This window comes from Typopeltis vanoorti, chromosome 9 (assembly GCF_054136105.1).
Source record: "Typopeltis vanoorti isolate ZY-2024b chromosome 9, IOZ_Tvanoo_1.0, whole genome shotgun sequence".
Lineage (NCBI taxonomy): Eukaryota > Metazoa > Arthropoda > Arachnida > Uropygi > Thelyphonidae > Typopeltis > Typopeltis vanoorti.
The window spans coordinates 69,806,574-70,960,006 of record NC_143557.1 but is presented as its reverse complement, the minus strand read 5'-3'; the positions used below and the strand labels follow the sequence as shown (position 1 = coordinate 70,960,006).

At 35.1% G+C, this 1,153,433-nt stretch overlaps 5 protein-coding genes across 22 annotated transcripts; 2 read left to right on the top strand and 3 right to left on the bottom strand.

Moving 5' to 3' along the window:
* The first annotated feature begins 56,847 nt into the window (after nt 1-56,847).
* On the top strand, nt 56,848-70,619 carry LOC150103136 (uncharacterized). Its single transcript, XM_090398209.1, has 4 exons — nt 56,848-57,945; nt 58,204-58,295; nt 63,748-63,946; nt 69,697-70,619. Exons 1-4 carry the CDS (start codon nt 57,021-57,023, stop codon nt 69,972-69,974), a joined length of 1,494 nt encoding a protein of 497 aa, XP_090254335.1. The 5' UTR covers nt 56,848-57,020; the 3' UTR covers nt 69,975-70,619.
* Nucleotides 70,620-108,601: 37,982 nt separating this feature from the next.
* On the bottom strand, nt 108,602-113,942 carry LOC150103135 (uncharacterized). Its single transcript, XM_090398235.1, has 4 exons — nt 113,009-113,942; nt 111,582-111,673; nt 110,094-110,289; nt 108,602-109,417 (listed from the first exon to the last, which is right to left on the bottom strand). Exons 1-4 carry the CDS (start codon nt 113,817-113,819, stop codon nt 109,137-109,139), a joined length of 1,380 nt encoding a protein of 459 aa, XP_090254361.1. The 5' UTR covers nt 113,820-113,942; the 3' UTR covers nt 108,602-109,136.
* Nucleotides 113,943-205,679: 91,737 nt separating this feature from the next.
* Nucleotides 205,680-503,494, top strand: LOC150103134 (uncharacterized). 7 transcript variants are annotated; one of them, XM_090397967.1, is made up of 14 exons: nt 205,680-205,813; nt 274,348-274,442; nt 294,327-294,368; nt 301,739-301,813; nt 307,322-307,535; nt 312,061-312,236; nt 345,344-345,534; nt 356,782-356,941; nt 407,126-407,161; nt 407,264-407,416; nt 415,162-415,359; nt 432,976-433,092; nt 465,875-466,093; nt 499,116-503,494. In XM_090397967.1, exons 3-14 carry the CDS (start codon nt 294,341-294,343, stop codon nt 499,517-499,519), a joined length of 1,971 nt encoding a protein of 656 aa, XP_090254093.1. In that variant the 5' UTR covers nt 205,680-205,813; nt 274,348-274,442; nt 294,327-294,340; the 3' UTR covers nt 499,520-503,494. The 7 variants fall into 7 exon arrangements, with proteins under 7 accessions (XP_090254093.1, XP_090254098.1, XP_090254092.1 ...); XM_090397972.1 differs by lacking the exon at nt 205,680-205,813 and adding an exon at nt 213,733-213,904 and having other exon boundaries at nt 274,352-274,442; XM_090397966.1 differs by lacking the exon at nt 205,680-205,813 and adding an exon at nt 213,733-213,904.
* Nucleotides 503,495-562,951: 59,457 nt separating this feature from the next.
* On the bottom strand, nt 562,952-563,365 carry LOC150103133 (protein ZBED8-like). Its single transcript, XM_090398103.1, has one exon. It carries the CDS (start codon nt 563,363-563,365, stop codon nt 562,952-562,954), a length of 414 nt encoding a protein of 137 aa, XP_090254229.1.
* Nucleotides 563,366-611,464: 48,099 nt separating this feature from the next.
* Nucleotides 611,465-1,152,052, bottom strand: LOC150103132 (TOX high mobility group box family member 4-A-like). 12 transcript variants are annotated; one of them, XM_090397573.1, is made up of 12 exons: nt 1,151,993-1,152,052; nt 787,546-787,626; nt 703,940-704,044; nt 694,936-695,153; nt 687,901-688,312; nt 663,586-663,716; nt 645,942-646,077; nt 636,348-636,428; nt 634,471-634,686; nt 633,580-633,801; nt 627,385-627,545; nt 611,465-615,624 (listed from the first exon to the last, which is right to left on the bottom strand). In XM_090397573.1, the coding sequence occupies exons 2-12, from the start codon at nt 787,558-787,560 to the stop codon at nt 615,564-615,566; spliced, it is 1,758 nt and encodes a 585-aa protein (XP_090253699.1). In that variant the 5' UTR covers nt 787,561-787,626; nt 1,151,993-1,152,052; the 3' UTR covers nt 611,465-615,563. The 12 variants fall into 12 exon arrangements, with proteins under 12 accessions (XP_090253699.1, XP_090253696.1, XP_090253694.1 ...); XM_090397570.1 differs by lacking the exon at nt 1,151,993-1,152,052 and adding an exon at nt 919,437-920,512 and having other exon boundaries at nt 634,483-634,686; XM_090397568.1 differs by lacking the exon at nt 1,151,993-1,152,052 and adding an exon at nt 919,437-920,509.
* Between the last annotated feature and the right edge of the window lie 1,381 nt (nt 1,152,053-1,153,433).

Sequence of the window (1,153,433 nt, the reverse complement as noted above, 5' to 3'; positions counted from 1 at the left end):
CTTCTGAATCCTCCTAGGCAGTGCACAACAGAGACTATTAATTTTAAAGGTAGCATCTCCATTCCATACATTAGCACAGTCTCTAAGAAAATAGCTAAAGTCCTTAAAAAATATAATATCAGGACCTTCTTCACCACACTTCCAAAAATCCGTTCTCTAATCAACCATCCAAAACCTACTCATCACAACCTTAAGTACCTTGGAGTATATAAATTGTGGTGCGATTGTAATATCCCATACTTTGGTCAATCTCTTACAAAAGATCTCATGCAACTGCGTTATCCAGTCATGTTCTTTTTCCAAATAATCCTAATGATGACCAACGAAGCCACTCTGTCTGCTGGAATAGATCAGAAAATATCTTTCGCTGTGATGATGAGTTTGAAAGGAAAATCGTAGAATCAAGGGAAATCCTACTGAACCCGGTCCACTTAAACAACAATTTAAGTTATAACATCCCAGATAGCCATGCTGCAGTTATTCAATATTGGCGTTCACGTGAACCTGCACGCACAATTGCAACAAACAATGGCACGCCAGTTGGAACAACTTGAAAAAATACAACGTTTTTATGTATCGATTATGTGAGGCAATTTGTACTTGTAATTTCCAGTTTGTTTAAATAATTCAATGTTTATTAGTATTCTTTTCCTTTATAAATACCTGAAGAAGGCTGCTATATGCCGAAACTAGTAGTATTTATCATTAAAATCTTTATATGTTATCTCGGTCTTGTAGTCATTAATTCTATTTTTTTTTTTCAAATATATATATACACACACACACATATATATATATATGGCTAGTGCAATATAATTAATATAATAGTACAATCAATTTAATTAAATAAGTAGGTAAATATAAAAAGATTCGGTTATTTATAACGGCTAGTTATTAATATGGAAAATATAGAAAATCTATACGAAGTGTTATTGCAGAAGATCAGTTATATTAAACTGTCATTAAAATTAAATTTCATTTATTTAATAATTTTTTTCTCTCTCTTTTTTAAATTCAAAAATGTCTAAACGCTGTTAACGGAAGCAGTCTTAAGAGATTTCTTCATTTGTGTTTAAAATGTTTAATTCGCCATTTTACACATAGATGGCGCTAACATCACATGAACGAGAGTGGATATTTTGATGACTGTCCAAGTAGCAGTATCTGAAAAACCACTTTGTTTCTTAGATTAGTTTTTGTTAGATAACTTCTAATTATAGAACAAGTGCAGATTTTCTTGAAATATGAATTTTTCGAATGATTTTGCAACTCGCGAAGGAAATACCTTGCAGATTTATGTACATTATCTGAATATATGGAAAAACCGATATTGTAAATCGTATCAAAATGATAAATGTTACAAACAGCTACAGGATCGCCCTCGGGCGATATTATTTATAATTAATCACTAAAAACGATGATTTGCTTGGTAATTAGCTCAAAACAGCCCAGCTTAATTTATTCGGTGCCATTTAATTCAAAAAATTCATAATATTAACGGATATCAATAAATCAGTATTCATTTATTACATTTTGTAATGGATTATTAATTATTGTTTGTTTACTTATGAAAACATCTTCTTTCGTTTATGGGATGTTGAACCCTCTGTTACGTAAACCACCCTGACGCCTGTTAAACTTAAGTGCCGGGTTTATCACTGGGAAGTTATTTAAGTTGCTTAGGAGGGAGAGCAATGTTTGTGCACATAAAAAGAGACGCATAAAATAAGCAGGTATGCGGAATTCTCGACTCAGGTTACAACATCTATGACATAAGAGGAATCGGGTCAGTGAGTTCTTACATTTGAAGTTGTATTTATAGGTACATTGGGTTTGACTGGGGTTCCTTTTCTTCGGGGAATACTTATCTTTAGCACTAACACCACAGACTATATAAATGTACATGTTCATGCTTGTTTTGGAGGTGATGTATACAAAACAGAGGAACCTGTATGCTTCCAATTAACACCTGCGAATAGTTCAAATGATATTTTGCAGATAACGACATAACGTGTTTTTTTTTGTTAAAAAAATGATAATACCCGTTGATGCATGTTACAATTAGTATTATGCAGTCTCTGTAGTTCTAGAACTTAATAAGCAAGGACATAGTAAAAACCTCCTTGCTGTATACATATGAAATTATTATACTAGGCTAAGATTAAAATTTTTAATGTTTTACTATTGCCTATTTGATAAATCAGGTATCATCATTTGCATATTTTTAATTCAATAATAAATAGCTAACAAGTGTTATAATCAACTAAGTGTGCAACCTCTTGGCAACGTTTCTAGTTTTCCAAAAGAAAGATCCTTATAGGTTCAATTCTAGTGGTTGACTAGAGGAAATTTTTTAGTCTATTCAAGTTAGTCGATATTTGGAGCAAACAAGTACAATTTTCCCCTTTCGGAAAAACGCGGGTTTGTAATAACCCCGCAACTTTGAAAAAATCACAGTAAAATTCAGATATGTACAGACAACAAGGAATTTAGAGATCTCAACACTGCAGGACATAGGATAAGGATACATCGGGGTGTAGGACTGATCACCTTATCCTGTGAACGGTTGAGGTCCGATGATCAATAAACCCTCGACACCGCAAGGTAAAAGGAAGATGAGATGAGATGAGACAAGAAACTCAGAATTATAATTACGAGAAGTGGCAGTTGGTGTGCGTACTCCCCTACCAGTGCTTTCATAATCATTGGTAGTCTAGAGCCTAACTGTCGGTGACTGCTAAGGATGGAGACCGACTATTTAGCGACTGTTAAGTCTAAAGGATTTCTGCCTTATCTCTTTATGGAATAATGAGTTAGAGGTTTTATTTTAATAAGAAGTTTATTTGTTGTTGTTGTTGTTTTTAATAAAAGGTATATTTCCATTTTACTCATTAAGATACTGAGCCCCCCCCCCTCTCTCTCTCTTTCATTCTTTCTTTCTCTATGACTTTCCTAGTCCGCTAACAAGAGAAGATTGCTTGATATAATCTTTACTATTCAATACTGTAGAATGGAACAGCAGTTCCCCCCCCCCCCAACCACTTTACCAATATTTGAATATCATTTTATATCTGATTAGGAGAGACTACATAACTGTGTGACAGATGGATTGCTCGTGCAAAGGAACATATTTGGAAGGACTGTTCGTCGACAGTTCAGCTGGCTTAATGCCAGTATTTGGTAGCTGCAAAGTAATAAAGGTTCGGAACACTCAGAAATATTTGGGATTTCTTCTTCTTCAATTCATATATATATATATATATATACATGTACTCAACCAAGACCCTAATTTAAATGTTTAAACAAAATTTAAAAATATTTAGTTAAAAAAATGTTTTTTTTTATTAAACAAAAAATTGTCTGGTCCAGTCTGCAGCTACTCTCCAGGTAGCAAAATGTACTTGCCACGGGCGAGTAGGCGAGAGTGTTTGTTAAGCCCCATATATATAAGTTTCATTATTTTTATGATCCCCAAGTCCCCAAGTTACTTATATAGTCGGAGTAGGGGAGAGGGAAGGGAACGAATATGGCATCGTAAAATTTCTCAGCGATAACATTTTATGTTACACTTTTGATGGCTAGATATGTTTTTAAACTATAAATGTCACATCACAATAAATAAATTATTATTTCGTAGTTTATAGACCAGCGATTTATTATTAATAAGTTTCATAAATCAATCGCTGTAACTTTAACAATCGATAAAGATTTTTGTCTTAAGGAAAATAAGTTTTTCATATTGAAATCGTGTTCCTCCGAAGCTTAGATTTCTGGCAGGTTTTCAGTTAGCAGCTTTGTGAATGAAGGTCAAGGTTACTTTGTTTCATTTCGATTATTTTCCACTGCAAAACACGTAAGTTACAAAGAAAACAAGTCTTGGAAAACCTTGCTGCTTTTGTATCTTGTTCATAGAGTAACTGATAAAATAAACACGTCCGAAGTACACTCAAATGATCTAAAAAAAGTGACCATGTACATCTTAATCTACACACTTTTATTTATTTATTTATACGAAAAGCAACAAAAAGGACTTACTAATTTCTACGCATTACTTTTAAGCTACTTAATTCGTTTGTTTATTTTAGTTTTCATTCCGGGAAATTCAATTAAGTACAAACAACTTCTTACTACTGACAATTAGTCTATATTTAAGAGCTTGAAGCGCTCTTTGACAAAAACCGCATCTTCGTGACCTACTTAGTCTTCTATTCAAATTTCTACAGTCAGCAAAGGGGAAAATGATTTCATCGTTCTCGACCTTCACGCCGTTCCAGGTTTTCTGAGACACACACACACCGCTGCCATACTTCTGATTAGCTTGTTATGACAACCATGCATTTATGGGAGATCTGCGCACTTAATTGGGCATTACGTCAAAACTGAGCCTTTAGATAAAAAAAAAATTATGATAAAAAAGCTAATGAAGAAGCTTTAAGTAGAATGATTGGGTAAATAAATTCAATGTCGAATGATTTTTTTACGAACATAATAATAATAGAAAAAACGTCAGTCTTGCTTTAAAACTGTTCTTTTTTTTATAAGCTTTTTTTAATGTTTAGTAAGTGAAAGAGCTTTAAAAACAAGTGAATTTGAAGAGATAATGTAAAGTTTGAAGCGTAGCTGATTAAACTTAAGGAGCTCATGTGTAATCACTTTGACAAATAAGCCATCAAGTTTAATAGCAGGAAAAATTGTGTCCTCACACACACACATAGAAAAAATATAGAACTAGCATTAATAAAAGAACCCTACAATATCAACAACAAAATATGTGCCTTTCCAACTAATTATAAAATATTTTCCAAAGGATCAGAAAGAAAGAGAGCTGTAATACACATGGTCAACCCTGAAATCGAGGCAATATTAATTTCTTCAACGAAGACTAGGTACTTATCGAAATTACGTAACAGAATTAAAAATTTTGCTGCGAGTATGTATCTCGACTGTCACACTGACATAAAACAAGACTTTGAAAAAATGGGCGACTTCGTGGATTTTACCACCAACCTAAGTCTTGGAATACATAGTAACGCCCATTCAGTTTTATGGTTTAACGACAACACAAACAACAGAGGTAAAAATCTGGAAGAGTTCTTAGCATCGAATTCCCTACACATACTAAACGACGACTGTAACACTCCATCATTTGAAAATACCAGAGGAAGCAGCTTCATTGATCTGACAACAGCAAACAATGCTATTTTACCCCGAGTTTCTGAATGGAAATGCGAGGAAGAGGAAAGCTGTTCTGATTATCGCATATTAAGTTTCATCAGCAGTAACAAAAATTTAAACGGAATACACAATACAAACCATCGCATTAACAGGCAAGTGCTCCACCAATAAAACCAATCTAGAGATATTTGTAAAAGCATTAAAAAGAGAATTTGCATTCCTAATCTCAGAACATCACTTTAATGGGATCAGCTAACAGCAGCTCAGCTTAGACAACAACCTAGTCATCTGGGCATCAGTACAAGAGGATGTAGACTTCCTTGTTTGTGCGCTTTCATCAGGTCCGAAAAAAATCCAGCGACCAAAACACTCAGAACAACCAAGAAGCTAAACATCGATGGAAGAAAATTAGTACCTTGGTGGAGCGACGAACTAACACTCCTAAGAAAGCGTGTTAACTGTTTTTAAAACAGACTACAAGACAGAACTACTATAAAGCCAAATATAGCTATCAGTCCAAAATTACAAACGCGAAAACACAATCATGAAAGAAATTCTGTACTGTTTCAAATGTATCGAATCCTTGGAACTGCATATGTAAATTAGCAGCAAATAAAAATAAGGCAAACACCTATATTATTAACTAGTAAGAAAACAGATGGCGCCTACAGTAAAAACTTAGCAGAAATCGTAGCTATTATGATAAACAAGTTTATTCCTGATGACGACGAATCAACAGATGAAGAAATCCGTAAAACTTACAGAGAAAGAATGAAAACAGGCACGGACACTCCTAACGACGACTTATTTACAACTAATGAAATCGAGTCAGCGTTAAGATCAATGGATCCAAGAAAAACTCCTGGAGAGTATGGAATAACCAGCGATAAACTCCTAAGAGAGTTTGTTCGAATTCTCCGAATTCAAGAGTTTACAGCAACAGTTTACAACGAATGGTTAAAAAGAGGGCGATTTCCTTTAATATGGAAACGCCCTAAAATTAAATCAAATTAGGAAAAGAAACATCCTACGAAATTAGCAAATACAAACCAATCAGTCTCATAAACATTGCTAGTGAGGTACTAGAAAAACTTCTGATAAATCGAACAATGCACTATGTCTACTCAAGAAACCTATTAAGAAACAATCAATATGCATTAGACCTCAGTTCAGAACAGTAGACGCAATTATGGAGGTTAAAGAGTTCACAGAAGACAGTTTCCCTCAAAAAAAAAAAAAAAATACGTACTACTGATCTCACTCGATGTGCAAGGAGCCTTCGATGCTGCGTGGTGGCCAGCCATAATCAATCAATTAAGATATTTAAACTGTCCAAAAAACTTACTCGATCTTACCAAAAAATATTTTACAGACAGAAGAGCAACCATGACATTAAAAACCACGACTGTAGCAAAAGAAGTGAAACGAGGCTGTCCGCAAGGTTCCTGCTGCGGGCCTGGTTTCTGGAACATTCAGTACGACTCACCATTAAGACTTCCTTTCACTACTGAAATAAAAAAGTCATAACTTTCGCCGATGATAATGATTCGGGGACGCGACGGCTTACAGTTAGAAGTAACGGTTAACGAAGAACTCTTTAAAATTGCAAAGTGGCCACGCGAGAAGGAAGTTACCTTCGATAGCACCAAGTCTAAAGTGCTCACATCTCACGCAAAAAATCAAAACAACCTGTAAAGGTCTTTCTAAACGGAGAAGTTCTAGAGGTAGCCAGTGAGATGAAATACCTAGGAGTAGCAATAGATGAAAAATTTACCTTCAATAAGCACATCTCATATGTTACCGAAAAAAAAAAAAGCTTACAAGTAGTAAACCTCCCAGCTAAGTCGGCAAGGATTAAAGGGATTAGGGCAACGAGCGCTGAAAACAATATATACCGGTGCTATACTACCACTGATATCTTATGCTGAATCTGCCTGGAAACATACACTAAAATCACAGAAAAACAGACAAAAACTAAACAGAGTTCAACGCCTTATAGCCATACGTATAATTAAATGACACAGGACAATATCTTTCGAGGCATCTTGCGTTATTGCAGCTCTAACACCGATCTGCCTGAAAATAAAAGAATTATTTCTTATATATGAAGTCACTTCCCGAAGATATAACGAAAGTTACAACATTGATCCAAATTGCTACGAGAACAAATATTAAGGAGAAGGAAAGCTCTGAAAGTGACGATTTCCAAATATACACTGACGGACGCAAAACCGAAGGGAACGTCTGTTGTTCTTTCATTCCATATAACAGACAGTCCATTATACAAGAACGCTGCTCTAGATTGCATCCTGTCTGATCCAACGACCAAGCAGAACAACTTGCTATAGTTCATTCACTTACATATCTCCGGGAATTAGAACTCAACACCTCTCATCAAAAACAGCAACAATTTTCAGTGATAGTAGAAGCACTATGGATGGGGTGAAAACCAGAACAACCATATCGCATTAATAGAACAGACAAGAAATCTGGTTTGAAATCTCACTCTAGAGTGATGGAAAATCAAGTTCTGCTGGGTGAACGTGCATACAGGGGTAGCAGAAAATGAGAGAGCGGATCAGTTGTCTAAAGAAGCGGCCAGAAACGAGTTACCAAAAGTACTCGAAATCTGCTATAAAAACACTTCCAGAAGAAAGAAAAACCTAAGCTTGTGGGAAGTATGGAAAACATTCAAAAACGGATCAACAACAAAAGAATTCTTCCCAAGCATCAAAACCAGACTCCGGCTGAAAAGACACGCAATTTCTTCAGGTTTAACCACGCTACTAACGGGACATGGAAAACTAAGAAACTACTTACACAGATTCCATATCCTGGAATCAGCATCATGCATTCGTACTCCACACCTTCAACAGACTGTTGATCACAAACTTTACAACTGTCGGCTACTGAACTCCATCCGGATGCCCCTAATACAACACGTCATCACTTCTGGAGACGAGTGGCCAGTGTCAAAACACAGGCTTATCGAAAAGTATAACATAGAATTAATTCAACTTGCTAATAAGATCAACTTCCAGTCGTTGTGATCTAACATAAATTACTGATATTGTGTGAATTATATAGCTTTAATATATATGCAGTATATGAAAATAATAAAAATATATAAAAATATAAATATAAACATGGATGTAAAGGTCGAAATATGTACATATAGATGTAAAAATATAAATGTAAATATGAATATTGATACAATTATTTATTTATTTTTTTTTTTGCATTTCGAAAAAGAAACGAAAAAAAAAAATAGATTAATATTAGCTAGTACATTTGAATGTAACGAAACTACATAATTCTTCTAGATTTGAAAGCCGGTATACCTGGAAATAATTTAACTAGTAAAGTGTTTTATTTTCATCTGTTAGCAGCAGCGATTGAGATTAATTTTTCATTTAATTATGTCAATATAGAATTTTATAGTATTAATATATACTAAAATCGAGAGTACTGCATACTTAAGTTCGGTTCAAATGTCATTAATATCATTAGTGATTCACAATGACTTAATTTTAGTATATGCATAAATGCTTAAAACAATAATTCCGACGAGGTAAACAAAATTGGTAACACGATCGCGAACACACGAACGCCATGTCTAAACAAATACAGCAATCCCTCGATTAGTGCGCCGAATGCGTTCTTTAAAACAGGCGCACTAATCGAATATAATAACCTATGGGAAAAAGTATAATTCGTTCCTCAGATTTCTTTTTTGAACCTTAATTTTTTTATAAAAGAATTAAGGTATGTCTCAGGGCCTACTTAAAGGAAAACCATGAAGCTGAAAGACAATAAAACATATTCAGAATATAAATTTACTATTCTATTTCTTAACAAACAATTGAGCTAACATAGTTTATTTTTTTCATTATTTTTTTTTTACATTATTTTTTTCATACAACCGACGGTATGGCCCTATTGCCTCTTCTACTCTTCTGCAAATTTTACTGCTTCTTTCTTCATCAGGGTCAGCCTCTAAGCATTGCTGCTTAAAAACTTCGATTGTACGAAAAATATTTTCAAATTGTTTCTGTGAAATCTCTTTAGGCTGACTATCAGTGGTTAAATTTTCTTCATATTCTTCGGGATCTTCCCGTTGTGCATCTAAATTTAGCAGGTCGGAATCACTCAATTCTTCAGAATGAGATTTAATTAATTCTTGGACGTTATCATTGAAGGGGGAGAAAGAAATGAAGAACGAATGAATTGGTCGCCAACACGCGAAATCACGTGCTTTTTAGATAAAATTTCCCAACTGTTATACAAGCAAAACCGTTACAACTTTAAAAACTACAATGATCATAAAAGAGAAGTTAATTTTCCGATTGTGTAATAATAAACAACTTATACCAGAAGACGGATTGATTACCCTATTATCGGAATGGATTCTCCTTTTTTGTGACACGCAGAAATGTCGAAGGGTCTCGAATCTGTGGGCGTACTATAGCAGACGGCATAAATTTTGGCGGTAAAAATTTGGAATATAGTATACATGGAAATAGTGTAGTATGCCATTAAAAATAGCTTCGTAAAATGTTTTAAATCGGTAACTAAATTATTTCATTCTGATGAGTGATTTTCAAAATAGTTAGCCATAAAAATGTATAGACAGAAAATTTTTAAAATCTGTAACATTTATTTTTAAGATGTATATAGGCGCACTAATCGAATTTGGGTATCGAAAAAAATGACGCACTAATCGGGGGCGCACCAATCGAGGGATTACTGTACTAGTTATCTGGGTTGCCATGGGAACGCGCTAAGTTTGTGCAAGTGAGAGATCGAGACGGCTGCCTACTGAATTCCAAAAAGTTAAAGAAATATTTATTTATTTATGAACATTTAATTTATATATCTTAATAATATTCTAGATCACGCCCGTATGCCAGATAATCTTCCACAAACATTACCGTATTTAGGAAGCTGCGAAGAAGCAGCATGCCGAATTCAAGTTTTGCTTGAAAGAGCATTCATATTTCAAGGAGTTACTGATACTCCATATTATGCATTTCTAGTCCTCCATAATTAGTATTATGTAAAATAGCTCTGTATAATAATAGAAAAGAAATTGAGAAATAATTTTTTAAATTTTGCATTTATTTCAAAAGAAACAAAACAATTTGAAATATTTTTAAAAAATAAATTAAATTTTTAATTAATATTTTAAGATTTTCGAAAATAAAAGAAGATTTTATTAGAACACTATTTATTTTCTCACATACTTTTCTATAAGTAAGAAAAACGTACAAGTAACAATATCCGATTGGATTGATTCATTCAATTCAATCCAATACCCTTGGAGGGTAATGGATGGCAATGCTGTAGCCAATGAAGTTCTAACTGAGGCCCGGTTATTGCTGTTACCCTCCTGCCATGATCAGAGCTTTAATAGCTCAATGACACCTTATTCCTACACTGTCCTTTACAGATAACGGGGAAGATGAAAAGCCTTCTTGCTTCGCCCCTTTAAGCCAGTCCTTATAAGGACTATAAGTAACAATATCCGATTGTTGTTTTCGGATGTTCATTGCAGCGAACTAAAATAAAATTGCTTTCTTTTGCGAAATAGGATTTTCCATTCTTTCATAAAGTTAAAGCCAGCTTTATCTCAAATCAGCGCTTCCTGTCGAGGATGACTTTTGTTAGGTGGTCATATTTCGGTTTATGCTGCGACGTTTTTGATGCTTACTGGCTTCCGTTTAAATGTGACAGACCTCACACGCTCTCTGGAAGTAGAGGCGTTGGGGCAATGACTTGAAGAAGTGTCGGTTGTCAGCAAGAAGTTTGACTTGATCCTATTTAACATAGAGTTTTCGTGGAAGAGTTACTGGTTGTTGAACTGTAAAGTTTTCTCGAAAAAATATCGGATTCCTGTCGGAAATCATTTGAGTGATTACAAAAAAAATCAAAGAAATGCATAATTAGTATTTTTATGGTTTGCTAGGGTATTTTTGTAGTTAGGTACAGGATTAATCTAAAACAATTATATAGGATGATGATTATTATGTTTTTAAGATATCTGCTATTTATTTTCCATGGAAACTTCGTTTCTTCTCTCAAATCTAATAGCGATATTGAAATATAGTTAGTATTTATGCACTTATTCAATTAAACTGATTAATTTTGAATGCAAAGTAGATGCCTTAAATTCTCTTGAACATTACTTAGAATAATGATAATAAGAACTTGAATATTAAACTGTTCTAATTCTCATAGTAGCACCTACCAATTTTAATGTAAGCGTAGATAGATATGTTACTCAGACGCTAGTCATCTTATATGTCTAACGCGCATGCCTTATAGTCCTTATAAGGACTGGCTTAAAGGGGCGAAGCAAGAATGCTTTTCATATTCCCCGTTATCTGTAGAGGACAGTGTAGGGATAAGGTGTTATTGAGCTATTAAAGCTCTGATCATGGCAGGAGGGTAACAGCAATAGCCGAGCCTCAGTTAGAACTTCATTGGCTACAGCATTGCCATCCATTACCCTCCAAGAGTATTGGATTGGATGAATCAATCATCGCATCTCACGGTCGATTGATTTCCCATTCAGTTCCACGCGCATGCCTCTATGAAACGTATAATATATATTAATATTATGGATAAATTTTTATTATGTATAATAGTATAATAAGAATTTTTAAAGTATAAATTTAAATAGCATTTAAAAATAATATTTTTCATATTAAAATATAAGATTATATAACTTTCATAATAAATATATTATAATATATATATATATATAACCTTAGCAATCACAATACATTCATTATAATACAGTATTCGTAATAATATAAAATTCAAAATAATATAAATTTATACTAATAATATAAGAATACTCACTAAATTGCTGTATTATATAAATATAGCTTTCGAAACATGGATTTTTAGAAACAAACAAAACAAAACAAAAAACTTACAATATTCATTTTTGTTTGCTTGTACTTTCTCAGTTTTCGTTGCTTGATATTTTTTGTGATATAACTAAACTTACTTTAGTAAAATCCTTTTATTTCCCTATCATTTTATTATGAAAATTATATTTTACAGTTGTTTGCATTCACTATAAATATTTTATATAAATATATTTGAAAATTTGTAAATAAAAATTAATTTAATTTTTTATAATAAAATGATATTTATTCATGCACCTTTTATATTTTGAAATAAATTATTTTCTGAATTACATGTCAATGATTGTTTTTTTTATAATGATTTCTATATTCATCTTTGGGAAATGCGGAAAAAATGTCTCCTCAATGACGCAAATAGAATCTACCATCGAATTAAGCACTTCCTCTATATTTGCAACATTCCCTGAAATTGGAAAAGATATTTTAGGCGAGGAACTGTTCTTAGGAAAAGCGTGCATCTTCTCCCAACAATTTTTAACATCATCGTACAGAAGTGTAACAACGTTGTCATCTACTCTGTAACAATAATTAATTTGACAGGTCTTTTCAATCTCAGTATTCTGTGGTATATAGGAGCAGTGAATAAACCCGGGAAGCAATGGGGAAAAAGCGTTTAGAGTAGAATCATGTGATTTGTTGTCCTTGTTTCATCTGTTTTATTGCATTTTTACTGGTTTTTATTTTACCTTATACTGAATTTATACATTTTTTAATGCTCATTTTTATTTTTGTTTCGTTTGCTCTATTTTTAGATTTTAAGTATTTTTTTTTCCTTCAAGAGTCAAAAGTCAAAACACCGTTTTCGAATCACTCAGTGGCTCAATAACTAAAGCGGATCAACTGAGGCCTCTTTCTCGAATTCTCTTCCCCCCATCTTTCCTGTCTCTCTGCTGAATCTCATCCTCTCTCTTTTTTTTTTTTATTCTAGAGGCTAATAATGAGAGAGACTCATCACTGGCAAAAAAAAAAAAAAAAAAAAAAAAAAAAAAACCTAAAAAAAAATTAGAAAAAAAAAATTTACATTGTTTTCGAAACAATTTATTTTAACCTCTCCTTTGACTTGTTCTTCGTTTTAGGATGGATTTTTATCTCAAGGCCGATTCTTCACACTTCAATCCCAGAAGCACTCAACTGAGTTTCTAAGTTGTTATAGGCACTTTTCCCATCCTCAACAAAGCCACGGTACACTCAACAAGAGTTTTTTTTTTTTTTAAATTTTGAATTGTTACCGAAACAATTAATCAATGTATCGACTGTTAATCGAATGTTGTACGGCGGCTAGTTTATATGTTTTGAGAATTAAAAGTCGCGTATCAGAGCGTAAAATCTTATAACTAACGTACAAGACTGACTATAACTAACTTTTATTAAATATATATCTATAGAAATTAAATAAGAAAGGAAGTTCTCATGAATTTATTTCATTAGAAACTGGAAAAGATTAAAAGCCACAAAAATATGGCGGAGGTCAGTCCATTCGGGGATTTAGTCTCTTGCTCTGCTTGGAGGTCTTTCAGTAACATCTCATCAAAAACGGTCAGTGAAATGGAAACTTCAATAAAACCTTGAAAGGAATATCCGTTATATTTCCACTTAGAATGACTATTGAGAGTCAAAATTTCAAATCTTAAGTTTCGACTTTAAAGATATCTCGGCAACAAGTGTTATAACAGCATAACAACAATACTTTTGCTTAAGATTCAATGGATTACATTATTATTTGATAAAAAGTTTCACCTTGAAAATAAGAAAGTTCTAGGTTGTATTGAATTCAACTTATACCCAATGGATACGGATAGATAAAGTCCTTATCTTATAAGGACTGGCTTAAAGGGGCAAAGCAAGAATGCTTTTCATCTTCCCCGTTATCTGTAGAGGACAGTGTGTGGATAAGGTGTTATTGAGCTATTAAAGCTCTGATCATGGCAGGAGGGTAACAGCAATAGCCGAGCCTCAGTTAGAACTTCATTGGCTATAGCATTGTCATTCATTACCCTCCAAAGGGTATTGGATTGAATGAATCAATCACGACATCTCACGGTCGATTGATTCGCTCCCCGATAGACAAAAACCTTATAGGACTTTATCTATCGGGGAGCGAATCAATCGACCGTGAGATGTGGTAAGGACCTCTTACATTCAATTTAAAGTTTAACATTCATAATTATTTAAGGTGTATTAATTTTTAAACAAATTTTTAAAGAAATCCTTTTAAAACTAATAAAATATAAATTAAAATATTTAAACAAATTAAATTTTATATGATTTTATAAATAAATATAAAAATAAAAGCTTTACAATTGAAGTAAATGCTAATTCTAGCATGTCCTTGAATATTACATTAAATATTAAAGGAAATATTAAAACATCTCAATTCCTATGAATTGTTTCAACTGTACTCTTTAATATTATTATTATTACTACTATACTACTACTACTACTACTAATTATTATTATTTTATAATAATTATTATTATTAACCTCCGCAAAACAATGAGAAATTATGCAAAATCAACTAAAGCTGAATTCATTAGGATATTCACCACACATAAAGTGTATAAATGAGTAGAATAGCAGGATTATTCATTATTCCAAAACGGCATTGGAAATAAAATAATCTAATTAATCAATTCAATTGAAAACAATGCAAATTTCATCCGCTTTGGATATTAATTAATACATAAACACTCTTTATATAACCAATTTGGTATTATCGAGGTTGTTTGGAATTATGGCTGAAGCAATTAAATGTGAGGCCCACATATGAAGTTCTATGGAACTAAGGCTGCGTGCGTTCTTTCGACCTATTTATCTGTTTTGCGGGGTGAAGAAAAAGAAGCCAAGTTTACGAGATGGGTTAAGAAAAATGGTGCGTAGGATTTTTTTCCTAATATATAGGAATAATGAAATTAAAAATAATCAGTATACCTCATAGGATGTTATAATTCGTCGGTTAATATTTATCTGTAACCCGGATGCTAAGTAAATTAGTTAATAAACTAGGCGAGAAAAACAAACTTCGCAGACATTGCACTCGTTATCGATTGCTAATGCAATACTGTATCAGCAATTGAAGTCAGAACCATTACAGGTTCACGTTATTGTCGTTTATAAGTAATTTTGAGAACAAAAACGATCTGATTTATAGTAAAAGTGAGGGATGGCTGAAGATACTTTAGTTATCATTATCTCAAAATATCAATTTAAAAAAATCTATCAAATCAGAGCGAAATTGTGATAAGATTACATTTTAATAGTAATACATAAACAGATGTTTTTGACTCTTGTGAAACATAATTCAGAGCTTTAGAATGATAAAATAGAACAAGTTGCTGTTTTAGATTAATTACACAAAGGAAAGTATTAAGCGAGAGTATGTTTTACTTATAACTTTTGTGTGTGTGTGTGTGTGTGTGTGTGTGTGTGTGTGTGTGTGTGTGTGTGTGTGTGTGTGTGTGTGTGTGTGTGTGTGTTGGCTCGGAAATCGTTGAATTTCATCCACATTTTATAGGAGTGGATAAAATACATTATATCCACTCCTATCCTATGATTTATCCCGAGCGCAAAAGTACTTAAAGGGTAACGAGAGTCTAAAAATACTTGGCACAAGCCATGATGGCTAATTAGTCTGAGCGCGTGATGGAATGACAATTTCTTTTTTGATCTTTCTGTAAGTTCTAGATTATAGATACGGCACACCAGTTAAGGCGGTACATTTCAACGTTTTAATCAGATCCCTCATCTCCTGTAGTTGCTACTCCGATTGAATTACAAACCACTACCATCCTCCTTTATATATTAGGCCTAACGGCATGTTGCGGTCAAAGAACTTGGCCTCTTATAAACGTAATTTTAGCAACGATACAGAGGTGAAATCTATTTTTGAATTATGATACCAAATTATTAAAACTGTTTAAATTTTTAGCGCGGGGATACTGTGTAAACACTGCATGTTTAAATATATAGGACGTAAGTAAACATCTTGAAATATTTCTACCCTTATAAGATGTATTTGTTCTGCCGTCAAGAAAAATAGTGAAAAGAAATCACCCATCCAATGATCCCAGTCGAAACAACAGCTGTAAGAGAATATTAACCTCGACAGCAAGAATTTTCTTTGTTTCTTCCATCTGGTTTGTTGGAATTTCTTTGCACAGATTGGTTCTTTTTAGCTATAAAATTTATATGTGCGTGCACACGAATTTTTTCCCAGATGGCCACTATTCTTAGAATCTACCATTGTCTCTATTATTACCAGTCTTCCATTATCTAGAATGCGAACTGTAATAGCTTCTGTGATGATAAATATGGAGGTTATACAAGATGGCTGTTAAACCTCGAAAGACCACATTGTTATCCAGTAGGCAAGTTTGGTATGTAAGTCTTAGTAATGTAAGGTATTTTATTTGTTAGAGAATGCCGACTGTATGTTGATGTGGGTGGTCTGCACTGCAGTAAGTGTGAGTACATTGTGCTTGATTTTTTTTTTTGTTCTATTTTTTTTTTTTTTTTTTCTCGTGAGTGACGAAGTTTTGCATGGTTGCAACAGAATACTGAACCTTCCATTGTCAGCAGAAGAGGAGAAAATGATTTGGTTTCAGAAGGTGATTTAAATAGCAGGGAGACGGAGGTAGCATTCTTCATAACTGACCTCCCAAAAGCCTTTTCCTTCTAAGTAGAATTCTAATTTTCTTTTACTACACGCGAGAATTGTCATCTATCGTTTCGTGCAGAATCTGCATTTAAAGTTGCCTTAATACGTATTCGTTTGTGGAAAGAGACGTCTACAGGAAAGAACGAAGACATTTGGCGTAGAGCCAAAGAGGAGCCCCAGTTGATTCAGGAAGTTGGCTGAAATTGAGCCCGAAGGATGGCAAATAAACATTACATTGAATACAATCAACGTGTGTGCGTGTGTTAAATGTTGCCAGCGAAAATGTGATGTATTACGTAGAACTCTTTATTACGTACATTTGGCAATAAACCAGAATGCTCATCTTGGAACTTATCATTTTTTCTCTCTATTCAAGTTCCAAATTTCCATTTTATAAGCCAACTTTACTGCAGTGCGTATACTGCATACTTGTCAAAGCATCCATTTTTCAATGTCCTGAAGTCATCCAATACATCGTTAGATATTCGAGTTAAGGTTTTCATAATGATATCCTTGAAATATCATTTCAAGGATATCATTAGAAATGTTGAGATTCATGCTAAGCGCTAACGAAAACATGAAATAATTTTTAGACCAACCAAAGCACAAATCACTTTTTAGATTGACGAGGGTATTAATTACTTTTTAAACTAACAATGACATCGATTACTTTTTACTAAAATTCAGGATTGGGGTAATTGAGCAAGAATTAGTTTAACTAAATACAATAAGTAGTTTTTTTCGTTTTCTAAACTGATATTTTGTCTTGCTCATAGTATTCATTGGAGATTATAGCATAAGAATCTTGTTATTTTGTTGAACCTAGTTGTCCTTAATATTTGACTTTTGACCTCAAGCATTTAGCTACACTGAACAAGAGGCATTCATTAAGTACATTCTCTAAAACTATTCGCGTCTTTGATCTTTACTCTTAATGATCACGTTTGAAAATTATTTACTGCAAAGAACAGATGAAATAATATATAATAGTCATTTCTACTTCTATTTATGTCGCCGTTCTTTGAAGCAGTGCATCTGGGTTTAGTAGCTGGGAATAACAAATACTAATTGCTCCAATTACATTCACACTTACATAATTCAACTCCTTTCGACGAAAGGAGTTGAATTATGTAAGTCATCAACACCTTTCCCCCCATACAAAGTGTTCTATTTCAAGTCTTAATTCTCTTCTTTGTTTACATTTGCCGTACCTGTAAGTACACGACCCAAATAACCTTCACCTTCTAAGTACTGGAAGGAGTTCTTTTCCCATTTGATTGCCCAGGATCCTGTTGTAACCAACGTCACTCGACGTCACTGCATGTTGGTTCTTAGAATTGATATTTGAATTTGAGAGAGAGGTGCCAATTAGATTTTGTTTGACAACTCGATTTCCGAGAACTTCTTGTTTGGACAAGTTCCAGAATGGCTCTAACTTCCTGGTCTCGACCTAGTTCAGAGATCTCCTTGAAAAGTCATTACGTTTCTGTTGGAGGAGTAAAGATGTCCAACAGAAGAAAGATGCTATTTATGCATTTCTTAGTGTAAGGTTTTTTTTTCAAGTGAACTCAGCTTCATAGAAAGATAAATTTCAGCGATTGTAACTCTGTCATATCCAAGTGTAATTTGTGCTGCACATTTTGGCTAACTTCAGAATTACCCGGCACAAAATGAGGGTGCTAAGGAGCTCTTATTATTAACATATCGCTTGTTTTCTTTCCAGGAAAAGAATATTTTAAATAGTTCAAAAGGACAGTAGTTGATTGCACCATACTTGGATGAATTAAATTTCTTGGATGAATTGAATTATATATATTATAATGCACTCTGCATTATAATATATATATATATATATATATATATATATATATATATATATATATATATGATGGAAGTTAGTTTTCTGTCATTTATTTGTCATATTCATAAACTGTGTTGATCATTGTAATACTGATTTTTAAATCGCATCAGCTTGTAAATATATAATGCATTAGTATCGTAATCCGAAAATACATCCTACTCTAGTGACCAAGCATGAAACCTTTTAAAAACTACTTTAGAAGTCTAAAGTAGTTTTAAAAAAAATTTTCGAGTATTGTCTCATACTCGGAAATAAAGTTCATTTCCCACTTAAAGCTATTCAACCACATCCATACCCACGGTTGAATTGGAACCGCAGCTTGTTAGTTGGAGAGTAAATAATCAGGCGGGCGAAATAATTTAACCAGCAGTTAAAATATAATCTAAATAATTTGAATTAAAGAAATTTCAGATAATTATCTTTAATAAAATTTTATAATATCCATACAAGGTATTACCCCAAAGTTCCCAAACTAGCTACATGAGGGCGCCTGTGGTTGGCGGTACTACTTGTCGGAAAAAAAATCAAAGTGTCTGACCTACTGATTCAAATACCTGTAATTTTTAAAAACAATATAAAATATACAGCATCGTTCGTTCATCAGATATTTCCTCAAAAAATGATATAAGTCCGATTTAATTTAAAACCGCCAAAATAATACTTCAGTGGAATATTTTTGTGGTTTTGTGATTACATATTTAAAGCTGCTTTTCATGTTTATATATGCATTAACAGATTTGTTTGGATTCTAATGTGATAATAATGATCAATTATCTTCCCATCGGCCAAACTATCATGTCTACAATACTACCCTAACTTTTTACAACTGCACAAAAAATCTATTCAGGAGAAGTTGTTTGTATTATGAAAATTATAGAGCATCAAAATTGTTGATACTACAACCAGGAAACATTCAAGAAGATAGCTACTGCTTTTTCTTCTTCTCTCTTTTTTTTTTTTTGCCTTTCATTTTTTGATAATCCCACGCAGAAGTGAAACATGATAACATTGGACTTGAAGACGTTAAATTGTACTCCACAGAAATGAAAAGTGGAAGGTCGTATCAGAAGGCTACAGTAAAATAAAAGGAAGGAGAGAGAGAGAGAGAGAGGAAGAGAGAGAGAATGTTTCATGTGACTGAATTTGAACAGTTGCAAAGCACTTGCAGATCCTGATAGACCGTGACCAAAACTGAGTATATGAAAGAGACTTGAAGTGTTGAGAGATTCATCTTTAATCAACCTAATTGGCCTCTTATATGCCGAGTGAATTGCTTTTAGGAAGATCTTAGGAGCCTCATCATAAATATCAGTTCGAATGGCATTGTCAGCAGTATACAAATTACTCGCAGCAGAAATTGGATGTTTCAGGGTCATTTTCCATTTCCTGGAAAATTCTGTCATTTTGAAAAAGTTCGGTCAGTATTAGTACATCAATGGTTGTTCAGGTGTTGTTGATTGGGGTTATCAATGTAAGCCAGGATCTTTTCATTCTTCTTATGTTTTTGTTTAAGATAGTGAAGTTGGAATTTGGAAGTTTTTCTGCCTGCTTCAAAAACCTTGAAATTTACATTTTCCGATTGGATGTATTCTCACTGATTTGAATGCTACTACTTTTTGAAACATGTGCATTTTTTTTTTTTTTTGAGGATACATGAGAATGCGAACTTAATGCACTTGAAGAATTATATAATAGCAAACTCTGAACCTATAATAATTAATTTACGCAATATAATTAAATATCCTTCCAGCAATATAGATATGTTTCCATCTTTATTAGAAACATAGCGAGCGATTCTCTCGTAGATATTCAAAGTGAATTATTTCAGACAGAAACTCATGCTACAATAAACGAAAAAGAGTTTGAATGATTGTTTTAAAGATTTATTAGCAAGTTTACTGGGTCATCCAAAATTCATATTTCGGTACTCCGAATAAGCAGGAACCTCCCTCCCTCCCACGAAATTGTGCTCACGGCACAATTTTAAAATCTTCGGGATTCGCATCTCTAATCAGGAGAACAATCTGTTCACAGCAGGAATGAAGACCTTTACATCATCCGCTTTATACTTCTGAAGGAATGTCGAAACTGATCACAAGAGGAAAGTGGGAATTATTTATAGGCAGAACCTCTCTGTTGAGTAACAACACGCTGCGACGTCATAACGCTTCCCTGAAATATTTCTCATTTGTATGTCTTTCTCTCTCTCTCTCTCTCTCTCTTGTCATCAATATTAATTGTTGTTTTATTTCTTTGTTGTTGTTGCATTGTTACATATTTTAAATGTATTTCTTCAATCGTACCAATTTCAAACATCAGTATGTCAGAATTTGCAGCATTCATTTAATGTATTCATATTTTCGTTACTTTTTGCATTTTCCATTTATATTAATCTTCACCACTTCCGTATTCATAAAGTGAAGATACATCAATGTAGTCTGAAACCTATCCAATGTAACGAAAGACGAGATAAGAATTCCATCATTTCACTGATGTTCTTCTACGTATAGGTAAGAACTTAATGATATTTCTATGATTACTAATCGTAATAAGTGGTAGTGTGATAACCTTCTTGACCGACTGTGGTTACCTACTTTACGATGATCTGAATGGCAAAATTCTTAACGTGAATCTAATTTGAATAATTTTTTTTCCCAAAAAATTTCATTAAATATTTTGATAATTTTCATTAGTCCTATTGAATACCAAAAATCGGTTTATCTACCTGAAAAAATTTCAATGATGTAGGACAGACTGAATTCAGCGAACTGAGAATCTAAACAAGCATTTCTAAAATCAGACATTATTAATAGCTTTATTACGATTACACTGATGGTTTGTGACGACGTTTATACTTTATTTACCTGAAGTTCACCAAGTTGCGCTGGAGAACTTATGTTTATGTTAGAGGAATTCGTAGAATTGGCCGTTAAGGACCACGATCATTGCCTCTCAAGTATCCTTGCCTTTCCTTTTTTTTACCATAATTTATAAAATAAGGTGAGTAGGCTTATACCTAAATTTATTGCTTGGAAAAAAGTCAACTGACACCCTCACTGGTGTTGTCAGTTGACTTGACATTCATCATGTGATGTAGTCACGTGTTTGTAACCAGTATAAATTGGAGGAATATAATGCTCTCAAATCAATGTAACTGTATCCAGGTGACATCGCTGGGAGAACTGAACCGACAAAGAGCGAAAGAAGTCTTCTGATTCCATGTTCGAGGTCTATGCGTTATGGAATTTGTTGACAAATTGGACCATTCTGGTTAACAATCAGTGATAACATACTGAGATGAAAGCGTAGCGAGTACACTACAAGTGCTTTCTCCTGTGGACGACTCACTACACTCACTGAACATGAGCGTACAGTGCTACGAAGGATAATCGTACACACACCACAATTCATCTGCCGACATTTTGAATGCAGAATTCTGGGAATCGACTGGACCAGAAACAGCACAATATCATTCAGAACCGAGGTTAACAACAAGGTATCCATGGTAAGACCCCCAATATGCAACCAGAACTCTACCCGGACCAACATGCAGAGTCGTGTTTAGTGGTGTAGAGAGCTTGCATGATGGGACGTGAAAGCTTTCTTATGGCTTGTCCAATCACGATTCATCCTCAGCCGAACAGATGTACGGTTTACGTTGTCAGAAATGCCCAATGAACGTTGTTTAGCAGAGTGCGTAACTCTAACTATTAAATTCGGAGGTGGAAGTGTGATGGTATAGTCTTGTTTTTTTTTTATTTGACTTCCGAACCTTGTTTGTGGTGCCACGAAAATTGATCTTAGAGAAGTGTCTGAACATTCTGAAGAATACAATGCTACCTACTTTGTGGCGTTTCTACGAAACTAACCACTGCCTGTGTCAGCAAGACAATGCACCACTTCATAAGGCTGCTCCTGTAACTGCGTGGTTTGTGGACATGAACGTCACGATATGTGACTGGCCTCCATAGAGCTCTGAACTGCTACTAAACATCTGTGGATGAACTGGAGCGTCAGTGAGGTTAAGAGACGTCCGCCCCACAAAGGTTCACGACCTCAGTACATGCCTACAGGAAGAATGTCCCAAAATTCCCGATTCCCATTGATCACTATCGTACGCGTGTGGATAATATTTCCTATATAATTGTTGCAGTCTTTGCAGCGAGAGAGATTCTACATCTTATTAAGTTGAGCCCCATTGCTGTTTGTTCCTCACACTATTGTGTCCTTTGCCTTTTTTCCGATCAGTATATATATATATATATTATTGTGTGGAAATTGCGTGTAGCCGAAAATCCAAAATTACAGAAGGAAAAATCTCTTTCCTTCTGTAATTTAAACCAGCTAACTCGCTTCATTTAAAATACCTGATCAAGTTATTCTTCTCGTAATTCGGGATTCGCGTGGGTACTCTTTCTTAACAAACAAGGACTTTCATTAAATCCGAATGTGTTATTAAGGCTCATCTCTTGCTGTAAACCATTGTTTTCTTAAGTATGTGCGATAAGAGTAGCCCTAGGTATACGCTAAAAATCTTTAGGGTTTAAGCGGCATATGTTTTTAAAATTTGTATTGCATTTTAACTTTTTTTGTCCAAGTGTTGGATAGGTGAAGGACTATTCTATAGTTTGTCAATAACTAACACAATAAAATACGTTTTAAACATAACGTTTCTCTTGGAATGTATGGAATGGCCTCTGTTCTACCTGGGTCTGTTTTTAACGCAGTATCACGTTCTGTTTGCGTCGTTCGAACTGTTTCAATTATATATTTAAATTCGAACAGTTCGTGGTTGTAACTCTCAATTAATTCATCTCAGTTAAGTTTTTTTAGTGAAAATTTCAGTTTAATAATTTTTATTGCTGTTACGTGATTAATCAAAAATGATTTGTTTGTTTTTATTATAAATTCAATATTTTTTTTTTAAAAAAAACTTTTTATAACAATTCGAGCGAATGAAATATTATTATAACGTTCACCAATTTCCTTTTCTTGAATGGGTGCACTGTTGTTACTCAAATCTTAAACGCGGTGTGCGGGTACTGAAACGATTTGAAGACTTTTCCGGAGAACTGAGGCTGCTAAGCACGAAAGAACACCAATTAACCATAGAACTTAGTTATAGAACTGAATCATCTTACAGACCATTCAGACATTAATTATAAATGTAAGGGAGATTAATAAAACCGAAATTACTTCATTTATAGACCTCTTTCTCGGTTACAGAAGTTCTGTAAAGATGTTTCTGAGGCTTCCGTGCTAAATTCATTTCTTTTGCAAGGTTGATTCTGATTTTTGTCGTGTTTATATTCAGTTCCTTTAACATTTTATCAGGTAACTGACGTTTAACTGTTCGCAATGCTTCTGTTATGAAAACACCGTCCGTGGTTTCTATGACAGAGCAAATATCCTGCGAGGAATGATATTTTAAAATAATTACCATCATAATCGAACACTGTTAAAGCTAATACAGAATACAGTTTAGTAGACTAAGCCCAAAATTAGAAGCACATCTCCGATAGTTAATTATTTAGGTGGATACTTAAAAATGGTGTATATCAGAAGACTTCGACTGGATATTAGTTCAAAAAATTTGGTCGGTTTTCCACATGCCTTATACACTATGTGAAAGTTTTCTATTTGGGTTTAAGTGCTATGCAAAGCTGTATATTTAGAAATAGATTTTACTTTTTAAATTGCATATCTCAATAGGTGATACATAGAAACTGTACTCTACAAAAATTATGTATGTTTATTGTTGTGGGATTATACTTTTATAGAGTCATATCCGGATGGTTTATATCAAAGAAAGAATTAATTGAAGATGTAATTCTTGCTTTGTGTACTGTATTAAATCGGTAATTTAATGAAATTTCATAGAGTGCTGTAGCTAGTTAGGTTTGTATGAATCCTTCATGCATATAGGGTTCTGTGACTCAGCAAAATCAATATGCTAATTATGCTACTGATTTTTGCATATTGCTGAAAAGATACATCTTGTTTCAATCACTCGATCTCACAGAGGTAATTTATATAATAGTATTACTTAATGTAAAACTAGGAGTCTGCTACCACAAGCTCTTCTGAGATCTTTTGATATAACTCTTATTAAACGTAGTAAAAAAGTATTTTCTTTTTGGAAGCATTTTCATTAAAAATGTTAGGTTTCTCATTCGTCCTCTTGAACGAATAAAAATATCTTACCTGTTACTGAAAAGGATGTTGGACAAAATGAGCGTCTAAACAATTTTAAAAACCAGATTTTATTACTTGTATACAAGTGGCCCTACAGAAGTTAAAACCATTGTCGGGAGATAACAGAATAGCAATCACAACCCAGACTAAGACTAATTGACACCTTGGTGAATTCTGTCCTCTTGTATAGTTGTGAGGCCTAGACTTTATTGAAGGAAGATGAGAGGAGACTCCTGTCTTTCGAAATGAAAACTTACAGAAGACTTTTGAGAATTCCCTATACCGCTCACAAAGCCAATGAAAATGCCCGAAAACTGATTGACTCAATAAACGGGAGAAAAAGGGAAAATATTCTGACAGTCATCAGAAGAAGACAGATGAAATGGTTCGGACATGTGGAGAGGGCTAATAGCATTCCAAAGCAAACCCTACAAGTAATCGTTCCGGGATCAAGGGTTAGGGGCCGACTTCGATTAAAATGGACTGATAACATCAAAAAATGGACAAATTCCTCCCTTTCTCAACTGACATCAAGAACAAGAGACCGAGACGACTGGAGGAGGCTAGCAAAGAGTATCACCTACCAACCATGAATGACCCAACGGTTCATTTAGAACTATGGGAGAAGAAGAAGATACACATGTACAAGACTTGTAATTTACAAAACAGCCAGCACTTGACCTCTGCAGCGATAGTGTGTCACGAAGTTCATACTTTTCTTACATGTAGTCCATCACGTTGGACTCCGGAGCTCATCTTTCCTGTTAACCCTCAACACTTACGGTAATAATAATACTAATCCTCAGTATTTACCAGTTCTTTAAACTCATGCCTAGATATAAATTCTTCGTATATTGCATGTAGCTGATAAACCCAAAAGTTGAAGAGAAAAATCCATTTACCTCAGTATGAGATCAGATGACTCATTTTAATTGAAAATTCCTGGAAAACTTTTTTCAGTTCTAAACGGAATTCCAGTGCAGGTCTTTTCAACCAGAGTGAGAATAGCCTTCGTTACGGAGATATCTCTCACTTCGTTTTGGCTAATTTCTTATGCCATATAATTTTATTCAATTGGTTCCCCAGTTTTGCTTATTCTGCTTTGTCGATTTCAAAATCTAATTTGCTATCTTCACTTAAACTGTGCTTAAATGGCTCAAATATGTTATTTTCTCTATACCTTCTCCAAGCATATCACAGAATACATCGAAGTGCACTATGGGATGCAATAGGTCTTATTAGAATACCACAGAAGGATATCAATATGATAAGACTTTGTAATCAGCACACCATCTGTGAAGTACGTTTCCTCCAGAAAGATTCATGAAGTTTTGAAATGAAATCTGGACTCTTATAACGAGATGCTCTGTCACCAGCCCTGTTCAATCAGGCACTGGAAAAAGTCGTTAGACATTTAAATGAACATAGAAGGATAGAAATAAATGGGAAGAACATGAACTCTTGTTTAATACCAATAATATTGGTATCCTTGGAGACTCTCGTGAGAATGTTATAAACAATCAATCCAATTTAATGAAAGCATCTAAATCTACCAAGTTGGTCATAAACATTCGAGCAATTATCTAATTTTAACTTTTTAGGCGTCATAGTTTCATCAAGAGTTACAGGAGAGAATTGAGAAGTCCAGTCGAAGATATTGTGTAATTTTACAACTCCTGAAGTCTCGAAAATTATGAATAAAATCTAAGGAAGAACCATTTAAGCTATATACGACAGATATTAACCTATTGTTTTTAAGAATGGTCAAAAACAAAAGGAGATAACAGTAAACAATATATATCAGTGGCGTCGCATCTCCATTTAGGTTGCGTGTGCTCTGTCGTGTGGCTTATGCAACCCGCTCTACAACATTAACGTCAATTTGACCGTACGATTACATTTTTATTGATGTATGAAAGTTTTGAGAGTGCATAGCACATCAGCGCTCACCTTAATTGGTCCAATGCAATTAATTATAGAATAACTTTGAATACTTTAATTTATCAATTAATTTAATTTTAAATATGAAGCATAAAGGTCAAATGCAGTATAGTAACGAGGGTGGCACCTGTGACAAGTGTCTGACTTGCGTTCCCCAACCCAAAAATGACAAAAATTTTGAAAAATTTAAATGTCACAATTTAAATTTTACTAAAGGCAATATGTTAAATACTTACTATTAACCCCATCAAAATGAGTTGCCGAAATTTAAATTGCCGAAATTTAAAAATACAATATAAAATAGACTTTTATATCTATTTATTTATTTATTTTTATTTTTTAAATTTTTTACGTTTTGCGCCCCAAAACTAGTTGCGTCCGTGGCGGGCGCCTCTTTCGCCACGCCCTCGTTACGGCACTGGTAATTACAACCAATACTGACACTTTTTAACTCGGTAAAACTGGTTCATAGGACCTTTGAAATGCCAACAAATATATAAATTTTGGAAAGAAAATGGAAAAAATTTCGAAAAGTTTTCTGAATTCAGTAGTAATTGAATGTTTTGAAATGTACTATTTCTAAATCTTTTCACTGATTTTTCATCTTCCCAAACAAGCCAATTATCCAGAGAACACAAACCGTTTACGTATATAATACACTAACATCAGAGCCTGAGTTGCATTAATTGTAATTGATGAATTGGACCAGTCCAGCAGTACCGATCATATGAGATGCGTCTTATTCATTGGACACGCCAGCTTCTTTTATGCGAAACAAAGCAGTTTGGGGAGAACAAACATGGATGCTACCCGCGTCCTTGGTACTCCTATCCCTAGCTCGCAGTGATTTCCTTTTATACAAGATAAAAGAAGATGCAAAAATGTTTTGGAGATTCAAAACAAATAATTAATCACAAAGCAGCAGAAATACATTCAGTGTATCAATTTGCAGGAGAATGTTTTGATGAGAATAACAAATGATTTTTAACTGAGCTGACCTTGTAATCATAAGGGTTCTATCAATATCTTTTTTAGCCAGTCTGGATCGTTTGAGGTTCTGGCTTAATTGTTAGACTATTCTAAATTTAGCCAAAACTGTTTGGTTTCTTACCAAAAGAATGATTAATTTCTGGGTATTCGTAATTTTTTAACTTTAAATTCATCTTCTGATTTTTCCACTATAAACATAATCACTTTTTTGTCACTTTGAATCTCCGTATGAACTAAATGAAATACGATTAAAACTATACGGAAGTAACAGCATGGAATATATTTCACTTGATGAGTCCTCATTCCTGAAACAAAAAACAAAGATATAAACGAAATAGTAAATTCCAAGTATTGAGAAAAGTTAAACCACCCATAAAGTTTAATCTGAAACCATATAAAGAGAACTCCAACTATCTCCAAAAAGAGAAAACCAACTGTTCTCAGCCTTAAGAAGATATAAAGACGACTTCAAATATAATGTCGGAAGTTAAATCCTGTGCTGAAGAGTTGGCTGAAAGGTTGTTTAACTTTATCCATCACGTCTGGTAGTTTCATTACCAACACTTAGAGGCTGGTCTTTTATTCAATAACTTCATCGACTAACACTTCCGCCATTGGCATTGTCAACACCTGACATTTTACCAGCTTTTCCTTAAGCCTCAAGGCTAAATATACCCAACAGTGCGATGTTATTCTTGCTTCTCTTCGGCAATACGGCTACACACACACACACACACTCCATCGTTTCCGTCACGGTGACACCAATCGTTTCTCCGTAAAATCCTTGTCATTACTAGGTCAACGACCGGAGATTTTTCCAGCTGTTGTCAAAGTGATCGCCCTCTCTCTTTCTCTCTCTCTCTCTTCCCTGTCCGTACTTTCCGAGAATCAGATTTCTTTTGGCGTATTGATCGGATTTGCTGTTTTAGGAGAGTTTAGGAAAGCGAAACGAACTGTCTTTGGTATGCGCGGTATGACCTAGGTAGCGTGATGACGTCACTCACACCTGAAATGAATCAAGGATAAGTATATTGAATAATCTTTTAAGATATATGAAGACCAAGATGTAGAAAGCTTATGATACAGGTTCAAAACACTTCTAGAAACAAGCAAAGAAATGTGTGGTGTATCATTAAATAATAAACAGAAGAAACATAAAACACCCTGGTGGACTGAAGAACTAAAAGAAGAAATTAAAAAGAAAAAGCAATTGTGAAAGAGATATATAACATCAAAGCTGCAGGTTGATAGAGAACTATACAACAACCAAAGAAATAAAGTTAAAACCTTAGTGAAAGAAGAGAAAATAAATGCTGGGAAGGCTTCGGACATACTTTAGAAAAAAAATTTTAAAGGAAACCAAAAACTCTTCTATAATGTTTTAAGAGGTCAGAGAAAGAATTCCCCGTAAAGTTTATCAAAAATATCATAAAGTTTTTCACAAATCCCTAAGACATCATGGAAAGGTGGAAACGGTACTTCCAAGAATTATTGGAAGATGCAGGACATGGAAAAAATAGAACCCTAAGAGCAAGACACACAAGCAAAATAGAAGATCAAAGTGAGGAAATTCATGCAAATGAACTGTTAACAGCAATAAATAAAATAAAACTGGGCAAATCAGCAGGCCATGACCAAATAACACCAGAAATGGTAAAGAATTTAGGAACGAAAGCCATAAAATTTCTTTTACACCTATTCCATGTCGTATGGAAAAAGAAAATTATTCCCAAAGACTGGGAAGTAGCAATAATAATCCCTATATTTAAGAAAGGAGATTCCAACTCGGAAATAATCGCATTTCCGTAATATACAACAGTATATTTACTTGCTACCTCTGAGATGTTGTTTACTTGGTCATACTCAACTACTATGCCAGAAAGCTACATTACGGGGACTTCGAATGTATTTATACCATCAAAATGTCATTAAAAGAAATTAATAACGTTAGATATATTACTAAGACAACGAATTTATATTTATACAAACAACTTTTAGATGAAATTTAGTAATGACTTCACAGCATATACATAACGGGAAAAACAAAATCAACTTTATTCGTTTATAAGTTACGTGTGAGCTCATTGACTGTGTTGCAGTAGTGATGGGGACTTGAAAGATAAATATTGTTACTTAAGTTTCCGCTTGAAGGAGAAAATTGTTTATACAAACAGAGTTTTAGTCATGCAAGTACACGAAGTTCAAAACCAGCGCAACACTCTTAACAACATCGAGGTACTTCCGGGTTTGCGTAGTAAGGATGTATATAATGATTTACGGTAGCAAACTATTGCCATCTTCCAGAGCTACTCGAAACCGTGTTAGAAAACAAGCCAGTGCACAAAACGTGTCCGACAACACTGTTGGCGTGTGTGTAAGCTTGCGGTGATAATCCTTCCTGTCACAGCTCTTCATAAAAGTTACGGCACGTAAATGTCAAAGCGTTGTCGTTCTCCGTGTCGTGGCTTGCAGCATCGACGAATGAGAAAGGGGTAAAGAGCATTTATCTTGACGAGGAAGCAGTGAACACTATATTTAGATACGTTAATACGTTTACCAGACGTTTAACAAACACTCAAAATAAACATTTCATACACAACCACTGCGCACACATCATCAGAGGAGATCGGTCAGGAAATAAGCGTGAATATGACGATCCTATTCTCCGCTACCAAATCTTTCCTTGTTCGTCATCTCTCTCTCTCGTTTACTCTTCCTCGTTTTAATTTATTATTATACCTTTCTATATACATTTTGTCTTCTTTTCTGATTGTCTCATTCTTTCTTTTTTTTCTCTATTTCATCATCTCTCTTGTTACCATGACTGTATTCATTCTTTTTATCATTTTAATGTTTTATTCTATTTCAGATTCATTTCACAATAGATAAGAAAACCAAGTCGATTAAATAAAGATTTTCATTTATTATTTACAACCTTGACTGTAATTTTATCCAGCATTTTCGAGTTGGTTTACGTTGGATAACTTTTATTACTTAAGTTATATAAAAATGGTGGTAAGAAATTAGTATTATACCAATTGCAAAGATTAAGAATCTTAAAACGTGTGTGTCTTCTATAAATAATAAATGACTCACTATGCAATAATGCTATTGCATTTCGGTTATATCAATTGATGATTGGATTCGGTTCGAAGGAGGAACTTGCGTCTGTGCATTTTATCTGAGGATGACTTATCTGATTTAATATGTGGAACAAATAGGTTGAAGAACATACAATTAACATATAGAAATACTCTTGTTTCTATCTTGGTTATTTCGTCTTAATCCCAAAAATAACAACAATAAAAACATCTTTCTCTCTTTTCATTCTCTCTGCGTCTCTTTCATCTCCCTTTTCTTCTTTGTTTTTATCTTTTGTTTTCCATTTTTTGGTATTCTTTCTCTCTCTTTCTTTCTGTCTTTCATTTCCGTCCGAATATCTCCATTCTCTCTTATTCATAAGCCCTTTTTTTTTCATTTCATACTTTCCTTGTTCTGCCACTCTCTAACTTTTATATCTTCATTTCTTCACGTTCTATCTTTTTTAAAAATTTTAAAGTATAGACACTTTTAAACCCGCCTTCCTACTCTTAGTGTTCATTAAGTCTCATGCACACTCATGAGCCAAAACATTATAACTGTCCCTGCAGCCAAACTGCACGGTAGCGGCGATATCCTGGTATGGAGATTGGTTTCATGAACATCAGCAGATCCTCTGATCCCCAATAAGCACCCCTTCACAACTGATTCTTAATTGGGGATTATTTTGGATCAGATATTATCCGACATGTTGACAATGCGGCTCAATGAATGTGAGACAAGGCCTCGTGTCACAAAGCTCGTATTGTGCAAGTACAGTTTGTGGTTCAAAGAGTCCAAGCATTTGTGTCTGGCCCTAATTTCTCCTGATTTAAATCTCATCGAACATTTGTGAGATCATGTGAAACGCAGCATATCTTGATGTAATCTTTGGTCTTGAAGAGAGAGAGAGCGTAAGAAGGTAAGAAAGGAATTGGACAAACAGTGGCTATTACTAACTCTAGGAGCGCAGAGTCTGACTATCCTCTCTAAGGACCGGATAGAGACTAAGGAACAGAGATCCTATCGAAGTTTTCTTAGAAGATAGAGAACAATGATTGTAATTAATTATTTTTGTATAGCATGACTGTAATAACCATCAGAAAGAAAATTATAGAAAAATGTTTTTCTATAATTTTAATACTAGAATTAATAATAATATTAAACTTAGAATGATGAAGTTGAACTAATATGATAAGTTTGCAGTAATATTAGGACACCGCTTGTACAGATATCCTGTTGCTTTACTAATAGCAAATAACCATTTATCATGAAAGTGTATGTAACGCCACCTACCACAACTTACGATCATCTCCGGATGTTTTGCATAGCTCTGTCCATCTAATTTAATTACTGCACGCTCCACAGTCGTCAGGGTGGAACCAATTTAACAGGAAAAGAGCTTTCGAACATCCAGTATATAGCGACATAAAGTAAATTCAAATCCTAATAAATTTAAGCTACGTTTTGGGGTATCTAAATATGCTCTCTTAGAGTGTATGTAGAGTTCTTGTCACGATGGCAAATTATTTTCGAAAAGGTAGTTTGCGAATAGCTTCAATAACAAAAACCGACACTGAAACAACAGGCCATATGTCAAACTGCACCGTGGGATTAAATTTTAGAAAGTCTTCTGTCACTAAAGTCTTAGACTATGATGAGAAGGAAACATTCCTACGTCTCCACTTACATGAAAGCAACTGACAAATGAGCATCTGCTTCCCTTAAATCGGACATGAGGTAACAATATGAGCTAACAACGTTCTCCGTAGGGGGCACCACAGTCGCAATCATTAGTGACCGTAAGTCTTTCCTTTGTGTGAAATGGGTGTCATATTAAAACTTAACCGCCGGATGTCAGCCATCATTTTATCCTTCTGGAGTTGAGTTTTAGTGCAGAGGCGTGTGTGGTTAAAGACCCCTTGGTATCCCCCTCTCCTTCCTGTCGGTGGCAGCTGTCATTTTAGATCACTTTTAGGATCACACACTTTGCTGTAAAAGAAAAAAAAACTATAAGAGCTGAATAATTACAGGGATTTTATTTTTGTAGGGCGTTATCGTATGAACTCTTTGCTGAGCTTGTCAACATTTCTTGCAGATTTTGAACCAAGGATTAGACAAGTTTTACCACCACTAAACATAGTTATTTATATAAGATATCCTTACATGTGTTTGGCTGCTCGTATATCGGTAAATGACCTTTATTTTTATTGGTTTTCTTCTTTTATCCTGGCATACGGTGTTTCATTATTTACATGTTTTTATGGCAATTAATTTCCCGTGCCATCTGCTATTTTATATTTGTTCAAAAGAATCTCACCTGCATCCTTTTTGGATGCTCTAGGACTTAACCAATTGCATCTTGTGTGTGTGTGTGTGTGTGTGTGTGTTATCGCTGTGATCTTTGTTGTGATGTCACCGGGATGAATTGTTATATCACAGTTGGCTGCAGGAGTGGAAATGTCAAAATAAATTTTGGTTTTTCCCGTTCCATAAATAACTATTTCACATGTGTTTAGTACAGCCCATTGAGGGTAGTTTACTGATTATGGGAGATGTTCCATTTCCTTCACGGTGGCGGCAAAGCACGTGCGGTATCAGCTAGCGTTTTTCTTGGCGTTCACGCTTTCTTCCGTTCCAGATGTTAACGCTATCACGTTTCCAGTTGAGATAAATGCTCTTTCCATATCTTTTAAGCCTTTCCACACAGATTCGAGCAGTGACCTTAGGTAAAATGACATTCTGTGGAGATGTATGACCGCCCTTCTAGTTATCTACCGTCAACGAAGTTCTAACACAAAGAACACAGAGTGAAAAGACCGGTGTCAGATTTTAGTGGTTGCTAATGTACTGAACTATTTGTCTCTGACAGCTGCTGACATCCAACATTCCAAACAACCACTTTATCCTCATCATTTTTCAACTGAGTGAATCAAATATGCATTTAAATAATGATATGGATCTCTTCGTTGATCGGGTGGATTCTCCCTTAATGATTTCAGATTTGTTCTTAATTTCCCTCGTTCATCTTCTCTTGATTGTATTGCTTCAGCCACATCTCTGATTGTTAAGAACCAGTGACTATGAGATTCATTGATACACGATAAAGTTTCAAATACTGAGGCTATCTTAACTGGAATTTAAATCTCTTTTAGTGAATTCTGAAGTTTATTTTTTTTCCTGCAACATTATTGAAATTAGGCTGATTATATTTATTAGTTTGTTTTGATTTTATATGTACTTATTTAACTAATTAATTAAAAAATATATTCACTGTATAATTTAATATATATGTTATATTGTATTATGTGTTATATATATAATATAATTTGTTACATTACATGTTATGCTGTGTTATATAACTCCAACTTTGTGTGTGTGTGTGTGTGTGTGTGTGTGTTCAGTTATATATATATATATATTAAAGATACCAAGCTATTTTTTATGTTAACTTTAACATTTATTATACCCAAGGTAAAATACTTTCTACATATATATACATATATGGCATCGATGTTTGTGACACTCTCCCAATATGTCCTGGGTCACCATGGCAGTAGTAGACCTAAAACATCCCGCGATGGGAGAGGCAGGCCTTCATCCTGCAGTAGGTAGAAATATAGGCTGCTCAATTTTATATATATATATATATATATATATATATATATATATATATATATATATATATATATATATATAAACTGAATTTGACATTATATAACTTAACTTATATAATTAAATTTACGATTCATTTTTACATCAACCTCATATAGTTCAATGAGCAATTCATTTTATTTATTGGAATCGAATCTTTACTTTTTTTTCTCCTAAAAGCCTAAATTTACATATATTTTTATTTAGGTTTATTAATCTTCTAACTAGATTGAGCAAGATGGAACCTGCATTACATAATATAATATAATATTTTTTTTTTCTCCTAAAAGCCTAAATTTACATATAATTTTATTTAGGTTTATTAATCTTCGAACTAGATTGAGCTGGAACCTGCATTACATAATATATATAATATAATATATAATATGTATAATAATATAATATAATATAATATAATATATAAAATATATAATATAATAAATATAATATGTATAATAATATAATATATATAATATAATATATAAAATATATAATATAATAAATATATAAAATATATATAATATAATATAATTGGAATCGCATTTTTACTTTTTTTCTCCTAAAAGCCTAAATTTACATATATTTTTATTTAGGTTTATTAATATTAATCTTCCAACTAGATAGTCATATAAATTGAAAAGTTTTTTTTTTTTTTTTTTAAAGTCCTTATAAGGACTGGCTTAAAGGGACGAAGCAAGATTGTTTTTCATATTCCCCGTTGTCTGTAGATGACAGTGTAAGGATAAGGTGTTATTGAGCCATAAAACTCTGATCATGGCAAGAGGGTAACAGCAATAGCCGAGCCTCAGTTAGAACTTCATTGGCTACAGCACTGCCATCCATTACCCTCCAAGGGTACCAATTTTAGTCGCCTCGTATGACATGCATTAGCTACATTGGTGCTATTCTTAGCCCGGCAACCACACGGGGATAAATTGAAAAGTCATATAAATTGTTCAATTTATATGACTTTTATTTGTTATATTTATTAGTGTCTTTATTTTGTTATGGTTTTTCCTTATTTATTTACCTACAAAATAACATATTTATATAGATTTTTATTTTTATTTAGTTTTATAAATTTAATTTTGAACAGAAAATAAATTATCATTTTCTTATACAAGGATGTGTTGCAATGAAAAGTTATAATTTATCTGTCATACGAACGTGAATTATGATATTTTTCCAAGGCGCATGCGCAATGCCCACACAAACATACCATGATTTATACCACCTAGGAAATGACGAGTGACTAACGCATGTTGGACGATTATTTATTCCAACAACAGCGACGGGTTAATCTAGCATCCTTCTCTCTCTCTCTCTCTTTTGCGGCGGCAACAGCTTCTCTGATCTCTTCTTCCTATTTAACATACGTTCTGAATTCTGACATTTGCCATATCCTGTTACGTAGCGCCCAGAAGGATTTATGTGGTGCTGAGACAGCATTCTGGATGTGTTTGTAGTACTTTAATCCTTAAAAAAGAGCCATTCAAGAAATGTATGAGATGACACTCGTTCCAAAATATATAGGGAACAAATGTCATGCAGACAGCGGCAAGGATTTTTTTCTTTTGAGTAACTGCACCATTCATATCTCATTATTCCGTCTATAAAATGTCGACCCTTGGTGTTTTGCTGAAAGGGAAATTGACAAACTGAAGTTACAATTGGAGGTTACAAACATTACTGGTGTCACCGACCTCGCTTAATGGCACCAATAACGAATGAATAAGTTGTGTTTTATATTTAGTATTCACGAATTTTCTCAATTAAATTTAAAGCATATTTTCACAGAATGATATTAAGTCATCATTGTGCGTGATAGCTATGATACATCATCATGACGTCACCAATAAGTCATCATTGTGCGTGATATCTATGATGCGTCATCATGACGTTACCAATATATATATATATATATATATATATATATATATAATAATACAACATTTTTAATGAGATATCAGTGATTATTTCAATGATTATAGGAGTTTTCTCATAATCTCTGGTGGTCTGGTCTACATTAAAATGTACCTATCTTTTCATAAAATTTCTTTACGCTTAAAACTGGTATATTAATATTTAGCTTTTTTTTTATTAAACAAGAAAGAAATTACTCCAAAATTATTTTTATTTTAACACAAAATTAAAATTTTTGAAATAATTTTTTAAAATACTTTTAAATGATTAAATAAAGTAAATAAAATTAATCAATATGCTTAAAAAGGAATTCAGAATGAAGAGATTAAATAATTTCATAACATAAACCAAAGAAACATTCATGATTTATTCTGGAGGGAGGAATGGAAGCAAAATAACCAGATTTATTTATTTTTATTTTACAGAGTGTGCTAAGTATCGCTTTTATTATTATTGAGGACATTCTGCCCTTAATAATAATTTCGACATCTTTTAAGGGTTAAAGGAACTTTACTACCCTGAATAATCACTTCCCAACTTCAACAGAACGAGCTAATTTGAAGAGCGAGTATTAGGACGTTTTTTGAATTAAGCCATGAGGCCAGTGTATAGAGATATGCACACACTCGTTGAAGGAATGTCATTTGAAGAACATGTGTGAGAGGAGGGAGGGAGGGGGGGTTATGGTAAGTATATAATTTCTACTGGAATGTTTGCTGGTACTTGTGACATACTAGAAAACAAAGCCTGAAATACGTAGACACAAGAAGTTTAATAATACTTTATTAAATCAAATATTTCGATTTTAATCTAACAGGTCATTTTCGATGAGTAGACAATTCATACAAAGTAAGTAACGACAATGGATTTGAAAAGAATGCCCATAATAAAATGGAGTATAGTAGATTGTGAGTTATGATTAAGAAAGCACAAATGCTTGTAACAAATAAGAATAAGACCACCAAATTTTAGACTAAGTCATTACGAATCGAGTTGGAGAAATTTTATTTCAGGTAACAGTGTTGGAGAATTCTAATTCTGTCCTCATTAGTCCCAAATAGGGCTTTTTTTTTAATCTGTGCAGCAAATTGACAATTAAATTATTAAATGAAACTTAATTATTATTTTAAAAAAAACTTTGGGGCGAAGCAAGAATGCTTTTCATCTTCCCCGTTATCTGTAGAGGACAGTGCAGGGATAAGGTGTTATTGAGCTATTAAATCTCTGATCATGGAAGGAGGATAACAGCAATAGCCGAGCCTCAGAACTTCATCGGCTACAGCATTACCATCCATTACCCTCCAAGGGTATTAATTAATCACCGCATCTCACGGTCGATTAATTCTTTCAATCTCCTCCTCGTCACCGAAACTTAATTATTACGTTTTGTCACAAAAGTTATAATAACATGATATGGAATATATAAAGGAGTATGGTATATTTCTAATTTTTAATAAAAAAAAAAATAAAGTATTATTTTTACGGCATTTTTGCCTGTTTTCATTTAGGAGTGTCCCTTATTTTAAATACATTGGCTTTTTACTCAAGAATTCTTAGGGTATTATAAGTGTATTTTAAAGGTAAATATATGCAGACTAATAGAGGAAGAAATTTTGCACATACCTTGTTTGGATGTCTTCGTTCTCCATACCTTTGTTGTTAGGCTGTTAAAAAAAAAAGGGAGCGGGTAGGAAACGGGGGGCGTTTGAGGCAAGGCGGGAAGATTAATTAGAAAACCCGGGTTTTTTAAAAATAATATATATACATATATATATATTATTATTATATTTAAGAGGGGGGAAGGGTTATATGGGAAACAGGGGCGGGGGAGAGCGTTAACGGAGTGCGAGCCGTTTCGATCGTGCTATCGTCATCGGAATATTTCGGGACGTGTAGGGCTATGTCATGACGGCTTGGTGTATCTGCTTTAGGGGAGCTTGAGTTATCGCTTATTGGTCGGAGTCGTGCCCTAATTTTTATGTTGTGGAGCGTCCAACACACGGAAATTAGGTAGGGTCGGTGGACGTTGATTGAGTTTTCATCACATTTTATGGCAATTGTTTTCGATATTCTAAGCATTGTTTCGTTGTCTTGTTTGTCTATAATTATGGCCTTGTCAATATGCGGGGTATGTTTCTGTTAAAGGGCGTAAACACCTGTTTCTGTTTTCCCTGTATTTTGTATTCTATTTTTCTTTTTGATGTTGCGTTTTTTTTGTGTTTAAATGTTCTGGAATAGGGATGTTACAGTCGGAAGTGTTCTTGTAGTCTAGTCCATAAAGACCTGATGGTAGAACCTGTGTAGATGATTTTTTTTAAAGATTTTTAAGTATTTTAAAATTAGATTTAAGTTTTCCTATTATATTAAAAAAAATAAAACTGTTAGAAGTAGTTTGTTTTTACCAGTCTCAAAAATCCAACATCCTTTTTATTGATATAAACCAGGCTGATTCTATCCCGGAGAAGTACGCATCTGGTAACGTAAAGTGGGAATCGGAACTCATAGTAATATACTGTATTTATGACGTTTATAAGCAATTTTCAGAGCATATTTACAGTTGACTATCGAATATCGAATGCTACGTTTGCATCATTTGTTTCTAAACTAATGGCTCAATCATATTGCTAATGTTTAATGAAACTAAATGGACTTTTATCGTCATGCAATAGTATAATATATTGCTATGAATAATTTTGTTGATAGATTCAATTTTCTTAATATGGAGTTCAACCAGAGAAACGGGAATTCAATGAAACAAGTAAAAAAAAATAATTGAATTGTTTTCTTTCTAATCATATTATTGTATGGTGACACTATGAAGATATGATTTAAAAAATTTTCAGATTTTCTGAACAAAATTCAAAAATTAGCGCGCGCGCACACACACACAATGTGTTCATTTTGATTCTGTCCCAGAATAAAAATTAACACACTTGGCGCTTTAATACAATAATTACATAAACTTTTCTAAACTAATCAATTGTAAATTTAAAAGGTATACTTCGTTATTTTAAAATTCTTTCATTTCATATAAAGTTTTTAAATATATCTGTTCTTATAAGAAGTTAGAGATATGTGCACCTAGTACAGGTTTATTTTTCAGTTACAAGTCCTTTCCATAGCAGAGCATTTTAAAACCACTGAAAATAAATTTAAAAAAAAATAAAGTTTTCTCAGTTTGTTTATAGCAGTGGTGTTCAACCTTTTTTACTACGCGAGCTACTTTTCTATAAAAAGTTATTCGGCGATCTACTCTCTTATATAGATCACGTTCCCCCAACCTGATATCTGATTACGCACAAATAAACTACTAAAAATAAAATATTTATTTCTCTATTTTGGAAAACCAAAGTTAGTAAAAAAATAACAGATTGATTACAAACTCACAAGTTACAGGAAATACTGGTTGATTAAAAAAAAAAGTTAATGTAAAATTTGGCATTGTTTGGACCCCGCAATATTTTCATAGTCAAGTTGATATGAAGAAGTGGCCAATCGCAGACAATCACCCAAATGATCATTTGTAATTTGGTTTCTTAATGGATTTTTTATGATGCTCCTTTATGAAAAAGCGGATTCTGACAAGTATGTCGATCCGAAACACGACAGAATTTTTCGCGCAATATCAGTTAATATTGGGAATTTTTCATGTGCATACTTCCAAATGACTTCATTGTTTATTGATTTTAAATGCAAACTATTCTGAATGTTTGTTATCTCAAGTTCCACTTCAGCTTGGTTTATATCAAACAGCCCACTAATTTTATTTGAAATTTCTGTGATGTTCAAGTTTTCTTGAAATGGATTATTGATAAAAGATACAATCATTTCAGTTTTATTAAAATCTTTAAATCTTGAATTTATTTCTTCCTCAATTAATTCTATTTCACGAATAAATTCTTTTAAATCACAGCGAAGCATTTCTTGATTTTGTTCAAAAACTTTTAATAAATATGGGAGATGTCTAAATTCGCGGTCATTTATATTTTTCTTTAATAAAAGTAAGTATTGTTGGAAACTTTTTATTAAACTTAACATGTCAATTATTTTTTTATCTCTACCTTGTAACTTTAAATTTAAATTGCTTAATTTCGTACAGAAATCTACTAAAAATGATAAGTGTAACAACCATCTTTAATCACTCAATTGTGGATAAATATCTCCTTTTTCATCAAGAAAAATTATTTTTATGTCGTTAATTAATACAAGAAATCTTTCTAAAAAGTGACTTTTGCCGAGCCAGCGAACATTATTGTACAACAGAAGTTTCCCTATCATCATCTGCCTGTAATTTAAATAACCGCCGTTGCAGGGCTTTTCCTCGAACAGAATTTACAATTTTAAATGTAATATCCAAAACATCTTTTGTGTTTAATCTTTTACTACACAGTATTTGTTGGTGAATAATACAGTGGTACGTTAAAAAATCTGGATATTTGTCATGGTTTTTACATAATGAAAGGAAGCCTGATTTATTACCTATTATTGCAGGAGCACCATCAGTAGTAATAGACACAAGTTTAAAAAACGGAAGTTTGTATTGTTTCAGAAATTCATGAAATGCCGAAAAAATGTCTTCTCCCCTAGTTCTTCCCAATAATGGTATAACTTTCAAAAGTTCGTCTTTACTTGAATAATCTTGAAATACCATTAACTGAGCAATATCAGTGAAGTCGTTTGATTCATCAAATTGTAATGAAAACGCATCACACTGGTGAATGTTTGACATTAACCTGGCCTGGAAACTTTTCTCCGGCAATTGGAACTCTACCTTTCGGAAATTTGAAACTTTCTCTGTAGCCTAGAAGTAGTCTCTCTCTCTCTCTCTCTCTAGCGACGTCTCGAACCGAGAAGCGGGAAACTCCTCTCTCAAGCAACGTGGATCCGGGCAGTCTCTCTGACGGCGACTCTGGACCGGGTGGCCTCCTCTCTGACAGCAATTCTGGAACCGGGACCCCTTCTGCTTGCTTCAGTCCCTTTTTATTAGGTCTCCTCTGAGACCTCACATGAAGTTTGGCAACCCCCCATATCGGTATGAGTCTTTCATCTTAAGTTTCAAGTTCGGCACGCCTTTTGTTCTCCTCCGCTTTCTTTTGATTGTAAGTTGCCGGCCATCGGAAAGTTGTTTGAACTCTTTCTGACTGACTTCGGAGATGTTTACACTTAAAGCCTTTCTCAATACAAGTTTCAATAACAATCTTTCTAATGCTGCCATGTACAGCTTCGACGACAAAAACATTGCCCTTGTTTTTAACACTCTAACATATTCTTATTAAAGCAGTATGTACAATTAGCTTCAAAAGAGTTATTTACAAAAACATCTAATACAAACTATACCGACACAAACAGTTTATTTTTTTACAATATTCACATGGGACTTAACCTAAGTAAAAAATCGATGTAATGTGCTTTGGAATATTTAATATTTAAGCTACAATCGAGTTTTTACACTTTGCTTATAATCGTATTCACTCGGCTCGCTGTTTGACTTCCACTGATCCAAATTAATTCATTTACCCAGACTTATAAGAAACTTACTGATTTGAACGATTTTAATGAAATATAAATAATTTTAAATCAAATTTTTAATTAAATTTGTAAGTAAGGAGGAATACACAAGAGATCAACCAAAAATCGCTCCGCGATTGACGAGTTGAACACCCCTGTTATATACGATACTTATCTGCAGAATTCTTTTAATATTGTTATTTTTTTATAAAATTTTAAATGGTGTTTTATTAAAAATAAATTTATTTAATTTTAATTTATATTTAAGCATGTCTTTTCTATAATATCATAATTATAAGAATATTTTCTTTTAAATTTCAGCAAACTATTGTTGGAAGAAGCTAATGTTAAACATACGTTTGGTATGTAGTTTATTTTACACTTGACATGCCATTATAGTCCAAATCTTAGGATAGCTGAGAATAAAACAAAATACCAAATTCAAATAGGATGCAGAAGACATTCCCAAAGACTGAATTTACTACGTGGCTGTCACAGAGAGATACAGTCTTCATGATATCATGTGCATTTGCCAACAGCGGCCTGCTACGTGAAACATATATACACTTGTCTACCAACAATACACTAAATAGTACACTTTTCTTCAGTACCAACGTCTTCTGTCAGCGATCTGCATCACAACAGTGACGCATGTAGTTCACGTGTCGACATGAAATACGATGTCACATGTTATGTCAGGACTGTTATCAAAACAAAGGTGAGTTTGTTTTGGGCGTTCACTTGCTACCTCAAGAAGCTGTATGTCATTACGAGCAATTCAAAAGAAAGAAAAGAAGAATTAGCACAGCTTAGCACTTTTACCTATAATGTGTTCTGCATTCTTTTCATAGCAGATAATTTTAAAACTACCGAGAATGAAACAAAAAAAAAGAAAGGCGAATAAGATTTAATTTAAGAAATCTTTCTGAGGAAAAGTATGCAACTTTTTCATTAGGTTAATCTTATAGTTCTTATAAGAACTGGGCGATGGACTGAGTCCTTGACTCTTTATCCCGTCATCTGAATGAAGTAAATCTGTGTGGATGGAGTGTTATTGAGCTAAAAAGCTCTAATCGTGGCTGGGTAACGGCAATAGCCGAGCCTCAGTTAAAACTTCATTGGCTAGCATTGCCATTTGTTACCCTGGAAGTCCTAAAAAGGACTTTTTTATCTCCTTCATTAGGTTAATATCCTCAGCCTGCTTTTAATAAACGTTACTTTTATAAAATTATAAATGGTGTTACTTTAATTATAAGTTAAGAAATCAAATTTTTAATAAAAATGTTTATTTAATAATTAATCTTAATAATATTATTTATTTATTTTTTAATTATAAAAACAATTTGAAAAAATTAGCCTTTATTTCATTTAAAAACCTTTTGGTGTACTCTTTCAAATTCGGGTCGGGACATATGCACATGCGCGCAACTTTGAAGGGATTCCAAATCGCAGATATATTCTTTACAAAACATTATTTTAAGGATATTTACAATTTTGTTTTTTATTATACAGTAGTAGAGCGTCACAAATAAGTGGTGTTTTTTTTTTGTTTTGTAAATTAATCCTCCGAGATTTGACTACATACTCACAAGAAAATTTTCTTTTTTTTCTTTTTGTTTCTAGGTACAGGTATAAAAGGAAGCAGCCGGTCTCTGAATCTTCATAACCAAATGTTAACAGTAAACTGGGCCGAACGGAAATGTTCAGTGACTTTCGACGTGGTACTCTCATAGAATGGCACCTTTGCAATATCTCAATTCGGGAAAGTTCTTTCTAGTTGTAGCTTCCCTGATCAACAATAACTGATGTTATTGTGAGGTGGAAACACCTATGGGCAACAAAGCACAATCACGACTTGGTAGACCACACAAAATCACACAGCGATACGCCGAATACTGAAGCGCGTGGCACGAAAAATCGCGGTCCTAGGTTGAAACACTCACCTCCGAGTTCCGAAATCCTTGCAAGCAACCCCAACACCCAAAACTGTTTATCAGGAGCTGAAGAACATGTGTTTCCATGGAAGTGCAACAGCACCCAAGTCTAACGTCAGCAAGAGCAACGCCTAGCGTCGAGTGGAGTGGTGTAAAGCTCGCCACCATTGGATTCCGGAGCAACAACGGAAACGCGTTCTCTGGAGTGATGAATCACGCTCCACCACTTGGAATTCCGAATAGATAAGTATGGGTTAGGTGGATTCCAGGCGAATGCTACCTCCTCGAATATGCTGCGCCAAATGCGAAGGTTGGTGGAGGAAGTATTATGATTGGAGCTATTTTTCATAATTCTGGTTGGGTCCTCCTGGCGACAGGGAATGTTAACGCTGCAGCCTATAATGACATTCTAGACAATTCTGTGATTCGAACTTCATGGAAACGCGACAATTCCCCGTCTACAAAGCGAAGTCTGTGCAGGAAAGGCTTGATGAGATGGGTGTTAAAGAACTTGACTGGCTTGTACAGAGCCCTGATCACAACATCCCGCTGAACACACTGTGGGATGATGAATTCGAACTGATTGCGAACCAGGCAGAATCGCCTGGCATTAATGACAGAGCTCACTGCTGCTCTTTATGGAAACGGAAGGGAATTACTACAGCAACTTACCAAAATCTAGTGGAAAGCCTTCCCAGCAGATTGCAAGCTGTTATAACAGCCTGCAATCTGCTCCATGTTAATGCCTTTCATATTAGAGTGAGAGACGGATGAGCAGGGTCCGGATATTTTTGATTAGATAGTGGACACACACACACACACACACACACACACACACACACACACACACACACACACACACACACACACACACACACACACACACACACACAGTAAGCGTCATTGAAACACACGGTAATTACAAGAAATGGCAGCTAGGTGGCATGATATATGCATTTATGTATATAGCGAATATCTTGTAACACAGAAAGTTGCGTTACAACATTTCGTGATAACTTTTGCAGATACACAATCATGTTTTCCGTGAAAACATATATATCTATGAACTTCTTTTCTTCGTCATTATCTTTTAGCATCATTGTGATGTTAGGAAGATAGTTGAGAAGATTAATACTAACTCTAATTTGATGTCCAGAAAAGGCTCTTATGAAGTTCCTTTTCACTCGGTCTAAAAAACATCTACCGATGAAATTAGGACTCATCATTACACCTACCGGAGTATTTAGGATTTGATCTTAAAAGATGAAGCAGACTTCATTTGTTACCGAGAATAAACGAAATAAATCGCTGACAAATATTGGAAGGAACGATAAAAAAAATCAAGTGGATATGATACACTTGAATTCAATGTAAACACTTCTTTAACTCCATGAAAATTGCACTATCAAAAGACTCAAAGCATTTTGAGGATATAAACCAATTACGTTAATGTTTACTTTCCAGTTAGAGTTAATCTTCAAAACAGTTTCTCGAAAGAATTGCATTTGTTGTTTAAAAGACATCTTTTCAGAACTTCCTGACAAATGGGTTTAACATGAGTCCATTCAGTGTGTGTTTCATTCTAAATATTTACGACAATTCTCTTCTCTTCCGTTCCATCCTAAAAAGTTATTATTTATCTTCGAAACTTTCCCGACACCAGGTCTGCTGCTTAGCCACCAGGAATAAAAAGGTCTTTACGTCATGGGGATGATCCGAAGCGAGCGTGCATTGATTGGTTAAGCAACAGAACTAGTGGGAGGTTGGGAACAAGCTGACGTCAATTGTGACCTTGTAAATGAACAAATGTCATTGACCTAGCTCAGGTCTGAAATGACCTGCGAGAGAGTGGATCGATGTAGATCATAAGATTCAACGGTGTGTGCCGAGAACAAATCAAGGAGTAGGAGAAGAAAGGAAGTGAGGATGCTTCATCTTCACTTATAGACACTTATCTACCAACAATAGATAACTCAAAATTGTAGGAAGAGGATGTTAAGTTCTTTCTACGTGAAATGTCGCCATAAAATAAGAAAAGGGAGTTGAAAATTGTGCATAAATAATATTAAATCCATCCCAGGCGTAAAATTGATGCAATCAGTTAAAGGGATTGTTGTAAAAAGATGTTCATTTATCGAAGAAACTTTCCAAACTGTTGAACTCAAATTCTCATCCCAATATAATAAGGGTTTTGTAGTACTCCGGAATACTTTGCAGTTTGCAAAGTATGGAGCGAGTTTAGCACTTGCTGCTTCTTTGGTTAAGATCTGAATCGAATCTTGTTCACAGTGAAAGGAACTTTTTCTAGGGCTTTCTGGCAAAACTTGTGGTATCTATTCTTTGCAGGACATCCATTTATCTCCGAAAATGAAGACATATATAAATGAATGCACGTAGACGACAGACATAGTGCACTCGTCTATGAAAGCAATGGAAGAAGAGAATGAATTATGGATGGTTTCCTGTTGTTTAAAATCCTCCGATCTAAATCCCTACACGTGCACTTTTTTGTATGAATTCGTACTCAGGGTGAAAAATCACTAGAATTTTCCGGTATCTAATTCCATTGTCAAGAATTTAGTCGTTGATATGCTTTTTTCTAGGCTTTTTAAGTTATTCGACTTTTGATACAGGCAAGTAAGGGTTTATTCCTTCGAGGACCTCGACTTTTTTAAGCCCATGACTCAAGAAAAGCGACTACCATTCACACTATTTCAGACAGTTTTATAGTATTAAGGTTAGGAAACACGAGGTGGAGTTTTATTACAGCACATTTTGCCACGCTCTCCTCCCAGCATGCCTATGAAATCGTCGATAGCTTTATGCCAACTATCAGTAACGGCTAGTAGTTGAGACTGGCCGTCAACTAGTCTGCAAAACGTTACGGACAAAACGGCCTCATCCTTCTATCGGAGAATTAAAGGCATCAGAGGGTGTTGATTTTTCCCATTTTAGATTGTTCAGATCTGAATATATAAATGATGCGGTTTCAACCTTTTCTCAGATTAGTTGTGCAGAGTAACTGGGCGACTTTTTTGCAATTCACGATCCTTAAAGACTTCTCTAAGCAAAGGCTCTCTGACATCCAAAAAAAAATGTCCAAATATCTCTCGTAATTCTTCATATGCTCATGTGGGCAAGAAGACAGTCACAAGGATGTATAAGGAGGTATATAGCAATATTACGTAGGAAATTTTGCAATTGTATGCTCATTATTATTAGTAGCAGCTAAACCAACCCAATGATTTTAGTTGCCCATTTTAACGGGTCTTAATCTACAGGTCCATAATTAAATCAGAGACAATTACATTTTCATTACATTCATATCAGAATGAAAATCAAAACTGATTTGAAGTTATTAAATTAAAATTAATGTTTTGCTTTTTGCTGCCTAAGATCTCAGCTTTGTCTGAACGAAATATATTTTTTAAGAAAAGAAAAGTATTCCTTTTTGTCTTCTCATTTCACATCGCTTCGAGGAATCGGCATCATCGGGATAGCTCGTGCACATGTTAGGTGATATAGAGAGCCAGGTCACCGAAGTAAACAAACGTTTGCCGAACTCTTCCCCGGTGAGCGGCCAGAAAAAGGTGGTTTGCTAATGAAGAAATTGCACGATAGAACCGCACGGACTTGGCAAATGCAGTAAATCAATATCACGTACGCGGTAGGGGGAAATGGTCGCTTGTTGTACACTTATACCAAAACGAAAAACACATAAGAGCCATTGAGTTTCCACTTGAGATTCTACTGAGCTATCGAGTGAATTCTGGAGAATATATCTAGGATGGTACCTATGCATCAGCATAGATACCTCATACTGTGTAAAATTTGGATTCGCTATTGCAGTGCGTACAGTAATGCAGAAGTGCGGTGTAAATTCATTGTATGTGTGTGTGGGTGGGGGGGGGTTACTTTAATATTGGAAAGTGATTTGTACTTTCGCCATTAAGTAAATTTAAGTAAATTTCACATTTGTATTGGTGTTTTCCGATCTTTATTTTAACATTTTCCATTTGCACATCCTCTTTTTCTGTCAGTGACGTAATAATTTTGCATAATAAGAGAGATAAAAAAGGAAATTAGATAGAAGCTAGATTTTTTTCTTAAATTCAACTTGTTCCAAAATATACACTTGCATGGCAGGAACAAAACTATTTACATTTTATCAAAATGGATAAAAAAATAAAAGGATTGTAAAAACATAAAAGAGACAAATAAAAAAGAAAACATACGTTTATCTTTTTACCGAGGTGACACTGCAGTTTTGTGTCACTCTCAGCTATGTGAAATTGACATTGTCTTCTCCGGTTACTCTCAAGTTCCTCTTTTCGCTATGATGGTGATATTTAAGGAAGTGTCTGCTGTGTAGTTTCTTCCTAAATTCCACTTGAAGTTTGCTGCAATTCAGTGATTAATGGATGGTAGTTATCAGTTGGTTGGCCGAGGTAAAAGCTGTACTAAGGGCCTTAGTGCAGAAGAAGAGGAAGTGACATACCTTATTCTGTGTCTCTTCTCATCTGTATGGAGTATTTACCAGTAAACCTCTCTCTCTCTCTCTCTTTCTCTCTCTCTCTCTATTCTGTGTGTGTGTGTGTGTGTGTGTGTGTGTGTGTGTGTGTGTGTGTGTGTGTGTGTGTGTGTGTGTGTGTGTGTGTGTGTGTGTGTGTGTGTGTGTGTGTGTGTGTGTGTGTGAGAGAGAGAGAGAGAGAGAGAGAGAGAGACTAAAGATGCTATAGAAGCAGTGTATAGGACATGCGAATATGTGAATTCCAAAGTACCTTGAATATTGCAGAAGAGATAAAGATCCATTTCCCTCGGCCGCAATTTGTGAAGTTCATTTGTTGAATAGGGAAGATCTTATGACATAAATCCCTACTGTCACATACTGACACTGAATTAGAACTCTTTATGCAGATGTACGTAAACGTCACTTACGCAGCGTATATGCCAAATACTTGGTCATGTGCTTCACTAGATGTTCTTGGCAACTATTTAAAAATGCTGCTGGTCAGTAATCGTCAACAGTGTTGATCACAATAGAAAAAACAAAGGATTTTCGGAGTTCGATATAAAGGGCTTATTGTGAGTGTCCGTTCGGCTGGAGCCACGATTTTGAAAACAGTACAGCTGACTGGTTTCTCAAAAGATGAAATATCCTGGACGTTTAATTAGTGGAAAAATAACACGTTGTTTGCCTAAGAAGCGTAAGCGTAGTCTTAAGATAGTCTGCCAGGAAAGATATTGCTGTCGTCTAAGAAAGCTTGTAAAGACAAATAAAACTTCTTGTGTGCAGCAATTGGCCGAACCATTTAATGAAGACTGTTCCCGAAACATACCTCACCGAACTGTGCGTAGGGAATTGAAGAGGAGGGTTATTGGCCGTAGCATGCTTTTACGGAAATCACTGATTTCTGCGAAGATTTTTATTCATTTGCCAGTATGTGTATATCTGCACCCGATCTGATACATTGTGTTGTAGGAGCGGTGTTACCGGAACTCGAGTGGTGAGTGTAGGTACAAGGAATATGTGGTGCATATGAAGAGGGTGAGGTGCCATGACACCTCAGCAGATGATATACAGCATTTTCTTGAAGTTGTAGGCATGAGTTGAAATGCGTATTCTTGAGATTTTCCAATATAATCTTGATTCCTTCTGCGGTAGTGACAGTGGAAAAGACTTTTATATTGGGTGTCTATCTAGCCCTGTGGAAATTTTGCTTCCCTACGGCTAGGACGCACGTGGAAAGATCATTGTAGTTTCGATTCTAGTCGCCAATTAGAGGAACTTTTTCTAGGCCTTTCTTTGATCCATTCACGAATTAGTCGATTTTTGGCATGGACAGGTAGAATATTTTCTCCAGAAAACTCGAAGTTTTAATTCTGCAACTCATAAAAAAAAGACTGTAGAATATACACAGAATAGTATGAGTTTTAGGGTTCAGGACCAAGAAGATGACGGTTGTCTGCGGTTCTCTCTCTCCAGAAAGTCCTAAGGATGGAGATTTGCTGTCCGCCTGTCTTCCAAAAGTAAGGTCAGGCTAAAGAAACTCCACTCTGGGGAGTAAATAGCGTTAGAAGATTTGCATTGTCATGAGTTTCTTCCTTTAGTCAGTTATCGATGACAAAATTGCTTTGCTGAATTTTAACTGCATCCAGTATAACAAATGAAGACATTTAGCAAAGCTGTGACGTCATTCAGCAAGGACATTATCCAGTGAAACCAATCTTGCACTCCGAGATTAATATTGGCCCAGGAACATTCTGTAGTTTATTAAGACTATATGATGCAGCTAGCTTAGTGCCACTCAGTAATAACGACGCACTTAGCGAAAGTTATTGACCATTGAGATGAAGCAACAGCAATTTCGCTATTATTCTAAACAAACTCCAAAATGATAACACTGCGGCCAACAAGAAATGTCAATTTAAATCACCACATTTAGATGCAGAGAGATTGAGTATTATCATTCTTGTATAATGGGATAAAGTCAACATCACATTGTTCAGTCATTAGAGCAGCACGTGAGTCAAAGGAGGAGGGAATATACTCGTCTATTGTCACTACTATCAAATGAACATTCCATCATATTCCTTGGCATGAAGCAAGGATTAGGAGCTGGCATGAATTTTGAGAAATAAAGCACAGCTCAGAGCGGTATACAGTACTTTATTTAGTACTTTTTTAATACATTTATTTCTACTATCATGCATTAATGAAGTAACTAATGGAAACAATCCCAAATGAAAAAAATCAATAATAATAATACGCCCTCACCATGCATTCTTTTTGTAAATGTTTCTGGACATGTTTTGCCCACTCTTCAATGGCGTGTAATCAAAATAAGTTGTGCTTTGTAGAAATGCACATGTATGATTATCACTGCTTCTGTTTCATCCTCATCCTTTCTATCAGCACATTCATGACACGTACGCAAAGATGTCTTAAAAGGCTTACAAAACTACTCCATAAGCGACTATCAAATTAGCATTAAAGAATCAATGGCTAAGAACCTAATGTTTTTATCACTCTCTGATATCAATGGCATCATCTCACCCTGCGAAGCTTAGAGTGAACTCCGCGAAGAAAACGTAAACTTTCCAATGAAGAAATGACATATTTCTGCTATGATTGGTGGCATTCCAGAGAATGCTTCTAATCATAGCGGGCCATGAAGATGCCAACGACCCAGAACCGGAGTATGCAACTATAGCAACCGTTGCCCATCCAAATACGTGTTTGGCCAATATGTCATCTCTAAGACAGATCCATTCATTCTTGTCTGCTCTTTCGCTTCCGTTGATCTGACAGAAGGTTCTTTTCAAAATAGTTTTCATCTTGAAGATTCAGTAAGACTTCTTTAATTGTCGGCTCATGAAGAGGCAGGATAAGTATTCAAAACGATCTAAACACACTCATTTTTCATCCCTAAAGTTTCTTGTCCACAAATAGAAACAGAGTAAACAAACAGGCAAATACCTTTGACCCGTTTAGAATCAAAGTGTCTCAGAACCCTCATCTGTTTCTAAATTTATCTCAAGTATCTGAAGTGTTTGAAACTCCAATAGGAGGATATGTATACACGTATTGGAGCATAACATGTGTCTATGTATGTAATGTCTTCCCGTCAGCCTAGGTAATAATATCATACTTTTATTCGTTTTAGTTTTAAAGATGATGGACAGGAAGAAGTTGTATATAAGTGCCATATTATTTGTACAGCTTCCTGTTCAGGAAAAGTATTCAAAACGATCTAAATATACACTCATTTTTTCATCCCTTAAAGGGGCGAAGCATGAATGCTTTTCATCTTCCCAGTTACCTGTAGAGGACAGTGTAGGGATAAGGTGTTGTTGAGCTATTAAAGCTCTGATCATGGCAAGAGGGTAACAGCAATAGCCGAGCCTCAGTTAGAACTTCATTGGCTACAGCATTGCCATCCATTACCCTCCAAGGGTATTAATCACAGCCCTTATTTGTTATCCTTATAAGGACTGGCTTAAAGGGGCGAAGCATGCTTTTCATCTTCCCCGTTATCTGTAGAGGACAGTGTAGGGATAAGGTGTTGTTGAGCTATTAAAGCTCTGATCATGGCAAGAGGGCAACAGCAACAGCCGAGCCTCAGTTAGAACTTCATTGGCTACAGCATTGCCATCCATTACCCTCCCAGTATTTTCCCCATCCGCAACTTACTTCCCTTAATTGTTATACGTAAGACGCAAGACGTTGCTGACTATAAGGGTGAAGCAAAATGCTTTTATAATCCCTGCTATCTGATAAGCTTGCTGTGTGAGGAAAGGTTTATGAGCTAAGTGCTCTGCCTGAGTGGGTGCGATTTAAAGATCTTCATTTGGAAGGAGGATGGCCTTGGGTCTCCTATATTTTGAGAAGTCTGTTTCATCATAATTTGCTGCTTGTTGCACTAATTCATTTGGATGTGAAGAGGATGCTGAGAAGAACTTTACTGCTGAAGACTGCAGGAAAGAGTAGATGTAGGGGATATTTGTATCCCGGTGGAGTTGAACATTTCTGATATACCATGGTGCGTTTAAGATCATGCGGAGACATTTGTTTTGCACTCTCTGTAGTTTGAGGATATTTGTACTTAATTATTATAGTCCTTATAAGGACTGGCTTAAAGGGGCGAAGCAAGATTGCTTTTCATATTCCCTGTTGTCTGTAGAGGACAGTGTAAGGATAAGGTGTTATTGAGCTATAAAGCTCTGATCATGGCAAGAGGGTAACAGCAATAGCCGAGCCTCAGTTAGAACTTCATTGGCTACAGCATTGCCACCCATTACCCTCCAAGGGTATTGATCACCGCATCTCACGGTCGACCTCGAATAATCTCCCTTAATTGTTATAAAACAATTCGTTAAGCCTTAAAGGTTGTCATTAATTTTTCAAATAGGTTTATCTAATTTTTTCATTTTAAAATTTAAACCTGTTTTGAAATTAAAGACGGCAATATCTTACTAAAGATCAGAATATATCTTAAACCTGGATTATATAAAATTCCGACATTGGCAACGTCTACATCTCAATCATCTGATTCCTGCTTCTAAACCAGAACTGTTCCACTTAGCCGTACCTGGAAGTCAGTCATTATTTTCTAAACTGAGCTGTTTTATTCTAGGACAGAATTGTCTTCTCCACAGACAGTGCTCTGACTCATTCTTGTAGTAACGCGCTTACCAGTCTTTCTTGAAACACTCAAGGTCTCTGCTCCCCATGACTCAAACGTTTGACATCCTAGTGTCATTTGTTTCCCTTAAAAAGATGTTTTCTCTAAGAACGGTCGTAAATAGTTACTTTGTCAAATCTATTTTGACAAAAAAAAAAAAAAAAAAAACTTCTGCTTGTGAAATGTTATCAAATATTGAAAAGAATCACAATGAAAGTCAGCCAACTTAATCATGGATTCATAGGATTAAATGAAACTTCTAAATTAATATTTAATATATAAATGTTTACAGTTATAAATTAAAAACGTATATAAACATATGACAACTATAAAGTTTCTTAATAAAAAATATAAAGTTTACAACAAACAACTATATTAGAAAAATTTAAATTGAGATTAAGTAATAAACCCTATTACAGACTAAATACGTCTAAGTTAAATTAATTCTGAATGTATCATTCCATGATCGGAAGGAACAATCGACCGTGAGATGCGGTGATTGATTCATTCAATCCAATACCCTTGGAGGGTAATGGATGGCAATGCTGTAGCCAATGAAGTTCTAACTGAGGCTCGGTTATTGCTGGTACCCTCCTGCCATGATCAGAGCTTTAATTGCTCAATAACACCTTATCCTTACACTGTCCTCTACAGAGATAACGGGGAATATGAAAAGCATTCTTGCTTCGCCCCTTTAAGCCAGTCCTTATAAGGACTATAAGGATTCCATGATCATTCAGATTATGCCATGATCAGAGCTTTAATAGCCCTGATCATGGCATAACACCTTATCCATACACTGTCCTCTACAGATAACGGGAAGATGAAAAGCATTATTGCTTCGCCCCAGTCCTTATAAGGACTTTGACCCATTTAGAATCAGTGTCTCAGAACCCTCATATGTTTCTAAATTTATCTCTAAATTAAATTAATTCTGAATGTATCTCATTATTATAACTTTGGATGTCGTTCAGGTTATTTATTTGGGATGCCCCCACCTTCTAAGGATTGAGTTTATAAAACTTTCAAGTCCACTTGAAAGTTTTCTCATTTAGAATCTCCGATACACACACACACACGTTGACACCGCGGTTAATTTGGAAGGAGTGTCAAGCTAGATCGAAAATTCTCACTCTGTTGATCATCGAATATACATGAATGTTTTATTTCAGAAAAATAAGTTATCTTATTTAACTATATTTATATTTAGTTTAATTTAACATGGAAGAGTAATAATTAAGTTATGAAAAAAAAGGCAGAAAACCCTTCATTTTACATCTTAGTCCACACTTCAAATCTCATGCTGACTGAAACATCATACCAAGAAGTTTTGATCTTTAGGCACATTTGATTATTTCATAAAAAGTAGAACTGTAGTTGACACCATTTGCTTAAAATGCTTCACTTCCAAATTTCGTGAGCTGTCTGCGTGTTTTATGTACTGGCTTTCCAACCAACGGGCTGTCGATTCAAATCCCGTCGATGAGACAAATGTTTATGATTGTAATGAAGATTGCCGGCTGTGTGATCATCACTGCGCTTATTGAAGACCTGAAGTGGCTTGAGAACGTTTTAAGTTTAGTCTCTAGAGCATGGTTTCCAAATTTTGGACAAACATTAAATCGCGTCAATAGAAATACGAGCAATATTGAATTTGTCATAACACTTGTCAAAAAATTCTCATCTCCAAACGAACGAATTGATTGAATATTGACACTTCATCTTATACCTTATAAGGACTGGCTTAAAGGGGCGAAGCAAGAATGCTTTTCATCTTCCCCGTTATCTGTAGGGGACAATGTAGGGATAAGATGTTATTGAGCTATTAAAGCTCTGATCATGGCAGGAGGGTAATAGCAGTAGCTGAGCCTCAGTTAGAACTTCATTGGCTACGGCATTGCCATCCATTACCCTCCAAGGGTATATTGATTTTCTCGATCACGACACTTCAGCTCTTAAAAGAACTGGGAGATGGACTGAGTCCTTGACTCTTTATCCCGTCATCTGAATGAAGAAAATCTGTGTGGATAGGGTGTTATTGAGCTAAAATGCTCTAGTCACGGCTGGGTAACGGCAATAGCCGAGCCTCAGTTAAAACTTCATTGGCTACAGCATTGCCATTTGTTACCCTGGAAGTCCTAAAAAGGACTTTTTTTTGGTATATACTACTCATGACACTTCAAACAATTATCATAATATTTTGTAGTATTCTGGTATTAAAAACTGAAAGGTGTATAGTGCTGTTTTCAAAGTTTTTAAAAATGTTTATATTTTTAAAAAATTAAATAATAATTTAAAATAAAATATAAGTTATATTATTATTATTATTATTATTATTATTAATAAAATTTACTTTGCTAAGTTTTAAAAATGTATGGCGATAATCATATTTTGCAAAATATTAATCGAAACATTTTATAAGGAGAAAGACATTACTTATATTCGATAATTGCACAGGGAGAAAATCATGACCTTACATGCTGGTATTTATTTTTATTTGACAGAATACATTTGTTACTTTCTCGACTGTTGGAAAATGAAATTGCAGTAGCCATAATTCGATCATGAACAACGCTTACTCTTAGGATTAACAACGCCCATAAACGCTTCAAATCACAAATAAAGAAAAACAATTTTGTTCTTGGTAAACCTTTCTCCTAACGGAGCGTCATGTTTACGTCGTTGAGAACAGAAAGTTTCTGTTCTTCTATCTCTGCTAAGCTAATGTGTGCTATTCCAGACGGAAACCGGAAGTGTGTTTCTAAGAGGCCGGAACTGAGAGTGGACTTATTTTATTATTATTTTTTTTTTTTTTGTTCCTTTTTTCTTTCAGATGCCGAAGGGTGTATAAAAACAGATTCTTTGTTTTCCCCATTAATAGAGTAGTATTTTTAGGAAAAAAAGTGGTAATAAAAATACCCTTCTGCTAAAGGATATTTTTAACAAAAAAAAAGAGGAAAATGTTTATTTATTAATTATGCAGGTATCCTTTTCATATTTTAAATATTATATGTGAGACAGATAAAGAATCGGCAGGCGCCCTCTAGTGTTTGAATGAGCAATTGTTTTATATGCATATTTCTTGCACAAAGAAATAAATCTTAAAATAAAAATTAGTATTTATTGTTGCTTTGTTTTTAACACCTGGCACAAATTTTAGCACGAACTAATCCTGAGATAAGTGTTTGAAATAAAATATTTTAATATCAGAAGAAAATCAAGTAAGCGATAGATTAAAGTGGAAAATAAAAGTATAAGGTTTCGAGTCGAGTCCATTATGAATCCATCTATACACTGATACTATAAAAATAGTTGTAACTGTCTTTTAGAGAAGTATTGGTCATTAACTATTTGATCTCAAAATAGCTGGAGCTACTCTAGTGAAAAATGCAGTGCCAAGAACCTGAATCAACTCTTACAAGTTCTTTCTGTCTTCGAAGAAATTAACTTGTAACCAAATCCATGTTCCTTTGATACCTTAGACATGAATCTTTTATTATTATTATTATTTCAGTTGTCAACATATCTATCACTCGTGGCTTCTAAGGGATCTTCCCAATGACGTCATCGGCAAGGACTGTTTTATATCATTGGGGAAGTCGTCTTTGCTTAGGAAGGTATAGAAGGTTAAGAGACCGAATCAGCCAGACGGATCGTTGGCATCGAACGCCATGGCGCTACGTTTGTGACGTCATCACATCCGGGCAGCTATCTCCACTCGCTACAAGGGCTACACACCGTGAATTGTAGGCTATGTTCGCTTGTTGGCCGCGTGACTAGAAAGACGCTAAGGGAAGAAGGAATTGTTGTTGAAGAAGAGTTGTGTTCTGGAGAGAAAGTGGTGCATAAACAAAAACATCTGCAGGGCTGTTTATGTTTATAATTAATCAGTGATTTTCTGTTGTTTCTGTGTGTGTTGATTTCTAGTTCGTTTGCTAGACTATTTCGTCAATCTTTTATCCATATTATTTTCATTAGCTAATCATAATGACTTTAGTAGCTTCTCCTGACGAAGGGGACTTAATTTTCCCTTGTGGGACTTTTTCCGCCCCCCGTTTGGCAGCTATACCTAGAAGCATGTCGGACACAACGCATGCATTATTCCGAGAGGCTTTAGAGAAGTGGCCCAGACGAAACAGCGATGAAGAGGAGGTTTTTGATTCCGCTACGAATCCGTACCATCTCCTAATCAACTTGGATTCGTTCACGAGCACAAAGTTCACGCGCACCACGGACAGGCCAGTGCAGACCCACACCTCGGCTGCATTACGATCAACCCACAAAAGTCCTGCCTACGAGCGTTTAGGGTCTGTGCGGGGGATGAGCACAGACTTCGGGTCAAAGTATGGCATTGTGACCGAGTGCAGAGAAGGCCAAAACGTGACCAGGTCACAGTCGATGAGAACAATAAGGAGGCCGCAATCGCTCGACTCCACCCATCGCTACCGCCAGAGAGGTGCCAGCATACCCGGCGATATCGCTGCTTCGGCCGACGGCAGGTCACTATGGGCGTCTTCGAACCGCTCTTTGCCACTGCCAGGAGATGAGACGGAATACATGCGACTCAGGAATTTCTCTCTCACCTCCAAGGGAATCGTCAATCGTGGAGATTCTTTTCGCTCCAAATCCAGATCTTCCGTCCAAAGAATAGGTCAAAGTGTCAGCGTGCACAAGTTGGTCCCGCAAACGCCGTCTACGGAAGGAGAACTCGATAGCCAGAGTCCAACATCTCTTATTCCAGATCTGGAATTACCTTTAGTGCCTAATTCGGGTCCACTAGAGTGTTGTCCAGTGCAGAATAACCTCCAAAAGTATCGTATTCTTGTCCTAGGCTCATCCGAAGTTGGCAAGTCGGCTTTAATAAGACAATTCCAAACGTCGGAATACATCTGTGCTTATGATTGTAACCATGGTAAGAATTTCTCTCTAATTATGCAGCTGTTTGTTTATGTATTTAATGCACGAAAAAGTATTCAAAGCACTTTCAGTAATTATATTTACGGGGGAAAAAAATCCTAAAAATGATCACCCTGTTTCTCCTCAGCTCAATAGTAATAGCAGCTAATGGGTTACAATCTCTAGAAAAATTTGACCTTACTTTTGTAAGATAGTGTGTACATAACTGCATGTATTAAATAATAATGGGCTAATGGATGTGCAATTGTTACAGATGAGGATAATGAGAAGACAGTAACAGTGGTTCTCAATGGACAAGAATCAGAATTGGTATTTCAGGAGGACACACCTCTAGATGAAAGGCTGGTAAGTTTGTATGCTTTTAAATATGTGCATTTATATACTTTTACACACACACACACACACACACACACACACACACACACACACACACACACACACACACACACACACACACACACACACACACACACACACACACACACACACACACACACACACACACACACACACACACACACACACACACACACACACACACACCTGCAGTTTCTACCAGTTGTGATAAAAGTGCTAATCTAGTCTGGTATATCTCCTTTTCCTTCAAATGCCTTCAAAATATCTGTTGTTGACAACTTGTTCGAAAAGTCATCATACTGAACTCATAGATTAAACATATCAATCATATTTATTTTTATTTTTTTTTATTCCGGAAGCTTTTCCTCTGACAGCAATAGACATAAATACAACTGTAAGGTAAATGTAAATATATAAATTCAAAATAAATATTTTTATTTATATTTTTTTATTCCGGAAGCTTTTCCTCTGAAAGCAATAGACATAAATACAACTGTAAAGTAGATTTAAATATATAAATTGAAATTCAAAAATATTTTCTTCATTCCGCATGCACAGATCTATCATCGCAATAAGTACATGTAAAAAAAATACTTATTCATAAAAAAAAGTCCTATTTCTAAAACAAGTTGTTTTAAAAATATGGTAGCGTTACATAAACTAAATTTTTATTGTTTGAAAACATATATGTGGTAATATAAACTAATATTTAATTTTTTAAATAGTTTTCATTAAAATTATATAAATAAAATTCAATATTAAAAAACTATTCTCTCAGAATATGTTAATCATTGAAACAGCGGTTAACGCGTATCAATTGATGTGTTATAAAAAGTCCATGGTGGATGTCTCCGTGCCCACTCGTTCACCAAACCGCAAGAGAAGTTTGGCATTATTAACACGCCAAAAAAAAAAAATAAATAAATAAAGTTAGCAACCTTATCTTAAGAATAAACGTTGATTAAAAAAGATATATAAATAAAAGAAGAGTTTGACCTGTTTGGCGACTAATTCATTTTTAAGAGTTATCTAAGAAGAGTTATGGATTGTTCTTCTTATTTTTTTTTTTTATTAAGAAATTGGATTTCTGCATGTATTCTCAAAGAAGTAGAAAATCAGAAATTGTTTCATTAGAATTATATTTATTTTTATTCAGATTATTAAGTAGAGCATCGACATGTTTGTCTATCAGCAGATATCTGGAAGCATGAAAAAAAAACTGAAATTTGTATACTTTATTATTATTTATGTATATGTTAATGTAATACAATTTATTTGTTTACAGGAATAACATTAACGATAATTAAACACTTTTTTTTTTCATTTAATGTATTTTAATGCAAGAATTATTAACAATAACTTTAAAAATTGTGGTGTTTTCAAGGTTTCGTTAATATGAGTGATTTATGAATACAGTATTCAAATGGATTTAAACATTCTTTTCATAAGAGAATTTTCGATTTGTTTTCAAAACATGAAAATAAATTCGAAATATTTTTCTGTTTTTATTTCCTCACTTATTATTTTTGAAAGTGGCTCTGATTACTGGGTTACAGTTTAGAAATAATGTCTTTGGTGTTAAAGATTATTATGTCTTATAGAAGGCATCAGTATCATTACCTGAGCATACAATAATTATCGCCCCCAAGTGGCCGTTTCTCTAATTACATGTAATTCTGTCTTCTGCGTTTATTATTTATTTATTTTTTCTTAATTTTTAATTATTTTTCCCCATTTAACTTACTTTGCACAAAAATTAGATTAACCTCCTTTCTACTTTCGCTAATTTCCTTCTACTAAAAATACCACATTCGTTTAAACGTAACACAAAATTATTACGAATATTTCTTAAAATTATAGTTCAAGTGAACGATCCCTAAGCAGTGTTCTCTTAGAGTTTTTATTGGAACATTTAAGCATTGCGTGATAATATCTTCAATGGGATAAATTGCATGCTTAATGGAACTATAAATATATCTTCGAAATGCTGTTTATACCGAAATGAAAGGAAATGAAAGAACGTTTGGGTGTGTGTGTGTGTGTGTGTGTGTGTGTGTGCTGAATGTCGATGAGGGATGACCCAATTCAGAATCACAGTTATTGAAGAAAACGGGTAGAAATATCACGAAACATATAGATTTGTCTCCAAGAGTAACGATGGTCTCCGAATACGAATGAATCTAGTAACCTTTATTTATGTTACTGTCCGAAACATATTGTACAATTCTGTTGTTTCGGTGAAAATATTGCACATAAATTACCGATAGAAAAGTTAAAACAGAATCATCGATCACAGTGCCATCTGCCTATACGTCAGTGATTTTAGAAATACAGAGTGTTTTATTGTTCTTTTATTTTACACGCCAAAAAAATCGTTGTCAATTCATAATCGCATTGACTTTATGAGTTGATATTTTTGCATTCTAAGTACACCTTGAGAAACAATAGTGGGTTATTTTGTATTCTAGGGTCTATTTTCTATTTGTTAAAGGGGAAAAGACAATCGATTATGTAAACATGTATCATTTGAGCTCACTGTAAAAGATACTCTATAGCTTAGTGTGTTAAGATATCTTTGTCTTAATCTTTTGTTGCTTGAGAATGGTTTGTTACGATCCATTCTTTAGGCAGTAAATGAATTTCATTGCTGACATGAAAGTACGCCGTATTCATTTAAAATATGAAATTGTTTGAGAAAATTCTATGTTTGTTCTTTACAGGCAGGGTTTGGTTTCCAGATTATATCTAACCTTATTCCCACTTACGATATTAGTGTGCCATAGGCGTAAAAACGTTTATGGGTGAGATTCACATAATAAACAAAACTACACAACAGCCGTAACATTCTACAAATTTTGTGTCATGGGAGATAATTCCTTTGAGTTTCTGGAGGAAGTTGCAAAATTAAAAAAAATATTTTTTCAATATTTTTAGACCTCTTCTTCTTTTCTTTTTAATTTCTTCAGATCTTTAAGATGACTTAATAAAAATTTCTGCGGTTTTTATATTGCTAAGAAATGCAAATTGCGAAATGTATCTATCTTCTAGTTCATCCGTGAGATGAACTAGAAGATAGATACTTTTCATTGCTAACATCCTTTTCAGCCTGTTCGTAGAAACTTTCATGAAAATAATAGACTGTTAATTTGTAAGTAAAAGCACTCACCATAACACGAACGTGTCATGTTTATAAGGTTTCCAAATGTCACCATGGCTTCATTGCTATGGTGACATTGGAAATTTATAGTTTTATAGTTTTAAGGTTATCCTGTTTCAAATTTCTGCTTAAGCAGTTCATAAATCTATGGTCTCAGCACGCAGAAAACTAATTATATAGCTGAGTCTGAGACCCCACATTTAGTACAGTTAGCATGTTTTTCATCTTCCCTATTTGGAGAAATTAAAAACCCCACCTCTTCACTATGAAACTTTCAGTTTGAAATAGCTTTTGTACTTTATGATACGATTCGAATGTAGGTCTTTCCATGGCATGGGTACACGTCACTTTATTTTTCCGTTTGCGATACGAAGTTGTCAAGGTTCAAGTTTTTTTGGTAAGTTTTACTGAAGAAGGGTTTCCGACAAGATGAATATTAATTAAGAAAAGCTTTACTGGAGCGACATTTTTTCAATGGGATTGGATCAACATATAGGATTTTAGTGAATTGGAAAGGAATCCATAATGTCTATAGATATTGCCCGTCTGGGATTCAAAGAACCTTGCAGATCTCGTATAGAGATGGAAGGTTTTCTCTTCCCGGAAACTCGGCTTTTTCATCCCTCAAAGCATACAGACTGGCCAGAACAATACACTGCCCTCATAGCCTTAATTGCTTAGTTCCAAAGAATGGCAACCATTTATAAATATTGAATGAAATATTTTCTTGTTTTCCCCACTCTTTCGGAAGCATCGGTTAACGGAAATTGTTGTCGAGTGGTTATTGAACAGCATTAATAGAAGGAAATCTATTAATGAATTGAATTAAAATGTTTGAAATACCAGTGTTGAGGTGAGCTACTAGCTGATATTGAAACATACTTTGGAAAATACACATCTACAATGACTGTAGAACTGCATGATTATAGTTATGAAATGATTCCTGTGATGATCTGTGTTTGTAGATGGGTTTAATAGTATTAGGAGAGCCCGCAATATATAAAGCTTCATTGGCATAACCCTCCTATAATAACAAACATTGGATAGCATAAGGAGCATCCATATATCACTGCGTACAGTGTACACTGTACACTTATTGGTAAGTTGGAAACTGAGAGATGCATAGATTATGATTAAAAACATTTTAATATACAGCAATCCCTCGATTAATGCGCATAATGCGTTCTTTAAAACAGGCGCACTAATCGAATATAATAACCTATGGGAAAAAGTATAATTCGTTCCTCAGATTTCTTTTTTTGACCCTTAATTTTTTTTTATAAAAGAATTAAGGTATGTCTCAGGGCCTACTTAAAGGAAAACCATGAAGCTGAAAGGCAATAAAACATATTCAGAATATAAATTTATTATTCTGCTTCTTAACAGAGAATTGAGCTAACGTAATTTGGCGGGCATTTTGTTTCTTTTTTCATACAACCGACGGTATGACCTTATTGCCTCTTCTACTCTGCTGCAAATTTTACTGCTTCTCTCTTCATCAGGGTCAACTTCTAAGCATTGCTGCTTAAAAATATCGATTGTAGGAAAAATATTTTCAATTTGTTTCCCTTTGGCTGACTATCAGTGGTTAAATTTTCTTCATATTCTTCGGGATCTTCCCGCTGTGCATCTAAATTTAGCAGGTAGGAATCACTCAATTCTTCAGAATGAGATTTAATTAATTCTTGAACGTTATCATTGAAGGGGAGAAAGAAACGAAGGACGTACGAATTGGTCGCGAAATAACGTGCTTTATAGATAAAATTTCCCAACTGTTATACAAGCAAAATGGTTACCACTTTAAAAATTACAATGATCATAAAAGAGAAGTTAATTTTCCCATTGTGTAAATAATAAACAACTCATACCAGAAGACGGATTGATTAACCTATTATCGGAATGGATTCTCCTTTTTGTGACACGCAGAAATGCCGAAGGGTCTCGAATCTGTGGGCGTACTATAGCAGATGACATAAATTTTGCCGGTAAAAACATAGTGTACATGGAAGTAATGTAGTATGCCATTAAAAATAACTTCGTAAAATGTTTTAAATCGGTAACTAAATTATTTCATTCTGGTGAGTGATTTTTTTAAAATAGTTAGTATAAGATGTATATAGGTGCATTAATCGAGGGATTACTGTAGCACATTAGATCTCTAGCAAAACTTTTAGGAAGGGCTTTATATGAATGTCTGAATATAGAATGCGTATAGCGATAACTCTTGATGTGTGCGCTTACTTTAAGCAAGTATCTGATGCAAGATTCTTTCTTCTCTTTCAGCAACATAAGGATTCGCTTGCGACAAGCTCGATGTTTGATGCTTATGTGGTAGTGTACTCTGTTGCAGACAGAGCCAGTTATCTTCAGGCTAAAGAACTGCTTCGATTAATTCGTCAGCCCAGTACAGATGACCAGAAAGTCGTTATCTTAGTAGGAAATAAGACAGATTTGGTGAGAACAAGGGCCATATCTATAGAAGGTAAGGATTAATGTGCTCAATTGTTACAGTTGTCACTTTGATCATGTGATTAATACATTGACTTAATGGAAAGTTCAGTCTGTTCTTTTTATTTTTACAAACAAAGCGCTCATGTAAGAAGTGAGTGTTATTTCCATTTGGATTTTACATTATAAGAATAAGTAAAAGACGTAATATATAATTTTTAGTGTCGGGAATTTATGCACATATCTGTTTCACATCGAATCTGAAAAACAAATAAAAATTAAAACTTACACGATTCATTTTAATGCTTTCTAGTGATTTCATTTAGCAATAATGCATCTACGAAATATTTCTGCGTTGCGTCTAAATCCACAACCACATTAAGGACAGTATTATGATAAGCTTTGCCTTCATCTGAATGTGAGGTTTTACTTGCTCAAACTATAATTTTTTTCATTCCATAAATAAGCAAATTGGCTGGAAAATACATGCAGTTAACAGACATAATATACTGCTTCATCGCCTTTGGCATTCTGACTAACCCAACCCATTTATATCCAACACCTGGAAGATCAACTCACTCATAGTCTCTCAATACTGCACTAGTGTTAATATGATACATAATATTATATGTATCGTATAATAACAAAAGTAATCAACCATGATACATAAATACAGTTTGAACATAATTAATTTTCTATTAAAATAAGACTTAAGTTATATTTTACTTTTATATTTAAGTCAAATTTTTAAATATTTTCAAATATTTTTTGAAAATCTAAAATAAAGTAGAATACACCTTTTATTATTTTATATCATTATATTACAATTAAGTTTAAGCCAAAGTAACAAAATTTGGATGTTAGGATTCGAAGATGTCCCGTTTTGTCAGCGGTTATGCTGTCTGTTACACGATGAAAAAAACCTCAGAATGCAGGCTGCAACCTGATCAAACTATCGTGGAAAATACATACATAAGAAATCCCTGAATCTCACTTAGAAAGCTGACTAACTCACTTTTAGTTGAGATGTCCTTATAAATAAAGGTTCTTTCATCTAAACCGGAATTCGAAGGCACGTGTTTTTATCCAAAGGGCGTTGTCAATACCAACTAAGCTATGGAGGTTCTTACCTAGTCCTGTTTTCGCGTATAGACCTACCTATTGCAGTAATATTTGTTTTCGCCTCATCTGCTCTCATTCTTGATAAGGTTCAGTGTCACAAAAACTGACTAGTTTCACTCAGTTTTCATTCAGTTTAGAAAAAAAAAAACATATGTATCAGATAATAACAAAAATAATCAACAATTATGCATAAATACGATTTGAATATAAATTATTTTCTATTAAAATAAGACTTAAATTATATTTTACTTTTATATTTAAGCCAAGTTTTTTAAATATTTTCGAATATTTTTTGAAAATCTAAAAAAAAAGTAGAATACACCTTTTATTATTTTACTTCATTGTATTACAATTAAATTCTGATAGCACAATCTTTAGAGTATATCTACACTCTCTGTTGCATAGGGAAAAAATTTCACCCCAGATTTTCTTAGGATTATTGCTTGGAATGCCAACGGTATCAAAAATATCAAAAATAAACTGTTAGAAATCCAGGAATTCAATAATAGATACAACCCAGATATATTGCTAATCAATGAAACTCACCTGAGGCCTGCTGACACCCTAAAAATCAGAGGGTATCAGATTTACAGAAACGACAGACTTGGGTATAGAGGTGGAGGTACAGCCACCCTTATCAAAAACTATATCAACCATCATTCAATAACCAACCCTACAACCACCAACCTCGAAATCACAGGAATTAATGTCCTTACAAACTCAACTGGAAACCTTAAAATTTTTTCTGCCTACAACCCTCCATTAAAGACATTATTGACCTCAGATCTGGATGCCATCCTTGGAGTAAAAGGACTGATCGTCATCGCTGGAGACTTCAATGCAAATCATCCTGCTTGGAACAGTAAACCTACCAATAAAATGCTTGCATCCTTTCCAGCTACACAGGATCAAACCATGCTGTTGTGGCTGGACCAACCGAACCAATTCATCTCAGTACGTCTGCCACTGCTGACATCCTGGATATAGCTATCCTGCAAGACATTAAACTACAGTACAACCTTAAATCACTAAACAAGCTGTCGTCGGATCAATTCTACTGCAATTGAGAGAACAAGAATGCCTGTCTCCTCCCTCTCATTCAGGCATATGGTGGGAGAGATTGTCTAAAGCACTTAGCGATCAAATTGGACCCATCCCTCACATATGTACACCAGAAGATGTGGAATCTGCAGTGACTAGCCTCACCCAACAGATTAAGTCCGCTATAACGGTTGAAACCTTCCACAAACCTGGTCGTTTGCCTGAGGATATAATGGACCTGATCAGAGAGAAAAACCGAGCTAGGAAGAGATTTCGTAACACTCGCGCTCCTCAGGACAAGACAGTGCTTAATATATTGAATGGAGCAGTAAGAGATGCACTTAAAACTTATTTTAAGTGCATCTCTTACTGCTCCATTCAATCAAACCAAGTTTGGCATAAAAAGGTAGCCTCTATCTCACCTATTGATCACTCTATCTGGGGGTTACTGAGAAACATCAAAAATAAAAAACAGATCCCCCCCCCCCCATAATCTCAAATCAGGGCCTTGTCCACACAGATGCAGATAAGGCAGAAGCCATACTAAAGAATCTTGAGCAGCAGCGCAAACCTTCTAATAACAACTTAGATTTCAATCACTTGTACAAAATCCACAGACAGGTCAGACACGCATTAAATCTCCCAGATACCAGTGCTGACCATATTGCATCTGCATCACCTATTGAATTATATGATATTATTAAAAAACTTAAGAACAATAAAGCTCCTGGACCAGACGGCATCTCAAACAGGGTGATCAAGCTGCTGCCTCGAAAAGCTGTAGTACACCTGACCAGTATAATAAATGCAATCTTAAGATTTCACTATTTTCCTTCCACCTGATGTAATTCCTATACATAAGCCAGGCAAAGACCCACACCTACCGAAAATTATCGTCCAATCAGTCTCATCTCCAATCTGGGTAAGGTTGCGGAGAAGGTCATCCTCTCACATCTCCAAACCTCAGTAAATGACCTAAACATCCTCCCTAAAGAACAGTTTGGTTTTCGACAACACCATAGTACTACCAAGCAAATCCACAGAATTGTCGAATACATCACCACCAGTTACAACTGGCGCGAGTGCACAGGAGCTGTTTTCCTAGACATATCCAAAGCATTTGACAAAATCTGGCATTTTGGACTCCTGCACAAACTTATCTCAGCCGGTACCTCACTAAACATGGTTCATATAATCCATTCATATCTTCAGAATACAGCAATGCACGTTACAATCAACGGTTCTACATCGTCCCAGCGCCATATCTTTGCAGAAGTGCCGCAACGATCTCTACTGGCTCCATTGCTGTTTTCTGTATACATGTCAGACATCCCACACAATCCGATGACTTCCGTTTTGGCCCTGTATGCGGACGATACGGCAATACTAACCAGATCTCTCCGACCCCATTTCATTACCAGAAAACTTCAAGAAAACCTTCTAAAGCTGGAGGGTTGGTTCTCCAAGTGGAGATTGGAAGTCAACCCCCTGAAAAGCTCAGCCGTTCTTTTCTCAAAAAGACCAATGTCTCCTTCAGGAGATGTGTTACTATTCAATACTAAAATACCCTGGCAGATAGAAACAAATTATCTGGGTGTAATTCTAGACAAAAAGCTATCTTCAACCAACACATCAAGTCTGCGTGCGCAAAGGCATCTAAAGCCATAGCTCAGATCTACCCGCTAATTAATAGAAATAGCAAGCTCAGCAACAGAATCAAATTGCAACTATATACCAGATGACGATTCGTCCTATAATCACCTATGCCTCTCCAGTCTGGAGTCACACCTCTAATACTAACATTATCAAGATACAACGAGTGCAGAACAATGTAATTAAGAATAATTCTGAACGCCCCGTGGTATGTTAGAAACAATCAAGATACAAATATTCCCTATATTTTCTCTTTTCTACAATCTTTAGCATCCAAGTTTTTCCTAAAGACGTCCACACATCCCAACGATTTGGTTCAGCAAGCTGCAGCATACAAGGCAACGGACATATTCAAATATAGAAGACCAAAAGCTATATTAGCCTCCTATAGCGATGTATAATCTCCATGCCCATTCAGGGAGAGCAAACTGCTCATGAATTTTACCCTCACTGTAATCACAACAGATAGCAGGGAATATGAAAAGCATCTTGCTTCACCTCTAAAGACATAAATGTCAATTGTCAATCCTTAGAGTAGATATGGTTGATGAAATGTCCTTTTCAGGACTTCCAGGGTAACGCATGGCAATGCTGTAGCCAATGAAGTTTTAGCTGAGGCTCGGTTATCGCCATTACCCAGCTATGACTAGAGCTTTTAACTCAATGACACCCATCTACACAGATTTTCTTCATTCAGATAACGGGATAAAGAGTCAAGGTCCATCTGCCAGTTCTTTTAAGAACTAATCCTTAGAGTGACATTACATTACATGGAAGAAAATCGACCGTGAGATGTAGTGATTAATACCCTTGGAGGGTAATGGATGGCAATGCTGTAGCCAATGAAGTTTTAACTGAGGCTTGGCTATTGCTGTTACCCTCCTGCCACGATCAGAGCTTTAATAGCTCAATAACACCTTATCCCGACACCGTCCTCTACAGATAACGGGGAAGATGAAAGCATTCTTGCTTCTCCCCTTTAAGCCAGTCCTTATAAGGACTATAAGGAATCCTTAGAGTGTAGTCTACGTTTTTTTAGATTTAAAAAAAATATTCGAAAATATTTAAAAACTTGGCTGAAATATAAAAGTAAAATATAATTTAAGTATTATTTTAATAGAAAATAAATTATATTCAAACTTATTTATGCATCATGGTTGATAATTTTTGTTATTATCTGATGCATATGTTTTTTTTTTTTTTTCTGAACTGAATGAAAACTGAGTGAAACGAGTCAGTTTTTGTTATACTTTGAACTTTATCAAGAATGAGAGCAATTTTGATAACACAATTCTTTAAAGTCTCTCGTGCGGTGGCAGGGATAAGAATAGCCCCAATGTAGCTCATGCATGTCGTTCGAGGCGACTAAAATAAGTACCCTCTTGCCATGATCAGAGCTTTATTTATATAGCTCAATAACCTCTCATCCTTACACTGTCCTCTACAGATGACGGGGAATATGAAAAGCATTCTTGATTCGCCCTTTTAAGCCAGTCCTTTTAAGGAATGCTTTAATGTAATGACCAAATATCACATCTCAATCTTTTTCTTATCCTATGCTAAATTGATACTCGATATCCGTAGATTAGTAGTAAGTTACAAATTACATCTTCGGAAGAACTTACGTAAATAGTCAGATTTAATTAATTATCTATTATCAGTAATTTGCAAAGTTTATTTGACCGAAACATTTTTATGCTATAATTATTTCAACGAAAGCTGACAGGTCAAACTTGAAAGTGTATCATCACAAAATATTCCTATGAAATAAAAATCTAGTAAAGATATCATTCTCTCTCCAAAGTCTTGAACTTTTTTTTTCTTCCATACTATAATACATATGACATTCTTTACCTTGCATCATTTCGTTTCATGATTGATTTATTTCCATTACTTTCAATATCGGTTTTTCCTCTTTGAATACGTTGATAAAATGTGAACTGTATTTGTGTCTTATTTTCCTGACAGATGGTCGAGTCCTTGCAACAAGCCAGGAATGCAAATACATTGAGACCTCTGCTGGAATCAACCACCAGATCGATGAGCTATTAGTGGGGATTCTTACTCAAATCAAGATGAAGATGGATTACAAAGAAAAACAAAGGAAGAAAAGGAGTTCAATTACATCCAAGAAGAGTAAAAGTCGATCGGAATGCCCTGGATCCAGAGCCAAAGGAGTAATCAAGAAAATCTTAAAGAAAGCTTGTCTAAAATCAAGTTCATGCGACAATCTTCATGTTTTGTGATGAAAACGAAAACCAGGTGGGGTCGCATGGATGGAGCCCGCAATACATGCCAAAGAATACCTTTTACTTCAAGAGGCCAAAGAGTTAGTGCCTATATTTTGTACATAACGTCGTTATTTTATGAAATGGTATCGCATTCGCGTCAAGAAGACGTCGAATAAATATAAAAATACCAATAAATATAAAAAAAAACCATGACATTCTTAGTAATAAATATCACTTCCGATACAAATAGATGCAATGTAAAGATTTAAACAAATGTGAATTTTATAGAAGCTTTTAGATGAAGTTATTTTTTCACTGAATTAACTTATTAACATATCTTAAAGCTTTACCAAACAATTCGTTTGTGATTTACAGATCGCGTATGATAATTAGATGGATCTCATAGATATTGAGTTATCAAGTGAACAGTTTCATCTAAAGACAAGCCGATTATCTTCATTAGATCGCCTAAGAATCATTATATATTCATAACTATTTAGTCCTTGAAGCTGGAATCATAAATATATTCTCATATTTAAGATGTATAAAATGTTTTTTAAGAACTCACCACACTTTGCTTAGTGTAACACAACAAATCTATATTTTTCCGACGAGGCTTAATGTTCGTATATAGAACGACAAGAGCTATCCTTAGTTGAAATTATACCACAGCAGTACTTTTAGATGCAGTATTTTTGGATTTGCTGTTTATTTTTCTTAATTAAATACAGAAAAATATATGTGATATAGGCTACAGCAATAGATGCATCAATATTGAAGTAAAAAAAAAAAACCACTATGTTTATTATGCATTTTTATAAAAATTAATATTTGTAATACACCTTCTCACCAAATATATATAAGTGATGATATAATGAATAAATCATTCAAATTATTTATTATTTAATAATAAAAAACAAAATAATAATAAAAATCCATTAATAGTTAACTCACTAAACTTATGATCGAATGCCATCTTTGGACATTTGTAAATAGTTGTATATTGTTTTATATTTGTGGTGTCTACTGACCGAACTCTAACGTTCAACTATTTTATGTTTGTGATGCATCTAATTTCTACAGATTTTGTAACTATTTGTAACAAGTCCACAAAGGACTGTATAAATAAATTATTACATCAGGAACTGTAGCTGTTTTAGTTTCGTAACTATATTCATTACATTTATTTTTTATAGTTTTAGGTGCAGAAGTTTAACGTTTTCAAGAAATAATCCCCCCCCCCAACCCGAACACGTGGTTGTTTCTTATTGCGTTTATTATTATTATTATTATTATTATTATTATTATTATTATTATTATTATTATTATTATTATTATTATTATTATTAGTGGGAGCGTTCTTAATTAGTAATATTCTAAAAACGGAATATTCTACAAAACGATTATTGAAAGCTACATTTGCTCTGGTCTAGATGAGAGCATAAATAAGAAATTATGATGCACAAGCGAACGTATTAATAACATGGAATCATGTTTGACGAAATGTGCATTTCATAGAAATAGTTCAATCAATGGCTGCACAAGTCTCATTAACTGTCATGAAGTCTCAATTTGCTTCTAGACCATGAAAGCTAATAGATTAATTTGCCAGTGTATACCAAAACGAATGGTGTACAAGCGAAATTGAGAAAACTGATATCAGCAGCCAATGTAATTGCTATTTGAATATAATGTTGAACTTGTGGAAAAGCTACGCTTTGCGTTTTATAGGTGTGTGAATTAGTTATAAAATGTATATTAGCGTACGAAACGTAATTATATATTAGCGATGAAACACAAACTAACAAATCGCAGTTAAATATCAATATGTGTAAATATGTATTTACACATATTGATAGAATAGCTGAACCAAATAAGATATTACTAAATAGATTCATTGTTTATATTAATTATATTTTATTTATATTAAAATAATGAATATAAGCTAAAATATTATTATTAAAAGTTTTTTCTTTTATCTTAAGAAAACTTAATAATTTTGCAGGGTATTTAAATATACCATTTATTTATTAATATAAGGTTTATATATATTTCATGATTACAAGTGACAGATTAAAGATTGAGCTGGAGAATCGACCGTAAGATGAGGTGATTAATACCCTTGGAGGGCAATGCAGTACCAATGAAGCTTAACCGAGGCTCGACTATTGCTGTTACCCTCCTGCCATGATCAGAGCTTTAAGAGCTCATTCATACCTTATCCCTACACTCTCCTCTACAGATAACGGGGAAGATGAAAAGCATTCTTGCTTCTCCCCTTTAAGCCAGTCCTTATAAGGACAGACTAAAATTTTCAACTTAACAAGGTTTTAGTCTAGATCTCCGTTAATTGAATAACCGTTAGTCAGTATAGATTACTCCAAGTTCGCCATCACAAATTAAATGCAGGAACATTACCGAAATCAATTAAAACATCTTGTCTTTAACTCCCAGAAGATTTTAATCTTGTTTCTAGATCGATTATGTGCGATCCCTTGGCTGAAATAAATTACTGTTCTATTGTACTTATGGTTACTAATTAACCTGTTCGCAATTCCAATTAGAACGACAGTGAGCCCTTGAGGAAACAAGATTCTTAAGTCTTGCAAATGGATCGTTTATCCATTAATTTTTTTCCAATCCTTTCTTTCTTATTAGTGTTAGAGTACTTCCGAAATGCAGTAAGGTGGAGTCAACAACCGTCTAAAAACCATATATTATTTATAAAATAGCATTAGCATTAGCATAATTTTATTAATAATTAAAATCTAAATCATATTTTTACTATAAAATTGAATTGCAAATGTAATTAATTGACAAAAAAATTAAATTTTTAATGCTATTTCTTAAAATTTAAAAATGAAATAATTTTTTCTCATACCTTTTTTCTCTTTTTTGTTTTTGTTTTTTCTCACATATGTCTACGCGGACATTTGTATTTATTATACTAATTTAATGTACAACAGATTTCACTAGATCTATTACACTAATATAATGGATTACTCTGGAAAAATCCTTGTTTAAGTGCCAAGCGTCTGTAAATCGATTTACTCTGATTCCCTAAATGCATTTTCTGCCACTGTTAACACCCTTTTCTTTTCTGTCTGGGCATTTGTTACGTATATATTAAAAAAAACAAAAAAACAACCAACTTATGTGTGTTGTTGGTGACGCGCGCGGTTTCCATAGAGACGAATCATAAGAAGGAATAAGTGCCGTAGTTAACAGCTTTGTGATATGCAAGGCACGGAAAAGGTCACACCTGACATACTTACATGTGTAGTTATTGAAATAGGACGTCATTAACAGGAAATTCTTTCTACTTCGTTTCCTAATATAAAATAAAGCCAAGGGGGGAAGCATTTCTGAGTTCATAAGCATGCGTCACATAGTTCTACATGCGAAATAAACGAGTATTTGTATATTATATATTTGACAATATGTATATACTATGTATTCTAAATACTATTCCTTCCCACACACAAAAATTTGGATATTGATCAAATAACCGATTAATTATTTTCAAATAATTTAATAAAAAGGGTCTCTGTTTTGCTTATATTATGTCAATTCGAAGGATAAAACTTGTTTAAAGGTAATAAAGCAAAGAATATCAAACACAGAAATTGTTATAAAAGTCAGAAACAGATAAGATAGATTAGAAGAAAGTTGTAAAACCTGGTATAACAAACTAAGTATTTTAAATAAAGGTTATTATTTTAAACAATAATATGAAATAAGTTAAATTTGTTCTTATAGATATAATTAAATGATTTATATTTATGAAATTTTTTAATTTTTAAAATTTCCTATAAACACCATTAAATAAAGAATTAACTTATATTACATATTGAGCAGAAAGAGAACTGTGCTGCAGACATTCCTATACATAAGCCAGGCAAAGACCCACACTTACCGCAGAATTATCGTCCAATCAGTCTCATCTCCAACCTGGGTAAGATTGCAGAGAAGGTCATCCTCTCACGACTCCAAACCTCAATAAATGACCTAAACATCCTCCCTAAAGAACAGTTTGGTTTTCGGCAACACCATAGTACTACCCAGCAAATCCATAGAATTGTGGAATATATCATCACCAGCTACAACTGGCGCCAGTACACAGGAGCTGTTTTCCTAGACCTATCTAAAGCATTTGATAAAATCTGGCATTTTGGACTCCTGCACAAACTTATCTCAGCCGGCATCTCACTAAAAATGGTTCATCTAATCCGTTCATATCTTCAGAATAGAACAATGCAAGTTAAAATTAACGGTTCTATATCGTCCCAGCGCCATATCTTTGCTGGAGTGCCACAGGGATCTCTACTGGCTCCATTGCTGTTTTCTGTATACATGTCAGACATCCCTCACAATCCGATGACTTCCATTTTAGCGCTGTATGCGGACGATACGGCAATACTAACCAGATCCCTCAGACCCCACTTCGTTACTAGAAAGCTTCAAGAAAACATTCTAAAGCTGGAGGGTTGGTTCTCTAGGTGGAGATTGGAAGTCAACCCCCTGAAAAGCTCAGCGGTTCTTTTCTCAAAAAGGCCAATGTCTCCTGCAGGAGATGTGTTACTATTCAATACTAAAATTCCCTGGCAGACAGAAACAAATTACCTGGGTGTAATTCTCGACAAAAAGCTATCTTTCAACCAACATATCAAGTCTGCATGTGCAAAAGCATCTAAAGCCATAGCTCAGATTTACCCGCTAATTAATAGAAATAGCAAGCTCAGCAACAGAATCAAATTGCAACTTTACCAGATGACGATTCGTCCCATAATCACCTATGCCTCTCCAGCCTGGAGCCACACCTCTAACGCTAACATTATCAAGATTCAGCGTGTGCAGAACAAGTGCTTGAGAATGATTCTGAACGCCCCGTGGTATGTTAGAAACAGCCAGCTCCATAGAGACACAAATATTCCATATATTCTCTCTTATCTACAATCCTTAGCTTCCAAGTTTTTTCTAAAGACGTCCACACACCCCAATGATTTGATTCAACAAGCTGCAGCATATGAGCCAACGGACATATTCAAATATAGAAGACCAAAAACTATATTAGCCTCCTATAACGATGCATAATCTCCATGCCCATTCAGGGCGAGCAAACTGCTCGTAAATTTTACCCTCACTGTAACCACGACAGATAGCGGGGAATATGAAAAGCATCTTGCTTCACCCTTAAAGACATAAATGTCAATTGTCAATTGTCAATTGTGCTGCAGTGGAAATTACTGTGTCATTATTGTGTTACTAGTTCTGGATAAAGGTTTATAATATAATTTTTTTTTTAAATCTGGATAAAAGTTTATATAATTTTTTTTTTAAAAAAAGGTAAGAATTAAGGAAAAGACGACAAAACAATATTAAGTTTGTATAAACGCATAAGTTAGAAAATAAATCAAAAACAACATAAGAAAATATAAATTAAGAACAAAATAGAAAACCAAAAAAAATCTCAAAATTATCAAATAATTGTTATTACATGAAAGAAAAAATAGATTCTAAAATTAAAAAATAAGCAAGCAACAGCAGACAAGAAATAATGAATCAGCATATTAGCAGAACACATAAAATCAGAAGGTTCACAGTTTCATAAGAGTCATACTGGATATATTCAATGATATTTTAAGTATAGAAAAAAATCCAGTGCAGTGCGTTATTATTTATTGTTATCTTATTATATAAAAAGGATAACAGAGATGATAAGAATAGTTATTGACCAATCAGTTTGCTATCACAATTGCACAAAATGTTTATATTCATTACACTAAATAGGATCACAAGGTTTCTGGATGATGCACAGTCATCTGAACAACCAGGATTCAGAGCAAGATTCTCAACAACAGATCATATCCACACTATTAACCAAGTAATAGAAAAACAAATGAAACATTATAATAATATCTTCTACTGTCTTTAATGCATTATTTTATTATCTTTACTATTGTACGTTTTTTCTATATATTTTCCTTTCTTACTCTGCCTATATTAGTAATATCTTTTTATCTTTACTCTTTCTATTTTTATTCTGTTCCTAATTCTTTATAGCTTTACTCTTTCTTTCTTTATTCTTTATATCTTTATTTTAATTAACTGTGCGTGCTTTCTCTCTCTGAATCATTCTTGCTTATATTATTACGTACTATGCTTATCTACCCTTCGCACTACGGGTCTTATGCCTAAGATTCTAGAAAATTTATTTAATTTAGACTGCGCCACTAATATCATTTAATTAGCATAAAACTCAATAATACGTCCGGTAGATTTCTGTCTCTCTTTCTCTAACATAATTTCATTCAGTAAAACTTTACACAAACAGTCGTGGTCTATACTTTTACTTAACTTTACGCTTGCTATCTCACTTAGTTTCCTGCTCACAAGTCCAATTTATTTAGAAACAGTGCAGTTGTAAATAAAGAAACAGGCAGCACTCTTTTAACAAAAAAACAAAACACATTTTTATTTACATTACTATGAAATATACACGAATTTAAACATTACGGAGATTGCTTTCTCTAGCCATCTGTAAAAATTCTTTAGTATAAATTGGAACCTTTATACTTCAACAATAATTAATCTCTTTAACTCAAAAACTTCCCGTGTGGGGACACCTGTAACCCCCAACGTGCGCGTCCCCTGGTGACTGATCGGGGAATGCTCGTCATAGGTTACTATGAAGGGTAGGAGAGAAATAAAATACCTCCCGCGGACCAACAGGATAGCACTTCCCTCATAGGCCGGTCTGGGAACCACGAAGGTGGCAGCTCCACCACCAGACTCGGGTGCTGAAGGCTAATCCCCTGCACACCTTAAAATTTCACTCATTAAAAGAAATAACAAAGAGATAGCCGAACTGCCTAAATGGTTAACGACAAAGCGAGGAAAAAGGTACATGAGATACGAAACATGGAACGTTAAAAGTCTACATGGAAGATTTCTAACGAATTAATAGATGAATTTAAAAAATCAAGATTGGATTTGCTAGCAGTCACAGAAACAAAAAAGAAAGGTCAAGGTTGCCAGAAAATGAAAGATGGGTATATACTTTTCTATTCAGGGGTAAACCCAAGAGAATGGGGAAAACAAGGGGTAGCTTGCATAATTAAACCAGATCTCAAAGAATATATTACTAAATGGCAACTAATAAACGAAAAGTTGTTGACAATCACTATAGATTTTAAATCAGACAACCAAGTATTTACTGTAATTGTTGCATATGACCCAAACGATAATGCCAATAAAGAAATTAAAGATGAATTCTTCGAACTCTTACAAAAAACAATTGAAGAAGTTCAAGGGCATATCATACTACTAGGAGACCTTAATGGCCGGGTAGGGAATCAAGTAGATGAAGAAACGAAACAAGTGTTGGGATCACAAGGAGAAATAATAAATATTTGCCTTACAAATAATTTAGTAATAGCGAATACTATGTTCAAGCAAAAAAGAAATCCATACGTTTACCAGGGAAGAGCCCAATAGAAACGAAAAATATATAATCGACTACGCCATCATAAGCAGATCGTACTGGAAGTATACAAAAAATGCAAGAGTCTATAGAGGTCCTGAAATAGGCAATGACCACTACTTATTAGTATTGGAAACAATCCATAAAATAAAAGTTGAAAAATGTAGAAAAAGTAGCAAGGAAATAAATGTTAAGATAAAGAACTACAAACTAAAGAAAGAAGAAAGAAGAAATTTCTATGCTTCTTCTAGAAACAAGCATAGAAATTTGTGGTGTATCATTAAATAATAAACAGAAGAAACATAAAACACCCTGGTGGACTGAAGAACTAAAAGAAGAAATTAAAAAGAAAAAGCAATTATGGAAGAGATATATAACATCAAAGCTGCAGGTTGATAGAGAACTATACGACAACCAAAGAAATAAAGTTAAAACCTTAGTGAAAGCAGAGAAAAGAAAATGTTGGGAAGACTTCGGACATACTTTAGAACAAAATTTTAAAGGAAACCAAAACTCTTCTATAATGTTTTAAGAAGAATGAGGTCAGAGAAAGAATGCCCCATAAAGTTTATCAAAAATAAGGATGGAAAATTACTCACAAATTCCGAAGACATCATGGAAAGATGGAAACAGTACTTTCAAGAATTATTGGAAGATGCAGGACATGGAAAAAATAGAACCCTAAGAGCAAGACACACAAGAAAAATAGAAGATCAGAGTGAAGAAATTCAAGCAGATGAACTGTTAGCAGCAATAAATAAAATAAAACTGGGCAAATCAGCAGGCCATGACCAAATAACACCAGAAATGGTAAAGAATTTAGGAACGAAAGCCATAAAATTTCTTTTACACCTATTCAATGTTGTATGGAAAAATAAAATTATTCCCAAAGACTGGGAAGTAGCTATAATAATCTCAATATTTAAGAAAGGAGACAACAAGCAAATGTGAAAACCATAGAGGAATTTCGCTTTTAAGCGTTCCAGGAAAATTATATACCCGCATTTCAGAATCGAGGCTTAGGAATCAAATAGAGGACACGCTGGATGAAATGCAATATGGCTTTCGAAAAAAATAGAAGCACACAGGATCTTATCTTCAGTCTTAGACAAATATCAGAGAAAACATTGGAATATGGAAAAGAACTACATTCATGTTTTATAGATTTTGAAAAGGCCTTTGACCGAGTTCCCAGACACTTAATATGGCAAACATTAAAGAAAAACAAGATACAAGATAACTTAATAGCAGCCATACAAAGCCTCTACAAAAGTAAAAGAAATTATGTAAGAACCTGTAATAATAGATCAAAAGAATTTGAAACAAATGTAGGAGTGAGGCAAGGCTGTATCCTCAGCCCTCTTCTCTTCATCGTATTAATGGATGAAATTTTAAAGGCATGCCAAACAAAAACAAAAAGTTCCACTTAGGATACAGGAAACTGAACGAAACCAGGATTTCACACATGGCTTTTGCAGATGATGTAGTGATTCTAGCAAATACAGCTGAAGATCTGCAGTACAATATCAACATTTGGCATGAAGAAACAAAGAAAAGGAATATGACCATAAATATAAATAAAACTAAAACAATGATCATATCTAGAAACCAACAGAAACACATAATAAAAATAGAGAATCACCAACTGGAACAAGTCCACTCCTTTAAATACTTGGGATCATATATACAAGAAGATGGTAGACTAGACACAGAAATTAACAACAGGATAAGAGGGGGAACAAAGCTATTCTATGCAATGAAAGGCCCACTCCTAAATAAGAAAGAAGTCACCCAAAATACCAAAATGGCAGTGTACCGTTCAGTGTTTCTACCAACATTAACATACAGTTGTGTGTCTTGGTGTTTAACAACAGGAAACACAAATAAACTACAAACAATTGAAATGAAATATCTCAGGAAAGTGGCACAAAAAACAAGACTAGACCGCATAAGAAATCAAACCATAAGAGACAGCCTTCAAGTTGCACCTCTGAATCAATTCATAACACAAGCCCAAATGAGATAGTTTGGACATCTCAATCGAATGGAAGAAGGAAGAATAGCAAAAACTGTATACGAAAGCCAGAAAATAGGAAAAAGAAACATAGGCAGACCCAGGAATGGTTGGCAAAAGGAAATTCAAGAAAAAATTGGAAAATAAGGGAATTAATTGGAAAGAAGCAAAACAACAAACCTTGGACAGGACAGCATGGAAATCTCTTTGGCAAAATCTCGACGCTTAAAAGCATAAGAGATCATAGACGAAGAAGAAGAAGAACTCAAAAACTTATTTACTCTCTGCTTACAATTTTCACTTATTAAACTCCTAGTTTACTTGCAAAGAAGTTAGCTACCTCTCTGTTAAGTTACTTTTACAAATTTGATATCAATTCTCAAACATGCCAATAGATTCTCTTAATGACACTTCTTGTTACTGTTAATCTAAATCTTAATTGTCCAACTAAAACACATTATAAGAGGAATTGTACAAAGGTATATAATTTAAAAAGCTCTGTATCGCACATTCAGTCAAAGGTCTTGCACAAAAGATTCTATGGCAATTCTCTCATCTCAGATCTTGAGCTTCCTTCAGAAAATCTGGCTTCAGAAATATCTCATCGGGAACATAGTGGGCTGTGGACTCGTACAGCTCCGATAATGGTTATTCTCCCATGGCGAAAAAAAAAAATAATAAAACTCCCCAGCGAAGGTGCTTCGGGTAATTTGCCTCGCCTTTTTCTCCTCTGCTTTGGCTCGCCGAAAATGCCTGGACGACTGCCGTCTCAAGTAGCCTGAACTCCTCTCTCTAAGAAACTGCAATTGCCGCCAACTGTCTCTTTTGACTCTCGAATGAGATCCCTTTCTCTTCTCGGCAGTTTCAGTTATTGGAAGCTCTTCCAATAACTGAAACTGCCGCCAACTCTCTGTTTCGGGATTTTACATTGGCTTTTCTCCTCTGGCTTGGGATTGCTGAAATGCCTGGACGACTGGAAGCCTTCTGGTGACGCGAAGCTTCCTCTCTAGCCGCGACTGAAAGCGGAAAGCTCCGTCTGTGGCCTCTGGAAATCCTCTCTCTGGCCTAGAAGTCGTCTCTCTCTAGCGACGTCTCGAACCGGGAAGCTCCCTATGCTCTGTCCCTTTTTATTATGCTTTCTCTGAGACCTCGCACAAAGTTTGTAACCCCCAAAGAACTTGGCATGACTCCTTCATCTTCTTTCAAGTTCGGCCCGCTTTCTGTTCTTCTCCGCTTTCTTTTGATTGTAAGTTGCCGGCCATCGGAAAGTTATTTGAAACTTTTTGACTGACTTCAGAGATGTTCGTGCAGAACTTGTAAGCCTTTCACATACACAAAAAATTTCATAAACAACCTTTCTTATGCCGCCATGTAGAGCTATTACATAAAGTTCCGGTGGCAAAATATTGCCTTGTTTTTAACACCCTGAAATATTCTCATTAAAGGAGTATAGACAGTTAACTTCAAAAGGATTATTTACAAAAATCACTGTTGGAGAAAAAAAAAAGTTATTTTTACAACATTCTCATGGAAGACTTGACCTCTGTAAAAAATCGATGTAAATGTGCTTTAGAATATTTAAGCTACAATCGAGTTTTTACAACATGATCTTCCACATTCAGTGTTCGTAGATTTTAAAAAAGCCTTTGATTCTCTATATCAGTTAGAAATAATAAACAGTTTAAAACAGCAATCTATCCAAACAAAGTACATCCGATTATTAAAAACTGTATATCAAAGCTAAACAGCCAGTATAAAGCCAGACCATCAGGGAAAGGAATCTTATATTAGGAGAAGAGTAAGGCAAGGAGATCCTATATCACCATAATTGTTTTCTGCTACATTAGAAGGAACGTCTCATGGGGAAAATATGAAATTACCATCAATGGAAAAAATCTCAATCACTTACGTTTTGCAGATGATATTGTTCTTTTAGCAAACAATAAAGCAACAGCTCTGGAAATGCTAAATGAATTTGATAGAGAAATCAGGAAAAAAGTTTAGTGATTGATCTAACTAAAACCAAACTGATAGTAAATTCAGATCATATCAAACTAAAATTAACAGATAACTGTATTGAAATTGTGGAGCTCAGTTGGTTAGTTTTAAGGAAAAATAAGATAAAGGAATAGGTCGAAGAATCATACAAAGAAAAAACATCTTGGTTGTATAAAGATTACTTGTTAGGAGAATTACCTCTATGAGACAGGACTAGAACTAAAAAACAGGAAGTCAGGTTGCGTGTAGTCCACAGAGCCTTGGTGAGAAGAATGCTCCACGTAACAAAAAGGGATAGAATAAGCATTGAGTAGAAAACGGAGATGGGCTGGCTATATCAGTAGACTGCCAGATGAACGGCGGATAAAAATTAAGTACTGAGTAGATCACAAGAGAAGGAAAGGTCGCCAAAGAAAAAGATGGAGGAATGATCGACAAAAGTTTGACTTGAGATGGTGGACATTGGCTAAAAACAGACAGAACTGAAAAATTAAAGGGGGGGCATACATCCAGCAGTGGATGAAAAGAGGCTAAAGAAGAAGAAGAATATTTAATTATTGCCGAAGTTTCAGAATTTAATATTTCCGTGTTCTGATTAAGATAGATTGTACCATTAAGGGCTGTTGTCTATTAATGCTATTATTCTGTCAATGTAAATTTAGATCAATCACTAAACTGTTGGATTTAGCGGCACTTGTAATCGTGGTACATCTGTGAGCCAAATTAATATCGAAGAGGCACATATTGAATGGTTATTTTTTGACAGAGATTTTATAAGCTTCTTTATACTTACTGATTTCAATGGAGGATGAATCTATCACAGAAGGAAATTATAATAAACGATAAACTGTTATTGGCATTATTATTCTAATAATGTATTAATACGTACCAAACCAAAATAACAAAGTAAACAGGCACAAAATACTAAACAAATAAAGAATTTTTATTAATTTGCACTGTAATTAATAATATATTCTCTATTTTATCTAGCGTTATGATATAGTTCAAGTCTATATTGAAAATTCTAGTTACTAACATATAGAAATAGTTCGCAAGCATTATATTACTATGTGGTACTTTAAGGGGTTGAAATATGGGAAATACATCGTCTGTCCAAAAAGAAACCGAACTTTCTGAAACTAGAAGAACCTAGTGGCACCACCTGTTGTACCTTTTTTGTTGTCGAAAGCGGCAACCTTCATTAGTGTTGTGTGAACTATTTACGACATTTGTTTCATTAGAAGCCCGAGTTATAGTGCCAAGAGTGACAGTGTGTTTTGACGAACTGTCGGAAAATGAGTTTCAAACAGACAGCTGCGACTGACGTTTGTGTTAAACTTGGTAAAAGTTTTACCGAAACGCATCAAATGCTTCAAAAAGGATACGGTGATGAATGCTTATCCCACTCAAGTTTACAAGTGGCTTAAGCGAATTCAAAGTGGTCGTGAAACGCTTGAGGACGACAAAAAGCTGGGCCGTCCAAAAACTGGACTGAGCGAAGTTAACATCGAAAAATTGCGTAATTTCTTCAAAGAAAACCCGAAATCGTCCGTGAGATTGATTGAAGATAAATTGGGGATTCCAAAATCAACTGTGCACAACATTTTGACCTAGAGTTCGGGGCTTCCTTGGCGATTTGTTCCCCACAAGTTGACCGACGACCAAAAAATGTACACTGCAAGGGCCTCATTAAAACTGCTCGTGAGAACTCAACCTTCCTTGAAATGATCGTTACTGGTGACGAAACGTGGTGTTCTGAGTATGAGCTCGAAACAGAGTGCTGAGTGGAGACCGCCAGAAGAGGGGCATCCGAAAAAAAGTCGCTTGGAGAAGTCAAATGTAAAGACAATGTTGATTTGTTTCTACGATTCCAAAAAAAACGGTCAATGGTGAGTTTTATCTTGAAGTTTTGAAGCGATTGATAGCGAGAATTCGTCGCGTGCGGCATGAATATTATGACGAACGACCGTTCGTCAAAACACACTGTCACTCTTGGCACTATAACTCGGCTTCTAATAAAACAAATATCATAAACAGTTGACACAACACTAATGAAGGTTACCGCTTTCGATAACAAAAAGATACAACGAGTAGCGCCATTACTTTCTTCTATTTTTGAAATGTTGGGTTTATTTTTGGACAGAGGGTGTACATTGTTCATAAAGTTGTTATTTTAGTATACGAGAATTGATCGAAAATAACCAGTAGAAATTCTGTTGGGAAATTGAATTTGACCGAGTAACTCACAAGTCATTGTGAGTTACTCCGTCAAAGTATGACCTCCTGATACAGAGACTCTTCCCTTATTCAATGTAGGCCTGCAGCTGCCTTATCCCATTCACTAGCAAATTCTTGGAATCATTTAACCTTTTAGAGGTTTGTGGCCTGGGAAAATGGAAGAAATTGACCATACCTGGTGAGTAAAGCAGTTACATGTTCCTAAGTACTGGGGAGGTGTGTGTGTGTGGGGGGGGGGGTGTACCATGACATATAGAAAAGTCCACTAAGACTATTTGTATATCCATTTCTGAAACTGCATTTCGAAGATGTTGAAGAATGGTTCTGAAGACAGCCCAATTCACGGTCTAGTTTGGTGAAGTTTCTGAAACACTAAACTCTTCTTCAAATAGAGAAATCGGCATCTCTTGACATTTGACTTGACTTGCACGTCTTCAACTATGACGATATCTGTTTTGTCTCAGGATGGTAGTCAACTTTCCAGATCAGTCTTACCAAATTGATCAGAACTTGTTGCACATAATGGTTACTGTCAGTAGTTTCTCTACAAGAAAAAGAAGTCTGTCCTGGATATTTTTAATATTCTTACCTGACGGGTGAGCATCTAGCAACATAATAATAATAACAATAACAATAATAATAATAATAAAGACTCTAGATCGGTTTTTGGTTTATTTACACGAAATGGTTTGCAGGAATTGCAATGGAGTTATTATATGCGCATACGGATGGATAAAAGACGAAAATATATAGGTGCTAACACATTTTGCTAAAAAGAAAACATTTATTTAAAAAAAATAGCTCTGAGCCGCTGCATTAAATCAAATGAAAGAGCTTATTTGACAACGCAAAAATATTGAATCTATAAAAGTCTATGAGCATCCACATTGATGTGTGGACGTCGCCATAAAACTACAGGAGTACAGTTTGAAAAGATATAATTACAAGGACGGAACAGATAAAAGAAATATAAAAACTAGACTACCTAAACAGAAATCCGAAACTTCCATGCGTGACGGAACATAAAATACGCATCCAGACCTCCCACATTACAGTTACAAATAAAACACTTCTAAAACTATCATGGGTAAGAACTGTTAAGAATTACATTATTATTATTATTTGACACCTCCATCATCCTCCTACTTCATCTCGACAACTGTTGAACACATTGCCTACTGAGTTGAATAGCCTAACAACATACAAAAATCTAATTTAAGCTCGAGGAAAAGAGGTATGAACCCCCGGGGAAAGGAGAGACTCAAGTCCTTGTTTAAGAAAAATTCCATGCAATTGCAAATATACTTCATAAATAAATAAATATACTTCATAAATTAATTGAAAGGGAGATGGTAAATCCCGTTTTATTTTATAGTCGGGTACGAAACTCGGATCGAAATCCATCGAAGTCCTAGAGTTTTATGCCGAAAAAACTATCGGCGAGCCCAAGAGTAAGTAATCCCTTGGGTAGTACAACACCAGGGCAACTCCATGCAAAGGTGGAGCAAGTTCCGTCACTAACCTCAATATTCTCTCATAATGTAAAACACAGCTCCTATCTTAGGAGCTGTGTTTTACATTATGAGAGAATATTGAGGATCCGAGGATCTGAGGATCGAACTTAGATCCGAGTTTCGTACCCGGCTATAAAATAAAACGGGATTTACCATCTCCCTTTCAATTAACTAATGCAGCCGGTAAAACATAGTAATACTTCATAAATATTGACGTAGCGGAAAATTCATCATAGCGGAAGGACTTAAATTTCTCTTTCTTTTAGAGAAACTTGTGGCATAGTTATATGAATTATTTACACGGGAACACAAGGTAAAGGTAATATTCATTTGATATTAAATAAATATTTATAATAAATAAATAAACATTACCTTTGTCTTGTAAATTTTTTTGTAAATAATTCATATTCCTTAATATTTTAAATGCTGATACTGATGAACTATCATTCAATAGCACAAACAGAGACATTAATTAATTTACCGTAATTAACAAATTTTCAGAAGTAAACGACGAACTAAAAAGTGCAAATATTGACGCTATCTTTTGGATTACAGTAAGAAAACAGACTGATTGCTTTGCGCAAGTGCTTATGTTGCCATGGAAACACTGAAGGATGACGTCACATCCATCTAGGTGAACGAAATGTTTTAATTACATAGCAATAATCGAAATAGGCAGTATTTTGAACTCCTATTTATTTTTGATTTCACTTTATCTTATGAATTCAACTCAATATCATAACGGACTTTGTTTTTTTAGAGTAAGTCATATTTTCTGGTGAAGTAGGTTAAGCATGTGCATTAAGTTCCGCGCAAAATCATTCTATAATTCTAACGGAAATGTTTATAAAAATTACATTTGATAATGAAGCAGTAAGCTGTAAAGTATTTTCAAATGTTTCTATCAGTTTTAAATATGGACGATGGATGGATGGATGGATGTAATTACAGAATAAATGACTGAAATGCATACATTAGTGAGAGATGAAAGAAGAGCGAAATCAGCTAAAAGTGGATACTGTCGAATGGAAACGTCATCATGACAATGCTCCTGCGCATTAACTAGACAATGCGCAGGAGTACTGTCATGCGCATTAACTAGAATTAAGCTATTTGTGAGTAAACGCAGCTTACTATTGGCACAGAGCCTTGAAAGGGAAAGTATTTTACGATTTCAATGAAAGTAAGCAAAACTGACGAGAACAGTTTTTAACAAGGAACACTTAACTATTACAACAATTACTTCTTATTATATTTAATACGCTAAATATAATTTTAATTTTTTTAATTTTTCTTAAATTATAAAATAACAATTTATCTCTTATTATCAAGGATTTTTTTTCTTTAAACATTTAATTAATGCAAGTAAAAATAAGATTTTCGTTTAATATATAATTTATCAATGCAGAACAGTTGCTTTGGCATTGAAACTGCCTTTTTTTTATCGCTCTTTCTTCTACTTTGTAAACATTCATCTATCAGTCTACAGATCCCAGCTGGAAGTCGCACCAGTATCTAATTGAATTACGTTTACTTTTGCACTTTAGATAAGATAACACATCATTTTTCTCTCAGCTTATGTAGATGGCGCTGTACGAAGTGCGTAGAGGAAACTGCCATAATTTGGAAACCTCCCAAAACGGTTGGCGAAGCAAGTAAACCTTTATCAGAGCTTATCTTAAGCTGTGAAACCTCCCAGGAGCGCTGCTAAGGATCGATGCTTTATATGCGTCTGCACATATGTTCACGAAACATTAAATAACTAGAACGTCGTGTAAAAGTGCGGGGGGGAATCAAAAAAGCCCTTTGCATTTTCAAGTGCATCACCTAAATCTAAACAACATTTAATTGTTGCCGAAATAAAGATGAAATAAGGTTCATAATTTTAAATTAGAAAAAAAAAAGAGAGAGAGCATAGATCATGCCGTATGCGTTTTAAACTGGATTCGACTCCAAATTTAATTTCCGGGCAACAAGCAATCACAAGTCAGAAATAGTAGAATGGAACAAAGCCTCTGTTTCTTCTCTCTCTATATATAAATACAAAAATGGAACTGAGATATCGTCAAAACGCCATCTATTGACTAATGAGAGAACTATCGTCATTATATCTCATATTCATATGTGAATAGAAAAAATATACATATTCTCGAACAGTAAACAAACAACAGCAACGACAAACAGGTAATGGATAAAGTAAGAATAAATAAATAAAATTTACACGATGATCAGAGATCAGTTGGTGTCAGCGAGAATATGGGGAAAAGCGATTCTTTTCTAATTTCGTTTAAATTTACTTTGTCTGTTAGCTGAGTGGACAGTGTCTCTTTTCTCCAACTACGACGCTGTGAGTTCATATCTCACCGTTGGAATGCATGTTTATGGTTGTTTTTAGGTGGTAAATGAATTTCATTACCCGCTTACTGGAGGCCTGAAATGGCTTGAAAAAGTTCCATGTTTGGTTTCGAGAATAGTGTCTTCGGGTTATCTTACTTCAACCTTGATACTAATATTTTATGTTGTATAAGTTTACAACCAGCCAATCTTTAGTAGTGTAATTCACATAATTAACATTTTTAAAATGATAATTAATTAACATTAACATTATTAAAATTATGAACTTTAGTGTTTTTTTATTAACTTATGTACAATATTTTTACTTAGTTTTTTTACTTTTAATATGAAATATTTAACTTTCTTGCATGCAATATTTTTGTTTAATTTCTCTATAATATTTTATTTCGGTTTTTTATTAACATATTTTACACAACATGTTAATTGTGTAAAAGTAATATTTTACAAATATGTTAACAAACATGAAAAACAATAGTTTTTCTATCAATATTTCGAATAATAAATAAAAATAATAGCTCTTCTAATGCTACCGTTGATTTTGAAGACGTCAGGGAAGACTTACCGCAAACAACTGCCACCATTTCGTGTTCCTAAACCTAATTAGCATTAGTGTCTAAAATAGTGTTAGTTACATGGTCAGTTTTTTTTTTTTTTTTTACTATTGATTAAAATACTCAGTTTTCAGGATGAAAAAACCTTACTTTCCTGTTCCAAATATCAACTCCATCGGGAAGTGGCTGAAAGAAAAAAAAATCTGTCGACGACCAAAATAGAACCTGTAATGGTCTTTCTACAGGCGATCTAGCACTATGGAACATGTAACCTCTTGGATTACTTTTAGCATTACTGCTCGAAAGCACAAATTTGAATGTTTTTTTAGTTCCCTCCTTATAAATTAGTTTTTTCCAACGCAATATTTTCGCATTGTCATTTTCAGTCCTTCTTCTTCAACTTCTTACATTCCATTATCTTATATAGACTTCCTCCTTAACTTTTCAGATGTTTCTGTCTTTAGCTAATATTCACTATCTCAAGTCAACCTTTGTTGATCTTTGGCGACCTTTCCATCTCTTTCCTTTTTTGGTGTCACCAGTGTTTACGTTTATCCGTCATTTATCTGTTAATCCATTAATATGGCCAATGCATCTTCATTTCTAACTCTATCCGCTTTTTTATGCGAAGCGTACTTCTTTCCAAGGTTCTTTTAGGCTACACGCAATCCGTTCTTCTGTTTTTTTAGTTGCTGCCCATGTCTCGAGTCTAAGCTACACACATTGGAACAATGAATAGTTAAACAGATCTTTTTAAGCGCACAGATAAATCTCCTAACAGATAACCTTTATATAGCAAAGATTTCATTTCTGGTGTAATCCTATTTATTTCTTTATCTTGTTTTTCCTTAAAGTTAACTAATTTCCGAACATTTCCACTATGTACAAATAGATATAAAGGTTGAATTGAACACATCGTGTTAATTTTTAGTTTATTTTTTTAAAGTGGTATACATTTCAATTTATTCATAAACTTAAATGACACATTGTTATACTAAATATTCAGTTAAAGCTGTACTTAACAGAAATTTTATTCTTGTGTTAGCACTTAATCAAATTTTGGATATGAAGTAACTACACGATTATTATTATTATTATTATTATTATTATTATTATTATTATTATTATTATTATTATTATTATTATTATTATAACATGTAAATACAATAATCACTACGGAACGGCCACGCGAAACTTCTACATTCCAGACATGATAAACAAATTACCTTTTGAATACAAAAACCTTACAAACTACAGTAGCCTGAAAAGAGCTCTAAGGACATACAGGGTGTTCGGGATAAATTTGACATATTTATAATTAATTATATTTTTCCGTAAGTTACATGTATTAACACACACTTCTCTTCATTTAAAAGTTTGGACCCTTCTTCATTCATATACAAGATGTCAGAAAGGATGGATAGCTGGAACCCACCTGAATCATGGAAGAGAATAACTTGTATCATGATGATTCGTGCCCGCCATCAAAATAAGGATATTACGACTGCTGCCCAATGCTCCCTGAATACAGTAAAAACAATCAGGCATGAACTAGAGACTTGCAATGGTGACTACGAGGATGTAGCAAGAAGAAAGATCCCTAGCAGACGATCTGATTGCGTTCGTACAGCAGAATTCCTCGCAAATCTGCAGGAACAGGTGTTGAAGAACCCTGGCATTGGAATTCGGGCTTTGTTCGTGGAGTTGCTAACTGTAGTCAAGCCCTGGATAACAAGGGTAGCCAATGGTAGGCCGTATGTATGGCAGCAGGATTCGACCCCTTGCCACACCTCTGGGAAAAGTCAAAAATGGTTGTCTGAAAATTTCTACGACTTCACCAGTCCAAATGTTTGGCCTCCAAACTCCCCAGACCTTAACCCCATGGATTATTTTGTATGGGGCGCAGTTGAAAAAGACACCAATCGCACTTCCAGTAATACAAAAGCCCAGTTAATGGATAAAATTAAAACAGTTTTTGCGGCCCTTCCCAGGGAGACTGTAGCATCAGCTTGTTCGAGGTTCCGAAGCAGAATTGAAGCTGTGATCGATGCTAATGGTGGTTATTTTGAGTAAATCTTGTTGATAGTATTGTAATTAACTCTGCCTGTAATGTTTTTTTTGTAAATTCATTAAATTTAATAGATACAAAGAAGATTTTCTTTTTCCTTACGAAACTGTCAAATTTATCCCGAACACCCTGTACTATGAACAAGAAACACGCATCCAAAATACCATACAAACGCAATGAAACACAATATATTCGTTCAGGCTTCCAGTTCAGCGACGCATCAATACATTCCAAGTGTGTGTGTGTGTGTGTGTGTGTGTGTGTGTGTGTGTGTGTGTGTGTGTGTGTGTGTGTGTGTGTGTGTGTGTGTGTGTGTGTGTGTGTGTGTGTGTGTGTGTGTGTGTGTGTGTGTGTGTGTGTGTGTGTGAGAGTGCGTGCGCGTGTGTGCGTGCGTGCGTGCGTGCGCGCGCGCGAATTTCTCAATCATAGATATCGTAGCTTCCCAACACAGTAAAAAAACCAATACATAATAACCAACTGGTGTCATCCTCAGATAAGCTTACATATAAGCTTCGAGGATAAAAGCAGAGAAATTAGTTCTCATCCAAGATGTATCATATGTAACGAAATGCATGTAATGTACGTATCACATGTAAAGCAATGTATGTAATGTAAGTATCATATGTAAACAAATGTAAGTAATGTATCATATGTAATCAAATGTATGTAATGTATGTAATGTAAGTATCATATGTAAACAAATGTAAGTAATGTATCATATGTAATCAAATGTATGTAATGCATCATTTGTATTCAAATGTATGTAATAACTGTAACAAAAGTATGCAATATAGAGTTATTATTATCCATTGATATTGTACATATAGAGTGTAAAATTGCTGTAATAATCATCATTATGATATTATAATAATATACGTTGTAAACAGTTATTATTATTATTATTATTATTATTATTATTATTATTATTATTATTATTATTATTTAAAAAAACTTTATGTACGAGAAAGTATTTGTTATGCATAATTGTGTTCATATAATGTATGTAATTTATCTGAGAAATAATAAAATGCTAAAAAAAATTATTAATTATATTCAGATGTAATAGCAGTTGACTTCGACGTGCATTGTTCTAGTAAGTAATCTAAAACATATTACAATGAAGTTACTTAGAGAAAAAAAACTTTTATATTTTTAAGTTAAAATAAAATTTGGATAAAAAGAAGAATATAATTTCTTGTTAAGTATGATATAATAATTAACTAAATAAAAAAGAAAACTTTTCTTTATTTTTTAAATTCAAATTTAAAAAAATAAATAATTCACCAATAGTTATAATTTAGTTCAATTTTTAAGTAGAGATTGGAAAAGTTTTATTTCTACTTGGGGAATTGGTCACTTGAATCGACCGCGAGATGCGGTGATTAATGATTAATACCCTTGGTGGGTAATGGATGGCAATGCTGTAGCCAATGAAATTCTAACTGAGGCTCAGCTATTGCTGTTACCCTCCTGCCATGATCAGAGCTTTAATAGCTCAATAACCTTATTGAGTAATAAGGTTATTGAGCTATTAAATATTAAAAAACACTGTCCTCTACAAATAAAGGAGAAGATGAAAAGCATTCTTGCTTTGCCCCTTTAAGCCAGTCCTTATAAGGATATAAGGATTTATTTCTACTTGAATGAAAACCAGTAGAGAATAGCTCTTACGTTTATTGTTTGTATTTTGTATATATTTTTTTCGTTAAATATTAAAATATAATTATTATGCTCCTAAGAATAGAAATATTAAAATATTTGTTAAATTTTAAAATATAATTATTATGCTCCTAAGAATAGAAATATTAAAATATTTGTTAAATATTAAAATATAATTATTATGCTCCTAAGAATAGAAATATTAAAATATTTGTTAAATATTAAAATATAATTATTATGCTCCTAAGAATAGAAATATTAAAATATTTGTTAAATATTAAAATGTAATTATTATGCTCCTAAGAATAGAAATATTAAAATATTTGTTAAATTTTAAAATATAATTATTATGCTCCTAAGAATAGAAATATTAAAATATTTGTTAAATATTAAAATGTAATTATTATGCTCCTAAGAATGGAAATATTAAAATATAATTATTATGCTCCTAAGAATAGAAATATTAAAATATTTGTTAAATTTTAAAATATAATTATTATGCTCCTAAGAATAGAAATATTAAAATATTTGTTAAATATTAAAATGTAATTATTATGCTCCTAAGAATGGAAATATTAAAATATAATTATTATGCTCCTAAGAATAGAAATATTAAAATATTTGTTAAATATTAAAATGTAATTATTATGCTCCTAAGAATGGAAATATTAAAATATAATTATTATGCTCCTAAGAAATATTAAAATATTTGTTAAATTTTAAAATATTATTGCTCCTAAGAATAGAAACCGAAACAATTCTTTGAAGTCAAATTTTTAATTTAAGTAATTAAAAATTAAATATTTTAATAATTTTTTATAAATGCATTTTCAGCTCCTTTGATCTCAACATTCTTTTTTTTTTTTTTCAAAATTCGATCTATTTATTAGTTTATGGCTTGCTAAAATATACACTTTAATTCTGCATCCAATTAATTATGCAATTCTTGTTTCATTTATTTTTAAGCTAGTCCATTCTTTAGTGATCATATCGTCGAAATATAATGCTTCATGAGATTATATTTGAATCCGTCCCCCCCCCCAAAAAAAAACAACACTGTTTTTTGGGGGGACGGATTCTTACGTGCATTGGCTGCTGTTATATTTAGCTATGGTAAACTTCCAAAATTATCTACTACTATATATTTTTTTATTAACATCACATTCTTAATTATACATATAATGTACAGTACAATAATAATATGGAAGCTAATACAGAATACAGAGAAAGAGAGAATAGGACTCTGGTAGGAAGCAGGAACGTCTTGGCTAATATTCCTTCTCGTTTGAATTTTGTTGAAAATTATCAATAACAAGCATGTTAATTCCTTGACAAAAAATGGACAATAATATATAAAACTAAATTACGCTATTTGAATAATGGAAATATAAAGAAACCCACCTATGAAATTTTACAGGGCTTACTGTTTAGATCTTAAAATAAAAGTCTGCATTTCTGTCTTCTGAACTAAAGATTTTTTTTCTTTTCTTGATAAATTTCCCTGTAGCATGACAAAGCAGTATTGACCGTGGTTAAAACCTTCGAGCTGCGTTCAAAATTTGGATCGTCACTTTCCAAAATTTTTAGGCCGTAATCAATTTTTTTCAACGCTTCTCTAAGTCTTTGTAATGTAAAGGTAGAGGTAGAATTAGGTTCTTCAGTTTCTTCTTCTTTGTCTTCTTCAGTGGTTCCTTGCTGTGCCATTTCAATAAGTTCCTCAATGGTAGGTTCCTCTTCATGTGAGGTCAGCAATTCGTTTACATCTTCATCAGAGACTTCAAGAGCTAATCGATTTGCTATTTTAACCACCTTCATCTTTGTCATTTCCAAAGAACATTCAAAATCTTCAGTATCTTCAGTTAACTGTGGACAGAGTTTCTTCCAGACTCCTTTCAAGTTGGATTCGGTGACCTCATTCCAGGCATCTCTAATGATTTTTATAGCATCCAAAATGTTGAATTTTCTCCAAAACTCTCGGATTGTTGAGTTGTCTTTCGCACCGACTGCCTTTATAAGTTTTTCAAATGTTCGGCGAAGATAATATGCCTTGAAGGAAGTGATTATGCCTTGATTCATTGGTTGAAGAGCTGACGTGACATTTATAGGAAAGAATATTATCTTTATGTTAGGATGAGCATGTTTAAGGATCAAAGGATGGCCTGGTGCGTTATCCAAAAGTAGCAAAACTTTAAAAGGAAGGTCATTAGCAGCACAATATTTTTCAACCTCGGGGACAAAATGATCGGAGAACCATTCTTCAAAGATGGATGCACTCATCCAAGCTCTAGCATTCCATTTCCAAATTACTGGTAGAGTCGACTTGCATGTTCCCTTAAGTGCTCTTGGATTCTCGGCATGATAGATCATCATGGGTTTTAATTTGCAGTCACCTGCTGCATTTGCACCTAACATTAAGGTCACTTGATCCTTGTATGCTTTGAAACCAGGAATTGATTTTTCTTCTTTTGCAATGTAAGTTCCGGAAGGCATACGTTTCCAAAAAAGTCCTGTTTCATCCACATTAAAAATCTGTCTTGAGCAATGGCCTTCCTCTTTAATAAGTTTGGCCAGTTTTTCTGAGAAATCTTTCGCAGTTTCATTCTCAACGTTTGAAGCATCGCCCTGAATTTTTATGTTATGCCAACCAGCTCTTTTCTTAAAGCGGTCAAACCAGCCTTTACTCGCACTAAAAGATTCTCCTTTTGATGTCTCGCCATGCTGATTTCTTAATGTGTCAAAGATAGATAATGCTTTTGCCGAAATTGTAGCTTGGTTTAACGACATGTGAGCATTTTGAATTTGATGGTTGATCCAAGCAATTAGCAATTGCTCAACTTCAGGAATTACACGTTCTCTTTTTCTAATGGTAGTTGATTGCATGAGCCGACCACTTTTCACTTCTTTCAAAACTTTCTCTTTATTCTTTAAGATGGTGCATATCGTAGAGGTAGACAAGAGAAACTTGGAGGCAATTTCCATCACTTTCATTCCTGATTCTTGAAGGCTTAAGATTTCATATTTATCTTCTAACGTTATAGCTTTTCTCTTCTTTAAGGATTTTGCATTCTCGGATTCACTTTTTCTCTTTCCAGACATTATTAACGCCAACAAATACTGTAGGGTAAATAATATTAAATCCAACTCAAATGAAAAGCAAGACAACTTACAACATTTCTCTTCGACTGCACGTTCTAGACTACCTCCTCTCTGCTCCAGCGAAGTGATTCGGGCACAGCAACGGTTCTTGTAAACCTACAGTTGAAGGATACCCCTCGTTTCTGTGGTCCTGCATTTCAGAGTCATGATAGAAAATTTATACCAGTCATAAAAGCGGGCCGCTCGTAAAGCGAGCTGATCGTAAAACGGGGGGGTCGTGAAGAAGAAGTTTGCTGTAGTTTATTACTGTGTTACCTAGAAAATTCCTCCAGGCTGAAAAAAAATTGGTGTTGCTACATTCTATTGCATTATTATTAGCGCATAAAGCCACTTGCTTTTTTATTTTCTATTTATTATTTTTTATTTATTTATTTTTAGTATTCTAAATATCAAAAATTATATGCTGATATAATAATTTCATCCTAGTGAAGTTAATATAATATAATGTAATATAATAACGTGAAATGCCTATTTTTATTACGATTAATAAACTGGATTTGCCAGTCTATGTTTTGCGGTTGACAGGATTTTATTTATAAATAACTTTACATTTTATTCTAGTTTTATTTATTATTTTCCATTTTTGTTAGGTAATTAACTTTCTTATTATTAAAATTTAAAATGTTTCTATAACACCATTCGCTATCTTTCTTGTTTATTGTTTATATAACTAGCGTAAGGTAATTTCGTTATATAATATATATATATATATATATATTGCAGTAAACATATATATAAACATATATATATATAAAATTTACATAATGTATTGCAGTAAACATCTCTTAGTGAGATGTGCTTTACATTATGGAAAATACTAAGAATAGTGATCAGAGCTTTACCCACTTTACAATGAGTTGCCCTGGTGTTGCACCACTTTTAGACTTGAACTACGTTTCAGACATAAACTTAACTGTTTGCTTATTTGGGATTAGGAGTAAATAACCAAGTTTATAAAATTAATTGGTCACCCTAATATATATATATATACTTGTTCTCCTAAAGTATCGCTGTTCTACTGAAATACTGAATATATACATATCGCTGTTCTACTGATATATATATATATATATATATATATATATATATATATATATATATATATATATATATATATATATATATATATATATATATATATATATATATATATATATATATATATATCGGTAAAAATATCGCGGGTCGGTAAAAACACGGCCCGCGATATGATTTTATCCTGCACGCCAATTGGACTAATTTTTCAATAAGAATCCGTAAAAAAAAAAACACCGGGTGTTGATAGATTTCAAATGCATTAATTAAAATTGTGTTCAAAATATATTCCCGAATAGCAAAAAATAACCGTAATCCAAGTTGCAATCTTTCTGACTGTAACTTGGTATGAGGTCGGTTTAAATGTACTAACGAAGAAAAAAAATTTAAAAGAATTCAAAACGAAATAAAAAAAGTTACATCCGAACAAACTTTTTCATCAACAAAAAAATTTATGTCGCACGAAATAAGAACACTTAAAAAAGTCGGTAAAACACGGTTAAAATGAACTAACGAGCAAAAAACGAAATAAAAACAAAATTTCCCGATCTGTATTCATTGACAGAAAACTCGAAGTTATACGAAATTAAACAAAAAAAAAAAAAATGACATGTAAATTGTCGGTGTATATTCGGTTGAAAAACTAATGACTAGCAAAAATTAAAACAAATTGTTTCCCGAACGGAAAAAAATGAATTCGGTTATTTCAAAAAAAATATATATATATCAGTTCGCGCGTTGAAATTGTCGTGATAAGACTTTTTTTGGTAATTTTTACAAATTTTTTTGAAATAAATAAAAAAAATAAAATTTTTAAATAAATTTTTTTTAAATTCTTTTTTGGATATTTTGGGTTATTAATCGAAATATCCAAATTATTACATTGCACCACTGCAAGTGGTGCAATGTAATAATTCAATAAAACTCATATATCTAGTTCTATAGTTTTTTATTACTACGGCCCGCTGAACAGTGCTGAAGTACCCAATGTGGCCCTCACGGCGAAAAGTTTGGAGACCACTGCTCTAAAGTATCGCTGTTCCACTGAAATTATATATATACTTATATATATATAATTATATATATAATTATATATATATAAGAAATACCTCCCACATACCACACACACACACACTATATATATATATATATATAGTGTGTGTGTGTGTGGTATGTGGGAGGTATTTCTTTTTGCGTTATTACCGTTTACCCTTTTGGGTTGTTCTTTATTTATATATTTATAAAACTGTTTGTTTGTTTGTTTTTTCATGTTTAAAGCTCTTGAATATGAACAATATTTCCGAACTTAGTATAAAAATTATTAAAAATCATCGAAGTGAGATAAAAATAAAGTCCATCTTGTTTTCATAATTAACTTACAACATGGCATTCTGTTATGAAAGTAGTAAGAATTAAAAGAATGAGAGTATTTAAAAATTATCAATAGCCGTGTTTTTTTTTTTTTTTTTGGTAGATGAACCGAATCCTTGACTCTTAATCCCTTCACCTGATTTAAGAAAATATGTGGATGGGGTGTTTTTGAGTAATAAGCTCTGGTCATGGGCGGGTAACGGCAATAGCCGAGCCTCAGTTAAAACTTCATTGGCTACAGCATTGCCATTTGTTACCTGGGAAGTCCTAAAAAAGGACTTTTCCTTCTATTGTCGTTTGTAAAAGAAATTTTATATGTTTCAGTTTTATCCTAAAAATTAAATGGTTTTAGAAAATGTATTAATTTATCCCCTGAAATTTAAAAGAAAAACGTTAAAATTTATAATAATGAATTTATTTTTATGTATAATATTTATGTATATATAAAGTCCGCATTTTTCAACATTTAAATATACATCTATAAATGATTGGAAAAGAAAAGTATATTTGGTGCTATCGTTGTTAGTTTTGTAAAGAACTACCAAAAATTGTAGCTTATAAAATAATATCATCCTTCCGTCTAGAAGCCTGGTGATATGTACCGAGACTGCCATAAATTACAGTGGCTTAATGATTCTCATTTGTTACATACATTTAATACATTTTTAATTTATTTCTATTATTACTGAAGCAGTAAACTGATTTACACTAAACTATGATGAACACCTAGCCTGTTCCCTGCCATCAAGACACTATCTAGTCTTCACGGTACCTATCATCTAAAGATAAACGCAATTCCTGGGGGTATAGAAAATTCCACGTTCAGTGGAGAAAAGAATACAATAATACCAGTCCTACATCATCATCAACAGGAAACCTGAGAAATCTGGCCATGAATATCATGAAATGAATACCGACCAGAATAACTTATGGTCTGAAACCCAACTATTCCATCAGTGTTGTCACAAATTCGAACGTTAAATCTGTCCATTATTCTAGTGTTACCTTGTACGATTATATTGCCTAATGCCCCTGAAGAAAGATGATCCATAATTATCAGATCGAAATATGCTTTTTATTAAATTTCATTCATTCTTTTCTTGTGTTATCGTGTGAATTTTAAGAAACCAAGTATCCTTAAAACAACACAGCATATATTTATCAATATTTATTTATATGTTTATAATTTATTAATATTTATTAACAACATAATGTGCTAAATTATTTATTAATTGTTATTTATTTATTAATATATTGTTAATATTTATGAATAATATATTGTAAATTTATATATTAATGTAGCCGTCGTATATAGGTGCGAATCTGGTCTGAATGCGAACTTTTATAAGGCTTTTCAACATAAGGTTGAGTTAGCTGGCTTCATATGGAAGTGGCAGGGTTTTTAAATCAAATGCGGATTAGATTAATCTCTTGTTAGAGCATTAACTGAGTTTTTATGACGCCAAGGTTTTGGCCATTGAACCTAATACGCAGAGGGAAGACGAGATCAATCCAACCCACAAAAGGCTCACAACCTGCAGTATATTATTAGCGTGTGTAGGAACAAACATGGTTCTTTTTTAAGTCCTTTCAGGCTTCCATGGTCAGAGGCACGAAGAGAACATTCCATTGAACACATTGCGATGGCCAACAGTTTATTATTTTTTCAAAACCGCGTGTTTATAATCATTGCTTAATGCATAAGTGGAATTTCAGTGTACCACTAATTCCAAGTCCATTCCACGAGATTCCAATTGCTCATCAATGCACCACTGCCACTTCAGTTTCATCGTTAGACACTCATGGGGAACAAAACATTCTTTAGGTATCTCGTATATAACGTGCCTATCAAAAAACTGAAAGAGCATGTAGTTTGACCACGAGTTTCACTGTGCCACTGTCCAGCTTCCGGTGGGCTTTGGCCCATTCCAATTGATGGTGTTCGTTGTTGTTAACAAAGGTTTATGGACTGTGACTATTCTGCGAACATTCGTGACATACAGGTCTTTATGTGTCGTGAAGCCGTTTATAGAATTGTTAGTGACCTCTCGCTTCTCCAAATCTAATTTCAATGTTGTCCGAAGAGCAGTTAAATTATAATCAGGCATTTTCAAGGAACTATACATGCCTACCTTGGAATCAGTTGTCATTTGTGAATTCCATGCATTTTCCTCAACAATCAAACTGTCCCTTAATCGCACCAATCATAATAAATTATATGTTTATCTCAATTGAACAACTGTTATCGCTAAAACGCTCCATTACCGGTATCGCTATTAAGAGAGCTCCAACAATATTTTCATCCTGTATTCATGATAACTGTGTTCTTCCCTACGATAACTTAATAATTTCTTATTGCCAACACTGCTATTATTACTGGCCAACGTTGGTCCACAATTAAATTTCTAATTATTGAAACGGAGCAAGCAGACCTCGCTCAGCACTGCAAATATGACTTGCTGACTCATATTTGCAGTGACTCAGAATTACGCTCAATACGCCTCCAAGCACTTGGAGGCGTTACAAGTTAGATGTTACAAGTTACAAGTTGGATGTAACTTTTGATAATGTCAGTAACATTACATTATTGACATTATCAAAATAGACACTCTTTGAATATATTATCCGATGTGTGTTATATATTTAATATTTTTAAAAGTTATTCTTTCTTTCTTTTTTTATTCTTTAATCAAGTTGTATTAACATTAACAGTCTCTGTAGCTTTTATTCTAGATTTCGTTCTCGGCTGGATTTAAATTACTTACCTATCCTAAATTTGTAATATGTGACTTACAGTTAGTAACATATTGAGATAATGTAATTATAGAACTATTTACGGCAACTGTGCAAATAATATTTTTGCATAAATTTTCATAGATTATTTAGGCTCTGTCTAATAATCTATGAAATGTCTTTAATTCTTTATATATTCATTGTTATTATTATTCCCTTATCTCTTTAAGGTATTTCATTTTAATATTTTTCCAGATTTTCCACTAATGCCGGACTTTCAGAAATAAATAGATAATATAAAAGAGAAACATGTTGGCATACTACTGTATTTCAAAGAAGATTGATGCTCTTGCAGGTAAACCACTTAGGTCCAGTTAACCTATGCTGTTGTTTGCACCAAGAATAGAATTTTTGCCCCTTTTTTTCTGATTTGACAATTATCTCGTCTTTTTTATTACAGTTTTTCACTCTTTTTTTTTTTACTTTTGTTTATTTGCTTTTTCCCTTCTTATTTCTGAGAAGTTCCAGACACCTTTCATGTTGAACAGTATTATAATTTATGATCTAATTATTTTTTTTTCTACGCTTGTAGCTAATCGTTTAGTTCCATTAAATTCAATACCATGAAATATCAAAAATGCAACTGATAGAAATGGTGTGGCATAACTAGCTCCCCACTCCGCCTTCGCTACAAGCATTGCGTAGATCCTATTTATAATTTTCGAGCTCTACGAGTAGTCTTCCTTCTGAAGTACAAGGGTCTCTAGAGCAGGATTTCTGCATTATCTATTTCCTAATACACTTTATAAATTAACCCCTGGGTGGGATTCATATACCAAAACCTTCATATCCCATCAGAGAGGTGGGAAATATTTTTCTATGCTTTTTCAAATCAACTTAGCCTAACTGAATAGCCAGTTTATTTTCTCTCCCACAAAACACAAACTGGTATACATACCCAAAAACACTCTGGTCTCATGACCTCAGCGTTAATTCAAAAATAACCTATAAATTAACGAAGCTAAAAATACTTTTGCTAAAAATTTACTTTTGTTAATCTTGCATTACTTTATTTTCTGGTTACGAAAGAATTTTTTTTTTATGGTCTGAATGTGTGCATTACGCTAGATTCCATTCCCACGATCGCTTCAAATATTAATAAAATATTCCACCTCTCCCTAGTTTGGCCTCTAAAATCTTGCCTTATGGACTGGAAAAAAACGATCCGCTATTCTAATGCAGGGAAGTTCATTTTACCCTTATTCCCCATGATTTCATTTCGATAAACTTTTAGCTTATCCTAACAAATTAGTTTATTTTCCTATAAAATATCGTTCTATTCGCTTTTCATTTTTCAGAATGTTTTTTCGCAAACCACTTTTCAATCTATTTTGAGTTTATTCTAAAAAATATTTCACAAAAACTCTCGCTAAAAAGTCACTTGTTTTGATGATTCTCCTAGACAAGAAACAATGTACGCTTATGCATCTAGATAACGTGATCCTGAATGGCATTTACTACTCAAAATAAGCACAACTTTTGTCTAAGAACTCTCTGATTAATAGCGCTACGTTATATATTAAAAAGAACGTCCATTTCCTATTTCAAAGGATCTCCAGGATTCCAAAAGGTTGATTCCCAGAAGTCCTCCAAGACAATAAAAAGGATTTCCTTCAATTAAAGATTAAAAAACCTTTCTTAGAGCTCACCCAAAGTATACTAGATTTCTTGTTCCTGTCGTTTTATTATTTTGTCGAGATTAGTTTTACTGCTCATTCAGTGGTCAGAACAGAAGGGTTATATCCATTTCTTTGCACCTAAGGAGTCCGGATTTTCAGAGTATGTAGTTTTTATCATGAAATCCTATGAAACAATACAACAATCTTTCACACAAGTTCCCTCAAATCTGAGCAACATTAAAAAAATTGTGTTTTTAAGTCCTTCGCAATCATCCAAACACCGGAATTGCTTTAAAATTTCACCATTTTGAAAATTGATATCTGAAATACCAGTAATATATTAAACAAGTTTTAGATATAAATCTATATATATTTAATATACGGACTATATCTCGTTATGTATATCTTCTTTTACATATTCGCATCACTTCTGTAGTGCGATATTTGCCTTTCAGCTGAAAAATTCAAATCCAATCTAGGACTAGAATAATTTTTATAAGAATTCAAAACGAGTCAGCTGGTCTCATGCGTATGTCGCAGGGTTTGCCTTTTGGAAAAAGGCAAACCCTGCGACTAAAAGGAAAAACAAAAGGGCAAACACTTTTTCCAAAAGTGTTTGCCCTTTTGGAAAAAGGCAAACACCGACCGAAACTTTAGTCGTTTCGGTCAAAATTCCAACTGACCAACCAATCAAGGCAAGAAATCTTTATATATAATGTTAGTGGGACCTTGTGCTCCATTGGCTGCATATAAATGGCTTCTTGTCTTCTTAATAGTGGGCAGGAAGCCATTCAAGTCATATTGTTTGTGTCAGAGTGGTATAAAGATGCACTTTACAACATTTGATACATTTTTGCCTTTCATATGAAGGTCGGTTTGTGGGGTTGTATTTTATTTTTATCCTTACGTAATTTACACGAATAGCCAGTTTATCATGGATTTTAATGCATTAACCATGAAAAACGTCTGACAAAAAATCATATAATCTAATTTCAATAATTTACTGCAGTAATATTCGTGCCATTTTTACTGAGCACGCATCGATGTTAATTCAGTATTTAACTAAAAATGGACATTCTGAAAACAAATCTGTTCATTCAACACTAAATTCCTACCTTTATAATTGCTTCGTGTTTTTTTTTTTCTTCTTTTTGCCTTTTAGTAACACACACGCACGCACACATACATGCAGTATTAATATGATGTTGGTGCTATTTTCAATCTACCTTTTAAAAATTCTAATGTGGGAGGTTGGCTTATTTCATTATGGGAAAATATTTGCCTTTGAATCATGAGATGATTATCTTGAATAATGAATCTGAATTCTATTTTTGCATTGGTAAACAGAAGGTCGTAAGACTCTCTAGTAATCATGGATGGCAATATGCCATAGGTTTGGTAGATTCGTCATCTACATTAATACGCAAGCCAATTAAAAAACCATTACCTGTCATTAAGCTGAAAAAAGACAAGATGACTCTGTTCTTTCAGATATTTACCTTTTGGCATGAATTCAAAGGTGAGTGACCACAAATCAAAACAAAATTATACTATGCTTTTTAGTACCTGTTAATGGTCCTCTAACATCATACCTAAGCAAGAAAAATAGTACACAAGAAGCAATTTGCTTTGGTTCTAAAGAAAAAATGCTTATTCGTGTTTTCACAAAATGCGTACTAGCACTTAATAGACTCATTTTGTCAGTCAACTTAGGTATACGAAAACCTTGCTGTAGATGGATAAATGTCAATGTAATTTGTTTCTTTTAGTGTTACACGGTGATCGGCATTCATTTGAAAAAAATTTTTATGGAATTTACAACCGTGTTAAAAAACTTTTTTATTATCCCAACGTTTCGATCTTCATATCAAGATCATTATCTGGAGCACACATAAATATACACGACAAGCTGAGTTATATTATTAACTGTAAGCTTACAGTTAATAATTACTGTAACTAAGACAAGCTGAGTTACATTATTAACTGTAAGCTTACAGTTAATAATTACTGTAACCATTAACTATTAATGTAATTATTAACTGTAAGCTTACAGTTAATAATGTAACTCAGCTTGTCTTGTATATTTATGTATGCTCCAGATGATGATCTTGATATCAAGATCGAAATGTCGGGATAATAAAAAAGTTTTTTAACACAGTTGTAAATTCCATAAAATTTTTAAATCAATATAATTTCTTATTCAGTTATTTAAGTTACTTTGAGTTACTAAGTATAGAAGACTTCAATTTGGCAGACGTAAGGTATTAAATAGGGGATATTATTGATCCATCCATATTTTATAGCCATATATAGAATAGAAGGATTTGAAAAAGTTTCGAAATTTATCAGAGCTTATGTGAATATAATCTTCTGCATTGGAGGTGTCTTGGAGGCTTCGATAACAACATTGCGCTATTTCGAACCGTTGGTTCTCATCAACTACCTGAATTAGGCATATACTAATGGAACAGAGAATTTTTGTTCTCTACTACAATCCTAATAAGGACTGGCTTAAAGGGGAGAAGCAAGAATGCTTTTCATTTTCCCCGGTATCTGTAGAGGACAGTGTAGGGATAAGGTGTTATTGAGATATTAAAGCTCTGATCATGGCAAGAGGGTAAAAGCAATAGCCGAGTTAAAACTTCATTTGCTACAGCATTGTCATCCATTACCATCCAAGGGTATTAATCACCGCATCTCACGATCGATTCCGTCATTTCTCTCTACTACAATGGTGTTATTGAGCTATTAAAGCTCTGATCATGGCAGGAGGGTAACAGCAATAGCCGAGCGGCAGTTAAAACTTCATTGGCTACAGCATTACCATCCATTACCCTCCAAGGGTATCATCTTCAACCACACATCTTAATGCTCTCTATCTACTACAACAATCCATGTCAGACAATTAAAGTCATTGTAAGCGAAATCTTGATAGGTGCATCAATAGCTACTCAAGTATAAAGCTTAACATTTCAATTTGACATAAGTCAAAATAACAAAAAAATATATAATATAATAGATGCAATTATATTTCATAGCTAAATTTAGAAAATACATCAGCGAAATTTAACTTTCTGACATAAGATTGCTTACTGATGGTATTGAACAGAAGGTTTTGGATCTCTCTAGGTTTCTTCCTGGTTCCTGATGAGAACCAACTAGTTCGAAACAGCTTTGAAACCAGTGAAACCTAATTTAAGCACTAATAAAAGCGAACATATTATGACTCCTCGGCAAATCTTGTATACTCTCGTAAATTTTCTGGTAAATTTCGAAACGTGTTTAAGTTATTTCGCTATAAAATATAACTGGATCCATTATAGACTCCATTTAGACAGTATTCAACTATTCGAATAAGTTCAGTTTTTGTTTAAATCCGACATTTGAGTTACAAACAAAATTATAAGTTACAAATGACAGTAAATATCTACAGTTAACCCAGAAAGAGCTCTAGGTTTAATTGTTGCGATCAGTGACGTCACTAAAGAAGAAGCCTATTGTGCTTTTTCACAATTATCTTCGTCCATTCCCCATACTTGTTACAGATTGCACTAGTTGGTTCTTCTAAGATGTCAATATAGGATTATAAGATCGGAGCTTATTCACAAAGTGTCGTACAGCTTTCTCTTTTAGACATTGCTTAGTTTTCGAGATAAACATTCCCCTTAGCAACTGGAAAGAAAGATTAGGTCATCGTCTGGTAAAGTGATCCAAAAATAGAATAACTGCCAGTAAGAGCGATATTTCAAGTGGATAACAATGTGAATGACTTTTTTAGTACCGATGGAAAAGTGCTGAGAAAAAGACTAACAAAGAAAGAATATTACCTTCTTAAGTAGAAGTGGCAAAAATCTTTGACACTGAGTTCCGAAATTAAATCTTAACTTGGCGAGTAGCCATTGTATATGTATAATGCTAATTAGGTAAATAGATGGGTTTCTACGGTTGTCATAGCAACAGCGCCATTCTTGCGATAAGAGTAATAGCAGAGTTCTGAAATACGCAAGTATTCAACAATGAATTGTACATTTAGACTTAAATATGATTTTATTCGGCCACCATCTTGTATTACTCATTATATTCTTCCATCACTCATTTATACAGTGAAGTTCACATTCAAATGTTACTTCAACTACCACTTTAAAGATACCGACTTGAACATAAATTTTTTTTAGATTTACGACCTCATCAACATCCGAAAAGGTCTCCGGTTTCTCGTTTTCAAGTAAGATCCCATCTTACTAATCCATTTAGCCAGGCAACATGGATATCGCATTTCAACTAACAATGATTACTTTTCTTTAGGATTTCTATTGGGAAGAACTGGAGACGAAGTGTGCCAAGGTGTTGTCATGTTCTGTTCAACACCTTGTAAGACGTCGTGTCTGTCAAGTGTCTCCTTAGGCACCTGGCACGGCACTCAAGGATGACGAGTTCTAATTTGTCCAAGAGAAAAGGACACATAGATACTTAAGATACTGAAAGTGCTGTATGCACTGAAAAAAAAATTAAAACTACTTTACTACATGAACATATGTAATTATTAACCCAGACCAAAGTAGATATCTGGTCCATCATGCTTTGCGTTGTCAATTTTTATTTATTAGAGAATATTCGCATTTTCCAAAGATTACATTGAACAACTGTTGCTGAATGGGATGTTTTGGAAACATTTTCCATTTCGTACTAATACCAGCAAGTTAGACCATTAGCGCCCTTTATTTTCGTAATTCTGAAGTTTCCCATTACCAAATTTCCTTAGCGCTGGAATCTTATAATGGGGATATGGAGTTCGCATCTAAAAGGACCAAAGTTACTGAGACTTAGCACTAAGTGTATCCCTTCTTCAACCGGTGTGAGAAGGGATACACTTAGTAAGCAGGAAGGGAACACCTTCCTGCTTACGAGAGGCCTGAAGTGGTTTGTAAAGGTTTTATGTTTGGCCACTAGAGTAGTGTTTCCTGACTACGTAAATAACATAAAAAATATAAAATTAATAAAAAGAGAAAAATACCCGTATTCTTCCAGTCTAAATGTACCATAGGTTTGCAGCAACAACAACAACAACAACAACAAAAACTGTTGTGGAAGGGAGCCACATCTTTTATTACTTGTTCACCGTAGTAACATTTTTTTTTTCAGTTGTAGCTTACTGCTCTTTCTTCTGACACAATTTCATGATGTATCTTTCAGAATAGATTTTTTTTAATGTTTCATTCATAACTGAAATATTTGAGTATAGCCAGGTTTCAATGGATGTTCTAAAGTTTCACAACAGCTAGTAAACGTATATAAGCTACTACTTGGCACGTCGTCTGTTTTTTTAAAGGTGATTAATCTTGAAGATTAAGGTCGTCCTTAATTAGGAACTACTCACCTGAAATTAGGCAGAGGGAAACGACCTGCCAATGACATGCTGAAAGCAGCCAAGTTGTTCTTGCTCATCTGTTGAAAGTGTGCAGTGAACGTTCAAAAGTAGTCCGAGGTTGGACCACTCAACAACTATCGCATCGCAACCACTAGACTGTTGGCAGAAAAATTGGCACACTATTCTTGAAAATACTAAGGAGCAATCACTCATTAAAACACTGTACTAGGGTTGTTTAAACATTCTTAAGGCTACAAAACATCATTGACACCATTCTGTCTTTTATTTACTTCGATACATGTAGACAGAACTATATTATTAGGTATACTTCTATTGGCATAATGAAGTTACAACTCCATTCTGTAGCGAAAGTGATATATCACTTTCGCTGCACAATTGACACCACTAGAGTACCCGAGAAAAATCCACAAATATGAATTTTTCTGTGGTACTCTAGTGGTGTTAATTTGATTCTGTATTCCCATGCTATACGACTACTTAAAAATATTTGTCTTTGAACAAAAAAAATTGTATATTCAAATGAAAATTATCCATTTCTTTAGACGTCTGTTTAAAGATAAATTTCGCGTGATCTTCAGCATAGACATGTACTAGATGTAAATACTGCAGTCAACTGTGGTTACAATACGTTTCTTTCTGAATTAATATTTTAGTTATGCTTTCTAGACTATTTCTATTCTAAAATAGGATACGTTTTTCGTTTTTGTGTACGTTTAAGTAAAAGTAAGATCATCATTCTGTCGTGGGAATTCTAAATATAGCAAGTGACTTTATTAGATCGTTTATATCGGCCCTTTTTCTGCCCTTCCTGTGCAAAGTAATGGGTCGCGGTATCAAGTAGCATCCAACTAGGACACCACTGTCAAACGGTGCGTGTAAAATCCTACCTTAGAAAGGAGGTTAGTGTGCTAAGATTTAATTAATTGCACAGGATGTATTTTTACTTATTTCCCTAATCTACCCTCCATCTACATTTCGTGGGACTTCTCACTGTACTTTCTAGACTATTTTCAAACAATAAATATCATTCTGTAGTGTTTCAGATAAAGTCAACATTGTTAGCAACCACAGCGCCACCACGCTTTGAAAAATTACTGTTTCTTTGCAGTTAATGGTCTGGTTTATCTTTTGCATTTATGTTTCGGACACAAAAATAGGTAAAAAAAGTGTCACAAAAACATTGTTTTGTATCATAGAATATTTATATTTCTTTCTCGTATAAGAAAATAGTACACATGTATTTTGGTATACAATAATAATAAAATAAAAATAACGTTCATCTTACATGTGTTCTTTTCTCATTATAAAATCTTGGACTACATATTTAATTACTAAATTTATTTTCATCAGGACGGAAATTTACATAAAATAAAAATACTGTTGAGCAAAATACTTCATGTATCTGGTCTTACTTCAAAAACAGTATCAACCAAATATATAACATACATGACATGAGTGTCATACTCAAGGAAGACATTGTTGATAACATCTAATGTTATAAGAATATATTTTCTCAATATTTAGTATGATGGGTATAATTCAAATATTTTAGCACCAATTATAGAAAACAACAGCAAAGATACAAATAACAGACATTCATTTATCTTAAAAAATATTTGACTATTCACGCTTATTAACAGAACAAATATAATATCAAAATATACATTGAACTATACAATTATAGTTCAGAATAATAAAAAAAACGATCATTTCACAAATATCAATGACAATTCCAACTGATATATAAAGTACACGTATCTTAATATATACATATAGGAAAATATGGCAGTCCAGTTTTTCAAAATACGTGGAAACATCTGTTGGATATGTTGTAATCTTTTAAAGATTTCATCGATTTCTTAGAGCACCGTTATCCTCCACACAACCCTGCAATTTTCAAAATATCTACACTTTTATTCATTCCAGAATGAAATTTATAGCACATGGAGATTATCACAGGATTTTGATTTTGGATAAGCTTTCTTTAGAATTCTTTTAATGACGCCTTTAGCTCTCCAAGATGATAAGTCCAAGTGGCGTGTTTTACCCTTTCCTTGAGATTCGCTGTCTCGTTTCCTTCTCTGTTTTTCCTGGTGTTTCGCCTTTATTCTGATCTGTGCTAGAATGCCGACCAATAGTTCGTCTATCTGGTGATTGATACCTACTGAAGTTTCGATGTACTTACAGCCCTGATTTGTAGCCAATGAACGTCCGTCTATACAAAAATAAAATTAAAAAAAAATAAGAAAGACGATTAAGGTAATTATGAGATAATTAAACGTATCTCAGTTTCTTTATTTAATTCAAAATTAAGTTTTATTTTTAAGTGTGAAATTAAATTATAACTAAATATAGAGCCAAAATAATTAATTTGGCAGAAGTAAGAGATAATAATATATAGGATATTATAGATCCATCCATATTTTATAGCAAAATATTGAAAAACTTAAAAAAGTTTCGAAAATATATCAAATAGCTTATGAGAATATAAACTTCAGCATGGGAGTTGCCTTGACATTGTTAGTCTTTAATAATTCGAAAAAAAAACAGCTGTCATCCAGTAATATCTAATTTAAGCACTAATTAAAACACTTTCTTTTATTAAAAAGAAAGAGAGAAAGAGCTGTAGTCTTTTAAGTAGTGTATACCAAGGCATCTCAGATGTACAATGTTATATTTTTATTAGCTATTTAGTAAATTTTCGGAACCTTTTAAAAGTTTTTTTTCTGCATTTGGCTATAAAATATGGCTGGATCCATAATACGTTTCATTTTAATATCAAATTTTAACACAATTTTACATTATTTATTTATTTATTTTTATTTTTTTTTCGTATTTTGGTTTGTTACGTATCTCAGAATTAGAAAGTTTCCAGAATTAATTAAACTTACCTTCAGTATTGACTGTCCTCAGTCTAACAAGATCGGTTTTGTTTCCCACAAGTATTACAGGTTTATCTTCTTCTTCACTATACCACTGACGAATTAAGCCTAAAAGGTGCTTTGCTTCCAAGTAACTAGCTCTGTCGGTGACAGAATAAACTACCACGTAAGCATCCGGATTCGGAACATTACTACGTGTTCCATTCTATAGACAGAAAAATATAATCATTATTTTTTTAAATGATGGTGAATGATATATTAAAAATGATTTAATGATAAAAGTTATATCACTATACGCAGCCAAGTTGCTAGCATTATTATTTAATTGAGTTAGTGAAGTCTATAAAAAATTAAATTTAACTGAAAAAATTTAATCTGCTAAAAAAAAAATTGACTTAAAACGATTATACTTTAAGTACAAATAGTTAGATACGCATCCTTATAAAGACTGGCTTAAAGGGGCGAAGCAAGAATGTTTTTCATCTTCCCCGTTATCTGTAGAGGACAGTGTAGGGATAAGGTGTTATTGAGCTATTGAAGCTCTGATCATGGCAGGAAGGTAACAGCAATAGCCGAGCCTCAGTTAGAACTTCATTAGCTACAGCATTGCCATCCATTACCCTCCAAGGGTATTGGATTGAATGAATCAATCACCTAGATAGGCATGTTCGCTATTGTATATTTTATAGTTACTAATTATAAAATATAAAAAGGTGTTTTAAGATATTAACAAAATGAAAAAAAAATAGTGAATTAAAAATTTATTACTTTAAATATTTATATATTAATTATTTAGAACTAAATTTTGTATAATTAATATTTATTTTATTAACATATTTTGAGTATATTTGTTGAAAATACAAATTAGTTTCTCTTTGCACATTATTAAAATTACTAATAAGTCACATCACATTAGGTTCTAGTTATTCCATGTACGAAAGATGCGAAAAAAAAAAAAAAAACATAAGTGAAATATAAGGAAGTGGAGGAGCGCCTCAATTACGCAGTCGGAAAAATACACGTCGTACGGTAAAAAGAAAACTTCGGTTGGAATCCCATCGCAGACACAAAGCATATTTAAAGAATTTACATATTTTTATTATTATTTTTTTTTTTTTACAGTAGTCGTGCTCTCCCTTGGCATATAAATCGGCCGATGAACACACATATAGTTAAACGCAGCAGATACTGTAATTCCATTTATTGTCTTAGCTACCCCCTGGTGTTAACTGTGGAAATAACTACACTGACTGGATAATCATTGATATTAATATTAATATATTAATATTAATGTCGAAATCCCTAACATCACATCAAACTCAAGGATGTCGTCTATTTTTTTATAATTATCGTTATCATCAATGCAGGGAATGTATTTCTTAAGCGATTGTTCGTAAAAAAAAAAAATACAACGAAACGAGTCTTCTAATATGCAACATTAATAAGCATATTTATTTATTGTTCAAAAGTTTATTCAACATTAACACTGATACTCACTGCCTGTTTTCGAAATGGGTGATGTTCAACAAATTCTAATTCCGACTCTTCTCCATTTAAAACAATGGCAACACACTTCTCATTACATTCATCTGTAAATAAAAATAATATTAAAATTATTAACAGAAATGATTAAAATAACTGCATCTTTTATTTTAAAAAAATCCTGAAATTTTGCATGTGATCAAACTGGTGGCCATAATTTATGCTTAAAAAAGCAGGAAGAACGTAACTGGCTTATTTATAAATTATAAATAAACAAGAATTTATTGCATAAACATTTAAGGCAATGAAAGTTTGAAATGTGCGCCACCAGTTGTTGATCAACATTTAAGCTATTGACTTTCCATAAATTTCATTTATAAGAATATTTTAAAATTTATTATTTTAAACATATAATATTAAATAATCTTAAGTATAATATATTTTATTATACATTAGATAAATATTATTTGATCATGCAGTATGCCATAAACAGTTGCGTAAAGTAAGCTATGCAACCAAGATTAATCATAAAATATTTAATATTAATATTATATTATATTAATTAATAATATAATAATATAATATCAATAGAAATATTAATATTATAGACACTGATAAATGTACGCCACAAATAAATTCAATCGAAAAAAAAAAAGGAATTTATTTTAAAGCGCCAAGATCTGACGTATCACCACACATGCACACAGAGCCTAAAAACGTGACTGTCAAAAAATGCTGTCGTTTGGCAGTGACGTCATTGTTTACAGTTACACGCGTCTTGCTAACTGACTCAGAAGTAAAACTTACTGACAACTCATTTGCGCAAAGCAATGACAATCACACTTGGGTAAATTCCAAAGTATTGCACTATTTGAATGCAATTTTTCGTTAATTTATATTACTTGATGAGTAGGTATTTCTTTAATTACTTAACCAATGAGAAATAGCATGCCTTGTATAATTATATATATAATATATTCAGGAACTGATATATTAAGATATGTGAATTGATTGCTACATAAATATTTACGGAAGTACTAATATTATAAATATTGTTGAATAATTAAGAAATATAAGAAAATATTTAAATATATATTTAAATATCACTGATAAATACTCAATGAAAATATATTAATGTGAAATATGATTTATTTTGATATATGTATATTAATTTATTTACTGAAGCCATTTGTTTTTATGTCTTACATATGGGAGCAATAATCACATGAAATAATTCTCTCATTATTTTCAACAATTATTAAAAGAATATTAGTGTAATAAAATTATGCATGAAGAATAATTTGTAAAAATAAAAGATTTAAGGTCTAGAATTTTTATTATGTTTTTTAGAAGAACACCTTAAAAATTTATATATCAATATATGTTATATATTCCATAATATTTCATAATAAAATAATGTTATCATGCTACAATTACCTTACCTGGAGAAATGTCATGATCACAAATGTATTCTGAAGTCATGAACTGATGGATCATTGCTGATTTTCCGACATCTGATGAACCTAAAACTAGTACAGAATATCTTGTGGAATCGACAGACTTTGTAAGATTGTTTTCTGTTGCTAACTGACTTTGATCATCGCGAGGAGGTGAGGTAGACATGACTGAATTCTCTACATCATCCCCTTCCGAGGAAGTTGGACTTGTCTGTCCACTTTCGCTCTGAGCAACAACTGGATCCGAAATGGATTTGAACCTGAAGGAATCTCCTCTATTAATCACTCCCTTTGAGGTCACGGCGAAATTTCGTAGGCGGGATACTTCAGTTTCATCTGCAGGTAAGGGTAGAGAACGATTCGATACCGTTCGCTGGGTACGGACGCGGTAGACGCGAGATTCCGTGGTGGCATTGGGGATGCTAACTCCGCGTTGACGAGGCTGTCCTTCTAAACCTGGAGACTGTGCCTTCTTCATTTTCCTCACCGAATTTTGACGAACTCCTGACCTTTCGGAATACAGCCGGTCAGTAACTGGACTCGCCCTATCGACCTTTGGCGCTCCGGAGAGAGGCGATAAAATCTCCGCTGAATACTGAAGAATTGGATCGGTAGACGAGCGATTAGCTGCCGTATTACATGGCGTTCTATCGTATCCGTAGCGTTTTTTATAGAGCATATCCGCCAGTCCTGTGTAGCTGATATCGGAGGCACTTCGGGGAATGATTAGGGACTTGTGTGTGGATGAGGAGCAGTTACCGGATGGTTCCATACGGGATGAAATATCTCTGGTCATCTTGAAAACTTGACTTCCGTGATATTTGCGAAGCGTATCAGTCGTAGAGGACGAATCAAGCTTCCATAATACACCGATGTCCAAGTGGAAAGATTCTCTCGCAGCAAGTCGACTATATAATAAGGCTTAGGACGAGGTCTTCACTGCTGCCTTTAAAAACAAGAGGACGGTATGAAGCGCGAGGAGCCAACGCTCTCCCATTTATGCTGGCAGATCTCTCCCCTCCCAACCACGTGGCCGAATGACGTCATACTTGGCAATTCGTCAGCGGCAACGTCGGAGGTGTGTGTGTGTGTGTGTGTGTGTGTGTGTGTGTGTGTGTGTGTGTGTGTGTGTGTGTGTGTGTGTGTGTGTGTGTGTATCGCTCCAGCATCCACAGACGCAGGTAATCCGAGAGACAGAGAGAGAGAGAGAGAGAGAGAGAGGGGCGATTCCGCATAATTTCAGCAGCAGTCGGAGTCGGGCCAAACGCCAACAGGGATTTCAATGGAAATGATTGCTGAAGCGTCAGGAAATAGACACGTGATTAATTCATTTGTAGATAGAAGGTGATGGAGTTTTTCACTTGAATAAACAGAGAGAACGCTAAAGAACACAATTTTCTCTGGAAGACTATTTTATCTTCTAGGTTTGTTTCCGTTCTTTCACTCAGCTCTCTTACTTTCTCGACTTCTGCTTTCATTCCAATCCTTTTGAGTGTTAGTTCTGATAGCAACATGACTTTACTTTTTTTCTGTAATATTGCTGTTTAGATCTGGCATACTAATGTGCATCGTTTCATTGAGATGTTTCTGTCTGATGTAAAATACGGTTCAACATCACAGACATCCTCGAAAGGAAGGTGATTATCGTAATTAAATGAATTATTCTCTTTGAAACAATATGCATACCATGTATCTATCATTCTGTGTGGGATTACCAAGAGAATGTATTAGTCCAACCATAGAATAGAAACAGCAGCAAACCAACAACAACAACAAAGGTTTTCTTTGATATCTTTTTAGATAATAGAAATTCAGCAGTGAATACTGTATCGAATAAAATAATTCGAAAAAAAAAGAGACTTTGGTTTTGGTATGTCTATTCAAGAAAATATCATCGCATTCTTAAGGAACTTATGGTAGATATCTGGGATATTATTACAGCATATTCATCTATTTATATTTATTGGTTTGCTTTCATTCCTCCTTTTTCGTGTATATATATGCTGAAGCTCAGGTACGAACATAATCAACCTGGTCTCACAAGTGTCAAAATAGATGGCAGTGGTCTCTTATTAAATTCATTAGATTTGAGGTTTTATTTGTGTTATCCTTACAACATATATATTCTACCTAGCTTACTTTTTTTTCATGTTCGACTTGACTTCTCGATCTTAAGATAAGGTGAACACAGCAATTATACTAAGATACTCCCAACTTTTATATTATATTTTATTTGGGCGCATTATTTATTTGAAGTTGTTCTTACTATTTCTAAATAACGAATGAATTGTTTAACCCTTTCTGTTGTAAATTTTCTTATTTTCTTTTCTTTTTTCATATTGAGAAAGTTAATTATTACTGATGTATTGACACTGTAGTTATCAAAAACTGCTCTCTTTTTCTCTCACTCATTTTCCGTACATCTAACTCGTGTTATATAATCGGATATTGATTTTTCTTCACTTGTTTTTTGCTTCTTTAATTTTAGATTTATTCTAACCATTTGTTCATCCGAATGAGGATTCTATCTTCGGTTTCGAGAGGAGCGTTTGAGAGTTTTTTTTAGACATATTTCATGTTTTAGTGATTAAACTTTTTTTATATATTTTCATTTAACAGCATTTATTTAAAGTTTTTAATTTGTATTATAATTCAAGATGCTTATAGATTGCTGTGTTTGCTTTTATTCAGCTAAAATTACGGAATATTATTTTGATCTCCTTGGGGGGGGGGGGGTAGTAATTGTCTACTTTTAAATGAGACGTTTACGTTATTTCTATTTTATTGCAGAAATCAAAACTATTTTTTTTTATCTCATTTGCCACTTTGTGTGTGTGTGTGTGTGTGTGTCGGTAAGCAAGTAAATCGAAATGCTTGAATTGATATAAGCAGCAGTTGATGAAGCCCATTCTTGAGGGAAACATCAAAACTAAATTTTGATTGTTTAATTCAATGGTGCATTAAGAATGAATTAAAAGAAACAAAAAGGCCAGTTCATTAACCTTTATTTGTATTTGGAAACTGTTTTTACAACTTAACATGTCCGGAAAAGGCTTCAAGTAGAATGATTCAACACCACCAAGCTATCATGTCCTGGATGGATCGTGTTAACTGATTATTGTTATTGAGAAATGTCTTATGGGAAATTTCTTGTTATATTTGATGCGATTTGCTAAATTTTGTGACTTCATAAACCAAATAGGATTGTAAGCACAGCTGTAGTTCGGTGTGGCACCACACCGAACTACAGTTCTAAGAAGTGAAACATGCATTGGTAACATTCAGTATTTCTCACCACCTAACTTACGACATAATTTTAGGAACTGAGCATCAGTCGGGAAAGCTAGGGCGGACTCTCTCTCTCTCTCACTTTTATCCCCCAAGGCGCCTGTTTGCTGAATTTTAAGAAAAGAAACCTAGTTTTATCAGTGCGGTATGAATTCAATGCCTTTCCAACTACATGGACAGTAGTACTAATTTTTCCAAAATGATCAGTGGATCATAAAACGTTTTGTATTAAAATATAATTTGTAAACAGAAAAATGATTGCCAATAAACATCTGTTTCTTAAATTTTAACTTATTTTTCAAAAATATTTTATTTGAATATTTAAGGTTTTTTTTTTTTTCAAAAATTAATATAAAAGTCCGCTATCCTGTTTATTTAATAAAACGTGCTTATTTTGATTCGATAAAATGATCGGTTATCATTTCGATAATCAAATTCGTTGTTTGGTCAAGTGAAAATATCACTTCTGGTGCAGGGGTGCGTGTGTGGGACGGGAGAAAGTAAGTTATTTAGATGGTTTCGAAATCGAGAAAAGATCGATGACAGTACCTCCAAAATACCTTTTCCATAGCTTGGATTTCAGTGAATACTTTCCGAGGTGTTCTTTTCAAACACTTCCATATAGATATCAGTTAAAAACTGAAGAACGAGGCTATCCCATGTTATTCTTGAATTTCATACGCAGTAAACTGTCATCAAAAGCTAATTGTTAGTCTTTGTTGCTTTTTTTAACATTCATTTCGCGTGTAGCATGAAAATGAGCGCATTTGTAGCGAGTTTTTTTTAAAGGGATACAAATCTATATCATCCGATTTCCGATCCTATTTTACATCATTTAAGAACTAATTTAAGAACAACGTGAATGACATTGTGTTAAGAAAGAAGCTACCATTAATATATTTCAGGCATCACAAAATTCCAGTAGCATTTCGATAAATAATGCAAATACTGGTTTAGATTTTTTTCTTAGTTGAAAATATTCTTATGTAAATTGCAATGTTGCTATGCTAAATTCAAAAACTGCGCAAAAAACAAAGAAAATAGAGTTCTGTCTGTAGTAGAAAATAATAATAATAAGATACACGGAACCATAAATAATCTAAAATTATTTACAGTATAATTAATCCTGAATATAATTTGTATACATTTTAGACAGAAGTTATATTTTGCATGAATAGCCATTTAGTACAAAATATAGATTTGCATCGGAAGTTAGCAATAATCTAAGCTAATTTAGTATAAAAATTATCGGTAGTCAACAGTATGTCTGGTTTAGCAAATTTAACGAGGTATATCTGTATTCCGATATATCGGGTTCAAAATGCAGCAAAATGAATAGATGACTGTTCAAAATCAGATCATAATTATTTGAACTAAAATCTCAATTAATATCTCAAGTTTTTCATTAAAGTATACACTTTTTTCAAAAAAAAAGAATGATGAAAAAATAAATTATTTCAATATAGATTAGATGTTCTGAAATTCATAAAAGGTTGGATTTGTACGAATTTATCTATCTGCAACACCAGAAAAAAAAGTAATGTATGAAAAGTTAAACTGGCACAAAAAAGCAATCAAAACGAAATTGCAATAAATAATGGATGCGTTCCTTTTTTTTTTTTTTTTTACTTATTTTTATCACGAAGATGCCAAAAGGTACAAAGACCTTCAGGATTACATGTAAGACATGTAAACTTTGGAATCCTGGGAAAATGTCGACTTTCTAGAGAGTGTGAAACGTGCATCGGAATATATATCTACTGGAACACGCTGTTGGCCCGTTCCTAGTATTTCGGCTTCGTTTGATGAGAGAATTCTGCGAAAGGCCAGTTGCCAATTGATGGGTTGCAACTCCCAGACCTGAAGACGACTTGGAATTTCCCCTGCCTTCCAGCAGGTGACAGCGAAATGATAGAAGATAGGAAAACAGAGTGATGAGAAGACTTCCGGAAATCCATTCTTACAAGGACGACAACTTTGGCAATGAAGGAAGAGACTGTCGAAAATTCACAACATCTGATGAACGATTTAGACGTCTTTAAAACAAATTAAATTGATTTTATTTTTAAAATAGACACAGACTTCATTGCACCAGTGACAAGCAACAGCAGTGTATTAGCTAAAGCATTTCGTTTCATGAATCTATTTGCACAGTGACTAATACATTTCTGGTATTTATATCAGAAATTATTTATATACAATTAAAACAGAAATAAATGGTTATAAATGGAAAGTATCGAAGACGGATATGCATTTCGAGATCACACAAACACAAGCTTTCAATATTTCTCGTGTTTATTTTTGTACTCCCAATAATCCCATCTGATTAGCTTGTTACCATAGCAACGCAACGTACCTTTATTCATTAGCTGATGGAAATGGCGAAAGTGAATACATGAAATTAATACAGATCACATAAATAGTACGAACTAGAACTTCAAATTGTTTACATGCGTATCACAAACAGATTAATCGGCAATGTTCAATCCAACTTGAATTCGTTTCGATTGTTGCAAATGCATTATCCGCCTTGTGCTTGCTTTTCTCTTCTATAGATCTATAAAAATAGAATTGACGTCATTCTAACAGCGTTGTCATCTTCTTACATATGCGAACAATGGAAGTAAATGAGTTAAGTTAGATGGCTTTCCATGACGTTTACGACTGTATTTTGTTGTTGTTCGAGTGATCATATTTGAGAGCACGTGTTCATATGGACAAATCAATTTTGAAATTTGGTATATAATAATAAACTTGACTTGGAAATAAAGCGGATGTGATACTTAGCCGTAAAATAATCGGCAGCAGACGAGGCTTGTTGTATTGTTATCAGCATTTCTTCATAAACATTTTTGTAATGATAGGTCCACATCCTTATAAAATTAGATTATATTAGATATAAAGTCAAAATCCACAAAAAAGTGTGATGGATAAATCCAACATTACCATAGAGAACTTAACACTGCAGTGATAGAAAGAAAATCCAAATAAGAATGTCAAATGGGGATGACTTTCAATAGCCCAGAACTAATAGATAACACAAGTGTAAACCTAAACATCATCAGTGCATTTCATTGGCTTCGCAATAGCTTTTTATGTGCGCATTTGTTATGCCTATAGGGCGAAAAACCGTGGATGTGCTTATCAATATTCAGTGTCGTAATCATAAATGACCGGTTTTAAATTAAAAAAGTACACATAGATGTAATCTATATTTTATAAGTATATTCGATAAGATAAGAACGTCAAATGCAGGTATTGTGGTGGTGGCTTTCGTTGATATACGTGTACGTGATCTAGTGCTTAAAGTGTTATCATGGAAATAAAATTAAACTGCCTGAGTTATCTTTGTGTTCATTACTTCGTCATCCATGTCTGTATTTTGATTGCTCATTTATTACTCTTATCTGGTTTCCCTGTTTCGATGAAATGATTCTAAAAGAAAGATTTGAATGTTAAACGAACGACATCAATACACAAAGTGAAAATTATCAAAGAGTAGTTCCAAAACGTGAACAGCAAAGCTAACTTAACTTAAAAGTTATTTATTCGGAAAATATATAGCATAGTTTTCAATTTAAGAAGAGTTGTTTGGTCGCATACCTTTGAATGGGATTGGATAACTCATAATATATCTATATTAATTTTATGAATGATACATTCTTGTGTGTAAATTGCATTAATTTGTTGATGTACTGTTATGTTGAATATGTTACGGATTCAAGCCTATATGTGTATATATTAATCTTTCTTGTGTATTTTAATCTAGAGTCTAAAATATATTAATTTGGTAATGCACTGCTATGCTAAATGTGCTTACGAACATAATCCTCAATTGTAATGCAACGAATCTATTTTTGATATGTCTAGCTACACAGTTTCGTAGTTAGTGTTACTATACTTGCTACTGGTAACCTTTCTCGTCTATGAACACATCCACTCTAATTCCCTTAATTCTACGTTTCAAACACTCATTTCTCTGTAACAGTTGATAATCCGATCCCTAATCCTGAAAATTATAGACGAATAACCTTACCGTACTAATTAATTAGCCGCAGCTCTCCAATATACATTCACAATTCATTATTAGGACAGTAATAGAAAAATCAATACAATTAACGTTCTATACACATCAGGCTTTATTGATGTGACTAACGCTTTAAGAGAAAAATGCCATTTTTTTATTGATAACGTATACGATATGAAAACTGTCTGAGCCCACTGCTCTCCAATGGGATAATGGATAAAATCTGAGCCCACTGCTTTACCATGAGATAATGGATAAAATCACGGCAGCTGTAAACCAATAGTCTGCTCACTCACAGACGTGTTAAAAATATAATAACTGATAAAAATGATGGTATGTCTATATATAAATAATATGTAAATATCTAGACACACTGATGTCGTGGTCTAGAAATGGAAAAGGAAAAAAAATTCTAAAAAAGGTGTATGCTTTTAACGAATCAATTTGGAAATTAACACGAGTAGTCTTACACTAAAATAAGAAGAAATTGATTAAACTAAATAAACATAAAAATTATAATTAGTTTTTTTATCAATTCCTTATTATTCATAGTTGCAATTCACTTTTTATTGAATGCTCATCTTTATGAAAGATTTAAAAGATATTTTTAAATATAAAATATCTTTATATTCAATATTTGAAAACAGTCATCGATAAATAAAGACAGAGAGAAGAAGAAGAAAAAGATTGTTTAAAATAACCAAAGATTTCTCACTTTTAAGAATGGCTAAACTATTTTTTTTTTCGGAAAAGTTTTCCAAGGCTGGCAAAGTATTTCGAATATTTGAAACTCACTTTATTTTTACCGTAAAGTTTTTACAGAGCACCCGTAGCTCGTTCATTACCTGTCTGTTTAGATAGACCCGAAAGGCAGCACAACGACAACACAACTGTGGCGGGAAGAGGAGCGGTGGAGGGAGGAGGAAACGAAGAAGAACTGACTCGCGTGCAAAATAAAGTGGATTACCATGACTCAAATAACTCCCAAGAGTAACGGATGATTTCTATAATGGTTTGGGGGCGAACACTTATAGCCACCTTCTCCACACCCCAGGTCATTTGGATCTAAAAGTTGCAGCACGTGTTCCGAAAATAGAAACCTCCAAACACATTACGGCAATGACAGTAGAGATATGTCGGAGGTTGGCATTTCAGGGATGTTTTCGGAATGATGAGACTTTGTGTAGAGGGTTTTAAGCCATAAAATTGGCCGCTTTATGTACGTCTTGGGATAATGGATTTCTTGGTGTGGTTAGAGAGGGGCAAGTGTCCGGGTCATGTGACTTATAAGATGAATTCGGAGAAGTAGATCGCTCATCTTACAGTAGCCTATATACAAGTTAAACAACACCTAGAATGCTTTTTTTTATGGTATTGTTTGTCGGTAGCAAACTCTTCGATCATTTTCTTATCACATACGCTTGAATCCTTCTAAGGATGAAGAAGCGTCCGCCATACTTAACACATGATAAGCTGGTATAAACATGTCCTTCTGTCATCGACATCATTTTTATCTACAGCATCCACTTAAAAGTCTTGTCATGGGACAGACGCCAGCGAGCAGACTTCTAGCAATCTGAACTTTTAAATTGGCTTTGATTGGCAAGCGTTACAACGGATAAGACGCTCCCGACCTGGGGGAGGGGGAGGGAGGAATGGGAGGAAATTGTGTCTGTCTCTCAAGGCTTAAAGAGACGAAATCATTGGGTATCTTTGTCAGCATTTTTACAGTATTTCATCATGCACAAGTTTATAACATTTATTCCTTATTTTATTTATTTTTTAAATATTTATACTTTTTATTAAATTAATTTTTATACTTACTCTTATTATTATTTCAATTTTTAATTCAAAATATCTTTTGAAAGAAAAGTTCACTTTAATCATGTGACTTTCTGGGGAACATATTCCCCTACATTTGGTATGACGTCAATACTCCTTGCACGTGGCACATAAAAAAAAGGGGCTTTGCTCGAAGAGTAGAAGCAGCAGGCGAAAATCTGTCAGCGAAGAGATAACTAACACAGCAGTGGTCAGAGACGTCTCGAGTGGTGGTCTGACTCCGTGTTAGAGAGCTAAACATGGAAGTAGCAGAATGGCAAACGCTAAAGAGTCTGCTCAGATTATCTTTAGCTCAAAGTGGAGATTCCAAAAATCGATGTTCAGTATGAGGCTAAAATTATATCTTTATTTCCAAGGACTTTATATAAAAAAAGATCCTGCATGAAATCAGCAATTTTCCTGATGCTTTGTAGATCAAGAATTATGTTGGATAATCTCGTTCATAATGCCTTGGATTCAACATGTGCATGGATGCTTTTTGCAAAACAGTGCCTTGCATTTGAGCATTACCAGATCCAGTTATATCCGAATATTAACTTTCATAAGTCATTGCACAATAGTTTGAGGATAATTCGGAATTTTATGCATCACATATGTTCCAACAATAATGCTATGTTTATTTGCTAGTAGTAAGAATTATTGGAGGATCATCGGTTTTTTTTTTAAAGATAACTATGCTGAGTGATGAACTGTTTATTTTCTGTTGGAAATCGTTCTTCCTTATCTGAGAAATGCGAAATGAACAGAACGTATATTTAGTAAGCTAAGCAGTTAATTCAAAGAATAAAATTCTCCAACTTCAAGAACCTAATCAAACACGGAATTTTTGATGCCATTTCTCGCCTCCAAGTAAGCCGGTAGATCAAGTGATTCAAATCATGGATACTGACTGTAGGAAATGTCAACGCTAGTGATACAACACTCATTGAGATACCTATAGATAGTAGACTGTTTGAAATGGTTCACGATTTTTCATTTTAGGGAGAGATTTGCTGCGCTCTGTCAAATATGGTAACGATATTTTAAGAAAGAACAGATATTCAAGGACAGTTATTAAGAAGAAAATTAACGCCTTAAAAGTTATATTTGTTTATGGAATACACATTCTGGGGAGGATTGGGGAGGAAGGTTATCAGGATAAGAAGACTTTTTGGTGTGGAGAGTGGTCAAGACTTTCTGATGTATCTTTAACAAAAATCAAGCACAGTACCACAGTTAGTATGACTATGCAACAATTCATTTTTAATCTTATCATAAATATCAAAATACCCTCCTTGCAATTATTCTTGTGTGAATAAGAAGACATCTCTTGCAATAACCGAATTTCTCGAAAATATTTAGTACTCAGCAATGAGTTTTCAGTTCGCATTGAAAACAACCAGTTTCTTGAAAATACGTTCATCCTGATGTAAAGCATTATTGGAGGGGGCGAAGTTTAAGAAGTCATCTGCCAGTTATTGCAATGATACAGTCCTCATGTCAGATGTGGAAGTGGGCCCATTCTTATTTCTATTCTATTAGATGGGATCAATGTGGACAAATCTAGAGGACCCAGCTCAAGTACTAAAACGTAACTGGATTTATTTCCTTTGTGATTAGTTATGTTTTATATCAAATTTGAAAGGGCGTTGTTATTAATGTGTTTTTCTATTTTTCAATTATTACAAAAATAATTTTATTTCTTATCTTATTTTTAGGATTTGTGGATACTGAATTTGTCCATGGGAAGCCACACATTCAGGCGGAAAGATGGACGAGGAGATGATTTGGACATGAAGTGGTGAGTTTCCTGCTATTGGTTTTTCTCAGATATTTTTGTATCCGTTACAAGTTTCTGTATGGATAAAAAGGATCACGCAGATCAGATTGTGAACTTAAATCAATTGTTAAATCTGCAGAATGTTTCATTCAAGTGCCTCAGGACATTTGTTAAAGAATCAAAATATGAAGAATGATATGGATGGGGGGGGGATAGTATTCATTGTACCAAGTTCAGCTTAAGCGACTATATCTGAACAAATGTTCGGATCTCGAAAATGGAACCAGCCGGTCGTTAAGAAAAATTAAAAAATTGGCAGATCATTTTACTTAACCATGTTTCTGCAACGCAATAAGGACAGAAATTGTAGAGCTAAGAAATATGTGGCTGAGCCTAGTAGCTGGAAATATTTTCTATGCACTAGATTATGATCTTAATCACCTGGAGAAGAGGTAATAGAGAGAGTATCCTCGTACTTGAAAGGATATTTAGAAGAAGAATGCTTTAGGGAAGAAGGGAAATTTCTAAAATCAGCTAGGATTGAAGGCAAGCATTAAAGTCAGCTCAAAGTGGAGCTGACTTTAATGCTTGCCTACAGTAACGAAAATGATTTCGTTGATCTGTTTAGTTTGGATTTAGGAAAATGAAAGATAGAAAGTTAGAATCGCAGATATTTCAGAATTAGAAGCAGAGGAAAAACATTAAATTATCTAGCCAGAGAATATAATAGGAAGTCAATATTTTGCTTTCTTTAGAATCAAATATCGTAGTGCAGAAATTCTTAAATGTACAATCTGGACACAAACCGAACCACACAGTTCTCTCCTCGGCTTTTGTAGAAGAAGTAAGATTTGGCAGCAAGAAATAGTAGTTGAAGTAGACTGTTGTAGTTGTGCTGGCTACTATCTGACACTCTGTGTAATCAAAATTTCATCTAAACTGATCTATAAGAGGTAGAGGACAAACATTCCTTGATACTGTTTTCATAGGCCTTGATGTTTTAAATGCAGTTTCCACTGGATGGGGGGGGATAGCAGGCTTCTTTGACAAGTCTGCTCTGTCAATCGATATTTCTGGTTGCATTTCATTAAGCGTACAGGATGTTTCCCAACGTGTCATAGCATTATCTGCATGATGACTATTTCATAGACTGCACGTGGTTCGCAGGTTGCCGATTACTATTGGCAACCTGCGAACAATTACCATTGGGCATGGTTTTGTATTTGTTATTTACTAGTTTGGTGTAATCAATGCGTTTAACATAAAAGTGAGTAGAAAGGCTCATTCAAATTTCTTCCTATCCTCTTCCATTAAGGCATTAGGGCACTTTGCCTGTTAGGTCGAAACGTTTTCTTAATAATAAATATGTACGCAACAGAGAGCAGTCAATCCTTTCTACATTGTCTACTACTGTATATGGCAATTGGGCGTGTTTTCTGCCAGTTTTTCTGTTGTAGAGGAGGACAAAACCGACTGTCGGTAAAGAACAATTATTAAAATTAGACCAGATAACTCCTTCAGTTGATTCCCATATATATAAGGCATTTGGTTATCGCTATTAAATAGCTATATTAACTATATATAATTCATCACAGTACAGTGCATAAAATTACCTCAACAGTGTAATTAGAAGACAATCAAGGCAACCAAAAATGCATATCATTACAGCATTCGTGTTACTTTCATAATATAAAAGAACTAAACCCAACTAACAATGGACAGAAGTTTTTTTTATAGGTAATTACTGTATTATACTATATACTCCATAAAGCATTCTGTAAGTTACTATCAACTTCGCTAATTGAAAATGCCTTCAAAATTAAAACCTGGAGTTTCATCATGATTGGAATACAATTTACATGAATAAATTACTTGAATAAATTGGAGTGGTACATAAAATAAATATTCCTCATGTTGTATAATTAGTGATATATTTATTCAGCATTACCAACATCAATAATTATGTGTAATAATGAATAATTATGCGAATTATGTGTAAACGCAACAGTTAGTACTAGTTATAATAAAATTATAAAATATAAATTAAAGTATGATTATATACATTTATAATAAAATTATAAAATCCGTAAAATTAAAAATGATAAACTTTTACATTTTTAATAAATTAACAGCATACAGTGAATGACAAATTGTATATAATATATATATTAAATTAAAATATATTCAACATCAATAAATATAGAATATAAACGGAGTAATATAAAAGTAATTATATTTTATATAAATAAGTATAAAATACTAAATTAAGAGATAAATTAATAGTATATTGTGAATACATCAGTTACAATAAATTATAAGTAAAATATTAAATTAGAATATATTGCCATTAACAAATAAGTATATATAAGTATATAAGTATATACTGCGTATAAGTATATAAGTATAAACGTATATATGTATTTGAATATAGTTTTAGAGACAGTAACCTAATTTAAATTTCTTTCTATTTTTTGTTCTATATTCTATATACATGTAAAAATTCGAAAACTATTAATATGGGAATTAGCTTTTCACAGTTAAAATTTCAAAAGATAAACCCTGTTTATCTTTTGAAATTTCTGTTTATAACGTCATAAGCTGCTTATGCAACAATTTCACTAAAATTAAAAACATGCGCATAAGCAGTATAATGAGCTATTTTAATAATTGATTAGTGGTACCGCTTAGTAATGACAGAAAAATTTTAAATCATAAAAATTTTCTGTCAATTTTTATGATTTAAAATTTATGAATAAAAAAATTCGGATTATGGAAAACATTCGGTATATACACTTCTCTGTTGAACAACAGTGTTCAACAGAGAAGTATGTAATGTTTTGAAGAATATACGAGTATATATAGAGAAACAGACTTTGAAACGAATAAATAGAAAAGAATTCCAATGAATGAAGAAAGGAACAGAAATTAAAAAAATAGATAAAAAGAGAACGAAATAAAGAATGACAAATTACCGAGTTGTTGATAATTTGTTCACTAGTGTACTTATGTAGGTTTCATTTCTTTTCTTTTTTCTCGTCACTTACGTCTAACCTATTATTCCACCTCCGTTCATAATTCGGCTTCTATTACCAACCCGTATTCCTTTCCTTCCAGCAAATTCGACGCTGCAGCTGCCCACGCGCCTTCACGACACCTCCGTATAAATTCTTCCATCATGTCCGCCTACAGTCTCATGCATTTTCCCGATTCGAATTCGCCTGCTAGTATTTTATGAGGAATGAGCGACAATCGCTCCAATACACCAAAGAGGAAGTAGTTATTTATTCTGTATAAAAATTCTCCACGCATTTGTCATAAATGGGGCGTATTTATCATTAAAAAATTCATCTTTTTTGCTGCTGTTTTGATCAACTGTGCTCCACGAATATTGTGAGTTTTGTGGTTATTGTTCACTCTTTCTCTCGACAGGGTCAAGTGCCAGAACTAAACTCACCAGGATTTGGAGAGATGAAAAGGGGGGGGGGGGTTATATCGAGACACAAGTGTCGTAGAGAAATTATCTGGAATTAAAAGTTGCTAACCTTTCATTATGTCGTGACGAATGTTCTAGGGAATTGATAAAACTACTTTATTTTTTTCTCTTTAACCTTCTGCTTAACGAAGCGTCCAGGAAGTACTAAATTAGTCTCTCTCTCTCTCTCTCTCTCTCTCTCTCTCTCACACACACACACACACACACACACACACACACACACACACACACACACACACACACACACACACACACACACACACACACACACACACACTCGCTCTTTTTAGTCAACCACGGAAGACACTACTGAATCTAGGGACAGTTTGGGATCATTGCACAAAAATAAAGTTCCGCGCATATGACTCACCAGTCAATGTTCTTTCGGTCGCTTTTCTACCAAGTAAGAAGCTGTTGTTATTTAGGATTGGATTTCTCAGAGATAACTCAGGCGGTCACTATTTTGCTGGGGAGAATGACCTCGCCGCTTCCGTAGGAGACGAAATGACTCGCTCTAAGTTTAAAAGAAAATCTTATAGTTGTTCGTTGCGTCCTGTGAGGGAGTCCAACCTAGGTCTTCCCAATTAAAGGGCAAGTGTTGTTTATCCACTTGCTCTATAGAAACTCCCCCTATAATTTAAACTGTCTGTTAACTTTTGTCCTAAATAAGCTTATAATTCTTCATAACTGTTACAACCAGCAGTTGAACTCCCATTTTAGATACAAACATCGATCTTTTCACTAACTGCTGGTTGTAACAGTTATAACTGCTGGTTATAACTGTTACAACCAGCAGTTGAACTGTCATTTTAGATACAAACATCGTTCTTTTCACTAACAGGATGGTTGTTTTAAGCAGCTAAAGTAAACATTTTAAAGATTTCTACTTTACATTTCATAATAGATACACACACATATACTAATATTTCGAAACATTAATCCTCTATTTTTGTCATCACGATACAGTAAAGTAAATCGATGGAAGAAAACGCCAATCACTGTTTAAATGAGCTTCGAAGAAAGTATATATACGGAGTTTATTTGGTTTAGTTGTGTGCAGACGGGCGGGCGTCACAAGAGAAATTGACCTGAACGCTGATGTGATAAATCCGATGACCCTGATGCTATTTTAAGTGGTTGACCGTCACGACTAGTGTGCCGACAACCTTCTACTGAACAGCGAAAAGCTAACATGTGTACACGTCAGATCATCGATATTATTACGTAATGTTGGAAATCTTTCTTCGGCCCCAGGAGTACCGCTGGGAGGAGGAGGGAGACAGAAGTAAACGTTGGAGAGCGTAATGAGTTGGAACAAGGCACAAGAACCTAATAACAATTCTTAGTGATGGAATTTTCTGTCAATTCTTGGATGAATAATGTCCTGAATGAGTTGCTGGAACCAGACTGTCATCACTTAATAGAGACGGCTTGTCATTAAACTGCCGGCGCCAAATAGATGTTTAAGGTTATTGTAATGCTTTGTGTTACTCTATTGATTAGGTAATTATGCAGTCTGTTATCAGGTAATTACATTTCTGTTGATGCATAAGAACGATCTTCTGCTGGGGATTGTTAGTCCGTGGTCAAAGCATACGATTGGTCGAAAGATGACGTTTAGTTTGTGAGTTGCCATAGCAACATCTCCGTTGTCGGCAGTCGAAGAATGCTAGAAATATACTCCTCGAAGATGTACAAACATATCCAGACAGTGTGCGTTTTATTTTTAGTAACGAAAAACACTACGGCCGATCAGAAAAACGCTAGCTTTCAAAGCGTAAAACATGTAACACAATGAACATAGTCTACGAAGTGAGCATGCGCAAATAGGATCTTATTAGTTATTTTTGATTTGAATTGTTGTTTCACATAGAGATGGCAGACGATTTCTTCCATTCTGGTCGCAGTCGTTGACTCTTAATGCTTTATATTTATAACATTCAGTGGTAGTCAACTTGATTTTAATGAACACCATTTTGTCGTCTCCTCAATAAAAGTATTCTTCTAATTAAACCGCTGAAAACAGGCGGATATTTTTTTGATTGTTTTTCATTTTGAATTCAGGGAATTGGCAGTAACTCATGAGAATAATTGTACCTGAAATTGTAAACATTTAAAGTGTTAGAGGCTCTAGTCGTGCATGTAAACAGTTTCACAGCCTCATCATATCAGACAATCATCCGTGGATAAGTAGAAGAGATACGCAATAAAAAATAAGTAATAGTTGATCGCGAGCCCCCGTTTTATGTTATATTATAGTTTGTGACAGAAAAGGATTTGAATGCCTAAAAATTAAGATTTATGGATGCATCCCATCTATAAATTTACGGATTAGGATTTACGGATGGATCCTATCTATAAATTTATGGATTAGGATTTATGGATGGATCCAATCTATAAATTTATGGAATAGGGTTTATGGATGGATCCGTCCAGGAACACAAAATATACTACCATCCAATGTAGCATGGAATCTTTAATATCGAATTTTCGGGCGTTTCATGAAATACATAACCTATTGGATTCTTTCTGTTTTCTCTCTGTATCTGTTCATAGATGTAAATATCAATTCCAACTCTAGCTGTACAAATTTTGACGAAATTTGGTATCTCAGATTTAACCCTCTTTCAGTAATAGGGAAAGCTAAAATTATATATATATATATATATATATATATATATATATATATATATATATATATATATATATATATATATATATATGTCCTTGGATAGAATCATTATTAGTACATGTACGGATGACCTCCGATTTTTTGGGGGTGGAATAGGGGGGTATATTCTCGTAATTGTGTAATTTTGGATATTTTATTCTTTTGGTGAACACTAAAATGCCATTAACTGATTCAGAAATGACCTATACGACATGACGACTTTTCATCGCGTGCCAGTAGAGGGCATCATATTTAATTCCTGCCGTTCGTACTCTTCCGGCAACATGTCACTTTCTCGTAATGCTCTTTTAAAAAGAGGTCAAAACCATTAATTTCTTCGAGTCTCCCGGTGGTAATGAACTGAGCGAAGTTGGCTCTATTACTATCACACATTAAATGTACGGGTTACGACACCGCGGCGAACACGATAGCTTTTTAACAAGCACGTGCCAATGTCATTGTCTCTTTCTCTGTGGTCCTGGTGGACGCTGTCATTAGCAGGAAAAGAAATCACTTCCGTCAAAATGTCACTTAATCCAGCTGTTGCGACGAGAACAGATGGTTCTTGTAGCGATGTTTGATAGGAAATTTCTTACATCGGTGCTGAAGCTGTCCCTTAGACTGAGTGGTTGCCTAAAAAAAGAGCTAATTGTGTGCGTCTGTGGAGTGCAAGGCTAATTTATTACTCGCTTCCTGGACACCTCGTTAAGCAGAAAGTTAAAGAAAGCGAGAATAAAATAAAGTTATTAATTCCTTAGAACATCCGTCATGACATCTTAAAGTTTACGGACTCTTATTTCCTGTGAACTTTTAGCAACGGTGACACTTTGGTCTGGCAAACGTACTTAGTTTTCATATTCCTGAATTCTCGTCAATTTTGCAAGTCTGTAGTGCTTACCCAGTAACGAAAAAAAGCCATGAGATTCTTAAGTGTGTTATTGCAGTAATGCTAAATGTTCGGTCAGTTGCTGACAAACAAGGAAGTATGGTAGTGCTAACTGTGTGGAAATTACTGACTGGATTTAATTTGGATTGGAAATAACCATCAGAATACAAGCTTCCAGTTCAGAAGACATGTGGCAAATGAGTCTCACTAAAGTGCTGTTTGTAATGGAAGCTGAATTATGAAAGGAATTGGGCTAGAATGAATGCGATAATCGATAGGATAAAAAGGAAGTTGCAAGGTAGTTCACAAAACTAAATAAATAAAAAAGAATTGAGGCTAAAGCGTGTACTTATATTCTGATCGATATTTCCCTGCTTCATTCTTGACTGCCCTAATAACCAGTTCAAAACATGACACGACCAAACATATAATCTCGTGGGAAAATAAGACTAAATCGCCTTTTGCTACAGATGCACAATTGTAAGTCATGAAATGAAGAGGAAAGAAATCCAAAGAAACTCACTTCGGGGTTGAAAAGTAAAACTCATTTATCATTGCCATCAAAACAGACATTACGATATATAAATGTGTAAGGAAAACTTAAAGGAAATAAAAAGAAACCATATTCGGTAAGAGATGATTTTCACGTTCAGATTAGGTGATTAGTATATCATCACTATTTTGACAGACGATTCTTTTACATAACAGGTGAGCATGTGTTATTCATTTTATAAAATCATAGAACTTTATAAAATGAATAAGTAACGACAGAAGAATTAGGTTTGTATACTATAAATACTACCTAACGAGATAATAATTCCTTTCACAACTCACAAATATCAGGAAACCCCTTTTGTGTATAAAAAATATAGATTAATTTTCCATTTTTTTTTCTTGTGCAAAAACAAAATATTGCTTGAGCATATTAAAGAAATTCGAAGTGGATATGTTTCGTGATTTCTTTCGCTACCATATTAAATCCAGAGTTTGCTTATATTCATAGCAAACAGAACGCAGAACGTTACTGTCTATAAGGGTGAAGCATAATGCTTTTAATCCATGCTATCTGATAAGGTTATTGTGTAGGGAAAAATTTATGAGCTACGTGCTCAGCCCGAGTTGGGCAAGTTATAAATCTTGAAAGGGAACAAGAATGGCCTTAGGTCGTCTATATTTGCATAATTCTGATTCGTCATAATTTGCTGCTTGATGGACTAATTCATTTGGATGTGAGGACGATTTTGAGAAGTACTTTACTGCGAGAGATTCCAGGAAAGAGTAGATATAAGGGACATTTGTGTCTCGATGAAGTTGAACATTTCTGATTACCATGGTGCATTTAAGATCATGCGTAAGCATTTGTTCTGCAGTCTAAGGATATTTGAGTTTGACGTGGAGCATGGCTCCAGGCGGGGGACGCATAAGTGATAATGGGATGAATCATCAACTGGTAGAGGAGCAATTTGATTTTAATATCTAGTTTGCTGTTCCTTTACCCTAAGAGGGTAAAGCTGTGCTATGACTTTTGATGCCTTTGCACATAAGGATTTTGTATGCGGGCTGAAGGTAAGTTTTCTGTCTAGTACTACGCCGAGATATTTGGCTTCTGTTTTCCAGGAAATCCTGATGTTAAATAGAAAGATGTCTTCTTTGGAGATGTTGAATTTTTTGTGAACAGAAGAGCACTGCTTTTTTTTTGAGGGTTTACTTGCAGTCTCCAAATGGAGAACCACTGTTCCAGTTTCAGCAGGTTATCTTGTAGTTCCTTTGTAACAAGATGCGGTTTAAGAGATCTGACCAGTATTGCTGTATCTTCGGCAAAGAGAGCAATTATAGATGACATAGGGTTATGTGGGATGTCCGCCATGTAAATCGAGAAAAGTATCGGCGTCAGGAGGAATCCTTGAGGCATCCAGCCAAGATCCGCCACTGGGTAGATACCGCCTCATTTAGTTTAACTTGCATGCGTCTTCCAGAAAGAAAGGACTTAATGAGGTGGATCAGATCCAGTGGAATGCCGGCTAAAATCAGCTTGTATAGGAGTCCAAAGTGCCATAATTTGTCGAAGGCCTTTTCTAAGTCAAGAAAGACTGCTCCGGTGTATTGATGCCAGTTGAAGCTGGTGGTAATGTATTCAACTAGTCTATGGATCTGTTGAGTGGTGCTGTGGAGTTTGCGAAAACCAAACTGCTCTAAAGGTAGGATATTTAGCTTGTTTACAGAAACTTGCATTTTGGAGAGGATGACTTTTTAAGCGATTTTGCTCAAATTGGAAATCAGACTGATGGGGCGATAATTTTGTGGTAGCTGTGGGTCCTTACCAGGCTTATAAATAGGGACCACATCTGCCAACTTCCAAGCATAGGGAAAGTATTTGAATCTAAGCATGGCATTTAATATTGTTGTAAGATGTACGATGGCCTTTCGGGGTAGCACTTTAATAACTTTATTAGGGATGCCGTCAGGTCCAGGAGCTTTTTTTATTTTTAAAATTTTGTATGATGTCGTAGATTTCGGCTGGAAAAGTAGGTGTGAGTTGGCTGGTACAGGTATCACACTGTTTTAGTACGTATCTGACGTGGCGGTGGATTTTATAAATATGATTGAAGTTCAAGTTATTATATGAAGGGCTGCACTATTTTTCTAAGTTTTTGACTATAGTTTCGGTTTTTTCAGCATCTGAGCGAACTATGCCTAAATCCGATTTAAGAGGAGGAAGAGTTTTATTTTTGATATTTCTTAACAGTTTCCAAACGGTTTGATCACCGGGTGAAATGGAAGCTAATTTATCTTCCCATAGTTTGTTTCTGTGGGCCTTCAGTGTATCTCTCACTGCACTATTCAACCGGCTGAGTGACTTTTTATCTTGGGGAGCACTGGTGAAGTATCTTTTTCTTTCCTTATTTTTCTCCCTGATCAAGCTCATAATATCTTCTGGAAGTCTTATAGGCTTAGAAGTAGGCGTATTTGATAGATGATAAGGCTGCATTGATTTGTTGAGTAAATTTATGGACTTCAGAATCAATTTCTTCTTTACAGTTAATATTAGGAACAGGACCAAAGTAGTTTGGTAGCAAATTGGATAATTTTTCCCAAGGTATGAAGGTGTGAGGCGGGGGGGGGAACAGTCCCTTCTGATGGCCTAATTGGAGCAGAATAGGTTGTGGTCAGAGGTTAATTCGTCAAGTGAATCCAAGTTGTACTGCAATTTGACATTTTGGAGGACAACTATATCTAGGACGTCGGAGGAGTCAATTGGACTGAGATGAGTTGGTATAGAAGGACCAGCCACAGCTATGCAATTGGAACTTAAATAGTTAAACGGTATGCGACCATTTTTGTTGGTAGATTTACTGTTCCAAGCAGGATGTTTTGCATTGAAGTCTCCAGCGATGATGACTGGTCCTTTTACGCCAAGGATGGCATCCAGATCTGAGGTCAACAATATTTTTGTTGGAGGGTTGTAAGCAGCAAACATTTTTAGGTTTCCAACTGAGTTTGTGAGGACACTAATGCCTGTGATTTCGAGGTTGGTGGTTGCAGGGTTGGTTATTGAATGATGGTTTTTATAGTTTTTGATAAGGGTGGCTGTATCTCCACCTCTATACCCAAGTCTGTCGTTTCTGTAAACTTGATTTGTAGGGTGTCAGCAGACCTCAGGTGAGTTTCATTGATTAGAAATATATCTGGATTGTATCTATTATTGAATTCCTGGATTTTCAGTACTTTGTTTTTGATACCGTTGGCATTCCAAGCGATAATCCTAAGCGAAAGAGAGTCGACGATGATGTCGGGATCAATCAAGTTAGCAGGCCGTTTCAGTTTGAACTTCTTTTGAAGTTTATTAATGAGTATGATAGCCGGCTCTTCGTCAAGCAAGTCAGTGACAACGTCCAAGTCAGGCATGCTCATATCGATTTAATTGCGTATGAGCGCAAATATAAATCCCGCAGGTCTAGAGACCTGACAGGAAAATTTCTGTAGAGAATCCCACAGCCCTAGAAAACTGCCAGCAATGGCAAGTCTACCAGCTAAACAATATAAGTGCAAAAATAGTCAAAAAACGAAGATGCTTATCTCTAAAAATCATTCGGAATTCCCCCCAAAAAATATCACATTAATTAAAACGCAAGATTAGTAACTTTAGTAACATGTACACGTAAACTCTCTTCATGATAGTCGCCATTTTTTCTCCTCCCATAGCAAACAATCAATACTGAATTATCTCATATAAGCCAGAGATGGATTTCGTTATCTGGTGTAAGAACATCATCCTATTTATTAGAAGTTTGAAATGACTTAAAAAAAGTTTTATTCTGGTATTTAAAGCAACATTTCTGAATTATTAAAAAAAAAATAAAAGTACCGAAAATTTTTAAAATTAAAATCCTCGAATGAGTTCTGTAGTGGTTAATATCATACTACTGACTTTTTCTGTTCTCTTACTTTGTCGTTTTTGAATTTTTATTGGTTCTTTTTTCTGTTTTATTCTCTTTACTTTTCTATTTTCTGTTTTTTTTTCCTCTTATTTTTGCCATGTCCATTTTATAGTTTTTCTATTTTTTTCCTCTTTTAGTTTTCTATCTTTAATTTTCGTTTCTTTGTTTATTTCTTTGTCTGATATTCTTCTCTCTCTCTCTCTCTCTCTCTCTCTCTCTCTCTCTTAGGCAAGGTGCGTGTTGGGGACCACACACACATACACACAAAGTGCGATGGAGTGGTAGCAAACGCTAACTAGGTCATGATACTGTTACTGTTTTCCCACCAGACCTCACTTATTTGGGAATCCGTCATTGCGAAGGCCACAAGAGACAGTTCTACGTAAAGATCGCCAAACATAAAAGTTGACACAAACTGCGCTTAACTGCATCACCCCTTTCAGCACCTCTTTATGAATTTGTAATAACAACTCAATGTTGTCTGAGTATGCTATAATATACAAATCTGCTAAGAGAAGTAACTTTTTTCACATCCATTTAGAAAATCGTATCACTGAAATAACTTTTCGTATCGCTGACTCAAACGAGATCTGTAAAATATTTCTCATTTAGCACGACAAAAGTCCATCTTCTTTTATGTTGCTTCCAAAACAGCCAGAGTTTCTTATTAATCACATCTAAGACTTCCTGTCTCCTCTGCCGAGATATTGATAGTAACATCACCCGCGTCGTCATTTGGGTCCCCAAATTTCCGAGAAGGTAAAGAAGTAGTAAAAGTGAATTGCAACTAGACCGAACACTATTCTAAAATCAGTTCGAAGAAATTGGACTAAATACAAATAGAAATGAATTAACGGTTCACTTATTTTGTTCTTTTTAGCAGTAAGTACGTGGAAAATCACTGCATTTAAGAATAGTAAAAGGATGAGACACTGATTTATTTCTTGGAAATTTTTCACCACACAGTTCTTTACAGCATTTTTTTATTTGAAGTGTAGCAAATTTTAATATCGTCCTAAATAGAATTTTTTTATTGTCAGATTATTTTGCCATGTTAATGACTAAAGAAGAAATTATTAGCATGGACGTTTATCAGGTTATATTCATAGCAAACATAGTCCTTATAAGGACTGGCTTGAAGGGGCGAAGCAAGAATGCTTTTCATATTCCCCGTTGTCTGCAGAGGACAGTGTGTAAGGATAAGGTGTTATTGAGCTATTAAAGCTCTGATCATAGCAAGAGGGTAACAGCAATAGCCGAGCCTCAGTTAGAACTTCATTGGCTACAGCATTGCCATCCATTACCCTCCATGGGTACCCATTTTAGTCGCCTCGTGCGACATGCATGAGCTTGGTGCTATTCTTATCCCGGCAACCACACGGGGAGCATAGAAAACATTAAAACTGAATTATTTCATATAAACCAGAGATGGATTTCATTATCAGGTGTAAGAACATCGTCTTATTTATTAGAAGTTTAAAAAGGCTTGCAAAAGATTTATTCTGCAAACTAAAGCAACATTTCTGGATTCATTAAAAAATAAATACAAGTACGAAAATTTTTTTAAATTAATAATAAAAACAGAAAGATTATTAACCCACTCACGGTACTAAAGTACAGAGCCTATGAAACTCTTCGATATTAATGTTTAAGATTTTCAAATATTTTTAAGAAACGTGTCAACAAATTCTTTCTCTCTTCTTCTTACTCTCTTGCCCACGTGATACTGATGTGCTATAAGTTTCGTGACCTTTCAGTAGCACTCAATGTTCAATAAAACTGCCAAATAGATCATTCTTTGTTTATTTATTTGTTTTCTAATTCGTTTTAAAAGTATTTTATTCTCAGAGGTTTTTTTTTGCTTTTACTATATATGTAATTAATCAAAACAAAATTAAATTATTATTAAAAAATACTTATACATTTCAAATGATATATATTTATACAAGAAATAATACAACATCTAGTTTATAATGAAGAAATTATGATAACCTACTTATTCATTATTTTTATGCCTGCAGGATAAATATAAATAAGATACTATGTATTATTTATTATGTGTACTATTGCTTTTTTAATCTTATATTTAGACAGGAATAATAAATTTAAAAAAAACTGCTGACTGGAAGTCATATTGCCTGCTACACATAACAAAATTCGAAATGGATTTCGAATTAAAAAAAAAAAGTTTAGGCGCTGATCTATATTGTAAAAAGAGATAGCTTGCATTATTCAACGAACTGGTCTACATGGAAATCAGTCACAATTACCAATTGACAACAATGAAATCCAAGTACTCGCGGTCGCTATAGAAACCACGTTAATGATTTCTCTAGTCTGCAATGTGGAAACAATAGTTTATTATTCTAAGCTAGACTGGATAGGTCATTTTTCTGTTTCACTAGGGAATTTTAAACATGAATGGACATATTGTTTCATTCCGGATAAGCGAGATGATAATATTTCGAATTTCCATCACTTTTTATCACCGCCACTTGATAACATAAAAGTTTCACCGCAGACGGTTTTTGTATTAAGATAAAGTTATTAATTTTCCGTAACTGCTTGCGAGGGAGTGACTACACTCAGACACTAAAAGAGGCTCAAAAAAGCTTCGGCATCCAAATAACAAACTGGAGGGTAAGAAGAGGATGCAAAGTGCCATTGAGGTATAGAATTACCCCCGGTAGTTTAGAAGGCATTCCCCCCTGTGGCATATGTAACATCCCTGTAGCTGGGAAACATTCCACAAGAAGTTCTGAGAACAGCCAACTAAGAGTTGAAAATTATTACCTCTCATCTCACCAGCTGGAAATTTTTCATCTTCTCAGAAACCAAAATGTTTTTATTTATTTAAATGCTTACCCGTTAAAATTATTTTTTGCATTTTCCCCCGAGAATTAAAGATCATTTCCGTTTTTTTTTTTTTTTAGTTTTAGAAATCTTCATATCTGGCATTATATAACTGAATTTCATCCTTTCAGTATTTCCATAGGGCAGACGATGATTCTCAGATTTTTCCCCACACAAAGCAGTCCAAGAACAAGTACATATATTAAGACTTTTTTTCTATGAACAATCCCACTCAAAAAAAGTTGTAAACGTATAGTACAGTATGGCGAGAAAAAAAAAACAAAAACATTACTGAACTTCGATACCACTTCCGTACACGTGCTGTGATATGCTGTATACCGTTCGACTTCATGTACATTAAAAGAAGAGCACGTGTAGAGTTTACACCATTACGTTTAGCTGTAACAATGGTGTTAACGTGGAAGAAAGAAATGTTTATTGTTGAGTCTTATTTTCGTTCATACGAAGGTGGTAAGATGGTAGAGTAAATGGTTGTGAGCAGTTTGTTCACGTTTCTGTAAGCCTGTCACACATCAGAGTCTATTTATCAGTTCCCAGGAGGCTCATTTCGAGGTTTACGGAATCCCCGTACCTTTCACGTTCTTTCTGATCTCACATCGCTTAATGCCTTCGTTTAGAGGGTATGTTAAGGGGATGGGTATTCCACCATGACCCATCTTCAAACCTTGATGAACTAAGGGATAAAATTACACGATATGTCCGGCAGATGTCCCAACCCTTGTTAGCCAAGTTGACAGAGAACCTTTCGCATGCGCTATAAAATCTGTCTTGAAAGACAAGATGCCCATTTCAAGCACGTAGTCTACCGTCGTTAATGCTTTATTGGAGCAACTTAGAGCCGAAAAGGCTTAAGATTACAAGATCAAGAATGAGCACATTCATAAAACTTGCAATATACAAGTTCGTTGAAATTACATACTGCAATAACTCTCTTTCCTGGATGATTGGAATTGAATAAAATTTGTGACTTCGAGTATACGTAATAATATGTCTGTGTGGTTCAATATTGTTACCATCGGTTCATTTTTCTTGATGTTATTTAGCAAAACGTGTTGAAATATTAATAATTCCATGCTGACTGGATGAAGTTTGTACCTAATATAACTATTAGACGTTAAATTTCGTTGAATCGTTTCGATTTTGATTGCAATCAGACCCTTTTAGTAGCTTTGTTGTTTGTAAGGAATTAGGCAGTAGCAACTAAGGCTATCAAGTCTGCGTGTTAGTTTGCTAACCACGTGTGTCGTTCTGGAAGGATTTCCCGTTTTGAGGATTGAAAAATTTGAATTGTCGGAGGAAAAATGTGCGAATTTTGTGAAACCTAATTACTAATTAGGTTTCGCAAAATTTGAAGTTGGTAAGGGTCAGAGAGAGAGAGAGAGAGAGAGAGAGAGAAAGAAAGACAGAGGGTGTATCCTTCAAGTGTCCAACTATTTTTGAGATTTTCCATTTCAATTAAGAGCTTTTAGAGTGCTTTTAGCTAACTGACGTGGTTTTTTATTATTTCCTACCACGCTCATTTTAGTGTGCCACAAAGATGTTTTCAAGACATCAGATACTTCTGTTTATCTGCTTCTTCATCCAAATTTGTTTTTAAAACGGATTATTCGCTGTGCATCTTTATCCTTGGTGTTGGTTACTACTTGGTAAACAGTGCTTTTAAAAACTGCTTTCTGAAGCCATTTTCTAATTTTGGACATTTTCTAAAAGGGAAAAATATTGACAATTAGAAGCGTGCACTGGGTGAATCGTCCAGTGTCCAACTATTTTTCATATTTCATTTCCATAAAGAACTTTTAGAGTGCTTTTAGCTAACTGACGGAAAAATATTTTCATTATTTCCTCTCTCACGCTCATTTTAGCGTGCTACAAAGATATTGTTTTCAAGATACCGGACACTCCTGTTTATCTGCTTTTTCATCCAAATTTCTTTCTTAAAACGGATTCGCTGAGCATCTTTGTCCTTGGTGTTGTTTACTACTTGGTAAACAGTGCATTTAAGAACTGATTTCTGAAGCCATTTTCTAAAAGGGAAAAATATTGACAATTAGAAGAGTGCACTCTCAGAGTAGGAAGCTAAGAAGGCGAAGAAAAAGAAGAAGAAGAAGAAGAAGAAGAAGAAATGAGGAGGAGGGAGAAGAAAAATAAAAAGAAGGGATAAGGAGGGAGAAAAAAGGAAGAGGATGAGGAGGAAGAATAAAAAAGAAGAGGATGAGGAGGAAGAAGAAAAAGAAGAGGATGAGGAGGAAGAAGAAAAAGAAGAGGACGAGGAAGGAGAAGAAAAGGAAGAGGAGGAGGAGGGAGAAGAAGAGGAGGAGGACAAAGAAGAAGAAGGGGAAACAGAATGCAACGTGTCATTCTACAGATATTTTTCATGAATTCTTTTCTAACAGCTCTAATAGAAATGAATACTTCTTGACTGTTAACGATATCCGAACGACTATTTTTAAGTTTCCGATATATGCATCAGTAGAGATAATGCCCAAACGAAACGAGGATATGTAAAGTAGTTAATATCCTTTTTCGTGTACCACTGGTTTATTATTGTGTGATGAGTATTTACGGTTAATTTGCCTTTCACCAACTTTCATAGGCAGTTATGGATTATTAATGTTGAGAATAAGGAAAGTATCATGTCGTATCTCGGTCTGTTTTAGAAAAAATGTTTTAAAAAATGTCTTTTTTCGATGTTCTTTTCAATTGAAAAGGCTTAGAAAATGTTTGTAGTGTTCCTGACGTGTTCGAGCTCCGCTTCTGTTCATTCAAAGGGAATTGATTTTATTCAGAAGACATGAATCGAATGAAGCTATTCAACAGAAGGGAAAAAAATAGAAAAACAAAGCATAAAAATTATTTCCATAAATTCTGCCAGATGTCTTTTTCAAACACAGAGAGAAAAATAAAAAAAAACAAATATCGTGTGTTCAATGATTCATGAATTAAGAATTATATTTTTTTTTTTTTTCGTTTTATTGAAGATAAAAGAATTCGTCTAACATATTATCTTACACATGGCCCACTTTTACGATTCTTTAACATCTTGACTGCAATATTTTCTGGACTAAGAAGGACCTGCGATAGATAACGATTCACGTCCTCTGTGTAGTTTAATACTTGACATCACCTTGCGATACCTGCGATTGATAACAATTCAAGTACTCGCTCGCCTTTCTTAAATAGCGAGGATTTCCAGTCAAATATTTGTGCCCATCGAGATATGACCGTCCCTTTTGGGGTGGATGCACTAATTTGCACTGCAGCAGCAAATCTATTTTTCGCGTTCTTATAATATCCTTAATGCATTTCTGTTTCTCGCAGGTGACTCAACATTGCGATGCAAACACACGTCAATAAACTCGCCCCAGGAACGGAAATCATTTTAACATTCAGTAGAGCTATCTGTTCGTCAACCTAAATTGTTTTCCATCTGATGTTGCAACTTTCCTCAAAAGGATTCCAGCAATAGCATCCTTTCTGTAATTACTCTCGCTTGTGCTGATGGTCGCTAAAAGTGCCTGTCTTGTGTTGCGCACTACTCTCTAATGCGTCACGTGGGTGACTTCCTCCAGGATGGTAAACACCCCCCCCCTTTCCTTCCCTTTCTTTCTTCTCCTCCTCAGTTTTTTCTTTTGTATTCGTTGCTGATAACTATTCAAGATCATTCAATTTATCGACACTCTGTGTTTGAGTTTTATTCAATCAATCAAATTTTCACTGATGTTTAAAGCACAGTTTGAAAAATCAAATACAAACAAGCCCGATTGAAATGCAGTTTTCAGTGGACTATATCAGTAGAAGATATGATTTGTGAAAATGTGAATTGTAACTAATACATTAATACAATTAATTGTCATTAATTGTATTAATGTATTAGTTACTTAATACCAGTTATTATTAATAGATTTGATGTCCTAAAAATAATATAAAAAGAATAACGCAACATTTTAGATGCAACAATAACGTTCAAGAGAACCTTATTGTTGCATCTAAAAATATCGCATTATTAGTGCTATAAAAGAAATACTAAAAAAAAAGATTAATCTTAAGAAATCAATTCAAAATGATTAATTATAATGCTATTTGGGGAAATGAAAAAGTGAAAGTAGTGCTCATCACACAGGCTTATAGGAGTTCACATAGAGGGAAAGAGCCCATTTGTGTAAGGGTAAAGGAGGGAAACAGCAGAAGAGAAACAATGAGGCCTCGTTTATTCAAATTCTGTAACAAATGTTATAAATCAGGACCCTAATTTTCAATTGTCTCCATTTAATGGTGTTAACTGGAAACCTTCCATTTCACCAGACAAGATACCACCTGCTAGGATCCCTTGGAATTTTAATGGAATATCGTTATTGATGTCTTATAGCGGTTTCTCCTGAAGGAAGAGATTAAATAGTGTTTTATATCTGACTGTGTTGCTGCTTATATTTAGAATATTTATGACTGACTGCGACAGGAATTCAGGATTTGGTCTGGAATACTGTAATATTCTGGAATGGAATCTGTTCTGCTTTTGGTTCCATATAATGTCAAATAGTCGGTTAATCATATAGTCCAGTGGAAAAAAATTATTGTCCATTCTTGTAGATTGTCAATAGTTCTCTGTGTTAATTCTTACATTTCTACAAAAAAGTTTCCACTTTTTTTTTGTAAAAATGGCTCTGGAGCCAACATAAGCAGCAAGGGACCATATCTGTTTGATCCCCCTTTTTTGGAAGGGGGGGTCTTAATCTGCAATGACAGAAACTCATTTAATAGAAAGTACGTGAATGTGCTGACATTACAATTGTGATTGTTGAGAGAAGTTTTCTTTCTACCCCTGCTTTAACGTGGAACAGAAAGGGGTGCTGAACATTCACCATTATGCAGAAAAGTTAATCTGAAATATCCTTAAAATGGTAGAGATATTTAGATAATTAAATCGATTTCAAGTTTAGGATTTGGCTGAGATTTCGACTTTGGTATAAAAACTGGGTAGATAAATACAAATTTCTTTGGCATCTTGCTTGTGAGAAGAGAAAAGTTATATACCATCACAGAAATAGGAAGAATGAAATTCAGGATTAGTAATTTTCTCAGACTTGGTGGTGACGATTTCTGTGTTTGGCAGTCTTTGAATTCATGCTTCACTGACCAGACCGGTCTGTCGAATCCTGCTTGAGTATGTTGGAGAAGCATCGATCCTCTCTTCCATACTTGTCATTTGTAAATGTGCCGCTATTTTTGCGTAGTATTTTTGAGAGGGGCTCTAACATGGCTTTCTTTCGAAGTCAGTGAATCTTTATCATTTATTTGAATTTTAGTGATGGTTCGTTCGTAACGAAATTTAGTGAGTTCTTTATTATAAAAAGGCGGCTGATGAAACATCAGCTAGCGGATGGCATGTACTTGTATTACTTTTCTTTTATTTGCTCTTGTTTTCTTTTCTAGAGCAATGTTTTAGTGGAGTCGATGTGTTCCATATCATTACGTTGGTTAGCGTAAACCAGTTCCTTTCTTTGTACGAGTATCTTAGTTTCGCTCTTTCTTGCAAACAATCATATCTTTTATGACTTCTTTAAACTGAGGCCATGTGTCTAAATTCCAAGTGATATATTTCCAATCGGTAGAGCGTTAGAGGTTTGCTGGAAAAGTTGACTGGAAGCCTCCAGGGACCGGTTTCGATTCCTACGCAGCGGAATTTAAGCAGCCTCTTTAATATTTAAATGTTTTTTTAGTTGAGCAGCGATGCAGAAATGTGAATTCTGTCAATCTTTGTACCGACCTCTGTTCATGCAAGTGACTGAAAACGCTGATATTTGGATAGTAAATGCACCTTACACATCTGCTAACCGGGCTCTCTTTAGGCGTATCTTAAATTATGGGTCTTCCTTATCCGCTTCTAGAGTTTCCTTCAACTTTATCTGACTTCAGGTTTTCAATACAGTTCCAGTCACCTATCGCTATAATGTAGTGGGATACCATATACTTATTGCCGTATAGTTTGAAAAATATGTTATTCTGTCTATTTGATTAGCTGGGGCGCAGAGGTTAAAATAATCTTGCAATTTTCAATTTACTATTATGGAATGAACACTCTAGTTGAAATGTTGCAGTATTCCCCCTCTGCCAATGGAGGATATAGATGACTTCTGTTGTCGTCTGTCATTCTGCTAGTTTTTCCTTGCGGTTTATAATTTTTCCTAGTGAATTGGAGCTCTGGAAATTGTTTACAGTTCGCTTTAGGTGTCTTGTCTGTTGTCCTGATGAGTTCTACTAGAGTGCCATTCTAAGGGGACAGACAGAAATGTTCAGAACTTACATGTTTCCTACACGCCTTCTTTCAATGATTGGAAATGTGACCTGCCTCCAGACAGTTGAAGCACTGACGTTAGCCAGATGTCTCCAAGATGTTCAAGAGAGACTGCTTTTGAATGTCTGGATGATGATGATGTATCCAAACATTTAAAAGCAATATTCTAGAGATGACAATATCGAAAACGTGACGCATGTCTTCATCTCCATGATAAATGTGATCTATCCTGAACATCTGCCTGGATCTTTTGAAGAGATTCTTTTTTAGTGGTGACTTTATCCCGTTTGGAAAAGGTTTACACTAAATTATGTCATCATTGTTTGCCAAATATTCCATTGGCATCGTCTGTTTTTATCGTCTTTTCTTGACTTATCTATCATTTATCAGGAGGGATGAAATTCTCACCTCCATGGAGGAGTCCTACACTAAAGGGAAATTTAGTGCCAGCAAGTACATGAAAGAGGCGTTCAGTGAAGATAAGTAGACCTAGGGACGGAAACAGAACGTGCCTTGTCCCTTCCCTACTCTCTTATCCTACGAGGCGACAGAGTACGGGAATAGTGACGAGACCTAGTCTGTAACATTCATAAAAAAGAGGAATTCTTATTTCGGATAAACTCCTTCACGAAGCTGCCGTTGCAATTCGTCCTTGGATTTTAGCTGTAAGAACAGATACTACATTTAAACTTTCACCACTACGAACCAACACAAAACCAATTAATAAAATCAACTGATTTCAAGAACCAAAACCCGTTATTTTATAACACAATTTAATTGTAATATCATTATGTTTGATAATTAAAGGAGTAGTTTTTATTTTTATAATTTTTAAAAAGTTTTAGCTTATTATAATTTTTTAAATTATAATTTCCAAGTAAAATATAAATTATATTATTATTTTAGAAGTAAAATACAATATATTTAATTTTTAATCCTTTCTTAATTTATTTAATAGTAGGATACACAACTTCACATATTTTACACGATCAAACTTATAGACACTAAGTAAAAAACAGTCAAAAGTGATGGAAGAATAGAACAAAATTACAGGGTGTCCACACATGTTTACCCTGATTATAATATATTATAACTCTTCAGTGGATACTTGAAATGGAACACAAAGTTAGACGTCAATGCATAACATATAGAAAAAAAAGTCACGAGACCAATGAGGCGGGAAGGGCTCCGTCATGTTGAAAGATAACATTTGGTTGCATCTCCTGTAGCTGGGGAATGGTATAATTATTGAGCATGTCTAAGTACACATTTCCATTAATTTCTTTTTCAAGAAAGAAGAAAGGACCAATCACTCGATCATGCATTAGTCCACACCACACATTGAGTTTTGGACTAGCTCGAAGGTGTTCTCTTATGGCATGTGGGTTTTCAGATCCCCCAAATCCTTACATTGTGTCTGTTGACTACTCCACTCACGTGAAATGTTGACTCATCAGAGAAACAAACAAACAAACACGCTGCAAAAAATCATTATCCTCATCGATGCGGTTCAAAATGAAGTTAGCAAATTCTTCACGCCTTGGACAATCATCTGGCTTTATCTCCTGGACAATTTGGACTTTGTACGCAAACAATTTGAAACCTTTGCGTACCACTTTGTGGACTGTACTCCTTGGCATTGGAAGTTCTAGTGAAGCTCTTCTGATTGACTTCTGCGGTGACCGGGTGAAGGCAGTTTGAACTGCCTCAACTCTCTCCTCGGAAACCGATGGTCTAGCACTGCTTGTACCCTTATGAACTGAACCTGTTTCTAAAAACTTTGTCTTCCATGACTTAATGAGCTTGACGTCATGTGGGTTATTTCCATACTGTGCCCCAACATTACCTGCAACATTTTGTTGCAGGTAATGTTGAATTAATAATAGGATACACAACTTCACATATTTTACACGATCGAACTTATAGACTGCAACAAAATTTATCCAGTTAGTTTCCTTGTTAAAATATTATAGCCAGTTGAAATCAGGGTAAACATTTGTGGACACCCTGTATTTATAATATTCATTAATTCACAAAACTCATCACATCTGTCTCTTTCTTTTTGGGAATATTATAATACAAAATTGAATAGAAAATATGAAAAATCGACTTATTTTAAAACATTTTAAAATCCCGAGACTTCATTGCTGCACATCAATGTTAACTAGAATCCAATAACCTTAACCGAAAGCTGTAACAGTAAATCAACCTTGTCATTGCGTCTGTATTCGGGACAAAATTTATATTAATTGGAAAACTAAGTTACGTATTAATATATAAATCTATAATCCGTCGAGTTGTTACCTATGAATATGAAACCTGATATTTGTAGCTAGAGTAGAGGAATTGATTTGATTTCAGCTTTTGAAAGGAAAATCGTTATAAGGATATTTGATCCGGTGAATGATTGTTCGTAATCATTCATAGCTGTATCTGTTTTCTTCAGGGGATTAGTAAGTTAAGATAAGCAAATGTAAAATTGGTGGTTTGATTCTTTTGCTTATTTCATAAATTAAAGACAAGACACCAAGAAATTATATTCTTGGTTTAGTCCATTATCCAAGTGTGAGCAAATAAGTTTGAGCCTGAACTATTTTCAGGACTGGGGCAACTCGTATAAAGAAACTAATGACTTCATATCACTTGCCTTAGTATCCCATAATGCAAAGCAAGTCTCCTTGAAGACATGTATAACGCTATGCATTATGAGAAGGGTTACTACCCAGACCGGTTTCGACCTTTGTATAGGTGATAGGTGAAGCGGGTTCTAAAAATAAGACGATCCCGAAAGATCGCCCAGCTCAGCGTTGTTCTACTCAGTGACAGGCTCTCCCAATCACCGAGAGGAACTTCTCAGCATTGGCTCTACCCTGTGGTAGGCTCACCCCACCACCAAGCAGAGCCATAATCTAATCTAAACGGTGGCTTCACTCAGAAACTGGCAAAAACCTACCCCCCCCCGCAAGCAGAGCCTCTGAAATCAGAGCCAGAGCCACACCGCTTTCGACCTGTTTGAGGTCTCGTCAGTGAGAGCCAAACCCAGAGGTAATACCAAGGTCCTTATAGTCCTTATAAGGACTGGCTTAAAGGGGCGAAGCAAGAATGCTTTTCATCTTCCCCGTTATCTGTAGAGGACAGTGTAGGGATAAGGTTATTGAGCTATTAAAGCTCTGATCATGGCAGGAGGGTAACAACAATAGCCGAGCCTCAGTTAGAACTTCATTGGCTACAGCACTGCCATCCATTACCCTCCAAGGGTATTAATCATCCAGCGTCTCGGTAATACCAAGGTTGAAGTAATGCAGAAGTCAAATTTTTTTCTATATGAGTTACTAAAAGGTGTCACAACTTATTATTAAAATACTCTGGATTAGAGATAGTTGTTGTAAGTTTTCCATTTGGTTATATTATAAATTAACGATGCCAAGAAATTATATACTTGGTTTCATTCTTTATCCAAATATAAGCAAACAAGTTTTGCCTGAACTATTATCAGGACTATTCCGGTTTATAAATATTACGAATGGTATGGATTTATTTTTATTCTTCAATGGTTTACTGATCCATCCTTTACAGCACATGGAGTGTTAAAGGAAAAAGAAATAATGGGATACATGAAAAATTCCATTTAGTTTAATCTTGGTCTCATATCTGAGGGAATATTTCGACATTTCCATTGACAATAGTGAAATTTTAAAAAAAGTTAAATAGAATTATTTCTCTTTTACTTCTTATTCAGTATAAGTGCTGTTTCGTAATAATTCACACACCACTAAACTGAGTCTTAGTGTTTCTATTACTGAAATCATAATAAAACAATCTGTTCTAGATGTACTGCTTAATGAGAGAACTATTATTATAGATAGTAATATAAGATGTGCTTTGCATGTTAAAATAGCATGTAAACAATATTATATGATCATAATAAAATATTTCATGTTGACATGTAATTTATGAAAACTTAACTTCAAAATCTATGAAGACAAAAAATAAATAAATAATAAAGTCAATATGATTTTGGAATTCAACGCCAAAGAATACGCTTGAGACATCCTGTTTTATCGGATAAAGAAATTCAGTGTTTACTGTAATATGCGAAAAGTCGATGCGTGACATTTTGGGAACTCCGAACCAAATTACACGCGACGCGAATTAATAACAACACATCGACTTCGGTCCTTAGCATATCCTTGAACACTCCTTTGCGTGCCATTTCCACTTGATTTATCATTCAGCGAGTTCGTTAAACCTTTGTGTCATTGTTGTAATTGCCCACGTGCTGTAACGTTCTATCTCGTGGTTCTCGTGATATGCGTTTATCAATAAATTAGGTGTCTTTGTCCTATTTTATGTATTAGAGTAACTTTTATCTTTCTTACGGATTTCTCTAATTGAGGTGGAGAAAATACTGCGTGATGTCAGTGTATTGTGTCTATTAATTTCTGTTAATTGCGTGTACTTCCGATAGGGGGAAGACAAACCCATTTCCTCTACATGAAACTGGCTAACTCACGTTTAGGTGAAAAACTCAATTTCATCGTATCGTCACGAGAAAGAATCAGATGTCATGTCTTCCTCGTGATTGCTGCCCAAGCAGATCAACTTGATTTTTCATATAGAACAAAATCTCGATTTTCTTAAAACAAACTTTTAAAGCAATAAACACAATTTCCTTATAAATGCATGAATCTACAGTAGATAGCAATTTCACATCCGATTTGTACAGTAGTAAGGTTAGCTTTTAGCCTTGACAAATATTTTATCGAGTTTTAAATCTATAGCACTGCTTTACCAGTCTTTAAAAGAGAAATCCCGAAACTCATCCATTGTCTTGTAATAGAAACTCTTGAGAAAGTATACGTAAATAGAATGCAAAGATTACAACCTCGTCGACCTAATTACAACAAACCATTTGAGGCCCACACACACAAAACAGAGGTTCCAAACGATGCTAAAGGAAACACTAAGGTTGAAGGTCACTAAGTAACGAGTGAAAACACACACACACACACACACACACACACACACACACACACACACACACACACACACACACACACACACACACACACACACACACACACACACACACACACACACACACACACACACACACACACACACACACACACACACACACACGCACGCACGCACACACACACGCACGCACGCACACACACACACAAACACACACACACACACACACACACACACATTGACCGTTATTTTTGATCAATTCGGGAGTTAACTCTTGAAGAAGGATATCCTAAGTAGGTTAATGGGATAACATTCTCTTTGCTAACATCGGCATTTAATGAGTTATTCTTGAGTACGTACTCTGAAGCGGATGAACAGCTTCTTATAAATTCGTAAAAAAAAAAAAAGAAACAGGTGAATCCTTACAGTTGAATAAAAAAGCAAGTGATAAGAGAAACAATGCACTTTCTTTTCTAGAAAAGATATAAAAAAATATATAAATGAGTATTATGACTGAGCCAGTTGTCGTAGAACATATGTTCCTGATTTTGAATAGGGAAATCTATGCAAGTTCAGCAGCTGATAGTTCTCGTTCTGATCACAGATGGCGGTACTTGGATGTGTCAGAAATAATGATTAGTTTTTTTTTTTTTTAGATAATGATTATCTTATTTTGAGAGAGAGAGAGAGAGAGAGAGAGAGAGAGAGTGTAATTTTTGTCTGTTATAACTGTGCATGGATTAATGTCTAAATGGATCTTCCTTCAAAAATCTTCCACAGTAGTACTATAAGCAATAAACAAGAGTTTATTTTCATGTGAAAAGTTCTTATTACACTTCTGTCTTCAGATAGGAATATAAGACAGAGCAATTTCATACAAACACGCACATTTCATTATGTAGAAAAAAACTACAACATAAAATTCAAATCAAAACTTTTCCTTTGAAAACATTTTCAACTCTTACACACTTCTAGTCAAGACACTCTCTAAAGGTAATTTTTAATTGGGGTTTGGGAAAAATATTTGGCATTTCATTTAAGAAATAGAATAGTTAAGTATTGAGAAAAGAAGCAAGTAGTTATTTATGTTAACATTTCTTCCCTTTTTAAGTTTATTTCTCTTCCTCCTATTACTTTTTCTTACCTCTCTATTTATTTCTATTCTCATTCGTATTCAGAGTTTGTATTATTTATATTTTCTTCTTTTTTTAAGAAGAAAAAGGACTATAATTTGGGTAAGAATTCATACTTCAAGCCATTCCATTGTCAATAACTTCTTAACACAACATTGCTAAATCGATAAATACTGTAATACAAAATACCTTTCTATTTTAAAAATACACAATAGAGTTTGGTATGTTTTTATAGATATCTGAATAGCGTTTTTTTTTTTTTTTCAAAACACAAACAGTAGAAAACCCTCCTATATATACATACACACGCACACAGAAAGTAAAAATCTGAACGTACATTTCCTGAAACACTTCACGCGGTTCGAGTCTCATGCCGTGACGTCACAACGCATTGTTACGCAACCAATTCCCGCTGAGTCCTGTTTGCAAACAACTTGCACACAAGGAAAGTGCTCTGACGTCACCAGGTATTGTTCATTTCATAGCGTTTAGTCAGGAATGAAAGGCACTTCACAATACATTTAGGTTGTCACATGACCTTGACTTCAGGCATGCCCTTCTTAGTATTCGCTTAAGAACGCCTGTGGCTCTGCAACCTGGAAAATCGATATGACGTCCTCTGTTTAGATGAGAATTGTCTGAATGTTCTCTTTCTCTTCGCTTTTCTTGTTCTTTCGTCTTGATGCGAATTTGGGTAAGAATTCCTACAAGCAACTCGTCGACTTGGTGATTGAAGCCAACTGATGTCTCAATGTACTTACATCCTTGACTCGTAGCCAGAGATCGACCATCTGAAAAAGAGATTTAAAAAAAAAAAAGATTCTTTCAGAGATAGAGCGTCTTTTTCATTGAAGATGCACGCCAAACATTCTATTTTTGTTTTATTAATAAATTCCATTGAAAAGCTTGATATGTAAAAACATTTAAGCTACAATTAAATTAAATGACTTTACATTTGATTGGTTATTTAAAAATAACGAATTTAATTTAAATTAACTTAAATTTTAAATCAAATTCTTAATTTTTTTTTAAATTAATTAATTTAAATAGTAGTGTACTACTAGTTATACAGTAACTCATTTTTATTAATTTACTAAAATAATAAAGAGAAATTATACATTATTTATATAATAATGCTACAAATAATGCATAACATTTTAACAATTGGCTTCGATTACTTTCATTATTGAAATAACAATGAATAATTAATAATTAAAATACTCATTATTTGCTCAATAATACTGATATTAATTGCTCATCCTTCAGTTAATATATACCACTTAATTTTACTGTCAGTTATATTATTGTATCTTCCGTTAATACTACTTAATTCACTATTTTTTATTTTTACTAATTTATAAACACAATTATAATAATTATTACGTACCTTCAGTTGATACTATTCGCAACCTCACTAAATCTGTTTTATTTCCAACAAGAATGATAGCCGTATCTTGTTCATCCTCCCATTGACGGACTAACAGTAGCAGTTGTTTAGCTCGTAAATAACTAGCTTTGTCGGCAACCGAGTACACTATTACATAAGCGTGAACAGTAGATGGCATCATAGAATATTCATTCTGCAACGAAATTTATTTTTATATTTTTTATTTCCTTCCGAATAGTACTTGCCATTTATAGTACAAATAATCATCAGCCGATAGCACAAAAATTACCAGCTGCTGTATATTTACAGAAATAGCATTTACTAAATAAATCAAAGGAACAAGTGTTCTTTTGTGGGATGGGTATAAGGGTTCTCTTTCTGCCCTGCTGGAGATGAGATAAAGGTTATAAATGAAGGCTTTATCAGTGCATAAGATTTCAGTATAAATACATAATAGTTCGCTGGACATTCCAAGTGAATGCCAGAGTTGGTCGTAAAATATTCATCCCAAAGTATGTAATCTGATAAGACGTACCAAATTGTTTCAGATGTAGTGTGTACAGTAAAGCTTTGGTGCCAACCCAGACTGCTATAAATTACACAAAAGATCTATTGAAGCAAGTATTTAAAATAACATAAAGATGTATATTTCTAAGCTATACATTGTAATATCTTAAAAAGGGGTTTTGGAGTTTGTTTTGGAGTTTTAATATTTATTTATTTTTTCATTTTGCAGTAAATAACTCACTCTTGAGGAATTTAGCCCAAAGAAAACGGAAATAAATAAATCCAGCACGCTTTTCAATGAATAAAAGAAAAATGAAACTCTCAAGGTCTTATTTTTTTTTCATCTGGGAATGTGTCAACAGCATACCAAACCTTAATCCCTGCCTTGGTATATCAGTAACATGCACAAAAATAGTCTCGTTAGCAGTCAGTGGGGGTGGGGGAACACCCATCAGAGAGAAAGAGAGAGATGTCACCGCTAAAACCAGTATAGTTTCGTGAACTTCCTCTAGGAAATAAAAAGGATAAGGACCTTTTCTTGGAAATACACTTATAAGGTTTATTTTGGCGTGATCATTAGGTCAGTATATTACGTAGGCGAGCAAATTGCCTATAAACATGCTACAGTATCATGTGGAGGCAAGCGGATAGTAATTTATGGGGGTATCAGGGATGTTTTAATGATTCTTCTTTGTTCTCCGAAACGGTAAATTTATTATTTTTTTTTTAATTTAATCGTTCTCTCTCTCTCTCTCAAATCATTACGACTAGGCAGCCTCATTCTGTCGTCCCACGTTTATCGCTACTGGAGCAGAAATATGTGGCGTGTGACGTCATCAGATCAGTCACGTGTATGTATGTCATCCTTCGCCATCATTAATAGACGGCGCGCGCACACGCACCAGTAACACACACACACACACACAAAAAGTGAACTCATGAGCCATTCTGGAACAGTCGAAGCATGTTGAGAAGCTGAAAAATTTGTTTCGGTACGTTTATCTTTGAGGAAGAACAAATATCAAAGGTCGAATATGAGAGACCTTCGGGCATACTTTCTTCTTTCCATAGTAAAGGAATTTCACGAGTTATATGTAGGAAGCTTATTTTATCGTAAAAAAAAAAAAACAGATGGGGAGTGTCAATCAGTCTACTCTTCTTTTTTTATTATTATTTTCGTTTTGTTTTTGTTTTTTGTTTTTTTTGCAAAAACCATCAATATAAGAATGAGAGAGAGAGAGAGAGAGAGAGAGAGAGATTAATCTATAAATAATTCTTCAAAAAATGCCATTAATCGCCCTACCTTACTATTCGCTATATTAAAAGGGATAATATTAAAATGAAAACTTTCACAATTATTAAACATCGTAAAATTTCTTGCCCTTTAATATTTGTGATAGTATTTCTTATTTTGAATACTTCTACGTAAACTAAAAGATATTAAAACATCTTTGCTAGATTTTCTTTTCAAGTACACGTTCATATAAATAACATTTTAATTTAAATAAAGTACTTACTTTGTCCTCTAGAGGGCAGTACTCTACAAACTCTAATTCAGACTCATCTCCATTTAGAATTATGTTAAGTGTATTCTCCATATCGTCTTCTAAAAATAAAAATTAAATATCATTTAGTAACAGTCATCTCTTACACATTACACGTCATATCAATATTATACTCTATTTATATGATATTATTACAGATCTTTTAGTAAGAATTATTAATAGTTAAGAAAATAAATTATTCATCGTTTTAGTTATAAAAATGACAATTTTAGTCATCATTAATTCAGAACTTCAAATACTATACGAATCGCTGTGGACTAGTAAAACATGCATTACGTCAGATGGCTGAATGGAACCCATATTCTTTTCCTTAGAGCTTATCCACTGCTAGCGGTTGTATTTTATTGCCTGGTACCAAGCCATCCATAAATCTTCAACTAAATTCCTTTCTCTTAATTTGTATTGTTTCCTCCTCTCCAAATTATCCAAAGTTTTCAGCGTTTTCTTCCACTTTTTTGGCTATCTCGTATCGGAGGAAAAAAACTTTACCACTATAAATACTTCCATTCTTTCTATCACAGAATCTAGTTGGTGTATTCCTTCTCTGATTATTTCATTCTGTATATCCTAGAGATGCGACAGCTCCTTCTCAGCAGCCATCCATTACTACTGCACAGCCTTTGTTTCTATCGCCGTGTTAGTCCTAATACTTTTTAAACGACGAATCTCATAATTGTATTCTTTTTATGTCCCTTTCGATCCCATAGGATTCCAGTTATCATGTGCAATGCTTCTCTCCCTTACTTTTTGCGATAATCTCCGTCCTTCTCACAAGAGCCAGATGTATACAATATTTAGCTACGAACGAAACAAATTTACTAATAAACCATCGCGTGCTAGTCTATTGTTGTAAACTCAACAATACTAATTTCACTTAATACAGAAATAATGTATCAAACACTTTTTTATATTAAGTCTACTAATAGGCATGTTTCAAGGAATTTCGTGTAAAAGATATATATATATATATATATATATATATATATATATATATATATATATATATATATATATATATATATATATATATATATATATATATATATATATATATATATATATATATATATATATATATATATATATATATATATATATTAAGATTTTATAAATAATCATAAAATTGTTCAACATAATATTCAAATTGTATTATTGTATTCATTAAAGGCGCGTTTCGAATATGTTAATAAACATATTGGGACATCTGAACTGGTTGGCTCGTTACAAGTGTATGAATGTGATTTTTTAATGCGACCTTTACCCAAGAAAGTCTGTAAACTATAGCACGTTATTACTGTGAGTGGGGCTAAGTTTTTTTTAATTATTTTTATTCCTGAATAATCTGGACATCGTACCCAAAAAACACATGGAAAATTTTCAAGCCATTTCAGCCATCAATAATCGGGGAAGTGTTCTTATACTGGGCGACAAAATTTATCTCCTGTCTTTTGGGTAGAGAGGGGGAATATGCTAATCATTCAATAACTCAGCCCAACAATACGTGGCAATGCTGATGACGTAATTAAGTGATCTGGAGTGGAGTTATTTAAGGATAATCACGAAGCCGACTCGAAAGACTAATTTGGGATCAACATCCTTCCTCCCTCTTGTTGTGACGATAATAAAATTAGCAAAAATCCGCTATGTACTTTCACCTAAGTTACATGATTCACAGCTGTGTTTCGGAAGCATGCTTTTATGCATAAATAAATCAATTTAAAGCTATATATCTATCAGAAGTCTATCATATGTAGCAACTTTATTTCTGACATGAATGCAATATCACGGAGTAAATCGATAACCAAACTATGTTTATTCTTTCAAGAAATCCCGTTTGGATATTTCTCCATCTGTAAAAGCCTTTTTGTGTTGCACGATATGCAAGTGCAAAGATGTCACTTGCAGATTTAAATTTATTGAAGTAAAGACATCCGAATTTTTAGTTCGTTTTTACTGGACTACATTTTGAAACAAACCATGTGGAAAACATGCGTTGAAACACGTTAAAATAACGGATGAGATAAGAAGACAGTCACACTTTATCTTTGTAATAAAGAAAAATCTTCCAACAAATCATTTTCATTTCTTATTAAAATTTTATGTCTTTATGATTATAACACGCAGTGGCAAAGTGATGCTACGAAGTGGAGCTCTAAACATATGCAGCAACCAACTACTACAATAAATTATTTTGACTACACTTCAACTGCAATTCTATTATTGGGATCATTGTGCTCCGTCAAACAACTATGTTGTTGGCAGGAGTCGTTGAACTCTCAGATGCTACTCTAGCTAAGTATTTATCATTATAATGAAAAATCTTTAAAAAGCAAAATGCTTCTTAAGGTAATACTTTACAAAATAAATTGCGATCGAATAAAATTAGCAGCTGACTGGTCGATTGCGAATTTGAAATATTTAAAAACATTGCTACATATATAAACATAACTTTTTAAAATAATTCAGTACGGTGGGCAGGGGCGGATCGTGCACAGACACTGCGGAACTGCAGCACCCCCAATTTTTCTCGATATATAAAAATATATTAATTTATTTATATTTGCTTGTAATATTCAATTTTATAATCAACAATCCCATGAAATTCTCTTATTTTGTATAAAAATAACAAAAATCCATCTTGTAGCACTTAGGAGGGCGAAGGACGTTAGCAGCACTGTGTTTGCCACAGTGTCATATTGCTACGTGCGCAAGCATATGCACGTCATAGTGAGATACGAGCTATTAGCGTAATGAGACACTGTCCGTCGCGCAGTTCCACTGTTGTTTATATGCAGTTTGCGCCAGTAGTAGAGTGTTCGTAGTGCTTATCGTGTTTACTCCGTCTCTTTAAATATTTGGATATTACGATTAAAGACATAACATTTGTTATAGTTTTTATTTTAGAACATTATTGAGGTTATGATAATGGATTTTATTTTTAAGTAATTTTAAATTATACTAAACTGTATAATTTTATCGATAATAAACAATACTTTTTCATGTGTAATTTTTTTTTATTTTTACCATTATTTTGATATTTTATCCACACACGTATACACTGTACATTACAGTGTGTATGTATATTTCGAAAGCTGCAGCACCCTCACGATTTCAAGCCATGAGCCGCCACTGGTAGTGGGTATTGTATCCTCTTAACAGATTAGGGATACATGTTTTTTAATGGAGTAAAAATATAGTTAAGAGGTAATCACACCTTTCATTTAGACATGCATTGGTCACTAGTGTAGCAGAGACATCTAGTGGCATTCTTAAATATATGTTCAAGGGATGAATCCGATAGCTAATATAATTTATAATGTAAAACTCCCTGTATATGAGCTAAGAAGAGACTGAACGGTGCGCACGAACTTGTTCCAGGGAAAAAAATCACATTTATTCTCTGGAAAAATACACAGACATCATTAGCATTTCATGCATAGTTATAGGAAAATTCTAACTGTGTTTGAGATCGAACTAGCGTATGTTGGATAAGTTTTTGTTGGTTAGTATTACGCAGAAGTATCCAATGACATGAAGCAAGAATATATTATGCCTGTAAATGGGTGTGTTCTCCAGCCAGTTTGTATGTTTCGTAGGAGGGGAAAAAACATTTTTTTAACTAGTTCCCCTTCAAATGAAAAGTCGACATAAAGTTCCACGTTTCTTGGATTGGATTTGACGATCAAACGAAAGGCATGATCATTTTTTCCAACTGCACTTCAAATATGTTGTGATTATCAAATCACGATAACATCAATATCACCCATATATAATTCGCGGTACAATATTAAAATCAACTCAATAGTTTCTAATTGAAACAACGCGAAATTCATATTCATTTTAATCTTTTTATTATTGTTTTAATAAACATAACTGCGTCAGTAAAGCTATATTGTTACCATCCGCCTAAATAAATAGACTATAGCCCCATAGGATAACAAAAATAGCAGAGTACAGTACTATATTAAGTAAGTAGATACAATCAAAAGCTACGTGACCATTTTCCCGGAATAGTGAGCATTAATAATGTCTGTCCTAATGACAAATCTTTCCACTTAGCACCGAAAACGGATCTAGCGTAACGAGAACAAGCAAGTAGGACAACTTTCTCATTTCTTTGATGCAGTAATTCAATGCATTTTCCTGTTTTTCCCAGATTCGTTAAAAGTAAATGAGTTTTCTGTGATTGTCAGTTCGATGTTATAAGAAGTCCACAATATTGCATCATCATGAAACAACTCGTATTCTTCTGGTAACTATTTATATGTCGTAATATTTATAGTTGTATTTGTTTATTCAGTATGTCTTCCGTTCCATTCTACGAGTGATATTAAAATCCACGGCAGTTTAATAACTGCTACCTAGACAGCGTTGTTTACTGAGGGAGAAGGCCACCCACATGCTATTTTGATGATACAGTTAGATAGGTTTCCTGTGCAAACTGGTATACCTCACTGCGCAACTATCAAGCCATGCAGAGAAACTATATCTACAGGAGCTGCCATTGCGCCTACTCACAATCTTAGAATGCAACGCAGATTTGAAATGTTTCATATCAGCTGTAGATCATTTAGTGAAATTTTGTTCGATGTAGTTTGGTGGGGAAAGGTAGATACTATAGAAACATCAACCGTACATACTGCTGTATGATTTATCTTCTGAGAAAATCTATCAACAAATAGTTTAAGCTCAAATAAAGTGAAATCTACCTAGCATACTGTTTGTAGTGTTCTTCCATTCAGTTTTAATTTCTGTCATTTTTTTTTTTTTACTTTTTCTATATTCATCCTCTTTTTATCCTTTTCTAAATGTACTTTTAAGTAAAAGAAAATTTAAATTTTATTTCATTCTAAATCCAGCTCCTCCGTAACTACTATTCGTTGGTTGGAATAATTATAGAGATTTCAGAACTTATCTTCATGGAGGTATGGGACTCTTTGCAAATTCGAAATTAATTTTTCACCAGGCAAAACAAAGTCCGAGTATACCCACTCACAGACATAGAATATAGATGGCATCATTACCAAAATTAGTTTTATAAGACTCCAAGTTACTTATCTTGTCTCATGTTTCTTTGATATTCGTGTCTCATGTTCCTTTTCGCATTAAGCCAGTTGTGGCTTAATGCATAAAGGAATATGAGACAGGATCTCCAATGGTAGTGCTGGTTTTCAGTGTAAAAAAAACATACAAAAGTGTCAGTGAAGACAACATGAGCTTACGAGAAAGGTCAATATCTTTTATAAGCGGTGAAGTTTAAATCAGGTGTAACAGGTTCAAATTATGGGAGTCTTAACGACTGTGTCTGTGATATAATGGTAGTATGTAGCCATTGAAGAGGATCAACTTTGATCCTCCGAAAAACATAAGGTATTATATAATATCTTAAAAGCACTTTTCAGTATTTTTGATAAGTCCAATGGCTAAATATTGACTTCTAAACCGCCATGTTTTCGAAAGGCAGAGTTATCAGATATTATGTCTTTCAACTGAATATATATGAATTTCCAAAATAGTAGAAATCTGATATACAAACAATATTCCTTATTTCCTTTTCTCAAAGAAAACAAAGCATCTTATTATTCCAATTCTAAACGGAAAGTTGGAAAACAATTTTACATACAACTATTTCAATAACAATCATTTCAAGGACTTCAAAATTATCTTGTAAAAATTAAATCACACTTTTTTACCAAAAATTCCAAAATTTATCTTTACAGATATGTAATTCAAGCCTTTTCTTCTCCTATTCCGAAAAGAACAACTTTTTCCAATAACGTTAATCTTTATAATTTGAAGAGGAAATATATAATTCGAAGATCATCTAGGATAAATGCCAGGAGATTAACAAAAGTATGAATGAGATGATGAATAAGGAACTTCTTCTATCGGCTCGAGAACTCGTAATGAAATCAAAAAAAAAAAAAAAGAAAGAAAGAAAGAAAAGAAGAATGAAAATTTCAAGCATGAATGAAATCACCTACAACTGAATCGGAGACAATTTTATGTTTTATTTTTTATAAGAATGATCACCTGACATGCGCAATCTTAATCTATTGGATTATTTAATTTGGAGTATGCTGGAGGAGCAAGTTTGCGTTCCAGCACAAGTCAGTTGAATTCCTGATGACTTCTGAAACAGAATTTGAGCTGGTGAAGATAAATTATGATAAATTCTAGATCTTATGATAAATTCTTCCACACTAGTGAAGAATTTATTATAAGATCTAGAATTATCTTTTCTTCTCTCTCTCTCTCTCTCTCTCTCTCTCTCTCTCTCTCTAAAATTTCATTTATTATATAGAAGTTCGTTTTTCCAGGCCTTTGTTAACAAGATATGGGTTACCTCCGCTAGAAATACACGGGTAAGAATGTACAGAATTCCTATCGGCCTTTGTTAGAAATACATAGGTTAAAACTCAAGGCGTTCTACCAGCTCGTTAAGGGCAGGCTTTTACAAAACATTCGTGTCCAAGATGGGATTCGAACGCACAATGTTGTTTGGAGAGCGGATCTGCTATTCACCCGACCAATTCACTCCCATCCTGGCAAAAGAGACATGTGGGTGGAAAGCACCTAATTTACATCATAGTACACTTCCTCTAGCGACGACTACAGCCACCAAGAAACAAAAGATATATTTGTTTCTTTTTCTATACTCATTCTATAATAATGTAAAGCCTTTAAAAATCGAAAGTCTTTCTGAAAGAAAAAATACTCCAAACAGAGTATTTGTAAATATTTAATTTAACAAAGTTAATTTTTATGAAAAAAAACTGTGCGTTTTCATTTTTCAAAACATTTTCAAGACACTATCTAGTTTGAATTGTCTTACTTTTGTGTTCTTCATTAGCATTTCAAATGATAATTGAAGTGTTATGTCCATTAGTAACATGGACGATATTTCTTTTCAAGCAGAAATTAGTTGAAAGCGATTTTTTACGAAGATTTTACTCGCTAAAAGTAATATAGTGAATTTTCTTTTATATAAAAAGAAAAACGACAAGAAATATTTTATACCTCTTAGCACATTTCCCCCATTAAACTACCTGTCGTATTCCACTTTTCCGACCTTTCACGTTTGATATTTGTAAAAGAGCAAACATTCGAAGTGTTTGTCATCTCTTGGAATCATCTCATGCAATTCTACAAGTGCTATCCTTCGTTTGCCGAGAAGATGGCTATTTCACTTTTCCTTTATCCATCGAAGATTAACTGACGGCATCCTGACGCAATATACTGTAAGAGATGTGGGCGAGATGGCGGCTTAAGTGGAAGCAAACACCTCCTCACCTGTCACTCTGGTTTCAAGAGAATTGCTGAGTCTCATCTCTGTGCCATTAGAATAGGTCTGTTTTTTTCGCTTTTCTTTCTGTCCAAGCGAGGTAGCCATCATTGCAATCGGAACTGAAGACAGATTTTTTTTTGTTGGTTACAATTTCAAGACAGTTCTATTTTAGGCAGTTTAGTTTATTGTTCTCTGAAGTAAACGTCTCGAGGATGTACCGTATATATACGAGGATATTGGGAATCCACATGTTCTCTTAGTTTACGGTTTTATTTAAATACTGTACTAACAAATATGGAAATCTTTGAAATTCATTTGGGCTCCGTTTCGTCCAACTACACACCACATTAGATACATTAGGCATAAATAACTCCACAGAGTATACATTAAACGTATTGCTTACAGATGTATAAGCAATACATACTGTGTCTTTTCATTTTCAGTGTAAAGTTCTTCATAAGATCAACAGATAAATAAATATAGGCAAAGAAATTATTTTTCAAAACATTATTTATATATTTTGTTATTAATGAATTAAATATAACTATAATCTATGGGTATTTTATCACAAAATTATTTTGGCCGAAGTTGTAGAATCTTATACGCTCATATACACTATACATGTTAAATAAATGAATAAAATTACATATCATCATTTATTTAAATATACAATATTAATATTAATAAAAGGTGTATTATATTTATGTAGGAATTGTTGATTAAATATTAAAGCTGTAATTGTTAATTAAATATTAAAGCTGTATATATAATTATAAAATAATTTTATTTATTATAACAAATTATTTATTTATTATAATAAAAATAACAGAAAATAAATAATTAAATCAGCGAAAAATTGAAGTAAATTATGCTAAAATAATGAATGTTATAAACCTAATAATAATAACTAGTCATTTTCTTAAAACTAATTTCGATCTGCCAGGAGGAACATGTATAATACTGTTGATATTTTTAAAAATATGATTTTTAATATAATTTCAATATTCAATTATCAACAATATCAAATAAAATGGCTTTAATGTATGTTGTAACGAAACAATGAAGATATGCTAATCTCTGTTTTTATTTATTATTTTTTTACGAGACAAAATAAACTGGATTACTCATCTCAATTACTGAAACAGATATTTGGTTTTATTGCTTAGAGATATTACATGATCGTTATATCTTTAAGTATAAGATTACATTTTTTCATTTTTTTTGCAGTAATGTAGACAGAACCAAGTATCAATTAAATTTGTTTTATCTTCACTGGCTCATCAACTCCTCTGTTGTTCATTTTGTGAATGATTTTAATTATGAATTCAGTCGGATCATTTTAGTGACAATATTAAGCAAGATGATTGGAAACTATACGAAATATTAATTACCATTAATAAATAAACTCCTACAGTAAATAAGCTAAAAACAACTACTCTAAACAACTAAAAACAAGTTCAATTGCTTGATTAGGAATGACGTCACAATACCAATATACTACTATATTGTTTTTCGATGGAACTAATTGACTATTGTATTTAATTAATTTAATCAATTAGTGTAAGTCCAATTTTATCGCCAAAACACACATCTGTGATTCTTCCTTCTACCCAGCTTACAAGAACACGAGGTGTGTTGATAAATAACTATCTGGAAATAAGGAATGATTGTACCCCCACCTTTAATTTATTTTTCGTCTTCATTTCTCATTATCAGAATGTGTAGTTTTTCTCCCGTTCTGTCTTTTTCATTGTCTGTTTTGAGCTTTTGACTATTTACAGTATATATTAATCTATTTGCGTATTTTTTTTTTTATTTCCTCCACCGTCTTCAATATCTCAGTTGTTATACTGGTGGGGTGACGTCAAAGTTTCATCATTCTATGACTTCAGAATTATACTGAATTCTTAGTGTTACGTTTACTCTTCTTTCCCCTCTGACATTGAAGACTGCGCATGAGCAGAGAGCAACACATCGAAAGCAGATGCAACTGACAGTTACAACAGAGCACAGCTAAATACTATTAAAAGCCCAAGCACTATTCGTATCATCAATAATTTATAACGGAGTTGAACTGTTTGGCTATTAGACTGGCTTGAGTGTACATTCGCACGCACGCACGCACACACACACAGTTCAAAATCTAAAAACAACAAACCATCGTGTCACTTACCATGCGAGCTATCGTAATCACAGATGTACTCGGAGGTCATGAACTGCCGCACTAGAGCCGACTTCCCAACATCCGGCGCTCCTAATACCACAACTGTATACCGTATCGTTTCTTGCTGCTGCTCTTGTTGCAAACTCCTCAAAGGATCGACAACCAAGGGCAACAACAGCTCCGAATTCAGACCAGTCGACCTTTGGAAGTCCCGCACAGATGTTCCTCTTTGAGGAAAGCCGTTACGGTGATAAGGAGCGGAGGTGAAAGCCCGGACGGAGTTGAACCTGGAGCGGAAAGAGTCTCCGCGATTCACCACGCCTTTCGAAGTGACGGTGAAGTTGCGGAGACGAACGTACGCGGAATTCGGAAGCGACAAAACCGCCGCCGAAGGGTCCCGATGGTTTTTGGCAGCTGCCATGTCATTGGGAATGCTGGCTCCGCGTCTTCTGTGTCGGCGGCTGCTGGTGGTGGTGGTGTCGGCGGAGTTAGGCCTCCTTATCGTACCCATTGATCGCGATCTGCCGACACCACCCACCTCGCCATCTGATCCCGAGGATTTATTCACTTGTTGGCCTGTCACCTCCTGAGATCGGCTACTGCCACTCTCTTTGTGAGTCGGACAGCACTGAATCGGTCTTTTGGTGGAAACGGAAAACGCTCTCTCGCAGAAGGGCCTGCAGACAATGCTGTAAATGTTCTCTTGGGTTAAGTTTTCACTTCTATGACCGTCACTCTTGCGACGCGGGAGTGTTTCTTGCTTCTTTGCCAAGTTAGTATAACCACTGTCGCTTATACTGCGCGAGAACGGAGCAGTTCGGGAGTCGTTGACATTTACCGCTGCCGGTGACCTCTGACTCGACTCCGTCGAATGTTCGGTGAGCGTCATTATTATTTAACCGCTGAAATAAGGCGCTCACTGAATATCCATACAATCTCCTCCTCCTGCAGCCGTTTTTGTCGTACTCTTCTGACCTCCGACAGATTACGTTTACATCACTTTTGTCCAAAGGAAACCCACCAGGTAACACCGACTGCTTACCGAAGCATCTATCTCATGCTTCCTCACGTTTCTTACTTTATAGTGATGGCGCGTTGTCGTCACGTGGATGACGTCATCGCCTTCCAGAACAGTGGCAAAAGGATGCCTCGGAGAAATATGTGTTTTGTAATTTGCGGAATATGTAATGAGCGCGATTTGATGACGTTCCTCAGACAATGACCACAAACAACGTGCAATCAGTTAGGATCAACTTCCTCATAGTTTTTTTTAATTTATTTTTTTATTACTGAAACTAGAGAATCTTTCGGTAAGTTTTCATTTTTCTACACACGTTCCAGAGATGAATTTATCAATTCGTCTGTTACTTTCAATGCGTCACAAAATCGAGATACACTTAAACAAGAAAGTTTATTCGCATAATTTTACTACATGATATCGTATTATTATATTTAGGACAGTCTATGTTGAGTACCAACAATACTTAAAAAGAGAGAGAGAGAGAGAGAGAAAATATTCCAATTTATCGGTGACTGGCATATATTATTATACTATACACAAAATGAGTCATGCCATATATACAAGTATTTATTTCTAAAAATTAATTAATTCTCTAGCTCCTTTTCATTTTCCGAAAGAGGGCAGATTATTCTTTAGCCCTAAAAAATAAACTCTTTTTTAGTTAGTCTCCAGCATTAGTCCATAGAAGGGGAGACCACCATTGGTCTTCACTCACTTCTATTGATGATTGTAGAGTTACACGTCACAAGAATAAAGCAAACAACTGTGGTCACCACCTGATGTTCCCAATCCCAAGTGGAATTATTGTGTAAATTCTAGGGTAAATTTGGCTGCAATTACGGGAATAAAATATCCTTTCCGAAAAACGAAACTTAAAAAAATTTCCCCTAAACCCCGAATTCATACTATTGTGTGAAAATAGAGTGAGTTCTGTCATCGATTTTTCTGTGTTATCAGTGAGCTGATAGTCAAAGAGACAATTTAAATTTTAATAAACGGGTATTTCTCTTCTACAGTGATATACGCAGGATTTCAGATATAAAAGGAAACAAATCTATTCTGAGAAATTTCGCAATCCCTTTATGAAATTTAAATGATTTTTTAAAAAACTACTCGATGTCTTTAAGTGATCTCATTATCAATGACGCAAATCTGATTTCATCCCACCGTTGCTATGGCAACCGTGTATTCATTCAACCGCGAAGTGGAGCAACCTCTCAGGAAATTTGTTCTTCGATTTTATCTGTCTCAAATACTTGTAGGATAACTAGAAAACCCTACTTACCATATTATTATTAGCAATACTGATGACGATGTTTCGACAGATGGTCGGGATAGCACCGGCCCGAAACAACTTCATATATGCGCACGCCAGTACTCTCCGACACTGTTTTTTCTTTTTTTTTTTTGTGAATAATTCTTACCGCCGTCACTGACCTTGAACGAAGAAATTAGGAAGACTTCCTCACATAAACACCATGCGGAGAAGCAGTAGGAGATGCTCCCATTTCTTTGTACGTCTGTCAGTAATAAGGAAGACTGTTTTGGGATCGAGAATAAACAATCAATCCTCAAAAGGACCCAGATGGTTCCACTTGTTGGTTGCAGTTTTCAGCAACGGCGTTATAGATCGTCTTTATAAGCGCTTGGAGCCCAGTGGGAGTTTTTGTTTTATGCTAAAAATACTACATAACAGATTCAAGTTTTCTTTAACTAAAAATAGCGCCATTTAAACGCATTGGCTGACTGGAAGGTTAAAGTTGAAAATAAATAAATAGAAATTGAGAAGCATACTGATAATCGTTCGATTGTAACAAACATATCGCTAATGGTCCAAGGCGGTATTTTTGAGTAACTGACTCTAGTCATCGGGGTACCCAAAAATATAAATTCATCTGTACTTAACAAGAACGGGAAACTAAAAGTGACTGCCGAGGTCTTTCAAGCTTTTAAAAGTAAAGGGGAAAAACCATTCTTTGTTATGGATTATCCCAAACTAGCTAAAGAGTCCTTAAAAGGACTGGCTTAAAGGGGCGAAGCAAGAATGCTTTTCATATTCCCCGTTATCTGTAGAGGACAATGTAAGGGTAGGGTGTTATTGAGCTATGATCATGACAGGAGGGGAAACAGCAATAGCCGAGCCTCAGTTAGAACTTCATTGGCTACAGCATTGCCATCCATTACCCTCCCTAGTACCCATTTTACTCGCTTCGTCCGACATGCATGAGCTACATTGGTGATACTTAAGTAAAGCAAATGTCTAAAAATTAACGATCCCTAGACCACTGAATAGTGACCGAAAGACCGTCCATCTCAGCGTTGGCTCCACTCAGTGATGGCCTTCCACTCACACACCACCACCGAGCAGAACCGCTCAAATTCCGAAGAAAAGCATTCACCGACAAAGCCCCTCACCGGGCCGTGCCGGAAAACACCTTCCCCGGAGACTCAAATTGCTCCCTTAAGGCAAAAACCGTAAGAGAGCGAACTCAAACTCTCGAATCTCAGCGTCCAATTAGTCGCCTTTTACGACATGCTTGGATTTGCGTTGGTAATACGTAAGTAAAGCCAATCTCTAAAAATTAAGACGATCCCTAGATCACTGAATAGTGGCCGAAAGACCGTCCATCTCAGCGTTGGCCTTCCACCCACACACCACCACCGAGCATAACCACTCATATTCCGAAGAAAAGCATTCACCGACAAAGCCCCTCACCGGAGAACACATCCCCGGAGACTCAAATTGCTCCCTTAAAGCAAAAACCTTAAGAGAGAGAACTCAAACTCCCGAATCTCAGCGTCCAATTAATCGCCTTTTACGACATGCTTGAATTTGCGTTGGTACTATTCTTATCCCAGCAACCACACGGGGTAAACTAGCTAAAAAGTGCTTATAATAAGGACTGGCTTAAAGGGGCGAAGCAAGAATGCTTTCATCTTCCCAGTTATCTAGAGGACAGTGTAGGGATAAGGTGTTATTGAGCAATTAAAGCTCTGATCATGGCAGGAGGGTAACAGCAATAGCCGAGCCTCAGTTAGGACTTCATTGGCTACAGCATTGCCATCCATTAACTTCCAAGGGTATTGGATTGAACGAATCAATCACCGCATCTCACGGTCGATTGATCCACCGAGATGATCACTAGCTAAAGACAGCTTAAACAATTAATTTATATTAGAAATATTTGTGTACAATAAAGGTGTACTACATTTACGAGCTCGAATTCTTGACCAATAAAAAGAACAGAAACAAAGAACTTTAGCATCAAATATGAATTCAAAGTCCGTACATTTTGTTTTAACTTATGATATAAACGAAAACAAAAAGTGCAAATCGCTTTGATGAATACAGAATATCATTTTGAGAGAACAACAATGAACTGGAATAGATTTTTCTAGCCAGGAATGCGATTTTTTTAAAATAATCATTCTATATCCAAACTTCAAAGAATGATAACAGAAAGTTGTCAACTAAAAAGGATTTTTTTGTAATGATATTCGTGACAACCAACAGAATATAATCATTTCTGATTTTGAGAATATTTCGCATATTTCTCACATAAAATCCCAAACATTTTGTTCACAACAGAATGATAACGTGAACTTTGGACTTGTTGCATCATGCTGCAGTGAAATAGGAGGTAACTTCCATAATTGTTAGAATTATCGCACCTAACAGTTTCATTTTTTTTATTAGCTTTTCACATTGAGATATAGTTCTCGATCAATATATAATCGAGACCGTGTGTAATGATAGAATATACTATGGTGACCACTCTTCAATATCTGGATATAAACGATCAATCATTGCACGCAACTAGTTTTTCAATCGTAAAATATACCATTTGTTTAAATACAGTACGATCTCTTCACCACAGCAGCGCCCTCTAAAGGTGCAGCCATTTAACTGTTGATAAAACAATAAAAAATATATAATTTACATTATCAATATTGGCTGTTAAAATGTAAAATGCGTCGGATGAAAGAATGAGGTAAAAGGTAAAATATTTTTCTCTAAACATCCAGCAAATGATAAATAGTAATAAATAACTTCTTGACACATTTTTCTAAAGTTTTTAATATTAGTAAGTCAGTCTGTGTTTTTTGCTATTTACTTTAAAAATTCTTTTGGAACATCCGGGCTTATATCTTAGTAGACTCGAAGTAGCTGCTAAAGTATAAGTCTAAATATAAATACCTTCTTTATTTCTGTTTATTTTACAGGCATCGGCGGATCTCAATTGTCAGAGGGCGGCTAGGGGACGACGTAGGTGAGTTATTTCAGAACTTAAAATAACAACCATACTGGAAATAGCCATAATGGAACAAAGCGCGGAGTTATTTTTAGTTTCTAGCTGTAAAAGGTTAGTTCTGGACTTCTGTGTGTGTCATTTTAACTTTCCCTGGAATACGGTGGGTAATGATTTCATAAGGAGCGCTTTCTGAATTTTAAATTTTCAAAAATAAGTTTTGAAAGATGAAGAAGATAAAGATTGAAAAGTAGACAGTTGAGATAAAAATATCGTGGATTTGTTATTAAACAAATGCTATATACGGTAACGAAAGTGGTTTACGACAAAGGTGCGATGTGCCCTAGAGCTTAAATGCAATGAAAGCTAATTACGCCCTATTAACATGAGAGATTACGCATATGATGTAATTTAGGAGGAAATGAATTGGATTTAATGTTTGGAAATATTCCTCTCAACTCGGAAATGAATCCTACAAGGTCATGCGCATGCTCAGAGAGTCCTTCGTAACTGATCGAATAGTGTTCACTACGAATGGCGACATTCAAGCTCGAGTAAGGTAGATCTTCGCCAGTGGAGTAACTATCTTATTACGAAACCATTAAATTGTGTGTGTGTGTACGTGTGTCGGAGGAGGAAGCGATTTGCGAGTATAGTAGATCCAATAAAAGCGCTAATAGTCTTACGAAAATCCAAGATGACGCATTTAAAGTTATAAAAGGGCTTGCTGAAAGCATATGGAGAGAGAGGGGAGGAAGCTTTGTTTCTTCATACGGAAAATTGTGCATCCAAGTAGAGTAAAGTATAAACGAATTATGATGTGAACTCAACTGCCTCCTCTGTCGCAACGACACTCGTTGGGTAAACGATCTTGTTTCGTATCCAGTGGATACGAAATATAGGATGCAAACAACCTTTATAAGGTTTTTCAACTGAAGAGTTCGTCTGTCTCATATGAAGGTGAAAGGTTCTTTTCCCCTTCGCACAAATTTGGAGTGTTCTCCTAAACAAATCGGCCGTAGAAGAAAATACACACATAAAACAGATATAATCCACTAAACGATGGCCTTAGTTGCTTTGACTATAATTTCTACTTCCAGAAATGTTAGTTCTAAGACTCCTCCCCAAATTTAGTGAAATATAAAATCGCAGAGTGTATGTACGGAGTATCACGAGCAACTTTTTTTATCGGATTTAAAACACACCGTTGTATAAAAATAACTCCAAAAAGATGCGCTGATATTTTTTGCAGATGTTAGAACATTTAGCAGTGATCTTGATGAATGGTTAAAGTAATGGTTTTCAAATGCTGGTACATGGATTAGCTCCTGGCCAGCCCGAAAATAAAACTTTTTTTTTTAATTAATGATATATAAATTGCATATAGAAGTATCAAATTAAATTCTATATTTGAACAACGCAAGTGTTTATTCAGTTCTGTTATTGCTCACACCAGGACAGCAGCATTTGTGGTGTTATATTAAAAAGTTATTTTAAGATAGAAGCAGGCAGGTTATGGAATTCAAAGCAATTAAGATTATCAGGATCTTTAAAACCTCATTTGTTTTAGATGATATCGGAGTGAGGAAAGTGGAACCGATTCCGAAATCTAAACATCGGTCCTTCACTGATTACAATTATTGAGTGTAAGAAATAAATAAAATGTGAGTTCAATAAAATGAGAATTACATTTTATTGAGAATGACAAAATAGCGAAATGCCTCAAATATCTATTAAGTCATTAAAATTTTTCTACAGAAATAAACTTCAGAGATTCATTTAAATATTTGTCTACATCAGTGCAGTTTATATTCATTATTGATACAATTCACCTTCTTTAATGACAATACAAAGTTTTTCTTCCCATTTAAGCATTAAATGTTTGCACAAATCCAGTACATTGCATAATACGAGAAGTAATGTGTCACTCACCAAAGTGACTGACACTTCTTGGTTTCAAAAATACTAGGATCTCGCTCTTTTCAGAAATCTGTTTTGCATTTTTCTGATTTGCCGCGTCAAACATTTCTAAACATTGCTGGGTATGTTGACCCTCAAAGGGGTCATCGACCATCTTTCGTAAAACTGGTGTCATTGCTTTGTGAGCACCCTTATAGTCAGCACCTTCTTTTCTAGTTTTTCTATTAAACCAAATCCGGAACTCTGGCAGAGCGCCCACAAATATCCCCAAGGGAGTCTACAAACGCGATCTATTTGTCTGAATGCATATACCCCATCTGTTGTGTCACTCAGTAGCTAACCCTACTCTCCGCCCGAATTTTCTGCAGGGTATTTCTGGACAGAGAGGGTTAACAGTAAGTCTGCTGTTGGTCGGTAAGATCATAGTCTACAAGGAACATCCTATCAGATCTTGCCGTACGTTTCTGGAAATGTTTCCGGGATGGAACTTGGCGTGCCGTGTCAAAGAAATGATCTCCTGTCACTATGGTAACGACCTGGGTGTGTTTCTCGACTTGTAAGGTGCTCTAAGAGACCATTGGTTAAATTCTTTCCTTGCTTCTTTTAGCTGCCTTATCAGCTTTTCGGACTTCTTTCCTCCTGCTTCTGATACACGTTTGCTACTGTTTAAAGCTTCGTGTATCTATAGTTAGCTCGGTTTTTTCGATTTTTCAGAATTTTTTTTTTCTGAATTTATGCTTACTTTCATTCTTTCTTACCTTCCTCATTCCTAATATTATCCCTTTTCCGCATTCTTTCTCTCTTTTTTTTCGGTGCAAAGTGATCTTCAGTATCATTTAAATGTTGAGATGTTTGAATGCATCTAATATCCAGTTAATTAAGAAACCAACGCAATAATGTAATTAATATTAAATTCGAATTTTACAAACGTATGAACGAAATGCTTATTTTGTATCTCAGTGAACCAGATGCCCACTTCATTAAGTAATTCACAAGAACCCAAATTCATTAAAGAAAACTAACGGACGAAATACGGAACTCCACAGCGATTTAGAGTTCTTCCCAAATACAAGGGGAATGGGGGGGGAGCTTTTCATGCAGCTATTGTTGAAGTGTCCTGTCGACATATCACTTTGTATGGGAACGTCGTGAAAGTGCTCTGTTAAGACTTAAAAGGGCGACGACTTACCCCCAACAGATGGTGGCATATCATCCGTCTTAGCTAGTAGTCTGTTTCGCAGTGGAATTCTGCCAACAATCTGTCACATGATTCGATCATGTGACAGATTGTTTCCGATATTATTGTAAACCCTAGCGCAAGAGTTGATGACCTTCGTAACTATAATAAAGATCACAAAAATCTTAAGCCAATAAAAAAATATCGGAAAACATCCATTGTGGAGAGTTATGTGAATTGTATTTGTCTAAGCGTATTACAACATTAGTGCGAACGTTGCTGATATTTTTAGAATTAATCTGTCAATACGATTATTTTTTATCGGTCGTTTGCGAAGTGATACGATAACTTTTACCAACAATTTTTCTGTGCATTTAGCAGATATAAAAGTAAGCATGGTGCGCATTATTCATTTTTTGTTATTATCAATAAGCCTTAGGACTTAAGCTATATTTAAAATGAATTTTCTAGGAAGCACTGAGTTTTTTTTTAAATAAAAAGGTCATTGCCCAAAATGAGGAATCCGGAAAAGTAAGAAGCTACCATTAATAAGTATACAAAAATAAACCCCAGAAGTCAGTCATCTTTGGTGCTTGTTCTTTATCGGCCATGATCAATCGAAATGTCATTAATATTTGATTCTTACATTACACATTATAAAAGGTAAATATTTGTACATTTGATGGATTTCTCTTCCTCGTATGAATATAAGTAATCTTTTTTTTTACTGATAATACTATCGTAGCTAATTATAAAACAAGTTAGCTAATTTTTTATAGAATTTCTTTATTCAGAAGTTGCGATCCGTTCGACACCCTCATGATTATCGGGCATCACCCCCCTCATTTGTTGACTTCATCCTAGAAAAAGAAGAAAAACAAAACCTACCAACTATTTGTGGCAACGTTACAACAGTAAAAAAAATCACTCGAATTGGTCTAAATTTACTATACGCAGAATATATCGAAGTCTGGAAAACAAGCAGTTTAGAGAAAGGCCAATGGCTTTATAATGGTTGTAAGAATATTATATTTCATTGTTACCGTTTTATATTTGTAGGATTCGTAGCGTGTATCCAATTATATTTATCCCTTCGACTTCTCAGATTACACTTTGACCTTTAACTCTGCGGGCTATTTTTAAAAGTATTATAGATGAACGAAGTGGGCAGATTACGAATAGATTCTCTCAAACTTGGAGGAGATTAATCATGTAGTTTTAAATTAATTTGTAAAAGGCCAGTGTAGCAACCATTTTAAGACGTAGGAATTGAAATGGAAAAGAAGATTGTCATTAGTGTACATGACCAGAAACTTCCTTGTTTAACAATATTTTGTGTAGGTTTCCGTGGGTGGAAGATAGGTGGGTTCCGAACAAATCAGAGGATTGGGTATGCACAAGTCTGAGAAATTGATGATACTCTACGGTAAGAGGATCGAGTTCGGATTTGGTGATTGAAGAGGAAATAGAGGAAGAGGTCTAAATTTATAATTATTAGTCATTAGAAAGTTGTTGTCAAGCTTCAGAATTTTTCTTAGTCATTATTTGCATCTATTTTAAGAGTTAATGAGTATGCAAACATACATTAAGAAAATTGCAACTTAAAAAAGAAACATCGAAGATTTCGAAACAATCTTTAATGATTCTCCAGAGTAGGCTATATAAAGAGATGTGTGGGTGTGGCTTCGCTTGCTTTGTGTGTGTGTGTGTGTGTGTGTGTGTGTGTGTGTGTGTGTGTGTGTGTGTGTGTGTGTGTGTGTGTGTGTGTGTGTGTGATGTTAGTCAATTATATCGGCAATTGGTAAAGTCTAATATCTTCAGTGTCATTTTTTTTTATAAACGATGTCCAGTTCATATATAGCAATGTCTTTGCCTCGTTTGTTGCAATTAAAAGATTAATTTCTTTATTAGTGAATAATAATTATTATTATATAAATTATAAATTAAATTATAATATATAAATTATAATTTATAAAACGTATATATATTGCTGCATATATCTTGACCAAAAATGCTAAAATAATTAATAAAAAATGTAATATTTTATTATTTTTTTTAAATATTATTACGTTCTCTGGTGTATTTGTTTGTTTGAATGCTTCAAAACGCTTCAGTTTTATATTTTTGTTGGTTAACATCGAGTTCTTTATCACAAACTTTATGTTCAATTTAACAACACTCAACCACAATCAACAACTCACTCAAAAATGCGTAATTTCTCATGAAATTCACAATTTTCTTGCAAAAAGGCTCTTAGAATTTTTTTACAAAAAATATTAATCATCCAAAGTTATTGCACAAAATCTAAAGTAATCCTCTGTTTGATCACTTGTTTTATTTTTCTAAAATGGGAAAAATAAGCAGTCCTGATTTGAAAGCAATCAAGTTATACTCGTTTTTTTAAGTAAAAAAATTCAACTTTTACGTAACGTGTGACGTCATCGTGTGTATATGTATGGAGTTCTAGGACACTACTTCAAACATGTTTACAAGGTGTTTTCAACTGAGGCAGAGTTAATAGGATTCAGATGGCAGAAAAAGTGTTTCTCTCTCTCTCTCTCTCTCTTTCTTCGGAACTCCGCATAGTAGAAAAAGTGATTGGTGAACACAATACACACGCAATCAGCAGTTCTAGTACCTTTTCTCAAGATTCTACTCTTCTCTACTGATTTTCAAACAACCTACCCTTTTGAAATTCGAAAACACAGTCCTTTTTCTTCTAAAATCTCAGCGAAGAAGAGAACTAGTTGTTAAATAAAAGTGGAAAGATAAGGCAATTTAGCCTGTTAAAAAAAATAAACACCTTTGTCCAAATTAACTACATATTTGATCAGAAATCCGTCAAGAGTCCGTTTCTTATTAGATATCACCTTTGTACTGCGATGCTGTCATTTTAGAAATGAATTTCTTGCAAGTTGCTTGTGTGTGTGTGTGTGTGTGTGTGTGTGTGTGTGTGTGTGTGTGTGTGTGTGTGTGTGTGTGTGTGTGTGTGTGTGTGTGTGTGTGTGTGTGTGTGTGTGTGTGTGTTTTGCTCATTTAGGATGGAAGGGGAGACAAATTTAGGAACGTACACTTTGCAAAATTCAACCAACCGTACTTCATTCGGTTGGTTGAATTTTGAAGAAAGGATTTTTTGAAGAAAAAAAAGCGCTTTCTTCAGTCATATCTATTAGCTTCATATCATGGCAATGAGCGCTAGCAAAGTTAACAAGAAAAATGGGGGGGGAAAAAACTAGTTCAATTACTAAAACGCATTTTGAAAACTGTGTTCTGAAAATCAACATACGCATTTAGGACAGCAAAGTCATGAAGTTATATTTTACTGTTACAAAAGTATTTTACCCCGTGTGGGGACACCTGTAAACCCCCATCGGGCGCATCCCCTGGTGGCTGATCGGGAATGCTCGTCAGACTTTACTATGAAGGGTAGGAGGGAAATAAAATACCTCCCGCGGACCAACAGGATAGCACTTCCCTCATAGGCCGGTCTGGAGGTCTCGAAGGTGGCAGCCCCCACCACCAGACTCGGGTGCTGAAGGCTAATCCCCTGCACACCTTAAAATTTCACTCATTAAAAGAAATAACAAAGAGATAGCCGAACTGCCTAAATGGTTAACGACAAAGCGAGGAAAAAGGTACATGAGATACGGAACATGGAACGTTAAAAGTCTACATGGAAGACTTCTAACGAATTAATAGATGAATTTAAAAAATCAAGATTGGATCTGCTAGCAGTCACAGAAACAAAAAAGAAAGGTCAAGGTTGCCAGAAAATGAAAGATCGGTATATACTTTTCTATTCAGGGGTAAACCCAAGAGAATGGGGAAAACAAGGGTTAGCTTGCATAATTAAACCAGATCTCAAAGAATATATAACTAAATGGCAACTATTAAACGAAAGGTTGTTGACAATCGCTATAGATTTTAAATCAGACAACCAAGTATTCACTGTAATTGTTGCATATGGCCCAAACGATAATGCTAATAAAGAAATTAAAGATGAATTCTTCGAACTCTTACAAAGAACAATTGAAGAAGTTCAAGAGCATATCATACTACTAGGAGACCTTAATGGCCGGGTAGGGAATCAAGTAGATGAAGAAACGAAACAAGTGTTGGGATCACAAGGAGAAATAACCCGGAATAATAAATATTTGCCTTACAAATAATTTAGTAATAGCGAATGCTATGTTCAAGCAAAAAAGAAATCCATACGTTTACCAGGGAAGAGCCCAATAGAAACGAAAAATATATAATCGACTACGCCATCATAAGCAGATCGTACTGGAAGTATACAAAAAACACAAAAGTCTATAGAGGTCCTGAAATAGGCAGTGACCACTACTTATTAGTATTGGAAACAATCCATAAAATAAAAGTTGAAAAATGTAGAAAAAGTAACAAGGAAATAAATGTTAAGATAAAGAACTACAAACTAAAGAAAGAAGAAACAGCCATTGAATATAAAAGTAAAATAGAAGAGAAGATGAAAGAAGTAGAAAAAGAGATATATGAAGACCAAGATGTAGAAAACCAATGTTAACTGTTAACTTTAATGGCGAGATGGACGTCAATCCCTTGGATTTTTATCCCTTCATCGCTAGATTATGATTATTGATAATGAGAAATTTTTGAGCGCCTGGCTCGCCCGAATTAGGGCTGTGTAGAATCGTTTGAAGTGATGATCAGAGCTGCCTTCGGGCGTTTGTGTCTCCATCTGTCGTTTTCATCATAATTTGATGCATCACGAATGAGTTGGTTGGGATGGAGTGATGCCTGGGCGAAGTACTTGGCAGCAGTCTGTTGAGATACGAAGGTATGTCTGGCATGTTTCCGTCTTGGTGGAAGTGAGCATTCCTAACAAACTACGTGGCGTCGAATCGGAGGCATTTATTGTGTAGTACCCGTAGTCTTTTGATGTTGCTGGGGGAAGTGTGGCTCCATGCCGGCGATCCGTACGTTGGTATGGGTCTGATGATTGTTTTGTATATTGTTAGTTTGTTTTCTGTACTGACTTTGCTTCTTCGGTTGAGTAGAGGGTAGAGTTGAGCTATTGCTGAGTTGGCTTTGTTGCGTACATGTGAGATGTGGGGGTTGAAGTTGAGTCGGTTATCCAGTTTGATTCCCAAGTATTTTACTTCTTTTTGCCATGGGATATCAGTGTTGAACATCGTGACTGCTCCGTGGTGGGTTGTTTTCCTTCTTGTAAAGAGTATGGTCGTGCCCTTGTCGGCGTTGACATCTATCTTCCATTTCTGAAACCATTCTTCAAGATTTGTTGCTGCGTCTTGTAGTCGTTGTGTGGCTAAGTGTGGCCTGAGTGATCTGGTCAGTATTGTCATGTCGTCTGCATAGAAAGCCATGGTGGTTGATGCTGTGCTTGGTATGTCTGAGATGAAAATGTTGAAGAGTAGCGGCGATAGGAGGGAGCCTCGCGGGACACCTGCTGTGATGCTTCTCATGGAGGATCTGAGGCCACGTAGTAGCTTAACTTGAAATTTTCGGTCTTTCAGATAGGATTCTATGATTTTGGCGAGGTTTAGTGGGTATTTTGCAGCTATTAGTTTGTGGATGAGACCTTTGTGCCATACTTTGTCAAAGGCTTTCACCACATCCAGGAAGATTGCACCTGTGTCTTGTTTCCAGTTGTATCCAATAGTTATGAATTCTATAAGTCTGTGGACCTGTTGGGTTGTGCAGTGGCCTTTGCGAAATCCGAATTGTTCTTTTGGGATTAGGTCGATCTTGTCCGTTTCGTTTTGTAGGCGGTTCAGAATTATCTTTTCCGCGATTTTTCCCAGATTTGATAGGAGGCTGATAGGTCTGTAGTTCTGTGGGAATTGAGGTGCTTTTCCTGGTTTGTGGATGAGGATTACATCTGCCTGCTTCCAGCGAATGGGGAAGTAGTTGAGTCTTAGCATCGCGTTGATGATAGCCACTAGATGCATAACTGTTTTATGGGGGAGTGCTTTTATGGTTTGGTTTGAAATCTCCTCAGGACCTGGGGGCTTTCTGTTGTTGAGGCTCTTGATGATTTGGTGTAGCGTAGCTTGTGTTTTCTTGGCTGCTGGTTTGATGGAGTGCACAGCGGACATGCCTGTGTATTTTTTCAATGAAGTGCAAGTGAAGTTTCTTCCTGGATTAGCTGAATGTTGGGGCGGTCGCTGTGAATGGCTTTAGTCATTTTCCACAATGAGTTGTCTTCGGTGTTTACGGAGCTTAGCTTCTTCTCCCACAGCAGGTTCTTGTGATCTTTGATCGCATATCGGACTAGGTTTGTTGCCCTGTTTAGGGGATAGTGTTGTATGGTAACGGCGTCTGATCCTGTTTTTTCTGCGGATGAACTTTAGAATCTCTTCTGAAAGCAGGTTGGTTTGAGCTGGAGTGGTAACGGTAGAAGCTGCTGCTAGGTCAGCTTGGATTGTGCTTTCCAGTTTTCTGATTGCTGTATCTATTTCTTTAAGTAAGCAGATGGTTGAAACGGGTCCTGTGAGGTTGCGGAGAGTAGCGTTCAGCTTTTTGAAATTTGTGGAGGACTACCTGGGGATGATTTCTGTTTCCCCGCCTAGGCTTAGTAGTATCGGATTGTGGTCGGAGCTAAGATCATTGACTACCTGTAACTGGAATTGGTGCGAGGTGTTCCTAAAAATGGCTATATCCAGCACATCAGGTCTTCCCAGCGGTCCGTAGTGTGTTGGTTCGGCGGGACCTGCTGTGATGATTTTTCTTGTCATAGCGAACGTGTGTAGGCTCTTCCCGTTGTTGTTGGAGTTCCTACTGTTCCATTCAAGATGTTTTGCGTTTAGGTCTCCCGCCACAATTGTTGCTTCGTTTGTGTCGAGGAGCTGGGAGAGATCCGAGGCTAGTAGTGGTTTGCCTGGAGGGTTGTAGACTGAATATAGCTTTAGGTTACCTGCATTGTTGGTATGTATCTCATTTCCAGTTTCTTCCAAGTTTGTAGTCGTTGTCTTCTTGATCTCGTTGTATCTCATGTCTTTTTTGACAAAGATAGCCATTCCACCTCTTCTGGCATTGAGTCTGTCATTCCTAAGTAGTGCGTGGTTCCTTAGTTTGGGGTTGTCGCAGGGCCGAAGGTGCGTCTGGTTGATTAAGAGGATGTCTATTCTATGTCTTGCTGTAAATTCTTGTAGTTCCAGGAGTTTGTTGTTTAGGCCATTGGCATTCCAAAATGCGATCTGTATGAAGTTGTTCGAACCAGCGGTACTACTCATTGCTTATCATTGTGAAGATGACTCGAGTGTTTTTTTAAGAACTTGTTTGTATCACTCTGATTGGGGTTGGTCTTGCTGAAAGCAGTTAGCATCTCCCCTAGGGTGGCAGCTAGGATAGCAGCTGTGTTCTGACTGTTGGGCATAAGTTCTGCTGATTTAGCCTTTGAGGTGACTGCAGCAGCATATGAGCTGTGTGATGTTCGCTGATGGATTCCTTCTTCAAGGGGTGTTGCACGTTTTTTAGCTGGTGAAGTGCCTGCTTTTCTGTTTCTTGCCAGGTTATCTGGGTGGAGAGTGCAGCCTCTATAGTTGGCTGGGTGTGGGCCGCCGCAGTTTGCACATGTGGCTGGAGTTGTGCGTGGTTTGGAGCATGTGTGAGCAGGGTGACTTTCCCCGCACTTCACACATTTGTACTCCACTCTGCACAGTTTCTGTGCGTGCCCATATCTCTGGCAGCGATGACATTGTCCTGCTGTTGCTTTCTTTCTGAGTGGTTCTGTTTTAATCCTGAGATTGCAACCTGTTTTGAGATCGTAAATTTCTCTTTGCTCCTTACTAATTTCCACGAGAACCAGCGGCATGGGACGTCTGTTTGCCCGGTACATTCTTGATATTTATTTTTATGGGCTCCAGTCCTTGAGATCTAAGGTCGATGGCTATTTCTTTTACCAGTCCTCTGATGACAACTTTTAGGTTTTTTTCGCTTATCAATTCGAAAGTGCAGTAAGTTTGATGCCCCTTCGGGCTGGATATGGACTCCTTCGTCGGAACTTTTGGCTGTTTTGAATTTAATCTCGGAGTTTCTCATGGCCTCCGAAATTGTCGACCATTGTTTTTTGTCTCTTAAGATTACCGGCGGGGCTCGTTCTTTGATTTGTGCCGCTGTGTCCATTAGCTGGTGTTCTGGGTTTTCGGGTGGCGTCTCTTTTCGTCACTTTTTTCCTGCTCACCGTTTGGTAGTCGTCTGGTTCTTCCGGGGTCTGAGTATCAACCGCAAATATGAAAACCATAGAGGAATTTCGCTTTTAAGGGTTCAAGGAAAATTATATGCCCGTATTTTAGAAGCGAGGCTTAGGAATCAAATAGAGGATACACTGGATGAAATGCAATATGGCTTTTGAAAAAATAGAAGCACGCAGGATCTTATCTTCAGTCTTAGACAAATATCAGAGAAAACATTGGAATATGGAAAAGAAGTGCATTCATGTTTTATAGATTTTGAAAAGGCCTTTGGCCGAGTTCCCAGACACTTAATATGGCAAACATTAAAGAAAAACAAGATACAAGATAACTTAATAGCAGCCATACAAAGCCTCTACAAAAGTAAAAGAAATTATGTAAGAACCTGTAATAATAGATCAAAAGAATTTGAAACAAATGAAGGAGTGAGGCAAGGCTGTATCCTCAGCCCTCTTCTTTTCATTATAGTAATGGATGAAATTTTAAAAGCATGCCAAACAAAAACAAAAAAGTTCAATTTAGGATACAGGAAACTGAAAGAAACCAGGATTTCACACATGGCTTTTGCAGATGATGTAGTGATTCTAGCAAATACAGCTGAAGATCTGCAGTACAATATCAACATTTCGCATGAAGAAACAAAGAAAAGGAATATGACCATAAATATAAATAAAACTAAAACAATGACCATATCTAAAAATCAACAAAAACACACAATAAAAATAGAGAATCACCAACTGGAACAAGTCCACTCCTTTAAATACTTGGGATCATATATACAAGAAGATGGTAGACTAGACACAGAAATTAACAACAGGATAAGAGGTGGAACAAAGCTATTCTATGCAATGAAAGGCCACTCCTAGATAAGAAAGAAGTCACCCAAAATACCAAAATGGCAGTGTACCGTTCAGTGTTTCTTCCAACATTAACATACAGTTGTGAGTCTTGGTGTTTAACAACAGGAAACACATATAAACTACAAACAATTGAAATGAAATATCTCAGGAAAGTGGCACAAAAAACAAGACTAGACCGAATAAGAAATCAAACCATTAGAGACAGCCTTCAAGTTGCACCTCTGAATCAATTCATAACACAAGCCCAAATGGGATGGTTTGGACATCTTAATCGAATGGAAGAAGAAAGAATAGCAAAAACTGTATACGAAAGCCAGAAAATAGGAAAAAGAAACATAGGCAGACCCAGGAAAGGTTGGCAAAAGGAAATTAAAGAAAAATTGGAAAATAAGGGAATTAATTGGAAAGAAGCAAAACAACAAACCTTGGACAGGACGGCATGGAAATCTCTTTGGCAAAATCTCGACGCTTAAAAGATGAGAGATCATAGACGAAGAAGAAAAGTATTTTAACACACTTTACTCTAAGCTTTTTCCCACCGTACCAGTTTACAAAATTCCAACTTACACAGCGAATTAATTAAATATTTTTATACTTTGTATAATAAGCGCACAAATATCAAATTCCCACTGCACATTTTGTGTTCAGCTACACGTTAGAATAAAGATTGGTATATTATATACACAGTGTTAATAACATAACGTTAATTGTTCAATTAAATCTTTCAAAAGATGATTTATCGAATTAAAACCCCTTTACAATTAATTAATGAATATTCAGTCATAAATGGATTTTGATAAAAAAAAACCATTTCCAAACGGGACCGACTTCTACCATCGGGGTCCCCTATGGTTTGAAATATTTGTTCTGTTCTTTTACAGTCAGCTTCCCCCCAATGTAGTGTATTGACTGTTTTCAAATATTCACTCTATCTGTGTGCCAGAATCAATGACTAGCCAGTAAACCTTCCATGGATGAGAAGTTATAATTTCATGATGCCCTGGAGCCTCAGGGCTCATTGTGAGAGGCCACTACATATTACATGGTCTATCTGCAATGCATAATCAACCATCTATACTATACCATTTTAACAGTGATTGTCTGTGTAATCGCGTGTATTTTCTATTTACTCTGCTTGATTCGTCATCACCTTCCTCATCCGCCAAAGACGGATTGAGGCTACTATGAGCAATAGATTTCCAGTCCAATCAATCAGCATCCAAGTTATAAATTTCTGTAAGAGTTCAAACCATTTATATCTTTATGTTTTCTATCTATTTCCTTCTAGGTCTTCCCGGCGGTATTCCTTCCTTCTACTGTTCCGTTTTGGAGACTTTGAGGAATCCTTTTAGAAGGCATTCCGTACACCTGTCCATACTACTCTACTCTGTTTTTGTTCTTGTTATTATTGAAATATGGTTGTGTAATTCTTCTCTCATTTCCTGATTGGTTATCGTTTCAGTCCACGATGTTTCATTTATTTTACTTAATCACTTGTTTACAAAGCCTGTCAATCTTTATTCTTCCTTCTGTCTGATAACCCAAGTCTCTGACCATAAAGAACTGCGAGGAAGTACAATTGAACTTTATATTTTAAGTTAGATCGTAGCACACCACTCACCTTCAGTTGAAAAAGTCCACATAAAGATTCCTCTCATAAGCGAGAATCGAACCTGGGTCTTTCGAAGGACGTGCGTCCTTCGAAAGATCCAGGTATAGACCCAAGTCTATACCTGGATGCAAATGTATGAGCTACGAAATCTATGCAACCGTATGAGTTACGAAGGCTCATACGTTTGCATAGATACATTTTTTTAAAAAGTTGACTCTAGGGATTACTAGGGCACTGTCCCGAACATCGAGTGTGCAAGGAAATTGATCTTACCCTCGCTTTTTAATTTAAGTCTCAGCTCTGGTAGAGTTCCTAGAGAATGGAAGGACGTATAACAGTTCCACTGCATAAAGGTGGATCCAAAACAGAGGTTAAAAATTGCAGACCAGTTACTATCTCTATAGTTAAGGTTTTACAAAAGGTGGTGAAATACAGAATTCAATATTGGGTGGATAATAATTTGAATGAATTTTTTTTAGAGGTCAGCATAACTTTATTAAAGGAAGGTCTTGCTTTAGCAATTTACTAGATTTTTTTATTTCTATAATAAAGTAACGGTAGAGTTGGATAATGGTAATGCCTATCTGCTATGTTGTCTGACTTTGCAAAGCATTTAAAAGAATACCGCACGCGAATCTGTTAAGTAAGCTAAAGCAAATGGAAATGGATACTGGATTGGTGAGATGGATAGGTGGGTGGTTGTCAGACAGGCGTCAGAGTAGTGTATGGTGAAGCGGAGTCAAATTTTACAAAAGTGACCAGTGGTATACCCCATGGCTCTGTTCTTGGTCAATTGTTGTTTAATCTTTATATTAATTATATTGAGATAATTTGAAGAGTGATATCCAGTTGTGTGGTGATGATGCTAAGTTGGGAAGAGCTATAGTAAATAAAGGCGATATAGTGATCCCGCAGGACGATTTAAATAAGCTGTCAGTGTGGTCAAAAGATAACGTTTTTTCTTTTAATGTGGTTAAATGTAAAGTTATTCATTTTGGACTGAAGACGTTTCAGTCTGTGTATTCTATCGATGAAGTTTCATCGCTGGAAATTGATGAAGCCAAGGATCTGGAGGTTATGGTTGATAAGGAACTGAAGTTTAAAGATCATATTGCACAAATTGGAAAACTAGTTAAAAAATACGTTGACTAGTAGGGACACAAAGTCATTATTCCTTTTTACACGTCTCTGATACGGCTCCATCTGGACTATTGTGCTCAGATTTAGTCGCTTGGGTCTCTTGGTGATGTGGAAAGGTTGAGAGGATTCAGAGGTGTGCAACCGAATTTTTTTCGGGCCTGTGGAATGTTCCGTATGAAGAGAGATTGAAGATTTGTGAATTACAAAAATTGGCAGATAGAAGGTAGAGAGATGATATGATAGAAACATTGAAATTACAAAAAGGGTTTTATAGAATGAAAGTAGAAGATATTATTCACTATATGACAGGTCGGAGTAGAACAAAGGGTCATCATTGGAAGTTGAATAAATCTTTAATTAGAAAGAATGTGAGAGGTCTAGATTTTTGGCTACCAGAGTGATGAATGAGAGAAAGGGCTGCCTGCGGTTGTTGCTCGTTCTTCTTCAGGGAGAGGTATGATAACTACTGTGTGAATACTGGTTAGCTTCTGCCTCCCATGGTGAAATTCTGATTGGATTGTGGATGGTATGATAGGTATATTGTAAACTATGCTGTGAGCCTCCCGTGATGAGTCTTTTGACTTTATAAAGCTACCAGTTAATAATAATAATAATCAATTTTTTCTCTTGCTTTTAGATTAAATTAATTAATTAACATTATTTTCAGTTATTTATTTAATTTAACTTATTTAAGACTTAATCAATTTGTAAAATAGCTTACTACTAATACTGTATCCCCATCTGGAGTCAAGACTAATTGATGTTATAAAAGTTTTAATATCTCTGTTCTAAGTTGATTTCTATTACCTACTTAGTTTGGAACATTCTGGCATCAAAAAGAACAAAGTTAATGCTGTACGCTTCACTGTCAATATACCTGATCCTCGATCTTTTTTGTAAATAAAAAACAAAAGAAGAAGAATAAGAATTAGCTTTGATACAATAAGACAATTCTAACTGGATTACAGTAATTTTTTTTTTATTACTTCAAGGTAAGATGAAGTGCGAAAGATAAGGGTGACTGACATTCCACCTATCGAAATTCTAAAAATATCGATAGGTCAAAAGACCAAATGCATCATGAAATAATCAAGCAGAAATGAAATATAATTTTTGACCACCATTTTAGACAAACGATAATTAATATATATATATATATTTATTTTTTTTTAAATACTTTACCGATTTATATGTAAATATATAAAAATGATTGTACATTATGGGGATGTTCGTAGTATTTTGTTAACGATTTACATGCGACGTTCAAATTTGTGTCATTTCATTAAAGCTATAATAGTATATATATTGTGATATATATACAGGAGTCTAAATGTATGCTTACGTGTGTAATTATCATTGTTATTTTTGAATTCTGACACGGGTTTTCCCGCTGTAATCGCGGCTCTAGTACGCCTTGTTCTTTTTTTTTTTTTTTTTTTTTTGCTACGGTCGATTTTCTGCTAGAACGGCCATCACCATTTGGCGACGCCAAACAGCAGCCACGAGCGAAAATCCGAGAGAATGACGTCAATGTTGCTATGGTGATCGCGCGCTTCACACAGCAGAAATGGTGTAGCAACAGCCAGTAAACGAGAAAATTGGGGTACGTTCAGCTGTTGTAATATATACAACACGCCACGTAGAGAAATAAATAAAAATAAGAGATTTCTCAGAATATGCTCCATATTTAGTGATTTATTGAGGGTATTTATTTTATAGACTATTATCGTAACTAACAATATGGTTTCTCATTTTGATGATGCCGTCTTTTCTTTTTTACTTCTTTTATTATTGTCGCTTTTTTGTTTTACATAAGTTTCTAGAATTTGCTCATGTATATCATAAAATAGTATTTGTAATGATATATTTTCGGAATTATTCTAAAACTACACATCTTATGAAGTCTTAACTCTCATTATGAGTACAGTGATTAGTTACACACACAACAAAAAAAGTTATCAAGTTCATTCGCCCAATCATATTCTCCAATGATTTTTAAGAACCGCCCAGAAGAACTACAGAATTTGGCTTTAACTCTAATGCTTTGGTAATCTATTAATAAGTCCACGTCTAATGTTGCAAACACAACACGATATCATACCGCATGTGAATAAATGAACACAACTGAACACAGACAAATGTCGTCGATACATTGAACTATAAATGCGCAAATAACTCCCAAACCGAAGCATCCGCCAATGTATAAACGGCAGTTTTTTTGTAGGTTTTTTGTAATATAAAAGCAAGAAGAAACTGAAGAAGGATGTGAATGTAGCGTATAAAATTTTAAAAAATAATAAAAATAAATTCTCTATATTTAATTCTCCAATGGAAATAGATGGAGCTGATTTCTCCCTAATATTTGGAATTCAGAAGGCGGTCTCTATGCCCTTAACCGTCACCGACAGTTGAACCCATGGCTATCGATGATTTTTAGGGATACCAGATAAATGCCGGCATCTTGTGATCCTAAATCTTAATACTTGTAGTGTCGACTGTAATAGTGTGAATTGTAGGGTCGATTTTTTTTCAACGTTGCGTAATTTAAAAAAAAAAGTTTCCGGGAAGGAAAACCCTACTTGTCTTCGCCAAAGATCGACTAATTTTAGAACTCGCCAAAAAAAAAAAAAAAAAAAAAAAAAAAGGCCTTGAAGCTGCTGTAATCAGTGAAGAGAATTAAATCTATTACGTTTTTTTGTTTTTTTTTCTGTCGGTCTAGCAAAGATTCCCAATCTTTAAATGATCCCAAAAAATGTTTTTTTTTTTTTTTTTGGGGGGGGGTAATAAATTGCCTGAAAGTACCTAAATATCATTTCACAACAGAATATTGATTTTTTTATTTAAAAAAAAAAGATGATTAATTTTGTCCCACTAAAACGTGGTAAAACGTTATTTTCTTCTTTCTTAATTTCTATACATACAATGCTGAATTTCATCGCATTGTATGTATAGGAAATCTGAAGCATCTTAGCGTATATATATATACTTCCTTGAAGAAGAAAAATTATTGGTTGAAGTAGCTCTTCTGTTTGATATCCGTTTGAAATATGTTTCTGCTTTTCTTCAAAATTTAACGAGGTAGTTCTGTTTTTGCAATATGATTTCTACGATCTCTTTTTAACTCTCCTCTTAACTATGTATGTGTTATTTTCTCTTTTCTATAATAATCAACATTAGAATGTTATGGTAGAAACAGAGACAACAGAATAAGGCTAATAGTAAAGAGAACATTGTGATCCTCGGTCAACAATCTTTATTAGGGTCATTGCCCCCTCAATGAGTACATCAACTGCGATGATTATTACACAACTGGGTTTTGATACTGACTGCAGCTTTTATATCAAAGCTTTCTTTTATTTCACTCCTTGTTCTCGATGGGATACCCTTCATGCAGTTTCAGTATGTCGTTTATTTACCGAATCTTCAATCTAAATCTTCGTCTAACATTCTTGAGATTAATCTTCATCATATTTTCCGATTATATGCTTGTCTTACCATCCTATAACTTGCTTCATTTTACTTCCTTCGTCAGTCAGATACTCAAATTTCTTTTAATCTCATACCACTAACACATAATTACTTGTGTAATTATGTGTTAGTGGTATGACTCTTACAAGATTTCATATTCCTTATTTTATAAGATTTCTTGCGGTTTCTAGATTACATTTACATTTCATACATCATCACAGTCATTTTGGTTTGCTGCACACTTTACCGTGAGTTCATTATGGAAATTTTGTATTTTGCTTGTCTAATATTAGCATTTTAAAATCGTCTCTAGGGATTAAAAATTCATTTTGCTTGCTCGACTCCCATTAATATTCTGTCTCAGAACAGTGTACTGTTCAGATAATAAGTTATCTAAGTTGTATAAGTTATCTTTGGTAATATATTACTCCTCTCTGTGTGTGTGTGTGTGTGTGTGTGCGCGCGCGCGCGCACATGCTGTATACAAAATGTCACTATTTATTCTTATTCCAAAACTTTCATATTATAGCATTTCATATGGCAGATAATAACATTAATAATTTCATACTGATTGAATTTAATTAAATTTTATAATTAGAATATCTTAAAATTTGTTCAATCGTTTTTGATTTTGGTCATAATCAGACTATTTGTAGTGGAAAAATTATTATTATTATTATTATTATTATTATTATTATTATTATGTGAAACCTCCAAGGAGTCCAAGGACTCATCGAGGGAGGGACCTACTCTACAACTCACCATCTCCACCATTCAATCCACCAACTACAGCGAACCGCATCATATACACCAACGCCATCTACTTCCCACCACCGCTAGTATTTTCACAATCACAATTAGCAAAATAAAATTATATGACTGCAGTGCATAAGCTAAAAACAAGTCAACATCTTCGTAAATATACCATAAATCTTTAATACTTTTTTTAGGGGAAGAAATTTTTTCAAATATACCCCTCACTCGTTTAGAGCTCTTTGATCAACCAAACTTATTGCAGGTATCAGGATATTTCTTGCAAAAATAATGGAAATCTCGACATCAAAAATTTGACTCCGATAAGCATATATTATTGCTGTATATCTAGTTAGAGGCGTTCATCCTAATGTCTGTATAATATAAATTAAAATTAAAAAATGCATCCTTATCTCAGCCGTGGCGCTAAATAAGTTTACAATCTTTTGTGGTTGGGACACACACACATAAATTGAATAATTTGCAGTCGAGTGGTTTCCAATGCAATTAGTTCTTTGCTCAAGACTCCTTGATGAAAGATTTTTCATTGTAATTCAGGTTTTGCAGCAAACTGATTTGAAATAATAATAATAAATTTATTATTTTTTTAATAATAATTTTATTGATCTCTCAAATATTTACATATATATACAATGATCATCTTGAGTAACATTCAGTAATATTATTTTACAAGGTTCAACACTAAGTGCTACATATAATGAGATTTCAATAATAATGATGATAACATAGTTTGTTTTTTTTTGCTATTTTTTAAAATAACAATGACAGTAATAATTTACAATTTATATAGTTCAGAGTTACCCAAGTTATATAATATTACATGTTGTAGTTTACTAATTTTTTTTTTTAAAAGTTTGAGAAAGTGTGATTATACAACAGTATTTACACATGTGCAATTAAAATATTATATTTCCTAATTCTCACAAACATACAATGTAAACTCATTATTTACATAATGAGTAATATTATTAGGAAATATAATTAAAATATTATATTTCCTAATTCTCACAAACATACAATGTAAACTCATTATCTACATAATTTTTTAATAAGAAGAATAATTTATTACATTTTTTTTCATGTTACATAGCAATATTATATTAATATTTTTTTTTTAAACATTTTATTAAGTCTCAGATAAATTACATACATAGATAAAGTAATAATTATATATATATATATATATATATATATATATATATGTATATATATATATATTATATTAGGAAATTTTATATATATATATATGTATATATATATATGTATATATATATATATATTATATTAGGAAATTTTATATGCTTGGTTATTTTAGCTCCTAATCCCAAGTATGCAAACAATTAAGTTTGCGCCTGAAACAAAGTTCAAGTCTAAAGATGGTACAACACCATGGCAACTCATTGTAAAGGTGGTTAAAGCTTTGATCACTATTCTTAGTATTTTCCCATAATGTAAAGCACATCTCACTAGAAGATGTATACTGCAATGCATTATGGGTGGGGTCACTACCCAGACCGGTTTCGACCTTTTTTGAGGTCTCCTCAGTGAGTAGCTAGACCCTAAATATACCAAGGTTTTAGTAATACAAAGCCTTATCAACTTTACCTATATAAGTTGCAACAAGGTGTATTAAGTTTTAATAAAAATCTCTGGAGGAGATATTGATGGGAATAAATTTTTAACTTGGGTATATTGTATATTAGGATAACCAAGCAATTTTATATGTTACAAATATAAAATATATGTAACATATAAAAGACTTAGACTTAGACTTGAACTTTGTTTCAGGCGCAAACTTAATTGTTTGCATACTTGGGATTAGGAGCTAAAATAACCAAGCATATAAAATTGCTTGGTTATCCTAATATACAATATACCCAAGTTAAAAATTTATTCCCATATATATACAGTATATATATATATATATATATATATAATACATTACAATTGTGAATAACAGATACTTGCAAGTTAATAATATTTTTAAATAATAATAATAATAATTTTTTAATTAAAATTTATGATTACATATTTAAATTACATGTGATACTTACATTGCATACATACTTACATTTGATTACGTATGATACATCCATTACGTGCATTTGATTCCATATGATTGGTCCATTACTTTACATTACATACACTGATTACATTTTTTTTTTAATTTCAACCCTTTTTTTTAAATTAAAATTATGATTGTATATTCTGATTGCATATTTACAACAGGTTTAGTTTTTTTTTTTTTTTTTGTAACAATGAAATTCTTACTGATTTTTTTCTTTCTTTTCTTTTTTTTCTGTATAATGTATTATATTATTTCTTTGGAAGGCATTTCTGATTTCTTCCTTGAAACTTAGCAGAGCTTATCTGAGGAAGATAATAGATGGCGGTGTTTCACATAATGTTTCTATACTGGTCGCAAGCCAGGTGTTGATTTTACTGTTCTGATGGTATGTGCTTGGAAGACTTCAACTGCTATTACACAGTTCAACAGGAATTGCTCTAATTTTCATTCTCTCTATAATATTTATATAGCGCCTGTTTCAGCTCTCTGTATGTTCCTAGGTTTCTGTTGTCGAACGGCAGTTTGTTTATCATGGCAGGTACGTAGAAGTTTCAGGGTGGCTTTGCAGTAGTGATTGTTGTACTTATATGCTATGTAGTTTGTTGACTGTGGTATTGTTATCTGATATGTTGTTCTGAATACTCTATAGGTTGGGCTGCAGTAATGTTTTAACATGACTGTGTAGTGGCATAAGTGTTTCACCTTAAATATTTTGTGTTGTGTCCGTGCTGCCTGCATAAGTGTGGGTTGTTCCCAGAATATCAGTTTTTCCATTTTATCTTGCAACCATTGTAACCTGCTAAGTCTGTAGTCTGCGCAGAATGCATATGATGTGATAATTATCTTAAAACGTTTTCATATAATGCTTTATAGATTAGTATTTTTTATGTGTGTTGGGGCAATGTCTTTTAATCTGTATAGTTCGCTTGCTATTATCCTAATATTATAATATTACAATAATAATAATAATAATGAGCAAAATTGAAGGTTTGAAACAATTTTAAAAGTCCTATAAAATTGTGGCAGCAGTATTCTGTAGTAAGGTGAACTGATATAGGGAAACGGTGACAGAACTACTTTATTTTTTCTTTGTTTGCCTTTGGTAGACAACACTCAGATTTCATTGAGATGATCGCACATTCCTTTAGTTATATACACATATCGACCACTGAATTACAAAACCTTTATGCAGATGTACGTAAACGTCACTTACCCTGGCGTATATGCAGAATCTCACCACGTGTGTTGTAGGCAACTATTTAAGAATGCTGCTGGTCAGTAATCGTCAATAGTGTTGATCACAATGGGAAAAACAAAGGATCTTTCGGAGTTCGATAAAGAGCTTATTGTGAGTGCCCATCTGGTTGGAACCACGATATTAAAAACATCATTGACAGGTTTCTCAAAAGGTAATATCCAGGGTGTTTAATCAGTGGACAAATAACCCACATTACTTGACAAAGAGGCGCAACTATGGTCTTAAGACTGTTAGGAACGAAATCGCCGTCGTCTGAAAAGGCTTGTACAGACAAACAGAACTTCCTGTGTGAGCAATTGACTGAAGCATTCAATGAAGGATGTTCCCCCATCCATATCTCACTGAACTCTGCTCAGGGAATTGAAGATCGGTATTGGCAGTCGCATGCCTATACGGAAACCACTGATTTCTGCGAAGAACCGAAAAGTTCGTCTACAGTGGTGTCAGGAACACTAACTGGACATCGGAAGACTAAAAAAGTCATGTGGTCTCCGATGGCTCAGTATTATACACCTTATTCTGTACCTACAGTGGGCAGAGAGTTTTGCGGCAGCCACATGAAGCAATGAACCCAGCTCGCATTGTAAATATACAACACAAGGTTCTGCAGATAGTGTCCTGGTGTGGGTCATGTTCTGTTGGTACGAAACGGGGCCTCTAATATTGACAGAAGTTCTGGTGTCCTCCAAGGAATATCTGAACATTGTTGCCGATCGAGTCCATTCTGCAATGTTGACTTTTTATCCAAAAGGTGGCGGTTGTTCAGCAGTGATTCAGCGAGCATGACAGTGACTTCCACTGTCTTCCCTGGCTACCACAAAATCCGGATCTCAACCTCCATTAATAATATATGGGACATGTTAGAAAAACAAATTCGGGAACAGAGTCTTCTTCCGTCAAATCTGAGCTGGTTAAAGGACTGTCTAGTGAATGCCTGGTATGTTGCAGACGTGGATGCAATCCAACAAACCGCATATATGCTGTCATTCGGGCTAAAGGAAGTCCAACACAGTATTAAATAAAAGTTTCTAATTCAGTGGCCACTATGTGTATTATAACCTAATAATAGGATATTTTACAGCTACCGAAAATGTACATTGTGCTAACCAGACCGCATTTCTTCTTCTTCTAACTTATCCCCTGGTTCCCTTGAGCCATAGCCAAGGGTATCCTCATGGATTTCACTCCCACTAATCTGTCTAGGCTATAGGCTGCGAGTATAATTTGGGAAGTTTGTATGTCTTTTGGATGAAAGGCCCTTCGCTTCCCTTTTTAAGTTAAAAACCCTTAAAAGTATCTGTTTCCACTACGCTAGTGAGATGCAAGTTATCATAAATTCTATATTTACAACAGTGATTTAAAATATATCGAGAAGTTCATTGAAATAGAATAATATATTTTATTATTAACTACAGTCATTGGAGGATTAACTTCATCTTTCTTCGTGTTAAATAAATGAGAATAAAAATTAAAATTTATAACATTATATTAGTAGGTGTCCTGAATATTCAAACACATAAACCCGCAGAAAATTTCCCTAAATCCGAGGGATTTTAACTATACTATAAAAAGTATGTAACATTGACAATGAAAATGTATTAAACTATTTGACCGTATCACACCACAAGATAATAATAGTTCAAGAGAATTGACGCTTGGAGCAAAGAGAAAGGTTTTGGGATTCTGAAACAGCTAAGCATTACAAACCGGTTCTCCGTTTATAATATGCTAAACGAGAACAAGGTCTTTTGACACCAGAGGCAACTATTTCGAATAACATCCTCTTCTAAGGTGTGTGTGTTTACGCCGAGGAAGCCGAAGGTTTCCTTGACATCAACTTTCTTCTTAGATGGAAAATATGCTCCTTTCTACAAATTTGTGTGTGTGTGTGTGTGTGTGTGTGTGTGTGTGTGTGTGTGTGTGTGTGTGTGTGTGTGTGTGTGTGTGTGTGTGTGTGTGTGTGTGTGTGTGTGTGTGTGTGTGTGTGTGTGAGAGAGAGAGAGAGAGAGAGAGAGACGGCCTTCCGTTGTTCTGGAAGGCTTTCATTGATATAGCATAATGTAATGTCAGAGTGGAAGGGATATCCTTATGGTATTCAAAGGATTGTATAATTTTGTAGAATGTTAAAGTAATCTGTCCCTATTATAGTAAATAAGGGTCCAATTATAAAATGAAATCCGAAGTCAAGACAACACTGAATCTTGCAAGTTCTAAGCCGCATTTTTTGTGCACAACATGGTATACTGTATATCACAGAATACGCAAATTGCAACTGATACCAGGAATGGATTTACGGGGGTGGGGCAAATTACGTTGAAAAGTTTCCATATCGCTTCATGTCGGTGCCCATCCGTTGGCCTTGTTCTCACTTCTTTTATTCCTTGACCCAAGCGGATAAACAGAACAGTTATTTATGCCTTGCCGTAATGCTAAATCGGACATTATGGATTATCCGTACTTCTGCGTGAACAGTGATTGTACAGTAAATGGGAAAACCAATACTGCACTTTCTTCTTACACTCTGAATGAATGATGATACTAAAATTTGGTGAAACGAGTGAAAATCCTGTGATTCTGTTTCTGTGTATACATATATGACTGGTCGAAACTGGTCTGGGTAGTGATCCTTCCCATGCATAGCAATATACATGTCAGAAAGGAGGCATACTTTGCATTATGGGATACTAAGGCAATTGATGTGAAATCAAGAGCCTCTCTCTCTCTCTCTATATATATATACAGTATATATATATATATATATATATATATATATATATACATATATACAGGGTGTCCCAAAATTCACGCAAGAAGTAATTTTGATAGAAAACACAGGTTTTTAATTAAAAATTGTAATTTCTTATTGATTCATAAAGTATACAGTATAGGGTTATGCATGGAATAGCATATCGGGTAAATGGCCTCCACGGCTTTGCTGGCACATACGCACTCTTTTGTCGAAATTTTCCATGACCGTTTTGCATAAATGTGGCTGAATTTCGTTGATACAGCGCTCAATTTCCTCCTTCAAGGCGTCGGTGGTCGTGGGCTTGTCGGCATAAACCTTAGACTTCAAAAAACCCCAAAGAAAAAAGTCCAACGGCGTTAAGTCACATGATCTCGGCGGCCAATTCTGATCACCAAAATGGGAAATTACACGACCAGGAAAAATTGGTTGTAACTTAATTTTCCCAAGCAACACGCACACTTGTAAAGGCTGGCTGAAGTTCACTGCCAAGAACTACGTTGACTGCGTATGGCCTTTGTTTAAGCAACAGAGTGAGACGACCTGAAATGGCTATGAACGCGCATGAAATCACAGTGCTGCTGAGAGGACCTGGAAGCTCCTACAACCGAGCAAGCTTTGACTAGACGAGCAAGTATCAGCCTTCGATACACAACGCAAAGCTCAAGTATTGCCGCGCAAGCTTAAGACGTCTTCTGTCCACAAAAATAAAAGCCTAAATGGAGTGCTTATAAATGCCTGTATTTATTAACAAATAAATATTACTTCTTTCTCATTTAATGAACTTGCGCAGCAAGCATGGAGAATTCGTCCTTGACACACACACACACACACACACACACACACACACACACACACATGGCATGGTCGTCAAGATAATTTCACGCGCAAACAATGTTTGCTTACACTTCTTGGATAAAGGATTAAACTAAGAATATACATTCTTGGCAAGGATAAATTTAAGAAAATTATATATTCCACTAGACTGTAATAGGTGAAATAACAGCACACCAATTCGTACGTTAATAGGAAAGTGTGGCTTTGGTGAAAAGATTACAATATATTCATTGTATACAATCTGCAGGTATGAGTAACGCCACTCAATTACAAAATGAAATAGCAAAGACGAACTATAGGAATCTAGGAAGTAATAGGAAGAGAGTTTGCTTAAAGGGTCTTTACGAAACCTGAATTTTGGACCTTTCCATAACTTTCATCTAAAGATGTATGACGTAAACAGAGCATAATCTGTTAATCAAAAAGTGGTGGTGGTCATACTGATGACTTAAGTGACAAGTTTTCAGATAATGCAGAAAACTTTTACATCCTGTAGATTTTAGTGATTGATTTTTCGCTTTTTAAGACCGGACTTAAGAAAGAGAAATAGGAAGATAGCTGTATGATAAAGCTGTGTTCAGTTGTGTTAATTTAGGAGTTTATACTCTACGTTTCTAAATTTTAAGTTTTTGAAAAGGTCGGTGGAGCCAGAGGGGAAAAAAAAAAAAAAAGTGATGACAATGCAAACTTGGAGATTACTTTCTTGTCAGTCATATTGTAGAGTTCTTTGTATGTTAAATACAGCATTTTATAAACTTATATCCGGGATATCTTACAGTCTTGTATCTTGTGTTATAATGGCCTTACCTATCTTTTTTTTTTATAATTCGGATTCTCCTTTTCTTATTTCATGAAATTAGTTTTCTATATCTTTTGATCTCTTAATTTTATAAATTATTCTGAACATTTGGCATTATTTCTTTGATTTTTCTACCTTACACGTTTTTATATTTGGTATCGAAACATTAATTCATTACGAATTAGTGTTTCGTAGATAGAGATGAAGATAGCCTATGTAATTGAAAATTACATAGGCTATCTCCATCAGTCTGCATGCTTGTACTTCCATCGTTCAGTTACTTAGCAGCAGGGCTTAAACAATTTCGATGGCATGATTAGGTTCGTCCTCATGCGGAAGTATGTGCTCATAGCAATGATCAAACACAAATTGTGCAGTTCCCTACCAGATAATTCTAGGCATTCTCTATTTTACTAAACCTGTATTTTACTAAAAACTTGTTTAATATATTTGTTATGCTGTCTTACCCAGCTTCAAATAAATAATTTAATTATCGATACATATTAATAGGATATCTATATCATATAGGACTCTATATGATATGGCCTCTGCGTATTTTTCATAAAGTGTGACTCTATTAACCCCTCCTCCAAAAAACATTACGTCTTCACACAGTCAGGACTAAGTGTTCTGTGATGTTGATTTTAGATTATTTATGCAAAATATTGAATATTAAGCTCTTGAGGAATTGGTGATTATTTATGTTTCTTTTTCAGAAAAGTTAGTTTTATCCTTTAGCACACCATGTGAGCTCAAAAAAAAAAAAAAAAAAAAAAAAAAAAATCAGAATCAGTGCACTGCATAATTACCAACCATACCGAACTGCCACTACCATCATAATCTACCCCAACTCCATCTACTACCTACCTACCTAGCATTTTTTGTTGTCTGTAAATTGCGTGTGTTCTCAAGGCCGATTTGTCTCTATTTAGCAGCAATCCATCATATAAATTTGTAATACAAAGCTGGCATTCATCATCCTCCAATCTGTAGAAATACTAACCAAAGCCGTCGTCACTAGTGGCTCCCCCTTTTCAAAATAAATTTAACTTTGATATACAGTATATGTAAATTCCTTTGTTGCGTGTATTATTAGGATGCAACAAAAAATTCAAAGAAACAATTTTATTAATATTAACAAAATCATGCAAAAAAGAAAATTTAACAAACAGTAATTTATACGTAATGTTTATATTCTCTAAATAAGTTTTTAAAAGTGAAAAGCATTTATGGCTTTTGTAAACAATGTTTCTTCGCAAATAATGTTGGATCGCGATTGTGACTCCCCCTATAATGCAATAAGATCAGAGCAAGCTCAACGCGTGGAGCGCAGGCACAATTCTCAATGCGACAACTTTAAAAAAAAAACGTATACTGATTCACAAAATTTTATTTCAAAAAAGAAAATTATTTTTTCCCGAATATTGAAATTTGTGTTTATTTTTGAAACAGACTTTTTGATTTTCTTGTAATTACTATAGTGCTTCATCGCTTCTTTTGTGGAAATATTCCGATTCCATGCTTGCATTGCTTAAAATAATTCTTGAACTAACTGCTCTTATCCTAGAAAACTGCATGAATGCAACTTCAATGTATATGTGGACGAAAAGCGTTTAATGGCAACGATGTACTTATTTTAGCAAAAAAAATTAAAAAAAAAAACGTTTTGGCACAGAAAAATGAGGACTTTCACTTTCAGCTGTCCAAAAAATGTAACTCCTGTGGAAAGTCCGTAACTAAGCCCGATAACTATAGAAAATACATTAACATGTGCTAAATTTTAGTTTCATCCTCAATATATCTCCGTCAAAAGAATCACTTTTAAACCAACAGTTTTATTGCTACAGATCCTTTTATTATCTTATTAAAGTAAAATGCTTTTAAATCTTCAAAATAAACTATTAAATAAATTGAGTAGTATGAAACATGGTGAAAAATATTTCTAGCTGAGGTTTTTTTTATTATTATTTTATTTCCTTATTTATTTTGAACAGAAATTACTAACAATATCGAAGTGGCAACCATGTCACCAGTATCCTGAATTCGCCACCTACCGGAAAAAATTTGCAGTTTGATTCGGTTGTGAGTATGATGATCAAAAAGCAAGCCTCTTGTTCCCTCTATCCCATTAAGAAATGATCATATTTGTATGTGTGTGTGTGTGCATTAAATTCTGTTGAAAACTTGGTAAAAAGGCCATAGAAATATTACAAAAATTTCAACAGAATTATTAACATATATATATATATATATACAACAGACTGTTTGTCGATTTGAAACAAGACATTTGAATTGTATTATCATTTTTTTAATATCCTGTCAAATGTCAAGACATATTAAAGTGAAATTGGGTAAGTTCTTTTCATAGCAGTATTTTAATGCACTAAAGAGTTAGTTATAATATTTTATTAATAATCAGTATTAATTTTTAAAATGTTTGTTAGCATAATTACAAATCACAAATGTTAAGCCTAAGTTGATTCCACTTATAGTGCAGCGATCTCATACCGTTTTCGGATATTTTGATCAATCTCTTGAATGTCACAGAGCTTCATACTTCCTTCCTATCTATGTCCGTTTTTCCACAAAGAGAAGAAAACTTATAAATACATCAACTTTTTGAAATCCGTTTGCCTTATATTTTCTTTTAAAATTTTCATTTAAAAAGCAAACGGAAATTTTAAATTTCCCTTTTAAATTTCCACTTATAAAAGTATTTTTTGTAACTTTAAATGCAGATAATAATATCCGTATTAACATATTTCGAAACCATAAGATTGATCCATTAATAGGTTATCATATATATTAATTTTAACGGTTTAACATATTTAAAAAGTGTTGTAATTCTTCATTAAAATCTAAAAATATTGTGAATTTTTTATTTTATTTTATTTTATTTATTTATTATTACTTGTAACGTACTGTATTGTAAAGAAGTCCCTCCCCTGCTTCACAGACGACACATTTTCCAACGCATTCTTAAAGCGTAACACGATTTAATGATGATATTACACATTAAAAAAATTTAATACTATTTTTCTGGTTCTAAAAGAAGCACCCCCCCTCCCCTCCCCCAGAAACTGCGCTTTTTTTTCATATTTATAAAAAAAATTATAATTTATAGACTATTTATGCTTTTTCATCTAATGATTTATTTATTCCCAAACTATTTGAATTTCCAGTCTCCTCTTAATACTCAGTTTTAGGATTTTTTTTTCTTCAAAAATAATATCCAACCTATAAAAGATATATTCAGTGATACGCAACAACTTACAAATTTAAGAGAATTAAGATGGGAATTCACTACCTGCACGAAGTAAGAATTTATATTGACTAAGAGATGGCGCCACTTAATCTCTAAACCCTTTCCTTAAAATTCCTAACAAAATTTCCGTGTTCTGTTTACTCTCATACTAGTATTAGTATGAGAGTAAACAGAATATTAGTATTAGAATATTAGTATTCTCATATTAGTAAATTACAGTCAGGGCGGTGCTAGGGTCTTTGCCGCCTGCATGCAATTTCTATCTAAGCGCCCCTTAAATTTATTTAAGAAATTTGAAATTTCTTAAATAAATTTTGACAGAACAGCCACACGTTGGTTCACTAAATGTAATGAACCGGGGCTGTTGACTAGGCAGGATAATCGTTAAAAACCCGAATATTCAAAAAATTCTCAAAAGTTAAAGCAAATTTTGATCAAGCCACTTCACTTTAATCGTTGAATATAATGATACAGGGATTATAGCCTTCTCACCGACCCGAATCGCTAACAAAATTAAAATGAATTTTAATTAAAGTTAAAATTTATTTGAACTAAAGTTTAAAAAATTCTTGCATTTTACTAAATTCTTAGTAACTTGTAAAACTTTTTTAATAATTTTTATAAGTGGAACTATCTTTTAGGGAAATATATAAAAGAAACCCAAGATAGATGAGAAAATAAGAAAAGAATTCAGAAATAATTAGAACATTTAATTACTTAAATTAAGGGGATATTAAATCCCACATAGTTTTAAAACCGAATAAGAAACTCAAAGATTGGAATCAGAGAGTTTCTTGCCGAATATAGTAAACTATAAAGTATCGGCGACACTAGCGTTAGCAAATGCAAGTGATCCTAGTACGTAGTACAATACCGGGCAACTCGTAGCAAAGGTGGTAAAGTTCTGAGCGTTATTCTTAGGTATTTTCCATAATGTAAAAACACATTTCCTAGGAAATGTATGCTGTTATTACATTATGGAGGGAGGTCACTACCCAGACCGGTTTCAGCCTTTTTTGAGGCTTCATCAGTGAGTAGCTAGACCTAATACCAAAGTGTATAGCGAAAAGAACTTATATACTCTGCGAACGAGTTATCCAAACAGGTGCAACCATTAAGTTACTTAAGTATAAAGAGCTAATAAGCTTCATTTCGGCAATGAAAACATTACTTAAATTAAGGGGATATTAAATCCCACATAGTTTTAAAACCGAATAAGAAACTCAAAGATTGGACAGTCATACCCCAACTTACGCGAATCCGGAGTTACGCGGTTTCGTATATGTACGTATTCCCGTACCGCTTCACGCCTCACCACTAGTCGTATCTTTCAGGCGCCGGCCGCATTCGCCAGTGTCGCACATGCTGTGAACAAGCACTGACGTGTTTCGCGCGGTCTCCATTCATACACGATTTTTATAGTCTACAACCCTTGCGATTGTTTAATGTTATGTTCTTGATAAAAATTTTATCACATAAAAAATAATAATGTCATCCAAAAGAAGCAAGTCCGATTCTTCTACAGCTAGCATGAAAAGAAAAACATTGACTTTGGAAACAAAACTCAACATTATTATGGATTTTGAAGGCGGAATGAGAATTTGTGAGCTAGCAAAGAAGTTCGATCTACAGGAATCCACAGTAAGAACAATCATAAAAGAAAGGTTTACAGATTTTGGAGGACATAGATTCTAACGAGGAACGAATTGTAGCCAGAAGGCAAGGAATAAAAAAATCACTGGCTTGATATGAAGAAATTTTGCGTGACAAGAAAAAGACATTATGCTGTCAGACGAATCTATTAGACTTTATGAAACCATTGACATCGAAATAACTTTCTTTTTTTATGTACGAAAAACTACAATTATGATTATATTTCTTAAAAAATATAGATGTTTTTATATATAAATTACATGCAAAATTATATCCCGAGTTACGCGAATTCGACTTACGAGCTTTTTGTTGGTCCCACCTACTGCGTAACTTCGGGGTTTTACTGTATTCAAAAAATAAAATCGTTACAGAATAACAGAAAATAAATTAATTTACATAAATATACTTGAAATTTGTTTATTAAAATTTTTGGGGCTTTGATTTCATATTCACCAAATTAGAAATAACGGTCTTAACGTCTAATTCCGCACATATATCATTTTCAATAGCTATTAACGCCACACTAACAAGCATTTTTTGCGACATAGTTGTTCTTAAGTAGGTTTTAATCAATTTCAACTTGGAAAAAGGAACGTTCACCGCTCGCTACGCTAACAGGTAAGGTTTAATAGCATTCTTAAAGCAATTGGAAAGTTAAGGAAAGATAAATTATTAGACACAATAAAATTAAGAATATCGAAAGGGTTTTGAGTATTTAAATTAACCTTCCGAAAAATATCCCAGAAAGTGCATAACTCGTCATATAGTTCTATTGCATTTACATCTTTATTTTCGCCGTCCTTCAAGAGAATCTCTAAATCGTCACAATTTTTTCGTAAATCTTCGTTATTAATTTGTGGTAATCTATACAAGAAATTGAAATTATCATAATATGTTTTTAGTTGTTCAAAACATTCTATTAACGAACACATTGCAAGAATCTAGAAGTGTAAAAAACACATTCACTCTAAATTTATCTTTTGGCGATTGTGGCGTTTCGTCATGATGCTCATAGTCAAATTGTCGTGTCTTCTTTCGTCGTCGAACTTCCGTACCAGTTTTAAATTCTTGTTCTCCATGCAGTGCGATTTTACACTTACTCTTTGTTGCATGATTTTATTATGAGTAAACAGTAGAGTGCTGTTAACAAAATAACTCAATTTAATGAAGCTGCCGAAGGAGCATTCTTACTACTCCATTCACCTCTTCACTCAGTTCTTTTACCGTTTTTAGAACTTCTTTAAAATGTGTACCTGATCGATACTCTTGTAAGAATATTTTAAGTTTTCGATAGATTCTAAAGCAAGCGTAATGTTCATATTTTTGTCTTGAAGCATTTTATTCACAGGCTTTATTCTGTTAAGTAAATCATGCCAAATTATAAGAGAGCAAATAAATTTGTAGTATTTTATTTTAGCACATAATGTTTGTGCTTCATGCTGAGTTTCTTTATTAAAATTTCAAAAAGTGCATCGTAAATTTCTCCTAACTGATATCGTAGCGAGTGGATTGTATTAATTTTACTTTCTCATCGCGTTTCTGATGGCTGTTTCAATGTTAATTTTTTACGAACTTTAAAAGAATTGCCCAACGTTTGTGAGAGAATGAAAAGAAATTGTATATTTCTTGAATAATTGCAAAGAAAGTAATTGTATCTGCATTCACTTTAGCTGCATCGTTAATGATTAAATTTAGAGTATGAGCAGCACATGGCACGTAAAAAGCTCGAGGATTTTTGTTCAAAAGCAAATTTTGGAGCCCATATTTTTTCCCTTTCATATTTGCCCCATTTTCATACCCTTGAACTCGCATGTCTTCAAGGAATGTTCCATTTCTGTTCCATTATTGTTGTACATAAACCACGTCCTGTGGAATCTGATGTATTTGCAAAACCTAAAAAGTTTTCCCTGATCTTGACAATTCCATTGTCACAGGAAACAAAGCGAATAATAATGATCATTTGTTCTGTTTTACTTACATCAGGTGGGAAGTCTAAAATTATGAAATAATATTTAGATTTTCGAATTGATAATAAAATTGTATCCCTGATTGCGTTACTTAAAGTTTCCAATATTTCATTTTGACTGTCTTTACTCAAATAGTGCACCCTATTGTTTCGTTGTAGGGCACTTTCAACATGATTTTCCATAACGGGATCAAACATAGCAAACAGTTCGACTAATTTTAAAAAATTGCCGTTATTCCTTTCATATTATTTATCAGATGATCCGCGAAAAGATAAATTTTGGCTACCAAGGAATTTTATAATTTCAATCAAGCATTCTAAAACACTTGTCCAATGTTTCTTTTCCATTTCATACATGCTTTGAGTTTAGTAATCAATAGTAGTTTTGTTTTTTAAATTTTTATCAACTTCCTTCCATTTTAAGAAATTTTTCATGTGAGTTAAACTAGTCTCATGTATATGCAAAGTTGTACTTACATTTCTCCAATCGTTATAACCTTCTACAAGACTACTTGATTCAGTAGGTGCGAAAAGTTTGCAACAAAAGCAAAAAACAGAATTTAAAGTTTTGGAATAAATGAGCCATGTTCTTGGCACGAGCTCCCCGTTTTCCATTTTTCTATTATAATACGTGTCGCCAAATTTACGACCATATGTATCTCAGGGATATATTATATTTTTCTTTTGAACAGGACCCATTTCAATTAAAACAACTCGTAATTTTTCATCAATATTTCCCCATTCACCTGGATCTTCTAAATTTACAGAGACTAACAATGTGTTAGTTTCGTGGTCAATTACAACTAAATCTTCTCCTAACTGTTTTTCACTTAAATCATGCGTCTTGTTATCTTGTTCAATAGTTGCAATAGAACTTTCATGCAAACTGGATGATGTGCACGGTTCTTCAACTCTGATTTCTGATGTATCGAGTTGGTTACAATCTACATCAGAATATTTTAACAAATTTATTAAGAGCCCCAGTTTGTTTCTTAATATCTGCTTCTTTCGTAGCATGACGCTTACGATTTTGTGTACCGGATAACTTTTTAATTTTTGGTTCCATTTCTATTTTATACCCACAAGAAATTATTACACAACGCGACACAGAGACGAAACAATAGTCCACACTGCGCTAATGTCAGTAGCCTACTGAGATGCGTACCGTTATAAATCTACTGTTGCTATCCTGTCATTACTGCGACTTTGTAAACTTTTATTATTATTTAACTTTGTATACTTGTAATTTCTATTCATTACTTGTGATGTCTTTTTTCTTTACTTTATACTTTATTCTCCATTATTCTAATATAGCTGTGCGCTCTCTCTCTCTCTCTCTCTCAGAATCTCTCTTGTTTATATTATTACATGCTATGTTTACAAGAAAGTCAAATAACATTTATTTACATTTACTATGAAATCCTTCTATAAAAATCTTTAGCAAAATTTAGAACCTTTTTTCTTCGACTTTAAATACTTTCTTTAACACGAAAAGTTATCTACTCTCAGTTTACAAATTTTACTTATTAAACTCCAAGCTTACTCAAATCTCTCTGTTAAGTTATCTTTACAAATTTGATATCAACTTCTAACATGCCAATTGATTCTTTTAAGGACACTTCTTAACCTTATTAAACATATATCTTAAAAGTCTTTCTAATACAACTATAAGAGGAATTATATAAAAAGTTTTAAACTTACAAAGGCTCTTTATCTCACAATCAGTCAAAAGTCTTTCACTAAAAGTTCTATGGCAATTCTTTCATCTCAGATCTTCATCTGGAATTTTGGCTTCAGCTATATCTCATCGGGAGCGTAGCGGGACTCTTACGGAACCGGAAAAATGTTATTCTCCCACGGCAAAAAGAAAAACTTACCAGCGAAGGTACTTCGGGAAATTTGCCTCACCTTTTCTCCTCTGCTTGGGCTCGCTGAAAATGCCTGGACGACTGCCGTCTCAAGTAGCTTTAATTGCCGCCTCTAAGAAACTGAAAATGCCACCTCCAAGGAAAAATGAAAATGCCATCAACTGTCAATCAGCATCCCTCTCTGGACTGGAAACGTTTCTCTTCTACAGCGTTTGGGAGTTCTCCTTTCGGCAATTTGAAAGCCCTGTCTGTGGCCTAAAAGTCGTTTTTCTCGAACCGAGAAGCTCCTTTCTGGAAGCGGAAAACTCCTCTCTCAACCAGCGTCTGGATCTGGGATGCTCTCTGACGATGCCTGGAACTGAGCTGCTCTGTCTCTCTCTTCAGCAACGTCTGGGACCGGGCAGCTTTAGCAATGTCTGGAACCGGGCAGCCTCCTCTTTGACAGCATCTGGAACTGAGCAGCCTCTCCTGTCTCTCTGTGGACGTCTCTGGAACTGAGCCCTCTCTACTTCTGCAGCAATCTCTGGATCTGGGCAGCCCCTTCTGTTTGCTTCAGTTCTTTCTTATTATGCCTCATCTGAGACCTTGCATGAAGTTTGGCAACCCCCCAAAGAATCGGTATGATTCTTTCATCTTAAGTTTCAAGTTCGGCACGCCTTTTGTTCTCCTCCGCTTTCTTTTAATTGTAAGTTGCCGGCCATCGGAAAGTTGTTTGAACCTTTCTGACTGACTTAGCAGATGTTTACACTTAGAGCCTGCAAGCCTTTCTCATACAAACAAATTTTAATAACAATCTTTCTAATGCCGCCATGTAGATCTATTACATGCAGTTTTGGCGATAAACACATTGCCTTTGTTTTTAACACTCTAACATATTCTTATTAAAGCAGTATATACAGTTAACTTCCAGAGTGTTATTTACAATCACATCTAAACCAAACTATACAGAGACAAACAAAGTTTATTTTTACAATATTCACATGGGACTTAACCTAAGTAAACAATCGAATGTAATGTGCTTTAGAATATTTAAGCTACAATCGAGGTTTTACAGTACCATATGACTGGTTACGTAGCAACAAATGTTTTGTACGAAAATTCGTTTCTGCGCATAGAAACCGTTCACCGTTTCACTGTACTTTCTGCAGGCAAGTATTTATCCTGCTCTCGATACAAAATTGTAAACAGCTGGAAATATACAATTTTTTTTATTTTTATTCGGTGTATCCGGACTTATTTATTTTAATAGTGATCATTCTAATAATTTTTTGTTTTTCCCTTCGTAGCGGCGCCCGCATGCCCGCTTCCACCGGCCCTGAGTACAGTATGTATATATATATATATAGTTCTTCAGTTTTTCATGAATGCATGTAGATATTAGACAAAAAAAAAAAAAAAAAAAAAAAAACCTGAGCAGCACATGAGCAGCCCAATTAAGGAAAAAACCATAAATACATTACGTTTTAAAATTAGATTGAGTCATCTTGAACAAAAAGTGTGGTTCGGCCCTGTAGGCCCACTTGTATGAGAAAAGAAAAAAAAAGTAACGAAACTGGTTATATTAGCATTCTTCTTCTTTTTTTTTTTTTTTTTTTTTTTTACGTAGACAATATGTTTTATATACTTATAGAAGTTTATAATTAGCTCTTTCTCCAAGCAAATTATCACAGGTTGATATCAACACGTATAAAACTGGTTAATTCATTTCTAGCATGCTGGTAAAAATAATTACGATGCAGTATTTTATGAGAATGTTTCTGTTAAATATTAATTTAAAAGATTTTTATTGTGCTGTCTTCGGTGTCAAATAATTATGCTGTTTTAAACACCGTACGATAGAGGTTTCTAAAGTGGGGGATTTCCACTCCCCCTTTTCTTTGGAGGAACGAGTGATTTTCTGGGATAGGACGCATGTGGTGTTGACATGAAACTTTTTTTTTTCTCGTTTATAATAACGACATACGGAGAACCATTTTTCAAAACCTTTGATTGATTTATGTAGTTTATTATCGGACATATCACAGGATTCAAACACGTACAGCATTGGCAGAAATTAAAGAACAATATACACTCTTATTAATACTTCAGATGTACGTATTTTTAAAACTTAAATTCGCCGATTCATAACATACATAAAGCCAATTATTTGCAACAATACTTGTCTGCTATACCCTCTTACCCGGGTGCTAATTAAATTCACTGATAATCTTGGGCCAGCTATTCTGTGATTGGCTAAGGAGGAAGACCAGTTGTCCATTGGGCTTAAAAGAGTAAAAATAAGTTAATTTATTTGTAAAGAATATAGAACCCTTTGTATTATAATAGTACAATTTTTTGCTGTCAAACAGAAAAAAAAATGTACTATTATATTCCAAATATTTAAAACAATAATGAGACTTCTCATAAATTTAAAGTCTGTAATCCTCTAAAAGAAAATTGAAATTTATTATTTTTATTTTATATTTCGATTATAGCATTCTGATAAAAAATGAGTGTCGCTATATTACATTTCTTTACGTTAGACGTAGACCCCTCCTACTCTAATATCTTTCAGATGTTCGAATTCTTAGTTCGGAATTTTATAATTGCTCCATAGTATTTGCTTTTCTTTTTATCTTCAAAATTAATTTCTTATAACATGTAAATGATTTACTCTTAAGGGGAAAATAATTAATAAAATGTAAATAAAATTAATAATAAAAAAGAATTAGCAAAATGTAAATAACATTTTAATTTATTATCTAATTGTTTTATTCTTTCGGCAGTAGATGGCAGCACAGTGAAAGTCAAAATGGACTATAATAAATTTAGTTTAATCCTTTATCCAAGCGTGAGCAAACAAAGTTTGCGCCTGAAAATATCTTCAGGACTGGGGTAAGGTAGTACAACATTATGGGAGATACTGAGATAGGAGTGATGTTAGCTTGGTCCACCTTTGCTACGAGTTTCCCGGTGTTGTACTACCTTACCCCAGTCCTGAAAATACTTGCATAAAGGATTCACACTTGGATAAAGGATTAAACTAAATTTATTATAGTCTAACCAAGTGAAAAATAAACTTTCAAAAATAGACTATATTTAATGTAACATCTACATCCCAGAGTACATGTTTTATTAAAACATGTAGTCAGGGATGTTTACTGCTTAAAGAATAAAACAGTTACAGGATAAATTCAAATGTTATTCACACAAGTAATTCTTTCTTTCCTTTTTCTAGTAAGAACAAATAATTCATATGTGCCAAGAAATTAACTTCCGAAGATAGAAAGAAAAGGAAATACTATGGAGCAGTCATAATTACGAAAATCATCACTGAGTATTTTATGAAAACATGTACTGGTAATGATGCTGTATTAGTCCTTGAAGAAGGGATGCTAATCTAGGATAATTTCCTCGTGCTTTAAATCGACAAATTATAATTTCAGCACAGTATAGACATTACAGTCCGATGAGTGGAGGGTCTTCCTGTAATTTTTATTTATTAAATTACAGCACAAGGAAATTCAAAGATCAAAGTAATTTCACTTCCTTTTGTCTCCCATTTGAAGCATTGTTTAAAGTATCTCATGTTTAGGAAATATAAATGTTGCTTAAATGATCACCAATCTCTTAAAGAAGAAAAATAATTTTTAAAACTCCACTATGTATATAAAATCAAAATGCCCGTTGTTGATACAACCTATAGTCAATCAAGTATATATTTTGGTAATTATTCGTAATTACTTAGCATTTTTAAATGCGAATTTTACCCATGAAAGGATGTAAACCACTTTAACCTTTACTTAATCGACTCACGGTTAAATAACTGGGAAACCTCTCCCCTCTTTTTTTAAAAAATAGAATTATGGACAAAACAACTAAGACTATGAGGGTAGTGCATTTTGACTGTTAATCGCATGTTTTTTTTTTTCTGAAAAGCCCTTCCACTTATATATGATACTAACTAACTGACATCTATTTAAAAAGTTATAATGAAAGTCCCAGTCGGGGTTTGAATCAAGGGATTTCCAAGCAAAGGTCTTCGTTCATACCAACTACGACAGAGAAGACTAGAAACGTGTTCCGTGTTTATTATGATTACTTTGAAAGTTAGATTACGCCTGTAAAAATATGTTTAGTTTAATTAATTGTAATTGCTATTTTATGAAATAATATTAAAATAAAAAATCTTTAATATTATTATCTAATGTAAATATAATATATGATTATTTTATATAATTATAACATAGTTTTGTTATAAAATCAGAATCTGTTATAAAAATAAGAATTTGTTATAAAAATAAGAATTTGTTATAAAATAAGAATAATAGTTTTGTAATAAAATAAGAATAACTAGCACCTTTTTATTCCCTTTTATTATTTCAACTTCGTTGTTTTGTTTGTAAAGGAGTAAGTGGCACTCCTTAGCCGTTACTTTTTTTTTGGCAATCGGTTGGTAGTCCCGATCTTCACCTTTATAATCACAGAAATATTAATGCGTGCATGGACAAAAACTGCACAAAAAGTGAGTAGATAGCTGTTCCATCTCGTTGTTCTTTATCTCCTAATCTTAGCAATCACTGTTGTGTGAATTTCTAATCGATTATTGATGAGTTAAAATATCTAAGTTTCCAGCAAGAAAAAAAAAACTCACCTGGCAGATATCAGAAGGAAATTGGGTGAGGAAAAAAAAAATCCCTGTAATCCGTCGATAGAATCGAATAAGGTATTCCTTCTCTTGCGTCTTGGTCATTACCACTAGTAACTTTTATTCAAAAAATTATTCATTACAAATGTTACGAAAGAAAAAAACTTCTTTTATTTTAAAATGCATGTATTAAATATGTACATGTTTAACATGGTCTTGTGGAACATCAGGACGTACTGGTGGGGGAGGGGGGTGTTAGTTATATAGTGTGATAATATAGTTGATGCGGTGATAGTTATAGATTTTTCGATTTCTTTTATCAGATAATGCATGTTTTATTCAAAAAAATATTTTCAATATTATCATTTTGAATGCAACACTGAGCTCACTGCTACTTCTTCACTGGATGAAGAAACTCAGATGTATGAGGAGGAGGTATTAGAGTTGTTGCAAAAACTGAATAAGAATTCAGCAATAGGGACTGATGGGATATCAACATGGATGCTAAAAGAGTGTTCAGTTAAACTGGCTATTCCTTTGACCAGGCTAATATAACATGAGTCTCACAACAGGGAAGATTCCGCAGGAGTAAAAAAATGTATGGTCCCATTGCCCAAGGGTGGTGAAATGAGTAATGGATCCGACTGTCACTTTCTCAGGAGTAGTGGTGAAGATTTTGGAAAAGTTGGTTAGGGCTCGCATTCAGAAATGAGTTGATACAGACTCTCTACTTTGCAATTAACGGCGTGGGTTTACTAAAGGAATGTCATGGTTTAACAACTTGCTCACATTCTATAATAACGTACCATTGAGCTAGACAAGGGGAATGGATACACTTTGGATTTTGATAAGGATTTTGACAGAATACAGCATGAAAGACTGTTGCGTAATTTGGAGAATGTGGGTCTGGATTATAAAATATTAGCACGGATAAGAGGATTACTGACCGACAGATATCAAAATGTCGCATATGGGGAACGTGAGTCTGCAAGATTTAAGGTAACCAGTGGTATACAACAAGAATCAGTCCTTAGCCCACTGTTGTTCATTCTGTACATTAGTGACATTGGGAAGGATTTGACATGCAACATGAGCTGAGTGCTGCTGATATGTAGCACTCCTGATTTACTTATGATTTGAATAGGCTGGAATTGTGGGCATTTGAAAGTGGATGTCAGTAAATGTAAAGTCATTCACTTCAGCGTGATTAGATATCCAATGTTGTATATATTGGTGGGATTATGCTAGAAGAAACTGATGAGGCTAGGGATCTTGTAGTGTTGGTAGATAGGAAGTCGAAGTTCAGGAACATGTAGCAAAAATTGCAAATACATAGAATCGAATGGGTTTACTAAAGGAATGTCATGGTTTAACAACTTGCTCACATTTTATAATAACGTGGTGCGTGATTGGAATGAATTGCCATTGATGTTGTGAGTGCAAGCAGTGTAAATGAATTCAAGAATAAGTATGATAGCTGGCACGTGGAGTATGTAACCTTCCTCAATGAGTCCCTGATCCCCTGGAGGTCTCTCTTAATAATAATTTTGTATTTCACGGTAATTGAATAATCATAGGATATCTAATCACGCCAAGTGCATTACTTTACATTTACTGACCTTTTTTTTTTGTGGCTTTGATAAATGGTAAGAGATCCTGTTCCTGGCGCTCTTGTGACACTGGCAGAGAAGAGAGCACCCTTGGCTATTCCAATGTCATAGCGTTTCTACGAATCTGCTTACAATGATAATAATTCAAGCAATGTATTTTGATGTAAAAAAAAAAACTTATAGATCTGTACATTTTTTACTTAAATCCATTCCGTTCTGGTTATTTTTAATCACCGGAATTAATTCATTTTGAAATTTCAAAAATTATTTTGAGATTTTTAATGTCACTAAAAAAAGGAATGTGTGTGTGATGGGGGGAGTAAATAAGCTGAGAAATGCACACACTCACACGCAACTTCATATAACGCAAGAGCCTCCGTAGTTCAGTCGCTTTCGACGAGCCCTTTGGTTAGAAAGGCCTGGGTTCGAATCCAATCTAGGATGCGAACCTTTATTAGGACTTTTCTACTAAAGGTGAGTTAGCTGGTATCATATACTAGTAGAGTTTTTTTTCTCCCGGAAACTCGAGTTTTTCGTCCCTCAGAACAAGTAAATCGGCCATTAGAACACACACAATTAACAAACATAATACACTAGCCTCATAGCCAGTGGTGAGCTATAAGGGGCTCGCGGGGCCTCTGGCGAGCCCTTTGTTAAATTTTTCTCAAATTTGCGAGCCCCTTGTTCTTCTTGTTTTGCTTTTTTATTTTTTCAAAAAAAAATTTTTTTTTGAAACATATTTAAGCGATAAACTCATACGGTGACCTAACAAAAATTAGTCTATTCGGCAGTGTATAGATTATTTTGGAATTATTGTTTCAACTCCTCTATAACGAATGCGCCCAAGTTTGAAAATAAAATAAGCGCATGCGCTATCTTTACTCTTCTCCTTTCTGGTAGCCCATCGTATGGTAAAACCAGTAGCCAATCAAATGTTTTATAAAAGATTATAAAATATTTCATTCTTATTATATTTTGATAGTTAAAAAATGTTTTCCTTATGTAAGATAAATTAACACAGTTGATTGGGTGCAAATCTTTCATGTTTAGATCATGAAATATTTGTTTAAAAATGATAGCCTTTAGAAGTGGATTGTCCTCTCATACTTTTTGATTGGAATTTGTACATAAACTATATTAATAAAAGTTTTTGTGTGAAATTTTTTTTTTTTTTTCTCGACGATGCGAGCCCTTTGTTAAAATTTCCATAGCTCACCACTGCTCATAGCCCTTGAGTTGCTTCGGCCGTAAATCTAAACAAACCAAACTAAATCATGTACTGTAAATCTCACATGAGTGTGGAAAGTAACTAAAAGTGACATGTGTCCCAAGTGGCGAATGAACTTGCATAAGGCTGAAAGCAGTACAAATCACACTCGAAGTTGTTGATACTAGTAGAGTGCATAACATGCATGGAAGCAGTCTAAAATCCTCCGATCCTGCTTTGTGCTGAACAGAGCGATCTCTATCGGTCGCTCATTTGCTAAAAGCTAACTCGTTTATAGTAATGGCTACTGGTTCGAATCCCGCCATAAGTTACGGTTAGTTAGTTATTTTTGATATTTATGGCACAAAGATATCAAAGGTCATACTGCGCCAGGCCACATCAGTACATGTAGTAAATTATTACTAAGACAATTGCAAATATTCATGCTCCTGGCGTAGAGGCGTAGCAAGGGAAGGGCGGAGGGAACGGTTAGCCCCGGGCGACACTTTGAATCTTTTTGAACTTTTGGAGTGAATTCTAAAATACAGTCTCGAGAACTCAGTTCCAAATATTGTAATACTACTGCGAATTTTCCTCACAATTGCTGTAAGTATTGCTAGTTGTGAGAGGAGATTTTCTAAATAAAATTGATTAAGAATTACCTACATTACTATGAAATAGACTTCGCCAAAGTCATCGACGATTTTGCTAACAGAAAAGCAAGAAAAATGACATTTTAGAATGTTGAAATTAAAGTTTTACTTAAAAAATAAACATAGTATTTTAATTTATTTCCCTATACGTCGTTTTGACTTTTTGTAGTATTTTTGATGTGTATTGAGAGGGGCGGCAAACTCAGGGATCGCCCCGGGCGACAAAAGCTCTAGCTACACCACTGTCCTGGCGGGATTCTAACCTGCAGCCTCTGAGCGGGAGAAGGGATACGCTGACCACTCGACCAACAAGGCCAGCTCCATAAGTTATGAATGTATGTAGGGGCATGCTTTTGACGTGTTTGTTAACTTAATATAAGATTGTTCAAAAATACAAAATTTCTATAGCTGTCTTTCCCCTTATCTTTCTCCTTCCTTTTTTTGGAAAGGTTAAACCAGAAGAAATATGAAATAATCAATGCCGAAATTTTAATTTATTTTAGTAAAATTTATCAACTTTTATTTTATTAAGTCAAGAAATAAAATATATATATATATAAATATCGAATAAAATGTATATTTATTGCCGATATATAGGCTTATAAAGCAATAACTTAAGTTTAAGTCTTTGATAAACATAAAGAAATTAAAATATGTATTTGTGTGACACAAATTGTGTCTAACACAAATGCAGCCAAACCATATGTTAACTTGTATAGCTATTATATGTTACGACAGACTTTTCTTGGTTGCACAAGCAACGTTGAGTATAGCGTGAGGCTATGTAAACCTATCTTAAATTGATATATTCTACAGGCAAGCCTCTTAGATTAATTATCTCTCACGAATGTATGGCATAGTCCTGTTCCTTATCGTAAAACTAACCTAATAAGTCATAGAGTGCTGAAATATTTGAATTCTGAAAGTTACATTTTTTTACTACCAAACAAATAATGAAGAGAATATTTTACATTTTACACCGAGCATAAAATTGAGTCGTTTATGATCATTCACTTGTCGCAGTTTTATTCGTAGTTTCCTGAGTATATCACGAGAGTATGAATATCATTACGTCATCGCTACGTTTTCAAGCGAGTAGGTTATAGTAGTAGTAAGCTTTTTTGCCATGTAATGGGACGTCTGTTTGCTTCCGCTAAGCGCATCTAATATAACTTCGAGCTAAAATCAATATGCGTGCTTGGGTTTAAACCTGTACAAGGAAGAATACGGGTGAAAGAAATGCCGTCGCTGGTAAGCGACAAAGCTAGAAGGGCAGATGACAAAATGTTGTAGAAACGTGATCGTGTGTTTTCTTCAGGTAAGGCAGTATTTTATGCAATAAACTTATATTCGTCTGCATGGTTGTTAAGAGGTTTTATTAGTGCACTAAAATATTTTAGCAACCTGTAAGCTTTTCTAGTGTTTAGCGCGTTGTGTGGTGCCTGTTAGCACGGCTATGAATAAACTATTGCGGGTAGGGGTGGAACAAGTAAAAATTAATAGCATATTCCAGTTGGTTTTGAAGGATATTTCCGCGGTGAATCTGAACGCATATTTCGAGGATATTCTTGAGGTATTTGAGTGCAGAAATGCTACATTTATTTTAAATTATTCTATTATGGCTGCTTGGTTTTGAGTTCACTGTTATGATATCCGAAATGATTTTTGCTTTTTTGTGTGTAATGTGTAAACTATTTTGATTACATATTGTTTGCGTTTAAGTTGCATATTGGATTGGTTTTCCCCCATTTCAACAATTCATTCCTGATATCATTGACTAGAAAGTTAAAGAATTTGACAATGCGTGCATTTTTGTGCGCACAAGTTTCTCAAGAGAAGTAAATAAAATCTGACTCCTGTTGAGTTACTGTGGCCCGTAATAAACATTATTCGAGACCGGTTACGATTGAAGTTTACAGAATCCGAATCGTAACCAGAATTATAATAATGGTTAATTATAATTCTTTGACTTATACTATACTCCTCAAAAATAACTATTCATTTGTTTTTGAGTGATGAAAATCGACCATACTAAAGTATACGCATGCGCTATACACCATAATCGAACATGCTGTTGCTCATTTTCCCTAAGTACACAGCTGGTTGCTAAGCGTATATTTGTAACAGCGTAGCACTACTCGCAGACATCTGTATCGACCAGTATAAAGCTAAACCTTTTTCATAAATTTATTCAATAATATATAGATTGCTTTAGGTGTTTATTTGAGACAGACAATCCTTGAAAATAATGGGCTGCCCAGCAGTTGATCAAAGCAAGGAAGAAATTGATTTAGAGCAGCAAATATAGTATGATTCCTTTCTATAAAATACTGTATATTGTAAGCCTATAATACATTTGATGCTGTGGGTGGACTACGTCTCAGATAATCCTGCTCTAGAGGAACTTTTCTTTTTCCAAGCCACTTCATTCAGCAATAGGTTATTGATGGATTGATACCTCACCTGGCGATGAAATTCGACCCTCAGACAACCAGGTGCATATCCAAATAGCCGTCACATAAAAAAAGAATTAAATCGAACTAGTTTATTTCTTATAATCGAGCTACCGTAATTAGCAAGGCCCCTTTATCGAGTTGATTAGCGTAAAGAATTCAAGTCCTAAATTAATTCTTTATTTTTGATGTGTTAGAGTTAGTCACTGCAATATCATCATAGGCCACCATTTATGTTGTATTCAAATACAAAGTGTAATACAAAGTTCAAGAGACTATTTAGGTTTCACATTTTTCATACGTATCGCTTTCTGACGGACGAGTTCAGAGCACGTAATGACACTACCTCTGACCATGCTGTGAACAAATTACATCAATAGTGCTTGCACATATAATGCCCAACATCTACACTTTTGTATTCTTTCAGGGAAAAAATGCCCATAGCACGTAATCGGAGAAAGACCATCACCTACTCAAGGAAAGGTGATCACAGTGAAGTAAGTAGTTTTGTCATCACTTAGAATGCGTGGCTTAGAAGGGGTAGGTGCGCTAGGGCTGTGGAAGTTGCCAAGGTCGCCAGTGACAGGACTTTACCAATTATTGATGTCATAAAAAAAAAAAAAAAGTGCAGCTGCGAATTTGCCAAAAGCGCAAAAACCTAGCCATGTTTCTGAATACGAATAGGCGGGCACCGCCCTTCAGAGCTTAATTAAGCGTCGTTCGGTTATCCTGCACGTGAAGAAACACTACCACAAACGATGCCTACACATGTAGCAAAACGTTCAGTACAATAGAATTCTCCCAGCGCAATCCGCAAGCTTCTGGTCACGTGTTCTAAAATCACGTCAAAAAAAAAAAAAAAAAAAAAAATAGACTGACTTATAGTTTACTATACGAATTCCGTATGCTCAGTTTTTTAAATTATATTACAGACATCCCCAGTAACCCGATTCTTTTCATTACTTTCAGTGTCACTGCTGACGGGCATGATCAACTGATTATATAATCTTTATCCTGAATATAGCCAATGCCGGCTTCAAACTTTTTAGTATTGGAATAAGTCTTTTCCGCCCTTAGCTACGGCCCAGAACACAATCGCACTGGAAGCCGAACACCGGATTTTCTGCTCTAATGTTAGAGAATAGAGCCCATCGTAATTTTCCTTCCGAAAGTTACGTTCAGGTTCATACAGTCTAAAATCTTAATATTATGATAATACTCTGACATTCTTTTCAGATTCTCAAGCATATGAAAGCATTTTTTTTTTTTTTTTTTGCAAGCGCATTCACAGAATTTAGCCTTACGGCCTATAACAGATTCACAGTAAGATATTGGAAGCTGTGACTGACTGATAATTTTTGAAATGAGTCGTTTACTTAAAAGATTTCATTATAAATGAAGTCTATCTAAATTTTTCTTTAACGGTTTATAGATTTCTACATTTAGTTTTTAAAGATTTAACAAGCGCTAAATATATAGGCACTACACGAAATTCCCTTCTTGAGAAAATAAAAAGCGAAGCATTTTAAAATGAAGTATAAATCGTTCATTTTTACATTCCATTGTACATCACATGTTCTAGAGCTTTCTTCCTGTTACAAAACAAGCCAAATCTGCTGACTCAGCGTGAAGAAAAAGATTTATAAAATTGTTACTTATGAAGGCCTTTGCCAAGCTGTTCAAGAGAAGCGTATTTCATTTAAAGTGTGTCGGGAGGGTCAAATCTCGGTATGTAGGACGAACTTTTGAAATTAATGACTGGAGGAAAATGTTCTTTATGGTACGTATTCATTCAAACAGCACTTAAATATCGTATTTCTTAATTCCAAACTTTATATCGTTTAGAAAACTGAAACCAAACGATCACGTCGCTTTGTATTTTCTGTTCCTATTATCAGTGACACATTTGCAGTATATGCTGACTTTTCTTTTCAATGTATTTCTCGCAACGCAGTGGAATAGATCAAGTCTCGAACTTCAGTCTGAAAACCAAGGGTTATTTTTGTGGAAGTAGTGTTCGACGAATTCGTGTAACCACACATTAGGTGTCGTATAACGAAATATGTTGCATACGATTAAATTTCATATTAAAATATTTAAAACGCCTTATGAAATAAATTTATAATGGGTTTATCTGCTACTCGGGTTTTGTGTGTAGGGGAAAGGAAATGGTGATATATAAACTCCTGTACTACTTGGACGTCTTCATGCGCCAAAAATGGTTTGTTTCAAACATTTTGAAGAAATTTTTTTCGTAAGCTTTTTCTGTTTATAAATTATGATGTTTATAATTTATTCAAACGGACATGCTTCTGCTTTAAAATTTTAATTTCCCAAACTTGTTACTTTTTTTTTTATGAAATTACGGATGACTCTCGAATATTGAGATAGTAAGAATGATCTCGCAAATTCTTTTAACTTGGGGGGGGGGGGGGGGGTAGAGGAGAGTACCTACACGGTAACTTCACATGAAACCCTCAGCACCTCGTTTTCTATTCCAAGAGATGGCAATGATTTGGAACATCCGGGTGCAGAACTAATTGTTAGAAGGGGAAAATTAGTGATATTTGTAAATATACCTAATTTGATTAAGCATTTTCAAAGTTTCTCTTCTAATTCGTTAATTGCAGTTTTAAATTTATTTTGTGCTTAAATTCTTAGCAGGGATATAGTAAAAATCGTTTTTGTGATTACTTATGAACTTGATATCCTTGGTTAATTTGTGTATATCATTTTTCATACTTTGTGGGAAAAATAATTGCCGAGAATGGCTGTCATATATCAAATGTATTAAAGTGAGATAATGATCGACTTATCATCGAATAACTATAGTATAACCTTTTAATCCTATCGAAAGTTTTTTTTTTTTTTTTTCACTTGGTTGTTGTACCACCTTACCCCAGTCTTGAAGATACTTTCAGGCGCGAACTTTGTTTGCTCCCACTTGGATAAAGGATTAAACTAAATTTACTTTAATCCTATGTCAAATTCTCTTTCAGATCGTAAATTTTTATAATACTGGATTCTATTTTGCTGTCTTGCTGCATAGTAAAAATTACTATATTCAGTTTCGATTTCTTTCATGAAATGTTCAAATTCATGTGGTATATCGATTGGAATTAGCTTTGAAATTTTCGTAACATCCTTAAACGAAAAACAAACAAACAAAAAAAAAAAAAACAGTACAGTGCCTCCTAAAAATTATGATGAAAAAACTTCAGGTGTTCAGAGTCAACTTGCGTAACTTCCTGCTAATTTAACCCACTTCCCTAGTTACATGTTTCCACTACCATCTAACTGTTACTTCCAATTTTTTTCCCATTCCATTTCCAAAGAAATAGGTGTTTCTGTCACTTTCAGGAACAAATCAGGTATTAGCTTTTCCAACTACATAAACCAACAAATTCATGAACGACAAGATATTTATCAATTCCACAAACTGAATATCAGCATTGCATCACAAAATGATTTCGCTCGAAAGTAACTTGCCGAATAAATTTACACACAATTCTCGGGTACGTCTGGCTTAAATCGATATAGGTAGGCCAATGCCTTAGTCTACCCCCCCCCCCCTTTATTTGAAACGCGTATGCCAAATATAAGACTGCCAAAATATGTTTGGCTGTCTTGTATTTCGCTGGAAGCACAACGACGTGTGTTAGTTTATATGCCAAAATGAGTGAAACAATTCAAATCGTAACGAACAAAAGATTGATAAGATTGAATCTGCTGTAACTATTTACACTAAGTTAATCATTTGTTTTTTAAAGAATTCAGAAGCGGGTATTCATACCACTAATTACTCATTGGGTAATGAACTTGAAAGTGGGGGGGGGGGGGAACAAACTTTCCTTTTTATGTTCACCTCTTATAATGATTTTTTATAATATACGCGTACTCATAAACGTTTTTTAACAAAACGTTTCCTATCAATGGAAGTATTTACTATTTCAGTCGTTTTTCATATCGCCAGCTTTGGTTCAATAACACTAGGATGATTCATCCATCGCTTTACACGCAGGGACACTGAATGGTTTCTTATGCCCTAGCTCGGTATTTATGGATTTGACTAAAACAAGCTGGTCATTTCTATAGCAACTCAAGTGTGCCGCTTTTTTTTTTTTATATCGTTAGCTCAACATTTAACTCAACTTTTTGAATCGTATTACGAAATTTGCTTCTTAGTGTTTTTGCATACGCTGGAGTTGTTTTGAATTTACGGCCGAAGCAACTAAGGTTATAAGGCTCGTGTATTATATCTGTAAATTGTGTGCTTCTGGGCAGTTTGCCTGTTTTACAGCATGGAAAACTCGCAAGTTTCCGGACTGAAAAACCCACCATCTGTATGAGACTGGCAAACTAGCCTTGCTGAAAAGCTATTAAGGTTCTACCGTCCTAAAAGGGCATTGAGCATAGGGTGATTTAACCAGTTTAAATATAAATATGGATTTAAAATTTAATCTTAATGAACTTTGATGCGAATTATTTTCCAAAATACTTAATGAGAGTAAAAAATTAATACATGGGTAGATTTTATAGTTGAATGATCCGACAGATCGCATATTGTTCATGTTAAGAAAATGAACATGCTCGGGTAGTAGCTGACCTTTTAATAGTCTGATCTGTGCGAAATTAGTTACCTTTTTTTTTTTTTTTGTCATGCTTTCCTTTGTCTCTTTGCAAGGATATATGCTTTAAGTTAATTTTTAAGTAATCTTTAAGTTATTCGACCTCAGTCTTTTCATCGAAAGATGGTAAGACTGAGATCGAACCCCTTCAACGATGGGAAATTTAAGTCTAGTTGATTAACTAGTTCTCAAAGTCTTTTTACCCCGACACAAGCGGACGGGGGAGAGGGGGGATCTGCCAGTACAATTAACAGACACTGTTTTCACCTGTTCGCTCGCCCTAAGCTCCTTAACACTAACTCTAAACACAATTCTTTCCTCGAATTAAAACATCGAAGGATTTGATATTGAGAATTGAGTTAAAGAATTTTAGGACAGTGAAAAATTAATCACTTTCGGCCAGAGGATACTACTCGGGGTGGGGAGTGGGGCATTAACCAGTAAGATTCTTTTAAGTACAGCAATTCGATATCCATACACTTCATTCCGAGTATTTTTTTTTATCAATACTTGACGATTCTTTATAAAATGTGTAGTTATAATACGGTTTAAGCGCACACACACAAAACTGGTTTAAAATTTCGAATATTGAATGATTAGTCTTACCAGACAGCAGAAATCAAATTGAAATATTTGAACCACATGGGTTTGTTTGCGCACGCGCACACACAAAAAGCAAGCTCAAGTTGATCTGCTCTTATGCTATACAGAGAATGCAGGTTTTCCATTACATACGAAAACCCTGTTGTTTTCTTGGTAGTATACGAACATTATACAAATATCAAACTAATGATAGCTCCAAAAACTACGGGAGTTACTTGTGAAACTTCAGTAGCAAAATAATATCTGTACACTCTAAGCTTTGGACTACTATTGTCTCCTGAAAATGATATGCCGATATCAGCTTTTCAAAAATGTTTTGAAAGTAACGATGAAGAAATTTGAAGCAGCGAATACTGAATTACCTCTCCGGAGTAGAAGAAAAACAGTCGTCGAAGTTGCGCTGTATCATCGTAGGACGTAAATGTATAAGAGACGTGCCGATTGCCATTCTCGAAATGTCAACAACTAAAGTGCAAATTAGGGGAAAGGGCCAGAGATGATCGCATTTTCAGTTTCTCATCGAAGCACTTCAAAATAATGAAAAACATACTGAACATCTTTTTACACTGAGGTGGCATAAGTATAAGAAGATTCGATATGGTTAGTAACCGACTGCTAACTAACTATGGATCAATGTGTTTGTTTGGCATCGAACATGCGAGTGATTTCTTATTCGGAAATCACTTGGAACTTTTGTCGAGTGATTAGTTCGGTGTAGATATTGTAGAAAAACCGAATGATTACCTCGCTTAAAATGGAGTCATTTTAATTTTCGAATATCCTGCTTTTTGAATTAGACAACTCATTTATTAGTTCTATGAAAGCGAAACTAAGCACTAAAATGTTGCTTTGTCTAATCGGATGAATTTGTACGAATAGTCTTTGTACAAAGATCCCCCCCCCACCTTCAAATTTCATTTGAAATAACTCGCTATCAGGATATTTGGCAAACTGATACATAATTGAGGATATTAAATACTATCATTTCTATTATCATCATCTGAGACTGATAAGGGGACCGCGGCCCACAGTTTGGGAAGCGTTGTCCTATAACACCCACTCAAAAGTTTACAGACCTACGACAGTCCCTCTTTCTCCTGTTAACCAGAATCTGTAATCCAAGTACTTGCAATCTGTCCTAATAATCTAAATTCCCATGTAAAGAGACAAAATTCCTTATCCTTAGATGTCAACGTTCGCTTCAACATAACAATTAACCTCGGAGTTGTATTTGCGACTTTTGCTATGTGATCTTTAAACTTCGAAATCCTATCCACCGATACGCCAAGATCCCCTGCCTTCTCAGTTTCTTGTAGCATAACCCCACTAATATATGCCGCTGGAAATCTCATCATGCCAAAGTGCATAACTTTACACTTACTAGCATTAAACTGAGAACCATTTCAGTTTATCCAAATTTCCAGCCCTATTCAAATCATTTTGTAAGTATTGAATATCAGTAGCATCCCTGGTGGCCCTGCCTATCTTCGCATCACCGGCAAACAGTTGCATATATGCATAGATGTCATTAATGTATAGATTGAACAATGGCCCAAGGACTGAACCCTGAGGTACACCATTGATCACCTTAAATCTGGTAGATTTACACCCACGTGTATACCACCTTTTGATATCTGCCTGTCAACCATCCCCTGATTCAAGTCAAGAGTTCATATTCCAATTCCATATTCTCCAGTTCATGCAAGAGCCTTTCGTGTAGTGTGCTATCAAATGCCTTAGAAAAATCCAACAATCACATAGTGTATCATTCCCTTTATCCAACCCGGCCGTAACATTGTTATAAAATCTAAGCAAATTGCTAAAACATGACCTTCCATTAGTAAACCCATGCTGCTCCTTGCAGAGTATAACTTGTTTGTCTACCCATTTCTGTATGCGAGTTCTTACCAACTTCTCTAAGATCTTTACTACCACACCAAAGATACTGATAGGTTGGTAGTTACACATCAGTTTTTGCACCACCCTTGTACAATGGAACTATTATACATTCCTGTGATATCATTCCTCAGTTGAAATTTGAGTTATACAAACATGTGAAAGGCCTAGCCAATTCAGCTGGACATTCCTTTAGCAAACGGGCAGATATTCCATTTGTCCCTATTGACAAATTCTTATCCAGGTTATGCAACAGCTCTTCAACCTCATTTTCATGAACCTCTAACTCTTCATTCAACAGCAGTAGCACTGTGCATCATGTTACATACACCTTTTGAATAATCTCGTTAGCTTCCAACACTAGAGTACCATCTGCATTCAATAAAGTTATTCTTTCACATTCATTCATTCTTTCTTTTGCTTGCGGCATAACGACAAATTCTTTTGGGTTGCCTTTAGCTTGCATGGTCAATTTCTTTTCATACACCGATTTAGCTTTCCGCACATTACTCGTTACTTTTCTGGCCTGAGTTTTATATATTTTTTAACTCTTATTCTCACGACATTCTTTCCACATCATCTTCTTGCGGATCTCTTGCTTAATAAGGTTGCACATCCAGTTCACTCCCAACCTATCTATTCTTCGAACACTATGGATACATTCAGATACTGTCTCATTTAAGCAATTTTTCAAAGATCCCATGCATTGCTGACATTTTCCCATTCATAACTGATACCATGCGACCAAAGATATTCTAAGTTTATAATAATTTACAGCTTTGTCAGATACTTCCCAAGAAAGTACAGCATGATCATTGTCATCAATTGGTGGTAAAATAGCCATATTCTTAACAGACACCCTTTCTGACGCTATGAGTAAATCCATCACTCTTTGAACTCGAGTTCCTTCTTTCACATGGTGCTTGAGAAAGTTGTCTCGTAACAATTCAATCAACTCCTTTTCTTTCTTATCATGAGATTTCTCTTCTACCCAATCAATGTTTGGAAAATTAAAGTCGCTAATAATGATCACTCGTTTGGTACCCATAAGGCTAAATTGGCGATGCATTTCTTTATCCCCTGCAACTGAGCCGCCAAATCTTTAGCAACACCTCACCATATACCGTATTTTTTGGACCATAAGACCCACCTTTTTTACATAGAAAAATCGACTGAAAATTGGGGTGCGTCTCCGAAAGTAACATTAAAATACGAATCTTGACACTGTACCGAAGCTGTTTAGCGAAGTTCAATTACTGGCGCAATATGTTAATAAAATTAGTAAGTACGCCACTGAAGGTTATATCACCTAAGTTATCTCGCTGCATGTGGATGAATCGCCGATTTAGAGCGTCAATAGTCATTAGTGTGTAAACATATGCGCTTTTGTACGGTTCATTTGAATTTTTTTTTATAAGTCGTTAAACTTTTTATCTTAAAATTAGAAAAAATGAGTGTAAAACAAAAAAGACTTTAATATAACGTGAGTTATAAATTAAATGTGATAAACTATGCAAAACAATATGGAAACAGAGCAGCAGAAAAACATTTTGGTCCACCACCAACAGAAAAAATGGTTCGTGAGTGGAGAAAACAAGAGGAACAATTAAAACTGCTATGTAAACACAAGAAAACATTCCGTTCGCACCTAGAAAAATGGCCAGAATTAGAAGTACAAATGAAAAATTGGGTGACAAATCATCGAAACATGGGAATATCTGTTTCTACGAAAATGATAATTTTTGAAGCGAAACGATGGGCAACTACTAATGGAATATTAGATTTTACCGGTTCACCGTCTTGGTGCTTTAGATTTACGAAAAGACATGGGTTATGCATGCGTACAAAAACCACTCTATCCCAAAAAATGCCGGCTGACTATGAAGCTAAAATTACAAAATTCCATACATTTGTCATATCAGCGAGAAGGAAATTTAACTTTGAGCTTAATCAAATTGCGAACATGGATGAAGCGCCTCTAACTTTTGATGTTCCTTCAAATCGGACAGTAGATTCAAAAGGCACCAAATCAATAGTGATCAAAACAACAGGTCACGAAAAAACTCGCTATACTGTAGTTTTAGCTTGTTGCGCTGAAGGAACAAAACTACCCCCATGTTAATCTCCAAGAGAAAAATGTTACCAAGAGATGAAATTCCTCATGGCATTATTATCCACGTTCAAGATAAAGGCTGGATGGACGAAACAGGAATGAAATTATGGATACAGAAGATATGGGCAAAACGTCCAGGTGCGTTGTGTAAAAAGCCTGCGATGTTAGAGTGGGATCAATTCAGAGCGCATAAAACAGAATCAACAAAGAAGCTTCTAAAAGAAATGAATACAGAATTAGCTGTCATTCCTGGAGGCCTTACAAGTCAATTACAACCCTTGGATGGATCTATTAATAAACCATTGAAAAATTTTACGCGGGAAGAGTGGAACAAATGGATGGCAAAGCCAAATCACGATGTTACAGCAACTGAACGTATGAAACGGCCAACAATTTTAGAAGTATGTACCAGGGTGAAACATTCATGGGAAGCTGTGAAAGAAGAGACGATTATAAAGTCATTTAAAAAATGTGGATAAGTAATGCGATGGATGGTACCGAAGATGACGCAGTTTTTGAAGGGAGTGGCAACAATAGTTCAGACGAAAGTAATACGAACGGACACATTAACGAGACGAGTGATAGTACCGACAGTGAAGATGAACTGAATATTGCTAATACAAATGATTGCAACAATACAATAAAAATTAGGTAAGAATTTGTAAATATCTTTATATAATAAAATATTTTTTTCTAAAAATCGTCTCGTAAATTTGGGGTGCGTCTTATCGTCCGAAAAATACGGTATTTCATTTTGTTAGCCTCCACTACACACTAAATAGCCTCAAACTTACTGCTACATGGGGGACATTGTTACCATCATTGCCTTCTTGCGTTTCTACCCCAACTGGACTAAAGTCATCTGATATCATTAGTAGTACTCCTCCTCCTCTCGTATCTCTTCTGCAATTCAAAAAATAGTATACCCATTACACTCTATCTCAGTTACCATATCTGATTTTGATAGCCAGGTTTCAATAAAGTAACGAATTCAACCATTTTGTTTCTGATACTCCTGGCATTTGTGTATAGACATAATAAATTACCACCTAGCCTATTCTTATAATAAGATATGCAATCTATTTGGCCTTGTTGTAGAACGTTCTCTTTTCCCTCCCCAGACATACTTAAAAGGCCCGAACTCAAAGCAAATTTTTCCACTGCTTCGCCACATACATAACCATGTTCGAAGGCATGTCTTTTCATATTGGATCTTTATCACGTTTGCATACCATAGTTGGACTTTCACACACATTTTTTTCCATTCCTCCATTGATTTATTTCCCCTGGCTTTCTACATACCAAGAAGTAATTTTTTCAGGCTCATGATGCCAAATGTATTCAAGTGCAGGCCATGGTACAATTTTTACATTCTCATATTTCTTTCTAGCTTCTTCCAACAGACCTTTCATATCTTCTCTCATACTATATTTGTTGCTACTTATATTATTAGTACCTACGACAACTACCATCTCTTTTTTACTTTTCGTTTTTCAATTACGTTTGTCATATCTTTTAATTTTCACCCGTGGGAAACCAGAAGTGGTGATGGCCTCAGCAAGCGCAAATTTTAATATTGAGTCACCATACCGTATCACTTCTTTCCCCCCCCCCCTTACATTTTAACTGACTTACGTTGTTGTTATTAATATTATGAATACCAAGTTCAGCGCTTTCCTGACTGTTCTTCTTTTGATCCTTTTTATCCTGTCTAAGTTTAGTTAAACGTTTTTCCATTTTTTTCTAATTCTCTGGTTGATTTTGTAACGATTTCTTTTAATCGAGAAATTTCTAATGTCTGCTTTTCTTCAGATCATCATCACTGCAGCAGCAGCACTTTCGTTCATCAGGACAACGCTCTCCTCAGTAGCAACAACTTGACTTTAGACACTGCCCTGTTGTGACGAGTTTTCGGTGCCATTCTTAGAAACTAATAATCTTTTCTGCAATTATGCTGTAGTACAATATTACACTAGAAAATTACAATAATATACTAAAAATACCATTTAAATCTAACAAAACATTCAATAAATCAACAATCGCAGATCTCAGGAGCATTCCAACAGCACGTCGTTTCACCAGATAGCCTCGAACCCAACCTCCATATAGAGTATATATATATAATTAAATAAAATGAAACTTAAAAACGAATTTTTCCAGAGTTTATATATATTCTCAAACTCTGGTAAAATTCAAAACTTGAATTCGTACATAAATTTGTCAAATTGAAGCCTTTTGGTTCTAATCCTGTTATTAAACCTGTTATGCACCTACCAATAGTTCACTTATGAAGAATATAACTCTTAGACTTTGGATTGCTATGGGATTAAATAGTTTTTGCCGTCTTTAGTTTCTACCTTGTCTCAAATGAGATAGAATTCGAAACAGTCAGAGCAGTGCAATAATAAAAGGAGAATTTTGGGCTTCTGGATAGTTAATGTTTTTTTTAAGTAGTGTAAGCCAAGGCAACATCTATGCCGAAGGTTATGTTAACTGACTGGAAAAATTCAAAACTTTCTTTTTATTTGGCTATAAAAAGATGATGGATCTTTAATATCGTCATTACATAAAACTCGACAACCTTGGAGTGGGAGGAAATTTTGGTAGTTCAAGGGAATACTTAACCATGTCAGATAAAAGATTAATTTGAAGGGAGACCCTATTCGTCTCGTATGGCATCAAAACCAAAGGGATACAACGCGTGCACATAATCATAAGGTGTCCACATTTCATAGGATCCTTTGGGATATTGTGCAGATAATAAATTGTTACACAGAAGTGTTTTCACGTGTATTGTTCAAGGAGTACAGGCTTTATTATTCAGTGAAAATCTTAACTGAAATATTGTCTTTACCCAAAATCTTGAAAATTATGCTACTTAATTTTAAATTAAATAATTTTTATCATAGACACCCATGCCGTTACATCATCCCTATTACCATCCTGTTCAGGCTTTAGCACCTTTCATAAACGTGGCTGACGTGTTGTATCAAATATTGCCGACGGTTTATATACTAAGGGCTAAATAGTATTTTTGAAATGGCTAATAGGAAGTAGAGGATGAGTTGATATATATGATAAACTTGTATAAAACTAATCTAGTTAATAATTTGAAATAATGTATGGCGGTTTCCAAGATTTTGAGTACGTAGTCTAGTTCAGTTGTTCTGCACGTTTTGGTAATAACTTTGCTGTACTTTTGAACAGACATTCATAGTTGAAAACTAACTTCTGAGTAACAACTTGGTATTTGTCCAAAGGATTCTATGATTGGTATCCACTGATATTACACAGTACCGTGCTTGTGAAGTTGTACTAATTCGGTGTACATCTCTGATGTTCTCTAATCCTCTTCTCTTCAGACCGGTCTGTCTTATTTTGACGAAATGGAAAATCTTGGTAGGCTCCAGGTAAAGATATTAATTTATCTTTAGGAAACTGTATAAATTGCTGATTTTTTTATTAATGAGTTGTTTTTAACAACCCATTAATCAATCTTGTCGGCACATTCGGAAATATTTTTAACAAAATGAATTTGACAACTGGCAAATTCATTTTGTTAAAAATGAATTTGCCAATTCACTCCCTGTTCTTCGAAGTGAATAAGAGTTGTGTTGAAAAAGTTGGGAAAAAAATGCAACCTTGATTTTTCTCCATGAAATTAAAAATACGAACTCTGTTTTGAATTTTTGATCACATGCGTTTGAGAGGGAGATAGTATGAAGAGGAATGAACATTACCGCCTGTGAATGTAAGTTTTTGATGTATGGGATGGAAAGCGAGTCATCTGCTGTTTGTAAGTTGGATGCGATAAAAATACTCCCTCGCATTTCATTTTAAGGTTAACTTTGGAAAGAAGGCTTAGAAAATAAATTATCTTCCAAATGTTTTTGATACGTTCGCCAAAGGAGGATATAAAGGACGAACTGCCCATAGCGGTTTCTTTAAACTGTTGTACTATGTATTTTTTCCCCTAATTGTGTAACAAACTGCGGCCAAATTACGCGATATCCTTGACAGATGCTCCTGAACATATGTTGGTGAAAATGAAGTCAAATTGGCTATTTTAGATTCTTAATCTCAGAGGGAAAAATCAGTGGAATTTTTGATATACAATCTTGAAAGGTCAGTAAGAGGAGTAGATCAGAAGTATTTGGGCAATTCAGGATATGAGTAAGGCGCACTCCAATCGAATGCATTGTGGCATGCAACTAATAACCAGGTTTGACATTTGGGAAAGCTATAAATTGTTGGCGCCCTTCTGTGTTCTTAATTTGCTTCTTGGTCGAACAACTTATTGAATTTCGTCAGCTGCCTTAATAGTAGCAGCCAATAAGTGAACAGATGCTATAATTTCTCAAGGTCAGTTTTCTGTTATATTCACTAATCCATGACTACGTCTGTTTTTATATATGACAGTTGTTGGTTGTTTTTAAAAGAACTTAATTGCGCATTAGGGATATTTAATGACGGTAATTTGAAGGTTGCACATACTTTTTACTTCGAAGCATAAACTTCGCTCCATTGCTTGGAAGATGCCGTTCTTTGTCGTTTAAGAAGCACTTGCTGAGAACCTACAGCAAATCCATCTTTCTTATAAGCATGCAACTTCGCAGCATTCTTAGGTATGGTCTTAGTCTTGTCTGTTGGAGACAGAAAAGATTTTATTTTTTACCAAATTCTTTGCCATTTTTGATATGATTTCACCGTCGAACTTTTATATTTCATTTTTACAGTGCCTCATTTCCATTCCTACTCAAAACCTTTTAAGGTTTCGTCTTCCTATTAAACATAGTTTTTAACCAAATTTCTACAAAAGGAAGTAAACAGTGTCTTTATAAAATTTCCGGTTGTCTTTGCTGTTTCCGTCTGAGTTTTCATAGATCGCGGCTCTACTTCTGTTCAACGGAAATGTTGTTTATGATATGGAAAGCCTACGTGATCACTTTGGTTGGTACAATTTCCTTTCATATCCTTTACGGTTTCCCTCAGTTTTAGCACTTTATCTAATACATGTGTAAGCTTGGGATTTTGTTATTAAATTGTTTGTTCTGATCTGTGTACTTGTTTGATGTACTTTATACGTAACATTTAAAATAGGACAATTATTTCTTTACTCTTGGCATTCAAAAATTTCTACAGATAGCCTCAACTAGACATTACTAGAACTAGTATGACATGACATGTATTTTTTTCCAGTTGATATTGGATTTTGCTGAATGTGTAATATTTTGATATTACGGCATAGTAGGCTGATCATAATTTTTTGCCTTAAATTGGGGCGTTTTAGGGCTAGAATGACATTGGCTAATGTCAAACAAGTTTGTCACACATTTCAAATGTTTTGTCAGAATACCCCCACGAGAATTTTTCAGATAAACATTGTGTACATTTAACACCATCGGCTTGGCTGGCTGCAAACGTTTTTCAAGGAGGGGCATTTTTCTAACTCATCATTAATTTTACAGCTTCTTTTCGACACCGTGACTAAATGAAATTAAAATCAATAAAGCCATGGAAATATACTAAGGACAAAAAAAAAGCTCAAATCAATTAAAAACGATAACCGCACGAACACTCGCCGTACTGAGACACATCATTAAATAAAATAAAACATGCAGGTTTTTTGTGGGTGTGTCGCTAATCGGGTCAAACTTACTGTGGTATCAAACTAGAACAGTCAAGGTCCAAACAGGACGTATGGAAAGACTACTTATAAGCGATGCAGTTATTCATCTTGAAATTATGTAGGTATCTCCACTTGGAGTCGGGACTCATCGAGTTCCCTCGATGAGTCCCTACTCCAAATTCCATACTCGATATCTCCTAAAAACATTCACCAAAGACGCATTCAAAATGTCAACTGGCAGTTTGATGCCGCAGTCAGTTTGTCCCCGACTTCACTACACGCCATAAAAAGAACCTGGACCTCACTCTGACTCGGCTTCCAGGGATGACTCGGACTTTTCCCTCTATCTGCCATGATTTTACTCAGTACTGGACCTTTCTCGAGTTTTCTCTTCACTTCCATGGAACCCAGATGACTATATCTGAGCACAGAAGTCAAGATGTGATCTTAGAGGCCTTGTAAAGTGAGAGACTAACATCCTTTCTACAATTTTAGTATTCTTCAACACTACAGTTACTTCATTTGATATCTTAACCAGGCAATGTAGCCTTTAAACGTTTAACTCATTGTCTGTTATTACCTCTGAATCTCTAGCTTCATCAATCACTAGCGGCAAATTCCAATTATATAAATACCTCACAAAGCTTTCAGTCCAAAATGCATAAACTTGCATTTACCAATATTACACTTATTACATAGCCATATAATTCTGTTTATATGGCCATGTAATGAGTGTAAAAAAGTTTATATACCCCCCCACGAGAATTGTTCAGATAAACATTGTGTACATTTAACACCATCGGCTTGGCTGGCTGCAAACGTTTTTCAAGAATGGGTATTTTTCTAACTCATTAATTTTACAGCTTCTTTTCGACACCGTGACTAAATGAAATTAAAATCAATAAAGCCATGGAAATATACAAAGGATAAAAAAAAGCCCCAACTCAATTAAAAAATAACCGCACGTACTGGGACACATCATTAAATAAAATAAAACATGCAGGTTTTTGTGGGTGTGTCGCTAATCTGGTCAAACTTACTGTGGTATCAAACTAGAGCAGTCCAGGTCCAAACAGGACGTATGGCAAGACTATTTATAAGCGATGCAGTTATTTATCTTAAAATTATGTACGTATCTCCATTTCGAGTTGGAACTCATCGAGTTCTCTCGATGAGTCCCTGCTCCAAATTCCAAACTCGGTATCTCCTAAAAACATTCACCAAAGACGCATTCAAAATGTCAACTGGCAGTTTGATGCCGCAGTCAGTTTGTCCCCGACTTCACTACACGCTATAAAAAAGAACCTGGACCTCACTCTGACTCGGCTTCCAGGGATGACTCGGACTTTTCCCTCTATCTGCCATGATTTTACTCAGTACTGGACCTTTCTCGAGTTTTCTCTTCACTTCCATGGAACCCAGATGACCATATCTGGGCACAGAAGTCAATATGTGGTCTTAGAGGCCTTGTAAAGTGAGAGACTAACATCCTTCCTACAATCTAGTATTCTTCAACACTGCAGTTACTTGATTTGATATCTTAACCAGGCAATGTAGCCTTTAAACGTTTAACTCATTGTCTGTTATTACCCCTGAATCTCTAGCTTCAATCACTAGCGGCAAATTCCAATTATATAAACAGCTCACAAAGCTTTCAGTCCAAAATGCATAAACTTGCATTTACCAATATTACACTCATTACGTGGCCATATAATTCTGTTTAAATCAGCCTGTAAGGAGTTCTGCACCAGAAATGACTCATCACCCCCACCCAACTTGCATAATTGAATATTTCCCTCCAGACAATCTCCATTGTCGTGAATATACAAGTTAAACAGGAGTGGTCCACGGACAGACCTGTAGTATCCCGCTAGTTACCCTCGTTCTCTTATGATTCAGCTCCTTCATACATCATTGTTTGATACGTTTCCGATATCTATGCCTCAAGCTTAATTTTGCATAGAAAAATAAGACAGAATTCCACACATGTATTGATTCTGTCAATTCCTTAAAATCTAAAAGAATAATTATTTATTTGCCTTGTTCAATTCACTTAGGTAAACTACGAGTAGATTGTTAAAAAAAAAAAAAAAAAAAAAAAAAAAACTCCTTGCAATAAAATCGTGTTGTCCTGTATAAAATGTCAGTATTATCCCACCCACTGGATGCTTCCTTGTCAATCTCTCTAATATCTTTAATAATTACTCAGACACAGAATGGTCTATAATTGATTGCCATACTTCCAGAATGGACAATTTTTTTGCTAAAGTGTTAGTCCTTTTTCCTGTATCTTGGCGATTACATTTAAGTTACGTGTCTTGAATATATTTAAGATAAAGCAGTTACAGTGCCCAACGTGCGAAATCTATGTCAGTGATGTAATGTTAATACACACGTGCATACTCCTTTGAAATAAGTATTGTTTTTAGACTTACTCACTGCCAAGTTGTGAATGTCAACTATTTTAAACCATTCTTCCTTCAATATGAACGATTAGTCTACTGTTGGATACATCGGTTTCTCTCCACATCTGACGTTCATTTCATTCCAGAGGTGTCCTGCTATTGAAATCTTGCTCAGTGCGTCCAGGCAAATTTTCCATATTACTTCCACCATGTTATAATAGGACATGTGCATTATCATTTTCTAACAAAGACGGATTTACTCCATAAAACTACCAAATTTTCGGAAGCATTGCATTATCTAGAAGTGCAGAACACTTGTTGGCGTTCATTCTTTTAGGCACTACAGCTATAAAATCATGGATCAAACCAGGAGAAAGAGTGCAGCCATTACACACCTCATAGTTAGGATGATTCATTCGGGCATAAGGCATTCCTGGGTATCGGAAAGGATGTAGCGTGTTTTGTTCCATATGGCAGACTTTCAATATTCAACTAACGCCACTGACAGTGTTATTTATGCTATTGTAATGTTTACACTAGTGATGATCGTGTTTAGTTTATGTACGCTGCCCTCCCGTAATAAGCGATACTATGCAGCTCTTTGGTATGCTACTCCTGATTATGTCCACACCACTTTTCTGAGCAACCTTTCTTCCTTGGTTAGTTTCGTAAGACATTTTGTGCTTTCCATGGCTAAAGTGGCATTCTCGCATTTCCAGCGGCTGAAAACATTACTTAGAGTTGGGTGACAGTTCTTTTACGAATGTCACGAATGGAGGTCATTAATATGGCATCCTATTTCGAAGTTTTTTTTTTTATTTTAAATTATGTAATTGATAGTATACAGTTGTACCATCTGAGGGGATGAGGTTGCTATTTTTAATAGCAGTACATGTAGACTATATGCAACTTCCGGCGTATGTGTGTATATTTCATTTTCTAAAACGGACATGTCTCAGTACTTATTTCATTATAGTGAAAAAATAATAATATATCCACGATGAATTATTTACATTTATTAATATCGACTACTTTCTCAAACTATAGATGCTTCTTTAGGACTAGATTAAAAAAAAAAAAGTTAAATAACAAGAAAAATACATCATTCAAAAGTAGTAACTTTATGATAACCTAACAGTAAAATCTCAATGGATTTCATGTACCTAAACGAGGAGCTTGCGTAATGCGCGATTCCTTATTCAGCAGGTTGATTGTCTATCACATCTTATCTCTGTACAGTTTAACTGTCTTATAAAAATAAAAGGTCATGCGGTAATAAGACCTTGGTGTTTGTACCGTCTGGTTGGACAAATTATTTACGTAACTTCTAACTTACGAATGCAATTGTTATATGCATTAGCATTTTTTTTTTGGTTTATTACTCAGTAACATTATTTTTTGCTTTGTTTGAAATGCCAAACTTCTCTTGATGTGCTTTCTTCTGTACGTCTGTTCATCCATTCGGATTCGTGTTATGTAGTGCAGCCCTTCTGCACATAAATACCACAAGCGCTGTATATCGTAGATATCTAGCTTCTGCAGAAGCAGGTGAAGAGATGACGAACTGTGGATATTCAATTAAGTAGGTTGAAGTCCACTCTTAATTCGCATTGTTACAAGAACAAGACCAGGTTTATTCCGTCTCTCACCTTTTTAGAGTAGAGTAAATTGTACTTCTGTAATGTTTTTATAGCCTATCAGAAATATTTGAGTAATTGTGAGATTTCTGGTAACTGTTTTCGCATTACAACCATTTTTATTGGGACATATTGTAGGTATTCAATCATTTCTGTTCTTTCGATATCGCACGTGCTCATAAAAACATGGTTTTTGTTCTAGATAGTGGTGAGACCCATAATATGACTATATTTAGTTTCTTCCTGTGTACAACATGTTTGTTCTGGCTAGAGACAGATTAATACGTTCAAGGACAGGAGGATCCTGTTACCTTAAACTTCAAGTTTAAAACTCATTCTACCATGCAGACCATTTTTAAGTAGAAGTGAGTTCATCCAGTTCTTTAGTTCCTGAGCGACTATATGGATCAATCAGGAACTAAAAAAAAACTGCTATATACATACCAGAGCCATCCAGATCGCACAGTTTTACTGTTATTACTGTTTACATTAAGCATGACAAACAGAACAAACCTGATCTTGAAACAATACAACTTGAGTGGCTTTATAGCTTAATTTATAGCTTAATTGTTTATGATGCCTTTTGATTTGAAAGACCTGAGTTCGAATCTCATTTAGGACTCATCAGTTGAAGATGAGTTAGCTGATTTCATACTGGGATGGCAGGTTTTTTCCTTCCTCAAAACAGGAAAATCGGCCAGAACACGTGTAGCATATAATTAGCTACCTACATTCGCAAGTAAATAATGATTCGTTCAACCACACAGTGCAAAGTCTTATTCTCAACCTCATGTGTTATGAGATAGTTCAGCTTCATAGAGATGGGATATAACCAGTATCAGTTAGTTGACCAATAATGCCATGTGTGCTATCGGTAACTCAAGGCCTGAGTTATTGCAGTTTTTATTATAAGATTTACCATTTTGAATGGTAGTTTGCTCTGACATTCTCTGAAGTTTTTTTTTTTTTTATTCAGGAATAGTGATTTATAAAAGAGACAATAGTCTATGGATCTAATCGGTGTTAATGTTTTCTCACTGTGGAATATTTATAATGTGGTCTAATTTATTTTAAATATCAGCGTAATTACCACAGATCATATTTCGATAAAGTAATGCGATCTCTGAAAATGTAAGTTTTTTTTTTTTTTTTTTACAATAGTTGATAAAATTTCATTTTTTAAATACAATTTGAAAGCAGGCCCCTAAGTCAATTTTTGTAATAAATATGTTGCATGCTTTCCAAAGAACTATACCTAATATTAGATATAGTGGCGGCTCGTAAGAATTTGTGGTGGTGGGGCTGTAAAAAAAAAAAAAAAAAGTGTGTGTATATATATATATATATATATATATAGATTGAAAAAAATTATCATCAATAAAACTAAAATATAACAATATTTAACAGAATTTCTTCTCTTGGTTCATTTCTACAAAGATATAAATTAAATGGTAGAATTAAAAAGAAAAACAGCACAATATTTACCTATGACAACGACTTTAATTTGTGTTTGTGCTCATGTATTAGCAATGTATCTTGGGTTGCAATGCTACCAGCCCAAACTGCACGTAAATCACGCGTTACCCCACTAGATAGCGGTTTGGTGCGGTCTGCATTGAATGCAGCTCCAGCGTTGAGTATACCAGCCAGTACTAATACTAGCCCTAGCCCACACAGCACACTGACTATTGCGAAATACAACTATTGCCACAAAACGAGCGATATTGTGTTACAAACAAGAAAATAATGGTTTTTAGATAAATAAATAAAAGCACAAGAACGATGATAATAACACACCAACTTTCATTTTATAGTGGAGGGGCTGCAGCCCTTATTGATGACCGGCCCCTGTCTAATATTCTTTCCTGAGAAACATCTCAGGGGAAAAAATGCTAGCGAATTTCTGTATTAACATTTCAGGCCAAATATTAAAACTAGATGTAATATCACACATAAAATTAACCTTTAATTTTATGTCAGCTTCATTGATTATACCTGAATAAGTGTCAGCTTCCACAATGGAAGAATAATTATCTGATTGAATCGAACTTGGAGACTACCGTAGTGGAAGGGTATCGTAAGCCTTGTATATTTAGAATAACAGTAATCCTCATGCTGTCTTTCGTATACCCATTGCCAAAGTAGTGATTTCAAATAAAACATTCGAAAATTTTGACCTTTTCTCTCAAAGGGAAAAGGCTGAACTTTTTAAAAATTTTTTGTTAATAATAACAACCAAGAATAGCTTCATATAACTTAGTTTATTATTACGTGACACCTCCAAGGAGTTCAAGGGATCATCGTGGGAGTGCACTCAATTTAAGAATAAACCTTTTAATAACTATTTTAAACACTGGCCTGTGTAGCCAAGCCATTTAACAAATGAGTCTGCTGCAAATACATTAATACGGCAAAATAATATAAACAATGAAGGCCTAAACATAGCGTAATGACTAGTTCGCACGTACCTGCCACCGTTTGTTCATCGAGACGGAGTCAAAACATCAATATGCAGGTGTCGTAAGAGTTACTTATTACGTGCTGCTCTGTTTTTATCCACAGTTACCAGATGCATATGGCCCGTGATCACAAAAGAATATAACCCCTAAGTAGAAAAGGTTTAGGTACTGTACGCTCGAGGCTGCTGAACGATATAATAATCTCACCAAAGCCGGATTTGAATTATTTCTATACGCGAAGTAAATTTTAAAAGGTGGCGCTTCAATAATTTTTTTTAATTGCCGAAGTTCAGCCAATTTTAAGTCAAAGTTATATTTAAACTTACTGTTAACTTATTTATCAACTATGATGAATATTCATTATAAATTTACTAGATGTAAATTAACAGAAATCATTAAAACACTTGCACAGAATAAACAGTGAATTTTTATAAATTCAAGTGGAAGCGAATCTATCATATAGTCACTTTTTTGTAATATGGTGTTCGGTGCATAACATTGCGATATCCAATGATTGTTTTTGGTCAGTTGTTTGATTCGAGGGGCGTCTTTATCATACTGCATTTAGTAAAGCTAAAAGTATAACTACAGTAACTGGCAAAGCAATTGGTATCTCATGGATACTAATCCACGAGATTACACTAATGGAATACTAGTACAACAAATCGTATGTACATGGCTGATTTTGCATCAGCAAAATTTTCTTGTTTAAAAATTTTAATTTCTCGAAATGCATTAATTTAAATGTCCTCAAAACATTGGAATTTGTATTAGTAACCTCACAGCCTTCATAAAAATTCAAACTATCATAAGGTTTTTTCATAAATTAATCGAGAAACTATTTGGTTTCCTTGTTACTTTTGCGCACGAGGTCTTAAGTGCTCTACACTCTCGGGCCTGCTCTTAGAATCTCGCGTTCTCCAGTACTGAATTTCCAACCTCCCCCACCATGCCATTTCATTACACTGTTTTCAAAAACTTGACTTTCTGTTCATTACCTTTTCTTTAGTGTCTTACTTTAATTTGTCTTCATTTAACCATCTTACACAATTTCATTAATGTCTGTAGGTGTTTTCATTCCTGTCATATTCCTGTTCTGATCTTTGTTTTTTGCCATGCCTCCCCGTTTATCTCTTAATCTGTTTCTGTATTCTTTCCCAAAGGTAGCACTTATGTCTCATCCATAAAAAAAAATCATCTAACCCCTTCTATTCCGTAAAGGGAGTAGGCGAGGTCGTTTTAGCCCCATCTAACTTTTGGAGACTGAGTAGGTAGTTCAATCTCCACTGGTAGCCAATCAGAGATAGCTGGATCAAAGCTATCACTAGTTTAATCGCGGTGAAGAGACAGCTAACAAGTACCTCCATCTCGTGGTCCCTAAGACAATATTTGTAATTTGAAAATAGTGTGGGTTCTACGGTCGATTTTCTTGAGTTTACGGGACGAAAAACCGTTTTTCCGTGCCAAAGATCGAATAACTCGGGAACCAGTCGAAAAAAGGCTTAGAAAATGTTCCTGTAGTCGACGACTAGATTTGAACCAAAGTCTTCCTATGTGCAGTCAAGTGCCGTGGAATGCAAACGCCACTTCCACGGAGCTACACAGGCTTTTATTTAGATAAAGCATTCTGTAATAAATTTTACCAGTCTTTTTTCCTTTTGGAGAAAAAAATTTACTTCTCCTAAAAAAAAAAATGAGAGTTCAAATATGGCAAGTGAGCTGACGCTAGAGAAAATCGGGATATAAATGATTAGTGTTGGTATTGTTTCCCAAGTTTAATAGCATGCCCATAAACACATTATAGAAAAGTATCGGATGTTTTTACGGATCTTAAAAATTGACTCATTTAATTTAGCTTATGCGCATGTATGTATGTGTGTGTGCATATATAAATACTGGGCTACAAAATTATGCGGTAAATTTGAAATTGATCGCCATCATAATCCGTACTGAACATTGTCAGTACTGCATGTAATAGCCTTATATACTCACGAGATCGTCTACATAAGTAGAAAACTATCATATTATGATTAGCATAGACCAAGAACACATTTCCATGACTTACGTGCATTTTAAACAGTGCGTTATACTTTTTTTTTTTTTTGAAGTTGATTCATTAGGATTGTATTGTTTTCTCCTTACTACGGTCCTAAATACACTGCGCTTTTAATTTCTTCTACTCTAGTTTAAGTTATTTTTAGTTAGCAGTTATTAATGCCTAATTTATCTTTTCGTATACTTGGAGAATACATGGGTTTGAATTTCGTTTTTGATGCAAGGAACTTATGGGTTACCCAAGCAAAGAGGACTGGTAGTTTCATCCCACAAAGTGGCCGCCTTAGCTAGATTGATGCTGGTTGTACTCTTTGGTTAGAAATATCTGGGTTAGAATCCTCTCCTAGGATGCAAATAACGAGTTTAGCTGGTCATATACAGAAAAGGTAAGGTTTCCTCCAGGAAATTCAATTTTTCATTCGCAAAAGACGATCCCTTGGTTGTAAAAAGTCCTTCGTTCAAATATTGTCCCGAATATGAAAAATCATCTTCGGAAGTCCTTATAGCGTTTTTCATATGAAGGCGAAAAGGTTTTGAGGGTTTTCCTTGTGAAATTCGTGATTGCTGATTGGCAAACCGGCCAGAATGCACGCAGTTTAGATATAATGCACAGGACTTACAGCCTTAGTTACTTCGATCGTAATTCCAAACAATATAGCGCCAAGACAGTCAGAGAACACGATGAGCAGACAATGCTGTGGCCTTGTGATCATAGTTTCATCGGCTGTAATTCCAAGCATATATATCCTTGGAATCTCTCTCTCACTCACACACACAACTGGTCAGAAAGAATATGATTAACAGGCTAGTATATGACCTCATAATCTTAGTGTTGATATAATTCATTGAAAGATTATAAACGATAAATAAACAAAAAGCATAAGCAATGGATTTTTATGTAAAAACATTTTTAAGATGACAATTTGCGGCCACAGAAGTTTCACATTCACTTTGCATCCATTTCCAGAGGATATGACAATAAGACTTTCTTTTGATGACTGGATCATATTTTCTACATGTTTTTCTAACGTGGATTAAGGATTCTTTTTATTCTAGTTTTTAGCTAATTATAAGTGACTTTTACCTCCAGTTTTATTATTTATCTTTTCCTTTATTTTATTCTGTTTTTTTCTTTTTTATGATATTTTCCTATTTATAATGGTCATTTTTCTACCACTTTTTGCTAACTCAAAATTCGTCTTTGTATTTCAAATTACTGGATTTCTATGAACCACCAGTAATTTTGCTTCTGGCTATATTTTTCTCAGTATTAAGTCATAAATCCGCATTTTTCATCTGTTTATCTGAATCCAGGACCTTCCAATTCTTCCAATCCTTGCTTTAGCGAGGTTTTCAGAATCTTTAGTTTATTTCGAATTCCGATTTAAAATTTCATGGTATTTTAATCAGCAGATAGCTTGAAGTTGTTTGGAATTCCCTCCTTAATTAAGGCTATCACCTACATGTAACTAACATAGGTGATACGTAATTCCTGTCGTAAAATGATTTTATATTAGAATAAGTTACATATCTGTAGATACCGTATTATTGCAATACTGTTCATTATGCCGTCACTATTAATTTTCGAAAGGTGCGACATCCTATTCCGCTTTTACATATTAATTTTCAACACATGAAGACTGTAACGAAATGGACATTTGTCATGTGATTCCCTAGGTTTCTTACTGCAAATTTGAAAATTTTGTCTTAGGCTTCCCGTAGTCCAATAAAAAACGTGATACATATTTCCAATATTTAATTAGGTTCTGAATGTAGTTTCTTTTCGTTCCTGTTATTTAATAATTTATATTTTAAAATTACTCCCTTTTCCCAAATACAACATACTTTCGTATCTCGCATTTAAGGTTAGAGTCGAAATTTAGATTACAATATTATTCATTCTTCTTGAATACGCCAATGGAACTACGTGTAAAAGTACGTATGTAGTTTATTGTAATTAGATACTATCTTCAATAAATGTTACTTCCTTGAGAACTTTGAAAGGGGTAGTTCCGAATGGTTTGAAGTGCGCTGATTAAAATATCAAGATCCGTTTTCAATATATTATGAACCTTACTAGAAGTTGTAAAACCTGTGACATAGCTGGACCGTCTGGTTAAGAAGAACGGAATAGACTGTATTAAAATGAAGGGCTGAAATCCATGGGGACCACATACTGTACATTGATGTAGGCTGTTCTTCCAGAGAAATAGGTACATGGAATGGCAGAGGAACACAAGTTGGTTCTCGGTTCATTTTAAAATTGGTTAAATGGTGAGTGACAAAGATTGTTTAAGGTCTGTGGAATGCTCCCTATGAGAATAGATTAGTACTCTATAGGTTTCAAAAATGAGATGACAGATGAAAAAGAGAAGACATGATGGAATAATTTGTTATTAAAGGCGTTTATAGGATTGACATTGAAGACTTTTTTTTTCAGTACATACCAAAAAGGGAGAGAACAAGGGGTCACCATTGAAAGTTGTATAAGAATGTGGCTAGCAAGGTTGCTAGGACTAGGTTTTTTGCTTGGAGAGTGGTTGAGTGGGTTGCCAGAAGTAGTGAGTGCTTCATCAGTGAATGAGTTTAAGGAGGAGCATGATAGGTATTGTGTGAATGATGGCTAGTGTGAATAAATGGATATCTAACGATGAGATTTTTAACTCAATGGAGATACCTGCATAATAAATTTCCTGAAAAAATCATGACTAGTAGAACCAACGCGTTTTTTTTTTTTTCTGAAATGTTTAGCTTTCACCCTTTTTGAGTTTAGCATTTTTTTTTTCCACTTCAAAATTCGATTGAGGGTGAATAAAAGTATTACATGCCAATAAATCTTCCTACTAGTTGTAGTCATTTTTATATCACAACTACAATATTGCAGATTACAAAAAAAAAAAAAAAGTATACAGATGAAATGCCACCGTTATAAATGCGCAGCTCCAAGCATATTGTTTTGCTGGCGTTTAGAGCCAGCCATTTGATCAGTTGTTTCATTTCTTACATGTTTAAAAGAAAATGAGAAATGCAACTCTCAAATGTCCAATAGAGGGAATAAACAGTATGACAGTGAATGGAGCGAACCTATAGACAGATATGACAGATAGTTGTCAAAAATTAACTAATTATTCTCTTCTGGATATAATCGATTTTTTTTGGAGGGTTGGGGAGAATTTTTTTGTAATTTGTTTCAAATACAGCAAGTGAAGATTTTTTTTAAGTAGTATAGGCTTACTTCCATTCTAGGGCATGGATGAGTATGAAATGTTATAGACATAGTACAGCATGAGTATCATGTTTTTGGTCCTGATGTGTCCAAGAACTTAAAGGACTTGTTATCCAAGCTCTTAAGAATTCTTTGAATGCTTAATGTGAAACTTTAGAGAAAACATGTAGAGTAGCTTCATGATATTGTGAGCAGTGATTCGCATGTCATAATGCAGAAGTTAGAACAGAAATATGCCAAAACAGACGGCCAGCCATATCTTGGAGTTACGATTGTATACTATCTGGATTTGAAAGCATGGAAGGACAGATTTTGTATAGAATATCTTGGGAGGGACAGAATGGTTGGAATGCCATTCGATCAGAAAGCTTATATATATTGTGATACCGTAGCGCAATTGAAAGAGCAGCGGAACCTTACGCGCTTCGACTGGAAAAGACCTGGGTTCGATTCTCGTCGCGACGAGGGGAATCCTTATATGGGCTTTTTCAATTGAAGGCGAGTTAACCGATCTCATATGGAGGTAGCAAGGTTTTTTCTCCCGGAAACTCTGGTTTCTCATCCTGCGTACAGACAGGTCCGCCCTCTAACACGCAATTTACACCAAAAAATGCTGTTGTTGGTTAATGGACGGTTGATGGTTGTAGTAGGAGAATTAAGTAGCAGTGAAGAGGGTGAGTTATTTAGCGAAGTAGTGCCATCCCGCGATGAGTCCTGGGACTCCCTGGAGGTGTCACGTAATAAATAACAATAATAATATACTCTTTTCAAAGTCGAATTTGAAATATTTTGTTACATGGTATGCAGTGTAAACTGGATGTTCGTTTTGATCCACGTCTGCTGACATTGTTGCCAAGGTTTCCTTGGCATTCTTGTTAGAGGACAAAAACTTGGACAGTAATCGGATTTTCCGTTGAATGGAAGATTCATGGCGTTCATTCCAGCAAGGATTATCAGTTTTTCTGTTAGGAAAAAAAAAAAAAAAAAGCGAGCGAAAACAATAAAATCATGAGTAAAAATCGGCTAGCTAATCCAATTTAGTACTATTATAGTATCAAAAAAAAAATCAGCTAACGCCATTTTATTCCCGTATATGGGAGTAGGCGAGGCCATTTAGCCCCATCTAACTTTTGGAGACTGAGTGGGCAGTTCAATCTCCACTGGTACCAATCAGAGATAGGTGGCCCAAGGCTATCACTAATTAAGAGGCACACAGTGAAGAGAGACGGCTCAAATGTGCCGCCATCTCGTGGTCCCTAACACAATATATTTAATGTCTGAATTAATGTGGGTTCTACGGTCGATTTTCTTGAGTTTACGGGACGAAAAACCAGAGTTTCCGGGAGAAAAAACCCGCTTGCCCGTGCCAGAGATCGACTAACTCGGGAACCGGTCGAAAAAAGGCTTAGAAAATTTCCTCTAGTCGCCGACTAGACTCGAAACCACATCTTCCTTCGTGCGGCCAAGCGCCGTGGTGTGCAAACGCCACATCCACTGAGCTACACAGGCTCCTTATAGTATCAAAGGATACGAAAAAGTAAGAATGGCTGAGTGAAGAATGTTCCATATAAAAGAAACCAAATATTGAGCTGCTACCAACAGGAAGTCTCATTATTATATATTTAGGGGGAAGGGGGGGGGGCAAAGAAAAGCTTTGATGTTGAAATAGTAATGATTTTTCTGCTATTTTGATGAGTAGATGGGCAGTTTAACCCAGTAACTAATACTAAGTAAATACTTGGATATTTCTTCCATAATAATGATTAGCGAAATTGGAGAAGCCAATTTAAGTCTCGAAATTCCAAGATGACATTGCTCTTTAAACTGGTGTGTGTGTGGGGGGGGGGGGGTCAGAAATAAATATTCAAAGTAAAGGATTAACGAAATTTAGAAAACTATAATGACAGCAAATGAATATTACAGATTGAGGCAAATGAGTTGAGTCACATAATTAAATGGAGATTCTACAGTTGTGCAGTCTACCAACTTGATATTTCATGCCAAAGTACTACTTTTGATGGAACTGTTCTGGATAGTGCAGTTAAGACGGTGATTAGTGTAGCTACTAGTTGAATTTCTTTCAGAAATATCAGGGTAAATATCATCCAGTCTTCAATCGTCAGTTGGCCAAAGCGTCCTGATGCTTGTTCAGTCCCTTGTGCTATCTAACGACTAATTTGCGAAGTTATTTCGCTACATACAGTCTGGTCAGTGATGTTGGAAGTTGGGAATCTATGTGGAGAAGACAGACGACTTCGGAAAAAGCATAACTATGTATCGGTTGACGAGTAGTATCCAAGAAGCTGTTGTTCTTTCACAGGGTGTTCTAGTTTAGGTGTTCCAAGAGTAGAAGGTCATTCGCGATAACTAGATATGAAGCCGTCCTTCTTGAAAAACACAAATCTTATGATGAATATACGTTGTCCATCCTTGCACAAATTCATAGATGAAATCTGAAAATTCTGATCATGGAATTAAACCAGGGAACTGTTTTTCAGACCCAATTCCATGTTCCCTCCTCCGTATGGCCTTCGAAGTAAGTGCCAATCAGGTTACCTATACTTTCACCTAATCATTGACTACTATTTATGGCTTGTAGTTGACTTGTGGGACCATTAAAAACAGGAAAAAAAATTTACTTTTTGGATGATGTCATTTTGAGCTATGCCATACGAACGATAAATAGAGAATTAGAGGAAAACCTGGGAAGAGGAGTCACCCTGATATCATGGCCGACAGGAAGAAACAACATTGTATGGGACGCCTTCCTAAGAAACTATTGAAGGCTTTGATATCCATAGATTGTACAATGCATACCTCAAGGTACATTGTGGTTGATAAGGTATAACCCTACTTTTGAGAGAAACTTGACATGAAATTAAGAATTATCTATACGTTAGCACAAAAAATATATTTAAAAAGTAGACTATTCTTAAAGTATAACCCTTTTCTTAGGGTGACTGTCTCTAGTTGGCACAAGTTAGTTAGCAGGATAATGCCGTACTATATTATACCAATAGTTGAAGAGTGGTTCACTGAACACGACTGGGACTAAAGGGTTGCTATAGCCACAAAATTCGCCCGATTTGAATCCAGTTGAACATTTGTGGGATACGTAGATCTAGAGATCTGTATACGAATTACCCATTTCTAACAGTCTTAGACCTACGGAAAGTAATCGTGACGACGTGGTACAACATACTTCGCAACGTTCGAAGGCTTTACAGGCCACACCAAACCCGTATCGGCAGAAAGGAGGAGGGGAATACGAATTAAGTATTTGGCTGGATTGTTCATAGGACTTAAGACTAAAGCACAATATTAAGTATGGGTGAGAATTCGATAAAAATTCTAGCAACATGCAAGGAAGGTAAGTCTTACGATGTAAGTGAATAAAACAAAACTTGATTATGCATGGGGTGAGTAGTATAATGTAAGATAGGTTTTGCATTATATAACGAGCTTATAAAAACTTAGGTAGATAGATATTTGTTAACTTAATGAACTTCAAATTTTGCTTTTTTTTTGGTCTGATGCATGACTGTAAATACTCGTGATTCAGGAATAAAATTGACTCTTTCTAAAAAAAAAAAAAAAAAAAAAAAAAAAAAAATTAATAATAAAAACATGACCAGGAAATAAACGAAGAAACTGACCAATTTTGTTCATTTTTCAAAGTTCAAAATTCGTATAAAATCTTATATAGTATTTGATTAATCCCCTGATACATTGTGGCCACCTTCAAAGTATTTTTCCCCTACATGCACCGGTCCCAACGTTCCTGCCCTGCAGTATAACAGAATTGGAAGTACTCTTCTGTTATTTCGTTTATGGTTCTGTAACGGCTCTTTTGATGTTTTTTACAGTCTAAAAATGGATAATACCATTGAACTTTTTCTTGAGCTTAAGGAAAAGAAAAAAAAAGTCACACGGAGAAAAGTCGAGCGAGTACGGTTCCAACACAAGAATGTATTTCTTGGCTAAATACTCACAAATTGATGGGACATTTGGGACAGAATGAAAAGGGGGATTGTCATGAAGCAAGATCCAAGCATTTGCAATCTCTGGAAGCATTCGTAAGATGCATTTTTGCAACCAGGGAACTGTTTCTCAAGAACCTGCATAGTAAATTGACAGTCGCTCCAGGAGGTATGAATTCCAGGGCGGGCCTAAGCGAAAGCTATTGAAAAAGATGACAATCATTTTGGACTTCTCTCCCTCTCCAAAAACATACTGTGCCGTTTAAATACTTCAGCACGTGATACTTGCATACCTCTTATAATTTTATCGAACGTTTCGATAGCACTGTCGTTCACTTCAACGCAAAATTTAATGGCAACGTTGTTCCAGATTTCGCTCCTCCATTTTCGTGACGAACACACGAGACTTACACAAACCAAATCATTCGACCGTACCGACGAGAAACTGGTTCTCACGGAAAATGCGGGAATCACTCTGACATAAGTCATCGTAGGTTCGACAGTGCTGCCAATTGTCGCGATAAAACGAAATGTCATTAATTTTCTCCTAGACCGCGTAGGCGTACATCATGTGAATACTCAAGTGTTCACATAATTTTCTAATTTATTGACAGCACATTGTCTTCAACGATATGTATTGCATTTGTTTTCTGTATTTTTTCAAATCAGGGGGGAATCAGTTTCCCATATAGTAAAAGAACTTGCATCGTTATTTTAATGATAATCCGTTCTCACTTGGGGAAAGGTTGGGGCGGGGGGGTAGAATCCATTGATTCCTCACGTTTTGACAACTAAGAAGACGATTTTTAGAAATAAAAGCTATCGTTCTACTGACTTTAGTCCGGAAACGAAATGATTTTTAAGGATTCACGAACCGGTTATAGCATTAGTTGACAACCATGGTTTCTAATGGCTCGTACACGTGATTACAATCTAGTGATTCAGGTAATATGAGCATAAAATGTTGTTCACCTTCGAAGTTATTTTCTCTGACACAGCTTAGCTAAAACTATGCCTATTTTCTATCACACAGGTTAGCTAGCCATTAGGATAGGCATTGTCAAATAAGAGCCACATTTGATATGCCACACGGTCTTTAGAGAAGACGAACATATTTTAACATCTGCTGAATGGAATAGAATAAAGGGATCTGTTTAACACCATTTGTTCCTCAAAGGGAGTGGTGGAACGTGTAAGCTTTGTCAGAAATCGATAGATCGTCAGTGTTCACACTCGCAGTTGTTCATGGCTACCAATGATATGAAGACTGCAGGTATGAAAATATGGACAACTACTGTGACCATATTCTTCGAACCTAACTGGTATTGTCTGAAACAGTAAGTTCTACACCGAGTTATCTTTGCATTAGGAATATATACCCACCTAATAACGCATTAGTCCACCTCTGTGCAATAACGCAGACGCCTAAGATCAGATTCCGCAAGATTCCGAAAGAAAATTCGACCCATGTCCGATGCAGCAAATCTGTCAGTTCACGCTCATTCCGTGGAGGATCAGCAGTTCTCACACCCCCGTTCCAACATATCGCACATATGTTCAATTGGTTTACAGTCAGGGGAATTCGTTGTCGTGCTCCTCCAACTACTTAATTGTACGAGCCTGATGACAAGGTGCATTGTCCTATAGAAAGAGAGTACTGTGGTTGGGGTAAAACTGCAGATATGGATGGAGATTGTCGGCTAACAGATCTCTGTAGTTCACCATTCATTGTTTGTGAGTTGACCAACGGCCCTAGGGGCATGCCACGAAAAAGCACTCCTGACCATAACACCACCTCCACCAACCTGTTGAACTCCAACTGTGCAACCAGGGGATAGAGCTTCATGCTGTTTATGCCAAATGCGAACCAGGCCATCACCATGTTGCAGCAGGAAATAGGTCTCATCACTCTAGACGACCTTCTTTAATCTGCGGAGAGTCCATTGCCGACGTTCCTTTTGACCATGCGTTTGCGATGCTTGGCCGTCATCATGGGTACCTTTTTGTTTGTCTCTGTCTGTGAAATCCCAGGCGAAGCAAGGTATGGTGCATGTGCAAATGGGTTGAATTGCCACGTTGTCGTTGTTGTGGTGACTGTGTTGCACGTCATTGCAACACAGTCACCACATATATTGAAATTGAAATACATATATTGAAACTGAAATAATTGAAATACGACATTGAAATACCAGTCGTGACATCCGATGATCACTTCTATGATCAACCACGCGTGGTTTGACCATCATGAGCCCTTCTGCTGAATGTCTGTTCATGATTAATCTAGTCCTGGTACGCCCTTGATACAGTAGTATCAAGTATAGCCTGTTACCGAAATACTGGCACATGCCCTCTGGGCCCCAACTATCTTCCCCCGGTCAAATTCACTTACATAGCCACGTTTCCCCATTACTTGCAAACGTTTACTGATTATGTACAGAGGATAGGTATGCCCATTTATAGCGGCCTCACGTGATGCTGAATCACGTGGTACTTCGTTATCGCACCGAATATTTAAGTCGGGGGATGTTCCTAATGCAAAGTTAACTCAGTGTATGGTCAATGATCATTCTGTACTCCACGGGTAAAAACCAAAGTTTTCTGGAGGGAAAGATCCCTACTTGTATGAGTGAATGATGCAAATAGGATGAAAAATGCTTAAAATAGTTCCGCTAGTTAATTTTTTTTTTCAGGATCGAATTATCTGATGTGGAAGTAAAACTGTTTAAAAAAAAATACAGTGAGACACTTGATAATAAGATTAGCTAAATAGCGAATCTGAAGAGAAATTTAGCCGTCATAAAATGCGTGCCATAATGCAGTTTAAATTACTATTGTTACTATTTCAAAAATATAGATCAATTGGAGATTGAACTTCTCCTCAGTCAACTGAATAAAAGTTGTATCCTTGTGAAGTGACGTTTGCGTTCATCGCCCGAAGAAAGCTGCTCTGAGTTCGAATCTAGTCACCGACTAGAGGAACTTTTTCTAGCCCTTCTTTCGAAGGACTCCCTAGGTCGTCGATGTCTGGCGTACGTAAGAAAGGATTCTTTTTTATCCTGGAAACTCGGGTCTTTCTTCCTGCAACGTCAAGGTATGTTAGTGACAACAAGATGGTGGCACTTGTCTGCTTCTCTTCATTGGATGCAATTTATAATTAGTGCCAGAAATGTGTGATTGGCTACCGGTGAAGATTCAACTGCGCCATCAGTCTTCAAAAGTTAGATACCTTGGAACAGTTTCACCGACTCCCATTAGGAAACAAAAGGAGTTAGTGGATTGATTGCATTTATATAGATCAGAGATGGCCAACTAAGCGTCCTTTTGGAGCCAAAATAATTCCGATAAGACTTAGAAGAACCGCAACCTTTTGACCGATGCGATGGTACGAGAGTGAGTGAGTGTGCGCATGGCGAAGTTGTAACGAGCTTGTAAGAACTGCTTTGACGAATTACACACCTAATTTTATGGAGCTTACTAAGAAAATTGATACAATGAAGGCTCTACTAGTAAACAAGTAACTAAAATTGTTTCAACTTTAAAAATATTCTAATTGTTCAAAGTAAACTTCATTTAATGTTTCGAATTAAACTTTTTTATTGAAGTAATTTTTATCAACCCTGTTTTTTTCTCTAATTTTTTTGTAATTTTGTTCCTCTTTTTTGTTGTCTCCTCTTCTCTTTTTGTTTATTTTTACCTGGTAGATCATTAAGAGCCGCATGACGCGTGGACGAAGCCCTATGCGGCTCGCAAACCACGTTGTGTCCACCCCTGATACAGAGCAAAGGGCAACCATTATAGGCTGCTGTTTTTCGAACTCTAATTTATAATATAGAATTCGCGTGAACTTTTCTAACTAGTAGACAAGTAAGCTGCATATTTTATGGACCTTATTGCAATAACAGACGTCATGTAATATAACGAAGTCATTCAAGAATAACGTGTAGAATTGAAGCTATTCGACATATGACGGGATTATTATTGATATAAACACTTTAAATTTTCTGAGAATAAGTGCAGTGAAGAGCTAGCCTAAATGATTCGCTGGCGATTGGTTTGTAAGCAACGATAATGCTTGATGTACCCGCATTTGCAATTATGCTAGTTTAGTACAACACAACAATAATAAACTGACACTCCAGGAGAGAATTAAAAATCCAATTTAAAGAATCATCATTGTGCAAAAATAGACTTGTAATTAAGATTGCATCATGACCTACTGGTGTATCTGCCACTTGCAGAGGTGTGTACCCAGAATTTTGGGATCCTACGATTCTTCCTACTCCTCCATTCGTTAACTTCGAAGATTATTCCGGTGTATTTTCCGGGTATGGTAACTTTCTACCTGGCCAATTGCTTAGCGTTGATGGTTTGGATAGAGATCCAGTCCACTTTCACAATTCTTAAAAGAAAACCGCTTCTGAGACGAGTTTAGGTCACTCCCTCCATCAAGATATATTTAGAACTGTCTCTTCAGGCAAAACAATCGAATAACACTGTTATAGATAATGACATTTTCTTTCCAGTTCTATTTTCATATATATATATATATCCAGCATCCTCCCCCACTATATGATGTAGAAAAGCTTATGTACGTGATGCATAGCATCATGGTAACTTCATGATTCAAGGTCTGCAGAAGAGACGACTGTTCCTTTTTCAGCTGATCCTAGGTTTTCAATCTCTTTGGCACAGTTAAGTAGTTTTCACTTGTTTCTTCCTGAAAAAACTCGATTTATATTCCTAGTCATTGGCACAATCGACCTTAGAAGAGGAACCAAATGTTAAGAGATCCAATTAGGAAATAGTCTTACTTGGCACTCCATGAATATGCACCAACCCATGCCACTGTATGGGGAATCATTTCTGTACCAGTTTCCAAATGTTATGGTTTAAAAATACCACTCAGTTCTTTTGTAGAGATACATAAAGTTTTTTGTTTCATTGAGTCCCTGCTGTGATTTTCCAAAGCATTTTCACAAAATGGAGTTAAACTTCAACTTTACCTAATAATTTATGTGCTCCTCTGTTCCTAATAAGTTAATTAATTCGCTTAGGCATGGACTCTATCAACATAGAACACATTTTTCTTATTTTTGCATCTCGAAACTATACTTTTATAATCGATTATATTAAGTTATCCTTTTTATCACAATTTAATTTTCGAAGTTTCTTTTTCACTATGGCCCACAAATTTTCTTTTGGGTTAATGTCAGGAAGTGACCTGGCCACTGTAGCAATTGGATATTGTGATTTTTGAGGAACTTTCACTTTTTTGAAGTGTGGCATGGAGAGAGATCCTGTTGGAATATGAGTTCTTTGTCTTTCTCGGTCTGTGAGCAGGGCCAGCTTTATCATTAGGCAAACCTATGCGTGCCAAGACTTCGGGGCTCCAGATTTTGCTACATATAAAACTAACAGGAACGTTATTTAAATTAAGGGGATATTAAATCCCACATTGTTTTAAAACCGAATAAGAAACTCCAAGATTGGAATCAGAGTTTTTATCGCCGAAATGAAGCTTATTAGCTCTTTATATTTAAGTAACTAACAGGAACTCCTGTATTCCATAAGTATGTAAGTGTACCATTTCTTTGCTGGACGTATATACACGTCCAGCAAACCTGGATAATATTCTGTCCAACTGCTGAAAGAACATCGTTAGGAAGTGTAGTTTGACAGTCGTGTCTATTAGAAGGGGCAATAATCCTTCGCGCTGAAAAGAACACTTAACTAGATTATTTGGCGTATGTAGTAGCTATGTTCAGTTGCCTACAGCAAGAAACGCAGTTGCTTGCCGTTTGCTCGGTAACCGGAATCCGAGTTATATCAGACTAAATACCTATGAGTTATATTCATTTCGCTGCTTGTTTTTATCGTATAATTATAGTTTTTAATGCCAGCGCAAAATAAGAAATCCTTTCGTACTTTCTTCACTTCATATTGTATCACTATGGAAGATCAATGTCACTATCAATTTTTTGACTAATTATTTTAATCACCAATACATTTTAAAATTCGCCCAGAACTTTATTGAAGATAATTATTTTATAAATTCATGAAAATCCAAATCTGAAAATGAATACTGCCTCCATCTGTTCCAAATTAAGTTTCCATTTTTATTCATAATCTTAGTTCGAAGGTTAGCTCACAGATTGCGCGAAGGTTCGCACTTTTAAATTTCTCTTTATAGAGAATCATATGTAAATCTTGAATAATATCAAGTTATGCATAATTTTTATAAATGTAATCTGGCATTTCAACTTTCTTTGGTTTCCCCCAATCACTCCCTACAAATCGAAATAAACGGCAGTTAATGAAGTCAACTGTTATGTACATATTTCGATATTATGCGGCAGTTTTGAAGTAGCGATATTTTCCCTACACTTTATCCTTCGAAACATGTGTAGGCACATGGGTCAAAATGAAATTTTATTTCCAAAATTTTCATAACAGAATTAATTCGCCTTTAATGGCTAATCCCCCCCCCCTCCCAAAATTATCACCACACACAAAAAAAAAAAAAAAAATACTGCTAGATAACGTACGTGCACTCTTTTTTTTTTTTAATTCGTTATTTTTCCAAAGTAATTGTACCCTTGCGGTTTTAAGCAAAAGACGAAGGCGAAGAATCTCTGATAAAATACCATTGGATATAAATTTTTGATATTAAAAAGACTCGCAATCGGAAACCAAAAGTAATGCAGTTTAACATTATTTGTTGTTACATTAAAAAAAAAAAAATCGTTCCTAAAATTGAAATGTGCGACCCATATAATTTTATTTTTCAAGGAAAGAAAACAAAATGTCATATTTATTTCAATAAATGTTATTTAAAATATATAAATATTTGACATATTTCCAATGTAAACAAACGTTTTGATTATTTATTTTCGCACATGTGAAATTCGTTTTTATTTGGGAAGAGACACAATAAATAAATTGTGCAGCAAAAAAGGGTCAAAAATGTAGAATGCTGATGAAACTTCATCAGCATTCTACATTTTGCTTAGGTCAAAGGGATTTTGAGTATATTTGCAAACAGATATATTCAACATAACTTAGCCAGTTTCGTTGTAAAAAGTGCTGCATTTGAAGAAATTTTAGCGGCATAATAATAAAATAGCAAAATTCATAATGCTTCAGAATAACTTGATCATTTTGATAATACCAAAACAAGATGAGACACATCTGTGGAAATCTATTATTATTATTAGTCCTTTTAATTATGAACTCTATGAAGATATATTTAATAATTTGGTTGTATTTTTGTGTTTTTAATTAAATAAACTAGTTTCATTTTGTCACAGATGGTTTTCGCTTCTTAACTACCTCGACTATTGTTCTTATCAATATTACTAAATTCCAATCTCCTTCTCTGAAATTTTCTCTTACTAAATGTTTGACTTGTGTTGACCAATCAATGACTTAGCAGTTTAATCCAGAGATTAAATATATGGTCAGTTTAATCCATAACGTTCTTAAGAAAATTTCGACCTGTGATTTCCCAGAATCCTGTTAGGAAAGAACAGATCGCTAAGTATTGAACTTGCGATCATTTTGAAACACGTTTCTGAGACAACAGTTTTGTGTGTGTGTGCTGCTATTTGTATTAATTAGTGGGTAAGAGCAGTTTCTATATCACATAAACAGAGCATTTGATTTTCAAGTTTATTATTATTTATAAATTAAATTGATTTTTCAGTCCATTTTTTTGTGCATCAAGATTCTAGTTATTTTAGGGTAAAATGTCGAGTAAAAAGTGGATGTTAGCGAGCATTGTTTCTATGTTTTAACTAAAGCTGGAATTATTATGCTTATTACTGCAACTTAAAAAAAATCAAATCTGGAGTTTAATAAATCTTAATTGTGCGATAAAGTTGGAACCGAATTAATCCTCTCTCTCTCTCTCTCTCTCTCTCTCTCTCTCTCTATAGATAGATAGATAGATAGATAGATATAGATAGTCCTTGGAAATACTAGTGGTGGTGGGCGGCGGTAGATGGCGTTGGTGTAGTTGCGGTCAGTTGGTGGATTGAGTGGCGGAGACAGGGTTGTAGAGTAGATGCCCTCCCTGGAGGTGTCTAATAATATATTATATATGCTTTTTATGTGAATCCCAGGCCTCCAGTAAGTAAAGTGGTCTTGCACTAGGCGATAAAATTTACCTTTCACCTAAAGTTGGGTGGTTGGAAAGCAGATACGTTAACCATTCTGCCAACCAGGGAGGCATACTGTGCATGTTACTGCAAACTGAAACGTTTTATATTTAGATCAATGTTGTAATTTCATAAATATGATTTTTGCTACAATTTTTGTTACCGTAAATTCAAAATTTTTATTTTTAGTGAGAATATCTGAACTTTACAGTTGATGAAGTTCCTATTTTTACCTTGATTAGCAAGCTTAATTTGATTGCATTTAAATTCTTGTTTTAAAAAAAAAAAAATTTTGCTCATTATACAATTATTTAAGAAGCAACTTGCACCAAGATAAAACAAGTGACCTGTCATTATTATGCATTGAATCAGATATAATGGACTCGATTAATTATGATGACATTATAGATAGCTTTGCTAAAGCCAAAAAAAAAAAACTAATTGATTTTCTTAAATTTGAACTGATTTATTTTTATACTTGTTTTAAAATGCAAATATATGTATACCAATGTTGACTTTTATTTTCAATAAACTAAAAAAGTGCTTATTTTTGAGGCCTCATAATGATGTTGGGCCTCGGGTCACCAAAAGTATAAATGCGGCCCTGGACACTGCCTGTTTGTAATGCCAGCGGTGAACGCTTATTTTCTGTACTTAAACGCGTTAAAAATAGTTACACAATTCGTTAAGTCAGATGCATTTAAGAAATTTGTCAATTATGTTTAGAAAACGATATTGTTGAATTATTAGATTATAAATGTATGTTAGATTAGTTATAACTTATAAGGTATATATAATTGATAAATTCTTCATTAAGTAAATATAAAAATTTATTTGTTTATTACTGAATAGTTTAAAGTTCATATTTTTTATAATTAAGTTTATTTTTATTTATAAATATTTCAGTTACTGGATTTGAAAATGGATAAAAAGAAATCGGGTTTTAAATATCGCAAACATAAAGCGGAAAAGGAAGAAAATTTGAAAAAACAAGAAGGTGCATTTTTAAAATATCTTTGCCGAGAAGATCGTAATCGCATACAAGAAGAAAATCTTCAAGATTATTCGTTGGATAATTCGTCTATAGTTTCGATTAATGAATTGGAGGAGAATTCTTCAGATACCAAAAATTGGACTGAAACATCGATGGAGAAATCTACAGATCATATGAGTATTGTTGATTCTGAAGCTGGTTGTACTACAGATAGCAACTTCGTGTCCTGTAAAATTTTCCAATATCAATCAATTACGTCAACTATTAGTTGAACATGGACCTGAACAGATTCATAATTTTTATTTTCCGAAAGATAACAATAATAGATTTTCAATGACTCATTATACTCGAAGACTATTTAATGGCGAGACAACGCAGCGTTTGTGGTTATTGTATTCAAAATCCACGGATTCTGCATTTTGCTTCTGCTGTTTTTTATTTGATCAATGGCGGATTAACCTTGCTGATTCTGGATTGAGGGACTGAAAAAATGCTTCTTCTATTTTAGCTGCGGATGAAAAAAAGGCAAAGACACGTTGAAAATTACCATAAATAGAAATAATTAGAAATTTGAATAAAAGAAAAGAAAAGCATTGATGAAGAGAACTTGCTAGTTATTAGAAAGTTATTTCTAATAACTAGCAATGAGATGAGAAACATTGGGTGCAAGTATTAGAACGACTCTGCTTTAGTTCAGACGTTAGCTATTCAAAATTTATCATTTCGAGGAACAAATGAGACATTGTTTTCGCATGGAAACGGATATTTTTTGAAATTTGTCGTATTTCTAGCCAAGTTTGATCCAAAAATGAATGAACATCTTCGAAGAATAAAAGATATACATATGTGCATTATCTTGGAAAAGATATTCAAAATGAAATAATAAACATCTTCGCCAATGCGATAAAAAAGAAAATTTTAGAATCTGTTGTTGCCGCAAAATATTTTTCCATAATTATTGACTGTACGTCTGACATTGGTCACACGGAACAAATGAGCATAGTACTTCGATTCGTAGACACTAGTAATTGCACGGTTTCTATAAAAGAACACTTTTCAGGATTTATAGAAATAAAAAAATACCACGAGAATTTTTATCAAATGAAATACTAGGAACTCTTGACAAATTTTCATTACCAATACAAGATTTACGAGGTCAAGGATACGATAACGTATCCTTGTGATACGTTACCGTATCACAATGATATCCTTCAGTAATATGATAGGTGATGTAAAAGGTGTGCAGCGACGAATTTCAAATATTAACCCGAGAGCAATGTTTTACTCTGTAGTTCATATTCATTAAATTTAGTATTGAATTGCACTGCTAATACTTTAGATGCCAAAGCATTTTTTGACGGGATACATCGTCTATATGTATTTTTTTCCGGTTCGACTACTCGTCGATGGGAATACCTCAAAAGACACAAGTAATTTTACACTGAAACCAGTCTGTGATACAAGATGGGAGAGTCGAATTGACTCATTAAAGCCCCTAAGATATAATTTGTCCCATGTTTGCAAAGCACTGCAAGAAATATCTCAAGATGATAGTTTATGTGGGTTTAAGTGGAAATACCATGAGATTAGAAGCAAGTAGTCTTCTTAAAACTTTAAGGAAGTTCAAATTTATCGTATCCTTAGTAATGTGGTATAATAAACTTTACAAGTAAACAACTTCAGAATACAAGCCTTGATATAAATGGTGCCATAAATTGTATTAATGATACAAAGAATTTCTTAATGAAAATCCGAAATCAGGATGAATTTGAAAAGATGTTAACAGATGCGGAAAAAATCGCTGAGGTCTTAGGTGTAACGCCTAATTTTGAACAAGAAACAGTTAGACTTAGAAAAAAAAAAAAGGATTTGTGTATGAAGCAGAGGATGAATTCATAACAGATTTTAAACAAATTTAAGGTAGATTTTTATTTTTCAATTATTGATACCAATTTCATCTGCTGATGAAAAATTCAAGCACATGTCTACAATTAACGAAAAGCTTGGTTTTTTTTTTAAATATATATGAATTTCGAAAAATTACTTCAACAGAACTGCTTAAAAAATGTTGGATATTGGAAAATTATTTAACACATGATAATTATAGAGATATTGGCGGAACAGATTTATGTAGTGAATTATAAATAATAGCAAGGCGAATTCCAGAAAATACTTCCTCATTAGATGTCCTGTCATACATATGCAAAAATAATTTAGAAAATAGTGTTCCAAATGTGTTTATTCTCTGAGAATTTTTTCAATATTGCCAGTATCGGTAGCAAGTTCAGAAAGGAGTTTCTCGAAATTAAAACTTACTCTCTCTACGATGGCTCAGGAACGACTCGCTGGTCTAGCAATAATATCTATAGAGCATGAAATTGCATCTGAATCAATATAGATGAATGAATTCAAAACTTTGGCAAAGCAAAAGCCCGAAAGATTAATTTTTCATAATTTTTGTATTTAAGATGTAATAATTTTCTTGCTATACAGATATTAGTAGTAATCATATGTATACAATTGTATTGGTTTTGATTAATAAATTTTATATATAAACATTTATATATAAAATTTATATGTTCATAATGATATTTTTATAAATAGCCACATGTGTGCTTGTCTGAGTATGACAAAATATATATACAGCAATCCCTCGATTAGTGCACCTGATAAGTTCTTTAAAACAGGCGCATTAATCGAAAACGCATTAATCGAATATAATAACCTATGGGAAAAAGTATATAATTCGTTCCTCAAATTTCTTTTTTGAACGTTATTTTTTTTTATAAAAGAATTAAGGTTCTATTAATTGTCTCAGGGCCTAGTTAAAGTAAAATCATGAAGCTGAAAGACTATAAAACATATTCAGAATATAAATTTTATTATTCTACTTCTTAACAAAGAATTGAGCTAACGTAGTTTGGCGGGCATTATGTTTCTTTCTTTTTTTTTTTTTTTTCACACAACCGACGGTATGGCCCTATTGCCTCTTCTACTCTAATGCAAATTTTACTGCTTCTCTATTCATCAGGGTGAGCCTCTGCATTGCTGCTTAAAAACTTCGCTTGTGCGAAAAATATTATACGCCGCCAATTGTTATAATCCGCTTGCAGGCAATTTTTATAACCGATCATAAACAGCGGTATTCTCTTTCCCAAATGTTGAAAGGTTTCGATGTGTCAAAATAAACGATACACAAATGTTATTAGGCGTTCTGGGTCCGAGCTTTTCGATATATTCTCGAATATTATTCTCCTCAGAATATTTCCACTATAAAATATTTATTCATAAATAATGCTTAGAAAACTAAAATGACAAATTCCAGGAACTTCTCGCGGAACACAGTTTGGGAAACCCTGGTATGCATAGTGTACATGGAAGTAGTGTATGCTATTAAAAGTAACTTTGTAAGATGTTTTAAATCGGTAACTAAATTATTTCATTCTGGTGAGTGATTTTTTAAAATAGTTACGCATAAAAATGTATAGACAGAAAAATTTTTTAAATCTGTAACATTTATTTTTAAGATGTATATAGGCGCACTAATCGAATTTAGATATCGAAAAAAATGGCCTACTAATTACTGCATTAGAGACATTGTATAGGGGCGCCTAAATTTTCTTTGCCTAGAGGCATCAGATACTCTCGCATTGGCCCTGTCTGTGAGACCATTCTTTTCTCCAATATTTTTATGTATTGGTCACTTTTCATACCATCAACAGGCACACAGTACACTGGTGATCCTGGACGGTAATGTATAAAATAACCGAAGAACATCTTTTTTTAGCTGGGTGTTTAGGAGCTTGAAGGTGGACAGGAGAAGACTTCTCAGCTGCTGATTTGTGAATATAGGGGTCTCTCTCTCTCTCTGGAACAAAGAAATGGCTCTCATCTGAGTACGACCTTTTTCCACGTATCAACATCTTTTGTTCACTGGGGCCGCTTTTTCTGCATAGCCTGCATCAACAGTTGATTTCTTTATTGATCTGTGTGAAGTCCTCCCTGCATCCCGCAATCTTCGACGGACTGTCATGTCAGAAACATTAATCCACTATCTGCGAAGTTTCTAAGTCAACAACAAATTCGTTCAGCTTTTCCTAAGAAAATCGCATTAACAGTACCAAACCAACACAACACTCATTGGCAATTTGTCTTTGAGTCATAGATGTGTGCTGAGAAAGAATACATATTTTATAGATACACAAAATGAATAAAACACTACGAATATCAATTTGTTTACACGCAGCTCAACCAGAGTAGTGAACTAAAACCAAAAATAGTAAAGAGAAATCAAAATTGTGAAAAGAAACAAAACCCAAAATTCGGCTTGTTGGGGTTAATTTGTTCTCTACAGTATCCCAGCAATATTCACTCAGCCAATTATCGGCACGACTGCAAATGAAGGATTTTCACTTTCAGACTCGCAGACATATTTTGAAGGGGTTTATATAAACTGGAAGTTGCTAATTTTAAATTGCATAAGTAAATTAAAATTTAGTTTTAAATCAATTTTGTATATTTCTATCACTGGCTTGAGATAACCAAATGGTTTGAATTGTCGTTAATGCACATTTATAATCAGTAAAGGGATGAACTAGTGACCCTCAGAATGTGACAATGTAGGAATTTGTGCATAGTAATATCGATGGATGAAGAAGCGACATTGCTTAGAACATGTTTTTTCCTTTCTCTTAATTATTTTTGGCCATATTTCGATTTTTTTTTCTTCCATGATTGATCAAAAGGTGGATTCTTTCCGAAGTTTTAAAATTTGAGGCGACTGTATAGTCCTGGGGAAATGGTCTTTCTCCAGAGTGTTAAACAGTCAGAAGTTAGTTACATATTTGAGTCCAGTTACTAACTAATAAAGCTTTATCTAGGTGTTTTCAACTGGTTCGGTAATTAGTTGATCTTTGACACAGGCAATGAGGTTTTCTCCTAGAAACTAGATCCTCAACACTGCAACACACTTCACCATAGAGCTCGCACTATTTCAGAAAATACATTCCTATTAGTTTTTAGACAGAGTGGCAGCAGCTCCCATCTCTCTCTGTTGATGAACTATTGATAGACTTTGAACTATTGGCTCTCAGTTAATTGCTGAAGTTCCGCCTACTCCTTTTGGGAATAAAATGCATAAATTTGTTTGAAATTCATCTCTATTAAGAAAACAGAATAGTCGTTGCTTCTTCCCAATGTGCTGCTTTAAAACGTTATGCATGTACTTCATTTTGAGTGGCCTTCACTGACTGCTAAGCGCTATTCATTTAATGGTCATGAAAATTTCAACTAATCCAACTGGGAAAATAACGCACAGTACTTCATGCGTTTTCTTTGGATTACATATGATTTGTGATGTTATGAATGCATGGTGCACAACACGGGTAGAGCACGTGCCTCAAGGTCAAAAATAACAGGAATGTAAAAATGTCATGGGCAGGGATGATCGTTTGAGATAGCAAACGCTATATATATACCAAAGTAATTACATTCGGTATATACTATGTATACAATTAGCTAAAATGCATTTTATTATTATTACGCGACACCTCTAGGGAGTCCAAAGACCTATCAAGAGGACACCTACTCTACAACTGTCTCTACCAACTACAACTACTATCATCTACACCAACACCCGCACACCATCACCACTAGTATTTTCACAGAAAATCGCAAGCATCTGTGCCCAGGGCGGGACTCGAACCCGCAGCCTTTTGGCTGGAGAGCGGATACACTAACCACTTAGTCAACCAGGCTGGCTATTACATTCGCTTTCTGGAACCTTAATTCCGCTAATTATTATTATTTGACACCTCCAGGGAGTCCAAAGACTCATCAAGGGAGAGCACCTGCTCTACAACTCTGTCCCAACCACTCAATCCACCAACGCCATTTACCGCCACCAGTATTTCCACAGACAACACAAACATCCATGCCCACGGCGGGATTCGAGCCTGCAGCTTTTTGGCTGGAGAGCGGATACGCTAACCACTCGGCCAGCCAGGCTGACCATTATGAGACTAGGAGAGCTTTTATATTTTTCTCTGGGCATTAATTGTCCTCGTATTACTGGCTGTAAAATATTTTTGACATTTAAAAAAAGAAATATTATTTTCAAGACATGAAGAACTTACAAGACAGGTATCATTTTTTGACATTGTTTCTGGTTATTAAGTAATGATATAAACTTAATCGTGTACCACTATCAGAGTATTCTGATAACAGTATCAGGGAACACGTGAAGAAATACTTTTTCATAATTTATGAAGTGAGAATTATCCTAAATAATTTTGTATTGTCATGTCGGAGTAAGGCAATATTTTGAGTACAATGGTGAGAAGAAAATGAAACTGAATTTTTAATGCGGAGTATGAAATAGTAAGGTTTGCATGTTGAAATTCATCTTTCTAAGGGAAGTTCCTCCTTTAGAAGAATACCCAAGTAAGCAACTGGGGGTATTCTCCCCAGTTGCTTACTTGGTAATGAGTATTGCTACTGGCATCGTTGGTGGTAAACTGAATATTCACTTCCCAGTCATCTACTAGATATAGTCTCCAGATAAGAAAATATCGTTAAAAAATTTTTTTTCATTCACAATATTGAGGGAGGATTCTTTTACGCCCCTAACGCTTTGGATACCAGACAAACGGCCTTCACTTCTGAACGGTGTTTACTTCAAAACAAACCAGGCTGATTGCATATGCAATATACTTTATTATTATCATCACCCCAAGACCTCATGGAGTCAAAGACTCATCTGTGAGGTCAATTTATAGCTTATCGGTGGTGGTCAACCAGTTTTTCGCATTCGACATGGCACAATAGTTTCTGGCATAAGATGTATTTGTCACTTACGGTATAATCAAATATCAAATCACCAGGGGTTCCCTGATTTGATATTTGACCAGCATTTACCCCTGGCAGGCGCAAATGCTGGTCTTGAAATTCACGTTTGCTCTTGTGAATGGGAGTGAGAGGTGTGATTGAAGTCTGATTAGCCGAATAATGAATTATTGACCATTTAAAACTATATATTTAGAAATTTATGTACATTTAATCATACAAATACAACATTTATTTTACAAATGATATTCTTTTTCAATTTAGCTAGTTGAATACAAATTCTACCGTACGGTTCTTCTTTGTGAACTAGTCAATAACATCGTCATAAAAAGTTGGCTGTAACTTAATTTTCCCAAGCAACACGCACACTTGTAAAGGCTAGCTGAAGCTCACTGACTAGAGCTACTATGACTGCGTATGGCCTTGTGTTTAAGACGACGTGAAGGGAGCGGAAAGCTATGGGCGCGCATGAAATCACAGTGCTGCAGGTTGGATCTTGGAAGCTCCTACAACCGAGCAAACCAAGGTAGCTTTGACTAGACGAGCAAGAATCGGCCTTCAATACACAGCGCAAAGCTCAATTATTGCCGCGCAAGCTTAAGACGTCTTCTGTCTACAAAAATAAAAGCCTAAATGGAATGCTTATAAATGCATGCATTTATTAACAAATAAATATTACTTCTTTCTCATTTAATGAACTTGCGCAGCAAGCATGGAGAATTCGTCCCCTGCAAATCACTTATGGATACATTGCGTTTACACTATTTTTATTTTTTTAAAAGATATATAATTTTTATGAATATCACAGACGGTAATTGCTGCAGTAAAATATTTGTATGCATAAATGTAAACATTTTAATTTAAAATATTTTGATTCTTTTTAAGAACAAAAATCATACATAGACCATAGCACACCGAACAAATCTGTTCGGTGTGCTATTCTTAAATTCATAAACTTATAAATTCAAGAAAATATGTAAAAATTAAGATAACAATGAACGTGTTTTTATAGGTTCAGATACTATATTTCAAAGTTTTGCTTCCCTCCAAACTTACCGCTCCTAGGCATTGCATTAGACGCTTAGTGTGTTTGATGGTTCTTGTGGATCGTGTAGTGTAGAAGGGCTTCCCGCGATGAGTTCCTGGGACTCCGTGGAGGTGTCGTGGAATAATTTAACATCAAATGATAGTGGATGCTTGGAAAAATGTTGCCGAGTATGAAATGTGGTCAGTCAGTGGTTCTGCGGGATTATGAAAATGCGCTTAATTGAATGAAGGAGTGTTACACCTGACATGTTAAGCCCCCACCCCTTTCCCCCACAGTTCGTTTCTACATTTATGCTCGGTGTATTATACGGGTATCTCTGGGGACGTAAAATTCATTGCAGACAGAAATTGACCTTTATATACACAACGTCTGTCGTACCGTTGCTTAAACTTATTCACTATTAGGACAGTCAGCTACTTCTGGCAATCCATTTCACTCATGTCGTTTGATAATTTAATTTATAGTACCACTTGTTATTCTATTACTATAAATATTGAATTCTGGAACCTTGAATCGGACTTTCTCCAGTTGAAGCATTGCTATGGCGCTGTAGTAGCAAAACGTAGTTTGCCACGTGTTTAGATGGGTATTTTGAGATCTGTTAAGGATGGGGGTGTTCTTGTGTGTATTGTTATAATGGCGGGAAAGAATGCTGATTTGATTTCGTTCAGACATTACTTAATGTTGGTTTTATGACATTATTTTGAAATTGGCTTGCATTTATTTAATAATAAAATATGAAATTTGTGTAAAGAGATTTTAACCAGATTGAAATTGGAATGAACGGGCGATTGGAATGCTTTTTCGCATAAACCGCTGCCAAAGAAAATTAAGATATTCGTTAATTTTTTCCCTTAATTGCACTAGGATTTCCATGGTGAAACTGATAGAGCTGAGTCTTTATAGGGATGTAAAGCCAGTGGCGTAGCTATGGGGGGGGGGGGGAGGTCCGCTCGGGCGGCACTTTGAACCTCTTGGAACTTTTGCAGTTAATTCTAAAATATAGTCTCGAAACTCGGTTCCAAATATTGTAATACTACTGCGAATTTTTCTCACAATTGCTGCAAGTGTTGCTAGTTGTGAGAGGTGTTTTTTAAAATAAAATTTGATTAAGAATTACCTACATTACTATGAAATAGACATTCTCCAATGTCATTGACAATTTTGCTAACAGAAAAGCAAGAAAAATAACATTTTAGAATGTTGAAATTAAAGTTTTACTTAAAAAATAAACGGTTTTAAAATATTTCCGTATACGTCATTTTAACTTTTTGTAGTGTTTTTGGTGTGTATTGAGAGGGGCGGCAAATTCAGGGATCTCCCCGGGCGGCAACTGCTCTAGCTACGCCACTGTATACCCTTTTGACAGATTGGTGAAAACCTGAAGTGCATAAAGACTTCTGATTCACTCAGTGTAAATAACAAGATATGATCATTTCAAACATAAATTGTTTGAAGTCATTATAAATGGTTTTTTACATCAACTATTTGTAATACTTTTAAGAATTTTTTAAATTTTTTTTTTTGTGAAATGGATTATTGTAATCATGCATAGCATTTCACAAAACAGAATTCACAGTGATGCTGCAACAAATCATGGTAGCCATTTTTAACATTTTATGGCATCCACAGTCTGCTAATCAACCTGACAATATCTTAACATGACAACCAAAACCGTGTGCCCCCTATCCTAATCATGGCTTATTTAATTCCACATCCAAAATTGGTTTCTTAAATTATAAGTATTACTGCAATTTATCTGATATTTATATATTAATTTTTTTACACTTTCTAGTTTTCAGGTGCATTAGGCACTTATGCTTTGGATTTGTGTAGATTATTTTTATTGGTTTGAAGAGTTTGACAGCTGAATGTGACTCTGCAAATAAGTTTCTTTCCATTTTACTTATACCAATGTGTAGAACAAGTTTTATTTAAATTTTCTTAAGATCCAAATTTACATTTTTTTTTTTATTTCAAGAACACATTTTAAAAATAGCTTATTTTTTCATTCCAGGATATTTTGCCTTATGTTCGCCATGCTTAGTAGCTTTTCTCAGTGTAGGTGGTTATATAGGATCAGTAGGTAGTTGCCATCTGTCATTTTGGAAATGACATGAATGAACATGGTTTTTTTTTTTTTTTTTTTTTTTTTTTTAAGAGAATAAATTGACAGCTGAAGATGGACTTCCTTTTTCTTGGGAGTTTTTAAAATATTTCCAGTCATGGAGCAAGTCCTAGAAATCAGTTTATTGCCACTTTTGTGGTATGATACTTGTAAAAATGATTACCAAAACATTTTACATTATACATTTCTACACACATGGGATGCTGATGTTGCTATGCTATTATAAAGAAGTTTGAGTCTGCATAGTGTCTGTATGTAATAACCAGGTGAGGTGCTAATTAACCTTTGTAGATCACGCAATATAAATGTTTAAGAGAAAATTGAAAAATATACCGAGGTACTACTCATAATTTTTTTTGGCGGGGGGGGGGGGATCACAATGTCATTTCAAGATACCAAAAGTTTTAACCACAAAAAAAAAAAAAAAAAAAGCCAGGATAAGCATATTTTTGATATAGTGTAATAGAATGTTCAGGATATACAGGGTGTTCGGGATAAATTTGACATATTTATAATTAATTATATTTTTCCGTAAGTTACATGTATTAACACACACTTCTTTTCATTTAAAAGTTTGGACCCTTCTTCATTCATATACAAGATGTCAGAAAGGATGGATAGCTGGAACCCACCTGAATCATGGAAGAGAATAACTTGTATCATGATGATTCGTGCCCGCCATCAAAATAAGGATATTACGACTGCTGCCCAATGCTCCCTGAATACAGTAAAAACAATCAGGCATGAACTAGAGACTTGCAATGGTGACTACGAGGATGTAGCAAGAAGAAAGATCCCTAGCAGACGATCTGATTGCGTTCGTACAGCAGAATTCCTCGCAAATCTGCAGGAACAGGTGTTGAAGAACCCTGGCATTGGAATTCGGGCTTTGTTCGTGGAGTTGCTAACTGTAGTCAAGCCCTGGATAACAAGGGTAGCCAATGGTAGGCCGTATGTATGGCAGCAGGATTCGGCCCCTTGCCACACCTCTGGGAAAAGTCAAAAATGGTTGTCTGAAAATTTCTACGACTTCACCAGTCCAAATGTTTGGCCTCCAAACTCCCCAGACCTTAACCCCATGGATTATTTTGTATGGGGCGCAGTTGAAAAAGACACCAATCGCACTTCCAGTAATACAAAAGCCCAGTTAATGGATAAAATTAAAACAGTTTTTGCGGCCCTTCCCAGAGAGACTGTAGCATCAGCTTGTTCGAGGTTCCGAAGTAGAATTGAAGCTGTGATCGATGCTAATGGTGGTTATTTTGAGTAAATCTTGTTGATAGTATTGTAATTAACTCTGCCTGTAATGTTTTTTTGTCAATTCATTAAATTTAATAGATACAAAGAAGATTTTCTTTTTCCTTACGAAACTGTCAAATTTATCCCGAACACCCTGTATAAGGTGAAAGATGAATCCCAAATATGCTTTTCATAATTTTTATTATTATTATTATTACTCCCTCCATGGAGTTGTCAGACTCATTGTGGAAGGCATTTTGTAGGTGGTGTTACTGCACCACTGGAAGTTAGGGCATTTCAAACTTGGTCCCACCTGTCCACATCAGAGGAAAACAAATAGTGTGCTGTTTTTGAAGTTTGATATTTATCAACAGATTACTCCTGTATATGTGTAGGAATTTATACATGATGATAAATTAGTAGTGCAAGCAGTTCAAACATAAAAATTTCGGAACTGCTCAGTTCAAGTGATGTTGAGATACTTTTGGGATACAATAAGATCTTGCACTGCATGCAGTGCCAGATCGTATTGTCATTATATTGCAACATTTTGGTGCTACCATCCAAACAAAACATTTACATTTGCTGCAGTCTAAAGTGCTCCTGCTTTATAGATTACTGGATACAGCTCCTCCAGAAAACTGAAACAATATTTTCCCTTCATCTAGATAGATCTAAGATTTGAATCCTATCTATAACATATCTTTTATAAGGACTGTAATTTGAAGATAAGCTAGTTGATCCTCTGTTTAATAGCAGCTAAACAGAAATTGCTCTCACCAGATTTTCATTTGTAATACAAAATTGGGCTTCATTGATGTTTGCATTAATTGTATAGCAAAGTGAGCATGGGTTTTTATAATTCATTCAGTTGCTGTAAACTGATTGTGCTATATTCTATCTTTCAACTTGACAAGGAGTAAATTATTTAGCCCATTGATCTATACAAATTGAGCAGTTTATGGCTACTTCCACAAACTCAATGTTTTTTTCAATATAGAAGTTGAGCAGCTTTGTTCTTTCTTTCTCCTCCCTTTTGGTATACAGTTCACCTGTGCAGTACTGAATTACCCTAAGGCAGTACATAACTTTGTAAACTGCACTTACTAAGAAAAAAAAGTTTAGTTCCAAATACGACTATATATTTTTGCATGAATTTGTTTTGGATGAAGTTCATATATGTATATATAATTTTTTTTCCTTTAATTCTCTTTAGAATTTTATAAGTCAAATGTTTATTACAGGAGTTATCTATGAAATTGTAAAACTTGCTGTGAGAAATCTTTTAGATACCCATCTGTATCACTCTTTCCTGTTATTTGCTACCTGCACCACTTTCTCAGGTAATGCAATTTCATGCATCTACTCTCAATGCAGACTTTTTTGCTGTTACAATTCCCTTCTGTTACTTTCAGGGATAGTCTTTTGGCTTAATCCTTCCCATATTTCTGTCCTTTGAAAATGGGGTAGACACCTCCATCAGGTAAATGTCTCATCTCTTAATACTTCAGTGATATCACAGTTTCATTTTAGGTCTACTGAACTTTGCAGATTACATACCTCATTTGTCTGTCATAGTCCTGATGACATTTTTGTTATCCACCTTTGTATTAATCATTCTTCTAAAGTTGCTTCATCCTTTTCACATCTTGAAGACTTGAGCATAGAAGTCCAAAGGGGACTTGATCAGAGTTGTTATACATTAGAGCCATTTCAGCATTCTTCTTAATATTTGAGCAATCCTCTTGTCTTCACTACTTTAGAAGTTTGTTTTCTGAACTTCAAATTTCTATCCATAGTTTGCCTCCCTCTCCATGATCCCTTATTTCACTTCATCCAGTATGATTTTATCAGTGGAGTAATCTCATTTGTTCATCTTTCCAGCTTATTCGGATCTTTCTAAAGAGATGCAGGATTAGCATCATTGCTAATCACACTCCAGTTTCACACTTGCAAATAAACTAAATATCTCATTGCAATCAAGTGACAGTATTGTAGACAAAAGTTGAATTGTAATGATCCCAGATATTGAGTCATGTGGAATTCTTAGCTAAATCCTAAGATCTAAACTTATTCATTGCCAGCCTGGTTGGCCGACTGGTTAGCGTATCCACTCTCCAGCCAAAAGGCTGCGGGTTCAAATCCCACTGTGAGCATGGATGTTTTTGATTGTCTGTGAAAATACTAGTGGTAGTGGTGGGCGGTAGATGGCGTTGGTGTAGTTGTGGCTCATTGTAGTTGGATTGAGTGGTGTACAGTCATAGAGTAGGTATCCTCCCTCGATAAGTCTTTAGACTCCCTGGAGGTGTCACATAATAATAATAATCTAAATGTTCAAGTTTTTACATGGCAACATGCAATCAAAAAAAAAAATATATATATATATATAGTATGTTTTCTTTCATTGCTCTCTATTATTAAAAGCATCCACCATATTGCAAAGCAAATTCATGCTACTATTTTTTTTTTTTTTTTCATCTGACCACTTTTTTTTGAATACTGACTTTTATTCATAATAGTACTTCATGTTTTTTTCAGGAAATTACAACATATACTAGAACATTAATTAAAAAGTTTAATTAATACCTTCCTATATTTTGGCAATGTTACATTGCCTTCTTCAGGGATCACAAAACAATATGTGCACACAGGCACTAACACTAAGCAAATGAGGATGAAGAAAGGGGATTGATGGTGGTCACCTTTAAGATTCTCGGACCAACTTCAGTCGCCTTTCTTCATCCTCATTTGCTTAGTATTAGTGCCTACATGTACATATCATTGTTTTGTGATCCCTGAAGATGGTAATATAACACTGCCAAAATATAGGAAGATATTGATTAAAGTTTTTAATTAATATTCTAGTATACGTTAGCTTTTAATTTTTTCAGGAAATGACATGTATAACCAATATATAAGTTTATCTATAAGATGCACTTCATGGTATAAACACCACCAAAAAATAACTTCATTAAACTTACTAATATTTTGATAGTTTTTCTGTCCAGCATCTTCTGAGTACAAATTATAACTGTGACAAGCGCACGGTAATATAACACTGCCAAAATATAGGAAGATATTGATTAAAGTTTTTAATTAATATTCTAGTATACGTTAGCTTTTAATTTTTTCAGGAAATTACATGTATAACCAATATATAAGTTTATCTATAAGAAGCACTTCATGGTATAAACACCACCAAAAAATAACTTCATTAAACTTACTAATATTTTGATAGTTTTTCTATCCAGCATCTTCTGAGTACAAATTATAACTGTGACAAGCGCACATCACTGAACTAAATAATTGTGGAAACATTTCAAACGGTAACTGAAAAAGAACTAATGTCCTTACATGGCAGTAGATCAGATAACTAAAGTTAATTTGGAGAAGTCTGATTACCTGGTCTTGGAACACTGTTTTCAAGATCTTTGGCAAATTAATGCAACCATACTTGTTGAGGTTAGGAAAGTGCTTCATAGCTGATGCTGATTCCAAAAATCTCTGGGATCTCCACAACATCTACATAATATAGATGTCCTCTTCAATCTTATGTTATGTGAAGGAGTATCCAGAGCATAGTCTGCCAATCTCAACTTGCTAAACAGGTAGTTTAGCATTATTATTATCTCATTATCCTTATTACAGATGTGATTTTTGTGTTCAAGGTTGATGTTAACTGATGTAGTAGTTTGTCCAAAGTAGGCACCAGAACTTTTTACACTCCAGGATGTGCAAAAGAATAAAGTTGATCTTTGAGAGAATGGATAAAGGTAGCTAGCTAAATAGTTTGAAAGTGGCATGTGTCCAAATGTTTGGCTGCATTATGTTGATGTATTTTGCTGTTTGAGCTCATGGTCCCAATACATTGGTTATATTTTTAGTGTATCTTAACAACTGAGAGCCTCTGTAGCTCAGTCAGTATAGATGAAGCCTGGGTTTGATTTCCCATCTATGACATGAGGAACCTTTATTTGGTCTCTTTTGACTAAAGGTGAGTTAGCCAGTCTCATATGGAGGTAGAGGATTTTTTCATCTGGAAACTCAGCTTTTTCGTCCTCTCATAACAAGCAAACTGGCCCCATGAACACAGACATAAGACACTTTTAGAATAAGGATTAACCAACTTATTCTGTACGATTTCCGTTTTGAATGCCTGTGGTGAAGTGTGGGTCTGCACATTAGCGTAAATCAGGATCTTAACAACCAACATCCTAAAATAAACTTCACTATAAAAAAAGAAAATAACGGTTATCTCCTCTTTCTAGATGCACTAGTTACATGAATTTATGACTCATTATCCTTTTTCCATTTACAGAAAACCCACTCATATAGGAAGGTATTTATGTAAGCCATCACACCACCACCTTTTTCAACAGGATGGCATCCTCAAAACATTGACTTGGAGCCAGAGCTATTTGTTCAGATGACAACCTTTGAAACTGATCTTGGGTGCTTTTTCAACACCTATTTTAGCCAATGGCTACATTGGCCCCCTTCCTTTTGGCAAACAACACAAAAGATCACAGCAAAATTATGTCCATCCCATTAGGAGAATGTATGCAAGTAGCTAATTGAATAAAAGGTTGGAAAGTGGCATAGAAAAGATAGCGAAAGTTTGACATACGATCTCCATGCCATTTTCAAATCTTTTATTTGTTTAGCTACTTTTATACATTTTCCTAAAGAAAGACTACATCCTCTTGAATATCTAGGAGTGTATAAAGTTCCTTGTGCCTGCAGGTTGTCCTATTTTGGACAGACTGATAGATCAGTTTATCAACCTTGAATGTAAAAATTACATCTATGGTCATCTACATGGCAAGATTGGCAGACTATGCTTCAGACTTCCGTGTTCACGTGTTCCATATTACACAGAAGTCACTACAGGTTCTGAGAGACAATTTCTAGAATCAGCATCATCTATGAAGCACTCTCCCCACCTTTACAGTATGGTTGCATTAATTTGCCAAACATCTGGGGAAACAGTCATTCTGAGATCTGATAACCTGACCTCTCCAAATTAACTTTATGGGTATCCAGCCCATATAGGATGCCATGTAAGGACATTAAGTTTAGTGCTCTATGCTTGTCACAGTTATAATTTGTGCTCTGAAGACAGTAGATAAAAACTAGCAAAATGTTAATTTTTTTTCCCCATCTCTTGGTGCTGTTTATACTGTGAAATGCTATTATGAATAACATAAGCCTTTCCAATATGAGGGTGGTCTGAAAAGTTCTTGGCCTCAACCATAGATGGCAACACTATTGGCAAGAGATTTTTTTTTCTAAGTTGGCACATCTGTCATAAGCATCCATGTGAAATTGCAAGTCATTCTATCAAGTAGTTTGTTTTATACAGCTGTCTGAAGGAAAAGTGTTGTCTGTATCCCTTAAAATGGATAAAATTGAGTATTGTGCAGTTATAAAATTCTTTGTAAAAGAGAGTTTAACACCAAAAGAAATTCATTTGAAGTCTATGTTTTGAAGATGCCATGGGCACTCTTCGTTTTCGACGATTAAGAAATGGGCTGCTGAGTTTAAATGTGGCCATACCAGCCTTGAAGATGATCCACATGAAGGATGTCCAAAAAGTGTAACAACACCAGAAATCATTGATCAAGAGCACGATATGGTATTGAATGACCAGCGAGTCAAAGTACATGAAATTGTTGAGACTATAATCATTTCAAAAGAACGTGTAGGATATATTTTGCATGAAGAAATGCAAATGAAAAAGTTTGCGTAAGATGGGTGCCTTGCTTGCTCACAGCAGATCAAAAACGCACTCACATGAAAATCAACAGTGCTTGGAGCATTTTTAACAAGAATAAAATTGATTTTATGTGTAGATTTATTACTATGGATGAGACTTGGATTCACCATTACACACCATAATCCAAACAGCAGTCAAAATAGTGGACAGAAGCCGGTTCTTCAGTGCCAAAGAAGACAGTCAGTTCCACCAGCAGGAAAGGTCATGACATCGGTGTTTTGGGATGCTAAAGGAATTTTGTTTATTAATTATCTTGAAAAGGGTAAAACAATAACCAGGGAATATTATTCCGATCTTTTAACCAGACTAGACGAAAAAATTTGTAAGAAAAGACCCGGTTTGCAGAAGAAGAAAAACCATCTTTCATCAGGACAATGCACCTGCCCAAAAAAGATGTTTTGGTAATGGGAAAATTAAGGGTTCTGCACTATGAATTGTTGGAACATCCACCCTATTCCCCAGATTTGGCTCTCTCTCTGACTTCTATCTCTTCCCAAAACTAAAATTCTTCCTTGCTGGTCAGTGTTTTTCTTCAAATCAAGAGATGATTGCTGCTGTAGAGTGGTATTTTGCAGATCTTACTGGGAACCACCACAGGGACGGGATAATGGCTCTAGAGCATCGCTCTAATAAATGTATTAGTCTTAAGGGAGATTATGTTGAAAAATAAAAACGATTTTGAAATTTATAAATTTGTTTTTACATTTTTAGACTGAGAGCTTTTCAGACCATCCTCGTATATATTTGCATACAAACTGTTGCTAGTTTTTCCAAAATCTTAACACCTACAGAAGAAATGTAGAACTGGTCTTTAACTGCCTTTTTTTGTTTTACTACCACCACCACTACTCTTATGCAGGTCTTGTTTGCTTGATTTCTCTACTTTATCCATTCCTTTCCCAGATCTTAATCTTTCTTACTAGAGGTGTACAGTTGCCATTATGGCTTACAGGTATCTCTGAAGTACTATTGATCTCTGATCTTTCGAATGGTTATAAACTGTGAAAAAAGTTCCTTACAAAGAAGGGTTACAGAGAATTACTATACTTAACAATTCGTATGTGAAGACTAGTCTACTTGTATACAGAGGCTGTTGACTTCATGTCAGTTGCTTCAGATCCTATAATGCACAAACATGAGATGGGCCACAATGATTACTTACCTGATTTGCACTTTCCAAGCCAGTTTGCCAAAGCATTTCCCACCTGTCATGTTCTCTTCAGCTTATACTAATGTCGCTTTAAACATCCTTTCCAGTCCACATCTATTTTGTACACCACGAAGCCATTGGTTCCATTTTTCTCTTAGTTCTGTATTCTACAGTAAGCAGGTGCAGCTTATAGCACTACTGCTTTTTTCCTCATCTTCTTGAAATATGCTATACTGTTTAATTTATTCCTTTCAGGATGTAATTTTTGTCACAGATGGTTAACTAATACAAGTTGTCATTTGTATGCAGAAACAGCTTTACATTGTCAGTATTCCTAATAGTGTCAGACCTATGATTTTATATTGGTATATTGTATTATATGTAGATTGTATATTATACAGCTTCCCATAATGTATGTTATTTCATAGTTTTACTGAAACAACATGCTCACTGCTGTCTCGCACCTTTTTCCCTACACAATCACAGTTGCATGTCTTTTGCTGTGTGATTTACATTGCCTCTCTGATTTTGTTGATCATCACTATTATTATTATTATATGACACTTCCAATGAGTCCAAAAACTCATTGAGGGAGGCCACCTACTCTACGTCTCTACCACTTAATTCACCAACTACAGCGCACTGCCACTACTATCATTTCCTACACCATCTATTGCCCACCACCATCACTACCACTAGTATTTTTGTCTGTAAACTGCATGTGTTCTGTATACAGGATGAAAAACCTGAGTTTCCCAGGTTTTTCATCCTGCACGAAAAACCATGCTACCTCTGTATGAGATCGGCTAACTCACCTTCAGTTGGAAAAAAAGTCCATATCAAGATTCCTCTTGTTACGATGAGAATCGAAGGACGCAACATACAGTCGTTCTTCCAATTGTGCTGTGGAAGCATTTCATTTGCTTCTTGACTTTCCTTCTTTCTTTTCAGTGAGATGTAAATCAGATCTTAGATTTCAAATAAATTCATACTATTCTATTTTGCTTAATTTTTAAGTTGCCTGATTATCATTAATCACCTGAAAAAAAAAAAGTTGTAGTTTTGTCCTACGCTAATTAATAAATCGTTAGATGTCAGTTTGTCCTATTATGTGAGAGTTTGTAGGCTGTATCTGTGTAAATTAAGATGTTAGTGTTTTGCATGACAAATGTATAATATGGGGAAATTAGCTTCTAGTATTTAAATATTTTGTTTGTCCAGAAAATTACACATCCCAATAATCTGAGATCTGTTCTTATTACTAATCATAAATTATCCTCCATGTACTGTACTTTTAATGATTCATTGTCCTAATTAAGTGTTCAATCTTTTCTTTTTGTCAGGCAGGCCATTCCAAACAGCATGGTATGCCACTTTGTGGCCAACAGGCCTTAGGATGCCTGCTCCCGGACAACCAGATGTGGAATATTTGTTTCAGGTAAAAAGTTATAATTTTCATAATAAAGAACTTCTTCCTGATACAGTGGTCATCTGTTTTACTTGCAGATCTCTAGTATTATTTTTATTAGAATGATTAGATACCATTTTGATCTGGATATCTGCTAAATGATGATATAAATAGGAAATACTTTATTTGGTCTACAAAAATTCCATCTCATAAATGTTGCTAGCTTATTAATGTTAAATTTTGAAAATGTTAATTTTCAAAATCATATAAAACTTGATAGCTCAGTTATCCACATAATATAAAAGATTGCTGAAGAAATGAAAATTAGCCATTAATAAATGAATAAAAAAAAGCTACGGAAGAATTATTACTGTGATTTAATTTTGAATTTATAATAAGTGTTTTTTTGACTGGTCCATCCCACAGAAATGCTTCAGAACCTATATCAAATTGATGCTGTGTGGTGGTGGTAGGGAGATTGGCATCATATATGTTGCTAACATAAATTAAATAAACTTGGATTTCTATTTAGAAGTATAAATCTTTTTAGTGAAGATTAATTATTCTATAGTTAATAATAATTTCTTCATTTGGTGCAAGTTATACTATTATCAGAATCATTCTGATTTTTCAGTTATATAACTCACAGTATGAAAGAAATTATGGCATTTAACATTTTCACTGTCACTCATTTATGACGGTGTCCTCAGGCCATTCATAATAACCTTGTTGCAGTGCCTATACATCCAAATGATTTGACTGCCTAGGCCAGACTGAGTTATGTAGTATAGAAACACACAAGTCTTACAACACTTAGAAGTGGCAGTAGCACATATGCAAATATTTGATTTGAAGCTTTAAAGTGTCACTGGCACTGAATGTGGTAATTTGTCAAGCCTTATAGTCTTAAAATACAGCAACTGCATTATTTCATATACACTCAATAATAAACCATTTATTAATGTTTTTGATAAAGATTTCTAAGGTGAGTATTTCTAAGCAGTACAGGTCTAGGGCTTTGAGATCTGTTATTCTACTTATACAGCAATTAAACCAGAGTTAATTTTTTGTGCATTTTTTGAATGAGGCAAAATAAATGCAATATAGAATGCAATGCAATATAAATGCAATAAAGATTTTTATTATTATTATTATTATTATTATTCAGGCCTCCAAGGAGTCAAAAGACTCATCGAGGGAGGTCCTTCCTAAGACAAAGTCTGTCAAGACTCATCGAGGGGAGGTCCCCCCCCCCCTGAGAAACACAAAGTCTATCATACCACTCTTTAAACTCACTGACCGTTCTCGCTCCCACCACTCCATCAGGCAATGCATTCCACGGCTCAACCACCCTCCACACAAAGAAACCACTCCTTACCCTCTTGCTCACAGTTTCCTTTCGTAATTTCCAGGGATGGCCTCTTGTCATCATTCCTTCCTGCTGATCAACCAAGCGAAAGAACTCCCCAGTGTCAACCCTGTAACCACCTCTCAACAGTTTAAAAGTCTCAATCATATCACCTCTCCTTCTTCTATCCACCAAACTCTGCAGTCCACATTCTCTCAGCCGATCCTCATAACTATCCTTGTACAGTCCTGAAACCATCTTTGTCATCCGTCTTTGTATCCTTTCCACAGTTAATTTATCCCCTTCAAATCCTGGGGACCAAATCTGAGAACAATAGTCCAAGTGTGGTCTGATCAGAGACTTATACAACGGAATGATAACCCTCTTATCTCTGCAGGTCAGTGTCCTTCTCATAATAGCAGCAATCCTCTGTGTTACCTTCACCACCTTTGCAATATGTCTCCTAAACTTCAGGTTTCTATCAATCATCAACCCCAGATCTCTTGTCTCCACTACTTCTTCCAGTATAACTCCTCCCATAGAGTATGCAGCATGCCATTGATGTTTCCCAAACCTCAAGACCTTACATTTTGCTGCATTAAACCGACCCCCATTCATTTGCCCATCTATCTAGCTTATTTAAATCCTCTTGCAGGGCTACCACATCTGCACTATTACTAATAATCCTTCCCAGCTTCGCATCATCTGCAAACAACTGAATATCCCCCTGCAATCCACTGGCAATGTCATTGATATAAAGGTTAAACAATATAGGTCCTAGTACTGAGCCCTGTGGGACCCCACTTGTAACCCTCTGCCTCCTGGAAACTGCTCCACCATACACAACTCTCTGATACCTATCAGATAGCCAATCCTGAATCCAGTTGACCAATCTGACATCCAGACCCATGTGCTGCAACTTAAATATCAGCTTATCATGTGGCACCCTGTCAAATGCCTTCGCCAAGTCTAAGAAAATTGCAGTATATGCCTCCCTCATCTAATGTTCTTGTAACTTTATTATAAAAGGCTAGCATATTGCTAAAACAAGAGTGTCCTTTCACAAATCCATGTTGATTCTCACAGATAACATTACCCTCATCTGCCCAATGCTGTATACGGTCCCTCACTACTTTCTCCAAGATCTTAACAACTACTGATGACACACAGACTGGCCTATAATTAGACACTTCCAGTCTGTTACCACACTTATGCAATGGCACTATCTTACCTTCCTTCCATTCCCTGGGCACCTTTGCCAAAGCCAGACTTTCATTGAAAAGCCACGTTAAAGGTACTGTCAATTCCCTAGCACATTCTCTCAAAACTCGTGGTGAAATACCATCCAGTCCCACAGCTTTACTGATATCCAGAGTACTCAGTATCTGAAACACACTCTCCTCCTGTACCTCCAGACCTCGAACCAGTCCTATCCCTCTAGCATTAAAACTGACTCCTCTAGGATGAAATACTCCAATAAAGTGTTCATTGAACAATTCCACTATGTCCTCTGCATCAGTCACTCTATTCCCATTTTTATCCCACAATATCATTCTTCCACAGTCATTTCTCCTCCTACTGGCCACATAGCTAAAAAATTCCCTAGGATTTTCTTTGGATCTTAGGGCCAATCTCCTCTCATATTCCAGTTTCGCTTTCCTTACCACACTAGTCACTCTTCTGGCCTGTGTCTTATATTCCTCATGCATCTCTTCACCTGTCTCCTTATATCTCTTCCATAGCCTCTTTTTTGCATGCAATTCCTGTTTAATATTGTTTGTCATCCACTTTACTCCAAATTGCGTCCTCTTCTTCACTCGTGGTATACAACTTACCATTGCTGATAACAAATATTCTTTCACGATTTCCCACGCACTGGTGATATCCCGGCCTTCCAATTCCTCCCTCCATGAAACTTCCTGAAGTTGACGTCTAAGACTATTATAATCACCTGCCTTATAATTCCATATAAGTTCCCGTCTCTTTGATACTCCTGCATGTCTATTCATTTTCCAAGTCAACACCATATGGTCACTCTCTCCAACTGGTGGGAGAGACGTCAACTCAGTTATTATCAACTCTTCTGATGCTATAACCAAATCCAAAACTTTTGAACCTCTTGTTCCCTCTGTTACATGTTGCCTAAGACATTTGTCCCTCAAGAATTCTAGAAATTCCATTCCCCTATTGCTACATGCATCTTCCTCTCTCCAATTTATACTACTGAAGTTAAAATCTCCCATAACAATCATTCTTCTTGCACTTGCCAAACTTAGCTGTCTAAACATCTCCTGGTCCCCATCCTCTGTGCTTCTGGGTCTGTAGCAACACCCCACTAAATATCCTGTCTTGCCTACCTCTACCTCACGCCATACGCTCTCAAAATCATTTGTCTCACTTCCTTCCAAATTCTCCACTCTTAGAGGACATAGGTCATCACTTATCATAAGCAGCACCTCATCACCATGCTTTCCCCTCCTATCCTGACGAAAAATGCTATACCCAGCGATTCTATTCCTGTTGTTATATCCCCTTCTGTCAACCACATCTCAGTGATCGAAATAATTTTTGGCCAGGCTGATGCTATCTGCGCCACCAATTCCTCTCCCTTATTCTGGATACTCCTGGCATTAGTATAAAGCATATAAATGCCATTGTTTCTATACCCAGCATTATCCTTTCTAGACTCCACTGGGCTCAGTGTTACCTGACATTGTCTCCCTTCTCCCAAGTATCCATTCCCACAAGAGGCCACCCCTGCTATCTTCCTCCCTGGGACACACTGACTCATTCAGAACAGCAATCTCTCCAGATGCCTACGTCCTTCCTCATTCAAATGTAAACATTTCTCGCATACAACTCCTCTCTTTCCTCAAACGCACTCCAAGCATCCACATATACCAGTCCTCTCTTGTCACACATTCTTGCTATTATGCCATTCAATATCACCGCTCTTCTGCTCAGCTCATCATTATCATACCTAGGCAACACACACACTATTTTTCCTCTCTGTCTTCTTCCGTACAGTCTCAAGCAAAAATCTCATATCTCTCGCTGCCCGACTTACATTACCACTCAAGTCATTCGTTCCTACCATCACAATCATCTCGTCCACCCTTTCACCTCTCTTAATTGCCATAGCCACCCTTTCTATTGTTCCTCCTGGCAAACACTCCTCATGCATACTATCTTGAACACCACGGATCATTGAGTCGCCATACATTATACCTCTTACCATTCCCTCGCTCCTATTGTTTCCATTCTCTCCTCTTCTTATTCCTTGATGGTTTTTTTTTTTTTATTTGATGTGGTTTTTTTTTTTCTCTCCCTCAAGGCTTTTGCCTACTTGAATTACTCCAACTTTCTGCATGTATTTCAGCACAGGTAGACTCTGACTTATATAAGAATTACATTCTGCAAATTTTACATGAAACAGATTTTACATCTTATTTAACTTACCCCAACTGTCACACCCTATTGCTTAAGTGTTTACCTTACATGTATATAGGAATATATTAAAATGTTTTTAAAGATTCTTTCCATTACTTTCGTTCACAGAAATACAAATTTGATTTCAGTATGTAATTATTAATACAAAGTAATAAAATACAGTCTAAATGGTATGAGAAAATAGAAAAATAAAAGTTTTTAATTAGCTCAATGGAATCGCAACTCTTATCTCTACTAGTCTGCGTTCTGAGTATTTCAGCGATCTCTGGGTTTCCTTCACCTTTGCAACATATCCTTTGTGAGTTTCTATCAGTCATCACTCCAAGGTCACTTCCTCCAGCAGAGTATGCAGTCTCCTATTGATGTATCCTGAACTTCAAGACTTTCAACTTAGTTGAATTAAATTGATACGTCCATTCATTTGCCCATCTGTCCGACTTATTCACATCCTCCTGAAATGCTACTACATCTGACTATTAGTAACTCTTTCCAACTTTACATCAGCAAACAACTGATTATCTTCTAGCAATCTATAATGATACTGTCATAGATTGCTAGAAGATAATCAGTCATAATAAAGGTTATAATTAGAAGAAACACACGTATAAACCACAGTGAAAATTATTTAATTGTAAATATTTCATCCTAAGTATCTTAGGACATCATCAGTACAGCATTTAAACAAAATTAGGAATAACATACAGTTAGGGCGCATGATTACGATAGAATCTCATGAAAACGTGCATAATGTGCTAAAGTATTAAAAAAAAAAAAAAAAAAAAAAAAAAGTTAATTATTTAACACAATTTTGTATGATAATTTCCCATACTTTAGGAATAGTAAGAACGTTGTTGCGGTTTAGGTTTGGTCTGTGTAGAAGGGCTTCAGAACTTCCTTTGTATAAACGTTCATGCTTAAATAAAGATCTATGTAAAAGTTTAGCCTTTTCCCCAATGGATCCTATGGTTTGGATTTTCAATTCTGTGTTGAGAGAGGCCAGATTTCTGCGGTTTAAGAAGACTGGCCTCTCTCAACACTGAATTGAAAATCTAAACCATAGGATCCATTGGGGAAAAGGCTAAACTTTTACATAGATCTTTATTTAAGCATGAACGTTTATACAAAGGAAGTTCTGAAGCCCTTCTACACAGACCAAACCTAAACCGCAACAACGTTCTTACTATTCCTAAAGTATGGGAAATTATCATACAAAATTGTGTTAAATAATTAACGTTTTTTTTTTTTTTTTACTACTTTAGCACGTTATGCACGTTTTCATGAGATTCTATTGTAATCATGTGCCCCTAACTGTATGTTATTCCTAATTTTGTTTAAATACTGTATTGATGATGTCCTAAGATACTTAGGATGAAATATTTACAATTAAATAATTTTCACTGTGGTTTATACGTGTGTTTCTTCTAATTATGAACGCACCACAGGTTTCGTTATTTAAAAAAAAAAAAAAATAAAGGTTAAACAATACTGGTCCCTGTGGAACCTCACTTGTAACCTTTTGCTTCCTTGATACCACTCCTTCATACACAATTGTCTGACAACTGATCCATTTTATTAACCTGACATTTACACATGTGATGTAACTTAAATATCATCTTATTAAAAAATAAAAGAAAACTTAAATATAAAGAGCTAATAAGCTTCATTTCAGTGATATAAACATTATTTAAATTGAGGGGATATTAAATCCCACATTGTTTTAAAACCGAATAAGAAACTCAAAGATTGGAATCAGTTTCATGCCAAATATAGTAAACTATTAAGTATTGGCGACCACTAGCGTGTAAGCTAATGCAAGTGACCCTAGTACATAGTACAATACCGGAGAACTCTCAGCAAAGTCGGTAAAGTTTCTGATCGCTATTCTTAGATATTTTCCATAATGTAAAAACACATTTCCTAGGAAATGTATGCTGTTATTACATTATGGTGGGAGGTCACTACCCAGACCGGTTTCAGCCTTTTTTGAGGCTTTATCAGTGAGTAGCTAGACCAAATTAATACCGTATTAATTTGGTCTAGCTACTCACTGATAAAGCCTCAAAAAAGGCTGAAACCGGTCTGGGTAGTGACCTCCCACCATAATGTAATAACAGCATACATTTCTTAGGAAATGTGTTTTTACATTATGGAAAATATCTAAGAATAGCGATCAGAAACTTTACCGACTTTGCTGAGAGTTCTCCGGTATTGTACTACGTACTAGGGTCACTTGCATTAGCTCACGCTAGTGGTCGCTGATACTTTATAGTTTACTATATTCGGCATGAAGCTCTGATTCCAATCTTTGAGTTTCTTATTCAGTTTTAAAACAATGTGGAATTTAATATCCCCTTAATTTAAATAATAAAAGAAAAGAAATATATATATAAAAAAATCAGGGGCATATATTCTGGATGCACTACACACACATCACTGATATTATTTTTGCATTTATTCTTATTAAAGACTACCCTAATTGTTTACTGGCTTCACGTGATTACTAAAATTAAACACAATGTACTAATGCTTCACAAAAAGGACACTTTTCGATGTGCAAACATTGCATCACATTTGTGTTAAAAGCTGAGGTGTGTAGTCGTAAATACAGACACTTCTGAACCATTTGTACACACGTGGATGGCATAGCTGGTCAAATTTTTATTGTTCCAGTGGTTTCTAAGCCACCCCAGAAGGCATAACAGGGTGTGCACCGAGACAATAGCACCCAGAAATCGGTGGCTGTGATTGGTTATTGTGCCAACCAGTCTGATTGAATGTTGTCATTTCTCATGAGTTGCTATTTTTGTTTTTTTGAGTTTCATGTTTAGGACACTGATATAGACAAGTTCTTAATATATAATTTTCTATAAATGATTTTGTAACTTTTTTTTGCCCATATTTACAATAGCAAACTTTTGATGATCTACTGAATGTCCCTTTTTCTGCCAGAGCTTTAGCAGTTGTATGATTGTACTTGGTATTATATGTACACCTTTCAGTAATTCAAATATACCAACGAAATATAGCATTCTCCTTCGTTATTGTGTTTTAATATATCTTAAACACGTTGTCCCCCCCCTCCCCCAACTCTACACAGATTTGGTTGCAATTAATTGAAAAATATTCAAAGTTATCCTGCAATTAATTGCACTGGATCAGTTAAGATGAGTGATGATGCTCTATGCACTCTTGAAACTTTCATACATCAATTTAAAAAAAAAATGCAATCACACAGTCAAACTGACGTGAATTTTATAGCATGTGTTGCATAAGCCACTCGAGCACACTCAACCTAAATGGGCACACAATGCCACTGATATTATAGATCAATGGCAAAATGGGCATGTGAGTTGCTTATGCAACCCACACTACAAAATTCATGTCAGTCTGACCATATGATTTGAATTTTTATGGATGTACGAAAGTTTTAAGAGTGTATAGTGCATCAGCACTCATCTTAATTGGTCCAATGCAATTAATTGTAAGATAACTTTGAATACTTTATCAATTAATATAATTTTAAATATGGAAAGCATAAAGGTCATATGAACAATAGCTATGCTTTATGTGCACCGTTTATGTAAGTAGCACAAAGGGTTTATGCTTCATGGTGATCTTAGATTATTATTGACAAATACTACAGTAGTTCCCAACTGTGCACTGCAGCACCCTGGGGTGCTGCAAAATATTCCAATATTTTCACTGAAATGACACTTAGCCCACATGGTTTTAGAATGGTATGTGTTGATGTATCATGTGAAAATCAATGTGGAACAGGAAATGAGGGTAGCTGTATCCAGTTTGATTCCAAGATTTGAGATGTGCAGTGAACAATGGGCTCACCCATGTTACTAATTAAGATTCATTTATTCAATGATTTGATTGTTCAAAATGTGTACTTGAATACTTTTTATATAAATTGTTTGTGAATTTGAAATAAGTGTTTCATTTATTTTTTTTTTTAACTTAACCAACCTAACTGCACCAACTGTGCACTGCAACTATTAGGTACTCTTGTGTTCTTACTTTTGGGTGCCATGGAAAAATCTTGATTACAGTAAGGGCACCGTGAACCGAAAAAGTTTAGGAACCACTGTACTAGAGTAAGACACTGATAATTTGAATTTTGATATGATTTTTAAATACAGCATATCATACATTCAGAAAAAGTTACCACTTGGGAAGTTATTTTTCTGAATTAAACCAAAGAAAAGCTTAAATAATTCATTTTCATCTTCGACTATAATCGTATGATCTGCAAAAGCTCTGTCAGTAAACAGGACATTCAGTAGATCATCAATGCTGTTTCCCATTGTAAATATGGGCAAAAAAAAGTTATAAATTATTTATAGAAAATTACATATTAAAAACTTGTCTATATCGGTGTCCTAAACACATCAGTTCACATTTCATGTATGCAGAACAGATGAAACTCAGAAAACAAGAACAGCAACTCATGACAAATGACAACATTTAATTGGATTGGTTGATACAGTAACCAATCATTACCACTGATTTCTGAGTGCTATTGTCTCAGCGCACCACCTGCCTCACCTTCTGGGTGGTTTAAAATCACTGGAATGCTAAGAATTTGGTGCACTGTGCAATCTGTACATGTTTTCAAAGGTGTCAGTATTTGTGACTGCACACTGCGCTATTAATGCAAATGTGATGCAATGTTTATGCACCAGAGTCCTCTGCATGAAGCATTAGTATGTTGTTTAATTTTAGGAATCACGTGAAACCAGAAAACAATTAGGGGAGTCTTTAACAGGAATAAAGCAAAAATATATCATGTGTGTGAATTGCACACCTAGCACATCCTGAATATTTGCCCTTGATATATAGATAAAATATGCATTTCCCTCATTAACTGCTCTTGTTACTTCATTATAAAAGGCAGTTAAATTACTAAAACACAAGTAATTTGACACTTCCATTCTACTATCACCCTTATGTGCAATGCACTGTATTTTCCTCCTTCCATTACTTGGACATCTTTCTAGTAGTCAAATTCTCATTGAAAAGCTTCAGAGCTGTCAGTTTCTCTAGCACATTCTCTCAAAAAAAAAGTTGCAAAATTCCATCCAGTTCCATTGCTTAATTGACATTCAGAGTACTTGGTACTTGAAACATGCTCTCCTCTTGCACTTCTAAACTTTGATGATTCTCTTCATCCCTCTAGTATTAAAACCTACTTCTCCAGGATGAAATAGCCAATACAGTGATCATTAAACAACTCCATTATGTCCTCTACATCAGTCACTCTACTCCTGTCTTTGTCTAGCAATGTTATTCTTCCTCCTCCTTTTTTCTTCTCATGCATCTGCTCTCCACTCCTCTTTATATCTCAATAACTTTTTTTTTTACCTGCAGTTCCCGTTTGATATTGTTTGTCATTAACTTTATATCAAATTATGTTCTCTTTTCACTTAAGGTGAATCTTGCCTTTCCAATTTCTCTATCCATGGAATTGTCCCAAGTTGATTTCCAAGATTATTATAATTCCACATAAAATCCTTTCTCTTTAATATTTCTGCATGTCTATTCATCCCTCAAGTCAAAATCACACGTTCACTTTCTCCAACCAGGATCAGGTATACCAGTTATAATCGTGTTCTCTAATCCAATAGCAAATTCAAAACTCTTGAACTTCATGTTCCTTCTACTGTATGTTGCCTAAGACATTTGTCCCTTAAGAATTCCAGAAATTGGGAAGAGGGATCCTGCAGTTCCCTCTTTCCAATTTATGCTGCTGTAGTTAAAATCTCCCCACAACAATCATTCTTTTTGCACTCACTAAGCTCAGCTGCCTAAAAGTCTCCTGCTCTTCACACTATATGCTCTCTGGCTTATAGCAACACCTTACTAAATATCTTGTCCTGTCCCCTCCACCACCTCACACCATATGCTCTCAAAACCATTAGTACATTGCTCTCCAAATCCTTCACTCTGAGAGGCCACCACTTATACCTATCATAAGTAATACTCCACCATGTTTTCCCTTTCTATCCTGCCAAAAAATGCTATACTATGTTCTGCTTAAAGAAAGAAAACATGCTTTCTATGGAAAGGAAAAATATACAAACAGCTATGGGTTACCCCTCCCCCCTCATCTAGCAAACTTCTGTATGGAGCATTTTGAAAACCAAGCTCTCAGCAGACACAAAAATCAACAAATCAACAGCTTGGCTGCACTATGTTGATGTATTTGTTTGGCCTCATGGTCCAGACACATTGGATATGTTTTTGGTGCAACATCTTAACAGCCAACCTTCTAAAATAGACTTCACATCAAAAAAGAAAGTAATAATAGTCTTTGCTTTTTATATACACTAGTGACATAACTTCCTAATGGCTCATTATCCTTCTCCATCTACAGAAAGCCTACTCATACTGTTAGATATTTACATAAACAATCACACCACCACCACCCTTCCCAACAGTATGGCATCATCAAAATTATTACTCACTCAGCCAGGGCTCTTTGTTCAAATGACACAGCACTTGAAACTGAGCTCAGGGACTTTTGCAACAACTTTTAGCTCATGGCTAAAACCCCTATAAAATAAAATATTACATGCCCCCACCATCCCACTTACTGAGACCACAGCAAAACCATTCCTCCATATGTTAAGGGTACATCAGTAAAAATAGCTGAAAGTTCTTTGCAAATATGATCTCCATACTACTTTAAAAACTTCTATTCAGCTAGCTACTTTTATACATTCTCCTGAAGATAGACTACATCCTCTTGAATATCTGGAAGTGTATGAGAGATGGCTATTGGAAGTTTTTCACTGGTTACAGTGTGTTATATCAAATTTGCCAATTGTATTGTTTTATTCTTATATCCAAGTATAAGCATAAGTGTGAATAATTTCATGACTAGTCTGCTTTACATGAATTACTTTAGTATACCAGACTTCTACATTAATTTAACCTTGGTATTTTCTTGTTTCTTGCTTCCCCTCAATAAAGATCAAAACTGGTCTGAATAGTGACATTTCCCATAATCATGATGTAAAGTCAACAGTCTCTAATACAAATAGGCTAAATGTGACGTTGCTTCACACTTATGCTTGAGTACAGGATTAACATAGGAATATAATTTCTTGTCAAGTATAATACATTTATGAGATTTTTAAGTGATGGAGAGTTGGCTAAACCACATTGGGCAGCAGTTTTTTCTCAAACTGAAATTACCCCAAAATAAAGCAATCGTGCCAGAGAACACCTACTTATTCAAGCATGTTATGCCTACTTCTTTGCCTTCACTTTTTAACACCAAACAACTGGCAAGTGTTCAATATTTTGTCAGAATTCATGATTCCAATGAATCATTAGGATTCAGGATTATGAAAATAACTATATCACAAGCAAACAAAAAATGCTCTCACATTGCTACTTCTGTTATTAAAAAGTATAGTACTCAGACTAAGTCCTGTGTCTGGTGCAGGTTTTTTTTTTAATATATGGAAAACTTTTTCTTCTTTTGTACCTTTTTTTTGTTTCTATCACATCCTCTTTGTCTAGCAACCAAATTTTGCAATCACAAACAATTAATGTATCCTTGTGGGGAAGATTCCACAGTCTTGTTACCATGTGATCACCCACCTCTGGATTCCTCTGCTAATTCATACACAAGAAACCCTGACAATCAAACCTTATTAATCTTATTAATAAGGTTTGATTGTGAGGGTTTCTTGTTATGCCTCCTTGTTAGGATGTTTTCCCACTCTCCAAGTGATCCTTTCAGCTATTTTGCTTACTTCTGCAATATATCACTCACTTATTTATCACCATCTCCAAATCCCTAGATAATTTCTTGCACTATTCTCATCAATGTCAGACATAGCATGTAATATTTTCATCTTTTACACGTCATTCACTTCACTGAACTGGAACCCAAGAAGATGCTCTGCTCACATTATCTATCCAAATCACCTTCCAGAATCTAACATCACCATTATTAACTATTTACTTCCCCAGTTTAGCAATGAACTAGATCTTCTTCCACTTCCAATAATTCATGCACAGCGAGAAGTTGATGCTCAAGAGGATGTGATTGTGTGTGTGTAGACAAAAAGGGAAGGGAATGACCCAGGATATAAGGAAAACAGTTGGATTTAAAGGTTTGAGATGAATAAGGAGAAAAAGAAATAACTTGAGGAAGGTATGGAGAGGTCACATCTAATAAGTAGTATCAGTGAACCTTGTTGGAAATCAAGGAATGAACTGTTATGCTTGTATACAAATGCTACAGACATCAGAAACAAGGTAATGAAATGGTTGCATTGATTGAATTTGTTCGTGCAAAAATTGTTGGAATAAGTGAGACGTGGTTAGAGGAGAATAACATCCTGGCAGGAATAGAGAAAGAAGTTTATGATATATTTTGTGAAGACAGAAAGGGTGAAAAGGATGGTGGAGTGTTATCCATGATGGAAAAATAGGAAAGGGTGATAATTGTGGGGGATTTTAATTACAGCAATATAGACTGGAATAATGAGATAGCAACCAGAAGTAAAGAAAATGAGCAAGTTTTAGAGGGACAACTACCTCAGGCAATATGTAACAGAAGCCGTACAAGAATTGAGGATTTTAGGTTATCTCATCAGCAGATATTATAAATGAGGTGTCAAATCTCCCTCCAGTTGATGAGTGACCATGAAGTGATTACTTTGGTGGTAGCTAACCATGTGATGACTTCTATGAAGAAAGTGTATACATGGAATTACAAGGCTGGTGATTAGGAAAAGCTAAGGAGAACAGCCTGCAGTGGTAGCATGGAAAGGAGATCAGTGCTGCTTGGGTGATATTCAAGACCTATCTAGTAGAAGCAATGTCCGAATGTATTTCAAAGGTCAGAAGGTTATATAAGGTAGGAATGAAAAGATTAATCATGCATTCAGAGAAAAAACATTATGAAGGCAACATAGAAGGAGTGGTAATAACTTCGTGAAAAATACAAAGAATAAGCAAGGAGGGTGACTCGGTTGATAAGGGTAGCAAAAGTTCAGTATAAGCAGCAGTTAGCTACTGAAGACAAAAATCCTAGGGAGTTCTTTTGATATGTTGCCTGCAAAGAAAAAGAAAAACGATTATGGTAGGATGGCACTGATAGGAGAAAATAGTATAAGGACAACTGATGTGGAAGATATAGTTGAGGTATTTAATAAGTAATTCATAAAGGTCTTTCGACATGAGAGCAGCAGATGATGAGGAGAGACTGCCTGTGGGTTAGCAAGAGGTATATGGGAAATTAAGCAAATTTGGTGTTAATAAGACTGTGGGACTTTAATGATATATCACCTTGTATCTTGAAGGAACGTGCTAGGTAGTTGGCATTTGCCTTGACATATTGGTTTCATGAGAGTCTTACACTAGGTCAAGTTCCAAAGGAATGGAAGTAAGACAAGAGATTGTACCACTTCAAAATTAAAGATGGCAAGAAATTATATTCACACGCATAGCATTATACATGTCTGTAAGGATATACTTTATATTATGGAATACCAACGCAAATGATGTGAAATCATTAGCCTCTAGACAAGAGTTTCCCAGTTGTGAAGTTAATCACATGCAAACTTTGGATGAAGGATTAAACCAAGAATATAATTTCTTCATCATCAAATTCCTGCCATGTACCCTCAAGGGGGTGTACAGGATATGATAGTACTACATGAAAAATTTACATCATTACTAACTTCCTATCTACAATTTTCCTTCCAAATCAGTCTGTTACTTGTCAAAACTCCAACATTACCAGATCTTATATTTCTATCGTCTAAGGCACTTTGTATCGTATCAATCCACCTATATCTTGGTCTTCCTCTGGGTCGTTTTCCTACTAACATGGCAGAGAACACTTGTTTTGCTAATCCTTCCTTCCCATTATGTTTAAGTAATCATACCACCTGAGATTAGCTCTGCTAATGTATTTCTGAATGCTGACAATGTCAAGTTCTTTCCTAATATAATTGTTTTTAATATGATATTACCATTGATGCCATCTTTCTCAGGACTCTCATATCTGCAGTCTCTAGTCTTTGGTCAAGTGTTTTACTTCTGACCCAGCTCTCAGATCCATAAGTTAAAACTGGTTTGAACACTGTCTTGTACACAGCTAATTTAGTGTTCAGACTAATTTCTCTCTTATTCCATACGAATTTATTCATTTGACTTTCTACCATACCAGCTTTATTGATTCTATTGTCTATTTCCATATTTAATTTACAATCTTCAGTAAAAATCGTGCCTAAGTAGCTGAAATGTTTTACTTGTTCCACAGGTTCTCCATTCACAACACAGTTGACATTTTCAATGATTCTGCCTATTTTCATTGTCTTTGTCTTTTTTATTGCTGACCTTCATACCATATCTATTACAACAGTTATTCAATTTAGTCAGAGAATCTTGCAGACTTGTAGCGGATTTATTTAGAAGTATAACATCGTCCACATAAAGCAAAGAGCTGACATTAACATCTCCAATTTTGATATCATGTTTAATACCACTTTCGTTCATAATGTGATCGATATAGATAATGAATAACAGAGGGGATAATGTACATCCTTGTCTCACACCAGAATTAACATTAAACCATCTTCCTGTACTTCCTTCAATTCTAACTGCTGACTTACAATTCAAATAAAGACTAAGCATTGTTTGATATAATGCCCCATTCACACCATATAACTGCAGCGTATTGAATAGCTTCTCTCTTGGCACCTTGTCATATGCCTTTTTCCAAATGGACAAAACTTAAATACAGATCTTTGTTATATTCCCATGATTTCTCCACTATTTGTTGTAAAGTGAAGATCTGATCCAGACAGCCTCTATTTGGCCTGAATCCAGCTTGTTCTTCACCAAGCTTTTCTTTCACAATTCTTCTCAACCATTTCTCAAGTATACTTGCATATATCTTACCAGGAACACTCAGTAGGGATATACCTCTGTAATTCTCACATTCAGTTTTATTTTTCTTTTTATATATGGGTACTATGAGAGCTCTACTCCAATCATCTGGAATTCATCCCTCTGTCCAGGCATTCTGAACTATGCAGTGCAGCCACTGTAAGACTCTTATACCACCATACTTCAGCATTTCTGGTCAAATATCATCTACTGCTGCTGTCTTTCCACATTTCAAGCCTTTGGCTTTTTTCTACTTCAAGTATGGATATGTATTCCTGACTGCATGCATGGGCAGTGTTTTTTACCACTGTGCTGTCATCACTGCTTGTTTCATTTAGCAGTTTTCAAAGTAATTACTCCATACTTCAAGGATATCCTTTTCTCCCGTTTTCATGTCACCTTTATCATCTCTGACTCCTTTTACAGCACTCTTTCCTCCATTCCTAAGCTTCTTCAACAACCTCCAGAATATTTTGCCACCTTCTTGATATTTATTTTCTATATTCTTGCCAAAGTCCTCCCATGACTTTTGTTTAGCTAGTTGTACACACTGTTTAGCTTTCTTACATTTGTCTCTGTATTCTCTGAGCGCACAAGCTGACTTATTTGCCAGGAACTTTTGATATGCTTTCTTCTTTTCTTTCACTGCCTCTTTAACTTCCTGTGTCCAGAAATAAAAAAATAACTTATTCTAGATAAAATAATCAGAACTCCACCAGGGAGTTCTAATTTTTTTATCTTTGCAGACAACCTTGCCACATTCTTCTCTGGCAGAATCAATCAATGTTTTCTTCAGAGTTTGCCACTGAATCTCCAAGGTTTGATTCCTGTTCTCAAACTCTTTCATTTTTTTCTTCAATAATCTTTGTGTATTTTAGTCTACAGTTCACATCTGAGAGCTGCTCAACTTTTATTTGCTTTAAAATTTTCTTACGTGTTTTTCTTTTCAATATGAAATTCAATTTTATCCTGCTCAAGACTAAATAGTGATCACTTCCAATTTCAAATCCTCTGTACACTCCGGTGTCCTGCACCAGGGAGAAAACATCACTATCAACAATAACCTCTTCTCTCTATGTGAATTTGTGCACATTTTTATGTTGGAACATGGTGTTAGTAATAACCAGTCCATGTCCTGAGCAGAAATCCAACAGATATTTGCCATCATTATTAGCTTTGCTCTTTTCTCCAAATTTTCCTAAAACATTTTTGTATGTCTGACAATCACTTCCTACTCTGCTATTTAGATCCCCAACAAGGACCAACTTTTCATTTTTCATTGTGTTAGTAGCTTTCTCTAGAGCTTCAAAAAATTCCTCCACTTCTAACTTAGTAGAACCTTCTGTGGGACCATAGGCACAAATAAGTCTCAATGTCCAGTTCCCCATTCTCATATTTTCCCACATTACTCTACTTGAGACTGCCTGCCATTCAAGAAGATTAGCCTCGTATTTTGTGTTGAATACTATGGCTACTCCTTCTTTTCCTTGATTGTCATTGTTATAATATAATATTTTGTATTTATTGCTCAGAAAGATCTCACCAGTTTTTGTCTTTTTTGTTTCCGTCACCCCTATTATGTCGATCTCTAATTCCTCAGCTCCATCTCTAGCTCCATTTCTTTTGCCATTCAGGCTTCTTACGTTGATAGTACCGATTTTTAACTCTGGTGATGTTGAGTTGGGTTTTGTTTTCAGATTTGTTCAAGTAGCTGACTTTTCGCTGTTTGCCCTGGTTCCCTGGCAAAAACAACGGGGGCCTTGTTTAACCGGGCAACGCCCCAGCTGGCATGAAATTTTGTCATGTTGTACCATTTTTTTAATTTGGTTTAACCAATAAGAATACAATTTGGTCTGCTAAATCCCAAATTGCCAGCCCATCCTTGTTCGTTCAATATCCAAGTAGATACCCAACAGGGTGCACCACGAGAAGGTGAGGATTGGACATTAGATCAGAAGCCCTGGTCGGTTCTCCACCAGGGCTTCTGATCTAATGTCCAATCCAATGATCTAATGTCTGATCCAATGTGCAATAAAGGCTATGTGGAGGTCTCCTCCACATAGTATAAAGCTGTATAAATTTGGGAAACATTTAGCAGAAGAACTTTGGCCCAAAGGCCAAGAACTACCAATATAGCTCACCAAGGGGCACCATCAGGACTTTAGGAAAACGTTAGCTTCAGTTCTCAGTTGCTGTTATGTAGTACCTGTGTGCACATGTCTTTGTATTAAGTTCCCAAGAAGATGGCAACGTGACGTATGCCGAAATATCGGAAATTATATATTAAAGTTTATTTAATTTATATTTCTAGTGTACGCTGTCAATTCCTTAATTATTAATTATCATGTTTAACCAGCGTATAAGCCTCTGTACAAGAATTTCCTAGATGTAATTCTTACACGATGCTCTGATAGATTTAAAATCTCTTTATACCGAAAACCAACTCATACTAACAGATATCTGCACTATCAATCTCGTCACTTTCCACCACAAAAGCTCGGAACTATTTCTACCTTAGGACACAGAGCACAATCTCTTTTAAATGAACCAGATGAACTCCAAAAAGAAATTGAACAACTTTCTCTTATCTTTAAACAAAATGGATATTCTGAAAAAACAATTAAGAAATTTTTTCTGGATCCTCCTAGGCAGTGTACTATGGAAACTACTGATTTTAAAGGTAGCATCTCAATACCTTACATTAGTTCAGTCTCCAATAAATTGTCTAAAGTCCTTAAAAAAATACAACATCAGGATGTTTCTCACTACACTCCCTAAAGTCTGTTCTCTTATAAGCCATCCGAAGCCTATTCGTCATAACCTGAAATATCCAGGTGTTTACAAGTTATGGTGCGACTGTAATATTCCTTATTTTGGACAGACTAACAAATCTGTTGAACTTCGTATAGAGGAGCATAAGAGAGACATCTCCTATAAAAGATCACATGCATCTGCGCTATCCAGTCATGTTCTTTACTCTAATAACCCTCATGACGATCTACAGAGTCACTCAGTTTGCTGGGATAAATCCGAAAACATTTTTTTGCTGTAGTGATGAGTTTGAAAGGAAAATCATGGAGTCCAGAGAAATCCTCCTTAATCCTGAACATTCGAACAGCAATTTGAGTTATAACATCCCTGATAGCCATACTGCAGTTGTTCAATACTGGTGCTCACGAGAACCTGCAAGCACACATACAACAAACAATAGCACGTTAGATAGAACGACTTGAAAAATACATTTTTGTGTCAATTATGTATTGCATTTTTTGCCTGTAATTCTCATTTTTTTGTAATTTCAATTTTTTATTATTGTGTTCTACCTTTAGTGGATACCTGAAAAAGGCTGAAACTAGTTGTATCATTAAAATTTAATATATTTTATCTCGGTTTAAAGTCATTTAAAATTTATTCTTTAAAATGTATCATTATAACAGAGTAGAAGATCAAGAATATATATATATATATATATATATATATATATATATATATATATATATATATCAACTCCACCTACATACAGTTGCAAATCTAATAGCATAACGAAAAGTAACAAATTACAGACAAGGCAAGAATGGTTTATAAATTAGCATGATAACAAGGAAAAGAGTGAACAATATCTATTCCAAAGTCGTATATTTCAACCTGAACATTTCAGGTTATCATCAGTGGCATCAGACAGTCGAATACATCCGATCTCTGGAATGTTAGATATGAGAAAAGGTTGATGATGTAAACTGCAGTCTAGTGGATAGGAGGAGGAAGGGCAATATGATAGACATATAGGATAAACATTGAAGAGGTTTCGCATGAAATTGTGGGAGATTTGGGGGGAAACAAGATGTCATCCCTGGAAGCTGTATAAGGAGGGGGTGAGCAAGGGAGTGAGAAGCAGGTTTTCTTCATGGAGAGAAATTGGAATGAATTACCTGAGAGTGTGGTGTCTGCAGAGAATTTGAATGTTTAAGGCACAGTATGATGAGCTGTGTGTATGACAAAAAAAAAGGGGGGGGGGAGACCTCCTAGATGTGTGACTCCATGGGATCTTATAATAATAATCATAATTTATAAATACTGTATTTTCATAATTGAAACAAAATTATACATCATAGTTTTATTAAATAATAACTATGTATAATTTTACAAATCAATGTGCTTGGATTCCACAGTAATAGTGACTTTTTCTTTTTTAGATTCTGATGTATGTATGATGGATGTTCTGAGAAATAGATTTGGTGAGTTATTTTTCAAAAAAATGTATAATATAAATGGTTATATGCAAGGGTTCAGAGATTCATAAGGGTTGGGGCCATTGTAAGTTATTCACTGCTACATGATTATTATATCTTGTTTTGAAAACATTCACTGAAGATGCACTAGTGTCCAGTGGCATCTTATTTTATCACTACCATATACATCATGAGAAGAACCTGGACACACAGTGTTGTAGAGCATACCCTTACTTAGCTTCTAGGGATATTGCCCTTTTGATTTCTTCTCCCTGCCACAAAATGCAAAATTTACCTTGTTTCTACTGTAAAATCACCTCACCACATTATGTCTATCATATATCTTCTGTTTCTCCCATTTTGAAGACCACATTCCTTCAGTCTGTCTTCAAATGTAAAATTCCATAGGCCAAAATATTAAAATAACTACCTGATGCTGTAATGAAAAATGGTTAAATGTGTGTGGGGTGAGATAAGAAAGGAACAGAGTTATTCTCTCACTTTACAAGTCCTTAATAAGACCACATCTAGGCTCTCATGCTTTGGTTGCCTGGGAAGATTTTCTTATTCTTACAAGTTCTCTTCAACATTGCAGTTATCTGATGCAGTGACTAAATAACCTAGTGAAAGTCTCTAAACTTTCGCTCGCTGTCTGTCAACTCTAAGTTTCTCTAAGTTGTCTTCACAACTTAGAGCAAATTCCCATTAACATAATACCTGGTCTTCAGTCCAAAATATGTAACGTTGTGAATTAATGATACTAATTAATTTGCTCACAAAATCATTTTGTTCCAATCTGCCTTCAAGGAGGATTATGTATCATTTGGTCATTGTATCATTCACAAACAGTGAATTTGCCACACTTATCAGTACCATTTAATGTTTGAATAACAAAGGCTATCCAGTATTACTAATTATAGATTATAATGGTATATTTCTTTATAGTTTATTATCTCAGATAATATTTACAGAAATAAAATTAAAACAATACTGTGTTTTGTTACCTGTAGTACAGGCGGATATAGCTATTACCATTGTAATTGGTATATTTAATTTAAGTGAATATATGTATTAATCATAATTTACAGTCAGTTTACTTTTATACAAGCCATCAGCATATTACATTTTGTAATTTGCTGTTACATCTTTAATATGCAGCAGAGAATTCGTTCTTTTTTTTTTAACCATTGTAATTTTGTGCCTAAAGTTCTAAATCATAACTAAAGGAATAAATTATATGCCATACTCACATTTTTTGTACACACACACATACTAAATCAAATCCATTTCACTTTTTCTTAGGTGAATAATATTAGTGTGCTGTAAAAACTTAGTCAGGACTGTTTTGTTGCAAATTATTCAGTGCAAATTATAATTAATATCACACTGGTGTATGTAATTGACATAACAGCATTTCAGTCACATATTGACAGTGCAAGGTGTATAATAATGTAAGTAATGTATTATAGCTAATACTGTATAGAATGAGATGAAGAGGAAGAAGAAATAGAAAAAAAAATTACAAAAGAATGATTTGAAGTAACAGCAAGATAAACTTTGCAAGAAATGTGTGTCATTCTCTTAGGTAGAGAACGAGGGATCGCCAATGGAAGTTGTGTAAGAGTATGGTTAGCAAGGGTGTTGAGACTAGATTTTTTGCTTAGAGGGTGGTGAATGGGTTGCCAAAGGTAGTTATCAATACCTTGTTAGTGTAAGGAGAGGTAGTAGGTATTGTGTAAATAATGGATCTCCCATAATGAGTCTTCTGACTCTATTGAGATACCTGTATAATAAAACTGTTAGCATAGTTGTTGAAAGAAAGAATAAATTTATAAAGTGATTTTGGTTAATTAACAGTAATAGTAATAATAATAGATGATGCTTTGAAATCTCATTGACTTTTAAGCTTGGCTCAGCCTTTATTGGATTGGATATATTTGAATATTCTTTTCATCATCCCAGTGCCATTAATACACATCAACAGCATAGGTTCAAGCACAGAACCTTATGGTACTTTACTGATCACCTTCACTTTCTTACGTATAGATCTATACATCATGGTCTGATGCCTGTTAGCCACTGTTATCCATGCCACAAGCTTTTTTTGCATACCCATCCCCTTTACTGACCAAACAGGCTGACAATTTGGGATTTAGCTGACCAAACACTGTCATATTGGCTGAAACAAAATGATTGTATAACATGATGGAAATTTTTTGCTGGCTAGCTTGCTTGGCTTCTTCTGCTGTTTTCTTCAGGGAACCAGGGTGAACAGTGAAAAATTAGTAATTGGAACACTAAAAACTTCAAATCACTATCAGCATAAGAGGCATCAACAGAAGAGAAGTAGAACTGGCAGAGGAATTGGAGAAGTATCAGGTCAGTGTAATTGGTGTTATGAAACAAAAGACAAAAAAAAGGTGAGATTTTCTAAATAACAAATAAGATGTGATATTTAAGCAAAGGTCAGGGAAAGGAAGTAGTAGCTTTAGTATTAAATACATTGATTATCCTTGACTGCATACCAGTCAAGGATAATCTTGATTGGTATGCAGTATCAAGTAGTAATGTGGACAAACATCACAATGGGAAGTTAAACAAAAGATTTCTTTTTGCCTATTCTAAAGAAGTGGAGGGATTCTTCATCATTAGAGAAGACAGTTGACACAATGAAAAGTTGTTCCTTATTGGTCTTAATAGCAGAGTAAGAAATGTCAGACATGTTAAAAAGGTTTTAGACAATTGGGAGAAATGAGCAAAGATGATGATAATGGTTCAGTACCTATTGGATTTCTCTTTAAGACATGGACTAGTAATCACTGATACCATTTTCCAACATAGATGCACACAAATTCACATGGAGAGAAGATAATCTCATTGACTCTTGTTAATATCTTCACACTAGTTCAGGACAAAAGAGTATATATACAGAGGAGACAGGAAGTGATTACCATTTAGTTTTGTACAGTTGAGTAGGACAATTAAATTAAATATCATATTGAAAAGAAAATTAAAGTTTGATTATTTAAAAAAGTTGATCAGCTTTCAAAGGTAGACTGCTAGATCTTGAATGGGAGAATTTATAAAAGAAACTTGTTTATTCAATTCTAAGTAAAAATTTCCAGTTTGTAAAAAGTAACTATAAAAGGATATTCTATGTGAAATGTTTATCAAAGTGTAAACAAAATTCCAAAGTTCGCGGGAAGACCGTTCGGGTGAACGTTTGGCTTGAGGCATAAGCATTTACACGGAAAGCGGCGCTAGTTCATTTTCCCGGAAGGTGCTACACAAAGTATCTAAAATAAGAAAAAACGTATAAATTAAAATAAAAGCCACGAAGTGGCGATGTAACAAGACTCATTGTTTTAAAATAATTGCAAGTTTGAAGACGAGACTCAAACCTTGGAAAATCATTGGCAGTAAACTCTGAAGAAAACATTGCTTGATTCAGCAAGGAAAGCATGCGAAGTTATTTGCAAGGATAGAAAACTCAGATCTATGGTGAACTCGGGAAGTTAGAGGCAGTCATGGAAAACAATAAAGCACATCAAAAGTTCCTAGCAAGTAAATCAGTATGTGCACTGAGAGAATATAGAGGATATTGCTTCTAAATTTTGAGCCAAGAAACACAAATGACAATCAAATTTTTTTGTTAATTAAGTTAGAAGACCATGCTTTTTTGTGTTCTTGAAGAACTTTATTGAAGATAATTTTCATGAAACAATTATTTTATAAAATAACCAAAGGTATTTATTTAAGTGTGCTCTTTCTTATAAATTAAGACTAAACAAGATTTAAGCACTTATTCATGACATGACATTTATAATGTCGGTATTTGCAATGCTTTGAGCAACAGTTTGTTTTCTGTCTCTTTGAGAATCATGCATTATGAATTAAAACAGTTATCAAACATTATTATATTTACTTTACTTTGACAGACACTTTACTTTGGCTTTGTGAGCTATTGCAAATTTCCAGTGGGTCTTCGTGCGAAATGAGAAAAATCCACAAGGAAACACTCGAATATTAAGAGTCGTAATGAAATTTAAGTAGTTTGTCTAGTCTAGATATATGATTAGCTACTTAGAGGGTTAGTCAAGTTTTAGTAGATGGTGCAACGTAAAATTTAAAGGTTAGAGCTAAAATTAATTCAGTATTACAGAATTTGTTTAGTTAAGATGAAGTTTTTTTAGGTTAGTCATTTTTAATTTTAATGTTTTTAAATGTATGTGTATATATATTAACTTACAATATTTCCTGAAGACAAAAACGGAACCTGGGTTATGCAATATTCTGAATTGGTCATACCACGAATGCAGAAAATCCTGCTTAGCTGGAATTCGATATGCTCAATGAGTTAGTGCGATTGATGTGATACCATTTACTGCTTTACACAAGTGATTAATCAGTTAATGCCATTTTTTTACATTATGTGAAATTTTAAGTTACGTGAAATTTTTTGTCTGCAGCCAATGGAAAAGCTGGACGTCATTAAGAGCACATGAAAGTAGTGCTAGTAATATAATTGTGCGAGACCGGGGATATATCAAACAAGAGCAAAGAATACAAAGAACAAGGAAAAGTTGCTACTGCTTCTTTAAGCATGTAGATCACCCAAAATAGAAGCCATTTATTAATCAAGATGGAGCGTTTTTTAAGTTTTTCAAGCTATTTCAGGCGTTCAATAAGTGGGGTAGTGTCTCACACCTGGCAATGAAATTCATCTCCCACTTAAGTAATGCAACTGAACATTGTTCAGAGAGACTTATCTAAAACTGAAGCATGATGGTCCATGTAATGGTATTTTGTGATGAAAGAAAAAGTTCATGTTTATTTGAAAATAATTTATTTGTTTTCATCTTTAGGAACAAACACAATAAATTGTCCAGCAAAAGCTAAATTATTGAAGGACAAATAAAGGAAATTTTGAGTAAAACCATATACTTTGTCAGCTGGACCCAAAGGTCTTTCATTTACAGTTAACCTATTAATGGTTCTATAATTGCCCTTAATTGATTGTCAGAGTAAGGTGATGTACATGATGAAAGGCAGAATGCCAAAAAAATTCCTAAGATGGTCTGAGTATTTCATCTGCTTCAGCATTATGATTGAGTGCTCTCTAAAGATAAAATGAGTATGTGTCCTGTTCTCATTTTTTGTTTTCCATTAAAATGAAATTGGTAATTGTCAAAATTTGCATTTGTGATGACTAGCATTCCCCAGTAATGTGATATGACAAACATGGGGAAGGAGGGGCACTATTTGACATGAAAAAGAATCACCAGTATGTAAACAAAATTCTTGATTAAACAAACTCCTGATCTTTTTTTTCTCAACTCTTGCTCATCACAGATGAGTACATTTTTCAAAACCTGTTTGTGTATATGTATGTAATCATATTCGCTGAACCTCTACTTTGCACAAGATAATAGTCTCAAACCTTTTGTAATAATATGAATAATATAAGTATTTTTCTAATAAATCCAACTCTACTTGAGTTGAATTTAATCTGTAATATTAGCAGTACTCTCATCCCTTATGCCTGTCTTTCCTGAATATGCCATGTCCATCTAATTCTATTTTATTCTAAGGATATTCTCTTTTGGGAACAAACACAATAAATAAATTGCCCAGCAAAAAAAGTTAAATTATTGAAGGACAAATAAAGGAAATTTTGAGTAAAATGAGGTTTCACTAATGCCAGTAATTTTTGGTTCCATTTGCATTTACTCATGCTGAGAAGGCCTTTATTCCTTGTGCTTTTGGCATTAGCGAACATGCATAATAACTGACCTTCAATGTGATTCAATCTCTTAAAACTTGATCTATTCAAATAAGTAAGCCAGAGTCGATTCTTCAGCAGAATTTCAATTTCCTTCTCCCATGACTGTTGACATTTTTGTCTATCAAAATTGAGGATTGCAAGGGGATATTCAATTGTTTGCAGATGATGTGAAGTGGGGAAGGATTATTAGTAATAGTGCAGATGTGGTAATCCTGCAAGAGGATTTGAATAAGCTAGATAGATGGGCAAATGAATGGGGGTGTCGGTTTGATGCAGCAAAATGTAAGGTCTTGAGGTTTGGGAAACATCGATGGGATGCTGCATACTCTATGGGAGGAGTTATACTGGAAGAAGTAGGGGAGACGAGATCTGGGGTTGATGATTGATAAAAACCTGAAATTTATGGGACATATTGCAAAGGTGGCGAAGGTAACACAGAGGATTGCTGCAATAATGAGAAGGACACTGACCTGCAGAGATAAAAGAGTTATCATTCCTTTGTATAAGTCTCTGATCAGACCAGACTTAGACTATTGTTCTCAGATTTCGTCTCCAGGATTTGAAGGGGTTAAATTAACTGTGGAAAGGGTACAAAGGCGGATAACAAAGATGGTTTCAGGACTGTACCATGTTAGTTATGAGGATTGGCTGAGGGAATGCGGACTGCAGAGTTTGGTGGATAGAAGGAGAGATGATATGATTGAGACTTTAAACTGTTGAGAGTTGGTTACAGGGTTGACACTGGGGAGTTCTTTCGCTTTGTTGAACAGTGGGAAGGAGTGATGACAAGAGGCCATCCCTGGAAGTTACGAAAGGAAACTGTTTGCAAGAGGGTGAGGAGTAGTTTCTTTGCATGGAGGGTGGTTGAACCATGGAATGCATTGCCTGATGGAGTGGTGAGAGCGAGAACAGTCAATGAGTTTAAGGAGTGGTATGATAGACTTTGTGTTTCTCATGGGGGGGGACCTCCCCTCGATTAGTCTCAATAGACTTTGTGTTTCTTAGGAAGGACCTCCCACGATGAGTCTTTTGACTCCATGGAGGCCTGAATAATAATAATAAAAACAACAGCTATTTTTGGAGTCAGCCCTTTGTACTCGCACATTCTTTGTCATCAATATCTATCTCTCGCCTTAGTGTGTACTTCCCAAGTTCTGTTGAAATCATCTCAGCATATGTAGTTTTATTCTCTTTTATTGTCCAACAGTTTATCCAGACTACTGACATCAAATCTGTTTTGCAAGTAAAAATCCATTTCTTCTGCGTAGTTTATTTATTAAATCATATGTAATTACATGTTTCTCAGTTTGTTTCTATTATTCCTTAGTGACTATATGTTTTAACCAAATATAAGAAATTATAATTATATTTAGTTATATAGCTGTATAATGAAATTTTTTTTGTGCTTTTTATACTATTTTTATTTTTTTTGGGGGGGGGGGGAGGGGAACAATATAAAAATGAGTGATTTCAATCATTTTAACTGAGCTATAGTATTTATGTAAAAGTGATAAATTTTCAGAATTTTAATATATTAGCATATAATTAGTTCTAAATGAAAAAAAAAGTAAACTATATATATTACTTTCAGGTATCTCTATATTCCTTTTGTGGATATATTTAACTGGCTGTGATACGCTTCCTCGGAGAGGAAGAACTTTAAATGGTAGGTAGAATTTTCTGTTGATACTGCACTTCATAAACTAAAAATTAACCATACCTAAGAATCATTTGATTGTGTATCAGTCTTTATAAAAAAAAAAAAAAAATGTTTAAGTGATATTTAGGAAGCAAAAGTAGAGATTTACCATAATCTTTATTTTAATCTATGGAAGCATTTTTCAAATTTACAGCAAGAGATAGTGAATAGACTGGTGTCCAAAAGCAAAGGATGAACTACATTTTTACCTGTATATAAAAAAATTTTCATATACAGCCAAATGTGAACATAAATTTATTGCCACCATAGTAATAAATTATATTACATAAAAAATGTGTTGTTGCAGTTTAATTTGTACAAAATTTGTGTGTTTTGGGCAAAAGTTGCAAATTTCCTAAGGATACAGTTAAAGAATTAATATATAGTACTTACAGAAAACTATGCAGAGACATTTCAGTATGGAATACGTCCACCCTGAATTGCAAAGTAACTCTCACATGCTTAGCATCAAGTGATTCAGGAGTTCTTGAAGAAAATTGGCCCACTCCTCCTTCAGAGCACGATAAGGCCTTGTTTTCTGGAGAGAAATTTTGAGCAGCAATGCATCTTCTTATTGCATCTGAAACTTGCTCTGTGGGATTGAGATCTGGAGAGTGTGCTGGCAACTCAATTCGATTAATATCCTCGGTCTCCAGAAGTATCTCCACTGCTCATGTATGATGTCGTGTGGCATTGTCATCGATAAAAATGAATTCTCCACTTACAGCACCATAAAACAATTGAACATGACACTGAAGAACTTCATTGCAATATTGTTCACCAGTCGATCTCTTTTTTCCAGAACTTGTAGCTCGGTGCATCTATTAAGAATAATGCCTCCCCATGGCATGACCCCACCACTGCCATATCTATCCCTTTCAAGAACATTCTTGCCATGTTAAGCGATACCACTTTCAAACCAGATCCACTATCGTCTAGAATCGGAGGAAAAACTAAAACAACTCATCTATAAAGAGTACATTAGCCCACTGGTATCTTGTCCAATTTTTATAGATGCCACACCATTGAAAACATGCTCTACAGTGAGCTGTAGATAAAGGGATGCAGACTTCAGGCATATAGGCCTACTTGTTGTAAATGTCTTGTCACAGTTTGTCAAGATATCGATGTACCTGTGCTTAAATGAAGCTGATGTGCATGCTGACCTGCTGTGATGCATGCCTTGATGTTATAACCAAAAATCTGTCTTCATTCTCCATGGCAGAATGAGGGTGACCTCTTAGCAAATGTCTGTAAAACATTCCATTGGTTTGAAACACTGCCCATAGCCTGGATACAATGTTATGTGAGAAAAACTTTCTGGCAATATCAATAATTCTGCATCCTTCTTCAAGCTTACAAACAATTCTACCCTAAGTGAAATCAACTAGATGTCTTTGAGACATTACGAGACATCCACATTTACAAACTTTATTCCTTCATGAAAAGTGAAAAGTACTTCCTTTAAACATAATTCACCTAGCACAGCATTTTGCCTTTTATCCTGTTGAGTGCTATCATGGACCCAATTTGCATGCATGATTTAAAAAATTTTAATGTGTACCTGCTTTCTATTCGAAATAGTCACTTATACAAATTAACACAAGCCAATTTGTCTGAAGTTGTGGTTGTAATCTTTGTAAATAGTGTTTGTCCTTAGATTTTGGACACCAGTGTACTCTAAATGAAATAATATGGTATGGCACAAAAAAAACAGCTGAACTTTAACACTCCCTTCAGTACATGCAGGATGAGATATGCTGTTCGACTGCATGTACATTAATGGAAGAGCATATGTAGTCTATGCCATTAATTTTAGCTGTAGCAATGGTGTTGACATTGGAAGAAAAGACGTTTATAGTTGAACATTATTTTCATTAATAGGAGTTGGTAGAGCAAATGGCCCAAGTCTGTGACATGTTTGTGAGCAGTTTGTTTCGTCGCTTCCATGAGTGTGCCCCTAAGCAATAGTGTCATTGCCTTAATTGAGAGGTTCAGGCATACGGAGTGTTCTGTTACAATGCAAAGAGTATTTGGGGAAACCACAAACTACTAACAGAAATGAGAATCACAGGCATGTGCTGGAGGAAGTGTTACAGTCTTTAAAATGCAGTCAATGCGAATAGTGGTAAAACTTGGGATACTGAGGCAGTCGCTACAGAGCATCCTTAAGGAGCTGGATGCCTTTTTGTACGTCACTCAAGTTGGTCAGTGTTTAATGGCAACAGATTATGCTGCATGGCAGGAATACTGCACGTGCATGCTGACAGTGAGTTACCTGGTCTCATATAGAAATAGTTTTTTTTTTTGCTGTTGGAAACTCAGATTTTTCATCCCACAAAACAAGCACAGCCGGAAGAACACATAATTTACAAGCATAGTAGACAATGCAGATAGAATTAATGACCTTATCAAAAGCAGTAGCCAAGTTACTTGGTTGTGACAGTCCATTGAACCTTGAAAGGGAAGATTGGATGGGGTGAGATGTTCTGATGGTCAAGACAGTTGCTGTTAACAAAGTACTTCATAACTATCATTTCAAACAAACTTCTGATGATGAAAATCATAATGCAATTATTTTTCCATACATTATCATTTGGATTGAGCAGAAAAAAAATGCTACTTGGGAACTAACAAAGAAACCCATAACAGCATCAACGTGCGAATGTATTCCAAAGGTCAAAAGGCTGGATAAGGTAGGGGTAAAATGGATGAATGAGTAAGCATGAAATCCAGAAAAGCACTTTGGGGACAGTGCAAGATGAATAATGGTAATAATCAGTTGCATGAAGAGCATAAAGAACAAGCTGACAGTGACTTGGTAAGGACAACAAAAGTGTGGTATAAGCAGAAATTTTCAAATCAGGTGAAGAAAAACTCAAGTAAGTTTGTGGCAAGTAGAAGAAAGAGTGGTTATGGTAAGATGATGAAAAATGGTAGAATGGTAACTGCTGCAGAAGAAATTGTTTAGGTATTCAGTGATAATTTTATAAGTTTGTTTCATCCTGATCAGGGTGGAATAATGGAGAGTATGGCTTAATTGTGAATGAGCAGGGAGATATTTGAGGAAATGACCTTGATATCAATAAGGTGATAGGATTTGATGACATCACCACATGTCTTAAGGGAATGTTCCAGGAAATTGCTAATAGTATTCATATGCCTGTTTAATAATAATCTTACAATAGCATAGGTTCCAAGGGAGTGGAAAGTAAGTAAAATTGTTCCACTGAATAAAGGTGGTAATAAGGCTGTGGCTACAAATTATAGGCCAATTTATATATCTGGAGTTGTGGTGGAGGTACTAGAGATTGGTCAGAAGTAGGATACAGAAATGGGTTGATAACAGCAGTATTTTCTGTTGTTATCAGCATGGGTTTGTTAAAGGGAGATCATGTTTTATTAACGTATGTATTAACAAGTGGTTTCTCCCTTCCATTTGGACAGGTTGAGCCCTCCTAATGAGGGATTAAGTATGTATTTTATGACTGTAGATATGTGTGTGTTCACGGGGCCAGTTTGCCTGTTCTGAGGGATGAAAAAAACCCTCTACCTCTGTATGAGACCAGCTAATTCACCTTTAGTCGAAAAAGACCAGATGAAGGTTCCTCATGTCATGGATGGGAATTGAACCCAGGTCTTTCCAACCTAAGGGCTTCATCTATACAGACTGGGCCACTCTGTACCAACAAGGTGACAAATTCCTTGGACAGGGGAGATGCAGATACAGTGGTATACTTGCATTTTGCAAAAGCTTTTGATAGACTTCCATATGACAGGCAGTTAAATAAATTGAAACAGATGGGATTGGATAGCAAACTTTTGTGTTGGATCAGTGACTAGCTATAAGACAGGTATCAGAAAGTTGTATATCGGGGTACGGTATCCTGAAAGAGGAAGGTCACTAATGGTGTGTGAGTCAGTTTTAACCATTGTTCAATTTGTATATTAATGATATTAGGATCAGTTTAACTAGTTGTATGCAGCTGTTTGCAAAATTGGGGAGAGCAATGTAGAGTTAAGCAGATATTATGTCCTTACAGAAGGACTTGAATATATTCCATGAATAGGCAGGCAAGTGGAATTGTCAGTTGAATGTTGCCAAGTGTAAGGTTTTGAAATTTGGTAATCAACAATGTGATGCAAAGAAAATGCTTGGCAGGAAAACTTTAAAGAAGGTAGAAGAGAAGAAAGAGGGGAGTGGTGAGGGACAAGGACCTAAAATTCAGAGGCTACATTGCACAAGGTGTGAATACATCATATATGATAATGGCAGTGATGCAGAGGACCCTGACATGCAGAAATAAAGAGGTTATGATGCTATTGTTTAAGGTCTTGATCATGTTTATTTGGATTATTATGCACAGATTTGGTCACTAGGTTTTCATGGTTACAAGGGTATGTTAGAATGGGTCCAGAGATGATTCACAAAGATGGTCAGCATTCTTTGGAATGTGGACAGATTGAAAGTAGATTGAAAGTAAAGTCTCGTGAATAGGAGGAGTGTGTGTGGGGGGGGGGAGGATATGATTGAAACATATAAGCTAGTCAGGGGTTGTTATCAGGTTGATGTGGAAGAGATTTTTCATAGAATTGGAGGGGAGGGGCATCAAAAATTATTATTAAAGCTTTGTATACTTTAAAGCTTTTAGCACTACTATTCTATAGAATTGATTTTGGTGTTTGCTATTAGTATAAATATTTTTTATGCAATTGTGTAAATCTATTTTCACAAAATAAGATTATATTAACTTTGTCATTTTTACATTGCTAAATGCTATATTTTGAGTCTTGTTCTCATAGGATGGGTTGTTTTGTTCACATGGAAGGAATCAGGTCATCCAAATGAGACGTACAGTAAATATGTGACATTAGATTTCCCATATTTTGGTGGTTATTTAAAATTTGGAAATGACAATCATGAATGACTTTCATGGGTTATTATATAATGGTATATGCTTCTCTCTCTCTCTCTCTTTAATCACTTGCCCACACTTTGCAGTGTTCTGTTATGGGTCTTGTGACTTATGTATTGGGTCCATATAAAAATCAATACACCAAATAATACTTAGGAGACTTAAAACTTAATTGAAATAATTTCATGTCAAAAATAAAAGCATAGCATTATCCCTAAAACTTGTTTAGTATCTATTTAGCTCTCCTTGAAGGAAATATTAGGATCTGAGAAAATGCCTTGCCATCTATCTCACTTGCTTATTCTGAAACAGACAACTTGCAAAAGCCTAGACATTTATTCTGTCCTTGAAAATATTTGAATCTGTCTTTTCTGTTGTGACTGAACTACAAAAGTATATCGCATACATGAAATCTTAAGCTCTTGGTCTTCAGTACAGATAAGACAGTTAAAATTCTGAAAAATGGTTATTTCACCATTGGTTGTAAAGATAGATTTTCCCTAGATGGATATTAAAATTTATATCTGGTGAATGACAATTGGATTATTTTGCATTTCAGTGATTTGCAGTTGGATGATGACCCACAAAATATATAACATTGCCCAAGGAGAAACTTACCACTTAACTGCATCTGAAAATGGGACCAGCTGGCCCAGAACCTGGAAGAACTGTAGATTCAAACTTATTACTTGTTCATCCTGCCATTTTGTTGTATCTATCCACCATATTGATGTGCCTTCATGTTTTGAACAAGACAGTAGAAGTTCCTGCAAGTAAGAACCACTTTCACATTTATAATGTCCATTTCACTCTATTATTTATTGATTTAGTATTTATGATAAAAAAAATTTATTTAAAAAGATGGATTGAAATTATATTTGCTAGATAGTTTGTGAAAAACTTAAACCTTTCCTGGAAGTAAATATACTTTCAGGAAGTATATTTGAACATGAAATATGAATATTCTTCTGAAACTTTATTATCAGAAGTTAGTAATGTACTTTTGAAATGCCAGTTATTGCAACTTTCATGCACTAATAGATGGATTTCTTAGTGCAAATGTCAGTTTCTGAAGCTGATAGCATTATAGTATGTGCAGTCTTATCAGAGTTAATATTTTTTGACAAATTATATGAAACATAATTTGTCAAAAAATAATTGCTGTAGATGAACTCATTAATGTATTTCTGAAGTATAAATGAAGCATCATTTGATACACTAGGAAGTGTGAAGTACAACTTGGTGAAATAGTAGAAAGTGATATTAAAAAAGTTATTCAAGCATGTTTACTTAGAGTATAAACTGGGGGCAAATACTATAAAATCAACCAGCATGCTATGCATTCAGGGGAGATAATTATGATAATAGGTGCATAGGATAAAACAAATACATAGATCAAAAATTTTCTTTAAAGAATGAGTCACTTGATTCATAAAGGACATTCAGTAATGCCAAATTGGAGGCTGCTATTGATTCAGATTTAAACAATATCTGGTGCTTGCAAAGGGTTTCATTGTGAGTGAAACCATTTTTGCAAGCACCAGATATTGTTAACTAGGAAAAAAATGTTACACACCTAACAAATTGGTTCTGTATGTATGGTCTCTAGAGCCAAGTATTTGCCAATTCTGTTAAAAATAAATATATAAATATAAAAATTACATTAAAAAATGACCACATACTTCAGACTCCACTTACTTGTTTTTCATATCACAGTAAACATCCATTTTTGGAAATGGCTTGTGGACAGAACACCAAACAAATTGATAATCATTCAGTGAATCTGTTATCTGCATGTTTCATGAATCCATAATGTGAGCTTTTGCTATGTGTGGAATACCAGTTAAATCATTCATTATAAATTACTGTCCTCTGGTTAATCACAAGGGACATCCTAACTATTAACTTTTCAGGAAATAATGTATACTGAAATATTCTAAGACTTTAATTAATACTTTCCTATATTTTGGCAATGTTACATTGCCATCATCAGGCATCACAAATGGAGTCAAAAGACTCATCTTAGGAGATCCATTCTATCCATTAACACAATACCCGTCATACATCTCTTCTTAAACCTATTCACTATTGGGGTGCCTACACCCACTTATGGCAATTCATTCCACTCATTCACCACTCTCCAAGAAAAGAACTTGGTCTATACACCCTTATTAACACCACTCTTAGACATCTTCCAAGTGTGATCCCTTCTTCTCTCCCTACCCCCAATGTATTAAAAACTTTCTTCTATGTCAATCTTAGTGTCCATTTAGTAACTTATAAGTTTATATTATATCTGCTCTCCTCTGCCCATCAGCTGAACTCTGCAACTCACACACCCTCAATCTCTCCTCATAGGGAATATTCCATAGACCTCTTACCAGCTTGGTCACTTGTCTCCGAATCTTCATCTCCCAATCCCCAAGAAACGTAGGTGACCAAGTCTGTGCACAGTAGCACAGTAGTCAGCTTGTAATATATCTATCACCTTTATCAACCCTTATCCTCTCTAGTTTTGCATCATTGGCAAACAACGTCCTCCTTCAGATCTTCTGCTATATCATTAATATACATATTGAAGAGTAGTAGTTCTAGTACGGAGCCGTGGGGCACTCCACTAGTCACTCTCATTTGCCTTGATTCCACTCCACCATACACCACCCCTTTGTCTATCAGCCATTTCCTATCCATGCCACCAGCCTCATATCCATTCCCATTTGCTCCAACTTATGTAATAGTTTTCCCATGTGATATTCTATCAAATGCCTTTGCAAAGTCCAGCGGTATCATGGTGTAGCCATTTCCTTGTTCCACTTCTGCTGTCATCTTATTATAAAATGTGAATAAATTACTGAGACAAGACCTCCCTTTCACAAAGCCATGCTTTCCCCTATAGAGCATCATATTTCTATTCACCATTCTTGACTTTTACTTTTAACCAACTTTTCCAATACTTTAACCATCACTCCAGAGATACTAATTGGTCTGCGATTTGCTACTTCTGTCTTGGAACCACCTTTATGTAATGGAGCCATATTATCCTCATTCCACTCCCTTGGAACTTTTTCCAAATCTGAGACTTGCTACCACTTCACTTGCACATTTTTGTAGCACATGAGCAGACATGCCATCCAGGTACACTGCTGTATTCACATATTTTACAATGTACTGAGTATCTCCAGTTCATCTACCTCAGTGCTCGCATCAATCTGTCACTTCAGTAACTGCAGTCTTAGAAGTCACCACAGGATGATATACCCTTGCAAAGTGATAACTTAGTAACTGAACTATTTTTTCTGCTTCTGTCACTTTTCTACCATCAGCACTGAGTAAATTTATCTTTCCATAATCATTATTTCTCTTATTTATGTAGTGAAACTTTTGGATTTACTTTTGCTTGCTTAGCTAATTTTCTCTCAAAATCTAATTTAGCCTTCCTTACCATACTAGTTACTCTTGTTGCTTGTGCTTTAACTGCTGATGGGCATGCTGTGATCATCTTGTTAAAATTCCATCCCCATTGCTTTCCTTTTTTGCAACTTCTGTTTTTTATTGCTAGTTATCCACTGAATCACTACTCGGTTTATCCTTCTCACCCTGTGTATGCACTCTGATACTGCCTCAGTCAAATAATCCTTAACCACTTCCCATGCACTAATACATTATAAGCACACAAATTCTGCAAATCTTATTCATAAACATACAAAACCCACAGTTAAATAACCAAAAAGCTTATCTGAACATTTCATTCATGCTCAGATCTTCATCTGAAGTGCCCTCTCTGTTATTAGTAATTCATTTGTCTGTAATGAATATTTCTGTTCACACCTATTCTTTCCCTTCCTTAAATGTGCGACTCATAGTTCACATGGTTTACATACATACACATTTCAGTCATTTAAATATACTAAACAAATAGAGAATTTCCATAAATTATTAATTTCTAATATATCCTGAAAAAGATTAGCCTTTAACACAGTTTTGATTTCAATGGAAGCATATGCCATGTGTGGTTTGCCCACCAAATATGCAAGCAGGAAGCAAAAGACAAATTCTTATATCTCAAGTGCAGCACAAGATAGTCTCTGCTCATCCCAAACATAATAATATTCAATTCATCATATTCAATTGATATTACTCTTACAATTCTGCACTCAAGGATGTTGCAATAGAATACAAATTTTGATCTTGGGCATTTCTTAACCTGTTGAAAGAATCTTGAAGCTTTGCCTGATATCCACATTTTTCACTCAACAGTATTTCTAATGCTTGCCAACAACTTTTACCTCTATCTTTTTAGTGAATGTTTCCCAGATTCCCTTGAGTGTAATTTAACATACTTTGGACACACTAGCTGGTCTTTGGAAGAGAGGATTAGTGAATATCACTATTATGTCGAGTACAACAAACTTCAAAAGTATAGTCTTTCTTATCCAGCAAGGGATTGAGAATGAAAGTGTTTGCCTTCTCTATAGAAGAGCAGTTTTAAATATGAATGTCACTTCAGAGAAAGTTCAGAGGCCTTATTATTTCATTGGGATTTAAATTGGAATGATTACCTCTGTTCTGAAAGTGGGAGATTCTCATTCCATGCAGGTGTCAAAAATGGTCACCTGTTTGGTATGATTCTTCTAATGTGGTACTTGCTGTTAAGGGTTAATTGATTATTGGATTCTGAAATATAAGTTTAAGACTCTTTTGAATTGATTGTTCCACACTAATGTACTGTTAATTTCAGTTCTTTAGTGAAGTACTATCTGATTTTTTTACCTCAAGTTTCTAATAGTTAATTATCTTGATATAATGGAAGCTTATAAAAGACCTGAATCAGATGTGTAAATTGAAATATTTTTTAATGAAAGTGTGATTAAAAAATAATGCTTCTGTGAAAGTTATCACTTACTTTGATCAGTTTAAAGAAGTGAAATGTTGATTTTTTTTTTTTTTTTTTTTTTTTGTGTGTGTATACAGGCATTATTTAAACCAGAGGATACAGTGTGATCTCTCTAACATGCATACTTTAACATAATACAATAGACAAGGGTTCTAATTTAGAACCAACTTATGAAAATTTCTGTAAGAAACAGATTTATCCTAACCTATTTGGTGTTCTTATTCAATAAATAAGGCTTCCTTGGTTATTAATCATTGCATTAATACACTTAATTAATAATTAAATAACTACTGGCATACCTGATCCTCTGACATCAGTTTATTCCTCTAAGTTTTGCATATGATTTAATCTTTTTTTTCTATTGTATTTTTGTAAAACTTTCATATTACTTTGTAATTATTTAGGTGTAATTTTCTAAGAATAATAGATCTGCCTACCAATGAACTTGGGGATGTTTTCTGTGGTCGCCATCGAGGTACTGCTTTTACTTTGTACCAGTCCCAAAGTAATACTATCATTGTGGATTTTATGTATATTCAGCCAGAAAACTTCTCTGTTTCATTAGATTTTACCAGTGCTGGTAAGTTAAAACAAATTACATTTATGGTCAGAAAGTTTATGAAATGTCTGTACATTTCCAATTCTGTATTTAATTATGAACTTTATATTGAATACTTTGTATTAACTTCTCTGTTACAGTAACTGTACGCCATTTAAGGAAAGTTTCTTAAATGTCCTTAAAGGGTGTACAGGATAATTTATACTTCCAGGTTATTATTATTATTATTTAGGCCTCCAAGGAGTTAAAAGATTCATAGCAGGAGGTCCTTCCTAGGAAACTCAAGTCTATCAAGACTCATCGTGGGAGGTACCTTCTAGGAAACATAATCTATCATACCACTCCTTAAACTCATTGACTGTTCTCACTCTCACCACTCTATCAGGCAATGCATTCCACGGTTCAACCACCCTCCATGCAAAGAAACCACTCATCACTCTCTTACTAACAGTCTCCTTTCGTAACTTCCCAGGATGGCCTCTTGTCATCACTCCTTCCCACTGTTCAACAAAGCGAAAGAACTCCCCAGTGTCAACCCTGTAACCACCTCTCAACAGTTTAAAAGTCTCAATCATATCACCTCTCCTGCTATTCACCAAACTTTGCAGTCCACATTCCCTCAGCCGATCCTCATAACTAACATTGTACAGTTCTGACACTGTCTTTATCTGCCTTTGTACCATTTCCACAGTTAATTTATCCCCTTCAAATCCTGGGGACCAAATCTGAGAACAATAGTCTAAGTGTGGTCTGATCAGGGTCTTATACAATGGAATGATAACTCTTAGCTCTGCAGGTCAGCATCCTTCTCATTATTGCAGCAATCCTGTGTTACCTTCACCACCTTTGAAATGTGGCCCCTGAATTTCAGGTTTCTATCAATCATCAATATATCTCCATCATATGTCATAACATATCCCCATCGATATGTCCCAAACCTCAAGACCTTACATTTTGTTCCATTAAACCATGCTGTGCTATACTGTCTTTCAATGCTGGGAAGTTATCATGGTGATCCTAATAAACCCTGTCTTTGAGAAATCCCCAGAGGCAGAAGGCACAGGGGCCAGATTACTTGAATAAGGCAGTCATGTAGTGTGAAATACGTGGCTGATCAACTCTGGCTTCCGTGAAATGTTCTTGAAGAACCTCCTGTACAGATACACTGATGTGTGGAGGGGTCCATCCAGCATGAAAATGACTGAATTCATGCAAAGGCACTGCTTTAGCTGTGGCAAAATTATTTATCATATTGCAATACCTCTTGGCAGTAACTGAGCAGGTCACAGAACTGACTGGTGAATGTCCTCAAAGAATGATCGGATGATAAACACTGCACCAAACAGTAACTTTGACTAAATGCAAAGCAATTTGTTGGATTGCATGTGGATTTTGTTTAGCCCATACCTCACAGTTGTGGGTATTCACAGCTCCGTTCAAGTGAAAGTGAGTCTTATCTCCCCATGAAATCAGCTACACAGCATCTAAGTCTACTCAAGCAAGGAATGTTAAAGTGAATGTCAGTTGACTTTCAAAGTCCTGTAGGCACAACTCCTGTTTCAGAGTTATCTTGAATGGGTAGAAATGCAGAATCTTCAATAGAATTTTGCAGACAGTTGTGTAAGGCACATCCACGTCTTGATGCAGTACATATACTGCAGGAACTAATGCTGTTATTCATGGCCTGCTCTACAATGGCAGCGGCAACTTCATTCATTTGTTGTGAGCTGATTAGTTGGTAACCTCTGCTAGGTCTAACTCCCAATGATATCATTTCTTCAAAACGACTAATCATTTGTCACAGAGAACATGGAGATTTAAAAGGGAATAATAACCTCCTTATCCTTGCTTGTCAATGTGCTTTTCAACAGCCACCTAATTTGATTGTGCTGCTTTGGCCACATTTGCAGTGTTTTTTGCTTAAACTCCCCATTTGCAGTAAACCCCCCCCCCCCCAAAAAAAAAACATCTCTGACATCAATTTCCTGTGGTTCACATCCATCAGTATAGTATACAGCTTAATATCCCCCTTAACCTTACATAACCTTGCGGTTGGCCACATTCAATCGGTAGCCATTTACATTTGCTCATACTGCCAGTCTATTTGTTATTCTGCAGGATCTCTACATTATCTTCATTGATTATCGCTCTTCCCAGCTTTGCATCATCATCAAACAACTGACTATTTCCCCTTAAATCACTTCCTATACCACTGACATACAAATTAAACATCACAGCACCAAGTACCTAATCCCTGCTGCACTCCACTAGTCACCTCCCTTCTTCCAGACTCAGCCCCTGTCTCCTGCTTCTTGATATGTGTCCATCAGTGATCACAAATCACTGACCTCATTTCCATTTTCTCTGGTTTATGCAGCAGAGTTCTTTCAAATGCCTTTTCAAAGTCCAGCAATATCATTTAGTAGCCATTTCCTTTATCTGTAACAGAATTAGAGCAATTCATTACATCTATCTGCAATGCCCTGTAAACAGTAAACAAATGAATAGTTTGTCTTGGGAAACTGCAGCACTATCCTTTGGTTGGCTGCATTCAGAAGAACAGGTAGTCTAGGAATTATCCATTCTACAACTATCACTGTAAAAGCACTGATATATATAATTTATCTTCGAGACAAGAGTAGACAGCATGATATCTTCATGGAGAAAAGCAACTGACCACCTGCTTTTGCAGTCTTTAAACAAAAATGAGAAACTGCTCCATGAACCATCACCATGAAGGCAATAAACTTGCCTTCTTCAACTAACACTAGACTAAAAGAAACCAATTCCTGGCTGAGCAGGATGACAGCATCACAATCCGGTTTCACCATAGTAGCAGTATTATTCCCCTCTTCCCCCTGCTGCCTAGCTGAGATAGAAAGTGAGAAAAGAGGGTCAGAGATTTTTTTGCCTATTTAATGGCCTAGAACCATGTGAAGATTGAAACCTAAAATTGACTTTGTAGATTTTGTCAATCTAGTAATTATTTCATTTAACTATCAGTCTGTATAAATTTTATTGAATGAGGAAAAATACATGTTAATTAATCTGGTTGATCTTTTGTACATAAGATTGCTATTTTTAATGTAATCCTCCTGACTCTAAAGAAAGCAGCATCAGACTATATCCAAGCACCACTTGACCATTTCCATGCACTGCCAACATCTCTCTCTCTCTCCTCCAAGTTCTTATGCCATAGCACTGCTGTAAGCTGATTTCTGAGATTTGTTATAATCATCTACTTTGCATATATCCCTTAACAAACTTTATGCCTAGTAATCTCCCAGTCAATATCACATGATTTCTTCTCCCTAAGTGGAGGAAGTGTGACCATGCAGGTTACTGCTAAGTCTGTGATATCATTGAGAAAGAAATGAACTAGTAAAGGAATTGGAAACATTTTGACATAATAGGTGTTACCAAGACAGAAGACATTACTCCTAAATAATGAAGATGTTATATTTGGGCCTGTAGCATTTAACACCAAATATGAAGATGAAATTACACTGGAAGATAAATTAAACTAGCCAAGAAATCTGAGTGATCTACAAGATCACTAAATATCTCTGAATGATTCTAAAGGATCACTGCTAAACTCATTATTCCTTAACTGAATGACTCCAGGGGGACAGAAACTCAGCGGTAGTTCTATCGCTGACAGGCAAAAACCTGTCACTAAGTAGAGAGGTTCTACTATCAGAACAGGAAGTAAGCAAATGGTGCCAGACCCAGAAAGGATACCAAGGTTAACGAGTAACATTTCTGGCTAGATGGGTGAAGCAAAATTGCTTTTTGTATTCCCCTTTGTCTGAAATGAAAAACTTTGAATGGAGTGTTTATGAGCCACATGCTCGCCCAGTGAGGGCAGGAAAATTAGCTGTGTTCAGCTGTACTTAAGATATATTTTGGCCTTTTATATTTGTAGCTTTCTACTTCATTATATTCCGAAGCTTCCTTGATCAACGGGTTTGGGTGGTTGCTAATCTTGGCAAAGAACTTCACTGCTAGATCTAGAAGAAGGGAAGAGATTTAAGGAATGTTGACTTCTCTATGGATCTGGGTGTTTCTGATAAACCAAGGGGCATCCAGAATCATTCTCAGGCACTTATTCTGCAATCTCTGTAGTTTTAGAATATTTGTATTTGTGGTGTGGCTCCATGCGGGGGATGCAAAAGTGATGACTGGCCAAATCGCCATCTTGTAAATTGTTAATTTTGTTTGTGTATCCAATTTGCTTTGTCTGTTGATTAAAGAGTAGAGTTGGATACACAAACAAAATTAACAATTTACAATGTGTCTTATATGATTGCTGAATAGAAGTTTTCTATCCAGGATCACTCAGAGATATTTGACTTCACTCTGCCATGGAATCTTAACTCCCAAAAGATGAATGCCCTCCATATTGAGGATTTGTTTCCTTGTAAACAGTATGGCTGAACTCTTCTGTGGGTTAACTTGGATCCTCCAGTCCGCCAGCCATCTCTCTAATATATGTATACTGGTTTGCAATCTTCTGGTTGCTAGTTTTGGGCTCAGAGATCTTGCCATTAATGCAATATCATCTGCATATAATACAGTGAATGTTGTTCTCGGGTTCAGAGGGATATCTGCTACGTAGATTGAGAACAGAAGAGAGCTCTGGGGTACTCCTGCAAAGACTCTGTGTCTGGACGAAATAGATTCTCTGACCCTGACCTGCATATATCTGTCTTTGAGGTACGAGTGGAGTATTCTTATCAACTTGATTGGAAAGCCGAACTTTGTGAATTTGTAGAGAAGGCCTTGATGCCACACTTTGTCAAACGCCTGCTCTGCATCGATGAAGATGGCAGCAGTACTGATTTTCCAATTGAAACCTTTTGTAATGATTGCTACTAGCCTGTGGATTTGTTGAGCTGTACTATGGGCCTTGTGGAAGCCAAACTGCTTGTCGGGCAAAACTCCTAACCTATCCGTTTCTGCTTGGAGTCTTGTGAGGATCACTTTCTGTTACCTTTTCGAGGCTGGACAACAGGCTGATTGGGCTATAGCTCTCGGAAAGGTGAGGGTTTTTTCCTGGCTTCTTCAGTGGCATGATGGTGGCTGTTTTCCACGCAGTGGGAAAATGCTGGAATCTGAAAATTGCATTGGTAATATTGACGAGATGAACTATGGCCTTTCATGAGAGTAGTTTTATTATTCGATTAGTTATGCCATCAGGTCCTGGAGCTTTTTTATTATTTAGGTGTGTGACGATATTTATTATTTCAACTGGAGTAGTCAGAGTGATATGTTCAGAATTAACAATGTGATGCCATAAAGTTGATCTAACATTCCGGTGAATTTTGCACATAAGGTTAATATTAAGGTTTGCATAAGATGGATTGCATTAAGATTCAAGGTTATTTATCAGTGCTTCAGCTTTCTCTTCATCTTTGTGAACTATCCCTTATTTTACGTTAAAGATACCAAGCTATTTTAATTATAAACCTGGTTTTAATCCATTTCCCAAGTAAGTCAAGTTTGCACCTGCAAGTAGTGCAAGTCTGGGTGACCCGCACATAGTGCAACTCGTGGTAAAGGTGGAATAAGCTCTGATCACTATTCTTAGTATTTACCCTTAATGCAAAGCACATCTCCTTGAGGAGATGTATGATGCTATGTATTAAAGGCAAGGGGCCACTACCCAGACCGGGTTCGACCTTTATTGCAGTCTCATCAATGGGAGCCAGGCTTACTTGGGAAATGGATTAAAACTAGGTTTATGATTTAAATAGCTTGGTATCTTTAACGTATATTATACCCAAGTTAAAAAAACTTTCTACATCTAGCTCTCATCCTGAGATTTTTATCTAAGGTCAAAGTACCTTATGGTAACTTGTTTTGGTAAAATACTTAAGCTCTGTATTTAAACCTTGGTATTTCTAAGCCTGGCTCCCACTGATGAGACCTCAATAAAGGTCAAAACCGGTCTGGGTAGTGGCCCCTTGCCTTTAATACATAGCATCATACATCTCCTCAAGGAGATGTGCTTTGCATTAAGGGTAAATACTAAGACACTAGTAATCAGAGCTTATTCCACCTTTACCACGAGTCGCCTAAGACTTGCACTACTTGCAGGCACAAACTTGACTTACTTGTCTGTTTGCTTACTTAGGAAATGGATTAAAACCAGGTTTATAATTAAAATAGCTTGGTATCTTTAACGTATATTATACCCAAAGTAAAAAACTTCGTACATGTCCCTTTCTTTGTTTGTATAGGGGGTATGAGTTGCTTTTTGGTGCAGATGGCTCTTAGGAATTTCCAGACAGAGTGATCTTCAGTCTTGATGTTAGCCAATTTAGATTCCCATTGGTGGGTTTCTGTGTTTTTTGGAAGAGCTTCACGTACTTGTCTATTTAGGTTATTCAGTATTGTTTTGTCTTGTGGGGTCCAGGTGTTGTGGTATCTCTTTCTGGTTCTATTTTTCGCTCTGATTTGATCCATAATTTCCTCTGGTATATCGTTGGTTGGGTGGAAGACAATGGATTGCTTGACTGATTCTATTGCTTTCTGAATTTGTATGGTTAAGTTATTTACTGCTGTGTCAATCTCTTCCTTTTTACTGATATTGGGCACTCGACCAATATAATCTGGAAGAACCTTGGCTGACCTCTCCCAAGGTATGAATGTGTGTGGAGGAGAGAATTGATCTGATGAACCTAGATTAAGTGCTATAGGACTGTATCAGAAGATAATTCGTTAACTGTTTCCAATTTATATTGGTATCTTATATTTTTGAAAATGACGATGTTTAGCACATCTGAGGTATCTGATGGGCTGAAGTGAGTGGGCTCGGTGGGACCTGTCACCACTGCAGAGTTCAGCATTGCATAGTTGAATAGCATGTAGCCTTTGGAGTTGATTGAAAGCTGTGCCAAGCTGTGTGTTTTGAATTGAGGTCTCCTGCTATTATTATGGAATCATTTTGTCCAAGTATGGAATCCAGATCAGTTATTAACAGAGGAATGCTCATGGGTATATAAGCAGCATAAATCTTGAGACATGCCAGCATTGCTGGTATGTACCTCCACCCTGGTCACCTCGAGGTTTACGATTTGAGGGTTGGCTATTGTATTATGATTCAGGCAACTCTTAATATATATGGCAGTGCCTCCCCCCCCCCCCCTCTCGCACCAGTTCTGTCATTTCTGTACATAGTGTATCCACGGATTTTAGGGTTATTGGCTGATCTTAGGTGTGTTTCACCAATCAGGATGATATTAGTACCGAGAAGAATTGCAAATTCTTGAAGCTCCAAGACCTTGTTCATTAATCCATTCGCATTCCATGCCACTTTCATGAGCGACTTGGGTTTAAATTTTTTACTCATGACAGATGGCTGTTATAATGGTTTGAGTGCCTTGGAGGAATCTCTTTCTGGAAGATGGTGAAATGCTTGTCTTGCTGAATTCCTGTAGCATGGTGCAAGCGAGGCAGTTAGAACTGATGTTAGGTTGGAACCCTCTGGCTCGAGAGATGTGGGTAACTTAGTGCTTGCAGCCTCAGCATATGTTTTGATCATGGTTGTGGGTCATGTTCCTTCCTTCCTGTGTGGTTGAAGGTGAGGTGTTTCGAACTGGAGGATGGCCCACTAGGTTGCTTATAGTGTCATTACGAGGAGGAGTAAGATTGGCTTTTGCTGACCCTCGATTTTTTGGATTAAAAAGGCATCCCTTGTAGTTGGCAGGATGAGGTCCTCTGCAGTTTGCACAGCAGGCAGGAGTAGTGTGTGGCTTGGAGCAGGTGCTGGTCTGGTGTCCCTCGCTACACTTCAAGCACCTGTAGGCTGCCTTACATAATTTTTGGGCATGCCTGAACCTTTGGCACCTATGACACTGTCCAGCTGATGCCCTCATCAGTGGCCCAGTTGTTATTTTGAGTCCGCATACTACAGTTAGATCATAGATTTGTTTCTGTGTTTTGCTTATTTCCACCGGCACCAAAGGCATTGATTTTTTTTATCTGCTCTGAGCATCCTGCTCACTCTTACTGGGGACAGGCCCTGTCTAGAGAGATCAGTGCTCGCATCTTCAGGGGCGATACCTTCAGCAATCCCACGTAGAACCACCTTCAGGCTCTTTTCGCTGGGTAAAATGAAGGTGTGGTATGGGACATTAACGTTGTCCATAAATCTGGTCATCTGTCTGTAATCCATGACAGTAGTGGGTTGTATTTCAACTCCATCTGAGTTTTTGGCCCATGAGAATGAGATGTTTTGTTTTCTGAGGGCTGACGAGACGGGGATCCATTTTTCCTTATCCCTTAAGATGACTGGTGGTATCTTTTCTTTAGGAATATTGAGTGCTTCCATCCCTGTTGTTTTGGGTTCTTCAACATTGGAGATTTTTCTCTTCTTTTTGACCATTTAGAATTCTTTGTGTTTCGAAGGTCTGATAACTGCTGTCTTGGGATGTAGCATCTTCCATACTTGGGGAGTGTGCAAAATCTGATTGCGTCAGAATTATGGGATCTTCACTTATGTCATCCATATTGTCCTCTGTGACTGCTGAGAGGGGGGGGGGGGGGAGAATGTGTCAAAGAGCTTGACTTTTCCTGGCCAATTATCACTCAGCAGCTTTCCTGGTCTGAGGAATTCCTTGTATACTTCCTTGAATATGGCCTCATTCAGAAGTTTTGCCATGACAACAATAATTTTGAAATGTGTAAAGACACAGATGGAGAAAGAGTAGAAATTGCTCAGGTGTCCCGAGCAGGTTACAGGTAATCCTGTGGACTTTTGAGGGTCCACTAGCAAATCCGGTAAACACTCGGGTGTCTATCAGCAATAAAATTCAACTAGCTATCCTACAGTAGGGAAAAGGAGTGTCACGAATTCACTTGGCCATAGATTGAAATCCTACCTCCCTAAATAAAACCATAAATCCACCACTGGTCCTCATTGCAGGTGGGGCCTGCCGGCCATTAGATCTCTTGCATGTTTCATGCAGATGGTGAGATAGTGGGAAACAAACTGTGTCTGCACCAGTGCAATGCGCGTTTCGTGAAAAACTTTGTAAACAAACTAATCAGGCTCAGTCTAAAATAATACATCCGCTCACATCAAAAGCCAAAAGCAGACCAGTCATGGTTGAAGTAATGTGCAAGTCATATTTCCCATGTACAAGTAGTCAAAAGGTGTCGCACCTTATTACTAAAATACTCTAGATTACAGATAGATGTTGAAAGTTCTTTCACTTGGTTATACCATAAATTAAAGATGCCAAGAAATTATATTCCTGGTTTCATCCTTTATCAAAGTCATTAGCCTTTATATTCAAGTAGCCCAGTCGTGAGGTTATTTCACCTGCAATCTTTGTTTGCTTATGCTCAGATAAAGGATGAAATCAAGAATGTAATTTCTTGGCATCTTTAATTTATAGTCTCAGCTGAAATTGTTCTTGATTGAATTCTTGAAATTGCTCTGAGACTTTTACAGCATTCTGGTATACTGATGTTCTTTCCATTAATAACAGCAAAACTTATTATGAGGATATCAGCCTCTTCAATCACAAAGTTCCACAGTTTGATATTAACAATAGAACTTTGTTTAATAACTTACTGAAGTTCCAAGGATATCCTAACAGGAGGGATCTTGCTTAGAGAATTGCATATGGCTGCCTGCCAGTAAATGCTAAAAGTTAAAGTACCTCCACATTTGATGTGGAGGTACTTTAACATCAGAGATCAAATCTGTGACATCTTTTCCAGATTGGAAACAACAGAACATGCATTCTACAGCTGCCCTCTTGACCTGTGTATCTGGAACAGATTATGTAATGTGTTGACATTCCATTACTTACTCTTTTTTTGCAATATCCCAACTATCAGCAATGGGAAGAGAATTCTGATTTTTATAATTGAGTTAAAATATTGTTTGTGGAAAGTTAGGAAAAAACATGGATTTGAAAATCAGCAATGTGACTTTACAGTATTGTATTATGGAAATTTTATTGTTCAGTTCAATTTTTGTACTTAGAAAGTAGCATTATCGGAGATACCAACTTTTGGCTAGGTAAAGTAGACCACTGACATTATGCAATATTCACCAAGGGGAGGTAAAATTCAGTATTTTTATTAAGTTTTTTTTTTAAATGGTTCAGTCTTCTTAGTTCACTGTGGTCTTATGGTCAACTGTAGGGATGACTGGAGAGCAATCCCAGGTAGAGGAAGCCAACTCAAGGCAGTTATTTGACAAACCCTATTCTACACAACTCACCTAAACCCACAGAACACCAACCACCACTGCCCTTAATTCTGACCTCCAAGCCATTTGCCAATGGGGCTCAGATAACCTCTTCAACTTCAATGCTAATAAAACCCAGTTCTGTCTTGTTTCTCACAAAAAAGAACCATTTTCTCCCAGCATTGTTTTCGATAACACTCAAATTCTCAGACAAGATGAAATTTCTCTCCTCGGAATTACCTTGACATCAAGCCTCTCCTGGCACAAACACTGCACAACCATTACATTCTCAGCTTCCAAAAAACTAGGCTTCCTCTTTTGCTCAAGATGCTACTTCATCTCTAAACAGCTGTTAACACTTTACAAGTCACAAATCCACCCAGCTCTTGAATACTGCTCTCGCATCTGGAGTGGGGCTCCAAAAAAACTCCCCCAAAATACTTGACTCAATACAGAGGAGAGCAATTAGACTAATAAATGGCCCATCCCTCACCAACTCGCTCCCCCCCCCACTTTCACATAGATGCCTGGTCTCTGCAATCTGTATATTCTATAAATATTTCCATGGGAAATGTTCATCTGAAACAGCATCAATAATTCCTCCACCCTGTACTAAGCCCATCGGAACACGTACAGCTGCCACCCAACATCCTTTCACAGTACACCTCAAAACCCACAAAACAAATTTCTTTTCCTCCTTGTTCATCCCTGCTACTGCAGTATTGTGGAACAGTCTTCCCCCAGACGTATTTCCCAAGAAATACAACATACAGGCGTTCTAATGTAAACAAGTTTCTCCTTTCACAACCCACCATCCATACATGGTACTAACGTATTATAGGTTGACCAGCCAGCCTCCTGTATATGGGTCCAACATTAAAAAAAAAAAAAAAAAAAAAAAAAAAAAAAGTTAGATAACTTAACCACCTCAATACCAGATTTTAGTTTCAATTGGTCTTTTGGTGGTTCAACTGCATGAGATTGAAGGATAGCCTTTGAGTGTATGATGATGTAAAAGAGCAGAGTCACCTGTCTTTTCTTTCTCCTAATACTATCAGGCTCTCTCTTGAACCCTCTGTACTAACTATTCTAGGTCTGTGATGAACACCCTTTTTTGCATCAAAGGTCAACCAGTCTATGTAATGGCCTTTCTAATAATACATAGCATTATACATATCTGAAAGGATGCATGGGATATTAAGGCAGTTAATATGAAATCGTTAGTCCTCTGTATACAAGTAACCTAGTCATGAAGATATTTCACATGCAAACTTTGTTTCTTCACACTTGGATAAAAGATTAAACAAGAATATAATTTCTTGGCAAATTTAAATCGATTTAAATTATTTATATCTGAACATGTGGAATTTCTAAAGAGCATATGTGGAAACTAAAAACTGGTGATTATGACACTCAGAAGGTAGCTTGAAATAGCGTCATGGTAGAGAGAACTGCAAGAGAAGAGTATTAATAGTGTGCATAGGAAATGGTTAAGAATATTTAACCCTTGAAGCTCTGAGCTCTCCAACAGTTTTTAACCAATCTGGAAAATGTATTTTAATTTGAAATCTTAGATCTTACATGGTGACTTCCCAAAATAGTTAATATATTTTTGGTGTATAGCACAAAACAATGAATAGTACTTATTCAACTTTGGAATGATAAGCCTCAGAGCACTTCTCCTTGCCTAATCCAATACACAAACACCTCACATGATTTACTAGTAAATTGTGTTAATATACTTTGGCAAATTCTAGACTTTCCAGATTTCTTCTTATTGGCTTTGTATTTTTCTGCATAGATATTGCATCTCTTTTTTTGAAGTTGTTCCTTGTGATCACTCAAGTACTGCAGCTTTGTTCATTTAATCATGTCATTTTCCAGTGGTTTGAATTTGGCATCTGTAGCTGAAAATAAAGTGTTGTCAATTAACCAAGTCAGCTAATAAACATTAGAACACTCTGTTGAACAAGTTTCAGTCACTGTCTAGAATGCTTTCCACATCAAATTCCAGCAATTCACTAGTCTGTGTGGCTGTAAATATGTCATTTTCAAAATTCTACATTAGTGCTGCCTGATTTTTTTCTCTCTCTTGCTCAATGTTTGGCTAGAATTTTGTGTTTTGGCATGACTGTATCAATGTGGTGCTAAATTATTTTCAATTTTATGCAATAAACAAGTGGGTCTATTTTTAGGAAATAAAATCCAACAGACAGCTGCATGCTGAGTTATCATTTAGCACTATTTTTCTGCTTTACCAGTTCAGTTGATGCTAGTAGATGATCAGTATATAATCAAAATTATATACTGACCTGTATATAATCAACATGCTGGAAACCCTGCATTTTGATTATATACATATATCCCTCCATCATGCTAGTTTTCTGGACTGCAGGTTCAAAGAGAGATACATAAAAGCAGTATTACGCTGCATACCCAGAGTTAGGGTTACAGATCAGGAGAGGTAAATGGCTCAAATGAATAGCATTGCAAAGCAAAAGCTGGAGAGAGAGAGAGAGGGGAACATTAAAAGGTATATAACGGGGTGCTTAAAGGTCAAAGCTTCATGTCCAATCCTCACCTTCTCATGGTGCACGCTGTTAGGCATCAACCTGGATACTTAACAAATGAGGATGGGCTGACAATTTGGTATTTAGCTGACCAAATTGTCAGCTAAATTGACCAAATCCCATTGTTTTTATCTTGGAACCAAGGCAAACAATGCAAAATCAGCTATTAAAACAAATCCCACAACACATCCCAACTCAACATCAGCAGAACTCAAGATTGTTACTATCAATGTAAGAATGGAAAAGAAGTGGAACTGGCAAAAGAATTGGATAAGTACCAGATTGACATAATAGACACAAATGAACAAAGACAGAAATATTGAAAGTTTATTTTTCACTTGGTTAGACTATAATAAATTTAGTTTAATCCTTTATCCAAGTTTGCGCCTGAAAGTATCTTCAAAACTGGGTAAGGTAGTACAACACCAGGCAAACTGTTGCAAAGGTGGAGCAAGCTAACATCACTCCTATCTCAGTATCTCCCATAATGCAAAACACATCTCCTTTTGGATATGTATAATGTTATGCATTAAGGGAAGGGCCTACCCAGACTAGTTTTGACCTTTATTGAGGTCTCTTCATTGAGAGCCAGGCCCAAGTGGAGAATTTGGCAACTCCTATAGGTAGAGATGACCTTGCCAATTGGAGTGGAGATCTGCCTGGTATCTCCACTTGGGCACTAGCTCCCACTGAAGAGACCTCAATAAAGGTCGAAACTAGTCTGAGTAGTGGCCCTTCCCTTAATGCATAAAATTATACATATCCGCAAGGAGATGCGTTTTGTATTATGGGAGATACTGAGATAGGAGTGATGTTAGCTTGCTCCATCTTTGCAAAGAGTTGCCTGGTGTTGTACCACCTTATCCCAGTCCTGAAGATACTTTCAGGCACAAACTTTGTTTGCTCACTCTTGGATAAAGGATTAAACTAAATTTATTAAAGACAAAAATAGGTGATATATTTCTAAATAACAAATACAAAATGTTATATGCAGGCAATATCAGAAAAAGGAGTAGGTATAGTATTCCACACTAAATGAAGATAATCTTCTCGAATGACAGGCAATATACAGTAGTGATGGGCAAATATTGGAATGGGAAATTGGACAAGCAGAAAAGGTGTTGAAAATGCATGGAAACTCATAAAGCAGTATCTGACAAAAGCAGTGTATGACTGCATACTGAGAGTTAAGTGAATAAATAGAGTGGGAGTGAAATGGATGAACAGCAAAATCAAGCAAGCTTGCTGAAAAAGAAAATGTTATGGAGGAGGTACAAGACAGCTGGTGGGTGGTGGTGGTGATCAGATTCATGAAGAATGCAGGCTAGAAAGGTGATGAGCATGGTAAAGAAAGAAAAGGTGCCATATTAGAGGAGATTGGCTGGTCAGGCTAAGTTTAACCCGAGGGAAATTTTTCTGCTACATGGCAAGCAAGAGGAAGAATAATTATAGCACACTAACATTGGTGGATAGTCATGGCAGCACAAGCATTTTATCAGCGTATATCATACTGGTATAAATTATCCAGTACAATATATAGAAGAGAGGCATGTATTGGGAGAATTGTAAGTGAAAGAAATAGAGATGTGTCAGATGTTGGTTGGGTTAGATGTGAATAAGGCTGTAGGAATGGATGACATATCATCATATATGGTTAAGGAATGTGCACCACAGTTGGTTATCCCCTTGACCTGGTTATTTAATGAAGGTCTTGCAGTGGGTAGGATTCTTAAGGAGTGGAAAGAGGGCAAAATAGTACCATTCCACAAGTATGGCTCTAAGACAAAAGTCTTCAACTATAAACTAGTCTACATAACTGCAGTTGTGGTCAAGGTGTTGGAGAGATTGGTAAGGAATAGAATACAGAATTGGGTTGATGGACATGGCATTCTTTGTGAAGGTCAGCATGGATTTGTAAAGGGTAAGTCCTGTTTCAGTAATTTACTTGCATTTTATGATAAAGTGACAAGTGTGTTAGATAAGGAAGAATCATATGCAGTGATATTAATATTCTTAGACTTAGCAAAAGCATTTAATAGATTACCACTTGATAATCTATCAATTCACTGTATAAGGTGCTGGTCAGGCCACACGTGGACTATTGTGCTCACAAAGGGGAGAAATTGGAGAGAGTCCAAAGACAAGTGACAAAGACAATATCAGGAGTTTGGAATGCTGGCTATGGAGAGAGGTTGAAGAGATGTGGATTGTAGAGTTTGGTGGATAGGAGGAAGAGAGGTGATATGATAGATGTTTAAGTTAGTGAGAGGATTTTATCAGATTAATCTAGAGGGGATTATAAAAAGAGTAGAAGGTGAGAGAGGAAGAACCAGAGGTCATTTCTGGAAGTTATGTAAAAGTGCGGTGAAGAAGGATTTGAGGGGTAGATTTTTTTACATGGAGAATTGTCAGTGAATGGAATACGTTATCAGAATATGTTGTTAATACAAGGAGTGTTAAGGACTTTAAGATGCTATATGATAAATATATTGTCAGTTGAATGAACCTCCTGCAGTGAGTCTGTAGACTCCATGGAGGGAATAATAATAATAATAATAATGTTCTACTAAGGAAGAAATAGAGGAATTTGTGGCATTAGAAAAGGCAGCTGACACAGTGATAAAGGAAAAGTTGGTTCTTGTTGGAGATCTAAACAGTGAAAGCAGGTTAGTTTGTGGCACTCGTGAGGCAAGTGAGTGTGAGAATGACAAAGTACAGAATCTAGTCTCTGAAGCAAAAATATTGAGTAGTCAATTCAAGAAGTAAGGGTGATTGGGATCCTAAAGGGATACTTTAGTTTTTATATGCTAATGCCTGAAGGATCAGGAACAAGAGAGGAATTTTGGGCATTGGTTAGTGTAACTTTGCCAAAAGTTAGGCATTATTGAGACTCTAACAGCAGATGATGTGGTTACACGGATAGAATGTGGAGGGTTTATTTTTAGGGAAGATGGGATGAAGGGAGGGATACTGCTGATAATAGCCATTGAATTGCAGCCAAAAAGAATAGGAGATAGGCAGGAGGGTGGCTGTTCATTTAAAGCAACCTGGTGTGACATCAAAACCCATAAAACAAAATATACAGTTTGTTGCTATATGCCAGGAGGGGTTCCACAGATGATCTGGAAGACATGCATCTGAAAATTAGTACAAAGGGTGCTGGTCAAGTGATTATTATGGAGGAACTCCAACTATAAAGATAGACGGGAAGGAAAAAAGATCATGTGGCAGGAAGGAAATGGATTATATACATCTACTGAGAGATAATTACTTGAGGCAACATGCGATGGAAGGGACTAGAGGTGTGATAGTATTGGACCTGGTCATAGAATCAGAAGAGCTATGCATAACCAAGGTAGCCACAGACTGATTGGCAAAAGTGACCCTGTGGTTTTGACTTGGGAGCAGTGGTGGTCCGTACATAAGCACTGCGACACTGCAGCACCCCCAAGAAAAAAATGAAAAAATTTAATTTTGTTTGTGTTTATAAATAATAACAATGCTTACAACATTATATAAATGCAATACAACCTGTTAAAGGATACAGCTTATATTTCGACAGTGATTGAATAGTTAATAATTGGAATTGTTCGATTAACGCTTTAGATTACGAAACAAATACACTGCGATCTAACACAGTGTCAGAATTATCACGTTATATCACGTTCAACCAATCACAGCCAGTCTTGCCGATATTCATTTGCGCTTCTCTGCACGTAACTGTATCTGACACTGCTCTTTGGGCAGTGTATGCTTGAGCGCGTTATTCTTTATTGGTGCGTGTTTGTGGTAAGGGCGAACTATTTTTTGCAAATCTTATTTTATTCTGTTAAAATAACATAATTATTTATTTATTATAAATACAGGGCTGAATTATGACGAGGTTAACTGTTGAAAATATGAAAAGAATTATATTTTTTTCAATTATCATTACACGAAACAAATGCACTGCGATCTAATGCAGTGTGGGAATGATCGCGCCAATTGCAGCTAGACTCGCCGATATTCGTTTCACTTGACACTGCTCTTTGGGCAGTGTATCATATGCTTGCTCTCGTTATTTCTGTGAGATGTGAAACTTTTATTGGTGTTTGTAAGTGGTGGGGTGAAATATTTTTAATAAAGCAATTTTTTAACATGTAAATTTATTTATTAATAAAATTGGTTACTGATTACAAAAAAAATATTTTTTTTTTTTTTTTTGAATTTTATTTTGTATATGCGGCACCCTCACTTAAAATTTTCACCGGCCGCCACTGCTTGGGAGATTGTAAAATTATGAATATTCTGTCAAGAAGGGGTATAAGTGGAATCACAAGGCAGGTGATTATGACAAACTTCTGAAGTTTGAATCTGTGCAATAGCATAAAATACTGCAAAGGAAGAACGTTAGTAGTAAATGGTGGATAATTAAAGACATCTAGAGGAAGCAATATTAAATTGTATACCTAAGGTAAAGGCAAGGTTTAATGAGGCAGGAGTTATATGGATGAGTAATATTAAGCATGAACTTCAGAAGAAGAAAATGCTGTTGAGGGTATATAAGGAGAATGGTGACCAGAAAATTCATGAATATTACAGGGCTCAGGCAAGAAACCAGCATGATAAGGAAAGCAAAATCAGATTATGAGAAGAATCTAGCTGAGCAGGCCAAAGGAAATCCCAAAGTGTTCTTTCATTATGTGGTAAGTAAGAATATGGAAGATTAACCTTAATGAATGCTGATAGTGATGAGGTGAAAGAAACAGATAAAATAGTTGTTATTGAGTGATCACTTTGCAAGGCTATATCATCCAAGTGAGGTCACTTCTGTAACATATGTCAGACTGATGTGGGAACACAGATGGATGAATTGGAACTTCTTAGGATATTGCAGAATCTCATTGTAAATACAACTGTGGGATTAGATGGTATATCAGCTCAGGTTTTGCAAGAATGTACAAGGGGAACTGGCAATGCCTCCGACTAGGTTCTTTAATTTAAGTCTCAGTTCTGGTAGACTTCCAAAGGAGTGAAAATAGGGAAAAATAATTCTCTTGCATGAGGAAGTTTCTTAGTTTGCTACTTCAGTCTAATTAGTATCTCAGGTATGGTGGTAAAGGTACTGGAAGCATTGGTTAAAATGAGTATTCAAGAATGGGTTGGATAAGAATGATACTGTATGAGGGGCAACATGGCTTTGTGAATTAGTTACTATGTTTGTTACTAAATTACTAAGGTCATGCCTTAGTAATTTAGTAACTATTTATAATAGAGTAACAGCTGATTTGGATAAAGGATATGGCTACATGATGATTCTGCTGGATTTTGCAAAGATATTTGATTGAACACCATATCAAACTCTGCTGTGCAAATTAGAACAAATGGGGATGGATATGACACTGGTTATGTGGATAAGAGGATGGCTGATAGATATTTCACAGATAGATATGAAAAAAGGTGGTATAGAGGAGCAGAATCAAGGCAAAAACAGGTGACTAGTAGTGTGCTGTGCAAGGTTTAGTGCTGTGAACCACTACTGTTTAATTTGTACATAAATGATATAGGAAGGAAATAACCTGAAAGGGAATATTCAGTTGTTTGCTGATGATGCAAAAGGTAGAGTAATGATTAATCGTGGCGAATGTGAAGAACTTGCAGGATGATTTAAATAGGCTGTCAGTATGGGCAAAAAGATAATGGGTATCAGTTTAATGTGGAAAAATGTAAAGTTATGCATTTTGGGATAAATATATTACAAGATGTGTACCATATTGATAGAACTATATCCCAGGAAATTGATGAAGCTAGAGATTTAGGGTGGTGGTGGTGGCAGGCAGAGTTCAAGTTTAAAGGACATATTGCTGAAGTTGCTAAAGTAGCTCATAAGATTACTTCTACTATTGAAAACACAAGTAGAGATGAGGAAGCTTTTATTCCACTGTATAAGACCTTGATATGTTCACATCTGAATTATTGTGCTCAGGTCTTCTGGATTTCTTGGGAATGAGGAAGCAGTGGAGAAGATTTAGAGGCTAGAGTCCAAAATGGTGAGTTGTTTGTGGAATGTTCCCTATGAGGATATTTTATTTATTTAGCATATGGCATAATAAAGACACATGACATCAGAAAATAAATACATATTTGTGCAGACAATAAAAATGAGACAAGTAACATACAAATATCAGGTTAAAAAAAAAAAGTCACTAAAATTTTAAGTCTAGTTCAGATAGCCAATCAAGAGTTGAAGGATCTGCCTCAAAAAAATCCCTTGGGTCACCAGGGTAGGTTCTTATGCTGCAGTCCTCCACAATGTGATGAATGGTTTGGTTTATTTATGGCCCTACAGTTGTACTGAGGTGTAGGTGATCTTCTCCACTTGTGTAAGCTGTCTGTGCAGATACCATGTCCTGTGTGCATCCTATTTAGGCTTTTCCATAGATAACGTGGAAGCTCAATCCCTTTTAGATTTTGGTTGGGAAGGATATACTTAAGTCTGGCGATTTTTCTTTCCAAGTTTCTAGCCATTTTGAATTAACATTGAAATTGCTGTTTACTAGTTCTTCAGCCAGTATTAGTGGAGGGTGTTGGGATTTAAGGTGACCTATGAGGATAGATTGAGGTTATGTGGATTGCAGAAGTTAGTTGATAAGAGAGATGGGGGGGGGATATGAAATATTTAAGTTACTTAAAGGGTTTTTATAGGATTGATGCAGGGGGGGGGAAATGTTTCAGCACTTGACTAGAGATGCCTGAACAAGAGGTCATTCCTTTCCCTTCCCCAGAAGTTGATTAAAAGTGTAGTTAGTAGGCATTTTTGAAAATTATGGAGATGACTACTGTTTTTGAATAAAAACTTTAGTTTGATATAACTAAAATCTACATTCGACGTTTTGACCTTTATGTCACGGTTATCTTCTGGAGTATACAACTATACAGAGAAAACAAGCTACACTACAATCAAACTGGTTTGTTAAAGATGCTGACCAACCGCTACAACAAGTGTTGGCCTGACCTCTGGTGGAAAAAATTATACATCAATGCTAGAGTCCTATTATTAGTGTTATCTGTTGGTTGTAGAAATACATTGGGCACAACAACAAGTATCTATCTATATACATATATTAACATCCTGATTATACCTGTACATTCCAGCTAGTTGGTATGGAATAGTTTCTAATACTAGCTGAAGATTGGCTAGAGTCCTGACTTATGCCGGATCTTATATATTAGGTAGGCTGGATGTGTGCCACCCAGATCCTTGGAATTTTCATGCCATCTTTGTTGTTGATATTTGGGTGGTTTATCAGGATTTCACAGGCTTCCTTAAATTTCCTTTCATACCTGGTTTTTGTGTGGTGTAAAGAGCGGGTGCTTTTCCAGTTGATTTGGTGTAAGAGGTTGAGCGCGTGGTCTGAGAGGCCTGCTTCACCATAATGGTTATATTTAATGTATCTAATGTGTTCTTTCTTGCGTATAGGGATTGTCCGTCCTGTTTCACCAATGTAAGGTAAGTTACAGGTACAGCGAATGCAATAGACTCCAGGATGTGCTAATGGGAGGAGAGGATTCTTAGAGAAGTTGAATATGGTTTTAAGTTTAGTGGGTGATTTAAAGGTGGCATTGAGGTTATAATGTTGTAGGATTCTGTTGATTTTTTTCTGATAACCCTTTAATGTATGGGATGGCTATGGTTTTACTGTAATCTAGATTCATTTTTGTTATGGAGTATTTTATTTATAGTATTTTTAATAAAAAATACCATTAATAACTTGTTTTATGGAGTATTTTATTAATAGTATTTTTGTTATAGCCATTATTTATGAATGTGTCACTGATGATTTTTAGTTCTTGTTTCAGGGCTTGCTGGTTACAGCAAATTGTTGTAGCTCTGTTTTTAAGGGTGTTAATGACTCCATATTTTTGTGAGTGGTGGTATGAATTAGCATGTATGTATTGGCCTGTGTGTGTGTGTGTGTGTGTGTGTGTGTGTGTGTGTGTGTGTGTGTGTGTGTGTGTGTGTGTGTGTGTGTGTGTGTGTGTGTGTGTGTGTGTCAGTTTTCGGTAGACCGTGAAGGATAGACTGCCTGAAAGAAGACGTGTGTCTAGGAACGGGAGCAAATTTTGATTTTCGATGGTAAATTGTATGCGTTAGATTTGTTTGTTCAGGTGGCTAAGGAATGTGTTTAACGTTTGTTGCCCGTGCGGCCCGATCGCCAACACATCGTCAACGTATCTAAGCCAGACTGTCGGTCTTAGCATGGTGGAATCAAGAGCCCTTTGCTCAAAGGTTTCCATGTAGAAGTTAGCAATTGGGGGGGGGGAGATAGTGGTGAGCCCATGGTTGTACCTTCTTTTTGTAGGTAAAATTTGTTTTGCCACACGAAGTAACCGGACTGTAGTAAGTGGACAAAGAGGGCTGTAATGTCGGGCGGAAATTTGTTCTGTAGTAGGAGAATTGTGTCATTGATGGGGACATTAGTGAAAAGGGCAGAAACGTCGAAACTGACTAATAAGTCATCTTTGTTGAGTGTTGTTTTTAATTTTGTTTATAAAGTGTTGTGTGTTTTTTATGTAGGAGGGGGAATGACCCCAACTCCTTGAGTGTTGCCGCTAATTTCTTGGCTAAGTGGTAATTGGGAATGTCTATTCCTTCCATGATAGGTCGAAAGGTCACATTTTGTTTGTGTATTTTCGGGACCCCATATATTCAGGGGGGGGGTGTAGTGGGGTTTGAGTTTTTTAACCGTGTCTGGTGGCCAAAAAGTGACTGACTTGAGTAGTTTCTCTGTTTTTATCCTTTATCCTTTTTGTTGGGCTATAATTTACCAGCTTATATGTGTTGTTATCAGCTACTAGTTGATTCATTTGAAGTACATATGTTGGCCTGTCAAGGTCGAACAGTGGCATTGTCTTTATCCGATTTCGTTATTATGTTTTGCTTGGCTTTTAATGACTTAATTGCTGCTAGTTCTCTTTTTGTGAGATTGTTCTGTATGGTTTTCTTAGTGTTTAGGACATTACTAGTTTCTAGTCATATTTTATCTGCTATGTTGTTAGATAGGGACCTGGTGCCTCTTTCTATGTGGTAGATAAAATCCAATTTGTTTACCTTTTTAGGTGCTATTGCATAGTTAAATCCTTTATTCAGTAGTGCAAGTTCGCCGTTGTTCAGGGTGTGGCTTGATAGGTCGATCACATGGTTCTTGCTTGCCGGTGGGTGGTCACTCCTCGTCTCCCTTGTTTGTTGTTCATTGTTGGTGTTTATCGGAGAGGAGAGGTCTTCTGATTGGATGGATTCCTGTGATTGGCTGCCATATTTTGCTGTTGTTTCAAACTATGGAATTTGGTCTAGAGTTTTTCTTTATTCTTTCCAGGGTATATTTGGCCGAATTGTCAGTAATTTTTTCAAGTATTTGTAGAATGTCTGGATTAATATAGTTCGATAGTTTGGATTGCAATTTTGAAACCAGATTTTGTTGTAGCTAGGTTTTGGGGGCTGTTTCAATCTGTTCTCTGAGCATTGCTTTTTCTGTGCGGTCATAAATACGGAGTGCCTTAACGGACGTAAATTTCTTTTTTAGACTGATGCAGATAGGAATAAGGTTATTGTCTCTGCATCTCTTTAAGTGGTTGGTCAGTATCTTTAACAAACCAGTTTGATTGTGGTGTAGCTTGTTTTCTGTGTATAGTTGTATGCTCCAGAAGACCTTGACATAAAGGTCGAAACGTCGAATGTAGATTTTAGTTATATTAAACTAAAGTTTTTATTCAAACACGGTAGTTGTCTCCATAATTTTCAAAAATGCATTCGGATCACCATGTAAGCTTAAAAGAAAGGATGTAGTCAGTAGGGATGTGAGAAATAGAATTTTTGCATTGAGGGTTATGAATGAGTTAAATTGGTTGTTAGTCTGTGAGTGCTTTGTCTGTCAGTGGGTTCTCAATGTAGGAGAGGTGTGATAGTTTGGGTCTCCCATGATGAGTCTTTAGACTCCCCAGAGGTACCCATACAATAATAATTTACAGACATAGGAATGTTCTGGGAAAATTGGGAGAAAAGAGCCAAGTTCACATGGAGAGAAGATGCAAGAAATAAAAAAAAAAAAAAGTCTCACTGCTATGTTATTGTTGATTGTGATGTTTTCGTACTGGTTTAGGACACAACTGTATACAGAGGATTTGAAACTGGAAGTGATCATTTTGTTTTGAGCAGGATAAAATTGAATTGCATATTAAAAAGAAGAGTTGAAGGAAGTTTTAAAATGAATTAAAGTCGAGCAACTTTCATAGGTGAACTGCAGACTCATATTCACCAACCTTTTTCGTTTTTTCTTATTCAAGAAAAAACGAAAAAGGTTGAACACAAGAACCAAATCTTGGGGATTCATTGAGAAATCCTGAATTGATTGAATAGCCAGAGGCATGTGATGAGGTTGTAAGGATAGAAAAATCAGAACTCCATGGTTTACTCAGGACATTAATGGGACAGTCAAGAAAAAGGAAGCATATTGAAAGGTCCTACAAGTAAGAGCTTGTGCTCTTAGAAAATACATAGAAAAATGTAAAAATGCACAGCAATATGTAAAACTAGCTAAACCAGTCATAGGAAGGCTGGTAAGAACAGAGAATATCAGGAAGGTGGCAAAATATTCTGGAGGCTATTAAAAAAAAAAAAAGCTTAGAAATGGAGGAAAGAGTACTGTAAAAGGAATCAGCGATAAAAGCGACATGAAAATTGAAGATAAAGATATTCCAGATGTCTGGAGTAATTACTTTGAAAGATTGCTAAATGAACCAAGCAGTGTCAGCACAGTGAATACTCAACAGGAATGCAGTCAGGAACAATACATAACAATACTTGAAGTGTAGAAAGCCATTAAAAACCTAAAATGTGGAAAGACAACTTGAATAGATGAAATTTGACCAGAAATGGTCAAATATGGAGTTATAAAAGATTTACAATGACTGCAGTGCATATTAAGAAGGCCTGGTCAGAGGGTCAAATCACATTGGAGCAGAGCTTCTCATTGGGAGGATTATTATGGAAGAATAATGAATACTGATGGTATGGAGGTAACAGAAGGAATTGTTGAATAATGACTTTGCAAGTGTGCATCTATTAGATGGAGATAATGTAGTAACTGATGTGAATGGGATTTGAGATGAGTATAGAGGTAGTTGAAATGGGGGGGGGGTATTAAGACATATCTGTGTGAAATACAGCCATAGGATTGGATGGGATATTAGTTTGTGTGTGTTATGGGAAAGTGCAAGAAAAATGGCAATGCCCTTAACCAGGCTGTTTTATTTAAGTTTCAGCACTGATAGATCCTAAGGGAGTGGAAAGTGGGCAAGATAATCCCATTACATAAAGGAGACTGAGACAGAAGCAGAAAATTATAGACCAGTTAGTATCTTAGAGATGTCAAGTTGGAAAAACTGGTTGAGGGCAGAATCCTTAAGTGCATGACTAGGAATATGATTAATGAGAAGACCATGGGAAGGGAAGTCTTGTCTTAGTTGATTCACTTTAAATAGTAAAATAGTTGATTTGAATGACAGGAATTTCTACACTGTGATATTAATAAACTTTTCAGAAGCATTTGGCAGGATAATGTGGAACATTTTTACATGAGTTGGAGCAAATAGGACCCAGAGCTTGGTGATATGGATCAGAGAATGGATGATGGACAGACATCAAAGAGTAGTATATGGAGTTGAATAAAAGAAGGCAGGTGACTAGTGGTGTACCACAGGGCTCTCTATCTTGTACCGCTGTTATTGAGTTTATATGTTAATGATGAGAATGATTTGAGGGAAATCTGTTTGCCAATACTGTGAGCTGTCCTGGTTGGCTGAGTGGTTAGCATACTCACTAACAATTTTTTATTTAGAAGTATAACATCATCCGCATAAAGTAAAGAGCTGATATTAACATCTCCAATTTGGATATCATGTTTAATACCACTTTCTTTCATAATGTGATCCATATAGATAATGAATAACAGAAGGGAATAATGTACATCCTTGTCTGACACCAGATTTAACATTAAACCATCTTCCTGTACTTCCTTCAATTCTAACTGCTGACTTACAACTCAAATAAAGACTAAGTGTTGCTTGATATAATGCCCCATTGACACCATATAACTGTAGTGTTATTGAATAGCTTCTCTCTTGGCACCTTGTCATATGCCTTTTCCAGATCAACAAAACGTAAATATAGATCTTTGTTATATTCCCATGCTTTCTCAACTATTTGTCGTAAAGTGAAGATCTGATCCTGACAGCCTCTATTTGGTATGAATCCAGCTTGTTCTTCACCAAGATTTTCTTCCACAATTCTTCTCAACCATTTCTCAAGTATACTTGTATAAATCTTGCCAGGAACACTCAGTAGGGAAATACCTCTGTAATTCTCACATGCAGTTTTATTTCTCTTTTTATATATGGGTACTATGAGAACTCTACTCCAATCATCGGGAATTCATCCCTCTGTCCAGGCTTTCTGAACTATGCAGTGCAGCCACTGTAACACTTGTATACCACCATACTTCAGCATTTCTGGTCGAATATCATTTACTCCTGCTGCCTTTCCACATTTCAAGCCTTTGATGGCTTTTTCTACTTCAAGTATGGATATGTATTCTTGACTGTATGCCTGTTCAGTGTTTTTTATCACTGCTTGTTTCATTTAGCAATTTTTTGAAGTAATTACTCCATACATCAAGGATATCTTTTTCTCCCATTTTCATGTCACCTTTATCATCTCTTACTCCTTTTACAGCACTCTTTCCTCCATTGCTAAGCTTCTTCAACAACCTCCAGAATATCTTACCACCTTCTTGATATTTATTTTCTATGTTCTTGCCAAAGTCCTCCCCTGACTTATTTGCCAGTAAGTTTTGATATGTTTCTTCACTGCTTCTTTTACTTCCTGTGTCCACCAACCTCACCACATCCCTCTCTGGCTGAATCAAACAGTGTTTTCTTCAGGGCTTGCCACTGAATCTCCAAGGTTCTCAAACTCTTTCATTTTTTTCTTCAATAATCTTTGTGTATTTTAGTCTACAATTCACATCTGAGAGCTGCTCAACTTTTCGCTTTAAAACTTTCTTTCATGTTATTCTTTTCAATACGAAATTCAATTTTATTCTGCTCAAGACTAAATAGTGATCACTTCCAATTTCAAATCCTGTGTACACTCTGGTGTTCTGCACCAGGGAGAAAACATCACTGTCAACAATAACATAGTTAATGAGACTTTTGTTGTTCCTTGCCTCTTCTCTCCATGTGAATTTGCACACAGTTTTATGTTGGAACATGGTGTTCGTAATAGCCAATCCATGTCCTGAGCAGAAATCCAACAGGTATTTGCCATTATTATTATTAGCTTTGCTCTTTTCTCCAAATTTTCCCAAAATATTTTTGTATGTCTGACAATCATTTCTTACTCTGCTATTTAGATCCCCAACAAGGACCAACTTATCCTTTTTCATTGTGTCAGTTGCTTTCTCTAAAGCATCAAAAAATTCCTTCACTTCTACCTTAGTAGAACCTTCTGTGGGACCATAGGCACAAATAAGTTTCATTGTCCAGTTTCCACATTCTCATATTTGCCCACATCACTCTACTTGAGACTGCCTGCCATTCAAGAAGATTAGCCTCGTATTTAGTGTTGTTAATACTATGTCTACTCCTTCTTTTCCTTGATTGTTATTGCCTGAATGTAACATTTTGTATTTATTGCTCAGAAAGATCTTGCCAGTTTTGGTCTATTTTGTTTCAGTCACCCCTATTATGTCGATCTGGTACTTATCTAATTCCTCAGCTAGCTCCATTGCATTGCCATTCTGGCTTCTTATGTTGATACCGATCTTTAACTCTGGTGATGTTGAGTTGGGGTGTATTTTCAGATTTGTTCCAGTAGCTGACTTTTCGCTGTTCGCCGTGGTTCCCTGACGAAAACAATGGAGGGGGGGGGGGGCCTTGATTAACCGGGCGATGTCCCATCTGGCATGAAATTTTGTCATGTTGTACTACCATCATTTTGTATTTTGGTTTAAGCCAATAAGAATACAGTTTGGTCGGGTAAATCCCAAATTGTCAGTATTGTGTCATCCTACCTAGCTAACTGTTCCATTTATGTTGCTTATTTATTCTTATCTTTACCTCTTTAATTTCTGTTGTACTTAGTTAGTTGTTGATTGATGCTCATCTGAATATAAAGAAATTTATATTATACTGCGCCACCCTATATTCAGATTAGTCTAAATAATATAGAGAAATCGATCATCAACTAAACTTATATTATCGCTTTATGTTCAGGCCGAGGTTATTACTAGTATTTAAGGCTTCCGCAAAGGTCCGAATAATTTTATGAGCGGTACAATGAAAGAAAATCAGGCAAGCACCAAGTTTAACTCAACCATAGAATAGATTTAATGTGGAAATGTACAATATATATATTTAAGTATAACTATCTGCAATAGGTTATAACTTCTCAATGAGGTTTGAAGATCATGACTAATGTTAACACTTTTTAATTCATAAAGCATTAGTATTTCTCTGACATATTTCTCTCTATCCAATTGGATGAATCATATCATAAATATATTAGCTCAGTTTAAAGTATTCAGAATAATTACAATTTATCAATTATCAAACATTACACTTTTTAATTCATAAAGCATTAGTATTTCTCTGACATATTTCTCTCTATCCAATTGGATGAATCATATCATAAATATATTAGCTCAGTTTAAAGTATTCAGAATAATTACAATTTATCAATTATCAAACATTCATTTATCAGTTCTTTATGTTCAGTCAATCAAGTTGGAAATAGTTCTTAAAAGTTCGACCTTCCAAATGTTACAATAATTAATCTTATGAAGGCTACACTTTATTCTTTCTCAGTCAGCTAACATTTTATAGAACAATATGACGCTTATTATTTTGAAGGGAAAAGTACTTCAGTACATCTAACATCCAATCATTAATTGACATAACACCACAGCTAGGGTCAAAATATATCCGACGGAGTTAACTGTTATAGCTTCACAGGTACAGAAAGGACAACTCTTACCGGGTTACTGCTATTACACATTGTATATCCTTAGGAACCCTTGAAATTCTTATTGACTTTTTACTTTATGGCAACACAATACTAAAGTCTTCCACTATAATAACTGAATTATAGACAGAAATATACAAGACTTGATGCACTTGATTTCAACTATTTACTAATTCCTTATTTTCTTCTATGTATTAACTTCAGTTCTGCACTATTCTTCCACAAGCCACTCGGAAAATATTGTAGTATCAGAACTCCCATAGAAGTAATTCACGAAGCCTGTTAATTGCCGGTCCTTTCATAGTCGATTTACGGCATATATCAACTCCCCCCCCCCTTCTGTTACACACATCCGGTCTCTATGCTATCCCTAAAGCTTCTCCCTTTTCACTTACTTTCATTTTCCAATCAACTACGTTCCTTCTTCCTGCCCAAATCTGCTTCTAACCACTTTAGCTTATATCCACTGGCCTCTCTGTTTATACACAGTAGCTCATTCTTTGCACAAGCTAACTAAAATAAACTCCGTTTCTCCTTAAGCAGCCAATCAAATCCAATCAGAAGAATTACATAAAATCACTCTTACATAGAAATAAAAAGATATATCACAATTCGTATAATATACATTTAAATTTACATACACACAGTTTCTTATAATAAATTTTACAGAATAAACTAAATAAAATGAATGATATATTTATATAGTCTTTTCATTATTATTACATATTCTAAGATTAAATAATTAATTAATAACAAACAAAACTCAACGCATTTATTATGAATAATATATTACAAGCAAGAGACTAACAACAAATAATATTTACAAATCTTGCTTATGACATGGCGGATTATGTTAAATGTGAATGAAGTATTAAAACATAAAAAATCTTCATTCACAATTTAACACCAGCCCATCCTTGTTCGTTCAGTATCCAGGTAGATACCCAACAGGGTGCACCATGAAAAGGTGAAGATTGGACATTAAGGTCAGAAGCCCTGGTCGGTTCTCTGCATTCCCTTACTGTGTGGAGGTCTCCTCTCAGTTATATGGCTTTGACCCATAAGCACGTTTAATTGATATATTAATGATCAATTAATAAATATTAATTTTGATTTCTAGTTCGTGGTAACCATTGTTAAATTGATTGTTCTATCAACTTTTTTAGCATTGACTTGTGTGGTATAATTTGATAGGAAAGTTAGCAAAATAGATGTTGGTTACTGGGAGCAAGAAAACTGAAAGTAACACAAAGATCTGGTGTAATTGATGCATCCTACAATATCTCAGAAAAATGAAATATAAGATTAAACAATATTGGAGACCTAATAGATCAGATTAACATGGATGAAATTTGTTGATAGAAAGCTTCTAATTATATTATCTTAATCATATGTTATTGTATCTGGTTTGTCCCTTGAAGATATATAAGGAAACCGATAAAGATTCCATTTCAACTAGTTTTGTTAATAAATAAATATGTAATATAAAGATACTTAAATATAATAGGGTTGTAGTGGATGGATGTGCAATCTTAAAAGGTGTTATCAAAAAGAAACTGGACTGTGCCGGATACTTGACGACAGATTGAGTTAGTCTCATGTCACCAGGTGTTGTTAGCATAGACATTGTTGATTCAGCGCAACGCATTACAGCATGGAGCTGTGTGCACTGGAACTCGTGTAATGTGTGTTATTCTTATCATATGTTTGTGCTGTTGGAACGTCCTTCTTGGCTCTATGATTCGCCATCTTGTTGTAATGTTGTTCTTAATAAAGTCAATTAATTGCTGGTTGATTACTAATCAAAATGTAGGGAAATTTATATTTATACTGTGCATTAGTCTATGTTCACCCTATGTTTACATTAGTCTATGTAAAATAGTAGAATTAATTTTCAATTAACTTAGCAGTCTCCTTATTCATACAGGCCGAATTTAATATTTTTCACTTAGGGCTCCCGCAAGGTTCGAACTTTTTATGAACGGTGCAATGAAAAAGAATCGGGCACACACATTATTGAAATCAACAAAACATTTAATACAAGGTTATATGACAAATACATAAATTAAACTCCGAAAATAAGATAATACAATTAACTTAGTTCTTCAGAACAAAACATTCGTATTAAATTAGACTTCAAATCCTCAGATACAAAATTCACAGTTCTCTCAATCACAAAGATTGTTCATGCTGATCAATACTATAGAATTTCTTGCTAAATAAATTTGCTGGTATCACTCAGTTACACTCTATATTTAACACTTAGCAAGCACTCATAACATTATTAATCGCGGCAGTTATTGCTTCAAGGGGAATTATTTTCAACTTCTAACTTTGGCTAAATTCAGTGAAACGCCACAGTAAATGTTAGGATATTTGAGACGGAACTAACACTTAAGCCTTCACACTGAAATAAAATAAAATAGGACTGTTCTTACCGGGATTAATCCTTAGCACATCAGATTCAATGTGAGCACATTTCTAACTATATTCACTTGTTACTCCGATGGAACACTATTCAAAAGAATTCTTCAAGGAGATAACTGAATTATTATTTATCGTGCTACACAATTCTTGACGGGCTTACCATAGGGCAGAATAATTATTCCATGTTTACTACTGTATAACAAATTGAGCTTTGTACAATCCTTCTTTAAAGCGATATAGGAATACGTAGTAATTCTAAAACTTGGTGGATTTATTCTGAATCTTCTGTTAATCTTCCGGTATTTTAGTTATCTCTTTATGGCACTAAATTCCTATTACTGCCACCGTTGACTTTACTCTCAGTTGTCTATAAGTCTTCTCCTGGTCTCGGTACTTCTGAATGCTACTCCCTTGAATTTCCTGCCCTTCAGTCCTCTTGTTTACTTTTACCTCTCGCTTATATGCCTTCCTTCTTTCTGCCTAAAACTTGTTCACTCTCGTCCCACTCGTTAATTTCTCTTCTCCCAATTATCGACGCTCACGCGTTCTATTTTATTTCTATCTCCATAGCAACGATCAAAACAGAATGTAAGCATTAGTGTTACATAAGGTTATACCTTTACACTGAGTAATGAAAAATAATAATAAAAATATTATAGTTACATAATTTTGTTTCATTTCATTTACAAATAATAATAAAATATATGTTAGTTTATATAAGGCACATAAAAGTTACATACATAGAATTCCTCATAATATTATTGAAGGAATAAAGTAATAAGATAAATGATATTTACTACAGAGTCCTTTCAATAGTATAATATACATTAAAATTGTATAATTAAATAATAGCTGATAAAATTCAAGGATAATACATGAATAATAAATCTTAAGCAAGGGACTAACAAATAATATTTAAACAAGTCTTGCTTAGTATAAGGTAGATTATGTTAAATGTGAATGAAGAATAAAAATATACAAAACAATTTAATTCACAGTTTAACAGTGCCATTCTGTAATTTTACCATAAATGCAAAATTAGAACAAAGAGCAAATGTACAATTTTGCATAAAACTGGGGAAACCCTTGTATTACTCGTAAGGCATATGAAGACTAAGCCATGAGTTGAACTCAGTGTTTTGAGTGGCACTCGCATTTTAAGAAGGGCAGAGCTGCCTTGGAGGACGAGAAGCCGGGACAACCATCCACCAGCACAACTCACAAAAATGTCTAAAAAAAATTCAACAGATTCTCCATGCAGATCGATGCATCACCATCCAGGAAGTTGCCAACAGAGTTGGAATTTCATATGGAGCTGCTGAAGTGATCATAATGAGAGATCTGAGTATGCATCGTATCACTGCCAAGTTTGTTCCCTGTCTCTTGACTTCTGATCAGAAGGAGCACCATGTGAACATCTATCAAGATCCATGTCAAAAGGCCATTGATGACCCAACCTTCATCATAGGGGATGAGACTTAGGTTAAACAGCAATCATCACAGTGGAAGAAGTCCACATTCCCCAATACTAAAGAAGACAAGGCAAGTTAGGAGGGCAACAAAGAGCATGTTGATCATCTTTATCAACATTAAGGGGATTGTGCATCAAGAATTTGTCCTATCTAGTCAGATGATCAATGCAGAATTCTACTGCAACATTTTAAGGCAGTTGAGAGAAGATATTCATTTCAAAAGACGAACTGTGATGAAGCTTAACAATACGAGATTTTTTTAGCAGCTAACAGCATGGTTGTCATCCCACATTCTCCTTACCAGATTTAGTTCCTTGTAACTTCTTTTTGTTTTCAAAAATACCATGTGTATAAGGACGTTAGTTATGAAAATAAGGTACAGTCCAGAAGAGTAACAACTAAGAGTAACACTTCTTTCCAGAAGTGTTACTCTTCTGGAAAACTGAGTAGGGGGGGGGGGGGAACTGGCTCTGTAAGCTAAAGACGATCCAAAAGAATTCCATCATTATGTTGCAAGTAAAACAATGCAAGTGAAAGAATAGCTCTTATCAGGGCAGATGATATGTGGGTGCCAGACGGAAGAGATTGTTCATCTAATAATAGTGCCCATTTTGCTAAAAGCTTTCGACATGGTTTATGCACATAGAGCGCAATGCCACCTCTACACTGTTGAAATACTAAATCTGTTGCATAAAAACTGAATATGAAATCAGCAATAGAGGTTGAATATCAGCTTGTATGTGAAAAGCGTTCCTTTGAGTTGGCTGTGTAATTTGAGTCTCAACATGGGGGGCAGTGAAAAGACTGTCTCACTTTTGAACTATTAGTATTTCTGGAGCAGTGATGAAGATTTTGTAAAAGATGATAAGAGATTCTATATGGAAATGGGCTGACAGAATCCATAATTTGCAATGAACAGCACGGATTTACTAAGGGAAGGTCATGTTTAAGTAACTTGTTGACATTCTATAATAAGGTTACTGTTGAATTAGACGAGGTGAATAAACCATGATACTTTTGGATTTTGCTAAAGCTGTTGATAGAATACAGGATGGAAGGTTATGTAAGTCAGAGGATTATAATCCAATCCCATATTCTCTGACTTACATAACAGCCTTCCATGCTGTATTCTGTTTGTATTATTTTGTTGGGATAGTTCGAGTCAACCAAAATAGAGCTCCATGGGTAGAAAGTCAGAATGATTTATATAATTTAGAGATAGTAGACAGCAAGTGGCAGAATGTGAGAAATTATTTACATATGGAGGAGGAAATAGTTTTGAAAGAAGTTTATTGATGTCTTTAAAAAGTTCTGAAATGACACTCACATTTAAAGACATATATTGAATATAGAATTTCACATATATTGTACATTAAAAGGATTTTTTATTTCAGGTAATATTTTTGTATTCCAAGGAAGCCATGTAACTCATCCATCCAAAGGTTATATTGAATCTCCCAAGTTCCGTCAGGAAAGACCCCAGGAATATATGGCAGAATATGTGATAGAAAATGTCAACCGAAATGGTTTCGTCCAACTGTTATTTCTGGACTTTCAGCTTTCATCATCATTATCTTTTGTTGAGGTAAATATTAATACTAATTTATTTATAATATCAGTTTTAGTGATCTTCAAAAATATCAGTTGAGAAGTAAAATAGAATTAAACTTCAATAGCATCAGACAAAATCGCCAATCAGATCATAACTCTCAAAAAGACCTTCAAGATAGGAACATGAAACATCAGAGGACTCCTGCAACCTGGGAAACTAGACATAATACAGAACGAAAGGGAAGACAATTTTGTCCATAAACAACACATAAGGGAAACAAGGTATTTTCCCTCTGGTCCAGACAGTAACAGTGAAAAGGGAGTTGGCATCATTGTTAATAAAAACATAAGTAAAGCAGTAAAAGGATACAACCCAGTCAGTGACAGAATCATAACGGTAAGATTAAACACTAACCCAATTCCAACAATGCTAATACACTCACATCAAATGCAGAAGATAAATTAAGTGAGAAATTCTCCAAAGACCTAAATGAAACTGTGGATACAATACCAAGGAAGTATATTCGAATAATTCTAGGAGACTTCGATGCTAAGGTGGAATCCAGTGCACATGATCACTTAAATGGAATCATTGGAAAATATGGACTGGGAATTAGAAACGAACGAGGAGAAAAACTATTGGAGTTCTGCATTGAAAAGGAATTAACAATCACTAACACAATGTACAAACAGCACAAGAGGAGACTATACACATGGGTAGCACCTGGGAATCGATATAAGAATCAAATGGACTATTTTAATTTACAGAAGATGGAGGACACTAATCAATAATACTGCCAGGTGCAGACTGTGGATCAGACCATCAATTATTAATCTCTAAGTTAAAGATCCATCTGAAAGCAAACAAGAATAACAGCAACAAAAGATGACTTTTCACAAATGGACAACAAATTTACGATGGACATTGAAGCAGAGCTCAAGAAACAAAAAATAACACCTTGGGAACAAAGCATTGAATCACATTGGACACACCTAAAACAAACCATTGCAAAATCTGCAGCCAAAAACATCCCAATAAAAAAGAATGGCAGTCCATGGATTACAAAAGAAACCCTAGAGCTAATTGAAAAAAGGAAACAAATTAAGACAACAGATTGGCAAAACCCAAATTACCTAAACCTGAATAAAGCTATTAAGAAATCATGTAAAAAAGATTAAAAAAAAAGCTATATCCAAAACATCTGTAAAGAAATTGAAATTTCATTAGAGTGTCTTTCTGATTTATTCAAGAAGGTTAAGGATATAACCAGAAAATAAAAACCAAAACTTATAATTACAGAGGATGTCAATCTTAAATGACACTAATGACATAGCCAGAAGATAGAAAGAATATTGCGCCGAGTTTTACAAGGACCCAGCTATTCAACAAGAAGACGGAGCCAATGAAATCACTGAAACGGAACCGGAGATCCTCAAAAGTGAAGTAGAACAAGCAATCAAAAAATTAAGGAATAACGAAGCCCCAGGTCCTGATTCAATACTGGCTGAAAAACCTTGGAGAGAATGCAATCAACTGGATACATGATTTATGCAATAAAATCTGGAAGACTGGAAGATGGCCAAATGACTGGACTAGTTCCACCATTATCCCAATCTACAAGAAAGGCAATTACAACAAATGTGAAAGCGACCGCACCATTGCCCTCATCTCACATACCAGCAAGATTTTAGTACACATTATTAAGGAAAGATTATACAAAGTTTTATAGACCATCAGATCTCAGAAGAACAAGCAGGATTCAGAAAAAGTCGAGGAACTAGAGATCATATATCTAACATCAGAAAAATAATCGAAAAAGCAAGGGAATTCAACTTGAGCCTTTATCTATGCTTTATATATTACTCCAAGGCCTTTGACTGTATGAGATGGGATATTTTATGGGACATCATGCAAGAATCAGGAATACCAAACCATCTAGTAACCCTCATAAAGAACTTATATCAACGAACTTGGTGAAGTGTTTTTTTTTTTTTTTTTTTTTCCTGAACATTCAATAGAGCAACCTTATGTACAAATCCAGAAGATAATCATAATATAACAATATGAACTGTATAATTCCAGAAGAATCCTAGTACGTGAGGACTTTAACAGAGTTGAATGTATTTTTTTTTAAATTAAATTAAATTTTTTTTTAATCACTAGAGGACAGGCTAAGAAAAAAGATTAGTTAACGTAGATCTAATTTACCTGTATAGAGTGCAACAGCACGTAGCTTGGTTCTTATACACACGTATCCTTCTGATGATGACTTCAATACAGGGGTCGAAACATAAAGTTATTATCTTATTATTAATCAGTAAAATAATCTTTTCAACACGTGTGTTTTGTGTCCCTAAATTCATAAATACAAATGCTGATCACCATGTAACCTTAAAAGAAAGAGTCATCATAATCCATGGAGATGTGATCCACATGCAGTGCAGCCTCTACGGTAAGCTAAAGATACGTAGTTCCATGTTAATTAATCGACTAGCCTTTTTGAAATGATGTAGTGACAGCAACTTAATACCCAACTGCATTAAACTAAAGAAGAAATTTACATCAGCTAAAGTGCCCGTATCTATGCCAGGCTAGAAAAAGCGTTGTTAAGAGAACAGATCCACGAGGCACGAAAGAACTTAGCATTTACCCAAACCAAAGTGTTGCAACTAAAATTTGAGCTATCCAGTTACGTTAATCCATAAATTTGGGATATTCTGGACAAGATCACAGATGACTCAGCCAAGCATCTATTACTCAAAAACAAAGAACAGTTAATAACAAAGTTTCAAGCATTAAAACTACAGGAAAGCACAAGACAATTACGGTGCCATAACAAAAGGAGCAGCCAATCGCCCACAAACGCAGTTAGGAGCAACCAACTACCATCGGTCCGCCATCTGGTTATCAACCAATCGGATTACAACCTCAACCAAGGTGAACTCTCGCTACTAGAGAAAGGTTTAAATCACGGCATTGCTCAGAGGTCAGTAAATAAACTAGATATAATTATTATCGAGAGAGGTTTAAGATTCCTCCCTGCCAATTTAGCTGGCAAAATACAGATGGAAACTGCCTGTTTACTAAATTCAACCAAAAAATTAAGCAGCAACCTAACCAAAGTTGAAAAACTGGGCCTCAAATCCCTAAAAAAAAATAACTGTGACATTATCACAAAAGCAGATAAAGGGAATGCCACTGTTGTTTTAAATCGGACAACATACATAGAAAAAAATTTGGTATCGGACCACAACACCTACAAAATGGTAAATTGCAATCCCACGCAACGCAATAAAAAGAAAACTACTGAACTACTTAAATCAGTTAACACTTGGCCGGAAGAAATAATTAAATAATTAATACTGCAGTATGCCCGCACACCCAGAATTTATGGCCTGCCAAAAAGTACACAAAACAGACACACCTTTACGTCCAATTGTGGAAGGAATCGACAGCCCGAATTACCACTTAGCCAAAAAATTTAGCATCCACACTCAAGGAATTGGTTGGTCATTCCCCTTCCTACATAAAAAAATACACAACATTTCATAAACAAAATTAAAAACATTACACTCAACGACCAAGGTCTATTAGTCAGCTTTGACATAACTTCCCTTTTCACCAATGTCCCAATCAATGATGATATCTTGCTCTTGCAAAACATATTTCCACACGACAGCATGGCTCTCTTTGCCCGTGTACTCTGCTCTGGATATTTCGTGTGGCAAAACAATTTTTACCTTCAAGAAGAGGGTACAGCCATGAGCTCACCACTTTCCCCCACCAATAGCGAACTTTTATATGGAAGACTTTGAGCAAAGAGCTCTAGAATCGGCATACCTAAAGCCCAAAATTTGGCTTGGATTGTCGATATTTTTGCCATTTGGTCCCATGGCCGCGAAGCACTAAATACATTCCTTAGCCACCTGAACAAACAACACAAACGCATCCAATTCACCATCGAAATAGAAAAAAACAACTCTCTTCCGTTCCTAGACACACTTGTCACACGTCTTCCTTCAGGCTGTCTCTCCTTCTCAGTTTACCGCAAACCTACACACAGGCCAGTACATACACAAAACTTCTTATCACCACCCAACACAAAAACTAGGGGTTATAAGCACCCTTAAACACAGAGTTCAAACTATTTGTTCAAATGAACAAGCACTTAACCATGAATATGAGACCATCAAACATACCATTTATAAAAAAATGGATATAGTATAAAAACCATTCACAAGATCGTCCACAAAGATACCACTAATAACAAAAAAAAAGATTTCAAGAATGCTATTGCTATACCATATGTTAGAGGCATTTCCGAGAAAATGGACAGAACGCTACACAAATACAACATCAAAACCACCTTTAAACCCACGACAAAATTAAGACGCCTACTCAGTTCTTCCAAGGATCCTCTGCTATACCTAGCCCACCCATGGGTTTACAAAATACAATGCACATGTAACATACCATACGTAGGGGAAACAGGGCAAACCATCCCAATCAGGAAGGATGAACACAAACGACGCATAAAATACCTCCATTTTTGAAAAACCGGCCTTTCTGACCACGCACTCCAAACATACCACAGAATTGATTGGAAAGGTACCAAATCCCTGCACCGCATCAAAACCTGGTTCGAGTGGAAATTCAAGGAAGCATTTGAAATGCTCAAAGATGATCCGAATCTGAATAAAAATGATGGTCTAACCATTCCAATAATGTAGAGGATCCATCTGCAACCTTCATAGCAACCACAAAGAAAAATCTCAATACAAGAAGACTTGGTGAAGTGTTTTTTTTTTTTTTTTTTTTTTCCTGAACATTTAATAGCAACCTTACTGTACAAATCCAGAAGATAATCATAATATAACAATATGAACTGTATAATTCCAGAAGAATCCTAGTACATGAGGACTTGAGCAGAGTTTAATGGGTTTTTTTTTTTAATCACTAGAGGGCAGGCTAAGAAAAAAAGATTAGTTAACAACGTAGATGTAATTTACCTGTATAGAGTGCAACAGCATGTAGCTTGGTTCTTATACACGTTTCCTTCTGATGATGACCTCAATACAGGGGTCGAAACATAAAGTTATTATTTTATTATTAATCAGTAAAATAATTTTTTCAACACGTGTGTTTTGTGTCCCTAAATTCATAAATATGAATTATATCAACAAAACCAAGCAACATTAAGAATTGAAAACTCAGTGTCCCTTGCATTCCAATTTGAAAAAGGTTCAAGACAAGGATGCATACTCTCACCATTACTATTCAACCTACAGCAAAACTGTAATGAAAAGATCTCTAGAAAAGTGGAATGGAGGCATTAAATTAGGTGGCCGAACAATCACTAACCTACAATACGCAGATGACACAGTGATAATAGCAAAAAATGAACAGGAATTAAAATCCATCCTAAATCAATTAGAATGGAAAAGCTTAAGTCATGGTTTACGAATAAATCGAGACAAAACCAAAATAATGATTTTAAACAATGCAGAAGAGAAGATGTAGAAGGAATTGAAATTGTCGACAATTTCAATTACCTTGGAGTGATGATAACAAAAAAAATGGATGTAAAAAAGAGATAAGAAGAAGAACAGCACTAGCTAAGAAAGCGATGACCAATTTAACTAAGATCTGGAAAGACAGGCACATCTCCAAAAAGACTAAAATTAAGCTTGTAGAAACCTTTGTTTATTTGATCTTTCTTTATGTTTCTGAATCTTGGACAATGACAAGATAATAGAAGAAGAATTGAGGAGTTTGAGCTCTGGTGCTGGAGAAGATTGTTAAGAGTGTCTTCGACAGAAAAACGAACAAAAAAGTATCCTAGAAGAACTGAATATCCACACAAGACGGATAAACATAATTAACAAGAGAATACTGCAATATTTGGACACACGTAGAAGGGAAGGCCTGTAAAAAAAAAAAAAAAAAAAAAAAAAAAAAAAAAAAAAAAAAACCAGGGTAAGCCATGTGGGAAAAGAAAGAGGAAAAACACCCTGCAGGTGGATTGATCAAGAATCACTGAATTTAAACTAGAACAAGCAATAAGAGAGAAAGAAATGGCAAAGCATCATCTGGAAGATCACGAGTCCTCAGGCATGAGGAGATCCAAGAGAGAGAGCATCAGACTTGAACATTAAATCTGCTGCTCTCTACGAGAGCGTGATTATAATTGATGCCTTAGCTTGGATCTGAGAAAACTTAGTATAATCCATTGTTTTTGTCATGGTCTGCTAAACAAGACCAGTCATAATTATAGCAATATTTATCTGAACTAGGATTTACTCCTCAGTAAATCCTAGTTTGGCAACAATAAGACTGTTTGCATGCATTCGTATGGTACCTTGTACAGTTGTACTTCATTGTTTAGATTCATTGTGTGAAGTTTAAATGTTGGTGTTTAAATTGTTTGGAATAGCTCTGCTATCTTTTATAAGGCATCCCAAACTATACTGGAATAGATTTGCTCAAATCTGTTTGTTGCAGGGGGGGGGGTAGATTAAAAATCATCATCATCAATACCACCAAAACAACCCTGTTTTATTTCATCTTTGATTACAACTGCAGATATACAGACTGGTCTGTAATTGGAAACTTCTGTTTTCAAACCATGCTTGTGGAGAGGTATTATTTTTCCACTCCTTAGGAACCTTCCCAACTACAAGACATTTCTTTAATAGATAATGTTGGCTAACTCTTTTGCACATTATTTAAAAATACATCATCCATTCCCACAGCCTTATTAACATCTAACCCAAGCAACATTAGATATGCTACTTGCCCAACTAATTTGTCTAAACATTTCACAATCTACTCTCCACATTTCCTTCCCTATAACAGCATCCTATTATATTAGATATATTATTCTATTGATCTCATCTTTCATCTTTAATTCTCTTAATCCTTCCCTCCCTTCTACATGTTGCACAGCATCATTCTCACCATTACGATGTATATTAATGAAGTGTTTGTTAAATAATTCCACAGTATCAACCTACCATAATTATTTTCCCTCTTGTTTGTCACATAGTAAAAAAATTCCCTTGGATTAGCTTTGACCTGACTGCCAACCTCCTCTCACATTCTACTTTTCCTTCTTTAATCATGCTTGTTACTTTTCTGGTCTGCACTTTATATTCTTCATGCACCTGTTCACTGCAAGCTGTCTTGTACTTCTTCCATAACAACTAATTTTGTAACACTGCTTGCTTGATTTAACCATTCATCCATCTCACTCATACTATATTTATTCATTTAATCTTGGTATGTAGTTATGCATTGCTTGTGTTAAATACTGCCTTATCATTTCCCATGCACTGTCAACATCTTTTCTACATAATTCATCTATCCAATGTGTTGATGCTAGTTAACTATGGAGCTTCTGATAATCGCCCTGCATTTTAGTTCCACATAGACCTTCTTGATAGCAACTTTTTCCTGTTTTGACTACCTTCCAAACCAACACCTCATGATCATTTTCACCAACAGATGGTAGTGTTGATACCTCATTCACAACCACATCCTGTGAGGATATCACCAAATCCAACACAGATAAACCTTGTGTTGCTTCCATCACATGCAAGATAACTAATTTGTCTAAACATTTCACAATCTCTCCACATTCCCTGGCCTACAACAGCATCCTATTAGACATATTATTCTGTTTATCTCTTCACACCAAACAGCTTCAAAATTTTCACACTTACTATTATGTTCTACTTTGACTCTTGAAGGACACAATTCCTCTGCTACCATGAACAATATATCCCCCTCCTCTCTTCATCTTCCTATCCTTTCATAAAATTCTATATCCTACCATTTCAAGTCCTGACAGTGTATCATCCTCAGTCAAGCAAGTTTTGTTTATGCCTGTTATCTTTGTGCATACTATTCAGTCAATGCTACAAACTCAGCCCCTTTATTTCTGATACTCCATACATTAATATACAAGCATAATTCTCCACCCTTTGAGGCCATCCCATCAATACTATCACTCTTTACTCTCTCTCTCTCTGCTATACACTTCTCTCATCATTCTGATCATCCCCTGATCCTGACTCTGATTTTCATTTGTATTCCTATCATCCCTACATTTTGCACTGCCTTACTTTGCTGTGCTATAATTATTTTCTTACCTTTGTCTCCATTCTCTTCCTATCCTTCTACAACCTGTTTCTTAACCTCTCTCTCACTCTCTGACTGATAGTGATACTAATTTCATATGAACTCTGTGTACTCTTATTAAAACAGCATTCGCTCTAAATGACCAACACCAAACCCATTTAAGTGCATCCCATCAGCTTGGAACCCTTCTAACTTCCCTTCGAATTCATTCCATACATTCACAAATTGAACACTTACCGTCTGACACAATTCAGCCATCTTGTTGTTCAGTATTATTGCTCTCCTCTTCAGTTCACTGCTGTCATATCTGAGCAGCAAATTAACCACTTTCCCAATGATATGGTATTTTTACTTCACTTTGCAAATGGATCGGCAGCTTCCTCTCCACTCATTCATTGTAGGCCATGATGGATCATTTCCTTTCACCAGATTGTTCAGTTAATGGTGATGCACTCTAGGATTCAGTACTGTTGCCTACACACTTCCTTTCATACATCAGCGATCTTCTCTCCCTGATATTTGGTCCTATTCATTGCTTTACTGATGACAGCCATTCCTCTTTTTCATTTTCAAAACCTTGTAGTGCTCATGTAACTTACACTTCAAGGTCTTCTTTAACCAATACCTTAAACACTTATCTCTTTCCTTTTCTCAAGTAGGACAAAGACAACCTGGTGAATTTTAATACCACCAAAACAATCCTGTCTCATTTCCAAGAATAAAGACCACGTGTCTCTCTCTCTGTCACTTTTGACAATATTCCTCTTGCCAACAAAGTGAGAGGAATATTGTTAACTTTTGGGTTAACAATATTCCTCTGGCATATGCATGTCATGTCCATAGTCTTTTCAGCACACAAAAAAAAAGCTTGCTATTCTTTTATGTTCCTAACAGTACTTCTCTCCTGCTGAGCTGGCCATTACCATTCATCTGCTTACATGCAAACACAAATGGCTGTGATTCAGTCAGCATCAATATATATAGTTCAACACCAAACTCATTGAACTAACTTGTCATCCTCTGTCTTCATTTTCTACACCTCTGCTCTTTAGCAGTTTTCCTCATACTTCATCCCTCATTGATTACAACCTTCAGGTCTTCAAAAAAACGCATCGGTCTATTCTTCCTTCTACCCACATATGTCATGTGATGTATATTCAGATTTCTGAATATACATCACATTTCTGGTATGTGTGTGTAACTTTTTTTTAAGATACATGAACACAGTTAAGGAAAACTGCTTGAAATTGGTTGAATAATATTGCCGATCTGATTGGCCAAATGGTTAGTATATTCACTCTCCAGCCAAAAGGCTGCAGTTCAAATCCTGCTGTGGGCAGATGTTTGTGATTATCTGTGAAAATGCTGGTGGTGGTGGGCAGTAGATGGCATTGGTGTAGATGATGCAGTTCACTGTAGAGAGAGTTGTAGAGTAGGTGTCCTTCCTCAATGAGTTTGGATTTCTTGGAGGTGTCAAGTATTCTCTGAAATCAGTAATGATGTGATGTGATGTGACTTGTAGAGTTTGTTTGGGTGTGAAGGAGGTGCTTCTTCCCCTCCCACCTTTCACTTTAGTCAGGTTACATGGAATTTCTCAGGAAAGCATAAATAGAACTATATTCTAAATTTGAGCTTACTTGAATGCAGCCTATAGAGGTATCTGAAAAGGAGAGGAAAAGTTTTCTGGCTATTTTTATTTATTTTTTTAGCATGCCCCAGTTCCTTCTTTAATTGGTATTTAAGGTTTCAAATTTTGCATGCTTTGCTTATAGAATACTTTCATTGATTAAAGTGGCAGACCTATACTATTCATCTTGAAACCAGTTATAGCAGTTGGAATTTGGGATCTGATAGTTGTAATAAGCAAGAAAATAGTTATAGATAACTCTTTTCTTGTTTCATAAATAGTTATAGATAACTATTTTTGGAATCATGTCTGTGACAACTACACAGACTTAAAGAAGTCTATGTAGTTATATCTTTTAAAAAATACATTGATGTTAAAAGCCATAGCACATGCATGATGCCATAACCCATTTTCTTATACTTTAGATTAGATATAAATTTGTTTTGGCATATTCACAAGCTTCATTATATTCCATCTTTCAAGTATAGAATTATTAGTTCAAATCACATTGCCAGTGGATTAGATTGAAACCAAAATTAAACTTCTTGGATATCCTAAATTCCAAAGTGGTGTTAAGTTCCTAGCAAAGTAGTAGTAAATGATAAGATTGAAACAAAAATGAACTCATCAAATGCAGCATCAAAAAATGACTCATTTTTGTAAAGATATCAATTATGAATAAAATCTCTAGTCACTCATTCCTGGAATAACTTTCCTGGATAGACAGACAACAAATAAATCGAATGGACAACAGCAGACTACCAAAAATGTTATACAGATATAAAATAAATGGAAAAAGAAGAATCGCAAGACCAAGAAAGAGGTGGCATGAGACCAGAACAGGCCACCTGCACTAAAATCCATGTTAGAAAGAAGACGGACAACTATGCATTGAATTCAATGCGTAGAAAGAAGACAGACAACTATGCATTGAATTCAATGCATAGTTGTCTGTCTTCTTCCTAACATGGATTTTAGTCCAGGTGGCCTGTTCTGGTCTCATGCCACCTCTTTCTTGGTCTTGCGATTCTTCTTTTTCCATTTATTTTATATCTGTATAACATTTTTGGTAGTCTGCTGTTGTCCATTCGATTTATTTGAGGTTTCAACTATGCATTGAAAATACTTCAAACAAAATTATTCAGTGATGCATCCATATTGATCATGTATCACAGCTGTCTTGATTAAAAAAAAAAGAAAAAAAAAAAAGGAGGGGGTATTTTCTCATGTCTGGAATAGTATAATCATTGTTCCAGACATGAGTAATTGAGGCTATAGAGAAATAAAATCATGGAAGGCTTCACCTGTGTTTTCTGGATAGCCCTGTGTTCTGCTGATGATATCAGGGCAGCAATTTTAGATGGAATCAGATATCTCCATGTGATTAAAATTCATTCCACAGTTTTGGATATAAGCACATGTGACCTATAATTATTAGGATCAGAATTTTGGTTTCTAAAAGATTTTACGCTTAAAAGTTTGAAATACTTTTTTTTTTTTCCATCCCTTCATAGGTGAGAGATAGTGATAACTCTAGTCTTGGCGTATATTTTTGGAAGACAACATTCAGGCCACCTCCTCTCATGTCATCAGGACCTACTTTAAGTGTAATATTTAAAGCCAGAGGTGGATACGTGATGTCACAGTTTAGGGCCGAATATACATTTGTGTCATGTAAGTATCCTCTTGCTCATCTGTATCAAGTTTGGTATAGAATATCTTAAAGAATCCAAACAGGTTAGAAACAGAGCATTTGGAATGGATTTTTGCAATAGTATATATTCCAGTGGTTAGTAAACTCGTTCATTAATTTTATATATTTACTGACAAATTTTCACACTAAAAGATTTCAGTAATTAAGAAAGAAAAAGATTCAATCTTCCTATTTAGACTTGTGCTGTTTTATTTTTTTATATACTGTATATATATATATACAGGGTGTTCGGGATAAATTTGACAGTTTCGTAAGGAAAAAGAAAATCTTCTTTGTATCTATTAAATTTAATGAATTGACAAAAAAACATTACAGGCAGAGTTAATTACAATACTATCAACAAGATTTACTCAAAATAACCACCATTAGCATCGATCACAGCTTCAATTCTGCTTCGGAACCTCGAACAAGCTGATGCTACAGTCTCCCTGGGAAGGGCCGCAAAAACTGTTTTAATTTTATCCATTAACTGGGCTTTTGTATTACTGGAAGTGCGATTGGTGTCTTTTTCAACTGCGCCCCATACAAAATAATCCATGGGGTTAAGGTCTGGGGAGTTTGGAGGCCAAACATTTGGACTGGTGAAGTCGTAGAAATTTTCAGACAACCATTTTTGACTTTTCCCAGAGGTGTGGCAAGGGGCCGAATCCTGCTGCCATACATACGGCCTACCATTGGCTACCCTTGTTATCCAGGGCTTGACTACAGTTAGCAACTCCACGAACAAAGCCCGAATTCCAATGCCAGGGTTCTTCAACACCTGTTCCTGCAGATTTGCGAGGAATTCTGCTGTACGAACGCAATCAGATCGTCTGCTAGGGATCTTTCTTCTTGCTACATCCTCGTAGTCACCATTGCAAGTCTCTAGTTCATGCCTGATTGTTTTTACTGTATTCAGGGAGCATTGGGCAGCAGTCGTAATATCCTTATTTTGATGGCGGGCACGAATCATCATGATACAAGTTATTCTCTTCCATGATTCAGGTGGGTTCCAGCTATCCATCCTTTCTGACATCTTGTATATGAATGAAGAAGGGTCCAAACTTTTAAATGAAGAGAAGTGTGTGTTAATACATGTAACTTACGGAAAAATATAATTAATTATAAATATGTCAAATTTATCCCGAACACCCTGTATATATATATATATATATATATATATATCGCTTTGTGAAGGGTAGATCATGTCTCAGTAACCTGCTCAAGTTTTATAACAAGGTGACGGCTGAACTGCATAAGGGTTAATGGGTTTACAGTGATACTGCTGGACCTGGCAAAGGCATTTGACAGGATACCACATGGAATTCTAATCGTAAACTACAACATATGGGAATGGATATAGGGTTGGTGAGATGGATAGGAGGGTGGTTGATGGAGAGATGTCAAAGAGTAGTTTATTCAGGAGTAGAGTCCAAAAGATGGCCTGTGACTGGTGGTGTGCCGCAGGGTTCTGTTCTTGGACCACTGCTGTTTAATCTGTTCATTAACGATATAGGGAAGGATCTAAGAGGAACAGTTCATTTGTTCGCTGATGATGCAAAGTTGGGTAGGGCAATAGTGAATGCAGAAGCTGTCAAAATCTTGCAGGATGACTTGGATAGATTGGAGTTCTGGGCTGAGGAGAATGGATGTCAATTTAATGTGACAAAATGTAAGGTTATGCATTTTGGGGTGAAAAGATTAGCAGCAGTATACCACATTGGTGGAACTATACTCCAGGAGATTGATGAGGCCAGGGACTTGGGAGTGTTGGTGGATAGGGAGATGAAGTTTGGGGGGGGGGGGGGCTACATTGCAAAAATAGCTAAATCAGCTCCTCAACTCACTTGGTTGTTGAAAAATACTTGACGAGCAGAGACAAGCAAGTTATTGTACCTCTGTACCGAGCCTTAATAAGACCTCATCTCGACTACTGTGCCCAGATTTGATCACCTAGGTTCCTTCTTGATGGGGAGGAGGTGGAGAGGATCCAGAGGTGAGTGACTAAGATGATCGCAAGTCTATGGAATGAACCATATGAGAACAGGTTAAAGATTTGTGGGTTGCAGAAATTAGTTGATAGGCAGAAAAGAGGAGATATGATTGAAACATTCAAATTGCTAAAGGGTTTCCATAGGATAAATTCAGAGGATATTTGTGAGATCAGGACTGGTGGTGGAAGAACTAGGGGACACCTATGGACGCTGGGCAAGAGTGTGGTTAGCAGGGGTGTTAGAGCTGGGTTCTTTACTTTTAGAGTGGTAAATGAGTGGAATAAGCTGCCAGTCTGTTGTGGGTGCTATGACTGTGAGTGAGTTCAAGGCAAGGTACTGATAGATACTGTGAGAATGTTGTATAGTTGTGTGGACATGATGTTTAGAGCCTCCCTCGATGAGTCTAAGGACTCCCTGGAGTCGCCTGTAATAATAATGATTCAAATAGAATGTGGTATCTGCAACCTTCCAAACCATATTGCTAACAATATCAGACTGGATGTAGTTGGTGTTCTCACCAAAGCAAGACCACCAAAAACCAACATATTCAAAGATGAATATAAAGCTCTACAAGAAATGAAGAAAAACAAAGAAATAGTAATCACCGAAGCAGATAAGGGAAATGCCACTGTGGTTCTCAACCAAACGGACTACACAGGTAAGCTTAATGCTTTATTGTTAGATTGGGCTACCTACCTCCCTATTGAGTATAATCCCAGCAGCTCCCAAATTAGAACACTCCAAAGGCTCCTTAAGAAGGTCACTTCTTGGCCTGTGGAAGTTACCAACAAACTAAAACCTTTTAACTCTAGAACCCCCCCCCCGAATATATGGACTTCCAAAAATACATAAACAAAATGTGCCATTACGTCCCATAGTAGATGGCATTGATTTCGCTACATACAAATTAACCAAACATTTAGCCAAAGTGCTCACACACTATACTGGCAACACACCATCACACATGAAAAAAAAAAAAAACTCAACCCACTTCAAAGCCAGTACTTCATTACGTCAAAACTGATATAATGGTCAGTTTTGACATCTTCCTATTCACAAATGTCCCACTCAAGGAAACCTTAGAGCTCATCTAAGCCAAATTTCCTCCCGATATCTCAGCCCTATTTCAGTTCACAATGAACTCAGGCTATTTCATTTGGCAAGGAAAATTCTACAAACAGATAGAAGAGACAGCCATGGGTTCACCACTCTCCCCTACCCCTGGCCAACTTCTTTATGGAGACTTTTGAAGAGAAAGCCTTAAACTCTGCCCCACAAAAACCCAATGTTTGGCTTTGCTATGTTGATGATGTGTTTGCTATTTGGTCACATGGCTCGGATACACTCTGCTCCTTAACACACTTAAACATCCAACACCCCAGAAAGAGGAAAACAACAGTGTCTCTCTTTCCTAGACACTCGAACCACTTGCTAGTCTGATTGATCCTTGGTATTCTCGGTTTACAGAAAACCCACCCATATAGGCAGATACATTCACAAACAATATGGGGTTAAAAACACTATATGACAGGGCAAATTTAATCTGTTCAGATGATGATGCCCTAACCACTGAACTAAGCCACATCCTTAATACTTTCTTAGCCAATGGATACAACCCCCCCAAAAAATATTAAAACCAGATAACCCCCCCTCCCCCCAATATAGCCCGCTAGGGGGCACCACTCTAGGAACAATAGCAGTAGTTTCTCTCTTCTGCCTCATTTGCTTTTTGTAGTGCCTGGGGGCACATGTCATAGTTGTATGTTCCCATTAAAGATGGCAATGTGACATCGCCGAAATATATGAAGTATTTATTAAAGTTTCTTTTAATTAATATTCCAGTATACGTTGTAAATTCCTTAAATAAGTTAATAGTCATGTGTTACCAACTTATTAGTCTTTCTACAAGAAAAAGTTGTTTAATATTCTAGTAATTTAAAATTATACTACAGGAGGAGAGTGTGTTTCAGCTACTGAGTACTCTGGATGTCAGTAAAGCTTTGGGACTGGATGGTATTTCACCACGAGTTTTGAGAGAATGTGCTAGGAAACTGACAGCGCCTTTAACCTGGCTTTTCAATGAAAGTCTGCGTGAAAGGTGCCCAGGGAATGGAAGGAAGGCAAGATAGTGCCATTGCATAAGGGTGGTAACAGACTGGAAGTGTCTAATTATAGGCCAGTCTGTGTGTCATCGGTAGTTAAGATCTTGGAGAAAGTAGTGAGGGACCATATACAGCGTTGGGCAGATGAGGGTAATGTTATCTGTGAGAGTCAACATGGATTTGTGAAAGGACGCTCTTGTTTTAGCAATATGCTAGCCTTTTATAGGAAAGTTACAAGAACATTAGATGAGGGAAAGGCATATACTGCAATTTTCTTAGACTTAGCGAAGGCATTTGACAGGATGCCACATGATAAGCTGATATTTAAGTTGGAGCACATGGGTCTGGATGTCAGATTGGTCAACTGGATTCAGGATTGGCTGTCTGATAGTTATCAGAGAGTTGTGTATGGTGGAGCAGTTTCAAGGAGGCAGAGGGTTACAAGTGGGGTCCCACAGGGCCCAGTACTAGGAGCTATATTGTTTTACTTTTATATCAATGACATTGCCAGTGGACTGCAAGGGGATATTCAGTTGTTTGCAGATGATGCAAAGCTGGGAAGGATTATTAGTAATAGTGCAGATGTAGTAGCCCTGCAAGAGGATTTGAATAAGCTAGATAGATGGGCAAATGAATGGGGTTGTCAGTTTAATGCAGCAAAATGTAAGGTCTTGAGGTTTGGGAAACATCGATGGGATGCTGCATAATATGGGAGGAGTTATACTGGAGGAAGTAGGGGAGACGAGATCTGAGGGTTGATGATTGATAGAAACCTGAAATTTAGGGGACATATTGCAAAGGTGGTGAAGGTAACACACAGGATTGCTGCAATTATGAGAAGGGCACTGTCCTGCAGAGATAAAATGGTTATCATTCCGTTGTATAAGTCTCTGATCAGACCACACTTAGACTATTGTTCTCAGATTTGGTCCCCAGGATTTGAAGGGGATAAATTAACTGTGGAAAGGGTACAACGGCAGATAACAAAGATGGTTTCAGGACTGTACCATGTTAGTTATGAGGATCGGCTGAGGGAATGTGGACTGCAGAGTTTGGTGGATAGAAGGAGAGGTGATATGATTGAGACTTTTAAACTGTTGAGAGGTGGTTACAGGGTTGACACTGGGGAGTTCTTTCGCTTGGTTGAACAGTGGGAAGGAGTGATTACAAGAGGCCATCCCCAGAAGTTACGAAAGGAAACTGTGAGCAAGAGGGTGAGGAGTGGTTTCTTTGTGTGGAGGGTGGTTGAACCGTGGAATGCATTGCCTGATGGAGTGGTGAGAGCGAGAATGGTCAATGAGTTTAAGGAGTGGTATGATAGACTTTGTGTTTCTTAAGGGGGGACCTCCCCCTCGATGAATCTTGACAGACTTTATGTTCTTAGGAAGGACCTTCCGCGAAGAGTCTTTTGACTCCATGGAGGCCTGAATAATAATAATATTGTGAAATAGTTAGCAAATATGCATAAAAGTGAATGCACTAGTTAGGAGTCGGATTGAATAGTACTTTGTATTAGTAACAAGGCTTATCCGGTTTATCTTGCTTTGCCAATTGCAGGAAATCACATTTAATCCAATCTCTGATAATTTGACATACCTTTTTAAATCAAAAATGGATCCTAACTTTCTCTTACCACTGCTACTGAATATAATTTTGTATGGTTTCATTTAATTGTCATCATCATCATCAAATTCCTGCCATGTACCCTCAAGGGATGTACAGGATATGATAGTACTACATGAAAAAAATTACATCATTACTAACTTCCTATCTACAGTTTTCCTCCAAATCAGTCTGTTACTTGTCAAGACTACAACATTATCAGATCTTATATTTCTATCGTCTAAGGCACTTTGTACTGTATCAGTCAACCTATATCTTGGTCTTCCTCTGGGTCGTTTTGCTGCCAACCTGGCAGAGAACACTTGTTTTGCTAATCTTTCCTCACCCATTCTGTTTAAGTGACCATACCACCTGAGATTAGCTCTACTAACGCATTCCCGAATGCTGACAATGTCAAGTTTTTTCCTAATATCCTCGTTTTTAATATGATATTGCCATTGATGCCATCTGTTCACACCTATAATCTTTCTCAGGACTCTCATATCTGCGGTCTCTAGTCTTTGGTCAAGTGTTTTACTTCTGACCCAGCTCTCAGATCCATAAGTTAAAACTGGTTTGAACACTATCTTGTATACAGCTAATTCTCTCTTATTCCAAATGAATTTATTCAATTGACTTCCCGCCATACCAGCTTTGCTGATTCTGTTGTCTATTTCTATATTTAATTTACCATCTTCAGTAAAAATCGTGCCTAAGTAGCTGAAATGTTTCACTTGTTCCACAGGTTCTCCATTCAACACAGGTTCTCCATTCAACACAGTTAACATTTTCAATGATTCTGCCTATTTTCATTGTCTTTGTCTTTTTATTGCTGACCTTCATACCATATCTATTACAACAGCTATTCAATTTAGTCAGAGAATCTTGCAGACTTGTAGTGGATTTTAGAAGTATAACATCATCCGCATTTATGCAGATGATGTTATACTTCTAAAGAGCTGACATTAACATCTCCAATTTTGATATCATGTTTAATACCACCTTCCTTCATAATGTGATCCATATAGATAATGAATAACAGAGGGGATAATGTACATCCTTGTCTCACACCAGATTTAACATTAAACCATCTCCCTGTACTTCTTTCAATTCTAACTGCTGACTTACAACTCAAATAAAGACTAAGTATTGCTTGATATAATGCCCCATTGACACCATATAACTGCAGCGTATTGAATAGCTTCTCTCTTGGCGCCTTGTCATATGACTTTTCCAAATCGACAAAACTTAAATACAGATCTCTGTTATATTCCCATGCTTTCTCGACTATTTGTCGTAAGGTGAAGATCTGATCCTGACAGCCTCTATTTGGCCTGAATCCAGCTTATTCTTCACCAAGCTTTTCTTCCACAATTCTTCTCAACCGTTTCTCAATTGTACTTGCATAGATCTTGCCAGGAACACTCAGTAGGGAAATACCTATGTAATTCTCACATTCAGCTTTATTTCCCTTTTTATACATGGGTACTATGAGAGCTCTACTCCAATTATCGGGAAATCTCCATTTCTGGTCGAATATCATCTACTCCTGATGCCTTTCCACATTTCAAGCCTTTGATGGCTTTTTCTACTTCAAGTATGTATATATATTCCTGACTGCATGCCTGGTCAGTGTTTTTTACCACTCTGCTGTCATCACTGCTTGTTTCATTTAGCAGTTTTTCAAAGTAATTACTCCATACTTCAAGGATATCTTTTTCTCCTGTTTTCATGTCACCTTTATCATCTCTAACTCCTTTTATAACACTCTTTCCTCCATTCCTAAGCTTCTTCAACAACCTCCAGAATATTTTGCCACCTTCTTGATATTTATTTTCTATATTCTTGCCAAAGTCCTCCCATGACTTTTGTTTAGCTAGTTTTACACAGTGTTTAGCATTCTTGCATTTGTCTCTATATTCTCTAAGAGCGCAAGCTGACTTATTTGACAGGAACTTTTGATATGCTTTCTTCTTTTCCCTCACTCCCTCTTTAACTTCCTGTCCACCAGGGAGTTCTGATTTTTTTATCCTTGCAGGCAACCTCACCACATGCTTCTCTGGCAGAATCAATCAATGTTTTCTTCAGAGTTTGCGACTGAATCTCCAAGGTTTGATTCCTGTTCTCAAACTCTTTCATTTTTTCTTCAATAAGCTTTGTGTATTTTAGTCTGCAGTTCACATCTGAGAGCTGCTCAACTTTTATTTGCTTTAAAACTTTCTTAAATGTTATTCTTTTCAATATGAAATTCAATTTTATCCTGCTCAAGACTAAATAGTGATCACTTCCAATTTCAAATCTTCTGTATACTCTGGTGTCCTGCACCATGGAGAAAACATCACTATCACCAATAACATAGTCAATGAGACTTTTCTTATTCCTAGCCTCTTCTCTCCATGTGAATTTGTGCACATTTTTATGTTGGAACATGGTGTTAGTAATAACCAGTCCATGTCCTGAGCAGAAATCCAACAGATATTTGCCATTATTGTTAGCTTTGCACTTTTCTCCAAATTTTCCCAAAATATTTTTGTATGTCTGACAATCATTTCTTACTCTGCTATTTAGATCCTCAACAAGGATCAACTTTTCCTTTTTCATTGTGTCAGTTGCTTTTTCTAAAGCCTCAAAAAAATTCCTCCACTTCTATCTTAGTAGAACCTTCTGTGGGACCATAGGCACAAATAAGTATCATTGTCCAGTTCCCCATTCTCATATTTGCCCACATTACTCTACTTGAGACTGACTGCCATTCAAGAAGATTAGCCTCGTATTTTGTGTTGAATACTATGGCTACTCCTTCTTTTCCTTGATTGATGGAAATCGTGGAAATTTCCTTGATTGATCATTTAATTGTCCGATTTTTAATTCAAATGAAAAATGCATCTTTGATCATTTAGTTTAGATTAAATTAGCTTACAGCTGCTCTGGAAACAATTTTTTTTTTCTTAGGTATTTAATTTTATCTTCTAAAACATTTTCTCTTTTCAAATAGTGATCTTAAACTAAATTTTCAACACCATGTAATTTTCAGCACAAATAGTACAAACCGAATGGCTACATCACTCCTATAAAATCTGAAAAGTAAGTTCAGTAAGCTGCATGAGAATATCATCATATACTATATATAGTACTTTAAAATGTTTTTATTTTCAGTTTATTTTAATTACTAATTGAAACGAAATGCAGTCTCGTTAACTATTTAATTTCATAAATAAAATAAGTCTGCTACCACCTTTATTCCCCTAAGGAAGTAGGCAATTGTTTTAACCTCGACTTTTTTCATGATCAATGATCAGTCAGTCTCTGTCCATAGTACTATCACTGATAACCAAAGACCATCAGTGATCTTGAGTCATCTGGGAAGGAGAGTACAGCAGACTAGTGCTAATATCTTGTCCTTAAGAATATGTTATTGTCTAAAATGGCAAGTTCTAGTGTTTTCTTGTTGTTGCAAATTTCTAGGATAAAATTATTATTAGGGATTTAATTCAATGGCAAATTATGAAGTAATTTTTTTCTATACAATGTACACATGTAATAACTGGTTATACATTCAGCATTCTTGTCGGCTACGTCTTTTGTTATACTACATACTTCCAATACCCTGCTTTGTCTTTGTTTCTTCTTTACTTAACTGTTGTTAATGGTCGGTTGTCTTAACTATGGACTGCTGCCATCTACTTATTTCTACTATATCTTATCTCCCACGCTCTATAGTCTAACAAATTTATTTGTTTAATGACTGTGCCAGTTAGACTATATATTGAGTGCAAGAGTATAAGATCCAAACCAAAGACAAAGCAGATATCGTTCGTATTTGCTGCTTAAATTTATTCTTACTTTAAACTAGTCATGGCATAAATATAAATCATATAAACTTCTCTTATGCAGGTTCGAATTTTTTTAGGATAGTGCATTGTCAGAATCAGTTCAATGTGTTGTTTACAAACCATTTAAGTCTAAAGGCATATTTACAGAATGATACAGTATATAAACAGTCATTACAATTTTCTTATTAATCTCAATTCTTCCTATTTTAAGCTTCAATTCCAAGAGCTAATTTACAATATAGCATAACATTACTTTATTATAAGACATACCTTGGTTAATCCTAATTTACCATTGCTATACAATATCTCATAAACATAGACACGTAACATACAATCTTGTTCAGTGTTACAACTATTTACAATATTTGTTCAGCAGACAGTTTTTCACATTAACCTTTTGTTCGCACATAAGTCGTCTTCTTGTCTTTCTTTCTTCTTGCTGACTCGTTCCTGTTTTCCCGCTAAATTTCTTTCTTGTTAGAGTAGCTGACTATGTCTTTCCTTATTGGAACTGTAACATACTGGCAAAATACAGCTGCTTCCTTTTATGAAGACTCAACACAAATCCCTCACATGGCAGTAATCTAGGCAGAAGACAAACGATACTTATCTTTCAGTTCCCAATGATGAGTTTTGTGTGATGGTGATCTCAGGTAAGAGAAGGCTTAGAGAATCCTAAGATAAAATTCCTTTCTGGTGAGCTGCCTTATATAAAGCTGGACTTCCGTTGTGCACATGCCTGCATTTCGCAAAATTGGTCACGTATTTACCTTCGGACATGCCGATGTCATTCTTCGCACATCTTTGAAGCTCTTTATCTATGGTAACTATGGTCCCGTATTGACCTCTGGCATCATTCTTTGCGGGTCTTTGGAATTTTCCATTTATGACAATTCTCAGAAATCTTCACTAGTTGTAGCATAAAAATGTGGCACATGACGTCATCAAATAATGCTAATTACTTATTAGCCTTATTTGATGACGTTATGTGCCACATCATTTTTAAAAGGCTGAATACATTAATATTACGGAAAATATAATTTCAGTCAAAATTTAACTATTTTCTGAGTGCATTCTCCTAAATTAAAAAAACATGAACTTATGTTCGGTCCATTAAATGTTTTTGATGGACCGAACATAAGTTACAAAGTCACTTACCATGAGAGATTTTACACACAGGTGGTTTAATTCTACACAATGTACATGCCCAATATAAATAATGTAGAGTGCCCCCCCCATTCCTCTGGCAAGGAACTATATACAATATTACAGCAGTGAGACTCTTTTCATAAAAATATCTACTAATTTATTAATGAATTCCTGTAAATTTCTTATTATGTGGGCATTTATGTTGCTCACTTTTCAAAAAATGCTTATTTAAAAAAATATTTCTAGACATCCATCATGTTTGCATGCTACAAAAATAGTGAATACTACAAGTGATGCCGTAATGCTATGAGGAGTGATAAAAATTTTAAATTGCCATTTTGAAGAGGTAAATAGAACATTACACAAAGCAATACTTGGCCTATATTTAAGTGGTAAGTAAGCAATCAGAATTGAAAGAAATACAAGATGGTTTGTTGTAAAATCAGGTTTAAAACACAATATCTCCACTGTTCATCTTATTCATCATCTGTATAGATTGTGTTAATGAAAGAAGGTGGCATTAAACTGCTATTAGAATTGGAGATATTAAACTTAGCTCTTTGTTTTATGTAGATGATATTGTGCTCCTGAACACATCCATTGCAAGTCTCCAGGGTTCTCTAACTAAGTTGAATACCAGCTGTAAGAAATTTTGCATGAAAATTAACAATAAAAAGACCAAAAACTGTGAAAATAGGCAGGAGCATAGAATACTTTAGCTTCATTCTCAATGGAGAAGCTATAGAACAAGTAAAATATTTCGGCTATTTAGACACAGTTTTTAGTGAAGATGGCAATTTAAATTCTGGAAAGAGACAACAGAATAAGCAAAGCTGGTATGGTGGAGAGCCATTTGAATAAATTTATATAGAATAAGATAGAAATTAGCCAAAATGCTAAACTAACAGTATACAAGACAGTTTTTTTCAAACTAGTTTTAAGTTATGGATCTGAGAGTTGGGTTAGAAATAAAACACTTGATCAAAGACTAGGTATCACGAATATCAGAGTTTGAGAAAAATTAGGCACTTGGACAGGTGGTATCAATGGCAGAATCAAATGAAGACATTAGAAAGGAATTTGACATTGTTAGCATTCAAGAATGTGTGAGCAGGGATAATCTAAGGTGGTATAGTCACGTAAACAGAATAAAAGAAGAAACATTAGTAAAATAGGTGTTTGATGTTAGGATAGCAGGAAAAGGACTGAAGAAGGCCAAGGTCTAGATGGATTGATTCAAAATTGCCTTAGAAGAACAAAATATTAGATCCAACAATATTGGAGTGTTGATAAGTAATAGACTAATTTGGAGTAAAATTGTTGATAGAAAATTAATAATAAGATTAACTTTAATCATTTAGTGCTGTTATAGCCTGAACATACCTTGAGGGTACATATCAGGAAATTGATGATTTCAAAGTCTGTCATAGTAGGTTGCATTTCTGTAGTTATTCATTGCCATTATTTTTGAGAAACAAATGGCACACAGTGAAACTATCAAAATCAAAGAAGCATGTGTACGGTAAATAAGGATAAACTGAAAGAGTGAAGAAATTTTGCTATTTTATGTTTATTTCAGTTGAATGATATCATGAACTCAGTTGGATCTCATCAGTTGAAAATCTATTGGGAATAGTAAGGAATGGAAAAGAAGTAGAACTAGAAGAATTTAGATTATGTTGACATAATTAGTGATAGGAGATGAATGGCTTCCAGTTTTAAGTAGTGTGATATGGATCATTTTGAAAATAAGAAATTAGATGCAAGACGTTTGTGTCTGTGGTCTCATAGAAGGTTCTAGTATAAAATAGAGGAATGTTTGGTGCTATCATTTGGAGGCACCTGGCAAAGAGAAAGGAAAAGCTGGTTCTTGTTAAACATAAGTATAGTAGAAAATTAATACTAGATACGTTTTGGGATAATTTGGAGAAAAGAGCAAAACTAATAAACCATGTTCTAACATAAAAATGTATACAAATTCGCATTGAGAATTCAGTTTGACTGTGTTATTGTTAATAGTGATATCTTGATTCTGGTTCAGGATAAGAATTATGTATGTGATATGTATGGAAGTGATTACTATTTAGTTTTGAGCAGGATAAAAATAAGTATCCCCCTCCTCCCAAAAAATTGCATGAAAACTTTTAAAGAATTGTAGTTAAATAAATTGCAGAGGTAAACTGTAGACTCAAGCCTACAGATATTATTACCAGTCATACCGTGTTTACTTGAATTGTTGTGTCCCTATTTACGATTATTAAACTTTCCTTTTCTCCTTTCCAGTGAATCTCTATATTTTCTTTAATCAAAACTTAACTATGCACGAGATATTACAAAATTCAAATATTTAAGCTTTTTCTCCCCTTTGTGTCCTTAATATTTATATTATACTGTGCCTTTCAGGACATTTAGTTTAAGATACATAATTTGAAAACAAGGAGCAAAATACAAAAATATGTCTGAGCATGAAACTATTAAGCAGTCGTGACCCTCTATCTCGTAACTTAACACATTAATTTTCTGCGTGATTAGGTTCGTACTTTTTTCAAGTGGTGCATTAGGCAGCAATTTCAGACAACTGTATTATTAGTGAACAAAAGTTTATTTCAAATCTCAAACATGGTACAATTCAATTTCTATTATATAAAACACAATTCAGTACTAAGAATAAAATTTACAAAATTACACAAGCAAAATACAACTATTAGGGCAAAATCCTATATGGGAATTTGCAATCATGCCGTCATAACAGACGGCATGATTGCGAAAAATTGCAAATAGTTATACATATAAATATACACATAATCATGGAACAAATTAACACTTTACTTAACCTTATACTAGTCAGAATGCTCTATATTGCTATAATACCATGGACATTAATGTTTATTTTCAGTTTACCTTATCTAACTTACAAAACAATATAGGTTAAACTATCCTTTGGCTATACCCATACATTTGACCTTTAAGACACTCTCATATGAGATACCATGCGCATACATAAATCTCTAGCACATGAATGCTTATCAAATAATATATACTAGTTTACTCTCATTCTACTCTGATTTGTACTAAAGTCCTAGTATATCTTCGACTGTCCAGTAATTAACAATGATTGCAACTATATGCGATTTCAATTGATACAAGATTTTACAGTACCTTTCTTGGACGAACCCTGGTTTTCACGATCTATACCTTTCGTGCTTGAATTAAGGACACACACACACAGGATCTTCTATTCTATCACTATGGAACTCATCACGTGGGCACTGACTTCTTTATGGATTTTCTTTCCCTCAATACGAGTACTGGATGATGAGATACATAGACAAATTCTTCCTTGTAACTATACGGCATTCCTCGTCTCTTGCAATAGGAATACGGGATCGAATTCCCACACACTTTGTTTCCTTGTTGCTTCGGACGGAGATAACTCCTACGCCGTCACTCAGGAAAACCGTGTTACCTATACGAAAATTTCGTGAAGAAACTCTGAGAAAAAAAAGCTGTGTGTGTGTGGGTTCCTAACCCTTTTATCTGCATGCCACCTATTGGCACCTTCAATCCCCCCCCCCCCCCCACTGGAGTCGATTTCACTCACCAATTAAAGTCATGTTTTTCTGCCCAAAACATGCTACGGTTCCTTGCACGCGACTCTCACGTGACAATGTCTCACTTTGGGAGTTGACCTTGAGCGATCGTCATTTGTTTTAAGCTAGCCTTTATACTAAATTAATCCCCTTTTTAGAATTTACTTGAATATTTTAATCTCCTTTTTTCAAGTGTTAAACTAGCCTCTCACATGCAAATTCTTATCTCTAATCTTCTTTTGTCTTACTTAACCTATTTTTTTCCATATCCCTTTTTTTTTTTTTTTTTGTAATAAGAATCCCTTTTTTATTATTTAGTTAAACAATTTCTGCTATAATTAATTTTCTTGGATGCAAGCATATTTTCTGTCTTTTTAAATATCTTGTATTAGCCTACTTACGTAGGATTTTATATTTTTATTTTCTTGTCACACCATGATAACTGAAATTTTTACATTCTTTGTTATCAGGGTGTAACAGAATATAACTTGCACTTTTTTTCCCCAAAATTAAAGCTAAAAATTCGTAGTGCAAGATATATGTGGGGATTTTTGGAAACTAAAGTTTTCAGGTAAAAACTGAAAATGGGCATGACTTACCAAGAATCTCCTATTCGCTATCGCTACTTCTTGCCTCGAGAGCAGTTTCCTTGTGTGTGTCATCAAAGTCATCTACCAAAATAGCGTCATCTTCTTTCCCATTATTTCAAGCAAAAATTACCAGCAATTTACAAGACTTGAGATATGTAATGAACAGTCCTTCACAAATGACTAATGAGAAGTGAAAGCAGAACGTGAAACAGACAGCAATGGTAGGCCAGTAGAGAGAGAGCAGCTATGAAGATGTGCTAATCGATGCGGTGTTAAAGGATCATGCAACCAACAACAAAGGGAAGCCAAGAATTGTTAAGTTGAAATGCTAATTATCTTCAACTGAATTTCATAATATCTGCAACTGTCATAACAACATTCACTATATATTTCTTAGTTTTAACATGTTCACGATAGGGTGGTGTTTTGTCTGCTTATCATTCTGATAGAACTTCTCATTACCGTTTGTCTAGCACTTCAGCTTTGTGCAGGTGGGCTCAACTCACACATAGTTTCAACCCTTCAGTTGAATTTTATTGCTGTTTGTTTGCATGCCTCTTCTGCTTCAAGCTGATTTGCGGTAGAATTTTATTTGAAGTTAGCCTTTGATCTGTCTTAATGACATCGAAAATGTAATCAAACACCCAATTTCATGTAAATAAAAAATTGGACAATAGTTTTTTTTAGTTAGATACTGTTTGCCGGTGCAACATATGGTTTTGCTTGAATCTATATGGTATAGTTTCTATGGGAGGGGATATGCAATTCATTAGTTAGTGCCGTTTTTAACCCAGTTGTCTCTAATTTCACTATTTGTTGAGAAATATATTAGATTGCAAATGTCTCTGTACCTTATTCAGTGATACAATAAAATTGCTTGTTTTTCTTGCATCTGCAGTATAATGGCTGTTAGGAATTGGTGTTGTTTACCACGGGGTAAACAACACAAGTTATATCGCCCAGGCATGAACATGTTTAAACTTTTATTCGTCTGTGAGTTATATGCAAAAACTTTATTAATTATATTTTTTTTGTAAAGTAAAATCAGGGGTGCGAGTTATATTAGAGTAAATACAGTACTCATCAGGGGAGGGGGACACTTATCACCCACATCAGCTGTCTTTCTTTTCTTTTTTTAATTCACTTGCATTCATCACCTCCAAAGGCAAGCTATTTCATTCATACACTTCTCTATTAGAGAGAAATCTAGCTCTTGCCTCTTTTTTTTTTTTTTAACTGCATTCATTCTCAACTTCCATAGTTGCCTTCTCATCTGCTACCTCTTCCTCTCCATAAAATGAAAAATTCCATCTACTGGTATTTTGACTTTCAGAAGTTTGTAGGTCTCTGTCATATCATCTTTCTCCTGTTTGCTAGTCAATTTATGTTCTGCAATCCCATTATCAACACTCATTTCGCCCTTTTCACTGTATCTGCATTACCTCGTAAACCAGGAGACCAGATTTGTGCACAGTAGACCAGGTGATGTTTGAACAATTCTTTGTTAGAGACAAAATGAAGTTCTTATCCTTAATATTGCCAATGTTTCAGCTGTGCAATTATACTCAGAGTTGCATTTACAGCCTTTTCTATATGACTTTGATTTATCTCAAACTTCAAGATCCCTAGCCTGTTCAGTTTCTTGTAACATAATCCCACCAGTATAATATGCTATGGTATGATCACAGCAAAGTGTGTTACTTTACTCACATTGAAGTGACAGAGGCTTAAGTTATTATTATTATTATTACACCCTCCATGGAGTTTGCAGACTCATCGTAGGACGTTCATTCAGCTGACAACATATACAGTGGTATCTCGCTAATCCAAACCTCTTTAGTCCGAACCCTCCAGTAATCCAAACTGCAATTTGAAAATATGAAAAATACAAAAAAAAGTTGTATTTATTACGTGTTATTATTTTGCTTCCAAACTGTATTCCATTGTTGCAACCAATAGATCAGAACATAATACGATCCGTTAAATTAAAAGATCGTAAAGACCTGCTTTTAAATGCAATTTCCCAAAATTATGACATTACCACATCAATAAAAAATATAAATTTTAAGGATGTAGCATTCTCAGTTGCTAATGCTTGGGAAACCTCGAACCTGAAGCAAATCAAGCATCATGGAAAAAATTGTGGCTAGAATTTACCAAGATAACTACTGTGATATACAAAAAGAGGAAATTCAAAACGTGCATAATTTAGTTAAAAATATAAATCCATATGTTGATATTTCCCAAACAGATGTTACGGAATGGATTACAGGTAGAACCAAAAGTGAATTAGAAATCAAATCAGATGCTGAAATTATAAATATGGTGATACAGAATGAATTAGAAGACGATGATGATAACAATGAAGAACTTGAAGAAAAAAAGTAAACATGGAGAGGCAGTTGACAGTTTTAACATGTGTAGAATGGGCTAAGCAGAATGATACGCCATTCCACAAAATTTTATTGCTAATGCAGCTCCGAGAAGAAGCATTCGAAAAAATTTTAATTCAAGAAGCAAAAGAAAATGAGTGACTTTTTTACAGAGAAATAAAAAAAAAAAAAAAAAAAAAACTTGTGTGTTATTTTCTGAAACTTTTTTTGTGTGTTGTGTACAAGAAAGTGATATTTTTACACAAATTAAGTTATGTATTGAACTATGCAATTTTATTAAATCAGAATCCTCAACAATACAGATATATACAAACTAAATTTTTTACTAAAATAAACTTGTATTATTTTTTAAGTTTTACATTATAGTACAGTAGCTTTTTTCCTATCAGTTACTTCATTTATTTACAGAATTAAATTGATGTACCATTAGAATCTGATTATTTTTGTCTTAAACGCTAGTTATTGTTGTCTCTTGGGAAAAATTCGCTAATCCAAACGATCACGGTTTTTATTAGTTCGGATTAGCGAGATACTACTGTATATCATATAGAATCTTAAATGTCCTTAACATTCCTTGCATTAAGAACACATTCTAGTAATGCACATTCCATTCACTGACAATTCTCCATAATTTCAACCTATTCAAAATCATTCTGCAAGTGCTCCATGTCAACTGCACTCTTGATTAGCTTGTCTTTGCATCATCAACAAATATTGCATATCTCCTGTTAAAGCTTTCCCAATGTCATTAATGTAAAGATTGAATAACAATGGACTGAGATACATTTTTTGATATTTCATTCAGCCATCCTCTTATCCAAGCTAATATTTCATAATCTAATCTAATCCCACAACTTACGCAACAGCCTTCTATCCTGTGTCATCTCAGAGTGTTAGCAGTCTAAAAGTATCATGGTATATCCTTTACCCTTGTCTAACTCAGCCATATGCATGTTACTTCAACATGAGCTTTCCTTAGTAAATCCACGTTGTTCATTGCAAAATATAGATTGTGTTACATTTTCCAAAATGTTCACCATCACCACCACTCCAGATATACTGATAGGCCTATATTGGAAAGATGTTGGAAGTTTATTTTCCACTTGGTTAGGGTTAGACTATAATAAATTTAGTTTAATCCTTTACCCAAGTGTAGGCAAACAAAGTTTGTGCCTGAAGTAGTTCAGGACAGGCAATTCATAGTAAAGGTGGACCAAGCTCTCATCACTCCTTGTCTCAGTATCTCCCACTGATGAGACCTCAATAAAGGTCAAAACCAGTCTGGGTAGTGGCCCTTCCCTTAATGCATAGCAGCATGTCTCCAAGGAGATGTGCTTTGCATTATGGGAGATCCTGAGACAAGGAGTGATGAGAGCTTGGTCCACCTTTACTACGAGTTGCCTCAGTCCTGAACTACTTCAGGCACAAACTTTGTTTGCCTACTCTTGGGTAAAGGATTAAACTAAATTTATGATAGGTCTATAGTTACACATCAATCTTTGCCACTGCCCTTGTGCAATGGAATTATCATACATTCTTTCTCTTGTAGCAACTTCCCCTGAGACTCAGATTATTCAACCAGGTCAAAGGCACAGCAAGTTCAGCTGAACACTCTTAGCATCCATGCTGATGTTCCATCAGACCATATTGCTAAATTCTTATTCAGCTCCAATACCACCTCATACAACTGAGTTTATTTATTCAGTATATTATTATTATTATTATTATTATTATTCAGGCCTCCATGGGGTCAAAAGACTCATCGTGGGGGGGTCCTTTCTAAGAAACACAAGTCTATCATTCCACTCCTTAAATGCATTGACTGTTCTTGCTCTCACCACTCCATCAGGCAATGCATTCCATGGTTCAACCACCCTCCATGCAAAGAAACCACTCTTCGCCCTCTTTCTCACAGTTTCCTTTCGTAATAATTTCCAGGAATGGCCCCTTGTCATCACTCCTTCCTGCTGTTCAACCAAGCGAAAGAACTCCCCAGTGTTAACCCTGTAACCACCTCTCAACAGTTTAAAAGTCTCAATCATATCACCCCTCCTTCTATCCACCAAACTCTGCAGTCCACACTCCCTCAGCCGATCCTCATAACTAACATTGTACAGTCCCGACACCATCTTTGTTATCGGCCTTTGTACCCTTTCCACAGTTAATTTATCCTCTTCAAATCCTGGGGACCAGATCTGAGAACAATAGTCTAAGTGTGGTCTGATCAGAGTCTTATACAACTGAATGATAACCATTTTATATCTGCAGGACAGTGCCTTTCTCATTATTGCAGCAATCCTCTGCATTACCTTAACTACCTTTGCAATATGTCCCCTAAATTTCAGGTTTCTATGAATCATCAAACCCAGATCTCTTGTCTCTCCTACTTCCTCCAGTTTAACTCCTCCCATAGAGTATTCAGCGTTCCCATCAATGTTTCCCAAACCTCAAGGCCTTGCATTTTGCTGCATTAAACCACCCCCATTCATTTGCCCATCTATCTAGCTTATTCAAATCCTCTTGCAGGGCTACCACATCTGCACTATTACTAATAACCCTTCCCAGCTTTGCATCATCTGCAAACAACTGAATATCCTCTTGCAATCCACGGACGATGTCATTGATATAAAGGTTAAACAATATAGGTCCCAGTACTAAGCCCTGTGAAACCCCACTAGTAAACTTCTGCCTCTTTGATATTGCTCCACCATACACAACTCTCTGATACCTTTTGGACAGCCAATCCTGAATCCAGTTGACCAATCTGACATCCAGACCCATGTGCTGCAACTTGAATATCAGCTTATCATATGGCACCCTGTCAAATGCCTTTGCTAAGTCTAGGAAAATGGCAGTATATGCCTTTCCCTCATCTAATACTCTTGTAACTTTATCATAAAAGGCTAGCATATTGCTAAAACAAGAGCGCCTCTTTACAAATCCATGCTGACTCTGACTGATAACATTACCCTCATCTGCCCAATGCTGTATATGGTCCCTCACTACTTTCTTCAAGATGTTACTAACTACTGATGACATACAAACTGGCTTATAATTAGACACTTCCAGTCTGCTACTGCCCTTATGTAATGGCACTCTCTTACCTTCCTTCCATTCCATGGGCACCTTTCCCACAGCCAGACTTTCATTGAAAAGCCAGGTCAAGGGCACTGTCAGTTCCTTAGCACATTCTCTCAAAACTCGTGGTGAAATACCATCCAGTCCCACAGCTTTACTAGCATCCAAAATTCTCACTATGTGGAACACACACTCTCCTCCTGCACCTCTAAACCTCGAACCTGCTCTATCCCTCTAGTATTCAAATTGACTCCTCCAGGATGAAATACTCCAATAAAGTGTTCATTGAACAATTCCACTATGTCCTCTGCATCAGTCACTCTATTCCTATTTTTATCCCACAATGTCATTCTTAAACAGTCTATTGGCCACATAGCTGAAAAATTCCCTAGGATTTTCCTTGGATCTAAGGGCCAATTTTTTCTCATATTCCAGGTTCACCTTCCTTGCCATACTAGTCACTCTTCTAGCCTGTGTCTTATATTCTTCATGCATCTTCTCTTCACCTGTCTCCTTATCTTTTCCATAGCCTCTTGTTCGCATGTAGCTCCTGTTTAATATTGTTTGTCATCCACTTTACTCCAAATTGTGTCCTCTTCTTCACTCGTGGAATACAGCTTACCATTGCTGCCAACAAATATTCCTTCACAATTTCCCAAGCACTAATGATATCCTGGCCTTCCAATTCCTCCCTCCACAAAACTTCCCTAAGTTGACGTCTAAGACTATTATAATCACCTGCTTTATAATTCCACATATGTTCCCATCTCTTTGATACTCCTGCATGTCTATTCATTTTTCAAGTCGAAACCATATGGTCACTCTCTCCAACTGGTGGGAGAGATGTCATCTCAGTTATTATCAACTCTCCTGATGCTATAACCAAATCCAAAACTCTTGAACCTCTTGTTCCCTCTGTTACATGTTGCCTAAGAGATTTGTCCCTCAAGAATTCTAGAAATTTCATTCCCTTATTGGTACATGCATCTTCCTTTCCCCAATCTATACTGCTGTAGTTAAAATCTCCCATAACAATCATTCTTCTTGCACTTGCCACGCTCAACTGTCTCAACATCTCCTGGTCCCCACCCTCTGTGCTCCTTGGTCTGTAGCAACACTCCACTAAATATCCTGTCTTGCCCACCTCCACCTCACACCATATACTTTCAAAATTATTAGTGTCACAGCCTTCCAAAGCCTCCACTCTTAGACGACATAGGTCGTCATTTATCATAAGCAGTACTCCACCACCACCACGCTTTCCCTTTCTATCCGGTCGAAAAATGCTGTACCCAGCAACTTCTATTCCTGTTATTATATCATCTTCTGTCAACCACGTCTCTGTGATCCCAATAATCTCTGGCTAGGCTGATGCTATCAGTACCACCAATTCCTCTCCCTTACTCCGAATACTCCTGGCATTGGTATAAAGCATAAAAATGCCATTGTTTCTATACCCAGCTATATCCCCTCTAGACTCCACTGGGCTCAGCATTACCTGATATCGTTCCCCTTCTCCCAAGTACCAATTCCTACAAGAGGCCACCCCTTCTACCATCTACACCAGGACACACTGACTCGTTCAGAACAGCAATCTCTCCAGGTGCCTACGTCCTTCCTCATTTAAATGCGGGCGGTCTCTCGCATACAGTTCCTCTCTGCTCTCAAACGCACTCCAAGCATCCATATATTTGAATCCTCTCTTCTGACACATTCTCGCTATTATGCCATTCAATATCACTGCCCTTCTGCTCAGCTCGACATTATCATACCTAGGCAACACACACGCTATCTTTCCTCTCTGTGTCTTCTTTCGTACAGCCTCAAGCAAGAATCTCATATCTCTCGCTGCCCTATTTACACCACCACTTAAGTCATTTGTTTCCACCATCACAATCATCTGATCCATCTTTTCACCTCTCTTAATTGCCAGAGCCTCACTTTCTATCGTTCCTCCTGGCAAACACTCCTCACGCATTCTATCTTGAACATCACGGATCGTTGAGTCCCCATACATTACACCTCTTACCACCATAATCCTCGATTGCTCACATGCATCCCTCTCTCTCTCTCTCTCTCTCTCTCTCTCTCTCTCTTGTAACAGTTTTTCTCTGTGCTCCCCTACTTACTTGCCTTCCTGACATCACTCTATCTCTAGTCCCTGTGCTCCCTTGCATTCCTCTCATTCCATCTCTCCTGCTGTTTCCATTCTTTCCTCTTCTATCATTCCTATATCTGACACTCATTTCCTCTCTTCCACTTATCCTATTCTCACCTCTTCTGTCATTCATACAACTCTCTCATTCCCTCTTCTACTGTTCCTATTCTTTCTTCTTTTGCCATTCCCATAACTCTCTCAATCCCTCTCCTCTACTATTGTTCCTATTCTCTCCTCTTCTCAAAAAAGGCTGAGAAAAGTTTCCTCGACTAGATTCGAAACCAAGAAGTCTTCCTTCATGCGGTTAAGCACCATGGTGTGCAAACGCTACATCCACTGAGCTACACTGGCTCTAAAAAATTCCCACGCCAGGAATCGAATCCGGGCCTCCTGGGTGAAAGCCAGGTATCCAACCACTATACCATGTGGGATCTAATATACGTAAGATTGAGCTCTGTATCATCTGTGTTTGTACACCAGGTTGAAAGCTCTTTGTTCAAGTAATGCTATCTCTTTATTTTGCTATCTGTATATACTATAGTTATTCTTCCACATTCATTATTTTACTTGCAACATAATAGAAATCTTTTGGATTGTCTTTAACTTGCAGAGCCAGTTTTTTTGCAACCAAGACAAACCTATAAACTCAACTATCATATTCATCTAGAGCAGGCTTTTACAAACATTAGTGTCCAAGGTGGGATTTGAGCCCATAACCTTTTGGTTTGAGAGCAGGCATGCTATCCACTTGGCCAAACCAGGCTCTGCATATACTTTTCATACTTATTTGGCTTTCTGTATACTTGCCTCTTCTGGCGTGTACCTTTATAATTTTCATGACTAACGTAATCCATATGTACATGGTATTCTTTTTACATCATCTTTGTGGGATATCTGTATTAAACTTCAGATTTTCCACAAATTAAAAATATAAAATTAATTCAAGTTAAGTTTTGTGATAAGACATTTTATAGAGTTGTTAAATGTATGTTTCTTTTTGTATGTCATGAGCAAGTTTTTTATAAACATTACTTTTATCTTCGAATACCAAAGTCCTGTTTAGATCTAAAATGATTGTATTTAAATTAGATATTATTACAGATTAATTATAATTTTGTATGAGCCATCTAGTTTTGAAATGTCTATTTGTATCTAGATAAATGTTTTATAAAAATTAGTTATGTTGCCATTTATGAGGGAAGTTAAAGTTACCACTGTGTTCACATTGTGAAAATAATTAAGTGAAGTTACCTCAGTGCATAAAAGATAGAAATGAATTGTTATAATTTCTATTACTTTCATTTCAGAACTATAATTTAATAACTTATCTGCACTATGAAAAGAACCTTTACTGCCATTTTTAAGTACAGTGCTGCTAACCAGTGATGGTAGTATACAATGGTAAAATGGAGCAGAAGTTGCTCTACTGTTCTTCTGAACATGCATAGTTGTAAAATGAATGTTAAGTGTTCAGCAATGTCTGGTAAAGAGAAAACCAAACACGGGAGAAAAATTTAGTTCGTGTCTTCAATACCTGTAGATGGAATTGCTGTTATTATTTCGTGACACCTTCAAGGAGTCCAAAGACTCATCGAGGGAGGGCACCTACTTTAAAACTCTGCCTTCGTCGCTTAACTCACCAACTACACATCAACCGCTACTACTACCATCTACATCATAGCCATCTACTGCCCACCACCACTAGTATTTTTTCTCTGTATATTGCATGTGTTCTGAAGGCTGATTTGTCTGTATACAGGATGAAAAACCTGAGTTTCTGGGAGAAAAGCCCTGCTGCCTCAACACGAGATTGGCTAACTCACCTTCAATTGAAAAAATCCATATAAAGATTCCTCCCATCATAATGAGAATCAAACTTGGGCCTTTTCCACTCGAATGGTGCAATGTAGCGTCATTCTTCCATTTGTGTTACGGAGATGTTATAAGAGTTAGAAAATTGAGGAAGGATATTCTTTTATAAAGAGAAGTGAAGTTTATTGTAGTCATTGTTTATTGTAGGCCACATTAGGATTTAATTCAGTTAAAACTAAAGGGAACTTTATTGCTTGCCAGTTTATATAGAAATGGGCCCAGTAAAGTTTTGAGGGTCTGTAGTCAGAAAAAGTAACCTGAGCTATTGATATGTTTTAACTATTGCTTCAATAAATAATGTTGAGGCTTTCATACAGAAACCGTTCCTTTAGTGTTACAAAGTGATCAGCATTCATTTCGGTAAATATGGAATTTAAATCACCATATGTTAGAAATAATTACTTTAATTTCCTGATGTTTCGACTTTCATATTAAGTTCATCTGGAATATACACAACTATGTAAAGACAAGCTATATTGTATTTCAAACAGTATGCCAAAGTGACAATGATTTGATTGACCATTATTCTATAGGCTTGACCTCTAGTGGGGGAGGGGGAGGAAAAAACTCTACACCAAAGCCATATCCTATTTATAACATCATCAGAGAACAAATTAATGTAAATACTTTTAATACAGCAAAATTGACAGCCTGATCAATAATTTAACATAAGTGTTTATTATATTAAAGCTAAGATCTTGGATTACTATAGGGATGATGATCAGCCTATTTTCTACCCACTACCAGGTGAAGGCCTCTCCCAGGAGGGTTGGGTCTACTTCTCCCATGGTGACCCAGTCCATCTTGGGAGTGTGTGTATATATACTTGGATGAATGAATGTATGAAGGTGGAAGACAATCACATTCATGTCTAGGTGGGACTTGAACCTGCAGCTTCTTGGCTGGAAAGTAGATAAGCTAACCACTCGGCCAACCAGGCTGGAAGATTATTATGGTTCTAATTATAATTAACTCTTAGACCAAAAGTTTATGTGGGTAGAATATGCAGTATCCATATTCTCAGGATTTTTTTACCACTATGATTATTAAGATTAGGGTGGTTGATAAGAATTTCAGGACTCGGTAAATTTATGGTCATATCACATTTTGGTGTGATGTAAACTGGTGCCTTTCCAGTCAATTCTATGTGGAGTATTCGGGGCATGATCAGAAAGGCCAAATTTACCGTAGGTATGAAATTTAATGTGCTTTTTTTTTTAAATAGGAATTGTATATCCTGTTTCACTTATATAGGGCAAACAAATCACCGGAGGAAGTAGATTCTTGAATGAGTTGAATACATTCTTTAATTTTGCAGGAGGTTTCAAGGTGGTATTAAGGTTGTGTTTTTATAGTAGTATTTTGTTTATTTTAGATGATATCACTTTAATGTATTGAATGGCTATGGTTTTATTATTATTATTCAGGCCTCCATGGAGTCAAAAGACTCATCGTGGGAGGTCCTTCCTAAGAACATAAAATCTGTCAAGACTCATCGAGGGGAGGTCCCCCCTAAGAAACAGTCTATCATACCACTCCTTAAACTCATTGACCGTTCTCGCTCTCACCACACCATCAGGCAATGTATTCCACGGTTCAACCACCCTCCATGCAAAGAAACCATTCCTCACCCTCTTGCTCAGTTTCCTTCCGTAACTTCCAGGGATGGCCTCTTGTCATCACTCCTTCCCACTGTTCAACCAAGTGAAAGAACTCCCCAGTGTCAACCCTGTAACCACCTCTCAACAGTTTAAAAGTCTCAAACATATCACCTCTCCTTCTATCCACCAAACTCTGCAGTCCACATTCCCTCGGCTGATCCTCATAACTAACATGGTACAGTCCTGAAACCATCTTTGTTATCCGCCTTTGTACCCTTTTCACAGTTAATTTATCCCCTTCAAATCTTGGGGACCAAATCTGAGAACAGTAGTCTAAGTGTGGTCTGATCAAAGACTTATACAACAGAATGATAACCATTTTATCTCTGCAGGACAGTGCCCTTTTCATAATTGCAGCAATCCACTGTGTTACCTTCGCCACCTTTGCAATATGTCCCCTAAATTTCAGGTTTCTATCAATCATCAACCCTCAATCTCTTGTCTCCCCTACTTCCTCCAGTATAACTCCTCCCATAGTATGCAGCATCCCATCGATGTTTCCCAAATCTCAGGACCTTACATTTTGCTGCATTAAACTGACAACCCCATTCATTTACCCATCTATCTAGCTTATTCAAATCCTCTTGCAGGGCTACCACATCTGCACTATTACTAATAATCCTTCCCAGCTTTGCATCATCCGCAAACAACTGAATATCCCCTTGCAATCCACTGGCAATGCCATTGATATAAAGGTGAAACAATATAGGTCCTAGTACTGAGCCCTGTGGGACCCCACTAGTAACCCTCTGCCTCCTTGAAACTGCTCCACCATACACAACTCTCTGATACCCATCAGACAGTTTGTAATCTAGTTTATTTTTGTTTTCAAGTGGAGTCTTGTGAAGAATTTTAATAGTATTTTTTCTATAGCCATTTTTCAGGACGGTATTGCCGATAACTTTTAATTCATGTTTAAGTGCTTGATCACTAGACCAAATCTTTAAAGCCCTATTTTTTAATAATAAGTTAATGAAATCTAATTTTGTTTTGGGTGGTGGTAAGAGTTTAGGTATATATATTGGCCAGTATGTGTATGCTTACGGTAAATTGTGAAGGTGACTGTCGGAAGAAAGACGTGTGACAAGTGTATCAAGAAAAGGAAACGTATTCTGAAAGATTATTCAGTTTCGATTATGAATTGTATGTGTTTGTGTTGTTTGTTTAGGTGGCTGAGGAAAGTGTCTGCCTGGCAGCATGGGACCAGATAACAAAAGCATCGTCAATATATCTAAGCCAGATTTTGGATTTTGAAGTAAAGGAATTTAGAGCATGTTACTCAAAAGCTTCCACATAAAAGTTAGCAATTTGGGGTGCGTGTGTGTGTGGGGGCAAAAAAGAAGGCACAGCCATGGTGAGCCCATGGCTGTGCCTTCTTTTTTGCAGGTAAAAAGTATTTTGCCACACAAACCAAAGGGAAAAGATTCTTGTAATTCATGGGGATTTGATGTGCCAGCGGTACAATCACTATGGTAAGTAAAGATAAGTTCTTGTTTTGATTAATTGACTGGCATTTTTAAAACTATGTAGAGACAGCAATCTTATTCCTAACTACATCAAGCTAAAAAAAGGAAATTCACCTTGCAAAAGCACTAAGAATTTATAACTATATTGAGAAAGCAGTACTCAGAGAGCAGATTCAAACTACAAACTACAATGGATTTGCTCAAAATCAGGTTCTGAATTTAAAATCTGAACTTTTCAGTTATTTAAATCCAGATATTTGGCATATCCTTGAGAAGATTACTGACAAGTGACCTGAACATATTCTGTAAACAGTTTCCAGGGTATATTAGTTTATCAATTAGTCTTGTTCTTTCTTAGACTTAAAGAGTGGCAATATTTATTTAAATAGCCAACAGACAAATTTAAATTTCTCATCATTTGAATGACTTTGAAAACAGCTAACCAGAAGTCACTGATAACAAAGCAACCAACTATTAACAAGAGAGGATAATAGCAACCAACTAGAATTAAGTGATAACAGGAGTAACTAACTGCCTTCATTGAACATTCTTGTGATTAACCTCTCTAGCCACTCCCTGAATGAAGCATAAGATTTCTCCCAACCACTAGCTGATAAAATACAATTAGAAACCTCTAACATTTTAAACAATACTAAAGCAATAACTGAAAACCTGACTGCTGTCTGAGACTAATTGATTCATTTTTTCCAGGTAAGTATTTCAGTTAAAAATAACCCTGCCGCTGTCTTTATTGGCTCGAGTAATTATGATGAATTGACTTGCTTTCAAAGATTTTACAGCTGCCAATTCAGGTTTTAGTCAGGTCACTAGTTATTGCTTTAGTACTGTTTAAAATGTTATGGGTTTCTAATCATATTTTATCAGCTATAGTGTTTGGGAGAAATCTTATGCTTCTTTCAATATGGTATATAAAATCCAATTTGCTAACTGTCTTGGGTGCCACAGCAAAGTTTAATCCTTCAGTAAGTAGCAATAGTTCATCACAGTTCAGGGCGTGCCTAGAAAGGTTAATCACTTGACTGTTCATTGAAGGCAGTTGGTTGCTCCTGTCATCACTGGTTTGTAGTTGGCTGTTTTCAAAGTCATTCAATGATGAGAAATTTAAATTTGTCCATTGACTATTTAAATATTGCTGCTCTTTCAGTCTAAGAAAGTGAGACAAATTGATAAACTAAACATACCCTGCAAACTTTGTTTCCAGAGTATGTTTAGCTTTGTCAGTAATCCTTTCAAGAACATCCCAAATATCTGAATTTAAATAATTGGAAAGTTCAGATTTTATATTTCAAACCTGATTTTGAGCAAATGCATAGTTTTTGAGAGTAGTTTGAAGCTGCTCTCTCATTGCTTTCTCCGTACAGTTATAAATTCTTAGTGCTTTTGCCAAGGTGAATTTCCTCTTTAGCTTGATGCAGTTGGGAATAAGATTGCTGTCTTTACATAGTTTTAAAAATGCCAGTTGATTAATCAAAACAGAAACATGTATCTTTAGCTTACCATTCTGATTGCACCTCTGGTGCATCAAATCTCCATGAATTATGAGAATCCTTTCCTTTAGTGGCTTTTTATTATCTGACACCTCCAGGGAGTCCAAAGACTCATCGAGGGAGGGCACCTACTCTACGCCTCTGTCTCCACCACTCAATCCATCAATTACAACTAACCGCAACTACACTGATGACATCTACTGCCCACCACTAGTATTTCCACAGACAATCACAAACATCTATGCCCATGGCGGGATTTGAACCCACAGCCTTTTGGCTGGAAAGCAGATACGCTAACCACTCAGCCAACCAGGCTATTTTGTATGGCAAAATACTTTTTACCTGCAAAAAGAAAGCACATATAAAAATTGCTAATTTTTATATGGGAGCTTTTGAGCAATGTGCTCTAGGTTTCTTTATTTCAAAGCCCAAAGTCTGGCTTAGATACGTTGATGATAACATTAGACATTTTCCTTAGCCACCTAAACAAACAAGACAAATGCATAGAATTCATAATTGAAATAGAAAGTCCAAACATGCTTTCTTTTCTTGATACACTTGTCACGTCCTCCTTCTGGCAGTTTTTCCTTCAGTTTATCGTAAGCCTACACATACTGGCCAGTATATATACACACCTAAACTGAATTGACGCTAGTGTCGCAAGTGAGCGTAGCAGTAGTTTTGGAACTGTTATTAAAAAAAAAAAAAAGTGTTTTTAATTAGAGTATAGTGTGGCTTTTTGTCGAAAATTGTGCTGCATTTTTTTCAGTGTGTAAAATTTAGTGGTACTGTTGTTGAAATTCTTTTGTTGTTTATATTGTGTTGTGCTATTTGTTTGTTGTACTACCTCAGATTCTAAAAGATGGTGTCCATAAAGAAATGTATGTCAGCAGCACAGAAGGCTACTGTACAAAAGTCTGGCTTTGCCTTGGGATTTTTTGCAGTGGATGCATTGCGAAAACTGCTATACGTATGCTCCGAAAAATGTGAAAGATCTGTGGACTGTTTGGGTAAACGAGAAGGAAAGTGTTAACGTATGTGAAAAGTGTCTGGATAGATTAGAGCATTAGAAATGGGAACAAATGTTGGGACTGTAGAAGAAGAGCTTTCAGACGTTAATGAAAAGTGAAATGAAACAAGAGGATATTAAACAGCTGAAGGAGAAATTGGCTGATGAGAAGGAGTAAGTTAATCTTATAAAGAAAGAATCAAAGGATAGTTGTATATCAGTGTATGGGGACTCGATCATTAGAGGTGTGATTAGTAATAAAGTGCACAAAACATGCTTTCCTGGTGGAACAATAAAGCAAATAACTGATGCATTGCAGAAAAGGAAATATCTGCGTCAGAATTAGTGGTAGTCTTGGGCACAAATGACTTAGTTGGGGGAGAAGAAGAATGTTGATAGAAACTTGAAGTTGTTGCAGCAGGTAAAAAAGAATAGTGTTGTTGGTAAAGTCATAGGCATGTTGCTCAGATATGATAACAGTGAATTGAGAAGGAGAGCAGAGATAATGAATAGTGAGATGAGAGTTGTGTGAAGCAAAAGGGGTTCAATTTGTAAATCTGTGGAGTGAATTTGAAGGGAAGTTTAAATGGTTTATAAAACTGATGGATTACATTTGAATGGGTTTGGCGTTGGGCATTTAGAAAGGCTATTGTTCTCTGAGAAGGCACAAAGTCGAGAAGTTAATGTAGCAAATGATCAGTCTACCCATGAAACAGGATAGCACAAATCAACAGATTGTACAACAGGAGGAAGATGGATATGAAGTTGAAGATGTGGTTGCAGCAGCACAAGGTGATGGAATGCATAAAGGTGAGGATGAGACAGGTAAGAATGGAAATCAGTTTGGATCAGGGAAACTGGAGTGGTCAAACCAAAAAGAGAGAGGTGTAGTATAGCAACTAGAATAAAGAATGTTGGTGCTGATAGAATGGCCTCAGACACATGGTAGTTATGTTTATACACAAATGTAAGGAGTATTTGAAACAAGAGAGCTGAGTTGGTGACATTGATTGAGATGGTATGCCCCAAAGTAATTGGAATAAGTGAAACTTGGTTGTCTGAGAAGGATGTGATGTCAGGAATAGAATTACAAGGATATATAGTTTTCCGGAATGATAGAGATGCAAAAAGAGGAGGGGGAGTGTTGTTAATGATTGCAGAGGAATTGTCTGCAAAGTATGGAAGTTGATAGTGCATGTGAAGAATTTGCATCTGTGTGGTGCGAAGTTGGAATAAACAGGTTAGTATATCTGATAGGATGCTGTTATAGACCAGGGAATGTGGAGAATACTGATTGTGAAATGTTTAATCAAATTAGTTGGGCATGTAAAAAGGTGATCCTGATGGGAGATTCTAATTATAGGAATACAGACTGGAAGGAGGAGATAGTGTATGGGAACAAGGAGAGCAAGTTTGTGGAATTTCTGAGAGATAAGTATCTTAAGCAGCATGTGATTAAATCAACTAGAGGCCTTAATGTTTTGGATTTGGTGATAACTTCAGAAGATGTAGTTGTTAATTGGAGGAAGAACAATACAAAATAATAGATTTGCAGATGATCAAGCAATATTAGCTAATACTGAAGATGAACTACAGCACCTAATGCAAAAATTTGAAAGTATATGCAAGAAAACAAAAGTGATGAGCGTCTCCAGGAAACCAGGAAGTGTCAAGGTGATGATGAATGGAGAAAGTGTAGATCAAGTGAGACAATACAAATATTGGTAGTATAATACAAGAAAATGGAAAATGTGATATGGACATAAAAAAAAGAATTAACAAAGGAAAATATGCATTTTAAAGCAAGAAAAATTTGTTTATTAATAAAATGAATATAAATTTAAAGAAAGGCTTTGTAAGTGTTATATTTGGAGTATGACCTTATATGGGTCAGAAACATGGACAATTGGGAAGAAAGAAGCTAAAATGTTGGAAGCATTTGAAATGTGGTTATGGAGAAGAATGGAGAAAATAAAATGGACTGAAAAAATCACCAATGAAGAAGTATTACATAGAGTTGAAGAAGAAAGGAATTTACTAAAGACTATAAGAAAAAGAAAGCATAACTGGATAGGACATGTATTAAGAGGAGACAGCGTACTGAAAAGAATGTTAGAAGGAAAAATTGAGGGAAAGCAGCCAAGAGGAAGGAGACATTAAATGATGCTTGATGATATAATGGGCAAAAGAGGATATCAAGAAATGGAAGAAGCAAGAGACAGGAAATTGGAGGAAGAGAATCTGCTGAGATATACCATTGGACCTGTCAAAAGACAGAACACTAATGATGATGATGATCATCATCATAATATCTAATTTTTTTGTAAATTAAAGATTTTTATTTTGGTTATAAAAGTGTTTGAAAACTCAATCTCTTAAGATCAAATCTTCATGCAACTTATAGGATTGTATGCATAAAACAAAGTACCTCCTCCTCTCTCTCTCTCTCTCTCTCTCACACACACACACACACACACAATCTGCAGTCAGTATAGTTATTCTTCAGCATTCGTTCTTTCTTTTTACTTGCAAGATGTCTGCACAGTTAGCCTAGTGGCTTTGCGCTTTGCAATCGTATGCCTCGGGAAGGAGTGTCCTAGGTTCGATTCCCATTGCCAACATGAGGAGCTTAAGGATCTTCCTCAGCCATAACCAAGTTAGCCAGTCTTGGGTGTGGACAGTAGGTTTTTTCATCTGGAAAAGCAGGCAAACTGGTCATGAACACATAAGGATCTACAGCCATAAATACTTAACCCCCCATGAGGGGGCTCAACTCGCCCGAATAGGGACTGGGGAAAAAAGGGAGGAAAAAACTCCATATCAATAAATAAACTGCAAGATAATGATAAATTCTTTTAGGTTGTCTTTGGCATGCAGAGCCAATTTCTTTTCACACCCAGACTTAGCCTTCCAGGCAATGACAATCAGGGAAAAGAAGGTGTAGATATATTATTGAACACAAAAATACGAGGCTAATCTTCTTGAATGGCAAGCAATATCAAGAGTGATGTGGGAAAATATCAGAATGTGGAACTGGACAATGAGACTTATTTGTGCCTATGGTCACAGAAGGTTCTACTAAAGCATAAGTGGAGGATTTTTTGAGGCTTTAGAGACAACTGACACAATGAAAAAGGAAAAGTTGGTCCTTGTTCTTTGTTGGGGATCTAAACAGCAGAGTAGGAAATGATTGTCAGACATACAAAAATATTTTGGAAAAATTTGGAGAAAAGAGCAAAACTAATAAAAATGGCAAATACCTATTGGATTTCTGCTCAGGACATGAACTAGTTATTACTAACACAATGTTCCAACATAAAAATATGCACAAATTCACATGGAGAGAAGAGGCAAGGAATAAGAAGAATCTCATTGACTATTTTACTGTTGATACTATGTTATTGACTATGTTATTGTTGATAGTGATGTTTTCTCCCTAGTGGTGGAGTGTACAGAGAATCTGAAATTGGAAGTGATCACATTTAGTCTTGAGCAGGATAAATTTCATATTGAAAAGAACATGTAAGAAAGTTTTAAAGCAAATAGAAGTTGAGCAGCTCTCTGATTTTGAACTGTAGACTAAAATACACAAACATTATTAAAGAAAAAAATTAAAGAGTTTGAGAACAGGAACCAGACCTTGGAGATTCAGTAGCAAGCCCTGAAGAAAACACTGATTGATTTAGCCAGAGAGGCATGTGGCAAGGTTGTCTGCAAGGATAGAAAAATCAGAACTCCATGGTCGACACAGGAAGATAGAGGTAATGAAGAAAAAGAAGAAAGCATATCAAAAGTTCCTGGCAAATAAACAGCTTGTGCTCTTAGAGAATACAGAGACAAATGTAAGAAAGCTCAACACTGTGTAAAACTAGCTAAATAAAAGTTGTGGGAAGACTTTAGTAAGAACATAGAAAACAAGATATTCTGGTGGTTGTTGAAGGAGCTCAAAAATGGAGGGAAAGAGTGCTGTGAAAGGAATTAGAGATTAAGGTGACATGAAAACTGGAACAAAAGATATCCTTGAAGAAGCAGGTGTAGTTAATTTGAAAATTGCTAAATGAAACAAGTAGTGAAGTACAGTAGTAAAAAACATTCAACAGGCATGCAATCAGGAATATATACGAATACTTGAAGTAGAAAAAGCCATTAAAAGCCTGAAATGTGGAAATGCAGTGGGAGTAGATATTTGATGAGAAATGTTCAAGTATAGAGGTATAAAAGTCTTGCAGTGGCTGCACTGCATAGTTCAGAAGGCCTTGATAGAGGGAGGAATTCCAGATAATTGGAGTAGAGCTCTCATAGTACCCATATATATATAAGGGAAATAAAACTGAATGAGAATTACAGAGGTATTCCTCTACTGAGTGTTAGTGTTCCTGGTAAGATTTATGGACATATACTTGAGAAAAAGTTAGGAAGGATTGTGAAACAGAAGCTTGGTTGAAGAACAAGCCAGATTCGGGCCAAATAGAGGCTTTCAGGATCAGATTTTCACTTTACGACAAATAGCTGAGAAATCATGGAAATATAACAAAGATCTGGTCGAGTTTTGTAGATCTGCAAAAGGTATATGGCAAGGTGCCAAGAGAAAAGCTATTCAAAATGCTACAGTTGTATGGTGTCAATGGGGCATTATATCAAGCAATACTTAATGGTTATTTAAGCTAAGGGATATTACATCCCATATTGTTTTCTTAGCCGAATAAGAAACTCAGAGTTTCATGCCGAATATAGAAACTATATAAAGTTCGGCGATTCCAAGCGTAAGCAAATACCTGGATAATGCAAGCTGAGGCAACTCATAGCAAGGGTGGAGCAAGTTCCGATCACTATTTTTGATATTTACCCATAATGTGAACTTAGCTCCTAGGAGCTGTATTACTGTTCTACATTATGAGAGAAGGTCACTACCCAGACCGGTTTCAACCTTTAGAATAAGTAAAGTCGTCTCTAAAAATTTGGACAATCCCTAGGCCACTCAATTGTGGGCAAAAGACCGTCCATCTCAGCTTTGGCTCCACTCACTGATGGCCTTCCACCCTCCACCACCATCGAGCAGAACAGCTCATATTCTGAAGAAAAGCATTCACCGACAAAGCCCCTCACCGGGCTGTGCCAGAAAACACTGTCCTGGGAGACTCAAATTGTTCCCTTAAGGCAAAAACCTTAAGAGAGCGAACTCATAATAGCCCCCCACCAGTTTCAACCTTGATTGAGGTCTCATCAGTGAGTAGGTAGACCTAGTTAATAATACCAAGTTTGTAGTGAACAGAACTTGCATCCCTTCTATGAGAATTGCCAAGAGGTGTCCTAATAAATTACTAATTATATGAAGAGCCAAAGGTTTCAATTCGGCGACATGTACTTATTTAAGTTGAGGGATATTACATCCCATATTGTTTCTTAGCCGAATAAGAAACTCAAAGATTCATATTAATTAAATTAGGGAAACAAAACACACGTGTTAAAAAGATTATTTTACTGATTACACATAAAATAATAACTTTACGTTTCGACCCCTGTATTGAGGTCATCTTCAGAAGGATACATTCAGAAGTATAAGAACAAGCTACATGCTGTTGCACACTACACAAGTAAATTACATCTACGTTGTTAACTAATCTTTTTTCTTAGCCTGCCCTCTAGTGGAAAAAAAAAAAAAAAACTACAATGAACTCTGCTAAAGTCCTCATGTACCAGGCTTCTTCTGGAATTATACAGTTATATTACGATTATCTTCTGGATTTGTCCAGGTTGCTATTGAATGTTCAAGGGGAGGGGGGACACTTCACTGGGTCTTGTATTGAGATTTTTCTTTGTGGTTGCTATGAAGGTTGTAGATGGGTCCTCCACATTCTTGGGATTGTTAGACCATCATTTTATTCAGATTCGGATCATGTTTGAGCATTTCACATGCTTCCTTGAATTTACGCTCAAACCAGGTTTTGGTGCGGTGTAGGGACTTGGTACCTTTCCAGTCTCAATTCTGTGGTATGTTTGGAGTGCATGGTCAGAAAGGCCGGTTTTTCCAAAATGGAGGTATTTTATGTGACGTTTGTGTTCATCCTTTCTGATTGGGATGGTTCGTCCTGTTTCCCCTATGTATGGTAAGTTACAAGTGCAATCTATTTTGTAAACCCCCGGGTGGGCTAAGTGTGGCAGGGGATCCTTGGAAGAATTGAGTAGGTGCCTTAATTTTTTTGGGGGTTTGAAGTTTGATAATGATACTATCCTACTCTTACAGAACATATTTCCACACGACATCACAGCCCTCTTTGCCCACGTACTCCGCTCTGGATATTTCGTGTGGCAAAACAATTTTTACCTTCAAAAAGAAGGTACCGCCATGGGCTCTCCACTCCCCCCCCCCAATAGCGAACTTTGATATGGAAGATTTTGAGCAACGAGCTCTAGAATCGGCGTGCCTAAAGCCCAAAATTTGGCTCAGATACGTCGACGATATTTTTGCCATTTGGCCCCACGGCCACCAAGCACTAGATACATTCCTTAGCCACCATCAAACATACCTTTTATAAAAAATGGATACAGTATAAAAACCATTCACAAGATCCTCCACAAAGATACCACTAATAATAAAAAAAAGATTTCAAGAATGCTATTGCTATACCATATGTTAGAGGCATTTCAGAAAAAATAGACAGAACACTACACAAATACAACATCAAAACCACCTTCAAACCCCTGACAAAATTAAGGCACCTACTCAATTCTTCCAAGGATCCCCTGCCACACTTAGCCCACCCAGGGGTTTACAAAATAGATTGCACTTGTAACTTACCGTACATAGGGGAAACAGGACGAACCATCCCAATCAGAAAGGATGAACACAAACGTCACATAAAATACCTCCATTTTGGAAAAACCGGCCTTTCTGACCATGCACTCCAAACATACCACAGAATTGACTGGAAAGGTACCAATTCCCTACAGCGCACCAAAACCTGGTTTGAGCGTAAATTCAAGGAAGCATGTGAAATGCTCAAACATGATCCGAATCTGAATAAAAATGATGGTCTAACAATCCCAAGAATGTGGAGGACCCATCTACAACCTTCATAGCAACCACAAAGAAAAATCTCAATACAAGACCCAGTGAAGTGTGTTTTTTTCCCTTGAACATTCAATAGCAACCTGGACAAATCCAGAAGATAATCGTAATATAACTGTATAATTCCAGAAGAAGCCTAGTACATGAGGACTTTAGCAGAGTTTATTGTAGTTTTTTTTTATTTTTTATTTATTTATTTTTTTTTCCCTTGAACATTCAATAGCAACCTGGACAAATCCAGAAGATAATCGTAATATAACTGTAATTCCAGAAGAAGCCTAGTACATGAGGACTTTAGCAGAGTTTATTGTAGTTTTTTTTTCCCACTAGAGGGCAGGCTAAGAAAAAAGATTAGTTAACAACGTAGATGTAATTTACTTGTGTAGTGTGCAACAGCATGTAGCTTGTTCTTATACTTCTGAATGTATCCTTCTGAAGATGACCTCAACACAGGGGTCGAAACGTAAAGTTATTATTTTATGTGTAATCAGTAAAATAATCTTTTTAACGCGTGTATTTTGTTTCCCTAATTTAATTAATATGAATGCTGGTCACCGTGTAACCTTAAAAGAAAAACTCGAAGAGTTTCATGCCGAATATAGAAACTATATAAAGTTCGGCAATTCCAAGCATAAGCAAATACCTGGATAGTGCAGCAACTGACCCTTTAGGTAGTGCAAGCTGAGGCAACTCATAGCAAGGGTGGAGCAAGCTCCGATCATTATTCTTGATATTTACCCATAATGTGAACTTAGGTTGTGAAATTAGAATGTGAAATTTGCTGCACTATCTAGGTATTTGCTTACGCTTGGAATCGCCAAACTTGATATAGTTTCTATATTCAGCATGAAACTCTTTGTTTCTTAGCCAAATAAGAAACTCAATATGGGATGTAATATCCCATATTGTTGACAGGAAAAAGACCCAGAGGAAGATGTAGGCAAATTGATACAGTAAAAAGTGCCTTAGAAGATAGAAATATAAGATCTGATAATGTTTGAGTCTTGACAGGTAACCTATTGATTTGGAGGAAAATTGTAGATAAGAAGTTAGTAATGGTGTAAATTTTTCATGTATACTATCATGTTCTATACACCCTTTGAGATATATATCAGGAATTTGATGATGATGACAACTTTTTTGTATAATACTTGTAATTACTCTGGCCTGTACCTTATAATTTTCATAACTGACATAATTCATATGCACATGGTATTTCTTCCACATCTTTCTCTTAAGAATCTCATCATTAATAAGATTTTGTATCCATTTCACTCCTACCCTCTTTATTCTTTTAACTGTAGAGACACATTCTAATATTGCATCAATTTTAAGTATTTTTTTAAAAAATGCTTCTCATGCAATCCCAATATCTCTCCCATCTAGTTACAATACTATGGGAACAAACTTAGCATTCTCAACTATAGAATAACACATATGCCACAGTAAATAACTTGTTTATTATGTAAATATTTCAGCTTATGTATCATAAGACACCATCAATACAATTATTGAACAATAGGGATTGAATTTAAAAAAAAAACAGTAGTGCTCTATCTATACAGTTGTGTTCATGGATTAAAACTGTTGTTTGTGGATTAAAACTACTGGGCTGAAATTAAATTAAAATATAACAGATAAATTATTTAATACAACTGAGGATAACAATATCCCAAACTTTTGGAATAGGAAGACAGTCATTCTGATTAAGATTAGGTCTATGAAGTAAGGCTTCAGCACTTTCTTTATATAAACGTTCATGTTTATGTACGGATTTATGTAGTAACTTTGCTTTTTTGATTCCATGTTGTGCAAGGTTGGATTCCAAACAGTTATGAAAAAATACAAAATGAGTTAAATAAATGTAATAAAAATGACTAGATATCAATAGCAGGAGATCTTAATGCTAGAGTGTGAAATAATCCAGTCTCAGATGTCTTAGGAAAATATGGAGAAATTTGTATGAATAACAATGGCCAAGAACTATTAGACTTCTGTACTTTCGATCATTTTAAAATAACCAATACTTTTTTTTTCCAAAAAAAAAAAATATATATATATTTGGAATGGCATAGGAAATCTATAATTGATGATATCATTAATCAGACTAGCTCCACAAGTGAGGGCTGTACATTTACAGAGGAAGTGAAATTTTTTCACATCATTAGTACTTAATAGTCTCTAAAATAGAAATACTAGCAAAAAGGAGAAAGGAAGTAAATAAGAAAAAAACAAGAAACAGAACAACTATACAAAGTACACTGGTACCTCAACATATGAATTTTTTTCATATCCCATTTTGACCTCTAGATACGAACCTAGACTCGAGATACGTTTAGTTTAATCCTTTATCCAAGTGTAAGCAAACAAAGTTTGTGCCTGAAGTATCTTCAGGACTGAGGCAACTCATGGTAAAGGTGGAGTAAGCTCTCATCACTTGTCTTAGTATCTCCCATAATGCAAAGCACGTCCTTAATTCCCTTAATGCATAGCATTATACATGTCTGCAAGATGTGCTTTGCATTATGGGAGATACTAAGACAAGTGATGAGAGCTTAGTCCACCTTTATGAGTTCTTGGCACCTTGTCATATACCTTTTGCAGATCTACAAAACTTAAATGCAGATCTTTGTTATATTCCCACAATTATTCAACTATTTTTCGTAAAGTGAAAATCTGATCCTGACAGCCTTTATTTGGCCTGAATCCAACTTGTTCTTCATCAAGCTTTTCTTCCACAATTTTTCTCAACTGTTTCTCAAGTATACTTGCATAAATCTTACCAGGAACACTCAGTAAAGAAATACTTCTGTAATTCTTACATTCAGTTTTATTTCCATTTTTACATATTGGTACTATGACAGCTCTACTCCATCTGGAATCTGTCCCTCTGTCCTGGCTTTCTGAACTATGCAGTGCAGCCACTGTAAGACTTATACCTCCATACTTGAGCATTTGTGGTCAAATATGATCTACTCCTGTCTTTCTACATTTCAGACCTTTGATGGCTTTTTCTACTTCAAGTATGGATATATATTCCTGACTGCATGTCTGAGTGTTTTTTTATCACTTTGCTATCACTGCTTGTTTCATTTAGCAATTTTTCGAAGTAATTACTCTATACTTCAAGGATATCTTTTTCTCCAGTTTTCACATCACCTTTATCATTTCTAATTCCTTTTACAGCACTCTTTCCTCCATTTCCGAACTTCTTCAACAACCTCTAGAATATCTTGCCACCCCTCTTGATATTTATTTTCTATGTTCTTACCAAACTCTTCCCATGGCTTTTGTTTAGCTAGTTGTACAGTGTTTAGCTTTCTTATATTTGTCTCTGTATTCTCTAAGCACACAAGCTGACTTATTATTATTATTCAGGCCTCCAAGGAGTCAAAAGACTCATCGAGGGAGGTCCTTCCTAAGACATAAAGTCTGTCAAGACTCATCGAGGGGAGGTCTCCCCCCTGAGAAACACAAAGTCTATCATACCACTCTTTAAACTCACTGACCGTTCTCGCTCCCACCACTCCTCCATCAGGCAATGCATTCCACGGCTCAACCACCCTCCACACAAAGAAACCACTCCTTACCCTCTTGCTCACAGTTTCCTTTCGTAACTTCCAGGGATGGCCTCTTGTCATCACTCCTTCCCGCTGTTCAACCAAGCGAAAGAACTCCCCAGTGTCAACCCTGTACCCACCTCTCAACAGTTTAAAAGTCTCAATCATATCACCTCTCCTTCTTCATCATAACCTTGTACAGTCCTGAAACCATCTTTGTCATCCGTCTTTGTATCCTTTCCAAAGTTAATTTATCCCCTTCAAATCCTGGGGACCAAATCTGAGAACAATAGTCAAAGTGTGGTCTGATCAGAGACTTATACAACGGAATGATAACCCTCTTATCTCTGCAGGTCAGTGTCCTTCTCATAATAGCAGCAATCCTCTGTGTTACCTTCACACCTTTGCAATATGTCCCCTAAACTTCAGGTTTCTATCAATCATCAACCCCAGATCTCTTGTCTCCCCTACTTCCTCCAGTATAACTCCTCCCATAGAGTATGCAGCATGCCATCGATGTTTCCCAAACCTCAAGACCTTACATTTTGCTGCATTAAACTGACACCCCCATTCATTTGCCCATCTATCTAGCTTATTTAAATCCTCTTGCAGGGCTACCACATCTGCACTATTACTAATAATCCTTCCCAGCTTCGCATCATCTGCAAACAACTGAATATCCCCCTGCAATCCACTGGCTATGTCATTGATATAAAGGTTAAACAATATAGGTCCTAGTACTGGTCCCTGTGGGACCCCACTTGTAACCCTCTGCCTCCTGGAAACTGCTCCACCATACACAACTCTCTGATACCTATCAGTTAGCCAATCCTGAATCCAGTTGACCAATCTGACATCCAGACCCATGTGCTGCAACTTAAATATCAGCTTATCATGTGGCACCCTGTCAAATACCTTCGCCAATTCTAAGAAAATTGCAGTATATGCCTTTCCCTCATCTAATGTTCTTGAAACTTTATTATAAAAGGCTAGTATATTGCTAAAACAAGAGCATCCTTTCACAAATCCACGTTAATTCTCACAGATAACATTACCCTCATCTGACCAATGCTGTATACGGTCCCTCACTACTTTCTCCAAGATCTTAACAACTACTGATGACACACAGACTGGCTTATAATTAGACACCTCCAGTCTGTTACCACCCTTATGCAATGGCACTATCTTACCTTCCTTCCATTCCCTGGGCACCTTTGCCAAAGCCAGACTTTCATTGAAAAGCCACGTTAAAGGCACTGTCAATTCCCTAGCACATTCTCTCAAAACTCGTGGTGAAATACCATCCAGTCCCACAGCTTTACTGACATCCAGAGTACTCAGTATCTGAAACACACTCTCCTCCTGTACCTCCAGACCTCGAACCAGTCCTATCCCTCTAGCATTAAAACTGACTCCTCTAGGATGAAATACTCCAATAAAGTGTTCATTGAACAATTCCACTATGTCCTCTGCATCAGTCACTCTATTCCCATTTTTATCCCACAATATCATTCTTCCACAGTCATTTCTCCTCCTACTGGCCACATAGCTAAAAAATTCCCTAGGATTTTCTTTGGATCTTATGGCCAATCTCCTCTCATATTCCAGTTTCGCTTTCCTTACCACACTAGTCACTCTTCTGGCCTGTGTCTTATATTCCTCATGCATCTCTTCACCTGTCTCCTTATATCTCTTCCATAGCCTCTTTTTCGCATGCGATTCCTGTTTAATATTTTTTGTCATCCACTTTACTCCAAATTGCATCCTCTTCTTCACTCGTGGTATACAACTTACCATTGCTGATAACAAATATTCTTTCACAATTTCCCACGCACTAGTGATATCCCAGCTTTCCAAGTCCTGCCTCCATGAAACTTCCCGAAGTTGACATCTAAGACTATTATAATCACCTGCCTTATAATTCCACATAAGTTCCCATCTCTTTGATACTCCTGCATGTCTATTCATTTTCCAAGTCAACACCATATGGTCACTCTCTCCAACTGGTGGGAGAGACATCAACTCAGTTATTATCAACTCTTCTGTTGCTATAACCAAATCCAAAACTTTTGAACCTCTTGTTCCCTCTGTTACATGTTGCCTAAGACATTTGTCCCTCAAGAATTCTAGAAATTCCATTCCCCTATTGCTACATGCATCTTCCTCTCTCCAATTTATACTACTGAAGTTAAAATCTCCCATAACTATCATTCTTCTTGCACTTGCCAAACTTAGCTGTCTAAACATCTCCTGGTCCCCATCCTCTGTGCTTCTGGGTCTGTAGCAACACCCCACTAAATATCCTGTCTTGCCTACCTCTACTTCACACCATACGCTCTCAAAATCATTTGTCTCACTTCCTTCCAAATTCTCCACTCATAGAGGACATAGGTCATCACTTATCATAAGCAGTACCCTACCACCACGCTTTCCCCTCCTATCCTGACGAAAAATGCTATACCCAGCGACTTCTATACCTGTTGTTATACCCCCTTCTGTCAACCACGTCTCAGTGATCGCAATAATTTTTGGCCAGGCTGGTGCTATCTGCGCCACCAATTCCTCTCCCTTATTCCGGATACTCCTGGCATTAGTATAAAGCATATAAATGCCATTGTTTCTGTACCCAGCATTTTGCCAGGAACTTTTGATATGCTTTTTTCTTTTCCTTTATTGCCTCTTTAACTTCCTGTGTCCACCATTGTTTTCTTTTTGTTTTTTATTTCTTCATATTTCAGTTTTTGTTAAAGCAGGAATGATGTATCTAACTAATGTATGATTCTGTGTTAAAGTTAAAATAATTTATTATCTCTGCTTTTGGGATAGTTTCTGCATTTTGAAGTAGTATATAACATACTTCAGCTATTTATTATTATGGGCTACTACATGGAGTCTTTAGACTTTTGTGGAAGGCTCTAAACATCATGCTATGCACTGTCCAACATTCACACAGTACCTATCACACATTTGCTTTGAGCTCATTCACAGTCATGGCACCCAGAACAGACTCTGGCAGCCTATTTCACACATTCACTATTTTTCAAGCAGAAAATCTAGTCCTGACAACTATGCTAACTACACACCTGCTCCCTTTCTAGGGGGTTGCTCCTAGTTCTCCTTGTTAGGTTGAGAACTTTTAAGACCACCCTAACAATGAAAAAACAAATTTATAATTTCAAAATTATTTTATATTTTTCAACATAATCTCCCTTAAGACTAATACATTTATTCCAGCGATGCTCCAGCACCTTAATCCCATTCCTGTAGTGGTTCTCAGTATGATCTGCAAAATACCACTCTACAGCTGCAATCATCTCTTATTCGAAGAAAAATGCTGATCCACGAGGAAGAGTTTTAGTTTTGGGAAGAGATAGAAGTCAGAGGGAGCATTTGACAGAGTACTGCATAAGCTGATATTTAAGTTGTAGCACATGGGTTTAGATGTCAGGTTAATGAACTTTTCCAGACTGAACACCAAATCCATTCAGATGCAAACCATCCTTCCTGTACAAGTCCTTTTGTCTTTAAAATGTTTAGTAAGTACCATTCTGTGATCTTGAAAGCTTTTTCTCTGAGATGAAATTTGTCACTGCCTAGGATTTACTTAGTGCAAATCTAATTAATCTCTTTTCCTCTAAGGTTTTAAGATCTGAAACCATACTGTTCCATCAGTTGCCTCCTCAAAGGGATGCATTTTGTCTGGTATGGAAGTTGAAGGCTCCCCCATAACCACTTAGTGTGATGGCCTTCATTTGTTGGTATCTGTGTTGAAGTTGTCAACTTCTATGTTGCTGAGAGCTTGCTGGTGCATAGCCTGGGCTATGGTTATTATTATACTTTAGGGTTTTTAATTTTTAAAGAAGCTACATGTTCAGAGTATTCCTTCAGTTCTCTTATGTTTGGTTTTCATTTTTGTTTTGATCAAGAATTCCAGTCCATATTATTGATCCCTGGTTTGTTCACTATGATAAAACAAGTTTCCACTCTGTCAGCTCTCTGCTCTAAGATTCTCCTTATTTCTGTGAGGTCTAGGATGTTTCATTTCACTACTTTCTCTACCTTCAGCTCTAACAGTCTGTCTGTTATCAGTGTTCTCATAAGGTTGACAAATTTTCAAAGATTGCCTTGGTATTTTAGGCCATTTATTTTTGTTTTCTTACTTTGCATACTGAGTTTGGAGATTGTAGCATATATCCCATGACTGTCCCTCTGCCTTGGCCACACACGTGACCCTTGTTATTCCTAGCAATGATCAAGCAGATATTTCTTGGTTTCATGCTTGAGGGTTGAATCTTTTCTCTCATAATGATCCAATCTATCTTGAGTTTGTACTTAGTATACTTAAGTTCCTGCCACTGTAGCTCTCCAGGTCATCATGACACAAACTTCCTTGCCCCAATCAAATGCTTGCTGATGAGAAAGACAACAGAAATTTTTACAGATTCACGTTTAACAATTTCAATTTATTGCAAGAGCCTGCTTATGATACTTGTGACCATATGAGTATGGTGAAGTGCAGTAATCTTTGTTAAACTAATCCTAGTTTTAATTTGATGCTTAATAAAAAAAAAAAAAAAAAAAATTCACCTTCCTCCTCCCCCTCTCCCAATTCCAATTTTATTGCCAAAATGATTAATAAAATTGGATATTTAAGAATGTAAAATTTGTAGTAGTTTCATTCGGACCATGGCAAAATTAGACAAAAAAGTGATTGTCTACAGAATGTACCAAAACAAAAGTTCAGTTGTGATAATGAACTGTCCCACTGTACAAGAATGCTGCCAGACATTTACAATGATCCCCAATCATTGCCTTAATTGCTTTAAATTGGCGTAAATTGAGAGATCAACTCCAGTCATCTCAGATAAGCTTGCTGAACTGTATAGCATGGCAATTATTAAACTTAAACGGCAGTTCATATTGGAGCATTTTAGGTTGATATCTTCCTTTCTATATTTCAGGTTGTGCTTCAGTATATTGAAAGGTATTCTAGCTACATGCCTTCCAGACTAAATGCTTTTTACCACTGGTTAAATAATCCTTAAAAAAATAATTACTTCAGCCATCTAGAATATCCTTATCTTGATATCTTTGTTATCGTTGATTACCTTTAGTGGTTCTCTTCATTTCTGAACTGGCTTCCGTGATTTTGTTGAGCCACTTCTTAGCTTTCTTACATTTTTCTCTATAATACGTTGATTCATTAGTATCTCTGTAGTGCTGATAATGTGATGTTTGTTTTTCATTTGAAAAGATGTTTAAATCTAATTTTGGAAATGAACTTTTATAGTACTTTTCAGTACAAGATGGGTGGTTAACTTTTTTTTTATCCTGCAGAACGGGCAAACAAGCTAGAGGATATGCACTTAAGACTTAATACACTAGCCTCAGCACCTTAATAACTTCAGTTGTAATTTATCAAACTATACTAAGCTGATTTGACTGGTTCTTGTCTATTTTTGCAGATAACTTTTGATTACTTGAATTACATATGAGTACTTTTGTCAGATTTTAGCACTGATTCTTTAAAATTTAGTTATTTTGCTCTTTCTACCAGTAATATTTATATATTTCAGTTTGCAACTCCATAATTTTCTAAAAATGAATAGTACAATGAATAACTTTCAAGGTAAAAATGAAAAGCTAAAAAAATCAAATTTCATAGTTATGTGAATTACTTGATGGACATGTCATGTTACAAATCTCCTGTAGGTTTTTCAGGGGCCGTCAGAAGATATGTATCGACATAACGATTAAGACTGACTTTTTTATTCCATGTGTACTTTTCACAGTTTATGCAGTATCTAATGTTAGAAATAATTGTTCCTTGTCCAGAACAGAAGTCTAGTAGGTAATGATGCTTACCTTACCTATCGTTAACTTTGCCACTTTTTTCCAAACTTTTCTATAACATTTCTGTAAGTCTGTGATTAATTTTCTCCTCTACTGTTTGGGTTCCTGACAAGATTCCCATTTCTTTTTCATCATCTGATCATTATGATGACTTAATCATTTTTTACTTCAGTACAAAATACTGAAAGCTTCATTGGATGCATAAGCAAAAAGTTTTGTCCAGTTTTCTATTTTGAAATTTCTCCACACCATGTTACTTGAATGCTTTCCTTTCAAGATTTTCTCATGTTAAATATAACTACTGTTTCCTGAATTAGCTATTTAGTTTTTATCTAAAAGGACCTGGAGTTTGCTCAGTAATCTTAATTGGGTCAACAGAGTATTTCTGTAATTCCTCTGCTGGCACCACCTCTTTTTCTGTTGATATATTTCTTTTTCTATTTTACTGCTGACTATTCCTATTTTCAACAGTGTTGAAAATAGGAATAGTCAGCAGTAAATGCATACTTTGTCATACTGTTTCAAGATAGTTGTTACTCAATAAGTTACTAAGAGCTGTCAGTGAGCTGGGGGCTTAGACCCCCATTGATAACACTATTTTGTAGCATGTAAAGTCTTCTTTCAGTATCACTGAAGTAATAGATGCAAAAAATATAATATACAATGCAGGTTACTTGTAACTGATGTTACATCATAAATTGTGCATAGATTCTATTATGTGTTGACAGTTCCTGTACAACTTTTCAGATGACCTTTAACTAAGGGTGAATAAAACACAATTTTAATAGAAGGGAGATGGGGTGATGAAAGCAGGGGAATTATGTCCACATAAGGTAGACATGAAAGAGGGAAATAGTGGCAATGGTTATGAGGTAGTGTGATGTAATGTGGAAGTTGACAGTATGACATATTTAATTGGATGTTGCTATAAGCCCAGGAATGTGATGAAGAAATGTATAAACAACTTGGATTAGTGAATAAAGAAAGGGTAATTTTTATGGGTGATTTTAATGGTGGTATAGACTGGAATGAAGAGATATCATTTGGGAATAAGGAAAATGAATTTCTTGAGTTCTTGAGAGATAACTATCTTAGGTAGCATGTGAAGGAAGGCACGCAAGGATCGAGAGTTCTAAATCTGATCACGACACTGATTACAACAGAGGATGTAATTGTGAGAGAGAATTTCACACTTTCCTCTAATTGGTGAAAGTGATCACCTGGGTTATGGCTAGCCATGTGTAGACTTTTGTGAGGAAAGGATATATATGGAATTATAAGGAGACAGCTTGGAGCTATAACATGTAACGAGGAGTTGAGCAGTAAGGAAACAAATACTGCTTGGGAACTGACAAAGAAATACATAACAGCATCGATATGTGAATGTATTCTGAAGGCCAAAAGGCTGAATAAGATAGGTGTAAAATGGATGAAAGTAACTTCTTTTTCCAGCATGAAATCTGGAAAAAGAAGTTACTTTGGAGGAAGTACAAGATGAATAATTGTAATCATTAGTTACATGAATGAAGAGTATAAAGAACAAGCCAGGAGAGTGACTAAGTTAGTAAGGAAAACAAAAGTGCAGTGTGAGCAGAAATTAGCATATCAGGTAAAGAAAAACCCTGCAGTTTTTTAGATATGTGGCAAGTAGAAGGTAGAATGATCATGGTACTGATGTTAATGCATGAAAGTGGTAGAATGGTAACTGTTGCAGAAGTCATAGAGATATTCAGTGATCAATTTTTGCTCACCTGGTTTTCAGAAGGATGAAGAGATGTTGGAAAGGGTCCAAGGTGACTGACTAAGGTAGTTTCTAAGAGTATGAGGAGATTGAGAAGATGTAATTTGCAGAGTCTGGTGGACAGGAGGAAGAGTGGGGGAGGGGGATAATATGATAGAGACCTACAAGTTAGTGAGGGGTTGTTATAGGATCAATGCTGGAGAAGTTCTACAGAAAAAAGTGGGAGATCAGGGGAGAACCAGAGGTCATCCCTGGAAACTGTATAAAGAAGGTGTGAGTAGGGGAGCGAGAAGCAGGTTTTTTTCGTGCAGAGTTGTAAATGATTGGAATACCTTGCCTGAGAATGTGGTGTGTGCAAGGAGTTTGAGTGTGTTTAAGACATGGTATGATGAGCTGTGTGTGATAAAAAGACCTCCCAGATGAGTCTTTGACTCCATGAGGTCTTGGGGTAATAATAATAATAATTTATTATTATCCCATTGGATGGAATCACGAGGAACTTAAGTGTAGAGGACATAGGAGAAGATAGCTTAATTGTGAGTGAGGAGGTATTTGAGGAAATAAATAAACTTTATCAATAAGGCAATAGGATTTGGTGACATATCACCAGGCATCCTAAGGGTATGTTTCAGGGAATTGATAGTAACATTGGGCATGCCTGTTAATAAGAGTCCTGCAACAGCACAGGTTCCAAGGGAGTGGAAGGAAGATAAAATTGTTCCACTGCAAGGCTGTAGCTTCAAATTATAGGCCAATTTGTATATCTGGAGTTGCAATGAAGGTGGTAGAGAGATTGGTGAGAAGTAGGATACAGAAATGTGTTGATAACAGCAGTATTGTCATTATCAGCATGGATTTCTTAAAGAGAGATCATGTTTCACTAATTCATGTATTATAACAAGGTGACAAATACCTTGGACAGGAGAGATGAATATGCAGTGGTGTACTTGGATTTTGCAAAGTCTTTTGATAGACTGCACCAAAACTGGTCTAAAAATATTAATTGTAAAAAAGTTATGGAAGTAAAACTTCAATTTAATTTAAAACAAAATAATCACCTGAGTTTCCAAATTTATCAAGGTTATAATACGGAGTATACACATATATACAAAGAAACATGCTACATCTGAATTATTTGGTGTATCAATAGTGTTAATAGGTGACCACATTAGTGTGACTTTAGCATATGTAGATTGTACCATAGGTTTTTTTTTTTGTAGATATGTGTATACTTCATATGATGACCTTGATATGAAGGGGAAATTTTAGTTTAATATAAACTAAAGTTTTACTATAACATGATAGTTGTTTCCATATTTTTTGAAAATGAATGCTGCATAACTATGGGAAAAAAAAAAAGGATTCTCTAAGAAATACTCAGTGCTGCCTAAAGAGAGCCATCCTGTTAATCAGTGACCTTTCAGACTCACTCCAGACACCATCTCATAGACATTACTGTTCTAGCCTTATGCTTCTTTTACAGACATTTTAATGGCACTTCCCTCTGAACTCACTGACACAATTTCTTTACTTTCCCTCAAGCCCATGAACACATAAATATTTGCTGGTGCTGGTCAACATCCTTCACTTACTAAGCATATATGCAAAATACTTAGTCATGTTTGTCACCATGTATTCTAGGCAACTATTTAAGAATGCTGCTGCCAACTCCAAACGAACTTCTTGTCTTCCATCTTCTACTTCCATACTTTATAACAGTTTTCATCATGTCTCCATTTGTTCATAAAACATTAACAGGTTCCTTCTTTCTTCTTGACCATCTGCTCACACGTCATGTGATGTATGTATTAAAAAGTTCTGACTGCTTGTTAGGATCGTTATAAGAACTCTTAAATTAAAATTTTATTCCTCAATTAATACATTAACGTACATAATCACTTGATTTCATATAATGTCTGTCGCCTCTCCTCTTGCAGATTCTGCATCAGAATGGATTAACAGACCATCAACAGGTAGGTTCTAAGTTTATCTGATTTTGTCCTTATTTTTATCCCATAATTTTAATTCTTATTTAAATTCAACTATATTTCTTATGATTGTTCTCTATATTACAGATTGTGGTGGAAGTCTAGAGGATAGTGGAGGTACCGTTTGGATGTCCAATAAAAATGGACCACAGTATTTTGATTGTATCTGGTTAATTCGTCCATCTCATTTCCTTCTAAGGGGCAATTTATCTTTCTCTCTTGTTCACTTTTCCAATATGGGTAGGTAAAAGTAATTATCTTATTAACATAGGTCTATGTTATTAACAATGATTATGTAATTTATGGGGTTGGAAAAAGTTGACCTGTTAAGCTGGAAATGAAATCTCTGCTGCAAATTCTTCATAAAATATTGTAGAATGTATTTGAATAAAATTCATATATGGGTAACAATTTGTAATAACAAAAGCCTTTAGGAGAGCTTCCATAGCTCAGTTGGCATAGATGAGTCCTTTGGTTGGAAAGGCCCAGTTTGGATCCTGTCTATGACTTGAGGAAACTTTATCAGATCTTTTCAATCAAATGGTGAGTTAGCCATCCTCATACAGAGGTGGAGCTCTTGGAAATTAGGGTTTTTCATCCCTCACAACAGGAAATACAGTGAGCAGGGATACTTAAATAAATACCGGAATAAACTCATGTAAAATATTATTAAGTAGCATCTTTAATACATTTAAAAAACTAATCGAACAATAACTGACAATTCCAAAAGACACCACAAAAGTCATATAATAAACACACAAAATTAAATAAAATAGAGTTAGGAAAGATTAGCTGATTTAAAAAGTATTATCTCTCACAAAGGGGATAGACGTAAACCATTGGATCTGTTTAAGTTAGAACTTTACTTCACTCTTCTATATGTGTTTCTTTATAAAGCCATTCCATGAGGAACCGACTTTTGTGAAGAACGCTTGTTGTATTCCAATTAACTCTTATGTCTAGTGCTGATAGCACAAGTCCAGGCTGTTCTGGCTCAAGGTATTGAATATAAGACGTGTCTTTCTAGCCAAATAAAAGCAAATCTTCCTGTTTATCCAAAATAAGATTCTTAACTTTATTTAAAAAGCCAAAAAGGCTATTTTACTGGTGAAATTGTTAATAGAAAGGGGGATGGTAAATCCCTTTATGTTTTAAAAGCCGGGTACGAAACTCGGATCGAAATCCATCAACATCCATAGTTTCATGCCGAAAAACTATCGGCAGGCCCAAGTGTAAATGATCACTTGGGTAGTACCACACCAGGGCAACTCCAAGCAAAGGTGGAGCAAGCTCCCTCACTAACTTTAATATTCTCTCATAATGTAAAAGCCAGCTCCTAAGAGATGTATATATATTGTTTTTACATTATGAGAAGAGGTCACTACCCAGACCGGTTTCAACCTTTTTTCGAGTTTCGTACCCGGCTTTTAAAACATAAAGGGATTTACCATCCCCCTTTCTATTAACAATTTCGCCGGTAAAATAGCCTTTCGGCTTTTTAAATTTGTAATTTACATTAAATATAGGAGTACACCACTTTGGCAATTCGATAGTAGAGGTATGTAAGTTCATGTTCACTCAAAACCTTGATATTCCAGGTCTACCTACTCACTGATGAGACCTCAAAAAAGGTTGAAACTGGTCTGGATAGTTCTTAAGTGACCTCTTCTCATAATGTAAAAACAGTATATATACATCTCTTAGGAGCTGGCTTTTACATTATGAGAGAATATTAAAGTTAGTGAGGGAGCTTGCTCCACCTTTGCTCGGAGTTGCCCTGGTGTGGTACTACCAAAGTGATCATTTACACTTGGGCCTGCCGATAGTTTTTCAGCATGAAACTCTATGGATGTCGATGGATTTCGATCTGAGTTTCGTACCCGGCATTTAAAACATAAAGGAATTTACCATCCCCCTTTCTATTATTCTTAACTTTATTTTATTTAATTGTGTATATGTATATATATTAAAGATACCAATCAATTTTATAAACTTGGTTTTAATCCTTTTTCCCAAGTAAGCAGACTTGCCAGGTCATTGTAATCCTCATGGAATTGGTTATTACTATTTCTCTTCTGCTGCCTCCATAATGCCTTTTTCCTCTGTATCACACGCTTTATCTCTTCATTCGTCAATTTCACACCACACCTTATTTTAACCTTCTGATCCTTGGAATACATTTAGATATTGCTTCTACTAGATAGTTCTTAAGTATCTCTCAAGCTGTATTGATCTCTTTTCCAGCTAACTACTCATTCCATGCTACACCTGCAAGCTGTCTCCTGAGCTCTTCATAATTACCAGCCTTGTAGTTCTACATATGCCATTTTCTCACAAATGTCCTTACACTGCTGGCTACCACCCTGGTAATCACTTCGTCACTCTCACCAACTGAAGAATGATTTGACACCTCATTTATAATTACATCCTGTGATGAGATAATCAAATCCAACACCCTCAATCCTCGTGTGGCCTCTGTTACATACTGTTGAGATAGTTGACCCTCAAAAACTCGAGAAACTCATTTTTCTTTACTTCTAGTTGCTATCTCATCATCCCAGTCTATATTCATCATCATCACAAACCATTGGTATCAGATGCCTCCTTCACTATCTTCTTCCACCTTTCTTTGCACAGTGTCGCAGTATCTGTACACCCATTCAACACCAGTCCTTTGTCATCTATCCATTCTCTGTATGGTCTACCTTTTCTGTTTACACCGTCCATAATACCAAACATGAATGTTTTTGAATTGGATTTAAATGGTATTTATGCGAATACAGATTGATAAGAAAATAACTATTTATTAACTTAAAAGCTAATATTTCGCTGGTATTATATCCAGCATCTTCAGAGCACACAAAGTTTGTTACAAATGCGAGACTACCACAAATTGGTGTAATAGGCTAGTATAAGTAATTGCAGCATGCATCACAAGACTAAAGTCCTAATACGGTGCCATCTAAGTTTAAAAAAAAAAAAAAAAAAAAAAAAAAAAAAAAAAAAAAAAACAGTAGTCCAAAGTTTTGAAAAAAAATAAATAAAAATAATTAAAATAAATGAATATTAATTTGGTCTTAGGATGACTGTCTCCCAAATCTTTGGTAGATTTATACAGCCATACTTGTTAAGGTTTGGAGAATGTTTTAAGGCTTCTGTTGAATCTTGGAACAACCTCTCTGACTTGTTGTAGAAGCTTCTGTGCAGTACTTTTGTTTTTTCCAATTGATCCTGTGTGCTGGGGTATCCAAAGCATGGTCTGCCAGACCCGACTTGCCATAGCGAAAGAACACAAAAAAATTATTTTTTGTGTTCAATGAGGGGGATGTCCACAGTTCTTCCTGTCTGTCCGTGGTAGGCTCGATGACAAGAACAGGGCACTTCATAGACTCCTGGGTGTGATAAAGGAGTGAATCTGTCCTTAGGTGAATGGATGAGTTGCCAATTTCACATAAGGTTTAAATACGGTGCGCAGTTGGTGCGTGTTAAGCACCCTAGATATCTTTTCAGATGTGCCTTTAATGTAAGAGATGGTGATAGTTTTGTTGTAGTCTTCTGTAGTAGATAGCGGGGGGGGGGGGGGATTTCTGGGATTGAAGTGCCCTGTTCTTGTCATCAAGCCTACTACGGACAGACAGGAAGAACTGTGGACATCTGCCTCAGTGAACACAAAATATATCCGGCACTTTCGCTATAGCAAGTCTGGTCTGGCAGACCATGCTTTGGATACACAGCACACAGGATCAATTGGAAAAAAACAAAAGTACTGCACAGAAGCTTCTACAAGTCAGAGAGGTTGTTCCTGGAATCAACAGAAGCCTTAAAACATACTCCAAACCTTAACAAGTATGGCTGTATAAATCTACCAAAGATTTGGGAGACAGTCATCCTAAGACCAAATTAATATTTATTTATTTTAATTTTTTCAGAACTTTGGACTACTATTTTTCAAACCTTTCAAGGACTACTATTTGACCTACTATATTTTTTTCAAAATTTTGGACTACTGTTTTTTTCACGCTGCAATTACTTATACTATCCCCCACTGTTATGCCGAATTGGGGTTGTCTCGCATTTGTGACAAACTTTGTGTGCTCTGAAGATGCTGGATATAATACCAGAGAAATATTAGCTTTTAAGTTAATAAATAGTTATTTTCTTATCAATGTGTGTTTGCATCAATACTGTGTAAATCCAATTTAACATGTGTGACGAACACATAAGCCTATTCACGCACATGAATGTCTTTATCTTCCTGTCCTCACTCATTCTGCAGATGTGTTCAAATAATTGTGTCTTCCGTTTTATAATCTTCTGCATTAGATTCTCCTTTGGTTGTATCTTCCGATAGAGCTCTTCATTCATGAATTTCTGTACCCATCTTATTCTTAAAATCTTCCTGTAACAAGTTCTTTCAAATGCTAAAATTCTTTTTCTTGATTCCTTATTTATTACCCACATTTCAGATCCATACAGTATACCGCTAAAGATATGTTTCCAGTATTCTTAGTTTTGTTTGCAAGCTGATCACTTTGCTTTTCCAGATGTTATCCATGGCCTTCAGATTTGTTCTTCCCTTTGCAATACTGATCTTTCTTTTTTACAGTCCAAATCATGTCATTTTACTTCCTAAATATATGAATTGTTCTATATTTTCTATATCAATTCCATCCACTTTTATCTCTTGTTTCATGTTCTTCTCATCAAATACCATTGTCTTTGTTTTTCCAAGTTCATAAGTCCGAATCTTTTCCCCTCCTCATTTAACGGTTTCAATGTTTTTTGTAGTTCTCTTTCATCTTCTTCAATAATAACTATGTCATCTGCAAATCTCAGATTAATTCTCATCCCATACACTGATATTCCTTTTGCATTTTCCTTCATTTTATCCATTGCTCTTTCTAAATGTGTGATGAAAATGCTTGGCGATGTTGGGTCCTCCTGTCTAGTACCTCTGCTTGTTTTAAACCATTTCCAATTATCACCTATTCTAACTGCTGCAACTGCATTCTTATAAACATCTTTTAATATAGCTATTAGTTTCTGTCAATTCCATAGGATTCTAGCACTGCTAATGTCACTTTCTGGTCAATACCGTCAAATGCCTTCTGAAAATCAACAAAGCAAGCATATATGGTTTTTGTTTTTTCTCCTAGCTTTCTCCTGCTATTTAATCGCATTGTCAAAATCTGTTGAATTCTAGTTCTATCTTTCCTAAATCTTGCTTGCTCGTCTGCAAGGTATGCTTCCAATTGTGTTCTCAATCTTTCTGTCAATATCATTATCACCTTACCAAGATGACTTGTCATGACAATTGTTTTATAATTTTTACATTCTAGCTCATTTCCTTTCTTGTATAATGTCATTAATATCGATTTCACCCACTCCTCTGGCATTTTCCCTTCTTTCCATACCATATTACATAGTTAGTGCATTTCTGTAACCATACTTTTGCCACCATATTTAATCATTTCTCCTGTGATGTTATCATTACCAGGACTCTTGTTGTGTTTTAGCCGTTCTATTGCTTTTTCTACGTCTCCTCTTAAAATGTCCATATCATACTCATTACCTGGTGGTGATATCTGCTTTCTATTTTCTTATCTTCAGTCAGTTTCCCAACACTATCTAAATCTAGTTTTTCTTCATATAACTCACTATAGTATCTTGTCCGCCACTGTACAATTTTATCTTTATTCATCAATACTTTGCCTTTTTCATCTTTAATTGTGGTTCTGTTTTGGTTGCCACCTTCTATTAATGGTTCTAATCGTTTTGTACACCTTCCTAGTTTTATGGTCTCCATAGTGCTATTCTATATTATTGCATTGGGCTTCTAACCATTTCGTCTCATCTAATCCATTCTGACTGCTTTTTTCACCTCATTACACTTTCTTCTATATTGCTCCTCTGTTTGTTCTGATGTATTCCCTTATCTTCAACATTTTTTTTCCTGTATTAACTTCAGTGTTTCTTGTTTAATCTACTTCTTCTTGATCTTCTCTTCTTCTGATACTGTTTCTTTAACTACGTCTTCTATCGCCTTCATTACTCCTTTCACTCTTAGATTTGAATTTTTTCTTTTCAACACTTAAGTTTCTCTTCTAACTGTTCTGTACCTTCTTCCTATTTCTCCTTCACTAATTCTTGCATATCTCTTTGTTTCTGATGGAGTTTATATTTTCTTTTTAATTTCAACTTGATGTTTGCAATCACTAAACTATGATCTGAGTCTATATCTGCTCCTTGAAAAGTTCGACACTGCTGTACTGATGTTATCCATCTTTTAATCATATTGGTCATCTTCTTGGTTTTCCCATAATTTGATTGCCCCATTTTCTACAGTCCTTTTGTTGGAATCTTGTGTTACAGATCATCATCTTGTGGTCCACAGCAAATTCTGACATTTTTCACCTCATTCATTTCTTTCTTCAAAACCATATTTTTCCATGACTCTTTCCCAACCATCATTATGTATTCTGACTTTGGCATTCCAATCTCCTTCAATAATTAGTACATCTTGCTTTGGTATTGTTTCTATTGTCTCTGTTAGATCTTTGTAAAATAAGTCAATATCCTGATCTGTGCTGTCAGATGTGGGTGCATATATCTGGACTATTAATATATTAAATGTGGTTTTGTTTGAAATCTTGCTACTATGATTCATTCATTGACTGGTTTGTAGCCTAACAGTGCCTCTGTAGCTCTTCTGTTGAGAAGGAAGCCAACTCCTGCTTCGTGCTTGGTGTCATGCCCTGACCATATGACTTTGCAACCATTTATCTCTCCTGATGATGTCCATCGCATCTCTGCCAGTCATAGTATATCACACCGATATCTCTTCATTTCCTCGCAAAGTAGTTCTAGCTTTCCTGACATCCAAAGTGTCTGTACATTCCATGTTCCTACTGATAGTAGTTCTGTTAGTTTCAGTTTGTTTCCTTTTGGCATCCCACTTTTTGATCCAACCCTGATCTCTCTATTGGTACTGCAGACGTTGTTCATCTGGGCAACATCTGAGCCGGCATGTTTTGGGTGTTGATCGTATAGGCAGTCTATGTTGCCATAATTAAAATCACCCATAATGATAACCTTTTATTTGCTTGAATAATGTGATTATACATTTCATGGTCACTACCATCCACATTACTAGGTCTCTAACAACATCTAAGTATTTCTTTCTGTTCACCTCTATCTCACACCATACTGCCTCAAAACCACTACCACTATTTCCTCTTGCATCTCTACTTTGTATGGACATAACTCTTTCTCTATCATCAATAGCACTTCCCCCTTTCCTTTTTACTCTTTCTCTCCTCACTTATGTCTAATCTTACTGCATTAAGTGATGAGTAAATTAGTATAGTATTATGGGTGTTAATCTTAATGTCATTCACCTTGTCAGTTGAAGACAAGCTAGCTAGTCACATATGGAGGGTGGCAAGACTTCTCCTCCAAGAAACTTGGGTGTTTCATCCTGCAAAATTACATAATGGTAATAATGATGTCTTTTGATTGGAAAAGCCTGGATTCAAATCCCATCTATGATAACTTTTTTTTATAAAAGTTTTTCCGCAGAAGGTGAGTTGGCTAGTCTCATGGAGCTGGCATGGTTTCTTCTTTTGAAAACTCAGGTTTTTCACTCATAGAAACAAACTATTCAAAGAATGCATAATTAACAGACATATACACAGGGCCTTAGTTGCTTTGGGTGTAATACCAGACAACCTAACCTGGGGGGGGGGGGGGGTTTGAAGCATGATCAAAGCAAGCCAGACCACTATATTATAGTGGTCTGTCTTGCTTTGGTCATGCTTCAAACCTTGATAACATTGGGATTTCTTCTCATTATTTCTTCATGTAGAAAAAATTAGTTTCAAGTCTTGTATTTTCAAAATATGACAAGATTGTTTACTTGCTTGTCATTTAGTGTATACCATGCTTGCTCTTCTTTGATACCTATAAAATTCCTTTCTTTTCTTCAGAACAAAATAGTACGATAACAATTCACAGTGGACTGACTTCAAAATCGCTGCCTTTGAGGACTGTGGAATGGTCTAAGCGACAATCAAGCTTTCAGGAGATAGTTGTTCCAGCTTCAGAAGGACTTTATATTCATATGAAAGCTTGTCTTAATATCAACTCTTTCCTTGCCTTTACATATGCAGTTTTTCATTATGGAAGTAAGTTGTTTTATGCTGAAAAGAACTAAATTTTAATGCTCAAATCTAACACTTCTAGTAAATGAAGTTCTGCAGATTCACCGTATTTTGTTTATTGAAAGGAAAACAAAAACTTTCCTGAATTTAAACTTTTGTGGGGAGTGCTTAATTGAATGATTGGTATAGAAAGTGATATTTTAACCTATTTAAAAATTTTTAAAAACCAAAAATGCACTGTAAACTTGTAAGACATAACTGGAACAACAATTAGTTCCTTTTGGCTTAATAATATTAACAATGGATTAAAATCAGATAAGTAACCATTTACTGGTTACTTATCTGATTTTACTTGTTTAGTTAAGGTTTATATTGTTTCTTTTACTTATGTGCTAACAAATTCAACACATATCTAATTAACATCCTCCAGTAGAAACTACAGGTTCAATTAAGATATCTTCAGATCCTCTGTTTTTAGAGGATCTGAACATATTTTCAGTTTAGTTACCTTGTCTTATGTCTAGTCCAGTGACTGCAAACCAGAATTTGTTGTTGTTTGCGTAGATGTCCCGCTACAGGGCAAAGGCCTCTCCCATGCTCTCCTACCCTGGGCCTCTCTTGCCCATGTGACACCAATATACTTTTAGTTTTAGAATAATTAAGTTTGGTTTATGTTTCGTTTGTTGGGATCTTCCACAGACTACATTCCAATAGAGCACTTAAGATTTACAACGTTAGTCGTTTATTTGAAGATAACTTATTTTTTAATCAAAAGTGCAACCCCATCCCACATAAAATATATTTCGTGATAATGTTTGTATTTTGCATTTATCACAGTGAGCTTTTATTCTTTACTTGTTAATAGAGAAGATGCAAGCTTTGCCATGAGTAAGTTGCATGTGAAAACCAACTCAGAGAAAAATATTAGCATGCATATCTCTCTCTCTCCTAATTTGATTTGAATGGGAGGCTCTAATTTGAGATTTTCCAAGTTTGCAATTATGTTCAATTAACAGTACTATTCATTACACACAAAAGAAAATCATTGATTAATACATTCTAAGATAGATAAAATATATTTATAAACACTAAGGATATAATAAAATTGAAATGATCAATGAAATTTAGATTCATTAATAAATAGCAGGCCTGATCATATCACTCTTGTACCTTGGCTTAAACTGAATATTAACAAGGTCTACATATGAAAGATCACAAAAAACTTGTTTGTATGTATATAGGTAGCCATCTAATTGCTTGAATCCAGTCCATGGTTTTGCCCATGACATGAATATCAAAGAATATCAGCAAAACTGTGACCAAAGAATATGATCGCTCTTCTTTCTTATATAAGTAATCTGCTTTGCTATACAAAAGATTGAAACCTTTAGACCTTAAATGCTGATCTCCCTACCATGCTTCAGTGAGAGGTGGGATAGTGGATTGCCACTATTCCCATCATGTCTGAAAACTAAAATTTTATACTCAACATACCCCCCCCTCTTCTGTGACTAAATAATACATGTTTGGTCAGGAGATTTCTCTCCTCTAGGTAAGTTTAATCTCCAGTACTTCTTGGCATATGATTATGCCAAGAAGCACTGGAGATTATGGTAATGATTATGGAATACTTATATATAAATTGTATCATAAAAAGTTGTATTAGTGTTCCTTCTATGGAGTCTGAAGACTCATTGCAAGAAATCAAACACTCAGACTACTGTCACACTTTTCCTTGGATACATTGAATGTAGCCAAGGAGCACTTGCCATTCACTATGACAGTGCATCCTACTCACTCACCATGCAAGAAATCTTTCCATTTCCTACTCACATGACCTTTGTACAGTTTCCAGGGATGACCTCTCATTTTCCCATTACTTCAGAGGCGTAGCTAGGGGGGGGGGGGTTGCAGAGAGGGCAGTCTGCCACAGGCGGCACTTTGAACTTTTTTGAACTTTTGCAGTTAATTCTAAAATACAGTCTCGAGAACTCATTTCCAAATATTGTAATACTACTGCGAATTTTCCTCACAATTGCTGTAACTGTTGCTAGTTGTGAGAGGAGTTTTTCTAAATAAAATTGAAGAATTACCTACATTACTATGAAATAGACTTTTCCAATGCATCGATTTTGCTATAGAAAAGCAAGAAAAATAACATTTTAGAATGTTGAAATTAAAGTTTCACTTCAAAAATAAATATAGTGTTTTAATTTATTTCTTTATACGTCGTTTTGACTTTTTGTAGTATTGTTGGTGTGTATTGAGAGAGGCGGCAAACTCTGGGACCACCCCGGGCGACAGAATCTCTAGCTACACCACTGCATTACTCTATACAATAATTCCCCTGTATCTGTCTAATAGGTTCCTCTCACCAACTTAAGACCCAATCATATCAATTCTCTTATCTACTAAGTTCTTCCAACTACTTCCCTTAATCTCTCCTTATACTTAACCATTCCAGTCTTGAGTCTGTTATTTGCCTCTGCAATGTTTACTTAATCACCAATATGACCAGGTGACTATATCTACGTGCAGAAATCTGAATGTGACACTTTTATACAGTATAATTATCATCTTCCTCTTTGCACTTCTGAGGCCTCTTTTTGCATTATATCAGCAATTTTCTGGGTAACCTTTACAACTTTCACAATGTGTCCCATAAACTTATGTTCCCTATCCACCACTATCTTCCAGATCCCTTGCCTCTTCCACCTCCTGAAGCAAAGTTCCTTTATTATGATAAACCTCATTCCATATTTTCTGGCCAAAGTACATAAATTTACACTTGGAAAAATTGAAGTGACATCGCTGCCTTTCTTCAGCCCAAAGTCCTATCATGTTCAAATCCTCTTGCAATTTTCTCACATTGCTCTTCCTGATTTAGCAGAATTCCTAAGAAGAGATTCAGTAGCTCAGCAAACAGCTGAATCTCCTCTCAAACCTTGCGCTATATCCGACACGTGGTGGATAGATTTCACAATAGTAGCTGATAATCCTAGGATGTCATCTATAGGCAAAATGAATAATTAGAATTGAAACACTTCGATGCAGCTCGGCTTCCGCTTTGTGCGCAACTTTTGGATCGCCCTGTATAAGCTTTAGACATTCATGCTTACATTTATGATGAGCATAATTAAAACTTATGAGGAGAGGAGATTTGGTTGCGAAATATAAATAACCAGTAGTTTCGCAAATAGCTATAGGGAGGGCTTATCCAATGAATTAATAATGTTATTGATAAAGTGATTCATCTAGATGTTGCAAGAATACATGTGGATTGATGGAGTAGCTAATCATCTAGTACAGTTCATGTATTTGTTTATTTTATTTTGCTGTGTTTTTTAAGAATTTTATTTTATTCACTAATGATCAGTTTACACTTTTTTACATATATACATAGTAATATATACATAATTTTCTTCTTTATGCAGGTATATATTTTTTTAAAAAAATCACAATATCTATTTTCTTTATGCACATAAAATTATTGAATACCATTACATTATATTATTTTACAAGTTGTAAATTTTATATGTGTGTGTATATGTATGTATGTATATATATATATTTTTTTTTTTAAATAAATATTTGACTTAAACCGAGATAAAATATGAAGTTTTAATGAAAATGATACAACTAGTTTCAGCCTTTTACAGCCTTCTTCAGGTATCCTCCAAAGGTAGAACACAGTAATAAAAATTGAAGTTACAAAAAACTGAGAATTACAGGCAAAAAATGCAATATATAATTGACACAAAAACATACCAACAGATATCTGCACTGTCAATCTCATCACTTTCTACCACGAAAGCTTGGAACTATTTCTACCTTAGGGCACAGAGCACGCTCTCTTTTAAATGAACCAGATGAGCTCAAAAAAGAAATTAATCACCTATCTCTTATCTTTAAACAAAATGAATATTCTGAAAAAATGATTAAGAAATTTCTTCTGGATCCTCCTAGGCAGCGTACTATGGAAACTACTGATTTTAAAGGTAGCATCTCAATACCTTACATTAGTTCAGTCTCCAATAAATTGACTAAAGTTCTTAAAAAATACAACATCAGGACGTTTTTCACTACACTCCCTAAAGTCCGTTCTCTTATAAGCCATCCAAAGCCTATTCATCACAACCTGAAATATCCAGGTGTTTACAAGTTGTAGTGCAATTGTAATATTCCTTATTTTGGACAGACTAACAAATCTGTTGAACTTCGTATAGAGGAGCATAAGAGAGACATCTCCTATAAAAGATCACATGCATCGCCGCTATCTACTCATGTTCTTTTCTCAAACAATCCTCATAATGATCTACAAAGTCGCTCGGTTTGCTGGGATAAATCCAAAAACATTTTTCGCTGCAGTGATGAGTTTGAAAGGAAAATCGTGGAGTCCAGGGAAATCCTCCTTAATCCTGAACATTTGAACAACAATTTGAGTTACAACATCCTTGATAGCCATGCTGCAGTTGTTCCATACTGGTCATTAAATCTCGTGAACTTGCAAGCTCACATGCAACAAACAATAGCGCGTTAGATAGAACAACTTGAAAAATACAACGTTTTTGTGTCAATTATGTATTTCGTTTTTTTTCAGTAATTCTCAGTTTTTTGTAACTTCAATTTTTCTGTGTTCTACCTTTAGTGGATACCTGAAGAAGGCTGTAAAAGGCTGAAACTAGTTGTATCATTTTCATTAAAACTTCATATTTTATCTCCTTTTAAGTCATTAAATATTCTTTAAAATGTACCATTACAACCGAGTAGAAGCTCAGGAATATATATATATATATATATATATATATATAATGTGAGTGACATTGAAACACATAAAATGCATGGGAGACTGCCCATCACTGTTGTACAGTATGTTACCTTCTAGAATTTCCAGTCTACCAATTTGCTTCTGTCAATCTTTGAAATTTTTTGAAAGCATTCTCTACAACACTTACTGACTTTGTCTGACAGATCATCCATTTTGATCATTTTATGACCAATTTGCTTCTGTCAATCTTTGAAATTTTTCGAAAGCATTCTCTACAACACTTACTGACTGCCTGACAGATTATCCATTTTTATCATTTTATGAATTTTGGGCTGTATCTAAAAATTCTTTTATGATTATCTCCTTGATTTGCAGAATGGAAAGATTTCCTTTTGAGCTGAATTTTTTGTGAATAATCCACACATTTACAGGAGCTATTCCAAAAAGTAATTCCATCATAGATTTTTTTATACCACTTGGTCTTTGAGTGTGCAATAATAACATGCCATTTGGTCTGAGATGACACCTTTCTTTGTCATCATAGTTGAGCACAATATCTAGTTCTTGCAGTTTCAGCCCTTCCCTATTGTAAGCACTCTTCAGACACACAATGATCTTTGTAAATTGTTAATATAGTTAACTGATCTTTTCAGTCCATTCAATATTTTTAATGCATTTTTTGTGTTTCTTCATCATGCCTTCTGGTGGAAGTCCAACTCTATTATTCCTGATTGTTCCACAGAGAAATCTTTTAAAGAGAAAGTGCCAAACTCATAAAAATTGTCTGCAAACATAATGCATCCTTTATCCAAGAGACTAAGCACTTTCAGTGATGGATATATATGCATATAATTTCATATATGCAGAATATATTCCACATATATATGTATTCCTGAGCTTCAACTCGGTTGTTATGGTACATTTTAAAAATATACCATATTTAATGACTTTAAACCGAGATAAAATATTAAGTTTTAATGAAAATGATACAACTAGTTTCAGCCTTTTACAGCCTTCATCAGGTATCCACTAAATTCCACTTTAGAACACAATAATAAAAATTGAAGTTACAAAAAACTGAGAATTACAGGCAAAAAAGCAATACATAATTGACATAAAAAACGTATTTTTTTTATTTTTTATTTATTTTTATTTTTTTGGACAGACTTACAAATCTATTGAACTACGTATAGAGGAACATAAGAGAGAGATCTCCTATAAAAAATCACATGCATCTGCGCTATCCAGTCATGTTCTTTTCTCAAACAATCCTCATGATTATCTAGAAAGTCACTCAGTTTGCTGGGATAAATCCGAAAACATTTTTCGCTACAGTGATGAGTTTGAAAGGAAAATCGTGGAATCCAGGGAAATCCTCCTTAATCCTGAACATTTGAACAGCAATTTAAGTTGCAACATTCCTGATAGCCATGCTGCAGTTGTTCAATACTGCCGTTCACGAGAACTTACAAGTACGCATGCAACAAACAATGGCACGTTGGATAGAACAACCTAAAAAATACATTTTTTTATGTCAATTATGTATTGCATTTTTGCCTGTAATTCTCAGTTTTTTGTAACTTCAATTTTTATTATTGTGTTCTACCTTTAGTGGATACCTGATGAAGGCTGAAACTAGCTGCATCATTTTCATTAAAACTTAATATTTTATCTCGGTATAAAGTCATTAAATATATATTTTTAAAATATATATATGCATGCAGAAGTTCTTTGTATAACCAGCTGACAAAGAGTTTGTAAACTTGGATGCCATATTTAAGTTTTCTTGAGTCAATATATATTTTATTGAAAGGACAGTTTCATGCCAAGAAATCATGCTACCATTCAGTTACAATTTGTAGTAGTTTTGAATTTTATAAGAATGATCACTAGTCATTATTTACAATACTTCAGACAAATTTTTAATGTAACTTGTGCCATTATGACATTTACTATACGCACTATATTCACAAGTATATAGTAATTTTATCACTTCAGATATTTCAACCAGAAACTTACTGGTCAGCATCAGTGCATTAGCATAATCACAAGTTGAAGATACAACAAAGAATGCTAATCATGTTTACAGAGCTGAGCCACTTGCCACTAGTGGGTGGTTACAATAAAATAACATTACAATTAAGGCCCAAATTTAAAATTAAGTGATTTGAATGACAGCATTATTAAATTGTGCTTTAAATTTAAAAAAAAAAATTAAAAATCGAACTATTAATTAAAATGGGAGGGACATTATTGCTTGCCATTTATGAGTATGACTGTCCCAAATCTTGGCAATAGAGGCAGTCATTCTAATTTAAATTTGGGCAGTGTAGAAGTGCTTCAGCACTCTCTAAATAACCACTCAAACCTAAACCTGCATTGAGGTAAAAGGGGTGAGAATTGGACCATAGAAATTGTGGTCAGTGTCCACTCCATTCTGATCAAGGCCAGATTTTTCAGGTTTATTGTTGTTAATGCTGTGTTATTTCATTATCTAATTTAATTTTATTTCAAATCACTTATTTTTAAATGTGGACCTTAATTATAAAGTTATTTTACTGTAACCGCCCACTAGGTGGCATCTGGCTCAATTCTGTAAATAAGATTAACATTTTGAAAGTTTATTTTTCACTTGGTAAGACTATAATAAATTTAGTTTCATCCTTTATCCAAGTGTGAGCAAACAAAGTTTGAGCCTGAAAGTATCTTCAGGATTGAGGTAAGGTAGTACAACATCGGGCAACTTGTTGCAAAGGTGGAGCAAGCTAACATCACTCCTATCTCAGTATCTCCCATAATGCAAAACACATCTCCTTGCGGATATGTATAATGTTATGCATTAAGGGAAGGGCCACTACCCAGACTAGTTTCGACCTTATGAATAAGTAAAGCCATCTCTAAAAATTCGGACGATCCCTAGGCCACTCAGTTGTGGGCGAAAGACCGTCCATCTCGGCATTGGCTCCACTCAGTGATGGCCTTCCACCCACCACCACCGAACAGAACTGCTCAAATTCCGAAGAAAAACATTCACCAACAAAGCCCCTCACTGGGCCATGCCGGAGAACACTTTCCCCGGAGACTCAAATTGCTCCCTTAAGGCAAAAACCTTAAGAGAGCAAACTCATAATGGCCCTCGCTGGTTTTGACCTTTATTGAGGTCTCATCAGTGGGAGCCAGGCCCAAGTGGAGATACCAGGCAGAAGCATTAGCAAAGGACTCTACCTATAGGAGTTGCCAAACGGTGTGCCACCTTTTTATTAAATTATTCCGGATTTAGAGAAAGATGTTGAAAGTTTATTTTTCACTTGGTAAGACTATAATAAATTTAGTTTAATCCTTTATCCAAGTGTGAGCAAACAAAGTTTGCGCCTGAAAATATCTTCAGGACTGGTTAAGGTAGTACAACACCAGGTAACTCGTAGCAACGGTGGAACAAGCTAACATCACTCCTATCTCAGTATCTCCCATAATGCAAAACACATCTCCTTGCAGATATGTATAATGTTATGCATTAAGGGAAGGGCCACTACCCAGACTAGTTTAGACCTTTATTGAGGTCTCTTCAGTGGGAGCCTGGTATCTCCACTTGGGCCCGGCTCCCACTGAAGAGACCTCAATAAAGGTCTAAACTAGTCTGGGTAGTGGCCCTTCCCTTAATGCATAACATTATACATATCTGCAAGGAGATGTGTTTTGCATTATGGGAGATACTGAGATAGGAGTGATGTTAGCTTGTTCCACCTTTGCTACGAGTTGCCCGATGTTGTTACTACCTTACCCCAGTCCTGAAGATACTTTCAGGTGCAAACTTTGTTTGCTCACACTTGGATAAAGAATTAAACTAAATTTATTATAAGATTAACATTCTTTGTTGTAGCTTCACTTTATGTTGATATACTGATGATGACCAGTTAATTTCTGCATGAAATATTTGCAGTAATAGAATTCCTATATTCTTGTTTATATATCAAGGTAGAGATGCAAGAGGGAAATGGGGCCAGTGGTTTTGAGGCAGTATGGTGTGAGATAGAGGTGAATAGAATCAAATACTTGGTGGGATGTTGTTATAGACCTGGTAATGTGGATGGTGGTGATAGTGAAATGTATAGTCAAATAAGCCAAGCAAATAAGAAAAGGGTGATCATTATGGGTGATTTTAATTATGGCAATATAGACTGGAATGAAGAGATAGCAACTGGAAGTAAAGAAAATGAGTTTCTTGAGTTTTTGAGGGATAATTACCTCAGACAGTATGTAACAGAGGGCACAAGAGGATTAAGGGTCTTGGATTTGGTCATCTCATCGGAGGATGTAATTATCAATGAGGTATCAAATCATCCACCAATTGGTGAAAGTGACCATGAGGTGATTACTTGGGTGGTTGCCAGCAGTGCAAGGACCCCTGTGAAAAAAGGGTATATGTGGAACTACAAGGGGGGTGATTATGAAGAGCTCAGGAGACAGCTTGCAGGTGTAGCATGGAATGAGGAGTTAGCTGGAAAAGAGATCAATGCAGCTTGGGGGATTTTCAAAAAATATTTAGTGGATGCAATGTCTAAATGTATACCACGGGTGAGAAGGTTAAATAAGTTAGGTGTGAGATGGATGAATAAAGAGATTAAGCATGCAATACAGAGAAAAAGGTCATTGTGGAGGCAGCATAAGAGAAGTGGAAGTAACCAATTTCATGAGTTCTACAAAGACCAGGCAAGGAGAGTGACTTGGTTGGTGAGAGTAGCTAAAGAGAGGTATGAACAGCAGTTAGCTAATGAAGCTAAAAAGAATCCTAGGGAGTTCTTTCGATATGTAGCCAGCAAAAGAAAGAATGATTATGGAAGGATGACATTGATTGGAGGAAATGGTATAAAGACAGCTGTTGCAGAATGTGTGGTGGAGATACTTAATGAGCAGTTCATAAAGATCTTTCAATCTTGTGAATGTGACTTCATGGAGAGATTAAGAGCAGTTGATGATGGGGAGGAGAGACTGACTGTAAGTGAGGAAGAGGTGTTTGGGGAGTTGAGTAAACTAGATGTAAATAAGGCTGTGGGACTTGATAATATATCACCGCGTATTCTGATGGAATGTGCCAGAGTGTTGACACCTGCCTTGACATATTTTTTTAATACGAGTCTTGCACTTGGTCAAGTCCCTAAAGAGTGGAAGGAGGGCAAGATTTTGCCACTTCATAAAGGAGGTGATCGAACTCAAGCATCAAACTATAGGCCTATCTGTGTGTCAGGTGTTGTGGTTAAGTTGTTGGAGAAGCTTGTGAGAACTAGGATCCAGAGTTGGGTTGACAACAATGGTATAATCTTTGATGGACAGCATGGATTTGCTAAAGGGAGGTCGTGTTTTAGTAATCTACTTACTTATTACAATAAAGTGACTGCTTCCTTGGACAGAGGAGAAGGATACACAGTAATATACTTGGATTTTGCAAAAGCTTTTGATAAAGTACCTCATGATAAGTTGACAGTCAAACTAGAGCAGATGGGGTTGGATATTAGATTAGTGCATTGGATTGGAGACTGGCTATCTGATAGGTATCAACAAGTTGTGTATGGGGGTGCAATATCCAGGAAAAGGAAAGTCACTAGTGGAGTGCCTCAGGGATCTGTTTTAGGGCCATTACTATTTAACTTGTATATTAATGATATTGGCGAAGATTTGGATGGAGATATTCAGTTGTTTGCAGATGATGCAAAGTTGGGACGAACCATAAAGAGTAGTGAAGATGTTGTGGCCTTGCAAGAAGACTTGAATAAATTGAGTGATTGGGCAAGCAAATGGGGATGTGAGTTCAATGTTGCAAAATGTAAGGTTTTAAAATTTGGAAAACAAAGATGGGATGCAGAATTTATGCTTGGTGAGAATATATTGTTGGAAGTAGAGGAAATAAGAGATCTGGGAGTGATAGTGGATAAGGATCTAAAATTTAGGGGACACATCGCCAAAATTGTGAAGACAACACAAAGACTTCTGGGAATGATGAGGAGGACACTGACGTGTAGAAGTAGGGAGATTCTTGTTCCATTGTATAAGGCTTTGATTAGGCCACACATGGCCTATTGTGCCCAGATTTGGTCACCTGGTTTTCAGAAGGATGAAGAGATGTTGGAAAGGGTCCAAAGGCGACTGACTAAGGTAGTTTCTGACCTCTGGAATGTCGAGTATGAGGAAAGATTGCAAAGATGTAATTTGCAGAGTCTAGTGGAGAGAAGGAAGAGGGGAGATATGATAGAGACCTACAAGTTGGTAAGGGGTTGTTATAGGATCAATGGTGGAGAAGTTCTACAGAGAATAGTGGGAGATCAGGGGAGAACCAGAGGTCATACCTGGAAACTGTATAAAGAGGGTGTGAGTAGGGGAGTGAGAGGCAGGTTTTTTTCGTGCAGAGTTGTGAATGATTGGAATGCCTTGCCTGAGAGTGTGGTGTCTGCAAGGAGTTTGAATGTGTTTAAGACCCGGTATGATGAGATGTGTGTGAGATAAAAGGACCTCCTAGATGAGTCTTTGACTCCATGAGGTCTTGTTTAATAATAATAATATGTGAATACTTGAGCAACTGAAGAAATCTGTACCAGGACATTGTATTCTATATGTTGTGTACATTTTGTTTGTATACATTGGAATTATATATTTTCCTTTTCATCATCATCTTCAAATTCCTGACATATATCCTCAAGGGGTGTACAGGATATTATAATAGTACTACATGAAAAACTTACATCATTACTAACTTCTTTTATCAACAATTTTCCTCCAAATTAATCTGTTATCTGTCAAGACACTTTATTAGATCTTATATTTCTATCTTCTAAGGCACTTTTTACTGTATCAATCCACTTATATCTTGGTCTTCCTCAGGGTTCTGTGCCTGGCAGAGAACACCTCTTTTACTAATCTTTCCTCTCCCATTTTGTTTAGGTGACATACCACTCTAGATTAGCTCTATTAACACATTCCTGGATGCTAACAATGTCAAGTTCTTTCCTAATATCATCATTTTTAATAAGATATTGCCATTGATGCCATCTATTCACCCTCTCTAATCTTTCTCAGAACTATCTGTGGTCTCTAGTCTTTGGTCAAGTGTTTTATTTCTAACCCAGATCTCAGATCCATAAGTTAAAATTGGTTTGAACACCATCCTGTATACAGCAAATTTAGTGTTTTGACTGATTTCTCTCTTATTCCATATAAATTTATTCAGTTTACTTCCTACCAAACTGGCTTTGTTGATTCTATTGTCTATTTCCATATTGAATTTACCATCTTCATGAAAAATTGTGCCAAAGGAGTCTGAAATATTTTACTTGTTCTATAGGTTCCCCATTCAAAATATAGTTTATATTTTCAGTGTTTCTGCCTATTTTCATTGTCTTGTTATTGCTGATTATAATACCAAATTTATTACAACAGTTATTCAATTTATCAGGAAATCCTGCAGACTTGTACAGGATTTATTTAAAGGTATAACATCATCAGCATAAAGTAAAGAGCTGAGATTAACATCTCCAATTTTGATATCAGATTTAATACCGCTTTTCTTCACAGTGTGATCCATATAGAAAATTAAAGATAGAAGGGATGATATACATCCTTGTCTGACACTGGATTTAATATCAAACCATCTTCCTGTACTTCCTTCAATTTTAACCGCTGACTTACAACTCAAAGACCAAGTATTGCTTGATATAATGCCCCATTGATACCATATAACTGTGACATGTTGAATAGCTTTTCTCTTGGCACCTTGTCATATGCCTTTTGCAGGTCTACAAAACTTGCAAACAGATCTTTATATTTCCATGACTTCAACTATTTGTCGGTAAGTTAAAATCTGATTCTGACAGCCTCTATTTGACCTGAATCCAGCTGAATTCACCAAGCTTTCTTTCCACAATCCTTCTCGACTGTTTCTCAAGTATACTTGCATAATTCTTACCAGGAACATTCAATAGAGAAATACCTCTGCAATTCTCACATTTAGTTTTATTTCCCTTTTTTGAGAGCTCTACTCCAATAATCGGAATTTATCCCTCTGTCCAGGCCATCTGAACTATGCAGTGCAGCAACTGTAAGATTTTTACCTCCATATTCGAGCATTTCTGGTCGAATATCATCTATTCCTGCTACCTTTCCACATTTCAGGCCTTTGACGGCTTTTTCCACTTCAGGTATTAGATATGTATTCTTGACTGCATGCCTGTTGAGTGTTTTTCTACTGTGTTATCACTGCTTGTTTCATTTAGCAATTTTTCAAAATAATTACTCCATATGATAAATTTAGTTGAATCCTTTATTCAAGTGTGAGTAAACAAAGTTTGCACCTGAAAATGTCTTCAGGACTGGGGTAAGGTAGTACAACACCAGGAAACTCGTAGCAAAGGTGGATCAAGCTAACATCACTCCTATCTCAGTATCTCCCATAATGCAAAACACATCTCCTTGCGGATATGTATAATGTTATGTATTAAGGGAAGGGACACTACCCAGACTAGTTTTGACCTTTATTGAGTACTCCATACTTCAAGGATATCTTTCTCCAGTTTTCATTTCACCTTTATCATCTCTATTTCCTTTTACAGCACTCTTTTCTCCATTTCTAAGCTTCAACAACCTCCAGAATATCTTGCCACCATCTTGATATTTATTTTCTGTTCTTACCAAAGTCTTCCCACAACTTTTGTTTAGTAATTTTACATTTGTCTTTGTATTCTCTAAGAGACTTTTTTTTTTCTTGAATAATGTTTGTGTATTTTAATCTATAGTTTATATCTGAGTGCTGCTCAACTTCTATTTACTTTAAAACTTTCTTACATGTTCTTTTCAATATGAAATTCAATTTTATCCTGCTCAAGACTAAATAATGATCCCTTCCAATTTCAAATCCTCTGTACACTCGGGTGTCCTGAACTAGGGACTTATTTGCCACGAACCTTTGATATGTTTTCTTCTTTTCATTCACTGACTCTTTATCTTAATGTATCCATCATGGAGTTCTGATTTTTTTTATCCTTGCAGACAACCTCAACACATGCCTCTGGCTGAATCAATCAGTGTTTTCTTCAAGGCTTACCACTGAATCTCCAAAGTTTGATTGCTGTTCTCAAACTCTTTAATTTTTTTCTTGAATAATGTTTGTGTATTTTAATCTACAGTTTGTATCTGAGAGCTGCTCAACTTCTATTTGCTTTAAAACTTTCTTACATGTTCTTTTCAATATGGAATTCAATTTTATCCTGTTCAAGACTAAATAATGATTACTTCCAATTTCAAATCCTCTGTACACTCTGGTGTCCTGAACCAGGGAGAAAACATCACTATCAACAATAACATAGTCAATGAGACTTTTCTTATTCCTTGCCTCTTCTCTCCATGTGAATTTGTGCACATTTTTATGTTGGAACATTGTGTTAGTAATAACCAGTCCATGTCCTGAACAGAAATTCAACAGGTATTTGCCATTATTATTAGCTTTGCTCTTTTCTCCAAATTTTCCCAAAATATTTTTGTATGTCTGACAATCATTTCCTTCTCAGCTATTTAGATCCACAACAAGGACCAACTTATCCTTTTTCATTGTGTCAGTTGCTTTCTCTAAAGCCTCAAAATATTCCTCCACTTCTACCTTAGTAGACCCTTCTGTGGGACCATAGGCACAAATAACTCTCATTGTCCAGTTCAGTTCTCAATTCTGATATTTGCCCATATCACTCTACTTGAGACCTGCCTGCCATTCAAAAATATTAGCCTCGTATTTAGTGTTGAATACTATGGCTACTCCTTCTTTTCCTTGATTGTCATTGCCTGAATATAACATTTTGTATATATTGCTCAGAAAGATCTCACCAGTTTTTGTCTTTTTTATTTCAGTTACCCCTATTATGTCGATCTAGTACTTATCTAATTCCTCAGCTAGCTCCATTTCTTTGCCATTTAGGCTTCTTATGTTAATAGTACTGATCTTGAACTCTGATGTTGAGTTGAGGTGTATTTTAAGATTTGTTCCAGTAGCTGACTTTTCGCTGTTTGCCCTGAAAACAATGGGGGCCTTGTTTAACCGGGCGATGCCTCAGCTGGTATGAAATTCTGTCATGTTGTACCATTTTATATTTTAGTTTAAGCCAATAAGAATACAATTTGGTCAGCTAAATTGCAAATTATCAGCCCATCCTCATTCATTTAGTATCCAGGTAGATACCTAACAGGGTGCACCACGAGAAGGTGAGGATTGGACATGAGGTCAGAAGCCCTGGTCATTTCTCTGCATTCCTTTAAAGGCTATGTGGGGGTCTCCTCTCAGTTATACAGCTGTGACCCTTAAGCACCCCTTAAGGAAAATAATATTAATCCACCAACTTGCCAGTTTGGATGAAATACTCAGATCACTTTAGGATTTTTCATTGATCAAAACATAAGCAGCATTCTGTCTTTTTGGCATATAATTATCTACTCAGCCATAACCTTTTTTTTTTTTGGTTGAAAAAAACTGGGTTTGAATCCCATCTAGGATGCTAAGAACTTTTATCAGGGCTGTTCGACTGAAGGTAAGTTAGCCTGTCTCACATAGATGGAGGTAGTTTTTTTCTCCTAGAAACGTCAGTTTTTGTTTTTTTTATCCTCAGAACAGGCCAACCCAGCCATTAGATCACATGAAAATAAGATACATAATACACTGGCCTTATTGTCCTTGAGTTGCTTCAGCTGTAAGTTTAAATAAACCAAATAAGCCATGCATTTTACAGCATTAAATTGACAGTCATTATCCTTCCCACAATGCCCATTTATTTAAATCATCCTCCTGCAGGATATCTACATCATCTCTATAAACTATTGCTCTTCCTAGTTTTTCTTCATCAGCAAATAACTGAGTATCTCCCTCTTAAATCTTTCCTTATGCCATTGATATACAAATGAAAGAGTAGTACCAAACCATGAGGTTCTCTACTAGTCACCATCATTCTCCTGGATTCCACTCCACCATATACTACTCTGGTGTCTTGTCTGCTATCCCCAATCCATGCTACTAGCCTCATATCCATTCCCATTTGCTCCAGCTTTTGTAATAGTTTTCCATGTGGTATTCTGTCACATGCCTTGGCAAAGTCAAGGAGTATCATGGTGTAGCCATTACTTTTTATCCAATTCTGTTGTCACTTGATTATAAACTGTGAATAAGTTCCTAAGATAGGACCCACTCTTTACAAAGCAATGCTGCCCACTATAGAGCATTGCATCCCCATCTACTCACTGTTGTATTTTACCTTTCACCAACTTTTTCAATACTTTAACAACAACTCCTGATATATTAATTGATCTGTAGTTTTCTACCTCTGTCTTTGAGCCATCTTTATGCAATGGTTCTATCTTACCCTCTATCTGCTCCTTTATAACCCTGCCAGACCTGATAGTTAGATTGAACAACTTTGTCAAAGTTGTTCAATGATGTGCCATCCAGTCCCATCCATTGCTTTGTTCACATTCATATTTTTTAATATGCCGAACGCTTCCTGTTCATCTACCTCAACTTTGATATGTCTCTGTAACATCAGCAATTGTAAAATTTTCACCTGGATGATACACCTTCACAAAATGATCACTAAGCAACTCAACTATTTCTTTTGGCTTGATCACCTTCCTACCATTAGCATTGTTTAAGTTATTCTACCATAGTTATTTTTCTTACTTGTTATATATTGAAAAACTCTTGGGTTTACTTTGGCTCATTCAGTTATTTCTCTCTCATAATCTGATTTGGACTTTCTTATCATACTAGACACCCTTCTTACTTGCACTTTGTACTGTTCACGAGTATACTGATCACTTTTTTTTCATTATATTCTCTCCATAATGTTTTCTTTTTTTGCAGATCTTGCTTTATATCCCTACTAATCCACTTAATTCCAACTTGGTTTATCTTCCTGACCTTGGGTATGCAGTCTGACACTGCTACTCTCAAGCAATCTCTGATTACTTGCCATGCACTGCTGCTGACATTCTTTCCTTGTAGCTTCTAAAGCCATGACACTGTTCCAAGATGATTCCTCAGTCTCTCATAATCACCAGCCTTATAACTGGACATAAACCCTTTCTTGACAGAGAATTCCACGTTTAAATCATTCTGCAAGCTCTCCACGTCACCTTGATTAACTATTACTCTACCTAATTTTGCATCATCAACAAACAAGTGAATATTTTCTTTCAGGTTATTTTCTATATAATTTATGTACAAATTAAACAGCAATGGTCCCAGCACTGAACCTTGTGGCACTCCACTATTTAGCTGTTTTTGGCTTGATTCTGCCCCTCCATATACCACTTTCTTGATATCTATCCATCAACCATACTCTTATCCTCATAATCAGTGTCATATCCATTACTGTTTGTTCTAATTTGCATAACAAAGTCAAATGTCTTTCCAAAATCCAGCATAATCATTATGTAGCCATTCCCTTTATCCAACTCAGCTCTTATAAGAAGTTAGTAAATTACTAAGGCATGACTGACTCTTCACAAACCATGTCGACCTTCATACAGTGTCATATTTTTATTATAATAGCACCTGTTTTCTGCTCATCTACTGTAAACCTGCAGTTTTAAATTTCCTCATTCTGTTCTCATAACAGACCTCCAGAGTCCTGATATTACCTTAGTTGTTTATCTCTGCATCCTTTCATCTCTCCATAATAGAAACCAGTTGATCAAATTTACATGCAGTGTTTAAAGAAAAAATGGCATTGTGTTGTGATTGTCAAAAGTAATAATTTTTGGTTCCATAAATGAATTTAGGTATTCTTATCTTCAACAGCTAAAACTGTAAAATTGTTTTTATTTCACAATAACTGACATTTTATTTTCAGCAAAATGCGATTCCAGAGGAGAATTCCTGTGTACAAATGGTCGCTGTATAGATCATTCTGTGGTGTGTGATTTTTACTATCACTGTGGAGACCAATCTGATGAAGAAGCATGCACTTGTGAGTAGTTTATACTAAGTCCTTTTATTTACTAATTTGTAAAAATTACCCAATAGTCTGATCAAAAATATAAACTTGAAGGTGTGAAAAAGTTATATTTGCAGAGTTTGAAGAATAATTGTTTTCAAAGTATGTTAATTTTGAATGCATTTTCTTGTTCTTGCCATTAGAGGTAACATTTCAAATGTTATTTCTAAAGTATCACTGAAAGCTCGTGTCAGAATTGTTTGCATGAGAATAGTTTTTAATTTCTCTTAAACTGAAGTCGCATGGATCCATGTCTGAGTGTGAAAAGCATTATGCTACTGAGATACTGTTTTGCCAAATATTGCAGCACAAGTTAAGGCTGGATATGGAGGACTGTCCTAGGGATTCAATGAGAATTATGTTGAACTACAAGGCAGGTGATTATGACAAGCTTAGGAGGAAGCTTGAATCTGTACCATGGAATAAAAATCTTCAAGGGAAGGATGTTAGTAGTGCATGGGAGGAAATTAACAGGAATCTAGAGGAAACTGATATGAAATGGTATACCCAAGGTCAGGAGGGTTATCAGGTAGGAGTTAATGGACAAGTAGTATCATTAAGCATGAACTGGGAAAAAAAAGAAAAAAAGTTGTGGAGGGTATATAAGGAGAAAGGTGACCAGCAAGCTCATGAACAGTACAAGGATTAGGCAAGAAATGTGACTACGATGGTAAGAAAAGCAAAATCAGATTATGAAAAGAAACTAGCCAAGCAGACCAAAGAAAATCCCAAAGACTTCTTTCATTACATGGCAAGTAAGAAAAAGAATGACTATGGAAGGATAACTTTAATTACTACTGATAGTGACAGAAGCAGATAAAACAATTATTACTGAGTGACCACTTTGCAAAGATATGTCATCCAAGCGAAAAAGTTATATATGCGAGACAAACTGATGTAGGAACAGAGGTGGATGAAGTGTTGGTTCTTAGGATATTGCAGAATCCCAGTGTAAATATGGTCATGAGATTAGATGGGATATCGTTTTTTATGAGAATGTGTAAAAGAACTAGCAGTGCATCTGACCTGACTCTTTAAGTCTTGACTCTGGTAGAGTTTGAGGGGAGCAGAAAGAAAGGAAAATAATTCTTTTGCAGTTCTAAGACTGCAGTAGCAAATTATAGACCAATCAGTATTTCAGGAGTGGTGGTAAAAGTACTTGGAAAAGTTGGTCGGAAAGAATTCAAGAATGGGTGGATAAGAATATGATTCAGTACTTCTGAAAGGTAACATGGTTTTGTGAAGGGTGGTCGTGTCCTGGTAAATTACTATCTTTTTATAATGACAGCTGAGATGGATAAAGGAAACTGTTACACAAATTAGAACAAATTGGGATGGATATTATAGTTAGTGATTTCTGATTTTTATGGTGCAAAGACATCAAAGGTCATACTGCACCGACACAGGACTAGATGCGAGGACTAGATTTTTTGCTTGGAGAGTTGTAAGTGGAATGGTTTGCCAGTCTGTTGTGTGAGTGCTTTGCTAATGGGTTCAAGGATGATAGATTGTGTTGGATAGTTTGGGTCTCCTGCGATGAGTCTTTGGACTCGGACTCCATGGAGGTGCCCATACAATAATAGTGTGAGTTCTGTGGATTCTTTTAAATGTGGGGTTAAAAACATCTTCCAGGAGAAGAAAAACCTACTTCTTGTGCCAAAAGTCTAACTCAGAAACTGGCTAAAGAAATCCTTAAAGTTCCTTGATTCAGTAACTAGACTGGAGACTATAATAGCCTTTCTTTGGGTATCTTAGCACTATAATGCAAATGTCATTTTTACAGGACTCTGCAGATGCTTAAAATGCACGTAAATAGAATACTTCGTTTTTATGATCAGTTCTGACTGAAACATAGTTCATGATACTGAACTAAGTTTCAGTTATATGAACTATGGTGGGAGCCCATAGTATTTACCAGCAGTATGGTTCCAGTACAAAATAAGCAAAATTATCAAGTGCTAGGAAAAGGTCTTGTGAAAAACCTTTTAAGTAAGTGTTGGAAAGGTTTTTTTATTATTCTTATTCCTGACACCTCCAAGGAGTCCGAAGACTCATCGCGGGAGGACACCTACAACTGTCTCAACCACTACACCGAACCTCTACTACGAATCGTCTCCATCAACCATCTACCGCCCATTTCCACCACCACCACCAACATAACTAGTATTCTATGTCTGTAAATTGCGTGTGTTCTGAAGGGCCGATTTGTCTGTATGCAGGATGAAAAAACCCGAGTTTCTGGGAGAAAAACCCTGCTACCTCTGTATGAGATCGGCTAACTCACCTTCGATTGAAAATTATCCAGATAACGATTCCTCCCGTCGCGACGAGAATCAAACTTAGGCCTATTCCAATCGAAAGGCTCAATGTACCGTCGTTCTTCCAATTGCGCTCTTGTTCGATATCATTGTACAACTAATGATAAATACAAAACATTAGAAAAACTTGTCTTCTCTATTAATGTCACTTTGTTTTACCCAAAACATTCTACTTTACTTAATTTTAAATTTTTCTTAGTGTATGGTCTTGTCTTGTCAAATGTCACCTGCATCCATGAGGTTGACTATTACAGATCTCTACTTGAGATCCCTAATGTGCAATAGAAAGATAAGATTATTGTTATTATTACATGGCACCTACTCTACGACTCTCAGTCTCTACCACTCAATCCACCAACTACAGCGAACCACATTATCTACACCAATACCATCTACTGCTCACTACCACTGGTATTTCCACAGACAATCACAAACATCCATGCCCACAGTGGGATTCAAACCCACAGCCTTTTGACTGGAGAGTGGATACGCTAAACACTTGGCCAACCAGGCAGGCAATGATGAGGCTCTCCTTAGCGCAATTGGAAGAACGACGGTACATTGCGCCCTTCGATTGGAATGGGCCTAGTTCGATTCTCATTGCGATGGGAGGAATCTTTATCTGGACTGTTTCAATCGAAGGTGAGTTAGCCGATCTCATGTGGAGGTGGCAGGGTTTTTTCTCTCGGAAGCTCGGGTTTTTCATCCTGTATACAGACAAATCGGCCCTTCAGAACACACACAATTTACAGACAAAAATACTAGTTGTTGTGGTGGTGGAGGCAGGCAGTAGATGGTATTGATGGAGATGATTCGTAGTAGAGGTTCGGTGTAGTGGTTGAGACAGTTGTAGGTGGCCTCCTGCGATGAGTCTTCAGACTTCTTGGAGGTATCAGGAATAATAATAATAATAATTTCCTGCATCTCGCAGTTAGTATCCTATGTCTGTAGATATGTGTGTTCATGGGGCTAGTTTTTAGGGATAAAGCCAGAGTTTCCAGGAGGGGAAAACCCTCTACCTCTGAATGAGACTGACTAACTCACCATTTGATTGGAAACATCTTATAAAGGTTCTCATCACAGATGGGATTTGTTTGTGTCTTTCCAGCCAAAAACCTGTCTATACTAACTGATCTACAGGGGCACCCTCAGTGCCTGGTGTTCAGGGAAAAAAAAAAAAAAACTGCGAGGTTTCTAACACAAGTATTTTCTATTTGAACCACCATGTGATGATGTTTTGAGCATATTTGAAGCGTCAATATTCAAGTTGTAGTTCAAAGTTATCCACCAGATAGTAGTACTGTCAGACCAGATATCTGTACAGATGTGCCGTGCTGCAGTAATGACTTTGCCACAAGAAAGACCACAGTGCATGTTATGGCTCATAGAAACGAAGTCAGTGACAAGTGCCCAAAGGAATTTCAGGCAGGAGTATGGTAGGAATGCTCAGTGATGAAAGCATCCATAAGTGGCGTCAACAGTTCTTAGAAAGAAACCGGAAGTGTTTTAAAAAGACAATTACCAGGTAGGCTTACAACAAGTGCATAAAACATGGAACGAATTCAACCGTCTTTCTAGTATAGCCCAAAATGTTCAGTTTGTAGTGAGAGTTGTCATTTAAACATTCCTAAAAGCACAGTGCATGATCTTGTTCACAAGAGATGGAAATTCATGCTTATAGACTGTAGCTTGTTCACTACATCCAGCCTACTGATAGGCCACAAAGAGTTCAGTTTGTAACCACCATGTTAGACCTGATTGTTGAACATGACAATTACCTCCAGAGCATTTTTATTTTCTGTTTCATATGCATGGAGCTGTGAATTGCCATAATTGTCAAATGTGGGAGTCAGAAAATCTGCATGAACTTGTGGAATTCATCCATAACAGTCAGAAAATCAATGTCTGGTGCAGCATCATGCATGATCCATTGTTGAGCCATTTTTTTTTTTTTTCCATGAGGAGATGATTACAAGTGTGGCATACCTGGATATGCTAGGATATGCAGTCCCAATTTGATTCCAATGGATTTCTTCTTTTGGGGCTATGTAAAAGACATTACATATATAAAAAAAAATAAAAAATCCAGTCCATTGCCCACTTGTGCCATAGAATAACAGCAACTATAGAAGCGATTCCTATGGATATGCTTACCCGAGTATGTCTGAGGTGGAATTCTGTTTTGATATCTGTATTCAGGGCTGTAAATAGTATATATATTGAGTTGCACTAGCAGGTAATCAAACTTGTGACATTGTACTTTGATAATATATGCTACATATATTTCTGTTTCAAAATGTTATAAATTTCATTGAAAACCCGGAGTTCTTTTTCGGATACCCGGTATATAACTGGGAATTTAAAAAAATTCACTTTGCATGAAAGCAGTGTCTTTCCCTCTCCCATTCTTGTATAGATTTATACTCTATTTCTATTGATTGCAGTTTATGTTCTACAAATATGATAATAAATAAAATCAAACTTTGTACAACTTACTGCACAGTAGCGAAACTTACAACATAATATAGTATTGCTGTGTTTGTTTCCACAAACACAGCAATACTATGTGTTGCTGTGTTTGTGGAAACAATATCATATCCTATTGTTTAAAATAGATATATATCTTGCATTAAAGGAAAAAAAAACTAAGTAGACATGAAGTATGCATTTTCCCTATGAGCTGATATTCTGCTAAGGGACTTCAGTTATATTGTCCAGACATGCCTTGAATTTATTTGCTTTCTGGGCAATTTTATTATATTATTGTATGATAATTGCATTTGCAGAATATTGGTAATCTCAGCATGAATGCACTAAGAATACAGATAAACCAGAAACTGCTGTTGAGAGAACAGATGTGATTTTTCTTTCTCCATCTTCAGGCTTCTAATTAGCAACATTGTGGCCTTTCATAGGAAACTGAATATCATCTTCCTTCATGATATGCTACAGTATAGTATATGAATTCATAAGCTATTTGGAACAAAATTAAAATTGGAGGCTTGAAATAGATTGAAAAAATGTTGTGTTCTTTACAACATGGATCATCTAACCCCCCCCTAGGGCCCCCCCCCAAATGTACAATAGGTTTATAATCTTTTGTATTAAACATTCAGCCAACAACTGCCACACATAGATATATTTCAGTGTGCCTTTCTACAAAACCTATAGTAAGTTTTGTACTATGGGTGGGCTAAGAATATTTTTTTCTATTTTTATCATATATATATATATATATGTGTGTGTGTGTGTGTGAGATAAATGTTTATAAGGCAGAACACTGGAATAAGTTGATTTTGAATTAATATTTTTGCATAGTCTGGGAACTCCTCTTTAGAGACCAAACTTGATGAAACTTTTTCAAGCCATTTCTGGCCTCCAATAACCAGGCAATGAAACTCATCTCTCACCTAAAAACATTTGCAAACATTCATGCCCAGAGTGGGATTTGAACCTGTAGCCTGTTGGTCGGAGAATGGGTATGCTGATCACTCATGGAACCAGGCTGGTGGTAATTAAGCATTAATTATGTTATATGAATGAAAATGAAAATAAGTTTACATCTTCAATGAGTCATCATAGCTCATTCAATAATAATGATGTTCAAATTAAACATATTTGGTCATTTGAAAGGTAAGCATAAAAAACTTATTGTTTAATACTGACCATATACAAATATTTTAACATTCTTTGCCTACCAGTTTTGCTAGCAAACTGTCTAGCTTTTTCAAGGCGTTGACGAAAAAGTATAAAAAATACTATTAAATGCAAATTGAAAGGAACATTAAAAACGTTGTAAACACTCTAGTAGCTGAGGTTGCACGTACGTGTGAGAGGGACTGAGTGGACTTATTGTTCTTAATCATTATCACGCATGCGTGTTTGTTGTAAACACATAATGCGATTACTAGCTAGCTGTAGTTCAGATGGATTTAGAGAGAGGATAAGGTTTTTCCATGAACTGTTAAGAATAGTATCCTGGTTTCTGTTGAGGTTTCCATGCAGTTTACACTACTGCGGCTTCCTTGAATAAACGATGTCTATAATCATTGTCTAAATATGGCATGGAGCTATTTTGCCACTGTATCGTAAGGTTAGATGTACAGAAATGATGTGTTAAGCCGGAAGAAATACTTCTGTTGTGGTTTACATCACCAACGTGCTCTCTCTGTCTGATCTCCAAACTCCGTGAAGTTTGTCCGATGCGGGCGAGACCACAAGAGCAAGGAATGTAATATACTCCTGGATATTTGTAGAATGGCACTGTGTCTTTTGGTGATCCTAAAAAATGTTTGATGCTGGTGGTTGGTTTGAAGATCACTCTGATGTTGTGGACTTTTAGTATTCTGGCTATTTGATAAGAAATTGACTTGAAGGGAATCACTACAGTAGAAATGTGCTGGGAGTTTGGTTCTTCTTGTCTGAGGTTGTCACCATATAGATATTTTTTGATGATGTTCAGAGGGTATCCATTTTGTGATAATGTTTTGACTATTAGTGAGATTTCAGTCTGTGTATCCTCCTCTTCTAATATAAACTTATGTGCTCTATTTTTCAACATATGGATAATGCTTAGTTTGTGTGTCTTGTGATGGTTAGAAGTATAATGAAGGTATCTTCCAGTGTCTGTCGGCTTTCTGTAAATAGATAAATTGACACTATTTGATTGTCTTTTTATCAAGATGTCTAGAAAATGCAGATGGTTGTTGTTTTCAACTTCCAGAGTGAATTTTATCTTGTTATGTATGGAGTTGATTTTATTCACAAACGATTTTTGGTTTTCTAAACTATATAATGAAAATATCGTCAACATTTACTCCCAGACTATATGGGAGTAAATGTTGAATTTATTCGCATTTGAAATACATAAAATACATAAAAAGGATATACCTCTCCGTCCAATCGTTGATGGGAGATCATCCCCAACTTACCTTTTGGCTAAGCATCTTGTAAACTTATTAAATAACAAAATAAGATCAACAGAATCCTATATCAAGAATAGTCAGCATTTTGTAAATAAACTCCAAGCCATTAAGATTGAACCAACAGACATACTAGCCAGTTTGGATATTGTGTCCCTCTTCACCAATATACCAGTAGAAGAGGTAATAAACATCATTCAAGACTTCTTTCCTCTAGACATCACACAGATGTTTAAACACTGCCTTCAGTCTAATTTCTTCAAGGTTAATAACACCATATACCAACAATTAGAAGGTCTAGCAATGGGAAGTCTGCTATCACCATCTTGTGCAGGCCTTTTCATGGAAAAACTTGAGAAAGAAATTCTCTCAACAATCTCCCCTAGACCATCTATATGGTGGAGATATGTTGACGATATTTACATTATATAGCAAGATAGCTTAGAAAACCTAAAATCGTTTGTGAATAAAATCAACTCCATACATAACAAGATAATCTGGAAGTTGAAAACAACAACCATCTGCATTTTCTAGACATCTTGATAAAAAGACAATCAAATAGTGTCAATATATCTATTTACACAAAGCCGACAGACACTGGAAGATACCTTCATTATACTTCTAACCATCACAAGACACACAAACTAAGCATTATCCATATGTTGAAAAATAGAGCACATAAGTTTATATTAGAAGAGGAGGATACACAGACTGAAATCTCACTAATAGTCAAAACATTATTACAAAATGGATACCCTCTGAACATCATCAAAAAATATCTGTATGGTGACAACCCCAGACAAGAAAAACCAAACTCCCAGCACATTTCTACTGTAATGATTCCCTTCATCAAGTCGATTTCTTATCAAATAGCCAGAATACTAAAGCCCACAAACATCAGAGTGATCTTCAAACCAACCACCAGCATCAAACATTTTTGAGGATCACCAAAAGACAAGGTGCCATTCTACAAATATCCAGGAGTATATTACATTCCTTGCTCCTGTGGTCTCGCCTACATCAGACAAACTTCACAGAGTTTGGAGATCAGACAGAGAGAGCACATTGGTGATGTAAACCACAACAGAAGTATTTCTTCCGGCTTAGCACATCATTTCTGTACATCTAATGAAGTATAATGAAGGTATCTTCCAGTGTCTGTCGGCTTTCTGTAACTAACCACACGATAGAGTGGCAAAATAGCTCCATGCCATATTTAGATGATGATTATAGACATCGTTTATTCAAGGAAGCTGCAGTCATGCTAAAAACTGGTGGAAACCTCAACAGAAACCAGGGTACTATTCTTAAGTCCATGGAAAAACCTCATCCTCTCTTTAAATCCATCTGAACTACAGCTAGCTAGTAATCACATTATGCGTTTACAACAAACATGCATGCGTGATAATGATTAAGAACACTAAGTCCACTCAGTCTCTGTCACGCGAACGTGCAACCTTAGCTATTAAAGTGTTTACAACGTTTTTAATGTTCCTTTCAATTTGCATTTACTAGTATTTTTATACTTTTCCATCAACGCCTTGAAAAAGCTAAACAGTTTGCTAGCGAAACTGGTAGGTAAAAAATGTTAAAATATTTGTATATGGTCAGTATTAAACAAAAAGTTTTTTATGCTTAATAATGATGTTCTTTTGTTTCAAAGGCCTGAGCTCAAATTCTATTTAGGTTGCATGGATTCTTTATTAGGGCTTCTCAACTGAAATTGAGTTAGCAGCCAGTCTCATATGTAGGTTAGGTGGCAAGGCATCTTCTTCCTATAATCTCAGGTTTTTCATCTTGCAAGATAGACAAACCTACCATATTATACAGATATAGTTGATTATATTAAATGACTCTAAATCATTAAGGAACAATCAAATATATAATTATGCTAGAGAATCTCAAATGAGCCTCTTCTCTTGCAGTTGCATAACAGAAGACAGATGTTGCAGTTAGCATTGAATAAATATACCAATCAGGATGTAAAAAGTTGCAAAACTGCATAGCTGGAAAAACTTAATGTACTGTGTAGGGGATGCAGAGAATCACTGGGTATTTTGACCAGTATACCCCCCCCTCCCTCTTTCTTGTGGTGCATCCTTTTAAATATTCACTTGAATTCACAATGAACAAGTGGATGGCTGGATATTTGGGATTTAGCTGGCCTGGTTGGCCGAGTGGTTAGCGTATTCACACTCCAGCCAAAAGACTGCAGGTTCAAATCCTGCCGTGGGCATGGATGTTTGTGATTGTCTGTGAAAATACTAATAGTGGTGGCCAGTAGATGGCATCGATGTAGATGATGGTAGTTGTGGTTCGCTGTGGTTGGTGGAGATGGAGAGTTGTGGAATGGGTGCCCTCCCTCCAAGAGTCTTTGGACTCTTGGAGGAGTCATGTAATAATAATATTATTATATTTTGTATTGGCTTAAACTACATTTGCATTATGATTAGTATGACATTATCAAAACTTGTTATAGAATTAACCTCTATATGATATTTCAATCTCTCCACCTATTCCTGCATCTGCTATACAATATGGAAATGAATCTATATTCAGTCCATTTAAAAAAGTCAGTTGTCATACTATCACCCTGTTGCTCTCATTTCAGTAATCTCAATAATCATAATAAATAGGCGATATGTATTTCCCCCCCTCTCAATCCACAGCTAATCTCTTAGCCATCACCATGGCTTATGTCCACAAGTAGTGGACACAAGCCATGGTTTAGAGCAACTCTCATGGTCATTAGATATTTCTAGATCATTCAGTAAGGACTGGCACATTGGCCTGCTTAGGAAACTATCATTTTATGGTCTATCTTTTACTTTGACAGTTGGGTTACCAACTTCCTCTCTGCCCAGCTCCCCTGCTAAAGTCAAGGCTCTGTACTTTCACTGGTCTTTCTCCTGTAAATAAGTGACCTCAACTCTTATTGTTAATAATCATGTGATCTGTGCCATTGATGTTATCTCTAATGAAAATGTTTCATTACCAAGTATTAAGTAAATATACATGAGTAAATATGAACTTTTGACTTCATTATTTTTAGAGTCCAAGAAATGATAGACTCAAGACCAAATAAAATATATTTATTTAATTAATGAAATAATGAAACTAAAAGCTATCTACATTGTAAATAAAATTGAATTAATAACTATAAAAGTTATCTGGATCCAAGGCCTAAAATAAAACTACTTTAAAATTTCTATCTTTAATGGATAAATTCATTCCCCTCTCTCTGACTCATTCTACTAATGGTTTGCTTCACATGTACTTAATCAGTCTATCAGACCGAACATTTTGTTTACACAACAAATTCCTACAAATAAATGTTCATTAGAGACTGTTATTTATCAGGCCTTTTCTTAAAATGTAAAACTTAACTTCCACAGGAGTATGCAGTGTTTTCTTATTTAGAACATACCGTTCTGTTTATCCTCACTGTTTCACTAAGAATATAAATATTCTTATCTCAAGCAATTTAATTACAAGGAGCATAAATCACTAATTTTTAGCAGAGAGAAAGTTTCCTTTACTACTTTATAAACACTATATATAAAAGTAGAGCTTCTTCATTAAAGCCACTTTACAGTTTCAGATTTCACTAGTTCCATCACTTGTTTCTGAAAAAATTATATCACCAGCATCCTTGAGACAGAAGTCAAAATTTCCATTTTGCATTTATTCAAACATTGAAATAGAACATCTATTTAATATCTGTAATAAGATATACACACACCGGTATAAGTATACCAGTGAAACCTTATCAAAATCGACCAATAAAAGGCAAATATATAGACACTTAGGCAGCTCTTTGTCTTTTAAGTAGTCCACACTAAGGCAACTTGTGAATGCTGGGGAGTGTATTCTCGTAAGCACTAGGGTCATACTTGCCTTATGAAACTTTCATAGTTTCTACATTTGGCTTTGAAATAATGCTAGATATAATATCCACTTTGCTTACGTAATTTTACATCGCTAAACTGAAGCCTTTCGGCTCTTTATTTTAGTAATTATTTAATATCTCTTTTTATTTATTATTCGCATGTTGATAGTCCCAACGTTTTCACTCTAAGGATTCTCCTTGCTAAGATTCCCTTTTTGGAATCCTCTATTAACATATTTCAACTGTCAAGGTTTCCTAAAACAAAATTCTCTGGTCTGCATTCTTATACTTCCATTTTCTGTCTTCCTTTTCTCATTACTCCAGTACTGAACTCTCTCTCAGCTGTCAATCACCCATTAGTCTCCTTGGTGAGCACATGCACTCGTTGCACTTAGTGGCAATTGAGACATTAGTAATGGTTGTCACGTTGTTGTTGTTAGTGAAAGAGAATGTCTTTACAATGAACAACAGATATCACAGTACACTTAACAATTGTGAATTACATTAAAGAACCATTTAAATTATTACAGTTATCTGATATCTGGTAAGTATATCAATCTCAAATACTTTACATTTCATTTTAACATGCTTATCAAATTACATCGTTCATATTTGGTCTAATGTATTAAAACTAAGAACTTTTATTGTTAAAAGATCATAAGATTTAATGATTACAAATACAAAGAGCCAACAAGTTTCACTCCACTGTCTAGCATTTTCTAGGCTGTACTGGTGTGAAAACAAATACATCAAGTTGCATGAAAACATGCACTTTAGTAACTGCAAGGGCGTTACATTTGATAATTCATGTTTGATCGCGCGCATGCATTTGAATGCTTCAGTCAGAATCCAGTACATGACCACGTGTTGTGTAGTTTTTTGCATATTGTAGTTCTGTTGAGCTGAGAGAATTGAGATATTTCCATATGTCTTTAAGAATAGCACCTTGATTTCTATTTAAATTATTGCCTGTGCGTAGCACCACCGCTGCTGCTTTGAAAGTTCTGTGTCTGAAGTCATTCTCGATGTAAGGCATAGAACTGTTTTTCCAATCTATAACATGATTTGATTTTGAGAAATGATGAGCTAAACCAGATGTGATGATTCTATTGTGATTGACATCCCCCACATGTTCCTTCTGTCTTATTTCAAAATTTTTAGAAGCCTGTCCAATGTAAGAAAGGCCACACGTGCATGGAATTTCATATATTATTATTATTATTATTATTATTATTATTAAAACAAGACCTCATGGAGTCAAAGACTCATCTAGGAGGTCCTTTTATCTTATACACACATCTCATCATACCGTGTCTTAAACACATTCAAACTACTTGCAGACACCAAGCTCTCAGGCAGGGCATTCCAATCACTCACAACTCTGCACGAAAAAAACCTGCCTCTCACTCCCTTACTCACACCCTCCTTATACAGTTTCCAGGGATGACCTCTGGTTCTCCCCTGATCTCCCACTATTCTCTGTAGAACTTCTCCACCATTGATCCTATAACAACCCCTTACCAACTTGTAGGTCTCTATCATATCTCCCCTCTTCCTTCTCTCCACGAGACTCTGCAAATTACATCTTTTCAATCTTTCCTCATACTCAACATTCCAGAGGTCAGAAACTACCTTAGTCATTCGCCTTTGGACCCTTTCCAACATCTCTTCATCCTTCTGAAAACCCGGTGACCAAATCTGGGCACAATAGTCCAAGTGTGGCCTAATCAAAGCCTTATACATTGGAACAAGTATCTCCCTACTTCTACATGTCAGTGTCTTCCGCATCATTCCCAGAAGTCTTTGTGTTGTCTTCACAATTTTGGCGATGTGTCCCCTAAATTTTAGATCCTTATCCACTATCACCCCCAGATCTCTTATTTCCTCTACTTCCAACAATATATTCTCACCAAGCATAAATTCTGCATCCCATCTTTGTTTTCCAAATTTTAAAACCTTACATTTTGCAACATTGAACTCACATCCCCATTTGCTTGCCCAATCACTCAATTTATTCAAGTCTTCTTGCAAGGCCACAACATCTTCACTACTCTTTATGGTTCGTCCCAACTTTGCATCATCTGCAAACAACTGAATATCTCCATCCAAATCTTCACCAATATCATTAATATATAATTTAAATAGTAATGGCTCTAAAACAGACCCCTGAGGCACTCCACTAGTGACTTTCCTTTTCCTGAATATTGCACCCCCATACACAACTTGTTGATACCTATCAGATAGCCAGTCTCCAATCCAATGCACTAATCTAATATCCAACCCCATCTGCTCTAGTTTGACTGTCAACTTATCATGAGGTACTCTATCAAAAGCTTTTGCGAAATCCAAGTATATTACTGTGTATCCTTCTCCTCTGTCCAAGGAAGCAGTCACTTTATTGTAATAAGTAAGTAGATTACTAAAACATGACCTCCCTTTAGCAAATCCATGCTGTCCATCGAAAATTATACCATTGTTGTCAACCCAACTCTGGATCCTAGTTCTCACAAGCTCCAACAACTTAACCACAACACCTGACACACAGATAGGCCTATAGTTTGATGCTTGAGTTCGATCACCTCCTTTATGAAGTGGCACAATCTTGCCCTCCTTCCACTCTTTAGGAACTTGACCAAGTGCAAGACTCGTATTAAAAAAATATGTCAAGGCAGGTGTCAACTCTCTAGCACACTCCTTCAGAATACGTGGTGATATATTATCAAGTCCCACAGCCTTATTTACATCTAGTTTACTCAACTCCCCAAACACCTCTTGCTCACTTACAGTCAGTCTCTCCCCCCCCATCATCAACTGCTCTTAATCTCTCCATGAAGTCACATTCACAAGATTGAAAGATCTTTATGAATTGCTCATTAAGTATTTCCACAATACATTCTGCAACAGCTGTCTTTATACCATTTCCTCCAATCAATGTCATCCTTCCATAATCATTCTTTCTTTTGCTGGCTACATATCGAAAGAACTCCCTAGGATTCTTTTTGGCTTCATTAGCTAACTGCTGTTCATACCAAGTCACCCTCCTTGCCTGGTCTTTGTAGACCTCATGAAATTGGTTACTTCCACTTCTCTTATGCTGTCTCCACAATGCCTTTTTTTTCTGTATTGCATGTTTAATCTCTTTATTCATCCATCTCACACCTACCTTATTTAACCTTCTCACCCATGGTATACATTTAGACATTGCATCTGCTAAATAGTTTTTGAAAATCCCCCAAGCTGCATTGATCTCTTTTCCAGCTAACTCCTCATTCCATGCTACATCTGCAAGCTGTCTCCTGAGCTCTTCATAATCACCCCCCTTGTAGTTCCACATATACCCTTTTTTCACAGGGGTCCTTGCACTGCTGGCAACCACCCAGGTAATCACCTCATGGTCACTTTCACCAATTGGTGGATGATTTGACATCTCATTTATAATTACATCCTCCGATGAGATGACCAAATCCAAGACCCTTAATCCTCGTGTGCCCTCTGTTACATAATGTCTGAGGTAGTTATCCCTCAAAAACTCAAGAAACTCATTTTCTTTACTTCCAGTCGCTATCTCTTCATTCCAGTCTATATTGCCATAATTAAAATCACCCATAATGATCACCCTTTTCTTATTTGCTTGGCTTATTTGACTATACATTTCACTATCACCACCATCCACATTACCAGGTCTATAACAACATCCCACCAAGTATTTGATTCTATTCACCTCTATCTCTCACCATACTGCCTCAAAACCACTGGCCCTATTTCCCTCTTGCATCTCTACCTTGTATGGACATAACTCTTTCTCTATCATCAATAGCACTCCCCCTCCCTTTTTATCCCTTCTATCCTCACGAAACACATCATACCTTTCCATCTCTATTCCTGTCAGGATGTCGTCCTCATCTAACCATGTCTCACTTATTCCGACAATCTCTGGGTGCACAGACGCAATTAGTGCAACCATTTCATCCGCTTTGTTTCTTATGCTTCTAGCATTGGTATACAAACACAACAACTCATTTCTGGATCTACAGCTAGTTCCACTAATACCATTCACTCGATGTGCTCTCTCCATGCTGAACTGGGGCCATTTCTCTTTCTGCTTCTTCATTTTAGAACCCTTTGCAACAACATCCGTTTCCTCTTGATCCCTGGTCATCCCATTACTTTCCTGCCTACACATGCTCTCACCTCCTCTTGGAGCATCCACCTTTCTCATGCTGTGTATCCCTGTCCACCCTGGGCCTCCCCGTTTCCCTGCTCCTCTTGCACACCCATTCTCTCATTTTCTATACTCATACCACTCACCTCTCCATTGTTTTCTACTTCTTCAATCTCTCCTGTCTTACTCTCCTGCTCTTCCACATCACTCCCCTCTCGATCTGATTCATTTTCTCTATTCACTTCTCTACCTTCTAGCAGCAGTCTCTCCAAGCGACTCACACCATAACCACTCAAATGCTGTCCATCGCTCCCATACAGCTCACTTCATCCCTCAAACTCATTCCACACATTAACAAACTGTACTCCCGTCTCCTCACACATTTCAGCCAGAATACCATTCATAATCCTTGCTCTCCGCCTCATTTCACCACAATCATACCTAGGCAACACACTGACCACCCTTCCTGTCACACTATTCTCTTTTATCTTTCCAAGCAGTCTCTTGACATTCATTTTGACATGCTCTTTGTTCTCTCTCAAATCATTTGTACCAATTAATACAATTAACTCTTTTGCTCGCTCCCGCCTCATATCCAATGCCTCAATCACTCTACTTATATACTCTAGGAAATTTGAAGAAAGGTACCTCATCTTTTGGGTGATCTTAAGACTTATCTGATCATGGTAGTTGGTTTAAAAACTACTCTGATGTTATGAGCTTTTAACATTCCTGCCAATTTTGTGGATACTGAATTAATATATGGAATGACAGCTGTGGACACATATTGAGACTCCGTTCTATGTTATTGGAGGTTGTCTTTAAAAAGCAATTTGTTTAAAATGTTAAAAGGGTATCCATTCAGAGATAGTGTTAGCTATTTGTGACAGTTCTCTCTGTACATCTACTTATTTTGAAATAGACCTTAAGGCTCTATTACGGAGCAATGGTTAGATGAATAAGGCAGATATCTATCTACCTGTGTCTGTGGGTTTCTTGTAAATGGACAGTTGGACATTGTTATCTTCTCTCCTCACCAGTATGTCAAGAAAGGGTAGTTCTTTGTTCTTCTCCAGTAACCCACAAGATGGTAATATGATAATACTTGTGGATAATATGATAACCCACTAGAGCAGGGAATCTGGTAAACATCTGGATAGCTGAGATGTGGGAGCTTGTCCTTTGAAGACGTGAGGAATGTGGAGATTTCTCTGACGGGACGAAAGGCCACACAAATTTTGCTAATGCCTTGCACATAGGCAGGGCCGGCAGAAGCGGGCATGCGGTGCATATAGGTGCCACCGCCAGGGAACAGTTCATAAATTCATTTTTAAGAAACAAAATTTTTATCATAAAAATAAAAAATTTTTAGAATGATCAATATTAAAATAAGGCCAGATACACCGAATAAATATTTTAAAAAATTGTATATTGCTGCCTCTTTGATTAGCTGGTTGTTTACAATTTTGCAGCGAGAGCAGGCTAAATGCTTGCCTGCAGATGTTATGTCTACTGCAGTCTATCTAAAGTGAAACGGTGAACGGTTTTTATGCACAGAAATGAATTTTCGTACAAAACGTTTGTTGCTAGTTAACCAGTCATATGGTACACATCTCAGTAGGCTACTGACAGTAGCGCAGTGTGGACTATTATTTCGTCTCTGTGTCGTATTGTGTAATAATTTCTTGTGGGTATAAAATAGAAATGGAATCAAAAATTTAAAAAAAGTTATCTGGTGCACAAAATCGTAAGCGTAATGCTGCGAAAGAAACATATTAAGAAACAAACTGGGGCCTCAATAAATTTGTTAAAATATTAAAATATTCTGATGCAGATTGTAACCAACTCGATACATCAGAAATCAGTTGAAGAACCATGCACATCATTCAGTTTGCATGAAAGTACTATTGAACAATATAACAAGATGCATGATTTAAGTGAAAAACAGTTAGGTGAAGATTTAGTTGTAGTTGACAATGAAACTAACACATTCTTAGTCTCTGTAAATTTAGAAGATCCAGGTGAATGGGAAATATTGATGAAAAATTACGAGTTGTAATTTTTTTACGGGGGCCTCAATAAATTTGTTAAAATATTAAAATATTCTGATGCAGATTGTAACCAACTCGATACATCAGAAATCAGTTGAAGAACCATGCACATCATTCAGTTTGCATGAAAGTACTATTGAACAATATAACAAGATGCATGATTTAAGTGAAAAACAGTTAGGTGAAGATTTAGTTGTAGTTGACAATGAAACTAACACATTCTTAGTCTCTGTAAATTTAGAAGATCCAGGTGAATGGGAAATATTGATGAAAAATTACGAGTTGTTTTAATTGAAATGGGACCTGTTCAAAAGAAAATATAATATATCCCAGAGATACATATGGTCGTAAATTTGGCAGCACGTATTATAATAGAAAAATGAAAAACGGGGAGCTCGTGCCAAGAACATTGTTCATTTATTCCGAAACTTTAAATTCTGCTTTTGTTGCAAACTTTTCACACCTACTGAATCAAGTTGTCTTGTAGAAGGTTATAACGATTGGAGAAATGCAAGTACAACTTTGCATAGACATGAGACTAGTTTAACTCGCATGAAAAATTTCTTAAAATGGAAGGAACTTGATAAAAATTTAAAAAAACAAAACTACTATTGATTGCCAGACTCAATGCATGTATGAAGTGGAAAAGAAACATTGGATGAGTGTTTTAGAACTCTTGATTGATATTATAAAATTTCTTGGTAGCCAAAATTTATCTTTTTGCGGATCATTGATAAATTATAATGAAAGGAATAATGGCAATTTTTTAAAATTAGCCGACTGTTTGCTATGTTTGATCCCGTTATGGAAAATCATGTTGAAAGGGTTCTACAAAGAAACAATGGAGTATTTGAGTAAAGATAGTCGAAATGAAATACTGGAAACTTTAAGTAATGCAATCAGGGATATAATTTTATTATCAATTCGAAAATCTAAATATTATTCCATAATTTGAGACTGAAGAACACCTGATGCAAGTAAAACAGAACAAACGACCATTATTATTCGCTTTGCTTCCTGTGACAATGGAATTGTCAAGATCAGGGAAAACTTTTTTACTTTTTGCAGGTGCAACAATAATGGAACGTTCCTATTGAAGACATGCAAGGTCAAAGGTATGACAATGGGGCAAATATGAAAGGGAAAAAATATGGTTCCAAAATTTGCTTTTGAACAAAAATCCTCTAGCTTTTTACGTGCCATGTGCTGCTCATACTCTAAATTTAATCATTAATGATGCAGCCGAAGTAAATGCAGATACAATTATTCAAGAAATATACAATTTCTTTTCATTCTCTTACAAACATTGGGCAATCCTTTTAAAATTCGTAAAAAAATTAACATTGAAAACCATCAGAAACGTGGTGGGAAAGTAAAATTAATGCAATCCGCACTCTATGATATCATTTACGATGCACTTTTTGAAATTTTAAATAATGAAAATTTTAATAACGACTCAGCATGAAGCACAAACATTATGTGCTAAAATAAAGGATTACAAATTTATTTGCTCTCTTATAACTTGGCATGATTTACTTAACAGAATAAACCCTGTGAGTAAAATGCTTTAAGACAAAAATATGAACATTACACTTGCTTTAGAATCTATCGAAAACTTAAAAATATTCTTACAAGAGTATCGATCAGATACAAATTTTAAAGAAGTTCTAAAAACGGCAAAAGAACTGAGTGAAGAGGTGGATGGATAACAAGAATTTAAAACTGGTACGGATGTTCCAGTTATAAATTCTTTTGAGTGAATGTATTGTATAAACTTCTAGACATTGCAATGTGTTAGTTAATAGAACGTTTTGAACAACTAAAAACATATGATAATTTCTATTTATTGTATAGATTACTACAAATTAATAACGATGATTTACAAAAAAAATTGTGATGTTTTAGAGATTCTCTTGAAGGACGGCGACAATAAAGACGTAAATGCAATAGAACTATATGACGAATTATGTGCTTTCCGGGATATTTTTCAGAAGGATAATTTAAATATTCAAAACATTTTCGATATTCTTAATTTTATTGTGTCCAATAATTTATCTTTCCATAACTTTTCAATTGCTTTAAGAATACTATTAACTTTGCCTGTTAGTGTAGCGAGTGGTGAACGTTCCTTTTGTAAGTTTAAATTGATTAAAACCTACTTAAGAACAAGTATGTCACAAAAAAGGCTTGTTAGTTTGGCGTTAATAGCTATTTAAAATGATATATGTGCAGAATTAGACGTTAAGACCATTATTTCTAATTTTGTGAATATGAAATCAAAAACTCTAAAATTTTAATTTAAAAAATTTTAAGTATATTTATGTAATTTAATTTATTTTTTGTTATTCTGTAAAGATTTTATTTTTTGAATACTTATATTAAATGTTTTAATTATTTCTGAATTCTTTTCTTATTTTCTCATCTATCTTGAGTTTCTTTTATTTTCCTAAAAGATAGTTCCACTTATAGAAATTTTTTGATAATTTTTATAAGTTACTAAGAATTTAGTAACTTGTAAAATGCAAGAATTTTTTTTTAACTTTAGTTCAAATCAATTTTAACTTTAATTAAAATTCGTTTTAATTTTGTTAGCGATTCGGTCCGTGAGAAGGCTTTAATCCCTGTATCATTATATTCAACGATTAAAGTGAAGTGGCTTTATCAAAATTTGCTTTAACTTTTGAGAATTTTTTGAATATTCGGGTTTTTACTGATTATCCTGCCTAGTCAACACCCCCGGTTTTTTAAATTAAGGGAACCAACGTGTGGCTGTTCTGTCAAATTTATTTAAGAAATTTCAAATAATTAAAATTTTTATTGTCGTAAAAGAATCAGACATGCCCGGATCGTTACAGGAGTGCTTAGATAGAAACTGCATGTGGGCGGCAAAGACCCTAGCACCGGTTCTGCATATAGGGGATAGGTATATGCGTAGGTTCTTTTGTATTAGAAGAGGATGCTGAAGCACGACTACTTGGAGCTCTTTTTATGAAGGAATTCTTATAACCATTGGATATGAAGGAGGAATTAATATTATGTAATTTCTTTTGTAATTGTTCTTCTGAAGAACAAAAGGGGTGAGCTCTATGAACCAGTGTTTTTATAATACCTGCCTTTTGACTGGGATGGTGATGTGATTCAGCATGGATGTACTGGCCTGTACGAGTCTCCTTCCTATGGACTGTTAATTGTAGGTTGCCAACTGCTTATTTACTTCTAGGGTGAATTGGATCCTTGGATGAAGTGCATTTATTATTGAGAGAAACTGTTTTAATTCTTCCAAAGTGCCCTTCCATATGGCAAAAATGTCGTCTACATATCTGAACTAAAGTTTAGGTCTGGGTGTAATGTTGTCAAAGATACGTTGTTTGAAGTGTTCCATCACATGAAGTAGTTGGCAATAGCAGGTGATATTGGATTACCCATTCCTGTTCCTTTGATTTGTTGGTATAACTGGTTTTTGAAGGAAAAATAATCAGACTTTATTACAAATTCAAATAACTGGAGTAGTGATCAGTGTGTCCTGCTAACAAATAGCAAATGTTTTGTTTTGTCAAAAGGTCATAATTTTGCTGTTGCTCCGAATGAGGTACCCATAATAGATTTTTTCCATAACATAGACAAGTATTCGAACCTTACCCCAAAAAAACAGCTAACATAAAAGATTTGAGTGTGGAAAAATTCTTTTTAATGCCAAGCCTCCTCGGCCGAACCTATCGTATGCTGAACAAAAAGCACTGAAATCGCTGAAAAATAACAAGAAGCTAATTATTACGAAAGCTGACAAAGGAAAGGCTGTAGTAATTCAAGACAGAAGAGAATACGAGAAAAAAATGTCACTGTTACTCCACGACTATTCGACTTATAGGCCCCTCACCTCAGATCCTACCAGTAGTCAAATAAAAAGACTTACTGCTCATATAGTAAAAATATCGATATGGGATGAAGATAAAAAGAAAATACTAAAGACCTCCTTCGGGCACCTACAGATTATATGGTCTTCCAAAAGTACATAAGCCAGGAATTCCATTAAGATCTGTTGTAGACTGTATAGGTTGTCCCACTTACAAAATATCAAAATTTCTGTCAAATTTACTCACTTCTTCAACTAGAAGAACTGCTACGTATATAAAATTAAAAAAAAAAAAATTCTGTGGATTTCAGAAATAAAATTTCCGATCTGCATCTAGACGATTCGGAGATTATGATCAGTCTAGATCATGTTTCGCTATTTACGAATGTTCTGTTGGTGGACAGCATTGAATTACTGCACCAAGAATTTTCCAGATATAGTTCAATTATTTGAATTTGTAATAAAGTCTGGTTATTTTTCCTTCAAAAACCTAATCAAAGGAACAGCAATGGGTAACCTAATATCTCCTGCTATTGCCAACTACTTCATGGAGCACTTCGAACAACGTATCTTTGACAACATTACACCCAGACCTAAACTTTGGTTCAGATATGTGGACGACATTTTTGCCATATGGAAGGGCACTTTGGAAGAATTCAAACAGTTTCTTTCAAAAATAAATGCACTTCATCCAAGGATCCAGTTCATCCTAGAAGTAAGTAAGCAGTTAGCCTTCCTAGACCTCTTAATTCTTCGCCAACCAGATGGCAACCTACAATTCACAATCTATAGGAAGGAGATTCATACAGGCCAGTACATCCATGCTGAATCACACCACCATCCCAGTCAAAAGGCAGGTACTATAAAAACACTGGTTCATAGAGCCCACTCCTTTTGTTCTTCAGAAGAACTATTACAAAAGAAATTACATAATATTAATTCCTCCTTCATATCCAATGGTTATAAGAATTCCTTCATAAAAAGAGCTCTAAGTAGTCGTGCTTCAGCATCCTCTTCTAATACAAAAGAACCTACGCGTATACCTATCCCCTATGTGCAAGGCATTAGCGAACACATAGCTAAAGTGTTAAAACCACTAAATATTTGTGTGGCCTTTTGTCGTGTCAGAAAAATCTCCACATTCCTCACATCTCCAAAGGACAAGCTCCCACATCTCAGCTATCCAGATGTCTACCAGATTCCCTTTTGGGTTATCATATTTTGGACAAACAGGAATATCTGCTCTGATCTGGTTAGAAGAACACAAGTCGTATATCCAGTACCTTGAACCTCAACAGTCTGGACTTGCAGAGCATGCCATCAACACTAGACATTGCGTTCAGTGGAACAAGACAAACATCATTCACAAAAGTCGGTTCCTAATGGAACAGCTTTACAAAGAAACATGAAACATTACTTCACTCCCCTAACCTAAACAGATCCAATGGTCTACGTCTTTCCCCCCTTGTGGGAAATAGGAAAGATTTGCTGATTTATAGAGTGCTATCTCCCACAAGAGGGAAAGACGTAGCCCATCGAATCTGTTTAGGTTAGGGAAGTGTGTGTGTGTGTGTGTGTGTGTGTGTGTGTGTGTGTGTGTGTTATTGTTCATCTTTACTTGGTAGAAAATATTATAAAAAATTAGTTTGAATGACTATATACCGAGAATGAAAAAACAACAAGGTTCAATATTAAGATACAACTAGTTTTGTTGAATGATTCAACTTCTTCAGGTATCACAGGCAAAGAATTATACAAAAAAAATGACAGAGACATGATAAAATTACATCAACAGATCTAGTATAAAAGACAAATAGTACATTTTAAAAACGTGTTTCTTTGTAAAGCCGTTCCATTAGGAACAGACTTTTGTGAATGACTTTTGTCTTTCATTTTCAAAATTAATAATTCTTCCCATCCACTTTCATCTGCATAAGAAAATGTACTTGCTAAAGTTCTCAATTCTGTTATCGCTCCTGCCTCCATACCTAAAGAATTATTCTTAACCAATATAGAAAAAGATGCATCCTTGTTACCAAACCAAGAAGCTAACCTTCTTCATATGGAAGCTATATTCACCAATAAATCATGCAAGACCGCCTTCAGACAATATTTCTCATTCTGAAAGATCAGCCATTAAAAACTTGAGAAATAATACTGACATCATTATTCTCCCTGTAGACAAAGGGAATGCCACTGTCATTTTAGAAAATCTGATTACCATAACAAAATTTTGGAATTACTAAACGGTGACACTTACTCTGAATTAAATAGTGGCCTACAATAGAACTGCATAATAGGACCAACAATTTACTGAAAACCACCTCAGAGTTACCAAGAAACATCTGTCTTTCCCTCAGGTCGCTTCATCCAATAATCCCATGATTATATGAACTCCCTAAGATCCATAAATTAAACTACGTGTGTAGAGGCTCAAGTGCTGTGAGGACATCATGTTGGAGGCTTAATGGATTTTTTACAACACTCAAAAAGAATTAAAATAGAATTTAATACTTCCTATATTTCGTCCTAGTCACTAGGACATCTATGGGGATTACAAAAACAATTAATGTAACATATACACAAATAACAAACAATACTAAGCCCAACCACGTGGGTGACACTAAAGTCCTATCTAGGTAGAGTGCCCTCTAAGGGCAGTAGTAGGTGGCCTGGAATGTAAGGTGGGAACTCTGGTGACGAGTGTTTCCCAAATCTTCGGAAGCTTAATGCAACCGTATTTATTGAGATTTGGTTGGTTTTTGAGAGCTGCTGCTGCTTCTAAGAAAAGTCTCTCTTTCTTGAATTTGCTGTGGTGGAGCATGGTGGTTTTCTTCCATGATACCCTGTGGGTGGTGTCCAAAACATGGTCAGCCAAGCCTGAATGGCCATAGTGGTGTTTGAAGATGTAAGACTTGTGTTCCTCTAGACGGATGGATGCTGATCTGCCTGTCTGTCCAAAGTACGCCAGCTTACAGGAACAGGGTACTTTGTAAACTCCAGGCAGAGAGAGAGAGGAGGGAGCTGATCTTTCGTAGAACGGATAAGGGTAGCAAGTTTGCGGTGGAGCTTATATGCTGTGTGTAGGTTGTACTGTTTTAGTATCTTGGCTATTTTTTCGGATGTGCTACGGAATGTAGGGTATGGTGATGGCATTTTTAAAATCTTGTTGACGAGAAGGACGGGGAATGGGGGAGGAGTTGATTATTTTTTTGATATTGTGATCGCTGTAGCCATTGGAGAGGAAAGTGCTGTGTATGTGGTTAAGCTCAGTAGTGAGAGCGGTTCCACTAGAACAAAGATTGTGGGCTCTCTTGGTAAGAGTTTTAATAATGCCATATTGTTGAGAGGGGCGGTGGTGGGAGAATTTGTGAATGTATCTGCCTGTGTGTGTGGGTTTTCTGTATACGGTGAAAGTAAGTGTATCATTAGGCAGGCGTGTGACTAAGGTGTCTAGGAAGGGTAAACAATTGTTCTTTTCCTTTTCCATGGTGAACTGGATTCTTGGATGTAGATTATTGAGATGACTGAGGAAGGAGTCTAACGTGTCTGGACCATGAGGCCAAATAGAGAACACATCATCTACATATCTTAGCCAGATAGAAGGTTTGAGTGGGGCTGAGTCTATGGCTCGTTTTTCGAAATCTTCCATATAGAAATTGGCAAGGGGAGGTGAGAGGGGGGGAACCCATGTGGAACTCGCTACTGAACTTAACCACATACACAGCACTTTCCTCTCCAATGGCTACAGCGATCACAGTATCAAAAAAATAATCAACTCCTCCCCCATTCCCCGTCCTTCTCGTCAGCAAGATTTTAAAAATGCCATCACCATACCCTACATCCGTGGCACATCCGAAAAAATAGCCAAGATACTAAAACAGTACAACCTACACACAGCATATAAGCCCCACCGCAAACTTGCTACCCTTATCCGTTCTACGAAAGATCAGCTCCCTCCTCTCTCTCTCTGCCTGGAGTTTACAAAGTACCCTGTTCCTGTAAGCTGGCGTACTTTGGACAGACAGGCAGATCAGCATCCATCCGTCTAGAGGAACACAAGTCTTACATCTTCAAACACAACTATGGCCATTCAGGTTTGGCTGACCATGTTTTGGACACCACCCACAGGGTATCATGGAAGAAAACCACCATGCTCCACCACAGCAAATTCAAGAAAGAGAGACTTTTCTTAGAAGCAGCAGCAGCAGCTCTCAAAAACCAACCAAATCTCAATAAATACGGTTGCATTAAGCTTCCGAAGATTTGGGAAACACTCATCACCAGAGTTCCCACCTTACATTCCAGGCCACCTACTACTGCCTTTAGAGGGCACTCTACCTAGATAGGACTTTAGTGTCACCCACGTGGTTGGGCTTAGTATTGTTTGTTATTTGTGTATATGTTAGATTAATTGTTTTTGTAATCCCCGTAGATGTCCTAGTGACTAGGACGAAATATAGGAAGTATTAAATTTTATTTTAATTCTTTTTGAGTGTTGTAAAAAAATCCATTAAGCCTCCAACATGAACATAAATTAAACTCTCTGCTCAGACCAATCGTTGAAGGCATACACTCCCCTACTTACAACCTATCTAAATACCTCGCATCCTTTTTAAAAAGCCTATCTGGAACTTCCTCATCTCATATAAAAAATTCGGCTGATTTTGTGTCAAAAATCAAAGGCATCAAACTTAACAAATCAGATTTAATGGCAAGTTTTGATATAGTTTCTCTCTTCACGAATGTACCTACTCAAGAAGTCCTCCCTCTTCTCCAGAACAAACTATCCAAGAAATTCTTTTCTCTCACTGTGTAAATTCAGGATACTTCAAATTCGAAAAAAAGATCTACAAACAAAACTCAGGATTGGCTATGGGCAGTCCGCTCTCTCCGATTCTTGCCGATATATTTCTTAAGGATTTTGAAGAAAAACCAAATTAATTCCTCTACTCTTAAACCAAAAATTTGGTATCGTTATATAGATGATATATTTCTAATCTGGGAACACGGTATCAACAACCTCAATTTGTTTCTAGAAAAATCTAAAGTTTCATGAAAATATCAATTTTACCTTCGAACTGGAATCCAACGACTGTCTCTCCTTTCTGGACTTAAAACTTACGAGATGCACTGAAAATATCAAAATCGACTCGCACAGACAGATACCTTCATGCCTCTTCCCATCACTACCCTCCGCAAAAATTTGGTATTATTTCAACCCTGGCACATCCAGCCAGATCTTTACTTACAGATGAAACAAATTGAAAATGAACTTCATTTACTTTAAAAGACTTTTGTCAACAATGGTTTCTCTCTTAAACAGACTGATAATTTTTTTTCTTTCCATCACTACTGCTATTGAAGATTCTTCTCCCCCAAGAGCTTTATTTCATTGCCATACATCAGCTCTCTCTCCCCAAAACTAGCAAAAATTCTTAAGAAATTCGACATTAGAACTTAGAACATTAGTATTTCACTTTAGGTTTACTTAGTATGGAGTGAAGTTTTGGAAACGTAGTTTCCAAAACTTCACTCCATACTAAGTAAACCTAAAGTGAAACATCTCCCTACTCACTATCCAGGAGTCTACAAGATTTTATGTGAATGTGGAAAACCATATTACAGCCAGACAGCTAAATCCATCTTTTTGCATATGGAAGAACACCAGAGAGACATTTCCTACAATAGGACCAGAGCCAGTGCTCTCTAGCCACATTCTCTTCTCTATTAACTCGGATGTAGGCCACCAACACCTTTTAGACTGGCCAAAAACTTCTAATATCCATGTGTGTGTTATGATTAACTTAAAATAAAGATCATTGAATCTAAAGAAATTTCACTAGATTCATCCCATATTAACAACAGCCTTAGCTTCAATCTCTCTGATGCACACATGGCCTCTGTTCAGTATTGGCACACTTGTGCCAGCTCATGCACGTAGTCAACTTTAATTTGGAACTCAAGCTCGCATTCCTGTTTTTAAAATGTACTATTGTCTTTTATACTAGATCTGTTGATGTAATTTTATCATGTCTCTGTCATTTTTTGTATAATTCTTTTCTGTGATACCTGAAGAAGTTGAATCATTCAACGAAACTAGTTGTATCTTAATATTATACCTTGTTGTTTTTTCATTCTCAGTATTTAGTCATTCAAACTAATTTTATATTTATGTAGAAAGTTTTTTTACCTTGGGTATAATATACGTTAAAGATACCAAGCTATTTTAAACCTGGTTTTAATCCATTTCCCAAGTAAGCAAACAGACAAGTAAGTCAAGTTTGCACCTGCAAGTAGTGCAAGTCTGGGTGACCCACACTTAGTGCAAGTGTTAGGCAACTCGTGGTAAAGGTGGAATAAGCTCTGATAACTATTCTTAGTATTTACCCTTAATGCAAAGCATATCTCCTTGAGGAAATGTATGATGTTATGTATTAAAGGCAAGGGTCCACTACCCAGACCGGTTTCGACCTTTATTGAGGTCTCATCAGTGGGAGCCAGGCTTAGAAATACCAAGGTTTAAGTAATACAGACCTTATAAATATTTTACGAAAACAAGTTACCATAAGGTGCTTTGACCTTATTAAATAAAAATCTCAGGACGAGAAATAGATGTAGAAAGTTTTTTACCTTGGGTATAATATATGTTAAAGATACCAAGCTATTTAAATTATAAAACTGGTTTTAATCCATTTCCCCAAGTAAGCAAACAGACAAGTAAGCCTAGCTCCCACTGAAGAGACCTCAATAAAGGTTGAAACCGGTCTGGGTAGTGGCCCCTTGCCTTTAATACATAGCATCATACATCTCCTCAAGGAGATGTGCTTTGCATTAAGGGTAAATACTAAGAATAGTGATCGGATCTTATTCCACCTTTACCACGAGTTGCCTAAGACTTGCACTATGTGCTGGTCACCCAGACTTGCACTACTTGCAGGTGCAAACTTGACTTACTTGTTTGTTTGCTTACTTAGGAAATGGATTAAAACCAGATTTAAAATAGCTTAGTATCTTTAACGGATATTATACCCAAGGTAAAAAACTTTCTACATCTATCTCTCATTCCTGAGATTTTTATCTAATAAGGTCAAAGCACCTTATGGTAACTTGTTTTGGTAAAATACTTATAAGCTCTATATTACTTAAACCTTGGTATTTCTAAGCCTGGCTCCCACTGATGAGACCTCAATAAAGGTTGAAACCGGTCTGGGTAGGGGCCCCTTGCCTTTAATACATAGCATCATACATCTCCTCAAGAATTTATTCTTATTATACTAAGAATTATAAATATTAAGAATTTAATCAGAGCTTATTCCACCTTTACCACAAGTTGCCTAAGACTTGTACTATGTGCGGGTCACCCAGACTTGCACTACTTGCAGGCACAAACTTGACTCACTTGTCTGTTTGCTTACTTGGGAAATGGAATAAAACCAGGTTTAAAATAGCTTGGTATCTTTAACATATATAAGAAGAAAAAAAAATTTTTTTTAAATAAATTTAGGAAATTTATCCTTAGGTACTTAGGTGGCTCTTTGTGAATATAACAGTTATTGTTTAATTAGCCTTTGCACCTGTACTAATGATGCCCGTGATACTCGGGCGAAAATTCTACGAATAAAGAATATTTTACGTGAGTTAATTCCGTTATTATAATAGTAAGTAAAAGAGAATAAGATAAGAAAATTAAATCGAAGAATATTACAGTTGGCACAGATCGACATGTCTCTCCCACCAGTTGGAGAGAGTGACCATATGGTGTTTACATAGAAAATGAATAGACATGCAGGAGTATCAAAGAGACGGGAACTTATGTGGAATTATAAGGCAGGTGATTATAATAGTCTTAGACGTCAACTTCGGGAAGTTTCATGGAGGGAGGAATTGGACGGCCGGGATATCACCAGTGCATGGGAAATTGTGAAAGAATATTTGTTATCAGCAATGGTAAGTTGTATACCACGAGTGAAGAAGAGGGCGCAATTTGGAGTAAAGTGGATGACAAACAACATTAAACAGGAACTGCATGCGAAAAAGAGGCTATGGAAGAGATATAAGGAGACAGGTGAAGAGAGGATGGGTGAAGAATATAAGACACAGGCCAGAAGAGCGACTCGTGTGGTAAGGAAAGCGAAACTGGAATATGAGAGGAGATTGGCCCTAAGATCCAAAGAAAATCCTAGGGAATTTTTTAGCTATGTGGCCAGTAGGAGGAGAAATGACTGTGGAAGAATGATATTGTGGGATAAAAATGGGAATAGAGTGACTGATGTAGAGGACATAGTGGAATTGTTCAATGAACACTTTATTGGAGTATTTCATCCTAGAGGAGTCAGTTTTAATGCTAGAGGGATAGGACTGGTACGAGGTCTGGAGGTACAGGAGGAGAGTGTGTTTCAGATACTGAGTACTCTGGATGTCAATAAAGCTGTGGGACTGGATGGTATTTCGCCACGAGTTTTGAGAGAATGTGCTAGCGAATTGACAGTACCTTTAACGTGGCTTTTCAATGAAAGTCTGGCTTTGGCAAAGGTGCCCAGGGAATGGAAGGAAGGTAAGATAGTGCCATTGCATAAGGGTGGTAACAGACTGGAAGTGTCTAATTATAGGCCAGTCTGTGTGTCATCAGTAGTTAAGATCTTGGAGAAAGTAGTGAGGGACCGTGTACAGCATTGGGCAGATGAGGGTAATGTTATCTGTGAGAATCAACATGGATTTGTGAAAGGACGCTCTTGTTTTAGCAATATGCTAGCCTTTTATAATAAAGTTACAAGAGCATTAGATGAGGGAAAGGCATATACTGCAATTTTCTTAGACTTGGCGAAGGCATTTGACAGGGTGCCACATGATAAGCTGATATTTAAGTTGCAGCACATGGGTCTGGATGTCAGATTGGTCAACTGGATTCAGGATTGGCTGTCTGATAGGTATCAGAGAGTTGTGTATGGTGGAGCAGTTTCCAGGAGGCAGAGGGTTACAAGTGGGGTCCCACAGGGCTCAGTACTAGGACCTATATTGTTTAACCTTTATATCAATGACATAGCCAGTGGATTGCAGGGGGATATTCAGTTGTTTGCGGATGATGCGAAGCTGAGAAGGATTATTAGTAATAGCGCAGATGTGGTAGCCCTGCAAGAGGATTTAAATAAGCTAGATAGATGGGCAAATGAATGGGGGTGTCAGTTTAATGCAGCAAAATGTAAGGTCTTGAGGTTTGGGAAACATCGATGGGATGCTGCATACTCTATGGGAGGAGTTATACTGGAGGAAGTAGGGGAGACAAGAGATCTGGGGTTGATGATTGATAGAAACCTGAAGTTTAGGGGACATATTGCAAAGGTGGTGAAGGTAACACAGAGGATTGCTGCTATTATGAGAAGGACACTGACCTGCAGAGATAAGAGGGTTATCATTCCGTTGTATAAGTCTCTGATCAGACCACACTTGGACTATTGTTCTCAGATTTGGTCCCCAGGATTTGAAGGGGATAAATTAACTGTGGAAAGGATACAAAGACGGATGACAAAGATGGTTTCAGGACTGTACAAGGATAGTTATGAGGATCGGCTGAGAGAATGTGGACTGCAGAGTTTGGCGGATAGAAGGAGAGGTGATATGATTGAGACTTTTAAACTGTTGAGAGGTGGTTACAGGGTTGACACTGGGGAGTTCTTTCGCTTGGTTGATCAGCGGGAAGGAGTGATGACAAGAGGCCATCCCTGGAAGTTACGAAAGGAAACTGTGAGCAAGAGGGTAAGGAGTGGTTTCTTTGTGTGGAGGGTGGTTGAGCCGTGGAATGCATTGCCTGATGGAGTGGTGGGAGCGAGAACGGTCAGTGACTTTAAAGAGTGGTATGATAAACTTTGTGTTTCTCAGAGGGGGACCTCCCCTCGATGAGTCTTGACAGACTTTATGTCTTAGGAAGGACCTCCCTCGATGAGTCTTTTGACTCCTTGGAGGCCTGAATAATAATAATAATAATAATATGTCTACTCACGGTATTTCCTTACTGAAACTTATTTGTCACATTTCAAGACATGAAAATGACAACCTGGAAAAACTCATCATCCAGGGCAAAGTGGAAGAAAAAGAGGATGCCCAAGACTAAGATGGTTGGGCCAGACTAAAAAGGTCACTGAATTTACTTTGGAGTTGGCCACTGCTGCAAACAAAAAGAAATGGAGAGACATTGTGGCTAGGGTCACAAGTTCTCAGACATGAGGAGACCAAGCAAGAAGATGCACTTTCAAAAGGGATGTACTTTGCATAATGGGATACTATGGTAATTGCTGTGTAGTCATTAGCCTGTATGTGAAGATACTTCATGTAGAAACTGTTTTGCTTATACTTAGATAAAGGATTAAACCAAGAATATAATTTCTTGGCATCTTTAATTTTTAAACTTTGTTGTTAGTTTTAATGTTACCTGTGGTTATTAATATAATATTCTGAATAACTTCATTGCCAAAGGAATTTCTTATGGATGTTGTTAGACTAATGAATTGATCATCTATTTGGGCTACTTCACGTGATAGGTAAAGGTACTGCCATGTTTGTTTTTCTGATGTAGTCTCAAGGAGATAATTCTTAGTAACCATGATTTATTCCTTACTTATTTCATTCTACAGCATCATTTGATATTCACTGTTGAGAAAGAAAATGTCTTTAGTTCCTTGGTGTTTTCTATGCAAACCAGTTAGTAACTTTTCTTTCATGGATCATCTTAATTTTAGTACACTACAGACCATTATACTTGTAAGGATTTTCATTTCGTTGTACTTAGTATTGTAAAGGTACAGATCAACAAAGAAGCTGCGTATCTCTTTTTGAATCCTTTTCAGATTGTAAACATACATTCAGTTAACTAGCCAAATACTGAAATTGCTACATCTTTGTCAGTAATAGTTATAAAAATATTATTATAACAACTTGCAGGTAATTTTCTTTTTCTAAAACAGGCTCTGTTCTCTACATCCACATTACTTCAGAATATATGATTACATTCCTAAAGAACACTGCAACCTTCAGGCTAGTCAAAATGACTTTCTTTATTAACTGGCATAGTATGCTATACTTGGCTCATAGCTTTATTGCTACTTTGTACAAGGATCTTTACAAAAATTTGTATTGTACTAAACAAAGCAACTATTTTCAGGAAAAGTCTGTAAACATAGGATAAAGATATGCAATTTGTCTGCACAATGCTTCCTAATAACTGCTTCAGTTTGCTTTTGATAGTTTTTTTGTTGTACGTTTTTTTTTATAACAAAAATTTTATCTATTTTTCTCCAATTATTTTATAACACAAAGAAATAATTAGATATAACAGATAAATCTATACATAAAAAGTAAATTTAGGCAAATGATCATATATTTCATTCATAACCTTATTTCTACAAGCAAATTGAGTTGAGTTTCCTCAGGAATGCTTCTGTAAATCAATATCTGTGTAACTCTGAAATATTCCTAACCTCTTTTATTTTTTTAAATTTTAATAAAAACGAATTACAATTCTTTATAGCAATGGAACCGGTTTTTTTTTTTTTTTTTTTTGTAGATAGGACACCAAGTGCTGTTCCTACAAAAGTTGTTGCATCCAATTCTGAAACCTATGTTAGAACTAGAGAAATGAGCACTACTCTGATCATCATAATAGGAATCGTTGTTTTAGGTATCTTTACTGTCACTATTAGTATGATTGTAATGAGGATATGTCGACATTGGGGAAGATCTACATTAGACAGAGAACCACTGAGGACAATTAGTGGAAATATTGGTAAGTGATGTATTTTCTTTCTGAAAATTTTACCAACTGTAGACTACTAGTAAACGACTTCAGTTTAGCTTTCATAATTTATTATTATGAATCAGTCAATACTTGAGTAATTCCTCTCATTTTCCTGACTATTTCTGTGTGATTTATTCTATGTATAAGTGAAATTTTGTATTGGATATCATGGTACCCTACACACATCCCTTCAGCATAAATGACAAACTGATTGCAGTTTTCACTTAAACTGTTCAGACTATTTATTCATTTTTCAGTCTGTTTAAGAACAATATTGTCCAGTTTTCATTCTTGATCAGCTTTGGTTTAAGATTTAGTAGCAAAATAAATGTATTGATGATCACTGTGATTTGACTGGGCTTGGTATTTTATGATAGCTTCTGGAATATATACAAGACCTTGATACCACCTTACTTGGAATGTTGTACAGAAATCTATCTCCTGGTTTAGTGATAAAGTGGGGAGCGTGTTAAAGATGATATTCGAATTTGTAGACTGCAAACAGGAGAAAGGGGGATAATGTGATTGAGACTTACAGCTTTTGTAAGGTTTATACAGGATGTTATTAGAAGAAATTTTTCTTTTTATGGAGATTAGGGAGAGGATGAAAGGGCATCCATGGAAATTCAAAATGAATGCAGTCAAGAAAGCTACATTAGCTAGATTTTTCTCTTTAGAGCGATGCATATTTTGAATGGTTTGATTTTGGAGATGGTAAGTACACGTAGTGTGAATGAATTGAAGAAAAGGTTATACCACTAGTGCATGTGAGCCCCTGATTCCCTGGAGATCTCTCTCTTAATAATAATTTTATATATACCTTGATACCACCTTACTTGGACTGTTGTACAGAAATCTATCTCCCGGTTTAGTGATAAAGTGGGGAGAGTGTTAAAGATGGTATCAGGATTGTGGAATATAAGTTATGAAAACCGAATTTGTAGACTGCAAACGGGGTAATGTGATTGAGACTTACAGCTTTTGTAAGGTTCATACAGAATCGAGTGGTTAGCGTATCCACTCTCCAGCCAAAAGGCTGCGGGCTCGAATCCCGCCGTGGGCATGGATGTTTGTGATTGTCTGTGAAAATAGTAGTGGTAGTCATCAGCAGTAGATGGCGTTGGTGTAGTTGTGGTCAGTTGGTGGAGAGAGAGCTGTAGAGCAGGTGCCCTCCCTCGATGAGTCTTTGGACTCCCTGGAGGTGTATAATAATAATATACAGGGTGTTCGGGATAAATTTGACATATTTATAATTAATTATATTTTTCCGTAAGTTACATGTATTAACACACACTTCTCTTCATTTAAAAGTTTGGACCCTTCTTCATTCATATACAAGATGTCAGAAAGGATGGATAGCTGGAACCCACCTGAATCATGGAAGAGAATAACTTGTATCATGATGATTCGTGCCCGCCATCAAAATAAGGATATTACGACTGCTGCCCAATGCTCCCTGAATACAGTAAAAACAATCAGGCATGAACTAGAGACTTGCAATGGTGACTACGAGGATGTAGCAAGAAGAAAGATCCCTAGCAGACGATCTGATTGCGTTCGTACAGCAGAATTCCTCGCAAATCTGCAGGAACAGGTGTTGAAGAACCCTGGCATTGGAATTCGGGCTTTGTTCGTGGAGTTGCTAACTGTAGTCAAGCCCTGGATAACAAGGGTAGCCAATGGTAGGCCGTATGTATGGCAGCAGGATTCGGCCCCTTGCCACACCTCTGGGAAAAGTCAAAAATGGTTGTCTGAAAATTTCTACGACTTCACCAGTCCAAATGTTTGGCCTCCAAACTCCCCAGACCTTAACCCCATGGATTATTTTGTATGGGGCGCAGTTGAAAAAGACACCAATCGCACTTCCAGTAATACAAAAGCCCAGTTAATGGATAAAATTAAAACAGTTTTTGCGGCCCTTCCCAGGGAGACTGTAGCATCAGCTTGTTCGAGGTTCCGAAGCAGAATTGAAGCTGTGATCGATGCTAATGGTGGTTATTTTGAGTAAATCTTGTTGATAGTATTGTAATTAACTCTGCCTGTAATGTTTTTTTGTCAATTCATTAAATTTAATAGATACAAAGAAGATTTTCTCTTTCCTTACGAAACTGTCAAATTTATCCCGAACACCCTGTATATATATATATATTATGTAAAATGTTGATATTAAAGAAACTTCCATACTGTTAGCAATACTGTTTGAATAAGAGCTTATGCTAATAGAAAAAGATGCTATTTTGATCCTATCAAAGAGGTCTTCTTTCCTAGCTGCTATTACTAGGATTATTGGTCACTGATAATAAATGGCTGAGATACGTGTGGATAGGCTTATGTGTTCGTCAGACATGTTTGTAATGACAGCTATGGGTTCGCCCCTTTCTCCTCCCTTAGCCAATTTCTACATAGAGCATCTAAAAAATTAGCTATCAACACAGCCACTCTCAAACCTAGTCTCTGGCTATGCTATGTTGATGATGTGTTTGCTATTTGGCCACATGGCCCAGACACATTGAATACATTTTTAGTGCATCTAAATAGCCAGCACCCTAAAATCCACTTTACAATGGAACTAGAAGCCAATGACTGCCTACCCTTCCTGGATACACTGATCACACATCTTCCAGAAGGTTCCTTATCATTTTCGGTTTATAGAAAACCCACACATACAGGGAGATACTTACACAAACAATCATACCATCACCCTTCTCAACAATATGGTATCTTAAAAACACTAACCCATAGAGCTAGAGCAATCTGTTCCAATGACATTGCTCTCACTGCTGAACTTTCTCACCTACGACACACCTTCTTAACCAACGGTTATAATCCCCATAAAATAGATAACATACTAAATGCTACCCAGAAATTCCCTCTATCTACCACAGAAGACTACAACAAAACTATCACTATCCCATACATTAAAGGCACATCTGAAAAGATATCTAGGGTGTTCAACAAACACCAACTACGCACAGTATTTAAACCTTATATAAAATTAGCAACTGTCATCTGTTCACCTAAGGACAAATGCACTCCTTTATCATCACATCCAGGAGTCTATGAAGTGCCCTGTTCTTGCCATCAAGCCTACTACAGACAGACAGGAAGAACTGTGGACATCCGCCTCAGTGAAGACAAAAAATATATCCGACACTTTCGCTATAGCAAGTCGGGTCTGGCAGACCATGCTTTGGATACCCCTGCACACAGGATCAATTGGAAAGAAACAAAAGTAATGCACAGAAGCTTCTACGAGTCAGAGAGGTTGTTCCTGGAATCAACAGAAGCCTTAAAACATACTCCAAACCTTAACAAGTATGGCTGTATAAATCTACCAAAGATTTGGGAGACAGTCATCTTAAGACCAAATTAACATTTATTACTTATATTTTATTTCATTTTTCAAACTTTCTAAGACTATCATTTGGACTGCTATTTCAAAACTTCGAATTTTTTTTTTTTTTTTCAACCTAGATGGCGCCATATTAAGACGTCAGTCTTGTGTTGCATGCTGCAATTACTTTTACTAGCCCCACTGTTACACCGGATTATGGTTGTTTTGCATTTGTAACAAACTGTGTTGTGTGCTCTGAAGATGGTGGATATAATACCAGCAAAATATTAGCTTTTAAGTTAATAAATAGTTATTTTCTTAATCATCTGTGTTCATATCAAACTCTGAAATCTATTACAAACAAAAAATGGCTGAGATAACCTTTTTTTCACAGTTATTACAGCTTAGTACTGCCATTCTTTGTGAAGAATTCATTCCTTGAAAAATCTACTCTGTGTATGACCTTAATTTTCTTAAAGACCCTGTTTGGGGGAGATGGCATGTTGCTCTACAAAACCAGACTGGTCAGGTTCATGAAATGAACCTGACCAGTCTGGCTTTGAAGAGTGAAACGTTCATGAAATAAACCTTCATGACACAGAGACATATCTTGTAGATTTACCAAAATATGAAAAACCACTAGAGAAAAGGACATGGCAAAAAGTCTAATGGAAGAAGTTTATCTTTGAGTAAAGAAAGAAAAGTAGAAACTTTCTGAACAGGATAAAATGCTGCTTGAGTATTAAGTGGTGTGATAACTTTAGAGATGCTTTCAGATACACTTTTGACATATGAATTACTTCAGTGGCAGCTTGTAGCTTGAAATCATGGGGGTGCTGCAACTTTCAAAATATACATACACACTGTAAGTACAGTGTATATGTGTTTGGATAAAATATCAAAATTATGGTAAAAATTTTTTAAAAAAAATAAACATGAAAAAATATTGTTTATTATCGATAAAATTATACAGTTTGGTATAATTCAAAATTACTTAAAAATAAAAGATATTCTTCTTGTTTTGTTTCATGAAAAATTGTTTATTATCGATAAAATTATACAGTTTAGTATAATTCAAAGTTACTTAAAAATTCTGAGGTCATAATTGTCAATAACCCCAATAATTTTCTAAAATAAAAACTATAACAAATGTTATGTCTTTAATTGTAATGTCCAAATATTTAAAGAGACGGAATAAACATGATAAGCACTATGAACACTAGTACTAGCGCAAACTGCATATAAACAACAGTGGAACTGCGCAACAGACAGTGCCGCATTATGCTAATAGCTCTCATCTCACTATGACATGCACATGCTTGTGCGCATAGCAATATGTCACTGTGGTAAACAGTGTTGCTAGTGTCCTTCACCCTCCTAACTGCTACAAGATGGATTTTTATTATTTTTTATTCAAAATAAGAGAATTGTATGGGATTGTTAATGATGAAATTAAATATTACAAGCAAATATAAATAAATTAATAAATATATTTATATATCGAGAAAAATTGGGAATGCTACAGTTCCGAAATGCCTATGCACGAGCCGCCTGATTGATTTGTTCTTGAGTAGAACACATTCTGTAACTGATTGCTGTGTTGATGGATTCATGAAACCATGCAAAAGATTATACTTGTACTGGTTGGAATTCTATTCTTGATGTAATAATAAGGCTTTAGTGAAAACTAAGCATGAGCACAATAGATTAGGATTTTAATAGCCAATATTTTGACTAGGATGGTGGTAGGACTGAGCAAGGATGCAATATTCTGTGTATGCTTTCCCTAAAGGTGGAAAATTTAAAGATTTCCATTTGGTTGATGAATAAGAGATGTAAACACAGTAGACTTCCATTTCTAATGTGAACTGTATTCCAGAATGGATTGCATTAATCTCAGTAATAAAATTTTTAGCTCTGATCAAGAACCAGTCCAAATGTTGAATATGTCATTAACATATTTATACCAGACAGTAGGTTTGGGAAGAAAGAACACTGCACAGAAGATGCTGTTCATAATGTTTCATAATATTTGAACAAGAAGTCCCATCTCCCATTCTTTGCAAGAAATGGGGAGATGGAACTTCCCACAGCAACTCCTTCTGTTTGTTAGCATAACTTAATCTGAGCAACAAAAATATCCTGAATGTATGACAGTGAGAGGGTGGTCATTTTGCAAGGAAAATCCGAAGTTAATCTGGGTATACTATTTTTAGGAATGATAGGAGAGGAGGAGGAATACTACTGTTATTATTATTACGGGCAGCTCCAAGGAGTCCTTAGACTCAGAGGGAGGCCCAACATCATGTCAAGAACAACTATTCAACATTCACACAGTATCTATCATGCTTCACCTTGAACTCATGTACAGTCATGGCACCCACAACAGACTCTGGCAGCTTATTCCACTCATTTACCACTCACCAAGTAAAAACCTAGCTCTAACACCCTTGCTAACCACACTCTTATCAAGCTTCCATGGATGGCCCCCTAGTCCTCCCACTACCAGTCCTATTCTCAAAAATATCTTTTGAATTAATCTTATAGAAACCTTTCAGTAATTTGAATGTCTCAATCATATCACCCCTTTTCCACCTATCAACCAATTTCTGCAGCTCACAAATCTTCAACCTGTTCTCATAAGGTTCATTCCATAGTCCTGCTATTACCTTGGTCACTCGTCTCTGGATCTTCTCCACCTCCTCATCGAGAAGAAACCCTGGCACCCATATTTGGGCACAGTAGTCTAGATGGGCTCTTATCAAAGCTCAATGACTCAAGTCCAGTTATGTGAATTGTAGAATTGTAGACACAAGAAAACAATGTCCCATGTAGCGGTGAGCTTGAGTCTATTTGGTGTGAAGTGGAGGTTAACAGGATGAAATATATGATTGGTGTTGCTACAGACCTGGTGACTCAGTTGCAGGTGGCAAAGAAATACATTGGCAATTTAGCCTTATGGGTACCAAACGAGTGATCATTATGGGTGACTTTAATTTTCCAAACATTGATTGGATAGAAGAGAAATCTCATAAGAAAGAAGAGGAATTTATTGACTTGTTGAGAGAACTTTCTCAAGCAGCCTGTGAAAGAAGAAACTCAAGGTCAGAGTGTTGGATTTGTTCATAGCATCAGAAGGGCTCTGTTAAGAATATGGCTATTTTACCACCAATTGACAATGGTGATCATGCTGTGCTTTCTTGGGAAGTAACTAATTGCATTGCTGCTCCATTTAAAACAGGTTACATGCTGAAATACAAAACTGGAAATCATAATCATCTTAGGAGAATACTATCTTTGGTCCCATGGTATCAGTTAATGAATGGAAAAAATGTCAGCAATGCATGGAGCTCTTTTGAAAAAAAAAAAGTGCTTAAATGAGCAGTATCTCAATGTATCCCTAGTGTTTGAAGAATAAATAGGTTAGGAGTGAAATGGATATGCAACCTTTTTAAACAAGAGATCCACTAGAAGAAGATGATGTGGAAAGAATATCATGAGAATAAGAGTGAGGAGTTATGAAATATATAAAACTCAGGCCTGAAAAGTAATGAGTATGGTGCAAAAAAAGCTAATTTGGAGTATGAAAAGAAATTGGCCATGCAAGCTAGAGGTAATACAAAAGAATTTTATCGTTATGCCGTGAGCAAAAGAAGGAATGAATCTGAAAGAATAACTTTATTGAATGCAGAGGGTACTCGAGTGTTGGAAGCTAATGAGATTATTCAGTTAATGAGTGCTCACTTTGCTAAGATATATCAACCAGTGTATGTAACATGGTGCACAGTGCTACTACTACATTGGATGAAGATTTAGAGGTTCATGAAAATGAGATTGAAGAGCTGTTGCATAACCTGGATAAGAATTTGTCTATAAGGACAGATGAAATATCGACCTGTTTGCTAAAGGAATGTTCAGCCGAATTAGCTAGGCTTTTCACATGTTTGTATAATTGTATAACTTGAGTTTCAGTTCAGGAATGATACCACAGGAATGGAAGGAAAGCACGTTAGTTGCATTGTACAAGGGCTATGCAAAACGGATGTCTTACTACCGACCTATCGGTATCTCTGGTGTTGGTAGCAAAGATTTTAGAGAAGAAGTTGGTAAGAACCTACATGCAGAAATGGGTAGACAAACATGCTACACTCTGCAAGGAGCAGCATGGGTTTATTAAAGGAAGGTCATGTTTCAGCAATTTGCTCATATTTTATTAGAATGTTACGGCCAAGTTGGATAAAGGGAATGTATACAATATGATAATGTTGGAGTTTTCTAAGGCATTTGATTGGATACCATAAGAAAGCTGTTGCATAAACTGAGAATATGTGATTGGAATATAAACTCTTCGCTTGGATCAGGGGGGTTGGTTGACAGACAGTTATCAAAAAAGTGGTATACAGTGGGTGTGAATCTGCCAGATTTAAGGTGACCAGTGGTGTACCTCAGGGTTTAGTCCTTGGGCCATTATTGTTCAATCTGTATATTAATGACATCAGGCAGGGTCTAACATCAGAATTGCAATTGTTTGCCAATGATGCGAAGATAGCAGGGCAATCAGGGATGCTACTGATATTCAGCACTTACAAAATGATTTGAATAGGCTGGAAATTTGGGCAAACAAAAATTGCTGTTAGCTTAATGCTAGTAAGGATAAGGAAGTCATTTTGCCTCTTTATAAGGCTTTGATAAGACCACACCTTGATTATTGTGCTCAGATTTGGTCTCCCAGGTTCCGAGGATAAAAGAAGCTGTGGAAAGGGCGCAAAAAAGAAGAGTTACAAAGATTATATCTGGATTATGGGATTTAGATCATGAGGACAGACTGAGAGTATGTGAATTGTAGACTGGTTAACTGGAGAAAGAGGGGTGATATGATAGAAGTCTATGAACTTTTGAATGGGTGTTATAGGATATCATCTGAAATTTTTCATTATATGAAAGGTGGGAAGAGAACATGGGGCATCCATGGAAGATGTTCTTGGACCACTGTTGTTTAATTTGTTCATTAACGATATAGAGAAGGATCTAAGAGGAACGATTCATTTGTTCGCTGATAATGCAAAGTTGGGTAGGGCAATAGTGAGTGCAGAAGATGTCAAAAATCTTGCAGGATGATTTGGATAGATTGGAGTTGTGGGCTAAGGAGAATGGATGTCAATTTAATGTGACAAAATGTAAGGTTATGCATTTTGGGGTGTAAAGATTAGCAGCAGTATACCACATTGGTGGAACTGTACTCCAGGAGATTGATGAGGCCAGGGACTTGGGAGTATTGGTGGATAGGGAGATGAAGTTTAGGGAACACATTGCAAAAGTGGCTAAATCAGCTCATCAAATCACTTGGCTGCTGAAAAATACTTTGACGAGCAGAGAAAAGCAAGTTATTGTTCCTCTGTACCGAGCCTTGATAAGACCTCATCTTGACTACTGTGCCCAGATTTGGTCACCTAGGTTTCTTTTTGATGGGGAGGAGGTGGAGAGGATCAGAGGCAAGTGACCAAGATAATAGCAGGTCTATGGAATGAGCCTTATGAGAACAGGTTGAAGATTTGTGGGTTGCAGAAATTGGTTGATAGGCAGAAAAGAGGAGATATGATTGAGACATTCAAATTGCTGAAGGGTTTCTATGGGATCAATTCAGAGGTTATTTTTGAGATCAGGAGTGGTGGTGGTGGTGGGTGAACTAGGGGGCATCTATGGAAGCTGGGCAAGAGTGTGGTTAGCAAGGGTGTTAGAGCTGGGTTCTTTACTTTTAGAGTGGTAAATGAGTGGAATAAGCTACCAGAGTCTGTTGTGGGTGCTATGACAGTGAATGAGTTCAAGGCAAGGTATGATAGATACTGTGAGAATGTCGAATAGTTGTGTGGACATGATGTTTAGGGCCTCCCTCGATGAGTCTAAGGACTCGCTGGAGTCACCCGTAATAATAAGATAAATTTGTTCACAGTCAAGAAAGGGGTATGAGCTTGGTTTTTCTTCCAGAGAGCAGTGAATGAGTGGAATAGTTTGCCTTTAGGGGTAGTGAATGCATCTAGTGTGTGTGAATGAATTTAATGGAAGGTATGACAGCTGGTTTGGGTGATTTATAGCCTCCCTCGGCGAGTCCTTGACTCTCTGTAGGTCTCGGATAATAATATCCTTTAGCTTCTCCTTCTTGTGCCTTTTTTCCAATTCTATTTGGGGTTGGGCTTTTTACATGCTGTGACCATACGCACGCGATCCCAACTGACTTGCCCCAGAGCCTGACGTTTGTGGGGGGGGGGGATTTTTGTCTTTAGAAAGTGTTCACGGGGCTGGTTTGCTTGTTCTGAGGGACAAGAAACCAGAGTTTCTGGAAGAAAAAAACTCTCCACCTCCCTATGAGACCGGCCAACTCACCTTTAGTTGAAAGAGATCAGATAAAGGTTCCCCACATCACAGACAGAAATCAAACCCAGGTCTTTTCAACCAAAGGGTTTCATCTATATTGACTGAGCTACGGAGGCTTTTCTGTAATATCCTTTAGCTATGTTGGTATATAGGGAAACTATATCCAAACTGATCGTGTCTGACAGGCTTAGGTGAAATAGATCTTGCTTTTAAAATCCTAAATTCTAAATAGCCCATAATTAATGTGGCACATAAAATAAATTTTGGTATAGAACCAAGAGCAAACCTTGCATACTATTTCCTAAATCAAGCAAATTTAACTAAATGAAATATGCTAAAAAGTTTAAAATGAATTTATCAACAGTTGAACTCCTGGTATCTAAGATTCTGCAAGATCATTAGAGTGGTGTTGTGTGCAGATAGAGAATTATGAAGCATTGATGATGGTTATGTAGAGTAAAGTAGAATTCTTTCCCTCAGCGAGTCCTTGCAGGTGCATATAATATTTTCAACATTTCAGGTATAACTGGTTTATATTAATACTTCAAACCTTCTAGAATTTTAGCATCACATAGTGTCTATTCATAAAATAAAAGATTGATCCTCCATTATGAACACAGTGCTTTCTTGCTAAAATAAAAGAAATCTAAGGTTTCCCACAAAGCAATACTGTACGTGGCAATGCACTTGTAGAAATTATATTATAATTATTAATATCTGACCTCCATGGAGTCAGAGACTTGTCGTTGGAGGTACTATTGCACACAATGCTCATCCAACCGTACATTAAACTGATTCAATTTATCTACATTCACAACACACTCAGGCAATGCGTTCCACTCTCCATGCAAAGAACCTTCTCCTCACTCCTCTGCTCACACCCTCCTTATACAGTTTCCAGTGATTAGCTTCATGTTCTACCCCATCCTCAGATTCTATGAAAAATCTCTTCCATGTGAACCTGATAACAAACCCTGACTAGCTTATGTCACAATCTTCTCCCCCCCCTTCCTCCTATTCATGAGGCTTTGCAACTTACATTCTCTTAATCTGTCCTCATACCTCACATTACATTCAAGCCCTTATACAGTGGCATCATAACCTCTCTAATTCTACATGTCATGGTCCTCTGCATCATTGCCATTATACAATGTGACATCTTCACAACTTGTGCAATGTGGCCCCTGAATTTCAGGTCTTTGTCCTCCACCACCACTCTAGATCTCTCATCTCCTCTACTTCCTTTAAAGTTTCCCCACCAAGTGTATACTTTGCATCACGTTGCTTACCAAATCTCAAAACCTTTATACTTTGCAACATTTAACTGACAGTTCAATTTACCTGCCCATTCATGTAATCTATTCAAATTTTCTTGTAAGGCCATAACATCCACTTGACTCTGCTTTGCTTTCCCCAGTTTGACATCATCTGCAAACAGCTGCATATCACTAGTTAAACCCATCCCAATATCATTAACATACAAATTGAACAACAATGGTCCCAAAACTGATCCCTGCGGTACACAACTAGGGACCTTCCTCTTTCAAGATAATGCACTGCCACAATACAACTTTGATACCTATCTGACAGCCAGTCACTGATCCAACTCAGACGTCTATTATCTAATACCTCTGTTTCAATTTATTTACTAGGTTATCGTGCAGCAGTCCAGGGCTGGATTAAGACCCATAGAGGCCCTAAGCACTTAAAAGATTTTGGTGCCCCATATACAGGGTGTTCGGGATAAATTTGACATATTTATAATTAATTATATTTTTCCGTAAGTTACATGTATTAACACACACTTCTCTTCATTTAAAAATTTGGACCCTTCTTCATTCATATACAAGATGTCAGAAAGGATGGATAGCTGGAACCCACCTGAATCATGGAAGAGAATAACTTGTATCATGATGATTCGTGCCCGCCATCAAAATAAGGATATTACGACTGCTGCCCAATGCTCCCTGAATACAGTAAAAACAATCAGGCATGAACTAGAGACTTGCAATGGTGACTACGAGGATGTAGCAAGAAGAAAGATCCCTAGCAGACGATCTGATTGCGTTCGTACAGCAGAATTCCTCGCAAATCTGCAGGAACAGGTGTTGAAGAACCCTGGCATTGGAATTCGGGCTTTGTTCGTGGAGTTGCTAACTGTAGTCAAGCCCTGGATAACAAGAGTAGCCAATGGTAGGCCGTATGTATGGCGGCAGGATTCGGCCCCTTGCCACACCTCTGGGAAAAGTCAAAAATGGTTGTCTGAAAATTTCTACGACTTCACCAGTCCAAATGTTTGGCCTCCAAACTCCCCAGACCTTAACCCCATGGATTATTTTGTATGGGGCGCAGTTGAAAAAGACACCAATCGCACTTCCAGTAATACAAAAGCCCAGTTAATGGATAAAATTAAAACAGTTTTTGCGGCCCTTCCCAGGGAGACTGTAGCATCAGCTTGTTCGAGGTTCCGAAGCAGAATTGAAGCTGTGATCGATGCTAATGGTGGTTATTTTGAGTAAATCTTGTTGATAGTATTGTAATTAACTCTGCCTGTAATGTTTTTTTGTCAATTCATTAAATTTAATAGATACAAAGAAGATTTTCTTTTTCCTTACGAAACTGTCAAATTTATCCCGAACACCCTGTATATGTAATTCAAAATATAAACAATAATAAATGTAAAATAAATTTTTATTTTTCAAAATGAAACAAAACTTATAGTAAGATGGAAAATAATGTTTATTTTTGTGTACTTCAACTTTATTTAGATTTGAAAAGTTTTCTCCTACTTTTTTTAATAGCAAAGTCTTTGATCAGATCCTCAAAATTAATCTTACATAACACATCTGCTTCTATACTCAGTAGAGATAAGGCATTCAACCTGCCTTGTTGCATAGTTGTTCTGATGGGATTTTTAATACACTTCAACTGAGAAAATGAACGCTCAGCTGAGCAATTTGTGACCATTAATGTTAAAAATATACGAAAGGCAATTCTACATTTGGGAAGGCACACTCAATGTTGTTTTCTACAATTATTTTATAAAGTTCAGCATGACTGAATCTTGTTTTTAAATTTTTTTTTTTTTTTTTTTGTTGCACTGAACTTATGGTGCACATATGAGTGAAACTACTGAAGCTCAGCTGAGAAATTAGTGTTTGAGTCCTCTGGGTAAGCATCAATCAACTTTTGACAACACTGAGAGTACCTTTAAATTTCAGTAGATGATGAAGTCACTAAAGTAGCATTATGTGGCACATCACTTAGAAAAGAAAATTTTTTCTGAGATTTCTTTGCATATCTCTCCTCTTCTCATCTCAGTTTCAAGTTTGTCAACAATTGTGTAAAAGGTGGTGATACGAAATTTATCTCTAGCATTCAGATATACTTCTGGAGCATCTCCGTCATTGGGTACCTTCTTTCTGATACGTTTGCGAGTTTGAGCTGCCTTGTAATCAACATCTGGTAGCACTTCCTTTGTAGCTGCTTCATATCTTTCAAATTCATTTCGTGAAGTGCACAATTGGTCAGCTAATGATCCATACAGATCTGCACATGTTTTTAAGTTGACATCCTCATTCTGTAGAACTTGGCTTACTCTATGAAAATTTTGCAAAATCTCATCCCAAAAATTCAACATAAAAACGAATTCTAGCTCTTGCATCTTATTTGCAATATTATCTGCTTCTCTTCTAGTGTCTCCCTTTTGTGATTGGTCTTTGGCTATACAGTTTAACGCTTCTGAAATTTGAAGGAAAGATTTCAAAATTGCTGCTGTTGCCATAGCATGTGCTTCCCATTTGGTATCAGAGAGGGATTTTAAGACATTTTCATTTTCAATACAACCTTTAAGAATTGTCCACCTGCTGGTTGAGGCTGAAAAAAAGGTATAGAACAACCTCACTGTAGAGAAGAAATTAACTGCCTCTTGACAGCAGTCAACAGCACTTTGGCCTACCGAATTTGGTGAATGAGCTGCACAGGGCACATATATAGCAAACTTGTTTGTTTCTAAAATTTTTTGCTGCATCTCCTCATAACGCCCAGACATGTTAGCAGCGTTGTCATAAGACTGACCCCTACATTTTGAAAAGTTTAACTGACAAACTTAACGTAAGTACTGCAACACCTGATTTGCCATTTCCTCACCGGTATTTCTTTTCATTTCCAGAAAGGTTAAAAAGCGTTCAATAGGCTGTCCATCTTTTAAGTACCTAAGTACAACACTTAACTGGTCGATATGTGACAGATCTGGTGTTGAATCAACTGACAAACTAAAATAACCAGAAGATTTTACTTCATCAACAATAAGCACGTGGATCTTTTGAGCCATCAGTTGAATGAGTTCCTCACAGGTGGCTTTGGACAGATAAGGATTTCCTTTGCCACAATTTCCATATTTCGCAACGTGACCTGCTAAAAATCAAACTGACTTATGAGCTCAAGCAGCCCTAAAAAGTTCCCATCTTGCAATGATCCAAATCTTTCTTCTGTTCCTCGAAAAGCCAAGCCATGTTCAGTTAACGTATGAATAACGGCTATGACAAGCCTCAGGACATGTTCCCAGTAATCACACTCTACTTGAATTTGTTTTTTCAACGTGTTTGTCCCAACCCTACACCTTGTCTGCAAGTTAAGTATGTTAGCATAGAGTCTCGGTGAATAGTGCTTTTTTTCATGTTGATCAATTACAATAGTATTTTGCCAGTCACTGAACCCTTTTCTTGTAACAAAGTGTGAGAAATTTTTAGGAGCAAACAGTTTGCAAACAAAACAATAAACTGATCCCGTTGATGGTGAATACAATAACCACTCTCTCTTGTATTCCTCACCATTGGCTTTTGTCCCAACAAAAAGTTTCTGTGAACAGTATCTTGCTGGTTTGCCACTACTGAAATGTCGATAAGACTTGTCAAATGGCCCATTGTGGTGTTGGCAGTCACTGGGTCCACAAGCAGTCCAATAAGCCACATCATCAGCAGAGAAATCAAGCCACAACCCTGGATCTTTTGTTATATTTACTTCATCTTTTGCAGACTGAATCATTTCATCACAATGGCCTACTAAACTTTCATTTTCAGCAATTATTTCAACTTCAGAATGTTTTGTAAAGCAACTTGTATCAACATTTGCAGTAGAGATATCTAGAGAATTTACAAAGTGAGGTCAGTAGTGAGACATGTGCTGGATGAACCTGCTTGTGACACCTTGATAATTCTAACATCATATTTTGATTTTGAAGTGATCAAAGTGGTATTTGTGTCCACTTCTGATGACAGAGATTGGCTCTGATCAGGAATTGATATATATAATGTTGTGGAACTTGTGAAGAAATCAGTCAGCTTTGCAGTCTTGGAATCTAATTCCAAAGTCTCCTCTTGTTTCTTTTTTGATAGTTTTCACTTTTGTGCACCACTTAACTGAACACGTTTCATCTTGGTTCTTGGGATCTGTTAAATACAGAAATAAAAAGATTATTTTGTTGAATATTTGGTAGCAATCAACACAGTTACACACCACAGGCAAAATCATACGAACAATTTAATTTTCGGCTTAGAGCTGAATCCTGTGCTTCATCATCGTCATCAAATTCCTGCCATGTACCCACAAGGGGTGTACAGGATATGATAGTACTACATGACAAAATTATATCATTACTAACTTCCTATCTACAATTTTCCTCCAAATCAGTCTGTTACTTGTCAAGACTCCAACATTATCAGATCTTATATTTCTATCGTCTAAGGCACATTGTACCGTATCAATCCACCTATATCTTGGTCTTCCTCTGGGTCGTTTTGCTGCCAACCTGGCAGAGAACACTTGTTTTGCTAATCTTTCCTCGCCCATTCTGTTTAGGTGACCATACCACCTGAGATTAGCTCTGCTAACGCATTCCTGGATGCTGACAATGTCAAGTTCTTTCCTAATATCCTAGTTTTTAATTTGATATTACCATTGATGCCATCTGTTCATGCCTATAATCTTTCTCAGGACTCTCATATCTGTGGTCTCTAGTCTTTGGTCAAGTGTTTTACTTCTGACCCAGCTCTCAGATCCATAAGTTAAAACTGGTTTGAACACTGTCTTGTATACAGCTAATTTAGTGTTCCGGCTAATTTCTCTCTTATTCAATATGAATTTATTCAATTGACTTTCTACCATACCAGCTTTGTTGAGTCTGTTGTCTATTTCAATATTTAATTTACCATCTTCAGTAAATATCAAGCCTAAGTAGCTGAAATGTTTTACTTGTTCCACAGGTTCTCCATTCACAACACAGTTGACATTTTCAATGATTCTGCCTATTTTCATTGTCTTTGTCTTTTTCTTGCTGACCTTCATACCATATCTATTACAACAACTATTCAATTTAGTCAGAGAATCTTGCAGACTTGTAGCGGATTTATTTAGAAGTATAACATCATCCGCATAAAGCAGAGAGCTGACATTAACATCTCCAATTTTGATATCATGTTTAATACCACTTTCCTTCATAATGTGATCCATATAGATAATGAATAACAGAGAGGATAACGTACATCCTTGTCTCACACCAGATTTAACATTAAGCCATCTTCCTGTACTTCCTTCAATTCTAACTGCTGACTTACAACTCAAATAAAGACTAAATATTGCTTGATATAATGCCCCATTGACACCATATAACTGCAGCGTATTGAATATCTTCTCTCTTGGCACCTTATCATATGCCTTTTCCAAATCGACAAAACTTAAATACAGATCTTTGTTATATTCCCATGCTTTCTCGACTATTTGTCGTAAAGTGAAGATATGATCCTGACAGCCTCTGTTTGGCCTGAATCCAGCTTGTTCTTCACCAAGCTTTTCTTCCACAATTCTTCTCAACCGTTTCTCAAGTATACTTGCATAGATTTTGCCAGGAACACTCATTAGGGAAATACCTCTGTAATTCTCGCATTTAGTTTTATTTCCCTTTTTATATATGGGTACTATGAGAGCTCTACTCCAATCATCGGGAATTCGTCCCTCTGTCCAGGCTTTCTGAACTATGCAGTGCATAATTGTAAGACTCTTATACCACCATACTTCAGCATTTCTGGTCGAATATCATCTACTCTAGCTGCCTTTCCACATTTCAAGCCTTTGATGGCTTTTTCTATTTCAAGTATGGATATGTATTCCTGACTGCATGCCTGGTCAGTGTTTTTTACCACTGTGCTGTCATCACTGCATGTTTCATTTAGCAGTTTTTCAAAGTAATTACTCCATACTTCAAGGATATCTTTTTCTCCTGTTTTCATGTCACCTTTATCATCTCTAACTCCTTTTATAACACTCTTTCCTCCATTCCTAAGCTTCTTCAACAACCTCCAGAATATTTTGCCACCTTCTTGATATTTATTTTCTATATTCTTGCCAAAGTCCTCTCATGACTTTTGTTTAGCTAGTTTTACACAGTGTTTAGCATTCTTGCATTTGTCGCTGTATTCTTTAAGAGCACAAGCTGACTTATTTGCCAGGAACTTTTGATATGCTTTCTTCTTTTCCTTCACTGCCTCTTTAACTTCCTGTGTCCACCATGGAGTTCTGATTTTTCTATCCTTGCAGGCACTTTACCACATGCCTCTCTGGCTGAATCAATCAGTGTTTTCTTCAAGGCTTGCCACTGAATCTCCAAGGTTTGGTCGCTGTTCTCAAACTCTCATTTTTTCTTCAATAATCTTTGTGCATTTTAGGCTACAGTTCACATCTGAGAGCTGCTCAACTTTTATTCGCTTTAAAACTTTCTTTCATGTTATTCTTTTCAATATGAAATTAAATTTTATCCTGCTCAAGACTAAATAGTGATCACTTCCAATTTCAAACCCTCTGTACATTCTGGTGTCCTGCACCAGGGAGAAAACATCACTATCAACAATAACATAGTCAATGAGACTTTTCTTATTCCTAGCCTCTTCTCTCCATGTGAATTTGTGCACATTTTTATGTTGGAACATGGTGTTAGTAATGACCAGTCCATGTCCTGAGCAGAAATCCAACAGATATTTGCCATTATTATTAGCTTTGCTCTTTTCTCCAAATTTTCCCAAAATATTTGTGTATGTCTTACAATCATTTCCTACTCTGCTATTTAGATCCCCAAAAAGGACCATATTTTCCTTTTTCATTGTGTCAGTTGCTTTTTCTAAAGCCTCAAAAAATTCCTCCTCTTCTACCTTAGTAAAACCTTCTGTGGGACCATAGGCACAAATAAGTCTCATTGTCCAGTTCCCCATCCTCATATTTGCCCACATTACTCTACTTGAGACTGACTGCCATTCAAGAAGATTAGCCTCGTATTTTGTGTTGAATACTATGGCTACTCCTTCTTTTCCTTGATTGTCATTGCCTGAATATAACATTTTGTATTTATTGCTCAGAAAGATCTCACCAGTTTTGGTCTATTTTGTTTCAGTCACCCCTATTACGTCGATCTGGTACTTATCTAATTCCTCAGCTAGCTCCATTTCTTTGACATTCAGGCTTCTTACGTTGATAGTACCAATCTTTAACTCTGGTGATGTTGAGTTGGGGTTTGCTTTCAGATTTGTTTCAGTAGCTGACTTATCGCTGTTTGCCCTGGTTCCCTGGCGAAAACAACGGGGACCTTGTTTAACCGGGCAATGCCCCAGCCGGCATGAAATTTTGTCATGTTGTACCATCATTTTTTATTTTGGTTTAACCAATAAGAATACAATTTGGTCGGCTAAATCCCAAATTGCCAGCCCATCCTCGTTCGTTCAGTATCAAAGTAGATACCCAACAGGGTGCACCACGAGAAGGTGAGGATTGGACATTAGGTCAGAAGTTCTGGTCGGTTCTCCGCATTCCTTTAAAGGCTATGTGGAGGTCTCCTCTCAGTTATACAGCTTTGACCCTTAAGCACCCCGAATCTTGTGCTTTCATGCTTTAATTAACTCTTATTTTATTGGAGTCACCCTTCTGCTACAGCTAGGTCTTTTACCGGCGGTACGTTTCTGAGACAACCACAGGATTTGTTTTATATTTGCTTCTGGAGCCTTTTATAAGACATAATTTATTAAAACAAGACCTAAAACAGACAGGAAAATAAAAAATGAAATGGTTACGTTAGTTATAAAAAATTACCTCATTTGACACAATGGTAGTGCCAGAAAGCATTGTGAGCAATAATACAATGTAAACGAACCGTTGTGCACATGGTTAGTTTCATTAGTCCTTCTACGCATCATTATTCATTGAAACAAATTAGATAACTGGGAGAAAAGATAAAAACAATGAAAAACTAATTAAAAGTTAATTTAAATTAAATTCATCATCTAACTAAAGCAGAAATTCTGTAGTGTCCCCCTTTCCATGATGCCCTATGCACATGCTTATTTTGCTTAATGGTTAATCCAGCCCTGCAGCAGTCTATCAGAAGCTTGTAGAAAATCCAAGTACACCACTGTATGTGTATCTTCCCTGTCCAAGGTGTTTGCCACCTTGTTATAGTACATAAGTAAGTTAGTAAAACATGATCTCCTTTTAACAAACTCATGCTGACAACCACAGGGAATACTGTTGTTATCCACCTATTTCTGTATCCTAGTTCTTGCCAATTTCTCTCTAGTATTATCTTCACAATTCCAGATATACAGATTGGTTTATAATTTGAAGCTACAGCCTTATCACTACATTTATGCAGTGGAACAATTTTACCTTCCTTCCTTCCACTCCTTTTGAACCTGTGCTGTTGTAAGATTTATTAAACAAGCATGATAATGCTACTTCCAGTTCCCTGGAACATTCCCCTTAAGATGTGGTGACATGTCATATAATTGTATTGCCTTATTAACATAAAGTTTATTTTCTAAAATACCTCCTGCTCACTCGCAATTAAGCCATCCTCTCCTATGTCTTCTACAGTTAAGTTGATCAGGATGAAACACCCTTATAAATTGATCGCTGAATACCTCAACAATGTCTTCTGCAGCACTTGCCATTCTACCACTTTCATCCATTAATATCATCTTACCATGATCATTCTTCCTTCTACTTGCCACATATCTAAAAAAAAAAAAAAAAAAAAAAAAAAAAATAATAATAATAGGGTTTTTCTTCACCTGATTTACCAATTTCTGCTCATACTACACTTTTTTATACTCTTCATGTAACTGATTATTACCATTATTCATCTTGTACTTCCTCCAAAATACTTTATTTTTCCAGATTTCATGCTTAAGCTCCACATTCATCCATTTTACACCTATCTTATTCAGCCTTTTGGCTTTCAGAATACATTCACACATTGATGCTGTTATTCATTTCTTTGTCAGTTCTCATGCTGCATTTATTTCCTTACTGCTCAACTCCTTGTTCCATGTTATAGCTCCAAGCTATTTTCAAAGCTTGTCATAATCACCAGCCTTACTTCACATATATATCCTTTCCTCACAAAAGTCTGCATATGGATAGCTACAACCCAGGTGGTCACGTTCACCAACTGGAGGAAGGTGTGAAACCCCTCTCACAAATGTATGATAGACCATTTACTTCATTTTCAAGCAAAGTTTTTATCCAAGTTTCATGACCATCTTCACGTCAATTTAAGTTTTTTGTGATTACAAGCAAATAGAATAGAATATATTTCATAATGGAGGAAACATTTCAGTGCAAGATGAAGCTCTTAACTCAGAACTACCATTAGTTCAATAGTAATAAAGTCAAGAGTAATTATGTAGCTAAAACTGTGCAAGGTATTTAACATGAATACTTCTCATAACTGAGATAGTTTAAGACAGTCATTTGTATTCATTTAGTGTAGATTTGCAAAACTTTATTAGAAAATGGCTTTTATGAAGGGGGTTCATCAAAACAAAACTGAAGTCCACGAATGGAAGAACTGCATGCTTGGCAGTACCTTAATTTGTAATCAGATAGTTGCTCACCTCCTGTTTGAAATATAACAGACTACACAAACAAGGCACTTGGTAAACTCTTGCATCAATAATTGATCTTAAGAAGAAGAATGTAAGAACCTAGTTAACTTTTCTGATAAACTTGAAATGTACAAAACAGAAATCCTAAAAATGTCTTATTGAGAAGCCTTCGAACGAAGATCGTACTTATTATCTTTTTTTGTAAGTTGAGATTGCAACCATTTAGAGAAGTGTATTTAATAAGTTGAAGTTCTTATCAGACCAATGGACCTGGTATTCTCTCTCTTTCTCATTCCAGGTCTTCTTAAATCGGTCCACAGTTGCTGTCTTGTTCTCCTAAAGACAGACTTGAACCACTTTCCTATGAAAGAATCTACCAAGAAGCTTTGTTTGCATGAGCTGTCATATTTATGACAAACTGAACAAACAAGGGATAAATGCTAAATGTCTTGTAGTCATTCAGCATTTATGGGCTAATGATTTATGTATAATATCAGACTTTTCATGCTAATATCTGTTATTCCTAACTTTACCCAATAATCTGACAATTGAGAACCTGTCTAATCTCATTATCCTTTCAGGGATTTAGGTCCAGTAGCCTGTTCCAGTCTCATTCCATCTTTTTCTTGGTTGTCCTTAACCGTTAGGTCCTCCAACTGGGTGGTATCAGAGTTTCTTTTTGGATAATCTTGAACTGTCTATTCTTTCAATATGTTCAATCCACTTCTTTCAGTATTAGTATACTTTGTCAATACAAAGTCCTTTTTTAAGTTCTTTACATACTTCTGTATTTGTTTTTTTTTATCCAGAGTATATCCTGCTGTCCTTTATAGGAATTTCACTTCTCTAGTTTCTGTTCTTTTTTTTTTTTCTGCCATTTTTATGGTCCATAATTCACTTCCATACAGTAGAGAATGTCTTGCTAAAACTTTATAAACTCTTATTCTCATGTACTTTGAACTTGGTTAGGTTTGAAAATATTATTGATCATCCCTGCAATTTAGGAAGTTTGAAATTTTGATATCAGTTCAGATTCTTTTGTATATAATACAGCACATCCAATGTATTTGAATCAGTTTATTTGTTCTAAAATTTTATTTTGTCATGATTTTACTTCTTACTAGAGATGATCCTTTAAAAACCATGATTTTTTGTTTTGTCTGTTGATATTTGCATTCCAAATTCTTTAAGTATTATGTTTGCAGTGGCATCACATATCCATTTAGGTTGAGCGTGCTGTTGTGTTTATGCAAGTAACCCATGCTACCAAATTCACGTCACTTTGACCATATGATCATTTTTATTGATGCATGAAAGTTTTAAGAGTGCATAGTTGATACAGTGCAATTGATTGTAGATTAACTTTGAATACTTTATCAGTTAATATAATTTTAAATATGGAAAGCATAAAGGTCAAATGAACGATAGTTATGCTTCAAGTGTGCCGTATATGTGAGAAGCACAAGGGGTTTATGCTTCATGGTGATCTCAGATTATCATTGGCAAATACTAGAGTGAGACACGTATAATTTGAATTTTCATAAGATTTTTAAATACAGCCATATAATACACACAGAATAATAATAAATTTAGTTTAATCCTTTATCCAAGTGTGGCAAACAAAGTTTGCACCTGAAAATATCTTCAGGACTGGGTAAGGTAGTACAACACCAGGCAACTCGTAGCAAAAGTGGACCCAGCTAACATCACTCCTATCTCAGTATTTCCCATAATGCAAAACACATCTCCTTGCTATAATGTTATACCGAGGTATAATCCTTGGTATAATGTATAATGTTATGTATTAAGGAAAGGGCCACTACCCAGACTAGTTTCGACCTTTATTGAGGTCTCTTCAGTGGGAGCCAGGCCCAGAAGTGGAGATACCAGGCAGAAGCAATGGCGAGGTCATCTTTACCTATGGGAGTTGCCAAAAAGTGTGCCATTATTTTATTAAATTACTCTGGATTTAGAGAAAGATGTTGAAAGTTTATTTTTCACTTGGTTAGACTATAATAAATTTAGTTTAATCCTTTATCCAAGTGTGAGCAAACAAAGTTTGTGCCTGAAAATATCTTCAGAACTGGAGTAAGGTAGTACAACACCAGGCAACTCGTAGCAAAGGTGGACCTAGCTAAAGATTACCCTACCTAGGTAAAGATGACCTCGCCATTGCTTCTGCCTGCTATCTCCACTTCTGGGAATGGCTCTCACTGAAGAGACCTCAATAAAAGTCGAAACTAGTCTGGGTAGTGGCCCTTCCCTTAATGCATAATATTATACATATCCGCAAGGAGATGTGTTTTGCATTATGGGAGATACTGAGATAGGAGTGATGTTAGCTAGGTCCACCTTTGCTATGAGTTGCCTGGTGTTGTACTACCTTACCCCAGTCCTGAAGATATTTTCAGGCACAAACTTTGTTTGCTCACACTTCGATAAAGGATTAAGCGAAATTTATTATAGTCTAACCAAGTGAAAAATAAACTTTCAACATCTTTCAATACACACAGAAATCAGAAAAAGTAATCACTTGGGAAATTATTTTTCCGGATTAAACCAAACTAAACACAAATAGTAAATCTCTTATTTACTATTTGTGACCGCACACCCAGGCTATTAACACATGAATGTGATGCAATGGTTACACGTCAGTGTCCTCTATATTTAGCATTGGTGTATTGTGTTTAATTTTAGGAGTCGCATGAAGCCAGTTGGGGGGGGGGGGGGGTCTTTAACAGGAATAAATGCAAAAATATAATATCAGTGATATTGCTATTCTGTGGGTATGCCCAGAATATACAGCCATGTATATTCTATGGTTTAATCTCTGGAGTTTATCTTCATTGTTTGCTATGATTATCTGGTCATCTGCAAACAAAAAGGTATTAAGTATAGTTCCATGATCCAGTTTAAATGCTGGTTTTATATTTTCTTACATTTCTTTACTATTTCTTCTATATAGATCTTAAATAAGAGTGGTGACTTTTGGCATCCTTGATGGACTACTCTGTTTATTGATTTCAATTCTGCAACTGTTTCTTTGATTCTTACAGCTATTTCATTGTTTTGATATATGTAAGTTATTGCTGCAGGCAGCTGATTTTATCAGTTTCTTGAGTATGGTCCACAGTTTGTTCCTTAGACTGTCAAAGCATTATAGATTACCAGAAAGCGTGTGTGTGTGTGTGTGTGTGTGTGTGTTTCTATATTGAATTCACAATGCTTCTTCATTAAGATTTTTAATGTAAAAGTTGGGGTCAGTACACAATCGTCCTTTACGGAAACCATTTTCTCTTTCAGAAAGTTTATCTGCTACATTTAAGTTTTGAAGTTAATATTTGTGAATATAACTTACAACCAACATTTAGGAGATTTATTCCTCTGTAGTCTTCAGAGTTGTATTTATCACCTTTTTTTAAATATTGGGATGATAATTGCCTTATTCCAACTTTCTCAAATTTTTCCTTGCTCCCAGCTGTTAAATAATTTTAAGTCATTTGATGAATAGGATACCTGCATATTTAATAAGTTCTATATTTATTCCAACTTATGCAGGGGATTTTCCTGATTTACTTTGCTGTGTTGCTTGTTGGATTTCTTGTAATGTTATTTCTTCCAATGTATAGTTAGCAGTTGGCATTATATTGGTTTTAGTTTCATTATTATCTTTAAATAAGTTTTGGAATCAGTCCAGCCAGGTTTTATGTTTGATTATTTCAAGTTTTACTTTTTATTTTACCTCTTTATTCATATTTCATAGAATTTTTTTGTATGTATAGAATTATCGGGCTGGTAAGAAAGACAAGCTTAGGAGTTTGATTGGTTCAGTGCCATGGCATGTAAAACTGCAAGGACTGGATGTTGATAGTGCATGGGAGGTGGTTAAGAAGTGTTTGCAGGATGTAATGGCTGGCTGTATACCTAGAGTCCAAATAATAAATCAAGTAGGGGTTAAATGGAAGAATAACACCATTAAGCTTGAGCTGCAAAAAAATAAACAACTGTGGAGGGAATTTAAGGAGAAAGGTGACCGGCAGGCACATGAATGGTATAAAGCGCAGGCCAGAAGGGTAAAGAGAGTGGTAAGAAAAGCAAAAGCGGATTATGAAAGAACATTAGCCATGCAGGCTAAAGAGAATCCCAAACAGTTTTTTCGATATATTGCAAGTAAAAGAAAAAACGTATATGGCAGAATGATTTTAAAGAGTGCCGATGGTAGGGAGGTAACCAAATCAGTTGATATAGTGGAATTACTAAGCGAGCACTTTGCAAGAGTATATCATCCAGGTGGTGACATTGCAGGAATGAAAGAACTAACAGCTTATACGGGAATTGTGGTGAATGAAGTGGAAGTGAATAGTCTATTACAAAACCTCAATGTCAATACATTCTGTGGGATTGGATAGCATACCAGCTCATGTCGTATGTGAAGCGGCTAAAGAATTGTCAGTGCCCTTGACTATTTTGTTTTATTTGAGTCTTGGGTCTGGGCTAGTCCCAAGGGGATGGAAAGAGGGGAAAATAGTTCCACTACATAAAGGAGACTCCAAGACTGCTGTTGTAAATTACTGACCGATCAGCATAGCATATCAGGAGTCTTTGTCAAGGTCTTGGAGAAAATAGTCAAGAGGAAAATACAGGATTGGATAGATGAAAATGGGATACTGTATGGGGAGCAGCATGGTTTTGTGAAGGGTAGATCATGCCTCAGTAACTTACTCATGTTTTATAACACAGTGACGGCTGAACTGGATAAGGGTAATGGGTTTACAGTGATTCTACTGGATCTTGCTAAGGCTTTTGACAGGATACTGCATGGAATTCTAATCAGTCAACTGCAGCATATGGGGATGGATATAGGGTTGGTGAGATGGATAGGAGGGTGGTTGATGGAGAGATATCAGAGAGTGGTTTATTCAGGAGCAGAGTCCAAAAGACTGCCTGTGACTAGTGGTGTGCCGCAGGGTTCTGTTCTTGGACCACTACTGTTCAATTTGTTCATTAACGATATAGGAAAGGATCTGAGAGGAAGTGTTCATTTGTTTGCTGATGATGCAAAGTTGGGTAGAGCAATAGTGAGCAGGATGTCAAAATTTTGCAGGATGATTTGGATAATTTGGAGGACTGGGCTAAGAAGAATGGATGTCAATTTAACGTGGCAAAATGTAAAGTTATGCATTTTGGGGTGAAAAGATTAGCAGCAGTATATCACATCGGTGCAACTGTACTCCAGGAGATGGAGGCCAGGGATTTGGGAGTGTTGGTGGATAGGGAGTTGAAGTTTAGGGGACATATCACAAAAGTGGCTAAATCAGCTCATCAAATCACTTGGTTGCTGAAAAGTACTTTAACAAGCAGAGACAAACAGGTTATTGTTCCTCTGTGTTGAGCCTTAATAAGACCCATCTAGGCTACTGTGCCCAGATATGGGGGGACCAGGGTTTCTTCTCGATGAGGAGGAGGTGGAGAAGATCCAGAGACGAGTGACAAAGGTAATAGCAGGACTATGGAATGAACCTTACGAGAACAGGTTGAAGATTTGAGGGTTGCAGAAATAGGTTGATAGGTGGAAAAGGGGTGATATGATTGAGACATTCAAATTACTGAAGGGCTTCTATAAGATTAATTCAGAAGATATTTTTGAGAATAGGACTGGTAGTGGGAGGACTAGGGGGCCATCCATGGAAGCCTGGTAAGAGCGTGGCTAGCAAGGGTGTTAGAGCTAGGTTTTTACTTGGTGAGTGGTAAATGAATGGAATAAGCTGCCAGAGTCTATTGTGGGTGCCATGACTGTAAATGAGTTCAAGGCAAAGTATGATAGATACTGTGTGAATGTTGAATAGTTGTTCTTGACATGATGTTAGGGCCTCCCTCGATGAGTCTATGGACTCCTTGGAATTGCCCATAATAATAGTATTTGGTCTCTTCACTGTAAGTTTTCATTCCAATTTTCTGTGAAGTAATCTCATGTTTCTCTATTCTTTTTCCAGCATGCTTTTTTTTGCTATTGCTCTTTTATGTTTATGATTATTTCTGCTTCTAGTGATTTTTTTGTTTATCCATTGTTTATATGCTTCTTTCTTGTCTTTGATTATTGCTTGAATGTTCTCATACCAGGTTCTTATTCCCCTTCTCCTCTTCCATTTACTTTGGTTCAAGGCATTATGTTGTTGTATTTATTAATGTTTTTTCTTTTTAATTATTCCATTCTATCTTGTAATTTTCTTTTAGTTGCTTTAGTTCATTTATCCTTGCAAATAAAAGTAGTAACTACTTTGATTTTTCAGGATTTCTCTTTGCATTGATTTGGTTAATTTTCAACCATCTTGGAGATATTCTTAATTTTCTTTGTAACAAATAATGATCAGATTTTATTTCTGCACTGCTAAATACCTGGCATCTAGTATCATTAGCTGCTTTGCCATTAGTTATTATTTGATTTATTATACTTTTTAGGTTTCTTGTTTCCCAAGTGAATTTATGGCAATCCTTATGATCGAAAATAGTATTAATAATTTTAAGTTATTGTACATGACAAAATCTCTAAGTCTGTATCCATTTCTATTGCATGTACAGTAGTTTCACCATTTGTTCCTATATTTACCAAGTGGAATGTTCCCTACTGTGGCATTGAAATCTACCGTTATTTGAACATCAATATGCCACATAACATCAAAGTTCAAAAATCTAAATAATTTTACTGATTAACTGAACATTAAACCTTTTCTCTCCATCTTAATATCTGATTATTCCAATCAGCTCTCTCTCCACCAGATTCTAGCATTGCAGAGTCTTATAGTATAGGTAATATACAACCTTTTGTCTACTTGATCCTGTAAATGAGTCTCTTACAAGTTTTTGTATATCGGTCCTATAAGAGAGAGTTTGCAAAGCCTTAGTTCTAAGTGTTTAGGGATAAGAACATACTTATCCCTAAACACTTAAAAAAAAAAGATTTTATTGGTGTGTGTGTGTTTATTTTTTTTTAAAAGCTGCAGATGGCAATCTATGGAGAAGAACCATAAGGAAACAGTTTCTTCTCACAGGGAACTATACCAAAGAATTGAGACAGAGAAAATAAAAATAAAAAAAGCTGTTTTGGCATGTTTGAAATTTAATAGTTTATGGATATTGACCAGCTACCACTCATGTTGTTATATTTAGAGGATAGCAGAGGGATTGTGATTCAGTTCATTTGAATAATATCCATAAGAAAATACCTACAGAAAAGACCATCTGTATAATAGAACAGTCAGTAAAATGAAATTTTAAAAAAAATATTCAAGTTAGTGTTAGTCGAATTTTGATCCCTTTAAAATCAAGGATTTTTAATGGTTTAATGTCCCATCCCAAACGTGGAACAGTAAGTTTGGAAACTCATAGGATGTGATTTATATAAAGAAGAGGCAGCGGAAACTGCAAGGAGATCCATCTGACCTAGTGATTTGGGTGTCATCAAAATGTAAGTTGATGTTGAAAGAAACTGGATGCTTTGAATTCACTGAAATGGACTAGGTTGCCTTTCCCTATTGAAGATATTGAGGAATGGACTGTATGTGCTGCAGAAAACATTTCTGGCACTCCCCCATTAGCAAGGAAGTTTGAAACAAAAAAAAAAAAATTACAAAAGATAGCAGAAAAACTAAGATGTGCTTAAGTCCTCTGTCATACCCAGTTTTAAATGCCCTAGAAATGTCGATTACTTGTAGTTCTAGCCTATTCTTCGATGAGTAATATAGACAGAATATATCCTGTAGATAGTGAAATAATTTGTACAGGTGATTGAGTAACTGAGTGTTTCCAAAGTAGTGAATATACTGTGATTTAAAAGATCAAAGCAAATCTAATGGGACATTAGTTCAACAAATTATTTCCTTTTTTTTTTATAACTGAATATTATTTTCCTGACCTCCATGGAGTCAAGACATCGTGGGATGTCAGCACTAGTCACAAAGTGTCATATCACTCCTTAAACTCATCCACTGTTTGCACTTTCACCACCCTCTCAGGCAATGCATTCCATGCTCCTGTCTTCTTTTGCAACGTCTAGGGATGGCCTCTTGTCCTTGCTCCTTTCCCTTGTTCTACCATATGAAAAATATCCTCAGTGTTAATAAAGTAATAACCCTTCAACAGCTTAAATGTATGTATCATATCTTTCCTTTGCCCCTTCTATCCACCAAACTCTGCAGTCTGCATGCCCTCAGTCTATCCTAATAATAAACATTGTACAGTCCTGATATCATTTGTTATCCATCTCTGCACCCTCTCCAATGTTAATTCATCCCTTTCAAATCGCAGTGATCAGATCTGAGCACAGAAATCCAGGTGTGGTCTTACAAAAGCTCTATACAATGAGACTAGCACACTTATCTCTTGTGGTCAATGTTCTCCTCAACATAGCCTGCATTTCTGATGTCTTCACAACCTTTGCAGTATGTCCTTGGAACTTCAATTCTCTATCCATGATCCCTTGCTTCCTCCACTTCTAATATAACTCCAAGTGAATATGAATTCTCGTGGAAAGGCTTAGACGTTGGTTATGCATTTTTTACTAAATAATTTAAGGAAATTACAACGTCAACTAGGATATACATTAAAATAAATTTTAATATACTTCAATATTTCGGCAACGTCACGTTTGCCATTTTCAAGAAACTTAACAAGACACGTGCATGCAGGCACAACAAACAGTAAGCGAGGAAGATGCAGGAAGCTATTATTTCTCCTAAAGTCCTGATGGTGGCCCCTAGTGGGCAATGTTGGTATTCTTGGGCGATTGGGCTGAAGGTCTTCTGATGTAGGTTTCCCAAATTTGAGGCAGTCTCATGCAGCCAAATTTGTTGGGGTTTGGATTGTTTCTTAGGGCTGAAGCTGATTCCATGAAAAGCCTTTCATATTTGTATTTACTATGGTGTATTATTGTGGCTTTCTTCCGCCGTATTCTCTGTTTGGATTGTTTTTTAGGGCTGAAGCTGATTCCATGAAAAGCCTTTCATATTTGTATTTACTACGGTGTATTATCGTGGCTTTTTGGCTGCATGAGACCTCAAATTTGGGAAGCCTACATCAGAAGACCTTCAGCCCAATCACCTAAGAATATCAACATTGCCTGCTAGGGGGCACCATCAGGACTTTAGGAGAAATAATAGCTTCCTGCTTCTTCCTCACTTACTGTTTGTTGTGCCTGTGTGTATGTGTCGTGTTCTTAAGTTTCTTGAAAATGGCAAACGTGACGTTGCCGAAATATTGAAGTATATTAAAATTTATTTTAATGTATATCCTAGTTGACGTTGTAATTTCCTTAAATTATTTAGTAAAAAAGTGAATATGAAGCATTCCATCTGTGGAGCTCAAATTTTAAAACCTTATATTTAGTTGCATTAAACTGACATCCCCAGCGCTTATTCAAATCCTCTTGAAGAGCCAAAATATTAGCATTATTACTAATAACCTTCCCAAGCTTCACATCATCTGCAGACAACTGAACATCTCCTTGTAGTCCTGTGACAATATTATTGACATAAAGATTTGAACAGTAATGGTTGCAGGCAGCACCGCTGCTGGTATGTAAGACATCCCGTTTTTTATGCCTCTTGATAAAAATGTACAAAAAGTTTTTATACAAATATAAATGTTAAAATAGATTTATTAAAATGAAAAAATCTTGTATATTTTTTTTTACTTGCCATTCTTCAAAATTGGATTATATTCACAAATACTGCAAAAGCAGAGAGAGAGAGAGCTCCAATCATGATCTATGCATGTACATCATGAAATCCTTCACACAGCCATTGAAGATGTTATTGTGAACATTCCAGTATTTCAATAATCAAACATCATGTTCAGATAACTACAAAGTTTTAACTTAGAGAACTAATAGAAAGACGGAAGGGTGTTGATTTGTATTCTGCATAGAAGACTCAGCTCAACTCGTACTTGTTAGGCTGAGCTTCCAGGTCTGCAACAATATGTTCACTAAAAGATGTCAGTTGCACTGATAGTTTCAGATTGCACAATACATAGTTTCTCTGAATTGATAGTTTCAGAAGAAGTGAAATCTGACATAAGCAAACACATGTGGATGGTGTTTGGAATGGAAAATTAATTTTTAAAACTTAAAAATTCATTTAAGTTTTAAAAGCCCTCAGTACAAGGATGGAACACTCTAATAAGTCGATCATGAAATAGCTCAACTATGTCATCTGGTTTGTTCACCCGATTCCCATCTCCACCCAGCAAGGTAATCCATCCACTATTATTTTTCCTCCTACTTGCCATATAGCGAAAATCTTTGAGATTGCATTGCAAGTCTTCTCTCATATTCTAATTTTTCTTTCCTTACAATACTAGTCACTTTCCTAACCTGAGCCTTATATTCCTTATGCAAGTATTCTCTACCTCTCTTTATATGCCTTCCATGATCTCTTTTTTCTTCTGCAATTCTACTTTTATTCCTTTTGTCATCCATTTGACTCCAAAATGATTATCTTCTTCACTCTAGGTATATGATCTGTTATTGTTGGAGTAACTTACAAAATATAAAGTAAACAAACAGAATCGGAATGTATAGAAGTAACAAAGAATGGTTTTGGAGTGAAGCTACTATAATCAGTAATGGGAAAAATTGGTATTACTGTTTGGAATTACAGCTAAAGCAACCAAGACTACAAAGCCAGTTCACTCTGGCTGGTTTTCCTGTTTTGAGTTGAATAACTTGAAGGCATATCCCTGTCACCTGGAACCAAGATCCAGTTTGCTAGTGCATGATTTTTTTTTTTTCCTTCTAGGAGTAAATATGATTAACTGATTTGTCAGATGAGTGCCAAATATTCAGCTAACTGTTCTTGCTTGTATGTGTGCTAAAATATTTAATCTTACTTATTTGTGCCAGCCTGGTTTGCTGAGTGGTTAGCATAACCGCTCTCCAGCCAAAAGGTTGAGGGTTCGAATTCCACCATAGACATGGATGTTTGTGATTTTTCACCTTCATATATTCATTCATACAACTATATATATGCTCTTTTAAGATGGAGTGGGTCACCATGGGAGAAGTAGACCAACCCTCCCTCAATGGGAAAGCCTTTACCTAACAATGGGGAATATACAAGCAGAATCACAATTATTTGTATCTTCAAGCCAGTCCACTTCTTCTTAGGTGGCATCTTCGTATTGAAGGGTCGCAATTATGGTTTTCGACATCGCTCTATTTTCTGCCATTCTTTTAATGTCACCATATAATTTAGTTTTCACCCATTCTAGAATATTGTCTATCCATGTTCTCCTTCCCTTTGTTCTTGTTTCCTCTATCTTTCCTTCTAAAATTACTTTACTCAGTTCTCCAGCTGACCCTCTCATATGTCCAACCATTCTCATCTTCTTGTTCATGTTGTCTCTGACTAGTTAGCTCTTTGTATTCATCATTTGTAGTACCTCTACATTTGTTATTTTTTCTCCATGAGATCTTGAGGGCTCTTCTATAGCACCACAACTCGAATGCTTGTATTCTTCTCATTGTTCATTTATCTAATATCTGGTTTTCACATCCGTAATTTAAGACTGACCACATGTATGTTTTGATTATTCTTAGTTTTGTTTTGCTGTCAATATTGTTTCTGAGGATGTATCCATTATTCCAGAAAGCTGCTTTTGTCTTTTGGATTCTAGTTTGTATTTCCTTTTCTCAGTCTTTGTGAATATACATTTGAAGTAATTGTATGTTTCCACTTGTTGTATGTTATGACCTAACACTTCTAGTTTGCACTTTATTATATTTCCTTTATTTATTATCATGTATTTGGTCTTTTTAAGGTTTAATTCTTCCATACTCTCCATGTTCGATTATCTTGGTTAGCATTTCTTCTAATCCTGTATTTGAATCAGTTATGAACACCATATCATCAGCATATCTTATATTATTTATGTATTTTCCATTAATCTTGATTACTATTTTCATTTCCTCTGTTCTTCATTAGATGTTCACTATAGATGTTAAATAGTATTGGGGAGATTATGCATCCCTATCTTACTCCTCTTTGAATGTGGACATTAAAAGAGGAGTAAGACGGTTGTACCTTCACAACTGTCTCCATCTTTCAAGATGGAGTGGGTCACCATGGGAGAAGTCAACCCAATCCCTCCCTTAAAGGGAGAGGCCTTTACTCAAACAGTGGGGAATATACAAGCAGAATCGAAATTATTTGTACAATCAAGTTAGTTCACGTGGAAGGTTAATTGAGAATGATTTTATTGTATTCCTTACAAAAGGGTTGCACTTGGTTATGCAAGAGGCAAAAATTTGCTTCTTTCATGGCCTTTAAATACATTTTATTTTATTTACTGAAAATAGTTTACTGATAATTGATTTTCTTTTTAGATGTTGGAGAAAACATTGATAATACATCCGGACAAGTTTCGTTCCTTAATCACATTGAATGTGACCTTCCTCCAAGTTATGATGATGCTGTTAAGTACTGTGAATATCTGCCTCCATCTTATGAAAGTGTTATACAAGGAAATGATAACTTTTGTTTTGTGCATGATGAACCATTAGTGGTTCCTAGGAGTGATCCACTTTCCAGGCGAGAAATCTCTCGTGATATTGTAATTAGTCACCCACTGTCTTCATCTCAAATTGCAACAATTACTGTGACTGCTTCTCATTTGGAGTCGGATTCAAGAGAAACGAGCATATTCACTATTACCTCTTCTGAATCTGATTCATTAAGTCCTCAGTCATCACGGTTTTCTGTAGTTGCAGATAAGGAGAACATAGCATAGTATAGGATTTGTTTTATTATAACAACTGACATGTTATACCTCTCACTAAGCAATCAAATTACTAAAATTTTACTTCTAATTAAAAAGTATAAACCACCAACTAGTCTCCATTCTGCAAACATTGTACATTATCACTGAGTAGTAATAGCTTTCTTGAAGACTCCCCCCCCTTTATACTTACCTTCATGATCTCATTCCAATAATAAAAAATAAAAAAAGTATATACGTTATTTATAAATGAGGATGAAAATTATCTAGGTTCTTATACTTGGCTGGCTTAGTATTTGATGAAATTAGACATCCTGAGCTACTCAGGATGTAATTTTAAATCGTGTTTTCATTATAAAGTATATGTTTACATCCATCTAAAGAGTAAAAAATCTTACTATTTCCATTGTAAATAGCATCATAATATTCGTAATTTATTCTTAAATATTTGGTGTGTGCATTTTCGGAGTTATCTAGTCGCTGTGTTTTAAGGGAATTGAAAACCTTAATTTGAATTTAATGCTTTCTTAATTTCTTGCTTTTCTTGCCATGTTTCAGTGTGGCAGTTTTGTATATTTTGGTCCTAGTTAATGTTTTAATTGTGCGTGCATGTTTGTATATACATTTGCGAAGCTTTATATTTTTGCTAGTTTACCTAAGTTTTGTGATCTCTTTCAAAAAATATATTAAATTGAATAATTCATTGTACCTCTACTAAGTACAGTTTAAAGTAAACTTTGTATATTTTTAATTATTAATGTGACTAGTCATGAACTATAAACTAATGGTGTTTCTTTTGTGTTAATTTTTATAATTTGTCAATTTTCTGAAATTATGGTAGGAGCCACAATTTTGGGTGAATCAGATAGTGTCAATATAGGGGAGAAAAAAATTTAAATATTTTAATGTGTAGCCCAAAATGTAATTACTTTCCTCACCCCTCTAGTTTTCTTGGTGTCTGCTGCTAGTGTATATTCATAGAATAGCAGATTCTTAAATTTTGATGTAGTTTTCATGGCTTTAAAAGAAAAAAAAGCAACATTTTGGTGGCATGTGTTTTATACAAGTTTCGATTGTATATTTTTCTCCATGGAATTTTCTACCACACAACTAAATACTGTATGTCATATCACACATGAGAAATCAAGTGCCTTTTACCAAAATTTTGAGAGGCATGTTGCTTATAAATTTTATTTTACATAATTATTGTAATGATAATTCATATTTCACATGCCTTTAGCCATGTTTTGAAATTCCAACAAAATTACTAATGCCAGTTTATATAGTTGTAAGTTAATGGAAATTTCATTTAAAATATTTTTATATATTTACCTGATATTTAAATCTCACAGGTTTTAATTAATTATATAATGTGTAGCATTTAAGTACTTGCATTAGGTTAATGCAATATTGAAAGTTGAATGCCAGCTCTCAATCTGCCTTTTTAAACTTGAAGTGCAATTTAAATCTTGAGTTCAAATATGAGCTCTTGTCTATCACACGTAAATGCAGAAATATTTTATTATTCCATGTTGTTTTGGTCTAGTCAAATTTTTATAAAGCTTTAATATTATATAGTTGCTTATTATACTTCTTTAAGGTTGCTGTAGAAATGTGATGGTTATTGGATTGAACTTGTGCCTTCTGTGTGTTCATTGCAAGTTAGATATGGTAAAACCTATTAAATCAAAATTTCATATCAGTAATAGTAGTAATTCATAATATGTTAACAACAATCTTTATAATGGATGATATGTTGATTGATTGGTAGTTTTGAATACTTTGGGGTCCACATTAAATATTTTGTATATTCTGCTTGAGCCAGAAAATATCAGAATAAATTATTTTATTATATTTTTATACAAAATAGTGAAATTCCTGATATCTAAATTTTAATTTCTGCCCACTCTAAAACTTTTGGAATGAAGCTTGATAGTTGCTTAAAAATTATTATTATTACCCCAAGACCTCATGGAGTCAAAGACTCATCTGGGAGGGCCTTTTATCACACACACATCTCATTATGCCATGTATTAAACACACTCAAACTCCTTGCAGACACCACACTCTCAGGCAAGGCATTCCAATCATTGACAACTCTGTACGAAAAAAACCTGCCTCTCACTCCCTTACTCACACCCTCTTTATACAGTTTCCAGGGATGACCTCTGGTTCTCCCCTGGTCTCCCACTATTCTCTGTAGAACTTCTCCACCATTGATCTTATAACAACCCCTTACCAACTTGTAGGTCTCTATCATATCTCCCCTCCTCCTCCTCTCCACCAGACTCTGCAAATTACATCTTCTCAATCTTTCCTCATACTCAGCATTCCAGAGATCAGAAACTACCTTAGTCAGTCGGTCGCCTTTGGACCCTTTCCAACATCTCTTCATCCTTCTGAAAACCTGGTGACGTGTTAAACGGTGAAATGTTAAACAGATTCCATTTTATAATGGAAATGATCTTAGGGGGTATTTTAAATTTGTATTTATAATTCAAAATAATTTGGTAAGAAGTAATTTAGGTGATAAAACTTTATTTGCTTTATTTCAGATGTTTTTATCCTTACATTACTTAATGAATATATGAAATTTTCATATTTTAAATTCAAGTGAAGGAGTTAACTGCTGAGTAACTTTTTTAATTTTTTTATGCAACTCCCACCCATGAAAAGTTCTAAACCTATAGTATATTAGTACTATAGGTGAACCAAGTGGCTTTATTTATTTTTATTTTTTTACAGAAATGCAGTTAGAAATTGCTAACTGAACTCTTATTTAATGCTAATTCATTAAAAATAAAGGGAATATGGTTTTAGAATGTGAATTTAATGAACCTTCCACTATAAAGTAAAAAATATTGAGGTATAACCTTCTTAATTACCACGTCATAAGGAATATAACTTAAGTATTATTCGATATAATACCTATAGGTATAATTCGGTGTAGGCTATTTACAGGAATTTATCATGACCTGGCTCATTTTTAGTAAACAAAGTGAAAATTTTAAGAGTGCTAATTAAGCATCTTACAAAAATTTTAATGTGGAAATGCATCACAAATGAATCAATTCTAGCTGACCAAGTCAGCTAAAATTGATTTATTTGTGATGCATTATATAACTTACTACTTACTTAGTCAAATCAAATTTTTTGGGGGGAATTGTTTTGAATTCCAAATAAAGATACATTGAATGTTAATTATTACTGCTGAGAAAATTTTTCTTTGATTTTTATATATCAAAAATAAATTTTAAATATCAAAAATATCTATGCAGATGTTTTTGATATTTAAGAATTCTTCATCTCTTAGACAAAATGAGAAAATAAAAATAAATAAATTGATAATTAAAAATATTAATGTAAATGATCATTTGAATAATTAAATGCTCAAAAAATCTAATTTGGGTTTCAAGCTTGATCAGGGATCACATTCAACCAGTCTGGAACTTCTCATTTTGTCTTCTAAAATAACCTCAATATCATGACAGCTAAAATTTTGATGTTTCATTTAATTTTTTTTTAAATTTATATTTTAACTTATATTTATAAAATGAATAATAATTGAAATTCAGTCATTACTTATTTTTCATATTTTTCAGCTATTCCGATAATTCATAATATCATTTAAGTATAAAAAGTTTTTCATTTAATATTTGAAATTCTTGATAAAATTTATTGTATTGAAACTTGTATTAGAAATCTGATCCCAGATATTTAATTGCTATTGCCATATAATTTGTTACTGTTCTGTGAATAAGATTCACAGGACAGTAACTTTGCTTTTGTCTACTTCTTCCCTTCTATATAGCTGTATAGACTTAAATTTGACACTGATCTATAGTTAATTTTGAAGCGTTGATGTTAAATTGTTACTGAATTGGCTTGTTTATAAATGTTGGGTAGATTTTTAGGTTCTTTGATAAACTTAGCATTTTTTTCTTTTTTTGAATTCTGTGGTAATAAAAATTGAATAATTTAAATAAACTGGAATATGAGATTTTTTTTTATGGTTACTTCATTAATGAGATTGGTTTTATCTTCATCTAAAATTGTGAAAAATGACACTACTATTCCCTTCTCTGCTTCCCCCTCTCAACTTCATAAAATTGGTCTGAAAAGTCCTTTTTGCATGGCAAGTTATTGTATAAGCTCATGAAATTGTATTTTAATACAAATCAGTAGTAACAAAACAACAATACAAACTGATATATTACAAATTCTTTTAACCAGTCATTTAAAATGTTAGGGTTTAATTTATTTTAGAATATTGAAATATAATAATATATAGAAGTGATTAATGCCAGTACAAAGGAAAGTTTTTCAGCCCAAATGAGAAACAGTTGAACAATATACTTAAACCTAGTTTATGGGTGAAGAGATTAACAATTAGCATTTGAAGAATTCCTATAATTTTACTATTCTCGCATACTATCAAAATCTACATGTACAATACGCATGATGTTTGTTTCTGAACAGGTGGACACAAGAACATCAAATTTGTTCTTGTATTTGTTCTTTCTTATATGCAACTTTATCTATTTAACTTTACTTCAGGATGTGATACAATTTAGTTTTGAATAGGATAAAAATGAATATAATATTGAAAAGAAAGTTTTAAAAATGATCAATGTGAATTAGCTTTCAGACACAAACTACATTCAGATAGACAGATATTATTCAAGAAAAATGGAGTTTGTCAGTGGCAGACTCTAAGGAAAACTTTGATTTAACTAGTGAGACATGTGGTTCAAGTTGTAAGCATACAAAAAAAAAATCAGAACTCTGCGGTGGCCTCTGAGTTAGAAGTAGTAATATAACATGTTGTTTCAGGTAATTATCTTTTAGCAACTGTATAAATTCAGTTGCTAAATTCCACTTCTATCTTGCCATGCCCCCTTCCTCCCTCTAATCTAAGTAGTCTCCATAGTAGAACTCTCCCATAATAATTGTTTGGCCTGCACTCATTGTGCTAATCTGCCAATACATGGTATCTACATCTTCCTGTGAACCCCCTGTCTATAACAGCAAACAACAATATATTGTGTATTTATTGACCACTATTTCACACCTGACAGCCTGAAGTGAACCATCTCCCCCAGACCTAAGATCCTTTTTAATTTCTAATTTTGTTGGTTATGATTCTTTGGCTATCATCAGCAATATCCTGCTTCCTGTCCTACTCCCTCTAATCCTCTCAATGAAAATATAATATCCTTTACATTTTATCCCTGTAACTAATATCATTTACTATCCAGGTCTCACTGATGCATATAATTTTTGGCCGAGTCAAGCTGATCAGTGCCACAAACTCCTCTCCCTTATTATTGATACTTTTAGCATTCAGTTGCAGACATTTCAATATCCTATTGGACCCACACTTACCATTGTGTAATGCCATTGCCAACCCTTTCAAATAAAACTTTTGTAATCACATTTAGTATTGCATAATGATTTTTGTGTGTGGCACACACACTTGCTCATTTATCTCAGGGGCAGCCAGACGTGCTTGATTGTATCCCCCCCCATCCAATATGGTAGTGGTAATAGGGACAAATGATTTGACTGAGAACAAGGAAAGCATAAGATTGGATATCGGGAGGTTGTTGAGAAGGATAAAAGATAATGTGATAGGAAAGGTAATGTGTTGCCGAGATATGATAGTGATGAGATGAGGTGGAGAGCAAAGATTATGAATGTGTGAGGAGAAATGAGTGCAGTTTGTTAATGTGGGGAATGAGTTTGAAGGACAGAGACTGCTGGAAGATAGAGAAATGAGTACAGAGAATGAATCTGATCAGGTAAGAAACAATGTGTAAGAGTGGGAGAGTAAGAAAGGAGAGATTGAAGTGGTGGTTATGAATGAAGCAGGTAGCATGAGTATAGAGAATGAGAACAAGTGTGCAAGATAAATAGGGAGATTCAGGGTGAACAGGGAACACATTGTGAGAAAGGTTGATGCTTCAACAGGATGTGAATGCATGTGTAGACAAAAAGGGAAGGGGATGACCTGGGATCAAGGGAAAACAGTTGGATTTGAAGAAGGTTCTAGGAGGAATGAGAAAAAGAAATGGCTTGGGGAAAGTATGAAGTCACATCTAATAAGTGGTATCAGTGAAACTTGTTATAGATCCAGGAATGAACTTTTATGTTTGTATATAAATGCTAGAAGTATAGGAAACAAGGAAATGAAATTGTTGCATTGATTGAGTTTGTTCACCCAAAAATTGTAATAAGTGAGACATAGTTGGATGAGAATGACATTCTGACAGGAATAGAGATGGAAGGGTAGGATGTATTTTGTGAAGATAGAAAGGATAAAAAGGGAGGTGGATGCTATTGAGTCCATACAAGACTCAATAGGTAGAGATGCAAGAGAGAAATAATGGAAGTGGTTTTGAGGCAGTATGGTATGAGATAGAGGTGAATAGAATGAAATACTTACTTGGATATTGCTATAGACCGGATAATTGTTGATAGTAGTGACTGTGAAATGTATAATCAAATTAGCTAAGCAAATAAGAAAAGGTGATCATTATGGACGATTTTAATTACGCCATTATAGACTGGAATAATGAAATAGAAAATGGAAGTAAAAAAAATGAGTTTTTCCGAATTTTTGTGGGACAACTACCACCGGCAGCATGTTAACAGTGGGCACACGAAGATTGAAGATCTCGTATTTGATCATCTCATCAAAGGATGTTATTGTAAACGGGATGTCAAATAACCCTCCAGTTGCTGAGAATGACCATGAAGTGATTACCTTGGGGTTGCCAGCAGTGTGAGGAAAGAGTATACATATGTATGTGGAATGACAAGGCTGGTGATTATGAGAAGCTTAGGAGACTGCTTACAGGTGTAGCATGGAATGAAGAGTTGGCTGGAAAGGAGATCAATGCTGCTTGGGTGATATTCAAGAACTGTATAGTAGAAGCAATGTTTAAATGTATTCTAAGGGGTCCAAAGGTTAAATAAGGTAGAGGTTGAAATGGATGAAGAGATTAAGCATGTGATACATGCTTAATCTAGGTAATGGAGACAACAGAAGTAGTAATAATCAGTTCCATGAGGATTACAAAGAATGGGCAATGAGGTTGACTTGGTAAGGGAAGCAAAAGTGAAGAATGAGCAGTAGTGGGCTAATGAACCCAAAAAAGAATCCTAGGAAGTGCTTTCAATATGTAGCCAGCAAAAAAATTAAAAATAATTATGAAAGGGTGATGATGATTGGAGAAAATGGTATAAGAACAATTGCTGTGGAGGATATGTTGAGATATTTAATGAGCAATTCATAAAAGTTGGGGCGCTTAAAGGTCAAAGCTGTATAACTGACAGGAGACCTCCACATAGCCTTTAAAGGAATGCGGAGAACCGACCAGGGTTTCTGACATTATGTCCAATCCTCACCTCCTTGTGGTGCACCCTGTTGGGTATCTACCTGGATACTGAACGAACGAGGATGGGCTGGCAATTTGGGATTTAGCTGACCAAATTGCATTCCTATTGGCTTAAACCAATATACAAAATGATGGTACAACATGACAAAATTTCATGCTGGCTGAATCGTCACCCGGTTAAACAAGGCCCCCTCCTGTTGTTTTTGCCAGGGAACCAGGGAGAACAGCGAAAAGTCAGCTACTGGAACAAATCTGAAAGCACATCCTAACTTAGTATCACCAGAGTTAAAGATCGGTACTATCCACATAAGAAGCCTGAATGACAAAGAAATGGAGCTAGCTGAGGAATTAGATAAGTACCAGAGCGACATAACAGGGGCGACCGAAACAAAAAAGACAAAAACTGGTGATCTTTCTGAGCAATAAATACAAAATGTTATATTCAGGAAATGACAATCAAGGAAAAGGAGTAGCCATAGTATTCAACACAAAATATGAGGGTAATCTTGAATGGCAGGCAGTCTCAAGTAGAGTGATGTGGGAAAATATTAGAATGGGGAATTGGACAATGAGACTTATTTGTGCCTATGGTCCCACAGAAGGTTCTACTAAGGTAGAAGTGGAGGAATTTTTTGATGCTTTAGAGAAAGCAACTGACACAATGAAAAAGGAAACGTTGGTCCTTGTTGGGGATCTAAATAGCAGAGTAGGAAATGATTGTCAGACATACAAAAATATTATTATTATTCCTGATACCTCCATGGAGTTCGAAGACTCATCGCAGGAGGACACCTACAACTGTCTCAACCACTACACCGAACATCCACTACGAATGGACGCAATCTAGCGTGCACCACCACTACTACAACTAGTATTTTTTTGTCTGTAAATTGCGTGTGTTCTGAAGAGCCGATTTGTCTGTATGCGGAATAAAAACCAGAGTTTCCAGGAGTAAAACCCTGTTACCTCTGTATGAGATCGGCTAACTCACCTTCAATTGAAATTGTTCAGATAAACATTCCTCCCGTCGCGACCAGAATCGAACTTAGGCCTATTCCAATCGAAGGGCGCAATGTACGTTCTTCCAATTGCGCTACGGAGGCGCTTATATTGGGAAAATTTGGAGAAAAGAGCAAAGCTAATAATAATGGCAGATATCTGTTGGATTTCTGCTCAGGACATGGATTGGTTATTACTAAACCATGTTCCAACATAAAAATATGCACAAATTCACATGGAGAGAAAAGGCAAGATATAAGAAAAGTCTCATTGACTATGTTATTGTTGATAGTGGTGTTTTCTCCCTGTTGCAGGACACCAGAGTGTACAGAAGATTTGAAATTGGAAGTGATCACTATTTAGTCTTGAGCAAGATAAAATTGAATTTCATATTAAAAAGAATAACATGTAAGAAAGTTTTAAAGCGAATAAAAGTTGAGGAGCTCTCAGATGTGAACTGTAGACAAAAATACACAAAGATTATTGAAGAAAAAATGAAAGAGTTTGAGAACAGGAATCAAACCTTGCAGATTCAGTGGCAAGCCTTGAATAAAACCCTGATTGATTCAGCCAGAGAGGCATGTGGTGAGGTTTTGTGCAAGGATAGAAAAATCAGAACTCCATGGTGGATACAGGAAGTTGAAGAGGCAGTGAAGGAAAAGAAGAAAGCATATAAAAAGTTCCTGGCAAATAAGTCAGCTTGTGCTCTTAGAGAATACAGAGACAAATGTAAGAAAGCTAAACACTGTAAAACTATTAAACAAAAGTCATGGGAGGACTTTGGCAAGAACATAGAAAATAAATATCGAGAAGGTGGTAAGATATTCTGGAGGTAATTGAAGAAGCTTAGAAATGCAGGAAAGAGTGCTGTAAAAGGAGTTAGAGATGATAAAAACAGGAGAAAAAGATATCCTTGGAGTATGGAGTAATTACTTCGAAAAATTGCTAAATGAAACAAGCAGTGATAGCACAGTGATAAAAAATAAAAAAAAAAAACACTGACCAGGCATGCAGTCAGGAATACATATCCATACTTGAAGTAGAAAAAGCCATCAAAGGCTTGAAATGTGGAAAGGCAGCAGGAGTAGATGATATTCGACCAGAAATGCTGAAGTATGGAGGTATAAAAGTCTTACAGTGGCTACACTGCATAGTTCAGAAAGCCTGGACAGAGGAACGAATTCCTGATGATTGGAGTAAAGCTCTCATAGTACCCATATATAAAAAGGGAAATAAAACTGAATACGAGAATTACAGAAGTGTTTCCTACTGAGTGTTCTTGGCAAGATTTATGCCAATATACTTGAAAAACGGGTGAGAAGAATTGTTGAAGAAAGGCTTGGCGAAGAACAAGCTGGATTCAGGCCAAATAGAGGCTGTCAGGATCACAGCTTCACTTTATGACAAATAGTTGAGAAAACATGGGAATATAACAAAGATATATATTTAAGTTTTGATGATCTGGAAAAGACATATGACAAGGTGCCAAGAGAGAAGCTATTCAATACGCTACAGTTATATGGTGTCAATATGGCATTATATCAAGCAACACTCTTAGTCTTTATTTGAGTTGTAAGTCAGCAGTTAGAATTGAAGGAAGTACAGGAAGATGGTTTAATGTTAAATCTGGCATGAGACAATAATCTACATTATCCCCTCTGTTATTCATTATCTATATGGATTGCATTATGAAGGAAAGTGGTATTAAACATGATATCAGAATTGGAGATGTTAATGTCAGCTCTTTGCTTTATGTGCACAATGTTATACTTCTAAATAAATCCACTACAAGTTTGCAAGATTCCCTGACTAAATTGATTAACTCTTGTAATAGATATGGCAAGAAGGTCAGCACTACAAAGACAATGAAAATAGGTAGAGTCGTTGAAAATGTCAACTGTGTTGTGAACGGAGAACCTGTGGAACATGTAAAACATTTCAGCTACTTAACCACGATTTTTAGTGAAGATGGTAAATTAAATATGGAAATAGACAGCAGAATCATTAAAGCTGGTATGGTAGGAAGTCAATCGAATAAATTCATATGGAATGAGAGAGAAATTAATCGGAACCCTAAATTAGCTGTATACAAGACCGTGTTCAAACCAGTTTTAACTTATGGATCTAAGAGCTGGGTTAGAAGTAAAACACTTGACCAAAGACTAGAGACCGCAGATATAGGTCCTGAGAAAGATACAGATAGCATCAGTGGCAATATCATATTAAAAACGAGTTTATTAGGAAAGATCTAGACATTGTCAGCATCCAGGAATGCGTTAGCAGAGTTAATCTCAGGTGGTATGGTCACTTAAACAGAATGGGCGAGGAAAGATTAGCAAAACAAGTGTTCTCTGCCAGGTTGGCAGGAAAACGACCCGGAGGAAGACCAAGATATAGGTGGATTGATACGGTACAAAGTGCCTTAGACCAGTGCTTCCCAAACTTCTGGATGTCATTGCCCCCTTTGGAAAAATTAAAATATTTCACGCCCCCCCCCCTCGAAAAAAATCGTAATAGAGACATTATTATAATATTTATTGTATTTATATTCAATACTAATTTATAAAAAACATATGCAGCGAATATCTCAAAAATCAAATGCAAATATTACATTTTTAGCATCTTACAGGTGTACACATTTGACATGGCACATTATCTCAGATTTTTATATAGATAGATATATTGTTATTGTATATTTGCATATTGTACACAAGCACATGAAACGTAAGACGATTAGTAATAAAGAAAGAATTAAAAACATAAAAGAAGTTTAATAACAATTTAATGTGATGGATGTGTTTCAATACTGCTACACAAATAGTCAATATCAGGTGAAATATTTGAAACGTCTATTCTTAGATTTCTTTCCAATTCTTCCATTAATAAGCAGGACCTATGTTTATTTTTAATTACCAATGAAAATGCTGTTTCACAAAAGTATGTAGATGCTAAAGGAATTAACATATTTAAGGCCTCGTTTTCCAATGAAGGACATTCTTTTTGTTATCGAATCCAAAATTCGGATAAATCATTGTTAAGAAATTCTGATTCGAAGGTTGAATCTGCTCTCATATCAATTAGTTCTTCTTGGGATGACCATAGAAGATTGCTAAATTGTAGAGAAGGAGCAAATGGTGTTCTTATCCAATCATATTCTTTATCTTCATTCAAATTGGGAAAATATTTTTCGAAAAAAAAACATAGAATTTGTGAGGTGGTTAATTATTATCCTTTTATTTTCTGTTGATAGTAAAATATTATTTTGTTTAACATATTCATGAAGAGAAGTAAACATTTCCATTTTATTATCCTTAAAACTTTTTAACCACGCAAAAAGTTTGCTTTGAAATGCTTGCAAAGTTTAGTGTTTTTCAGTGGCGCACCCAAACCTCAAGGGCTCACTTTAGTGAGTATGGGCATGGCAAACCCGAGGTACCAGATGCTGGACCATGCCTTACTTCATGTAATAAATATCTGTTATATTATTCTGTAGACTGGTCCCTCGTCTTCTTTCTTTGCTTATTTCTCCTTCCCCTTGATGCTATTAAAGTATTCGAGGGATAGGGGGTGAGTCTTTCCTATCTTGCTGTCATTTCGTCTTATGCAGCCACCGAAGGAGGCAAGCTAGCCTCAATAGGTGCCGGTCCCAAGCCCGGATAAATGCGAGGGTTGATGTCAGGAAGGGCATCCGGTCGGAAAACTTCAATGCCAGCTCAAACTATGATATGAGGGCTAGGGCGTACCCCTTAAGCGACGCGCAGCCACATCGCCCTACAGCTGCGAGAAGTGGACGAGGGCTACCGCATCAAGGGCGAGTGCGGTTAAAGAAGCGAGCCCAGCAGGTGGAGAGGATGTTGCGAGTGGGAACACTGAATGTTGGAAGCATGACTGAAGGGGAAGAGAGGTGGCAGACATGAAGAGGAAGTTGGACATTTTGTGTGTGCAGGAGACAAGGTGGAAAGGGGGAAAAGCAAAGGAACTGGGAGATGGATATAAATTGTTCTACTCTGGAGCGAATAATGAGGGAAGAAATGGTGTAGGAATTGTGGTGTGGGGCAGAATGAAGGGTGAAATACTGGAAGTGGGTAGAAGGAATGACAGAATCATTCGAATGAAATTGGGTCTTGGAGAAGAGCGGATGGTCGTATTATGTGTATATGCCTTGCAACTTGGTTGTACAGCAGAGGAGAAAGATGAGTTCTGGAACGTGTTAGATGAAGAAATGAGGGAATTGGAAGAAAATGATATGGTGATTATCGGAGGAGACTTGAACGGACACATAGAAAGACAGAATAGAGACTGTGAAACGGTGCATGGTGGCCACGGTGTGGGAATGATGAACCAGGAAGGAGAGAGGGTTGTTGACTTTGCAGTAGCGTTTGATCTGGCAATTGTGAACTCGTTTTTCTACAAGAGGGAAGAACATTTGATAACATTTAAGAGTGGTAACAACAGTTCACAAATTGACTACATTTTGACTAGAAGAAAACATCTTAAGGTTGTGACAAATTGTAAAGTAATTCCAACAGATCAAGTAGCACAACAACACCAACTGCTGTGTGCAGACTTTAAAATAAGATCGAAGATAAAAACCGCTGGATGCCATGGAATGAAGACAATTAAGTGGTTTCACTTAAAAGAGGAGAGTGTGAGGAATCGTTTTAGGGAGAGGGTGTTAGAGAGGATTTCGGATGGACTGGAAAGTGTACAAGATTGGTGGAAACATAATTCAAAAGTAATCCTGAGCTGTGTAATCGAGGTGCTTGGTGAAACATCTGGAAAGATTAGAGAGCAGGAGGAGGGTTGGCGGTGGAATAATAATAATGTACAAGTGGCAGTGACAGCTAAGAAAAAGGCAAAGCAGGAGTGATATGAGTTTTGAGTGGAAGAGGACAGAGAGGCGCACAGAAAGAGAAAGCAAGAAGCCAAGAGAGTTGTGGCACAGGCCATAGCATAGCAAGATCTGTATGATTAATTTGAAAAAAGGAAGGACAGAGAAAAATTTACCAACTAGCGAAATGTAGAAATAAAGCAGCAAAGGACATCTTACATGTGAGGCAGATCAAAGACGCTGAAGGAGGAGTATTATGGAGGGATGTGGACATGAGAAACAGATGGAAAATATACTTTGAGGGCTTTTGAATGAGGAAAATGCAAGGACTCACAGAGGAGATGGGCAGCCTTCGGAGGGGATGGTGCAGAACATCAGTAGAGTGGAAGTGACGGAGGCCATGAAGAGGATGAGGAATGGAAAATCGGTAGGCCCCGACAGAATTCCAGTGGAGGCATGGAAGGCACTGGGGGAAGAGGGAATTGCCCTGCTGTGGGATCTGTTCATGAAAGTTTGCCAACAGGAAGATATACCCGAGGAATGGAGGGAGAGTACTCTTGTCCCCATCTACAAGGGTAAAGGGGATGCACAAGACTGTAAAAATTACAGAGGAATAAAGTTGATGTCCCACATAATGAAAATCCTAGAAAGGATTTTTGATGGTAGATTGAGGAAGGAGGTGGAGATTGCAAAGGAACAATTTGGCTTCATGCCTGGGAGATCAACAATAGATGCTATCTTTGGGTTACGGCAGATGATGGAAAAGTATCGAGAGAAACAAAGGGAGCTACATCTGGCATTTATTGATCTGGAGAAAGCATACGATAGAGTGCCAAGGCAAGAAGTCTGGAGGTGTCTGAGGGAGAAGAAGGTGCCGGAGAAATATGTCAGGTTGTTGCAGGAAATATACAGAAATGTGAAGACAAGTGTTCGGACCTGTCTGGGACAGACAGAAAGTTTTCAAGTAACAGGTAGCTTGCATCAAGGGTCAGCATTAAGTTCGTTTCTGTTTAATATTGTGATGGAGGTGGTAACAGAGGAGGTGAGAGAAGGACAATGTTGTATGCAGATGACATCTTGCTGTGTGCAGATTCAAGAGAAGAAGCGGGAACTAAACTGGAAAGATGGAGAAAAGTACTGGAAGAGGTATGAGACTGAGCAGAAGTAAGATAGAGTATATGTGTTGCACAGTGGGCGGCGGACAGGAGACAGATCTGGAGCTGGAAGGAAATGTCATCAGGAAGGTGAGAGACTTTAGATACTTAGGTTCAACAGTGGAAGAAGACGGAGGAGCTGAGAAGGAAGTGGGATGCAGGATACAAGCAGGTTGGAGGAACTGGAGGGAGATGGCTGGAGTGTTATGCGATAAGAGGGTGCTGATCAATCTGAAAGGCAAAATCTATAGGATAGTAGTGAGGCCAGCTATGACATATGCTATAGAAACTGTGGCCCTGAGGAAAAATAACATCAGCAGGATGGAAGTAGAAGAGATGAGAATGCTTAGGCGGATGTGCAGTGTGACCAGAAAGGATCGTCTGAGAAATGACTGTCAGGGGAACAGTGAAAGTTACGAACTTAGGAGCGAAAATACAGGAGGCAAGGTTGAGATGGTTTGGTCATGTGATGAGGAGGTAGGACGAATATGTGGGAAGATGGGTCATGCAGATGGATGTCCAAGGAAGGCGGAAACGTGGGCGGCCAAAGAAGAGATGGAGGGAGCTGGTAGAAGAGGACTTGAGGATGAAGAATTTGGATGTGGTGACAGCCCAAGACAGGAAGGTGTGGAGGAGACTTTATCAACAGTGACCCCACTTAAGTGGGAGAAGCTGCAGAAGAAGAAGAAGTGCACCCAGGGAGGGGACCAAGGGACCCAGTCCCCTCCAAAAGAAAAAGGAAAAAACACTAGAAAATTTTCCAAAAATCTTTTCCTAATTAAAATTAATTTTTTTTTAATTTATGTTGCGTCGTGTCTTCTATTTCTATACTACTTATGAATTAGCGATCATCGCAGATGCTCAGTCATAGGTCGTATGATATGCGTAGTGTGTATTCTCAAATCGTCTGCACAACTCGTCCCCCCCCAGATTAAATCCTCAGTGCTCGGCCCCTCTCTAAGATTAAATCCTGAGTGCGCTACTGGTGCTTTTTCCTTGCAGAGAAAGATTCAATTCATTAACTTTTTAGAAAAAATCCGACAGGTAAGAAATGAAACACAACCAATTTTGATCACAAAAATGAGATGCTAATATGGGATTCTTATCAAGAAGAAAAATTCGTAGTTCATCTTTCAATATTAAAACTCGTTTCAGAACTTTTCCGCGGGACAACCACCTTACTTCTGTGTGATATAAAAGAGTGTCGTAATGGGAATCCATCTCTTGGCATAAAATACGAAACAGTCTTGTATTAGTAGCATTACTTTTTATATAATTAACTACTGTAGAAACTTCTGATAACACTTTACTCAGCGATTCTTCCATTTGTCGAAATACTACGTTTTCTCTGTGGATAAGGCAATGAACATGTCTTGCATTCGGATAAACTTTTTTTACTTCTGCTACAAAACCTGAAATTCTCTCCGTCATGGCTGCAGCACCATCAGTGCAAATTCCGATGCATTTTTGCCAATCATATACAGCATAGTTTCTGTGTGAGGGGACATGTGATTCATTAATTAGTGCCGTTTTTATCTTAGTTGTCTCTAATTGCACTATTTATTGAGAAATATATTAGCAGGCTGCTCATACCTTTTCACTGACATAATAAAAATACTTGTTTTTCTTGCCTCTGTGACTGTTGGGGAGGGCGTGTTATTTACTGCTGCAAGCGAGTTAATATCGGCCCACGTGAACTTGTTTAAGCTCTTTTTCATGTGTGAAGTATATGCGAAACTTTTATTGGTAACGGAAAACTAGCTCGGATGACAGTGATAATATAAAACGAGTTTTGATATGAATATAAAGTCAATATCAATAGTCCCTGATTGCGTGATGAAAGGGACGGGAAGATTTGGAGCTTCCCTGGAAAGAATTCAAAGTAAATACAAATAACCACTGCTTTGAAATGAAACTTATATGAATAAGCATATATTTACTAATATTCATTAAGCACCGAAATACGCAGGAAGCAAAGTTTGTGAACCAACACCAATGTGTGAATTTTTCCATTAAAATATAAAAAAATAATAAAAAAAATAAATACATAAAAGTTAAATATGTTTTTCCTCAACAAAACCTATGGCCCACAGTTTGGGAAGCGCTGCTTTAGATGATAGAAATATGAGATCTGATAATGTTGGAGTCTTGACAAGTAACAGACTGATTTGGAGGAAAATTGTAGATAGGAAGTTAGTAATGATGTAAATTTTTCATGTAGTACTATCATATCCTGTACACCCTTGAGGGTACATGTCAGGAATTTGATGATGATTCATAAAGATCTTTCATTCTTGTGAATGTGGCATCATGGAGAGTTTGAGAGCAGTGGATGATGAGGGGGAGAGACTGTAAGTGAGCAAGGATGTATGGGGAACTGAGCAAACTTGATGTTAATAAGGCTGTGGGACTTGATGTATCACCACATATTTTGAAGGAATGTGCCAGGGAACTGACATCTGCCTTGATATTGTATAATGTGAGTCTTAGATCGGATCAAGTTCCAAAGGAGTGGAAGGAAGGCAAGATTTGTGCTGTTTAAGGGAGGTGTCAGGCATCAAATTATGCCAATCTGTGTGTCAGTTGTTGTGGTTGAAGTATTGGAGAGGCTGGTGAGAACAGGATCCAGAATTGGGTTGATAATAGTGGTATTATCTTTAATGAACAGCATGGATTTGCTAAAGGGAGATCATGTTTTCGTAAACTACTTACGAGGCTGATATGAAAAGTACTCGGCCTCGACCATAGATGGCAACACTAGCGGCAAGATTTTTTTTCCTAAGTTGGTACATCTGTCATAAGCATCCATGTGAAATTGCAAATCATTCTATCAAGTAGTTTGTTTTATACAGCTGTCTGAAGAAAAGTGTTGTCTGTGTGTCCCTTGAAATGGATAAAATTGAGTATCGTGCGGTTATAAAGTTCTTTGTAAAAGAAGGTTTAATGCCAAAAGAAATTCATTTGAAGTTAATAAAAGTTTATGGGCACTCTTCTCCTTCGTTTTCGACAACTAAAAAAATGGGCTGCCGAGTTTAAATGCGGTCGTACCAGCCTCGAAGTTATCCACGTGAAGGACATCCAAAAAGTGTAACACCACCAGAAATCAATCAAGTGCACGATATGTTATTGGATGACCGGCGAGTCAAATTGCGTGAAACTGCTGTAACTATAGGCATTTCAAAAGAACGTGTAGGATATATTTTGCATGAAGAATTGCAAATGAAAAAGCTTTGCACAAGATGGGTGCCATGCTTGCTCACACCAAATCAAAATGCACTTACATGAAAATCTCTGAACACTTGCTTGGAGCGTTTTAACAAAAATAAAACTCATTTTGTGCATTGATTTATTACTATGGATGAGACTTAGCTTCACCATTACACACCAAAATCCAAACAGCAGTCAAAACAATGGATAGAAGCCAGTTATTCAGTGCCAAAGAGGACAGTCGGTTCCATCAGCTGGAAAAGTCATGGCATGTTTTGGGATGCCAAAGGGAAAATTAAGGCATCTGCATTATGAATTGTTGGTACATTCACCCTCTTCCCCAGATTTGGCTCCCTCTGACTTCTTTTCCCATAACTAAAACTCTTTCTTGCTGGTCAGCGTTTTTCTTCGAATCAAGAGGTGATTGCAGCTGTAGAGGGGTATTTTGCAGATCTTACTGAGAACCACTACAGGAACGGGATAATGGCGCTGGAGCATCGCTGGAACAAATGTATTAGTCTTAAGGGAGATTATGTTGAAAAATAAAAATAATTTTGAAATTATGAATTCATTTTTTCATTGTTAGGCTGAGAACTTTTCAGACTACCCTCGTGTTACAATAAAGTGACTACTTCATTGGACAAAGGAAATGGATACACAGTAGTATACTTAGATTTTGCAATGGCTTTTGATAGATTGTTGCATAAGTTCATGGTCAAACTAGAGTGGATGGGGTTGGATATTAGAGTAGTGCATTGTATTTGGAGATTGGCTATCTGATAGGTATCAGCAAGTTGTGTAAGGGGAAAGCAATATCCTGGAAGAGGAATGTCACTAGCAGTGTGCCTGAGAGGGCTCTTTTAGGGCCATTGCTGTTTAAACTGTATGTTAAAGATATTGGAGAAGATTTGGATGGGGATATTCAGTTTGCAGATGACGCAAAGTTGAGAAGTACAACAAATCTTGTGGCCTTACAAGAAGACTTAAATAGATTGAGTAAACCGGCATGGAAGTGGGAATACCAGTTCAATGTTGCAAAATGTAAGGTTTTAAAATTTGGGAAACAAAGATAGGATGTAGAATTTATACTTGTTGGGGATATATTGTTGGAGGTGGAGGAAATAAGAGATTTGGGGTTGATGGTAGATAAGGATCTAAAATTTAGAGGACACATTGCCAATGTTGTGAGGACAATACAGCGAATTCTGGGAATGTTTCAGAGATCGCTAACTTGTAGAAGTAAGGAGATACTTCTTCCGTTGTGTAAGGTTTTGATTAGGTTACGCATGGATGACTGTGCACAGATTTGGTCACCTGGTTTTCAAAAGGACAGAGATGTTGGAAATGGTTCAGAGGCAACCAATGTAGTGTCTGATCCCTAGAATGTTGCATGTGAAGAAAAGTTGAGAAGATGCAATTTACCAGTCTATGGATAGCAGTAAGAGGGATGATATCATAGATGTAAGGGGGTTGTTATAGGACAGTGGTGTTCAACCTCTTTTACTACGCAAGCTACTTTTCTATAAAAAGTTATTCGGCGATCTACTCTCTTATATAGAATACGTTCCTCCAACCTGATATCTGATTACGCACAAATAAACAACTAAAAAAAAATTTACAACTAAAAACTTTATTTGTGTATTTAAAAATTTATTTATCACTTTTAATTATTTTAATACAACAACAAAAAAAAAATATATATATATATATTGGAATAAAATATTTATTTCTGTATTTTGGAAAACCAAAGTTAGAAAAAACAACAGATTGATTACAAACTCGCAAGTTACAGGAAATGCTGGTTGATTAAAAAAAAAAAAAAGTTAATGTGAAATTTGGCATTGTTTGGACCTCGCATAGTCAAATCCATATGAAGAAGTGGCCAATCGCAGACAATCATCCAAATGATCATTTGTAATTTGGTTTCTTAATTGATTTTTTATGACGGTCATATTTGAAAAAGCGGATTCTGACAAGTATGTCGATCCGAAATACAACAGAATTTTTCGCGCAATATCAGTTAATATTCGGAATTTTTCATGTGCATACTTCCAAATTACTTCATTGTTTATTGATTTTAAATGTAAACTATTCTGAATGTTTATTATCTCAAGTTCTACTTCAGCTTGGTTTATATCAAACAGCCCACTAATTTTATTTGAAATTTCTGTGATGTTCAATTTTTCTTGAAATGGATTATTGATAAAAGATACAATCATTTCAGTTTGATTAAAATCTTTAAATCTTGAATTTATTTCTTCCTCAATTAATTCTATTTCAAGAATAAATTCTTTTAAATCATAGCGAAGCATTTCTTGATTTTGTTCAAAAAAATTTTAATAAATATGGGAGATGTCTAAATTCGCGGTCATTTTTATTTTTCTTTAATGAAAGTAAGTATTTGAAAAGTTTTTTTACCTTGGGTATAATATATGTTAAAGATACCAAATAACTTTATAACCTTGGTTTCAATCCTTTTTCCCAAGTAAGCAAACAGACAAGTCAAGTTTGCAAATGAACGTGGTTCAAGATTTATGGTGGTGGTGCAACACCAAGGCAACTCGTGGTAAAGATGGATTAAGTTCTGATCACTTCCGGTCTGGGTAGCAACCCCCACCCATAATGTATAACATCATACATCTCCTAGGCGATGTGTTTTGCATTTATGGGAAATAGTAAGGAAAGTGATCAGAACTTAATAAGCTGTGTATGACAAAGGGACCTCCTAGATGAGTCTCACTTCAAAGGGTCTTAGGATAATAATACTAATATCACTAGGTTTTGTGGTTTTGCACTTCCGAACTTAACACTTTCTCCAAACATTAACTCCAAAATGTATCATGCACTTATAAATCCTTTCAACCATCATGTTCACTTCATACATCTATAAACTGCATGCTCCTACATAATCTTCTCATTGACTCATTAGCAATCATAGACATTATTCTCCACTCTGTCCTATCATATCAAGGCAGCAGATTTACAATCTTTACCTCCTTATGCATCATTCTCACTTTTTTCAACAACTCTGTCGTATCCTCTAATTGCATATTTCTCCCCCTTCATATCATTTGTTGCTGCCAAAACTTCCACTCTTTCACTTCCTTCCGAAAACTAACAACTTCATTAACATCCTGAATCTTTGCACCTGAGAAACATGCTTTTCAGCACTTTCTCATAAGAAATATACTAATTTCATTAAGTATACCTCTTGCCATTGAATCTTCATACAATACCTTCTCCTTATTTCCTTATTGCACTTTCATACTTTTCCCGTTCACTATTTCTTTCATTCTCCTGCCTGCTGTATCACAGAATGATGGTTTCTCCAGTCACTCTAGCTTCTGTTTTGTCCTGTGAAGCACAGAGTGGCATCCTTCACAGGACAAAACAGGGGCTAAAGCAACTGGACATATAAACACCAAATGGGTTATCAGATCATCAGAACTAGGAGGCAAATGCACCACAACTGTTTACATTTGTTGCAATAAGGTTGCTCGAAAGCATTCGACAATGCTTAAAAAAAAAATTTAAGATGAAAAAAGATTTGACTATAGTGAAGTATGTTTACAAAACTATTAGATTTGCCTTGTTTGAAAGATATGCTCAAACGTTACAAGCAAGGAAGTATTAATCCATGGAATATTGAATAAGAATTCAACACAAATTCATCACAAATTGAATAAGAATTCAGCAATAGGGACTGATGGAATATCAGCACGTATGCTAAGAGTGTTCAGCTGAACTGGCCATTCCTTTGACCAGGCTGTTTAATATGAGTCTTAGAACAGGGAAGATTCTGCAGGAATGGATGGTAATTCCATTGCACAAGTGAAGATTTTGTAAAAATTGGTTAGGGCTCGCATTCAGAAATGGGTTGACAGTGAATCTCTACTTTTCAAAGAACAACATGGGTTTACTAAGTGAAGATCATGTTTTAGCAACTTGCTCACATTCTATAACAATGTTACCATTGAACTAGACAAGGGGAATGGATGCACCATGATACGTTTGGATTTTGCTAAGGCTTTTGACAGAATACAGTGTGGTAGACTGTTGCATAAATTGGAGAAAATTGGTTTGGGTTATAAAATATTAGCATGGATAAGAGGATGACTGACAGATATCAAAAAGTGGTATTAAGGGGAATCTGAGTTTGCAAGGTTTAAGGTAACAAGTGGTGTACTAAAAGGATCAGTGTTATTCAGTCTGTACATTAATGATATTGGGAAGGATTTAACAAGCGACATACAGCTATTTGCTGATGATGCAAAGATAGGTAGGGTAATCAGGAATGCTACTGAATGCAGTACTTGCAGAATAATTTGAATAGGCTGGGATTGTGGGCAAGGGAAAATGGGTGTCAGTTCAATGTGAGTAAATGTAAAGTCATTCACTTTGGTACGATTTAGATATCTAATGTATTATATTGGTGGAATTAGGCTAGAAGAAACTGATGAGGCTAGGGATCTTGGAGTGTTAATAGATAGCAAGTTGAAATTTAGGGCCCATGTGGCAAAGATTGCAAATACAACTCAAAAGATAATTGCAATGCTGAAACGAATGTTCACATGTAAAGATAAATTTAAGTGAGGTCTGGATAAGACCTCACTTGAACTATTGTGCACAGGTCTGGTCTCTTGGTTTCTGTTGTGATTCTGATATATTGGAGAGTGTAAAAAATGATGTCAGGATTGTGGAATACTGATTATGAAGACAGATCGAGAATTTGTAGACTGCAGACACTAGCAAACAGGAGAAAGAGGGATGATATGATTGAGACTTACAAACTTCTGAAAGGGTCATGCAGGATTTCAATTGATGGAATTTTCATTTTATGGAGGGTGGGGACAGAATGAAGGGCATCGTTGGAAGCTGAGAATGAAGTGTATGAGGGTTAGATTTTTCTCGAGGGTGGTGCATGATTGGAATGGATTGCTTTTGGATGTTGTGAGTGCAAGCAGTGTGAATGAGTTCAAGAATAAGTATGATAGCTGGTGTGTGTAGTAGGTAGCCTCCCTCGATGAGTCTCTGACTCCCTAGAGGTCTCGCTTAATAATAATAAGAAGAAAAATCCACGTAAAGATGACAAAGAAGGCAATCACTTATAATGGATGAGATAAGAAAAATGAAAAAAAGAACTAAATTATTTAATTTTGATTCAAAGAAGAATCACTCTCTGATTACTTTAAATTATCTAAATAATATATTTCTTCAGCATAAGGAGTTTTTCAGAGAAGATGCTTTATGCTAAAGAAACTCGCATTATAGTCTTGAATTGCTGTTATGGACTACTCCATGGGGTCCTTAGACTAATCGAGGGAGACCCAACAACATGCCAAGCACTATTCAACATTTGTGCAGTGTCTAGCATATATAGTTTGCTTTGAACTCATTCACAGCCAAGGCACCCACAAAAGACTGGTAGCCTATTGAATTAGATCCAATAAAAATATTACTCTCTACAAGCAATATTACAACATAATAGTAATCTATAAATGTACACAATAACAGAACTTATAACACGTGATTATCCTGTTATAATTCTGGAAAATTATGAAAAAGGATGGATCCTTTTACATAGTTACACTGTAGTTACAGTAGCAATTACAAAACAATTTTCTTGCAAAGAACTTACTCCTCTGCTCACACCCTTTTTATGTATAGTTTCCAGCGATGGCCTCTTGTTATATCCCCTCTCTCACTCTATGAAAAATCTCTTCCATGTCAACCTGATAACAACTCATGACTAGCTTATGTCTCATTCATATCTCCCCTTCTTCCTCCTATACACAAGACTTACATTCTCTCATCTATCCTCGTACTCGACATTCCAAAGACTACTGTGATAACCTTTATGAATATTCTCTAGACCCTTTCCAACATATCCTCGTCACCATGAAAACCTGGCAACCAGATCTGTCTACAATAATCCATGAGGCCTGATCAAGACCTTATACCAGGCATGGGCAACCTTTCCTAATTCGGGAGCCAAATTATCATTCTGTTTCCGAGTCAAGGGCCGGATCAAATTATTAAATAAAATAAATTAATATTAAATGAATTAAAACAAGTTGCTACTTCATATTTAATTTATTTATAATATAATGCTTTGGTATAAAGCACTACATAAATTTTATAATATAATGAACGATATAACAATTTAATGTGAAGATTGGCCTTGTACTTCAACTACGAGACTATCAATATTGACGTTAATTATAGGATAATCGGATATATAATAATCGGATTATAGGATATAGGAACTTAAAGATAATCGCATAGAATTTTCGAGGTTTTCGTCCGTTCCTCGAAAAAAACTGTTCGCACATATAATGTGCTGCCGAAAAGACAAATGACTTTTCTTGAAAAGGCGCGTCAATTTGTATCTTTTTCTTCCACGAAATAATCCGTCAAAGCAATGTTTTCGCTTTGACGGATTAACGAAATAACGTGACAGAAAACTTACAGATGGAAGCTCAATAAGTTCCATCTGTAAGTTTTCTGTCACGTTATTTACATCAGCATCCATCGGACGAGCAAATATAGCGAATGTGGAGTCTTTGTTTTTGAAGTCAGCAAACCTTGTATCAAATTGCTCTATTAGTTCCTTCAGTTCATCTCCATAACAATTATAAGGGATATTTTTATGAGTTGCGAGAGTAGGAAAATGATAACAATTTTTAGCTTTTATCTGACTTTCCAACAATCTTAGTTTATTACACAAAGCTTTGACATGTCCATGCAGTTCATGAACCAATTGTCCTTGTTTTTGCAATTTAAGATTCAGTTCGTTTAGGTATCCGGTGACATCTACAAGGAATGCTAAATCACGCATCCACTCATCATCTTTTACTTGGTTAATTGTATTTCCTTTTATGTCCATAAAATCTGCAATGTCTTGTCTCAGATCATAAAATCGTTTTAACATTTTACCTTTACTCAACCACCTCACTTCACAATAAGACATATCTTCATAATCCGAAAATGGGTCTACCAAATACTCCTTAAATTGGCGGTGATTAAGTGCACGTCACTTAATAAAGTTAATACTGGCTACTACAACTTCCATAACATTTGTGAATTTATTCGATTTTGCACACAGATTTTGTTGGTGGATAGTGCAGTGAAAATTTGTTAAATTTTTTGGATGGATCTGTAGTTCTATTGCTCTTTCATGAACTGTTCCAATAAATCCCTTCTGTGAACCAACCATTGCAGGGGCTCCATCAGTGCATATGCCTGATAGTGAACTCTATTTAAGCCCAAATTTCTCGGAGACTGTGTTGACTATTTCAAATATATCTTCACCGGTAGTTGTTCCTTTTAACGGCCAAAGCGCCAATACTTCTGTGATGTTGAAATCCGCATCAACTCCTCGAATAAATATTGCTAGTTGTGCTGTATCGGAGGCATCGGTGCTGTCATCCAAAGCAATTGAAAATGCTTCCAATCTAGCAATCTTCTCTTTTAACCTTTTTTGATATCATCAGCCATAATTTCTATCCGTCGGACAACAGTACGTCTCGACAAACGAATATTCTCGAAGTCTTTTTTCTTTTCAGGACATATTATACTTGCAACATTCTTTGATAAATTCTCCTTCACCAAATGACTTAGAATGCTTAGCGATTTTTTCGCTTACCACAAAGCTGGCTTTGACAATGCTGTGGTGCTGCATTCTTTGCTTGTTGAACATTTGCTGCTGGGTATCCAAGTTCCTCTTCAACTTCTGTATTTCATCTTTTCGTAGTTTTCCATCAATTTTTGGGTGATCCGCATGTCTCGAAGTAAAGTGTCTCTTCAAGTTGTATTCTTTGTTGACCTTATAAATTGATCACTGAATACCTCAACGAAGTCTTTGGGAGCAGTTAACATTCTACCATTTTTCATCCATTAACATCATCTTACCATGATCATTCTTCCTTCTACTTGCCACATATCTAAAAAAAACTTGAGAGTTTTTCTTTGCCTGATTTGCCAATTTCTGCTCATACTGCACTTTTGTTTTCCTTCCTGAGTCACTCTCGTGGCTTGTTCTTTATTCTGTCATGAAACTGAGTAATAATTAAGTAGATTACTAAAATGTGACTTCCTTTTAGCAAATCATACTATCAATTAAAGATTATACCACTAGTGTAAACTCAGTTCTGAATCTTGGTTCTCACTAGCCTCTAACAATAACTGCTACACCTGACACATAAATTGGCCTATAATTCCATAGTTGAATTTAATGATAAATGAAATGCTACAATCTTGCCTTCATTCTACTCCTTGTAAATTAATGCTAGAAAAACAATTCTATTTCTCATAAAAATGTCCTAATTTCCACTTATTCTTGATAATACCTAGATCTCCAAATATAAATAAGATTTCTGTTCTTAGGCTGGCTTGCACCTCTGACCTTTCCTGGTACAAAACACCTAAGGCATGGCTTAATCAACCTAAAAAAAAAACAGAAAAACTTGTATAATTGTTGAACAAAGAATAAATATGAATCCACTCATTCTTGAACTTGGGTGCACTATTCCAACTGTGTAAACAGTTGGAGTAGTGAACCCAAAGCTCCCCCAAGAATGCTCGATGTATCCACAGCAGGAAAATCTGACTAACTGATGACTTCTCTTACGGATCACTCTTTCATAGACATTCTCTTCTACAGATATTTTCATTGATAATGTTCTGTTGAACTTGCCATCATTATTTCCCCACTTCTTTACAGAATTGTAATATAAGTAGCTGCTGGTCAGTTTCCATTATTTTTCAGTTTCAAATTACCAAACCTATTTGTTTTCCTTCGTTTATTCTACCCCATCTACTCTTATTCTTTGGAACAGTTTCCTTGCTATCTTCCCGAAAGACTACAATCTTCAACAAACACGTCAGATTCATTTTTTACGGAAGATGATATACTAACAGGAATAGAAGTAGCAGGGCACCACATTTTTCGACAGATAAAAGAAAGACTTTGACACTGGATTTCAAGTGGCGTGCCTTCTTTAGCCAAAGTGAGTTGTGTGTTTTCCCATGGAACTCAATCTTGGACTCAGAATCATAGCCACACACTCAAGATTCATTTCCTGTTATGTTTTGGAAAGTTTGGATCTGAAGTCACATGATTATGCAATTCCAACAAATTCACCAATATTCATTTTCATGATGAATGATGAATTTCATGATGAATTTCCCCTTTTTGCAACAATGATGCAAAATACATGTTCACACAAGATGGTTGAGTGAACAGTGTACTCACTCTTCAACCAACAGATTGCAGGTTTGATGTGGACATGGATGTTTGTTATTGTCTTTAGGTGGAAGATAAATTCCATCACCGAATGTGAGACCACTGCTCTACTTATTAAAGGCCTGAAATGGCTTGAAAAGTTCCATGTTTCGTCTCTAGAGCAAGGTTTCTGGACTATGTAAAAATTAAATTAACAAAAAAATCCTTAGCCTGCCCGCAACTTTGATCAACTTGAAACACACTTGAGACAGACTGATATGAAATCATGTGATTCCTCTGCTTTGCTTTCCCTCTGATCTGATAGATCAAGCACTGCTGCCCCTACATTCACTGTACTTTTTGATCATGCCTCATAATCCTTAAGCATGCATGAACAAACAAAATTATACACATGAAGTGTCTTCATGACTAGGCTACTTGAATATGGATACTGTTTGACTTTACACCAAACTGCCTAAAATGTGTCTATTTACAAGCATCCTAGCTGTTGAAGACATTTCGCATGCTAGCTTTCGTTTGCTCATATTGAGGTTAAGATTAAAACAATATATTTCTTTGCCATTATAATTTCTGGGACTCCATATAATAATATAAAATGACGGAAGGAAACAGCATTAACCCCAAACATTAATATTAAAGTATATTCTCATTTTACTATATTTTAATAACGATTCATTACTGCCTGAACCTGCAGTATTAGACAGCAAGATGCATATTGCCCAAATAGTACTTTTTTAAGCATATGGGAGCAGTAGTGCACCCACTAAGGGGAGCCAAGGGATCCTTCCCCCCCCTAAAGAAAAAGGAAAAACACTAGAAAATTTTCCAAAAATCTTTTCCTAATTAAAATTCATTTTTTTAAAATTTATGTTGCGTCGTGTCTTCTATTTCTATACTACTTATGAATTAGCGATCATTCAAATGCTCAGTCATAGGTCGTATGCGATGCGTAGTGTGTATTCTCAAATAGTCTACTCAATTCGCCCCCTCCCCCAAGATTAAAACCTGAGTGCCCCACTGTATGGAAGAAATATAAAAAAAACTTTATATTATTAAAAGAGACCTCCATGGAGTCAGGGACTCAGAGAGAGGCCAAATTCTACACGCACTAGCTATCATACCTGTTCTTAAATTCATTCATATTGCTTGTCCACACACAGAGGCGTAGCTGGGGGGGGGGCGGTCCTCCCCGGGCGGCACTTTGAACCTTTTTGAACTTTCGCAGTTAATTCTAAAATACAGTCTCGAGAAATCATTTCCAAATATTGTAATACTACTGCGAATTTTCCTCACAATTGCTGTAAGTGTTGCTAGTTGTGAGAGGGGTTTTTCTAAATAAAACTGATTAAGAATTACCTACATTACTATGAAATAGACTTCGCGAATGTCATCGACGATTTTGCTAACAGAAAGGCAAGAAAAACAGCATTTTAAAATGTTGAAATTAAAGTTTTACTTCAAAAATAAACATTGTGTTTAATTTATTTTCCTTTTATAGAGCTTTTGCCGCCCGGGGCGGTCCCTGACTTTTTGTAGTATTTTTGGATGTGTATTGAGAGGGGCGGCAAAAGCTCTAGCTACGCCACTGTCCACACAACATCCAATGGCAATCCATTAAATCTAAATTTCGTGTTCCACACGTTGCTTCAACTACATGCAGCATAAGGTTGTTATCCCTAATTAGCTCAAGGAATTCTATCTCCTTACGTTATTTCCTGTTTCCAGTCAATTCTTCCCATTTTTTCTCATTAGTTTTCTTTTTTTTTATTGTTATAAATAAGAGATTCTGTGAGAGCTCTATTCCAGTAATCTGCAATTCGATTTTCTGCCTAGGCCTGAATTATGCAGTGCAGCCACTGTAAAACCTTTCTACTTCCATATTTCTAGTTACATATCAACTATTCCAGCTACCTCTGCATTTGAGGTCTCTAGTGGTCTCATCTTATGGATATGTCTGATTTTATTCCTTTTGAATGTTTGCAGCCATTGTTCTGTCACTGCTTGTTTCATTCCCATACTGCAGATAGAAGAATGACGGGTCATTGCACCCAACTAGAAAAGATTTCAGTTCAATTCTTGTCATGACGAGAGTAATCTTTATATGGGCTTTTTTCAATTAAAGGTGAATTAGCCTATTCAGTCTTCCTGTTTTAAGAAGATTTTGAAAGCCCATATGACACTGTGAATACATGGATTAACAGACAGAAATGTTATTACTGAGAAGTAGATGGCTTAGTGTGTAGATGTATGTGTGCGCGCGCGCGCGCGAGTTGAATAGTGTGGCGTCCTCGGCGATGAGTCCATGGACTCCTTGAGGTGTCACGTTAACAATAACTTTAACTTTTCGAATTATTCCAGACATCCAGAATATCTTTATACTCGGTTATGAAGACGTTCTGGATGCCTGGAATGTCTGTGATTCCTTTTGAAATAGGAGATATTCGTCAATTAATAAATCGAGATGCTTCATCCTCCAATTAAGAGCATAACGTCATTTACATGCAATTAAGTATTTTAATAATACTTAATGATAAAAATGCGACTAATGGTATTATTAATATTGTTACCTCACTAAGCATTATTAATATCTAAGTTTAATTATAACTACTGGAGACTTAGACAATTTAAATTGTAATTAAATTTTTCTTGTAATTATTTATACTTCATCTGCATTACGGATTATGTTTTGTTGAGTAATTAATTTCGAAAATCGATCAGTATTCTTTTTATGTTACGTATTATGGCAAATTATCGATTAAACATTGGTAACAGGCCTCATTTTTTTAAATCTATAATTTTTTTAAGTATATAATTAAACTTAGGGAAAAGACAAAATCCGAAACGCAATTTAAGACAAATGTTTACCGTGATTCCTGTGTCCCTGATAGAAAGGACACGAATTGCAGGCAACATATTAATTATCTACAATTGAAAAAAACAGTTCATATAATCACCATCCACTGCTTAAATGTGAAGTACGTGCGATTCGTGTGTATATTTATTTAAATTTTGAAAAGTTATTTTTGAAATAAGTTCCAAAGTTAATTAATAATCAATTTAGTCTTTTTATGTGTTTTTTTTTTTAAATCGCGAATCAATTACAGCATGCCGTATTACTTATTTCATCTCTAAGATGGCGCATGAATTGGTGAGAATTTTCAATTTCTTAGTTTCATTTCCTTGTGCACTGATTCGCACGCAAATCGATGTACGAACATATTGCAAGTGGGTGCTGCCATCTCGTAGGGTGAATTGCTTCTTTTGTTGCTAAATAATAACATGCGAGTACTGCATGTAACCACAGCTTTAGAGCGATATGATGTTTGCATGTCATTATATTCGCATCTAGTCTGTGTTATATACTAGAAATGATACATTCGAATATTATTGTAACATAATATGTAATTTAAAATTTACAGGATGTTACCTTGTTTTAAACATTTTGACATAGTAGAATGTACGGGGAAGCCTCGTGACATGTTTGGTTTTCATGCGATTTAATGGAACGAAAGAGTACTGTCGAAAACCAAAACATTGATTTGATAACAAAACTTTATACAAAAACAAGCATCTAAAAATACAATTTCAACAGCACGCATGCGCGCGCGCAATACAACTTCAAATACGTTTACACAGATGATTTACCATGTTGCGCTGTTCGAAGAAGAAAAAAAAATGTACTTTCCTTCTGCAACTTCAACGAGCATTTTATTTTTAGAGGGAGGAAGGAGAATTCGTAGGATATCGGGTGATTTCTTTTTTTATGTGCCTTTTTAAATTTTTCTTCTCTCTTCGCATTTGCTTTCAGTTATCAATGAAGAGACCGATGCTAAATGCATCACACTATTGATCTAAAGTAGCGCGGTGGAGAAATCACCCCCCCCCCACCACCACCACCACACACACTTCAAGTAGTATGTTGAGGTACCTCCAGATATAGACATGACTGAGGAAGATAAATGATTATTTTGTTTTGTTTTTAGTAGAGTACTTTTTTTTATTTGAATTTTAAATTTTAAATCTGTAGTTACAAATTGTTTAAACAAACAAGAGAACTGATTTCAATAAATGGTTGTTGAAATCAATTCTCATGGGAGACGACGTGTTTAAATATAGAAGTATATTTAGGTATCCTTAATCATGATTGCCGAGTGGTTAGCGTATCCACTCTCCAGCCAAGAGGCTGTGGGTTCGAATCCTGCGTGCTTGTGGTTGTCTTCCACCTTCATACAATCATTCACCCAAGTATAGATACACTCTCCCAATATGGACTGAGTCACCATGGAAGAGGCTTGCAGTGGGTAAAAAAATAGCCTGTTCATCGTCATCAATCGTGATTGCCGTTTGCGATTAGTATTCTCTATTAATAAATAAAGTAAGCAAAGCATTTTCTTCAACAGTTCTTTCTAATAACAATGTTAATTTAAAAGCTAATCCTGCCAAAGCAAAGTTGTAATATTTTTCTTATCTTTCATCTTAGCCTTCCGAAACAGTCACGGTCAGTTTAATGTTATGACTTCTTTTATAATTTATCCTATAAAAATGCTGTAGAAAGAATTTAAATCTCCATATACGGTCTTTGAGATCGCGTCTGTCATTGCTTGAATATTACGTGCGATTCGTGTATATTTAAATTTCACAGTAGTACTTCAGTTAACCAGTTTGGGAGAGATCCATTCGCAATTCCTTTATTGTACTTGATCATTTAAATAGCCTTGTATATATATAATGAGAAAGAAAAAGCTGACAATGTGTATAATTATTGATGGAGACAAACATTAACAGTATTTTATCATTCCAAGCAAACAGGATATAACTAACAGATCACATAAACCGGCAGGTTAAAATGGCGAAAATACGTACTGGCAAAATATGCTGAATTGTCTGCAAACAGTCGTTTGCTTTTTCTACCCCCCCCTCCCCAATCCTTATTTGCATTACAACTTTCATGACAGGTGTATTATTCGATTGAAAATTTTAAATATCTGAAAGGAAAATGCAGTAAATAGTTGGCGAGAGCAATCGATTTGTTGCTGTCATTATAAAGGCGATTTAAAAAAAATAAGCCTTTCCTTTTCCAGTTCACTGATTGGGCTAACAAAGTACTTATACGAAATAAAATCCAGCAGACTTAATTCCGAATGACATCACCATGTTATCCTTTAAGCATGCGCGAATTCTTTTAAAATGAGGATTTAATAAATGCCCTTCGAAATTGTCACATGACATCTCTGAAAACTACATTGTTTCTGTAAAAAATTTTCCCTTCCGATTCATTTATTTCAGTAAAGAAACAACACTGAAGAAAAAAAAAGAAAAAAAAGAAAAGAAAAACTTCGAAATTAAAGCAAATTTATCAAAGAGATTTCGACATTAAATATGTTCCAAGCCATGTTTTTAACAACTTGTACATTGAAGATTTTCTGCCTTGTGGATTTTATCTTTCAAAAATAGGAAGTCGGTGGTAATTAAGTTATTTTGCAACCAGCAAAATGTATCCGATTAATTTACCTCTTTTGCTTTCCCCCCACCCCCTTTCTCGTTAGTTTCGGCTTTCTTACCCCGCTGCTTATCTCCGTTGCTATGGTTACATCCTTCCTTCCCTCCCCCATCTCTGGTAATTAGCCCGCACGCACTAATTTGCTCCCTGAAATTAAATAGCTTCATTTGGATGTTAGTTTCTTTCAATTATGACTTCTTCGGGAGCGTGCGATCGCACAGCACACTTAATGAGTTTTGTACATTTTTCCTGATAGCCCTTTCCGACAGCCCTGATGTTTTTGTGGCAATTTATTCGACAATTAAGTAACGGAAATGATGGAGTTCGCTTCAAATCATCCTTTCGCTTGAAATCATCCCGTCTCTTCCCCAACCAATCCCCCCTCCCCCCTCAACCTCCCCCTGGAAGTAGCGTTTAAATTGCATTCTGCATATTAAGTTAAAGTTTCCTGTTTTCCACGCCTTTGCACAATACTGAGGTCTACATGGTTAAGGAAGTGATGTGTACAAGCAACCTCTCCCCTCCCACACATACTTTTCCTCCCTCTATGAACAGTTTTCCGTTAAACAGCGAACGAATGTCATCTCATTCCGTTTGAACAGATTCCTTCCTCTATTTACCACCAGTCATCCTCTTTGTCGTTTGTCATTTATTTCCTCTCTGGTCGCCGGGATGACAATTCGGTTGTAAAACCACCACTGTTGTTCGTAATGAGTGTTACTCTTTCGTCAACATGGTTTGTCATTTGTGTTCGTTTTTTTTTTTTTTTTAATCTCAATATTGCATTCATTAAGTACTGCGCATCTTTGGCGAGGAATAAGAGTATAACAATAAAAAGCTTTGGATATAGAACACACGATTGAATTAAGTTGGAAAAAATGTTTATAGTAAACACTAATTGTAGGAAATTATGCATCTAGTAAGGCCGTATGTATGTGTGTGTGTGTGTTCATGACCTTTTGCGGTCATGCCGCAAACTGGTATCGTTCATTTTCTGTTGTTAGAAGGGTGAAAAATTGTTTAAACTATTTGCATCAGGACAAAATGTCAAATTTATCACTATCGTTTATTGATAAATGTTTTTTTTTTAATAAATATATATTGATTATTTTTATTTGTCTTTATTCCTTTTGTAAGGGGTCCCAGAGCACTGTAACGCCTCGGTCCCCCATCCCCCCACTCTGGAAAATGTAAGTACGGTCCTGCGTACACCCTCAACTGAAAGCGCAGGAGGAGCAAATACGAAGAGTAAAATTGAACCGTCAAAAAAATAAACACTTATTAAAAGTAATTGTTCTTGAGTACAATTGAGAGGAGGTTGCGAACGAGATAAAAAAAAATCTAATTTAACAACCCACGTTGTAATTGGTATACTTCTTTATGTGGCTCTCACCCACGATAGTTTTTTTTTTTTTTTTTGTAAGTCTATACATTAGTAGTGGATGAACTAAGGATTTTTTATCTATTTTTTAGTGGATGAACTAAGCATTTTTTATCTATTTTTTTAAAATATTTTTTGTAGTTAAGTCTGGAAACCAAACAGGGAACTTTTTCAAGCCACTTCACGCTTTAGTAAGTAGGGGGGTGTTGTATCACGCCGTGTGTTGTTGTATCACCAAATTCGTCTCTCATATAAATTTAGAGACAAATTATTACTTGACCCTTTCACTACATAAGTGATCACAACGCAATAAGTGAATATTTGGATTATTTACTTCCTTATTCGTTAATGTTCAATAACCAAGAACGAATCACCGATTGTCACCCTTAATGAGTACTCGCGATGTTGGTCTTTTACCATTCAAAATTGCGACGATTTTCTGTTGTTTTTTCTGACTGAGATGTTTACCTTTTTTTTTTTATGTATTTGGTACGCTAGAACGTAACGAAAAAGTAAATCAAGCTTTTCATTTCCGTCAGGTTTGTGGATGCCCGATTTTAAATCTATGAGTAAGCAACTCATAGATTTAAAATAGATTTGTTAAGGGGATAAAAATCCCTTATTGTTTTTCAGCCAGTAAGCGAAACTAAGATCGAAACCTACGACATAGTTTCGCTTACTGGCTGAAAAACAATAAGGGATTTTTATCCCCTTATCAACCTCGCCAGAAAAAAATAGCCGTTTGGCTTTTCATCTTAGTTAAAATAGATTTGTTCGGAGATGGCGGTTAAACTGGCAGGGGGGGGGAGAATTTTGCTGCCGTAAAAAGCTTTCATTGCATCTTCAAACTGGTTTAATGTAATATAGTATAGGCGCGATCTTCAAGTCAATTGTGGAAAGAAAGTAATCGGTTTATTTTATTTATTTTTTTAACATCCTGTTACTTCCTCAGTGCCTGGTAAAGGCTCTCTCCCATTGCGGGCGGGATTGGTCTACTTCTCCCATGGTGACCCACTCCATCTTGCGAGAATGTATTCCTACTTGTCTGGATGAATGTATGAAAGTGAAAGACAATCACACCCGCGGCCTCTTGGCTGGAGAGCGGTTACGCTAACCACTTGGTCAACCAGGCCGGCCCTTTTATTGTAATTTATTTACAGGAAAAAAAGATTTAAAAAAAGAAATAAATCCTCGGATGCCTTTCCATTCCAAAAGGGAGTTTTTTAAGGGTGGGGGGGGGGGCTTTTACCTCACCATCGAGGTAGAATGCATTCCAAATAAGAAATGTTTCTTAATCTGTGTTTCTGCAGTCGGTATGGCTGAGTTGAGATATTATAAACACTAGTTCTTTCGGGATGAAAATCCTACTTGCGTATACCGAAGACAAACAAAATCTGGAATCAGGGGGGGGGGGGGCTATAGTGCCTTTTTTTTTTTTTTAATTATGTTGCTCTCACCCGCGAAAGGCTATTTGCAAACCTGAAGTACATTTTGCACCGTGGGTCGGCTAAGAATATTTGTTTTCTATTTTTATCTATATATATATATATATATATATATATATATATATATATAATAAATCTCACGTAGTTTTATATGTTAAATATTTACTTTCACAATTCATTCTAAATCAACTTTTGATTTATCGTTTTTCTTAGAACTTCCAAGTCGCAGACATCTTTTGATTTGAAATAGTTCACTAAGAAGTCGGATATTAAGGAGTAATGTTTTAAATTTGCTTGGGGAAGTTGCAAATAGATTAGTCAGCTGTGATAAAACTCCAATGAATATTACAAAGTATGGAAGCTAGGAATAAATACAGCAAACTCTGTTTTTCCATAAATTTGTAAATGTTCAAATTTTACAATATCTTGACTATCATAACACGAATACACCGATTTTTCAAAAAAAAAAATCTTTTCTTCATAAGTGTCTAACAAAAACGTATAAGAAGACCTGACCGAAAATACAAGGATAAAAAAAATAATAATAAATAAAACCCAAGAAGGAGAGTAGATGAATGCACGTGAAGAAAACAGCAAGACAATTGACAGGACTACAGCCCAGAATGCAAAAGGAAATGAATAGACTACAGATAAAGGAGTAACTTGAAAATTGAAAGAAAGAACGAAATATAGGTCCAAATGGAGAAAAGAGGGAACGAAAAAAGAGAGAGATAAAAGTACACCTTCGAAATAGGAAGTGGAATATGACATGTGACAAGAAAATATAACCAAAACGCACGAAAGAAAAAGTAGCGTCTCTTATTTGACTGTCGGCAGCTCCTTACAAATTGCCCCTGCTTCCTTCTGAGTACGAGGCACTTCCATTAGATGGATGGATCACTAGGCATCCGTCAAAGTCGACAGGCGGACGCCAGAGACACAGAAGTCGATGACTCCCAGAAACTACACACACTCCGGAACACCTTGCAAGAAAAGATCGATTCAGGTAACTCGAGTAATAAAAATACAGCAAAAAAAAAGAATTGATTTAATAAAAATAAAAATAAAACATAAACATAAAAACAACGATTTCGTGGAGAATAATGTGGAATTGGAAGGGGTGCTCCTTTTTCCTGGTGATCGCACTTCAATTCCCTTAGCCATTATATTATTTTACCACCAAGACCATCGAGTTAAGGAAATCATGTTTCTTTATTTGATCTCTCTCTCTCTCACATATTCACTCATTTAATGAACATATTTAGGAAACCTGAGACGAGAAATTGCCTCCCAGAATCTACCATCATAACAGATAACCTAACATTACTTAGGATATCATGCGGTTAAGAAGTTCAATCGAATTATTTCGGTTTTGTGACCACATTTTTATTAAAAAAAGACTGTTTTTTTAGTACTTGTTTAGTTTTAAAAAACAGTCTTTTTTTAATAAAAATGTGGTCACAAAACCGAAATAATTAGATTGAATTACTTAGGATTGTTTTTACCTAGGCTGCTATAGAAAAAAAGCTAAAATCATACGACTAATCCCAAGAATTTTTTTTTTTTCACTTTAGGACCAGTAGTGGTCCTAAAGTGAAAACAAAGCGACTTTCATTTTTCATGACATTCGCACTCAGTGGTATATAGATATTCTAAAAGTTGAAAGGGAGAGGAGTCAACACAATAAGATTTACTGTATAATGGTATGATAGAGGAGGATGCCCCATGGTGATAATCATGAACCCTAGACAGGCATAAAAAGGGGATTTGGGAGAAAAAAGTAAAAAAAAAAAAAATAGCACTTCTCACACTAGTAAGGATGATGTGCGGATGACTCAGCCATCCTTTAGTCTCAGTTTCATGGTAACCTTCCCTTAGTCCCTCTCTTTTTTCTCCATAATTACTGCATATCCTGACTGGATCTTTTTTCGAATTGGCTGAACACTCGATAAACTATGTACACCAATAAATGACTACCATCTATGGTTTCAGCTACCTTCTTTCAGATTTATAGAAATGTTAAGAATCAAATTCCGAAATTGCAATTTTCCTCAAACTTTAGGTAAAATTCTTTAGTATAATAATAATAATGATGCACATTTTATAATCAAATTTTATTTCCTAAAGGGAATAGGCGAGACCGTTTAGCCATAAGTTTTGAAAGCTGGAGGACAGCCAATCTCCAACTTTAGCTATCACTGATAGCTGACGCAAGGGTATCAGTTATTTTAATTGGTCCAGGGAGGAGTGTATGGAAGGCAACTGTCGCCATATCGCAGTCCTTAATACTATACATATATATATATATTATGGTCTGAAATATAGTGCGAGTTCTATGGTCGATTTTCTTGAGTAGTGGGATGATGATAATAATAAAAGTTTTCTGGAAGGGGAACCCTACTTGCCAATTCCAGAGATCATCACTTAGAAACCTGTTGAATAAAGGCTTAGAAAAATATACTCAAATCGGTGACTAGAATCGAACTGAAAACGATTGAGTGCTATGGCACCATTTCCGCAGGCAATGTTTGCTTTATATAATTGACTTGCGGAACAGCAGCTATATAACCCTGTACTTGAGTGATCAAATAAATGCTATAATAATTATTATTATTACTGTAACAAACGTTTTCAAGTTTTAGAGGACTGAGATCTCCAAATTCTTAGGATAACATTCAATGGTTCTATACGAACATAAGTATTTCGGAAAAATCACATTATACCTTCATGTGTAATGTAGGTAGGATTGTGCCTTTTCAGTTACATAGTATCAGCTAGTTTTTATTAGTCTGCAAAACCAGTACATGATGCAAACACATATTCTAGGAGACAAATGTTTAATGAGTTTATTAAAAGTGCAATAATAAAACCGTTAATTACTTAATAAAATGCTTTTTATTAAACTAAAATATCATTTATGTAATAATGATATAGTTAATTAAAATGCATAATTTCTAATTATTTATTATTGTTGTTTAACAGATACAACAAATATAATGCTATAAACAAAAAAAAAATACATTACGAAATGATATGATAAATAGATGAATAAATCTTTTTTTTTTATTTATGAATATGAAATAATTTTAAGTTAAGCTTTAGCAGTAGATGAAACTACGATTTACGAGACCTCTGGTTAAGAAATCCGGTACTTCATAAATATTATTTTGCATTTATATAACAATGTAACGTTTATTTTGATGTTAAAAACTTTTTCAGTAACGTTAAATTACATTTTGTGTAAAAAAATAATCAACAACTGGATATTTCTAAATTCTGGGAATAGCAAAATTAGAATGCTTGCACGTCACGTGTGCAACTAAACGCAGACGCCTACTATGTTTTCAATCAAGGTGAGTTAGCTGCTTTTATATCGAGGTTGTCATGTTTTCCCTTACCAAAAGGTGAAGTTTTTTATTCCACTTAACGTATAAAGCGGTCAAAGAGTAGTCTCGATTAATAGATATAACACTTATTATACGTGTTGTAAACAACACCAGCCTTTTCTAAAACTGCTTAAATGCTACTTTTACTTTACACAGCATTACATTATAATAAGAGTTAAGCCTATTTTACATAGGTTTTTGTTGTAAAATAACTAAATCTACATTCTCTCCGTTTTAAATAAGAAACTAATAGGTAGACACAGATTTCACGTGTGGTCATTCGCTTCATCTCATCTTAAGAACCAGTCCCCCCCCCCACCCTCCTTACCCCAACACACACACACACACACATATCCTCTGCACAACTCAGCAGGCCAATAACGCAGTCATTGGTGTAAAACAAATAACCAGCCGTTAATGCTCTGATTAGCAAATCCTAGCCCATAATAGTCCCCTCGCTTCCCTAGCGATGAGCGGAAGGAGGCAGCGGAGCTGTTTACCGTCAGAGACAAAAGAACTGTGGGCTTATTCTTACGTGTAATGGCGTAATTAGGAGTTCGCGAATTATTTAAATTTGTATTCGGAGCAAATTAAATTCGAATAACCTATTAATTATCTATTGTGGGCTAGAAATTAGTTCCATCGCTGTAATTATAGAGATAAGTCGCATTTCATTAGGAAAGTTTTCAGCATATTCTCATTTCTTTGAACTGCCACTAATTAAAATACCTCAAGTCATACGCTACTCGGGCCTTTATGATTCGTGAGGTGAACCGTACAGGGGATGGCGTTGGGGGGGGGGGGGGGGGATTGGAGTGAAGAGTGCACGAGGAAAGTAAAGACAGTTATTTCCGTGACTAATGAACGTGGCTTGTGACATTTTCTGAGAGGAGCAAGGTCTTCAATCAGTCCATAATTAAATATGTCATTACCAAGCAAAAATGCCAGATTGTCGTTGCGCTGAATGTCTCTTCTGTCCTTTTTTTTTTTTAATTTTATTATTATTCTCTCTATCCGGAAATCTTTTCTCTTGGGGGAAGGGACTCAACCGAAACTTTTATTATTCACTAAATGACTTTAGATTTTAATTATATTTTCTCTGTTAATTGCATTTTCCCGCAACAATAGAACACTTTGCTGAAGACCACAGCTACCACCCATCTGGTACTCCATAGAATAGGCACGGAGCTCACTCAATATGTACTCAATGCACTCAATTACTCTCTCACACGCTAAATCATTGTTTCTTCTGTATTCCAAGCGCCAATACTATCTTTTCACAATTTTATTCGATCCATACCCAATTGTTCTCCTGAACACAAATACAGATGGATTCGATGCGTGTTGGTCATATTCTATTATGTTTCTCACCGTTTAAATGAATTGAACTTTATTCGTATCAAACAACCAAATAATTATAACTTTATTCATATAAATATTACCGAAATGATTATGTTCGCATTTAAAGCATTTTTTTTAAAAAAATTCCTTATATTTTTAATTCAAAAATTAAAAATGTGCAAAATGATTTGTGAATTTAAAAAAAAAAAGTTATTGTATGTATGTATGCTTCTCATTCAGTGCATAGTTCATTGTATGAGTCAGTTATGCTTTTAAAAATAGAAAAAAAGTTTTATTATTTCACAATGAAGTTTTTTCTTTCCATTCACCCTTTTGTAACATGGCTCAATGTATTCTTAGATTCGATGGAGTTTATCGCTTATTACAAACAGAATTTAAATACCCCGAGGTATTTTATTGTTTTTAGTGTCACTATCACGGCACTTTTGTCAATTTAGTACACGGTTGTTCCTAAATATTGCGGAGTGAGCTGTCTTTCCTAGGGGGATATATTTGTACTCCGTGTTTTGCCAGGGAGATTTCTTTTTCCCTGATTCCCTTCCTCTGGTACAATGGCTTTATATTTCTCTTTGGTGTAATCGTTATTACACCAAAGTTGCTGTTTTTGTACTGTTACTAATTAGCTGGAGAACGCGAACATGTTCCATACTTCTGGTTACCACAGTGGCAACCAGAGATATGCGTTAATATTTGGATTTATGGTAAATGCTACATTTTAAAATTAATTAGAAACTCTAACTAAATATCGTATATATATATATATATATAAATATTTTTTTATTTGGCATTTGAGTATGAAGAAAGCTTGTGCAAAGATCGTCAGAAAATTCCATTGAATTGCATTTAAAAAAAAAAAATAGCACAAAAAATTATATATCACAGACCCAGAGCAATCTTCACGTTACTCTGAGTTGCTTCTTTCCTCGTTCTTTATATTCTCAAAATTAAGGAATTACCTCAAGGAATCAGACTTTCAGTAATGCATGAAAAATAATGCAGTCTTTTAAACATTTGGAGACAGAAAACGAATCCCATAGTTTTGAAACATGCAACATTTTGCAAAAGGTGTATTACTTCTATTGGTGACCACCTCGACCGAAGATACTTTTTTAACTTAGAGATATTTATCAGGACACTGTTATTAAACTACTTGTAAAGAAAAGCGTGCATTTATGGTTCTGTTTTACAATTAATAGCTATATATCGTTGTAACAAATTTAATAATTGGTATTTGCTTCTAAGCGCATCTGATATGTTTCTTATATTATAATTGAATTAGCTCTTGAGTATGTAAATTTTAAACAAATCCCAAGAATGGTCTCTTTCCGTGGTCTCTCCTTCCTCATATCCATGCGCGATCAGTATAGTATATAAAATGTAGCTGTATTGTCTAGGTTTTTTTTTATTACAAATAAAAAATGAAATTTATATGGTTAGAATAAATTAAATGAACATATTTCTCTTCCATTTATTTGTTCTTTCTATCTTTATTCTCTGATAAGCATATTTTTAAGCACATACAGTATTTTAGCCCATCGGTTACGTTACCTCTCCCTTCATTTTTTGTTTTCCTCAAATTTTGACGCAGCTTGGGAACTAGAGTAACATTACCTGTTCGTCTGCAGTTTACGGTTAAGTGGGCTTGTATTCAATGTGTTGTGGCAATAACTGAGGAGTTAATCGGAGCTCTAATCTAAAAGTAAGCACATTTTGTTATCTGAAATAGAATTCAATCATTTCTGAATCTAAACATGTGAATGTTTATTATTTTTTATGTTATAATAATAGCTAATTACTAATATAATACTAATAGCTGCTTACGCCAATTGGACTCAGTTGCATTTGTATTGTAGGTGTAGGCTTAACGGAAATAAACGCATTTAAGAAGTATTGAGGAATTACTTTTACAGTTCAAAGCGTAATCTAAATGAATAAGACGAGTTTCCACCAGGCCCTCCCCTAACATAGTAAAATCATAATAGCGTTTGCCGTACCCGGGGAAAGAGAACAAATGGAGGTCCACACACTATGTTTAAATATTCAAAAGTTATAAATCAAGCTAACAAACTGTTAAATTAGATTTTTTCCCCCTCCTGCCTTGACAAATATACTTTGATAACGACAAAAATTGAAAAATATGTGTAAAGCTATGATTTTTTGACTGAAAATCAGCAAAATATCAAAGATGACTGAATTGAATTATTATTGTGCGTCTGGGTGTTCCGTTGGTCAGCTGGTGGGGTTGGATGAATAATGAAGACAATTTCACATTTTTATTGACTTTATATAAGCAAAATCGTTAATGATGTGTTAAATTCTTGTAATCAAGATTTTCACATAATTTGTCTATCTATTAAAATGGAAAAGGCAAAGTATAAATTATAATTAATGAGTCTCGAGTGACAGAAGCACCCATCTGTTCTCATCGCGCAGCTGCCGCACGGCACTCGCGACCCAAGTAGCTGGCAGAATTAGTGCATCAGTCGTTCTGGATTACGTGCGAAATAAGATTATATTCGTTTTGTTGTGTATGTCGTTTAAGTTATTTTTCTGTGACTTAATTCTTAAATTGTCATTTTTTTTTACCTCGCATTTTAATATCTTTCGTGTTTGTGATACGCAACCCCCCCCCCTCTACCTATTGCCCGTGTCTAAGGGTAGCACTGAATACTACTACCATGTGTATACCCTGTGCCACTTGGTATACTATACTAAGTGGCACAGTGTTTGTGAAAATCTGTGTCGTAATGATTTTTGATAGACTGGCGTGAGAATCAAATCAGTTATGAAAATGATCACGTGGCCTTTGGCTTTCTAGGGCAAGGGTCCCCATTTATTTAACCCTACGTTTCTCTACGGAATAGACTAGAGCTTTTTTTTTCTTTTTTTTTTTTTTTTGTGGGAGAGGAAAAAAAAAATTAACCTTCTAGTAAGCATTATTGGTGTAGAGTTAAATAACCATGAAAACGGCGTTCCATTTTTTCCAGTACCTTGTCAGCACCATCTTATGGTGGAGTATAGATGTCGCCACTAGAAAGGAATGACAACACACGCGTTTATTGAAACAATAGACGCAGTTAAAAGAGTTTTCTGTAGGCAGATGTGTGTGTCCCTAGAAACAAAGTGGTTTTCTGCTTTGCTTCTGAAGAAATGACAAAGCCAAGCGACAGAAGATGATGAATGATGATGTATCGGGGATGGACACGACATCAGGGAATTGCACTACCGAAGTCCGCTATCGTAAAGTGCCTTTAACCAATAGCTTTCTATCCCATTGCAGCACGCATGATATCAGCAAAGCCACTTACCTATCGATACACTAAACAGATCGGACATCCATCCAGCACTCTACTCTCTGGTTCCAATGCCTAAAACATGACATATTTTCTAGCCAGGGCGTATTTACATTGACTCGTGTGTGTTTCTTTTTTGTCATACTCTCCCTTGCTGTGAAAACCGATTGGACTCGGCTTTTCATTCTTTACACACAAAAAAAAAAAAAAAAAAAAAAAAAAACAGCCAAAAATTTCGATGCGCTTCTATCGTGCGGTATAAATTAACTGTACATAAACATGATATCATTTTGATCGCTGTAACTCGAAATGAATAGTAAGAGTTTTCCGGGTAGCAGCGGCTAAGGAGTGGTTGGGATAAATTTTATAACGGGTTTGAAATATTTTCAGTGGCTCCCTTTTAAATTGGACTGCAATGGTTTAAAAAAATAAAGTTCCAGGCACGAATTCTTGATTTTTTTTTTTCCCGCTCGAAAATTGAAATGAAAAACAATTTTTTACGAACTTTAGGACAGTTAGTGATAAAACCACATCTTACGGTTGACATTTGATATTATAATATGATAAAGAACGCTTTTTGAAGACTATATTTCGTTTAGGAAGCACACCTTTTTTGTTTTACGTATAGGTTGGTGATCATACATGCATAATTTTGTGTGTTACTTGACGTGTTTGGTACATGCATCTAAACTTCTTTCATTTATTACTTTATTAGGGGTTAATATCCATACTTTTTTTTTTTTTTTTTTTTGTAAATCACGACATTCATGATTATTTGGCATGCTCGGTCAAGTAGGCGGAGCGGAGAAGCTGCGCAGCGTATTTCTCTTAAGAATACATCTCTAATACACTAATAAGGAAAAATCAGTATCATTGTATGTAGCTCAGATTTCCAAGCCGTGAGAATTCCCAAGAGCATTATATAGCAAAACTAAGAGTGACATTTTCCTTTTCCTAGAAAACAAATGTTTTCAGTTAAATATTACACATGAACTAGAACACTGCGTAAGTGATCTACGCGCAGTTAATTTTAATGGAAATTGCGGAAATTTGCAAGGTCACCTAAACGCTGTTATAAAGTATTTGCTGTTTTTTTTTTTGTTGTTGTTTGTTTCCCCCCCCCCGCTTCTCTTGACAAAATTCGTGTTCAATTGAAACGTGTTTCAACTCAATAAGAGGTGTTTGTATAGCGTAATGTTAACTTTCATGACGCTGTTTGCAAAAGGAAGATTCGATAGGTTTAATTTTAGCCACCGATTGTAAAGAACATTTTTCTTTTTTTATAGCAACTTCAAGGTCGATGTTTGGTGCAAACGTCATCTTGCCTTTAACATCTGTCTCTGTATCAGATACTCTGGTTGGGTTCGAATCCTGTTTAGGGGCGCTAAAACCTTTATAATGACTTTTCGATTGAAAGTCAATCAGCGAGTCTCATATGGAGAAAACCGAACAGAAAAACACAATTAGCAGGTATAGTACTTTAGCCTGCCTTAGTTGCTTTGGCCGCGTGATTCCAAACAGGCTCCTGTCTTGGCATGCTGCAGAAAGTCACGAACTGCGATAATGATGAAACTGGCTGTTTACTGATTTAGAAAAAAAAAACTGTGAGATTGGGAAAAAAAAAAAAAAGCATCGGATAATTTTTCATCGGGAATTTTTTGTCCCTTTGAACAGTGCTGTTGGTAGAACGATGCATATATTTCCGTTGGAAAGACCTAAGCTCGAAATATGCAGAGAATCTCTTTAAGGATTATTCATTTGAAAGTGAAACTAGTCTCATCGTAGCAGTTTATTTCCTCCCAGTAACTTAGGTTTCGGAAACCAGAGCGGCTGGAGAACGCATGCACAGTTAAGATAAAACGCAATCGCCCTAAATGTCTGAATTCTTCAACTTCCAGTGTTATGTTCAAGAATTGCTCTGGTAAAAGAATCAGTCCCATAGGTATGTTTAGCATATAGAGCGAATCATTAATCACTTGATTTTGTGTTTAGTAAAGAGTAAAATACGGATACATTAAATCATGAAGAATTTATTTTAAAATTGAAAAAAGCATGTGCTGTATTTTTTTTTTCTCCCAAGAAATATCAAGATAGCTGGATTATGTGTGAACGTATTTGCATTGTTATTCATTCTTTCGGGTTTTATCGGAATAATTATAATCTGTTTGACGTAAATCCCTATTAAATACTGCCTTGTAATTTTCATGAGGCATATTGCTATTTTCTAATTCAGTAGTTTCAGATTTCAACAACCTTATGATTTCAGTTTTTTTTTTTAATTTAAATATATCACTTACTCTGAAGTCTGTTGTATCCATATAGAAGAGCAGTTGTTTTTCTACTTTGTAATCGTGGTAGTTAAGTGTCTAATTCATAAAAGGATGTGCTAAATATTTCCCTCAAACCAAGCAACTACTTTAACCTTGGTGCGATTAACGTATTCACATTAAAAAAAAAAAAAAAAACTCCCTATGATAAAAAATGCTGATTGCCCCTTTCGCACTTTGAAGTCATAACTGCACTTCCCTCCCTCCATTCTGTGAGGAAGATCTGAATCAGTGCTGCTCCCTGAGTTAGGAGGGGCAAAATATACCTACCAATGCATGCCATAGATTCAGAAGTGAGATCTGAAGATGGAATGATTTTAGACATCTGTTTGTTCGTGGAAGAGGGAAAGAAAAAAAAAAAAATCACGATTCGAGCCGGTGAGCTCAGAGCTGAATGAAACCCGGGGGAGTTAGGACTATCTTCTTCTCCTGAGTTTCACTCATAACCCTGTAACCATTTACACTTTCCATTATCGCCTCTTGAAAGTTATTTATTGCACTAGCAATGCCAGGTTACGGCACAGTTTTTTCTCTCCCTTTTCTCACCAGACAGCGCTACCATCTGGATTCTTACTCCGTTGCCGCTTAACGATTTTTGTCCGTGACAAACGATGATCACAAACTGCGAATAAATGCGTCTCAGACTAGGCAACGTTTAGCTATTCTAGCCTGCAAGACAAACACTGGAAACTGTAAGCCACCATAGACAAGATGTGGCATTCAGGCAGCGTCCGTTTCAGTCTGAAGTCAATATTTACAACAAAGGACTGTTATTTGTAAGGCGATCTTGCCTTGCGCGGGGGTATCCGATCGTTGGGAACGACTTCTTCTTTCATCTATCAAATGCAATCTATTTGAAATGTAACAAATTACATTTTCCCATTCTAATACACTTTCTGCAAGATTGATGGTCCAGGAAGGAAGGGGAAATGGTATTCGACAATAATAGCCTCCAGTAAAATTGAGAGATAATTACATTGGCTCGAGCATCGGATTACCACAGCTTTCGCTACCCTTAAGTGGGAACTTGCTGTGCATGTATGTGTTGGGAGCTGTCCGGGGAACTGAGTTAACCCCGACGAACTGCGCTTCTAGTGTTCCGTTGACTGCTTCAAATTATGTTCTTATTACCATACGAAACATTATTAAGGGTTCCCAGTGCACTGCTATTTGTGACTCTGTTTATTTCTTATCGAATAAATAAGAATACAGACATTTAATCGCTGATGCGTTTCTGGTTCGAAAGCGCCTTTTGTAGAAGTTAAAGTTACCAATCACCGCTCGGGAGTCAAATTACTATCTAAAGGTTCAGAGTTCAAATTAGAATCTACTGATTGAAGCCTTTTATTTGCAACGAAATTGCAGTTCGATTGAGAGGAAGTGGATGGGAAAACCCGTAAGAAACTAAAAATATGTAAATAAAAACGATTGATAAAATAAGAAGCAGTGAATGGACAGCAAAAACGGAATTTGTAAATAGTCATACAAATGTCGAAAGAGTGAATGGTGTCACAAGAATAAAGATAGAGAGGGAATACGCAAATAAGTCAGAAGAAATGAGGAATATACAAGTCGCACCTTCCATTTATTTTTTAGGCCTAAGTACTTCACTTTCATAAATCTGATTTCTGCCAAGTTTAACCGTTCACATCCTACCTCTGTTGAATGCGTTCTCCGATTTGTATGTTTTTGCCGATCAAAACTCTCCACATTTTCTTGGAAACCTCATTACTTCAGTTAATTTACTTGCAGTTTAAAAAAAAAAACACTTATTTTTTGCATCCTAAATAGGATTCGAACCTAGATCTTTCATCCAAATGGCATATACTGTTCCGACTGCGCCATTGAGATGTACAAATCTATAAAAGTATAGCTAAGTATGGTTCGATTGGTCGAATTGAGGACAGTCTCCGAAAGCAGACGTTTGCACCAAAACAGAAATTCCCTCTTTGGCCGACTTGGCGGCAATTAGCATTTGATTAGACGACTGATGGGTTTATCTCAATGGATACGGGTCACCACGTAGCCAAAACCAAGCAACAATGGGGGGGGGGGTCATTTTTGTGTTTATATCAAACAAACAATAACTGAAACAACACTATCGTGACAGTATCGTGAAAATATTTAAATAATTGCTCTTGTCTAAACGCTTTTCTTTTCACTAGATAATCGTATTTCTTCAATATTAAAATTCCTATTTCCTTTACCCTCCCCCGTCCCCAACTAAAGCAAATATGACATCGCCCGCACATTACATTTAGAAACCCATTAAACGTCTCCAAACCATATTACAACCATTTGTCTAATTTAATTCTACTTAATCGGCACTGTTTGTCAAAATCGCAGCCATACATCATTCGCTATGGCAGAGGAACATTTGGGCTACATTTAGGATGTTTTAAATTACATACTTCTCCCCCAGACAATAATAAGTTATAAAATTATAAAGATAGTTCATTTGTAACAGACAGGAGAAAGAAAAAAAGCTTTTCGTCATGTATTTATATGCAAAAAGTTTTTCATGCGTGCATGATCCCGAGATGAAATAGAGATGGCAAAATAACTGTAATCTAACTGATCACCATCGTGATTAATTTTTTCGACCTCGCAAGAAATCTTGTAATTGATTCGCCTAAGCGGCAAAGTGTCCTTTTTTTATATTGTTATTTCAATAAGCGCATGCGTGAACGTCCAGACTCGTGTTTAAAGCTAGTCATTAGCCTAACTCGTGACAACAATGAAAAATGCTCCGCGTCTCCCGATATGCAATCTCGTGCATTGGAAAGAAAATAAATATCCTTGTAGAAATGGTTATTTCTGCTATATAATTTAAGGTTTCGGGTGTAAACAAATATTTTAACAGATGAAATTTCCATATTTGCTTCTACTACTATGCCAGACCCATAACTTTAGTGGTTTTTATCGTGTTTTTCGTAGGGAGGGGGAAAAGAAGAAGAGAAAAAAATAATAATGAAAAATAGTTTGCCTGTCACATTACAGCATGATTATGAATTACGTAAAAGTGGGGATGTTTCACATGCATTGATTTTTTTTTCTTCTTCTTTGAGGCTTGTTAAAATTGCATTCCATTTTCGTTAATATGCATATTTACTTACCACGTCTAAAAGTATGACGTGATTGTTTATGAAAGCAACCCTTGTTGTTTCTGTCGAATTAGTAAATAAACGACCTTTCTCTACGCTGGTGACTACACTTTTTTTTTTCTCCTCTTCCTCGACCGCTAGGTTTTGTGGGACTTTAAGCGAATCTTCAAAGGAGTTTAAAAGGAAGGGAGTTATAATAAATAAAAATTGGAGGGACTTTTTTTTTTTTCTAGCTTAATTTTTGTCTTTTCTGCATCAAAGCTGTGTAGCCATGAATTTTTAAAAATTCACACTGTTGTAGTTGGTATTATTTAGAAAATTCTATATGATCGTGTCAGTAAAAAGGCTAAATAAGAAACATTGTCATATTCAGGAAAAGCAGTTGGCGGATTAGCTCTAACAGTATTTTTAAACATTATTTACCTTACAGGAAATTATATAAGGAACTGCTGTGGTTCATTCAGTAACGCCGATGCCTTTGCTGAAAGAGCCTGGTTCCAACCCCCATCTAGGACGCGAGGAATCCTTACAATGATATTTAAATGGCAAGTTTTTTCCTTCCTCCAGGAAACAGGTTTTTCCATCCTGCAAAAGAGAAGACCAACCAGAGAATACTCGCATTGACAACACGAAGAGACTGTGGATGGATTAATGGTCTTAACGTAGCTATAATTAGGTTTCTTTGAAGTCAGATTACTTGGCTATAGTAGGTCATTGAGCTTGACAAATTGACGAGGAAGATGAGATGATAATAAAGGTTCCGTTACCCCTGCAATTAGTATCTGTTACTTCGGATCGCCGACTTTCGTAGTCGAGTGGACAATTTTTTCACTTTCCACTTCAAGCCTTGGATTTTGAATTCTTTAGAGGATATGAATGGTTGTCTTTAGGGAGTCGATAATTTTCATCGCCTGGAAATCTATAGAGCGGGGTTCCGGATTCTCTAACTTCTTAATCTCCTCGTGATACTAAATATAGGTTTATAACCCTTTGTGGGTAGGATTATCATTAAAAAGCAACACAGATATATATTATGTCTCCAGTGTAGTCAGTCCTCATCAATCAACCTTCTCATTATCATATTAACCATTACTGGACTGATGATTGACCGACTCTCCAAATGTGAGGAATCTCACTGTTATGGATATTTGAGTCTAGTGGCAAATAAATTTGATCGCCTAATATAAGATAACTACCATGTTTATTTAAGATCTGAAGTGAGCTGAAAAAGTTCCGTGCTTGGTTTCTAGAGGGGGGAAAAATAGATTATGTAATTCTTAGCTGATTCACAGTATACTAAATGTGCTAAAGGTTTCCGACTTTTTTAGGTGGGATTCACATAAAGAAACCAAAAGAAAGCATTTGTATATTTTCTAAATCGTGACTTGCTTTAATCTCGAGCAGTGCCGGCCGGTGAAATTTTAAGTGGGGGTGCTTAATATAAAAAAAAATTTTTTTTAAATCTTTTTTTCCTAATCAGTAACCAATTAATAAATTTACATAATCCTATACACACTCAACAGGCATCCCACCCTTCCCAACATGCCTTGTTGTTCCGCGTCAGTCATGCTTTGACTACCTTAAAAAAAAATGCATTAAAAAATTGCTTTATTAAAAATATTTCACCCTCACCACGAACACACACCAATAATAAAAGTTTCGTATCTCACGGAAATGACGCGCGCAAGCATACAATTTATCTGAAGCGACACTGCTCAAACGAGCAATGTCGGATTCACTTGTTACGTGCAATGACAAGCGCAAACGAATATCGGCGACTCGAGCTGCAATTGGCCGAACGTGATAATTCCGACACTGCGTTAGATCGCAGTGCATTTGTTGCGTAATCTAAAGCGTTAATCGAACAATTCCAATTATTAACTATTCAATCACTGTCGAAACGTAAGCTGTAACCTTTAACATGTTGTATTGCATTTATATAATGTCGTAAGCATTGTTATTATATATAAACATAAACAAAATTTAATTTTTTCCTGAAAAAGAGAGCCAAAAGGCTTCACTTCGGCAATGCAAAATTATTCAAATTAAGTGGATATTGAATCCAACATTATTTCATAGCCGAATAGAGAAACTACAAGAGTTTCTCTTGTGTGAAGCCTTTTGGCTCTCTTTTTCAGTAATTTTTGGTGCCTTTTGTAATGTTTTTTTTTTTTTTTTAGCAACTCGTATCGTAAAGTAAAAGTTCTGCATCACTTCATCCTGAGTATTCTTGGTTTAGCTCCCACTGACGAGACCTCAAAAAAGGTCGAAACCGGTTCGGGCCTGGCTCTGAGAGAGACTGCTGGGGGATAGGTTTTTGCCTGTGTCTGAGTGGGGCCACCGCCGAGATTATGGCTCTGCTTGGTGTTGGAGTGAGCCTGCCACTGGGTAGAGCCAATGCTGTGAGAAGTTCTTCTCGGTGACAGGGTGAGCCTGTCACTGAGTGGAACAACGCTGAGTTGGGCGATCTTTTGGGATCGTCTTATTTTTAGAGCCCGATTCACCTATACAAAGGTCGAAACCAGTCTGGGTAGTGACCTCCCCCCCCCCCCATAATGTATAACACATCTCCTAGGAGATGTATTTTATATTATGGGAAAATACTAAGGACAGTGATCAGAGCTTGCCCCACCTTTACTACGAGTTGCCCTGTCATGAAAGGTTCGCGTACGCTTGTATCCGCCGAAACTTTTATAGTCTCTATATTCGGCATGAAACTCTTGTAGTTTCTATATTTCGGCTATGAAATAATATTGGATTCAATATCCACTTAATTTTTTCCTTGGGGGTGCTGCAGTGTCACAGTGCTTATGCACAAGCTGCCACTGATCTCGAGAGTGAAAGTACAGTATATTCTAAATAAATGTTTTAATCCGTGGGACCAGAATAATATTTTATTTCTGAGGAATCTCCAAATTGAGAGATGTAAATGTATTGAAGAGATACTGAGGATGTTACAAGCATCCCTTTTATTTCCTTAACAGTTCAGGAGAATTATATTTTCTATTAATAATATCCATTTGCAAAAAAAATGCATATATTCCTCAACACAAGATTTATATATCTTCATTCTTTCTCCAGAATAAAACCCCTAGATATGCTCATGTAGTCGCAATCCCCATTTACTGCGCTGAAAGTATAATTTATGAAAATATGTCATAAATTCAGGCTAAGATGAATTCCGTCAAGTTTCTCGTAAGAGATTTTATCTTTTAGTTATTACAATTCGTCTTCAACTTGTAATGTTCATTTCGCAAATATTTAGTGAGATATAAACGTGAAAACGGCTAGTGATTATGTAAAATCATCATGAAATATTACATAGAGTTCGAAGGAATTACAACCTTGCAAACGAAATTCGAACAAAACTTGGAAAAATATTTGAAAGGCTTTATACATATACACGTGATCGATGGTTTGGTTCCTATCGCCATTACGGTATAAAGACTGAGAAATGAAAGAAAATTCAAACTAATCACCATTTTGTAATGAGGTTCCTGTAAGTGGAATATTTATGATTCAGAAACTATTAAATATTCCGAACGGAAAATATCAAAAGCTCGCAGTCCGTAATTATATTCTTATTTTCATAAGAGAAGATTATAGTTGTTCTGCGAATGTCGTTAGGTAGCGGCAGAAAATACGAAATTACCCACTGCTGCGATTCATCTGTGTTTAATTAGATAATTAAGAGCGAACTGTGAAACATTCCAAAGGGCTTACTTGAAGTATCTGTTGTTTTCACACGGAACAAACAATTAAAACAACTGCTGCACTTCTGAATGCTTCTAGCTCCATGAATTTTGTAACAATGCACCCACTTCGTTTCATACGCATGCCACGGCTCGCGCCAGCAGACTAATTGGTTCGCGTGACTGCTCGAGAAAGATTCTACAGACAGATGAATTCGACAATGAAAACATTGCAGATGCTCGATTGACCATTTAAATGATATTAATGCTTAAATAAAGAACCCGCTTCATTCGCTTTAAGAATTTGTTGTCAATGTATGAATGAATAAATATATAACACTCCATCCTGTTTCGTAATCGCCTTCTGCCTCAGTGATCGTCATTCTTCAAGTACTAAACGAAAATTCGAATTCTTAAAGTTATCAACAAAAGTTTTTAAATGATGATGGATTTTTTTTTCTTCTTAAAACTGTCCATTTGAGAAATAACGCGTAATTTGGTATTCATCAATGTAAGGATTGTTAAGAGTTCTTAATGTGTAATAATTCATCGGTTTGTGAAATGTTTCTCATGTGATTTCGTGCGTGATCAGTTAAGCTGAGAAAATTTGTTTGTAATCAGGTGACAGTAAGTTCGGTGATTTTCATTAATGCCAATAGCAGGAGCTTTGTAGATTTCTTTATCGGTTAGAACGAGATTAAAACTTTGTTCGTTTGGCATTAGCTCGTTTCTGTCATTAGTTGCAGAAGACAAAATATTATCGTTTGCGCATTGGTAGTATCTAATCTTTATTTGAATTCATTTTTCAAATTAAGACTATTTAAATAGAAAAGAATATTTCTTCATTTTGAAAAAAAAGAGTTTATTATTTGAAATTGCTTATATTGTTTTATAAATGTCCACGAAGGAAAACTCTAATTGTTGAAAATATCTTCTTTTTTTTTTTTTCGTGGTCTAAACGAACTAGTGGGTACAGCATGAAATATTTTAAGAATTTAATCTGGTAATGTGTGAATAATAGTTCATGAAGTATGAAGCTTCGGATTTGCATGGAGGTAATAATATTTTGTTCATTGTGTCTGACTTAGGTTGATCCTAAATGTTGTTAGCTTTTTTTTTTTTTTTTGCTCTCATTCGTATTTTCTTTCACATTAAGAATTGGAAAGTTAATTCAGTAGATAAACAATCGATAGTAATAAGTAATTCTTTTGATATAAACCAAAAGGCTAGGTTTTGATCATTTATAAATCTCCATATGAACGATGCCAGGTAGATCGTGTTCCTATGGAAACACGCTAAAACAGAGGCTAAAAAAAAACCTGACTTGACGGATTAAGTCCAAAATATAACATGAAATGTATTCTACTTTAAATAATGGAAACTCGGAGAGAGAGAGAGAAAGAAGAGAGAGAGAGATTTAAATAAAAATAAACAGTGGATTGGATACGGAAGACATAATACTACATCTACACAATATTAGATTACAACTGTCCAAGTTAAACTGGCCATATTTCAGGGCAAAAATCCACCATTTAGTCTACAAATAACTACTGCTACTAAATAACGAAGGGAAAGAGATGGAATGCTTCGAGGCCTTTTGAATATTTCATCACAGAGGCAGGAGAGGAGGTAATGGGTTTCCTGAAGGAAAACGTCATTGACTGTCATAAAGCTCCGTAAGCTCCATTTGGGAAATTGAAAGAAGGGGATCTAGTACACTTCCAATACTTGCATTTCAATGGCAAGAATAAACCCTGCTGATATTAATCTTGGCAAAACCGCTGGATATTTGTAGCTTTATAGTTTCTCTATATTCTTCACGTGGCTGTTTTCCCTTATAAAAGTTTGACGTATCTTCAAGTTGAGACTCTACTGGTTTCGTACGATGTTAAAACCCTACAACGAATGTTGGCGGAAAGCCATAAAGTAGAACACCCACCAAACTAACCTGCTTCACCCCCCCTTGCCTCTACCCAACCCCTTTTTCTTGCTCGTAATGTTATTTTATGTCTCATTGCGTTGGATGCCATGTACACGGAGCTTTTCGTTTGTAGAGTAAAGAGGGAGTCACTTTTTTATTGCTTTGTGCGTTCTGGGATGAAATCAAACATGGCCGAATATTTTACTTCAACCCCTTAATGTGGACAAGCGTGGTTTATGTTTGAGGCATCTTCAAAATCAACTTTGTTGCTGTCCTCCTCTCTCTCTCCTCCCCCCATCCACCCCCCCCCTTACGCGCGCGCTTGTGTGTATTGTTACTGATTAAAATGTGTTGCTGATTCGGTTTATCCTCGGCTGAGCTTTCGATTTGTATTTAACAGTACTTGTCAGCTCTCTTGGTGACCTTACGGCTGTTAGAAGAGGATTGCAACCATGCGTTAGCCCTGGAAGTTTCCGTACTTCATTCGGTAGAATTCCCCCGTTAGGGGTATGCCGCAACGGTTTGTATTGTTGAGAATAAGTGCGATTGCGGCTTTTCAGGACCTACCCAGAATTAATACCCCCCCTCACTCTTCAGTAATAGGGCGGGTTCAGTTCTTTAGCGCACAAGCCAATGCCGATTCTGGTGCATACGGTTGTATCTTAAATGGAATTTCTATGTTTGGTTTTGAGGAATTAAGTCAAATGTTTTAATAAACATCGTATTGGATTCAGAGTTACTTACGAACATTTTTTTTTTAAATCTGTATACGATTTAGGAGATTGAATATCGGTTACTTAAATAAGGGTATTCCGATACCTGTAATATAAAATTTGATAATCAGTACATTTCAGTACCAAGTGAAATTTTTAAAATGTTATATCCGCCTTTCATCTTTTGAATAAAACGACCCCCAACCAGATCTCTAATTCATTTGAATTATGGACATATATGAGCAGGGGCGCTCGTGCATAGGCACTGCGGAACTGCAGCACCTCCAATTTTTCTCGATATATAAATATTTATTCATCATCATCATACGTATCAAGGATTTAGGCCTAGTATGGCCTGTTCCGGCCTTAGAAGTCATCGTTTAAGAGGACGTCCTGGTTTTCTTTTTCCTAATGGCTTGTACTCTAAGGCTTGTTTTGGTAATCTTTCTGTTTTCATTCTTTGAACGTGTTCCATCCATTTATGTTTATATTTTTTTAATTTTTTCAATTACTGGTTCTTGATTTAATTCTTTCATAATATCTTCGTTTCTTTTGTGATCAAATAGGGTATACTTTGCAGTTTTTCTCATAAACTTCATTTCTGCTGTTGTTAATCTTTGTTTGTATTTTTGTTTTATTGTCCAGATTTCGATTCCATACATTAAGACCGGTAGGGCTAATGTATGTATACTTTGAGCCTGGTTTGTTTTTGAACTAGGTTTGGTTTAAATATAGAGTTAATTACTCCTGTTATTTTTAAATATTTTGCAATTTTTATGTTTATATCTTTTTCATTTTCATAAGTGATCATGCATCCTAGGTAGTTAAATGAATTCACCTGTTCTAAGATCTTGTTATCTAATACTATTTTAGTTCTTGCTGGATCTCGTCCTTTAAAGGCCATAGTTTTTGATTTTCCATTTGATATTATCATACCATAATCTTTGGATATCTCATTTAGATTTAAAATAGCTTTCTGTAAGTTATCTTCAGAATTTGTGATTATTATTTGGTCGTCTGCAAAGAGGAGAGTGTTTAAGTTAACTGTAGGTGAAAGTTTAATTCCTTGATGTAAATTTTTACTCCACTTTATTATTATTTCATTTAAGTAGATATTAAAAAGAGTTGCTGAGAGGGTACATCCCTGTCGGACCCCTTGGTTTATCTCTCTTGTATATGATAGCTCATGATTTAATCTTATTTGTATTTGATTATTTTCATATATACTTGTGACAGCTTTTAGGATATTATTTGGTATTTGTCTTTCTTTTAATATGTTAAATAATGTTTCTTTTAACTTTGTCAAATGCTTTTTCAAAGTCAATAAATGCAATATGTGTTTCTAAATTATATTCTCTTCTTTTCTCTATTATTAATTTTAGGCAGAAGGCTGGGTCTATACATGATCGTCCTTTTCTAAATCCATTTTGTACCTCTAAAATAAAGTTTTCAGAATATTTCATTAGTTTGTTATTTAAGATTCTGCTGTATATTTTGTAACATGAATTTGGTATACTGATACCTCTATAGTTTTTAGGGTCATCTCTATTACCTTTCTTAAAGATAGGAATCACAATTGCTTTTTTCCATTCTATTGGAGGGATACCAGTTGAGTAAATTTTATTTAAAAATAATAAGAGTCTTCCTTTAAATCTTGTTCCTGCGTATTTATATAGTTCTGAACCTAGCGTATCTTCTCCAGGTGATTTTCCGTTTCTTGTTTCTTTCAGGCTGATTTCTAATTCTTCTTCAGTTATTTCCTTTTCATTTTCGTTAATTGTTTGCCAGTTGTCTTTTTTAAAATATTTGTCTGTCCACAATTCTGTGTAGTAATTTAGAAATTCTTCTAATTTCAATTCAGTGTTTAATTTTATGTTTTCATTGGTATCTGCATTTAGGTGTTTTCAAAATCTTATATACATTGGCTCTTATTTTATATAAATCATGTTCTAAATTAGAAACAAATTTATTCCATGATTCTCTGTCTTTTTCTGACTTCTCTTTTAGCTATGGCTCTTATTCTTTTATATTCTATTTCATCTTCTAATCTTTTACTGCTTAACCATTTGTGATAGGCTTCTTTTTTCTTTTTGATTGTATCATTCCAGATCTTCAGTTTTTTTCTTTTATTGAATTTTTTGGTCTTTCCTAAGCTTTCATTTGCTGCTGCATATAGTATCGTTTTTATATTAAGCCATTCTATTTCTATTTCTTCATTTTGTTTCATTTTATCTAGATACTGGTTAATTCTTTGTTCATATAGCCATTGTACATTTATGTCATTCAATAGTCTAGTTTTATAAACAAATGTTTCAATTTTTCTTTCTGTTCTTGTTACTTGTAGCCATTTAGGTGGTAATCTTAATTTTATTTTAACAAGGAAGTGGTCACTGCTTATTTCATATCCTCTGTGAACTCTAACATCTAGTGAAAATTTTGATGTCTTTTCATTTAATATGAAGTAATCTAATATTCATTTCCATCCTCTTGCTGCCCAAGTATATTTATGTATGTCTTTATGTTTATAGAAGGAATTCATTATTTTTAGGTTATTATAAACTACAAAGTTAATAAATTTTTTACCATTTCTGTTTAGAGTGTGTTCTCCATGTATTGCTATATTATTATTAATTTTCGTGTTTCCAATTCTTGCATTTAAGTCTCCTGCTAAAATTACGTAATCATTTTTATTTATTTTATTATATATGTTTTGTAGCTGATTATAAAAATCAATATTATCCTGTTCTCTTCCTTCTTCTGGGTCATATAAACCAATTATTGTTAAATAGCCTCTATCTATTTTTATTCTAGCTTCTATTATATTTTTAATGAATATTGTTAAGTAGTTATGTATCTAATTATCGGCCTCTCTCGCATTCAAAGCGCCAGTACGTGCCGTTGCAGGTTCTTACGCATTTATTCGTTTACTAACAAGCGAGAGCGGTGAGCGCACCACTTTGAATAATAGGCTATATCTTCGGGAATTTTTCGAATTTCTTGATAAAAAGTTAGGAACAGATTTTTAAAAGTACATACTTTCAGAAAATAATATTAAAAAATCGATTTTTTTGATCCTCTAAATAGTACTGCCTCCTAAAAACTTACAAATTAGCAAAAAGAAAATGCAATAGAGGAAAAACCTGACGTGATAGAGAAAAATGGGTTTGATATTTGAAATCAGCGCACCCAAATTAGTAAAAAACAAGTCTCATATAAAAGTCAGCAAAAATTGTGTTGGACTGCGTTATTTTTCTTCCAAAATGAAGTCACACATGTGTCAAGTTTCTTCAGAATTCAGACAGTTCATAACAGAGTTACGTCAGTATAAAGGTGTATTCCTCTCGAAGAACTCTTCATTGAATTTTATAGATCAAATATAAACCTTCGTCGATATTTAAGAAAAAATTCTTAAACCTTTTGAGTTATTTTGAAGAGTGAATGAAAACAATACTCATCTGGTGGCAAATTCATTTCGTGCATAAAAAAACTATCAACATCTTTATGAATTACTTTCAGTATACAATACAAGTAGACGTTAGCAGAACGATGTCCTTTAAGTACAGCTCGTATTTCATCATATTTTATTCATTTCAGTTATTATGAAACAAATCATAATAAAATAAAGTTTATAATAAACTGTGGAAGGGTTTCTTCTTTTTTTTTCTTATATAGCAAAATTTCTCATTGCACTGAATACAATGTTACTGTTGTATGCTCCAGAAGATGACCTTAACATAAAGGTCGAAACGTCGAATGTAGATTTTAGTTATATTAAACTAAAGTTTTTATTCAAAAACGGTAGTTGTCTCCATAATTTTCAAAAATGCACAATGTTACTGTATTCAAAGAAAATTTTAACGAAGTGATAAGTTTAAAAGAGCCTCCCTAGCTTATTCGGTTTCGACGATGTCCTACGGTTTAAAAGATCTCAGTCCGAATCCCGTCTATTACTTGAAGAATTTGCATCAGGGGAGGTAAGTTAACCCGTCTCTTACGGTTGAGACAGGTTTCCATTCCCCCCCATCGCAATTTAGGCACACCGGCTAGGAGAACATTCTTAATTCGTATACAAAAAAAAAAAAAAAAAAAAAAAGTACACTAATAGGCATAAGACTAACCGCATTATTCAAAGATGTTTGGAAGAACGTGGCCTTTAGCGCCACATATTGCGTAATAACTATCCTGTTGCTAAATACGCAACATAGTGTGGGGAAGGGGGGGGGTCGAGATTTTTCTTTGTGCGTAATGAGTACCAAGTTATGGCATAACTACGATAAATCTTAGTTATGCCATAGCAATCCTGAAAATAATTTATGGGAATTTGTTTTTCCTTACTGCAGTTCCTTGAGTTGAGGCAACAAACGGCGAATTTTCTCTTTGTTAAAAATCTAGTACTAACCTTAGTTCACATATAGTACTAATGTACTATGTGTGAACTAAGGGCTACATCCTTACGTGACTGCACGTGAAATAAAAATATACATTTTTAAAGAAATAAGTGATCACGGGTTTGGTTTACAACACGCTGTTATTGGAAGGAATACATTTTTGAAATTTGACAATCTCGCAATAACAATTGCATCCTCTCATTGGAACCTTTGTGATTCGAGATCTTGCAGGGATCAATTCAGTTTTTTTATGGAGAAAGTACCAGTAGTAGCTTAGCATTTATATGATACTCCATGCTCGAGCACCTAGATTGTGGTAGCGTGGGCCTCACCAAGCTACTTTGTTACACCAAACTTTTAGTAGATGCCAGTTTTAGAAATATCCACTAAATTTAGTGTTACAGAATGAATGTATTGCTGAGCTATATTGCGATTCTTACAATATGTAAGTAGACTTACATACTGTAAGAATCGCAACAAACACTTTTTTAAAATGAAATTTTAAAGCCTAGTAGAAAAGATGGGTACGCATTTTTTTTTCAAGAATCTGAAGCTTCCACTTGAATAAAACAACTGCACACATGTTAAAAAAAAGCAGTTATAATTGCTTTAATTTTAACTGTTAGCACGGAAGTATTTTAATTTTAACCGATGGAAATGCTGCTCGCATGGTTTACGGGGATGCATCCGAAACCACTCAAAAATGTTTAGTGCTGTCCAGCGATTGGAGTAAACGCGTTTCTTTCATACACTGCAATTCTTTTTCTGCCTTAGCCTCTGTAACAGGTATTTTCATGGGCAGCGTACTGTTGAACTGCCCACTATGCCTCCGCTTTCTTTTAAGCGGTAAGAACACACAAGCTGCTGGTCAAGATTTATTTGCTGTTCGGTTTAATCAATGGGAGCCAACTTCTCTTTCATCTACTACTGCTGTTTGGAACAGTCTCCGTCGCACTGTCTTCCCTTAAGACCGAAGGTGCATTAACCGGTCTCATACGGAAGTGGAATTATTTTCCCTCCTGGAATCTCGAGTTTTTCATCCCACAGAACAGAAAAACACGCAATTAACACACATAATACGCTGTCCTCATAGAGCCTTAGGTGCTTCGACTGTAATTCTAACACCAACAAAAAGTTCTAAAGACTGTTCAAAAAATAATCAGCAGATATCTATTTTACTATAAAACTCATATTCATACACGGAAGTCGATGTGCTATAGGTTTTTGTTGGGTAAGACTGATTTGAAAAGAAAAAAATGCCGTTTTGGTTGGCCAAGTAGATAGCGTCTTCATTCTCCACCCACAGGTCGTGGGTTCGAATGAAGACCTTATCTACTGGGCCAACCAGGACGTCATTTTTTTTTTTTCACTTTTTAATCAATTTTCACGTAATGTTTATTGGTTGTCTTCAGATGGTAGATGTTTCATTGCCCGCTGTGAGACCTGAAGTAGCTTGAAAAAGTTCCATATTTGGTCTTTAGATCAGCGTTCCTAGATTATATACCTCCCTTCCCCCCAAGTTCATCCATACTATCGGTTTCTAATATTTTTTGAGCGTGAATCCATGTAATATACATAGATAACTGTAACTACAATAAAAATAAGTTTTTCAATTTTAATATATATAAAAATCAGCCTACACACGATAGGTTTTACGGCTTATAATATTTAGTGCTACATGGACAGAGGTTACACACAGAGAGAGAGAGAGAGAGAAAATCTTGGACAGCTGGAGATCCTAGGAAATGTGGTAGATGGAATGAAAGAGAAATGAGTTCAGTGAGTGTGAACTCTAATGAATGTTGATGAGCAACCTCATCGAGAGAGGCTGTACATCACCCAAACCAGCTGTCATACCTTTTCTTTAAATTCATTCACATTATATGCACTCACTACTTCAACAGGCAAACTGTTTCACTTGCTGCCCTGTAAGAGAAAAATCTAGCTCTTATCCATTTCTTGACTGTCAACGAACTTAACTTCCATAGATGCCCCGTATTCTCTCTCCCCCACCTTCCGTATAACGAAAAATTTCATCAGACACTATCCTATAATACCCATTCAGAAGTTTATAGACTTCGATCATATCATCCCTCTTTCCCCTGTTAACCACAGTCTGTAATCCACATACTTGCAATCTGTCCTCATAATCTAAATCCCATAATCCGGATATAATCTTCGTAACTGTCTTCGCACCTTCTTTATCCCTTTGAAACTCAGGAAACTAAATCTGCAGACAATAATCTAGGTGTTTGGTCTTTTTAAGGCCTTATAAAGAGGCAAAATGACTTATCTTTACATGTCAGACTTCGCTTCAACATCGCAATTATTCTCTGAGTTGTATATTTGTAACTTTTGCTATGTGACCTATTGAGCTTCAAATTCCTATCCACCAATACGCCAAGATCCCTTGCCTCCTCAGTTCTTCTTTTTGTAGCATAACCCCGCTGATATAATATGTCGTTGGAAATCTCATCTTGACAAAATCATTACACTTACTAGCATTAAACTGATAGCAATTTTCATTTCACCAAATTTCCAGCCATTCAAATCATTCTGTAAGTGCTGAATATCAGTAGCATCCCTGATTGCCCTGCATCTTCGCATCATCGGCAAACAATTGCACATCTGATGTTAGACCTTGTCTGATGTCATTAATGCATAGATTGGACAATAATGGCCCAAGGACTGAACCCTTGAAGTACACCACTGGTCACCTTAAATCTGGCAGATTCACACCCACTTCTATATCACTTTTTGATATGTCTGTCAACCATCTCCTGATCCAAGTCAAGAGTTCATATTCCAATTCCATATTCTCCAGTTTATGCAACAGCGTTTCGTGTAGTATCCTATCAAATGCCTTAGAAAAATCCAATGTCATCATAGTGCAGGGGTGTTCAACCCGTCGAGCGCGGAGCGATTTTTGGTCAATCTCTTGTGTATTCCTCCTTACTTACAAATTTAATTAAAACTGAAAACATAAATTTAAAACTGATCCCATCATTACTATAACAAGCAACTCCTTTTGATATGATCAAATATCATATAACTCCTTTAAAGGTTGCGTGATGTAGTTAGACTATACTCTTGTCTTGAGGGCACGACACAGTTTATTAGCAAACCAGTGGTTAAACTTGTTTCACGACACAACCTATCTCATGAAAACCTTTCATTTTTAATAAAAATATATAATATAGCATGATCGAATGAAAAACACATCAAGTGAGCTGAAATGATTCTCTCTTCTTAATTTTTCAATGTATTTAATATAGGGAAGACAGATTTCATAGCTCGCCTGTTGAGTTTTTTTCGATCATACTGTATTTTTATATATAATAAAATATACAGAATAAAAATATATAATATATTTATTTCGAAGATTAATGTCATTGTTATAATTAATAGAAAGGAAAGAAAGAAATATATAATAATAGAATTTTAATGAGATATTTAAAAGCTGTGTTCATCCCATCTTTTCAACATTTGGTGGAATAGTAGATAAAGACACTCGCATTTCGTCATCAAGCATTCTTAAGCTTCCTCGTTTCATTGTCTTCAAGTTTGCCATCTTTGAAAAGGATATTTCACACGTGTGTAGTGGAAAACTGCAAAAGAATTTTTTTTTCTTTATTACTTACGTTTGGATGCATTTTTGAAACACGAATCCAACAGTTGTCTAAATCGCCCTCTTCATACATCATTAACAGACTTCGATCATTTTTTTATTTCAGCTAATTCTTCTTCAATAAGTGACAAGTTAATCGTTGCAGTTGAAAAAAATGGATTTCTCATCCAATCTTAGTCTTGTATTTCAATATTTGGGAAGTAGTGATGAATTTTCTCTCCGAGCATTGTTGAATGGTCAACAAATGGCGAGCTGATATCACATTTTAGTTCACAGGCTGCAGTTTTGGGAAATATTTTAACAATTTCACAAATTTTAACAAATAATCTTGATTTAAGAGGTCTACTTTTAATGTAATTGACCATTTGAACAACTTTGTCCATAACTTTTTTTTTTTTTAAATTCATTACCAGTGGTTTTCGCGACTAGTGCTTCGCGATGTAAAAAGCAATGAGTAATTATAATATTTTCATTCTCTTTCTTTGCTAAAGCTGGGAAACCTTTTTGTTGAACCAACCATTGAAGGAGCGCCATCTGTGCATATTCCTACACAATTTAACCATAGCAAATTATTTTCCTTCATGAAGCAATCTACTGTTTTAAATATATCTTCGCCTCTAGTTTTCATTGGAAGTTCTAGACAACACAAGAATTCCTCAATAATTCTGTTAGCATGAATGAAACGTATAAAAAGGGGTAATTGCATTAACCCACTGACATCTGTTGATTCACCTAACTGCAATGTAAAAATCATATTATCGTCTTGAAAATTATCTTTTATTTGCAGCTTAATGTCAGCAGACATGTCTTGAATACGTCTTCCAATCGTGTAATCTGCCAAAGGGATTTTATTAACTTCTATCTCAAATTCGGGCCCAAACATTGTTCGAACAATAGCACAGAAAGATTCCTTTTAATGGTTTCGGCAATTGTGTGTGTCAAGTATCAAAAAACATCTAATTTTTTTTTAGGTGCAAGAATGAGTAAACATCTATTAGATTCGTCTCTTTCTACTCGAAACTTAATTCTGGAATCTAGCCGGAAAAAGGGGGTGCCGCAAAACGTTTCGAAATTATCACAGTGACAGGATGGTATTTATTTAGAATGTACACTAGAAGGTTACTATAATTCTGGTTTCGAGTCGTTCATATTATACAAAAAACTATACAAAATAATTACGTCCACAATACATTCTCCAAAAACGACTCGGTTTAACGGTTGTTTTATGATAGTGACGATGACTTCATAATTAGTTCTTTTTGTAATAACAATCTTGTCCCCAAAAGGTTAGGAGCGTGTATTATATTAGTAATCAGAGTTGGGCATTTTTTTTTATGGCACATCGTGTTTCCATTAAGTCCGAAGATAAATCACCTACCATCTAAAGATATGGGACTCCTAGATAAATTCGAAAATTTCCATTTGAATTCATTTCCATCGCTTATTTGTCGATAAAGAATACCTTGCATGCTGCAGATACGATATACATTTTAATTTATATATCAGCCTCAAATCATCCCTTAATTTGATACTCCTAATTACTAGGGTTATTAGTCCGCTATACTTCTGCTTGCTATTGGTGGAAAAAAAAAAAGTTAATAAAGCAAGCTTGCAAGCTCTGAAGTTACAACTGAATGAATGAAGTAATCGAAATCCTAATAAAACTAGAAATAAACGTAGAGTTAGATTACTCCGTTTGAAGGGCGGGGGTAAATGCAATGTTTTTATGTATTTCCACTTTATTTCTGCATTATCAATGGTAAATTTGCTTGGACGTCCTCAGCCTTAAATAAATTAAAATTATACACGACTAAATGCATGTCTTGCCATTTGAATGCGTTTCCCCTTCGTTTTTAATATTCCGTAAAGCCTTCCGTTCTCTTAAAGTAAACCCAAGCAGTCATCACGGATGAGCGAGTGTAAAAATAAAATTCCATTCGCACGTTTATCAGAGTACAACAGGAGGGCATCGACCACAGTAGCACGACCGTAATTCATTACGATAGCTAAACAAGCGACTGCAAATAGAAACGCAGCTGTTCGTTTAAAATTTTATTACATGTTTTAAAGTAACTTTCTCAGACGATGTAGTGGTTGCCTTAACTTGTGCAGCCTGTTTTATTTTTCGGTTTCCGAATTGTTGAAAATATGAGTTAAAAAAGATATACAGCGTTTCTCATTGGGTAGCGAGGAGAATCAGTTTCATGCCTTTTTTATTTCTTCCCATCGTCTTCACGACGATTTCAGTATGATCAGTAAGGATCACACACGTTTTGGATTTAGACTTTGGTTAATATCATAAACCCTTTCTTTTTATAACATTGCCTGGAATGCAGCCCCACAAGCCTTTCGTGTAGAGCTGGCACATCTATACAGCAACAAATAGCCAATTCTGCTACAGAAGTTTAAATTTCTCCCATTGTGCATACAGACGTGTGCAGTATTCAGATAGAGAAATTTCGAGGAAGGAGTGAGATACCGCACGAGTTGACCAGTAAACCCCATGAAGTGACAGAAAGCGAGCTCTGGTCCGTTCATGGGACCAGAGCTCGCTTTTCCATGTTACCACTCACTAGGAATCCTTTTGCTTTGGTTGAGGCAGATGAGTGTTAAATATCCGTTATAGATAAATTTTGTCGACTACAATTAACTTTGTACACAGGTGTAGTATTTCTTAGTTCATCGTATTACTTTGTTTCAGGTATAGTTCAGACATCCTTCGAAGAAGTAAAACAATTAAGGTTGCCGCATCCTTGTTGTAACAACAGATCGCTCTTCCACATAACTGGAAGCACTGTAATTGCAATGGCAGATAAAAAAATCTCCTTATTGTTATGCTAGGAACAGAGAAAAGCTTCATTTAAAGGAGACGTTAATAAAAGGATATTTTACAGTTTGCTGCTTAAGAAGAAAGGAGGGGGGGGTTCTTGCATAAGAAAATGAAATAAGTCGGTGGAATGGACAGCTGAAACTTCCATCGGAATAGTTTATTTCGTTTTCAGTTTTTTTTTTTAATCTTCTTTTGTTATACAATAATTTTCTATTTCTATGCAATAAATTATATATGAATCGTCGATCAGTCTCTTTCCTTAAATCTTCATTGTTTTTAACATATTTGAGTCATTAAACTGCGATTGTTTTAATTTTTATTAGCGGCGTACTTGAAATGCAATCGTTTAGATCAGTGTTTCTGAAAGTGTGGTACGCGCACCCCCCGGGGGGGGGATATGTGGCAATTTTCGGCTATGCATCATTAACGCATGGAATCATTATTTAGAAAAATAAATTAATTTATACGTATATATTTCTTAATAAATTATATACATTTCGGCGCCAAACCCCCCGTTTTCCGGACTGGTAGGCCGGTTCTCCGTGAATTCTGATGACTCGAATTTTGAAGACTCGACACTCAGGGTGTTGAATCTTCAAAAGGGGATCTACCCCTGGCGCCTACAGTGCCCAACCTCCGAGTTCCGGACTGGTAGGCTGGTTCTCCTTGAAATTCTGATGACTCGAATTTTGAAAACTCGAAAGGGGTTCCCCCCCCCCCCCGAATTCCGGACTGATAGGCCGGTTCTCCTTGAATTCTGATGATGACTCGAATTTTGAAGATTCGACCTCAGGGTAGCCCCTAAGTGCTGAGTCTTCGAAAGGGGGGCTCTCCCTCCTGAATTACAGACTGGTAGGCCGGTTCTCCTTGAATTCTGATGACTAGAATTTTGAAGACTCGACACTCAGGGTAGCCCCTGAGTTTCAAAACGTTTCAAATAACTTGACAAAAAACGTGACACAAAAACGTTACAAAAAAAGGCTTGTTTTATATTATAGAGTAGATATATTGAGGGGAATATATATTGTATAAATTCTCCTACTCAAATTGCGAGTCACTGTCGCCCCTACGTGAACGTCGGGGCGATAGTAATTCGCTCCCTGCGTTAAATAACACGCCCTCCACAACAGCCTATACTGCAAACCACGAAAAACAATTAGTTTTATTATGTCCCTGAATAAGGTACAAAGACATTTGCAGTCTGTGTAATATATTTCTCAACAAATAGTGCAATTAGAAACAACTGGGATAAAAACAGCACTAACTAATGAATCGCATGTCCCGTCCCACAGAAACGGCTGTATAGATTCAAGTAAAACCGTATGTTGCATTGGCAACATACTGTTTTGTTTGACACCACCCCGTCGTGAACGTGTCAAAACTAAGAAATATATACCGATACTGAACTTGTTTCAGATATTATGGAATTCGTTGAAGTAAATTAGTATTTAAAATCAATTTATGGAAATAAGAGCCAACTAAATTGTCCGCTTGCTTTTGTCTTTGGGTGGCGCGATCTTTTGTTAATACCGCACCAATCACTGGCCTACCATTGTTGTCTGTTTCATGCTCGGCTTTCGCTTCTCATTAGTTATTTGTGAAGGATTGTTCATTACGCATCTCAAGTCTTATAAATTACTGGTAATTTTTGCTTGAAATAATGGGAAAGAAGATGACGCTATTTGGGTAGATGACTTTGACGATGCATACAAGGAAACAGCTCTCGAGGCCGGAAGTAATGATGGCGAATAGGAGCTTCTTGATAAGTCATACCCATTTTCAGTTTTTTCTGAGAACTTTATTTTCCGAAAATCCTCGCATATATCTTGCACCACGATTTTTTTTCTTTAAATTTGAGGGGGGGGGATGCAAATACGAGTTTTACTCGAGTAAATACAGTAATTTTTTTTAGCTTTCAAATGCATAACTATGGATCATTGGTTAAAGACTGGATTTATAAAATGAACAAAAGAGAGCAATATAGCAGATACGAATAGCTGTAAGCAACAAGAAAACGTTGATATTGTTTCCCTCTCATAGATGATTAATTATTTAAATTAAGTAAAACTTTATAGTATCTTTATAAATTTTGTTCTGTGAAAAATAAATCATATCTTTTTCTTTACATGTACATTCTAAATTCAAATAAAATAGATATTTACAATGAAATATACTTTTTATTTATTTATTATTATTATTTTGATAAGGGGGTACTTGGTAATAATGAAAATTTAAGAAGGGGTACACGTTTATCTGAAGTTTGAGAAACACTGTTTTAGATGATTATACTCGTACATTTCTTTATAATCCCCTGATACCAGAAAAATTCTTCAGAGAATCAACTCGTGGCCAGATCGCGTGTGGCTGTGTAATCAATAGTGTTCCAATTACAAATTTAATTTAACAAGAAAAAACGATTTTTTCTCAGCAGTAATAATAAATTGATATTCTGTTGATGTAAAGTAGGTATCCTGTAATCAGCTATCTTCTAGTATTAGCATTTTCGTTACATCATTATCAGGGGCACGCCAAAGATATTTTCCGCTCGGGTGCAAACTTTTATCGGCCGCCCCTAATACTGCATTGTATATTAGCTACATAAAATGCCGCCCTATCAATGTTGTCGCTCGGGTGCGGTGCACCCCTTCCACCCTCGGGTTGGCGCAGCCCTAATTATTATAACTGAATAATGAATTAGTAGTAATTCCATCTTGACTCATAGACTCAGTAATCATCTGCGAAATTTTATTACTGTCTCAGCTGGTTGAGACAGGAAACGATTTGTGAATGCTGATTTAATACATATACCGTACTATATAATAAATATAAGGATTGAAGTACATTTCAAGAAATTTTAGTTATTTTTTGTTAAAGTTTCATTTCAGGATGTTGACAAAATTAGAATTATTAATTGTTGCTACATGGCTGTATTCACTCCTCTCCGGCACATTACAAGCATTTTGGTGTTTTAAAAAGTTTTAAAGTAATATTTCACGAAAAGAGAAAGATGAATTTTATCACAGTCTAACATCATGAAAAAAAATTGATTAAAAAATGTTTTGTGAACCCAGAAGTCGAGCTTTTCTTTCTGCAGAACGACAGCTGAAATCTTTATCAGCCAGCTGATGTAAGTGATTGTAAATTCTTTTGAATCTGGAATGGAAAACTGTTATTAGGGAATGGCAGTGAGATTAAAAATGTTCCATTTTCTATTTCTTCAGTTGCTTGGAGGAACTTTTATTTGCGGGAAAGAAAAAGAAATGCTAGAAGAAAGAATAAAGATAAAATTAGGAGCATAAAATCATAAAAACGAAATATTATGTGATGCTTATAAAAGGGTATGGAGAAAAAAAAATATTGCTGTAATGAACATCTGTTGTGATGTGGAGAAAAAAGCGTTGAAAACTACGCCCATGATGAATGTTCAAGGTCGATTCTCCTAAGTGTACAGACTTTTCATACTACGAAGATGAACAAAAGTAACGTGCTTTCTCTGCATTTCTAATTCATTAAGCTAGTGAAGATGTTATTTGTAAATATTTCCTTAAATACATTTCGATTTCTTAATTGTTTTCTGTTTTAAATATAGGAGGGGTGGTTTTAGATTTTTTGACGACTGGATTTAGTGTTCGGTAGGCTCTGCAAAATAAATTTTTCGATTTTTTTTCTCAAATATTTAATTTATATAAAAATTTCTTTCTCTATTCTGTTCTATCCCACTCTATTTTTTTCTCTAAAGAGCGCAGAAGGATGTATTAAAAATAGTAATAATGTTAATAAATGGCTAACTATGCACTGACCTTCTAATAAAAAAACTTCTTTTTTTTTTTTAAATACTGGTCAACTCCAAATTATCCTCTGTAAGATATCCAAAACGTCAGTTTGGATAAATGTTGCGGAAACTCATCTCATCATTTCTAAATTTCACATAAATTATTATTATTGTGTGGGTGTCTAAGGTAATGATTTTTCACAAACTGAGAAAACAACACATTTCGTATGTTTTACTGTCGCTTTTTCCCACTGCGATATAAAAAGTGCCTAGACTATTTACTCAAACTCTCGATAACATAATACTTAGACAAAAATAAACACACAAACAAGCGATGTTTTCCAAACAGAAAACAGCACAGATTGACCCGTTTTAGATGTTCCGAACACGTATAAAAATTCCTTTATTTACTTTTCTTTGTGTCTAGCATGTTCTGTCGCAAACACGCCTGTTCACCTCTGCAATACAGGGTGTTCGGGATAAATTTGACAGTTTCGTAAGGAAAAAGAAAATCTTCTTTGTATCTATTAAATTTAATGAATTGACAAAAAAACATTACAGGCAGAGTTAATTACAATACTATCAACAAGATTTACTCAAAATAACCACCATTAGCATCGATCACAGCTTCAATTCTGCTTCGGAACCTCGAACAAGCTGATGCTACAGTCTCCCTGGGAAGGGCCGCAAAAACTGTTTTAATTTTATCCATTAACTGGGCTTTTGTATTACTGGAAGTGCGATTGGTGTCTTTTTCAACTGCGCCCCATACAAAATAATCCATGGGGTTAAGGTCTGGGGAGTTTGGAGGCCAAACATTTGGACTGGTGAAGTCGTAGAAATTTTCAGACAACCATTTTTGACTTTTCCCAGAGGTGTGGCAAGGGGCCGAATCCTGCTGCCATACATACGGCCTACCATTGGCTACCCTTGTTATCCAGGGCTTGACTACAGTTAGCAACTCCACGAACAAAGCCCGAATTCCAATGCCAGGGTTCTTCAACACCTGTTCCTGCAGATTTGCGAGGAATTCTGCTGTACGAACGCAATCAGATCGTCTGCTAGGGATCTTTCTTCTTGCTACATCCTCGTAGTCACCATTGCAAGTCTCTAGTTCATGCCTGATTGTTTTTACTGTATTCAGGGAGCATTGGGCAGCAGTCGTAATATCCTTATTTTGATGGCGGGCACGAATCATCATGATACAAGTTATTCTCTTCCATGATCAGGTGGGTTCCAGCTATCCATCCTTTCTGACATCTTGTATATGAATGAAGAAGGGTCCAAACTTTTAAATGAAGAGAAGTGTGTGTTAATACATGTAACTTACGGAAAAATATAATTAATTATAAATATGTCAAATTTATCCCGAACACCCTGTATATTATCCCTAAATTTTTCACGACAAAATATATAAATCAATATTCTTCTTATAATGCAACTCGATTTTGTAAAGAATCTACGCGAAAGTTATGAACATTTTTTTCATACTCGAATTACTGAAACACAGCTAAACATTTTGTTATAAACCACAGTTGGTTGGCCTGTAATTTTCTAACTCCAAGTATCCTTGTGTAGCTTTGGCATTCACTTTGAATAGACGTCTGGGAGTCTCTGCCTTCTCTCCCCTCCACTTGCTGTGTCGCCACATAAAATGACTAACTCCAACGTGATAATGGTCGCGGATTTTCAACCTCCCTTCGCTTCAGGTCAGGTTAACAGATAGCAATCCATCCTAATCAACAAAGGCAGCCACACTATAAAATTCATTAATGTGAGGGGGGGGGGGGAACGTGTGCTTCTAAAACTAATTACATTATTCGAAATTTCATTAATCTGTATATTCTGAAGAAGAAATGAGTACGCGTATGTAACCATGTTTTGTATTAAATATGCGAAATACCTAAGTTTGTCGCATAATAGCAGTTATTTAAAACCAAACCTTTAATCGATGCACTGGCCTTCTTACGTAATTATGCTAGTGTGACATTTGGAAAATTAAAACTGTACAAAAAATAAATAAAATAAAAAAAATTATTGCATTTCGATATTAAACACAAATTTTGTTCTGGAGCGAGCGTGTCATCCTCAAACAAATTTCCTTTCGTACAGCTTAGCAACAATTTGAGAACTTCCAATGTCTGTGATTAATTTTAAAAAATAGTAAAGTTCATTCTTCTTATACTACACCATCGGTTTCCAACCGGTGGTACGCGTACCCCTGGGGTACGTGGTGGGCCGTTCAGGGATACACGAAAAATAATCAGTAATGGCGGAAAAACAAGTAAACAAAATGCAAAATGTTAGTTATGGAACAAAAGTGTGAGTATTTAAAAACAGCTATTTCAAAAACAAGGGGTAAAATTTATAGAAATGGGTTTAAAAGGGGTACACAAGTGGAAAAAGGTTCGGAACCACTACACCGTTATTATTTTGCTGATATTATTGAGAAGTTTTGGTTTTAAAAATTACAATTTGCTATGTTTTTAATTAAATTCTCTAAATAAATTCTGAAGAAAACTAATCTGCTACTTTTCATTTTGTGAATAGCTGAAGTCCTTGAAAGTCATTTCGTTTTATTCTGGTTTAAGCTTGTTCGATAAAGCCAGAATTGCGCACGAAAATGAATTCTTAGATTTTTTTTTTTTCCCCACATTTGGCGTTCGTAGACGCCGTACGGTCACTCCCGTCCCTCGCCGGGTTTTCAGAGTGAAGTCTTCTGCTAGAAAAAGTGGTAAGGTGTAGATTCCCTTTCCACACAGACTTAGTAGGACAATCACAAACATCCATGGCGGGATTCGAACCCGCGGCCTCTTGGCTGGAGAGCGGACACGCTAGCTACTCGGCGCCAACCAAACTGGCTGGCTGCGTGTAAACTATGTGGGATGATCGGATAATTATCAGTGGGCTTGAACGTCCGCGCGGTTAGCCTAGTGGCTGTGCGCTTCGCAACCCTATGACTGGGGAAGGAGTATCCCAGGTTCGATTCCCGAATTTGAGGATCTTCCTCAGCCATAGCCAAGTTAGCCGGTCTTGGGCGCGGGCAGTAGGGTTTTTCCGCCAGTTTATCTGGCGTTTTTCATCCTGCAAGAAGGCAAACCGGCCCCGTGAACACACACACACGGACCCACAGTCATAAATACTTAACCCCCCTATGAGAGGGCTCAACTCGCTCCAATAGGGACGGGGGAGGAAACTCCATACGAATAAATAAATAAAATAAGTGGACTGAACGTAATTCTTTGATAAAAAAAAAATCTAATTTTTAAAATAATGTAATAAAATCCTTAAAACTTACTACAAATGGTATTAATACTATACAGTAATCGATGATTATGTTTTTTAATTGTGATTGTATCTGTCCTTCGATTGAAAATGTCGACAGAAAGCGAACATATCCATACATTACGGCAAAGTTTGTTCACGTGATAAAACTTCATAGTTAACGATAAGTTAACCACGAATAGAAAGGCCATTCGATATTTGGCGGTGGTAGATACCAAAAATATGTAACCGGGACGGACAGACAAACAGATGCTTTATATGAGGTACATCAAAGGGAAGTTCATTTTAGAGTGCGTGTGACATTCGGAGAAGTGATCGTTACAAGCGATTGATTGGCTGGCTGCGTGTAAACCATTTGGAATGGTCAGATAATTATCAGTGGACTGAACGTAAACCCAACATGCTCTGTCCATTCTAGAAAATATAACTGAATTATGATCCTTGGAGTTAGTTGGAACTACTGAAGCAATGGTAGCTGTGGGGTCAGTATGTTAATTTCGTGTTTTTCGGGCACATGTGCCTGTTTGTACGGGATGAAGAAACTGTGCTATCTCTGTATAAGAGAACCTTCATTTAAAAGCCGTTATAAAATACTCCTTACGTCCTAGACGGGATTCGAACTCGGATCTTTTCTAACCGCAGGGCAAATTCGATGACGTCATTACATTCATAATCTCCAACTATCCAATGATGATTCTTAATGCCACATGCTTTAAATGTTCTTAATCATTGCCACATAGTAGCTGCTGTATGTGACGAGTTTGAAGAGTAAATTATCCTCAGAATGTCAGATATTATGGACTTTTCTACAGTGTGTTCCTCCCAAGTTGCACCTAGATGTTCCACAGCTGCTATCCTCAATATATCATCGCTATTCTATCCCTCTGACTTTCAACCTTTATCATTCTAATTGGACAATCAATTTCTCCCTGATTGTACTCTAAATTAAAAAAAAAAAAAAACTCAAAAATTTTATTCGGGTTTTCTCTCAAATTTGGGGCGATGCACTCTAAAAAATTCTTGAAGCTATCGAAAGGTCATTTAATCAATGATCCTTTTCTCACAGACTCACTTCAACTACTGTTCCACGGATTGTCTGATTTTTCCGGCTTGTATTTTTTTTTTACAGGTATTTCAATGGGCACGGTCTCATTCAACTGGCATCCATTTATAACTTTCCGCTGAGTCTATAATAATACGAGCAACAGCTGTCCAAGAACTTTCCCCTAATCTGCTTCTTTTCCTCTTTCATTTCATCTGTTTTCACAAAATGACTTCCAAGGACTTCATCTTCAGATATTCAAAATGAATATTAGCAGATTATTTTTCTATTAACGGCATTCAGGGTTCCATTTTCCATCACAAACAGAATCTCAGAAATAGCTCTACACTATAAGGCGCTTCCTCTGACACACTTCACGGTATATATAGTCTTTACAAAACATTCCGAGGATACGCCAGACCACGTGTGACCATCAGATCCGCAAATTGTGTTACGCGGCTCATTGCTCTACTTCTGCTAGTGCCTCACTATCTACATCCACTGTTTTCTTTTTTGTACGATCATAGACTGTGTGGAGATAGTAGAGACAGCTCAGACAGTTACACAGCAGTCATGAATGAATGAAATCATTGTATAAAGCGGTTTTTGTTTTAGGTGCCTTTCACAATGCACCGCTTATTCTGTTATTTATCCGTCCCCACGTAAGCGTATAATAATTTCCACTCTGATTGGATAGACTGTATTAAATTTGGCAGTTGTTCTATTTATGTATGTATATATATGCACAAGCTTTATCGACTCAAGGAGCTATACTAGTTCATCAGGAGAAAGATTTTACAAACATTTATGCGGGTTGCGATAAACAAGCAGTATCATTTATCAGCTGTGCTATCCAAGTAGTCCAGTCATCTCAATTTTAGTTTCGATCGAACCACTAAACGATACAATAATGCAAAATGACAAAACAAAATATCTACAGAATAATTACTATTACACTTATAATGATTACTATTACACTTATAATGATTACTATTACACTTATAATGATTACTATTACAATATGCATCTTTTTATGATGGTCTCGGATCTCCACACACGTCCAGCTATGTTTGCAAACTCTCTTCAGTTTCAATTCTACTTTACTGTGTGTCGCGTGCGATTTTTGTTACTGTCGTTTCAGTTGATTGATAATAAATAGGCTATGGTTGTTGTTAACAAGATGTGTCTTCTTGTTAACAGTTTCCTTCTTCCATTGTGATTGCTGTTTTTCCAGTCGCTGCTTTTTGTTGTATATCTGCACTTCAGTCTGAAGAGATATCTGCAATGTAGTATTGCGCCATAGTATTCGTATAAATGAGTTGAGGTCGTTTCCATAAATTTTTCCTGCATAATTCAGAGCCAAACTAACTTTGAGTCGGATCTGTCTTGTTACAGAAATATGTTCGGCACGCTAGACAATATTGATTGCCACCGAAGTACGTAATGAACCCCCAAATGCTGATATTAATTTTTGTTTTGGAAGAGATATAATGTTCCATATTTTAATTGATGATAAATCAATTAAAATTGATTTATTATCATTTAAACAAATAAAGGTTTGCACTTTTTTTTTTTTTTGGTCGAATCCTTGTTTAATGTTCTTCTAGTGTACACTTTTTTTGTACACAAGGAGAGAGAGAACACTAATGAGAGTCACTTACAGTAGCGAACAAATTAAGCCGAATTTTCGTCCGAGTATTAGTTTTAGTTCACTATTTTGGTTGAGTGCTGCGTGTTTTAACTGTGTTGTGCGTTTTTAATAGTGTAGACAAGCTGACATGCGTAGTGTGTTATTTATTTTGTGCAGTTACCACGACTCAAATTGCCTATGAGTGTGGTGTTAGTTCGAGTACTATTAATGCGATTTTAAAGAGGTTTAGGAAGATATGTACCTTTTTTTTGCTGACAGAAAAGGAAAATGTGGGCGAAAAAGGAAAACTACACTTACTCAAAAGACTTCTCCAGCCCACTTTCAACAAGCTCCTAACCCCAGCTTAAAAAGATGCTCTGGGGTTTTATACGTGAAGGTCCACAATCACTTGTGCCTGTTGACGGTATGATGAAAAGTGACCAATACAAAAAAAAAACATTGGAGAAAAGATTGGTCCCACAGACCCAGAAAGACTAAGAACTCGTCTTACAACAGTATCTCGTTCCATGTCACACTTCAAAAAAAAAAATGAGTTCCTCAAAAATCACAACATCCAATTGTTTCAGTAGCCAGGTAACTCTCCTGACATTAACCAAATTTGTCGGCCATAGTGTAATAGAGACTTAAAAATTAAATTAGGATACAAAGGATAACTTAATACAATCCATTATATTAAAAATCCATTAAAAGTATAGTTTTGAGATTCAGAAATAAGAAAAATGTGTTCCATGTTGGATGAGTCCATGCCTAAGCGAATTAATGAACTTATTAGGAACAGAGCAGCAATATAAATTATTAGGTAAAGTTGGAGTTTAATTTTTGTACTTATTTTCTTGAGAAATTAAAATTTTTCTTTAAAATGGGATTCATTTGTTTGCTACTGTAGTGCCGAGAGCCTTCCAGGTATGCAATTAAGTGGACGCCAAAGCTAGGCAAAATACACGTTGCTTAAATTATTGCCATGCTATACATATAAATTGATACTCAAGGTTCAGTAAATGTTACCGAATATTTATCCTCCTCGGATAAATATTCGGTAACATTAGGATTTAATTGTAGTATTAGGTTAATACATAAGTTTCGGTATTATGGCTTATTTCTTAAACCATCATGACCAGTGAAGAATTTATTCAGCTTATTTCTTAAACCATCATGAAGAATTTATTCAAAAAATAATAAATAAATAACCAAACAAAGCAGTGAGATTCGTTCGCTTCTTCATTGACTAAAAATAATTCCTATTAGAATAAAATACACGAATGCGGTCAAGGCGTCCATATATTCCGCCTTTCATTAGTTAGTAAAAAGCAGTGGCGGCTCGTGACTTAAAATCGTGGGGTGCTGCAACTCTCGAAATATACCTACACACTGTAAGTACAGTGTATACGTGTTTGGGTAAAATATCAAAATTAGGGTAAAAATTAAAAAAAAATTAAACATGAAAAAATATTGTTTATTAATGATAAAATTATTATACAGTTTAGTATGATTCAAAATTACTTAAAAATTAATATAACAAATATTATGGCTTTAAATTGTACTTAATAAAATTAGTTTCATTGATTCATCATAAGGGAAGCTCTTCGCTTCGTTTTACAGCTACAGTGACATGCGGATTGGAAGGGATTCACTTTACTTCCCAGGGGATTTCGATGTTCCTTATTTACGTTCTCATCTGTAACTAAAATAACAAGCGTGTTGAGTGATGGCGCTTCCCCGCTTTCTGGTCAAAGGTTCAATTAGATCTAATATAAAGTGTGGCTCCGAATATCTTGTCATCCACACCGTCTAAAAATGCCCCAAAAAAGGTGTCTTTTTTTAAATTACTCTTTTAAAATAAATTAAAAAATTTATATTAGTCGGATCTAATTTAACCTTTGGTTGGAAAGCAGGGTAGGTCCATCACCCAGTAAGCAATTTTTGATTGCTTTTTAAATTAGGAGCATCTATATTAATACTAGCTCAACTTTTTTTCTAATAAGATTAGAAATATGATGTAATTTATATGGTAATTAGAATTTTTTTTAATCTTAATGTGTTCTGAAATATCAGCAAATAAATACACTAGTTTTTAATTCCCCATTTTGCAATTTGATGGTGTTTATGTATTTATTTATTTTTATTTATTTTCAGTTAACATCTTCGGATTACTTTTAACGATTTCGTTAATTTTGAAGAGTCGATACTGCAAAGGTAGGAAACGACATCATTATATTATTATTATTCTCATTAAATAACACAATAATGTCTTCCTTTCAGTACCTAATTTAAAGCAACTGTAGCTAAAAAAAAATAATAATAATAATTCTTTATTGTAGGGAGCTCCATAACGAAACAAATTAATGGTTCATTTCTATAAATTAAACCTAAGGAGAGATTTAATTAAACTTAAATATAGGTTTAGACTACACCAGTGTTTCCCAACGTGGGGCGTACACAGGGGGAACAATTTGAATATTTTGGTGGGAAATTAGAAAATGACTTTGCATTCGTCACCTCATCACCGATATACTCAAAAATCTCACCATTGTCGGCGATAAATTGTCAATGTTGCAACCCTGACTTTCCGGTAAAAAAAACTGACATCATTAGTACAGCAGTCAACATAAATACAGTATCAAGAAGAACTCTCAGAAAAGCAAAATGATGAGTCTGTTAGAAGTTTATTCAACATAAAAGGAACAATGGCACTGCTTTGGGTGACGAGACAGAAACGAAATACCGAAATTCAATCAGTTTTGCCAAAAAAAAAAAAAAAAAAACTGTTGCCCTTCCCGTCGTCATATTTAGTTGAATGTGGCTTTAGTGCTGTAAATGACTTGCTACTGAAAAAAAGAAATCATCTGGATATCACAAACCATGGGGAATTTGAGATTGAAAATGACTAAATTAGTACCTCAAATAAAAACTCTTTGCAGCAGACATCAAGCTCAGGGATCGCATTAACTCGGATTTTATTTTCTCGAGTTCAGTTCGATTTATGTTTTATAATATACAAAGTTTAATATAAAATTTATATTCATCGAAGAAAGTCAAATTAAAAACAGTTTTACCTTTTTTATTTAAAGTACATAAAGTACATGTAAACTATGGATTGCGCTGCGGTCGAAACATGCTGGTAATACCCAAGGCTAACAAAGAAATTTTTCATAAATCCTTCGAGTACATAGCGACAAGCAGTTATAATAAACTTCCGAATGAAATGAAATTAAATCTATAACCTCAGAATATGCATTCAGAAAATGATTGAGAGACTACCTCATGGGATTAAACAACGTTGACAATTACTTTATAGTATAAGAGATCATTATAACTCATATATCATAACCAATTAAGGTATTGATTTACAAATTGGTTCATTCAATTAGGTATTAATATATTAACATGTACATCATTATAACTAGTAAGGTAGCCGTCATGGATGCGGTCTCTGGACTGAGAGTCCAGGACCGCATCAGTCCTGTTTTGAGCTAATTACTTTTCTAGTAACCAATATGGCTACGGCCCTTGGTTACACATAAATACATAAACTAACTTACATTATTCTAAAACCAGTAACTTATCATAAACTATGAAACCATTCGAAATCTATTATACTCTACTTGCATATATGAGAGAACTTTTTTATTAACTATAATAAAATAATAGCCAAAATAAGTGTTTAGTACCAACAGAATATGATAGTAATACTTGAATTTTATTCTATAATATTATATTGTACATTGAATTGTATTGTGAAGTAGTGTACATTGAATTATGCAAGTTGAATAGTATAATATGTATATCTTGTATACGTGATGTGAATAATAATAAACTGTTAATAATAAAATATATTTTTCAGAACTTGGCTGACTATTATGCTAGGGGTGGGGCATCAAAATCTTTGAAGCGTTGAGGTGGGGCATGATCCAAAAAACGTAGGGAAACACTGGACTACACCAAGTTTTTGGATTAATTTATTACTATAGCAACTAAAGTGTCGTATATGAAATGTGTAATTTCCCAAATTTGTCTTCAATACTCCACTTCAATGTGTGTTTGGTGTAAGCCTGCAGTTTTGCTTAATTTACTTAATGAAGTATCAGCATGTGAAACAGAACTTTGACTAAAATTAATTTGCTATGAATTTTTAAGTCTCGAGTTTTTGATCGTTATCCAGATGGTTGTTTAAATACTTGCTAATAGCAAGTAGAATGTTTTAAAGACAGTTGTTGCTTTCAGCAGAAACCAACAATTGGAATATACGTTTAATAAAAAATAAGAATATATATTTAGTAAACAACAAAGAAAAACACTTCTTTAAAGTTTGAGCTGTTTGAAACTCAGTAAACATAGGAAGTATGTGGGCATATTTCGCTTCACTTGGTCAGCTTAAAAGCCACATAAGTTTTCCTAAAATCGATCCCCAAAATAGAACTTATTCAAGATAAAAAGAACAAGAAGATATAAAGAAACCATAGTTCTATATCATAAAAACACGTTCTGAAGTAGAATTCCCCGTTTTAAAAATTGATGGGAATTGAGTTCCTATTTGTTTTGTATTTTTGAACGGAGGAGACAGTCTTAAAATCCAGAAAAAATAGCTTGAACATTTAGCATTCTATAACTTCATCAGTGACTTTCAAGCTTGTTTGCATATTTTTGGTATCCTCCGTTAATGAGATACTGATTAAAACTTGATTAAGGTTTTTTATTTTCAGATGTTTCTCTTTTAGTTTTACTGCCCTAAAGTGGAATTTGGTTATACTATGCTGTATAGACTCAAGCAAAACCATATGCTGCACCGGAAACACAGTATCTAATTAAAAACTATTGTCAAATTTTTCAATTACATGAAATAAGTGTTTGTTTTATTACATTTGAAATTCTCGATGTCATTATGGCAGATCACAAAAGTTAACTTCAAATAAAATTCTACCAAGAATTGAAATATGCCATATAATGAGTGTGTGAGTTCGTCTGCCTGCCCAAACGCAAACAATCAGCAATAAAATTCAACCAAGGGTTGAAACTTTGCGTGAGTTGAGTCCACCGGTAATGAGAAGTTACCGGTCAGAACGATAAGCAACACCCCGTCGTGAATGTGTTAAAACTAAGAAATATATAGTGAATGTTGTTATGACGGTTTCAGGTGTTATGGAATTCGGTTGAAGAGAATTAGCATTTCAACTCAACAATTGTCGGTTGCCTTTGTCTTCGGGTCGCGCGATCTTTTGTTAATACCGCACCAATCATATGCACGTCTTCATAGCTGCTGCTCCGGTGTAAAACAAAATTTAAGTTGTACGTATTGTAACAATAAAAAAAAAAGTTGAATAATTTATAAGCGTATAAAAGGATATCACCTATAAATCGTTGACGCGCCAGGCAAAATTCGCGGACGTGCCACCTCTGGCACGCCTGCGATAGGTTCGCCATCTAGGGATTAGGGGATTAACAGTTAGCGTTAAGAGGCTAGTAAACCGTCGAGAGCGACAACGTCATTAACGTGAAAATAAAAGCATGTGTGATGCAAATATTATTAGCACTAGTAAAGATGATATCAGCAATGACACTAGTTAGTAATAAGTTTTTGTTGAATTGAGGGACGTTAACTTGACAGTTAATTGGTTCAACGATTTGAAATTTTGAAAACGTAAACTTCTAAAATATGACAAGAAAGAGGTGCGCCTATTTTACATGCAGTAACACATGATTCATTTTATAGAAAGAGGAGCCTGCAAAATTCTCAGTTTGGCAAATGAACTCGTTTTAACGAGTTCCAGCGCAAAAACAAACTCGCATTTGCATCAGCGAACTCAAATTGCCAAGTGATAGAATTACGGGAAACCGAAACATTTTTATTACGAGTTGTCTGTGTATTTCATCATTGAATATTCTTCCTATGCTTATGAGAGCTTTTCTTTTGTCCGTACCGTATTTTTTAGTTCATCTGTTATCGAGCGTGTGTGAACATCCTTTTTTATAGTACCTCTTTTGTGATATTACGATTTGCTGTCTGCATATTTAATCATTTTGATAAATTCCTCATATATTTTCCTTCGAATTTTTTATGACTACCTGTACAGCTCATGTCAGTGCTATTAGGTAAGAATAAATTCGACAGTATGGAATGATGATCTGTTATTTTGCTAAACTAGATTGCAGAGGATACCTCATAGGCCATTCTGTTTCTTATGAATATGTGATTAATACAACTTACTGAGTTGTTCGCTTCTCTCGTATTGCCATAGATGTAAGCAAGAAATCCATGTGTAGATAGTGTATTTTTATATTCTTCAGTTTTGCTATTATTCTTGTAGATCCAAATTTATATCCCCCACTAGTATGACATTATTTAGCTCTGATAGAAAGAAATCAACTGGGCCATTGTGTGCACGGTATATAGCAAATATAAGTTTATTTATTGCTGTGTCGTAAATCATTACAGTTTCAGCATTTTGAATTAATCCTCCCGAACGATTATAGCCGCGACACCGTAATACGTGTTATAATTAGCGAGAGAATAACGACCAACTTCAAGTTGTTTGATCCATATTTCACTCAAGACTTGTAAATCTATATATATGATTCGATTTCTGTGAAAAGTAACATTAAATTATCAAAATTTGACCTTATCGATTAATATTTACATGATATATGTTAACATTATTGGATGAATTTCAAGTAGTATTAAAAATCATTTTTACGGAGGTTAGATTATAGTTCTTTCTCATGAATAATTTATCATCTCTTACCCATAATACTTGACCGCACCACTTGCTCTCTTTTGTTTTGCTTCATAAAGGAGTTGCTTATTGAGTTTGGTTTTAACTGTTCATCAAATTGTTGAGCTGTAATCTTGTGCTTTCTTGCCTCCGTCATCCTTTTATTTTTAGTTTTACATGCTCGTTTTCTGTTGTAATTGGATAACAACAGAAAAGGATCAGGATTAGCTAGCCTTCCGTATAATACAAGCCAGTATTTTGGTAAAAAAAACAGACGTATATTGATCATAACTGTTTCATAAGAAAACTTAAAGAAGCCTCAGAAATGTTCCGCATCCCCACACAGTGTAACCGAAACGGTTTCATCTTACACCAAGTTTGGTCTGCATTTATCAGAAATCCAATAATCGGAGAGCTGGAACATGACCGTTTTATGCCACAAAGTGTCAGCAGAAACTATCCTTGTTCGGACGCTTGCACGTGGAAGTTGAAAAAAATTTGTTATGCGTAATTATTCTTATTTTATATACAAGATTTGTACCTTATCCTTAATGATGCAAGACGGACGACCTACGAAACTTGTCGTATTGTATTGTTTAGTTTAATAAAATCCAATTATCGTTAAAAAAAAAAAAAAAAACACTGGTCTCCATAGAAATATTAGAAGTAATTATATTTATTGCTGATTATATTATTTAATTATATTAATTATTTATACCTTAAGTAATTATATTATACCTTTTACAAAAAAAAAAAAACTAATTATAAAGAGTCCCCCTCCCAGCTAAATGTTACAAAATTTTATCCAATTTTAAATTTCTTGCTTCAGGGTTCGATTGGGTCGGCCCTGGAGAAAAGCAAAACTTCGTAATCAGCGAGAAAGCCCACAATGTGAGAGGGAAGGTCCATGAGCTTAGTAAGAGACTGGAAGTTATTAGATCAGTAAGGCTATTTCTAATGGCGGTCACTTCGAAAAAAACAATAATAATAATACAAATAAATAAATTGTTCCTGCTTTTCATTTTCAAAATTTAGGACGAAATACAAAGGTGGGATTTAAAATTCCAAAAGTATATCCTTCTTGGAAGAAAATATAACAGAAAAAGTAAATGGTAAACGGAGTGAATGTGATTTTCACAAGAAAGAAAGCGAATAAAAACGTTCCAAAAATTTTTATTTGGACGTTTACTAGAAACATGGATATGTAGGCCAGAAGTTATAAATGCTACTAAGACCATACGTAGAGTTCTGAAAGAGTAATTTATAATTGCAAGAATTCTGTACAGCAAAATGTTTGAAACACGGATTTTAAATTCACCCACCCTGCTGAGGAATCGAATGACATAGAAAGGGAATTTGGAATACCAGTTGGGAATTCGACCATCTGTTCATCTTTCCCGGTCGATTACCAGTTCTTGTAAGCACTTAATGGATGCTATATACATCACACAAATAAGTAAACGAGGGATATGAGAAACGCAGACTGAAGATTGTTTTGCTGAAGTTAGTACTTGGACGATAATATTGACGAATGAGAAAGACGAAAAGAACAGAAATGTTCAGTTATCTGTGCTGATATCCCTAAAAGAAATGAAACGTTGACAGAGGAAATCAAGAACAGAAATTGAAGGAATGCCATCAGAAATCTGAATTCTGTATTGCACTCTTGAAGGACAGAAAGTCAGATATTTGGTTACAGCCGTGGTCTGTAACTAAATATTTACAAAACATGCTAGTATATTATTATTATTATTGAGCTTGGTAAAAATATTCATTGGAATAGCTGGAACAAAAAAACTATTTACATTTTACAAAATGCCTATGAAAGAAGAAAAACCCATAAATATCAAAAGGCAAATATTATAAAGTTGAGATAAATATTTTTCTTCTGTAGAAAGATCGCATTAGGAACGACAGTATATCAGAACAAGGACGAGTGTAGTATAATAATAAACGAAATCGAATAAAGGAAGTGCCGTAGTAGAAGTTAGCGAAATGCTATGGGAGGGAGCACAAAAACATTTTTTGCATAAATATCTGAAGTAATTTTGTTTCCATTGCTATATTTGTGTGTTTTACATCTTCGCACTTCGCGAAAGAAAACATAACAAGATGACATGAGAACTTATGTTTAAGTTTTGAAACGATTTCAGCGACATCTCTTCTTTATTCCAAGTTACAGTAAACACCATTTTGAAATAAGTTTGGGATTAAACATTTTTCATTGACCATAATATAAGGATAAATTTTCTGGCCTGGTTAGCGTGTCCACTCCCAAACTAAGAGCCTGCGGGTTCGAATCCTGACATGGATGTTTATGGTTGTCTAGGTAAGAGACGAATTTCATCGCCCGGCGTTATTTTTTGTTCATCTGCACGGATACGATCGTAGTTTTTGAGAGAACCATGGAACTGTATTGCGTTGTGTTGTAAAATAATTATCAAAACTTACCAAGCCTGTAATTTATTGGTAGTGCGGGATGCATTGTTTTTCGTTCTTCGGCTAGTATTTCAGTTCAGGACTAGTTGAAACATTTTCCACTTATAATTCTGTTTTAATTAGTATACCATTTCGAAATGATAACAGTAATAAAACAGTTATCAGCCCAAAACAGCTCTAAGTTCAATTTTGTGATAATGATGAGCACTGCACAAGAATGCGATTATAAAATACACCTTTTTTTTTACGATCTTTTTCCATACTTGCCAGTTTGGAGTCTTCACATACGCACGTTATAGATCGCAGGGGAAACTTCAGAAAAATTAATTTTCATTATAGTTTTTCTTGAAGATTCTAAACTTTTTCACTATAGAAACTAAAACTTTATCGTCTTCGTTGCACTTTTTTCCCCCTAATTCGATCAATTTTTCTGATTTCATTTTTGCATTTTTCCGCATTTACTTTATTTGATGCTTAACTAATGGCATCTGCGTAATAACTACAGTGAAACAATGCACGAAATGTCTGTATTTCGCTATTATTATTCTTAACGCACGATACATGTCATAATTCTGAGGACGATGGTGACTGTTTCAGTTTTCCTGTGTTTACACAGCAGATAATCAAACACTAAATGCTAAATTTCAAGTTAAATGGTATTTAAATCTTGTCAGTATCACGAGTAATTACATTGCGAGACCTGAAAATATGAAATTTCCACTTGGATTTGATAGCGCGTTCGGTAGTCGGAAACGCTTGTACAAACGCTAATTAATATATTGGTTGAGATTTTTATTAGATGGTTATCACAAGTACCCTTATGCGCTTGAATTTTGGCTTGAAATTTGTTTATATTATGTTAATTTGGAAATCCAGACAATCACATTTGTGGCTTCATACGTGAGAGATGTTAATGTTCAGAAAGCCTGATAGAGGTCGCACATAGGTAACTCTAGTTGGAACTCCAGTTTCCCCGAAATCTGGAGTTGACTACGTTTAGCTTTTCGGTAAATTGTCGTTCGGTGAATTCACAACATACGCCGCATGAACACTGGATTTTATAGACCCCCTGATGTTTTAAAGAGTAGATGAGGTAGTTAGGAGAATCTAAAAAAAAAAAAATAATAAGATCTTGCGTAGTGGGATGAAAGCTATTTTTATGTCATGTAGTCAAAGTATTTCACAATTTATTTTCCTGTTTTTTTTTCCTGTTATGTATGTTGGATATGATAAAGTATTATTGCACTTCACATTCTTGCTTGTGATTGTCTGGAGGAGGTTGTGAGATCTTGTTAATCATCTTGTACTTATATCCATTTTGAGACAGAGTGTGGGGAAGTATTTAAGTTCTTGATTGCTAGAGATGTCTCTTAGTGTTTTAATTGTTCCTATTTTTTACGCGTGTGATAATGAGATTGGGGCAGGTAGGTACTTCCAGTGTGGGTAGGCTTTCTGTATGTCGAATAAGATTTTGTTTTCTTCGGAGAATGTCCAGTTCCTATTAATTATATATTGGGTTTTATCCTTTATCCAAGTGTAAGCAAACAAAGTTTGCGCCTGAAGCACTTTCAGGACTGGGGAAACTCGTGGTAAAGTGGTATAAGTTGCACGTCCGCTGGGTGATGTGCTTTGCATTATGGAAGATACTAAGGCAAGTGATGAGAACTTGGGCAACTCGTGGTAAAGTTAGTATAAGTTCTCATCACTTGCCTTAGTATCTTCCATAATGCAAAGCACATCACCCAGCGGACGTGCAACTTATACCACTTTACCACGAGTTTCCCCAGTCCTGAAAGTGCTTCAGGCGCAAACTTTGTTTGCTTACACTTGGATAAAGGATAAAACCCAATATATAATTAACAGCATAGCCAACTGAAAAAACTTCCATGATATTCGTATTGTTTTTCAAAGTCACAGTGAAATGCAGTGGCGCACCCAGAGGGGGAGGCCAAGTGGCCCGGCACCCCAAAGAAAAGGAAAAAACACTAGAAAATTTTCCAAAAATCTTTTCCTAATTAAAATTCTTTTTTTTTTTTTTCATTTATGTTGTGTCGTGTCTTCTATTTCTATACATCTTATGAATTAGAGATCAATACAGATGCTCAGTCATAGGTCGTATGCGATGCGTAGTGTGTATTCGCAAATCGTCTACTCAACTCGGTCCTCCCCTCCTCCAAGGTTAAATCCTGAGCGCTCGGCCCTTTCCAAGATTAAATCCTGAGTGCGCCACTGGTTGAAATGTATGCGTGGATAGTGTGAATTCTTTTGTTTCGTTGAACCTGGCTAGATGAGGAATATACCATCCACATGATAAGTAAGATCCTGTTTTTATTTATAGGATTAAACTGGAAAACGTGTTTTCCACGTTTGACAGGGCTTAGAAGTCCATACTGTAGTGTACTTTAACCATGCACAATAAAATATTTTTCAACATTTTTAAGTCTTAAGAAGCTATTCAGCTATTAATCAAATTAATTATTGCATTAAGTCTTTCTATTTCCATACAAATGCGGTTCGAATTTGCTCTACAATTTCAATCATGTAAGAATAATTTTAGCAGTGTAATTCACAAGGGTGGTTTGGATTTTGCATACCTTTCGGTTTTTTTTTTTTTTTCCCTGACTGACAGAATTATTGAATTCGTCAGCTAATCTTTTCTCTTCGTTTTGTGTATTCTCATTAATAACTTTAAGTTAAAGGGTTTGCACGCATAACTTTGCCTATTAATTTATTTACTAACTTTCATTATTGCTTTGCTTTGTTTTTATTATTTTTTAAATTTACTTTTATATTAGATTTTTATAGTATTTGAAACAGTGTTCATAATATGGATTGTGTAGATATTTCTTAAACCTTTTTATACACTTGATTTCATATGTGTGTCGCCTCGCATGTGTACGTGGACTTCATGTGGAATTATTGGTCTTTATGACGAAACACTAAAGAAAAACTAATATTTCTGTTCATTGCTAACTAGTTAAGCTTTTATTGAAATCTCATTGCTTCTGCTATCGTAGAATTTTAATTGGTAACTAGCTAGCAGTGTTCAGTAGCAATATATATATATATATATATATATATATATATATATATATATATTTTTTTTTTTAATTTAATTTTTTTTTTTTTTTAATATATCGCTCTTGCACACGAGAGACCTCAAGAGATCTAGACGAGCAAATAAATGGCGTGTGTAGGGGTGGAGATCAAGAGCTGAGTAATCTGTTGATCTTCCTCTTGAAGTATTTGGGGGCATGCTTCATGGAGAAATCTCTTCCACGTTACTGAGGTAGTTGAATTGGAAGTAACAGGTTCTGTGGGTCAGCAGTTTAACCGTAAAAGGATGTTGGGCAACTGTTGCTCGTGTTATTGTAGGTTTATCAGAAATGGGGAGATGTATGCCTGTTATGCTGAAGAGTGACCATAAAATTTATCTTTTAAGGAGATACAATTGACGGAAACTGGACGTCCTATGAGACAGTAGCTGAAGACTGAGAGAGAGGGCGTCAATCAACCGACCTGTGCTCTTGTTTTAAGTGCACTACCCTAAATGCGAGATCAGTATTCCAAGATGGGGGGGGGGGGGGTTGGATTTTTAATAATTAAAGAGATAGATAAAAATATTGCCTTGAGCGACAAAGGAGACCATGTTTTTGGAACCTCATGTATAAAAGTGATGCAATTATGCTAGAAAAGGCTAGAACTAAGAGTCATTCCGAGAAGTGAGAGATTTGGTCTCGACTATTAAGTTGAGCATTGTCTTAAGTAAGGGAAGGAGAACAAAGATCTCTTTAGCGAGAGAAAAAGACAAAACTGTGTTTTGTTGTTATCGCCCCATTGAAGGATGCAGTGTGGATATCAGTATTGAGGATGCTTATTATAGATAATCTGGAAGTGTGAGCGCTGCAAGGTTTTGTTATAAGTAGAGAGTGGTATCATCATCAAAACTGTGAATAGGATTTGAGGTCAGTGTGAGCAGATCGTTTTTATTTATGGGAGAAGCGATGAAATAATGGAGTCCTGAGGAACATCTGCATTAATAGGAAATTCTGAAGTGAGAACACTTCTATCATTATCTCTCTCCCACTGTGAAAAAATTGGGCAATCCAAAGGGAGGAAGGCAGATTATAAGCCGGAGATTTGATGAGAAACCCGCAATGCCAAAGTTAGCCGGTCACATACGGAGGTAGCAGGGATTTTCCCTCTCGTGAAGTCGGGTTGTTCATCTCACCGGGCAGAAGAACATGCGCAGTTTACAGTCATAACACACTGGCCCATAGCCTTAGTTGCTTCCACCATAAATCTAAACAGCAACCAACCTCAAACTCTATCAAATGCCTTGGAAATGTCGAGTGCAACAAATTCCAAACTTATTCATAACACGTGTCTAGAGTCGGCGATATAAGCGAGGAGATCCGCTGTGGATCTTGGTTGCTGATTAGTTGACAGTTATGTAGCGCGTTTTCTTGATCGCTTTGTTCAGTGACTTTATGGCGTGTCGAAAATAACCACGACAGATGCAAAAGCCTTTGTATTGTTTATTTTACACAATGGATTATAAAATAGGAAATACCGAGCAATGCAGATTCAAAAGAGTTCTCCGTATTGGGTTTTGCCGACTAGAAATCCTGTTAAAGAGAAATTATTTTCAGCATTCCAAGACTGAACATAATTTAACAGATTCCACTGTGAGACTGGTTAACTGAACTTGGATTGAAAAAACTCTAAAAACTCTTTGGCGTGATATATAGTTCGTTCCCTAGTGGGCGTCTTTCGGGGTATTTCTCCATGACGTAAGTATCCAGTCAGAAAGGCGCAATTTATTAGCAGTAAATCATTATTGCTGGTCGAATAAAGCTAGAGCCATTTCTAGTGCTATGAAGCACATCATGCTAGTCATGTGCAGAAGTTGCCCAACACAAACATTGATTAAATATTACCACACAGTGGCCCCTCCATAGTCTTCTTCTTAGCTGCTTCCGCCGTAATTCAAAACGAGTTAGTAAACAGCAGTATGAAAATACATTTCTGTAATTAAAATTGTTTGCAGATATTAAGCAGTTATGTTGCCAGGAATATAGAGAACTTAAGCTCTCTAGGAGAAGCAATGAAATTCCGCAACGAATATTTACATTTGTTTGTACTCCAGTTACGTAGTAAGCACTTCACTACTCCGTTTTTATGATCGCATTATCTAGCTTTTCTGTTTTAGGACTAACCTACACCTATGAAATCTTTAATCTTTTACATTGTTAACTACATTGTTACATTCTCTCGAGAGAGTGAAATCAAAATCACACGACCATTTCTTGGCGTTATGATTTTCCATTTCGAGTTACTGGTAGATGCTTTGGGGGAAAAAGTTTACTTATTGATGGGGAGGAGAGGAAGAAGTCAGCGAACTGGCATACAGCTGTCAATAACTCGATGTTATTACCTTCAGGATTATCATGCCTTTCGATGAACGAATATTTACTAATCACTTTGACACCCGCTGTTTAGAACGCTGCCAGTTAATGTCATTAACTTTTGTAGTTACGTTGGACAACTTTTGTAGCTTCTCAATGACCTCTCGTGGCAATTTTCGAAATCTCCCTTACACTCGGTCCAACACTTCTCGCCACGAAACCATAACCATAAAATAAAGAAGGGTGGAAAAGAGTTTTATAAAAGTCCAAGTGATTTATGACCCACTAAACAAGGGGTCTGATAGGAATGTCCGTCATCCTACTACGGACACGTACGGCAAATATTGAGGATCTGAAGTATAAAACGAAGCATGCATGCAAGTATGCATGTCAGATTAACACCTTCACAACGCTGTCCGACAACCCCCCACCTCCCCTCGTTCTCACACAGTGAGTCGTATTTATACGCGCCCAAGAACTTTACAGAGGACAAATACCACTTTAGAAGTGAGTGGAATAGAGGGGAGAGGAGGCGGCGAGGGGGGGCGGGAATAACAGACGTGTGTACGACTTCGTCCTTCCGTTGCCGAAATGGACTATTGATCGCTCAGGAACAAATAAACTCGATTCAGCTTTCATGTAATATAAATGGACGGTGCTTTGGAAAATGCAATAGCTTTCGGTTTTATGGCAGAAGGAGATATTAAAGAGAGAGAGGGAGGGAAAAAAAAAACCCTCGCCGTTTTCTAGATATCCTACATTTCGCGAATGTTTGAAGAAGACAATGTATTAGAAACTCCGGGTTGCTATAGCAACCAGCTAGCATTTCCACAGTAAACAGGTTTCTTGGTAAACGTAGCAAGCAGAGAAACCGTTTAAGGGATGAAAATAAATCGCATAAGGAGAACCAATAAAATGTCAGTTCGTGGAAAATTGGAAAATGTATTTAGAATATTATCAGGATATTAAAAAAGAAATCACCTCTCGCATTTTATTTTTATTTGCTTTCTATATCTGTCCTATTATTTAGATACCTTTTTTTGGTTCGTTCCCCAACAGGCGTATTTGCTTTATTTTCTCCATTATGAAAACTCGGCACTCAATATATATGTAAAATAAATATATTCACCGTCTTGGATTCTATTAGGGAAATGCTGAATTTTTAGCCTTTTTATTTCTTTATTTATAGAAAATATTACTCAGCTGGAAATTCCATTACCAATGTAGAAAATGTCCTTAAACGTGGAGATTTTAGTCATATATTTCTCTTAATTACGTTCTTCCGTTTTTGCTTCCGATAAACACGATATTTTATTTCTTTGCCCCAGCGTGTTTGGTGAGTCGACTTCTGCTTTTAAATGAAATATATTTGTTCTTACTCCAGTAATTATAGAAAAGAACAAATAGCTGTTCCTCGATCCTGGAGAGCATCTCAACTACTAATGCTGTCCCTGCTTCTATTAATATTTACTGCATAATCATAGGAGTTAGTGCTTCTACTCTGGATATTTATTTAATTTATTGTCGTCGATAAGGAATAATTTAATTCTGAAAAAGATCGATTTTACTGATACTAAAACCCGAAAAGAAATTTCCTTAGAGATGAAATTCACCTAGGTTGTTTTGGCAAAGCAAAGAAATAAAACTAAGCCAGTTTCATGGACTTAATGAAAATGGGACTGTTAGTTTTTATTTTAACCCTTTATGGAAATTGTGGAGGGAAAAAAAGTCCCAGTTATTAAATGCGCAATTCCAAGTGAAGTTCGAAAGACATTTGTTACAGATGAAAATTTCAAATGAATGCACTGTGTAAACTGAAGAATTTTTAATGAGATATGAAGTTTAAAAATTAAGACTGGGTTTAATTAAGAAATTAAACTGAGACTGGGTGTAGATAGCGTTTTATTTTAATGTAAAAGAAAATGCTGTCTCTTCATGGGTTCTTCTTGCCCCACTTTGGAAACAGCAATGGGAGGCACATTACAACGGGGGAGGGGGATATGTTTAGTTGGTTGTTGTTATCAGATCAACTTTTTAAGAGTAGAATTATGAATTTCTATAAATTAGGCAGTAAAAATTCATTAGCTTAATGCAGTCGTAATGGTTCTGGTGCACTATAAAAATTAAGCGTATATATTGGTTCTTCATGGCAAGATCTTCCGCTACCAAATTTACGAAAAACAATTCTTAGGTCATTATAATTACGCTGCACTTTTAGCCCGTCGACGCTGCCTCTATTTTAACCTTTTTTGTCCTAACACGATGCAGCATCTTTTGCACGCAGTTAAGTCGAATACATAAACTGTAGTATTGCTTTAAACATATTTACTTAACGGACTTTTTCCTTTCTTATGAAATCGGTTCTGGAATCCCCTCTCCTCCTCCTCAAAAAATAATTTTCAGGAGGAGAGCATTTTTAAATTAAAAAGTTAAAATTAAAATGTCACCCAATCCAAAATTATGATTAAACTGCGAGTTCCTTCCCGTCCAAGACCGCGATTGGGAAGTTTTTACAAATATTTAAAGTAAAATATGATCATATTCCACACAAGAAATGCGACAGTAATTTTCACTGGGGCGACAACATGACCACAGGCATCCATTTTTTAATGCTCTTTATCCATTTTATAATACCCTTTCTCGTCATCTGCTTTTGTGAGACCATAGGCACGTCTCATCAGATCAAGTAATGTTTTCCTCTCTCTCTCTCCATAAATTCTGAAGGAAAGAACGTGGACAGATCATTTTCGGTTCCCGTAAACTTAAGTTCTTTTTCATCTGCATAGTAGAGTTTGAATAAGTGCTAATCTGATGGGCAAGATGTTTTTTTTTTTTCCCAACTAATCCGCTCGAATTTGGTATAAGTGAGGGACAAGCAAGGAAGCGCTACATCTTGATTAAAATAAAGCTCTTGGTGAAAAAAAAATGCAGCTCAAATGTTCGAGTCTAGTAGTTGTCATTTTTGGTCATCACAGTGTATTGCAACAGTTTAAACAACTGTGCCGCATGAATATTTTTATTATTATTACGGGCGACTCCAGGGAGTCCTTAGACTCATCGAGGGAGGCCCTAAACATCATGTCCACACAACTATTCGACATTCTCACAGTATAATATTCCATAAAACACAAAGCGAAATCTTAACGGAGGAGCGAAAGAAACTCTCGGCGCTCCTTAAGCATTTGTCACACCCCAAAACTCGCTCACTGGATTAGAGAAAGGTGTAGCTTGATCACGACGGTCTTTATTTAGTGTAGTTTAATTACTGATGCTTGGCTTATGGTGCAGTTTCAGTAAAACTGAGACTGCGCTATTCTTTACCACGTAAAGTGCTGCACATTTTGTTTTTCGGTTACACGTTTTCTTTGAGTAAAGACAGTGATACTAACTCGGTGTAGTAAAGAGCTCACATCGTTTATAGAGCTGCCACGATTTCCGTTGCTCTTTTCAAGCCGTATTAACTTCTCGGATTATTTTGTGTTGAAATGTACTCTAGAGTTCTCTTCGGCTATGCTGAATACGGTTAATTTTGGGCAGTGCAGTCTTACTAATATCACGGACGTGATATTAGTAAGACTGCACTGCCCTGTGAGCACCATTGCCGTGTTTAGTATTATTTCGAAATCCATAAATATGTGGGAAGTATGTCTGTTTACCTAATATGGGCGTAGACGACGTGTGTGACTGCAGGAATATACATATCGGCTTATTTTATTCCTATACAGGGGAATGTCTTGATCAGTGGCGACCCGTACATAAGCACTGCGACACTGCAGCACCCCAAGGAAAAAATTAAATTTTGTTTGTGTTTATAAATAACAATGCTTACATCATTATATAAATGCAGGGGATCAATCGTTCGATGCTGTTGACACACTCTCCCTCGATGAGTCTTTGGACTCCCTGGAGGTGTCAAATAATAATAATAACAAATGCACTGCGATCTAACGCCGATATTCGTTTGCTGTCGTTGCACGTTACATCATTAGATACACTGCCGCTTGGGCAGTGTATCTTATGCCTGCGCTCGTTATTTCTGTGAGATACACTGCCCAAGCGGCAGTGTATCTAATGATGTAACGTGCAACGACAGCAAACGAATATCGGCGTTAGATCGCAGTGCATTTAGTTATGGAAGTGGAAGACATCGTAGAATCAAAAAAGGTAAGTACCAAATTTTCCCCCCCCTCTTTTATTCTACCTTAATTGCCTTCTATACTCACCAATAATGCCCTAAATATATATACCCCTTTGAGTATTGATAGCCAGTGTATTTAAATAAGGGTCACTCCTAAACAAAAACAGGCTATAATAGCCGTAATTATAATAATAGTGTTTAAGAGGAGTAACATGGGAATTTTCCCAGAGACTATACTTAATGAAAAGAATATTTTTTCGATTATCGTTACACGAAACAAATGCACTGCCATCTAACGCCGATATTCGTTTGCACTTGTCATTGCTATTGATACGAAACTTTTATTATTGGTATTTGTTCGTGGTGAGAATAAAATATTTTTAATAAAGCAATTTTTAATATATATAAATTTATTTATTAATAAATTCGTTACTGATTAGGAAAAAAATGTTTCTTTTTTTTTTTATATGCAGCACCCCCACTTGAAATTTTCACCGGCCGTCACTGGTCTTGATGCTTAATTCAATGTAATGTATCGGTCTAGTTGATCGAGGGATTTCATTTCCATTGTGCTGGCTATGGGTTTGTACTTCACTGTGTAGTATGTTAATATCGTATCATGGTGAGTCCACCATTTGGTTGCTGGAACGATGAAGCACCATGTTTGGTTTCTAGAGTTCCACAGCTATCTGATCCCTAGGCTACCCACGGTACTGTAGGTTTACAACTTTTCTTTGAAGGGACCATTTCGTTTTCGATACAGCCATTCTGTCATTGAATAACTAGGTAAACTGGAACACTCATTATAGCATACATACACATATGACTATCAACACAGTTGGAAATCTTAGACAGAGACTGTATTTTCATTGCTTTAATTACACCTGGTACTGGGTTACTTCTCAGAGCATTCACAAGAACATTAAATTCGTCTGATCTGTCCTCATGGAATGAACAAATCAAAAAATGGATGAGCCGATTCTATTTCTTTTTGACTTATTGGTAAATTAGTTTGTTAACCTATACTTGAGTTTTGACTCTGAATACTCTGTGTGACTGAGCCAAACATACATGTTTGGTTAATTTTTCATCTCCTCTTCTTCTGTATTATCATCTTAGATTGGCATACTTGAATACCAGTCATATTCTGTCCTGATTCTGCTTAAATTCATGTGCTCTTGATAAGATTTTATTTCTTAATCCACTGTCCTGTACACTCCTTGTACAGGCCATTATCCAAGTCTCGGTTTTCCAACATATGTGCCAAGGTAATCCAAGAAAAAAAAAAAATAGAATCAACTTCTGGCTTCACAAACTACCATTAACAAATCCAAATTGGACTTTGAAAAAACTTAAGTGCAAAAAAACTTCCCTCTGCTTTAATGGTAGTCGAGTTTTCTGGTTCTCGTCAAAGCTATTGCATGCAGCTTGTACTCTTACACTTTTCTCACATCCATACGATGCTATCGTAACATCACTCAAACAAGATTGACTTGTCATCATTTTCTCTTCTAGTCCTTGCATAGATGACCAAGCAAAGTCTCTCAACCCCACCTTACCGAGAACAGCTTGGTTTTTCATCAGAAAGTTATTACCATGTAATGGTCTACCACACACTTCATGCAAATGAATTGCCCATTTCCTCTGGTTGTTCACTACATGTCATGGCAGATAGCGTTCTTTCTTCAGGTTGTTCCCAATGCCTGAATATCCTAGGGCTCTTCATTCTTTCACATATTCATATATAACCTAAAATTCTCTCCATAATTTTGCTGATGACATACACTGTTCCTCCTTAAAAATAAAAAAAACTTGCAATACGCTAATGTTCCAGGCTACAGGAATGCCTTAAACATTGATCTCTTCCTAATTTTCTACGGATTCAGAACAACCTTCTCACCTCGTCGCAAAACGTACTTGCCTTATTTCGTGCAAGAAAGATCACTTCACTACTTCTCATTCTTGATAACACTCAGATCTCAATGTAAGATCAGATCTGCCTTCTTCTTGGACTTACTTGTAGTCTTTCCTAGCATAAGACATCACTTACAGTCTCCACTACCTTCAAAAACTGTTTTTCTGCTCCAAACATTACTTCGCACCTCTACAACTTCTAACACTACATACATCTCAAATTCTCTGTCTTGGAATAGTATTCTCACATTTGGAGTGGTGCACCATAATGCTCTCAAAGAAGGTTTGTTGCTATCCAGAAAATCAGTCTAATTAACTGATCTCTCTTACTTTCTTTTCATTCTTATGCCTCTTTTCTTTTTTCATGGTTGGTGTTTTGTTGAACTGGGTGCCACCATTCCCTCTTCCTCATACCATTTTTTCAAAAGAGTGTAACCTCCAGTTTAAAAAAACGTTTCCTTGTTTTTTCACCAGTTAAATGCTATAGGATTTGCAGCCTCTCATGTAGGGAAGCTCTCTCACACATACACTAAAAACCTTATATAAATGTATTCAACTGGATTTTTAACATATCAGCCTTCCTTATTGGATATTTATTTGCTCTTTGATAAAAATCGTGCCTGAGTGTTTTGTCCAATAACATACTTTTCACAATGCAGTCATTTATTTTCATAATATTAAAAAATTGCCTATCATGTGACCTTTCTCAGAGGGTTAATGTCTCGAAGATTCGAAGTTGAAATACTTCTCCCCCCCCCCTTACCTTGAGTAGAGTTTATACCAGACACGCACTTTTCTTGTATGTCCACTGTTGATATTGTTAATTGACGATGATATGCAAAATATTAGTCGCCATTATCTAATTTCTGATATATATATATACCCTCAAAAAATGTATATGATCGGGACTACATTAAAAAGTCACGTTATTAACTTCCTATCTACAGTTTTCTTCCAGAACAGTGTTATTTGTCATGTATAGTTAGATTTCATATTTGTCGTCTAAAGAGCACTTCTACCTACATCAACCCACATCTGTAGTAAATAAAACTCGCCCTTGTAGTCTTTTTTACTGATATCAAACACCTGTTTTTTTAACTCATTTTAAGTGACCATGCCACCTCATATTAGCTCTACTCACACCTAATATCTTAATTTTTCTTATGATTTTGTCATTGATGAGATTTGCTCATTCCTCTAATTTTGTCGGAACTCTCATGGGTGGTCTCTAGTTTTTGATCAACAATTTCTAACCCAGCTCTTAGATCCATGCATTAAAATTGATTTAAATGTGTCATATATAGATAATTTCGTGGTTTGACTTACTCCATGGATTCGTTCGGTTAACTCCCTTCTCCACTATACCAGTTTTGCATATTCTATTGTCTGTTGCCATCTTCATCAAAAAGTGTACCTAAAAAAATGCAAAGCTGTGATGTCTTACTTGCTCCCATTCATGACTGATGTTTTGAATGTACATGCCTGTTCTCTTAACCCTTTGTCTTATTATTGTTTGATTTTCATAGTAAATTGTACAGCTGTTACCTAATTTAGTTACAGACTCCGGAAGATTTGCACTGGATTTTTAAGAGTATAACATCTCCATAAAGCAAAGATTAAAAATTTGCAATCTTGTTATCACTTTCTTTTCTCCATAAGGTGAGTCATGGAAGTAGATAGTGTGCACCCGTCGTACATCTGATTTTTACATCGAGCCATTCTTCTGTACCTTCTTCAATTCTAATGGCTAACTTAGATACAGACTGTGTTGTGCTGCATAATATTTCATTTGCTCCATACAGTTGTAGTGTTTTGAAAAGCTTTTCTCTGTGCACCTTGTCATGTGCCTTTTCCAGATCTACAAAACTTACGGATCCTTTCCTGTTGTTAGTCTTAAAGTGAAAATCTGATTCTCACAACTCCTATTTGTCCTGAACTAGCTTTGTTCTGCTAAAAAAAGTTTTTCTTCACCACTTTTTCCTAACCTCTTGCATAAATCATATCAGTACAGAAATTCCTCTAATTCTCATTGTTTTATTTTCCTTGAAATGAGCTGCTTGATCATCCAGAATTCTACCTTCTGAACTCTGCAGTGCAGAACACTATAAAACTTCTATATTTGAGCTTTTTTAAAGACAAACTGCATAAGCACATCTAGATCTAGAGTAGGCTGTTACCAACATAATGTCCATGGTAGGATTCGAACCTACGACCTGCTTGTTGGTTGAAGAACAGGTATGCCACTCAGCCAACATTAGTTTGGCCATTTTTCCCCCCTTCTGGTGATGGATGGTAGATGATAATTCTGGTCAAATATCATCCACTGTAGCTGCCTCACCACATTTCACAGACAGTTTATTCTACTCAACTACTATGTACTTCTGACTGCATTTCTCTTACATATTTTCTACCACTGTTAAATGACACAAGTGACAGATGAATCTTTCAGAGTAATTACTCTGGACATCTATAATCAGTTTTCATATCACTTTTATCATGTGATTCTTTTTACAGTGCTTTTTGTTTCATTTCTAATCTTTTTCAATAGCCTCTGGAACATTTCACCACCTTCCTGATATTTATCTTTTATGTTCTTACCAAAGTCTTCCCATAATTTTTGTTTTTTACTTTTACATTTTTCTTTGTATTTACTGAGAGAACATACACTTTCTTTTTTCCATGACTGTCTCCATTGGAGTTTTGATTTTTCCATCTTTTCAAATAACTTCACTATATTCCAACCTGGTTGAATCAGTATTTTCTTCAGTTTGTCCCTAAGTCTCTGTCTTTTCTTAAATAATGATTGTATATTTAAGTTTACATTTTACTTTGATTCTTTTTAAAACTTTTGTAAATATTTTTATTAACAATATGAAATACATTTAACCATGAGTTCCTGTTCAAATGATCACTACCTATTTTAAATCTTCTCTATATTCTTGTATCCTGACCTAGTTTGAAGATTGCTGTTAATAATAACATAGTCAACGAGACCTTTCCATGAATTTTTGCACACCTTTATGTTAAAACATGACATTAATAATGACTAGTCCGTGTCCTGGGCAGAAATCTAGCAGGTACTTGGCATTATTATTAGCTTTTCTCTAAAACATTTCTCTGTCTGGTATTTATTTCTACTATGTTGCTGTTTAGATATCCCACAAGAACTAACTTTTCCTTTTTCTTTATGCCAGCTGAATTCTGACTCAAAACATTTTTCACTTTTAAATACAGTCTTCTGTGATACTATGACATAAGTCATTTTCCAAACTCCATTTTGATGTTTTCCCACCATTCAAAAAGATTATCTTCGTGTTTAGTGTTAAATACCTTCTTTTCCTTTCCCTGATCATTTTTCCCCTAGCGAGATCTTGTAGTTATCTGTTTCATAATACCAATTTGGTTGACTTGGTACTTCTCCAATTGTTTTGCCAGTTCCACTTTTCTCTTGATGTTACCTATCTTGAGTTCATGCCAGTAATTGACTTTTTTTGACCTGATGAAAATAGTAGGTGTCTTGTTTAACTAGGCAACGTCTCAGCTAGCATGATATTTCATTTTGTTGTATCTATCTTCTGGTTGTAGCTAATGCAACTAGCGTTATATATTCTCAAGCTATCACGATTCACTAGTGCTTAAAAAAAACCACAACGTAGAAGGCGGTATGATAATGAGTCAAAATGCCATAAGTTCCCTTTGACCAAGTTTGAAGAGGGCTGTTTTGAAAATTTGAATTTCACTCATTCCATTCTGTTATAACTTGTCAGAGCTATAATGGATATACGTTAATACTTTGCAAAAAGTATAAATAATAAATGGATGTTTTTAGATCCTCTACTAAACAATAACAAATTAATATGCTGGCATTTGAAATGTGGACTGGTGAATTTTTGCACCATGTGCAGTGGAAGAGAGAAATGTAGTCACAATTAAACTATTTGTGACTGCAAATAGTTTAATTGAGCATACTTGATCAGGTCTTAAAAGCTTGCAGATAAAAATTAGGCAATTGTAGTGTAAGTTTAGTCTCATTGGAAGACCTCAAAAGGGTTATCACTGAATTTACTAGTCAATGGTGGTTAATTTTTTAATTAATGCTTTTTGTTGTAAGACACTCCATCTGAAAATTCAAACTTGGAGTTTACAATGGCAACTGATATTTTGTTCATTATCTTATCTTTTGTTTATTAAGTTATCTACACATACTACTTACATTTCAGTAGAGGTTTCAGTGTAAGCTCACTGAAGTTTTCCTCATAATGCCTTTGTAGCAGTCATGACAATGCGACTTTTGTCCTTTGGTTGAAGCAACCTAGATTGGAATTCAGTCTAGGGTGCAAGGAACTTTCATAATGGTTTTTTCAAGTGAGGTGAGTTAGCCAGTCTTATACTGAGGTGGTGGAATGTTTTCATCTCACAAAGTAGGCAGATGATCTAATGCACAATTAATGGCCATCACCAGTCAGGTTGCTTCAGTCATAATTCTAATCAAACCAAACCCTAATCTCATTTGTGTATAGTAAAAACCAAAGTATAATTTCTTACTAGATCTTCATTTAGCATCTTAATGGGAAAATGATTTCTAGCTGCTCAAGAGTTTAAATGTAAGCTATATTTTTCTGAATATCATTGCATTTAATAATAATTTATTACACAGTCAGTCCTTGAGTTACGACAGGGTTCCACTCTGAGTCCATAAGTCATGATAAATGTGTGGTGGCTATTTTCACAAAGAAATAACCACGAAAAAAATCCCAAATGAAAAGATATTGTACAGGCCTTAGCAGTTGCCATTAGACTTTATGACTAAGCATCTGAAATAACATAATAAAATCAGCACAACCTGCCAGGGACAAATTATCTGATGCTGTATTTGATCTTGGGGTAGGCATAATTATAACTGCAAATTCAGTTGTATCACCTTGTGTCAATTTGTATAACTGACGATTTTGAGTAGAAAGCAGGTACACATTCAAAATTTTAAATCACACACAAAGGGAATCATTGGTAGCACTCAACAGGATAAAAGGCTGCAGTAAGCCAATTGTGTTTGAAGGAAGCTCTTTTAGTGAAGGAATAAAATTGCAAACTTTGGAGGTCTTGTAATTCTGAAAGGCATCATGTAGGGAAGAATTATTGGAAAGTTTGAAATATAACATAGCATTGTATCCAGGCTCTGGACAATGTTTTAAATAAATGGAATGTGTTCCAGATGTTTGCTAAGACTCGCCCTCGCTCTACCACGGAAGATCAGCTTGCAAATCGGCTTCATTCAAGCACAGGTACACGCATAGCTTGGAAAACTGCGGCAAGACGTATGCGATGCTGGTATCTTCTCCACAAAAATTGAACCAGATACTAATGGACATACTCTTTACAAATGAGTAGTTTTAGTCTTTCCTCTGATTCTAGACATTTGATCTGGGACGTGAAAGTAATACTGATTTCCATCATGAGGATGTTCTGAAAAGGGATAGATATGGCATTATGCTTAATAGATGCACCAAGCCAGAAGTGCTGGAAAAAGGTACTATAACTGATGACCAATATAGCAACGAAGTTCTTCAACGTCATGTTCAATTGTTCTGAGGTGCTGTAGGCAACGAATTCATTTTAATGGATGACAGTGTACAACATTGTACACTAACAGTGGAGATACTTTTGGAGACAGAGGTTATTAATTAAATTGAGTGGCCAGTACTTTCCTCAGATCCAAACCCCACACAACACATTCGGAACACAATAGGGGGATTCATTGCTGCTCGAAATTCCCCTCCAGAAAACAAACAAGGCCTCTGAAGGAGGAGTGGACCAGTTTATCTCAAGAACTCCTAAAATCACTTGGTGCTAAGCATGGTATGATATTGTGAGAGCTGCAACACAGTTCAGGGTGGACACATTCCATACTGAAATGGCTCTCTGTGTAGTTTTCTCTAAGCACTGTACATTTATTCCTTAGAAATTTGTAACTTTCACCAAAAACATATTGAAATTTATAACACGTTTTTTGTGTGTAACTGGAGGAACTTTTTCTAAGCCTATCTTCGACCGGTTTCCTGAGTTAGTCGATCTCTGCCATGGGCAAGCGGGTTTTTCCTCCTGGAAACTCGGGTTTTTCATCCCGTAAACACAAGAAAATCGACCGTAGTACTCGCGTTATTTCAGACAGTGACATATCTTGTTAGGGTTAGGTCCAAGAGATGCCAGCCTCTTCATCGGTGGCTGCTATAATTAGTGATAGACATGGGCCAGCTATCTCAGATTGGCTACCGATGGAGATTGAACTGCCCACTCAGTCTCCAAAAGTTAGATAGTGTATAAAGGCCTCGCCTACTCCCTATTAGGGAATAAAAGGCGTTAGTTGATTTTTTTTTTGTGTAATATAATTTATTAGTATGCTGGCAATAAATTTCATCTACATTTGGCTGTAGTCATGAAAATTTTTTCATATACAGGTAAAAATTTAGTTCGTCCTTAACTTTTGGACGGCAGTGTATATGGATGTTGGTAGCTTAGTACTGGAATGAAAATAACCCTCTGTATCAAAAAATATTTCCCTTCCCACACACAGACATACTGCACAAGCGAAACAAAGTTCAGCAGAAGTTTTATTATAGCACTAAATATAGTACGAACATATAGTTATTCTATTTTATTTCATTTGTTTTTTATGATAGGATGACACCATAAGTAAGAGTGGTCATAAGTTGAAGACTAACTATGTATTTCTCAAGGGGTTCAACAAAATGTTCATTTCTGAACTGTTTTGGCTTTAATTTTTATTAGCCTCTTCTGAAGTTTGATTATATGTCTCACCTATATGACACTTAGTGGAGAGATTCTTAGTAGGATTTGCCTTGACCTTAGAATTATGTACTAAAATTTTTGTCTCTTCCTATTTACACATCTCAAGATTAAAGACTATATCAGACTGTTTTTCCATTTCATGTTCTATCTCCAGTTCGGAAATATGTTTATAAATACTAGGGGTTTGAGAGTGCTTGATCTGGTAATAGCACCTGAGAATTTGACTGTAATGAATATGACCATGTTGCCACCTATTGGTGAGAGTGATCATAAGGTCTTAACCTGGGAGGTGACTAAAGGTGTGGAATTTTCGATTAAGACAGGGTATATGTGGAATTACCGTGCTAGCAAGTATGACAAGCTTAGGAGATTGCTTGGTTCAGTAGCATGTAAAACTGCAAGGGCCGGATGTCGATAGAGCATGGGAAGTGGTCAAGGAGCATTTACAGGAGGTTATGGCTGATTGTATACCTAGGGTCCGAATATAGTAAAACAAGTAGGTGTTAAATGGATGAATAACACCATTAAGCTTGAGCTGCAAAAAAAAGAAACAACTGTGGAGGGAACTTAAAGAGAAGGGTGACCTGCAGGCACAGGACTGGTATAAAGCACAGGCCAGAAGGGTAGCGAGTGTGGTAAGAAAAGCAAAAGCGGATTATGAAAGGAAACTAGCTATGCAAGCTAAAGAGAATTCCAAACAGTTCTTTAAATATGCTGCAAGCAAAAAAAAAAAAAAAACCTGTACATGGCAGAATGATTTTAAGCAATGTCGATGGTAAGGAGGTCACTGAATCAGTCGATATAGTGGAATTACTGAGTGAGCACTTTGCAAGCGTATATCATCCAGGTGGTGACACTGAAAGAATGAAGGAACCATTAGTTTATACGGGAATTGTGATGAATGAAGTGGAAGTGAATAGTCTATTACAGAACCTTAATGTGAATACATCTGTGGGATTGGATGGTATACCAGCACGGGTCTTACGTGAAGCGGCTAAAGAATTATCAGCCCTTGACCATGTTGTTTAATCTGAGTCTCGGGTCTGGTTTAATCCCGAAGGTGTGGAAATAGTTCCACTGCATAAAGGAAGATCCAAGACTACTGTTGCAAATTACTGCCCGATCAGCATATCAGGAGTCGTTGTCAAGGTCTTGGATAAAGTAGTCAAGGGAAAAATGCAGGAATGGATTGATGAAAATGAGATACTGTATGGGAGACAGCATGGCTTCGTGAAGGGTAGATCATGCCTCAGTAACTTGCTCAAGTTTTATAACACAGTGACGGCTGAACTGGATAAGGTTAATGGGTTGGATTTGGCTAAGGCCTTTGACAGGATACCACATGGAATTCTAATCCATAAACTGCAACAACGTAAACATAAACTGCTGGACCTGGCTAAGGCCTTTGACAGGATACCACATGGAATTCTAATCCGTAAACTGCAATGTAGGGTTGGTGAGATGGATAGGTGGGTGGTTGGTGGAGAGATATCAGAGAGTAGAATCCAAAAAGATGGCCTGTGACTAGTGGTGTGCTGCAAGGTTCTGTTCTTAGACCACTGCTGTTTAATTTGTTCATTAACGATATAGGGAAGGATCTAAGAGGAACGGTTCTTTTGTTCGCTGATGATGCAAAGTTGGGTAAGGCAATAGTGAATGCAGAAGATGTCAAAATCTTGCAGGATGATTTCGATAGATTGGAGTTCTGGGCTAAGGAGAATGGATTTCAATTTAATGTGACAAAATGTAAGGTTACACGTTTTGGGATGAAGAGATTAGCAGCAGTATACCACATTGGTGGAACTGTAATCCAGGAGATTGATGAGGCCAAGGACTTGGGAGTGTTGGTGGATAGGGAGATGAAGTTTAGGGGACACATTGCAAAAGTGGCTAAATCAGCTCATCAAATCACTTGGTTGCTGAAAAATACTTTGACGAGCAGAGACAAGCAAGTTATTGTACCTCTGTACCGAGCCTTGATAAGACCTCATCTCGACTACTGTGCCCAGATTTGGTCACTGAGGTTTCTTCTTGATGGGGAGGAGGTGGAGAGCATCAGAAGCGAGTGACCAAGATGATAGCAGGTCTATGGAATGAACCTTATGAGAACAGGTTGAAGATTTGTGGGTTGCAGAAATTGGTTGATAGGTGGAAAAGGGGAGATATGATTGAGACATTCAAATTGCTGAAGGGTTTCTATAGGATTATAGGATTAATTCAGAGGATATTTTTGAGATCAGGACTGGTGGTGGGAGAACTAGGGGACATCTATGGAAGGTGGGCAAGAGTGTGGTTAGCAAGGGTGTTGGAGCTGGGTTCTTTATTTTTAGAGTGGTAAATGAATGGAATAAGCTGCCAAAGTCTGTTGTGGGTGCTATGACAGTGAATGAGTTCAAGGCAAGGTACGATAGATACTGTGACAATGTCGAATAGTTGTGTGGACATGATGTTTAGGGCCTCCTTTGATGAGTAAACTGCAATGTAGGGTTGGTGAGATGGATAGGTGGGTGGTTGGTGGAGAGATATCAGAGAGTAGAATCCAAAAAGATGGCCTGTGACTAGTGGTGTGCTGCAAGGTTCTGTTCTTAGACCACTGCTGTTTAATTTGTTCATTAACGATATAGGGAAGGATCTAAGAGGAACGGTTCTTTTGTTCGCTGATGATGCAAAGTTGGGTAAGGCAATAGTGAATGCAGAAGATGTCAAAATCTTGCAGGATGATTTCGATAGATTGGAGTTCTGGGCTAAGGAGAATGGATTTCAATTTAATGTGACAAAATGTAAGGTTACACGTTTTGGGATGAAGAGATTAGCAGCAGTATACCACATTGGTGGAACTGTAATCCAGGAGATTGATGAGGCCAAGGACTTGGGAGTGTTGGTGGATAGGGAGATGAAGTTTAGGGGACACATTGCAAAAGTGGCTAAATCAGCTCATCAAATCACTTGGTTGCTGAAAAATACTTTGACGAGCAGAGACAAGCAAGTTATTGTACCTCTGTACCGAGCCTTGATAAGACCTCATCTCGACTACTGTGCCCAGATTTGGTCACTGAGGTTTCTTCTTGATGGGGAGGAGGTGGAGAGCATCAGAAGCGAGTGACCAAGATGATAGCAGGTCTATGGAATGAACCTTATGAGAACAGGTTGAAGATTTGTGGGTTGCAGAAATTGGTTGATAGGTGGAAAAGGGGAGATATGATTGAGACATTCAAATTGCTGAAGGGTTTCTATAGGATTATAGGATTAATTCAGAGGATATTTTTGAGATCAGGACTGGTGGTGGGAGAACTAGGGGACATCTATGGAAGGTGGGCAAGAGTGTGGTTAGCAAGGGTGTTGGAGCTGGGTTCTTTATTTTTAGAGTGGTAAATGAATGGAATAAGCTGCCAAAGTCTGTTGTGGGTGCTATGACAGTGAATGAGTTCAAGGCAAGGTACGATAGATACTGTGACAATGTCGAATAGTTGTGTGGACATGATGTTTAGGGCCTCCTTTGATGAGTCTAAGGACTCCCTGGAGTTGCCCGTAATAATAATTCTTTGGTAATGTCTAGGATTTGCCTTGACCTTAGAATTATGTACTAAAATTTTTGTCTCTTCCTATTTACACATCTCAAGATTAAAGACTATATTGGACTGTTTTTCCATTTCATGTTTTATCTCCAGTTCGAAAATATGTTTATAAATACAACCCTTTGGATATTGTACTCCGTTTATTGCTGATAAGATAATTTTCATTGCTTAGTGATATCTCTACTACGCTTATTATAATCATGACATTTCATTTGGATGCTGGCAGAGGAAGTGAATGTGAGCAAACAAGAAAGAAATGGAATGGTTGGGGGGGGGGGGGCATTTGAGTCTAGCATTGATAATGAGAGAGAGGAATTGCTAGGGGAAGGCATTGAGTTATATCTGAGACAGAAAGGCACAGTTACATTTGTACATCAGAATAACAGAAATGAAACTTTTGAAATAAGTGAGATATGGTTGGATGAGGATGACATTCTGACAAGAATAAAGTTAGGTAGGGCAGAAAGGAGGTGGAGTGCTGTTGATGATAGAAAAGGAATTGTGCCCATGCTAGGTGGGGGAAATAGTGTCAGTGGTTTTGAGGCAGTATGGTGTGAGGTAGAGGTGGACAGCATGAAATACTCCGTGGGACGTTGCTATAGACCTGCTAATATGAAGGGTAGTGACAATGAAATGTATAAGTAAATTAGCCAAGCAAATAAGAAAAGGGTGATCATTATAATAATATAAATTCTTTTTCTTTCAAAGAAAATTAATTTCTTGCAATTTTGGGGGACAACTATCTTAGGCAGGATAACAAAGGGCATGCAAGGATTTGAGTATCTTGGATTTGGTAATTTCATCAGATGATGTAATAAATGATGTGTTGATTATCCTTCTACAGTAGTTGGTGAGAATGAACTTACATGGGGAATTGAATTAGCAATTCAATTCCCCATGTAAAAAGCACAAAGAATTAGCAAGGAGGATGACTCAGTTGATAAGGAAAGCAAAGAAAAAGCCTAGGGAGTGTTTTGATATGTAGCCAGCAGAAAAAAAAGAATGATTATGATTGGTGAAAATGATAAAAGGATAACCACTGCAGAGGATATAGTTGACATATTAAACAAGCAGTTCATAAAGCTATTTCATCTTCATGAATGTGACATTATACACAGTTTGAGTGCAAGCAGCTTCAGAGGAGGGACTGACTGCAAGTATATTAAGTATATATATATATAAACAAGTATATTAAGGCATCTGCCTTAATATACTGTTTAATGAGTCTTACAATGGACCAAGTTCCAAAGGAGTGGAAGGTAGGCAGGATTGTAGAGCTTCATAAGGGAGGTGATAAGACTCAAACTTCAAATTATAGGCCAATCTATTCATTTGAAGTTGTAGTTCAAGTAATAGAAAGTGGTGAAGATCTAGATTGAGTTGACAACAGTGGCATTGTCTTTGATGAATAGCATTGGTTTGCTAAAGGATGATCATGTTTTAGTAATCTGTTTATTTATTATAATAAGGTGACAGGTGCATTGGACAAAAGGCTGATACACATGCAGTGGTATACTTAGATTATGCAAAGGCTTTCGATAGATTGTTACATAAGTTGATAGTTAAATTGGAACTGATGGGGCTGGATATCAGACTAGTGCGTTGGCTCAGATATCGGCTGCCTGATAAGTATCAACTAGTTGTGTATGGGGAGCAATATCCTTAGAAGAGGGGAAAAAAAAAGTCACTAGTGGTGTCTCAAGGGTTTAAGGACCATGGAGGTCTGAAGATAATATTTATTGGAGAAGAGTCAAATCTTTGTTCCTGTTTACAGGAACAAAGGAACTTAACATACATACAATATATGTTAATGATGTTGCGGACAGCTTGAATGGGGATATTCAGTTTTTTGGATGGTGCAAAGTTGGGAAGAGCTAGAGCAGTAGTTGTTGTGGCATTACAGAACTTAAGTAGACCAAGTGAATGGGCAAAATTCAGATGACAAAGGTGGTACCGAGTATACAATTAGTGGGGATATATTGGAGGAAATAAGAGATATGGTCATGATGGTAGTAAATAGGAACCTAAAATAGTGAGAACACTGACTTATACAATGGAACCATAATCTCCTTATATAAGGAGATTATGGTTCCTTGATTAATTACGTCACCTGGTTTTCAAAAGGATAAAGAGATACTGGAAAGAGTCCAGAGGTGAATTGAACTAAAATGGTTTTTGATCTCTGAAATGTTGAGAAAATGCAATTTACAAAGTCTGGTGGAGAAGAGGAGTATGACAGACATGTAAGATGGTAAGGGGTTTTTATCAGATTAGTGTTGAAAAGGTCTTTGAAAGAATGGTGAGAGAATAAGAAGTCAATTTCAGCCTTGGAAGTTGTATAAGGAGAGTGTCAGCAAGGGAAAATTTCTTATTTATTTTATTTTTTTGCATAGAATGGTGAATGAATGTACTTAAGACATGCATGTTGAGCTGTGTGTGTGAGAGAGAAAGGGACCTCCTACAAATCCATGGAGGTCTGAAGATAATATTGGAGAGGAGGAAAATCTTTGGTTTCCAAATTTATCTAATCCTTGGCTTGCCCATTTGTAGAATTTGCATAAATAACATGACAGTTACATCTCGCTGATTTCTTCAGCTGTGCTCTTTCCCTCAGTTTTAAGTTCTCTTCTTTCCCCAGAAGCCAGTCTCCATCACATTGCAGCCATCGTAATATCTTCATTTGTGCGAAGCCCATCTTGCATTTTAGTTTCATGAAGCCAACCAAGGGTGGCAAATTTATCTTCTATATTCTTTTCCTGATCTTTCCTTAACTTCCTGAGTACACCATTGGGATTTGCTGGAGACCTGAAGCCGTCAGAGTCAAAGTATGTGGGCAGAGGGAAATGTTTATAAAGAGACACGTGATTTATTTAATAATGGATTCTTTAGATCCTGCCTCTCATTTCTTTTTCCTCTGTAATAACTGAATGTATTTTCTGCAAGATGTTCAGTTTCTTAATAGTTTTCTGTTCACTTTGGTACTTACTTCATGCTGCTTAAAGCTAGACAGTGTCATGATTCATATCTGTATACTGGGATATGATATATTTAGAAATTAATGACCACATTCACACCTATGATGTATTATGCACTTATTATTTTGTTTAGATCTCCAACAAATGCAATTTTTTTTTTTTTTTTCTCTCTCTCTCTCTTTAATGTCATATCTTTTTCTAATGTACTGTGTTCACTGTATGTTATTGGCACTTTCAGTAATGCGCTATTACAGACGAATTTAGTTTTATATTTTGAAATTTGCCCATATTATTTACTTCGAACTGCCTCTCATTCAAGAAATTCATGTGTATAGTTTTTCATAGCCACATATAAAAAAAAATACCTACTTCTTTCAGGCAGAATAATATTTCCAGCATGATTTTGAGAATAGTTTATAGTTTCAGCCAATCGCAGAATATGGTTTGTTCAAACAAATGCTTACATAGGTGAAGATAAATACCAAATAAACACTAATAAGCTTTGATCCCTAAATTATTTCTCAGTTATGAGATTAGTTCAGGAAATTTTGATACCAAGTAAACCAAAAACAATTGTTCAAATCATTATTTTTGTGGGGAAGAAAAAAAAAAAAGCTGCTTCTCCTGGAAGAGAATGAAGTTCTGAAGTACTATAGTGAAAGCAACATATGAAATAGTATAAGCAAAGGAATTGTATATTATCAGAAATACAAATTTTGTAGTGCAAGCATTTGTCTGCTATTGCTTTACCAAATTTAATATTATTTCAAGTGCATTTTTGTTCTCGAAAAAACTTAAGTTCTAATGTCTTGAAATTATTCTTTATTTACTACATGTCATTTTAGTAATTATTATGCATTCAGATAATCCATTCCATCCTTAAATTCCTTATTTGGTTTATACAATTAAGAGTGGCATACTAGTTTGCATTCTATGAAAAATTTAATGAATTAACCCTTAAGTATACAGATCAAATCACTTAATTGGTTGTACTGTACACTAGACCTTATTTAATTGCAGTATAATTAAATATCCCCTTTTCTGCAAGATCTGATGAAGACAAACTTAATACAGCAATGCCTCGATTAGTGTGCCTAATGTGTTCTTTAAAACAGGCGCATTAATCGAATATAATAATCTATGGAAAAAAAGTATAATTCATTCCTCCAATTTATTTTTTGAACCTTAATTTTTTTTTATAAAAGAATTAAGGTATGTCTCAGGGCCTAGTTAAAGGAAAACCATGATGCTGAAAGACAATAAAATATATTCAGAATATAAATTTATTATTCTACTTCTTAACAAAGAATTGAGCTAACATAGTTTGGTGGGCATTTTGTTTTATTTTTTTCATACAACCAACGGTATGGCCCTATTGCCTCTTCTGCAAATTTTGCTGCTTCTCTCTTCATCAGGGTCAGCCTCTAAGCATTGCTGCTTAAAAACTTCGATTGTATGAAAAATATTTTAAAATTGTTTTTGTGAAATCTCTTTTGGCTGACTATCAGTGGTTAAATTTTCTTCATATTTTTCGGGATCTTCCCGTTGTGCATCTAAATTTATTTAGCAAGTCGGAATCGCTCAATTCTTCAGAATGAGATTTATTTAACTCTTGGATGTTATCATTGAAGGGGAGAAAGAAATGAAGGACGTATGAATTAGTCACCAACACGCGAAATCACGTGCTTTTTAGATAAAATTTCCCAACTGTTATATGAGCAAAATAGTTACCACTTTAAAAACTACAATGATCATAAAAGAGAAGTTAATTTTCTGATGTGTAATAATAAGCAACTCATCCCAGAAGACAGATTGATTATCCTATTATCGGAATGGATTCTCGTTTTTGTGACATGCACAGAAGTGTCAAAGGGTCTCGAATCTGTGGGATACTATAGCAGACGACATAAATTTTGGCGGTAAAAATTTGGAACATAGTGTACATGGAAGTAGTATAGTATGCCATTAAAAATAACTTTGTAAAATGTTTTAAATCGGTAACTAAATTATTTCATTCTGGTGAGTGATTTTTTAAAATAGTTAAGCATAAAAATTTTTTAAAATCTGTATAACATTTATTTTTAAGATGTATATAGGCTCACTAATCGAGGGATTACTGTATATGTTTAGGAACGTGTCAAAAAAAAAGCTGACATCGAAAATAAAAATATTTTTCCATAGTTCACTTAATGGTAAACAGTACTTAAAAGCCTAAAAAGTTAGGCATTGGGGTATCAGAGTACACCACAGATTCTTAATTCCAAGTAGTTTTCTGTGAGGGGGAACCTTCTTAAGTTTTTTTTTTTTTTTTTTTTTTTTTTTTTTGCATGCTGCAGCGGAAGTGGGGGGAGTGCTAATAACACTTAAGGGTTAATGAAAGTAAATGACCATCACATTCTGGTAATTATAATATATATAAAATAAAGTCTTATCTTTAAATAATTTGAATTTTTTTTATTCATACTTATTTAAATATTGATACAAGACAAGTCCATGCACAAAATATCACATGCATTACTTGGAAACAGTCATTCAGCAAAATAAAGATGCAACAGTGTCAAAGCCAACATTACATGTTTAAGTACATTCACATATTCTAAATCCCATTTCGATTTACAAATGAATGCTTGCAGTTGCTTTAACAGGGAAATGAAGGAAAAGATTATACTGTATGCATGATTCTTGCAACATTTCTGTAGGTTACAAAGCACAGAAAATAAATGGACACCAAAATAATGGAAAGAAAGGAGCTACTAGTTCTTTTTGTAACTACAATACTAAAAATTTGATAAAATGTATGTGATTTTACACTTACGAAAATCTTAAGTCACAATGATAATTTTATAAACTTCATTTGGGAATTATATCAGTTTGTACTTTTTTTCCTTTCTTGCATCTTTAACTGTTAAAGGTTTGTTAAATTTATATCAAATTAATAAGTGAATACATGAGCAAGAATGTTTGTTTGGTGTCCATTTTTCTGAATTAAACTAACAATTTTTTATTAGCTTAAGTTTGAAAATATGATATAGAACTGCAATGGAAATGGTTTACCTTTCCAAAATAGTTCTACATGTTTACATTTAACAGAGTTGTATTGTTCACTGTAATATATATAAAAGAAAATTTAATTTTAAAACTTTACACTACAATCTTATTCTAGTATTTGGTAAACTGCAGGTGGTTTCCTTATCAACTTGTAAAGAAAGATAAAGAAAAAATTTATTTCAACTTATGTTGAATTTTTATTTTCTTTTTTTCATGATATATAATAAACACTTGAAGAAACACTGTTTCACAAACTATTAACAAGTTTAGTTATGTAATCATAGAAAACTACACCTTTTGTTTCCTGATAGAATGACAATTTAAAAAAAAAACAGTATTAGCATTTGATGCTATTAGCATATCTGTAAAAGCAACTGTTTGCAACAATGTGTTTGTTCAAATGAAATCGTTCTTGTCAGGCTATAAAAATAATGTTAGCCCTTAAAAACCTTGATCGTTATAGCCCTCAATTCCACAAAGTGGTATAACCAGCAATGTTAGATTTGATCCCTTTGAACGTGAACTTGTAAGAGACAGTAACATGGCATGTTCTAAAAAAACCTTCGGAAAATATCAGTACCCATCAATGACCAATGCGCATGTCTCAACAGTCAACTATACAGCAAGAACAAAAATATAGCTAAGTAAGTCAAATTACTGTTCCAAGCCAGTACAAAGGTAGCCAAGGCTATGTTTACAGTAAATAGCTAAGCCTAACACAGTGGGACCTTATGTTTGGTCCAGTCAACAGCACAATTTGCAGGCTGATGTATACATGTAAGTGTGGTGTATGTGATCTGGCAAACTTGTTACTGGACTTGGGTATTGCTACAAGGCTTGTTGTAACCAACAGAAGTATAATAAGCTATCCTCTCAGTATGCTATACATCAAAGTAGGCTATTTTTAAATTAGGATCTCCAGTTATGTGGTCATCTCTGATAACTTGTTCTGTAGGGAAACCCAACTAATTCAAGCCTAATACTTAGTTCCAAGTGAAAAAAAAATCCAATCTCTATCTTGCTTCATATTGTTCTTTTAACCTTAGGCTCCAAAAGCACCTACTGATTTTGGCTATAAGTGTCATGCTATATGGCAGGTTCAACTAGCTACTACACTACAAAAATATAAATGGCAAATTAAAGATTCAAAAATAACACCTAGCAAGAGAGAAAAATTTTGATTACTTGGATATATTGTGCTATAATGAACTCCTCATTTAATGTGTTTGTTACACAACTTTTGACAATGTAAATAGTACATTATTACATTAATTTTAAGCACTATTAATCCCAAAATAATAAGATTTTTGGGATAAAAACATTCTTATAATTTGTCTTCACACACATGGCATGTACCATTTAACAACCATAACACGATTTTATCTGAAATTATCAACATAATATAATAAACCAACTGAAGTTAATGTATATAATTATTTTGAATTAACAGACAATTCCCTAGTAATTTTTTAAAAAAAATTCTTAATTCACGTACATAAGAAAAGGAGATTCATTTGAAATTCTGCAAGTAAAAATTGACTATCCCACTATTCTACACAGGCTGATATCCACTTTCCAGATAGGAATTTTGTTTGAAGAGTACTTAAAATTTCAGCTTTATATTTATATATCAATAAAGGAAAATTATAAAATTTGTTCGAACCCACAGAAAACAATTAAAAAAAAAAAAAAAAAATTTTTTTTTTTTGTTCCAGCTTGTTCATTACAACAGATAGTATGTTGATCAGTATATGCCCACAAACTAGAGACCCTAATCAAAACTGCAGCATAGCTACTTTTCTTAACATTTTACAGGTACTGACAATGTAGTGCTTTAGTTTTTTTTTTTTTTTGTTTTTCTTTTTTTTGTTTTTTTGGTGTGCATTTTGAGTAACTGAAGTACTCTTATTTTTAGTATATAGTGGTTTAGAACTGCATAGAAAAATAACCTTCTGGAAAGATTGCAGTCACTGTGAGCATCTCATAGTTCATTTAGGAGCTCCTGTATAATCTTGGGGGAAATTGTACCAATAGTGTTTCAAGGAAGCTTAAATCCTGTAGGAATATATATGTATAATATATATGCCAAATGCTAACTTCTATTAACATTATTTATATATGCATAATCAAGCAGAATGAGCCTCAAGTGTAAAATCTTGCTTATTTTTTTTTTAAAAATTCCACAATTAAGAAGAGTTCTCTAGACCAAAACGAATGCTTTTTTCATTTTTTTTTACTCATACAAAGAATCACATTATTGATCCCAAAACAAAAGTGGAATTTTGAAAGACTTAAATTCAGCGAATTCATTTGCAGAAAATTTTATCGTGATTTTAATAAATGTAAAACATGACAGGCAAAATACCATAATTTTATCGCCCAATTTATAAAATATTGCATTATAATATAACATACAATCGCATATGTAAAAATCTCCTTACATCATTACCTTCTCATTTATAGTATTAAATATTGAACTTTTGGAATAATCTAAACATATATTTTGTTCACGTGGGATCTCGTGCTAAAGTCAGACTAAAAAACTGCTTTCCACGTGTTATAAACAATAGTATAATAACAGAAAACAATGCTAAAATAAATATTAAGATTTATTTTAGATATTCAGGTTCCCTAATATAAATGTAATATCATTATTTATAACAAAACTTAACAAAAAAAAAGTTTAAAATCTGACAAATGTTTTAAACGAGGTGCATTCTGCTTGACCTGGCTTCATAAAGTTAACTTTCTTAATTAACAGCACATGTTAAATGGAGGTTACAAGACATTCATGGTTGAATATCAAAGTTGGACAACGAGGACCACTCTTAGAATTGACACCAATTGGGGCGAAAGGGGAGGGAATTCAAAATATACGCAAGTGGTCTAAACAATTTCACGGGATTTTTCTGCAAATGTATACAGACAATGATTAAGGAGCAGGGACTAACTACAGTACAGAAGTGGTCCACCAGTCGAAACATCCAGGATATCCCGTTCTATTTTTTTTTTTTTTCCCCTTTTTAGTGCTCCAACACTGCTGACGGTGATTGTCTATGCAATGCAGCAGAAAAAACACAGAATGCTCCCTATGGACCTTTCTAAGCCCATAGCACCATTGATCAACTGTTCAATTTCCTATTCCTGCACACGTAAGCTCATACCCAAAAAAAAGGCTTAACAAAGTGCCATTATTTGGCGTCTTTGTCTGTTTGCCAGCTGCCAAAAGTTGTTTTAGTCAATCTTAAAACAGTAAAGTGGTCCTATGGACCCAATAATGAATTCACTCTTGGCCAAATTCACACAGTTACTTTAGCATATGCAGCAAGAAATCCCGTGTTAAAAAACTGTTCTTGATCTCCTGTATGCAGGAATAACATGTCGACAGCAACAGTAATACTGTGTGGTCTGGTTTTAACCTAGTAGTGGGAAGTAAGTTCTAGAGGCAGGTTCCGAGGATCATCTAGCACTTGATGAGTCACATAGTGACTTACTTCACAGAGGCGAAACTGTTGGTTTGTCTTGAGGCCACCCAAGCTGTAAACACATCCCTGAAAAATAAAAATGCCCAGAGTTAGGCACTCTTCGTTTCAAAACAAAAAAATACTCAAAATTTCTTAATAAGAATCAGATGAACTTACTGTTAGCAGCATACAGGGCTTAAAAAAATAATAAAATAATTAATTCAATAACTCCTACTATATAATAAATAAAGTTTGGGACTACAGGAACAGATTCTTATTATGGAAGGTCTATGATTGTGAATTTTCCTTTAACAGCAATGATACCATTTGGATTGAGACTTTTCAGTAGTTTGCTATATAATTATAATTAGCAGGTTTCCAAGATTCCAAGATACAGGTAACCCTCGTATAATGCGGTACTTATACAACGCGGTCTACAAATTGTAGTAACCCTTATTGAACGTGGTACTTGTACAATGCAGTTTCAATATAAGACGGTCTACAAACTGCAGTAACCCTTTATCTCTTCATATATTTTTCAATGCACGACTTTAAAATCAAATTTTATCTTTGTTAAATTTGCATCTGCACATATAGTTATAAATAACGAATTTATATTAGGGGAAATACCCTTTAGCATGCATGTATGTCAAGGGGTGCTTAAGGGTCAAAGCTGTATAACTGAGAGGAGACCTCCACATAGCCTTTAAAGGAATGCAGAGAACCGACCAGGGCTTCTGACCTAATGTCCAATCCTCACCTTCTCGTGGTGCACCCTGTTGGGTATCTACTTGGATACTGAACGAATGAGGATGTGCTGGCAATTTGGGATTTAGCCGACCAAATTGTATTCTTATTGGTTAAACCAAAATAAAAAAAAAAAAAAATGATGGTACAACATGACAAAATTTCATGCCGGCTGGGGCGTCGCCCGGTTAAACAAGGCCCCCGTTGTTTTCGCCAGGGAACCAGGGCGAACAGCAAAAAGTCAGCTACTAGAACAAATCTGAAAACAAACCCCAACTCAACATCACCAGAGTTAAAGATCGGTACTATCAACGTAAGAAGCCTGAATGGCAAAGAAATGGAGCTAGCTGAGGAATTAGATAAGTACCAGATCGACATAATAGGGGTGACTGAAACAAAAAAAGACCAAAACTGGTGAGATCTTTTTGAGCAATAAATACAAAATGTTATATTCAGGCAATAACAATCAAGGAAAAGAAGGAGTAGCCATAGTATTCAACACAAAATACAAGGCTAATCTTCTTGAATGGCAGGCAGTCTCAAGTAGAGTAATGTGAGCAAATATGAGAATGGGGAACTGGACAATGAGACTTATTTGTGCCTATGGTCCCACAGAAGGTTCTACTAAGGTAGAAGTGGAGGAATTTTTTGAAGCTCTAGAGAAAGCTACTAACACAATGAAAAATGAAAAGTTGGTCCTTGTTGGGGATCTAAATAGCAGAGTAGGAAATGATTGTGAGACATACAAAAATATTTTGGGAAAATTTGGAGAAAAGAGCAAAGCTAATAATAATGGCAAATATCTGTTGGATTTCTGCTCAGGACATGGACTGGTTATTACTAACACCATGTTCCAAAATGAAAATGTGCACAAATTCACATGGAGAGAAGAGGCTAGGAATAAGAAAAGTCTCATTGACTATGTTATTGTTGATAGTGATGTTTTCTCCCTGGTGCAGGACACCAGAGTGTACAGAGGATTTGAAATTGGAAGTGATCACTATTTAGTCTTGAGCAGGATAAAATTGAATTTCATATTGAAAAGAATAACATGCAAGAAAGTTTTAAAGAGAATAAAAGACGAGCAGCTTCTGATGTGAACTGTAGACTAAAATACACAAAGATTATTGAAGAAAAAATGAAAGAGTTTGAGAACAGGAACCAAATCTTGGAGATTCAGTGCAAGCCTTCAAGAAAACACTGATTGATTCAGCCAGAGAGGCATGTGGTGAGGTTGTCTGCAAGGATAGAAAAATCAGAACTCCCTGGTGGACACAGGAAGTTAAAGAAGAAAGCATATCAAAAGTTCCTGTCAAATAAGTCAGCTTGTGCTCTTAGAGAATATAGAGACAAATGCAAGAATGCTAAACACTGTGTAAAACTAGCTAAACAAAAGTCATGGGGGACTATGGCAAGAATATAGAAAATAAATATCAAGAAGGTGGCAAAATATTCTGGAGGTTGTTGAAGAAGCTTAGGAATGGAGGAAAGAGTGCTGTAAAAGGAGTTAGAGATGATAAAGGTGACATGAAAACTAGAATAAAAGATATCCTTGAAGTATGGAGTAATTACTTTGAAAAACTGCTAAATGAAGCAAGCAGTGATGACAGCACAGTGGTAAAAAAACACTGACCAGGCATGCAGGCAGGAATACATATCCATGCTTGAAATGTGGAAAGGCTGCTGAAGTATGGTGGTATAAGAGTCTTACAGTGGGCACTGCATAGTTCAGAAAGCCTGGACAGAGAGACGAATTCCCGATGATTGGAGTAGAGCTCTCATAGTACCCATATATAAAAAGGGAAATAAAACTGAATGCGAGAATTACAGAGGTATTTCCCTACTGAGTGTTCCTGCTAATCTATGCAAGTATACTTGAAAAACGGTTGAGAAGAATTGTGGAAGAAAAGCTTGGTGAAGAACAAGCTGGATTCAGGCCAAACAGAGGCTGTCAGGATCAGATCTTCACTTTACGACAAATAGTCGAGAAAGCATGGGAATATAACAAAGATCTGTATTTAAGTTTTGTCGATTTGGAAAAGGCATATGATAAGGTGCCAAGAGATAAGCTATTCAATACGCTGCAGTTATATGGTGTCAATGGGGCATTATATCAAGCAATACTTAAGTCTTTATTCGAGTTGTAAGTCAGCAGTTAGAATTGAAGGAAGTACAGGAAGATGGTTTAATGTTAAATCTGGTGTGAGACAAGGATGTACATTATTCCCTCTGTTATTCATTATCTATATGGATCACATTATGAAGGAAAGTGGTATTAAACATATCAAAATTGGAGATGTTAATGTCAGCTCTTTGCTTTATGCAGATGATGTTATACTTCTAAATAAATCCGCTACAAGTCTGCAAGATTCTCTGACTAAATTGAATAACTGTTCTAATAGATATGGTATGAAGGTCAGCAATAAAAAGACAATGAAAATAGGCAGAATCATTGAAAATGTCAACTGTGTTGTGAATGGAGAACCTGTGGAATAAGGAAAACATTTCAGCTATTTAGGCACGATTTTTACTGAAGATGGTAAATTAAATATAGAAATAGACAACAGAATCAGCAAAGCTGGTATGGTGGGAAGTCAATTGAATAAATTCATATGGAATAAGAGAGAAATTAGTCAATTGACTTCCCACCATACCAGCTTTGCTGATATGGTGGGTCAGAAGTAAAACACTTGGCCAAAGACTAGAGACCGCAGATATGAGAGTCCTGAGAAAGATTAGAAGCGTGAACAGATGGCATCAATGGCAATATCATATTAAAAATGAGGATATTAGGAAAGAATTTGACATTGTCAGCATCCAGGAATGCGTTAGCAGAGCTAATCTCAGGTGGTATGGTCACTTAAATAGAATGGGAGAGGAAAGATTAGCAAAACAAGTGTTCTCTGCCAGGTTGGCAGGAAAACGACCCAGAGGAAGACCAAGATATAGGTGGATTGATACGGTACAAAGTGCCTTAGACGATAGAAATATAAGATCTGATAATGTTGGAGTCTTGACAAGTAACAGACTGATTTGGAGGAAAATTGTAGATAGGAAGTTAGTAATGATATAATGTACCCCTTGTGGATGTATGTCAAGTATTTATTGTTGAAAATTGTCTTCGTTTTCTGCCAGAAAGCGCATTAAAAATCATAAGTGTGTTAATCTCAAGCTGAGCACTTTATTTTTTGGTGAGTTACATACAATATGTAATGCTTTTATTTATGCAAATTATTTTTATAGTAATGGCCACTTAGAGCACTTACGGCCACTCGTAAATTAAGAACATCTACGAAATGTTAATTTTGAAGACAGTGATGACAATTAAAATACACTCTATTTTATTTTGCCTAAAACATTTATGTATTATGTGCAATGAAATTTACGTACAATTTATAATTTTATACTATGTATTTTTTTCATAGTTTGTTTTCTTAACTTACAGGAATTACCTGAATTAAATAAAAATATATTTTTGTTGGATACTTCATTGTTTATTTATATATTTATAATCTTAAAATAAAAAAAAAAAACGATTTCAGAACCCAACCCTACTTTTTCTATGTGATCTGAGTCTCGCATAATGATTTATATAACATGGCATTTAACCCTCCTAACATCCATGTTATAGGAGGGTTACCTGTACATTACAAATAAATCCTAATTTTTTACTGGATGAAGTGAAATGGGATACCATCCCATGTCTTTAGAGGAACTGGCTGTACTCACTATATAGCCTTCTGTCTTTCCTGTAGTCGAGATGAAAAAATTAAAATAAAATAATGTAAGTCCTAATTTATATATAAAGTTAGCAAGAAACCTATGATGCATCAGAATGTGGTAAACTTTCTGTGAATCCACTTTTCACTTCTGAACTGGTTCTACACAAATGCAGATCTGTATGTGTGCATGTTGAGTAACAATGGACTGGACTATTAGACAACATGAATGTAATAATTCAGTTTGTATGCACCTAGCAACATTTTCAGGCAGATGCATCATTTATATTATATTATATGCCACCTCCTTGACTAATCAATGAAAGGTACTTACCATATTCCACTGGTTTGCAGTATGCTATCTACTACTGGGAATTTTAAAAATTAATAGTATCATTTCAATTTAGATAATATCTCCTGGGTAAGTGCAGAAACTGTATGTATATATGCTCATTGATTTTTCTTGTCAAGGTACATTTCTTAATACTCATCAAGGAGGAGTCATTAATGTGAATTAAACTTATATTAAGTTTAGTTCTTGATCATATAGATAGCTTCCTCTTAAAATCAATTTAGATAATATCTCCTGGGTAAGTGCAGAAACTGTATGTATATATGCTCATTGATTTTTCTTGTCAAGGTACATTTCTTAATACTCATCAAGGAGGAGTCATTAATGTGAATTAAACTTATATTAAGTTTAGTTCTTGATCATATAGATAGCTTCCTCTTAAAAAATTTTCAAACCAGAAATTGTTGGTTTTCTAATCTTAATATTGTTGTTCACTTATGTACATCCATCCCACAGGTATCAATATGGAGCCACAATTTAAAAAAAAAAAATTGCTTTATGGTATCCAAAGCCAGTGATAATGTAAATATCACTGGCTATTACATTATCAGTATCACCTGATAATATAGGTATAGAGTGATGATTTAAAGAAACAAAACCTGGCAATGACAAGAAACAAGTCTACATCATGTATGAGGATTTCTTTATTGTTTAATGTTTTATTACTTATTCTAACAGTTAAATGAATTAATTAGGCATTCTTCAGTCCAGTTTTTACAAGGTGTGTCAAAAATGTAGTACAAGCTTTCTGAATTTATGAGTATGTGTCAAGATGGCCATTTGCTCAACAGCGTTGCATTTTCAGATAAATAAAGCAATATAAATAGCTAGGATCCTGGAGGAGATCTCTATGCAAAGAGAATGTGTAGCATGCATACCTCGTCTAGCCATAAATACTGTTACAATACATATAAACCACATGTATAACAGCAGTGTTCCAAATGTTCCCCCTTTTGCCTTCACGCTTGACATAAGTCTGCGAGGCCACATATTAATGGCGACTTGCTCCAAATCCACCTTCAGGCTGACGATGCTGGGATGTCATTTCTTGCAGTCAACAGATTCATGTTGGGACTTCCAGACAGCCAATCAGATGGTGATGGGGTCAGGCACATTCACCTCCAACCACTGTTGTGTGGTCCTCAGCTTGAATGCAGGGGGTGAATCCTGCCTACCATGAAACAAGTTGTTCAGGAGCCATACCACAGATTCTAGCATGATAATTGATACACTTTGGTTGAGGTTTAGATCCCTTTCTTGCAGAAATGCTACTTGGATATCCCCTGATATGACACATCATATCATCATTGAAGAGACTCGCATTTCTTCCAAAGATGCCAGTTTTACTGAACTGTTAACAGCCACTAAAATTATTTGATTTTTTTAAAAATAATGATTGTGAGCTATGAGTTGCAGTTGTCTTATGTTCTAACAAAAATATGGTAACCTGTTTTTTTGTATATGTTGACCTCCCCAGAACTCAGTGTTCTCAGCTACTGTAAAAGAGATTAACAACTTTGCTACCAGTATGGCATGATTGTTTAAGAATAGTTTTTAAAATTAAGAATATAATCTAATACAAGTACTTACACAATGGAAATTTTGACTTTTGACATTTTTTCTCTATAATAATTCACTTGCCATTTCCAGAGGTAGTCTTATTCTTTCCCTCTCTACCATATACTCACAGATTTCATCTGCATCTATGCTAAAGAATTTTTACCAGCCATTATGTCTATTATATAATCTCTTCTTTTTCACCTAGTCAGCATGTCTGCAAACCCAGTATTATCTTATGCACCTGCTTCTATAACTTTTATCACTGTTTCTTCATTCTCTTAAGAAACTGTGGAGACATGAGTAGAGGCTGAACAGCACCTCTTTGTAACCTTTGGTGAAGAGGCACCAGAAATTCCATACTCTTGCATTTTAGTGTTCTCGGCATCACTATTATCCTCTGCATTATTCTCATCAGCTTTTAACTTAACCTAATAAATTTCAATTTCTTATTCATCATCACTCCAAGATCTCTACCCCCATTAGTTTCTTTGCGGAAAATCTTACCATTTTCATTAAAATCCTTTGTGGAATTTCTTCAGTTCTTAGCTTAGCACTGAACTGTATTCATTAATAATGAATCCATTCCATTCCATTCCTACCTTATATGTGGAACACATCAGAATTGCTCATCATCAAGAAATAAGCTGAACATTAATAACCCCTAGAATACTGTAGTGTACCACTGTCATCCCTTAATCTCTCTCTCTCTCTGATTCTGCATATCTGAATATTACTTGTGAATATTGGCTGCAACCAGTAGTTATCCATACTAATGGTTTGTTTTTCATCCCCATCTGCTTCAGTTTATAAAATAATGTCTCTTGAAAAACCTGTGCTATTCATTAGCCTCTGTCCGTGTATTTCTGAATACAAATCTTCTCAATTAAAAAAAATCATTTATTATTATTTTAATATTAATCCCCCTCAGGAAAGGCTGCTAACCTAGAGTACTTTAGTATGAGCATTGTGGGTGGACTAATCAGAATCTGATTAGTCCACCCTTGAGATGAAAAAAGGATTTCGGGGCTCCAATAAGAATGGTGGTGGTCTCACAATGAGCATTGAAATTCAGACCAGCTAAAGGCAAAACATTCTTATGTTACCCCTATGATTTCTTTTAGAGTTAACTGCATCTCATAATCCATTTATGTACTTTTTCCCACACCTTCAGGACTTTAACAACCCATTAAAAGGCATTCAACTTCTCCTAAATGCTGCATGTTGTTGTGATTTTGTAAGATCTGTAGTAAATCCTACTCGTACACCTCTCACCTGGGCTCACAACAGCTTCAAATATGTTATTTTCTCCTGATGACAGACCTAAGCAAATGTCACTCGATAGTTGCAGATTTCATCCACTTAATATATGCATTCAATAAAGTTATTCTTCCACATTATTTTTTTCTCTTTTCCTCTCCTTACATAGTAACAGAACTCCAGGATTTCATTTGGTGTTCTCACTAACTGCATCTTTCTGATTTTGTTTTCCCTTAACATGTTTTGTCAGATTTCTGTATTTGATGTCTCATCTCTATAAAGCCCCTCCCCACTTTCAACTTTGAGATTACTCATCCAATTAACACCCACCCAGTTTATTCTTCTAACTCTGGAATGCGGTCAGGTACTACTTCTTCCACTACATACCCTTCGTTATTTCTCACACACCACCATCTTTGCTATCTCCAAAGTTTGTTATAACTCCCTCTTGAAGTTCAACATCTCATGCCATAATTACCTTGAATACAGTTTTATTAACCACATCTGATATTCTTTGACCTATAATCACCTCAATCTCATTTGTTTCAGACAGTTGACTCTACCTATATGAATTCCCTTTCTTTCATTGAATCTTTGTTCCAATAAATTAAAATCTCACTTCTGATTCTCGTGGTCTATAGCAATACTCACCTATATATTTCGCACCAGGATCCTTAACTCACTATCTCTCAAGGCAGGAACTATTCCCCCCCACACACACACGTCTTTTTGTCAAAAAAAAAAATCGGAGAAATTTTATCAAATCTGGCCTTGTACAACATGGAATGGAAAATGCTAACCACAGGATCCAATGGCAAAATGCCAAGTTACTACTAGATCCACATATAAACATGAACATTTATATAAAGGAAGTGCTGAAGCCTTACTTCATAGACCCAATCTTAATCAAAATTACTGTCTCACTATTCCAAAAGTTTGGGAAATTGTTATCCTCAATTGTATTCAATAATGTATCTGCTATATTTTAAGTAATTTTAATTTCAGCCCAGTAGTTTTTAATCGATGAACACCACTGTGTTTTGAATTCAATTCCTATTGTTGTTCGTTAGTTGTACTGATGATGTCTTATGATACATAAGATGAAATATTTACATAATAAAAAAGTTATTTATTGTGGCATACGTTTGTTATTATATACGAGGGTGGTCTGAAAAGTTCTCGGCTTCGACCATAAATAACACTATCGGCATGATTTTTTTTTTCCTAAGTTGGTACATCTGTCATAAGCATCCATGTGAAATTGCAAGTCATTCTATTAAGTCGTTTGTTTTATACAGCTGTCTGAAGCAAAAGTGTTGTCTGTATTCCTTGAAATGGATAAAATTGAGTATCATGTGGTTATAAAATTCTTTGTAAAAGAAGGTTTAACGCCAAAAGAAATTCATTCGAAGTTCATAAAAGTTTATGGGCACTCTTTTTCGACAATTAAGAAATGGGGTTTAAACGTGGCTGTACCAGCCTTGAAGATGATCCGTGTGAAGGACATCCAAAAAAAGTGTAACAAAACCAGAAATCATTGATCAAGTGCACGATATGGTATTGAATAACCGGCGAGTCAAAGTGCGTGAAATTGCTGAGACTATAGGCATTTTAAAAGAACATGTAGGATATATTTTGCATGAAGAATTGCAAATGAAAAAGCTTTGCGCAAGATGGGTGCCATGCTTGCTCACAGCAGATCAAAAATGCACTTGCATGAAAATCTCTGAACAGTGCTTGGAACGTTTTAACAAAAATAAAACTGATTTTGTGCGTTTATATTACTATGGACGAGACTTGGATTCACCAGTACACACCAGAATACAAACAGCAGTCAAAAGTGGACAGAAGCCAGTTGTTCAGCACCAAAGAAGACAAAGTCAGTTCCATTGGTGTTTTGGGATGCTAAAGGCATTTTGTTTATTAATTATCTTGAAAAGGGTAAAACAGTAACCAGGGAATATTATTCCAATCTTTTAACCAGACTAAACAAAACAATTCGTGAGAAAAGAGCCGGTTTGCAGAAGAAAGAAAAAATCATCTTTCATCAGGACAATGCAATGCACCTGCCCACAAAGGTGTTTTGGCAATGGGAAAATTAAGGGATCTGCACTATGAGTTGTTGGAACATCCACCATATTCCCCAGATTTGGCTCCCTTGACTTCTATCTCTTCCCCAAACTAAAACTCTTCCTCCATTGGTCAGTTTTTTTTTTTGAATCAAGAGATGATTTGCAGCTGTAGAGGGATCTTACTGAGAATCCACTACAGGGATGGGATAATGGCGCTGGAATAAATGTATTAGTCTCAAGGGAGATTATGTTGAAAAATAAAAATAATTTTGAAATTATAAATTCGTTTTTTCATTGTTAGGCCAAGAACTTTTCAGACCACCCTCGTATATATGTATTGCACTATGGTGGTGTAATGCACTTATGAATTGTCTAGTTGATTGTTTTATTCTGATTATGAAGAGAAAACTGGAAAATCTGGAAGAAAATTTCCTATAGCAGTATATAATATATATTTGTAAAATCTCTCATGATATGTTACTATGTAACTTTACATGGTTTTCTAAGGAGATTGCACTTAAAGAAATGTCAATTTTTGTATGTAATAATCTTGTATTTGTAATAAATTAATCATGAGCCATTGTAAACTCATGTGGCACATGACATCATGTAACGCTGTTAACTCGTGTCTAATCAGTAAGTCTAATTCTAAGAATAGCCATATATTGCAATTTCAAAAGACGAGTGAATGCGTACAGTGGAGGTTCGGGCCTATATAAGGCAAGATGTCAAGAAGGACTTTGTCTTGAGTTTCTTATTCTTCTCTTACCTGGGCCCACTGCCACATATTCAATTTGAGGTGTGATATCGGGAAAGAGCTGCACATTGCTGCCATGCTAAGGGTCCTATAGGGCATGGAATAATCGACGACTCAGAAGACATTTGGCAGGAATTCAAGAATGAGCGAAAGACAAGAGGGAGCACTTACGTGTAAACAAAAGATTAGTGTACGAGAATTGAAATAGTTATATATGTGATAAATCTGAACAAAAGTGTACGTGAAGTGTGTGTGTTTATGGATACAATAAAATAATGTAAATTGATATTGAATTAAGGTTACTTGAGGTATGCTTTATTGTCAGTTTGTGTATATATGACTGGCAGATTCTAGATTGCAATTTACCTTTAAAGGAAGAAAATTAGAACTAAATTTGAATTAGAAAGAATTGTAATGCAATTTTATATTTTGATTTAATTAAATGGTTTTTAAATAACATATTGGACTGATTCTGTCCCTGCACTATCCTGAAAATTTCGAAACTGCATAATATATAAACGGTTATGCGATCAATAATTAAGCCATGACTAACATAAGCAGGGAATACTAACAATATCTACCTTTTCTTTGGTTTAAAATCTTATAATCTTGCACTATAGAGTGCGAGATCAGGGGATCCAGTAGAAATAAATAAATGGCAGCAGTCAACCATTCACGAAGTTTTAAGTAGAAAACAAAATAAAGACGAAGCAGGGTAGTAGAAATACATAACGTTATAACATATTATCTCTTAGGGTCAAATAGCACCTGTCAGTGCCATAATTATTTAATTTCATAGAAATTAATTAATACTAAGATAGGGCAGTTAAAATCCTATTTCCTCTTTGTCAGTTTATCTGGTGGGGGGGGGAACACCTTCGGTGACAAGTCCTCTGCATCCTAGACAGGATTCAAACCCATTCTTTCCAAACAAAATGTAATGTTGAAAGCTATGGAGGCTGTAATATGTATGAAGTCTGAAATTATAGCCAGATTATAAACTACAAACTGAATGTCTTCAACATAAATTACTGCAACTTTTGTTTAATGTATCTAATCTTTCTTCTTGATTTTCTTTAAGAGACACTCAGTGTGCAATTGGTGATTATTATATATCTCACTTCTGCAGGAAGCTCAGTAACTTCATTCTCGTCATTCTCATTATCCAGAACTAGTTTGGCTAATCAATTTTTTTTTAAGTTCAAATTTTTAAGGAGAAATGCTGTAAGCACCAGTCTTTTTTTCAAATGCTGTTAGTCATATCACTGAGTCACATAATTCTTTATTCATCTTTCTAGTCTCAAAGTAAGTAGCGATATGAGTGGTCATCAATAAAAGCCTCAACGTTATAAAAAAGCAATGTGAAGAGCAACAATTACTAACCTGCAATGGGATACAACACATTCACTGCTGCAATACTCTCGATCCCAGTCTGGAGAGTCAATTGCAGGGTTGGGACAACCGTTTCTCAGACATGTCTGTTGGGGTGGTGGTGGATGATGCATCATTCCTTCTGGCATAGCTAACCCTGGATTGCTTCTCATCTGTGATATGTGAATATAAAATAAATACTGAAATCACTTGTTTCCCAGATTAAAAAAAAAAAAAAAAAAAAAAGGTTTTTTTTTTTTTTTTTTTACATACTTTAAAAAAGTGTTATAATGGTTATAAAATTCAAACAATATTTCTTTGAAAGAATTTTTTTTTTCTCTTCTCAAGTCTTAAAAACAATGGATGCCTTTTCAATTATTATCGAACAGTTATGAATATAGTCTCAAATTGTACCAAAAGAAGAAAAATCTTATAATCATTAGGATCACTAATGGAAGTGAAAATCAAAATTTAATCCACCACCACCACCCATTTCTTATATTACATTTTCTTTCCTTTAGTAATCTTATTATCTCTTCTCACATCTATATGTAAACTACAAGTGCTACTAAATATACTAAATGTATTTCTTGAAGATAAATGTAGACTATTTAACGTTACCTTGTTGAACAAAAACTGAAGACATACCAGCAGATGATCTGAGAAATTGTATCTGAATGCAAGTGTTTACTTAGAAAATCAAAAAAAAAATATATATATATATATATGAACATGGATAAGGGAAGCTGTGAACAGAATTTTCATCATCGATTTCCTGATATGTATCAGAGATGTACAGGATACTATGACAGTATATGATTAACTTCGTTACTAATTTCCAGTCAACAACTTTCCTCCAAATTCATCTGTCACTTGTCAGTACTCCAATACTGACACAAATATAATATCTGTCTTCTAGGGCACTTTTTCTTGCATTCTAGTTCTTAGTCTCCCTTTGAATCTTGTCATCAAACTAGTTTTGCCAAACTTCCCTTTCCCATTCTTGAATACTAACAATGTCAAGTTTTACTTTTTAATATGATTCTTCCTATGTTGCTAACTATTCATTCTTATGTTTTTTCTCAGAATTCCCTTATCGGTGGTCTCTAGTCTTTCATCAGATGTTTTATTTATAAGTCAAAATTGATTTGAGTGCTGTCTTACATATTGCACGTTTGTTTTGGCTAATTTCTCTTATTCCATATAAATTTATTCAACTGCCTCCCCATCATACCAGCTTTGCTTATTCTATTTCTATATTTCATTTGCTGCATTTATTAAAAAAATTTTGTGCCACATAGCTGAAATATTTTCTTATTCTATGGATTCTGCACTGAGAATGCAGTTGTAGTTTTCTATGTGTCTGTCTATTTTCATGTCAAATTTGTTACAGCTGTTTATCATTTTTTTTTCAATTCAAGAATCCTGGATTTGTTCAAGGGTACAAAAAGTTAAGTTTGATATCTCCACTTTAGGTTTAACACCACTCATTCGTAATGTGATGATGATGAATAACTGATTTCACATCAAAACCGCCATCCTGTACTTTCTCCAATTCTAAATGCTGATTCAACTTCAATTGCTCTGCCTAGTCTTCCATATAATTGTAGCATTCTGAACAACTTTTCTCGATCTACAAAACTTATATGTAGATACTTGCTATATTCCCAAGATTTATCAACTATGTTACAAAGTGAAATTCTGATCTTAACAATCTCTGTCTGCCCTGACCAAGCTTGTTCTTCTCATAAGTTTCTCTTCCTCAATTTTTCTTAGCCTCTTTTCCAGGTAAGATTTATGCAAACATAAATTTTGCATGGAGAACATTTAGAGAAACTCTTCTATAATTCTAATATTCAGTTATATTTTCCTTTTGATAGATAGAAATTATGAGAGCTTTACTCCAATCATTCAAAAGCTGGATAGTAGCTTTTACTAAATTCCTCTAACTTGAGGGATTGTAGTAAATTTAGTATAATTAAGGATTCCATAGAACACATGCCTGATTGTGCAATTTTGTCTACCATGTTACATAGAATCCTATATGAAATGGCCTATTTATCAAGTTACATTACGAAATTATGTAATTATATTCACATTTTACTACTGTGAGATCTGTAGTTGAAAGAATACATGTTTAATTTAATTCATAGTGCTTTTTTAATGATTGTGAACAAGTAACAAGATTGTTCGAAAGTATATTTTAACCCTGAAATCAAGCCTTAAAAGTATATAACTCTGGAATGTACAATACAAAATGCTATTTAAAGCAATATGTATTTTGTTAATGGAGCATTAACAAATTAGAGTATTCTCATGGAGGAGGTAGCTTTACTGGAGAATGCCAGTAAAGCTATCTGGCTGATTTTCTCAAATCATCTTTGCGCTCTAGCTTAAAAACTAAAAAAACATGTCATAAGAACTTTCAAAGATTATTTCATGTTCTCCTATCTTATTTAATCAAAATACATTGTCTAGTAATCTTGTATTAAATATATTTAATACAAGATTTCTAGTCTTGAGAGAGGCAATGGCAGGAGGTCTCTACCATTATTCAGTTCTTGCTACCCCACCCAGGAGTCACTCAAGGGTCAAAGCTAAATAACTGGGAGAAGAGCTCTACATCACCTTTAAGGAATGCAGAGAACTGACTGGGGGGGGTCCTGACTTAATGTCCAATCCTGTTAGGAGGTATCCACCAGATACTGAATGAAGGAGGAAGAGCTAGCAGTTTGAGACTTACCTGACCAAACTATATTCTCCATTGGCTTAAAGCAGAAATAACATGTAATGGTACAACATAAGATTTTATGCTGGCTGGGTCATTGCTCAGTTCAACACGGTCCTTGCTGTTTTTGTCACAGAACCAGGACGGATGATGAAAAGTCAGCAACTTGAAAAACTCAACATCTAGAAGAAGAACCAACCCACCATCAGATGAATTAACATAGGAATCATTGATATAAGGAGTGTTAATGGAAAGGAAATGAACTTGCAGAAGAACTGAAAAGTACCACGTAGACACAATGAAGACAAAAACATGAGCAAGGAAAGAAAGCAGTAGCAAAAGCATTCAACACCAAACATGCAGATAAACGTCGTGAGTGGAAAGCAATTTCAAGTAAACTTCAAAATGGACAATGAAACTTACTTCTGCCTATGGTTCCACAGAAGATTCTCCTAAGGAAGAAGTGGAGGAATTTTTTTGAGTCATTACAACAGGCAGCTGACAAAGAAAATGACTCTCACTAGGCATATGTGAAAAGTACAAGACTAACAATAATGGCGAGTACCTGTTGGATTTTTGCTCAGGATATGGAGAAGTCATTACCAACACCATGTTCCAACATAAAGATGTGGAGAGAAGACATGAGAAATAAGGAAAGCCTCGTTGAAAGCAATATCTTCACGTTAATTCAGGATACAAGAGTGTACTGAGGATATGAAATTGGAAGTGACCACCACTTAGTTTTAAGTAGGATAAAAATGAATATCATACTGAAAAGAACAATATGTAGGAAAGTTGAGCAGCTTTTTTACATGTAGACTCAACTAAACAAACTATTGAAGTAAAAATGAAATCATTTGAAAGCACGAACCAAACCTTGAATAAAACGCTGATTCAGCCAGGAGGCATATAGTGAAGTTGTTTACAAGGATATAAAAATAAGAACACAATGGTAGACAAAAAAAAAAAAGCATATCAAATGTTTCTAGCAAATAAGTCGGTAGATGCCCTAAAGGAATACAGAGGAAAAAAGTAACAGAGCTAAGTTATTTTTAAAAGTAGCCAAATAAACGTCATGGTAAGACTTCAGTAAGAATATAGAAGATAAATATCAGAAAGGTGGGAAAATGAAAAAGCTTAGAAATAGAAGAAAGAGTACTGTAAAAGGAATTAAAGATGATAAACGTGACATGAAACTGACCATAAGGTTATTCTAGATGTCTGGAGTAGTTACTTTGAAAGACTTAAATGAAACAAGCAGTGGATAGGACAGTAGTAGAAACTTTTCAAGAGGAACATATCAATATTTCAAGTAGAAAAAGCTGTTAAAAATGCAACTGAAGGTAGATATCTGACAGAAATGCTCAAATATGGAGGTGTAAAAGTTCTGCAGTTCAGAGGGCCTAGTCAGAAAATCGAATTCCAGATGATTGGAGTAGAGCTCTCAAGCTGAATGTGAAATTACAAGAAATAACAACTTTCACTTTGCTTGATTCTTGGCTGCAGGCAATCTACTGCATTGACTAAGCTATTTGTGCTATTGATAGCCCATACACCTTTAATTCCTGCAGAACTTTCAGTGTTTACCTGCAGCTGTTACAAATGAAGGCAAGTGCTTCAACAATAATGCTAAGCTTTTTTGCAATTTCCAGTCACACTGTGCCTATCTTGATATTTGTAACAGCTTACAACTATTTATTTCAAATTAATAAGTGCTCAAAAATTATTTCTTCATGAATTTTAGGATGTGTATATATATATATATATATATATATATATATATATATATATATGCCTCTAAAGTAGCCAACCTCCTGTCCTCAGTACTTGGTTTAAGGCAATCTTTGGTTCAAACCTAAGCCAATTCTGAAGAAGTTGCAGATATGTGGTGCAAAATGATATCTTTATTATTCAACTATGCAACTAATAACATGCAAATTGATAATCACTTAAAATATTCAAGAGCTCCATATAAAACCCAACCAAGATAGCAGGAAAATAACTTGCACGGTATTCAAATATAGAAAGTCTGTTGTAATGAGTGCTAGAAAAAAAGTTCATCACAACTGAAAACTGACACTTATTTAATTTCATTTTCAGAAATGTTTATATCTTCCCAAAGCTTTAATTCTCATATTTACAGTCAAGTTCAGTTTAAATACTTCCTGTGCTTATCCATTATATATATATATATATATATATATATATATATATATTGCTCATACACAATAATGAATGTACAAACCAACCTCTTGCAAATTTGCACTTATAACATCTAATTTCAAGAAAAAAATGGAAATGAATACCAATAAAATACTTAACATTGGAAGCCTGTTCTTGTTGCAGTCTGCTATGCAGATTGCAATGAGAACAGGTTTCCAATGTTCATTTCATAGCACATTTTATTGTGAAAATGGCATTCATAATATCCATAAGAAGGAATTAGAGACACCAAGAATCAGCCAGTCTACTCTTATTCCTCCAACATATTCTACATTCAATTTCCAGGAACTGTTTTTGTCTGGCCAGCATAAATGCCACTGCCAAATGTTCTACCAAATTTTATAGACATGTAATGTTTCATAGATTTTAGTGGCTGGCTTACTAAGAGTAAAAGATATCTTTATTCCTTAAATAGAGAGTTAAAATTTTCTCCTATAAAGAAGCCTTTGAAATAAGAAGGTGCTTTCACATACGGTTTATGTTTTTATCTCCCCAACCCCCATTTGTCCTTCACGGTACAATTTTCTCTGCAGAATAATAGTTATGTTAAGAAATCTGTTTACATAGGTGTTAATACACACAGGTATCTTATAAATGAAGAATTCCAAACTGCTATCCATGTTTTTGAAAAAAATCACTTCAACTGGTTGAAAAAAGATATACACAAATCCTACCAGAGAAAAATGTTCAGGATATACTTATCTAAATGTCCTAAAATGAATAAATATAGTCATGCAAATAAATTTCATTTGATTGTTTAATCAATGTCTTGTTGTATTTAGGATATTGCAACATGTATGCCCAGTGATATTACCAAAATATCACTGGGCATGTTCTGAAAGGGGATTAGGTTAGTTACCTATCTTACATAACACTATGGAGTATATCCTGTAAGTGTTAACAGACAAATTATTAAAGAACATATCATGGTCTCTAAGGAATATGTGTGTCATGAACATTCGATATATATCTTAAAATAAAAGATTAAGCAATCTTATCATGAGCTTGGCTTTTTGCAGTTTAGATTAGGGAAGGAGAACCTGGAATATGAACATTAAATTGGAATGGAATTAAGTTTATTATATATTTATAATAATGTAAAACAAGTCCGCAATCCCAAGTACATTTAACACATCTCATCAAAAATATTCTTCATAAATGAACTATTTAAAAGCATCTGAATATAAGCTATGCAAAAATACAAATATGGCATGCCTCATAATTAGTAATTTTAAAAAATGAAACTGTCAACATACTGGAGACATATTTGTTGAATATGTTGGGCTAGCAGAAGCTGGCTGGCTTAGAGTTTGCACCTGTTGTGGCGGGCCTTGTGACATTTGAGGCCTACTTCCCATGGGTGGAGCCATTTGGGAAGGTGCTTGCTGCATCATAGGTGGAACTTGTGGCTGGAGCTGATGGTGAACCGGAACCATCTGACTTTGAACCATATTAGGAGGATTTGTGTTCAACTGATGCTGTAAACAACAAAACACAATGAAATAAACAGGGCAATGTTAACTGGCTAGTTTCGTCTAGCATCATTATGTTTATGCAATAAATTTCCATCATTATCTGTATAGAATTTGTACCAATAACAAATGTTATAAATAGCCTTAAGCTCTCTAAATGCATGACAGAGAGGAAATATCCTTTTAAGAGAAACGTTTTTTTTAGACAAAGAATGCGAAGTCACCAAAGCTCACATTAGTATGTCAATTCTAACAATTGCACTCGCAACTTAAGGATAGATGAGGTTGTCGTTGCTGATTTTATGTTGTCCTCCATTTCATCACCTAGATAAATTATTTCTATAGGAATAACTTTATAAATACAAAGGCAAGGAAAAACTAAATAGCCATTAAGAAAACTGACAAACGAGAACAGCAGTTGAAAGAAGGTGATATGTTTTTAGTTGGAGACCAAAAGCATGCCACCTCTAATGTCATTTTTATGCCAGAGGACTTTGTCTTGAGCACAAGATGATACATTGTGTCACCTGAGAGAAATGTATAAGGGAGGGAGGGGAACAGCATTTAAAAATAACAGGTCTCTACTTTCTCTCAAGTTACCTCTCTCTCCCCCCCCAGTTAGGTCACAACTTCAAACAACTCTAAACTACCAGGAGTTCAAAGAAATAATCTTACCATGCCCCATACCTGGCTGGTCATAACATTTTGTTGGGGAGGTGCCATAGTTACAGGAGGCATACCTTCCATCAGTGATGTTAGAAGAGGAGACTTCTTTTGGAGAGGAGAAAGCATTTGACCAGGAGGAGAATTGGATGCTGAACTTGTGGCTGGTGGTGTGGTAGAGCTGATAGAAGAACTTCCATACACATTATCAGACTGATCTGCTGCAGCCTGTGGGAAATATTGTGCAGTATTAAAATATGGTCAAGAATATAAAAAAGAAAAATACCAAAACTGAATTAACCTTGAATGTGGTAAAAATTGCTCATTTTAACCACATCCACACATTCAAATGTTTGCAAATAAAGAACTCTGCTACATATCTAATACTTAACTGTATCAGTTACAGACTTTTTGAACCGATTTTAATAGTTAAAAAAACTTTCTTCTCTAATGTAGTCTATCAGCTTTTAACATGAAATTATGACAATATATTTTGAATTAACATTTACAAACACGCATAAAATTCAAGTTGGATCTACAGAGGTAATCACAACAATGTTTGGAGGCAAATTTACTAAAACTAATACCCAATTTTTTGCTTTCAAACTATATAATAATGCCAGAATTTATTTTAAACTAGAAACTGTGTATCATTCCAGCTTATCAAGAGTGAAGATGTAAAAATAAAAACTAGCATTTTGTGCAGGGAATTAATTCCAATTGGCACACTTTACATATGCCAACTTGGTTAGGTGAGTAGAGGCTCTGGATTCAAATCTTCACTGTGGCACTACTCTGTTTATTGGAGGCCTGAAGTAGCTTGAAAAAAAAAAAAAAAAGTACCATATCTGGTTTCTAGGGAAGAGTTCCCAAATTATCCAAATCTTAGTCCATCTGAAGCACTAAACTATACCACAAGTTAACCATTGGTAAGTGGCATTCACATATATAAAAAAAAAAATAAATACAAATAAATAATAATGATACCACACACACTTGTTTAAACACCTTTAAAATGTGGCTTTAGTACTGCTAAAAGCTTTTTTGTTGCATTTAAACAAAATGTAACAATATTAACATCCAAGTTTTTTTTATTTCCAAGTTCCCTTGAGAAAACAAAATCACATAGAACCAAGTGTAGTTAATGATGAGGATTTTTCATTGGTGAAATACTGTTTGGAAAAAAAAAAAAGAAGCATAAGTTGGGCTGAATATACAGAACTTTAACACAATCCTTTCCAAACTATGATGAACCATAGATCAACTAACACTGGAATTGCTTGAGAGAGGAATGCCTTATTAAAATCAACTAAAGAAAGTTTTTATATATTTCTAATTTTAAAAATATATGTTTAAATGCTCAATGCCCAGTTTAAACGTACAAAGATTGCTATGTGAAAATGGCACCGAGCATAAGAATACAAACTATGGTCAAGCTGCAGCATGATAATTTTTCATTGATTTAAACCTGAAAATACCACATCAAGAAATTGTAATCAAGGCTGTAGCTTGAATCATCCCATGGGCATGAATGCTGGTGATTGTTTCTAGGTGGTATATGAATTCCATTGCTTTGGTGTGTGAGATCACTGTCCCAGTTATTGAAGGCCTGAAGTGGCTTGAAAAAGTTCCATGTTTGGTCTCTAGAGCAGGATTTGTGGATCAGATAAAAAAAAAAAAATAAATAAATAAATAAAAAATTCAAACAAATTATGAACAACAGAAATGCAAGTCCTTAGACACAGTACTAATGTACTGTATGTTTACAACCTTTTTTGTGGGTGCAAGTCATAAAATAAAAGTTATACCAGATTATTATTATTAATAAAAATAATATATATATATATATATATAATTAAGAGAAATGTTATATTTGAAATAAAACTCACTTTAGAAACTAAACTGGCTCGGTAAGCAGCTAGAGCTTTTAAATATTCTTTCTTTGCTGCCTCAGTCTTTTTCTTGTATACCTAGATGTAATATACGTTTCAGCAAATAAGTAATTTAAAACTGCATCTTGTGAGTTAAGATTATTAGTTTCTCATTCCAGTATCAATCTAATAATTCATTCATTTCTAGTATAATAACTAATGAAAATCTGTGACATTCATAAATGAAAAAACACTTTTCATAAAACCTGAATTTAAAAAGCATTAATGGAAAGAAAGTGCAGCTTGTACTCTCAACATAACTCATATCACTAATACTAACATCTCCCCCCTCCCTCAAAAAAAGTAAAATTCTTCTAATAAGCATAAGATGACTTCTCCAATCACTAAGAGCAAAAAGGAGGGAGTAATTGTAATATTTAACACTAAACAAAGTTCTTGAATGAGAACTTATTCCAAGTGTGATGTAACCAAGTTTTAAAATGGAAAAGTGGATAAAGATTTATTCAAAAGTAATGGAATTTTTCTGGTTATTAGAAAGTGCAACTGATATAATAAGAAAAGCTGGTTCTTGTTGAATACCTAGACAAAAAAAAGAGTGAATCCTACACATGTAGAAATGACTTGGAAAAAGGACTAACACTAATGGTGAGTACTTGCTTGATTCTGCTCAGGACATGGACGAATTATGTGAATAATTCACATGAAAAGAGTGTAAAAGAGAGAGCACACAAATTAAGAAAAGTCTTGCTGATAGGTCTTCCGACTGAATCACAATATAATGTACACACAAATTTCAAATACAAAGTGACTACAACTACCTACCTAGTGATGAGTAGGATAACAATGTGTATTCCAGATGGATATCAAAGTTTTTTGAGAAAAAAAAAAGTAAACAAGTCTCTGAAGAGAACTGCAGACTTAAATATACAAATATTAAGGAAAAAGTGAAGAAGCTTGAAAACAAGAACCTGTGACCAAAAGCCTTAGAGACTCAGCAGCAAAATATGAATTAAGTATTAACTGAGTCAAGGAAGCATGTGGTGAAGTAAAGATAGAAAAATAAAAAAGATAGATATACAAAAAATATATCCATGAAAAGAAACAAATCTTGGCTAGTAACTAACTCTAGAGAATAGAGGAAAGTGTAGTGAAGTTATAAATATAACTAAATAAGTCATGGAAAAATCTTGGAAAAAATATAGATAGGTGATGAAATGTTTAGGAGATACAGGTAATAGGGGAAAAAAATAACAAAAAAAAATTTATAGTGTGCATCTAATGAATTAGTTTAGGTGGAAAGGTTAACTAAGAGGAAAAAAAATTTTAATATAAAGGAAGAATGAGATGAAAAACTGGGTTACAGGTATAACAATAAATATTACAATACATTAAGAAAACTGCAATCTTAGATTATCAACCTTAGATATTTTAATACAATTTGTCTTCATCCAAAGCCTCCTAAACTAAGGATGCACATCACTATTATGGATAAATATTTTATTATATATCTAATCTTTTCACATTCTATGCAAAAAGCATGACATTAAAAAATTAAAATGAAGCTGCATAATTTTGTATTTTAATGAAAGGTGAGTTATTCAGTTAGTTATTCTAGCCTTTAAAAAATAAATACACACACACACGGGGGGGGGGGGGGAGTTCTGATAAACACTTAGAACAAAAATGATAATAAAGTGACTGATATATAACCACTTTTTCTCAGAGGATTGCAAATGATGCAGCAGCATTGTATTTAGTAGGTGAGTTATTTAGTTAGTTATTCTATCCTTTAAAAAATAAATATACACACACACAGGAGGGGAGGAAGTTCTGATAACACTTAAGAACAAAAATGATATTAAAGTGACTGATATATAACCACTTTTTCTCAGAGGATTGCAAATGATGCAGCAGCATTGTAACACTGCTGCATGTATATATATTCAGTTAGCTTTGCATTAGGACCCCCCCCCCCGACTTACATATTCAGTGCAATAACTAAGTATTATGTGATATGAACGTCACGTGCAATACCATAAATGGGCACACTTATCCTCTGTACATAGTAATGGGGAAATGTGGCAATGTAACCAATTTGACTGTGAACAGATAGTTGGTGTCAGTATTTCGGAAACAGCCGCACTTGTTGGTTGCTCCCACACTAATGTATCAAAGGGGTACCGGTACTGGATTAACCATGAACAGACCCAGCAGAAGGGCTCACATTGGTCTGTCACACATGGTTGATCCTAGAGGTGAGTATCAGGTGTCATGACTGGTATCTCAGCAATGATGTGCAACAGTCACACAGTTCATCCACCAGTACAACAGCAAGGCAGTTTGACCCATTTCCACATGCATCATAACTTGCTTTGCCTGGGGTTTCACAACTGGAGACCAAGGGTACCCATGATGACACCCAAGCATAGCAAACAATGCCTCACGTGGGCCAAGGAATGTTGGCAATGGACCCTTGACAGATGGAAGAAGGTCATCTGCAGTGATGAGTCCCATTTCCTACTGCACCATGCTGATGGCTGGGTTTGCATTTGGCATAAACAGCACAAAGTCCTATCCCCTGGTTGAACAGTTGGGGTTCAACAGGCCAGTGGCAGTGGTGTTATTGTCTTTGGAGCCTTTTCCTGCCAAGCCCTAGGTCCACTGGTTATCATCTCATAAACACTCAATGGTGAACGCTACAGGGACCTGTTAACCGACCATCTCCATCTGCAGGAAATCTATCCCAACCGCAGTGTCATCTTTCAATAGGACAATGCACCTTGTCATCAGGCTCGTACAACTACTGAGTGGTTGGAGAAATATGACAATGAATTTGCCACATTGCCTTGTCCCCAAACTCCCCTGACATGTAACCCAATTGAACATGTGTGGGATATGCTAGAATGGGGGGTGTAAGAACTGCTGATCCTTCTCCACAGAATGAGAATGAACTGACAGAGTTGCTGCAATGGACATAGGTTGACTTACCTACATTCAAAGGGATAAAAAGGTGTCCATATTATTTGTGACTGCATACCCAGGCCATTAACGCGAATTTGATGTGATGTTTATGCATCAGAAAGTGTCCTCTGCATGAAGCATTAATATATTGTGCTTGATTTTAGGAATCATGAGACGCTAGAAAACTATTAGGGGAGTCTTTAACAGGAATAAATGCAAAAATATCGGTGATATTGCTATTTTGTAAATGCGCACCACACACCCTGAATTTACGCCCCTGATATAACATAAATATAAACACATAATGGGATGTAGTGAACTGTCACCACAAACTACACTAAACTTTTGTTTTAGTAGCATTGTAATATAAAATTATTTTTTTCTATCAAGTGAAGATACAAAACATGAAATCAAGATGTTTAAAGAAAAATCTGAACAAAAAAGAAAACTGACAATACAAGAATATATTATATTATAGCTACATCCTAGTCGATGAGAAAAATGTTGTAGTCTGTTACTTGCAGAGAGCTCTGAAGGTTAATTGGACATCAAAGGTTATTTGAACATGACAATGATTATGTCTGCTGCATTTATGATAATAAACTACAATCTCTTGATTATCCAACCTACTAAGAGAAGAAATTTGCCTTCTGGATAACTGAAGGAACAATTACATGGTGCTAGTGCTGTACCAGAAGTCAGCTGACACACTAACCCATTAAAGGGGGTTGGTTAACTGAAGACCAAGATATCACTGTATTTAAATTAAAACAAAAAAAAGAGAGAGAGAGATCACTTCTTCTGAGTGCATAGTTTTAGATTTTTCAGAAACAAGATTGGAAAAATACATTACATTAAAGTGGTGAATACCAGTTATTGTTATTACTTAGCAAAGTAAAATGGCAAAAATAAAATAGAACAAAATTTAATAAGACCTTCAAACTGCAGTGCACCTGTTATTTGCAAACCATACCAATATGAAACTGCACTACCTGCATAGCTAATTTACTGATTCAAAAGTAAAAAAAAATTATTTTTTTAATGCTTTATTCTAATTTTACATTAATTTTGATAACACGTAAAAATTCTCAACATCCAAGTTGCTTACCTCATACCATTCAGTAAGTCTTAAAAAATCCACTTGATAAAAGTAGATGTACTAAATATGCTGGGGGGAAAGCAGTTTTCTTCAAAAGACTGTTTAGACCCGAAGGGATGAAAACAACAGAATGGGACCATTTTTGCTTTTATAGCCAACTATCACAAGTATCTCTTACAAAAATTTTTATATGCCCCACTCCCTATAACTTTTGTGGCCCTTAAAAGTCAGTTGTTTCTCCTCCTCCATTCTGAGGCTACAGAGTAGAGTACAAAATAGGGGAAAAGATCAATCTGAACACCTGAAGCAATGGCTACGACTTTGAAAAAAAATTGTTTTATCTGAAAATGCAAATAAGTAATAAAAAAAAAGTACACCCTGAGCATTAAAATGGTATCAAAAAATAAAAAATGCTGAAAATAAGCTGTGATTATTAATATGAAGGAGCTTATAAAACCATCAGTTTTGGCCAGAAAGAACTGAAACTAAGAGATTTCAAAATTTACTAGAGCTCAAGAAAATATACATAACCTTCAGCATTGGAGTTGCCTTCAAGTATACTAATACTTCATGCTGTGATTAATTTTAAAACCCTTCAAATCTGCCAAATAAAAAATTTTTTTTTTTCCAATCTAAAGGATAGGGTGACAAAATAATATACTTTCATCAAAACTTATGCAGTCTCGTAATGATTTCACTTGGAATGACCCAATATCACAAGGTAAAACAGATGCTGTTAATAGTCTACATTCATGGCAGAGTTCTCAAAAGAAATAAGTGAAGCAGCTACATAAAGGAGAATTTCCTTTAATCTTTAAAGGTACCTGTGGCACAACTATGAACAATAAAATTACACGATAATCACAGTAATAAACTTTAATGAAAGTACGGATATTTTGCGCTGAAAATAACAGTACATCATCGGTGTGTAGAAACAAGCAAATCAAAGAACAGGAATACAAGATACTACAACAATTGGTTTACAAATTAAAAACAGCTGCTGTGAACTAGAAATTAATATTAATAAATAATATTAAAACTATTTTTGATGTTTATTTACATAAAATGAGAATCTCTCAAACTTGGGAAGGGGGGGGGGGGGAGGAGAGACAATCATTCCAATTCATGCTAGGCCAATGTAAAAGGGTTTCACAACTTTCTTTGAAAAGGTATATTTAATTTAATAATAATCACCTGACATTTCATGCCAAGGTTATCATCTCGAGTATATACATATACACAAAGAAACATGCTATGCTGCAATCTACAAAGTATGCTAAAGCCACACTACTTTGGTTAACATTACTAGCCTGACCTCTGGTGGAAAAAAAAAAAAAAACCTTGACTACATCAAAGCTAGAATCCATTATTATTATTACGCAACACCTCTAGGGAGTCCAAAGACTCATCGAGGGAGGACACCTACTCCATCTCCTCCACCACTCAAATGAACCGCAGATACCATCATCATCTACTGCTCACCACAACTAGTATTTTCACAGACAATCACAAACATCCATGCTCGCAGCAGGAGTCAAACCCACACCCTTTTGGCTGGAGAGCGGATACACTAACCACTTGGCCAACCAGGTCAGCAAACACATTGGTGACACTAGATGCACAATTCCAATCCATAAAAAACACATTAAATTTAACAATTTTGGTAAAGCAGTTATATTATACAAAAACCTGGTATGAATGCAAATTTAAGGAAGCTGGTGAAATTTTGATTAACCATCGTAATCTAAACAATAATAGTGGCACAAAAATCCCAAGAATTTGGATAGCACACAGTCAGCCCACATAAGTTCTTTCAAGTTCTCCAGCAAACCCTCACTTTAGGACTAGCAATAATTTCAGCTCTTATTGGCCACCATCTACACTGGTTTTGTTCTAATTTATCTAAGAGCACGTTGCTCTGCGGCTTAATATATCTCTTTATGAATTGTAATCAAAACAGATAACAGGGCTCTAGCTTTGATGCAGTAAGGGTTTTTTCAGACCAGTAGTGTTAACTAGTTGACTAAATTAGTGTAACTAACATATGTAGATTGTAACATAGCTTGTTTCTTTGTATATGTATATACTCCAGATAATGATCTTGATATGAAGGTCAAAACAGAGGATTATTTTGGTTTATATTAAACTGAAGTTTTATTATGACAATAGTTATTTCCATTATTTTAAAAATGATATACATTTCATATCTAAACATGTATATACATGCAGTACTTTTTTTTTTTTTTACTCTGTTTACTTTTTACAAATCTTTGTAATAGCATACAAAAAGCTTCAAGCTTATGGCTAAGCAATTATTTATATTCACTTAAATAATCTTGACCAAATTTATTTATATTTATTAATAACTTCATGCATGATAAACACCACAGAGAAACCATCAAAATTTATATTAATTTTTTCCGAAATAACTAATTTAATTTTATCTCAAAGCGAGTTGCATAATTTTAAATTTTAAGGCCTTTCAGTGGTGTAGGGCCATGAGAATTTATCAAACATTATTTTAATGAAAAATGACAGCATTCTCTCTAATTCTTGTAAACATGTAAAGACAGCAAAATATCACATCACTCAAAACTATAAAAAAAAATAAGACAAGAGGAGGATAAAACACATAAAATAGCACAGTAGCATCAATAAATCAATGTAAGTTTATAATTTAATTTCTGAATGTATCAAGTCATATTATAATACTGAGAATAAGCACTAATCACATCCTTTACATCATATATAATAAATGTTTTCAAAATAGTTTCCATTTGAAACACTACTAAAAGTTTAGCATCTTACCTCTTTTTGCATCACATTAAGTAATTCTGTTTTAATTTTTTTTCATTCCATAATTTTATTTCATCAATTTAATTTTAAAAAAAATAAAAATAAACATCTTTCCATCATTATGCAAGAAATCTAGTGAAAATATTTAGGACAGCATGGTTATCTTTATATGAATCAAAATTTATTATTTCCAGTAAAGTACATTAGCAATGACAATGGAATGCTAAAGCAGAGTAGTGGACAATGACCTCACTCAAAATTATCTTCCCACAACAGCAAGGAGTACAAGTGTGAATGAATGGATGCTGAATAATGATGCAAATTCTGACAATACTGCACTCTCCAATGTTCATTTGGGTGTCATTTCTCTCTTTAGTTGGCAATAACAAGTATATTATGGCTGCATTCTGTGAAATGTATTGCACTGTTCTGCTACATTTAATGATAATGCCTGTCAGAAGAGGCAATGAAAGCTGCCATTTATTTTGATTATGTTCAATTAAAACAAGCAGCAGATGATGAATTGAGGAGATTTATAGGCTCTAGGGTATTATTTCTATCAAAGATGAAGAATTTTAATTGCACTCCAGCTTCACCTTTATGGTGGCATAATTCACAGCCCTGTGAAAATCCAACTGATAACAGCCAAGGTTATTACATCCCAGTAGAGTGGTACCCTGGGCCATTAAGTTTCCAAGTTTTTAATGGCTTATTGAGAAATTCTTCAAATTGCTACTAGCTCCCTGGTGATTTTCAGCTTAAATTTCCTCTTCTTGGACATTTATTTGTGAAAGACAACCTCATTAAATAATGTGCAGGCTGAACGGCTGGTGTAAACTTGCTAATACATTAAAGCAGATGGGGGAAAAAATTCCCAGATTACATTATAATGTGACTGCACTTATTTCAAAATGGGACTAATAATAATGCTTTTACAACTCCCCATAATAAACATGTGAAATAAGAAATATGTTCAAAATTATGAGAGTATTTAGAGCCACAATTTCAAAACTAAATTACCATCATAAAACTCCAAAATTGTATGGAATAGCATTTGCAATGGGCATTGGCAATAAAATTAAAAGTAGTTCTTCTGTTATAAAAGAAATTTTCAGTGGGCTAGGCATATGAAAATATGCATTCTGAATGCTTGCTAATCCTGTAATTATGGACGTCATTTAAGCATTAAGAACACAAAAATCCTAGCTCATATTTTCTCATATATAAATACTTGATGACCACTTTTTAAAGGATGCTTTTTTATTATCATTTAATAAGTCTCTTAAAGTTCAACTTCAAAAAATAAATAAAAAAATATGCATAGAAAATTAACCATTTCAAAATTTTCCATTTAGTTACATCATTGTTAGCAATGTCTGATTCTGAATGTCAAGCATACATAACCATATTAATTTCCGAGTAGGTTTTTCTTCTGTCTCTCACACTTCCACACCCACCATCTGAATGAATTATACCACATATTGATTAGCAGAAAAGTCGCTCAGGAACTTGTGCTTAATCATATATAATTGATTGTGAAATTTCAAAACAAGACAGTTATGCATCAGTAAACTATACAATGAAGGTCTTAACAGAAGGCAGATATTAGACATTACCATACCAACCATTCTTATTAAACTATATAGGTGATATGGATACCAGAATATTTTAATAAACTGAATATTGTAGTCTAAACTTCTAATATGTTTCTTCCACTTTCCTCTCACAGCATATGATGATTGCTCTACTTTTAACAATTACTTTTAGGAGTAAGTTTTATTTCCTTTTTATGTTACAAATATTGCACAATGGGCAAAGAAGCTAAAGGATAAGATCAGGAAGTATTATCAATATATTTTTCATATTAAAATTAAAAAAAATATAAGAAGGAAGAGTAAAATATATGATACTGGATGTGGCAGAAATGCACTACTCTCAGCACATATTTCTCACAACAGCAACTGAACATAAATTTCAAATGCTGCCACCCATTGCCATCATCTTATATAATAAAAGCCATTAACCACTTACCGGCCATTATGGATCAAATATACATCCTCGTACGCTTCGTATCCATCATATATTTCAATGTAATATCAACGGTATTACAATTTTAATATGCACTTCGCATCCATGTTTACTTGAACGTGTATATATATATGTCCTGGCCGGTAGCGTGGTTAAAGTCCATGAATGAATAAAATGAAAAATCAGCTTTCATAAAAAAACTAACTGCAATTCTTATCTATTACATAGTTAAGCATAACCATATCTAAAGGAAACAGGGAAAATCTTTCAAATATCATTATTAGAAGGAAATTTGGAAGCAACACATAACTGAGAGGGAACATACTTCATTAAGAAATAAAATTAAGGTGAAATTAAAAAAATATATAAACAAGCACTAATTGTGTCATCAGAAAGGTTGCTAAATACAGCAATTTCTCAATTATTCGAGTGCACTAGAAAATCAATTTATTGGCCATTTAACTGAGAGTTCCTTATTTGAGGTATCAAAATAGTATCTTTAAATACAATAAATCACATTATCTTGCCACTGAATAACAATTTGGTATGCATCGTATACTATAAACAGGTAATTTCTGCAACTGCTGTCATACTGCTAATAATGATAAGTTAGCAAATCAATACCAAGTTACTGAGTGGTCAGATTATGTACAATTGAGTATAAAGCTAACATCAAACAAAATTGAATTTTTACAAATTGAACTCACATTTTTGTGCTCGGCATCTAAACTATCCCACATAGATGCTACAATTTTGGATACTTCTCCAAAACTAGCATTTGGATTCTGTCCTTTGATTGCAGCTTGGGTATCTCTGAAGAAGAGTGCATAGGCTGAAACAGGTCTGCAAAAAATGATTAAAATCCAGTATTTTGATACAGCTTTCACTTATGAGGGATGAGTAGGTGAGTAAATATGAATGATTATATTACTACCTCAAACTGTAAAAGTCCTCTTATTTTTACATTCACTCTGTGGTTGCTTAAACTAGCCCTTACTTATTTCTAATTGTACACAGATGTTTATCATATCATATAATGTACTGTAAGATGTATTAACATCTAAAAATATTTAGATGCACCCTATCCAGAAGTCTTGAATGATGCAACAAAAGAACAGATACCAAAATATCTTTCGCCTGGTCTTGTAGTGGCTGATGGATGGCAATAAAGTAATACAGATTTTTGGATGACATCAGTAACCTGTTGGTTGTGATAAGGCAACTAAAACCATAAGGAAAATGAATACCTATCAATTGCATGTATTCACTCATTTGTTTTGGAGAGAAGAACCCTGCCATTTCCATCTGCCCATTTCAGCTAAAAAGATGTAGAAAAAATTTCAGACCAGATCTTTCTAAAGAAAACATGTTCTTTCAACTAGTCTTCTCTTTAATTTTGCATATTAAAGATCAAGAATGTAATGAATGCTTGTATTTGGGAGGGAAAAAATGTTTAAATATCAATAATAATCTGAGTTTACCTTGTATGTACCATTAAAGTAGGGCAGCAGCAGTGAAGAAACAGAGAAATCCAAATAATTTTACCTGCTTTTTTTTTTTTGCTAGGTGAAGAATCAGCACGAATGACAAAACCAATCTATTTAATTATGCTCAGAGAAAATTCATTCCCTAATATTGTCTCTCTTTTAATGCAATGCTGGTGAATAGGGATGATACATTAATATTGATTATGGTGTCACTGCTGTTTAGGATGCTTGTTCAGACAGCTATTTAGTCCCTTTGTATGCAAGAGGAGTTTCATCACAGCTACTTCATAAAACAATTAGTTCAAATTCCTCTCTTCAGTTCCACTGAAACTCACCAACATGTAGTTTCAGCAGTGAAAACCTTGATTCACCACATAAAATTCACCATTGAAAGAAAAATTTCCTGGGGATTTTGATTATCTAATAACTAGACTGAAAATTCTCTCTCTCTCTATATATATATATACCAATACTAAATAATACACCAATGTGCACAGATCTGGTTGGCTGGATTACTTTGTGGAGAGGATTCAGAGATAAGTGACAAAGATTGTGGCAGGTCTATGGGCTTTTAAAACTAGCTGAGAGGCATAAGAGAGGAAATTTGCCAGAAGCATAAAAGTTATTAAAAGGAATTTTATAGGATTGACATTGATGACTTTTATGGTACAGTGCAAGAGAGAGAGAGAACAAGGGATCACCCCTAGAAACTGTGGCTAACAAGGGTGTTAGGACTAGATTTTTTTTGCTTGTAAGGTGCTGAATGGGTGGAATGTATTGCCAGAGGTGGTTGAGAGTGTTTCGCCTGTGAATGAATTTAGGGGTATTGTGCTAGTGTGTCAGTAGATAGGGTCTCTCACGATGAGTCCTTTAACTCCATGGAGACACCTTTATAATAATAATGATAAATCACAAACATAGGCAGATGAACCCATAATGATGCTTAGGATTGCCAAAACTCTGACTTGTAAGAATATGTCCATATATTTTCAACACCTATCTTTAGCAATTTAAAACCACAAGGAACACTAATGCAAATAATGAATGTAATCAATATATACAAAACTTCAACAAGCCTCTATAGCTAATTCGGTTGGAACAATGCCTTTTGGTTAGAAAGATCTGGATCCCATCTAGGACATGAAGAAATTCCTATTGAAAACTATTTTTCATCCGGAAAAACAGGCAAACCAGCCAAGAAGTATTCAAACAATTTACAGACCATAATTCCAAACAACAGAGCCTCCGTCGCTCAGTCAGTATAGATGAAGCCCTTTGGTCGGAAAGATCTGGGTTCGATTCCATCAATGATGGGAGGAACCTTTATCTAGTCTCTTTCGACTAAATGTGAATTAGCGAGTCTCATACAGAGGTAGGAGGTTTTTTCATCTCCCAAACCGGCCTGTGAACACATGCAGCTACAGACATAGGACAAACTGGGAGGAATAAGGCTAACCACCTTATCTTGATACAGTAGCAGTTAAGCGATTAGAAAAATTCTTGACACTGCAAAGTAAAAGAGGAAAGGAATAAGAAGAATTCCAAATAATAACAACAGAACTCCAACAGACATTTCCATCCATCTAAGGAACAGCATAGCAATTAGAATACTCAGAAATATAACCTGAAAATCACCTCCATTCTCTGATCTATTAAAGACTGTTTCTGCTTATGTAGAGCAGATAAATATGGAATTTGTATATGGAGGATAAAAGCAGATCTTGCTACTGGCCAACTACTTCATGGAACATCTGACTTGCACGCATTTGTTTATTCTGAGGAATTAAGCGTCATGTTCCCATATTACAAACTTATTTGGACAAAAGGATAGAACAGCAGATCCTTAAACTTTTGTTAAAGAAAGGTTATTGCTCCTTTGAAACAAGAAATAAAACTTGGTAATCCATGCTATTAACAGTCCTTTTCATTAATGGAAAAAGGACAAAAGTATGAATGCTGCAAAAGTCTTTCACTTCAAGACTTTTTCTTGAATTTGGAGGTCTCCTTATATTACCTTCACTGAAACAAGTACATCTCCCAAATTTTGGGAGAATTCTCTCCTTCTGATAATACCTTGCTTCTTGTAGTGGTGATAAGCATCAGCTTTAATCAATTTAATTTTTGTCTGTTTTTTTTGTAGTAATTGTCCTCTAACAGCCAGCTATACTGGCATCTTCTTATAGTTCGTTCTGTAGACTGTAAAAAAAAAAAACTTAATTTTTTTTTAAACCCATCATGCATGATTTATGTTAATTATACCTATTTACAGGTGCAGATAATTCTAATGTTATGGTTTTAACATTTCACTTTACAAAATATGCAAACCTGCAATTCCAGCTGGCAGGCATGTTATATGAGGAGACAGTTAAGTCTACTTACAAAAAATAAACTGCTGCTACAGACACAGGACACACCGGGAGGAATAGGGCTAACCACCTTATACTTGACATACTGTATGCATAGCCAGAAGCATAGCTAGAGGGAGGGTGGGGGGGGGGGCACTTTGAACATTTTTGAACTTTTGCAGTTAATTCTAAAATACAGTCTCGAGAACTCAGTTCCTACTATTGTAATACTACAGCGAATTTTCCTCGCAATTGATGTAAGTGTTGCTAGTTGTGAGAGGAGTCTTTCTAAATAAAATTGATTAAGAATTACCTACATTACTATGAAATAGACCGACAATGTCATCGACGATTTTGCTAACAGAAAAGCAAGAAAAATAACATTTTAGAATGTTGAAATTAAAGTTTTACTTCAAAAATAAACATAGTGTTTTAATTTATTTCCCTATATGTCGTTTTGATTTTTTGTAGTATTTTTGGTGTATTGAGAGGTGCAGCAAAAGCTCTAGCTACACCACTGTGCATAGCTGCTAACTATGAATGCAGCAGGGCACCAAGAACCTACCCACCATGTGGTTCTGATGGGAACTCCTGACCAATATACAGTAATCACTCAATTATCTGACTGCAGTGGAAAATAATTTACTGGTATGATAATTTAAAGTAAAGCTAACTAAGGATAACAGTTGACTAATGCTAAGAGGCCAGTATATTGGGTCTTAACTGTATATATGCATGTGTGTTCTGGTCAGATTTGCAGGATAAGAAACAGGTTCCAGGAGGAAAACTCTGTCACTTTCATATGCAACCAGATGACACCTTCAGTTGAAAACATTTTTTTTACCACAGATATAAAACCAAATCTTTCCATCCAAAGGGTAATGTCAATACCAACTGAGCTAAACCACCTGGTCAATGATTTCTGAATTATGGATGAAAAAAATTAGTAACTTTGGTATCACTAGCTTATATATATTATCAAAGTGAAGTATCTTTAATTTATAGTATAACCAAGTGGAAAAAACTTTCAACAACTCAGGTGGTAAGTTATTAAAGAACATGTAAGTCCACAGTAATAACTTTTAATTAATAAATAAGGTACAGATATTTCATACTAAAACTAATAGTACATCTTCAGTGTTACAAATAGATAGGAATGGAATACAAGTAACGAACATTCGGTGGATCACCTATTAAAATACATTGTTGTCACGAGCTAGGAAATGTAGGTGGTATGTAGGGGACTGGAACTCTGTGGACTGTTGAAGAAACCTTAGGTATTGGAACATAAGATTCAATTATCTGTTGGATTTGATTAGGGTCGTAATTATTAGATTCCATTAACTTTTTAATGATGGAAAGTTCTTGTTGTAAGATATCTGGAGAAGAACAAACTTTATGTACTTTATTAATTATAGATTTAAGAATGCCAAATTTTTGAGATGTGTGGTGAGCAGACTTTTTATGAATATATATCTGCCAGTAAATGTGGGTTTTCGAAAGACGCTTGTAGATAAGGTACCAGAAAAAGTTTGAGTAAGCAGGATGTCCAAAAATGGTAAAGTACCAGAATTTTCCTTTTCCATGGTGAATTGGATACGAGGGTGAAGGCTATTTATCTGTTGTAGAAAGCTCATCTTCAGTATGTGACCAAATGGCAAAAACATCATCGACATAATGGTATCAAAGAGATGGCTGAGGGTGAATGGATGAAAACATAGTCTCTTCAAATTATGTCAAAAAATAGTTAGCCAAAAGTGGAGACAAAGGGCTACCCATGGCAGGCAGTACCCTCAACTTGTTTGTCCAGCTAAAATAACCTGAATAAATAACAAATTTGAAAATCTTTGTGATTCTGGAGGGTAATCTTCATATAATAATTTGACTGTGTCGGCTAATGGAATATTGGTAAACAGAGATACAATGTCAAAACTGACTAGCAACTCAGACTCTCTGATTTTTAGATCCTTGATTTTTTCAAGAAACTGTTGAATTTTTTATGTAGGATCTGGAATGTCCAGTGAGAGCACTTAAAGAACGAGACAAGACTTTTGTAATTCAATAAGTAGGCGAATCAATGCAATTCACGAATGGTCATTCTGGATAGCCTTCTTTATGGATTTTCGGGAAACTCATCAAATCCAACATAATTGAATCTTATGTTCCAATACCTAAGGTTTCTTCAACAATCCACAGAATTCCAATCCCCTACATTCCAGGAATGTAGGGGATTGGAACCTATAGGTAGAATTTTAAAAAAGTACCAATTGATTCCCATGTATATTCCTATCAACAAAATTTCCTCCTTATTGCCTTCTACAAAAGATAAACTGTCATCTCTATCTTTGGCTGGCGTTTTACCAAATACTATGTGAATGCGATGTTTATTTTGGACAAACTGGCCATTCTCTGGAAAAAAGAATTAAAGAACATCAATATTATATTGATTACAACAAACCTCAGAAGTCTGGTCTAGCACAACACAGTATTACCACTACCCATAATATCCAGTGGGATAAAGCTATTCTCCTTCATAGATGCAGGTTCAAATATGAACGCCTCTTTAAAGAAAGTTGTGAAGCTATTTTACACCGACTGAATTTGAATCAAAATGATTCTCTCTCTCTAAGATATGGGAGACTTTTATTTTATGTAATCATTAAAAAAACCATTTATCTTAAATATTAATTAATTTCTTTCATTTCCTAGCTCGCGACAACAATGTATTTTAATAGGTGATTCATCGAATGTTCGTTACTTGTATTTCATTCCTATCTGTTTGTAACACTGAAGATGTACTATTAGTATTTTAGTATGAAATATCTGTACCTTATTTATTAATTAAAAGTTATTACTGTGGACTTACATGTTCTTTAATAATTATACTATGCCACAGGTGCCTTTAAAAATAAAAATCAGGTGGTAAGGTCACTTAAACAAAATAGGAAAAGGAAAGGTTAGTGAAACAAGTGTTTTTTTTGCCAAGATAGCAGGAAAAAGATCCCAGAGGAAGACCAAGATCAGGAATGGCCAACCTGGCAAATGTGCTAAAGCTGGCACACTGACAAATTAATAGTGGTGCACTGGACCCCAATGATAACAATAAAAAAAATAAGCCTATTTATGCAAACTGTATTAATCAAAAACGGATTTGTACAAAAAAAAGCTAAAACTTAATAATTACTTTTAGTGATTGTATTGTTTTGTGCACATTCACTTGTTTGATCCTGAAGTGCCAAGTGTTAGCAACAGCAGTGCATAGTTGGTTTTTGTCAGTCAGTTTACAATTGATACTCGTGCACTACAAGTGCTTTGTTTGTTCCTTGTGAACATTTGCAGTTCTGTACTTTTTCGAAAATTAAGCCTTGTTTTTACATTCAGTTACCGATCAGTGCAAAAGAAAATGAACAAAAGAAAAATCTAAGGTTTTTTCAATGAATGGTGGGAAAATGAATTCTTTTTTATAGTGAGTCCATCAGGAAAACTGTTGTGCATTGTTTGTCAATCAATATATCATAGAACCATAAACTATACGAGTTGTATGGTGCATCTGAACTCGTATATGAAAAAACTGGTGAAGGAACGTAAATGGTTGGCCACCCCTGATCTAGTTGATGGAAGTTTTTTCAATTGGCTATGCTACCAGTTATATATATTTGATATAACTGGTAGCATAGCCAGTTATACAATACATCCTTTATCCAAGTGTAAGCAAATAAAGTTTACACCTGAAGTATTTTCAGGACTGGGGTAACTCGTCCCAAAGGTAGTATAAGTTCTCATCACTTGCCTTAGTATCTCCCATAATGCAAAGCACATCTCCTTGCGGACATGTATGCTGCTATGCATTAAGGGAAGGGCCACTACCCAGACCAGTTTCAACTTTTATTGAGGTCTCATCAGTGGGAGCCAGACCCAGAGGTGGTGATACTAAGGTGGAAGTAATGGAGAAGTCATATTTCCATATACGAGTTGCCATAAGGTGTCACACCTTATTATTAACATTCTCTGGATTAGAGATAAGTTGATGGAAGTTTTTGCACTTGGCTATGCTACCAATTATATATTTGGTTTAATCCTTTATCCAAGTGTAAGCAAACAAAGTTTGCGTCTGAAGTATTTTCAGGACTGAGGCAACTCGTCGCAAAGGTGGTATAATTTCTCATCACTTGCCTTAGTATCTCCCATAATGCCCTTCCCTTAATGCATAGCAAGGAGATGTGCTTTGCATTATGGGAGACACTAAAGCAAGTGATGAGAACTTATACCACCTTTGTGACGAGTTGTCCCAGTCCTGAAAATACTTCAGGAGCAAACTTTGTTTTCTTACACTTGGATAAAGGATTAAACCAAATATATGACTGGCACCCCTGATCTAGATGGATTCATAGAGTAAGAAATATTTTGGAAAAATGAAATACAAGATCTGACAATTTTTGACTATTGACAGATAACAGATTAATTTGAGAGAAAATTGTTGAAAGAAGTTAGTAATGATGTAACATTTTCATATAGTTTACTATCATAATATCCTGTCAGGAATTTGGTTATGACCAAAAGATGGCTTGATGTAAAGTCGAGTGTAACACACTTTATACATATGATTTTATACTGCCAAATTAATCCAGAATAAGTCTGCAAGATTCCTTAAACTGAATAACTTCTATAACAAATCAGGCATGAAAACGCTATGAAAATAGGAACATAAAACGCATCAGCACCATCCCCAGTTGCAAATCTAAACTATAAGTATTTTCACAATTTTTAGTGAAAATAGCAAATTAAATTTTGAAAGGGACAACTGAATAAGCAGACCTTATGCTGTCTACTAAAAAGTCTTCTGTCCTACATCATATTCCTTCAGTTCTAAAAGCTTTTCTCCAGAACTAACAACCATTCTATATCATCTTTACAAGTTGATATACTCATCTAGCAGCCATCCAAATAGCATGGAAGCAACTTTGTTTTAAAGGGAGATAAAAGTCGACCATCAAACTACTGTTCCCATTGATATCAACATCGGTATTCTCAAACGTGATCACCAATATGACTTCTGCCAGGCTTGTTTCACAGGAGACCTCCTGTAGAACAAGAATAATGCAATAAAACTTGCTACCCACATTTGTATCTAGGCCATGGTCACTATGTATCATAGTGAATAGTTCCCTCTTGTCTGATTTTTTTTTATCAATGTGGAGTACCCAAGGGCTACGTGCTCAGTGAATCTACACTATTCCTCCTATACATTAATAATCTTCTCTCACTAACATTCAATCCTATTCATGCTAATGACAGTACATTCCATTAATCTTCTTCATTTACAAAACCTAGTGCTGAAATGACTCAAGGATGAATATCTTGCTATTCTGAAGCAAGATGAGATAAACTAGTGAACTTTAGTGCAACCCAAAGCAAATCCTGTCATATTTCTGAAGAAAGACCATGCTTCACTTTTGATAACATGACATTCAAGATGCCCCCCAGCTGACTTTCTAATTCAGCCTATCCAGGCATAAACATATCATGTCCTTAGCCTCCAAAAAACTTTGTATTCTTTTTCATTCTAAACATTACTTCTCTTCTGCTCAATTCTTGACACTTAATAAATCCAAAATCCTCCCTTAGAATGCTCAATTGTATTTCAAAGAATTATTTGGTTAATAAATTACTCCCTCTAATGCTTTCCAATAGCTGGTCTGTTTCTGCATCATGTCTTTTCTATAGATATTTCAGTACGTGCTGCTCCACTAAATTGGCCACCACCATTCCTCCACTTTCCTCTAATCATGCACAAACCTAGGCAGCTGCTGGTCAACATTCATATACAGTTCAGCTCCAAACTTATTGAACCAGCTTATCATCCTTTGACAGTATTGGAAAGAACTTTAGAACAGTTCTTTCCAATACTGTTTTCCCCAATGAATACAACCTTTAGCTCTTTAAGAAATGCATTAAATAACAGATTTTTTTTCCTTCTCTCTCTCTCTCTCTCTCTCTCTAATTACTTGCCCACACATGGAACCCATATTATAGGTCTTTGAGACAACTAATGTGAGGCTGATAAAAAAAAAAAGGCTGGTATATGTTGGATAGCCAAATGAATGCATTTATCAGAGAACAAGAGAGAAACTAGTCAAAACACTAATTTAGCTGTATGCAAGACCAGTATTCAAACTAATTTTAACTTATGGATCTGAGAGCTGGGTTAGAAATAAAACACTTGCTCAAAGACTGGAGACCACAAAAATGAGTTTTGAGAAAAATTAGGGTCATGAACAGATATCACCAATGGCAGAATCATGTATAAAATAAAGATAATTAAGAAGGAACCTGACATTTTCAGCATTCAGGAATGTGTGAGCAGAGATCATTGAAGGTGATTACACATTTAGACTGGGAAAGAGGAAAGGTTAGCAAAACAGATGCCTGATGCCAGACTAAGATCTAAGTGGACTAATGCAGTGAGACCTTAGAAGACCAAACTGTAAGATCTGACAATATTGCAGTCCTCACATATAACAGACTAATTTGGAAGAAAATTACTTATGCAAGCTAGTAACGATGTAAACTTATCATGTAATATTAACATGGTATCCTATATATCCTACTCACAGAGGATACATAAAAAATTTGATGTTTTGCATCTAATTAAAACAAATCTGATGCAATAGTAAGATAACATAAACCACAACTTGTTCCTTAATGAACAAAGAAAAAAATAATTAAGCTGGTGTTATCATTTCCTTAATTTCCTGATAGAAAAAGCTATCAAGACAGCTGAGAATCACTTAGCCTCTGTTTCTAAGAAATTACACCTTATGCATTGAATTTGTATTTATTTTAGCATTTAAAGCAAGATATTCTGAAACAAAAGTAAAAAAATATGATAAAAACATGAATAACCTAATTCAAAACAAATTTGTAATGCATTTTTAAATTTTACTATCTAAAATGCCAAACCAATTATAATAGGTATTTTGTATTTTTGTATCTGAGAGATATACCCTTTTAACAATCAATTTAAATCAAAATTGAAATGCACTGAACTCCACTTAGCTAAGAGTGACTCTGTTATAGACCATGTAGAGGTAAATAATCATAAGAGCCAAATTTTGCAAAAAAACACTTAATTAAAATGAATGTGATCTGATACAATAGCAACAGTGCATAAACAGCAATTTCGCAAATGCAGTCCTCCCTTGTGGAACAAATAAAAATAATCCTAATCTTTTATAGTTTATTCAGCACAGCAAAAATTATGTGATGCAAGAATTTATTGCAAGGATATTATTATGTGAAATTATGTTTTACTATTTCCCTATTAGCATTTCAGCAAGAAATAAAATAAATGAAGCAGTATTAGTTTTAAAGTTATACACTGTAATGAAAATATAAAAATGTTTTACAATAAACACCAAAAATTGTGACATTCTTATATGTACTATCAAATGTACTGATGATGATGATGATGAATAAATGAGTTACCAATTTTAACTAAACCTAATTCTTCAGTGGGGAAAAAACTAACCACTAAACTTTTAATTCACACCAATAACTGTTATATGTTATTATATTACTAGATACATTACTAGCTCTGAGGCAAATTCTTGATTAGCCATCTTGAATTTACATCTTATTCTGCAATGCAAGTGCCGATCATTTCAATGGTGCCATGCACCATTAGCTTTTCCTTATCCCAAATAACATTAATACTTACAAATCAGCAGCTACAAACTAAAAATATAATAGGTGATTATAGTAGCATAAATAAAATCAAGCTATTAATATTATTACTAGTGCCACTAGTAGCATATCAGTCTACTTCTTTTGATATGAAATTTAAATTAAAAAAGGGGGAGAAGGGGAATTGTCTTTACTGAATTAAATAAAGTTTACTAAATCATTCACCTGAACTTTGTCCTAATGATCTGCAAACTAAGAGCCTATTCTCAACATACAGAAAATACAATCTAACATTTGTGCCTATCTTAAATCCAATTATGGTGTTTCTGAAACTATTTTCTTTCTGATAATAAACTTGGAAAAGATATAAAAGAGATCTATATGTATAGGATTACGTGAATGCATGTAGAAGTACAGCAAGTGCATACATGCATGAATTCCCCAGCCATCAGATTTACTTTAATCTATGCATGAGCAGAGATGGAAAAACTATTTTAGGTTACCAAAATATTGCACGGAAAAAAGAAAAAAAATACAATACTTTCTGAAGCAATAAAAAAAATATATATATACTCCATTACACGGAAAGATTACAAAGTCTGTTTTCATCAAGCAAGAAGTACATTTCTGTCCTCTTCAGATTTGCTTTTACATTATCAATTCCATCCAAAATCTCCATCAGAAAACAATCTTGAAGAAAATTACTACTAAAAAAATCATATTAAGCACTGTTATAGGATTATGATGTTGGATGGAGTTTTTCAATTCAGCCAGAAATGCAAATGCCATTACAATAAAGATAGAATACTACTGAACTGTAACTATGTATCTCAAGAATTAAAGCCAGCTGTTTTACATATATATTGAAACTCTCTCTCTCAAGGAAAAGATCTTGACTTGCATGAGCTGATGCCGTACTTCAGAACCCATTATAGATATGTCTTTTTTATATGCATCTCATTATACAGTTCAATATCCACTACCATTACAAGAACATCAAAACTTGTGCAGGAAGGGGGAAAAAAAAAAAAATTCACATTTACAGCATTCTGCCATTACTTTGTTTACAGTGTCCTCTGAGATTAAATGTAAATCACTGTGGAATCATTTTTCACTCCAAGTACTTCTTTCATAATTCTTGAAAATCTTCGAGTCATATTTAAAAAAAAAAATGAAAGAAAGAAAATAAAAAAGGCATTTCTCTTGCTTCTGAGACAGGTAATAAGTTTCCTATGATAAAAATGGGTGGTGAAAGATATGAATGTAGTACTTGAGGTTAATCAATTTAAAAATTGCAGAAATATTTCTATAAATATTAGTTGCAAAAAAAATATTATTAATAGCTAATTAAATTAATTTATACAGTATATTATTTGCAGAGATTTAAAATAAAAAAAAAAGAAATTAAAGCTATAAAATTCATTCCCTGGTTTTTTTCTGTGTTGTATATGCACTATTTGACATCCCTACTGGGCAGGTGTCAAACAGTACACATCTCACCTCATCATACAAAACAAATTTAAACTGTTTTTCATTAAACTGATAGGGCTATTCAAAAGTAATTTCACAACTTTCAGGGTTATTCTGAAAAATTCAATTGTATCTGAATTTTGTTTTTGTTAATTTAGGAGAACAGTACCACAATGCCAGCTATCAATGCTGTTTGCAAAGAAATCAGAGTAAAATCTCATGCACTAACATTTATCACATTGTTAGCAGTATGCTACTATGATTTATCACAACAATACTGTTTTTAAGTACTTAAGAAAAGAAATCAAATAATCCTTTTGCTTTGTGATTTGGATTAAAGTTGATATGTTTAGGTAACTTTTTATCATATTTTAAAAATAAAGATGACAAGGATACTTTCATGTATAAGATTCATACTGAAAAATTCCCATAATGGATTTGCTGGTCACATAAAATGTCAAAGTTTTAATATAACTGGAAACAACATTAAGCACTTAATATCCTACTTATCTAGCAGAATCACTTAACTCAGCAATAAACATATTACAGGAGAAAATTTTTACCATATGTTAAATCCTAGTTCTGCTGTCACAGCAGCAAAGAGCGAGCCAATAATCTTTAGCCATAAAGAATGGAAATTATGCTTGGGATCAACATATTTAAATAATAACTTCAGTTTTTAGAAGAGCCCCAGTTGTGTACTCATTATAATGTTTATCAACTCACAAAGAGATGGAGTTATTTAGCATTCACAAAGAGTATAACACACACATACGCACACACACACTGAAATTGGTTCTGCTAAATGGATTCTGTAAGGAAGTTCCAAGTTATTATTTTATTTGACCCTTAAATTTTCTTTCTGTATAAACAGTGCCAGCAGGATTAAGAATGCTAGGGGAACTCAAATAGCTGTGTGCTATTATTAATGACCATTTATATGCACTACACTGAAAAAACACAAAAGCACTTCCAGGAAAATGGGATCATTAATCTTGGAGGCTTCCATTCAAAGACAATATTTATGATCACATATTCACTTACATACAGGCAAAACTTTAATCTAACAGAATGGCCTGGGCTTAGATGTGAACATTTGGTGCAATAGCTAGCTGGTATATATTGCTGATGAACAACATTCATGGCTGGTTATTATCTCTAGTTATAGCCTCCAAGTTTCTTGACTGAGAACTTTGAGAATACTGCAAACTGCTCCCTAGACTACAGCTACAACTGAAATAATATAATGGGTATTGCAAGAATGTAAGAAACTATTTTGCATTTGAGGATAGAAATAAAATTATGCCCAAAACCAAGTAGGCTGGGGGGGGGGGATTTTCTTGGCTTTTATTTGAACTCCTGTATTTTATTTTTAGCACAGAATTTTTTTTCATGTTTAATAATTGGTATGATTAAAGTTCAATATGAAAAACTGATTACAACCTGGGCTTATTTTTTCCATTACAGAAATTAAATGTTAATAGTTGTGGAAGGAATTTTTTCTTTTTAATCAAAACACACTGCTTTAAGACTCTGAAGCTCTATCCAATGGTTCTCAGTTCTTTTTTAACAGAAAGAAATCCAAAAATTATTTGTTTCCTAATAAAACTAGAAATTAGCAATTTATCCAGTGCTGGATATACATCAATATTAACAACAAACATGAGATACTACTACTCCATTTGACAAAGTATATTAAAATTGTGAATAGCAAAAACATCTAAGCATTTATTAAAGTAATCATTAGATTTTATCTATAATTACATTAATGCATTCACTGTATCTTAATTTAATCCAGCAATTTTATTGGGATTTTATAACTATTCACAATTTTGTGGCAAAAAATGCTGTTAAGTCTGCTGTCAGTTTTTAACTCAATCTGTGTTTTAAGCTTTAGTTTTCTAAATAGCCATTTAGAAATTCTTTCTTTACATGGAAGCCATAAAACTTATTTCTCATTAGAATAACACTATGCTTTCATCAGAACTTTTTTTAGGTAAAACTGATGTATATGAAAACAATTACCAGTGGGGATTACCTTTATTAAAATTACATTATGAGATTTCTAAAACCAAACAACTTTACAAGAATGTGCAAATATCAACTACTTGGATAAATGAATAAATGATGTGGAAAGTTATTATTATTATTATTATTATTCCGGGCGACTCCAGGGAGTCCTCAGACTCATCGAGGGAGGCCCTAAACATCATGTCCAAACAACTATACGACATTCTCACAGTACCTATCATACCTTGCCTTGAACTCGCTCACCATCATAGCACCCACAACACACTCTGGCAGCTTATTCCACTCGTTTACCACCAAGTAAAGAACCCAGCTCTAACACCCCTGCTAACCACACTCTTGCCCAGCTTCCATAGGTGTCCCCTAGTTCTTCCACCACCAGTCCTGATCTCAAAAATATCTTCTGAATTAATCCTATAGAATCTCTTTAGCAATTTAAATGTCTCAATCATATCTCCCCTTTTCCACCTATCAACTAGTTTCTGCAACCCACAAATCTTCAACCTATTCTCATATGGTTCATTCCATAGACCTACTATCATCTTAGTCACTCGCCTCTGGATCCTCTCCACCTCCCCATCAAGAAGGAACCGAGGTGACCATATCTGGGCACAGAAGTTTCAGTTAAAATGATTTTTTTTTTTTTTAAATGTGATGTCCACTCATGAAAGGTTATATGCAAATCTATAATACATTTTTTGAATAACGGCTTCATATAATTAAAAATTTAAAGTAAAAAAATTTTAAATACAAAATAAAATATTCGTAGCCTGCCCATGCTACAAATAACTGCTTCACACGTGTAAGAGAAAACTAAATATAATTTATTACTCCTATATATTTTGCTCAATATGTCATGAGCTTCTTTCAGGAAGAAGCCAGAAAAACTGGTAACAACATTTAAATTGTGAATGCAAGAACGAGTCACACAGCATGTGTATAATACCAGGTGTCTCAGTTGCAGCTGTCCAATAGGAGAAAATGCTATTAGAGTTCAGATGTGAGGAAAATGTATAATTAATCAATTAATTTTAAAATAATAAACAATTAACAGCAATCACTTCCCAAAATTGTTTACTTTTATATATTTAATATAAAATAATAAATAAATAAAAATATAAAAAAATTATAAACAATTTTGGTAAGTGATTGCTGTTTAGTATTTATATTCTTTATTTATTATTTTAAAATTAATTATACATTTTTCTTACACCTCTGAACTCTAATAGCATTTCCTCCTACCAGACAGCTGCAAGTGAGATGGATGATATACACATGCTGTATAACCTGTTCTTGCATTCACAATTTAAACGTTCTTACCAGTTTTTTTTTGTCCTCTCCATGAAAGAAGCTCATGACATGTTGAGCAAAAAATATATATACAGTATATATATATATATATATATATATATATATATATATATATATACACACACACACACACAGTATATATATATAGGAGTAATAAATTATATTTAGTTTTCTCTTACACGTGTGAAGCAGTTATTTGTAGCATGGGCAGGCTACGAATATTTTATTTTGTATTTTAAATTTTTTTACATGGTCCAGAAACTGCTCTAGAGACCAAACATCACATACAAAATCAATTTTTAAAAACATTAAAAAAATTTTAATTAACCATGAAATAAAGTTACCCTTCAACTCATGCTTCAAAAATCCTTTACTACACCAGTTTTCCCCAAAGGGCTATAACCTCCAAGTATACAAAAACAGCAACATTTTTTTTTTAACCCATGGCACAAGATGAATTTGCAACATCTTGTGTGTGGGGGTTGAAACATACATATATAAAATCTGAAACACTTAAATTAATATGCATAATACACAATACAGTGCTCAAAAACTATACTGAACTGATAGAATAAATAACAGAGAAATAAATAATTTAAATAGGACAACAGAAGCTTTGAAGAATAATTTTCAGAACAAAAAGGCATGAAGTATCTGAAAATATTATTACACTATTTTTACATTCTGATGATTCTGAAACATTTTCAATTTAAACTCCCACAATTATCATTAAGTCTGTCTTAATAAACATCAAATTATTTTTATAATTCTTTACTTTTAATTTCTTGAGTATAATGAGCTCTTTGGAGTCTGGTTATTTGAATTTTTTTATTTTTTTTTTTTGATAATTTTATTTCAGAGAGTTTTGCATTTATGCATAATTTTTTTCTCATCTGTGCATTTATGCATACTTGTTTTGTTTGCATTTCTTTCATCATATACATGGAAATTGCTATAAAGATTGTTATCATTTTATATATATATATATATATATATATATATATATATATATATATATATATATATACACATACACACACACACATGGAATATGCTAATATATCTACTCTATAATATAAAATGATAAGGCTTTTTTGTAATGTTTTTTGTCAAGTTATTTGAAATGTTTTGAAACTCAGAGCTACCCTGAGTGTCGAGTGTTCAAAATTCGAGTCATCAGAATTCAAGGAGAGCAGGCCTACCAGTCTGGAACCTGGGGGGGGATCCCCCTTTCGAGTCTTCAAAATTCAAGGAGAACCGGCCTACCAGTCCGGAACTGGGGGAGGGGGGCATCAGGCCCCCCCCTAGTATGTGTATATATTAGTATATTCCGTGAATTTTCTTGCACTGGGAACACCTATATCTTTAAAATAAGCTATTATTATAAACATCAGATTATCTAGATATGTTTGTAATTTTAACAAAGTAGGTAGACTTAAAATACACTCTGATGAAAAATTACCAAATAATTTTAACAAGTTATTGATATAATTTTGCTTAGGTGTATCTCAGAAATTAACTATATTTAAAATTAAATGGTATCATACACTATTTTGTGCACAAACAAAATACCAAATGCACATCACTAACAGCTGTGATAAAATGGAGCATTAATGAAGTAGAGATGACGAAAGCACAAATATCAGACATGGCAAATTCTCTGTGACATGTGAAACACTGGTAATTTGTTATTAATACTTTTAGGGGAATCAGAATGTTTTTTTCTTTAAAAAGATTTTAAAAAATAGTGAGAAGGATGAGAAAAAAAAATTTATGGACAATTTCATGCTGCTTTTAAGCCTAATATGACAAACAACTCATCTCTCCTATACTACGCATAAGTTGCTTATCAGTAGTTTCTATGGTAGTATTTCTGTTATTTGCTTTCATAGCAGGCATCTGTTAAAAATATCTTATGGATTATATGAAAACTAGAACATATGGAATGGCAATATTTAATCTTTCTGAATGACATATACAATAATAACAATTCTGAATAATATCTATACAAAAACAAGAATAATTACTTTTGTGGTTCATTGGGATCCCTTTTTTTTTTCTTCTTGGGAACTTTGGGCTTCTTATTGTTGCCATTTTTGCTTACAATAGAACTTGTATCAACAGGTTCAGGAGATGGTCTTTTTATTCCACCAACAAGCTAAAAACAAAACGAGAAGAGGGAGAGAGATAAACTGCAATTATTTGTATGACAATTCCCAAGACCATTAAAATATTAAACTTGAAATGTCTGTATATTCACACAGACAACAGAAGTCTTATGTTACTGATGATAGCAATGTCTTATGGCTCAAGGTACAAGCATGTATGGGGGATTTTAAAGAGGAAATAACACTAAAAATTAGTATCCCATTAAAAAGAATGTGTCAGATGCAAATTGTAGACTCACATATATGAATATTACTAGGAAAAGTGAGTGTGAAAATATCTTCAGTTTCAAATCTCAGAAACTAAGAGGCAAAATCTCAAGGAAAGATGGTAAAGTTTCTGATCAGTAAGTTGGGATATACTCTTAGATGATGTAGGGGAAAGTAGCTACACAAGTCTTGAAAGATTTTGGAAACAATACAGAAGATAAATTATGAAGATGGCAAATGTTTTGAAGGCTACTAAAATAAGCTTAGAAGAAAGAGTACTATAAAAGGAATCCAAGAGATTCCTTTTTTATGCAGATGATATTTTTTATAAATAAATCTGCTACAAGACTTCAAGAGGCTTTAGGCTTGTGAAAAATTATGGAAATCGGTAATCAAAATATTGAAGCTACGAACATAGGGAGGAAAATAGAACATAACTGTATTTTCAGTTATGAACCATAGAATAAGTTAGACATTTTAGCAATTTAGGCACTTTTTTTTTTTAAAGCACAGTAACAAATTAAATATGGAAACACATAATAGAATATATGCTGAATATATATATATATGAATACTGCTACAAAATCTAGGTGATGAGACAAAAACCTTACTCTATCAATTAATAGCCCAAATCTATGATAGAGGAGAAATACCAAAGGAGTTTATGAAATCAACCATAATACCAATACCAAAAAAGAATAATGCAAACAAATGCAGCCAATTTAGAATAATAGCTTTAATCCCACATGTTAGCAAAATTCTGCTAAAAATTATTCAAAATAGAATTTATTCAAAAATAGATTATCTATTGGATGAAGACCAATTTGGATTCGGAAAGAATAAAGGAACAAGAGAGGCAATACTCTGTTTAAGAACAATAATAGAGAGAAGATTAGACCTTAGTCAAAATACTTACATTTGCTTCCTTGATTTAGAGAAAGCATTTGATAAAGTAAACCAGCAAATACTCCTAAATTGTCTAACTAATATCGGCATAGATTTGAGGGATAGGAAAATAATTTATCAAATTTACAAAAATCAAAGTGGACGGATTAAAATCAATGATAAGGAGAAAATAATATATATCAGGAGTGGAGTAAGACAAGGATGTATACTTTCACCACTTATTTAATTTATATATTGAAAAGGCCATTCAGGAAACTAAAGATAAAATAAATAGTGGCATAAAGATAAATGGTGAGCAAGTCATGTGTATAAGTTTTGCTGATGACATAGCCCTTGTAGCAGAAAACATAAGAATGTTAAAAACAACTAGAATTACTAAATAATAACCTTGAAAAATAGAAAATGAAAATCAACACAGATAAGACTAAAATAATTGTTACAGGCAAAATCCCTATCAATACAGAGCATATAGACATCAGCAGGGAACAAATAAAACAAGTGACACGTTTTAAATATTTAGGTAGCCTAATAACAGAAGATGGCAGAACAAGAGAAGACATAAGATCAAGAATAAACAACGCAAAAAAGCCCAATTCTCTAAGATGAAAAGCATTTTAACAGGAAACCTCAACCTACAATTGAAAAAAAAATTAGTAAAGACATTGATATGGAGCATTGCACTGTATGGATGTGAAACCTGGATTCTAGGCAGAGAAGATGTAAGAAGATTGGGGGCTTTTGAAATGTGGTGCTGGCGTCACATGAACAAAATAAAATGGACAGAAAAAAAACCAAAACAACAAGTCCTGAGAGAGATAAATGAAACAAGAACTCTAATAAAATCGATCAAAATTAGAAGAGATAGGTGGTTTGGACATATACTTCGACATGATGGACTTGTGAAAAGAATAACTGAAGGCAAAATAGAGGGGAAAAGAAGAATAGGCAGACCAAGGAAAAGCTTTCTTGACCAAGTCAAAGACAGCATGGATTTGAGGAGTTACCAGGAGGTTAAGAAGAAAGCCAATGACAGAGCAGAATGGAGGAAATTGCTGCTGAGCTACCAGTCCCAAGACTGGTGCAACTAATGATGATTGATGATAATAGAATAAGTAAGACTAGTATGGAGAAAGAGAAAAAATCAACCAAAAGTGCTCAAAGACTCAAATCCTATCTATAGTTTCACAGACAACAGTACACTCCATTCCTCCTTTTCATTTGACAAGCCTTGTAGTGCCCAGTTGCTAGCACCTTCAAGATCCAGCATAATCAATGTTCGGAGCTCCAATCTCCTAACCATGATATATTTCAATGCCACCAAAACTCAGGCCTGTCTAATCTTCAGCAAGAATGCAAATTTTGTATAAACAAAAAGTGAACATCCATAATATTCTTTAAGTTTCAAATCACATTTGAAAACTCCATTTCTGAATAAAAATATATCAGATGTAATCTACAACTTAAGCATAATAATATAATTTTACTTCTTGAACACTCCACAAAATGTATTCCAAGTGGAATGACAATTATTAGCATTTAAGTAAAAAAAATAAAATTTATGTCATGCTCCCCTTGGTCATTAAGTAATTAGACAAGAAGATAGACTTTTCATAAACTAGATTAATTAGATTTTTTAGGGGATTCAGCCAGAAATCATTTTTTTCTGGCCATTAAATGCACACAGTCTAATGGTTTCAAATATCACACAATAGATTTAATTAAATGCCATTAATTATATTTGTGAAACCTGCAAATATTCATTTTCTCTTAATGATGTATATCAACTTCAGTATACCTGCAGATGCAAAATGGTAGCAATTAGATGTACTTATAATTAAAGTGCTGTGACACCCAACTTTGATAACAATTTAATCGTTTTGTTCTCTTCTTATCATAAAAAAAGACATTTTAATGAAAGTAAACTTTCTGAAGCTAAGCAAATGAAATGCTTTTTTTTTATTTGTTTTGTAACATACACTGACAGCAAAAGAATTAATTTAATTATCTTCTCATCACTTCATAATGGAATGGACCAGACTTCTAATTGTTATTTCTTTACATAAGCATTACCTTCTTTAAACATTAAGAATAATAAAATGGAAAAAAAAAAAAAAAAGAAGTTAAAACCACTAAGAATTAACATAAAAAAGAAACAATAGGAAACAAAGGAAATATGACAAAATGGCTTATTCCACTGAATGTCCATCTGACTGCCATATTCCTTTTCAGAAAGACAGATGAACATTGACAGTATAACTAAAAATGCATCAAACAATACATGTAATTTTCTCCCTTATTCTTTTCTACTACCATATATATTATCCTCTATATATATCATATCAGTTTTTGTAGTGCTGATTATGAAATACTTGCAGGATTATTGTTCAGTGTGGGGAACAGGGAGAGAGAGAGAGAAAATCATTATGAATGATGGTTTCCATTCCCAAAATGTCATAAGACTAACTTATCCATGGACATTTATCTAAATGTTTTCATTTGCATCATAGGTGAAACAAATGAAAACAGTTCTCAGGGCATACGTTTTAAATCTTATTTCGCAACAATATTTTATTACTATTAGAGATGTACCAAATAATCAGTTTTGCTTTGGTATTTGGCACAGTTTTCAAATATTCAGCTGAACCTGAATAAGTAGAAAGAATAGGCATTTAGCCTGCTGAACCAAAAAATTCCGGTTACATGCATAATAATAAACACAAGGAATCAGGAAAAGCTTCTGTGCAACTGCATTCAAAGGCTAGTTGCCTTTGCTATGGCACTTTCTTCGGTGTTTTCATTGTAGTTTATATTATCAGTTAAAATCTGCTTATATCATGAAGTACCAAAATTTGTCTTAAATACTGAAAAAGAGTAGCTTTGGCCATGAATAATAAAAAAATTTCATTATTTATAAGAACATTACAAAAAAAATGCAACATGTAAAATATCTGGCTAATAAGAATAAAAGAAGTACACATCTATGATTAATCATATAAAACACGAGCATAGCGATTAATTTATAAAACAAAACAATGAAATATTATTATTATTACGGGTGACACCAAGGAGTCCTTAGACTCATCAAGGGAGGCCCTAAACATCATGTCCATCACAACTATTCAACATTCACACAGTATCTATCATACTTTGCCTTGAACTCATTCACTGTCATAGCACCCACAACAGATTCTGGCAGCTTGTTACACTCATTCACCACTCTAAAAGTAAAAAAACCCAGCTCTAACACCCTTACTAACCACACTCTTGCCCAGCTTCCATGGATGTCCCCTAGTCCACCCACCACCAGTCCTGTTCTCAAAAATATTCTCTGAATTAATCCTATAGAAACCCTTCAGCAATTTGAATGTCTCAATCATATCTCTCCTTTTCTGCCTATCAACCAATTTCTGCAACCCACAAATCTTCAACCTGTTTTCATAAGGTTCATTCCATAGACCTGCTATCATCTTGGTCACTTGCTTCGGAATCCTCTCCACCTCCTTCCCATCAAGAAGAAACCTAGGTGACCAAATCTGGGCACAGTAGTCGAGATGAGGTCTTATCAAGGCTTGATACAGAGGAACAATAACTTGCTTGTCTCTGCTCGTCAAAGTATTTTTCAGCAACCAAGTGATTTGATGAGCTGATTTAGCCACTTTTGCAATTTGTCCCCTAAACTTCAACTCGATATCCACCAACACTCCGAAGTCCCTGGCCTCATCAATCTCCTGGAGTAGAGTTCCACCAATGTGATATACTGCTGCTAATCTTTTCACCCCAAAATGCATAACCTTACATTTTGTCACATTAAATTGACCTCCAATCTATTCAAATCATCCTGCAAAATTTTGACATCTTCTGTCAAAAAACTTGCCCTACCCAACTTTGCATCCTCAGCGAACAAATGAACCGTCCCTCTCAGTTCCTCCCCTATATCGTTAATGAACAAATTAAACAGCAGTGGTCCAAGAACAGAACCCTGTAGCACACCACTAGTCACAGGCCGTTTTTTGGACTCTACTCCTGAGTAAACTACTCTCTGGTATCTCTCCATCAACTGCCTTCCTATTCATCTCACCAACCCTATATTCCCATATGTTGCAGTTTATGGATTAGAATTCCATGTGGTATCCTGTCAAAGGCCTTAGCCAGGTCCACCAGTATCACTGTAAACCCATTACCCTTATCTAGTTCAGCCGTCACTGTGTTATAAAACCTGAGCAAGTTACTGAGGCATGATCTACCCTTCACAAAACCATGCTATCCCCCATACAGTATCTCATTTTCATCAATCCATTCCTGTATTTTTCCCTTGACTACTTTCTCCAAGACCTTGACAACGATTCCTGATATGCTGATTGGTCGGTAATTTGCAACAGTAGTCTTGGATCCTCCTTTATGCAGTGGAACCATTTTCCCCTCTTTCCACACCTTCAGGACTAAACCAGACCCGAGACTCAGATTAAACAATATGGTCAAGGGCACCAACAATTCTTTAGCCGCTTCACGTAAGACCCGTGCTGGTATACCATCCAATCCCACAGATGTATTCACATTAAGGTTCTGTAATAGACTATTCACTTCCACTTCATTCATCACAATTCCCGTATAAGCTAATGGTTCCTTCATTCTTTCAGTGTCACCACCTGGATGATATATTCTTGCAAAGTGCTCACTCAGTAAGTCCACTATATCGACTGATTCAGTAACCTCCCTACCATTTGCATTCCTTAAAATCATTCTGCCATGTACAGTTTTTCTTTTACTTGCAGCATATTGAAAGAAATGTTTGGGATTCTCATTAGCTTGCATGGCTAATTTCCTTTCATAATCCACTTTTGCTTTTCTTACCACACTCGTTACCCTTCTGGCCTGTGCTTTATACCGGTCGTGTGCCTGCAGGTCACCTTTCTCCTTAAATTCCTTCCCCAGTTGTTTCTTTTTTTGCAACTCAAGTTTAATGGTGTTATTCATCCATTTTAACCCCTACTTGATTTACTAATTGGACTCTAGGTATACAGTCAGCAATAACCTTCTGCAAATGCTCCTTGACCACTTCCCATGCCCTATCAACATCCAGCCTGTGAAGTTTTACATGCCATGGCACTGAACCAAGCAATCTCCTAAGCTTGTCATACTTGCCAGCATGTAATTCCACATGTACCCTATCTTAATAGAAAATTTCACACATTTAGCCCCTCCCATGTCAAGACCCTATGATCACTCTCACTAATAGGTGGCAACATGGTTATATTCATTACAGTCAAATTCTCAGATGCCATTACTAGGTCAAGCACTCTCGAACCCCTAGTATTTTCCATTGCATGCTGTCTCAGACATTTATCCCTTAGTAACTGAATAAAATCCAGTTCCTTCCTCACATGTGTCCTCTCCTCCTTCCAATCAATGTTACTATAGTTGAAATCCCCCATAATAATTACCCTCCTTCCACTCATTTCATCAATTTGAGTATGCATACCATCTCCACCATCTATTCCATCACCTGGTCTATAGCAGCACCCAACTGTACATTTTGTTCCGTTAGTCTCAATCTCACACCAAATAGCCTCAAATGAACTCTTTTCACTATCCTGCAATACAACTTCTATTCTCCTTGGCTGCAGTTCATCAGCTATCATCAATAACACTCCTCTCCCCATTTTATTCTCTCTGTCCCTCCTGAACACACTATACCCTACACATTCTATACCACTAACTATATCATCTTCTGTCAGTCATGTTTCACTAATGCCAATAACCTGTGGCCAGGAAGAGCCAACCAAGGCCAAAAATTCTTCCTTCTTGTTCCTAATACTCCTGGCATTAGTATACATGAAATGCAGCGGTCCATTTGTCCCACCGTTATACTAACTATCTCATTCTGCTTTCCTGTCCTTAGTACTCGCTCGGGCTCATTATATACATTCTTACACTCAACTGCCTCACTGATGTCTGTATATCCACTTCTTCCCCTCCTTAATAGTTCTAATTTCCCTGATTTTGCACATCCACTCTCACTTCACTCAACAACACTTTTTTCAGTCTTCGCACACCAAATCATCCATTCAAATGTAAGCCATCCATCTTTTACAAATCCTTTCGCTCATCAAACTCCACACCACACCGTCTGCATAACCTGCGCATAGTCATTTGCGATTATGGCCCTCCTTCTAAACTCCTCTCTGTCATACCATGGCAACAGACTCACTATCCTAACTCTATCACCATTTTCTTTTGCTACTTCTAATAATTCCATTAAGTCCTCTCTCATATCAAATTTATCTCCTTTCAAATCATTCGTTCCTGCTACAACTATCATTTCTTTCACCCTTTGCTTTTGTGCTCTAATACTCTCACTCACATCCTTAATTTTCAATATCAAATAATATCAAACCATATACATGTCAAGACCAGTAAACAGTCAGAATCTGAACTAAATCCACTGAAACAGCAAACGTAACTTGATGTTAATGAATAATCTGAAGAGAAAAGAAAAAAAAAGCAGTTGACAAACAAAGAAAATCTTTACATTATGACATGGCTGAAAAGACTGCACAAGATAACAGATCAGTCATGTTCAATTGTTCAAAAAAAGATTTACAATGCTAATTGAGTAAACTTTTTTTCCATAGTACAATTTCCCAGAGAAATTTCTTTTGGCACTAGCTACCAGTACATTCACTGAAAGTTTGTTTTTCAGAAGCCAGAAATATTTATAAAGAAACCCGATGTAGACTTCTTCCCAAAATGCTGAAAAATTCCTCTTCTTACATCATAATTTATTGTTAATTCATTTTGATTAATAAATCCATAATTATTCTCTGTATTTTCACAATTAAAAATTAAAGTTCAATTAATATTTTTATTTTGTTATTTGAGGAAATTATACTGTATTGCTCTTTTACTAAATAAATGTTCTCTATAAATTTAATGAGGGTTTTATTACATTGAAATGGAGCATATCCAACCATATTTTATAGCCAAATGTAGAAAGAAATTTAAAGTTTTGAAAACTGACCAGAAAACTAATGAGAACATAACCTTCGGCATCGGAGTTGCCTCAGTTTGCACTATTTAAAAGAGCATGAACTCTGCCCCCAGGAGCCTCCACCAGAGCGTATCAAGACATGCTGGAACGTGTGGTCCTGAACAACACCTTGTTTCATGGTAGGCAGTGGACTTTCCAACAAGACAACCCCTGCACACAGGGTGAGGACTACATAACAGTGGTTGGAGGCGAATGTGTCCAAGAAGGGGAGGGAGATTACAAACATTGAGTGCTACTATATGCATGTTATGGTTTGCACTAAAGGATATAAATGATTTACTGATAGATTAAAGTTTATGTGCTATTCAAGTTGTAACAGTATTTATGCCTATTATACATACATTTAATCACAAAATATGGATGGGAACATAATATCCTCCTTTTAATATCTAATGCCAAAATGAACCTCTGGTTCCACACTTTAATACTTGACATCATTATTACTTTTAGGGAAAGCAAAACTTACTTTTGCTTGTCACCAAAGAAGAGCCTAAAAGACTTCATTTCAATGATTTAAAATAAGTTAATTTAGTTTAATTCTTTATCCAAGTGTAAGCAAAAAAGTTTGCGCCTGAAGTATCTTCAGGACTGGGGAAAACTCGCGGCAAAGGTGGACGAAGTTCACATCACTTGCCTTAGTATCCCATAATGCAAAACACATCTTCTTGCGGACATGTATAATAATACTATGCATTATGAGAAGGGTCACTACCAGATCAGTTTTGACCTTTATTGACCCTTCTCATAATGCATAGATTATATATGTCCGCAAGAAGATGTGCTTTGCATTATGGGATACTAAGGCAAGTGATGCATCCGCGCAGTTAGCTGAGTGGTTACGTGCTCCGCAACCATATGCCTGGGAAAGGAGTGTCTTACATCCAATAAATTAATTTAGTTTAATTCTTTATCCAAGTGTAAGCAAAAAAGTTTGCGCCTGAAGTATCTTCAGGACTGGGGAAAACTCGCGGCAAAGGTGGACGAAGTTCACATCACTTGCCTTAGTATCCCATAATGCAAAACACATCTTCTTGCGGACATGTATAATAATACTATGCATTATGAGAAGGGTCACTACCAGATCGGTTTTGACCTTTATTGACCCCACTGAAGAAACCTCAATAAAGGTCGAAACCGGTCAGGGTAGTGACCCTTCTCATAATGCATAGATTATATATGTCCGCAAGAAGATGTGCTTTGCATTATGGGATACTAAGGCAAGTGATGCATCCGCGCAGTTAGCTGAGTGGTTACGTGCTCCACAACCATATGCCTGGGAAAGGAGTGTCTTACATCCAATTCTCATCGCTGACGTGAGGAGCTAAGGATCTTTCTCAGATATTTTTTGTTATATGGGAGGTGGGGAGAGAACATGGAACATCCATGGAAGTTAAATTTATTTGCAGTCAAGAAAGGGTTAAGAGCTAGGTTTTTCTCCCAGAGAGCAGTGAGTGAATGAATGAGTTTAATAGTTTGCCTTCAGGGGTAGTGAGTGCATCTAGTGTGAATGAATTTAAGGGATGGCATGATAGCTGGCTTGGGTGATTTATAGCCTACCTCAATGAGTCCTACCTGAATGACTCCCTGGAGATCTCTGATAATAAATAAATAAATAAATAAATATATATATATATATATATATATATATATATAGAGAGAGAGAGAGAGAGAGAGAGAGAGAGTTTGAAATAAAGATCAGAGAGGTTAAGGGGGATAAAAATCCCTTGTTTTTCAGCCAGTAAGCGAAACTAAGATCGAAAACTACGATCTGAACGTTTCATGCCGACAAACTGTCAGCGGATCCAAGCGTAAGTGACCACTTGGTAGTGCCACACCAAGGCAACTCGTTGCAAAGGTGGAGCAAGATCCCTCACTATTCTTGATATTTTCTCATAACGTAAAAACACACAGCTCCTAGGAGATGTGGTACTGTTTTACATTATGAGGAGAGGTCACTACCCAGACCGGTTTCAACCTTTTTTGAGGTCTCATCAGTGAGTAGCTAGACCTTGAATATCAGAGTTTAAGTGCAAAGAACTTACATACTTTTGCTATACGATTGCCAGAAAGGTGTGTCACTATATTATATTATAACATATTATAACTAAGATGAAAAGCCAAAGTGTTTTTACATTATGAGAAAATATCAAGAATAGTGAGGGATCTTGCTTCACCTTTGCAACGAGTTGCCTTGGTGTGGCACTACTAAGTGGTCACTTATGCTTGGATCCGCCGACAGTTCGTCAGCATGAAACGTTCAGATTGTAGTTTTCGATCTGAATTTCACTTACTTGCTGAAAAACAATAAGGGATTTTTATCCCCATCAACTTATCAACCTCGCCAGAAAAAAATAGCCATTTGTCTTTTCATCTTAGTTATAATATGTTATAATATAATATAGTGACACACCTTTCTGGCAATCGTATAGCAAAAGTATGCAAGTTCTTTGCACTTAAACTCTGATATTCAAGGTCTAGCTACTCACTGATGAGACCTCAAAAAAGGTTGAAACCAGTCTGGGTAGTGACCTCTCCTCATAATGTAAAACAGTACCACATCTCCTAGGAGCTGTGTGTTTTTACATTATGAGAAAATATCAAGAATAGTGAGGGAGCTTGCTCCATCTTTGCAACGAGTTGCCTTGGTGTGGCACTACCAAGTGGTCACTTATGCTTGGATCCGCCGACAGTCCGTCGGCATGAAACGTTCAGATTGTAGTTTTCGATCTTAGTTTCGCTTACTGGCTGAAAAACAATAAGGGATTTTTATCCCCCTTAACTCAACAACCTCGCCAGGAAAAAATAGCCGTTTGGCTTTTCATCTTAGTTATAAAGACCAGAGAGCTTAACAGAATATTCTCCTTGGTAATGGAGTTGCCTTTCTCCAACATTTGGCTATGGAATATGGATTGATCTGTTTTTATTTTACAATGCCTAAATGAATACTTTTAGGCTTTTCTGTGAAAATTACTCTTACTCACCGATCACAGTTCACTTATGAAAAATACAACTCTACTAGAGGATTGTGTTAAGGATAGTTGAAAGTTAACCCTTTCAACTATCAAACATCACATGAAATTAAATGGCTTCTCCGAAAAAACTACACACATCTGTTCGATTCCTACAATCCAATCCAGAACAACAAAGAATCAATACGTCGAGTTCCATTTCCATATATTTCCGGGATTTCAGAACCAATTTCAAGAATTCTGAAGAAATATGATTTAACAGCTACTTATATCCCTATTAACAAAATATCCACCTATTTCCCCTCTTCTAAAGATAAACGCTCAACTATGTCTCTGCCTGTATATCAAGTTCATTGTAACTGCAATCTGTTGTACTTTGGACAAACCGGATGCTCTATAGAAAAAAGAATACAAGAACATCAATCATACATTCTTCACAAATCCGATAAGTCTGGAATGGCATAGGTTAGAGAAAAGCCACAACATTCTCTGGTCCAAGACTCGCCTTCTACACAGATGTCGCTATAAATCTGAACACCTATTCAAAGAGAGTGCTAAGGCCTTACTTCAACACCCTAACTTGAATCGAAATGATTGTATATCCTTGTCAAAAATATGGGAAAGTTTAATCCGGATAACACACATTTTTTTTTTTTTTTTTTAATTGAGACCTTTAATTCTTACATTAGTCTAATGTTATCTTTAATTGAATTTATAAATTAAGATTGCTATATGAAATTGTGAATTAATACCTATAATTTAATCATCACTCTGATGAAATTTACCTCTCTTTAATGCTTAGCAATGTAACATAACGAGGCTCTTTTGAGTGATCAATTGTTTGTATTCCACTTTGTAAAAACTGTTGCTATCAAGCCACTGAGGATGGTCTGTTAGTTTCAGACTGAAATATTTGGCAAACATTAAAATATTCTTGTGTTAACGTGTTTATAATTCTTAATTTAATGTCACAAGTGTCTCTCAAGAATAACATACATATATGTCATCCCTCGACTTGCGTCCGGGTTCCGTTCCATCAGGCAGGACGTAAGTCAATACATTAAATCAACAGAGTTATAGGGGGTTAGGGACTTAACAGTAATAAGTATACTGTCATTTTAATTTTTAAACCTTATTATAAAACTGTACCGTGTGCTACTGCCACTAAAAAACAGGAGAACAATCACCCAAATCTTCCTCCACAATCACATCTTCATTTCCTACCCTGTGTGAACGATCAGGCTGTGGCTCTTCTGGTGTAACCTTTGTTTTTATTTATGAAAAATGTTCAATGTGCTTTGCTTATCCTCTTCTTTTCATCATAAATTTGTTCATAGCAAGTAAATGCATCATGTACTTTCGTTTCTATTATTAAGTAGCGTCCATATTTTCGGCCATTTTGAGAACATCGCTAACTGCAGAGAACACTTCTGCAAGACCCTTCATTGGAAATTCTTTAACTACATCTTCCTGTTTCTCTTTTCCCTCTTCCTTTTCTCGTTTTTCCTCTTCTGCAACAGTTGTTCCTCCAGTTCGACCAATTTTTCGTTGGTCAACTCTTCAGAGGAACTTTCTATGAGTTGAATTATGTTGTCATCATTCACTTCGAGATTCCGATTGTTTGCTAGGTCCACTATTACAAACTTCCAAAATCATGCACAAACCTTTCTAATGTCTTTTTCCATATACCACTCATACATTGAGAGGTCACTTCGTCCCAAGCCACAGCAATATTTTTAATAGCATGATAAATATTGAATGTGTTTCCAGAATGCATGAGTCTGGTCATTTCCTTCAGTAGCAGAAATGACTTGTGAAAAAGTTCTCCTTAGATAATAAGCCTTAAACACTGCAAGAACTCCCTGATCCATCGGTTGGATCAATGAACTAGTGTTTGGAAGAAGAAACATGACTTGAACTTGGTGAAGATCACCGCTATAAGACATATGACCTGGAGCATTAGCTAGAATAAAATTTTAAATTCTACATTTTCTTTCACACAATAGCTTTTTATTTCACTCGCATAACAGTTGATTAAGGCAAGGCATCCTCAATTTTTGAGTCATCCACAACTTTTATTGCTCCGAAAATGAATTGGGAGTATGCTTCCTAACGTTAATGAAGATTCGTGGATTCTCACTGTGCAATATTAGAAATGGTTTCAGTTTATATCCAGCCACATTACCTGTAACAGAATCGTAATACGGGCATTAAGAGCTTTGAAACTAGGTATAGATTTTAGCTTTTTTTTGTGAATGAATTGTTTGCTCAGTCATTTTTTTCTGAAACAAGGACACCTCATCCATATTAAATATTTGCTGTGGCAAATAATTCTCCTCTGTAATAATTTTATCTAATTTTTCCACAAACTCCTTGGCAGCCTTTTCGGCACTTGTAGATTCCCATACATTTTTATGTTATGCAGTGCAAAATGCTGCTTGAATCTCATGAACCAACCAGAAGAAGCGTTGAATTCGTAGTCATAATTGGGTTCTGCTTTCTCCTTCAACGTGTTGAAGAGAATTAGTGCCTTAGCAGTTATGGTCACAGTGCTAAGGGTTATGCTCTTTTGTTTCAGGTCCTCTATCCATGATGCAAGTAGCTTTTCCATATTACCGATAGGACCTTGTCGTTGCTTCGTCACTATCGTTGATTTAATGGAAGCAGATCCTTTCACAGCCTCTATGATTTTATCTTTATTTTTCAAAGTGGTCGTCACTGTAGAATGAGACCATCCGAAGTCATGTGCGATCACATTGACAAGTTTACCAGCTTCATGTTGCTTTATAACTTGCAACTTCGTTTCAAGATCAATTGCTCGTCTCTTTTCTGTGATTCTTCACTTCACATTTTTGATTGTGCTGTAGGGGCCATATTGCACAAAACATCGCAAATAACTAACGATAAATACATAAATAACCCATTTCTCAAACACAAAATCAGCATAGGAACTGTTGAAGACACGTGACGAGGAGGTTGGAATTGAAAGCGCTGTTGCCACTATGCATGCTTGTGTCTTGTTCGAAAGTATATTCCCTTATGGGATCCCCGATATAAGTCAAGGGATGACTGTGTATATATGTGTTAAAGATACCAAGCTATTTTAAACATGGTTTTTACTCCATAAAAAAACTTTCTACACACACACATATATATATGTATATTTGGTTATCTAATAAGGATATATATGTATATTTTTTTTTAATGCATTTTCATGCAGTTACATGGTTAGGTAAAGTGCCACACATATTTTTCAATCTTTCTTCATTGTGCAATTTGACAGAAATGCCAGAGCATATCTAATTAAATTTTATAAATATTGTACTGAACAAAAAACCATTCATTAAATTTTTTTTTTATCAATTTTTAAGGAGTGTATTTCAAAAAAAAAAAAAAAAAAAAAAAACCACACTTGTTCATAAAATTTAATTCAGTATACTTTAGCCAAATTTCAAACAACATTCGTATTCATTTATTTAGCCAAATCATAGTTCGGTGCATCCGTAATTTCTATACTAGATAAATAAAAGTTATACTTCTGGGAGAATTTCCAATATTACTTATTTTAATATTTAATTCCAATTCTGAAACAGATCATGTTCTGTTTTGATTTGATGTATAGTTTATTAAGACATCCAAGGAATATATAATGCACACAAATTAAGATAAAATTATGCCCTGTAGCTTAGAGGAAAAGTCCACCTCAGGGTTACAACAAAAGGTGGGTATAAATGCATCAGAATGGTACATTACATAAAATGCAGGGACTTGAGAAAGGCAAGTAATTTGATGACAGAAGGACAGTGACATCTAATTACTACATGCAGAATAAGTTGTTGGCACCTTTCTTCAGAGAAATCTCATGGTTATTTCAAAAAGATTGAAAAAGCATCTACTATCAGCAATGAACACTGCTTCTTCATTGCTTTAATGATGACCAAATAGCTTTGCTAAAACTTCTGGAAATGAATTTTCTCATATAGCAGAGGGGCCGCTAAGGGTCAAAGCAAGATAAAGGTGGTTTGGAGGTCCCATCCCAGTTAAGGAATACAGAGAACCACCTGGGGCGTCTGACTAAATGTCCAATCCTCATCTTCACACAGTGTGCCCTGTTAGTAGATACCTACTGGATACTGAATGAATGAGGATGGTAGGCAATTTGGAAATTAGTCGACCAAATTGTACTCTTGACTGTCTTAAACCAGAAATGCATATGATGGTACCACATAAGATATCATGCTAGCTGAGATGTCACTAGGTTAAACAAAGCCCCTGCTGTTTATGTCAGGGAACCAAGGAGAGCAGTAAAAAGTCAGTTACTGGAACAGCCTCCAACTGAGCATCTAGAAAAAGAACAAACCCAATATCAGAACTGAAGATAGGAACCATCAATAAGGAGAAATGATGGAAAGGAAGTCAAACTTGCAGAACTGGAAAAGTACCACATGAACATAATAAGTGGCATTATTGAAACAAAAGTGGGTGAGAATTTACTAAAATAAATGTATGGAATGTATATTTGGACAATAATGATCAAGGAAATGAAGGAGTAGCATACAATACCAAACATGAAGATCAAACACTTTCTAATTGGAAGGAATTTCAAGTCGAGTTATGTGGACAAACTTCAAAATGTACAATGAAACTTATTTCTGCTTAATCCCACAGAAGATTTTCCTCTTAAGGAAGAAGTGGATGAATTTTTTGAGTCATTAAGATTTATGCAAGCATACTTGAAAAGAGGCCGATAAAAATTGTGGACGAGGAGAAACTTTGAGAGGAACAAGCTGCGTTTAGGCAACAGAGGTTGTCAAGATCAGATTTTCACTTTATGACAAACAGCTGAGAAAGCAAGGGAAAATAACAAGGATCTGTACTTAAGTTTTTTATAGATCTGGAAAAGGCAGACAAGGTGCCCAGAAGAAAGCTTTTTCAAAACACTACAATTCTTTGGAGTAAATGGAATATTATACAGAGCAATATATAATCTATATTTAAGTTGTAAGTCAGGAGTTAGAATTGAAGGAAATACAAGATGGTTTGATATAAAATGAGATAAGACAAAAGTGCACACTATCTCCAGTCTTATTTATCTGTGTGGATCACATTATGAAAGAAAGTGGCACATTAAACTTGGTATTAGAATAGGATACAGGGCCGGCCATCTGAAAGGTGCGATGGGTGCAATGCACCCAGGCCCCACGATCGAGTGGGCACAGTCGGTACACATTTGCGGAAAAGTATTTTTTTATTTTTTATTCTTCTAATTTTGCTTATAACTAAAGGGATTTCATCGACAGGATTTTAGGGCCCCCAGTAATAATAATATCTCTGTATTTCTCTATTATATTTAAGTTTTTGCTTAACCCTTTTGATGTGTTTATGCAGTGTATAAAAATTAACAAACACATTTCATTTTTCCCTAAAATGCGCAATTCATCATTAGTTTTTTCCTAATCTGTTACACATTTATATCATTTGGCTCGTTATCGAAACCAATGAAAAAATATTTATTATATTCTTTATATATGGTTAGTCTAGAGCAGGGGTGGACAACCCTTAACATGCCTGCCAAACGTGGCACACCAATGACTTTTTTTTTTTTTCCGGCACGCAACCCAGGGCTCATCTTAAAAAATAATTAAATAAAAAAATACATTTCAAACATCTTCGCTGACACATATTTAAACTTAATATAATACAATTTTATTAAGTACAGCTATACTAAATAAAAATGCAATAATTAATTAAACTCTGCCAACTGTTTCATAATAATAAGTAATAAGAAAATTAGAAACAAACATCCTATTTCCAAGCCATCAATATATCTCCATGATATACTGATGTGCTAGTTTTGTCCAGTTCAGTTGTTGCATTATTCATCAGGCATCCAGACGTGGCGTGACTCCTTTACCATCATTTAATATATCTTTTCGTGTTTTGTAAAGAATGTATCAATTTTCTAAAGTGTATTTGGATTTTATTAAATCGTAAGCCATTAAAATATGGATTGGAAGTATTTATTGCCAATTAATATGTTTAACTTATTAGATATAAAAGCAAATTTCCTTTACATTGATTTTCGGAAACTAAAGTTTTCAGTTTTTTTAGTAAAATCCCCGCATATATTGCAATTGCTATTTCCTGCCTAGAGAGCAGTTTCCTTATGTGCATCCTACCCAAATAGCACCATCTGCTTTCCCATTATTTCAAGAAAAAATTAGCAGTAATTTACAAGACTTGAGATACTTAATGAACAATCCTTCACGAATGACTAATGAACAGACAGCTATGGTACTAGGCCAGTAAAGATATGTGCATATATGATTGGTGTGGTATTAACAAAAGATCGCCCGAGTCAAAGATAAAAGTCAGCAGACAATTTTTGAATTGAAATGCTAATTTTCTTCAACCAAATTCAATATTTGAAAGTGCCATAACAATATTTACTATATATTTCCTAGCTTCAACACGTTTATGAATTTTAACACTTTCTGTTGATTTTTATTGTCGCTCTACATTTGAGCTGGAGGAGCAGACTCCCACATATCTAGTTTTTAGTGTTTGCCAGTGCAGCATATAGTTTTGCTTGTGGCTAAATAGCATAGCTTTGGGGGAAGGGACATGCGATTCATTAGTTAGTGCCTTTATCTCAGCTGTCTCTAATTGCACTATTTGTTGAGAAATATATTACACAGACTGCAAATGTTTGTACCTCATTCAGTGATACAATAAAACGACCTGCTTTTACTGGTGTCTGCAGACGTATTGGCTAGTATAGAAGGCGCGTGGTTTGCCACGGGAAGCGAGTCACTATTGCCATGAGGTGAACATGATTAAACTTTTTTTTTTCTGTGCGAATTTATGCGAAACTTTTCTATTTCTTTTTTTTGCCAAGTAAAATCAGGGGTGCGAGTTATATGAGAGGACCGGTTATATTCCAGTAAATACGGCAAGTTATTTTTAAAGCTATGTGAAATGTATTATCAATATTCAGAATTATGAAGTGTTGTCTGCACATGATTAGATCTCGACTACGTTAATTTCAACTTAGTTAATAGTGATAGATAAGGGTGAAACTGACGTACTGAAGTAAACAAACGAAAAAAATAAACACATTCCTTAAGTGTTTCTAAAATTTTGTAATATTATAAAAAGTATGTACATATTTAACTTTTTGTTAATTCATGGGATAAAAATATTTAATATTACTTACTTATTCGACAGGCAAAGCCTAACCCATAATGTCCATGCCAAGAAAGTATCCCTCTGGGTGTCAAAAAAGGAAATCAGCAGAAAAGAAAAAAGAAGAAAAGCAAAAAGTAAGTAGATTTGTTTTCATGGCTACAAAATAAATCTGACAACGATATTGCTATGACTTCAGCAGTTGCGATTCAAACTTCAACTGAAGAAGAAAACGCTAAACAAGTTACACAACTTTTCAATGAAAATGTAGATACTGTGGGATTCGTCGATATAAATGATTCAGGTTTGTGGCCAAATATTATAACTGATAAATTTAGATTATTTTGTGTTAAAACCAGACCTAAACAACATCATCAAGATGCATTCGTTAAGAATGTTGAAGATAGATCATTTTCTACATCGTACTATTTAAAAAAAATGCCAAATGGCGAAACTCAGCTTTGCAGCTGGTTTATGGAGAAACCAGCTGCAAAGAATTCACCCTTAAATGGAGAAAACTGTCATCTGTAATTCGAGATCATGAGCTTTCTGTTGGTCACTTTAATTCTTTTATTGCTTGGCAAGAATTACTAAAAAGGCTTAATTTATGTTCGACTGTTGACAGAACAAATCAAATTAATATAAATTAAGAAACGGAACGTCTAAATTTACTATTCCAAAGAATTGTAGATGTAATTCTATTTTTAGCAAGTAATAATCTGTCATTTCAAGAATCCCACGAAACAATAGGAACGGCGAATAATGGAAATTTTTTAAGTTTAATAGAATTATTAAGTAAATATGATCCTGTGCTAGTGGATCATGTAAACTGAATTAAAAATACGAAAAAAAGAATTGTGCATCATTTGGCGCATAGATTTCAAGAGGAAATTATTGCTGCATTAGGTAATGAAGTCCTTAATAAAATTAAAGACGATATAAAAGCATCCATATATTACAGTATCCAAATGGATTGTACTCCTGATATTTCTCACAAGGATCAAACTTCAATAATTATTAGATATGTAAATTTTGTAGACAAAAAATTAATTATAAATGAGTCAATTATAGGATTTATTGAAGTAACTGATGTGACTGGTGAAGGACTAGCAAATTCTCTTTTAAAAAGAATAGGTGAGCTTGATTTAGATATTATGAATTGTAGAGGGCAAGCATACGATAAAGGTAGCAATATGAAGGGAACATATAAAGGCGTACACTCTAGAATAATTAGTTTAAACCCTCATGCAATTTATGTACCTTGCTTATCACATTCTTTTAATTTGATAATTTGTGATGCTGCTTCCAGTAGTATATATTGTAAAAAAATTTTCGGAAGAAATCCAGGAAATTGATTTGTTACGAGAATTGATCTTGGACCAAAAAAATGTAAATAACATGCAAGACATATTGCAATATATATTAAATAATAGTTATAATTAACTATTTCCAAATGTACTAACTGTATTGAAAATTTTCTTTACGTTACCAGTTACTATAGCACGTGCAGAGCGTTCTTTTGGCAAATTAAAATTGATAAAGAATTATCTTCGGTCAAGTATGTGCAAAGAACGCTTAAATGCACTTGCTATGTTAAGCATCGAAAAGGAAATTGCCAAAAATTGGAATTTTTCGGAAATGATTAATGACATAGCGGGAAAAAAAATCGCATATTTAAATAAATACATATTAAGCAATATACTTGTTAGTAAAACTAGGCCCCTAAATAATAAACCTATTTATTTTTTTATTACTTTAAACAATAATTAATTGTAAATAGTTTTTGTGCGCTAATTGGTGAGCCAGGTTACTTTTGTTTGTGTTAAATATTTATTTTAATTATTTAATTCTTTTGTTTTGTGTTCAGTAAACGTTACGTTAACCTGTTATATTTCGAATGTGTTTTTTTGTTTCACTGTGCCAAAATCATTTGCAGGTAAGAGGTTTTACAATACGTTTATTTCGAATCCTTTAATTTTTACCTTTGAAAAATATTTTAGGGCCCCAAAAGGTTTCTTGCACCCAGGCCCCCTTTATAGAGAAGACCAGCCCTGATAGGATATATCAAAACTTACCTCTTTTCTTTATGCAGATGATGATGTACACCAGGATTCTATAACTAAACTTAATAACAGCTAACAAATTTGGCATGAAAACAGCAATAAAAAGACCAAAACTAAAAATAGACATCTGCAGCTACATTCTCAATGGAGAACTTACAGAACAAGTAAAATATTTCAGCTATCCAGGCACAGTTTTTAGCGAAGGTGGCAACTTAAATTTGGAAATAGACAACAGAATAAACAAAGCTGGTATGGTAAGGAGCGAGTGAAATAAGTTTATTTGGAATAAGAGAAATTAACCAAAACACTAAACTACAGTATATAAGACAGTGTTACAGTATACAGTATACAAACCAGTTTTAAGTTATAGATCTGAGAAAGAGTTTAGAAATAAAGCACTTTTTTTGAACGATTACAGACCACAAATATGAGAGTTCTGAAAAAAAAATTAGGGGCCTGAATAGATGGCATCAGTGGCAAAATCGTATTAAAAATGAAGATATTAGGAAAGAACTTGACATTGTTAGCATTCAAGAGTGTGTGAGCTTGACTAATCTAAGGTGGTATGGTCACTTAAACAGAATGGGAGAGGAAAAGTTAGTAAAATAGGTGTTTGATGTTAAGATGGCAGGAAAAAGAACTAGAGGAAGACCAAGGTCTAGGTGGATTGATTCAGTCATAAGTCCCTTAGAACAGTGCTTCCCAAACTTCTGGATGTCAGGGCCCCCTTTGCAAAAATTAAAATATTTCACGACCCCCCTCGAAAAAAATTGTAATAGAGAGATATATTATTATAATATTTATTGTATTTATATTCAATACAAAACATACACAGCGAATATTGCAAAAATCAAATGCATGTATTACATTTTTTGCCTATTACCGTTTGGTTCTGAAGACGATGCGGGCTGTTCTGGTAAAATATGAAATACTGTCCTTTTTTTTTTTTTTTTTTTTTTTTGAGTCTGTTTCTGCTTCTTCTGATTGTTGCGGGAATTTTTTTTTATTTTTTATCAGCCACTTATCCATCTCAGTGTTAAATTTTTTAACATAGAATAGATCAAATAATATCACCACTTACCGATAGTGGCACACCACAGACTGATAACATGAAATTAGTGAATATTACCTGAATAAGGGAATCCCCGGACCAGGAACATTTTTCAGTTTTGTGACTTTTCTCCCTTTACGGTAATTAAGCATAACGCGAAACAGACAGCAAAGGCAGGTTATTAAAACGTGCATATGATTGGTGCAGTATTAACAAAAGATGGCGCAACCGAAAGATAAAAGCATAGCTGACAATTGAGTTGAAATGCTAACTCTCTTCAACCGAATTCCATATGTGAAACTGCCATAACATTCATTATATATATATATTACTTAGTTTTAACACTTTAATGAATTTTAACATGTTCGGTTGAATTTTATTGCTGCCTTGGGAAATCGAACTCACACACATCTAATTAATAACAATAGTTTTTAGTTAGATACCGTGTTTGCCCATGCAACATATGGTTTTGTTTCAGTCTATACAGCATAGTTTCTGTATGAGGGGACATGTGATTCATTAATTAGTGTGTTTTTATCCCAGTTGTCTCTAATTGCACTATTTGTTGAGAAATATATTACACAGACTCCTCATACCTTATTCACTGGCATAATAAAAGTACTTGTTTTTATTGCCTCTGCAGTATAGTGGCTATTAGGGAGGGGTGTTGTTTACCAATGCAAGCGAGTTACTATCTCTCCACATGAACTTGTTTAAGCTTTTTTTCATGTGTGAAGTATATGCGAAACTTTTATTGGTAACAGAAAACTATCTCGGATGACAGTGATAATATAAAACGAGTTTTGATATGTATATAAAGTCAATATCAACAGTCTCTGATTACGAACGCGTGATGAAAGGGACAGGAAGATTTGGAGCTTCCCTGGAGGGCATTAGAAGTAAATACAATTAACCACTGCTTTGAAATGAAACATATGAATAAGCAATATTTACTAATATTCATGAAGCGCCGAAAAACGCAGGAAGCAAAGTTTGTGAACCAACACCAATGTGTGCATTTTTCCATTAAAATATAAAAAATAACAAAAAAGAAATAATAAATAATAAAAGTTGAATACGTTTCTTTTAAAATAAAAAAAAATCTACTTAGTCTTAAAACATTTTAAATTTGTTTTCATTATATTACAGCCCCCCTCAACAAAACCTACGGCCCCCAAGGGGACCACGGCCCACAGTTTGGGAAGCGCTGCCTTAGAAGAATGAAATGTTAGATATGAAAATATTGGAATACTGATAAGTAAGAGACTAATTTGGTGGAAAATTGTTGATAGGAGATTAATGATAATATAAAGTTAATCATGTAGTGCTGTCAGTAGCCTGTACACTCCTTTATAATTAAACTGATGATGAAATACAGCAGAGATTTTAATATTTCATCATAACAGTCTTTTTTTTCAAAAAAGTAGAATCCCAATACTTACAGAGGTTTCAAAAATACTCTGTTTAGGTTAAGCAATAAAATTTCAATGCAAAGTAAATTCAAGCAAAAATAAGCATTAGGATATAAAAATTTATTAAATTCTTTATATTTAAAATATGTGCTCATTAGTATTTTCTGATATATGTACTTTTAAAACGCAGCCACAATACTGTGATAGTCAGGCATGATTAAATTTTTATTATTACTAGCTTCCTATCGTATTTTAATTTTCTTCCATATCTGATTTGTCAAATCTGACATTTATGTTCTAATTGATTGTTAACTGCATCAGTCCACTTTAGGTCTTGGACTCCTCTAGGTTTTTTTTTTCTATATCAAACCTGTTTTGCTAACATTTCTTTCCCCATTCTGTTTAATTTGCTCATAATTACCTATGTTTAGGCATTCTTGAAGGCTAATAATGTATTTTTTTTTTTTTAAATCTATAGCTTCATGTTTAATATGGTTCTGCCATTATTATACTCATATTAATTGATATACTAAGGAAACAAATGAATAAGCGGCATAACAGTAATAAACGATATTTAAACCAAAATTTAAATATAAAACACTAAAAATATTACAAAGTTTTCTTGAGTAGATCTGGGTATTAATTTATTCAGATCATTTAAAAAGGTTACATAATTCTATCGAAATTTGCAAAACTGTTTGACAAGATACTACGTGGAAGGCAAACAGAAACTGGAGCAAATGGAGAATATTAAGATAACAATTTAAGAGGATGGTTGATATATAGTATACTCCAACCTCTCTCTTGTGCTTGAAACACTGCTGTTTAATTATATAACAATGACACCGAGGGTAGTTTGAAGGAAAATAATTGTTTGCTGATTGACGTTGAGCTAGGAAGGACAATAGTAAATGAAATGGACGGAGATCTTGCAGCATAATATGAATACATAGCTGCTAGAAATAATAATGGATGCCAGTTTAATCTGGGAAAAGTACAAGGCTATATATAAGACTTTGCTGCTAAATTTTTCCTAGGGTAGACATCAGCTATTTCAGTAAATTAATTTCTTATAAAAAGTTATGAAATTCTTAATACACACAAGTCTCCTAATTCTGGACCTCTTTAAAATCAAACTGAATTTAATTTATACCACTTAAGACAAAAATGTTTTCACTTCAAGTATATGATTTATCCTGTTAAAACATATTGTTATATGTTAACATCTGGCTTAGATTCAATATCAAAATATCTTTAAAACTGACAAAGGGCTGATCCTGAAATATGATAACAAAATCCTGAAGAAAAAAAATCTACAATTATAAAAACTAACCTGTGATACTTGCATGCTGTCATCGCTATCTTCACTGGTTTCAAGACCAGGAGAAGTTTGGTTAGATCCAGGAGGAGAACTTCCAACTGAACCAGGACCCTGTGCTGAAGGGGGTGTTCCAATTTGTAAGCCTAATTGTGATGAAAGCTGGGATTGGCTGATAGTTGTAAACATTGGAGAATGTCCACCAACAGGAGAAGAATGGGGAGGTAGTTGCTGTGGATGAGTTGGAGGAACGTGGGGAGGACCCATGTTATGAATATGAGTTGGCTGCTGTTGCATCATTTGCATCTGAGGATGCTGTAGAGGAATTTGTTGCTGCTGATGCTGCTGTTGTTGCTGCTGCTGTTGCTCCAAAGGAGACTGCATATGAATAGGTACATTACCATATGACTGATCATACTGTTGCATCCTACATAAGAAATGAAAGAAAGACAGAAAAAAAGTAGTTTTTTCCCCCAGCCTGTTTTTTTTTTAATTTCATTATTTAAAAACAAAAATGTCTCATATAGGCATGAATGGTACAAAACAATATTCAATCATTTCATCTAGAAGATGAAATGAATGAATCATTTTAAATTGCAAGCAATAAATATGCACAACTATCTCATTTGTCTTTCAATAATTGAAGGAATAGCATTAATGGAAACACTTCGAACATTTAAAAAAGGCAAGGAATTAATATTATCTAAAATGCACTGATGAGATAAGTTCTTCAGCTAGGCTTGAATAGGAGAGTAGTCAACAAAATGCTCTGTTCAACATAATTAGGAATAATAAGTGATGAAAATTTATATTTACTGCTAGCATATTATTATTACATCACACCTCCTGGGAGTCCAAAGACTCATCGAGGGAGGGCATCAACTCTTCATCCCACTACTCCATCAACATTCATCAACTAACACCAACGCCATCTACCGCCGACTACCACCACTAGTGCTTTCATAGACAATCACAAATATCCATGCCCATAGCGGGATTCGAACCTGCAGCCTTTTGGCTGGAGAGTGGATACGCTAACCATTCGGCCAACCAGGCCGGCAAGTTAAAAAAGGCAAGGAATTAATATTATCTAAAATGCACTGATGAGATAAGTTCTTCAGCTAGGTTTGAATAGGAGAGTAGTCTACAAAATGCTCTGTTCAACATAATTAGGAATAATAAGTGATGAAAATTTATATTTGCTGCTAGCATATTATTATTATTACATCAAAAACAAGTACACTCTGGAACATATTTTTTTTTAAACAGAAGATAACAAATAGTGCAAAATTCTGCCACCAGAAGACATTTGGTGCTGTAAGCATGTGGGTTGGAATTAATTAAACAATAATGGCTAAAAGAGACACAACAAATCAATTTTTGTGTTCATGTAACTTACAGATGTGGTTCAATACAAGTCCTCCTTTTGGATGTTCTAAGAACTGCATTGATTCACCTCACATGCTGCATTATTCTGTCTTTCAAGGCTGCTAAATCAGGAACATGTCCTTCATACACATGCCCCACAACCAAAAATCAGAGGAGTTGAGATCAGTGAACAACTTGGCCATGCTGCGGAAATGCATGACTAATCACTCTGTGTTCTGTGAAGTTTTTAGTAACATTCACTGTATTTGCAAATCCAATGTGAGGTGGTGCTCCATCCTGCATGAATATGGTAGAGTCAAGGCATCTTCGCTGCTGCAGTTGCAGAACAAAGTTGCACAGCATCTGACAATACCTAACAGCAGAGACAGTACAAGTCACTGGTCCTGTCAGGTGAAGTTCTTTGAAAAAGTAAAGACCGATAATAAATGATACAGTGAAACCACACCATACCACTTTCAGTGAGTGTAAAGGGACTGGATGGAACCCGAGGGTTATTTGCAGACCAAATGTGGCAATTCTGTGAGTTAACACTACCTTGTCACTTCACAAGAACTTCCACGGCTATGCATCATTCGCCTCCATTCGAGCTAAGAACATCAGGGCAAACTGCAGTCTAGTTTCCGCATCACCACAAAGCAAAGCTTGAGTATGGGAGATCATGTAGGAGAAAACCTCAGCATTTGATGCAGGATTTTCCACACAGTTGAGTATGGCATGTCCAGTTGCCTTGATATTGCCCAAGCACTGCTGGACCCTTGTGCATTATTCATTCCATGTTCCACAACAGCAGTTGCAACTTCAACTTGTTGAGGAATAATCCGTTTGCGCCCTTGTTCTGACCTTGCTGCTAAAGATCTGCTATTTTCAAATTGTAAAATCATTTTTCTAAGATTTGTTATTGTCACTGGACCTTTTCTCTTATCCTTCAATTTTAGAAGCAAGGCATTACTATTACCACATTGTCGATAGTAAAGCTTGACTAGCAACACACATTCTGGTAAGGCAAGATCCATAGCACTTCAGTCTTATCAGAATGACGTGAATCTGTTTTAGTCTTCCTTATATCCACCAACTCGTCAGCAGAAACAGTGAGATTATCCAAATATCACATGCTTATAGCACCAAATGTCTCCTGGTGGCAGAATTTTTGTACTATACCATTTTTTATCTTTTGTAAATAAAAACTCAATGTTCCAGAGTGTACTTACACCAAGTTTGGTTGAATTTTGTCTCTAATACATTTTTCATTACAGGGCTCTGAACACCTCTTTAATTATGGTGACCCTGTACACATATAGCTGAATTTTGGAACAACTGAAGATTTCTTTTAGTCTCAAAATAATGAATTGCCATAACAAATCAGATCACATCTTTATTAACCTATATCCCAATTAATAGATAAAAATACTGTACAATAGTGGCTTAGTGGATTGTAAATTTTATCCACACTTTAGGTGTGGATAAAATTTACAATCCACAATTTTTTCAATTTTTTTTCACCTGAAGTGAGCCTACCATCATGGTCTCACTAGAGGCCTGTAAGCATAGGAGTCATAGGCATGAAGCAACTTGAAAAAGCTACTTCATACCCCCTGCTATTTGTTTTATATACAGCAAGATTCTCAGTTTACCTAACTTTTATCCTATCTCTGGTACTAATGTTCTATATGTTTTCAGCCTTTCCTGGGTAAGACTTCCACAGAAAGCAAAACAGAAGAGAAAACCATGAAAATTATATACATAATGAAAAATCAAAAGTAGACTGGCTAAGCATGCTCTAGAACATTATTACTTCATTATATGGAAGAAAGTAAAGTCATTGCTGTGGCCTTCAATTTTTGTCAACTCTACATTATTAAGAGGAGAGAGGGGGAAAGAGAGATTTGGTTCTTTTCCCATACTGAAGAAGGATCTTAGGATTCAGTCTACTAAGTAAGGCAAATACCTAGGAGAAAAGGCACACTAACTGCATGAAACAAAAATATAGTAAAATACAGGACCATTTTGGTGTTGGTTGCCACAGAAGAAAAGAGTTTGTCTTGGCTACCACAGCAGCCAAGACAAACTTATTCTTTAACTTCTCACAAACTCTTTTTTAGAGGCTAAAACAGGCCTCTGAAACTTTGAAAGGAGAAGAAAAAGATTACTGAAACAAGTAAAGAATCTTTTACACAAGGCTGGGGAGAAATTATGGTCAAGGATGAGTTGGATTATGGTTCACAAAAGATGAAAAAATAACATCCTTGAATTTAAACCTATCTACCATAATACTATAACTCGCATTGAAAATCGATAAGCAGCTTGATATGCACCTACCTCTAGTCATTCATAGATAATACATGTCATTAGAAAATTATAATGAGAAACTTTAATTGTAAAGTAGGCAAAAACAACAAAAAGAAAGTGCTTTGGGTGCTAAGGCCAAAGACTTCCTGAGTTTGCAGAGTACCAGTGGTTGTATATAAGTAATGCTTTAATTTTTTTTTTTTTTTTAAATGAAATAAATGAAAAACCTGGAGATTACCAAATGGAGAAGTGTTTAATCAAAGTGATTATATTATGGTGAGTAACATGGAATTATTAGATGTAATTATGGTCAACCAGTTTGTGGTTATATCACTATGATAGTGATCGCAGGCTAGTGAGAGTGAGGATAGAAATAAACATCGAGAGAAAGACTGAGATAGGTGTTGAAAAAAAATTCACAATATAAAGTGAAGATATAGCAAACCAAGTTTGAGGAAATAATGGAAGAAAAGTTGAGAGAAAGAAGTATGAATGAATCATACTATCTGGGGGAATGGAGGAAACAGTTGCAACATTAATAAGAATGTGACTAAGAATTTAAGAAAATCATTCCAGCAAGCAAAACATACTGTACAAATACTTGATCTAAATTTAAAGGAAAGAGAGAGAAGAATTAAGGAAAAGGAGATGCAGGAGTGGTACTGACAATATAGAATTTGTAAAATCCAAAATTTAGAAAATAAATCAGAAATGACATCACAAAATATGAGAACAATTCATAACATAATAAACAAAATATTAAAAAATCAACAAAATCAGCCAAAAAGACAGAGAATGAAAAAATAAATAAATGGCTTTCAAAACTGAAACATAAGCAAGTAAGTAGTACAACAGACAGAAAAAATATGCAATATGCAGTGATTTTTATAGGAACCTATACAAAGGCACAGAAACAGATACAAATCCTTTACTCAATTTAGATGAGGCAGATACTGAACCACCATAATAGAAGAATTATAGAGCATTCTCAAATCAGCAAAAAGTAATAAAATAGCTAAGTTCAGAAGAAGATGGTATATTAGCAAAATAAAATCAGAAGGTTCACAGTTTCATAGGTCATACTGGATATGTGCAATGATATTTTAACTGAAAAATAAAAAATTCATAGCAATGACATTAATCAATGATTATCTCATTACATAAATAAGGCAGCAGAGATAATATCAATAACAATATGCCAATAGGTTTATTATTGCAATTTTACAAAATTTTCATCTCTCTTATTTTAAACCAATATTTTGGATGATGCTCAATCATATGAACAAGCAGACTTCAGAGCAAGATTCACTGTAATGATCATATTCATATCATTATCAAAGCAAAAAAGTAAAATGAATATCATTTTTCTGCATTAGAGTTTGTAGATTGAAGAAACCATTAAGTCTTTATATCAATCAGAAATAAAACATCTTAAAACAGACAAAATATATCAGATTATTAGAAACTATATTTCCAAACTCAACAGCAAATAAAAACAACAACAGGGAAAGGCATTCAGCAATGAGATTTGATATTACTCAAAATGTTTTCTGCTAAATTAGAAAAAGTCTTTAGAAATGTAACATGGAAAAAACTATGCAATTGACATCAATGGAAGACATCTAAATCATTATTTACATTTTGCAGAAGATATGGTTCCATTTAAAAAAAAAAAAAGTGCTCAAAAAATGGTAAACGACCTTAACAGAGAAAGCAGTGACAAAAAAAAAGTTCAAAGATTAAACATAACCAAAACAAAATTTATTGGCTGTTAATCCTACTGAATTATGAAAACAATATTTATTTCGGACAATTAATTAGGAAAAAAAGATAAATAGAAGGATTACACTAGGAAAACAACTTTTGACTGCATAAAGTTTATCTGAGGATATTTACCTGTATGGTTAAAAATAAAGCCATTTTAATACATGCATTATTCCAGTTTCTTGCCTATGGATGTGAGACTTGGACAATGACCAGAAACAGGAAGACGGGTTGCATTAAAGAGTCTTGAAGAGAAGAATGTTCCATATAACAAAAAAAGGCACTGAATTAGAAATAAGAGAAATGATTGGAGTAGAGAATATTACAAAGTATTTTAAAGCATGTAAATGGAGATGGGTCGGACATATTATAGCAGATTAACATATGAAAGATGGTCAAAATTAAGCAGTGAGGTGGTACCATGAAAAGAATGATCTACAAAGGACATTAGCCAAGGACAGAAATAATCAGAAATTTTTGAAAAAGGGTGAAGAAGAAGTAAGTTATTGCATAAATCAAGTTTTGAAATGTGAAGACTTCCTGGAAGTGTGTCAAATCCTAAAAAATCATTTTAATTGTACCAAAATTGATGCATTTATTTTAAATAAATATGTATGGATTACTTTAACTTCTCTTCCTCCAAAATTATTGCCTATTATATAAGGAATGCAAATATCTAGAATCAAGCCTATGGTTTCCCCTCTCCCTTTTTTTAGTTTGTTGAGGGTATTTTTTTTTTCATGTGTTAGTAGCCTAACGATGTTGGCTCCCCATACAATATCCCATTCCTATCCACCCATTTCAGAATTTTGTCTTTAAACAACTCTAATACTTGACCCACCACTCCTGAAATGCTAATTGGTTGATTCTTTATGCAATGGAACAATTTTCACCTCCTTCCATTCCTTTGGGACTCTACCTGAGCTGAGACTCAAGTTAAACAATCTAGTCAAAGGGACTACCAATTCACTAGCACATTCTTGTAATACATGAGCTGATATCCCGTCCAAACCCATAGCTGTATTCACATTCAGATTCTGTAATATCTGATATACGACTTCCTCTATCCATACTTCCATATTAATCCCTGTTATATCTATTACTTTAATATCTTTACCTGGATGATACACTCTTGCAAAATGATCACTCAAATAATTCAGTTAGTTTATCTACTTCAATCACTACCATTCAAAATCATTCTACTTTGGTCATTTTTTTTTCTTTATTTTTTGTACTCGCCACATATTGAAAGAACTCTTTCGGATTACTCTTGGCTCATCAAGCTAATCTTCTCTCATACTCCGATTTTGCCTTCCTTACCATACTAGTTCCCTCTTTTGGTCTGTGCTTTATACTTGCAGGGCTTGCTTGTCACCTTCATCTTTGAATCTCTTCCACATGCTCCTTTTTTTCAGTACCTTCAAAAGTAAGCCCTTCACATAACAGATTCAGAGGTCAGTTACAATTGACAATTAGAATAATTGACAGCATACAGTCAACTAATTTTAATCTCTTCCTGTTTAACTATCAGACATAAGCAAATACCTGTATGATAAACAACCCAACTACTATTTACATAAAAGAATAGTCAAGATCCATAAAAAAACTTACGTCATATGCATTGACTGAGAATTCATCATGTCTCCTGATGAATTCCCTCCCATCTGAGACAAGTACATGTCCTGTGGTGTGCCACCTGGAGGACCAGGATACTGTGGAGAATTTTCCATCATACCAACTGGAGATGAAGCAGAAGTGATACTGACTCCTAAACTCTGGTTACAGGATGGATGTTCAAGCTGTGTTCGTGGTTGCCGATGACTTAGTTGCTAACATGAAAAGAATCAGAGAAATAAAATGCATTAAAATCCAATTCATAAAATACAGTTAGGATTATATAATGTATTTCTAATTACTAAACCATATGAAGAGAATGCTTTAAAATCAACAACTATCATTTGGTTTTAGGAATTGCCCACACTGTCTCTTTCATGTAATCCTACACACCATGAGGTTGTTCGTTATTACTGTGGATTAGTAGTAAGTTAAGAAAAAAAAATTAACATTGGATTTGAAGTCTTGCAGACTGCAGTGTTTAAGAAATACATAAGAGATAATGACAGAATGAATAAACAAAGAAGAAATAAAATTTTATCTTTTACTTTGGAGTTGAATTGCAAAAAATTATGAGCTTGTTTTAGTAAGATTTAGATGAGATGAGAGTACCAATCCAAATGTGAGAACAATAATGGTTGGGAAGATTTGCAATTTATATACACTTAACAGTTGTTCAGGGTGAAATGGTACCTTGAGCTGAAGAGAAATTAATTTCTTGGATGCTTAGAAAACAAGACTTGTAAATAAGTTTAGCCTAAGAAATACAGGAGATTAGAATTATCTCAAGAGAACAAATCCCATCTTGTCTAAAGATATGGATAGTCGTCAAAAGCAGGAATGGAGGGAAGTCCCCCACAAGAAATACGATAGGATTGAGTTTTGCAAACAGTGCAGTTAACAAGATTGTCAGAAGAATGGTTAGGAGATGAGAATTTAGGGTTGCAAAAGGTCATCTTCCTTCATTCCAACCACCTGTTCTTTGGAATAATCTCTCTCCATACTGTACATTCCATGAGTACCATCCCCAACTCTTTAAGCATATTAATAGATTATTTCTTTCTGCTTAAGCACTTGTCCACATATGGCACTGCTGTATCATAGGTCTTGTGACCTTTCATGTTCTACAGGTATTCTACAGATTTTGGTGATTTGTGTAGTGTAAGATCTGTCAAGTGAGAAAGAGCGTGGTACTCCAACATTAGTTGGAAAGTTTGATGAGAGAAATCCATCCATTATCACACAGTGCATGACTAGAGAGTAAGCTGGCAAATGATATGCAGAAGTCAGACCACAAGAGATATCAAATGACTAATATTGATATTCACTTGATATTCTCTAGACTTTTCCATAGCATTTGTCCAAAGGCAAGTAACATAAACAAGATTTCCCTATGGTGAAATTCATACAGGTTACTGTTTATTAATAAAAATGATTCCAGTTACTGCAGAAGTTGACTTGCTGTACAAAAAACTGAATTGAGAGCTACAGGATGAAATTTGATGGTAAGCATTTTTAACCTTTCTTAGAAATAGATTGAATACAGGCTAATTTCCAAGGTGCTGCATTATTAAATACCAGTGAAATAGAAAAACAGAAAAAATAAAAGACAAAACAGGGATCAACTCTATAACATAAACCCCCAGAATAACTGAAGAACCAAGCATTACCAGAAGACTTTTTTGGTATTAGCTTATTTCCGAAATTCTCCTTATCTCTTTCTGGTAAAAAATAAAAGGAAGCAATGAATGTTGTGAATTAACTTTGGGTAATGATGGAACCATCAGAGTGCAAAAGAGGTGGAAGCAAGACTGTACAAAAGTTACAACCAATAGTTTTGACTGCCATTTGGAAACTGCTTGTTTCCTGCTTTTGGTCCTTTCAAAATTAGTTTTGGATGTTTTGATTATTTACTTGCAATTATACAAGCTTTAGTATAGACTGAAAAGAAGAAGAAGAGTTTAATGAAAGCCAACTGTTTGAAAATATTTGAATTTTCTCTTAAACATTTTTGGCACATAAACACAAACACAGAGAGCTAATGTTTAAATAAAGGACATCAGATTAAAGTTGAATGTCTCCAATACCTATACGAATTGTTTCAATGATGTAGTGTTAATGTTGGATCCGAAGTAATTATGAAACAAAAGAAATGAGACAGAGAAGTTACATAAATTCCCACCTGGCATTCTTGTAATGCAAACAAGTGTAAAAGAGTGGAAGTATGAGTGATGCTCTATGAAAGAAGAAATCAACTAACATGGATCTGAACTGCATAGAGAAAACAACATCCACAGTAGATAGAGAAGAAACAGTGGTGGTCAGGATAGTGACCTTTCCTGTGTTCAAAAGGATGTATACTTTGTATTATGGAATACTAGGGCAATTGATGGAGCCCCCATAGCTCAGTCGATATAGACGAAGCCCTTTGGTTGAAAAGACCTGGGTTCGATTCCTGTCAGTGACGTGAGGAACCTTTATCTGGTCTCTTTAAATGAAAGCTGAGTTAGTCAGTCTCATGCAGAGGTAGGGGGGGCTTTCATCCCTCAGAACAGGCAAACCAGCCCCGTGAATACACGCAGATTACAGTCATGAATATTGCTCTTAGGTGATGCAGCAGAGGAGGGACGAACTGGCTGCATTAATTCATCATAAGCTCCTCAATTGGGGGGAGGGGGGCTCAACCCGTCCTAAGGGACAGATGAGAAGGATAGGATAGGTGGTCAATTGCTGTGAAGTCTTTAGCCTCTATATATTCAAGTAGCCTAGTTGTGAAGATACTGCACTTGCAAACTTTGTTTGCTTTTACTTGGATAGGAGATTAAAAAATATATAATTTCTTTGGCAAGTTTAATTTAAGTGTAGTCATCTGGTAATCTAGTAGGTTATTGTTGTATGGAATTATGGGCAAAACGACTAAGACTATGAGGCAATTGTATTATGTTACACTTGCATATGTTAACTTCTTGCAGAATATAAACTTTAGTTTCTAGTAAAGGAAACCCTGCTACTTCAGTATGTATTCTAGTAGTTATCTTAACAGTTTGTGCGGGATTGCCGTTGCCAGCAGTCCCACACAAACTGTTATGATACTTCAGCATCTCTATCTGTGGACTAATGTAATTTAAAAAAAGAAATGACTTGTAGTTGTGAACATTAAAATCTGTGAGAAAGAGCTTTGTCATTAGAAAGTTGGACCAGATAAAATCAACATTAAGAAAGGAAACTATCAAAAAAAGATTTTAAGTTGTGACCACTCCTGACAGGATATTAGAATGAACACATGCATAAATGACACAAAAAGTGACATTCAAAAAGACAAAATAATTCAAATAGTGTATATAAAGATGACATAACTATTGAACCAGGACTTGATCAGGCTGAGATGATATGCTAATTAGGAAGTATCGATTGAAGATGAAGAACTAATAATTTGAGCACAGAGATACTTATCAAATAGCCAGGAAGGACATGAATAAATCAATAATGAAAAAAAAAAAAAAATTAATAAAACAAACTAACAGTTTAAAAGAGAGAAAAAATAAAGAACAAAAGAAACAAATCCTGTTACATACATGACAAGCCAGCAACATGACGATGTGCTGGCCATTTTGTTAAACATCATCAGATGTAGAACATGACATCATCATCTCATTAAACCACACAGCAAGCTCACAGTTATCTCTGTTCTTGGAAATGTTTTTGAGTGATTAAAGAGCAAAGCTGATAATAATGATAAGTACAAGATGGATTTCTGTTCAGGACATGGAGTAGTCATTATTAATACTACATACAAAGAAAGATGTCCATAAATACACATGGAGAAACGATAAAAGAAATAAGAAAAAGTGTCAATGACTATGCTATCGTTATAGTAATATCTACATGCTGGTTCAGGACACAAGAATATACACGAGATCTGAAATAAGTAGTGATCACCATTTAGTTTTGAGAGGGATAAAAATAATTATCCTACTGAAAAGAAAAATATGTAATATGTACAAAAGCTTTAAAAAGGATCAGAGTCTAACATCTTACAGTGATGTCCTGTAGACTCAAGTACACAAATATGGAGAAAAAAAATTAAATAATTGAAAAATAATAATTAAACCTCAGAAAGTCAGCAGTAGAACTCTAGAGCATTAATTGGTCAGCAAAAGAGGCATGTGTCAAAGCTGACTGTAGAGATAGAGATATCAGAACTCTGTGGAGAAAAAAGAAAGAGGCAGTAATGGAAAAGAAGAAGGCATATCAAAAGTTCCAAACAAGTAAGTCAGCATGTGCTCTGAGAGAACACAAAGAAACACGAAAGCATGAATTCATTGAATTCATTGGCACTACCTACCTGCATTCACAACCTCCAAACGCAATCCATTCCCATCACCACTCTATGAAAGAAAAATCTGACTCTCACCTCCTCCATTCTTCACCGCATTCATTGTCAACTTTCATGGATGCCCTCTGTTCCTCTACCCAACCTCCATAAAATGAAAAATTCAATCTACTGGTATCCTGTATGATCCTTTCAGAAGTTTATAAGTCAATCATATTACCCCCTTTTCTCCTGTTTACTGGTGTCTTCAAGTCCACAAATTCTCAATCAGTCTTGATAATCTATATTCCACAATCCTGACATCATCTTTGCAATCTCTCCATTGTATCAATATCACCATAGAAACCAGGAGACTACCTATGCATAATAGTTCAAGTGAGACTGTATCATACCTTATAAAGAGGCAAAATGATTTCCTTATTCTTACATGTCAGTGTTCATTTCAGCATTGCAATTATTCTCTGAGTTGTATTAATAATCTTTGTTATATGGCACTTGAACTTCAACTTCCTATTTATTAAAATTTTAAGATCCCTAGCCTGATCAGTTTCTTCTAGCATAATCCCACCAATATAATATGACATTAGATCACCTATTATACATGCCTTTACATTTACTAACATTGAACTGATAGTCATTTTCACATGCCCACACTTTCAGCTTATTCAAATCATCCTGCAGTAATGCATATTAGATGCATTCCTGATTACCCTGCCCATCTTTGCATCATCAGCAAATATATGATAACTGTATGTCACCTGAATCTTTCCCAATGCCATTAATGTGAAGCTTGAATAACAATGGACTAAGGACTGATACATCTGTGGTACACCACTGATCACCTTAAATTATGCAGACTCGCATCCTCCCCCCCTCCCCCACATATCACTTTTTTTTTTATGTCTATCAGTCAGCCATCCATGCAATATTTTATAATCTAATCCCATATGCTGCAATTTATGCAACAATCTTCCATGTTGTATGCTATCAGAAGTCTTTGCAAAGTCTAAAAGTATCATAGTGTATCTATTCCTCCCGTCTAACTTAACAGGACCGCTATTATAAAATGTAAGTTGCTCAAAGATGACCTTCCCTTGGTAAACTGATGCTGTTCATTGCAAAGTATAGATTCTCTGTTACCTTATTTCTGTATATGAGTTTTTACTAATTTTCCAAAATCTTCACCACCACCACTCCCGAGATACTGGCAAGTTGATAGAAGGACATGCCTTTGCATGTTTGGTAAGGATACAGAAAATAAACATCAGGAAAGTGCCAAAATGTTCTGGAGGTTAGTGAAGAAACTTATAAATGGAAGAAAGAGTACAGTAAACTAGAAATACTTAAATATGGAGGTATAAAAGTTTTACAGTAGTTGCACTGTAGAAGGTTGAATTCCAAATGACTTCCGGTCATCTAGAATGGGTGGTATAACAGCTTTCATAGTAGTACCCATTGTTAAAAAAAGAAAAATAAAACCTGAATGTGAAAATTGCAGAGGAATATCACTATAGTGTGTTCTGGGTAAAATTTATACAAGTATTTGGGAAGAGGTTAAGAAAAATTGTAAAAGAGACTTGGAAAAGAACAAGCTGGTCAAGCTAAACAGAGGTGGCAAATAGTTGATAAATCATGGAAATATAACAAGAACCTGGTTTTGTAGATCTGGAAAAAGCATATCACAAGATGCCAAGATAAAAGATGTTCAAAATGCCAGAAATATATGGTGCAAACAAGACACTGCATCAAGCAATTCATAGTCTATATCTGAACTATAAGCCAGCAGTTAAAATTGAATGCAAGTACAGAAAGATGGTTGAATGCAAAATCATATTGTGAGATGGTTTGTGCACGCTTATCTCTACTGTTATTCATCATCTGTATGGATAATATTATGAAAGAAGGTGGCATTAGGACTGATATCAAAATCGAAGATGTTAATCTTAGCTCTTTACTTTATGCAAACAATGTCCGTGACACTAATTCCTTTTATTCCCCACTAGCGAATAGGTGAGGCCATTTGGCTCTAACTTTTTGGAGACTGAGGGAACAGTTCAATCTCCTACTGGTAGAAGTAGGAGATTGAATCAGAGATGGCTGGCACAAGACTATCACTAATTATAAATGCCATCTGGTGAAAAGATGGCAGTCAGTGACACAATCTCATGTCCCTAACACAATATATTTATTGTCTGAAATAGAATGGTTTCTACAGTTGATTTTCTTGAGTTTACAGGATGAAAAACCCAAGTTTCTGGGACAAAAAAAAAAAAAAAAAAAATCAATTACCTGTACCAGGGAGAGAGACCAAGTCAAAGAAAGAATTAGAAAAAGTTCCACTAATTGGCAATGCAAACAATGTTATACTCTAAAATAAATCCAGTACAAGTCTGAGGATTCTTTAACTGAACTGAATAATTCCTGAAACACAACTTTGCCATGAAAATCTGCAATAAAAAGACAGGAACTATGAAAATAGGCAGTATTATTAAATTCATCAGCTGCATTCTTAATGGAGAAACTATAGAACAAATAAATCATTTTAGCTGTTTAGACACAATTTTTAGTGAAGATTGCATGGAAATAAGCAACAGAATAAGAATAACTGGTATGATGGAAAGTCAAGTGAATAAATTTATATGGAATATGAGAAATCAGTCAAAACATTAGCTGTATACAAGACAGTGTTCAAACCAATTGTAACTTATGGATCTGAGAGCTGGGTCAGAAATAAAGCAGTTGATCAAACACCACAGATATCAAATATGATAGTTCTGAGAAAAATTAGGGAAATGAACAGATTTCATCAGTGGCAGAATTATATGAAAAATTATGACATTAGGAAAGTAATCTGACATTTAGCATTCAGGAATATGTCATCAGAACTAATTTCATGTGGCATGATAACTTAAACAGAATGAGAGAGGGTAGCCAAATAGGTTTTTAATGGCCAAGAATGCTATGAAAAGACACTCTTCTTCTGGTCTAGGTGAAATGAAGATCTGAAAATACTGGATTTCTGACAAATTAACTAATCTGGAGGTAAACTGTTGATATGAAATTAGTAATAATGTAAACTTTCTCATTTAGTACTATCATCATTATCCAGTATATTATCACCTCAGCTGTTCAAGCAAAATGTGAACAGATTTCTCCTTTCTTCTATTCCTCTTGCCCACACACAGAACTAATGTGCTATAGATTTTGTGGCCTTTTTTGTGTGGATCATATATATATATATATATATATATATATATATATATATATATATATATCATAGCATCCTGTACCTCCCTTGATTGTACGTATCTGGAATTTGATAATGAAAGTGTGGTCATTTCAGACTTCAAGCCAAGTGTGAGAATTAATATATAATTGTTATGGCCAGTTGAAAAATACTAGACCATACTAAATCAGTGTGACTCACTGTTAATCTTTTTTTTCTTTTTAAATTATGATGCCAATTCTGGTATTTGTTTTAATGCCTAAAAAAAGAGCACCATTTCAATTCCTGGGAAACATAACAACAGTAGGATTTGAAGAAATAGAGGAAATCTAAAAAAGACAACATCACCTTACTTATTGTTCATGAAAATTAACTGTCCACAGCAATCAGCCTTATTCCAGCTTTAATAGCAGCAACCCTTTATGTTTACACGATATAATGTTAATACACTGCATGCAAAAAAATAAAAATAAATAAATAAAGTAAAAAAAAAATTTTTGCCATTTAGTTTTTTTCTAATCCTAAAAAATCACAACGAAAAAATAAAAAGCAAATGGATAAAAAAAAAAGATAATTCTCACTGTTAATTTCATATTTGCTTTTTTTATAGTAATCCTACTAAGCTTTTTTTAGCGATTTTTGGATGTCTAGTAAAATAACTGCTTTGTGATGAGGACCTTTTTAGCCCCCAGGAAACCTAACAGTAAAGTTTTTTTAAAGGACTGCAGGAAAAATCGCCAAGTAAAATTCTCATATTCATCATAAAAATCTGAATTCCTCAGCAACTGCTGGCCAAGTGACCAGCATTTCAGCTTTCAGGTTTGAATTCCACCACAAGCATGAGCATTTCATGAATCCCTTTAGGTGGCAGATGAATTGTATCACCTGGATTATCTAATCCTTAGTTAACCTGTACTAACAATGTGTTATATGGCCATAGACTTTCATGACCTTTTCAAATTCATTTTACTCAATGAAGAAAATCTTTCAGCATTGTATCAATTAGTGACTAAGTTGGTTACTACAAGCAGTCTACTAGCACATATCAAAACTTTCATAAATAAGACACTATTTTTTTAGACAAATTAACATGATGTAAATAAGTCTTCATCCTCATCAGAGCGAATGAAACAATTTTTGCAATTTTCCAGGATTTTTTTTAATTCAAAAAAATTATTTTTCCCAAGTTGAGAAAGCTAACCATCCTGTAAATAGTGAAATCTCCTGTGCGTAGATTTTCTTATATTTAGGTTTAAAATGCAGGTACTGAGGTATGAAAAGCAATATTAAATGTATCATGCTTTTGATACTACAAATGCATATATTTAAGAATTAAATGTTATCAATCAAAACCTAGCACAAAGAGGTAATGTAATGAGTATAAGTTGCCTAATTACAGACTAATTTTCCAATTAGAAGAAAATGTAATTTTTAGTACATACTTGATTGCCAAAGATAACATTTCCATTATTTCCAACAGAAGTTGGACCCAGACTCAAAGGTGGAATTTCAAATTCTTCATCCCCAAAACTTGGGGTATGAAATGTCTAAAGAAAAAATAAATAAATAAAAAGACTGAGATACCACATTACATCTAATGAATGTTTTAAAAAAATTACTACAGCAATTATATTATCAGAAAAATTTGGAAGAAGTTTAAGAATTAGCATTTGAGCTGTATGAATTTGCAATGCCTCTCCTCCACTCCAAAACTAAGTTGGAAGCAAACATAGCCAAATGTGTGTTTATCTGATTTATAGACATCCATTTAACAAGCATTGGTTTTCTAACAAAATATATGCCTGTACTTTTATATTATTTTCCATAACTAGCATTTTCATATAATTAAGAAACATATAGAAACATTTGATTACATCGATATTTTACAATTTCCTGGTTATTATAATTACTGAGACCTACTTTAGTTTCAACCAGTGAAATTAAATTTGTAAGTTGCATTAAGGGCACAAATTGATCTACATTTGAAAATATCTGCACAACTCTAATTTTATTTAAACCAATATAATATGAAAGGCTGTGAAAATTCCTTCAGTAGACTGAGAAAGAATAAAATGCAACAAATCTTAGCACTTCAATAGTAATGTAATGTTACAGATAAAGATTCTGCTTTGCATCTAAAAGATTGGTTGTGGTGGATTAGTAGCAAGGCAACGAGATATGCATATATTATTTATATCACATACATGGTCTCCTGTCTATCTGCAGCCTCCCCAAAACAAAAATCCTGCCACCTCTATCCAAGACTGCCTAACTCAATCTCAAAGATTTTAGTATCCTCTGTTGGGACTAGAAAATATGAATCCCCCCCCCCCAAGTAAAAGACATATCTTATCAAAATACAACATAAAAATACCCATCTGAAACAATGTAGACTTTGAATCACTACTATTATTACAGTCTATTTTTTGGACCATAAAATGCATCTTTTTTTATGTAGAGAAAAAGACTTAGAATTTGAGTGTGTCTTATGGTCCAAAGGTAGGTGACACCAGGTGAGTGTTGGATTCCCACATTTTCGATGCGAGCCAAACACATGCCTCACTGCATATGTGGGAATCTCCGATTTACATACGATAACTTTACCGGTGTCAATAGTAGTTAGTGTGCGAGCATATGCGGTTTTGAACAGTTCATTTGGACTATTTTTATTGTCATAAAACTATAAACATGAGTGTAAAACAAAAAAAGGCTTTCATATAATGTGAGTTGTAAATTGATTGTGATAATTTATGTAAAACAACATGGAAAGAGAGCAGCAGAAAGACATTTTGTTCCACTACCAACAGAAAAAATGATTCATGAATGGAGAAAACAAGAAGAACAATTGAAACTGCATAGTTGTGCAAGTTGTGGCATTTGCACACCATGGTGCTTGACTGCACGAAGGAAGACTTCTTGGTTTCGAATCTAGTCGGTGACTAGAAAAAAATTTTTCTAAGCCTTTTTTCAACGGGTTCCCGAGCTAGTCGATCTCTGGCATTGGCAAGCAGGTTTTTTCTCCCAGAAACTCAGCTTTTTTGTCTCGTAAACTCAAGAAAATCGAACATAGAACCCACATTATTTCAGACATTAAATACAAGTGTTAGGGACCACGAGATGGCGGCACTTGTTGAGCTGTCTCTCTTCACTACATGCCGCTTAATTAGTGATAGCCTTGGGCCAGCTATCTCTGATTAGGCACCAGTGGAGATTGAACTGCCCACTCAGTCTCCAAAAGTTAGGGCTAAAACGGCCTCGCCTACTCCCTATATACGGGAATAAAAAGGCGTTAGCTGATTTATATTTATTTTTATTAGTAAATATAAGAAAACATTTGAAGTTTTTGATGAGAGTGATAACAATAGTTCAGACAATAATACAAAAAGTGACAGTAACAAGATGAGTGAAGACGAACTGAATGCTGCTGGTACAAGTTATGGTAATAATAAATGAAATTTAAGGTTTGTGAATATTTTTATATAATAATATATTTTTTCTAAAAATTGTCAATTGTCTCATAAATTTGGGGTGCGTCTTATCATCCGAAAAATACAATATATGTTCCAGAACCAACATCCACTCTAACCACCACCACTAAATGAATGCAAAATCATTCCCATTCTAAGCAACAAAAAGATTATTTTATATTCAACCACATTTTTATGCAACTTCTAAAGATGACTGTGTTCCTCCTAACCATTTACTTTCAAGCCATCCTTTTAAAAAACTACCCATAATTAGGAAATGCATTTAACTATAATAAGGATATTGGATTAACTTTAATAACCAATTTCAATAAATATTTTGCCATACTTCTCATAGATATAACTGCCATCCTGATGCCAACACAAGATATGGACTAAGCAATATTAGCACACACACCAGATGGCCACTTTATTAGGAAACATCTCCCCATTTAGGAAATAGACCATTCCTGAAAACACCGAGTCATGTGGCTGCAGTTTGCTATATAAATCAGGCAGCCATCAAACGGTTGTTTTTTTGTATTTGATGTATGTTATATATCAGAATGGGTAAAAGGTACAACTTAGGTGATTTTTAATGTGGTATGATTGTTAGTCATACCTAAGATGTATGATTACATATGAAAATGAAAAAGATATAAACCTAAAAATTGCAAAATATTTAAAAATAACAGGTGTAATTAACTGGTCTAAAGTATACCAGTCCTATTGTATGGAAGTGAAATCTGGACAATAAAACAAAAAGACAAAGATTAATAAAGGTTTAAATGAAGTTTATGATAAAAACTGCAAAGTCTACTCTATTTGATCACAAAAGAAATGAAGAAATTATGAAAGAATTAAACCAGGAATCAGTAATAGAAAAAATTTAAAAATATAAACATAAATGGATGGAACACGTTGAAAGAATGAAAACAGAAAGATTACCAAAACAAGCCTTAAATTGCCAGGATGTCCTCTTAAGAGATTCAATGATGACTTCTAAAGCCAGAACAGGCCACTTTAGACCTAAATTCTTGATAAGCATGATGATGATGATTGTTAGTACCAGAATCTCACAAATTTCTACTCTATTGGGATTTTCACACGTAACAGTGCTTAGAGTGTATCTGTCCAGGAAGTTTACTATTATTAATCTCTGCCTGAGATCCATAATGTGCAGTAGAAAGATAAAATGGTGAGGCTCTTTCATCTCACAGTTAGCATCCTATGTCTGTAGATATGCATGTTCATGGGGCCAGTTTGCTTGTTTTGAGGGACAAAAAACCTGAGTTATGAGAAAAAACACTCTCCACCTCAATATGAAACTGGCTAACTCACTATTTGATTGAAAACACTTGATAAAGGTTACTCTCTTCACAGATGAGATTTGAACCTGGGGTTTTTCAACCAAAGAGCTCGTCCATACCAACTGAGCTAAGGAGACCAGAAGTGGTGCAATAACTAGATAACTTTAAGCCAAAGGCAGTCCAGTGGATGAAAACAACTCACTGATGGACAAAGTTAAGGATTGTGAAATGAGGAAGGCCAAAACCAGTAGAATCACAGCTCAATACAACAGTGGTGGTCAGAACAAAAGTTCATTGCACCTAGTCATGGATGGGATACAGGAGTAGAAAACTATCTTGGGTGCCAATGATTTGAGATAAGAACAGGGAGATGCAGCTTCAAGTAGGCACATGATTATCAATGCTGCATTGCTGATGACTAGATAAATGCCACCTGGTCTGAGGAGTCCCAGTTTGTAACTGTATCATGCTGATGACAGAATCAGAATATGGCAGCAACAGTTCAGGCTGGTAGCAAAGATGTAATGGCATTGGGAATGTTTTCTTGGTGCATCTTAGGTTCCCTACTACCAGTTGAACACTGAGTGAATGCTAGTTTACCCATTATCAAATGGGTACTTTCAGTAAAACAATATGCCATGCCACAAAGTGTATAGCAGGTTGAAGTGGTTCAAGGAACACAACAGTGAATTTCTTTTATCTCAGTGGCCAGCTCAGTCCCCAGACCTCAACCCAATAAAGCATCTCTGGGATGGAAAGAGCAGTTAGCAGCAGTAACATGCCACCATCCAGTCTGTAACAACTGAGCGATGCTATTGTCATAGTGTGGACAAACATCCCCAGAAGAACATTTCAGACACTTAGTTGAATCAATACCACAGAGAATACAGGCTGTTCTTAAAGCAAAAAAAAAAAAAAAAAAAAAAAAAAAAAAAAAAAAAAAAGGGGGTCCATCTTTATTACATGCTGTTCCTAATGAAGTGGCCACTCAGTGTATATCATAATGGAAAATAAAGGATAATGCATGTATATAAAATTATAAAATACTTAATTTTATAGGAGCATCTCATTGGAGTCCAAAAATTCATCTTAGTAAGCCTGCATTAGCCATTATTCACAAAATAACTGTCATACTTCTGCTCAAACTCATTCACTGACAATATACTCACAACCATCTCTGGCTAACTAATTTGTTACTTTCTAAGCATACACACACATGCACGCACGCACGCACACACACACAGAAAACTTGACCATACACCCTTGTTAATTATGCTCCTATATAATTTCCCAGCTGATCCCTTGTTCTTTTCCTGCTTATGTATTAAAAGTTTTTTTCAATAATATAAAAACACTAGTGACTTAGAAATTTATATTAATTTCTAAGTCACTAGTGTTTTTATATTGACAGAATACTGCATGGAAAGCTTAGTTTCTGATCTTTGGAAGACTGAGATTGTTCCAAAGATCAGGAAATGTAATTTGGAGTTTAGTGGATTGAGGAAGGAGGGGGATATCATTGAGACATATAAGTTGGATAATTCACAATATAAACACCAAAAGAGAAGAATATACTATTAAACTTACTAATATTTTGCTGGTTTTCTATCCAGCATGATACATCTTCAGAGAACAATTATAACCATGATGAGCACACAGCACTGAACTAGATAAATGTGAACAAATATTCAAAGTGAAGTAAAGTCCTTATATGGCACCCTCTATGAGCCAGATACCCATAAAGTTAATATGGAGAAGTCAGGCTATCAGCCTCAACATAATGGTCTCTCATATCTTTGGAAAATTAGTGCAACCAAACCTGTCGAAGTTGGGAAAGTGCTTCTAATAACTGTTACTTTCTAAAAATAGTCCCACACACTAATGTTCCCTCTAATTTCTGCCAGTTCATGTATGCATGAAGAACATTTTGCATGCAAGTTTCCAGTCTCTTACTCAATGTGTGCACTAATGTAATATTTCTCATATTAATGTTGCCATTTTTCATGTCACTATAAATTGCAAGCACTAAATTAATTTGCTTAAATCCACCTGCCTACAAAAATCCATCACTGTTTGCTTAAGTTCAAGTGACTGTACCATCTAGACAAATATGACACAGAGTGTATTAGTTTGGAAAGGTTAGAGTGATATCGAAGTTGAGACATTGGAGAAATTACTAAATAAATAAGTGACCAGTATGATTTATCATATAATTGGTTTTTATAGTACTTTTAAAAGTTGTTGGCTGTAAATCAGACATTCTGAAAGCAAAAATTTTGTGTGTGCACTTACTAGGCATGTGCACTACATTTTTGACCAGTGTGCTCGTGCACAGCTTAGAGTGAACACTACATCACGCCTATAATAATTTCTATGTAGTATCTAAGTTTTCCTCCACCTGATCCTATTTGAAGGAATATCCTGAGCATGGTCTGCAATCCCAACTTAGAATACAGATGATCGTAAATATAATTTTTGTGTTCTTCGAGATGGATGTTAGATGATCTACTAGAGTAGATCAGTTAACATCCATCCTGTCCAAAGTAGGCTAAACTGCAGACACACAGAGCTTTATACACTCCAGAATGTGCAAGAGGATGAAAGTGATCTTTAGGAGAATGGATGAAGGTAGCTAGCTGAATGAGTCATTTAATAGTGGCATAGAGATCATATCTGTGGAGAACTTGAGTTTTTTTTTTTTTTTTTGCCTGATGTGCCATTAATATATGGGATGGGAATGGTTTTGCTGTGATCTTGTGTATACAGGGGGGATTGGGGAGGGGAGTGCATTCAGTATTTTATGTACCATATTTACTCAAATATAACTACTATCACACATATCTCGCATCCCTGATTTTACTTTATGAAAAAGAAATTAGAAAATTTTGCATATACCTTGCACACGAAAAAAGTTTAAAACTTTAAGAAATAGATAGTGAATACTGTTATGGCAGTTTCAGATATTTTGGAATTCGGTTCAAGAGAATCAACATTTCAACTCAACAATGATCAGCTTGCCTTTGTTGTTGAGTTGCGCGATCTTTTGCTAATACCGCACCAACCACATACGAGACTGGAAGTAGCGATAACAAACAGTAGATTCTTGGAAGTCATAGCCATTTTCAGTTTTTTTTTTTTTTTTTTTTTTTTAATCATGGTGATCTTATGATTCTAAAATGATAAAAGGAGAAGCAATAATGAAACTGTTTGTTTTAATTTAATTACAGAAGCATTGTCGCTAAAGATCACGTGATGAAAGTAAGCTGCCAATCGTGTAAATAATGTTGATAATTAAAATTTAAATACATTCATTTTACAAATAATCTGAGCAATTATAGATTATAAAAAATACTGAGAATTTATTTATAAACGTCCATTTGATTTTTTCCTAAAAAAAAACTTTATTTTCAAAAAATCTTCACATATATTTTGCACCACGATTTTTTAAGTTTAATTTTTTGGGGAATAAGTCTGTTATATTCGAGTAAATATGGTATTTTATACAGGCTGTAGACAGTGTCATTTGAATAAATAGCCCTGGCTGGTGAGTAAGTTTTGAGGATGCCATACTGTTGAGAAAGGTGGTGGTGTGATTGTAAATACCTTCTTGTATGAGTGGGTTTTCTGTAAATGGAAAAGGATAATGAGCCAAGCACTTTCTATGAAGCACTCTCCCAAACTCAACAGGTATGGTTGCATTAATTTGCCAAAGATATGGAAGACCATCATTTTGAGACCTGATAGCCTGACCTCAAAATTAACTTCATAGTTGTTTTTTTTCCTTTTGGTACTGTTTATACCATGAGGCTCTATTAAGAATAATCAACAGCAACTAAACCTTTCAATACATAAGTTGGTAAGGGGTTATTATTAGATTAATGTGGAAGAGGTTTTTTATAGTAAGGGTATAAGTAGAGAACAAGAGGCTGTCCATGGAAGCTGTATAAGGAGGATTTAAGGCATGGTTTTGATAAGCTATGTATGTGACAGTGGGAACTCCCACAATGAATCCTTTGACTCCATGAAGGTCTGATCATTATAATATTCTTAGCCAAGGACATTAGTTCAGTTTGAATTGTTTTCCATCTTTATTTAGTTCAGTGCTGTGTGCTTGCTAAAGTAACATGGTTTCCATGACTTCTGCTTCACTACTTCCAAAAACAGCTTTCTTAAATTTTTCTCTGTATTCTCTGAGGGCACCTGTAATTAACTGCCAAAAACTTTTGATATGATCTCTTCTTTTCTCAGAATGCCTCTAACTTCTTGAATCCACCACAAAGTTCTGATTTTTTTATCTTTACAAGCAACTTTTTCACGTGCTTCTCAAGCTAAATCAAATCAATGTTTCCTGTAGATTTTGTCAGTGGCTATGCAAGGTTTGGCTCATGTTTTCAAACTCTTATTTTTTTTACTCTAATATTTATATATTTGAACTTATATCTTGATCTTTTTTTTAAAAAAAAGTTCATACATATTTTTCTCTTCAGTATGATAGTTATTTATTATTATTATTACATGACACCTCCAAGGACTCATAGAGGAAGGGCCCCTAGTATACAACTCTCAGTCTCCACCACTTAATCCACCAACAACACAAAGTGCCACTACCATCATCATCTACACCAAAGCAATCTACTGCCCACCACACCACTAGCATTTTATGTCTGTGTTCTCAAGGCTAATTTGTCTGTATGCAGGATGAAAAACCTGAGTTTCTAGGAGAAAAAACCCTGCTACCTCTGTAGGAGATCAGCTAACTCACCTTCAATTGAAAAAACCCACATAAAGATTCCTCTCGTCATGATGAGAATTGAACTTAGGCCTTTTCCAATCAAAGGATGCAACATATCGTGGTTCTTTTCTTCCAAGTGTGCTATGGAGATGCTTATCATGGTCATTTTATTACGGTCAGAACTAAATAATGATCACTTCTTATTTCAAACCCTTGTGTACTCAATGTGTCAGAGACCAACTGAACATATCATTAACACAGTCAAATAAGACTTTTCTTGTATTTTCATTCCATGTATTATCGGCATATTTATGTTGGAAATATGGCGTTAGTAATGACCAGGCCAGATCCAGAACAGAAATCCAAGAGGTACATACCATTATTATTAGCTTTCCTAATTTCTTCCAATTTTCTTTTATGTCTGACATTCATTTCCTACCCTGCCATTTACTAACAAGAACCAGCTTTTCTATTTCCCTTACATCAGTGGCATTCTCTTCGAAAAATTGCTTCTTTGTTAGCAGAACCTTCTGTGACTATCAATACAAATAAGTATCTCAGTCCTCATTCTGAAATTTGCCCACATCACTCTAGTTTAAATTGCATGTGATTTGTCTTTATAATGTTGAATTCTATGCTACCAATCATTCCTTTCTATGATCACTGTTGTCCAAACACCTATAGTTACTTTTAACATTATATCACCTGTTGCAGTCTTCTTTCTTTCAGTAACACCAAATATGCTGATACAGAACTTCTATAATTCTCATGCTAGCTGGACTCCCAATTCCATTGATACTTATGACAATAGTGGCTATGTCCAGTTTTGCTGATGGTGGGTTCAAGAATTTTCCTGTAGCTGACTTTTTACTATTTGCCTTAGTTCTCTAACAAAAACAGTAACACCTAGCCAGCATGACATTTCTTCATGTTGTCCCATCAATTCTGTATTGGCTTAGAGAGTCTAGCTGGCTACATCACAAGCTCCTAGTCCACTCTCATTTAATTCAGGTCGATACCTAATAATGAGAATCAGTATAAGGAGGTACCGGATATGTGGAGTCTCACACTATTTATTTTATCTAACTTTGACTCTTCTTCATCTTCTTGTGGACTTCACAACCATCTCGAGGATAAAGTGGTTGGTCCTATGCCTCCTGGTGTATCCTATGTCTGTAGATGTGTGTGTGTGTGTGTGTGTGTGTGTGTGTGTGTGTGTGTGTGTGTGTGTGTGTGTGTGTGTGTGTGTGTGTGTGTGTGTGTGTGTGTGTGTGTGTGTGAGGCCAGTTTGCCTGTTCTGGGGGACGAAAAACCTAGTTTCCAGGTGAAAAAAAAACCCTACTTCCGTGTGAGATCAGCTAACTCACCTTTAGTTGAAAGAGACCAGATAAAGTTCCTCACATCACGGACAGGAATTGAACACAGGTCTTTTTGAACAAAGGGCTTCGCCTATAGCGACTGAGCTATGGAGGTTCCAACTTTGATTCTTAAGCAACCTTAAAACCAAATCTGTGTTTAAACTCATTTGAAAGAACCTAATTATGCCTTTCATCTCTGAATTAAATAATCTAATGCAATTTTTTGTGGAAATGAGTTATATAAAAGCCATTAATAAGATTTCTGTATCCTAAAATTTCTGATATATGCATAAGAAAATACAGAATTCCTCTATAATTCCTTTGCTTATCTCTTACAACACTTTGAAGAGACAGTCTTGAAAGAAAAGTTCCTTCTAATTACAAACATGAACTATTCAGACTAAACCAGTTAAAGTCTTGTTCTAATTTATTTTTAATGTCACTAACCAATTTTTGATTGCTAGTTTCAGTGAGTTTTTATTAGTTCAATTAATGGATTTCTGCTTTTGGTATAGTTTTATGCTTTTGTTTGTGTGTATGCATGCACACACATTAAAGTAGTTTAATTGATATGATTGGTATGATGAATTCAAGTTACAAAAGCAATCACCAGGCCAAATGAAAATTTGCATTGCACCACTGAGTCCTTATGACAGTAATTAAAAACTTTATTATTATTATTTGACACCTCCAGGGAGTCCAAGGACTCATTGAGGGAGGACACCTGCTCTACAACTCCATCTCCACCACTCAATCACCAACTAACCGGAACTACACCAACGCCATCTATTGCCGACCACCACTTAACCAAGAACTTGAGGTTCTTGTTTCTATAAGTAGATTCCAGTTAATCAGCACAGCCATTTTATTGGGACAAGTCTAGAAGAACAAACACAAACTGAGAATATAATAAGAATTTGCTTTATTTGGGACACAATGTTGTTTAATTGGTCCAGCCAGTAACCTCTACCAATGGAGCGTTAGAAAAATTACATAATCTTGCTTCAAAAATTCCGTGCTGATGACATCTACAATGCTGATGAAATGGGGCTATTTTTTTTATCATGCCACAACAGATAGTTGTCCATGTTACACACACACACACACACACTTTGGATCAAAGAAAACAATGCATCATGTAACAGTGTTATGATATCAAAAAAATTGAAAGATGTCAGGAATTGACAAATAAAATGAAAGCTGTTAGTTACTGGAAAAAGGGCCAATCCATAGTACCAGATCAGTATCATGAATGACAAAAATGAATAAATGACATCTGAATTTTTTTTACAAATTGGGACATAAATTACAAAAGAAATCAAGAAAAATTTTACTGGTTCTTGCAACTGCTAAGGAGATCAAGTGCATAGTTTATGGGCTGATAGCCCAGCAAGACACTGTTTTGCTCACTGTGGTTTTAAGTATTCAATCATGGATATGACAATAATAGTGAAAATGCATCCCATCAGAAATTGTTTGCATCCACTGATGACAGCCTTCAATACTAAAACGACAATGAAGATTTGGAAGATGAAACTGTGGAGGAAATCAGAAAACATTGAAAGATGTTAGAAAAACAAGAAACTGATGAAGATGACACTCCCAAGCATGAATAAGTAATTAACCAGGATGCTAGAAAAATTATTGCTAGATTACAACCATTCCTTGTAGGAATGGCAATCTTATATCAGCACCAGATACCTGGATTGATTTTGTTCAATTAGTCAGTAAAAACAAACAGGTTACACTCAATTAATTCCTAGAACATCATTAACTGCTAAGAACTGCATGTGCATTTAATATGCATCTAAATTAATTAATTTGCTTTAATTAAACCCAACTGTTCACTCACTCAAATGAAAAACTTGTATTTTTTCTTATATACATATACCTTTTAAACTCTTTATGTGCACCTTCGTGTAACTGGAACAGCCACTTAATTGGATGAAATTAAGTTAATCTTGATGTGATCCAATCAATCAGAATCTACTATATATCTCCTTTGAATTAGAGGATATACAATTGATACAGCCTCCCCCCTTTTTTTTTGTTTTTATAAATAGCACTATAACCACATTTGTTTAACTGAGCTAACAAAAGAAATCTAATTGTAGTAATATTATAATCACACAATTTCATAGTATGACATTTCTGGCATCTCCTCAGAAGGTTACGGTATAGTACACCAGTAGCTATATTTCAGTTTGTGAGAATGTTCACTACAGCTACTCTCAAGGCAATTTTGGTTTTTATTGTTTATTATAAATAACACTATAACCACATTTGTTTAACTGAGCTAACAAAAGAAATCTAATACGTATTGTGATGTGTCTAAAAATTTATGATATCTATCATAGACACATCGCAATACGTATAATAACATACACATAATACAATACGTGTGTGTGTGTGTGTGTGTGTGTGTGTGTGTGTGTGTGTGTGTGTGTGTGTGTGTGTGTGTGTGTGTATATATATATATATAATATTTTTCATGTAATACAAATATAAAAAAAGAAAAAAATGAAGATAATTGATAATAAAATATATCATGCATATGTCATTTTGTTCTGCATGACAGGGATAATTTAATTAACCAATGGGATAATTTAATTAACACCAATTGCCACTTACCAGTATCCAGCAGTATCCCTCAACTTAACCCTGTGGGTGTTGCATTGTGAAGAGTAAGAGTAAGTGTTTTAGAATTGTTTTCTAAGATGAAATACTGGTTACTTTTCTCAGCTTAATAAAAAAAATAATGAAACTTGACCTAAGCCTTCTATGAGAAGTAATTAAACTGCCTAAATATTGTGAGTATAATTATATGCATTTGTTTATGTTTTTAATAATTAAATTTTTTAGAAAATATCTTGGAGCTTGTGAGCATCTGAAAAATGTCCTATGAGGCTTCAGTCTAGAAAACTTGGCCAACAATGGTGTAGTAAAGCACTCACGCACAACTACCTAATCAGAGCACAAGCATACTTAAGACTTCTCTGGCTTTGAAGTTTATTACTGTTCTTGGTTAAACTGTGGATTATCAACAAAATAATGTTAATAATCCACATAATTTTTAAGACAGTTTTTGTCGCAATTTGCCAAACTACTGTTTGAATTTGATTTAAATTAACTACTGAAAGTAGCAGCAACTCATGATTCTGAGAATAACTTCGAAATTTATTTGCATATAAAATGTATAAGATGACCCCCCCCCAAGAAGGGGGAGTAAAAATAAACCACATTAATGAATGAAATCTAAATAGCATACAGTGATGATGGCTCTCCTGTTTCACTTTAAAGCATTATTACCAAACACAAAAAAATGCATAATAACTTTAATGACCTTAAGCCACATTAGCACAAAATAAATTTTCATGAGTAAAACTATGCAAGTAATGAAATCTGCACACTGGCTCTAAAAAGAATTTATAAAATAACTGCTTGTCAGAAACATACAAAATTAAGACTCCATCAATTTCCATTGTTTTATCACCCCTGATGATGAACAAGTTTACTCTAGCCAACAAAGAAAATGCATTAGCTGCTACACTCTTCTTATCATTTTCATTAGCATATATCTGTAATGTGCATTAACACTGTCTGTGATCAATTTATCCCAAAGCAGATAAAATGCATTAGCATTAGTCACAATTTAACAGGCATAGTAATGAGATATCTGGCCTCATTCAGGACCTTCATGCTGGAATTTTTTCCCCCAGTTTCTACATCAGAGATAAATCTTGGATTATTTTACAGGTGATGTTATACTATTACTACTGCTGCTTTAAACAAAATAAATTGGTTTAGATTAAGTCATTTACATTCCTGTTTTATCAAATTGTCCTTAGCATGAATGACAAGAGAAAACCTCAGGTTAATGATAAACAAAATGTAAAACAAGATTTCTTTACAAAAAAGAAGAAAAAAAAAAAACATTTTCATAAAATTAGTTTTGTTCCCCTTTTTATGAAAGATCTAACATTCTTTACTGAACTCTGATAACATTCATAAATGTACAGTCCTCTTCTGGGGATGTAAAAGAAAAATCAATAGTAATCAAGTAGACGTAGAGAGAGAAAGAGAGAGAGATGCTCAGAGCTAAAATTTTGCTGAGGTACTTCTTTTTAACAAACATACTGACATAGGTCTCTAGAGCCTCTTTTCATGACAAGCTGCTTCTAATCGATTGCAACTGCTATTCACACTTTTAGCTGCATTCCCTGCACCTCTCTGTAAATTCTAAGCAAGATCTGTCTATTGTATTTGGAAATGGATTTCAAGTCCTTTTCCTGCATGCATCTCCTTGAAAATTTAATAACATTTTAGCAAACAAGACTTGGTATTTCTGAAGTACTCTCAGCATTATTGAGCGAAGGGGAATCTCCAATTACTCAACATGAAGTTTAATTTTCTGCAAGTTCTTATGTAGATAAGAGGAAAAGACAATCTATTTAGACTCCCCAGAGATGAACACCACTATCATTCAAGAGTTTTAAGGTATCATTTCAAAGGCAAGTTTCTTTGGAGAACTACATTCATTTCCTAAATATGCAAATATCTTTAGAAACACATAGATGGACTGAAATGAAGTGCACTTTTTGTTTGTTTTATCTACACATTGCTGCCAAGTCATTTCCTTAACTCTATTCATTTATTCTAATTCTTTCATCTATACATTCAAACATACAGTTTTCTTCCTAAAAGAATTAAGACAGTCTATTTTCATTCAGGCTTATCCTAGTTACCAAGATACTTGCCTTTAGACAAGCATACGATATAAAGATATAAATATATTTAAAGGCAAATTTTGATATAGTTTTCATTGTTTTCAGGTGTGTGATTCATTAATAATTGCTGTAAGTGTGCATAAGCAACAAAAAATTATATTCTTTTATATCATACACTCAAGTATGGGTTGGCCAAGCAATTAGCATATTCACTCTCCAATAGGCCACAGGTTTTCGAATCCTGCCATAAGCATGAATGTTTGCAATTTTTTTTTTTTTTTTAGGTGGGAGATGAATTTTGTAGGGTACGTGAAGTCTCTGGATTATGTAGAAAATAAAATAAAAATAAAAAAATAAAAAAATAAATAAATATATAGATTGGATACACTAACCACTCGGGCAGCCTAGTTGGCTGAGTGGTTAGCATATCTGCTCTCAAGTCAAAAGGCTGCGAGTTCAAATCCCACCGTGGGCATGGATGTTTGGGATTGTCTATGGAAATACTAGTGGTGGTGGCCGGCGGCAGATAGCATTGGTGTAGTTGAGGTCAGTTGGTGGATTGAGTGGTGGAGACAGAATTGTGGATGAATCCTCCCTCAATCAATCTTTGGACTCCCTGGAGGTGTGAAATAATAATAATATATTAAATAAAAAATTAATTTTTAATCTGCTCATGGCACTAATGTGCTACAAGTTGTTTACAACCTTCCATGGGTGGGAGTGATGTAAAAAAAATGTAAAATTTACAAGGATTGAACCTAGAGCTGTTTTTGGCTTATGTACTGTAGAAAATAATTTAGTTTAATTTAGCCATTAAAATTGTCTGATTTTAAAACAGATCATTTTTAATAATGTTTTAATAAGATCATTAAAATACTGTTTTAATTGTAAAACTTAAATTAAAATTCAAAGATTCTAAATATCATTCTAGCTAGCCAGAGCAGAATTTAATATGCTTTGCCAAATTATGCTGATAAAAATAGCTCAACGAACCAGCAAAACTTAACTAAGTAATGAATATTACTGGTCAACCTAAATCCCAACTATTGTTAAATTCCATCCAACCAGAATGAAACCACAACTTTAATTTCAAAACATTGTCAATTTTGACACTGTGAGTGCCACACCTAGAAAGATACTGAAGTTGAATTAACAGAAACCATAAAAAGGTGTCTAGATATCAACCTTAGTATCTTTTTGGGTTTGGTTCCCCCTGTGATGAAACTTTAATAAAGGTCTTAACTGGTGTGGACAGTAACCCTTCCCATAATGCATAGCAACATACATGTCCAAAAGGAAGTGCTTTGCATTATGGAATACTAAGGCAGCTGCTGTGAAGTCAACAGCTTCTACATATAAATAACCTAGTTGTGATACTTCATGCAACAACTTTGTTGCTTATCCTTAGGTAAAGGATTAAACCAGAATATGGCAAGTATAATTTATCCTCATTTACTCCACCTCCATCTAAACTTTACACTTCACTGGAAGTGTCACTCAGCCTCTTCAGATTTGCCTGTAAAGTCTGCTCCACTCATAGTTCCCCCAAATTTATATCAACCATGTCGGCCTGGTTGGCCGAGTGGTTAACGTATCCGCTCTCCAGCCAAAAAGCTGTGGGTTCGAATCCCACTGTGGGCATGGATGTTTGTGATTGTCTGTGGAAACACTAGTGGTGGTGGTTGCGGTTCATTGTAATTGGTGGATTGAGTGGTGAAGATGAAGAGGTAGAGTAGGTACTAGAGTTTGGACTCCCTGGAGATGTCACGTAATAATAATAATCTGCAAACAGCTGCATATATCTCAAATGCTGGCCTGATTAATTGAGTGATTAACAGCATATCCACTCTCCAACCAATAGGCTGCAGAGGTTCAAATTCCACCATAGGCATGATGTCTGAATGTCTTTAACAGGTTGATGATATCCACCATCTAACCAGCAGGTTCAAATCCCATAGTTGCATGGATGCTTATGATTATCATCAGGTGACAGATGAATTTCATCACCTGGTGTGAGACCACTGCTGTGCTTATTGGAATCCTGAAGTAGACTGAAAAAGTTTGGTGCTTGAGCTCTAAATCCAGAAACCCTGCTCTAGAGAACGGAGAAAAGGAAAAAATCCCTGAACCTATCAACCTATCCTCAGTAATAATATGCCATGGGCTCACAACCTGTTGTGGGATGGGGGGGGGGGGGGGGTCTAAAATATCCAACCATCACATTTAGCCTAATGGAACCTATAAATAGCCCTAAATGTCAGGGTTATTTTTAGGCTGCATTTTGGGTTATTAATGTTAACTGGTGCTCAGTAAGTTAGTATGAAGTGTCTCTGTGGCAGCATTGGAACGTATCATTTGGATGGACGTAATGGTTCAAATCTCATTTAGGAGACACAATATATTTTTAAGTCTTTTAACTGAAAGAAGGTGGTTAGTCTGTCTCAAACTGGATTGTAGTAGAAATTTTCCTTCAAAAAAAGGACTGATAAAAAAAAAGCATTTAATCACTTTCAGAAAGAGACTGAAGTGCAAAAACCAATCTGTTGCACTTATAGATGGAGAGTTAATTTTCTTTTGAGAGATCCTTTTACATGTATGCATTTGTTCCAGCAAGTACTTGAATCAGTTTCCAAACTATTACTATTATTACGTGACACCTCCAAGGAGCCCAAGGACTCATTGTGGGGGGGGGGGGAAGCAATCTATCACTACAACTCAATGTCTCAACTACTCAATCCTCCCAACTACTCACAATAACTGAACAGAACTTATTCACTCTATCTAGTGAAGATACTAATAAACTTCATTTGGAAATTTCACCCGTCCTAAAATCCAAGCTTCCACCTACAAACATCACTTTAGTTGAAATAAAAGCATTACAATACTTAAGACGCAACTGCCATCTCATTCTTACTAAGACTGACAAGGAGAACTCTGCTGTTGTTATAGATTCTGCTAATTACAGGATCAACCAGCATGCTAAGAATTGGATTACAATCCCACAAACATACAACTCGAAGAACTGAACTCTTTACTAGATGAAGTTGTAAGCCTTCATGGAGACACCACAGAAAAGCTTAGAAGTTATTTTGCTAGAACCCCAGAGTGTTTTGCAGTTTCCCCAAGATACACAAGCAAGACATTCTCCTTCATCCAATTGTCAACTGAAACTGCATAGATTCACCTACTTATCGAATAGCTAAATTTGTAGCATACCTATTGAAAGCTCAGATTGATAACTCAAGCTCATTTATTAAAAATTCACCCGATTTTCTAGACAAAGTAAAAAACATTTCCCTACAACCTGATATAAAATCTCCCTTCAAATATTCCTCGAGGATACACTACATCTACTTTCAGAAGCATTTCCACAGGATATAGTGAAACGATTTGGCTTTGTTATACATGCTGGATTTATCAGAATAAAGTTTACAGTCAAGCTGAAGAAAACGCAATGTGCAATGGGAAGTCCATTGCGTTTTCTCCCCTGCACTTGCTGACTTTTATTTAAAACATTTAGAAGACATCCTCTTCCATGCACCCTCAGCCTTCATTTTGGGTTTGTTATATATATATGATGTTTTTCTTATCTGGCCCCATGATGAAGACACAATGCCTACTTTTTTCTTTATCAAATATAAACAACCTACATTCATGAATTACATTTACTATGAAAATGGGGGGGGGGAGCAACAAATTGTCCTTTTTTTGATATTCTACTCCTTTGTTCATCCTCAGGTGAATTAATTATTTCCATTTATTGAAAGCCTACTTGCACTGGACGCTACATTCAACAGCAATCAGTTCACCATCCATCATAGAAGACTGGAATTATAAAAACTTTATGACGTGGTCATACTATTTGTTCTCATCTCAGCAGGAACCCTTAAACATCAAATGATATATGACACTCAATGACTTCTCAGAAAGGACCATGCAAAAGCTTTTCAATTCCTAATATTTCTGGCATCTCAAAGCCCAGTTTCAGTATTCTTAAGAAATACAATTTAGTAGCTACTTGTCTTCCTAAAAAGGGCAATTTGTTCCCATTCCTTCTAAAGATAAACTGTCTCCTCTAGCTCTCCCTGGCATCTACCAAGTTTTTTGTGACTGTCATTGTTGTTACTTTAGACCAGGGGTCGCCAAAGTTATTTGCCTGTCGACCCCTTCAAGTGTTTCTTGACTTTTTATCGATCCCCTATATTTTACTACTATGTAATTATAATAGGACAAGCAAAAAAAGACGCTAATGTGAGTTTTTAGATTGTTTATTTTATAGTTACAGTGTTTATTGTATGTATAATATAGTATATATTATTATATTACTATTACTACTACTATCACTGGTATTACTAGTGATATTGATAAACTACTGGTATTAATACTGGTATTACTACCAGCGCTGCTCAACTCTTCAACATAGAGAAGTTAGTTCGTGAATGAATAATGATTGAATTATAATATGTATGTTGATGAATTTTAGAACATTAACGCTCACTTGTATGTCGATGCGCAAAAATGAGACTGGGATCGAATACTTGTATCAGTGAATAAGAACCACGCACGTGTTGCAATCTCGCTCCCACTGCACCGGCCAGCAGAAACCACCAACATCCGTTTATTGGTAAATACGTAATTTTGGCCTACTTGATTGGCCTCAGTAACTATTTTCATGACCTTACTCCATCTTACAGGTCCATGAATAGGACCTGTAAGATGGAGGTACTGATCCCACGGTTCACTCTTAATTGCGTTGTCATTACCTCCATGTTTTTTTGTCATGGAGGTAATCCAAGTTAACCGAATTAAATATCACCTATATAATGGTGTCTTATATTTTTCTGTCAACCCCCAATCGACCCCTTTGGCGACCACTACTTTAGACAAACTGGATATGCCCTGTGGAAAAGAGAATACACTAACACCAGTCTTACATTAGCAACAGTAAATCTGAAAAATCTGGCTTGGCACAGCATGGAATATATACAGATCACAACATTCCATGGTCTGAAACATGATTACTTCATCAGTGTGTTGGTATAAATTTGAACAAACATTCAAATTTATACAGATTGAGGCTTTACTTCACTGTCTGAACTTAAATTGGAATGACTGTCTCTCTCTCTCCATCTAAGATATGGGAAAGTCTTATTCTAATCACACAATTTTTTTAAGAGCTAATGAATTGATCAATATTTTCTCAGTTATACCATTGCATTGTTTTATGTATAACATCACAAGGTGGCTCTTTACTTTTTCAAATATATTGTTCGCATTCTATTTTGTCTGTTGTTCCCACTGATGATTGCCTATAATATTCAGGCTGAAATATATGGACTTAAATAAATAGTATTACTTATTGTGTTTTTGTTTTTTTTTTTAAATTGAAGAAACCTATCATGGCACAAGTATCTCTTAAACCAGCACTTCCCAAACTGTAGGCCACAGCCCCCTTGGGGGCTGTAGCTTTAGTTGAGGGGGGGGGGGGGCGTGAAATAATGAAAACAAATTTAAAATGTTTTAAAACTAAGTAGATTTTTCTTGTATTTACTTTGAATGCTCTCCAGGGAAGCTCCAAATCTTCCTGTCCCTTTCATCATGCGTTCGTAATCGGGGACTGTTGATATTGACTTTATATACATATCAAAACTCGTTTTATATTATAACTCTCATCCGAGTTAGTTTTCTGTTACCAATAAAAGTTTTGCATACACTTCACACATGAAAAAAGCTTAAACAAGTTCATGTGAGGAGATAGTAACTCGCTTGCAGTGGTAAACAACACGCCCTCCCTAAGAGCCACTATACTGCAGAGGCAATAAAAACAAGTACTTTTATTATGCCAGTGAATAAGGTATGAGGAATCTGTGTAATATATTTCTCAACAAATAGTGCAATTAGAGACAACTGGGATAAAAACTAATGAATCACATGTCCCCTCATACAGAAACTATGCTGTATAGCAGGGTTTCTCGAACTGTGTTCCGCGACAATTTCTGAAATTTGTCATTTGAGTTTTCTAAGCATTTTTCATGAATAAATATTTCATAGTAAAAATATTCTGAGGAGAATAATATTTGTGAATATGTTGAAAAGCTCAGACCCAGATCTGTGTATCGTTAATTTTCACACATCGAAACCTTTCAACATTTGGGAGAGGGAATGCTGCTGTTTATGACAGGTAATAAAAATTGGTTGAAAGCCCATTACAACAATTGGTGTCATATCTTCTGTTCTCAAAACTGAAGGAAATGATATCTGTGTAGCAAATGTCAGTGACCAAGCAGCATATTTTTAAATATGGAAGTATTCATGAATTATCGTTAATTTTCACACATCGAAATCTTTCGACAATCAGGAAAGAGAATACCGCCGTTTATGACCGATCATAAAAATTGCCTGCAAGCCGATTACAACAATTGCCAGCGTGTTCTCAAAACTGAATGAAATAACATCTGCGTTGCAAATATCAGTGACAAATCAGCAAGGAAGTATAAAGAAAATTTTTCCACTGAAATTGAAGAGTAGTCTGTATTCGGTTCTCAAATCTATTACTACTGAATACTTTCTTCACAAGTTCATATTGCAGTGTGTAAGTGCTTGTTCTGAAACCAGAGTGCCGTGATTTTTTTAAAAGTAATAGGAATACAGAGTTAAAATTAATAAGAATAAGGGACAAGGCACTTTGTTTAATTTTGGTATTAAGAAATCTCTTATTGAAGGTGTTTGTGATGGAACAGATAGTGAGTCATCCACCTCAAGCCTACAAAGATCTCCAGGAAGTACAAAAGGAGGGGAATACTACCAGTACACAGGAGAAACAGTCTGCATTTACTCGTAAGTACTTATAATAATATTATAAATATATTTGGTGATCAGAATGGGATATGTCAATGAAAATCGGCACAAATTAATTTAATGATGTTTGCCTAAAGAAACTACGACAGGCTACAAGATTTCATTAGTCCAGTGATTGATAACCAATTTAAATGTAATTTATATTTGTCAACATGCCACACCGTATACATAAGTGTACTAATACTCTTTATGATGATTATGCCATAATTAATTATTAATACTTATGTTAATGTATGAACTTTAAAAAATTTGGAAAGGTATTTACGAGTAAATTTGTTGGGACCGGGCCCTCGGGAAAAAAAAAATTAGCTAACGTCTTTTTATTCCCGTATACAGGGAGTAAGCGAGGCGACTTTTAAAAAAAAGAATTCTTCTTACCTTTTAACTAATTTTATAATTAATATCTAATTTATTTCGAACTATTTAATTTTTGTTACTGAACATTTTATCAAATCATTCTTATTATAATTGCTTTTACATTATTTGATACAGTTTAGTGCTTTTCTTTCAAGTATTGTTACAATTTATATTTACTTTTGTGTGTTGCAGTCTTTTTTTTTTTTTTTTGCATTATGCATTTACTTTTATATTATTCGACATTTCTTATTTATAATCTTATTGTTTTGCATACTAAAGTTACCTTTACAACACAATTCTATTTGTTTTTATTATAGCTCTGACAAATATTGGAATTTAAATATTATTGAAAAAAATACCCATGGATTCTTATTTAAAGACAGGAACTTTAACACAAGGAGGAGTACTTCTGCTGACACATCTACTTGTATGATTGGAGAAGATATGGAATTGCAAACGGCGGTTTCTTCAAAAGCTGTTATTAAAGAACAGACCAAAACGGAAGCACCATGAAAGTTATTTAAATTATGGATTTACGTGTATTGGCAATACACATGCTCCTGATGTTTTATGTAATAAAATACTAGTAAACAGTTCTTTGGCTCCAGCTAAATTTCGTAGGCACTTCGAAACGAAACACACTGATTACAAAGGAAAAGATATACATTTTTTAAAGAGATGACGTGACTCGCTAGAAAAATCTAAACTTCAAATGGCTATAATTGCTTCAACTGAAAATGCAACAGAGGCATCTTTTTGCGTGAGTTACCGCATTGCACTTCATGGTGAAGCTCATACAATTGGTGAGACGCTCATTAAGCCTTGTGTGAAAGACATTGTATCATGCATGTTAAACGAGCAGGTTGCTAAAAAAATAGATGCAGTACAATTATCAAATAATACTGTTTCACGCCGCATCAAAGATCTTTTTGCTGACATAGAAAAAGAGCTAATTCATTGACTTAGACTGCAGTGAATATTCATTGCAAATGGATGAATCTACAGATGTCGCAGGACTTGCTGTATTACTAGTGTTTGTTCGTTACATATTTGATAAAAGTATTGAAGAAGATTTACTCATGTGCGAACATCTACAAGAAAAAACTACCAGAGAAGATATATTCAACTGTATTAATAAATATATTACAAAACAGGAAATCGGTTGGGAGAAGTGTATCATTATTTGTACAGATGGTGCTCAAGCAAAGGTAGGAAAGATGAAGGGAGTTGTAACACATATCCTGCAAGTAGCTACAAGAGCCACCAAAAGTCATTGTGTTTTGCATAGACAAGCACCAGTAACAAAAAGAATTCCTACATATTTAAAAACTATTTTGGATGAAGCCGTAAAAATGATCAACTATGTAAAATCTCGACCACTTCAATCCAGATTATTTAAAATTTTGTGCGTTGAAATGGGTAGTGCACATAACGCACTTTTATTACATACTGAAGTGAGATGGCTATCCAGAGGAACAGCTTCGTAGTGAGTTAATGTTCTTCTTGATGTCACATAATTTAGGACAAAATTTTATTGAATTATTAAGAAATTCTTCATGGTTGATGAGTCTTGCATATCTGGCAGATATTTTTACAAAGTGCAATGAAATTAACTTATCATTACAAGGAAAGAATATTATAATTTTTAATACAAGAGATAAAACTGCATCTTTTGATAGGAAGTTGAATTCTGGATTTCTACAGTTGAACAGAATACTTTTGATTGTTTTCCCACCTTGCATGAATTTTTGACTGAAATAAATTCTAAAGTAAATGAAGAAGTATCTAACGTAATTTTAGAACACTTGCATGACTTTGCATGACTTGCAATTAACCCTTTTGCAATATTTTCCAAAATGCAGTGAGGACAATTCCTGGGTTCTGAATCCATTTACAGTGACAGCTAAGCCAGCAGGCTTTAGCGCAAGTGACTAGGAAAATCTAATTGACTTAATTAGTGACTCTGATTTAAACCAAAATTACAAGGAACTGCCAATAAATGATTTCTGGACAAGCGTGTCAAAACTAGCTATTCTTGTTTTACTTCCTTTTACAATGAGATATTTATGCGAGGCAGGATTTTCATATTATGCTGCAACGAAATCAAAGTTCAGGAACCGATTCGACGCTACCCCAAATATGAGAATTCAACTTTCTAATATTGTGCCTGATATCCAAAGAATTTGTAATTCAAAGACCCAAAAACATCGGAGTCATTAAGAACTTAATTTGCAATATACGTTTTACTATTTTTATGTGTTCTGTTGTTATAATTAACATTTGACAATAAATGATTTTTTTTTTCTTAACGCTTAGATTTACTCATTTATTTTATTTATATTTACCTAACCTATAAAACCAGCACACAGGAGAAAAAGTCTGCATTCACTCATAAGTACTTATAATAATATAAATTTTTGGTGATCAGAATGGGATATGTCAATGAAAATCAGCACAAATTAATTTAATGGTGGTTTAATTGATGTTTAATTAATCATTAATTAATAATTAATTATCAATTATTAATAATTAATGACAAATTATTAATTAACAATAAAATAAGCGAAATTACCAATTAATTATTAATTAATACATTGCAAAATAACCAAGGTGTTCCGTGAACATTTCAGGATTTGTGAAGTGTTCTGTCGTAGAAAAAGTTTGAGAAACCCTGCTGTATAGACTGAAAGAAAACAATGTGTTGCATGGGCAAACACAGTATCTAACTAAAAACTATTGTTATTAGTTAGATGTGTGTGAGTTCGATTTCCCAAGGCAGCAATAAAATTCAATCGAACGTGTTAAAATTCGTAAAAGTGTTAAAACTAAGTTATATATATAATGATCTTGTGTTGTGTACAAGTTATGGCAGTTTCACATATGGAATTCGGTTGAAGAGAGTTAGCATTTCAACTCAATTGTCAGCTATGCTTTTATCTTTCGGTTGCGCGATCTTTTGTTAATACCGCACTAATCATATGCACGTTTTAATAACCTGCCTTTGCTGTCTGTTTCACGTTAGGCTTAATTACCTTAAAGGGAGAAAAGTCACAAAAGAGAAAAATGTTCCTGGTCTGGGGGGATTCCCTTATTCAGGTAATATTCACTAATTTCATGTTATCAGTCTGTGGTGTGCCAGTATCAGTAAGTGGTGATATTATTTGATCTATTCTACGTTAAAAAATTTAACCCTGAGATGGATAAGTGACTGATAAAAAAAAAAAAAATTCCGCGAACAATCAGAAGAAGCAGAAACAGACTCAAAAAAAAAAAAAAGGACAGTATTTCATATTTTACCAGAACAGCCCGCATCGTCATCAGAACCAAACGGTAATAGGCAAAAAATGTAATATATGCATTTGATTTTTGCAGTATTTACTGTGTACGTTTTGTATTGAATATAAATACAATAAATATTATATAATATATCTCTCTATTAAGATTTTTTTCAAGGGGGGCCGTGAAATATTTTAATTTTTGCAAAGGGGGACCCTGACATCCAGAAGTTTGGGAAGCACTGTCTTAAACAACAATAAAATAACATCCTACACGCTATACATATTTCCATTTTAGCGAGTAGGCTAAGAGAAACCGTTGACAATATCTCTTAGTTTATCGGAAGGTTCAGACCAAAAACCAGTGAAGAAAGAAAATAGAAATCCAGTTTGAACAGAACAGAGATAATGACAACATTAAACAAAATGGGATCATGAGATTGTAAGTCTTAAATTCATAATAGCACTTCATAGTATAAACCACCAAGAGAGGAAAAAAGACATCTTATTGAACTTATATTTCAAATTCAAATTGTAACTGACACAGAACTAATGTCCTTACATGGTGCCCTCTATGGGTCAAATAGCTACAGTGTTAATTTGGGGAAGTCAGGCTATCAGGTCGCAGAATGGCTCTTTCCAGAAGCTTTGACAATTAATGCAACTGCAACCATCAATTTGCTTCATAGCTGATGCTGATTTTAAAAATAGTCTATCAGGTCTATAATGACGTCTACATAAAACCTGATGTCTTTTTCCATCTAATCTTATTTGAAGGAGTATTCAGAGAATGGTTTGCCATTTCTGATGTACCATACAGATCAATGTCATTTTTTTTTGTTGTTTTTTGTTCTTCAAGGCGGATGTAAACTGTTGTATCAATCTGTCCAAAAGTTAAACTGCAGGCACAAAGAATTTCATACGCTCTAAGATGTGCAAGAAAATGAAGTTGGTCTTTACGAAAACGGATGAAAGTAGCTAACCAAATGAGAGGTTTGAAAGAAGAAAGAATGGAGATCATATTTGCAGAGAACTTTGTCTCTTTTTTAAAATTTATTTTTAGCTTTAATATATGGGATGTGGATAGTTGTACTGTTATCTTCTGTGTTGGATGTAGGAGGTTACATGCACTATTTTATCTATATTATAGGGGTTATAGCCATTGGCTAAAAATATCCAACACAGAAGATCACAGCAAAACTATCATGTGAGGACATTAATTCTGGTTCAGTTACAATTTGAATTGTTTTCTGAAATTATTTAGTTCAGTGCTGTGTGCATATCAATTATAATTTGTATTCTGAAAATGGTGGTGGAAAACCAGCAAAATTTTAGTTCAATAAATGTATTTTTTTGACACTGTTTATACTGTGACGTGTTATTATGAATAATCAATGACACCTAAGCTTTTTCATATATGTGAGACTTTCAATAATATCCAGTAAATACATAAAAAAAATATCAATTGGATTAATTTTCCACATATTCTTTATTTCTATTCTTCTTCAAGAATAGAAATAAAGTAGTGAAAGGATGTGGAATAAGAGAATAGCTACACAGCAATATCCCATGTAAGCTATTCTGGAACTGGTTAACATATCATATTCTGACTCTGTATTTCTCAATAAATACCAAAAAACATAAGTGACTGATTTCTGTTGCTGTGTTGGCCATTTGAAGCTTTCTTAAATTAATGAACAACTATTTTGTTTGTCACCAAACAAACTCATATCCTCGGCATATGTAGAAAGCAAAACTTGAGCCTTGTGGGTAGAAAGCTGGAATTTTTTTTTTTTTTTGGTGTGTGTATATGTCCTTTATGTTCTTTCAAGCAGATCTGTTCTGAGCAGTCTATCTATTGTACACAATATCAAAGGAACAGAATATCTTATAGACATGTTTTTTTCAGGAGGTGGATACGAAAGCCCAAATTACATTTTTAAATTTAAGGGTGGTTTAACTTATGAATGTTATTCTCAACTGTTTATGATCCTTTCATGTGATATTGAATGAGTCTTGTATTTTTAATTAACTTTCATGCCAGCACACAGGAGAAACCAACTGAATATATATATATATATTTTTTTTTAGATGTGGATTTACCAGATATTATTTCAAGTATGAACTAACAGACACAGAAGCTTTATGATGTCGTCAACAAAACTTGTTCAAATGTGAGCGAGTCTGAGTGGGTTGAAGGTTAAAAAAGAAGGCTAAAAAAGATAATAAATAGTGGGAAAAATTGCAGACGAAATCCAGGAGACTAAATAGTGTAAGAGAAACAAATGGAGTCAAAGTGGTAGCAAAAAGTTGACAGTGTGGTAGAGGGGAAAAAGCCAAAAGCATGAATGTGAGAAGAGCAAAAGTGATTAGTAGCATTTGCAAGCCAGGTAATGATGAAGGTGTTTTTAAAAGGATGCTTACGAATAGGGTCACCATACATAAGCATTTATGCAGACATGTCTGCATTTTGATAATGAAAATATCTGCCAGTGTTGTCACAATGCTAGTGTTGAAAGGCTCTTTTCATTAATACAAGCTCAGTGGACCAAGGAAAGAAACAGACTTACCATGGAATCTGTGAAAGGACTTGCTATAGTTAAATTTAATTACAGACATTTTACATGTAAAAATATGTTTGACTATTTGTGTCGAAACAAAGAACTGCTAAAGAAAATTAGGTCTAGTGAAAAATATGCATGGGCTGCAAAGTAATGTATATAGTGTGATAAGTCTAATTCTTTTTCATGTAGGCCTACTCTTGTTTCATAAGGCTTATGATGACACTTAAAAATCTCATATTTTTGTGTGTTCTATTAAGCATACTCATCACATCTAATTAATGAAAAGCTTACGAAGGTAAAGATTTCAAACATATGTATTTATTTTTTTGTGTTAAATGTTTGTGTCCGGAATGAGTTTGTCAGGTGATGGGGTGTCAGCATTTTGGCATTTTAGAATATGGTAACCCTAAAAGGAATACCAGAAAGTGTAACTTTGGTTATGAACAGAAAAGAGAATGTGTGTAAAATGATTGTACAGACCAGAACATAGTCTGCAAGGCAATGTGTGGTGTAGCAACAGATCTGTCAAGGTCAAAGATGGTAATGCCATGATAATGTGATGCCCAGATACTATACTGGGAAACTAAGAAAAGAACTTAAGAGATGAATGATATGAGAGCAAAATATGTAGATAAAGGGCATTATGAATATGCGGATGTATATTTAAAATGAGTCAGACAGGAAAGTTGCCCACAAGATATGGATTGCACTGATTGCCCTTGCTAATTTTCAAGAATTGAATCTCAGTGAGGAAACAGGACAGTCTGAAACAACAAATCCAATTAATAAAAGAACTAGAGCACTCTAGAATGGGCTGTAAAAGTAGCAAAAACTTATCAAAAATGTATTTTTTTCTCTCCTCTTCCACACACACACACACAAATTCAATTTTCAACCAAATTCAGAATATAGTCATTGCTTAGACTTTGAAAATTGTAGTAGAACTGAAAAATATAGGATAAAAAGTAAGGTTCTGTAGATATCACTGCATAATTCAACAAACTTTGAGAAGTTATCCTTTACTCATTCACCTACTACATCCAAATAATAAGGGTTTGTCTTAAAAAAATTTAAAAAAATCTCATATGTAAAAAAATTAGCTAAACATTTTAAAAAGTAGGAGGGATGGCTATTTGGCTGACATTATCATGCTAACTGCTCAGAATGTAAGTGCCATACTAAAACTGCAACAGCATAATAATGGTGTCATTTTCAATTAGAGCTGAAAACTAAGGCATATTTTAAGTCTGTTAATTGTGTGTTCTCTGTTTTATTTGTTTGTTTAGTAAGGTGAAAAACTCGAGGTTTACATCTACAAAAAGTCCATGGGAAGGAAACCTGCCCAACTTCATACAGGACCAGCTAACCTTAGCTGAAAAAGTCCTCCTGGATTAAACCAAAGTTTTTGCAAAAAAAATGGTGCCATTGCCAACTGCGCTTCAAATGCTCAGCTGATATAATAACAGCCATAACGACATCACTTAAGTACATACTTCTAAATTTCAACCAAACTGTTACTTCAAGGCTCGTTTTTAAGTCCCTTTTGCAAAATTTCATAAACACGTAACAGATTCATCTTGTGTATATATAAATTATTCCATAACTGGCTGGATGGATTTTAATGAAATTCAATAACTAGAATCCCCACAAAAATTTGTGAAGTTATCTCAGTTTTTGCTGCTTTCGGACCTGCATATACAAATCTGGTACAAATTAAAATTTGAAATTATACAAAGGAATTATTTTTTCCATCCAAAGAAGAGTTAAGTGCCTTATGATATTTAGGAAGTCTGCTCAGCTCAATTCTGGTTACAACAGGACCATTATTAGTGAGAAAATTATGTAAAACAAAATTATATGTCTACAATTAGTTACAATGAAATTTCTATGGCCAACTATTAAGCACTTCCATAAGTTAGAACAATGGGACAACACAATTGGAAAATATACGAGTTTGATGAGAGGAATCTTTATATGAACTTTTGAAGACAAGTGAGTTGATCTCATACAAAACAAGTAGGGTGTTTTTTCCTCCTATGAAAGTGTGATTTTCATCCCCCCCAAAGCAATAAGAAGACTGGAAATATGAACAGATAAGTAGGATGTCAGTTTGGTGTAACATTAAATTTGCATTTCCAGCATTGGCAGAGCTATACCACAAAAAAGTTAAAGAGTAAAGGATCTTGAGAGTGATGGTTCTCAAGAAAACTATTGCAAGGATGTTGAGGAAAATACAAAGCAAACAAGATTAATTATCATCATCAGCTTCACTACTTAATACAATGATCATCAAACTATGCCTTAAACTGGTTTACTACTTCTGCACTCACTGCATTCTCAGGCAATGCGTTCCACTCAAAACCAAAAAAAAAAAAAAAACATCCCCACATGACCTCCATACAGTTAACATGGAATATTTTTCAAAGGAGATGGTGTATTTTTTTTTTAAATTCATCTTAAGTGGCATAACAGTCGTCTTAATTCCATAGACGTTGATAATGGTTATAATTATATCAATCTCTATCACTTTATCATACCTTAATTTCTACTGAAATATTCTTATCATTTCCAATTCCGCTTCATTTATTAGCTAATCTACTGTTTTAGTTTGCCAAAGACTTTAATGAAATCTTGAAATACTGGATAAGTACTATTACCACGATCAAGTAATTTAGTTACTCTTCTACCCCTTACCTAAGTAATTAGCATGCTTTTCCAATAGTAAATCCTCAACAAATCATCAGTTAAATATCTACTTACATTAAATTTTGAAATTCTTCGCAGCACTTGATTAATAACATTATAGCAAAACATCATTTGAATACAATGCTACCGTATTTTTCACAAAGATATCAGTTTTCCTGAGCGTCCCGGCAACTTCATAGTCTTATATCGTAAGTCTCAAACAGAATGGAGGTGCATGTTATTCTAATTAATTTAAATTAAAAATAAAAGATATAGAAAAATTATGTGATAATGTGCAAACCGTCAAATGAGAAATACATTTTTTTAAATTATTATTTTTCTGGTTATGGGAACAATGCTATTCTGGGCTCGTACACAATGTTTAGATACGCAACAGGAGTTAGGCCTAGTAAAGCTTGATATCACAAAATTATATTTTGTAATACATAATTTTGTAAAACATAAATTCAAGGTCACGACAATCCAATATGCACATAAAATTTTTCCTCACCTATATGGACAAAATAAGGCACGATTCGAAAGTACAAAAATATATCCAGAGGAGAGCCTTGTTAAATGTAACAGTTTACACTTATGACAGGAAATGGCTTGAAAGGCACTAATTACTGAAAAGCACAGTATTAGATCATCATGTCACTTGTTTCATTACTATTTGGCTATATTAGAACTCGATTTCTATACATTTTGTAGTTTTTAGTTGTCTGAATAGCCATATACGCAGACTTTCTAGACAACACAAATAGTATGCTGCCAGAAATATAGCCCATTTAGTGGAATTAGGATTCATCAATAAAATACTGAAAAAAAAAAACTACTCGTTTTCAATTGCACTGTTTACAAAACTGTCAGCCATACTTTCAACTACCGACCATTTTCTGCGAAGCGCGTGTAAAATATAAGGAGCGCGTGGTCAGTAATGATATTGTTATGTCATGCAGAGACATCTAGTGAGATAACACCGATAGCGTTTTAGAGGCGAACCGCGATAAACAAAATCTGCCGAATATTTTCTAAAGCTGTATTTTAACCATGTTAATGAATATCATACAAAGGTTTTAATAATAATAATAAACAGATATTAAAAAATTATAAAAACACTCCAGGTTGAAACACTTCATGCAGGTCCGTTTCAAAAAAATTTTAAATTAAATTTTTTGTTAAATTCGTTTATCACAGATAAAAAAAAAGCATCGATAATTAAGCAAAAGAAATGAAAATACGGATTAAGAGATTATTCCACCATTGTCTATTTTTACACACACACACACACACACTTTGTAATTACTTATCTTTGGGGATGAATGTTCGAAACTAAAATTTTGGCCAAAACTATGAAAAATCACAATAATATCACTGGCTGTATTCTTATTTATACAGGGTGGCCCATAAGTCATGGAATATTCCGTAAGGGCCGATCTTTGTGAAGCCGAAAATGAAAGAAGGAATATACGAGACGTGATGTGGTTTTTCACAACTAATAAAAAAAATTTGTGATGTTATAAAATTTATGGCATGTTCCATGACTTATGGACCACCCTGTATATACATTATCTGATCAAAAATATATTCGTAGTAGTGGATATGGCTATAGGCATCACAACTATGGCTCATACTGGTATAAAATAAAGCACGAGGTCTTGCAATCTTCATGGACAAGTATAACAGTAAAATGGGTAGTAATAAAGAGCACAGTGGCGCTGTCATAGTATGCCATCCTTGCAACAAGTCGGTTCAGGAAATTTCTGCCCTGCTACAGCTTCTCCGATCAACAGTAAGATGTTATTGTGAAGTGGAAACGCCGAAGAGTAACACAGCAATCACGACCTGGTAGTCCACATAAAACCAACTACAGAGCGAGAGCGCCAATTGGTGAACTCAGTGACGCGAAAAAGTTGGTTATCTTAGGTTGAAATACTCCCTGCTATTCCGAAATGCAAGGCCGTAAGTCCGACCTGCATGAGTCGGACTTACGGCCTGGGGACTCATGCACGGACCTGCATGAGTCCCCAGCTAGAGAAGAATGCAAGTACGATCCTGCCGGAATGTCTCCGCAAGCAACGCCACCACTGGACTCTGGAACACTGGAAACATTCTCTGGAGTGATCATGGCCTAACAGCTTACAGTCGAACGGACGAGTCTAGGTTGGACGGATACCAAAAGAATGTTACCTGCCTGAATGTTTTGTGTTCACTGTGAAGTTTCGTGGAGCTGTTTTTTTCATGATTCAGGCTATCATTCCACCCACCCCTCCATAGTTCCTGTGAAGGGGGAATTTTAATGCTATGGCCTATAATGACATTCTGGACAATTCTCTTCTTCCAAATTCATGGCAACAGTTTAATGAAGGCCTTTTCCTGTATCAATATGACAGTGTCTCCGTCCACAAAACAAGCTCGCGCAGGAATAATATGCGATGGGTGTGGTGCTGAAGAACTTGCCTGGCCTGCACAAAGTTCTGATATCCACTCCATAGAACAGCTGTAGGATAAACTGGAACGTTGAATGGGAGCCACGCGGAATTGCCCGACCTCTCTAACGTTCTTTTGAAAGAATCGAAGGTAATTACAGCAGCAAACGTACTAAAATCTGGTAGAAAGCGTTTCCACATGATGGCTATTATACAGCAGAGGATGGACCAATTCCATACTAATTTCTCTCATATTAGATTGAGAGTTGGACTGAGCAGGCAGCCGAATTTTTTTGATCATCTAATGTAATTTACCGGTATGGTGATCGACTTTAAGACAGAAAAAAAAAATTATACTTTTTTGCTTTCCTATAATTATAATAAACCTCACTGCAGTAGAACAAAATACAGAGTGGTACAAATAAAAATAAATAAATTGAACATTCTTTAAACTAATGACATGGCAAGCTTTATCTAGAAAAATGTAGATTTATAATTATGCACGTGTTCTCTACTAAAATAAGAAAACGTGCCAAGATTTCAAGGAACAATTCATTATTCCTTATTCCCACCTTGAAAGCGAAAACAGCTCACCTGGCTTATTACAAATATTATAAGGGAAACATTAGCAGATAATGTGTATTGTATACATCGCTGCTGTACTATAAGAGCACCAATCTAACAAGTGAAGAGACAACATAATGACTTTTCCAAGAGGCCTTATTTCAAATGTGGAGATACACATTTGAGATAATTTTTTAATGCTTGATTTATCTCTGTTTGTCATCATCTATTCACTGAGCATGCACAGATGCCGTATGGTCACTCTGATGCTCGGTCACTTCAGACACACCATCCATCTATCTCATTGATGGTCTACCCCTTCCTCTTTTTTCAGGAACTTTACCTTCTATTAATTGTTTTGAGAGTTCTCCTTCCATCCTTTCAATGTGTCCACAAAGTATTTCAACTTTCTTCTCTCAATATCCTTAAGGAGCCTTAATGTTTTACTGATCCTTTCTAGCACCCATCCAGTGGTTCGCCTTTCAGTATATGATAATCCTCAACAGCCTTCTGTAACCACATCTCAAAAGCAGCTATCCTTTTCTATATCAGACTTCTTTAAATTTCAATTCTCACATTCATAAGTTGCTGTTAGAAAAACAGCTGCCTAAAATCCTCAACTTTAACAAAATCCAAATGTTCCCATGAGGATAGATCCATCCTTCCAGATTTTAGACAAGTCTCTGATTATTGTTTCAGTCATTCCTAGTCGTCTTCTTCTAATGTCTTCTGAAAAGCAATTCTTCATATTAATAATGGAGCCCAGGCACTCGAACTTGCTGGGTTCCTCAATTCTTCCTCCATTAAGATACTCTTGTTTCTTAAGAGTCTCCCTGTCTGTATATCCTTTGAGAATCACAATCTGTGTCTTGCTGAGATATTTAGCCGAAGTCCTCTGTTATTACTAGTTATTTTGGTCAATAATTTGTCCTAGTTCTTCCTTGTCATTACAGAGTATGGTATCATCAATGCTTCACACATTGTCCTCAGCATAGATACTAAACAAGTGAGGACAAAGCAGATATCCTTGCCTCCCTTTCCAACCTAAAGCCAATCAGTTAATCCAACACCAGTTCTTACAGTGCCTACTTGCTCCCTGTACAAGTTAGTTATCAGTCTGAAAGTGTGTGTGTGTTGAGGGAAAACCTATTATTTTCCCTCAAAAGCTTTCGAGTAGTCTATGAAACACATTACCATAGGGAGTCTAAATTCTTTACACTTTTCTATGATCTGTCGGCAAAGGATCTGATCTCTGGTACCTTTACCTTTCCTAAAACATACTTGTTCCTGGGGAATCTCTGCCTCAACTTTGGCCTCAATTCTATTTAGAATGATCTTCAATCAAATCTTGCTTGCATGAGAGATTAAACTAATAGTTCTATAGTTCTTGCAATTTTTCATATCTTCCTTCTTACATAGTGGTATGAAAACCAACTTCTTCCAGTCTCTAGGCCATGATCCTGTCTCCGATATTCTTGTAATCAATCTGGAGAACACATTCTTATCCCTCCATCCAATTTAGCCTTAATTAACTTTGCTGGAATTATATTTGCACCCAAGGCCTTATAGCTATTAGGCTGTTTGACTCCTCTTTCAACCTCATGCCTATTCCAAATCGAAATTTTCCTGGTGAGAGGACTACTCTAAACTTTCTTTATTCTCTCTGTTGTACAGCTCCTCACAGTATTCTTCCCATCTGTTTTGATTTCCAGGTCTTCTGTTAGTACTGATCCATTCCTGTCTTTTATGACATTCCATTTAAGCTTACACTTGTGCTTTTGGTCGCCAACTAAACGAAACATCATTTTATAATAGTGCCTCCCCATTTGGTATACTATATCTCTTCACATTTATTAGTATAAATCATTTCCTTATCTTGCCTAATGGCTCTTCTGACTTCTCTATGTAATCTCTTATATTCTTTACACTCTGTGTTTCTTTATTTCTCCAACCGCCTTCTTTCGATTAGATCCCATGTTGAATCTAATCTGATATTCCTGAATCTCTTGGTCTTCTTATTGGGCCGAGAAACTTCTTGGCTGTATCCTGTATTATAACCATGACTGTTTCCCAAAGCATTTCCAGTGAGTTCTCCTGACTAGTCTCCAAGATATCACCCAACAGTTAATGTTTCTTCTGTGAATACTCTAGGAATTACTCTGAATTATCTTTCCTTGGATAACAAAAATAATTCAGGCCGAAAAACAAAAATAAATAACAAGAACTGTTGAATTCCTCTATGAAATGCTTCTACAAACAGACAGGCTAACGCAGAGGTTATCATTAAGGGCTTAACAAAGGGCTTCTTGGCACAATTTTCAACAAGAACAGTTAGGACCGCACAAAGGATATTCGCAGCTGTGTGCTTGTTTAGAAGCCTGCTATCTCTCTTTCTCTCATTCAGTAACATGAAATACCACATACACTGGTATAAGGAGCACAGATTTTAGACTAATGATCAGTGGGAAAAGGCACTAAGGTTTGACAAATCAAACTTCCTACTAGTCCATAATGATTGTAGGGCCAAAATTCAGATGAGCATTATAGTTTATATTCTACATATTGTCTCTACCGTTTAAACTAGTGGAAGATCTGTAATGTTCTTGAGAGCCTTTTGTTAGGAAGGACAATGCCCTACCATCTTTATTGCACAGTAGGGCATTGTCTCTTATTCGGCCATGTTCAGCCTAGAAAGGCAATGCTCTATCTAAGTAATAACAAGTGAAGGGTTCAGTACATGCTAAATCCTAAAGGAACCAAAATATGGAGCTCTGAACAGAACTTAAGTACAGTCCTTTTATAACAATAATATATTATTTAATGAAAATGTATGTTGTTTTGTTTATTTATTAAATGCTTCTGTCTTGAATGGACCAGCACAAAACAGTCACAATTAATTAGCAAATTTTTATTATTATAGTAACTATTTAGTGAGTGGCCTAAACACACGCTACCAGCACCTATAGAGAAATGTGCTATTGACAAGACCATTACCATCAAGCAAAAGAATTCAAAAATGATTTGGAGTACGTAACAGAGCTCCAATGCATGCTCCAGCAACGCAATCTATGACCTTAACCCTATCAAACACATGCAGTGTTCTAGAGATATGTATAAGACAGCAGGAACTTCCTGCTTTACTTGTCTCATTGCCTACTCTTTTGCTTGCAAAACTCTCTGCTGGAAGAGTGTGCGAAACATCGCGTGGATGAATTAGGATTGCTTTTCTATGTTAGGTCATGTAGAAATAGCTTTAACGCCCAGATTAGATCGCATTTGCAGTCCCCTGTTTCATTCGATTAAAAACTGCAATATCACTTAACGGATATTTTGGATTAACGACCGAAGCAGCTAAGGCTACGAGACTAATATCATGTCTGAAAATTGCGTGTGTTCCTCTGGTCGATTTGCCTGATTTGTGGAATGAAATACCCGAGTTTCCGAGAGACAAACACCACGACCTCCCTATAAGACCGACTAACTCACCTTCAGTTGAAAAGGCTTGATAATGGGTCTTCGCTTAAAAGACGGAATTCAAACTCACAATATCGACTGTAATATTGCAGTTTAGTTGCAATGAGATTTGAGTTTAGTTAACATGTTCTTATATCCACTTTAAGAAGCTGAATGTTTACTTTATTGTTCGTGAAAGGGTTTTTACAGGCTTCAGGCAAATACTAAATACTATTACAGAAAGAGAGGTTAAAGTGTTCTGGTATACTTAAAGGAACGTGAAAATCTCCATGTGATAATTGCTATTTTGATTAATTTTTCTTTATTTTTGCGTTTTTATATACTGCTGAACGGAATGGTGTTCTGAAAGTTAAAAAAATAGTTCGCTATCGTTATAAAAGTACCTCTCTTATAACGAAATAATGGTATTTGAAATCACTTTCTGCTGACATGGAAAACCGTAAATAACTACAAAATAATTTGAAAGTTAAATATGCCTTAAAGAAAATATTCTAGCAGAAAACATTTAGTGCGATGCGTTTTGTGTCTGTGTGTCAATCGCACGATCTGAACGTTGTACCTATTAAATATAAAAGATCAAATTACTTGAACTTTAAAATGAAGGCTTAAGTGTATGACATTATAATACTAAATAATTACGGAAGTCATTTATGTAAGTTGAATTACGTAATTCAGATGGAAATATTTTCCTGCATGCGATAGCGTATCTAATATCACGCGCTTTCGATTTAATTCTTGTTCTCTCTTTTTGTGGTTATCTTCTTGCAGTGCAGCAATTCCCAAAGTGGTCGGTAGCGACGCCGGGGAAGGTCTTCAGGAAAGTTTGAGGAGGATTTTAGTTCCTAAGAAAAGCCAGTGGGGATCGGCAAGATTATTTTAGGGATCTTTAAAGAAAATATTTCCTCACAAACATTCTAGAAATTTAGAATTAGTATACGAAACAAGTTGTTCACTCCGGCAGTCAGCAAAGTGGCTTATCCTTGTGCTCCTGGCATCAACTGCATGCCCTTGAAAACATAAATTGTTTTAGTTAGTGTCCAAGCAGATTTTCGTTCGAGTGGTGGCGCTCGGTTTCCTTTTACCGCCATATATCGTCAAACACTCAATGCTATTCCTAGTGTCATTAGATATTTTCGTTCTGCAGTGTTTGGGGAGTAGATTATTTATTTTCTTGTGGTAGTTTGCTGTAGTGTATCGAAAATGGCTATGAAATATAGCCGAAAACGTTGGTCTTTATCATACATAAAACAACCTAATAATTGTGTTACACAGTGTTGCAAAATACATCTGAAAAGGGAGCATAAAAACGTAATTCGAAAATGTGGTTATGCGTTTCAGTGTTGATAAAAACCAAAAAAGGGCAATATATTAAGGTGAGTTTAGCAGTGACCATTTCGCATCACATACACGATCATATGTTTAAGTGAAAAATTTAAATGAAAGGGCAGGATTTATTTTTCACTGATTGTACATTTAATTGTTTTAAAAAGACTGATTCCTCTGTAGAGCAGTAAAAATAATAATACAGTTTTAGATATACTGGTATATCTAATAATATACAAATAAGAAGTCAAGCTAATCGATCGATAAAGGCAAAAGATTTCTTTCCACCAATTGCTTTCCATTTAATTACTATTGTTGAATTAATGATTTAAAAAAAAAAAAAAAAAAACTTGGGGGAAAGACGTATTACAAAGTGGTCCTAAAACGCAAGGATGCATAGACATTGCAAATGCCTATGCATTTGCATAGGCATTTGCAATGAACACAGAGAGGAAAATATCGGGATTTATTAAATAAAGAAAAAGAACGAGATCAATTTAAACATGCTACAGTGGGATTCGAACCCATGTGTCGGAAAGTGGAGGCGTTATGCATTCGCCAATGAGACAGGAACTAGACTGAACATATGAAATCCATATCGGAGCTTGCAATGTTATTTTACAGGATCTTGTCTTGATCTTTTCTGATCCAGAGTCTCACAAAAGCCCACAAACTACCCCACCTGTTTCCTTCGTATTAAATATCAAAGGTTAAAAAAAAAAAAAAAAAGTTAAATCCATAAAAGCATGATTACTGATTTATGATTACGTTCGCGCAGAGAGACATAATGTGAACAATTAAAAAAAAAGTGACTGTAAAAAAGTAAATTGTAATTGTCTTTAGAAGTTTCTATCAGTTAGAAGAAAAAGTTTAATTTGTTAAATCTCTTAATGTGTAATATTTGCAATTTAACTTTCCAGACGTTTTGATTTTCATAACATGGTCAAAAAAAAAAAAAAAAAGAAAGAAAGAAAGAAAGAAAGAAAGAAATCAATGAACAAACAGAAAAATGTTTATTCATTTATTGTATGACGTTTACAAATGCACGGCCCAAAGTCAAAATATTAGAGGTCATAGAAAATTATATTTATAGATAAGTCATGTAATTACATTGATTATAAAACGGATTCTCTTCTCGGAACGCTTTCTTATATTGTGTTACTCCCTCGTGTTTAGCCACCAGCAGAGAACTATATTTTATTATCATTTCTTGCTAACTGTAGAAAACCAGTTTTTACATAGGTTATCCTTACAGCATTTATAGTGTTGAACAACTTTTACCTCGTTTTGTCAGATTAACCAGAGGAAACTAGATCTCTGCAAACAAAAATGTATCAAGGACGTGCACTTAATTTCCAGTTTCAAGTGAGATGTGTTATTCAGATTAAAAGAATAGGGAAAGAAAAGAGAAGAAAAAGAAAAAAAAAAAAAAAACTCGCTCTCCCGTGCCAGTTTTTGCAGCTGTACATCATAAGCTAGTCCCTGCAACTGAACGTCCCCTTTTCATTACTTTAATATCATTGTAAATAAAAGAAAAATAATATGTCTCTGACTCTAAACTACGAAGCTACTGTAATAAAAAAAAAAAAAAAAAAAAAAAAAACAGGTTTCAAAAATATTTAATTTGAAAAGTTAATGAAGAAAAACAAAAAGAAAATCGTAGCCTGGCTCCCACTGATGAGACCTCAATAAAGGTGTCGAAACCGGGTAGTTTCGACACCTTTATCTGGGTAGTGTCCCCTTGCCTTTAATACAAAGCATCATACACCTCCTCCAGGAGATGTGCTTTGCATTAAGGGTAAATATTACGATTAGTGATCAGAGCTTATTCTATTTTTACCATGAGCTGCCTTAGTCTTGCACTACGTACAGGATCAGCTAGACTTGCAACATTTGCAGGCGCAAACTTGACTGACTTGTCTGTTTGCTTACTTGGGAAATGCAGTAAATAAAACCAGGTTTATATTTAAAATAACTTGGTATCTTTAACATATATATATACATATGGCTAAAACGGTCTCGAAACATATATAACATAATAGTTAGCAACTAACGAATATTGTTTTTCGTTAGTTATTCTCTCTCTCTCTCTCTCTCTCTCTCTTTCTTTTTTAGATTTTTAACAGTGCGTTTGGGATTCGAAGCCAGGTCTTTTTAAACTTCTAAGGGACATTGTGTCATACTCAAGAAATCCACGGTTGTTGTATTGTTTGGGATTACAGCTGAAAGAACGAAGTGACTATGTATTTATGTCCGTTAATTGCGTGTGTTCTAGGGGAGTTTGAGAGATAAAAACACAATCTCCGTATGAGACCGGCTAACTCGCTTTAACCGAAAAGCTCTTATAAACGTTCTGTGCATCTTGGCCGAGATTCGTACAGAACCTGTGGTGGCGCTTTTTATTTCCTTCCTGAGTAATTCGACTTAAATCATTTATTAAAAGAAACAGCCTTCATTTCTGAAATCTGATTGTAAAATACACAATATTTTAAGCTATGGATTCGAGAGCTTGGCAGAAAGAAACTCACTAGAAAAAAATATACGAGGAACTAACGTTACCATAAAAAAATAATAAATGAACAAATATAAAACAGAAATTAGCGAATTCCTGAAAACTTATACGACGATAAATGAAACAGAAACAATCCTTTGTGCAAGCATAACGTTCTGTGTTTCAAAATGTGCGTTCCGATGATATGATACTAATACATATTTACTGAACAGCAACAAAAATTCTCGGTTAATACATACATGCATGCATCTTCTTATATTCTGAACTGAACTGAATTTACATAAAAAATCCGTTATTCTGTGGACTTTTTAAGTTCGCTCATTTCCAGTATGAGCAATTGTAGTGCGCTGTATTATTATACCTTTATTTGGGAGTCACGCATTTGACTAGGGAAGAAAACGATGGACTGTGATAAAATGGCTGATTATTAATGAAATTAAAAAAAAAAAAAATCTCATTTTCAGCGCATTGTTTCTTATTGGGGTTAAAGTAAACGGTTCTTCATTCTTTCAATGAAGATAGGAAAACAGTTCTGGTCTTCCTCGTTTCAACCTGATTTCTTGTTCTAATTGAAGAAAACTCATACTTACAGCTATCATTTCTAATCTAGATTTAATACCCGTTATCTTTAGATGAAATATAGAGCTTTTTTTCCCACTTAAAGGTGCAATATCCTACGAAAATCGTCAATCACTTTATACCAGGAAAAATTATTTTCTGTAATATATATATATATATATATATACACACACACATACACACAACTCTGTTCCGCTGATTACAATGCAACTCACGCCTTTTAATGATGCCCTACTTCTCGGAACTAATAGGCTTTTCGATGTGTAGCAAAAGCGATACTGTAGTTCTCAGAATAACAAAATGTGTTTCCCTTACGTATTCGAAATATCTGCCGAAATGAAAATGTTTTTTTTTATTGGGGGGGGGGGGGGAGGTAAGGTAAGTTCCCTATACAAATGAGTTGAAACATTTGTTATCCAGGTTCAGAGACGGAAAAATTCCGCATTATTAGACGACCTTTGTCATTAAAATTTAATCTCTTACATTAAAATCAATGAACGGTCAGAAAGGATTAAGTTCCCTTTAATAAAATAAATTATTAAAATGACAGTTACTCTAATGGGAAATGTTTTTTGTTTAATTTAAATTTTGTTTATTTACATCTTTTGTAAATAAGCATTTAAAAAAATGCTTATTTACAAAAGATGTATAATTCTAGAATAGTTTAATAGCTTAATATTAAATATGAGAAAGTAATGAAGTAAGGGGTGAAACATTCACCAAAAAAAAAAAAAAATAGCGCGTGCGCGCACACACACACACACACAAATTACAAAATGGAATTAGCAGCCCGCTCTGTAAAGAAAAATCGCAGTTAACAATTCATCTCAGAAAGGCAAAAATCCTTAGAACTAACTAAAACCAGTGTGGTAACACAATATGCTCCTGTGGGTTTAGGGAAAGGATTACAGGTACTTGAAGCATATAACAAAAGGTTGTTAAAATCATGGGATTACAACTGAAGATTTGATTCATGGCGGGGACGGGGAGGAGAATCTGAATGAATTTGCTTTAGTTTGTATAGGGTTGTTAGCACTGAATTTGCACGTTGAGAAATTAAAAGAGTAAATAATTATAATTGGTATATACTAGAGTAGAAAGGAACCCACTAAAGGGGAGGAGCCTCCGTAGACCAGTCGTCTCGATGATGACCTTTAGCTTGAAAGATTTGAATTCGAATCCCATCTAAGGAAACTTTAAAAGGGATCACTAAAATAAAGTGCCAAAAAGGCTTTCGAACCAAACAGTTCGAAACAGCTGTCAGGCCAGTGAAACCTTATCAAAATGGACCAATAGAAGGCGAATATATGGACGCTTGGGCAACTCGTAAATGCCGTTGAGTGTATTCCTTGTAAGCTCTCTGGTCATTTTTTTTTTTTTTTTTTTTTTTTTTACGAAACTTTCATAGTTTCTGCATTCGGCTTTGAAATAATGCTGGATCTAATATCCACTTGTTTATATAACTTTAAAAGATCATTTTGAATGAAAGTGAGTTAGTCGGTCTCATACAAAGATGGACGTTTTCTGTGCGGGAAACGTCCACATCTGAAACTTCCTCCATCGAGTGCCTTTGACCGGTTTTTCATCCGGCAAGAAAGAGAGACAAATCAGCAAAAAAAAATATACCCTATTAATAGACATTGCATTACTCTCATAGCCTCAGTTGCAATTCCAAACAAATAACAACGAAAGAGCTCTTGACAAAATCAGCGAATGAAAAATATCCGTGAAAGGAATGTCTTTCTGGAGTTGAATAAATTCCTAACTAGATCTACGAGTATTAGGTGGTAGATGATTTTCACTGCCCGATGAAACGCTACCACTTTGCTTACTGGGGAGTTTCGAGTGAGCGAAGATTTGTTTGGGCTTCAGAGCGAAAGGAGAAAGGTCTGGCTTCCCTTTATTTTTCCTGCGGGGTGAGTGATGCCCTTCACGGACATATTAAACATACTGTTGAGACCCAGAACCCCCTACAATGAAGGATAGAGTAACAAAACAGTTCCGCAGGTCAGCAGTTAGATAGCACACACGACCGAACCTGATGGAAAAGCATCAGGAGGCTTCCCGATCAGCTGGCGCAGATCATTCTGCTGTCATCTACTCTGCCAGACCACGCCAGAGCGAGCCCGCGTAGTATGGTATGCGGGGAACACTGCCAAGACCCGTTATGCAGTAGACGAGACGCCTGGGCAACCTGTATGAGCAATAATTAAGTCTTAACACATCATTTATGATAATAAAAAACAGTAAACTTCCCACCCATGGTACTAATGTACTATACGTTCTGCAATCTCTCGTGTGTGTGTGGGGGTGGGGGGGGGGGGGGAAACTGATATAAAGTCAATTAGGATGTCGAATCGATTCTAAAGATGAATTTGTATAAAATACTGGCTTCAACGTGTTCGACACAAAGGAGAAAATGTTATCATGCAAAAATAGCGATTAAACGAACCTAAATATAACCAAAAGGTGGCTGCCAAACATATCCGTTAATGTATAAAATAGAAGCCAATGAAAATGAGGATGACAATCTAATGCTGTATTAGAAAGAGTATTAAAAGTAGGAACCATACATATGAAATAGGGAATCGGTATGAGGGAGGGGGATATTTGAAGACGCTCATTCTGCGCAGGCTTACTGTTGATAAAAATACGACATCGTAATTATAAATTAAGAACTTTTAAAAGCATTCGTTTGCCAATGATAATTATTCGAGGATGGACAAAATGCATCTAGTTATAGGCAAAATAATGCTTTCACTATGAATGCCTATGGACCAAAGGCCTTTGAATTCTTCAAACGTCAATGAAAACAAAATGTCTAATTAATCGATGGTCGATATTAACGACCAATGTATTTGAGTAAAAAAAATCTTGAAAAAACCTAGAATTTCTAGCTTGGGAGAAAGTGCACGTGCAGATGCAAGTTTTTGAAATAAAAATGCACTATATTCTTCGAGTAATAAACTCGGAGTAAAGCGATTCCAAATAGGCCAGTAATGCCTATTTAGAGTCGCTTTGTACGTGCGTCTTAAACAGTACTGGTTTTGGGATTAATCGACTCAATCGATCGCTGTGCGCACCGAGTCCTAGGGGAACAAGCTAACAGTATTTCCACAACTGACTTAATCGTGACTGATTGTTAAAAGTTGGGGAGTGGGGCAGAGTGGTAAAAGAAGCCTGACACTGGGAAACTGGTGAGATGCTCCTCACTGGTCTTAGATTACCATTTGTCCTAAGCTGGGCTCTTCTTGTAACCGTATTATTCTGGATAAACAGCTGATGTATGGAGCTTCCGTAGCTCAGTCGGTATCGATGATATCTTCTGGTTAGAAACACTTCGGTTTGAGTCCTGTCTAGGACGCAAAGAACTCTTTTATTATTTTGTTTTATTGGACAGTGAGTTATGTGGTCTTATACGAAGGTGAAAGGGTTTGTCTTCCGAAAAATGCGCAATTAATAGATATAATTGCACTGACCTTAGAGCCTTAGCTGCTTCGCTAGTAAATAAAGAAAAAAAAATGTTTTTTTCATCTTCGTTTTGATTTACAGATATGACGTCATATGTTTGTACAAAGTTTTTGCAATTGTTTATTGCCCATATCTTATGGAAAAATTACTTGTCATAGTCAACCGCAATCTGTATAACAATATTTAGATTTTCAGTGATTGGGTTTGTGGGGAAAAAAGAAAAAAAAAACTGAAATTAATAGATTCGGTTTGAACTGTGTGCGTTCTAAGACCAGTTTATCTGTATTGTGGTATAAAAATACATTAAAAAAAAAAAAACGAGTTTCCAGAAGGTAAACCGTCTCCATCGCCATATGAGATTGGGTAACTCCCTTAAAAAAAAGTAGGAAATAGGATCCCAATACTTAACTCTTTACATGACAAAACTAAACGCCCGTATACGTTACACTGAAGCTAGCATTATGTTGACACTTAAAATGCACACCCACAATACTAAGACACGCAAGGAAAGTCACAACATCTTTAACTTTGGAAATTGGACTCCTTCTGTACATATTCCAGAAAATGCGCCAAAATGAATTTAAAATTTTGAATTCTGTTCAAATTTAATTATTTTTAGAATAAGTATTGTGAGTTTCTATGAGTTTAGCATTAAAGTGCATTAGGAACAACACATAGGCACCATTAAAGATTCGTTTTGTTCAATCCACTAGTCAGTATTCACTAAATTAGAGGGATCTGTTCGCTACTCGATATCATTCTCCAATTCCCATCTTCCATCGCAGGAAGTTACGACGTGTAGAAGTTAGGAGGATCCATTATCGGAATAACTGAGCGTTGAAACGAAGCTAATGTTGGAAATTTTGTCGAAATAGCTTTCAGTTGAAACACAGAAGAAAGTGACGGTTTCGTCACTGATACGCGCATCATTTTCAATCACACGCACACACACGTGATAAAAGAAATTACAAAGAAATTTAAGTAAACGCGGTCAATATTTGGGGAGAATATTCGAATTCGGTTTTGCAAAACGTCTTTATATCCATCCCATGAGAAGGGTAATTAGGTCTAATATTTTCAGGGTCATTTCGGAGGGCACAACCACCAAAATATCTCATCTTCTCCTTTCGTATTACGTGAAATGGCCTGTCACAGCCAAGTAACTTGACTTCACAGAACCCTAATTAATCATAGTGTATTCTCTAACTAGTTTGTCCTGCGACATGAAGAGTTCCAGGAGGAAAAATCCTCAACCGCTATACGAGACTAAACACCCTTCAACCGGAAAACTCCTTACAAAGAATCTTCGACGCCTAAACCGATTCTAACCTCTGGTCTTTTCAACCAATGGGCATGGACGTTATACACTGTGATAAGACTCAAAACTATACTATAAACAAAAATATAAATAAGCAAGTTCTGCGATTAATACGAAATTAAATACTTCATTCGGATGGACTCTGTGCATAAATCTATCTCTTGTACTTATGGCTAACACGCCATCTATGATGTAAATTGAAAATCAACATTAAAAAGAGAAATAATTTAATAAAAGATGCAAATCTTTTATTTGATTAGATTGTAAATAAACTTAACTATCATCATAACAAGTATTTAAACTAAAACAGCTGAATTTAATATCATTTATATTTAATTTTATGAGAAAACCTATTTATTTAAGCATTTTATATTCATGTCTAAGCGTCATCATTTATATTTATTCCATTTAAAAAATAAATAAATAAAATAAGGATTTAATTAAACTTCACTGGAAGACTATTCGTTATTCAAAATACTGTAAAAGGAATGAATAGAAAAAAGAAACATACATCTTCTTTGTGTTATTATTTTAATAAGAGTTTTCTTCTTCTTTTTTTTTTTATTTAGTTAGTTAATCATATAAAGGGGAAAAGTAATTGAAATGTCCAATGGTTGAATTGTTATTTTCAGTATACTGCTTATATCATTAAAATCATCCATCTGCAATTTATTCATTGATAGAAAGATTTATTATCTTGGAATAATAGAACTGTGTCCCTGGAGAAAAATATCATGATTGAAGAATTGTTTCTGGAGACATGTTTGATAACTTGAAGAAGTAATTGATTCAGTAATGAGTTAGGTCCATAATCTACTGATTAAATGATAATGCGAAGGTAAATTGCATCGAGCAGCGTCCTTAGATATGCATAAAAGAGATGCCAGTTAATTGTATGGCTCGAAGAAAATGCTTATTGATAACATATGACATGTCAACGCTGATTAAACCTTTGTAAAAATAATTGATGTAATCAAATGGAATGGAAATACAAAAGATAGACAGTTAGTTGCAAAGTTTGCGATTTTTTTTTTTTTTTAGAAAAAGAAAAAATTTGCGAATAATTATAGCTCAGTTCAAATAGTTATGGCGTGTTCTAGTTAGAAACTTTTATTAGTTCGAACATGTAGTGATTTGGATATCGATAAGTCATTGTTATCGCCCACTCTTATAAAGAGAAACCAAATTTCTATTAAGGACAGGGGGGGGGAGGAATTAACGATATTTGATATTAATTATTAACAAGGTATTTTCAAAACTGCAATCATGATAAACCCCTGCAATCTGCATTTAAAGAAAACTGTACCTATACTCGTAGTATGATTATGAACATTCCTGACAAAGAAACGCACTGGCATTCTATTCATGAACTGTGTAGTAGGCTCTTACCTTTCTCTTTGCGGGCGTCATTTTCCACGAGAATAAAATAACAAGGTTTTTTTTTTCTGCACAAACGAGCATTTGGGTTCATTGTAGAAAAAACACATTTCCAGAGTTCTTTCTGTTATCAGACTCGTTTAAGGGTCTGTGTTAAGGAGAGAGAGAGAGAAAAAAAAAACTTGGTACTAAAGTGGAAACTTCTCAAACTGCGTCTTATTATCTCAAGTCACAGATCACTAACAATCTCTTTCGCAGATTAAACAAGAAAATAAAGACAGTGGCTTAATGGTGGTTTAATTTCAAGCAAGTGGAAAATTAATATTTAATATACACTTGCAGGACTTGTGACCTATTTTTATTGGTTAGCTGACTCCATTTTCGATCAATTATATATAAAAAGAGAGTGATTATTTTATAAGGTGTATAACGGCAGACCACAGTACTAAGTGAATTAGACAAGTCGTTTGCAGGCCAAAATAAAGAAACTAGTAGAGAATTTTAACAAAAGATGACGTGACTTTGACTGATTATAAACTGAATGTTGCGCAGGTTGCAGTGCCAAAACATCATTTAGTTTCAAAAAACTGAAAATAAATGAATGTTTTTAGTTTATTAAGGATTGTTTTTCAGTTGAAAAACTTTAAAAACAGTACCTTTTAATGTACATACTCTCACGACAGACAATACAGAAGAATACCCTAACAGACTGGTACTATGTAATGGCAAATATCGGCGACAAATTAAAAACACTGATTCCTTTAATTTAAAATAAAAAAATAATAATATAAAAGAAAATGAATATGTATGTGTCTGAATTTATTATTTTTTTTGACCCATTAGCCTGAAAAATTAGTAATAGTTTTGGTTTATATTTGAATACATGTGAGGATATTCCTACTCAGCCTCCATACTACTGTTGAAACAAGTTTAAAATTTTACACTCTTTTTATTTTTTAAATACTGATTATAATTTTTCTTATCAGCTTTTAAATATGAAATAAACGTTTTAATAAAACAAATTTGGCTTTTGTTGAGATTACCACCGACGAAAGATTGCAAGCCTATAATTACCATGAATGGGTTACGAATTTTTTATTTTATTAATTTAATTTTTGTTTTTTATTTTATTTTTTAATTCCTTCAAGTCTCCAATAACAGGAGCGGTATTCTCACACCAGGCGATGAGATTGATCTCTCATCTAAAAACAATAATAAACATTCAAGCTTACGGCACGATTCGAATCCACAATTGGATACGCTAAAAACCAATCAACAAGGCCAGAATTTGCGAATATTTCTCGGTATTCGGCTCACTTTTTCTGAAAGATCAAATGTTTCTTTTTATTTTATTATTTTTTTAAAATCAAATATCACTTATTGTTTAGATTAAGTAGATAGAAGAGTCGAAGAATATATTGGTGAAATCAGTTGAACTATTTCTGTGGCATTTTGCTTTTTTCCTTCATTTTCCTCCCTTGCAATATCATTTTGGTCAAATTACGAGGAACTTAAAAATAACGTATAAAAAAAATTAAAAAATAAAAACTATTCCAAATACGGCTGAAACTGGCTGAACAATGCGACTTGAAAAAGTTTCGTTTTTGTTCTCTAGAACAGGGTTGTCGGACTATGTTAAAAATAAATTAAAAATACAATATATATATATATATATAAAACTGATCAAAAAGGAACAACAAATCGTTAACCTCTCATGATTCACCATGTACTATAGGTTTGCGAACCACCTTTCGTGGGCGGGAGAAACATGCAGTAAAGTTGCAGAGAAAGAGCCTCGTCCCCCCTCCATTTGAGTCTTATGAGGCTGGATTTCTAAAAGGACCTTCGGCATAGTAATAAACAACTCGAAGATATATATATGCATACTTTTGGAATTTCTCACAAGTTCAAAATGCTGCAGTTTTGTTGTTAATTTGACAATCTGCAGCTCGTATTCTGTTGAATAAAAGTGGCAGATCTAAATTTATTCAACTTACAACCGGAGTTGCAGCAGGTCGAATTTCAGTAAAAATGATTCTTGTAATAAGCATACTCAACGATTGGCTTCAATACTCGGATTATGCTTCACTGCAGTAACTCTGGATCACAAGTGCGAATTTACGGGAAGAAAATCCTTCCAGTATCGTATAAGACTAACTTATCACCTTTAAGTTGAAGATGAGCCTTTATGAATGTTCCTCTGGTAGTGCGATGGAAATCAATGGACTTTTCCAATCACAAAACGGTATCATTGACAGAGTGTTATGAGGTGGCGCTAGTAAATGTTGTTTTACAATTTTTGGCACCCCAGTACGGCAGAACAGATCCGGGACTTGAGAAATAATTACGGTGACGTACTCAGTGCGATACTCCAATAGAAAATGAAGTTTTAGGGAAGATCTTAATATTTATCTTTATCTGATCGTTACATGGCATGTAACAGTTTCCGGAAAGAGTACCGAACCTAGTTTTGTTCCTATGGCTGTTTAAAAAGGTATGTAAAAACATGCGAGGACTCAAGCTGTACGATCCTTTCCACCAGATCACATGAACACTCCATGGTTTACACTTTTACCGTGACAAACAACCTGTTGAAACACCAGTCAAAATCATTGTTTTATTCCTTACCAATTAAAGGGTTATGTATATGTTCAACTGCATCACATGCTTACGTCATGGTAAATATATCTGGAATAGCCTATAATCAAGCATCACTAGTTATTAGAAGCGTCACGGGCGTTATGAAATTTAGTCATTTGCATACGTAATAATAGTTACAGTTTCTTAGCGATTTTTTTTTTTTTTTACAGAATATAAAACAGCCGATGTGGCAATTAGCGAAGGGACTACTATTTCCTGGTAGCGAAAGCATACAGCAATGAAGGATGATGCATAAAAGGAGGAAGACCACTTAAAGCTAGATGAACTTCATCCAGGAGTCGCTGAGAGTGATCACCAATAACACAGCATGACAGACCAACGATTAATTTTGCTCGATGTCAATAATGTGCAATAACATACAATACGAGAACCTTTATTTTTTCTTCCGAACGCAAAGCGATACAATATGCGATGCACTGATCTTGCCGAAATGATACAACTGGTTAGAAAAGGAAGGCCGGAGAGACAGGACGTCCTTAACCTGTGTTAAGGACGCCACTGGAGTCCTTAACACAGGTTAAGGACTGCAGTGGCGCACTCAAGATTTAATCTTTTTGGAGGCGGGTCTCATCATTCTTTCTACAACTATGCGAACATCTTTCTTGATTATTTTATTTAAAAAGATTATAGGGGTGCGTGTTCGGTAGTTTTTTCCAACTATGTTATGGAATCGCTAATTACCAGTATCAGAATTTTTTTTTTTTTTTAAATCAATTCAATGTGCCTCGAGTATTCTTTATAATGCCCTAAATTAGCAAAGACGGGATTTGAACCCCGATATTTCGAACCAGAAAGGTTTTCGATAACAACTTAACTACAAGCTAGGGTGTCACATAACATATCAAATATGTCACATTGCGTCTATGCAGTGATTTGAATAAGAGAGAAAAAAAAAAGTAAAAATAAAATTTTCTATGAATGAAAATGTTGCTGATACAGAAAAATATTCAGAGAAAGGATTAATTTCAAAATCATCGATGTTTCAAATTTTTGATATACACTCTCAAATAGTACACAGGATGCTTTTTTTCTTTTTTTAAAATTAATTCCTAGACTGAATGAATTACTGAACTACTTAACTGAATGAATAAATTAATCTCATGATCATATTCATAATGCAAGATAAGAAATTAATACGATTAAAAAAAAAACACAAGTCTTACTAGAGCCGCAAGTTAAAGAGCTTTCTTTACTTTCTGCAAAAAAAGTGCCATCCATCAATCCTCACAGTAACAAATAAAAAAAGAAGCAAAAGTTGCACAATAACAGTATCAAATAGTTTATTTAATAATCTCCTAAGTAAACACGGAACTTTATGCTACAATTCCATTTCGAGCACAGTGTTTAACCTCTTACGTGGTCTAAGTTATAAATGTCGTTCTTGCGTTTCAAGTCTTCACAAGCAACTACTGTATTTCGGTACAAACATCATGTCAGAAATGCAAATAAATATTTTGCCTCGAAAAAAAAAAAAAATGGTCTCGTAACATTTCTCTACTAAAGTAAAAGCTTTGCTAACAAAGGCGGGGCAGTAACAATGAAAGCAACAGATAGTGTACATGCATACAAAACATAATCACAACATTCCAGGCAAGGCAGGCAACAGAGAGCTCGCTTTGGCTTTGCTCCGCGAGCCTAACCTTGCACGGTTTTTCAATCTCGCGTGTGCGCAGCTCTGAGAGAGCAAAAGCGTTGTTTGTGAAATGCAATAACCTTCAAAAAATAATAAATGAGGGCTGAGTCGTTTTTCTCTCCGAAATGAAAACAAATGCTTATAAGGCTCCCACAGCTTGCATTATGAAAAGTCTGTGTACCTGCATTTGCCGCAACTAGGTGATTTTAATATCCTTTCAAATCTCTTGAGTCACACTGACATGCGGCGGTTGGTTGCAGAGGAAAAAAAAAATGTCAGATAAAAAAAAAAAAACTCCATTTCCTCTGCTACGGGGGGGGGGAAGAGTATTTCAATTTAAAAAGTCATTAGTTGGAGTCCGTTGTTTCTCTGATGAAATACACATCGCGGGCTTTATTAAAAATAGAAAACATGCCCTATTCTCCTTACTTATTGTACAACTGTACTTATTGTACATGCACAGTACTTGACATTTCCTTTCTTCAATTATTTGCGCGCTCAATTTGCTCACAAACGCGGTTCCGCATATGAAAGAGTTGTGTGGAATATGATTAGCAAAAAAAATCGTGGTATGTTTGCATTTTTATGTAGTTTTGTTCCTTGTTGCTTGTCTAAATGCTTCCATTTTGCTATGGTATGAATAAAATGTATCGAACGATAAAGTAAAAATGGAAGGATGTACATAAAATACAAAGGAAATTAAAAAAAAAAAAAACTTCCGATGAAGAAAAGATTGTGTACAGAACTGCATTACCTAATTTCTTTCAACGGAGAAAAAAATAAAACAAATAAAAGAAAACTAAGGAAGATGTAACATATGAAGCCATTGTTTAAGTCTAATATATATTTCTTCATATACTTTTTGTTTTCGCATAGTTAAATACTGTAAACTAGCTCATTGTATTGCTCAACACATGCCATAATAGATAGCATCACTCAGGATAGGAGGGGGGGGGGGGTTCAACCACCTAGCGTGCTTTACAAACGGTCAATCATATGACCTGTCTATTTAAACTAGCATTCGTTCAGGCTTGCATGCATGGTTGAGTACATCAAATGTCTGTAACAGGGGCAGTTTTTCACCCGGTGGTCTAGTCAGCTACCTACGAAGACAATGGTCGTACTAAATCACTGGATATTATCAAAATTTACGCGCTCCTGTGTTCGTGTACTGCGCATAATTACAGACATATCAGTGTTGGAACCCTCCGAAGAAGGAGGGGCTCTCTCACTCCCCTCCAGCTTTTGAATAGAGTAGGTTACGCTACACAACTCTATGAAACAATTCCAGGGGGTGATAAAAGATAATATTTATTAGCAAATGAGCGAAAACAATACGTTTTCCGAAATGAATAAGGTAATTAATTGAATTTGACAAAGAAGCAAATATAAGTAAATAATTACAAACTTAATACGCATTTATTAAGTTTGTATTAAATTCACGCATTTTATGAACAAGGCTGAGTACATTGACCCGCTGAATAACGTATAAGCTATTGATTTAATTCTTTGATGCCGACACAAACCCGCTGTGTCGGCATCAGGCCATACGATAAAAAAATAAACTTTATAATACATTAAATAAATTTACAAGAAAAAAAAAATGCGAGAACTTAATTTTTAAATGGATGCGTGAAAGATCGTCAATATTATTCTCTGTTTTTAGATCTGAAAGAATTTTAAGATTATTTTTAGTTAATTTACATTAACTTAAAACTCATAAATGAATGCACAAGTTATAGTATAAGGAAGATGCAGTTAATTCAATGTATAAAAATGAAAATAAATACAGTACTATATAAATAAAAAAAGATTTCAAATAAATAAATAAAAATTTAATAAAAACCAATGAGAGTCTAGTTTTAATATAAAACATGTGTATTATAATGTTTATACGTTTGCCGAAATCGTTAGTACTATAAATACCTTGAATTAGCTAATGTGAACTTGATGCTTTCTGTTGCTTAATTGGTTCATGGGATACCTTATACTTAATTTGTTCTAGCTTGTAATAAGTCCTTACATATTGAGACATTACTGAGAAACCGATTATCAGCTTTTCTGCTAGCTGTAATGGGTAGTATTACTGTAAATCCCAGGGATTATTATAGAAAAAAAACACACACATTTGTGCCAATAGTTGAACTTTTGATAACAATTACTGTTGTTATAGTAACTGTTGCTAAGCGGCCTGCGCTCTTATATAATTCGCTGTAGAAACAGGAAAACAAATACAAGTCTTTTATTAAAACGGGTATATATCTTTTTTTTTTTAATACGGAAAACTAATCATAGCGTATTAGGTTTGTTTAATTAAAAAGATGCTACTCATTAACTCAGAAAACGAACGTAATGTATTTGTTCTGTTTTCATTTATATTTAATTTCTAACTCTGGCTTTTTCATCTTTTACTTCTGATTACTTTTATTAATAAACAAAATTTATACGATTGGCAGCATTAAAACAATAATGAGAAATTGTAGAACAAATATATTGACGGAGTCAGTTCATTTAAGCCATAATCGTTCGCTCTTTCGTATTATACTCTCGTTCACATGCATTTTCGTCTTTGACCGAAGATACATGGGTCACCGCCTCATCACAGAGGAAACCCGCAAGCAGTATAACCATGGTTATTTTGAGGATGAATGAACTCTGCTCTCTCCCAGTTACCTCTCCGATCCAGTTACCATGACAACGCATAGGGTATCGGATCATCGTCTCTTCTAGTAAAACGATTCTATAGCTTCAATCTATTGTTTCTTTATCCTAATCTCATTGGGCCTTAATTACATTGCTTCGTTGGAGGAGCATGAAGAAGGTGGAGGGGGGGGGAAGAGAAAGAGATACTGTCGAGAAAGAGAGGGGGGGAAGAAATAGATAGAGGGAATGTGAACGCAAAGAAGAAAATTGGAAAGGGAGAGTTAAATGAAATGAAGTACAGAATAGAAATAACAAGAGTTTTGGGAGGGTGGAGGAGGGGATAAAGTTACAACAATAGGGGGACGGAGGCAGAATTTTGATCACGTGGCTTGATTAACTTCATTTCTCTTAGTCCTTATTGTCTTTCGGGTCTCAATCACGTAAAGCATCTTTAATGGTTCCCCTCCAGAAATCCCAACAGTTTCCTTTAGATGACTGCCATTGATAGTGCCAGGATACGGAACAGCAGCAATTCATAGTTAGAAGGGGAATGTAAAGAAATAATACGAAGAAAAGCTTGCGACTATTTAATTGGAATGAAGGCAGACATGTCTGAAAACATATAGTTTTTTTTTTTTTTTTTTTTTCATCTTATGATTTTTTAAACAGTTATTCTGTTGTAGGATCTGGGGAAACGATTATCATGCAGCTGTTTCTCGGGTTATTATTCAACTACGTGCACTAAATGATAAAAAGATCATTTACCACGTGCAGTGATAATCACATGCAAATGATGATAGCATTGTTGAATTGTTATGGCGAACAAAAAAAAAAAAAAAAAAAGCAACCTACAAATCACAGCTATTTTTTGATGTTTCTCTCTCAAAGCATGGCCATCAACACGCAGGTCTGTTATTATATGAATTGTTATTCTTGTAACAATTCATATAATCACAGTTCACGTAATTTGTTGGCACAAAACAATACTCAGTGAATTTGATACCTACTATGATAGACAATGAAGAACTGCTCGATCTCAGAGAGTTTCCAATATTAATGTCTACTTGCAAGACCTGATATGGAAATAGAAAAGGAGCAACTTTATGGTTATATTTTTGTTATAAACAACTATTGCTAGGTTTTCTTTTACTGTTTAAGGACAAGCATAAAATATAACGATCATAAATGTTCATTAATAAAGGGAAGAGGGAGTTTTTTTTTTCCGGCCAACTGCACCTACCGTTGCGTTTGCAGTTGACCGAAAAATACAGGATATTTAATGAAGCTAAAATGTCATTCAACTCCTTATTAATGATAGGGAGAGCTAATTACTCATATTATTCTATTAGTATTTAGGTCACGGATCCTCAACTCGTCCGAACAACATATTTTTCTGTTGAAAATAAAGAGACAAAAAATGCCCTTGGCGGACAGTTTCGTTAATAATGACAACAATAAAAGGGACAATAGAGTTTATTAAGTATTGTAACTCACAATTACTTTAATTTGTTTTTTTTCATGGCCATAAATGTGTTTAATTCATTTGCAAGTTTTTGTTATTGTTCGAAACAGGTGCTGAATGCTGACAGTGACACCAAATGCAACTGCCACAAACGGGCTTTTTTTGTGTGTGTGTGTGTGTGTGTGTGTGTGTGTGTGTGTGTGTGTGTGTGTGTGTGTGTGTGTGTGTGTGTGTGTGTGTGTGTGTGTGTGTGTTTCTTTTTCCCCAGAGACTACTCTCATCCTTTGTAAAAGTAGGGACTGGGTTTCGAAACCCCAAACATACAAAATGCCTCGTGTGCGTAAAATAAAAAAAATACACAAAACACTGCACTTAGAGAAATAATGTGTGGAAACAAATAAAAGTTATTAATTTTCATCCAATTTTTGTTTTTATTAAGCTTTGAACAGTTCGGACAACGACCTTTAATAATTTAGAATTAGCGAAATATGTGAAAACAAACTCTTCTTTCGTTCTCTCTCTCCTTCATATAAATAAGTAGATAAAACTTATCTTTATTTTCTGAGATCCCCCATCAAGAATTCAGCTGTTAAAACCTTCAACTAGTTTAGTGATTTCCTCGTCATCTTTCTTAAAACCGGCACGTTTGGTTCTCACAGAATTACTGGTAAGATTTGCAAGTGCATGGCCTACAATGTCACAACCGAGGTCAATACTCCTCCGATTCGACTTCCTCTACACGTTTAAATATGACAGACACACGACAGCTGGTTGATTTTGGCTTTCCTTGTGACATAAAAGAAGGTCAGGTACACCTGTTAATACTTCATTGTCGAAGGCCCTCACGTGGAACTCACTGCGCGAGATGATGCGTCTCATGCCAAATATAGATTAAATGCTGAGCTATCGTACAAATATTCCTCATTGTTGGTTTCTCCACAATAAATTTTATACAAATGCGGGAAAAAAAAGCAGTTCTTTTGAGTTGTTTGTTGAGCTCTGTTTGCGGCTATTCATTATTATGATTGTTTACTTTTTAAAAAAAAATACAAGATGGTAACATCATTATCGTCTTTATGACTCTGCACAATACGTTTCTCTTCTCTACAGTCATTAAATATTTATCGTATATTCAATAGGTAAAATTTTCTTGATTTTTAGTGTATTGCAATGTTCCACCTAAGAATAGGTACTTGAAATCATCATCATTTAATCTCTCTTTTGTTATACGTTTACACAATTTGTTTATAGGACAGTTAATGTACATCCCTTCTTTGCAGTGCTCATTCCCTCACTACCTTGAAATTTCTCGGACTTTTTTGGTGCGACATTTCACGTTTATTTAAATATTTATAGTATAAAAAACAATTATAGTTTAAATATAAAGACATTTGAATTAAAATTCTATTCAAAATTTTTATTTACTTTCCCTTATTTCTGTTACTCTTTGTTTTTCAATTTTTTGTTAAAAAAATATGATATTTCAATTATATCTAATACCAATTCGTTGTGGCTATCTACGAATCACGTTTTTTTTTAAAGCCTTCAATATCAATTAAGAAAAAAAAAAAAACTTTGAGGGAGCGATGTCTTACCCCCATTTTTAAATCTGGGGTTCATAAAATCTAAATAACTTAATTCGAGAAATAAATTAACTTTATGCATTTATAAAGTTGAAATTTTTTTATAAATCTCTTCATAGTATAGAAAATGATAATAAGGAGATTTTAAATGTTAAAAAAAAAATGAGAATTTTTCTTATCTGCATCTCCGTTAAAGACGTTAAGTTTGGGGATAATTCTAGGATTTTTTTTTTTTTTAAGTGGGGGGAATAGAAACGAAGGGACTTTGGCCTCAAATAAATGCATATTTGAGGACAAAGTCCCTTCAGTTTTATTCCCCCCATTAATAAAAGGATTCCTAGAATTTCTGCATCTCCAGACTTAACACCTTTAGCGTGATCTTATCATCCCCTCCTTTTTCTTGAAGGGCGGGCTGATTATTTGCAAATCCTGTGTGCTAGCCATGAAAAGGAAGAGTAGCCATGAAAACTCTCTATAGCGGTTACACATTATGTCTGGTCCTTGCCAAACCTGTTCTATTAACAAGACAAACGTGTCAATACGCTGTACAATCACTGGGCTTAAGTATTACATAGTAATGGATTTTTTTCCTAGGGAATGTTGAAAGGTTAATTTGGAACCTACATCCATTACCGGTTATTTCTCCTGTATATGCATTTAGATATAGGCTTGGGGTGTTTATTATATCCTTAAGGGGACAGGAATGCGTTTATTGCGAGGAAGAACATCCGGTTTCATCAACGCAGTAACTAGCTAAGGCGGAGGTGTGAACCCACTAAAAATGACCGAAATATTACGGCCATTATATAAATTGCATACGCAAGTCGCCTGCGCAGCTGTTGGTCCTATCGTATCATGGCACCCAGAAAGTCAGTAACATGTTATTCTCGCTTATTTACGTCAATTGGCCCTCGAGTCTTCCATTAAATAAATGTGCACGTCGGCCTTCCCCCCCATCCAAATAAATAACTATTTACAGGAATGAAAAGACATTGTTATTTTGTACGAATGCATCACGATACTCGGACATTACATTGTAAGTATTGGAAAACCAGAAAGTGAAAATGTGTCAGATGGATAACCGGGAGTTTCAGAGGATGGTGATGCAATGTTTTTAGACAGCACTCATTCACTTCAATTCTCGGGTCGGCAATTTTTTAAATTTCGTTGGTCTTATTGTAATAAGTTCAGATATTGTTTGCCAAATGCACCTAATATTAACTTAATTATGTAATAATTTTGTTTAACTATGACGTATGTGAGTATGTGTCTGCACGTTCTGATGGCAGTAGTAACTTCTGCTTGTGCATACCACATGCAATGCAGTCAGTATATATATATATATATATATATATATATATATATATATATATATATGTTTCCAGTGTGTGCATCACAATATCGTCAATAAATGATATTACTGAGAAGAATGAAAACGAGAATATTTTAGCACGCTACCTACGCACACCAAAGCTTTAGTAATAATAAAAATAAGGGGGGGGGGGGGAAATGCTGTTAAACTAAAGCAATATCAGGTAATCCGAACATGCTCGACAAATGATCTTCTGATCAAGAAAGCTTCTATGGTAATCCGTTATATTTAAATAAAATTTCTGGTATAATTAAAGTGTGACACTGAAAAAAAATAACTTGAATAATTCTACCAGTTTCGTATACATTTATGGATGTAATAAAACTAATTGGACTAAATGCATTTATTTTGTCACTGGTTTATTTCTTGCGGTTTTTCATTTTTAACTAAAAAATCCGAAGGCTCAGCCGGTTAACGGCTTTTTTCCTAATGCTTCTTTAAATAAAGTGGCTGGGTTAGGGCATGAAAAAGCAATAACTAAGAAAGAGAGATGATTTTCAGTTATTTTCCCAATTAAATGTTTTGTGTGACGCTATATCTTTTCACTAGAACGAAGAGTGGCTCCAAAAAAACAACAACATTACATTAAGCATTGAACATCTAAAAAAAAAAAAAAAAAACAGAAATCAAATCACCGAACAGCTTCTATTCCTCACACTTCCCCCCCCCCCTCCTTTATACTCAGTTGTTGATTTAAGTTCGACAGAAAGATTATCGATCCACTAGCTGTCGTAAGTTCTTCCTGCATCCTTGTGAAGCTACTAACACTTAAACAACACTACATTATTGGGATTTTTTTTTTTTTTTCCTTTTCCCGGTAAGACTAGTTGCCAACGCAAGATCGCATTGGAATCGAAACAACACTAGCTCAATGAAAAATGCTTTGAAAACTAAAATTAGTTTATTTTTTCGGGGGTTAGTTAAGATCTTTATAAGCAAAAATCCCCATTTCTACCTAGAAGTAAGCTAGAAATAAAAGCGATGTTCAATCATCGGGATCTAGAAAACATATTGGCTGGATGGATGAAATTAAACCCTGTGGATACAGAAATATCGTAAAAAAAAAAAAAAAAAAAACCGGCACGTGCAGCAGTACAGCTTTTCCCAGAATTCCATACAACTGTAAGTGCGAGAGAAAATGATCAAACGAGAAAGATTAAAACAGAGAAGGGAACAAGTCACAGACACACACACACAAACGAAAAGAGGAGCGAGAGAGAGAGAGAGAGGACCGTCTAAAACAACATCTTAACACGGGAAACATCAATCATCTGCGAGACAGGCCAATCCTTCCTGTGTTTTCTGGGTGGCCCAATCTACTCTTTAAAATCCCCATTCTTGGTAGCACTTACAGGTTCGATCACATTTTTAGATTAAAAGAACCCCCGATAAGTTCTCTCCAATCCATCATCTTTGGTGAGTGCCGCCGGGGATTTCCGGAGCAATCTGTCTCCTCTCGCAACCAGTCCGATTTGCAAGGCTTCGAATCAATTCTGACCGTGCTACGCGAACGCTGTCACTGTTGTTGTACTCTTCTAAGAGTTAAAGTGTACCCGGCCGAGTATTGAAGTGCATACTGAAGATAAGAAACAGAATAAATAAAATGGCGACTGATAAAGCAGAGAAAAATAAAGCTACACAAGTATTTATTGCAAAAAAAGAAAGTCATATCAATGCTTTCATAAGCAACAGACAGGAATAATACTTGGATACAATGCGTGGCAGTTTTTTTTTTTTTTTTTTCTTGGAAGAGTTTCGTTTACGTGTTTAATTGCTACATTTAGCATCCGATGAAAATTTTATCGCTACTGCGTTTTAAGAGCAAAGTCTGTGCACTTAACTGGAGACAGAAGACGTTTTTAGATCTTCTAAGTATGATATTGAGGTTTATTATTCATTTGGATTAAAATGACCATTAGAGAAAGAATACAAAACAGTAGTAAAACTAAAGTTACAGACCCGAAAAACTGCAGTTATCACACGTTAAATGTTCCAAAAAGCATCTAAGTCTATTTCCATTTATACTGCTACTTTTAACCCACTCAATGGCTTGAAAGGAATTATTTACACTTCATCAACTTCTCCATTCTCTTTTCCTTTTTACTCTTCATCCATTACGAACATTAACTCTTTCGTCGTAAAAGAAGGGATATCATTTTTGGTTTAATGCCAGTTTTGGTGCCTTTTCTGCTACACAGATAGATGCTAAGAGGGTGTAATACGCTCCATAAGTGATATGGTCGGAATTTGGAACCGAGCAAGCTCTTTCATTTTTTCGTTCGCTTTTAACACTATCCAGCAGGAAACTGGTTATAAGAGAGAGCCGGAATGCATTTAGTTGCAATAAAAAGAAAAAGAACTCTTCAATTTTTCCATATCCAATTCAATTCGGCTATCATTCTATTTATCGATTATTCTCTCTCTCTCTCTCTCGTGTGTGTGTGAGTGAGAGAGAGAGAGAGAGAGAGATCTACAATGCAGTTGCAACTTCATATGCAATCTAGAAAGGCCGATATTCATAACATTTACTTAAAACACACACATAAACTAAGAAAAAATGTTCCACTGCTTACTAAGAATAAGGATGCCGAAGAGATAAGCTGCACAAATTCCTTGGAAATTTTAATACACTCTTCCAAGGAAGAGTGTATTAAAACTCGATGGTTTTTAGAAACAACGAGAATTCGATGTTTTTTCAAACGAACAACAGTATGAAGACTAGTGCAACATTGTATCATTTAGTCTTGCGTTACATTAAGTCATAAAGCATATCAATACTGCGGTGGGAGATCTAGACTCGTTTTGAAGAAAACGATTGTAACATTAGGGTAAAAGATACTGAGAATTACTTAATTTTTTTTTTTAAATAATTTTTCTTCATCTAATGTACTTCATGTTCTTTTTCGCTAACAGCCTTTATGTAAATTTTTAATCGGCATTATAAATTCCAAATAATCACATATAGGAACGTTTTCTTTTTTGGTTATTTAACTGAAAATTCATAATAATTTTTTGTTCTCATTTCTTGACGAGAGGAATGATCGCCTATTATCCCCTCGCCCCATAGAACCGACACTGTCCTAAATCTCTATTTAGACTCGCATCGCTAAGCTGCGACACATCACAACTGGATTCTAGTGTTACCTGATTTGTAATACCCGGGAGGGGTAGAATTGGTAATCTAGAATCTGAATGTCCCATTAATTCTTGTCAATAATTTCACATGACACATCACTCTGATTATCTAAACACCCAGAGAATAACTATTAATGTACCGCTAAGAGCATGGAAAAAAAAAAAAAAAGCAGGCGATATGGTCAACTTTCAGAGAAGGAAAACGCATATCGATGAAAGAATTTTTGGCTTCCTAGAACGTCATAATCATCACTTAACCTACACGAGATGTTCAAATGTAATTCGGTTTTCTAAACATTGCAGTCGACTAAAAAACGTAACTTATATAAACTAATAATTTCATCAATGCGTTTACGCGCCGGCAAAACTGGAAATTCCGGTAGCTGCGTTCCCGTGACATCAAGCAGCGACTCCTTCCCTTTGCTAGAATCGACTAGCACCATCCAGAACAATTTCATATGATCAGGAGAATTTCCCATTTAACGATCTATGAAGTATACTTGAATAGGTTTTGAAGTTGACAGTTTCTATTAAATGATATGTAGTCACGTGTAGATGCAAAATTTGTAACGACAGTTAAAAGCTTCAAACAATGCGACAGCCATCATTTAGAAAAAACCACGATGGAAACATATCAGTTTCCATCGGCTGTAGCGTCTCTTCCAAATAAAAGTTTCTGCATATTACTCAATCCTTGCAGAACTCCACTAAAAATCCACTACAGATGATCTCTAGAATTCGCAACAAACCCAATAAACTTATCAGTGTCGCTCCGTCAAACATTTTTACTCCCCCAGAAAGAAAACAACTCGTGCAAGATAGAAATATTACTGAAACTGTAATCAGATTATTTTAGGAATAACTAGATGCTATAAAGCAACATAAGGCAATATAGAGTGTCTCTAGAGGCTCCATTTTATCCTGGCAGGGATAAAATGCATTTCCCCACAGTTCAGAGCAACCCTGCTATAACACTAGCAAAGATGGCAGCTGCACGCAAAAGCCCTAGGGAAGAATAAATTTTGCAGGTCTGAAAGGATTTACATTTGAGTTTTCCAAGTCTTCTGGGACTAACTTCGTATTCTCATTTCTCAAATGCTGGAAGAAGTTTACGCTCCCATGAGGTGCTAAGCATCGGCTATAAATTTCTAATTATGTCATCTGATCTCCTTAATGAACATAAAGACGCAGGAAAGAGCTAGATTTCAATTCTTTCGGGAAGCGAAAAATGTTTTCTAGGCAAGTTTGTTTCACACCAGGTACCATGGTTTTTCTTTATGGAAATTTCGGTGTTTTTAAAATAGTTCAAAGAGAAACTCGACCAAAGAAGACACGCAGTTGACATACTGTACATAATACAATGGAACCTTGACTTAATCTAATCGACTACAGCCTTAATGAACACAGACTGAAAAAAATGATATTCTAGAGTCGTGACTAATAGACTGAACCCATTAAAAACTTCAACAACAAGTAAGCACGCCCGAAGAGTGTTTGTACATTTTTTCCATTCTCAAAAAATGCTTGAATATAATGACCGACTCAACACCATCTCCTCCCCCAATACACACCTGGGTTCGAATCCTGTCTAGAATGCGATGATCTTTATAAGAAGGTTTTCAATTGAAGGTGGGTTAGCTGATAGGCGGCAGGCTTTTTCCTCTCCGAAACTCAAGTTTTTCATCCTGCAAAATATAAACCACCAGAAGAATATACGCAATTAGCAGACAATATAATGGTCTCATAGGCTCATAGCCTTCGTTGTTTCGTATAGGTAAATCCGGATCGCAAACAAGAAAAAAGTGCAAAAAAAAAGAAGCCCCTCCCCACAGATCCTGGAAATAAAGTAATCAATCTTGCTCATGAAAGCGTCTTTTGCAGAAGAACTACAAGTAATTGCTGGAAGTATTTAGGACTTAGGACCAACGCCTTTCTCCCGAATAGGCAACCCTTCGCTGAGCGCAACAAAGTTCTCGACAGATTCTTCTCTTGGACAAAGGGAATAGAAGAATCCGATATCTTACTTTCTGGATAATATCTTTACTTTCCATTAATTCTCTCTCTTTGAGAATGAAGCCGATGGATTTGCTTATATACAAATATATATGTATATATAGAAAGTTTTTTACCTTGGGTGTAATATACGTTAAAGATACCAAGCTATTTTAATTATAAACCTGGTTTTAATCCATTTCCACCTCTATATAGATATCTCATATACAAGTCACTTGTATATGAGATATGCATGACTTCTGTATTGCTTCAGCCTTCAGTATCTCTCCCGAGTCTAGCTCCCACTGAAGAGACCTCAATAAAGGTCGAAACCGGTCAGGGTAGTGGCCCTTTGCATTATACACGCCCGAAAAGGGGATGTGCTTTGCATTATGGGATACATAGTAAGGCAAGTGATATGAAGTCATTAGCCTCTATACACAAGTAGCTCAGACGTGAATATGTTTCACGCGCAAAACTGTTTTGCTTCCTTGGGAAAAGGATTAAAACCAAGTATAAAATTTCTTGGTATCTTTAACGTATAATATATATATATATATATATATATATTTTTTTTTTTTTTTTTTTTTTAAATATTTTTTTTAATTTTTTTGAGACGGATGTGGAAGAAGTATAAACCTAAGATTTGCTGACTATTTCCAAATCTTAGTACTACTGTCACGGCATCAAATCAGTTCACCCACCGACTTTCTTCTGAGGCACAAGTACAGTGCTGAAAAGTTTATAATTCCAAACTGAGAGCCAAAAAGTCATTCCTTTCTATTATCGTTCATACTTTTCAGCTTCTAAAATCAGCGATTATCAACAGACTATAACAAAAAAATAATAATAAAATAAAATAACAATAATTTTTTAGGAAAAAAAAAACAAATTCAAACACACTGGAAATTATCTTCCACCAGCTTACCATTGATATTTACAGAAGTCTAAAAAAACAACAAACGTGTACTATTCTGGTAAAACAGAAATTTAGCCAAGACTTATACCCTCTTATCTCAGAATGCGCTTCCATGCCTAAAATACATCGATCCCCAACTCTACACACAAACTACCAAGACACATGAGGTGAAAAGTAGAAGTGTTAATGGGACAGTATTGTTCCACCTACTTCATTTCTACTCAGATTCGGATTGCTGCTCTTTTTATAATGCACACGGAACAAGAGCAACTAACTTTCCCCGCGAACAAGATGAGATATACTTTGAACTATTCCATTCATTCACGTTCTTCAACTTCTTCTTCCTACTATACTAGCTCCTTCTTAAGACCAGAGAAGATCTGGAATCACTGAAAATAAAGAGCCAAAAGGCTTCACTTCGGCGAGGCACACTTATTCAAATTAAGTGGATATTGAATCCAACATTATTTCAAAGCCGAATAGAGAAACTATAAAAGTTTCGGCGGATCCAAGCGTATGCAAACCTTTCATGACAGTAGCTGGAATAGTCATGCAAGTTGTTCCAGAAGCTGAAGCAAGCAGAGGTTTTCCTGAATTCCATCAGTACCAAAAATTTACCATTTCACTAATCAATGGAAATAAATTGGACATTTTTTTTACCATAAGTGAGGACTCTGTGTTTCCCCATAATACCCTCTCTTACAATTCTTAATTCCCTTATTGGTAATAGATAGGTAAAGCATGTCCATTCGTAAGGTCTGCTAGATGACACTCTTTTGTCAAGAGCTAATTGAAATCAGATCCTACTGAATACCAAGTAGAATTTATTCTTAAATCACCAACAATTAACACATAATACAGTACTTGAATACGGCTTGAAATTATCCAGCAGAGCACGTTACTTTATTGTACAAAATTGTCTTGTAATCTATTTCTTTGTTTCTTAATAATATTCGCTCTCTTTCTGTGTATCTGATCTTCTCTCTCTCTCCATTTAATTACCAGTTTATTATTATTATTAACCAGGGCTCGACAAATTACGCAAAATCCTACTCGACACGGGAAAATATATAATTTTCTTCCCTTTTTTTTTTTTTTTTAATGATTTGTCTCGATAATTCAATAGGAGTTCCGTAAACTGATTAGTGGTGCTGTATTTTTGAAGAACATTTCTTTGGTGCGAGAACCAATTACAAGCAGAAGAAGTCTCTGAGTAATAACAGGAAGAACGGTAAAAACAACATTGATTTTTGGGTAGAAATATATTTTTTACATTAATTTTTGTTACTGGAATGGTCCGCTATATTACGCATATGCTTCTGTATTTTCTTAAAGTTAAAAAAAAAAAGAAAGAATTTATTTTGAAAATTAATTTTTATTAAATAAAAAAAATATTCTATTATGTACAGTGTAACTACTCGCCAACTGGCAAAATCTAGTGACAAAATTTATAATAAAAAATGATGATGGCAAGTTTGGTACTTGAAATTGGTTTATTTCAATTGTGAAAATGTATTTCATCTAATTATACTGAAGGTGAAAATCATTACATATTTTTAATTGAATAATCAAAATCCGTGGCTACACAAGGAAGTTATGGGATTTTAATTCATCCCTATTGGCGCTCAACATGTTTAAATATCTATTATGAGCCTACATGCATGCGCACGTGAGGGATACGAAGAAAAATATGTACTTTTCCTGATACATGTGCATTCACCGGAAAGTGAATGTGAGATAACAACATAATCAGAAATGTTTCAAAGTATAGTGAATTATTAAACCCACATACTTTAAAGGAGCAAAAACAAGTTCTGCGCAACGTTTCGCGATATTTTAAAATCAACTATTACTAATGGTTAACTCAAGAACCAATAGATGGCGCTACCGATAACTTACTAGATAGTGCAGATCAAAAGCAAAATCAAAATATATTGTGTCACTCACCGAATCTTTTCGTTAACGAACATGGACAACAAAGATAAGTTAGTAATTTACTGCAAAAGCTATTGTAGGAAACAACTGGTCTGGGCTATTATAATTCAGCTATTTACAACGAAGTTTCTACTCACATAACTAACCGGCTTGCCTTAATTCATACTAACATAATTCAAACTACTCGTATAGTTTCCATTGGCTGCTTATAATCCAAACTAGGATTACGTTTGCAATAAATTGAGTCTGTTATATTAAAACAGCCATGTTTTATGATAGCATTAAAGTCTTTCTATGTGTAAAGTCATTTCTTTTTGCGATCTACAAGCATCCTAATGCTTATTTAAACTGTAGATGTTACGGCTAGAAACCCCTCCTCTTATCCACACAACACCATAGGCGGAGTTATTGATTTGATCCCCGAACCCCAGATACATCATCATGATCTCCATCCTCTCGCAGAATAGGGAGTTTCCGGTGATTAGATACACAGGGATACATGCATCTTTTAGCCTAGACTCTTCCTCCTCATCTCTCTCTCTTGGGCTTCCCTGCTTCCATACAGATATAAAGCCACATCCATACACATGGGTAAATCTATCACTTTAATTGATGAGTCAATTCCCTTGTCAAGCCAAGTCTTTTGTTTGGGGAGCTTTTGATTGAAGTCCCTCTGGTAGTAAGGGGGGGGGGGGGAATTGAAGCAGTCGCTAGGCGACCAGTAGAAAGTGTGCTAGCAATTCAAGCTGCTATTTATGACAGATTTTATGGCTAATTTTATACCTTTCTGAGTCATCAGATGGGGTCAATATCCTTACTAGCACATATGAGAATAAGAGATTGACGTCAGATTTGGGAGGGGAGTAGAACGAAAATGCCTCAAATAAAGAGCCGACTAGAGAGTGCCGTATACTCCTCATTTGCATAACAAACTACTCCTCTATAAGATGAGTACGTGATGGGCATTGAAAACACAGAATGTCTATGTATCTAGATGCATTAAAAGCTAAAAAAAAAATCCATCATCTTTACAAACACTTCGATAATGAACCAAATTAGAGTATGATTTTATCACGATGTAAGTTGCTAATCTATCATCAGTCCAAATGGAATGATGCGAATAGTGTGGTGCCGTGTGCAAAAAAATCAATTAAGTGTTCTTTAAAAGTAAATGGACTCCCTAACACACTTGCTTATGTTGCAGAAACTGTTGAAACAAAGGAAAAGTAAAAAACAAAACAACACACACAAATAATAATAATAATCACAAAATAAACACAAGCAAGCATTTCACGTATCGGAAGGTGGTGAAATCAATGCTAATCAGATAGAATCTGTGTTCGGAGGCACCTCCCCAATTTTGCTGAGAATGTTAGGAGTAAAATAATTGGTGGGGAGAACACATTACTTCCGAAACACGTTGTACCACCCGAGGCCAAACTACAATGAGAACAGATAAGAAAGGAAACAGCCTCTTGAAAGAGAACTCTTTAAAGCACCTTATATTTCGTCCCTGAATCATAAATGATTTCAAAGAGTGAAGCTAACTTTTAATAGTTCAAGTCCGTGAAGAGAAATAGAAATATCATTACAGTAGCTTTTTTTTTTTAACTGTATTGTCGTTTAGGAATTCTCGTCCTTTTTAAAATTTTAATTATGACGAAATGCATCGCATCAGAAATACTTAAGGTAGAGCAACTGCATATACTATTTTATGCAAATAATTTCTATTTTGTTTTTTAGCATTCATTCTCTCACAGAAAAAAATATCAGCCTCGATGAATTAAAGAAGTGGAATGGCATAAGCAGCTTCCTAGATTAATCATCTTCTCGTTTAAGTCAAAGTATTAAGATGATAATAGCCAGCTTGTGGTGTTATACTTGGTTTAGTTACAAGTTTAGAATAAATTCGATGTGTTAAAATAAACGGGAGACTGTAGTGTTGGGAAAAAGAAATAGAAATCGTCTGCGAATCGCATGGGATACAGTAAAGTCACTTAACTGGCTATACAGTGCTCCGATAAAAAATAAAAATATGCGAATTGGTGGAAAATAACAAACTGTGTCGAGAAGATGCATTTGATTCGGACCAGTCGCCCAATAACAGAAGGCGCGCAAGTGAAATATTGCTTTTTCTGTCTTATAGAACAGCGCTTCCCAAACTGTGGGCCGCAGCCCCCTTGGGGGCCGTTAGTTTTGTTGAGGGGGCCGTGAAATAACGAAAACAAATTTAAAATGTTTTAACACTAAGTGTGGCATGTCAAATGTGTATGTAAGACGCTAAAAATAATATTTGTATTTGATTTTTGCAATATTCGCTGTGTATGTTTGGTATTGAATATAAATACAATAAATATTATAATAATACTTCGGTATTTCGATTTTTTTTTTTTTTTTTTGATGAGGGCTGTGAAATATTTTAATTTTTCCAAAGGGGACCTTTACATCCATAAGTTTGGGAAGCACTCAGAGCCGGCGCTAGGGTCTTTGTCGCCCGCGTGCAATTTCTATCTATCTAAGCGCCCTGTAACGATCCTGGCGTGTGTGGTTCTTTTACGATAATAAAAATTTAAATTATTTGAAATTTCTTACATAAATTTTGACAGAACAGCCACACGTTGGTTCGCTAAATGTAACGAATCGGGGGTGTTGACTAAGCAGGATAATCGTTAAAAACCCGAATATTCAAAAAATTCTCAAAATTTAAAACAAATTCTGATAAAGCCACTTCACTTTAGTCGTTGAATATAATGATACAGGGATTATAGCCTTCTCACCGACCCGAATCGCTAACAAAATTAAAATGAATTTTAATTAAAGTTAAAATTTATTTGAACTAAAGCTTAAAAAATTCTTGCATTTAGTAACTTTTACAAGTTACTAAATTCTTAGTAACTTGTAAAACTTTTTTAATAATTTTTACAAGTGGAACTATCTTTTAGGAAAATAAAAGAAACTCAAGATAGATGAGAAAATAAGAAAATAATTCAGAAATAATCAGAACATTTAGTATAAGTATTCAAAAAATAACATCTTTACAGAATAACAGAAAATAAATTAAATTACATAAATATACTTGACAATTTTTAAATTAAATTTTAGGGTTCTTGATTTCATATTCACCAAATTAGAAATAATGGTCTTAACGTCTAATTCCGCACATACAACATTTTCAATAGCTATTAACGCCAAACTAACAAGCCTTTTTTGTGACATACTTGTTCTTAACCCATTAACGTACCAATTAAAAATCAGAAAGCTGTCGTTTTTCTGCCAATGTTTTGAGCGACGAGTTGCTAGATCAAATTCGTCATTATTTGAAAAAAATGATGAATTTGAACAAACGCAAACGGAATAGCCGATACACGCCGTTGGAAACTTTTCTCGGCTGAAAGGAAATAGGCACAAGATTGTCTAGCGTCTATATTCAGTTGTATTTATACGTGAAACCAAAATTCAAAATCAATTTTGGTGTAATAAACCAAAGACGTGTCATAGACGGCTTTGTATGTTAAGGGATTAATTTGTAGTAATCTATACAAGAAATTGAAATTATCATAATGTTTTTAGTTGTTCAAAACGTTCTATTAACGAACACATTGCAACGTCTAGAAGTGTATAAAATACATTCACTCTAAATTTATCTTCTGGAGATTGTGGCGTTCCGTCATGATGCTCGTAGTCAAATTGTCGTGTCTTCTTTCGTCGTCGGACTTCCGTACCAGTTTTAAATTCTTGTTCTCCATCCACCTCTTCACTCAGTTCTTTTGCCGTTTTTAGAACTTCTTTAAAATTTGTATCTGATCGATACTCTTGTAAGAATATTTTTAAGTTTTCGATAGATTCTAAAGCAAGTCTAATGTTTATATTTTTGTCCTGAAGCATTTTACTCACAGGGTTTATTCTGTTAAGTAAATCATGCCAAGTTATAAGAGAGCAAATAAATTTGTAGTCCTTTATTTCAGCACATAATGTTTGTGCTTCATGCTGAGTTTCTTTATTAAAATTTTCGTTATTTAAAATTTCAAAAAGTGCATCGTAAATTTCTCGTAACTGATATCGTAGAGAGTGGGTTGCATTAATTTTACTTTCTCATCGCGTTTTTGATGGCTGTTTCAATGTTAATTTTTTACGAACTTTAAAAGGATTGCCCAACGTTTGTGAGAGAATGAAAAGAAATTGTATATTTCTTGAATAATTGCAAAGAAACTAATTGTATCTGCATTCACTTTGGCTGCATCATTAATGATTAAATTTAGAGTATGAGAAGCACATGACACGTAAAAAGCTCGAGGATTTTTGTTCAAAAGCAAATTTTGGAGCCCATATTTTTTCCCTTTCATATTTTCCCCTCGACCTCGCATGTCTTCAATGGGAATGTTCCATTATTGTTGCACATAAACCACGTCCTGTGGAATCTGATATATCTGCAAAACCTAAAAGGTTTTCCCTGATCTTGACAATTCCATTGTCACAGGAAACAAAGCGAATAATAATGGTTATTTGTTCTGTTTTACTTACATGAGGTGTGCAGTCTAAAATGATGGAAAAATATTTAGATTTTCGAATTGATAATAAAATTGTATCCCTGATTTATCTTTTGTTTAAAAGCAATTTTGGAGTCCATATTTTTTCCCTTTCATATTTGCCCCTTGACCTCGCATGTCTTCAATGAGAATGTTCCATTTTTCCAGTTGTTCCATTATTGTTGCACAGAAACTAAACTAAAAAATAAGTTTCCAATATTTCATTTTGACTGTCTTTACTCAAATAGTGAACTCTATTGTTTCGTTGTAGGGTCCTTTCAACATGATTTTCCATAACTGGATCAAACTTCGCAGACAGTTCGACTAATTTTAAAAAATTGCCGTTATTCCTTTCATATAATTTATCAGATGATCCGCGAAAAGCTAAATTTTGGCTACCAAGGAATTTTATAATTTCAATCAAGCGTTCTAAAACACTCGTCCAATGTTTCTTTTCCATTGAGTCTGGCAATCAATAGTAGTTTTGTTTTTTAAATTTTTATCAACTTCCTTCCATTTTAAGAAATTTTTCATGTGAGTTAAACTAGTCTCACGACTATGAAAAATTGTACTTACATTTCTCCAATCGTTATAACCTTCTACAAGACTACTTGATTCGGTAGGTGCGAAAGGTTTGCAACGAAAGCAAAAAACAGAATTTAAAGTTTTGGAATAAATGAGCCATGTTCTTGGCACGAGCTCACCGTTTTCCATTTTTCTATTATAATACGTGTCGCCAAATTTATGACCATATGCATCTCTGGGATGTATTATATTTTTCTTTTGAACAGGACCCATTTCAATTAAAACAACTCGTAATTTTTCATCAATATTTCCCCATTCACCTGGATCTTCTAAATTTACAGAGACTAAGAATGTGTTAGTATCGTGGTCAACTACAACTAAATCTTCTCCTAACTATTTTTCACTTAAATCATGCGTCTTGTTATCTTGTTCAACAGTTGCAATAGTACTTTCATGTAAACTGGATGGTGTGCGCGGTTCTTCAACTCTGATTTCTGATGTATCGAATTGGTTACAATCTGCATCAGAATATTTTAATATTTTAACAAATTTATTAACAGCCCCAGTTTATTTCTTAACATCTGCTTCTTCGCAGCTTGACGCTTACGATTTTGTGCACCAGATAACTTTTTTTTAATTTTTGATTCCATTTCTATTTTATACCCACAAGAAATTATTACACAACACGACACAGAGACGAAATAATAGTCCGCACTGCGCTAATGTCAGTAGCCTACTGAGATGCGTACCATATGACTGGTTAACTAGCAACAAATGTTGTGTACGAAAATTCGTTTCTGCACATAAAAACCGTTCACCATCTCACTTTAGATAGACTGCAGTAGACACAACGTTCTGTAGGCAAGCATTTAGCCTGCTCTCGCTGCAAAATTGTAAACAGCCGGCTGATCAAAGAGGCGGCAATATACAATTTTTTTTAAAAATTTTTATTCGGTGTATCCGGCCTTATTTTAATATTGATCATTCTAAGAATTTTTTGTTTTCATGATAAAAATGTTGTTTCTTAAAAATGAACTTATGAACGGTGCCACGGCGGTGGCGCCCCCCCCTTCGTAGCGGCGTCCACATGCCCGCTTCCGTCGGCCCTGGAAACACTGTTATAGAAGACTACACAATATTCCCGTATGTGCTCAACAGGATCGACTCAGAAAATTCAGACTGTCCATGCATTGTAATCAGTGCATCCTGTACAGCCTGTGATGGCAGTTTTCTAGCTCACTGATAGGAATGAAGCAATCTAGGATTATCCATCTGGTGGTGGTGGGGGGGGGAATGCTCAATGCTACCATAACAGCCATAGATAAAAGTCACAGATCTGTTTGCAATATTCCTGTTCGCTAAGAGACACTGCAGGGCATTTTTCAGATCACTGTAAAGCGCCATCTCTGATCCCAAAATCATTGTCAATTAACAGGAATCTTGATTCGTTGGCGCGCACCATCTTTTATTGTCACCAATCCAAAAATCCATTCTCCTGATGCCAACAGCATTCCATGCACAGCTAATGCAGCTCCTGTCAGCACCAAGTTTTTACCAAATGGCATCCCAATGTCTCTCAGAAGTAAAATTGTGATATGTATTTAAACTGTAATGTCTGACAAGAACTAACACTACATAAGACCAGTATTGTTTGTTAAAGGGAGATTTTAGAACTACTAAAACTCTTGGTTTTATATTTAAGTCTGTATGCAGAAACTATTAGCTATATAAGGTGGCGACAGACCCATTCTGTCATCCATCTTCATGTTGATTTTTAGGCTAAAGTTATTCTTGATCTTGCTGGTCTTCCCCAGACGAAGAATATCTTCTTAATAGTTTCAATAACAATGGCTACCAACGGTTTATGCTCTTAGGGACGTCCCCCAGAGTGCTTTCTGGAGGTCACAACCATTAAATATTCTCGAGTTCTTCGTGCTAGACTGAAAGGTAAAGCATTTAATTATGGCACTGCTAAATTGATGAGAAGTGTAGTTTTTTTATCTGGTATCCAGTTTTCGTCTAATTACTACATAATAATGCTTTGCATTTTTATTAATCTTTATTATTATTTACTGTTTGTAGCTTTATTATGAAATAATACTGATAGATATAATCTTGTCGTCATCTGAAATCCTTTTGACACTGCCTTTAGTCAAGGCTCTGGATCAAAAAAATTATATTTTTATCTAAATATAATGCAAGCCTACGATCGTTTTGGGGCTCTTGAACAGATTTAGTTTATTATTTAGAAAATCAAGTAAAATAACTATTTTGCCTCTATCACGTACACAAAATGTCGACCACTTTTTTACATATTCAAATAAAATCGTTAAAATAACATACGAGAGTCATTGTTCTGGTCACATGGCCAGCGAGGATAAGGTAATAATTTCTACATTCAGTCCGTTGTAATCCCATCTGTGAGTGATAAATATCGTGCGCTTGATTTTCTGTTTCCAGTTTATGTTGCGCAAAATAAGACTTCAAATTGGAGGAAGAATCCGACTCGGAACAGATATAGTGCATTTTACATGACAATGTAGAGGTCATTCGTGAGAATTATCTATCTGATCTTACAGAAAAGTATGAAAGTGCTTCTCTTCACCCCCCCCCCCATCCCATACAGTCCTAACGGGAACTTTCTGGATTTCAATCTGTATCCTAAGTTGAAAGAACCACTCAATGGAAAATATTCCGATTGCTTTCCCCAATCCCCAATTTTATCCGGGCTCGTGACCGGCATATGGCTAGGACGTCTTCATGACTGTGATCCATGTATGTTCACCGGGTCAGTTTTCTTGTTCTGGGGGGCGAAAAAAAACTGTCTCCCACTGTGTGAGACCGGCTAACTCACCTTTAGTCGAAAGAGACCAGATAAAGGTTCCTCGCGTCACTGACGGGAACCGAACCCAGGTCTTTTGGAACCAAAGGGCTTCGTTTATACTGACTGAGCTACGGAGGCTCAACAATGGAAGCTTTGGACTCAAATCCCAATGCTGATTGGATTAATTTTGTCTATGGCTCTGTACCAAATGACAGAATTGTCGATCCGAGGGAAAAAAAAGTACAGTAACAGCCTAACTGATCAAAACATGCACAATCTACAAATGCATTATGGCCAAGTTGCAGTTTTCGAATCCAGAAAAGTATATGGCTAGGACGTATTCATGGAAATCGAGTTGCTTTAACCGGTTTGAAAATAAGTTTTGCTTTTAAGCATATATAACTGAAACTGTAATAATTACTAGTTTACAATATGAAAAATTCAAGCAAAAATCAAAAGGTGCATACGTCACTTAGTTTGCTTCTTAATAAGTCTGTTATTTATATGCGTAATACAATTCTCAACTAGGCTTCGAGAAAGGTTTTCGAAATGTCTATAACTTCCACATAAATAGCTTAAAGCTACTCATTAGAGTATTTCTCAATTCCGTGAACGGAAACGCATATTAATTTGCAGAGACTTAAGAAGGGAAAAATTATAAATATAAGCAATTCTAATTTGGGAGTTTTTTTTTTTTTTTTTTTTTTAACAGTGTTTATACACTTTTGTTCCTTGGACGTTACCTAGCATGATACTTAAAAGGTAACAGTTTTTTTTTTGTTGTTTTTTTTTTTTCAGAAGTAATACTTCTTACTGCTACTGTGCACGACCCAACTGTGCATTACTATTAGATAATGCACAGTTGGGTCGTGATTTATTTTTTTAGGTGAAATGGAATTTTTTTTCTGATTAGGTGGGCCGGTAAAAAGGTTGCGAAACACTGACCCAGTACATTGTGTGATACTGTCAAGCTATCAGATAAAAGAAAAGATCGTTAAAGAGGGGAGAGTTTTTAAAGAAGGGGAAACAACGGTTTTAATATCACCGAGAAACAATAGATATTAAGGGCCCTTGTAACAGTCTGCTAGTTCTATTGACATACGAGCAAATGACTGGTATCAGTCACCTTCCCCATAGCGTGTCCTTGGGCGCAAGGTGCTGTTGCACGTTTAGCTATTCGACCTTAACGTCCGTATGCTTTTTTTTCCTTCCCCTCTCTGCTGTTGTTGTGTGTGTGTGTGTGTGTGTGTTTATTTCTAAATTATATTCATTTTCTTCGCACGGTTAGAGACTGCTAAATCATAGTCTGTCCCGGATTACGGCCAGGAACCTCACTATATAATCTCGCAGGGGATAAAAAAATCGAAATCATGCCATTTGCACATACTAGGTTATTTATTCCATTATTCATGTTTTTGACCTAGATTTGATTCGTGTTTTCAACTTGTATCTCTGTGTACAACTTCTGCTTAATACGAGAACGTATTTAGATATATTGATTCTACAAATGCTATTATCCATGAGGCTGGTCCTGACACGAAAGACAATGTAAATGATTTTTTTCACCTTGCACAGACCATCATTTGCTATTTAGGAATGAAAAGCAAAACAACAACAAATCTGCTTATATGAATTCAAAAGTTTTTGACTTGCTAATACGTGCAAAATTCACTATTAAAAAAAAAAAAGAAAGAATAAGAAAACAAACTGACGAAAATACGCAATTTTTATTCCGATGTCAGTTGTGATCACTGATTGTATCTTCCTTCTACAAAGTTATCTGGAATAACAGCCTAATTTTTCGAACTGTAAACAAGCATAACGGCCTCAAGAGTCACTAATGCGCATGCGTCAAAACTCCCATTATTCCACTTCATAAATTTCAGATTTGACCTTGCAATTGAAATAACCAGAATGAAACCTGTACAGTCATAAAAGATACTGCATATAAAATGAAAGAAATAATAATAAAAAAATAAGGAACAAAAGACAATTGCGGAATGTCTTAAAAAATATATACTGTATATATTTCTAATGTGCATGTGTAGAGAGCACCAAATATGTATCATCAAGGTGAGTTCTCAAATATTTAAACGCTATTAATGGTTGTAGAGGCCTTGCCATTAGGCAATGCTAGTTTTGCTTCCCGTAAGTGTAATGATTGCCGTCATGACATGGCATTAAAAGTATTAAGCTTCATGGCATGTCAATTAAAGTCACGATATATCCTTTAGACCTTCAGGACTTACAGCTTTGAAAAAAAAAAAAAAAAAAAAAAAAAAAAAAAAAAAAAAAAAGCTTTTCCTATATGAACCAGAATGTGCAGGCTATCTAGCAAATGTAATTTACATTCCTCAGTGAAGGCCATTTCATCCATTTAAATGAGTGGAATATTACCGATTTCCATCTATCTCATACAACTCCGGATAAATTCAAAGACCGTTTATCATTAAGTATTATATGTTATTATTAAATATGCACCAAAATAAAATAAAAAAATAACGGAACAAGGTGATAAATATAATAAAGACTAGTTGTAATCGAATGTCGTTAATTACTTCATGAGCTTAAATGTGGGAAATATTCGTGATATTTAGGACAGTGTCCTTAATATATCAAATTCACCAGACCGTACAAGATTATACAAGCCGTTCCTTAATCAAGTATTACTGCTGCACTGGAATGATACAATAATAATAAAGGCAGTTAATTCTAAAAAAAAAGTTGACGTTAAAAGTTTTACACAAGGACAATAATCTAGGGAACTGTTGGCTACACCTACGCATGTATAATAGTGCCACGTGATCAAAACACACACATGAACTTCGAAGACTATAAGTTTAGAATTCCTCAAATCAGTCAACGCAGCGCTGCTGCCCTCTATCCGTTTTAAAAAATAAAAATAAATAAAAAGCCATCACTATCAAGTTGAAAGATGATGAATTGGAGTTTGGGAGCAAAACTGAACCACACCAGGATACTGCCACAATATTTCTAGTCACGACTAATGATAGAAAAAATAAAATAGCGAGTTAGAAAACTCCAACTGAATATTTTTTCACAAATATAAATTTTCCCTGCGTAATTTTTTTTTAGTAATTATGTTAATAACGAAAAAAAAATTAAATTTATTACGGTTATAAAAACTTGAAGATCTAATTTATTATTTCTTTTATAATTTTCTCTCATAGGTTTGTGCTGGTACGGAGATGGCAAGTGGGTCTTCGTGGTGCTCAGTCTCAGGGTGGTTATAGCATGTGCATCCATGGCTGTCGACATTGTGTTCCCGTCAACCTTCTGCTTAGGTTATCGAGAGTGACTACAGTGGAGTTTGTTAGGTTGTGGCGGACAAGCAATTACAAGGCAGCATAAACGCATCTGGTGGTTGGTAAGCGAGGGGGGGGGGATTCTTTTGAATGTTAAGAAATAAGTTTTAAACGATTACAGTTAATTATTTTATGTTGAATCCAAAAAAAATTCCACCCCAAAAGATATTCCGAGTATAAAACAGATCGCAATTTCCATCTTAATCCTAGCAGAGTAAAAGACATATCCTATTAGTGTGTTTTGTAGTTATCTGAGAGATTTACACGCCAAGGAAGTTAACAGGAGGATTTTTCTCTCAGAGGTCCCATACGGAGGATTTTTCGTCCCTCAAACAGGCAAACTGGGCACGTGAAGACACAGATCTATAAACATAAATACTTATTCTTAGGGGGGGGGGGGTTGAAATAAAGGAGTGCTGCATTAATTCGCCGTTACCCCTAATCACGAGACTATCTATCTTAAGGAAGTGATGGGTTGAAGAAGAAAGATCAAGACTCCATCTTTGTTGTATGACAGAGCGTTTCTTAACCTGGGGGGTTCGTGAGCGTATATCGTAAGGAGCTTATCTATATCATTGCATTGCATTTATATTATATAAATTATAGCATTTTTAAAACAAAAGTTTTGATAGAATCATTTTGTTTGTTTGTTTTTTTCCCGCAAAGGGGATATGAGCAAGTGCTTAAGTGTTTGTGGTGTAAGAACGTAGGATATCAGGATTTATAATTTCATAGTTAATGATATCTCCAACTGATTTATTAATCATTATTGACTTGGAGAGAGAGAGAGAGAGAGAGAGAGAGAGAGAGAGAATGTTAAACGACAAGGAAAAGCCATATATGTTTTTCTGCTGAGACTCCATTTCGTCTGGTGACACGAAATATTCTAAATCAAAATATATTTTCGATTTGTTCCTATTGTCATGAAATTTCAACGTCTCTTCTTTGTGTCATGTTATGAATTAAAAAGGAAAAGTAATAAAGCAAAATGAAGCAACTGTTCATATTACTTTAAAAATGTCTAAATAAATCGTATGCATGTGTGTATCCATAGTGATTAAGTGAATGAAGGATTAAAATACCTACTTTCCTTAAAGAAGTAGAAAGTTTACAGAGTGGTGACTTAAAATGCGGCTACTGTGCAAAAAAAAAAAAAAAAGTTGGGGAGTACTTAAATGTATACCCCAATTTAAAAATAAACATTTTGGAAAAATTCCCTCTTTGATAACGGCTGTAACCAGTAGAGAACTAACTACAACTAAGTAAGTGGAGAACTGCAAGTGCAAAAAAAAAGATGCGCGAGAGAAGAACGGTGGCAGGGAGAAATCAAGCCTACGCGAAGTGACTAATATCAATTTCTAGAGAACGTCCATTGCATTCTGGTCTCACGTGAAGTGGGTAAACATTTTCATCTCATTTATTTAATCACTTGGGAGTGCGTATAGCAGCTGAAAGGATGAAGTTCTCAATTTATATATTTGCTATCTCAACAATCATGGGATACTCACGCTATTGTATTTTTTGAAATGATGATTTCATCTCGATGTCAAATAAGCATAAGGACATGCATCAGGTTATTAACTCACATTTTAGAGATTTTTAACATGTATCAGAGTGCTGTGTTTGTAATATGAAATTTATGAAAAATAAGATACAAGATCAAAAACTTTACGACGGCAGACTAATATTTCATTACATTCTGTATATCACAATATGGGGGGGGGAGAGGGTTTAAAAATGCGAAAAAGCGTAATGGATCCCTTCACTGAAATTCTTTTGTATGTTCTACATTTCAACTGGACGCCTCTGTTGCTCAGTTAATTAAATGCATTATGTGATTGGGAAGATCTAAGTTTGAACCAGACATGTAAATATTTATAAAGACTCTTGAAGTTGAGTTAGTTGCTCTCAGACGGAGACGGTATGGTTTTTTTCTCCCGAAAAACAGACAGAAACAATGAGTGAACATGCGTAACTGGCAGAACATTCACGTTATGGTCGTATTTATCCGTGACTTCTCATTTCAACTGAAATTAAGAGGTGAAAAAGGTACTTTTTTTTTCTTCTACAGGAGAAATATATTTTAATTATACTGATGTATGCTGGCCTAATATGAACAGCGAGCAGTGTTTAATGCACATTCAGAATGGACGTGTACCGACTAATATTAACTAACATCTGTAATATAAAAACAGTTTTTTTTTTCTCTCTCTCTCATCCCGAAGCGATGATGTTCCCCTCTTTATTAGACGCCTTCATTACGTAGCACAAGTTACAGGCAAACAGAGTTCTTAAAAACTGCAATAACAACAAGTCTAGGTTCGTTTTCATCTACACAACGCCATAAAAAGTTAAAGTTTTAAAGCGAAACATCTATCAGCGATGAATAAGGTTTAAGGCAGGGAAAAGTGGCCCCCTTTTACCTTTTTCAACTATTCGTTTGAAGCAGACGGTATCAGTTGCAAAAGTACTTCTCGCATTTTTTTTTTTTTTCTTCTCTTCCTTATCCCTCTAAGATATGCTGTTTGCGTTTCGGCGTGTGTGATTGAACGAGTCAACTCCATACCCAAACCAAGTCTATCACTAAGTTTTCGCATTACATCGAAAATCAGCAGCATGTCATACAACACTGCACACAAATCACACATCTTAGGCCTCATTCCCGGTTCTGAATTTTCACAGGTTTTATTTTCTACAATTTTTCATGCATCATAGAAGTTTTCTATTACTGTGAGACAGTAAAAACCATGAATATAAAACTTTTGCGGAGTATTCCAAGAAACTGGTAAGATGCAAGAAAGTGTCACTACTAAAAAAAAAAGGGCTACTGCTCGTTGCCCGGGTAACGGCTAAAACTACACGGACGAAAGAGAGGGTGTTCACCGGGTATGCACCATAAGACATCTGTATCGTGAGAAGGGGGAACACTAATAAAAGAAGACAGGCAGCCAAGATGAATGGAATAAAGTGAGATACTTTAAAAAATATGTACTATCGACATTGGTTTCATAGCAAAAATAAAGAAAAAAAACAGACAGAGAGAGAAAGAAAAAGGAATTTTGACTGATTCGGAAAGTAAGCCGAAGGCATTTTATTTTTCATTGTTGGAAAAAACGAAAGTAATACCAATTTTAAAAGTACTACAGACAAGAAAATACAATCGTTTTTCGGAGGTAATCGGGTTTTGTTATTCTACTAAACTATCTTCGAAATAATATTCTTTTCCAAGAAAAAAAAAAAATCTTACAGTAAGTAATTTATCGATTCTTAGACGGCATGTTGGATGTTTGTTACGTTTTACTATCCTTACGTTCCGAAGGCATGTCTGACATAACAAAATAAATCTTTTCTCTCTCTATCTGTAATACAAAAATACAAGATGCATTCTCCTAAAACGACATCTAGTGTTCAGATAATGAACTATCATACATTCTGATCATATACTACATCCTGACATGCATACTTGCAAATCTCCTTAGGCAATGTAAAGTAACAGTTTTATTATATGACTTATTTTAAGATCCCGATTTTAGGACAGAAAGTGTAGGAGGCATGAGTAACCACTGATGCAAGATGTCCTAAGAACGCACATCGAGGTAAAGATGACTCAAACTCCTGACGAAGATGACTTGCCTCTTTCAAAATATTCGATTTTCCTTTACCTGTTTTCCAATTCATCATCTTCGGTTATATGATTTTTCACAGAAAAATCGGTGCGCAATTTGTTAACGCAACTATTAACAGCTTTTTTTTTTTTAATCTATGAAAATATTACTTAGTAAGGAAACGTTTCTTTGGGAGCGGGAGACATTTTAAAATTAAACAACCTGCCAACAATATGAAAGGTGCCTACTTTCTTGGTGAACTTTCGCACCAAGTAAATCATAATATAGACGTTCGGCAGCATCTCGAGCAATTAGGTTGATTTGCTGCATGAGAACATAAATGCACCAATCATCTCCAACATTCCACTCGCCAATCTGATGGTAATGAATGCAGCGTGATTCGTCTCACAAAAATCGGACTTCTATTGTTCTATAGACCGGTCACGATGTTCATTACACCTGTGTAATTTGCGCTGTTGATTGCTATGGTTTGTGTGCAGCTACATTTCCGTACAAACTGAGTTGGCGTATTTTATGTAGCGTCCTGCTACTAATTTGAATTTATCATACAATCTGAACTTTTAGTTATTCGCTTCCATATCGGTGTACTGAGTTGCCATTCTTCTGAGCTCCGTCGCAGGAAGACTGACCTGCCATCGGCTGTTAATGGTACCTACAGTGGATTTCAAAATGATGCCGTCAATCACGGATGTTTATGAACGAATAAGCTATTGATACGTGACAGTATACAGTCTGCTATTAGCGCCAAACAGGGAAATGTCACAATATTATATCCAACGCTGCATATCTACTTTAATGACTTGAGAATGTCATTTATGAATCTGGCACCAGACAGCCCTCATTTTCCTGCTTTCGAGTAACCAAAAACTAAATGATGACATGAATTGGCGAGCTAATAAAACCTCCCGAATAAAAATTTTAAAATATCCATTTAAAATAATAAAAATTCTCCCAAGGATCGCAATACATTTATTGACTCAAACAAGAGGAAAGTTGAATAATCATCATTTATTATTTAGCAGGAAATTATTCAACCTTACTAACATCAATCAAAAAAGCAGAAATTCTACCACATTTTATAACCGTACTTGCCGTTTTAATCATCTTTCTGCGTTCACTTTTCCTTGTATTTTTCCTGTGTGGCTTCCTCCCATCCCCCTTACTGTATGTAATGAAATCGTTGTACACTTCGCCTGTAACCATACATCTTACTTTCGGAATTAATTAAATAGGGCTTACGATGAAGTTTGCTCAGAAAATTTGTTTCTGCTAGACGACTAAAGGCCTCTTTATTATCAGTTCATTTCGATCTATAAATGGGTATATTTCGACCTAGTTATGTATCTGATAGGGAGGAAACTGAACCATGACGTTAAGGTATCCGAAAAATAATATGTAGCAAAACAACTGTCCGCATTGATATCTGGAAATGCTGCTCCAATTATATTTGTTTAAAATGTAACACACAGAGAGGGGGGGGGGAAACGTAGATACATAAATATAAAGAGTGGAAATAAAATATGAATTATTAAAAAAGAAGAGAAATGGAAAAGCGCCAGTTAATAAATAAATAAAAAAGGTGAAAGGCGAATGAAAAAAAGATCTCAAAATTGCCCAAAATGTAAATGAAAAAAAAAAAAATAAACAATGAGAAAGAATATTCTTGTGTGTGCGTATGAGTGGGTGGGAGGGAAACAAAGTAATGTCTAGCATCTTCCCTTTCATATAAACCACTTTTTTTGTGGGGAGGAGAGATCATATTCCGAGCCTTCATTGAAATCTGCAATACATGCAATCGACAAAGATCGATTAAAATTTAAATTGGATCGGCTCAGTCCTATCAACATTCGTCAACTCACAGAGCAATTTTTATTTTTAAATTTGAAAAAAAAAAAAAAAAGCTTTCTAATGAAAATGCGTTCTTGCGCGAAGCTTTTTTTTTTTTTTTTTTCATTTAAGTTTAGCTTAACTTGAACTCTATAATAGCATCAAAGTCCTAACATGGTATTTTCCACTAAATAAAATTCTTAATATTTCCTTCCAAGATAAAAAAGGAAAAAAAAAAACGATTGTTTATATAGACCGAAACAAAATTTGTATTTACCTTTGGAAATTTAGAATTATAAAAGGTTTACAACTATTTTAATGGTTCCTAAATCAGAGAATGGGAAGGCTTTTTTAAGAAATAATAATTCGATTACCAACAATGATAAGCTTATACTTGCTCCTGCTAATAACTGATTTCTTATTTGAATAAAACTGGACTATCTTATCAAAGATCTTGCTGACACCTTCTATTACTATCATATACGAGACATTACATACGCCGGACAGACTTGATTTAAACCTAAGCGAAAATTTGGTTTTTTTCTCAAGCCAGAACTACAGTATTAGCTGGTCTAGGTAACGATACAGTAAAGAATAAATAAATAAAAATTAAATTAATAAAATAAAATAAAATTTTAAAAATTAAGATTATTAGAAATTAAGAAACTTATGTGGTACTTACCTGGTCGACTGACATGAATCCGTTAGCCGTACTTGGTTCTTGTTCGGTTAGGTTGAGTGAGAGATCAAAATTGTCGATGGGCTGAAATAATAATATGAATAAAAATACGTGCTAAATAATGACAGCCATAAGAATATCACATCAAAAGATTATCAGGATTTAATGTTAAAGAAATAAAGTATGATATAAAGGCTAACTATTTGTGTAACCAAATTACATCAATTTAGTTGACTTTCATTATCAGAACAGCTAAATAAATAAACTCGTTGCAAGAAGAGAATATAACAATAATGAACTTGTATTGTTAAACAAATGTTTCATAATATTCCCACGTGTTTGGCTGCAGTGATGCTTTAATCAGACAGCAACAAACAGAATGTCAATTTGACGCATGCGCAAAAGTCGACTATGCGTGCAGGTACTGTTCGTTGATAAGAACATAAATGGGCTTCAGAACCTATATGCAATCCGTTTGTTATGCAAAGTGAAAATTCGTCAGAATTATTTTTTTTTTAAATTGTAATCCGTGCAGTCAGATTTTTTAGCTTTTTTTGTTGCTATATGACGCTATAAAAAACGCATACAAGCACTTAACTCTTTTTTTTTTTTTTTGTTTCATACAATAAGTGACACATATCTCTACTTGGTTCCGAATCTTAAATTCATTTTATCCAGTCAAGTTAAGGTATGGGAAAAAAAAAGGGGGGGAATAGAATGTACCAAAACCTTTCTTTCTTTGCCCTTGCAGTTATTTAAGTCAATGCTTGTGTTTGTAACGTTAAACATGAGCTCACCTGTCCCCAGCGAAACACCTGCCACAACTCCCACGCGCTATGACCATCTGCTGGTGACATCTGCACTTTCAAACAACAGTTCTATTGGTTCAGCAATAGAGAACATATGGCAAGCACCAACACGTCACACTTATAAGCACAAACATAAGTATACACACACAAGTGTTTCGTAGATTGAATGCTTACGGTTGAAAAAGCTTCTCAAAAGATTGGAAATGGCAAAATCAGTGTTTGTCAACATAATAATAATAATTTAAACGAAAATTTAATCACGTGGTACAAATCTTGTCATGATTTACTTATAGTTTATTGTGATTTGCCGTATGCGTTTAGAGTGGTTGTTATTACTATCTTTAAACCTCCATTTTTAATTTTAAATCAATTTTCACCCAGTTATTTAACATAAAAGCTTTTTTTTTTTTTTAATTGTATATTCCGTTTCTTTTCAGGGAAATTGAAGAATGGATCATAAGGAAGACGGTATTATATTGAGACTTGTTAGTTGAATCAATAAGGCAGATCTTTCACAAAATCAGAATTATTCTGCATGAAAAGATAAATCTTACAGCTGAATAAGGATATTGTTAGTGTTTCTCAATATTTCTGGCATCGCTGACCAGCTATAAAAGTTCAAGAAACAAGATAATTGGTTGGTTGTTTTAGATTTAAGGTCGTAGCAAGTAAGGCTATGAGGCCAATGTAATTATGTCTGTAAAGTGCATGTTCTTATGGCCGGTTTGCCTGTTTCGGGGATGAAAAACTGAGTTTCCGTAAGGAGAGTAAGGGAGATGCAGACGTCATTGAGTACATAAGAAGTCTCTGACCCTTTTATGAGCACTGCTTTAAGCAGAACTATTTTTCTTAAAGCAAAATTGTTTGCTTAATTTCATGTGTTAAATAAACTTAACCTCTCCTCTAGTTAATTAATTAATAATAATATACTTTGATGGCCTATTTAGGATTTTGGTTTATATATATATATATATATATATATTACACATACATACACATACATTCACTGCTACTCGATACGTTCCTCTCGTTGACGAAATTTTGCAGTTTTTGCCGAGTCACTATTACAAATGACGTCAAGAAGAGCGGCCAAGTGCTGCATCTTGAAAACATCAGCACTTATCCCCATTGTCATACGGATAGTTGTAAAAGCATTTATCTTGACGTAATAAAATAAAAATTAGTGTCCAGAGTAGGTTTCTTAGAAATATCGAATTCTTGGGTTTGTTCACGATGCTATCGGTTTTCAAAAATTTTTTTAAATATGATTTCCTTAAATACACATGGGCTTTCTTCCCTGCTCGTTTAAGTTCCGACTAACTTGTCGACTAACTTTTTTTGAACTTGTCGATTGGTGGCTTGTCTTTTATGTGCAGTGCAGTTTGTCTTAATAATGAACGTGTTTAAAGAGAATCAAGGTTGAAACAATGGCTTAAATACTAAATATCTACACGGAAGGTTTGAAGTCGTAACAAGAGCACTAATAATAAAAAAAAATAAAAAATTCTCTCGATATTGAATGGTACGAAATAGCATATGATGAGAATAAGCTGCCCTATGACATGATTTAGCAAAGATAGAACATACATTTTAAGTAGTTTTGCATTGGATTTCTTGAAGTGGAAGTATATGAAGCAAAATATTAAGCAAAAATATTAATGAAAAGCCTTTTTAAATTACGTGTCAGTTTTGTAGGACAATAAATAAATAAAATAACCTTATCCCCCCCCCTCACACACAATAATAAATAAATAAAAATAAAAAAGCAATCAATTATTTAATCAGTTTATATTTCCAGCAAAAAAGAATCAATTCTTTAAGCTGGAAATAACTACATCTAGTTTGTTGGGTCTACGTTGCCACCCGAAGCCCCATGATTTTATGAAAGAAGAACACATTCTTAATGTAATGACTACTCTTCGAAAAATGTCCAGAAAGGCTTCTGGTGGCAAAGTGGGAGCCGAATCGGAATAATACTATTTATGTGTATCACTAAGCTGATGCTCAACAGTATATGCACCTTAAGGAGAAGGTACATAATATTTTAAACTACACACATTTATTTTGACCGAAATTTGTTTATTGATAATTTCTAAAATTTAAAAATAAATAAAGCTAAAAAAAAATCCAACCTTTAATTTCTAAAACATTACAAAATTAGATAGCGTCACATGTTTCGAAGGCCGAACATCTGTCTGCCTAAATGTGTACGGGATGCTAATTTACATCTGTGGCTCATTAAGTTAAGACCTAATAGTAGATGGAGGAGAGAAAGAACTGCTAGCTTGGAAGTAGTCGATTTTTTTTGACCCAATGTACAGAAAAATCACACACACACACTGGTAGAACAAAAACATTTAACCGAATATTATTTTAGCGTACAAGAACTAAGTGTTCAGTGAAACCTCTGCAATCATCGTGTTGTGCCTCGCGTGTGTGGTTGATTGAAGCACTGATGACTGTAGCCTAACAAGGATGGATAGTTGTTAATAAATGTAGAACGCAGAGCGCTGAGAATAAAACCTTTCTGATTCAGATTAACTGTTTGTCAAAGAAGCATAGTTACTTTTAAAATTCGCGATTGAAACGAAAGGTGATATGCAATGAATGGAAGAGCAAACATGTGCTAAGCAGCGTTGAGTTTATTGTTCACTGTGCAACCACTAATCTCCAATGTGCTCCACATCTCTTAACTTCTTATTGGCATATTTCCAAGTGCCCCGTGGCCTGCCCATTGTAGAAGCTATACCGTTTAGGTGCAGCAATGTTTTTAGGATTTATTTTTTCTGTGCAGCATCTGACATTGATGATACCGGAAATTACATAGAGAAATCTTGTTTATCTAGTTCCTACAGGACTTTAGATAGATGGACACAGAAAGAGATTAATCGAAAATTCCGGACCTTTGAAGAACTTATCATTTTAGTACTTCAAAGACACGATCTGGATGGACCAGATTTTTTTTACTTTAATTGTAGAATATCACTAGTTTCAAATCAATTATTGACGTCGTTATTTTGAAGAACGATCCTTAAAAACCTTTCCTCTAAATTAAACTATAATATTTAAAATGAGGATAAGCATCCAATTCTCACAACTTCAGTGTCATTCAAGACACTATTTTAACTTTTGTATCAGAGGTGTTAATTAAGAAATAACAACGTAATCAAAACCTAACAGCTAAATCATAAATTACAATAAATTTAAATCTAACCGAAATTCAGTATTTAAAAAAAAAAAAACTGAATACTGAGCAACTATAAAAAAAACACTGCAGTTATCTCTTACATCTTTAATTTTTTTTTTTTTTTTTATATACAGATTACAAGCGTATTTATGTTGGGCAGCCTATAGAAACACACTACAGCATCATAGGTAGTGGACCTGCCAAAATTGTCCTGCTCTATTAAAATACTAAAAAACACATCCCTTTCTGATTTTTGTCATCATTTCAACTCCAGCAATAAAAGAGCAGGTTACTTTTGGTAGTCTTGTTTTTTTTTTTTTTTTTACAGACCTTTTTAAAACGGCAACGTACAGTATATAGGCGAATGCAAATAAACAGAAAATTTATTGGCACTGTTTGTTGGGCCAGTTGTTCTCAAAAATTAGGAAAAAATATTGGTAAACGAAAAACACCAGTTAATCAAAATGTATTTGATCAGAATCTGGTCTCAGATTACTGGATAAACGAAATTTAACAGGATAAATTTATATATTAACTCTCACATCACAATAACACAAGCAACAGCACACTACCTTGTATTATTTGTCTTTAATTTAAAGAAACAACCGAGGTTTTTCAATGGTCTATTAACCTTAATTCCACAAAAGTATGCTTCTAAGTGCTATCTTTGCATTTGTTAAAGACATCCAAGTATAGGAGTAGGTATACAGACATTAGAATATCAATCAATGCAGTACATGACGCCGTGCACCAGAATAATAATGCCAGTGACATTAACGGTTCCATATGAAGATACTTTTGTCTGCTGAAGTAGTACAGTCACTTTAACTATGTTTCGTTTTACTATTAGGGTATTTTGTATATTTTAAACTTGGTTGTTTTTAGATTGTACCCAGGACCAAATCAACCGATGAAGCAAGAAATTTAAAATTTCATGAAATTTTGGAATATTTTGCTAAAAAAAAAAAAAAAGGCAAGAACGAACTCGAGTTGGAACAATATTCATGATGGAAGAATATATAGGATTGAAAGAAATAGAGAGCTCTGATCCGCTTGATGAAGAAAGAGGAAAAAAATTTAGAAAAAAATCTTTATATTTAGTTTTTGCTTTGTAAAAGTATAATCGGTAAATATTTAATTTAATTTTTAATAATGTTTAATAGCAATATATTTCAGACACCTAATTATCTTAAATTAGTGGTTTCACTAAAATAAACCCAATTGGGCTAAGCATTTACGACGGCCTGAGCTGAATACACCAACACAACTAACGATATGAAGGCGAATGTATTCTGTCTGTAAATTGCGTGCGTTCTCTGGCTGGTTTGCATGTTTTAGATAACAAACCCGAGAGAGAAAAGGGGGGTGGGGAGAAACTGCCACCTGCATATGGTGACTAGTTGACTCATCTTTAGGTAGGGGTGTCGCAGACCCCAAAGATTTTAAATTGACTATAACTGTGACACTCACCTTACTAACGCCGGGTTAACCCGGTTTAAACTTTTAAATGAATTTTAAAGAATTCATTTAGTTAACCAAAAGCCTTGGAACGTAACTAAAACCCAAATACAGCAATGTAAAAATCTTATTTTAAAATTCCTAATGTTCGGAGTCTCGTAACTATGGTAGTCACTATCGTATATTCTCCAGTAGCAAGCCGCTATAGGAACACATCCAGTGTGGTCTAATCAAAACTCGCTTTTCCAAATACCCCCCCCCCCCCGGTCTCCCTAATACTGTTGTTTCACTCTACCCATTCAACAACACTACAAATATACTAGGAGTGAGTCACTGGTATTATTTTCCCCTTCACTCTTATCCCGTCCGTTCCTCCCCCCCCCCCCATTTTGAAACATAATTTACCAGCTAATGAACTGAAATATCGTCTACGGCACTACTTGTCTTTTATCCGCTTCCCGCTGCTCTGACACCGTCTGCATGACAATAACGACCCCACATTACTTGGTACCTTGGTCCTATCCTTCCCCCCCCCCTTCCTCCGGTCTCCCAGCTTGGTTACTATCCACCCATCATGTCTCCCTTGTGCAGGGAGTTGGCAGCTGTCGTCAGCCGTTTTTCACACACGAACAGGTGGTTCGAGACAAGTTTTACAAGCATGTTGTCAAATTGGACATTCAACCGTTTTTACAGCGCCACTGAAACAGAATTAAGTTTCATGAGGGAAGATAATTAATGTTTATTTGCCTCTAAGGAATTACAATAAAAGAGAGGAAGCTTAAAATTCTGGCATGGACCATTAATTCAGATTCTAACAGAATATTGTAGCGAATCACAAATCACATTTTTTTGCATTAAAAAAATATTTTAACCATTGTGCTTGGCAGCATAACTACGTTACACCATCGAAGTGCTAGAAAAAATTTCCCATGGGACATTTTTTTTTTTTTTTTTTGCAGTACTCCGGATATTTAGAATCCTGAGTATTTGGTATACAGAAAGGTAGGAGAATTGACAGTAATTCAAAAGCGGCTATTTTTAATGTTTATTTTTATTGGGTGGGTTTGTTACTGGCTGCTCTTATTGTAGTGTTCGAATTTCAGAGGAGACAATTTAAGTATTAAAGCAATAATATCAGCCAAGAAGCTTCATCTAAATTGAAGCCAACCTCCTACTTAAGATGAAGTAGAGGAAGCAATGTTCGAAATTGATCACATCACACGATAAAAGCTGTGTCAATGTCTGTGACATTTTGATTTCGACTCTTTCACAATTTCATTCTCTATTTTGGTTCAGTTGTGCGAAAATATTTCTGAAAACATTCAGTAATGAACGAAACGAGTGGATATTAAAAGTGGATTGATGGAAAGCGCAGAGTATCAGTGGAGGAGTATAGAAAAAAAAATAAGGTGCTCTGAGGGCGTTTTACGCTATTTTTAACGTGTTCTCGTTTGTTAATTAGATTTAACTATTAGAATTTGGCAGATGTCCTGTTGAACTCCTGACGAGCAACAGAGCAAATGGAAATATTCAGCTCAGAACCGAAGTTACAGGAGATTGAATTTTGATCCTGGTGATTCGTGTATTAACAGTAATCACTGCTGTGATTCTTGAAAGAGTATTATCAAAGCATCGTACTAAAATATTCATTTAGTTTTCTGTAAAATCACTTGAAACTTACCAACTTTTTCCCCCTTGTTGACATGTGTTTTGAAGAAAATTTTAACAAATGTATTGAGTGGGAGAAGGCTTCCTTTTCTTAGCGAGTTTATATCAGTACCATATACGTATAATATGCAGATCCAATTAGGATGTAGAACAGAGAAAGGTAGTTCATGACTAAAGCTCCACGCAAACGAATTCATTGTTTTTTTATTTTTTAAACAATCCAACCCACGATAGATTGTAAATCTATCACACATTAGAACCACTGTGGGCGGGCTAAGGATTAGATACTGCGTAAACCTTGTTCTGGAGACTAAACATGGAACTTTTTTTCAAGTCACTACCGTCTCCCACTAAGAAGGGTGGTAGCCTCACACCAAGCGATGAAATTCATCTCCCACAAATCTGACGTATGTCGACAGAGTACAAGTACAGCACTCCCCAGACGGTCGCTCGCTTCAATTTTTTTTTCCTCATCGGTAACACGCTCTATTTCAGCTGAGAGTGATGCACTAAACTATCATATAAATAGCGATGTAATGCTGAGGGATATTTCCGTAGCGCAGTTGACAGAACTATACGTGCTCTTTTGTTGGAAACACTTCGGTTTCAATCTCATTTAGGATGTGAAAAACACTTATTGAATATTCGTTGGAATAATAAAACGATAACTGCGTTTGTTCTTGGGGGGGGGGGGGCGGAAGGGGGGTATCTATTTTGCAGAATAATAAAAAAAAATCGCAAATCCTATTAGAAAGTCGAGTTTCTCATCCCTTCGACATTCAATGAGATTGGATAACACCCCTTTAACTGAAAATTCATCACAAAGGTTCCTGGAACCCTAGACGGAATTTGGACTGGTCTTTACCAGGGGAAAATGATGCGATTGTGCTACGGAAGTCCTCACGAAACATTTATAACAGGACCCTTTCGTTGAAGGTGAGGAAGCCGAATTCATGAAGAGGGCACAGTGCTTTTTATCGTAGAAATTTGGATTCCTTCTCCTGCCTGAAATGGATGACTCAATCAAATATAACAGCAGCTACGAGTAAGTGAAGTGGAGAAAGTGGTTAACAATAGCTCAGTACATCCCCCCCACCCCACCCCACCTTCCCCGTCTTATTGTCTTTTAACCATCAGATATCCTTTTAGGTTCCAAAAATATAAAATTATAAATCAAGTTCTATATTTTACAAAAAGAACCGTATGTTAGAATTTATATGTAAACAAAAATAAATTTGGTGAAGAAATCACAAGAAATATAATGTTATGTTTACTGTTCAGTACAAGATATTGAGAACATTCGTTTATGGTAAATGCCCGTATATATTTTTCTTTTTCACTGTTGCGATACACTTTTTTTTTTTTTTTTTTTTTTTTTTTTTTTGTTCCTCTTCGTTTTGGTGAAGTTTTATGCTGTCTTCCTCGAAGCTTATCTGGGGGAGATATCAGATGGCGGTGGTTTCGATTCAGTATTCACAACAAGCCAAGTGCCGATTTAACTGTTCATATACGTGTAGTATGTATACACACAATATATATAAAATTGTATATGTGCATTTTTTCTGGACAGCGTTATAGGAATTACAGCTACTTATAGAAGTAAATGCACACACACACGAACACACCCGCATGTGCGCAATTCAACCTTTTTTGAAGAGGAGAGGGGAGTGCTGAACAGGGCGTGTTTCTGTCCTTGTATTGGCACTTGGAAAATTAGAGAGAATTACTCAAAAATGCAATTTCCCCATATTGCTATAACTACATAGCATCCATTTCAGCTCTCTGTAGGTCTCTCTTATCATATGCAGTTTGTTGATCATGTCAGGCTATAATAATAACAATAATTTATAAAATATGGACTTCTGGGAATTGTTTCAGTTTTCCTTTGAATAAAATCCAAGACAACGCGACGTATTTTTATGATATTTAGAATATTAATTCATATTAAAGATCGACATTTTCACTCTGAAAGCTTAGAAAGAATCGGAGTTTATTTCTAGAATACTTTACGAGACATGCAACTAAGAAGTATTAAAACGAAATGTTTTTTTTTTGGTTTTTTTTCCCCTCTGGTTAGCGTTATAAGAATTACAATACTATTTATACATCATATTCGGGACAAAACTCCAAATTCTCCTGGACTAAACCTTAAAACGAATAACTTTTGACCGAGTGAACTAGATAAATTAATTCAAACCCATCTTTCAGTTACTTGTCATAAAGCAGTGAACAAAACTCAAACGTGGATGTTTATCGCTTCCAGATACTACGCACACAGCAAAGTCACGTGTTAAAAAATAATAAAATAAAATAGAACAGTTCTGGCAAAACTAACTAGCAGAAAGTGCATTGGTGCAGTACATCCCGGATACCGTCATTTATCACGTAGAAACAAGGGAAGTTAATAACTAAGATCGAACCAGTGATAAAGGATGAATTTCGAAATATGGTAATAACATGTTATGGACACAAAATAGCGTAAACGTACATCAAGTTAAACATATCAAAACATGTGTTATTATGAATTTTCAAGCAGCATCTCAGTAATAATGACTCAGTTTTGTTAGAAACGAGCAGGATTCAGATCTAGTCTAGGAAAGCAAGAGAAATTATACGGTTTTTCAGTGAGTTAGCCAATCTCATGCAGAAATAGCAGGATTGTTCCTATTGGGAAAAAAATAACTCGTAAAATAGACAGAACAGTCAGAGAACACAGGTACTGACAAACACAGCGAACAACAGAAAGGATTAAATGCTATCACTACCAAAATTAAGTTTTATGGAAAAACCCATGTTACCTGGCCATAATGGACCACTGAACCTAATATGTAACGAAAGAACGAATATGTAATACATTTTAAGCCAGTTACGGAGAAGGAAGTTTTTTTTTTTTTTTCCCCTGAAAACTCGGGTAAGACATCGTGCAAGACAGGCAAGCTGGCCAGAGGAACACACGCAATATACAGACATAGAACGCTACGGGAATAATGATTAACCAACCTCTTCCGTCGTGTTTGGTTTCGTATACCTGCATAGTAACGTGCGCGGATCTATGCGTAAGCATAAATCAGGAAGGAAACTAAATCTAGTCCAAAGCACTAGTAAATATTCTCAAACATACAAAAGCAAACTTGTAATAGGGAATCATCCGACAAGGAACGATTCATCCCCCCCCCCCAAAAAAAAAATCACATCCAGAGGACATTCCCAATGTTGAATGGCAAGTGGACGACTGCAATATCAGTAAAGCAAAGATGAGGTGAAAATTTAAGGTTAATCATTTGATACCCTTTTGATCTTCGACCTATTAATTGGCCCTTCTCTGACAAAAACACGTGCAATTTGCAGCTTTCAAGACAAAAAAAAGCTACACAAATGTGAAATGAATCACTTGATCGACCAAATCAAAATGGATCGTGCTATCTACACTATGCGACATTCTTTATCTGGAAAAAAAAAAAAAAAACTGCGTTCTGGTAATGGTTCCAATAAAACTTTGCCACTGCCATGACACTGTGTATGTTATGATTAAGGGTCTGCATTCTTCCCCAGAGGAAGATTTATCCATCCGAGTAATAAAGATTTATTCACATCAGTGGCTAGATTTTGCATTACCATATAAATGTACAAAAGAAAGGTCAATGACTCCTGAAAATTACGTCCAAACGTTGTGGAATCTCCCTTCTTTGTGCGCAGTCAACTATTAAATAGTTAGAGGACTTTCAACCCACACACGTATAAATCTTTCATGTAAACATCGAGGCAGGAATTTGTTTTTTTTATATAATTTTTAAGCAAATAGCATTTACAAAAGTAAGACATCAAAATTGCAACAGTCAAGAACTGATGGAATAAAACGAATCTCTTGTTCCCTTGACAAGTGAAAAGCGTCAAAAGATATTTGGAAGAAAACATTTAAACCTGTTTCTGACGATATGTCTCAATCGATAGGCAGCCAATGACCTCACTTCGCAAGCAAAAATCATTGCCGTCAAAAGAGTGATCTTAGCGGGCTTCATAACTGCCACTAATGTAGGCCAATGAACTATTGACATCTTTTATTTTAGTCTCGCTTTGTTCATAATGAGGAGGTGAAAATGTTGCTAATGATATCTTAGTCGAAGACTAATTATCCAGCAGTGTGTCACTTAAGATGTGTTATCTCTTGGGAGACCAAATACCAATTGCTTTTTTTTTTTTCTTAATTGGATATTTTCAAGCGCTATCAGATAACTAAACAGCTTTATACTCAGCGATAAAAAAAAAACATTACATTATAATCTACGCTACGGCAAAATTTGTTCTCAGTTGGATTCTTCCGATCTTGTAGTTACTAACGAAATTTTCTCCTGGAGGATCTGAATAATTAGTTTGTAAAGTAAATAAATAAATATTCATATCTTAAACCGTTTCACAAATATACCTCGAGCGATAAGGGAACAAAAAAAAACTGTTATATCATTCAAGTTGTTCGATACTACAGATTAACGTTATTTTTATTAGCAGAAAGGAATCGTAAATTAAATACTAAGATCTCTTTTTAAATGATCTACTATAATGTCCCTATAGTAAAGACGGTTTCTTTGCGACACATACGTTATTAGAATTTTTTTCAGAAAATGTTAAACAACTACAAACTATACAGTAAAACATTTGCTAAACGAGGCAAGTACAGCAGAGAACAAAGGTAATAACGAGGATCCCAAAAACAAGAAAATAAGCTTTGACATAAATCACAAGTCACATATTTCAGATGCCGAAAATGTACCGTTGCGGACTGGAGAAAGATCATGTGGTCCGTGGTTTTACGTGTTATTCTTTACAGGTGCGAAGTTGGAATATGGAAGAAGTTCCAGGATGAAATCAACTCTCACTTGTGTTGTATTGTTAATACCACACAGCAGATGGTCATAGAATAGTTTATTGACGTAATTGGTTGCTTGGAGTCAGGGCAGAAGCAATGAAGTCTGGGTATTATGTCAGGTCAGGCCGGCTTGTCTATTTTGCAGGTTGTAAAACCTTTTCCCATATGAAAAAGCTAACTCACCTTCAACTGAAATGCGTTTATAAAAGATTATCAATCAATCTTTATAAGTTACCGCTTATCAAGCATATAAATACAACTTTGCGTAATAGCGAATGAGAGGTTTATGTCTCCTTGACCAAGTGGATTTCTCGACAACTTTTTCTCTTGTGTTAATCAAGAGAAAAAGTTTACCACCTGGCAGTGACCAAGTCTATATATAGTCTACGAATGTAAGCTCACAGACCACCTGTCTTTCATTCCAATGGCTGAGGAAAGGACATCAGATTTCAAAACAGAAAAGCGCATTTTTCCCCTCTTTCCCAGTATTATTATTGGGGAAAGGATTGGTGCTGTTTTTTTTTTAAGGAAAACTTTTTATTGCACACTTTCTTCCTATAATAAAATTTTAAAAAAACAACAACATAATTTTTTAATAAGAAACAGAAAATACCATAGAAAGCGATTATATAAAAAATGTATATTGATATTTCCGTGGGTGTGACAGAGTTGCATCACTGCCGGCAGGTGGGTGCAGCTGACCATTACTCTATGGTAACAGATCAAAAGATTTCTTTGCCACAATGTGAATATATCGTTACTTAATAATTATAATACTCATTAATGATCCAACGAGGCTTAACGAAGGTTTTTCATCATTGTCTTCGCCACTCTCTCTCTCTCTCTCTCTCTCTTTTTTAATCGAAATCTTACTTAAATTTGTAGCTATTTATGACCTCTGTGTACTTCTATTCTCATTGGCATCACTTTGGAATCTTAGTATCCAGGAAAAAAAAAAGAAAGTCTAAGTCCAAAAAATAAGATGCACAAACAGATGCGTAAAAGCCTTCATTGCTCAAGTCTGGACCCATTGGCGCTAACTGGCGTGTGTTCTTTGAGTTTCTGCACGTTTAACCTTTTTTTTTTTTTTTTCTAGTTAGAATGGTCAGAAGAAAATATGGGCATTCCGCTCATCTAATAATTATGATGAGGACTGAATGAATAACATCGAACAGATGATTTAGTTGAATCTCGGAGTTTGTCTATATTTTCAATGTAAATTTAAAAGTGTGAAAATTCGATGTATAGCGTGTCTACTTTCTATCTTAATTAGCATCTCGCTTGCCAGAAAAGGATCATCAGGCTCCATTTATAGAACAGGAATGTTCAACCTGCTTTGAGAAATGGGATTTTTTTTTTTTAAATTCTTCCAGGCTTCTCTTCAAGCCAGTTAGGATAAAAACTAAATAATGTAAAAATTACATTTAATTAAAATAAAAAATAATAAAGTACACTTACTATTTAATGAATTCTGATCCTCTTAATTTACATCGAAAATACAAACAGAATTAAAAAAAACAAACATGCAAACGATTCATTTGTACATTACTTCTCGCGCTTGAGGGGGCGGTCGTAATGGAGTATCGAAACGCAGTTTGTAGATTGCTTCGTGATCACTGAATAGCCACGACATGACCCACGCAGTTCCGGATTACTGGCAATACTTTTCTTAAGCCTTCGTATATTTACAAAACAAAACATGGACCAAAATGATCACTAAACATTTTAATCACATGAACTAGAAGGGGGGGGGGGAAACACGGGGGTGTGAAAATTACCAAGTACTGAGAAAGTAAGCAGAGCTCTTGAAACTATTTTATCATGCCGATGTGGAATCTACGCGGCATCTGTAAGAGGGGCTATGAATTTTTGTCCCAAATTTTCCTTACTGTCGATAGCAAATGTAAGTAATTTAAGTAAATGGAGACTGCGCATGCGAGAATTAATAGTCGGAGTATCCCATTGTCCACAATGTTTCTTTGAAGAATAGGTGACTCTTTCGCTGCGATACGTGCTTCCCGCTGATAATCATGACTGCATCAGAGAAACACAGACCAGTGTGTGGTGACAGTGTAATCACAATGTATTCCGTATTCCAGAAAACGGAACGTAAAATATGCAGCAAAATAGTTTAAAAAAATACCGTGCAGAGCAACGGTTAATGTTCTCTCGATGGGGCCAAATTTAAGTTTGTTGGCAGCCAACACTTTGGTCCACCACTGGTTGACCGAAGTAGCATCTTCGTTCTCCGACCTGCAGACGGCGAGTTTAAATCCCACTGTGGCATAGATGCGAATGTCTTTCGCGGGTGGATAATTTTCGTTGTCCACCGTAAGACCACCAACCAAGCGTTTATTGCAGACCGAAGTTAGTAGCTTGAAACAGTACCACGTTTAGCCTCTAAAACGGGAACGGGATTATTTAAGCCTTATTCACATTGCAAAATCGTCCTATGGATTTCCAACCTTTAGTGGATGGGGAAAAAAAATAATAAAAAATATGTATTTTTATGTGCTTTTTCTCATTTATAAATATAAGTTTACTTAAACGTGATGTAAAAATAATTTTCATAATTTCAAATTTTTAAGTTAGTATTAAAAGGAGTAAATATCGACTTGGCCTTCAGAAATCTTGTATTAAGACAGTGTTTTATAGGGCAGTTCGGACAACACAATGTGTATTAATAGCAGCACACAACAGTAACGATTACAGTTACTGTTCTATGATTGTTGCGTCACTCAATAACTCAGTTAAAAAGAGGACCTTGAATGCGTGTGTAATAGTCTATTATAGTGGGTTAGTGCAAGGACGTAAAAGAGTTGACGTTTATTCAGTGGCGCAGAGGAAAAATCAGGAACCCGCGCAAGTAGTTTGATGCTCTATATATAGACACACAGATGAAGAAATATTATTTTCTTTTTATGCTCTTATCTCGATAAAGAACCTTTTATTTATATTAGGAAAATATTAACCAATTTTATGCATTGTGTACAATGTAATAACCCAGTTAAATATAATCAAATAATTCTTCAGAATAAACGAGAAGAAATTAAACTGATCACTGGCATCATATATATTACAGTTACTAGTTAGCATGGTAACAATCCCCACACCTTTAGTTCTGATTTCTAATAAGGCTGCATCTTTATTTGCACTTAAAATCATATTTTTTATCCATTCAAATACTACAAACTCTTCTCTTTTTATATATAAACACTCCGAAATATTCCGAGAGAGAGAAAGGGGAAAGGCAAAAATGCTCTATCGGCACCGTTATCTGATTGGGCTCCAGCTGACGTCATTAGGGTATAGAAAGTTGTTCCGCACGAGCTGCAAATCGTATTAGGTTTCATCACCTGCTTCCCATAAGTCTAGGTTAAATAGATTTCCCGCAGGGTGGCGCAAAAGTCAGCCAAGTGAATCGCTATAGCGTGCGACAGTGCAGTGAGGAATATCAAAAGTCGTTTAAGGTGAAAATGTAACGTCGCAATATTTTGTCCGTTGGTTGGTTGGTTTGTTTGTACATTGGCCTTTTTCCCGATGAACATCACACAAATCTACCTTAACAATATCAGAAGAAGGGGAGGAGACACGTGTGACGATGAGTGGAAATTAGATAGAGCTGAATTAACTGTGATAGTAAATAAAATAGCAAAGGATGGGGAAAAACCAATTCAAAATAAAGTTTAAAAAAGGGACGTAGTAGGATAACCTCGTCAATCAAATTTTGCTATTTAGTATCAGAACTAAAGTGGAAACGAAAAATTAAATAAAAATCTGCCGATGGATGATAGGATATTCCATTTAGTTTTATATTGTTTGCTATTTCCTTCCACCTGCCTTCAATAGTAAACAGAGAACACCTGGCAGTGCCATAATCTTTAGATTGTGTAAGACAGATAGATCCGGGCAGGTAAAAATAAGTATGAGGAAGCGGGAGAAACTAGTAACCTCGAGAGGCTGGTACGATACTAACACCCTAACTTACAAAGGTTGGGCAGGTGACAAATATCTAACTACTGCATATTAACCAAAAAAAAAATATCTCCAGGTGGGAGGATAAAAAACGTTTTGTTTACATTTCTTAAAAGGCGATGTCATCAAGTGTTAAAAACAGGAAGTTGAATCTCAAGAGTAGCCATTTATTAACGTTCTACAGAAGAGAAATAATACTAATAATATATTAAAAACTGCATATTTATAGAAATAATGTGGCTATACGGTGTTTAGATGTATAATAATGAAAACAATGTCTGCGCTAACAATTAAGCACGCGCATTGTAGTTTTCATATGAAAAAACTACAAGCCGGACAACAATCTTAACATGAAATATGCAGCAAATGACTATATGAAATCAACAAACAGGCGTGACAACAATGATATAAGCTCACGTGAACTGTCAAATGAATCTTCGCGATTTTATTAATAGTAATCAACCGCAAAAGTTTCAACAATGATTAAAAAACAAACACTAAAATATTTCTGCAAACAAACTGCAGACGAATGACAACTATAGTAATTTTAATTCGTTTTTATATTTCTTATAAATGATACATTGAATGTCTATGTGTACAAAAGGTGAGTCAGTTGACGATTACTTCAATAAAGTTGCTTATATCACCGGATGTTATAGAGGGAAAAAAAAAAAAAAAGGAAGAGCACTGACATTGTAAACTGGTTTGGCTGTTTTCACTAGAGGGGAAATCTATGTTCTAAACACATGCGTATACATACCAAACTATATTCAAAAACCAATTAAATGGGCGGGGAGATATGCATTTATAAACGGGAAATGAAAATGGCCGATTAATAGACTGTGAAATTTATTTTAAAAGTATGAATAACCAGACATCGAAAATAACTTTCAGAAAAGATAAAACGTATAATATTAAGTAAAAAAAAAAAAAAAAATACAAATACAAATCATAAATACCATAAACAATAATACAGGCGGTTAATGGGTTAAAAAAAAAGTTATCGTAAACTGAATAAATAAACTGAATAAACAGCGCATTTTGCCAACAAGATAGTATAAGTCGGAACTTAAGAGGGAAAACAAGTAAGGAAAATACGTAGAATAAAATTTCTCGAGCTACTATTTAGACCACTCGAGTGGCCGGTACGACGCTATTCATGTTGACGCTAAATACAAGGGGCTGCATGACAGGATACGAGAGACCATCTTTCCTTTGCTAGTCAGCGGTAAGAGACCTCCCACGTAGGTAACAAAATGATTAATTACGCAACATTTCTCCTTGATAAAAACCGTGAGAACCCCACGCTAAATGAAGAAACAGTAAATGAACCTTAAGTGGAATTCCCTGCGGTGAAATAATGATGTTTAAAGCAACGCTCTGCTGGAGAAACAAAAACTAAATGTGCTAAACATGCTTCAGACAACGTACATTCTCCGAGCATTAGCGAACGTAGCGAAATAAAATGTTTAAGGCTTAATCTCAATAAATTTCCTTTGGCCTTGCTTCTCGTTTTCAATTAGACTTTTTAAGATTAATTAATTAATTACAGGATTATTTTCTCTTCTTTCTCTGTGTGCTTCTCATTCTGTAATATTATGCTCATTTGCATCCTAGATTGTTTCGCGTGTCGTTGCTAAGCAACAAGCGCTGAAAATTACAACAATGTTTTAAGCATTGAGGATTTATTTTGTTGGTAGTTTTGTATTTCGTTGGCGATGCTTTATGAACAAGTACTTGCTTTTATAAGATGCTTTTGTAGCGGTGAAGAGATTAGATTTTAAATAGTTTAATTGTCACGACTTGCAAGTCCTTAGACCTGAGAAATAATAACGAGATGCTGCATAATAATCAGATGGAAGATATAAAAAAACGCTCATTTTTTTTTTTAAATTTAAAACTGTATCACATCCAGTTTAGAGCGAATGTCATTATTAGCGCATAACTTCGTGCATTCAATATGGAATATTAGTTCTGCAATGATCTAGTTTTCGTATGCAAGTAGAGCGTTTATTCTTCTTCTTCATCTTTTTTCATTTATGAGGATGAAGATCCGGTTCAATTCTGTGTTGTCACATTGAGGTCTTTGACGTATTTCTTACGGCAAGGAATTTTCGAACTCCCATTTTGATATTTACTAACTGTTTTTCCTTTACCACCGGCTACTAATTCAGCATCTGTTCCATATATTTCAACTTAATCAATGAAATATATACGATATGATTATTAAGGCATACATATAATATGGAATGTATGATAAAACAAATGCCCCCGAGGCCTATCTATCACCGCCGCCTATTTCTTGACAACTGGCCTTCTTTAATAACCTTGCAAAACAATTTTTGGAAGTCCCCACCTGTTAGTTTACATTAAACTTTATCGCTTACGGTGAACATGGGTGTATCTTACTAGCGCGTGCACTTGGTCACGTCTTGTCGAGGACGACAAGAGCACGAATAGAAAAAAAAAAAAAAAAAAAGGAAAAAAAAATAAGGGGAATGGATGAAATAGTATGAAAGAGAGAGAAATTTATGATAATTAATTTGCTAGCTTTGATTTATGTGTGTATTTGTCAGATAAAGGAAAACGATTGTTTCAGTCTGGTGTACTATATATACCGATGAGGAGAGAATGGAGGAAGGAAGAGACAAGGTCGTGTTTCGACTGATCAAGGATATCCGGTGACTCAATTAAATGGACGTACTGAGGTTTCACGTTAGTGCCAATGAAAAGAGCCTTAATAATAGAATTGAAGGTTTGGAGCAATGCTAACAAAGTACTTATGCATCTTGGGAAAGAAGTTTAAATGTAATGTCCTTTTCTGGTTATTCCATAATCGTACAAAGCAAAGACACCCAACGGAGTATTTCTAAAAACGGTACATTCAATGATTAAAATAATATAAAAAAAAAAAAAAAAATTAAGGAAATCCTTTGAACTCACAAACCTTTAAATCCTGAATCTGTCACTAGATGACGCGTCGATCGGGCAACAGTTATCAGTCCGCTACTCCCTAATTTCCACAGGTGTCCACGGAAAGGAGCAAAAAATAAAATAAAAAAAATACGAGAGCCAAAATACTTCCGAAGTCTTTTTCCGCCAAGAGCTTCGACACATTCCACGACTTGAAACTCGCGGCTGGAGACTGCACCGTTGGTGGCGACCGTTTTAACGGATTCCTTCCATACGTCCGATCGTCAGCTTTAGTACCTTGACCTTGCACAGTGCCGTACATACACACTCGCACACTACAAAATTCCCTGCCGCTTTTCTAACGCTCGTCAACAACAACGAAAAAAAAAAAAACACGAGCGTTTACTTCGCTCTTTTAAGAGACTGTTCTCTTTTACAAGGAGCCCATTTCGCTAGCACTCAGCCCAAGGCAGCCGACAAACTGGACGGCCTTCCATTTCGCCTGCACGGCTCTACATGAGTCGGTCCGTTCGTTGAGAGAGTAAGGCTGAAATCGGACTGACCCATTTCTCTCGGGAGAGGGGAAGTGGGTAAATGATGAGGTTGTGCGTGAATGCGAGGAGGGAAGGAAGCCGTTGGGGGAAAGGATCAACGAGGGGAAGGGGGGGGGGAGAGAAGACTGGCTGTACGGATTGAGCGTGCCGGTAATCGACTTGTAGAAGACGACGAAATAGCGGGAAGCCATTGTCTTGATCGGCTTTCGCATCAACTTCCGTCCGTAATACAGTGTCAGGGCCATGCCCGCAAACTGCACGTGGCCAAGGACAGCACACCGCTTGAAATGTTACGTCGAAAGGGTATCGTTTAAGGTGAGACAGCGGGAAGGGAACTTAATGTCCGCAATCGACATTGTGCTTAGTGTACATTGTATAGCAACAAATCTCTGTTTATAGTGGAGAAAGCATCACCCAGACCTCCTGTCGATAGGCAACTGCTTAATACAGCAACGGCCCTATTGATTTCTTAATTACATTATCGTGCTTATCAAATTGAAAGGTTGCAGAGGCATACACAAAAGCAATACACCGTATTATTCAAAGGTTCCTATTGTGGCAATATTTCATAAATAATTTTATTTATAATACATAAACATTCGCCTGCCCATCTCCCTTCTCCACGTGAATTATTACTCTCTGCACCAGGGGGAGGTCTCCAATAAACTGTTACAGCTAAAACAATACGCCAAGCTCTTTCTCCTAAATTAACAAAATGATATTTTTTTTCTCAATGAATATATTTTTTTCTCTTACTCCTTTCCCTATCGGTACAATACTTCATTATTTAAAGCACGAGACTATAATTAGCTTTTTTTTTTTCCCCTGTACTCTCTCTCAGTTCTACCTATTATTTCTATTCTAGGCGCCTCATTTGCCTAATAACTTTCCCAGCTGTTATAATTTTCTGCATGGACGATTATCACATGACTTTTTGACGTCAAGCGTGACGTCATCCACATGAGTTACATTAAACAGTGTGTGGAAAAACTGTTGCTAATAAAATGAGAGGTTTTTTTTTTAAGGTTTCGTACTATTCATATTTTCGAGTTTTTTTTTATTTTTAGAAAGGTCTGCAACGACCGTTCAATTAGATGTTTTTACTACCAATGCAGTAATTAACAGTATAATAATAAATGTCTCTCACGCCTTGGAGGAGTGTTTAAATCTATTTAGAGAAAACTGACAGGTTGGGATCAATATATTCTCTCTCTCACCCACACACACTTTTTTTTAATATCTCTTATCCGACCTTACTGGATGATTTGGTCATGTGACTATTTCTAAGTTGTTTTCGTATCGGCTTCTTTGCATGTAGCGATATAAACGCGGAATAAGTATATTAGTTTACTCCATGCATCCCTACAATCTGACAAGTTTAAAATACGACTCGTTTAAAAAAAAAAAAAAAAAAAAAAAAAAGACTAACTTTCAAAAAAAAAATTATACAAATCATTTTAACATTTGTCAAAAGAGAAAAAAAAAAAAAAGTCCGTAAATTGACCATTGTGGCGTTCCCTCAATCTTTCATGCTGTTTTTCAGTTGACAATCGACTCAAGATGTGTTGGTGGACAAAGAAAAAAAAAAAGATTTCTAAAAGAGCACGGACTTTTATTCAAGCAACCCATATCTATCTTTCTTTACGGTTTTTTACTGCAAACACTCTTTAAAACACAACATATATACCGATAAACAGCTTCGGTGTATCAATTGCGTTGTGTTTTATTTTTATTTTACACTTTCGGAGATAAATAGCACCACTGAAAAAGAGAAGAAGTGAAAATCCCCGGTATCTCCGCAACGAGAATGGCACCCATAGAGAGATAGAGCTCTCTATGGAGCCATTGTGGTGCAAGCTGTGTATCTCTGGCATGCCGCAAAGTCAACAAGAGGTTCCCAGTTTCAAATCTGTACGATATTACCGTTTATGGTATATTTCAGTAAGTTCTAAATCGAATAATTGATATATACTTTGGGAATACTTTGGCGTTTAAGGCGTAAAATATTATTTCAAACTAGTCTCGTATCTGCCTTTGATACAAGAAGGAAACTACGGCATGTGTTTATTTTCTGTTAAAATTTAACAGAAAATAAACATGGAAAGAAGCAGTTTTTCTTGTTTATATTTCACAACCCACTGTTGATAGAATAGCTAATAATGATTACTGTTGTATTGCATGATTCGTCTCAAGGTTAATATTTAACACATTTCGCAAGGTGACCTTGTTGACAGCGGAATAGAAACAAGTAACTACGAAACTGTACATCAACGGGAGCATCTTTAGTTACAGTTAGTTACTAACTGCACGCATAAGATAATTTCCTAAATAATCAAATGAAGAAGTATTATGTTATAATCCATAACTAATTTTTTAAAAAAAATTAGCATTCTTGTCTTTCGATTTAAATCTGTTTCATGTCGTTAAAAAAATTAGACTTTAATTAAAGATCCTAGTAATTGAATCATCGACAGTTATTCTTTCCAAAGAATTAATTTCCCATTTAAAAAAAAAATACAAATTCACGTAAGGGAAAGAACTCAATACAATAATAATGTTTTCCTTTGTATTCTCTCTCTCAATCTTTTAATTATTTTTTATGTGACTCCCACCCACGAACGGTTATAAACCTATAGTACATTAGTACTATGAGCGGGTAGGGATTATTATTTTATTATCCAGATTATTTAAATAATCTGGAAATTATGCTGTAGAGACCAACACGAAACTTTATCATGCCACTTCAGAACTCCAATAACCTGGCGGTAATGAAATTCATGTATCCCCTCTCCCCCAAAGACTTTCACTTTTACCTCGAGGAATTCAAAACCGCTTGTTGGTTGGAAAGCGGATAAATTAACCAATGGGACAAGCAGTGTTTGTTGTATATTTACGTATACACAAAAATAATACTAACATGTTCCACAGTGCGTGTGATTAAAATATCTTATAAATTCATTGTTTTTTTTTTAAAAAATAATTATTAAGAAGATATGATCGATTTTATTCTCGGTAGCAGTGATCGTTATGCAATGCATTTCGCAATGTGAAGAAACGCGGCAACTGCGTTTCGCAGTTGTCATCCCGGAAAGGAACAATTTAAAGCAGCGACGCTGCAATTGTCGACACCTAAGCAGCGGTTCCCGACAGTCCAAATTAACACCGCATTTCATGTGTATTATCGCCCACTGACCTGCGAACAGCTGAAAACTAAGGTGATCTTGCGGCCTCGAGAGGAGGGGGGGTGTCAACCATGTTATTCGAACGGCAACACCGCTATTCACCGTAGCAAGGTAGACAACAGATGGTTTATTTACCTCTAGGGTAGATGAGGCGATGGGGGACCAAGGAACGCGGGAGCGTGCGTAATTGTAAAGGGTTGTTTCAGGTGGGGAACATTCTCGGTACGAGGGGGAAGGAAGACGCTCAATGGAAGCCACGGAGTCGTCTGCAAAAATACAAGTGGGCAGGTCCGACACGTATTTCGGATATTATAAATGACAGCCATAAGTTTCGCGACTAATTACTATCGTTACTGGAATCATGACCGTTTAACATACCAACCGTTATAATTCTGTGAACTTCCGGTTTAATTTTGTCCAAGAAGCTTGCTGATTGGCGCACATCAACCACAAGCTTTTTTTTAAATTAAATGTTCGGAAAACTTGTTTTCACAGAATACCACACTGTTGCTGAGATATCAACGACCTGCACCCTAGAAATTAATTCAACTTACGCTCATATAGTTACATAAAAAAAAAGTTCGCAAGATCTACACTCGCTGACTCCTACAGTTAACGATAAGCTGAACGCCGTAGAAGGGATAGGACGCGACAATTAGCACTATTCAAATATTTCCAATGCTAGACATTTGGAACTAATGAATGTTTAGAAATTTTGGAATTTAGAAAAATTTAAATGAAAGAACACGCTAGATTATATATATATAAACAGCGCTTAAACGTATCAAGAAAACCTATACACGATTTGTCTTCTTTCGTAGAATGCGAAGATGAGAAACGCACGAATATTATATTGGAAACAAATGATTACATTTCATAGATCACATGCTCTCCAAATTTTTTCGGGAGGACCTTTTCTTAAAGTCCTATTTCGTAACAGATATTGCAGGTTCCTAGCTACGCTATTGCGGATATGAAGGTGAGAATTTTTAGCGCGACAATGCCGTTACTCAAATTAAAACATAATTCCTGAATACGAGTACTATGCCGCAAAATCCAGCGATGCGGAGAACCCCAAAACTCAAGTGCTGCCAATGATTGCTCTCATCGTCCTCTTCGTACACACTCCAACACAAACACACGCACTCAAACGAGAGGCCCACGACTTGTTATGAAGGTGAGGAAATGGTAGGTAAGCGACTATTTTGATAATCTCCAAACTAGTTGCCATTTTGCTGTTCATTTCATTGTTGGCGTATTTATGTTCATTTCACGCCTTCACGTGATGTAGATGAAAATGAACGTCACGTTAACCGCATGGCGCAAGTTAAACGTAAGATTCTGCTATATAAAATTACAATATTAAAAACTTTTTAGACATAGTTACAATTCAGGGGCGGGGGAGAGGAAGAACATTTAAATCTAACCACGAAAGAAAAGTGGAAATAAGGAGAAAACAAACAGTATTAAATAAACACGCACGTGGGTTTAAAATAAATGGTTAGCTGACTCAGCGTTTGTAAAGACTCTTACCTGTTACACTGACCCAAACAAACCACGTGATCAGAAGATAAAAACAGTACTTGGGATATTTGTATGTCGAACGATGAAACAACAAAAAACATCCACAACACACATGTATTGGCCTATACTGTTGATATAACGAGTTTTAATTTGAAAAAAAAAAAAAAAGAAAGAAAAAACGGTCTGGGGAACGAGAGTACGTCGAGAAACAAAGGGAGCAGCTGTTTATGCAATCAGTTCCGGGCACGAGCGCCAGATGGTGAGCCATCCAGGTTACTCTGTGAGCTCTTCTTTCTTCCCCCCCCCCGGGTTCCCTCCTTTCGACTCGATGTTCACCGCAAGAGGCTCCGTGGCTAGCACCTTAACCCTCAGGCACCGATAGGGACTGATGAAGCCTGTCCGATGATAATGACCTGATAAACTGCGACTCCAGATGGTTTTCTCCCACACTGGACCTGTGAGACTCGCATCTGGGATTCCTTTTCGTTTTTCTCTTTTTTAGGTGCGTCGTTTCCATCAGTGTCCACGTCATCAGCATGCATATTGCAGTGCGTCTAAACACACACACACACACACACACAGCAACAGCTACCTTTGTGACGATATTTGCTCTTCTCTACGGAGCCGCCTGCCTCGCGTGCTTGACGATGTAACGATCACGTGGCAGGAGAGTGATAGAAAGTAAAAGTAAACTAAAAAATCGAGCCAAATAGAAACACAAGTGAGACAATTAAGAGGACGAGATAGAAAGAAGGAAAAAAAAAAGAATGACAGATGAAGTAATTATCTAATGAAAAAGAAAGAAATATATAAGGAAAAGACTTCAATATGTGTAACTATGTGGCAGTCCGCATTGTAATTAAGCATTCTATTTACTGTAGTTAACTTGTTTAATTAGAAAAGTTCAGCATATTACATAAAAATTATCATTTTTTTAAAAAAGCTGAATAGTTGTAGAGTGGTAATTGCATCCTAGAAATTAACAGTTTCATTGCTCTGTTCATTAACATGGCAACCACACTAATTAACAGCGTTGATTTGAATATTTCTTTTTTTTTTTTTTAATGTATTTAAAGGTACATAAATCGAAAAATATAATATCGGCTAGTCAGCTTATTAGAGAATTTTGTGTGACTCAAAATTCTGGAGGTTTTCCAAATGTTCAATTCCTATCGATTCATCAAGAACTTCAGAATTTTTGTGTGGTATTTGATTAATCAATTTTGGGCTAAAAAAAAAGTACTCTTTTCCTCTGAGAACTGTAGATTTTTTTTTTTTTTTCACAATTCCAAATGAATCTTAAATGGTTCCATGTAAATCAGAGATGTATCGGAGAAAGAAACTGTGATTTTAATAGATTTGTTTATGTAGTGTTTTATAGTGGAATCAGCAACGCGAAGGATGTAGTGAAAGATACGGTGACCATGAACGAGGTAGCGAACGGCCCTCAATGAAGGGACTTCTAATTTTGACTACAAAAAGAGGCGAGTGTCTGTAGCTCAATGGGTATCAACGATAACGTTCGTTAGAAAATTCTGGGTTCGAACCCCTTCTAGGAGATGAAAAATACTTTCACATACTTTCATTTGAAGATTAGTTAATCGGTATTTTCTCTCTCTCTCTCTCTGGAACTCAGGTTTTACATCCCGCAAAACAGGTCAACCGGCCAGAAGAACACAAGTAACATACAGACATAGGTGACCCACGAGAATGAGGATTAACCACCATATCCCGTCGGATCATTTCGAAAGAGCCTGAATGGTGCCTCTACGCACATGCGTAGAACAGACTAGATGACAAATTATTGCCTAACTGTTACGGAAATGCATTTGTTTTCATTAATATATTCGTATGTTTCATATTTTGGCATTTCACGAAACGAAAACGAATCGAGGGGGTGGGATGAATGGACTACAGACTGTATTTGTGCAAATGCAAGAAAAATACTTAGAGAACACACACACACACTATTAAAACGAGTTATTAGATCTTTAAAAAAGCATATGATTCTATGGTTCTAATCTAACCTCGGTGATTTCTTCTTGTTTCTCCAAATGGAGAAACACGTGCATGGTCGCCATTTCTCGGGTGATGCCATGCCCAACGCGTCTTGCCTGAATGAGTTAAGGACTTTTATTTGACAGGATTATCAGCCTTAAAATAGAAGTAAAATAAGTGCATCAAGTTAATGGAAGGATTACACTGACAACACAATAACGAGCTACTTCGAAGTACTTTAACTAATTCGTTTTCAAGTAAACAACTTCTTATGTTGTCTAGGTTGTGGAGTATTTCTTTTAACGCAATTAAACAGCTTACTTTCAAAATATCCCCAAAAGCAGTTTATAAGGACAGTGAACTTCGGAGACATTCAATGATTACATTTATTCGATGTGGATAATTTCAATTATTACAAAAATGTCAGAAATTGAAAAGATATTTATATGAAAAAAAATGTATAAAATAAGTGCTTAATTGTTTTTTATTTTCGCAATATGTTCGTTTTTGTTGTTTTTGCTTGAAATTTTTCATAATTCATTTCAACAAGTTTTGCTTTAAAGCGCATAAACCGGTTTCTAGCTATCGCTATTCTTTCCCTTATTCTAAGGCCTTCATATTATTATTATTATTATTTTAAATGTCCTCCGTACTTTAGATAATACGAAGAACATCACACAGAAACATATGAGAGAAAACTAGACCGTATTTTTTGGCTTAGGGTACGTAATTGTCCCCAGCACATACTGGGGACAATTACGTACCCTAACTCTGATTTATATCACTTTTCGTTTTAGAAATATTCATAAATATGCAGTCCACTTTTTTTTTAATCCAAATACCACTCACTGGCAGCCTACCCACTGATCAGTGTCCCAAAACTTGAACATTTTAAGTATGACCGTCAGTATTTTGACCAACCGAAAAGATCCAGTAAGTATAAACAACAATATTTGCTCTGTTAGGCACTGAACTGCAGATTTTTTATTCTTTTTTGATTTGAATCTGATCAACGAACACTTGTAGATCAATTGCACATTTAGTAGTGTAAGTAGACTAAAGATTGAATAATCCAGGAATCCTTCCCTAGACACCAAACATCTGAGGATGCATCTCCGATAGAGATAACAGTTGAAATAAAATCGAAAACTTCCAAAAGATATTCGCAGTGTTTTATGAGCAAGAAATATAAAACAATTAGAAATATAAGAGATAGCGAAGTTTCAGAGAGTAGAAGTGAGCATGCGCATCACATGTTTTTCATTTTAACACATGCGAAGAAGCTCCCACTTTTCTATAATTCTAGACAAAGACATGCTTTTTTGCTGCTTGCTTTTCCGAAAAAAAAACAATTAACAGTGCACTACAAGCATTCACGTTAAGAGGATGCAGTAAACAGCAGTTTATTTAATGTTAGAGCAGTCCGTTTAGGAGAACAGTTTTTGGCGAAACTGTCAGTCGAGATTTCCAAGGTCATGGCATGAATAGCAGTTTTGATCCCAAGGCTTTCATCATCTACAACTTGAAAACAGGTTTGATTCCCGTACAGCTACAATGTTTATACCTTTATCACGCACTCGCAGACAGTGCACAGAAACGCGCGTTTGACGTTTCACAGAGTTGAGTGTCCCAGTAATGGACAAATAGCTGACTTTAAGTCAAATTACCTGCTAGGACGTTTTTGTTTTTTGGAAAAGATTTTTCTTTGTCCGAAATGCTTCACTTATTATTCGCAATAAATTCTTCTTATTAATAGCGTTATTTGCGTGTAAGATTTACTGCACTCTTCTCGGAACGCTCTCGCTTGAACTTTTTCAAGAAAAATGATAATGAAAGGGTTCGCAAAGGATCGTGGGAATTGAGTGACGTCATTGATCCAATCAGAATTGTCAACGGCGTGAAAGCAGAATAGTTATTAATGGGATCTGAGGACGGAAAAGAGGCTGCATCTAAGACAGAATAAATTTTCCAGTTCTTTGACCTTCAGAACGACCATGGATTTGTATTAAAAAAAATTAAAAAAAAGATAGGAAATGTAGATCAGTGTCCGTCCGAATACTCGCAGAAGCAAGTATGACAGGTGGAAGTCATTATTGAAGTATATAGGTCAAGACTATCTTCTTGGCACGTGTGTTGAGTGGAAACAGGAACTCATTTACATATCATGAGGTGTTGTACTGGCCGATGTTACAGTTGTGACGCCCACATGGAACTTTGATTATTCATTCTTATTCTTTCTGTTTTTTCTTGATTATTTTTCTTTATTTTTAAATTTCATTTTTTTTCTTTTTCTTTCTTTCATTTTAGTTTCGGTTTATCTTTCTTATTTTCTTATTAACTTAATGGTGTATTACCTTTTAATGTTTTCCTTTCCCACTGTTTTCTCTAGAACTATCTATCTCTTTTTTTTTTTTCCCACCTCTTTTTTGATTCTTACACGTCCCTGTAAGCTGTCAGTTCGTGGTGAGTGGCACTCAAGGAGATGAGAGGAGATTTATCTGATAGTAGTTTAAATGAGGACAACTGGTGGGGTGGGATAGAGAGAGAGAGAGAGAGAGGAATTCCGAAAAGTGTTCGCGTGACCTTTCACACGCAAAGTTTTCAGTTCTAAAGCATATTGACCAGAACTGAGGAAGTTTAAAAGTGGAGAAAAACTGTGGTAAATTATAAAGAGGTGTAAAACTATCGTTTCACGAGTTCTGCCTAATAATAGCCAATTAACGGAGAGAGTGATCACGTGATGCACGCACACAAAAACCTTTCTATGTTCCGACCGCAGCACGAAGCTCCCATTGGTTAAAAAGTAGCTGTCATTGCACTGACTTCCACAATTAATTATTAAGTTGCAGATTTAATTCTATGTATCTATCTATCTCTTCGTCCTTAACGAAGAATGGAGTGATAGACAGATTGGCAGATAGAAAAGAGAGAAGGAGGGGGCGAGAAAGAAACTCAGGACAGACAGATAGAAAAAACTGAATACCTTGCTGCCAAAATCGCTATTAACATTTTTTCTAAGTTAACGAAAAAAAAAAAAAAGAAAAGAAAAGCAGATGCACACTTCAAGTTAAGTCGTTTTAAAAGAGTTCTTTACTCCTCGACTGTTCCCTAATATCGGGGGCGCCGTACTTTAATATGCTTGGGGTCTTACAAGACTAAGAACTGGGTGATAACGTGACCTCGAAGGATCCATTAGAAGTTAGCAAGCAACCTTGGTGCTGAGGTAATTGGACATATTAAATGTCTTATCTACAAGGAAAGAAAAGTTCTGACAAGGAAAAGCCAGGAGAAAAACCAAGAAAATCACATTAAAGTGTGCTGACGTCATACACTTGAAAGAAATTAATGTTCTCATAAGTGGCAGTAAAAAAAAAAAAAAAAGAAAACTGATCATTAATATAGATCAGGAAACAGAACGAAGATATGAGAATTTATTATTAAGTGGCACGTGGAGAGAAAGACTTATCGTTTGCCTTTCTGAGAGTCTATTTCACTCTCACTCACTCCACCTAAAAAACAAACAAACATATTTTCTAAATCGGTCTTATTTTATTCTGGGTACTCCACTCTTCTCTATTAATAACTTCTCTGGTTAGTATTGTGAGCTCAAAGAGTCATCATGAGGCGAAGTGTATTATGTCTATTAATTGGAGGCTTAATGATAACCCTATCGCACATTTAGTATCGTAATTAAGGGCTAAATAATCCGATTTCTGTACTCCAAGGACTAACTTTGGAAAGTTTTCAAGCCACTAAGCATGGTAGTAACCCCACACTGGGCGGAGAAATTCTACAAATTCAACTGATCGAGAATGAAGACGCTGTCCACTCGGCCAACTGGATCGGCAAAATCGATAACTTTCCTAATCTGGAATTAATTTCATCATTTTGAATTAATTTTTTTTAATGCTTAATCCATGATTCTGGAATGGCTACTGAAATGAACAGTGGCTGTGCTTTGCTGATATACCACAGTTCCATATTTTCTACATGTACAGTATTGTGTTGTAATTTGTAGGTCTCTATATGTTTGCTTTATTTTCATAACTATAATGATTACACATTAATATCTTAAGATAAATAAAACATGCACTTTATCATTCTTTAGTTTTATACTTTTACATACATGGTTAGAATTCTTCGCATATTTCTTTATTTTTGTAAACGCAATATAATTCTGTTCGCCCAATATTTGATTTTGCGAAGAGACATACCAGGTTTATGCAATTCTCTATCCAAGAGCGTATAACATGGCATTTTTAACTATTCCTTCAAAATACTTTTTCTATAAAAGCGTACTTAATATTTGGCGGTAAATTTGAAAGGTTAGTATAGAAATACATTGAATTTGCATGATTTTTTTTTTTTATGCTACTAAAAGAAAGCTCCTGAAGACAAAATGTCCAAACAATATAAATAAAAAAGCCTATAGAACATTCACCAACATTTAAAATAATTTTCTCTTGAGGACGTGTCAATACTTTTACAAAGAACTTTTCGACAAAGGCAAGTTAGTCGCTCTCGTAAGAAGAAAGGCAGAGTTCTTCCTCCCAGAAATTCGTTTTTTTTTTTACTCCACAATACATGCAAACCAGCCGAAGAACACACGCAATTAAAAGAAACAATGCACTGACCCCATAACAGTAGTGGCTTCTGCCGTAACTTAAAACAACAGCCATCCACGGCAATAACTACCACTTGCCGAGATAGCAATGATAATTCACAAGCAAAATTTAATAATAATATTATTAAGCAGATCTAAAAAATATAGAATGGTCCTTATAGTTATTTAGGCCAATGCTGAGTATATAAAATGTGTATATGAGAGAGAGACGGAAGTTGGGGAGAAATACAGATAAAGAGTGCATGCGCGCGCGTACACACACACACACATACACATAAAGAGAGATGGTATAAATTTAAATCATTTACATTTTTTTACCATTTCCTTTAACCCTTAGAAACAATCAAGAACGTCTTGCCAAAAGCAAAGATGCTATTCATCTTTATGACGTAAACACACACACAGTTATTGGTAAAAGAGAGCTGTATTTTGACATTTTGATTGGTTTCTCCCGCCCCCCCCCTTCCATCCACACACACACACACACACACACACACACACACACACACACACACACACACACACACACACACACACACACACACCGAGAAAGGGTTTTTAATTGAAAGCAGAATTACGTGTGAAATGTATTCGCGCGCAGTCTGTGTGCATCTATCTAATGCCTTTGTGTGGCTTATGTTGGCTAATTAGCTAAGATTCATAACAGCTCGTTAACTGGTTAATGGGTCACTGCACAAACTAATGCATGCGAGAGACAGCAGAGATGAGGGAAAAGCTGCAGGCTAGCAGGAAAAGTCCAATATGGCCCGGTTAATTAAAAAGCTGCCTAGATTTTCAATTATAGCATCTGTACCATAAAAGAGCAGTTTCTTCGTTCTTAGTGTGGGACACGGTTTAGTGAACAACTATTGCTATACACAATGCAAAGGTCTTCGCATCATTTTGGATCAGTGCTTCGTCACAATTAAATATGTCGGAAGTGACACGTGGCTGCTCAGATTAGAGACAATTAAAAGGATTTCCTCTCGGTCTACTGTATCCATCCATCTTACATAGCACAGCGCAAATCTACAAACTGGCTAAAACAGAAGTGAGGATTACCCAAATATGTGCGATAACAAATCGGATAAACCTGCAGTCCATGAAGGGACGGCTAAACATTCTTAATTAAGATTACTTGATGAGACAGACGATGGCAGACTATATTCCTAAGGGTGTAGTTTTTATTTTTATTTATTTTTGGCGAGTGCAATCGATAATTGACACGAGAAAACTAGCTCTATTTGCACTTATATAAGTAGGCGCTAACCTTCGATATATGGTATGCGTCCTTATTCTTTTGTAAATTTGTTTCGTAAGCATTTTCAGCACAACAATGAAGTCACGAGCACAGAGGGTTCAATCTTTGCTCAGAAGTCAGGTCGTTAACCCTACTAGGAATCTGTGGGATGAATTACAAAGAGCTGCTTGACATGTACTGTCGCAATTCCTAAGGATTATCAATTATTATAGTAATTAAAAACAGGCTGATATTGACTAAGCTTGATTTATCCGCTAACAGGAAGTATATAGGTCGTTGTGCTGGGTTAATCTTTGCTAAAGAGGAAGATTCGGTAGTCCCGTTAGTTACAAAAAATAACAAAAGTTGTAATTATATTCTGACACGGTAAACGACATGAAAAAAAAGTCGAAAAATAATTAACAAATAAAGATATTTATACGGTGCATTTTGAAAACAGACTCGCCTGAGGATAAGTATTTCTGTTTATTAGACAGTTGACGCCTCCAAAGAGTCCTAGGATTCATCACAGGAGGACACTCCGCTCTACCTTATCTACACACGCACATAATAATAATAATTTATTTTCTCTAAGTAGAACAGTTTGTTTTTTTTAGCATTTTTTAAAGTTTTTTTTAATACGCAACTTCAACAATTAAGCTCAAATTATATGTATAAATAACTTCATATTAGCGAGGGTGGTCTAGGAATATGTATTTCTTCGGAAAAAATATATATTTTTTAAAAAAAAGGTTCATAAAATATATATTTTGAAAAAAATTGAAAAAAAAACTCAATTTTTTTTTCGAGGAATATATATTTTTCAAAACACATTTTTTCCCAAATTTGCTTATAATCTTAATAATTGGATCTAATATTAAATGTTTAGTAAGAATATATATAGTTAAATGGCTCCCAAAGTATAGTCTACAGCAGACAGACCACTAATAACTTCTAGACCATCATTAAAATCATACTGTAAAGGTTAAAAAAAAAATAATAATTGAAAGTTAATATTTTTATAAAGTTTTGCAACTATTCATAAATAGCTTTCTCTATTAGTTTAATCTTTATGTTTCACAGGCAACGCGTGTTCAAATTTTAATTTTTATGCATATAAATTTTAATCTGCGTATGTGCGACTACAAAAAAAAAAAAGTTTACAACAGGAGGATAAATCGATCAATGTATCAAGGAATACTGAAAAAAAAAATTAATCTAACCTCCCTCGCAAGTAAGAAATAAAAAAAAATCCAGTTCTTTTGCCTCAGTGTCTTGATATTCCATTAATGGTGCAGTTCGCAGACATTTATTTAAACGAAGTGGTCACTGCGCATGTGCAAAATAATGCCTATAGCGAGACAATTGAGTGTCAAGGGCAGAGTGCTATTAATTCAGTCTATGACCAAAAAAGTCACCCTTCGAATAACACTTGTGGTTTGTGTCTGGAAGGATATTAAAGTCCAGATACCAGGACTTCGTGGGAGGAATGGGTACCTAAATCATGTAGACATTCAAAATAAGGGGAAAGAGAAAGAAGGGTTAAGAACACCCCCTAAGAGTAGTAAAGAATGTTGCTGACCTTGAGAGAATATCTTAAGCGAAACATGTAATGGTGTGAAGTCATTTTTGAAGAACTCGTGTATCATTTCCTAACGGTGTGTTTATAGTGAAACATGGCCATATAAACAGGGATCCTATAAATTGTCTGATGGAGTCATAGATAAAGGGCAGAACTGTAATTATGAACGCCCATTTAAATGCACGTGTACTAGGGTCCAAATAGATGATTATTAGTCATTCCTAAATTACCTGGTCCGAAATGATCTTCCCGTGAAGAATGGTGGTCTCAATGACTTGGCTTGTCGGCCTTAAAGAGTTGCTAGACATGATTAGTTGCAGCTCATAGATTTTAAATGTGTTTCTATTCTTTTAGATCGTTTTCTTAGCTTGGGGGGTGACAGAGATAGGTTTCAAGTCCGTGATTAATGGCCTATTATAATAAGAATTTTGTTTGCCTAATGGGAACGGTAAAGAACAGCAGTTACCTATCAGTCATATTTTATTTTATTCTATTCCCCCCCTTCCCAGTCCTCTTTCAGTGACCTTTTTCGTCGCTTCCAAAGTGCTCAGAGAAATGCAGTGCAACTAATAAATATGACTTAAATAACCATGTAAGATACCGATGTCATTCGTCTTCAGAGAAACAATAGACAAAAAAATTCCTGGGAACAGGAATCGCTGAGGCCATTACACAGGAAAAATTCAGAAAAGTAGCTCAAGGGAAGAACACAGGCCAAGAATGGGTGGAATATATTAGATGAAACTACCACGACAGAATCCAATTCAGGCCAGAGCATCAGCTTAGTAGCTATATCAGCAATGTTTAACTTTCTTAAATAAATAGTAAAAAAAAATCAATAGCTAAAATAACGATGAGCTATTAGCAAAATATGCTAATAGGCTTAAATATTCATATCCCATCGAAAAAGTAGAACTGTTTATATTAAAATTACAATGTCCACGTTATTATAAGACAAATCTGCGTACATTTATCCTATATTCATGTTTCGAATTTATTTTTCTTGGATATAAAACAATATGGTTTTATATCCAAGTTTTATTATTCAAAAGAATTTATTTATCTTCTCTATGAACTCATAGTCAAGACTAGGTCCCGTATAGTGCCGTTCGATATATAAATTATTTAGAAACAAAGAGGTATCCCCACTAACCGTTCGTGTTAGGCTCAATGGACTGTCACGTCCAAGTAACTAGTGTCTTCTTAGAAAACTGATACTGCTTATGATAGAGTGATATGGTAATTTTGCCTGCATAAGTATGCTTTTGGCTGTAAAATTGAGTTCTTTTGGCCGGCTTGGTTGTTTTGCGGGAGATAAATCCCTCCAACCTCCGATTGAGACCGACTAATTCACCTTTCTATAAATAACTTTCAATTTTTATTAGTTACTATCCTAACTTAAGCCTGCCTTTAAACATAAATTCAAATAATAATAACTCTTTTTTTTTTAATCGTTATAATGGTACCTAATACTTTATTCATAATATAATGATAAGAGATAAACCTTAGATGCTGATTACTTATTAAATAAATCAGCGAATTATGATAACAGTACAATTGCAGACATAATTATGTACGACTTTATCCTTTCTCTTAAAAGATGAGTTCAGACCGAATTTCAAAATACGTTTATCGTATCCGCCTAGATCTTCGAACAACATTTGGAATATGTCTGCAAATGAGAGAAAAATGTTCCCATTTCTGTTTACAATATTCATAAATGTATGATTGAAGAAGGCCTGCGTGTACGCCCAGCTAACAGAAGACTTCCCATTATGTCCATATTATACGACACAAAATGACCTATTTTTAAATAAAGGATGACTTCTTTTCGTATGAGAAAATATAAGCATTCTGCTATATAAAGTATCCGCTACCATTAAGTGTAATCAAGAGGAGGAATCGGGGACTTTATTGCCCTTAATGATAACTACTAGCAAGGATACTAATGATGATTGCTGTTTTATTTTATGGTGTAATTACAACTAAATGATCTGTGCCAGCAAATTGTGTACATTAAATAAAATATCACGACCCACTGTATAAACTTAATAGCAAAAAATATAGTTGGCGATAAAAGGAAGTGTACGAAGGCTTTGATAAAAATGATGGCTCTGATAATAAAGTAATAAAGCGGGAATCGCGCTAGTCTGTTTTCATCTGGCTGACCCCAACTGCATGTGCAAAGCAATTATGAAGGCTATCTCATAGATCTCTCTCTCTCTCTCTCTCTCTTTCTATATATATATATATATAATCTTCAATATCCCTAGAGATATATTTTCAACTCCTTTTTTATTTCTTATGAATATAAGAAAAAAAAAGATAGTTGGATTCACCTGTTTGGTAACTAAAAAATAGCCCTTGTCAAATACTTAAAGTATTGATATTTGAAATTAAAAACAACCATGGCAATAGCACAGTATTGCATTTGACAATGAATGATGTAGTGAATATGGATTTTTAACAGTTTAGTGTTCGGGTCCAAGATGAGGTTGTAAACTCGAATCATTTTTGCCATTCAGCAGCTCAGAACCGATAATGTAATTGGGTCCGCTACTCACAGTGATGTTGCAGCCTCAGCTTGACTTACCAACTTGAGGTTATGATTTATTGTGTTATCTACTTGACAGATTATTGCAATATTATCGCTGTGGTGTGTGGTAATTGCAATGTTAAGCTTTCTTAATTTTCTCTTTTTTTTGTTTTTATGTGCTGGGGGTAGTAGGGAGTTTGCCACATTGTTGGGAATACGTGATACGTAGCATGAATAGTTAGGTCCCTGTGGTTGTTTGTGTTCAAAACAAACAATGTTAACAACAACAACAAGATATGCTCCAAAATTGCAACTATGCACCAGCAGATAAGTCACGTGATCCAGGTACAGAAAACTCCGAGAAGCAACGTATTAAATATATATATTAGGGTTATATATATATATAGAGAGAGAGAGAGAGAAAGTTTTTTACCTTGGGTAAAAAACTTTCTCTTCTTTTGGTAACTTGGTTATTTTACTCCTAATCCCAAGTAAGCAAACAGTTAAGTTTGCACCTGAATGTAGTTCAAGTCTAAAGTCTTAACTGTTTGCTTACTTGGGATTAGGAGTAAAATAACCAAGTTTATAAAAATTACTTGGTAACCCTAATATACATTATTTCTAATGTAAAAAAAAAACTTATTTAAACTATATCTGCTCCAGAGATTATTCAAAATAAAAACACCTTGTAGCAACTTGTATAGATAAAGTTGATAAGGCTCTGTATTACAAAAACCTTGGTATTCAGGGTCTAGCTACTCACTGAGGAGACCTCAAAAAAAAGGTTGAAACTGGTCTGGGCAGTGACCCCACCCATAATATATTGCAGTATACATCTCTTAGTGAGATGTGCTTTACATTATGGAAAATACTAAGAATAGTGATCAGAGCTTTACCCACCTTTACAATGAGTTGCCCTGGTGTTGCACCACCTTTAGACTTGAACTACGTTCAGGCGCAAACTTAACTGTTTGCTTACTTGGGATTAGAAGTAAAATGACCAAGTTTATAAAAGTACCTGGTAACCCTAATATACATTATTCCCAAGGTAAAAAAACTTATTTACATTTATATATATAAATATATACATATATATATATATATATTTACTTTTATAAATATATATATATATATATATATATTATTTTATGTATGATTTTTTAACAAAACGATATGGAAATAAAAATAAAAACTTGAAGAGAAAATAGATATAGTTAGCTTTTTTCCTAGACTCGGCATACTTACGTGAATGCATATCATTATTCTAAATAAATATTTTTTCCTCATCATAAAAAAATGGCATTTATACGTGAAATATTACTAGTTATACAATTGCATTTTAATGGTCAACTTTATCAAATAACAAAAACGCAATTTATTAAATAAAATGTAACAACTTATTAATACATTATATTTTAATTATCTGTTGAGAACAAATGTTGGTTATCCCATCAGTAAATGTAAATCCCATCAGTCAATGTACATATATATATATGAACATTGATGGGATTTACTGTACACTCATGAGCCAAAACATAACTATCCACCTAGTAGCATGTTGGACCTCCTTCGGCTGAGATAGTCGTTTGCGCCTGTCCTGGCATTGACTCCACTATACCACGGAAGGTGTCCTGGGGTATTCTGGATCAACTAGACAGAAAAACGTCCCGGAGGTCAGCGAACAAGAGGGACAATGGCGCCAAACGGCGGATGTTGCTTTCCACTTGGTACCATAAATGTTCAATAGGATTCAAATCAGGAAAATGAGGCCGATACGGGAGCACACAGAATACTTGGATTGGCTATATCTCTGATAACCTTGTGCACTGTCTTGTTGTAAGAGTCCAGATCCATCATACAATATGATATTGTCATCGTGTAGGGCAATATCTAGTGCGAAACAATCCGCAGGTAAGAATGAGCGGTCAAAGTGTGTTCAATACGGATGAGAGGAGCCACTGATGTCCACGAGGACAATCTTCATATCAGGATATTGCCACCAACGGCCTGTTTCCGGCCAACAGTGTAGTCTGATTGGCCGGAAAGAGGATAGCTGGTCGCAATATTTTGTCTCATAAGTTTACGTGTAGGATGACATTTTAAAGAATAATCCTTTCTATGTTAAAAATATAATTAATAGTTTTATTTTAGAATTAATGAATATGATTCTCTCTCTCTTTCTCAACTCTTGTATTTTCTATCTACTACGTATTTTTTTCTTTTGGTTGATTGTTGTTTTGCAATCTCGCACAGAAATCAAATGATCAAACGTGTTTTTTTTTTTCTGTTTTTTTTCCCCTTCTTTCTTTCTTTAGGAGGACGTTGTTCAAGGAACCAAACATAGACTATTCTTGGTAAGTCAACATCCGGTTCGACTGGACGATCGTATCGGTGAGAAATCCTTGAATCTCATTAATTAGAAGAAAAGCAATTGCTGAGGTGAAGACCTCTAATAACCTGAATATTTCTGAGGGGAAGATAAAGAGTAATGGATCTCCCCCCCCCCTTATCTGTTCCTTCCTTTGTGGATCATACACACTTCTACATTATTGGTGCACAGAAAGCGGTTTACCTCGCCAAGGAAAGCGCATTGAAAGTAGGCCAATGTTCCAGAAGCTAGAGGAAGGTCACTGGAGGTGGGTATGTCTGTAACTTAACCCAGTTCCGCTACGATGCTAGATGGATACTTGGGGGGTAGTCTAACCTTCTGTCAGTGTCAGTAGAAAGGCACGTCCTTGTAAAGAAAACAAAACGCAGGAACTTCATTGTTAATAAAGCAACCGTCAGAGGTTAGGTCACTGCAGGGTAAAAGGGGTTCCATTTAAAGTATAAAATATAGAGTACTTTCTAGGAAAAAAAAGTATTCCTAGGGGCCAACCAACACGTCAAGAACCAGATGTTTGGAAGATCTATCAAGATGCATTACTTTCCGGGATTTTATATTTTACCATACTTTCACTATGTACTGTATTATACATTGTAGAGGAATGGAAAAGAGTCGGCAATCAAGTAATAATAATGCTATTTCATAGCGATTTACAAAGAGTAATAACTCGGACTACTCAATTAATAATACATCAAAAGTTAGACCAGTTTTATTAAAGCAATTATTGCGATAATTGCTTGATGGTTTGCTTTTTCAATTTGATCATCCAATCCCAATCATGCATTTTTTTCTCTTATTTCCCCGAAGGCAAATAGATATGTCTTTTGTATGTGTCTTTAAACGTTTTTTTTTTTTTTTTTTTTTTTTTTTTTTTTTGTGTGTGTGTGTGTACGTACTGTATGTAGAATATTGGAAATGCATGCGAGGGATAACAAGAATTGACAGCAATAAGGATACAGAAGCGGGATTACTGAAATGCTATTACAAAAAATATCGTAAAAAATTCTAAAAAATAATAATAAAGACATGAAGAAACGAGGTGTACGTTGGGCGTCATCAGAATCTAAGATGGGTTCTTTCTCCTCTTTTTGATACGCAATTAATACGTTCGCATAAAAACTATATAAAAAAATTCCCGGGAGATTTATAAATCCCCTCGGTGAGAGGGAGAAGATTGGATATAAACTATTACTAAAATTCAAACAAAGAAAAGAGGGGAGAAAAGAAAGAAAGAATAAAAAAAAACAGGAGAAAAAACTTTACTAGTAACTAAGAACTGAAGCTAAAAATAAGAAACATTTTGTGAGACAAGCACGTACTGTCGAAACTGTGACGGTGCGATGAACTTTCATATCGCAATTTTGGCAGTAGAGAAGTCGGTGTTGCTTCCAAGATTTTATCTTTAGAAGCTACACAACTTTATCAATCAATACGATCGTATCGCAACTGTTAGTTAAAACAACAGCACAAAGAAACAAACAAACAAGTACTTGTTATATATTTGCAGCTAAACGTAACACTAGTTAGCAGTTTTCTGAAAGACTTTATCTCCAAATGTATTGCAACACGTTTTTACGATAACACCAATGAAATTTTGAAGATCTCCACTCGAGATCACTAACATCGTTCATGCGATAAATAGGTTTCCACTAGGAAAATTATCTATGGGCTGTAAATAACTGATTCAAATAGGATTTCGTCTACAAGGTCTAATGTGGTCATTAAAGAAGTTTAACAAAAATAAATAACTGGGAAGATATGGAAAATTTCCTTTTCTCATAAATTCAAAACAGAAACGTGATAGCACCACTAAACATTTCGAACAATGTCATCAGTGTGAAGATTTAAGAAAATATTAGTTGTTAAATCGTATAAATTTAAAACTCTCACTCAAAAATATTTTGGTCAGCAATTTTTATGTTTTTAATTTAAAAATAGGCGCAACACATAACGTACAGTATTCACATTATTCAGTTGTTGTTTTTTTTTTTGTCCGAGATAAGCGCAAAATTAAGTTCTAGAATGCTGAAATACTAGTAATAATAAAAAATAAAAATTACTTCCACTCTTAGGACATAAGAGTGGAAGTAATGATCTGATTAATAATAAAAACGTGTCCGCGCGGTTAGCCTGTTGGCTGTGCGCTTCGCAACTATATACCTAGGGAAGGAGTGTCCTAGGTTCGATTCCCGTCGACGAGGTGAGGAGTTGAAGAATCTTCCTCAGCCATAGCCGAGTTAGTAGGTCTTGGGCGTGGACAGCAAGGTTTTTCCCCCCCCAGTTTATCCTGGGGTTTTTCATCTCACAAAGCAGGCAAACCGGCCTTGAGAACTCAACAGGACGGTTTGAGGTCCGACGATTAATAAACCCTCGAAACCCAAAGTAAAAGAGGGTAAAAGGAAAATGAGAGGAGGTCTCCAAACAGAAGCAGGTTTCAATCATCGGCAATAATTGTGTGAATTGCTTCGTGGCAATGACTTTTATCTACCGTTAACTCCCCCCCCCTTTTTTTTTACCATATTCTTAAAAATTTCAGTATTTTTCATTTGTTTTTCTCTTTATTGTCTGAATTTCACGTAAATGTAATACAAGTCTTGCTAAAATTTTCTCTGCATTAACTTTAGTCTACAGTATTACTTATTATTCTTGTCACTTTTAGGAAGTCTGAGATCTTTAAGGTTATATCTACTTCGTCTATCTAGAATATGTCAAAGTCCAAGTATCTTAAACAATTTACTTGTTCTATGATTATGTCTTTAACTATAGGTTTAGTTCGACCTGGGGGAAGTACTTTGGGGTTCGTACATATTTTTAGAGATATGATTTATGGGCAGACGTGTTTTCCAGCTTATCTTCATCGTTGACTGTTGTTAGTCATCGGCATCAAGTAATTGTTTGATTTATTTGTGTCCACCTATTTAAGGAATGTTTTGTCCATATTTCTGAAATAGCGTCTGTGCAAATATTAAACAAAGGGCAGCAATTAACATATTTTGCTCAAAATTGTGGTCTCGGCGTTTCTTTTTTGTTGCCATTTGATTATATTGGCGTGATAAATAAGGTATTTTATAGTAGATGACTTGATCCGTCAGTCATGCTATGTCCGTGAAGTTATTCAAATCTAATTTGGTTACAAAAGATCATTTACGGACTTTTTTTTTCTTTTTTCCATGAAGCTTACTTATCAATATTTAAAATTCTTTTCATTTGTCGTGTTTAAAGCACGGAAACCGTTTTTTGTTCGATCCAAACGCAGTGCACCCTACCGGTGAATAATGAAACTGTCATTGGAATTTTCACTTTCGTCCAACAAAAGAAGTAAAAGTGAATACCCAAGAAAGAGACATTGTGGTCGATGTAACGAAGCCCTTAGAGCACGGTAAGTGACGCATTCTGTTCAAGTGGCAGCACTCCCAACAAGAAATTAATAATGACAGAAGAAAGAATGAAGCGTTGAACCCCAAAGTGAAGACTGATGCCACACTAGAGTGTCATCGCATGAAAGATTAAGGTATGAAACGAGCAGCGAGCTTCAGAAACGAAGACAGTAGAGGATCAAGGGGAATGAAGAGAGCTCAAGCACCAATAGAATCCAAGAGTAAGTAAATTATCAATAGAACGAATGAAGAAAACTGTATTCAAATCCCGGAAATGACATTTATCTTCGGTATTTGCTGTTTACCAGACTCCCCTCCTGTCATCCGAGGTGTTAAAATTCATTATAGTAAAAAATACTTTCTTTTTTATGCTTCTTTGAGTAGGGCTAGCACTACGGGATATGTGGGTTTTTTTTAGTGCTTAGTGATGGCTACTGCAGTTCTAATTTTCTTAACATAAACACCAGTCATTTACCGTATTTAATATCAAAGGTTTGACCCACCAAATTTCAAAAGAGATACGATAATCGGATCTGTTAGTACTTTTTAATGATAACATTAAAGAAAACTAATGACAGAAATATAAAACAAAATGCAGTTATAAATATTCGCCTATCTATACATAATCTACACAAACCAGTATTATTATTTTTTTTTTTTTCTCCTAAGACATCATTTTCGGGACAACATTAATATTTATTACGTTTAAACAGCGGCAATCAATACCTAACCAGCCTACCATTTGCTCAGTTCACTTTTATACTGACCTTGAGAAAAAAGCGTGAAGGAGCACGCAAATTACCATTAGCAGGGAACAGAATAACCCTGACCTCAAGACGCTATATATCTTAAGCCTGAAAGGCCAGTGAGGGAGATCTGGATGAAATAGAAAGAGAGAGAAAAGATAAATCTTTCAAGAATTTCCCATGGGATCCCAGTTGCACCAAACTTCTTGGTATCCGATAGCTCTTCGTATCATCATTGTAAATACACCACACATGAATTTAACTGTATATCTACTAACTTACATTGTGTCAATGGATTTCTTAATTTAGCACTGTTATTTCTATAATCCGTTATCGCAATAAAACCTATATATAACAAGTCCTTAACTATTATTAATGGCTGTCACGAAGGGTAATTATTTTAATGGGATATTTTTTGTTATACGGCGTATAAACAGGCACCTGCAAGTCTACACGATCCATCTCATCAATTCCCAAAGAGTCATGAGACAAAATTCATTCTCTTCTTTCTTTCATGGTTATGTGGCAAACATTTTTTTTTTTTTTCCTGCTTTCGTTTTGTGTGGAGCATGTGTTATTATTCATAAGGTACAACCTTCACTTTCATCACCCCCTCAGGGTGATTAGGGGAGGGGAGATCTTTATCTCGATGTATGATGTAAGGGAGAGGCATCATGAAATCTCTTCCTAATGGAAGCAGCAAGTTAATAGAGCTTTGGTACATGTCGCACAAATGACCCGACGGCACACAGGGTCGGTGTTAAGAAATATATCTGACGACCGAAGTTTTGAACACGACAGATAATCAGGTTAACTGAAAGAACTTTCTATTATTTAGAGGCGTTCTAGATTTTTATATCCACGCCCAATTCTAATTTTCGTTCTGTCGTGGAATGGAGTGACATCTTTCTGTCTGAAAAGTTCGATTTTACTGTGTAATCAAGCTTAAAAATGTGCTTAAACATTCAATTTTTCAAGGTTTCTCAAGGAAAACCTTGAAAGAAGTACAAAGGAATGTATAGTATTAGTTATAGAACTGAAAGAAAAAATAAAATCAATAAAACATTTGAAAATTGGCTCAATGGCTTGATTGGTATTGATATAACAGAAGAGGCTGTTATGGAGAATTACAGACGAACCAACTAAGCCTATGGAGCCACTATGTTATGTCTATTAATTGCGTGTGTTCTTATGACCAGTTCGTCTGTTTTGTGGAATGAAAAACTCCAGCTTCTCGGAGAAATAATTCTTTCACCTTCCAATGAAACCCGCTAATTCACATTCAGTTGAGAGTCCTTATAGAGGCTCTTCGCACTCTACACCGGGATTTGAATCTTGATCTTTCCAGACAAAGGACACTATCGAGACCAATTGAGCTTCAGAAGCTCCGCAAACGAGGCAATCTAGCACGAAACCTTTTTGTGAGCGAAATATTTGATAATCCAGAAACCGTACCACAGAAACCATATATGGAGTTATTTTAAGCTACCTCAGATCTCCAATAAGAATTGGTAGACTCACATAGCGATGGCATTCATCTTCCACTGTACAGTATAGTGGAAGATGAATGTCAACAATACTCACCAACAATACAACTCCAACAATACTCACCCGTGTAGCTTCGATGCCTCTCCATTTGTTAGTTGGACGGTTGTTCTTTATGAAAACAACGCATAAAATATGAGAAGTTTCCTATAATCATCCCACTATAAAAGTTGGCGTTTTGGTGTCAGGTAGCTACATAAGTGGCCGAGTAACCACTTGCGTTTTAAAAAATAAAATAAATAAAATAAAAGTTCAAATCCCATCTACGATGGAGAAACTATAATATTAGACATTCTCGGAACCGCTAAGGTAGAGAGAGGCGTCAGTGTATTTTTGTTCTTCCTTTCATTCTTTCCTCTTTCTCCTATTCCGGAAAACTCAGGTTTTTCCTCCCCCATACAATCCACACCCTTGAACACACGCGGTCTCAAAATTTTTTAAGATTCTGACCAAGAACAAACATTGCTTAAGAAATATTTTAAACAAACAAATTATTTAAGCTGCGAACCCAGGAAGGAAGAGCTCCAGTTTACAAGTTCAGAAAGGACATAAGAGTGTGTTATAAATTCCATACAAAATGTTGCGATGCTGTGTCGACTGTCGGTTTATGTATCTGACCTGCTCTTTTGCGAAAATTACGTTTAATAATTTGCCTCATACACGCATACTAAATCGAACTTTTTTTTCCCTCTTTAAGTAAAACGGAGTGATTTTTATATATTCGACTGCTCGGAATTTAAATTTGTTTCACGGAAAATAATATACAAACCTTATTACACCTTATATAAAAATAATAAAAACTAAAACATAATAATTATTATACAATTAGCCTTTGTGGGACTCCTTCCCACTTTTCCCCCACTAATATACAGTACATTAGTAGGGTTAAGGAATTAAGGATTTTTTCTATTTTTTTTTTAATTTTACATATAAGTTTTTACATTTTTATTTCGTTTTTACATAATTCGGAAACTCTGCTCTAGGGACCAAACATGGACTCTTCAAGCCACTTCAGGCTTCGAATAAGCCGATCGGTGGGTCTCACACCGGGAGATGAAATTCATTTCCCACCTAAAGACAATCACAGACATGCATAATTGGATTCGGACCCGCAGCTTGTTGGCTGGAGAGCGTATATACTAACCATTCGGCCAACCAAGCCGATGATTGTAAGCACCTCCAGGTTGACTGAGTAGTTAGTATATCTGAAAGAAGCCAATAGAAAGAAATGCTTTGTTTCTTAGAACACCTTTCTCATGGTAATCATGTCCTGAGAATAATAATAATCGGGTTTTTTTATCCCAAAAATTAGTCAGACATGCTAGAATTAATAGAACACAAGAAACTAACATAAATATACTGGCTTCATAGGTACATCTGTTTCTGCCGTAATTCCAACCAAGCCAGAAGGTTTTTTTTGCACAGTTCTTAATCGCTTACTGCTTCTAAGTTGGTGAGGAAGAAATCCAGATGTGAATCAAGGAAATGCGTCTTTAACGACATGTTACAACTACGGATATATAGCATCTTTAAGTTCTCCTTCGCAGTATTAACATGATCGTCAGTTCCGACGAGTCGAAGGAAGTGTTGGAGCAAATTGAACTTAAAGGCCAACCCACGCTGTTTTCTATTTCATGTAGTCTGTCAGAAATTGTCTTTCACAGCGATCCATCCCACAGAGATGGATCGCTGTGAAAATACCTTCTTTTATTTTTATTTTAGCCACTTATCGTTGGAATTCATACATTAGATCAGTGTTTCTCAAAGTGTGGTACGCGGACCCATGGGGGTCCGCGAAAGGTCTTCAGGGGGTCCGTGGCAGTTTTCGGCTATGCATCATTAACGCATGGAATAAAATTTAAGTTTGAGATCGTAAAACGTTCCTATTGTATCACTGAATAAGGTACAGAGACATCTGCAGACTATGTAATATGTTTCTCAACAAACAAACAGTGCAATTAGAGACAAGTGGGTAAAAACGGCACTAACTAAGGAATCGCATGACCCCCTCCCACATAAAATGCTGTATGGTAGACAATCAAAACCATATGGTGCACCGGAAACTTATGGTTTTGTTTGAGTGAACGTGTTAAAACTAAGAAATATATAGTGAATGGGTTTCAGATATAAGGAATTCGGTTGAAGAGAATTAGCATTTCAACTGAACTTTCGGCTTGCCTTTGTCAATTAGTAGCGCGACCTTTTGTTAATACCGCACCAATCATATGGACGTCTTCATAGCTGCTTTATCTCTACTGGCCTACCATTGCTGTCTGTTCTGCTTTCACTAGCCATTTGTTGAAGGACTGTTCGTTAAATACGGTAATTTTTTTTAGCTTTCAAATTCTTAAGTATGGATCACTGGTTAAAGACTGGATTTTTAAAATGCGCAAAAGAGAGGAACATAGTAGATACAAGTAGCTATCAGCAACAAGAAAATGTTGATATTGTATCTGGATCAAGTGAAATGGATAAGTGTGTGTCGTCTGACATCTCTAAAGAACCAACTAGGAAGAAGATGAGAAAACTTCGTAAGTACGATATAAATTACTTGAAATGTGGATTTTCATGGACGGGAAATGAAGAGGAACCTATTCCATTATGTGTAATTTGCGGTGAAACTTTAAAAAATGAAAGCATGGAACCATGTAATTTAAATCGCCATTTTGAATCGAAACATAATGAATGCAAGGACAAACCTGTCGAATTTTTTCAAAATAAACTAAAAAATTTAAAAGAATCTTAAAAAGTGATGTCGATCGTGTCAGGAGGTGAAAACATGAAGGCTTTAGAAGCTTCATGTCGTATGTCGCTATTAACATGTGCAGCGGAAACGATTGGTGAAACTTTGGTCAAGCCTGCAGCAAAAATAAAGCGGAAATTATGATCGAGGATAATGCAAAAATATCTTTTGATCAGATTTGCCTTTCAAATAGTACCGTTCATCGAAGAATCACTGAAATGGCTGAAAATATAAAACAAACATTGTTATCCGATATACGTAAGAGTCGTTATTATGCGTTGCAGGTAGATGAATCCACCGACATTACAAATTTTGCAAATCTTCTAGTGTTCGTTAGGTACGAAAAAAATCAAAAAATTCATGACGACCTTTTATATTGCCAACCCTTGCCAGAACATACAACAGGAGAAGAAATATTCAACAGTTATAAATACCTTTATGCATCAAAACAAGCTTGATTGGAAAAGTTGTGTTGGAATAAGCGGAAGGAGCGAAATCCATGGTCGGATCTCAAAAAGGGCTTGTTTCAAGGATTCAAGCTGTTGCACCAAATGCAAAGTCGACACACTGCTGCATACACAGGGAGGCTTTGGCTACACACATGATGTCTGCAGACCTAAGAAAAGTTCTTGATGAAGCTGTAAAAATCATAAATTATATTAAAGGCCGTCCTCTAAACGCCAGACTTTTCTCTCTACTTTGCAAAGAAATGGGAAGCAACTATACACAACTTCTTTTCAATACCGATGTGCGTTGGCTTTCTCGTGGAAAAGTCCATACTCGTTTATTTGAACTTCGGAATGAACTACAAGTTTTTCTTAATGAAATGTTTGAATTGAAAAACCATTTACATAATTGGAAATGGCTCAGTCAATTAGCATACCTGGCAGATAAATAGTCTTAATTTATCTTTACAAGGCAAGGAAATTTCTATATTTCATGTCCAAGATAAAGTGAACGCCATGTTGACAAAAATGAAGTTATGGCAAAAGCGGGTTGGTAATGGAGAATTTGACGCGTTTCCATCGCTTCATGAATCGCTCGCAAGTTCAAATGAGCAAATTGATGATGATGGGAAAATTACTATCATGCAGCATTTAAAAAGCTTACAAATGAATCTAGAAAAGTATTTCTCTGAATTGGACATTAATATTGAATGGATAAGATACCCTTTCAATAAAAACAAATTTATGCCAAAGGGTCTATTTTCAATAGATAAAGAACAACTTTTAGAACTAGCTTCTGATGGTTTCCTAAAAAATAAATACAGTGAGAATACATTATCATCATTTTGGCTACAAATACAGAATGAATTTCCTGAATTAACAGATAAAGCTCTGAGGTTCATTTTTCTATTTCCAAGTTCATATCTGTGCGAAGTTGGATTTTCGGCCCTCGTAGATATTAAGACGAAGAAGAGGAATCGCATTATAGATGTCGAACCGCATCTGAGATTGAAATTAACAACTATAGAGCCAAATTTTGCTGAAATTTTATCTCACCATAAGCAATTTCACTCCTCTCATTGATAAATTATTTCAAGTAAGTGAAACTTTATAGTATCTTTATAAAGTTTGTTCTATTAAAAATAAATCATATTTGTTTACATGAACGTATAAGTTCAAATAAAATAGATATTTAATTTTTTAATATTTTAAATTAATTAATTAATTTTAACTTATTTATTCGTTTTAATTAATTAATTTATTTATTTTTATTAATTAATTAATTTTTTAATTTTTTGGCTTGGTTATTCTAGCTTCGACATCTGAAATTTTGTCATTAAAATGTAATAGTGTACACCACTTTTGACGTATACCTGTTATCTAACTTTGTATAGAGAGAGAGAGAGAGAGAGAGAGAGGTATAAGAGTGCAAGGTCAGGACTATAAGGTGTCTATGAATTGGTTCTTGGTTCGTTTTTGGAAACGGTCATCAAAAATTCTTGAGTGTCCTGAAAACCTAGCGTTTCGCAACGGTGTCAGTTTCTTCAGAAAGACCACACCACCACAACGATTGATATAAAATTCTCGATGCCTTAAATTCTCATTACATACGAAGTAATGATTCAAATTTTGAGTACCATCATAAACACTACTCTTTGGCGTCAAGTCTCGCCATCTTGAACCTACTGATTAGAATCAATAAGTGCGCATGCGCACAAAACTTGAAGTTATCTTGGATCTCTTTTAAATGCAAATATTGAATAGTCAATATTTGCATTTAAAACACCAGCATTACTTTGTGGAATCCTGTGCGAATAATAATAATAATAAATCACTTTTGAAATCCATACTCAAAGTAAAACACATCCATATTTTTACTACATTACTTTATTCTTTATATTCAAAGTAAAAAAGGATTTGAAATGGAATCTATTATGCTCATTATTCGACCGTAATGCTTTAGTTCTAGAAGAATAAATAATAACGAACATTGTCTTGCTAATTGTCTGTTTATACATCCAAAGCGATGTTTTAAAAATTTTTATTAATTTATTAATGTCATAATCTAGACGTGACTACTAGTCTATTCGCTTGATTCTAATGGTTTTCTTCACTCTCTTAGGAGTCGCGAACATGTGAGGATAGTGTAAGTGAAATTAGTGTCAAGCTATTTAATCCGCACAGCAGACTGTATTCTTGTCAGAGAATATGCAGAGCTTTACGAAGTTAACGTTTTATTAAAGCTGTCATATGTTAACCACAGATGCATTCTAACACGAAGCCATTGTAAGTCCGTGGAAACTTTTCAGGCTGCTCTTTATTCTGGGGATTCTCTTCGGGAGATAGAATTTTACGGTTAATTTTATAGCAGATTGTTACAATGAAAATAAGCACCATGAATACATAATCAGATTAACAAACAACAATCATAAAGGGTAATTATATTATCACGCACGCGGTAGGTTGGGTGTAAGTGAACAAATAAAGTCATTCTAACAATTAAACAGCACTTCTCGTTCGAGTCAAACCGATATAAAAACTCCATGGAAACCAAAAGAGAATTAAAATAATGAGTAGAAAACGGAGACTACAAAATAGGAGAAGGAGAAAAAAGGAGAAATAAAAAAAAGTGATTAGTAAATAAGCAAATTAAACAACACACTGGAATGCAAATGAGTTGAAATAACTATTTTCATGTGGAGAAAATTGCCTTAATCGTTTAAACCTAATTAAGAATATCAAAAAAGAAATTAGATTAAAAAAATATACACGTTTATTGTTTTGGAATGTTTCTTTTCAACATAAATAATCAAAAGTAATTAAGGAAAAAGCAAAATATATTTTAGAGGTGGCAATAACGTCAAAGGGAAGAGAAAATATTAGAATCGACTTTGAAGGGCTTCCTGTTTTGCTCTACGACTCGCCCCAGTGATTTGGGACGTTATAGCAACACACACACACACAAATAAAAAAAAGTTGTCAATGAAACGAATCTATCCTCGTTAGCAGTGTCAAGATGCCGAACAAACACAGATTCACATACGCGCGCGCGAGAGAGAGAGAGAGAGAGGCGTAAAGCTTAAACCTTTTAACCAACGTCTATAGGAGGCTTTTCCCGTGTCATGCGATGGATGCGGCACGCGCTGCGATTTTGAAAAACGTGAGAAACCGATTCTTTTTTTTTTTTTTTTTTTTTCAGAAGCGCCGACAAAAATCGGTGGTAAATTGTTACTAGGATTCTAATAGAGGCTCTCAAGTGTGCGTCACGCTTCACCAGGATGGCGTGAGTGGTGCGTTTACACACAATTTGTGAAAAGAACCCTCTAGGAGAGGAGAACACGCACGTGTTTAGATGGTTTCCAAATTTTTATTTTGCGGAGACCTTTTTATTTATTTTTTTTTCTTTCACTTCGGTAAATGCTTTTACACTGGGGTTATGAATGAAAAAAAAAAAAAACCCTCCTAAAGATTATCGTTATAGAGAAATAAAAGATTAATGTTCTGATAGGCGTGGAGTCGGATGACCAGTGAACTTACGAAATTGAGCGCTTTGATTTCTTTCTCATGTGCTTCTAACATTTTAGGCTTAGTGTTAAGCCTAATCATTCATCTTTCATCTCCCGAGACTCCACCCCTTTATGTACTTGCACAATGACCATCTTCATGAACTTATTGCTTACTTTTGGACTTGGGATACGACTCAGAGTGTTAATTCTCTCCCACCTCCACGGTACAATCTGCTTTCTCGCACTTGCCCTTAGCCACAGGAATTGGCTTGACAGTTGAACAATGATCCACTCTTCCCATGAGACAGTGGCTGTGATAGATGGCGCTGTCAGGTCTAACTAAACGTCATAAATCAAGACGCTACCTTAACGACATCAGATAATTTGTTACTGGGTGACAAAATGGGCTTCCTTTCCATTCCACCCCCCTTCGTACTCTGCGTTGTTCCCCCCCCCGTTTCTTTTTTCCTTCCCCCAAACAGAGCCCTGATTACGCCCTTATCAAAATGCAAATAGCGCCATCATTGAAGCCTGATGCTTGGAAATTGCCGCCAATCGAAAATATTCTGCCAAGTGGAATATAAATTGATTTTTGTGATGTGTCATTTTCTACATTCATACTTAGTTGGCTGAGTGGCTAAGGCAGACAATACGAAGTCGGAAATAACTGATTGAGGAAAAAAAAAATAAAAATACAGAGGTGGTCTGTCATGCGTTTTCCACATACGAAAACTGCCACGTGCAACAAATAATGTGAAGGCAAACAAGTAGGTGGGGTTTTACTCAAGTCATTTTTTCTTTTTTTTTTTCGATCGAAAGAACGACCAGTAGTTCGCGTGAATTGGACTTACTACTTTGAACATAAATAGGTTTAGTACTCAAGCAATTAGTTCATAATTGAAAACCTAAGCTATCTGAAGAGGAATGGGGGAAGAGGAACAGAAATGATGAAGTCTATTTCGTTCTGTCGTTCGACAAGTGCAACTAGAGAATGGGGGTTAACAAGCTTAAGATCACCTCAGGAATCTGAAGCTTGTCCCAAACAGCTTTAAAATTCGAAAGATTTGAGTTATCTTTATTACTATACCCACCCTCCTTCTCAAGAAAAAAAAAATCTTTGGGTACGCCAGTTCTATGTTATCCCCAGCCCCTTGTTTTCTGTTTTTATCTCAGACAGCCACTCCCCACCCTGTACACAACTTTGTATACGGAAACCTATACAAAGAATAACAAACGCAGTTTAACCTTCACCTAGCTATCATGGCCACGGAGCTTAAGTTTAAAAATTACCCACAATGCATCCCACCAATGTTATTACTGAGAAATAAAACTAGTTAGATACCAGAAATAATCTACCGTAATAAAAACCATATAGATTTCATATATACAATGCATTGGAGACGGATAGAACGACAGCTATAATGTTTCTCTTTCTTTCTACTTGTGCTACAACCCGATGCAACATTCTAAAGGTATCTATCTTTATTGCAATGGCAAAGAAACTTAAAGTTATCATTGTCCTGGGGAAAAACAATATACCTCATTATTCTTCAGTGTACAATAATATTCATAAATCTTGCTTAACCTATTTACAGAATTCTACCAAGCCGAGAAAAAGGGAGGGGCAGGGGGAAAAAATAAATAAAGAGTAAAATGGGAAACACGTTTCTCTCAGTAGACTATAAAAGGGAATGTTTCCTTTACTCAAATACATCTCTTCTATTGCAAAAGGACAAATAAGAAAGAAAGAGTAAAAAAAAAATATATATATATCATTGGGAAGAAGGTAAACGACTCAGGAAGCGTTAGTCAGAACGAGGTGAAAGAACCGGCCCGGCCTAGTTGCATCATACCAATAACACGGTCTGCTAAGATATCCGCAACTAAATATAGCTCCTGTCACAAAAATCGGGCTCCATAGTGGAATAAAGATAATGGAGAGTAACAATGGACGAGAGCTTGATGGGGAAAATAACTAGCTATTGTTGTACACTCATGGCATGTTTTCAGTTGCGCGCGCGCTGCCTCAACAATGTGAACTAGATAGAATTCAATTGTTGCTACCTTTATGCCAGATTAGATTCCCAGACATTTTTTAACTATGTCATTAGCAGAGTTACTGACAAAGCAAACTAAAAAGATTTCTTTTATATTATTATTATTTACGAGTAGAAAGTGAATAGCTTTTATAACAAAATAAATTGAGTACCGAAGCACAAAATAAATACGCAAAGTTCCATGCGGTTACCGAGCGACTAACAATAGCCCGTCGTAGGCTTAATGGTGCCTTTTATATTAAAATTCCTTCAGTTCTATTAGACATTTAAACAGCCAACTTGTATCCGTACATCGAATATGTGGCTTATGTTTTCATTATTCTACCTCTAGGAATACTGCCATAAATCATGTCGTTCTAATTCCCAGCGTCAATCACAGCTGACGTTGGTCACTTGGCAACAGCCAATGTAATTAAATGAAGAGAGACAGGTCTCCTGGGTGGGGGTAGAATGACGCTAATCAAACCTTGGTAAACCTCGCCAGTGCCCGATTGTGGCACACAGGCATTTCGCGTGCTCTCTCTCTCTCTCTCCTCTACAGAATTTCTGATGCGCTTATTTATAGAAATCAATTTGACTCTCACAACTAAATGTAATAAAAGCAAGTAGAGGAGAGGAAAATACATGACGTCAATGGGGAGCTACGGCACGACCATGAAACGACGGCCATCTTGTACTGCAATTTCAATCGCGCTCAGAGCAGCGGATGGTTTGATGCTCACGTAACTATAGAGTCATTTAACTAGCTGTTCTCTCTGTTTCTCATTCTTTCTTTCTATTTTTCCCCTTTCACAGCATTTTCATTTGGTATTTATTCTCCTCTTTTTACACTTAATTTAATCTCTCTCAGTGTGTGTGTGTGTGTGTGTGTGTGTGTGTGTGTGTGTGTGTGTGTGTGTGTGTGTGTGTGTGTGTGTGTGTGTGTGTGTGTGTTATTCATCCAGATGGAGTCATGTTCACATGTATAGACAGAAAGACAGTCAGCAAGACAGAATTATCTTAAAACTGATTCATTACAATTCACAATATTTTTTATCCCAACTCTACCCACGAAATCGTAGTTTCTACTACTGTCAGAGGGCTAAGGGTAAGCTAATCCGGAACTACAGACTACACGTGGGGAATTTTCAAGACATTGCAGACCTTCAATAAGCAGGCCATTTCTACCCCCTAAGACCTACAGAAGTCTACATCTATGCCACAGTGGGATTCGACTCCAAAGCCTTTACTCGGCGAACTAGGCCGGTAGAGTTGGCGTTTTTATTACAGAAGTGTCATTTAATATTGTAGCGAGGATAATCCAATCAGATTTTTTTTTTCATTGTTTGAAAGGAAAATAGAGAAGGGAATAAAGAACTTTAATACTACACGCCTGAAGGGATGTTTAGATTGGTATTAAAAGATATTGCAGGTTATAATGCACTGTCTGTGAATTAAATCTATTCTAAAAATCAGTTTGTTCGTTTTTCGAAATGAAAAAAATCAAGGAAATAAAATATACTCTTTCTTTTAGTGCCGTTTCTTAAAACCGATGAAATATCGTATCAATGGGTGCATTCTAAATGATTCGTTTAAATCTTATGAAATAAAACAAATTCGGGGTTACTGGTTTTGAGAAAAGTATTTTTCAAAGGTTTATTATAAAGGAACAGCGTTTTTCTTTGAGCGATGTTACATTTGGATTAGAGAGAGAGAGAGAGAGAGAGAGAGAGAGAGAGAGAGACTGAATTGCATACACACGTTGAATAAAAGGCCATCCTGTTCTTCATCCACTTGTGTCTGTCTGTTCGACGAAGAAAGATCTGGAAGAGTCCAGATCTTTCTTCGTCGGTTCCAATCATTTTCTACGGTTTCCACTTTCTGAGAAAAATTAGGAAAACTAAAAACCTAAACCATATTTAGGGAAAGGGAATAAGAAAATAATCAAATAGAGGATAGTCACAGACTTTCATGCCTGATGTACCATTTTTCTTACCTTCTTTACATTTTCTTCTTTCATTTCCTTTAACATTTTCTCCTGTTTTTCCTACTTTTCCATTATTAGCGATTTATAGCAACTGCTGACCGAAGACAGAAAATATCTGTACGGACTGCTATCTAGATTAGAAGTAAAGTAACTTCTTTCGATAGCCTTATTTATTGAAAACGAATTCAAATAATTAAATCCTGCTTCTGAGGTTAGCATCTCATACGCGTTAAGGTAGGTTTTAATTACTTAAGTTGATATGTAACTCTAAAGGGAATCGGTTTAAAATCGTTCCAACTCTTTCGAGTGTTGCATGTCTGATTACAGCTCCATCTAGTAGTTCATTTTTAATTTAATGTAAGAGGCTCATTTAAGGAATCTACAAGTGAATTATTCTTAATTATTTCTTTCAACGGTACTATTTCGTGATATTTCCTTTTAAGCCGGAATCAGCACCAGTTGAATAATATTTTAATTAAAAAGTTTTGAACAAACAAACAAGAAAAAGAAAATTTTTCACTTCGCAGAAAAAAAAAAAAAAACCGTGCGAGAATTACTTATTAGGATTCCGCTTCTCTTATTCATCAGCGCCACCTGACGGATATGATTTCATTTGGGAAATAGAAATGAAACTTTATTCGGGAGAACCGCAAAAGTTTCTTAGGTTTTTTTAATGCTTTTTAGTTGTCTTAAGTGCGAAAAAATGAATCGAAAGAAAGTTGTAAAAGAAAATAGCTTTAACGCGTTGAAGGAAACGAATGGTTCAGTATATAGCTCTTAGGAAAGGGGGGGAGGTGGCGGAATTTTTAATAAAAAAGGCCCCAAATTGCACGTAATGTATAAGAATCACTACCGTCACTCAAGAAGGAGGTCTGAATTCAATAAGTCACCTGCATTAAAAGGCTACTTTTAATATCATGAAGGAGAAAAATCTGTAAAAGGTAGTAAAACTGTCACCCTTCGCTACAGACGGATTTCATTCCAATAACGCTGCCAATATCCAGCCAAGCATCTCTTATGGAACTACTAACACATATGGAGGTGTACAGCCTGGGCCAATATCCACTGTAAGATGGTTGCTATGGTGACGCCTTTCACTTTCATTTTTGTCTTCCCTCCCCCTTGCCCTCTCTCCCGGATATGCGGCTCAATTCAGAACAAAATTACGAATATTAAGCAGAGTCTTCATGGGCACTTGTTAAATAAACACTTTTTAAGAAGCACTTTACAGAGACTGCCTCTTGGCACTCTATCTCTTCAGGGAAAACGTTTTGCAGCCAACGAAAAAGGACTCTTGGAAAATGATGGCCATATTGTCAACTGGAAATTCCACTGGAGTTTTAGTATCATTCTTACTGGAGAAAAATGATTTTTTTCTACCCTTGAAGCGTTTTTTTTTTTTTTTTTTTTTTTTTAAATACGAATGGCATTTCGTTTAAGGTTACCATGGTTACAATATGTGGATTTCATTTTACTCGCGTGATAAGTTCAAAAGCTTCGTGACACTAACGCTCTCTGTTAATAAATCGTATAAATTCGATCCAAATTGGTTGAAATATTACTTTTCTGACAAACAGCACTTAAGAACTATTTTTAAATTGTTCTAATAACATACACTGCAGATTATTTTTTCTGCCTTCATTCGGTTGCCTACAGTAAGAGACCCGTATGTAATTACGTGTTGATAAATGCCATTAAGGAACAGAAAAACCAAAACCTTATCCGATATTAAAAAAAATAATAATAATAAAATCAAACTTGCTGTTTGTTAGTTCTAATAACATACATTGCAGATTTTTGAAAGGTCAGGTAAAGCTGTTGTAAGATCAGCAAACCTATCGGCTAGTAATGGTCCATATAAAATGCTTAATATATGTGCTTTTTACAGTACCAATTCCATTTTTTTTTTTGTTGTTGTTTGTTTATTAGGTTTGCTTAAGATGAAAATGTTGAAGACTGTTACTGTAATATAAAACACGCTAAATCAGATTACATAACGCTCTCAATTATTTGCGTAAAGACTACTGAGATCTAACTAAAAATTCATTGATTCTAATACAAACCTAGATACGGGCATTTCCTGAATGCTCGAGATCAAAGAAACTATGTCTTAATTTGGTTTAATATCTTGATGTATACTTTCGTAAGCAGATAATATAATTTCATAATTAGTGAGGAAAGGTCTTACAAGGCTTCATCTCACTAATCAAATTTATTCAGATAAAGAATAAAATATTCATATTTTGAATAACTTCCGACATCAAGATGAAATATTTTAACATTTCTCAATAAGAGGTGATCTCGACTACACACATATCGGTAGTTTCTCTCCGATGGAAGAAGCAAATCAGTAAGTTCAGTAAAATCCTTAAGCAAACTAATTAACAAAACGCGCATTTATATGGTACAGTATCAAGGATGATGCCGAACGTCATTTCAATCACAAGCGTTTGATGATTTTCGAAACTGCTTTAGAATACTCAAAGCACAAAAACCTTAATTTGCCTACATGATTTAAAATGTTTCATTTGGACACGATTTCTTTACACTTTTTGGAATTCGAGGAAGGAACACGCAGGAGGCATTCTGATACAGTCAAAACAAATATACTGGAAAATAAAATTACAGATCACAACACTCCGAAACGAACTGTAGAAAATAACTGTAGAGTTTATTTTATTTATTATTTTTTTAGGGGGGGGGGAATATCTTCTTTAGTGGCTATGTCATTCCATCTCCCAATCTTCAAATTGTAGAACAATGTATTATTAATCGTCATCAATAACAACGTTGTTGCTAATGATAAAGGCAAAGATATGATATATCAATGCACGAGCAATTGTTAGTACAAATATATTAGGGGAAAAAAATCAATAGCAATAATTACTTAACTATATACAATTGATTCGATGTATTCTGAATATTGACAGGTATTCTGATATTTCTATATCCTAGAGAGAGAGAGAGAGAGAGAGAGAGAGAGAGAGAGAGAGGGAGGGACAGCTGATTTAAAAAAAAGTGGTGTAAGTACCACAGTACGAACGCAAGGGATCTTGATCGTTTTTCTCCATCGTCAATTTTAAAAGAGTATTTAAAAAAAAATAATAATAATAATAATAATAATCCAGACACTAAACTGCAGATTTCTCAAGATTCAACAATAAATCTTGAGAAATTTTTAATATTTTTAATAATAACAAATATTAAAAGAAGAAAAATGGCGTTTTCAATTGAAGATGAGCCAGTCGGGCTCACACAAAGGAAGTTTTTTTTTTTTTTTAATTCCTTCTTCTGGGAATATGAGCGTTTTTCTACGGCAATTAAACGAGACAAACCAGCTGATGAACCCATATCGCTGATAAACCTTAATACACGCGCTTTATGGCCTTTGTAGCCTGCGATGTTGATTTTAACCACCCTATTTCATATAAGCAATTAAGTGAAAGAAGATAATATAAAGAAAGAAAGAAAGAAAAAATAAGACAAGAAAAATATGGAATGGGATGTGATGGAAAACCATAGCAGATTTTTAAGAGGTTTGTAATGGTCAGAATCATTAAGTCAGAAGAAAGATAGAAAAAGGGATGAGTGAATGAATGAAGATCTCGTCGTAGATTCAAATCAGAACCACCTTTGATTAACGAGCCCCCTAAACCTATGCGACGGTGTGTATTAATGAAGGACGCGTCGTAATTACCAAGAAACTAATTCGGTTGAGTTTGGGGGTAATGCTGTGCTCCGCGCGCTGTGTGACTAACAGTTTGATGGACGATGGTGAGTCACATGCTGCCTTGGTTGTCAGATGAATCCGGCAAAGGGTTTGTACTTCGTCGGATGGGTCAAACAATAGTCTCCGCTCTAATGATAATTTAGCTTTGTCGAATGAAACGAAAAAAAAAAAGAATTCGACCGAAGGAATTAAACGCGATATTCACACAGACACGCAAACCCGCCGCTTGAATTATATAAACAAGCGGTTAAGTAACGCCACGCCTTCTATTTTAAAGGAGAAATGTGTCCTGCTGACAGAGAAATAAAATTGTAATCTAGTTGGAAGGAGTGGCCGCCATTTCCAAATGGCTAAACGGTCGAAATTAAAGCACTTCCTTAAGCACTTTTATAAACGAAATTGACAGTTTATATTCATTCAGAGAATAGCGCCCCCAAACGACAGCTGAATGAGGCACTAGATCTGTTTATTAGGTAATCGACAATCTCCGACTTGGTGGATATTTCTGCACACGTAAAAGAAATTATTCTAATTAAAAACACCGATTATTATTTTTAAACCAAAAATAAGGAATAGAATAATAACTAAGAATAACTAAGGAAAGCAAAGACACTGTGACTGTGAAATAAAGAACATTAGTTTTTATCCTCCAATATGGCGACTGTTGTTCGAGAGCATCGTTCTGATTTGTTCCGAAGCTTCTTTAAAAAAAAAAAAAAGTATGAGAGAAAAAATACTCAAGCTTATGACTATAGAGGGGGGGGGGGGGAACAAACAGTGGTTTAAAAAAACAGATAGGGGGAAAAAAGCTGCTATTCGGTACGTAATCTTCACTGGCAAGTCCGTGCAGGGAGATATGATATATGCGGTCATAAAAATTCAGGCGATGTGCGACTCATGTGGTCCTTTTGTCGGCTTTCAGCCGCCAAAGCCACCTGGGATGGAGTAGGAAGATGGCTGTTCTAATGAGTCATCAAAGGGGAATACAAGTAGCTGTGCGTGTGTGTGCGCGCACGCGTTAACACACACACCGTCGACTGTTCCGGTTGTTTTAAGGTAGCGAGGGATGGGAGAAGACAAACATTGGGGGGGGAGTGACGAAAGTGGCTATTTAGAGAGTCGGTATAAGGCTAAATGCCGCGCAGATGAAGAACCACTACTATGACGATGATAAGAAGAAAACAGAAGGGTAGGAGCGACTGAAAAGGATACCAATGGATGAAAGCGATCTTTTGAAAACAATCTAAAAGGCGATTTTTAAAAGTGACGCATTTTTGCTTGCTTACGTCTATTGAACAAACATTTTTCTTCGTATTCATATCGAAGCTAGTAACACAAACGTTTTATCTTTCCTATTTTTTTTTTTTTTTTCTTGCTTAGATTTTTGGTTTTGCAGCATATTTTTTCTATTTCTTTCTTGCGTTTGAATTTTCCTGTATTGCATTTTTTTTTAGTTCAATCTATCATTTATCACTCTCGGATTCGATTCTCCTCCACTCACTCTGCGGTTTTTTTTTTTTTTTTTAATGTACCATCTCCAACCCTCATTTTCTGATAGTTCCACTGGTCTACTGACTCTTCCTCTGAATATTTTCTTTTCTGTCTGACCTATCTTATGCTTTGACTTTCGATCTCTATTCCTATCTTTCTTTCTTGTAGTCAAGTCCATTCCGTGTGTCTCTTATCATCAGTCTATTCTATTTCGATGCGATTGTTCTCTCTGTCTTTCTCTTTTTCTTTTTTTTGATTTACGACGATTAAAAGAAAGAGAGAAGGAAAAAAAGAGGGGTGGGTAGGGAGCCGTTAATGGAGTGAGCTGCGAGAGACGCCGTTAAAAATTACGGCTCTGGAAGAAAATGAAGATATGGCTAGGCCTAACAGTCTGCGTTACAATAACCAAGCTCCGTTATTACCAGCCTGATCTAATCTGTTCCTCAAGCGTCCATCTTTACTGTTATCCCCAACTACAGAATCATGACAGCTAGCCTATCCCCTAACTGTCCCCGGGGAGACATTTTTCTAGAACGTGCGCACAGGGGCCTTCCCAGTACCACTCATCACATTTCAAATAGCGACTATGTTGCAGTTGAGGCAGCTCAGAATGGGCGGCGAGGGGGGGGGTGAAGTTAGAGTGGTCAGAACAGGAAAACTTGTGGAGGGGAAAAATGGAGAGAACGAAGGTGTAGATGGTCAGAAACGAGAACTAGTGGGTGAGGAGAGATTGTGAGGCAGAATGAAGGTGTGGATGGTTCATCTTCGCAATTCGCCCGGGAATTGATGGCAGTCAAACTGGCCGTCGATAGTGTTGGAGGTTATGCCCCGGAAAAAGACGATTTACCTGCCTGTTTGGACCAGTGGATTTTATATGTCCCTTAGGACAACACATTGAAGGGGGTTGCGCCATTGTGGCAGATGAGACGGCCAGCCAAGCAACATGTTGTAGGAAAATATGATCTCAAGAATCTCACTTGGATCGACCTAGTAGGAACAGAAAGACAGCAAGAAAAAATTCAGAAAGTGATGTAGAGAGGCGAGTAGGAGAACAACGTAAAACTGAAAAAAAAAAAATCGAAATAACTGATTAATAACCTAGAGAGAGAGAATTAAGTTATGAAGTTTTACGATAATTTAATTAGCACTTCAACAATCGTAAACTGGTTAAGTATTTATTCAACAATTGATTTTTTTTTTTTATTAGGATTTACATTTTCCTCATAGGATGACTCAATTCATTGCACTGAATCTGGTTCTCTACAAGTTCAATTTGTACAGGAGGCCTGTTGAACAACAACAAAGATGCTAGGTACTGTGTTTTAAAAAGATTTAAAAACAGCCAGCTGAGCATTTTAAAATGAAAGTATTTTGAACTTATATTTGAAGTATTTTAAATGATCAGTAGAATGAAAATGCTTCAAATGATCATAGACGCTAATATAATTTAATTCTTGGTAAAAAAAAATAATTTAATAAAACTTGTAATTTGAAAACAAACACACATAAATAAGGCATCATGGCGGTCTTATCAAGAAGATAAATAGTAGAAAATGTACGCATTTCTATGAAAATAAATGTCTGTCTACCTTAATAAAGAACCATAATTTCTTTAGTTAAAGATTTCAGTATGATAGAAGACGGGAGTCTTAGAAATGATCCAAAATTACAGTTAAAGAATTATAAATATGAAACAAACACCAAACCTGATAAAATATCAGTAAATGAATAACTACTTGTCAAAAGCCGTATTTTTTTCCCAAATAATTCCGGTATATAATATTCATCAGCTATGTTTAGTTCGAGGATTGCTTTCCCTGGATCATATTTCTGAATGTAGAATTTCAACTAGGGTTTAACGACAGTATAAATTGCCTACATCTTAACACGAACCATTAGGTTCAATTCACTCATCCATCATTACGATTGTTTGCCTCGAAATGCATCGCCAGCTGTGGTTAAGTACACACTAACCATAGCTCTTGTGTTCCAACTGTATGAATTCTAAAAAGGAGGTAAAAATATTCCTATAACGATAGCTATGCTTTTTTTTTAAACCTCTCTGTCTTTCTTCTCTCGTATTAATATAAACCATTACTTTTTTTTATCAAGTTTTTTTTTTCTTCCCCTTTTCCAGCTTATAGGAACAGAGCGATGAAAATGTTGGCAATATATCAGCAAACCAACATTTGTACCGCTGTTATGGGATCTGCCAAATGCTCACACATGAGACATATCCTATCGTTCTCAGCTGGACTCTGGGATCAATCACTATGGAGTAATGGCGATGGGTGAGAAAGCATGAAGTAAATGAAGGGGGCATATGAAAACATCTATCACCGGTGAAATGTGAGCAGACGAAAGAAAAAGAGAGAGAGAGAGAGAGAACGAGAAAGCAAAAAAAAAAAAAAAAAAAAAACTATTATGCTGTAACTTGCATCAGGAAAGATTTCGATTAAGAGACAAGATCGATAGGCGTGCTAAACACATAGAAGGGGACCCCCTTGATGGCTGTTTGGCATGACAAAAGTAATCTCCCAACCTTCAATTTATATACACTTTCGGTGCTAATCTCATTGAGAGTTTTAGTGCACAGTTGTTAAAGATAGAAACAATGGATGGTATAATAGCATTCAGCAGAAACGAGAACTTTGTTTTAATACGGCTAAAAGATGTTCAAACTACATACACACGATATGTTATAAGGATGAAACAATTTTCTAGGGCCGCTCTTATTTCTTCTTTTTCCTTCCTTTTCGTTGATTTATCGGTCATTAAAATAATTCACATCCTTGAAGGATTTCGATATTTTTCATGCCACTTTGATTCTCGTAATATTTCATATTTGTTTCAATTTATTCTACCTGATTTTTTATATAATTTTCTATTCTATATGAAATTTTTAATCATTTAGGTCATATATATTTTTTAAAATTCTCATTCTTGTCGGTATTTGTTTTACAATTATTTTCCTTTTTTTTTTTTTTTAAATATACATTTATTTTATTGCTTGCTGTAAATTTTGTGCATCTCCTAGTGCAAGAGCCTCCTAAGACCGTATTTTTGCAATATATCCGATCAATAAATGGCTCCGTCTGTCACACACACAAGTCATGTCTAGACGCCAACATTAATCCGGTGTTTCTACATATTTATTCTTTCTATAACATTGTTACCCATTAATGTTTACTTATATATATATATATATAGAGAGAGAGAGAGAGTTGAAAACAGAGATCATGAAAGATATAAAGGCTGCTTCTGTTCAATTGGAGAGCACATACAGATTTTTTTTTTTTCCGTTTCAAAAATGGTAGTGAAAACACCATTATTATTTTTTCATTTGAAATAGAAATCAGAAAACTTTAAATGTACCGGCATTTTTATTACTAATATATATATATATATATTTTTTTTTTTTTTTTTTTTTTTTTTGTGATTCAAATATCTTTTTAAAAAACTGAAATTGGAATTCTAACTTCTGCTATTTCTAGTGTTCAACGAGAAATGACGAAAAATTGCATTTTCACTTTCATCATTTCTGGACGTTGATGATGGTGTGGAGTGAATCCCTTTCCACTGAGATTCTTCTCTTTTTAAACCGACGAAACCACTTAAAGACTTGTGTGCGTTTCATAGCAGCATCTCTTGATGCTATTTACGGTAAATTACATGGTTCACTAATCGTTTTGCCACTTTTTAAGTAAAATAAACTTCGAAAGTACGAAGCACGTTGCTATGTATTTTCAGAGTAGAGGGTTCTGTACGTTGAAAGATTTCATTGAAACCAAACAGCTTTTGTTTTTCAAATCTTTCAAACAGGAGTTTTTTTTTTTTTTTTTTTTTTTTTTTTTACTGAATGCGAAATTTTCTTCAAAAGGACCGCAATTTACACATTTGGTGCGATCTTAAAATCAAAGTTACCGTCTGTTGCACATCCAGTGCCACCATATTATTCATATTATACAAAATTCGGTTACGTACTTACATAAAAATGGTTGATGCCCTAGAGAAAATTGCAAAATTGCAAAAGAAATCCCCCCCCCCAAGTTTAATAAAAAAAAATAAAAATAAAAATAAATAGAAAAATTCACTTTCTTAAAAAATATAGCGGAGTTTTTCTGGAAACTTGAATAGAAAAAAAAAAGATAATTTCAATTGCCTTATTGTACGAGTACTCATGATTCTTCTAGATGAGAAGTTGCTTCCGTTGCTCAGTTCACCGATGATACTTGTAGGAAAGACCTGGGTTCGAATCCCTTCATCTGAAAAAGCTCTTTATCAGGGTTTTTCAATTGAAGGCGGCTTAGCCAGTTTCACGTGGAGGTTGCTGCTGTTTTTTTTTTTTTTTTTTTTTTCATTTAGCAAAACAAGCAATCATGCCTGATGAACACAAGCAATTAACAGCCACAAAACATTAGCTTTTAAGTCCCTTAAGTTGCTTACGGCCGTAATTCAAAAGACGTGAACTCATCTCCTCTTTTAGGCCTTTTGATTGTTAGCCTTTTTTTTTTTAATCAAATATACTAGGAATGATGAAATTAAAACCTTTACTAGCCGAAAAGAACGACATACAAATTTCTCGGATTCGCCATATCTGACGATCATCCCTGTACACACCCTTTAACTAAATAAATAAAAATAAAATAAAAGTAAAAAAAAAAAAAAAACCTGTTCTCATTAGATGCGACTGATATGATCCGCACTCAGATCTTGTCTAACCTTTGAAGTCCACATCATGTTTTCCTTTTACTATTATACTTAAATAAAAATCACGAATAACATAAAGAAAAACAAGTCATCATAAGAACATAATCTTTTAGAAAAGATAAAAGAATATTCATTTTTGGATCTAGTTTTGTATATTCCAACTATTAAACTCTTACAAACAACCAAAAGTTAGCGAAAACGATAAAACATTGCGCTGTATTTATCCTATCACACGTATACGGTGAAACCAGTTTTTAGATAAACAAGAAAGTGACAACAGCGTGTTTCGTATGCTATTAATTGTTTCCGAAAAAAAAAAAAAATACAATAGCGTTGTTAACAATCTAACTGGCTGTAGAAACCGCAACAAAAAATCCGTTTGGCGTTTATAAATGACAGTATTGCGTGACTCAATAATACAAAGTCGTTGTTGGCTAAAATCCACTAGAATGCTGAGCGAGGGCGGCGATGTAGTTGTTTCAATGCTAGGGTGGGTATAATAGAGGAGACAAAACATCCTATAAGATGTTACAATGGTGGATAGTATAAACGTCGCTACCGATGCAGCGCTGAGGCCAGCATTTATATATATATATATATATATATATATATATATATATATATATATATATATATATATATATATATATATATAAGTATGTGTTAAATCCATCGTGCAGTGCTGACATGTTCATTAAATTATATTCTCTCTTTTTACTTTTACAAAATAACTGAAAATTGATTTTTCCATTTCGGTGTTTTTAATTACTATTCCCACAATCCATTGCGTCTCTACTGAAACTACTTATTACTATATCCTTCAACTGCACATTAAGATTCTTGCCGTTGAATCACCCACTATTGTTGAGTCAACAACCTTGCGCGAGCGAGGCATGGAATGTCGAAGGTGTCTCCGACAAGGCCGGCAACAATGGCCTAGAACTATAGCTGTCAGCAGACACATTGCGGCCACGAGAGGAAAGCTGGGCACTTACACATGCGATAAAATAGAGAGGGGGAAAAATATTGAAAAGGGGGCATCTGGTTGATTATATGTTTCGATCCCTTTTCAAAGAGAAGCTATTTGTAATAATAATAATAAAGAAAAACGATTACAGTCCAATTTATCAATCAGGGAGGGTTTTTTGTTACCTTTCATTTGACGACGGCTTGAATTCACGCTAACGCCCACTTAACTGTAATATGAAGTGAAAGAAAAAAAAAACTAATTAATACCAGCTTCAATCAACTTGTGCTGACACAATTACATGTCTAGTGTATAATATCAGTCGAAATTTCGCTGTCTCTTCTCCAAGAGGATTCTTAACTTTTTTTTTCTTTAAATTTCAATCCATAAGATTACTTCGGACATATAGACAAGTCGTTGTTTCTAGCATTTTTTTTAAAAATGTATTAACTACTTATTCTATATAAGAAACCGATTCTTTTAGGGGAAAAAAAAAAACTGAATTCGAAAATTTTCTAAAAGAATTCGTATTATTATTAGTTTTTTTTTTTTTTTAATCAATAGCAGATAGGCATAGGAAAGATTTGGAGAGCATGACATCGAGTTCCAGAGAAAGCCGTGCCTATCATCCACTCCTTCAATAGAATGGAAAAAGCAACTGTGATTCCTATCATTAAAAAAAAAATAATAGAGATGACCCTAAAAACTACAGAGGTATCAGTATACTAAATTCCTGTTATAAAATATATAGTAGAATCTTAAATAACAAACTAATGAAATATTCCAAAAACTTTATTCTAAAAGTACAGAATGGATTTAGAAAAGGATGGCCATGTATAGACCCGGCCTTTTGCCTAAAATTAATAATAGAGAAAAGAAGAGAATACAATTTAGAAACGCATATTGCATTTATTGACTTTGAAAAAGCATTTTACAAAGTTAAAAGAAACAGTTTAAAAGAAAGACAAATATCAAATAATATCCTAAAAGCTATCACAAGTATATATGAAAATAATCAAATACAAATAAGATTAAATCACGAGCTATCAGATACATTTTACGTAAAGTTGTAAAAATTTAAATTTAAAAATATTAAGTTAATTTTAAAATTTAAATTTTTATAAAAATTAATTTTATTTAAAATTTTATTTTTAAAAAATTAATTTTAATATTAAACTTTAATTTTTATAATACTTTTTAGTAAAATAATCATTTTGCTTCACGTAGATTCACTATATTCTAATGTGTTATCTGCTCGTGTTATAACGACCATTTTTAATTGTGGCAAATTAATTATACATATTGTTATTACAATTGCACTCATACTATTCAAGAAATTTAAACTCTTCCCTGCTGCTTATCAAGAAATATATGAACTACAAATGAAGATCACTCTCAAATTCAACTGATGTAAATGGATACCTTACAGCACGAGCTAGTTAGAGTCCCCGAATGCAATAAGAAGAACCGCCACAATACTATGCAACGAACCCGTGACGGTTTCAATAACTAATGCAAGACGCATAAATGTATAACTTAAAATGTTAGATGTATGGTGTATCTGTATGTCTCGAGACCATTTCTATCATTATATGTCTAAAGCCATACGAAAAACAAATATTTTCTTTTATTTTGAGTTGAGTAACTAATTTAAAAATACAATTTTTAAATTTAAAATTTATTTCTTTTTTTTTTTTAAATTAAATGTTTTCCAAATTGAAATTTTCTTGAGACGTATATGTAATGTATAAGATGAGACATAACACAGATTAAGAAAGAAGAAGAATCAAGTTACGAAATTTAGCCATAATTCGTCGCAAGGTTATAGATTATTCTATATGAGTAATATTTGGATTCTAATGAATGTTTTTAGCTTCATGCAAGCCGTTAAATGAAATATTGAATTATTTATGCATAGTTGTGTTAATTAAACTGTTGCTAATTATTTGCACACAAAGAATGTTGTTTGCTGCAACAATTAAAAAACGACAATAGAAAAATTACTGGAAATCGACATGCAGCCATCTTAACCACGATGACCAGCTTAGAACTATATTTCGTAAATATTTTGCAGATCATAAAATATAAATTTATTTTTAAATAAAATTTGACAAGTTTTTTTTTTTAATTTGTTAGTATTTTTCACTGATCAGAAAAACGTATTTTCTAAAATCTAATTTGTCATGTAAAAAAAAATAAAAAAAATGCCGCATCCTCAATTTTGAAAAATATTATAAAATAAAACTACAATACTGTATATTCTTGTTTATAACAATATAGTACACTCATTTAGTACGAGCAGGAATATACATTTTCATATATCAGTTTAAACAAATGCTTTTTTTAACATCTGGTTAATCAAAGACTTAAGTTCAAACACAGTTTAAACACGGGACTTTGATTAACCAGAAATCCTGGGTGGAATTCTCAGAATTTGCTTAAATACTAACATTCCCCTTTTTTCAGGCAGATGTTAGCAATTAAATGTGACCAAGACCAGAGTTTTGTAGCACAAAACATCCCTCTCCCTTCCCACGTGATCATCATTTCGGTCTTTCCATCGTCACTTACCAATTACTGCTTTGGTTGCAGAAGGAGAGAGCTGGCATTGAGTGCCAGCTCTCTCCACACTTAGCATTGAGTGGCCTAATAAATGACTCCCATGTAGCATTTTTTAAAAGGCCCTTCTTCTTCTTTGGTCTATTTCATTTGGTATTCCATTCTTCAGGCAACCCTTCGTCAATAATTGTTTCACGTTGATATCTTTAACTAATGAGAACAAAGCTGAAAACATCCTATCGTATTTAAGAACTAAATCCAAGGGATTACCGTATTTTTTTTTAAGTTGATAAAGAACCCTTTTGTATGACTGTAAACGTTGGTAAAATAAGCTAGAATTAAAACTACATTATTAGAACTCTCTCTGTAATCACGAATTCTTGATGATTCGAATTCAAAACGTTAAGTTTTTAGTCTTTTTGTGAAAATAAACATGCGTTTAGTTATCCGAGACTTTCGCAATTTTTAATATTTTTTTAAAGTTCATAAGTAGGCTTTTTTTTTCTCCTCATAAAACTTGCCTCTGACTGAATTAATCTAGTAGAATGAACAGCTACGGTTATGCTACCAAATACAGGTAAAAATTAATTACAATTTGAAGGTGTTTTTTTTTTTTTCCTTACTTTACGCAACATTTTTTGGTTGAGAGTATTACATTTTTGTTTACTGCGTTTATTAAAAAGGTAATCAAAATGAAAAAAAAAAAAAGTTTTTTCGAGGAAAAAAAAAATGGAAGAAAAAACACCTAACAAAATAAGAAGGCAATTTAGGTAGTAAAGCCCATTCTTAGATGATCTACAGGATAGCGCACGCTGGAAAAAATAATTATCTCATTCAGAAGTGATCTGTGACCAGAACACACACACACATATACGAAAAAAAAAAAAAAAAATTCAAATTATCACAAATACACTAAAGTTTGTTTTTGAAATTGCGTTTTTTTTTTTAATTGAAAACGTGAGTTAATAAATGAACATATCCCCGACTAGTACTGTTGGAAGCTAATATCTTGATGAGGGAAAGAAGAGGAGAATTTTTAAGCTACTCTTTTCAGTAATGATCTCATTTACAAAATAAGAGTTAATCTTTCAGGTAAGTAGCTGCTTTTTATGGCTTAATTCTTACTTTAATTAGATACCTGAGGCTGTGCCACGTTAGAACACAAGAAAGTTGATTATTTGAGATGATTCAGCCTCATTTACGTTTTTTTTAAATACATTAACGTTTTTTTTTTCTTATTTCGTGTTTTATTTCTAAAGTATTTGTGTTCTACCAAACAAACCCCATGTTTAAATATTCAAACGATGTACGAATGTATAGTAAAATATAAAGATCTTAGCTCAGTCCAATAAATACAGACATCATTCGCTATAAAACCGTGCCTTTACTTAGAATGAGAGAAAGAAAAGGAATAAAAACAGGGTAGAAGTTATCCTCCCTTGGAATTGGAGAATGTAAAATGCAGAATATTCAAGATAACTTTTGAACAATTAGAATGAGAGAAAGAAAGGAATAAAAACAGGGTAGAAGTTATCCTCCCTTGGAATTGGAGAATGTAAAATGCAGAATATTCAAGATAACTTTTGAACAATTAGAATGAGAGAAAGAAAGGAATAAAAACAGGGTAGAAGTTATCCTCCCTTGGAATTGGAGAATGTAAAATGCAGAATATTCAAGATAACTTTTGAACAATATAAGATATTTAACAAAGTATCGAAATTTCAGATAAGTAACAAGCAACTGGGTTTCTTATTTATTTTAAATTATAAATACAAATAATTTTTTAATGACCGTACTGCCCAAAGAAGTTTTAAATCATACATTAGCAGCATGGATGGACTGAGAATGAGACTATCCGGGTAATCTAAAGATCAAACACTGTACTTTTTATGCCACTTCAGGCTTCCACTAAGCAAGCCAAGTCTCACATTGCAATGAAAATGATGTATGACCTAAAATTAATACTGAAGCTCAAGAAAAATTATATTAAAAAAACAAGAATGTTACATAAATCTAATAAGTATTTCTAAAAGAGAGTAGCATAATAACCAAGTAACACACAAAGAAAGAGTATTAATAGAACACCTTTGAATTCGTCTTCAAATTCTCGTGAAAATTTTCGAATGCTTTCAACAGTTTTAAAAATAGATATTTCATCGCAAAGTTATTTTTTAAGAAATCCAGGACAGTGGCATTACATCTCAAAATGTTAACTTAATGGGTAAACACTTTTAAGGAGGGGGGGGGAGGGGATGATCTTGTGTCTTGTTATTTTTTAGCCGTTCGCTAATAGGCAATAGCAATTTTTGTGTGTGTTGTCTGCACATAAATAGCATCTTTCCACATAAATATTTGTTATGTGGAAAGATATTCCGATTCACCTTATCCAAGATCGATTAACCAGACACTATTTAAAAAAGAATTAATAAAGTTCTTCTCGTTACACAAAAGATCTGAATCTAGATCTCTTGAAAGAGTTCTTTTAACGAATGTGCCTAGTAAAAGTTTGTATTAAATTGTTTGCATGTGGTGCGTCAATTGTGATGATTTAATAAAAGATTTATACGCGCATTTAAAGTTGTTTTCACCTTTTTTTTAATAAAACAAAAACAAAATTAGTCAATCGAGAAGTGTATCCGAAAACTTGAGTGATATAAGGAGGTCACACGCGATCAGTTTGCAACCTAGTAACGAGTAGGTTTGCCAGACTGTTACACATGACAACAATCAAGTTTCTGACATATGCAACTGGATTACGGAGCAATCAACAAAATCATCAGTTTTATGTCAGAAAATTTCCTGCTTGTCAGGGAAGAAAGCAAAATTATTATAAATAAACATTGTTGTGAGGCTGGGTTATTTAGGTCGAGTTTAAAAGGTGTTTCTTTGATGAAAAAGATGTTCGCATATCTAGGTGTGTAGCGATACAATGAAAAAAAAAAAAATCATTATTACCAAGTTCATTCCTTTTGCAGTGAATTAAAGTGAAATCTGCTTAAATTTCGAACCGGTAACAAAGAGAAGGCTAAGGCTATCTGTTAATAATCAGAATGTATTGCTATGTGACGAAGGCCTGACGTCACAGTAGAAGAAGCGTGAAAATGATGCTACACTTGTACAATAATACAACTGTGAAAACTTTGTTACAAAACATTTCAAACGAATGTCTCGTGTTTTGCATGCGCGTACGAAACGGTATAGTAGATTAAGAAAAAGAAAAAAAAAAGCATTACCTAATGCTTGTTTTACAGAATTAGTTTCGCAGATTTGCTCGTGTCAAAATGTCAGCTGAGAAATCTAACTAGCTCAGCTGTGAATACGTAATAAAGGACAGGATATCAACAAAACAATACGCATATTGTTTGTTAAATTCAGCTTTGAATATTTATTTTTTTTAATTTGAATTTGTTCTATTTGAATCTTACTAAAATGTTTCGCATGCAATTACTAAAAAATACTATTTAATTATGGACGCGCTTATTATTTTGGCAGGGGGTAGTATAATGACGTTTGAACCTCATATTTTACTAGACAGCAATTAAATTCAAACTTCACGTAAAAATTGGAACTCACAATTTCCTTGACGAAGGCGACATAATATGACAAAAATAAGTAAAGCATGTCAAGGAGTCGCTTATTTATCGCCTTTACAATGATGTCCAAATATTTAATAAGTCGTTACAAGGTAAGTTCTATTAACCCTTTAATGACAACGTCCTTATGGCAGCATCGTTATTAAATATTCAGCGAAGCTCATTTGCAAACCATAATAAAATATAATTTCTTTCCTCTGGCCTTGAAAGCCTCCTCGACTCATTCCCTGGAGCTACTGGAATACACTGGATGAAAATAGAAGAGTTCGTGCCTAAACATAATCCGCTTTATATACATATACACATATGTATATAATCAAATATATGGAGTAATTTGCTAGCTGTTCAGTATACTAACGTCCCTATGGTGTCTTGTATAATTTATTACAATTCCTCCCCCCCTTCCCTTCGGTAAAAGCGAACGCCCAGGTCTATATCGTCAAAGTCCGCCATTGATCGCCGCTGTAAGAGTCTCTTTTAACAAGACTCTAAGTACAGTAGAAAAGTGGAGGATAGCCCCAAGCGTTTGTAGTAGCTAAAATTAGATCCAATCCATCGTCCTTCTCATCCTTTAGAGGTAGCCTCGACTAAATTAAGCGTCAAATAAGCCAACGCGACTCAGGAAATACTGTTGAGCCCAGTTCACTAGAATTTAAAGCTTACCAACAAAAGCTTGGGGAAAGGGGGGGGGGAGGCTCCGGAAAGTGAGCAAGATGGACGCTGACATCCCCTGTCGATGAGACTGTACCGCGGGCAGCTGGGTGGATTTACAGAAACGACCACTTTAACTGCTGATGAGCCCCACGGACGCCACTGGAAACGAGGGCACAGCTTTGTCATTTGGAGGAGGAGGAGGAGGAGCAATTTCTCGCTCCGAGTCTCTCTCATCGACTTACAATGTCAATCAGACGTAAAATACAAGAGATATGAACGCAATGTGGCTTGTTTACAATGTGCCATGACATCGTAACACGGCAAAGAATCGGAGAAATTTGCCGAGAGAGAGAATGGCAACAGATAGTTTCGTGCAGTTTGCTAGGAACGATCCACACAATATCTTGCTTAGTCATTATACTCGCAACCACGTCCGGAATACTTCCTCTTGAAACCAACTATGAGTTTATTATTTGTCTAATTATGGAGGTCTGCCGAAAAATCAAAATAATTCGAATCTCAGACTCAGCTGATCGGTTTGGACAACTCAACAGTGCCAATTAGATCGTGACAATAATACCATAGCGAAAATGATTGATAGCATATATTCGCGTAGTTTTCATCCGGAAATTCCGGTTTATCTATTATCAACACACCAAAACAATCTGTGAACCACTGAGAATAAATAATTTAATCACACACTAAGTGGCTGTTATAAGTCGCTCTCGATACATCCTTGTTCTCTTGGTGACCATTTTCTTTTCCCCCCCTAAATTAGAATCTAATTACACATTAATCTTTGCATCGCTGTGCAAAGCCGTCAGATATTCCAATTATTTGTTAAACATGGGCTAAGATGATAATACTTTCCTGATTCATATTTAATATATATTTAAACAAAAAAAGTACACAATCTTAATTCTAGCAGATATCATAAATCGTAGAAAATTATATAGAATTAATACCACCGAAATATAATTAACTCGTTTATTAGCCTAATTTTTTATGAATAATAAGAGATTTATCAGATCTATTATAAATTGATCTGATAAGCTTATTTTTTTTTTTTATATCCAGATCGTCACGAAACTTTGTATAAATATCATACCACTAGAAGCTTCCCTCTTCGCTCAGTGCTTCATAAATAGCTTCTTTCAACAACACAAACACTGGGGTGCGACAAAAACTCATTTTAGGTTGCAGTGTAATATAATCTTAGTGTGTTATTATGAAAGTAAAAGCATTTATTAATATAAAATAGTAAAAGTAAAAATTTTGTTTTTTTTACTGTTTTCAATGCATTCGAAATTTATTAAAATAATGAATATTAATAATAAATAATAAATTTATTATTATTATTATTAATTAATTAATATAACTTGAGAGATACCAACATCAAAGTCATATTCCCATTGGGGCTATATACTTTAGACTCAGTTATTTGGGGGACTAAAATTGGTTTGTGCTAAATAAAACCGAAATGAGTAGACAGATTTCAGCAAAAATGCCAAATCTGATTAAATTGTCAGACCAAAGTTGTTAACGTAACACAAACCCACAACACGAAAACTAACGAATGATCGTGCCCTGTTCAAAAACACACCAGCAAATAGGAATAATTTTTTAAGGACTGAGAGGTTAATAAGTTGTCTTCCTTTATGAACATTTCGTAAACAGGAATAAACCCTCTGTTAATTCCTGCAGATTTGATTAGATTTCTATGCTTGTAGTAAGAGTATGTTTGTAATTAACCATTTGCAGATCTGAAAGACAAACACTTTAGTCTCATAGACAGTGTGTGTGTGTGTGTGTGTGTGTGTGTGTGCACACTTCCACATGTTGGCTTGTTTACAGAAGGGTCAGATGGCTACAGCATTTTTTTTTGTGACTCCCCACCCACCTAAGGTTGTTAACCTATAATAGTAAGTGAGCACTGTGGGTATGATAAGGTAGTTTTACTATATTTGTATTAGTTTTTACAGAATCCGATAACCATGTTCTAGAGGCCGAACATGAAACTTTTACACGCCACTTTACGTCTTCAATAAGTGGAGTGATAGATAGTCTTACACTGAGCCATGAAATTCATCTCCCATGTAAAAACAATCATAAACACTTCTATGTCTACAGTGGGATTCGAACACCACGTGTTCGAATCCCACTGTAGACTAGAAGTGTTTACCGTTTAGCGTATCAACCATACCCTGTGGTGTGGAAAGTTGATACGCTAGCCACTTGGCCAACCAGTATCAACGTAATGAATACGCTTGAAGTTTACCTTTGAAAAATAGAGGGGTGCTTAAGGGTCAAAGCTGTATAACTGAGAGGAGACCTCCACATAGCCTTTAAAGGAATGCGGAGAACCGACAAGGACTTCTGACGTAATGTCCAATCCTCACCTTCTCGTGGTGCACCCTGTTGGGTATCTACCTGGATACTGAACGAACGAGGATGGGCTGGCAATTTGGGATTTAGCCGACCGAATTGTATTCTTATTGGTTAAACCGAAATAAAAAATGATGGTACAACATGACAAAATTTCATGCCAGCTGGGGCGTCGCCCGGTTAAACAAGGCCCCCCGTTGTTTTCGCCAGGGAACCAGGGCGAACAGCGAAAAGTCAGCTACTGGAATAAATCTGAAAGCACACCCCAACTCAACATCACCAGAGTTAAAGATCGGTACTATCAAAGTAAGAAGCCTAAATGGCAAAGAAATGCCGAGCTAGCTGAGGAATTAGATAAGTACCAGATCGACATAATAGGGGTGACTGAAACAAAAAAGACCAAAACTGGTGAGATCTTTCTGAGCAATAAATACAAAATGTTATATTCAGGCAATGACAATCAAGGAAAAGAAGGAGTAACCATAGTATTCAACACAAAATACGAGGCAAATCTTCTTGAATGGCAGGCAGTATTTGGCCACAGTAAGGGATGTGGGCAAATATCAGAATGGAGAGTTGGACAATGAAACTTATTTGTGCCTATGGTCCCACAGAAGGTTCCACTAAGGTAGAAGTGGAGGAATTTTTTGATGCTTTAGAAAAAGCAACTGACACAATGAAAAAGGAAAAGTTGGTCCTTGTTGGGGATCTAAATAGCAGAGTAGGAAATGATTGCCAGATATATATAAAAATATTTTGGGAAAATTTGGAGAAAAGAGCAAAGCCAATAATAATGGCAAATACCTGTTGGATTTCTGCTCAGGACATGGGCTGGTTATTACTGACACAATGTTCCAACATAAAAATGTGCACAAATTCACATGGAGAGAAGAGGCTAGGAATAAGAAAAGTCTCATTGACTATGTTATTGTTGATAATGATGTTTTCTCCCTGGTGCAGGACACCAGAGTGTACAGAGGATTTGAAATTGGAAGTGATCACTATTTAGTCTTGAGCAGGATAAAATTGAATTTCATATTGAAAAGAATAACATGTAAGAAAGTTTTAAAGCGAATAAAAGTTGAGCAGCTCTCAGATGTGAACTGCAGACTAAAATACACAAAGATTATTGAAGAAAAAATGAAAGAATTTGAGAACAGGAATCAAACTTTGGAGATTCAGTGGCAAACTCTGAAGAAAACATTGATTGATTCAGCCAGAGAGGCATGTGGTGAGGTTGTCTGCAAGGATAGAAAAATCAGAACTCCATGGTGGACACAGGAAGTTAAAGAGGCAGTGAAGGAAATGAAGAAAGCATATCAAAAGTTCCTGTCAAATAAGTCAGCTTGTGCTCTTAGAGAATATAGAGACAAATGCAAGAATGCTAAACAAAAGTCATGGGAGGACTTTGGCAAGAACATAGAAAATAAATATCAAGAAAGTGGTAAAATATTCTGGAGGTAATTGAAGAAGCTTAGAAATGTAGGAAAGAGTGGTGTAAAAGGAGTTAGAGATGATAAAGGTGACATGAAAACAGGAGAAAAAGATATCCTTGAAATATGGAGTAATTACTTTGAAAAACTGCTAAATGAAACATGCAGTGATGGCAGCACAGTGGTAAAAAAACACTGACCAGGCATGCAGTCAGTAATACATATCCATGATTGAAGTAGAAAATGCCATCAAAGGCTTGAAATGTGGAAAGGTAGCAGGAGTAGATGATATTGATATTCGACCAGAAATGCTGAAATATGGTGGTATAAAAATGGTGGTATAAAAAACAGTGGCTGCACTGCATAGTTCAGAAAACCTGGACAAAGAGACGAATTCCCGATGATTAGATTAGAGCTCTAATAGTACCCATATATAAAAAGGGAAATAAAACTGAATGTGAGAATTACAGAGGTATTTCCCTACTGAGTGTTCCTGCTAATCTATGCAAGTATACTTGAAAAACGGTTGAGAAGAATTGTGGAAGAAAAGCTTGGTGAAGAACAAGCTGGATTCAGGCCAAATAGAGGCTGTCAGGATCAGATCTTCACTTTACGACAAATAGTTGAGAAATCATGGGAATATAACAAAGATCTGTATTTAAGTTTTGTCGATTTGGAAAAGGCATATGACAAGGTGCCAAGAGAGAAGCTATTCAATAACACTACAGTTATATGGTGTCAATGGGGCATTATATCAACCAAATACTTAGTCTTTATTTGAGTTTGTAAGTCATCAGTTAGAATTGATGGAAGTACAGGAAGATGGTTTTTAATGTTAAATCTTATGTGAGACAAGGATATATATTGCTCCCTCTGTTATTCATTATCTATATGGATCACATTATGAAGGAAAGTGGTATTAAACATGATATCAAAATTGGAGATGTTAATGTCAGCTCTTTGCTTTATGCGGACGATGTTATACTTATCTATAAATCCGCTACAAGTTTGCAAGATTCTCTGACTAAATTGAATAACTGTTGTAATAGATATGGTATGAAGGTCAGCATTAAAAAGACAAAGACAATGAAAATAGGCAGAATCATTGAAAATGTAAACTGTGTTGTGAATGGAGAACCTGTGGAACAAGTAAAACATTTCAGCTATTTTGGCACGATTTTTACTGAAGATGGTAAATTAAATATAGAAATAGACAACAGAATCAGCAAACCTGGTATGGTGGGAAGTCAATCGAATAAATTCATATGGAATAAGAGTGAAATTAGTCAGAACACTAAATTAGCTGTATACAAGACAGTGTTCAAACCGGTTTTAACTTATGGATCTGAGAGCTGGGTCAGAAGTAAAAACACTTGACCAAAGACTAGAGACCACAGATATGAGAGTCCTGAGAAAGATTAGAGGCGTGAACAGATGGCATCAATGGCAATATCATATTAAAAATGAGGATATTAGGAAAGAACTTGACATTGTCAGCATCTCAGGTGGTATGGTCACTTAAACAGAATGGGCGAGGAAAGATTAGCAAAACAAGTGTTCTCTGCCAAGTTGGCAGGAAAACGACTCGGAGGAAGACCAAGATATAGGTGGATTGATACGGTACAAAGTGCCTTAGACGATAGAAATATAAGATCTGATAATGTTGTAGTCTTGACAAGTAACAGACTGATTTGAAGGAAAATTGTAGATAGGAAGTTAGGAATGATGTAATTTTTTTCATGTAGTACTATCATATCCTGTACACCCCTTCAGAGTACACGTCAGGAATTTGATGATGATGATGATAAATAAAAATATTTATTTATATATTATTTTGTTTTCATTTTTATTTATTTATTATTTTATTTATTTATTTTAATTTGTTTCTAAGTAGTCTATGCAATTCACGGTGCTGAAAAATCCTATCACACGTCGCTTGATTAGAAAAGAGACCTAGATTCAAATTATAAGGAAAATCATCTTCTCTGTTTATATTCACCATAAAAAAATAATACTGCAGTCTGCTGGTGATGATATACAAAAGAATGCACCCTCCTAAGATTGAATAAAGTGAAAATATAAGTCTCGAGTTATATTCATCGTTCTTCTATAAATCGACAGAGAAAACTTTCACAAATAAAGAACAGAGCAGTGCAATGCTCTCTTTAAATTTCGATTATATTACATAATAAGTATCCTTTTCACGGTGTAGGGTAGTATTATTCACAATAAGTGTCAAAACGTTTTCACATTTTTATCAGAAAGAATCACTTTCACTTTAGTGAAGCTCTTCGGCTACGATAGTTATATAACCTCTAGTTATATCCATAAATGTGTGACCTTTGTTCTTTAAGCAGTAAGTTCTGACTATAGAAATAAAGTACTGGCTTCGCTGTAGAATGCACGTCGTAATTGAATTTTAGCCTTCTTAAATATAGTGTTACTGATCAAATTTTGCTGCCTTCGAAAAATTAAAAAAAAAAAAAAAGTTGCTCGTATTTCTTTCGCTATACCACGTTAGGATCCGTCTATATTCAAACACCATTCCTGTTCGCCAAACCATCAAAGAAAATAATTACTGCATTTCTTAAATGAGTTGTACTTCGCCGACTTTTCCAGTACCAACAAAGAAAGAGCTTACGAGAAATGAAAGAGTGAAGACATTTTCCTATCCCTTGAATGTGTTCCTTTCTTTGAATGAGGAAGGGTATTAGTGTCGTGCCGTCTTACAAACGAAACATCAATCGTCATAGCAACAGTGGTTGTAACAACAACTCGATGTGATCCTATCGGGAAAATAGTAGTTTGCCGGTAGATCGAGGTTGACAAGTGACCTCGAAAAGGGCCGTCTGGTAAACTACGTTTACCGTTGAGCGACGAGGAACAATGATGTTTAGGAGGGGGAGTTGTCATTAGGGAATCATCTACCTGCCTTTGGAAGCCGATAAATAACACAGACAACGTTTAGGATAGAAATTCTGAATTAGATTACATATGATGCGACACCTTGTGGAATTTGTTCTGCAATCATTGCTCTTTTGTCTATTTCATTGTGACGCCACAAGTCAAACATGGCGATTTCCGTGGAGCACGTGTTATACATTCCAAACTCTTATTTTATTTTTTGCACGTACTCCCAAAACTATTTAGCAGATTTTTATCAATCAGGAATGCAAATCGCCTTGTTTATGTTAATACACATAATTCAAAACGATGAATAATCAAACTATTCTCACGTTATCCTCTCTCTCTCCAGGACTGAACCATATAACTAAAGATATCGATGTTACTTTTATGTTGCACACAGTTCCTCAAAACAGTGGGGCACCCAAGGGGAGAGCAAGCCCCCCCCCCCCAAAGAAAAAGGAAAAAAAAAAATAGAAAATTTTCCAAAACTCTTTTCCTAATAAAAATAATTTTTTTTATATTTTTGATGTTGTGTCGTGTCTTCTATTTCTATACTACTTATGAATTAGCGATCACTGCAGATGCTCAGTCATAGGTCGTATGCGATGCGTAGTGTGTATTCTCAAATCGTCTACTCAACTCCCCCCCCCCTATTAAATCCTGAGTGCGCTACTGCCTCAAACTATTAAGAAAACTTCGAAAGAATCTTCAACCAATCTCTATAGAATTAAGAGTATGCTTGTATTAACTATCCAAATCTGAAAATTATATACAACTTGAACTCCAAACTTTTCCATCAGCATCGAAAATTACACCTCAACAAATCCACGAAATACAATTCATAAAATAGAATGCAGGAATCATCACGGGACCTAATTCTCTTGGATAACATCAACCAATGAACATCATCAGTAGTGTCCGTTCGCACAAAATGAAGCACGCGCAGTAACGAATCTTAATTATAATATATTTATTTTTATGGCACTGTGCTGAAAACTATTATTAAAGTTGTATACTAGTGATAACTAAGACCGACTCTTAACTAACACTTCATCATTCCTAATAGTTAATGATTAAAAGGAAGTATTGTTACGAATTATTACCTATTATTACATTATTATTATGTATTATCCTTGAATACTGCATTAATAGTGTTATTTATCCTCAAATTAGTCAAGATAGTGGTTAGTAATCGTGAGTAGAAGGAGGAAACAAATCAAAGTTTGTCACAATTATGAATTGATGGTAAGACAAAATAAATCATGGCTTACTAAACAGTTAAAGAATACTCAATCAAATACACATCGTTAATAACTAATATTTAAATATTATTCCATCCTTAAATTCAAAATTTAAGGATGAAATCCTTAAATTTTGAAAACTGTAACATAAATGGCCACAGATTAATAAGAAAAAAAATTAATAATAAAGCAAATCATTTATAGATGGTTAGGAGGAGCAAGGTAATGTGCAATCTTCATAAAGATAAATAAGTGAAAGTTAAAATTCCGATGCTGCTTAACGGTCAAGAAGGAACAGAGTTGAGGATCAGGTTGGGAGATGGGAAGGGAAGCTATACACTGTTACTGGTAGTAACCGAATTCATCGTTTTCGTGTCAGATCCCACGCGAGAGAAAGGCATGAAATCGTGTGTGCGCGCGGAAGGGGGGATAAGCCACAGCTTACCTGACGGGTGATGTTACATAATCCAGAATTAGTCCGTCTTCATTGCATAAGAAACACACAAACGCACACAAAGATGTGTTCTACACAATAAGAACAATCAGTGAAAGTTGTCACCAAGGACGTGTCCTTCCCACTCCTCACTCACATTGGCCTTCTAACGGTAGTCTGTGTGTGTATACTCCGCTGATGTGTGTGTGTGTGTGCGTCGAGGGGGTAGGAATTGCAGAGCGTCATGCACGAAAGCCCATCACAACCAGTAAACCAGGAAGTTGTTTGTGTGTGTTGAAGATTCCACGTTGCCGGAGCCAGATGTCAATGACATTGAAGGTCTAAGATGTTTGTGCCAAAAGAAACCCGTTGTGCCACAGGCAAAATCCCTTCAGGGTGTGTTAGATTAACCACTAAGGTGCCAATTAACGATTCTTTCGTACGGTCAGAGCTAATAAGTTCGATTAAACTCCAGTTTCTGGTGATATTTTCGTGTGTGATACTGTTTCCTACGACCCTGACATGCATACGAAATACAATTACCTAAATACTGTTGCTTGTGTAGTAGCGAAACTTGAAGAAACTGTATAACCGGATGATGATATCGTACTGGCTGACTTAGACTAAAATAATAATATGCCAGATTTTTAAAATTCAAAATCTGGCATATTATTATACTTATCTTGAAAGCCTTTGTAGTGCAGTTGATTGGGCGATTTATAAGGTCTTTTCAACTGAAGGTGTCATGTCTCAAAGAACACACGCCTTGACAGAAAATACGGACGAAGAAAGAATATGATTAACCTGTTCTAGCAAGAATTAGGTTTATTAAAGCCAAGTTTAGTTGGCCGTAACGTACCGGTCTAATACGTAAAGGATGATGGGATCTTAAACTTCGGTTAAAATAAAATGAAAGATTTTACACTTCCTAAAGTCAGAACTTCTAGTATGCTTCTACAAACTGGAAGTTCTGACTAATCTGAAGCAGGTTATATTTGTATAGTGGTTTATAAGGTGATTGGCATATTAAATGTATCATCCTCATCATCTTCTAAGCCATTTTTATAACTCGTTTTAGTTATAGGCCACTGCATTTTATCTCCATCTTTCTTGAGAGTTTCCGATGCCAACATTCTTCAACCATCACCTCCACTAGGTCATCCTTCCATCTTCTGTCTGGTCGTCCAGGCATTCTTCCTTCATATAGATGACACTGGGTGATTGTCTTTATCCATCTGTCGCTTTTCGTCCGTACAGTATGTCCATCTCCATTTCAAATTTAAAATGTCTTCCCTTATATCCAACAACACCTTTGTTTCTTTTCTTATATCTTCTTTCTTTATTTTGTCTTGCAGTCTGATATTTACTATGGCTTTCTCTCTCTCTCTCTCTCTCTCTCTTTCTCTCTCTCTCTCTCTCTCTCTTTCTCTCTCTCTCTCTCTCTCCATTCTACACTCGGTTTGTACAGTATTCGTTTGATTATTGGTCATATTTCTGATCCGTATATATCATACATTGTGAAGGGATGGCACATTGGTTAAAAAGATTCATTTTGTTTTCAGGTTTTTATTCTACTACACAGACACAATTTGTCACACTAAATCCAAAATTTAAAAAAAATAATAATAAATAAAAATATCATTTCAAAGATGAAATGCAAACATACAGACATAATATGGCCAAAACGAAAGATCACGCAGAAGATAAAAGCAATCTAAAAATGATGCAAGCAAATCAACCGCCACACTTCTGTATTTCAAACAATTCAATTGAAAACTTTTTTTTTTCTAGATTCAAATGTATGCGAACCCATCGCATATATATAAATATATTTATTTCTATTTTATTTATTTATTTTTTTTGTAAGTTATGTATCACTGCTATACATTTTTACTGACTTAACAATACAGTAAGATGATCGTCTGCTCCCACAAGCTGTTTAAGGTATGATTAGCACGTGACTGCAGTATAGTATGCTGATCTGTGTACGTGAAAGTACACTGCAAGAATCGAATATCATTTTTGAGCTGTTCTAGCAGGGAGACATTTTTTTAACAAGACCAAAACACATTATTTTAAAAATTTTACGATGTACAATACATTTTGGATGTGAGTACTCTGTGACTTCAAAGCATACGTGACTAAAGATTTGACATTGCGGTTTTGATTATCTATGATCGCTGCCATCGAAGCCAAGGGATTTCATCTAATGTCTTAAGACGTTCAACACTGGTGGCATTAACGTACAGTTACCAGACCCCTTTTCCCCTAAACATGTCACGTGTCTCGCTGTTCTGAATTTCCCACGAACTGGCGCCACTAGCCAACCATTCACCGATGGCCCTTATAGCTGCCGTTTCGCACACACGTTTTCCGAGGGTCAAAAGTTAAGCGCGTGAGCTAACTCATCTCGACCGTGCGATGATTTATAAGTGCCCTTTGAGCTGACGAAGTCGGTCTATGCCGTGGAAGGTCGAAAGAGCTGATCACGTGTGAGAAGGGATGTGGGGGGGGGGAGCAATTAGAGAGTGTGTGTGCCAGTTTTGGAAGAGCGAGAATGGGACTTCGACCGAATTACTAGGACATTGGACATATGTTTCGTTTTTTTTTTTTTTTTATTTATCGATACATATTTTGTACCTTTTTCTATCCATTTTGGGAATCTATTTTTCCACCCGGTTCTCAGTGAAGTTTTTTTCCCCTAAAACTTTCCCCAAATGGCCTTCTTATAATTCGAGTTAATCATATCCAGAATAATCTGTCAAGATCTACTTTACTAGGAGATAAAACATTTGAATGACAATTCGTTTAAAGACGTGTAAGTCTTCATATCTTTGTAGCCTGCTAATAAGATATCAATGATATTTCTTACAGTATTAGCATTAATAGTATACTAAGGGCTAGGATCAAATTCGAGGAAATAAAAAAAAAGCAGTCTGAATTTGCGAGAGTATATAAATAGTAATTGCTTGTGTTTTAGGGCTAAAAATATCTTTCTCCAGCTAATTAAAAACTAGAATCTTAAGTTCAGTATCTTATATGACTATCATATTTGTATAACAGCTTGAATCCAATGTTGGTGAATGTACTTGTCTGAATGGTACGATAAATGCCTATACCACTTCGACGATAGTTAGCCACGTTCTTACTACATTGCACAGATTCTCAACTGGGTTCGGCTGAGATCTGGGAACTGGATGATGCCCACATTTTCATTATCATATTTCACAAATTACTGCTTGACAGATTATGGCAGCATTATTATCAGTTCGGTATTGCCTTAGGGATGGAATTGTAACATTACAGAAAGTGTACATTAGCAGTAATTCAACTTCAAAACCTTGTTTAAACTTCAGTTTCAAATGGACCATTGCCCATTTCCAGATTACTAGCTAGTTAACAAGCTGCTTTCATCTTTCCCTTTGTCTGTCTATTTTGTGATTCCTAAAGCTGTTAATGGGAAATCTCAACTCTCCAAGCTTTCTGATTGAATGTCTACATCTGAAGAACCCATCTTGGGTTCAAATTTTCGAAGTGAAGATCGATCCTCGTCCATACGGTTCAAAATGAGTTAAACGTGTCTTATACAGAAGTGGCAATGATTTCTCTTCCAAACACTTAAATATTGGATATTAACGATTAGGAATCTTTGAAAGTCCGTGGCAGAAAGTTTTTCGTCTCTGTTAATTTTTGCCTATAAAATGTTTCAGTAAAATTATACTGTATGTTTAGCGTGTGTGTGTGTGTGTGCGCGCGCGGGCAGGCGGGCGCGTGACATTATAACCGAATTAGGATGTTCTTCCTATATGGTATCCAATTTCCTCTTTAATAGCACACTGAGAATGGATGGCTTACTTTTCCTCCGGTTTCTTCACTAATATTCACATTACTCCTAAGCTCTATTCTTTGGCATACCACTCCTTTTCAACTGATTATCAGCATCCTTCTTTCAAACCTGCAAATCTCGTTCAGACCATTGCATAGGATGACACCTTCCTAGACCCTTCAATATGTAAACAATCAATGAGTGCGTTGTCTATAGCTGTTTTTTTTTACTAATATTCCAAATATTACTACGAACTCCAAAATTGCACCATTCTCCAGTTAAGAAAGATAATCTAGTCGAATTCTTTAAATTCACTAATATCTCATTTCTTATTTTCTTGCAAAAATAAATACATAAAAATAAAATAATCCCATATGATCTATCGCCTGATCTATTGAAGAAAATATTTTTAGAATAACAATAATTTAACTTTAAGCTTCTTTAGACATGGATATATAGTATCTATAGGTACTAGGACCTTAAAAAAAAACGGAGGTGGAAGAGATTTCCTTCAAGGAAATCTGGTTTTACATCCTGCAAATATACATGCAATAACAGACAATACAACCTCTCTAAATAGCCAAAGATATGACCTAGCAATGGAGTATTGCTCCACTGTTGTGAAGAGGTATTCTTAACTTTTAAAGAGAAGGCAAGTCGGTGACTGATTCATTAGCATAGACACTTCAACCTCTGTTTTATTTTTATGTCTATCGATAACTGGCTTATATTATTTTTAGCGATCCCCTTCCCCTCAAAATATGTAAACATTCGATTCGCATCAAGTCCTCAATATTCACCCCACTTTCGAATCGATGTTTTGTTTCCTAGCAAGTACAATCGTTTATATACAGAATATATAAGTATTTTCTGCCTATCTGTCTCTTGATCACTCCTAGTGCCAGAATATTATAGGTCCTCAACTTTTTTTGTGGGTGAGACTACGTAAAAATATCGCTCTTTAGAAATCAATGTCGCAGTAGCCACTAATTCCCTTGGCTTTTTTTTTTGTTTCTACTCATGATTAATAAATAATCGTTAAATGGAATAACAGCCTTGATTTGAGAAATGTACATTGGCTTCCCACTCTTTTAAATCGAAAAAGACAGGTCTCAATGGATGTGAACAGGTCAACAACTTAAAACACTTTCTCGTGTCTAAATTCTTTCCATCTGCTTGAATGCTAACTTCTCTTAACATACATTTCTGATGCATGTACATTGCAATCAATGAATGTTAATGTAATTTTTGCAACTAAAGAAAAATACTCTTCCGCATCCTAGGACAACCGTAATAGAAAAGAGTGGAAAGTCAAAAGATATGCCTAAAATAGGAACAAGTGTATTTTACCAGGAATTACAGGGATATACTATACAGGCTCTCTCGCATACACACCCCTTAAAGAGAGCCATATATCCCAAACAGCAAACTATTAAATGAGCAAACTAGAACATCACAATTGCAATAAAACCCCTTTAGTAGAATAGCTGTAGTATTCTACCTTACAGAAAGTACCAATTCTCCCCCCAACTTAGAGGAATTAATTTTACCTCTTAATTACGTCTCCGATATTCCACATCTTCCAGTCAAAGGTCAGATGGTTATTTAGATTACGCCAAAGCGACTAAGATTATATGCGATTCGATATCATGTCTGTAAAATTATGTGTTCTCTCGCTAATTTTCGTGTAATGTGAATTAAAAACTGATAATCCAAGAGGAAAAACCGCACCAATAAGTGCGTATGAGATTAGCCATCTCAGATGAAAATCTTTTACTACGATGGAAGAAATGTGGTTCCAAATAAAAGGAGTTGTGGCAATCAAGAGTACTTCCCAGATCTAAAGGAGAAAATGAACGGAGCCGATGTTAACAAATCTCGTTAAACTTTGGAATGAATCAATACAATGAATGTTGTTAACATTCTGAATGTGAATCAGATGTGCATAAATTTTCATGGCGTGCGTACAGTTCATTTGCATTTCCAATCACCAAAAATCAATTGTAATCATTGTTTACTCAACATATCTCTGCTAGACACAGTAAATTTAGTTAAACAAGATTTTTCACTTGATATTATCACAGTATTTGATTTTATAATTAATTTTAGTTATTTCATCTATCTTCAATCATTCAGGAAGTGGTTAAATGCATAGCCAGGATCCTTAGAACTCAAACCTTTAAGCTGCATTTCCTACTTTCCGTAAACTGTCTTCATTTTTTGACTCAAGGAAGAATAAGCTGCCTCCGTTAGCATTGCCCACTATTTATCACTGTTTAGCAGATCCCTGTTTTTATAGTTAGATCGCGAACTGCAGTAGTTCGTCGAGGACATACGAAATATATCGAGTATCAGTGACCAGTAAAACACTGCATTTGGAGGAGCATGCGCTGTCTCTTAAACACAAGGTTCTCTGGACAGACGAAAGTCTTATCCTATATAAGAACAGGTAACCTACTGAAATGATCCTCTGTAGTTCAGTTGTGCTTAGTTCAGTTAATTCACATGTTATCAACGCAAATTAAATGAACAACAATACAACAATAGATTTATTGTTGATAAATCTATTGTTGTGCCAACAATAGATTTATCAACAATAAATCTATTGTTGATAATTATAAACCATAGTTATAATTATGACCATTCAACTACAGAGACAGGGATGCCATATATTGACATTGTTGATTCTTTTGTCAATTTACGTGCGCTATTGTTTCATTATTTAAATTGTAAATGATTTTATGCACTAAAATGTTTGCAAAATGATGAATGAAAATTTTTTCCATATTTTTTACGCAAGCGGCCTGTTTTTTTAAGTAATTCATCAATGTCACCTTGCTTCATTAAAAAGGCAAGTTAATTTTTCATGCATGATTCAAAAGTTATATAAATTCGTTACATTTAGGGAAATTGATTTTCATTGATAAAGCAATAAAAATGAGGAAATAACAGGAACAATTTATCCTGTAACAATTTAAGTTACAGGACTTAATTTCCATTTTTCAGTTTCCGAAGGATTAAATGAGAACCTTGAAACAGTGGCAGAATAATGTGAAGCTTTCGAAACATGTTTTATTGTCAGCCCATGTGTAGTTGGCAGAGATGGATGCAGAGTAGGCGAATTCTGGGACCGTGTCTCTGTAGGAGAGATTAGGGTTCTCATATAAACATTTTTATGGATATCCTTATTATCTGTGATAATAAGGATGATAGGTGTTTAGTAGGATATTACGAAGGTTACGGTGAAAATGGTAAAAGCAGTAAATACAACGACTGTGAGAATGTTACAAAGACAAAATGTTAGACATCCTAAATGACATCAAAAATCATCTTATAACAATAATGAAAGAAAACAAACGAATGTTATTAAGAAATGTGTTATTTTAATTTTTATAAAGCGTTTGGTTAGAATCTGTGTGACAGGCATATTTCTCACTATTACCGTATATTGTACAGTATTGAAAATAACACAGAGATCGCAATAAACATTTAAAAAAAAAATGAAGCAGGAGCTAACAAAAGCCCCTTGCTTCCAAGAATCACAGATAATAAGGATATCCATAAAAACATTTAAATGAGAAATATTTCGTCCAGAGAAGGATTTTATATAGTATGTACGTGCGTAATTAAATCATTAAGACTTTGATGGCCACTCCATTCACCTTAAATTTAACTATGCATTTTTTTTTTAGAACTAGCTCACTATGGTCTAGGACAGTGGTCACAACTCTGTAGTGTCGTCGGATGGATGAAAAACATGTGTCGTTTGATTGGCAAATTTCGGAGTTGGAGTCTTGTCGCTGACGCGAGGTATATTTCTTCGAAAAAAATAAAAACGATTTTGCAACCGAAGTCAGCTAGCCAGTTATATATGGAGGTAGCAGGGATTTCCTCCTAGATAATCCATTATTATTATTATTATTATTATTATTATTATTATTATTATTATTATTATTATTATTCAGTAAACCATCATGAGAAAATGCAGTGATCAGACAAGAGTATCTGGGGCTATGTGAGTCTCCTACAGACGACAAAGGTTAGAATATAGGAAACCTGGTGTAAAAAAATCGGAAACCTAGTTTAGAAATAATAAAATAAGAACAAGAAAAAGCGAATTTCTCAGATTCCTGATTTAACAGATCGGGATGAAGATCAAAATGACTATTTGAGGATCACGCTTCAACAATAGACCAAAAAAAAAAAAAGGGTAGTGATCATTAGCTCGCCAGCCACGTGAGGCCTGTCAGTGTTTTTATTATTTATTTATTTATTTATTTTTAATGTAGTACCTCACTCTTTGCAATATACCACAAATATTTCCGGTGGGAAAAAACATTTCATACCTTGACGCTAGTCCCATAGTAGTCTCATCACTACTCCTATATCTACTGACTGGAAACCAAACTACATTTAATGAGCTGCTAGCGTTGTATGAATCGCTAATCAACATCTGATGAACTACTCAATTGTATCAATCTGTCATTTCCATTAATTTGAAAATGTATTAAAGTAATATTTGACATCAAGTGATGGGACGTTACATTATTACATTATTTGTTACATTATTTTATGAGAAAATAGACAAAATGTTATATCTCGAGAGAGCTGTTACATTGAGATGCAACACTATTCCACTTGTAAACAACTGTTTATTTAATGATTAACTCATTGACATTACAACAATGAGCTGCGCTAATGTACGAAGCTTAGCAACCATTGTTAACATGAACAAACATGCTAATTTTTTTAAAGCCAATGGTAGTGGTGGTAATTAAAATCAACAATTTAATATCTGCCGATAAAAATAGCATATTTTAATCTATCGAAGTAAATGATTCAACTCATTAGCGTATTGATCTGTCGCTTACATCATTTACATTAAAGATTTGTTCCATTAATCCACAGAAGTGAATAATTGTTCCCAATAATCTTTCGACGTGAATAACTGTTATTTATAACTGACTGTGAGCCCATTATGCTACTGATGTAACCATATTAGAGCAATCTATGGAAATGAATAACCGTGTAATATTAATCTATTTTCTTGTATCGAATAGTGCTTAGATGTATCTCAGAGGAATAAACTATGTTATATTAATACATTTCTGCGAATAAATTCACCTTCTCTACAAATATTGATGTTGCGCGACTATCATGTAGGAAACGATGGTACATCCGACCACGCAGCCATCTTTATTCAACGAAATGCTTAGTGAGAGAAGCGGCAAGCCACCTCATCTGCACAATAGTTGGTAAAAATATGCCGCGTGAGAATTGTGAATTCCTAGCCTCCCCTGCGAACTGGGAAGAAGTGCATGAGTGTGAACTGTGTAGAAAAATCGATCATACAAATTTTCTCCGGGAAAAATAATTCGCGTTGGCTTAGTAACAGCAATTGCTTTAAAATTGCATACGGGAAAGAAAGAAAGAAGGGGGAGAAAGATTATTTTATATAATTTTTCTACTCTGTTCTTGCAATGGAGTTTTCTTTTCTTTCTTTTTTCCCCTCTTAGTGCTGGTTTAATCACTTTGCAGAGTTTTAACGATAGTTGTCAGAAGTCTTGTACTTAGTACAAGAATATTTTTCAATGCATTTTTTTCTTCTTTCCCTCAAAGAATGGTACGATGGTCACATTTAACAACCTCTAAGATATCATACATACTATACCGAGACACTTATCCAAGTCACCGGTAAGTAGACAAAGAATTTTTTTAAATTTAATTTAATATTTTTTGGAGAGGAATTCTCTATATCTGTGTACGTGTTAGTATATTACATGCTAAAGCGATTCTGCATTTCAATCGATGATACCATTCCAAGAAGGTGATTTTCTCCCTCAATGTCTCATTCCTTGCCTAACTGTACACTATCCCCATCAAAAAAATTTTTCCTTTTGAGATACATCCACCTCACAGAAAATGATTGTCGATAATCGACTCATACAAAGACGTGTTCCATATAAAGAAGTTATTTTTATCCTCTAGTATATGCGTGCAAAGTTTAGGAATTCGTTATTAGCTGATAAAGATTTAACACGTCATTCAGTGGTCAAATATTTCGGTACGTCTGACCGTCATGGTTTAAATAAACGCAGAACTGTCCGTAGGGTGGTCGTGTTGTTTGAAACCGAAATAGTTAAGGATATACTCTCTGAAATAAGGGTCACAGACAATGGGTATACAAACTTCAAAGAGTGAGCTAGATTTTGCTTTTGTTCCAATTTGTGTGTGTGTGGAGGGGAGAGATTTGATCGAATTCAAATCACAAATGACGAGGCCAAGTCGTATGTCAACATATACCGTGTTTTTAAACACAATATATATTTATATATTATTTATTTATATATATATTGACTTTGTTGCAATTGCATTGTTGAAATACCCACTGCTCAGACTTTTCACTTGTTCGTGCATTATTTAAACAGCAAACATTTCCAGGCAACAATTTAAGAACAACAATAGATAAATTCTGGAAGATTTCAACAATGGCGCTCAGCTAAGCCAAACAACAACTAGTTCACATCACAAATTTAATCTATGTGAGTTGTGTGTGTATATATATATTATCCTCGCTTGAGTATTTTCTTACATTTATAAGGTATCATGCCGTGTTATATGAGATACACTGACGAACAGGGAAAAAATGTTTTACAGACATGTAAAAGATAAATAAATAAAAGCCATGCAGATAGACAGATTAAAGATCAGGAAATTAAAATTTTATATAGCTAAGTTAACTGGATAGCTAGACAAATAAGAAACTGATTAGAATTACTGTTATTTGAACTATTTTTTTCGCTGCAAAATTAATTATTTATTTTATTTAAAGTAAATTTATTAAAGATATTTGTCTCACTAATCAAAAGATAATTTATTATATGATTTAAAATGGATGGCTATGTAACCAATTACGTGCATTCATCAATTACTATTTAATTATATGAATGGAGTTTAAAAAAAATTTAGATTAATAGACGAAGACAAATTATACGTTGCAGGAGAGTTGGCAAGTAAAAAATGGAAAGAAAACATCAGTTTTCTTTCCATTTTAAAGCTTTTCAAAGTTATTCGCAGATAAAAAAGGGGGTTTATTATGCAAGTTTTCTTTTCCCCTCCCGCCTACACTCAGACAAATCACGCGCAGTAATAAGTAGACATCAAACCAGTCAGCCGGTTCTAGCAAAAGTGGTCATGTCCGGATTTGGACCTCAGTGGAATCATGAAACGCCGCCCCCACCCCACCCTTAGAGATGAAACGAAGGCAGGAGAAAAGAGATAAGCGAATTACAAATTAGATAAAAGAGACAGATAAGAAAAGTTACTAATTAGATAGTGGAGATATTGAGTAGGTAGACAGAGAAATCGAGGGAGTTTTGCGCACACAGAATATTAATTTTAGAGCAAGAAGGCTCCTAATTACGCAGTAGTGTGTGATGAGAACGAATATTCTCTGCCCGTTTGCCCCCCCAACCATTACTTTAGATCAACACTTTGAATTATGGCCGAGTGAAGACGGAAAATTTCGAAACCAAACGACTACCTGAATGCCATTTAAGGAACATTAATCTTTTCTTTCATACTTTCTTTATTTTCCTTTAATAGCCTTATGCTCGTGAGTTAAGCAGTCGGGGAAAGCTATTAGTTTTAATCTCATCTTTTCTCCAACTTCACCACACCTTCGGCATAAAAATAAAGCGTTAAGCACGCCTGAGATATCATCATTAGACTTTTGCGTCGAGATCATTGCACCGTTTAACAGTAGACACACCTTAGCATTGTTGAAACTCTTGCTGTACATTCCCGACAACAAAGGCTCCACCACGCCCATAGATAAACACGAGATCTTATATTTATTTTTTTCCCCTCCATTCCATCTCGTGCCACGATGAGAGCATAACTGTGAAAACTCATTGTTGGCCAACTGAAGCATGCGTAGCTCGTGTAGCTTGCAACAGACGAGTTAAAGAACTCAAATATGTGGGAATATTGAGTTATTTATGGCAATCATTTGCGCATGTCACAAAATTACCGAAGTTAGAGACATTCAATTAAAAAGATCGTTGTTATTAATCGAATACATCGTGGATTTTGGCAAATGGAAACTTTTACCTGCAAGAGAAAAAAAAAAAAAAAAAAGAGCGTCATTTCGAATTGAGATCTGTCTGTCTGGTCTAGATTGAACAGCACACGTCACAACAACCTGTTCAATCACATTGTCTGCCAATTACGTTACTTCATGACATAGCTCGCTCGAGCCGTCGGCGCGCTGTGACATTATGACGGCCTGTCATTGTGTCGCGCACAGAGCACCGGCTACAATTTCTGTCACTTTTTTTCAACTCCGTTCATTGATGGCGGACACTATTACTTGTGCTCTACGGCACATATTGTAGGAGGGAGGAAACGACAGTGCCAGTGGTTTTGTGTTATTGTTCTCGACAGACACTGGAGATGTCCTCTTCGCGCTCAACACGTGCCTCGGATATTATATATTTGAACTCGAAAACAGTTATGCTTACATACAAAGGGGTTTAAAGCTAGAAGTTTGGTTTTAGAAACTGAAATTAATCATTTGAGGTCACTCATTTGAGATCTTATATTTTTCGGGGATGGATTACAATTTTGATATTCGATGTTACTCATTTGTAATACTACAACGATAGATTCTGTCTCTCTCGGCACTTGCGTAACGAGGAATTCTGTCCTATTCATGTGACCTCATATATTTATCTACTAAGCAAAGAAGTACTGTCGTTTCTGAATATAATTTCCTAGTTGACAGATACTTTCCTAATTGGCTTTAATCTTAATTGGTAATTTGCTATCTCTTTTCCTCACCTCCATAACCTATCACAGGTCAAAACGTGTACTTCGTTAGCTTAATGTTTTGTTTTTGAGATCCGTACAGCCTCTAAGAGACTTCTTTACCACCTTTACACTGTTGCTGTTTTTATTTATTTTTAATGTGACCTTTTAACTTGAGGCTAATGAACCACGTTATTAATCCCGTATATAGATACGGAAAAGGACAGGGAGGGATTCACAACAGTCAAGCGAAACACTTGTTTTTTGTTATCGTGTCCTTCTGGGACCAAACCTTGGTTATACTAATGAAATTCGTTAAGGAAAAGATGCCGGTATGTATTCCACAATTAAACGCATTACAAAAATAATTACATTTTAAATTTAAGACACCGTATATTATTATTTTTTCTTTCATATCGGTGAATGAGAAAAATATATAAGATACAAGACCTTGTATGTAACATTAAGAATCAACTCAGCAACATCATCTCCTGAAATCTATCTGAATAGTATTTTGAAACGTTTTAATGCGAAAACAACAAATTGTTATTACAGTATGCCTAGACATTGGTTCTTTTCATGCACAGTAAAGAAGCCTTCAGCGAATTGAAAAACACACGTGCATCTGTTGTCCAAGGTTGTTTCGAATTACCGGTTATGTACGACGTGGTGTCAGTGGAGACACTCAGTGTGTGTGTGTGTGTGTGTGTGTGTGGGAATATGTGCTAGTTGTTTAATTTAAATGGAGGTAGAGGAGAACGTAAACGTAAGAGAAGGGCACGATCATGATATCTTCTCGTCTGTTGTTGGACACGATCCGATCCAAGATCACCAAAAAAGGACAACCGTTATGGGAAAAGTCAAACCTGCTACAAACACTTTGTTATTTGGCAACAGCAAAAAATTTTTAATATTTTTCAAGCACTAAACAAAGTTATGTTCACAGTGATATATAACTAATCAGCATAATTAATAATATATTCAGACACTAAATGCTTCAACCAACATAACATGGACATTTGTGCATGATACGGGTTCCAATCATCATTCATGCACAAACACATCTCGCTATGGACTTTAACGTTTTGTGAATATCTTTAGTAGTGAGAAATTAGTTTTACATCTAATTTTTATTGTATTGATATACTTGACCTATAACTCACTCACACAAACACAATTTGTGGCTCTCGCAGTGTTAGGATCTTTATAAAATTTAATGCTAAAACAAAGACTATCGTATGCCAAACTAGAAATACTCCATGTAAAAGCCGAAATACCGTTTCTAAAAAGAATTGGGGGGGGGGGGAATAAGATATAACAAAAAAATACCAATAAAAATATAAAATTCAGTCTAAGGAAACATAAACATATATTTTTATACCATGGATCAATCATATATTATTTGATTTAGCCTAAACGAAGTGAACACTGGATCCAAACAGCACATATTATTTTATGATGAGAATGAAGAGGAATCACCACAGCCATTTTGGCGAGGTGTTAGGGTCAGAGGTGAGGTTCCTACGGCTTGGTATGCAGTGGTGACCATTATAAACGCCAAGTGAAGGTCATTTCCTGAGGCAAGTTGACCTGCTGTTGTTTTCAGGAATTTACTGATTTTTGAAAGAATTTTATATAATTAGAAGCCAAGATTGTATTGTTTGCAACAATTAATGTTAAGGGACATCCTGTAGCAATATTATTATCAGCTGGGGACAGAGTACAGTGGCGATGTTATGTTCTTAAGGCATATGAGAGATCAACAAAACTGTCAACACAACATTGGAAAGTGACCTTCAACACACTCATAGGCGAAACGGTCACCACTATACGTCAAGTTAGAAAGAGAGAGAGAGAGAGAGAGAGAGAGAGAGAGTGTGTGTGTGTGTGTGTGTGTGTGTGTGTGTGTGTGTGTGTGTGTGTGTGTGTGTGTGTGTGTGTGTGTGTGCGTGCGTGCGTGTGCGTGTGAAATGCCCCCCTTCCCCCATCCGCACCTTTGAACTTTACTTCAAGGTCTCTATTTGCGACCGGGGTCGAGGAGACTTTAGGAAATGCAATTAGCTGCAGGATGTCTGTTCAATCGAACATCAGTATGATGCAAAAATATTTATAATTCATTACTTAAATTAAGGGGATATTAAATCCCACATAGTTTTAAAACCGAATAAGAAACTCAAAGATTGGAATCAGAGAGTTTCTTGCCGAATATAGTGTAATAACATAATGTAATAACAGCATACATTTCCTAGGAAATGTGTTTTTACATTATGGAAAATACCTAAGAATAGAGATCTGAACTTCCCCACCTTTGCAACGAGTCGTCCGATATTGTACTACGTACTAGGATCACTTGCATTTGCTAACGCTAGTGTCGCCGATACTTTATAGTTTACTATATTCGGCAAGAAACTCTCTGATTCCAATCTTTGAGTTTCTTATTCGGTTTTAAAACTATGTGGGATTTATTATCCCCTTAATTTAAGTAATGTTTTCATTGCCGAAATGAAGCTTATTAGCTCTTTATACTTAAGTTTATAATTCATATTTTAAGTAGGAAGGAATCTTTTTTTTTTTCCTGAGTTATATTGACTTCGTTACGAACAATATCATGCATGAATAAGAAATTTAAATTTTATTTTTAAAAGGTAATAACCAGCATAAATATATCAATAATAACCGAACCTCCGATTTTTATAACATATATTGACAGCCTTGAGCTGCCTAATTATACCAAATGATCATTCACTTATTGACATTAGGTTTGAAAACCTCTATGAATGTCCACAAACTGACGTGTTCCTTCGTGTCTCAAGTATTAACAATGGCAGGAACATTAGCGTTAGTTAAGCCTAACTTAGGGGAAACAAAGCCATGTGTATTACATAGCATTACGTCAAATAGCCAACAGTTTCCAATTAAGATTAATATTCGCAGCTCAAATTTAATCCCGTCTTTATATCGACAAGCCTTTAAGAGCCCTTAATGAAACAAAATCCTTGCATTCACCGATAACTGCATGACTTAAAACCTTCTTCGGAAATGCGTTTTTTTTTCCTGCTTTTTTTTTTTTTTTTTTTAGGAAGCTCACTGGCCGTAGCCGAAGACTGTTTCTTCGCTACTAATGATAAGAACGTCCTTTATCCTGGCTATTATTTTACTGCTTCGAAGGGACTTTAATAGAACCTTATTAACTTCTTCGTAAGCACGTGCTGGAAGATGGCTGCTTACCTTTTTCTGCCCCCATCCCTATACTTTTTTTTTTCTCCTTTTTCATTTTTCGTTTGATCGGTTAAGAATTTATTGACGTCAGCTATCCCCTCCCACTAGAGTTTTATTTTTTAATATTTTTTTTAAGGCGGAGGTACCGATTTGGTGATTATCACCGAGGTTAAGAGATCAAATGACACTTCGGTGTATAATTAAAAAAATTCTTCATCTTTTCTGAAACCAAAACAGCTACTACGTAAAAAAATAATAAAATGAAATTTAAAAAAATCTTTAAAACTCGGAAAACGATGCAGATTTTGTATTGAAAGTTACCCATCATTATATACCATTGGACAAATGCTAATAAATGAGATAATAATAAAAAGCCCCAAGGCAAGTTTTATTAGAAAAGCATATATTTATGCAGCGTGTATGTTGGCGTTTATAACACGCAAACTTCAAGCATATGGAAAGGGAAGTTAGTTCCTTTTTAAGACAAAATTCCAATACTTTTCCTGGAAATAAACAGTTTGTTAAGCCCTCTTGTAGATGTTAAATATGTGAAAAATATGCAGAATTCTCTGGAGGGATGAAAATAATCCTGTTTTATATGCTAAGATGGCTTTATTCACAAAAACATAGTCATTTTAAAAGCCTAAAACCAGCAAAACTTGTTTATACAACTTTGTTTTCCATACAAGACCTTCCAGAATGCAAACATCATTGCCGCTAGTTCTTGCTCGTAAGAAAAAAAAAAAAAAAGATTTTGAATGGAAATTAATGGTTTTCGGGTCTTCCTTGTTTTTTTTTTAAGTCTACATAAATCTACAGTTGCTGATTTAGTTCCTCGTATTTGAAAACAATGCGAGCAAAACGGTGGAGTCAATCAAGATAGCAAAATATGTAAAGCTACGCATACAATGAAATAAAAGAAAAAAAAAACCCATTGCTATTCATTTAATTCACTCGCTTCTCTTAAAGTCAAAGTTCTCATTGTCTTTCCCTCTTTCTGGTACAGTTCATTGGCCAGCCAATGTGCTTATAACGACATTTTATGCCAATATTAAAAAGGTAATTTTAATCTAAGGAGAGTTCATGATATGTCAAAAGTGGAACACTACCAGACCTGTTGATCACTTTGATTAGCATAACACAGCTATTTTTAGGACTCCAGGAAAAAGCTGAACGCAACATCAGACAAGGAAGATAAGTTGGGACAAAGATAAAACTTGATTGCTATCTTTCCGGGTTAACAGAACGCTCGAGGTCACAAAAGTAACAATATCTAAAAGAAAAGCAGATGCAATTTTCACGGTCTACAGTGTACCTAAAAAGCCGTGTCCGTACTACAGCACTGAGAGATTATCTTTCTATAGAAAACAATTACATTGTCTTGTTCTTTGGAAAGAATTGTAAGGAACTGGAATTTATTTATTTGTAAGAAAACAGCGACGATGGAAAGAAGGAAAGAGAGAGGATTTTCTATTGCATAATCCTAAGGAATCGATGTTTATTGAGATCATTTGAAAAGACGACTATTAACCCATTGAAAATTGGCATTATACGACAGGAATACTTTATAGAGAAGCTACGGATTTAGGGAAGTGTAATGGACTTAATCTCAGAAGGCCATTAATAATACGAACGTCTAATTTTTTTAACCTATAGAGACAATAGATGAAATTACGATTCTTAGCCCATAGAAACAATATAATTCTGGAATGACTTTTAATGGGATTATATTGATCAAGTGCATATAATAAACAACTAAGTTATACCAACTAGTTTCACCAACTAAGGCTGTTGGCATCTTCAGGGTACATAACTGATGTAAGGCATTAAAAAGTAAAAAACTGTTACAAACTATAATCAACCGATTCCAATTATATTAAACAAAGAACAGAGCGCGTACAATACATGTATAGAGCGTGCATGATCTCATTGTTGTTATTTAGGAACCTTCTATATTGTTGTTATTTTTGAATGTTGTTATTTAGGCACTATAATTCAGTTCTGGCGAGTTGAGGGATCTAATAAGGGTCTTCCAGATCACGGGCAAGATTAGTCGCTGTATACAAAACCTGTTATGGCAGCCTTGAAAATTCGGGAGCGGAAGTCCTCCTACATGTAAGGAATTGTTCTTCTAACCCACTCTTATTGGAAACTGTCCCTAATTATGGAATGACGATGGTAGAAATATAACGTGTATCATCTTGTTGTCTTTGTCGGGGTTCAGAGAAAAGTATCTTGTGGACGATTAAAGTGTCCAGAAAATAATTGGTTATCTTTTTTTCAAGTTCTCGAGTGAATTTGATTGTGTGTGGTGTAGAGAGTTGATTTTGTTAAGAAAGTCGAACAGGTCCTTTTTTGTGTGGTTCCAAACGATAACTTTTTCTTATGGAATAAAACCATATATCAGCAATTGACTGGCCTTGCAATGGGTAGTCCCCCCTCTCTCTCTCTCTCTATCTTGTGCTGATCTCTTTATGGAGGATTTTGAAAGTAAAATCTTATCTCAAACAGACCCTAAATCTTTATCGTTTGGAACCACACACACACACACACACACACACACTAAAAAAAAAAAGACCTGTTCGACTTTCTTAACAAAATCAACTCTCTACACCACACAATCAAATTCACTCTAGAACTTAAAAAAGATAACCAATTATCATTTCTGGACACTTTAATTAAGAAGTTTCCGAATGGTGGTATCAACCTCTCAGTTTACCGCAAACCTACCAATACAGGACGTTATTTACATTTCACTTCCTGCCACCACATTTCTCAGAAACTCAGTATGTTACACATGTTGAAGAACCGTGCCTCTCTGCTTACAACAGATCAACAAGACCTCCAGGAAGAACTATCCCTGATATCCACCAACCTGAAAAAAAGACTCGTCCACAAGATACTTTTCTCTGAACCCCGACAAAGACAAGATGATATACGTTATATTTCTACCATCGTCATTCCATACTTAGGGACAGTTTTCAATAAGATTGCTAGACTCCTTAGACCCCATAAAATAAGAGTGGCCTTTAAACCCACAGAAACGATTAGACAATTCTTAAGATCTCCAAAAGATAGCCATCCTTTCTCCAAATATGCTGGAGTTTATAACATACCCTGCTCGTGCGGCTTGAATTATATCGGCCAAACTTCAAGGAGCCTTGAAATTAGGCAAAAAGAACACATAGGTGACGTCAATAATAACAGAGAAGAAAAATCGGTGTTAACTTTTCATTTCTCAAGGAACGAACCATACCACTGAGTGGGATAGAAGCACAATTCCTTACTTGGAGGAGGACTTCCGCTCCCGAATTTTTAAGGAGGCCACAACAGTTGCCCGCTGCATACAAAACCTTAACAGGAACCAAGGACTAATCTTGCCCGTAATCTGGAAGACCCTTATTAGATCCCTCAACTCGCCAGAACTGAATTATAGTGCCAACTATAGAACGTTCCTAAATAACAAGTGAGATCATGTACACATGTATTGTACGCGCTCTGTTCTTTGTTTAATATAATTGGAATCGGTTGGTTGTAGTTTGTAACAGTTTTTTACTTTTTAGTGCCTTACACCAGTTATGTACCCTGAAGATGCCAACAGCCTTAGTTGGTGAAACTAGTTGGTATAACTTAGTTGTTTATTATATGCACTTGATCAATATACTCCCATTAAAAGTCATTCCAGAGCTTTTTGGTCAAGAAAATTAAACATTTTTTAACAATATAATTCTATTACCTCTCAATCACATGACACAATAAGCAATTGTTATTCCAATCCATTCTTATTATTCTCTTTATTTTCTTTGTTTTTTTTTAGAATTTCAGAATTTCATTCTGTCTGTTCGTAGATTATTCCACAAGACAACAAAAATATATCCTAAGACATGTTGAACTGAAAAGTCATTTTTTTTTCCTCTTCAAAAGTTGAAGTCTTCTCTTTTGTAATAATTTTCAATGTCTGAATTGATTATTATTATTATTATTATTATTATTATTATTATTATTATTATTATTAATTCTAAAACCCTTGTCATTTCAAGACTTTCAGATATGGAAAGAACTACAAGTGTTTAGGTGGTCATGAGTTTTAAGAGTGGTTGCCGAATTTTATTGCCCGATGGGAGACCATCATCGTGCTTTTTGGAGAACCTGAAATAGCTTGAAAAATTACCACGTGCAGTCTCCAGGTTTATAGTCTTTCTTGTAGGAGATTTACATATTCTTGAAGGATAAAGTAGTAATTTAGTTGAGCTATCTTTGTGTGTGTGTGTGTGTGTGTGTGTGTGTGTGTGTGTGTGTGTGTGTGTGTGTGTGTGTGTGCGCGCGAGCGCGCTATTTTTGTAGAAATTTTTCTCATGTTCTCATTTTTTACCAAAACGAGTCTTAGGCTTTCCTTTTGTAAATTTAGCTCTAATTATCAACCACATAATTAACAGTTATATGTGAACGAGCTAAATTTCATAATCTTTAAACATTTTCATCTTAAACATTTATTTATTTATTTATCGTATATAGAAGCTCTTGCATACCAGCCAAAAGTTCTCATGGCTGGTGCCAGTCTAATTCAAATATTAATCTGTTTTTAAACGAATGATTTACATGGAAAAGAGAGCTAATTCTATTTTTTTTTTTTAATTAACTTGCTTCTCTTGCTTAAATTCCTAACGTAAAATTTGAAAATTGTATATCTCTGCAATTACGTGCAGCAGGGGGGGGGGGGGCACATTGAGCATTTGTAATTGTGGTGAGTGAAACTTTAGGCCTTATTTCATACTTGGTAATTTATTTTGTAACTGATCACATTTTCATTATTAAATATAATTATTTGAAATCGGGTCATCCTTTTTGAAACACCCTCTATAATATAGTGGAGTTTCTTCGTAAACTTTTTCTTTTCCCCCTCGCCAACATTATCGAATTCGGCAAAACTTCTTGAAAGCCTTTCCGCTATGAATTTCGAGTTCGCTTAGCAGCATTTAAACTTAAAAGCTTTTATTTATTTATTTTTTTTTTATTTCAGCCTGCAAAATTTGCCCTTAATTCTGGATTACTGTGAAGTTAATCCAGAATTAAGGTAAGAATTAAGTAAATCCTTAATTCTGGATTACTCTTGGTTAAAATCACTGGATTTTCCCAAAGAATGCAATTTAATATTGAGTTGACAAATGGCGGTTCGAAATTCATTAGGGCCAATTGAGTTGACCCATTAGAGGCCAAAAAAAAACAGTGCATTTAGTGGAATTTTTCTAATATACGTAAAATATTAGCAAAAACCCAGGATAAAAGCGAATATAAACAATTATAATTTAGTAACCATACTAAATTTTGGTTATATTTTAATGTGCACAGAATGGAAGACCAAAAAACAAATTTTATAAAAACAAAAACAAAGACAGAAAATTTAAATTTCACTCAAAAGAGCAGGAATTGATATAATTCAACAGAGAATAAAGTCTCTGTTGATAAAAACTTAGGGGTGTACCTTCCACCATTGGTCAGAGAGCAACGAAAACATGTATAAGTTAGTTTATTATTTCGGTTAGGATTTTTTTTTTAAATCTAAATTTGATCCTGATAATAAGACATTCAAACACACACATATTGCTCTTGTGTGTGTTATATATTGCATGGTTTTATATATAAAACCGAGCGGTTAGCCTACTGGCTATGCGCTTTGCAACCATATGCCTGGAAAAAGAGTGTCCTGGGTTCGATTCTCGTCGTCGACGTGAGGAGTTCAAGGATCTTCCTCAGCCATAGCCAAGTTAGCCGATCATGGGCGTGAACAGCAGGGTTTTTCTCCCCACTTTATCTGGGGTTTTTCCTCCCGCAAACAGGCAAATCGACCCCGTGAACACACACGGATTATAGTCACGAATACTGCCCTTAAGGGAGGTAGCAGAGGAGTGACGAACCAGCTGCATTAATTCGCCAGAACCCCCAACCCTCATTAAGGGAAGACTCAACTGGTCCTAGGACGGGTGAGAAAGATAGGATATATATAATTTTTTTTTTTTTTCATCATGCACAAAACAATTCAAATGAGTTCAAGGCTAGACCTTTCTTTCGCAGTCAATAGAAACCTCGACATAAGAATATACAAGAATGAAAACATTACTTCGTCTATTCTTAGCCTAAAATAGGAAGAAATGCAACATCTCACAAACTATTTATTACTATTCTATTCACATATCAAGGATTTCATTTATTAGTTTAATTATCTTTAGCAATTATTCGGTCACGAGCCTCCTGCACATGTCTTTGAAAGGGCGAGGGGTGTTCCTTTTCAACGCCGTATACAATTTCTAGGAAGGATATATTCCTAAACTTTTTTTTTTTTTTTTGCCCCCAGTGTCTGCCAAAAACGTATTCTCCAACTAACGAGAGGAAAGTCCCGTCACTTTTGTCTGAAACTGGTAACTCAGTTGCAAATGAAAAGATCTAGAGAATATTTCTCGCGTTCTGAAAGAGTCACAACCCGTATTTTCGATCAAAGGGGTCGTGCTCTTTTTCCGAATATGCCACCAAGAAATATGGATTACGAAGAAAGAAAGAAAGAAGAGTGCATAAAATATTTCTTGATTTACTCCAATGAAGTTCAAAACGAGCTTCAACTGAATTGAAATTGTCAAATAGAATAGAAAACTAGCAATGATAAAAAAAAATAGCAAAATCATTTGCCCAAAGACGATGCCAGTCAGAAGTGCCCGATTCAGAAGATAAAGCAATCCAAGAAGGTTGGTCATATTTCTGTACACGATTGTACAGTTATTCCTACCAGTACACCCTCTGTCTCTCTTTTTTTTTTTATTTATTTTATTTCGTCACCCTCCACTAACGAGACGGAGGTGTGTCGCTTAATTACCCTGCCCTTCCCTACCCCAACACAGGGCAACGGCAGCTGCGTATACAGGTAATCAACTCAGTCGTTGTAGTGGCAGCTGCTCCTACCGGGCAACATTGAACAGACAGACACACATACTATTACGAGTGATATCAGAGATCATTACGACATTTATCTGTTGGAAAAAGCAAGAGCTAATAGCTGTGCCACCTCTAAGATAACAGTTATAACTATAATGACGACTTTCATAATGGTGACCGATGTCAAAATGCTGATTCATTTTGTCAGATGTATTCTGCTACGAACTGCATAAACAATTCTCTTCATTCCCAGAATGCACAGCAAAATGATTCGGTTTTAACTAGCTTAGATTTGAATTTTTTTTTTTTTTTTTTTGCTCTCAGAAATATCAGTAAATCAATTTATTGTACCGAGAAACGATGTCAAGGTAACTAACTTCCGATACCTGTATATTAAGCGGATGTGGCGCCACCTAATACCACTGATTAACACTACAAGAAACAAAGCGATATTGGAAAATAATGACCCATATTAATCCTAAAAAGATTCATGTCTTCGCAGTTAACATCAATATTCTTAATGCTATCAACAGAACTAACGTCAAGTTTCGATGCATCAATAAAAAAGATGTTATGTAGTTATTCAGTGAAATGTTATAAACTTCAGAATTTGTACATCAACTTGCATTTCGGAATTCTTAAAGAAACTGAGCAAAATCTCCTGCGCTGTCAGCAATTAAGAGAGCATAAAGAAAAGAAACACACACGTGGGGAAAAAAAAAAAAAAAAAAAGGCAAAATTTTGCTGCAGATAAACCATTCAACAAACAAAAACTTCACAAGTAAAAAAAAAGTCTCATTTTTACACTAAACCACACAGATTTTCTGCAGTTTTCTTTGAAAATATCAATGATTTTAGTGAATATCATTAAGACTCGCTAGTAACAACTTTATGAGCGATCGTACACTTGAAGTGTGAACACTAATCTTTAAAGCAGTCTATGATAGATGCGGTCGTTAAAAAGCCTGTAGAAGTCTCAAGCCGATACTGCCGTGTGCTTAAGGGAATGGAGGGGTGGGAGAGGGGAGGAAATGAAGAGGGAAAGGAAGGAAGAAAAGGTAATAGCTACCAGCGGACGTCTTACGCAATAAATACCTCTCTTCTTTCATAATTTCCGTTAAGTTTAAAACGAAGATAGGCCTAATCTGCTAAGCAATTATGAAATAATTTAGCTGGCTCTCTATCTAACGAGTATTGATGAACAGCATTGATAGACGTCGGTATTTAAAAAAAAAAAAAAGAGAGAAAAAAAGAAAAGAAAAAAAAATATTGGAAATGTATTAGCCCTAAACGTTCCAGAGCATTTTATGCATCGATTTTGCTTTCAAAATTCCTTAATTATTTTTATTCATGACATAATGATTTTTTCTTATAAAGGCGTGAAAATATAATTACCTTCGAAATTTGCATTATTGATCATAACCTTCCAATTTATTTATTACTCGGAGCTGATTTCATTTGCCGGTAAGCCTTTGCCCTTCCAAGCAGATAACATGCCAAATCTGAACGCCGTCACACCTCACACCATCTTACTTCGTCTGGGTCTGAAAACCCATTGTTACACACACACACACACACACACACACGAGTCGCAATTATCACAGCTGCTTAAAATATAGCATCGTAGTCATGGCAACGAAGGAAATGAAAGACAAATCAGCGTGTTTGTACACTTTTCCCTTTTATTAATCAGCTTCGTCCCATCACATTAACAGGGTACTTCCCGTTAATAAGGACGACTCACCATATATCACCAGGTCCCGTCAGCCAGGAATCCTGCGCCTCATGAAACTGTAAATTATCAATTAAAATCTTTTAACAGGGGTGCAGCTAGCTCTGGAGCTTCGCTCGGCTGCATAATTAATCTTTGTCATGCCACCTTCATGACTAAGACTTAGTCAGCCATTCCCCCATTGTACGCAACTACTGTCCACCCCCCTCTCGGTCCCCCCCCCCACCATCTCTGATTATTGCTCCTTCTCTCTATTGTTACGAGAAACGCTTGTGCGCTACGCATGCTGGGTAATGGAAGAGGCTTTTGGCAGCGCTTGAAATATGTATGACAATATACTGGGAGCTTAAGTTTAATATTTGGGGAAATGATTTTCGGAGCCAGTGGCATTAACGGTTGGTATTCTAGTGCCTCTCAAAAGGCTACGGGAAATAAAGGACATAAAAAAAGATACATATTTATATAAATGTCGGTGGAGTATTACTTGACATAGCGTGCGTCTACGTTAAAACCTCCAGAGGGGACTTACTAGATTAGTGGATAAAATATAGATCGTAAAGTTTGGGGGATAGTCCCCCCCCCCTCCCATCTTATCAACGCAAATTTTTCCTTAGCAGCTATTAGTGATTCACCTTTTACGACACAGAGGTTCCCTCCCGTGATAATCAAATCACGGTGGGTTGTAGGGGACGGCTATCATTTTTGTCAGGCTAATAAATGTATTGGTTTTAATTTTGTTCCGTTTATTACTTTGGAAGGAATATTGAGCAGTTGGAGGGTAAAAAAAATAAGAGGATTTTTTATTGGGAAAGTGCAGGCATACCGTTTTTCATTAAGCTCGGTGTTCATTCTCTTTCTTGCTTATCAACTGCTCGTCTCCAAGAAAATATTTCATATTGCGCACAATACATTAAAATTTATTGTACTTGTGGTATACAGTACACGTAAGAAAATCATAAGATGGTTAACAGGTAACCGATGCGTTATTTTTAAATCGTATTATGAAGAGAGGATGATTTGAATTTATTTTATATAATTCAAGGTTGTTGTTATGGTAACGTAATTTCTTTTCATGAAATGTTTCGTGCATGGATTGCTGTAATTTGCTTCCTCAAAGAAATGTATTTTATCGAAATCGGATGGCTTTCAAGCATATTTTCGATGTTTTTTTTTCCTGAAAACTATTATGGTCGTGTTAAACTCAAGAAACCTTGAGTTTAACACGATTCTGGTATGAAACATTTTACTCTTCGAACTTTTATGTTCGCTAGCAGTAGTTAGTCGGTCTGTGTGTCTATAATATAAAACAGATTTAAAAAGAGAGAAGGGAGGAGAAAGTAGGTAAGAAAAATAGAGTGAAAACAGAAGAGAACAAGACAAAAAAAAAAAAAGATAAAAAGAGCAGACAAATAAGCAGAAACAAAATAAAAAAAAGCACGGATACGAGAGCAAAATAGCACAGAAAAAGGAGAAATAAAAGGAAAAAAAAGCGAAAAAACGGACAAACAGAAAAGAAAAATAAACAGCAGAAGTGCAAACAGTCAAGAGCGGTCCGATATTGGAAGGTATTTTGACTTTCACAAGAAATATTAACAAATATGTATACTTAATCATTGCACACACACACACACACTTCTTCAATGATTGTTTATATATAGTTATGGACAAACAGTGTATGCAATTTTTTTTTTACGGCGATCATTTAAAATATTTTTCACATACACTGAGTGGTCGGCTTATTAAGTCCATGAAATCCGCTATTTTAATCACGATTCGCCTGTCTAGTGAATCGTGATTCTAGTTTTTCCATGCTCACAGGGGCTAGAATATAGCGCCAATATCATGAACATCAGTTGCGTACCCAGTCATAAAACACTGGAAGCTGTTGGTGTAGTGTGTTAAATATTTTCTTGGCATACATAAAATTTCCCCTGGCACATCGCAGTGCCACAACCTCATTGAACTTTGTTTCTGTCCAGATGTGTCTCTCCGCGTTCATAATTGATTTATTTGGTAGCGATTACTCACGGCAGGATGTGGTTTATTTCAAGGCACAAATCGTCTGAAAAGTTCTAAGCAAGAGGGTTGAGTCCAATGATAACCGCTGGTTCTCAACCCAACTGGGCGCAATGGGAACGAGCTCTTTTCGGCAGGAATCCGATACACTCCAATCTGAAGCAACTGTGAGATCTGACAGAGTATGCAACTAGTCCCCCCCCTTCCCCTCTCCCGGAGTCCGTACTCGAAAGTTGCGACCATTTTTGGTAGCCAACGGGACGCTGCTCGATATTAGGTGAATGTACACTGAGCTCGCACACACTGACCACATGCGCACCCAGGGGGAGCGGGAAGAGAGCCCTCCAAAGAAAAAGGGAAAAAACGCTAGAAAATTTTCTAAACATTGTTTCCTAATTAAAATTCCTTTTTTTCCCCAAGCTCCTTCTTTCAAACTATTTCTATACGTCTTATGAATTAGCGATCGCTGCAGATGCTCAGTCATAGGTCGTATGCGATGCGTATTCTCAAATCATCTACTCAACTCGGTCCCTCCCCCCACGATTAAACCCTGAGTGGTTACTGCAGATGTATATGTGTGTATTATACATATAAATACCTCGCTTTAATGCTTTGCTTATGACCACTAATTGCTTTATGCTTCATTCGTTCTCTCCCCCCCCTGTCCCCCCTCTCTCTGTCTCTGCCGTTTGCCTTCGCAATCGTCCAGAGATTTTTTCCTATCCAAGTCCACGGGACTTTGGTTACTGACTATTTATTGTTGATTTATTATTTATTGTTTTGGTCAAACAGTGTCGATGCGTCCGTATTGCCAAGCGCTAAATTGTTTTGGCACCCTTGCTTAATCTACTAATTGAAGTAAAAGTATAAAAATAAAATAACAAACCATTGTAAATGTATAAAAATTCATAACATAATTATCATAGCGTAATAGCAATTTAAAAGCTTTGTGTTTCCATATAATAACAGAATCATCTTAAGTGGCATCTTCGTATTGAAGGTTCGCAGTGTTGGATCCATCCATAATACAACACTGGGGCTAATACTGCACAGGGCTCCCCAAGAACCAAGTGTAGGGTATATATTTTTGACTGTAGATCCGCGCGCGCGCGTGTGTGTGTTCACGGGACCGGTTTGCCTGTTTCGAGGGACGAAAAACCCGACCTTCCGGGTGAAAAAAACCCTCATTTCCGTAGCCGGGGTCATACGGAGGTCAAAGGGCTTCATCTATAGCGACTGAGCTACGGAGGTTCTATAATAAGAGAATATCTAGCAAAAATTGTTAGTGGGAATCAAATTACTATTTTTACCCCATTTTATCGACAGCTACGTTTATTTACTTATATTTAAAAAATATGAGAGATCGAAGGGTGATAGAAAAGTGGTGTCATGACGATGCAGTGAAGTACGAGCCTGAAGCGGCTATCCAATCCTCCCCATCGCTTAGCAAGAGGCGGAGGAGGATTATCCTCCGTAGGACTAGCCTATTTTATTTTTTTTCATAAAATTAAGTAAAATTTTATCACGTTTTCCCTTAGGGAAATATTAGTCGTTAATAACAAATCGGTGCTGTCAAATTATTTCTCACACTTCCTAAAGTAACAGAAAAATCCATTAAGAGCCTACACTACTTGAAAACCTCTTGACTAATAAATGCCTAACGGTACGAATTCCCAATGCGCATTCACAAGGAATCTTCTCTCTCATGTTCACCGACCTTTCATCAAATTCACTGAGACATCGGAAGACACTTGTGTAGTTGCTGTTGAAACCTTCTAGGCCTTTGACTGGCTTGAGTATATAAATCTCTGTTAAGTACGCTTCCATTTTAGTGTGTCTTTTGCAACTGAGTTGTCAAACTTTTCTCCGGTAGCACATTTTGCGTGATGGTGGATAAATCTTTATTCTCACATTTTGCAATTAATGCTGGGATACCACAGGGCTCTGTTCTTTAACCTCTCTCTCTCTTCTGATCTGATTTTCCCTTTCAGTCGTTTCCGACCGTAAGTGACTTTGTAGGCATTGGCCACAACGTATTCCTGGTGAGATTTTTACAGGGTACTTCACCGTTGCTTTCCCTAACCCCCCAATTTTATCCGGGCTCGTGACCGGCATATGGCTGGGACATATTCATGGCTGTAATCCGTGTGTGTTCACGGGGCCGGTTGGCTTGTTCTGGGGGACGAAAAAACCCGAATTTCCTGATGAAAAAAAAACCCCTACCCCCATACGAGACCGGCTAACTCACCTTTAGTCGAAAGAGACCAGATAAAAGTTCCTCACGTCACTGACGGGAATCGAACCCAGGTCATTCCGACCAAAGAGCTTCGTCTATACTGACTGAGCTACGGAGGCTCAGCCTCTCTTCGTTCTGCTTATAAATGACCTTCACCAGTTGACTGTATATCCTGTCCACAATTTTTCTGATGCAAGCACCCTAAACAGATGAACAGAACCTGTAGAATATCAACTTCTGCAATCCTAAATACAAACCATTCTTCGTCCTTACTTCAACATACTTGCAAAACTTGATCGATCTTTTTTTGTTTCCCCGCCAAAAATGGCTCTTTTATCCCACTCTTACCTTGCACAACACACAGATCTCATGGATTAAAATCAGATTTCTCTTCTGGCCATAACTAAAATCCGATTTCTCTTCTGGCCATAACTACAACCGTAAATTTTTCTTGACATAAAATGTTACAAATATGGCTCTAGAATCTAGAGCATCTAAGAAGTTAGATTTTTCTCATTTGCTCGAGTACTTACTCTTTACTGCAGAACAGATATTAACTATACAATCACAAATCCACCCATTCAACCATTGAATGCTGTTCCCTAAGTTCATCAATTCGTAAAGAAGCAGTTAGATTAGTTAATGAAGTTCCCATCGTCAATTCATTCCATCACTTTTCGCGTTCAGTTTTTGCTACATCTATTAATTAATTAATTTTTTTTTTTTTACTAAAAATGAAAGCAAATCTCTGTTCATACACGTACAGTCTATTCGTATCACTTCGGAACGACTTTCCTTTTTATGTATTTCCTAAGGGGGGGGGGGGGGGAGTATAGTTTGCTCATTAGGATGAAAGCGAGCGACCTATCGTGTTGAGTTCTTCATTAATAAAAATGAAAAAAAAAAAAAAAAAAGAGCTGTTGGGATATCCTCGTCATCCCTACGCAATTCGAGTATGTGTGGGAAGGGGGGGAGATTAGTGTTACTGATAACTAAACTCTACTTTCGCCATTCGTAAATAAACCGAGCGACACACACACATACTTATTAAAATGATCAAGAATACTCTTTTGCAATCGCGAAATCGGAGACTAAGAAATATTACTTAATGTTTATAGCAAGACCTGTTAGAAATACTAACCAATATTCACACCAGGACATCATCTATCTCATCTCTTCTCTCTGTTTTTCCAGAAGATTACAACCCAGTTGTTATGATTTCAATGAACGGCCGCTTGTGTCACGCAGACTGAGTCCAACAATACTTCATTTCGGAAAACTTCTTTCCTTGTCATGTGCCTGAGATCAGCTCTTTGTTGAGATTACTTCGTGCCGACTCAATTCTTTGGTTTCGCTACAACAGCTATAATAATAGGAAAGTCTCAGATACTTTTGTTCGGCAACCTCAGACGATCTAAGCACAATAGAATTCCAGTAAAGGAACAAAAAGAAAAAACAAAGAAAAGCAGAAATACAGGTAAGAAAAAAAAAAAAAAAAAAAAGAACCAAGTTATGAGTCAAGGCTAGACCTTGGAATTTAAGAATAAAATATGTCTGGGTCACAGTGACAGTCGAAGGCTAGAAATGAAGGTAAAAGAGCGGAACGTTGACTGATAACAATGTCATCAGAAAATAAACGACATTGCTTATCCCGGTTTTCAGACAGTTCTTATTAAAGAAGTTTGTAGCCATCCTACTAGGAATCATGTCTGGAAGGAGAGAGAGAGAGAACTTAATCTGTTCCAACATGTTACGAGAACTGGTACCATCAAGTTTTGAAGATGGCACCTTCTGTACGTCACTTATAAATCTTACAAAACAACTTTTCAAACGTCATAAATGTATTTTGGTTTAATAGAAAGAAAGTTGATATACTTTGTGTGTTTCGTAGGATTAAATGAAACAAATTTAACACTTTTAATGTTTCTTTCTTTTTAATTACTGTAGGCGTATAAAACTACCCCAAAATCTTTATTCAAAAGATTTATTTTTCGCTATCTCGCCGTATAAGACGACCACAAATTTTTCGCTTATTTACTTTTGCTATAATAGACATAACAATTAAATTTAATTGTTATGTTTAACAATTAGATTAAATTTAAAAAAAAATTACGTCTGTCCTATCGAAGACATTTATTAAATACAAATATTTATATACAAAATATATTAATATATAAGTATATTAATATGCCAAAAGCTTTTCATACACAGTACATTCCTGTAGGTGCCAGACAATCGCTTGACGATGTTTTCCATTTTCAGATTTTATACTCGGAATATTTTTTATTTTACTTTTTTTTATTAACTTCACATATCATCTAATATACGCTGACACATACTGTAATTGTAAGAGTTTACTTACTTGTTTTGGAAACAACAACAAACACTTACGTCTATTATAACTTCAGGGCATTCTTGAAAGTATTAACAGCCACATACTTCGAAAATGCACTAAATTCTCTTTACTGCAACTAATTAGAAACCAATCAAGTATGATCCGAGAATCTCTTAAATACGGAAGAATACAAAATGACTCCTGTAAGACACAAATACTTGAACTCCGTTGAACGATCTAATGGCCGTGGACAAAGGGGATGTAGGTATTACATAGACTACCGTAAAATGCAATTTACGTACGCAGTTACTTAAATGAAGGTCTTGAACTTGCTTTAGTTTCTTCTGAGAAATCTCTCTCTCTTGCTCCCCTTTCAAAACCAAGCTGCACCGATCAGTTTAAAGAGGTTTGCTCTCTCGGTTAACCCTAACTACATCTTATGGCCTGTAAGAGGCGGATATCATTTTCCTTCTGTCGGTACACATTATCCGCTTAGGGAGGTGTTCGCTAATTGTGGTCTCGGCACGTAGTCTGCGATGTGACTACACAGCGTCATTCATGGAGTAAGTGACGGTTTTCTCCCAAGCCCGCCCGCTGTTTGTCTCTGGTGTCACGTTCTAGGCTGGCTATCACCTTGTCAACATCGGTTACGGCCGCACAGGGACACCACTGTAACCTATGTCGTGACTCAGTATTTGAGGCGTGCTTGTTGCTGTTAGGGAGGCTTGTTGGCTCGTGTTCGTGTATACAAGGCGGGCGGACGGAAGCGCTATTCAGTGAAGATCGTGGATGCCTACCTGTAGGTTTACAAAAGTACTTAAGAGCGGTGGGGGAAAGAAAAAAGGAAACATAGTAACGCCATCTTGGGACGTCTTCAACAACTATGTGCCTAATTATTGAAGTAATTAACGATAGAGAAAGCGGATCGTCTTTGTCCGGGATTACTGAAGTGTTGCGTTTATTAGTCAGCGTGTAAAAAGCCGAAAGATTGGAGAAAGACACTAAAATGGCGCTACTTCATGATAATCGAGTATGAGGATTTTTTTTTTTTTTTTTTTTTTTTGCAGAAAACATACTAACAAGATATCATAAAATAATAGAAAAGCCTAACATGCTACTTCATAGTAGTTCATTCATTATTTTTAAATCGACAAAGGCCGAAAGTTTTTAATAAATGAATGTATAGATAGTAATTCGATAAATGCATTCCAAGCTATTATGACATTAAGCCTAATTTATCCGGGTTTGAAACCACAACACACCACTGAGTAAACAATACAGATAAGTAAAGACGGTGACAGGTCGAGAACCTCTTTTAAGACAATGGAAAAAAAAAAAAAAAAAAACAGTTACATCGCTTGCTCGTGCCAAATTACTACGTAATCGCAACAAACGTGGTTTTCTTTACCAACGCGAGCTCTCACGTAGTGGGAAGTCGTAACAAACTTCGGTGTTCTATGCTATAATAGCAAGACAGAAGCGATCTACAACCAACAATAAAGCTAACCCTTTAAGATTCTTGCCGTGTCAGCTCACGTTCGCTGGGGATAGATGAACGCCAATTAGGGGGGATAAAAGCAAGCAAGCGGGAAACTTAATAAACTAATACACCTTTTAAGAGGAATTTGATTGGATTTCTTGCGAGAGGAAAATATGATTTTGACGAAATAAAATGGATAACTGCAGTGGTTAACTTCTTTTCTTTCTTTCTTTCTTTTTTTTTTTTTCAGTGTACTGGGTGTTATAACTCTCGGAATACGGTTCGTTGATGAACATTTTCTCTCGCAGCCAACAAACCAACTTTGGAGAATGCTTAATACATTAACACAGTATTAATCAGAGCAGTTTTCCAGATGGGAAGGGAAAGATAGTTGATGCACTGTAATGAGGTCCGTCCCAAGGGCCATAAATCCATTTTTATGAGATACTATAATCGAATTGTCGTTTCCTGTATTTTAAACAATTGAAGGTCTCCACTATGCATCGGAATCTTACTTATAGAAGATCGGGTCCTGATATTCAATCGGCCCAGTTCACCGTTTAAAGCAGAATCTATTACATGATTATTCTGAAATTATATTCGTGGAGATCCTAACTGCGTATTACTAGTGAGTATAGTAGCATACTTATTGTGAATAAAAACGCCCTACTTAGTCAACCTCCTTGGATGAAATCGTGTAGTATTAGATGGAATAAACGATGGAATAAGATATAATAAGTTATCAATCACTTTAATCGTTCATGTTTTTTCTTCTTTTGTATTGATTCTTCGGGTTTTAAACATTATATGCTCATTTATTATACAATTATTATTATTAGGGGGCAAAGGGGCCCTGGCCCCCACAAAGAAAAAGGGAAAAAAAAACACTAGAAAATTTTCCAAAAAATCTTTTCCTAATTAAAATTCATTTTTTATTTATGTTGTGTAGAGCATGTAGCTTGGTTCCCTATACACATGTATCCTTCTGATGATGACCTCGATACAGGGGTCGAAACGTCAAAACATCATTTCAACACGTGTGTTTTGTGTCCCTAAATTCATAAATATGAATGCTGATCACCGTGTAACCTTAAAAGAAAAAATAGCATATATGTGTTAATCGTGATAATTTGTTTAGAAATAAAGGATAATTTCCATCCATTTCATTTCTTGTCCTTCAGAGACGGGTTGAGTCACAAAAAAAAAAAAAAAAAAAAAAAAACCTGATCAGTTTCTAGAACACAGTGCCCAGTTTATCTAACCCCTAGTCCATCTATCGTATTATTGCTCTAGGTTACGAGTCATTGGTAGGTATGACTGTCATAAAAAAAAACATTATAATCTGATGAGTTTTCAGAATTAAATGCATTCGCTATGCCTCAATTTGAATTTAAATACCATATCGAATGAAAAAAAAAAAAAAATCTCGCTCAGCCTAACGAAACGCTATTAACAAGCCATATGTTTATGCATATTCTATTGCTAAAGAGAAACACGTAACAATGAACCTTTGTTAGAGGGAAAAAATGAGAGAAAAAAATAGGGGAACTCTGGAGAGGAGTACACCACGTGGATAGAATGAAGAAAAAAAAAGAAGGAAAAAAAAAGTCTTTTTTTTTCTTATTCTACCCAGTGTCATTTAATTTGTGTTTTAATGACAAAGGACACAACAAAACGTCCTTTTAATGAAGACTCGGGACCCGTCCATTAGGGCCTAGCAAGGAGCAAGCACTCAATTTTCAGCATTCTCTTCTCTTTTATAGAGTAATGGAAGGATGGAACAACTTCATTAAGGAGAAACGGGAACACAATGCAACTTCAATTCCTCTAACGCACTTAAACTTCAGACCCTCGACAAAGTTTTTTTTTCTTCCTTTTTTCACTCTCTAATCAGTGAAAGTAAAGTTAAAATAATGGCATTTGCTGATGCAAAACCTTACTTCATGACTTGCAGGGTTAATCATTTCGCAAGAATACCGTGCTATCCAGAGACCCCAAGAGCTCCAGAATAGCACGCACGCACGGATGTACGCACACACATACATACACTCCGGTTATTGATTTTCTTGACATAGGGGTCTCTTTTTACCTAGTGAAATTAAACATTTTTTTTTTTTTTTCCTTGACTGGATTAGTTGTAGCATAGCGACCTTTAATGAAGTCTTTCTTCTAACCCACCCCTAGGGCTGCCTATGCAGCTGTTAACATTATATTAGTTGACGTTATAAAATGGATGTTTCATACTTGGCCATAAATGAGTAAACATATTTGCAAATACGTTTTTATTCATTTAAATTTGCTAAATCGTTTCGCGCGCTAATGAAATCTAACAATCTGATGCTCCACGTGTCTTTGATAATGAAATGCAACAAATGTACCGCGTGCTTTGATAATGAAATGCAACAAATGCGCCACGTGCTTTTGATAATGAAACGCAACCAATGCGCCACGTGCTTTGATAATGAAACACACACACACACAAGTATTGCACGCGCTTGTTAATGAAATACACCAAACTGCTCTTTGCGCATGACAAGTAGATACCCACACTAGTTGCAACAGAGTAAACAATGATTTTAATTGAACAATAGGTTATGTAATGTAGAGCGGCACTTGTTTCCAAAATGATATATGGAATTTAAATTTTACTCTTTATAAAAACGCGTGTTTTTATGATACTGATGGCCTTTTTAATATGGTTGCTTGACTTTTACGAACACGCCGAAATCTTATTTTATAGTCGATCAACATCTAAAGTTATGGCAGAAAACACTTTTGCTCACATAACATTGGGCAGGTAGGCTTATCCACTTTCCATTCTATTACCCTGACCGAGGAAGTATCAGACTCTTGAGAGGAAACAATCGATATCCGAAAGAACGCCATTGGGAGTCTTCAAGTGATGTAGTCTGGCGTCTAGGACAAATGCGGTGAAGAGATAGTAATCAGGTTCCTCAAAGCTGTATTCTGAGAATGCTTTTTATCTAGATAGCTATACAAACCAAACTTCAAATGTCTGAAGGAAAACCACACAAAACTAAGGCTATTTAATTTAAAATAAACAAATAAATAAATAACAACTTGAAATTTGTACGTAAGACTTGTTATACAATCTCTTTAATTTCTTAAAGTCAAAGATTTTTGGGAATATTAATCTCGATTCCCTTAATTTATTTTTATTTATTTATTTTATTCTATTTTTTTTTTTTTTTTTTTTGAGCGGTCATATTGCCAGGGGGGGTGGGTTTGAATGTAGTTTGTTGGAATTGAGGCTTTAACAAAAATCCTTTATTCATGCCGTGGGAAATAACGGCTTCGAATTAAATCGATGCGTTGCTCCTTCAAAAAACACCAGTGTGACCCGTAAATTTTTTTTCTTAATGATCTACTAGCGACGGTTACCATAACAACAGCCAAATTCCGAGGTGACACTTGAGATCGAAAATGGAAAGGATCTGGTTACCGAAGCTGATCGTAATTGGTTGTTGAGCATTATAAATCAAACCCAATGTACCGACATCGGACTATTTAGCATCTTTATCTTGCTCCTCTGAGACCGAAAATAACTAACTGCAATCCTGATACTTGCCACTAGTACCAACAATTATTTATATAAAAAGATAGAAAGAAGAAAAAAAAAGAGAGAGAAAAAAGTCACTATTATTAAGTTTTAATGAAACTGTGATTAACTGAAGGTGGATTGGATTTCTCTTAACTGAATTTCTACGTCATCTTCGTTATTTAATCTCATTCACAAAAAACAAAAAAAAAAGTCCCATTGATGAAACAGAAATGCACATATCAAAGTATTTAAAGTATTCCAGATTTAGCTTATGATGTGGAATAGGACTTATCGATTTTAGTAACTCAATCATTAAACATTTTAGTAGAATACCTCAATTTATTTTCGTAGAGATCCAAATTAAGAGAGAGTTCACTTTTTAGGGATATACATATGATGATTTTGATTGACTTTCCACAGTTAAGAAATAAATCAACCGTAATGTTAAAAGAAGAGATTCACTTGTCTGAAAATTCTCAGTAGCTAATTTGATCAAAGAATTTAAAGAAGAATGATACAATTAATCATTCTTCTTCTTTCAAAAAATAAAATTAAGAATGATAATATTTCGAAGCTTATTAAATATTTTTCATACAAAAAACAACAACAACAATGAGAACGGCTGATTGAAGTGTTCAACCTTGTTATGCGCATGCGCGAATGTAAAAATTCATTGTTGCATTCCTACAGATACATTTTATCATAGAAATTACAATGTGAAACAGATGAACGAATAGATGGTGTGCTTATTTCTATCCACTAGACACTAGGTTTCTGCTGTCTTCGACTCCAAACTCGCTGCTCGGAATGCACGTGTTATGAAGACGCACATTTAGAATTTAGGATCCGGCTTTGCTTAACCAACATGAATAATTGGTTTGTCATTTTGCTCAATATCTTAGAAATCAGAATTTTTTTTTTTCCTTTTCGTATATTCCTAATAAACAGATTCCGGGGGATTTTTATTTTTTAATTAATTTTCTCGACAACTACAACCGTAGTGTAAGCAAGGCATTTATTTAGTTTTTTTTTTTTTTTTTTTCAAGCTTGCTTAGTGGAAATAAAAAAAAAAGACCGATTGAATACTTCGGTCTACTTTCGATTTTAAACGAAAAAAAAAATAATAATAATAAATTTTCTAAAGAAAAAAAAAGAAAGAAAAAAAGAAAAAAGAAAAGATTATGGAACTCAAAAATTTAATTTTTCAGAGTTTTCACATCAGACGTACACTAAAGGTTGCCGTTGTGCGTAAATATTTTGATAATATGAAGTTTTCTTTGTTCAAACAATTGGATGTCCTGTTTCCATGACATAATTTCCTCGATAGCACGTGCGATACACTGCTCGACAATTGTAACACTATATTCAAATATTTTATTTGACAACAGTCTGTTGCTATAAATAAACAAGTCGTGATAAGATACTCATTTCTACTTTCACACTTTCTGCACTCAAGTTACGCCGCAAATATACGTACGATTCTTTCAAACGGTGGAAGTGTTGGAAAGGATTGGCAGAAATAGAAAGAGGAAATATGCGGTCGTTGTGAAATTTCAATTCCTTTTGAATTAGAAAAGAAAGAAAGAAAAAAGCAGTATACAGAATATTTTAGTGTCGCCCGACCTACTAAGTCAATAAATATCAAAGCACTCTCGTAAATATTTTATTTATTTATTTTTTTTTTAACAATTATCGCTTAGGTTATTTGGAACAACGGCCGAAGCGAATAAGGCTATGACGGTAGCGTATTGTAACTGTAAAGTGCATGCGTTCTTCTTACCGGTTTGCCTGTTGTAGGACGAAAACCCGACATTTCCCTGAGAGGGGGTGCAAGGGAACCTTTCCAACTCCCACCCAACTAGGATATCATCGATACTGACTGAGCTGCGGAAGCTGTTTGTCGACAGGACATAGGGCCATGTCCGTTAAGTGGACAACTTTTCATGAGAGTTTGTCTATTTCAGTATTTTTTTTTTTTTTTAATGCAAGCCTTATAAACTCAAGGAGCTATAGAAGTTTGTCCAGAGCAGGCTTTCGCAAACATCCATGCCCGTGGCGGGATTCGAACCCACAACTTTGTTGGCTGGAGGGCTGATACTATCACTCGCCCAATTGTCCCAACATGTTATTAGCTCGTGGCTCTAATACTGCGATAACTCAATTTAAATCTACAAAATTTATTTGTTGCTAATGTCTGTTTTAGCCTTAAAACATTTTTTTTTTGAGGGGGGGGATTAACTGTTTTCACCATCTTGTTTATTTAACTTTAACGATTTTTTTAAAAATTTTTTAACGAGGAGCTTTACAAAGAAGAGCTTTACGCGAAAATTACTTTGATAATCCTTCCATAATTGTCAAATAAATAATCTTATACACGACAAAAAAAAAAAAAAAAAAAAAAAAACTGCAGTGTCTTAATGAAGAACAAAAAACAAATAAAGAAAACCAATGTAGTTAAAGTAAACAACCAGAAAGCACTCAGAGCACTCAGTTGTATTAAGAATTAAAATTAACTTATTTTTAATACTTTAATCTTAAAATATATGAATGAAACATTTTTCAAAACACACGACTCTGAAAAGAAACAAAAAAAAAAAAAATCTTTCTTAGCTATTCGCTTTTAAAGAAAAACAAAGTCGCTTTTACATAAAGACTGCATTACGTTGGCTGATGAAACTGCTTCTTAGTTGCTATGGTTACTGACTTCTATTTGCATCTCTCAGCCGGTATTAGGGTCTTTCATGTATTCCTGGTAATTTCCATATAGAGCGGTGAAGCAGTGTACAAAGTAGTCTGATTCCAAAACGAATAAACCCAAGAATGAAATCAGGACCTATATTTAGATAAGAAACAATGAAAACGAGGGCAAGAGCGCGCGCGTGCACACACACACGCACACGCACACGCAAGTGCGCGCGTGCGTTCCGTGCAACTCCACGTGGTCCAAAGTAGAAATGAAATAAGGTAGGGAAGATGTGTTACTCTGATATAAGCAGACAGAAATAAATTTGCAATACTGTTTAAGAATGCACACACGCTGAAGTAGCCGCGGAAGGAAGATTACAGCGTATTGTTTTGGTTAAAGGAAAAGGCAAGGTAAGATATACGAGGAGAGACTAATGAATGAAGGCAAGCTTTAAAGAATGAAAAATCTCTATCACGGATAAAGTGGATGGCTGTCATTTTTGAGATATTAATTCAAAATTAAAAAAAAAAAGAAGCCAGTATTAAATAAACATGTTTGATATAAATGAAATGAATTTGAATGATAATACAATGAATGGAAAGAAACATGTGAGAGACAATTGGTGTAATTTACATTTGCTTATTATGTGTAGATTGCAACTGTTGTTTATTCGTTTGATGCAAACTCATCATTGTTTGCACATAGTGTACAGTTGTTAAACAATGCATAACTAAACAATTGGTGTAATTTACATTTATTTACGCGCTGATTGCAACTGTTTATCGTTTCGAAACATACAATTGTTGTCTGAACGTACGATACAATTGTTATCTTTAAAACAATGATCTTCTGCTTTTTATCAACTGCATTATAGCAACAACTTTTCATTATTTTTAATAAACTTAACAATAAAGATACAGTTAAATAGAAAGCGCATGAAATCTATAGGTGTACTGGATCCACATTTTAATTACATCTATTTCCTCGCTGTAACTACGAACTAAATTGAGTTCTATAGCGTGATTGGATTTCGTAGTCATTAGAGAAAATTGTTTCTCAATCAACTTCTTACTCGGAGATAAACAAGGATGTCTAAAGTTAAATTACCTTCTTTCTTCAACTGCACTTCTCATTTTCAATTTCTTTTAAAAGCACCACGCACTTATTGTTCGTATTACACAGCTCTAAATCCTAATGGCCGATATAAATAAACTCCACTTCTAAGTACTTTAAAAAAAACAAACTAAAATAAAAACTTTTGCGCTATTTCTTTCGTTAATTCAAAAGCACGTAGTCGTTCATTTATTTTTTATCGCTGAGGCGCTTTATTTATTTTTTTTAAGTCAAATAAAAAAAGAAACTTTAAGAGCAGAGCTGTAATAAAAGTTACAAAAATATGACATTTTTGAAATAGTATTTTATTGCCATTCCTGATTTGTTTCAGGTCCCTTTCTAAAGCTAAAGGAGGAGGGGGGGGGGTGGCGCCTTTATTATGGAGAGGAGCGATGGACAACAACAATAAAGAAAGCATAAGAGTGAAATGCTATATCCGTGCTAGCTACACTGGGATAGTTCTATAGCATTTACCGACTAGCTTTCCCGATTTGGCAGTGATCCAATCACTCGTAGATAAGGTAGGGAGTGAAGTCTTACAGAAGCGCTCTCTATTTCCAACCCCTATTTCATCCCCCCATTTCCTCTGTACCATTGCTTTGGCGTTTCGGTAGAGAAACAAAAACATATCTTCGTTGTGTGTACAATCAGCCGGTAGCAATGCGTTTACAAGATCAGGGCAGATAAGGGTTCTTTATGGGGCCACTTGGCTAATTCGAAGGCAAAAGAAACCTTAGAAAGAAAGACAGAAAAACGGGGGGAAAAAAATCAGTTCATTCTTGAGGTTGTTTTAATGCAAGCACGCACACATCCATAGACAGATGACAACAAAAAACAAAAGGATGGCCATCATCATCATCAATCATGCATACATTATGCGGTAGTTCTTGAGCGAGTGAATTTCTTTGCTTCGATGAGTGCAGCGTACATTACCGAAGTGAGACATCAGCAAAGATAATTTGTGGTAGATAAATGATGCTCAACCCCCCCCCTTCCTCCCACCCTTCTCTCTCTCATCGGTGACACATTTTTCATTAAATGGAGGTATTCTGATAAAACGTGTCGCGTTTAGTAGCTGACAGGATTATGATTATATTGGTTGCGATCCGAGTACACGAAATTCATTCATTAGTCAAGTAACTCACGTTAACGTATTAGGCCTAACATATTACCTGATGCATTATTAATTTCTACATGGACGATTACGTCACAATACCGTACTGAAATGCACGCAGGAGCCTTATCCGAGTAGTGGTGTAGGAATAATAATGATTATTATTATCGAAGGTAACAAAAATGACGTCATAATGATCTCATCTCAGTTTCCTGCATTCTTTCCAAGGGGGAAAAAAAAATGTCAAACAGGTGATTAAAATCAAGCAGCTCTCGCAGATGGACACTACTCCTGACAATAAGTAGAAGAGAATCTGTTAGATACTTCATTTTGAAAGAAAAAGGGATAAAAGTCAACAAACTCCTAGTACGCAATAAAAAATATTTATTTAATTATCTTTTAATTGTTGTCTGAACGTATTATACAATTGTTATCTTTAAAACAATGATCTGCTGCTTTTTTATCAACTGCATTATAGCAACAACTTTTCATTATTGTTAATAAACTTAACAATAAAGATACAGTTAAATAGAAAGATTTCTGTATGTTCGAGTCAGCTGGTCCACCATGCTAAATATTTATTGCTTTTGAAATTATGTCTAAATAAAAAAAAAGTCATATAATACTCGTAATTTTAATTTTATACGTTTAGTTTTCAATTTATAATACTTTAAAAGGTATATATACTAATACTAATATCATGAAGTTTATTGAATATTGTGATCAAATAATGTATAATTCTTATATTTCTATCTAAAAAAAGGACAGTAGAGTTCAGTTTCTGTGGTAACCGAATCTGAAATCCGACATTGCTTGTGATTTCTCTTAGAGCGAAAGGCAGATGAAATTTTGGAAAATATCTTCCTTACTACTCGTTTTAATTATTTATTGGTCTCTTACCGGGAGGAGGAGGTTCCGTAATTGGAAAAGAAGGTCTTGCTGCTAATAAACTAAATAAATAAAAAGAAAAGTAACATTAAAGTTACAGATATTTAATGAATGGTCTTCGTATATTCACTTTGGCTATCAGAGATGAGAAATGTTGCCATCATTCGAAAGACGAAGTGAATTATGGGAACTGGAAATTGACATTTTTTTTTGTTTTTTAATGCGTAATTAAAAAGATTAAATGCAATTTTTATAGTTGACTGAATTTATTAGTTTAATTTTAATCAAATTAGATTAGCTCAAGTATAATTGCAAATAATTATATTAAATACTCATAGGGAAACTATTCTTAGAATAATTAATTCTATTTAGTATACAATTAATAAATTGCTCAGTTTTAATTGCGATTTAAAGCTGACGTCTTGGTGTAAATCTAACACCAGAATTTTTTTTTTTTTTTTTTAAATAAGTTACTTAATAATAATAATGCTCTTTTGTTACTAGCTGATATTTTTACAAGTGATATGAGTTCTTTCAGAAAGCCTTTGGGAAGGATGGGGGAAACACGGTGATGGTTATTTTAATTTGCTAAATGAGTCATGACAACATCCATATAAACAAGATAATGACTTCAGCGTTTGTAATTAATTTACAGCCTTCAACTTAACTGTTTTTTTTCCTCTTAAAAATGAGCTTATCTAATGGTATTAAATCTTTCCAACTGAGTGAAGAAAGAAACAAAAAAAAATCATAATATATTTTAATAATAATAATTTACAACGAAGAAATATTTCTAAAATGATTTTACTAACTTCACAGTTTAAATCTAATGTTATTTCAACATAAAAATATCAAAATATTTTACAGATGTTGTAAAACAGAATTTGAATTTAAATAACTACACTGCCATACAGAATTAAACGAATTCGGAATTAATTTTTTCTACATAAAAATAATTATTCTATGAGGACAAAGTTATCTGTTAGAACGGTATTTCCATCGTATCCAATACATGAAAATATTTGGATGACGTAGAAGGAAATAAAAAAAAAAAAAAATAAATAAAAATTAAAAAAAAAAAAAGCGCGTGGAAACCGAACAATTCTCCAGCAACAATAGCAACACATAAAGTCGCACTTGCTGGGTCCCGGAAATGGGAATTTTTACAAATGTGACTTCCTTGGCTCGTTGAAATCTGCAGGTACAAATTCCAGACACGCAACCAGGCTAGTTTTCGTCCGCTCTGAATACCTCAATAACTTTGTAGTCCTCAGACGAGAAGATGAATGTAAAATGAGTTACATCTCGCTTTGAATGAGGACGCTCCGGTTCTGGTCGATAACGAGTTGCATCTTTTAAAGATTATCTGCTTTTTAAGACAACGGGAACCCTTCTTTTCATGCAAAAGGTGGGCTTTGAAGATAGAAAGATGGCTTATTGGACATCTTAAAGAGTGGTAGAAACCACATCGATAAGGTAAACCGTGATGTTAGATTCAGTTTACGGAGGTTAGAGTTAGCGATAATAATGGAGCTTCTTCAATCGAAATTGCATTCTGGAATAAAGTAATACGCGCATCTTGGTTAAAGAAGTGTTTTTTTTTCTTTTTTTTTTTCTTTTTTTTTTCTTTTTTTTTTCTTTTTTTTTTTCTTTTTTTGCAGAATAGAAAAAAAAGGTTTGCAGTGGCCTGCCTTGACACACGACAGAACTATGAAAAGAAATGCTGAAACTGAATAAATATATGTAAAATAAAATATTTTTATTTTACATATATACATTACATTACATATAACTAATTCGGTGCTTGTGATAATGGTTATTGACCTGAAGATGTTTCTACTAAAGAGCAATAACCATCTTCCATTCCTCAGAAGATGGTTATTATTGAGGAGTCATAACCATCTCCAAGAGTACTAAAGTGAGAGCAGCATTGGATGGTTAGTTGATGTACCGATTATTTAATAAAAATCTGGTGACGAAATCGCATAAAATATGAACGTAGTGTGCAGATTGATAAACTGAAATTGAAAAAAATATAAAAAATATTAGCGATCTTTTTTTTTTTAATTTCTTTTCTATACTCAATATTTCCTGTAAGTCGTCTTTAGAAATGCGTCACATGATCACTGGCGAATAAATCAATTTCGAGATATTTTTACGAGTGATTTTTTTTTTTACACGTCTTTCATTGCGTTTTTTTTTCCTTCTTCTTCTTTTTCTTCTTCCCTTTTCTTCCGTTGTGGACTTTCGAATAACAGGCCGCAGTAACTCGCACACAACTATAGATTTTTCATTCGCAGCCAAGGCTACTGTATCAATTGAATCAGGAACGGTGCAACTAAGTGTGTATTTAAACAAAATTAACTCTTCCAATGTTTACGAGTGATTTCATTTGGGATTTTTAATTCGCACGAGCATGGAAAATCACCAAAGGAATGCTTTAAGTAAGCACTTCGCGGTTAAAGACGTTTATTTCCCTTCTTATCCTTCGCTTGTTTTATTTCCACTCGCTCCGCCTGCTGGCCCTTAGCGAGTATGGAAAAAAAATCGATACTCCGTTGAGAACTGCAGTTAAGGAACGCTTAAGAACATTTGAACGACTGCGTATCAACCATTTCTCTCCCTCCTTTGTCCACATATTTCCTTCCTCATTCTATCGCTCTCTCTTTCTCCATCTAGGATATCTTTATTACTATCTCTCTTTCTTTCTTTCTTTTTTTTTTTTTTTTCGCTTTTCCGTATTTTTTTTTTTTTTTTTTCTTCTCTGCCTTTCTTGGTCTTAATAGAAGTACCAATAACTCTAAAGGTTAGAGCGATGTACACAGGACACTTACAACAGCTTAAGCCACCCTCGCTGGGAATTGCATCCTCTAGTCTTCCAAACGTGTTCAAACGTCTTGTTCGGCATTCGAGAAGTAAACTATGACAATCTCATGACAAGCCAACTCCACCACTTCATCCTTAGAGTCTCATACGTGGTATTACTATCAGACTCCAAGGAATCGAGGTGGAGAACTACCGATAGAAACGACGTCGGAAGCAAAAAAAAAAAAAAAAAAGAAACATCAGATTCACAAATTTTATGCACTTCTAAAAAAATGTGTAAATATCACGGTATGTTCATAGACTCGCTTTAAATAACAGCGGATCAACAAACGTACCAGTTACAACAGGATTTCTATAAATACCTAAACAATGGCAATGCGTTTGCATTGTTGTCTTTACGACAATAACAACAGAAAATATCACATACAGATGAAAAGATAATGTGTTGATTTCTGTCTAATAAAGAAAAATGATACAGCTGAATATCTTTCGACAAGTATTCAATTGTTATCCGGTTTCTATAACTAAAAATTTAAAATGCTACACCAAGATATTTTATGGATCGTCATGGAAACTGTTTGCTAGATTTTCTCCAGACAATTTAAAAAATATTACTACGTCTGACATTTATACAAAATGTCTAATGCAACGTTTCACAGCTGTCTGTAAATACGACCAGATGTAACAATAAAAATTTGCACGCGCAAGGGATCACTGAACCGGGTGCAGTGAGAATCGCATTTTTACAGCTGGCAGTTCCGGAAAGAAATATGAAAGAGGTACTCACTGTGACCTGCCCTGTTATTTATTTATTTTTTAATATAAATATTGAATTTTATTGCCCCTTTTGATGTATTTTTGGAATAATCCGAAAATCATTAATAAAGACGAGCGTTACTGAATACAACGATTATTGTTTCATTTTAATAATAAAAAAATAAAAAAAAACGAAAGCAGGAAAGTGTAAATCAAGCAGTATGTATGAGCACGAAACTTCTATATCGTATCAAAGTGTGTTGAAAAAATTAATTTTTCGCTGCTTTGCGGGATGAAGAGCTTGAGTTTCTGAGAGTGAAAAAAAAAAACTGTCCCCTCCGCATGAGATAGACTAACCCACGTGCACTTGAGAAGCCCGTTATAAAAGGTTCTTAGCATCCTCGCGGGATTCAACTGCAGGTATTTCCGACCAAAGCGAATTATCGTTAATGACCTAAGTTAGAGGCTTATTTCCAGTTACTGCAAAGATATGAATAGAAATTAAAAATTGCGGTGATTTTCTTTCATGTAATCGTTTTTATAGCGAAGCAGTATAATCAATCGACTTGAGTGTATCCTTTTTAAATTGCTTAATCTACTTATTCCAAATGAAAATAATCTTTATGTAGTCGTGGTAGAACTATTAATGTTCTGCTAATTTTGCATACACAGATGGAGCTGGTCGCAGAGACATAAGTGAAACGATACCAATGATGCAAAGAGTAAAAAAAAAAAAAAAAAAAAAAAAAAACACGGTGGGGTAGGGGACGATCGAACAACGTAAAGTGGTTTTAAATTGGTATTGGAAATTCGAAAATGTGTGCGAAGTGCAAAGACAGCGGAAAACGTGAATTGCAACGAAACTTCCATCCCCAAAAACAATTTCAAGAATTCGTGATAAATCTGAGACGTACGGTGCTCTGTAAGACGTCAGCAAGCAACAATATGGGACACCCTGCTCATCAATGGGCGAGGGTAAATCTACTCTTTTGAAGGGACAGTTACTGGCGTTCTGTACCTCCACATATACGCGCTATCGGTTGTGCCCGTATTCATCAACTGTACTAAAATAAGAACCATCAAGACCTTCTCCATTACCATCCTAAGATGGCGGACTTATCTTGATGAACATTTCAGAAACCAGTAGAGAGGTTGGAAAAGAAAATCTATCTGTCCACTTGAATTTAACTCCATTTGAATTTTACTTGTGAAACACCTGAAGGGTGCAGTACAGTTATTTAAGTGTGGCTTCATGCTAACAAAAGAACTTTCAACGTTGGTTGTTATATGGTAGCCTCATCTCAAATTTTGTCTTTTTTTTTTATAAGCATCTCAAGTAGTCCTTGCACGTCTAATTGCCAACTACAAGTATAGATACGAGCAAATATTGCATCTTCGGCTTCATATATATATATATATATATATATATATAATCATAAAGCTAATGCAAGAGCCTCTGTGGTGTGCAGTCGGTATAGACGAAGCCCTTTGGTCGGAGAGACCTGGGCTCAATGCCCGTCCATGACGTGAGGAACCTTTATCTGGTCTCTTTCGACTAAAGGTGAGTTAGCCGGTCTCATACGGAGGTAGGGGTTTTTTCGTTCTCCAGAACAGGCAAACCGGCCCCGTGAACACACAGATTTACAGCCATTAATACTTACGACAATATGTGGAAGAGATTTGGAAGAACTTTGAAGGTTGTCACGTGGTTGATTTCTTAATGTCGTCATTCAGAAATCAAAAACAGCTGTTTGCAACAACTTTTTGGTGAATACTCATTCGGTGGTTCGCTGCCGTCAACAGTGCTTACAAGCAAATGGTGGTCAATTGAAACATTGGCCATAGTTCATCATGTACCGCAAACGTTTGCTTCTGTGCACATTGTACGTCTGAAGATTTGTAACGAACTATTTTTTTTTCCCGATGCAAACCTATCGTGAATGAGTGAATGAAGGACCGAAGAGAGAAGAAAATTGTCAATATTTGTTTTAAAGAAATGTGGACTGCAGTTTTTAATACCCTGAATCCTGTCATGGGCGAGGAATCGCTTTCGTGTGTGTGCATTTTGTTGCGAACGAAACGCATGTCGTTCTTCGGACTGCCACAGTGATCAATACTGCAAATCATTGTAAAGTTTTCGCTCGAAGTATTATTTACAGTTGGAGAACCGTTAACTGAACTGTGAATAACTAAAAGACAGGAGGGATTAGTTTTTATGTTGTTAATTGTGGATGTTCTCAAGCCGCTTCTTAGGCATAGAATGAATTATATACGTCGTTTGGTTTGGTTTTATAGGAAGAACCTTTACAGACTCTTCAAATGAAAACAAGTAGCATGTCTCAAGTGGAAACGACTGTGAAGCGAAGTTTCCATACAGCTTTTCTCGAAATCAACAATCTGGTTGATGATCATGTGCAATTAGTATATATAATACATCGCTTTGTGGCATTAACTGCTTGAGAAGTTTTTCTAAACAACCCTAATGAAAATGATTTATTTTTAAAGAGGGGAAAAAAAGTGAATTTCTCGGATGAAAACCCAACCATCTTCAGAAAGCAATTAATTCAACTCGTTTAAAAAGATTTAGATTGTACTTGGTCCGAGCTTCCTTGGTGGAATTCGGATTCAGATCATTCCAAATAAGAGGGTTGAGTTGCATACATTCACGAAAAGATGTAAAAAAGGCAGCACAGTAGTAATTGAGTATTAGGATTAGATAATGTGCGAATCCTACACCAAGATTATAGTAATCTTAATTAAAATCATCTATTATCTAATTATGGTGAGTCAAGTGGATTTTAGAAAGTTATCATACATACTTGGAATTACGATATTTGTCTTTAACTTGGGAAGCAATAACTACCCCATTCAGAAACGAAACATTAACTCAACGCAGGGATTTTTCTTTTAATCTTCTGATTCCTATTTATTTTTTATTTCAGTTCTTATGTTTGCTTGCTTGATTAGCAGTGTGCCATTGAATTCTTAGATTATCTAGCCTCGCATCAATATGCCGTCGCACACTGCCGAAAGAGTAGGTCGTATCTAATGACTGGGATGTGCCACTCGCCTAGTAGTCTTTGCTTATTCAAGAGTAGATTAAAAAAAAAAAAAGTCTTAAAAATAATTAATGATACTCTTTTGTTATCTAAGCTTATCTATAGAAGATTCATCGAAAAATTCCTCACAAAAGAAATTCATTTTTTATGTTGTTTAAATAACAAAATCTGTTTTTTCCAGCGATCCTAGTGAGATTTAGGGTTACACTTCTCATTATTTTCTTTCCGTCTCTTTATGGATGGGCAAGCGTTGTATTTACGTAATTAATAGTGTCGTGCTAATTAGGTTAAGCGGTGACACTTTCCCTTAATAATGGTAACAAGTGAGATTCTATACACTTGGTTCGGCTAGTGGGATTTGCTTCTTTTCATCGCTAAACCAACAAGTCTCTTTTTATAACCACTCGTTTGGATTCATTTATATTCATTAATTATACTGCACTTAGTTTTAAAAGCCGGGATTTACGTGATAATGCTTGGCGCGATCTTCATCAAATGGAATCAAACCTGAAACACACGAATATGGATTTTTCTTGGAGTATTGATGAGATAAGAATGGTGTTTATTTCTAAGTAGGTTTCCAACCAGATTAAGAAAAGTTTATTCTGGGAATTCAAGTCAAGAATAATCTCAAATTTATGAGCAGTTTTAAGGTTTTTTTTTCTTTTTCCCTATCCATTTAACGAGAGGCTGTTTGTTTATAGCGTGTATTCACCAGTCGGCTTGAAGACGGAAAAAAAAAAAAAAAAAAAATGGAAGAAAAACAGAACATGGCATTTCTACTGATCAAGGATCATGTTGTTCCGCCATTTGTATTCAACTAAGTGTCTCCACCTACAGATAATTATTATTTCACTGCACGACATGAGGAATATATATTAATTGTTCATAATTGAGATATACTTTAACGGCAGGTGGCGCATTTGTATCAGTCTCTTTGCTAAGATAAATAGAGAATTCAAATCTAACACCTCGCACCTGCTGCTTATAACGTCCCACACGTTTTTATTGAAATCCACTGTTCGAATGAAATAATCAGACAGTGGTACAAACCGGTGTAATGCAAAACCGACCTTGTTATCAAAATGACCTTGTCGACTCTATTTGGTAATGATGGGAAATGATGGGGAGAAAGGAGGGGGGGGGTGGACGATACTGACCCGGATATACCCAGCCATTGCTGTTAACAGTTCTACAAGCACATGTCCTTTACAATAAACTCCCCCCTAAGGCATTCGATAATAGTGAAGGTGTTTGCACAAGGCCATGCAAATGCTGACTAGAAGAATAGAGGTTACAGGGCAAAAGGGAGTATTAAGATGGCATCACGCATTCTACAGAATGAAAATGTTAAAACTTGATAATTCACTATGAAGGGTATTTGTTATTATCAGTATAATCTTTCCTCACGGAACTGCGGTGATTTTTTACGCGTGTGTGTGTATTATTACTGTTTCTATTCCTTCAAGTAAATGTTCTTCTATAATTTTCAATTAATTGATTTAGAAAATAATTATAACAGAATTTCCACGTAGCTAATTCATTTTGTATTTTGCTAATTCACAACTTGTCGACGTAGTATTGTTGCGTCATCCTCTCTCTCTCTCTATTGTTAGAGCTTATTAAGCGTCTTGCTTAATTGTTGGTGTTTATCACGCGTTTCGACAGGATTCTCTGACCACGCCTGCTTTCAAGGTGACACATGGTATGAAAACGAAATCGGTGGAAATAATCTAGTTAATCAAAGAAAAACTCGTTTTGAGAAGCGTAGAAAAATTAAAATAAAAAGCAGTATGAATTGTCTGAAAAAAAAAAAAAAAGCCAAACATGCGAAGTCATTACGAAAACGAATGGGATTTTAATGCATTCAATTTATGACACGAAAGGTAAAACTGAATAGGAAGATGGTGTAAAGTATTCAGAAACAAAAGCATCGAATAAAATAAAATAAAAAAAGTAAAGAAATAAGGATGAAGATCATTACTTTCAAAAGAACATCAAATGTTTCTGTGTCTAAAAACCGGAGAAAACATACAAAGACAAGATATTATAAAATGAACAAAATAAATCTCCAGAGAATGCATACAATTCAAAATGACAGATTACGTGATTGTGCAAGACCAACTAGAGTTCACCATCATTGTAATTACGAACCGAAGAAGTCAAATACGGACTTCTTCGACTTCATCATCTTCCATTCTGAAAGGTTAAAGTGACGTAAAAGATAAACGGTATATAAAAGCGTAAATATACAAACACGTATGCATGCACACACTTTAAAACAATGTTACTTTTCAAATTATTTACGCAAATACAAAAGCCTACCTTGTACATGAACTGTTCGTACATCTGGGACATGTTGACGGCTGTCTCAATGAGCTACAGGTGATCCACGGAAGGTCAGTTCTTGTTCTGGACACGTTTTCCACATTGCCGCCAATCACACCGACCAATGTACTGAAGAACGCCAGCAAAAAATGTATTTAAAAAAACAACAACAACAACGTTTTTCTTTCTTTTCTTTTATTATTATTTTTTTCTCTCACTCCGTCTCCTACGAAAACCTATTTGAATCCTGCGGACAGAGAAGCTGCAGCAATCAGCCGGGTATACGTTTATCGATCTAGGCGAAACCCGAGGAGAAGAAATAATGATTCTTTTAGTTCACCTCAGTTTTAAAGGTAAACCGACGAAGAGAAAGCGAAAAACGTGTTTCTAAGAAACACCACAAAGAGAGAAAGAAGAAAAGAATCGACAGAAGAGGAGCTTAAACAATCGTTGAGTGTCTGAATTGTCAGTGAGTGTCACTCTCTACTTTTCCCCCAACGCACTTTAGGTCTCGATGCGGACACACAAAGTGGGGAGAGAAAGAAAGAGGGAAAAAAAAAACAGTTCTCCGTAAGCACCGATTGATGTCAACATTTGCGGCGAAAAACGGGGCAATCGAGTATCTGCGGAAGGAAGCCCGGGAGTTAACAAAAAACAACACGAAAACCCCCCTCTGTAACGGCAACTTCTAACTCCACAATCGGCATTATTTGAGGACAACGAAGTCTCGGCTAACAGGTGGCTAAAGATTTACTCCATCTTCATCCGTAGCCGGAAGCGGTGTAAGCGAACCGCAAACAGAGACACACACACTTACACACACAGAGAGAGAGAGTATCGCGGCAAAGTCTGTTGGCACGGTCTCTCGAGTCTTATTGCCTTCGTAACAACAGCATAGCCCGGGCGGGCTCAGCAGGGCTTGACAGATGAGGCAAATAGAGTAATACAATCATGCGATAATAACCCGCGGCACGTTTTCGCCAGCCGCGTGTCAAGCGGTTGTATCCCTGGCGGGAGTGTGACGGGCGAGTAGACAAAATCACCGGGAAGACGACACACTAGAATTGGCTGCGCTACAGGAATACGACAAGTTCTCGCGCCACGAGCTTTTGCTCCCGACTCAACGGGCCGCCTAAGGTTCCCCCGGTCATGGTGATAACGGAACCTGCCTCCTCCTCCTTCCAATGAAGTCTGAAACAGCAGCGGCCATTGCCGACGTTCTGAGCTGATTGGTCGTTGCCCTTGGCAACCGGCTGTTCCCATTGTTGGAGGGAAGGCAGATTAAAAAGTGATTATTTGTGTGTTTTGCCACACGGAATCAGAGACAATTGTCATCTATCGTGACTTCTGCTCCGTTGACAACGCCATAATGACATCAGTGGATATGCATGTGTGTGTGTGTCTCGTAACGTGAGCCAGCAAACGAAAAACGTGTCATACAGCTGTCCCCAAATTTTTACAAGAAAAAAAAAAAAAATTAACTCGATTAATGATATTTTACAATAAATGGAATTTTATCCCCCCCTTTTTTTATTTTGATCATTTCTTCTTTTCCCAGTTTTCTTTCCAGCTTGCTGTCTTGAAGAATTAAGGCAACGTACTTGACGTTTGCTCGATAAAAACAAGAGGAACACTTTTGAACCAGAAAAAAAAAAAGTTTCAGTCTACAAGTGACTTTCACATCCTTGAATACAAGATACATTCTTATTAACATCAACACGGGTCTTTCAGAGTTTCTCTATAATGACACGAATTCAAAAACAAAGATAATCAAATAAATAAATAAACTTCTTTAAATGACCACATGATTCATCAACGTGGCTCTTATATGTCGTGTAACTGAGCATAATAATTTAAAATGTAAATTTAGCTTTTTATTTATATTTATTATGTTAAATAAACTAATATCCCGCAAACCTACATCGCATTAATATCATCGATAAGCAAAGAACTAGATAATCCGGGAAGTCTATTCTAGAGACCAAACAGAATGTTTTTTCCAAGCCTCCAATAAGTGGAATGGTAGTCATACCATGCGATGGAAAACATCTAAATCCACAAATCAAGTTTTAATCCCACCAAACAGAGCGATTAACATACATAACACACCAGCCTCTTTACTTGCTTCAGTGTAATTCAAAACAATCCAATGACCTGTACACAAATATCCGTGCCACACTGGGATTCTAACCCGTAACCTTATGGTTGAAATACAAAGAAGTCTTCTTGGCAAGCCAGTACGTCGATAGATGTTTATTAGTTAACAAGATTAAAGCATATTTAGAATAAGAAAAGACTGATAGACTAGATTACCAGATAGATATAAAGATGCAGTAAATGTGAATACAAATGGACACAATGCACGTATATCAGGACATAATAGTTGATTTGAAATGTAATTATGAGCACACTACTACATTATGCGGATGATTCTCAGTTCCATTGTTAAATCACAGTATTATTGACACGTCAAGTGTTAGCATTGTTAGCACTTTAATGATTTTTGAATATTTCGCTCTTCAGAAAATCAACATTTAGAAATTTGTTAGAATTCAAAGTGATGGTAGAAAACTCCCAACCTCATTTCAGAACTGCTACTTTAATCTTCGCATGAAGAACAAAATTTGCCTGCTTTTCTTGCAATTTATTTTAATCGTGTTCAACCCTTTTTGACACTTATGAAGCATTGAACGTACGAAAAATGTTTTCAAAAATCAATGGAGGTCAAAGATTTTATCGCTGACCCGTAAGTAGGCCATTTAAGTAAAATTACGACGATCAAGCCCACCGAACAAAAGAAGGTGAGAAAGCAAATGTAGCTAGGATACTGGAGATGAACGCGATCTGATAACAGCGGCAAGCAACTGTTCGCTAAACCAGTTTGGGATTCCCCCCCCCCCCCCTTCCATTTATCGAATGTGCATGTCTGGACAGACCAGTTTTCTTTGAACTTGGGTTTCTCCAAAACGGAAGTGATAAAGTTAACATTCCAACTTCTTTGCCTTTCGGATTAGCACACCCTCTTAAATTCGTTATATGCTTATAGCAGATTTAGATCAGATTAGCGATCACTTCTTATACGGCACATCAGATACGTCTGAATTGTTGTAGCAAGAAACAACAGTTAAAGACAATTGCTGTCGGAATCTGTAAATATCGTAAATTCAACAGGGTTGCCAGGCAACAGGTAAATGTAAACTATGCTCTAGTTAACTGCTTGATATTTCCAAGTGGCAAAACTTTGCAATTGTAATTGCACCATCCGCTTCGGTTATTTTTTAGTTAGTTTTTATCTGTTAATTAAAAACAAGTTTTATTCTGCGTGATATAATTGAGTGGTTTAATGTAAGACAGGGAAGTTAAATCAACATTAATACGGAAAGAAAGTCCAAGGACGTTTGTACACAAACAGTCGGTAAAGATCAGGCCTGCAAATCGTTTTGGGAAGTGACCAATCTCACAACACCTCTCGTCAGATCGGATAGAATTGTAGAAGAACGAGTACAATGGCAACAGGGAGATTAAAGGAATACAATAAAACAAATTCCCCTTCGTTACCTCCTAAAGATAAAGATATGTTTGCACATGTGTGATCTGGACTTCGTCCAGCTGTTCTCATTAAAGGTAACACACGAATGCCAGAGCGTAATTTGTAGCGTGGATATCGACGTTTAATTTGTAGAAGGCATTCTCTATCGAATTGTTGCTCGTGTTACGTCTTTCGCTGTATTCTCTTCAACGGATGAAAATCATTGACCTTTGCGATAATTCATTTCTGAATAAATGCAACAAAAACGTTGGCTAATAAGCGCGAATCACGTTCAATCATTCTTATCAGTGATGGTAATAAACTCGAATCAGAATTCTGTTCGTTTTTGTTTTCTAGTTTCATTTTGTCCATTTTAACTAACCAGCAAACAAAAAAAAAAGTTTTGTTATTTTTTAATTAATTAATTAATTTTTTTATGAAGAATTTTTATTTTGTTTATATACATTGACAAACGAGCATTTGCGACAGTAGAAGAAACAAAACACGATCCGAAGAAGCGACTCGATAAATTTTAGCTGTTTAAATATCAAATATTAAAATTCGTCCAGTTAGAGCGAAATTATCACTTTGTATAATTTCGGGTAATCTTGTGGATAAAAATCGTCCTGTTAAGATGAATTAGACAAATTCATCGGTAACTATATGTAAATGACTTAACTGATAAAATATATACACAAAAAACAAACAAAAAAAAAAAAACGCGCCATGTGTTGGCCTCAGTATACGGAACCAGTCGTCTGAACCACCACCAGTATTTGTTCATTTACATCAACGAGTCTGACCAACTGATAAAAAAAAAAAAAAAGAGGAAATGCAAATCCATGCCAAGAAATAATTTTTCTTCGCCACAGCTACGAATAAGTGGACGTTAGAAAAATGGCGGACATTTCTGATATAAAAACTAAGCACAAAGATAAATAAAACAGATAAATAAAAAAAATTTAGCAAATCTGGAAAGTATCTAATTATAAAGCAAGTGTTATTAATTTTGCACGTTATGGACAATAACGTGCAAAAATGCATTGTTGAAAAATGCTAGTATTGCATTTTTCAACAATGCATTTTTCGAGTTAATTTTATTTTTTAATGCTTAACATTTACACCAGATTCTGGGTTCATCAGAAGCCATGGAACATTTGAAACGTATACTCTGCCATAAAACGGATATCCAACTAACTTCTTGTAAGCGAATTAAATGGTTATCGAGTGAAAATCAGGAAACTGTCGCAATGATTTATTCAGACGCAGAATTCTGAATAATTTTCAGTAATGCATCAGGATTAATAAGTAAGGGGAAAGTTTCGTTTACGTTCATAAATGAAACAGCAAAAGCAATAAAAATTATAAAAACGTAAAAATTATATTTAAAATAAGTGTTCAGTGACCACCTACTTATCCTCTCGATCTAATATTTTTGCATTATTATATAAGAGAAGGAGAGGCCTTTTTAAATCCAGCCTGAGTTATTCAGTCTTAGGGGAATGGTATCAGATTTTCCCTTCTGTAAACTGATGGGAGAACACAAGCAGTTGAAAGACTGCCACATTTGAAGCGTCTGGAAAGTAACAAAAAACTATCCAACTACAACCTTACAAACTGCAGAAATAATTTTGAGTTTACATTTTCAATTAGAGAGCGAAGCTGATTAGGAAATAGAGAAAAAATACTCCATTAATATTTTGAATTCATCGTTTAATTATATGAGATTCATTTACAGCAAACAATGTGTGTGTTATGTTCCATCAAGTTGTTTCCGAGTCCTGGCGACTCCACGAACATACACTCTCCATTCCGATCTGTCCCTGACCATGTCTTTCAGAACCTCCAAGCGCACTCCAGTTGTTTCTTTAACTCCATCCACCCATCTAATTCTTGATCTTCCTCTTCTCCTGCTTCCATCCTCTTCTCCTGCTTCCATCAACTTTAGCAAGCATCATCATCTTCTCCAGACTGTCATTTGCTCGCATAATATGCCCGAAGTATGACAATTTTTGCTTCATAGCTTCAAGGGAGAAATCTGGCTTTATTCAGTCTATCACTGATTTATTGGTTTGCTTTGCAGTCCATGGTATTCTTAGTAAGCGTCTCCAAACCCATAATTCAAATGCATCTATCTTCCTTCTTTCACTTTTTCTCAGGGTCCAACTTTCACATCGATACAGTACCACAGGGAATACCATGCTTTCACGATTCTGATTTTTGTTGCATGGCTAATATCTTTATCTTTAAAGATCTTGCTTAAATTTGCCGTTGCTTTTTTTTTTTTTCGAGTAATAATCTTCTTCTAACTTCTTCAGTACAATAACCATTTTTATCAATTCGGGATCCTAGGAGCACAAAATTGTTAACTGCTTCCATTTTCTCCCCATTCACTTCAAAATCATTAAGTTCACATGTTGCCATAACTTTTGTCTTTTTGAGGTTAAATTTAAGACCATATTTAGCACTTTCTTCTTTAACTTTCATAATAAGTTCCTCCAAATCTTCTTTGCATTCTGCTAGCAAGGTGGTATCATCTGCATACCTCAAATTATTAATATTTCTTCCACCAATTTTAATTCCAACTGAAGACTCCTTCAGCACTGCCATTCTTAAAATGCATTCGCTGTACAAGTTAAACAAGTACGGAGGTAAAATACATCCTTGTCGCACCCCTTTACTTATTGTGAAATACTCAGTTTCTCCAAGATTTCTACAACAAACAATACATGAACTAAATCATAATGAAAAACAAAATCATTTACGCTTAATTATTGTTTTTTAAGATCGATTTCAGTACTAAGTATTTAAGCATTGATAATCAGGCTATTTGTGACTTTTTTTACAAGTTTTTATTTTACATTGTCAAAATATTGCCTGGAAAAACGAAGTAGACAAACAGTTCGCCTACTTATAAGAGTGTGATCATAAAAGTAGCAAACCATTTCTTAAAAGTTTTGAAACCATCTTCTCTGTTATATCATAGTTCTATAGTTGTACAGTGGGGGAAAAACTGCTAAAATTTCCCACCATCTGTTGAGAGGCTTAAAAAATTGTGAGAACAAGTGCAGAACATATTTGGCCAATAAAGCCAAATAATTGTAACTTAGGTAATTTTTAACTGCCAATTTAATTATAAAAAGTCATGACTCAGATAAAATTCAAACACATAAGATTTGGTTTCGAATTTTCCTGTTCATATTATTATTACTATTATTAGTAGAGAAGATTCAGTAATTTCGTTCAGATCCACTCGGTGAACAAAGAATTCTTCAGTTAAAAGATTTTTCTTCAGTTCTTACAAAAAAAGACAAAAAAAAATATACAGTCGAAGAAATTACCAGAAAACTATCTTGAGAATCTCTTTCCAATAGTTTCAAGAGAACAAGACGAGTATGATGTTCCCCTGTGCTGATGGCAACTAAGCGAATAAAAAGAAAGAAGGAATGAAAGAGAGAGAGAGAGAGAGAGAGAGAGAGAGAGAGAGCTCATATCTCAGAAAAACCAAACACAAAAACTGAAGAGTCGAAACGACAAAAAAAAAAAGTACTTCTGATTCTTCTAATTGCCTTTCCGTACGTCTTAACTCAATTTCTCAAAGGGATTTCTTCTAACAGGTAAAATGACTTAGATATCCACAGTTAAGTATGCCTACTGGCGAGCTACTATAGTACAGGGCCAATTTTATCGGGCTTCTTCCAATATTTCTTAATTGTACTCATCTTCTCTCTGGGTGTAGGCGGATTTTTCTTTCTTTCGTTATTTTTTTTTTCCTTCATTTTCTTTACTTTCTCTTATTTTTGCTTCTAATTCCTCGACTCATACGAAGGTGAGTTGTAATCCAGTTAGAAGAGCAGCACCGATTTGTCAAATAACCTATTAGATACACAGTAAAGGCTAGCGTAAACAATTAGCAGGAATTCTATTATTTATGAATGGTAGCTCACGGTAAAGGTTTTTAAACGTTTGCTTTTCTTAAGTATTAAACAGGAATCTTACAGAAGCAATAAAAATCCATTAAAGGAAGTTAATCTAATGAACAAAAACTTGCTTGACATCCACTTAAATAATTAACATCGCTGCGCTACGAAAGCGTCGGTTGTTTATTTTATTTTATTTTTCTTCTTTTGTTTTCTTATTTAATAATTGGATTTAATTTGTGCGTGCAGTTTGTTTAAACGTACATCCGATATTGAAAATAAGACGAATGGAGAGAGTTTATTTGGTTTCTAATTTAAATAAACAAAAGCCTTTATGCTATATGCTTTTTTTTTTGTCTCTTGGTTTCTTTGGCATAATCTAACCAATGTATGTATGGATGAATGTATTAATATATTTATTAATTGGTGTGTTATAAGGCCAGTTTGTCTATTCCATGAAAAAAAAAAACGCTTCAGAGAGGAAAAATTCTGTCTCATTCTTTATGAGATCGGGATAGCTCATTTTCCTTTTATAAATCTATTATAAAAGTTCCTTCTGTCAAATGAGGTTCGAACTCACTACGAAGGCGCTAAGTTATGTGTATTACACATTATGTATAAAGGAGTATATGAACCAAAATGTAGATTATGGAAAATAATCATATTTAGCATGAGTGAAAGATGCGACAGAAGATATTTTAAGATGTGTTAAAAACTTTTTTTTTTTTTTTTTGTAATTTTCGCAGCCATAAAGACAGTTCTGTCGATCCACTGGAATGCATATAACAGTGCAATTCTGATTGAACGGATTTTGATGAGATTTGATACGCAAATTTTTATTTAAATATCTCAGTTTTCAACGGACATCTTTTAGTATCTAAATAAGTCGAACGATAAATTCATACGGTGCGATATTAAACCTAAGCTGTAAGGCATTTAGTTGCAAAGGGAAAAGTGCTGTGCTATTTACAGTTATGATGAAAGACAGAAACTCAAGCAGACACGATAATAATTAAAACTGGAAAAAAATACAAAAAACGTTAACAAAATAAAATTTTAATAATTAAAATTTTATTATGAAAATTATGGGCAGACAAGTTGGTTTGAGATGGCACCTTTTAAGAGCACTATGGTTACATTCGTTTCCACGAGTTGGAGAAATCAGGCCTGGCAGATCACACTATATCTTTCCGATACAGGCACCATTGGAAAAAAATGTCTCAAGTGCTACATAAAAGCTGTTTATTTTATTTTATTTTATTTTATTTTTAAAGAACGACTATACAAAGAGAGTTACTCAGGTCTGATTTATCAGTCTAATTTAAATAAGAATGACTTTCTCAAACTTTCTCAGTTTTGGGAAGTGACCATGCTAAACATACCTCAGTAATTTGTTAAATTGTTATTCTATTCTCTGTTTTAATGATAAGTCATACTGATAACGGTGACACAACCGAATATTCTGTTCACAATAAAATTTTACGTAAGCTTTTTTTTTTAAAATCAATCACTATCGTAATAATCATTAACACGCAACTTTTTGAGACTATGACTCGCCTTTGTGAGCAGACTAGAAAACAAAATATTACCCGTTACAGTCGTATTGTATTCTAGCGGCGTTACACAGCTGCATTTATCTACGGGCAACAATGCTATTTATTTATATACTTGCAGAACATAACATTTTAATTGTCGCTGGGTCTCGTGCACATAATACTGAATCCTTGCAACAGACTCTTCGAATAAAGTTTATACAGCAGTCGATTGTTGGTTTTACTGTTTCGGTATTATTATTTTTTACAATCGGTTGGCTTTGTTAGATAGTAACAAGTTTGTCAGATAGCAACAAAAGTGAAAAGTAACAATAGGTAAATAATGGAGCAATGTATTCTTCTTAGTCACATGGCTGTTAGTAGCAATCAGGTGTTGACTAGTTTTGTTGACTTGTCAATGGGATACGGTTGTCATTTGTGTCTATAGTCTTCTATGGGATGCTTGTATTATTCAGTCGCGCGTTGTACGTCAAGTGTAGTTTACGATTGTTAATTACTTTAACAATCGTAAATGTTATTTCCCAATGATCACTAGTGATCATTGGGAAATAACTGATGCAACACACACACACACACACACACACACACACACACACACACACACACACACACACACACACACACACACACACACACACACACACACACACACGCGCGCGCGCGCGAATAATGACTTAAGCGTAATGGTTTTGAGTTTTGAAGCTAATAAATGGACTAAAGAACAGGAATCATGTCTTAAACGTTATTCCAGATAACAATAACGAACACCCATTAAACCGGCTTCCTATCTCTTCCATTACCGATTAAATTTCTAGAAGAACTATGGCCATTGTTAGCGAGAGTCCCGCAAGATAGAATGATAAGGCTCTTTAAGACAGCCACCGCACATTCACAAGTTGCACAGTCAAATTAGTCCTTAATCAAAATTACCCTATCATCGCCTGGCCGCTAAATTGCCATTGTAAAGAGACAATTAAAAACACGATTACCATTATTACCTCGCTCGTAAAATGCACCCCAATCTTATCATCATCTTTTCTCCGAAAACTTGAGCTTAAAACAATAAGTGATAAATAGATAGGAACCTAGAGAGAGAGAGAGAGAGAGAGAGAGAGTGTTGTGGATCGCTGAGTATCTGGGTAAGTGGATTATACAGTCCGAACCTGTTTCTTGTGGTTATCTAAGAATCGGTGAAGGAATGGGACTTTCGCTAGTAAATAAAAATCCAATAGTTCGTTTGGTGTTTAATGATTGGTAAAGGATGCGATGAAGCCACCGATTGGACAAATGTCCACATTAGAAATGAAATGTCAGCGAAGCGTGCATTTATTTGGATTCTAGTTAATTTCTCCTTTGTTGGTTGATGTACGCATGCGTTCTACTAGTATTCCTATTGAAAATCATTGCCCCTTTAAAACATAGAAAAGATATCGCATTTGTGTGTTGGTGAAACTGAATTTTCCAATAAGAATTACAACAAAAGCTCGGTCCAAATAATTCTGTAGCATTCATCTCATTGCAATCCATTGTAGCGAGCAAATGATTTGTAAAAGACTAGTTTATTTTGCCTACCGATATAAGAATAATACAATGCACGTTATGTTAAGTCACAGCATTTAGTAATGATTTCAGATATTTCAAGAATAAATTGAATTCGAGAGTGTTGGGTCCACTTTTTCCTTCTTTTCTTACCTCTTCAGTTTCAAATTTATTTCGATTTTTTCGTCCCTTTTCATCATATTTATTTCGGTTTTTTACCCTTTCACTTCACTAACCCTAGTCTGCGTATTTCTTCACTCTTTTTTTTTTTTTTTTTTAATTTTATAAGGGATGCACACAATTTAGATACGTACTTGCTACTATACGTGACTTTGTTACTCATACGGGGATACTTAGATAAGCAGGTTTCATCATCAAGAGCGAATTTATTTCCCTTCCCCACCTTCTCATTCAAATTAATAAAAATTCGGAACGTTGCCAACTGCTTACTTCCGCAATAAAGCGCCAACCTAGCATTTACCCGCAAAACTGATTATCACTTTTCTTGACAAATCAGCTAAACATGCCGCAAGCCTCTATCTAACGTCCTTGAATGCCAGTGAAATTTATTACGAATGTTTTTATTTTTATTATTATTATTTTTTTTTTAAACTTAGATTGTGTTTGAGACTTCCTGAATCATAATACACTGACAAGGTAAATTTTAAGTTTAAGCATAAATAAATACAGAGTTCGTCTCCATAATTGAAAAGCATTTGAAAAGAAAAATAAATAAATAAAAGCAAATCTCAAAATGAACATTACTTATTTAAAATTCCAGGAAATAAACATCTGAACAGATTTAATAACTTTCAGTTCCCTAATAAAATGAAAATATCTTCCATCGAAATAGTTGAGCGTCTTAACTTAGGCCTAATAAAGAAATGCCATTTGACGCCATTCCTGCAAACTTATCTAATTGTTCTCATAGTTTCTGGATGATAAATTAGCCCATATTAGTCCTCGCCATTGTCCAACAACACTTGTGGAACGCCGTTTGACGAATTGAAAGCAGAACAGCCCAAGGTATGGAGGAAACTGCTTAGCGCTCTTGACATAGTTGACCCTAGTTAATAAAGAGGGCGCCTCTCTCTCTCTCTCTCTTTTCCGGGTATCGTGGAGTGCGTGTGCGTGCGTGCGTGTGAGACGCGAGTCAAAACACAGTCACTTAAGAGCAGCTGTACACTTCTATTACAGCGTGGACAAATAGGTCTAACTAAATACCTTCTAATAAGCTTTGCGACACGCGCGGCGATCCAACCAACCCCATCAGTTCCATAATAATTAAAAGCTTCCTAAGATGGTAGGGGGGTTAGTTTTCTTCGAGTCGCTGCTTCGTTGTCTTCAACTCTCTCTGATTATGTGTTAATTGGCCTCTGTGTACCCCGACGACAAAACGTAGTCGAAAGTTAAACACAGTTTAATGACCCAAAGCTTTCAGAGAACATTGTGAGACTGGAAAAGATGCTTTTTCTTTCTTTCTTTCTTTCTTTCTTTCTTTCTTTCTTTCTTTCTTTCTTTTTTCATCTTATTATGATGTTACATTTTCCAAATCTAAGTTTAATATATTAAAAAATAAAAAAATAAAGGCACCATCTTAATACGTAGAAGCCAAGCCAAACATGGAAATTGAAGTTTGTTATAATATGTACAAATAGAGAAATATTCTTCAACATCATCCATTTTCATGTTTTTATAACATAATTCTTCCTAGTATAGTAGTCATGTGTTCTTTTATCTCCGGAGGATGACAAGGTGGATTGTTAATAGAGCGGAACAGTACAGAGGGGGAAAAATCTGTAAAAATTATCAGAGGGTAACGGTTATTTCCTCATCCCGTTTTCATCGATGCAAAGATTGAATGCAAAGATTGAGCACTGTCAACTACTTTTAACCGATCATCATGAAAAGGATGATAGCTTAAAATTTCGGTTGTTGATCAGTCAGTAAATGTCAGTATATATGCGAATCTAAGTGAAGAAATGAGGGTCACTTGTCAGTCATTGGGTAATAAGGAAATGAGAGTCTTCAATGAACTGTTTAATCTAGTTTTGGTGATGTAAAAACCACCGGATTTGGTTTTAAACTACGAAAAGCTATTTTTGCAAACGAATGATACAAAAAGGTATATATGATGTTAAAATTTATTGGAAGAAGTAGGATCGCGTCGTTGATAGATAAAGACTTGGATTCAAATCTATTTCTAGAGCACCAAGAATCTTTCTAAGGACTTTTCAAATGAAGGTGAGTTTTAGTCTCGAACAGAGATAGAAAATTTTGCCTCTCGGAAAAACTCGAGGATTTAATCCTGAAAAACGAGCCGAGAGGACACACAAAACCTGAGTTTGAATCTCATCTAGGATTCAACAGAATCTTCATCAAGGCTTTTCAACTGAAAGTGAGTTAACCGGTCTCATACGAAGATGTTTTTTTTTTTTTTTTTTTTTTCCTTCCCGGAAACTCGAGTTTTTCATCCAGCACGACAGACAAACCAGTCAGAAGAATCCACGCAATTAACAGACTTGCAAACAGGGTTAGGCCACCTTACTTGGCCTTGAGAGGTCACCGAGCCTCACACGTCGAGAAAGCGGTGATAACATTGACCAAATGATAACAGGAATTTGAACAATCAGTGGTGGATAACGTAAGTAGCGCTCCAGTTTGCATGGAGCGCTACTTACGCTATTAAACAATTCAAATACAAAGAAAGAAGCGAAAGTGAAATATTAATGGTATTTGTATAATACGTTCGTCTGTATCTATAACCTGGATTTATTTCAAAAATTAATTCCTACCTGCCCCGCTGAAATCATTAAAATATATTAAAATTATTTCAAGACAATAAAAACTATTTTTTGAGATTAAAGCGACAGAGCTATAAAATGATCTCAGTTGGGTGTAACGACATTTTTTTATTCATCTATAAAAAAAATCAGATATTCTTACAGTTGTCGAAAATAACTTTTCATTAGAGCTATGGACGTGTAATGTGCCAACAACTTTGCCATCATGTAGAAATGATCGCTTTTGCGGTTAATAACACGGACAGTCTCCGAACCAGTGACCATCGTTCGTTTAGAATTATTTGCTATAAAGTTGCGCGGTTCAGAGACGTGGGGAGTAGGTGCAAACAGAAAAAGTTGATACGTGATTGGTTCCTTACGTGAAAGATGCGGTAATTTTGGGTAGTTATAAAAGAGTTGGAAGATGGTTTTTGCGAACACATTCCAGGTGTAAAAATACTAATAAACATCGAGCCTGGGCCATAATATCTGTTATAAACTCTTAGATGCGGTCTGATCACCAAACACTTGGTTGGGATGATCATATCCAGTCTGGCCACTTTTACAGGCTTTCGGGTGAATAATTGACCACTTTTCTATGATCAGGATACCTTAATACTTTCACTCCTTCGACTTTACTATTTACTCACCCATAATAATTACCCTTTTACGTCTCAAGAATACGATGTATAAAACTCCTGACCGACCGTTCACAGTAAATGGCGATTTTACTGTTTATTCTACTTCCGACTGCAAGTAAATACATTTTTAGACATCAAATTGTAGTAGAAGAGAAGACATCGAATACCAGTGTTGATTCACTGTTGAATATTCTGTTACATCCCAATAGTTATGCATGCGAAATGTACGATTGTTCATGAATATCATAAATATTTATTTTTTCAATAGCACGAAGTTTGTATCCATAATGCAATGAGTAGCAGCTAAAGTGCGCATTTCAAAATGCAGTTATTTATTTTAGCATTCACAGTTTCCAAATTTATGCACTATGTATATATTTGTAGGCCTTTATTGCACATTCCGACTTGGCATTCTTTAAATTTATCCCGAACTTACTTTGTTGCCGATATAATAATCAATTATTTAGCATCTGTTACCATTATTATTTTTTTTTTTTTTCAAATGTCTGTTTCTCTGCTTACAGCTGTCTTTTTTTTTTTTTTTCCTCCCACCCCATCCTACTGACATTTCTATTTTGTCGTTGCTAACACTTTACCTGCTTGCTGCCTTCGGTCCACAATCGAACGGAGGCCCGTGCGCGTTCGCATAAGCACGCACGCTCATAACAATGGTCATTCATAATAAATAAAGACAAACAGTTGAACACTTTTTTCCTCACTAGAAAAACCGTAACGCAAGAGAAGGGAAATATTTACATTTTGTTTCTGCCTTATTTTATGCGTTTCCTGTTCATTTCATTGTTGTCATGGTAACATTCAACGTGCAGCGCTATCTACGTATTAAAGAAGAGGGGGGGAGGGAAGGTATTATACAATGTAGTTGTCCGTTATTTTTATTTTTTATTTTATTTTTTATTTTTTTGAAATGATGAAAGCCAAACATTCGCGATCCACCATGTTTGGATTTAATCCCTTTTCTACTTATAAAAGAAAATGTCTCAGTTTTATAAAAAAAAAAAAAGTGTTTTTCTTTCTCTTTTAAGATGATTGCTTTTTATTTTATCGAAACCTACAACTGACGTTCTAAGTCATGCTTCCACTTTTTTTTTTTTTTTTTTAACAGACGTCACACATCAGTCATTTGCACAATACTAAATGAATGGGAATAAAGAATAAAAGGAAAGTATAAGCTTAAAAAAGAATAACAGTTCAATAAGGTTATGGTGGGAGAACATAAATTTCATATACTTAAAACGACAAAGCAAAATAAAGAAGAGAGATTACAAAAGCAAGCCAACGTCTTCTTGTCCCATTTGGAGGCCGCTAACCGTCCCCACCACAAAGCTGACATAGTTAAACGACATGTCGGTAAACAAACGTTATTTGACGTTTTGACTATAATTGGGTTATCACGTTCAGGAAGATGACTACGAATCTACAGTTTTCATCGAATTCCAAACACAAATATTTGGTTCATCTGAAATTATGTGTAAAATAATTATACGATGTCGAGTTTTTGATGATTGTTTCTGTCAAATGCTGACACGTAGAGGGCGCTGATCTCGATGAAAGAATTCAATCCATACGAATACCACTAGGCTCTTAACCCAGATTTTTAGCAACACACTAGAGAAATTACGTGCTTTATTTTCAACGATCCGTGAAATGTTTCATTTCAAACGTGTTACAGATTCTTTTATGAGGACTGAGAACATTTCCACTCATTATTTATTAAATGACTCCGAGATGATTTGGCACAAAGTAATGCCATCTGGTGGAGGGGAACGATACAAGCTATACAATATTTATCGTTAATTAAAAATTATTAAGATTAACATAAGTGAATGGCATCTGTCTTCTTTCCGAGAAAGTTTAATTTCGTCGGTATTTATTAATTAACATTTTAGAGTTTTTCCCTACTAGAAACAGTTTTTTTTTTTTTTTACAAAACGCACAAATGGACAAAAGAACAAGATGGCCTCATAGTATGAGTTTCATAGCATAATATACTGACTTCATAGCCGCATCATCTAAATTGGTTTCCATTCACGGAGTTGTGATACGACACTGGGCTGGAGAGCGCGAGAATTGATGGCGAAACGACCTTCTTGGAATTACTGATCTAAATAACCAAAATGAGCCACGAGCACCTAATTTTCGTTGTCTAAAAATATCCAATAATATGAAATTTAAACCCGGAGGACACTTATTGTAAAGTGGCTCTTCTGCTTTGCTTCGTGCTGTGTTTAATTCGACCTTTTTTTTGGAGTGCTTGGCTTCAAATGTCAGTCCACATGTCGAATTTCGTAAACGATATCTAATAGACGTCGTTAAACATACTACAGATGATTTTTTTTTGGTTGAATATCAATGTTATCCGAAAAGATATATTTAACATATTCTATAAATACGTTAAAATAGAAAGACCTAAAAATCACATAAGTTCAGTTACGAGAACCCAAAATATTAATGCATTTTTAGATCCACGTTAGTCGAATTAAAAGCAGTAATGACTAGGCTGACATACTTTCAATTTTTCTTTAGTGATCATCGTCATCTCTCAGACTGCAGTTCGTCTGGATCCCTAAAACGTCCTCAAATCTCTGTCCTTTCAATTTCATCTTGGGAAACAAGAAACTATAATGTGGGTGCAGGACCACTGTCACATTGTACTTGACCAATACAGCAATACCGAGCGATGGTAAGTCGTATGCAAAGCATACGTACTCCTTATGGCCAGTCCAGGAACTTTTAGCAAGTATGAAATCTATATTTTCTTTAGTAAGTCAAATTAAATATGTATCCAATAGTTCAAAAGCTGATTTTTATATATTGGGTTTTTAATGATAGGTATCATGCATTTTGCACAGTCATATGTTGCAAGCCATCGAATAAACGTATACGTGATTTTACTCAGTATTTTATGCAGAGGCTTTGAGCAGCTATGTTATTTATTTATTTAATTTTTTTTTTATTGAGTTACGTTTATTGATTTTGTAGCGCAACCTTGAGATTGAATTAATGAAAAGATTTTAAAATTCACAGTCAGTTTCTAATACTCAGGTATCCATTACAGAAAAAAAAAAAAAAACACTAGCTCTATAAACATTGCAAAACATAAACTGTAGATATGTTGACTTAAACTAACAGCATTTTTTATTTAATTATTAATTAAAGTGTCGTAAGAATTTCAAGGTTCTAATTAGAAGTCGTATTATACTCAAATCAAAAGTCGTATTATATTCAAATGCTATGAGCGAAAATCATTTGGAAGATAAATGATGACTGATATGGTTTAATAGTTTCATGAATATAAAGTAAAAATATAATTTTATTTTTGTAATAGGGTGCCCACGTAACTTCCATGACGCTGTGTAGTAGAAGCAAGACCTTATACGCTCAAGTCTAGTCAATGACCTAGAAAAAAACTTCTTTTTTTTTTTTTTTAGCCGATTTCATAGTCGATCTCTGCCACAGGCATTGATTTTTTTTCTTGAAAGAAACCCGGGCTTTTCAGTTGAAGCTGAGTTAGTCGTTCTCATTTGGCGCTGGTAAGATTTTTTCTCCCAGAAATTCGGGATTTTTTTTTTCTTTTCTTTTTTTTTTTTTTTGACTGAAGAATGAGCAGTTCACAGGCACGATACTGGCTTCATAGTCTTAGTTGTTTAGCTGTAACTGAAAAATTGAAATCAACTGAACCCAGCACATTTCGAAGAAGAAAAAAAGGCTAAATAAGAGTGGTAACTTCTTATGGAAAATGAAAAGATGGTAAAGGATTTATTTATTATTTATTTTTGCAATAGCCTAAGTGATGAGAAATCTCAAACTTCAGTTTCCAAAGTACCATCGATGGGTTTCTTTCCGAAGATAATTTCGGAAAGAAACATAATTTCCATTTTATAAGCTTACAGAGGAGAAGGCACAGTAATTCGTGAATACATTATAAAATGACAGAGATATAATGCAAATATGTGCAAATCGATAACCGTTATGAGATAATAAAGCATGAATTTTTTTTTTAAAAAAAGTATTTATTTTTTAACCAGAGACACTGATGGTTCTCTAGAATCACCCAGCACTTTACCAGATCGGAAACTCTACTTTAAGATCTACGTTTTTTGTCTTCAAATATCAGCGAAAGCAGAATTAGACTTATTAATTGTATATTTATTTGTTAATGATAACAATGATTAAAAAAAGTTTCATTATGAGTTTAAAAAAGACAAACAAACAAAGAAGAGCAACAATGCAAAGTCGAATTTTCAGAACAGACGATATGAACACTTCAAACAAAAATACGTATGCACGTGTCAGCGTAATATTTCACTGCTTTATATCTATATAATTCAATTCTAAAAATGCTTGCGTAGACTTTCGTGATTTATTCGAACAATTAAATTACGTATAACTCAAATATTAACGCTATATACAAGCTTTGCGTCTTCCAAAATAAGTCACAGGGAAAAAAACATCATATAACCGGTATAATGAAAGGGGAAAAAAACTTATTAATTCCATCATCTTCATTTGTAGTCCAAATATTTCTTTTGAACTGTTGCAAAGCAATTTCGTAGTGAAACAAAAGATTTTTGGACACAGTAATGAGTTCAGTTCATTTTGGCGAGTATGCGTATTTAGTCGGGTGGAATAATGAAATATTCACCCGTTTCTAGAGAGAGAGAGAGAGAGAGAGCCTTTCACGGTTATTGTACTCTTTTAATCTGGCCAGTGTGATGCTGCAACGCCACACAAAGACAGCCAAGAAAAAATTGATTAAAGTTTGTAGTTGTGAGGACCACTTAGAGAAAATAATTACTACCATAAAACTAAGTAAATCTTCGGCATGCTACAACCTCACTGAAATATTACCGCGGTGATTCAGCGTTACTGGCAATGGATCTTCTTCCCCTTCAAAAGCTATTAAGAAAATTAAAGAATCCCATTCCAGAGAATCAGCCTAATGATTAAACCCTCTGCCTGGTTCCGACCAACACTAAATTAAAGAAGGAAATGCACTAAAGCAACAATAAAGGGCAATTTGGATAAAATATTGTAAAGTGAAAAATCTGGGAAGATCAGCTGCAAGAGTAATGTTAATAATTAGTGAGGGAGAGAAAGAAAGAAGGGAATAACATTAAAGAGACAGACACACTCTTGCTATAGGTGCAGCTAGATAAATGGAACTTGCAAACTTAATGTGTGTCTGTTAGTAAAGGGATTAGAGAAACAAATAACAGCAGCGGCAGGGATGCGATGAAGGGTACTTAAAGCAGACACAAATACACGCATTCCTAACCCACGATAACTAGACCCGGGACACGTAAAAGGAAAATGTGCCAAATAAACGGAAATGAGAGAGGGAGAGAGATTTTATTTTATTTTTATTTTTTGAAAAAAAAAAGGGGGGGGAGAGAAAATGTTGTTTTGAAAAGATATGCACACAAAAGAAAAGGCCTGAAAAGCCTAAAACAAATAAAAATGTAGAATAGAAAAGTAGGTATTTATAGAAATCGGAATTAAAGCAGGACAGGTAGAAAAATAAAACAGAGAAGGCCAAGCTGACAAATTAAATGTAAAATAACAAAAGATTGAAACGAGAGAGCGCCCAAAACAATATAGTTAGATACTAACATATAAAACTAACATTTGTTTTTTATTAATCTCCTTTAGAAATGTGTAGCACCTGCACATTTCTAAAAGGGTTCAATGGTATATAAAAACGTAGTTATATCCTGAATAGTACAGAACACAAGTATGTACACGAACGGGTTCTGTTATTCAACTAAAATGAGGTCACCATTCCTTCTTTGACGTTGAAGGTCCATTTCTATTCCACTGTTCACTGAACTGGATTCTTCGCGGTAATAAAATTCAAGCAGAATCAGAGCCTTCACTTTCTAGTTCAAACTCACGGGATTCCCCTATGGAGAACGCAAACAACGCAAGAATGTATCACCACCGTAGACCAATATGTTCTTTCTTTCTTTTTTGGTAATGACTAAAAGAGAGAGAGAGGGAGAGAGAGAGAGAGAGAGAGTCGATTTCTTCCAAGGTTTTGAGAAAAGAGTTCTAGAGAGAATATAATTTTTCTAAGAGTATTACAGACGCTCAATAATAATCTACCGGTGTATGATTCAAGTCGCTATCAAAAGGACACCGAATAGTTTCTATTTGGCACAGTTTAATTAGTTGTTTTTAGCAAATTATTCATATCACATTGTTCCGGATTAAAGCTGAAATATATCTTTCGATTAAGAGATTATGAGAACGATTTTAGGGGATTATATTTTTCTTATTTTCCATTTACTCCCTTTTTGTTTGAATGTAGATAGATGTGAACCTTCTGGTCTAGCCGTACTTTCACTAATTGATTATAACGGACGAATTTTAACTGATGGAAGAGTTAGTGATATAAGAAGACCAGAAGACAAAATATGTTTCATCAGAAGAATGATAATCGTGGTTGATGGAAGAAGATAAAATCAATAATTTGCAATAGCACCAAAAGACAGACTTTCAACAGTCCTTGCATGGATGTTTGAAAAACCTTCTCCTCGCAATTCAAATCAGCTTAATAGCTTACGAATCTTTGTAAAAAAATGAAAGAATAGACCAAGATGATAACACGATATATAGAAGCGTTTCCTTAATTGCAAGTTTAGTGGAGATTTAAGTGCAGTTCACAGAAAGAGAAAAAAATAAAGGCTAAAAAAGAAATTAACCCTTTTTATATTCTTCTTGTAACATTACAGGAACAACAAGAGATTTAAAAAAGATAAATGAAGTTACAGGAAAGTTTATCCCTAAATTGGGAATAGTAAACAGTAATTTGGGAAAAAGTTGATGGAAGACAAAAAAAAAAAAAAAAGGATGAAAAGAGTAGGTAGAGGATTTGTATAAGAAATATATTAATACTGAAGGAGAGTTGTTGAGGAATCTATGAAAAGTGAGAGGATGTGGATAAGGGAACTGTTCCAAAAAGGAACTGATGGAGTGTCAACAGAGTAGTTGGGGAGCAGCTGGGGAAGAAGTAGTGGCTATACCGAAATCATCAATAGATTTTGGAGAAAACATGGGATTCTCTGGGACCTAAAAAAAGTGAAATCCAAGAGAATATTACAGAACCATTACTTTAATTTCACGCGCAAATAAAGTTATATTGAAAGTAATCAAAATTTTTAGAGGTAGACGACCAGATAGCGAAAACGTGAGATGGATTCTCTTGACAAGGAGTTCAAGGACTCCAAAGCTGTAGGTGTGTGTGTGTGTGTCTGAGCACATACACTACGATATTCCATAGATTTGGAGTTTCGGCAAAAATCAAACACACCACTGAAATTTATAAATATTCAAACTTATTAATATTAGTTACAGACGTTATACATAGTATGGTTTTCTTGGGGGGAGGGGGACGGTAGGCAGCGGTGTAGCACTTTCGTTAACAGTGACACGTGACACGTTCGGATGCAGTACATTTAGAAATTTTTAATATTTAGTAATAATTTTTTTTACCCGTTTACCTAGTATGCCAATAAGCTTAGTTATTTAACGAAAATTTACATTTTCCACTACGTCTCTCGTTAAGATCTTTGCTACGTAAAACTGTTATTAAAATTTGTAAACACAACAAAGTTTATTTCGATCTGAAACTTGCAGATCATCTTCAGTGTAACAGGTAAGTCAAAAAAGGTAGCATAACAACAACTGATTATTTCAAAAGAGATAGGAGCCGCGTGCTAGAGTGCTATAGTGCAGTAAATAGATATAAGACTGATACATCTGTGCGATTAAAATGTTCCCAATTAATAAGGATCAGACTTTCTTAAATTTTTGGAAAAGAAACACAGTCATTCCAGTTGAAATTAGGGAGACGTAATAGCGCTTCAATGCCCTCTTTGAATAAGCGTACACATTTAAAATGGTATCCATGTAAAAAAACTCTTCGACCTAAAATTCTGTAGATTGTAGACTCGGTTGAACCCGATTTTTTGGGGTATCTTATAGACGATGTGCTTGAAGCCTCTTCTCAACTGAATGATGTCCTGTTTGTCCGAAGTATGAGAAGATAATCACAAGGAACCTAAAACTACCTAGGAGGGAAAGAGGAGACTTGTTTATTCTTAGTGCAAGAAAGTAGGCATCAAATTATATTTTTTTAGGATCGTTGAAACTGGTTCAGAGATTCCAGCAATATTATGGGGCTCGGACTCTACGTACAGGTTTAGAGTTATTAAGAACAGGCTTGTATGTATTACGTTTTTTTTTTTAGGGGGAGGGAACGAAGTCATTCTGCTGCACAATTCTTTGGATAGTGTCAAGTTCTAGTTTAAAGTCGTAGGCATTGGAGTAGAAGACGTGTGCTCTAAACAGTCTTTTGTCATTCTAAAGTTTTGAAAATGTCTGTTACACTAAAGATGATCTGTAAATTCGAGATCGAAATATTTGATTATATACATTAGTTATAAACTTTCTGCTGTGTACATTAATATTGTGCTTCTTTATAAGGTCAATGAGCCAGTTTATTCTATAAGTTTTTTTGAAGAGAACTTATAAAGAAATAAACTGAAATAGGGCTGAAGATAATGCACTGTTTGCTCATCAGGTTAATTCCTGGGGTCTGAAGTTATCATTGAATAAGCTGACAATGACAGATCACGGCGTGAATTCTGGAAAACCCACTGTATGAGAACAGCATCTAACCGACAAAGAAATTGGGGAGAGTTTTCGATGGTTCAATGGTAGACTCGAAAATACTGGCTGTTCAGTGAATCGTCATGCACGGGCATAAAAGATCAGTTGGATGACTATTCAATGAACTACGGATTTTCAAGACTTCGGTGCGCTGAATTAAGAAAAAAAAAAAAAAAGACACTGAAGATTTTTCGTACAGAGTGCAAATTTGTAACAACTGCAACCCATCGAATTATTCACATTTCGTGTCGTTCACCAAGCGATTTTTGGAAGTCCCCATAATAATATTAATAATAACTTTCCCGCTAATTTTTTGAGTAACAAGGGTTCATTTTATTTGCATATCTTCATAGACATATAAATACAGATTCTGTAGGCAACCGAGAAACCAAATTGTTACACGTGAAAACCACTGATTTTCGAGCGTATGGTGTGGAATGTGCTCAACAATGCAGACGTCCTCTTCTTGTAGGAAAAAAGATCACAACAGTTACAGTTAGAGATGACCTTTACAAGGCAATGATCAACACGTTCCTGACATCTACAATGGAGTACGCGAACAAGAATCAAGACCGAACCTCTGGTGGCAATAAGATTGCAAAATCAACAATAGAGCAAGGAAATCGATGCTTGCTTCAAACAATTGTTACACGAGAAGATGATTCCTCGAATCATCTTCTCGTGGAACATTTAAAAATCGTGAAAATGTAAAAAAAAAAAAATAACAATAAATTTGCAAACAATTAAAGCGTGCATTTTTATTTTCACTTTTTTTTGTGATATTTATTTCTGTATTCCAGCACTTTTGTTGAAAATGCTTATTTATTTATTTTTGATGGATATCTAAAGATTCCGTTAAAACAAAGTGATGTTTATAAATATCTACGTGATTTTCCACGGAGAGGTTAATTCGTGATCAAAATTCGGATACCAAATTTCCGACAGAGTCAATTCAAGTGAGAGAAGGAGGAGTTCCACAGTGCATGAGGACGTTAGAAAGAATCTAGAAGGAAGAAAAATATGCGTTTTCTGAACAGATTTTGCAAAGATAAAATCGTCATATAGTGAACGCCTAAACTGAACTGTCAGCTATCAATGCAGAAGTTTGATGTCTTTTTACAAGCCAGTTAAATCAGAAGTTTTAAACCTGATCAATCACTTAACACGTGTATGAGGTTCAAATACTGTTAAATTAGTTCAGGTGAGATGAATCACGCTCATTAAAAAAAAAAAAAAAAAAAAAAAAAAGGAAGGAAAATTAAAAATATTTACGAACATACGATTTTTATATTCATCTATATGCAATCAAACTAATCACTCTTGATCTAAAAGCAAGAGCAATTATGATTTAAATGACACACACACACACACACACACACACACACAAAGGGAATACATGGTAGTGTGGAATCATCTGTTGCATTTAAATTAATTTAAGCAATGTCCTAAAATCCGGGTAACGAAAAAATAGAATGTAATGCTTCATTCATTTCTTTTCGACAATTCTATGGTGTGTGTGTGTGTGTGTGTGTGTGTGTGTGTGTGTGTGTGTGTGTGTGTGTGTGTGTGTGTGTGTGTGTATCAGCCACATACTCTTTCTTACTTTTAGATTTTGAACACTCGATTGCCATATTTGTATTGAAATTTAGATCGGAAATTTCATTTTGTTCTCCTTGCATGACTTCCCATAGCGACGTCTATAAACAAATATTTAATTTCTGTTTATAGACAAACTACATTTCAAATCAATAAACATCCTTATTAGTATGATCGCAAGTTTCGGATATAAAAAGATGACGTTAAGCCGTTGACGCTATTTTAGCTAAGCTTACTCCCCCCCCCCTTAACGTTAAGTCTGATAGTCGATTTTTTCTTTTTTTTTTTTTCAATTCCGAACGCCCCAATTAGCAGCCAACAGTCCATTTGGCTTGGACTTGCAAAAAAAAAAAAAAAAAAAAAAAAATAGAGAGAGAGAAAGCCATCAAACGACTCCCGCCGGCCAGAAGATACATTAAACACAGGAGATCATACTTAAGCGAAGTCTATAACGCACATCCCTGGCGGCTCTGCTTCCAATCTGTAACCTCACTGATGTCCTGAAGCTGTCCCAATAACGCAATATAATGACAGAACAGCAACTCATTATCCTCCGCTAGCATCACTACCCACTAATACAATACTCCAGGGGAAAACACCAATTGCATGGTCACGCTGGTCGCTCCCTGACCTCCCACGGGGATCATTTCTTTACACAACTCAACACAGAACCTGCTATACGCTTTGCTGAAATGTGTCTGTCACAACTTTTCTCTTGAAAATGACAACAGAATTTTTGACGGACTATAAAATTAGGTGACAACCTTTCTTGCATTGGTAATGTAAGGATAACCGCTTAATTTAGTGCACAACAACGTATACAGCCATACACTTGGTTACGCAGCCTGATAGCATTAAAATCAAATTCAGTAGTTATATTCGCAGAAAATTAATAGATAGCAATAATGCATAACAATGCTGTAGTAATGGTTGACAAGAAGATCCCACAATCCTCTCGGCCACCTTTTGACATGTGGGAGAAATTTATCGGGGCTAAAATAATTACAAGACTGCAAGAATGCTTGCAAGTAATTTAAATATGGTGTGTTCGCTATGGCTACCTCGAGAACCGTTTTTTTTTTTATCTTCTTCTTTCTCTCCGTACGAATATGAAATACAAGTTTAATTAAAATATTCGTGTTGAACATGAGAGAGAGTGAAGTGAAATTAAACAGATAGCCATTTATAGCGTCACGTATTCGATGCAACTGGTTTAATCATGGCCAAGTAAATCATGGCAGGAACATGCAAACTGAAGTGCCCTCTGGGAGAAAATTTGATAAACGTACTTCGGGACAAAATTAAATTAATTTCCTCGGATGATTTATTGCCTGCGAGTGTAGCAAGTTGTTTTTACCTAAGCTCACTCGTGCATTTTCTAATAGTTGCGTTGCGAACGATGCTTTTAGAAGAGTGGGCGAAGGAAAGAAAGATTTCTTTGTGGGTTTACGAGACTCGAATAGTTTCCTTCTCTTTTAGGATTTAGTCACTGAGATTAGAAGCAAGATTAAAAACTTGCCAAATGAACTGAATAAGTTGCCCTATTAAATGTCATAGTAAAACGAAGTACTTTTTTTTTTTTTTTTTTGAAAATAAACTTTATTTATGTTTATCATTACTGTTAAATAATAGTTATCCTACATGCCGGGTAGAAACAACAACTGATTTTATCATACTTGGTGTAATTAACTTACCTTTTCATGCTTCATTCAACTGTCCAAGATATTTTCTATTGAGGCTAATTTTCCCCATAAACTTAATATTCTGATTTTCATTAACCTCCTCTGCTTTTGCTATGGTATATTTAGGGTTGAAGGATGAATTTAACGAGGCTGCTGCTGCTCAATCTTACTCACGAAAGCCATGCTCTACTTTTTTCTGAGGCTTCAAATTCGTCACACTTAAATGTATTTAAAGTATAAATGTTTTAGTTACTGTATCTTTCTAGATATAACTTAGAGAAGGAAGGAAAAAAAGGGGAGATACCAGAAGTTGTCGCTTTTCCTATGCAATGTACTTTTGTGAAGATGGTTGGAAGCCATATTTTATTTAATTTTATTTAATTTTTTTATTATTATTTTTTTTTTTTTACTATCGTGGCAACTTGCGTTACCTTCACTTTATGCCGCTTTATATTTGAATCCGTTCTACAACACTGTTTATTGTAGGCACACCCAAGGTTTGCAACTAGCACACAGCTGATTTGAGCAAACTGAAGAGGAAAGAACGAAGATCCGTTACGGTTGAGCTATAACGCTGTCAGTAAGCACAGCACATGACCTTTGGTCGGAAAGACACGGATTCGATTCCTGTCATGGAATGTGATGAATTTATAAAAGCTTTTCAACTGAAGGTAAGTTAGCCAGTCCCGTGCAGCAGTGGAAGGATTTTTTTTTTTTTTTTTTTTTTCACCCAGCAAACTGATAAAGAAGAGCCAAGTTGTGCAATCACCCTTTATGGTATCTCCAACCGATGATGGTGCATCATCACTACAGCTCTGGGGATGTGGATGATAGATGACGAATTCAAAACAGTCCATAGTTTAGCAATAACAAGAACCAAACATAAAAACAGATCAAAGAGAAGAAGGCGGTGTAGATTTCTAACAAGCTCCACAAACTTATCTTGAAGTATAAAATACATTCGAACTTTTATGTATTCCAGGTTAAAATAATAACAACTGCTTACCTTTTTTTTTTTTTTTTTTTTGAGGAAATAAAATCCCGAGGATCTTGCGTGTAGATATGACTGATAGATGGCGCTAGCTATCGCCGATATTTTCCTTCTCAGTCAAAGAACATAAAAAGCTTTCGTACCTTTACTGCTGAGTTCCTATACATTCCTAAACATTAATGGGAAAAACATAATCCGTAGATACATACACATACATGCAATATTTGTCACAAATTTTTAACAGAAAACAGATTCACGGAAATCCTTCCCACAGAACTGAGATCTGTTTCTGTTTATTCAATTTATACGAAAGCATCAACAAGAAAATACATACAATCAGGGATAACTGGAAAATCAGGTTTTTGAATAGTCAGTTATTTTATACATCTTTATGGAATAACACAATGAGGAAGAAAACACACGCACACACAACATGCACGCACACATAAGATCTATTTGAACAAGTTCTTCAATCACGCCATCTTCTATTACCGCAAAGTATAGGGTTGCAATCACGCGATATGGGTATTAGGGCATGGCAAGTATAGCTATAGAGATTCCCGGAAAGGCACTCTGCCCCTACTTTCAACCCCCCCCCTTACATATACAAGATGAATGTAAATGATATTATTACATCAATCTACTGGCATGTCCCGACAAACGAAGAAACTAGAGTGAAAAGGACGAACAGAAAAAAATCGGAAGAAATGATCTGAAAGACTGAAATATGGACAACATACCCGAAAAGAGAGAACCGTTTATATATAGTAATTGTATTTATATTCACAGTAACTTATAAATTTCATTGAATTTTTTTGTCTCTTCAGATATATCACTTAAATTCTCTGTTGTCAAATACCAATAACCTTTATACATCCTCTGTCCAAAAAAATCGAACTTTTCGAAAATAGAAGAAACTAGTCGGGTTACCTGTTGCATCTTTTTGTTGTCGAAAGCGGTAACCTTCATTAGTGTTGTGTCAACTGTTTATGACATTTGTTTCATTAGAAGCCGAGTGCCAAGAGTGACAGTGTGTTTTGACGAACGGTCGGAAAATGAGTTTCAAACAGAGAGCTGCGATTGACTTTGTGTTAAACTTGGCAAAAGTTTTACCGAAACGCATCAAATGCTTCAGAAAGCATACGGTGATGAATGCTTATCCCGTAATCAAGTTCACGAGTGGTTTAATCGATTTCAAAGTGGTCGTGAGACGCTTGAGGACGACAAAAAGCCAGGCCGTCCAAAAACTGGACTGAGTGAGGTTAACATCGAAAAAGTTTCATCAAAGAAAACCCGAAATCGTCCGTGAGATTGATTGAAGATGAATTGGGGATTCCTAAATCAACTGTGCACAACCGAGAGTTTGGGCTTTCGTAAATTGAATTCGCGATTTGTTCCCCACAAATTGACCGACGACCAAAAAATGTATCGAATTGAACACTGCAAGGATCTCATTAAAGCTGCTCGTAAGGACTCACACTTCCTTGATGCGATCGTTACTGGTGACGAAACGTGGTGTTTTGAGTATGAGCCCGAAACAAAGCGCCAGAGTGCTGAGTGGAGACGACCAGAAGAGGGGCATCCGAAAAAAGTCGCTTGGAGAAGTCAAAAGTAAAGACAATGCTGATTTGTTTCTACGATTCCAAGGGCATTGTCCACAAAGAATTCGTTCCGCCTGGTCAATGGTGAGTTTTATCTCGAAGTTTTGAAGCGATTGATAACGAGAATTCGTCGCGTACGGCATCATGAATATCGTGACGACCGACCATTGGTCAAAACACACTGTCACTATAACTTGGCTTCTAATGAAACAAATGTCATGAACAGTTGACACAACATTAATGAAGGTTGCCGCTTTCGACAACAAAAAGATACAACAGGTGGCGCCACTGGTTCTATTTTCGAAAAGTTCGGTTTCTTTTGGACAGAGGGTGTATAATCCTCCTGTTTTTTAATTATTTATTATATAACTGCAAGTGCTTGGCTCACAGCCTCAGTTAAAACTACAAGTCTAAAACATGCATATCTATAAAGATGCGAAATTAGGCACCGCTTCTTTGCAGCTCTGGAATATCCAATTTTTCAACCTTTTTTTTTTTTTTGTTCACCAATACTTGGATAAGATTTCAACAATTCGCACTTGCTAAGCCAATTAATAAGTGAAAAATAGCAATAGATAAAAAAAAAATGGTAAAAGCAAAGAATCAATTATTGATTGTTCCTGCATGTAATTTTGTTAAGAATCATTTGCAAAATTCCAATGAGATGAGAATTCTGGCTTTTGCAACATGAGATGAATACTATTCTTGCATACAGCTGAATGCAACGATATCTGAATGCTAGCAGGCATACAACACGAAAGTAGTAGTGACTTTTAATGACAACGTGGGGAGGGAAGAATCATTCTGGATTCTGTTGTTGAAATGAAACGGATCAGCTATAGAAACAACTAAGACTGGTTGCGAAAAACGATGGAAAGCATGTTCAATGGCGCAAAGAGAAATCGATGAAGTGTTCAGAATAATCATATGATTTAACAAGCTAGAAAAATATCTCCTCGAAAGGGGAAAAAAAAAAATACACGATAGTGAAAAATATGTGTTTTCTTATGTTGGAAACACTCACTAGAAAGAGTTCGCTCAACGAGTGAGGAGTTCTCACATTTATCAACTAGACTTTTTGTTGAGCGGAGGACTTACAGCTAACATAAAAACCATGAAATAGCTGAAAACTTTTTAAAGCATTACAGATTCCGGCACATATACAACTTAACATGACACATGGATGGTTTCTCCGAACAACAACAACAACAACAACGAAAAAAAAAAAGGCAACATAATTCACTTAAAGAAAAAATTGGGTGGAACAAAGAATCCGCAATGATAAAAGAATAGCGTTTATTACATTCATCTGTCAGCATATTTAGGACATTCGTACTCCTCGTGTTGATATCCGGTGTCCTCTATACAACCTTGCTGCAAGTGAGCGCTACAGTAATACCATAGTGTGTAGTATGTTCTGTCTGCTGAACAATGGACACGGATTAATAGAGTACGAAGAAAACAAAGCTCAATGTGAATTTACATTTGATGATGTACCCAAACTGATCCAAATATAAATTATCGAGCGAAGTCCTTATTTTAGACAGACACTCTTACTGATATGAGCGACATCAGTCACTCTAACAGTGGTTTCTTAATGAGCATAAGACTCTGGATGGTCGAATGGACAGTGCCTCCACTTCGTAACCAACGAGTTATGGGTTCCAATTACACCGTGGAATGGACATTTAAAAAATCTTTACGTGGAAGATGATCACTCACGGGAGAACACTTCTTTGCTTACTTACTGGAGTCCGGAGCTGCTTGAAAAAGTATGTTCGGTCTCTATAGTAGGGATAATCCAAACCTGAGCCTATCTAATTGCATGATAGGTTAACAACCTTCTGTGAGAGTAGCGTTTACGTGTTCCAAAAATTGAAGATTTTTGGAACACGTAAACATGGCTTTTTCTTGAAAGAAACTCAGGAATTTAAACCTCAGCAAATCAGAATGTAGGATATACTAACGAGTACGTATAAATACCAGATACGATTAAGAACATTGTCTTACAATGTTCCTTACATTGTCCTACAGTTCCTCAAAAGCGACAATCATTTTGTTGTTGGCCAATATGTAAGAATTAAATAAAACAGTCACATGACAAAAAAAAAAAAGCTAGAGAGGTAATAACACATGAAGGGAATGTAACCTTCTGGAAAAAAAGAAAGAAAGAAAAGCGCATTGTGATTAGCTCTGTTCACTTCGGCACGAGAAGTGGTAGTGCGTTCTTTTACTTAAACCATTATTTCTGTTGTTTGCATCCAAAACTCTCAATAGTAGAGGAAAAACAGAAAGAACAGTCCAATAGTCGCCCGATTACAGAGAGCAGTTCTGCGCCTTCTAATCATATTTCGAAGAACAAAAATTGCACGTGCACTGCCCAACGCGAAAGTGTTTAGTATTCAATGGGATTGTGTCTGGAATTCAAGCTGCATTGCGGTGTTCTAATGCGATTGTGCATTTATTAGGAAACTGTTGACGTAACGAATTAAAGAAAAAAGTGGGTGGTGGTAATGGAGGAGGGAATGTTGATGGTAGATAGAAAAGTACAATTTGATGGTAATAGCTCTCAGGAGGATCACAGAGGAAGATTAACTAGCGACATAAGTACAATTAGCATTAATAATACACCCTGGGCTAATGAATGTGCCACGGTGGCGAGCGCTGTAAACAAAGCTGCCTATCCTATAGGCAATTAACGGTTTAGTGCTCTTCCCCCCCCTTCCCTATCTCGTCCCCTTCTGCGGCACGAACACAAATATGTTTCTGACATGTTCGGTGCTTAATGGGCGAATTTTATACTTGGTGTTTTAAGTGCATCGCGTGTTTCTCCTCCAATAGGCTTTTCTCTGCACATTAAGGAAGAAATATCAATCTCTCACTACCTGTTATCTCTCTCTCTCGCTCTCTCTCTACAGCTATCTAGTCCAGGATGATTACATCGATAAAAATAATGCATAGTTTTAGTTTCTTTTTTCTTCGATATATATGTAGAAGAAAATCAGTATGTATAAATATACATTTTTAATGAAAAAAAATTTACTCTCTCTCTCTCTCTCTCTCTCTCTCTCTCTCTCTCTCTCTCACACACACACACACACACACACATACAGACACGCATACACATTCCATTTCTTCATTTATGTTATCTTTTTTACAGATGTCCACTTCAGAGATCGTGATTGTAGCTAGCCACTATGTACTAAACCAAAAATAGCTTAACTAAACATGATTTCAACATTGTCTTCAAGTGTTCTGTGCTTTCGAATGTTTTGTGATTTTTCAGGTAATAGAAATACTTTAACCAAAATTGTACATCAAAGACCGAGAAAGCTTATGATGATCTTTTTTAAAAATAATCAGTGTCCATTATCCCTAACTCTGTCTTCTTATCTTTCTATTACTTTTCTATTTTTATCATTTATGTATTTCTCTATTTCTATTACTTTTCTCTTTCCCAGTATCTTCTTATTTTCTTCCCTCTATCTATTTCTATTTCCTTATCTGCAACTCATTTATTAACGTCCATTTATGTATCTCTCTAATCGGCTGTTAGTTAGAATGCAACAATGCTAAAGCCTTCTCAAAATGCAACAATGCTAAAGTCTTTTCAAAATGCAACAATGCTAAAGTCTTCTCAAAATGCAACAATGCTAAAGTCTTTTCAAAATGCAACAATGCTAAAGTCTTCTCAAAATGCAACAATGCTAAAGTCTTCTCAAAATACAGTTTCGTTAGCGCCAAATAAATATGATTCTTCTCAATGTTGGTGCTTCCTAATGTGGTGGCGTCCATAAAAAAAAATAAATAAATAAAAAATAAAATAAATTAATTAAAATAAAATAAACATAAGCATATCGAGAATATTTTAAATTAACTAAATAGCCTGAGACTATCATGTCAAAATAAATGACTAGATTTCAATTATTTTAATTCAAGCCACTACAATTCATGATTTTTAGAGATTATTTAAAAATATTTCTTTCTGATTATATTGCGTATTTAACAGATGATTCTTATGCATTACGTAAAAGATACGCATCTCTTTAGAACCACTTAAAATCCAACAATGACAGTTGGGAAAAAAACAACAACAACTAGTAAATGGATGCAAGTGTCTTTGCGAAAATCAAATAGCTACAATTGTCGATATGGATGACATAAGACAAAACCTGTTTGAGTATGCGGTAGATTTTTTGCTGACAAAACGAGCTGCATCTACCTCATTACAAACACACTTAAGGAAAGTGACCTCTGCCATCACCTTCTGCGTGCTTTTTTTCCTCTGTGATTCTCTATTAAAGAAGACGAGAGTGAATACAAATCAAGTAATTTTTACCTAATCCCAGTGCTTAGACGTGTTGCTGAATCATAAACCTCCCTCCCTTTGCCACCCAACTCCATATTCCTGCAGCACATCAAATAATTAACGGGGAGTCTCGGCACATTATTTTGGTAGTCGTTTATCTCTGCAGCCATCAGCACAAACACAGTGCGCAACAATAAAAATCCACATCACGTGCGCACACACACACACACACACACACACACATAGAGAGAGGAAAGATGAGAAGTTTTGTGACCATCATTTGTTGGGTATTAATCCTCTTGGAATGAGTGCCGGGACAACAGCAATAGATAATTACCATTTTAATGGAAGAATCCTTCTTAATCAAGAGTTAATCACAAGCCCCCGCTAACAAAGCATCTGTATGTAATGAGAAGTAATGCAGGCAAGCAAATTACAGTGTGCAGGAGAACACAAGAGCGAACCATGAAATGTGAACATGGGGTATTGATCCATTACCATACAGCCAGCCAGAGGCTCTTGCTGCCTGCTTGATACGGAACACCTCATCACAATGACGGCAGTCGTCTCCTTCGCTGTCAATCCGGAAAGCCCTCTTTATGTCGACTGCCGTGTACAGATTGACCCTTATGTCGTCCCCAATACGTCCTTCCTTTCGCTCTGTGCGTAGCTATGATAATATTGTAGACTCATTACACAATTAGATTATTTGATGTGTACACTTTACGCATTTATTGGCCTCAGTTTAGAGAATACACTTCGCTAAGGATTACAACAACAAAGGACCCGGATGTCAGTGTTGATAACGAAGCATCAAGAAATGTCAGTTGTTGGCAACCATGCAGCGGACTGTTTAAACTTTCACTGCATATGAATACAGTACAATGGCTAAAATTAACAGGCAGCATTAGTTTTACCAGAAAAGCTTTTATAAAGAAAAATATAATGTGGACTAATATTTTGTTATGATAATGTAATAAATGTTATGTTAATACTTCTAGCACGATCTAGCGTGACCCCTCTTGAACTCGCCTAACGTCATGTTTCTTTCTTCAATTATATCCATCTAGCACACTGCATCATATGACTTGGTTAGTTTAGGTTCTAAGTGAACCATTTTCACGGTGAGTTGTTTGTGAATATCTCACTGACCTAAATATCGAATAAACACAAGAAGTATCTGCCACCTTGCACTAATGTTTGGCAGTCCTTATCGCATCGCATTCTTCGTTATCGGAGTATGCTTCTCACTCTTTCGTCTAGTTAATCCATCTCTTATGTGATCCCTTATCACCAGATTCCCTGTTTTCTCCCTTATCGGTCTACTTCCTACATCCTATTGATAGATGGAGGTCTTTCATTAGTTCTTGTCTGCGTGTTATGGATCTTAGGTTACGTTCTTTTTTTTATGTAATGAAAGGTCAAAAATTAGTAGTAATTACAAGTAAGCTGTTGTAATTGGTTATTACACGGAAGCTGTTTAAAATTAAGTTGCGTTTTCTTGCGTGCATAATATTTTGATTGTTTCCACCTTTTTTTTTTTTTTTTTTTACTTTTCTTTTCCCACCTGACACTGAATTGTTGTTTGTGGGACCTTGGGAGTTGTTTTCAGTGTATAAGTAGAAAATCACGGCTTTCTCGTTATTGTTGAAATGAGCTTTTCGATGAGGAAGTCCGTGACCTTATGGCCTCTCTATTGTGTGTTAAGTGAGCAAGTGCCAGGTACAGATTATACATTTCTGTGAGTCATTGTTAATATTGACCACGTCAGTGCTAAAGGGATTCCAACTTTTCTAAACAGGGGTTAGTGATTACCCGATAAACACGACATACAAATTAACAGAACCTTGTAAAAGAATCTCCAAGGTCTGCGTCAAAGGCCTACCTGAAAAGTGGACTATTATCTCCAGGTGTTTTTCAGCGTAAGCGATTTAGCTTCCGGTAATGGATGTGTGATGTTGGTCTCCGTCTTAGGTTAACGTGTTGTACGAATGGGATGGAGTAAACGGATCTTTCGTTCATTCACACACACACACACACACACACACACACACACACACACACACACACACACACACACACACACACACACACACACACACACACACACACACACACACACACACACACACACACACACACACACACACACAAAATACATATGCAAACAACTATTTCCACACGTAAATTCAGGTTAATAAAAAAGGTTCATGACTAGACTTGGTAAGTGCGTCTAAAAATTTCAAATACACTCTTTTCTCAAAGTATTGAGATAATTGAGCATAATCTTAGGCTCTAGTAATGACACGAGAACATTCTCCTATAAATGGGACCACAACAAATCGACTTGCTGATCTTCACTCATAATTCCAGGAAGAGCGATGATTGAACGTAGATCAGACCGGTTATATTACGAGCTAAATTTGCACTCGTACATAACGCAGTGCATGGATTAGACTGGGGGGGTGGGGAGGAATTCTTTGAATCATTTTCCTGTGATATTCAATAGCCATATTAGTATAACTAACACAATATAGTGCTATCACCATTGATCTTGGAAAATGTTTTCAACAAATAAATAAGATTTTATGTATGCACCAGAACTGGTATTTTATGTAGAATACAAAAGAATACAATAATGAAAGAAGACTTCCTTCTGGAGTACTTACATTAAAAAAAAAAAAAGCTAATATCAGAACCATTCACATAATTAACGTCAACACTAAACGTCTACAAGCAAAATCATCATTATTGCGCTAAATTATCTAAAAAGGAACAAATACTTAAATATCCGATAAACAATAACAAGCATACTTGTTAAATATATTACAAATCATCTGAAATGGTAAAAATGAACATACAACAATGTCCTTTAATTGACCAAACGTTTTCCGTCAGGAATACTATAACAATTAATAGGCACAAACGACAACAATAAAGATCCAACTGTGTTTATTTTCTAATCGTATTCTATCAATTTCATTTAATTAACTTTGTTAATTATTAAATTTTATTATATTAAAACTCGAGGGGCTTCGGCAGTCTGCAACAGCGCATATTTCCTATTATTTATTGATATATTCTGGCCCTCGATATACCTATACAAGAATGTAATGTTACCAAACAAAACACATTACTTTGCATCCACCGTAACAAACAAACCAAACTATTTTATTACACGAAGAGTTTTAATTTCAATATTTTGATCCTAAGTGATTTTAAGTAAATGTTTAAGCTTTTGTTTCATTCCTCTTCAGTATTTAACTTTAGCTTTGAACATTCCTTGACAATTAAAATACGTCTTTCGCTAACAGGGGGGGTTAAAAATAGATTTTCCCCTTGTTATTTTCCTCTAACTTTTCTTGGTATGTCAGATATTTCCTTAACATGCATTCGTATCCATTCCGCTTCCTTCCCGGCATGCAATAATACGGTATGACTCGCGCCTTTTTTCTCATTTGACAAGCGGCGTTGTCCCAGACAAACAATCAAGATGAACTCCGCATTGAAATCAGCGTGTAATCAAATGGCACTCAATGAATGTGCGGAGGCCATCAGCGTAGTGTACGAATGATCAGCAACCGTTGCCCTTGACAGACAAGCTCTGACCACGACCACCAACGCCACTCAAAGTGCACGAGCTTCGCGATGAAATTAGCGTCGAATGCTTCATCAACAAGCTGTGGCCATAATGAAAGAGTAGGCGGACAATTAGCTTAGTTAATGTGGGGTAGGGAAACGAGCTCATCAGCCAGCCACACACGGTTGTGTGATGACCTCTCGGGGACCTTTGCGGTCACTGAGCTGTACTGCAGAACAAGAACACTACACACTGTCCGTCAACACACACAACAACACGTGCTGTAAAGCGACTGCCGTATGAAGGCTATTTGGTAGGGGGTTAGTCGCAGGATCGGCAAAGAGGCAACGAACTATAATCGATGAATTCACGAGGAATTATACACAAAGGAAACACTCTACGCAGTCCGAACACGGAAATGGGATCAGTGAAAATAAAGATCTTGTTCTTTTGTTTTCAGTGTCTTTCTTCAGGAAATGACGGACAGATTCACTTCCGGAACTGGTAAATTATGGAATACACGTTCGTGTAATGTTCTCAAACTGGAGTCCAAGTTATGAAATGTTTGTTTTGTAATAAACAGATTTTATAATTAGTTTAATTATAATATTTGACTGGTTCATATTATATATTATGCTGTCTTATATTAGAATGTACAAAAATTGAGAGAAGGAAAAAACCAATGTCTTTTATATGAACCCCCCCCCCCACTCATGGAAGGTTGTAAAACCATAACAAAATAGAAAAAAATATTATTTGAACCGACCACGATGGTTATGGCATCCAGAACGCCTTCAAACATCAGTAATCCGTTTGAAAGTTAATTTATAGCTGTTGTTCTCCTGTAATGTATACTTTGTATATTTCTCTATTCATGTTATGCACCCGATGAAGTCTTTTAAGATGAAACTAGTTATGTGTTCAAGTAATAAATAGTTTTTTTTTTCCTATTTTGTTATTCCTCGGCTTTTAGTCATTAAATTTCTTCAAATTACGTCCTATAGCCGAGTAAATCAGTTTCATCAAAAATAAAATAAAATAATATATTGGTGTTGCACCACCAAGAGTTGCCTTGGTGTTGCACCAACTGGGCGACGAAATTCATTTCCCACCTAAAAGCTTCAAAGGAACGTGTGTGATAAACACATTTCTAAACACTTACATGGCTAACGTATTTAGAAAAAAAACCAAACAAACATAGAATTTATTATAAATCTCCAGTATATTTTATCCAGTGTAACATAGACATCATCAGGGAGAAAAGAGAAAACCAGTAACCGCACTGAAAACATGAACAATAAACGAGTCACATAATATGGGCTTACTAGCTCGTGTTTCAGTCGCAGCTGATTTGACAGGAATGAACTATTAGAATTCAAAGGAACAAATGAAATAGTTTCCGCAAACTAAAATTAAATAACTTAATATTATTAAAAATTATGAATAATTAATGGTAATTGCTTCCGAAAGCTTTAAAATTGGAATACAGTCAGAGAGGTTAAAGTTCAGACGATTCTTAGTGTTAAGAAAAAGACGATCAAAATTGAATCTGTTGGAGTGAAGAAGCTTGTTCTGGTTCGAATGAAAATAAAGTCAGTTACGAACATCCAAGCCCACTAACAGAGCGTACTGAATCTGTTCTATAACGAACAGATTCAGACTTCTGGATTCATATAAGTTTGAATCCAGAAGTCTGTTCGATGGAGAGCAGATACATAACGACTCGGCACTAGGTCGGCATTTTCAACGACTGAATACTAAATGTTATCAAATGTTACACGCAATTTTATTTTTTTCTTGTTGTATAACTCTGAAGCCGAATATAGAATCAATGAAACAAGAGACGAGTACATGCGCAATCTTTATCGATTCGCTCAGTAAAGGATGGTGTAATTTCAGACGTAAGTCTTTTAAAAACAATTAATTACTTCATTAATTTTTATAAATAAACGAGCACGAGATTCTTGTTTTCATGTGGGAAGAAGAAAGAAGATACCGAAGTATCAACTATCGACAAACTATTTCTATCTTTTGAAGAAGGTCACTCGGCAACTATTTCTATGTGGTAGCTTAATTTTTAGGATAAACTCACCGATTAAATGCGGTAATCCTATCGCACGTTGGTACTGTGAGTAGTTAAGATGAAATTGTTCTAGAAACCACACGATATATTTTTTTTTTTATGTCACTTAATGTCTCAAATAAGCAGGATGGTGGTTTTGAATCGGGCGATTAACATTATCTCATATCTAAAGATATATTCATATATATATAAGCACAAAACAAATTCCCATTTAAGATTATGGTTTCGAAAACCAACGATACTTTGCTGGTCATGGGTTTTAGAGGGTCTGTAAGTACCAGAATGATGAGGATCAGAAACACGAGGTACGATTTGTTTTCCTCACCAGAGATCACATCGTAGCAAAGCGCACATAATTTATTTTCTACTTTCATGAACTAGCGTGATGGTTAATTTTGTTCTGACATTAGACGTTTCCTTATACTTTAAATGTTCTCTATAATAAAGCAATTTCGTTTGTTAGTTGCGGGCTAAGATTAATGTGATGCAATGTTTCTACGGAGACAAAGGTTATGCTTGAGTTCACATCGTCAACAACAAAATAGGGGTGCCATCGTGATCCTATTGTGGAATCCTCGCTATTGCTTCCAAACGTTCCACACTTGAAGCAACAACGGTATACAGCTTACATCGCAGATATGTGGACAGTTATAAGAGTGAGATAAGAAAAGGAGAAACTGAAAACATAGAGGATCTCAGTAATATTTCAATATTTTGAATTGAAAAAAAAAAAAAAAAAAACGAAGAAAACGGACGATCCTTTAGTGCGTTATTTGCTGGAACTCTAGTTACTTGAAAAATGAATTTTGAGTCTCTGTAGATAATGCGTTATTCTTTCTTTCTTTCGTTTTTTTTTTTTTTTTTTTTTTTTTTCTTTTTTTCAATCTCAATATCTTAAGTAGCGTTCCTATGGGATGAGAAACACAAGAATATTTAACATTGGAAACCAAATATTCGAAATTCTAGAATGCTGAAATGATAGTGTAAATATAGCAAGAATACGGGTATGTGGAAAATAAAAATATACAGAGAAAACTTAAAATGTTTCTTTCATTTTATTTTAGTTTTTACACTAGTCAATCAGTTCAGCCAAACAATAAGTGCTTTCTAGAGAGAGAGAGAGAGAAGCTTAAAATATTCATACCTAAAGCACGTGTATGCTTTCAAATAAGTTAAAAATTGAATCATTAGAATTTTGTTGTTTTCGCGACTAATATTTAGAATTCTGTTGAGCTTTTTAGTTTTGTTCTGTAATTTAAAGGTGTGTGTGTGTGCGCGCGCGCGCGCGTGTGTGTTTACATCTTTTCTTATCTATTATTTTATTTATTTTTCATGTTGGTAATTAAAACCCTTATTTCATACATATTAAAGTCTGAAGACGTATCATCAGAAAGTAACCCCCCCTACCCGAGCAAAGCTAGGGATTGGTGTACTTCTGACTGCACTTCTAGGTAATACAAGTATGGCCAGAAACACGACACTTTATACTTGCTCTGGCTGAATAAATAAATAAATATAAGACAAAGGATTCCGAGTTGTTTCCATAATTTCCAACATAACGAACCGTTCTCACACTTTCTCCAGGAAAAAAAAAAGTCTACGTAAGCCCTTATCTTTATTATTATATTAATGAGGAAAAATAATTTTTTTTTTATTACCTGTGCGTGTATTAGTGAGAAAAACAAATGGTAAAGTTTTGAAAGACAACAAAATCAAATGACACAAAGAACGAATCTACAGATAATAAACTAGTCCAATATATTTAGAAGTATCTATTTATTAAAATATTTTACCATAACGATTAACATTTCTCTTATTGATATGAAAAAAAAAAATAATAAAATAAAAATATTTTTCCATCCCAGTTTATATATATTCCGGTTTATACATTCCAGTCTGTGGGCGATGTCTTCTGAATCTATAGCAGACATCATTATTACCATCCATTTTTTTGGGGGGAGGGATTTGCAGGACCTCTGAACATTTTTTTTAAATATTCCAATTAATCATTAAATTCCAAAGGAAGGAAGAACGATTTTAATAATGAGTTCAATTCAGAATAAGTCTGTTTTAAGGTAACAAGACCTCTGGAAAAGAATGAAAGACAATTGGACAGATGGACTGATAAAAACACAAGATATGTCCACGAATACAAAGAAAGAAAGAAGAAAAAGCAGAAGCATAAGAAAATATATGCAAAATTAACATAAAAAGAATAGCATATAAATGACTGAACCTGATTTCGAAATCAAGAAAAAAAAAAAGAAAAAAAAAGAAGGGAATGTTGTTTATTTTATACACATCGCTGGACGGATTTTAACGAAATGTGATTCCGGACCTTTACTGAAACTCATCGATGATGTATATTGTATTAATATTAACATAAGCGCAATACTATACTATAATATTGTCATAATTTACAGTTTACATTAGCTAATGCATTAGATGTATGCATACGATAAGATGGCGAAAAAGTTGGTTTATGAGTGATGATGCTTGCTCTGCTTCCTTCAACTTCATTTGCGTGTGCACAATTACCCCCCCCCCCCTTTTTATATATGTTGTGTAATACGTCGATTATCAATCGCGTATTTTTTTCTCTAACGATTCATTTTGATTTCTTTCTACGTACGGTGCTAATGATCTGTGGTTTTACCTGCAAGGAATAACCAATGCTGTTATTCGACAGCGATTAGACCAATATGTAATTTAAAAATCCTCTCCATTTGCAGATTTCAGTCGTATTTCCCTTTTGGTGTTTTATGCAAGTTTTTGTCATTCTTCAAAACAGCAATAACCGACTTCTTAAGGAAGTCGGCTATCTCAATCGTTCTTGATGCAGTAACAGTCAGACACGCACCGACTATGATGCCTCTGGAACGATGTGTGAGATCGTTACCTTTCTTCCGATTTGCTGTGGAACTGACTGCAATATTATTCCCCTACCCGTCTCTCTCTTTAGTGTGGGTGATGATTTGTCTGATGATGAGAAATCATCACGTAAATTTGCATACGTAAACCAAAAGTGAACATGATTTTCATGCATGCGTAAATCTTAATAAAAGTATGCTAAAAAAAAACAGATTCGGTAGGTAGTAAAAAATGACAGAAATAGATTATTTGAAAGAACTACAGATAAATAGAAAAAAAATAAACAAAGAAAAAAAGAACATTGGCAGACCATACACGAAAAGTCGTTTTTATTTAGAAGACTTGTTCGGGCATTTTTAAAATAATTTTTCGGTGTAATGCCTATTGCAAAAACATGTATTTAGAATACGGAATTTGCGTATTAAGAATAAGTTAGTACTTTTCTGGTAAGTGACGCTGAGGTACGATTGAACCGATCTTTTGAAACATTCCGTTACAAGCATTCAGAAGTCAATAAACGAACAACGGGGGGGGGGGGGGGGGGAAGCCCATTTATCAGGTGATCAAATATGGCTGCTTGCCCATTTCTTGTTGTCTTTTATTAGAGTTCACAGAAATTTAGCATTAAGGAGCCTTATTTGTATTCACTGAAGTACTATATCACTCCTGCCCACACACACACACACGACTGTCGTTCTTCTGGAACCGAACACCAACAATACAATGGACCATGACAGTGCGCCCGGCACGCACTGAAAAATGATTCGTTCTACACAAAACACTTTGTTTACATTACTCTGGCTGAAGTCCATTAGAGGACAGGTAATAGGGGCGACGTGTTGTTCTCTTTAATGTGTCCGAAGATGGAACGCAGTTCCCATGACGACTCTCTGAATGACGCTACTTTAGCTGCTAGGATAATGATTTCGCGAAGGGACGTGAACAGAATTCTACAGACGTAATATTTTTCCAGGTTTTATGCATAAAATGGGCACCATCAAGAACAAAATGCTCCAACTAAGACGTGCAGGTTAGCGTTCCTGTCACAGGGCATTTTGAGATATCACGCACAGATCGTTTCGCTTCGAGGATATTTGGTTCGCTTCCAAGAGAAAGATTAACTGCTTATTGCTTTGCTACTTTAGTAATGTCTCAGATGATTCCATGTCTGAATAAATGTTTCGATTAGGAGTTACTTCCCTTTTACACTACACTGCTGCCGAATTATTTGTTAACATTGTAATACAATGTCAGATCTGGATAACAATCTGTTTATTAAAAGTCCGAAATCATACACGATGCAAGTTGCGTCCTGCTAAATACGAAGGTAATTCATTCAACTCTCCAGTGCATGCATCCTTTGGCAAAGTGCCAGGTTGTTGATTTCAAATGAAACCCATCCTCAAAAATTTAATTCGGTGTTTATGAAAGGCATATATAATGTAAAAGCTATGAATCCTATATTTGATAATATGCTACCCACTGAACTGCATTGTAGCAATGCAAGAAGACCCACTCAAAAACGAATTTGTTGACGTTTTGTCTTTTAGCGCTGTTTTGTAGAAAAGTGCACAAATCATTTATATATCTAATGGTTTTGATATTAAAGTTCTCAAACTGCTTCCACATATTTCCATATCGGCTCTTCCCATTTCTGAAATTCATGCATATTGTCTTTTTAAATTTCCCCACGAAGGATCCGTTGTGGTTTTGATCTAAGATTTACATTTTTTTAAAATAGGAATTAGTTTGGTTGTAGCTTTTTAGCTAATGTTGAGAGCACAGCAATGAATACTGTTCTTGTTTGTTATTGTATATTTGTTAGTATTATTGCTAAATAAGAAATTGACATCGTTGCAGATCGCATTTATATCGGTTATCACAAATTAGTACTCTAAAAAATCGCCTATTTCGTTCTTAAAAGTGTTGTTATTGTTATGTGATCAGAAATGAAGACGTTTTGGACGAAGTTAAGCGCATTTCTTGCTGTTGAAACATGCTCAACTTCGAAATGCCACCTGGTAGATGAAAGCACAAACTATTGTTGCCATGGAAATAGGAAACAATAACGTTTCATCCCTGTTATGATGTCGTATCAAACAAAACCTTTTTATTTTACAGACAGGATATGCTTGCTCAAGCTATAGATTTCCAACTGCGAGTTGAGCAAAGCTTGTAAACGAGAGGTAGAAGATCGAGTAATTATAATTATGCACCAACTGCTGTTTTAGTGTACATTTATAAGAGTGAAGATTTCGTGCATCGTAAGGCTAAGTATTTTACAAATCAACACAACACAATACAATATATATATTGTGTGTGTGTGTTCATCATCTTCCACTGACATTCCAGATTTAATATCTAAATAATGACTATTGCATTTTCATTATATTAATATTTTAGGCGAATCCAAAGTGTGAATAAAACATTATGAAATCAATAGAGATAAAAAAAAAAAAGGAAATAAACAGACGGAGATGTGAATTTAGAAAGAAATCTAGAATAAAAAAAAAAAACTACGTAAAAGGCCTTCATCGCATCCTATATATATTCATTAAGGTTATTAGTAATAACCTAAATGATATAAACAATTTGGCCAGGATTACCATGATTACAGAACGTTGATGAGGGTTTAATTACCCTCTGAAAGTGCTGAACAGCCTTACGTCACCCAGCAATCGCTACGGCTAATGATCCAGGGGGGATAGCCTTGAAAATTATTGGAACTAATCAGGTCATAAGAGGACGGCATTATTTATCCTCGGTTCAGATCCAACTACGAGAAGCTATTGTTTTGGACTTAAAAGCTGTCCCATTACTTTAATCGTATTAGCCGGCTACTTCTTTTAGTTGCAATCACTCAGCGGAGATGAGAACCCAATCTCTACAGAACACACGTAGTTCCGGCCGCCGGACTCTAAGTAAGATAAATTTTGTGGTGCCGTTATCGATAGCTAAAACCGCTCCCTAATCTCTTCACAATGTCACTACCAGCAGTTGGGGTGGGCACACAGAGACTGCCAATCTTTCTCTAAACTTTCATAGTAGATCCTGATAAAAGGAACTTTACAGACCACCGTCGTGTGTTTCTGTGTCTGTTTCTTCTTGATAGAAGAAAAGGTTTCTTTTCTATTTTTTTTTTATTGAAAGAAAACAAATGAAAAAAAAAAGTTCCATTTAAGTGTATTGTGCTCAGTTGTTATAGATTTCCTTAGGTCGACAAATAGAGAGGAATTGTGCAACTAGCACATGACCACAACATGTGTCCATCCTCTGGGATTATACTCCTACCGGACTCCACTCGCAGCTATGTGCTTATAGGACTACACGTTGATAGTAGAAAGAAAGACAACAAAAACTACAGATAAGAAAAAAAAAGTGCAGGACGTAGATATAGACATAAAATGGAAGAAAAACAAAGAAATAGAAATTGAATGACTCTCAGAAACAGAGGGAGGAGAGTTAGGAGGATGGACTCACAACTTGTCTTAAAACGTTTGTTAACAGAGGAATCGTGCATATATTTTCTATGTGTGTGTGAGGGGGGGGGATCTTTTCATCGAGCTCTTTATACTAATGGTAGAATGGCAGAAAGAAAAAAGGAGAATATCTTTTCGATATTCATAGCAATTTAATACGATAAAAGCATATGATTTAATATTTAATTAAAAAAATTAAATGATAAGCTTATACGTTCTTAATTATGTATAAAAATTTTAAATTATTCGACAAGTACAATGGATATTTTTCTTTATTTTATATGTCACTCTACTCCTCGTCCCTTGTCTTGCCCCCCCCCCCCCCCATTAGTACTACCGAAATAAATAGTATTTTGGGTCAGTAAGAAACGCGGAATTCATGGTCGTTTAGGTGACTACTTGGATAAAGAATACCGTTTTGCTCGTGAGTCAAACTCGTACTCCTGATGATTCACTACATTATTTTTATTCACCTATTTCCATTCGAAAGCTTTATCAAGGACGGTGACGTCACATGCACACACAAAGTAGGTAAATCATTGCCAAAACAGAAGTCATACGTAATTGCTTCCTCAATTAACAAGTCATGATCACACTTTTGTTTTGAGACAAAAAGAGGGGAGAGAAAGGATTGCTGAAAATGTTTACAAAAAATAAAAAAAAATTTTTAAAAAATTAAAAAATAGCAAGGTATCGAAACACTTGATCATGTTTTTACAGCTTGCTTAAAGCTATTCAAAGAGTTCGAATTCTGATTGTTACATTATGTCGAAATGATTTGTTAATTCAGAAATTTAATCAATTAATTAAAAGAAGAAGAAAAGATAACCGGAGGGGAACTCAATAAGTAAATGCGTTGGGATGAAAGATAGATAAAAACAAAGTAGAACATAAGAAATGAAAAATTAAGATAAATACATGCATAAAAAATGGGTTGTTAACTAGACAGACGGTTGATCAAGTAAGCGGATAAAGAGATATAATGAGGGTAACGAAAGACGGATGCTGCCTAAGAAAGAATAGTGATGAGAAAGATAAAAACGATGGATATGCATGGACCCACAGAAGAAAATAATTAAAAAACAAAACAAAACAGACAGATAAAGAGAACATACACACTGAAAAGAAAAGCGGGGGGCGTCATGGCTATTAACATGCTGATAACTGCAGAAAAAATTATAAAAAAAAAAAAAGACATGACAATAAGATAAACGGAAACAGCAGTATTCCAAGGTTGGGTGGAATTAGGATTTATACAGTGTGAGTAGTTATAAGTAGTTAGGTGATTTTGAGTGGTTGCACATAAAGTAGGCAGACTTTAGCGAAAATGTGTTTAACTCCAGAAAAAGGAGCTAAATACATTTTCGTTTAGATTTGTAAGTCATTCTTGTGAGACCTACTTGTGAGAAATAACACGTGACTGCATTTTGGTGACATTGAGTTCCTCGCCCGCTAAAGAATAGCAACATTAGATTTTAATTCATTGGTTATTGGAAGGTCTTGAAGATTCTAATGACTGTGCTCTACGTGGGTTGTTAATCGAAGAAGAATGTAGTGCACCATTATCAGCAAATTAGTCAAAAAAGTAGGTAATTTATGTATAGGAGGAAGATAGAGGATGAAAATAGTACGCTGGGGATACTCCAGCATTGGTGGAGAAATCTGAGGAGAGAAAACCATCCACTATTACATGAAGCAGAAAAGTAGGGAAGAATTAGGGAGGCGGGCCACAAGAAGGTGGTTTGCTGGACAAATCGAACTCGTTAATTTCTACAAAACGTTCCATAGTTTGTATCCAAAGGTGGATGCTGATAATTAAAAGATCGGCTATCGACTGAGAGTAGCAAAATCCATATTGCTGATTACTAATTAGTTGGTGGGCTTACATGTGATGAAGAAGTTGGTTTTTGCGAACTTTCTCCATGATTTTTAAGAGGACTGAAGTAAGAGCAACTGGACGAGAGTTTATTGAACTTCTTATCATTTCTTACTGCTATATACATGGCTCAAAAATCATATTTATTTGCTGAATTTTTTCATAAAATTACAATCGTTAAAAAGTTCTCCAAATAAAAGATGCAACAGACATCAAGACAGACGAAATGTACCTTGAAGTGTTTCCTTTATCTACACTACGATTGTCTATTGAGACTTGGTGTTTGTTCAGCATATCATATCGTACTCTAAGGAAGTCAGTTTATTGAGATCACAAGAAAATACTACTAGTCAAAAGAGAATAACTTAATTATTATTCTTTGGAAATTTTTATTTTATTTATTTTTTTTAAAGAGTCACCTTCGTTCACTTATATCAAGGCCTTAACAAGGCTACTTCACGTTAGAAAGTGCATATACACAACCTAACGATGGAAATGATAAACTTTCGATTTCCATTACTCGTGCATTTACATCACAATGTAAAGACCGTACAGGTGGAGAGAAAGGTTACACAATTCTTCTCTGTTTCTAAATCGAACAAATGGAAACTAACCCGGAAGAAGTGGGAGATTTTTCTGATAATAAACAAATCTAATATTAGGAAGTGACAACTTTACAAGGTTAAAAGTAATGTGTAATCACTGTTTTCGGGGAAGCAGTAGGAAAACAAGGTTATGTAAGGGGAGAGGGGGAGGAGAGTATTGGACTACGTTAAGAGTACAAAGTAGGTCAAGGAACCCCCCAAAAGCAAGCGGTTAGATTATTATTATGACTTGCAGGCGAACTGCCAAAGCAACTATAAACTGTAGACTGTCATCAGCAAATGTAATATCGCAACAAATTTGAACATTAATGCTAACAAAAGCTGTCAACAATGGTTTGGTTTCCATGGAAAATGCGCAATCATCGCATCCATTTGAAAAGTATTGTTATAGCTTTATTCTTCTAACTTCTCTTAGAATAGAAGTCTACACTTAAACGTAAGGGAAAAAAAAACAACTTTGTTCGTTCATAACAGGGCAGTTTTTTTTTTTTTTTTTTTAAATATTGCAAACGATATTTGTCGTTGACTCGATCTATTTACCAAAAGCAGAGCAACCCTTTTGTATTAAATTGCGTCGACACTGATTAACATTTACGGACATCACGACCTCCGCGTGTTGAGTTACTTTTGGCACCCTGGGCAAATTAATGAGGTATTTATAATTTTTGCTAATGACACCGTAATTATCTAATCAGGTTAAACTGCATAAAATTGGATTTTAATGGTTAGAAGCTATCGCATGCAGGTTTCTATGTATAGTGTTAATTGATTTCTGATTAATGCGCTTTGGATTAAGAAGCAAATATTCGTTAGAAAGAATAAGCAAGTGTTACCAGAGTTTTAACTGAAAATCGTCGGTTAATATTTTAATTGGAACTTCTACACCGTCAATCGTATACCATAGGAGGGAAGTCTCGTAGATTCCTTCAATTTTAAAAGTGAAGACGATAGCATTTTGTTCTCAAACTAAATATCTTTACCTTATTTAATCGAATTCATTTTTTCTTTCTATTGTCCTTCTAATGACGTTCATCATTCTGAACTTTTTGCTTTCTTTCCCTTTCTTGAAATCTTCATTTCTCGTAAGACTTTTCGGACTTGCGAAGAAGTGATCTTGGCGATCCAATGATTTTCCCTCCAACTAGATTTAAATTTTTTTTTTTAAATTCAATACATCTTCTAAGGAGACCGAAGATGTATTCTTCTAGAGTGTACACAATTGAGATCATAATTTAATGTTGAATGTTTTTTACTATAAGGGCATACGGTACTCTAAACTTTGTTGCTTGCCATTATAAAATCCATACGATATGGTATTTAATTTATATTTAAATTTCCTTAGTTGGATTATAGCTTCCCATCTTCTGGTTCAACTTTACATTGATCTCATCACCAAAACAATTCTTATAAGTATGGAAAATTCATTCCTTTCCTGGGGCACTTAAAATTTTTGTTTCTCATCTAAGCCTTGGTTCTCAAAAAGGTATCAAGGCTGCCTAGAAAAGAGAATCAAACATGATCGCAATTAGCATTCTGAAATTTCCAATACGTCTGATATTAAAGTACACCATAGTTGTTAAAAAAAAGTTAGCAGCACAATGAAAACAGTTTTTTAAAGGTGAAACTTGCATTATGTTGATTATTCTTGTTAATCAACTAGTAACGCTAATTATCAGCCAAAATGTTTGACTAGTTCCGCTTTCGCCCTTTTGCATTCGAATGGTTTTAGAGGAATCATTATGAATTAAAAAAAACTTCTAATTTTTTTTACTTTTTCTCTAACTCTTGCACAGGGAATCAGAAAATGTCTTCCTATCATTTCAAAACTCTGCATATTCAGTCCCCTTTTCATTTCCCACTTGAAAAAATTAGGAGAATCGGTTCTCCAAAAATATCTGAAACAAATAGATAAATAAATAAATAATAATCTCCCAACACTTTTCGGATTATTCTGAAGGCATACTGCTAAGTTGATTCTTTTTCCGACTCTTCTACTACCTCAGGTAATTTATACGCAAGAATGCAAATAAACCCATCCTTGAAGTAATGAGGAAATTCATTAACATTTAATTGTGTATTACACGGAAATGTCTCAACTAATACAAGATTACTGGTACATAATTCATGTCCCACGATTCACAATGGGTTTTCTCCTCATCCATCTTTCTCCTCCTTCCTCCTCATCCATATCATCCATCTTTGACAAAATACCATGGCAAAGTTTTCTAGAGCTCAAGTACTCTCGCTGTCGTTAAGGCATTGGTAGGACGGCATCTTTAAATAAGCTCTCATTTTATAGTTTGTTTTCTATCTCATTTTAAAATTCTGATTTTAGTTTTCTCTTTTTTTTTTTAATTCTCAAATTTGTAATTACTTGCGAGTGTATCACATTTTTTAAACAATCTCACATAAAGAGGCTACGAAACCTATAGCAGCACATCAGTGCCGTGCGAGTGGTGGTTGGATAAATCCGGATTTGAATCTCATCTAAAAGGGAAGGAACGTTGAGGGCGTTTCAACTGAGGATAAGTTCTTTTTTCCTTCCCCTTCTGTAAAACATAGACAGGTCGGACCTATAAATACTTCATGACCTTGAACCAGTTAATACTAAACAACCATATCCACAGGATATGGTTGTTTAATATTAACGACCATTCTCCAGTCTAGTCAACTGTAAATCCAATTCACAATTCATATTACATAAAAATAGTAAGTAGGTTGATTAAAGATCCATCCTCACCAATTCACTACAACAGTGCTTCCCAAACTTCTGGATGTCAGGACCCCCCCTTTGTAAAAATTAAAATATTTCACGGCCCCCCCTTGAAAAAAATCGTAATAGAGAGATATATTGTAATTAAAATGAAAAGCCAAACGGCTAGTTTTCTGGCAACTTAATAGAAATTAAGCGGATAAAAATCCTATGTTGTTATATAGCCAGTAAGTGAAACTTAAGATCTACGATCTATATGAGTTTTAATGCCGAAAAACTATCGGCGAAGGCAATTCGAAGCAAAGGTGGAGCAAGATCCCTCACTGTTCTTGATATTCTCTCATAATGTAAAACACAGCTCCCAAAACTAGCCGTTTGGCTTTTCATTTTAATTACAAAATACAAGCACACCTTTATGGCATTCGTATAGTGCAGTGCTTCCCAAACTTCTGGATGTCAGGGCCCCCTTTGCAAAAATTAAAATATTTCACGGCCCCCCCTAGAAAAAAAATCGTAATAGAGAGATATATTAGTATAATATTTATTGTATTTATATTCAATACAAAACGTACACAGCGAATATTGCAAAAATCAAATGCATATATTACATTTTTTACCTCTTACCGTTTGGTTCTTAAGACGATGCGGACTGTTCTGGTAATATTAAAATTATGAAATACTGTCCTTTTTTTTTTTTGAGTCTTTTTCTGCTTCTTCTGATTGTTCGCGGGAATTTTTTTTTATTTTTTATCAGTCACTTATCCATCTCAGGATTAAATTTTTTAACGTAGAATAGATCAAATAATATCACCACTTACCGATACTGGCACACCTCAGACTGATAACATGAAATTAGTGAATATTACCTGAATAAGGGAATCCCCCCCCCAGACCAGGAACATTTTTCTCTTTTGTGACTTTTCTCCCCTTTAAGGTAATTAAGCCTAACGCGAAACAGACAGCAAAGGCAGGTTATTAAAACTTGCATATGATTGGTGCGGTATTAACAAAAGATCGCGCGACCGAAAGATAAAAGCACAGCTGACAATTGAGTTGAAATGCTAACTCTCTTCAACCGAATTCCATATGTGAAACTGCCATAACATTCATTATATATATATATATTACTGAATTTTAACACGTTCGGTTGAATTTTATTGCTGCCTTGGGAAATCGAACTCACACACATCTAACTAATAACAATAGTTTTTAGTTAGATAGTGTGTTTGCCCATGCAACATATGGTTTTGTTTCAGTCTATACAGCATAGTTTCTGTATGAGGGGACATGTGATTCATTAATTAGTGTCGTTTTTATCTTAGTTTTCTCTAATTGCACTATTTGTTGAGAAATACAGGGTGTTCGGGATAAATTTGACATATTTATAATTAATTATATTTTTCCGTAAGTTACATGTATTAACACACACTTCTCTTCATTTAAAAGTTTGGACCCTTCTTCATTCATATACAAGATGTCAGAAAGGATGGATAGCTGGAACCCACCTGAATCATGGAAGAGAATAACTTGTATCATGATGATTCGTGCCCGCCATCAAAATAAGGATATTACGACTGCTGCCCAATGCTCCCTGAATACAGTAAAAACAATCAGGCATGAACTAGAGACTTGCAATGGTGACTACGAGGATGTAGCAAGAAGAAAGATCCCTAGCAGACGATCTGATTGCGTTCGTACAGCAGAATTCCTCGCAAATCTGCAGGAACAGGTGTTGAAGAACCCTGGCATTGGAATTCGGGCTTTGTTCGTGGAGTTGCTAACTGTAGTCAAGCCCTGGATAACAAGGGTAGCCAATGGTAGGCCATATGTATGGCAGCAGGATTCGGCCCCTTGCCACACCTCTGGGAAAAGTCAAAAATGGTTGTCTGAAAATTTCTACGACTTCACCAGTCCAAATGTTTGGCCTCCAAACTCCCCAGACCTTAACCCCATGGATTATTTTGTATGGGGCGCAGTTGAAAAAGACACCAATCGCACTTCCAGTAATACAAAAGCCCAGTTAATGGATAAAATTAAAACAGTTTTTGCGGCCCTTCCCAGGGAGACTGTAGCATCAGCTTGTTCGAGGTTCCGAAGCAGAATTGAAGCTGTGATCGATGCTAATGGTGGTTATTTTGAGTAAATCTTGTTGATAGTATTGTAATTAACTCTGCCTGTAATGTTTTTTTGTCAATTCATTAAATTTAATAGATACAAAGAAGATTTTCTTTTTCCTTACGAAACTGTCAAATTTATCCCGAACACCCTGTATATTACACAGACTCCTCATATCTTATTCACTGGCATAATAAAAGTACTTGTTTTTATTGCCTCTGCAGTATAGCGGCTGTTAGGGAGGGCATGTCTTTACCACTGCAAGGGAGTTACTATCTCCCCACGCGAACTTGTTTAAGCTTTTTTTCATGTGTGAAGTATATGCAAAACTTTTATTGGCAACAGAAAACTAGCTCGGATGAGAGTGAAAATATAAAACGAGTTTTGATATGTATATAAAGTCAATATCAACAGTCCCTGATTACGAAAGCGTGATGAAAGGGACGGGAAGATTTGGAGCTTCCCTGGAGAGCATTCGAAGTAAATACAATTAACCACTGCTTTGAAATGAAACATATGAATAAGCAATATTTACTAATATTCGTTAAGCACCGAAATACGCAGGAAACAAAGTTTGTGAACCAACACCAATGTGTGATTTTTTCCATTAAAATATAAAAAATAACAAAAAAGAAATAATAAAAGTTAGATACGTTTCTTTTAAGATAAGAAAAATCTACTTAGTCTTAAAACATTTTAAATTTGTTTTCATTATTTCACGGCCTCCCTCAACAAAACCTACGGCCCTTAAGGGGGCCGCGGCCCACAGTTTGGGAAGCGCTGCACTACAACACTCAAAATCATTCAATCAGACATTCAGTTACATGCATTTCTGCAAACACTTCCGTGGCCTTCAGAAACTGGGATGAGTAATTCTCTCACTTTCCCTTAAATCCGTTAGGGCACATACAGTAACCCCTATAATCCATTCAAATTCAGGAAACTCACAAAAGGCCTTCCTTCTCTTCGTTCATCCTTTGGAAAGAAGAGCCTTCCTAAAAAGTGCAGGCCTGCAAATAATCCCAATCCAATGTCAGCATAGTTCTCCATTCCTCTCGATCCACTGTACTTTTCATGATTCATTTTTTTTGTACTTTTCATAATCCAATCTTAGGAGTATTACGAAAAGTGATGTTAGAGCACTTTATTTTATTTTTATTCGAAGATAAAATTTTCTTTATTATTTTTTTTCCCAATGGTGATAACATCGGGAAGTTTTGCATAAACAATCTCAATAAATAATAGTAAAACTGTCTAGAAATAAATTAAATAGAAACTTGTTTCTCTTTCAAGGAAAGGTGTATTTGCCACACAGACATGCAATACCGTTTTTTTTTATAGGGGAAAAAAGATCTTGTGTTGTGTACAAGTAACACCAGCAGGTGTGGTTTTGTAATTAGTATAACTTGTTCGTTCGGTCATGATGAAAGATTTTGGGCATCATCCCTGCTAGTAAAGATTCATGAAATAATCGTATTATAGATAAGTTTCACCTGATCTAACAGAGTGAAATTGGTTTTTTTAGATATATGGTGTGGTTTAATCCTTAGCTAGCTGTCCTGTGATCGAAGCAACAGTGCTCACGTGGACCACCTTTGCTTCCAGTGCTCCTAAAATGGTTTGTATAATGATGGAGGTCAAGAAAAAAAAAAAAAAAGTTAATTTAACTCAAAACTCAACAATGCTTCTGTAAACTTCCAATATAAATTCTAACAAAGACAAAAACTTTTCATATCACCACGCGTTTCTGTGTTTGTTTTTCTTGATAAAAGGAAATGCCTTTATTACTGCAAGTTTCGAAACAACAAAAAAAAAATGTTCAATGCATTAAAATGCATCGTGTGCAGTTTGCATAGAAAATTATCCTTGAGAGAATGAGCAGTTCTTTCGGGTGAGGCAAGCAGAGTTCTAGTTGAGCACCATTGCTCAACTAGAACTCTGCTTGCTGTGTGGTTATAGGTATATATACAAATAGAAGAATAGATGGATGGAAAGATAAGAAGAAAGATTAAGGATAAGTAAAATACGATTCAGTAAATAGAAAAATATGGAAATAGAAAAACGAAAGAGAGAAACACAAGAAAGGCACTATTATTTATTTGCATTTCTGGAATATAGAACAACTTTCGCTGTGTAAATATTTCGCTGCCATGTGTGACACCTAGCGGCGAATAAGAAACCGAAAAAAAAAAGATTCAATATTAATAAGAGATGGCAGAAGCTGATAACGAATGCCCTGCAAGAGATGTTTGTTATATTCTGTATACTTCCTGTAAAAAACAAAGGAACGATATAAGAGAATTTCTTACCAACGTATGGAATAAAAAAAAAAAGGAAAAAACAGTAGACAAGAAAAAGGAGTGCCGCAACAGTTAGGTCAGCGAGGCCGACTAATTTCCGTTTACAAAGTGGAAAGTAACGATTTTTCGCGGTGAGTGTTTTCTTTCTCCTGTCAGCAAAGACAAATATCTTGTGGTCTTCACCATCTCTTCAGTAGAGTAAGGTTTTCTTTCCTATGCTCTTATCCGTCCCATAATTTTCCCGTTTGGATAATCGCGCCCCCTACCGGAGAGAGTAAACAACTGCAACTTTAGGAATACAAATGGACCGCAAAAAAGAATGTACACTCCTCGAGAGAAAAAAAAAAGAAAGGAAAAGTGCTCATCGCGTGCCAGATCCACTCACCAGATGTTCCAGAAACTTGCGCTAAGGATATATATATCAGTATAAAAGTGTGAAGAGACACGCTTCATTAGCAATCGGTGTAAGGTCCGATTTAGTTTCAATGAACAGCGTGAATAACATGCACGTTAAGTTTCGTTAAGAATTATTTAAAGCAAAAGAGAGATTCCAATGGCTAACAACCGTTTATAAGAGATCTACATGAAAAGAATGTGCACATTTATGAGAAAATTAATCATGTCATTCGGTATCTCGGGTAAAAGAACTGTTCCTGAATGATATATGAACAGTGCCTGCCTATCTGAAGTAGAATCTAAACTAATACACAAATTATAAATTGAATGACAGTAAAAAATAATTTTATACCTCATCAGTGTAATATTTCACTAATTATTCGACACAGTTACATGGTTGATGCTCTATTAACTCTTTTAAATAAGTCAAAGAAATCCAAAGGAACAGATGTAGAATAAAACTAAGTACTCTATACACTAAGTTGTCAAAAGTATCTCGACGGTAGAGGTTTATTTCTAATTGATCTTCTTGCTATTCTCCGTGTGGGTGAGATAACACTAATGAAATTAGTGTTATCAAATCGCAGTGTTGTCTTTTTTCTCATTAGACAGATTCTAAGTTCACTTACCCTTACCTGTTATTAATAATGCCCCCCCCCCATACTGTCAAACAAGATCAGATCTTGTTTCTTTGGCTGACACACACACACACACCTCTAGTCTTTCCTGGTAACAACGTGTGCCGCCATAGACCCCCCCCCCCTTTTGCCTCCAATAAATAAGGTGTACTTTTACACTCATTACTTCTCTCCTACTTCTCTGTATAACTCCAAACACTCGTGATTAAGAATTAGAATCTAAAGTCCCTTCACTTAGAGTAGAGTATTAAAACGTCACTAAAAATTCTTAATGTTATCCGAAAGAAGACAATCCGTTTAATATATGATCTCTCTCTCTCTCTCTCTCTCACACACACACACACACACACACACACACACACACACACACACACACACACACACACACACACACACACACACACACACACACACACACACACACACACACACACACACACACCAAAGATGTTATTCCTATATCATCAGTATTCATCATAATAAATAACCACATCCATCACTTACCGGAATGTTCATTTTGAACACATTCGTGAAGACTGTTCAAGACGGAAACGAGGAGGAAGGGAATTCTTGTTGTAAGAGGTGTCATTTTTGAACAAATTGGACATTTCTTGCTTGGATCAGCTTTGGACTGTAAAGATTGAGTATTCAAAATGTTTATGCTAAATCTGCATATTTCAGGCACTCAAACTAAATCTCATGGCAGGATTTAATCAGGATTAATTACTAATTTGAACAGTGAGCAAGATGCCATAGTAAGAACAAGTGTTATATTAATTGATTGGCTCTAGTTAGGCGAGGATGCATGCTTTCTGCACACCCGTTCGGTGCTTATGTCGAGGAAATAGTGCATGTAACACTGGATGAGCTGAAAACAGGAATTAGAATAGATGCAGACGGTCAGCAAACTGAGATATACTAATGATACAGCAGTTCTCTTGACGAGTTAATGAGGACAAACTCAACTTCATCAGGACAAAGAATAAGGTTTTTGAAGGAAATATAGACAGGGAAGGTCCTGAAAAACAAGCGAACACAAATGAGCACAAATGTGAGTACCATTATTGATGTGAAGAATTGCTGTTCAGATGACACTAGAAGAAGATTATGAATGGCCGGAACAACAGTCAGAAACTTACTGTACCTAAAGTGTGGAAGGACAGATTTAACACTATAGGAACAAAGTTGAGGATCCTAGATGCAGTGGTATTTTTCAGTAGCTACTTATGGATGCAAAACTTGGAACCTAAAGAAGTCTGATAGGAAAAGGATAGGTGTTTTTGATATGTGGTGTTAGGGAAGACTGTGGATCTCAAACTAAAAGGCGAACAAATGGATGGATCCTATAAATAATCGGTAGAACTTTTAGACACCTTAATTAAGAGCTCTGACAGAAGAAAGCTGAAATACTTTGAACGTATAAAAAAAGAATGGAAGGAGGACCTCTCAAAGAAGAGTAATAGTGGGTCAAGTTGCTAAAAAAAAGAGAAAGTGGTGAACGGTGCATGAACTGGACCGATGATGTGTCTGGAATGACTGATTTTCGGAGAGTTTAAGATTCAAGAATTCGTGTAGCACATCACCGAAGTGATTCAACAGGATCTGCTATTGTAATGAAATTATGGGATGGTGGTTGGGAGTGCATTGTCGAAATCTTGCATCTAGTGGAAGAAAGATGAAAGAATATATAATGAATTATTTTAATTAATTTTATCCAAGTAATACTTATAATTAACATGAATAAAAAGTACGGCTTTCCAACATCAGCGCGCGCGCACCTTTGACATCAATAGCCGCCTTCCGAAAATGTTTAGCGAATTTCAGCTAGTTATATCAAATCTTATTTGTCTTTGAGTTATTCTGACTTTACATGTCAGAATATATCAATAGTCAAAAATAATCACATCAATAAAAGCAAGAGTGCGCAGAAGCACTGCGCAAGTCGCCTGAGTTGAATTCAAATGGCAGAAGGTGAAGAATTGTGTACTTTTCACCTTCTGCCATTTGAATTCAACTCAGGCGACTTGCGCAGTGCTTCTGCGCACTCTTGCTTTTATTGATGTGATTATTTTTGATTATTGATATATTCTGACATGTAAAGTCAGAATATATCAATAGTCTATATAATAAATACAAACGTCTACAAGAATACCGCATATCAATGGGACCAGATAACTAGTATTACTATTATCTGTTGCGTACTTCAATCCAAATGAATCAACGAACTGTCTGAAGATATCTTTTTCTTTCTGTCGAAGATAGCTTGATATAAAACCTCGGGGGACATTTATTAGCGCACATATTGAAATGATTAGGCTATTTCACTTTGAAAAGAGCTCAATATTTGAAAGCAGTAAAACAGCAAACATGCATCCCAAGGAGAAAGGGGGGGGAGAGAATCAGTATTTCCCCTGCAGGTCTCTCTCTTTCTGTTTTCTCTCTTACGACGTTGGAGCAAAGAAACTGAAATGAAATGCATAAATCTTGACGGTGTCACCATAAATACAACATAAATTCTCCCAAGATGGGCAATTTTATTAGATGCTGTTCATACAATATTAAATATCACCTTCATCTCATCCTACCATGTAATCACATAAAAGGGCCTCTCTCTCTCTCTCTCTCTCTCTGTCCATCTCTTTTCTAATGCTATTACTACAAAGATTGAATCGTGGGCTGGTTATCTTTCCTATCAAATAGCTATTCCGCCTGTTATTGATCGTTGCATAAATTCAGACAAAAGACGCATTTGCGAAATTAAGAATAGTTAGAGACACTATAACGTTGTTACAGCAGAGAGAAAGAGAGAGAGAGAGAATTTTTGTGATTTCTTCAATCTGCATGACTGAGTAAAAAATGCTAATAAATGTTTCGCTGCTGCGAGTCTGTACAATAATTCCTCAGCATGACGATTAAGAAAGATAAAATTTGTCTTTATTGTGTTTTTTAACATTTCTTTGCCTCTGATTTTCTAAGACTTTTATCATAATTATCCTCGTTCATTTTTAACGTAATTGCCTTCAATTTTATTATGATAATGCTCTTGTATGGAAATAATAAATATTCCACATCTGACATTTATAAAAGGACTTCACTTTTGTCCTTTAGAGTAAGACAAAACAAAACAGAGCACAGAATTTTTTTTTTGTCACAGAAGGAAGGGTATTTCTTTCCGTTTCAAAAAAAAATAAAATAAAATAAAATAAAATAAAAATAAATAAAAATAAAAATAATGAAGTTATTCCTCATTACTTCATTCTAGAAATGGAGTCATATATTAAATGCATTTTTTTAAACGTTCTTATAAAATACAGCACGAATGTGTGTGTGTGTGTGTGTGTGTGTGTGTGTGTGTGTGTGTGTGTGTGTGTGTGTGTGTGTGTGTGTGTGTGTGTGATTAGTATTAATAATCCTCGATCGGTTTGATTAGAAAATAAGATGGATTAGCAGTAATGCATAAAACTGTCTCGTTGATGATTAAGGTAGTGCGAATGTGTTATTATATTCATCTCGATCTACCTGTTTTTCACTGGGATTTATTATTTTTTTTTGGGGGGGGGGATGAAAACCGATCATCTCCATTTAAAACTAGTGAAACTAGCTTCGAAAGCTCTAAAAAAATTCTTAATTTAGTACGGAATTCGAATTCAGCCCCTTCCTCCCAATTCGGTCTAGATCAGTGGTCGCCAAAGTGGTCGATATCAACCCTCAGGGGTCGATATAACATTGTTAGGGGTCGATTCGGGCTCAGGGGTCGATAGAAAAATATAAGACATCATTGTACGGGTAATATTTAATTCGGTTAACTTGGATTACCTCCATCCTGAATGACAACGCAATTAAGAGTGAATCGTGGGAACAGTGACATGAATAGGACCTGTAAGATGGAGCAAGGTCATGAAAATAGTTACGGAAGCCAATCAAGTAGGCCAAAATAACGTATTTACCAATAAACGGATGTCGGTGGTTCCCGTCCGGCAACGAAGCACACGCTTCACATTGACAACGTTAGTGAATTGTATACTAAGTTAATAAAAGTCTTATTTTCATATATGTAAGGAAGATTGTATTATTATTATTTTGTTATCTAAATTAAATTTTATATTTTATATATTATTTATCCCTCCTATCAAATATGCAATGTTAAGAAGGACGTCAAAAACAAAAACGTATCCCTTTGACGTTAAGCCAATATAATAATATATACCATATTATACATACAAAAAACACTGTAACTAAAAATCTAAAAACTCGCATCTTTTTTTCTTGTCCTATTATAATTACGTAATAGTAAAATAGAGGGGGTCGATAAAAAGTCAAGAATCTCTTGAAGGGATCGACGGGTCAAAGAAGTTTGGCGACCCCTGGTCTAGATGAATGAGTGGAGAGCGCTTCCACTTTGCGATCAATGTGTGGCTCCAATTGCTACCGTGATTTAGACGTTTGTGCATGCCAGCAGATGATTTTCATCATCCACGAATATATTGCAGAACTCAAATGATTTGAAAAGTACTGGTTCGTCTCTATTGTAGGGTCACCGGAATATGTAATCCTGATAACGCTGATACTTGATGGATTTTGGCTCCAGCCTTAAACAGTCTTGTCGAAGTCCTTCCTTACCGTGTGATGGTACAGTAGCCGTGAGTTCCCCCCTTTTTTTTTCCGGGGAGGATACGGCACCATCTAGTCCCCCCAAATTTCATCCGGGCTCCGGAATCGGCACAGGCTGACGAATCAGGCCTGTGGCTGGGTCAGTATTCCTGGCCGTATTCCGTGTGTTCACGAGGCCGGTTTGCCTGCTTGCGGGATGAAAAACCCCAGATAAACTAAGGGGAGAAAAACCCTGCTGTCCACGCCCAAGACCGGTTAACTAACTTGGCTATAGCTGAGGAAGATCCTTAAGTTCCTCGCGTCGTCGACGGGAATCGAACCTAGGACACACCTTCCCCAGGCATATGATTGCGAAGCGCATACCCACTAGGCTAACCGCACGGACCTTGTCGAAGTAATAAATGCTGGTCGAAGGAATAACAGTTACACAAGACAGGAAAGCTATAGTTACGATTAGGAACGAAGAAGGAATCCGTTTTTGTTTTTGTTTTTTCTTGAACAGGCTGCAGGTTGTAGTCCTTGAGGAAAACTAGAGGGAGAATAGGTGGAAAAGAAAAGAAAAGAAAGAAAAATGGATCAGGTGAATCAGAAGTGATTGTGAATATTAGCTTGGTGATAGTGTCCACTTATTATCTTCCTGTGAAGCATAAGCTTGTTTTATCTTCACCAAGTTGCCTATTCTTGTTTAAAGAATGGATTTTTGTTTCTATTATTCATGCGTGTAGTAAACTGGTCCCTGAAAAAGTACCGAAAAATTTATTGAATACTCTATCCCAGGGGTCGCCAAACTTCTTTGATCGCCGACCCCTTCAAGAGTTTCTTGACTTTTTATCGACCCCCTCTATTTTACTATTACGTAATTATAACAGGATAAGCAAAAAAAGACGCTTGTTGGTAAATACGTCATTTTGGCCTACTCTGGCCTTCGTAACTATTTTCATGACCTTGCTTCATCTTACAGGTCCTATTCATGTCGCTGTTCCCACGATTCACTCTTAATTGCGTTGTCATTCAGGATGGAGGTAATCCAAGTTAACCGAATTAAATATTACTCGTACAATGATGTCTTATATATTTCTATCGACCCCTGAGCCCGAATCGACTCCTAACAATGTTATATCGACCCCCAGGGGTCGATATCGACCACTTTGGCCACCACTGCTCTATCCTATAAAGTATTCAATAAAATTGTGGCAGAGTTAGCAAGGGAGATAATTTATCTTTAGCCAAACTGAGCTAAATTGCTTTATATACATAAAATGTGTTCTGACCGTTATTCTAATTTACCTTTTATCTTTTTAAGCAATGTTTTTTAAAGCATTAAAATTAAAATTTAATTTTAATACTTTTAATAATTTAATTTATCTTACAAAGTGTTAGAATTAAATATCAAAAAATACTTAATTCTACTAAGCTAGGTATTGGAAAACATTTGTTTTCTTCTGTAAGGTAAAGTGAACGTCACTTTTATTAAATGTATCGCAAAAACAAATTTTATTTTTTTTAATTTCTTAATTTTTAAATTTTTAAAAATTAAAAATTTTATTAAAAAAATTTTTTTTTGTCTCTGGTTAATTTTATTCGACTGAAATCTGAATATTATTCAGGTTATCGTAAAATGTGAGTCAGTCGGGTGATATAGTTGTAGTTATTTAGTTTAACTTATCGAACTAACTTCGTCTCCTCTTTCATTCCGCCCACCTCTGAAACAATCTTCCTATATTTTTCCAAGGGCCCCGACCCTAAAGCTGCTCAAAAACTCCATTAAGAGATTCCTTTTTTCCTCTTAACCTCGAATCACTTGCTCACAAACACTTTCGTGATTGTGTTATAGGGGTTTTGAGCCCCTTATGTGTAATAAATAAATATATCTCAGCAATAATAGAGTTACAAAGATTATATCCGGATTATGGGATTTAGATTATGAGGACAGATTGCAAGTACTTGGATTACAGACTCTGGTTAACAGGAGAAAGAGAGGTAGAGATCTATAAACTTTTGAATGAGTGTTATAGCATTTCAAATGATGAAATTTTTCGTTATATGGAAGGCGGGGAGAGAACACGGGGGCATCTATGGAAGTTAAGGTTGTTCTCAGTCAAGAAAGGGGTAAGAGCTAGGTTTTTCTCCCAGAGAGCAGTGAGTGAGTGAGTGGAATAATTTGCCCTTAGGAGCAGTGAGTGCATCTAGTGTAAATGAATTTAAGGGAAGGTATTATTAGCTGGGTTGGGTAATTTACAGTTTCCCTCGATGAGTCCTTGACTCTCTGGAGGTCTCAGATAATAATAATAATAATAATTTAATTTTGCTAAATGCCAATAATTTCCTGAAATAATCCATAAGAATATTTTCGTTTAAAGAGTTTAGATTTTTAATTACATAGGTCAACCAATTAAACCTTAATTATTTTAAATCATTAACGAATTCTAAAGAATTATATTTACTTCTATGACTACAACTAGATTATAAGACCAAAACTGATAAACTTGAAAAATTATGTTTACGTGCCAGAATTTATACAGTTAATGATCAAGGAATATATTCAATGGGAACGTCAAATGTGTATTTAATTATCGCAACTATATCAAAAGTAGAATTCCCGAATGAGTAAATTTCAGACGTGTGTGAGAAAGGGATTATTTGGTAACGTTTTGTCTTCATTCATGTTAAAGAGAAGGGAGACAGCTGAATATTTCGGTGAGTCCAAGCAGTTGAATGCTAATGGCATTGGGGTATGTGAACAGCTTGGCGCTGTATTATCAGTTACATGTGTCCATAATGGAACATGCAAATATATATCCACTACAAAAATTGAACCTCGTTCACTGTATACGTCGGCCTAATCTACATGACTAAGCTACCGTAAGCGACCTTTGATCTTTCCCAAGGAATGAAGTCTCTTTGTCACACAAAACGAATTCGGGCATTAAAAAAAAATAATAATAAAAAGAAAGCACTACGTATCATTATCCCATCAGTGCACACGAATGCCACGTGCCTTGTCCTTCTCCCTTCCTCCCCCTCCCACCTCGTCCAACGAAAGCTTCGTTCCATCCACAAAGAGCGAGAGAATAGGTGGAGGATGTAACACACGGAGAGCGTGTGTCATGAGGTCAGACAGGTGCTGATATGAGTTCTGAGTGAGTGTGTGTGCTTCAAAGACGAGGAGTTCACAGGACGTGATTGAAGACAGGTGTTAGACGAGAAGGAGGACGCTCGTTGGGTGGGGTGGGGTGATAGAGAGAGAGATGACAGGTGGCTCGAGGTGGTGACCAAGGACACTCTTCAAGCTTGTGAGTATTCATCCATGCACTGAAACGGCACAGCTTTAAAGCTTATGAAAATCACCCCCAGATGTCGCGTGCTTATGGAGGTGCAGTTTTCATGAATTGATTTGTAATTTAAATCACTTAAACAGTAAATGATTTATTTGAAACATACGACGCTTTACGTATTAACACAACAAACACGGAAATAAAATCATTATGGTAATAAACAAAATTTTAAAGTGTAATTTTAAAATAAACGAATATTTAAAAATTATTTAAGCATTTATATTGAGTTATTTACGCTTAATAAATTTATCTGTTCAAGTACGAGATGCAACAATTAATGGTTGTTAACTTCGGGCCAGTTTATCATTAAAAGTGATGGATTCCAGGTTACCTGTAAAGTCCATTTTAACCTCCCCTTTTCGTATCCCAACCTTTCACTTGACCATCTGCTATCCCTCACACACTGGCCATTAATCAGCATTCCATTCGTTCATTAATCTTTAAATACGAAGATGTATTCTGCTAAGATTATGGTTATTGGGAAACAGCAGATAATACGAACTTTTAGATTGGTGAAGATTAATAATTCAGCCTCTGCCGAGAAGTCCTGTGTGCTGTTAATTGAGCATTTTCTGCGAAGCTTAGGAAGAGTACATCAAGATTTGTTTAAAATCACCATCATTTAATAGTTCATACTGAAAGGCATATAAACATTTAACAAGCCACTATCGACAGCACTGGCTATAAACAGATTGATTTTAACAGCAACATGGCGAATAGCTCAATTAGTAAACGTATCTAAATATTTCAGTATGAACAACGAGAATAAAATCTATACGATGAAATAACCAAGGAATTAACACCTTAACAAATAGGTTTTAACGTTTATGTACCGAGAATTTTTGTTCAGCCGAATATCTTTGACAATGTGATATTTTTGTACCACGTGTTTCGTTCTTACTAGCAAAAAAAAAAAAAAAAAAAAAAAAAAAAACAATAAATAAAAATAAACTAGAAAAGAGAAAGTTCCTTCATGAAAGATGAAATATCATCCTACTGGAAATCGTTATGTGTTTTTAAGAGTAGCGATGCAGCTAAGTACACGCTACATAAAAAATAGCAAAAAAAAAAATGCGCTAAAGAAAGTCCGAAGGGGGTGGCTCTTTGTGAACATTAATCAGAGCAGAGTTATGACACCCCGTTAACATAAATCGTGTAAATGTCTCATCCTTTTCTCATATCTGACTGCGCCCAAATTACCAGTTGTTCAGCATTAAGAGCACAAGAACAGTACCATAGATGGACTCTATGGAACAAACAAACAAAAAAAAAAGAAAAAAAAGAGGGTAAAGATGGGGGGGTATATGAAACGTATATTTCTCGTAGACATCACAAGGGTAGGGTTGTATAAAAACAAGTGATTAATGATAAATATTCCGTTATTTCAGATGTCAACAGTGTAGGCAAATAACAGTCCTAAAATGTGAAAGTTGAATTAATGGAACGAAGGAAGCATTGTGATGTTCATTAACGCTATCGAACAGTAAGGAACAAGACTTAAAAAAAAGCATGGTGAGTAGGAATAAAAAAATCATAAATTTTGCATGACTATGATTACATGTTTTTATTCTACGTTTAGTGATTGTTTTATTTATGTACTTATTTCTAACTCGATTCCATCTATCCACACACACAGAGGAGTTTAGATCACATACTGAAGGCCTAGACTGTTGTTCTGAACAATTACAATACTACACGATGTTGTAATAATAGAGCCTGCTTACGTAACAGTTATGACCACTGCATCAATTATTATCTCGTTTTTAACTCACTGTATTTGTGGAGAAAAAGTAAAGGTATAATAAGGATGTAATACATATTGTTCGTCATAAAGGGAGCAAGTAAATTATTTGGTCCAAAACAACTGGCAATTGTTCTTCATGACGTGTACTGTATACGTACTTATAGCATAGTACGTACAAAGAAGCTAGTTCACATAATAAATTCGTTTGTTTACGACAATATAATGTTATGCTTTCACGCGTGACAAACAAGAAGTTATGCTTGAGTATATCAGGTGGCATATCAAATAGACAATGCTGTGAAACAAGCGATATCTCAACGGGGTTTTTAAAGAATGCAATCCCAATTTTATACTTGTAAAACAGGATTGAAAACAATATGCTGTGCTGGCACATGATACAGCACATGCTCTGAAATTAAGATATTAACGTCTAGGCAAAATAAATTGCTAACGAGGGAAGAAGATAGGGAATCCATTACTCCATGTTACGGAGTAATGGATTCTCCCAGAAAACATTTGCATGCGACTGCTTAGAGATATTTCGGTTTACTTTATAAAATTCCTAATCCCGATGAAATTTAAATATCGTTTTTTTTTTAAGAAAATAATGTTTATCTGTTCGTTTATGCTAGAAGAAGCATAAAGAAGAACTAAGGGAGACACAGAGAGAGAGAGATGCTACGTCTTCTTCAAGCAACGTAACTGCAATCCAATTTCCAACTGCAAACATCCTCCAAGCTGCAAGTGTTCTAATTGATTTATTCTCTCCGTTAATTCTGTTATTTCCGGAGCTAAGCAAAAAGCTAATACATAATTTCCGTTGCAAATGGCTACTCTGACAACCTTCTAATCTGCGGAGTGTTTGGATTCTTCATTATTTCTCTTACAATACTTAAGATAAATTGCCATCTGCTGGTGGGCTTTTTTCTTTCTTTTTTTTTTCCCCTATTTCTTTTTTTAACGTCCTGTCATACCACACATTCTTAGTTTCTTCCTGTATAGCGGATGTTTGCGACATCTTTCTTCGTCATTGCAATGGAATGTATTTGAAATTAAGTTGGGCGCTTTATAGAGAGTACATGAGATATTTTTGGAACAGAATGAAACAGAATTGACTTTGTAGTCATAGAAATGAGATATTAGTCAAAGTAAAGACACTTTTTGGATCTTCGATTGTTATATTTTATAAAATATAAATTATAACAATATAAAATATAAAAATATTGTTATAGTTTATATTGTAACAATATAAAATATAATAATATAAAAATATTGTTAAATTGTAACAATATAAAATTGTTATATTGTTATATTGCAATATTTTTATATTGTAACAATATAAAACCGCTCTTGCCAGACGGGGAAAAGCATTCTTTGGTATGACCTCATTATTGCTGATACTGCACATTTATTTTATTTACAGAAGATATTCGTAGAGACAAGTCTTCCGAAAAATTTCAAGGAACAAGAAAGGGATACATTATGTATAGTTAGATCATGCATTTTGTTCTTTACAGATACGAAAAAAAAAAAAAAACCTTTTTATCTGCATATCCAAAAATGTTTATTTATGTAAAGGCCCAAATACAAGTTACTTGTTTGTCTTCTCTCACACCATTACATCTAAACTAAGGATTAGGAAAGACAGTTTTCCACTGGGAGGATTTTTCCCCCTTCAAAAACGGCTTTATCTTATTCGACACGCAGAAGAAAAAAAGGTAAAAAAAAAAAAGAATGTAAGCGCAGTCCTTTATTCCAGATGGTTCTGTCGGTTTGTATTTTCCAAGGCTACCTTAATAGCAAAGCAAACGAAAACAGGTACACTTCTCTCCCATTTATCTTAAAAGCCACTCGCACTGACGTGCTACTATTTTTCCTGCTTTTATGCAGAGTCCATATGACTTCATGTTGTGCTGCAGCCCAACCCTCTATCTTTTTCGTTCAACTCCCCCTTCCCCACCTACATTTTTCGGTCGCTATGGTTACAGCTACTTGGAGATGACTGCTATTTCAATGCTTGTTAGCATGACGAGCAAGAAATAAAACCAGAAATGTCCTCATTTCAAAAAAAAAAAAAAAAATTAATATAATTTCTACTGGCGTACACTAGGGGGCGCTGCATTTTGGTAACCGATTGTTTCGCAAAATCCATCGATTGTAAGAAAAATGTTTGAAGGAGATTTGTTGTTTCTTGGATACCGGAAATCTTTGCATTCGACTAATTTAATTACAGAAATTCAAAAATATATTACAAAAGTGTTACTGGAATTATATGGAAAAACAATTACGATATATGATATTAATCATCATTAATAACAATCAACACGTTGCATGCCATCATCATCATTCTGATATTGCATGATGACTTTTTCCGTTCACCAAAAAAAGATCATGCAACATCAAAGCACTTTAGGCCAGAAATCATATTTAATAAATATAAACTTTTATTATTCCATCCATCAGACGGCGACTAAAATGTAACTTAAAGTCCTTTATAAAAATAAAAAGTTTCATTTACATCAATATGTACGGTAATAAACGCAAACAACTAAGCCAAGGAAAAAGCACGCAAACTATAAGTTTATTGAGATGGTTTAGGACGACTTATAAGTGTAGATTGTATTAAGGTTTTATTTGCCTATATTTCTAAATTAGTGCCAGCAGAATGATCGTGTTTAGCGGTGTTTAATATACATTAAGAATCCGAAATGCTAAAACGGGATAAATATTTGAATAATGGGTTCTTGTGAATGTAAAATACCGTTACAAGCGCTACACCAACCAGTCATCCTGGCAGCCATCCAATATATTACTATCATTACATAATGATTAACTCGGCAATGATTAAGGCCATCACTGAAGCGCGCAATAACGCTACTTCTCATAAATCAGCAACCTGGAAAGGGGATTAAGGCTTTTGAACCGAAATGATCATGCATATGTATGTCCGCGCGAATGGTCGGACATCCAGCGCTTTGCCGCTACAACGGACGCTACTAAATCCTACCAAGGCTGCATATTGATACTTTGAATGTACACATAGTTTTCACATTAATGAAATGTCAGAGGAAACTTGGAATCTGCAAACAATAAATCTATTTCCCCAACAAGTCGTGGCAAATCTCCGAGTGGACGGCCAATCTGTACTATGCCAGCCACACACACACACATGCATACTGCGCTAGTAATGAGAGGGATTTGGTTTGGTCAAGTGTAAACTTAATTACAACCTGAGACAGACTGCTCTGAACACAACTCTGCATAGCTCGTTGCAATATTAGAACAGTGCACAATGCACACACTCATTCGGACGTAAACTATCGACAAATATAACCCGCCAAATAACATTGTAATAGGGACATCGTAATGGGGTAGTGGGAGGGGGGGGGGAATCCGATAATACACTTCTCGCGGATAATGTCAAATAATGAGAAAAAATGCTCACTAACCCTAGTGTGAGTTTATTAGCAGAACTGTAATTAGTTCTATTTGGCAGTAAATTGATTGTAATACGAAGCCCATTATTGTTATGTGTTTCTCGTCTGTAGTGCATTATTGAGTTTCACTATTTTACTGAGCGTTGCTCTTTCATCGTTTGAAGTTTGTGCCATTCATTGAAAACGGAAAATTTAAATCGATTAAAATTATTTAAATTTTCCATTTATTATTTTTTAAACAATGAAATATTTTTTTTATGTTTCATTTTGCAAACCATTGTTTATTTTGTTATTTAAATATAATTTTTAATTTGAATTTTTTTATTGTTCTACATTTCACGATGTTTTCCACTGTTATTGCTGTTTTTTTTTTTTTTTTTTTTTTTTTTTAATAACTTCTTTTACTGTTTTACATGTTACTGGTTTCATCATATTGCGATTCCCGGATTTCTTCTCAAAAACTTTGAATGTCCAATAATAAATGCAGTAACATCTTATGAAATTTATTTTAAACGGTATTTTATCATCATCATTATTATTGGTTAAGGCAGAATATGAGTTTGGGTTTCCGCCCTGAGAACCATGCGGAAGTGTAAGGTTTCCCTCTTGGAAAGTCGGGTTTTTATCCCGTAAACAGGTAAACTACCCAGAATGTATGCAATGAACAGCAGGGCTGTCGCCAGATTAGATCGCGCCCTAAGGCAAACAATTAAACATTGCCCCTGATGGATTATAAGACAAAAATAAGAAAATCTCCAATTGCTATTTTGCTTTTATTAAAACAAAATTGAAACATTAATGCAAAACAATTATATAATAATATGAATTAAATGTTTGCTCTATGGGGATATCGCACAATGAAGTGCGATATCCCCATAGAGTAAATTTTAATTATAAGCTTGTCCGCCTCTATCGATATAGTTGCTAGACCAGCCAATCTTTCATGGGTCATTGCTGTTCGCAAATAACTTTCAATCATTTAAGCTTGGAAAAACTTCTTTCCGCACTTGCTACGCTAACAAGAATCGTTAGCGTAGCGACGGCGCCTACCGCAATATGGCTGAACGAGCGCCCTTATTAAGCCGCACCGTGAGGCAGGCTCCCTCTCTACTACACCCCGTCGACGGTACTGATTAGTAGACATAATACACTGGCCTCACAGCTTTAGCTGCTTCGGTCATAATCTCAAATCGCAACAATAAGCACGTGGCGCCATCTTCAGATGGCGCCACGTGATTAAAAATAAATCATAAGCAAAACTATGAAATAAGCTTCGTATGATTTTAAGCACTTGAATGCAAAGACCTCTGACAACGCATGCGCACAATACAACCGATCGAGTCCTTGTGGATGATGGCGAGTAAGTTATGGTACCTGATTTGTAGACGGATTTATTTATTTATTTATTTTTATAATTCAGAATAGCTGCAAGAAGATATTATCTGCTATACATGCTAGATTCCACCTATAATCTTTATATTATAAGTAAACACGTTTTTTAAATCCAATGGATTAAAACTTTTAATGTGATGAAATCCAACAAACATTATCGGAAAGTTAAAATTGCTTTACGCGACAAAAAAGAAGTAAATGCAATTCTTTTCAATTGTACTCTTAATATACGCTTTATAAAATGAAAAAAAAAAGTATTATCGATTTAAAATTTTGGTACTGAAAAAAAAAAAAAATAATAATCCCACCTTTCTCTTTGCGTCACCCCTCTCTTTAAAAAGTGAGCTAATCCCCGTCACGAGACATGAAAGTCAATTACTGCGGCACTAAATAACCATTAACTCAGCGACAGTTTCACGGAACCTCCAGAGAAAACGTCTGATACAAAGCATTGTTCTTATCTTTTAATTATTTGTACCTCGATTTGAAACGAAAATGAACACAAATCAGAAGATTCCGCGCGACCACCGCTCGCGCTAAATGCCTTCGAGCCGATAACACTAATGCGTTTTTCACCGGCTGAATATGGTCCGAGAGTAGTTTCCACGTCGACCTTAACAATAATGAAAGGAAACGACACTACGCGATAGCAGGCAAACGAACTCAGAGTAACACACAACGAAATCGACCGTACAAAAGTTAAATTAAGTCATATTTTCTAACGAACTTTTCCTTTTCCTTTTACACCACGGCACCAGAAGGAGGATGGGGAGAGGAAAGGGAAGAAAACGCGACACACACACACACACACAACACATATAAAGAGATGAAGAGCGAGCGTTCTTTTAAAAGTGCCGCATAAATCACAGGGCAAACTGCTCTAACACGCAATCCCCGCCAATGTACAAAAGAACAGGCGTCCGGAAAGCCATCGATAAATATTAAATGCTAATAGCAGTCGAGCCCCCGAAAACCGGTGAAGACAGAAGAACATCGCTTTTGTCGAGTGGTTAATAAGTGACATAATGAAGAGAACGACAAACACACAGACAAACGAACAATCACGGGTAATTACGACAGACGGTTCCTCTACTAATTCCCAGATAAGGCTTGTGTACCCAGGTCTGCACGGAGCGAAGAAGTTAGGATTAAAAGACTGCTTATAATATTACTTTACTGCTAATTAGTGCTGCAAATGCCTTGTGACAATCATTACGGGACAAAAAAAAAAAAAAAAAAAAAAAAAAATAGGAGTAATGAGAAACATGAGGGAGGGAAAGAGATAAAGGCTAGCGGGATAGAATAGTATTAGAATTTGCTAATAAAGAGGAATTTAATTAGGTCTATTGGCGCGTCTTTGAACGATAAAACCGTACACTAGTTAGGAAAAACGTGAGACACTTGTTATAATGCTCCTAGAATATAAACCGAGTATGAAGATATAAACAGAGTAATAAGGCACTGTTGAAAACAGTTAAAAGGCCAAACAGCAATGGGTTCCAGTAGCATAACCGTGAACGATGTGGAATACACAGTATTAAAAAAAAAAGTCTCTCGCGTTGATTCATGCGATTAATGAGAATTTGCCTTTCCGTGGAATGTTACAGCCAGCACTGTGCAAAGTCAAAATAGCAAGACTTTTATTACTGCAAAGTTCTACTTTTTAATCCTCAAACTACACAGTGATTTGCGGTTGCAAATCTGCAAGCGAATAAAGTAGATTTGCTGTTGCTAGTCTTAAATCCTATCGGAAACTTTTAAAGTTTGCAAGGTCTTAATATGAAAGCTTAAGGTAAGTCCATAAAAATTACGTAGCTCAATTTTTTTTTGGATTTTCAGATCTCCCACAGCATTATGTTATTTATGAACAGGTTATGTTTATTTATCTTTTTTATACACCTCTTAACTCTTTGATACAAGAACTATTTCGTTCTTCTCCTTTCAAATCGACTAAATCTTCCCCTAAAATCATCAAACTGAATCAGTAAAAATTCAATAAAAAAACAAGCCTTGGTTATTTGCAGGAAAAGCAAAAATTATCATTAAATTCTGTGAAAACGGCGACCAAAATGGCTCATCAAATCAATGAATCAAGTATATATAAGAGTCTCTTTTTATTATTTTTAAATATACTTTCTGGTAAAGAAGTTCAAAGTGGTCATATCACAGCAACTTCGAAGCAAAACATTTGCTTTGATGCGCACTTAATAAGTTGCAAGCTCACTTATAATGTGAGCTTGCAACTTGTATAATCCTTTTAAGTATAACTTTGTAAAGACCTATCGTGTGGTATCTGTCTACCTATCCAAAGAAATACCTATCACAGCATCATGTTCACAGAAATTCTGTGGTTAATAACAACAGTTTAGTCAATTTTGTTTCCGTTAATGTTTTGCCACCGCCCTATATTAAAGCATGAGCATAGCAATACAGGTTGGTTAGAAACTCCCTTAGTCAACGAGAGCGCTATTTACTGGTTTTCATAGATATTTTTAATCGGTGGGATACTGGTTTGGAACCTGTTTCTTTCTAAGTCACGCTCTGTTGATGTTGTGTGCGATATAAAAAAAAAAGTTAGGGCAGAATCGAGGCGGAAAACTGTTAATTAGGGTTGTCCATAAATTCCCTAACACTCAACATTTTTTGGCAGTTTTTAGATCCTTTCTCTCGCTTGTAAAAATTGTAACATAATCATCTTCCCTCAAAAAATATCTATAAACTAGAGACCTCTACTTTAAATGCTGCATAAAAACTGACGATACTATTTTAATATCTTCATAAATCTCATAATAAATCCTTTTTTTTGCGTACGTACGCTTGTTGTGTTTTCAATATTTCAATGCAGATGTCTATTCATTTTTTCCCGGTCTGCCAATTAATCCTTTTGTATTTGGCTTACCGTGTTTTTTTACTAATTTTATTATTATTTTAGGTGTTCATTCCATTTTTATCATTTTTAATGATTGGTTTATTAGTTTAAATGGCATTTTTCATAATTAAAAATTCCTTGTTTTACTTTTGATGCCACTGTTCCTGTTATACATGAATATAATAATTGATATATGCATGCGATATCCGATATTTTATTAGCTTTTAGAGATTACTTGTTTACTTCTGCATCATACTTCCATTTGACACTTAAATTCCATTACCTGTATGAGCTCCAATTATGGAGCCTTTACCCCCCGTCATTATAATTAAGTTGTGATTCTTTGATAATCAATTTTTTGTGTATATTAAGATTATTATTATTATATTAATAAAAGAATATTATTATAATATATTATTTACTCCTTAAACTTATTCCTCAATAATTTTAGATTTATCCACTTTTTTTTTTTTTTTTAATTCTTTTGTAGAATTCACATCCTGGACTCACTGGAGATATCTCTTTTCTCAAAAATTAATTAAGTTACTCCCAAGTTTCATTTCTTCACCTCTGTTTTAACAGATGATTATAAATTCTATCAATTTCGAGATTATATTAATTCATTATTTATTTCACTTTTCTCTTTTCTGACCTTTTTTTTTTATTTCTCTTTCGCTTTCATATATACAGTTGCGAATCAAATTATACAAAGTTCTCTTTCTATAACTTTTACTGTTTTCTTTTCAAAACTGGTATCTTTATATGTTCACATATTTGATTTCGGATAATTCTCCATAGTTGTTTCTGGATTCACTAAAATTATGTACAATAAATAGCATTCCCAATATTTTTGATTCTTTAAAGTCTTGTTTTGTTATTTCATTTCTTATTCTTTTATATAAGCTAAAATACAAATTGATCAACACCCGGGAAAGATGATGGCTACTGGTTGAAATATCTGACAGGCTTACACGAAAGACTTGCTAACAAATTTAACGATGTTTTAGAAGGAACAAAGCAAAGAAGAGTGGCTCACAGCAGGCAAAACGTTTTTGATCATAAAAGATAAGGAAAAAGGTCCAAAGCCAGAAAACTTCTGACCAATAACCTGCCTGCCAACAACTTTTAAGCTACTCACAGGCATACTAGCTGACAAAATATACAGCTATTTTAAAGCAAATTCGTTTTTTTTCCGATTGAACAAAAAAGTAGCAGCAAAAATTCGAGAGGCACAAAAGATCAATTTCTTATTAAGAAGATGATTTTGAAAAATTGTAAACGTAGAAAAACTAGCCTTCATATGAATTGGATAGATTATAAAAAAGCGTCTGATTCTGTGTCTTACACTTGGATTTTAAAATGCACACAACTATTCGTTATTAGCGAAACATGCAAAACTTCTTGCAATCCAGCATGAAAATTTGGAAAACAATGTTGATCCTGAATAGAGAAGAAATTAGGGAGGTAAACATAAAAAAATGTATTTTCAAGGAGACTCATTATCTCCTTTATTGTTTATCTTGTCATCGATCCCCTTAACTAGAATTTTAAATAAAATTGCTGATGGTTACCAAACTGCTCAAAAAAAAAAAAAAAATTGCAAACAAATCTCATCTTTTATACATGGATGATCTGAAGCTGTCCGCAAAATCAAAGAACGAACTTGGATCACTGCTTAACACTGTGCACATATTCAGTCACGATATATCAATGGATTTTGGCTTAGACAAATGTGCAATTGCTGGAATAACAAGAGGAAAGTTTGAAGATATGAACGAAATCGAGCTGCTCAATGGTGAAATAATCAAGGCAATAAAATTCGAAGATAGCTACAAATATTTGGGAATTTTAGAAGCATCAGAAATTCTGCACAATAAGATCAAAGAAAAAAAAACTAGAGCAGAATACACAAGACCGATAAGAGAACAATGCCTGCTGAATATCTTAGAACAGGTATGGCCCATGTCTTATATTTTGATAAAAGCAATTAACACACGGGCCATACCTGTTCTAAGATATTCAGCGGGCATTGTTGAATGGACCCAGTTAGAGATGGAGAATTTAGACCGAAAAACTCGAAAATTAATGACAATGCACCATGCCCTTAATCCTCGCAGTGACATTGATAGGCTCTACCAATCACGCAAAAAAGGAGGCAGAGAAAACAAAGCAAGTTGTTGAAGAAGAAAACGAAATCTGAATGATTATTTGCAACAAACAACGGAGAAATTTCTAATTGAGGTAAAGAAAGATGGTTTATTTAAACCCATGGAGACAAAATTGGAGTAAAAGACCAACCAAGTAAGAGTGAGAACCGAAAGATGGAAATATAACACATTGCATGGAAAGTACCTTCACAGCATAGAGGACAGCGCTGAAAGCAACTTGACCTGGCGCATTAAATGAATAGAGCATTAAAGAAGGAAACAGAGTCGGTAATTTTTGCAGCACAAGAACAGGCCATTAAAACCAACGTTATGAAGGCAAAAATACAAAAAATTCAAGAAGACAGAAAATGCAGATTGTGCAAAGAGAAGGAAGAAACGGTAGACCACATTATAAGTGGGTGCAGCAAAATCGTATACAAACCGAGTACCATAAAAGGCACGATAATGTGGCTAAGATAATTCACTGGCATTTAGGTAAAAAGTATAGCATAAAGGAAGCATAAAGTTCACCAGAAAGTGGTTGAGAATAAAAAAGCTAAAATACTCTGGGATTTCAAAATCTAGACTGACAAAAGCTTGAAATGTAATATACCCGATATCACAGTGGTTGAAAAAAGTGAAAACAAGGGTTAGGTTTATCGAAATATTAGTACCAGGAGATAGCCGAATTGACGAAAAAGAAACTGAAAAAATTATAAAGTATCGCGAGTTGCAAATCGAAGTTGAACGAATTTGGCAAAAGAAAGCGAAAGTTGTTTCCATAATAATAGGTTCTTCAGGTGCCATTCCTAAAACATTGAAAAAACATCTAGAAGCACTCGAGTTAGATGGATTAAAAACCGGGCAGTTGCAAAAGGCCGCTTTGTTCGGCACAGCATTCATATTCATATATATATGACTAACCAAGCTTATAAAATTACTTGGTAACCCTAATATATATATATATATATATACATATATATATATATATATATATATATATATATATATATATTACACTGCTTGGAAAGAAGTCAACGGACACCATAGTGTGAGGAACAAACAGCCATGGCACCCATCTTAATAAGATGTAGGATCTCCTTTCGCTGCGAAGATTGCAGAAATCCTATGGGGGCACACTTTCCACAAGCGGATGATAGCAATCAATGAGAATTTTGGATCATTCTTCCTGTACGCATGTAATGAGGTCCTGGACTGTTGTGAGGCTGACGTCCCTTGACCTCACCCAACGCTCCGGTGAGGTCAAGTGTGGTGATGTTCATGCCCACAAACGACACAGTTACAACAACAATCTTATAACAAGGTGCAATGTCTTTCTGAAAGAGACGGTGGTCATTTCCGTAGAAACTGACTATTGCATTGCATTATCCAGAATGTTCAGACACCTCTTGAAGTTCAATGTTTGTGGCACCACAAACAGAGGTTCAAGGCCAAACCAGCAAAAACAGAACCACACCATCACGCCGCCACCTCAGAATTTCATAGGCGGGGGTGCGCACTCTGGTAAGAGACGTTCACTGGGCATCCGCCACACCGAAACCCATCTATCTGCTCGAGGGTGTATATTTGGACTCCCTGGAGGTGTCATATATTAATAATAATAATAATAATAATAATAATAATAATATATCTGAATGTATTTGTGCAGACATATTCTTGTTATTATTATTTCTTCCCTTCTCTTTTACTTACGATGTCAGTGACATCGTAAGATAAAAGACAAGCAAACCGGCCCGTGATTTCACGGGCCGGTTTGCTTGTCCTGGGGGGACGAAAAATCCGAGTTTCCCCCCCTCCCTCCGTATGAGACCAGCTAACTTACCTTTAATCGAAAGAGACCAGATAAAGGTTCCTCACGTCATGGAGGGGAATCGAACCCAGATCTTTCCGACCAAAGGGCTTCGTGCGCGCGTGCGTTTTTTTTTGTGTGTGTGGGGGGGAGGATGGTCTGAAATTTTTTATGCAGAGAACCACAAGCTCAATAATCGACTATTATACTGCTGTATTCTCTTATATCCTTTTCGAGATATTTCAATAGAAAATCAAAACTGTATGTAAAACTTTCTGGATGATGTATTTGAAACGCACCATGTTAAGGGAACTGAACATTTGTAATTATAATGTCAAAACTTTGAAAGGAGAAGAAGAACGGGCTGTGTAAGGCAGTGGGAAAACAAAGTGGTATACTTGTACCACTTTGTTAAAAACAAAGTACTGTACTTGGACTTTCCGAAACTGCATATAAAATATACTTGCTTGTTTCAGTAATTTTTACTTATATTCTGGGACATTATGCTCAAGAAGAAGTTGGAATTATGGTTAATAAAAGATAGGAAAATAACTTCCGTGAATTTGAACCAATCTCCCAGAGAATTATAACTGTAAGGTTGAAAATCAATAAGGGATAAGAGTGCAATACAATTATGTGCACTTACCTCCAGTTCATCCAGATAAAGAAACTGATGATTTCTACGAGGTTCTCTCTAACACTCTCGGAGATAATACATGGCATTGGAAATTATAATGAGACATTTTAAATTTAAAAATTAAAAATAGGAAAGGAACTGCAAGGGAAAGTGTTTTAAGTGTGAAAAGAAATGAGAGAGGACAAAAACTTGAAGTTTGTCCTCTCTTCAAATTGAAGAGAGCCAGGAATTGTATATAGGTAATGCCTTCTTTAAAAAATGAAACAAACAAAAGTGCACCTGAAGATCACCAAATGGGAAAATTTTTAACGAAATTGATCGTTATGGAGAATAACATGGAAATATTATCGGTCAATCAGTTTAATTATGACAGTGTTCATAGGCTAGAGAGCGTGAGGATAAAAATAAACAACAGAAAAAGAGTGTAATCGGTAATTAAAAAACCCACCATAAAAGGTGAAGATATAGTGAACCATAAATGATAGTTTGAGGAAGTAATCGAAGGAAAGTTAAAAGAAGTACGTGAATGAATCGGATTTATCCGAGAGAGTGGAAGGAGTGCAGGGTCCGCGTGTTACTTAGATGCGACCATTTGTTAGTACCACTCCCAACCGACCTGTCGCCTAGTCTGCCGCCGGGGGGAGTATATTTTTGGCTGTAGAAGCGTATGTTCAGGAGGCCGGTTTGCCTGCTTGCAGGATGAAAAACGCCAGATAAACTGGCGGGAAAAAAAATCTACTGCCCGCGCCCAAGACCGGCTAACTTGGCTATGCCTGAGGAAAATCCTCACGTCTCCGACGGGAAGCGAACCTGGGACACTTCTTCCCCAAGCATATGGTTGCGAAGCGCGAAGCCACTAGGCTAACCGCGCGGACAAGGAAACAGCTTCAACAATAATAGGATTTAAGAAAATCATCACGAATCATCATATGTAAATAAACTTGTTGTATGGACACTGGATCTAAAATATAAAGGATCAAAAATCATGGAGAAAATGATTAGCAGAACACATAAAATCAGGAGGTTTACAAGTTCATAAGGACATACTAGATATATTCGATGATATTTTAACTACAAAAAAAAATCATTATCCTATTATATAAAAAGGGAATCAGAGATGATATCAATAAGGCGATCACTTTATTATTGCATCCGTAGAAAAATTTCATTTTCATTATTTCAACAGCATCAAAAGATTTTTAGATAATGCATAGCCATGTGAACAAGCAGACTTTAGACCAAAATGCTCTGCAACCGATCACATCAGCAACATTACTCAAGTAACAAAAAGGGTAAACCAATATCATCTTTCTGCATATTTGTAGATTTTGAGACTCTTTTATTCTTTATATCAGTTAGAAATAATAAATTGCTTAAAACAACAGGCTATCCAAGCAAAATATATCAGATTATTAGAAACCGTATATCGGAATTCAGCAATTCAACAGTCCGTATAAAATTAGCGCCTCAGGGTAAGGAATTCATCATTGACAGAGTGAGGTAAGGAGAACCGACATCATCTTTTTTTTTTTTTTTTTTTTGCTACATTAGAAGTCTCCAAAAATGTATTATTTATTTTGGGAAGACTATATGGAATTAACATCAAAAATGCTCAATGATCTTGAAAGAAAAAGCAACAAACACTGTTTACTACTGAAACCGGGTTTGTTGCTTTTTCTTTCAAGATCATTGAGCATTTTTAGAAGATTATCTTTACCTTAGACAATTATTCACCTTTAAGGAAGAACGAGATGAAGAAATAAATAAAAGAATCACATCACATTAGGAAACATAGCATTTTGGCTGCATACAGATTATTTGTAGGAGATCTACCTGTATGTTTCAAAAGAAATTTAATTGTGCATTATACCAGTGTTTACATATGAAAGTGAGACGAGAGATATCACAAAAAAAAAAAAAAAAGGAAAACAGGTTGTGACTAGCCTAAAGAGTTTTGGAGAGAAGAATGTTTTAGATATCAAAAACTGGTAGAATTAGAAATAACACAACCAGAGAGATGGTCAGCTCATCTTCATTCACATGCTTTGTGTCACAATATCATTTACTCTGGTCATCCAAGGATGGCTTATAATATTAACAGGACGGATAAAATTAAACTCAAAGAGGTCAGAGAAGGCCCCCAAAGAACGAGATCGAAGGATGCATACAAAGATTTGACATAAGATGGCGGACATTAGCTAAGATCAGAAACATCTAGAAATTTAGGGGGATGCCTATATCCAGCAATGCAGGGAGTGAGAAGTATGTAAAGCTATTTCTCTTACATCATACCGAGTTCCTGGTCGTCTGGCTCTTTTTATAATGATTCATAAAGCATTAGCCCCAGAATTTAGATCGTGTTAGCATTTCCATTAGCAGAAAGGAATCTGTCTTCGCACAACGGCTGTGGTATATGGCAATTTCAAGGGGTAGGGTATTCGACAAGTTAAGAATATGCGGTGAGCACGAAGGGATCCAGACGAGAAGTTTTAGATTCATTCAGTTAAATATAGGATTGAGAGAAGCAGATGTGGAGATCAAGAGCAGCAAATGTGTTTCAACACAGGTATGAATTAATCATACATGTTATAATGGGAACGTGTCCATGCAGGTATGTTAACCAGTGTTTTCAAGTAACTTCGACATTCAAATCTTCAGCGACAATAAACTTTGTTTGAAAATCATTCCTGTCCTGTCCTGTTACGTGTCATCTCCATACAGGAGGTTGACTATCATGGATCCGTTTTTGTGTTTTTGAGAGACAAAAAAAAAAAAAAAAAAAAAAACTCCAAACTCTGTATGAAACTGGCTAACTCACCATTTGATTAAGAAAAATTCCTCTCGTCATACACAGGATTCAACCATGGTCTTTCCAACAAAAGGGGTCCGTCTATACCATTTGAGCTACGGAGGCTCTTGACAATTATTAGTTTAGTTTAAAAGTGAAGTCAGTGCTACGGTAAGCAGTACTAATTTTTTCTGAAGATACTAAAGTGAGTACTTAATCATAATGATACTATTGCTGTTTACATATTTTGGGAAGGACCCTTTGTACTCTAAACAATGTTCTCCATATACTATTGAAAATACTGTTTAGAACCAGGGCGACATACATTATTGTCTATTAAATATATCTTTACAGTCGTACTTGTTTTTGAGTTGGAAAATATTTCCTTATCGCCATGCCTATTCATAACAAATCTGCTAAAATTATACGAAAATTTAGAGTCAATTTTTTCTTTCTTCCGCGAAATAGAAAAGCAAAGAAATAGAGATGACCTTAAAATTAAAATTATATACATAACAGAATCTTAAATAAGAAAGACATATATTCCATAGAAGCATAGAATGGTTCTAGAAAAGGATGGGATGTTCATGTATAGATCCAGCTTTCTGTATAAAATTAATAACGGAAAGAAGTTGGGTGTACATTCTAGAAACGCCTATTGCAATTATAGACTTGGAAATGCATTTCACGGGATAAAAGGAGGATTTTATTTTACCTATTATAAGAAAGATAAACAACCAATAATTCTGAGATGCGTTATATACATATCTAAGGATAACATAAGGATATTGAAAAATATACATCCGAATTCGACATCGGAACTGCCATCTAGGAAAGAAATAAACCAAGGAGTAGGTAAGACAGGGATGTTTCCACTGGCGACATTGTTTAATATATATTTATTTCAAATGAAAAATAAAATGAACTAGAAATAACCACAGAACTATCTTCTAATGTTAATTTAATCATTCCTTTTCTCAGTGATCAGATAAGACTGATTATAATCATAAAGCTGTTCTAAAGAAAACAACCAAAATTTCAGAATGATAATCGCAACAGAAAAATCCTTAACAATGATTCAAAACCTTTAAAAGACCCTGTTAGAGATAAAATACCAGACACGTTCTGCACACTGCACTCCTGTTTTTTAAATAAACGTTTATTTAACAAAATACATTTACAGTCCTTCGATTTAATATCTAATCTGCCTTATCACTGATGTCCATCAGTGTTCAGGTAGAACGGATAAGGCATTTTGTTGGTGGTTTGATAAGTGAGTTCAGGACAGAAACATTATCAATGGTAGTAACGCGTTTCCCATTAAGTGGTTCTCTCAAATTGGGGAACAGGTTGAGGTCAGTACAGTACGAGGGAGGGAGGGAAAGTGCTCGCCATACTTTCCATAACATCAGATACTTTACATGAAATTTATGGCCATGCATTGGTATGTAAGATGCACCTGAGTAGGATTCTTCCTCTTCTCTCCATTTCGAAATCTTATTTAGCCGAGTGAGAAAAAGAAACAGAAACAGAAAACGAGCATCGATGTTTTCCTTCAGAGTCTATTGGACAAATGGCATGAGTGTGGCTGATAGCCCACTGACCACGCATACATCGTGTGTAGAACTTGGGAATATGCTAATTTTTTTTTATTTATTTATTTAAGATACATAACTTCTTATGAACATGAAAAAAAAATTAAAAAATATATGAAACCGTTCAAGCTTACAACACGTTAGTTATACAAACAATACTACTTTAAAAAAGTGCAATATAGACAATAAAACTAAAACAGGAGCAAAGATTAATAGCAGCTGAAATGAAATTTCAGGAATGAGAAAAAACTGCAAAATATACCCCTATCTGATCATAAAAGAAATTCAGAAATAATGAAAAAATTCTCTGATCGCCAACTCATACGGAAGAATTAGGTTTTTGTAGAAATTCACGTTTTTTTTTTTTTTTTCCCTCTGAAAAATAGACTAATCGGCCAAAGGATACACACATTAATGGGCGTAACAGATTATGGAGATAGGATTATCTTTTCCAAAATTAGATTTCACAAAATAAAAAAAAATGAATAAGGTAAAGTTATTTCGCTGTAATAGACCCTTAAGGCATATTAGAAAGATGGAGTCATACACATTCCTTATTCAATTTCTGTACCAATTTGATGTTTATTATAGCCACTGTATGAGATTGGCTCATCGGACACTATATTCGTAAGACTTATACTGCATACATATTTAATTCAAATAACCTAAAATACAATACGAAACATAATGATACAGTGTTTTTTTTCCAACAAAATTTGTTATAGTCTGTGAAAGTACTAGTGGTGGTAGTCGGCGGTAGATGGCGTTGTTAGATGATGAAGGGGTGGAGTAGTGAGACAAGGAGTTGTAGAGTAGATGCCCTTCCTCGATGAGTCTTTGGACTCCCTAGAAGTGTGATGTAATAATAATAATAATCACATTTGGACATTTCTGGCTAAGTTTAATTAGCTTGTTCATGAGATATTCAGAGAGCTCCATGTCTGCTCATTAACATCAACGATGTAATGATATCGCTTTCATTTCATTTAATTAATATTTATTTATTTTCATGTTGACAATGGAAAGAGATGAAAATTTCTGCAGGGATGTGAGAATGCTGGAACATATTTCGTAAAATGCGCCCAGCAAATTCCATATTCGTGCTATGATGTGAGATAGCACGATGCTATATAGAAAAACAACGCTCTGACTTTGGAGATCTGAGCTGTTCCTCCTAATCATCTCCTATCAGCACTCCGTAATACATTTCGACAGGATAACTGCGTCTCCAAAAAGAGTGCAGCTAACACTTTCACAGCGGGTGTCACTTTGGACTTCTCGGTTGTGGGCGTGTGCTCCCATTACATGAATAAGCACTCTGAGTCTTTCTGACCCTTTGGTCGGAAAGACCTGGGTTTGATTCCCATCCATGACGCGAGGAACCTTTATCAGATCTTTTCGACTAAAGGTGAGTTAGTGGGTCTCATACGGAGGTGGAGAGTTTTTCATCCCTCAGAACAAACAAACCGGTCCCGTGTACACATACGTCTACAGTCATAAATACTTACTTCAGGGCAAGGAAAGCAATGGGAAATCACCTTGTTCCGTATTCATTATTCCCTAGTAAAGTAGCATATTGCTACCCCCCTTCCCCCAAAATACGGTTGAGGGAAACATGCATACGTTTCCCCACGATACTAAATGTGCAATATGTTCACAACCTTTCGTAGAAGGATTCACGTAAAAATGTAAATCAAAATAATTTCTCCATGTCTTAATCGACACAGCGTTGACATGCCTTTCTTCTCTACAGCAGAATCGTTCAGATAGTCTAGTCCGGGAATTCCTAATGGGATCGATTGCTTTGAAAGAGGGGGGTTGATATATGCAAAGGAGGTCGAATGGGGATCGATGGAAAATTATATTATAATATAATGATAATAAATATAAAAATATGATATACGATTTAGAATAGATTTTCGGTGTTGACAATTTAGTACCAAATGTGTGTGTGTGTGTGTGCGCGCGCTAATGTCGGTGCTTCATGTTTTTACTGAATGGATAAGTCTTATCATTATATTTCCCAATTCACCTTTGTTCATTTCAACTTTTATTGTCATATTCCAAATCTCCATCCATGCAATATACCAACTTTTCCATACCAAAATATTCCACGATCAGAGCTTACAATATGGTGGCTGTGGTCGGATATTCTTAGGTAAATATTTTTCACATCAAGTTTATTTCCCCCGCTACATTTACTCAGCGGCAACGTTCCCTCTCCAGAGTAGAAGTTACATTACAGAAAGCTTGCTCTTTGACACTGACTTATCACGTGATTTTCACGCAAATGTTTGTGCTACAGAATTCATTTGTCAATTCGCTATCAACCGCCAGTATTTATCAATTTCTCGTTGGAGATTGATAAAACTAATGATTTTCTAGATCCCGAGTATGGTGTGGCTGTGAGTGCCGGGGCATTATAGTTAGGGTCATTTAGACTTAATTCTGAAGCTAAGGTCATGAGATCACCGTGTTCTCAGACTGACAAGTTTGCTTTCTTGGGACAAAAATCTGTAATTCCATGAAAAAAAAAATACTCTTACCTCCCTATGAGTCTAATTATCAGTTTCGGCTGAAAGAGCTCTTATAAAACATATCCTACATCCATGATTGGAATCGAACCCAAAAGTCTTTTTCCTTCTTTACTAAGTTGTAGGCCTAGCTGGTAGAGTAGATAACGAAACGTTCTCGAGCCTTGCGAAACGCTCTCTATAATTGCAAGTTCCGTTTTCGCTATGACATGGATATTTGTGTAAGAATGTGGTCTATGACGCCAGTGTAATATTATGTCTGTTAACCGTGTGTTTACCAGTCGATATGCTTATTTTGCGAGAAGGGAAAACCTTTTCCCCATTATAGGATACCAACTAAGTGACTTTCAAATGAAATAAATGGAATATCATTATAAGATTCTTCCATCCCAAATGAATTCGAATCTCAACCGAACTACAAATATTGCCACGTCTTTGAGATAGCGCTATGGAGAGGTTTATGGCTGAAGTGGATGGATAATACTTATTTCTTTTCTTTTGTTCATCCCTCTAAGTTTTCCATCATTTTTTTTTATATCTTACTGATGTAAAATTGCAATTCTGCTTTTTTAACCATCTGCTTTTCCGATTGTAATAGTCTCTTTCTTTCTTTCTTTCTTTACAAAAATATTTATATTGGAGGATCGTTAGGAATGCTGGTTGCCTCTGATATTCAGTTTCTCATTTCTCCTCAAATGCCGGAATTGACTCTTTGCTGTCATTTAACATTTGATTAATTATGCGATCCAACTTAGTAATTTATTTGCAATTAATGTTCAATTCACCGATTAATTAGGAGTCCATCGATTAATTACCAATCAAGAATTAACTGCGTTGTACTCTTATCGTTGCTTCGTAGCTTTCAGATTAATCATTTTGACATCGTTGGGTTGAGATAGCCACAGTAGATTACAATGTACGGTTGTCTAGGCAACCATAGGTTGAATCTACTTACGTAAGCAGCAACATACTCCTTATGTAATACAGAAAAATAGACCTCCGTCCAAGGGATTATTAATGGACACGCGAGGATAATTCATAGTCTTCCTTATATAGTGTGGGTTTTCTCAGGCATCGCCACTGTTTAACCATCTCATCGAAACCGTTATTAATAATTGGAGTGTGTTAAAGGAACGAGATTCTATCTGATACAATGACGATGAATAGATCCTCATCAGCAACCCGTCTCCGTCACATAACGAAGGATAATTAAAGCTGTTTCTATTAAAATGTTATAAAATTGAAGAAAAAAAGAGAAATCTAATTAAGCGATGCCCGTGTAAATACATGCATTTCTTTATACAAATATATACGCATACTTTATTATGCATATATATTTCCATAATAAAGTATGCATATATATATGCATACTTTATTAAAGTGACTTTGTATTTTTTTAAAATACTCCTTTAATTGTTTGAATACGACAAATATCTATCATTGTTATAAACAACAATGATAGATATTTTAAACATTGTTATATCTATCATTGTTATAAACTTTAAATAGCGTATGCATAACAATTTCATTGTTATGCATACGCTATTTAAATAAACTTTAAATACGCTATTTAAAGCATTTATCGAAAAGTGAAAACAGTTAACATTTCTCGAACCAGCTGATTTCTTTCTAAGCAGTCTTCTTTAGTTGTAAAGCAGTCATCTTTACAACATTTTCACTTCTTTTTTTTTTATTCGCTATAACCAAAAAACTAACCCTAAAATAGACTTTCTTTAGTGCGATGACGAGGATAATATTACCAGGGCGAGGAGGTCGATTGGATTGGTGCGTATATTGGTTAAAACTAGACTCTATCCCATCAGGAAAAGCAACATCCAACATCCATTAGTAATGTTTTCTCCGTTATGTCCAACAATAACTGTTACTTATCCTGGTACATTAAACTTAACGGATTAGGAATCTTCTGTCTTGAATGTAAATTATGCTTAATGTTGTGTGTAGAATGAGGTGCCTTATCACCAGGCAAACAAGCCATTACGTTGCTGGAAATACTGATATTGTCGCATGCATTGATCTAATGGGTCGTTAATGGTTTCTCGGGACTGTAGAAACAAAACACCAGATAAAGATGATTCCTCAAACTTTTCGATATTTGCAATGCAAATGTCAAACGACTTTTCTTTTTCTACCTGCAGTTTCTTTTCTTGGAAAGAAAGAAAGAGGGGAAAGTGGAATGAGAATAAGATTTTTATTTAAAATAAGTGCAGGTAATTCTTCTTCTTTCTTGGAAAAAGGTATCTATTTCTCAAAGGAAAAGAAAACAGTGCCGTTTATCGTGTTCTTAGACCAAACCATCTTGCGAATTGTTCTTTACTTTAGATAGTGGCATTCTAATATATGCAAAAAGACTGTGCAGTGATTTTTGCATATAATAAAATACAAATTCGTTTAAAATAAGTATTTTAATTATTTTAAAATATTTTAAAATCACACATAAATTATAGTGTAAACGCTATAATTTGTGTGTGTCTCTGTGAGCGCAGGAACATAGTAGTTTTTAATTGGAGCGAACAATTTTGGAAATTTGTTTGAAAAATGAATAGCAAGAATGCTGCAATTTTAAAGAAATAAACCAACAATACTAAAACATTTCAAAAACACAGCGTGACAATAGTACATAGCCAATAGTAATCAAGGTGAACATAACAATTAGAAATGAATTAGCTTGTATCAGATGCACGCGTTTCCAACGCAGCAGAACAAAACAACAAAACAAAAATATCAACCACCTGTAAAACTCCATATTTGTTCACTAGTTTCTCATCCTGGAGTGCGCGTAGAGGAAAAAATTTAGAATAAACTAGATAGATAATATAAAAATTTTATACCTATTTAAATAAAAATGTTTTTATAAATATTTCCTAATATCTGCTCAACGATCATGTTATGAACTATGAGAAGAAGAAAAAGTAAGACGCTACATTAAAACTGAAGTCACAGTTTCTATAGAGGGGAAGCTTTATAGGTGTAAACAACATCGTGACTGAATCGTAAGTTCGCTAAAGTGTTTAGCGATGAATATCGCTAAATACTTTTGTGATCGAATGGGTAAGTCGGTATGGACTCGGATCTTTGATTGTATTGGCTGGCGGGATGAACGCCGACAGATATGTAGCATTTGTAGACAATGCCACTTAAACTGAGTCACATTAAGGAACGGACCCATGCCTCCTTCAACACGACAGTGCATCACGTCATGCTGTATGGGTCACATGAAAAACTTAACTGACACCTTTACAGGATCGAGAAAGAAAAACCATTGAAACACTTTCGGGAAGGAACATGACGTCACACAACAAGGATATATGATGGTAGTCATGCTGAACAAAGAATCGTCCCAAATCACTTTGTTACTATTATGACAAAGCCGTGCATGTGCGCGGCGCGAGTATCTTTTAGGTATCTCTGAAAAATAGAGTGATATTCCTATACTTATTTTAACACAGTGGATTAGGCGTATTGAGCCTTAGTATCTCAGTTGATATAGACCAGGGGTGGGCAAGCTTTTTAAGTGTGCGTGCCAAAATCGCCAAATCTTTGAATGCCAATTTTTCTCACGTGCCAACCGAAATTTTTGCGGTTTATATTTTGTAACCTGTAGAGATATGTATGCGTTAATAGTTTCATCTGTAAGGCTACTCCTATTACGAGAGTTTACAAAGTTCATCACTGAGAACAATGATTCGCAAGTATATGTAAATGCAAATGGATAGTAATGCTGTTGCAAGGGGATTTAAGCATACTAAAGTTTCTGGAATAGTATTCCAAGTCCTTAGTGCCTCGTTTTCTTTACTTTTCTCTGTCTGTTACTACCATCTCAAATCGCTCCTTTTCTATATTTTACAAGTCATATTTTCTATATTTTTCAAGGTTTGGAAAATATCTAAATCTCTCACTGTCTACATCCCTCTTAAAAACTCCTAGTTTCATTTAAAATGCCTTTGTCATCAAACATAACATCAAGAGTGTTACCACAGCCCTGTAGTTTAAAGTTCAAGTCATTTAAATGTTCTCAAAAATCTGCAAAAAAAACATCAGTTTACAAACCCACACGATGTCATACATTTCTTTATAAGACATTTGTTGATTATTCAAAAGGAGATTTATCTCATCCAGGCATTCAACAAATCGTTCCATTGTTGTACATTATTAGTCCTTTGTACACCGAATCCACCTCATTCAATTAATTCCGAAACTGTCTTTTATTCAAAGCACGTGCAGAAATGTAATTAACAACCTTGGTTACTGTTTGCATCACTTTTTGAAGTCCCTTTAGGCCAGCTTTTGCACATAAAGTCACCTCGTGTATGATGAAATGAAAATCTATCAGTGGAAGACCAACATGTTTCAAACATATTTTCAACTCCTGCTTCCTTACCAATCCTGCTGGATGCACCATCTGTTGTGACGGATACCACTTTTGAAATATCAATTTGCCGAATAGATAATTCGTTCATAACCGCTTTACATATTTCAATCCCAGTGTTACAAGGTTATGTTACAAGGTTAGTCATCTCTTCGCATACTTCGTCAACCCTACAAAATCGAGCAAAGATTGCCAGCCCAGCTGATGATGTAATATCTGTGCTCTCATCAATAAGAACTTACACGAAGCCAAATCTTTTGTTAATTGCTCTGCTGTATTCCTTTACAACTTAATCATCCTATCCTGAACTGTTTATCTACTCACAGACGAATCTTTAATGCGCAGAATAATTTTTATCTTTTCTGAAAGATTGTCAAAAAGGAAAGGAGCCCATTCTAGTCATGCTTCTTTAAAATACTTCCCATCACTGAGTGGTTTTCCATGTTGGGCAATAACTTTTGAAACCTTAAAACTAGCAGCAACTAAGTTGTAACTAGGTCTACCTGAAATAAATTTCATCCAAGTATCGGACTGCTTTTTTGTCTTGCTCAGTCAACGAGAAATTAGTTCTCTTTGTTCTTGCTCACTTTTATTGCTTAAGTTCGTATGAGAAGTTTTAAAATGTCTCTTTACAGAAGAGGTCCTACAAATAACTGATTCGGAACATAAAATTCATAATGCTTTATTATCGTTCTTAATCATACCAAATTTTTCAGTTCAGTATTCTTTAAATTCTCTAATATCCTCTTCATTTGAACGGCTTTGTTTCTTTGCTGATGGATTTAGCATTAAATTGACGATAAATACTTCCCATCCATATTTCAATGACTTACAATTTAATTAAATCCAAATACACATACGAGAGTGGTCTGAAAAGTTCTCGGCCTCGACCCTAGATGGCAACACTATCGGAAAGATTTTTTTTTTCTACGTTGGTACATCTGTCATAAGCATCCATCTGAAATTGCAGTCAACACTTTGTTTTATACAGCTGTCTGAAGCAAAAGTGTTGTCTGTATCCCTTGAAATGAATAAAATTGAGTATCATGCGGTTCTAAAATTCCTTGTAAAAGAAGGTTTAACACCAAAAGAAAGTCATTCGAAGTTCATAAAAGTTTATGGGCACTCATCTCCTTCGTTTTCGACAATTAAGAAATGGGCTGCCAAGTATAAACGCGGCTGTACCAGCCTTGAAGATGATCCACGTGAAGAATGTCCAAAAAGTGTAATAACAACACTTAGAAATCATTGATCGAGTGCATGATATGGTATTGGATGACCAGCGAGTCAAAGTGCGTGAAATTGCTGAGACTATAGGCATTTCAAAGGAACGTGTAGGATGTATTTTGCATGAAGCATTGCATTTGAAGATGCTTTGCGCAAGATGGGTGCCTCGCTTGCTCACAGCTGATCAAAAGCGCACTCGCGTGAAAATCTCTGAACAGTACTTGGAGCGTTTTAACAAGAATAAAACCGATTTTTGAGTTGATTTATTACTATGGATGAGACTTGGATTCACCATTACACACCAGAATCCAAACAACAGTCAAAAACCGGTTGTTCAGCGCCAAATAGGACAAAGTCGGTTCCATCAACAGGAAAGGTGTTTTGGATGCTAAAGGCATTTTGTTTATTAATTATCTTGAAAAGGATAAAACAATAACCGGGGAATATTATTCCGATCTATTAACCAGACTAGACGAAAAAATTTGATTTGTGAGAAAAGACCCGTTTTGCAGAAGGAAAAAAAATCATCTTTCATCAGGAAAATGCACCTGCCCACAAAGATGTTTTGGCAATGGGAAAATTAAGGGATCTGCACTATGAATTGTTGGAACATCCACCCTATTCCCCAGATTTGGCTCCCTCTGACTTTATCTCTTCCTCGCTGGTCAGCGTTTTTCTTCGAATCAAGAGGTGATTCGAAGCTGTAGAGGGGTATTTTGCAGATCTTACTGAGAACCACTACAGGAACGGGATAACGGCTGGAGCATCGCTGCAGCGCCATTATCCCGTTAATGGCGCTGCAACGATGCTCCATTAACTGTATTAGTCTTAAGGGAGATTATGTTGAAAAATAATTTTGAAATTATAAATTCGTTTATAATTACAAATGATGGTAAAGGAGTCATGCCACGTCTGGCTGCCTGGCGAACGATGCAACAACTGAACGAGACAAAACTTGTACGTCAGTAGATCGCGGAGATAGATGGCTTGGAAATAGGATGTTTGTTTCATTGTTCTTATTATATTTTTATTACTGAAACAGTTGATAGCGTTTGTTTCTTTATTATATATTTATTTGGTATCGCTCTACTTAATAAAACTGTATTATTTTATTAAATATACAACTCAGCAAAGATATTGGATATGTATTTATTTAATTAATTATTTTTTGAGGTGAGCGCTGGGTTGCGTGCCGGAAAAAGTCGCTGGCGTACCACGTTTGTCATGCGTGCCAAGGGTTGCCCACCCCTGATATAGACGATTCGTTTAGTTGGATAGAGCCGGGTTTTAACCGGTCTCATACAGAGAAGGAGGGTTTCGGATTTTCATTCCTTAAAAGACAGAGATCTACAGGAATAAATATTTGCTCTTAGGAGACGCAGAAGAGAAGTGGCGCGCAGGCTGCATTAATTTGCCGAAACCCCTAATTAGTGGACTCTACCCATCCTAAGGGAAGGATGGGTTTAAGAAGAATAATTAGACGTATTACGAATTCTAATTGGGATGATCAGATCGTCCAAATTATTGAAGATAAAAGGAATGCTTTTAAAAAATACTTAGCAAGAAAATATCAAGATGACTATAGAGAATACAAGAGAAAAAGAGCAATCGCTAAACAAGTTGTAAGAAAAAAAAAACAGAGAGACCTGGGGCTTTGTCTCTGAACTTGAAACAGATATTCCCACAGTACAAAACTTTTAAAATATTAAATAATTTAAATATAGATCTAAGAAAAAATGCACGTCTTTCACCCATCTATCAGAATACCTGGTTAAGCTATTATAAAACCTTTTGGACTCATAATAAAGATTTTGAAACATAAACTTCGATAATGAGACACTCTGGGATCCTGTATCAACAGACGAGTTAAGAAACTACTCTAAAAGTTGTAAAAACCATAAAACACCAGGTGAAAATCGACTAAAGACTGAATGAATCAAATATGCAGGCCCAAACCTCAAAATTCGTTTCCTTAAACTAATAAATAAAATATGGAATGGTGAACAAAAGACTAGCAAAAGGCAATAGTTATTTCTATACACTACAAGAGTGATATTAATAACTGTGAAATTTATAGAGGAATTAGCATCCTAAACTCTGGATATAAAATCTATAGTAAAATTCTGTGAGGATAAGATAGGAGAAGAGCAGAATGGATTCAGGAGAGGCCGCTCTTGGGCAGATGGATACTTTACCTTAAAATTTTTATTGAAAAAACATAAAGAATACAATGTGGAAACCCATATTGCTTTTATTGATTATTCTAAGGCATTTGACAGAGTTAACCGCAATAAACGTTTTGAGATATTAATAAATGATAGAGTTCACCTAATTAAGCGATCCATGATACAGACAACATGATTGCAATAAAAGTTAATGGAAGAATCTCTGACTGGGGACCTATAAACAGGAGAATAAGGCAAGGCTGTAGCCTATCACCCATTCTCTTCACAATCTCTATGAATTCTATAGTAAGACTCACAGTTATATCACAATTAACAAACGCACTAATATAGACACAATGCTGTTTGCAGATGATCAGGCTATAGTTGCAACCTCTGAAACTGATCTGCAGTACTCTATCCATCATATTAATCTAACAGTAAAAAAAATTAATATGAAAATTTCAAAAGAGAAGACAAAGGTACTTGCCTTTAAAGGAAGAGAACCAACAAGAAGTAAAATCTGTTTAGACAATACAATTATTAAACAAGTCAACTCTTTCAAATACCTTGGATATCACCTAACCTTCAGAGAAGAAAAAGACATAAATATGAAAATTACGAATTTCAATAGAGATTTAAATATTATAAATCAAGTTTTTAAACATTCGAAGGTACAAAACATACTCGGATTAGAACTCAGAAAACATTAGCAAGACCAGTTCTGACTTAGAAGTGAGGCATGGACGATCAAAAAAGGAGATGAGAGAAGAATTACTGCAGCAGAAATGAGATTTATGAGGAGAACTGCAGGATACCCCCTTGTTAGATCATAAAAGAAATAAAGAAATTATGGAAGAAATGCATGAAGAACCAAAAATAGAATATATCCACAACTATAGATGGAGATGGAAACAGCACATTGAAAAAATGGACAATAGCAGATTCACCAAACAAATCTTTGAATACAAGAAGAGAAGAGAATATAAAAGATGGAATGAGACAGTAACAGGCCCCGAGGCATAATACAAGATATGAAGAAGAAGAAGAAGATGATGATGACTTGTAAGATTTGGTTACTCGGATGATGTCACAAGTCTAATTAATGGCGAGATCATGATTACTATTTAATACGTATTTGTTGCACGGTGGAAAACCGAATTCGTTTCTCAGATCACTGTCTGGCGAAAGCCGCTATACACAAGCCAAGTTAGTTACTTTGACTTATTTCCATGTCTATAGTACACAGGAAGTAAAGAACAATGCGATTTCTATTTTCGAATATTTATAGGTAAACTAAAAGCAATGGTGAGATTGGTTGAGATTTCCAAGACTACACGAAGACGGCTACGTATTGGAAATGCTGTCTTGAAAGGTAGGAATAGAATATTCAGGTGGCGCTGACAACAGCATTCACCTAACACAAAAATATAATATGACAAGGGATTATGATGTCGAACCTTTTGTAAGAAAAAGGGCCTTGTAATGAAATCACGTGTGAAGGAACATCACGTACCATAACACGAAGAGATTTTAGTGGGATTTCATATTAGCATTCGGTAGTCACTTCCCATATCCAGATGTCAAGCATTTAACAGTCAGTTAGTTAGAAATGGATTTCGTTTGGCAACAGCGTATCACAAGGATGAGTACAGACATTTTTAACCTAGTGTAGTTTTTCTAACTCAACTCTTTATATCTCAGAAAATTCAAACGCGGTTGAAGCAAATGCTGATGAATCTGCCCTCCCCCCCCCCCCCCTTAGGAACTGCGAAAGCGGATTCAACTAGACCAAAAATTGTGCATAGTAAGTGGAAGGTTCACTTCTCCAAAAGAATTCAATGTTCAATCCAAATAAAGCACCATTTTTATTATTTGAAGGAATGAAGGATTTATTCTTGTGGACTTTATGTTCCTAAATTCGCCATCGTGACTGATGTAAGTATATTGTGCATTACCGTCAGATTTTTGTTCAAATTTTACAGAGATACTCGAGAACGTCTTTTTCTCAAATGAGACATTTTTATAGTTCCCGATACTCTGGATCATCGCCTAAAGTTTCTCTCTTCTCCTCATAAAGAAGACACACATCTTTATCGATGTGGTGACTTGTATTTTATGCTGTTCTCGTACAAATAAACAACCTTTGAGGGCTTTTTTGCATCCGATATATTGAAAACAGGTGGAACTTAATCCTTTTCATTTTCTAGAACTGTGAAAGTATCTTAATCGTTTAACCGAGAAGATTAGCAAGCCCTAAGTTAAGCGTCTAGAAATCCAGAATAAATGGGATGAGGCTATGTAAAGATTTAAAACTACTTCTTTAGATATGCAATATTTCCTATTAAAATATAACTTTAATTACTTCTATTTATTATTACTAGTTATTAAAAACGTGCATATCATAGTGTAGTTGAAAGGATTGCTTCGATTAGAAACACGAGTTTAAATCCTTTCTAGGAACTGAAGGTAATTTGGCTGGTCTCGTGCTGACCGTCAAAATATTTCAATATAAATCTTCTTCCTCAAAGAACTGACAAACAGTCCGAAAGTACACCGTTAATAGGCATAATACACCCGCTTCCTCAGTTTAGTTGTCTCTGAATAATCTTAACTAAACAACAGCAAAATCAATAACTAAATTAAATAAAATAAAAAAAGAAATCATGAAGTACTCGGTAAAGATCCGACTCTTTTACAAATTTACAGCGAACGTCCCTAACAATGCTGTTTGTAAACATAGCCAAATTAAATTACTGCGTATCCATCAAATTAAAATTAACAAGGCGCTCATTTATATAAAAATAACAATAAAAAAAGTCAATTTATTATTATCTCAAGGACATCATATAATGATCCTAGCTAGACCTCTAAGATGATGCAATTAGTACTTTTCGACCGCCACCAAATCGCAACCCCGAGACGTCACTTTATCTTTCGAATGGAAACACCTAGGCTTGAATCCGGTCTAAGATGAGAAGAATTAAGTGCTTTTCAACTGAAAGTGAGTTAGCTGGTGATATTTAAGTTAAAGGTATTTCTTCTTGGATACTCGAATTCTTTTATCTTGCTGGCAAACCGACTCGACAACAGATACAATAACCACACTTAAAATACTAGCCTCAAAGCGTACTTCATTCGGTTATAATACCAAGTAGACTAAACTAAATCGCCTTACATTTGAAGGCAATTCCAACTTCGTTCCTCTAGTCGTCATATTCTCTCGAAAAGCAGGCAAATTGACTGAAAAAAATAACACAATTCAGATTGGTCTCATAACCTTAGTTGCTTCTGCCATAATACCAATCGAGTCAAATCAAACCTTCCACAAACACAGAAATAAACCGCTGATGACCTCCCTCATTAGATATATATAATGCATCGCCACATAGCCTTAATTGCTCTGGTGTAATTCAGATCAATCACAGTCTCTATTTATAACAATGCTTATCAGAGAAGGCTTTTAGCTGAGATGGCTTTTAGCAAATAAACCACGCCATGTTAACGTTAAAATAAGTAATGTGAATTCCTGGAAATTTCGTATTTGAAAATCTTTCTTTCTATAAGTCAGTCTGTATGTAGTGAACAATGAAATAAAAAGGGGCGATCGAGAAAGAGAAACAACGTAATCATTACTGAAAAAAATAATGAACTGTTTTAAATCCTTAAAAGAAGAGGATGGAGCAGTTAAGCATCAAGGAGAAAGGATTGGGGGGGGGGGGTGTTTTCACACAGACCTACGTTGCCTAGCCACACGAAGCGATACCCCCCCCTTTTGTAATGTGGGTTTAATGATCTTCACCTTCATAAATATTCATAAGAAGGAGGATAGCCATTTTCACAAGTGAACAACATGGGTAATAAAATCACAAAAATGGCCGTCAATAAGGGTATCTAGCACATGGAGACCAAGTGGGAGGAAGGGGAAGGGGGAGGGGTAAAGAGATTTTAAAACCTGCCAGGAAACACATTACCACTGTTCGCTTTAATGGAGTTTTGGAGATGGAGAGCAATTTTCTTAAATGTTACGCGAATGGTATTCACTTCATGCCTCGACACTGGCCGTATTTACTCTGCCGTCAGTGTTTTATGCCCCCTTCGAACACCGGTCGGCCCACGACGACGCAATATAATCTGGGGCAGCGACAGTTTAGGATGCAATAACACATTACCGATTTGATGGAGAACATTAACAGTTAAACCTGAGCAAAGTATCTTAAATATGTCGTAAGGAGTTTAACATTATTGCACTTTATTCTTCCTACTGTGCTACTGTGAGCGTGCCCGTTTACTTGCTGTTGCTCACCTTAAATCACAGGCGGCGCAGCGATCAAGCCAGAGAAATCCACGCTATCATATTGGAAGCGATATTTATGGAACTATTCATCCAGAGCTACGAACGGGAGTCAGAGTGTTACTATAACGCACAGATAAACCCAGATAAACTCTGATGGAAAGGTTCTAGTATTTATTTTACTCGATTTCCTCTCCAGACCATCCCTTAACATAGATGGGCACGTTTTGTATACACGTTCAGTTGTGACTTTATGATTCCGAGTCACCCGTATTCTTAAACAGGATAGGAAAACCTGAGAAAAATTTTGTAAACGTTTTATATACTTTCCTCCCAATCCTTATTTTCATATAATGCCAAGACTGAGAAATATTTACTACTTTGAAGAAAAAAAATTGCTTGTAATGAATTACGGAAAATAAAATAAAATAAAAATTTGTTCCAATCAGGTCGAACATCTCCAGCTATACTGTACATATAAACAGATATATACCAGTATAAAAGTATACAAGCATACTTTATTATTGGATGTATAACTAGTTCAGATAAACACATATTAATCGATAATTTTAATGCAAATTCTAGATGCAAATTGTATTTTAACGCAAATATTTTTCGTATTGCTTTCTGTTAAGAAAATAACTGAAATAACAACTTAAGCATTGCGTTAAACTCAACAGCGTGTTGATTAAATAAAAAACAACTAGAATTTGAACGAACAGGAAGTGATAGTTGCGTTCTAATAATACGTAATGCAAAGATACTACAGTATATAGTAACAATGTTACTAAGATGTTACGTACATGTAACATACTAACATGTTACTAAAATGTACTGTAGTAACGATCCTATAAGTATTACGTAATAATATTACTAATATTACGTAACGACTGTTACTCAGTAAACTATCAAGAAGATTAATACGATATTATAATACATTCACTAGTTTCGATTAATGTTCCAAGGGGTCATTACAATCGCCTCCAAAAATAACGTGTGGAGTAACTTACACTGAGCCAGTACTAGCCTTGTGCAGTGAACTTAATTATAATTCGTATTATAACTCGATTAAGTAAAAATGAACACTTATTCGATAACTGTTTCCTTTTAGTCCTTAACTATCCTCAAAATATGTTTATCTCATCCATTCTCGAATTAGTGATCTCAGTCAGTCAGCAACCCCGGGTAAAAAGATATCATCCAGATCGGCTCGCTTCTGTGGTCCGACATTACCAGTCGTAAAAGACAGGAGGCTCCTCTAACAAGCGGCGCTCACAAAGCAGTAGTCCACTATATAATATTTAAAACGATATATAATACTGGTGTTGCATAAATTCTACGAATTTACCTAAATTTATGCTTCATAAGTGCATGTAAAGATAAAAGCTAAAAGTAAAGATAAAATGTTGGTTCCAAACATTTAAACCAAGAGCCGTTTTTTGGTTTCTATACGTACTTGTGCATAACGTGTTTATTGTGCTCTGTAGAATATAATTTTGCATCGTGTCAATTATGTAATTCTACAAGTAAAACTGCTGATTTAGACCAAAACTGATAATCCGACATACTGGGTATCCGGAAAGTTCACCGAAAAATAGTTAACCGAAAGAAAATTCATCGAATGCAAGAGAGGTCACCGAAAAATAGTTAACCGAAAGACAATTCATCGAACGACAATTTATAGAAAAAGCAATTCACCGAATAAACAATTAATCGAAAATCAGTTCATCGAACAACAGTTAATCGAAAAAACAATTCTTCGAAAGGCGATTCCCCGAAAAAGCAATTCACCGATCATCGGTTAATCGAAAACACAATTCATCGAAAAATCACAATTCATCGAAAATACAGTTCACCGAAAAATAAATTATAAGGCATGTGAGGTGAAGATGTGTGTGTGTGTAAATTTTTTTTTGTTTTGAATTGTTTTGAGAGGGATATATCTTTCAGGTCACTTATCTGAATACCGAAGTCCCATGTATTCAAACATGTCAGAGTGGATTTGTTTAGAATTTTATTATATGCTAAGCGGCTTCCGAAACTCGCTTAAAATAGACAATACGAGCGTGTTATTATTTATTTTTGTGCCTTTATTTTTGCAGCAATCACTAATAATAAATCAGAAGCAGGAAAATTGCAATTGAACTTCGGGAAGATAATGTTAGTCATGTTTAAACTGTTGTTTTTCGTAACCCATCCATCTCTAATATCATGCAAATGATTGCAGACGATCATGTAATAAAACATTGCATTTCATAACAATATTCTTGGCACTCCTTTATCAAAACAAATGAACTAGAGCCGTTTTTCCGCTTACGAACTGTAGACATGATTTTGTTTTGCTTCATTTTGTCACCCAAACGATTCGGTTTAAAACCGAAATTAAGACAACTGGCTTCAGAAATTCTACCGATGATTTTAAATACCAAATTTTCGTTAAATTTCATCCATCCATATTTGTGGTAAAATTTTGCCAACAAAACGGTTCAACACCGAAACCAAAACTGAGTTGAATAAACGATTTGGGAAAACGCTGAGAAACTAAATACCAGATTTTATTAATTTCCATCCATCTAGAATTTTCTATAATTTAGAAACGTTTTAAAAAAGCTTTCTACTAAAGGCGGTTCCATTGGAACTACAATTAAATTTTACAAATTTTAATGCGCATTCAAAATAACCGAATTTCGATTAAAATTGGTCCAGTCAGAGCGGGACAAGATGCGTACGGATATTCAAACGCATTTAATAAGCGCTTACTCCAAACACACACCTAAACTGAGAAGTATTTCGGGTCAGCACATTTATCTATAAGTGATCGCTAAATGCACTGAATTAAAAATAATTAAAACGACAAATTTATGTTCCAAGTTGTTAATTCTTCTCGCACAACATCCACCATTTTTGCATGTTCAGCTGTAGATTCATATCAATACCAGTCTTAACTTAATCAAATAGGAAAAAAAAACACTGACACTTTTTTCCTCCCACTGTATGCGTGTTATAATATATATTCTAAACATTTGATTTCATTTCTTGGGCAACCTCCCTAAAATATTATAATGTAATATCCCATGTTCAGCTCTTTTCCTTCCCGCATACCAGCACACTAACCTATGATATTGTATCCTGTCACATTATTCATCCGATACGACTCCATCGTTACTGGCTCAAGAAATTTATTCGACGCATCAGGCACACAAAACTACTCTTTAATGCACTGTACCAAGGAAATATTTATTGTAGCGTTCTTAGGAAAATCTTAAAGCACCATAGGTCATGAGGAACTTTACCTTGGAGATGGAAATAAAAAAAAAAAAAGAGGGAGACACACACACACAGAGATGCTCATTTACTTATTACACCTTCAGCTTTGATTTGAATTATCACCGCGGATGTAATGGCTTTTTGCAATAAAACTATATCAGAGGAAAGAAAGTATTCGTGATGTCTCTAGCGTCTACTTTATGACATCGATTGTCTTATCTCGGGATGGCTATAAATGTCGCTAAGTAGCAAAGTAACGAGAGAGTAGTACTCCCTAACTCCCTAGTCATACGTCTAAAGGGAGGGGAAAAACTATTGAAATAATATACATTATCAAAATTGCATTAATGTCCGTTAATATTTTAACATAGCGAACTCGCCGGTAATTACACTTCGCATATTAGAAGCACTGAATAATTAAACGATTGGACCTGGCAGCTACGTTTTAAGTTTCATACAAGGCAAGACCTTTTTTTTTTTTTTTGAGTACATTTTTTGTCTTTTGGTATAAATAAACAAGTCGTGGTAAAGTTGTATTTATGCCAACAATAAAACCGACTTGAAGTCAGCCAATGACTGTAATTTTATGCTAGTACATTTATTAAGCGAAAACAGCATAACAAATTATAATAATACTTCATTGATTAACAACGCGGCTCCTCCTAACAATACTTACAACAATTATTAAAACACAAGAAAGTAAAGTTATTATTAAAACCGAAACTTTTCTTTTGTTATTGTATAAAATGAAATTAATATTCAATTTATTCCTTTATAATTTACAAAACCAAAAAAGGTTTATTCCACGCTTTTCTAAGCTGCTGTTAAACTTTTTATTTTTTATTTTTCGCAACGAATCTATATAGAACATTTTTACAGTATCATAAATTTATCAACGACAATGAAATCAGGACTAATCATATTGCAATTTAAATAAATTAGAAATTTTCACTTCTCACAATCCCAAATCAATTTCACATGAATCAAATAATAATAATCCCAGATTTACTATTTTCGTTCATTTTGTTTACATTTTCATAATTCTATTATTAATATTTTTGTAATGTATCCCCAGTTTTATTACACTGCAAGGATACCCTATAAATCTTGAAAGAAAAAAAAAAAAGTTAAAACAAGATAACAAATCTGAAGTAAAAGACAATAATAGAAGGAATACGTTCAAGAAAACTGAGGCCTTAGACACACTATTCTTGACATCTTGCTATTATTTTTATGTAAATAATGAAGCTTTCGAAGCCATGCATCAACAGGATAGGTTCTGCAGCAGATTACGATAAAATTTACTTCGAAAAACAAAACATATGATTGAGAACTCAGAGTAAGGTTTGTTCTTGAACTTTTATTTATAGTTTTTCGAGAAAGAAAGAAGATTTTAAAAGTAACACGACTAGGACTATAAGCAAACAGAAACTAAGCAGCTTTATCGAATCCGTGCTAAAGCTAAGAAACAAATAATATCAGCCAAAAACAGAGATCGCAAAAAAAAAAGAAAAAAAAAGAGAGAACGAAATAAAAAAATAAAGAAGCGAAAAAAAAAAAAAGAAATAAAACTGAAAATTTATATCCAAAAATAGTAAAATAAAAACCAGCATAGTTAAATAAAAATGATTCTTAGGGAGCATGCGCAACGTAACCGCATGTGTGTGTGTGTGTTTGCTAGTATACGAAGCGATACATTTGTCGGGAGGAATCTCATGTTATTGACCTAGAGGGCGGAAATGGCATCTGCGACCATCCGATACCTTTTAGAAGGAGACAATAAGAGATTATAGCCATGTCTATCTCCCTAACAGAGGGGTCGTTCCTGCTCGAGATCGATGTCGTTTATTTCGCTCTGCTGCCAGTGCAAGTCATTTGATCCGCCGTGACCTATCCGTCATAGGTGTCTTACTGCCACTCTAGTCTTTCTACAGTTTCAAGCACCACTATGTCTGTAGACCCGATCGATAAGTGACCGTAGAAACACGTGCCGGTTACAAACACCCGTTGTAAACTGTAGCACGTGGATTACAAAGGATTGAAATCAAGATGACAAATCAGCAAATATTTAGGAGGAAAAAATGTTCAGCCAGTAGGATATCATCGGATTGGTTACAGAAATTATTTACACAAAGCCAGATGAGAAATGGAACTCCAGATTGGTTTTATTTGCCATTCAACTGTCCAAACATACACACACGTTTTGAAGAATAAAAAAAAAAGTGATTTTATCATTCAAAATATAAAGAGCATTAAGCTTCTTAGAATCAGAATGTAAGTGTTTTCGCAGAGACAGTTCTATGTGATGATTAAGAAAAAGGTTTTACTTAACTATGTGAAGTCTTGAAGAGATGTTGCTGATATGTCCGTTTTCAACCCGAGTAAAGAACGAAAAGCAACGCACTCCTCCAAATGGCATTCGTTAGCATCATTGTGGGAATGGTGAGCTGTAGCTTAACTCAATGGACAGTGAGCGCTATTTCAGATAATTCCGTTGACATTTGTACTTCCGATTTACACATTCCGTCGGAATGTATGTCTTGGGGATGGTGTGATTCTATTTGATTCTATTCTTCAAAGTTTACCGATCTTAAATGATCAATTTTCCTTACTTACGGATTGTTTCTTGACATATTCCCCTTTCAGCTGTAAGATCCTATGTTGCCTTTGACCTTCCAATTTTTCACAAATTTACTGTTAACCTCGAACGGTTCATACAGTTTACAAAACGAAGCAACAAGCAAGTGATGTGGCATCAGAATCAGTTCTCTTTAAAAACTCTACAGGCTCCTTACTGCTGTCCATATTAGTTAAATAGTGATTCTTTGTTCTTCATGCACACTTTTACATCCGTTCATTTGCATGAATCCGTATTATAATGCAGGTCACTACTTTTGAGAACAAACTATAATTCCTTCAGATATCCAAGCTATCCACATCTTCAATCTCATTGTTATCATCTTCGATTTCTTTAAATATTATTCAGTCTTAGGATCTTTTTTAAGTTGTTATTGTTTGCGTATTTTTTTTCCTACACTTCGAGAGCATTCTGTTTGATTTTCAGTAAGCGAATTAACATCTCATTTAATTTTCTTTCCAGGACTATCGATACTGTTTCGTCTTATTCGTTTTCTAAACGCTTAATTTTCTTTTTTAGTCTATCACTAAGCACATTTATATATTTATATTTATATAAAGATGTGTAGCGTAGCACCGCTGTTGTCGATTAGGACGAAGCACTTGATCAGAAAAATTTGGTTTTCTAACATCTCTATAGGCCAGCTATTCATGCAACCAAATCGGGACATCGATTTTAAAAGTCAACTAATAATAAATAAAAACATTTTGTATAGAGACAAAACTCATATTTGAATTTATATTGGCACAAAAATATTTTATTAGTTACCTTTCATTAAAAATTACTTTTTGTAGAAATATATTATCATTTTCAATTTTTTTTAAAAATGAAATATGGATATGTTAGTTCAATATCTTTAATTCACTAATGTTAGTATGTTTCTATCTGAAATGTCTTTTTTAATTAACCGACCGAAAACTAACTGAAAATATATTTCTCTGTAGCTCTTCAAAACCTTTTTCATTAATAATGGACTCTGTTCTTGAGAATTAGAATAATTTTTTAAATCTACAAAATATAAAGTATCCTACTTCTAGCATGAAAAGCAGAATACTTCATAGATAGGATAGGAAATATAGTACTGCCATGTTTCACAACTCTTCTATACCCACGCCTACAAAATTATATTATATTATATTATATGTCCGCGCAGTTAGCCTAATGGCTTTGGGCTTCGCAACCACATGCCCTGGAGAAGGAGTGTCCTAGGTTTGATTCTTGTCAACGACGTGAGGAGCTCAAGGATCTTCCTCAGCCATAGCCAAGTTAGTCGGTCTTGGGCGTGGACAGCAAGGTTTTTCCCGCCAGTTTATCTGGTGTTTTTCATCCCGCAAGTAGGCAAACCAGTCCGAGGACACACATGGATTACAATCAGGAATACTAACCCAGCCATAGGTCTGATTCGTCAGCCTATGCCGGTTCCTGAGCTCGGATAAAATTTGGGGGGGGGGGGACTAGATGGTACCGTGAACTCCCGTAAAAAGGGGGAACTCTGTATCATCACACGGAATTTATTTATTTATTTATATTATATATACATAACACACACACACACACACACACACACACACACACACACACACACACACACACACACACACACACACACACACACACACACACACACACACACACACACACACACACACACACGACAGATGGAATGAATGAGGAATACGAAGAGAAGAAGGTACTCTGTGTTGGCAGTTATATACTGAAAATGGATGCTGGGCAGCAGTTGCTCTTATTTTAATTGGCAAACATTATTCCTCCACTTTCTGTTGGACCTGTTAAAATTCTTGAAGCTGTCCAGAGGAGAGCAATTCGGCTCATAGATAACCCTTCCTTCAGAGATTCACACTTCAATCTGTCTTACAGACGACGCACTCTGTGTCTGTTTTACAGGTAAATCCACGATTCTGAAACAAATTTTAGTATGATAGAGATCCCAAATACCAAATTTCAGTAAAATCCTTCCAGACAGAGCGTAGTTATTATATCTATTTTAAGATGCATTTAAAAAATAAAACCATAAAATATTAACAGTTTCGGTAGTAGTAAGAAAAGTTTACACTTTTATCATTATTATTAATTTGCGTGATGTGTATCGCATTTCTTCTTCGGATTATTCAATGTGCAGTGATTATTAATGTATACAGTTAGGGGACTGCACTTTGTTAATTGGAAACTGTTTAACTTCGTTATCAGCATTTTCTCTACTTAATGTTGGTTACTCACTTTCTTATGATGATTTAACTGATATCATTCTTCAACCTAAAGTACACTCGTCTGCTTCCAGCCAACATCTTTAAAGATGCTACAATATTTTAAGTGCTTTTAATAATAAATCACTGTGCATGGATTGTCGTCATTAAATTTTAAATGAAAGAGTTTGTATTGTAAACAGGACAGACATGGAGAGACTTTTCTCAGAACCCACGCACTGCCATCAAAGCAAAACAGTGGTTTGATTCTATTAAATTTTAAGGACTCCCATACAACTTTCGTGTCGGCCTATTCCCCGAATTCTAACCCGCTTACCATTATCTAGGAGCAAGCATCCATCTCTGATTGTAGATCTACACAGTTACTTGAATGCTAGACAAAATTTGTTATAATTTTATCTCAATTCTTCGCAGATATTGTACACATTTTAAGTATATTTGAGATAATGCATAATCACCTGTTAGAAACTGCTTCCTTCGTGCTTCTTTGTTATGCCAAGAGTGTCACCAAAAGAGTTTTAAGGTAGTCGAGACGTTTAGCACCCTACGGCGATATAAGAAAAATACAAAATACTGATTTTAACACGCTCACCTAAAATCCTATGCAGTGGGGGAAAAAAAAAAGAATCTTATAAATATACTTTTACATTTGTATTTATTTCTGTACTGTTTTTTTTTTTTTTTTTTGAAAAAACGAATATTCTAAAAATAAATAAATAAAAAAAATAAGCGACATTCTTTAATCTGAGTTGGATCGCAATTAGCATTTCACTTTTTGTACAAAAATTTAAAAGCGCCATATAATCAGCTCCCCCCCCCCACCACCACCACAGTCACATTATGGCACTACTAACCTAACCCTTTTTAAAGAGAACTGCACACCAATGGTTTTGAAAGGTTTTTCCTTTTTCTGAGAAATGAGTGGTAGACTTTCATGTAGCAATATCAACGAAATTCTTAGGAACTGTGTAGAGTTTTTTTTTAAACTTACGTCAGCAGTATTATTAAGAAGTGTGTGTAAATATAAAAATATAAGAGTAGGAAAAATTCGCTCCTTTTTAGTTCACTCATTCTTGGTATAAGTAAGAGCTTTTCGAACTAAGAATTTTCTCTAAGGTTTACTAGTAAAACGTTATTTGAAAAAAAAAAAAAAAAAAGAGGATATGGACATCCATATTAATATTTTTAGCTTCTAAAAGCGTATGGTAGCAACATCGTGCATTAGCTCTGTGGCTTTTGAGTATGTAGGATTATAAATCTCGTATTGTAGATACACTGACCTTGTATCGACTCTTTTTATAACAACAAGAATTGCGCATTCGATTGGCTCTGTGATCTGTTGTCACGCTCATAACTGCACAGAATAATATTCTATCTCGGTCAACCCAGAAAAATATCTAGAGAAGTGATAATTAACAGTTTCACGTATCGATGTGAAACTACACATACTGCAAAAACTACACATTAAAATCTGTATTACAACCGAATTAAAAACCTTTATTGAGATGTACGTACACATCACTTACTCAGTGTATATGCAAAATACTTGGTCACGTGAGTCATCACGTGTATTTAATTTCATCCAAAAAATCAAGCATTTGTATCAAACAGGTGCTGTTTTATTTTCTGTTTTTGAATCAAACACAGCTATTAACTGTTCACATTTGTAAATATTCCCATTTTTAAACGCAAACTATCGAAATATAATTATAACATGAATATGATTCCAGATATCGGAACTGTATATTTGATTTTTTCACAACAGAAAAGTACGCACATAAAATTTTTTAGACGAGCGAACATTACTTATAATTTATCGACGTAATTTTGAAGTTCATGGCATTCTCAGTTTATGAATTCATTTAACATTGTTACTAAACAGAAACGCGACGTCTTCTGCATATTGTATTATACGCAGTATCATTTTTCAATATCATTACTTACAACAATACGTTTTATAACACGCACCCGATGAGCACGCGTAATAATAAGCGTGACGTAAACTGACAGATAGCCAATAGTCCACTTTGTTTTATTATGTGTGAATATTTCGAAGCGAGTCTCAAAACTGGGTGCTTCTTATGTTTGATTCTTCCCAGAATTCCATTGACCCCAGGTAAAAGCACTTCTAAATTAAACTGTAGTTCCAGATGAACGATTAAACTGAAGTAAATCCAAGAACTGCGAATCAAATAAGTAATCAGCCTGCGGGTCCCAAAGGAAAATTATTTTCTAATCCCCAATGTCGACTGTCCCAATCCCAGTAAATCATGTTTATTTTAAATCAACTGCTAATGACTTTAAAGGAGGAAAAAAAATCGGTGTTCTGGTAATTTAGTTTCGCTACCTATCATTTTATTAATGTGTTTTTCATCTTTCATTACTTGGGCTTGTCTCGCATCGCCAACGCTATGTCGATGAAGTTCTCTACCTCAACGATTTTCCCTGAGTGTAGTGCTCACTGATGGCAAGGGCGGGGAAAGGGGACAAATGCAAACTGTCGTCTTGCAGACAGTCGCAGATTTAATTAACTTTGTCCACATGCGTTACAAGCTGTCAGACAAAGTGCACAAGCTATTCGAAGCTCGCTGCCTAATAATAAATTACTCCTTCCCTTTTCTTTCTCTGAATTCATGCGCGCGCGCACCGTTTCGCGTTAGCGCCAGGCACGCGATATTTCACTGGCGTCATTAAAAAGATTAACGAGCCCTATTTTGTTACGATTCCTTAACTGCAAACACTGATGTTTCAATACGCACACGTGTGTGTGTGTGTGTGTGTGTGTGTGTGTGTGTGTGTGTGTGTGTGTGTGTGTGTGTGTACGATGAGGGGGGGGGAGACCAAATTTCTCTAACACAAATGCATTTGCTTGCAGCATGCAATAAAGAAATACCTGCTTGGATATTCAATCCATCAATACCAATTGCCTCAACTATTAGAATCCTACGGTGACTTTTACAGTTGCGCCACTTTTATAAGTTTCAAAGGTGTGCGTTATGTATTTCGACGCGTCTTAAAGAACAGAATGTTTGGAAGAAGTAGTAAAATGTGTGAAGAAAAGAGTCAGTCAATAGATACGAAAGCAACCAACTAAAATTTAAAACTGTCATGGCGATTAATAATAAATACTGCAGACAAGTATCTAATGCAGAAGAAGTGCGCTGCTTACTATTTTTAAATTTCTGGAGATAAGAAGAGCGATCAGAATCACCAGGTAGATGAGTTTTATCAGTTGCACCTCTCCTATCAGTTTTTATCAGTTAGACCTTTTTTTTATAAGAGATGCCACTGATAAAACGATGACGTCATTTATCGGTGAAGGTTACACCACTTTATTGACTGGTTATTAATCAACATACTTATTGTTCAACAATTATTACTGAACATAGTTATCAACATACTGAAGCTACTATTTGGGAATGTCGCAGAAATCCCGGTTAATCACTTTGAAGCGATTAAAAAAAAACTTTTGCAGACATAAATAAACCGAAAAAAGATACCGAGATGTATCTAACGGATAAAATACTATGCCGGAATTTGAGGTATTCGTCTATCAGTTGGTTCTCGTTGGTTCTCGAAATTCTCAAATTAATTTTATTTTCAACTTCGTGTTACAATTTTAAAGAAATAATATGTATCGACCAATATGAACAGCTAATCTGGGTTACAGAGCGTGCAAGAGAAAAGTATTGCCGTATAAAGAAACAGCTTTAGGGACAAGCAACATTAATACATAAAAGATTAAAAAAAATCCAAAATAATAGATAATAAAAGACCACCTTATATTAAACGCAAAATATTAGAATGCGTAAAACTGAGGATAAACGAAAACAACGTGCGTCCTTAAAAATCCTTTATTTCTCTGTTCTGATTTATGTTTACGCGTAGATCGACACGCAGGCTTTAAACCAGATCCAATGGAACCGAGTAGTTAATTTAATCCTCATTCCCATAATGCCCTATACCTGCATATTGCATTTGTTCTTCTGGCCCATTTGCTGAATGAACCCCAGTTTTCAGGAGAAAGAAAATCTTTCCCCTCCACATGAGACCGGCTAACTCACTTTCAGGTGAAAGGCCCTGATAAAGATTCTTCGCATCCTAGATTCGAACGCAGTTCTTTATAACATAAGGGATCGTCGAAACCGACTGAGTTACGGAAGCTCTCCAAACTATTTAAAATAAAAGATACATATTTGAACATGGCATAGTCCATAATAAATTAGGTCTTTTGAAACTTCTTTGATCGCTCACTTGTTAGCATACATCACGTGCAACAGGAAAAGAACTTCACACGCAGGAAAATCTAAGCACATAAGAATGCACTTTTGTTGAATATTTCACCATGGGCTCTATGTTGCAAAAGATTAATCGGAAAACTGTCGAAAGTGCTATCAAAGAATTTTTTCCAAAGAGTGGATCCCGCGAATGGTTGCTGCTGATCAGCATCAGCCATTTTGAAGATCCATTACAGCGAAAACAACCTGAACAAGATTATGTTTTAGCACCCGTGCTCTTCATGTCTTTGTTCAGTAATTATACAGCTTGCTGATGGGAAACTGCAGGATCATCAAAATAATTAATAGACTCAGATCCAAAACAAAGACAACTAAACACCGCAATGCCTTTTTTTTTTTTTTTTCCGTTCTGAAACTGAACTTAAATCATTGTTGATATTTTCAAAGAAGCCAACATAAGAATTGGCCTAAGAGTAAACAGGAAAAAAGATTCAAAATTACCTGTGTGTTTCACTTGGAGAGACAATTTTAGGAAACGTGAACAATTTTTCCCTATTTCGGAAGTTGTTTCTCGGTAAGTGCCAACACGGTGTGGAAATACGCTCGCGCAGCTTTTGCAGATTTCAGAAAACATGTTCTTGACGACTGAGAAATCCATGCTGCAACCAAATTCTTGGCTTATAGGACTGTTATCCTAAACAACCGTGAAGCTCTGGTTCTCGATCGGTCAAAATTCAGAAACACAGGATTTCAGTATTTGGAAACTGCTATTTATCGCAGAGAATGAGGAGAGAGAGAGAGAGAGAGAGAGAGAGAGAGAGAGAGAGAGAGAGAGAGAGAGAGAGAGAGAGAGAGAGAGAGAGAGAGAGAAAAGAAGAAGAAGAAGAAGAAGAAGAATAGAGCATCAGATCACTGGGAAATGTCCCTGGACTATTAGTGCTTCATGGAAAGAAACATATGCCAAAGAAACACACAAGAAACACTACCTAGACGTCTATTCGGATCTCGAATCGGCCTAATCAGCCATCTCCGGACACATCAGTAGGTCAGTTTTTAGAAGACAGTCACAAATGACTACCGATGCTGATGATGACTATTTGATAATTGCTGAATCTATATATTTATTAAAACCGACCTAGGAATATTCTTATAGTATGAGTATTCTTATAGATTCAAGAACTCCCTGATTTAGTTCCTGTACTACGATTGCAAGATTACATATTTCATGTCTATGTTCAAGAGAAATAAGCATCTTGTTTGATGTTTACATATTTTGTATTGGATTTCATGAAGAGCAACTTAATATAGAAATCTAAGAGTTAGCAGAACAGAATACAAAGAGAATAGAATGGAACAGATTACTTCATAAGGCATATTTATTCGTTAATGTAATGTTTCTATTCCTGTTACTGAATAGGTATTACTTTATTTATAGTAAAGGAGATCAGAGGTGCTGGTGTGGCAGTTCCACCCCAGCTTAGAATACCATACAGTACCAACAATGTACGAGGGGGGGGGGATTTCTGAAAAATGGTTCTACTTCAGTTTCTTCATGATGATTGTCACAACATTTCAGCACGCCCTCGTATATCAACGCGAACTATTATATGTCTTTCACAAAACGTGTTTGCATTTATAAGGGTCGTTTTGTCTATCTGTGTATGTCCATGTTATTCTCGACGATCTCTACCTGGATGTATTTTATTCACATTCGATATCTGAAATGCTTACAAAAACTTGTCGAACTATCAATTTTCGCTTCAATTAGACCACTTGAAAAAAAGCAAAGTTACTATGCAAAACTCGGAAAACTCGTAATTTATATACAATACAAAATTGTCATACTATAGAGAAATTCGATTAAAAATTGCACTTTTTTATTGTCAGTTATTATATTCTTAGATGTTATATTTAAGAATCTTTTTAAATACAATACTGTAATTTACGTAAACCTGATTTTGCTACAATCGCAATGTGCAGTTTCCAGCATAAGTTGATTTTCAATGTTTTATCTCAAATAATTTGCAGCATTTGCCGATCTCGCAAGTTACAATTTGGTTTAAGCTGAAATACCAAACATCTAAGAATATACCATAGATTTATGTGTGGATGCATGTTTTAATTTAAAATTAGAGATTTTGTTTTTAAAGCATTGTGAGTCAATTTATTAGAACCGGAATAATCCCTTTATTATTAGTTTCAAATCTGCATTTACCATAATTTACAGAATCGGAAGTGACCTATAATGCGGTATCGAGCGAAGACTGTAGTCATGAAAGTTTGTGATATATATATTATAAAACACACGAGTGGTTTATAATAACGTTCTGTCCAAGAACAGAACGTTCACCTTAATATAGCTTTAAAAAAGCTATTATATGAATTATTTATTTTTATAGTCTGTGATCGGAACATTAAATAGCTTATAAACCAACCAGTCAACAGTATTACTTCTAATTCCTAGGGTTTAGCTATTTTTTCCCCTTTTCTTATTAACATTTTATGACATGTGTCAAAAGCTCTTGCAAGTCGAAAAAAGTTTGTCGCTGAACTTAATTTATGTTGATCTATCCAAGTGTAGACTGCGAAGCTAGAAAGCATGCCTGAAAAAAAATTTTTTTTTTTTTTTCAGGCATGCTTCAAAGATTCAAAAAGTTTTTTTTAAAACATTTACTGACCTAATTATTGATGATTTCTTCAATATTTTCGAGTTGTTTCGCATTACAATCGAAGCAGCTAAGACTATGATGCTTATGTATTATGTCAGTTAATTGCACGTGTTCTCAGACTGCTTCATAGGAGACTAACTCATCTTCAGTTGCAAAAATTCCTTGAGTCCTAGACAAGTTTCAAGCCCAGATCTTTCCAACCGAAGACCGTATGTCGAAATATCCTCACGACCGCGTTATGAAGACGCTTATAATATATGCGAGAAGACCGGTAATTATGACCATGTTGAAAACGATTTAGCAAATAAATATGACATATCCTCACATTTACACCAATGCGTCCTGAACTCGTCTTTTAGAACTCATTACCATATTTGCCATTTTATTTCTGGAAGAAAAGAATACATGTAAAGAAGTAATTATTAAATTTATATTCAAGGCCGTTTTCCTTCTTTGAAATCTGCACAAGATTATTGTTATGCCGTCAAAAACACGGTATCACTTTCTACCAAAACATGTAGTATAACTGTATAAAAAAGCTGAATCTAATACAAAAAGGCACTTCCACCCAAGAAAGGTAAACCACAACCTTGCATATGCGGAAGTGCTTTATGGGGAGGGAGAAGACAAGGGTCAGATAATCCTGAAACATTGCTCTAGACGCCAAATGTGACCTTTTCCAGTTACTTCATATCTCCAGTAAGTAAGATGGTGTTCTGACATCGAATAATCTATCACTTAACGACATTCCCATATGAATGTTTCTCATCCATGCTACGGTGAAATGGGATCCAGCCTTTCGGCTGTGGATCTGAAAGGCTAGAAAGTGGAGGAGACTCTTCTGCCAACCAATCAAGAGCCGCCATTATATGCCAACAATATCCATTGATGTTGCTTGCCCGAAAGTTGTTCATTAATTTTCAATGTGTGTGTTTTCATCATCGTTAATCTCTTGAGGTGGATCAAGTACTTAATATGTTTTAGCATCTTTCGGGAAAAGTCAAATTTAGGTTCTTTAAAATTTGGATGCTTTTCCAAAACAATCAAGCCAACATTAATTCAGCGTCAATATGGAGAACGTCCTTAGAAGCTACCTTTGAACTGATCCCTCCCCTCCTCCCTGCTTTCAAATAGAAGAAATACCCCTATTCGAAATACCACCAAAATACGAAAATAGTGACAGTCCATTCACCTTATTACAATCCAATACATTTATGATTAAGTTTTGTAACAATATGGTCATCGCGTTTTTGAATTATACATTATATGAAATTATATTAAATAAAATTATAAAATAAATAAATATAATTATAAATTAAATTATATTAAACAAACATATATTGTGCACAGTTGTATACTCTAATACATCTGTGCACAAGTCGTATTAGAGTATACAACTCTAATACAACTTGCGTTATATTAGAGGAAGAGGAAGAAGGAGAAGTTCTTCTTCTTCGCGTGAAAAATAATCACGCTATTCATTCGTCGCTACTGAATCCAAAACTTATCGAATGTTCTCAAGTCTTTTGATGAATCCTTTAGAATCAACTGAAATGCATTTTCTGCAGCCTGAATCTGAATTAGCATATTCATGCTGATTCGAATTCACTTCAGGATTGAAGGATACGAGTTAATATGCTCGAGAGACATTCATAACTTTTCAGCTAAGCAGGCCTTAAGCAGGCCTGGCATGCGAAGTTTTACAAAACAAAATATTAATCAGTAGTTCTACATCTGAATCACAGAGTGGATTGCGTCTTCATTCTCCATAGGCTGAAAATCGAATCTCATCGTGACATCGATGTTTTTGTTAGGCGACAGATAAATTTCAGCGCGGGTGAGAGTATATTGTCCAGCTTACTGGAGGTCTAATTGGCTCTCAAAAAGGTCCGTGGTTCGTTTCTAGAGGAGGGTATCTGGATTATATAACCCTTAGTCTACCTCTGTGTTTAATGTACAATTGCTAATAGCATTACAACCTTTTACGGATGCTGTTGATGATACTACTTAGGTCAACCATGCAATGGCATCGTGGTTGCTGATGCTATTCCATTCTATTTAATCGTTGTATTTAAAAGGGATGAAAAATTTTACTCAAAACACAAGTCTCTCTCTTTTGAAAGGTATGCAAAATTCTCACCTATGTGATCTTCAATGTATAAGTTAGAACCACCAAGTGAACTCTTGTAGATATCCACTATTTAGGCTCAAATACAAAATTCAAAATTTGTGTAGAACAGAATATGCAAAATTCAAAACTTGGCAGTTTTATAAGACTTCTCTTGTTAGAGGAGTTTTGTCTGTATCATGTTATGGACGCATAAAAGCAAACGATACCAAAGGGAAGACTTTTTCCATTCTTTTATAATTATAATCAAGTGAGCATGGGTTTAGATCGTAAATGAAATGGAAATCTTCCCATTCAAGTGCTAAATTAGCTGTTGTAAGAAGAAGACAATAAGGGGGGGGGGGATGCGATAAAAGATTTATCTCCAGTAGCGAATTTAAATCTTGAAAAGTATAAAACTGTTACTGCATATAAATCCGTTTCATTTTATCAATTCACGTAATAAAATCCAATTGTTCATTCCCCTTAGTAAGGATTCATTCCTGGCCATCAGCGTTCTAAATTGGTCTGCACAGTATCCAGTCATATCTGAATCTTAGGAGCATCCGGGGGAGGGGGGGAAAATCCGCCCTCACTACTCTAGAACAGAGCATGAAAAGGGTGATTCTCATCGTAAATATTAGTCGAAGTTACGTACTCATCAGGTAGTCATCGAACGAAAAGGCAAGTAAACGAGATATGAATGGAGTAAATTCTTCTATGGGTTGGGTGTTTCCTTTTCTTCAGGTACTGCCAAACAGCTAACATGCAACTATTCAATGGAAACTACGTGTTTTAAGTAGCATTTATTAGTTTTTGACAGTATTTCCGCCAACAGAAAAACGAATATACCTATATAAACACCACGGTACTCTATGAAAACTATTATTACTAAAATGTTCGTTCTTTCTCGGAAATAACCAACAGTCTGATACACAAGAAACCATTCGTAAAGCAGTCCTTTTTTTTTTTTTTTTAAATTATTCCGGTTTCCGTCCGCTGGCGTCGCTAGCGTCTAGCTCAATACCATTATGAGATAATTACGAGCGAGTTCTGATTTCATTTTGTGACGAAAAATCAATTGTCTGAAGGAGAAGGGCCGAAGAATTAATTACTGGTTTTAATTTTTCAAAGGAGACCCGGTGAACAAGATATATTGAAACTATCGGGTTTTGGTGTGTATCCGGAGGGCCCAATGATGAAGTGATTTAATCAGCAGCACTTTTAATTCGCTCTTCGTCATGTTTAGCGCCGTGAGTGATTTTTAATCGTTTAGTTCTTCCAATTCCCTGTCTCCGATTAGCTATCCCTTTCCCTAAAACTAATTTTCGTCGTGGGTGATAAATTATTGATACTACCCCATTAATTGTTCAGCCACTTACTTCCTTCTTAATTAACGACCTCGTTTTCCTTCAAGACTGCCAACACTAACTTAGAGAGGACAGTAAGCCATTTGTGCTGCTGAAAATTATCTTGCCCATTAATTCCTTGTCGGAATGAAATTATGAATTGACATTAGTTTAAATGAATTTCCGACTCCTCCTTCCTCTTCGGTTAGTTTTATAGCATTAAGTTAGATAGCCACATAATACCTTAATGTTTTTTCCTCTCTCTTCAATTTTTAGTCATTAGACTAATGAAAAAATAAGAAAAAATATTACAAAAAACCGAACAACATTGGAATTTCTTCACCAGGTAAAATTGCCTCGAAGGCAATTCTTTTATATGTCTTTTCTTCAAATTTCGGTAATTAATGAGAGAAGATTAAAGAAGGGAAATTAGAAAAGCTATTTCTGTTCATTACTATTCTTACATGATACCATTCGCTGATTTTATTTATGTCTTTAAGTACAATCAGTAGTTGCGCATTTTTCACAGCAGATGTCACTACGCACATGAACAATTCAATCGTCTGCCTGAAGATTAGAAAATTTATTATTTATATGAAAGGATTTAAAAAGAAATGTTTGCAAATTGTGAGATCATCCAAGCTGATCAGATTTCTTTAATGTACGTATTTCAAACTCAAAATCTGCAAAGATTTCTTATCCCAGACTACTAGACAAGTCTTATTGGGTGTCTGATAAATAGCAATCCTAGCAAAAATCAAGGAATTGTTGCAGACACCATGGTAAAAGTGCATCCAAAATTGTTTTTGAAAAACAATTAAAAAATCGATTTCCAATAGAAGTAGCTGTGAAGGAAACATAATACTACAGGAGCGGAACCATATTTAATCTTAAAATTCTCTTTAAGATTAAATCGCTAGCACTGTCAATAAATTCATTCAATTAACTTTGGCTAAATTAGCATATATCGACTAGAAGTATTCTACGTTTCGGATGGTGTAGATCTATCATGTCTTACTTCCCCGAAATGGTCAGGATATTAGGATAAGGATATTATCTTTGAAATATATAAGAAGCATCTACCCTCGGAGTCAGATATATCGAATTCAACTGTTCGAATTTAAAACAACAAAAAAAAAAAAATGTTTCGAATTCGAACTTTTTTATTGACTTTGCATCTCCGGAATGCAGTCACAGTGATGATCCTTTCGGTTCAAAAAAAACTGGATCCTAATCCTGTTAAGGATGCAACAAACACTATCAAGGAATTATAAGTGATCGAGCTTAATCTATACTGTACGAAGAGATGGAAATAGGATTACTTTTACTACGACATTATTTAGTAGATTGAAAGGGCGTCACCTTATTTCTAAATCTATTGCTTTAGAACCCCTTAGAGCCCATGGCACTTTTACAACCCACTTCAGGCTTCCACTAAGCAAAGGTCGTGAATTCACACTAGACGAAGAAGGTCGTCTACTATCTAAAAATTGCCTACTATCTGTATTTATTCTACCTTCTTTTTATAATACTATTCATATTGTCTATGTATAAGCTTAGACGAAGACCTGGGTTCGATTCCCGTCCAAGACGTAAGGAACCTTTATCTGGTCTTTTTCGACTAAAGATGAGTTAGCCGGGCTCATACGGAGGTAGGGTTTTTTTCACCCCGAAACTCGGCTTTTTCGTCCACCCCAGAATAGGCAAACCGGCCCCGTGAACACATCTACAGACATAGGACACACCGGGAGGCATAGGGCTAACCCACCTTATCCTAGAGGCGGTCACGGTTTCAAATCATAATAGGCCATGCCTAATACGAACGTAACAGGCCACTAAGCCTATTATACTTAGGAGGAGAAGGAGGAGGATGTATAAACTTTGGTTTATTTCAGGGAGATGAATGGCCTCTTGCTATTACTTGTTCCATAGTTCAAATCATTAATCTTTTAAATTATTTTCAGGTTTTATGTTTCTTTTTAATAAAAAAAATTCCCGTATGTAAGAGAAAACTGTAACACTAAGTTTACTACCCTTTCATGAATAGAATTCACATCCTGGTCTGATCTACAAGTCACGAACTTTAAAGAACAAGAGAACATAAGTTATTTTGGATATTTCTTAATAAATAACATACAGTACGAGAAAGTTCATTTCGCATGCTCAATTAATAGCTACTGCTCGTACTTTCATTTCTCTTATCGGAAGGGGTAAGGGGAAGGGGGGGGGTATAAATAATTACATGCATTGTCGCTATATCGCTATATCCTAGAGCAGTGCTTCCCAAACTTCTGGATGTCAGGGCTCCCTTTATAAAAATTAAAATATTTCACGGCCCCCTCGAAAAAAAATCGTAATTGAGACATATATTATTATAATATTTGTTGTATTTATATTCAATATTAATTTATAATTTATATCCAAAAACATATGCAGCGAATATTGCAAAAATCAAATACAAATATTACATTTTTAGCATCTTACATACACATTTGACATGGCACATTATCTCAGATTTTTATAAATAATAATAAACGATAAATAATAAAAAAAAATAAAAAACAAAAAAAAAAATAATAAATTAAATACGTTTCTTTTAAGATAAGAAAAATCTACTTAGTTTTAAAACATTTTAAATTTGTTTTCATTATTTCACGCCCCCCAAGGGGACCGCGGCCCACAGTTTGGGAAGCACTGTCCTAGAGAGTCCTGTCAAAGGTGTTCAGATATTTTTTTTTTGTTTGTTTTAAATATTTCTTTTCAATAAAAATTCCAAAAATATAAACTATTAGTATTTTTAGAAAAGTTCCGCCTGAGGTCGTTGCATTACTCGTCTCAGTCCCAATAATTCCGATATGTTAGAGGAGACAACTCTTTCTGGGCTGACTGAAAACAGTATTTCATAATGTTAAAAAACTAAAGAGGCTTTTCTCCTCTGCGGTAATATAATATGTGCTTTATATTCTAGATATATAATCTCGTTGAGTTGATCGAAAACAATCCACTCACTTATTTTGATCAAATATATAAAATCTTAATGCAGTATTACAATCGATTTGAGCTCAGATGTCTTTGCAAAGATCATATTACAAACTTCGTCTTTGTTATATTCTTGTCTATCTAAACAATAACTTTGCTAAGATACTTTGAACTATCTCTCCCTTATATATATATACTATATATATATATATAATTTTCAATAGTCGCTTGCGAGGTTTTCCTTCGGACGAAATCTGTGAGTCACCGACGTGTATGAATGTTCATGAAAGCCACGAATAAGATTGATACTTCCTTGACATTTTCAGAAAAAAAAAATCGAACTAAGCGAAATGAAGCAAAGAGAATAATCAAGCAAATGTAGCGAGTGCTCGAATATGAAAATTTGGTTAAAAAACCTGAGCTGTGATGCAAACCTTTTTTTTTTTTTAATTGTATCCATCTCAATCTTACCATTCTGTGTTATTGAAGGAAAACTTTGCCTGCTCTTTTGTTCAATATGCATTCATTTTTGAAGAATAAGAGATCAAAGTTTAATTTGAAAAAAAGAAATATATGCATGGGGCATAATCAAACTTTTAACAAAATACGTTAAAAAATCTTAAGTAACTGTGTCATATTTTGTCAGCAAATAAGAATCGTTAAGGTTTAATGATTTTTTTTTTTTTTGGAAAAAATGGCCAGGAATTCATTATACGTAAAGTTTTAGAAATAAACTTGACGTGGGTGCACTATAAGTAAATTAATATGTTATATAATTATTATTATTGACGTTTGCTAGTAAATATATTACTAGTATTCCGAAAGCCGCATATAAAAATACCTAATATCGAAAAAAAAAAGTCTAGTAGACGCTTACATGAATATCTAAGGCGCACGTACATCCTGTTCTCACAAAGTTAGGCTTCTCAGTACAGAATGGTCATGCGTTACAAACAATCGCGTTGCTTCCAGAAACTTTATTTTTTGCTTTTATATTGCGTTCACTGAATGCTCTGGAAATACAACAATTATTACTAGTTTCGACCGTTTTATCCATTTTATTTTATTTCGTATGGTAATACAACGGCCGTGAGTCGTTTTTACAGGGGGGAGGGGGGGGTACGACACCGTTTCAATCTCCCACTATTTTTTTTCGGGCTCGCCAGCATAGCGGACGAATCTGTAATCCGTGTGTGTTCACGGAGCGGGTTTGCCGGTTCTGTGGAACGAAAAACGCGAATTTCCGGTTGAAAAAATTCCCTACCTCCGTATGAGACCAACTAACTCATCTTTCATCGAAAGATGAGTTAGTTGGTCTCATACGGAGGTAGGGGATAAAGGTTCTTCACGTCCTGGATGGGAATCGAACCTTGGTCATTCCGACCAAAGGGCTTCCTCTATACTAATTGAGTTACAGAGGCTCTAATTTCATCAATTTTAATTGCAACATAAAACAAACGATGGATTATATAAATAGACAAACAAAAAAAAATGTATTCCCAGTGAAATAGAAGCAGACGGAAGTGGATTGGCCATGTATTGAGAATCGACAGAGGAGAACTCCGTAGGTAATTTTGACATGGATCCCTGAAGAAGAAAAGAAAAGGGAAAGGCCTAAATTAGCAAGCAAAGAATGACAGAAAAAGAAAGAAAGAAAGAAAGTTGGATGGTTGGGAGAGCTAGTGAGAGAGAGAAGCGAATCAGTTGCAAAAGACAGGGGTGATGGACAAGGTGTATCCCGGCCTGATGTGCCACAGGGCACGAAGAGGACAGGTACTACTCTGAACGATCCTTACTCTGTCTTAAGAATGTCGTGATAGATTGTTTTAAGATAGAGCAGTGATTTTTTTTGTAAATGGCATAAGTCAATATTTCCTTAACAAAGCTTCAAGTTCCTTGAGAATTGGTATTTTGCATAAGCGAGACAACGATACGCAGGTTATGCACTACTTTAACATATACGTCACCACTTTAAGTGAACTTTCCAGAGAATATGTTATAGCCATTATGGGTAACATTTTGAATTTATCATATTTTGTGTACAGGGTGTTGGGATGGAAATCAACAAGAAAACAGTTTGTGTGAACACCTTTTTTCGTATAAAAATAACTGGAAGATGTTAAGATTTACTTTTACTAAAAGAGAAGAAAAAAGAAGGCTAGTGTGTTTTTCTACATTGATAATGAAACGCAGGCCGGGATAAACTGTTCAGCTGGTTAGAAATAAAGGCATAAGGTCAAGGACAAAAATGCTTAACAAGGGTACTTTAAAGATACCAAGCTATTTTAAATATAAACCTGGTTTTATTTACGCCATTTCCCAAGTAAGCAAACAGACAAGTAAGTCAAGTTTGTGCCTGCAAGTAGTGCGAGTCTGGGTGATCCTGCACGTAGTGCAAGTCTTAGGCAACTGGTGGTAAAGATAGAATAAGCTCTGATCACTAATCTTAATATTTACCTTTAATGCAAAGCACATCTCCTGGAGGAGGTGTATGATGCTTTGTATTAAAGGCAAGGGGACACTACCCAGACTGGTTTCGACCTTTATTGAGGTCTCATAACAAGGGTATTAGTAGTATGGTTTGATTATAAATTAGTTTTGAAGGTGAGCTTAGAAATAATTTTTCGAACTAAGATGAAAAGCCAAACGGCTATTTTTTTCTGGCGAGGTTGATATAAGTCATATCACTATAATATAGTGACACACCTTTCGGGCAATCGTATAGCAAAAGTATATAAGTTTTCTTCACTTAAACTCTGATATTCAAGGTCTAGCTACTCATTGATGAGACCTCAAAAAAGGTTGAAACCGGTCTGGGTAGTGACCTCTCCTCATAATGTAAAACAGTACTACATCTCCTAGGAGCTGTGTCTTTTTACATTATGAGAAATATCAAGAATAATGAGGGATCTTGCTCCACCTTTGCAACGAGTTGCCGTGGTGTGGCACTACCAAGTGGTCACTTACGCTTGGATCCGCCGACAGTTCGTCGGCATGAAACGTTACAGATCGTAGTTTTCGATCTTAGTTTCGCTCACTGGCTGAAAAACAATAAGGGATTTTATCCCCTTAACTTATAATTTTTCGAACTTTTCCATTTTAATAATCTTGTGATGAGAAGATATGTAGGCAAAGCCATCGCCATCTTTTCCAATAACTGGTATTTTTCCCCCCCATAACACATATCCTTGAGTTCAGCAAAGGGATAAAACGTTCAACAATCCTTCCTGCTCCTCCTTATACGTATATTAGGCCCTAGTGACCCGTTACGTTCGTATTAAGCATGGCCTATTACGATTCGGAACCGCTACCGACTCGAAGATAAGGTGGTTAGCCCTATGCCTCCCGGTGTGTCTTATGTCTGTAGATGCGTGTGTTCACGAGATAAAACGTATAGGCGACCGACTAACTCACCCTTAGTCGAAAGAGACCAGATAAAGGTTCCTCACGTCACGGACGGGAATCGAACCCAGGTGTTTCCGACAAAGGGCTTCGTCTATACCGACTGAGCTACGGAGGCTCATGTTTAACAATAGTGAGGGATAATTTTTTTTTTAGTTTTTATACCTTTAAAATGACTTTTTTTATAAAATTATAAAAATTCCAGAAAGACAAGTGCATTCCTTTAAACATAACAAGATAAAAAGCTAAGACGTGAATACAGAGAGCAAGGCGAAACAAGTAAGAAGGAAAAAGTCGTGATTACAGAGAGAAAAGTGAAAACTAAATGCATGCTGTAGACCAGCGTTTCCCAACACTTCACAAATCCTGAAAATTTCACGGAACGCCTTGGTTATTTTGTAATGTATTAATTAATAATTAATTGTTAATTTAGCTGATTTTTATTATTCATTAATAATTAATTGTTAATTTAGCTGATTTTTATTATTAATTAAGAATTAATTGTTAATTTAGCTGATTTTTTATTATTAATTAATAATTGATCATTAATTATAAATTAATAATTATTTAAACGTAGATTAAACATAAACATCATTAAATTAATTTGTGCTGATTTTCATTGACATATCCCATTCTGATCACCAAAAATTTATATTATAAGTACTTACAAGTGAATGCAGACTTTTTTTCCTGTGTGTTGGTAGTTTTCCCATCCTGGAGATCGCTTTGTAGACTGGTGGTGGATGACTCACTATCTGTTGCGTCACAAACACCTTCAATAAGAGATTTTTTAATACCAAAATTAAACAAATAAAGACAAAGTCCCTTGTTTCTTATTCATATTAAAATTTAAATCTGGAGGCCTATTACTTTTAAAAAGTCACGGCACTACGGTTTCGAAACTTTCACCCTACAATACGAACTTGCGAAGAAAGTATTCAGTATTACTAGATTTGAGAATCAGATGCAGACTACCTTGATCTTCAATTTTAGTGGAAACATTTTCTTTATACTTCCTTGCTGATTGGTCACTAACATTTGCAACAAAGATGTTATTTCTTTTAGTTTTGAGAACAGAGGATAAGCCGCCCATTGTTGTAATCGGCTTGCAGGCACTTTTTATGATCGGTCATAAACAGCGGTATTCTCTTTCCCGATGGTTGAAAGGTTTCGATGTGTGAAAATTAACGATAATTCATGAATACTTCCACGTTTAAAAATACACGGCTTGGTCACTAACATTTGCTACACAGATGTTATTAGGCGTTCTGGGTCTGAGCTTTTCGACATATTCACGAACATTTCCACTATAAAATATTTATTCATGAAAAATGCTTAGAAAACTAAAATGACAAATTCCAGGAGAACTTCTCGCGGAACACTTATTCACCTTCCGCGGAACACAGTTTGGAAACCGTGCTGTAGACTACAATATTATAGCACCACATAAAAGATTTAATTTAATTTAAACAATTTAAGTATTCCTACCACGTTTTTAACCATATGTCAAGTGTTCTACGTATCAATAACTGGTCATCCTTTATTCCAACTCTAATTATCGTGCAAGGTAGCTTGCACTTGAAATGAAGCAAGCCATAACTCACCAGATTCAGTTGGAAAGAACTGACTCTAAACCCCATCTAGGAAGTGAGAGATCTTTATAAGAACTTTTCAAGTGTGAGTTGAGACAGTCAGCCCGCAAACACAAACCAACCGACTGGAGAACACAGCAATAGAAAAATATATAATGGCTTGAGAGTCTTGGTTGCTCAGGCCGAAATTATGACCAACCCAACCCAATTCAGAAGAGATTTAGAAACTTCTAAAGCAACACCGACTACATGTCCAAATGGTCGAGATGATACCATCTTTGTTTTACTATTAACTGGGTTCGAAACCCCTGTATGTATGTTTGTAAACGTTTTTAGATGGAAGATGGTTTTCATCGTCCATCACGAGACAATCATCTTGTTTAATGGCATGAAAAGAAATTCAAGTTTATCTCTTCTTGGAACAAAGTTTCAGTTTTTTTTTTCTCCACATCTAGCCGCAGTATTGATGTTTTATAGATTTCGAATCTTTAGGGGGGGGGGGGGGATTGTCATAACAAAAATATTGCGCTTTCATTTTGATCACTTAAAAAGACATGTAGCGTTTCTGCAGAAGCAGAAACAAGAATATGACTTCTGTTCCATCCTTGTTTCTGTTCTCTCTACATTCGGATGAATCTCCAGTGATAAAATGGCTAATTCGTTTCCACATCCTCTATGTGCAGGGATAATTTTTTTCAATGAAATCAGAAAAAGAGTCTTGGATGATAACTTAAACAGCACCAAGTTTTCTGGAGGCGACATTCTTTAACTACTTTTTTTAAATTATTACTTTGCTATATTATACTATTCTACATGCGTTTACTGAGTCTAGTCTATTTCGATCCTCCTACCAAAAAAAAATCGTCTTAATCCTTTCCACATGCTAGAGAAATTCATTTACACTCAGCTTATATACCAATAGAAGCCTCACAACTAATCAACTACAGCTTGTCTTCATAGTCTTTGTGCAAAATTAATTTTGCACAAAACTATGGAAGACTGTGGAACAGAATGTTCTGTAAAATCCACGCTGTCGTACTGGATATCTCCAAAGTATTCGACTGAATTTGGTACAAAAGCCGTCTGAATGCCCTAATCTTATAATTTCCTTCTACATTTCACGACTGTGTTCAAATTTATCTCAAGCCATTCATTTTACGTAAGTGCAGATGGCACCTTTCCATAAATAACTGCAAATTTATAAATTCTGTTCGGACCAGATTGGTATATCTGAACAGTGTTCATCGGTATTGCTCATTATTCACTCTCTGATGCTCTAACTCCTTGGTTAAGAGAAAATAATACTTCCTCACTGAAAGTTATCTCTAACATGGGCTATAAGGTAAAAAAATATCTTTAGAAAAAAAAATGACGATAAAATCAAAACGCATTTATTATTATTATTTTTTTTTTCATTCGTGTTTAAGGCTGCTTATCCGTTTTTACGAAATCTCAAAAAGGGCTTTATTTAATTTAAATGAATTTAAATAGTAAATTCAATATCCAAAATTTCTACATTTTGGAAACGAAAATGCTATAAAATAATTGTATTGTATATTAAAATAGAGCCGATATGCGATCCAATATGGCATTAACTGCACGAAACCAATGGATATAAAACATGTAATTCAATATATAAACCAACAAATATCAAATGTTATTATCGTCATTAAAGACTTTTTATTACAGCTGGGAAAACCTCTGACAAATGCCTAAACGTTCCCGAATTCTCTCAACAAAACCACCATAACAAAATCGTCTTCAGTTAAACAGCGCTAAAGGCAAGCTAGAAGCACTTTTCTTAATAAATTCCTTGAAGGAAGTGTTCTTTTATATGGCACACGGTCCACTATTACGTGTCTAGCCTAACTGTTGGGGAATGGGAGGATTACGTCCCTTTCCGCTATTTAATGAAGCCCTAAAATAAATTCCTTAGACTGTAAGGCTTCGCTTCTTTTATTTCCAAACTATGGCCCTCAATGAGTGCACTTAGAGCAAAGAGTAAAACACTTTTCTGACATTACTCCATTGAAAACAACAGCGGAGAGCAGGAAAATTTTTGCTGTCACCCGTATAAAACTTAGGAGTGAATTTACGCTGGTAGTTGCCAGTTTGGCGACAGCAATTTAGGCCTAATTCTCCCTGATAACGCTCCAACCTCAATAACAACACTGTATGTAGCTCGGTGCGAGCGATATGGCGCGCTACAAGCAACTGCCATTGTTACGTCAGTAGAGCACGCGGTGTGGCGAATAAATGTGCAGCCAATGACGACAAATCTTGAAAAGGGAGGCTCATTTCTAGCTTAATGAACCTACATGATGGATGTTGTTGTCACAGTGTCAAATTAACATGCAAATTAACAACGGTAATTATTCCTTGCTGCGTTGAGTTAGTTTCTGCGTTTAATCGCAGGGAAGGCTTGGGGAGAAACTGTACATGCCATGAAAACGGAATAATTAAAGTTTGAATGTTTGGACGATAATAAAATAGAGGAAAGACATTTAAGGAGTGGACGGAAAATTGTGTACGCGGTAATCAAAGCTTGCATCTATGGCGATTGTTCGTGCAATTAACCTTAACAATAGGCCTAAGTACGAGGGCATCACTGGGCAACATCCGCTGTTGTTATGGTAACATATCACAATCTTGGTTCGAGCACAAACCTTCCATTTGTTCCGAGTAATGTATATGGAGCGAACTTTATTTAACAGAGCCAACAGATCTGTAATTGAGATAATAAATTCTGTCCTTTAATGTCCTTATCCACCGTTTGAATCGTTGAAAATGGCAATAACACAAGCCCAGTTTACGAAGCTTTTACAGATTATACAAATAATGGATTAACAGTGAACGGAACTGCGTCTTTCGTGTTTAAACATCACGACTACTGAGCGTTATAACCATCTATAAAACTACTCAGATATCATCAACCAGAGGCTGGGGTTCGTGTGATCGATACCCGCCAGGTGGCGCCGCGATCCGATTCACAAAGTTCACCGTACGCGATGTATTACCACTTTTGTTATGATTACTTGTGTTGTGATTATTTTGTTGTGATTAGGGTTCGTGTGATCAATACCCGCTAGGTGGCGCCGCGATCCTATTCACAAAGTTCACCGTACGTGATGTATTACTACTTTTGTTGTGATTACTTATTGTTCATTTGATCTGATAAGTTACAAGAAACACGTTTGATATTATTCTACAGAGAAATAGATAATTTACCCGAATCAACAGGATTTGAAAGAAAAGTTCTATATAAAGTACTTTATTTGAAGGGCAAAACTTTTTTGCGTTTTTTTTTTTTTTTTTTTTGTTTAATTTGGCTATGATTTTCATACGTTACGAGATTTCATGATTTGAAAGTCATAAAATAAAATATCAAAATTATTGATTTAGTAAGTGAATGTATTAAATGTCCCATTCCTTTGAAAAAATAAGCATACTGAATGTTCGTTACATTATATTTTAGATTTTATCGATAACATTTTATCCTTTTTATTGATAAAGGTCTAGAACCTTTTGTATGCTTCTGTATGTTTCTGAAAAGTTGTGATAATCACCATGAAGGAATTAATTGTCCAGATGCCGGTGGATCATGCCATGATCCATCAACATTGAGGTGGATCAATGAGGATCATGGCATGAACTGCATCGATGTTTTCAGGGTTGATCGCTGTGGAAGGTCTTTCTGACCTGGGAGCATCGTTTGTCTCAGGATGTCCAGTTTTATACTTGGTCATTGACCTGGCAAGTGTCGGATATGCTGGGACACGGTCCTTTAAAGTCTCACACGAAGTTTGGTGAATCTCAGTTGCGGACTTTTCTTGCAACAAGAAACACTTGATGACGACTCGCACCGCTGTCTTCGAATTTCTTCAAAACCTCTAACATGTTTTCTTATACATCCTAAAAGAAGAAGAAGAACAAATTATTACAATTTGATGAAACATGGGGACTAAAGGGTTCTAATATATGTTCTTTCTTATGGTTATATCAGTTGCTTTCATATAATTTTTGTTCTAGTTGTTAATCAGAACTTTTCAGCCCACCCTCGTATATATATGCATTATCAAAAAATTGCAAACACTCTTTTTTACATCGCGCATAGAACTATGTGTAATGTAAAAACATTTCCGACTTCAATGAAATAAAGGTTTTTTTTTTCCCCACCCCAGGCAATATCGAGATAAAATACGCCGACCGATCATGTTCCTTAGCTCAGTCAGTCATTCGTCACTTGGATTGAAAACGCCTACATCGCAATACGACAGACGTCTTTATAAAGACTTTTCAACTGAAGGAGAGTTAGTGGATCATGCACATACAACGGACATAACATACGCGTGTTAAATGCTCAGCTAGACCAACGAGTGGATAAGATTAGTGCATGTGCCAAGCCTTAAATAACATGTCAGTTCCCAAAAATGATTTGGAACAGATGAAAAAAAAAAAAAGAAGTGGAAGGTATTAAAGTAGTTTTTATAATTATAATGCTTATAATTATAATTATTTATAATAGAAGTAGTAAACCAGCGCAGATTTCTTTGAAATAATATTGAAACACATAAAACAGTCAGTGATTGTAAAAAGTATGTACCCGACTATTAGCACTCAGTACATAATAATAATAGTTTATTTCATCTATTATGGGTCATAAATTTGAGGAAACTGGAGTACTACTCTGGGATGAATGCAAGCACTTAATGAGTATGGTACTTATACGTATGATGAGAATGTAAAGTTGTCCATCCTACGTATCTATAACGTTGTAGATGTGTAGTTATGATATGATCCATAATAGCTAAACATGAGCAAAGTTTGCTAATAATTTTTAATAAAGATGAATGATTATTTTCAATATGAATATTCATTTGACTGAATAAGAATATGAATACACTTATATGAATACAATATGAATATCCTGACTGATACACCGTGAGGTACATGAATCATACATGTGATGAAGCAATGTCTATTCATGCGTGTTAAATGCACTGAGACGTGCTCGAACGTGGTTAATAATAAGTTATAAGTGGAATACATAAATGGAATAGACGGATTTTTCAGATGTTTTCACTACGTTAAACAGGAACATATAACATCTCAAGAAGGCAGGGAATGACAGTATTTAAATTCGAATACCATATCACCACGTAAAATTTCGGGTTGATGCCTAATTTTAGAATCTTATTCTCAGATTACAAGGCATCTCCTCAAACGAACATTACTATATTATGATTGGTGTAATTTTAAAGTTCATCTCTGCAAGCAACACATTCTCCCAGATGTGTCCACAGAAAGGTTGCCAAAGGCTAAATATTACCTATGACACTTTATAATCCTGCTAATTGATTCGAGCAAAGTTACTTCTCATTTAACTCTCGCGCTTTGAGGATTTAATTATGCTGAACTTAATCATTAACTTAATGTTGTTCCTCGCTTCTAATTTAATAACCAACTACTATCTTGAAATGAGGGTTGATTACCGTGTTGCTATTCTTAGTAACAACTAACAAGAAATACTGGAAAATTCTCTACGTCATGTATATCATTGCGCATGTCGAAACCAGGTATCAATAACGACCCCTAGTGATTTTATGCAGATCATATGGCATTTTTTTTCTTTGTATTAAAATATGATTTTAAGGCTTTTTTTTTGTTTACTACCCATCTTCTTGCACGCGTTCTAAAAAACATTCACCTCATTTGTACGATTAAAATATAATTTTAAATTGAATTATTGCTCTAATATAAAAAAATATATGAAGTTAAATTTAAGTTCCTTAAAATGTTACTTAGAACCGAGGTCAGATTTTTTTTAAGAATTAAATTTTCACGCAACTGATCTACGAATTATGTCGAAGTGTTATTGTTTGCTACTGTAATGTTTATTTATCATATTATATTCGTTCTATTAGTATAAATATGAAATTAAATCGAAAAACGTTCAGGCATCTTTTATATCCAAAAATTAACACTTAAGGTTTAATCACAAGCCACGTGTAGTTTATGATTCTTGCTAATAAACCCACATTGAGAAATGAGCGAAATGAAAGAAAGTCAAAAAAAAAATATATGTTTAATAATTACCATAAAGTTGTTTTAAGCCACATCTTTAACGTACAAATGCTGAAGAATTAATTTAAGGTTCTCCTAATCAGACATGTCTTTCAAAACTTACGTTTGGAAATAATACTTCATTTCGTTTATTTATTTCTCAGTGTAAGGAAACTGCTTTGCTTCTCTTCTCCACGATAATAATCATAAGCGCCACAAGACGGACAATTTATTGACTGTCTTGTGGCGCTCTATTTAACGAAAAAAAAAAAAAAAGAAAAAAGAATTTTTTTTTCCTCTCGCACTATCTCTCCCGAAAGAGATGCATATAAAAGCAGAGGGTGGGCAATACCAACATGGAGGATGAGTGTGCGTATGTGTATGTGTGTGTGTGTGTGTGTGTACATAAAGCACTTCTAAAATCAATAATGCTTGCAGTGTAGTCCTTCAATAAGATCTCTTGACTGCCAAAGTAATATTTTACTTGCGATATGGACCCTGTTTTTAAAAGCGAGGGTCTCCATTTTTCATTCGTGTGATTTCTCCAAGACTTTAAAATCGCTTCAGAAGAATGCGGGAAAGAAATTAAGAAAAATTGGCTTTCAGCTTGCATATCTTCGAGTGCAAATCTTCGAGATTAATCTCAGATATCTTAGAAGTATGGGGTGGGGGGGGAGGCAGGAAATGGATGGGAAAAGAAGAACGTTCTGTTCGTGTAATAGTTGAAACTACTACGACGGAGGATAAAATAAAACAGAGCTATCGTACAGCCGATATTTCTCTAGCGAAATACACCATCTTCTGACAGCCGATGGAGAAAAGACTGTATTTATTGAAAATATCCAGTGTCTGCAGCTAGGAACGACAACTCGGCCGGGGTATTGGTGTCGTGAGGATAAGTATGACATATGAACACGTGTTTCTGACGGCTATAGGCATTATTACGTTGTTCCGCCCTTTCAGACAAATGTTCTCCCGGACGTCATTTCCTCCGAGTGTTCTGTTATGAGTGGATGAGAAATGGCCAGGGAAATGGAGAAACCAAATGGATGGTCCGTTCGTCGTACAGCCGCATAAATCACATACGAAAAAAAAAGAAGACCTACCCTTTCCTTCTCAATCCAGGTTTGGAGAAAGATGAAAAAGATCTATCTTGTCAGTCTGTAGTTCTTCACAATCAACTGAGACGGGTAGGTTAGACCCCTGGAAAGTCATAGCTTTTGATATCTTTGGCTTTCCTGGTGTGTCTCACATATCTTTCTACACTGAGGACGTTTCACTGTAGAAGATTTTGATGAAATCAAATCGTATTTACGTGATAAGACCCCAGGGTTTCCGTCGTACTGAATGAAGAATGATCATGTAATAATTTCATGCACGAAGACGTGTCTGCTACTTCGCAGGTGAAACATTTTATTTATTTACCAACTGCATAATCAAAGATTATAAAATATTTCACCGAATTAAACTAAATTTCACTAATCAATCGTTACGATCATTCAATTTATTTAGCACGTTGATATGAGGATAGTAAGTTCTCTATTGTACAGGTAACGATTTCATTTTGTTCAAAACTAAAATAATTCCTTGTACGAGATAAATAAGTTTAACCTCTATATTTAACTTAAGTAAGAGCGCCGAAAGGTATGCTTTTTTTTTTTTTTTAAACGAGACTAGTTGGTCTGACTGACTGAGTTGGCAACGTTCGAATCTATACATCGCTATGGCATATTTTTATCATTCGGACCGAGACCACCAACCACCTTACTTAATTAGAAGCGAGCATTGCTTGAAAAACAATTAGTTAGGTAGGCTAAGGATTAAATGATTCGAGAATCTCGATCTACTCTTCTAAAAATAAATTATTTCTGAATATAATCACTTCTGCACAAGTTCACGCAGTCATGATCATTAACGACAGAACTGAATCCCGTTGCCGAAACCATATCTTTGCAAATGACAACTTACTTCAGTTTCAGGATAGCCTCAGTAGTTGAATTAATATCGTTGATGCTTTTCGGTCAGATTCCCATCTAGAATACGAAGAACCTTTAGGAGTTTTTTTTTTTTCCCCAACTGAAGGTGGTTAGCCAGTCTCATACGGAGGCAAAAGGGTTATTCCATCCGGAAGTGGGATTTCATCTTCGAAACAAGCAAACCAGCAGAACAGACAAAGAAGAATATACGCAATTTACAGACATAATACTGGTCTTATAGCCAAAATTGCTTCGGTTGTAATTTCTAACAATAAGAACAGCTTCAAGAAAAGATAAAATTCGGTGAAGACCAGTCTGGACTGTACGGCGGGCAGTTCAGTGAAATAAAGAAGGTGGATCTCTGCAGACAGTGAATCTTAGACGTGGTAAATGCTTATACAGTATTTACAATATGACTTGAGATTACGGTGATCATATTTTTCTTTTAATGATAATTACATTTCGAAACGATAATAATAACTCCTCCACAGCTTGATGGAATTTAATAATAAAACTTGCATTTCATTAATTTCATTTTCATTTTTCGATTAATTTACACAATTTTGCTCTCCATTGGGATAGATTTACCACATTTTGCCAATAAAACAGTCGTATCGAAACAACTGGACATACGCTACCGTATAATCTGAAAATAAACTTTTATTAAACTCCGTCTAGAAGGAGTGGAATTGTTACTTAATATAATTTCGAAATATCTCACCTATTTTTCTTAACCCTGGCAAATTTGGAACGCCATGTCAAATTTTTCTCAGGATGCCAAATTCCGAATTTCAATAAAATCCGTTCGGCTAGAGTCCAATAATAGTTTGAGTATGTAGGTACTTACCTAAGGGGAAAAAATGAACCTAATAGGTTCTTACGCATTTCGGAAATACAAAAAAACGTAAGTGACACACTGGTTGAAATTTTTCGAAAGCATCACCATTCGATAGAGCTCTTTAATTATCTCATTTTATTGGTATTATTTTTAAAAAAAATATGTGAATCGTCATGAAAAGTTGTAATCCAATAAGTACATTTTTATTAGTACCGTGTAGGGGTAAGGATAAGGTAATAATCCGGAAATTCCACTCTAAAGACAAAGCATACCACATCGGCCTCCAGTAAGAAGGGTAGTGGTCTTAAAATTCCTCACCGTGGTAACCTAATCAGAAACATCAAGAGAGTTGTCGCGAAAGCGATAGGATGGAATTCAACTATGAAGAATTTTAAACTGTATTGCATTATTATTATATTTTTATTGTAGCCTTTCGTTGTTTCATGGTAAAAAATTTAATATAATAATTTTTTTTACCATGAAACAACGAGAGGCTACGAAACTAATAAGATATCAGTGCCATGAGAGGAGAAGTACTTAAAAAGAAAGAAATAACCCATCTGTATATCTTTTGACCAATGGAGGTTGTAGTCCTTTGGGAAAGCGGTGTGAGGAAGGCTGTTCACATGAACAGAGGTAGACGTAATGAAGGCGGAGGAGGAGGACGAGAAGAAGTTTGTTTGGTAGTTTTAAAGCTGAAAGGGATATTGACTAACAATTACACGTGTGTTTACAAGCTTAACGGAATCTGCAGGAAAGTAGTAGCCAATTCAGCGGAAGAGTGCCTTAAAACACTTAGAGAGCAGACACAAGGCAGAAACAAAATGTCCATAATCAACTGATTGTAGTGAGTTTGTGAGAAAGGATCATCAAGAGAAGCTATGGATACGATGTGCTTGCGCCAGAAGTGTAAGCAATCGAACAAAGAGATTCGATCTTGAGCAGAGATGTGGGTATTATCAAAGGCGACGGAGGTGAAATGTGACACGTTGTTCTCACTTCACTGGAATAAGACAAGGAAATCAGTGATTAAGGAATCGGTTTTGGAAAAGCTTGTTGATTGAAGTATTTAAGCACAACTTTTGCCAAATAAAGAAGAGGAATGGAGTACACCGGCATCGGCAAAAGAATAGGGCTCTATACACCAGTAAGTGAGGAAACGATTAAAGAACCTAGCTGCTAACCTAAGTAACAAATACTATAATCAGCTTGACAGATCATTGTGTAGATCTTTGTGCAAGACCAATAAAATATCGTGAAAATGTTTTCTTGGAGACAAGTTTTCTGCATGTGACTGTTTCAACGTCAGATCTGAATTTGGTGATAGTATTTTTGTAGCTGTTGAAAACGATACTGTAAGCCTCCGTATCTCGGTTATGACAGTATGCTTTGGTTGGAAAAACTTGTGTTCGAATACTATCGGACTCGAAGAATATTTCTAAGGGCTTTTCAACTGAAGGTGAGTTAGTCAGCCTCATACGAAGGAGATTTTTACTCAAAGAAACTTGAGATTTTCATTTCGTCAAAAACAGGCAAACTTCGAGAGAATACATGTAATTACTAAACATAATACATTCGATTCATAGCCTTGGTTCTAGCTGCTTTGCCCATAATCCCAATTAAAGAAAAATAGGGTGAATGTAGAACTGTAGTTTTGTTCTTGAGCCTTACTGACGATGTCGATTATTATTATTTTTTTTCTAGGACTGTCTTCGCATACTTGTTGCACTAAGACTCGATGAGATGGGGATAGAATGGAAGATACATGTCTTCATTCTCGCAAGAATAATGTCATCTATTCATTAAAAACAAAAGTTTTGATAAGAAAACAGTAACAGTAAAGAGAAAAAATAGTAAAATATCCCATTTGGCACTACTGTATTGCCAAAGGACACGCGAATGATACTATCTGGGTGAAGGATGCTTTGTAAAAATGAAACCTTGGACAAGGTAGCGATCCAATTAGCAAGAGGAAAGATGATGGAGGAGGGTGAGGATTATTATTATTATTATTATTATTATTATTATTATTATTATTATTATCTGAGACCTCCAGAGAGTTAAGGACTCATCGAGGGAGGCTGTAAATTACCCAACCCAGCTATCATACCTTCCCTTAAATTCATTTACAGTAGATGCACTCACTACCCTTAAGGACAAATTATTCCACTCACTCACTGCTCTCTGGGAGAAAAATCTAGCTCTTACCCCTTTCTTGACTGAGAACAACCTTAACTTCCATGGATGCCCCCCCTTCGTGTTCTCTCCCCACCTTCCATATAACGAAAAATTTTATCAGTTGAAATCCTATAACACCCATTCAAAATTTTATAGACCTCTATCATATCACCCCTCTTTCTCCTGTTAACCAGAGTCTGCAATCCACAAACTCGCAATCTGTCCTCATAATCTAAATCCCATTATACGGATATAATCTTTGTAACTCTTCTTTGTATCCTTTCGACAACTTCTTTATTCCCTTGGAACCCGGCAGACCAAATCTGCGCACAATAATCCAGGTGTGGTCTTATCAAAGCCTTATAAAGAAGCAAAATGACTTCCTTATCCTTACATATGAAGGACCGCTTCAACATCGCAATTATCCTCTGAGTTGTATTTGCAACTTTTGCTATGTGACCTTTGAACTTAAAATTCCTGTTCACCAATACACCAAGATCCCTTGCCTCTTCAGTTTCTTGTAGCATAACCCCGCTAATATAATATGCCGCTGGAAATCTCGTCATGCCAAAGTGCATAACTTTACACTTACTAACATTAAACTGTGAGCCATTTCAGTTTATCCAAATTTCCAGCCCTATTCAAATCATTTTGTAAGTGTTGAATATCAGTAGCATCCCTGATGACTCTGCCTATCTTCGTATTACCGGCAAACAATTGCATATCTGATGTTAGACCCTGCCTGATGTCATTAATGTACAAATTGAACAATAATGACTCAAGGACTGAACCCTGAAGTACACCATTGATCACCTTAAATCTGGTATATTCACACCCACCGTATACCACTTTTTGATATGGATGTGTCTGTCAACCATCCACTGATCCAGTCAAGAGTTTATATTCCAATCCTATATTCTCCAGTTCATGCAAGAGCATTTCGTGTGGTGTGCTATCAAATGCCTTAGAAAAATCCAACATTATCACATAGTGTATCCATTCCCTTTATCCAACTCGGCCGTAACATTGTTATAAAATATGAGCAAATTGCTAAAAAACATGACTTTCCTTTAGTAAACCCATGCTGTTCCTTGCAGATTAGAGATTCTCTGTCAACCCATTTCTGTATGCGAGTTCTTACCAACTTCTCTAAAATCTTCACCACCACCTCACCAGAAATACTAATAGTTAGACACATCAGTTTTTGCACCACCCTTGTGCAATGGAACTATCATACATTCCTTCCATTCCTGTGGTATCATTCCTGAGCTGAGACGCAAGTTATACAAATGTGTGAAAGGCTTAGCCAATTCAGCTGAACATTACTTTAGCAAATGGGTCGATATTCCATTTGTCCCTATTGACAAATTCTTATCCAGATTATGCAACAGTTCTTCAACCTCATTTTCATGAACTTCTAACTCTTTATATTTGGTTCGACATCTCTTCCAGCTTGATGAGTGGATTTGAAGCAATGAAGAGGAAGCCACTTTGAGTTTCAAATGTTGAAATCCCAAAGGAAGACGGCCTTCCTATTTGTATATTTGGACTGTAAAATCGAACTTTAAAGATCAATCAAAAAGTTGTAGGCTTATCAGAATTTACAGAGCAAATGAATGGAATAAGGCAACTTGAAAAAGAACAGATGCAAAAGAGGGGGATTCGCCGTTTTAACATTCTCTGACGACCAACATAGCAACAACAGTTTGAAGTCCACTGCAAGCGAGATCATAGTTTGAGGAGAGCGAGAAAGTCATCTAACACGTGTATTTAAACAGTTATAAGAGCCTGTGAATTCAAATGCTAATTTGAGTAGTACATTTTCGTTGTAATGCGGCGAATTTTATCAGCAAATTCAATAATAGATTACGATTTTTTTCCTTTTCTATAAGTACACTGTTTTATTGCAAACGATTTTGAAATGAAAATGATCATCATTCTTCCCTGCCCTGATGAAGTTTACTGATAACTGGTATTTAAAACGGGTATTAAAAATTCGTCCGTGTTTCCATTATGATTTCGACTTAACTATTTTACTGGCAAAGAAAATTACGTCAGGTACCGTATGCTAAAAAGGCTACATGTTTAATAGTGATAACGAATGATGTCAGTATACAAGAACGCTATTACGGACCGCCTGTTTTAAAATTATACGATCATTTCCTTACTAGGCTTATATGCTATACACATTTAATTTTCTTTTGGTTCCTTGCGCCTAAATTCGATTCGACTGAATTTAAAATTGATCCGAAATTCCCTTCAATGATGGCAACCATTCGTTTTTCTTTTTCTTTTCTTTTTGCCAAATTTCTTCAATAAAGCAATGCAACTATAAATTAGGGACAAATTTGAGGGAACATCATCATACCAAATCTCCTTTAATTCCACCCAGCCAAAGCTGACTATCGTCAGTATAATTTTGAATGTGTCGCCAGATTTTGCCTGAAAATATTATGATTAAAACGAAAACAGATGGCGCAACAAATACATTCAACTACGACAGAGAAACAACTTGTGTGCAGATGGACGACAGATCAGACAGACAACACCTATCTAACAGGTGCTTAGGCATTTTGTTGAAGAGTACTTTAAAAAATGTCTCTATAGGTTTATTTCTTGTGATAATAAATGCCATACAAAAATGCGATTTCCACACGTACTTTTCTTATGGTTATTTCTCGATCATTTCCTTGTTGTTTTGTAGATTACTGTTTTCCCTCCACGAGCTATAAATGAATCTTTACAGCCGATAACCTCAATCGATAATATATTTTAATACGAGCAAACACATTTTAGCAATTTTTATGCATTACATATACCTTTTCGCTCACGGGTACATATAGAGAAATACACGAGGCTGCCTATTCCATAAAATCGAAATTATCCTTTTTTTTATTAACTGGTTTAGTGAAATGAAGCTTTACCAGATTAATCAATGGGGATACTAATGTTTAATGTATCCCCAAAAATACGATTTTTAGATTTCAGAAGTGGTTAGCAGGCAGTCTATGCAGAATGCTCTGCTAAAAATAAGCCTAAACTATCCTTTCCGTTCTTATGAAAATAACTATGCGCAAGTTTAGGAAAAGAGAAACTACTAAGAAAGTCGACGTTGTCTTTTAGCCTCAGGAAAAGTGATATTGACTCAAGACAATTGGAAGGACCTCCACAGCAAATATATCTATGCAAAGCGACCGGAGGTATGCATCTCTAAACTCGAAGGACTTTCAGAGCGAGCCGTGTTTTTAACGCTGGTGACTATGAACAAATATGTTTTACTCAGTTGTCTAAATTCAGTATTCGATCTAATTCGGAGCATGTTTATGTTTAGACAGATACATGATATTTTTATAGATGCAAAAAATACACTATTTACATTTTAAATGCAAATACTGATAGAGATAAGAAAAGTAAACGAATCGGGATTCGAGGAGAAGCAAAAAGGTTTTTTTTTTTTTTTTTTTTTTTTTGGTCACGAAGAAGACAAGTGATGTCTATGTGATCCGTGAGTTCCATTCCTTATACAAAAAAGTTCAGCATCGTTCCGCGCTTCAGAGAAGGGTTCAATCTGATTCTGCTGTTCTCTGAAAGGGGAGAAGAGAATCTTTCTGCTTTGTGGCAGCGATTTGGACAAAATGAAGCAGAAGCAAAGTTTTCGGAAGAATATACGGGAAGTCTTGCCTGTTCGCGTGTATACTAGTTGCACATGCAAGAACTATGTATAAGGCATATCTGATAATTGTTTTATTGTTAGGAGAAATACTATATTTGCAAGAATATTGAAAAAGTGCCTAGACAAATTCTGTTATGCCTACTGGGTGCATGCAAGATGTTATGCCATAGTCTCTATGCATGTCTGCGTCTAATAAAGAACGGTGTTTTTTTTAGTGTTGTCAATAATTTTAAAATAACTAATGCTTTTTAAAATAAATATGCATGGAATGCTGAGGTAGGAACAATATTTACCATTGTTTATAACATTACTAATCGCAAACGATGACCACGCTTAAACATTTACATCTCTTACCACGCGTAAGAGATGTAAATGTTTGCCAAAGAAACTCAATCTTTTCAGGTTGTTATTTAGCGGTCACTAGAATAGAAAAATAACAGAATGGAAAAAATAAATAAATACACAAGGAATAACAGGAAATACAGCAAGTATATAAAGTAGAGTTCAACTATTACCAAAAGTTTTAGAATATTATATCAATATCGGTTAACAATATACTTAAAAGAAGAAGAAATATAAATGAAAACGAACAGAAAACTCTAATAAAGGCAACTTCGAATGCAGAGTTTTAGAAGGATGGTGGAGAATAACTTAAATTAAAGATTCCCGAAGTTAATAAGTAAATATAAAGTACTATCATATTGTTAGACCCAAGGTTATATCTATATTTAAGAAAGGAGATAGACTGTGGAAATTATAAAAGAATAAGCTTATTAAATATACAGCAACGTTCTATACAAATGACAGAAGTATTGCATTTTTTTTCACATATTTTTCACAATGTTTAGATAAGGAAGATCATGTATAAATAATGTCTTAAAAGAAATAAATAATAATAAAAAAATTAATTTCAAAACATAAGTAGCCTTCAGAGATTATGAGACAGCCTTTGATAAGATACACGCAGGAAAAATTATGGGATATGATGAAAAGCCAGGTATTAGATGAAACAAGCCAACCCTACAATTTAATTATATCAAAGACGGGAAAAATCATGGCATTTAAAGGAGAGCAAAGATCTTATTAGATCAAAATAAATAGTTACAGATGCTAAAATAATAGAACAAGTGGCACAATTTAGGATGCATTGTAATATATCTAAAAGCCAAAGATATCTATTTATAGAAAAAAAATACATACAATTAGTAATACTGGCTAACGAGGTGTATTGTTTTAATCCAGTTGAGTGATAAATATTCATAATCTTGAATTTCACAGTACTTTCATTTACTGTGCAATGTTTACACTAAGGAGCTTTCGAGTGAAGGTGAGTTAGACACTTTGTAACGGAAAACTTGGTTAAAGAAACTCGAGTTTCTTTCCAGGATAAAAAGAACCTGGAAAGAAACGCTAATTTTTCATCCAGCGAAAACCGGCAAACTCGACAGAAGAATGCACTCAATTTGTAGACCATGCAGATAGAATTAACCGTCCTATCATAAGCAGGCATCAGGTTTCTAAGAAGACAAGTTACTTGGCTGTGGCAGGCAACTAAGCCTAACACGGAAGAGAAGACAGGATGGAATCACAACACTGTGACACGAAGAGTGTGCATCTTCTTGTGACGGGAAAAGAGCAGTGGTAGAGATGCATCATACAGCATTATCCAATGAAAAATTGGTTTTGGTAAACTTTCCCGGTGGATTTTGTGCGTATCGTGTTGTTGCAATATCTGGAAGAGCTTGGATAATGGCTGAGTGTACGTCATTTTTTTTTTTTTTTTTTTTTTTGCACTCAGAATTTTAAGTGACATTTCATGTTAGGATGTTTCTGATGACCTTATTCCTGTTTTCACTTGCAAGAACTGAGCTTATTAGATGTCTATTTATGAATAAGTACTTCGCGAGAATAGCTAAGAGAGTTGACCCGTTTAGTGTGTGATGATGCGATTCTAATCTTTCCAACAGGACAAAATACCTTGTTAAAAGTTGGATACTTAAATAGGAGCTGGTGTCTGGTATTATTATTATTATTTTGCTTTGATCATTGTTACTTCAGAACGTGTTTCAGAATTTTTGAATAAGTGTCACTCATCTAGATGATCTTGAGGAAGTGATTCGCAGGAATCTAAGTCTCAAGGGAAAATATGTCCCGGCTGAGTGGTGTGTAAGAATGTTAAGGAAGAAAATGTCTGAATGGTTTTAGTTTTTTTTCGAGAGAAAGCATGTAATTGTTGTTTGGGTCTAAAGGAAGAAGCCTTAAGGAGGTGGGGGGGGGTTAAGTTTTTTTGAGGATATGTTACGCTGTATTGGCACCGTTCCAAACTGATCGGACCTCTTTGACTGAGTGATGTCACGTATTAATGAAATGTAGACTGGAGAGAGAAATACTGTTAGCTTCAGAGTCTTGAAGTATATGTAGGTAATCACACAACCCTTCAAATCATTATTGAAGATTCTGATATGCGAAGGAACGCTGTATGCGGCGCCCAATCCTCCTTCAAAAAAAAGGTTCTAACCGAAACCAAAATACAGATCACATAGTTTAGTAAAGATCCTAAAAAACATCCTTCAGCCTACTCTACAGCTAAGTTAGTAAAAGTCGATGTCCCTATCACATAAAAAGCATGCAACGTCGAATCTCGTGGAAGACAAAAGACATTTATAAAAGTCCCCCAGCTCTAGGCAGGTCCATGTAGCTTCTGAGTTTGTAAGGCTTGTTTAAAAAGCATTAAATTCGCTTTAGTTAGAGCGGAGTTTTTAGTTTACATTATTTCGAGCCAAACTGCCAAATTTTGTCACGAAAATGGTCCGATTGAAGGAAAAACTGAGATGGCTGGACAATTTTAATAATGATCCCAAATACCAAATTTCAATAAAAACTGTCCAACCAGAGTGTAGGAAATCATGCGTGCGAAGACGAGCAAAACGAATCTAGCAGACACACATTTTGCGAAAAGCACATAAAACTGAAGGAAATTATAATCGGTATTAGGGATTTACCTTTTTAGTGCTGTGCAACGAAAGTTCAATTTCTTTATTACAAACTACAGCTATGAAGATTTCTTCCCACAATTTTATTTCAAGGCAAATATCCTTTTAGACAACTTACATTAATTACGCTGGTGAAGATCAATCGAACGATTTCACGGAATGTTTCAATGACTTCAATAAACTTTCTTACATTATGAACTTAATGGCTTCACGATATTTAGGGAACTGATAGTATTCTCCATACTTAACAATTCCTTGTTTCACATATCTATTAAGGATCATTCTATGCATGTGCAAGAGTCTACTTTAACACACCCTCTCAGTTCTCTGTAAGTATCGGTGGCGTTACGAAGAGAACGTATTGAAGAAGAATATCTTTTATTTCCTACTTGTTCTATTTTTAAGTAGTATTCTAATTACAAGTTACTGAATTTAACGAATCTGACTTGCCCATTTCTTTTCTGCATCTGTGGACCGGAATGTATTATATGGACAAATGTTGATTGAGTGGCAGTTTAATGTTGCTAAGTGAAATGTTACGCATTTTGAAAGGAAGAAATTGGGGACAGTATTATATTAACGGAGATTTGCTGCGAGTGTTGACGAACATAGAGACTTAGGGGGTGAACAGTGAGTTAAAATTAAGAAGTTACATTACTAAACTGGTTAAGTCGTCACACCGGATAACCACAATGTTGATGAACAGCACACCAACGTACAGGGATAGAGAATAATCCGAGTATTCTCCATATTTAATCATTTCTTGCCTCAAATACCTAATTATGCGTCTTTGTGAATATTAAAGATGATGAAGATTGGAAATATCGAGAATGCTAAGGATAGATTGCCCTTCCTAACCCCCAGTTAAGTTGAAGTTTTGGTGCAGAAGGATGTCACGAGGACTTTCTGGCTTTACAGATGCATGGACTTACCAGCTCGATCGCCTGCGAAAGATTGTGACAAAAAACGATGAAAAAGAAAAAGGATCCGGCCAAGACCGAGTGCATCTCATAAACTTTAGAAATGAGGTTTCTGTAAGATCCCTCATGACACACGAAATTATGCTGAAACAGAAAATGTTTTCTATCCTAATTTTACTGAATTTAAATTCATAGAAAATAAAGATTTTTCTTATTACTCGCAAACAGTATGCCAGCTATCATAAGCTGTGCTTTATGCGTGCACCATATGCATATCATCAAGTAGGCATAACTGATGAACATCGGGCGCGAGCAGCAAATCACTTAGGCATACTGTACCTTCGAAAAGCTTGAACGGTTACATGTTATTCTGCGTTAAGATGGCAAAGTAATAATCATAATGATGTGTTTCGAACCATTCCAGTCATAGTTATTTCTTTTTTTGCGCTGCTCTCTATCACCAATTTTTCTCCAATTTATCGAAAATCGTTTGAAAACCCATTAGCTTAAAGATTAAGGCATAGCATGTTGTTAGCGAGATGGAACGAACAGAGGAGCTATCCAGCTCTAGATAATGGAAACACATTCCTAAAGGCCTCTAGTTACTTGGGTAGGAATTTAGATTTTAATCCCTCTGTAGTTGTAGTAATTGTCGGATGAATGTTAAGCAATCAGTATTTTCCCCACTCGACATGGAAGATTGCGAAGGAAGCAACAGAGTTACTGCAGCGTTTTCCAAAATCGTTGCCACAAATTGAAGAGGATAATATTATTTTAGAAGCAATAAAATGTTGAAAATAAGTCTAAACCAATTTTCATTATTCGGGAAAAGTTCTTTTTCAGTTTTAAAAAAAGTATAAAGTTGAACATCAAATTAGAAATTAAAAGGAAAAAAAAATGGGAATCAACAATCACACTGATTGCCTGTATTTACATTGCAAAAGCAATTAAGGCTATTCAGGCCATCTAGAGAGACCACGTATAAACGGCAAGTGGTCTCTCTAGATGGTTTCATAGGGAATGAAAAAACAAGGCTAAGAACCAGGTTATTATTCATAAACACTATCTTATGTTATGCTATGCTAACAAAATTAATAATTTTGTTATCTCAACATGAACTTGCTGAGACTGCGTTAGGCATGTCCAACTTTTTTTTTTAATGACAACCACTAGCGATCATGTAAGGATTTGAAAATTGAACTCATCATTTCGTAGGGTGCTCTTTATTTTTGACACTTTTATACGAAAGTTCGGGCAAGCAATAGCAACGTAGCAGAGAAGCACATGAATTTCAACTGAGACTGACTTTAGATGAATGTGCAAGTACCTATCCAGTAGTTTAGAACATGTTTACAAAACTAGAACATGACTGAGGACGCACAAAATGAACCGGAACGCCACTGAAGGGTTTAAGTGAAGACTGTGAAGCAGAAGTATTGACACGCGAAATTGTTAGTCGAGATAAAAATAAGATAAATTGTAAATATTTGATCATTTTAGTGACATATAAACAATTAAAGCATTCGTAGGAGATCACTTAGAAGATCTCAAATGGTTTGAAGAAAAAAAAAAAGTACCATTTTTGATCTAAAGATCGGTTTCAGGATTATCTAATGTTAGTTCATCCACGAAACTAACATCCTTTAGGTTTTCAACCTCTCATGGATGAAAATCAACCGAGTTCTAGATTCTTCTCGAGAAAAATAATTCAATACAAATAGAAAGACGGCATCGGTCTTTCCCAAAATGACTAGACATCGAGTGTATTCGCATCCCAGAAGCGATTTGGCAGAGCCAATGTCACTGCGTTTTATACATAATTTGAAGAACTAGAATGAAAAGTAAAGTATTTGTTGGTAGTAAGGACTATTTGGTCAGCATTTTTATACAAAAAATGTATGAATTTTGCTCAGAGAGAGAAAGTTTTTGCATGCTCACGCAAAAATCTGAAAGACTTATTCGCAATGTTAAAGAAGTTTCAGATTTTTAAGAAAACAGTAGTCTTTTCATAACCCCCCCCCCCCGCTTCTCTCTATCAATGACATCACACGCGACGCCAAGTAGCGTTAACGTCTAGGACATACTCTCAATAAGACTGCTAATTTTCTGGCTTTCAAAATTTGACTAGTACCTCATTCCCCCCCCCCCCCTCTCGGGATACCCAATAGAGAATATTAATCAATCCCGCCATAAGATGCGTGAAATCAATATCTGCCAACCAGCAAATATGGAATGTGTGTGTGTGTGTGTGTGGCAAAATACATGACGGGATATAACTGCTATCCGAATTGCTCATCTAAATACATTCGGTGTCACTGCCCCGCATATTTTTAAAAACAGACCTGCATTCTTTCCGATTACTTTCTAAGACTTAGAACACACCAGTTTCTTAAATGAAGTGCACGTTTCTAAATTCTGCGTTACGAAAAATCTTGTTTACAAACACGAAAAACGTACGCCGTTCAGCGACTTTAGACGCACCAATAATTTCCCCACGAAGAATAGAGAAAGACAAGCTTTACAAACACTTAGAAACACGAGTTAGATAACAAGATAATGTTGTCTGGTTCAATTTAAACTTTGAGACATAATTAAGATGAACAATTAACAAAAGTACACGAAGATTAAAACCAAACTATTAAACGCCAAGAACTTGGGCGAAAAATCCAAGGAGAAAAAAAAAATGTCTTTTTTACAAATGAAGACATAACGAATTTATTATAACTCTCAGTAGTGATGTAGGTGTCGCTGTATAGGGGTGTGTGTTGAGGTCATTCTCCTATGTTGATTACCGCGGTTAATTAATGAGGTAATTAGTCCAATTTGCATGAAGTTTTTCTCAAAGGAAAGAATATCATGCAAGTTCGCATTTGAACATTACGCGTAGATTATGTCAATTATTGCTCTTTTAGATTGGCTCGCGTTGCTTTTATGGCTTGAATAATACAACAAATCTGGCCAGGCAACTAATGCATAAACATGTCATTTACGCAAACTCTAGGGGACCCAATAACGCAGTTCCTGTTAATTGAAGTCAGTGCTAATAGAATAGAGTAATAAATCTTGAAACGAGCTGCATGAAATGTGCATCTAGTGTTATACATTACACTGACTTGCTGCTAATAAATAGACATTTGATTCTGACTTAGATTTCTGCCTGTCTCTCGATTGAATTGCAAGGAATTGCGTTTTAATGCTGTTTCATCTGTTAAGAAATACTTTCTGTTTAAATGGCTATCTGATGCTGAGGCACATCGTTTTCTTTAATCATTAAGCATTTGAACATGTAATCTGATTTTTGAATTTTTCATGAAACTACATTTACTAAATAATTGCATTAATAAAGAACTCTTTTTTTTTTTTTTCTTCTGTTTTTCAATACGTCACAAACTCTTTTCAAATGGAACTCGTGCTGCCATCTATCAACAAATAAGAGTGTAATTAAAAAAATCCGGTTGAAGATGTTGCGAAAGTAATTGGACAAACAAGAAAAAAAATATACATTCAACAATAAATGGACTAAAAACTGCGTTATATTTAAAAATAAAAATAATCATTAAAAATACTAAACGAAAAGAGTTTCCGCAGCTCAGTCAATATCGATTATACTCTCTAGGGCGATGCCTTCTAGGAAGTACCTTTATTCGGGCTTTTCAAGTGAAGGTGAGTTAACCGGTCTCATACGGAGGTGGAAGGGATTTTACTCTAGAAAACTCGTTTATCCCCCAAAAGTAGGCAAACTGGCTATCTTCCTCTTACAGAGAGAGAGGGAGAGATGAGATGCAGCAAACCTGGTGAAATATATCGCTCCCTAGCAAAAATCACCATACAAGGAAAGTTATATAGTAGTAGATCACCCGATGAGTCAGTCGTGTTTATCCGTAGTGTTGTCTTGCAATTTTTACCTCCTTAACTGAACTGTGAAAAGTGGCCAATTTCAACAACCATTTTATATGGAGCCCCATTATACGAAACGGCCATTTAATGCAACTACACGTCTATTACGGTGGTGTTTCTACTTTCCTTGATGGCATTCTGGCAAGGGATGTAAAATACGCAACGGATGTAGCATGCACAATCTGTTCCGCACTTAGCAATGGCGGAAATTTTTCATCAACTTAAAAATACATATTCTGTTTATTAAATCTTGGATTTGTGTAACTGTTCACATGGTTTTGCAAATAAAGATCGCTGTCTGTGAGATCAGTGACCAATACAGCCAGACAAATATAAACAATTCTTTTATCAAAAGCGAATGACATTAAAACCAGTTTGTCGTGCAATGTATTTTGACTTGGATTAAGAGTACGAATTATATTATGTAGATTTACGATCTGCATGCATTCTTAAACTTAGAAATATATTAGAAAACTTATTTTATATGAATTCAAACCATACAGTCTGCAGTATGGTATTGCAAATTGGAGAGAAATCAACCACCACACTAACTGAAACCTGTATTTTTGTTTAAATAAATGTAAGGAGAGACATTGCAACGTTTCAAAAATAAATCATACTGAAATTACTGTTCGGTATTCATACAGTTATAAGTTGCTACTATTTCTGCAACGATGATAAACATCATACTGCGTGTAGCCGCCATGTTACTGCCAATGAAAAGCAAAGACAGTAGTATACCTGGCGCTTTTGACAAGATCAAGATCAAGATAAGATAAGGAATCGTGATGATTGGTTGTTCAGATGATGACCTCATTGTGTGTGTGTGTGTGTGTGTGTGTGTGTGACGTCATGAGTTTGGAATGTTTGGAATTTCCCTGGGGGCATATGTGTCAATGACTTCAGTTCTTGTGTTTTGTTTGCGTATGGAATATTATGGGTGATGATTAGTGTATAAGGACTTGTGTCGTGATTGGTGGGACACTTTTAACCAGCTCAAGATCTAGATAAGATAAGTAATGGTGACGTGGATGTGTGTTGTTTTCAGATGAAGATAGAGTTTGGAATGTTTGGAATTTCGCTGGGGGCCTCCTTCTCTCAGGGACTCCACGTGGTGTGTATGGTTCGCTTAAAGCATTGTGGGTCATGTTTAGAGATAAGGAATGGAGACGTTTTGTGTTTGGAAATTTCTGGGGAACATATGTCTCTCTGTGATATCACGTGGTGTTTTGGTTTGCCTATGGAATTGTGGGCGATGTTTTTGAGAATATATATCTTGGAATTTTCCCAAGGCGACACACACATACTTCATTATCGTCATGTTTTGTCTTTGGTTGTCTATAGATGGCTGTACTGATTTTCCAATACATTTTGGGGGTATTTCTTTCCTGTTAAAGGGTGGGAATTCTTAGAGTAGAGTTCTTAGAATTCTTAGATATGGCGGCAGCATTATGAAAAAAAAACTTTCCAGTATTAGAATTGCGCTTACCCAAACATACGACCAGCGGTTATTTTAATTAGAAATCACTTGATATGTTTAGGTTTAAAAAAAAAAAAGATTAGCTTATATTTCTTTCTAGAATGGGACATCTTGAAATTATCAAGGTTTTCTGAATATTCTAAATTGCTGATTTTAACATTTATTCACAGCACAAAACACACAAACACAAGATCTGAAATGCAGTTGACTCTTTTTTCATTATAGGTTACTGGGGCTAATATATATTCACAGCACAAAAACACAGAAACATAGTAGTTGAAAGATATTTTTGTAAATAACCAGAAAAGCTAGTTGACTACTTAATTTAGGTTACTATCCGATTGGTTCTCTGTATTAATTCCTTTCCACAGTTTCTCATGCTATGTTTACCTGACCTTAACCCTGACCGTTTCTTCCAAAATGAAACTTTCGCGCAGATGATCACGGACATGTTTCTACATGCTGTTGGATATGATGTCGATGTGAGATTATCTTATTTTGTGACATCACTGGGCAAACCTTATCTCTGTGGCTCGAACGGTATTCTATATTATCTGTCATTATGTTAAGTACTTTATCCTCAAACAGCGTTTTTGATGTTAGACCATGTAACTAGTTCTCTCACTCATATATCTGAAATTTTTGGGATGGGAAAAAAGTATTAGGTGGAGGAAGTGAAAGGGTAGTCAAGAGGGTGACAAGGGTCTTCCCTGTAATGCTCCCCACCTCATCCCCCCTCTCCTCCAGAAGATGTCTGCTCAGGCTAGTGGAGATGAGTGAGCTCATCATTTGTGGATATCTTTTTGTGATGTCACCTCCAACTGACACTGATAACTTTGGAGGAAAAAAAACGCGTTTTTTTCCCTTCAAATACTGCTCGCCAAAGGAAGAGAAAAATCAAAAACATTAACGAGGTTAATAGGGAGACCTGTTCTTGAATTAAATGAAATTGGATGCCCAAAATGTGAAAACATAATGTGTACTTTTAAATGCTTTTGGAAACATAACATACATTTCTGTGATTTTAATAATGCTCAAAAATATATGTATGGGTTTCAAAATAATAAAAATGTGACCCTTAATTTTACTGCAGCAACAAATTCCCAATGATCACAAATGAAGAAACTTTCAGATGAGAGTCACATTGTCGAAAACCACATGATGGCAATTTCGCAACCATGGGAAGAATCTTTGAACAACACTGCAAATTTAACAATAAGAAGATTAAGGAACAAAAAAAATAGATTGTATTTTTCACTTTATTTATTTTCTGTATGTTACATTCAGTAAATACATTGTAAATGAAATTTTCACTGAAATAAAATGTGTAAATTAGAATGAACAAATTGGGTGTTGTTGATGTGTTATACAAATTTAAGTAAGACTTTTTTCTTTCTTTTTTTTTGTGAACTTTCATGCCACAAACTAACTAGAGACTTTTTTTTTTTGAAAATCCACTCAGTGAATTAAAAGTCTTATTTGTTCATGCAATCCCTCAAATATTTCAAGAAACTGTCAGCTCTTGGAAGCAAAAGTCGGGTGTTAAATTAATAGCCAGAATTTTAGTTTAGAAGATTTCACCTGAAAAGTCACAATTTTGTTATTATATCTGTAGATACCTCCAACAGTCGTAGTTTCAGTATGACTGTTAGAATTTGGTTATTTTACAGAGAGACATTAGATATTTTAAACCAACACGTTACTAAAACTCTTAAAAAGATTGTTGTAGAAAAAATATATTATTGTGTGCAGATAACATCAAGTGAATCAACATGCATATATCAAATAACACACGTCACTGGAAGAGAAAAATAAAAAAAAAAACACATTAACGAACTTAATAGCCAGACCCGTTCTTCATTTAAATGATACCAAATGATGAAAACAATATTTGCATGAATTTCAAAACTTTGAAAAAGCTGATGAATTTCTTGTTTGCTGTGATCATAAATTTTTATTTGAGGGTAAACATTTTTTTTTTCTTAATTTCTTTCTTTCTTTTTGAGCTAATTTTCATTTGAAATAAGAATAAATAATTATTTATTTGTATTGCAAAGAATATCTAATATAATAATTGTGTTAAATATATATATATATATATAAATATCCCTACTGTGAAATAAATGTCGGACTGAGAGGACAACAGTCAATTGGGACTAACAGAAATGAGTTTTACATAGTTGAGCTATGTAAAAACCATAGTTCAACTTGTTTTGAAATGTCACATGGAGAAAAATCACATGAATTATTCATAAGCACCAGTGGGAAGTCATACACTATGAACATCAGCACAAACGTTAAATAAAAAGAATAAGAAGAAAAATACTGTCCTTTAACTTTATTTAATTTCTGTATGTTAGATACAGTAAATACAATTTGTTAATAATATTAAAGTCAAATAAAAGGTAACATGGAAATTAACAAAGTATATATTACAGAGCTAATATTCATTTGAAATAATAAGAAATAATTATTTATTTGTTGAGCTGGCAAAAGAAGTTTCTAAAAGAAAATGCTACGGAGAGTTCAAAACATTGTTTGTCTCGTATCCATTATTTAAAATTACTAATGCTAAAGAAAAAATAAAATAAAAATAAATAAATTTCAGTTACAGAAGTAGGTTAAGAGCACAAGGAATTGAAGGATATTGGTTTAAAAAAATAAATGTAAGCATTAATTTACTACAGCAATAATTTCCCATGGGAACGAAGAGTTCCAACCTAAACACACTATTTTTCACCTACGTACAACAAATTGGCGATCGGATAAGAGAGATATCTTTAAGATAAGACTTAATAATGAGAAATCTACAGTGTTGGAAAATAAATTCACATACATTTTATTTATTTATTAATTTTGCTCAGTTATTCTGTTAGAATACGAAGTTAAACTGAATTTTAAAAGTAAAATAGAGTAAATAACCAATCAATTTGAAATAAAAAAATCATTTCACTTGTCAGAATTCCATACTCTATCAGCACTCTGAATTCGAAACAGGAAATAACACATACCCTCAACAGAACGGTGCATAGACTTTCTCACCAAGCTTGGAAAAACATAGCATGAGCAACTGTAGGAAGGAATTATTACAGAGAACCAATCAGATTGTAATCTAAATTAAGTAGTCAACTAGCTTTTCTGGTTATTTACAGAACCATCTTTCAACTACTATGTTTCTGTTTTTGTGCTGTGAATATATGTTAGCCACAGTAACCTACAATGAAAAAGTCAATTGCATTTTCAGACTTCTGTTTGTGTTCTGTGTTGTGAATATATGTTAAAAATCAACAATTTGGAATATTCAGAAACCCTTGATAGTTTCAAGATGTCCCATTCTGGAAAGAAATGTAAGCTAATCTTTTTTTTTTTTTTAAACTTAAACATAACAAGTGATTTCTAATTACAATAACCACTGGTTGTATGTTTGGGTAAGCACAATTCTAATACTGGATAGTTCTTTTTTTTCTCATAACGCTGCCGCCATATCTAAGAATTCTAAGAACTCTGCTCTAAGAATTCCCACCCTTTAAAAGGAAAGAAATACCCCAAAATGTATTGGAAAATCAGTACAGCCATCTATAGACAACCAAAGACAAAACATGACGACAATGAAGGATGTGTGTGTCGCCTTGGGAAAATTCCAAGATATATATTCTCAAAAACATCGCCCACAATTCCATAGGCAAACCAAAACACCATGTGATATCACAGAGAGACATATGTTCCCCAGAAATTTACAAACACAAAACGTCACCATTCCTTAACTCTAAACAATACCCACAATGCTTTACGCGAACCAAACACACCACGTGGTGTCCCTGAGAGAAGGGGGCCCCAGCGAAATTCCAAACATTCCAAACTTTATCTTCATCTGAAAACAACACACATCCACGTCACGATTCCTTATCTTATGTTGATCTTGATCTGGTTATAAGTGTTCCACCAATCACGACACGAATCCTTATCCACTAATATATCTTCCTTTTCCATTCAACACAAGAACGTCACTTACTTACAACTAACAAGATACGTCACTTATTTACAACTAACAAATTACGTCACTTATCTTCATCTGATAACAACTCACATCCACGTCACGATTCCTTATCTTATCATCATCTTCATCTTGTCAGAAGTGTCTCACCAATCACAACACGAATCCTTATCTCTAATCATCACCCATAATTCCATTCGAGAACAAAACACAAGAACTGAAGCGATTGACACGTATGCCCCATGGAGATTCCAAACATTCCAACCTCATGACGTCACACACACAATGACGTCATCAACTCAACAACCAAATGCGTCATGATTCCTTATCTTATCTTGATCTTGATGTTGTCAAAAGCGCCCGATATACTACTAAAGACATTTTGGGGAAAATTTTCGCACAGAAGTAAAAAAGTTGTTAGTAATAAAATAATTGAACAGATAAATATTTTGTTTATCTTGAATGTGAAATATCATACACCGATGAATAAAAAAGTATTGAAAAGCCGAAATTTTTAGATATTATAGGCTTAATAAACAGAGTCACAAATCCTAAACCAGTACAAAAAGAAAAAAGGAATATTTCTTTATACACAGCTGTTATATGATGACTTACAAATCTAGCCTTTCTTGACACAAACAAGTCAAATACATTGCTCATTCTCAGTCAAAAACTTGTCTTTCGTTCAAGAATACTTTTTCTCACATTGGGATGGTGTATCAAAAACCTTCCTAGGAATGTCTGATGCCGTCAGAAAGTGGAAAATCTGCTTAACAAACGATCCCTTTCTCACAAACTCCTCTAATCATTCTCACTCTGTTTGTGCATAGACGCTGCTCCACCGAAATGAGCTTTCTCATTCTTCCTTTCTCCTATAAGTATGAAAACACACGAGTAGCTGCTGGTCAGCATCCATATACCACCTCAAAACTTATTAAATGAAATCAGAATTCCGTCCTCCTCTTGCATTCCAATTATCTCTGTGCTTTGGAAAAGTCTTCACCCTACCAATTCCTTCAAATTCCAGCTCCTCAAGAAACACATTAACTGATCCGTTCTTTTTTCCTTAGTACTAACATCCCACGGCACTATTGCGTTATTAGGTGATTTACTTGAAGATTTTGCGAAATGAATAAACTTGTGATGGGAGAAAGCTTACTTAAACATAAAGAAATGCATAAAATGATCTGAATATCACATATTCGCAAAAGTAATAGTCACACTGATCCTAATGGAGTCAAAAGCAATTTTAAAAGCTTACTCATAGATGTTAAAACAAACAAATTGCTGATGCAGAATCGGATCATTAATTGGTGAGAGCTCGAGTTCTGTAGGAATAGGAAAATTAAAAAATAACAATGGAAGGATAAGATACGCTATATGTAGGGTTACCATATATGAAAGAAAATAATTTTTTTTTTCTGTTGAAAAAAAAATTATTATTATTTTTTTACTAGGAAGTGGAAAAGAAAAAGCCCAGAAGATGCGGTCGAAAAGAAATGGAAAAATTTAGGATAATATATAATGTGGTGGTAGCAGGAGACTCTTTGGGTACTGGAACAAAGAACAAAGATTAGTTATCAAACACGACTTGGAAGAGGCGATCTATGGTAAAAGAAGAAAGGCATAAATTTAAAATGCCGTTCGAAAATACTGTCTCAGAGAAATGAAGAAAGTCATCTAAGAAGGTAAGAGAAATCTTATCATCTTTTAATAATACATCAAGAAAAGATAATAGAAATTTTGTAGCGCCAGTATGCCGGAAGTGTTAGACCACAGTGGAAAACTGTATTAGACGTAAAGGGAAATGCGCTCCGAAAGAAGGAAGCAACAAAATGCAGTAAAGGATAAAAATGGTGTGTGTGTGTGTGTGTGTGCTGCTAACTGAAGAGAATAAGATTGTTGAAAGACGGAAAGAGAGAACACTTCCACGAGATTTTTAAATGTAGAAAACAATATACTTGACATAACGAGAAGCACGAGAAATACTTCTGTAATAAGTATAGTTCTGCAGGAATCTTCTATAAGTATGGATATTGCTCTAGAAAAATACCTGAAAAAAAGAAATAATGAGTGTAACAAAGAAGATGAAGGCAAGTAGTGGCAGTGAAAAGATAGCAATAGAAATTCTTAAGACAAGTAAAGAAGTTACTGCTGATAAATTGCAAGTGATCTTTAATAATGTGGTGGACAGTGGAAAGACATCCAAAACATTACTATGTTTCTTTTCAATCACTGTGAAAAGAAACATAGTAATGCCAAAGAAAGACGATCTCACTAAATGTGTAATTCAGGCGGGGGATTATTCTGTTGTCAGTACCCGCACAATCTTTATTTTAATTTTTGTAAAATTTTGATAAATAGGATCCAAAGTGAAATAGGAAAGACATTAAGACATCAGCAAGTTACTTGCAGAACAAGTGGAAATTCTCCACATCACATTTTCTTACTTTAAAGAATATCACTTAACAAAACATAGAATTTAGAACCTTCTTATATCTGAAGTTTAGAGATTTTGTTAAAGTGCATGGCAGTATTGGAAGAGAGATGTATTATGGATAATTATTAGAAGCTATAGACATTGCAGAACCCTGTCCCACACCAGTTCTTACCTCTATGATAAATCAGAGGTAAGAACTGGTGTGAGACAGGGTTCTGCAATGTCTACATTGCATTTTTCACATAATCGTTTATGGGATTACGAAAAAAAGTTACAAGCAGAGGAATAAAGTAGAATCTCATGACACAGCTGTAAGATCTAGATGACACAGTTTTAATATCATCAAAACAGACTGATATACAAGCAAAATCGGAAGCAATGTATAAGACAGCTGAAAAAAAAAGTTGAACTTAAAATGAGTAAAAAAAAGTTCTAAATCTGAACAACAAATATGAGGAAAAAAATCCATCAGCATACAGTGAAGTTAATTTTACATACTTGAGAGCTAATAATGGAGCTAATACTCATTTAAGAAGATTGAATACTACATGAAAATCGTCTACATATTATAATAAAACCAAAATAAAAGATCTTCAAAAGCACCGTGTTATTATAAAGATCAGTTCCATCCTAGAGATCAAACGTGGAACATTTCCCCCTAGCCGCTATGCACTGATGGCCTCACGCCGGAAGACGAGGAAATTCATCTCTCAACAAAACAAGATCACACATATTCATGCACATGGCGGGATTCGAACATGCAGCCTGTTGCTTGGAGAGTGCATTAAGTACTTTAAGTACTTACGTAGTGGAATCGCTGTATCTTCGACAACAACCCGAGTTTCTGTGGATGATTTTCATTATCACTGAAGGATGGAAAATGATTAACATCACATGAACGTAACACCGATCATTTTCTCCGCAAAATGAATTTGGGAAAGCGACTTTTTTCCACGACTTTCAGGTTGGAGATCGGACAGTCTGTACACTCGGCCAACTGACGACGGTGACAATAAATAAAAATGACACATATTCCTGATGTGTCATGTATGTAAAAGTAGTATGGGGGGTCACTTCTGACCAGATCAAGATCAAGATAAGATAAGGAATCCTGTCATGGGTGTGTGTTGTTATCAGATGTAGATAAGTGACGTGATGTTAGTTGTAAATAAGTGATGTAAATTTGTTAGTTGTAAATAAGTGACATTATTGTTTTGAATGGAAAAGGAAGACATATTAGTGGATAAGGATTCGTGTCGTGATTGGTGGGACACTTTTAACCAGACCAAGATCAAAATTAGATAAGGAACCGTGACGTAGATGAGTATTATTATCAGATGAAGATAAGCGACATCATTTGTTAGTGGATAAGGATTCGTGTTGTGATTGGTGGGACACTATGAACCGAATAGGGGTAGGCTAAAAGGGTAAGCGATGTCAGTGTCCTGGATGTGTGTTGTTGTGAGATGTAGATAAGTAAATGATTTGTGTATGGCGTTATGGGTGATGAGTGGTGATAAGATAAGGTTTGGAAAATTTCGCTGAGGGGGCCTCCTTCTGTCAGGAACATCATGTGGTGTGTGTTTGATTTGCATATAGCCTTGTGGGTGGTGTTTAGAGATAAGGAATCGAGACGTTATGTGTTTGGAAATTTCTGGAGAACATATGTCTCTGTGATATCACATGGTGTTTTGGTTTTCCTATGGAATTGTGGGTGATGTTTTTGAGCTAAGATATCTTGGAATTTCCCAGGGTGACAATCATCCATCATTGCCGTCAAGTTTTGTGTTTGGTTGTCTATAGATGGCAGTACTAATTTTCCAATACAGTTTGGGGTATTTCTTTCCTGTTAAAAGACTATATGAATTGGTAGAGTATAGTAGAGTCTAGTGGCGGCCGCGTTTAGGCTTTTCTGAATAATTTAATTATATGCTGGTGTCCCTCAAACACACACTTTTTTTTCTTTATTTTCCCCTATAGCTCAATCGTGTGTAAATTCATTGTGATTTCAAAAGTGATCTTATTTAAATATGCATAACACATTAATGGCACTGTTTGTTCTTTTAAGTTTACACATTTATTTCACAGATATTACTTACATTTCTTTCCAGATTGGGACATCTTGGAACTATCAGGGTTTTCTGAATATTTCAAATTGCCGATTTTAAACATATATTCACAAAAACAAGATCTGAAATGCAGTTGACTCTTTTTTCATTATAGGTTACTGGGGCATTTCGTTTTACCTTCGCTCATGGGTATGTTTTTTTTTCACACACTTCCAGAGTTTCTTTGCTTACCGAGAACTTTTCTATGTAATCTAGAAATTCTAATGATAATATAAATTTACTTACACTCTTTCCAGATGACTCTTCTGAATGCGAATGGATATTCCAAAATTAGTTGAATTAAAGCATATATCCACACCACAGCACAACACACACACAAGCTTGAAAGAACGACATTTCTGTAAATAATCCGAAAAGCTATTTGAATTTTGGTCCCTTAGATTTTCTGTCCGTTTCGTAGTCCGTTAATTCCTTCACATTGGGGCCATACTATGTTTTTATTCCCACGGTGGTGAGTGTAAGGTCAAACTGTCTTTTCCTGACTTAATATATTCGCCAGCGATCGGTAATTTCACATCTCTCAATGCGAGTTTTTTTTAATATGTTCTTTTTTTTTCAAATGATTGGTTGTTTTTCTATTTTACTTTTAAAATTCAGTCAACTACATATTATTACCAGAATAAATGAGTAAAATAAATAAATAAATGTGTGTGAATTTATTTTCCCCAATTGTAGATATATCATGTGTAATCTTAACCTGACTCATTTCCTGTCGCAATTTGCTGTACCTAGGTGAGAAATTGTGTGTTTAGGTTGGAACTATTCGTTCCCGTGGGTAATTGTTACCGTAGTAATTAATGCTTATATTTTATTTTTTTAAACCAATACATATAATTCCAATCAGAATAACTGAACAAAAATAAATAAAGAACTCATTGTCCTTTTCTGACTGTTAATTTTATCTTTGATTCCTTCTGCTCTTAATCTATTTCTATTACTGAAATTTATTTTATTTATTTATTTTTCTTTAGCATTAGCAAGTTAAGTAATGGATATTGAGTGAAACAAGGTTTTGAAATCTCCATTAGCATTTTCTTTTAGAAACGTTTTTTTTGCCACCACAACAAATAAATAGTTATTTTTTATTATTTCAAATGAATATTAGCCCAGTAGTATTCTGTACTCTGTAATTAGTTTAATTTCATATTACCAATTTCCAATCATCTAAAACTTCAGACTATATGATATGTTTAGATGAGCGTACAATGTCTACTCCCTTTTGATGTTTTGTGCGGTGCGTTCTTATGATGACACCATCATTCCATTAGAGATTATCAGTTCGGAGTTTGAGTATGTGAACGAAATGTTTACAGATAACTCAAACAAGGTCAATAGGTAGCATTAGACAATTTTCTAATCACCAAATGCCAACAGATGCACTTTAATTTCAAACCATAATCAAATATACTAGTCTGTTTTGGAGACATTTACAGATATTGTCACTATTTAATTCATTTGTACTTTATTCATTTCCAAAGACACAATTACATTATTAGCTATCACATCTGTCTTTTTTTTCTAAACCAAACTTTTTTTTAAGAGTTTGGGAAATGTGATGGGTTTAACTATCTACTGTCTCTCTGTAAAATAACCAAATTCTAACAGTCATACTAAAAGTACAACTGTTTTTTTCTAGTCTGGTGGAGGTATCCACAGATATAGTAAGAAATTGTCACTTTCCAGGTGAAACTTCTCCATTAAAATTCTAGCTATTAATTTAATACTCGTTTTTTGAAATATTTGAGGGCTTGCATGAACAAATAAGACTCTTAATTGCAAGACAAATAAAACTCTAAGTTATCAGTATCAGTTGGAGGTGACATCACTAAAAGATATCCGCTAATGATGAGTTCGCTCATCTCCACTAGCCTGAGCAGACACCTTCTGGAGGAGAGCAGGGAGAAGAGGGGGATTAGGGATGAGGTGAGGGAGCATTGCAGGGAAGATCCCTGTCGGCCTCTTGACTACCCTTTCACTTCCACCACCTAATGCTATTTTTTCCCCATCCCAACAATTTCGGACATATGAGTGAGAGAACTAGTCAGATGGTCTAACATCAAAAACGCTCTTTGAGAATAAAATATTTAACATAGTAAGGATAAATAATATAGAATACCATTTGAGCCACAGAGATAAGGTTTGCCCTATGATATCACAAAGTAAGATAATCTCACATCACCATCATATCCAACAGCATGTAGGAACATGTCAGTGAATCATCTGCATGAAAGTTTCATTTTGGAAGGAATAGTCAGCGTTAAGGCTCAGGTAAACAGTACTATAAGGGAAAACAAATGAGTCAAGTGTCTTTGCAGTTACTGCAATTTGTTCATCCAGTGCAGGTATCGTATAGTGTTGTGGTGTTTTGTATCCAGGAAAGTAAAGTAAAATAATGGGTGAGCCACAAAAGTCATTGAAATTTTCTTTCTTCAGGAAACTAGCACCAGACAAAACTCTTCACATAGCTCTAAAAGGATGGAAACCGATTATTATTTTAGAAGACACGTACATTGTGATGTATTTAATCAGGACCACTTGGGAAACATTATGCATGAAGTGGTCTGATATCCTTGGCTACTTGCAAAGAAGAATTGACTTCGAAATGGACCTCGGTGAGTGTTATATTCTGAAATGCCAAGATGGGGAACTAATACTCGATGATACAGGAGCTGGTGGAAGTAAAGTTTTTTCTATTAGTTTTGAAGAAGCTGAGAGATCTTTACCAAAAATGTACGACATTGATAATCATTTACTATTTTTGGAAACTGAATTACCAGTTATTCGTATCATGGGGAAAACTATCGCTAATCATTTAAATTCATCAATGGTAAAATTAGATTTTCAAGCTTTTATCCAATTTGATAAAGATTCTTTATTTTTGGGACATTTACGAACATTTTATGAAAACTGTTTTTGTATATTTGCTGACAAAAGAATACACAGAATGTTTCGGGATAGATAGTGTCATTTCCAGACTGACACAATATCAAATGTACGGAGCTGTGCTTACCATGGTATCTCATCTAAAAACTCTTTTGCATGACCAAATATTTTGATGTAATGTAACCAAGAAACAATGAGTAATGATAATTTTCTTTATTGAACTCTTTGGAAAATGTTAAGAGTGTAAACTAAATATTGTGAAATGTTTTTAGGTAATTTTATTTTTTTCGAATTTATCTCTGTGAATACACTTGTAAATAGTATTTTCACAAAATAAAATATGCATTTGTAAAAAGTTTTTTACCTTGGGTATAATATTTGTAAAAGATACCAAGTTATTTTAAACCTGATTTTTATTCCATTTCCCAAGTAAGCAAACAGAAAAATAAGTGAAGTTTGCGCCTGCATGTAATGCAAGTCTTACAAACCCGTAAAGTAGTACAAGTCTGGAATAAGATCTGATCACTATTCTTAATATTTACCCTTAATGCAAAGCCCATCTCCTTGAGGAGATGCATTAAAGGCAAGGAGCCACTACCCGGACCGGTTTTGACCTTTATTGAGGTCTCATTAGTGGGAGCCAGGCTAAGAAATACCAAGGTTAAATAATACAGAGCTTATAAGTATTTTATCAAAACAAGTTACCAAAAGGTGTTTGACATTATTAAATAAAAATCTGGGGATGAGAGATAGATGTAGAAAGTTTTTTACCTTGGGTATAATATATGTTAAAGATACCAAACTATTTTAAACCTGGTTTTACTCCATTTCCCAAGTAAGCAAACAGATAAATAAGCCAAGTTTGCGCCTGCATGTAATGCAAGTCTAACTGACCCGTAAAGTAGTACAAGTCTATCATCCTGAGATTTTTATTTAATAAGGTCAAAGCACCTTATGGTAACTTGTTCTGGTAAAATACTTATAAGCTCGGTATTACTTAACCTTGGTATTTCTTAGCCTGTCTCCCACTGATGAGACCTCAATTAAGGTCGAAAGCGGTCTGGATAGTGCCCCATTACCCTGAATGCATAGCGTCATGGATCTCCTCAAGGAGATGGGCTTTGCATTAAGGGTAAATATTAAGAATAGTGATCAGAGCTTATTACAAATTTACCACGAGTTGCCTAGACTTGTGCTACTTTACGGGTTAGTAAGACTTGCATTACATGCAGGCACAAACTTGGCTTATTTGTCTGTTTGCTTACTTGGGAAATGGAGTAAAAATCAGGTTTAAAATAACTTGGTATCTTTAACATTCATTTGTAAAATTAAATGAACAAAGATGTGTGTTTTTTGTTGTTGTGTTTTTCCACAGTGAATTTTTTACTCAATTATTCTGATTAGAATTTGATATTTAAACCCATACCTTTATACCTTAATGCAATTCTGTTTAATTATTGTAAAAAATTACTACTGTGGAATTAATGAAAGGAATGGGGGGAAAAGTGGTGAAAACTGATATCCCTGCAATTGATTATGTTAGAAATTGTCTAATGCTACCTATTGACATTGTTTGAGTTATCTGAAAACTTCTCGTTCACATAATCGAAAATCAGAACTGTTAGGATTTGGTGGTTTTACAGAGAGACAGCAGATAATTCAACCCAAAAATGTGACTTAACTCTTAAAGTTTGGTATAGAAAAAATGTTTGTACTCTCCAGATAACACAAATAAAAATTTTGCCTTTCTCCACACAAAGTAAGGTAAAAACACATCAACAGTATATCCAGCAGCAGCATGCGAAAACATGTCATTGAGTCATCTGTGCAGAAGGTTCATTTTTGAAAGAACAGTCAGGATAGGGCATGGTAAATGTAAACAGTACTATAAGAAAATACCATAGAGTCGAGTGACTTTGGACTTAAGGTAATCATTCATCCACTGCAACTGCTGTATTGTGTTGTGTGTCTGGTAATGTAAAAATAATGAGTGAGCCACAAAATTCTTTCAAAGTTTCTTTGTGAAAAGTTCTAATTGTTTAGAATTTTGTAACAGAAAGTTAACATAAAATATAAGATCAGAGCTAATAATCAGTGAAATAATAATAATAATAATTAAATAACTATTTATTTGTGGTGCCATATGAAGTAATCTAAGAAGAATGAAGGAAAACAAAATATGAAAATGGACAGGTGGACAAAAATACTAATTTTCAGTTATCATTGGTATAATTGATTGTCAATTTCATTTGAATAAGACTTCAAATTTATTTCCTAAAGAAATTTGTATTTCTGATGGAATTATTTTAAGATATGCATTGACAAAATCACCTTTTAGTTGGAATGAATTACCTGAAAGAGTTAAAACACAGGATTCTTGGTTAATAAAATATAACCGTCAGCTGAAGTGGGAAATTGGGTCACTATCTCTGGACAAACTAAGAAATTGGATGATAGAATCAACATGCAAATATCAAATATTTCTTGCCAAAGGAAGAGAAAAATCAAAAACATTAACAAGGTTAATAGGGAGACCTGTTCTTGATTTAAATGAAATTGGATGCCGAAAACATGAAAACATAACGTGTACTTTTAAATGCTTTTGGAAACGTAGCAAACGTTTCTGTGCTTTTAATAATGCTCAAAAATATATGTACAGGTTTCAAAAAAATAAAAATGTGACTCTTAATTTTACTACAGTGAAAAATTCCCAACAATCATAAATGAAGAAACTTACAGATAAGAGTCACATTGTCGAAAACCACATGATGGGAAATCCACAACCATGGGAAGAACCTTTGAATAGCAGTGCAAAATAAATAATAAGTAGATTAAGGACCAAAAAATAAGATTGTATTTTTCACTTTATTTATTTGCTGTATGTTAGAGTAGTCAGTAAATACATTGTAAATAATATTTCACTCAAATAAAATGTGTAAATTAAAATAATCAAAAGGTGTCATTGATGTGTTATGAAATTTCAATTAAGACCACATATATATATATATATATATATATATGGTCTTACTTAAATTATTTTTTTTTCTTGTGAAATTTCTTGCAACAAACTAACTAGAGACTTTTTTTTGAAAATCCACTCAGTGAATTTTCTTAATTCACTGAGTGGAAAAGTCTTATTTGTTCATGCAAGCCCTCAAATATTTCAAGAAACTGTGCCAACTCTTGCAAGCAAAAGGAATCGAGTATTAAATTAATAGCTAGAATTTTAATGGAGAAGTTTCACCTGAAAAGTGACAATTTCTTACTATATCTGTGGATACCTTCACTAGACTAGAAAAAACATACTGAAAAAAACAAATCGTACTTTTAGTATGACTGTTAGAATTTGGTTATTTTACAGAGAGACAGTAGATAGTTAAACCCATCACATTAACCAAACTCTTAAAAAAGTTTGGTTTAGAAAAAAAAGACAGATGTGATAGCTAATAATGTAATTGTGTCTTTGGAAATGAATAAGGTACAAATGAATTAAATAGTGACAATATCTGTAGATGTCTCTAAAACAGACTAACATATTTGATCATCGTTTGGAATTAAAGTGCGATTGTTAGCATTTGTTGACTAGAAAATTGTCCAATGCTACCTATTGACCTTGTTTGAGTTATCTGTTAACATTTCATTCACATTCTCAAACCCAGAACTGATAATCTCTAATGGAATGATGGTGTCATCATAAGAACACACCGCAGAAAACATCAAAAGGGAGTAGACATTGTACGCTCATGTAAACATATCATATAGTCTCAAGTTTTAAATGATTAGAAATTGGTAATATGGAAATTAAACTAATTACAAAGAACGGAATACTATTGAGCTAATATTCATTTGAAATAATAACAAATAACTATTTATTTGTTATGCTGGCAAAAAAAAAGGTTCTAAAAGAAAACGCTAACGGAGATTTCAAAACCTTGTTTGTCTCAATATCCGGTGAGACAAACAAGGTTTTGTTAGTCTCAACTTAGACATTTATTTACTATTAACTTTTTAATTCTAAAGAAAAATATATAATTAAAATAAATTTCAGTTACAGAAATAGATTAAGAGCACAAGAAATCGAAGTTAAAATTAATGGTGAGATCAGGAGAATCAGTTATTTATTTATTTATTTCTTTTTTGCTCAGTTATTCTGATTAGAATTATATGTATTGGTTTAAAAAAAAATAAAATATAAGCATTAATTACTACAGTAACAATTACCCACGGGAACGAATAGTTCCAACCTAAACACACGATTTCTCATTCTAGGTACAACAAATCGCGACAGGAAATGAGTCAGGTTAAGATAACACATGATATATCTACAATTCGGGAAAATAAATTCACACACTCATTTACTTATTTATTTAACTCATTTATTCTGGTAATAATATGTAGTAGACTGAATTTTAAAAGTGAAATAGAAAAACAACCAATCATTTGAAAAAAAAAGAAAAATAACCATTTCAAAAAAAATCCCCATTGAGAGATGCGAAGTTACCGATTGCTGGCGGATATATTAAGTCAGGAAAAGACAGTTCGACCTTACACTCACCACCATGGGAATAAAAACATACTATGGCCCAATGTGAAGGAATTAACAGACTACCAAACACGGACAGAAAATCTAACGCAACAAAACTCAAATAGCTTTTCAGGTTATTTACAGAAATTTCGTTCTTTCAAGCTTGTGTGTTGTGCTGTGGTGTGGATATATGCTTTAATTCAACTAATTTTGGAATATCCATTCGCATTAAGAAGAGTCATTTGGAAAGATTGTAAGTAAATTTATATTATCATTAGAATTTCTTGATTACATAGAAAAGTTCTCGGTAAGCAAAGAAACTCTGGAATTGTGTGAAAAAAAAAACATACCCATGAGTGAAGGTAAAACGAAATGCCCCAGTAACCTATAATGAAAAAAGAGTCAACTGCATTTCAGATCTTGTTTTCGTGAATATATATTTAAAATCAGCAATTTGAAATATTCAGAAAACCTTGATAGTTCCAAGATGTCCCAATCTGATGATGTAAGTAATATCTGTGAAATAAATGTGTAAACTTAAAAGAACAAACAGTGTCGTTGATGTGTTATGCATATTTAAGTAAGAACACTGTTGAAACCACTGTGAATTCACACACGATTTGTTTATTTATTTATTTATTGAACTTTAAGATCTTAATTTTAGACAAATCAAAATATTCGGATGAATTATGAATAAAATATGTATGAGCTATAGGGAAAAAAAAGAAAAAAAGTGTGTGTTTGAGGGACACCAGCATATAATTAAATTATTCAGAAAAGCCTAAACGCGGCCGCCACTAGACTCTACTATACTCTACCAATTCCCATAGTCTTTTAACAGGAAAGAAATACCCCAAACTGTATTGGAAAATTAGTACTGCCATCTATAGACAGCCGAACACAAAACTTGATGATGGATGATTGTCACCGTGGGAAATTCCAAGATATCTTAGCTCAAAAACATCGCCAACTATTCCATAGCCAAACCCAATCACCATGTGATATCACAGAGAGACATATATTCCTCAGATATTTCCAAACACATAACGACACGATTCCTTATAACATCACCCACAATGCTAATATGTGAACCAAACACACCACGTGATATCCCTGACAGAAGGGGGGGGGGGCCTAGAGAAATTCCAAACATTCCAAACTTTATCTTATCACTACTCATCACCCATAACGCCATGCACAAATCATTTACTTATCTACATCTCACAACAACACACATCCAGGACACTGACGTCGCTTCCCCTTTCACCCTACCCCTATTCGGTTCATAGTGTCCCACCAATCACAACACGAATCCTTATCCACTAACAAATGATGTCACTTATCTTCATCTGATAATAATACGCATCCACGTCACGATTCCTTATCTAATTTTGATCTTGATCTGGTTAAAAGTGTCCCACCAATCACGACACGAATCCTTATCCACTAATATGTCTTCCTTTTCCATTCAAAACAATAACGTCACTTATTTACAACTAACAAATTTACATCACGTATTTACAACTAACATGACGTCACTTAACTACATCTGATAACAACACACACCCATGACAGGATTCCTTATCTTATCTTGATCTTGATCTGGTCAAAAGTGCCCCCACCAACCACGATACGAATCCTTATCTCTAAACATCATCATAATTCCATACGCGAACCAAAACACAAGAACTGAAGCCATTGGCACATATACCCCCAGGGAAATTCCAAACATTCCAAACCTATGAAGTCACACACACACACACAATGACGTCATCGTCTCAACAATCAATCACGTCACGATTCCTTATCTTATCTTGATCTTGATCTGGTCAGAAGTGACCCCCATACTACTAGTACTAATACAGCAAAAACTCCACCAAAGCCTGTTTATAACTTCTACGATTGTTGCGAGGTTTATCACTCAATGGTAGCTTAATTAATTCCTTAATCAAATGTATAACTACGGGATAGTCGATGCTGCAGATGAGAAGTCAAGAATTTTCTAAAGGTGTCAAAATTCAAAAGACAGCGATTCGCCGTAGAGGCTAGAAAGCTTAATAGTGACCGTAAGTAACAGTAAATAAGGCGGTTTCATGTAATTTTGTAAAATAAAATTTCATAATGAGGTACTAAATGCTGCCCACTTTAAATCTTTGGATAGAGTAGAAAATGTCCTCAGGTGGTTAAAGAATGGACAGGAAAGCGTTATTTATTGGTGTTTATACTTTGTTATGAATCCTCCTCCTCTTACGTATATTAGGCCTTTTGGCTCGTTACGTTTCCTATGTGTTCAAGGGTCCGATTTGCCTGTTCTGGGGGACGAAATACCAACTCGAGTTTCCCCCCTACCTCCGTAGGAGACTGTCTAATTCACGTTTAGTCGAAAGAGACTAGATAAAAGTTCCTCACGTCTTGGAGGGGAATCAAACCCAGGTCTTTCCGATCAAAGGGGCTTCGTCTATATCGACTGAGATACGGAGACGGTTATGAAGCCTTAAAAAGTCAATATAATCATAATTTCAGAACTATCAGTAAAGCTAAAAAGGTAATTCTAAACTTTCTTGAATAAGTAAGAATATCGTATCCAATCTCTCTCTTTCTGTCTGTCTGTCTCTCTCTCTCTTTCTCTCTCCGAATGTGTATGAAGCGACATTTTGCAGTATATTCATGATCGGGGGAGGCAAAGCTAAATCATTCTAGTTCAGTCTATCATTAACAACCGAGTTGGTCGTTACTGATGGCCACCGTACTTGACAAGTGTGCATTGATTGGCCAATTCTAATGACGGATAACAGCAGGAAATTATCCTATTACAATTAGTTCCATCACATGGAACGAATACATAAATTAGAAGTGTTTTTAGTGTTAGTTAAGTTTCTTAAATAGAATAAAGATTGAAAAAAAAGCACATGCCAAGGTATTTAAAGAACACTCACTACTTCAAATATAATATCGAAAATTATGCATTCTTCATAATACATATAAAAATTTTTAAAAATAATATTTTTAAATAAAAAAATAAATAAATAAAACTCCCTCTATAAGGCGTGTCTCTAGACCTACTGGTACAGGTGTCACAACCTTCAGCAGTGATATCTGAAGTTTGCTAGTTCTTATTTCGTATTTTGCCAGCTTGATAAAGTTCCATGTTCGTTCCTAGAGTGGGATGCTCGGACTGTGTTAAAAATAAATAAAAATATATATAAAAAAAAACAAGAAAAATATAGTCAGCCAATCCATAGTACTAATGTACTACGGATTTCCACCGTTCGTGGGTGAGAATCACAAACTTTAAAATAAAATAAAAATTAAGTAGAGATTCCTCAAGGCCTTCAGTTTTCATTTCTTATATTTATATAATTTTTGTTTTATTTTAAATCAAGATGACTTGTGTAACACAATTCGCCGTGAAGTGTATGGAGGTCATGAGGACTGATCAGGTAAACGAACTTTTAGTTGTAAAATAATTGTCCCAAATGAATTTAGATTAAATATCAAATGAAACATTAGTCTACGTTCAGTTAAAACTGACTGTTCTATTCTTTTATTAGAACGTAATGTCAATTTTTGAATAGGAAGAGTTCTTACAACAGTTTTGATATACTTTTGCGTCTCGTTTCTGTATCTCATCATTAAAAATGACTGCTCGTGAGGTTTAGCAGCACACACACACACACACACACACACACACACACACACACACACACACACACACACACACACACACACACACACACACACACACACACAGAGCATTACTGTGATCGCTCGCGTGTTGATTGATCATTAAAAAACTGTTTAATAACAAACCTAAAATTTGATTATTAAATTCTTATTAATTATTCATTAATCTCAAATTCGTTTCCTACCGCAGGATTTATTTCAGTCTTTATTGTAAGTTTCTCAGCTAATGTACCAACTAAGGTATACTTGTTTCATTCAGGTTAATAAAAGCTGTTTGAGCTGTTCAATAAAATATTGATTTAAGAAGATGTCAGTACCGCAAGGATTAAGGTTGAACATAATTTCTATAATTGATTTTCAGTGTCACAGAAAATTATAAGATTATCTAAAGAAAAAGTAAGAACGAGATCGTAAACAATAATCGAAAAAGTGCATCTGTAATAGCATTCTTGTATAGTGACTGTATATTTGACATTTATTACGACAAAAAACGACTGTAGACATAATATTGTTTTTGTATAAAATCTCCTTTAAAATAGTGCAGTTGGATCCAAGACTGAAACGAGATCAACAAAGTTTAAAAGAGATCCTAAATACCAAATTTCATTAAATTTCAGCCCTAATGGAATTATTAGAATTTCGAATGATTTTCTAAATTTTTTGGGAAAATAAATCCAATTATTGTCTTGGAGAAAGTAGTCAAGGGAAAAATATAGGAATAGATTGATGAAAATGAGATACTGTACGGGGGACAGCATGGCTTTGTGAAGGGTAGATCATGTCTCAGTAACTTGCTCAAGTTTTATAACAAGGTGACGGCTGAACTGGATAAGGGAAATGGGTTTACAGTAATACTGCTGGACCTGGCAAAGGCGTTTGACAGGATACCACATGAAACTCTAATCAGTAAACTGCAGCATATGGGGATGGATATAGGGTTGGTGAGATGGATAGGTGGGTGGTTGATGGAGAGATATCAAAGAGTAGTTTATTCAGGAGTAGAGTCCAAAAGACAGCCTGTGACTAGTGGTGTGCCACAGGGTTCTGTTCTTGGACCACTGCTGTTTAAGTTCATTAACGATATAGGGAAGGATCTAAGAGGAACAGTTCATTTGTTCGCTGATGATGCAAACTTGGGTAGGGTGAATGCAGAAGATGTCAAAATCTTGCAGGATGACTTGGATAAATTGGAGTTCTGGGCTAAGGAGAATGGATGTCAATTATATGTGGAAAAATGTAACGTTATGCATTTTGGGGTGAAAAGATTAGCAGCAGTATACCACATAGGTGGAACTGTACTCCAGGAGATCGATGAGGCCAGGGACTTGGCAGTGTTGGTGGATAGGGAGATGAAGTTTAGGGGGCACATTGCAAAAGTAGCTAAATCAGCTTATCAACTCACTTGGTTGTTGAAAAATACCTTGACGAGCAGAGATAAGTAAGTTATTGTACCTCTGTACCGAGCCTTGATAAGACCTCATCTCGACTACTGTGCCCAGATTTAGTCACCTAGGTTCCTTTTTGATGGGGAGGAGGTGGAGAGGATACAGAGGCGAGTGACTAAGATGATAGCGGGTCTATGGAATGAACCTTATGAGAACAGCTTGAAGATTTGTGGGTTGCAGAAATTGGTTGATAGGCAGAAAAGGGGAGATATGATTGAGACATTCAAATTGTTAAAGGGCTTCTATAGGGTTAATTTAGAGGATATTTTTGAGATCAGGACTGGTGGTGGTGGGAGAACTAGGGGGGACACCTATGGAAGCTGGGCAAGAACCCAGCTCTAACACCCCCCCTGCTAACCAAGTTAGCAGGGGGTGTTAGAGCTGGGTTCTTTACTTTTACAGTGGTAAATGAGTGGAATAAGCTGCCAGAGTCTGTTGTGGGTGCTATGACGGTGAGTGAGTTCAAGGCAAGGTATGATAGATACTGTGAGAATGTCGTATAGTTGTGTGGACATGATGTTTAGGGCCTCCCTCGATGAGTCTAAGGACTTCCCGGAGTCTCCCGTAATAATAATAATAATAATAATAATAATAATAATAATAATAATAATAATAATAATAATAATAATAATAATTATTATAATTATGGGAAAAAGGACAAAAATTGACCAGTCGTGAATCTCCTGACTGAAACTCACTGTACTACAACGTATTCACATAAGATAAGAAAACAACCATTCATCAGCACATTCATATAATTGTTAACGTTCAATGCTGCTTGAAATTATTCAGAAAGTTGAATTTTAGATTGTTGGCATTTTCTTGAGAACTACTAGGTTGGGGGGAGGCTGAAAAGTCCTGTTCAGATAAACACCTAGAACAAAAATGATATTAAAGCAACTGTTTGTTTCATCATACTGTAATAATTTGTCCTTTTTCTTTTAAAATATATAAGGACTTCAATATAGGTTTTGACCTTTATTGAGGTCTCATCAGTGTGAGCTAGACCGAGACCTGAACAGAGGTCGAAACCGGTCAGGGTAGTAGCCCTTCCTATTATGCACAGCATTTTACACGTCCGAAAGGGTGTGTGCTTTGCTATGCATTACGGGATATATACTTGAGAAAACAGTATACTAAGGCAAGAGATCTGAAGTCATCAGCTTCTTTCTACAAGTAGCTCAGATGTGAATATATTTCGCGCGCAAAACATTGTTTTGCTTCCTTGGATAAAGGGTTAAAACCAAGAATATTATTTCTTGGCATATTTAATGTTTAGTAGAACCAAGGTAAAAAAACTTTCGACACACATATATCACCGTCCAGCCAGAGTGGGGTCCAGGAATATTTCATGTACAGACAAAATGAATCCAATGGATGCTTTTCGGCATGATTTAAATAAGCAAATTGATACTGGCGATATGGTATGATATGTTCTTGAAATTTTCGGCTGATTATTATTTGATAGTGGAACTGGTAACGATGTCTGATATTTTCAGAATTTTATTAAGCAACGATCCATCATTCTAGTTTACTATATTGAACAGGTTTAGCTTTTTTCTCCTCTTTTTTTTTTAAAATAATAATTTGCTCACAGATAGAGTACAAGATTCCGGTACCGAAATCATGGAGGTATATTTCGTTATTTACACTGTCAGATACGTAAGAAGGCTGAGTTCAAATTCTATTCCTAGTAGGAAGAGCTGTCTAGTAATTTTTCTTTTAACCAAGAATGAACTCTCCGATCTTATAGTGAACTAGTGCGACTTTTTATCTGGGAAACTCTGGTTAGTCAAAAACTAACCAACTAGCTTGAAAACACGTATGATCACTAGGACCAATATAATGATGTCTTGTAGCTCAGCAAAGACTTGACAATGAATCTAAATAACCAACCTAAACAATTCTACTGGACCAATTGTAATATCTGTATATTTACGTAGTCAGATAGAAAAATAAAAATGCATATTGTGTAATTTATCTGATCATACAGCTCTCAGAAATTAATTGACGATGTAAAACTATTTAACAAATCAGTGGGCTAAATTTTTTTAACTATAACTTGATCAGAGCTGTTATAACAGCCAACCTTAAAGTGATTACAACATGAACTGAACTTCTTTCATTATCTTCTGCTTCTTCATCGTAAAATTATAACTTTAATAATTATCAAAGCTACTGTTTTTTTTTAAACCGGTGTTAAAGAAAGAGGATAGGAAGATGGTGAAAGAAAAGGAAAGGAGTGTGTGTGTGTGGGGGGGGTGAATGAGAGGGAAAGGGAAAGAGAAACATAGAAAGGTGGAGAATAAAGAATACAAAAAGAGAGAAAAAAGAGAAATAGATAAAGGCTTGCGCATATACACACACACATATGGTGCCCAAACGTAGTATCTTACACACACACACACACACACACACACACACACACACACACACACACACACACACACACACACACACACACACACACACACACACACACACACACACACACACACACACACACACACACACATATTTGGGGTCTCCAAAACTTCAATCATGCTAGAAAACAAAATAAAAGGAGAAAAAGATAGCATTAGAATACTTCAGATTTTTTAAAAAGTATTTTTTTTTTTTATAAATCCCGATCTGGTTCTTTTATTAGTTCAACTGCATAAAGAATAGGATGCGAGTACAAAGCTTATTTTTAGGTGGGATGTTGCCGCTAGAAGATGATTGAGAGATTTGAATTTAATGGGTAAATGAAATCTTTAAGTGTGGGTGACCTTAGGAAGGTTGCCAATTGGAAGCAAACCCTTTAACGCCCAAAGGTGAACGTCTGAATTTCATTTGGGGAAGAGGAAGTCGCTTAGCTAACTGGTAAAGTAGCGAATGACAATAAATCTCTTTCAAATCTCCATCTGAATATTGAGTGCAATATCAACTTCACCATACAGTCCCTCTTTTCCTGTCACGTAGTCGCCAAAATTCAATTTCCCCACTGCCTGCCATTGTTGACATAGACCGACGTATGAAAGGCGGCAGCACATGCTCCAGTACCCAAATAAATGCAGGAGAAAGCTTATTTTCTCCTCCTGTGCAACATTTTACTGGCTTCGGCGCGAGGAGTGTTTTCAATCTTCGAGATAGAGTGGAAAATGTAATCATACTCAAAACAGCTCCATATATCATCAGCACTTGGCAGAGATGTTGCAAAGACCTTCTTCTCTTATCCATCCTCACCCCTCTTTATTCCACTCCCCCCCACCCGATCCTACCCGATGCTTCTCACATCCTTTTGTTGGATAAAAATCTGCAGTTTTGTGTGGTAGGTCTTTAAAAGGCTCCGTTTTGTCAGTAATGGATTGCTAGTCCTCATGTTGTGCTACAATGTAATTACATTAGCGACTGGCTTCGCTCGCACTACTGTAAAATGCGGGGTCATTCTATAAAGAGAAATTTTCTTTCCCCCCAGTCCCCTAAACAGATAGAGTGACGAGCCATTACTACACACTGCTCGATAATATGTTTCAGTTTACAGAGGCACGGTAATAAACTTTCCGATAGAAGAGGCACAAAAAAGTCGTAAATGAAAGGAGAGGGATTTTGGATAGATAAAGTTTGTGGGGGTGGGTTGGGGGGGGATTTGTACACATCAACAGTAAATGTTTAATGGATCTCAGATTTTTCCCTTTCAAATGGAACTGTATTAAAGTTTAAAATAGTTTTTATTTCGAATCGGGAATCGATGAGAAAATTGTTATTCATTGCTATCAAACGTTTTTCTTGTTTCTCTACACTATTTATAACAATTTCATGTTACACAAAAATTTTTGTGCAACACATATGCATATAGTCTGCCTTGGCTTAGTGTTTGCTTGGGCGTCTTGTTGAGGTTCGCTCCTACAGCGTCTATTTCTGATTATGAACCTATTTATTCGAAGTAGTTTCTGCTTTCAGGATGAGAGGCATGTCCCCCTCCCCCAAGAAGCAAATATGTTTTCTACGGAAGGTGCGTACGTAAATATATACAGATTACTGTTGCTTGTTTTCCCCTCTGGGAAGTTTAGAAATATCTGTTTTCCCCGTGAGTCAGGTCAGTATTCAACAGTAAGGAAATTCAAAATTTTTCTTTCCCTCCCCCCCCTTTCAATTTAAGCACTATTTTATACAGCGTTCTGTTTATTTATCCCTTAATGCTTTCCCTCTGTTTCATATTTCATCCAACATCAGAAACTGTGCTGTCCGTCTTGTGCATTTAAATACAGAAAGGAAAAATTCTTAAGGATCATCAAAGAAATAACCGATATGCCTTAAACGAACATTATCCTTTACATAAAGACATACAGTATATCATAGACAAGTGCAGCTCATCATCTTTTCCACGCATCAATTTCCAAGCGTGTCATGTTCCCCACGCAACAATACATCAGGCAATCTCATCCTGGAGAATCATTTCTAACACGCTCTAATAACGTGCTTACGAGGGCTGCATGCGATGAGCATCTCACGATGTAAATGAAAAGAATTCTCAACTACAAACACGCTTTTTTTTTTATCCTGTTATATGGTTTAGTGGACTTGAAAGCCTCTAACATCAAACACGGCAAGTTTTTCAAGGTACATTAATTTCTAACAAGCCACGGATCACCGAACTCTTGTATGTCGTAGCATGAACAGACAACCCCACCCTCTTCAAAAACTAAAAGACACTAAAAAAAAGGAAGAAAAAGTTTGACGTTTTCTTCTTCTTCCTTCGCCTAAGTGTTTTCTTCTTCACTGAAAATCACGAGGCTAATGCTCGGTTTTAAAAGTGCATTTGACATTTTACACCGGCAGAAACGAATTCCAGTACTCAGTTTTCTTGGTGCACATCCAGCCACTTGAACATGTAATGAGACGCATTAGAGGAGCGACTTTAATGGATGATTAATAGCCGCTTCGTCGTGTGCAGAGAGAGAGAGAAAGAGAGAGAGAGAGAGAGCTTGTTCTCTGAAAATCTTCAGGACTTGGTAATTGCACGTGCGGGTTATGTGGAAGTGAATGAAAAGTGACTTGATTTGACATAAATGTCATTAGTGCAACAGGACTTGCCAGATATAAAACCATAAGAGCCTACTAGAGAACAGGCCAAGCATTCGGAGCGAGCTAATACCAGGCCATTTCCCAGAATTGCTGTACTGATTACAAGAACACCATATAATTTACTACACAACATATTGCCTCTTCATTCTCTTGTCCCTTATCAATATCCGATGGTGTCAAACTCAATTACCTGAATCGTACAGTGTGCATTTTAGAGCTAAATGAAATGGAAAAGAACGAGAAAGGAGTAGTGGGGGGGGGGGGGAGGGAATTAAATGAAGGAGGGAAGAGCTAAAGAGGAAAATGTCGTTACTCGGGGATTTGATGGAAATTATTATTGGAAACTTTGCCGTGTTCATTATTAAGAAATTATCTTTTCCGATGTCCATTTAAAGTATGATTTAAACGCTAAGGAAGAAAATATTTAATGTGTAATAATGTGAGGAGTAACCATGTTTAACATTTGGGGAATAAACATAGAAATGACATACATACCAAACTATAACATCGTGGATACGGAGGAAAAAAATTCCCAAATTCTAGGTGTACTTCACAAAACATTTCTTTGCTGAATATTCTTCCTTAAAAATATTTCGTTTACGATTATTGTCAAAATATACTCAATTCATATCCAGTTATTGAAATCAATGTATGAAATGTGAACTCATGTGCTAAATGAAATCGCCATGTTGATATCACAAGTCAGCGATTCTTAATAATGAACAGATCGCTGATATTTTGAAACGTTTTCGTTTTAATTATAAACATTTTTTTAAATTTCTTTTTAACACAGGTGACTTGACCTCTTTGATGTGAGTCTACGCATAATAATGTTAGTAACAAAGATCATCTCAATTTTGGAAAGAATAACAAATTTTTAAAGAAATGAACAAAAATAGACATGATTATGAATAGTTACGTTATGTTCGTAGGTGTTCTTATGTTGTTTATTATTATTATTATTAAGCATATAAAAATACGTATATAAAATTATTAGCTCGCCTTATAATTATTGATGTACTATAGGTTTATCAGCGTTCGTGGTCACTAACTATACTACATGGTCACATAAAAATGTCGAATTACGAATAACATACAACCAGAGTCCATAAAAAAGTAATTGTAAGAACAAAAACGGTTGTTTGATCGCTACTGATTAACACATTAGAAATACTTTAAAAATTTCATGTTGAAATTTATAAATATCAATTTAAAGCTGTGCAGAATCAACCCCGAAGTTTATATTCCTAATAAAAAATGTTCAGATATCTCTTTTTCTCCTTAAGGCACAAGTTTATGTTTTGGCCAAGGAAATGGTCATCATATAAACCTAATTAATGCCATGACAAGGAGGATAACCTTTTATAAATTGTATGTACTTGTCAATTAGTGAATGTGTTCTCTGGCTGGTTTGTCTATTTTTTCTTCTTCTTAAGTAGCTTCTCCAATTTTGAGATTAGCACTTATGATACGACAGTATCCGTTCCTCTGCCATCCTTCTGATCTCGTAATGACTCTTGTTATCCATCCATTTCTTAACATCATCAATATAAGAAGTTGATGATCTACCAGAAGGTCTTCTTCCCTTCATTAGTTGTTTTTTCTCTTTCCAAGAAATCTTCAGTGTTCTCCTACAGCACCACATCTCAAAGGCCTACTTCTTATATATACACTTCTCAATTCCATAATTCAGTGTGGACCACATAGGATTTTATTATTCTTATTTTAGTCTGTTTATTTATTTCAAAGGTCATTAGTAATCTATTATTCCAAAATGCTTCTTTTGCCTTAGCTAGTCTTGATTCATATAACTGATTATTCCATCTTCTGTGATCATTACTCCTAAGTAATTATAAACCTTTACAATTTAAATGAATCCAGTTTGTGTTTTGCTGCTTTTTGCTAATTACCATATACAGTACTTGGTTTTAGCTGTACTTAATACCAAGCCATAATTCCGATTCTTTTTGATTAGTATTTCTACCATAGTTTGTAACTTTGTATTTTATAATTTGTGTCTTCTGATTCCAGTATAATTCTATTATACTGAAATCAGTATTGTATTCCTTTGAATGTCTTTTAATTTTTATATTAACTTTTCATGGCTTACTATGTCAAATGCTTTTTGAAAGTCTATAAAGCATACGAGTATGTTATAATTTATTTTTATTGATCTTTCAAATAACAGTTTTTAATTCATAAATTGCATTAATTGTACTTTTTCCTGGCATGAATCCTTTTTGCTGTTCACTTATATGGCATTTATTTCTAAAAACCATTCTTTTTTGTTATTATTATTTTCAGTATTATTTTTGAATCACGGGATACGATACTAATTGTTCTAAAATCTTGACATTGCATTATTCTTTTTGGTATCGGAATGCAAATGGATTTTACGAAGTCTTCTGGTAGTATGCCTATATCATATATATTCTGTATTATTTCTATTAAAAAATCAGTTCCTCAGCTGCTATTCCATCATTTTACCATTAAGTAGCTGTTTTATTGCACTTATTACTTCTTCTTTAAGTATACCTGGATTATCTAAGTTAACACTGATCATAGGTTTGCGAGCTTGTGGTCATTATACAGTTCTGTTAGGTGTTCCTTCCATTTTTGTATCTTGTCTTCTGAATTTATAATAATATTCTTCTTCTTTTTTTTTTTTAACTATTGGCTTGTTATTTTCTTTTGGGTAAGAAATTTTATTTTTGAATGTAACTCGACAATTTTATTTTCTTTATCTAATTTTTCTACTTCTAAGCAAATATTAACCCATCTATGCTTTTCTTCTCTACATTTATTTTTTATTGGTCCATTTAATCTTTTATCTTCATTTTCATTAGGGTTATTTTTCCAGGTTCTTCTTTTATCCATTATTTCTAGTATCATTTCTATCATCCATGGTTTATGGTTTTTTAAATTTGCTCTTTGTTTCTCCGATACATTTTTTCTGCTGCAGTCAATATTGCTTTCTTTTTAATTTTTTTTATCTTGATCCATTTGTTGGGGTCTTCTTTCTTTTCAATATACTGTGCTATATTATTCTGAAATAAAGTCTTGGCAGTATTCCACTTGAATGTCCTAAATCTGGTAGTTATCTTTTTAAAGTTTTATACGTATTTATTGTAATTCTTACAAGCCTGTGGTCTGAGTTGGCACTTGGCGTAAACTTTTGCATTTGTCATTCCTCTTACTGATCATAAAATGTATTGGATAAGTTTAGAGCCTCCGTAGTTCAGTAGGTATTATACACGAAGACCTTTGGTTGGAATGACCTGGGTTCGATTCCCGTCCAAAACGTAAGGAACCTTCATCTGGGCTCTTTCGACTAAAGGTGAGTTAGCCAGTCTCATATACGGAGGTAGAGGGTTTTTCTCCAGGAAACTCGGGTTTTTCGTCCCTCAGAACAGGAAAACCGACTATCCGAGAATTAGAACACACGTAGTTGTGTCCTACACTGTCTGTAGGACACAACAGTTGGCCCCCTGCCGAGAGGAGGCAACTGTTGCCCGGTTTTACGGCCCTTCAGGGAAGGGGCCGTAAAACCAGGTAACCAATGGACAAATAGGCCAGCGGAACCCACAGCAATGTATTGTTAAGGGCCTACCCCATCCAGGCACCAGCTAAGGGATAAAAAAAAAAAAAAAACTATTAGTATGTCTACTATCGAGAGATCTCCATGTACAACTTGCTTTTTCTTTTTGTTTATTTTTGCCAAATTCAATGCATCTATCACCTCTATCATTTCTTATGCCATATTCATATGGGCGTACAACAGAACTTATTCATTTCTTTCCTATTTTGGCATTCCAGTCACGCACAATGATTAACACTCTGTCTTTCGCTCCTCCAATATCTTGAATAGCTTCCTCTATTTTCTCACAAATTCTTCAATTTCTTCATCTTCAGATGTGGTTAATTTCTTCATCTTCAAAGTGCGTAAATCTGTATAACCATCAATGGTTATGTTTCTATTAAAAATGATTCATTCTTTCAGATTTTCCATTAGCATCAATAACTGAATGTGTGCGAATTCCTTTTCTATAATGAATGCAACTACCTTCGTAGACTTACTTGCTCTACTTCCCGTAACTTTATATTCCTTTCCATTTGGAAGAGTAGTAAAAAATTCCATATCGCCTTTCTAGAATGTCTCCGACAATTCAAGTATTTTAATGCCTAATTGTTCCGTTTCTCTACACACATTTGCTACTTTTCCAGGTTGATTCAATCCTCTCACGTTCAATGAACTATTTCAATACTTTGTTTATATAAATCAAATGGATATTGAATCCTACATTATTTCTTCGTTCATATCTTTTATTTGTAAACTTCCTTGGTTTCTGCAGTAATTATTTTCTCACTTCCAGGCTGACAGATCTCTGGACATCGCTGAGGGTCAGTCAGCTAGCATGGCAAATTCTTCTTATATCTCTGACCTATCATAATTAAACATTGAGGCTAGTACTGTAACTGGGGGCACCAAGAGCCAGTTGCAGCATCCACAGTTAAGGTGGGACAAGTACTCGGGGAGAGAAGGCAGACTCACACTGCTTAATGTAATAAGTTCAGCGGTATAGGAAAGAAAAGATGAAGAAAACAGTAAAGGTTCCCCTATTTGAAATAAAGCATGATCCAGCATCAGGTTCCTCGGAGTTGCCATTCCCGTACTCACTAAGTCTGAGTCTCTTTTTCCGCCTATCTTTTTTTGTAGGAGGAAAAAATCCGAGTTTCCTGAGGGCAAATTCGTGCTATCTTCGTAATGAATTCGGTTGATTAACCTTCAGTTGAAAAGCCCTTATTGACTTCCTTGCATTCTAAACATATCTTTCAAAGGACGTCGCCGCTATCGACCATTACGAAGGCACCCATTAAAAATACAAATAAGATTTTTTAGAGATAAAAAAAAAATAAAAACATTTTCATTACTCAATTATCTCTATTACTATACAAAACTATGTAAAAATTGTTTTCAGTAGTTGATATTATTGAAAGAGGGAGGAATCAGCCGTTTTTTTATTTGTCTTTTAGAATGTATAGTTTCTTTTAATACTTATGGAATGTAATTTTTTTTATTTCTTTTGAACTAAAATTGAATTCAATCTTAAGCTACTATTATATTAAGATTATCATAGGAACATATGTTGGCGATGCACATTTCTATCACAAATAAGTTTATTTCGACGATATTCAATTACTGTTAACGTACAGAGTACTTTAAATTTGACAAACGTCTAGTTTATATAATAAATTGGTGAGATATCAAAGAATTTACTTTACAGCTGCTGTTAAATTTATCAGAAACTAAATTACTGGCTGAAATACAGTACATCACTCAATCATAATATTCGAAAACTCAAGCTCAGCATTCATATAGGATCCTACACGTACTTCAGTACTTTAATAAATAGTTGCATGAATGCTAATAATGTTTGAAATATGAAGCCCACGTAATATCATATCCCTGGGAGTAATGAAGATAGCGAATTTTGCTCCGAATATATGTTAGAACCACAATCCGTCTTCACACGTTGACTTGCCGTCTAAACAAAACGAATAAATAAATCAAAAATCTCCACAGGATCTACTTCCAATCCTCAAGTACCCAATAAAGTCGCGTCTGATAATATTGTACTCCTTATTTTCAATGACCGTATCAAAGGATTCATGGATAGAGTAACGGTTGCCGTTACTCATATTTCGCTTTTTTTTTTTTTTTTTTTTTTTTGTTGCGCGATGTTTGAGTTGATATGGACTGATTTCAGCCTAAGTAACAGCATAAGTCAGTTAATGGATAATAGCATGATATCGCGTTTCTATCAGAGTTAAGCCTACTGCAATTGGATGCTATGTCTTGTCATTAAACTATTTATTTTTTATCATAGTCCCACTCAAAAAAAGATTATAGATAAACCTATATACGTGCCTAAAAATTTCTAATGTACACATGGTCTCACAATCTCCATCCATAGTGGAGGCATTGCTTAAAAAGCAATGCCTCCACTATGGATGGATGAAATTTAATGGAAGAGTATTTATTTTGGTTGTAGTAATATTTAGCATGTCCTTTATGTTTCGAAATTTATTCGAAATTACTACGCTTAGTGAAATTTAGTATTTTAGGATCTCTATTACAATTTGAAATCTCATCATTGATTTCAATTAGATTTTTATAGGCAAAAGTATGGCAAAACCACATTATATATCTACGGTACATATATCATGAATATTTCACGACAGTCAGATAGATTACTTCCGATTTTCAGTTGTGTAATGTTGTAGAAATGGAATTTCGATTATTTTGGCGCGCTTGCTATCTAGCGGTTTTCAATAGGTAGCAGAAAAAATAAACACTGTCCCATGCATTTGTTTATTTTTTGTCAATTACTTTATTATACCTGCTCGACAAAAATAGTTCCACTCGTCAGGAATCTGATGGGTATTAAATTACACGACGATAAATCCGAGGTGGTAACCAACAGTACAACAACGGCTCTAGGTTCAACTTATTCAGGATACTGAATGACGTCACTATATCAAATCACTAGTATAAAACGCACTAATTAGATATTATATTATATAATATTATATATTTGTTTCCAATAATTTTCTTACACTGTTTTCAAGTTTACATTCTTTCACAAGTTAGCGATTTCCTGAGCAACTCTAATCACACGTTTGCTCATCTCTAAATGGAATGTGGATTTTGTAGGGCTGCATAAAAATACGTAAAAATAACTTCATCATCCCAGGTTACTCTATAACTTACATAATTATTTCTAAACACTTTAATGCAACAAGGATATGATTTTTGTTTTTTTTTAGGGTTTCTCAGTATAACTCCACCCTGGCTCGATGAACTTTAGTGAAAATTTGTATTTATTTGTAATCTTTACTAAACTTTGTCGTGAGCAATCTCAATTTTTGGTTTCAGTCAAACCATTTTCAGTGGATGGCAAACTTAGACACAACGACTAGGAACGACAGCAAAGCATATTATACGCTACAAATGAAAATAAAACTAAAAAGTGATAATGAATGATGGTCACGATACCAAAAAAAAAGTTCTTTCGGCACGCACACATACATACACACACACACTTCTTTATGACTGTTTCCAATAATTTCCATACATATAGTGTGCATTTGTTTTAAATTACAGGAGTAAAAAAAATAAAACAAACTCTCTTGAATTTTTTAACTTCTGCTTTCCCTCAAGCAGACATCCATCTCATTAAGCTTTCATTCCATGTTGCTTTTCGCTCAACTTCGCGAGGGTCCCCTGGATGGTTGTGATTTTAGAGAGATTTATAAATTATGACATATTAAGCCAATTGTATTTTATATGACTGATTTCTTCTACTGGCAAGATATTCATGCAAATTCCATGAAGAATGGTGCAGGGATTCAAAAGTCAGCGGAGGAATGAGAACATGAAGAGAAGTAGATTAAACATGCACGCTATTTTACTATTACCGTTGATGTTGCTGTGCACTGGTGAAGGGGTGCCGGATTCCCCCCCCCGTTCCTTTGGAGGGGGGGGGATCCGGCACCGCATATGTAAAAAAGAATTAGAACAACCTTGGTGATCTAGTAAACCTATTTTCTTATTAAAAGTATATCAACGAGTATGGAATTGATGCCAGACAAGTAACAAAAGGTGAGTTTCGCCTTAGTATTAGTATTTGCAAAAAGACATTTATGATCAAAATAATTGAATCCGATCTGTTTTTGACTACGTACTGTAAATAGTTATATTTTTTGTCAATTGTCGCGTATTTTTTTTGTATTATTTCGAACTGTTTTGTCTTTATTTAAACGATAACTGGGATGACACAACAACTTTCAGTCGACATTTTAAATATCTAGAGTCATTACAACAATTACAACAAAGTTGTTACTCTGTGTCATTTCGACACTAATCTGTAATCGACTTAACACCAAAACTGAGAAGATTAATTTAAGTGAAACTTCAAAATAAATACGATATTTCAATGAACTTCGTTCATCCTCAGAGAGTTTTTATTATTATTATTATTATTTGACACCTCCAGGGAGTCCAAAGACTCATCGAGGGAGAGTGTGCCAACAGCATCGAACGATTGGTCCCCTTCCAACTACTAATGACACTGAATCCATTAGCTTTTCCCCCAAGCGTTTACCCTGCAAATATCCCGATTCAAACAAAAATGTGAGATGTCTCGTGACCTTTTGTACCGATTTCAAATCTGTATTACATGCCATAGTGGAGTGGACGGACAGAAAGAGACAAGTAAACAAAACGAATCTAATAATGCTTAAGCATTCTGCGAAAAATGAATAAATAAATAAATATGCACGCTTGAAAATTAGCACCGAGAAATTGTCAGTTCAAATATCAATCCAGGGATCGAGCCCGCATCATGCTAAAATGGAGGGAATTTCACTTCTTTTGTTCAACAGAATAGATAATGTAAATACGTTCTTTGTCCATCCTAGTCTTCTATTAAGCACAATCGAACGGCATTTATGTTTCTCTCTCTCCAATATATTTGACATCCCTATTTGCCAAAAGAACGCATTTATATTTAAAATAACACGTCTGGCCAGATTTGACCTAAAAATAGTGATATTTAATTCACCCCTTATTCCAGTGGCATTGGCCACGTCGTCATTCGGAGTTTAATTCATCCCACAGATGGCTCCAAGTAAGGGCTTTGTATTACAAAAGCTTGGGTTCAGTCAGGGGCGCGCCGGCCATATTTGCAATGTGTGCGACGCACACAGGCGCTAGGATAGTAAAGGCGCCAAAGAGGAGGAAATATTAAAAAAAAACGTTTTTTTAAAGTGATATTTTTATTGGAGGGGAGGATAGGGGCGCCAACTAAAGTTTTGCACACAGGCGCCGGACACTACTGGCACGCCCCCTGGGTTCAATTGTTTTGAATTTCGGCCAAAGCAACTACAATTATGAGTATTATGCCTATTAACTGTGTATATTCTTCGGGCCGTTTGACTGTTTTGCGGAGTTAAAAAAAAAAAAAAAATATATATATATATATATATATCCTAAATCCTGCTGCTATATTGCTATCTGGCAAATAGAAATAACCGTCCAGAATGTCAATGTAGGACATGGCTGTTAAATCCGGCCCAAGTCATGCGAAATATTCTTGTATCGTAGAATGTTTCTGTAGTGTGGGATCCAGCTTATTAGATAGAAGTTCCACAAACTCTTTGGTCCCATAAAAACTCTATGAAAATTTCAGTGGGTGAAACTTTTGAAATTCAAATGCAACCTAAATATGTTGTCATGCTGTAAAATCATTGCTTTTACCAAGTGTGGAAAAAATCTTTCATCACGATTACAATGATAATCATCTCCACAAATAAGTAAACTGAGTAAATAAATAAGTAAACTGAGTTGTTAATATGCAAAATGATAAGGAATAAAAATTAATTAGATTAATTATTTACTTCAAAATTAAATGATTTTGAACTCAACGAAAAAAAACCCGTTTCACCTTGAGAAACTCTTGAGCAGCAGAACTTTCTTTTATAACGGAAAAATTCAAAGTGAGGAAAAGTAATTGGTATGCATTCCAGAATAATTTGTCTTATCTGATTTTATGACTTACTTTGTAAATGCATGTCTTGTCCTGGTCGGTAGAAGAAGATGACAAGATACTTAAGCTATTGCCGTCAGTGACAAAGATTCAGTTTATTGTTATATGTATTCAGTATTTTAAGAGACAAAGCATATTGTTTTTACGTCCATACACTGCTTAAAACAATCAGGGGGATATTTTAGTTTCTGTCGGATAATTATAAATTTCTGCAAATAAATATAACTATTAGGTACTTTATACATGAATAATTATTTCTTACTTATGGATAGGGTGTAATTGATGAGATATTGTTTAAATAATCGATATTTTTATCGATTCCACCTTTACCACCAGTTGCATAGACTTGCACTACTTGCAGGCGCAAACCTGACTTACTTGGGAAATGGATTAAAACTAGATTTAAAATAGCTTGGTATCTTTAACACACACACACACACACACACACACACACACACACACACACACACACACACACACACACACACACACACACACACACACACACACACACACACACACACACACACACATATAAAGACATTGATTGTAAAATATATTCTACAAAATGAAACGGTTAAAAAAAAAACTAGAGCGTCCAGTGTCATAATATCAGCCATGCATAAATTTTCTTAAGCACATCCCCATCCCCCAGGTGTCTTTAAAATTGTCCCCAGTCGTACGCGTACTCTACTTTGAGAAACTAGGCGCTGTGTGAGTGCTCTCCGGGCGCCCTAGATTCTAACATAACCATTATACTGAATGGAGTAATGGTTTATGTAAAGAGTGAAGCAGGAATGGTTATTCTGGCTTCATCCTTTTCCCCCTTCCTGTTGCCTGCAGGCCATTGGATACTCTTCCGCGGTGAAACCGAAAGAACGACAGGCGCATTACGGTTGGAAAGACATCATTTAAGTCTGTAACGAAGGAGAGGAACATTTTCCTGACCGTTTCAAACGAGGATATGTGAGACAGTCTCAGAGGACAGTAATAAGGTTCTTCTTTGCATTGGGCAAAATCCTACACTGCCATCTGAGGGACACGCGCCATTACGGGGGGGGGGGAGGGAACAAGCACCGTTCCAAGTTGGATGGTAAATTGCGCTAAGTACATTTCTTCAGGGTATTAAAGATCACTTAAGGCCAGCTCAATGAAAAAACCTCTAGACTCCAAGTTTGCAAAGAGAAATAGCATGATCATATTATCACAATTTTATAGATCTGGTTGAGTCTTATTTCAAAACGTCGTGGATGGTTGACTCAGGAATACTAATTTAGTAACAGCACACATTAACATTTCATGGAAATAGCATTCCGTGAAGCTCTTTATTAATAGGGGTGGTCACTCTGAACCAGATCAAGATCAAGATAAGATAAGGAATCGTGATATCATTGGGTGATAAGTTCATTGACGTCATTGTGTGTGATTCTGTGCATGACGTCATGAGTTTGGAATGTTTGGAATTTCCCTGGGGGGGACATGTATCATTGACGTCAAGTTTTGTATATGGTTCGTGTCAGGTCACATGTTGGGTTCTTTGGTTCGATTGCGGAAGTGTTGGGAAATATTTATCTATAGGTGGCAGCACGAATATTATAATATAGATATGTGGCATTTCATTCCTGTTATTGAGTAAGGAAATTTTTAGTTTAGAGTCAAGAGATGGCGTCAGCATTTAGACATATTCTTAACAATTGTTTACAGCCTATCATAGGTGTCCCCTCACCCCCTCAAGCACACACATTTTTTTACCCATACATACCTCATCGGAATATTTTTTTGATTTGTCTAAAATTTTAAGATCTTAAAGTCCATTACTTTTTTCTAATCAAATGATATCTTCATTACAAAGTTTTTGGCTATTGGAATTTTTAGTTTAGAGTCACATTTAGAGATAAAAATGAGTTCTTTTTTGAATGAAAAGCCAAATGGAATTTTTAAAAAAAAATAAAATAAAGGGAGTTAAAAATGAGCTACAAGAACTTTTGTATGTAGTCTAGAAAAAATTTTAATGATAATTTAGATTAACTTACTTTCTCTCCAGAATGGCTCTTCTTGGAACTAAGGAACTTCTGAATGCAAACAGATATTCCAAAATAGTTGAATTATAACCATGTATTCATAGCACAACACACACAAGGCCTGAAAGAACGAAATTGCTGTAAATAACCTGAAAATGCAGTTGACTCTTGTTCCTTATAGGTTTCTGTCCATTTCGTTTCGTTATTTTTATTTGCCCTGTGGCCCGTGGCTATGGTTTTTTTCCAAGGTAGTGGATGTTCTCTAGTTAGTGATATCATGGGAAGTAAAGTCACCGCTATCCTCTTCTCTTAATTTTCACAATGTAGTGTTACAGTTGCCCTAACACATGGTAATTTGCACTCGTAATTTATTTTTTTTTCTTCCATTCTTAACTAAACAGAAATTAGTACTTTAAACTTAAGAAGTGTCTGAAAGTAGGGTTATTATATTTCTTGAAAACAATATGGAACGTCAACGTCAACCATCAAAAAAAAGTAAAGAAAAATAACATGTTTACCTTCAAATAAATATTTATGATCATGGAAAACAAGAAATTCATCAGCTTTTCCAAGTTTTGATATTCACACCATATTGTTTTTATCATTTGGAATACTGCAACCGAAAATTTGCATCACTCGATGTGGGCTTTTGATATGCTTCTTTTTTCTTTTTTTTTTTTTTCAGTCTGGTTGGTTGTTTTTCTCTATTTTATTTTAAATCTTACAGTAGTATTTTTATAACGGAAACACCACCAAAGAGATTGTGTATTTCAACAACTGATGTTTCGGCAATCCAGATAAGGAATTAACAAATTCTGAGGATGCATCACTTCTGAACCTCAAAATCCCGACTTCATTGTATTTATGAAAACTGCGCTGTGGCTTTGAGCCTGCTTTCCAACATTTCTTAATAAGAGATACATTTCTCATAAAAATTCAAAATCTACTTTTCGAAATCTACTTTTTATGTATCCTTCTTGACATACAGAAACTGCATTTTGGCACTCTTATTATTATTATTTTTTTAACATTCATAACTAAACTGAAATTAAGACTTTAAACTTAACAAGTATCTGAAAGTAGGGTTACCACATTTCTTGAAAACTATATGTGACATCAACGTCAACCATCAAAAATAAAAAATATATATATAAAAAAAGTAACGAAAAATAAAATGTTTACCTTCAAATAAATATTTATGATGACGGCAGCAAGAAATTCATCAGCTTTTACAAGTTTTGACATTCATACCCCTATTGTTTTCATCATTTGGTATCATTTAAATCAAGAACAGGTCTGCCTGTTAAGTACGTTAATGTTTTTGATTTTTCTCTTCCTTTGGCGAGCAATATAAGGCGTGAATGTGAGGGGTATGGTGTGTTCAGGAGTGACAGGGAGAATAAAATGGGAGAGGAGTGTTATTGATGATAGCTGATGAGCTGTAGCCAAGGAGAATAGAAGTGGAACTGCAGGACAGAGAAAAGAGCACATTTGATGCTATTTGGTGTGAGATTGAGACTAGCAGAACAAAATATACAGTTGGGTGCTGCTATAGACCAGGTGATGGAATAGATGGTGGATATAGTATGTATAAGCAAATAGAAGAAATGAGTGGAAGGAGAGTAATTATTATGGGAGATTTCAACTATGGTAACATTGATTGGAAGGAGGAGAGGACACATGGGAGGAAGGAATTGGATTTTGTGCGCTTATTAAGGGATAACTATCTGCGACAGCTGCAATGGAAAATATTAGGGGTCTGAGAGTGCTTGACCTAGTAATTGCATCTGAGAATTTGGCTGTAACGAATATGACCACGTTGCCACCAATTGGAGAGAGTGACCATAAGGTCATGACTTGGGAGGTGGCTAAAGGAGTGGAATTTGCAATTAATACAGGGTACATGTGGAATTATCTGGCTGGTAAGTATGACAAGCATAGAAGTTTGATTGGTTCAGTGTCATGGCATGTAAAACTGCAAGGGCTGGATGTTGATAGTGCATGGGAAGCGGTTAAGAAGTGTTTGCAGGAGGCAATGGCTGACTGTATACCTAGAGTCCGAATAATAAATCAAGTAGGGGTTAAATGGATGAATAACACCATTAAGCTTCAGCTGCAAAAAAAAAAAAAGAAATAACTGTGGAGGGAATTTAAGGAGAAAGGTGACCGACAGGCATACGAACAGTGTAAAGCGCAGGCCAGAAGGGTAACGAGTGTGGTAAGGAAAGCAAAAGTGGATTATGAAAGAACATTAATCATGCAGGCTAAAGAGAATCCCAAACAGTTTTTTCGATATGTTGCAAGTAAAAGAAAAAATGTATTACATGGCAGAATGATTTTAAAGAGTGCCGATGGTAGGGAGGTAACCGAATCAGTTGATATAGTGGAATTACTGAGCGAGCACTTTGCAAGAGTATATCATCCAGGTGGTGATATTTCAGGAATGAATAAACCAATAGCTTATACGGGAATTGTGGTGAATGAAGTGGATGTGAATAGTCTATTACAAAACCTCAATGTCAATACATCTGTGGGATTGGATGGTATGCCAGCTCGTGTCGTACGTGAAGCGACTAAAGAATTGTCAGTGCCCTTGACCATTTTGTTTAATTTGAGTCTCGAGTCTGGGTTAGTCCCGAGGGGGTGGAAAGAGGGGAAAATAGTTCCACTGCATAAAGGAGATTCCAAGACTGCTATTGTAAATTACCGACCGATCAGCATATCAGGAATCGTTGTCAAGGTCTTGGAGAAAATAGTCAAGAGGAAAATACAGGATTGGATAGATGAAAATGGGATACTGTATGGGGGACAGCATGGTTTTGTGAAGGACAGATCATGCCTCAGTAACTTGCTCACGTTTTATAACACAGTGACGCTGAAATGGATAAGGGTAATGGGTTTACAGTGATTCTACTGGATCTTGCTAAGGCCTTTGACAGGATACCACATGGAATTCTAATCGGTAAACTGCAGCATATGGGGATGGATATAGGGTTGGTAAGATGGATAGGAGGGTGGTTGATGGAGAGATATCAGAGAGTGGTTTATTTAGGAGTAGAGTCCAAAAGACGACCTGTGACTAGTGGTGTGCCACAGGGTTCTGTTTTTAGACAACTACTGTTCAATTTGTTCATTAACGATATAGGAAAGGATCTGAGAGGAAGTGTTCACAATAGTGAGTGCACAGGATGTCAAAATTTTGCAGGATGATTTGGGTAGTTTGGAGGACTGGGCTAAGGAGAATGGATGTCAATTTAATGTGGCAAAGTGTAAGGTTATGCATTTTGGGGTGAAAAGATTAGCAGGTATATAACATTGGTGGAACCGTACTCCAGGAGATTGATGAGGCCAGGGATTTGGGAGTGTTGGTGGATAGGGAGTTGAAGTTTTGGGGGCACATCGCGAAAGTGGCTAAATCAGTTCATCAAATCACTTGGTTGCTGAAAGATACTTTAACAAGCAGAGAAAAACAGGTTATTGTTCCTCTGTATCGAGCCTTGATAAGACCCCATGTAGACTACTGTGCCCAGATATCGGAACCAGGGTTTCTTCTTGATGGGGAGGAGGTGGAGAGGATCCAGAGACAAGTGGCCAAGATTAAAACAGATCTATGGAATGAACCTTATGAGAACAGGTTGAAGATTTGTGGGTTGCAGAAATTGGTTGATAAGCGGAAAAGGGGTGATATGATTGAGATTTTCAAATTACTGAAGAGTTTCTATAAGAGTAATTCAGAAGATATTTTTGAGAACAAGACTGGTGTAGGAGGACTAGGGGCTATCCATGGAAACTGGGAAAGAGTGTAGTTAGCAAGGGTGTTAGAGCTAGGTTTTTTACTTGGAGAGTGGTGAATGAGTGGAATAAGCTGCCAGAGTCTGTTGTGGGTGCTATGAAAGTGAGCGAGTTCAAGGCGAGGTATGATAGATACCGTGTGAATGTCGAATAGTTGTTCTTAACATGATGTTAGGGTCTCCCTCGATGAGTCTATCGACTCCTTGGAGTTGCCATAATAATAATAATAATATTTGATATTTGCATATTGATTCACTTATTCAATCTCTTAGTTTGTCCAGAGAAAGAGAACCAATTTCCCATTTCAGTTGATGATTATATTTAATTAACCAAGAATTCTGCTTTTTAACTTTTTCAGGTAATTCTTTCCAACTACATGGTGTTATTGTCAGTGTATATCTTACAATAAATCCATCAGAAATAAATTTCTTTAGGAAATATACTTTAGCGTTCTTCCAGAAGAAATTGAGCATCAATAGCAACAGTGATATCTGAAGTTCCGTATTTTTCTCCAACTGTAGACTTATCATTTTCTTTTTTCTTATACTTCTTATGTTACTTCTTTTGGCAACACAAATAAATAGTTATTTATTATTATTATTATTTCACTGCATATAGCTCTGATAGTATACTTTATGTTAACTTTCTCTTACGAAGTTCCAGACATTTAGAAATTTACACTATAGTATTATCTTTAATCATGACTCATATCTGCGCTTTTCATCTTTATGTATGTATGTGTGTGTGTGGGGGGGGTGTTGTGGTAATGACAATTTTTTTCTTTCATGTTCACATTTCTAAAATAATTAACCAAAATAAAAAAACACGTTTTTTTTCCCTTCGAAATTATCAGTATCAGTTTGAGGTCTCACTAATATCACTAATAGATATCTGCAAAAGGAGAGGTCACACAGCTCCCTGGTTAACAGTTTGAGGTGACATCAATAAAAGATATCCACAAATGGTGAGCTTGTTCATCTCCCCTTAGTTGAGCGGACATCTTCTGGAGGAGGGGGGTGAGGGAGTGGGAAGGGGAACATTGTAGGGAAGACCACTGTTACCCTCTCGACTATCCTTTCACCACCTAATGCTATATATATATTTTTTCCCCATCCCAACAATTTCGGACATATGAGTGACAGATCTAGTCACATACCCTGAGACCAAAAATTCTGTTTGAGGATAAAAATGCTTAACATAATAAGGATAAATAATATAGAATACCATTTGAGCCACATAGATAAGGTTTGCCCTATGATGTCACAATGTAAGATAAAAATCACATGAATATTATACATAACAGCATGCGAAAACATGTCCATTAGTCATCTGCGTGAAAGTTACATTTTTGAAGAAACGGTCAGAGTAAACAGTACTATAATGAGAAACATTCGAATCGAGTGAATTTTCAGTTACTGCAATTTGTTCATCCAGTGCAGCTATCGTTTTGTGTCCGATAAAGTAAAATGATGGATGAGCAACAAAACTCTTTGAAATTTTCTTTCTTCAGGAAAATAGCACAAGACAAAACTCTTCACATAACTCTAAAAGGATGGAAACCTGTTATTATTTTAGAAGATACATACATTGTAATGTGGTTATCCAGGACCACTTGGGAAAAGTTATGCAGGAAGTGGTCTGATATCCTCGCCTACTTGCAAAGAAGAGTTGACAACGAAATGGACCTTGATGAGTGTTATATTCTGAAATGCCAAGATAGGGAACTAATACTCAATGATACTGGAGCTGGTGGAAGTAAAATTTTCTCTGTTAGTTGTGAAGAATCTGAGAGATTTTCAGCAAAAATGTAAAAAAAAATCAGCTAACCCCTTTTTATTCCCGTATATATAGGGAGTAGGCGAGGCCGTTTTTAGCCCTCCCTATCTAACTTTTGACATTGATAATCATTTACTATTTTTGGAAACTGAATTACCAGCTATTTGTATCATTGGAAGAATTATCGCTAACCATCTAAATTCGTCAATGGTAAAATTAGACTTAAAGATTTTATTCAATTCAATAAAGATTCTTTATTTTCGGACATTTATGAACATTATACAAAAACGGCTTGTGTATATTGTGAATATCTGGTGCAAAAGAATACACAGAAAGTTTAGGGTGGAATAGTGTCACTTCCAGACTAACGCAATATCAAATGCATGGAGCTGTTCTTCCTAGGTATCCGATCTTAAGATTCCTTTGCGTGACCAGCTATTTTGATGTAATGTAACCAAGAAACAGTGAGTAATGAACATTTTCTTTATTGAACTCTTTGGAAAATGTTAGAGTGTAAATTAAATATTGTGAAATATTTTTAGGTAATTACATGTTTAGAATTTTTCTCTGTGAATATACCTGTAAATAATATTTTAGCAAAATAAAAATATGCATTTTTAAACTTAAATGAACAAAGATGTGTGTTGTGTTTTCCACAGTGAAAGTTTTACTTAGTTATTCTGTTTAGATGTTGATATATAAATCCATAACTTTATATATCAACCTTAATGCAATTCTGTTTAATTATTGTAAAAAGAAATATCGCTACTGTGAAAATAATTCCGGGAATGGAAAAAAGTGGGGAAAACTGCAATCCTGTAATTAATTATTTTAGAAAATTGTCTAATGCTACCTACTGACATTGTTTGAGTTATCTGTAAACATTTCGTTCACTTACTCGAAAACCCAAACTGATAATCTCAAATAGAATGACAGTGGCATTAGAAAACAGAAGGAGCATGCATAAACATCAAAAGGGAGGATATGACTCATGAAGAGACATGTTGAGTTTTACACTCACCTAAACATATCACTATAGTCTAAAGTTTTAAATGTTTGGAACTTTGTAACATAGAAATTAACACAGTATACTACAAAGCTAATATTCATTTGAAATAATAAGAAATAATTATTTGTGCTGGCAAAAGCAGTTTCTAATAAGAAATTGCAAACAGAGAGTTCCAAACCTTGTTTGTGTCATTTCCTTTACTTACTAATGCTAAAGAAAAAAATAAAATAAAATAATAAAATTTCAGTTACAGAAGTAGGATTGAAACAAAGGAATCGTAGGTAAAATTAATAGCCAAGAGAAGGACAACCAATTCATCACAGTTTTGCAAGCAAAAGCAGTCTGTGTATGCCAACGAAAGAGACATAAAAATAGATTTTGAAAAAACATATTTTGAATTTTTAAAAGTAAAATAGAGGAAAAACAACCAATCAGATTGAATATATATACTGTATATATAGAACCATATCAAAAGTCTGCATCGAGAGATGCAAAAGTCAAAGTTGTGGGAGGGGGGATATGAGTCATGATAAGATACATTGAGCTTTGTGCTCACCGAAACATATTACTATAGTCTAAAGATTTGAATGTTTGGAACTTTTAAGGAACCTAGCAAATAAAGTAATTGTGGGTTTTTAATGGATAAATTATTTTATCCATTAGAAATGGATAAATGTTCACACATGAAAGAAACAAAATGTCATTACCACAACAGACACCCCACATAAAGATCAAAAGAGAGGATATGAGTGATAATTAAAGATAACACTATATTGTAAATTTCTAAATGTTTGGAACTTTTTAACAGAAAGATAACATAAAGTACACTACCAGAGCTAATATTCAATGAAATAATAATAATAATAAATATCTATTTATTTGTGTTGGAAAAAGAAGTAACATAAGTATGAAGAAAAAAGAAAATGATAAATCTACAGTAGGAGTAATAGACAAAATTCTTCAGATATCACTGGAGTTGTTGATGCTCAATTTCTTTTGGATGAACACTCAAGTTTATTTCCTAAAGAAATTTGTATTTCTGATGGATTTGTTGTAAGATATATATATATATATACTGACAATAACATCATGTAGTTGGAAAGAATTACCAACTACAATAAAAGATAAAAAGCAGAATTCTTGGTTAATTAAAAATATCATCAACTGAAATGGGAAATTGGTTCTGTTTCACTGGACAAACTAAAGGGTTGAATAAGTGAATCAACATGCAAATATCAAATATTGCTCGCCAAAGGAAGAGAAAAATCAAAAACATTACCGTACTTAACAGGCAGACCTGTTCTTGATTTAAATGATACCAAATGATGAAAAAAATATGGGTATGAATTTCAAAACTTTGAAATGCTGATGAATTTCTTGCTGCCGTCATCATAAATATTTATTTGAAGGTAAACATTTTATTTTTCGTTACTTTTTATATATATATATTTTTTATTTTTGATGGTTGACGTTGATGTCACATATAGTTTTCAAGAAATGTGGTAACCCTACTTTCAGATACTTGTTAAGTTTAAAGTTTTAATTTCAGTTTAGTTATGAATGTTAAAAAAATAATAATAATAAGAATGCCAAAATGCAGTTTCTGTATGTCAAGAAGGATACATAAAAAGTAGATTTCGAAAAGTAGATTTTGAATTTTTATGAGAAATGTATCTCTTATTAAGAAATGTGGGAAAGCAGGCTCAAAGCCACAGCGCAGTTTTCATAAATACAATGAAGTCGGGATTTTGAGGTTCAGAAGTGATGCTTCCTCAGAATTTGTTAATTCCTTATCTCGATTTCCGAAAAATCAGTTGCTGAAATACACAATCTCTTTGGTGGCGTTTCCGTTATAAAAATACTACTGCAAGATTTAAAATAAAATAAAGAAAAACAACCAACCAGACTGAAAAAAAAAAAAAAAAAGAAGCATATCAAAAGCCCACATCGAGTGATGCAAATTTTCGGTTGCAGTATTCCAAATGATAAAAACAATATGGTGTGAATGTCAAAACTTGGAAAAGCTGATCAATTTCTTGTTTGCCATGATCATAAATATTTATTTGAAGGTAAACATTTTATTTTTCTTTACTTTTTTTTGATGGTTGACGTTGACGTTCCATATTGTTTTCAAGAAATATGGTAACCCTACTTTTAGACACTTGTCAAGCTTAAAGTACTAATTTCTGTTTAGTTAAGAATGGGGAAAAATAATAATAAATTACGAGTGCAAATTACAAGTGTTAGTGCAAGTGTAACACTACATTGTGAAAATTAAGAGAAGAGGATAGCGGTGAATTTACTTCCCATGATGTCACTAACTAGAGAACATCTACTACCTTGGAAAAAAACCATAGCCACGGGCCACAGGGCAAATAAAATTAACGAAACGAAATGGACAGAAACCTATAAGGAACAAGAGTCAACTGCATTTTCAGGTTATTTACAGCAATTTCGTTCTTTCAGGCCTTGTGTGTGTTGTGCTATGAATATATGGTTATAATTCAACTATTTTGGAATATTTCTTGGAACTAAGGAACAGTTCCTTAGTCCCAATAAGAGCCATTCTGGGGAGAAAGTAAGTTAATCTAAATTATCATTAGAATTTTTTCTAGACTACATACAAAAGTTCTTGTAGTCCATTTTTCACTCCTTTTATTTTATTTTTTTAAAAAAATTCCATTCGGCTTTTCATTCAAAAAAGAACTCATTTTTATCTCTAAATGTGACTCTAGACTAAAAATTCCAATAGCCAAAAACTTTGTAATGAAGATAACATTTGATTAGAAAAAAGTAATGGACTTTAAGATCTTAAAATTTTAGACAAATCAAAAAAATATTCCGATGAGGTATGTATGGGTAAAAAAATGTGTGTGCTTGAGGGGGTGAGGGGACACCTATGATAGGCTGTAAACAATTGTTAAGAATATGTCTAAATGCTGACGCCATCTCTTGACTCTAAACTAAAAATTTCCTTACTCAATAACAGGAATGAAATGCCACATATCTATATTATAATATTCGTGCTGCCACCTATAGATAAATATTTCCCAACACTTCCACAATCGAACCAAAGAACCCAACACGTGACCTGATATTTCCAGAATTCCATACTCTAAACATCACTCGAACCATGCACAAAACGTGACTCAATGATGGATGTGTGTCACTTTGTGAAATTCCAAGGATTCAATACTGTAACCTATCTGTAACCATCACTCACAATTCCATACGCGAACCAAAACACACAACGTGACATCAATAAGACATGTTCCCCAGAAAAATTCCAAATATTCAAAACTCATGACGTCACAATTCCTTATCTCTAACCATCACCCACAATTCCATATGCAAACCAAAACACACGGCATGATGTCTATGACACATGTTCCCCCACGGAAATTCCAAACTCATGACGTCACGCACAGAATCACACACAATGACGTTACGATTCCTTATCTGATCTTGATCTTGATCTGGTTCAGAATGACACCTCTCCGCCACTACACTGCACCTCTACAAACAATCATCTACATAAACGCCATCCACTGCCCACCATCACTACTAGTATTTTTTGTCTGTAAATTGCGTGTGTTCTGATATACGGTATGAGAAACCCGAGTTTCTTTGAGAAAAAACCCTGCTACCTCCGTATGAGATCGGCTGACTTACTTTCAGTTAAAAAAAGCCCATATAAAGATTCCTCCGTCACGACGAGAATCGAACTTAGTTAATTGAAAGTATATTAAAATACTTTAGAAAAAAGCGTGCATATGCGAGGAGAGAGAGAGAGAGAGAGAGAGAGAGTGAAAGTTACTGTTATTAGACAGATAAAATCGACTTATTTATTGCTAAATTATAAAGGCCAAAGCTATACCTCGAATAATTAGCCGTAAAGCAGAAGAAGAAAAGCATTTTAAAAACATGCACCCAATAACTAGTTTAATAAACAAGCAACTAAACTAAAGCATACGAACAGTAAAAAAACTTATCAGTATAATTAATAATATTACATTTATCAATTGAAAAAGATTATTCTTTAGTAAAACCAACAAGCAGTTTGTCTCTAATCTCTGACATGTCGTAATTAGCTAAGACTGAAATAGTATTTTCAAAGATTAAATCTGCGAAACGATGCAGTACAGTCTTCCACTGTTACATGAACATCCATGAACAGTTGCTTAGCAACGGATCACCAGGGAAACCATAAAGGGGGGAAAGCATAAGGGGAAAATAACAAAGAAGGGATATTCTACGTAGTTTATTGCAGTCATAAAGGAATATAAATAACATTCAGCTCCTTATGTTACCGGGCTTTTATTTCTTTTCGCCCCGGCTAGTCAGCATGATAGAAACGTAGAGACTGGCAACACCAACAGCTTTATTTCACAAGTTGGTCCACAGTGCCGTTATTTTACGACTGCGTCTCTTAAAAACATCACAGTTTATGACTGGACGTTTTCAAAGAATGCTAGAAATTTTGAGTGATTTACGGAAAAAAGACTGAGGGGATGAAATGGAAGAAAATGTTTCTGGCACGCACAAACGGAAAAAAAAAAATCTAAAGTAGAAAATAAAAACGGCAAAGTTATGCATGTAGGAACACGAAGACAAAGCAGCGCACATGGAGGTTGAATGGAGTCGTAAGTCTACGGGAGTCAATTGGATAAGGCCAACACGTATATACACATCTGTCCGGAGATCGGCCTTAACTTAGCACAACGACCAGCGCTGGGATACCAGGAGACAAATAGTGAGCGTATTGTAAACAAACGACGTGTAACCTGAATTTATTAGGCTGTTAATGTTTTATTTATTTTTCTTTCTATTTGTATAAAACAACACACTTTGCATGCGAAAAGCCTTTACTTCGCACATTAAATCACACGTGTCGTTTTTCACTAGATTTGCAACTGCACAATTTCTCTCGTTTGACACCAGGTGGAGCTTTACATCTGATACTGTTTACGATGCAAACTTCTAAGCAATGTTTTACAACACCTTTCATGAATTCTTTGAATCATATGAAAGCATAGTATATTTTACTTCCGTCTTCTGAAATATCTCATGCTTTTTTTTTTATCATTTCTTTCTTCTGGTTTCTTATTCTTTTATATATATATTTTTCTTACTTGCTTTTTCTTGGATTAAATTTCCCCTTCTTTTCGTTATTTTTGTTTCTTTTCTTTCCTTTCCCGTTTTCATCGCATTACTCTTATCTATCCTGATTATCTTCTTTTATTCATTTCTCAGTATTTAATTTCTCTGGTTTTAACTTTTAACTCATTTTAACTCATTTTAACTTTTTTTTTGTTGTATTTCCTTTTTTTTTGCACTTTAATCTTTTAATGGGACATTAGAGAGGAAAAGAATGAGATTACTCATCCGAATGCATACGAAATGAAACCAATAAAATGCAACAACTAGCGAGTTAAACGTTAACTGAACATACTAGGTATTTTTTAGAATTGTATTGGATCGAATAGAACTTAAACTAATAAAAACTGAGACTTGAATAGGACTGCACAAGAAATACAGTATTTAATGATCAGATCATAATAAAGAGAATCATAATACAGCAAACAACAGATGGAAAGCTAACATTATATCTAAATTTTATCGATTTTGAAAGAGCCTTTGACATTAAATCACACGTGTCTTTTTTTCACTAGCTTTGAAACTGCACGATTCTTTCGTTTGATACCAGGTGAAGCTTGTCCATACAGTGAGAAGAAGGAGACGTTAGAGAAGTTAAAATATTATGAGACCTCTAAAAAGATAAGAAGAATTATACAGCTAACATATGATAAATACTCCCTCTCTCTTAGTCAATCTCCCCATGGCTGGGGACTTGTGACCCGATGTATTAGTCTTCTTCATTTGTCTGTCTTCTGTGATTCTAAATGCATCCTCCAACCTTTGTCTAGTAAGGGCAGGAATTTGATGTAGTCATCTCCTATGGCGCCTGTCTCTTCTAGTTCCTGGAATCTTGTCCTGCACGAAGAGTTTTTCAATGTTCTCTCCCTTTCTTCTTGAGATGTGCCCGAAATATCTGAGGATTCTTCTCTCTACCATGTTGCATAGATTCATTTCAAGATTTAATTGAACTCTGATGCTTAGTTTTGTTCTTTTCTCCGCCCAAGGAACTTTTTTCAGACCAACATTTCAAAAGCATTGATCCTCTTCTTAATTGCCTTGTTCAGTGTCCAAGATTCTGAGCCGTAAAGAACCACAGAGAATGCCAAGGATCTAACGAGTCTGATCTTTGTGTTGATAGATATTTTCCTATTCTTCCAGATCTTGGTGAGCTGAGTCATTACAGATCTTTTATTGTAATCCGTCTCCTTACTTCCTCCAGATGACTGACTCACGCTCGCAGAGAGCAACGAACTCAGACAAATTGATCAACTTCATTTACGTTAATAAGCAGTCACGAAGTATTTCCATTATGATTCCTATCTAGGATCATCAGCTTTTACTGATATTGATCTTGAGTCAAAATCTTTTCAAATTAAAACGGAGTCATACTTATTCTCTAGCAAAACTTTTGTTAAGTGTTATGAAATAGATAATGGTAGGGAAATTCAAGAATAAAATGTGAGCGGAACTTTCAGACTTTGAGTGAATAGATTCACGAACTGGATTTTAGTAGAGGTGTGGTATCAGACACATGTAGAGAATGCGACTGAATGACGAAGTTCAGAAATAAAACTGAGGTAGAAATAAAAAGAGGTTGTGAATGAAATCGAACAAATGTGAAAGGATGAAGAAGAATTGGAAAAGATCGATGAAGTCATTTGCTTGAGGTTAGTGGTCAATAGAGAAGGGACAAAAGAAGATATGCAAAACAGAATAATTAAGTGTATTCTTTTATTCTTTTGTATTAAATACACATTTAATAAAATAAATAAAATATGGAAGAATAAAGAATTATAACTGAAACATACATAAAAAATTTCAACTCAGATTTATAAGTTGTGTTTATAAGCTAAAGAAACACTGTTGGTATTGAAAATAAAATTGAAACAAGGCTATAAACATTCATAAATAAAGACGTCAAAAAGAATTCCGAATGTCAGCCAGCAAGAAAAGATATAAGCTCAGCAAAACTTACGATTTCGGAAATAAAGGAGAGAAAAATGGCAATGCATTGGATACGCATCGAGAAGACTGAAAAGGAAGACGACCCGGAATAACGAGAGAGAGAGAGAGAGAGAGAGAGAGAGAGAGAGAGAGAGAGATAAGTGACTTCCATCTCTTTCTCGAAGAGGAATAAACAAGTGTTTTTCATTTTTAGGTGTTTTTCTCTATTTTTAATTTTGGTCTTCACTTCCCTCTCCCTCTTTACTCATTTTCGTCATTTATTTTTTTTTCTCCCGATAATGTTCCTCCTGCACACATACAAATCAGTCTGAGAATGCACACAACCGAAGGACCAGACACGTAGACCTCTGATGACATTTGCCTCACTGTTAATTCAGCTGCTTTAACTGCAGCTACTGACTGATGTTTCCTTACATTCAGTGAGTTGTCTCCTTAATTCATTTATAAGAAAATATCAACTTCAACTGATAGAGTTAAAGTGCGTTATTTCAATTTTAAATTTAAAAATATTAGGGTTATAGAATTTAAAAACTGAGCAAAAAAAAAAGGAAAAATTAAATTTTAAACTTATTTTCGTTCTGGCATGGGATATCCTTCTTATCACAGAACTGTCTGTAGCAATTCTTTTAATTATGAAAAAGATGACACGGATTAAAATTTCCTAGCACTCGGCTTAACAGCTAAAACGTTAAGCAGCATAAAGATTCACAGAATAGCTGAATAGTTCAATGGCGTCTTCTTCACAGCAATCCTCGTAAAAATGGCTCTTCTTCATTATGATTCACCCGGAACGCAGTTTTATACGAATCAAACTATCAATAGGAATCTCTTAGAGGAATTCGGCTCGCCATTTCATACGGCCTTTCTTCAATATTGAGTCAATGCATTAAACGTGGGCCCGTTTCGTCTTCCATCTGTTACACTGTTAATTTTCCAAGTGGCTCGTTAATCGCCAACTTATATGAAGCCATTCAGTATGTTGTTAGTGAATGGCTTCATACGACAACGGTAAGCAAAGATAATAATAAGATAATATTCGCTCAAAGATAATAAGAAATAAACCAGAAGCCTTCTGTAATGTCTGGTTTATCTAGGTATTTATTTATTAGTTATGTGACACCGATCGTGACTTCTGATACCAAAGATGGCGAGACGTAAAATATAAATTAATTTATATTTTAATTATAAATTAATTGTTAATCGACTAATTCGGTAGAAATTGAAAATCAAATAAAACATACTATAATAGATAACAACATTATCGACATTGCATTCGTTGAAAATATAATAAATAAAATATAATAAAATGTGTAATCAATACCTTAATCTTGTCTATTTAACCTTGGTGCTATTTTTATATTCTATTCTAGTCTATTTATTTTTATATTCTAATGCCTTTTTTTTCAGTAGCACATAAAACTCCGATCCCCTACTACTGCTAATCATAAAGTTGTTTTAAAGATGTTGATTTAGAGGATCTGCAATCGGTAATACACTTGAACCTAACTGATTTGCTACTTCTTTGTACATGACATTAAATTTCTTCCATATGATATCCACACATGCACACACACACACACACACGCGCGCGCGCACGCATGTACAGTTAAAAACATGCTATGAAAATTATTCAAAATCAGCTATAAAAAGAAAACACTTGTAAAAGAACCAAGGCTAACTTTTTTGGGAAGAAGAATGAAAATCGTCTAAGAACGGATCAACAATAAAGAATTTTTACCAACTGTCAAAAGCAGATTCCAGTTGAAAGTAGAAGCCTTCAATATTAAGCATGCTATTCTACTGGACATGGAAAAATAAGACACTGTCTACAAAACAGATTCTCCATTTTTGAATAACCATCCTGCATTTGTTATCTAAAAGATCAATAGACTCTTGATTACCCGCATATGGATGCCTCTAATACAATGGATCCTCCCTTCAAGAGACGGGAGGCCAATATCAAAACAGACCTATTCAAAAGTATTGTTTAAAAGTATTCAATTTTGTCAACAGGATTGATTTTCAATCGATGTAACTTCTACTAAATTAAAACAGAAATTATAAATGTATTACTCTATAACTAATATATTTATAATTTCTGTTTTAATTATAGATGCATAATTTTTTACATATGGACTGTATGTGATGGAGCATTTAGAAAAAAAAAATAGAATCTCCTAGTAGGGCTACTACAGAGAGAACACACACACACACACATACATGATCGAGAACTCCAACTTAATGATTAAAATTTCGTTACATTTTGAAATACAAGATAAGAGACTAGAACCAATAAACCCCTTTGCTCAATAACCCGTCTCACAGTAGCCACAAAAGATTAAAAGAAAAAAAAATATAAACTTTTATCTTGAAAAATAAAGTCTACAAACTTCATCTCTACAGCGATGAAGTATTAAACATAACAAAACAAGGAAAAAATAAAACATCGCAGGAAGGCCATAACCATACAAGCTTATGTATCCTACAAATGATACGGAAAATATAGCAGTAGCAAACAACATTCTCTCTCTTTCTCTCTCTCTGAAAGCAGTGCATCTCCAGTGGTGTAAGTCGCATCAGTCATTTCTTCCAGGTTTATTTTACATTGCTAGCAGAAACAAATCGCAGGGAAGTTCTAAATCTGAGCTGATCGCCAAAAACCACAGCCATCTCACAAAGACCCCAAATTTCTGCTCGGTTTGCCTCTAGTTATTGCTGTGCCTACGATACAACTCTAATATTTCATGAACTACTTTCCGGGAGATTAGGAATCACCGAAGCGTCTATGTAATCCGCTTTAAGATGGTAATAATACAGAGTCAAAAGATGTAAGTTTACCATCACAGGCCGCAAATTTATGAGCAAAGTACTCTCTTGAGGCTGATCCTGGGTTTAGTACAGTGGTGTGTATTCACCAAAACAGTGCAGAAGCGAGTGCTTTCGTGATGATGATGGCACCATAATTGTCTAGACTGTGGGGGCAGGCGATTAAATAAATAACAAAAGGAAAACGTTGGGACAAAAATTTCTGCTACTTGGTTACTTGAATTTCACTTTGAGAACATTAAACAGTGCATCTGAAAGAGAGAGAGAGAGAGAGAGAGAGAAAATGTTGATAAAGCTTTTCGAACTCTTGAGTGCTAATAATACTTTAATAATATATCGTGCATGCTTTCTTTAGAAAGTTCTGAAAGAAAGGCAAAATTGAAAATTATATCTGAAGAAAGTTACGTAACGGCTTATTGTTAAGAAGCCGTTACAGCAAAGGAACTCAGACAGGAAAGCCAGATAGAGTTGCAATGAATTCTATCGCTGCAAATGTTTTTTTTTTTTAATACTAACCTCAAATCGCGAAAAGGTATTTGAGACAACACATGTCGAAATTGGCAATATTACTGACACTGAATCTATTAGTTCTGTTTGCAGCAACAGTTTGCTGTCAAACGAGAATATTAATTTATTAATTGTAGAGTGGAAGAGTGAAGTCAGCGGGTACTACTTTTCGAAAGTTACGCGTAAATAAAACTTCTCAGATATGTCGAATTTTATGTTAGGAAATAACTCTAGAAAATGAGCTTTTCTCTTGAATTTATAAACCATCAAAACAGCAATTAAATGTCGGTGTATATAATAATTCAGCTGATTAGTAATGAAAATTATATTCGAGTCATAGGGCTCACTGAAAACGGTCTTTAAACCAATTAGATACATTAACTCGTGCTTATAAATATAGTAAATCATACTAGACGAATGTCAGTAGCTCTGAGGCTAACGACGATGCTCTTTTGTTAGACAGACCTACGATAAGGTTTTTCTTCCAGGACAGTTTTCATTCTTCAAAATGTTACTATTTCTTGTGGGAAGATGTCAGCCAGTAAATGTAAGGTCTCCTTGAGACCTTACATTTACTGGCTGACATCTTCCCAGCATTGGTAAATAGAGATTCTACATCGAAGCTCACCATAAGAACTCACCAAATATCTCATTACAACCTACTGATCTTATGGTGAACTTCGATGTAGAATCTCTATTTACCAGTGTACCTCTCAAAGAGACCTTACATTTAATGGCTGACATCTTCCCACAAGAAATCGTAAAATTATTCGATTTCGTGACACTCTGGATATTTCTTGTGTCAAAACAAATTCTACAACCAGGTAGAAGGAACGGCCATGGGAAGTCCACTTTCACCTGCTCTAGCCAACTTTTATTTGTGACATCTAGAAGACATCCTTTTTTCATCTATATACCCTCAACCATCCTTTTGGGTTAGATATATAGACGATATTTTTTCAGTGTGGCCTCACAGCAGAGATTCCGTACTTTCCTTTTTAGCCAGAATCAATTCCTTACATCCTCGTATAAAGTTTACCATGGAGATTGAAAAAGACAACAAGTTATCCTTTTTAGACACCCTTCTCATCCGCTCGCCTTCTGACAACAACAGTTTACAGAAAACCCACTTTTACTAGATGTTACATTCCTCTAACAATTTGCCATCATCCTTATCAAAAAACAGAAATAATAAAATGTTTAATTAGACAAGCTAGAACTAATTGCTCAACTCCCCATGAATTACAGAACTTTCAACTATCAAACATCACATGAAGTTAAATGGTTTCTCCGAAAAGACTACACAACATCTGTTAGATTCCTATAATCCAATCCAGAACAATAAAGAATCAATACGTCGAGTTCCAGTTCCATATATTTCCTGAATTTCAGAACCAATTTCAAGAATTCTGAAGAAATATGATTTAACAGCAACTTATATTCCTATTAACAAAATATCTACCTATTTCCCATCTTCTAAAGATAAACACTCAACTATGTCGCTGCCTGATGTATATCAAGTTCCTTGTAACTGCAATCTGTCCTACTTTGGACAAACAGGACGCTCTATAGAAAAAAGAATTCAAGAACATCAATCATACATTCTGCGCTACAAATCCGATAAGTCTGGATTGGCTCAGCATGGGATAGAGACAAGCCACAACATTTTCTGGTCCAAGACTCGCCTTCTACACAGATGCCGCTATAAATTCGACGCCTATTCAAAGAGAGTGATGAGGCCTTACTTCAACGCCCTAATTTGAATGGAAATGATTGGTTATCCTTGTCAAAAATATGGGAAAGTTTAATCCAGATAACACACTAGTTTTTTTTTAATTATTTCTTTTTTTTTTTTAATTGAGACCTTCTAATTCCTACATTAGTCTTTATCTTTAATTGAATTTATAAATGAAGATTATTATATGAAATTGTGAATTAATAACTATAATTTATTCATCTCTCTGATGAAATTTACCTCTCTTTAACGCTTAACAATGTAACGTCACGCTGCTCGTTCTACTTTGAATGATCAATTGTTTGAATTGCACCTTGTAAAAACTGTTGGTTTTTACAAGGTGGAATACAAACGCTGAGGATGGTCTGTTAGTTTCAGACTGAAATATTTGGCAAACATTAAAATATTCTTGTGCTAACGTATTTATATTTCTTAATTTAATATCACAAGTATCTCTCTGGAATACTTTTCATTCCTCATAACAGACAAACTGCCAGAAAAACTTTAACACACACATTTAACGGACATAACCATTGGCTTCATAGCTTTAGTTGCTTCAGGCGTAATTTTAAATTACGAACAAAAAACGTGTTGGACGACACACACATACACACCAGGTTGTAATTACGGTCAAGCATCATTTCTTTTTTTAAACTTACTTCTGTTTTGATAACGTATTCAACATTTAGTGTAAGAACTGTACCACATCTATTTGTATTATGCAGCATATTGTTTCTTCATAATACTTAATGGATTAAGAAAGTAGAGGTCGTCTAACATTCACATTCATCGCACAGAAACCTTCCTAGCCCGAGATCGTTACTGATCCGCTAAAATCTAACGTGAAACGCGTTTTACCTTGAAAGATATCCACGATGCATTCACAGCTGCCGATTCACACAGGGGAATACTCTTTTCGTTGATTATTATTACTGGTTTATAACGATTCTGTCTAGTAGTTTATTATCACTCACTAAAAAAATAATTACTTTTTCTTTAAAAAAAGAGCCACTAGGATACGGTATAACTATTGTATTTTAATTGTAATATAAGTCTTTATGATTTTTAAGATAAAAAAGCATTCATGCAAAAAAAATCTTAAGAAAACCTGTTGCGCTTGCTCCAAAACATTTAAAAACTCTCCTGAACCTATTCCGATGTCAAAGTTATAGTTAACATTAGCTCCACTCATTTTGTATTCGACTACTTGGATATTCTGAGTATTTTTAATATGAAAATTAAACAATTTCAATTAGCTTTGCTCAACTAAATGTCATCTTTAAGTTAGAGCAAGCTATGAGAGATCAAAGATTTTATGTTAGAAAGAGAAATTTAAGAAATTCGAATTATGCCACTTACCGTTTCTTTTCGCAGTGTTGTAATTCTGAGAATGAAGCATAGATCACATGCTCACACCTTGTTCGTGGCTGAATAATGAGCATAGCATTGTCAACTACAGTGAATTTTGGTATAAATTACAACTAAAAAAGTGAAATTGTAAAAGTAATTTGAAAATCTAAAAATTAAGCAAAAAAAAAAAATTGGAAAGTTAAATGCAGTGGTTAATGAAAAGAAAACAACCAGAGAAGTAATGAACATCTGTTAGTAGGAAGTGGATCAAAGGAAAGATTGATGCAGAAATTGTGTGATATTAAGATTCACTGTTTTGGTACAAATATAAGTTAAATCTAGAAAGAAATATCTATTAACTAAAAATGTCAAGGCTCTTTTCGCTTAGATGTATATCCAGTAAACTGTTTATGGTTTACTGGATCAAATTATTGTCAGTCAAAGCAGTCGGTTCAGATGGTACTTTGTGTCCTATTTGAGAAAGGATTTTTTTTATTTGATTTTTATGACGCAAAGATCAAAGGCCATATTGCGCTAGGACACATCACAGCAGTACATATGGTAATTGGTTAGTAGAACAATCGCAAACATCCATGCTCGTGGCGAGATTCGAAGCGCAGCCTCTTGGCCGGAGAGCGGATACGCTAACCACTCGGTTAACCAGGCCGGGTTGAAGAAGGAGACTATCCAATAGAGAAAACAGAACTGTGACCTTGTTGCATGACTGGTAAAAAAAAACAAAAAACTTTTTGCTCTGTATCTTTTGTAATTCCGAAATACAAACTGACTGCTACTCCAATTGTTCTGGCGTTTTAAACAAGAAATATAACGGCATTATTTAGCGCCCTCTTTTTTAAGAGTTCGGACCTGTGCTCGTATAAAAGAGGAAATCTACGAATTATGGATATCTGCTTATTATATTACTATCTCCTCTAGATCACATTCCAACCTTTGGCTCGCTGAACATTTTCATTCAGTTCACGAGAATATATTGAGCAATTAATTTAAAAACCGCTAACGACCAACCACTTATTAAACGCACAACTCACGCAGGCCACGCCAATTGTCATGGCTACGAATTCTATATTTTGATAATGTCACACGAGTGTTTATCATCCACGCATCAACTATACGCCAATTCTTTGTTACTTCTCTTTTACATCTAACTTTCATGCACTGTGGTCATACATTTTTGCGTTAATTTTCTCATATGAAACTGAACTAAACTGAGACAGAAATAGGACATCAGGTATCTTCATTGCTTATCAGGAACTGGACATATCGTGTTTGGACCTTATTGTAAACAAAATTTGGAGCAAATATGCAACTTCCAAATCCCATTGATATGAGTATTTGTAAAAATTAACTACAATTTTCACTTTCAATTACAGATATGGATGGCATGTCCGATCATTTTTCACGTGAAATCTGAACTCCGCGCCAGAAAAGAATGAACACCACGGGATATTTTAAAAAGAAAAAAAAAAAAAACATGATATTGTAGTTCTTAAATGGATTGATGATTTAATTTGTATATCTGAAATCTCGCCAACACTGCCATTTAGAAAGAATACCGTGAGAAAGGTGGGGCCGAGGATATATGAATTCAAATACTAAAATGCCTTTCAAGTTCACTATTTTTCCTTCATTTTTTTTTGTTTTGTTTTTTTGTCAGTGACAGAGTAAACTGCCTGAAAATTATTTTAAAATAAATAAATAAATAAAATAAAAAATAACAACAAAAAAACTCTTAGCCTATTCACGATGCAAATGTACTACTATAGGTTTTCGACCTTTTATAAGTGGAAGTCAGCTAAAAAAATAAGCGTATTCAGAAAATTTCGTAATACATTAAAGAAAAAAAAATCATTCTCTAATTAACTGTAATTTGTGTGTAATAGACTAGAACTTACCGACAGTGTCTGAGGAGGAATCTCAGACTCTCATGTCTGAGAATCGTAAATATCTTGGCTAAAATAACGGCGACTGCATTTTTATACTACGATGAACAAGAATGCATGTTAACCTTTCGTGAGTGGGCTTTACATTAAAAAAAAAACGAAAAAAAAAACGATTAGCATATATTCTGCAACAAATTTACACGGTTCGAGCTCTGCTTCCAAGTTCCCTAAATAGAATGACTGACTTCCTAGCATGAGAAGAGAAGCACGCCTATTTGATAAACGAACCAAAAGACTATCGCGTAAATAAAGAAAATAATATATAGTAAAAAAAAATACGTGGGAAAAGTCAAAGCAGCATCACTATATCGGTTCAATGACATACTCTCGTTCTGTGGAAATGTGTTCTTCAACGCCATAATTACTGTAAGTCTTGGAGATGACGGAAACAGCACACAGGCGAGAGAGCAGTGGCAGTATAGCAGTCAAATATTTATCTTTCACTCATCCTATCTTCAAATAACAGCCCGAAGAATAAATAATCAGTATTAGCTCCCGACGAACTTGCATGCTAATACGAGACATGTTTTTGTTACGAAGTATCTCTTCATAAATCACTTCCATAAATTTTACAAAATCAGCAAATCACCCACAATTCCTATGTCGAGTCAGTCATAAGTTGTCGAAAATATACTCCTCCCCACCCCCCCGCTTTCCTCGATCCAGAGTCAGGACAAAGCTTCAGCTAATACTAGTGTGTGACTAAATGGTTTTCTCCAATGTTCCCATATCTTTGTAGCTGACCAACAATGGTAGCTACATGGAGAAAAGCCCTCGAAAACCACTTGACAAACTGGTTATTCGGTGATTAAACATCCGGTGACAATAGCCATTCACCGGTTGCCAAGGGAACCCGCTAATGTTCCATTGCTCAAACGTCCGTAGTTGACAGTTCACGTTACGCGTGCTGTTTTGTTGAAAATAAAGTAGTTCCACCGCTGATCGGGGAAATCGATACCAGGGGAGGGGAGGGGAGAACATTAAATCCAAGAGAATTACACCCGTATTATATTTCTGTGAAGGTAGAGTGAAAAGCCTAAGTGCATCTGTTTGGGTAAAATCGATTTTTGAAAAGAGGGAATACTCGCGCACACTCTGTTAAAAAGAAAAACAAAACTAACACCTGTTTCAATTAACCTTCTCTCTGTACAAATAATTCTGTGTATAAATTTCGTTCGTGCTATGCTTCTAACCTATTTCTTTAATGATGGTCATTGACTGAAAATCTGCGTGTAAAATTTTTGAGTTTTGTTTCATATTTACGTTGTCTCAATCTGATAAATGATTAATAGCAGTATTTGGAGTTATGTTCAGCTTGGAACGACACATGCTTCATTTGAGAAGATTTATACACAGTGGAGGAAAGGAACAGCATTTCCTTTGACGTATAGATATTTATTTAACGCACTAATTTTCGATCCAGCATCCTACTGCATATTTTGAAAGAATTTATGGCTTTCAATTTTTTTTTTATCAAGTCAAATGTAAGTGATCACTTTATGAAGATTTTTATAAACTATTCATTATCCGCTTCTTATATTAATTATATTTCACTTGACACAATCCCACGCCAATTAAAAACACATCGCGTATTAATACCTTGGAGACTTCATATACTTGAAAGAAATAAAAAAATAAAGACAAAAAAATCCAATTGACGGTCAACCTAAATATAGAATGTGTACAAGGAAAAAGATTTAAGCCTCTAATCTATCAGTTTTAGCAGCAATATCCGTCCAATTGCCCTATTTAAGGGACAAAAAAGGGGAAAAAAAAGATACGTGAGGAGTTTTCCCCCCATTGTCTTAACATGTACTGTGGTTTTAGCTGACAATAAGAATTTAACGAACCAAACTTCTTTAGAAGAAACTAAGTAAGACAAAAACTGCTAGAATGGCTACTAAACACAACACTAGATCGCAACAGAAAAGGAAAAATAACAAGAGAAAGAAAACAAATAAACAAAAAAAAATCCCTTTACCCCATAAAGAAAGTGATTAGACACAAAAGAACCTTTAAAAACAAAAGTGTGGAAGACATTATGGGAAGTCTGATAATAAATTGAGAACAGAGAAAAGAGCGGAGTTAAAAAAAAATCGATATTTAAAGAAAAACATCCCCCCCCCCCAACACAAAGGTTCACTGAAGAACAATGAAGTCTATAGCAGAAATAACGGAGCAAACTCAAGAGAGCAAGCAGACAACAGACATGGAGTAAATGATTTATGTGTAGTCCAAAAAAAAAAAAAAAAAAAAACACCAAATGTTGGACACAAGTAATTAGGAAAGCTTTCTCTCTCTTGCTCGAATAGGTCGCGATAATAAGAGAGACCAGAAACAGAGAGTTCCCAGTGAAAGAAGAGAATACTGGAATAATTGCAAATTACGAATGGAATTACGGCACTTCAGAAAATGAGATTCGAAAAACAGTCGAACAAGAACCACGAAAGAGCAGAAAAAAGCCTCCAAAAGATGTGTAAATGTGTTTAAGATTAAAAGGAAAGAAGCTCGCAGCGTACAGAAAAAAATAAAGAAAAATCACTCTCGGCAGTAGAAAAAAAAGGAACAAAAAAAAAAGAAGAGAAATCATTACTAATGTAAAATGCATGCTCACGCGAGACAGTGGCGAAACATGAAAATAACAAGACAGGAAATTCACAACAATGAAAAAAATATTTCTAATTAACAGCTGTGTACAGGAAGAAAGAGATTAACAATATTAAATATTCTTACAGTAGTGTTTAATCTAATATCCATTTTTTTTCTGTATAATTTTGTATTTCAGCTTTTCTTTCCCCTTTTCATCTTTGGAAAGTACGTAAAATCGGAACTTGTCAAGCAATTAAAGAAAAAAAAATGTTGACAAATTTCACTCTCGATTATCCGATGACTGATTATCGTGAAGCAGTTGTACTGAGATTCAAAAAAAAAAAAAAGAAAAAAAAGAAAAAAAAGAAACTGTTTTGTTTCAAATTATTTTGCTTTGTTCCTATTGGTTTTTAACATCAAATTAAAATTAAATATCATAATTATGTAGAATATGATCGTAAATAAAACCGAATTAAGAACTCAACAGTAGTTTAGCAGCGTCGTCAATTCAATTATTTTTCGTTTTTTGTTAACAATTACAGCACGCTTGAATTTTTCTTTTAGACAAGATATCGGTGTGCGTTTTAAACCAACTTTTTTTTATTATTTTTAATTATGTAGTTTTATAAATCTAATTAAGCACTTTGGGTACTAAAAAAGCTAGTTTAAAATGATTATGTAAATTTCTTACAGCTTTTTTTTAAAATATAATTACAGGATTATATTCTTACAAAACAAATCATTACCGTATTCTGAAATAGTATCAATTACCGTCTTGATAATCAAGTACCTTTCACATTATTACTTTAGCATTATTAGCAGTGACATTCCAAAATGAGAAAAAAAAAACTAAATAAAAAATACACCATTTAGATAAAAGCACACTTTCTAATGTTTGTTAGCAATTTCGACGGCTAAGTGATATTTTCATTACGAAAATGTAAGTTAGGCAATTTATCCTAATTAATAAACTAATTAGCTGGACTAATTAGAAATAACTCGTTAACCTGTTCCAACAACATGCCGACACTACAATAACTGACTTGTTTAATATATGATGCAACAAAGTTCACTAATTACAGAATACTATAAATAGTTCGTCAGGTGAGACCATCACACCATGCTATAAAATTTACTGAAGAACAAACTGCGCAGCAGGCCATTTAGAGTTTCTTTTTTATTTTCTTAATTATTTGTTTTGCTTTTGCAATCATTTTTTTCAATGAAACAGATTCACTAAGATATTTCGATTTTGTACAGGGTGCATTACTTACTTTCTGTGTTATATATTTATATATGTGTTATATAACTTATATAGTTTTTTATTACCCTCCCTGCATAATTAAAAACGATTGTTTTTTTTCCGAAATATATTTTCAGTTTGAAAAAAAAAAAAGATAAACTTAATTTTTTAAACACATTTTCAGTTAGTTTAGTTATAACCATTATACATAGTTATAGACTTTATTTATTTTTGTATCCTTTACTTATATAAAGTTCATTTGAGAGTGCAATGACCGAATTTTCAAAGATACTTCTGCTTGGTTATATGTATATACGAGTATGCATTCTCAGTTTCCCATTTTCATGATATTTTACACTAAAAACATTTAATTTTAAGGATGTGATATAATATTGCTGTGCATCATGCGATACCTACTGAACGAACCAGTATAATATTATAAATGGAAGCCATGCTAAAATTTTCTGGAATTAGCGCATTATAATTACACTAGATTTGTATAATAATTGCAACACTTGACATGAAAATACTTTGGGATTTCTGTTTTTTTATTCAATTTCTATATGTTACTGATTTGTCACAAAATTGTGCTAGATGAACAGATTTTCGTAAACTTTTGCATTAAATTTTATTGGTAGAATTTAAGCTTAAATTAGATACTTAATAATCTTAAATTCGGTCAGTCTATACTCGCTAAATGTCTGCCCTTCTGGGTATCTACCTCCCCCGGAGGAGAGGTAGATACCCCCCGAATATTTATGAAAATTTCGGTTTGTTAAATAAATTATCCTTTTAATTATTAAACAGAAATATTCTCGCCTTACTGTTTTCTTCCTTAGGATATAAGCTAGCGTTCTCCATTTAAAATAAAAAAAAAATTTAAAAAAAAGCTGAAATCGTGAAACACAGGCAGCGAGTAGTTATAAAAGTTTCAGAAGTATACGGAGGAAGTCGTTATTTACTATTTATTATTCACTGCTGCGTTATTTATCACTGTCAGCGACTACTTACTTAATGAAAGGAGAATAATTAAAATATTTTGACAAAAGAAAACATTATGGCATAATTTGAACAGCGTGCTATAGTTGTGCAGATAAGCCGAAACCTCTTAATTAATGACTACTTAGATATTCTCTCTCTCTCTCTCCCTTACACTTTTTCCCCCCTCGTTCTCTGTATGACAGGGGTATTAACTTTGCTGTTGTCTTACTCAATAGATTAACGCGATTCAAATCAAGCGACCACTGTTTTGGGCACTACGTACAACCAAGAATTAAAAAAAAACAACAACAAGTACATACTTGCAATTAATAAAATTTGAATAAGCACGAAATGCGACTATTTAATAGAGACACTTGAATATAATTTGGTATATCCGCAAATGATTTTTCTTAAGGAATGCACCTCTACGAACCTCACCAGTCGATGAAGTATACGTGTAGTTGTATGTGATCACTACAACCTGCCGATAGTGAAGTCACCCTTTAGCTGGAAAAGCATAAGTTATAATCCCCTCTCGAACTCGAACCTTTATAAGGGCTTTTCAAGGGAAGAAGAGTTAGCCGGTTTCATAAGATGGATTCTCTTTGAAAACTCGGGGTCTTCATCTCGCAATAAACAAACCTAACACACTGGCCTCAGAGCCTCAGCTGCTTCGGCACTGACTCTAAATTCCGTAGCGCCATTGAAGAACGACAGGGCAGTTCTCCCCTCGATTAGAAACGACCTGAGTTCGATTCTCTCCGTGATGTGAGGAATCTTTATATAAGCTTTTTCGGATAAAGGTGAGTTAGTTAATCTCATACGAAGGCAGTTTTTCCCAGAAAGCCAGTTATTTCATCTCATATATAGGAAAATCGGCCAGAGAACACGCATAATTTACAGACAAAAATACTACTGGTGGATGGCGTTATGTGTAGATGTTGAATAGTGCCGGTGTGTGTGTGTAGATGGCGGATTAAGCAGTGGAGACGGTAGGTTTTGTGGAGTTCTCTCCTGAGATGGTTCTTGGACTCAGAGTAGTATCTCGTAATAATAATGATAATAGTAATAATAATAATAAATAAACCATCCCAGTCATCACTTTACACGCGACGCCATCACTCACTGATCCTCTCCTCCCCACCGTGTAAACCTTTCACATAAACCATTGCATGATAATTATACAACAGTAAAATTATACATCGAATGGCAAATTGAACAGATTAGTTCAATAGAGATTCCATCAGAGTGCCTCCTTGTATAACTCCCAATGAGAAGCCTCCATATTGGAGTAGAGTAAACCAGAAAGGCCAAACCCCCTTTTTTTTTCTTCTTCCCTGTAGAGAAGTTAGATGCTTCTCTCGTTCGAAATCCGATTATTGGTTGCAGTGAGTTTTGTATTTTATGTGCAACTTTTACTTCTTTCTGCAGTTCTTCATTCCTCCGTGCTGTTTACAGGCCTTAAGGTCTGTTAACAGCAGATCTTCCAAAAAGTTCTTCCATAACCATAATTTTAATAGGATAAAGTGGTTATTTTTGCTCCTATAAATATATTTTTGCCATGATACAAACCTGTTTCAGGAATATAAATCCTTATCTTCGGCTGAAAAGCTCTTATTAAAGATTCTTTGCATCCCATACGGAAATGTGAACCTGGTCTTTCCAATGAAAGAACATACCGACTGAAGGTCTCTTATCTGAAGTTTAGTGCTATAAATAATAAGCGTTATTAATATTAAGTTATCAGACGTATTGCGAAATGAAGACCTGCGAAATGAAGAGTTAAAATCTACGTTTTTAACTGTTTACGTATTGCTGAATAAGTTTCATAGCAGATTAATCTCCATTCTTCATTTATGATTCTCTCTCGAGTTCTGCCAGTGCTCTTCACTTTCAGCGACAGTTATTCACGTGTAGTTCCGCTTAAATACTACAAGTGTTTAAACCGGATTTAAACGAAGTTCTTAGATGGCCAACCATTAGATGCACGTCCTTATTCTCGCTCACCTTGTAGTGGGTGATTTTTTACTTGTCTAATTTCTCACCAATGCTGAGTACTTTGAGGCTAGTTTATTTCGTCCACTCTTCTCTTATTTGTATGTCAACAATATTTCTTTCACTAACTAACCTTGTTCCTAGATTTGTGGGCGACGGCATTCATTTTCTTTCAGAAACTATGAATTTATAATGTTTTATATACCATTTTTAACCAGAAATGCCTTATAAACTACAGCCAATACTGTAGTTTATAAGGCAAACTTTTGTGTTTTTAAAACTTTTGTGTTTTTAAAACTTTTGTGTTTTAAAGACAGTCCTTACAAATCCAGTCAACAGTGTTGATTCGCAAAAGAAAACAATAATGAGAAGATGAAATCCTACAAAAGAGAGCGAAAAAGTTAGCACATAAGATAATAAAATAATAATAATAATAATAACGAGAAGGAAAGCTGCAACGCAGTATGTTCATTCGTGTAAACCATTAACTTTGCAGCTAACATAAAGTTAGCTTACTATTTCATATGCTTATAGTTTTCTTAGATAAACGAAACTCTAGCTGATGCTTTATTACATGCAGTATGGGCTGGCTGCCAGTCGAAAAACTTACTGGCCGCTCATGTGCGATAAGGACATCCTAAAACTTCAACACTGATATCCACTGAAACCGGAGATTCTTATTTTATAGCTCTGAACACACACATTCTTGTAGTTAACCGTTCCTTAATAACAGACTTCCTAAAGTGCCACCGTAATGTATATGGGTAGTATTTACGTACGGACATTCAAGTACCACTTCTGTGTCCAGTTTGTGTGGGCAAAGGGTAGATGGCAGTTGAACGACGCTTACTATGTAAGCGTCGAGAATGACACGGGAAACGTATTTACTGTGGCGCGATATTGATTTCTCATCGGAGCACAGGACATCGCTTCCCATTGCTGTGGTCTTAGTTTTCTCTGAACCTTATTGATTGTGACTCACAGCACATTAGATCCCATTAGAAACCATTAGCTGTTATAGGAACTGTACGACTTGATGATGATTCGGCATCGTAGTTAACTGATGAAAGCTGCTATAAGAGTTACAAGTTTGTAGCCACCCCATTTCATTCCCCAAACCCATTCTTACTCCCTCCCTCCCCCTCCATCCCCCCGTTCCCCTTTGCTCATTCAATTCCGCTTTCTTCTGCAGCCAGATGCACTGTGCCCATTTGTGTCGACCGCTAAGTGACTAGTGGGAGGCTATCTTTTGTTTGTAGAAGCTGTTGATGCAGTTGCCACGTCGCTATCTGGCACGTGAACGGGAAGGGAAGCTGTTGCTAAGTTACAATGCTGATGACAGCTCTTCTTTTCTAAATGGCGCGATGTCGTTATTTAATAGTTGAAGCGCTTTACGTAGACGGTTATAAACCGTTACCCCCAAAGGTATTTTAGCTATTTAATCTAAACTGCTGACACTTGGTGGCAAGCGAACATCTCTATTGAACCCATTCTTCTGGTAGAACTTTGGCCTCAACGTGACAAATTCGCGAGGTTCAAAGAAGAACTTTAAGGTTCTAGTCACCATATAGAAACTGTAGAATTTTTGCCCATTCAAAATTTAATCGCTGCTTCTAAACCAACGTACGACAGCAATTATGAGTGTTTTTTTATTGGAGCCGTATTCCTTTCGGCTACCAAATTTCCATATATTAAAAAAATTAGCAGGAGAAACATGCCCGATAGCTATTTTCATTAATATTGAGAATTCAGCAACTCAAACAAATCACCGAATCCCTTTGAATGGCTACTTTTTTTTATTTATAACTCCGGATTAAAGCATAAAAGGATGGAATATAAAGTAGAGTAGATATGTTGCAAATCACCAGAGCTCTACCATGATACTAATCGAAATACTTTTAAAGAACATATTTCTAGCTATAGCATTAGAAGAGTTAGTTCCAAAGAATGGAATAGCAAAAATGACACGCGTGTTTCAAACATATACGAAGAAAGTCGTGGATGAAATCTGTTTGAAAAAAAAAATAAGAAAACAGAAAATGATGGGAGTCAAAAGAATTATTGAAATCAGAGATTATAACTGCGTAATTCCTATATTCTGAACGATATGAAATATTTGTAAAATAATGGTCTCAAGGCGAGAACAGTAATGTAGTGGAGGATGGTTGTTCTCGTGTTATGTATGTAAATTGTCTGTGTTCTTCCGGTCAGTTTGCCTGTTTTGCCGGATGAAAAACCCGAGTTTCCAGGAGGGGAAAAAAACTCTTCCACCGCCTTATGAGACCGGCTAACTCACCTTAACTAAAACACACTGATAAAGGTTCGCGTCCTAGACGGGAGATTCGAAATGAGGTCTTTTCAACTAAAGGGCGTCGTCAAAACCGATTGAGTTAAGCAGGTTCTTGTTGCGCGGTACTACCGAAGTTTAAAAAGTATTGTAAAAGTAAAATCATGCACTAAACGAAAACCAGAATATTTCCCCCTGAATATTATTATTATTATTATTATTATTATTGTATCAGCCTTTCCGTACTCCCTCCAAAAGAGATCAACCTTATATGATAAAAATAGCATGAATTTCTCGAATTATTGAAATTCATATTTATGGGTTGAAAAAAAGAAAAAGAAAAAAGAAAACAAAGCAGCAGATGAATCACATACCGTTTGATCATCACCAGGGCCAAACCGATACGCCTAACACGAGATCCAATGTTATACTTGTAGGTTGACTTGTGTAAAACCCATAGCTTTTCATTTTCCATCACTCTCTCGCATTCTTTTTTTTTAAGTTATTCATTTATTTTATTATCTAGTATTCATTATTTTTTACATAGTAAAAAGTTTGTCGTTAAAAAACACAATAATATTGACATATTCAACATTGCTGTATTAGATTATAATTATACGTAAATTTTTAATCAACCATTTCTCCAATCATAACAACTAATAGTGCAACTCTGCTAACATTCCTCAAACTAATATACAAATTTTACTTAAATCTTTTCTTTGTCTCAATTTCCAACTAACAAACTGATTATCACAATTGTCCATGTCATGATCCAATGACACATGGAGGTATCTCCATGCACTCAGTAAGCCTATATATATATATATATATATAGGCTTACTTTCAATTTTTTCATAAAACTATGTATGTTAACCGAGTTAATGATCATTTTGTCATCTATAACCTTCATGACGAGGCTTCTATTATCAATAATAAAAGAAACTTCAACAAGACAAGACACTGAAAAGGATTGGACTAAACATCAACAGGTTGGTCTTCTTAAAACGTTGCAAATTCCATGCTGTCTTTCCTAAATTTATATGCTTTAAAGAAAGCATAACAACTGAACGTGCGAAGAGAATCTATCATAAAGCTAAATTAGACCTACTGTCTGAAAGAATCTCGGATACTAAACGAACTCTCGCATTTCTTTTCAATAAAAAAAGAACCATAGCTGAGAAACTGGAAGAATCTCTAGATAATGAAAGTTGGCATACCTTTAATACATACTGTGAATCTCAAGCAGCCAGAATACAATATAATAGCAAAGTAAATCTTAAAAGTAAATTTGAAACATTAAAAAGATTACAAAATAATAGTAACTTCTCAAAACCACACATCAATATTGACAAAGGCGTTATCAACAAATCTTATATACTTTCAGATTTAGAAAAAAGCATCCTTAGTAAAGGTCTAAACTTTATTCCTTCCCCAAAATTAATACCAAAGGAGACACTACTTACAAAAATAGAAAAAGCTACTTTTTTTCTCCCTCCACAAGATGCAAATCTTCTACGTATTGAACCAATCTTTATTATCAATAACGCGAAACCACCTGCAGACAACATTACTTCAACTGAACGCAAAGCTATTATAAGTTTAAAAAACAACAGAGATATAATCATCCTCCCTGCGGATAAAGGCAATGCAACAGTCATCCTCAACTATGTAGATTACCAGAATAAAATGCTTGAATTACTACATAATGATACCTACTCAATACTCGAGAGAGATCCAACTCGTGAACTTCAAAATCGTACAAACAACTTATTAAAAACAACAACAACTGAATTATCCCGAAACGTTCGTTTATCTCTACGCTCTCTCCATCCGTTAATTCTTCGCATATATATGGTGTTCCTAAAATCCATAAAGAGAACACCCCATTACGCCCAATTGTAGAAGGTATCAATTCTCCTACGTACAATCTTTCAAAATATCTTGCCAAATACCTAAAAAGTTTTTCAGGCAAGTCACCATCATTTATCAAGAACACTACAGAATTTGTTACATACATCAAGGATATTACAATTAATGAAGATGACATCATGGCTAGCTTGGACATAACTTCTTTGTTCACTAATGTCCCAACAGATGAAGTCCTAACATTACTCAAGGACAAGTTATCCAAAAAAATGTTAGCCTTGCTTACACATTGCATCAGGTCCGGTTACTTCAAATTTCAAGATAATATATACAAACAAAATCATGGACTGGCTATGGATAATCCTTTATCCCCTGTGCTCGCAAATATTTACTTGGACGATTTTGAAACCAAGGCTATCTCTTCCTTTATTTTAACACCTAAAGTTTGGAAACGTTATGTGGATGATGTCTTCATTGTTTGGAGCCATGGACATGAATCCCTTATGGCTTTCCTCGAACATCTCAATAGCCGACATCAAAGTATTAAGTTTACTGCCGAGCTTGAAACGAATAATTCGTTGCCTTTTCTTGATGTCAAACTGACTCGCTCGTCTGGTAAACTCAAAATATCGATATATAGAAAGCCCACACATACCAACAGATATCTGCACAGTCAGTCCATCATTTCCCTCCTCATAAGCTTGGAATAATTTCCACCTTGGGACATAGAGCCCGTTCTCTTCTTGATGACCCAAATGAACTTCTTACAGAAATAAACCATCTGAAAACTTCTTTCGAAGTTAATGGATATTCCAAGAAAATCATTGAAAAAGTCCTTCTTAATCCTCCTAAACATCACTCAGAAGAAACAAATAGATTCAAAGGCAATATATCTATTCCTTACATAAGTACTGTTTCACATAAATTAGCAAAAGTTCTAAGAAAATACAATATCAGAACATTGTTCACTCCACTTCCAAAGATCCGTTTCTTAATTACCCACCCAAAACCTTGTCATCATCAATTCAAATACCCTGGTGTATATAAAATATTGTGTGATTGTGATATTCCTTATTTTGGGCAGACAGACAAATCTGTCGAACTGCGTATGGAAGAACACATGAGGGACATTACTTACAAGAGACAGCGAGCGAGTGCATTATCAAGTCATATCCTTTTCTTGGATGAAAACCAAAGTCACAAAGTCTGCTGGGAAAAATCTACTAACATCTTCCGTTGCAGTGACGAACTAGAGAGAAAATCGTGGAATCTAGAGAAATCATTTTCAATCCTGTTCATCTAAATAACAACTTGAGCTACAACCTCCCAGATAGTCATTCAGCTGTAATCATGTACTGGCGTTCACGTGAGGCTGCAAGCACGCACTCTCCCAACAATGCAACAAACGAAAGAACAGCTTCAAATACAACTACAACGTTTTCATGCTAATTATGTATAGAGACTGTCTATGTTGTTCATAGTCTTTTAACCTTCAATGTTTAGTGTTTTTTTATTTCTTTTATAATGTCACCTGAAGAAGGCTGTTACAGGCCGAAACTAGTAGTGTTTTTATATTAAAACCTTTTTACTTAAATCTCGGTTCTAGTCATTCGATTTTTTCATAAAACTATGTATGTTAACCGAGTTAATAATCATTCTGTCATATATATATACAGTATATATAAAGATAAGCCGAAATTTGAAATGTTTTTATGTCACGTTTTGAAACGTCCAACAGTGTTTTTGCTTTCATGAGACAACAATTTGTTAAGCCGATAAGTCGTTAAGATAAGCCGAAAATTGAAACGAAATTTGTCACGTTTTTATGTCACGTCTTCATTGTTTTGAAACGTCCAACAATATGTTTGCCTTCATGAGACAACAATTTTATCGTTTCAGGATTACAACGATCAAACTCATTGTCGACCATTAGAACAGTACGTGTTAGTATTCATTACTGAAATTAGCATAACGCGCATGTCACGACTGATTATATAGTAAATATTTTATTTTCATTTCAGGATTTTGGCGGATTAGGGGGATTAGGCGCTATAGGCGCCAGGGAGGAAGAGCCCCTCTAGAATACATACATATATATATATTATGATTTAGGCATAAGGATATACAATTTAGTACGAATGAAAATTTCGTGCAAGAACAACTGATTACTCTTCGCAGTTTCACGTCATCCAAAATAAACGAATAAAACAAAATAAATAAATTAAAATTTAGAGACAAACAGAGATTTTAGCCTAAATATTTGAACCTAAATCATTAAATAATAATAAGAGCCTTTAACACGAGACATTGTTCCTAACCACATGACTTTTTCAAGATTCTCTTCTAAACACTACTTCCATTCATCAATCAGGAAGCTGTTTTTTTTTTCTTTTTTTTCTTTCACATCTTACAAAGGTGATTATGAATACCTGTTTGGTATATTTCAATCAGCAGATTATTACGTGTAAAGTTGTCAAACGCTCTGATGAAATCCAAATAAATCTCATCAGTGCCCTACTCTTTACTTCCTTTTAAAAAAGTAAGCATGTTCATCATAATCGATTTCCCCTTTACGAAACCACGAAAGGTTTCGTTAAGGGGAAATCTCAACGACTGATCCGTATTAAGAGGCTAACATGGAAACAATTCCTGATGAATTTCCATTACTTTGTGTATAACCTTAAACAAGACTAAATGGTCTACAATTCTCTACTTATGTGATAAACAACCCTTTATGAATCAGAATAACTCTAAATCTAAGAGATAATTATCACAAGTAATCTTCCATTAAAATCCCCATTAATTACTGTTTTCTGTTCCTTAAGTAGCAGTTTGGTTAGCGTATCCACTCTCCGACCAAGAGACTATGGATTCGAATCCCACCATGGACATGGATGTTTTGTGAATATCTTAAAGTGGTAGATGAATTTCATCGCCGAATGTGAGCCCCAAACTTTGTTATCTCTTTATATCATACAACTAACATACCACACAACACTAACAGCTTCTTGTGCGTGGGATTGACATAAAAAGTAACTCTGGTCCATAATACCATTATCGCTTCCTCCATTACAGCAACACATTCTCATCTTCAAGTACTACATATCTCAGTGTTTCAAACCCCCCCCCCCCCCCCGAAATAGGAATTCAGTGTATCATCGATCATGGTCTTTCCCTGCTAAGCAATAGCTTCCTCTTTTCCCAGGAACAATGTCTTGTGTTAAAGGCTCTTATTATTATTTAATGATTTAGGTTCAAATATTTAGGCTAAAATCTCTGTTTGTCTCTCCATTTTAATTTATTTATTTTGTTTTATTCTTCTGATATAATAATTAGTTTTATGTACTTCGATATCTAGGACATCACGTTATGCCATGACTCAGAAATAGCGCCATATGTGGCTTAATTTTTCCAGTTAATAATTTAAAGCACATGAGCTTTTTCTTGAAGTTTCGTATATAAGAACATCGTACCATTCAAATATACTTTAATGTCGAATTTCTCCTTCCGTTTAATGTGAATGACTAATAGCCTATTATTACTGGAAATATCCTTTATCCCCCCCCCCCCCTATACACAAACTCCAGTCGTTTTTCCGTAAATTTCGCTTGGTTTCTAAATCTTTTAGAACAGGAATGAAATAGTAAGAACATAAAAACTTAACGGATTGTATGTCCTTACTCAGCTCACTGGATCCACTAGTATTTAGATGACGTCGCCACCACACAATTTCTAATTATTAAAAACTGATCCCATAAATTAATAAAGCCATACTTATCAAAAGCGTAAAGTCTGTTTATAATTCAATTAGCTGCCATCGTTGTGACCAAGGATTCTTCACTGTCAAATCTAGGCATTATATTAATTTTCGTTAATTAATTAGCCTTTGCCTTTTTAACTTCCGAATAAGCAGCTAATATGAGTGCCGAAAATCCTCCTACCATTTTGAATGATTAGTTTCCACTAGCATAAACAATTTCTTTCATCTTTCAGATTTAGATAACTTTCTGTAGCGGACGCGTGTGTGTGTGTGTGTGTGTGTGAGTGAGCACGCGCACACACACACACACACACACACACACACACACACACACACACACACACACACACACACACACACACACACACACACACACACACACACACACACACACACACACACACACACACACACAGAGAGAGAGAGAGAGAGAGAGAGAGAGAGAAGCACAGGGCTTCTACCACGATCTCCATCTGACTCTGTTGCATGCTTCTCTCTTTAACTGTGTCCAGATTTTTTCAATCTTTCTGAGGTCTTCTACTTCTCTCCGCCAGCTCATCCTTGGTTTACTTCTCTTCCTCTTTCCTTGCAGATTCCATTCTAATGCTTGCTTGACTTTGACTTCATGAACTAAGAAAACCTGAAAGGTTTTCTTAGTTCATGCCCTATCCATCTGCATTTTCTCTGATGAATATCTTTTCTGGCCGTTTTGTTGTATACTTCTTAAACATTTATTTAGAAAGCTTTACAGTTTTTTTCTACTTGCTTTTGTTGTTATCCATGTTTCTAATACATAGAGTAGAACTGATTTGATATTTGTATTAAATAACCCGATTTGTTTTTTAGGCCTATTTACTTTGATTTCCCTATTTTGTCTAACATGTTAAAATTTTCTGTGCTCTCTATATGTCAGATTTTATATCTTCCTCTGCACCTCCCTGTTTATTTACTATTGATCCTAGGGTAATTAAAGTTCCCCACTTTTTCTAAAATGTAACCATTCAGTTCTATGTCCTCTTTTAGTTCATTATTTATTTTCATTATTTTTGTTTTCATTTGATTTTTTCTTAATCCAACAGTCAAGGCTTCTTCATCGAGTTTTATTGTTTTTGTCTTCATATGTTGTTGTGTATGTTTACTAGTATCATCTGCAAATCTAGGTCATGTAGATGTTCTATTAAATTCTACTTTATTATTATTATTTTTGTGTGTGTGTGTGTTTTTCATGGCATTTCACATAACCCAATATACAAGAATAAGAAATATTGTTGCAGCATTGTCCAATTCCTGTTTTAATTTCAAACTTTTCTGAAAGTTCTCCATTGCGTATAATTTATATTTTATAATTTTTTATAATTTCTTAATTATGTTGATAATTTTACGTGGTATACCATAATATGGCATTAATTTCCATATTGCTTCTCTGTAAATGCTGTCAAAAGCTTTTTCGAAATCAACAAAGTTGATATAAAGATTTGACTGCCATTCTGTTGACTGTCCTATTATTATTATTATTATTAGTGTTGCTATTTGATGTGATACATGACCTGTTGGCTCTAAATCCTACTCGGGTTTCTCTTAGCTTTTAGCCTATTTTTTTATTCTTTCTAATATTATTCTTTTATTTTACTTGTGTTTAATAATGATATTCTTCCCAATTATGGAAATCAGTTAAATTTCCATTTCTGGCATTTTGATCAGTAACCCAATATTTCATTCATCTGGCTATTCTTCCTGCATCCACATTTGTTATGAAATGGATAGAATATATTCACCGTGTGAAATCTATATCTGCTTTTAATAGTTCATTTGGTATACCTTCTATACCAGCTGCTTTTCCATTTTTACATTCTTTTAGCGCTTTTTGTATTTCACTTTTTTATTTCTTTGGTGTCAATTTTTAATATTTTTTCTTTTCTTTCTGCTATTTGAATTTCTCTTTCAGATTTTTCTCTATTCATCATCTCTTTGAAGTATTCTACCCACCTTTCGATTTTATTTTTATTATTGTGTATTTTAATCCCTTGTTTGTCTTTAATAATCTCCTCTTCTTCTTTTCTTGCCTGTCATTGTTCTTGTAATATTATATAATGTTTTAGTATCGCCTCTATTAGCTGCAATTTCCGCCTCACTTTGTAGGTTTTCAATAAACTCTCTCTTATCTTTTCTTGTATTTTTCTTAATCACTTTATATATTTCTTTATATTTATCTTGTAAGTTGATGTTATTCTTATCTTGTATTGTTTTTTTTTTCTTAATTTCTTTTCTTTCTTCAATTTTGAGTTTTTTTTTGTGTGAAGATATCAATTCCTTGTCTTTTCTTCCATGCACTAGTAGTATTTTTTCTGCGGCTTCATATTTTTAATACCTGTCCATATTTTTCTGAATTCTTCATGTTCGTTCTATCTGGTCTGAGTAAGAACTTCATAGCTATTTTAACCTCTACTCATATTTTATTTTAGTTTCCATATTTTTCAGTTCGTTTATGTTATATATTCTATTTTTGCCTATTATTTTCTTTATGTTCATCAATCTTATTTTAATTTCTCCTATTACTAAAAAATAGTCTGTATAAGCATCTCTCATTGTTCTCACGTTCAAAAGAGATACTCTCCATTTTCTTTGTATCATTATACGGTAATCATCATCTTACTGGCATTTGTATTTATATAAAACACAGATTAGGATTCTCATATGATTCATCCACTAAAAGTAAGCTATTTTCACTCGAATCATGACTACATTTGTCCAATCCAATTTATCCATTTCAATCCCGAAGCACTTATCCTCGGTAATGACTTATCAGTCGATAAGGATGATTCCTTCTGGTTCGAATTTCGTTCTGGACCACGAAAATCCTTCATAAGGTCTTTTGCGGTCTCACACGACAGGTTTTTCTCCCGAAACTAGGGTTTATTGTTCACTGTCTGAAACAGGTTCGCACACAAACCAGAAGAATACATGCAGTTAACACGCATCACGCACTGGTTGAAAGTCAAAACGCCCAAAATGAATTTATTAGTTCGCTACATTACCCTTCGGATTCCTGGGTTCTCCTGGAACACCTTGGTTCGAATCCCTTTAGCAAACGAAGTTTTTCGACCGGTAAGTTTTCTTTTTTTCTGTCAGAAATCGGGATCTTTCATTTTGCAAAAACAGACCAAATGGCCAGCGACCACATACAAGTAACAAATATAATACGCTCGTCTCATAGACTGAGACCATTCGACACCAGGATAACTTTCAGTGAATTCCCCCCCCCCCCCAACGTTTACACTTTAGTGCACTGCGCTGTTCCAGGCTTATTAATTACTATTTGAAGTATGTACTTTAATTTAGCTATATTACTTCCGTCACTCTCATATGACTGATATGAGCAAGTTATCACAAGCAGTGAGTGAGATCTCGTCCAAAATGTAATTCTTCAGAATTAAGTGTCTCAATTTTTAAATTGTTTTCCCGTGCATGTCAAGGAAAAAAAAATACAAATCAACCCTAATATAAATGCAATATATATCATAATAAACTATTTACAAGCTAATCTTACTATAAAACGAATCCTTCTTTTTTGCGTTAATTCGGCAAAACTGAACAATTTCTATTAAGAATCGTGGCAGTGACTCCAAGTCAAGTGCTGCAACAAGTCACGAGCTATTCTTATTATCGATAGGGCCAAAATCCCATACTCCAGATTATAAACTGAATCTGCTACTTTTAGCCGACAGCGACATTCAACAGGACATGTCTGTTCTAAATTCAAAACATTAAATCTTAATAAAATAACTATAGCACTTTGGAAATGGCGAAAAATAAACACAAAAGAGTCGATTTCCTTCTCCTCTTCATGCTCTCTTCCGCCGACTTTCATCCACCACCTCCGTAGACGCCTCTCCAGGTCGCATCGTTCCATTTTTCAACCACAGTTGGCACGTAGTTGTTTCTTAAGTTGATGAAGGGCTTTTGGAAATTCAGAGGATGGGAGTCCACCGCAGACACCTTGATCACATCAATCAACTGATTTCGACTCAATTTGGAATATAGCTGTCTCCGACATTTCTTAAGGTTCCCTGAAAAATTCAGCCCAGTCGGACTAAATTTAGAGAAGGGAGAGATTGCGCCCTACCCAAATACCTAGGCAAGTCTCATCGTTCAATCATTTCAACCAAATTTGAAATATAGTTTTTTCTTATGTTGTTTAAGGCCCCTCCCCGACATTTTTTTCACAAATGAACCTAAACAAAGAGAAGGATTGTAAAGGAGAATGAGAAGAAGAAGAAGAAAGTAAAATGCCACCGAAAGCACTAAACGTGGCGTCATTCGGCCTATTTCAACAATTTATTCCTCGACTGTGTTACCTACTTAGTCTAAAGGATAAGTGACATCTTCCAAAAAAAAAAAAAAAAATTGTGAAAAAGGCCAAGTACTGAGAAAGCAGCTCCTCTAATTTAAGCAGCAAATAAGAGAAAGAACATCAGTTCTTAAAATAATCTTAACAAAGCAGCAGCAAACCTTCTTCTTCCTCTTTACTTAGCTCATTTTTAAAATACGGGGTGTTTTTTTTTTATGAGATTTTACAAATGAGACTATTATTTTTATAAGAATATTGATTTATACGAAATCAATCTACGGAGCTCAGAGCACGTGCATCCTCCTACTCCCCCCCCCCCCCACACACATTACCATTAAAGAAGTTTTTTTTCAAAAAATATTTTGTTTTCAAAGAAATACGATCGCTTCTCATCCTTCTCATCCCTTTCCATATGTCAGGTGCTGAATTCGAAAAAGAAGAATCCAGACCTGTTGTGCGTTATATAGCTGGTTTAGTAGTTTGAGAAAGTACAATTGATATTCTTGGTCCCTTAACCATCGCTTGTTAATCGTTTTTCTTTTAGAACCTTCAACTCTTCAGTTTTCTTTGCCTATTTCGGTACTCTGTTCTCAGACAACGGATATGTTTCTTCCTAAACTCTGCTTCACGCATATTAATGATAGCAGCATATTAATTTCAAAGGAAATGCATGGGAAAAACAGTAATAGCTATAAAATGGATTGAATTTTTAAAAAGGAACCCCCCCCGGTTCAGAACTTTTAAAAAAAAACCAAGTGGTCTTAAAAGAATAGACATATGTATTTATTAATTACACGTTCAGTGTAATTAATAAATACAAATATTACGTACTAAAAAAAAAAAGAAAAAAAAAGAAAAGAAAAAGGCTTGATGGCAAGTCCGATTGTCACAATAATACATTTTACGTCATTCGAGCATGCGCCGAATGATGAAACTGTTCCCGAGACACTGGCGTTCCAATTTATTTTCAAATTAACATCTATATATTAGTCTATTATCATATTTCAAATTTCTTTGTCTTTCTTTATTTTCCTATTCTATTTTTTTAGATTAGATTAGATTAGATTGTCTCTATAACCTTAGATTCAGAAATTCTGTCAAGTACTCCAGGGGAATGTCGCAGATTGGTTTGGAATCTCTCTCTCTCTCTCTCTCTCTCTCTCTCTCTCTCTCTCTCTCTCACACACACACACACACACACACAAATTGAGAACAATTTAAATAGTATTAATATTTCACAAATAACTGATAATTAATACGTTATCGTTACTTAGAAATATTAATAACTTAAAAATGTTAAAATTAAAATTTTGAAACAAGGAATGTTGAAACGATTTCTACCGCAAATAAGCAAACACGTGGCAACTAATTATTTTACTGTTTTACTAAATACATGAAAAATAAATTACGTACTTATAAAGATGTGGCCTTTTAAAAAGAAAGTTTCTAGACTTATTTCATTCACTCATTCCTTTTTCGGAGTAATTCATCAGCTAAACCACTCAAACATGTAACTACTAAGTGATACATGTTACGTTGGTAAGCCAACGTAAGAAAGTAGTAAGAAGCTACTGTATGAAAAACGAAAAACTGCGGTAGATACTCTGGTAAATTGATTGGAAATAGATGGAAGCGTTGCATATCTGAGGTTCCAATAGAAAACTGGTTCAAAAAAAAAAAAAAAAAGAATATATATATATATATATATATATATATATATTTATTTATTATTTATTTATTATTTATTTATTATTTATTTGTATGCAGATTGACTCGGTTTATGAACATGTTCAATAATGTTAATGACTTAAACCACCGAGATAATTAAGAATAAAGTTTAATAAGGACACAACTAGTTTCGGTGGTAAGCCAACTTCATCAGGCGTCAAAGTACAAAGGTATATACAAAAAAGACCGACAGCGACAGAATCATTACACACTAACAACAACAGAGCTATCAAAAACTGAAGGTATCGAACTGAAGGACGGACTCCAATTTAAACTTAACTACAGTTTTTGTAAACACCTTTGTACTTTGACGCCTGATAAAGTTGGCGTACCAACGAAACTAATTGTGCCCTTATTAAACGTTATTCTTAATTATCGCGGTGGTTTAAGTCATTAAAATTATTGAACATATATATATATATATATATATATATATATATATATACAGGGTTTTCGGGATAAATTTGACAGTTTCGTAAGGAAAAAGAAAATCTTCTTTGTATCTATTAAATTTAATGAATTGACAAAAAAACATTACAGGCAGAGTTAATTACAATACTATCAACAAGATTTACTCAAAATAACCACCATTAGCATCGATCACAGCTTCAATTCTGCTTCGGAACCTCGAACAAGCTGATGCTACGGTCTCCCTGGGAAGGGCCGCAAAAACTGTTTTAATTTTATCCATTAACTGGGCTTTTGTATTACTGGAAGTGCGATTGGTGTCTTTTTCAACTGCGCCCCATACAAAATAATCCATGGGGAGTTTGGAAGTCTGGGGAGTTTGGAGGCCAAACATTTGGACTGGTGAAGTCGTAGAAATTTTCAGACAACCATTTTTGACTTTTCCCAGAGGTGTGGCAAGGGGCCGAATCCTGCTGCCATACATACGGCCTACCATTGGCTACCCTTGTTATCCAGGGCTTGACTACAGTTAGCAACTCCACGAACAAAGCCCGAATTCCAATGCCAGGGTTCTTCAACACCTGTTCCTGCAGATTTGCGAGGAATTCTGCTGTACGAACGCAATCAGATCGTCTGCTAGGGATCTTTCTTCTTGCTACATCCTCGTAGTCACCATTGCAAGTCTCTAGTTCATGCCTGATTGTTTTTACTGTATTCAGGGAGCATTGGGCAGCAGTCGTAATATCCTTATTTTGATGGCGGGCACGAATCATCATGATACAAGTTATTCTCTTCCATGATTCAGGTGGGTTCCAGCTATCCATCCTTTCTGACATCTTGTATATGAATGAAGAAGGGTCCAAACTTTTAAATGAAGAGAAGTGTGTGTTAATACATGTAACTTACGGAAAAATATAATTAATTATAAATATGTCAAATTTATCCCGAACACCCTGTATATATACATGTATATATATATATATAATTTTACTTTACCGAAAGGATTATTCCACAAAGTTATAAGCACACTTAGAAAGCAAAGATTCTCGTTTATTTAAGCTTTTCTGCTAAGCTTACAAGAGCATAATAAACTTTGCGATGAGTTTACTTCTAAACAAGCTTAAGTTCACCTAAATGCAAAACAGCTTACTTGAATAGCAATAGCAGCTTTAATGAACAAAAATCTGATAATCGCTTTACCACCATTTCAAAGATATTTAATTCCTTCGTAGCTGTTTAAATACGAAACTGTAAGAAAGTAGCATTCGTTAATGATATATTTAAAAATTTCCGCAAACAGTGAAAACAAAGATAAAAATTGTTGCAGTATTTATCCAGGAATTCTTTATACGAATTTTCCAAATGCATAATGCATTTAAAAAATAATAATAGTAATAATAATAATATTATTATTATAGACTGATCGTGGGTAGGAATTAATCATCAATGCAGTTTAGTTCGCTTTGAACTCACTCATAAACAAAGCGCCCAGGACAACGCCCTTGGTAAACCACAGGCGCAGGCTCTAGCTGGGCCCTCTGAAAATTAGGACCAATTCAAGGGCCCCAAAAATGAGGGGGGGGGCTCTCGGAGCACTTGGCGCCTCGGGCCCTGCCGTCTTCGGAAAAGTGCAAGTACGGTCGTGTGGTTTCTCTTATCTGAATCCTTTCTGCCTTTTCAACATCTTCAAGAAACTCAAGTGGCCAGATCAAGGTACAATAATCTCTAGTGTCATTAATTTCTTGCAGTCCAGATCCATCAATGTGGCACACAGCTGGTAATTTTTTTTTTATCGCAAATGGATAACCTATATTAATATTGGATTTAAATACATTTAAATTAATAATATATTTAAATATTGGATTTAAATGTATAATATATTTGAATATTAAATTTAAATTTATAACACATTTAAATATTGAATTTAAATTTATTTCGAATTTAAATTTCAGTTAAAAAAACAGAAAAAATAAAAGATCGTAATAAGTCGGTGTAAATAATATATACATCATAATAAAATAATATACCTTAAAATCATTCTTTCTGTTAACTCGAATGCATCTAATTTGGCTTGGCTCTAAGAACAAAATTCAGTCATAATATATACACTTATACTGTTGTTATTTCATATTTTTTAAAAATGATTCTATTATGGAGATAATTTTAATAATCCGTACAAGAGACAGTTTTTTATTTTTATTTTTAGACGCTATTAAAACACGTAAAACAACTAGGGTTAATGCTATATGCTGCGTGATGCAAAATGCAGACGATCAATGACGTCGCTACAATTTAAACTACTATTAAAACAAACACCTGTTGGCAGCAGCATCGTTTATAAATTAAGCATAACAAATAAGGTGATTACGCAAATATGGAAAGAAGAAAATTTAGTATGTGAGTTATGGCCAATTTTTTAAACACTATCAGATTTTATATATGATGTTCTTTAATTAATTTCACTTCTGCGTATACTTCCCTGCCATCTGGTGGCAAAATTGTAAATTATTTCCTTGTTTGTAGCGGTTAGGAAGAAAAAATATTGATTTCAATGTTTTGCATTATATTTAAATGTATACGATAAATAAATAAATAAATAATGTTGAGCAAGTTATAAAATATTTCTAGTTACAGCCATATGTCAAACGTAAATCATTATTGTTAGAGCCTATAAACTTCATTATGGCATAAAAAAAAAAAAAAAAAACTATTAGCCAAGAATAATAAATATTCAATGCTGCTTTATAGCCGAACATATTTTTATCTTTGAAACTTCGAAGTTTAGAAAGTGGACATTCGAAAGTGATAATTTGCTGCAAGAGAAAGAGAGCGAGATGGCTTGGTCTTCCACTACTTAAAAGACAACGAATTCTGCCCATGAGCCAGTATATTTGCCTTTTATTTAAGACATCTATCTTGAAAGTAAAACCTTAATCAAAAACAAATAAAAGATGAATATAGATGTTGAGCCGCGTTAATAGCACAACGTAACCAAAGCTGCCTATCTATAAGTTTTCTTGGTAATTTTTGAAATTTAAGGTTACGATTAATGCTAATTTATTATTTAGATATAAAACAAATACTGGATATTTATTATCCTTGCTTTTAACGGTCATAATTAGTTTTCTTTTGCTATTTGGGTAACGTTTTTAGTACACTATTCAAAATCTTTAAAAGCAGTATATGAAGAGGAAATCGTTGTTTTTTTAAGCTGATTATGCACAAGCCCTATCGTTAATTATACCCATTTAAAACGTCTGTAAAATATATCGTCCATTAACAGAATGCAATGGACATCATAAATTATGCAATGTCAGATTTACTAAACAGCTTTCGTAGGCTTAAATGAACGCATTCATCAAGTTCAATCTGCATCTGTTTAGTTTTTAACACAAGTCGGTTACGCAATTTAAAGAAAATTCGTTTCCCCTCAAAAAAAAAAAAAAAAAAAAAACTAATTTCGTGAAGATTTTTACTCGAAATAATATCATAATGGAGAGCAACACGAAACAGACTTGCACGAGAATCATATTGGAGATAGCCAATTTTCTAAGAAAGATTGCATTAAATCACATCGTCTTCTATTTACATGTCTATTTATTGCGGTTATACACATATATTTTTTGGGAGGGGGGGAGGGAGGGGGGAGGATAGAAATCTTGTCATTTTCTAAACATTACTGCGTTGCCGAAATTACCAAGGAAACATTGTCCGACATTTATGATTCCTGGAGGAGTTGGAACGCTGAGAAATGTTTCACGATTAATGTAATTTTCAAGTCGGTGTAGCGCAATTATTCAGAATATATTGTCGCTCGTGAACGCCGAAACTGCAGTAAGTGAACTTCTTTCGCCTCGTGCAAATAGAGAATCCATTTCCAAATGAATGCACGGCACATTTAGCCATTATACATTAATTATATTTGCTCTCGTGGATGGCAATTATGTAATGGAATGCATAATTATGTCTTAACGTAATCTAATTTTGAAAGCATCGTAATGGAAAACTGAAGGCATTAGTGGCACTCAGGCGGCCTAATTTTAAAAGAATTGTTGACGGCGACATCTGTAGGCAGTAAGATGAATTACGATTATTGGACACGTAGCTAATTTTAAAACTGGCTATAATTACTGGAACATCGTCATTTTCGTGAACGAACGAATCATAATTATTGAGAAAATAGTAATACAGAGGTAATTTTCCAGACTTTGAACAGTTTTTTTGGACTGATTTTTAGCGAAAGAAAATGCATAAGAACATGTCAAACTTGAGGAAACTTTTATAATTTTTTTTTTCTTTTCTATAAACGACTTCAAGCCGATTTTGGACATCATTTTCAGAGTCTCAAATTGCAGAAGTGATAACCGTCCTCTTATTAATTCAGTAAACTAATTATTTTTAAACGTGCATTTTGTTGGCACATTCATACTCTGGCACAGGGCCAAGTTGGTTTATATTTAGAACCCGGTCACGACTTTTCTACAATATTTAATGATCGTCAAAAATAAAAATAAATATTATCCAACTTTTAAGAACAATTAAACTTACCAATTCAGTATCGCAGCTTCAATAGGCAAATTATAAACTTTTATAGTGAATAGGAGCTACTATACCCTTGGAAGTTAGAGTTCATAATTATTTTATTAGATTACAAATCTCTGAATTTATCTTAGAAGTGTACTGAGCATGCGCTTACCAAACCACATGCCATCAGTTGTCCTTGATACTTAACACACTCAGGAGTTGTGAAATATTTAATTAAAGTTATAAAAACACTCTAAATAACTTCACTTACATGCACCATTTTTATTTCACGGTGAATTTTTAAGTTCTGTATAATTTGATTAAAGTCAATGAAAAATATTCTGAAACGATGTTGAAATATTTTTACCCGAGAAGGTGGACGCAACTACGCATGCACACCCACACCTTAATTTTATGCGGAATATCCAGATGTTACTGTAACCGATAGTGACTCGGCAAAGTAAAGGTCAACTCCAACTGTTAAATAGAGGATACTTTTGTTCAGCTCTGTTGTTTACTTCAGGAAAAATCTTTCAGTGATATATGCGTATAAAATGCAGCTTTGAATAAAATGTACTCTAAGAAATTTTGAAAAAAAAAAAAAAAAAAAAAATCCGAATAAATAACCAATTTCATCAGTTTTCAAAATCATAAATCCGAAATTTATCTAATAAATCGACTTGTTGCGAAATTTGAATATAAGGGTTTTGAATTCATTTAATATTTCATATTAGTCATTAATTTATCTAAATTTATTATTTTATTGCAATGTTTATAATAATAATAATAATAAAACGGGGCCGTGAAGCAATGGAAATCATTTATCGCTCCATGCGAAGAGTCGCGGTACACATTAACGTGTTTGGATATGGAGATTGCCTGAAGAACGCTTTTTCTACCTGAATGATCTCCCACCGATGAAGTTTTATAAGTTGAAGAGTGATTGGGATTGCTTCTCGTTGTTTTCCATTTCATGCATTGACTACTGGTCGTAATGCACGGAATGGAATGCTGACTGTCAGATCCTCCAGATGTACTAAGCAATTGTATGTCCGCCATTATTACATTGTGGTACTGGACTTCCACTTTCCAATACGATAACACTCTTATGTCGAGCGATGCTTTTAAATGTGATTTAAAGAGAATTTCCTCCGAATATTGCAGTGGACAATAGAAGCCTGAATTCAACATGACAGAACACGTACGGGAAGCTATTAATATTTTAAAGGAGGAAGAATTACAATACGACCAAAAATAGGTCTTCAATGATGCATCGAAACAGTGAGAATACGTTACTAATTTTTACTAATTTCTAGTAGAGATAACATGTTATTAATTTTAAATCAATGACGACATGATTTGTTTATATCTGCACGTACCCCATGACTTTTGGTAGTACTGTGTAGGAGAAGATCACGTGAGCGTTTCGATCTGGCACGTCTTTAAGTGCAAGTTGATGCTGAAT

Excerpts from the sequence above, each read along its gene's own strand:
- LOC150103136 (XM_090398209.1), top strand. The coding sequence starts at position 57,021 with ATGACTTTAGTAGCTTCTCCTGACGAAGGGGACTTAATTTTCCCTTGT. Across the intron at positions 57,946-58,203 it reads TGCTTATGATTGTAACCATG|ATGAGGATAATGAGAAGACA; the intron begins GTAAGAATTTCT and ends CAATTGTTACAG. Across the intron at positions 63,947-69,696 it reads AAGGGCCATATCTATAGAAG|ATGGTCGAGTCCTTGCAACA; the intron begins GTAAGGATTAAT and ends TTTTCCTGACAG.
- LOC150103135 (XM_090398235.1), bottom strand. The coding sequence starts at position 113,819 with ATGACCAGAGATATTTCATCCCGTATGGAACCATCCGGTAACTGCTCC. Across the intron at positions 110,290-111,581 it reads ACCCATTTCGAAAACAGGCA|AATGGAACACGTAGTAATGT; the intron begins GTGAGTATCAGT and ends TTCTGTCTATAG. Across the intron at positions 109,418-110,093 it reads GAGGACAGTCAATACTGAAG|ACGGACGTTCATTGGCTACA; the intron begins GTAAGTTTAATT and ends ATTTTTGTATAG.
- LOC150103134 (XM_090397967.1), top strand. The coding sequence starts at position 294,341 with ATGATGGATGTTCTGAGAAATAGATTTG. Across the intron at positions 301,814-307,321 it reads GAGAGGAAGAACTTTAAATG|TGATTTGCAGTTGGATGATG; the intron begins GTAGGTAGAATT and ends TTTGCATTTCAG. Across the intron at positions 345,535-356,781 it reads CATCATTATCTTTTGTTGAG|GTGAGAGATAGTGATAACTC; the intron begins GTAAATATTAAT and ends ATCCCTTCATAG.
- LOC150103133 (XM_090398103.1), bottom strand. The coding sequence starts at position 563,365 with ATGTTTGGGCCCGAATTTGAGATAGAAGTTAATAAAATCCCTTTGGCA.
- LOC150103132 (XM_090397568.1), bottom strand. The coding sequence starts at position 919,469 with ATGTCCCAGATGTACGAACAGTTCATGTACAAG. Across the intron at positions 688,313-694,935 it reads TCTCAGTCAATGCATATGAC|GATGCAACAGTATGATCAGT; the intron begins GTAAGTTTTTTT and ends TTTCTTATGTAG. Across the intron at positions 663,717-687,900 it reads ACAGCATGCAAGTATCACAG|CTTGTTGGTGGAATAAAAAG; the intron begins GTTAGTTTTTAT and ends TTTTGTTTTTAG.